We start from the raw sequence: 1153433 nt of genomic DNA on the forward strand, positions 1-1153433 counted from the left end.
TGCGTTATGCATCCACTAGATGAAGCTGTGCTAAAGGGAATGTCAACAAAACAGTCAGATAAAGTCAAACTTTATTAAGCGTTCTGACAACTCCGTTCACTCCCATGGTAACGATGTTCAAACGTTAATGTGCATATTAACAATATCTCCCAGCCTTGTTCACTCTTCTCCCAAACGTGGAGGGGAACTTTTCCCTGATTCAGTAAACACGTAACAGAAACAGTCTGATACCACTAAATCAAACGTTAGTGCATTCACAATATAGTAACTCTCGAAATTGTTATTGTGCATTCACAATAACTCAACGTTGTTCAAACGTTAATGTGCATATTCACAATATCTCCCAGCCTTGTTCAGTTGTAAACACGTAAAAGAAACACAGTCTGATACCGCTAATTCAAACGTTAGTGCATAACTCAACATTGTTCAGTTACGTATAACACGTAAAGCTCACTTTTTCAGTTCAATCCCCGTCCACGAATCCCTCGAATTCTTCTTCTTCAGTGTCCGAATTGAACAGTTGGGCGAGTACGGCATCCAACATGCCCGGCTCCCTCTCGTCATTATCCGAGTCAGTGTCGCTGAGCGCCGTGTACAACCAGTATGGATCAACCAATTAACCAATTGATCCATATATAAGGCGCTCCGGATTATAAGGCGCACTGTCGTTTTTTGAGAAAATTAAAGGCTTTTAAGTGCGCCTTATAGTGCGGAAAATACGGTATATTGTGTAGGTATCCAGTGTGGCGTCTGAGTCTGTGAGATTATCTGATATCAGAACAAACTGTGTAGAGATGGGAGAGGGGGGGTCTGCAGGTTAAACATGAGACGTGTTTGCGTCCACTTCTTTACAATCTAGAGGCCTGTTGCACCAGTCTGTGTAAATTTACACTGAACCCTGCGTGTGAACTAGTCAGGTTTTAACTTCAGTCGTGTCATTGTTTGGTTACCATGGAGACAAGAGGTTCACCTTAACTCGAGGAGCAATGTTGATCAGTAGAAGTATTTTTTCTTAATGTAGTGTTTGTTTGTTTGTTTGTTGCAGTGTTTCCTCTGATCGGACTAATGGTTGAAAATAACCTCACTCATCTACTGTAAATAAACAAACAGTGAGGGAAACATAAAACATGACAAAGCAGTATGATACACTGAAAACTCAAAGTCTCCATGAAACAGGACTTCAAGATTACCTCAGTGTTGTGTCATGACGTATTTCCTGCTGAAACAAGATAGAAGGCGGGACATAATGATGTGATTAATTTGATTGGATCGTAATTTTCGACAAGCTTTTTATTTGGTTTAAAATTAGTGAACGCTCCGAGTTCAGAATGAATCATGAGACATTTAAAATGTTTTAAGGGAAGAGAAAAAGTGTTACAGTGTTTTCCCCCCTTCAGGGATGCTTCATGGATGATTGTGAAAACAAAAGTTTCCCTGCATCCTCCATCAAATTAATGGGATTGTTGTCACACACTGTTCTCAATTACAAACTTGTCTTGTGGTTATTGCTAAACACTTTCAATCTAACACAAATGGGAGCGTGTTGAGCCAAAAATTCTGCAGAGCTTAAGGGAAAGTTTAGCCAACCTTTTTCAAACTCATAAAAACTAAACAAAGCCCAGCATAGAGATATGGCTGTGGTTCTGGCTGAGCTCAGAGACAGACTGTCCGTCTGTTTAATCAAAGCTAAATTAAGGGAAGATAAGTCAGAGAGGTAAATGAAGTTGGAACTCCCGCACCACAGTGCATCACGTTTTGCCGAAAACCGCCCCCCACTTCATATTATCTACATGTAGAGATTTCTGTAGATGAATTTGTTTTGGCCCGTCTAAAATCACATTCGAGCACAGATCCAAAGAGCTTTGTTCCAGCCCTGAAGGACCTCTGAAACACTGAAATCCATCCTGCCCTGTTGATGAAAAAAACAGGCTCAGAATGAGAAAAAAAAAATGTTTTCTTGTTTCTGCTTTAAAGATTTATTTTTGGGCTTTTTATGCCTTTATTTAGAGATAGGACAGTGGGTAGAGTCAGGGAGAGAGAGAGAGAGAGAGAGAGAGAGAGAGAGAGAGAGTGAAGAGCAGGAAAGGAGCCACAGGTCAGAATTGCTTGGAGCACTATACCCCCGTACATGGGGCGTTCGCACTAACCACTAGCCCACTGTAGCCAATCTGTTTTTCAACATGAAAAATAAATCCATTGATTCATCCAATGTTTTTTGTAGTTTTATATCAAAGTTTTGTAGAAAAAATCAGTGTCACACACTGAATGAGATCCAGCTGAAGTGTGAATAAAATAATCATGAAAAGATCTGAATAAAGACACATATAGTAACATGCTAGGCTTGAGTGTAATGATGTTTGCCCACAGAACAAGCTGGCACATCCTTCCTGCCCCTCCTGGTGAAATCATTAGATAACTATTATAAACATTTATACGAGATGCCGTTGTGTTCAGTGATATGGTGTAAAAAACAAAGACGGTATAAAACATGGAGGTAGCCTCAGTACACACTGGTTTCAGAAGAAGTTATAAAGGCAAACAGTGATGATCACCATGTTAGAAATGCTGACTCACAGGCAAAGAGGTGGAGATGACTCAGGCCTTAACTCGACGACTTTAGACTAGATCAAATCAAAACAAATTCTCTATAAAATAATTAACCAACATTGTGTACCAATATAGAAATTAACTCTTGATACTAAATGTGTTTTTTAAAACCAGGCTGTAAACGTGTTTATTTCAACATTTTACTGTAACGTGGGACCTTATGGGGATTTTGCAGTCAGCCTCAAGTGGACACTTGAGGAACTGCACTTCTGAATCGGCTTCATTGTGTAATACAGAGGGTTGTTTGGGGGAAAAAAGTAAAAAAAATAAACTCACAACATCATGAATGAAAGAACAAGACAATGTGTAATTCAAAATGTGTGAATCCATTAAAGTTAAAGAGTTCTTACAAAAGAAGTCTTGAATCCCCGCCCCCTCCATTATTATAAAGGATTATAGTTGTTTCTAATTATTGGCTTTTCTAACGTATTCAAAGGCAGTTTTAACTTCACGGCAAATAACATATCAAAACAGTCTGGGAATATTAACCATAGCTTCTTATTAGTGTCCAATAGAAATGCAACAGGAAGTGTCAAAACATTCAAGCTGTATTTGAGACTCAGTTTGTATTATGTGAGCTGTGTACTACCTTAAAGATTAGAGTTGCATAAGAGTGCTTTTCAAATGATCATTCCCACAAACTGCAAACAAAACATGTTGACTTGTGCTCATTGTTAATTACAGTTCTGTCATTTGCCTTCAGCTGCCATTGTTTACTTTGCTGGAAAGTTTATGTCCAAGGCTGCCAGTGGGTTTCCTTTGCTGGCACAATGTGTGTGTGCACACAAGAGTGTGAGGTGCTGCTTTGCTGAACACAACACTCTACTGCTACCCACAATGCACTGTGGGAAAGGTAACACCCTTTTTTTTTTTCACCTGGAGGAAGTCAGAGACGGAAACTACCAGCCTGAAGAGAGCAAAGAAACAAACCAAAGGTTACAGGAGAGAAAACAAAGGGGGATTGGGATCGGATCGTCCTGCTCAGTGTGAGGTGTTTGTTTGTGCTTCAGTCAGTTTGGGATTTTAGAGATTCTTTGGAAACTTTGGTAGATGTTTCAGAGTTTGTTCTCCCACCTCTTGGCATTACAAAGGTGTGAGTGAGAGAACTGGGACGGTCAGAGTGATAGGAGGAACTGCAGGCTTGCTCCATATAGAGACTCCACCTCTGTTCATATGGTAAATAGAGGGTCACATGGGCCAGCAGTCTTGGAGTAGTGGGGGGAAAAGGGAGGGAAAGTAACAAGGAGAGACACACCGCAGGAATTTGGCCTGCCCCATGTGCAGGAGGCGGCACTCTCACCCTGACTGATTCAGGACGCTGAATCACACAACAAAGAAGAGAGGCATAAAGACAGAAGCAGTAGGTGACATGTTGTGGCCAAAAAGGAATCTTTAGCTTCTCTCACTGCAGCCTTTTACACTTCAGCTTGACCTCCTTTGGATTTCTCTTCCCTGTTGTGGGGTGAAAGTTCAACAACCAGCCACATCCTGTATGTCGTCACTGGATAGTTCTTCATACTTTTAACACACAACTGAAGAGTCAAGATGCCCACAAACTTCACTGTGGTGCCGGTGGACAATGCAGGGGAAGCGGGGAACAGTGCAGCCGCGGCCGAAGAAGGCAAACCTGCCAGTTTGGGAAACATCTTTCAGGAGGAAGCAGAAGAAGAGAACGTTCAAGGACTCAACTCAGGTAGGAATATGTTAAGATTCAAAACCTCTTCTATTGTTTGTATACATACTCATATCCCAGCATGCACCAGCTGAAGCATTGTGTTAAAATGTCTAAATGTGAGAAAGGGTGTGTGTCATTGTATGACTGAACATGTACAATTTAATGTGTGCTGACACAAACAGTGTTATGGTCGGCACGCTCACTACACACACACACGCACACACACACACACACAAACACACAAATCTTCAGTGTGACGTTGTTCGACTAGCAGGAACTTGCTGGGCAGCTTCATTAGTGTTGGGGTGTGAGTTGTTGTTACCTCACTCTGCTGATAGCAGGTTCTGTATTATCAACCCACAACTTGAAAAGGCAAGAAGTAAAGGATAACATATAGATAATAATAATAATGCTCAGGGAAAATGTCATGTCCATTTTTACTTGATTGTCAGACACTTTAAACTAAAATCTGGTTATTTACAGACCAAGAACTACATGTTTAGTATCTCTAATCCGTGTGCTGTCGTCTACAGACAAATCTGATGGCTGATCTTGCGGTTTCCGCTATAACTGCGGTAAATGGACTTGTATATTTCTTTTCTAGTCTTCTGACTACTCTAAGTGCTTTTTACACAGCATGTCACACCTACACATTCACACACTGATGGTAGAGGCTGAACCGAGAATACCATTTATACACATACATATACCGCTGACAAAGGAACTTGTGGTTAAGTGTCTTGTGTGTGTCAACCAACTGAACCACAGCCGACCCATGTGGTGGCATCTCAGCGTCTGCTGCTGCTGCTGCTGCTTGCTGACTGTGACAGCAGCTTCAATAGTTTGATCAAAAATATTACAGCTGCTGTTTTCATTAAGATTTTACATTCAGTTACAACAACAGCCTGATTTGGAGAAATAAAGAAAAAAAAAGCGACATCATCATCATCTTCATTGACAGACTCAAAGTCCGTTAGAAAACAAACACGAGGTAAAAAAGACAAACACACAGACAAAACACTAGCAAATATTCATAACACACATATTTTCTTTTCAATCACAGAGAAGATAAAATGTGAAAATATGTTTTCACAATGAGACTCAGAAGAAAGACCGAAATATGACAATAAGCGAAAAACAAGACATTCAAATACTAAAAATATAAATAACCTCAAATTTTGAATGTTATGATGTAATCTGCTCTTCACATCTTCATGTGTTATAGAGCTCTGAAGTTGCTGACCACAGAGTCTTACTGTCTCATTGGACACAGGTTCACCTCTGTCCTCCATCACTGTCCTTTCAATACTCAAATCATATTTAATTTGTGTTTTCCTTTTTGAAAAGGGAATTTGCTTCTTGTTTTCCAATTCTGCAATTTAAGCTTAGAAGCTTAGTTATGTATCACAGCTTTGGTGTATGGTAGTATCTCAACCAGAGAAAGAAACACACATCCAGAAATCATCTTAACTCATACACTGTGATAGCACAGAGGGAACTCCTTAGGATCTATAAAGACAAAAGTCACAGAATGTGCAGCGCTCGTGGGACATAGACCCACATACACACACACACACAGTGCTGATTAGACAAGATACAATCCATATAAACAAAAATATCTCAGTGCTGTCATTTTCCAAAGCAACCGATAACCAGCATCATGTTTCATACTGCTCAACTTTGTGCTAATATTAGGCTGAAAAATGGACTGATTAGTTTATGGATACAAATTCAAGCCCAATAGTTTAATGTTACGTAAAATGGTTTACCATCCATGAATGATTTTACCAAGGTTAACCACTGAAGCAGAATTAAATAAAAACAATTGTAGCACTTGATCTTCTGAGATCAATATTTTAAAATGTGGAAAATTGCATTAAGACATTCATAAATTATTTGTTAAAAATGTTATTAAAGCTATAAGCACTTTGTGTTAAAGCTGCCAGTTGGTTTATTTTATCACTTTGATAGTGCTGTGCTAGCGCCTGCACCCGGGATTGCAGAATTTTGGTGAAGCATTTTTATCGGCTTATTGTTGTCATCTGACCAATAATAGATTTCCACAGAAAACAAACTCAAAACGTTAGTATAAAAAATATGAACACATTTCTTACCTTATGTTGTTGGCTACTTACTTAAAAGGTAAAATATTATACTTCTTTTCAAAAAGTTTAAATAAGTTTCAGAAACCCCTTAAAACGTGTGTGAAGTTTCTTGTTCTAAATCCACTCTGATCCTGTATTTGATCATGTCTATAAACCCCTCTATTTCAGCCCTGCTCAGAACAGGCTGTTTCTGTGTCTGTACCTTTAAATATGTAAATGAGCTGTGTCTGACCACGCCCCCTCTCTGGAAGGGCTTGGGTGTCTGGGTCTTTCTCACTCCATCCCTCATTGTTTACAGTGAGAAGGCAGACTCAGAGGGCAGAACAAACACCTAGCTGTGGGAGTGTCACCCCCCTGGTGGAGGGGTTACTGCCCTTTGTGATGTCATGAAGGGAAAATCTCCAAACAGCCTGTTTGAGCACACATTTTCTGAAAAGTGGAGCAGGCAGAAGACGGAGAGGATGGACTTTTCTCATCATTGTTTTTTTTTTATGGACTAGGGACACATATTAGTGTTAGAACGTGTAACTTGCATAATATGGGATCTTTAACAGTACAATCAAGACAAACCTAACTCTGTTATCAAACACACCTTTAAGGCTAAGCCAGCTTTTGGTTAAACATCTCGAACCTGTAAAGCAGACAGGATGTTATTTCTTGCTGATTGTTTCGTGTCAGCCTGGTGGTACAGGCTAAACAAAGGCTGCCATAATGCTTAAAAACTTCTCTTGTTCAGTGGTAGAAAAGGAAGTGCATTTTTGGTGTAGAGCCCTGAGGCTTTTGTGTGAACACTACATTGTTATTTGTAAAGCCAGTAAAAACCAGTCTGACACACGTGTCTCTCTCTCTGAGTTGTAATATGTTAATGTAAATTAAACCCACATTAAAACTCAGACATTTTGGCACCTAGACCGATTCACTTATAGGAAAACATATCAAATTAACATTAGCATCCTGTTTGATGCATGTTGGTGAAAGAGCTGCACGGTTAACATATCTGTTGTTTATGGTGTGATTAGTTCAATACCTGAACTTAGCTTCTAACTTCTGAACACCCTACTGTTCAACATAAAAAAACAGGGACATCTGCTGGTTAATAAGGATACTGCATTTAAAGCTTTTCTAATAAGCAACTGAGGGCCTGATTCACTGAGAATGGATTGAGGCTGCTAAAAGCTCAAAGAATTGTGCATCATTTGCTCTCCGGTGCTCTCATGATAGTCAGTCACAAACATGCCCAAAGGCTGTCCTGCTCCGTGCAGTTTGTTTTTGTGTTTGGTGTCTGAATGTGGAGAGAAGCCGTCCGCACCTTGTCTCTGCAGGCAGCTGCCCTCTCAGGCTGACAAAACTCAGTCCTGACAACTAAAGATGATGAGTGAGGAGGAGAGGGGAAACTTTTTTAGGTTTTATGTTGATGCTAGACACAACATCTAGGTCCCTCTGAACCTTTGTCGAGTGTGTTCTCAAACACTTTCCCCACCATGATCTTGTAAGCGACGTGGGTGTATGTGCAGGAATAAATCAGTCCAAACACGTTCTGGGTCTTTCTCATAACTTTAGTCAGCTTCTCCGACGCACGGTACGTTTCACAACTTCCCTTCTTCTCCTCCTTTCTCTCTCCTCACTACACAGCTCACTCCTGCCTGAACAGCACCCGCTAGGTGGCCTACCTAATAACAGGATATTAACATTACTCAAAACACTGGAACCAACATTATAGCAATCATTTAAGAACATACTAAAGTTATGTCTGCATAGAGAAAGAACATAATAAACATATGTTTCTAACTTATTTGCATATCCCATTTTCACTCTTACAATCTTAAGTAGCCAATGCTGCACCTACTCTGTGTCCTCAGGTGTGAGACATTTAATCTGATTACAAGTGTCTCTCAGTCATCAGCAGTAACATGTGCAGAGTCACTCACCCCAATAATATACATACAGAAATAAACCAATCAATAAGACTCTAACACACTCTTAGATAATAACATACGATAGAATCTCATCATTTCAACTGTTAGGGGATAACGTTTGTAGAGTAACAATCAAGTATACCTCCCTTCTGTTGAGAATATGGTCAATATTATCACCGCTCTCTCTCTGGCAGTGTTACCTTTTTGATGGTGGAGCAAGCAACGAAAACTTGAAAAAAATAAAAAACTTGCTACCTCTTACTTAACAGCTCCAGTCTCCACATATGTGGACTGATTTAATAGCTGGGTATATTCATAACAGTAATGTCAAAGTAATATTTACAGACCTTTATTTAAGGATTATTTATTTTTATTTATTATAAATTGGGTGTACCCTGCTACTCGCCCAATGGCAGCTGGGATCGGCTCCAGCCCCTCGTGACCCCTAATGGGAAAAGCTGTATAGATAATGGATGGATGTATTGTACTGTAATGTTTGTGCGTGACGTCTCTTGTGATTAGTACGGCGCAGTTACCACCAACTCCCAACAGACACATTTTGCTTCACACTGACTTTGCTTTGATGTTTGCGCCTATTTCTGTGAATTAGACGCTTTTTGCAGTGCGGCTTATCTGCATAGAAAGGAGCTGATTTTTCAGCACATTTGATTATGTGCAAACTGTACCATCGCACAGAAAAGCTGTTTGCTCTGCGGCGCCTTTAGGGGAGCTTTTAAACCTTTTGCATGTTTTTTTTGTGTTTCTTTGAGTCATTGCACAGGTTTAGTGGTTGCAGAAGCCGTGCAATCCTTCTGTGAATGAGGCCCCAATTATCTAACTATGAGAGTTGTGTGAGCGTATGGTGCTGCAGTATGATTTCTCTCTATTGTATTTTACGACTATGAGTTTCTGTGCACCCCTGATGTGTTTTAAATTCAGTTTGTTCTGCATGGTGCCTTAAAAAGCTCTCTTTTTGTGCACTTTGTGAGATTGCAGTAACATTTGCAAAGCATCACAATTATCTATGGCATTATGATGACATTTAAGATAGCAATAAACCTTTGAATCATAATTACAATTTGCTAAATCAAAACATAGCCTACAGTTTTTAGGAAAAAGTCGGGTTAATTGAGTGTGTGCAGTGAACACAGAAACACTTGGTGGTTAGTCTGACTCCAGAGTCCAACAGACAGCTCAGCAATACTGAGACATTGTGATGAAGGACCAAGCTGTGTCTGCCCTTTCTGTACTCTTACACAATGTGGAAAAAAAAAGAGCACAGTAAGTTTATTGTAAAGAGAAACAGAGTCGAGGGAGGAAGACAGATCTTACAACCAGCAGAGATTTATAGCATACATCATGCCGCATGGTGTGCAGAGCCAGTCAGTGTTCGTGTGTGTGTGAGAGAGATTTACTTTATGTGTCTATGATGACGGGAAAAACTTCCTGACACAGAATAAATCATTAAAGATACAGTCAAAGGGACCTGGCAGTATTTTACTGAGTCCAACTCTTTAAATTAAAGTGATAGTTTGACTTTATTGATGTTTTCCAGTTTGTGTGTAGCTTGGGGCCCTACTGGTCCAGGACCCCAAGCAGTTACCCACCTTGCCTGTTGACGAGCAGCGCCTCTGAGCAGTTCGAGCTGTCAATCTTTCTGATCAATTCAATTCAATTCAATTCAATTTATTTTGTATAGCGTCAACTCATAACAAGTGTTATCTCAAGACACTTTACAAAAAGCAGGTAAAATACCTTACTCTTTGTCTGTTAACATTACAAAAGAGCAGGTAAAAAGACCTTACTCATTGTTATGTTACAAAAAGCAGGTAAAAGACCTTACTTATTGTTGGGGGTGGGGTTGATCAGTGGATGACACACTTGCAGACAGTTTAAAAAGCTACACTGTCTTGTTCCTCACAGTGCGAACATACATACAACTGCCTGTTCTTTTAGATTAAATGTTCTTACACCCTGGTTTGTCACAGATTATCTGTGTGTATTCGCTTGCGTCATTCATAACATCCATGACGTTCACATCAGCTGCTTAAGACTGCTGGAAAGTAGATGAAGGGTGCCACAAAGCTAACACTGATTACAGATTAAAACCCTGACCGGAACCTCGGCACACTTTGGTGTTGGATTTCCCCAAAAAGACCCTTGGAGTTGGTTTACAGTCCTCACCATGTCATGCGCACCCACAGCACACTGTTCTTCTTATGAACTGCTCTTCAGTGATCTCTGAACCACTTTATGGCCTTGGGTTTCTTCGGGGCAATAAAGACAACAGTGTTATCTATTGTGATAACATATCAAACATATTAAACTGAGACTGCTGCATGACAACCAGAGGCAAGAGACACAGAACTGAGGAGCAGCACAGAAGGAAAGTCCTTCATGTTTCTCTGTGCTGCTTTGTCTTTTCTAAGGGCTGCAAAGGCTGAGTGCAACAATGTGCAACACAAGGCCTTGATCTGTCTGACAAAAACCTTCGACCCACAATGCTTTGTAAATAGGCAGCATTAGACCATATCATCAAAATTTAAGAAGAGGAGAGTCAGATCCATATATCTGCGGTGGCTGTGACACAGTGCAATAAAAACCCAGCAGGAATGCTTCTTTATGACCTATAAAAGCAAAGAAGACTTATTTATAAAATTCAGATTTTTTTGTGTAAATGACTGTAGCGACTGTTGACAGGTAGGTGTCCAATGAAGTTAGTCACAGCAGACTGCGGAAACAGACTTTCTTTACATTTCTACACAGAAAGAATCACAGTGAGCGATATGAGTGACTGTTTAAAGATCTTCTATCAGACAAAAACACCATCTGCAGAAGATCTGAAAAGAGTTAAAGTAAGAATGTGTGACTTTTTGATCCAGTAGGTGTCGCCCTTGAGCACCAACATTAAACCAAAACAAATGTTCTAATTCATAACTCCACTCGTGGTTCACACAAAGGAGTTGTGAATTAGAACGTACCATAATTAATCACCATTAAGCGCAAGCAGCGGAGAGAATTGTTCTTGGCTTGAGCTGCAATTGCCTGTGTCTTGCATTGTTGTGTTAGCAGGCTAAAGTTAGCACAATTTAGTTAGCGCGTAGCTTCATAATGCATGTAAATTGACACAGAATGACCGTGATCTAAAAACACTTCCTTGACATCCAAATAAGCAGAGAGTATAGTATTCTTCTTTTCTCTAGTCCTTGACTAAAACAGCTTTTATACACAAGGCCGTTCCATCCATGTAAACATGATGTAAACCCAGCCTGACAACAATACATCCAGCTGGACTCGAGCTTCTCACTCATTGACTCAGAGAGACATATACAGAGGATACACTTCTGTCGCACATTCTGCCTTTAAGAAGTTCAGTTTTGTCCACAAGGGGCGCCAAACTGGATGGAAAACCAAAAGCTCCTCACATGAGCTTTAAAATAAACATTTAGATCCATAAAATCATCACTGCCAGATTAACCTGAGAATAAATGGCGATAACTCTGGGAGGTATACAATCATAACAAAGAGCTCTTCTTTTGCTCTGTTATTATCATTCCTGACAGGATGAGATGAACTTGTTCTTTAGCTTGATGTTATTCCAAAGTGGAGGTTCTGGAGAAACAAGTCAGAATTCATGTTAATATGTCAGCATTTCTGAAGCTCACAACATATGACCGCCTTCTAGCTTTTAATTAGTTGTGCTTCTTTTTTTACAGAACCATCTGAAATGACTTTTAACAGGCAAAATAATGAGTCTCACTTCACATGCATGTCTTAATGCAAGTCGGCGGTCAGTAAGAGGAGATTCTGTCTCCATTTGGCCAAAACTTTTCTTGGACTTTTAGCCAGCTAAAGTGGAGATACAGATATTCAGTGAAGTGCTACTGAAATCCACAGTCTGAATATCCCACAGAGGGATTTGAGGGACGTGTCTGCAAACACTTCTGTGAATTAAAACACAGGAACCACAGTCGATCACTACCACAGCTGTTTCAACACAAAGTAGAGTACCTGCTGCCTCCTGCTGTTCAGTCACTTGTATGCATCTCACAGTATGGCTGTGTTTTCTTCTTCTCTGTATCCCTCCAGGAGACGAGGGTCAGGGAGAGTCCAGTCCATTCATCAACTCAGACAGTGACGGAGATTATTATTATGAAGGCAAGAACATGGCCCTGTTTGAGGTGAGACATCCGCCATGTTTAACAAATGTCAACTTATACATTTGATAGAAAAAAATAGTATTTTTGTTTGTTGATGTGGTTACAGCAAATGTTTTATATCTGCTGAATGGTAAAGGGAGGTTATCATGTACATTGTCAAAAGTTGCAACCATAAAAGTGAAAGTACTGTTTTAACCACGTATAGCAAGACAATTTTGCAAAGAGTTTGAGAATAATTTTAATGTTTAATATTTCTACATTTTTAAATAATATTTCCAAAAAAAACAAAGTCGGAAAGAACTTGACAAATTAAAATGAATAATTGGTAGAATATGAGGTTGAGAGAGAGAGAGAGAGAGAGAGAGAGAGAGAGAGAGAGAGAGAGAGAGAGAGAGAGAGAGAGAGAGAGAGAGAGAGAGAGAGAGAGAGAGAGAGAGAGAGAGAGAGAGAGAGAGAGAGAGAGAGAGAGAGAATGGAAACACGGGAAAGGAGCCACTGGCCGGATCTGAACCCAGATCGCCCGCCTCAAGAACAACAGCCTCTGTACATGGGGCGCAAACTCGAGGAAACCAGCGCTCTGTCCTCTTTAAGCATTGACTCTTACTTACTTTATGAGATCATAAAGCAAGCAAGGAGAAAATAATGAGCCTCAAATGTCATCAATACAAACAGGGAGTCGATTTAATGAGGCGTAAATCACAGCCATTATCGATTTGTAAGAGTTGGTTAAATTTGCAGATTACATCAGATTCATGTTTCATGTAATAAAGTGCTGAACAAAATGTGAACGTTTGTGTCTGCAGGAGGAAATGGACAGCACCCCTATGGTTTCATCTCTCCTCAACAAGCTGGCTAACTACACCAACTTGACGCAGGGCGTCCGTGAGCACGAGGAGGCTGAGTATGAGGACGGGATCCAGAGGGTCGCTGTCAGGGTACAAAACTCCTTTTCTAATCATTTGTAGCGTGTTTGACCTGTACTGTGGACTTTAAAGCAGTCAGAGTGTTGTGTAGGAGCAGGTTGAGTTAGTAAGAACTGGTCTTTTTATATTTATAAAATGATAAATGTCAATGGTTAACTCTTCAAATTATTTTTAGCAAAAACAACAAAAAGTTTTGCATTCATGAAATAAATCGTTTGCTTTGATCGTTGGAATCACGAGGAGATACAACTCATTCACCTCGATAATGGACTGTATTCAGCCACAGTGATGTTCTACAAGTCTTTGATTTTGTGAGCTTTGCAATGAACCAGCTTGTTGTTGTTTTTGAACATTTTCACAGAGTACAAAAGTTATTCAGTGAAGGCTGAAAGGCTCGAGGATATGTTCACGGGTGATGTGTACAGTTCAGACAAGGTCACTGACATTGGTCCTACATCTCTACTGGATAGCAAATACACTCAATACATAATAATAATAATACATTCCACTTATATAGGGCTTCTCTGAGTATTTAAAGACGCTTAATGACATGGTGGCAGCTTTTGAAGACTCATGGACTTTGTCACGCTGGCTGCACCCTGTGTGTTATGATAAATACATATTGTTGCTGCATTAAGTTCACTGAGTGCAGATGAGCATGCAATGATACTCATTCAGAATCCTCCAAACCGTGGATCTCTGCTTCATGCACATAAACAACCAAACATCTGTCAAAGGATCATTGGCCTAATGTTATCAGCTGACAGATATCAGTAATGCTCTCACTGTTTCCCACAGTTTCCTGCGGTGTATTTATGAGTTACGGGTGGCTAAGCGGCTGCTGGCTTCCCCTGCTTCCAGTCATATTGGATTCTTTGGGATGCATATCAGCTGCAGGCTGCATGCAACTCCACATATCCATTGTGCCTGATAGGAGAGTCACATTGATTTTCTGATATGACGAGTCACCAAAGAGTGTCCAGAGTGTCAAAAGAATTCCTTAAAGATTTTTCTCCTCCCTTTGATGAAGTGTTTGTGCAAACTGATTCCCCCTGTGATGTAGCAACCAACACATGCTACACAAACTAGCATCGTAGCACTGCGGTCATATGTTGACCTCCAGCAACAGCTTGAAACAACACAGAAAACAAGAACTTAGCTGTTTTTACATTGCTTTAAAATGCAATTTACATGGAATATGTTGCCATTCATTTGCTCTGATTGAGCCTGCAGACTTTAAATGACTTGTAACCGTTGACATTTTCACCCTCCAAATTTAGCTTCAAGCTGCAGCAACCATGCCCACTCTGCCAAATCCTTCACACTGCCGTGAATGAAATGGTAACGGGGAAGTACTAAATCCTAAAAATACCAGAATCCACCATGTCCAAACAGTCCAAATCAAAGTGATGAGACATGGTGTTACTGCTACATAACATCATAGTGCACACTTACTTTTACAGAGGATTAAGAATATGTTCAGTTGCCTGCTTGGTCGTCCTATTGACACTGAAGATTGAACTGTAGATCTGTGTGGAGGCATTGATGACGTTGCAGCGAGGCCCGCCCCCTGAATGGTAGCTGGAGGAGATCTAAAGCTTGAGACTACAAAAAAAAAAAAAAAAAACACACGAGACAGTTAAATCAGAGAGACTGAAGGGGAGCAAAACATAAAGAAACAAAGAGAAATACAGAGGGTCACAAGAGAGAGAGAAGATGTGGGAGATCTGGAAACCACCTTCAGGAGCATCACAGTTTTTAGACAAACTGGGTGCAGCAGAGAAAGGACAGGACAAAGTGTTTGCAACGCGTAAACGGGTACGTACACTTGAACGTTTTGGGAGGAAAGTAGCAGAAGTTTTTTCCATGCATGCTGTAAAATATAATGCATGAGAGAGCCTCTAAAGCTGCCGTGTTGTGCAAACATGTTAGAGGTCTTCTAAAGTTTTGATTTAATCAGAAGTTTTCAATACCTGATTTAGAGTCTAAGACAGGATGATGACGAGACAGTGAGAGTAAGAGTTGTTTGAAATGTCATAATAAACACAAATGTCTACATGATGAAATACTTTCTAAATGTATCCTCTCAAAGGACTGGTGTTCAGATCATTCTTTTTATTTTGCTCAAGCATTTAGCTGAACGTTTGCAGGCCGGACAAAGCTTCACAGAATCCAGGCTAAGTGTCTTTAAAGGATTATTTTATTTTATTTTTACTTTTTTATATCCATGCAAATACTTTTCTCACTGTGAAACCTGTTTGAAGTAAATCCATCGAAAGCATAACAAACAAAAAAATAGCACCTAATTTTATTCTGTGACCATTTGGACCATAAACGTAAAGCCAGCTGTCACCTTTACGAATGTTAAATTTTAGTTTCACTCTTTAGAGAGATATCTGTGACTTTTGTTTTTGTTTGGGGATCGTTATTTATTTTTCACTTCACCAAAAGTTGCAGCCTTGGCCGACACGCAGCTGATCATTTTCTGTTTTAACGTGGAGTTTAGAAACGTTTAACCTGAAAGGAGAATTCCCTTGTTTTTGTGTTGAGACTAAACATCCTCTTTATAAAAAATAACATCAGACACAGTCACTTTTTTTTTTTAGTTTATTGAGAAACTATTTCCTAAATGCTTGAAATGATTGATTCATTCTCACATGAGTGACACATAAAGAAGTCCCGGGTGTTTATGGTGCAAAAAACAAAAAAAATATTTTAAAAATGAATATATAAATGACAACACAACACAAGATATGTGCAGTATAAAGTCATGTTAATATAAAACTGCATAGTTTTACAAGAGGGGGAGGAGGATGCTAAGGTACAAGAGTATAAAACTAAAGCTGGTGTGTGTGCGAGCTGCTTCAAACTGATCCATTACAAACATGTAGCCTGTAAAGTCAATGAAATGATTTACAGCAAACTGCTCTTTAATATCAGTTTAATAGTTTAAATGTTTAATACAAAACAAAACATATAAGAGAGAACAAATACTTGTGACAGTTTCTAGACATATACAGAAAGTTAACTCTGACCTTTGACCAGGGGTCAAATGTGACCCCTCAGACTTAAACTACATTTAGTGACGATGGTACTGCCCGCTGAACTGACACTTCTATCCTCTTGTGCCTTTGGCTTTTAGACTGTTAGTGTGTGTGTGTGTGTGTGTGTGTGTGTGTGTGTGTGTGTGTGACTTGTAGTAAGAACAGGTTTTATTTTTTTTAACTTCTGTTCAGCACATTGCGTTTACAATTGAACTTAATTAAAATGTAAACCCCAAATCTATTTTTATGAAGCAACAACTTAGATTCACTCAGTTCATCATGAGCTTAGTGAATATCAGAGACTTCCCTCATCACAAAGTCTGCATTTAATCACAGGACACACGTTAATTTCATCACATTACACCAGGGTGTATTGTCCTTCAGAGCATCACATGAGTGGAATTAAATACAGCAATTAATCAGAGAGTCACCAACCTCTCCTTCATTTAAATATAATGTTACAACACTGATGTTGTACCTATCCATGATAACTGAAACTGTGTCATGTGTTAATGGCCAGGATGTCCTATATGTTGGATAAGATTTGTTTTTGTTACCCAAATTGTAGCGTATATATCTTTAATTTTCTATACTAATAAATGTATTATGATTAAATGATACCAAAGAACATCTGGCAAAGGGTCTGCTGATGAAAATGAGCCTTTGGGCTATCTCGGGTACATTCACATCTCTCTGAATTTTGATAAATATAGGCATACACTGTCCCTCTTCAAATAAATAAATTGCTATTTTTATTACTAAATGAGATGTTCATTATTATTATCAATATTGATATCAGTATTGGTAGAGTTACTGCACATTTGTAAACATATAACTTTTTTGTAAGACATGCTTGTATAGCCTAGGAAAGTAGCAGAAATGTAGCGGACTGAAGTTTTGAATTAATTTTATTAAGACACAAAGGAAAGCTCTTCACTTTACAACTGTCCCGGATTTGAAAAAAATGAAAGATCATTAAGGGCTCATATAGTTTTTTGATTTATAAGGGATATTGTAGATTTCAGATATCCTGGCAATGAGGTGTGTACCTGTGCAAAAGTCTCACAGAACACATCGGGGTAATCAAGCAGAAGTCAATATCAAGGACTGGATGTGTTGAATTATAAACCTTCCCTCTCATCAGGTTGATTCTCACCTGAGGTTGTCTGTCATGTTCTTCCTTCCACAGGTCCCTCAGATGGGCACCTTCATTGGAGTCTACCTGCCCTGCATGCAGAACATCCTGGGTGTGATTCTCTTCCTGCGTCTCACCTGGATCGTCGGCACGGCAGGGATCCTCGGGTCTTTCGCCATCGTGTCCATGTGCTGCATCTGCGTGAGTCAAGATGAAATCCAGCAGTGATCATGTTTCATTCCTGCTGGAAGAAAACAGATTTCTAACAGAGTGTATTTTTGATGCATCTTCTCGCTTTTATCAAGATGTGACAAAGTAACACCAGTGAGTCTTTATCATTGTCTGAATGAAACAATAACATGTCTGAGATTAGTGAGCTTTACACCCTGCTCTGGATTTATGGTATCGAATAAATGACGACTTTAATCTCCATTTCTGAGCTCAGCCCAGAGTCCTCAAATCAGGCAGAAAATTCAATTTATTTACAACCACGGCTTTTACGTCAGCAGCTCCACGTGGACAAACAGAGAGCCGACTGTTTAGGAAGTTTGAACCAAATTGTTCAGCACTCATGTGATGTAAGGGGAATAATCTGCAGCCCCCCCCCATCTCACCCCCATTTAAAATGTGTTCTTATTTTGTGATCAGTGTTTTCATGTCTTTGATTAAATTACTGTGTTTATTAAAATTATTTGTATTGACCAATTTGATCAGATAGTTGAATGTTCCATTTTGTTCTGCAAATTTCTCACTTATATCCCTCATGTCTCTCTCTCCATGCAGACTTTGCTCACGGCCATATCAATGAGCGCTATCGCTACTAACGGAGTTGTCCCAGGTGATGAAACATTTCACTGTTTTATTTCTCCTTTCCACGAGCAGTTTTTAAAGCTCCTGCGAAGAGTTTTTAGCTGGTTATGAAACGGACTGAAGATGATACCGTTGCCTCTATTTGACCTACAAAAGCAAACAAAAACTTTGATGGCAAGATGTATCGTTTCTATATTGATCTATGTTGATATCTAATGACTGAAACTGCTGCTGGAGGGTGTCAGACGACAAAGTGATTTTCTTTACGACATCAAAACAACTCCTTTTGACTTTTCCTCAGCAAAAAACTAAGAGTGAAAAAGGGAGCAGGGTGAGTTTGTTTTTGGGGTAATACTTCAAATTAAGATCACAATATTCAATATTAACAAGTTGCTTAATAGCATGTGTATCATTATTAAGCACCTTATTCTACATGAACATAGTCTAGAGCTAACAGGTCAGTAACTGAGAGTTTTCCCTCCTTGCTTATTGATAAGAAGTCTGGAAGTTGTTGAACATGAATCATGATCTTAATTTTCTTTTGCTTACTTCCATACTAAGAAAAGCATATTAAGATCATAACTCATGTTCAACAACTTGCTGAGTCATTTACAATATGGTACTAATAGGCTAATAATAATGACTAAGAGACAAAAGGCATCACAATGGTAAAAGTTCTCACAGGAGCTTTAAATCAAAAGTAAAAAAAACACAGTTGCAACGTTAGCAACATACAGTGTTTTTGTTTTTTTCATTAACACACACTGTCAGTAGAGTATGTGATGTTTCATAGATATATAACTGTGATAGCAGAGTGACACTTGAATGAATAAGAAAATCTTACATATACATCGAAGTCAAACTCCCTCTGGGTTTGTTGTTCTCAGCTCTGTGGTCACGCCGGAAAAAAAAGTATGTGTCATGTCTTCACTTCTGCACAAAAAAATGCAAATTGAATATAAAATTGTTCATGGCTACGCAATCCAAGGTAGCATATTACAAATGTAATATGAATGTAGAAACCCTAAGAAGAACCTCCCTAGTGTCCATGATAATCTCCCCACTGAGCAGGAACCAGCTACTGAATATATTAGCTCTCTTTTATCATCTAGGGTAAGGTTTTGGGTAGGGTTAGGACTGCTATTTGGCTGCCCAAGACATGCGAGGATAAGTGACACCAGGACCAAGCTAGTGGTGCAACAAGAGGATGTTGTACTGTAGTTATATTGTATTACTAACCATTATTTAATTTCTCAAAAGCTGGTGGCTCGTACTACATGATCTCCAGATCTCTGGGTCCAGAGTTTGGAGGGGCGGTGGGTCTCTGCTTCTACCTGGGGACCACCTTCGCTGGATCCCTGTACATCCTGGGCACCATGGAGATCCTGCTGGTACGTGTTGGTACTGTCCGACAAGAAGACAGACACAACAGTCTTCACTTTCAATGACACTCCCCCTCCTTGTGTCTCTCGTTTGCCAGTTGTACATCGTTCCCACAGCAACGGTGTTCAAGGAAGGCGAAGACGAGGCGAGGCTCAATAACATGCGAGTGTATGGGACATGCTGCCTGCTCCTGATGGCTCTGGTGGTGTTTGTCGGTGTAAAGTAAGTATCCAGAAATACACAAAAAAAAAACAAATATCAACTAGCACTGAGAGTCACATGGATTCCCTTCCTTCCTCTCTGCAGGTATGTGAACAAACTGTCTCTGGTGTTTCTGTCCTGTGTGTTTCTGTCCATCATGGCAACGTACGCAGGGGTCATCAAGACGGTCATCGAACCCCCGGAGTTTAAGTGAGTTATTTTGAATGCTTCTGATCCTGGCTGCAGATTGAGAGAGAGGGAGGAGGAGCTTTTATAGTCAGCCCACAGGTGCAGCAGATCAGAAGTTGATGAATGTATGGCAGTCAGGTAGTGCCTCAAAGAAAACATAACACCAAGGACTAACATGTTTCCAAGCCTCAAAGGCTTTATATATAATTTTTTGATCCAGCAGATGTCGCCAGCATGAAACCAAACAACTCGCGCTGCATTGTTGTGTTAGCATGCTAATGCTAGCGATCTTTATTATGCTTTTATCTTCACACTGCATGTAAATTTACCTGAAATGAGCGTGATCTAGATACACAGTTAAGCAGTGAGTACAGTATGTTATTCTTCTTTTCTCTAGTCCCTCAATTAAACAACTTTTATACACGAGGGGAGGAGCCGGCCAGCCGTCCGGGCGATGTCAACAAAGTGAAGATAGGACTCGGAAAACTCTGAAAGCATCACAGACAGTGGGACTCGGGTGTTACACCCATTGTAGACAGTCATGACTCACAGAGTTATTTTCAGAGGATAGACTTGATTTCTATTATATTTAAGTGTTAAAAATCACATATAAAGACTTTAAGTGTTGTTACTGAAAGAAAAGAAAATCCCTTGTTTCTTGATATTTATGTAAAAGGACTGACGAGGATAAATTCTTGCTCTAAGTCGTCTGTATTGATGTCCATGTTTCTAGGACGTGTTCTCATTGCAGGCTCACTTCAACTGATTTAATTAGCTGCTTCAGTTGCAATGATGGGTAAGGTTATTATAAAGTCTGACTCTGTGGGGCCTCCTTGTAAGAAAGAAATGGTGCAGCTGAAGCCCCCTTACACCATCTGTAGACAGACTGTATAAAAAAGTAGTCTTTAGTGATGTAACGTACCTGCACTCCTCGGGGTCCTGGAGGGGTGCAGGTCTTGAAGCGATGGTTTACTGCAGCCTATCTCCCTGAGTGATGATACGCTGAAGCCTGCTCTGATCCTTAGCAAGGAAGCGTACCAGAACCATGAAATCATCAGAAACAGCTGTTGATGTTCACAGTGCATCCTGTTTTCTCTTACGTCACAAGAAGATTTTGATTCCCTTTTATACGGTGGCTGGGAAGTGCCAAACAAGATTACAAAGTGTGAAATGTACCAAATGCCAGAAGTGATTCTGTGAGCAGTCAATTAGTTTGTTTTGGCAAAAGGGTCTGTGTGAAATGTGTAACAGCGAGTTTAAGGTCGACCGAATCGCTGGAATTTTTAAAGGACACGGACGAGACGGAAGATCTGGCAGGTGTGTTTGTTCCTCCCGTCTCGTCCGTGTCCTAGAGAGCATCCAGGCGAACAACAAAAGCACATCTCAGGTGGGTTCCACAAAACGGACAAAACATCATTATGTGTTCTGCCACTTGTTCATTTGTCTCAACGCTCTTCAAAGTGTTTCACATCTTGTTCATTTTTTATCTTAAATGCACTTTTTTTTTGTACTTGGCAAAAGCCTCTTCTTTGTGAAAGTGTTTCGCTCTTTGTAATTTGGGTTTGCACTTCCCAAGCCTCCATACTTTTATCCATAGAAAGAATCTGATCTGTCCGGTATAATAGTGGAGTATGCCAATGTTGATCACAGTGCCACCCTAAGCTGTGGCTGCTCGTGTGCTTTTATAGATAGATAGATAGATAGATAGATAGATAGATAGATAGATAGATAGATAGATCGCGAGGGTAATTCAAAGCATCCAGTAGCAGTTTACAAAAGACATGCACGACATGAAACATTTGTTTCAAACAACCGCAGTCCCACCTCCCATACATAAATATTAAGCAGAAACAAAGTTTTCAGTAAGCCCCTACATGAATTAAAATTAAACCTGTGCAATTAAAAAATAGACTAATACAAAGAAAAATGTACATAACCCCATGCAGGAATACAAATATATGTGCAAATTCAGTGGAACCTATAAACAGTTAAGAAACATTGGTAACATTAGACCTGTACATAAAAATAAAAGTGTAGACCTTCTGAAGTTTGTGTTGTTTATGTATGTACAGCAGTGTCTTGAATGAAGGCAGTGAAAAATGTATAAAAACAGACATTAAACAACAGTCAGTGCAAACATTAAAGGTGCAGATAATATGATTGTCCAATAGGCACTAAAGTGTCCAACTATGGGCTGACTTCTTAGTACAGCTGTGCAGATGAGGAATGAAAAGAGTGAAAATGTAGTCCAAGAGTCACAGTCTGTGCTTTTCCCCTGCCATAACAGTGTTAAAAGAGTTCTTAAGTCTGTCTGTGGAGAGTTGATCATGGAGAGTACAATCTAAAATGTGTAGCTCACTGAATAGAAATGTCATTTTTATTTCAATAGCAGCTGAGGGGGGATTCTGTTTCTTTCACTGTGTTCTTAAAGGACTCTCTGGACGTGCATTAATGAAGAGATGTCAGAGTAAAAACAACCCTACAGAGACAGTATGATCCCTCTCCTGACACTTGTCTTCTCTCCTCCACAGTGTATGTCTGTTAGGAAACAGATCTCTGAGGAATGACAAGTTCGGGATATGTGCAAAGACAGAGGTCGTGAAGAACAACACTCTGACCACCGAGCTGTGGAGCATCTTCTGTGACAGTAAATATCCAAACGCAACCTGTGACCCGTTCTTCACCAACAACAACCTGACAGAGATCAGGGCCATACCTGGGCTCCTGAGCGGAGTCATCAAAGGTGAGAAATAATAAAGAAAAGGATTCTGAGTGTGTGTGTGCGACCTTCAGGCTGTAATATAAACGTATGTTGTTGTTCTCTGTCTGATCTTTCCGTTAGATAACCTGTGGGGCGAGTATGCTCCGGCTAGGGAGCCAATAGAGAAGAAGAGCCTGGTTTCAGAACAGGACCCGGACACGCCCACAGACACATACAAACCCTACGTCTTCAATGACATCGCCACCTACTTCACCCTGCTGGTGGGAATATATTTCCCCTCTGTCACAGGTAGATCTACACCTCACAAAGATTCACATTTTACTCACAAAAAACTCAGGTTTGTGTGTCATGTAGCAGAACGTAATTTGTGTTTGGCGTCTATCGGCTATCACTCCGCACAGATTTTCTTTACATGCAGAAACTTGAGGAGTGATGAGACGACATCTTAAACCCTTCAGTCTGAGCATTCAGGCGGCTGCTGGGGTGGTGGTGAGCCTAAACAGGAGTTAATGGCAGATGATGCTATGTTACATTTCCATCAGTATATACTACTACATTTATACACCGTTGACAAAGCAACGGGAGCAAATAAGTGTCTTGCCCAAGGATATATCGGGCATGTAGCTGCAGGAGCTGGGGATCGAACCCCCACCGAGTCCTTTTAAGCAAGATTCTCATTGACTCACTGTTTATGCAAGCTCACTTTGTTTTTAGTTTGACCACAAGTGATAAACAGATGTTTTTTTCTCGCAGTTCAAGCTCAAAAGCAAACATGACATGTTTTTGTTCATTAATCATTGATTTAAATAAATCTACAAACTCTCTGTGAGGAGCTTTTCTGCTTGATCAGCGCCACCTTTCACATTGTTGTAGTCTTACTTTGCCCTTCCTCCACCCCTGACTCTGACTTTAACCTTGTATTTATATTTTTTCTTATTATTGCAGGTATAATGGCCGGTTCTAACAGGTCTGGTGACCTTAGAGATGCTCAGAGGTCCATTCCCATAGGAACCATCATGGCCATTGTCACCACCTCGATCATCTGTATCCTTTCAAATTTAGCTAATACACAGTACAAAATCAAAAAACGTTCCCGAACTTGTAGAGAAGCTAAAAAATGGACTTAACCGCTTCTACTCACTGGTTTGAAAATGCAAAGCAAATATGAAGTGAATGTTTCATCTTAACTTCCCGTCAGACATGTCTTGTGTGGTTTTGTTTGGAGCCTGTATTGAAGGAGTTGTGCTGAGAGACAAGTGAGTGTGTATTTATTAATTTACTCTCTACCCACTGAATTCAAAATGTGGCAGAGAGCTCACTGTAAGAGGTCAGAAGCTTAAAAATGTGTTTTTTAACAGTGTGTAACATAAATGTAGAATTGTATGATCTTCAAGTTGTTTGAAAAAATAGTTTGTAGAGGGCATAAAAGTATCCCATTTATGTTGTTTTAATTGCTGACTTATTAATCTACAGCAAAGCTGTTCGCTCTTTATATCTCAGGCATCACATTACTGCATACTCCTATCGCTCCGGCTAAATTGTGTTGATGTTTGTGCTTGTCTAAGGTTTGGTTACTCAGTGAAGAAGACCCCCGTCATCGGTGTTCTCGCCTGGCCGTCACCCTGGGTGATTGTGATCGGCTCGTTTTTCTCCTGCTGTGGGGCGGGGCTTCAGAGCCTCACCGGCGCTGCCCGGCTGTTGCAGGCAATCGCTCGCGACGGCATCATCCCGTTCTTACAGGTCAGCGTCAGAAAGACCTCGGATTGAAACCTGTGTTCTATTTAAATCTATAATGCTTAAAAAAAACTCAACACCAAACACAAAAGAGATCTGTCATTCGATTTCAAAATGAGATGTTAGGAGTTAAAGCACAGTGAAAGGCATGTCTTATTTTAACTTTAAAGATATAAAGTGAAACACCTGCAGAAAATTAACACGTTCCTTGTATTTTGTACATTTAAAGGAAAGGTAACCAATAAATGTACAAAATACAATTTACGATGTGTTTCTAACACTAATATGAGTCCCTAGTCTGTCTTCAAACCGCCCAATAATGACCTCTCCGTCTTTATCCTGCTCCACTTTTCAAAAAATGTGTGCTCAAACAGGCCGTTTGGAGATTTTCCCTTCATGACATCACAAAGGTCAGTAACCCCTCCCCCAGGTGGGTGACACTCCCACAGCTAAGTGTTTGTTCTGTCCCTTGGGTCTGCCTTATCACCGTTAACATTTGGGCATGGAGCGAGAAAGGCCAGAGACACCCAAGCCCTTCCAGAGAGGGGGCGTGGTCAGACACAGCTCATTTACATATTTAAAGGTACAGACACAGAAACAGTCTGTTCTGAGCAGGGCTGAAATAGAGGGGTTTATAGACATGATCAAATACAGGATCAGAGTGGATTTAGAACAAGACACTTAACAGACGTGTTTTGAGGAGCTCTGAGACTTATTTAAACTGGTTGAAAAGGAGGAGAATATGTTACCTTTAAACAAATAAAGTGTGGTAAGAAAGGATTGCTCGTGACATCTCTTATAAAAACTGTGGTGCAGTTACCACCAACTCTCCACAGGCGGTATTTGCTTCAGGCTAACTGTGCTTAGCTGTTAGAGCTTGTGTTTGTGAATTAGATGTTTCTTTTGCACAAGGCTGATTTCTATAGAAAGAGGGGGAGTTTTTTCTCAAATAACTTCATTACTTATTATTTTTTGATTTATTGGTTTGTTCTGCAGCATTTAACTCTTGACGTGTGTTTAGTGAATTAAGATGTTGCCTTTGTGATTCATTGGCACAGGTTTAACGGTTTCAAAAGCGGCACAATCTTTCTGTGAATCAGGCCCTCAGTGTTTCTAATTTGGCCTAATTCAAGAGACACATCAACACAGTTTGTTCTTAGGCAAGCATTTCAAATTTAAAGTTTTACTCAACTCAAGGCTGAATGTGTTATATGAAATAAGTATAATATGGAGCAGAATCTGGCAGCCACAGTACTGTTAAGCTCATGATTGAACACATTCAGTGTTTGCATTCTTGTTTTAAAACGTGTTCAATGTAATGGAGTACTGTAGCAGACCACTTCTGATTATTTCTGTGTCTCTCAGTTCTTCGGTCATGGGAAGGCTAACGGTGAGCCGACCTGGGCTCTGCTGCTGACTGTAGGTATCTGTGAGATAGGAATCCTCATCGCTTCTCTGGATGCTGTGGCCCCCATCCTCTCCATGTATGTCTTCTCTAGCACTGTAGAAAACCTAACTTTCTAATATCATAACTTGCTTTCAGTCTGGTGTTGCATGTGTTGCCAGAGGGATGGGCAGTGAATCACTTTCCTCCCTCTCTTCTATTATCTTTGCTCAGGTTCTTCCTCATGTGCTACCTGTTTGTGAACCTGGCCTGTGCTGTTCAGACTCTGCTCCGAACCCCCAACTGGAGACCTCGTTTCAAATTCTATCACTGGTAAGAAACCAGCTTCAAACTAAACAAACTCACCTGAACCTTGTGTTAAATGTAAAGTTGCAGCTCTTAAACTTGTGATGATATATCATATGCTGTATTTGTGTCCTGTAGGACTTTATCCTTCTTGGGGATGAGTCTGTGTCTCTCTCTTATGTTCATCTCCTCCTGGTACTACGCCCTGGTTCCCATGGTGATAGCTGGATGTATCTACAAGTACATTGAGTACAGAGGGTGAGTCTGGAGGGTAAAGAGATCCACCTTAAACAGCTCTTAAACCTCAGTTTATTTTAGTATAAAAGCCATTATAACGCGGGTTCTTGGATGACAAAGGAGGAAATCTTATGCCACACAGAGAACATATTTTTTGTTTTGGAGCCTGTTAATGTTGTGCTTGCAGATATGATATCAAACACTTTTCTTCAAACAGTAATGGAGCATATCACGATGCAAGCCACTACATGTAAATGAAACATTAAAATGTCTGATTTGTTCTCAAACATTGTCAAAGACATGAAACTTGTTGCTGTTTTGGCTGCAGGGCCGTGAAGGAATGGGGAGATGGGATCAGAGGATTGTCCTTAAATGCTGCACGCTACGCTCTCATCAGGCTCGAGGAAGTACCGCTACACACCAAGAACTGGAGGTCAGTGTGTGTGTGTGTGTGTGAGTTTAAGAAAAATAGGATCAAAAATGGATCCAGTGGGAGCAAAGATTTCAACTTTTTTCTTTTAGCCTCCGTCAGTTTCATGGTGCCTACACTACCCAGAATGCAACTCAACTTGCCATCTATTCAGTCAGAGTTTCAGGCATGTTCCGCTAGTAATGGCTAGTCAAGCTTTGAGCTGCTACCTTGAAGCTGATTTTTTTCTTACTCCACACCTAAAGATTAGTTTTCGTTTTAACTGGGTGGTTTTAAGTTGAACTGATCTGAAGTGACATCACTCGAGGCATCTCTTCTGAATGCACATATCTCCCTATGGAAGACATTGTCCATTGTTTTCACTGGTAATGCTTTGCACGATCTGCAGACTTTTGTCTGCCTGTTGCAGTCAAAAACTGTTTCTTCACAGTGTTCAGCAGAAGTACTCTCCAATCATACTCTTCCTTATTTTGTACTCTTAATGATTTTGTATAATTCTAAAATAACAATGACTTGTCTTCCTTCAGGCCTCAGCTTCTGGTGTTTTGTAAGCTGAACTCAGACCTGGAGGTCAAACACCCTCGTCTCCTCTCCTTCACCACGCAGCTCAAAGCAGGAAATGGACTGACGATAATCTGTTCAGTGTTAGAGGGGACCTACATGACCCGAGAGAAAGATGCAAAGACTGGAGAGCAGGTTTGTCTAATGGTCCAGTATGTGGCTCTTCCTGTTTCATCCTTGGTTGGAGTCTGCCATCATGCACATTGTGAATTACACATGTCCTTCATAAAATCAAAACGGATGAGTTTAAGACAGTCAGTTTATGTAAACCAGCATCGGTTAGACCCTGTACTTTGCATGCACCCTGATCTCTTATACAGTCATTTATCAAAATCGAAGACGATCCCATCTTATTACAAAAGCAATTCATGGAAGAACTGAAAAATGTTGTGCAGAAGTCATCATGTGTTACAGTTTATGTTTGCTCCTCTGGGTTCCTGCAGAGCTTGAAAGCTGCCATGGTAGCAGAGCGAACAAAGGGTTTCTCCCATATAGTGGTGTCGTCCGACCTGCGAGATGGTTTCTCCCTGCTCATCCAGTCAGCCGGCCTGGGAGGAATGAAGCACAACACCGTCCTGATGGCCTGGCCAGCAGGTTGGAAACAAGCCGGGGACAGCTCTGCAAGGAGGAACTTCATAGGTAAACTACACAAGGGTGTCACAAAGTGTTCCCGGGGTTAGAGTCGCCATGTAATGACCAGCAGATTGCTTTGATCCCAACTTATTATCTCTCCTTTTAAAGCAGAAAGCTAGGCCGGGAATGTAGGGGACATTGATCAGTGTCTACAACAGCCGGTTTCTTGGCACTTATTTGAGAAATTCAAACAAAAACACAGAGACAAACATGAACAGTTTGCTAGTTAGTTAGTTAGCGGACAATTTAAAAGCTTCTCATTGGACACAAAGTGGATATCAACGCTGTTCATCTGACAAGATTCTCGCCTGCTCAATGAATCAGTGACATCATGGGCACCTGGGCATTTTATACTCGCTCATGGGCCACCTAGTGGTGTGTCTTAAAGAAGTATCCACGTCAACTGCCCCAGTGGGTCTGTCCCCGTACATATGGAATATGTAATTCTGTGGAAAGATTGTCGATACGATAGAGACACAAAATTAGTTAGTGCTTCACAGAGCAGGGGGAGTTATGAAATGTATTTCCAGGGAATTCAAAATTCCTTAGAAGGTGTATCATTTTTATGTATTTATCATCTTTTGTCATTGTTTGGTCCTTGGTGTTAATAAAAACCTAACTTTTTGCTGCTGGTCATTTCATTAATTTAAGGACACAAAGATGTTTTTTTTGGTTTTGCAACAGATAAATGGAAATCATCAACGGAAAAACACACAGGACTAGCTTTGACATTGGTTCTTAACTGGGTCGAGCCCCACCACACCAACTCCTTCATGAAAGCTGTGACCAAACTTTCTGATATTTTTCAGCCAATCAGATTTATTACATGAAACATAATGCACAATTTGGACTCCGCAACCCGCTTTTTGGTCCCGACCCAGCAGTTGAGAACCATTAATCTATCAGACATCAGAGGGAGAAACTTGAAATCCTTACCAATAATTGTTTGGTTATTAAAATTTTTTTTCTCTATTCTCCCTTTTTTGTTCCTGTCCCGCTGCAGAGACGGTAAGAGAGACGACTGCGGCTCATCAGGCTCTGCTGGTCGCGAAGAACATCGACCATTTCCCCAGCAACCAGGAGCGTCAGAAGGAGGGAACCATCGACGTGTGGTGGATCGTACACGATGGTGGACTGCTCATGCTGCTGCCATTTCTGCTCAGTCAGCACAAGGTGTGTGTCCCCTACCTATATTATTTTAATGGTTTTTTTTTTACTTTTTTGTTTTTACTAAATTATAAAAATGTTAAAAGAAAGCATATTAAGACTGATTTAGTGTCAACATCAAATACACAATAAAATGCAAGAAAACATTTAAATAGGAATTAGACCTTAACAGGACAAAAATATGAATCAATGTCAGTATTAACATTTCTAATTTTATGCAAAAAATATATTTATCCTGAAATATTTGCAATACTTGATCGAAAAATATAAACCCGATATTTTGCTTAAACTTAACAAATAGGACCAAAAGCCCTTTGAAAATTACAGTGGTTTGTCAAGCATGTACTTTACTTTGCCTTAAGGATGTTTTTGTTCATAAATTGTATAATTTATTCTACAGCTTTTTTTCATACTTTCTACAGCTTTTTTACAAACTTTATCGCTGCTTGCACTTTAATAGGTCTTTTCTTTGGTTCAATAGCAGCTGCTATTTGTGTAATGCAATGGATATTCTCTGCCTCTTCTCAGATATGTCCCATCTTTATTTAGTAGTAAAGCATGAGGCTGATTCTCACTCATGTTCCTCTGCAGGTGTGGAGGAAGTGTAAAATGAGAATCTTCACGGTGGCCCAGATGGACGACAACTCCATCCAGATGAAGAAAGACCTCCAGATGTTTCTCTACCATCTACGCCTGGACGCACAGGTGGAGGTCGTGGAGATGGTGAGACTTTTTGCACTTCTGTCATCTACTCTTTTCTCTACTGCGATTCCATGATGAGTCGTGATCCTGATAATAGTCTAGGTTAAGATGCCAAAGAGGCCATAAGCAGCACCATTAGCTACAGTTACTAAACTGAATGATGTTTGTTTGTCCCTCCAGCACGACAGCGACATCTCAGCCTTCACATATGAGAAGACGTTAATGATGGAGCAGAGGTCGCAGATGCTCAAACAGATGCAGCTGTCCCGCACGGAGAGGGAGAGAGAGGTACTGTGCCATGAACATTAGAACATTATAATATTATATAATATTATACAGTATATAACATTATAACATTTTTAACAAAAAAGGTCTATTTCTTTCCATCAGACAGACATTATTTAGACTTACTGTTGTAAAATAGAAACTGTGTACATGTTTAAATCAACAATAATAGAAGGACACTTGGAAGTAAATCAATCAATTTGTATGGGTATACAAGAATAAACAAACATGATGTTAAACCTAAATGTGGCTAGCTGTTAGCTAGTAGTACATCCAGGGTTAGCATTTTGGACCGACTCCTGTCCTCGTGAGTTGGATTGTGGTTTGTTTTACATGACACGTTTTATAAACACTCTTGTTGTTGACACAAATCAACAAGTTGGTCCTGTATTCTTGACCTAACTTTATGCTTTGCGTTTGCTGTTGTTGCCATGGTGATGTTTGTTGTGCCTCCTGCTTCAGTCAGCTTGCTTCCTTATTGGCTATTGTTCCTTTTCACATTACAATACACAGAGTCCGTGCTCGGCCGTCCTCGGTGTTCTCATCGCACAACAGGATTTATGATCGTAAATATTAAATCTGGCGATCCCGATCGTCTTCCAAGCAGATCGAGGAGGTTAAAAACACTCTTAACACACCTCACACCACAATCTGGCAAGATAGTCGGGCCTTTGCTGACTTTGATCAGAAGGGGGGAATCGGGCCCAAAAAAATCGGCCTGAATACCTTGTAGCGCTTAATGAATAAAACATGGTGTGGATGAAGAAACAGCTCAAAGACTTATGCAACACAAGAAAAGGGTGAAGGATCACTCCTTGTGGTCTCTACTTCTGTTGTTGTTGACTTTTCAACTCTCTCTCCCCCCCTTGGCCTTGCTTTGTGATTGGACGGTTGGCTCAGATTCAGAGCATCACAGACGTATCACGCAGCTCCATTAAGAGGAAGAAGTCGTCCAGACTCGGCGCCCCTTCCCTCAACACCCCATGCATACCAGAGGAAGAGGTAGCCATGGCAACCCAAACAGTCTGTAGCAGCCAACTATGATGTCATTCTGTCCCTCCATCTCTCATGCCATCATTCATGCATCTTCATCCATTCATAACAACTGCACAGCTCGGGCGGTGCTGTTAACAGAACCCTCCATTCACTGAGTGCTCCACGCTGAAGACGCAGGGACCAAAAGCTGCCACTAGAGGGAGACAATTTCAGAGATTTTCACAGTCCCTCATGCAAATTTGTCTGCTCTTTTCTGCGGGGACGACACAAATTATTGGATGGAAACTTAACATGAAAGAAATTGTTTTGGATCATCATTAATAGATCACAGGGTCTGGTTTGCAGGGTTGTTCCAGGGCGGTGACTCAGGCTGGCATAAACCCTCTTGAAATCTGATCAGCCAACTCAAGTTGATATTTTTTATACAAAACGACATGCCACACCTGCAGAAGTCAGTGCACTTCATGGGCTGCCCCAGTCAAAGTAGTCTGGACAGGCACCTGCTCTCCAGATCTCCATCCTGTTGTTTCCAGTGGTTGATGGGAGGTTCAAACATGCATGATTTTTTTGGTCAGCATGCAGTGAAGTGAACATGTTTGACAAGTAGTACAGTTTCTGACATGGAGGAATGCTTTTGTCCACTAATCACTATGTAAGCAATGATTTGGTCGACATTATGTTTCATACTAGATAGCAGCATCATACAAAATAACTGTTCAGCTAAATATGCCGCTGTCTGGATCATCATCAAACTTTAGACTTGGTTTATTTCTACAACACTTTCTGAAGTGGTTTATTATACAAAATAAAGGTTAGAGTGAAAGTGAAGTTAGCACATCTCAAGCCTCAGCTGTATGGGACCTCTTCAAGGGGAAAGAGATATAAGAGTAAAGACCCTTTTCAACCAAAGGTGAACTTAAATGTGTTAGGGATTTCTCTTCAAGGAACTAAAAGGTTCCTGTGGCACATAGTTGTCAGCATTTCCACCGCTGCCTGAAGATGATGCAAATCAGGCTGTCTGGCATTGCAAACGGATTCACTGATTGACAATGGAAAAGAGACGAGTGCTGTGTTTAGTGTTTCATTAAAGAAGTAAATGAAAATGTTAGAAGAACTTGATACCTCACTCCCCGATTTCATCCAAAGCCAAGGAAACACTAGATAATAAACGATATTAACCCACAAGTCCCGGGGGATTTTGGTTTTTAGCCATATATTCAGCATTTTATCAGAAATAGTAATTAATAAGTAGCCCGGGAGGTTCATGTGTCTCTTTTCAAAAAGGACATGTGGGAGGTTCATGTGTCTGCTGTCAAAGACGACTTGTGGGTCTCGTTTTTCCTTCCATGCATGTGCCATCATCATATTCACCTGACTACGACTTCATCTCAGTGTCTTCTCTTCAGATCATCTCATCATATTTTACGTCTCTCATAAATGTAAATGAATGACATGTATGCAAGATGTTCATGTTTGGGATGTTGCTCTGTGGTTAATATTTCCACTTGAGTTGAAATTCAGAGTTTTGATTCTTTTCATCTCCTGCCCCTTCCTCGTTCAGGCCCAGCTGATCCACGACAGAAACACGGCGTCTCATTCTACAAACGAAAAGGCTGCAGGTGCCCCGCCTGACAAAGTGCACATGACGTGGACCAAAGAAAAACTGATTCACGAGAAGAACAAACACAGAGAAGGCATGGGGGTTAAAGACATGTTCAATATGAAACCGTAAGTACACCTCATTTCGTTACTCTATACTTATATATATATATATATGTATATGTGTAATGACAATAAAGTTAAATTTCATCTCATCTCATCTTAAAGAGACAGTGCCTTATTTAACCTGAACCCCTCAAATGTTAACATTAAGACTTTTATTTTTTAAACACAAAGCAAAGTAATATGAGGGATATGAACTGTATTATCATTCAATGTATTTATTCTTATGTGTTAATTATATCATCATAGATATATGTATTGTATATGCTGAAATTGTACTTATTCATCCACAGTAAGTGAAAACATAAGATTCAAAGCTGCTTGGTGATTGGTCATATCATACTATTCACTGATCAAAGACTCTCGCCATGTTTGCAAGCTTGTGTATTTGGGACACTATTTGTATATTAGTATTAAATAATATAGGAAAGAAGGGCTTATTTTGGATATCTTACTTCTGCAGTACCCAGATTAGAAGTTTAAAGGTCACATATTATGCTCAGCTTTTACAAGTTTAAATAAGTCTCAGAGCTCCCCAAAACATGTGTGTGAAGTTTATTGTTCTAAATCCACTCTGATCCTGTATTTGATCATGCCTATAAAACCCTCTATTTCAGCCCTGCTCAGAACAGGCTGTTTCTGTGTCTGTACCTTTAAATATGTAAATGAGCTGTGTCTGACCATGCCCCCTCTCTGGAAGAGCTTGGGTAGCTCTGGCTTTCTCGCTCCATGTCCTATTGTTTAAGGTGAGAAGGCAGGCTCAGAGGGCAGAACAAACACCTAGCTGTGGGAGTGACACCCACCTGGGGGAGGGGTTACTGCCCTTTGTGATGTCACAAAGTCTCAAAACCGCCTGTTTGAGCACACATTTTCTGAAAAGTGGAGCAGGCAAAAGAAAGAGAGGATGGACTTTCCTCATAATTTATAGACAGACTAAGGACACATATTAGTGTTGGTTAGCATGATACAGTGTATTATTCATAATATGTAACCTTTAAAAAAACGGACATAAGAAGGTCAGATGGTAAAAACTATCTGAAGGAGCTTATGAAGTCAGAGAAGGACAGCTGCTGTTGATACTGTGTTAATCAATTTGTTCTTTTTTGCTCTGTTCCTCTAGTGAGTGGGAGAACCTGTAAGTCCAAGTCATTTCACTCTTTGTTTGCATTGTGCATGAACGCTCTCTGTGCATGTGTGATTCTCCTCTGTGTTGCACGCTTGTGTCGATCACAAGTTCTGCTTGCATTAGTGCATGATGCCCAATAAACATGAGAATCCTCGATCACAGCGCCTCTGCTTCCTCTATATCGCTGATTTAAAGTCTCATACTGAAAAATGCCCTCTTGACTGTGTGAGGAATGAAAAGATAACACGTGTTCTGTGGTTTGATGTAGTAACCAGTCCAACGTGCGGAGGATGCACACGGCCGTCAAGCTGAACGAAGTGGTGGTCAAGAATTCACAGAATTCACAGCTGGTCCTGCTCAACATGCCAGGCCCTCCGAGCAACAAGAAAGGACATGAGAACTGTATCCTTTTTATCAGCTGAGTTGTTCCTTTAATCAATGAACCGGTCAGTAATTCAATCAGTCAACCTAGAAGAGTTTGAATATTTGAAGACTATTGTCTAAGATTTGAGAAATAAGTGCATCGCTTTTTGCCAGGAGGAGAGAAATGAGAGAAAATCTGAACTAGAAAAAATGTATTTAAGGAAGCTTCACAGTATGCATGAAGCAGTTATTCAGATCGATATTGAGATCACGATAACTCGATTACTCAATGGTTTTACAACATCTACATCACACTTCATGTGGGAGTCATGTGGGATCATCAACATTTTGGTTTTTGTACTCACACAAATGAGGCACACAATGTTTTTAGTGAGTTTCAGAGGTCACAGTATAGGTTGATACAGTTCCTGCGGGCAGTAGCTTTATATTTAGAAGATAAAAGGGTGGTCTTGATCCTCTCATAATATGCCAGCCATTGAGCCTGTGAAATAAATTTATTTACAGAATCAAGCACAACATATAACACATAAGTACAGGTTCAAAGTAACGTCATTGCAGCAGTTTCAAAACTGCAAATGAATGCAGATAAATCTGAAGATACTCGCCTGTGTTGCTCTTATAAACAGTGTGACCTTAACCAGAGCGCTTCTCTCAGACATGGAGTTCCTGGAGGTCTTGATGGAAGGCCTGGACCGTGTCCTGTTGGTCCGTGGAGGAGGACGGGAGGTCATCACCATCTACTCCTAGCACCGTTGGGTCCTAAAGTATTTTTCAAGAACACTGGAAGGGAACATTGTTGTCCTGAAGGACCTCAGGGAAAGAGGGGGGAGGGGGGTGGCTTTTGGGGACTTGGATAAAGATGACAGACAGAGCAAGTACTCCAAACCCCCTCTTACACTCTCAGGAGCAAAAAAAGCAACTTCCATTTTTGAGGATGATGCTCACAAAGGAGTTATAGGAAGGACAAAGGAGTTACCTGCAGCAGAGCCTGGTGCATGTTGTGGTGGCGCGGAGGTCTTCTCTACAGCCGTCCTGCAGGGTCCCCTCCACCACACTTTATGAACTGTGTAGCACTAAAACATAAACTGTGTTTTTAAATAGAGATGTCTTTTTAATTCTGCTTACTGTACGGCTTCACAAGCTCCACTGAGAAACGCTAATCATTGCTGACAGTGCCATTTTATATTTCAATGCCATCGATGAATGAGACGCACAGACGCTGGAGTCCTGGGATGAATTAAGCAGACGATCATTCTTGAGTCATAGCAGCCAAAGTCTCTGTTCAGAATCAGGGCACGCTGTCAAACATTGTGAACTACAGATAGTCTTTGACATATTTATATCAATTGTTTCTGATTTATGAGATAATGTTAGTATGATCACAATGAAGAGATAGTGGAAGATTTTTGATACAACCTAAATGATTTCAGCGTTATAGTAAATGTATGTTTTGTCTCTGATTTATTTCCATTTGAATTTGTGTGATTGAGCGATAAGTTTGGTGCATGTGTGATCTCCGTTCTTAACCTGCTGCTGTTTAATAATGAGGAGAACTGAGCAACTTTGAAATATATTCATATTTTCATATTTTTTTAAAGGTTTATTTTTGTGATTGTTTATGCCTTTATTGTAGAGATAGGACAGTGGATAGAGTCAGAAATCAGGGAGATAGAGAATGTGTAATGACATGGGGGAAAGGAGCCACAGGTCGGATTCAAAGCCGGGCCACCTGCCTGGGAGGACTACAGCCTCGACACATGGACCAGCACACCAACCACCAGACCACAAGCACCCTTTAATATTGTCCAGCGTACATAGTTATGTTCACAGTGTTGTGTGTACGTTTAAGAAAAATAAGAGACACACATATTAAAGAAAGACAAACACAATCTGGATCTCTGAGTCTGAAATGTTGAGTTGTTTCATATTGTTTTATAAATTTCCCTGAAGTAACACTGAACATGAGGATAAAACATGAAAACATGTAAAGGAAGTTGCAGATGCTTTTGATTTAAAGGAGCAATCAGTAAGATGTCGACGGAATGAAATCATAAAATGACCTTACTCTGTCATCAGACATTAAGGAAACATGTTATGTTGAAGTGCTGGCGTCACTATGACAACAACACAGCAGCCAGTATGTCCTCCTTCTAACTTTAGATTCTGGTCCTGAATGCTCTGGATTTTATTTGACCCGAGAAGGGAGGCGGTTTTAAGGCACCCCCAAACGGCCGTTTTGGACTCCCCTCGGTTTGACCATTTATCACGGTAAACCAACAGGTGTTGCCGCGATGGAAGTTGGCTTCTGCACTTTTCTAATAAGTTCCATGGGCAGAAACGTGGTAATACTAGGATAGATATTGGAGATGTATTTGAAAAATGGAGAGAGGTTGGAGCACAGAAAGACTTCAATACTGATGCAAACCTGGTTAAACACTGACTCTAAAGAGGAGGGGGCGAGGGGAGACAGCGCTCTTGAATTTAGACTGCAGTACCCATTTTAAACGCTATGTGTCAGAGTTACATATTCCTCTTTAAAGCAACAATCTGTAGGAATTTGGTTTGGTGCACTTTGGTTTGGTGATGGACAGAAATGATCTGTCACTAAACACAGTGCAGTTACACTCAGAGACGACTGCACACAATTTTTTTTATCTCTAAAAAAGCTGTTGAGAGATCGGAAAGAGTTATGCAATTGTTGAATTTGTTTTTATCACATATGTTCTTTTTCGTTTATGATCATTTAATCCATTTATCATTTAATTAATATGTTATATAGTTATTACGACTTTTGTTATTTTTGGCTTTTACATTTCCTGTCAATCCTGCACACACTCACGGTGCCTACCCAAGTGTGCCATACTTTGAGCAAAACCACATAGGAGCTCGTGGGCATATAGCAATTCTGCGAATCTGCCTGGTTCACAGTCTTCAAGCTAAAACCACATATGAACTTAGTATCACCTGTGTTACCTTTATGCATTGACATTAAAACCACATATGAACTTAGTATCACCTGTGTTACCTTTATGCATTGACATTAAAACCACATATGAACTTAGTATCACCTGTGTTACCTTTATGTATTGACATTAAAAGCACATATGAACTTAGTATCACCTGTGGATGTATCACGTTTCTGCAAATCTGCATTGTTCTAAAGGGCTCCACGTCACTCTGACTTTTAAATCCCCATTTTGGGACTTAGACTCTGAGACCGAGATCTTTTAAAACCTCAAGTGTCTACACTCTCGGGTTTAGACTTTTGTATTTGTATTTCTCTTTTACTTTTTACATTTTTATATTTTTACTTTTACTGTTTTGTATTTGCATTTGGAATATCATTTGAATTTTTTTAATACATTTTCAGAAACTTTTTGAAATCATTTTTCGACTGAAATGCATTGTTGTGTTAGCATGCTAATGCTAGCGATCTTTATTATGCTCGTATCTTCACACTGCATGTAAATTTACCTGAAATGAGCGTGATCTAGAAACACAGTTAAGCAGTGAGTACAGTATGTTATTCTTCTTTTCTCTAGTCCCTCAATTAAACAACTTTTATACACGAGGGGAGGAGTCAGCCGCCGTCCCGGCGATGTAAACAAAGTGAAGATAGGACTCTGAAAACTCTGAAAACTTCACAGACAGTGGGACTCGGGTGTTACACCCATTGTAGACAGTCATGACTCACAGAGTTATTTTCAGAGGATACACTTGATTTATATTACATTTAAGTGTGAAAAATCACATATTAAGCCTTTAAAGGAAGAATATGTAGGAATTTGGTTTGGTGCACTTTGGTGCCCACTCAGAGGTGTCTCTGAGTGTACCAGCACAGTCACTAAACACACAGTGTTGTTACAATCAGAGACGACTGCACGCTGTTTTCGTCTCTATTAGAGCAAAAGGGACTATTGGTGATAGAAATCTCACACCACATATGGAGCTTGCTCACATTAATTAGTTTCTTCAGACTTGAATGGAAACTCCCATTACATGACATGCAACATGGAGAGAGTCAAAGAGACAGAAAAGTCTGGAAACATCCCAGGAAGTGTCAAAGGAAATGAAGCTTAAAGACCACTGTGATTTCTCTGATTGCCCTCATTTCATCTCACTGATTGGTAACATATCCCGTTATAGGTCTGCTTAATGTATCAAAATAATGGTTGATCTTCTACTATAACTCCCAGCAGGTGATATGTTCTTGTCAGATGGATTTGGTTCCTGTCTGACCCAGATGAGAGTGGAGCTGTTGTCACCTCTTACATAACTGCTCCATGTTCAGTTTCACAAACATTACATTAATCCTTAAATCATCATTGTCTCCTGGTTTGCAAAAGAACAAAGGCAATCTTGGAGCAGCAGCAGGAAGCTTTTCAGGGGAACTTGGCCTTGGATAAATGGCTTCCTGTTTGTCTCCCAGAGTTGTTAGCTGGGTCAGCACGCACAGAACAACAACATCATCTCGGTCTGATGCTCCGATCTGTGTCTGGACTACAACTCTGCTGCACTGTGTACTGTCTTTGATCATTTTCCTCTGTGCTCAGTTTGAAGTACGGCCTGTTTTGTGGTGTCACAACCCAGCTTTATTGTGTCCCCATTGGGAGTGTTGTCTTGCAAATAAAATTTGCAGAACTTACGAAAAACCAGAGAGGAAAATGATGGGTTCACTGAGAATGCCTTTCTGCAAATGTGGGAGTTTTAACTATCCAGTTTAGAAGGATTTTTACCAGCTTGCTTTTGTTGTGTATGATCAAATAAGCTGATTACAAGTGCAGCATCATATAGAACCACAAGATATGTCGTATTTTTCTTATTTTTTAAGGTCACATTGGTCAGGTATTGGACAAATAACAGTCATTTACATCATGGGGTATTTGTGCATTATAAAGAAAACTGTAAGACCTGTAATTATAAATGACCTGTTGTATGTATGTTTGATTCACTACACCTTTTAGAGCTGCACTCTAACATTGATAACACTATGTACTGTGCTGCCTGTTTGCTTAGAGGCCCGCCGTTTAAAAGGTTTTGTTATAAACCAATAATTCTCATCAGGGTCAGCTGTGGCTCTGTGGTAAAGTCGGTCATCCCTGAATCAGAGAGTAAATCCAGTCATTTCAGTGTCGACAACTCTTGCCGTGTTAGCATTGTTAGTGGGCAGATTAGCAAAGCTGACGTTAGTGTTACAGAGCTGCCTGCATTTCCGTAGGCTCTTTAAATGTGAATACAACTGGGGCGCTGATAGGGTAGTGGTTAGTGCACACACCTAATGTACGGAGGCTGTAGCCTTAAGAGCAGGCAGCCTGGGTTCAAATCCGACCTGTGGCTCCTTCCCGGCATGTGGCTCCCCACTCGCTCTCGCTCCAAATACTGACTCTATCTACTGTCCTACCTACGTCTAAATAAAGGCATAAAAAGCCCAAAAATAAAACTATGAAATATATATGAAAACATTTACAGATTTTTCATATTGCTGAACTTCTGCAGCTTTTTCGTTATGTCCATTTTCCGTTAGCAACTGATCTTCTGACTCAGGCCTTCTCCAACAAATATCTTCTTATCAGAGCCGTCATCTTCCCACAGCTTCCACTGACCTTTCCGGAAAATCTTAAGCTGCGGTAAAACAGCATCTTCTTCTTTTTTAGGGGGGAGAAACCGTGTATCTGAGAGTCAGATCTGAGAGAAGAGCTGAGGAGAGAAAACACGGGGGGCTTAGGAGGGGAATGTAAGGCTGAGAAGATGAGGAGGGACAGAAGGGGGGGGGGGGGAGGAAAGGGAGGAAGCCTTTTCTTTCTCTCAGATCCATTATCATTCCAGCAGCTGATAATAGTGGGGTGTTAACTTCACAACATGGATAATTTCACTGAGACTCCCTCTGACCCGGTCGACCCCTTAAGACTTAAAGTGCATGGGAGAAAAAAAAGCATCAACTGGACCATTTCTGCTGCAAAATGAAAAGTGACAAATAAGTAAGTTTTAATTTGTTTTTATTTCCTAAGCTGACTGAGCCTGTGGCCACATGGACTGATCCTATAATTGCTCTCTCTGGTAGATGTCTGAATTGAATTGTAATCTGCTTTTTTAACACAGGTGTCAGACTGCATAACTCCAAAATGTATGACAGAATGAATCTTGAAATGACGCTGAAAGTAGAGTCAATTTTATTTTCGGAACAGGGCGGGTTAGGGTCAGGGTTAGGGTTAGTTGGTAGAGTTGGTCATCTCCTTACGGGAGGGTTGGGGGTTTGATGCCCAGCTCCTGAAGCCACATGTTCAATGTGTCCTTGGTCAAGACACTTAACCCCAAATTGCCCCCGCTGCTACGTCAGCAGCATATGGCATGAATGTGTATGATTAGGATTAGTTACTTCTGATGGACACTTAACATGTGTGATTGGGTGTCAATGTGTAGGTGTTACATTTGCTGTTAAAGCGTTTAAAGTAGTAAGAAGACTTAAGGCCCTGACACAGCAAGGAGATCGTCAGCCATCGGTCCTAGTTGGACCGTCGGTGAGCGGTCGTCGCCCTAGTTTTTGCGGTGTGTCCGGCTCTATCGACCCCCGTCTGCCTTTTTTTTGGCTGATTTGACATTTTGAATCGGCGTCTGCGGTCAGTGAGAGGAATCTCTCTGATTGGCTATTTGGAGGTTTCATTTAGCTCCAGCTCTCGACACAGCTTCAGGAAAGCCTCTTAAGCATGCCGCTGTAGTATTCATGTTTTCATCCATTAGTGCAGTTTCTCCTTATTCGCTTCTTTTCTTTTTCCACTAAAAGACCAAGGGCTGACAAGGCCATTTTCAACTTTTTATAAAACATTATTCTCAATTAGTAGGCTACCTATAACATGAGTGGTGCATGACAGCAGTGTGAAATGGTCTTCTCGTATCATAACAACGAGCTACCACCTCCCATCACACATGCGCAGAACGTACGTGGTGGTGGGTCGTCGGCTGTAGTCTTTGCGATGTGTTCAAGTGCAACTTTTTGGACAAGACGAGAGGCGAAGTGAGGCGACGCCACAGGCGGCCTTCATCGTCACTAGTTCTTTGCCGTCTGCTTGCTGTGTCAGGGCCTTAAAAATGAACTATACAAGTTTAAGTCCAATTACCATTTAACAAAAGAAGCAATTCAATTCATATTCTATAGAAAGAAAAGTGAACTGAAGAAAAAGGGGTGATAGTATTGCACAGAGAAGCAGTACTACTACAGTATATTGTTCTCACTAACATTAAACAGTTGATGAAATAATGAACAAAGAGTCAGTTCTAACCCAGCTTTATGGGTAAGGTTGACCATCGGTATGCAGCTGTTTAACTTGTTTGTGACCACATCTTGTACAGCTGTGTGTTTCAAGCCCCTACTGCTGCCTTTTTAATCTACAAAAACCTTCTGACTAATCTCAGTATTCAACATTAACACAAACTACAAAGCTGTATGAATCAAGAGATGTGTGTGTCATATGTTTTTCTTTAGTGTAGACCCCGGGATTCTCCACTCAGTCCACTGAAGCTTTGTCTGTTTATTTTGATCGTTGACCCTCTGAGCCGACAGTGAGTACAGGTCAGCAAACCCTTACCATTATTTCTAAGGGTTAGCTTGTCTCTATAAGACAACCTCATCTGCTGCCAAACCACAACATTTATTGAAGAAGGTGGCCAGATGGTCCAGAACTCTCTAATGTGAATTCACTGCACACTATACGACAGGCTAACTGTCTGCCTCCTAGCAGAGCTCCGCCCACCAAACGTGTCATCAATGTGTACCAAAACTGTCAATAAAGGATTTTAAAACTTCTATCACTGAAAACGTACAAAACCAGACAGCATCTGTTAGCATATTCAAGAGAAAGTATTTGAGTAAAAAGATGTCTTTCTTGTTTATTTAATGAATTGACCTTGTTTTTTTATATGCCACACAACAGCTGCTGCATCGTGTCCATCTGTCTGGGAGCTGAAAGCTCTTCTGTTGCTATTTCTGAGGTTTGTTTTTCATTAAAGGTTTGTCTTATCTGATTGAATGGTCGAGACTATAAGGTTGCAAATCCCCTTCAGTTCGTTCAGTGATTTGTGATATCAGAAATATAAATAAAGGAACAGTGAATACGCCCAAATAAGGTAATGTTTATTAAATTGCTTCTCTGCCTTTTGGCTAAGATGAGGTTTAGTACTGAGGGATGGCAGTAGCTCAGTCTGTTGGGACTTGGGTTGGGAACCAGAGGATCATCAAAACAAGTCTGGAAATGGATTTGGTAGCTGGAGAGGTGCCAGTTCACCTCCTGAATATACCAAACCCAAAATAGCTCTGGTGCTCTTTCATGTTCATGCCCTCACTCTGTCCATCAGGAGCAGTGTCAGGATTTACATTTCGGTTGGGCCGGTTAATATCAGAAGTTTAAACATTTTCTCCTACTTACAGTCTACTTTATTCTAAACCTGCTGAGATGTTACTCTTCATTTATTTCAACAGAGGGTAAAAAGACAAACACAAATCCTACTTTCTTATCAGAGTCTAAACTCCAAAAAGTACCGTGGTGCAACATAAAAGTAAAAACACAAGGAGAAAGAAAAAGACACAAGCTCAGAAAAGTTCAGAATGAGACATGGAGAAGGTTTGAAATATGACAAACTGACAACAAGAAGGGAAGGAACACAGAGACTAAATAGACTCTGGGTGAATCAGACACGGGTGAAACTAACGACACAGGTGAAGACAATCAGGGCAATCAACATGGAGTCTTTGACTGACTGGCGGCGCGACCGGTCGCAGCGGCCCCTCTCTCTCCCGATAGAGCGGTGTTTTCTTCTTTTTCTAAGTTTTCTTTTCACTTTTCTCCGTGTTTTACTATGGAAAAACACAATTACAGCCGTCGATTTTTACTGGACTTAAACAGTAACAGCCTTTCTGTGGAGTTATTACCCGAATCACTGAGACAACAGCTTCAAACTTTGAGACTGCTTTGCGAGCCGGTTTACCCCCCGGAGAGGAGACGTAAACGTAAACGGTGCGAGCGGAAACAAAAGCGAGGTAAACATGGAGGCATAAGAGCGAGACTGGCTAAAATACCACACAGGTCCGCTCTTCCAACTCTTCTACTGGCAAATGTAAGATCTCTGGACAATAAAATGGACCATATAGAGCTACTGAGAGCTGCGCACCGCGACATGAAGGACGGCTGTGCGTACATTTTCACAGAGACATGGCTTTACATCAGTGATGCTTGGTGTCGAGATGCTGCTGTGGTACGTAAACACTGTTCACCGCTGGCGGAGTTTATGATCATTAAGTGCCGTCCTTTCTATCGACCCTGCTGGTCGCTGTGTATATTCCCCCCACCACCAACAACGCTGATAGAATCGACGCACTTTGGGAACTTTACAACGCCATCAGTGAGCAACAGACAGCCCACCCAGACGGATTTTTCATCATCGCTGGGGATTTTAACCATGCAAATCTCAAGACGGTTTTACCCCACTTCCACCAACACGTGACCTTTCCCACAAGAGAAGGTAACATTCTGGACATGATTTACACATCAGTTAAAGGTGCTTACAAAGCTTCACCCCTCCCCTACATCAGCCACTCTGACCATATCAGTGTAATGCTAATGCCAGCTTACAGACCCAGGGTTAATGTCACCAAACCAGTTCTGAAGCAGGTACGTGTGTGGCCAGACGGGGCCTCTGCTGCACTACAAGACTGCTTTGATACCACAGACTGGGAGCAGGCAGCCACCTACAACAACCTCACAGACATTGAGGAATATTCTGACACTGTTACCTCCTACATTAGCAAATGTATTGCTGATGTCACCACCACCAGAACCATCACCACCCGGGCTAACCAGAAGCCATGGCTGACAGGAGAGGTACGCGGGCTACTGAGGGCCAGGAACACCGCCTTCAGAGCTGAGGACGCAGCCTGCCTGAAAACAGCGAGGGCCAACCTGTCCCGTGGCATCAGGAAAGCCAAACGCAGCTACACACTAAAAATAACCGGACACTTCAAGGACAGCAGAGACGTGCGGAGCCTGTGGCGTGGTATCCAGACCATCACGGACTACAAACCCAAGCCACAGACCTGTGACAGCAACACCTCTCTGCTGAACGACCTCAACAGCTTCTTTGCCAGGTTTGAAGCACACAGCAGCACGCCCCCACAGAAGACCACCCCTCCTCCCCACGACCAGACCCTGTGCCTGACTGCAGCCAGCGTGAAGAGAACCTTCTCCAAGATCAACACCCGCAAGGCTGCAGGTCCAGACAACATTCCTGGCCATGTGCTGAAGGACTGTGCAGAGGAGCTCAAAGATGTCTTCACGGACATTTTCAATGCTTCTCTGAGTCAGGCTGTTGTTCCGTCATGCTTCAAAGCCACCACCATCATACCCGTTCCAAAGAAGCCCTCACCATCCACGTTCAATGACTATCGACCCGTTGCACTGACCCCCATCGAAATGAAGTGCTTTGAAAGGTTAGTCATGGCCCACATCAAATCCACCCTCCCCGCCACCCTGGACCCCTACCAGTTTGCATACCGAGGTAACAGATCCACCGAGGATGCCATCTGTTCTGCTCTTCACCCAGCCCACCTGGACACCAAAAACTCATACGTCAGAATGCTGTTCATAGACTTCAGTTCAGCATTCAACACCATCATCCCTCAGCAACTGATCGGCAAACTGGAACAGCTGGGGCTCAGCATTTCCCTGTGCAACTGGCTGCTGGACTTCCTCAGCGAGAGGCCTCAGGCAGTGCGGGTCGGCGGCAGCACATCAAAAACCACCGTCATGAGCACTGGGGCCCCCCAGGGTTGTGTGCTCAGCCCCCTGCTCTTCACGCTGCTGACCCACAACTGCGCTCCAACCTTCAGCAGCAACCACATTGTGAAGTTGACGGACCACACAACAGTAGTTGGTCTCATCTCCAACAACGATGAGACGCACTACAGGATGGAGGTCAGCCAACTGGCCACGTGGTGCAGAGACAACAACCTCTTCCTGAACGTCGACAAGACCAAGGAGGTTGTTGTCGACTTCCGGAGAGTCCCCATTCCTAAACCCCCACTGACCATCGACAGTGCTGCTGTGGAGAGAGTAAGCAGCACCAAGTTCCTGGTGGTTCACATCAGTGAGGATCTCTCCTGGACAACCAACACCGGATCACTGGCCAAGAAGTCCCAGCAGCGCCTCTACTTCCACTACTACCATTGAGAGACTGGTCCCGACCCTAACTTACCAGTTAGGGTCGGGACTTTTGCTAAAACCAAAGCGTGGGATGTGCTGCAACCATAGACTGTAAATATTAATGGACGAAGCCTGAGTGACATCGGTTTCATCTGTTCCTGCAGGGGGCTCCAGAGGCTCATCAGCAGCAGCCGCCGTGCTGGAAATTCTGTCTCAGCCTAACTTTCAGTCAACTTAACGACAGGCTGAGAGCTGGAGCTGAGGCGGGTTTTAAGGCTTCTCATAAAACCGCTACACCGGGCCCGCCTGTCGATCAGGTCAGACACGTGCCTAACTTTGGATAACACGTATCTTTATTAAAATCAAAATAAATTCAAATAAATCCCATACATGTTTATTTCTCGTTTTAAAACATTCACTTTTGAAGGGTGTGTGTAGCTGAATTCTGGGGCTCTTGGAGCTAACCCTTCAGTGTACCCTTGACAAGCTGCAGGATTTTGCACTTCATCATTTGCTTAATTTTTCAACACAGAAGGTTGCCTCTTGGCTACAACAGGCAGCTTGTAGCTTTTATTACATTTCTATGTTTCTTTAAAGGTTTTCAGTCAGTATTTTTGATACTTTTACTTTTTAAATTTATAAATAGATTTGTATAGTGCCACATTGTTGTGTTATTCTTGAAATAAAAATACATTTACTTAATTTAATTGAAATGTTATGTGTTATCGCTTTGCTGTTCTTGTCCTCTACCTTTAAATGTTATTTTATCTGATGAAAATCTCATCCTCTTTGAATTGTAAAATGTGTAAACTGTATTCAGCATGGTGTCATTGTCTTATCTGACACTTACCCTCTTGCAGCAGGAATACATTTAAAAAATACTACAAAAAAAGTTACAGATGATCTTGTTTGCATTATTTGGTCATAAAAGGTCTCAGTATTAATTTCAGTCTGTTATAGCCAATTAAAACGTCCTCACAGGAAAACCTTAATGCCCCCCCCCCCCCCCCATCGTAAAAGTAGGGCCACCTGAGACAAAAAAAATCTGCGCCGCCCCTGGACATGCAGCGGGATGTAATAGAGTCAGATCAACAGCATTTAACGGTACTTAATGACCTGCATCACTAACCATCACATTCACCAGTCATTCAATATTTGATTCTGATCACAAACATCTCTCTCAAGATCAGTCCAGACCTTTGACATACTGATTTTTATTTGCAATAAAATGGTCTAAATAAAATATTGAAAGACATTTAAAAAAAATCCTACATAGATGTCTAACTTTATCCATAGCCGGAGCGTAAATATACATGGAAATTATATCATCATGAAGGAGCTTGAATCAGGCCGCAGGTTAGGGGAGGGGGTCCTCTCAGTGAGTGAGGGGGGAGGTTTTTTTTTCCTTCAAGAGAGTCAAATTTCCCAACTCCGTGGATCTGAGAGTCACTCAGCTCTGAACTGAGAGAGGCTTTGTACTGAGAGAGAGAGAGAGGGAGAGAGAGAGAGAGAGAGAGCAAAGAGCAGTGTGACTTCAGGTCTGCACAGAGAGGCAGGGGGACCACGGAGTTTGCCGGAATTTCATCCCACACATGCACTTGGAGTTCATTTTCAAACTTTGGATTTTAATTCCGTTACGCGTAAAAATGTTTCCGGGGTAAGTCAATCACACATCATCTTTACAATAAATAAGCAGCAGAGTTGTTTTAAATTGACTCTTACAAAATTCATACCTTTAGGTCAATTACAACTCGGAGTATAGACCGACCTGTGATGCAGCCACATTTATTTTTGCACAACTTCTCCGTGCGTAAAGTGTGCAGACATTCATCCTCATTACTCGCACAATAAGCCACTTTCATTGAGTGCTATGAACCTTTTTTAAAGCATTTGAAACGTCAAATGAAAACTTGGTCAAACGTAACTACATTCATAATGTGAGTGCCGTGTCTCCTCAGGTGGTCTCGTGCCCTGCATCTCGCCCTGCTGTGCTCGCTGGCCTCTGCCCTGCAGGTTTTAGAAGGTAAGATTCACGCTGCTACAACACTGTCCTTACATTATATGAACCCACAGCTGGGGGAAATTTTGTATGAACAGTTTGCTATTGGCCCGACAGGTGCTTTATTAAAAGAGTAAAATTCCTCCTGTTGATGATAAATTCCTAACTCATCCTTAAGTCATCATGAAGTCTGCGCTATTGATGGACATGAAGCCAAATTCATTTTGTTATATTCATCATCTTCCTTTGTGTACTGTTGGCCGTATTGCCTGCAGACAGTCGTTTTGTCACATGAGGGGTCATTAAGTCAATGTAAAGCTTATAAAATCATCTGTTCTTTTTTACATTGAAGGTGAGTGTGTGATTGGTCAAGCAAAGCTCATAAAAAAGTCATTGCCATTCTGGATGCTTTGATTAGATTGAATCCTTATTACAAGTAGTCCAATGTGTGCTTATTTATAACATGTAATATGTTTGTCAGAAATAATTAGAATGATGTAGGCAGCAAAATAACAACAACGATTTTCAGTATCAATCGCTATATGGACTCTTTATTCATTTACTATCAAACAAAGGTGTTCCCCTGGAGTGATTCAGGAATAGATGATCGGGGATTTATGAGTGTTTGCAGATAAAAGCTCAAATGATTGGCACTTCTGACTAACTAGCTTCCTTTCTGTTGAAATGCAGCCAATGTTTTTTCAGACTATTAAATCATTCATTTTCAACAATAGTCTCTGAGCAGGTGAGTGATAGGTTAGCTAGCAGTAAGTTAGCAACAGTTGCTCAAACCTTACAGTGACAGCTGGCATTTGATCGTACAGATTTGATGTTCACAAGCTAGAAATGACTAATGGTTTATCTCTGCTTTAAAATGTTTTTCTTTTTATTTATGTATTAAAGTAAGGCATTGGCATTGTCATTCTGAAACACTTATCCTGGTACCTTTGGATATTTGAAGTCCCAGACTGTTTACTTTATAAACGTGAACGTTCAAATCATATCGGTTTACAATGTCTTAGTAGTAACAGAGATCTTTTTAAAGAGAAACCCTCTCATGTCAATATGTTTTATGAAACACAAGTTCTTCTCGTAAGCACTCCACTGAGGACCCACTGAACTTATTGAACCTCATACATGTATAACTTGTGTTTTCAATCAGACGGTAACATGCATAGTTAAGTCGAGGTACACCTATAGCATGATAAGTCCACTGGACTACTGTCCTCGTCCTTGTAATTGATTTATTGAGGGAAGTATTTCAGACTCCGCTATGGTTCGTTGGCGATATGACCCTTTCAGCTAATTACTATTAGACCTTTTTCTGCTTGACTTTATCACATCACACACCGAAACAATCAACCAAAAAGTAAGCAAGCGGCAAACTGGTTGTTTGTCGACTGCTCTAGCACTAAGTAGATATGCTGCACAGTATTTCTGATGTTCCACTTCAGGGTCAAAGCCTGACTAGGGAACTGTGGAGCATGCTCAGAAGCCTTGGCCAGTTTGGGTCTGATCACAGTACAAGAGTAAATCGACCTCAAACTATATTGTGTTAGTCAGGTTTATGATTAGAGTGCTGATCAGACCTACAGCAGGAAGTTACTCAATTAATTGTTCAGTTTGAGCCTTGACACCTGGTGTTAACTTAGGTCAGTTGTCCACACCTCCCTCATACATCCATTAGAAAACTCATTATGTGGGTCAGCCCACTCCCCTTTGATTTCCATTTTTACAATCCTGTTACTCCCTGCTGTGCTTCTCCTCCTATACAGCCCTGTAGGAGAGGGATGGTTTGTTTGTTTGATCGGCTTCCCTCTTTATCCTGTGTGTGTGTGTGTGTGTGTGTGTGTGTGTGTGTGTGCATTGAGTTAGCTGGAAGTAGCAGATGGGTCAAACGCTGCACCAGGGTGAGAAGTGTTTAGTTTGTGTGGTAATGCGTGAGGGGTTTCATCTGCACTACACTTGCCGTGTGTGTGTGTGTGCTCGAGACGACGTTGTTCACACGGTGCTTTTGAAGTGCGTTGTAGAGAACACACTTGTCCTCATGCCAGCTTAATGTCAGCTCGTGTAAGGAAGGCAGGTGGATGAATTTGAACAACCAACGGATTCAAACTAATTTATATTTTGAACATTGAAAAAAGCTCAGAAATAACTCATCCGGTTCCTGCAGGACGCTCTTTGTGTTCCTGTGCTCTCAAATGGAAAGGTTTGCGATGCTGTGGAGGAAACACAGCTCGTCATATTGTGGACTGCCACAGGCTTCACAGTTAGAGACTTTCTCGTGACTATAAGAAATCAGATGTTCTAATGCTGAACCACCTCTGGATATCAGAATGAGTGTGAGTCATCTTATTTTAACTTAACCTATTCATACAGAATGATTCTCCAATTTAAGATTAAGTTTATATTCAGTCCCAACATTAAGTGCTAATGCAAGACTGAGGGCACCTCTTGTACATAACATCGTGCAACACATGCATGGCTTTACGGGATAATGAAGCATGCTTAGTTTTTAAGACAGGCAGAGTCTGTGTATGTATTAGAGAATAGCAACGACAACATGACAGCAACTTTATTGACTTTGTGGTTTATCTTGAGTGGTTTAAGTCAAAAACAGCCAGAACACTCTGGGGTTTCTTGATAATGAAGGGGGAGGATCGATAATACTTCATGTCCAGGTCGTGTGTCAGGACTTGTGCTCGTGTATGAACATTACCGTGCCGAAGCACACCTCTTCTGTGCCAGGGCCAAGGATGGTTACCCTGCTCAAGCGCAGAACGGAACACTCACACACTAGTCAGACCAATTGGACTTTGGGAATCAAACTTGCTAAGGCACAGTACGGATTGCCTACTGTGAGTGCCCCCTTAACCTTTTTGAGAGTAGATATAGATACGACAAAGGAAGGGATTGGTTATGCTGTTTTGGGTATGTGAGTTCTAATGCTGCCTACATCCCCCTGGACACATGTATTTATACTCCTGTGTACTAGATTTACTGACTTTGGTAACTGTTTCAGAAACGTTTGACCATCAAACAAGATGTGCTTTCACACATGCACAAAACTCCAGAAAACATCCTGAAATTCTCGGGGAAACGCTTCATATTTGGGCATAAAATTCTTGCCAGCCCCACTGGAAAATATCCACTCAGACCCAATAAGCCGTTGTGTGGACAGAACAGTAAAAAATTCCCCACGAGCGAGGTTGAAGGGAGGGATATCGTTTATATCCTGCAATGACACAGGACCAAGGGGATCACGACAGTGCATGTGATGAAACCGCTTCATCATTTGTTTCTGTTCACCAGTATGTTCCTCTCCAAACTTTAGTTGATACTGTGAATAGCCTCAGACTCTGTTGCTTCGTCCACCATTTCTCCTGCTGTGGGGAACGTCTATCAACAGGCAACTCAGGAACATTTTGGGGAGCAGCCTGCCTGAATTTTTTTCTAGACATTAAAGGCTTATTTAAAACACTTTATGAGCATCCGACAAGCAGGTCGTCTGCATTAATTTCATCACAATCTTTTTTTCCTAACTTGTCACATGTTTAGTTTTCTATGTAAACCATACAAATATTTTACTTGCCAAACCCTTAACTTGCTCTTGACCATGCCACACTGTATGTCATGTTCAGACATTGTAAAGAGCAAAAAAATATAAACACATTGGCATTGGTCTGTGACTGAACAATCACAGTGAAAAAGCTTTTTTTGTTTGTTGTCCTGGGACATCAGTTTCTCTAGGACCAGTTTTAATGTGGATATGAAAAGGTCAAAAAGCTCCAGCAACACTTATAGTATGAAGATCCACTTTATTAGACCGACATGCTTTGGCTTGTGGGCTTCATCAGGGCCATTGTCCACACTGTCCTCCCAGCTCTTAACATCACTTTTCTGTATTTAGTTTGTTTAGTTTGACAGTTTCAGAGAACATATTGTGAGGTTGTCTTAATGTTTAAAACTTGGAAACTTTTGCATCACCATATGTTTTAAAATGATACAATCTCTGTTATTTTAATGATTGATATTATCGAAAAGTACTGTAGCTTTAAGAAAAATCACATCTATTTCATAAGACATGTGCTCTGAACGCCTAATTTGGAAAAATACATTTACAAAATTGTGGTCCTGAAACATTGCCAAAGAATTTGTTCAATTAAGTCAGTGTGCAGGAGTTTGCCTGGGATTTTTTTATTAATTAACAAGAAATGACCAAACAATGGGTGCCAAGGACTTCTTTTTTTGTTGCCATTGCATTGACCATTGGATTCATTCGATTTTTGTCTGATATTTAAGTTTAAAATTCTGTCATTGGGACAACCATACTACATTCTTGTCTCCCAATATACACCACAACTTCCCCATGACCCCCCAAAAAAAGCTCAGACTCCTTTCAGCTATGGGACCTTCACTTTCCATTTAGCGTTGGTTGAGTTGCTCTGAAAGGATTTCATGTTTAGCCAATATAAATGATTATGAGGTGAGCCCAGTAGGAGTCTGTTTTGGACGGAGGACATTCCCATGTACGCTCAAATATTGTCACATACAGTTATGGTTTTATATCCAGGACATCGGCTTTTTCTGCCGTTAGAAACCTGTTTTCTGTCACTTCCATTTACCAAAAATCCCCCTTTTTTTAGTTCTACCTGTAAGCCTTTCCACTGCCTTCCCTCTTCATCTTTTTTTGGTCCCTATATTTTACTGGAATAAAAACTTGAGTGAGCTCCGATGATTGTTTTATGAGTCTTCAAACCGGGTCTAAATGTCTCCAGTATATGAGCGGACTGAGCGGCTGGGCTGCAGCGGCGTCCTGTCTGGAATGTGCTCACTGAGCCACAGTGACTTTGATTTGAACACAGCTGGGCACAATGGGCCAACTGTAAAAGGTGTCATTGCTTTATGTGTGTAACGGTCAGCCCCGTTGGATTTTGATGGGAGAAAAAACAGTCAGTGGAAAGTTGAGAATAAGAATGGCTGTTTCTTTCAGAGTCATTTGACTTTCAGTTGGAAACAGTTTCATGTTTTCCATGATGTGATGCTCACAGAGATGATGTAGCTCTCTCACTTTGGTTGCCATTAGTGTGCACAGGAAAAGAGTCTGCGTTATGAATCACAATGAGGAGAGAAAAAGCTGCTGTGATGTGACGGACACATTTGAACAAAAAGACCAACCTGGTGATTTTTAGGAGGAAATCTCAGATTCAAAGCTCTTACTGTAATGGGAATTTTTTTTACAAAGGACACATTGAAATGTCACTTGTGTTTTGTTGTTGTATGGTGACGCCGTTTCCATAGCTACTGTATAAAAAGTTGTCGATGACTCATGATTATTGTGTATTTGTTCTGTGCTGTCGATGCTTTGAGGCGGGACACATACAAAGAAAGTCTTTTTACTGAACTTGAGAACATAAACTTCCACTACTTGAACATCGTGTTTTCATGCAACAACCGTCTGTTTATGTATATGGCCTTTGTTCAACACATGCGTCGTAGCAGATGACTCTTTTTTTAGTTTTTCATCATAACTTCAAAGTCTACTCAACAGAATTGTATTTAATGAAAACTAAACAAATACAAAAAGCAGTCACAGAAGCACTCGGCTGAAAGTCATCACTTCACAGGGTAGACATGTTGAACCGAAACACTGGTCTTGTTTCCATTAACTGATGCAGGTTTCCATTTTGACTTTTAAACAGAACTTAGCTGTTCACCCTTTTTTTGACAGGCATGTTTTTTTGCTATGCAGTGAAAAAGACATGTCATATAGATGTGGGTCATTTTGGTCATCAGTTTGTCTGAAAACCAAACTAAACTTGTGTTGACTCTCCTCACACATCTCCTCTGCCTCGACACTGCCCCTACCTGTCATGCGTAAACTGCATCACGTGTCCGCACACAGGAAATATGAGATGGTGTGTGTTGTAGTTCATGAGTGTATCTATACCACATCACACACACTTTTCTACCGTCTGTTAGTGTCTCTCTACTTCTGATCCACACTTCCACATGAACTCCTATCATCAGAGGCAACTTGCTGCATCTACTATCTGTCAGCCCATAACCAGCCACAGCATCTAGACACTGTCCTCTGTTAATATAATCTAATTAATGACATGACATCAGACAGTAATTAGTTTGCAGATTCTCCATAATCTCTTGACAGAGCCAGGTCCTCAAATTCTTGAACAGGGACCAGACCTATTCTGTGTGAGCCTGCATGTGGCAACGCACATTTCTGAATCCGTTGCTGCAATCTGCCCACATGAAATCTGTGTAATGTCCCAGTTAGCTGATGTGTAAATGGAGCATGTAATTGTCTGGAGCGTTTTCATTGTGAGAGTCGGCATTAAGCGTTCGATTGCTTTAAACTCTCTCTGCTCACCTGCATGCTGCTTTCTTTAGTGGTATTAAAGACACATTTAGTAGAGAAATCAATGCAGACGGCGTCATAATGACAGACAAGCACTTCTCTACCTCCTGCACGCTCTAATCAAGTACTAACCCTCTCCTGAACCAGATTTGTTTTTAGTGGTTTAGTATCAATCCATGTCCAGTGAATCAATATCTAACTCCAACACAATATCTGCAGAGCACTCACTTTGATAATGGTCCAGATTAAAGTCTGGAAGCATGCGTTGAGTGCGTGATGAAGCTCACATCCAGCAGAGTTTCTCTACTTTACACCGCGGGCTGTTACGACACTCCAATAGGAAAAAATAGAATCAGACGGATTTTGTCGCTGCTGCTTGCAACTTAGGACAGGCCGTAATCATCCTGTACTCTATAACCAGGCTAGACTCCTCTCTGAAGCATCCCAGTATTTTGAGTTGTGACAGCGTGTCCGACGCTCGCCATCTCCTGCTGTGAGATACATGTGTGAAAGGAAAATTCTGATAATGTTAGAACCTGAATATACCCTGAAGATGTACAAGTAAAAGTTATGTTAAAAATGTCAGAGGTTCATGTAAAAAGGGGCTATTCTGACCATGTATCTGTCTTTTTTAAATTATGTTTTAAATGTTTTGAGTGTCTTACTGCTCCGATATTTAGCGCAGGAAGTCCAACATCATTTCCACCTCCTCATTTTGAGGTAACCTTCAGTAAACGGGCCGAGTTTGAAGGGAAAGGTTGAAAGCACACTGTTCTTCTGTGTGAGCGTTTATGCCCAGGTATGCTTTGAATGTTTGGGTCAGAGTCTGCGGCTGCTGAAATGACCACCATTTGGCTGTTTGTGCTCCGAGGGCACTCTTTAACACAAACACACACTCTCCCTTTAAGGACACAGCCTTCTGTAGCAAACACTTAATCACTGACTGCATCTCTGAACATACAGTATGTTATGACCTTTGACCTGTCCACTAGGGGCTGCCTAAACCTCCCACATATTTTAATTTCCTGTGTAATAAAACATTAAATTAACTGTAGTCCTTAATTCATCTGACCCCTGACTTCCTGAAGCAGCTTGTTATTTCAACCAAACTTAATATCATGTTTTTATTCACTGGGTCATCAATACTCCACAAACATGAACCCAAAAGCGTGTCCCTGTTTCATCAAACCTCTGGTTAAAGTAATGACACATTCTGATTGAAGTCCTCCACCAATCACCCACTCTGTTTGGATCTGTGTTTGACATACTGTGTTATTCTTGTTCTTTTACTCGTCACCTTTGGAAGCAGTTTCCTTCACTTAGCCTCTCTCCTATCACGAGGTCTCATCGATGTGCTGCTGAGTGTCGGCTCCTCGGTCTCTGTTAGGTCGTCTGTACTCCTCACATGTGACAGTGAATCACCACAGCGTTAGAGGTCAACATACCTGTGAAAAATATTCAAAGACAAAGATGCTGGCTGAATTAAAACATATGTTTAACACCCGATTCAAGGAATTTGAATTGGGAATTTGACTTTGAATAACTGCCTTTTGATTCTATGCCTTTGGTGAAATGTGTTATATTTACATATATATATAATACATGTTTTTTTTACCGTCAAATACAGTTCAGGTAAATCCTTAACTCAAGGAATTCATTCAGGTGTGCATGGGCTCTCATATATTAGCATGAGGGAGAAATGGAATAGAGAAAAATAAGGGAATAATAATAATAAAGTATAAACAATATGAAATACGCTCATCAGTCAGACATAAATGAGAAATACAATAATTCAAAATGCACAGAGTATCAAAGCTGAGGGGTTGACGTTAAGATTCGCAGTAAAGAAAAAAAGATAAATACTGAGGTGATGCTGACGGTGATAAGTTGATGAGTTCTTGTTTCCTATAATAATGTGGACGTGAAAGAAGTCCAGGGTCAGACAGAGTGATTAAGATGCTCAACAGATTGACCTTTTTCTGCATGTAAACCTTCAACTGTTCAAATCTGCTCTGTCATTATAGAAGGTTGTAAGTGACACTAGTGTTGTAGTGAAGAAGACCACACTGACCAAGACCAAGACATACCCGAGAACAGAGTGCCCCAAGACCGAGACAAGACCAAGACGTGTAGGGGTCGAGGCCAAGTCAAGACCAAGACCATAAATATCGCTGAAAAATCATCATCTTATATGCAGCAGGCGTGTCACTCACTTAGACCGAAACACTGGGAAGGTTGTCGCCGTTACTGGGGGATAAAAATAAAATTATGAATGAATTAAAGTGATTTATTCTTTTAGAAAGATATTTTGTATTAGACATTTTCCTTCTAATTGTTGTCTTAATCGATCTTGATTTAAAATCGGGGTCCACCCAGTCTGAGACCGAGACAAGACCGAGTTAAAACCCACTTTGGATTCTCAGACGAGACCGAGACCTTTAAAAAAGTCGTCTCCTGACGAGTCTTCAGACCAAGATGACACACAACAAAAATAGGAAAGAAACAAAACACTGCACGGCATTTGACATCAGCAGTTCTGAACAATAGTGAATTTTGTTGTGCTGCTTCAGTGGGCGGATGTCAATAGGAAGCTCTCTGCCAGCGGGGCTGTGGAAGGAACATGAGATAATATTTTCCTGTCACATCTTTCTGAAGGTTTTCTTTCATTCTGCACAATCTGCATCAAATGCCATGGTTATCAAATACAAACAGCGATGACATCATCGACCTGCTGGACTTCCTTCGCTCCTCTACTGACACGGCCCCTAAAACCCCTCACTGAGCCATGAATGCTGTAGTTTGTCATGTCAATGGAGCTGTGTGCGAGAGTCACACCTACACACAAAGACAACAACACACACTTTCTGCAGGGTCGCATGTGATAAAGAATCCCCCCCCCCCATCACTGTGCCTCCCTCGTTCTTCATTAACATTTGTATTGGAGGAGGAGAGGAGCCGACGCGAGAAGCTCTGAGAAGTTGTTTGCTCTGAGTACAACACTTGCAGCTGAGCAAACACCGCCGACACCCACACACACACACACAAACACACACACTACAAGACACATTCAGACTCCCGTGCTGGATGCATAATCAGGACATTAGCGGATGTAAATAGTTGGGACACTTGTATCTATGATACCAGATATTTGAAGGAACTGATCACTGACAAGCTTGGTTGGTTCAATACAAACACTTTGACCTTCAATGACCTCTCTCTGGCTTCACTTTAACACTCATTGGAGAATTGTAAAATTTAAATATACATTTTAAATATTAAATTTAAACTAAAGTTTAAAAATTGATACACATTTTTTGAAACTCGAAACACGTGGAGCAAAACTACAGCCCAGATTTTCCTGACTATACGCACATCCTCAGCCTCACACTTTTTGTATAACACCAAACACACTTCTCACTCATCCTTCAAAACTTTCAGCCTGTGTGTTCATTTCTTAACATCGTCGCAGAAATACCAACCAATCACCTGAACTTAGAGTGTATATGTGAAGAAAGCTGTAACCAATCAGATCACACAGAAAGCAGAGCTTGAGCATCAGACACAGGAGTCAAGTTTGCTCTTTGGTGTACAAAATAAAGGAGGATAATTTTAGACAAAGAGAAAGATGAGGTGGAGAAGAAAGAGGCAGAGAAGCCAGAGACATTGGCTGTTTTCAAAACCGCCTACTGCAGCAGGGGCGTATCCAGAGGGGTGACACGGGCCCCTAGAAATTTGATTGGCCTCCCCAAAAATCGTTGACTGTGATTGGCTATAAGCCCTTGTCAGAGGCAGAGATGTCTCAGGACCAAAACATTGCATGTTACTGTACACGAGTTTGCCTGCACTTTTTAAAGCACTTTAAATTGTGACTTTGAACAAACATCTTTTTGTGTCATTAAAAGTTAAGCTTGTGAGATGATATGAGATGAGATTCAACTTTATTGTCATTACACATATACAAGTATAGAGTAACGAAATGAGGTTTGGCATCTCACCAGAAGTGCAAATAAGCAGAAAGTGCAAGAGTCTGTGCTATGTACAGTAATTGAGTGCAAGAGTCTGTGCTATGTACAGTAATTCTGTGCTATGTACAGTAATTGCAAAATTTACAGATGTAGACAAAGAAAGTGAATTATTAGGTAAATCTGGATGGCTGGATTAATGGGATGCAATAAATATAAATAAATGCTATAAATAAGTAATGCTACAAAATAAGTGTGTTTTTAGGATTATAATATACAGATTAAGATGCAGTGAGCATGCTATACTAATAATATACAGATTAAGATGCAGTGAGCATGCTATACTAATAATATACAGATTAAGGTGCAGTGAGCATGCTATACTAATAATATACAGATTAAGATGCAGTGAGCATGTTATACAAGTTTACAGATAATTTAAAGAATATGAACATACTATAATACAATAATACAGATGGATGAGAGGTATGTATTGTATTGCCATTATGAAAGTAGATATTATTAGTGAGGTTAGAAACGGTAAATAATTGATTTTTATTTGTGTGTTTCTGCGCACATGACACTTCAGGCCACACCTGCATAAGCCCGTGCCCCAGTTGGGCCACCCCAGTGGAAAAAGTCTGGACACGCCCCTGTACTGCAGTACATAGTATTATCAAAAGCCAACAGTAGTATGTAGTATGACTCGTCAGTCGGTGGTTATTTTGCAGTATGCCAGGCTGGGCTAAGCTTGTTCCTGTCTTAGAATGAAGAAGTAAACAACAGCCCAGCTGACAGCAAACACAGCTACAGTGTAGCATCCACTGACAGTCTGAACAAGCTGACAAGTGATTCATTTAGATTTTCATTATTTTGAATCATAAATGATAATCTGTGTTATCTTTGGGTGGTTTGGTGAGATTGTGATTATTTCCCTTGTTACGATGACCTTTTCTGTCCATCATTTCAACCTCTGACCTGTGGCTTTGCATTGTGGGAAACAATATGAGAGGGAGACTGTTCTGATGCCTACTGTAGATTTTTTCGGCATTAGTAGGACATCCGGGTGTTTTTGGCGTACTGTTTGTATTTGTTTGTATACTGCATACTCAATTTTTGCCAAATCAGTACATAGATCTGGTTTATTAGGCGGTTTCATAAACAGCTGTTATCTTCATTGCCTCTGTTTACATATTCACTGCATGCTACAAATGAAAAAGGCCAGAGACACACAGTCATAGTGTTTTTATACTGAGTACAATGATTAGAAAAGAAGAAATGTTCAAAGTGTTTTTGATGAAGCACAGCCGTGTGTAAAGTATTGAAGCTGAAAGGTGTCATTTTTAGAAGAGTTTGTACAGTTTGTGATGTAGTGTTTCTTCATGTGTGAGGTTTTGACAAATAGGGCCCTGAGTTTAAACGCAATATGTCATTAATATCTATGATTTTATTTAAAATCTAAATGTTGGCATATAGAGCAACATGTTTTAGGATGTGAGTTGGACAAAGAGTTTAGGGATCCAAGGACTTAAAACAAAACCAAAACCTTGAAAATTCATTCCGAAATAAATTTTCCAAAAGCACCAGATAAGATTTTAAGGTCATTTCAGGCGTCTTGTTTGTCTGTCTTTTTTTTTTTTTAACCTCAACGTCCCTCTGAGTCCAGCTGCAACACTTATCCCAGCATGCACTTGCTGTGAAAAAAAAGTAAAACTCACTGCTCCGCTGCACACTGGACGACCTCGTTCTCCGTGTCTCAGTGGGGCAGCCACACTCGATGTAATGGAAACTGTCTCTCTGCAGATGTCCACCTCCGACCTCCAAACATCCCCACACAATGCATTCTTTTATCTGGAATATGATGTAGGCCTTTACAGTGTGGCATGGAGCGGACCAGTGTGTGTGTGTGTGTGTGTGTGTGTGTGTGTGTGTGTGTGTGTGTGTGTACATATGTGTGTACATATGTGTGTGTGAGAAAAGGTTCAGAAGTTCATCTGAAGTGTTAGTCAAGTCACTTGGTTTTGTCTTAATGAGATTATAAAGCCGATAAGCAGCCAGTAAACCATTAAAACGATTAGCTGTCATGTTATTGAGCGAATTCTGCAATCACATGACACAAACAATTAGACTTATCCTACTTCATTTAAGAACTGCAATAATGTAAAGATTTAACTAACAAACCAATGCTTAACACTAGGTGGATGACTTTCTTTCTGTTTACATTTTTCTTAAAGATGAGCTGATGCGTATCTAAATCTTCATAATTAAATGGGATACATTACTTTGACACGGTTGCATTTAGTGACAATGAGCTGTAACTTCAGTCTTGAATAAATTAAACGAAAGCAGAGGTGAAAAATCCTACATGTGTTGAGGGTCCACTTAAGTCTGGCTGCTGAAGCCCCAGAACTCGCACACACACCACATTCAAACAAGCCTGTATTTACAGCAGAAATGAACATGTTTACAGCCTGGTAACAAAAAACTGTTTTTGGTTTGATTAGTTATTGTCCTCATGTGCACACACTGTACGGGGGGGTTCTCATATTTCATCGTTTTTTTGATTTTATGAACCATTCAATTTCAAATAATTAGCCGTGTAGCTGACCAGACTCTCGACACAGGTGTGGGAAAGCCCCTTCTTGATCATGCCGCTGTAGTATCCCTGCTCCCCTGTGACGTCTCGCTCTCACTATGAATGTCACAGATCTGTAATGTGGGGACGACGTGATCCCACCCCTGTGCCACCATCGGAGGTAGTAACAGAGACGTAAAAAGGACGAGATGGGATCGACGGGGCTGACTGGAGAGAGCAGCGCTGTGTGGGTACATGTGGAGTTTGTGTGTGTGTGGAGATCCTGCTGTTACTCTACGCACCAAGGATCGATGCAGATGTAGACAGACTTTATGACGTTGGAGATTTGTTATGGCTCTGTTGTGGAAACTCTGAAAAGGGCTACACACACACGCACGCACGCACGCACGCACGCACACACACACACACACTATATTACATTATACCCTGTTATGTGTCCTACCACTTTGTTCTGTCATATGTAAAGGGGGGAGGTAAAACCCTTTGGAGGTGCATAATGGAGTGTCCCCATGAACAAGAGTATCTAACTGCCTTCTTGTGAAGTTTTCCCGACTCTAATGGGATAGAACCAACAATGACAATACAGAAAGGCGATGGGATGAATTTGATTGGACGTTGAAAAGTGGCCATATCTAGCTAGCAGTTTGAAACTCATAGCTCCTGCGCACTGCACGGTAATTTACAGTTATGGGGGAGGGACATATAAATTAGACAAAGCTATTTAATTGGTTAAAAATAAGTTAACACCCCAGAGTGCAGGATGAGCCATCAGACATTGGAAACCTTTTACAGGAAGAGAAAATACAATTAGTTTGATGCTAAAATACTCAGATAGGCTAATGATTTATTGAAATATATGTGGCAGATAATGACAGATAAAAAACTGGGGAAATGTATTTTTATTTAATGGGAATAACTCCGTTATTTGGGTTTCACATTGATCGTCTCTGACTTTTGTTTTTGTCTGATACAGGTAACTTTATCTGTCAAAAACCCAGAAGGTAAGGTTTTAAAATCAAGACACTTATATGGTATGTAGGTTTAAGTTGAGCTCTCGTTTCTCCTCAGTTTTAAGGTGTCTTAAAGAAGCAGAATGTAGCTCTGAAGTTGTAATGATGCCTGTGAGTGTCCATCTAGAGGCCTTTATCAAGGGGATGAGGACCAAACAGAAGCAAACTTTTACCTAGAAGAAAAAAACAAGTAGTTTCTTCTCCTCTCTGTTATCTTGTTAGCACAATTAACTCAGTAACATTCAGATCAGTGAACGATAACGAGAGCTAGATACATTTGCACCACATTCCTGACATGTCTAGTCAGCTGGGTTTCTAGCTGAGGTCGTGCTGTGTGGCTACATGAGTCCTGTTATGTAATTGACTGTTCATCTCCCAAGTTAGTGATGCAAGCTTTCACCATTTCACTCAGGTCTTCAATTGTTTTCAAACTAAGACTAGACGGGTCAGTTTGTATCTGATGATCTAATCTTTGGGACTGGCCTGGTTTTCTTTTAAGGGGTTCTAGCAGTTTGACACCCATCCATACTTGAGTAGTGGTTTAAATGGCAAATTACTTTTTTTCTTCATAGTTTAAAAATGAAACTAGAACAATTTGGGGCCAAAGTAAGAAAGGGATTTTAATTAGACTTTGTATTAATGCCCGTGTTACCAGACCTGTCCACTCTTTTTTTCATTCTTTTCCTCCTTGAAAGCACATCAGATCATTTAAAGTCAGTTCAAAGTAACTCTGAACTAAACTTTTTTTTGTTTCAGGTAGGCATGGATCTAAGACATGAACTTTAAATTTCACATGACAAATCACTACCTTATTTTGCACTTATTCTTTATTGTCTGTTTCATCATTTTTTACAGTGTCTCTCAATGTAACATATGACATGTTCGCCAAGCTATACTTGCAATAAAGCAAAAAAAATACTTGTACATGACAACATGTACAACACGCAGACAAGATGTCTACATTACTTCAGTAGTGTCGGCTAAAACTGTAGCTGTCTGTCATCAGTGAGTTCTTGTCTGGTATTTATTTTGTTGGACGAAAAACCAGCAAGAACAAAACATGATTCATCAGTCAGCACGATGCAATCTTAACCTTATAGCTATTACATGCTCTGATGGCTTTTAGAGTGGCACACACACACTCACACATACACACACAGCAACATTGTGTGTGGATAAATCTGTGCACACTCATTTACCTCTTCATTGGCTTTGTTGACACTCTGTATCCGCCCTTTTCACACATAAACTCCTGACACTTTCTAAATCATTTCAGGACCTGAGATTCCACAGAATTAGTTTTCAGGGGTGCAGTGAATGTGTGAAAGTGACTTATATCTGTGTGTGTTTGGGTGTGTGTGGGCAGTTCGGTTGTTTGGGTTAATCCTTCCCTCAGGTCAAACTCTCCTTCTGATAACCTCTCTGACTCCCAGTGTTCTCCTGTTGTTTGTTCTCCTCTCTTCTTCTTCTTTTCCTCCCTCGGAGCTACAGGAAGCCCTCTCTCTGTGTGCCTGCCCTCCCTCTCTCTCTCTGCACATTCTCCCCCTCTTTTCCCCAAACTTAAAATTAGTTTGTCACAAAACATTTTTATTTGGCATTCCTAAAACGTTATACTGGGGCCATCTCTAAAAATAACAGGGATAACAATGCCTCTACTGACGTTACGCCCACTCATGCTCTGAATGTAAGAATATTCCCACTCATGCTCCTCAGAGGAGCATGAGTGGGAATATTCTTACATTCAGAAATTCCTGCAGCCAGAGTTTAATGGTTTACCTTCTTATATCCACACAAGGTGTTGTCTCTGGTCACACCGAGTCGTCGCCCTGCAGGTAGCTCCTTTGTCCTCACAGAGGTTGGAGGTTCAAAGAGTGGGAGAGTCTGTGTGTGTCTGTGCATGTGCACGTCTAACATCGTCCCTGACATTCCGGGCATTTTTTATGTCTCCCTCCTGCCGTCCGGGACACAAAGACGATTAAATCGGACGGACAGGCAGGTCCCGTCCCTCTCATGCAATCAGCAGTGAACCTTTGCTGAGTGCAGAGTCACAGAGAGGATGTGCTGCTGCCCCTCAGTGATGAAGACCAAAATTACAAGTCTATCTGACCAACCCACACTTCCATGTCACAGAATCAGGCATGCTTATGAATTTTCAAAGTACATTTTTTGCAGTTACAAAAGTTGAGACCGAATTTCGACAGCCATATGGCAAAATGCCAGACTGAATAATAATAATAAAAATACATTTTATTTATATATTGAACCACTCTCCAAAGTAAAAAAAAAAAAAAAAAAAAGAAGTGCTGCAAAAAGCCGAAAACAATTGCATTCAAATCAAACTCACACATCTTTAGGAAAAAGCTGCAAATAGACAAACCCTGCTAATCCAGCCTTCTCTATGGAAGTTCTCCAGGCCTGTGGGGGCCCTCGTTGGTAGTGTTTATTATTAACAAGAGAGAGTGAGGGAGACCAGGTACTCAGTGTTTTGTTTAAATAGAATAGTTGCGTGTAGTTTGACGACAGAGAGTAATGCCAAGGTTACAGCAACTAGGAGATTTAAGTGGGTCCGGCTTGGACTCTGACTCTGGGGTTGAGACCACTGAGAAGGGGTTGCCCCTGGATCCCTGCGGCAATCACTTCAAAGTCATAAAATATGCATGCTACTTAGTTAGATTTTCAATAGTTTACTAATGATTTCTGTTAAAAAAAACATTTTAGAAAACTTTACCATAAAACTTTTAATAAAAGCCCATCCCCATGTTAAAGCCCAGTCCCTATCATCCTGGTGTTGCTGCATGTTCTGACAAATAAAAGAAAGTCTCAGTTAGAGTCCCCTCTACAATCACTGTTGATTTGTTTATGGATCTAAAACATATGAACGAGGGTGTCTCCCCCCCCCCCCCCCCCCTTTCTGGTGTAAATTTACAACTTCATAGTTTTTCCCATCTTCGCTGTGCACGAGTTTTATTTGACAATTAATAAAGGCCTGTCTCATATTGTCGCTTGCCCCGAATAAAGGCAGGCTCAACTTACAGGCTGAAGTAAATAAAAGTCTGGGCTGTTAATTGAAGTGTTACAGTTGTTTGGTTGCTCACCTCAGATTTTAGTTGCTGACTTTTTCCTTGCTTCCTTTATTATTCTGTCACTGGACTAAATGTAGGAATATTTATTTTGTCCTTTGTAGTTTTTGTTCTTGCTCGTACATTTTTTTTCTTTTAGTATCATGGGGTTAGGGTTATCAATTAACCCCATTCGTCCTGCTGCAGTTTGGTCAGAAAAGTAACCCCCCCACCCCCCCACCAATGACTGAATGACTTGTCACTGTTTTTGATCAATGTACTGGCTCTATTGGTCGTGTTTTCATGCCTATAAGTGGCTTTATTTCCTAAGTCAGTCTTAATGTGGATAATGACGCACCACTCGACATGATGATTAAGTTTGTTTTTTAAACGGCTGAACAGCATTTCCTGGCTGCCCCCTCCCAAAAAGAGCTCACATACTTTTCCTGAATGAGCGTGGCCTAGAAATATGAAATGAAAACACGTCGTAGGAGGAGGAGGAGCGGAAGAGGGGTGAGGAGGAGGAGGCGGGGGAGGTGCATGAGAAAAACAGTTTTTTAACACAGGCTTCATTGATGACTTGCTGAGTGGCGACAGTGGGAGCGTGTGTTAGTGTCTGAATATGTGCTCGTGTGGGATACCATTACCTGAGAACAGCTCTTCTCTGTTGACCTTTGTTGCCCGCCCACCCAGGTTTTCTGCTTCAGGGTTGGTTAAGAGGATGTGCCAATCAAACCTAAAGGGAAATAGAAGAAGACAAAACTGTCGTGTAACACATGTATACACAAAAAGCCCAAATGAGTGCTTTTAGGGGAATTGATTTGCAAATAAGAAAGAAAAGAGGATTTCAGGATTATGACATAAAAAACATTTTTAGCATCTGTAGCGCCTCATCAGTGAGTTATTGTGTTGTTTTGGCAGACAAACATTTGCCCATGTGCCAAAGCCTCTTTCGCTCTAATTGGCAAAGTGGACCAATGTGTACACACAAACACACACGTAGGACCTTTAAAGACATAGCAACAGGAAATAAAACTGTCTCAAGAAGAGTGGAATCTTTGACAATTATGAGCTTATTTATTTGTATTGATCTGCTCTTTATTTTTGGTCAGGGGTGAATTCCCTCTGGTCTTTTTAGAGCACCTTGCCTATCATGTTAGGTTTCATATAACCTGGATTTTGATGATATTATTATCTCCAGATGGTTTGGTATTAACACTTCTGGAAGATGCTGGACATTTCAACCATTTCTCCATCACTTTATTTATTTATTTAAGCCTCGTTCCCACCAAGTGGTCCGGCTTGGTTCAGTACAGTTTGGTACAGTTTGGTACAGTTTGGTACGGTAAACCTTGATCTTGTTTGCGTACAGAAAATCGTATCCTCACTTTGTAAGCAGAGTGTAAGCCAGATGGAGATAACCGCATCAGCTACGTGATAGCGTGACATCATAACAGCACGGCACAGTGTAACCCCCACAATAAGTTCAACAAAGAAGAAGGAGTACAATGGTACGGTAACAATGGAGGACGTCCAGCAGAGGTCAGCACCTCTGAGGTCGACCATGGGGCGGAGCTACACCCTGACATTAGTCACACACAAAAAAAACAGCCTCTCTCAAAATCAAAAAGAGTAATTAGTGTTTGTCCTTTATTAATGCCGTTGCACAGAAAGTAAATATTCTTTCGACCAATCAAAAAAACTTCAGTGTGTCGAGCTTCCCCCTTTAGGGTCGGATCAGAAGGCTTGGCACCCCGACAGCAGGGTACCAAAAAAAAGGGACTGTAGATTGGTTATTATTTTACCCTTCCAATCTTTTGACAGTGGAAACGCCAATAAACAGGTACCATGCTGAACCAGACCTCTTGTTGGAAACGGGGCTATAATAGACCTCTCTGCTGTCTTGGAAACTGGTCGCTTACAGTCCCAGGCACTTTCAGAAAAGCTACAGTTCAGTATGGAGTGCGGACTTTTGGGGGTTTCAGTAGACTGACCCCTTGTGGTCATTCAGTGGGCATTATTTGGGTCCACCTCAGTAGACTGAACGTTTCAGCATGGATGCTAACTTCCGGGTTTTGTGCAGTAAGGTTTGGATGCATCATTTGAGGAAGTGAGTTGTATTTTAACACCCACCCATGAAATTAAATGCAAAACATCACTTCAGGTGCACATCCAAATCCAAACATTGAGGTTGGATGCGACCGGTTCGAGTAACACGCCTTTCAAATGTTAAGTCGTTGAATTGTTTACTTGCAAAGTGAAGTTTTGTATTATTTACTGAGCCCTCGTGCATCATATCTGAGTTGGAGTGTGAATAATATGAGGTGGGCTAATGACGCTACTTCCACACTGAATGAATCAGACGAAGTAGGAACAAATATCAGCCTACGTTGTGCGCTTACCTTATAGTACATCCTAACAGTATACAGCACGGATAGAAGGGACTGACTACTGTCCCTACTGGCACTTGCAATTCGGAAGCACCCCTAGTGCCTAGGGTTTTGCAGCTGACTATACGGTTGGATAATCATCTGATGCAATCATCCTTTCAAATCTGCTCATTTGTTGGTTATTTTGACAATAATTACCTAAACAAAGCCTCATGACACAGATAGTCAGACACACATATATGTTTTCTGAATAATTCTGATGTTCCTCTTGACCTCTTTTAAAGTCAATATATTTGTTTCTGACTGTTAAACTTAATTTTGTTAAAACATTATAGCTAAAAATGAAAAAAAGCTTTAAAAGGCTGTTCAGTGAACGGTTTCCCTAAAAGGACTACAACATGATGCGGATAACTCAAGGGACTGAATTCAACCTCAGAGCACCTGGATTGAACTTCCCTCAGTGACCACTAGATGGTGCCAGAGTTCTTAATGTCCCTACTGTTGTGCTGGTTTTGAAGTTTCAGTTTCAGTAATTCTGCATGAGGACATTCACTATTGAATCTACTGCATGGACCATCAATGCTTCACATTCATTTCAATACCAGGTAGCCTGTCTGAGACCTTTTAGAGATCGAATGTGAGCGTTTCAAAGCACAAGGCAACTGTTTAAAAAATATCAAATGATCTGACTCGCAGTGACATAAGATCACATTTCTTCAGTCCTGTGAGTGCCCCATCATGTATCCTGAAGCCTCTTCAAAATAAAAGTTGTTATTGTGAATAAATTCATAGGATCCCCGTGTGATCGGCTGTGACAGTAAACCAATTAGAGTTTATTGTTGTGGCGGTTGCTAGGTAGAGCGGGGACGTTAGGGAGAGGTGAGGGGTGAAGGGGTTACTCTTCCTGGAATCCAGAGGCCCTAAACGGGGTCACCATGTATACCAAAAAGAGGGCACCGAAAATACTCGTAAGAATGTGGCGGCTTGTCTCATCTTCAGCACATGAAAACAGACGCTCTTCATCATCTGTATCCGTACATCCTTTTGATTCTTTTGTATAACTTTTATACAAAACTTTTGTAACTTTTCTGACCCTGACATTCTGGGATTGACACATTTCTTCTTCATATTTTTTAGTTATAGTTTTGTAAATATAACACGCATGACGTGGGTTATATACTGTAGGTCATAGGCAACATATTATACCTTTGGTTATTCAACAATGTACAATATTGCAGACAAAATCAAAACTTTTATTCAAAAAAAGAAGAAGAAAGTTACAGAAATTTCACATTTGTTATAACTAAACAACTTGAAAGTAGAACTGTACTAAAAAAAAAGCAGACATTTTCAACTTTGGAAAAATTGTCGTAGTGTTGTAGTCCAGACCACACTGACCGAGACCAAGACATACCCGAGACCAGAGTGCTCAGAGACCGAGACAAGACCAAGACATTTAGGGATCGAGACCGAGTCAAGACCAAGACCAAGGCAGGTTGAGACAGAGACAAGACCATAAATACCATAGACTTATTAATTGAAGTTATTCATTCTTTTAAAAAGGGGCGTTTTCCTTCTAATATCAGTAATGATGTGAAAATCAGTGGTGGTCTTGATTTTAAATCTAGAGTCCGCCCAGTCTGAGACAGAGACAAGCTTTTTGATTCCAAACGAGCCCGAGACCTTCAAAAAGTGTTCTTGAGACCAGTCTTTAGCCCAAGACCAATTTCGATACGATAAAACTAAATTGTCGGAGTATTTATCAAGCTTATAAAAACCATTTAATTTATATTTTACAGACACAAAGATTTACATAGCTGGTCAAAGACGCACCAATCATGTTTTCTTGTCCGTCCTCTTCTCTTTCACGTTTGACCGCACATCTGTAGCATTAATTTCATCTGAACATCATTCAAAGGCACCAAGAGACCGTCTTCAAAATATCCTTATAAACCAACTGATTAGATTTTGGAGCTCTGTGGTAAAGGTCAGCATGGCTCAGGAATCATTCAATGGAGGACATTGCTCAGTAACACCTGAGCAGTATTTTGTCTCGTACATGTCTGAGAGGACCACGCCATCTGTGGCTGACGTGAAGTTTACTCTCGCTCTACTCTTCGTATACTTTGTTGCTAATGTGAGAAAAGTCTGGAAACAATCCCAAGCTCTTCAGGGAAACAAGAGATAAAGAAAACTTCTCAGTTACTATGTTCCCCCTATGAATGATTGCAAGTGTGACAATAAACTGCAATGACGTCACACCTGAGTTAATCACGTTCTAGATGTGAGTTGGCATTAAGTCAGACAAGCAACATGGACGCTTCCAGGAGCACCTTTGTTTTGTTACCTAATACCAGACGATAACGACACACTGTAGCTGTTTTCACATTCACAATTTCAGGAGGACTGCTCCAGATATTCTCCTGACCTTGTTGTTCACATATGCTACTACTTCTTATTTTCACAAAGTGCAAAAGTAAAAGTCTAACGTAAAAGTCCAAACACAGGGAGAAACAAGAAGACCCTAGAGAGCTCAGAAGGCAGAACTGACAATGACGATACAGCACACAGACTCTAAATAGACCATTGCCCTTTCCGAATAGCCACAGTTCAGTATGCAGTACGTACTATTCAGTATGGAGTTTCACAATGCTGTGCGAAATTAAACGTAAATCGGCACGTCACGTGCGCCTCCAAATCAAAACAAACGAGCGTGGATTAATAGAATCAATTTTTAGTCTAGAATTAAAGTCCCGACTGAAATCACTACTTTTAATTAACAACAGAAAATATAACAAATGTCTGCATTATTATAAAACCTTTCTCCCTCTATTTAAATAATCATTTCACTATTTAAATGTGTCTTTATTGGTTTATTTTATATTCTGTATATTACTGTCTTTCATTTGTACTTTCCTTTATGTACTGTATGTTATTTAGTTATTTAATCTTTTACTTGTGATATTGTTTTTTGTTTACCTGACTGTATATGCGCATTACTCTTCTTGAATAAAGCTAAACAAAAAAACAAAAAAAAAACAGGTGAATGCGGCCGGTTCGGGAAACGTAAATGACGTCACTTCCATACTGAATGAATCAGAAGAAGTAGGAACAAATATCTGCCTACTGTGTGTGCCTACTGAATACTAGGTACTAACAGTATGCAGCACAGATAGTACGTACTGCATACTGCCTACTGCATACTGAAAGATTGAGTATGTACTTGGCAATTCGGATACGGCCCAGGAGTGTTAGGACACAGATGAAACTGATGAGGTCAATCAAAGTGGAGGGAAACCAGACAGAGGGAGGAAGTAAGGCAAGAAACACAGTGGACAAAAACTACAAAGTAAAACAGGAAACACTAAAAACAAGACCAAGGAAATGTACACACTCAGGGAAAAGAGAAACAAGGATACAAACGAGAAAACTAAACAGGAACCTCTTAAAGCTTAACCCATAAATATGAACAGAAAAAAACACAGAGGGAACACGCAGGAAGTACAAGAACACAAGGATGGATGTCAAAATAAAACAGGAAATGACATATAAACAACGAAATAAGCTAAACACAAAACTAAAACTGGACACCAGTGGCACAGAGAGTGTTGTCTGACCCGTCTCACATCCTCCACTCTGAGTATGAGCGTATACCTTCCTGCAGATGATACTGAACTGAACTGAACCTCTTTAAAAAGTATTTGTTCCCATGTCGATCAAAATGCTGAATGTTTGATAAGGCTGTGTGGGTTGTGCAACAGCGTGATGGTGTTCCTATCTGTTTTTATACTTTCTCATGCTGTGTTTATGCAGATCTTTTGCAGTATGCTGTGTTGTTTTGAATTGATATGTGTAATTCTGTTTATGTGTGGATTGTTTTTTATTGATTCTAAAGGAAGCAGCTGAATGTTTTCAGCACTTTGAGTCCAAGACAAATTTCCCCAAGGGGACAATAAAGTGTATCATCGTATTGTATAATCAAGAGGACGTCATGACAGGTTTAGGCTGTACAGGGAATGTTACTATGTGTTAGATATCAAAGATGTTGCTTGTAGTGACAAACCCACAAACATTATTACTCTCCTGTTTCCTTCAGGTCTACAGTGTTATTCAGGGAACTCACTTTCATGATAACCCCCCCCCCCCCCCCCCCCCACCTCTTTCCAGCTGCAGCAGAAACAAACAATTCCACTGTGTACTACTCGTCAATTAGCATCTAAGAGCCGGAAGTTCTTACATGTGCTATGTAGCCTGCTAGTTTAACTTTATGAGGTGATAATGTGTTAATGATTTGTTTGTTGCTTGTGCTGTTGCCTTCAGGTGGTCAGTTATGAAAACTGTGTTGATGAGATATTTTATCCTATGTCGCAAACGGTGGAATTGCTAACGCTTAACTTGAAAAAGCGGGTGAGTGAAGGGTCACTAGTTGGCATTAGGGACGATTAAGGACGATGATTATACAGGTTGTAGGATGAGTGTGTGTGTGTGTGTTGGTACTCCATGCAAGGTCTCTCTTCCTGACCCCCTCTAACCCATCCTCGCCCCATCTCATTCCGCACCCCCTCATCCCAGGCTAATCCATGACTAATCAAGCTTCTGGCCCTGGGGGGTTTCCTCCCTCGACCCCTCTTTAAATCTTAAACCTATCATCTGCTCCATTAGAGACCACCCCACCTCTTTTCTCCCACAACTGTTTGTGTTAGTGAGATCTGACCCGCAGGATTCTCAGAGTCCCATCAGAGTTTTTCTTAAGAAGTGTGACTGCAAACCATGTGGAGGAAAAAAACATCATAACACCTAAAGGGCTGATAAGAGCCGTATCCTCAGGTTATGAGCATCTCTGATATCCTTAAATGTATATTTTACTTTAATCTCAAGTTGCAGAAATCATGAACGCAAATAAATATCAACAGAAGTCTCTGCGGAGCATCAAGCAGACAACAGCAATGTGTGTGCAGTCCATGTGTGATCTCTCATCATCAGATGTCCTATCATACTGCACACGCTCACAAACTACAAACACAATGACTCCGCTCCATCACATACACTGGATTTCAAACAGCAAGTCAATAACTTGTGTGAGACCATGACAGACAATGACTGGTATCTATGACAGCTAAATAAACATTCAGTTATACCTTCTCCGACTTTTTGTGAAGAACCGTTGTTGCAAAAAAAGGAAAGGAAGGACATTTCGACTTTTCACAGTAAAGCACCGTTTCAGTTTACGGCTGACTGTCACAAAGTCTACGGACTAAACAAGGTTATTTGCATTATCAAAGGCAGGAATTTTCGAAAGGTTCCATATTAAGGTCCTATATTTCAGCCCTGCTCAGAACAGGCTGTTTCTGTGTCTGTAGCTTTAAATGTAAATGAGCTTTGTCTGACCACGCCCCCTCTCTGGAAGGGCTTGGCTGGCTCTCAATTGCCCTGAGAAGCTAGACTCTGAGGGCAGAACAAACACGTAGCTGTGGGAGTTTCACCCACCTGGGGGAGGGGTTATGCCCTTTGTGATGTCATGAAGGGAACATCTGCAAACGGCCTGTTTGAGCACACATTTTCTGAAAAGTGGAGCAGGCAAAAGACTGAGAGGATGAACTTTTCTTATAATTGGTGGGTTGGTACACAGATGAGGGACACGTGGTCAAGTGTATTTTACACAATATGTGACCTTTAAAATCAACATTCTTGCACCTGCTGCTGCTTTAAGTTTTCTTTACATGTCAGTGTAACGTTTCATCTGTTGTTAGTACTTTAAATTGTAAATACATACTTATCTTAATACAGGTGTGTTGGAGTCCATAAAGTCCATAAATATTTTGCATGCAAATTCCTGCACACAGTCTAACTTTCATTTAACTAACTTGATGTGTTTCGGTGCCATAACATTGGTAATAAATGTATTCTGTAAGTTAGACATTGTGCAGGAGTCTGCAAGAAATACTTAACTAAATTGTTTCTTTGGACATGCATCATTTTTTACTCCTTAAACAATCTAACCCAGACATTTTATAGGTTATCAATCTCATTTGTAACTTAAACATTAGATATAAGTGAAGATAGAAAGAGTGAATACATTAAATTCATTTGAAGAGTTTGCACAAAAACATCATGCCACCCCTGCCTATAAGTCGGGGCCCAGAAATGAAAAAAAAAGTCTTCACACGCCTCTGCACGTAGTCAAACTTTTATTTGGACACTGGATCAGGACAGAGGGATCATAAATGTCCTCAGGATCATCTTTGAATTTCTACCATGACTTTCTACAGCTGAATTGATTGAAACACTGAGCTCTTCGACAACAGATGCCAGGTTTCCTTACAAAATTAAACGATATTGTAAAATACAATTTAATTTAAATAGAGAAAAATTAAATATTATTAAACTGAATGCATGATTTAGACTGACACCTTACTGTTTGCTGTGCTTATTGATTTTGTATTGAAATAAAATCACACTATAGGGAGTGATGTACTGAATATCAGCACTGCTTTGATTTGGTTGAAGATAATCACTGATGAAGAGGATGTTGGCTGGAAACGTCACTTGTCAATAAATCCTTTAAACGGGAGCTCCTTGGTGTGGTTAAGCAGATAATGCAGCAGAAGACAGTGCTCTATCAGCAATCAAATTACATTTGCCACAAAATGAGTATAAGAAAATAAAACCAATAAGAATACAAAAGATTGAGTACGCATGTATAAAGTGTGAATTTTCTCTCTGCTGCAGCTCAGTGATCAGGGAGCGAGGCAGAGAGGCCCCATGTTGCTGATGACAAAGAGAGGCCTGTTCTGTTGCATGCTGTCACTCTAAATGTTTGCTGAGGTCCAGGATGAGGTTGCTATGGACGATCACTGGGTGGAGGATTTGGTTCAATCTGATAATTTAACATGTATAGGTGAATGAGGTCACCAACTGCAAGGGTTTGTGGGTGTAAGACGACAGAGGATGCTGACGACATCAGCTCTGCCTGTTTAGGGAATGTATGACTTTAACAGAAAGGCAGAAAGGCAGTTAGTGGAGCAGTGAGGAGACGGTGTGCATCCTCATGCAAACACATGAAACAAACATTGTGGTTTTCATTCATTGGTGCACCTTGCGGTTCCCTCTGAGTACAATATGAAGCAACATTAATGAAAGCTTTAGTGGAGGCGTGTTTTGTGTTGTTCGGCATAAACCTGTAATGTTTTACATCATCAACCCATAGTTTAGTAAAACCATCCCCATTCATAAAGAGTCCAGTGATTGTTGATCAGACTCTGTGTCTGAGGTTGTGAGTTTTTCAGTTGTCATTTATTAGTGTTACACAAGACCAATTTATTCCCAAAAGTGCCGTAACTAAACTCAGTTGTCATCACGTCTTTGTACATTCATATTCACATTCATGATTCCGCGATGGCGTAATAATGGTGTCCCAGTCAGACATCTGTTGAGACATGCACGCACACAGCTATGGCTATGCTGAAACCATCTCGCCTCTGTAACGTCTCTGTTACTAATGTCCACCCGTTATGGATCTGCTACATTCAGATTAAAGGCGAGATGCCACAGGGGCGTGAATATCACGGCTTGAAACGGCAGTCTGACTACGGCTAATGAAAAAGTTGAAATTATGATCATTTAGAATGTATAGTAACAAGTATCAAACAGATACTACAGACAAAGAATATTTCAGTCACACTAATGTCTATACTGTGTGAATCATGAGTACCGAATTGTCTTTTTGAGTCTTTTTTGATCCTGTGGCTCGTCAACAGAACCATCTAATGATAAATTAACTTGCATGCACTTTTGTAAATTTCACATCAGTACTTTTCCATTGTCATGCATTCAAACAGTAGCGGACGTCATTTGGGGTTCAGTGTCTTGACTCATGACTGCAGGTGCTGGGAATCAAACCCTCAACCTTCAGGCTGAGAGAGGACGCCCCCCAAGTGGGATATAGTATAATTTGGGGGCTGTGGCCAGAGGTGGAGCGGGTTGCCCTCCAATTAGAAGATCAGCAGTTTAATTTCTAGCTCTGCAGTCAACATGTCAAAGTAACCTTGGGGATTTACTAAACTCAGCATTGCTCTTACATGCATTAAGGGCCCGTGTCCACTAATGTTTTTTGTGGCAACAGTGTAGCTCCCAAGAGAAGGTATATGCAACTGAGGTAGTGGGCGCTGCCAGCACACAAAAAAAAGCTGTTAGGGCACCCAGACCCAGAATGTATTGGAAGATGTTGCCGTGCGTGGCACTGAAATCGTTTCTAAATCTGTGTGTGAAAGGGTCAATTTGACCTTCACAATAGGGTCCTAAGATGCCAACTAGACTCTTCTCCGAACTTCCAAACTCCATTTGATCTGCCGAGTCCCTTTGCATCTTTAAGAAAAAGCTAAAGACCCAGCTCTTTCATGAACAACTACGACCTTAATGATGATGGTCTCCATGGTTTTGTTTGATAACGACAACGTTTAAGATGGTTCCTATACTGATTAGAGCTCTCAAGGACGGCTGTCAATGTTGTGCTTTGTCTCTGGTCCCTTCCTGTAGGCACCTGTACTCTCTGATGTACATCGCTTTGGATAAGAGCATCTGCTAAGTGAATTGTAGAATTGTAGAAATGCAGTCAATTTACAACTTATTATTCATACATGTGCAGACAAATCTCAGAGCAATCACAAATTGACTTGAGATCTAAACTGTAGTCTACTCTGGTGCACTGTGCGAGTTATTCTTAGTTTGTCATGTTATTATTTCTCACACACTCCTTTGATTATTACATGCAGCTAAAAAAGTTTGTATGTCCCAAAGGAGTTGAGGGGAGGAATGCTCTGCCCCTTGTGTCCTTTTAAAGAAACCTTTCTGCTAATGTCTGGTCAGTGTTCTCTGGATTGATTTATTACATGCATATGTAAAGGTATTTTATGTCTTTAAATGGAATTACAGCATGTCCCGTGTACCATTAAGATGCTTTAAAGGAGGCAGAGGATGATTGACATGATAGTTTTTGCACCTGCAGCATTGTAGATGATGCACCATATCACTTTCTTTGTGTCCAACTTGACTCACTTGAAATGTGGTGTAAGGGACAGACTAAGGGACCACTAGTATGATCCAGAGATCACATACACAGAAGGAGCAAGAGGAGGAGGAGGGGGAGGAGAAGGAGGAGGAGGAGGAGGAAGAGGAGTGAACTAACTAACTCTCTAATCTGCTCGTCTGAGAGGAAAAGGGAGAGAGCACAGATCAAGTCTACTGTGTGGTGGAAAGCCAGAGGAGGGGGAGTCGTTAATTACACAGTGAGAGAGGAGGGGAGGGAGAGGAAAAAAAAAGAGAGAGATGTCAGGGAGTTACAAACAGAGCAAAAGACAGTGAGCGTGAAAGGGAGGACACAACGAGAGAGGAGTCGGAGCAAAGTCAAAGGCCTACCCTGACGTTTTTCTGTGCCGTTAAGATTTTCTGGATTACTGAGATTTATTTCCACACACTCTCCAGGACTCTGCATGACTCGGCACTGCGCTTGGCCTGTATGTCTTTTTGCACGTGTGTAGTTTTTTGCGTGACTGCAGTTAATTAATGCTAGAGGATGGAAGCCCTTCAACTCTCTCTGGCTCTCCTCTTCCTCCTCTCCTCTCCCGTGCGAGCCCAGTGGTGGAGTTTCATCTGGGCCAACTCTAAACCCAGAACCGGCTCTGCTCCTACCTCCCCTCCTTCCGCCACTACCTCTACAACCATCACCTCCCTGCCTGCTTCGGTCACAGAGACAGCTCTGGAGGGTTTCACTTGGGCTGAGGGGTCTGTGCTGACCCCTTCTAACCACACTGCAGTGTCAGTCTTTGGTCACAGCACTGCAGGACCTGCTGGGACACTACCTCCATTGGAGAGTACAGGTGGAGGCAGCAAAACCAGGGCCCAATACAAACCTCTTAAACACTGGAAGAGTGGTGAGTGTTACAGTGATGTTAGAGAGACAAGGCATTTAGGTTTCTTACTTCAGGAGTCTTTCCCACGCTCTCTTGTTGGCAGGTTTGAAGTCAAAGGCAATTGTGATGACTTCTATTTTGGTATTACGGATTAGAGATGTTTGATTTTCCCACCCTTTTTTCCCCAACCTTTTGGCTCGTAACCATGAGAAGCCATTCCTACACACCACCTCCATGTAAGGTTGAGTATAAGTTGTTGCACATTAACCAAAAAGCAGTATATCACAGTAAAAAAGAAAAGAGTACTATAGGTGCACTATATTGTGTTTATCATATCCCCGACTTCATCATTGTGGCCGATAAAATATTCAAAACTTGCCAATGGAAAGGTCAAATAGTGGTTGATCTTTACTTTTGTCCACTTAGGGGCAGCAGAAACGTGTCACAGCCTTTGTTGCTTCAAACAGCAAAATTGTTAGCAAACTCCTCACACATCCATCGGACACAGAGCAAAGCTTTCTTAGATGTGGGGTTGTGTTTGTGACTGCTTGACAAAACGTTCTTCCCCTTCGACTAACATACTTTAAGATGCTAAATGCTACATTAGGTTGACCTGCTCGCTGCTAACTTTGAGTCTACTGTACGACGTAGTGCAGGTTGTTTACATGGGGTTTATAAGTACTTTATAATGGGGTGGTCTAGAGAGGAGCTATTTCTACATGCTGCTAACTTTGTGTAAGAGCTGCTGAAGATGAACGAAAACTTGAAAGATTATTAACCATTGAACTGTTTGTTGTTTTTTGTGTGTCCACTAACTGCTAAGGGAAATATGTAACCTTTAAGCTGCTAAATGCTACAGTAGTTTTGGACTACTAGTTGGTAACTTCTTCTCTTCTTCGTTGGGTTTATCTGTACAAACATGCTTAATGAGAGCAGTGAGAGTAGATACCAACAATAAGTTGAGTGCTGGAAAACCAAAACAATGAACTAAAATGCTTAATAAACGTTAAAAAGGAGGTTGACTGCAGAGTCAGTTTGTTGTGAAGTCCTCATTAAGAGCCACTCCTATATGTTCTGCTCAGTGATTTGAATTATTTTTAAAGCTCATGTGAACATTTTTATTGATCTGGTTGTCAAACAGATTGATTCCTCTAAGGTTGCATTCACACCAGAGCTGTTTGGTCTGTTGGTCTGTTGGATAGCTCGTTTGGTTTGGGGTGGAGTGAATGCTCAAATGAGCTCTGATGCTGACCAAAGAACCAAACTCTGGACCGTTTGAAAACGGGGGTCTCGGTTCGCAGTGCACCAGAGTTTGGTTCGCCATAGTTGAGAGTGGGATACCATTATTGTTCACTTCAGGGTCATAGTTTAGCATTAGGTCAGATGGCAGTAGCCAATGACCGGAGCCACACCGTCAACCAGTGGCGGGCGGATATTGTGCACAACATTTGGTTGATTTGTAGTTAAGTCTATTATCTACCCAAGCTAATCATTTAATCACAGCTGATGTAAAAGTTCTGCTATCATGTCCCTGTGTATCCTAAGAATTGCTTGTGACACTGTTGTACTCTGATGTGCTCAGCATTAAATAATTCAGAGCCAAAGTCAAAGAGAGACTGAGCTAAGCAGCTGGAAGCTTTTGTGTGGCACAGCGGGGTCGAGATTTAAAAGTGTGTTTTCTTTTTCTCGTGGCAACTCATTGGGGGTTGTTAGATTTGGATTTGTAAGCTGATCAAGCATCCATGTGTGGCCAACATGGGGAGGATTAGGTTCAGGAGGACGGGGTTAGAGTGGAAAAATGTCGTGCAACAGGGAGGAGTGAATGAATGAAAGGCACTCTGTTAGTTTTGTTGATTGACCAAAGACAAAAAAGCAATTAGTAAATGACTGAAATATTATTCCATTGGCTGACTGGTTTGAAGCCTGACTCACCACCACGTTTATTTTCTTTTTGAGTCAGCCTAATGAATCTATAGAGTTTTGTAGTCATCTTTAATTAGGAGGATCATCAGGAAGTTCTTTGTAAGAACATATGTTTGCATAAGACATTTGTTAAAGGACATTTTCCATCGCAATGAAAATGAGGATCAAGTATACTCTTGAAGCCATATCACATGATGTCATAATGGGATTTTTCAACCCAGTGTGTGTGTGTGTGTGTGTGTGTGTGTGTGTGTGTGTGTGTGTGTGTGTGTGTGTGTGTGTGTGTGTGTGTGTGTGTGTGTGTGTGTGTGTGTGTGTGTGTGTGTGTGTCTAAACTACCCTAGGCGCTGAGGCGTTTAGTTTTACATTATTTTATTCCCAAGGTTTTCCATGAATACAACTTTAGACTATTCCTCTATTCAGCTTCATTTTACTTGGGAGTATTATATAAATGCATGTGACTTCTTTAGTTAAAAGTTAAAACAGCAATATGTAACTCTGACACCTAGTGTTTAAAATGGGTACTGCAGTCCAAATTCAAAACATTGGAGAGAGCTTCTCCCCCCCGCCTTCTCCTCTCTAGAGTCGATCTGCATGCAGGTTGCCATGTCTTGGACACTGAAGCTTCAGTGTTTATCCAGCTCTGCATGGGTCTGTAAACCTTTCTGTGTTCTAACCTCTCTCCATTTTTCAAAAAGCATCTCCAATATTGATCCTAGTTTGAGCACGTTTCTGCTCATGGAGCTTATTAGAAACATGCAGAGGCTTTTTAGGTCGGGTACAATCACTTCTATCTGAACCACTATGTCAGATATTTACTGAATAAATTGCTAAAATTACCTTACTAAATCATCAGACATTAAGGAAACACGCTATATTTAAATGCTGGCGAGACAAGACAGACCTTCAAAAAGTGGTCTCGAGACCGGTCTTGAGAGCATGACCGGTTTCAAGTACTACAACAAGGGTCTGTATTTGTTTTAACCAGAGAAGGTAGGAGGTTTTAAGGCACCCCATGCAATGAAAACTTAGGACATGCTGGCTGCTGCATTGTTGACAGAGAAGCCAGCACTTCAACATAACATGTTTCTTTAATGTCTGATCATATAGTAAGGTCATTTTATGATGTCATTAAGTAGATATCTTATATATATATTGCTCCTTTAACACGATTTTCATTGAGTCTATTTTCAAACAGTGAACTGACTCTTCACAAATGTGCTTAAGATTTCTAGTTTTTAGCCACTTCCTTCAAACCCAATTATTAAACATTTCTTCCCACTTCTTTTTTTTTGCCTAGCTGGACCATGTGAACCCTTTACAGCAGTCAGGGGCGCTGCTTGTCAACAGGCAAGGCAGGCAACTTCTTGGGGCCCCAGACCATTGGGGGGCCCCAGAGGCTGACAAACTTTGAACCAAAGAAACAACCCAAAATGTCCAAATTTTGCAATGACAGTAGGAAACCTCCCTTAGGGGGCCCCATCTGACAGCACCAAATTTATATTTTGCCTTGCCCCAACAGACTATAGAATCGCCACTGACAGCAGTTAAAGTGTGAACATTGTCCTTCTTAATATTTGTGTGGCTGCCATCCAAGACATGTTATCACCATCAGTCCTCTTCTACCAACTCACTGAAGGACCAGACTTTAGTCAAGCCTGTATTTAAAATGAGCATCTCACAGTGCGGGAATAAAAAGGTAAAACTCCTCAGTCAGCATGTTTGGCTGAGTTGTCTCCCAGTGATCGTCTGCTCTGTTCAGTCATTACAGAGCACTAATGACTTCACATCTGGACTGGAGGTGTGAGGGCTCTGGTGTGTTTGTTTGTGTGTGTGTGAGTGTGTTTTGTTCACCTCACCACCTGTATTTGCAACAATAAATGTGTAAATGTGCAGAGAGGTGGGAGTGGTGCACAGAAGGAAGCCCTCACACAAACTCATCTTAAACCCTCTAATAATAAGGTATGTTTCCAGTTGGTCAGACTGATGAATTAGAGACCCCCAGACGTTGGACTGCCTGGTCTGGTCTGGGGTTTATGTGTGTTCACGTGGGTTGGATGTGCGAGACAGAGATATAGATAGCAGCCGAGAGCCTTGCAGGAATGCTGAGGTGAGAGTTTGTCGCTACAGGAGACGGGCTCCATGGCAGGGGGAGACAGGGGGAATGTGAAACAATCCCTTCACATACACACTTAATACTCCAATTACCAGCCATTGTGTGTGCGTTTCTCGTTGGGAGGATTATGTCCATGCGAGGCAGAGCAGTCAAGCATACATCTCATCAGGTCAAATTAAAACCATGTCAAGATGATTCTGGTACATCTCTTCCTCTCTTTAATGTGTTCTTTGAACCAGCAGCGCACATCCTCAGACTTCTGCCAGAACAGCTTCTGTGCACCTCGGATATAAGGGTCACTTACCAGTGGATGATTCAGTGAAGTATTGTCAGTATCAAGAGAACCAAATCTCCAGTTTTATTGCATAACAAGCAATGAGAACATTGTTTAAAACATTACCCTTTTCCTGCAAGAGTTCAGAAGAACTTTTTTTTTTTTTTAAAGTAGACGTTAAAACTCACCAGGAGAAAAATGCTCTTTTTACCCACTGATTCTCAAAAGTCTGACTTCTTTTTGCAACATTACGCAGTCGCCCCCTTCTGGCCTTTTGAAATAATTCAGCATTTCCACTTTAGCCTCATTTTGTAACCAGATGCTATACCCGCTTCATATATACACTATGTTTAATGCAATCATTTGAAGTTCTCATGGCCCTGAGATGACTCCACTTACAGGTGGTTGTTTCAGTGAAGTCATCTCAGGATCACAAGAACCAAGTCTCCTGTTTCATTGGAAGCAATGACAAAATTGTTGACACTATAGTCTTGTGTGCAGACTTTTTTCTGCAAGAGTTCAGCAGACCTCTTGGTCTAAGGAGAGAGATGATGGAAAATGGTAAATTGACTTGAGCATGTACATTCAATGGGAGCAACTTTGGAGTTTAGTGTCTTGCCCAAGGACACATTGAACATGTGGCTGCAGGAACTGGGCATTGAACCCACAACCTTCCAGTTAAGAGACAACCAACTCTAACAGCTGGGCCACAGCCACCAACTTCCTGCTGTGTGTATACAAAAACAAGTTTAAAAATCATAAAAGATTGAGCAGTAATCTCTGCTCCGGGATGCTGTGAGTGTGCTGAAACCCACACTCAGAAAATGTCAAAAACAGTTAAAATTCTTCAAATTCTGGCAGGGAGGGAAGATGCACTTGCAGAATCAAGACACAGCTATCTACCAAAACTGCAGACTGTAGGTTAATGTTGAAACTTTAGTAACTCACAATCGAGCGGGAGAACTGAAGATGCTAAAGTCTTCAGTGTTTTGTTTTTTTATTGTGGTAGCACCAGGGGGGAGGGAATTTGCTAAAGAACCCCAGTGCATCACCGACCCCCCTATGTGACCCGACCACCAAAAGAATTTGAAACTAAAAGGGATGAAAACATTTCTTACAGTTAAAATAATTCAGTCAAACATAGTTTGGAGTCTTTTTAGGTTTTTACAACAACTTCTTTCCAACATGTATAATGTGTTAAGTTTCTGATTTTGCTTTACACAGACTTTAGTACTCTAAAAACATAAAGTCTGATATTAACGATAAACTAATGTATGGATCAATCCTAGCATGTGTATGAGGAGTGGACGCATCATTCGGCTCTAAAGTGAGGCAAATGCACATGTGCGAAGCTGCATTTTTTCTTATGGCCATGAGAGGGCGCATTCAGCACACGCTAAAATACGTCACACTTTCAGGAAACTTTCTGGAGTTTTCTTCCTACTGTATTATGCTCTTAACGGCTAATTTCAGGTCTACTTCTATGATTTGTAAATGATGTTATGAAATGTGAGATACCTGTGATTGACAAGTCTTTAAAACAGGGACCTTTCAACCGGGACAGAGACAATACAATGTGTATCCAACCTGTAGTCAAGTCTATGGAAAAGTCAAATTAGAATAACTACAGATACGAGCACACAAATCACGTCAAAGACACATAGAAGGGGCCGTCTCTTTAAGCTGGTTGCTACCTTCAACTTCCTTTTTCTTTGCATGCAATCATTTGTACATTATCTCTGTGTCTCTGTCAGACCGAGGCTCAGGAAGTCATCTGGACCTGATGGAGTTAATCGGCGTCCCCCTCCCTCCCTCTGTCGCCTTCAGTCCGGGCTTTGAGGGCTTTCCGGCCTACAGCTTCGGGCCTGATGCCAACATCGGCCGGCTCACCAAGACCTTCGTGCCGGGGTCATTCTACAGGGACTTTGCTATCATCATCACGGTAACACCAGAAAAATTAACGTTATGACCTTTAAAACCACCTTCATGCTCAATCTGTTTTTTTTTTTTTTGAGGAGTCAGCATGAATTAAAATGCAGCTGCTAGGAGTCACTATCTAATTTGAATATATTCATACCATCCACTATAAAACTACACAAAGTTTAACCTTAAGTATCTAAAGTCAACTAAGGTCGCGTCGCGTCGCCCCCTTGTGCAACATAATGATAAAACAAAACTCTGTCCCGGTCTTATATTTAGTATTTACCTGCAGAGGTGGGCACAGTAAATTAAAAATGTAACTTTATTAATCATTAATCCATTAACAAAGAGAGCAGTTTATCGAGATTTTGTCTAACGTAAAAAGTAACAGTAACCTAGGAGGGCGGGGCTTGACAAACGGTCGATTGCATTCATGTTTAAATGTGCACAACCTCAATACAGACACTGCATGAGATCCTTTACATTTTTGATCGGGTCAAGGCTTCCATTGGTCGCCTTAATTTACCTCTGGATCAAAAAATGATTCTATCTATCCATATCCATCCAGCTATCTATCTACAGGACAGTATGATTGTACTTTAAATTCAACTGACATTTCAATATAATCAACATAAATGAAATGACCTATAATCAACAACAAGTAGCTGTTTTGATGTGTGATGTGTTCTGCTCTCCCTCCAGATGCGTCCCGACAATCAGAGAGGAGGAGTGCTCTTTGCCATCACAGATGCCCGTCAGAAGGTGGTGGAGCTGGGTTTGGCCCTCACTCCTGTGCATGGAGGCCTGCAGAGCATCTTACTGTACTACACGGACACAGAGGACGCGTCCCACAGCCACAAAGCTGCCGCCTTCAGCGTCCCAGATATGACCAACCAGTGGACAAGGTTCACGGTGAGCGTTTTAAGGCACCCCAACATGCTCCACAAGCAGAAACGTGCTCAAAATAGGATCAATATTGGAGATGCTTTTGAAAAATGGATAGAGGTTAGAACGCAAAAAAGGTTTCAAGACCGATGTAGAGCTGGATAAACGCTGAAGCTACAGTCTCTGTGACATGGCAACCTGCGTGCTTTCTGCTTTAGTGTAACAACAAAACAAATACAGCACTTTGCATCAGTGTGCACCCTGAAAATGGTGTTGATAATTAAAGGTATAATATGGGACATTTTAAACACTTACATTGCAGATGTCAAACATGTCCTAACTAGCTCAGCATTTTGTTCCCACTGACAGGACAGCGCTTCTTTTCAGCTTGTGTATGAAAGAGAGACGGCCTGTCCACTTAGGGACAGTGTTGAGAGGCATAATGACGTTCTGTGCAAGATTATAATTTAAGGAGAACAAACAGACTTTCCTAACTGATGAATATACTTATTTTCGGTATAAAATACTTCAAATGTAAGAACTAAATCCACTTTGGGCTGCGTATCTGAATGCAGATCAGTCGTAGAAACGGCTGTGGGAGGAGAGGAAGTGGTGCGCTAAAGGGATAGCTTTGTTTTGGTTTGAGAGACTGGTGCTAGAGCGCTACATCTTGATTTAGCTGAATAACCAGCATTATAAATGCACAAGCCGTAGCAGAAGATCGGCATGCATCCTTCCTACAGAAGTTGACCCTGACATACAAAGGACTGCAAATATGTTTTCTTTCATTCAGGAAGGAACATGTTTTTTTTTGTGAGTTAATGTACAGTTACAATGATAAAAATACATTTTAACCATTAAACAGGGAAAACTGTGAGAAATGAAATGAACGATTTGGTTTGTGTTTCAGGTGGTGGTGGAGCACGACGAGGTGCGTCTCTACATGGACTGTGGAGAGGCTGAGCGGACTGCTTTCCATCGGAGGCCAGAAGGTCTCACTTTCTCACATAATTCAGGCATTTTTGTAGCCAACGCAGGAAGCACCGGGCTGGACAAGTTTGAGGTGAGTTAAGAAATCATTTTTCTCTACACAAGGGGCAAAAAAAAGAACAAGACGGGCTGCCTGAGTCGATGTCACAGTGGGGTTCAGGTTGTTGGTCTTAAATGACATTTGTCTGTGAATATCAGTGTGTGAATGACCAATTGCATGTTTACTTTGATGTGGAAATGTTCAATCAAAAACCAATTTCTTCAGCTGAACAAGATGTTTCTTCTACATTTTTTTTTTTACTTCACTACCACGTGTGATGACTTCATCCAAAGCCTCTGGTTACTAAAAGTTTTAAGAATCGCTAAACGAGGCCCATCTGCCTCCAACACAGTCTGCATCAATACACAAGGTCAAAATGTCCTGACCACCTCTGGTAATACTCCCAAAGCTGGCTCTGTGACAAACTCAACTGAATAAAACATAGAAGATTAGAGAAAGGGAGGAATGAGGAGAGGAGGTGAAGAAGGAACAGAGGGTGGGATGTGGAAGGGAGGGATACATGGGGGAGTTAGTTGATGGCAGATGAGGAAGTCAAAGATGTCAACAAGGCATAGTTGTGGTCAGATCAAGGACCTGACTGAAGCCTTTGAGTGAGCTGCCATGTCAAACCTGACGAGGTCATCTTAGTATAGGAGAAATGAATGGCTGGATTTCTGAGTTTCAGTTTGATTGACACCATGCAGTATTAAAAGTCGAGAGTCTTCTCTCTACCCACTGACATTATGAAAACCATTTCCAATGTTACAGAGCTCACAAAGAGAAATGCCCTGCTGTTGTTGATCGGACGTGACCATTCCCTCTTTATTCTTCTCTGTGCAGTGTAGCCTGACTCTGTGAACGGGTTATCTGAAGCATGACCACTGAATATATGTGCAAGCTCAGCAGCAGTCATGGCCAGTGTGAAAGATCTGGGTCACTCTGCATGTGTGTGTACATGTGTGTACATGTGTGTCTCTGGTGTGTTGCTTTGGGTTTCAAAGGATGGCAGTCATGGCACGGGGCCTTTTTTAATCAGCAGAGGTTTAAAGGTTTTGAAAGTTGACCAATAAAATTGACATCTCTGTCCATATTCCAATAGAGCTTCAATATATAAACCAGAAATCTCACTATCGTGCCATCATGTTGTTTCAGTGTTGTTTGTGTGTGAATATTTGGGCCAAACAGTGCGGACCAAGTCGGTCTGGTAGCTGGAAAGGTGCCAGGGCACTTCCTGACGACCTCCGAGATGCCTGTGAGCAAGGCACCGAACCCCCAACAGCTTCGGTGTGCTGCTCCCTGTGTAGCAGCCCCACTCTGACATCTCTCCATTAACGCATATCCACAGGTCCTGTTTGTGTGATTTGGTGTGTGTGAGAATCATATCTCTCAATGACAGAGTGTAATCGAGGGGAAAATATGGACTGAACATCATTTGTGTGTGATGCTCCTCTGGTTATAAAAAGGGAGTGAGATGAAAAAATGACAGTTAAATCTGGGATTTAAATAATAATTTGCAAGCAGGCCTGTGTCCAGAGGGGTGGACAGGGGTGGCAGGCACCCCACCCCCACCCCCTCCCTTCCTAGAGATCTGATTTTTGATCCCAGGTGTCACCCCAAAAATCCTAAACTGTGATTGGCTATTTGCCCTGTCAGAGGCGGGACTAAAACCAACTATTATGTATTTTTTTGAAAGGCTGCTAGTTCTTCTCTTTACATATCAATATCTCTTTCATAAGACAGGGGCATAGGAAATAAATGAACTCTTACCTCAAACTAAGGAGGAGTTTGCGTTCAGATTTTTGAGTACTTTAAATCTTTTTGTGTGTCATTCAAAAATTAAGCTAATCAACTCAACCTCAACTTTATTTGCCCCAGATGGGTGATTCGTTCTGTCGTCAGAATTGTTGTTGTTGTATTCTAAAGTAAATATGATTGGTGAAGTTAGAAAGGGTAAATCATTTATATTTGTGTGTGTTTCAGTGCACATCACACTTTAGGCCACCACTGCATAAGTCAATGCCCGGGTTGGGCCACCCCAGTCAAAAAAGTCTGTCTTACCCTTTAATAGTCATGATGCGGTAGACTGCAAAAACTCAGCTCTTATCTTATCCTATATTACTAAATCATGCATGCGTAATAATTATAAATTGACATTTCGACTAAAGTTTTGATAAAAACACGTGCTAAGATTCACGTTTTTGCAGTGTAGATAATTGCACAAAAAACATTCATTCAGAGTTTGAATTATGAACTAGTGTACTGATTTCAAAAAAGGGTTTCCTTGTGTTTCCTGATTATTGAGCCACCACGATTCATATCATACATCATTACAAGAGGACTGGCTTTGCGGCATTACTGCTGTAAATGTGTACTTAATTAAACTGTTGACAACGTGAGTGAACACATTTAAATATTTAATATGTTTATACTGTCCTTTTTTATGTTGAACTTTTAATTGTCTGGTATCTCCTCATTTCCATGTGACTGCAGTTCTTTGTGTGTCCACTTAAGGCTGGCTGCAAAAGACCCTGAAGTCACATTCACACCCCATATTAAAATGCCTGTTATCACAGCAGAAATTAACATGGTTACAGCCTGGTACAAAGGTTTTTAGTTACTAGCTTTATCTGAACACGCTGTATCAGGGTGGATTTCTTGGGTTTGCATTTTGTAAAGGAGACTAGTTATGCATGATTAGGCATTAAGAAAGGTGCTTTTAACTGATCAGCCACAGGAAGACATTCAAAATGTCATTTTTCAACAATATATATATATTTTTTTTGACGTTAAGCTCTAATGGTTAAGATAAACCTTACATCTCTGAGATGCAACCAAACAATGAAATCTGAACCCTCTTCAATGTAGAGTTCAGTGCGGACTTTACACCTTAACACAAACGTATACAGAACAGCCCACAGATCTTTAACTTTTTACACTCTTTCACAAAGGCTTTATTTAACTATTTATTAAACTCTAATAAAAGTTAATGTCCTGATTGTCCTCCAGTTAAAATTATATTCAAGGAATTATCCAGAAGTATCTTAAGTCTCAGCGCTCAAATTAAATTAATTGAAGTTAATGGTTTTAGCTAAATTGAACAGCAACATGTTATTTACATGGTTTGTATCAAAGCCTTAATTTGTAAAGGTTTTGACTGTTAAAGATGATGCTGATGACCTACCAACCCAAATAAATGAATAAGAAAAACAATAAGAATTGTAAGCCTTCATTCTAAGAATTGGTATTTCAAAGCCTACATAAAAGCAGATCCTGAATAATGTTGCTTCTGTTTTTATTTTGTGTTACTGGTGAACGGTCAATGAAGCTTAATCCACAATACATTTACACATCCAGGTTTCTTTAGACATCCAAAGACCAAACTATCTTTAACTTAGTCAGTCTGAAATAAGTGGCCCAGATGTGGATGAACAGAAGCACAGCTGGACACAGATGTACTATCTTTCATTTAAATGCTCAAAAACTGTATATTTACATTATGTAGTCAATGTGTTGAAGTGGTGGTCACTGGCTCATTCTTTTACACCTTGCACAAGTCTTCCACAATACTTCACGTATTATTTATTTATAAAAAAAAAATAGACAGTTAATGCTTGAGCAGTTACTAAAGTCTCTCTCTCTCTATCTCTCTCTCTCTCTCTCTCTCTCTCTCTCTCTGCAGGGATCCATCCAGCAGCTGATGATAACCAATCCCAGAGCAGCGGAGGATCAGTGTGAAGACGATGACCCTTATGTAAGAAACACTCACTCATATACTCAGTAGAAGCTGATCAAACACAACTATACTTCTGCTGCTATTAGTTTCTATAATAATAATAAAAATAAAAAAAACATGTAGGTTAACAGCACCCCCTTGTGGTCAAAGAACATCAATGCGCATCTATAAATGGGGATTGTAGCTGCTGAAATTTAAAAACCATTAGCACTTTCCTGCCCTCTTTACAGGAATTACTTTTTATGTTGTAAAATAGAAATACATTTGGATTTCATGGCAGGAAAAAATGAAATTTAAATGCTTGACTTTAGTAATGTAGTTGTGAAATACATCTTCAACCGGGAAAAGGTTTGACACTGCCTCATAAATTGGAAAATGTGTTTCTTTTTACCTTTCGTCTCAAACCATCACACACTGTGATATTTGGTGAAGGCCTCGGGGTACACCAGTGGAGATGACGCTCTGGATGACAGAGAGTCTGAGGAGGAAATCATGAAGAACAACAACGGGGAGAGGAAACTCGGCCTGGCACAGGTATGAGGGCTTGACTTCTCAGTTAGCTGCATTATTGAATAAGTGAATAAGTAAAGACCTTGACCGAAATTTTGGTCTTCAAAAGAAAAGTTTAAGAGGTAGCCTGGAAGCGCTCTTCATAAAGCAATGCCTTCTGAGACTATTTGCTGATCCTGAAAGAAATCCTCTCATCATTTAGTCTGCTAGGGTGTGTGGGAGTGTGTATGATAATGCATGTGTGTGTGTGGGAGTGTGCATGTGTGTGTGTACATCTGTTATAGCTTTAGGTTCTGACCTAAATGATGCTTACCCCCCTCCAATCATCAGGACCCTAAAACATCTCTCCCTGTGTACACCAGTTTGTTCACGTGTTTGTTTCCTCTCTGTTCCGCTGCCGTCGGTCATTCTCCCACAACCAGGAAGTCAATCTGACCCCAAACATCCCACCAGCAGCATTTACTCTGAGGCTTCAAAGGAGACCGTCCCTCTGAAGCGGAGTAAATGCTGCCGGATATTAAAGTCACCATGACTGCTTGTTATCTCTCTCTCTCTATACTGTTGCTGATGAAGAGGTTCATTCAGATTAGAATGCCTCATTCATTCAGGCAAGTTGAACATGTTTCGTTGCATGAGTGCAAAAGAACAAGTGTCAAAAAATCTGCACAATACTATTGTAGTCAAGACCAAACTAACCGAGACCAGAGTGCTCTGAGACCGAGACAAGACCAAGACCATAAATATCACAGAAAAATCCTCAACTTGTGTGCAGCGGGCGTGTTACTCACTCACAGAGCGTAACACCGGGAAGGTTGCAGCCATGACCAGGGGATAAAAATCAAACTAAAAATGAAAGTTATTTGTTCTTTTAAGAAGGGGCATGACAAGACCGTCGAGACAAGACTGAGTAAAAATGCTTTAGATTCTGAGACGGTCTCGAGACTGGTCTTGAGACTAAGACTAATTTAGAGTACTACAACACTGCTGACCAATAACCTCCCCTAACTACAAACTGACCAGTTGATTCTCAGTGACAATGTCAGCTCTTCACAACTTCTAGCAAGCAAAATGGTCCATTCAGTTCTCAAAATGTGTCAGACGTCCATGATTATTCCATAAATCTCCATATGATGATGTTTGTGGGTTCTACTAAATTGGCCAATGAGCTGCCAGCTGACAGTAATGAACCAGGAAAACACATGGGTGTCAATTTGTGGCAGATTTTCTGAATCTGACTTTACATGAAAGACCAAAGGTGAATGTTGTGTTTACATGTCCCACATTGTTACACAAACAGATTCACAGCCTACATACAGTATGACTGATCTTCATGTAAACTGCTGTCTTGTACGGTTTGGATCTTTCACAGTGAACTTTTTACCTCATGTTGAAATTTGAATCTAAAAAGCTCAGTATGATACAAAATCAAGGAGCATTCAGCTTAACCCAAAGAAAATGGTCTCAAACCATCTCATACTGCAGTCCGTGTCACCAAAAATGTGGGGAAAAATTAGATTTTCATGTAAGAAACATTTCCAGGGTTGATTGACATGGTGACAAAAACATTGAGTTATGGCGGCACTGATTAATTTACTGGCACAACAACGCTGTTTTGAAACAAGAGGTGATATGAGACAGAATATTTGCTCACAAAAATCCAGACTGTCATTGGGAGAATTCATATTTTTGGGTGACCTTCTCTCCTTCTTCTCTCAGGAAAGCGTTCCAGTCAGAGCTCCGCCCACCGAGGCTCCAGAGGTGGAGCTGGATGAGTACTCAGGTCAACAGACCCCAACAGAGACCACTGAGGAGATGCTTAGACGAGGTCAGAATCAACCTTCATGTACAATTCTCTTTTTTTTTCTTTTTTTTTGGTACATAATTCAGATTTTACAATTTACAGTTTGATGCTGTATCCATATCTGCTGCATTTTATATTTTACTAAGATTATGTACGTCAGGTAGAGGTGGGTGGATCATGCCAAAGCTCTGAAGCCTGTTTAACACGACTACAGCAAACTGTTTCTATAGAACAAGTAAGAGTCTTTATCACAGATACAGTATCGCCTGACTGGTGTTCTCCAAAGCCTCAAGCCTCTGATTCATTGTTAACAGACTGTCCCATATACAGTATAATACCGTAGAAGTTAAGAAAGATGAGCACACAGAAAATCCCATCAATGACACCATCAGCTTCATTAATGTTTTGTGCCACCACAAATACTGAATATAAGAGCTGTTTGACAAAGTTTTTTTTATGGAACATATTGTATCATCAAATATGTAGGCTATTTACTGCAGTACACCATGAACACATACTTTTAGATAAAACATGAAGGCTTCTTGGACTATTGCTCAAACTATTTATATCAGTGTCAGAGTGCCCCATGTGACAGCACTCACTATTGGTGCCCTGCCAAGCGTTGCATGCTTCAATTAATCCGTTTTTAGGAGAGAAACAGGAAAAGGAAGAGGAGTAAGCATCGGTACAGTGGCAGACATGATGGTGATGAACTCGTTGTTGGAGGGGCCCCCAATTGATTTTTGCAGAGGGCCTTTCGAGACTCTAGAATCACCACTGATCAGTGCACAGGTGCTTCAGCCCACTAATTAGATGATTGCTTTAAGTTTTAGTATAAGCCAGCCTCTGAGCTATGACTTGTCACAGACAGAACAAACTGTGAGCCCAAATCCTCAGGAAGACGTTCTGAGGTGGATTTTTGAACAGAATCCATTTCGACTCTGTGGTCAGGCAGAGCTGATTGCGGACAGAGTACTTCTAGTAATCGTTCACTTTTATTGACAGACCCAACACAGTTCTTAAAAACAAATGTTCAACTGTGAGTTGATTTCACCACCACAGCACCCCTGGGTGGGTGATGTTAGGGCTGTGCCCGAACACGGATGGAGCAAACTGTGAGCCTAAATCTATTCAGATAAGGCGTCATTGTAAATAATAACAATAATCACTACCTTAAGGTAAAAATGTGAATTCTAGAGATCTGTATCTTTTGCTTTATTAACCATCACCCTTTTATTCTCTGAGTCTGAGCCATTTCTCAAGAGGGTAAGGAACTGAGTAGGAACTTGAGTTTCCTGGAGGCTCCCGTCGACTCAAGTGATGCTTCTATGAGGTTATGAATGTGTGGCAAAGGGGAGACGGAACAGTTTGTCCTAGGGTTAGGGTTAGGGTTAGTTTAGCCTCATTGATGATGTCATATCCTGTGTACAGGGCCAAATCGGGAAGAGGAGCCAGGAGAAAGATCAGGAGATGTAAGTTGTTGTCTTTCTTTTTCCTTTTTTTTACAATATATTTGGAATATTCTGCACCAACACATGTTGTTGTTAAATGTCCAAATGACATGAACGACGATCTGAATTTTCAGGGTCATATCAGACATGGGTTCAAAGGAGCACGTGGAGATCCTGGACCCAGAGGCCAACCTGGCCCACCCGGTCCACCAGGCCCCACACTTTCGCCTGCACAAGCTTATCCTGGTCCAAGAGGGACCCAAGGGCCGCCAGGACTTCCTGGATCCCCTGGAGTGCCAGGGCGAGTGGGACAGCAGGTGTGTGTGTGGGCTTAAAGAGACGGAGAGCATGTGTGCGTTTATCTTGCCAGCATGTCATACAAAACTAAAACTATCTCACTTCACAGGGAAGCAAGGGCGAAAAAGGAGATCCAGTAAGTTATTCATCCCTTCAGGTCGTCTTCTGTCTTCTTTAGTCTGCTTCAGATCACATGAACACTGTGTTTTTCTGTTCAGGGTCAGAGAGGACCTAAGGGGTCTCCAGGACTGGGTGGAGATGTTGGAGCTAAAGGAGACAAGGTACAGCTAACCTTTGGCTAAAAAGCTTCACTGTTAATGTATGCCACCAATTAAACTGCACAAGTCAGATAACTCCTCCTGTTTCTGCTCTGCAGGGAGACCAAGGAGTTGGTATGCCAGGCCCTCCTGGCCTCCCTGGGCCTCCGGGACCCCCCAGATCACGCAGTGTACCTGTGAGTATCCCAGTTGACTTTTGGTGTTTTGTTTGTTTGTTTGTTTGTTTTTTGTATGTTTTAGAGATCAGCATGTAGTTCTCAAAGTTTCAGGCCTTGTGTGCAGTGAGGACAAGTGTGAAGAACATCTGAAGGTCTGACTCACTAAAAGACTGAGCGGCTTTTGCGCCCGCTAAACCTGTGCAACTAAACACACACACCCCTAACTGCCCTGCAGAGCAAACATTAGCCCTTTTCCCGGTTCAATTCTGCAACAGTGCCGGGACAGAGCTCATTCATCATAACGTCTTTGTACACTTATATTGATCCCAAAGCGGTGTAATATTGGTGTCCCAGTCTGTGAATTCACATTGCTTTAAGTTGCCTATAAGTGCGAGAGAGTACGGCCAACTGGAGCTCCACATACACACAGAGATAGACATGCACTCTCACACAGCCCTGCTCTCCCCCGCTGGCTCCATCTGTCCCATCTCGCCCCTGTAACACCTCAAAAGGCGGCACACTTCCTCAACATTCATATTGAAGGCGAAATGTTACAGGGATGCAAATTTGCGCCTTGAAAGGACAGTCGGAATAGAGCGAGAGTCTCATTTGCACATATTTAAATGAGCATTAATGCCCCCTTTCTATGCAAATAAGCCTCATTGCAAAATGAGTTTGTGTTTTACTCATAAACGCTGACACTAACGGCCACCCACAGTTAGAGTGAAAACAAACTGTCTGCTGAGAGTTGGTGGTAACTGCGCCGCAGTATTTATAAGAGAAGTCACCAAACTTTCTAGTGATTAGGAAAACAATTCCTGTGTTACAGTATGGAGCAGACGCCCTTGGCTCTGGGTTTGAAGACCTGGAAAGTGACACAGAACTCGCCCGGGTAAGAAAAGGCTGCAGAGAGAGATTTAACAGCCTGGTTGTTTCACTTAAACGATGATAAAATACTCTTTTCATCAGGGCGCTCCTGGTCTACCTGGGCCTCCAGGACCTCCAGGTCCTCCTGGGCCCAACCTGTCATCCTCTGGCACAGCTGAAGGCATCTTTCCAGGGCATGCTGGACCACCTGGTACCCCCGGCAGAGACGGGTTTCCAGGACAACCAGGACTACCAGTGAGTTTTTCATACATACACGGTCATCATTATCATTATCATGACTGAATTACAGCTGTTCTGATATTCAGAAGAATATTTCAGAAATAGAAACACTACAGGTTACACTTTCCACATTTTCACTTGTCAAGTTTATAACTCGCTTAGCTTCACGTGATGTCACACCAGGCATCAAATATCGTGTTAACTTGATCAGTATATCATATGTCTGCCTTTTAACAGTGACAGCTGATAGTGATCCTGATGCTATCGTTAGATAACGTTAGCTAGCTTATGTTAGCTAATTATCACTCAGCTATGCTTTGATGATGAAGAATTTCTTCCCCTTCACTTCCCAAACGGCAGCATTATTGACCCAGCATCATCAAAGTTATTTTCCTGAGTCACAAGTGCCCACAACTTCCTTTTAATCTAAATATCTCAGTTTTTCTGCGGTCGTCGGGAAAGGTTAACTTGCGTCGTTCTTAAGAGATTACTTAAAATAAAAAAAGCCAGTTTCCGTTTCAGAGTGTTCAATGGAACTTTCCTGAACTCTCCACTCCAGGCCTCCACGCTAGTCATGTGACTGAAAGCTTTGAATAGTCCAAAATACGTAATGACCTCACTTAGAAACACGTTCTCAGAAACATATTAGCACCAAACCATTCATGTGTCTTTTAAACAAAAAGATTGAAGACATGGAAATGCTATTCTGTTTGTGTTTCATTAAGTATTTCATAGTTTGTATATTGAGAATTATATTGTTGCATACTTAATGTCCTTTTCTACCAGATTAGTTTCTTTGTCCTCCACTTTTACTTGTGTTTTTTTGTATTCTTCTCTTTGTAATTTTTTTCCATCTTCCATCTTGAAGTTTGTCATAAATCTGTTTCTTCAATCATTTAGCAAAATCATTTTTTTTGTCCAGTTTGTGTTTCTTAGTAATTAATATTGTAGTGATCGTATTTGTGTGTCACAGATTATAACTGTCTTTCATCCTCCCTCTTCCTCTGCTGTTACCTTTCCTTTCATTATTCACCCTCGATTACTCCTTCTCTTTCCTTCTCCTCACCAATTACTTTGCCCCCTCCTTGATCTTCGTTTTCCTCCTGCTCCTCTCCCGTCTTCACTCTGTTTCAGATGTTTGAGGATTGGTTTAGTGGTTCTGGGCTCGATGGTTCAGGCCTGAGCTCGGGGTCGTCCTCTGACCTCGGCTCTGGTTTCAGTCCTGAACCCAGTTTTGCGTCAGGTTCTGGGCTTGACTTTGGGTCTGCTTGGGGTTCAGGCGAGGTATATCACTGTTGTTTGCTTGGTTGGACACCAAGCAAACAATAAAAGGCAGAAGTACAGTAAACAGCCTGAGTACTGAGGGAGCGACACTCCTACCATAGTGCTCACTCATTTTTATCAAATATAATCCATAAATTATATTGACATGAGTAGTGATTTGATCTTTTTTCAAACAGTTACCTGTGATAAACATCCATTCTAACACATGGCCTCATGACTCAGGCTAATGACTGTATATTATCTCCAACCATGTTGTCTCAATGGCCTGCCTGCAGCTTGATCAGTTATTCTAACCTGGCTGGCTCTGCTCTCATGTTTATGTGGATGATATCACAGTTTTGTTTGCTTCTTCCATAATCCCTCTGGCAGCCATTGTTACTGCTGACACTTTGGGATTAACTATTATCATGACATTAGGTTTCTTTTCATGCTTAAATAAAAGAACTGAGTTCAAACTTGCTGTGTAAACTCAGTTTAAGCGCCATTTTGCTTTTTTAATACAACATGGTGAAGGGAGAAATCTGCCTTTTAACTGATCTGTTATTTCCCTCCTATTGTAAACTGCTGCTTATAATCTGATATTGATGTAAAGTGTCAAGGCATGCTGATGTATCTCTCAAACTTTCACTATGCTCATTTTTTAAAACATTTAAAGGACATTGTCGTTTAACAAATATGATGATAACAAGAGAATAGGCTGCTTCAATGTGCTGAAACGACTCAGGAGAGTTTTCATAATTTGGAGACTGAAAGTCAGTCTGTTATTTGTTTAAACTGTTTGTCATGTCAAAAGTAAGACCTGATAATATCACTTCAGGAAAGGAAGTGGGTTCATTAAAATCATTCATCCTTTGCACCATTAATTGGCTGAAAATCAACAATCAATTGTATTACGAGTGCCAATTCATAACAAATGTTATCTCAGGACCCAAAGAGCAGCTCTAGATCAAGCAGCAACCTCTGGTGTTGGAAAAACTGAGGGCAAAAAAAGGTGCAGTTCCACAAGAGTCCATTTGAGGCTGGCTGCAAAAGCCCAGAAAGTCAAATAAACAGTTACTTACACATTTTTTATTAATTAAAACTATCCTGTAAGGTTGTCAAAATTTCTGATCCTTCAATACATTTCAATACAACATGATTTAAAGTGATGCAATCTCCTTTATTTTAATGACTGAGTACCGCAGTGGACTTCAGAAAAATACTTCAGATCTTTAGCCATATTTGTTCACCAACAGCTGCTGCGAGCGAAAGAGAGAGAACTTTCTAAATTGCACAAATACATTGGGACAATTGGGATCAATAAAGTATCTATCTCTGTATCAGTAGAGTACTGATAGAGAGAGGAGCTGAATAAAGGAGCTGAATAAATCGATGAAATGCAGCCATTTCTGCCAGTTTGGTGTCTGAGTTGGAAAAATTATAATTAATGAAGGTTGAGACCATATTTTTGTGATATTATTTACAGAGACCCAATATTTATCCACCACGAGCAAGCACTTGACATCAATGTGACAGTGAAGTTTGTCTAACTTGACTATTCCAAAGTGTAAGCATAATTCAGTGAAGTTAACAATCCTGTACCGACTTGATGGATGATCGTATCACTAGGATATCGCTAGTAAACTAGCCAATGACAGATTCTGCAAAAGTCTGGCTATTCCTTTAAATAAGATAACTGTCCCCTCTGAATAAATGATCAACAAACAGCTAAACATCACATAGCTCTGCTTTACTAACCAGCACATGTTCTGTAACTTAAGTTTCATTTGTCTACCTCTACTTGTGTCTGTATTTGTTTGGTTTGTTCAGGGTCTAGCAGGACAAAATGGGAGTCCAGGTCTGCCAGGAGCTGCGGGAGAGAAGGTGAGATCATTGAGAAGGATAATATGTTCTTTGATGGGGGCTCAATGGGCTAAAGAGTCAAGATTTTGGCCAATAGATTGGTTACAAGCACATGTTGATAGGTAGGTAGGCAAATTGTTAATGGAAAAGAGGACCAAAACTTAAAGACAAAGATAGATAGAAATGAGGATGAAGTAGCAACCAAACAACAGAAATGGTCCACTATACGCAGAGTGAAGCTGTCGAGCTAAGGGGGACTAGTAAAGGTAAGGAGACTACAGAGCTGAATTTTGTAGATGGGACATGTAGCGGAAGTCTGTGGAAACTGATGGAGAGTTCACAGTGAAGAAAGTTTATGGCTTGAGAGAAGTAAGCAGTACAAAGCTGGAAACCGTTTCCTGATATGCTTTACACACGTAGTCTGGTTCATGTTTGAACTGTTTCTATTGATATGGATCTTGTGCTTGTCTGGGTTTCCACCACTGCTAAAGTAAAGGCATCTGCTCTCTTTCATCCTCAGGGTGACCAAGGGTTGCCTGGGCAATCTGGACCAAAGGTGATGTAATAATTTAAGACAAAAACCTATGATGATTTCCACCAAAAAAAGACTAATGTTTTTCACTTGCAATGTTTGGACAGCACAAGAGTTGTCAAAAGTGAAGCCAAAAGATTTAGAGCTCCCCAAGCTGACTAGAAGGTCATAAACCACGCGCCCCCTCCATGTTAACAGATGACAGACTTTGAAATTAAACTAGGCCTATTATTTAAAATATTAAAGCAATAATAGTTAGTTGTCATCATGCTGGTTTATGAGTGTTGACTTTTTTTTTTTTTTCATTCATTATTTAAAACAGAAATTAGCTCTCTACCACATGGTAGAGAGCTCTGTTGACAAATGAGGCTCCTGCTGCTCTGAGAAGAATGGTGACAGGAAACGTAACAAGGACAAACATTAGAGTTACTAAACTTTACCTCATAGAGCGTCTGCTTCAAACCGACACAGGTTGTTGTGTTGTACTTTTACAGCCTGGTTTATAGAACAATTTGAGGCTGAATAGCTAATGTCTTTATCGGCACACACTGTATGTTTTTATTATACTAAGGAGAAGAGTAACGCATAGTTAGGAGCGGTACTGATATGACTGCAAGTAGGGGTGTCATAGCTACATGTCTTCACGTGTTTCTAGATTGATCTAAAGTTAGGTTGAGACCATTTTCAGAACAGCAACCACCATCGTTTGGCTTCAACTCCCCTTCAGTAAACCAACAAATGACCTCACTGAGACGACGTCCATGTTTTATACAGTCCATGGTCATGCTAGTCGCTGGGTGTTTTGGCTTCAAACTAAGATGTTTTGTCCTTATTTATATACAGACTGTAATTTTTCACTTCACAGCCAGGTCAAAACAATGTTACCAAGGCAACCTACACGTATGCTTATAAGAGTTCCTTTTATCTTTATCTCCGTAGGGTGAATGTGGGTCTGTCGGAACAGCAGGACTACCTGGACAACCAGGGCCAAGTGGTCCACAGGGGCAGAGAGGCCCTTCAGGTCCCCCGGGACTGCCTGGTCCCCCTGGACCTCCGGGAACCAAATTCTTTGTAGAGGTGATGCAACTTCTAAGATCCACATACTACTGCTGTTAACAAACCCACAGGGATGTACTTTCATTTATAGGCCATGATGGCGATAACAGGTTCAGTTTAATGTGTAACACCAGACTGGACTTTGTTTTTTTAGGATTTGGAGGGATCTGGGAAGAGTGACATGCTGATTGGAGCTGGAGTCAGAGGCCCACAGGTAGCACCAGAGTGTGCGTGATTTATGGTAGACTCACTTTATGTATTACATCAAATATAGAAACTGTTTCCTGTTTTGTTTTTCCAGGGTCCTCCTGGCCTACCAGGAACACAGGGACCTAAGGTAATCTTTCAAGATGTTTGGGGTTTTGCTTGCAGAAGGTCACTGGTATAACAGCTGTAGACAGTGTGCCAGTGTGTATACTTTTTATGGCACTGTCTTGATTGGTTGGTTGTTTAAGATGCTCTCTCGTCTCCTGCAGGGTGAGGATGGAGCCACAGGCGCTCTGGGGCTCTCTGTCAAGGTGAGCTCATTCTGAAGCAGTACTGCTTTAAATGTCTAGATATAGAGGTATAATCCTCTCTACCCTGTTTTTAAGTAGGCCGTTAAAGTTAAATATAGACGTCATTTTATGATTTAAGTTTACTGACACAATAGAAATTATTCTATATAGATTGAAACAAAACAAAGGAACTGACTACAGATTCATCATACCACTCATATAACTTGTAACTCTGTCTTTGCTGTGTGTGATTGCAGGGTGAGACAGGAGATCCAGGACCACCGGGCTTCCAGGGTCCTGCTGGACTACCAGGTGCTAGAGTAAGTTGTCTAGGTCTTATTAGCACGACAAATGTTTTGATGATTCTCAACTTTACATCATGTTATAGATGGTTGAATCTTTTCATCAAACGCTTTAAATGAAGTGATGTGGACAGCTCTGGCGATTCGGGGGATAAGTAAGTCTTTGATAAATATCCTGTTTGGCTGTGCATTTACAATAAGTGGTGGATGTTGCAACATTGTAGGTCGTAGAGGACTCATCATCCCCATGAGCATGAAGATTTTGGGCCCTTTTTTTCTTAGAGATAACAAGTGAGTGACAGCAGTGGCGATACTATAGTCTGTTGGGGCCCAAGGCAAAAGAGAAATCGGGTGCTGTCAGATGGGGCCCCCTTAGGCAGGTTTCCTACTGTCACTGCAAAATTTGGACATTTTGGGTTGCTGCTTTGGTTCAAAGTTTGTCAGCCTCTGGGGCCCCCCCATTGGCCTGGGGGCCCCAAGCAGTTGCCTGCCTTGCATGTTGACAAGCAGCGCCCCTGAGTTACAGTAATGAGTGTAGGGTATTTTTTTTTACCAGCGACCCTCCGATTCTCCGATCCAAGTCACCTACGGACTGAGCTACTGCCGCTCCAAGAAGAATTATTAAGTGAAAGAACATGGGGTATATGATGATACACTGTGTGGGGACAGGTGTGATGTGGATCCCAGTGTTCACACATGAACCTCTCAGCATTTGTTGGGGAATGTTTTTGTACGCCGTCTTTGACCTGATACATGTTTCTGTGTTGCGTACTGCCTGGTACATTTGCAGTCCTGACCCGTAATGAATAAGATTAATTTTGGTCCGATTAACCTTGAACAATATCGTCCCCATTTAATAATTTGCAACACATTAACTAGTTTTTTTTCTCTTAACTTTCCAAACAGGGGGTGAAAGGAGAAAAAGGGAACCATGGATCAAAGGTAAGTGTATCTTGTTAATTGTTTAGCACCAATACACCAAGTCAAATTCCTTGTATGTGTAAATGTACTTGGCAATAAAACCAGATTCTGATTCTGAACAAAACATGTGGACACTAAAAAGTCATATACGTATATCAACTTTTGTCAGCTCATGTTTAACTATTGTTTCACTAACACGTCTGTAAACAATGTGGTTTACTGCAGAAGAAATACTTTTTCCATTATCACAGGCACAGTTAGCAACCAGCTAGTTAACAAACAGAAGCATGTGGCAGCTAAAGATCCAGATACTGTCCTTACATTCATCAGGTTAACATTTCTACTTGTAACATTACTGGTTGTAATTCTAAATTAAAAAAGGGATTTAAGTGTGGCTGTGCTGCACTGGTACTGAGTAAAAACATGTTTTTAGTAGAATTGCTCAGTAGGCTGAAATTGTTGCAAAAGTAAAGTGGTGGCTTTATTAATTAACCAATATTGCACAAAAGTGCAAAGTAAAGGAGTCCCAGGTAAATTAACAGCAAGGGTTCTGCTCTTAAATTTCCAAAAACAGTCATCAGTCCATGCAGGTTAAATACAGATCTTTGATAACGTCTGGGCTGCATCATATATTTCTGTACACCGCTGCCTTCCCTTTATACACCTTCTAATATAAAGGACTTATTATTTCTATTTTGTGTCCTGAAGGGTGATCGAGGTGCTGACGGACTCAATATCCCAGGACCCCCAGGACCTCCTGGACCTCCTGGACCTATCAGTCTGCAGGAAGTATGAAACTCCACTTATAAACACAACATCACATTTAACTGAATGACGATGTTGAAACGATAAAGAACAACCAAACTTATGTTTAAGGCTGTTTAGAAATGAGGTTTTATTGCATGTTTTGAGTACAGTAAAGCCAGATTTGTTGTTACTTGGATTGTCCTGAGGTCTCAGGGCATAACTTGTGAATTTAACAAAGCTCTGAAAACGTGATAACTGTGTCCTAACTTACTCTTTACATACTCTGTCTACAGTTCCCCTTCAATGTTACAGACGCTAGCTTCAACTTCACAGAGCTCAGAGGACCCCCGGGGCCCAGGGTGTGTAGCAAGACGCTAGTAATGAAATGTGACAATGTATTTTAAGATGACCCGTCTGAATGCAAACAGACAACTGCAGAGAAACAGCTTGCATTTTGACTCCATTGCATATGTGCGTATACGATCGTTTGTTGTGTTTGCATGTTGCAGGGCCCTGAAGGCTTGCCTGGCAGAGCTGGATTTCCTGTAAGAACATTTTTTTCTCACACTACCTTAAGCTGAGCATTTGTAACTCTCATTGACTTCATGAGGAGAACATGTTATAAACGAGTGTGTGCATTTTGTTTTCCAATTTTGCTGCGCTGACTTTGGGCTGAACAGGGTAGGTACCCACAGCGCTGTTAATGTTATTATCCAGAATGATCCCCCTCTGAGGATCCATAAAGGATTCTCTTATCTTATTGCCCCACAGGGAAGCTTTTTACTTCAGCATTTGTTTAAGGAAATGCTTTTAGCAACATGTTCAAGGTTTCATGGCATTCTTTTAAAATGTTGCTAAATACAGCAGATCTGCTTCACTACTGTTTTTTTTCCTCTTCCCAGGGCCCCAGGGGACCAAAGGGGGATGTCGGCCCTACAGGTACACAGGGGGCATCAGGGATCAAGGTGAGAACTAGACAAGCACAAAACTGTGACAAGCAAGGCAGTAAATGTGAAATGGAAATGGAAATTGGACTTGAGCTTGTATAGCTCTTTTCTAGTCTTCTGAATATTCAAAGCGCTTTTAAATCGCAGGTCACACCTACACATTCACACACTGATGGTAGAGTTTTCTATGTAAAGAGAACATCAGAAGTAACAAATACCATTCATACACATGCATATGCCGCCGACAAAGCAGTGGGAGCAACTTGGGGTTAAGTGCCTTTCACAAGGACACATTGGACATGTGGCTGCATGAGCTGGAATTGGAACCCTGAACTGTTAGTAGACGACCAACTACCAACTGAGCCACAGCCGCCCAAAGTATAACAAACAATGTGCTGTTACTATAATAAAATCAAAATGTTAAAAATGTTCCAGCGAGTAACAGTTGAGACAAGAAAGCCACACTGCTCTAGTTTTTGTATTGGCAGCTTATTTAGACCAAGGCTTAGTCTTTGTCTTTAGACAGTAATTTGTTTTTTAGTCACATTTTTTACCCTTAGGTTTGAGTAGACTGCAGTGTCCAGTTTTAGTCAATAAAAAGTCACATGTTAGTCGTTACTTGTAGTCAAAAATGTTTCTCCCCTTGAATCACTTCAGTTAACCTCCTTCATGCAGCCTATAGAAAGGTGAAAGGTCGTATCAGCTGTTTTTTCTAAACTCATAAACACATGAAAAACCTCATTAATGCAGCTGTAACATTAATGTTATTATAAAACTCTCACAGTGATAATAATTTAGCACTATCAATACTTGAAGTGAGGTACATAATACTGATGACAACACTGATATTCTTTGAATGACGGACTTTGTCTTCTAGTGAAGTACATCCACAGTGTGGTGAGAAAAACATCTGGGGAGCTACAGATTAAACTCATTAAACAGCTTTTTATGCATCTTTATAAAAAGCCTTCGCCTTATATGGCTACTGATAATTATTATCCCATAGGCTATCGTTAGCTCGTTAACACTCGTCATCACATCAGCTCGTGCTCTCTCTGTCGCTCTGCTTCACTGACACACACACACTTGCTTCTCCTGCTCTCTGCCTGGCAGCGCACACACACACCTCTACTCTCCCCTGTTTTTATTTTGACTGAATGATTAGACACACAGTGTGAGACACACAGTCAGGGATTTTGAAAATCCGACAGCCTGACTCTTACATTTCAGTCCTGTTTCATCTCGGTAAAGAAAACATAACACACTGTCCCTGTTTTTATCACCAAAGATCTACTTTTACTTTGTCAACATCTTGTGTTCATCCTGGAAATATCTAATTTGTCGAACATTTATTGTGATATTTTTCCTTAAGGCAATTCACACTTTACATTTGTTTGTTTTTTACACTAACAGGGCGAGAAGGGAGAGCCAGGGGTGACTATTGCTGCCGACGGATCTCTCTTATCAGCACCACGAGGCCCCCAAGGGCCCAAAGGCATCAAGGTACCAGAAAAGTGGCTCCTTAAACCCTTAAACAGTAACTGATGATGCATCTCATTATGTTATCTAGGAAACATTAATAGTTGGGTGATTCATTTGGCACTGGTCCCTCCATGCTACTGTTCTCTTCCTAATCCCTGCACAACACACTGACTCAGTTTAAGACGATAATGATGTTTTTCTGTAAATCAACATGTGGGGGATACACATGCAAATCTGATAAAGACCTGTTAGAAAGCAGGAAGAAGAAACATTTGAATATCAGAGGACAAATATTCCAGCCAACTCTATTGGTCTTTATTCACAGGGGCATGACTTTTGTCTGGGGTGGTCCAGCTGTGCTGCGTTCACAGTGCAGCCAAAAGTGACCTGAATCTGATTTTGTTTGCTCCTATGGGACTCAGATGAGATTTTTTATGACAGTGTGAACAGCACAAGTCACAATCTGATCTAATTTCAAATCAGATTTGGGTCACTCTCATGTATCTAGATTCCAAAATGAGTCTGATACAGGCCACATTTCAAAAGCAGTGTGAACAGCCAAACCAAAAACAATCTGATCCGACCATTAGCTGCGTTCACACTGCAAACAATTTAAAACAGTAACAAATTAAAAGGTGCTGCTATTAAATGCAAAGACACTTCTATCATCTTGTCATACCACAACCAAAATAGTTGTTAAGGATTTTGGGGTGGCCAATTAGAGGGGGGCACAGGACACCCCTCTGAACACACCCCTGTTTATGCATTAGTGGTTAGTTTAGTTTAGTTATTTAAACAATCATACAGCTACATTGAAATGTTGTAAACTTCTATTACCCCCATACCCTGCAGGTTTATGTGTAAAGAATTGTAGAATTATTGATCATAACCTAAGCCCTTGACATACAGTATATTTGGAGCATTTTGTAGCACTGATCAGGACTCAATATAGTGTGTTTTTTTTTTTAATATGGTGAAATTCCTCCATTTTCATAGAGAAAAAAAATGTATTAGTTATGACTGAAATGAATCACAATCTCACCACACATCCCACATGATTCTGGGTTTCTGTATCATCTGATAGGGTGACCGCGGGTATCCTGGACATGCAGGACTCATGGTGAGTTCATGTTAAAGAGTGCATTAAAGTTCACAAATGTTTTTTAATTAAGTCAAATCTATTATTATGGCTGGAGATACTAAAAACATATAATGATGTTGTGTACATGGCTGTGTTTCTGTTCATTTCAGGGCCCAATAGGACCAACTGGACAGAAAGGAGAGTACGGCTTCCCCGGTCGCTCTGTGAGTACCTGTGTGTGGCTACTTGTCAAGATATTGTTTTTAATATCTGTGGGCAAAGAAGCAGTCTTTTCAAAACTGAAATCAAATCTTTAAAGAAGTGTTTGTATCCTTAGGATGTAAACGTCAGCACACACTGCAGACAAAGTCTCTTTAACTTTACAAACACTTCCTCTCTGTCTTTGTGCAGGGTCGACCTGGTATGCCCGGGAGGAAAGGTGACAGAGGAGACTCTGTCGGCCTGCAGGTAAGAGGAGGAGATAGGAAGGAGAAGGATCGACAAAGTTCTTAATGTTAAAGCCCCAAACAATACTAAGGCGATGCCTGCAAGCTCGTTCAGGCAGTCAACTGATTTCACACTTGACATGCATCATTCTCCACAATCACCTGACAACACCTCCCTCCCATTAGCGCTCTATTTAGGCTCTGAGATTTCCGGTCTGCTCTTTCATTGCCAGCTCTGATCTGCAGCAGTACTGCATTCTTGCTCAGCCCAACCACCCCCATCCTCCACCTGTAGTCTCTGACTCAAGGGTTTATCATCCCATCACTCCTCAATTATCTGCATGTAAATTAAAACTGCGAGGAGTGATGAGGTCGTAGCCTTGACACCAAACAAGAACTATGTTCTGTTACATTAAATATTTCAAATGATGCGATCGTAAATTGTGTGACTGAAAAAGAAATATATGATTCAGACAAATAAATCTGTACTATTGAGCTTTAAACAATTCCTTGCAGGATGTGTTTTCATCTTGAACTGTGGTGGAGCTTCCTTTTTTTTAAATGACTCTTCATCTTGATATAAATTACATAAGGTAAATTAGTTGAGCACTAACACCTATGTCAACATCTTATATGTTTTTTTCTCCCTCCAACAGGGACCTCCAGGTCCTCCAGGCCCACCTGGAGTCCCAGGAAGAATCCTTGGCCTGAACGGAGTAAGTTTCCCATCTGTTCATTTTATTTCTCTGATTTATTATTATTAATTCATAAACAGGATGATGATGATTTAGGGCCATCACTTTGTGACTACTTACGAAGCTTGTTACACTGAATTATGTCCGGTAAAGCTTACAGGAAGAATGTGCAACTTTTTGATCCAGTAGTTGTCACCCATGAGCACCTGCATGAAACTAAAACGAAACAAACTTCTGTTTGGCCACACCTCTGCTATTCAAAAGCCTCTACTCTCCACTCCCGTTCACACAAAGGAGTTTTTATTTAGAACGCATCATAATTAAGCACCATTAAGTGCAAGCGGCTGACAAAATTGTCCTTTGTTCGAGCTGCAATAGCCTGTCCTGCATTGTTGTGTTAGCATGCTAATGTTAGCACACTGGTTAACTCATAGCTTCACAATGCATTTAAATGAACACAGAATGACAGAGATCTAAAGACACTACACTCTAGTCCCTGACTAAAACAGCTTTATACACAAGGCCGTCCCGTCTATGTAAACATGATGTAAACATGATGTAAACATGATGTAAACACGGCTCTGACAACAACACAGCCAGCAGGACTCACACTTCTCACTCATTGTAGACAGTCCTGACTCAGAGACACATTTACACAGGATATTCTGGTGTTCTGCTGTATTTATGTGTAAAATGTTGCACATTCTTCCTTTATAGAAAATTCTTAAAATCACATGCATTTTTATTAATGATCTGCGTTCGAGGTTCCTTTAAAAACATCATCGATCTTCAGCCCCAGTAGATTTGTGAAGCTGTGATGTCTGCTAGAGATGATTAAGAAAATAATCTTGTAATAAAGTAATCTTGTATTTTTACAAGGTTTCACAATAATCAGATACGTGCTGTAGTCACATAGTTCACATAAAGACATAAATAAGACACTCTGGATTTGAAAAGCAAGAAGTGTCAGCTCTGTAGGTGAATATTACTGTCAGCATGTTGTTTTAAAGCTCCTCTACGCTACTGTTTTTCTGCATCGTTCCAACAAAGACTCGATCTTCCATCATCACTCAGTCTGATCACGCTGCTCTTCTTTGAATTTTAAAGACAGTGTTTCCGGTGCGACCACGACCGCACTGCAAAAGGGGACGAGTAAGTCTTGAGTGGGACCATCTGATTGGTCTGTTTCGGTGTGAAATGGGACCATCTGGTGGTTCTGTTGGTGTGTGGGTGCAGCAGCATGGCAGCTCTCTGGTGTGGGCTTCAAACAGCCTCCCTACTTTTACCACCACCTCTCTTTACCCTTCCCTCAACTCCTCCTCACCCCCCTTCCCGTCCCGATTATCCTTTAAAGAAGCTACATGTCTGTGGGTCTGGCCTCTCTTCATCAGGCGTTAACATTCCTCTCGTCTACAGGATGTGATTAGACACAGTTCATATCATGTCAATATTTCACACATTTTACAAGATTAATGAAAAAAAAAAACAGTGGTCGATGCTGGAACAATCTTAGGGGCATCTTGACTTCATTTACAACAGATTTCTAACTTGATGACCTGAGATGAATGTTAATGCCTGGTGATGACGGCGGTCTGAGTCTGAATCCTGCTTGCCACGTTCCTTTCTTACTGTCCTCTTTATCAAGGAGGAGAGAGATGACAGACAGGAGGAAAAACATCAGAGTGGATTGTGAATCATGTTTAATTTCAATCAACTCAAAAAGGAAACTCCACCTCTTAGGCTTCAATTTTTTATTTGAAAGAGCAGGGGCGTGTCCAGACTTTCTGGAATGGAGTGGCCCAACTGGAGCATTGACTTATGCAGGGGTGGTCTAAAGTGTTATGTGTACACAAACACACAAATAAATATGAATTATTTACCCCTTTCGATCTTCACCAATCTACTTTCATGACAAAGTCTAACTTGCAATGGTTTAGTCCCAACACATTGCCAGTTAGTTCACTACAAGTAAGACAGATTGCAAGAATAACCAAAATAAAATATACAACATAGATATATAAAGAAAACTACTTGCAGCCTTTGCAAAAAAAACAAAAAAACTAGTATCACAACTCTAAATGGGCTTTCATATGGTGCTTTTTTATGATGATATGGACCTTGGGTCTGAAATGAAGTACAAAGTAAGTATAGTTGGTCTGAACATTGCCCCTGCCTCTGAGCGGGCAAATAGCCATTCACGGTTTGGGATATTTAGGTTGTCACCAGGGGTGGTCACATTTCTAGGGTGGGAGGGGGGGGCATTCCAACCCTGGCCACACCTCTGTACACGCCTCTGTCAAAGAGTAATTTCTTTCTCAATTGATTGTTTTTTAAAGTGATACAAATCAAACTCTGATTGGCCTTTCATTGGTTGAAATGTTACTGTAAATGTGTTTGTGGTTTTTGTTGGATTTTTTTTTCTAACTGTAATCTGGTTTATTTTTTCTTTAAGTTTTTGGGTTTCAGGTGTGGTGAAGGGCTCCTCTATTAATGAATTATATCTTTTACCCGACTCATGAGAGTGAATAAGAATTAGAACAATGACACTGCACACAGAGCATGAAGGAAATTGTGTACAGTATCAGTGTGTATTTAATGCCGGCTGATAAAAACTAGTTAACTAGTCTGTGAACATGACAATGTCATCCCACCTCTAAACCAACACAATGGTGCACAGGCGAGGTACAGCAGTACATTTCAAATGAGCCGAGTACGTCAGGGAGAAGACAGACAGACATAGCAGTCTTAATGACTTTTAACACCAGGTCAGTTACCTCAAGTGGTGCTGACATGAATATCCACCAAAATAAAAACAGCTCTATGAAACAGATACAACCGGTCGTTGCTAACTAGAATCCCTGTTCTTAATTAGCTGGGTTAGCTTGTCAGCAACATTGGTTAGGACCCCAAAGTGTAACACATCTCATTCAAGTTAACTTATCACAACTCTTAATCAGTTATTATATGGTCTAGGTTTATCCACAATGGTATGATAGACAGATGTGTCTGGTAATAAGCTAACTGGACCTTGTCGGCTAACTTTACATTAGCTAAAAAAGATGTTACAGTCCGGAGAAAATTACAAATCTTGTCCATACATATTAAAATGTGATCCAGCCTAGTTACCTCTACTCTGTTTGTAGTTAAAGCAAATTTTACTTACCTCAGAAACAGACTGAAATGACGACGCATGTCCTTTACCATTATCTCCCCATGACAAACAAAGCGCGGCCTAAATCTGCTCTCTGTGTAAAGTGTCTTGAGATGAATTGGCGCTATACAAATACAAATTGATTGATTGATGATGCATCTCAACAGCCAACTTTGCAACAAGATGACGTAACTACTTTAATCCCTGAAATTTGACAGTGTAGGATGAATAAAGTGTGCAGAAGGTCACAACCACTAAAAAAAGTTTACATTATAAAGTCTGCAAATGAGGGGCAGGGGGGAGAAAAAAGGGCGCCAGTCTTCCAGCATGCAGTGCGCCCTGAATGGACCTTTTACTGGGTTTATCTTTCAAATGTGGGGCAGCAGGAGGGGTGCAGCCTGTTTTAACACTGTCCTGTTGTATTTTAACCACTACGGCCAAGAGAGCACTATGTGTGCTGCTGTGTTAAAGCATGCATGTCTTATGTCTATTTAACAGGTGTTTGTGCAGTGCTGACATCAATGTCATAACTATTGACATTTGTTTTTTATCATATCCAAAGTTTTCCCCTTGAATTTTTATTGACAGATTTAGTTTATCAAATATACACGTTCAAGTGATGTTAACATGTATCTGTGTGTGTGTGTGTGTTTATAGGAGTCAGAGACAAGAGGAGATTCAATCGGAGCTAAAGGGGACAAAGGAGATGTTGGAACACCGGGAGAGCCGGGGGCACCTGGTAAAAGCTTTCAGCAGACACTCATTCGCTCTCTGACATTTATTTTCTTTAAACTGTGTAAAATGATATTACTGCAGGAACTTTTAGCATTTATGTTGTTCCATTTTTTCCCCCACAGCCACCGGGTTTCCAGATGGAATTGTGGTGAGTACTGATTTATCGCACACTAAAGGTTCAGATTTTTTTCAAGACACACTTCAGCAGCATCCTTTAAATTAAAGAGGTCAGGGTTCATGTCATGTTCAAGGATAGCTTGTTTTTGTTTGTTGGTTTTTGATTGGAGGTTGTATGAGGTACTTATTAATGATGAGTGTACATTGTGCAGTAGATAATTTGCAGCACAATCCCTGTTTGGAGAAGCAAGGATACTAAGATATGTATATATGTATCTATATTGTTGTCATGGTGATAACGTCCTCTGACAGCAGTAGCTGGATGCACTGAATGTAAACATCAAAACCCCACATGCAACACTCGGTACGTGCACAGTTGTGTACAGTTTAAAGCTGGATTAGGTCATTCATTCGGACTACTGTCTTTGTCCCAGTACTCAAACACTGAGGGAGAATCCATTTATAGACGTAAGTATGTCTGACCCCACTACAGCAGGTGGCGATATGTCCCCTTTCAGTGAGTTTCTATTGGACCTTCTTCCTGTTGACCAAGCGGCAAACTGGTTGTATGTTGAACTGTGAAAACATGGACGACTTTATACCTCTGTACATTTCATACTCTACACTTTTGGTACAGGTGTGATGCACACTAACCCTCTAATTTATGGTGATATCTGATGGTAGTCAACAACCTGGCTTCTGTAGTAGACCATGCCAGGTCTCTCCAGGGGCCAGAGCCCGGCATAGTAACTGCAGAGCATGCGTAGAACACCTAGTCCAGTTTGAGCCCAATTGACGCGTATCCATGCAAGAGTTACTCAACCCCCGACCGCATTATCAGGGTGTGTTGTGCTGCATTCCATTGTAAAAACGACCTCCGACTCGGAAAAGTGCAATGGAACGGCCATTCAAGTCGGAATTCCAAATTGGAAATTCGGGCAAGATCCATGTAGATCGGTAGAAGTGACATCACAGCAGTATGACCTGTGCACACAGTAACAGGTAACCCAGATCTGAAGACGGTAAAACCGATACGGAATAAGTAACTTAGTTCGGCTTCAAAAATGTTTACTTTGTACTATTTCAGCCGGACCAACATGTACAATTATTTCAGAAGTCCAAAAATCATTTCTCCGGAGTGAAGTAAATCAAATACTGTTCAATCAACACCAAATCATCCATCTAGACTCTTCCTAAAGAGCACAGAAGAACCAAAACCTAATCAGGAAAGCTAGCACTGTATAAAAAAAATGAATGAAACAACTCACCATAAAGCCACAGCCTCAGTTTTCCTCTGTTTCTCCGTCTGCCAGTCTCATCTGTAAAAGTGATTCCTCTGTGAGCTCTGGTTCAGTGTCCTCTAGTATCTGTCATGAACAACATTTCCTCTTTTCCACAATAATATACATTTCTTACCTCTTCTGACACTGACCCCGAACAGCTGATCTGACGTTGTGCGCTGTGCAGTGTTCTCGTGCAGTGTGTTGAAACTCTGACTAAGCACAGAGTCAATGAAAAAAGACTCCGAGCAAGTTTCCCTCATTTTCCGTCACTCTTCCTGACAAACATGTCGGTGAAAACTGTGAAATAAAAACAATTGAACATTCATTGTCTGTTCACTAGCTTTAGATTTACATTTCATATTCACATGACACAATACTGTTAATTTAACAAACAACATTTTCTTAAAATAACTACTGGTAAACTTTCTTTAACACCCCTCTGATCAAACAAATAACTTGCAGCATTTCCTGTCCGATGGTTCTCAGTGGATGGCAGTGGATTCACTCCAGAGCCTGACTGAGCCTGCTGCAGATCCAATATGAGTCCCAACAGGAAATGACATCATCAGATATGAAGATAAAAGTGGTGTCCCGCAAGCTACCTCTGAAAACATAACAAATGTCATAAGGGCAACACAAGCTACATGTGTAAGAATATAGTGACCCATATAGCGGCACATAGCTTAGCTTTGTAGCAAATCCATCCAACTTCTCCAAACAGGAGCTCCAGTTTTACAGAACATATTATGTGTGTCGTTTTGGGTTTATTGACTTCAGCCCTTCTGTTTTTTCAGCATACTGTTCTTGTGCTCACATAGATACAGGTGTTAAATCCTAAAGACAGTATTAATATTATTGATATTAATACTGCCTTCTGGATATTCCTGAATGTGCCTTTAAATAGTGTGGGGTCAGTCTTCTGTAAGTTCGTCAATTAACTTGTGGATGTCTCTCAGGGGGCCAGAGGTGATCAGGGATACAAAGGTCAAAAGGGAGACAAAGGTGATAGCAGTCTGCCAGGTCCTCCAGGACTGCCTGGGAGGTCAGGACTTGTGGTGAGTGTTTATAATGACAAAGATAAATACACCTAGAAATGTATTCTGGTAAATCATTCATTGTTAAGAATGCTTCTACCTGCAGCAGATCCCGACCCTGACTGCTGTTTAATATCTTTACCCAAAGGATAACGCTGATTCTGTTTACATGTTTGTGTAGGGTCCAAAAGGTGAGTCCATTGTTGGACCTCCAGGACCTTCTGGTTCTCCGGGTCAACCTGGACCCCCTGGATTCGGACGACCTGGTCCACGAGGCCCTCCAGGCCCTGCTGGACCCCCAGGACCTGTCTCTGGCTATGGATCAGGTATCTATGTGAAGAGGAGAACCACGATAGTGACCATGAAAGTTATGGTTCATAATCTAAAGACCTCCTAATGTAACTGCATGACTGAATGTTTATATATTTCTGATGTGTCGTTCTCAGCCGTCAGTATCCCCGGCCCTCCTGGCCCTCCTGGCCCACCAGGATCTCCAGGAAATGCTAACCTGGTAAGAACCCTGATCTACGGTGTATTTACTTGTTGAGGGATTTCTGTTACCCGACTTCTACAGAGCCCCTTAAAGTCCCCATTCAGCCTTCATGGGTCAATAACTCAACAGCCAAACTTTTATATTATGAAACCTGTTTTCAATCATAATACACAAGACAGAGAGCGACAACCTGATTTTCACCAGTACTATCTGTCCTCTGCTCTGGATGATATACACTGGCTGCCATGCACTACACTAATGATGTCATGTGTCACTTTCAGGTGACCACCTACAAGACGTTCCACGGTCTGAGCAGAGACTCTCACCGTGCTGCAGATGGAACGCTGGCCTTTGTGTCTGAACGGGGAGGAGAGCTGTACCTCAAAGTACGCAACGGCTGGCAGAAGATCCAGGTGTGTAATATGTGTGTGCGTGATGAGTAGTGCATGTTGACTGTGTTTGTTTCTGTTGTTTCATAGTCACACATAACTAACCTGATGTTATGTGATTTCCTCTTTCAGCTCGGGGAATTGATCCTAACTGGTCCTCAGGCCTCAGCCGCCTCTCAGGCCCTCAGTAGGACTGGAGAATTGAGTAGACCACACAGGGCCCACAGCCAGGTGGACACACACTCACACATTTACACACTATTCATGCATCAATCATAGACCTTTTAAAAAGAGGGGGATAGGTAAACTCAAAAGAGGGGTCAATGACAAGCGGAAACCTCTTGTTTGGGTTAATTTAGCCAATGCTGAGGTGCAGAAAACTGCAGTTCCAAGAGTGTCCACTTGAGGCTTACTCCAAAAACCAGGGAATCCCCATTGAGTCCCATATTAAAATGTCCATTTTTAAAACACAAGTAAACATGTTCACAACCTGGTACAATAATAGTTGTATTCTCTACTGCTCATTTCTTTACTCATTCAAACTTTCTGTGGATGATTTTTAAAAAATGCAACCCTTTTTATTTTATGAAGGCTAAGAGTTATACATGAGGAGGCTGATTTGGAGGCTAGGCTTCACTTCAGCTAAATCCTGTTACGGATCTTAAAGCATCAGCTTTTTTTCTTTTCTTTATCGTTTGTCCAGGGACCGCAGATGTACAGTAAATAAGCTTTTTAGCTAACTCTGGCCCCTGTGGAGTTGTTCATGGCCCCTGACAAAATAAACCAATAAACTCAACTAAACTAAGTATACCAGCTGGATGGCAATCCAGAAGGGGATTTTTGCGCACCCTGCTTTCCAGTTGTAGTCAGCTTTTCTATTATGACAACCATCATGATTGGGTTTCATTAAACCTCTTCAGACACCAGTGGATGACATCACTGAGACTACGTCCATGTTTTATACAGTCTACGGACGATGCAGAAGTGCATTAACTGTATTCTTGCGAATGGTCAGCAGGGGGCAACTCCACTGGAGGAAGTAAGGGCTCTAATTGCAAATGCCTACTGGAAAAAACCCTTCATTATGTTTATTGTGTTTATGGTCTCTAATATTAGTTTCAAGTCTTTTTGTAGTTTTGAGAAATGATACATGAAACTGATTTAATCCAAATAGGACTGACAAAATACTACTGTTGGGACTAGACAGTGATTAAGAACATACACGCAGATTATATTTACTAAAAACACAATATACTGTCAGTTGTTCTGATGCAAAGACACTTGAGGAAACTGTGATCAACACCCAACCAAATCCACAAGTGATCTGAAACTGTCAGTGTTATTGCACCTGGTAGCCGCTTCAAATTTAGACAAAACGTACTTATTCATGTTCTTTTGTTGAACAGGAGCTTCAAGATGGCGGTCGAGGATATCAGCCCAGCTATAATGTTCTACCACAAACCTTCAACGCTGTACCCGGGGTGAGAGTCACAAACTTCAGTTCATGAACAGAAATGCATCATAAACTTCAAAGCAGACATGACTGATGTCAGATTTGTCATGAGTAAGAAGTCTGATTTAAACAACAGTGTCTTTATTGTTTGACTATTTCTCAGCTCCACCTGGTGGCCCTGAACACCCCGTTGAAAGGGGACATGCGTGGTATCCGCGGTGCAGACTTCCAGTGCTACCAGCAGGCCCGCTCCATGGGGCTGACAGCCACATACAGGGCCTTCCTGTCCTCACACCTCCAGGACCTGGCGACCATCGTGAGGAAAGCCGACCGCACAGACATGCCCGTGGTCAACCTCAGGGTGAGGAGGGAACTTTGAGTCACTCTTACAGTTTTAGAGAAATTATGTGTTTCACTATTATAACATGATCCATCCTCTCCTCTCAGGGGGAAGTGTTGTTCAGTAGCTGGATGTCCATCTTCTCTGGGAACGGCGGCACATTTAACCCGTCCATACCGATCTACTCCTTCGACGGACGCAACGTCATGACTGACTCAGCATGGTGAGTGTGTGATTATGAGTTAGGGGGGATAAAGTGAAAGCATTTGTGATGAGAGGACATGAGTCAAATAATCACATTTGGTCAGTTTGGTCATTTTCAAAGTCACATTTTGATCAATTTCTTTGATTTTTTTACCTTTTTCTAAAATGAGACAGTTTTTTCTGTCTGACTGCACCAATCATGGTCCTCCATAAGTGTAGTGTGCTGCATGTTGGTATACAATGCCCCAAAGAGAAGAAGGAAAGGGAATGAGCACACAGCCCAACAATGATTGGATGACTTAATAATAATAATAGCTTCAGATAATGGTTAAGATTGGACGGAGGATACCAATAAGGCTCTGACAGTTTTTCTTTTAGTTTGATGGTTAAGAAAGTTTTGAAACTAAACCACGAGAAGTCTACTTTAGGGTTCAAAACATTAAAAAAGACAAAAAAAGGTTATAAGTGGGAGTACATTTTCAAACTATTACCAAACATGAATGGAGTAGAGTAAATACTATTCAGTCCCTACTAACAAGGTTGTGTTATATCAAAATACCTGAAAGTTAGGCTTTTTGGATAAATAATTGTTGTTTCACTGTTTCATAGTAACCTTTTCAATTTAGCAAATTTCAACCCGTGTATAGTCTCAATAACTACCATATATTCTATTAAAGGTGGCTAAGTCTCAGTGATGTCACCCCTTGTCTGTCTGAAGCACATCGATGGAGGTGGCCATATTGGAAATGCTTTCTCAAAATAACTTTCGATCAATCAAGTACTAGACAAAGGTTGAGCTGAGGCGACTCTTTAGCTAATGACAAACAGCTGAAATACTTCCACTAATCAGTCAGATCCAACACTCCACTAATTATGCAGAACTCAGCCTTAATATCATCAAAACGTTTTAGTAATACACCGGTGGTGATAAAGAAATGGGCTATTACAGTAAAAAAAGGTTTAACCAGTCTGTTAACATGATTAGTTCTTCTGTAAAAGGGGGGCTTTAACACGGTTGTTTTTAAGACTTTGGAGACCTATCTGTTCTCGAAAGCTTATGAATAGTTATTTTTTGTGTGTGTGTGTATGTATGATCACTTTTGATGTTTGCTTTGTCGTGTGTATGAATTATTAATGACTGTGGAAACACTTGTTTTCTTTTGTATGCTGTGTTTTGAATTGTTTTTAACCTCAATGTAAAGCACATTGAGCTTATCTGGAATGAAATGTGCTATATAAATAAAATTGCTACGTATACGTATCTTTGACCCTGCTGTCTCCCTCCCCTCCTACCACAGGCCAGAGAAGCTGGTTTGGCACGGCTCCGGCCCGGTGGGAATCCGTCTGACCACGAACTACTGCGAGGCGTGGAGGACGGGCGACATGGCGGTGACGGGACAGGCCGCTCTGCTGCAGACGGGACGACTGCTGGGACAACACACACGCTCCTGCTCCAACCACTACATAGTGCTGTGCATAGAGAACACATATGTGGGAAACACACATCAAAAGAGGACCTGAGACACCAGGGAACACACACACACACACACACACACACACACACACACACACACACACACACACACACACACACACAAACATACACACACACACACACACACACATGCAGGCATGCTGAAAGTGCAGATTTATAACGTGACGCAGTGCACATAGATCTGAAATGAAATGAGAGACACATGCAGGCACATAGATTCTGATCACATCACTGCATAGAAGTTACATGTAAGTACACAAACAAGTACAGTGGCCCGGAAGGTCAAGTGCAAAAACATTTCACAAAATGCGAATATATTTCATTAGAAATAACAAACTAATAAAGAGAAACGTAAAAAAAAAACATGTCATGTAACGAAAAAACATTGCACTTACTATTTTTACTGCAAACTTGCCTGACCTCAAATGACCACATACTCCATGTGCGACGCGGTCCATCAGCGCTGAGCACTAAACCGCGGTTCGCTGCCACTCTAGTCAGTCATTGTGTTTTCCACAGTGAGCGCTGCGGTCCGTCTCAAGAGCGTACCAGCATCCCCACTATGCTCTTCTCCGTTTATATACAACAACCGAGACAGGAAGTCAGACAAGGAAACGCACAGAGCAATCCGGTCAATTTCAAAATAAAACACAATATATGAACAACAGAGCAACATCAGAAAGCGCGATATCTTGTAGTTCACATGTGATGTGTGTGTGCATGTGATCGAGGAGCAAAACCATGGCGATGATGGACCATGGCATGATGCACAGAGTTTATGTGGAAATTGGGGGTAATGAGCAAAATGTAAAGACGAAGAGACGTATGACTCGGGTTTTGTCCGATCATAAACTAGAAGTGTAGGTCGACCCGTTTGCATTAAGTGGCATGTTTTAGTGTTTCACAAAATGTTTAAGCAGTTGACCTTCAGGGCCACCGTAAACTAGAGGCACTTGCAGGAGAGACACACACATACACACACACACACCTACACACACACCATATGAGGCAGAGCCCACGTCCAAGCTCAAGCTCAGAACAACCAACACCACACACGCACATCATTCACCGTTTACTTCCATCCACTTTGTTTAGTTTCATCTTTAACACACATTTATAATCCAACTCGTCATGATGCTGCCATCCGTCCCCGGCCTCAGTTAAAGTTATTTATTTTCACTATGAGCACGTTACAGCACCGAACATGATCAAACACATCACACAAAATCCGTCTCAACGAAACATCACAGACGATGACGTTCAGGGTCCCAAACTGTAAATCTGTTTGTATTTTGACTGATCTTTTTCAAACGTTTGTCAGATGTAACCTTTTAGATTGTAGGTGTCATATTGGTGTAGTTCCATGCAGCTGTTTGGTTTCAGTCCATTGTCCTCTTGAATACGCATTCTGTCACTCCATGGTGATGAAACTCTGAAAGAAGGGATTGCATTATACATCACAAATGACAGGTAGTGTCGACCTGATGTTCCCTCTGATGGATTTAACACCTTACATCTGATTCTTATAAAGATTAAGAACTCTGAAGCAGAACAAGTTACAACTCACAGGCAATAATATATCAAGTTTAAAGACTCATCTGCAGCTGACTGGCTGATATCCATGGGGGATAAATCGTTTTTTATGTCCTTATAAGGGAAACAACAGAGCGTGTCTTTAGTAGCATCATTTTGGATTCTTATGGTTTGTTTTTATGGAACACACGTTTGGATACATTTGATTTAATTTAATAAATGTACGGTAAGCCTGATTTCTCATCCTAACACTATTGTAGTTTAGTGTTGGGTTGTTTTCATACTGCAGAGAGAGACAGTCTTTAGGCCTTTAAGAAATAAAACTATCAGATGTGAGACCCTTTACGATGATCATTTATCTTCTGCAGATTTGAATTCTTCTGTAATTATGAACAAACCAACCATGTGTTACTTCACCTCATAATACCAGTCTGATCACCTAATGAAGACCTGTATCTTTAAAGGATCAATCTGTAAGATATTTACTAAATTAAATCATTAAAGTGACCTTACTCTATGATCAGACATTAAGGAAGCATGCTATGTTGGAGTGCTGGCTTCTCTGACAAGAGAAAGGTTTACAGACCGATGCAGAGCTGGTTAAACACTGAAGCTTCAGTGTCCATGACAAATGGACTCAAGGGAGGAGAGGGCGGAGCCTCTGCTGAAGACTTTAAGTACACTTTATTCAATTGTGGTGCATTTATTTGTCAGTCTAATGCCCCTCTTAACAACATCCCATAATATAGTATTAAAGATGATCCTTGTCACAGATTAAAGTCCATAAGATGATGATTTCAGAAGCTTTCCCTGTTTTCTGCTGAATCTAAAACTAAACATTCACATCAGTGCTTTAGCATTAGCGTTGAAATCAATCTGTAATTATCATTAATTTATACAGTAGCAGGACGTAGTCTGAAAATAGAAAGTTAGCATTGAGATGTTTTGATGAAGTTTAAACATGTATATAAATATAGATGTATGTGTGATGTTCTTGTCCATATGATGTTTTTTACTCTTTTGAGGTAGATTTTGTTTATCACACACTAAAATGACTGAATCGTTTCCCCCTCACTGCTTGGATCAAGTCGTACTTTCAGTTTCTGTGCCTGTAAAGATGATTTAAGCCGACGTTTGAAGTATTTGGATTTTCAAAATAGGATTTCCTGCTGTTGTTAAAAAATTCTGTTTGTACTGACTGACTGACTGGTGCTCACTGAATAAATGTCGTATTTTGTGTTTTTTTTTTAAAGTGGTGTTATATCCTTTTGTTTCCTTCATTCTGTCCGATCTGAAGACTCTGCCTTCAGCTACAACAGTTTTTAAAAAAGTGCTGGAAGGAGGGAAGTGTTGGTTCGGGTGGTGGCATGTACTTGGGGAAAGTGATGTTTTAAGTGAAACACCTCAGGAGAAGTCATGAAGTTGATCAGCTCACTGATTGGTGTAAGGTTAAATCAAATCTTTGAGTTTGACTGCATTTGAATTCAACATTTTTATTTTGTGGAATTTGTTCACATGTTTCTGAGTGTTTCTGCATCGACAAAATGTATCTTAAATATCAGGGAAAGCAGGGCACTGATGGCCTAGTGGTTAGGTAGTACCCTATGTACAGAGGCTTTAATAGTAATAACCTTTAATTATAGAGTCCTTTTCAAAACCAGGCTACAAAGTGCTTCACAAGGAGAGCAATAAAACAAAAAAACAGGCAGGTCATATAATAATAAGGAAAGGCAAAGATCAAGAAATAATAAACATTATAAGACAAAATTAATTTAAAAGAACATTAAAAGACATACTTTTATTTAAAAGGGGTTTTAAGAAATTAAATTCTATAATCAGGAAAGGCTCGTCTGTGAAAGTATGTCTTAAGAAGGGACTCGGCTGACCTGATCTCCTCGGGCACGTCGTTCCACAGTTTGGGAGCCCTCACGGCAAACGCTCTTTAGTCACCTTAGGGTTTCAGTCTTGTGTTTTGAACGACCGGAAGAGATGTCTGATGAAGGGCGAGGGCCCAAAACATTACATTTGATATTCTATTAAATTCAATTTAATTGGAGCAGATTCTGGTGTGCGGAAGACCTCTGCCCGAGGATCTCAATGTACAGTGAGTGGGCTCATACTAAAGGGTCTGATGTGTAGCTGGGAGAGCTTTAAAAGTAATAAGTACATCTTCAAATCAATTGTCAAACACACAGGGAGCCGGTGTAGAGATGCTAAAACAGGAGTGAGGGGATCGTAATTACTGGTTCTGGTTCTTTACCCAATAGAGTTGATCTAAACATTTTTGGTTCATACAGGTGAAAAGGCTGTTACAATAGTCGAGACTGGCAGCCCGGGTTCGAGTCCGACCTGTGGCTCCTTTCCTGCATGTCATTCTCTACTCACTCATGCTGATTTCCTATTCTATCTGCTGTCATTTCTAATAAAGGTAAACGTTTAAAAACATCAGGTAAGACACCTACAAGGCCACCAGGACAGAGGCAGTCAAAGTTTTCAAATCTTTTTAAAACCAAAAAGTTTAAATTTTATTTTAAGAAAAAAAATCTCCATTATTTTAGTGATGGACAGTTTGGAAACGTGTCTACGTTTAAAAAAAAAAAAACAACTACAAATACTCAGTCTTATTTTAAGCCACAAAGCTGCCTCCAGTTGAAGAAAGAGAGCAGAGGTGTCCAGTCAGTCACATTCACACGGTCAGGAGTTTCAAATGTTTAAACTGGTAGACCCTTTCGTGGGACACATCCAGAGGTGGTTTTTGGTTGCTGTGGTTTAGAAACAGGTATATTGTTTGATTTTGACTAGTATTACTGGTACATTAGGTATTAGGATAACAACCATAACCAGAGTAATCGTCACTGATTGACATGCAAGTAGGCAACAAATTCATTTTACAGATTTCAATTTTTTCTTTCAAATATCAAAGGCCCTTTGCAAAACCCAGCTGACCCTGTACTGTAAACTCATTAAACTAAAATGTAAAGCTTTCGTTTACTTAGGACACGTAATGTCCAACAACCAGACTCACTCGGCTGGCAGTCACCAGTTAACATGGTAACTCTTTTAACCGTAACACCGGCACAGACTTTGCCGTTTCTAGCAATATAAATAGTATTCCAAGTGCCTGAAACTCACAGTTTATCTTAATATCTGAGTTTTGGTTGTCAGGTGATGTGAACAAAACACCTAGCTGTGGGAGGGGCTACTGCCCTTTGTGATGTCATGAAAGGAAAATCTCAAAACAGCCTGTTTGAGCACACGTTTACTGAAAGGAGGAGCAGACAGAAGACAGAGAGGATGGACTTTTCTCATGATTGGGGGGTTTGTAGACAGACTAGGGACACATATTAGTGTTTGAAGATCATGTTAAAGTGTATTTTGCATAATGTGTGACCTTGTGAAATGGTAGATGAGACAGTTTGTGATGCCAAAAAGCAGCCACCATATTGTAACAAAAGATTCACTTTAATTACGGATATGTACAGCACAAGCCCGAATCAAAAAACAGCAAGTCAAAATGTCTTCATATGCAGAGTTACTACTTCATTACATTTCCAAAAAGAGAACAAAATAAAGACATCACAGGTGTGCTTCTTTTACCAAAGTGATTTAAAACCTCCTTTATTGCACCACCAGAGCTTTACAGAGTCGAGTTCCCGGGTCAGAGAAAAAGGATGTCAGCCATAAAACAACGCAGTCGCACAGAAACACACGCTCTATGCTCGTATCCCTTTAAATTTATGACAAAGTCACGACGCCTCCTCCACAAACTTTAGTAAAACAATACGTCTTCGGACAGCTTGGAAAAGATGCAGGACGGTCTCTAAAATGATTTCCATAAAATCCATAGCTCTAAAGGGAAAATTAATTTGTTTTAAAAGAGAGATTTATTTTGTGTGTGTGTGTAAATAAGTCCAGGTGTGTAGGAAGGTGGAATATAAAGCACAAGATTTAAAATCTACACAAACAGCTTCAGAGAGTCTCAAACCAGGACCTGGAGAAATGTTCCCAAAAGTATCGTAGAGAAACTTGTTTTAGTGGGAACGTGAAGTAAATATCGCCGTACTCTTTTAATAATCACTGGTCTGATGATCTTTGGCTGCTTTAACACATAAAGGTGAACTTCCCCCCTCCCCCCTCCCTTATGGGGCAGAACCCCCCCCGTGGTCACTTATTTTCTTTTGTCGCATCTCACAAACTTCATTAAAAAGACATGAGCACGTTTCACTGTGAAATTAAAACTTCAGTCGACGTAATCCATCTTCTCAGAATAAGAAATGTCCTGGGTTTTTGTTAGTGTTTAACTGAAAGGTGAACAGTGAACACTTTGAAGAACTGTGAGAGCTTCGAGTACTCGCTGTAGAGAATGTTTTCATCATCAAAGTTAAGTAGTGAAAGCTGGAAAATAGAAAGAGAAATGTTTGTTTTGCCCCTGTGTAAAATCAGCCACTGTGTCCTGATGCCTTTTAATCTTTAGAAAAGAGAAAGGTTGACTTTGAGCTCTGGCAGTTTAAGTTGAAGGTTTCTGTCGGTCCAATACAAAGAATAAATCCAGGGTTTAGACCGCTACAGCTTTAAAAAAAGACTTCTCCACAAAGTCCAGTTTATAAAATTTAACAGGCGAATAAGAAAAAGGTTTGGACTCTGGTTCATGTGCTGGTGTCAAACAGCTCTCTGTTCAGGATGAATACTCTAATTAATTCTCATGTCATAATTCTGCGGAGTGCTCTACACCATGTGTTTGAGAAAGAATTAAAAAAAAGTAGAATAAATGCAGCGGGGTGTTGGAAGTCTGAAAAAAAATCAAAGGCTGTTGAACTTGATGGAAATAAAGACAAGAGATCACCAAGTTCAGCCTGATTCACATCACTGATCAAAACCTGCCAAACATGATGAATGTTGAGACATTATATCCATAATTATTTCACTACCATCCTCCTAAAGCAGCTGAACAAGATCATCACAGCATCAGATGCACTCAAACTCCAAATTGCACAGATTACATTTTAAGGTCCACGAGGATTGGGGCAGAAATGATCTGCTGCTGCTGCTGCTGCTGCTGCTGCTGCTGCTGCTGCTGCTGCTGCTGCTGCTGCTGCTGCGCACATCTGAAGCTACAGTATGTAGACGTCAGCGCGTCCCTGAGGACTGACCTCAAGAGGTTTTCCAGAACGTCAGGGACTATCTGCACTGTGAGCAGGAGCACGATCAATGTCGACCTGTGTTCTGTGTCTGAGCTGCCATGTCTCCTGCTGCGATGTCCAAACAAAACTTGCAAAGAAAAGTCTCCAGCTGTGCTGCTGAAAAATATAAAAAGCAGCGTGTTAAAGGGGTTTAAGAGGGTGAATGTGTAGCATGTGTTTCTAAATCTATAAGCTCAGAAAACTGATTTTTGTTTTTCTTCTCGGTTCATGTAAGAATCCATCTTCTGTTCACGTCTGCGCTGAGTTACATAAACACAATTCAACACCTCTGTGTGATTACACACTTGGGTTTTTAAATCATGATCCACTTTTTATGCGAGTGTGGCTCGTTGTCTGACTCCATAAGTCAGCCATGTGATTGCTAGCGTACCCCGCCTCTCACCCAATGACAGCTGAGACCGGATCCAGTCCCCCTGCGATCCCCAACGGGACAAGCAGGATAGATACTGGATGGATGGATGATGCACTTTTTTAAGGTAGCGTTTAATTTCAAAACATCTTAACTACTCCACAGACATAAACAAAAAATCTGACAGATTAGATTATTATTATTATTATTATTATTATTATTATGGTAACATATTTGCTTAGCCGAGTCCTTCAGGCAGTCAACGGCAAACAGAGAAAGGTTGTCACACAAATGAATGACAACTGTGCACTCATTAAAGTCTCAGCTGGAGTATCACAAACAAACAGCTGATCATCTCAGATGACATTTTAAGGTCCAACTGAAGGTCTGCACATCCTAAAAGAGGCAAATAAAGAATTCAACTGTACTGGGGCGTCTGAATTACAGTACAGGGTTTTGTTTAAAATCATCAAACTGCTTGAATTAGCTGCCCCGCAATGTCACCAAATTTAGTTTCTCGATGAGTGAGTTGTCAACCTAGCTAGAGCGACTAAAGGAAATGATCTAATCAATCAGGACTTTCTTTCAAGAAAAGATAGAGCCCGAATATTTTGATTCAAGGGAAAAAGACTAAAATGAAGTTTGTAAGAAAGAGACTCAATCCTATAAATGAAGCTTTCTGACCAAAAAACCCAAAGACAACATGAGCCAGAGGCACATCCCAGAATGCACCCTGCTCCCCTAATGTGGCAGGCTCTCACTGGCCACACCTCAAAGAGACTGTAAGACTACAACAACCAGAACTGTGAGCTCAGGTGTAAGGCATAAAGGACGACAACAATCCGTCATATCATGACGTTGTGTTGGGAGGCAGACAGCAGAGTGATTTAGATCAAACTGGAGCTGTTTTTTCTGCACGGCAGGTTTTGATCAGAAATGCTGAGTCAGACGTTTGCAGCTAAAAAAGAAAAATAAGAAACACACCTCTCTCTCCTCACACACACACACACATACACACACACAAACAACAGCTCGTTACTCTGAGACTTTCGCCGCCTCAAAGTTTACTGCCAGTTTTCTGTGCTTCCTCTTGGAGGCGGAGCCAGGGGTGTGGCCTGTTGATGGCGGGTTTTGTCGAGGGGGCGTGTGTGGGGCTGCTGTAGTTGTCGAGGAAGCCAAGTCTGCGAGACCGGGACTGGACGAGGCGGGGCCGCTGTTGGCGGTGTGTGGCAGTAGTAGGTCGACTTTACTGCTGTCCGGTTCAGTCTGAGCCTGTGATTGGTCGAAGGGCTGATATTGGGATCTCTGTGATTGGTTTCTGGCCACGGTGTGGGCGGCGCTGTAAAACTCTCGAGTGTCCTGGTTCTTCTTGTTTGCCGAGACTCTTTTCTTCGTCACCTGTCAGGATTAGAAGACAAGTGAGAGCTGGTTACCATGGCAGCAGCATCACTCCACCAGCAGAGGAAACAATATTCATCCTCCTGAGTAAGAAGTGTAATACGGGAAAGTATTCTGACTACACTTAGCTCCTTCCCCTGAATTCATGTGTGTAAATCTACCTGTAACGGTATGAACTGGTTGTGGGAGCCGATGGGCAGTGTGGCTGGAGCCTGCGGGCGAGCCGCACCAGGGAAGGTTCCTGCTGTGGTGTAGAACGGCTGGTTCGGGTGATGGGGAGGAGGCAGCGGCATCCCCCACATAGGGGCTGGGCCGAAACCCTGAGGAGGTAACATCAAACCACCTGGAGAAAAGGAGTGAGGAGGAAGAGTGAGATAAGAGCACATTAAAGACTAAACTTTGAAAATTAAAGGTCACATATTCTCCTCCTTTTCAACCGGTTGAAATAAGTATCAGAGTCCATCAAAACATGTGTGTGAAGTTTCTTGTTCTAAATCCACTCTGATCCTGTATTTGATCATGTCTATAAACCCCTCAATTTGAACCCTGCTCAGAACAGGCCGTTTCTGTGCCTGTACCTTTAAATGTAAATGATCTGTGTCTGACCACGCCCCCTCACTGGAAGGGCTTGGGTGGCTCAGGCTTTCTCGCTCCATGACCTATTATTTTAGGTGAGCAGGCAGACTCAGAGGGCAGAACTAATACTGCATTCAGCTGCTGCTCGGGTGGTCCAAGTTTCCGAGTTGGGAAGTCGTTCTTCCGACTTCAGTGTGTTCGCGTGATTTCAGTTCGGAGAGTTGGAATGTTGTAACAATAGCACAAAAAGCGTTGATGGTACGAAGAAGATCAGTGAAATGTTACTGTTAAAAGTTATATTTGAGCAAAAAGTTGATATGCAATATCTAAATTAATTAAAAGTAAACAACTTATTTTGCCCCTCAAGTCGGGAAGTCGGCACCTCATTCTTTCCAAGTTTCCGACCTGAGCAGGTGTTCATGTGCATTTTACAACTCGGAAACTCGTTTTTCCGATTTGTCCGACACCACATGAATGCAGCAAAACACCTAGCTTTGAGGGGGAGGGGTTACTGCCCTTTGTGATGTCACAAAGGGAAATAACAGCAGAGCTGATCTTCAGAACAACATCAACCCCTCTCGTGTGTTAATGCTCAATTAACGCTTAATTAACACAGTGACACTTTGGAATACCAACATGACTCTCAACTTAAGCTTTAGGAAGGATAGACTGACCTTGTTGGTTGAAAACGGGGGGCATGGCTCCGATGGGTGGGGGTCGTATCTGACCCACTCCTGGGAATATAGGAGGCGGGAGGGGGAAGCCCGATCCCACTGAGTTCTACAAGCAAGAGGAGAGACACAGAATGAGAATCATATGACATTTGCCTCTTTACCGTCTGATACAGAGTGCAGAGAGATGTGTTAACCTGCTGATTTACAGAAACACAAAAATGATGCAGATTTTGTTTTAACCAGCTGAACTGTTGAGATGTGTTTCTATTCTGAACAGAGATCATTTGTAAAGTTAATATTTATCTAAATGTTAAGGGGTTATATTATTTTTTTATTGATATTTGGCTGGCTGATATAAATGATCCTAAGTGATACCGGGGGCTACCTCTAGAGGGACACAAGAAAGTGCAGGATATAACGACACAGCAACGCTCGAGGAGATTACTGTTATGGTAACTCTGCAGTGGGCTAAAACAACTGATGACAGGTGGACTGATGGCTATGAGAAGTGCATTTCTCTAACTCGTTTCCTCCCTGACTTGCTTCCACTTAGTTTTGCAGTTCTTCCCGTAAACTTCTAAAGCGGATCTTATCCGTCGCCAACTAGTTTGGCGGTCATGTCTGTCGCTGTGCAGTGGTAATGACATGTTGTACAGATGTAGATTATTGTGGACTTGGTCGATCAGCTTGTCTTAAAAACGTGTCCCTGCTGCTGTGTTGACCCCATCACATCCATTCTGCCTCTACACAACCTCTGATATTCATTTAAATATTAAATCTTGTGTTTGCATAGCGTTTCGTTTTTAAGGAAGTGAACAGCCAGCGTGGAATGGGAATGCGCAGCAGCCATCGTAGCACACGTCCACGTAGTTAAAATAGGTATATCTCAAGTCCTAACAGCACGCACGCGTTAGATATCCAATCCAACGAGCATGATCGCACGCTTGCTGTCCAAACTGCATCCGTTTAATATTCAGTTTCCCCCTTGCAAACAATACGACATCCAGAGCTTTTGTATTGTTGGTGGCAAAACTGATGTGTGGTGCTTTGTATTGAGGAGGTGTTAACTCAAACCACAACACAGAGGCGCGTCAATAAACGGCTCCGGTGTTGGTGACACAAGTCAAAGCTAAACATTTAAATCATGTGAATACTATTTAAGGACCGTTATCTCCACTTTGTAAAACAAGCTAACAAGCTCTGTTGAGTGAGAAAAGCGAGTGTCAGTGTTGTGTAGAGCCACCCACTCTTCATCTGTCTATGCAACAACAGCGAGGAAAATAGAAACGGAGCGTCGTGGAGTCGCTCAATTAGGACAGGCTGTTAGTTAGCTTCAACCACCTGCTAACCATTAAGACAGTTCACACATACTGTAGATTCTCACAATAAAAAAATACGTGTGTATTTTGTACCAGTCTTTGGAGGGCAAAGAAGGCCGCTTTCTCCTTGGCATCATTCTCTGATTGGCACTGTGGGCCGTGGACCATCAGCCCGTTGGACAGCTTCACCTGACACACGACCAGATTCTGTGGAGACAGAGGGCAATGTCAGTGGAGCTCTGATGTGTTACACAGGTGTTAAGGAAACACTGACTGTAGCTCAGTTTCTTACAGGAAGGCATGAAATAAGACAGATGACATCAGATCTAAACATGTAGAAATACATTATTGAATGTGTGTGTGTGAACATGCATTGCACTGTGTTACCTGTCTGTTTCCTATGAAGCTGAAGTCAGGTGGGGCCATTCCTAACCCGACACACACATACGCCAGCTCTGACACCTTACTGGTCAGCATGGCGTTGGAGAGGTTAGCAGCAGCAGCAGGAGGAGGAGGAGCAGCCGTTGCATCACCATGTGGGTTGTTCATATTCGCAGCTGGAGGGAGAGAACATGAGAAAAGATTAGCGAGACAACACGGCTGAAGTTGTATCCAGACAGACGGCAGTGAAAAGATCAGGTTTGTACCTAGTTTCTTGGATGATCTTCTCCTGTTCTGCTGATACCCGGTGGAGGAGTTAGACGTCTCCTGGGCATTAGGACTTCCTGTTCCTGTGCCGTCGATCTTCAGCATCTCCTTCAGTACCAGAGTTCCCTTCTGCAACACCATGACACATGACACACACACATACACATTCAATTCGTGTAACAGAATGACTGGATAGAAATATGTTTGTTCAATTGTCCATGTTCTTGAAGATTTCAAGTAACTAAGAGGAGTCCATTGCTGCTTAATAATGTATGTGAGAGTAAATATAAAACTAAGGAAAGAGGAGGAGGAGAAAACATGGCCAGCATGATGCCTTCATCATGTTCTCCATCACTCATGTTTAACCAGCACATTTGTGCCATAATGACTTAATCATCTGCTATGATTAAAAATGTTGACTTGATGTGGTGCCGGTCATGAGTTCAATAATCTTTAGTAACAGATGTGAGCAGAATATGAAAGCAAGGGACAACATTACAGGTGTCAGAAGTGTTCCTCCATAATGTTTTCAGAAATATTTACATACATTTCAGGTATGGAAACCAACGTTAAACCTGGAATATAAGTCGCAGCGGTACATAAGACGCTGATCTGTTTCTGGATCTCTCAGAGAGAAAAAAAGGTTTAAACTGTCTTCCTGCGTAATGATTTCACGCCCTCAACAAAGACTTCAAAGTGACATCTGTGCAGCTCTGTAGCTTTTTTTTTTTTTTTAAATACCATTTTTTTTCTCCTTTTGTTGTTGCCTTTGTCCTATCAGGAAACAAAGTGTCACTAGATCAAGATAATGCTCTGTATTTATTCTGAGTCCTTCACTCTGGGCCTCCTCCTTTTTGCTATCTCATGCTGGAGAGAGCGGCGGTCCGTTTGAAAAAGCATTGAATTAAACTATCAGAAAGACAACTGTTGGCTCTGCCTTGGACTAAACACAAATTTCCAGAACAGCCACAGTTTACAAGCAACAGTGAAGGGAGGTGAAACATTTCAGGTCATGTGCAATGTGTGATGGTGGCGGCTGATCTCTCGGTGAAGTCGTCATGTTTGTCAGCATAATGTTGTGTAGGAACGTTTCAGATGAAAGGATAGGTATTAAAAGTGTGTCTAATAAACAAGTCTTTACGGTTATCAATACAGGCTGTAGGAATAATATAAGAGAGATAGAAAAGTCTGCACACTAAATGTCCTTCAAAGTGTGTTTTATCTGGGTAGAGCAGCAGTGTTTTTTTTGTGTTGGAATAATATATACAGTAATGTTGTTATTTCAGACTGTTTGTTTGTTTTTGTTAATCAACAGAAGCTATTTTTCATCTTTGCATTCACGGTACTCTACCTGCACATTACAAGAAGAACCAATCTTTGACTCACCATGGCGAAGGACTGTGGAGACAACGGGCCATCTGATTGGCTGGTCTGTGGTTGAGGAGGAGCTGGAGCGGGTGCAGTCTGCTGGTTACCAGCGGAGATCTTCAGGTTGGCTATCAGGTCCTCGAACTCTGTCGTCGTCTAAGTGAGAGAAATATGAGAGGGGACAGACGAGAGGAAGTGTGGAGACATCTGTTAATACAAACACTGTGGTCCAAAACTCCCAAACGAGGTCATGACCAGGCGTGTGTGTGTGTGTGTGTATGTGTGTGTGTGTGTGTGTGTGTACCTTGTTGGATGTGTTATTTGAGGGAAAAAGGGAGTTGATGTCTTCGTCTTTCTTTAACAGTCGGATGCCACCTACTGGGGCCTGAACACACAAACAAACAAAGGTTAGTGCAGCCACAGATTCACACACATTTATAAACATAATAGATAGCAGACGTATCCAACAAAGCAACAGGTCTGCTTTCTATTTCCACTACAACATAATGCACTGTATTCACACATGCAGGTACTCGTGCTTACAGCTTTGTTTGTCTGATGGTGAATCACCTGGTGGCTTTGTCCGTCCTAAAGTTTGAAACACGGGGGTGTTTTTTGCTTTATTATGCTTTACACATTCATATCTCACACATCCCATTACTTACAAACTCAGGCTTTCTTTGTATAGCTCAACATTAAAACTACTGGTTCTATTTTATAAAAGCTTCCAAAATGTCGCTGACACTAACGCCTGTGGTGTCGACATGGAAGATTTTTGTGTTTGACTTTTACACATTTTAAATCTCAGACACTTAAAACCATACCCGAGGTCCATTTTATGATTTGTATTGACAGGAATGAACAGAGTTAACAAGGCTTTCCTGTGGCAGTTTGTCTTATTTGAACTTTAAGTGATACTCTGTCATCTCTTCTGTTTCACCTGTCTGTGTAAGGATAAAAAGTTACAATGGATGGTCTTAGAAATGGGTCTGAATCACCAGGTAACAAACATCAACAGGTTAAGTTGGTAAGGCTAAAGGAAAGGAAATCCTTTGTCTTACAAGACAAAAGGATTACATGAAGCAAGACTTGGGTTGAAAATCCAAACATTTGTTGAAACAGACCCCTGACCCACAACCCATCTGAAAACCAACGTGGGAAAAATTAACTCATCAATGAAAAGGAAAAAACGACTTACATTATTTTGCCAGTGGGCTGGAGGTTTTTGAGGAGGACCAGAGCTCTGCAGAGACTGCCACACGTTACTGTACTCCTCTTTACTCTGGATGGAGAAGGTTCAGTTAATGTCACGTAGTTCAGGGGCTTACTGATGTGAAAAGAGTCAGGATCCTGATCTTACCTTTCCCTGTTTCTGGGGGAAACCTTTAGGGGGAGAGTTCCTGTTGCCATGGACAGCTGCCTTCCCCACGCCCTGTTTGTTGTTATGCTATGAAATAGGGAGGAGAGAAATAAGAAGAGGTGGTGTTAAAGAAGAAGAGGAAAACAGTGTGTTCATTAACCCATTTTTAACAGCAGAAAGTTTCCAAACTAAGGATGTTTTGTGTGATGTGAATTTTAACGGCAGGAACCCGGTCTAAATGTAGTTCTGGGGTTAAAGAGCTAGTCCTAATGAAGACCCTGCTAGGGGGGTACTAGTTTCTTAAGGTTCAGGGACCTTGGGGGGCAGGTCATGCAGCACCTGCAGTGCTGAATGTCTCTGATTGGTCAGCTGCAGTTATAGATCGCCCTGAGTGTTTAAAAGACTTCAGCTGCAAGCCCACAACTTTTTCCACACCTTTATTTATAATTGAAGTCTGGCTGTTATAGTTATGAAAAGGTTAAAAAAAACCACTAACAACATAACTCACCTGTGTCGGGATGAAGGGTGAACGAGGAGAGTGGTTCAAGCCGCCCAGCTGGCGCTGTGAGTTGAAGTTTGCGGCTGCAGAGGGCTGAGGTTTGACGATGGCGGTGAGTTTTTGGGAGGTGAGATCCCCTCGGGCTCCGTGGGAAAGGTTGATGAGTGCACAGGGAGGGAGGCGGTAACCACGTGGTGACGTACACCTGAGGACACATGCGAGCAGCACAGCGGTCACATTACTTGTCAGACATCACTCTGAGGGGAGTTGACTGGTTTTAATCAACCAGTGAAATGAGCAATACTGAGCTGCTGTCTTTTTTTTCTATTTTTTCTTCCATTATAAATGCTCTTAAAGAAAAATAATCCGTCACAGCTTCTCGGTAGCATTGTTCGCTGCAGCTTGTAAACACACCATCCAAACTGGACCCCTCCTCCTGGGCTCATCGTTACACTCACTGCAGGACGTTCTGTTTGTTTACTGCTTGTAGCTACACTGCAAGCTACCGCACGCTAGCACAAGCTAACCATCAATGTTTAGCACCTGCCTGTCCAACAGAAAGCAGGACAGCTGCAACTCAAGCCAACGCAAGGTTCACCTTCCATTTGGTGTTTCACCTCGCTATGATTATATTCTCTCTTTTTTGTCTCTACGTCCACATCTATCATTTTAGGTGGATTGAATCACGTTCCAATCGACCAGCTCACCGCCCAGAAACGCCTTGTGTCGACCGAAACAAACCAAAACATAAAAACACTGGCAGAGGACGGGGCCTCTGCAGACACAGTCACCACCACACATGTATGAATGTGTAAAAGTGTTGACTGAGGTCTATTACTTTTGTATAAATCTTTTTTTTTTTTTTGGGTAAAAAGCTACGGACTATCTTTCACAAAGCACATTTAAAACATTTGATTACCTGAGGTTAAGGCCTCCAGCAAATTCTTCATCAAAAAGCACTTCATAGAGAACCTCAGCTTCACGCTCCGCTGAAAACAGAACACTAAGTGTTAGTATGATATGTCACCTTTACATGATGCAGCTGCATGTTCTGCTGAAGAAAAGAGCTCCATCTCAAAAAGACCAGTGTGTCCTCCTCACCTCCTTTAATGCCGACGACCGTCCCTCTGAGTCCAAGTGGGACGCTGAAGCTCTCCCTGATGTTGACGACTCGGTCAAACATACGGTAATCTGCATCGGGGTCTGGCACCACGCCCTGCTGCTGCTCCAAGGGCTGCACACAAACATTCACACACAGGTTTTTTTAGTAGAAGAAGCCAATCATTTCAGAGAGAAGATTGATCTATAGCACTGTGAAAACAATCCCAAAACGGCAAACAGTTCTCACCCTGAAGAGGAGATGAGGCTTGACCGTCACACGGACTTTCTTGGTGCTCTTCTTCACCTGAGAGGAGGACAAAGTGAGACCTGAGTCAGATCACTGACAGACATGAGGTCTGATGTTTCAAACTGGATGTGGGCAGGGCTGTGTGTTACCTTCATTTTCTCCACGGCCTCCTCAATCTTCTCCACGATGGCTGAGTCCAGTACCTGCAGGTCGCAGGACGCCCTGCTGACAGAGCTTACCGGGTGACTTTTCAACCACGCCACGATTTCAGCAACCCTCTCTGCCCTGTGTGGAACACATCAATACCAGAGTTCATTCAAAAGAAACCATCAACTCCACACTGAGAGCTGAAATGTGATAGAGAAAGCTACAGGAAGATGAAATGCAACCAGTGATGTTTAGTTACCCGTTCTGCTCCAATCCAGGCCAGATGTCGTCTTCATAGAAAACATCATCGTGACTGTTTCTGGATACGAGGTTGAAAACCTCAGAAAATCTGAACAAATAAAAAGCATGAAAAAGAGAAAGATTAGTTTGAATGATCTGATGTAGGACGAGGAAACAATGTGCAGTGCCAGTGTTCTCACACACCTGTCCAGGTATTCAGCCAGCAGGTCCTCCACAGCAGCAGAGTAGAGCCACTCCTTCTCAGTTCTCTTCGTGTACCCGGGAACCTCCTCGTTCTTCTTGTTGAACTTCAGGTTCAGGCCAACGTTGGCTTTCTGCTCCCCACAGGGACTGCAGACAGAGAGGAAGAATGTTTTTAATACCAAACACAAATATTACTCCCACTACTATCCCAATAGACACTATATGTAAGGCCCTGTGTCCACCTGACAGGGTTTTTTTGAAGCAGTAAAGCACTGGCTGTGCACTTGGATGAAGCGTTGCACGTGCATCTTGTCTCTATGACAACAGACTGTTTATAATAGCTGCTGTATGACAGACACTGCACCTTTGCTTTAACTGTATGCATCATGTTTGAGATCAATTTATTTCCTTCACTATGAGCATTAAAACGAAGGATGCTTGCCCTCCTGTTTTGTCTGGTTGATGAGCTTGATAATGATGATCAGACACGGAGCAAGGACCCGATTGATCTACTTTATGATTGGCTGTTTGAAAAGATTTTCCACTCAAAGCGCTCGGAGCAGCTGCACAAAAAACTGGAGTTTGGAAAAAAAGACGTTGGACGCTGCTCTTTTTCTACAGGCCTGCTGCTGCAAACGCTCTCGCTTAATATGGAACAATTGTAAAAAGGAAGCTTGCACTCAGAGGAAAACGCTAGGTGGAGACAGACAACAAACAGCAGTTTCTAAAAGGTGTATTGAGCACTAACTTCTTCTTGGAGCCTCGGCCAATGAAGATACTTCCTGAAAAGCGGGAGACGAGGTAGCTGGTGATGCCGAGGCGAGACGCCAGAACGTATCCCGGGCTGTACTTCACACAGTATTTCTACAGAAACACAAACAGGCGTCACACGTGAGCACACATTGTAAATCTTTTACGGAAGATTTCTAAGTCAACGTTTCACACTTGTGCATCTCTTACGTGCTGGTTTTGGATCAGAGTCTCCAGCTGTGGTTCATGAGGAACATTGAAGACAACTCGCACCCGACCGTCTTTGATGACATCACTGGAGTCTTGCACCTGATTGGGTTATAAAAAGAGTTGTTACGGAGGGCAGATTTCAACATACGAGTGTTTCATATTTTAATACAGATTGAATTTTCTTTTAGAAAAAAGAAGAGCAGCAGTTTGTGATGATCCAGTATTTCTCCAATGACTTCTTGACCAGAGACAGCCAAGTGATCACGTACCTCGCCCATGGCGCCGTAGTAAGGGTTTCCCACCATGAAGACGGCGGTGGAAGGAGGAAAGAGCTCGTCCAAGCTCTTAAAGCAGGTCAGTGACGAGTAGAAGGCCTGGATGTCCTGAGAAGAAAATACAAAACCACATCATTAAACGAGTTGGTCAAAAAGGTGAGACGAGATGAGATCATTTTCTTAGAATAAAAAAACTAAATTTATTGGATTTCAGCTTCTTAGTTGTGAAAACTCTCTTCTTCTTTCCTCTCTTTGACACTGAACGGGTTATCTTTGTGACATGTGAGGACATCCACTTCGGCTTTTAGAGACATTGATCAACAATTTTAAATCCATGTTTGATCAATGCACCTTTTTCAAACATTAAAGACCAAACAACTCGTCATTTAATAGAGAAACAAATGAATCAAAAATAATAACAAATGTAAAGTAAAGCCCTACTCTACAGGACATTAATGTGTACCTGCATTAGTGATTTTAAACCAATGTTACTCTTCAAATGAACATCCTTAACTGTCACAGCCAGGAGTTAAAACTATTACTAAACCTGTCCATATAATCTACAAACACAATTTGTTGCCTTTGGAAAAGTTTATTTCAAAGATTGAAGTGAAGGAAGAGCTTGTCCTCAGCTCAGGCAGCTCTTTGTGCAGCCTCGTTACCCTGCTGGAAAAACACCATCGCTTTAGCATTAACCTTCAGCAATGAAGTCTGTTAGGCCCCGTGTCCACCTCGCAGTTTTTATTCTGAGCGCCAGCGTCTTTTTAGTTTACAATGAGGAGAGAGCGTTGTCAACAGACTGTTGTCATAGTGACAGGACAGACCTTTTCTGCCCGAAAAAAAACGCTAGGTGGACACAGGGCCTGTGTATGTAAAACTTGTATGGATCAACAGGACTTTAACAATTACAGCAGTCTTTCCTCAACAATAGCAAAGTGTTTTTACAACTAATGCGTTCATGGAGCCTCACTCATCAGAGGTTCCTGTGTGATTTCTATCAGTGTATTTCTATCTGGTGTGTGTGTGTGTGTGTGTGTGTGTGTGTGTGTGTGTGTGTGTGTGTGTGTGCACCTTAACGATGGTCTGGAAGGCGAAAGGGAGGACCTGCTTGGCCCACTGTTTCTCCAGCTCCACCACCCCGCTGGCTTTCGGGACGTATTTCCTTCCTGTCAGCAGCTGGCCGTACAAAACAACGGCCGTCTCGTTCACCGTGATGCCTTTCCTCTTCAAGAAACTGCAAGAAAGAAACGCTCCTCCATGAACATGAGCAATAATCCCCATCGTTATCCTATAATGTGGTAAAAGGGTCTGAGGATTTTAAACACAACTAACAGAAAGTTACAATGATACAATGACTCAGACATGAGAACAGCTTCACCATATTCTTAAAATATGTAAACATGAATATAAAAGCTGCATTATAACTTAATGCTCTATCTTTGTATGGTTACTCTTTGTCTCTTACTGTTCCGTGAGTCCTTGGACATCCTTCACCCAGTCCTTCTGCTCCTTGTCAGACAGATAGGTGACTCTGGTGGGAGGAGGTGTGGACGGTCTGTCATACACTCTTTGGACACCTGGCGGTTCATCCAGACAAAACCTGCCAAAGAGGGAGAAAGACTTCACCTGTAGCAGCAGACTGACGCACCAATAAAAACAATAATCTCTGTGCTAGCAAAAATATAAAAAACAGGTCTGCTAGATTTGTTGACAGGGAGGTTTCCCCATCTGATGTTTCCTCAGTGTAGATTTTGGAGCCCCCCAGTGGTAGAGATACAAAGATCATTTAAAGCATCTTCATAGTTGACTGTGAAAGCAGCCTGTTACAGACCTGTAGCCATTAAAACACATGTCCCTTTCAGAGTCCGAACATTTCCTGGACTATTTGAATCTGTCTTTTTTTTTTACTTTAACTGTGCAATCTGTCAAGAGTGTATGTCTGCAGTCTGAGCGTCTCGTCTCATGCTCTCTCGTCTGGAAGCCCCTTTGTGAGCTTCTGACTATCAAAGTAAAATCTTGTATCTGATCCGCTGTGCCTCGTTTCTACTTAGCTGTTTTTGTACTACAGGTTAAAGGCAATCATAGTATTGAATAATCATAAATAGAACACTTAGGACACAATAAGTCTACTGTTCAAGAAACATCACTAACATCATATTAAATATCGTGTTTGTATCCACTATTTAGAAAAATAAAACAAACAAACTTACTTGACCTCTCCATCTGACACGGCAACGATGCGAGCTTCCTCTAGATGCGGCCAGTTGACGAACACGGGTTTCCCCAGGACCTGCGCCGCAACATCATCGCATACCTGAGGGGGGCAGAGTGAGAGAGAAAACACAGACAGTGAAGCTGACGATGTGGGTACAAGACACGATCTGTAGGAGACAATAATACGGGGAATATCATACATCAGTTATATTAAGAACTACTGTATGTCAGTAAGTACAGCATGCAGTGTGTTGATTTAGTGAGAGCAGTAAAAAAAGAGAGAGATGCTCACAGGATCAGCGTCGTCCTTGCTGTGGAGGATCTCCAGCATCATGTTCTCCCCTCTGCTGCTCTGCTGAAACACGACCACCCCACTCTTCTTTTTGTAGAACTAAAGTGAGTGAGCCCAGAGAGAAAACCAAGGAGAGAGAGAGTGAGAGAGAGAGAGAGAGGGGGGGAGAGAGAGAGAGAGAGAGAGACTACTGTAAAACACAAAATCTACTTTCATTCATGTTTCCATACTTATTGTTTCTAAGCAATTCTAACTTTTAAGCTTCAAACAATCAATAAGCACAAACTGAAATGTAGATAATGTTTCCTTCTGCAGTGAGGTTTCATTTAGAAAGGTTTAAGTTCATCGGACACTAATCCTAAAAATAAAAAAACATTGTGCTTGACTTGTTGTTGTGTTGTACACACACACACACACACACACACACACACACACACACACACACACACAGACTGACCTTGTGTTTGATGTGCTGCAAAGTTGGGAAACCACAGAAGTACAGAGCCGAGCGGTCGACGGCTCTGCTGCGGTGGCTCAGAGGTACGTGCCAGGCGTCCATAGGGATGTCTTCTTTCCTGTAACAGACGAAAGAAAAGACAGTTAACGTTCAGTAAGAATCCAGCTGCATGGACCCGATGACGGTGAGTATTCTTTACATGATTGTGTGAGAGAATCAACATTTACACGTTTTAATCCCAACGCTGCACCGCCTGAAAAAAGCTTCAATTATATGCAGGAAAAATCTGTTTTTATTTTGATTGTGGTTAGGTAGTCATTCTATTTCATAACTGCATAAAAACACTTAAATATTACTTTCACCATTTAATCTTGTGCATCGTGTGAGGTGAAGAAGACTGAAATGTTGACATTAGAGCTCACACTCAGTAAAGACTATAAGCTATCAGGGCTGTGTGTGTGTGTGTGTGTGTGTGTGTGTGTGTGTGTGTGTGTGTGTGTGTGTGTGTGTGTGTGTGTGTGTGTGTGTGTGTGTGTGTGTGTGTGTGTGTGTACCTGACATGGCAGTGCACGATGTCGGGGAACAGATGAGGCACGCTGGAGGAATATGTAAAGTCTGTCTCCTGGTCATAGAAGTAGACTGCACACTCTGTGTGACAGTTCCTGGCCCTCTCCTGATTGGTCAGCTGGTGGTTACAGAGCTCCATGGCTGCTAGTAAGCACCGCTGTTCAGTGAAAACACAACATGAAACACTGTTGATGAGAATGCATATTTAATGCAGGTGTTGCATTATGTTAGCGGCGGTCTGTTTCTGTGTGTGCACCTCATCTATGAAGGGGATGAGAACCACAGCCTCCCACTCCTGCTGCTTTCCATTGAGGTCTGTTTTGAAGTCGACAGGGTAATACTCGATGATGGGGGAACTTTCACTGGTCATGAGGTGCTGCAACACCGAAAACAATAAGTTAGCATCTTTATCATGTTTGGATCTTATAACACCCGTCATCTTTTCTGATTTACTAATTTTAAAAGTAGACACACCACATGCAGACACTACCCATACGTCCAGTATATATTATGTATCAATATGAGTGTGTTACCCTGTAAGCCTGAGGCAGCAGCTCCATGCTCGCAGCAGGAAGGACCGCCAACAGCTGCTGGAAAGGCATGAAGGGTTTCCCCAGGTCAAAGGTCAACTTTAACTCCGATATATTCCTGATGTCAGACAGGAAGGGAGCATAGTGGTAGGGGTAGTACCTGGAGAGAGAAAAAAACAAAACATACACATGTGATTCAAAGAGTGAAGAGAGACAACAAAAATAAAATCCAGAAAAATGTAAAAACTGTCTCCTTGTAAAACAAATTTAGCCAATCAATAAAACTTACTACACACCAAGGTTGTCAGAATGTGTGATCATTTTTGATACCACATGTTTTAAAAATAATACAATCTCCATTATGTTCATGAACGTTGGTAAAAAAGGAAAGGGTTAGGGTCAAATGGATCATGACCGAAATGTTGCTAATGTGTTTAAATGTTTAAATGTTTTTATCTGCTTTAAAGCATTTTAGTCGGCTGAGGCTGTCTTAAAGGTGCAGTACAAACAAACTTGACTTGACATGTATTAATGCAGTTTCGACACATCTGGCTGGAGATGTAGACGTGTTGGTGGATGATCCTGACAAACATTTGCTGTTTAAATGTGTTACTTGTGTCTTTAAATGTCTACTAAGGTATATTCTGTTGTTGTATGTTTGGCTGCTCGTTGTTTGTGTTAAACTCTGTACATTTTGCTGCCGCCTGTCTCGGCCAGGACGCTCTTAAAAATTTTTTTTTTTTAATATCAATGAGTTTCTTTCCTGGTTAAAAAATTAAAGAAAAAAAGACAGTGTTGGAGAGTTTTACTGCCTTTTTGTAATCAAAAACAACAAACAAATCCTATAATAGGGTGACTTCTTTCTTTGTTGCTGTCAGATTAAAACAGGTATTTAATTAAGATGAAGAGTCTGGTTTTCTGGCACAACTTCACCAACTACCAAGGTGCATGGAGAGTGAAAGGCTTAAAAAAAAAAGCTCCTGCAGCACTCTTAATATGAAGATCATCTTTATTTGATCGATGTGTTTCAGCTGGTGGTCTTCATCAGGGTCATCCTGATCCTGAGCGATGTGTGTTGCTGGAGCTTTTTTGACCTCATCAAAACATTGAAATATTTTGAGCTATACAAGTTTCAAATCTGGTATTGTGATGTAACAACTGTTCTACACGTAGAATCTATCATTAAAGAGTGGACGAGAAGCAAAAGAAAGTGAATTTTGAAAAGAAGTTCTCACCAGCTCCAGGACTGCACCCCGTGGTAATAGTAGTGAAGGATCCACTGGATACCTTCCACGTAGCACTTGGCCTGTGCGGCTAGAAAGTCACTGAAAATGAGAAATCAAAAACTCAGATTAGGACTGTGATTGTGAATTACAATTGGATGTTAAGTGACGCATAATGTTGTTTTCTCATTAATGACTTCTCTCACCCTTTGAGAGAGAGTAAAAAGTTTAAAAAATGTGACTAACTATTCAGAAGCATTTCTACTGTTTAGAATCATTTAATTTAATTCTGTTTGGCTGTAAAAATAATTGGCTCAGCTTCAAAGTCCACATATTTTTATCATTTCGTGTGTGTGTGTGTGTCTCAACACTCACTCAGACACAACATCCACGCCGATCTTGGTCATGTAGTAGGTGCGCTTGTACTGTCTGAACTCCGTCTCAAACATGTCGTCCTCCTCTTCCTCGTCCTCTCCTGCTGATCCTTTCCCCGCTGCAGGAACTTTTTCTGACGTGATCATATCTGACAGACTAAGCCCTGAATCCTACAAACACATAAAAATTGTTTAGTTACTGATTTCAGGAGTCTGTTACTACAAGATCACTTATATGTGTGTGTGTTTGTTAATATGTTGACCCGACAGCTGACCTCCTTCTTGGAGTCTCTGCTGGCAGCTTCCTGTTCTGCAGCCAATCCGGCGGCCTCGTTCAGATACTTGTTACCCACTTTACTCTCAAACCACTTCAAGTCCACGAACACTTCACTGAAATGTTCCCTGTCGAACTGGAGAAGAGAAGGAGCAGTTTTAGAAGTCAAAGGTTAAGTGACACACTTCCTCAGCACAGACTGAACTACTTACAAACTGTACTGATTTTTTTGTAACATTATATGAAATAAATGGGCAAGCACGGCTGCTCCCTCCTTTTTTATCCAATAAAGATGAGAGTATTATTCTTCAAATAACATTAACTTTCGGTTGAACTTAAAGTACCAATCGAATCCGACGGACAGAAGAAAAACACACATCTACATGTTTACAGCCCAAACACTGTGGCTTTCTCTCTCACTCACTTTCATAGTATTAATGATTGACAGGTGTCATGACACGACCCCTTGATTTGATCATCATTTGAGCAGAGACCAACGACTCTTGACCAATGACAGGCCAGGTGTTACAGACTGTAGACAAGCTGTTACCTATGTTAGCATCTAAAGCTAAAACTGCAGAAAAAAGAGAAAGGTCCATACTGTTCAGCTTTTTGTCAAATATTGTAAATTTTTAGTAGCCTCATAATCAAATAGCTATATTCTTTCTATTAGATAGTCTGTCTGTCACTGGGAGAACATCTGTTTGTTCAGTAAATAAATCACTTTTGCTACATGGCTAATTATCTAAAAGCTTTGAAATTGTGTATTTTGTTTTTTACAATTGTGTATTTTGACTGTTTTTTCTGCTTCCTGGGATTTACAGTATGTCGCCCTCTTGTGGCTGTTATATTCATTGATCCTGTTCTCTCTGGTGATAATGATTGTTTTGCTGATAGCCAAACTTGCTGCTTGTCTCCTTCCACATTTGCCTGAAGAAGAGCCAAATGTTGTCCTGTTTAAAATAAAGTTCCTCATTGGGAGCTGAACAGTGTGCGGACCTCTCTATTTTTCCTGCAGTTTATACTCGGATTGTCCTGCACCTTTGTGAAAAACTTTATTCTCTTTTACCATCATCAGTTCAAAAACGATTGATTTTGAAAAAACATCGGCAATTTCCATTTTGTGTTAGCATCAAGCTCACAAACTAAGATGTACATCTCGGTCCATCTCCCCCTGAGTAATGAGTCATGTCGCAGCCACATTTATCAAGTGTCTGATACTATTGAACGTCACTGATTCTATACATCAGGATCTCTTCTCACCTCAGCGAGCTTCTCCAGGTATTTCTCAAAGTTTCTGAGGTTGAGATGTCCGTTCTCATTCAGGTAACCTAAGTTAGAAAAGAGGGTTCAGTTTAGTTTCTTACAGATATGAAAACTCAATAGAAGAATATTTGTGTATCACAATCGTCAGACTCAGCAGTTTGTAAACACATGTATGTTAACTTTAATGAATATAAGTGTGAGGTTAAGCGTTTGTGTGCTCTCACCCCCCAGGCTGGGCAGGACACTGATGTAGGTCTTGTACAGCAGAGGCAGAGCGTCATGACTGATGTGAAGATGAGGGAGGTGAGGGATGAAATCATTCCCCACCAGGAAGCCCATGAGAATCCAGTCGTCTATTATTCGCTCCAAGTCATAATCACTGCCGAGGTGATTCTAAAAACAGCCGTGAACAAAATCAGTTAAGGTGAGGTGTTGCTTATTTCACTGAAATACACACAAAACCTCCCCTGGCATGGACAATTCTTTCCTTGTTTCCATTGGTTTCCATTTTTGTATAAATGGCCCTTTTCATTCACAAGTTTGTTGGTGTGTTTGTCTCACCCTGAGCCCAGAGAACTCGTAGTCGATGTACTCCCTCATCAAAGACAAGTGAAGAAGGTGGAAAGTTGTTTCCTCTGGAGCCGTTATCCTGGAAAAAAAAGAAAAGAGCAGCGTTCACTACAGAGACAGAGCAGATAGACGTGAACGACTAAAGACAAAACAAAAGAACACAACCCCTTACAAAGAGTTTGGAAACCAACCTTTTTTGGTTTTTCTTTCCCCCGAAGCGTACCTCCTCTCTGAGCAGGGAGAAGTTTGGCTCGTGGCTGGTTAAACCCAACATTATCTACAACACAGAGGGCAAGAGGGGGTGAGATTCAAAGAGCAGTTAGGGCATTAACGTAAATCTCTGTATGAGTCCACGGAACAGAAACCGTACCAGGTCAGCATCCAGCCCGTACAGGCAGTGTCGGGTGTTGGGGTTGTGACCCGGCTTGGCATTCTCAGAGCGAATAAACTCCATGATCTTATGTTCTCCTTCTCCTGGAGTCTGTGAGGAAGACAAACATTGACTCAGGACAAAACCAACAACTCAGGCTGACACACAGAATCACACTCTCGTGGACACTGGTGCCGACATGCAGCCGCTGAAGCCGCAGACGATTCTTTCTTCTTCACAGTGAGCCTACCTCATGACCCGACAGGTAGACTTTGACGTTCTGCCACAGTTTGTCGGTGGAGCCCTTGTTGTGAACAAAATATTTGAGCTGGTCCTGGAGTCTCACCATGAAGTCAGTACCTGAAAAAGGATACATGATTAAAGACCCGTCTAACAACTTTCTCAGAACAGACACATTTATTTCTGATATGTCGGCATTGTATGAAATAAACAACCACTGGTTTAATAGACGACAGTCGTCACAGTAAACAAGAAAAAAAGAATGCATTTAATAAACTGAGCTCAACCCAAATTGCGTCAATGTCTAAATATAATTTGTGTGTATACAGAGGAACCATAGAAGACTGTTTATAAACATGGACGACAACCACTGGTTTCTGAAGGGCTGTTTGGAAGCCCATCCATGGTGGTCACCATATTGGAAATGTTGACTCTTAAACTTTAGTCAACCTTACGACAGACAAAGAGCTGCAGCTGAGGCAGACTTTAATCCTCCTGATAAACCGCTTCAGCTGGAGCAACCACACCCCTAATGCATAACCTATATCCTTCATAAAATCAAAACAGGTGAGTGAAAAAAAACAACAGGCTGCACACATGTTAATTCTGCTGTAAAAACTGTAAAAATGTGTGGCTTTTTATTCCTTTACGTAGAGACAGGACAGTGAAGAGGGAGAGAGAGAGAGTGTGGAATGATATGTGGGAAAGGAGCCTCAGGTCAGATCTGAACCTGGGCCATCCGCTTGGAGAACTGGGGCCTCCACACCTGGGCATGCGCACTAACCACTTCACTACCAGCACACCCTAAAACGGAAAAGCTAATTTCCCTACCAGAAGAAGAACCGGTGGTTGTACATGTTCATGGTTTGCCGTAGCTTATTCTTATTCATGTAAATGTGTTAAGATGTTCGTTATGAGCAAAGCTTTGAGAGCTTCTCCTACCGGGAGTGATACAGTTGGAGTCGAAGCGAGCCTCTGTGGGTAGCACCTCTCCTTTCTCCAGGGCTTTTTTGATCTTATCCTCTGCTTCTTTGGCGGACCTAGACACAAACACACACAGAGTCAAACACAAACACATAAAGACAGCTATCAAAAAGTCTGTCAGACTCTCAGTCTCAGGCTGTTATCCTGCCTGTCGTCTGGTTTCTTCAGTCTTTTACCAAAGCAAATATTGCATTTTAGTTCTGTTCTGTTTGGGGCCCGTTCTGCCTTATTAGGGCAGTTTATGCCGGGCTCGGGGTTTAGAAATGTGGCACCTAGAACGTCATTGCTAGACCAAAGAATTACACATGACATTGAATTACTACATTTGAAAACAGAGTTGTCGTCTCGGCCAGATAACTAAAAGCAAATGAGTCATTATTTACACTTGAGATTTAACATCACGCTGAAGGCATGTTTGGAATCATGTTCCTTTATTTGGTCACTTTAAGAAAAGCTAGCGTCACATCTAAATTTAACATTCATAATCGGTCTTTGAGATTCAAAGAAGAAACTTTTATTGGCAAGAGAGCTAAAAGTGGTGACTTTTGCTTATCCATAGTTTAAAACAGGAACTTGTGGAACTCCACAGCCAGTTTAATCCAAGATGGCCTTCAAAATCATTTCTCCACGCTCCTTTCATCCTGCTCGGATCTCTACCTGAATCTGCGCCCTCTCTGCTGGTTCATCTTCGCCCTCGGTGCCACGCCATCCACCGCCATGAAGAAGACTTTGCGAGGCTTGATGATCCTGAAGAGAACCTCCAGGTAATGAAAGATGTCAGCGAAAATCTTTTCCTCAGAAATGCGGAAGTGGACGTCCTCGTCGTTGGGGTGGGAACACTGATGGATGATACCATTCATGTCCAGATAGAGATTGTCGAACTCTGGAATCTGAAGAGAGAAAGAAAAAAATACATTGATAATGACGAATACAACTACAGTGTTTGGTAAATTTACTCTGGAATAATCTTGTAATTTGTCCAGTAAATAGTCAGTAAAACATGTTGCTTTTCCTGAACTGTATGACATTTCTGAACAACAGGAATGTTAACACTTTTGTTTCGATTTAAGCGTTTTCACATGAACAGCTGACAAATTTGCAGGAATCACAAGTAAAAATTAAAAGCTCTAATGATCTCTTCAAGTCGTAAACAACAAAGAGAACACTAACATCTATGTTTAGTACTTAAAAATTAGGATTGTCGCGAAACCAGAACTTTAAACTGATGTGATTCAAGTAAAAATCTAACTATATCGATATCTGTTTCAATACCACGATGAGAAAAATATAAGTGCAAGGCACCCAATATTGGGTGAATTCTTATTTTTAACTCAAAAAAACTGCAGGCAAACTCCTGCACACTGTCTTGATTGCATAAACCCATCAGCAATGTATTTGGCAACTTAGTGTTCTTCCTCTCTCTTGTCGCAGCTTTCGGTTAAAAATATGACGAAAGATCTGAAAAACATCTGTACTTTCTCGATGGTACCAATCATCAACACAACAGAGATGGTATCACTTTTAAACATGTGGTAACAAAGTATCGAGAAAAAGTATAAAAAACCTTTGGCAACCTGATAAAAAATATGAGTGTAAAATGTAACTGTGGACTCGTGACTCGTTATTAAAAAGCCAGTAAGTCTTCTGGCTTTTAAATCATTAAATGGCTCAACACCTCACTACCTAAGTGAACTACTACATGTTCATGCTCCAACCAGCTGCTCCTGGACGTGCCTAAAACAAGGCTCAAAACTAGGGGCGATCAAACCTTTTCTGTTGCAGCTCCGACACTTTGGAACAGATTACCATTTAAAATAAGATCTGCTGCCACAACTGAACAGTTTAAGTCATTTTTAAAAACCCATTTCTTTTCCTTTGCTTTTACTAGTTGAGTGTTTTATCCCAGCAGCAGTGTCTATTCGAACTTTTACTATTGTTTTGAGTTTTAATTCACTTTTAATTTTTGCTTTTACGTGTTTTTATGATGTTTTGGATGTAATGTATTTTGCCTGATTTACTGTACAGCACTTTGGTCTGCCTCGGCTGTTATAAATGTGCTATATAAATAAAGTTGACTTGACTTTGACAATCTGAAAAGGGAAGGATCTGGTTTTCTATTTCATTTGTTGTCAAATATTTATCTGTTTGAACACCATGTCTCTTTTCATAACACATGAAGCAGTCTTATGTAATGGGGGTGTCACTGGACTACCAGCTGATGAAACACTATCTTCACTGAAGACCCGCTGAGCACACAAAATACTTTATTTACACACTTTTCACTTTGCACTTTTCACAGACAAAGGTCACAAAGTGCTTTACATCAACAAAATACAACCTACAGTCTATCAGAATAAAAACAGGAAGTAGCTCATAAAGTCCTGCTCTGACCAGGAACATTAATTATCACAGTAAACTCAGATTAATATGTGGACATGATGAACCACAGGCCTGTCTAAACATTAGCGTTTTCACCTGCTACACATTCAAATGTAAGGTTTCCTCTCGTTCAGGCTATTAAAGTGTTTTGTTAAACATATGTTAGCTACGTGGAATAAAAGTTTCACGGCCTGCTTCTTTTTTTCTTACTTGGTTCGATGATAGCCAGAAGCTAAGCTAAGCTAACGCTAACACTGAATTGTCCTACCTGGTGTTCCTTCACAACTTCACTCAGACACGGGTAGCGCTCTGAAATCCATCGGTAAAACTTCGGTACTCCCATCTTTTAGCAGGGATGTCTTAACCTCTAGTTCAAATAGAGTAAACTATTACAACTAAAAAAGAGATGTTTGGTTATGAAGATAACTCTGGCTGGAGTCTCTCTAACAAGCTAGTTGTCCCTGGTCCGTCTGCTAAAACATTCCGCCGCCGCTCGCTGTTCCGAACACAAACGTTCCATTATTTTGTTTTAGTGCCCACCTCCTCTCCTGTTGTCGCTATGGAAACCAATTCCCGCCAGAAAATAAGCACATAATGGGAAACTTAAAAAATAATAAAAATAGCTTTTATCTGTTTTCTTATTTTATTGCATTTAAAAAAATAAACATAATAGATCAATGAAAAAAATCAGACAGTACATAATGATAGGTTAAATAAAAAAAAAATATATATTTTGAAATAAATGTGCTGGAGGAGCCAAATAAACCCAGAGGGACTTGTCGAGAGGCCCTCCTAAAGAGAAACATTTAAAACAGAGACAAATTATTAAAGTACTCCAAGCAAATACAATAAAGCTAACAAGAAAACATACTCAATAAAGTGTAAAAGAAAGCAAAACAAGAAAGAGTAACATTAAAGAAGAGGGAAAAAAGGAAAATAAGCACTTATTGCAAAGAATGATTATGATGGTGAATTACTTAATTGGCCAAGCAGGAAATAAATGCTTTGTTTTTTAAATAAGTTGAAGCTGGTGAGGTTTCTAGTATGACTGGGTAAATTGTTCCAACAATGAGGTCCTCTGAATGTGATGAAGAACTGAGAAAAAGTCCAGAAAAATGCAGAATGAAGTACGCTGGCTGACCCTGTGTTGTAATGATGGATTTGAGAATTGAACTGAAAGTCTAGAAAATCACAATATGAAAAGTCTGAGATGTTGTGTGTAACTTAACATAGCCTAATTAAAAAATATATCATTTTTGATATGATCATTGAATCAAAAGGAAAAAAAAATATCTCTTTTTGGATTTGCTATGCAAAAACAAAATCATTAAGTAGGCCTATGATATTGATGATATTGATAATCCCTAGTATTCAATTCATCTTTCTTTTGAGTATTTGAAACCACAGGAAGCTTACAACTACTTGAATGTTCTTACGTATCCCCTGTGCTGAAATAACTGCAAATAAGTTAATTTAAGATTATCAAAGTAAAAATGGTGCTTATAACTGGCCTGATTATCATCCCATAATGTGGACTATCAACAACACAATTTAGAAAGAAAAAAAAAGACTGGATGCTTTTTTTTTTTTACCTCTGGGATGAATCAAGAGGTATTGTTGTTTAATTTAACATACCCTTCATAAATGTTTTATAATAATTAAAGCTGAGTCAGCCTAAAGAAAAAACAGCTGCATGAAATCAATACATGTAATAACTTCTGAATGCAGCAACAATTAGAAGCTTTCCAACATCTTTTTTTTTTTCCTTTCTAAAGTTCCTCAGCTCCGTACACCTGAGTATAAACTGTTATCTCTGATTGTTCTCAACATCACTCAACATTTGATCTGATAAAGACGTCGAGGGAAACAGAAGAGATGCTCTATAAAAACGCTGAGCAGAGAACCAACACTGTCAAACGAAGAGGAGCCAACATGACAACATAGTTTGGAAATAATTTATTGAGTTTTACAAATACAAAAACACCTCTCTCTCTCACTCAGTTATCATAAAATAGGTTTGTCTCCACGGTGTTTACCAAATCCCTCTGGACATCAATGTCAACATGTAACCAGTAACCTGATGTTACAACGCAGCTCAGCTTAGATCAGATGTTTTCACCTCAAGTATGTGAAGAGTCATTGCTACTGTAAAGTTAAGAAAACGGATTAATTGAGGTTCTCATTTTTCAACAAGAAAAAAAACCAAAAAGAAATGGCTCACAGACATGGAAAAAGAATCCAGTTTGATGCAGCATTGAAAGACAAGCGCCTGAAATGACACAACGAGAATGGCAAACATGTGATCACAAACACGTCACATCTGATCTTGTTCAGAACACAAATATCAGGACGTTCCTCCACGTTTCCAGAATCAATTGGTCTTGCTTGTATATCATTCGCCACGTCTCATCCTACACTCAAAGCAGAAAATGAATGGACGATAAGAATGACATTCAAGTCTTATTTATTAAAACTGGTGTCTCCCAATCTGAAGAACACAAAAAAAACGACACATGGAGGGGAAACAAACCTGATGGCTGACGGACAATGAGGCGGGGGGAGGTGGGGGGGGGGGGGGGGGGGGTTAAAAGCTCCATGTGAAGACATTAGTTCTGCATGTTGTTCAGTTTTGTGCTTTGGCCTTTAAAAGGGAAAATGCATCACACTGGAAGCATTTGGCTGGGTGTACCTTCACGAGCGTCATTAAAAAAGGTACAGGTTTTTGATCTGACCTCAAACCATAAAGAGGTGTTCTACTGTAGCTGATATATAACTTTAATGAAAACAAACAAAATGCTTTGTAAAAAAAAAAAAAAAAGTCTCTTGTTCCGTTCGTGCCCACGCTCGCTCTTCTGGGGTTTTTTTGCTGTTAAACAGCAGCACATCTTCTCCTGCTATACGGATGCACTGCTCCCAAAGTCTGTACAGCCTTGTGAACAAAACATGTGCAGCTCATTAAAATAATGGCGGTTTATTTCAAGCTCTCCTGCTGTTTTCAGATATCCACAGTTTTCAGCAGGCAGCCGGAGCTCTTGCTGCATCACTCTGATCCTCTTACCCAGCAGAAAGGTTGAGGACGCCTCCATCACACGCTGGAGATATGACGGGCCTTCAGACGAGCTCGAGCACCTGAGGGGAGAGAGAAAAGAGAGAGAGAGTCTCGTTATGTGTAGCTGGAGCCTGCTGTCTTTGTTGAACACAACATCAGAGAGAGTTAAAGATAAGGAGTTAAAGTGTTGAAGTTATTCTCTCGACCATAGAAGCTCTAAAACTTCTATAAAAAAAGATTAAATAAAATAATGTAAAAAAGATAAAGTACACCAAGGGAAATAATCTCCTCGTTACCCACCCACAGTTGATGAATAAGAGGACACAATAAATTAAGTAGCCTACATGTTATAGAAAGGCGGTCACTTTCCCACATAGTCCCAAAGGACAGATTTCACTGGATTTGAACCAAATGGTTTGAGTATGAGAGGTCAGACTTTAACAGACTCAAATGGTGAGAACAGGTTTGTTTTATTATTACATCCTTTAGCCTGCTCTCATTTATTTCTTCTCTCAGTCTCCTACCCTCTCCAAAGTGAAAGCTTCTCATGTTCATTTGTAAATAATTCAAGCAAACATTACTTCAAACGATTTAAAAAAGTCTTCAGAAGAGCTACATTGTAAAAAAAATGAAAAAAAGTACTGCCATTCTTTTTCCCATATCATTGTGTTTGAAAGTCCTCAAAAGTACACACTGTTATAGGAACAGTCTCACAGTGACACTGGATGTATGAAAAGCTGAATGTATAAGTGTATGTGATGTGGAACCAACAGGTGATCTGGGTTTGGACGAGGGTACTGAAATTTCTGCCGCCGCCTTTATTTGACGGGCATGATGGCACCACACGAGGTGCCGCTTGTTACAGCAGCTCTTGCCCGTCACCAAGTTATTTTCTGTCATTTATGGCACTAACAAGGTGAATTAACATGTTTAACGTCTTTAGCTCTGTTACGGCTCTTCAACCATGTGATTATTTGTGCACTGTGTGCTCTTTTTTTGTCTTTGCTGCTGTAAACACTGAATTATTCCCCGTTGTGGGATAAATAAAAGTTAATCTTATCTTATGTCTCTTCTATTTAATGATCCAGAAACAACAGTTTACATGAGGACGGTTTTCTACGTATTTTTGACACCTGAAGTATCAAAGGCATAGAAGAAGTCACCCAGCACAAAGCGGCTTCTGAACTAGACCTGAAGTCAACTAGCTGGAAATGACATGTCCAAAGCTACCAAACATTGTTCAAGTCTTTTTTCAAACAGAACTATGAATACTTTGTAAAGTGTTTGAAGCATTAAACTGCCCCCTATAGGAGGTATGTTTCATGTGTGAATGTTTAAAACACAAACCTTAATTGTTCCTTGACTGTTTGCAGCAATCAGTACATTTGACTCCTGAAAAACAAAAACACAGTTAAGAAAACACAACATGTAATTTACTCTATGATATGAAAACACCCAAAAGACAGTGGAACAGTAAATGCTAAATTCTGACTACTCAAACTGTTTTTACAAATCAGGTCACACCTACACATTCATACACTGATGGTAGAGGCTGCTGAGTAAAGAGTCCATCAGTACTAACTCATCCATTCATACACATTCATACACCACCAACGAAGCAGCGGGAGCAACTTGGGGTTAAGTGTCTTGCCAAAGGACACATTGGACATGTGGCTGCAGGAAATGGGGATTGAACCAAGACCTTCCGGTTGAGAGACGACCAACTCAACCACTGAGACACAGCCGCCCTACTGTCTGATAATATGTGCTGATATAAATGTGTGTTTTATTTATTTTGTGACTGAAGTCTGAAAGTTAGTTTACAAGTTTTGTCTACAAGTACAGGGGAATAATAAGCCGGTTGATGTACCCTTCCTTCTAGCTTGGTGTGTATGTGTGTGTGTGTGTGTGTGTATATATATATATATATATATATATATATATAGTGAACAGCATCAGTGTAATCAGGAGGTGAACTCACTCCGTCAGGCATGGCTCTCCAGCAGACGGCACTAACAAACTCGTTGGTGTCGTCTTCCTTCTTGTCCTTGTCCAGGACGCTCTTCACCGTGTCAAACTTGAACGTTAACAGCGTCTTGGAAAGTCCTTTGTAGTACAGGTACAGGGAGTTGTTTTCACTGCCTGTCAAGCACAAACAAACAGGGATTATTGTTTTTTGTACTGAGATTATAATAACTCAAGGATTTCTATAATTCCATCCGAGGGGGGCTGAGAATAAAAAACTGATTAGGACCAAGACCGGTGGGATTTATTTCAAAAAGCTGAAAGAGATTTCATAAATCAAGTGCATCATCATATGTACAGACGGTTATACTTACCGCAGGCAACATAGTCTCCATTGGAGGCCAGGCCCACAAAGTTCTTCTCATTGATGTGACCCTTGAAGGAGCGCAGGCAGTGAGGCTTGTTGACGTTCCACAGCTTCAGCTGACTGTCTGTTGAGCTGCAAACACAGAACGAGACAAGAACGGTAGAGGGTTCAGTGAAGGGGTTCTTTTTGTGAAATCAGTATAAAGAACAACAAAAAAAAAGTGCCCCAGATGTGTTATTTTTTTTGTCGACAGTTAGTAAAGGGAAGATATTACGAGCTAAAAGTTTATAAAAAACAATCGGAGAAAGGAGAGAATAAGAAGCTGCTGGTCATGACACATATCTAAATTGCACACACAAACATATCTATATCATGTGTTCCTGCTGCTACACTGACTTACGCAGAGACTATTTCCTCTCCATTGACAAACTTGGCGTAGGACACCGCCTTCCTGTGGCCTTTGAACACCATGATTGGCTGCTTGGTGTTGCGTAGATCGTAGTAGTGGACGCAGTGGTCTGCAAGAAAACACAAGCAAAAGAGAAAACATGGTTACATTCAGATGGGAGCTGAAAAACAGGGGGGGGGGGGGGGGGAATTGGGGGGTGTATCAATGTCAGTTGTATCCAGCCAGGCCTGCTGCCACAGTGAATGATGGTGCAAGAGCTTTGTTGACATATTTCAAAATGTGTCTGTCTAACGAGCTGTGTGTTTCTGGGGTGACTGATCGGTACACTGTGCCTGCTGGCTTCAAGTCTAACGTCCTAGTTTCACTTCAAACTGACAACTCCAAGGTCAAGGAAGGTTTCCTTTTCCAGGCTGAGTGGACTTGGACCTTGGAGACTCAGGGAATGGGGTAAATAAGCCAGAGCAATTCCCCACTGAATAACAAAGAGTCTCTGTGTTTCTCTGTTTAGTCCCTTGAAGGATTTGTTTCTGTGTGGAAGAGAATGGTTCCTATTTGAGTTATTTCTCCTTTGAGAGAGTTATAAATTATGTTTTCAGAAGTTTGTCTGGACCACCAGAGACTGTTTGACCACAAAGGAAATACAGAATACCAGGAAAAACCAGCGGTGGTGTGAGACGAGTGCAATCTGTCAGGAGGTTTCACAGTGGTGCTGTAACCTGTAAATCTGCCTTTACACTTAGAAGTTATCAAACAATGACACAGTCGCATCCATCATTTTGACCTGGACCGACACACTACTCTGATCTTACCTGCACAGCCAAACGCCAGATGATACCTGGAGGTTGGGCTGAATTTGACACAGCAGACGTTGGCCTTCGCCTCGATGCTGGCCACTGAGTTGTCGAGATTGGTGGACCATAACTTCACTGAAAGACAGAAATAAGACACATGGACAGTTCATCATGAGGTCAGAGAGGTGTGACGGATGTGAGAGAGGTTAGGGGATGTTACCTTTAGCATCGTCAGAGCCCGAGGCTAACAGCTTTGGGTCCATCAGATTGAAGTCAACGCTCCAACATCTTTTTTCATGCTCCTGCAGAGAAGGCAGTGGAAATGTTTTAAAATGGTTTAAACCAAGAGTCAAACGTTTAACCCACACAAACTCAACAGTGGATCCTTCAATAAAGAGACTTAAATATCCTACCTGGTAGACTTTGGACCTCTGGCCGGTGAACCCGTCCCACAGGATCACAGTCCCCTCGTAGTCACTGCTGGCCAGGAGGTTCTTGTGATAGCTGCTCCAGCTGATACAGCTGCAACAAATAAGGTCAGGGCAGTGATTATGGCTGTCCTCTAACAGTCAGACCAGACTGTTGGTCAATAGGAAAAGTCTGTGTGGACACGGTTAACTAACACTTCTACTGTGTTGACACAAATCAAGACAATCACGGATGTGGATATTATCTATGCACTTCTTAACCCTCAGGCATCAGTTTAATTTACGTCCCTCTTAAGTCACTAGGAACAAAAATGTCCACTTCCAAAAAACTGATATAAAAATAGAACAGATTGATATTTTTTTCTACATAAATCTCTTAAACAACTTCAGCCCTGCTCAAAAATATCAAATGTTGAATAATTATCAGGAATTAAACCCTTTAAATGCCAGTTTGATTACATGATTCTGGCATTTAAAGGGTTAAATTCCTGATAATTATTCAATATTTGGTAGTTTTGAGCAGGGCTGGAGTTGTTTAAGAAATGTATGCAGAAAAAAATATCAATCTGTTCTATTTTTATATCAATTTTTTGGAAGTGGACATTTTTGTCCTTAGTGACTTAAGAGGGTAGTAAACATGTTTCAGTTTTCTATTGATATATTAAAAAAAATTAAATGTGCATTCCAAAATGTGTCAAGAGAGAGACTTTCTTACAAAAAATGGTGCCATATGTACTAAGACAGACAAAATGATGACCAGGTAAAGAGGAAACATTGGACCAAATGGATAAAAATGTCCATAGTGATGCAAGAGGGCTATTGAGTGAGATAAGCGAGTGCCAGTGACTTGTAGTTCCTCGCATATTTAAGCGAGTGATAGAGGAAAATCGAAACGGGACATCAATCCCTCCTGTGTGCGAGCGACAGAGAACTACGAGGATGTACTTAGGACACAGTGAGCATGTGGGAGGAAAAGATTCAGAGGTCACAAGAAAGTGTCCTGATAAGCTGAGGTCTGTGTTGTGTGTTCTCTGTGTTGATTGATTAAAACCTCTTGTTTCATAATATATCACCACAACATCTCATCATCATTCTTCAGTAATCTGTCAGTTAGATAATAAGTAACTACAGGCCATGTTAAAGGCATCGGATTCTACCTAAAGAAAACAAACACGTCCACTGTAGGATTCATAGGTATGAATGATGGTAAAGATTTATTTCATCACTCGAGCTTTTCATTGGTGACAGAGTTAAGTTAATGGAGACTAGATGATATTATTTTGAAATGAATAATCATCAATTGTCTGATAGCGAATGTGTAAAATATCAACAAACACAAAATTAGTAAAGACAAATATGTACTAAACTAAATATAGATACTGCAGGTTTTCAGGTCTATGACCTGATGCTTAAATGGATAACGTCTTGGAGCTTCATTAAGGCAGAGTCCTCCCATATGTTTTACTTTGATCAATAATTTGACATTTCAGGCGACCCCATTTTAATTCCATTCGACCCCATTTGGGGTCAGGACCCCAAGGTTGGGTAAGACTGGATTAAGTATATCTTTATCTATCTAAACCACACAGATATTGATCATTAAACATGAGTGAGATGGGAAGGTTTTCCTTCTGCTATGAAAAGCTCTAAAAAAAAATGATATGTCTAGTGAGTTCTGTCACTCTATAGCAGCTAATATAATTATGTAAAGATCATCAAACCAAAGGAAAAGTAATGGACAGAATATTCTCTGTTTACGTTGTGAAACAGTGCCTTCCAATGTGTGGAACCAGGAGCTCAGAATCTCTGTACACGGAGCGTTGAAAGATGTCATCACATACTATATCTGATCTCTTTGTTTACCTGATTTTAGAGTTGCAGGTCATCTCATTAACGGGGTAGTGGATGTCCACTGCGTCCTGGATCACCGTGCCATACTCAAACACTTTGATCTTCTTGGTCACACCAGCGATGGCAAAGTAGTCACAGTCACGGTCAAACTCGATACTGAAACACAGGAGACGAGAGGGATTCCAATCAACTCACCGATACAAAGTTCTGCTTCTGCTGCACATGGCAGTGAATCATGAGGAGAAAAGAATCAATCTATTGGTCTGGGGCCCCAATCAGTTGCCTGCCTTGCCTGTTGACAAGACAGTTACAGCAGAGCCAGCGGGGGAGCACAGCGCTGTGTGTGTGCCGTGCTTTCACAACACAGATATGCACTCGGACACCAATATCACGCTAATGCGGAATCAATATGAGTGTACAAAGACGTGACAACATCTGAGCTTAGTTATGTCAGTTTTGCAAAAAAATACAAATCTGAATCGGACTAATAGGACACTTTGTATTGACTAATGCTACATATTAGTGAAATCCTCTTTGTTTACCTGGAAACAATACTGGAGCCGTTGTAGAGGTCACTGGCGTAGGAGAGGGTGGCGAGCGGCCTCACAGAGTTGTAACGAGTAAACTTGGACAGACACTCCATGAAATCATCGAGCTGGTTCAGATTCCTGCCTTCATCTGAACACAACAGACACACACACACATTACTGTGGATTAGATAGAGCAAGTAAGGCAGGAAGGGAACTTTACACTCAGTGTCAGGTGGAAAAAAAGAGGGAAATATTCTGAGTGCAGAAGGAGCTTCATGAAAAATTTTAACACCAAGTTATTCTTATCATCTTATCATCATTAGTTGTATTTCTGAATACAAAGAACATCTTGTGCTGAATGCCAACATATCGGGCTCCTCTGGAAGCCTGCAGGCTCTCCTCACGGGGATAAGGAAACAGAAAACTGGTGACATGTTTTTGATGCTCAGAGCTGAGTTTTGATCCAACTGCGGCCTTCATTTTAAGAAATAATACATTAAGCAAAAAACAAACTGTGTAAGCAGAGCACTGAGCCATCCACTGAGCGGACTCCAGATCCAAGACCTGAAGCCTCATGACCCCTCTTCATGAAGTCCTGCTTTAGTTCCTTAGTTGACTAAAAACACTCGAGGAGACAAAAGTTGTTGTCGTCGTGTCAACAAACACAGTGAGGCCGCAGGATCTGTACCTGTGATGCGTGACATCTTATTGGAGAAGTAGCACTGCTCCAGATCTTCAAAATGAGCCGTCAGCCTCTTCCTCCTCGACGCCAGCGTGCTGTTGTACCACGTCTGTCTCTTGCCCTGGAAAAAACAGTTCCAAGTATTTTAGAGCGCAGTCGTCCCAACGCTTAACTCACACTGACGTTTATTCTGTTACAACTCTTTTAAAGCTCGACCAAGAATGTGCAGGAGTCTGGTTTTTTTATCAGCTGTGAGCATTGAAATAAAATATAGGCGTAAACTTGACAGGCTCCTGGTTAAAGAGCCATCATGGGCACCTCAGTATCTGTCAAAAAAACTTGTGGTAACATCTGTTTGAAGATGTTTTTCTTTATACTGCCTGGATCTTCCTCTTATACTCCTTTCAAGCCAAATCAGTAACTCCCTTACAGATTATAAAACCTTCGAGTAGACACCGAATAAATGCTTCAACGGGTTACAGGCCGAGTAAGAATCAAACTAAAATGATCAACACATGTGACCTTCATAGATGTCTAGAAACTGATTTCAAAGAAGTCATTCATGCAACGTGTGTGTTTCTCTGAGTTACCTGGGTTGCTCCACCAAATCCAGGAGGCTGGCTGTAGTCTGGTGGATCAATAATACTACTACAGCTGCAAAATAAAGACAGGAAAAAAAGACATGAGAGGTATACTGTACGGCTACACAGGCCGACATAGCGACTTGAAAATACAGAGGTGAGCTGTACCTGGGAGCTGGAGAGGGAGCCTCCACATTAGGAACCGTGCACTCGGCCTCCATCATGGGAGAGTACAGCCCACTCATTTCCTGGAAGATGACATAAAAAGAACATGTTTTGTTTATCTTTGTTTTGAGCGTTCACCGTGCTCCTCTACCTTCACATTTATTTAATCTAGCTCTGACTGAGCGGTTCGCTAACACATGACGGGAGCTTTTACCTCGACACGCTTGATGTCATCTTCAAGGAAGCTGAGTTCTTTCTGTAGTTGCTCCAGTTGCTGTTGACAGAGCAGAGAGCACAGGTTAATAAGTCTGCATGTGGAGGGTTAAACACAATCTTTGTATTTATTTGTTTATAATTAATATTTCACTTTGTATAGAAAACTGATTTCTAAACACACAACAGTGTTGTTTAACTGGAGAGTATCTGACTGCCATGTCGCGATGCATTTCCTACTGAAACTGGATAGAACCAATCACAAGATAGAAGGCGGGACTTAATGCTGGGGTCAACTTGATTGGATGGGCCAAAGCTTTTTAATTGGCCAAAAACATGTGTAAACCCCATTGAGTATCAGACATTTGAAAGGTTTAACAAGCAGATAAAATAGCGTTATTTTGAGGTAGAAGTACTCAGATAATGCTCGCTGAAATATATTTGGCAGATAAATGCAAAATAAATGAAGATTTAACACAGGAACGCTGGATTAAAACAGGGGGAAACATATTTTTCATTTCACAGGGACTTTAAAATGATTTTGTTTAACCAGAACAAGCGTACCTCTCTCTTGTTTCTTCTGGCTTCTTTCAGGAACTCCATGAGGATCTGTCTCTGAGCTGCTTGAGATTCCTGTAAGAGAGACACAAATCACTGAATCTCATTCGACTGGACACCAGAGCTGCAGAAAATCTTTGTTTATTCTGATGAGATCACAAAAAATATCACGTTTGAACGGTTTTATATTGTATCAGTACTGGTGATGTGTAGTCTGCTGTTACAGTGGCAGGACAACAACAACAACCACAACAATCACAATCATAACAACACCAACCACAACCACAATCATAACACCAACAACCACAACAACAACCACCACCACAACAACAACCACCAGCACCACAACAACAACAACCACAATACCTACACCAACAACCACCAGCACCACAACAACACCTACACCAACAACAACAACACCAACAACCACAACCTCCACCACAACAACCACAACAACCACCAGCACCACAACACCTACACCAACAACCACCAGCACCACAACAACACCTACACCAACAACAACCACAACCTCCACCACAACACCAACAACCATAACACCAACAACAAAACCAACACCAACAACCATAAGAACGACAACAACAACAACATTTATTTAGCCCTTTTCAAAACAAAGTTATGAAGTGCTGCACAATTAAACAAGCAAATAATAATACAAACAAATACACACTTCGACAAATAATAATACAAATAAATTCTTCCAATAAACCCAATAGACCCAAACATCGATTAAACATATTCATTAAAAAGACGGTGAAGACGTTCAGGACAACAGCGGCAGTTCAGAAACAGCTAACAGATAAAAGTGGGTTTAAAGAAGTGAGTTAAATAGGACACTGCGTTTGCCTGCTGTAGGCCCGGTTGTCTTTTTAGGAAGTGCTAGACGGGTCTAGGGCTGCTCGATTATGGTGATTATCATAATCAGGATTATTTTAAATTGAAACTGAGATCATGGATATTAAACATGATGACTTTAATAACATCTGGATCATCTGCATTCATCAAACTTTAAAACATCCATCCATCATTAGGCTAAGTAAGTCACCCAGATGTTCCTCTCCCCAGCAACGTTTTCCAGTTCCTCCTGGGGATCCCAAGGCGTACCCAGGCCAGACGGGATATATAATCCCTCCAGAAAACTCTGGGTCTACCCCCCCTGGGTCTCCTCCCCAGTTGAATGTGACCAGGAAGCATCCTGATCAGATCAGAACAACCTGGGCAAGCAGCGGCTCTACTCTGAGCTCACGTCGGATGTCACTTCTTTTTGTAATGTAAGCAGGATACATCATTTATGCTGCTAAATGTTTGTTCAAACTCAACTTCAAAAATGGTTTGTTCAGAGGACATTTTAAAAACTGAATTCAACTTTGCTAAAATACATTTTGACGCAAATACTTTAACATGAACTGGAGTTACATTTTAGTTTCAGTACTTTGGATTGAATGAAGGACTGCAGGACTCTTTGCATGTCTGGTACTTCCATTAAAACTAAAACACAGAAATGAAGAAAACAATTATCCAAACGATTATTAAAGGAAGACGCGTATGTTATTCAGCTCCACTACAGGAAACGATCCCAAACCCGAGAGTTTATGGGTGCCGGGAGATGATTTTTGACAACTGTGGCCTGAAGACGTTCATACTTGAAATGTCTGGCATAACTAAATAAACAGAGAGCAGGAAGTCAAGTCATATTTTTGGACCGATGCTTTTATTTGACATTTTTCTTTGTGTGGTAGAAAGAAACAACAGAGAAGGTAAGAAATTAAATCCTTGAAATACTACTCGAAAAGGCACTGGACAAAAATTGAAGAGGATTATGGAGTAAAAAACTAAATTCAATAGGTAGCTAAAATAAAAAGTACTGGATCAACGTGAAAAGAAGCTTAAGTTAAAGGTGACATATTCTTCTCCTTTTCAACCAGTTTAAATAAGTCTCAGAGCTCCCCAAAACATGTCTGTGAAGTTTCTTGTTCTAAATCCACTCTGATCCTGTATTTGATCATGACTATAAACCCCTCTATTTTACCCCTGCTCAGAACAGACTGTTTCTGTGTTTGTACCTTTAAATATGTAAATGAGCTGTGTCTGACCACACCCCCTCTCTGGAAGGGCTTCTCTCTCCATGTCCTATTGTTTACAGTGAGAAGGCAGACTCAGAGGGCAGAAAAAACACCTAGCTGTGGGAGTGTCACCCACCTGGGGGAGGGTTTACTGCCCTTTGTGATGTCATGAAGGGAAAATCTCCAAACAGCCTGTTTGAGCACACTTTTTCTGAAAAGTGGAGCAGGCAAAAGACGGAGAGGATGGACTTTTCTCATTATTGGGGGGTTTGTAGACGGACTAGGTAAACATATTAGTTATATTAGAAAACATGGTGAAGTGCATTTTTCATATATGACCTTTAATATAAAAGTGGTGCATATAGCTGGCTTTAATTGGTGTATACATGCATTCAGAATTATGCAGCAAGCTCCAGTGAAGAACTTATGGTTTGTTTTTATTCTGGGGGCCCATGTGGGAAAAGTTACAACACATATCATTACTTAATCTCTCTTTTGTTTTGTGCCAAATGCATCGTTTCATCAGGAATCTTTGCTGTGGAAAATGTCAACAAAGGCTGTATCTGCAGCGTGGTCTTACTCACTTCAACAGTGGTTACAAACATTGAAAATAAGTAATGATAGAAATGGTCAAACTTTAGGCTAAATGCGGATGGTTTCGTTTACACTTAAGGTAATGAAGCGCCATCAGTGTTTTCATTCTGCTCACAACCACTTAAAAACTTCTCCCAGCACCTTTAAAATAAAGGACAAATTGGAGCAACAGTACACAAAAAGTATCAGAATCCATTGTAACATCCTTTGTTATATCAGATTTTAAAGCATGCTTTGATAAATATTATCCAGTTTGAATTAATTTAAATAAAACATTTGGTCCATTACACACAATGTGTCAATAAACTAAGGGTTACTGGAGTTCATCCACCAGGACTGTGGGGGTTTGTCTGCCAAAAACAAAGGATGGGAACCACCGGTCTGCGCTACACATGCAATTTACAATCAAAACACATCTGGAAACACACCTACATTCCCCTTCCATAACATGATGTCGATACCGCCACCAAAGCAACCTCGACACACACATCTTTCATTTCTGATTCACAACTGATTAGGAAAAATAAATGATCACCAAATTAAAGTCCAATCAGATTAAACATTTAGAAAATTCAACTAGCCCAGAGGCACATAATTTGGCTGGAAGGAGAACGAACTCAAAACAAGAAATGTATGAAACACATGTCCTGCGATGGGAGTAAAAGCAGCCAATGAAGCCAACTGGCTCTGCGACGACTTCATCAGGAGTTTTGAACAAATGCTCGACCAAATTCTTAGGATCTAATGGATCACTCTAGCTGCTACTGTTCAAATGAATTAGCCACAGAGTGTCTCCTTGATTGATTTGTATGAGAATGCATGCATCATTTTATCAGATAAATCCTGGCAGCAACAACCTGATCGACACAGAGACCGCCTCTGAGGTGAGCTTGGATGTCTGAGTTAAACATCTGGCCGTTAGATTGTGAGTTGATTGAAAGATAAATACAAGTAGAAGTTGTTTTTTTGTGATGGCTTGAAGATAACATGAGTGTTTTTAGCATTCCTGCAGGTCTTAAGTGAAGCATTCATTTAAAAATCTGCAGAGAACTTGTGAGAAAAGAGTTGTGTGGTCAAACAATGCGGCGACTTAGAGGAGGGTCAAAGCTAAAGAATCTGTGATCTGAAAAGATTCACAGAGAGTTACCTCAAAAAACTGTCAAACTGACCACATTATTTTGTAATATCCATCGATCTATTTTCTTCCTTTTATCTGAGGTCAGGTCCCGGTGGAAGCATCCCTCTCCCCACCAACAGTTCCCAGCTCCATGTGGGGGATTGTGAGGCGTTCTCAAACCAGATGTGATATATAATCCCTTCAGTGATCTCTGGGTCTACCCGAGGAGGGATGTGCCCGAAAAAACTCCAAAAGGGAGGGATGCTTGAACCAACTTAACTTGCTCCTTTCAATGCAACGGAGCAGCGGAGTACTCAGAGCTCCCTCTGAATGTCTGAGCTCCTCACCCTCTCTCTGAGGCCTCCGTCTGGAGGAAACTCATACCAGCCGCTTTTCTCCAAGATATCATTCTCCCAGTCACTACCTGAAGCTCATGATAGGCGAGGACTGGAAGTAGATTGGTAGACTGGTAAAATGAACCCGTTGCCTTCAGGCCCAGCTCCCTCTTCCCCATGACAGACCAGTAGAAAGTAGAGCCCGACAGATGAATTGGCCGACCTATAATGTCGGCTGATAGTAACATATCCCGTGACTATCGGTATCGGCTAATTGTATCGCAGGTATACGCCAACATTACTAGATTTATTAACCAGTCAAATATCATCATCATATAGCTGACTTTTTCATTTTGCCATTTTTTTTTTAAGTCTTGCTTTTTGAGACCCCGTCCCCCCCTCCCGTCCAACAGAAATAGTCTCTCCAACAACAACTCAGGAAGATTTCAGGGCCAGTCTGCCTAACATTTTCTAGAAATGTTCAGGGGTGCATTTGTGAAAAAAAGGCTCTAGATTACTGCTGGCATTTAAATAAAAATCTCAAACCATGTCAGTGACAAACAAAATCTAAGACTTTTAATATTTCTCAGGCCGTTGGGGGCCCGCTCTACTTCAAGTCATTGTTGGGATCAGTCTTCTTTGTCGTGCACGGTTAGTCAGTTTGAATGTTGCATTTTGTGTTTCTTCCTCTTTAAAAAACAGAACAGGTTATGAGTCATCTGTGGCTCCAGTGAATCATCGTTAGACCTTTTTCAGACCAACACTCTCCAGCACGTTGTGAATCAAAGCAGCCAAATGCAGACGCAAAAGAAAGCAACAGAAAGTGTTCAGCACTGCAGAGTAACAGCCCGCCTGATTCACCCCTCAGACCCCCCCCCCCCCCACTCACCGCCTCCAGCTGCTTCTTCTTCTGGACCAGGAGCTCCAGCATCAGATTGACATTAGCCAGGTCCAAGTTCTCCTGGTCAGGACTCAACACGTCCTGAAACACCTGCCACCTGGAGCCGTTCTGTGGTTAAAGGACACTGATCAGTCACACCTAGCCTTTTGTTTCCTGACTCAAGTTAAAAAGAAGAGGGGTGAACTACATGTGATTCACAGAGAAAAAAAAATACTTACAGGATGATCTAATTTTAATCTTTTCTCCTCTGACCTTTGCTTCTGTTTAAGGATCAGTTCATTTACTGGAACAAGAAGGTTGGGGGGTTAGGGGGAAAAGTGGAAAATCCAACAATTAGTATAAGACCAAGAACACATCAAAAGAGAGAGACTTTAAAAGTGAAGAAGTTGGGGCAGCTAGGTCACGCCCCATGTACCGAAGCTACCGCTCTTAAAGCGGGCGGGGCGGCTCAAATCAACCTGCGGCTCCTTTCCTGCATGTCATCCCACTCTCTCTCTCTCTCTGTCCCTGGTTTCCTACTCAAGCACCTTCTTATGTTAAAGAACTTTTAAAGCCGTGAGACTCAGAACACCAGCAGGACCCTGAGGTCTTCTGATCCGGGTCTGCTGGTGGTTCCTCGTACAAGTCTCAAAACTAAATGAGACTTTGCATTAGAGGCTGCAGCTCCTCAACTGTGGGACAGTCTCCCACTAAAACTGAGCACCTTAGAAACTGTGGATGTTTTTAAAAAGCAGATTAAGACCCGTTTGTTTAGACTGCTTAGTCTGCTTTTAAGAAACTGACTTCTGATTGTGTGTTGCTATCTCTTTGTTTTTTCCTTTTTGTGAAGCACTTTGGGACACCTACCCTTGAAAGGTTCTACATAAGAGAAACCGTACTTGTACAAAGATCAATCATGGGAAATAAAATGATTGAATCCTTCAGTAGCAGAACTGCTGTGTGAAAAAAACAGTCAAAACTAGTATACATTTCAAGTAACGTCACACACATGACCAAACCAGCTGACTCTCAGAATACCTACCGAGAAAGTTTGGGTAAAGCTGATCCACGTTATCGACGATATAGTTACACTTTGGACATCTGTTGCTGTCCTCCAGACTCTGACGGATACACTTGAAACTGTGGGGAGGTAGGAACAAGCAAAAACTAGACTGAATTCCTTTTGTTGAAATGATTCAAGGTGTTTAATAAACACCCACCTTGCATGCACACTTATATTCTGATAAATTCATGCAAAATGTCCAGTCAAAATCATACAAACTATTATAGAAACTGTCCCTTTAATCGATAATGCAATAACTACTTAAATGTGTTTAAGTTGGAAACTATAAACTGGATGCTTGTGTCTATAAAGAGACCTTTAAGCATCATTAAAATAAAACTCTGTGCAGACCAGTAACATGAATAAGCTTGTGTTTCCTGACATCTCATATAAGGCCATGTTATTTTGTAGATTCGTTTCCTTTGCATGATGTTTAACAGGCTGTATGACTGTTTATGTTGTTGTTGTAACATCAAAGTAAAACTTACCAGAAGCTGTGGCCACACTTTGTCATGTGTGCCTCCTCAATCATCTCAAAGCAGATGGGACTGAAAAGTAAACAGCGAGGTCGTGTTACAGGCATGTGTGAAACTTTTTTAAGTATTTTTGCATGGTAAAATAACAGAGAGAAAACTCACCAGACAAAGTCGTTGCTTTTATCCTCGTAAGAGTTCAGGAGGCCGTTGTAAAGAGGTGCTTGGTGGAGAGATTTCTTCCTGCTCCCTGAGGTCGCTGTCGGTCTGCTCAGAGAAGCAAACCCGGCCCGGGACGAGGGCACGGGGGCCAAAGTTGGCACCGACAAGCCGGTGCCCTCTCCGGCTGCTGCTGCCAGGGTCCTGGAGGAGGGCACAACATTTGCAGCGTTGTTTCCATTACTCGGGACGGCGTTGCTCCCGGTGCCTCCCGTACTGCTGCTGCTGCTGGTGCTGGGCACCGAGCTCTGCTGCGGCCGGCCGCCTGACATGATGCGAGGCCCGGCTACAAACTCCCCAAAAACCCGCTTCGTTGCTTCTCAAAGCATCCGTGCACAAGTGCTGCTACTGTGGCTACTTTTTGGGAGGGTTTTTTTCTAGCTTAGCTGGCTTGCTTATCTGCTAGCATCCCCGGGAGGAAGCAACAGTGGATAAACATCCAGCAGCGTGTTTAAAGCGTGACCTCCGGTGTCTGCGTCACTGACGTCACAAAGTCACCGCAACACACACACAAGACACGAACACTGAACGAGGAAACTTAAAACAAACACATCTGCGTTATCCAGGAGATTAGCCGGCTAGCTACTGTTAGCCACTTAGAGAGGAACCCCCTTGAGTTTCCTCGACTATCCAGACACCCAGCGTGCTTCCGGCTTTCAAACACCGCCCCCTAGCGAGAAGGAGGGTTACTGCGCTGATACTACAAAATAAAACAAAAATAACAACAATAGTAATGTTAATAATGAGAGCCACTGAAAAAAAAATGTTTGGTTCTGACTTTTTTTTTTTAGTTCTGACTTTAATCTCAGAATCCCAAAAAAAAGTCAGAATCAAAACTTTTTTTTTCCAGTGGTCCTAATCGTCTTCTTTAAATAATAGTGATAGAAAATAATAAAACTCTTTTTGTATAGCAATTTTAAAAACAAGGGATTTACAAAGTAATTTTATACACACAGGATAACAAATGGTAAATGGTCTTGAGCTTGTTTAGCACTTTTCTAGTCTTGCCACGATTCAAAGTGCTTTTTATTCTGCAGGTCACACCTACCCATTCACACACTGATGGCAAAGGTTCATATAAAGTGTACATTATTAATAACTTCTTCTGTTGATAGACATTGAGACACCGCAGATGAAGCAGCATTTGGCTGCAGGAGCTGCATCGAACCCCCAAGCTTCTGATTGAGAAACAACCCTCTATCAACTGAGCCAGAACTGACCTACGACCCACTGATGAGACACCCAACCAACTATAACTAAATCCCAACAGTAAAAGAACCCAAACGAAACCCGACCAACATCAGAACCTGAACATCATAAGAATTCAGGTAACATAATAACTTATTATAACTCAGGCCACTTAGATTGAGACTAAGAGGACCGACGTTAAGAACATAAATAAGCAATTCAAAGAGATGGAAAGAATTAAAAAATGTCTAGAAGCTGTAAAAATAGAAATCTTTAAGACGATTAAAAGGGAGATGAAAACGATAAGAGGGGTATAAGCTGAAAATATATAACAATAAAAACAGCTGAAGCATTAATTGGAGAAAAAGCAGTGAAAACATAAAATCAAAAGAAGCAGTTAAAAAGAGCTGGACTCAAGAAAGTGAGATAAAAGCAGGAAATCAAGAAATATAAAAAAGTAAGATGGGCTAGAAGTTAGATGTTAAATTTTACTCTCTGTTATTGAAATACAAATAACACATGCACAAACAGGATCCTATGGCCATGCATTAATGGAGACACGTCAGAGGGAGGGGGGCTGTCCCCAGCGATGTGCCCTGAGCTGGTGGGGGTTCAGTGCCTTGCTCAAGGGCACATCGGCAGTGCTCAGGAAGTGGACTCTATTTCCCAAAATGTCCAGACTTAGACTTCCAGACTTGACCAGCTATCCTCCGGTTCTCAACCCATTTTCTTCAGCTGCAAAGCGTTTGTAGCACCGTCCCAAACACTCTGAACTCTGCCGACCACTGGATGGAGCACCAAAACAACCTCATTAAAATATATATATATCAGTTAACAACAATAGTTCTGGTTTTGTTGCAGTAGTGTGTCACGAATAACAGTTTGAGCAATTTTTCAGCTTTGACAGTTTTAGGACCTTCGAACGAAAATTAGCAATTAAGTTTTCCTCATTCAGGGTCAACCTCCTGTTTGATGCTCCCCCCGCCCATCTACATGATGGCACACAATAATTTGCTTTGTGGTATCAAACACAGGTCAGGAAATAAGTTCTTGTTTTTCAGGCGAGAAAATATTTCCCAATCATCCTGAATTTGTTACCCCGGGTGGAACCTCACAGATAGATTAAGGACCTATAGACTGGATCCATTATCATGTAATTAATACATTTTATAAAAGTTGGATAAAGCAGTGAACTTTTCTCTTGTATAAGATCAACAGGCTGTACATGACAGTAAGCTCAGCAGCTCTAATATTAACACACAGTATAACACTCAGATAAATAGATAAATATCACTCAAAAAATCTAATGAACTCTAAATCATATTGAGTGTACACACACACACACACACACACACACACACACACACACACACACACACACACACACACACACAGGCTGCTTTTTGGACTATTCAGGGGATAATGTAATGTTTCCAGTCGACTGAATACAGAGTGTCTCCTCATCTATGTCATTTTTCCAGCTGATATTGCTTTTATGTTTAAAAAAAAGAAAAAACAAGCACTTGGGTCACGTCCACAAAGTGCGAGCGTGCAGCGGAGCCAAGAAAAACAGTGCCATGTCATTGAGGCATCCACCTGCAGCTCTACAAATAAAACCTGAGTCGCACTAACGTATTCACGCTCACAGTTTATCCAGCCTGCTACTTGCTTTTCCATTTTTACCTCCACGTGGGCAAACAAGGGGTCCTCCGCCGGAGGCACGCGCTTACATGGATTTTCCCATGTTTTTGTTTGCGGAAGAAGTTAACATGTATCATTATGGAGCTTAGTTAGGATGTTTTAATAAGGTTTTTTCAGCAAAGAGGAAAATCACTGGTTACATCCAAGAGTAAATTCCACCCCGTGCAGTAAAATAAACCTCTCTCTGCTGCACATAGGTCAGATATGGATGTATTATTATATCACAAAGTCAAAATCAGAGCTTCTTAAAGGATGCAGATTCTAGTCTGACCAGGATAGAAAACACAGAACAGGCAGGAACAAATAGAAAGTATATGGAAGAGTGTGCAACTTCAGACACAAATAATCTGAACACTTTAGATACTCTGCACATGCAACAACTGATTCTGAGTACGTTTCTTTTAACCAAACACCTCCAGTACTGTATATATACGCCATGTTGCATTTGTCCCCCTCCTCCCTGCCCCCTCCCCTCTTTCTATTTCATACCAGTGGTGCTGAAAAGATCGCCTCCTTTCTTTCTCCCCTTTTCTTCTTTCTTCCCCTCCTCATTTGTCCAGCACATCAGCCTAGATTTTCTCCTATTGGGTCCCCCCTTTTTTTGCATGAGGTACCAGGTTGTGTGTGTGTGTGTGTGTGTGTGTGTGTGTGTGTGTGTGTGTGTGTGTGTGTGTGTGTGTGTGTGTGTATTTGGGGAATGTGTGTGTTTGTGGAGGGTGAGCGGTGTTGGTGCAGCTTGAGGTTAGTGAGAGGTAAGAGAGAAAGAGTGAGTGACATGGACAAAATAATGAGGGTGTGTGGAGAAATGAGCAAGTGAGTAAGGAAACGAGTGTGTGTCAGTGTGTGTGTGTGTCGGTGTGTGTGTGTGTGTTTGTGAAGAGAGAGAGGGAAAGGGGAAGACAGAAAGTGAGCCTTGGGGTTGTTGGGGTCAGGACCGACAAGCTCAGATGAAGGATAATCTGTGGAGGTCCCTTACAGCGGGGGGTGAGGCCCCGGTGGAGCACGCCCATTCAGACACCCTCACACACACACACACACACACACTACCACACACCCCTCTGTCGCTCTCTTCCTCTCCTTCTCTTCTCCTTCATCCTGCCTTTCCCTCCCTTTTTTGTTGCTTTTTCTAAAACCCACCCCTCCTATTTCTCTTGTTTCGATTTTTTTTTTCTTTAACACAGTTGCAGCTGGATTTCAAAGGACACTTGGCCAGCAGAAAAAGCTGAATGTTTAGCAGGCAGATCCCTCAGTCAGGCAGGCTGGGATTGTGGAATTCCTGCCTCCCACTCTTTAGGAACCGTTTTTTGCCCCTTCGGGGGCCCCTGCCATAACTGCCAGCGGCCTCCTCCTCCATCTCCATCTCCAGCCTCGAGCCAGGGCCCTGTTTGCAAATTGAGCATGACAAAAAAATAGAAAGGTCCGGGGGAGAAGAAAGCAGCAACATTTCTGAAGGTGTGGAGCTGCAACAGCTGCCCTGTGTCTATCATTTCAAATAAGCCCTTAGAGAGTAAATAATGAGCGCCTGCATCATAAAAACGCAATGGTCTGAAAGTCATAAACATGAAGTTACTAAATGCACAAATTAAATGTGCAAAAAAAAAAAAAAAAATCAAGCCTTAAAATTCTGAAGTGGCAGAACACAAAAAAGTTGGACAAAGTCTGTCTGTGATTTTCAACATCAGTATGGATTTTGTTTGCAGTGTCTGGAAACATCTGCATAAGCACACCTGTCTTTTCAGTTAAGACGGCCCGAAAGTTCCAGATAGCCTTTTTTTTTTTTTTTTCCATTTGCAAGCTATTTTTAAAGAGTGAAGTATTCATCCATGTATGATAAAATCTGCATAAACACACAGGTTGGCTTGATGACATAAAGATCAGGGCATCATAAAGCGTCCTGAAACACTAGTGGTGCTTGTTTTCTATTTAAGCAGAAGATAAAAACTGGGATTGGTGCGAGGACTCTGTGTGAGGTAGATTCTCCGACATGGTGCTCCGTGGAGTCCCCCTCATCTGCTGGCTAAGCAGGAATGAAAGGAAAAAACTGTATTTTATTTCTCCCCTGTTCTATAAAAAACATTATATGTGGCCACAGGTGACCATAAAAGCTGACACTGATTGTGAGATTTATAGAAAAAATAAAACAGGATGATACTCGGATGATGGAAAAGTCCATTTGACAAAGAGAACGTACCTCAAGGTCCTCTTATTTGCTTTCTCGGGAGCTTTTGACCACTGATGGCAGTCTTAATCACGCAGATGGAGAATCTGAGGAAATGTGAGGTTGATGGTTTGACGAAAGGTGAGCAAATTGTCGTAAAAACATGCTCAAATTAAAGGCAGGGTAGATCATGTCTCCCTGCTCGTTCAAAAATTGTGTTTGAATTCTGATTGTGATTAAGGTCTGAAATGATTGCAAACATTTTTTTGATCGCAATAATTAGTCGCAAGCTACTTTGTCCCTGAAGGCGCACCGTAGATAATCATCCTCAGTGTCTCCCTGTAGTCACAGTGATAGAAAAGAAGGACACTACTGCATCTTTGAATGTCTCATTTAACTTAAAAAAAAAAACTCTGACAGCTCAGCTGAAGAGTCCAATGCTAATATCCACCTCATGACATCAAATATTTACATACATCCATCCATATCTGTACCGCTTTTTCCCATTCTGGGTCACGGGGCAGCTGGAGCCGATCCCAGCTGTCAGTGGGCGAGAGGCCAGGTACACCATCACAGGGCTGACATGCTGTATGTGGAGAAAGTATTGTTCAATATCTTCTTATTTGAAAGCTAATTTAAAAAACTCTTGGACTCATTGTTGATCAGGCAATTTGTTCTTGGTCAGCATTTTAAATCCCAGACACGCTCCTGTTTCAAATATTGCCAAGCTAAAAAAGCTTGTTGTGTCACAAGCTGAGTTAGAGATGCTTATTCATTCTTTTTTACCGTCTTGGCTTGACGACTTTGATTCCCTTTTCACCTGCCTCAGTCAGTCCTCCTTCAACCGTCAACAATTGATCCATCACACCGCTGCCACACTGATGACTGGTTCCAGCCGGTCAACTCACATTATTTAAATTTTGCTTTCCTTATTGGCTCCCAATCAAGTTCAGAATTCACTTAAGGATCCTTGTTTTTGTTTATATTGCCCTGCAGGATCCAGGGTATATCACTGACCTGTTCCAGCTGTATATCACCAGTCGATCCATCAGGGGTCCTGAGTCCCCTCGGATCGTCTGAAAGATGACTTTGAATGTGTTGCTATGACACTTTGGAACACTCTTCCTCTGCAATGATGCTCAGCAGCTTCCTCTGGTGCTTTCAAAAATAAGCTTCAGAAACATTTTTAAAACTGGCTTTTGAATGTCTGATTCAACTGTTTTTTTTTTTGTGAGTTTTTTGTGAAGAACTTTGTGACCTTGTTCTGTGAAAGGTGCTATTCTAAATCAAATATACTCACTTACATTCTTACTTTCACTCACATTTCTCTCAGCTCTGACTCGGTCCAACAGTTCGGCACAAAGCAGGTAGCATATTTGGATGATTAAAAAGCTCCCCAAACTCCCCCCTGTTCATGTGTGAGACAGATGTTGTGCCTGTCCGTGTTGTACCAATGAGGGGAGCCGGAGCATGAGTGAGTGAGACAGGTACAGATCAAGAGAAGGGGGGAGGAGAGGGCGGGAGGGAGGGAGGGAAAAGGAAGAGCAAAAGAGAAACAGCGGTGGAAGAGAGGGGGAGAGGGACGGGGTGGGTCACAGAAACCTCACCTCCTTCACTTTAAAGAGAGGGAGGAAGAAAGAAGGAAGAGGAAGCAAAGGAGAGATCAAACACACTTGTGTTTGTGTGGCAGGAGCAAGCAGCCCTCCACCTCCACCATCATTCATCCACCACCAGGGTGACTGCAGGGATCATAATAAGAAGACCTCTCTGACAGAGGTGGGAAGACACACCATTCACTGCGGTCGAAACTAAATCCACTTTGCTTCCATGTTTGATGTCAATATTGTATTTTAACTCCACCACATTAACACCACTGCTTGTTACTGTGCACAAGCAGACATCACACATAGAACCAATCATCAATATGATGCATGCTCAAAGATTTACTACAAAACAGAAAATAAAGCACACTAAAGTAGCTCCATTCTGACCAGATGCAACAATTAAATGTTACTTACAACATGAATGCATCATCCAGTAACGGAGCTGCTTCAGGGGAGATATCACTTTCAATCTTTTTATTTCCATAGCTTACAGTACAATTTTATTTTCCCATTATCCCAGAGTTTGAAGCTGCACATACAAGTAGTTACATTGCATAAAAAAATACTTCATTTGAAGTAAAGAAAAAAAGATTTAAAAAAAAGGCCATGACTTAAATGTGAATTAGTTAATAAAAAATAAAAAATGCAAAAAGTATGGAAGGTGAACATTTCCTTACTCGTTATGTATTATATCTGACTGTTTTTATTATATCAATGCATGATGCATTCATGTGTAGGTAGCAGTTAAGAGCCTTTATTGGTCAAAATTAAGCTCATTGTGTTCTATGTAGTGGATACTAGAATCTATGATGGTGCATGAGCATGCAAGCTGATATTTGCAAAGCAACATGTAACTAAAGCTGTAAATGGAGTGAAAAGTTCAAGTTCTAATTTAAATGTGCAGACTCAAGTTAGCACTTTAAAATGATATTGAAGTACAGCATAATTAATATTACATGCGGGGTACAAAAAAATGTTTTAGTAAATACAAAAAAAAAAAGTAGATGACTTAATTAATTAATGCACTTTGCCGTTTTCCATGCAGGAATGTTACTTGAGTAGAATATTTGTTCACTATTATAGTTCTGCTCTTGCTTGAGTCTGAATTCACCTTCCACCACCACTGGAGATGGACGAGTGGATGGAATTATACATAAATAAACTTTACAAGCCCCTGTTCTGGCCTCCCGCTCTGCATCAGAGGGATGCAAGGCGCAGCCAGCACTGGGCAAGGCGAATAAGAAGAGAAGAGGATTTCCCATGTAAAAACAAAAAAGTGTGAGGCAAGGGAAGGACGCACCCCCCCCCCCCCCCATTCCCCCGCCCCTCCCTCCGCCACCTCCACCACACTTCCCCTACCGGTGATGTCAGGGCGGGCAGGGGCTCCCTGATTAAAAAAAAAACCCTTTGGACTCGAGAGAATGAGAGAGAGAGGGGGGGTGAGAGAGAGAGATGGAGGAGTGAATGGAGGAGGATATTACTACTTCTGCATGGACCGGTGCAGAGGAGCAGCAAGTCACTCTCTGCAGCGCGCACAGACGCACAAACAAAAACCTAGTGGAGCTGACGCGCAGACGGGATTACTGTTTTTTGTCCACTTTGTGAATTTATAGGAAAGCTTCTGCTCAACAAGTAGGAGAGATATTTGTACTTTGCACTGCCTCTGGAGTGACTTTGTCTTTTTTTCTTTTATTACTCTGATTCACCTTGCAGCCATATTTTTTTTTTTTTTTTGCACCAGGACGCACTAAATGATGCAACAATGGTCAGGTAAAAGCAAAAGTAGAGGCTATGTGCAAAGCCAGAGTGGAGTGAAACGATCTATTCTTACCTGATCCACTAATGCAAATAAAACCTTTCATTTAAAAACAATAACAAAGGAAACTGAATCCACATTTTGCGCAGTTATACAATTGTTTTCTGGCCATTTCTTTTTTTTTCCATCAGCCTTATTACGTTTACTAGCCTCTATAAATATATATTTTTTAATTCACTGGCTTACTAAAACGAAGACAGAAACTTGGACATTTTATCTACTTGCAAACTTAGTTACAGGAGCTGCAGATATTTTGCAGACAGTGCACGCTGCATGAATAGGTAGGAGGCAAAGCGTCGCATCTGAAGGTCCGCGAAACATGCAGGAGTTTGGATCTTAATTTAGCTCAAGATCAGATTTTTTTCTGAGCGTTAAAACGTATTATATTTGAATAAATCACTACCAAATATACACCAAGAACCTCAGCGTTAGTCAACCTAGGTCACTTTGAATTTCGTTTTTTTAGTTTGATCCAATTTGGAATGCACTGATAGCCTAGTTTTAAGTTTATTTGGTTAATCTGTTTACCAAAACCGGCAGCCTAAACATCTGGATTTGTTAGGCTACGTGGTTAAATATGTGCTTATAAATGTTAAAAACGAAGTCTGGTGGGAAACCTCTTTTTGTACACCTTGAATCCTGATCTGTTTAAGAGCTGAATATATCACCCCATTTATCGTTTTTGAAACAAACGTTGCCAAATACCGTCCACAATCTGAGAAAATGATGTTGATTAGACTACTGGCTGTTTTCCTCGTCCTCATCACTAACACGTGGTTGCTCAGCTCGGTTCGCTCCGACGCACTCAGCCGCAGCAAACGCGCCATGGCACGGCGGGCAGACCGGGAGCTCTCCAGGCTAACAGGTGAACCCTGCACCGTCTCCGGAGTCTGGAGGTCCCGGCGGCAACCCCGTTCACACTCCCCGTCCCAACACCGCCCTCCAGCGGCCCGTCCGAGGACGCACACGACCCGTAGAGTGCTGAACACTGTAAATAGAGCGCCTGCGGAATGTGGGCGAGGGTGCAGGTTTGACACCGCGGCGCACCGGGTCGCTCAGCCGGGACAGGAGCAAGGAGGCTTGGGCAACAGGGAGAATGTAGTGGCAGGAGCAGGGGACAGATACGATCAGGTACACGGACGGGTATTTGACACAAGCTCTAAAAATGACAGGAAAGACCCAGGTTATGTCACGCAACAGCCGGGGGTTTCTGTGCGTAAAGACGCCGGAGAGACCGACTCCTCCACAGGCAACGCACGCAGATCAGACTCAAGGTTCACCCGCAGCCTCGACTCGACGTTTCCTTATGAGGAGGAGGGCAATTCGAGTTGGCAGAAAGTTTTCCCGGACAGCTCAACAGATTCCCGGGGGCTCCAGGTCCTCTTCAAGCTGCAACAGGAAGCTGGAGACCTGCAGTCCTCCACGGGGACACCAGTGGACGGCACGGAGGACTACTCCGGGGAGGTGGAGGAGGATGATGATCCGCCGGCGAGCTTGCCCGTCGGCAGCTCCTCGCCGTGGGGGAGCCCCGTGCCTCGCGTGCCGCCTTCTTGGATGACAGCCCTGTACTTCAGCGGGCGCCGGGAGCAGCTGAAGGTGAAGCCGGCTGCGGGAGTGGAGCTGCCGAGGGCCAAGTTCAGCCTGGAGCTGTGGGTGAAGCCTGAAGGAGGGCAGAGCAACCCCGCGGTCATAGCAGGTGAGTGATCATAACGATGATTCTGGTCCGTCAACCTCTCTGCTGACTCTCTCTTCACTCTGCTACGGCTGGATTTCTCCTACATAAAATTCTTCATAATTGTGTTGTATGTAGTTGTAAATAGTTTGTGACAGCTTTAGTGTAGGGTTTTCCTTCTCTAACAGCAATCTCTTGTGATGCGTAAATTGTCCTTTCAACCAAAAAAAAAAAAGAGACTGGTTGACACGACAGAGTTCAAGCAGAGTTCATGGGGTTCACTCTGTCTGGTGTTTGCTGCAGATGTGACACACACACAGTGATCCGATATTGTGATAGTGATAGCCTATTCGTCGTGAACTAGTCGATTAATCGATGATTGACAGAACACTGATAGGCTAATCCTTTTGGACCATATGTTTCAGGGTTACAGTCAGGATCCAAGATTTTTAAACTTTGATACCATAAAATCAAACAATATTGATACCTGTTTTGAAACCATGGCAACAAAAATAAAAGTTCAAGGCATCCAGTATTTGGTTATTTCCTATTTTGTACTTACCTAAAAATCTCAGGCAAACTTCTGCACACTGTCTAGACTGCACAAACACATTGGCAACATGCCGCTTACCGATCACTTGATCCAAAATAGAAATTAAATGAAAAGTTTTAAAGCAGAACATAAAAAAAAAAAATGGACACGAGTCATGTCTTGAGGAATTATGATGGATGTAGTCTAGTTTGAAGCGGTCATCACAAAAACAATTTTCAGTAAGACAACCATGAGCTGCATATGAGGACACTGACATCATCTTGTTAAGTCAAGCACAAGAACGGTTTGCCTCCACGCAAAGCGACACATCAACCAATATTACCTAGTGGCAGATGTTGATATTGATGCATCTTTTGGTTCAAGTTGCATTAGAAACGTTGTCCTCCTTGTCCACCAGAGAGAAAGTAGATTGAATTCAGTTTGCTGGTATATGTCAGTGAAATATACAAAATGACATTTTTTGGAGTGTTTTTTCTTTCCACATAAGTCATGCATGAACGGCAGAGAGTGCTGTTGAAGCCTGATGATGGAAAACATTTGCAACCATGAGCATGTCAGTTTTAAAACCACATAAAAAACAATACAATAATAATAACAGTCCTCATTGACCTGGCTTAAACCCCCACCCTACCTTACACCCTGACCCAGTGTGACCTCTTGACCTTGACACATTTTAGGTGCGCTTCCTCTCTTGTTGACAACATGAATAACTTTGATGACATAAAGAAACATTAATACTGACAACAATGATGCAACAGTGGGATAATATTACTGACAAACACAATGCCGTTGTAAATGGATAATAGATACATAGATAATAATCCCGCTGTAATATGTTGAATATGACGAGGCTGAACAGGTTGAGACCTGGTAGTGATGATGCTATGTTTGAGCACAGTAATATTTCCTTGTATGGAAATGATGAAGACTATAGGGCTGCTGGAACCTAAACACGGATTGGGATATAATTCATAAAGTAAAAAAAGAAAAGAAAGAAGAAGAAAACGTATTTTTCAAAAGCTAGAATTAGTATTGGACTGTGTGTTTTTATTTATGTAAATGTGTTTACTGTTCCTGAATCTCGCCCTTCTCCCCTTGACCCTTTAACATCTCACAGGGGGGTGGATTGAAGGATTTCGTACTCTGTAATCACTTACAGAGTTGTGAGATCTAAGACACCATCAAAGACAATATTAAGAAAAAAAATTATATATGGAGAAAATATGGCATTATCTGTCATGTGGGACTGCCCTCTAGTGAACAAAATAAGTAACTACATGCTGATAAAGGCATTGTAAACTGTAAGTGTATCTCATATGTACATGTATATTAAATATATATTAATAACATTTGAGAATAAAATAACAATACCAATACCATAGGGTAAAGGATACCATTTATCATTTAGAGCTAGCTGATCAATAATTGTGATTACATATAAAAAGAATGACATTATAACTTCGAGAGTCATCTTTAGAAGGTCGTTTTCTGTCACAACAAAATAGTTTTATCCTCCTTATGGACACACACACTTATAACTAGGTTGTTATAAAATCATTTAAATTCCTATCGTGCTTCACCGAGGCTCTCTCTTCCCGCGGTTAGCTTGACTGTTTTCCATTTATTCTGACCAGCGACAGCAGACACATTGATGTCATGAATCCTTGATTTAACAACGCTGTTTGTAAGAAAATGATCGTCCCTGTGTTTCTGAGGAGGCAGCATCCAGAATGTGACATGTGAGGAGCTGCACATTTGACAGAACAACATGTACATCAAACAAATTGAAGAGGATAAAAGTGCTCTGGTGCAGCACCACAGCTGTCCAGATAGCGAGGGAGACCACAAACTGTTACGTCCACTCACATTTACTCTGATCAAAGATCCGACTCCATTACTCAACTTTTTTCCCCTCATTGCTTCCTTATGTGAGGGCGGCATTTGTGGCATGAGCCCTTCTCTGTAGTGTCCTGAAGGAATCTGACAAAAAAAAACTGTGAAAAACAAACTCCTATTGTTTCTGCTAGACATGACATTGACCTTGGTTTGACTTCTGATGGTCAGCGATGATCTTATAAATCTATTTGTTTGTGCATTTCAAACCTCTATTGCCGTGTTGTCGTGTAAGTTGCAGAACTCTGAGTCCACAGAAGGCTGATTGTAGTGATATAGTACAAAGTGAAAATGGCCTCTTGGAAACAGGTTAAATGAGGACTGACCCGCAATTCACACATACTCCGTGCATGCCGCGGTCCGTCAGCGCCACGGTTTTGCTCCGTCGGACGGCTCGCGCCCATTCACACTGGATCCATTTCTGTGACGTCAGCGCAGCGGAGCGCAACCATGACACATCACAGGAGAACTACAAGATCCCGCGGGAATAAAGAGAAAAACATGCAAACAACATGTTGCTTTGTCTTTCTGATGATGAAATGTTCATTCTGTGCCTGTTTTGACGTTATGTTGATAAAGTGATGAAAAATACGATCGGGAGTCCATATGTTGTGTTTTATTTTGAAATTGACCGGACTTCTTGTCCGTCTGTCATATTCTGTCCAGCTTGATGCGTGCCTGCAGCGTACTCCGGTGAAAATAGACTTGCTGCGTGTTTGAAACGGAGCAGAGCGCAGTGCCGTTGGTGGCTCACGCTGGAGACGGATCGCAGCGCGCCCTGTGTGAACAGAATGATTGACTAGAGTGGAAGCTAAGTACAACGTAGTGCGCAGCGCTGACGGACCGTGGCGCGCCCAGAGTATGTGTGAATTGGGCTTGAGACTACAGTGAAAGAGATCTCCCAGCTGACCTAAAGTGATTTAATAGCTTTAGAAGTTGAAAATAGAGCCCGACCGATTAATCGGCCAGCCGATAATATCGTCCGATATTAGCATATCAAGTGACTGATCTGTATTTACTAATTTCATTCCCAATTTTCTCCGATATTACCAGATTTATTCACCATCAAGAAGCATTTCATTTGAGTTTCATTGTTCTACACTAGCAGCTCTTTCTCTGGCTGTCACCAGCAGAGGGCGCTATATGGATTTACAACAAGCACTATCACTCTGCAGAGTGTTGAGCGTTGATGCACGTACATGCACAGTTACTTTCCAGTTGAGAGACCATCTTGTCTTCATTAAATATCTTTTCCACAAGTGTTTGATTGCTGCATTTGAGGGATCAACACAATACATGTGTATCTATAGCTATATGTATCTGTCTCTACAGGTTTAAGAAACAGCTAAGAAAGATATCGGCTGAAATGTCGGTATCAAATTATTTTGTCTCCATAATATTGATATCGGCCACAAAAATCCCACATAGGTCGGGCCCTTTTCATCTTTATCTTTGGGCCTCTTAAAAAACATATTTTTATTTATTTTATAAATATGCAGATCACCATACTCTGATATCCTAACTTTTCTATAGGAATATCTACTTAATTAAGTGTTGATTAAGGGTTAAGTAAGTAAAAAAAAGTCCAAAAGAAAAGGATCAGGGACCCTGAGATAAAGACTGCCCATTAAGAATGCATCGGACACTGATGCTGTTTGTAAAAAGGTCCAGCAGCGACTGATCATCTTGTTCCAGGTGTGCAATGTATTATAATCTTTGTTTTGTTGTTTCTTTATAGAAAGTGTCTGTACATATTGCACATTGTGGCATGGTTCAGTTGTCTAGTAAAAACAGTCAAGCAAAGCTGGTCGAAGTGCTGATCGCAGTGCAGCAAGCTCAGCTGCAGAATATCTAACTGTCCTGAACACCGTCTTTTTTCTTGAGTTTGATCTGGTTCCTTTTGGCCACTGTTACAGAATACAGAGAACAAAAACAAGGCAGGATGCTGCTGCAGATCTAATTTCCTTCAGGATAATAATGTTGCAGGTGAAAAACTATTTAGATCTTTACTTATATTTATTATTTTAACATGTAACATTATAAAATCTTACACAATTTACATTTTAAAAACTTACGACGAATAAAATGTCTATAAGTGTTTTTGAAGGGGTCTCCTTTTAGCGCCAAGTGAAAGAATTATCACCAAATAGTTTAAATTAAGTCTGCAGAGCATTTTAACGAATTCTTTCAGATCAATCTTTCAGATTTCTGTACCTGATATGTCTCTTATCAGCCTTGTTTTCTCAAAAACAGTCAAAATTGAACACAATTCATTGAACACAGCTCAACACTGGATAACATTAACCGGAGCTACAACTCAAGCTAGTGGCTGACAGCTGTGTAAAGGCCCTGACACACCAAGGAGATCGTTGGCCATCGGTCCTAGTTGGACCGTCGGTGAGCGGTCGTCGTCCTAGTTTTTGCGGTGTGTCCGGCTCCGTTGCTACCCATCGGCTCGGTGGAATCTCTCTGATTGGCTGTTGGGAGGTTTCATTTCTCTCCAGCTCTCGACACAGGTTCAGGAAAGTTACCGGCTTTGCAGTCCGGAATTAAAATGAAATTAGATTAACCAACCAGTAATTCTAGTGTTGACTAGGGTTAAGATGTTTAATCATGTAGTCAGCTAATCCAGAGTCTTCAAACACTGCAGTTTTTTTTTTTTTCGGGTAAAGGAGATCTGATTCTGATTGCTACACGTCTAGCATGAACAGAAAAACAGACTAAGGTAGATTACAACAGGCCTGTAATCATAGTGGAGCACCTAGTGGTTCAACCGTCAGATGTCTTTCTGAGGAGTAGAGGTAAAAGAAATTAAAGAAATGTAACTTCCACAGCCAGAAATATAACTTCAAGTGAAGGTGAATGTTTCCCCCTGTCTGCTAAATGTCAAAATAGCTGATTATTTTCCAGAACAACTTTAGAAGGCTCTATTATTTCAAGGTGTTTTGCCTAGCTCTACCCCAAGTGACTTAAAAAAATGGAGCTTTAAAACATCAGGACCTTATAGAATCAATTCAAAAATCACAGTACACTAGTCTGACCACTGTGTGTGGTCTCACGACATAAAGTCCATATTTCCCATAAACCCCCAATGTTTCCTGTTGCACACTACTGTAAATGTTGTCAAGCTTTGGCAGTAGTTTTGCATCATGACCATCTGTTATCGCATGAAATGTTGGGAATTGTTCAAAAACACGCCCCACCAACCCGACCTGTGCCATCAAATGACATACCTACAGCAGACTGTAAAACGATCCAACAGATTCAGCAAGGAAATGACCTCATGATAAAGATTTGCACCGAATGTAAAGGATGCCTTTTTTCCTCAAAATTTATGTTTGTGATTAATTGCGGTATTAAGCAGCGTCAGCATTTCATGTTTTTCTGCGGATATGCATAGGTTGATATTTATGTGTTTGTAATCATGTTTTCGGTACATGGCACAGTGTCATGTAAATTTTCTTTTGGCGGAGCTTTAGCCTTCCAGCGGCATGCTTTCTTTAACTGAATTAAATGCTTCAACATGAATCTGGCTCACCTCCTCTGGGATATTTTTGCTACAATTGCCCACTTTAACACTTGCGCGTACATGCCTGTAAGTACACACACATGCATGCACACACAGATATAGCGCTGAGGAGGGTGAAGGGGTTCCCTGACCTTTCGATGTCCCAGCGTTAGACATCTGGGGAGCAGATGTGGATCTGTGTGTGTGTCTGTTGCAACAGCAGATGGAAACATCAGGGCCTTGCCTTGGCTGAGCGAAATACCTCCATCCTCCTTCCCCTCTCTGTTCTGTCCTGCTGTCCTGGCTCTGTCTATTCTCTCTGTCTTACTCCATATACTGTAGATGTAGATCTGTAGCTCTCTCCTCCCGTGTTATCATGCGCCTGAGGACTGCAATCACTCGTTTGTGTGCCAGTTTATACATCATCCAATGGCCTTTTGTGAAATTGCTGTCATTCGTCTCTGCAAAGAAATATTTCTGTCTCCTCCACCAGTATTCTTTCAGCATAACATATGAAACTTTTCCTGCTTTGCCGTAGGTGTGTTTGACAACTGTTCCCATTCACTGAGTGAGAAGGGCTGGTCGGTAGGCATACGCACTTTGGAACCCGCTGGCGCCAAAGATGCAAGGTTCTACTTTACACTTCGTACCGACCGAGCCACAAAATCCACCACTGTCTACAGTCACCAGCGGTACCGAGCCAACTCCTGGACTCACCTGATGGCCGTGTACAGCGGACGCAGCATGACCCTGTATGTTGATGGAGCTAAGGTGTGTGGTATCAGGTGCATGGTAGAGCTTCAGATCACAGTTTGGTTGAGTTTGATCGTCTGCCTTTTAACTTTCAACATGTTGAAACACAATGAAAGGACTTTGACAAAGCAATCCTGACTCAAGGTCCAATACCTACACCATTTTCAGAGTCTATAACCCAGATCGTCCTCTCTTGCCAAGGTCAATAACAACCTCAAATGCCTCAACCTTTTAGTTGACAGCTACTGAGCTCACCTGTCAACAGAGACATCGTCATGACAACTGGGCAGACTCCAGCTGATGAACACTGTGTGGTGTGGCTAAAGGCTTATTGGAAACTGATGAGTGGTCCTAGAGTGAGATTGTTTTTTTCAAACTATGACTTATTCTTTCCAATTTAAGAATGGGCTTTATGCTTAAATGATACTTTCTCATTTGTTTTTAAGACATTTTTGTCCATCCCAGTTACCGGAAAGGTTGTAGGACAGACAAAGAGAGAGAGAGAGATAGAGAGAGAGAGAGAGAGAGAGAGAGAGAGATAGAGAGAGAGAGAGAGAGGCTAAACCAATCTTTCATTGGTCAATCCTTTGACAAGCAATCATTTAGTTTTTGGCTTGCAGATCTGGTGTTTGAATGAAAGCACCAATGGGTAATCCACAATACAGTTGTCATAATAGCATTTTTTAAACCTTTGATGACTCAAACGATATTGATACTTGTTTCCAAACCACAGCAACAAAGATCCAAGCAACAAAATATCAGGTGCCTAGAAGTCCTACACACCTGATATTGAGTTATTTTCTTGTTTTAAGTTACCGAAAATGCAGGCAATTTCTGGCACAAGTCTGGCCCATTGCTTGATTGCACAAATACGTTGGCAAACGATTGGTACCAAAACATTGCCAACATATTTGTGCAACTTAGACACTGCTCCCTCTCTTTCGCTTCCTGCAGCTCTTGGTTAAAAATATGACAAAAGATTTGCAGGGTTTGTTGAGCGTACTTTTCTGTAGTATTCTTATCATTAAAATAACAGAGACTTCGTTTTTAATTTTGCCAAACCTGGTACCAATTTAGTCAGTGTTGTCTCTCTTTTACTTGCAGCAGCTTTTGGTTAAAATATTTGACTAAAGATCTGAAGTTTTATTCAAAGTTTTGGATGGATGGATCATTTATAACAGGAGAGATGGTGAGAGATGATTTCAACATGCAAAGAGATGAGTTACATTTTCTTTTGACAAAAGCTGGGACAAACGATTGGTGTCATTTTGGGGGCCCACCAGAGATTTTAGAGGACCAGAGTTGAGTTCCTGGTTGATAGCTTTGAAAATGTAATTGCAACAACAATGGCAGCTGTAAATTGATACCAGTCCTCACATTGGACCAACAATCGTTGAATACTTTTTGAATGTAATCAAAACACAGACAACTGTTCTTTGTCATTTTATCCACCCCTCCTTTATCTTTACAAGGTAGGGGAAAGCAGCATCCAGTCGGGAAATCTCTACAGTCCCTTCATGAAGACGTGCAGAACCCTCTTTCTTGGCAGTAACCAATCAGATCAAGGACAGAGCTTCAGGGGCCACATAGGAGGTTTGGTCTTGTGGGGCTACGCTCGCTCTCATGAGGACCTGCTGAATCGGCCACTTCAAATCGACAAGAGTGAACCGCTCCTGGCAATGTGGGCTGACTTCAGCAATGTAAGGGACTATATTTGATTCCTAAGAATTAATTTTTTGTAGAAATAAAATGTTTAGCGGTCATACAATTAGGCGGATTATAAAACATTTCTTGTTGAGTCACTATACTTCTAATTTGGTTTGGCAATAGTTCCCAAGTGAAATTAGTTATTCTGGGATTTTGTTCTACCTTTGAGGTGGAAGAACTATGGACGCCATACAAAGTTGGCCTCCATCCAACCATCATCACCACTCCAGTGCCTGAACAAGAACTTGTCTCCCCGTTCCTGCCCTCACCCTGCGGCCTGACACCCTGCGACAACACTGACATCATCTTCGGCTACAACAACAACTGGCAGCTCCGTGCACACAAGCGAATACGCTACCGGATCGTCGACCTTTCCAATAACAATGGTGGAAACCCAACCGTGTCCCAAGGCCAGATCCAACTTCAGCACCGGATTCTAACTGAGGCCTTTCGCCCTTACAACATCAGCCTGGATCTGAGTGTCCACACCGTGAAGAACTCAAGCCTCCGACAGCGGTTTATCCTCAGCAACTGTCGAATTGGAAAGATTGGGAACCGTCACTGTGACCCTGAGTGCGACCACCCGAGGACGGGCCATGATGGAGGGGACTGTCTTAGACTGGGACCTTGCTACAACTGGAAGAGACAGGATGGAGTTTGTAACATGGAGTGCAACAGTATACACTACGACTATGACGATGGAGACTGCTGTGACCCAGAGGTCACCGACGTCCTCAAGACCTGCTTCGATCCTGAATCCCCTGACAGGTGAGACTCACGACTTAACTGTTTAGTTTCTAATTTCACACAAAATACTTTACTGATCTGTGATTTCCAACTTTTTCCTGACATGTATGTTCTTTTTTCAAATGTGCTTAAAGAGATAGTTTGGTATTACTGAATTAGGGTTGTATGAGGTAGAAGAATAATAAGAAGATATACTTTACTAACCTTGCTACAGGAAATTCGATTTTGCACTCTCGTATTGAGACATGCTTCACACACATATGCTGAAATACACACGCATCAGCATACTGAACATATTAAGTAACATGTAAACAGCTGGAGCTGAGGCGGCCCTTAGCTTTCTGTCTGTGCAGTCTGATCGGTCACTCTCCTAATAATGCAAAACTCATATCCTTCTTAAAATCAAAACGGTTATAAAAAAAGGCACCCCCTGCATGGTGTGTGCCATTAATGACATGAACTACAAGATTGTTTTTTTAAGTGGGCGGCTGTGGCTCAGTGGCAGAGTTGGTTGACTCTGCCACATGTGTCCTTGGGTAAGACAGTGAACCCCAAGTTGTTCATGTGAATGTGTATAAATGGGATTAGTTCATACTGATGGACTCTTGGCATTGCAGCCTCTACCATTGGTGTGTGAATGTGTGGGTGTGACCTGCTGTGTTAAATGTGCTTTGAGTAGTCAAAAGACTAGAGAAGCGCTTTATAAGCTCAAGTCCATTTACCATTTTTGTACCTGACTGTTTATTTCTGCTGTAAAAATTGTCATTTTTCACACTGTTGTTATTGGGACTTCTGGGGCTTTTTTTTGAGTCAGCCTCAAGTGGACACTTCATTTTTCAACACCAAAGATTACCGTTTGCCCACATTATGATTCAAAAGTTGTGTGCACGGCTGCACTTTGCACAAGTGTAGTGGCCAGACCAAAGCTGGGTGAAGAAGTACAAAGATTACAAAACACAAGGTGCCCTTGAGCAAGGCACTTAACCTCCCAACTGTGTCAGAGAAAAAGAGTATGGCACTATGGTTGCACTGCGTGCAGCTCCCAGGTTAGAACTTGTGCAGCTGTGCGAATGTGAAACAGGCTGCTCCTGGAAAACAACACGGTGGTTTGACTCTCCATGGGGGACGAAAGTTAAAGTTGAGTAAAAGTAAAAAAACGAAAGAAAGATGGCTCGTTTGTGTGTGGTCTTGTTTCTTGGCAATATGCACTTTTGAGACGGTGTCATAAATAAATATGATTTTATGTTGTTCAGTCTTGACAGTGTGAGACAGACAGGAAATAAATTGGTTTGGTTGTAGTCATGGTCCGATGTTCTCCCTTCTCAGCCGGGGCTCGCTACCCTGCAGAGAGGAGATGGACACTAATGAAAAACGTTGGACAGCAGACAGCAATCTGCTCTGCTGTTTTGCAGAGAAAGCGTTCTGGTCCTTCAGTGTCAATTACATACAATTCTGGTTGATTCAATCTTGATTTAATTTCATGGTTATAGCTTGGAACATTCAAAAGAACAAATGAAAACACAACCCCCCTCCACTTAGCTTTCAGTCATAATCAGTTTTAGTTTGAAATATGAAAAAGAATTGGAGAGATCAGTGTAATATGTTAAGCTGATCTGAGAATGCTTTTAGAAATCATTGCTCTGGATGTGATCTGGTTTTGTGCAGACCTTTTTTGTGTGCATGAGAGACATAAATATGGCTTCTGCTGTTCAGATTCTGAACGCAAAATTCAAATATGTGTGTTCTTCTATGCTGTGAGGTAACTCCTGCAGTGAATCTAGCCAGAAGTCCTGTCTATAAGCTCATGACCTTCGGAGAAGAACAACATGAACAGCCAATACACAAGAGGACAGGGTGTCGTAAAACTGGGCCCAGCGGAGTACTGTGGGTCTCCTGGTACAGTCCTGACCCAGGCTCGTTGACAACGCTTACGTGTGTGAGTACTCTAAAATGCTTGTGTGTGTGTGTGTGTGTGTGTGTGTGTGTCCCAACTTGCAACTTTCTCAGGCAGGGAGAGAATTAATGTGAGGATGACATTTCTCTGGCATTCGATGAGCACTGAACCATTTTTATGTTTTGGATCAGGGTTTCTTATATCTCCCACTCCTGCGTCTCTCTGAGCGCTTGGCCAGGTATACAGATTGTGGGACACTATATGCGTGCAGCTGCTGCTGGCCAGCACAAGGCCAGAGTTGTTTTTTTTTTGTTGTTTTTTTTGCCAGCCGCTGTCATGACACAAAGTTGTTTTTGGGAGCAAACTCTAAAACGATGGCCAGGTACACTGCAGACTCTGGCATTACCGTAAAGAAAAGGGAGCATGAAGGGGAAAGACAGGTGGAGACGGAGTGATGGGGTGGTGGGGGACACTCAAAGTCTATTAAGGATGAGACACATTTCCAGATTTGCTGCAGCTTTTGGTTAGTAAATCTTGAGGGTGTAACTCAGCATGTGAACTTGCAAGGCCCTGGTGTTGTAATTTGCTGCTTCCTCAGAATCCCCCCCCCCCCCCCCTCCCCCGGCATGCCATGCTTTGGTTTGGATGGCACATGCAGTTTACGTGGCTAAAGATGGCTCATATACCAGTAACCAAACTGAATAAATGTTTAAATGACCAGTCATGATTTCTCATGACACAACAGCTCTAACTCATTGATTTCACTAAGCCACTGGCACTACATTTATCTTTATTATTACAACATGCTACCTCCACTGTTGAAAAATTAAGCCAATGCAGGAGTGCAAAAAAAACTACAGTACCTCTGGTGTCCACTTTAAGCCCATAGATAGTTCCATATTTTTGAAGAAGGGTTGTATGAGGCCCTTGTCAATGATAAATATATTGGATTTTAACTCGTGTTACTGAAGGTTCCCCAAGTTTCAGAGTCCGAATGCCGACTTCAGGGAGACGTTCCGGGAGATGTTTCAGGCCGGTAACTAAGAATTTCCGACACCCGAAATCAAATAGAACATACCACTAATAGGTCTATAGTGTAACAACTCAACTTGTATTTTGCAGAGTAGATTTATAATGATATTGTGAATTTTGATATTGCTGCATCCCAGTTTGAGATTACCTCTAGCTCACAGTGCGCTTCATCTCAATATGTCTGTGACATACAGGTATGCAAGTAATAATACAGGTATGCTGGTGGTTACTGGTGACGTAGCAGCCTGCTGCCAAGCCAGCTACCACTGTGACTTGCAAATTTCCTGCGGGTTAACACTGAACATAATCCTGCATCTGACAAGGCCAATAATCACCAATCATAGTTCAGGTTTTTGGGGTGGCCACTGTGGTGACCAATCAGATTTCTAGGCTGGCCATGAAAAAAGCCATGAAGGCTAATAATTTCACAGTATGTTATAGTAGACAAACCTCATGTTTAACCCATGCCTTACATTTTCTTCATGTTTTCTGGTTTTTGGGAAGGCTCAAACAGATATTCTATTGGTCCAAAGCTTGTCCGGCTTTTCATCACTGGTTTCTGTTGCGAAAGCCACGATTAGACAGCTGCTGCTTAGTGGAGAAGTTTGGCTCGAAACTCGCCGTGACCTGTCTCATACAGTTTTCAAATATGAGAAGTTGCTGCGTGCAACATACTTGTGGATATGTCTGTGTTATGTTTGCTACTGCAACAAAATACCGTGCACACAAGCTGCTCATATATGGTGTCTTCTCCTCGCTTCTGCATTCATCTTGATCCGTGGAGACACTTCCTCAGTTGGTCCTTATTTCAGCGTGTAAAATACAAATGAAGTGTGTAGATAATTTTATCATGTGTTAAAAAGTCTGACTGCTGCTCGTGTGGAATTGTTAGTCTTGACTCTGATTCTTGAGGACTTCAAGTTTCAGTCTTGTCAACAACAATATTTAAAATGGACACACATCAACAGTTTTACTCGGTAACAGGGCTAGTGCTGACACCGCTGTTGATTCACACACTATTTGATTCGCCCGCAAATGGTTATTTTCTTAGATCATAACCAGGGTTTTCACTTCAATCATGTTGGGCCATTTATTTATTTTTGCCAGCTTGGCCATCGACTTCCATTGAGGCATCCTCTGAGTCTGAGAAGTTGAAGAGTCAACTCTTTAGTGGTCAACTTTCTGTCACTTGTAATTGCACGGCCCCGGGGTGATGGATACTGCATGCAGCCTCAGCTGAACTCAGCGTCAGTAATGTAGCGAGCGCAGGGTTTCCCTGAAGCGTCTTAAATCTAAAAACCTCATTTAGTCAGGCAGAGTGCCTGAGAAAACACATTCTTATTTACAGTACAACACAAGTGCTCAGGGAGGGATTGCATTAGGGGGAGGATTACACACTGGCAGGGCTCTTGGCCGAGCAACACCTTTGGACCAATTTAGAGGTGAAGTGCCTCCCTTAATGGTGCATCGACTCCAGTGAAAGGGAGGATGGGGATTAAGGCTTGCATATTTCATCCATCGAAATTTTCCCCAGATGAAAGCCGAGACGTTGTAGTCCCAAGATCACCTTGTATATCCTTCAGGCTGTTGGAACAATAAACAAGCTCTGAGCCAAGGCTGAACAGCACTTTTAATGAATCATAATTTAAATTACATTCATATGATTATATCACCTTTAAACATTTCAAGACTTCCATTAAGTATTAAGCATTAATACATGTAGTCATACAGACGAGCCTGATCAAAGGTGGAACTCCAACATGGGACAAATCATCTTAATACGTGAAGAGACTTAAGGCAGCTGAGGTAAAGGTTAAAGTATGGCATTATTAATTGAACAGTTAGCCCACCAGCTGCACTTGATCAATCAAATAAAAGCTGCACTCCCTGCTTCAGAACTACAACATAAAACAATCCATTACATTATAAACATTGAAATCACTCTAATCCAAAGCTTTACCTCAGCAACAAGAAGAAACAAGACTTTATAGGAAATATTAAGCCTGAGTTGTACATTTACCAAAGTGTATTTTTCTAATTATGACCTGATTCGACCCAGCTAGCATGAGCTGATATGACCCTCCACAAAAAAACAGATGTAAAGAAGTACATGCAACCCGAACACACAGTACATTACAGTCACGGACAGATTGTTATCAACCTAGCATTTAATACCTTCCCCTCAAAAATGCCTTAAAGTGACTTCCACAGTCAGTAAGAGCCCACTTCAAGTCTCTCATTCCCAGTAACGCCTTAACGGTAATAGCTGCAACTGCTTTCCAGCTAAGAAAGCAAAGAAGAAATATGACATGTGACATCACTACGAGGAAAAACAAAGTCGGCGTCACACATCAAAGTACCTCCTGGGTAATTAATCACAGCGGGAGAGAAAGGTGTGGGAGGTGTGGGCGTGCAGGGGGGACAGTGGTTAAAGCACCCTGACCAATTCAAACAATTAGGGTTTGGAAACTACACGCAGGCAACGACAGATGTTTGAAGATGGAAGCAAACTGTTTCCTGCTAAAGACTTAACCTGCACCAACATGACAGATCAGTCTATGTTTCTTGGTATTGAGTTTCATCACAGTGAGCAGAAAGCATTTAAGTCTCCAAGAAGATTTAATGTCTTTGCATCCATTGAAAATTAGTCCAAGACATTTTTAGCTTAGTTTAGCATAAAAGCTAAAGCAGTTTCTCACCTGCTTGTTAGCTAGGCTACCTCTCTAGCTCCAAAACGCTAATATTTTCACATTTGAGCCTGTTTTTATTCGGTGTTCAAAATGGAGCCATTGTAGAAATGCAAAGAAAACTGCAGTTCCTTCAATGTCAACCTGAGGCGGGCTGCAAAAGCCCTAGATCGCCCTTTTACACCCAGGTTTAAAATGCACATTTTACAGTAAAAATAAACACGAGTACAGCCTGGGACAAAAAACTATTTGATATAAATAACTCATCTTTATTGCTACTCATTATAAAGCAGGTGAATAAAAAACTTAGAGTTATGCAAACATTTGCATAATTAAGAAAGGGCTGAGTTGACTTACAGGGGAGCATGATATAGCTATTTGCCAGTAGGCCTTACTACAACATTTTTATCTAGGCTAAATAAGTCTTGAAAAAACTCTCCAATGCACAACTGTTTTTTTATAGTTAAATTTGTGTTCAGCCTAAGAGTAGCAGTTGTAGTTATGATTTCTGAGTAAGTGCATTTTTGTAGATCTCATCACTTTAATATGGAGGAGAAAACTATGCTAGCAGTTTTATTTGCTTAAACTGCAAAGCTTTGCTAAATCAATCCTGAACAAAGCTCTCCAACGAAGAGGAAACTCTTTCACTGTCTGATAAGACAGTCAACTGTTGTAACATCTTTCTCATTAGTAGAGGAACTTCGGCTCCTAAAATGTAGATAACCCTACCTAGAGGTAGAACAAAGTGTAGTTTCTCTAGTTTATGTCTAGTTTGTGAAGGATGGTTGTAAATGGTAAACAGACTTGAGCTTGTATTGCACTTTTTTAGTCTTCTGACTACTCAAAGCACTTCTACACCACAGGTCACATCTACACAATGAAACACTGATGGTAGAGGCTGCTGTGTGTCCATCAGAAGAAACAAATCCATTCATATGCATTCATACACATTCACACTCCACTGATGAAGCAGTGAGCGCAACTTGGGGTTAAAATGCCATAGGACACATCAGTAATGTTGCTGCAGGAGCTGAGGATCGAACCCCCGACCTTCCAGTTGAGTGACGACCTCTACCACTGATCCACAGCCGTTTCATAAAAACATTTTACTTCCAAATTACTGTTTTAAGTTGTTTTTTGGATCAGACAAAAAATAGTGAAAATGTAAGGTTTCTCCGAAAGGGAAGTCTTCTGCCTTATTAAATTAATCTCTGGAAATCAAGATCATGGTGTCACCAAATGTGGACTTGGGTGTTAACAGACAGGATTAACTACAATGAGGCAAAGTTTTCATCAATACCATTCTCACCTTTGACTTTTACACACTGAGAGATACATGAAGCATAGGGAGAAATAGAAAATTCAAATAGAATTTGAAAGGTGTTTAAAAGTCTGTCAATTTTAAAGTTAGGGGACCAATCATCTACATATGTCATATGTATCTTCTAACATCATTAAAATAAGTTATTTTTCAGCTCACCCTCCTCCATTAAAGTTATGCTGTGCTTTGCTCTACCTTGGGAAGTGGTATCCAGAAAAGTGAGTCTTTCTTTTTTAAGGGGGCGGATCCTCTTCTACATTAATGCAAAACCATTTGTATGGACGGCCACACTACTCAAAGTTATAGCGCCTATAATTTCTCAACATCACTGTGATTAAAAGGGACTCTTAACATTTTGGACTTACTGCTCTGTTTGTTTTTATGAATGTTTATGGCAGGCATTGAACATTACTTTTTTACTATTAGCTGTAAAGCTTATCAGAGCAAAACATGCTTTCAGAAATGTTCATGTTTGCTCTCTCTCTCTCTCCCTATAGAGCCTACATGAGTGTGAAGGAGCTGAAGGAGGAGCTTGAGCTGAGCGGCACGGACACACTCAATGTTTTCTTTGCAAGCAACTCAGCGCGTGAGGAGCTGGCAGGAGCTGCAACCTGGCCGTGGGCAAAGGAAGCTCTTACCCACCAAGGTAGGAAACATTACGTCACATGACTGTATATTACAGATAAAATTTTACCTGTCAGCAAACTTTAACACCTCTCCTCTAGCCCACCATCCTTTGACCTCTTTTTAAAAAAAAAAAATAACCAAACAAGATGAGGAGAGCAATTAGAGATTTTCCCGGCACACTGCCTCTTTCCTCTTCCAATCATTAGTGCCCGTTCCACTGGAAAAGACTGATCAACCCAACAAATAAACACTTGTGTGGATTCTTTACCATTGTTAAAGTCATTACCGATTTCCAGCTGTTATTTATTCATTTATGCCACGGCGTCAGTGGAAGCATTTATCCTGGGGGCGGCAGTAGCTCAGTTTATGAGGTTGTGGAACTGGAGGGTCACCGGTTCAAGTCCTGGTGCAACAAACAAAGTCTGGAAATTGGTAGCTGGTACTGATACGTATGTGTTGCTGTTTAGTCTGATTGTTGGTTGTGTATTTCCTGTATTATAAACAAAAATATCTTCTTCTTAAGGCCCTGACACACCAAGACAAACGTCAGCCATCGGTCCTAGTTGAACTGTCGGTGAGCAGTCGTCGCCCTAGTTTTTTGCTGTGTGCCCGGCCCTGTCGCCACCCATCTGCCTTTTTTCGGCCGATTCAAATCGGTGTAGGTGGTCGGTGAGAGGAATCTCTCCGATTGGCTGTTTGGAGGTTTCATTTATCTCCAGCTCTCGACACAGGTTCAGCCCCTTGAGCATGCCGCTGTAGTATCCATGCTTTCACCCATTAGTGCGGTTTCTCCTTATTTGTCGAAAAGACCAAGGGCTGACAACGGCAGTGGCATTTTATCAGATACTAAAATGGTCTTCTCGTATCATAACAACAGACTGCCGCCGCCTGCTGGCATGGAGAGTTATTGCCTATCACGCATGCACCAGAACATATGTGGTGGTCGGCCGCCGGTTTTAGTCTTTGTGGCGTGTTCTAGTGCAACTTTTTGGCCAAGACAAGAAGTGACATGAGGCGACGCCACAGGTGGCCTTCGTGGCCACTAGTTCTTCAGTGTCTGCTTGGTGTGTTAGGGCCCTAAAACATCTCACTGGAAGAAAGCTCAAGTCTGTGTAACCAACAGAACGCGTCTTCCTCTTTAACAGTTAGTTCATCAAGGTGAGCTAGGGTTGGTTTCATATCCTTATCTTATGTGTGAAAAGTACGATGAAAGACTTTTCGACAAAGGTGCTGTTTAGTTGTGTTATTGTTTTAACGCTCAGTAGACATCACAAATGACCTTGCCCATATAGCAGAATCTAAATGGTACACACATAGTCCAATATGGCTGGATTTGTAGGCTAACAGGGAGAGGAACTGCTACTGGGCCTGAACATCGCAATCTCTCTTTTTATGTCCTCTTATCAAATATACATACATAAAAACACTTATTGTAATCACTGCATATAGCTGTTCAACTCCACACACCTTTACAAAAGTGATGTATGCAGGGATACACAAAGGAACATAACAGTATATCGGTGCAACTCTCCTCATGCTTGATTCTGCTCTCCTAAGTGAGATACAAGAGTTCAGGGACAGGAGCATCTTATTACTCAAACTGGGGAGAGCATATATCACTGGAACGTGTCATACAAAGTGCATGTTGCTGATCTTGCTCAGAGATGGAGTAAGTGAGTGAGTGAGGTAAGGCTGATGAATGTAAGTGAAATGAATCTGCCGCTGATCTGGATCTTCAGACATCACAGTTGATGACTAAATCCTCCCAGAGTCAAGCAAGGTTTCTCCAATGTAGTGCTTCATAGTAGAGCATCAGTCCATACTTGTGCAATAGAACAAGCTCAACTTCAACAGAAAAGAACGTACAGTTTAGAAACCGCACCGCTCTTTCATCTTCTGCTCTCAAAAAAAGAATGCAAAGGTTAGATGAGTGGAGTTATTCTCCATAAGCCTTCATGGATGAAGGTATATGAAGATAAAGAAAAAAGGATGAGATTGGTCAAATGTGAGACAGTTTCAAATCATTGAAACCATGGAGCGCATTCTCATTATAAATGTCAACAACTGTATGAACCCCCTTAGTTCACCGGGATGGATATGAGAATGGGACCTTTAGGGTTTGAGACCAAGGCAAGTCCAAGGCAGGGCAAGACAAAGGCCATGAATATCAATGAAAAATCATCAGCTTATGTGCAGGGAGTGTGTCACTCACTTAGACAGTAACACCAGGAAGGTTGCGGCCGTAACCGAGGGATAAAAATCAAATGAATTAAAGTTATTTGTTGTTTTAGAAAAGGCCGTTTTCTTTCTAATCACAGTTATGATGTGGAAAAATAGCCTGTCAGTGGGGGTCTTAACCGGTCTTCATTTAAAATACGGAGTCCGCCCAGTCTGAGACCGAGACAAGAAGGAGGAAAAATGCTTTTGATTCCAAGACGAGTCCTTAAAAAAGTGGTTTTGCGACCAAGACCAATTTCGAGTGCTACAACACTTGTGAGCAGTGAATATTTTTCAAAAATTGGGGTGTTAAGATAGCATTAGCATGTAGAAGTAGAAGCGCCATATTGACAGAATGAAACTAATTATGGGACCAAGTTGCAGTTTAGCTCGTTTTAAAGGGACAGCTGAGTAAATCAGATCTTCAGGCTGATGTGGGTGTGCTACATTACACTGTCAAGATTTCAAAAAACGATGAAGCCAAACTGATTGTTTTCTCAGAACGAATGAATTGAGCTTCAATAGATAAACAAAGCACAAAAGAAGAACTGTGAAAGCAGAGTGGTCAATATCTACAAAAGCATTTAACAGACAGAGAAGAATAAGTCATGCTCCTTTACGTTTTATCTCCCCCTTCCTCTACTTTGCAATTACCATCAAATCCGGAATAAACGTTGCACCAGTACATAAAACACAGTCTGTTTTTGGAGAGTGTCCTAAAGAGAAAAGAGGTGTTATCCAATGAGTTCAGCAAAGTCCACACATTGCAGATTGTATGCAGCTCTGTAGCTCTCTTGGAAGCCTACAGTTTTCACTGAGTGGAGTTTGCACTCCTACTAGATCCAGTTACGGTAGTTGAACTCTCAGCCTGTGGTGAAAGTTGTGAAGTACAAACCGACTAAGTCAACGTCGCCCACCATCACTGGTCACTCCTTGACTTTAGTTTAGGAGTCTTTCAATAAGTCCAGCACTCTACAGGTTGTATTTACTTTACAGTATACCACAGTGTTTTTCTTTAAATGCATGGTTATGACCTCATGAGGAGGGAAAATATGTTAAATAGGGGCGCTGCCAGCCTGGGGAACATGTTTGTATTGACAATTTAGTACTCTGGAAGCGTGCCAAAACTGTCTTTCTTAAAAAAACAGAGCATGCACATAACGAACAAATATATAGCTCCGCCTAGTGGGCAAAGGCCAAGCGAGCAACTCTACAAACAAGCACATTTCTGACGACCACTGCAGGAGGAGCAAGTAAAGCACAGAGCATTCAGATCCTTTAGTCAGATATTGAATCCCCCTTCTCACTATTTACACGGTATTCATTCTGCCCAGCAGAGGGACAGACTCCAGCTCCTGTAGTCATAACATCTCGTCCGGTTTATTCTTCAGAGACAAAAAGAAGCAATGACTATGATGAGTTATTGAATGTGTATGAGCGCTAAGTAGATATTTATTAAAACAGGAGACTTTACTGTAACCATTTATATCGTCTGAGTGGCTGATATATGTTCAAAGTAAACTGTTGACTTGAGTTCTGCGCTCAATGTCTCCCTCATGTGATTTGTTTCACTTGCTCGGCATCTGTCCCTGTTTTAAAACCGGTTAGAGGATGACAAGTCGTCTCCGGAGGCCTCGTTGTTTAGAGTGTGTGTATTTAATGTCTTCATTGTTCGATGTCTTCACCACTAAACACGCTGTTTCTTATTAGAAAACCAATAACTACCAAGTCTGGTTTGGATTCTTTGACTATCAGCATGCTGCGAAAAAAACAAAAAACATGTATCCTGACTTGAGGCAGCTGAAGAAGGGCTTTCACCGTTTTTGGATTACTTTTAAGTGATTTTCTCCTTTTTAATTCCGTTTTTAATACAACATGTTATGTACTTTTAATCAACATCTGATTTGCGTTTAAACACTGAAGAATCGCTTCACTCACAGGAGACGGCACATCAGCAGACATGCACCAGAGAGCATCATCTTTGCCTTCCTAAGAAATAATTAAAACAGAACATTGTGTTCAGATCCATGCCAAAAAAAAAAAAATCCAAATCCCTTGATGTTCATGGTGCATGTACTAACTTTCTATCAAATTTCATTAAGATCTGTTGAGAAATCCTGCTTCGCAATGACCAACAGACCAACTTAAAGGCACAAAAACAACCTGTAAGCTCAGCCAGGGGCCGACTGCAGCATGTGATCAAATAGCACAAGAGTGATTATCGTCAGCCCAAATTCAGAGTGTGGATCTCTATGCATCACGTGATACAGATAGCTTTAACACTTTGAAGATACACATTCATGCAGCAGTTATTGTTGTGCAGTATCATTTTTATTTTTTAAAGCCTACCAATGGTGTGTGTTAAAGAGCCCATATTATGCCCTTTTTGGGATTCGTATATTTAATCTATGTACCTACTTTTGTACGTTCACAATAGCTAAAGTAAAAAAAAAGTGTCTGTTTTCATGGACTGCTCCTCCTTGCTCCCTCTACGCTCTGAGTCCGTCAGCTGCACTCTGTTGTGCCCACACTGCTAGACCCCACGTGGGCCAAGTCTGCTCTGATTGGTCTGCCGATTCGCTCTGTCGTTATTGGTAGGTTGCTCAGCACGCTTCTCGGAAATTTCAACATGAGCTGCTGCGCTTGCCACAACGAGCCAATGGGCTTAGATCAGTGATCTCACACTGACAATGATGCCGCACTGACAATTTTTTATCGAGGGGGGCTAGAACCGAGCGTTACATGCAGCTAATGCTACAGCTAACAGGAGGACGTAGGAGAAGCCGCGTTTCCACGGACTTTGAATTTTTGCAAATAGATCTGCCTAAACATGCACAGGACACTTGGAAAACACACTAAAGAACATATAAAACCGGAAAAAGCATAATATGGGACCTTTAATACTTGATTCTGATTGGCTCAAGGGTGTCTGCTGAGTCAGTCAAAAAGCCTTAGTTAACAATTTATTCAAACTGACATCTCATTGCAACATTAAGTCAGATTTATTTGAGTCTAAAAACAGAGGGAAACATTTATTTACAACATGAAGTATAAGCAATCACCTACACCTCATCCTATGAAAGACACACGATAACGCCTTTAACACACAAGCTGCAAGAAGCATACTGCACCTCTGAAACTATGAATTACATCTAACCATCTCATCCCATTAACTTATAAACATTTCACTACGGACTTCAGTCATTACGCAGTCGACAGCATGCTGTAGGGCTGAGCAATTAATGGAGTTTCAGTTTCAATTACGATTTTGGCTTCCCACCATCATGAAAACAAGATAATGGATATTAAACCATTACTGTTGCATGCCGTGTTGCGTCTGTAGATTTGGTCATGTGGAGTACACGTAAAGTGTTCGTTGATACGGGGCTGGCTAGCTGGTCTTATCCTTCATCATATTGTCCAATTATTTGTTCCTTTATGTCAACTGTACTCTATGCTACTGATTTTAAATTTTGCTTCCTGGCTAACAGTTGAGTTGAAGCGCTGCACCTGGGGTGGCAGATACTTTTCAGTCAGGAACATGATCTTCATATATTTAAACATTTTATTTAAAAAAAAAAAATGGAAATACTGTTTTGCTTGGCGTAGAACACTCTGCTTAAGGGATGCTCTCTGGGTTAGCTTAGCAGTATGCCACAGCTTTCCAGGTAGCATAGTACCAATAGTACTGTAGTTTCAATATTTTTAATGTAAACTCAAGCAAACTTTATCCCACCTTATCCATAAAAACCTAAACTGGACACCACATCCAGACATTGTTCCCAACATAATGTCTAAGTATACAATGTTAACATTGTCGATGCACTTTTCTCCAGTAATTATTGTCCTATATGTCCTTCATTGGCCGAGACATTTCTATTAGTGCATTTACACTGACATGGGTCTCCTCCTACGCCATGAAACATCTTCCACTAACAGAGTCTTTTGAGCATTCCTTTGTATTCAAAGTGCGCAAAAATGGCCCAAATCCCTCCAAAACCACATCGCCATTATGTTTGTTCTGTGTTTGGTTTCAAGCACTTAAGTTTTACTTCATTCCTAATTGGTTGTAATGTCACATTTCCTTGTCTTATTACTGAACTGGTCTGTTTCTCTTTTGCAAAATGCCAGCATGCTGTGGTGGAGGCTGAACTTTCAGTTAAAGAGACACAAAACTGGTAGTTTAGAATTAAAAAATGTAAAAAGTCTTGCCAAAAACAGCCAAAAGTAAAATGTAAAAACTACTTTTCTTTTTGTGTATGTGGCTTTTAAAGTTTAATTACAAAAATCCAGCTTGGGTTACAGATCTGAACATGTAGGCACTGTCTTTTTAAAAGACACATCTAAAAAGTATTATGTACTAAACCGTGAATCTGATGTTTGATTTCAGGCGGGATGGTGCTGAACCCATCCTACTTTGGTACCATGGGCCACCACAACACCATGATCCATGAGATGGGCCACATCTTGGGACTGTACCATGTGTTCAAGGGGGTGAGCGAGCGAGACTCCTGTGATGACCCATGTCAGGTAGGCCTGTTAAATATACTCCCCTTCTCAGTTAGTACGTGTGCATGCACGGTTAAGTCCAGCTCCAGTTAAAGCTTGATTAGGCCATACAGTTGGATGACTGTCTTTGTCCCAGTAAACAAACACCAGGAGAGAATCGTTTTATTGACAGAAGCATGACTGACTCCGATACACTAGGTGGCGATATTGACCCTTTTAGCTAGTTACTATTAGAGATGCACCGATTCACTTTTTTTCATTTCCGATCCGATTCTGATACATATGTACTGTTACTGGTTCCGATATCTTTTTTTTTTTATCATAACTAATAGTTTTATTGTTGTTGTTGGTATTATCTGTAAGGCTACAAGAAGCTGTAGTAAGCATTGCATTGCATTGTGCTGGCTTCAAATACAAACAGGAAGCATCAACAACTGCAAGGTTTTTCAAATTAAATCTTTGAAACTTGTAAGAATTGTACTTTTGATCACGTAGAAGGTGTTCCATCTCGTCTGAACGTCGTTGTGGAGACAATTTGTGGACACTTACAGTTGAGTCTGAATGTCTTCAAAGCGAGACTGTGCGAGTTGGGAATGAAAGAAAGTGCCCAACCATCTTTCTGGAACGGTGACGTGGATCCGCGCTATCGGTCTGATATCTGATACGTAAATTATGTCAATATCAGACCAGATACCGATATTGGATCGACCCCATCTCTAGGTGCTATATGACATGTTTCTTTTTGACCTTGCCACAGTAAGCAGTAAACTGGTTGTATGCAGAAAGGTGAAAACATGGCCGACTTTACAGCTCTGTACATTTCACACATTCTCTAAGCTTTACTTTTGGTACAAATGCAATGCAAGCTAACCCTCAAGCTCATAGTGACATGTGCAAACAGACGCCTTCTGCTGTGCCTCGTATTGATGCTGTTCGACTTCAGGGTCAAAGCCCGGCACGGGAACTTAAAGAACGAACAGAACTGGACACAAGTCTAGTTTAGGGATTGAGGCGTATGCATGCAAGACTTAATCATACCCCGACCGCATTATCTTGGTGTGTTAGTCAGACTGCAGGAAATTTGACTTGTTGACAATGTTGACATTGTAAATGGTAAATGGATTTGAGCTTGTATAGCACTTTTTAAAGTCTTTTTTAGCCCTTTTTACACTGCAGGTCACATCTACCCATTCATACTCATTCACACACTGATGGCAGAAGTTATCATGTGAAGTGTGTCCATCAGGATTAGCTAATCTCATTCATGTACATCTGTATGCAGCTGACGAAGCAGTGGGAGCGATTTGGGGTTAAGTGTCTTGCCCAAGGACACATCGGACATGTTGCTGCAGGAGCTGGGGATCCAACTCTCGACCTTCCAGTTGAGCGACAGCAGCCACATGCATTTTAAAGATTAATTTTTGGGCTTTTTGTGCCTTTAATGTAGAGATAGGACAGTGGATAGAGTCAGAAATCAGGGAGAGAGAGTGGGGAATGACATGCGGGAAGGAAGCCACAGGTGGGATGTGAACCCGGGCCGCCCGCTTGAGACGACAGCCTCCATACATGGGGTGCGCTCACTAACCACTGCGCCACCAGCACCCCAGCCACATGCATTTTAAAAGTCTAGTTATAGTTGGACAAACAATAAATTGTATCCGGAAACATTTTTAGGAGGGGAGTGTCTGTTAGCGCTTCCTTTGCCATCCATAAAGTGTAGACTTTCCTACCTGGTAGAGATGTGAACTCTTCTGTGATCATTTTTTCAACTTGTAGGAGACCACACCATCTATGGAGACAGGAGACCTGTGTGCCGACACTGCACCCACACCCAAATCCAAAGCCTGCCACGATCCCGGGGCCGTCAACGATACCTGTGGAGTCACAACGTACCAGGACACACCTTACAGCAATTACATGAGTTACACAGGTACAGCAAACAGAAAACATCCTTCACTATCCTGACATTTAGTGGACAGCTCGTGGACTGTCAGACATGTTGAAAAGAGTGAATGACACACACAACCAGTTAGATAATAAGTAATTGAAATAACTTGCTAAGTCATCGTAGAGGGTAAAATGAACACAGCGATTGTAAAACTATGTAACATCCTCCTGCTTAATAAGACTCAGACCTTTTTCATTTGAGACTCAATAAAGTAGGAGTAGACACACATGGTTTGTGGTTCCAGCAGCTTTTCATTAGTCTTTAATCCAAATCATGTGTTTTTTTTTAAAGGGACAGATGTGAAGCATGTAAGTTATCTATTCCCTGACAGATGTAATACACAACAACAAAAGCAAGTGCAAGACTCATCAAAGCTTTTTGTCTCTTTCTAAATGTCTGTGAAGACCTGATTGGCTACCCTATGAAGCCAAATTAATCATAGGCGATACTCCATTTTGCTGCATCGTGGGTCATTTTTTCCTCCTCTAAAGTCAATCAGTCATTCAAATGTGATTTTTTTGTATGTTTAACCAGTTTTGATGCTTTAGGCCATACAGACTTAAGCTTTAAACGTGCAGTATGTAAAAATCTGCCGCCAAGGGGGCTCTCAATCAAAACAATAACAAAGAATGATGTCGAGGCTAGCGGGGAATCATGGGAGTTCTCTCTGCTACTCCCTACTGGATAGTCTAGTGGTTACTGTTGTGCATCCCAATGTGAAGAGGCTTTAGTCCACGCAGCGACGGCTGTGGGCTTGAATCCTCCAAACATTTCCCATCTCTTTATCCCATGAGCTATGTAACTTGAACGTTTCTGGTTTATATTAGCAGAATCACACTCTCAAAGGTTTACTATAAGGACATTACTGCTACGTTCAAAGGCTGTTCTCTCTTCCTCTCTCTCCATTTGTCTGTAATAAACCTCTTTGTTTCCAGTTGTGTGAAGACAGATGGAGTGTTCAGACCTGATTGATGCGTTTCCTTTTTTGTTCCATTTCATCAGATGACAACTGCACCAACCATTTTACTCCCAACCAAGTGGCCCGGATGCACTGTTATCTTGACTTGGTCTACCAGAAGTGGCTGATGGACCGGACCCCTGCACCCATCCCTCTGCCCCCCATGGTCACAGACCAGAGTCTGGATTCTGTCTCTGTTTATTGGCTGACACCTTTACGAGGAACACTCCATCAGAGGTATGAATGCATGCTACTATATACAATTCTGTGGGTTTTTTTCATCTGAAAAGTGGACTGTGTCCTTTGTGAGCAGCCGCGACCTTCACCCAATGTAGGCAGCATGACAGGATTGAAATTTAGCCGCCATTGCAAGTGCTGTGTTGGGATACAACACAGCTTGGCACCCCACACCAGATCAAGTCATCCCCCATAACCACCATCACAAATCTCGGCATCAAAATGGACCCTCAACTGAACTTTAAAGCCCACATTAAACATCTGTGCAAAAACTCATTCTACCACCTCAGAAACATTGCCAAACTCCGTCCTACACTCTCCCTCTCAGATGCTGAGAAATTCGTCCACGCCTTTGTCTCTTCCAGGCCGGACTACTGCAACGCACTTCTCATCGGGATCCCTAGCAAGAGCCTCCAGAAGCTCCAACATGTCCAAAACAGCGCTGCTAGGGTCCTGATGAGGGTGCGTAAATATGAACACATCACACCCATCCTTCAGTCACTACACTGGCTCCCTATTTCATTCAGGATTCAATACAAAGTCACCCTTCTCACCTACCAGTGCACCAATGGAAATGCCCCCCTCTATCTCAAAGAACTCCTCACCCCACAATCCTCCACACGAAGCCTCCGCTCTGGAAACACCAACCTCCTCCATCCCCCCAGGACTAAACTCCACACCATGGGTGACCAGGCCTCCTGCTCCTCTGCTCCCAGTCTGTGGAACGCTCTCCCTGAGCAGCTGAGGGCCCCACAGTCTGCTGATGCTTTTAAAAGGGCCCTAAAAACCTTTTTAACAAAGCCTTCTGTTTGTGCTTTTAGTTTCGTTAGTTGCTTAGTTGATTAAATTTGTTTTTATTTCTATTTTTTTCTCCCTGTAGCACTTTGAGATTTTTTTTGCAAAAATGTAAAGTGCGTTACAAATTAAATGTATTATTATTATTATTATTATTATTATTATTATTATTATTATTACATAGTGAAGCAGACCAGGCGAGCTTTGCCATTTTCAAATAACTTTTCTCCTTCGTTTGTTCATAATAATGCATTTAAAGAACACATCGCATACTTTTAAGTAAATACACTGTGTGGAGTTCTAGTTTGGTTTTTAAAGACTTCTCAATTCAAGACAAGTGGCCAGAGGAGGCGGGACAGACTTTATGACTTATCACACATTACCTCAACAATAACCCTTTAAATGTTTTCCAATATAACGGCCAGTTCTTATTTCTTTCTGGCTGCCCACAGTTGTCCTGCTTTATCCAGTCAAAGTATAAAAAAAAAGGCAGTTGGTCTTATAACTATTCAATTATTATTATTTTTACTCACTCCATATCTCTGCTGAACAAACAGTTCCAATCATTAATGTACCTGACCTGGGCTGCACATGGACTGTGAGCACTTTTCATGGACAATCTCCTAACATTATTTATATATTTATGTCATTCCTGAACTTCTGTGATTTTAAATGTAACTTATGCTGTTTTCATGTTCGGTCTTTTTGACTGTGATGTGATTGGATTGGGATGCAAGGATTTCTGAGCTTGTAATGCAAGACAAACAATTTCTGTGCAAACGGACAATAAAATGTTATCTTATCTCATCTCCTGTAGGACTTGTAGACCTTGTAGGTCCTTAATATAAAAGAGGTGATAACTCCTGATGAGCACTTTTTGTGTCCTTTCTGTCTCAGCTCCTCCCTTCATGGATCTGCTATCAGCTGTGGCGACTGTGAGAAGGACGGTGTTTTCCACCAGTACGCCCACGAAGCGACCTCACCTCGCATCTGTGACACGTCAGGCTACTGGACCCCCGAGGAGGCCGTAGGTCAGTCATAATAAAAACAAAAGAAGAAGTGTTTCATAGCTTTTTACTTTAGGCAACATGGATAAAACTCACCATGTTAATAGAAAAACAGCGCTGAGTCTAATGCATGTTTGAGCTGCATGTAAAGGACTTCTAGTGTTAAAGTTTTGAAGTGATTCATAACCGGATCTTTTTTTTATTTATTCTCCTCCTTAAACACTCTTTCCGTTCAGTCATCTTTGATAGAAGGTAATGTTTGAGTTTGAGTCCTTGAGTTATACTTTTGTCTCCTGTTACAACGAAGCAAAGAAACCTCCTTCCCACCAAACACACACACAAATACACACGTCTCTTCCCTGTAAATTTCAGGTGCGTGCAAGGCTAATGGCTCCTGAAGGAGGAAAAAGTAGAAAATCATTAAACGATAATTGCCTTCAGCTACAGACGTCTCTCTGTCTTGGTTTGGCCAAAAGACGAGAGAGGATTATTAGACAAACGTCTGCTCGGGGTAATATCTGGGTGCCGTTCAAACATTGAAACTCTGTCATAAACAAAACAGCCAAAAGAATTGTATCTCGCGATCCTGTCCAAGCGTACTTTGAAACATTATGCTGCATGTAAGCAGTGGCACATGGAGCTTGTTTTTCCAATCATAACTTATCAAGAAGATCGTTTTCCCCCGACACAACTTGTTGAGAAGAACGAGGCCGAAAATAAAAGCAACGCAAGGAGGAAAACCTGAAAGCAGAAGAGAAGAAAAGAAAGAGAGAAACACAGTGAATACCATTAGGAACACAATCACACGTTCCCTCTCCTTCGTGGGAACTCTACCTAAATATGTGGAAATCCTCCGCTGGAATTTATGCTTGGAAAACAAGCGTTGAGGAGGAACAGGGGGGATTAGGGCTCCCTCTCTTTCGCTGCGGGATCATTATGATGATAAAGAGTCAATTACAGTCTTACTCTAAACAGCGGTATGCACACAGCTGTGGAGACAGCCAGTCTGCTGGTTCCCCTGGCTCCCCTTTTCACTCGTTCCCACTCCTCAAGACGCTGATGTGATGGGTCACTTTGTCAGCCAGCGGAGATGGGCAATATCACCTTCAGCTGAAGGAAGGAAGAGGGGAAATTGGACACATTCAAAGCTGATACCATGTCTGGCGACACACACAGAGAAAAAACAGTTAAATGGCCAAACACTGTGTCGTGTTTTTCATTGCATTGCTAGTTGAAGAAAGTAGAGAGAGAGGTTGGCCATGCATGTTGCTGGCTGAATGAGAACCTGTCACAAACTGACTGATGGTTTAAGATGGACTGTAAAATACCGGCTAATTCATTTACATCGCTCAACCAAAGAATACAATTTATGTCCTCACAATCTATGACCCGATTGTCTGGCACGACCTGAGAGCTCAAACTGTTCCAGATGGGTCATGACGATTGTCAATAGAAAGCTCCCAAAGACGGAGGGAGAGGTCAGATCTATGTGTATTACAGTTGTCTCTGTCACTCACTTTCTCTCTAACACACACACACACACACACACACACACACACACACACACACACACGATAACTAACAGCTAAATCATCAAAAAATATTCAGCTGGAGGTCTCCAGATATTACCTGCCAACATTTCTTTTGATGACACGAGGGGCAATGCACATTCAACAGGCATGCCAGCTGTTGCCATGGTGATATCAGATGCTGTCTGTCATTTTCCACATCCAGGAAGTCAGGCAATAGTCTCTTGGCTGTGCCCGCACCGTGTGAGTGTGTGCAGTCGCATGACCAGAAATTTTAAACATGCCTGAAAATCATCCGACCGGATTTAGCTGATCGGGCCGCGATCGCCCGTCATGCCCTCTCCGCACACTGCACGACTAACAACGCGTGATTGGGCTGAAATCCAGGCCAACTTCAGACTCAGTCCTAAGACTCAAAAATTGGCTCTTAATTGGCCTCAAATCGTGCAGTATACCCTTTGGCTTTGAAGTTTCAAAATAGTCTCTGATTTCAAAAGTTGTAGGAATGTAAATAATTATTGACATATTTTTACGATCAAACGTTCACCGGCATGCTCAGTCATGCCCATGATTTAAAACTGACAATCATTGCTCTCTGTACATTTTTATTCAATGCAAGAAAAAGTGGGGGAATAAAATCTCTGCTTTGAGTTCAACTTTGGTGAAATTTAATCTGGAAAGTTGCAGCCTCGACCTTTGGAAAGACCTTTGTGTGTTTGACCCTTTAACGGCCTACAAACCAGCAAACTGATGACACTTCGTGCCCCGTCCAGCCTATGATCTTACTGTTGATGTCATTATATAAGCACAACATCTCCGAAATAAAGAAAAGGCAGCAGCTCATGTTTGTTTTCAGTTCAGATATCCTTCAGATTTGATATTCCTCCAGCTAGCAATTAGTCAGCTTTAAAAAAAAGAAAGATCTGAGATCGTATTTATATGTCTGCTACTTCAGTAGTCGTAAATATAAGGAAGCAACAGCTTTAGGAAATAACAGTTTACAGTGCTGGCTCGTTTATACGCCTATTTAGGTCGATCTGGACGTCATCCGAGCGGGTGTGAAATATGTAACACCTCATTAACATCCGGATTTTTCCTACTTTCACCCGGGACACAGTCGATAATAACACTCCCTGTAATGATATTCCATTCACTTAATTACTTACACTGTAACAATTAACAACTAATTTTGTCTGCTGTAATGGAGAGGCTACTGTGTTTCTGAATGCTCGCCATGTTTTATGGAAGGAAGAGGTGACTCGTAACTTCCTCCACTGGAAAACGGCTGCTCTCTCTTGTTAATAATAATAAAAGAGTGTTTGCTGGAAGTTGTTAAAGGTAAGACTGGGAAATTTGTGAAATCCGTCACTTTAAAAAAAAAAGAAAAAAGAACTGGGCAAAGATGTTGAGGAAAATATAGGACAGCACAAAACAATAAAGCTAAAATAAAGACCCTTAAAGCTCCTGTGAGGAGTTTCTACCTGTTAATGAAAAAGACTGAGATGAACACTGAAACCTCTTTATGACCCAAGAAATCAAATGAGACCGTAAATGACAGGATCGACCATTTCTACGGTGGCTGCAAAGTGCAAACTAAAATTACAAAAGTGTGAAACACATTTGCAAAGCTTAAGTAAAATTTACATTTTGGTAAACACATTTACATTTTATAAAACAAAATGACAAAAGCAAAACACTTTTACCAAGGGAAAAACAAATTCACATTTTAGAAAACAAATTCACAATATGTGAAACACTTACGAGCGCAGAGTAAAATTTACAAACGACTTTTGCAAGTCACCAAACACATTTACAAACCACAGAATCACGCGGAAAAAAAGGGAATTTATCAAATGCTTGAAATGACCCGGAAGTGATTGAGCGAGCAGTCAGTTCATTTGTTTGGACAGAAAGACTGCATGTCAATTATCTCAGGGGGGACACACAAAACGGACAAAACATCATTCGATCACCATAAACTCTGAATAACACATTTCACAAAGTCAAAACAAACTAATTAACAGTTCACTCAATCGCTTCCAGGTCTTGAAAGTGTTTCACATCTTGTACATTTGTTTTTATAAAATGTTAATTAGTTTTGTCCTTGGTAAAAGTGTTTTGTTTTTGTAAATTTCTTTGTAAAAATGTAAAAAAATGTTTACCAATTGAAATTTGACTCAAACTTTGCAAGCTTTTGGTTTTGCACTTCCCAGCCACCGTACGTTTCTTTGTTGTTGATAACAGCCTTTCAACATGGCAAATAATAATTCTGTTGCATGTTAAAACAAAGAAGGACATGTTCTTTTTTGTCAGGAAACACAACGTACACATGAATGTTCAACTTTTGTCCACAGGGGACGCTAAAGTCAACACGACCCAAAAGTTCCTCAAAGGAGCTTTCAAGTACATGAACACAAACATATCTGTGTGATGTTCTTGTCCCCAGGTCCCCCAGATGTGGAGCAGCCCTGTGAACCCAGTCTGCAGGCCTGGAGTCCCGAACTCAGCCTTTATGACACCAACGTGACGTCACCATGTCCTGACACTGAAGGCTGCACCCTCACTCTGAGTTTCCTCCACCCGGTCGTCCCACAAGCTCTCACCCTGTGGGTCACATACATCTCTTCAAGTGAGTGTCACTGCACAGCAGCTTTATACCTGCGGTTTGGTACGTCCAATAACTTCAGAAGATACGACTGAAAATATGGTGGGCTCTGGGAAGAGCTGTGCTGGAAGGACAGGACGTTCTATTAGAGGGCCAGGGGGTGCAGTGGTTAGTGTGCACGTCCCATATATGGAGGCTGTAGTCTCAAGCATGTCATTCCCCACTCTCTCTCTCTCCCTGATTTCCAACACTATCCACTGTCCTGTCTCTCCATTAAAGGCAAAAAAAATAAAAAAATAAATCTATTAGAGGGCCAGTGGCTTTAAAGATCCCTGGACAGACTTTTGTTACCAATGGCTCAGGAAGATTCATTTTCAATTGGTAAAATATATTATCTCCCAGAATTAAGAAAATTAAGCAATCTGGTTTATGTACATGTCAGAAGAGAGTAACAAATCATTGCTACAATACCCAATCAAAACAACATTATCTCTTCTTCACTCAACTTACTTTTCAGCATTAGTCGGCAGATTCAGCAAAAGACAAAGTTTTTACTGCATCGAGTTCCGGCTGTCTCGCCAGTGTGTCTGGAACTTTCTTTTCCCATCTTTTTTTCACTCTCCCAGCTCTTCTGGTGATTCCTTCCACTTTAGATTTTTTTAAATGTCTGAATTTTGGTTTTAAGAACATTTTAACGATCTAGTTTATGAGAGTAAAAATATGTCCAATTGTACAAAGAGTAGTCAGCACTCGTGAAGATAACTGGTAAATGGACTTGAGCTTGTAAAGCACTTTTCTATTCTTCTGACGACTCAAAGGGCTTTTACACTGCAGGTCACATCCACCCTGTTCACACCACATTCACACACTGATGGCAGAGGCTGCTGTGTAAAGTATCCATCAGTATTACCTAATCCCATTCATACCAAGCAGCAAGCTTCGGTGTTAAAAAATGAAGCTAAAGTGGAAGTGTAAAATCCTGCAGTTCGTTGAGTGTCCTCTTGAGGCTGGCTCCGAGAGCTGAATGAATGTACACATTCATTCAAAAAGCTGATAAGCAGACTGTAAAGACTGTTCCGCAAGGCCATGCAATAAACACTTAAATTACTAATACACATAAATACAGTAATATAGAAATATAATGTAAAATTAAAAAATAAATATTTTAATATACAAAATATATAATAATGTAAACAGTGTAAAGTGTCAGTGTGTTAAGTATCCAGGGTGTCAAAGCGCAATGTGCAGAATGCACAGTTCTGTTTTTTATTCATGAGGTGCTATGTTTTAACTGAGGAGAGTGGAATTAACAGTCGGGACAGCCTGAGGAAAGAAGCTCTTCCTGAGTCTAAATGTCAAGCCCTGCATTTAGAACCAGCCTAGAGAAGTCCAAAACAATCAATGAAGCTCACATCATTAAAGCTCCTGTGAGGAGTTTCAGATGCACAGCGCTGAAACACGCCCCCCCCCCACATTAAACATTTACAGTGATTGTTTGACTGTTAAAAAAAAATCAAGATCAGATTTGTCATCAGTAAAATACTAAGGCAAAAGATGCGATGGGTACCACTTTGTCCAAAGGGTTTACCAAAGACAGCTTTAAAAATGGAGCTAGTTTCACTCGTGGAAAAACAACATTATTCTGATTTTTTATGTTTTTAATACTCTTCATACATACTAAAGCTTAACGCAAGAAAGAGTTACTAACACTCACACAGCAAACGATGCAAAATCTTTGTATACAAAAACCTAACTGTGTTGAAAACAGTTGCAGAATTAGAAGTAACAGATTGGCTAAAGTCCTTAAATCTGAAAACCTTCAGTTGTAGAGCAGAGCTAACAGGCAGCTGTCATCTCAGGATGTTTTCCACGTGTTGATCTGGCCACAGCCTCAACATCTGAACTCGCTAAAATAAGCAGATTAACCGGTCGTCACGTACCACTGTCGTTACAAACATGAATAAGGTGTTCATTTCCAAATATTGGTCACCGAATGACCCAATGACGTCATACTATTGTAACTGTGAGAAGTGCAACCACACAAAAACAACAAAACGACCTCTCTGTCTGTTTTTCTCCCCTCACAGAAAACCCAGCTATAGCCAACATCGAGCTGATAACAGACGCGGGGAAAAGCATCAACTTGGGTCCGCAGCACGTCTACTGCGACATGCCGCTCACATTGCTCCTCGACACCCACAGCTCTGCCATCGGCGGCATAAAGCTGTGCACCTTCGATGAGAAGATGGAGATCGACGCTGCCATGTTGTCGTCGGGCCCCAGCAGCGCTCTGTGCTCCAGCTGCCAACCTCCGCTGTACAGGGTTCAGCGGCTGCCACCTTTCACCGGCAAATCCCCCCCACCTCAGACCCAGCAGACTTACACTGACAGGTACATGCTGAGGGAGTTCAGGTGTTTGTTTAGGCATGTTTTTTTGGCTATCAAAGAAAATGCAGTCAGTTTACACTCAGTCATGAAGGGCCCTACAGGACTGAGTGTAAATTGAAGTGGGGCATGTGAATCACCTGTTGCGATGATCCCACAGTTTAAGTAGCACTCTTGGTATTTTCTTTTAAATTCAGCTTATCTTTTGTTGGCACGCTGCGACCCTCCTGGTGTCTAATCGTTGGCTCTTTCTCCCTTTTTTAAAGACGCTCTCCAGTGACGTTTGTTTTTGGGTCATTTTTGCGAAAATACGCACGACTGAGTCAAGTGCAGGAGTGAGTAAAATACCCGGAAGACTAATGAAAATAAAATACATATTATTCAAACAAATGTATTCTTTCTTTGCGGCCCGGTATGAAATAGTACAGGGCCCGGTACCAGTCCTTGACCTGGTGGTTGGGTACCTCTGGGTCATCCCCATACATTTTAAAGGTAAAATTTTGTGCAAAATACCCTTCACCATGTTCTAACACTAATGTGTCTCCCTAGTCTGTCTACAAACTATGATTATGAGAAAAGTCCATCCTCTCCGTCTTCAGCATCTACACCCCCTTCTCTATGCAATGTATGGTTAACAGACAACCATTCCTCAAATGACATTAGAGTTACAGCAGCCCAAAAATGTGTTTATAGAGGCATTCTTTTTTCAGAAATCACGCTGTGCAGGAGGTAAACACGGGGCATAATGGGAGTTGACAGGTGTGTTGTTTTTCTGTCCAAACCACCGTAAATTATCCAGGAATCCACCTGAGGCAAGTCTGGCTTTCTCTAAGGTGTAGATGAATATTTATAACATTACGGCTGGGCAAACTACTCATGCTGGGCACACACACATATAAATACAAACTTTTCTTTTAGACATCAGCAGCTCAGATGAAAAAAAAAAAAGACTGAGGTCTTTAAAAATAAAAAATAAAAAGGTTATTTAGGGTCAACACTAAGTACATGTTCCACAGCATACCTCCATGTCTGTGTGTGAGTCCTCAGATCTGCTAATCCACAGTTATCTGTCTCTCCCTCCAAAGTGTTTGGGTCTGGTTCTGTTTGAACAGCCCGAAGCACAAATGCTTCCAACATGGGGATGCTAAGCTGCGGCTGCTGATCCAAATCTCTTTCAACAAGCATATATTCAATCAAAAGCATGCTGAAGTTTTTGGGGCTAAGTTGAGTGCGTTTGTACAGTATCCTGTCTTGTATTGCGGGCTGCTCAAATGATTACTGGAATCCAAATGTAAAGCCACAATCCAGTTTTTTTTATTCCGCCACATCACAGACCTCCCTAAAAATACCGTAAATCTCTCCACTCTCACACGACTTTTTATACAAAGATCTGATAAATGCCGGTCAGGATATGACAGTTGTCGTACACTCGGGGTCGGTTTTCAAAGATCTGGCACTTTGAATACATCTGAGGAGCTGTTGCTGCTGTACAGAGCAGGGGCAGATGTAAGGTGGACACAGCTTCAAAAAACAGTTTATTTCTCAGGGAACACGTCCTCTATGTTACACAAGCTGTGTCTAAGTACAAAAAGATGTAAGAACCAGAGGGAATTGAGTTATGCAAGACTGAGGAGGGCAGAGAGGGGTTGATGTGAGGGGAAAACGGTGTTTGAGAGCAATGAGTTTGGAAAAGAAGAGAGAATCAGCGAGAGAAGGGAAGAAGAATAGAGAGCTTGGAGACAAAGAGGAGAATTGGAAAAGATAAACCTAGAGAGAGATGTGGGAGAAGGAGAAATGAAACTTAAAGTAGAAGATACATGGGGTGAGGGAGGGTTAGAGGACAGAGGGAGACAACAGCACTGCTGAGTTTTTTTTTTTTTGATTATGGGCCAAATGTGAGCAGCAGAGGCCATAAACACCAGTGACTGCTTGGATCTGGTCTTGAGCCGTTTCCTCCTGCTGAATTTGCACCTCAGTTAGCACCGAGGGGAACACAGAGATGGAAGAGTGAGTGCAGGGAACAAGAAAGACTTGTTAAACTGAACCATTCAGACTAGAATGTTACCATCCAATGACTTCAATTTGTTGCTATAGACATATTTGTCAACCAGGAATTCTGTGATGGTTTTTTTTGTTGTAATTTTTTGGCCATTTTATTAGATAGGACAGCTGTAGAGAACACAGGAAATGTCTGGAGGAGAGAGAGGGGGATGACATGGTTGCTGTGGCTCAGCTAGTAGAGTCGGTCGTCTATCAACCGGAAAGGTTGGAGGTTCAATACCCAGCTCCTGCAGCTACATGTCCGATGTGTCCTTTGGACAAGACACTTAATCCCAAATTGCTCCCGCTGCTTTGTCAGTGGTGTATGAATGGGATTAGTAACTTCTGATTCTGTCACTTTACATAGCAGCCTCTACCATCAGTGTGTGAATGTAAAGCAGTGACCTGCAGTGTAAAAAGCACTTTGAGCAGTCAAAAGACTAGACTAGCACTATACCAGCTCAAGTCCATTTACCATTTACCATTTACATGCAGCAAAGGATTTGAACTCATGGCCACAGTGTCGAGGACATAGCCTCTGATCATGACATAACCCTGAGGGCCATCCGGCACCCTGGAAGTCTGTGATTTTACATTAAGGGAAACTTTTTTGGATTTTCAAACAACAAAGCGACCCAAGCTGTTTTCACAGAAAGTTCCAGTACCAGTTCCTCATTTGACAACAAATGGTCACAGAAAACTAAACTAATAAAACACTTAACTAAAGCAGTTTGTGTTAAAAACCAACTTGTGCTCCTCGGCTGGGCTTTGTTGGTTTTATCTTCAGCTCATTGATTGACTAAACTCATTACCGGTACATGAAAGATGATATAAAGCAGTCAGCTTATAGAAAACTCTTTGGGCCCTATCATAAGGCCGGCCCAACGTGTCTTGGTGTGCAGCGCGGGCGCCATTCCTTATTTTTTCACCTGATGCAGTTGTAATCAATCAATCAATCAATATTTGTATGGTGCAAATTCATAAGTGTTATCTTGAGAGGCTTTACAAAAGAGCATATGGGATGGTACGCAGGAAGGATTTCTCCTTTGTCTTCCTCACATTCCTGTTGACCACACCTCCTTGCCGTTGAGGTTGGAGCAGGCCGTGTATGAATGAGGACGGCAGTGGTTGTGGGGATGACACAGTCCGATGGTGTAGGCTTGGGTTCCCTAAATTGATTGTCTGATAGTTTTGTAGGTGGTTCACATTTTAAAGAATTTTGACGAGACTCAACTGTGATATCAATCCAGAGGCTTTACGCTCGAACCAGTCATCGTTTGTGATGCTTAACATGACCTCAGCATAAGAAACAACATTATTACAGGAGGTGAGCACTGTCTGACGGGGGTTACAGACTTTGACACAACACCTGTCATCGCAGAAAGGAAGACATGAGAAATTGTTTAAGTGTGCGTTTAATGGTGCAGCTTTTCATGCGGTCCGTCTCTGAAGCCAAACACAGTGCAGCGCTTCATTCAGCCTCAAACAGTTGTGTAACAAATGAAGAAAGAAAGTTTGAAACAAAACTGGCTCCTGTCTCCTCGCCTCACAGCCGGCCAATCAGTGCGTGTGGTAAGTGTGAGAGTGTCAGATTGTTTGTCTAAAAAAGTTACATAAATGGTCAAACACGGGCCCCCCTGGATAGGCATGTTGGCAGGGTCTTTCCAAAGCTATTAATCATCTGAAATAACCCTGGACGTGCTGCATCAAGTGGTTAAACAGCTACTTGAGACCATCACCTCTCTTTGAGAAAGGAAAGAGTGTTAGGCATCTAAGTACTTTTGTGGCTCTCCAATCCTGTAAAGTTCATTCACCATTAATAAAGTAAAGGACATTTGTAGTGTTTGACCTTCTATAAAGATGAGCCTTTTTCTGTTCTTTACACAACTACATTTGTCACTTTCTGTGAGTGACACCACAAAGGTATTAGGACTTTCCCCATTCCCCATTCAGTTTTGTAGATTGAATTCAGAACTGTTTCTGTGACTGCAGGCTCACCTATGAAATTGACTGTTTGGAAAGATTGTAAAACCCTACTTTGCCCTCAGATGTGGTTGCATGTAACTTAGAAAGAGAGGTCTCCCTTTTCATTAACACCTAAGCCCTGAGACATTAGGGCCTCTGTTTGTCCTCTGATGCTTTTTTTTTTTGCCTCTGTGACCACCGTCTGTTTTGAAATTTCACTGATGCTTAAATAGTCCAATAAGATGAAATGAGATATTCCCTGAAATAAATCATAAAATGACCTTACGATATGATCAGACATTAAGGAAACATGCTGTGTTGAAGTGCTGTCTTCTCTGACAACAATGCAGCAGTCAGTATGTCCTCCTTCTAACTTTAGATTCTGCTCCTGAATGGTGTGTTTTGGTTTTGAACAGAGAAGGTAGGCGGGTTTAAGGCTCCCACACAAAGCTGTTTTAGACACCCCTCGGTTTACCAGGCAAACCAACAGGTGTTGCAGTGATGGAAGCGGCCAAGTGAACTGGTTCAGATAGAAGTGATTGTACCCGACCTAAAAAGCCTCTGCATGTTTCTAATAAGCTCCACGAGCAGAAACGTGCTCAAACTAGGATCAATATTGGAGATGCTTTTGAAAAATGGAGAGAGGTTAGAACACTGATGTTTCAAGACCAATGCAGAGCTGGATAAACACTGAAGCTTCAGTGTCCACGACATGGCAACCTGCATTCACATCAACTCTAGGGAGGAGGGGGCGGGGGGAGACAGCTCTCTCTTCTTAAGTTCTAAATTTGGACTGCAGTACCTGTTTTAAATGCTACGTGTTTATTCAAGTCCATTTTACAAAGAAATCTTAAGAAGCATGCAAAGCAGTTGGTTCCTGGCATTAGCAGAAGCTCTAGAACTGGAAATTGTACCCTTGAAAAGACGAGTCAGATTAGCCTCTTCTCCTCGAATGTTGTTGACAAATTTTGGCATAAGAAGCCTCGCCCCTTCTTGAGTTTGGTAGGTTAGGGAGAAGTGACCTTGACTAATGTGAGGGTGTTGCAAAGGTTGAACTTTTTTCAACTGAGAGTGCTGTGAACGCACAGACAGAGGCAAATCCCTTCCAACTGTGAGGGTGTTTTGGACGCTGGTAAACTGATTTCTATAGAAAATGGGCACACCCAATAGAAAAAATGGCTTTAATGGAAACAGGCCCTTACTTGTGATGCCTTGTTGCAGAAGCATCTTGTTTTGGTAGATTTAAAGGTGTTTTTCATACGTGAGTGAGCAGCCTTGTTTTTTAGTTTAAGAGAGCATTTTTCAGGTAGTGAGTAAAGCAAAGCAACCCGAGGAACTTTAAAATGACCATGAGGTCATGAGACAGATCTGAGAGCAGAGAGGAAGAGAGCTGTGACAAAAGGTTGGTGGATTTGTCCAAATATAGATAGAGAAGAGATGAATATGGAAGGGGGAGTTGTTTTTTTCTTCAAATTCTTCATTTCCTTCTCTGATCCATAATTCATGAAGATAATTTTTTTTTACAGTCTGGAGGGACTTGACAGACCTGCTTGACCCGCTTACATTTCGTGCCCAACAGACACAGAAGCAGAAGATTTGTGAGGAGGCACTTTTTATAGACAGAGCCCACCAAAACAGATCAATAGTTCTGACACTGGAGCTGAGGTATCTTTACACACACTTCCTGCTGCGGCGCTTGAAGGTCATAGGATGCAGCGAGGTTATAACTCGTAACCACTGCAAGAGCAAGTTCCACTTTGCTGCTGTAGAATCCACCACATTCATGCTGAAATGAGCTGTTGGGGTACACACTGCAAATCTAACGCTTCCGCTCTACATAGCACAAAGTGGGGGATGGTATGTGCAAACGAATTTGGGTCAACCTGCACCACGCTGGCACCAGTAAACACAATCATTCTTTCCTATTTTGTTTTGAATGAGTCATCATTGGTATCAGTCAACAAGCTTATAAAGGTCAGTTTGATCCACAGGGCAGTAAAGCCTTGTTTACGGCTGCTTGCAAGAACATTGCAAACTTTAGACTTTTTATTTCACTGTTTAACAATGCCAAAGAAATACTATTTTAAGCAAATCATGAAACCATGTTCCCTCTGTTCTCCATCCCTCTTTCCACCAGCTCCGTAAAGCAGGGAGTCAAATACCTGTACACGATCCAGGTGGAAGCAGATGGTCTCCTCAGTGAGCAGTCCCCATCTCTCGTCTACACCCACGGGCAACCGTACTGTGGAGACGGCCTCATACAGGGGTTTGTAAAATACCGGATGACTTTTAACACGATGAAAATGTTAAAAGTAATGAGGGTGATGACGATGATGAAGATGATGATTTGTTCTCTAAAGGTCAGAGCAGTGTGACGACAGAAATCTTTTGGATGGTGACGGCTGCTCCAAGAAATGCAACAAGGAGACAGGCTTTAACTGTAATGGTGAGTAGCTCTTTATGACTCAGGTGCAAGGAAACACACATCTCTGCCTTATGTGTGGTCAACACGATCACACACACGCTCACAAACACATAGCCATGTTAAGCAGTGGGCTTTCTTTAAAAACAGTGGCAACACCATATCAAGTTTTAGTGTGTTGCAGCGGTTGCTTAATAGCCAGACATCTCTCATTTGTGCACTCAGCAGTGTTACAGAAAAAAACATCAAGCCAATCAAATTTAATTTATAGGACATACAAGTTTCTGAACCCATTCGGCAAACCATTAAAGTAGCATCACCGCAAAGTAATAGGAAACAGATGACCTGATGGGGAAAAAGTAAGTCTTTGTTTTACTCAGTCAGTTTGGAAGTCTAAAACATCTTGACATAGAAACCGGCAGAGAAACATGAGAAAAATACTCTCCAGCATTTAAGTACACTGTCCGTCTGTCTGTCCATCCCTCCCTCCTTCCATCCATCCATCCATCCATCCATACCTCCCTCCCCCTCCAACCATCCATCCATCCATCTATGCATACATACATCCTTCCATCCATCCATCCATCCCTCCCTCCCTCCCCCCTCCAACCATCCATCCACCCATCCATCTATGCATACATCCATCCATCCCTCCCTCCCTCCCTACATAAATCTATCCATCCCTCCATCCATCTATGCATACATCCATCCACCCACCCATCCATCCATCCCTCCCTCCCTCCCTACATTCATCCATGCACCCATCCACCCATCCATCCATCCATCCATCCGTCCGTCCATCCATCTATTCATCATCCATCCATCCGTCCCTCCCTTTCTCCCTCCCTCCATCCATCCATCCATCCATCCATCATCAATGCATCAATGCATCAATGCATCCATTCATCCATTATCTATACCGCTTATCCCTGTCTGGGACACAGGGGGCTGGAGCCAATCCAAGCTGTCAATGGTTACACACTGGCACACTGTCTAGTCTTAAAATGTCAGACATGCTTGTTTTTAGATGATTTTTGCTTTTTTAATTCGATTAAAAATGCTGTATAAGTCAGAAAACCTTTCGAAGTGAGAGAGAGAGAGCATCACATGACAGTTGTCAGATTATGGTACATGATGTGACTCGAAACAATCGCTGGTATTTTTATGATTAACAGTATCAACAAGCATCAAATCTAGAAAGAGAGAAAGCAGCCGCTGTCCATTCAAGTTTCAAGTCACCTGTCAGCAAGTACTGATGTCCCTGAAGGGAATTATAAGGATGCAAAAGTTATGTTTGTGTCTCTTACAAGCAGACAAAAAGCAGAGGAGCTGACAGTGGAGACGTCACTGTCTACATTACACAAAGACATTGGCAACCTTTCTGTACTGAGTGTGTATAGAAGTTCGTGTGCAACTTTTGGAAATCAAAAACAAGAAATTACCCAATATTTGTTGGCCAGGACTTTATTTTTGTTGCCTTGGTATTCGAAAACAGCTATGGATATTGTTTGATTTTACTAGTATTGATATCATGTCTGGTATTATGTCAACATTGTAGTACTAAAAGCCACAATCAAATCTTGTCCTTAGTTGGCAACGTGTTTCTTTCTTCCAATAAGAGGCTTAAAACATTCATAAGATCAACTGTGGTTTGGGTTTAGGCCAGGTTCACATTTGTTGAGGTTTAGGCAAACATGCAAAATTTGTTCTTTGAATCAACAAGCAAAGATTTATGGTAAGATGAGAACCATTAAGAAACATTTGTGTGGCTCAGTGAGTCATGTGACTGCCAGAAAATGTTTTTGTGGGACTTTCACGATTTAGTCATCAAAAAAAAAAAATCACCTGTTTTGAATTTTTAACTTAACTTAACTTTCTATTTTATATGAGATATGCTGAGTGATGTAATATTCTTTTGATGTTAAATCCCTTACACAGTTTTCACACATGAAGCCAGGGTGAATGTTCCTCTGTTTAACCCTGGGTCAGGTGGTTAAAAAAGCAGTAAAAAGTACCAAAAACATGCAGCAAAACATGGCAGAAGACAAACAAAGAAGCCACAGAGAGCGCCCCCATGGTTTGTGATTCCACCACAGGGCGACAATACTTTGGTGTCTGCACCCTCGCCCAGTCTGAAGCACGCAGACAGGCCACAACAGAAGCATTAAAACACAACATGGACAGGGGTGTACCAAAAGCTCTCCATTGTACACTGAAAGCGGGTGAACATGTGTTTTTCTTAGCCCAATATTAGTCAAACACATTCATCATGTGCACCGCCAAACAGGGAGCACTTAGAGTATGAACCTCACACATGTTTTTATTTTGTCAGAATTACCTCTTTACTTGTGTGTTCTTGCCTCTACACTTAAATTTCACCAATCTTGGAAACCATTGGCTATCTTCAATGAGGACAGGAGGAGTGACACTCAGGGCCTGATTTACAAAAGGATTGTACAGATTTGGCTCCAGCTAAAGCTGTGCATATGAATAAAAAAAGACAACATGTGTGTGTAACACACACAGGGGATTAACTGCAACCCCTTACTGCACTGCAGAACAGCGTCTCTGTGTGACAGTGCTGGTATGTATGTATTTAAGTGAGCCATTATGCAGTCATTTGAGGAGTTTCCCGTCCCTTAGCTCATCGTTGTTATGTAGACAAAACAGCTATGTGAGCATGAGAGCAAAGCTCTGCGCACAGTACAGGTGCAGATAGGGTCTCTCAAAGTTCAGACGCAAAATTAGGGCAAACAGCACAGAGCAAGATCTCTTTTTGGTCTGTTTGCACCTGAATATCACAAGAGAGAGTCGAATAAGGCCTTGAGATAGAGCAGATAGCAGGAGCAATGATGCACAACTTTTTGAGCTACTAGTGGCCGCAATCCATTTTCTGTAACTCAGGACCTCAGCATTTTGGGTATTATGGTGTAGCTGGCAGTTAGATATTTGCACAAAGACTTTATTAATGCTCAGAACATTGTTTGCAACCTGAGGAGCAGCTTGAGACATACGGTAAGGATAGAGTTGGAGTGGAGATGACATCTAAGCACAGGTTGTTATCTGCACAGGTATGCAGATGTCTTTTTACAAATATTAGAATAGAGCTTAAAATAGTTTGAAGATGACCGATTGGTTCAATCAATCAATCAATCAATCAATCAATCAATCAATCAATCAATCAATCAATCAATCAATCAATCAATCAATCAGTCAGTTTAACCTGACACAGACTACATGGTTTACAGATGAGCCATAGAGTGGAGAGAACAGGCCCTTTAGCAGGAGCTACAGCCCCAGCTAGAGGCAGGTGTCTGCATTACAGCTTAGACACAACATTTGACGGCATTGAGGGCCAACACATAATATATAATTCTGGTTCCATTATAGCGAAGGTGACAATGTTTTACCAGCTAAACTCGCACATCCCTACTCTGTGCAGGCATTTGCAGAAATCATCTCAACTGTTGTGGTATGTGGTGTTTCTCAGGAGCCTTAATACAATCTTCTGCATAACAGGGTGCTCACCCAAAGGCTCTTCAGTTGTCATAAACCAAGTTGAAAAAAGTGCGACATTGAAAAATATCTAACTTATTTAATGCATATTCCCTCAGACTGCTAACAGGAGCTCAGCTGAGACGAGACAGTATGTTAAATACTTCCTTTTAAGGCCATGCATTGTTTCCTCTAGCAGCTGGATGGTAGTTACTCATGTGTGGTGTTGGGGTTTGTGTAAGGAAAACATGTTCGGATAAAATTTCCATCATCCAGTGAATTTATTTGTCAGGGGGAAACCAGCAGAGACCGACCCCCCCTCCTCCTCTACCACCAGGACTCGCCATGCCGTGACTGAAGCTATTACATCTCTTCTTTTACAATTTAAGACATCATGACTAGGAAGGAAACAAGTTGGCAAAAACAGGTTTTTACAAATTGCAACACTTAAAACCAATTATTCAGTTTTAATTCTGAGTCATAGACAGAATATTTGCTTTGGTTTTCTTGCCACAGTGGCTTGACCCATTTAACTCCAACTATGCTGAATTGTTTTGCTCCTGCTCTGTGTTGGTGTGTTTTTACTGTTAACCATAGCTCTGCACTGACCACGCTGCTTAACTGCTTTTATAGTCATCACATTACAGACCAGGCAAGCTGTGTTTGTTAAAGAAGTGCTGCTTTTGGGTTTTCATTTTAATTAATAGATTTCTCAGTGTTTTAATTTAATGTTTTAACTGCCTGATTAAATAAAGGTTAAGTTGCACAATATTACAGCATACAGAGGGTAAATAAGGAACAGATGGTCTTAAAAGTTAAGTCAAGGATTGTCGAGTAGTCTTCCTTCGTGAGGATTGATAAATACACAGGCTTGGAAGTGAAAAGACTAATCATTTTCACAGGTGTTGTCAAATAACGAGTGGGTTTTTTGGTGAGTTCACTCACTGTAGTTTTTGCCAAATGAACTCGGGATGACAATATGTCATTGAATTGTCTCGAACTAATTTGTCTTTCATCAGAAACATGTTTCCGTCGACTAATTGAAGCCAATTGTGCAGCGCTGACTCTCTGACACGGCTCTGTCTGTCTACCTTCTGCAGCTGTCCACATGTTCATGACGCCAAACTTTGGAAGTGTCTGATGTTTGCCGCTTTTTTTTTTTTCATAAAAAGCTGCTGCACTACAAGCTGTTGTTCCACTGATGCTTCCCACGTTTCATGTGATACACTGCTGAAGCACATTTTGTCAAATTTAATTTCTCAGCTCAACTCAGCTCAGAGGCAACTCTCTTAACAGGAAGACTTCGCTAAGCCAAGATTCCTTATTACATTGATCACATCCTTTATAAAATCTGAGGATGCTTTTTGAGGATGTGGGTCGTTTGGAAAAGTTGCAATCGTTTGCAGAAACTGACCAGTTTGTCTGGACATGTGTGAACACAGCAAATGCATTCTGATGTGGGACACATGAAGCAAGCCAAGATGGCCTGGAAGAGGTGGTCTCACATTGTTTCCAATTGAACCCTGGAGCGGTTCGTTTGCAGTGAGAGCACAATCAAACCAGCAACTCTTACTCATCACAAACGTCTTTAATGAAAAGCTAGACAAAGAAAGGTTTGCAACGGTGGCTGGTGCTTGATTGACCCTGTCACACGTGTTCTGGTTCTGCCCAACTTTTGGCACTAAATCTTTAAATTATTTTTAGACACTCTGGGGCAGTCAACAAAAATAACTTTAAAAACACAAATTTACAGTGTATAAAATAATAATAGTAATTGTGAAAACAGTGAGACAGTTCAGTACATTTTGAGATCTGAAGCAGTGACAATGGTGATAAGTGTTTGGTTTCTTGTCAAGCACTTTATTATTATTTATATGATTACTGACTGCACCTGTTTCAATGTTGTAAAGGAGGTCTGTGCCCAGCTGGTCAGACAGGATGACAAATATGAAATAATCATAGCATTAAAGTAGGGTGTCGCTGCCTCAGTAGATAAACAGTCTGTCAAATATTAGAACAATGAAACTTCACTCTTTGTTACCATCTTAATTTATTTTTTAAATATGAAATTAGAGACCAGGGTTACACCAATATGTTTCAAATCAGATACAGCTGCTTTTCTCCTGAAATAAAAACTGGATGTAAAATTATCTGTTGAACTCTTTGTGAAAAACTTGCAAACTATTTTCCTTACGTTAAGTGAAGGCAGGGGTTTTTAAAGCCACTGGGAGGTCATCACTGCTGTTACCTTAAAGCTTGCTGTGTTGTACATAATTGATTGTATCATCAGCCTACATGTGGAAATGGTACACCATTTCAGTGTTTATCCTATACCTTTGAGTTATACTTTCCAAAAAAGATTTCATCCATTTAATAACATTTGGGGGAGAAGTTGAACATTGAAAGCTTAGTAAGCAGGACACCATGATCAACTGTGTCGATAGCTAGTGAAGCAAGCGGTTAGCATTAAATGACATCCAGGCAGTACTTCACCCAGCATTTCTTGGTATCTTGCAGTCACGTTCATCGCCGCTTCCCTCTAGTTTGACAAAATAGAAACATCTTTATGCAAATTTAAAATTAAAATAAAAAATAAAACCTTTGTTAGTGGTGCTCTAAAGGAAAGACAACAGCTCTCACAATGTTTGCTTGCTGAATGGTGGTCGCCTTGATCATTTCTGATGCGTTCCAGGTAGTCAAGGAATCTAAACGCTGATTGGCTTTCGCAACACTGTCCATTAGATTTGTGTCTCAAGTTGAAATGTTTGAGTTATAGTTTATTGTCAGCCTCACTTTTATGCAGATATCTGTTTATTAAGACAAAAAAGTCATTGTTGGAAGTTGATATGGGAGCCGGTATGTTAAAGCGTGTATAAAGGTTCCGCCTTGTCCACATGGACTGTTAAATACTCCAAAGCCTGTTGATAACGCCAGACTACAAATGTACAACACATGCCGAAAATCCAGACCCCCCCATGTACAGAATCTTCATTTGTATGTAGACTCAGAAAACAGAGATAATCTGTTCAGTAATGTCAGAATGAAACATTATAATAATATAATAAGTACCATGTTGCATTGGAATAAATGTTATTATTTTGGTACATTCAACCACCATGGACAGAAATTGAGGGTCTCTGGTAAATTTTCATTTTGCTCAATGTTATTCAGTATTTTAGAGCTTACAAAGGCTACCTAAAATAACTTTTTTATTGATTAATTTTTTGGAGTAAATATTTTTGAGCGGCCCTGGAAGACTTTGGACAGTTCTTTGTAATACACACTGCTGCTGTTGTCACTTTGTGATTTATAGATACCCTGGGTCCGTTGATGGGTTTTTAGGGATTAAACTAACCATCCAAGCTACATATTATGTTCTCTTACTGCCTATTAACATTATAAAGTGATTGTGAGCTACAGTAATGAATTGAAGTCAAAGTTCATTTCGTTCCCCAATTTACAGCCTGTTGACAGCACAGAGAGTAAGATATGGTTGTCTTTGACATTTCTAACATTAAAAGGGGCCAAAGAAAATAGAAAATACATTTGCTCGGATTTGGTTCACTGACAAATACATTTGGATTGGAGTCTAACAGCGGGGGATGACTGGATATGCTGCCAGATGAAGAAAGCAGGTTTAATATTCTTTCATAAATTCTCCTCTTTCACTTTTCTCTCTGTCCCCCGAAGGTGAACCCAGTCAGTGTTATGTGTTTGACGGTGACGGTGTGTGTGAGGAGTTTGAGCGGGGCTCCAGTGTGCGTGACTGTGGTTACTTCACACCTCTTGGCTACACAGACCAGTGGGCTTCCACTGCCACTGCTTCTCACCAGGACCCCAACCACTGTCCCGCCCACGCTGCCACCGGGGAGCCATCACTCACCAAGGTATTTGATATGAACAATATAAAGTTAAATATGTTTAAAACAGTGCAGCTTCTATTCTCACACACCTTCTCGCGTCAATATAGTAACTCCAGTGTTGCTTATCTTACTAAGGGATCATTTTGTTTGGGATCAATAACAATAACTCCAATCTGTGATCATGATCCATGCACATTTATCTCTGTAACTAATTCAAAGGTAAACCACCTCATGTCCACTCTTATCTTGTCTCTTATCATCCAACCTTATTCTATGTTTTGGCCTTAAAGGCTTTATATGTGATTTTTCACACTTAAATGTAATATAAATCAAGTATATCCTCTGAAAATAACTCTGTGAGTCATGACTGTCTACAATGGGTGTAACACCTGAGTCCCACTGTCTGTGATGTTTTCAGAGTTTTCAGAGTCCTCTCTTCAGTTTGTTTACATGGACGGGATGGCCGGCCGACTCCTCCCCTCATGTATAAAAAGTTGTTTAATTGAGGGACTAGAGAAAAGAAGAATAACATACTGTACTCACTGCTTAACTGTGTTTCTAGATCACGCTCATTTCAGGTAAATTTACATGCAGTGTGAAGATACGAGCATAATAAAGATCGCTAGCATTAGCATGCTAACACAACAATGCAGCACGTGTTGTTTTGGTTTCATGCTGGTGCTCAAGGGCGACATCTGCTGGATCAAAAAATCGCATATAAAGTCTTTAAAAAACTTAGCTCTTAGCTATTTAGCTTTTTATAAGCGCCCTGGCAGAAAAAAAATATCTTTCCAGAATTCTCCAGCTCTCGAGATCCCTCCTTTCAGCCACTTGCAATTTTATTTCAGTAGATAACTCCATTATTTAAGCATGAATCAGGGATTTTAATATGAACAACACAAATAGATGGAAACAGGTTGAACAACAAGAGACCAGCTCAAAAGGGTGCACTAGTGAAAAACAATGCTTCTAACCGCTTGTGCCACATTCTGTGTTAGACAGACCTGTTTAAAGGTATAATGTGCAACATTTTATTCAGGTTTCTTCTTCTTCCTCGTCTTTCAGCCATCCTGGTACTATGGTATGTGTTTTTTAGGCCAAACTGTTCTGCCCTTTACCACTGTCTACACCTGGCAAGTTGTGTCAAGACAAATGGCTTAAAAAAAGATGTTATATTAAGAATATTTGCTTCCTGCGGTATATGTCTGTACTTTAATATTAAGAAAAATAATGGCTAAACTCTGACAAGCACAGTAAACACAGCACATTGCATTACAATGACCATGCACTTGAGTTTAAGGTTTGTATCAAGTAAGCAAAACACAACTTAGTGTTTAAACAGTAAATCATATTGAAATCATCACAAACTACAGTATGTAGAATTCTATATGAAGCATTGTTTCCTCATCAGCATCTAATTTATGTGCAGATAAGCATTTGATTCTGGTGCTAAATACTGGGAATAATTTAAACTTTCCTTGTCATTCAAATCTGTATGTTTCACAGCCTGCCTATAAAGTAACAGCTTGCTGTGTTTATCAGCGGGTTTGTGCGGGCGGGGGAGGATCAGTTGATAGAGTCGGTCGCCCTCCTAACCTATCGCCTCCTATCTTTTTATTTTTTGCTACTTTATTTTGCATTCTGAAATGTGGGTCAACGTTTTTATCGAGTGATAAACCTTCTCTTCTAGAGAGGAGAGGCCTGTTTCCACTCAAGACAAATACATGGAAAAAGGGGTGAACACAAGATGTCAAAGCTCTTCAGGTCAAGGTGACACAGGGAAGCAGAGACTGTGAATGTTAAACCCGAAGAAAAAACAACAACTTTGATCATTTGCCACAACTTTTTTATTTATGAGAGCACGGCATATGAATGCAGCATAGCTTGTTCTTTCTTTTACAACTTAAGCTAATAATAATTTATTTTAGCTCTGACATCCCCATAAAATGTCAGCCATTGCGCGATGCCTCTTTGATCCATTAGTGCTACGAAATTATGTTTCAGTTTATAAAAAAGTGTTCACATCAGCACCTTGCAAATAAAGCAACATGGCCGAAGCTACTTTCTTTTTGCCAGTTCCAGCATTTCACAGCTGGGAAGCCTCCTGGGATTTCTTTTACACTACGCAGCATCTGTAGGAAGGGCAAGGTGTAATAAATTGAAGAAATCAAAGTGTCATGGATAAAGTCGGCGTGGCATCTCAACTGCTTCACTGCCAAAGAATCTCCTCTCTCCTCAAGAGGAAAACTGCAATCTGTTCTTCAGATTAATCACTACACGGCTGTGTTAAATGTTTTTGTTTACTGTAGGAAAAGGTGAAAAGTGAGGATAAGAACGGAGGACAGAGGTTAAAATATGCAGAAGGTGCTTGAGGTTATGACGGAAAAATAACTGAAAAAACAACATAACTGAAATGGCACGTTGAGTGAGATGAGGGAGAAAAAGTCAACCAGGTGCTGAGCTGATTTAAGTGGACCTGTTCACCTTTTTTCTCACTGCGGCATCAGTGGGACTGTTCAGTTTGATGCGAGTAGAAACTGCTCGGTCAGCTGTTTTTATGAAGGGTGCAGAGTTAACAATTGTTGTAGAGCCTGCTCTAACTGAGGAATAATTCATTTTGAAGGCAATAAAATAATTTCCAAATCAACATTTTTCTTTTCAAATGATTGATTTCTTAAGTGGTAGTAGTGTTGGATAATGTTTAGTGAGCCTGTTGTAAATGCGGAGGAACCCCTTCATGGTGAGTAGCACACCTCCACTCTGCGACGGGGTCCTAGCTCTAACCCTGTCGGGGTTCCTCCATGATAGCGGCCATTTCATAGAGAGTCTCCTTCAACCTTCCAACATAAAGTGGAAATAAGCAACAAAGGCACATGTTTGATCATGAGCCAATATAACCAGTGGAATGATTATTAAGTAGTACAAAGTATGCTCAACATTTATATGCAAGCCTGTTAGCTTGTGATATGTGATGTGACTTATTGGATATTGTATTTCACAATATAAAATATAAAGTATTATAACAAATATTTAAGGTAATACTTGTAGATACATGTAGATAGTAACCATATCTGCTGATATCTGATATTGTTATGGCCTATTATGTTTGTTTCACTATGTAAACATTCACACTGCTTTATGTTATCCTCTTTTCATACATATCTGGCTACATGTTAATCATTAAGCACACTGAGTCTACGCTTATGGTATGTAATGTACTATAGCAATAATGTTAGTCGTGTTGTATATCTGCAGCGTTCTGTCTCCAGATTTTGAAATAACTTTTTAGGGCTTAACACTTTCATTTGTAATTTTTTTCTTGTTGTTCTTCTTTTTTCATTTTCATGTTTTTGCTTCTTGTGATCTAATCAGTAGAGTTATTTATTCATCTGTCCGTCTGTCCGTCAGTCTCTATCTCTATATGTAGTTATTTATTATTTACTAAGCAATGTGTATTTCTTCTTGTTCTGTGTGAAGCTCTGCAGGTATCAGCACCTCGAGGTGAGTGACAACAAGCTCACCGATGCCTGGTTCCCCTGCACAGCCCAGCCGGACACAAGCAACGACCTGGAACATTCAATCTGGCTGAAGGTGTGTGTGTACATGAGTGTGTGTGTGTGTGTGGCCAGCTGTATGATGGGCCCATTAAGGTTAGCAAAAAATATAATCCATCCTCCTCCATTTATTGTTCTATTTCAAAATCTTTCTCAGTCAGCTCCATAAGCTGATCAGATCAAGGCCGAGGAGGTGAATGTTAGTCAGAACTACTGATAAAACACACATGTATTGATTTTAAGTGACTCCTGTGGAGGGCCCATTCAGCCTCCCTCTCATGGGCCCAGCCATCTCTGTGGGCGGGCCTGTATACAATCCATGGTCTGTTGGTGCATTGGTGTGTTCTGTTTGACCTCAGAAGTCGAAAAGTTGCCAGTCTGACTCTGAGCAACTTCAGTAGTCCGAGTTAAAATCCAACATGGCTGCCATGTGCATCAACAGTGACATTTAAGCTGTAACTGTTGTATTTATTAGCAGCTTATTCGTCTTTTTGTGTAATTAAATCAATCACCAATAGTATCGTGCAAGTTCTATCTGTGGACAAAGGTGCTCCTGGAGGCGTCCATGTTGCTTGCAACTGGAACGCAGATCTGAGTTCCGAGGGTAATGGAACGCACCATTATGCACGACTACTTTAATTGTTTCACTGATTGACTGTGGGTCGCTGCTCTGGCTTCAAGAGCTTCCAGTTCTTTCTAAATCATTTAACGTGCAGTTTTCAGGCCTCTTACCCAAAGTTGACTGAAACCTCCATTCACACACACACACACACACACACACACACACACACACACACACACACACATACACACACACACACACACACACACATCATTTCCAAATGTCTAACAATTACATGATTCATACAGCGCCCTGGTTACCCTAATTACACATTTTCTGGGTGACCTGTGAATTTCTGATACTAATGATCTGTAGATGATTACCAGGTCATGACTAACCGTCTACTCATTCTTTAAACGTTTTGGGATATTTTCGACTCTGTGCTTTCTAATCCTAGAAATCATTCAATTATGATAATAAGCAGGTTTATAAATAGTGACAGAAAGACCAAGTATGATATAATTGACTCATCATTCATACTAAATACTTCCAAAAGTTCACAAGTTGTGAAAACACTTGCATCTGCAGGAATAATAATCCGACTGTCCTCATAAATAAATCTCTTAGTCATCATGAAAACATAACGTAGAACTATGATCGTCGCCGAGCAGCAGAATTGTAATTAACTACCACATTCCCAATCCTTTGTAAACAATTCTCAGACATGCAGTGTAGGGAACCGATTGTTTCTCTGTGGTTAAAAATACAGTTTCTTATTAATGACGTTTGTGTTTGTTGTCAGCGTTGACAGGGTTTCACACAGCTGCCTCAGTTAAAAACATCCTCATGAATAATTGGCCCAGTGAATCTAAAGCGCTCAGACAATCTCCAGGCAGCGGAGCTTCACAGAGATGTCCTGGTTTATTGTGCTGGGCTGAATCTGGACCTGGATTTCCATCACACACCTGTATGTCTGGTTCTCATATGTAGCTGTTTTGGATTATTTAATCTTTCCACAGCCACAGTTCCCACAATCAGCCCCGCAGGGCCCAGGCTATGAAAAGGGGTAGCTGCTGATTTGAATGATACCTGAACAACCCTGTCCACCGTGCACTGCTTGAAAAAGTCCTCTGCAGTCATAAGCCCGCCCTTCTCTCCGTCGCTTCACACACTCTTTTCTCATCCGTCTCATCATTTCCACTTCTCTTTGAATGACTCATCTTTCCATCCCCTGCTTCCTTTATGGATGCCGTCTTTATCACCCCAGTCATTCCTAATGATGGCGTCATTCTTGAGGACTCTTTCACCACCTGACAAACCTTCATGATAACACAAGTATCTGCCAGCTCTCCTTTTTTTTTTTTACCTTGTTGAGTGCTTTCTGTCTCACCTTAAATATCTACCCGAGCTCTGAAAAGTCTTCCTCAGCCATCCAATCATATCCATGTCTGCTGGCTCTATAAAAGACACCCTTCTTATTTATCAGCTCGTCTCCTTCAATTGGAAGTACTCAATCATGTCGGTGAATGCCTTTAAAATGTCTTTAAGTGATACTCCATCCAAAATCCGTATTTTTAATTTGAAACATTCACAGTCTGCAGGCTTGTCTAGTGGATGTGAAAAGTTTAAATGGCGTCACACGAAGCTGAGGCCAGGGTAATCTTGGAATATGTTACAGCATGCACCTGTAACAGCTCAATCTTTGGTGTAAACCAATTACCCCGGACACAATGACAGACTTTACAACTGGCTTGTTTTTTTTCTCTTAGAATTTTGATGTCTCTGTTTGGAAAATTCTGTTTTCCTAACTTGGAAGTCCCAGGTCTTGTCGTTTTCTGTTTTTGTGCACATCAGACTTACATTAGCCATCAATATCAGTGCCTTACGACCCACCACATGTAGCTCTGTAAGAGCACCACACACAGTCATATTCCTAGTTTCATCCAGCACAATGACGGCATCTGACCAACAAGAGTCAGCACAGGGGGCAAAGACAAGCAGTAAGAACTCAAAGAAGTTTTCAAGATGGCCAACCATAAGGTTCAGATCAGCACAACAAGTACAAGGAATCCAATAGGCACTTTTTTTAACGTTCTGCATGGTGGTGCAGTGGTAAGCAGTGTCCTCTCCCAACAAAGGACCGGAGCCTTTCTGTGTGGAGATTGCACATTCATGGTCGATGCATGCATGGGTTCTGTCTGGTTTCCCCCTACAGTCCAAAAACATCCTTGTTAGATGAATTGATGACCCTGAATTGCCCGGAGTTAAGCAGCCTGTTACGCCCCACCATAAGGCGGCTCTACTTTATGGAGCTAACAACAAACCTACAAATGGACCCAATAAAACACACTATACAACTTACCAAATTGAAAAATAAGGGATTTATTCATATCATCACACAAAGTAAATGATAACAAAGATCAACTGAGAAACCATTATAACATAAATAACACAACAACACACAATCCCTGACTGAGATGCACAGCAGTCCCCAACTCCAAAAGCCTCTCCCTCTGAAGCAATCAGAAGGTTCACCTGGGCAGAGTTGACAACAAACAGAGAGGGAGAAGTGACAAACAGCACAGGGAAACCTACAGCCGTTGTTGTAGTTTGAAAGGTTGAATCATAACAGAAACACACAATCTGGACAGCAACAGGCACAAACCAATAAGTATCTAACCTCTGAATTTAGCCAGGTCACAAGGTCATGTTCTGATACATGTACACACATACTATAACCCTTTTCACACATACGGAAATCTCCTGAAAAACTCCGGAGATTTGGCTACCCGGAGGTTCTTTAGGCTATGTTTGAACGCAAACAGCTGCATTTTTCGCGCAGACTTTACCCGGAGTTTATCCGGCCAGACCTCTAGTATTTTATCCGCAGAATATCCGAGTGAGCTGATGTCTGAACGCGGCCGAATATACTCCGGAGATTTCAATTCGAGTCAATGAAAAGAGAATGGCGTTTATATACAGTGAATGCCTAAAGTGTCTGCACGCGACCACTACGATCTCCATGCACGTAATTAAACAGCTGCATTCTGTTTTCTGTTCGTCAGTATGTTGTTCTCTTCTCTTTTGTGGATGTTGTCATTCCATTGGATTACACATAGCATTGATATAAAGGCAAATATTCTCATTATAACGTTGTGTAGCGGACTCTGTTGCTTCGGCCACTACTTCCGCGTTGTTTATTTACGTCACGGTTACCTCAGGAAATTCTCCGAGCCCCCCCTCCCCTCTGACAGGGAAAGTCTCCAGCTGTAAGGAGCATATGTGAACAGCTAGGTCGGGAGAATCCCCGGAGCGTTCCTCCTGCAATTATCTAGATATTATCCAGAGTGCATATGTGAAAACGGCTCAACACACCCTTTCCTGGTAAGAGACCAGTTGTCCGGCCAAGAAACTTCTAGGAAATGGTCTTTATATAGCACACATGTTGTAATTGCCCAGTGTGATGATTGCCCATTACGGGATGATTGGGATGCTATAAAAGAACTGCTCCAAGAGAAAGAAACAGATCTTTGATTCACAAGCCATAGTCTCTGTCTGATTGTTCAAGAGCATTTACTCTTCTACACCGTAACACAGCCTCTTCCATGTGTGAATGTGTAGGTGTGACCTGCAGTGTAGCCAGAAAACTAGAAAAGAACTGATACAAGCTTAAGTCCATTTACCATCTACCAATTGCCAGAATTTTTCACCAAGACTCTCCCTGCCATTTACCCTGACAGTCCCTGAGTACATGTTCTGATGTAGTTGGGGCGAGCCAATGTAAAAAGACATTTTCAGAGGAAAATTCACCGCGAGCAAGTGGGCAATGAAAGACTGTTGCTTGTCAGCCATTTTCAGCTTTGTTCTTTTTACCTCTCGTCCCACATCCCGAGATCTTCCCCGCTCAAGTCTCGCAGGGAAAGTTTCACACAGTTAGGTGCACGTGTCACAGGCAAGTGAGGAGGACATTTCTTCTAGAACTTTGAGGGATGCATGATGTGTGGATGCAAGTGAATGGCTTAAATGTCAGACCTGTCAGACTTGCCGACACCTTTGTGACCGGTCCCTAAGTGTACACTCCACCTCTCCTCCTAAAAACAGCTGCGATAGGCTCTACCCCCCACTGGAATCCAAATAAGATAATGAGACGGATAGATTGACATTTTTATCCACAGTCCAAGCCATTGTATCATCCATACACTCATGCTCTTTCTGTACTTCTCTGAATTTTAAAAAAGTCTTTGCATGCCCATCACTCGTTCTTTGAAACCACCGTCTCTTCTTTATCGTTCCAGGTGGGATTCGTCCATCCTGGAGTTGCCGCCTCTGTGATCGTATATCTGGCTTCAGATGGGTCATGGTCTGGAGAGCAGTGTCGAAGAACAGCCACCATGTTCCTGTCCGATACCACCGGCAAGAACCACTCACTAGGTACTTTCCTGGATTTGAATGTATCTGCACAGTAATCGAATGCCATATGACAAAGACAGACAGAATAAAATCATTTTCCTCCACTCAGGCACACATGACCTCTCCTGTCAACGGAACCCGTTGGTTGTGAATGTGACCCACGACCTCTCTAAACCCTTCTACGTCACCACGTCCGTGTTCATTCTGTTCTCCTCTCCCTCTGTGGCGGTGGGAGGCGTGGCCCTGAGGACCTCCTGCCACTTCAGCACCTTCGCCCTGACCGGGTGCGCATCAGAGGGTGGGCTCTCCCACAACTACCTACTGAACACACACACGCATGCTTTCACACCAACATACACAAAGACACACACACACACACACACACACACACACACACACACACACACACACACACACACACACACACACTGGCCTACTTTCTCACACAACATGTGAGTAACTGTTTCATACAATCCAAAATCTTTAACATTGGAACAGAAAACCTTTGAATGTAAGTCCATATATTATTATTCTATATTCAATGATCACATACATTGTTTGTGAGATATACAAACCTGATAAAAAAAAAAAGAAACACAATCATCCCTGTGTCACTTTAAGAAAATCACAGTCAAGCCTCCTAAAAGTAGCTCGCCGATCTAAATTTGTGTTTTCCCACTAACAGGATAAAACTCACTGTGGAGAATAAATTAAACAGTGCATCAAAACATCAAAGCCATTCTAGTTTTTATGCCATTTATCTGTTTTACACGTTAGTGCAGGCCACAGGATGAAATGTTCAACATGATGACAGCTTTGAACCCAAAAGGCCACCGTCGACTTCACTGCTGCAAAGTTTGAGTTCAGGAGAAACCCTTCTCTGGATATCATCCCCATCCCATTTTTAAAAAAGTCAAATATTACAAATAAGAGAAAAAAAAACAACTTTCAGAAATGGTTTACACATTCACTTGGACTGAGGGACGATTTATTAGATCGCCTTAAGATTTATAAAGCAGTTTAGGGAACGTGATGAAAACTACTCCTGGATTACAATGTGGATATTTTGAGTCACTTTTGCACCCGAGCACAGCTTTCCTTTTCCCCATGTTTAGTCACTAATTTAAGGTCACTATGTCACTGTGACTCACTGAAGAGACTTGGTCCAGACGAAAGTTTGTCTAACCAAAAGTCGGCCAGCAACGGTTGCTATGAGATGAACCTCTGTGATTAGTGGTCAGCGGACCAATCAGAGAGCCAACAAAGGGTCAATCAGATATTTTGCAGTGTAAATTATACATTTTTCAGTTTTCCCAGCATGGTCCAGTGTAGACCTCCTGGCTGTGTCTGTCGTTCTCTCTCATCCTCTCTTCCTCCCTCTTCTTCCCTCCCTAGCTGTTTGCGGCAGCCGTGTCAGATGGACAACTGCAGCCCCCCCCAGTTAGACCACGCCTCTGTCAGGTAGGCCTTTGAAAATGGGAAATCTAACCAATCAGAGAGCTGAAACAACAAGCAGAAGCTCTATCTATATATCAGTGTGTCTCTGTAGGTGTACAGGAGGAGGAGAGGCCTCGGACTGCTCCGTTCAGTGTCACCGTGGCTTCAGTATCACTGTCCTCAACGGCAGGGCAACCCCACCCCACCAGGTACTGGACACTGTGAGAATAACACCATATCCTGTCAATGTCAGGTTCTCCTCCAGTTATCTTTTTGATGAAAATGAATCTGTTAGATCTGAGACAGTTTACATGCAATGGATTAAAGAGGGGTGTAAGAAGGAACACCAACATAAAAGGGAAAAGGGAATGCAGGATTTCCAAAGTCTACAAGAATACTACAATTATTTGTTCCAGCATTTGTACATTCATGGTCGCAACCTGCTTTCCAACTACAAACTAGAAACCCACTGAGTTACATGTCTTATGAATGGTGAGATAAAAGCAAACAGTGTCCTCACTCAGTAGGGTTACATGGCGCTAGATATTCAAAATTCTGATCGTATCAGACACTGTTTGGACTTTAAATGCATGTAAACATCTTAGCCCGACCTACATCAGACCAAAATCGGACCAAAACGGACATCTCATAATCGGAAAAGGACACCTAGATAAGTCGTTCATATTTGGCAAACTAACAGCATGTAAACTCAGCCATCGTATCGTAATCGGATTTTGCGTTCTGCGCATGCTCGAGAATTTCCGCCGGGGCTTTCACCCGGAAGTGGAAGGAGACGATGTAATAAATAGTAGTGTTGTTGCCGGAAACAGCTTCCTTCTGCTGTTATTGCCGCAGCCAAAAGATCTGTCGTCCTTCTAATATGCATTATTAGAATGTAAATAATGCACAAAATGTACATAGCTGTAGCGTCGTCCATCTCCTCGTACGCCATCTTTTTTGAATGCCGCCAGATAGTTTGTTGTTGCTGTGACGTTTAGGTCAACCTGAAGTGGCTCTATAACCACGTGTTGAAAGGGGTACAGCGCCACATAGCGTAGCGGAGTCAGCCATGCTCCGGCCATTTATACGATTCTCTGATCGGCATACTCAGACAAGTGACAGCTGTCCGTTCGAGTAACAAATCGGTATATGGCTTAATCCAATCAAGCTATTCCATGTAAACGCACTGAGTGTGACGGATTATCCTGCATGTCAAAGAAGAAATCAAAGATATTGTCCGTAATTCTGACAGATATTTAGGAAAGATGTGGGTAGAATTAAAAACTCATGGATGTGAAAGGGCCAAAATCAACAGAACGTATTGGCTATGATGCAATGCTTTGAATACGGCTTGGTATTTTTATAACCCTCACCATACGATCCACCAACCCAGAGACGAGGATACAGTTTGCTGTGTTATTGAGTCCAAACTATTTCATTGAGAATCTTCATTCCAATTTATGAGAACAAAGGGTCATCACCAAAACAGGATTTTAAACTATGACTATGTATGAATGATGATATATTGTTATGATACCCTTCAAAATCAAATAATATCAATACCTCTTTGCTACCACAGCAAAACAAATATAGAAGCTCTCGGGATCCAAAATTGTGTACACTGTGTCTGTGGTCTGTAGCAGTCCTGTCTGACAGGACACTAAGCGACACAGAGCGCTGCATAAAGAGCAGCGTGCTGAGAAATCTATGTTTGTGCGCAGCGGTAGACATTTTCATTTGTATCATACTGTACAGCATAATCACTGTGAAACAATCGTAGAATAACATCTTATTTCTTTATTTTAATGCTATAGCGCCTTTTTTGTTTTCTCACTACTCAAAGCGCTTTACACTGCAGGTCACACCTACACATCCCTGCTATCTATATCCCTGTTTCCACCAAGCGGTCTGGTTTGGTTCAGCAGTTTGGTAGTGTGACATCATAGCAGGCCAACACAGTGTAGCCCGCTATTAAGTAAAACGTTCAAGAAGAAGAACGGGGACACAGTAAACAAGGGACCCTTTAGGGTCTGATCAGTATCCTTGGCACTCCAACAGAAGGGTACCAAAAAAGTAGGACGGTATGGATCACTTATTTTGGTACCATTCCCAACTTTTGACGTTGGAAATGTCAAAAAAATCATCCTGAACCAGACAGCTCGGTGGAAAAGGGGCTTCTCATGTTGTGCACAAACCAGCTTTCATAGATAGAAATCTCTGTCCCTGCAAGTCTTATTCTGTTCATTCTTTTCAGAGAGAAGCACGTCTGGAGTGTTACCACGGCTCATGGGATCGTGTGGTTAGCTGTCAGCCTGTAGACTGCGGCCTGCCTGATCAGTCTCATGTCTATCACGCCATATTCAGTTGCCCCTGGGGAACCACCTTTGGCAAACAGTGCTCCTTCACCTGCGGAGCACCAGCCATACTGCAGGGTGAGTCACTGATCTGCACATCTGTTCTTGTCGAGCCTATTCGTTCTCCTTCAGTCTTGTCAAATGTTACTTTATTCTTTGTGATGAAACAAAGCATGATGTCAAAACACTTGTGTTTGTGGTTGAAAAGCCACAGTGAATCAAATGTCATATAGACTCCATGTATTCATGATCCTAAATACAGATTGTGCAGAAATAATTGCATTTGTGGCTTTAGTGAAATATGTTTGGAGGCCGTCATGTATCGCTCAGAGGTGAAAGCAGAGAGAGAATACATATTCTCCAGGACAGCTGTAAAGGATTTAGATAATCACACAACCAGTGCAATGTTTGTATAGATTTTAAAAAAAAATGTGTAACATTTTATAGACACAATAAAAGTTGTGAATGTTTTACGGTGTTTTGGTTCTCCACCGATACCAACTCATGCTCCACATAGGGCCGTACAAGCAGAGCCAATACTGCCTTTAAACCACAGAAGCTATAGTTCTCCTTCTCCTCGTAACTGGACAGTAAAGTAAAGAAACCAAAGCAGAATGTTTACAGGGACAGAAATGAATCCATGATGTCGACCTACTTGAGCTCTTTGGGCCTGATTTACTAAAATCCAGTGTAGAGTGCTAAAGTGTGTGTTCACTCCCAACAGATTGCACATTTGGTTGGTGTGCACTTTGCAGGTGATCAACTAAGAATAATTGCTTGAGTTATAAGAGGTACAAAGCTTGTGGAGGTGTTAGTGTTTAAATTAGGCTTTTGCTTGTTTTACTGGTTTACGTCATTGAGAGTTTGGAGGGAAAGCAGAATGACACAATGAAACTCGGTACTAGGTCCAATGTTTTTAGCATTTTTTTTCAGGCTTGATAAATCGCAATGAGTATACTACTCCCAGTATGTTGCACACTATCAGAAACGCCCCATATTGCATATTCATTCATTTTGCTCATATGAAAGACGCAGTCCTCACTGCACGCCGTCAGTAGATCAATTTGCACATTTGATTTTGAGTGATATCAAGTTTATACACATTTTAACAACAAGGCCCTTTGTGTTTTAGTGGTGTAACTCCTTTCTGTTGGGGTGTAAAGAGTACTGATCTGACCCTAAAGGGTGGAGCGAGACAGACTGTAGTCTGTTGATTGGCCAAAATATTTGTCAGTTCCCGTGTGACAACAGTTACAAAGGTTAACACAAAACATGCAATGTTTAAATATCCCATGGTTTTCTAGAGTCATTTCAAGGCTGTTTTTGTTTTTTGTGTAGCACTGCTCCATGGATGACCTTGGAGGTGCAGACCTCTGCTGGACGTCCTTCATTGTTACCTTTGTTTACTGTGTCGCGTTAATCTTCTTCATTGAATTTATTAGCGGGCTACACTGTGTACAGCTGCTATTACATAGCTAATGCAACTATCTCCACCAAGTAAGGGCGCTGTTTGCTGTGGAAACGTAAGCAAGATCAGGGTTTACCGTACCACACTGTATCAAACAGTACAGAACTAAACTGGACACCCCTTGGTTTGCCAGACAAACAGTAAACCATGAGGAGTTGCAGCGATGAAAGCAGGCAAGCTAATTGTTTTTTTTCTAGTTAGAACGCAGTAAGGTTTCAAGACCGACGCTGAGCTGGCTAAACATTGAAGCTGCATGCACTTTGACTCTAGAGAGAAGGGGCGGAGGGAGACAGCTTTCTCCAATGTTTTAAATTTGGACTGCAGTACCCATTTTGAACAGGTATCAGCGTTACATATGGCTTCTTTAAGCTTGTAGTCCTATTGGATTTGTTTTCACAACTTGTAAAAGACACAAGAACGTGCAAAAAAGAAAAGAACAATGCCATCGGTGCTACTTGCAGTTTGGTGGAGGACTTGTAAAGGTGGAGTGAAGACTGTCCATTAGTTAAAATTCTGCCTAATTAACCATGACAACCTCACCTTTAAATTCAGGTGAGAATTAAGGAAATATGGAGCTTATGCAAACATACTGAGTCTAAAATGATCACACAACTCAACACTTACTGAGATCAAAGTTCTGTTGGGTACTATTTCCCTCCTCAGCCGAGCTATACTTTGAACTATTTTTTTTAAAAAGCCCCTCCTCTACGTCTCCCTCCACAGGTGACAGCGACAGGTTGGTGTGTTTGGAGGACGGTCTGTGGTCTTTCCCGGAGGCTTACTGCAAGATAGAGTGTCCCGAGGCTCCAAACGTACCCAACGCCAAGCTGCTATCAGCAGACTGTCGGGCCTCAGGGCACGACGTGGGCTCTGTCTGCCGCTACAAATGCAACCCGGGCTTCTACGTAACAGGGAGCATCAAAAAGAAGACACTGAGGTAAGTGTTACATGCCAGCTGGTAGCTCAGGAGACACACAATAATGGTTTAAGAGGTCTGACACTAGAATCATGCACATACAAAAATCTTTGTGGGCACCAACATGGCACCAATTAATCCAATGGTTGTTGTAGCTAGCTTGAACCGGTGAGAAAGCATGGTCATTATACCCAGGCCTCCATCCAACAAGTGATACACGCTGCTGAATGACAAAGCATGGCTTGTTGATGAAATACTTTTTTTTATTTATAGAGATCATTTCAGACTTTTGCAATGTGTAAATAGTGAATTGTGTTAACAATGAAATCACAATCAATGTTAAGCCGTATACAACACTACCCAAGACAGGGAAAACAACACACTGTATACATTCTGGGATGGAAGTTTTCAGGATAACCCCATACATTGTGTATCAGATTACTGATGCAATGCATTTTTTAATATACAATGGCATAAACTACTGAAGTACAATGGACTTTAATAACATACTGAAGGCCTCATTCACTACGAACGGATTGCAGCCTCTAAATACTCAAACGCTTATGCATCACTTGCTTCCCGATATCTTATACATCTCAAGGTCTAATTCACAAAGCATATAGCGCTGATGATATTTAGGTGGAAACACACCAATTTAATCATTTCTGTGCAGTTTTCTCCTGTTTTGTGTCTGAATGTGGAGAGAAGCTATCTGCACCTGTGTGCACCTTACTCTGTGCAGAGTTGAGCTGTCAGCCTGACAGGTGCAGGGTTTATTTTATTTTTTTGTCCAAATAAGGATGAGGAGCTAGAAGGGAAGATAAAACCTCTTCAGGGTGTACTTTGATGCCAGACTTCAGTCAGTTTCATCGTTTAAAATAGAGCTTCCCCTCTGAATGGAGCAAGAAAAGGCAAAATGGAAGAAAGAATAAAATCCCACCTCATGTGTAACAGCTCCAAAGCGTCTCAATAGAAGATGATGAAGTTGGAGCGTCTGGAAGCCCCGTACTGATTTAACCACTGTTTATATTATATGTCAGTGTACAGTACAGGTTATATGTACAGACTTTGAATACAGATCATTTATTTTTCAATCATACTGAGGCAGAATTGCTTTCCTGGAAAGTTTGCGAGTGATATCTTTTATGAATACTGCGGCGCAGTTACCACCAACTCATCAGACCAACTGTTTTTTGTTACTCTGGTCGTGCGTGGCTGTAGTGCCGGTGTTGGTGAATTAAGGTGCTTTGCAATGACGCTGATTTGCATAGTAAAGAGACATTCCCAGATGAATTCCTAATGGCTCATTTGAATACACGCAAACAGCACGTGCTCATCAGGACCCTGTTTGCTCTGCGGTGCAGTCGGGGGAGCATTTAACAGCCCTGCATGTGTTTTGTCAATTAGACAGTTTCTTTTTGATTCCTTTGCACAGGTTTAACAGGCGGGGAAACAGCACAATCCTTCTGTGAATCAGGCCCTGAGTCTTTTGTCTGCTTTTTGCTTTGAGTCTGCATTGATAACTGGCCAAAGTAAATAATTACAGTGTTTTATCAAACATGCCTCCCTTCTTAACAGAGGAAATGCCTTCATTTATTTATTTATTTTTTTACAAGAAGCCCATTATGCACAGCTAAAAATAATGATTTTTGATTTTGATATTTTATGAAACAGTGTAACAAGTCATCCCATGAACACCCAGACCCCCAGGGCATAGTTTGAAGAATCAATGGGTACAGTTAAAGGAGGCATTTATGTGTTTGTGTTGTAAAACGATACTCTGCTCACATTAGGGTCCAATAAAATATGTGGTGCTGCTTACTGCGCCTTGTCGTTACATTGCCAATTACATTTATTTGGTAACTGCTCATTACTGAACACAGTTTACATCCTGTTAGGGAGCTGAGGGCTCCCTAACAGGAGGAGAAACAGCCTCTTCGGTAGCTTACATGGAGCTAGCTCTCATATATCTGTGGAGTTATTGAGCTTTTGTACAATAATGTTAAACATACAGATTATAAATGAATGCAGTTATCACGAAGTGTGTACATTCACACACACATACACACATGGTAATACTTTATTTTCCTTATTGTTATTGAACGAGCTGACATTTAGCATTCCTAAATCCTTTAAAAATACATAATAATACCAATGAATTACATTGTTTTTCCATTGGATAGAGGGGGAAAAGTCTTTAATGTTAAGATCTGTTTGCAGCCGAGTATCTTTATGAGTTACGCTTTCTCAAACTTTTGGGTAAACATGGTAATAACCCCGGACACTTTATCAGTCCAGCATGTGAAAGTGAACAGCAGCAGCTATTAAAGAGCTTTAAACAGGCTCTTTACTCCTACCTTTGACACATGTACCCACATAAATTTAAGATTGTTACACATACTGATGCATTTACACACTATCTGCACCACATTGGAAAGCGGGCAGTCCTCTGTGCTCAGTATGGTTTGTGTTCTTGAAGCAGTAAAAGAAAAAAAATAGACAAACAGAAAAGGTAAGCAAGGCTATAGGGTGCAGGTGAGGGAGTTCATAATAAAACCCCATATACCCCGATGTTTTGAAAGTTAAGTTCAATTTGGTGCTCTTGGTGGCTGAAAATTACCAAACAACAAGGATTCAGACAAATAAAAAGTTTAGATTGTTTTGTCTTTGTTGCACTTTTAAGGTTGAAATGTTTGTGAAACATCCTCTTGAATGTTACACATAAATACAGCAGAAATCAAGTCTCTCCTGTGTAAATGTGTCTCTGAGTCATGACTGTCTACAATGAGTGAGAAGTGCGAGTCCCGCTGGCTGGGTTGTTGTCGGAGCCGTGTTGGATGGACGGCCGGCTCCTCCCCTTGTGTATAAAAGCTGTTTTTGTCAAGGTCTAGAGAAAAGAAGAACATACTCACTGATTATTTGACTGTCACGTAAGCGTTTTTAGATCACTGGTCATTCCATATCAATTAACATGCAATGTGAAGCTACAGGCTAACTAAAGCGTGCTAACATTAGCCTGCTAATTAATCTAGCCTTATCAAATGTGTTTTGTTCATTGTGCTCATAAGCTTAAGTTTGTTAGACTTCTCAGGTGTTTCTTAAACTCTTATAATGTCCTGAACTAAGATCACTAAGACAACATTTATTGCCTGTCTTTGTCTTTAGAAAGTACTTTAAGTTGGATTGCCTGGAGGGGGGGCAATGGGAGGAGACGACCTGTGAGCCCATATCCTGCCCAGCCCTACCTGACATGTTCCAGGGCATGTACACCTGCACCAACGGCCTGTACTATGACACCGCCTGCACCCTGCGGTGCCCCGATACCACCGATAATGTAAGATCATTATCCAGTTATCTAATCATTATCTAATGCTTATTTATCTAAAGTAGTAGATTTTACCGGTAAATTGGATGTCAAATATGATGCTGATTTTCCTCTTAGAAGGACAGATGCTCTAAAACTGTGTTCAGTCATGCAGCATCACTAACACCTTGTTATGAACATGTCAGCAACATTTCAGCTGTGTATGTGGCAAAATGTTTTTTTATTTAAAGACACATTAAGGCCATCTAAATGTAGGCCAGATCTAAATTTAGTCATTCCTGATTGTCTCTTCCATCAAGGCAAGGCAAATTTTGACTTGTCATGAACAAGATCAATCCAAAAGAACAATTAAAAACCAGAAAAAAACACAATGAAGCTAAAACAAAAGAAGTACAGAAAGTATCAATGAAAAAACGATATCATTGAATGTAAAATAATATGAATTAAAAAGGTATTTTAAACAGATGAGTCTTTGGCTTGGATTTAAAAGTAGTTAGGACTGTCTCCAGTCTTAGGTCTTCTGGGAATTTGTTCCACTCTTTGTCCCCTCTTTATGCAAGAGGCATAGCAGCTTCACCATGTTTGGTTTTTACTCAGGGGAACAGCCAATAATCCAGAATCAGTTGATCTGAGAAGTCTGTCCGTGAGGTCTGTCTGTACTGGGTCAGGTTGTCTGACAGGTTACGAGGGTCTAACCCATTTAGTGATTTATGGGTCAGTAGGAGAATTTGGAAGTTGACTGTGTGAGGATTTTGGTAGCAAGTGCATGGATCTGTGATTTATGAGCTCAGCTTAGTTTTTGGTCCGTGTTTCGAAACTTGGCCGCATGAATCTGTGTGTGCTGGAGCTGTCTAATTGACGTCTTTGACAGATCAGTGAATAATCCATTACAGGAGTCCAGCCTGCGAGAGAGAGATAGTGAGACCAATATCTCCATCAATACCTGTCTGTGCAGAAGTTAAAAACAACAACTCCTTTATTAGTGCTAACAGATGATGGTCTCATGCCTGTTGTCAATATTAGGAGATAATTATATAATCTGTATTTATACGGTATGATCTTTCCAGTGCTGCTGTTTTCACGCTGGTCGACTTCCTCTCGTCCGTCTGAAAGCAGTCAAACGTTTCTGCTCGTCAAAGATTGAGGACATTTAGGATATTTGCCAAATTGTTGCTCTGGCAGTGTGTTGGGGATACTGAAGCATGTATGTTTATCACACAGTAACTCGATGACCACAGTGAACATTGGTATCTCTGTTTTGTTTCCAGAGTGAGATTCGCTGCAGTAAGGATGGTAAATGGACTGCAGAGTTCCACATGTGCTCCAGACTCAAGGGATCCTGCTCTCCTCCTCCCGATCTCAACTCTGTGGAGTACAGCTGTGACCAGGGGATGGATGTCGGTGAGTGGAACATTTTTTATCAGTGGAGAACGACTAGATTGGAGACGAAACGTGGAAATATGAAAAGATTATTTGTATCTGAAATGTGATACCGCCTCTATAAAACTGCTGTCAAAAATCTGGAAAGCGTGATTGCCAAGTAAGATTGAATTGCCAACATGTCACTGCTTGTTTACCCAGCTACGGCAACAACAGAGGCTCTTTTTTAAAACTCACAATAAAGAGTAGAGTATGAGTTTAGGAGGGTACATTGGATAGACACGCTCCAATGATGGTGTCAGACAAACGTGTTTATGACAGCGGAGTCTGAAGTAATATTATAAACTCCACAAATGTTCAGTGCTGGTTACTCTCTAAAGTAGCCGCACTGACTGGAATCTCCTGAGGCACTTACCAATGACAACTACCTCATACAACCCCACCTGAGAAACTAACCAATCCTTTAAATTCCATGTCTGTTTGGTTTTATTTTCCTTGCAGGTGCTGTTTGCTACCCAACATGCATTGTGGCTCTGGACATGGATCTGCGCGATCCTGTAGTCCTGCCCAACGGCACGACAACTGACTCTTTAAAACACTGGATGTTACCCACCAAAGTCGAGGTAAGACACCTGAGGAAAGGGTCAAGTTACTTCAGTAAGTGTTTCTTCTGCTAGAAACCTGAGTTCTCCTAAATCTTATTTTGTTCTGTGATGGCACAGAAAAAAGATTAGCTTTCTGTAGCAGGCAAGAAAGGCTTCCTAACCATCAAGGACACGAGCCTGGGGTTGGGTTGTGTTATTACTGCCTTTATCTAGCACACTGACTGACAGTGACATCTGTGAGCCTGGTACTATCGTTTGGAAACATTAGCTAGCTAGTGTTTGCTAATTAGCACTCAACGAAACTTGGATGATGAAGAATCTCTTGCTCTTCACTTTCCAAACAGCAGCATTATTGACCCAGCCACATCGAAAGTACATAAAGCTCTCTTCACTTTTGTAGGCTTTCATTATGGCAGCGATGTAAGGGGAAAGATCCTCCTCTATATACGTGTATGTTAACATCACTGACGGGAGGTTCTTTGCTGGGTTTTTTTGCGATTGAAATACTATCTTGTGTGCTGTATAAGAGCTGCAAGGGCCCACATCTATCTTAATATCTCAGTTTTTCTGCAAGATGTAAACATGTGTCGTGTTGAAGAGATGATAAAGTAGCAAGGCTGTGTTGCAGCGTCACAGAGTGTTCAATGGTGGACGCCACTTTCCTAAACTCTGTTTTTCCTTCAGGCCGTTTGATTATCCGAAACTACATAACTAAAAAAAAAACACTGCAGTGCACTGTTTATGTACCCTATTCCTCCTAAGAGTGGTTTATAAAATAAAATAAGAAATATTTTCTTAACTAACTTTTTTAGAAGCAGAATTTAATCTAAAACTAAAAGCAGAATAAAGGAGAATTCATCTCTCCACATTTTTTTTTACAATTAATCCTGCCACACTGACACAGACTGAAGATACAACAGATGAACAAATCCTTTAGTCTATTCTAACTGGAGACAACGTGCTAACTGGACGTTTTGCTGGCGCACTGAGAAACCCTTTGACGTTTAGCACAGAAGCTTCAGTTCTCTCAGTCTGTTGAACTTGTAAAAGCTGCCCAACCCTGATGCACGTTTAGATTTATCCACTGCCTCCCAAGATAGAGTTTTCTTTCTAGTTCTAAGTGTTGACTAGCTCATCCATACTGTCCGGAGACTTGGAAGAGAGGGGTTAATGAATAAATGATGAAATCTGAAGCAGCACAGTCAAATATGATGCAATTACATAACATGATTACCTTTGGCTCCTAGACTATATCAAGCTTAAAGGACCAACATGTAAGACATCTAATGAATGACATCATAAAATGACCTTACTATATGATCAGACATTAAGGAAACATGCTGTGTTGAAGTGCTGGCTTCTCTGACAACAATGCAGCAGCCAGTATGTCCTCCTTCTAACTTTAGATTCTGCTCCTGAATGCTCTGGATTTGTTTGGACCAGAGAAGCTAGGACATTTTAAGACACCCCCACTTGGCCATTTGGATGCCTCTTGTTCTACCAGATATGAGAACAGTTATCAGGTCAAACCATCAGGTGTTGAAGCAATGGAAGCGGCCAAGTGAACTGGTTCAGATAGAAGTGATTGTACCCGACCTAAAAAGCCTCTGCATGTTTCTAATAAGCTCCACAAGCAGAAACGTGCTCAAACTAGGATCAATATTGGAGATGCTTTTGAAAAATGGAGAGAGGTTAGAACACAGAAAGGTTTACAGACCCATGCAGAGCTGGATAAACACTGAAGCTTCAGTGTCCAAGACATGGCAACCTGCATGCAGTTCGACTCTAAGGAGGAGGGGGAGGGGGCAGACAGCTCTCTACAATGTTTTGAATTTGGACTGCAGTACCCATATTAAATGCTAGGTGTCAGAGCTACATATTGCTCCTTTAAAAACGTAGATTTTTCCCATGATGCAACCCAATAGTGTCAAGCAGTGGTGTGCCCCCTCTAAATTTCAGTCTTAAGAACTTTGGATGGCTATTCCTTGTAAATTTTTCCTTCCAATCTTGTACTAAACACCGCCTCAAAGCTTTTTATAGTAGTACATATTTTGTGAAGAAATGGCAGATCTTTGTAGTTTTGGCCCTTGTCATGATCATTGTGCTTGTATTAGATATCAAAATGTACAGTATCTACTATTGGCAGCTTACTTCAAGCATAGTTTTGCATCTCAATAGAGCCAGTTTTCGAATATCCACATTTGTCATGCAATAGTTTACTTCAAAAACTGGCATTCAAGACACACATGTAAATCCATGATTCTTGTACATGCCCAATAGATCCAGTTGAATACACTGCAGAGTTCAGAGGGTGGGTGCTGTAGGATCGGGTTGCAAAGTTGGACTTGTTGCTGAGCTGTACCATGTTTCATCATGTCGGTTGATTGGCTTAAATAACTGCGACAGAGCTAGTGATTGTAGTTCTGCTACCATTTGGAAACTCTGTGCTGTTTTTTTTTTTTTTTAAAAGCAGTTGTTGTTTTGCTCACTCGCTGCCATGCGACCAGATCAGGACTCTGTGAAAGCTGATCCGCCGACAAACAGCACTGAGATTACTGCAGAAAAACATCCATCAGAATGAATAACGCATCCAAACATCTGGTGGTCTTAACAGCATGAAGCAGACGGAGCTACTGCTCCAGACTGACTCACCTTTACTGATAAGTGTACGCAGAGTTCATTCTCGAGACAGACGACATACAGTAAACATAGAGGAGCTTCTGCCACACGTATATGCCACAGAATTCATATCTTGTTACTTCACATCGGAAGTGTCATAAAGTAGAAGTTCAGATTGCTGTCTAAAGAAAGACTCGAAGGAAAGAAGAAGTAGAGATTCAGCTTTTTGATTGAAGTAAAAGTGAAAAAGCACAGGCTCTGAAATGCACTCACTGATTAGAAGAGGAAAAAGTGTCCCTCTGAAGGACAGTCTGATGTCAGTTTCTGTGCAAAGTTGACCTAACTTCATGTTGTATTTCAGAGACAGCTTATCCATCATTATTTGAATTTTTATTTTGGGTAATGTCTTATTTTTATTTAGCAAAATGCTAACTGTGTAAATCTCACAAATACGGTGGCAATGTTTTGGCACCAAAGCGTAACTTAAATGCCTAAAGAACTTGAGAAACTTTGGTATTTTCTAACCTGTGAATTTGAATGGATCACTGCTGCTCTCTCTCTCTTTTGCTCACTACAGCTTTGGGTTAGAATATGACTGAAGATGTTTTTTTTAAGCTTCTGTACTTTTTGATACTATCGGGATATCTCCCTTCTAATCTTTCTTATATTTCTTTTAACACTGAAATAAATAATTACAGCATTAACATTTTCAAAAGTAGACAATCGTCTGAGTCTCACCAAACATAACCAGTCAGTGGTGGTGAGATCATTTTCAGCTCTTCCTAATAAAGGTTGAAGATCAATGTTTCTACATTCAGGTGTTTTGTTCTGAGTCATATTTTCTAACCTTTAGAAGACCTAATATTGGATTGACGTAATTTGTGGTAATCGAGGTTAGCTAAAAACAAACAGGAATACATTTTCTGAAATGGGTTCAGAAATCTCTAACAACACAGAGAATAAACTGCAGCAGAGCGTTTCTAATGTTTCAGATGTGTTTCATAACGTGTTTTTGACAGAAATGTTGGCAAGGGTATTATCTTTCAAATTTCTAGGAAAAGATTTCAAATTCCCAGCTCTACCAGCTAATCGCACGGCAGAATCCACATCATGTTTGTGTCAGTACGAGTGGGCTATCATTCAAGTGTTTTTGTATCACTGGAAATCAGATGCAGATAGCGAGAGTAAAGGTTCCAGCTGACGTCAAGTCCTTCAGAAAACACACACTTCTCCAACACACAGTGTACACAAACCTCCATGGACGAACTTTTAGGAATGTCAGATCTTTGGTTGGAGATTTTTTCTGACCTAATATCATAACTCAAGAATCGCTTCTACGTTAACACTGCTCCAGTTTTGGGTGGTCAGTCGGTCAGTCACTCAGTCTGCCGGTTAATCTAACCTTGCCAAGGTCAAATAGTTGGATGGCTGTGGGGTTACTTACACCATATCTCTTACACTGCCAGAGTCTTTTTTTGCATTGTCTTATCTCAAATACTCCAGAATCAGGTCTCCCCGGCTGGGTCAGGCTTACACAGGAGAATCCATCCACTGTCTCTGTCCATGTTTGTAAGTCAGTCAGCTCTCTGTTGACCACCGTGTAAATTCCCAGGGTCAAATAAATGAGACGAGAACGTAGCCTCATCCAAATCTGACCTTGATATATTGAGTTTTACATCCACATAAGTTGTATTAAAACAATTATTATTCCTCCATCATAATTGGTATAAATATGTAACAAACACTACAAAGATTAGAATAGCCATAATATACAAGATGGAGTACCATTTACTTTTATTTAACCATTCATGGTGTGGCTGCCTTTGTCATGATTTAGAAAAAAGAAAGCAAATATGAATTCTGTCTTCTTGGCCCAGTTTGTTCAGAAGGTCTGATACGGATTTGGTAATAAAAAAAAATTCCCACCAATGATCACATTTTTAATCTCACTTTTGTCAGGTTTAAATTTTTTTTTATCTTAACTGGATTAGATCAATCCAAGCGGCACGGTGCTGCAGTGGTTGGCACTGTTGCCTCACAGCGAGAAGGTTTTTGGTTCGAATCCCCGTCGGCCAGGAGTCTCTCTGTGTGGAGTTTGCATGTTATCCCTGTGCATGTGTGGGTTCTCTCCAGGTACTCCGTGTTCCTCCCACAGTCCAAAGACATGCTCGTTAGGTTAACTGGTGACTCTACATTGCCGGTTGGTATGAATGTAAGTGTGGCTGGTTGTCTGTCTCTATATGTCAGCCCTGTGATTGACTGGTGAACAGTCCAGGGTGTACCCCGCATCTCGCCCAATGACAAATGGGAACGGCTCCAGCCCCTTGGACCCCAAGGGTAAGCGGTATAGATAATGGATGGATGGATGGATTCATCAAAACCCTTACTGCCTAATACCAATTTGTATTACGACGGACTGGTTGGAATCCAACATTATTAAAGCTAACAGATGAGATTAAATATCACCTTTTTCATTCAATCTTGAAATCGTGTTGTTTCAAAAGACAAAAGGGGTTACATAATCAGATATAATCAGGCGATCTAATCAGGGTTTCAATCCGTATACTGTAAAACCTCCAGTGTGATCATCCTGATCCCAGCAGAGGGCTGGATTCAGACCAGACTATAGTGAAAGAAATTAAGAAACTATTACATCTGTCAAACAAAATTATATTTTAACAAGTTTATATTTTAAAACATTTTATGAAATATATATCTACACTAGAATGCTGTTTTGCTTCAGTGACAATTTGATGATGTGGGCTGAAACAGGCCGTTTGTAGAACACCTATTGCTGGATTTATGGATTGGTAATTTCACGTTATCCACATCTTCATTGGGAAAGTCACTGGTGTGACCAATGAGGACACACGCTACAGACTAAGCTCTGAATGTTCATTTTAAGTCAATGATCTCAACTCAAATACCTTGACTGTAAATAAAATCGCTCAGAAAGAGTATTTTGTGTCATCTTGTTTTTCATGGCAAACACAGTGTTATTCATTCCCTCTGACTCCATTGCTCAACTATTGCTATGTGCTTTGTTTTCCAGAGTATAGTCTGCACGGGGATGATGAAGTGGTACCCTGACCCTCGACACATCCACTGTATTCAGTCATGTGAGGTAAGAGTCCAAACAGCTAAGATCTCCTGAATCCAACACAGGAGTACGTGCACATATTTTCATACAGATATCAGTCCAAGGTTCACCAAACTGTTCAATGAGTGACTGCCTATTTCAGTCATGACTGATAAAGCCTGAGGTAAGATTATTTTCCCTACTGTATGTCACAGATCTGATGTATTTAGTTCACTAAGCAGAGAACAAAACTCAATAGAACTTAGTAATGGATGCATGCTCAGTGTTTCCCCTACCATTCATTTGGAGTGGCGGCCTGCCACTGACATATCTCTGACATGTCGCTGACTGACATATCTCAGTCAGCGACTGACACATCTCCTTTATGGTTTGTCTTAGACGCAGCGCAAGGATTTGAATTTAGCTCAACATGAAAGGCTTTTACAGCCTTGACTCTCTGAAGAGAAGCAGAGTCAGTCGCTGTGGATGAGATTGATGAAGGAAAGATTGTTATACTTGAGCAGTCGTCTGACTAACTTGTGTGAAAGTAGAGTTGATTAATAAATGTCTCACTCCTAAAGTAAATTACAAAAAAATGATCGCTACATTTACCTATTTCATAAAAAGGGTAATCATTAGTTTTAAGGATTTTAAATGGGACATAAGCTCTGAAGAAATTAATTTTAAATTCCAAACCACGCAACCAGTTTACTTATCCATGAACACAGTTTACAAATCCTGGACAATAGTTTACAAGTCCATGCCCACACTTTGTAAATCCATGCCTACAGTTTACAAGTCCGTACCAACATTTTATAAAAACTGTCCCCACAGTTTACAAATCTGTGCCCACGGGTTAAAAATCCACACTGCACACTGTTTACAAAAACGTGCACACAGTTTACAAAAACGTGCACAGAGTTTACAAATCCACGAGCACAGTTTACAAAAACGTGCCCACAGTTTACAAAAACGTGCACACAGTTTACAAAAACGTGCAGAGTTTACAAATCCACGAGCACAGTTTACAAAAACGTGCCCACAGTTTAACAAAAACGTGCACAGAGTTTACAAATCCACGAGCACAGTTTACAAAAACGTGCACACAGTTTACAAAAATGTGCACACATTTTACAAATCCACGAGCACAGTTTACAAATCTGTTCCCACAGTTTACAAATCCATGCCCACAGATTGTTAATGTTGGCCCCCCAGATTGCGAAATGTGTGCAAACAGATTGATAAAATATGGAAATAAGAAATAAGGAATAACAAGAAGTTTAATGTTTACTTTTAAGCTGATCCGTCGGGGGCTCTGCACAAAGCAGTTTGCACTGCCTTACTAATATAGGTATTTAAACCAATGCAAATTGAAGTCATGAAGCAATCCCAGAATATGAAACACATACTGTAACTGTTCAATTGAAATTAATTAACGACCCCTTTATCTCTATTTCCACCAACTTCACACCTATCCTGCTGACTTTAGCTGAGAAAAACTCAACAGACTTTCAAACTGAAAAAAGTAATGTCATGAAACATTCTTGCATTAATAAGTTAAATTTGATTTTATGATATCATCTTGATAATTTAAACAACAGTATATATTAATGGCGTCCATGTGTCAACATATCAACACACATAATATTGCTATACTGTGCTGCAATTGTTTCCCACCAAACCCTTCTGCATTAACCTTCATTATCACTGTTCTTTTTAATGGTACACATGTGTCCTCCATTGCCCTTTAAGCTGACAGCTTTACAGTATCCGTAATGTAACTTTAGCTCTGTGAACACACTGTTTCCATACCTGCTGCTCTTTTTTTATAACGAGGTTATCATGTAATACTGTTTTTACATAATGAGTTCATTGTGTGCTTATGTTCAAAAGCATCAAGGTAGGGAGGATTTTCAGCCTGATGTTCATATCAAAGACATTTTATGAACATCAAGATAGGGAATACTTAATCCTCAAAACAATTACATCATTTCTGGGCACGACTACATCATATTTACAACCTCAGCCAGGAGTTTCCAGTAATATCGAACCTGAAGCAAAACATGCTCTATCATTGTTGTCATCACTAATAAAGATAGCAGAGCCGGTGTGCAATGGGCTTCACATGATGTGACGACAAACCTCAGGCAGATATTGATAATCTAACACTTCTCGTCTAGAGTTCCTTTCAAAGCTGTCCAAAGTACTTCTTTTTTCAGGGGTCCTGGCATTTCCAATGTTTTTGTTTTCACATGCCAAGCCTAATAGATTATCTGATAAAGGAAAAAATAAATTAATCATTTTCATATTAATATTGAGACTGACGCGAGGCTTGTAAATCTTTCAGCCTGAAACAACGTGTGCTGGAAGTCTTTGTTTTGCAGAGAGCTTAATTCAGTTTTCTGTTTATTGACGAGGTAACTGAAGGAGATTCCTCGTACATTTACATGGTTTATATAAGACAAAATATTTATAATCTATGTTTGAATGGATTTTTGACTCAAACAGGTCATATTCTTAAAGATTGTAGCTATTCCATTTTAGCCACTAGATGATCATGTTTACGGGCACAGGTGGGCTAGTGGTTAGAAGGTGCGCCCTATGTACATAGGCAGAAGTCCTTGACATGGGTGGCCCAGGTTCAATTCCAACCTGTGGCTCCTTTGCCACAAGATGTTCCCCACCCTCTCTTTCTCATTTCTGACTTGTCCCGTCTCTTCAATAAAAGCACAAAAGCCCCCAAAAAAAAATAGATTCAGAGACTGCTAAGTTTCATTAGCGTCTTCACACACAAACTGTGTCCGTCAGTTATGCCCCAGTATGACAAAACCTTTTTAAGTGAATTTGACCTTATCTAAAATCTGAATAAATAAGTATATAATAGGGCTGGGCAACGATTACAATTTTTAATTGCGTTAATCGCATGAGTTCCTGTGATTAATCACAATTAATCGCATTGTTATACGCAAAATCCAATAATGAATTCAAAAGTAGTGTATAGCGCACTTTTATTGTAAATGTACTATCAACTTAAACAATGTAATCAAAGCAAATAAATACAAAACTAAAGCGTATTGCCACTGCAAGGGCATAATGTCATCCTGTTTGTTATATAAAAAAAACTGCCCAGAAAGGTTTTATGAAAGAGGTATAATGAAAATGTCGGGACGCCATTTTTGAAGTGGGGGAGAGTGTGACAGGTCAATTGAGAACATTGATGTTTATTGTTTGGTTATCGGGGACCCCACAAACTAATTTTTGTTGTACTTGTCATTTTAAAATTCTTTAGTTTATAATCTTTTTGATTTCATCTTCAAAGTTGCTAATGTTAATGTATTTTTCTGAACTGCAACATTATTCAAGCAGTTGATGTTGACATGTTATTAATTAAATGTGCTGCATAATCTACACCACTAGGTGGAGTCTGTGAGTGACAGTGACATGCAGGAGTTCATAGAAGAAGAGTTTTGTTGTTGCGATGCTCCGGAGTTAGCAAGAAAGCTGTAGTTATTATTCAGCAGCTGAAGAGACTCGTAGGCAGAGTGAATGAAGGTACTGGGTCTTAAACGCTTAAATAAAGTGAAGACAAGTGAAACGACCTTTCAGCGTCCGCCTGAGTTTCTGGCTGCAACATATTTTGGAGTACTTATCAAGTACTCCAGTGATGAGAAAATTCAACTTCGCAGTGGTTACAAATAACTTAAGCCAAATAACTTTGGCTCTGTCAACTGCGCTGTCTGGAAGAACTTTAAAATGAAAATGGCCATGTAAAAGTTTCGTACACTTGTCCATGCTTGATTATCCGCCAATTCTTTTCTGACTGTTTCCTCTTTCCTGTGAGCGCCGCAGCAGTCATGCGCAGCAGTAAGCAACATACTAGGCTCGCTCACGATGGAATTTTACAAAATAAAAGCCAGTGAGCAACAGACTTTTACAATAAGAAAATAAATAATAAAAACTGCGTTAATGCGAGATAAAATAATTGTCGGCGATAATTAATTAATGAGAAGTTTCATCAGTTTTCGGTATACTCATTATTGTATACTAGGGCTGGGCACGTTAACGCGTTATTTTCGCACAAACACACCTCTCTTATCTTAATACACAGCAGGGTGTCCAACGTCTCTCTCTTTCCTGCAAACCCAACTCCCATTTTAAAACGTTTCACTCACAATTCTGTTGAGTCTTATTCCAAGTATTTAAAGAGAGACCTTAAAGGCAGGGTTGGACCCCGTTGGACGGGGTAAAATGCTGAATTGTGGCAACCTCCAGTGTTGAAAAATTAATCCAATGTTGAAGTGCAAATGGCAGCAGTTGTAAAATCCCTGGTAGTCACATACACACTAAAAGAAAAAGCCAATATTTACAGCATAAATGGCGGTTAACTTGACCTCCTTTTGAGCCACTTTGTTACAGACGATCACAGTGTCTCCTCTTTGTACTGCAGCTGTGGGCGATGGCTAGTCTCAGTCACGGCGGTGCACACTTACTACTGTATAGAGATAAGTGGCTCGGTCTACTGTTGTTTATTTTAATTAAAAAATCTAGACCCCCGAATATAAGACCACCCCACTTTTACTCCCCACTGGATCGAAGTAAGTTGAAGGCCTCAATATATTCGTTTGCTGTTTGATTATTGTGACATCTAATATGTCTTTACATTGCCTGAGAATAAAACGTGTCATGTTCTAAAAGGTGTTTTAAAAAGGAGCAGACGAGTGAGTCGCCTCCATGTCATCAGAACAAAATCCATCCACAACCATGAGACTATTTTAAAGCCACGGTAAAAAAATAAAAATAATCAGTGCATCATGAGTCAGGATGGCGTACACAAGCCTGGCCTGAGTCTTCAGTTAGAACGACTGTAGCAATCCAGGAGATTCATCAACAATCTTTAATGATGTTCGAAGAGAGGGAACACTTGTGTCATTGAGCAAGAGCGTGAGTGTGGTTTAGGTTTCATGTACGCACGACTCCTGAACAGTCAGAAGATAACAGCAACAGACCGCCTGTTCAATAATCAGCAGCGCTCGGGCGGGGCTTGTGGATGGGCATGTCCTGTGATGTCACAGTCCTCAGGGTGTGCTTGATGGCAATACCCCTTCAGCCCACCAGAGTGTCAGAGCAGGGAAACTAGTACAACTCGGATTAGGTGTTTTATTTACAGTAGGTGACCACTAACCTTTTACAGTACATGGTTTTACAATCGCCCCCAAATTTCTTAAAAGTCATATAAAAAGAAACTGGCAGATTACCTTGAATTTACTGAACACCAGCCTTTAGAAGAACCAATACATGGGTATGTAATCCCCTCCTATACTCCCTCATTTCCTCCCTCAAAGATATCACAACAATCACTACTCCAGAAATGAAACGTAGATTAGTTTCCAGTTAATAGTAAAGAAGTCGATGAGTTGTTTTTTTCCGACTGACATCTGTGATATCGAGCACAGCTAAAGACTTTTGAATGTGTTGGATTAATAAAGGTTGTTTAACCTGCAATCGAATGTCTATTTCTGCTCAGAAATGTGTTTTTTATGATTGTAAATCATATAAAACCATAAACCCAGGTAGATTTTATTTGGCCTCCATCTGTAGGGCTCAGAAAAGACTGGAACTACCAATGGAACACATAAACTGTTGATGTCTCACGGTATTAAAATATTCCCCTAACCTGCCAGCGCTACATTTTCCCCTTCCACCTTCCCGTGAATGTTGCTAGGCAAAACAGTTGCTTATAACCCACTCCTCCTTGACAACACTGTAAATTATACCGGACCACATGTGCTGCATGTGCTCCGTGCCAGATCTCATCCAGATGCCATTACTGCCTCGCTTTTCTCACTCTGCCTCTCTTTTTACGTTCTTTTGCAAAAAAAAACCCAGCAGACAATTAGTGTGAAAGTCACATCAGATACCTGATCCCAGAGTTTTCAGGGTTTCATCTACTTTCACGCTTTCTTAAAGATCTGTCAGAACAAAATGTTTATCAGACTAAAAAGCAGGAGGAATGTGAAAAGAGTGTGCAACAACAAGCCCTCTAAGTCCATCGACTCATGCTTCACTTAATGAGAGGCATTAAGGCAAACCAAGGACAGAAGCCGTCTATTTAAATCATTTGCTTGGTAAACGTGAATCCCCCTTGATCACATCATGCGGCACTGCATAGTAGCTGTCCATATTTTGCTTCTTGATTAGGAATACTCGTGTTTATATTACAAACGCTCTGCATGAGGTCAGATATACACAAACAGGACTTCTCTGACTCACACCTCGCCCACACAGCAGACACCCAAAGGTCCCCGCTTGCTCTGAAAGGTCAAGTCATTTCTGTTGGCTTTGGACACCTGACTTGACTTGTATTTGTATGACGTTTTTGTGTGTATTGGCCATGCATCTACTTTGTGTTTTTGATGACTGTTACTTTGATGTTTTTTATTATTTTATTTGCCACTGATGTAACCAGGTCTCTCTTGAAAAAGAGATTACAAAATCTCAATGAGACCACCTGTAAAATAAAAAATTAAAGATTAGCAATAGTGGCGTTGTAAATAAATAAAGTCAGAAATGAACTTGCAAAACTTCAGACTTCTATTTTGGTAGATTTTTGTTTGAAAGGAAGTGAAATGGGTCTAAACTGAGACATACTCAGGGCTCTGCTGAGGGAAAATTTGTGATCTTCATAATCATATTGGTTTATTTTCGATCTTAGAACCACACAGAGTGCTTGTGCAAATGACGTATTGGGCCGTCAGCACAAATATATTTCCATACAACATAATGTGAGGATTAACCCCGCTGCTCCCCTGTGTGTTTTTCTCAGGCTTCAGAACAATGGTAAATGGTAAATGGACTTGAGTTTATATAGCACTTTTCTAGTCTTCCAACTACTCAAAGCTCTTTCACACCACATGTCACACCCAACTATTCATACCCTTTCAATCACTGATGGTAGTGATCGCTATGTAGTATCATCCATCAGAAGTAACTAATCCATTCATACACCACCACTGAAGCATCGGGAGCAATTCGGGGTTAAGGATCGAACCCTTGACCTTCTGGTTGAGAGGCAACGACTCTACCAATTGAGCCACAGCTGCCTCTGACAATACATATTGCAAAATGTTAATGTCTTGCTGCATTAACCTGCATCTCTGTCGCCACATCTCTGCACAGGGATGATGAATCTCATTGTAGTCAGAGTAATATTGACCCAATCAAGATTGGGCTAGGGCTGAAAGTAGGAAAACAATCTTTGTGTAGAGCTAAAGAGGTAAAAGTCACCCATTTAATAAACAGTGGAAACCCATTGGACTACCATGAATCTCAGGCAGAATCCTGTTCATGGAAAAGGAAGTCTTGGCCCACATATCTGATATCAGTTAGTGGGATATGCAATGCTTTCTCCCTAAGACCTAAAATATCCAACCTGCCTTCCAAGGTCTAAATCTCTGTCCACTGACAGCAAAGAGCTTTCAGAGAATGAGCTGCATGGATCAGGGAATAAGTCGACTCGACTGACTCTAAAGGAGAGAAGACACATGGACGTGCAGTCAAGGATTCCTGGTAAACTTGCTTTTGAAGTTTGCTATTTCCCCCTCAGGATTAGACATTTGACACTTTAAATTACGTTCACCATTATATTCACCATTAACTAGTTGCTTATTAGCATGCCAATTAGTAGCATTCTGGCTGCTTATTAGAGGGGATGAATGATTAAGAAAAGCGGTAAGTTTTACAAACAGGTAAACATCCAGATGACAAAAGAGAAAATTCCCGTAGCACATGACCAGAAGAAGCTTAAAAAAAACATTAATTCTTTCGGAGGATCTGCTGGTGGCAAAAGGAAGCAGGTGATCGGGTTACATATCATGTTTTAATATGGATGTTGAAGCAGAAGACTTGGCAGTGGGCTCTGACCTTCAATCATGTGTTTATGTTCACTTAACTCATCTGTTTATTCACAGAATTTGGCAGGTAGACGGTTTCTTAAACCTGTACAAAGAAAACAGGTTTCCTCTTCAAAGGTTAGGGATTAGGAGAAACACAGGTTACAGCTGCATTTCTGGACCATGACACACTGAAGAGAGGGATTAAAGTCAGGTTTTCTACTTGTTGCTGTGCTTGGTTTGCCAGCACAACTTATCCATAGTTAGTCCAGAAGGGATGAAAACGACTGGAAAATTTGGTCAATCAGTAAACTGGTTTCCACAACCAGCAGGCTGTAATTGATGGGCTCCATTGATCACAGAACTGGGATGTTGTGGTGTTACAGAAGCAAGGTCATCAGCGCAAATAAAGCTAAATGAAATAATTACACACAGTAAGTAAACGAGGGCTGGGTGTTATCCAGGACCTCACAACAGGATTCCCCTAGAGGAGGCTGTGGCACAGTTGGTAGAGGTCGGACGGGGGTTTGATCCCAAGCTTCTAATGGACTCTTTACATTGCGGCTTCTGCCGTGTAAAAGCGCTCTGAGTAGCCAGAAGACTAGAAAAGCTCTATACAAGCTCAAATCCATTTACCATTTACCATCTATCACCATACATGGGTCACGATACGATACTCAACTTTGAAAGTAAAGCACAGATTACGGTTTGCTGTGTTGTTGAGTCTAAACTATTTCATTCTGAAATTTTCATCTCAATTTATTAGAATATGTGATTTTCACAACACCAGAATTTTAAACTTGTCTATGACTGTAGCAAAAAAATCAAACAATATTAATACCTGTTACGAAAGCACAGCAAAACCAAAACTGTGAAAGTTTTCTTGTTTTTTAACACCAACTTGCACATACTGGAACAGAAAAAGTCACTGATTTGAAATAAGGTTTACAGTAATAAAAGGCATAATAGTGAAACAATACTTCTCAGTAATCACTCATATATATATATATATATATATATATATATATATATATATAGAGGTTTATATATTATATTATATATCTTTGGATCAGTGGTAGAGTCGGTCATCTCTCAACAGGAAGTGGGGGGAATCGATCCAGAGCCCCTGCAACAACATGTCAATTTGTCCATGGGCAGAGGGGCTGCTTATCAACAGGCAACTGCTTGGGGCCTCTGACCAGTATGGGGGCCCCTGAGGGTTCACAAACTTAAACCAAAGCAGTTCCCAAATATGTGAATGCAAATTTTGCAATGACAGTAGGAAACCTGCCTAAGGGGCCCCGATCTGACAGCACTCACTCATGTTGCCCTGCTGAGCATTGCATGCATTATTGCTGTGAAAACCAAAGTTTGTCAATGAAAGTCAACAAAGAAAAAATGGAAAGGAGTTATCCGTCTATACTGTCTTTAGGAGAGAGGGCCCCCCAATTGATCTTTGCCTCGGGCCCAACCAGACTCTAGAATCACCACCGTCCTTGGGCTAGACACTTGACCCCAAGTTGTATATACCTGCCTGGAGGGGAATGTAAATAATCATTAACCTCAACATGAGCTCTGACCTCAAAATTAACCTCATGTGGTCAAAGTGTGGGGTCTGCTCATGTTAAATGTCTTTAGAAAGACAGGAGCCGTGTGTAAAACGCAGATCAAACCCACACTAAAGCTCACTTATGGGAATCTCAATTCAAATTATCCTGACAGCAGGCTTTGGCTTGTCTTTTACAATGCATGACTTTCCCCGGACTATAAAGGCAATTCACAGTTACATGCTGCTCATGATTTGGTTGAGGCAAGCGGCGCTATCACTGGTAAAGTATTTACTCCGCAACAGGACGATTAAATAGATTTATTTATGCTGCGGCAGTTTAGTTGGGAAAGGCGAGGGGATTCGTCAAATAGGAAGCTCTTTGAAGTGAGGAGAAATCTTCTCTGCAGCTGCTCTCTCCCCCTGCGCAGGTTAGGTGGAAGGCTAAGTATTTGAAAAGACTCCATCAGCCCTACAGAGAAGCCAAAAGTTACTTTGGCACTCAGTGTTTCGTATTGTTGGCACAAAAGTCTGCCCTCAACGGCTAGGTCAAAAACATAAAAAAAAAAAGGCTTTCATCATGACGTGTTTGGGGTGGCACGCACATTTGTGGAATTAAGGATACATAGAATACCGGTATTCATACTTTCTCCAAAAATCCCACAGTGGCCAGAGGGTTGTAAAAAACAGTTTGTTTTAAACACAAGGTGAACCATTTCTGAGCAGTCTTAAAATTGCAACTATATCTGTCCCTTCTATATATCTTTGTCCTACTATTCATTAATATCAGGTACAACAGATGTTACTCTTTCTATCCGCTTGTCCAGTGGTTTTTCCTGAACGTCAACATGAATTTTGACTCCATGTCTTCACAAAGACTACAAAATGTACAAAACCATTTTTACTGTCGAGCAAATGTTGAGTCATGGATCAGTTGCATTCGTTTCAATCACTCCCTGCAATAATGCAGGACAGACTCTGAACATAACATCATTTAAAGGACCTCCACAGCAGGATACAGAGTCAGAATTCCCTCCATATGGGGTCTGAGCTGTCCAGCGGATATCTTAATCCATCCGCTGGGAGCCATGGCGGGCCATTCACACCTAGAATCAAGTGGTACTGTTATCAACTGTTCTCAGATGACCCTGGATAGATGTTAATGCAAGGTATAAACAGCCTCTCTATGTTAGCATCTGTGTTAGATAATTATAGAAAACAATTAGGAACTGCAATCTACTAACTGGTGTTGTAGTACTTGAATCTCGTGACCACCTTTGGAAGGTCTCGGTCATATCTCGGAATGGAAATCATTTTCACTCAGTCTTGTCTCGGTCTCGGACTGGGCAGACTCCAGATTTTAAATCAAGAGTGGTTAAGAGCAACACTGAAATGGCTATTTTTCCACAATATTACTTACTAAAAGAACAATTAACTTTAATTCATTCATAGTTAGATTTTTATCCCCTGGTTACGACCGCAACCTTCCCAGTGTTACAGTGAGTGATGATGATATTTCAGTGATGTTTATGGTCTTGGTCTTGTCTCGGTCTCGCCCTGCCTTAGTTTTGGTCTTGTCCCAGTCTCACCCTGCCTTGGTCTTGGTCTTGTCTCGGTCTCGCCCTGCCTTGGTCTTGGTCTTGACTCGGTCTCGATCCCTTAATGTCTTCGTCTTGACTAGGTCTCTGAGCACTCTGGTCTCTGGTATGTCTTTCCTCGGTTAGTGTGGTCTTGACTACGACAACTACAACTAACAATGATCATCTGAGGGATTGACTTCTATATATTTCATTTCTATACTGTACATGTTCAGTTCAGTTGTGAACTTGTGAACTTGTGAACTTTGATAAATAAATGACAAACATCTGTTTGTGCATTGATTTGAAGACCTGTTCCTCGCTTGTTCTCATTTGCCACCCATGCTGCCTAAGCTTTGTCAAACGAGCATGCATCTGAAGCTCGAGTATTACTCACCTGGTTAAGACTTGGATTATTTTACACAAGTGTTTATTTTGATTTGCTTCTTGGACATTTCTTACAAACAAATGTCAATTTACGGCACTTACTGAAAATCTGCTTTCTGGGAAAACTCTGAATCATGTTAAAATGTTGGCCCGTCCCCGCCTTTGATACTTGTGAGGTAAAATTATCTTTTTTGGGAAGGACATTAACATTTTGTTTCTTGTTTATAACTTGTGTCTAGCCTTTTGGAGGGGACGGCTGGTGTGACACCATCAACAACCGGGCTTACTGCCAGTATGACGGAGGAGACTGCTGCCCGTCCACGCTCTCCACCAGAAAGGTACACAAACACATTTCCAGGGCTCCAAAGTCCAGACTGCCGTATTTACACAGGAGGAGAAATGTTGCCTTTCTTTACTGTAAAAGTGTCTGTTTTTGTTTCTATAACAACACATCTTTCAGGGATAATCTTTGAGGACAACTCACACTTTCGTTTCACCTCGTTTTAAAAGGTGGCAAAGGGTTGTTGAGCTCACTGCAGGCTCACATCTTGAAATCAAAACGGAGCTCAGAAGGTGAAGCTGGATTGACAGTCAGAGTCTTTTCCTGTTTACAGTAGTAGAAATCCGTCTCTTTTGGCACGATTGCTGTGCCACTACGCAGGAGACTTTTGCTAAGCAAACAAACACAAATCCCCGCTACTTTTCCCCTCTCTCTCCCGCTAACGACTGCGCCTATTTAGTCTCACTCATCTGTACTTAAAACAACAGAGGAGACTTGTGCCCTCCGGCTTTTCCACTCAAATGGTAAATAAGCAGGTTTTCACCACCCCATGCTGCTTTACACTTTCCCACCTCTCATATTAAGACGCTTTTTCACTGCAGAGGGAACAAGTCAGGGGTCAGGACGTCAGGGAAAATGTAGCTACTGACATTAAATTGCTGCTTCTATTACACTACTAACAGCGTGATGTCGGCCTGTAATTGATTTGCATTTTGAAAAAAGAAAAAAAAAACCTAAGTAACACAGGCCGAATGAGTTTGAGGATATCGGTTATCATTGTATATAGCAGTAGAAGACCAGACAATAGCAGCAGTCAGCACTTTTTTGTTTGTCTCCACATAGTTTAGGAAATGTACGCCTGAGTACGAGTGCATTTAGTGTTTGGATGTTGAATATGTCTAATGAAATTGATTGTTTGTCAAATTACCAAAATGCAATGCTACTTATGTTCGCCAGTTAATGGGATTTTCCAATATGTATCAAAATAATGAAGTAAAAAAATGCATCCCGGACCATCTGTGAGAAATGACAGAAAGGAAGGAAGGAAAGAGAAGAAAATTAAAGAAGGGATGATGCAAAGTGAAAGACAAAAATAAAACTGAGAGGTAGCAGCAGGGAAATGTTTCTTCTTGCATTATTTTTGTGCAAATCAAATTAAGAGATTAAAGTAAAAGATGCAGTCCAATGAGAAACAACGAGTTTAGGGTTTTGTTCAGGAGAAAAAAAACTTTGCTTGCAAAAAAAATTATTCCATTTTTCAAAAGCTGTGATGAATCTGGGTTCCAGTTTATGAACTAATATCCTTATTCTTGCGATATCTTGTTCATTACACTAATTGCTCTGAATGACTGCTGTCTGTATTTAGTGGCTGAGAGGAACAGTATAAATAATAATGAGCAAACCCAGGTCAGGCCAGTGGTGGAAACCAGGCCACTCATTCCCTAACTGCTTCTACATAAACACGTCTTTTTACCCCTATTTTTCTGCTTTCACTAGAGCCCATACTTCCCCCAAACTATACCCCATTTGGCTACTGTACAGCCGCACATTAATGACACTCCTTCAGGGGGCCCTGCCTATTAATTCCTACGGCCTTCTGTTGGCCGAGTCTCGGCTGTCTCCTTCATGTCCGCAGCACGCTATGACTCACCGGCAGCTCCTTCCTAAATGGAGAAGGAGTTCAGCGAGTGTGTAGCTGCCATCGTAATAAATGAGCTGCGAGTCTGCCACTAACTGCTTTTTTTTTTTTTACAGGGGGAGGGGTGGGGGGGAGCAGAGGGTATGTGGGAGGGAGAGGCGAGGTGTCTGACGGTCTGCGGTTTACTCTGTAAAACGGCAGCGCAGCGAGCGGGGGTCGTTCTGAGGAAGTTCACTAAACCAATGTGAGAGTCAGCAACCTGACTGCCACAGCGGCTCCAGCAGAGTGATGGAGCAGAGGGGAGGGAGGGTGAAGAGCTGCAGACGATTTGTTTTCAGAACGCTCTGTTTCTATGTGGCTCCACTTTTTCAGGTGTAGGAAGTCACAGGTTTTTAACGCAGCGTGACCCACATTACATTTTCTCTCGGCTTCCGCACAAGAGAAAATGTATATTTGATGTCAATTGAATACTTCAATACTTAGCCGTCCAGGGGCGTCTCCAGACTTTTTGGACAAGGGGTGGGGGCACTGACTTGTGCAGGGGTGGCCTGAAGTTTGTGTGCAGAATGAAGAGCATTTATTAATAAATCTGCACTTATCACATAAACTATCAAGAAAAAACAAAATAGTGGCAACATATACATCTTCTAAGCTTTACTCTTCAAGTACTCAAAACAATATTTGTGTCCAAAATCACAATTTAAATTATTTAAAAAATTGCAAACAAACATCTGCACACTGAAAACTATGAGCTATGAACTATTGCAACAGAGAATGAATAGTGGATTTCTAACAAGTCCCAACTCTCGTAAAGGCAAATAGCCAATGAGAGTTCAGGATTTTTTGGCTGGCACTTGGGGTGGCCAATAAGATTACAAAGGGGGCCCTTACCGCCCTTGGCCACCCCTCAAACACACACTGATCATGGGCGACTTTGACCCTATTCTGCACTTAAACATGGCCACTTCACAGATTGTTGCAATGTTTGGCTGGAAAAGACTTCTATGTCTGAATTTTCAAATCATCTTTCTACAATTCTACAATTCACTTAGCAGACGCTTTTCTCCAAAGCGACGTACATCAGAGAGTAAGTAGAACACAAGCAAGGATCTCGAAAAAAAAGGGAACAATGTCAGTAAGAGCAAACGATCAGCTTAGAGTCTGATTGGACACACAGGTGCTGACAGGAAGTGACCAGAGGCAAAGCACAACATTGAGGGCAGTTCTTGAGAGCTCTAATCAGTATAGAAACCATCTTATAAGTCGTCTTTATCAAACAAAAACCATCGTCATTACCATCATCATCATCATCAATAATATGGAGACCATCATCATTAAGTTAGTAGGTATTCATGAAAGAGCTGGGTCTTTAGCTTTTTCTTAAAGGTGCAGAGAGACTCTGCAGATCCAATGGAGTTTGGAAGTTCATTCCACTAGCATTCCATCTTTCTATTTATATATTTCTTATTTAATTCACATCTATCTATGTCTAGATTAGCCTTCGAGGGCCAGCTGCTGCTTTATTTTTACAGATCAGGTAGTTTTGATCTATATACGGGATAGCTGCAGCGATGACAAGTTGGTTCAGGTAGGATTCAGTCATTGGCTGCCAGGGGAAAACCCCAGAAGAAGAGATCACAGCTGCAAAATAATACATGGAAACACACACTGTTTGTTATACAATGTTGATGAAGTTCAGATCGCGCCTGTAGCCCGCGCAGAGGGCCAAAGTAGTAAAAGCAGCAAAGAGCGAACAGAAGTAGGACAATAAATACTTTACATTTGGTTTTGATTGCGCTCAAGGTTGAAATCAACACTTGGAGACTTTTTCCTGTCACATGAATTCTGTTCATAAATGTGCCGCAGTAAACAGCAGGGGGAGGCAAGTTATCCGAACCCCGCAAGAAATAGCCAGAAGAGTTGAAAAACAAGAATCCCCTCTTTCCATCCAGAGGTTGTTAGAATAAACCAAAAGGTGGAGGATTGCTTGGCTTGCTCTGCATCAATGAATCAAGATGAAGCTGGTGAGGAAACATTTAATGGCCGCGCCGATTCATCTTAAATGGGGGCTGCTGGAATTTTAAGGGGTAGCTGGGCCCTCTGCAGTGGAACCATTACCCCCGCCATCAACCCACCGTCTCCCTCCAAAACTGAGGGCAATCAGCAGTGAAGGCCGACAAGCTGCTACCTCCCACTCTCCTCCTCGCCTCGCTACCGTCATCCTTTTTTTCTTTCTCGGCCTCCCACTCTCCTTTTTTTGCCCCTTCTCGTTCTCTCAATCTTCGTCTCTCTTTCTCTCTCTCTCTCTCTCTCTCCTTCTCTCCAGGAGCAAATGTTTACATTTCTTGCAACAGACTGCTTCGCGGGGCACCAGAGTTTATTTTGCAACCTGTGGTGATGGCTCGCTTCCTAGACAAGAGCTGGCAGCCTCTTGTTGTTGATTCTTAACATGTGTTCATCCGTTCACCTCCACGGCGGTGCGGTGCGGTCCTCCCCCCACCCCCCCAGAAGACCCTCAGGGCTTCTTCGGCATTCAAAGGCCACGTTGAACCATTTGACATCATGCACTTTATCGGCCTCCGGGGGGCCGTTGGAGTCCTCTTTGAAACTGTGAGGAAATATAACAAGTCTACTAAGACGGCGCTCGGGTTACTAAACGCTGCTTACCTTTCAGCACAGACACAAATGCAGAAGAGGAGGCTAAACTGTTTACTTGCAAATACATTCAACAGTCTTTTTTTTTAGAGACGACTTTCACTGAACGACCTGATGTAATGTTTCACTTTTACTCTGCTGCGTCTCTTTCCCTCTTTCCCAACACTTGAAGAGACCCTGTGCTATACATGCAGGATTTTTTTTAATCAGATTTCTTTCAACAGAGACCATCCCAGACAGCCTGTGGAACGTGTGTTTTCTCTGTTTAGTCATCCATTAGAAATGACATCCGTACCAGACAGTCTCTGAAAGTCACATTGTGTGTGTGTTTTCGTTTGAATCCGGCCGCAGATTTAAAGATGTATAGTGGCTTTTGGGAAGCTTAAGGAATGAATGTTCTTCTTGTTTACTGACAGGTCATTCAGTTTGGGGCCGACTGCGACCAGGATGAGTGCACTTGCCGTGATCCGGACGCCGAGGAGAATAAGAGCAAAGCCAAGACCTTGAAGGAGGGAGGAGGAGGAGGAGGAGGAGGAGGAGGAATGCAGTAAGATGGAGGGATGAAAGAGGCTGAACTTGTATTAAACAAAGTCAAACCACAGACTGTACACCACAACAAACAAATACAAAAATATTCAATTTTTAACATTTGTAATGCAAAGAATGCGATTGAAGACAGACGTCTTTCAATAAAATGTCCTTCATTTTTTTTGTTTTTGATCATTTTGGTTTCAAAGCATCGCACATGAGTCATGTTTGTTTAAAAATTCCTTCCCTGCATCAATCCAGCCAAACATCCACTTGTGAAACTTGTGTATTGTTTTTCTTCCCTGTTAAGAGGTGAAATGTTATCTTCACTTGCTGGATTTGTGTTCTGAGCAGAATATGTCATATTCGGGGATTTGGAGCCTGACTAAGAACACACTGAGGTTTATCCACTCCTGTGCAAAACAAGTCATCATAATTGGATCAAATCACTGATGTACACAGATGCACGGATGTTTCTGGACTTGATTAGTGCTGGGATGAAGAAAACAAAAAAAAAAAAGAACTGGCTGTGCCTGAATAAAGTAAGGGCTACTGCAGCGGACTGTGTGTTTACCTTTACAGGACAAACATTAGCTTTCCATCAAATCAATTCAGAGTGAAGCATGAACATTTAAATGAAGCTTAAAAAAAAACAGGATTGGAGATTATCCATTATTTGTTGTTATTGGATGTCTTCTCTGAACCAAACAGGGACTAATCAAATCAGATCTCAGACGCCAAAGAAAAAGAGGTGCCTGATTCTTCTTCACTTGAGAAATACATTACATCCTTTCTGTCCCCATGGCTCAGCAGTCCGTCCCCCACCCCCCCCATCCCCACCACCAAGCTCTTAAGGGACTTCATCATTGCATTATGCACCAGAGCTACTAGGCCCATTGGGAGAGCGAAGGATGCACATCTGTAAAGACTAACATGTATAGACTAATATATTTGGACCACCTACATATATCTGCTAGATCACATATTAGTTGCACATGTCAACACACTATTTATACCAATACAAATCTTGTAATACAAACATTTATCTGTACAATATAAACTCTCACACAAAGGCTTCCCAAATGTTTCTCTGTTAGTTCCACCAAATCTCACACATTTGACTCACTCAATCAAAGGTGCACTAGAGATGTTCACCTTGGGTTACCACATAACAGTGGAAACATGAAAATAAAAAGTGAAATGCTTTGGGAAGTCTGCGTTGTTACTGAGCTCCACATGACCTTCAAACTCCTGCCTGCATGTTGTGACCTCAGAATGGTTCTCTATACAAATGTTGTATCTACGACAGTGTAATCATGTCCTCTTGTGATGCTTTACTGTACTTTATACTGTTTATGAAATAAATAAGTATCTTTATATCGACCCTTGAGCATCCTCCTTTGTTTGATTCAACGTCCTCTTTCATAAGAGAAAATGTTTTTTTAGCTTTTTTTGATTTATGCACAAATAATATAATAAAGTGATAGTAAATCTGTTTACTCTCTGATCCCTTGTGATACTGAGGTGAACATCACATGATATAACAAAGGGTAGTAACCCCTCCCCCAGGTGGGTGACACTTCAACAGCTAGGTGTTTGTTCTGCCCTCTGAGTCTGCCTTCTCACAGTAAACAATAGGACATGGAGCGAGAAAGCCCAAGACACCCAAAGCCCTTCCAGAGAGGGGGCGTGGTCAGACACAGCTCATTTACATATTTAAAGGTACAGACACAGAAACAGCCTGTTCTGAGCAGGGCTGAAATAGAGGGGTTTATAGACATGATCAAATACAGGATCAGAGTGGATTTAGAACAAGACACTTCACACACACGTTTCGGGGAGCTCTGAGACTTATTCAAACTGGTTGAAAGAAGAATAATATATGAACCTTACATTTTTTTTTAATGATGCGTATTGTAAATTATTGTCTTGTGAAAGAGGAACAGATTATATAAGATTATTCTTCTTTCTGCTCCTTTTCGTTCAAGATTTGAGAATTAAGTGTTTGAACTTAACAAAACACTCACTGAGAAAAGTGAGTGTCTTGTAGTGACTTTTAGAGCCCCTCCTTCCTCGTCCCTCATCCGTCTACGCGAGTGCCAAAGAGGAAATAGAAACAGGGCGTACGGTTATACACAGCATTTCATGTTGCTCTGCTTCACGTTGTGCTGATCAAGCAGATTTTGTCGCTGGCGCTCCCTTCTGTAACATAAATGACCCATCCCATGTGGACCTATGTCACTATCTTTTTTTCCACAGAGTAGTTTTGCTGCCTAAAAGTTAAAAGTTTGACAGATTCACAACATTAAGCACATGTAGGAACAGAGGGTAAATATCTCAACAGCCACTTTCACAATATATTCTTTATTGTTTTTTTTGTAAGTAGCAAAGATAAAAGTGTAAAAGTTAAATGTATGAGAGCCACAAACAGTATAGACAGAACAATGTCATGCAGATGGTAGATACTTCACATTTTTCTCAAGGGTCAAAATATCTCAATCTTGTCGTCTTTTTCATTTCAGCTTCAAATTCACATTTTTGTCCCGACATAAAGTTACATCACCATGTTTAATATCAACCTTTGGACTCCAGCTTCACGACAAAGATTGTTAAACCCTGTTTTTTTTTTAAGAGCTGCTACACTAAGCTACACTGCAGATTTTACAGTACAATACTGCACCTACTAAAGCACACTAAAGATCACCTGTTCTACACGTATGTACAGAAGAGAAACACTGTGCTGTATAACGTGATGCTTTTATGAAACACTCTGCTGCCTATACAAAAATCTACAAGTGTTCAGTTTAGTATTCACATAATGAGATTTGTTCAAGATCAACAACTCAAATACGTTCTGCTTTCCTTTGACATCAGTCTCCAGCATACTGCACAGTGACTCAGGGACATACACGGAGGTCAAAGAAAGGTCCAAAGGTCCGCACTTTAAACACAAAGAGTTAATGCAAATGTTCAAGAGATGAAGATTATTGCATGAGGTTTGAACGCACAAAGTAGCAGGTACAAACATGTTAGTTTGTTTTGACAGCGTTCATTGGTTACACTGGAGAACTTTAAAACAGGAAAGGAGAAGGCGCTGTCCAGCTCGGCAGGTTTTATGGAACATGAAGAGAAAATCAAAGGATTGTACACAGATCAAATAAAACTCTATAACAGCCTCTGTTATAAATGCAAACTATTGATACTACATTCAGCAGGTTATATATCTCTAAAACTTTATCATAAATGTTCTGTACAACTTTCTCTTTGAATGTCTGAACTATAAAAATCACTCCCCGCAGACCACCTGTATTTCTCCATTCTGACATAATGAAGAGTAGACTTCTAACGTGACATAATACCTCACCTTTCTCACTCTACTTGATCAAACTCTGACTTTTTCATCTGTTTCCTACGACAGAGTTTGAGGGCCACGTTCAAGAAAACAAAATCTAACCTATTGAGATGAAAGTCGTAAATAAACAAGAATAAAGTCGTAAATTTACAATATTAAATTTGTAAATCGCTTTAAATGAGGCTTTGGTTAAAACCATTATTCTGAAAGGTTGACCTATTACAGATCAGTGTGTGGCACCTCACTCCCAGAATCGAAACTCAATGTCCGCCATATTGCTTGGTAGCTATGCTAACAGTCTCTGTGGAGAAAGCTGAGGAGAACCAACAATGGCAGAAAGTATGTTTCAACTTCAAACTGATATGGATGAAGGGTCTTTTGCTCGAATCGGATGTTCATGGCTATCTCTATGAGCTGCAATATAGCGACGAGGCGGCTGCTGCTGACAGGCTGAAGTATAACTTCACAAGATGCTAACTTTCATACAGGTGGCCACTGCTCTTCTGATAGAACTATAGAATAAAGTAAAACTTTAATCTTGTAAATTTATGATTTTAATTGAGTACATTTACAAATTTATTCTCGTAAATGTATAACTTTATTAAAGTCAGAAATGTATTCTTGCACATTTATGACTTCCTTTACTTGTGACTTTATTCTCATAAATCTCAGAGTTTATTCTCCAACATTTATGACTTTAATCTCGAGAACTCAGATTTTTGATTCCCTCAATGTGGCCCAAATACTCCATCGTAGTTTCCCCACATGGCATTTACTGTCATGACATGACCTTTGGTAGGGTCTCAATAACTTGACCACGTTCATGAGGACGATATCTTTAAAATACATTAACAAAGAAAGGACATTTAAAAAAATGGGATCATCCTGATAAGGCTCGATGTATATAGGCAACAACACACAATACAGCAGCAGAAATCACGTCACAGCCGAGGAAACACAGGATGGTAGAGCAAAGTGTTCACCTGCTGGGTGTATGCTGCACTTATTCAGCATTTCTAAACGACAAGCATTAGAAGCTGTAAAATATCGACCAATGGCAGCGATGTCTCAGTGAAACTAAAGCTACAATTAATTTTAAAACAGTTGTGTTTTTACAAAAGACCCCTACACTTCCTTGATGGTCATGTGATCTTTACAAGGACCTAAGCCCTGACTTCAGCTCATAGAGGCGGCTATCTGCATCTGTAGGAGGGATGACTTCAGCTCATAGACACAGCTATCTGCATCTGTAGGAGGGATGACTTCAGCTCATAGACACAGCTATCTGCATCTGTAGGAGGGATGACTTCAGCTCATAGACACAGCTATCTGCATCTGTAGGAAGGGTGTGGTCAGACATTGAAATTCTTAACCACCCATCTGGTTTTTAAGAAATGCATCACCATAATTTAGCTAAAGATGATGAGACTAAGTTTGGATTAAAACAGGCACAAAGGAGTAGCTGCGTGTCCCAGATCAGACCTTTAAGCTCTGAATGAATTCTGAAGAAGCCCACAAAACTCCCACTTTCCCTTTTAGATTACACTATTCTGTCAGATTTTTGTAAAGACGTTAAATGGAAGATGCGCTCTTCTGAAGTGTTAAATAAAGATCGTAAAGTCCAACAACGACATGCAAAAGAATTAGAGACATGATCCAATGATAAGTCGGCTTTGTAGAGGATAATACAACTTCTGTCATGATTTCAAGTCAAACAAAATATTAACTACTGTTTGTTTTAATTGTTGACTTACTGCATTCAAATGATAGCAAATCTGGGTTTTCTAAATTTCTCGGTCTGTCCATTACTTCCTTGCAATACACTGACAATAAGAACAGTTACCAACCTTTACCTCAGGCAACCTGTAGATACTTAACTATCTCATATTGAGCATGCAGCTGCTTCACAGTAAATGGTAAAGCTCAAAGCCTTGACCCTTGTTCACACAGGATTAGTATTACCTGGGGGGCCTCTGCTTATTTGGGAATTGTCCTCTAAAGGGCAGCGATGGTGCGTTGCATTCACACCGTAGAAGCCCAGTCTGTCATTTTTTCTGATTTACTGACATTCCTGATTGAAAACCTCTAGGCACTGCATGACACCCACCTCGTCTTTTGGGGGGCAGGGACACATTGGAGAACTTAAGGACATGTCAAGGTTTTAATGTTAGGTCATATAAAGTATACGAGATACCATGCAATAACACGTTTGTATTGAGCTCCGCATCCCCAATTTTCAATAATTTGAAAAATTGATTGTAAAGTGTCTGCACGGGTGATTTAGTGGTTACCAGGGAACAATATATCAGGCACTGCACTCTTCTTCTTTTCAAATTCTATACCAAAAACCAATGTAGTGCACCTTATGTGATGCCATTGACATTGTTGTTATGCAAAAAAAAAAAATCTGCACTTTCAAGGCTTTAATATGAGGCTGTTGAAGGCTAAAACTTGTTCCTGACCACATTCTGCAGAGCACATCATCCATCTGGACACATCTGGTTCTTCTGATGGATTTTTTGCTCTTTCTACCAATGTGTCTACGTACTGTAGCGAGATGAGCCAAATCAATTGCACTGAAAACGCTGTCAAAACCATTGTTACAACGTCCAACATCGCCTCTATTATTCTCGACCAGAAAAAAAGAGGCAAACATGCTGCAGAGCCCGATTTAAAAAACAACTGGAGAATTACTGAGATGTCGAATGGAACTGGTTGACTTATATCAGAGGACCTTTGTGTTTGTATGGTTGGTAATTTGCCCTGGAATACCTACTTTACAAATTACAGACATGGTTGATTTGCAAGGTATTGAAAACACAGACATCCTCAGGAATTCATCAAAATTAGCAAGGCTTCTCCGGGTAAATCTAATCCTGTACAAACATGACCTTTTGTCTTCATTTGACAAACACACACTGAAAACAATGGACCATCTTTGGACATGCTGGCCTGAGCTCTGGCAGAAAGGGTTCTGGGATTTGCCCATGGTACTTAAAAAGCTACCAGATTGAACCACAAACCTTGTTATTATTTTTTAACTTGCTTTTGTTAAACTTTAAGGAATTATTATGGACCAAGGAGAGCTGATCAAAGGGCATGAATCTGGAAAACCTTTACTGTGGAGCATCTGCAGAATAAGTCGTGTTACTTTGCATGGGAAAGATGGACCTCAGCAGTGGTCAAATCACAGCCAAGGATTATAAAATCTCATCATGCAGTAGAGCTGCTGAGAGCACTTATTAGAATTTTGAATACATTTACCAAGAGATGGGGAGAGTTGAGGAGAGCTGAGCAGAGCTAATGGTGTTCAGAATGATTAGGAGCATCGCTAAAAGAGAAAGAAAACCCATGTAGCTTCTGGAAACAAATGTGAAACCTGCATTTGAATTGTTTGTCTATTGGCCTTGACAAATCTCTCGTACCCCTGCACACATCTGAAATGAAAGCTCTGGTCAATTTTACAGTTCCTTGGGCTCGCCGTAGTCGTTGTACATGACGGTGAGCGTCTGCTCATCACAGGCCTTGTGCACGTCCTTGCCCATGTCGGACCAGTTCAGGCCGATGGTCTTGGTGTCGGTGTAACGGCAGGACAGGAACTTGAGGGACATCCTGCGGAGGCCGATCTTCGGCTCCTGGAGGAGACCTCTACACCACGGGGAGAGTTCGTCTAGCTGGGAGAGGATGAGGCCGGCCTTCCTGTTGGAACAAAGAGAAGAAATAGTTAGAAGTGTGTTTTGCTTGAGGACATCTCTAAACCTGACAAACATCCAACAATTTTCATTCAATAGTTTATAGGACATAAACACAACCATGGTTCAATACAACAGAGTCTTCTTTTATTTGTATCATTGTAAGAAGCATCAGTTAAGTTCAAGTTCATTACGTGTTAATATTATGAAGTAGATGATGTCATTTGGCATTTTTCATTCTAAAATAAAGGGTTTGATAATGTAGGGCCCTTTCCGAATAGCCACAGTTCAGTATGCAGTACGTACTATTCAGTATGGAGTTTCTGTATACTGAACTTTCGTGGTCATTCAGTATGCATCTTTTGGGTCCACCTCAGTATACTGAACATTTCAGTATGGATACTAACTTCCTGGTTTCATGCAGTATGGATCGGATGCGTGCTTTCAGGAAATTAATTGTATTTTATCACCCACAATGCTGTGCGAAATTAAACGTAAATCGTCACTTCACGTGTGCCTCTAAATCAAAACAAACGAGCGTGGATTAACTTAATCTTAATTTAAAATCCCGACTGAAATCGCTACTTTAAGTTAACAACAAATAAAATAACAAATGTATACATTATAAAACCTTTCCCCCTCTATTTAAATAATGATGTCACTATTTAAATGCGTCTTTATTGGTTTATTTTATATTCTGTATATTACTGTCTTTCATTTGTACTTTCCTTTATGTACTGTATGTTATTTAGTTATTTAATCTTTTACTTGTGATATTGTTTTGTTTACCTGACTGTATATGCGCATTACTCTTCTTGAATAAAGATAAACAAAAAAACAAAAAAAAAACAGGTGAATGCGGCCGGTTCGGGAAACGTAAATGAGGCCACTTCCATACTGAATGAATCAGAAGAAGTAGGAACAAATATCTGCCTACTGTGTGTGCCTACTGAATACTAGGTACTAACAGTATGCAGCACAGATAGTACGTACTGCATACTGCCTACTGCATACTGAAAGATTGAGTATGTACTTGGCAATTCGGATACAGCCTAGGTCTAGCATTTTCTGTATCATGTTTCTTTCAACACTTTCATACATGCTTTCATTTGTTGGTAATGAACTTCAAGACTTGTATTGAAAGACGAGGCTTGAAGCTCATTACCAACAAATGAAAGCATAATATTCCTGTTTGAATGAACGGTTACTGATTTTACTGATTTTACAAATTGATTTTTAAGCTTTTACTTCTTATTTTAAAAGCACTTCATGGTCTGGCCCCAGAATATATCTCTGAATTGCTCTCCCCTTAAGAGGATCCCAAGCTGACATTTTCTCTGAACCTCAAATATGGCAACAGTATGGTATAAATAACAGTTAAAGCCTGTTACATTTCATACACACGCTGAATAGTACAGTATTTGACGACTTGGGAAACTCCGCATCTGAGGAAGGGCAGCAGGGGAGGAAAAACATTGCTAAACCTTAAAATGTCTTTGGACGTGTTATTAAGCTCACAATCTGTCATGCCATGAAGTCTTGAACATTGGTGCTTTTTTCAACAAACTAAAGAAAGCGTCACAAGAGATCACCAAAGTGTAGCTGCCTGTAGGTCACCAGTAAACACAGTGAACTTTGTCACCACGCATCCGAGGTAAAGTGGATTCTTATATCAGACGTCAGCTACACTTTGACTGTCTTGAGTTCATATATCACACTGCGACTCTGCTGTAGTTTCAGAGTGACATCACTGCACCGCCCCATCCAGCGCTGCTCCCTGTCTGTCTGTGCTATCAGGGTCAAGTGCACTGTTACTGACACATTCCTACTCTGACCAAAAGCACACAGTGGCTGCTGAAGGTTTTCGGTAGAGATGACGGAAGCAAAACATTTAGAAGAAGAGGAGTGAATGAAGGAGTGAACGGCCATAGCAAATAAAAAGCCGGTCCTGTGGAGCGGAAACAGACTGACAGATTGCTGTCATAGTGGGCAGACGTTTCCAAACCAGTCCAGCTGAAAAAGCATCTCCATTAGTAATACGATGCCCAGAGTTCACATAGATACATGTCACTGTGTAATAAATAACCATTATGGCTGATGCCATCTGCTAGGTTTAGTGAAACCCAGTCAAGTGTTAGTCTAAAGTCAGAACATGTCAGCAGCAGATTTTATTCATTCATCTCAAAATGTTCTCCTCGTTCTGCAGCCAAAGCAGAACTTTTCTGCAGCACAGTGCGTCCCGCTCTGCCAACCCACAAGTCTGCTGGACTCAGTACTCAGCTCAGTATACTGATGAACTGATGACACCCTCAGAGCACCCAGCATACACGCTCAATAAGCACCCTGAGAGGGAAACAATGAACACACTGATAGGAGGAAATAAAGAGCATTTTCAGCAAATTATTTCACAGGTGAAGGTAAACTACTACGTTCACCTGATCGTCATAGAAACTCACCTTAACAATATCCCACAGACTGGACACTGGTAACATTGGTGTGATGAATGAAGGGGAGATGATGGGTGGAAATTAAAGGAGGTGATGAAGTAAAAATAATTCCCAGACCTTAAAAAAATCTGTCTGATTATGGTGAATATGAATGTAATGGTGGTGATAATCACAGACAGGTCTTTCTTTATATATTTAGAGTAGCTGTTAGCATTAACTACTTGATCACTCTGTGAATTTCAGTTTGCCCCTTGCAAACAGTATGACATCTAATGCTTTTGTATTGAAGGTGGACAAACTGATGTGTGGTGCTTTGTATTGAAGAGCTGTTGACTCAAATCACAACACTCGGAGGCTCGTCAATAAACGGCCGAAAAAAAGTTTTCTCCGGTGATGTTGACACAAGTGAAAGCTCACCATTTCAATCACTGATGTGAATACTAATCCTGCAGCATTATCTCCACTTTGTACAATGAGCTAACAAGCTCTGTTGAGGGAGAAAAGCGAGTGTCGGTGACTTGTAGAGACCCCGCTCCTTCCTTGTTCCTCGTCCGTCTACACAAGCGACAGGGAGGAAAATAGAGGCGTCGAGGTAAAAATATTTTCTATACACTGTCCTCTCTCTTAATAAAGACATCATTCATTCAACATCTGTTCATGATGTTTTACTGAATTGAAAAGTCAAAGTTAACCCCAGCTTCACGGCAATAAAATTAATTTTCTTTGAATAGTTTTTCTTTCATTAACTCTCCTGTTGACTTAACAACTGTTTGATGTACACAGTCGGGGAACAGAGTGTATCTAATAATAGAGATGACTTGTGCACATCACTCACTGGCTTCTTGCGTTGAGCCAAAATGAACACTCGTAGATATTGATGACACAGTCCTGAAGACACATGGAGAGGTAACTGCGTAGTCTAATGTAGTTCACAATGACAGCCAACATCAGGACATTCATAAATATGTATGTGGACATAAGCATCAGATACATCACTACACAAGACAAAGCTTGGTTCTGTCACAGATTGACCTTTACTTGTTCGTCCTGAAGAAAACAAACTATTTCAGAGAAGTAAGAATTTTTAATGCTATTTTAAACTTGTGGAAATCCAATATCTGCTATTAAATGCTAAAATCACAAGTCTGTTTGTTTGTATTTCTTTTATCATATCATTGATAGGCCGCAGTTCTTCAGTGTTTGAACTCAACGTTGGCACTCACCATCACACTGTCATAACACAGACACTGTGTGGGCCTGTGGCTTCTACACTATTTAATCTCCCTCATCTTTACCCCGACTCCAGATCAACTGCTGCTCCGTAAACATAAAGCACATCAACATATTTCCTGGTATGTTGTAATGTTCATTTTGGGGAGAATGGACGTTTTCTTTATGCCACAAATACGCCTCAATCCCTCTCATACTGGCAACCAAAACTTCACTGCAAAATATTTCAGAGTTATTTTTGGCATCTTTAAATTGCAAACGTTGTTACACTCAGAGATACACGAGAAGCGACTTCCTCTTTGCAGCTTATGTTACATAACATCTATGTATGTTATTGTATTGATTTTGGAATGGGGGGGGGTGCATTTTTGACATTAGACATTATTGTCATGGTATGCAATCCGTAAAATGTCATTTGTGACAAGCAGCCCATCAGCAACAGACGAGATAAAAAAAAACAGAAAAAGAAGGTATCTGTATAAAAGGTTGAAAGCTATACAGAGGATGGAGGCTCAGCAGGACAAAATCCCTTTTGCAAATCCACTCGACAGATCTCTCCCAGCAGCTTCTACAAGTCTCCGTTTGGTTTCCTGCTCAGGAAAACTGCAGCGAGAGAGAGACTCATTTTAATGATGTCAGCGTCTCTGCACACAGGAGTGCTTGTGTCGGTCCATGTGCTCTCCTGCAGCCATTCATATCATTTTTCTGAAACCTCATTATGTACCCAATATTATGCCACAGAATCCAGTGGTTTTGAGGAGATGGGGGTATTTATTTGCCTTAAATAAAGAAAGAAAAAAAAGAAAAGTGTGGTTTGTTATGCTTTCATTTCTTAGGAAAGCAGAGGAACGTCTCACAGGTTCCAAATAGAAACAGTTGTCAACATAAATCCTGGCGCATGTAAACGAGTGGAAAGTCGTTGGAGATACAAAGTCCCGTTTAAAGATTTTTTTATTACGGAGGGGTTTGTGTTGAGCAGTACATGAGCAGGCATGTAGATGCATGGTCATGTGTGATACAGGTTCCTATAGAAAGCTCACACTAAGGAGGCTTACTGCATGACGAGGTGCATTAGCAAGTGGTGAATGACTTACATTGGTTTTATAATACAACCCCCCAATTCCTAAAAAAAAGTTAGGACGTTAAGTGAAATGTAAACAAAAACAGAATGTGATGATTTGCTAACATAACACCACATATTTGACCACACAAAGACAACATTTCAATTGTTAACACTGAGGATTTTATTGTTTTTGGAAAAATAATATGCCTGTTTTAAGATTGAAGCCAACAACAAAAAAAAAAAAAAAAGTTGGTGAAGTGGCAACAAAAGAGTGGAAAAAGTTGTGAAAGGCTTAAAAGAAACACCTGGAGAAACATCTCACAGTTAATAAGGTTAACTGACAACTTGTTGGAAACATGACAGGGTATGAAAAGAGCATCTCAGAGAGGCTGAGTCCACCTCAAGTCAAACGCTTACAAAGAGCGAAAGAGTGATGACGGAGTGGTAAACATGTTCCCGTCACAACCTTTTCCAACATGTTGCTTAAAGTCCCTGTAAAGTAAAATCAGCAATATGTATCCAAGCACGCTAAATATGTTGTAAGAAGAAAGCTTTAAACATGTGAAAAGTCTGAGAACTATGTTGGACTGATTTCCGATTGTTGACCGTTATTGCGGTTTTCTCACGTTTCAGTTCTAGGTTTTAATGGGCGGAGATAAGTCGGGTCGTAATTACGTAGAGCCCTTCATCTCAACGTTCCATGCTAAGCGATATAAAAATACTGAGCGCTGTAGCATTTTCTAGCTAGCTATGACTTTCAAAAATATGCTTTCCAAAAGCAAATACATTTCTCAGTTTTAAAAGTCGAGATTTTGTCCTTTTTCAAATACTTTTTACATCATGCATTGCCTTCCATACACTAGAACTCATTTGAGAATAACGTCCGATTCCCTCTCACATCTAGAGACAACGTGCCATCACCTTGCAGAGCTTTTAGTCACAGTATTCCATTCGGCAAAGACCAGGATTCTTTATTTTTAAGATGTATTTTGCGGCATTTTGTGCTTTTATTAGAGAGAGGACAGTGGATAGGGTCACAAATCAGGGAGAGAGAGAGTGGGGAATGACATGATAGGAGCCACAGGTCAGTTTCGAACCTGGGCCACCCGCCTGGAGGACTACAGCCTCTGTATGGGGCGCGTGCTCTAACCACTGCGCCACCAGCGCCCCCAGAAACTGGGATTCTTGCATGATCGCTAACTGCAGGACAGCAAAAATTATTCCTTATGAGATTATTTCCCGTCTACCTGTTGGAAATTTTCAACCACAACTTTTGAGCAGACGCCTGCAAAGGTGCAGGAACTGGATTTGTGGAGAGAGAAAGAATGCCTCTTTGATGTGTCCTCCCCTCTGTACCACAAAGAGAAGATCAGACTTGACGAGAGGAAGTAAAAGACGTATTAGCTACGTATAGCACACTCACGGGGGAACTTAAAAGGCCGCAGTGATTTCCGTCAACCTTTTTTTCCTTTCTGTACTCTGTCGTGGTAAAAAAGGGGAGGACATGTCCAAGATGCATTCCTGTTCCTCCACAGCCTCACCAGTTTCTTCTCCTCTCTGCACGTTCCTTCACCTCACCGCCATGATCAAAAGTTAGCAGCTTCCGGTTTGGTGCTGGCAAGACCGCTCCGATTGGTTGTCAACAATGCTCAAGTCATTGAACAAAATCATTTGCAAAAGACAAGACTCAAGACCTGCGATAATCGTAACGCCAAAACGAGAAAAAGAGCGCCTCAAAACGGTTCAGATTGAGTTTTATGACCACCTTACACCAAACAATTGAGATCACTGGAGCGCCTTAGATCCAGCAAGACTTCATTCAAGATTTCATTTTGATTAAGGAAATGTATCTGTGACTATTTAAAAATTAGGGCTGATGATGCCATTAATGCCCGAAGTTAATGCTATAATTATTTAAATCTTTAATTAAATATTCTTAGTTGTGTGCTATTTTGTCCCTTACAGAATTAAGCCACTGCAGCGACTTCCTGCTGCTCCAGTGATGTAAATAAACAGCCTGGCTCATTTAACAATCTCCCAGACAGCTCATTCAACGGGTCAAAAGTCATAATTCTGCACTTTGTGACATCAAACACTTGGCTTTGTTACTGTTACCTTACTAGTGGATAACACTCATCGTTAATAAAATCAAAATGGATTAGTTTTCATCCCTGTACAGTGTGTGCCCATGAAGACAATAAATAATCAGAACTATTTCGTTTTTTCTACCGGGCTGTAAACATGTTTTATTTATGCTGTACAGCCTTTTTGAATGGGGTGTGTATGGGACTTCCGGGGGCTCTTGGAGCCAGCCTCAAGTGGACACTCAAGGAACTGCAGGTTTTAGCAATTCCACACTGGCTTCATTTTTCAACACCAGAAAAGATTTTTTCAAAGGAAAACAGAAATTCCTGTACATCAAAAGTTACGCCATGAACTTCACCACGGAAAAAAGAACTCACTACTGATTGTAGAGTAAATTAAAACATGTTAGGCGTGTAGCTGACATGATTGACAGGTGAGCGCAATGTAACAGTTGTTCAAGAGGCTTAAAACCATGGTTAGGTTGAGACAGGATTTCATAAATACATGTAGATAAGTTGAGGCTGGTCTGTGCTTTACTTTTATTTCATTTTTTTCATTTTTTTTAATTAAATTAATTTAATCTTAATTATTTTTATTTGAATATATTTTCAGATTTAATAATTTCAGTGATTTTTAAATTTTCTATTTGAATGTTTCTTTTCTTTCCTCTGGCACTTTGAATTGCCTTGTTGTTGAAATGTGCTATAGAAATAAACTTGCCTTGCCTTGTGCTCAAAACTTTCCTCTGCCACTTTAACCTTTCCACTTTATCTGTTTTGCCACTTTACCCATTTAAGTCACTTTATCGGTCTCTTTAAACTGCTGTGGTTCAACAGTTTTCTAACCCACTTCGCTTGGTTTTCTAATTGAACTATTAGTAGCCACCTTCTTGTTATTGTTTTCAATCTCATACTCCTACTACTTAATTCTTAATTCTCAATTGTTTAATGTAGCATCACAATCCCAGAGGAACAACCTTCCTTTCACGGAGTACTTAGTATATGGGTGAAATGACAATAAAGACAACTTGATTTGATATTTCCAGCACAACGACCGCCATCGATGGGACTCCAAAGCCCCAAGCAGTAAGAGATTGTCATGACATCACTCAGGCTCCACCCACTAATATTTGGATATACAGTACCACAAAGCTTGTTCAAACGTTTCATGACTAAAAAATACTTTGTTAATTCTGATACTACTGAACATCACATTAAACCTGGACCAGGCAGAGCTGCCCTTTGAATCTCTCTTCATGAAGGCTCATGAGAAAACTTTATTGGTGAATTAAACTCGCAGCAACGTATACTGACATTGGTAATGGGATATTATTTACCAGAAATCACATCCGAATATGTAAATATTTACACTATGTTTCTTTGCAATTTTCTGCATCACAGAAACCAATAAATCAACGCAAAACAAAAAAAAAAAAAAAAGGCTCCACAGCTTTGACTGTGTGTAATGTTGTCCTCCTCCTGACTGTAGAGAGTTAGAGAGCAGGGTAAACAGTCTGCTGTGATTACGATCCTGATTTCCTTAGAGATATTCCAACCATAACAACATTTATTATCACACGTACTCCTCCGATTGTAGAGTAAAAACAAAGAGTACAGGAGAAAAAATCAGCAATTTCATAGTTCATCGAAGGGCACAGAGTCCAACCAAGGACATGGTCAGACTGAGACTGGGCCAGGATGTAGGATTTTCTTCCACCCCCCCAAAAAAACAAAATAAAAACCGTATTGAGATTTTAAAATCAACGGCCAAGCAGCGTGCCTGAGATGATTGGTGCTCCCCTGGTGACGACAGGGTCTGGCCCGGGGGAGAAGAAGTGTCGAGCCTCTGAAAGAGGCCGCTCTGTGAGTTTATGGTTCGAGTTAAAACGTCACGCGATGTTGCATGTAAAAAGGGAAACGAAAATATCCTCCGCGGGATGCCAATTGGTCTCGTCAGTGAGATCTGAGACGTGTCTAAAAAAAAACAGCAGATCAGAATATCTGCTGCCACAAGAACGACAGAGCCACATTTGTTCATTCATTTGTTTCCAGATTTTGCTTACTTGGCTGATGTAAGTTTACATTGAGGCTGAGCCTGAGCGGGGCTCTTGTTATCTGTATTTTGACTAGCTAATGAAAATCCAGTTTATTCAGTCCTCATTGTTTGTGACAGGGGAGCGGGGGAATTCTCTGCATAAAAAAAACATTCAGCTGATTTGGGAAGTTGAAACCATGTGCGTGCCTGTGGTCTGCACATGTACAGTAGTGGTGCATGTGTGTGTGTGCTGGAGGGGAGCCTGTCTGCTCTTTTGTTTACGTCTGGCGGTACCACAGATGTGTTGTTGTTTGGGTGGGAGAGGTATATTCCCTCTCAAGTGGCCGAAGAAATGATCAGTTAAAGATGAAACCACGATCGAAGAAGGACTTCAAGATGAGCTGGTTTGAAGAACAAGGACTGTCTGGTCTCTTTGGAGGATGTTTTCTGTCAAAGATTTCATTCAAAACGGTTTCAGACCTCTGACTGAGCGTTGGAGTCGACTTTCTATGAGTTGGTCCCTGATTAGTTTCTCTTGTGAACGTGCACACAGTCTCACCAATGATGTTTCAATACTCAATAATCCACAGGTGACGCCCATGTTTATGGGGCGGTTGGTAGAGTCGGTCGTCTTTCAACCAGAGGGGTAGGTTCGATCCCAAGCTCAACATGTCCAATGTGTCCTTGTACAAGACACTTAACGCCGAATTGCTCCCGCTGCTTTGTTGGCAGTGTATGAATGGGTGGCCTGGGATGGAGTCTTACTGCAGGCCTGAATTATTACTCCAGTCCGCCCCTGATGGTAGATAATCATCAGGGGCGGACTGGAGTAATAAATCAGGATTTTCTGTGAACAACCCGCTCACTAAACATTATTCCACTTATGACCAAGATACTTTAAAAATCAATAGTTTGACAGAAAATCAATGTTTCTATTCATAGGACCGTTAGGCAGTATTGAAGAAAACTTCAAACGGACTGTTGAGACGACAGGAACTGTTTACTGAGATAATAAAAACAGTGAGACACGGGGACTTTTACCTGTCTGCTTCACACAACAAGATCTCTTTTCACAACAAATTGAGTCGGGAAAATCTCCTGACGGCCTGTTTGAGCACACTTTTTCTGAAAAGTGGAGCAGGCAAAAGACAGGGAGGATGGACTTTTCTCATCATTGTGGGGTTAGTAGACAGACTAGGGACACATATTGGAGTTATAAAAACTAGACTTGAAATAACAAAAAGGTAGAGGTCAAATTGTTTATCTGAATTAGTGCTGATGACAAACCTAAACATAAAGTATTTGCTCTCCCCAATAAACCATTCTACTTTAAACTGAGAACCCAGTGCTTGGATAATAATAATAATAATAATAATAATAATAATAATAATACATTTAATTTGTAACGCACTTTACATTTTTGCAAAAAAAATTCGAAGTGCTCCAGAAAAATAAAAAAATAGAAATAAAAAAATAAATAATAGAAAATAAATAAATACCGGCTGGAGTTGGTAGAAAGTATAGGTGAGAACCATCGTCATCCCCAACCCACCAGCTCAGCATCACTCTGACATCTCTCCATGCATGTCCATAGGATCCTCTTTGTGCATGTGTGCGTATTTCAGCAATATTCAATAACAGAGTATAAGACTGAATTTTCCCTGATCGTGTAGGATCGTGTAGGATCATTAAAGTATATCATATCTTACCCCTCGGCAACAATAAGGAGAAAAAACAGAGGGAGAAGAACAAGAGCAAGAAGAAGATGTGAACAACAAGGAGCACCATGAACAACAAGGCTTCAGCAGTGTTTGGACTCAAATGATTTGTCAGATGGATAAACAGTAGTATCCCTGTCTACCCCTCATGTTTATCAGTCTGAATACACTGTGATACTTAATACCAACAAACCCCTGGCTAAAGAAAATGTTTGAGGATACATTCTGTACGACCAAAATGTTTATTAATCCTCAGACACAAACATAAAGATCTGATCGCGATCAGACACCACCACTCTCGTCAACTTTGGTTCAACTGAACTCCAGCAAGCCAAATGATCCGAGGTGCTTCAGCAGAAACCTGCCAACATGAATACAGGACGCTTGTAAAAGTCAGCAAGACTCGTGTTTTGGTTTTTCTAAAAAATGATATCAGTAGTATTTCTGTCCTGGCGTCAGTGTTACAGTTTATCGGCTGCACATGTTTTTCCCAGTGGAGGAATCACGTCAAGAGAAACAAAGTTGTTTGACGCCGTGGGGAAGTTGTCAACACACTTAGTCACAGAGCAGTGGAGCGGCCTGCATGCTCCCACCCCTCCCCGCCCGCCTAACAATACACAGCAAACAGCTCCACTTCAGGTTCAGAGACTTTTTTTTTCTCCTCACGGCAAACCAGATACACAGGAAAGTCTAATGTTCATTTGATGACTTGGCCAAACAAAACATGTTCATACCTTCTCACCCCTGTTAGCAGGCCTCACCTCAAATGCACTTCCAGCTCTGAGGTGCCTTTATTACCATTAATCACCCCTCCCTTTAACTAAATTGGGGGGGGGGGCTGTTAATCTAAGTGTATTTTAATGGAACACTTCAGAAGCAACTCCCTCAATTACATCAACTCTTTCCAGCACAGCTCCTATTAAAAACAACCTTTCATTAAGGAGCGGGGGGGAGGGGGGGAGGCCACAGACGGAGAGAGAAAGGCAGAGAATTAAGGGAGCCTCGGCTAATCAGTTTCACCTGCCGCAGTGAAAACACACAGAGCCATTTTGTACGTTCAATGTCGGACACATGGCTCTGTTTAAGAAACATTCAGGTACTATTTTGTTTCCTGTAGTTTCAGGGCTATTCTTGGTTGTGTGTTTCTAATTGGATGAGGATGTCTCGGAAGGTTAAGCTGACTCCGTTTCCCCCGACTCTTCAGATTGAATGAGGTTCATCTGTAACTCTAAATTACACAAAACAACCACCCAGAATAAAAGACGGCACTTTGGTGGCTTGGAGCGAGAAACATCTGCCCTCCTATGAGAACCAAAAACAAGAGTCGGACTCTGCCGTGCTTTGAGCGAGCGGGTACCATGGAGATGTGGCTGTTTGAGCCTCTCTACGATGTGTGTCTGTAATAGAGGAGGCACACAAAAGGTGATTGAGAACTAATTGGGGTTTGCCTTGAAAATGGTATAAAGGAAATGCTCTAGCTGGACTGAGTTACCTTTGTTGTGGTTTTGTTTTAGGGTATCTGGGTTTTTAAGAAAGCAGAGCGGCCTTCACTTTTGACTTGAAAGAAATACATAATCAAATGATTTTTAGAATTGCCTCACAGTGTTGGGTGTTAGCGGGCTTTCAAAGTGATACATGCTCTGTGATGAAACACTGAAGTAGATTCATAGGTAACTTCTGTGTCCAACATGTCCGTTAAAACTCCTCCCCTCGTTACAGATAAATGTACGCCAAAACAACTTGACAGATTGACAGTTTCTTCCCTCAGCCTGTCACTCTGATGACACAAATCCCACTGTTGCATCCACCAAAGTGCTCTGTGGATGGAAAGTATAACAGCAACTTGAGTTACGAGAACATCAAATCGACTGAAGAGACAGCACACAATGTGTACGAGTCGGTATAGCAGTCTGAGTTTCCGCTGGTCCTGGGTCAGAAAACAGTCCTAAAGCAACATTTCTTTTTTTAAACAGACAAAGCATGTTTATTTCAAACTAAAACAATAGGTACTCAACATAAGCATATCCCTCTGTGGATTTTCTTTTTTTCCCCTGCCAGTTTTCCCCCTAAACAGTCACAGAGCGTCCGACCTGTCGCTGTGAGATACCGGTATCCCTGTAATCAAACACCCACCGTTCAATAACTTAATCATGTAAATACTGTAATATTATCCTCCTCATCAATCTATGCACACTGCTTATGTAAATACAGTAAAAACTCTACCTCATGCAAATCAATCATCTGTTACATAACTACATTGTGTTTGTCTCAGCATTTTTGTAATACTCACCACTGCACTACTATCTTATTTAGCCTTGTTAGTCTTTTTGCTAATTTTATGTTTATATTTAATGTTATACTTTAGTACACTGAGAGCTCAGTTCACTGGAAACAAACTCCTTGTGTGTGTGTGTGTGTGTGTGTGTGTGTGTGTAAGCATACATGGCCAATAAAGCCGATTCTGATTCAATCTACACCATAACCTTGAAGCTACGCAGGAGCCTAGATATGTACCCTGATGTACACCTCCTTAAATGTAACTATGTCAAAAGGACACAGACCACAGGCCACACGCCGTGATTGGTCTGCTGGGTAGCATCTTATTAGCTACAGGCACATTGTGTGTACTCTGTGTTGGGATAAATGGCTGCAGACGACGGACCAATATGTCCAGTCTACTTTCCAACGTCCAAAAACCATTAGAGGTGCATTATCCCCTCCTTGTCTCCCAGTGGCCGAATAAATGCAAACAATCCTCCTGGACTCTACTGACACAAATGCATTCATCTGTTGCTTTAAGAACCTCGACAAATGTGGCCTCAAAATGAAAAGAGGCACGTCTGACATGGTCTGTTTGATTAGTGTAAATAATATCAGTCCATCAGAGATTGCAAAAATAACTAAAATGTGATGTATGCTTTCCGAGAATTGACACATCGCTCGTGTCATCTTTTATAAACTCTGAGAGACTAGCGTTTTGCTTTCAGAGCACTTAACTCCAGAAGAATAAAAGCATGTAAATATTCACTGTACCTGGGCCCGAGCTCGTCCTCACACCTCCAGGTGAACTCTCCGAAGCTCTCGTAGCGCTGGTTGTAGTGGTAGAGCACGCGGCGCAGCGTGGGCGCTCCCAGGTCCATCAGAGTGTTGTAGGCCGTCTGCTGCTCTTTTCCACTGGTGTATCCGTTGAACAGGTTATAGATCTTATCGGAGATTTCTGCAATGGAAAAGACAAACAAAAGTTCAGAGGTCAGCAGCCATAAAAGACCTCAGTAGTAGTCTACGGTACAACTAATCTGTTAGGTTTTTTTTGTTTCTCTTTTTGAAATTCTGGGACACCAGAGGGCTTCAAATGTAGTATTTTTGCTTATTTTCTATCTCTGGTTTTGCTCTGGCACACTACATAATAATACCAACTATTTGTACTAGACATCTGTTAAATAAGGAAGCGTGAAATAACAATATGCTCTGTCTTTCTTTTTTTTCTTTAAAGATTTTTTGTGCCTTTTTTGGAGATATAGGACAGTGAATAGAGTCGGAAATCAGGGAGAGAGAGTGGAGATTGACATGCAGGAAAGGAGCCACAGGTCGGTTTTGAACCCGGGCCGCCTGCGTTGAGGACTACAGCCTCCATATATGGGACGCGCGCACTAACCACTGCATCACCAGCGCCCCTGCTCTGTCTTTCTGAAGTAACAAGATACCGATACCTCAATAATCCAGACAGAAGCTTGAAGTAGAAAACACTCCCAGACTGGCTTTTAGTTGAAGGTTGGAACATGGGGAGATGCTCATCTCTTTAGGTAGCATGGGTGGACAATCATTAGTTTGCCCCCTTTGCGCAGGTAACTTAGATCTTTGCAGTTCAGACGTAAAATAGCACTCTGAAGTGCCAGGATGAGACATGCCTCACTGATACAACGTGATGCATCTGAAATACATTCTAGCCACCTGGAGACTCAAGAGACAATAAGACGGGGCGCTGGTAGCCTAGTAGTTAGTGCGCTCGCCCAATATGTGAAGGATTCCTGACTCTATCCACTGCCCTGTCTCTAAATAAAGGCCAGAAAATTAACCTTAAAAATACAATTACACAATTACCGATAATACTGGATCCCCACAGAGAGCAACCGGGGTGCAGACAAATGTATACACCTTGTCTCTTGCTTTTCTGAGATAATGATCTTAATTGAGAAAAATGGAGCAGAGTCCTATTTTTCAATTTAAAAACAGGACAGTGGATAGAGTCAGAAATCGGGGAGAGACCATAGGGCGAGAGCTCGACTCTCATTCTGTTTTAGAGACATGAATGGCATCAACTGACAGATATTTTCATCAAAGTTTAATCCACTAATCATTTCATCGCTAAATCATCTGGTCTTGCTTATCTGATACAAATTCATTAAATTGATATTTCAAATCAGACATGAAGCAGAAAATCCTCAACATTAAAAAAAAAGTTAAACTAGAACTGTTTGATTTGCTGATTATGTTTCTGTCGGCTGACTAATTGATCGAGTGTTGCAGCTCAATAGGCTGTTCCTGTTCTTCATGCTACTTCCCATGATGATTTTACCTTTATTAAAATAAGGGGACATATAATACTCTCTTCTTTTTCTTTTCTACTGTCATCAAACTTGTCATTAGATGGATCAAACAGATGTTATTCTTCAGGCAGATTTTCACATCAGTTCTGAAAGAATCAATCACTCACATATCCATTGAAAGAGAAAGCCATTAAAGAATTTCTTGGAAAGGGAAATGGTTTTTAAATGACTTTCAGTTTAGTGACTTATCCACTTGTCGCGCTCCAAAATGGCAATGAAATACATAAAACAGAGGCACAGCGCGGAAGTACTGTATATCAGTCACATATTTTCAGGCATTGAAACCAACAGTGTGAGCCAGTAGCATAGCAGTTCATTGACTGGACTGAATATTTAGTCTTATTTATGTCTGCTGCAGCCCCAGCCTGAAATATTTCAACTTAAAGGGGCTATATGTAACTTTCAAAAATACTGCGTTTGTAGCGATACCGCATGGCCGTTAGGTGAACTGCACCAGTAACCTGTTGCTTGCTCTCCCTCGCGTGCTCATCATACGTGCTCGTACGTACACAAACGAGCATCATTATCGTCCGTGAAACACTGGATATTTACCGACCTAATGTTTACAGAGGAGGTAAGTGGTCATACACATGTGAAAGTCTGTGAAGGAGTCTGTGTGTCTGTATTCATTCTCCATCCTACAAACGACTCTGCAGGCACTGGCTGAGAGCAGGAGTGTGTGTGATGAGTTTGTCTGCCTTTGAGAGCTCTTCTAAGTGGATAGAAGTGTGTGGAAGACGGCCTCTGGCTGTGGAGGTGAAGACCGTGAGTGTGTGATGAGTTTGTACTGTTGATCTCTGTAAGCGGAGCGGAGTGAGGAGGACGTTGAGAACGTGCATAAAATGTCACTTCCTGGAGCTTTCGTGGAAAATACGACCCGGGGAAACTTTCCTTATCAATGGGCGATAAAAAACGATTTATACATGTAAAAAGTTACATATAGCCCCTTTAAGTATTATTTCATTTAAAAATGAAGAGGATATTTTTACAAGAGGAGTCTTTGCAAACAATATGTTTAATAAAGGGAACAACTGCGTCTCTGTTACTTCATGACTTACAATATGAAAACAACAAAGAGCAAGTGTTGGTCCTCTGCTTCATCTGCACCTCACTCATTAAAGAAGCAATATGTGACTCTGGCACCTAGTGTTTTAAATGGGTACTGCAGTCCAAATTCAAAACATCAGAGAGAGCTGTCTCCCCCCCACCCCCTCCTCTCTAGGGTCGATGTGCACACAGGTTGCCACGTTTCAGACAATGAAGCTTCAGTGTTTAGCCAGCTCTGTAGCTCTGCAACAGTCTGTAAACCTTCCTGTGTTCTAACCTCTCTCCATTTTCCAATTTTTGCCGTTTGCCTGGCAAACCAAGGAGTGTCCAAAACAAATCCAGAGCATTCAGGACCAGAATCTAAAGTTAAAAGGAGAACATAGTGGCTGCTGCATTGTTGTCAGAGAAGCCAGCACTCCAACCCAGCATGTTTCCTTAATGTCTGATGATATAGTAAGATTATTTTATGATTTCATTCAGTAAATATCTTACAGATCAATCCTTTAAGTTACTTTAGAACTCAATTTTGAAACGGTGTTTGATAATGTAATCAATGAATGTATTCAACAATTCAAATATCTGGGATTGACTAGATCAGGATTTGTCTTATAAGTGATACATTTAAAACCTAATTGGAAAAATAAGGCCTCAGCTAGGTAAGAGTAAGTCCTGCCTAACAAAAAACTGTGCAAGCCACACAATTGCCAATTTTGGAGTATGGAGACAATCTACACACATCTGTCTCTGTATTGACGCCATTGGAAGCTGTATATCAAAGTGCTCTTTGCTTTATCATAGGTGACAGATTTCAAACTCATCAATGTGACCTGTATCGCTCTGATGGCTGGCCCTTGTTGTATTCTGTATATTTACAGAGCATTCATTGGTAAACTCCCACCTTGCCTGACTACTCTCCTATCCGCTCATGATGGCCAACAGACCATCTCACCAGATCTCAAAACTGGATCTCCTTAAAATACAGAGGTTATGGATTGAATGGGGGAAGACGTCTTTTAGTGTTACTGCACCCATCAAGTGGAATCATTTTCAAATGTTGGCTAAGCTACCCTCTCTAGTACCATTATGCGTTTTTAAATAAAGTAAATGCAACACATAGATGCTGACATTTTAAGCAATGCTTATGTCACCAGGCCCATTGAGTATTCTAATTCTATTTTTACACGGAAACCCCAAAGGTCTCTAATGACTCGGTCAGAATGCTGCAGCGGTTTTTATAACCCTAAACTGTGGAATGCCTCTGAGTGTCAAAAACAAAAGATATGACCATACATTTTAAAAAGTCCTCACCAAGCCAAAACACCAGCTGTTATTAAAACAGCTGATATTGAGATCGTAGAAAGTTACAAATATCTGGGTGCTGTTCTTGATGACAAATTGTGTTATAAACCTCATGTGGTTGCTACCGCTAAGAAGGTTCATTAGAGAGTGTCCTTTTTTTTTTTTTTTTTTTAGATTTATTTTTGGGCTTTTTCGTGCCTTTAATGCAGAGAGAGGACAGTGGATAGAGTCAGAAACCAGGGAATGACATGCGGAAAGGGGCCACGGGTGGAAGCGAACCCGGGCCTACCACTCGAGACGAGAGTCTCAACACATGGGACGCGCACCCTAACCATTGCTTCACCAGCACGCCCTGAGACTGTCCTTTTTAAGGAAAATTAAATCTTTCAATGTTTCCTCTGAGATGATGACTCTCTCTAATAAAAGTTGTATTGAATCTGTTTTAATCGCTTGTGTTGCTGCATGGTGTGGAAGCCTGAATTTGACCAATACGATTTACACATAGCATACAAATAGCAAATCTCAGTGAGACATCAGACTTGGCTTCTGACCATTTATAACAGGCCGTTCGTGAGGAGCGCTAAGGCAACAGTGGTCTGCTCAAATAACCCTCTTCAGAGTGAGTTTGACCTTTTACCCTCAGGTTGTCTTTTTAGAGCACCTGTGAGAAAAACTAAAAGACTCCAGGTCTCATTTGTCCCGGTTGCAATTATTACATATCCATTAGCCCTTTGGTTGCTGTTTTTGCACTTTAACTGCACATTTGGACAACTCTACATTTCACCTTGCCAACTGAGTAGAAATTATTATCTAGGTTCAGAACAGATGAAGTTAAAGTGTGGAGTTCCCCAAGGTTCAGTGTTGTCCTGTATTTTAAAAACTATTTTATTTGCAGATGACACAAAGTTACTATACTGTGGGGACAATCTGGAAAAACTTTTGGATACAGTGAGTAATGAATTAAAGAAACTGAAGAGTTGGTTTGACTCAAATAAACTAACACTGAACTTAAGTAAAACCAAATTTATAATCTTTGGGAACTGATCAACTGGCTTGACCAAGAAACGTATGATTAATGATTTGGAAGTTGAAAGAGTGGCTGAAATAACATTTCTTGGAGTTATTGTAGACAATAAATTATCCTGGAATTCACACATACAACACATTAAGGCAAAAATATCTAAATGTACTGCAATTTTATTTAAAGGGAAAGGGCCGTTAAATCAACAGTCACTTTACACGTTGTACTTCTCCCTAATACTCCCATATATTAGTTACTGTGTGGAAGTGTGAACACACTTCAAAACAAATACAGAACCAGTCTTCATTCTTCAGAAAAGAGCCATAAGAATTATAACTAACTCCAACTACAGAGAACCAACCAACCCACTCTTCATCAAACTGAAAACACTGAAACTTAACGACTTGGTCGACTTTAAAACCACTCAAATCATGTACAAAGTTAAAACTGATCAGATACCGAACAGTATCCAAAAGTTTTTACAGCAGAGGGACAGTAAACACAATCTCAGAGGAATATTTATGTTAAAAAAAACAGCAGTAAGGACCAACATGAAACTTCACTGTATTACAACGAAGGGTGTTAATTTATGGAACAGCTGCAGTGATGAAATGAAAACATGTAAAACATTAGGACAGTTTAAAGACATTTTCAAGAATAACATATTTAACAAATATAAAATTGAACAGTCAATGGGAAAAATGGAATCAATATCAGCTGTAAGGTCTGTACCGTCTACCAATTAATGTGTGTAATACATTATATCTGTTGCTTTTGTTACTTAGTTATCTGTATCATTCAACTTTATTTTTTAAAGCTTAGTCTTGGATTAATTTATTAAGCTAAAAAGATAAAAGGGATAGGACTGGATAAGTTATTTAACTTCATCCTACACCCTTTTCAAACATGGACTGGTTAAGGAAAAATAATCGTGCCACTACAGAAAGTATGCTTTGATTGCTGTTTGCTTTGTTTGTAATGTATATTTTTATTTTATTTTTAAAACTTGTTTGAAATAAAAAAATATTAAATGAAATCTTGGTACGAGCGCTTGATAGATTTTACTTCATTGTTTTATATTGTTTTATAGTTTGTTATGTTTGATTTTTTTTTTTAACTTTGTTTCAAGTTAGATTCTACAGTGATGTTGTCCTTGAGTGTCTTGCCTACTGTGTGCTCCTGCTGCAAAACAAATTTCAAGAATTATTATGTCAGTATGAATGTATTTTAATGATTTAACCTCTGTTATATGCTCTTTTTCTTGTTCTTTTTGGATTTGTTCTTGCAGGACCCTCCCTGATAATGAGTCAAAAATCCTTGACCCTTAAATCCACATCACATGTACATCTAGTCACAGACGGTGGTTGAAAATATAGCACAATATAGATTTGGAGTTGTTGTTTTTCTGCCTTCATGGAACACAGATCATGTCTAAGCACTAAGCAGCGCCTGTGATGTGTACTGAGAGATGATTCACCTTCCTGACTCTACACCCTGTGTCTCTCCCCTCACCTTGTGCTTTGACGTCATCCACAGTGGGACACGGTGTTTTGATGGTCACCTCACTTGGATTGGAGCGGCGCCCTGTGTTGTCTACCGCCCACAGTCTGAACCTGCACACAAAAACACACACACACCGAAATTAGAAATCTGCTGCTGTAGGTCAGTGATAGGAACGTCTTTATTTGCGACCACAATCTGTTTTTTTGATGTGTCATCTTGTAATGTTAGTCAGTAATGTTACATAAATCTACACCTTTGTGACTACAACAGTGAGAAAAACGATATAATAACATAAACCTGCAAATTGAGAAGTTTTTTGAAACCCATCACTCTCCCCTTCCCTGTGGGTCGTCCTCTGAAATGTACAACACAAGATATTTAGAGTAAGTCCGGAAAGTTAGTGGAGAAAATGTGTCGCAGTATTAAAGTCAATCTGAACACATTCAGACTCAGAGACTGCATAACATTTGATGCAGCTAAAAGTGTTTTTGCACGCTGTGATTCTAACACCTGCAGCTACTGTGTCACCTCCACATGGTCATCTCCATCCGTGACAATAGAGAGGTTATACGATCATGCATTAAAAATATCAAACCAACAGCCCATAAGGTCCCATCAACATCTCTGACAACTGCATTGTATTTGCAAACACCAATCTTATTCTCGAGTGTTGACATGGCTCCTATGTTTTCTGTGACCCGGTGTGACCCTCACAGGCCTTTGGATCTTGAACCAGGAACACCACAGCAGCTAGGGAACTGTAGTATTATACTGGAGTACCTCTTTTGGCCAGTAGCCCTTTAATATAAAGGGAGCTAACATATGGAATATATTTCAGACCAAACTGAAAACAAACCAGAGCTGTCAAATTTTAAAATGATATCAAAGGAATGCCTAAAAAAAATCAATCATGTCATTATGTGTAGGGGTAGTGTTATATGTCTATATATACTGTATTTTTATCTGTATTTGCATGCTACTGTAGCAAGTCCTGAAGCTTCTTATAACTGTTACACCAAATTTAACACGGCTCTCTCTGTTTGCATACTCTCTGTATATTTTACATGTATTTTATAGAGAAATGCTACACAGGCTAAAAAAACATGCACAAACAGGATTCTATGGACATGCACTAATGGAGAGATGTCAGAGTGAGGGGCTGAACATGACGGAGTGCCCTCAAGGCATCTCAGCAGTGCTCAGGAAGTCAACTGGCAACTCACAAGTTAACAGAAACAACTTCCAGTCTCGGCCCGCATCAGACATGATCCACAACCCTCTGGTTCCCAAAACAAGTCCCTACAGACTGAGCTACTGCTGGCCCTAGTATCAGTGCCTTTGTACTGAGGGCCCTTCCAGGAACAGGCATTGGAAAATACATGCTGCGGTGCAGTGTATTTGGAAATTGTTGTGTATACTGCATGTGTCTCTGCCAAAAAAACAAATACAAAAAAAGAATCAACAAATAAACACATTAATAACAGTGATACAATTTTAAGATGGTAAGACGAACACCACCAGAGGCGCTGCTTGGGCAACTGCTTGGGGCCCCCTGAGAGCTCACAAACTTAATCCAAAGCAGTGGCCCTAAAATGTGCAAATTTTACAATGACAGTAGGAGACCTCCCTAAGGGGGCCCCGTCTGACAGCACTCGTTTTTTAATGAAAGTCAGTGAAGAAAATGAAGAAGAGTTATCTGTATTTAGGAGAGAGAAAAAAAGAAACAGGGAAAAATAGAGAGAGGAGTAAGTGTTGGGACAATGGCAGACATAATGGTGATGAACTCTGGTTGGAGGGCCCCCAAACTGATTTTTGCCTAGGGCCCTATAGAGACTCTAGTGGCTGCCACTTAACTGCAGACATCTTTTTAGCAGTATAGTGATGAATGACTTTGTCAGTTATAATCCTGTATATTACATGAAGACGATACTGATACAGTCATTCAAAATGTCCAGTGATGATAAATTACTGTAGCGACAATAAAACGGAAGCAGAAACATCTGGCTGCTGCTCCATTTCATTCCGCTGTCTTTATAATTAATGTCTGTTATTACTGGAGATCAGAACCTGCATAATCGATACTGGACTGAAACTGAACACTAATTTACAGAGCTAATAACCATTTCACTGAATGAGTAGCACCACCTAGTGATGGAAACACTAACTGCATCCAAGCATGTAGGATTTAGAGAGCCACACCAACAGTCATAGAGGAGGGAGAACTAAAGGAAAGACAAATAAACTATGAACCTGCAAATGTATTTATTATAACTGCATGAACAGACGAGAGGGTTAGAGAATGACAGAATATTTAGTCAAGACCGAGCATTTGCAGCAGAGTATGTTTTTTTCTCTGTGTCATGCTTATATAATAGCATGCACATCCTTCTCCCCACGCTTTACATTTCCCCCTCTACAAAGCAAACCGTGCCTCGGCCTTTAAGGAAGGTATAAGGAGTGTGTGGCGCCATGAAGGGGGAGACGAGGCCTCGGCTCAGAGAGATGAATGAGCTGCCAGACGGGATAGAGAGAGAGAGAGCAGGAGCCCCATCGATGCTGGGATTAAAAGGGCATGTGCAGCCGCTCACTCAGCTCCACACAGATATATACCCCCTTCTTTCCTCTTTTTTTCTTGTTTTGCTCATACTTTCGTTCCCCCCCTGTACCTCCCTCTTGATATTTTTCTCCCTCTTTCATAAATGTTGTCTCTGCTAACCCTTCTTTTTTTTTAACTCTGTCTCTTTATGTGTGTGGCTTCCTTTCTGGCATGCCTCTCTGTGAGATAAATGTCAGCATGTGTACAAGAGCATATGACGATTTGATGTGTGTAGTTGTGTGTGTGTGTGTGTGTGTGCTGATGGAGAGGGTGACATATTGGTCACGTGAAAAAGTTCTTCCCTCACAAACACAAGTAGATAGAATACAGAGCTGTACGAGCACAAATGAGAGCGATTTATTTTAATTTCTTATATCGTTTTATTCTGTCTCTGTAGAGACCAGGAAGACACTTAAAGGAGTCATATGTAGAATTTTCACACTAAAATATCTAAAATTAATTACTTACATTTCATCAAATATTTCCATCAGTTATCAAACCAGAGAAATCCTTTACTTTACAGTTGTATATAGGGACGTGTCTTTTATGGCCGCCATGACAGAGCTGCCATAACAGAGACGAAATGTTCATTGTTGCCATGGAAACCTTGGATGTTATGTCAAAGACCATTGCATGAGGAAACGTGAGTTGCTACTGAAAGCTGCCATACTGTTGCTGTTTGTGCTGCTGTGATAAAAAAAATGTCATGTCAATTAAACTTGGACACATTAGCTCGTCAGTAAGCATATTCTCTTCCTCAGGTCGGTTTCGTCCGGATGTCTTGACTGCGTACGCTAACGCAGAGTTTGTTTTCATCAGGGGTGGCGGGGAGTAGCAAAGAGTACTCCCATGATTCCCCGCAAGCCTCGATTTCATCTTTTCTTGATGTTTTAATTGAAAGCCCCCTGGTGGCAGAATCAACATACTTTGAGTTTAAGAATATTTTTTTTGAGTTCTGACCACAGCCTTCAAAATACATACCATTTCCATATTTCATGCCTACTTTCTAACACCTCATACCACGTCAAACCCCTTCTAAATTAACCCTTCTGAGAAACGTAAGTATGCGAGGCCTTCACTTGGAAATCCTATTCATTGTTGTTGCTCTCTATCCGTCTCCTTTCTGCATCTCCCTCTATCCCACTTTGTTTATCGTGAGTCTGGTTCTGCTCCAGGTTTCTGCCTCCTAAAGGAATATTTTCCTCTCCACTGTAACTTTGCTAAATGTTGCTTAGTGCTCATGATGGATTTATGTTGGGTCTTTGTAGATAATATATCAAAGATTAAGGTCTTTAACCTGCTCTTTTCACAACATTTGTTTTGAATTGGCACTATATTAACACATATTGATTGATTGCTTGATTAAATAAACCAACATTAAATGTGACACCACTGATGTTAGAGGGCTCCTTTACATTTAGCCAGGGAGCCGTTTCCTTCCTTGCCTATCATGTGCTAGCTTGAAGCCTTAACATTTCACAGAAATTACTTCGAATGTTTCTAGCTACAGCTAGGCCTACGATATGATAAATGTCTGCAATATTCAAACTCCATGCTTCTTCATGAATGCAAAGACTCTAGGTCTTAGTACTCATCCCATGGTAAACTGTTTCTGCAGATAGTTTACAAGAGATTAGAATTAACTTTACTGTTTTATTCTGACAGAAAATGATGCAATGTGTGCAGCATGAGGTGTCAATCAAACATCGACTTTGAGGTGACACTGCCAATTCAACTTACCAGAGAGAAAAGCTAATGTTTTTCCAAAGATGATTCCGTGTTTGTTCTCTTTGGTTTTTCTGGATCCGTCTCACCACAATACAATTACTCTAAACTCTTGCAGCTGTGAGGAGCTGCTCTGTCCTCTTGCCTTGCACAATGCATTGTGGGAAAATAGTGTGCATGAGCAGTACAAATCTAACATCTGTGTTTTAGTATGTATCCTGATTTTTTTTGTGGTTTAAAACACAACAGTTTGGTAGTAACATTTGCATGAAAAAAGAAAAGCAGCAGCTCAAAATATATCTGACAGTGCAACTTGATTGAACCAAATGTGGTCCCTGTTTTCTTTTACTTCAGGTAGTTCAGTCTACCTACATATGAAAGACAAAAGACACAACTTACATGTAGGTGGTGTCGGGCTCCAGGCAGCGGATGATCATGCTGATGGAGGAGGACAGGAGGTTGGGGATGTCCCCTAACATCACACATGGAGACCTGGCCCCCGACAAGATGTCATCCACAAAGCTCAAAAGTGTTTCTGCAGCAGAGAGAGAGAGACACAATGTGTCCAAAGTCATTCATGTGCACTTTGAGATGAAGCCTCTGAAATGTAAAATGTAAAAGTTAGGGTTATAGAGGTTGAAGATCGTTTTGCCCTCAAAACAATTGTCAGTATGTTTCCTGCTTTCTTTTTTCATTTTCTAAAAGATCAACTTAAATTAAAGCTTAATCTACTTAGTCCGGGGGGTTTGCACACACACAAATATGTTTCATTTATCTTTTAAAGAGCCCATTTAACCATCCCAACACAAAGAATTAGTATTAACTACTGAAGTTTCTTTAGGTAATGTGTAAAACTGATGAAACTGGACAAAAGCAGCTGTCAGTTAAATCACCTGAGTAAATCAGATGCATCCTGCAGACAACAGGCATCTGCCCCCTTTTCCCAGGTGAACTAAAGACCTAATTTAGTTCATTCAAGTGCAGCCAAACAGCAGGTAGCAGGACTCAAGCATATCAACATTTGGAAACACTCATTCTGAACGTCTGGAAGTTGAAAACCAGGACATTTGGACCCTGAAAACAAAGCTGGACCTTTTTCATTAAGTGAGACTTCCAGCCCCTTGAGGAACTGATGTGCAGCTGCTGTGGATTGGTTTTAAGAATTTGAACACATGGTCCGGCATATATTGCTGGAGCAATATGATGATGGCAAGCTAAAGGAGCATCCTGAAAGACAACTGGACCTTGCTACATAGAGATTCTCTCATAAGGCAGGCCTCAAGCCCGTCTGTTTGACTAAATGGCAACATTCCCCCTACCTCAATTTAAACTTAGTTCTTCAGAGACATTCAGCACACATGCATTGGCACTAAATGTGAAGTAATTGTCACATGTTTTCTGGAATGATTTATTTGAATGTAACTGCTTTAGTGGGGAATGTCTGATGAATGAATGACTGACTACTGTATGGAAGGTAAAAGGTGCTTTGCTTGTGTTGTACTTACTCTCTGATGTCACTTTGGATAAAAGCGTCTGCTAAGTGAATTGTAGAATTCTGATCTTCTCATATACTGTTTCTGTTTAGACAACGTCATAAACAGACACCCTCTCTCTCGCTCGCCTATTGACAATCTCTCTCTCTACCTTCCATGTATGCCTATACAAACAAATAATAATTCATCCAGATCATGAAATAGAGGAGGTGTTCTTAATTAGAATGTAAATTACAGATTTTTTTTAAAGTTGATGTATTGGTCTGAACCATCCATAGCTGAAATAACAGGATAATAAATAACTAGTTGTTGTGTAACTGGTAAATGGACTTCTAGTCTTCTGACTACTCAAGGCGCTTTAACACAGCAGGTCGCACGTACACATTAACACACTGATGGTAGAGGCTGCTGAGTAACGTCATTAACAATTCATGCGCACATTCATATGCTGTCGACGAAGCAGCGGGAGCAACCTGGGGTTAAAGAGGACATATTATCCCCCTTATCTACATTTTCAAACAGTCCCCTCTGGTCTAAATGAAACCTCTGTGCTGTGCTTTGGTCAAAATATAACATGAATCAAGCACCAGAGGAGACCCTCCTGACTTTTCATCACTGCTGAGGGGAAGATATTTTCTTTACCAGAATCCCACTATGATGTCACAAGGAGAGCAAATTTGAAACTGTGTTGTAAGACTTACGCAGACCACAAACAAAGGACTGAATGGGTTTATTTCACATTTTGTGGGTCAGTAGACATTCAAATATATGTTCAAAAACACTGTGAAAGTGGATTTTTCACAACATGTCCCCTTTAAGTGTCCAGGGACACATTTAGATGTAGTTACAGGAGCTAAGGATCAAACCCCCAAACTTCTGGTTTGGATATGAACAACTCTACCAGCTGAGCCACAGCCGCCCTTGCATGAAAAGTGGCTCTTGTAAATAAGAGCAAGATCTCAGGAAACTTCTGTGAAAGTATTCACTGTAATATGCAGTGTAAGATGGGGAAACAGTTTTAACTTCTGATATTAGCTAGCAAATCCAACATTAACCAAATCTTTGTGAATAAAGTAATCTGTTTCGACTTCAAACCACGACAGGCTCTCATGGATTTCACTGATATTTGATCTCAACGCTCATGAGAGGCTGAGAGCGATACCTGCAGCTTTGTTCTGGACCTGCTGCTGCAGTTTAGTTTGATACTCATTGAAGTGCTGGAACCAAACCACAGCAATGATCCAGAGGAGTTAAAAAAAAACAAAAAAAAACAAAGACTGAATGATTTGTTTAAATGTTTGTTGTGTTGAGCTTTTTCACAGACCTTTTGAGTACAGACAGCATTTCATCCCCTGTTTTCTGGGTGTGTTTGACCCGGGACCGCCTAATGTCTATGATAACCACAGCATTTTCTACTCCTGATGTAAACATAATGCATGACTTATTGAATTGAAATCACGAGGTAAGATAAGGACATGTGAGTGTTTCCTCGGGGCTGGATGAAGTATATGCAGAAAAAGGGCATGCCTGTTAAGTCTCCTTTTTGAAAAGTTCATATTAATGCAAGTTGACATTAGAAATACCTCTCTGCTAAACTGTAAACAGACATGCTACAACATGCAGGTCAGACCTGTCCTCACACAAGGGTCAGTTTTTTTTAAAAGTGTTCTTTTGCCTTTAAATCTTGCTGTTAAAAAGGTAAAGGTCACATTGGGTTAGAATAAGTGAAAAAAAATCCCTTTAGGGACAAGCTGTTAACTTTGAGTTATTCAGAGAAAGGCAAAAGAACAGCGTGTTCCAGGTACACTGATATTTTTGTGCACATGTAGTCCTTTCAGTCAACTTCCCTGCTGCAACAACTGATGGACGTTCAAGAGCACCTTGGAAGTAGCTACTGAGGACGAGAAGTGTTACTCATTCACTGTGCACCCACTTTTTTAAAACACCAGTCTGTAGCTGAACAGGAGAAAAGGTTTCTCTCACATCGAGCTCTTCCTCTTCAACCTTTTGCATACATTATCCACATATAAAACTGTTTTAATGACTAAAAGAGTCTCTACGTCATCGACAAAGTTAGGAAAGACACACAAACACACACATTAAGTATGTGGAGGAACCTTAAAAAAACCCCAATAAAACATGAGTGATGTGAAACTCATGGGCAGGACACATTTACAATGTACTATTTTTAGTGAACGGTTGGAATTTGTGTAAAACAACAGGAATTTTGGACAACTGATCATTGGTGTTTCAAACCTCCAGCATTATGTCACCAATGAGAAAAGCTTTCAGAGTAAATCAAACTCAATAAGGAGTTTCATTTTGGCATCAAATGGTAACAGAAACATCAAAACAGCGGTGTAGTCGTGCACATAAACGGTCCAATGGTGTGTAGAGACTTACCTGATTATAGGAAAATACATAAATCATTGTTGATGTTGCAGAATAAAACCTTGAAGCCTGATTCAATCAATCTCATTGACGCTGGGCATCAACTAAACACTCCAGAGATTTTGTTCCCTGACTGAAGGGATCAAACCACCTTACAATAAAAACAACTAAAAGTCAGAATAAACTGTTACACACATCATAAATGGTAAATGGACTTGAGTTTGTATGGTAGTCTTCTGACCTTTCAAAGCGCTTTTACACCACAGGTCACACCTACACATTCACTCACTGATTAAGGCCCCGTGTCCACCTCTTGTTTTTTCCGGGCTCTGCGATTGAGAGTGCTTGAATGAAGCGTTTGTGTGCTTTAAAGAGAAGCGCTGCACGTCCGTCCTGTCTCTATGACAACAGTCTGTTGACAACGGCCGCTGTATGGCCGACTCTGCTCTGTTACTTTTTGTTTGTTTTATATATTATATTGTTTATTTCCCAATCAGACACGGAGCAAAGAGGATGTGGGTACGAGACACGATTGGTACGCAACAAACATACAGGGAATATCATACATTTTGAAAAGAGCGCCAGTGACGTCAACAGCACCTTTTTTTGAAAAGTTAAGATTTTCAACTGGAGTACTTGGAGCAGCTGTAAAAAAAAAAAATGGTGGAGCGCTAGGAAAAAAGAGGCCGGGCGCTGCTCTCTCCTCGTTTAAAACGACTGGCGCTTAGAAAAAAAAAACACACATGGACACAGGGCCTAAAGTGTCCATCAGAGTAGCTAGTTTAGCTTCATCATACACATTCACAAGCTGCTGATGAAGCAGCAGGAGCAACTTGGGGTTAAGTGTCTTTGCCCAAGGACACATCGGACATAGCTGCATGTAGTAGACTCCACCACTGAGCCACAGCCGTCGTATAGTCATATTTATGGAGTGAGTCTCTACTATTGAGTGGGGACGGCAGGTAGAAATGTGCTAGCAGAATTGATTTAATTGTTGGTGGAACCTATAGTACAGTAGCAGCCAGAGCTAACAGCTAATAGATACACACAGATTATCTCTAAATGGGTTTATTTATTACAGCCCGAGCACATCCTCTTCCATTCTCTTCAGTGTAAGTGAGCGACAGATGTCACTGCAGGCCCTCTTGATTTAGGCTAAATCAATTCAGGCCTGTGGGCTGATGACTTTTGACCGATGACACAACAGTTCAGACAATGCTAAGAAACAAACTTAGCATCTCTTTAACTTAAAAAAAACATTGATTTAAGTCAACATTGTGACATAAAAATAGATGGTTTTGTAAATCAAACATATTGCTATCACGACGCTAACACCACACACATCGTCATTCTCTCTCAGACAAGTTCCCAAAAAAACCAACAAATAAATTGACCGATGTGCCTTTAAAGATACAATATGTAGATTCAGCAGCCAGGGGGGCTCTCAAACAATTTAACAATAACAAACGATGGCGTCGAGGCTGGTGGGGAATCATGGGAGTTTTCTCTGCCCGGTCCATCTGTAAGAGATAACCCTTCCTGGTCCCTTGCAAATAATGCACCGGTAGCATCCACTGTGCATACCTGAGTTGCAAAGTGTAGGGTGGTGATTCCCATAGTGTGGGCTGAAGGGGACGGGAGATTATGCAGGTCTGCTGAGAGGTCATTTAGTATTGCTGTAGGCCCACTTTCACATCTGATGTTTCTGTTATGAACTGAAAATAAACTAGCAAATGCTTTATTTTTGTCCAAGAGTTGAGTGATGAGAGGTTCAGTTGTGAGAATAATTTTCTGTTTTCAGTGAGCTGTGGCATTCTTAACTTTCAGAGGGGCTGGTATAGGTCGTATTAAAACTCTCCCATTAACCCACTACTGAATCAGATAACTCATTTATTTACCGGAGTCCCACACATGAGAGAGGAGCAAACTCTCTCGGACCACACCTCCTCCATCACCTCCTCTGCAGGATTTCTTTCCTGCTGCCCCAGGCTGGTGGTGACACGTACGGCTCGCTATGTTTTCCCAGCTGGCACTGCCTACGTCAAGAGGGCATTTGGCCACCAAGATGTGTGTTTCACTGGAAGGGGAAAAAACCCCTCTGCTTCAAAAGACAAGTCTGTGTGTCCCGTGTGTGAAGTGATGGTTGCTCTGAGGTGGTCATCTGTGACCCTCCGCTCCACAAGCAGTGCCTGTCGGTGTGTATTTATACAATATATTTGTGTGAAGTGATGGACGCCCTTAGGTGGTCACCTGTGCTTTCCCCTCCACATGAGCTCTTCCTCAGTGTGTACCTGCGATGTGTGTGTCAATATGTGTGTGCTGCATGTGTGAATGATGGGCGCTCTGAGGTGGTCACCTACGTCTTCCCTGCCGAACCCTGCCTGCGCCACCAGCTGGTAAACAGAAGGCCGAGTGCCATGGAGGCAAGCGAGAGAGGGGCGGATGATGAAAAAACGGTGTGCAGCAGCTGTCAGAGGGAAGTGTTTACCCAGCGCACAGACTTGACACCCGGCTGAAAGATATAAACATGCTGCAGATGTAAATGAAAAGTGACATTGTGAGGCTTTGCTCCACTTAGCATATTAATTGCTGGTTGGAATATCTGTCTGGGATGTAAGGAGGCGTTTTGAAAGAGAAACAGAGTCAGAGACCACACTGGAGAACCAACATTTGGAAATATGTTAAGTAATTCTACCAGTATTTATTAAGCTATTGGACTTCTTAGCAACAGGCATCAAGAGGTGTTGAAAGTCAGTCACAGTGAAGGTGAAACTTGTAGTGACTTGGGATGGATCAGGAGAACTGAAGACGCTGAAGCTCTACTACACTAACCCCCAATTTACACATGTGACAATATAACAAGAATATAACAGCCCGGACAGGAAGTCAGACAAGGAAACGTACAGATCATCCTGTCTATTTCAAAATAAAACACAACATATGGACTCCCGGTCGTATTTTCCATCACTTTATCAACATGACGTCAAAACAGGCACAGAACGAACAACAAGTCATCCTCAGAAAGACAAAGTAACATGTTGTTTGGACTTTTTTCTCTTCATTCCCGTGTGATCTTGTAGTTCTCCTGTGATGTGTGTAGAGCTGGTCATGGCTGCGCTCACGTTCCAGAAACAGATCCAGTTGGGCAGGGCGTGCGCCGTCCGATGGAGCAAAACTGTGGCACTGAAGGACCGCAGCGGGGAATGTGGGTAATGAAATGGAAGTCTGAAAGTATAACCATAAGTAGTGCAGACTATTGGAAGGTTATTATATCCAGCCAGAGGTAAACAGGACACTTTTTGAAAGGGATTCAAAGATGAGCAGTTACAACCCAAACTGTCTGTAAACATCCATCATGGTTCATAGTTCACCTTCTGGTTCCACTTTGATCAACAACACACAAACAAAACCCTAACCCAGGTACTCAAGATTCTGACAATTGAAGTGCCCTCGCTGTTATTTTTTACCTCAAAATAAAGTAGTTTTGATATCCTGATTAGACAGTTGGCTATTTTACGACCTGATCATCGAAGAGATAAAAGTGAGTTCCAGTGAACAAAGTAGACTCAGATCTTCGTAGTTCATTGGACAAAGTGAACAGAAATGATGGCCAAAACCAAAGCACAAGACGAGAAATAATAGACAGGAATTCTCCGTTAGAAAATCTGTCCAGAATATCCGTTATATTGCTCTCCTGAACCGTATTGCATGTTTGGCCTCGCCTCAATCACTGATGTCAAGTCAAGTCACGTATTTTGCCTTTGGCACTGTCAAACGGACTGTGATTAGAAAATTGTTAGCCAAGTACAGATGGGTGATCCATTCTCACATACTCATATCTCTGTCTGCTCTCCCTCCTCTCTCATGTTGTAAAGTCATGCTGAAGGAACAAAAACCTGGCTCAACACCAACCGTTCATGAACTCTTTAACAAGCCCTATCTAAAAAACACAAAGTCATGAAATCACAGCGTTGGTGCAGATATGAGTGTCAGAAAATATGAAAAAACGTCGGAGCCGTTGGCACATGAAGCAGTGGAGGACTCAAACACACAATGTTGTTAAAGTGTGGGTTCTGAAGCTTTCCTCAACTTTTTATCTGTCCAATCTTTCCAGTCAAGCCCATCTTTTCTGTGAGGCTCCTTCTGTAGAACACTACAGGAAGCAGAAGAACTGCAGCACAGCACATAAACAACAGTACGAGGAACCCGCTGTGCACTGACACGACGGGAGGAAGATTTCTGTGGGTGGCCTGCTGGCCCGGGGAACAGAAAGTGCACCTAATCGACTAAAACAAATATCTAAGTCAGGACATTTGTAACCCTGTGAACAGGGTGTTCTGCCATGGCATTTATGGGCATGAGTCAAGGCCAGACGGCTTACAAAACCTACACAGAATCAAATATTCATCTAGTGTGTTGATTGAAAGACTGAAAGACAGTTTGAAAAAAAGGAAATTGAGTTTGGAGATGAGGAGCAGTACTTCACCCCAGGCCAGTTTGTGACTCAAAATCCCCAAAGAAACAGTATGTGATCTGTCCTGTTGTACATTAAGGGACTTTCATTTTAAAATCTTTACCAGCTGGTATGCATATACCATATTACCACCGTTGTCATCCACTCAAGCACTGACTTTCTCCAACACCTCAAATGGTTGTCCTAGATTTGGATTTGATGCTTTTTTCAATGTTCTGGTCATCAAAACTGTAGGAGTGGGGGCGCCGGTAGCCTAGTGGTTAGTGTGCGTGCCACATGTACCTCCAAGCAGGCGACCCCGGGTTCAAATCCAACCCATGGCTCCTTTCCTGCATGTCATTACTCACTCTCTCTCTCTCTCCTGACTTTCTGACTCTCTCCACTGCCCTATGCAAATAGAAGCATAAAAGCCCTAAAAATAAACTATACAAAAAAAATCTTTAGGAGAGCGGTCAACAACTACACATTCTCACTGAAAAACAATTTATATTTTGTGACTTCATGATAAGCAATGTGGCACTTTATCTCGCCCCTCAATTTCACTGCCCTTCTTTAGTCCTCTCTGGCAACGTTAGCTTCTACTCCATCTAACAAAGGCCCTTCAACAAGATAAACAGGAAAATATTTGGTAACCACTTTTGTCTTATCTTCTTCTTTCTTACCTCCCTTTGAAGACACCACAAGGGTGCACGCTCCGGGTGGAAATCCCCCGGGGGTAACTCATGATACGAAAGGGTAGTGTTGTATTTCCTGAAATTGGTTTTGGTCTCCAGACCGGTCCTGAGACCACTTCTTGAAGGTCTCGTTCTCGTCTCGGAAATCATTTGATTCGGTCTGGTCTCAGACTGGGCAGACTTCGGATTAAAAATCAAGACCGGCCAAGACCACCACTGATAGGCTGTTTTTCCATGTCATTACTGTGATTAGAAGGAAAGCCCCCCTTTCTAAAAGAACGAATAATGTCAATTTGTAATTTCGTTTTTATCCGGTTTACGGCCGCAACCTTCCTGTTGTTACAGTCTTAATGAGTGACACGCCCTCTAAACACAAGATGATGATTTTTCTGTGCTATTTGTGGTCTTGGTCTTGGTCTTGGTCTTGACTCGGTCTCAATCCCTAAATGTCATGGTCTTTTCTTGGTCTCAGAGCACTCTGGTCTCATTTCTTGTTGTCTTGACTACAACAAATATGATACGGGATAAGTGGCCCATGAAACGGGATAAGTACACAATCCAAACCTCCCCAAGAAAACTACATCCTCACCAGAGCTAGGATATCTTTGATTCAGTGCGAAAAGTATCTGAAGAAAGGTCGTTTTTCATCCTAGCATGGGTTCCAACACAGTTATTTATCAAAAATCCTTTTAGTCTCCAGCGCTCAGAGTTTGGCGAGATAAATATGTGATGAAAGAGAAATCTGTCTTTTGTATAGTGAACAGATTGAGGATTGTATCGAAGCACAGCAGGTGAATGACACTTTGAATCTCAAAAGGAACATGAAGGTGATTCATCCCGTCTTGGAAGTGACAACTGAACTGTTGGCAAGAGAAAAGGAGCACATTTTGAAGAGCTTAAGATTTTTCACAACATATTGAAATGTATTTTCACTCAGTTGTTGTAACAGGTTGTACTTCCCACCATCTGAGGAACATGATCCTGCATTTCATTTCTACAGCGTGAGCCAGCCTGCTTATCCTGAGATGACATTTGTAGACTGTTAAAGGTTCAGTTGGGAGCCGTCGTAAATCTGTCAATTTAGCGAAATCAGTAAATCTGCCTGCTGCAGGAAACTCAGGCCCGATGGTTCCTGGGTGGGCATCAAAGATCTCAGGTCGCCACTCTAGGGGATACAGTGTTTGTGCAACTAATAAAACAATCATTACATGTTCATTATTTAAAGCTATGGTAATAGACAAATAATCAGCTCATTTGTGACTACATTTTTAAATCCTCAACCTTTCAGAAACTACCAAAAACACGTTTTTATAAATGCCACAGTCTGGCTGGATTGTCCAATAAAGGGGTTTTACATTGTGGGTTTCAATATGTTTTTCAGTAACAACATAGAAAGTTGGTAGCTCTATTCAATACTCACACAATATTGTCCACCAAAAATAATGTTGGTTTACAAAAGTTTAGAGGTTGGTGTCTTTTCATGGCATGAACACCTACCACCCTGTCCCCCCTAAGAAGTGTTTATGTCTGCTTCACTGTACAAAAAACCACCTACAGCAACCTAGCCTTGATTCAAAATGCAATGTACATGTCATGAGTTTACTGATTTATTCAGGTATGTACAAACAAATGCAGATTTACTATCATTTTAGGTGCATTGACTGGTATATTCAACTAATTTTAATGAGAACTTTGGCAGTAGCTCAGTCTGTAGGTTGCTTGTGCATGTATGTATTTCAGGTGGTATGCCTAACTAGCATACCACTCAATTACAGAATGTAAACCTGCATTTCTTCTCTAGGATTGATAAAGTGCTTAACATTGAAATACAAAAGACATTAATGCTTGTAATCTATAGCTTGAACCAGGTTACTAGCCTGAAGCCAACATACCCATTATCACTGCCACCAACGCCCAACACCAGCTGTGATGGGCTGGCCATGTCATCTGTATGTCAGACACTCGCCTTCGGAGACAAGTCCGATTTCCCAGCTGCTCATGGAACATTAAAAAATGAAATCTTTCACCAAATAATCCCAAAATAAATCTTAAACTACCCCTAACACCTGCCTACATTGCACCAAAATAGACTCCTCAACAATTGGCCTCTAGGCCCACCTAAAGACCCAGAATAAAACAAGACAGAGGACAGTATACTCAACCCTGAGTGACCGCCAATAACGATAAAGCTGAAGGTTATTTATTATTTGTTTTATACACTTTAATGATCCAGAGGAAAATTAAAAATGTTCACTCTGCCCTCTGTAGTGAATGGAAATGGTAAATGGACTTGAGCTAAATAAAGCGCTTTTCTAGTCTTCTGACTACTCAAAGCTTTTTTTTTTTTTCTTTTTTTCTTTTTTTTTTTACACCTACCCATTCACACACTGATGGCAGAGGTTGTTATGTAAAGTAAACCTAGAACATACACACTCATAAGCCACCAGCAAAGCAGCGGGAGCAATTCGGGGTTAAGGCCACATCGGACATGCAGAATTCCGGTTGAGAAACAACAGCCGCCCTAGTAATCACCAAGTGAACTGGCAAACCTCCCCAGATACCAATTCCAATTCCCATTTTTGGTCCTACTGGGACCTGAACTGGCGACCCTTTGGTTCCCAAACCAAGTCCTTACAGACAGAGGTAAAACATTTATTTTTTTGCAATGCCTTCCTGCAAACAAACCCACAATGCAATGCACAAAACACCTTTGCCTTAGTTTAGAGTTCTTATTACTTCTCACTGTTGCAGCTCAGGGTCTAATGTCAAAATGTAAAATGTGCATAAAACATGCAGATCAAAAAACCCTTCCTTATATTGACCCTCAATGAGCACAAAATACCAAATGTGCCCAAAGGTTTCACCAGGTCATTTATTTTTATGAGGATTAATGAAGACAGAGTTGTATCTCAGTGGATCATCATGTTCTGTGCAGAGCAGTGTGAGGACACACACCACACGCAGATCAGCTGGAGTTGTTTTCTCAGAGCATTCTTAAAGTATGATTGGTTGGAAAAATCAAGGAATGCCAGGACACTGATGTGAGTTATGGGATGTCTCACCTTTTGAAGTCCTGCCTGCTGTCATCAGTTCAGTTGTGCAGACCCAGACTCTTAGTGTGCATGTGTGTGTGTGTGTGTGTGTGTGTGTGTGTGGACCCTATCATCTGCTGTTTTTCTTCGCTTCTTAATGGAAAGGACAGGTGTTTTAAAGATGATAATGTGTTTACTGTTGATTCTTAATGTCTATCAGACACGAAGATTTCTACATGGAACTGAAAGGTCACACTTCAAAGAAAAGATCAAATTGTCCGTCAGTCTACTTAAAAGTTTACAGAATGTTAAATACATTCTTAACTTATACACACTCACATTCTCACTGGGGAAACCAAAGACTGTATAAAATATGGACATAGTCTCAGTGACATCACCCATTGGTTTCTGAAGCAGAGTTATGAAGATCATAGATGGCAGTCACCATATTGGAAATGCTGTCTTCAACTAACTTTCGGTCAACCTAGTAAAAGGCAAAAGAGGTCAAGCTGAGGCGGGTCTTAAGGCTCCTGGCTAACAGAACCCACCTGTCAGTCAGATCTGCCACATCTCTAATACGGCATAACTCTTATCTTCAAATCAAAACAGATGAGTCGTACAAACAATACCTACTTGCAAAGTCTACAGGAAAGACCATTCAGACCAAATTCAGTTTTTGAACCAGGCTGTTAACATGTTTGTTTCTGTGGTCAAAGTGGGCATGAATTAGAATGGGTGTGTATGTGACTTTTGCAGCCAAGTGGACACACGTGGAACTGCAGTTTTTCCACACTTCCTCAATGGCTTAATTTTCAACCCCAGAGGTTGCCGCTTGGTGGAAACAAGTTCTTTACTTAAAAAATACGCCTCATTTGGTGCATTCTATACATCTCAGAGGTTAAACACAGTAAGACTTAAAGTATGCAAACTATAGCCGTTTCTTAAACGTGCACTTCTGAATATTTCTAGATCATTTAACCCTCATGCGTCACTATGGACATTTTTGTCCATTTGGTCAAATGTTTCCTCTTTACCTGGTCATCATTTTGGCTGTGTTAGTGATATGGCACAATTTCTTGTAAGAAAGTGTCTCTCTTGACACATTTTGGAATGCACATTTTATTTTTTTAATAGATCAATGGAACACTGAGAAACATTTTTATTACCCTCTTAAATCATGAATGACAAAAATGAAAAAACTGCTATAAAAATAAAACAGATTGACATTTTTTCAACTTTTTTCTGCATACATTTCTTAAACAACTCCAGCCCTGCTCAAAACTATCAAATAATGAATAATTATCAGGAATTGAACCCTTTAAATGCCAGAATCATGTAATTACAGACTATCGCCGCCTGTTGGCATGGAGAGTTATTTCCACTCATGCAGCTAAAGTTTAATTGGCCAAGACAAAAGGCGTCTTGATGTGATGCCACGAGTTCTTTGCTGTCTGCTTGGTGTGTCAGGGCCTTAAGGAGTAGGAAAGAGTATCTGACATTCGACTCACCCCGACTTCTTGCAGGAGTTTTACCTGAGCGGTGTCTGGAAAAAGTCTGCATAGAGTCACATTTGGCTTTTTGAGTAATTGCAGCTCAACCCCGCAAAATTTGGGGAAATGTTCAGGAGTTTGACTTAGACAACAGACACAACATGTACACTGTAAAGGAATTTGAAGTGGTCATTATGTAAAGCCTTGCTCACTGATTTAACCCAGTTTGTACGTAATGGACTACGACAGTGTGAAAAAAATAAATAAAAAAAAGTGAATGCAACCTCAGCTTGGTTGTCTGTTTCTTTCTTCTGCAAGGACAGCACCGTGTTTCAAAGTGAACACAGTCATGCACTAAAACAGAAGTCAGGTTTAAAGAGGCACACATCATGGACTCGATGAACCGAGAGGAGGGGGCAAAGACGGGGGGGCTAATGGGAAGTTTACAGTGTAGCACCAGCGTGGACACACACACACACACACACACACACACACACACACACACACACACACACGCACACACACAGGCTGTAAACACACAAAGATATACACTTTAGCTTTCTCCTTCAGGTTTTCACTACAGGCTGCCTGGCAATTCATCCCCTTCTGTTAAAGCAGACTGCTTCCTTAGCCGTAATTGACAGTTACACACTCACAAGCATGCACACAATTGGCAGAGGAAGTCTTGACAAATAACATCTGGACTTGGTTGTCTACCTTTCCACTGGATAAAAGGCACATAAAGCAGCAACACAACAGTAACAGATCGTCGACAAAACCCTTCACTGTTGTTTCTTGGCACTTTGGTGTCGCTCACAACCACAACCAGACCGTCATGATCAACCACACAGAGAGAGGATTGTTTTTAATATGTACTTAACAACATCCCATTCAAGCAGTTTTAGAGGGGAAAGATAAGAAAGATGAGGATGAGGGTGGGATGGCCTCAAGGTGTCATTTAAAAAAAAAACAAAAAAAAAAACAGCCTTGTGTGTAAGAGGAGGAACAGCCCTCTAATCGCTTCTTTCTCCAGAATCGTGTTTGATAAGTGCGTTGTCGAGCTGCCATTTGCGTCACGGCAGAGTAATTCATCGAAAATGCGTCTTCAAACGGGGGTGATAAACGGTTGTGTAATTTGATAGACGTGCGTCGGAACAAATTGATAGCAGTTGCCGTGAGAGAGCTTTGCACGCCAGCCGTAAATTTAGCCAATTACGTCAATGAAAAATGAAACACCTCAGACATGAGAGGTCAACAACACACGAGCGGTGGTGGGGGAAGGGGAAAGGCTGCACGTCTGTCAATTCTAGTGAAGAAACATGAAAACAAACTATGCGTGCGTGCACATATCAGTGGTTGCTCTTCGATTTACGTGGGCAAGGTCAAGATTTTGGCCTCTATTTTCCCTTTTTTCGCCCGGTCCCTCTCTCTTTATCGGTCTTTTTCTCACACTCATCATCATTTGAACTCTTAGTGTTAGTGGGCAATTCACACCCTCATTTCTTTTTTTCGTCTTCTTGCAATTTTGTTCTGTGAGCATTTCCTCAAATTCTGACATCACCAGACGAGTCTCATGTTGAAAGGAATATAAAGATGACAGGAGACAAAAAGCTTTCCCACTCTCAGCCCTCTGTGCCACTAAAAACTATTTTTGAATGTATGCAACAATATATTTACCTGAGCAGTAGGAGCGCTGCTGTGCACCCCTGTGTATGTAACAGGCAGAGTGGAAGTCCATTATGAACGTCTTTATGTATGCCCATCTTTCTAAAGCGCCATCTAAATAGCAGCAATGCCCCACAGACCTTAGACCAGGTTTTAGGTGGTCCAAGGCATATTTGATTTCTGCTTCCTCAAGTCAGAAACGCACCATCTGTGGCCACACCTCATTTAAAGACAAACACACTCAGTTGCCCAATTTCGCTTGTTTTTTTCCACAACCTGCACACTGGGGCTTGAGAATAAGAAATGTGTCTGGTGGAAAATAGTCAAGACACCTGAGCTATATGCCAAGTGGCCTTACACTAGGTATGTTGGGCCTTAAAGCAGCAATATGTAACTCTGACACCTAGTGTTTAAATGGGTACTGCAGTTTAAATTCAAAAAATTGTAGAGAGCTGTCACCTCCCGCCCCCTCCTCCTTAGAGTCGATCTGCATGCAGGTTGCCATGTCTTGGACACTGAAGCTTCAGTGTTTATCCAGCTCTGCATGGGTCTGTAAACCTTTCTGTGTTCTAACCTCTCTCCATTTTTCAAAAGCATCTCCAATATTGATCCTAGTTTGAGCACGTTTCTGCTCGTGGAGCTTATTAGAAACATGCAGAGGCTTTCTAGGTCGGGTACAATCACTTCTATCTGAACCACTTCTCTTGTCCGCTTCCATCACTGCAACACCTGTTGACCTGATAACTGCTCTCATATCTGGTAAACCGAGGGGTGTCCAAAAAGGCAGTGTGGGGGTGTCTTAAAATGTCCTAGCTTCTCTGGTCCAAACAAATCCAGAGCATTCAGGAGCAGAATCTAAAGTTAGAAGGAGGACATACTGGCTGCTGCATTGTTGTCAGAGAAGCCAGCACTTCAACATAGCATGTTTCCTTAATGTCTGATCATAATATGGTCATTTTATGATGTCATTCAGTAGATATCTTACAGATTGGACCTTTAAGGCGAATAGTTATCATAGTCATAGAAACCTGACTGCCTGTTCTCAGTCTGTTTGATTTTAGATGGGTTTTTTTTAATTAGGCTTTCAAACATTACTATTAACATAGCATGTTTCCTTAATGTCTGATCATATAGTAAGGTCATGTTATCATTTCATTTAATATATATCAAATATATTGGTCCCTTGAGAGTCAAAAGCCTTTTTTAAAAACCTCTTTTGTTTGAAATAAAATGCAGATTTTTGGGTGTTTTTTTACACACTAATAAAAAAATTATCTTTTCAAATTCACCACAAGTGGATAATACGCTTCATGATTTCCTCTCTGGTGGGAAAAAACATGATACTGAAATGTTTTATTGATACACTCAGTCAACATTTTCTTCGTTAATTAACAGCACTTCCTCATTATGTTGATAGAAAACTTAACTTGGTTGTCATGACGTTTCCCTCCAAACGTAATCGTTTTGTAAATGAGTCGTATAAAATGTAATTTTTAATAGACGGTGCTGGGAAAATGATATAAGCGGGCCTGGAAGTGAATCAGAGGGTATTGTTCAGTCATGTTATTACTGAAATGTTTTTCATTAAAACCATGACCAGTTGCCAAGGCGACTGATTTACCAGCGCAGTGTAACCTCTGACATTTAGACCTGTACATTTATCTATAATTCATCTTGAAGCCCAGCCAAAGTGTCCCTCTGTAACTGGCAGTTCAAACCCCTGTGTCACATATTAAACAGCAGGTGTATGGATCAAATAAGATGGCAAAAAGGAGATTAATTAGAATAGGAGCAGATTTTAAAGATTAAAAAACTTCCTCTTTAAGGAAGGATGTGCAACTTTTTGATCAAGTCGATGTCGCCCTTGAGCACCAGCATAAAATCAAAACAAACCGCTAGTTGGTGATACTTTGTCATACTGAAGCCTCCGCTCTCCTCCAGTGACACACCTCCGATTACCTTCCACTCGTTTTAGTACGGAGGAGTTTAGAGGAAGCGATGGACAAACTTGTGCTTTGCTCGAGCTGCAATCGCCTGTGGTCTGCATTGTTGTGTAAGCCGGCTAATGTTAGTACACTAGCTAGCTCGTAGCTTCACATCACATTTAAATTGATATGGAGTTACCATGATCTAGCAGTGAGTATGTTCTTCTTCTTTTCTCAATTTGTTGACTAAAAGAGCTTTAATATGTAAGGGGAGGAGTCGGCCGTCCCATCCATGTAAACATGATGTAAACACAGCTCCGACAACAACACAGCCAGCGGGACTCAAACTTCTCACTCATTGATACACAGTCATGACTCAGAGAGACATTCAGGATATACTTGATTTCTGCTGTTTGTAAAATGTTGCATGTTTTTCCTTTAACTATTTATGTCCTGATAAGTATTCTTTTCAAACATCCAACTTGTCCCATCAGCGGTCTGTCATAGTGATCCCAGGACTTATAAAGCCTTCAATTATTGGGCTCCTCTCCTCTGGAACCGCCTTTCAGCCGGGGTCCGGGAGGCAGACACAGTCTGTATTTTTAAGAATAGACTTAAAACTTTAATTTTTGATAAATCTTATAGTTAGTGCTGGTGTAGACCAGCTCTTAGTTATGCTGCTATAGGCTTAGACTACCGGGGGAACTGGCACCTTGAGCTCCTCTCTCTCTCTCTCTCTCTCTCTCTCTCTCTCTCTCTCTGTGCATATACAGTACATCATATTACTGCATGTATCTATCTGTAAATCTCAGTCACTAACCACCTACTTTCCTGAGAGCTCTTGAGCTCTCTTAGGCTCCTCGAGATCGTTGGTTGACGGCCTGCCAGAACAACCTCCACCCCTACCCCTTCCCCACCGGATCGTTGGTTGACGGCCTGCCAGAACAACCCCACCCCCCCTCCCCACGGGATTTTTGATTGAAGGTTTGCCTCTCCCCACCCCCTTGCTCCCTATCCCTCTTCCTGCATCTTATCCCATCTCTCCCCCTATCCCTTTCCAACCCCGGTGCAGTCTAGTCCTGTGAAGGCTGTTTCGTCATGAGCCGGGGATCCGCCCGAAGATTTCTGCCTTTTAATAAGACAGTTTTTTCTTACCACTGTAACTTTTGCTGCTTTGCTAAAGTGCTCATGATGGATAGGCCGGGTCTTTGTAACATAACAATGAGTAAGGTCTTTTACCTGCTTTTTGTAACATAACAATGAGTAAGGTCTTTTTACCTGCTCTTTTGTAATGTTAACAGACAAAGAGTAAGGTATTTTACCTGCTTTTTGTAAAGTGTCTTGAGATAACACTTGTTATGAGTTGACGCTATACAAAATAAATTGAATTGAATTGAATTGAATTGAATCTGAGGCAGTCTCAATCGATAAGCAGAGAAGAATTAGAAACAGAAAAGAGTGCATGAGTGTGTCTGTCAATGTGTGTATTAGGTCACTCCTCCATCCGGATGCACAGCAGATGGAGTGAGACAGTGAGAGGAAAGCATTCCTCCGAGATGACGTGTTGTTTTTCCCACCTCGGGGAGACACTGAGCTCCTAAATCTTCAATGGAAACAAACCAATAGAAATAATACAGTTATGGGTGACTGATTATATTCTTGAATCTTTAATAGCAGGTGAGATAAAATAGCATGACCTCATCCAGCATCATGTGTTAAACTTTAGCCTTTCCATTATCAAATCAAACATTTTGCCTTTTATGGTGCAGCGTAGAGTTTTAATCCTTTTTTTAAAAAAAAAGATGGAATCATTAAAGCAAAATGAATATAAAAGAGGCCTTAAACATTTATGGTTTCTGTGCAGGGTTTGTAGCCATAACATTCAATTTGACTGTTTTTGGTGTGGAGTAAAGCACCTTTGGCTCGTTGGTTAAGAGTTGTGTGAAGTTACATATTGGCCATGAGAATAAGCACAATGGGAAGCTTTCAGTATGAAACCATTTGAATGAAGCATGAAGCAATTATCTAGACATTGTAGGAACAAGAAACAGACAAAGAACCAAGCAGTAAAATGTCCAATAATTTGATGTCATACAGGGAATAAAAGCTCGGAGCCTGGTGATGGATGCTACTGAAGCCTATACGTATATGAAGCATATACGTTTGTGGGCTGAAACCCTTCTACCCATTTAATATCATGTCACCTCTGTTACTGGAAGATGCATGTGCATTTCTGACTGCTATTTGGCAGTTGCTCAGTCTGTAGGGACTTGAGTTGGGATACGGAGGGTCGCTGGTTCAAGTCCCTGCACGGACCAAGTCTGGAAATTGGCCTGTTAGCTGGAGAGGTGCCTGAGCACCCCCTCGCGGGATCAATAAATTATTATTATGTTTTATTCAACTAATACCAATAAATCAGTTGTAGGGCAGCAATGTCTAAAAGGTAGGGAGGGTCATTCCCTTCTTACATGATCAACAACTCTACCTCCTGTCTTTGGGTAAGACATTAAACTTCAATTGGTCCAAACGGCAAAGCCATTGGTCTTAATGAAGGTTCTCGACTTATATGGCATTAATAATAATAAGTGTGAATATAAATGTGTGCATGTAAATGGCATACTGAACGTGACTTGAGTGACTTTCTATTCTTCTTCTTCTGACTATTCAAAGTGCTTTTATTTCCCATTCTCACCACATACACACACTGATGGCAGAGGCTGATGGGTGCCCATCAGTTTTAACTAGCGTTGTAACTGTTAAGGCGTTAATTGTGACGTGATAAATGTCTGAAATGTACACTTTAAATTTTGGGATTTATCGCATTTATTACATGCTATTATGTCCCTTTCAGCTCATCGTAGGTTAGCCACCGCAGTGCTGTTGTCGTCCTCCAGCTGCAGTGATGGACGACAGCAGCATCGCCTCTCTGAATGTTTCATTTTACTTTTAAAAACTCAGACGGCTCAGATGACGAGTCAAAAGTAAATCCACCTCTTGACATCAAACATAACACTTGTTTAGCTCTTCAGCTGTTTTTATTTACTTTTCAATCCATAGCAGACCCTGCTGGCTTCATGATGTTCCTTTTTGTGTGGTTATATTAATGTCCTCAGTTTCAACCTGCTGGAAGTGATTATCCAAACAGGAAGTAAAGTACCCTTTCTTAAAATAGTAGAAAATACAAAATAAAAGCATGACAATTACTGTTTTGAAATGCAAAATAATGGAATGTCAAACATGCAATTATAAATGTGAATTGTTTGTGATTGACGATATAAGTTTGGCACCGTCTCCAGTGTTGCCTGTTAACAAGAGATAAGCTCCGACTCCTATCTCTTCATATAGTGGACAGAACTTAAAAGAAAGCAGCCTCCCTGCATGCCTTAGATGAGTTACCTGGATGGCTCCAACCTAAGACTTCATGGGGAGACATCACTGCTAATGTTGGCAAAAATGCTGAGTCATGGAATGACAGGAATTTTTTCTGTTGTTAAATGAACAAAACAAGTATGAACCATGGGATACTTCACAAGTGTACGTGGCAGAAAAGTGGCAGGCCAAAGATGGATGATGAACTCTGCAGTCATAACTCCAGATCTGAAGTCTGTCTTGGACACTTGAGTAAAGAGAAATGCAGAGCTGTCAACTGATGACCACCTATGGTAAGTTGGATCAGGTGATTGGGGAAGCTGCTATCCCTAATCAGGCTCAACGTGCAGTAGAGGTGAAATGGGTTCCTGCTCAGAGGATTCTTCTACCTTTGTAGAAACTGTTCCTGCTTTAAAGGGGAGGTTCAGGCCGTATAGACATTAGGGGGGTCGCCACCTTCAGGTCTGAGGCCATTGTACTTTGTGAGGAGGGGGACTGCCACCTATGGGTTGTAAAGTGAGTTGCTGCCACAGGAGAAATTTTCCCAACTTGGATTCCTGAACTTTAATGAGGGATAATATTTACTTGGAATCAGTTGCAATTTCTAGATTCCAGCAGACATACCATCAAAAAAAGCCCCTTTAGGGATGACGAAACAGCTTCTGATACAGATGCTGCAGATACACAGCAACCTGAAGAACTATTCCCAATGCTCTTATCCTAGGTCATCGAATACTAAAATCTGGTTTCTCCATCTTTGTCGAATGTACGACGTAGCTTCTCAGCATGGCCTACGCCTTTGTGAGCACTACATACTTGTGGTTTGGTGCGTCTGTGAAGCTCTGCCTCAAACGCTAGTTGCCAATGCGGTTTCTATGCTAGTTTCCAGTTCTGCTACATTCTCTGCAAGTTTTTGTGAAGAAAACCTTGGGGACTGAAAACGAGCGTATTATCTAGTGGAGTTGGAGCTGATAAATACTGAGCACTAGTTGATTATACTTATTGCACATCATTGCAAAGAATAAAAGAGAGCAGATATTGGAGAAGATTGAATGTATGTATGGACAGCTAGATCAGCAATCAGAAAATGGTAATCAGAAAATGCCGGTGTTCAACTAGAGGTAGAACCCAGGTCATTCAGATTGTTAAAATGCACGATGCAAAAAAAGATTTATAATTTCATGGACATGTACACCTGCACACGATGTTCTCTATATGAATTACAATCCACTTGCAAATGTGTGCACATCGATCAGCCTCATACTCCACCCACACACCCACAGTACAGAGCACCTCATGGCTGAAGATTAAATGTGCCAGAGGAATCAGTATACTGTAAAGACCATGAATATAAAAGATTCATCATTATTATTATTATAATAAATACCCCCTCACTGGCAGCAGGAACCTATGGCAAAACCTACAGCCAATCAAACTCTGGTACACTTGGAAGCAAACAGAGACCCCCTGTTTTAAGCACACCAGAGTTCTTTTCAAATGTACCAAATGGCTAAGGTGTGGATGCACCCTAGGCTTCATGACATGGAAAATCCTAAAAAGACCAACAAACTGCCTGACTCACTAGTCTTGCTTTGTGGTGCATTCCCTGGGCATCTAAAACGTAAAGTATGGTTTTACTGCAGCAAGTTCAAGTGGCCATTCTCTTCCTCAAGATCCACCCCAACAAATATTTAGAACCATCTAAACTTGAACGACACCGCTTGGGGTGTTATAGATCAAAAACTTTGCACTGAAAGTGGTATACATCAATTTCATGCCATATTTTATGCATTTATAATTGATACCCATTGTTCTGTTGAAGAGCATGTAAGTGTGATAGCTGGTTGGGGTTAAATTTCACCTGTGAATGGACATTGTAGTTAGTAATGAGTGTTTCTTTTTACCTAGCTACAGAAGGCAGCAGCGTTTTATGCTCAAGGAGACTCTGCTCACTGCTGTAAAGAGAAAGCAGGTGGGAAGGTCAAGCAGTGGCAGTTCAGAGGAAGTGACTGGTGCTAAAAGGAAGCTGAGGCTGGTTTTGGTTTAGGATTAGACACACATGTTCTGGTTAACCCCGTAGTGATGTAGATAGGTGAGTAATGTGTTTATTGATTGCAATCCTTGTATCGCTGACCCTTGAGCAAACCTTGCCCCCGCTAGGTGATCAAAGCTGTTACATCATCATCAGCCCAGGGGATGTTTGTTTTCACAGTGTGACTGATCAAGCTGAGTGGTGCCTTGACTTAAAGCAGACTTCCTATTCATGACGCTTGCACACATGTGGAGGGGACTGTGCATATTCATGTACGTCTGTGTGCGGCGCTGACTATGATCTCACCTTGTGTGCCTGAAGCTTGTTAAGGGGGAGATTACTGCACAAACAAGCTGTTGTCAAGTAGATCGAGACAAGTCCTGGATACTATAATCATTAGCTGAATGTATGTAGATTTATCTAACATTACATAACCACCGGCAGGAAAATAAAAAAAACACACAAATGCAACTGTGCAGCTGTCAACAAGTATACGGTCTGTGTTCAAACAACACAGCTTTAAGGATGTTTTGTACAAAGTGAGATTTTCCAACATCTGTTCCTGATGATCATTCAGAGAAAGTAAAAGAGCAGACCTTTTTGCGTGTCTTCTTTTGGTATTATTTTGGTTTCATGCACAGATGATCGGTAGTGTCTTGTTCTGATCTTTTGTCCGGCTGGGTTTAACAACGTCAGTCATGTAGGAGATTACATTTGTTAGAAGAGATCATATTTCAGATATCAAAGTAGCATCAAAAGAAGGCTGGGAAAAAATGGTATAAGTGTGAATGAAAAAAAGATTTAGAACAGGTAAACATGTAATGGTTTTGCTGACAATTGGTTAATATATCATTAAAGAATTCAAACTGTATTCATTGTCCTTGTATAGATATTTCCCTGCTCCTCTTTTGACCAAATACATTGTATGGATTTTGCGTTATTGGATGAAGTTCCAGGAAAAATGTAAGAGAAGGTTGAAAATCGAATCATTTTCATCATCCTACATTTCCAACAGTTGGACCCCCTCAAGCTTCCGGTTGAGAGACGACGGACTCTACCACTGAGCCACAGCCGCCTCATAGTAGGCTGACATGCTTTAACTGAGACCACTGATCATGGGCGACTTGCTAGGGGGGAAAGTGGTACTGACTACCTAGGGCCTTATTGGAAGTAGGATATAAATATACAGGCGAGTATTTGTTTGCATTTCTGTTTAAGTCATACTCGTCATAGTAAAGTAAAAGGAACATACAGGGACAATACAATAAATAAAACAAACTTTCAGATGCTTAAAAATTATTCAAATGCCAAAAAGATGCATATTACTCTTTATCATTCATTGTTTGATTTCAACAGCAAAACAATTTAGTATCCTATCAAAGTTTAAAATTCTATATCGTGCAGTTTCATCGATTTACTGACTTTGATGTACATAACGTTATGATATCACAGTAAGCGGTCCTTTGAGCTTTTGGGTCACAACTACAGCATCCAATTTTTTTTTATCATGGTCTAGATTAGTGTTTCTGTTGTGCAATGTGTGCATGGAAAAAAAAAAATTGTGTAAAAAAGTCTGAGAAGCACTTTTTAAAAATGTTTCTTTTGTTCAGTTTCTTGCTTATGTCAAATGTTTTGTACTGACTCATGTCCAAACTGCACAATTTTTCGGTAAATAAATCTGATTGGTCAAAAAATATCCAAAATTTGGGTCATGATATTTCTTGGAGGAGTTGGTGGTGGGTCCTGAGACTAGACCAGTTGAGAACCACTGGCCTAGAGCAATGATTGATTTTGGACCACCAAACTCTACATCAGTTTTTCCTTTAGTTAGAGTGAATGTTTGGGACATATTACTCAAAGTATTTGTGCTTGACGACTTCAGCTCAGTTGTTATGGATGTCCATATGACAGACGTACAGTATGGACAAATGGATGGCATTAACAAATAAAAGATAAAGATGGAGTGAACAGAGAGAAGAAAAGAGAAGAGAGGAGTCCAGAGAGAGGGAATATAAGAAGGAATGGGGAAAAATAGGAGGCGGTTTTAGAAAAGATTTTAGAAAAAAAGGACGATACGAATTTAAAGGGGGGAGACATGATGGAGAGGAGGAAGAGGAGATGAGAGGAAAGATGAGGGAGCGGTGGAGGAAAAAGCAAAACGAGGGGGTGAGAGGCAGCCAAGGGGAGATCTGTGGAGGATTGTTCATCAGCTCATGTGAGGCTGATTCTTTGAAATGACACGAGACTGACAGCTGAAATCAAAACCAAACCGCACGTTCGCCTCTCCAAATCTTTCCATCTTTTTCTACCTCGCTCCTGTCTTTCTGCTTCCTTCTCGTCTTTCCCCTCTCGTCTCTTCTCTCCATGGTGGTCTTTGACTCCCCCTCCCTCCCCCCTTTTCTCCAACCCTCTCTCATAAATCAACACAACATCCATGCCCAGGCAACCCCCGTCTGTATTTTCACATCGACGTGGTCCTACTCCGTAATCAATCATCTGATAAAGACGGGCAACTTTAGTGGGAAGCTCAGATCAAACTTTCTTTCATTATGTTCATGTTTTTCTATATTTTCTTTGATCCAGAACACCGACCAGAGCTGGATACCATTCACTCAGGGACATTTAAGCTTCGTGAGACCAATTTAAGCGGACTCCAGCTTTGACACCTTTAAGACCCAGAAGTTATGGAATACAATCCTCTGACGTTATCTCACCGGCCTCTGGCAGACATAGAGGAGGTGAAGAGGTTTACCTTTTCTGGATGAATTACCCAGTCAGTCCTCTCTTCTACAGTCACAGAGTTAAGCTCACACTGTGCGATTTTTCCCCGATTATATAAAAGTCGGGGTGGCATGTCAGTCAGTTGTTAATAAAGTTTCATTTGAAAACGGCAATGGACGACGGTCGGTGAAAGAGAAGGAAGTGGAAGTTGTTGTAGGATAAAGAAAAGTTGATACAATTGTAGATATATGGATACAAGTTTCAGAAAAGTGCTGCACTGATGATCTGTAGTGAAAACAAACAAAAAACGTTGGTCGCCATGACTACAGTCCTCCCTTGTCTCTCGTGATTATATTGTAGTCACACACACAACTTCTGCTGGACCCTTTCATCAAAAGACCCTAAATATCAAACATGTTTGAAATAAATCGGGGCGTGCCCGACAATCAATCATAACAGTCCAAGTGTAAAGCTCTCTCTCTCCACCTGCCCTCTGTATCAGGGAAGTCATTTATTGTTGAGCCTTTGAGTGTACTGAATAGAGTCAATAGCTTGTCAATAAAAAGCCCCACCTTTTTTTGTCCACCTTCAGTACAAAAGCACCACGCTACAATGTTACAACTGGAAACTGAAATACCTAAATGTTGAATGGATGTGGACAGCGATTGTCTGATCGTGCGTGATGCGACGCACTATCTAGCAGGAGGAAAGATATTAAGCTTGGAGGGTAGGGGGTTTGTAGTAACCCTGTGTCTCTCCACTGAAGCAGAGGGCTGCAGTCTGCAGAGAGAGGAGTCTGCTTCATGTAAGTTTACATATCATGAGGCGTTAGACAGCCTAGCGGTTATGTGACGCCCAACGTACTGAAGCCGAAAGTCCTCATCGCAGCATCCGTGGGTTCGAATCCGACCTTGGACCTTTGCTGCATGTAATCCCCCAACTTCCTGTCTCTCTTCAGGTGTCCTATCTAATAAAGGGTAAAAAAAAATACTCCCCAAAATATCTTATGTAAAGTTTGCATATCCTGAAGTTGAGGTCAAGAGTGCAAGCAAAGGTCAACTTAGTGTGAAAGCGCCCTCTGCTGGATCAAACTGCAAACTACTTCAGACAGCCTGATGTGCTGATAGACAAAGTGATTCAAACGGCTCATTACTGTTAGAATGTGAATTTTCTCCCCCAGATTTGCATTATTTTGACGATTGAATTTTAAAAACTGTAGCTGTGAAATCAGCGTTTTTTAACAGTGCATGCATTTCTGGTGGCAGAGAATAAACCAAACAAGTCTCAAGGCAACAAGTAAAGTCTGATACAGCATCCTCTGCTTCAGTTTGTATGGATGGATTAGCATTAATGGTTATCTGTGAATTAGTTTTAAGGCGATCAATGCATGGGCCGCAGTCTTATTTTCCAGTGAGAATAAAAGCATATGACCGTTTCCATCTTTTAACCACCTGGAATCAGCTAGCACATGTTGGAAAATTAAAGTAACTCTCCTAGTGTAGCGATAGAGGAGCTAAAGGAAAGTTCAGCCATTTCCTTGTGTAAACCAAGCAATCTCCAAGGATGGCTAAAGTGTCACCATGGCAACAAGCATTACCTTATTTCTAACAGAATCTGTAAATTAGAAAAGCTCAGCATGCCACAAACAAGTCATGAGTGGAATATTCCTGTGCCACAGTTTGTGTGTTCTGCCCAGCACGAATGCTAATTTCTGTTTAAAAACACATTTGATTTCTTCTTTGGTAGTGATAGCATCTTGACGGATATAATCCCATTTGCTGAAGGTCTGTGTATCTGATTGGAATAATCCTCGCAACATGTCTGTACAAGCACTTAGAGATAACAGCTGAGACATCAGCAGGTTATTTCTGTACTGATTACTTACTGTGCACTTAAGACTGCATATGTTCCTGTTTATTATGTTTTTCATTCAATATGTTGATCACGATTAACTCTTTCCAAAACCTGTAAACATTGATGTTTTACCAAAGTACAACATATCCTGATGCCGGAAAGATTGACTTTGTGGCCAGATAAGACGTTTGTTGGAACTTTGGGTGGAAGTTAACATTGAATCAACGCATTACAGCCTGGAGATGTTTTCTCCACCACAGAGAGTCACGCTGAATACTTTAGCTGTAGTCTTCTTCTGTGTTTATCGCTCTGACAGCACAGATTAGAGGACGGGACTAACTTTTTTTTGTTCAAGCTTATGGAACACAGTGGTAGTGGTGGTAATGGGAGTTGACGCAGACACACAGTTAAAAGAACCACAGAGAAAAAAAAATGTGCCAACATTCAAAAAACAGAAACGTATAGTAAAGGTGGTGTTTGTCATTAAAGCTCCAAAGACTCCTCTGTGTTTAACTTCAAGTCGTCCTTGAAGTCGTCCTCATGTGTGTCGAGGTCACTGGCGGCACAATTACAAGTTATAATCTAAAAACAGCGGCCAAATCACAAGTTTCATTACAGTAAAGCTGGTTAAACATCCTGGAAACTGCCAATTTGTCTTTAGGTAACTTTTGTTTAGTTTGGAAAACTAGCAAATGTATACTACAAGAGAGCTCAGTGTGATGAGCTTCCTGCAGCTTGGTCCTTCTTTAAAATCCATTTGTGAGGAGCGCCGGTGGCCTAGTGGTTAGTGAACGCGCCACATGTGCGCAGGCTGGGGTCCTCTGAGCGGGCAGCCCGGGTTTGAATCTGACCTGGGGCTCATTTCTGACATTGCATAACCCACTCTCTCTGTCCCTGATTTCAAACTCTCTGCAATGTCTGGTCTCTACAATGAAGGCAAAAAAAAAGACCACCTAAAAAAAAAACCTGTTTGTGAGAGGAGCGAGCGTCCCTATGTGCAATAGTTTGAGGATGCTGATGCTGTAGATCTCCATTCATTTAAGTACTACTAAACCGCCCATCAATGCATGGCTCATTTCACCAGACTATCCAATGCCAGCCACCCAACTAGCAGCAGCATACAAATAAAAGCACCCCTACTGTATGATGTATATGTTGTCAAATAAAATGACTACATGGCTATAATAGTATGAACTGATGGATATTGTTGATGAATTCTATTTATGGGCCGACACTTTCAGCCTGATGCTAACTTAACCAACGTAGCCCAGACCCGTAGTTTAGTTACCTACAGTCAAGTCAGTATGCAGTATGCAGTGTATACTGTTTGAGTATGTAGTGATCAGTATGTTAGGATGTGTGGTTTCTGCCACAGCTCATGCATACCCTGCAGCAAAGTGACTACACTCAATGAGGTCGTGAGAGGGCGGGAGAGGTCAGATTTGACCGTTTTTCTCCCTTATGTTTAATCAAAGTCAGGTTGTTGTTTTCACACAGAAAAGTTTTCTTCATAGAGATATAGAAGAAGGAAATTGTTTTGAAGTCTGCAGCTAAAAATCCCATTACTTAAGAAGAATCTATAGCTCATATTTACTTCGCACCCATAAAGAAAACACTCACCTGTGTTTTCCTCTCTCGCCTGCACTGATGAATGATCCTCACTGCTGTGACTAATACAGTTTATTCTCTCATTAGGCTACAACAAACTTCGGGCACTCGCAGGGCACTGTAACAGTCTCCATTATGGATTGGGTCATTACCGCTAAAATAAACTGCTCCTGTTTTGCCTGCTTCTATAGGTCCGGCCAAATGAGCAGCGTTCTCTGTTATGGATGACAGAGCTACAAACACTCCCGCTGCTGCTCCTGTTTCTGCTTATATAACCTCCTTTTTTAGTGAAAACACGAGGGGGGAAACATACCTTAATAAGCAACATCCCTGAATGCAATAAAACCCCTCACACACTTGTAAAGAGAAGATGCTTCATCATCACTTGTATGACAAATTGCAAAGCTCCTATTTAGCAACAGTGAAAGTGATTACAGCTGTATACTGTATGTGTGCAATGTGTTTAAAATAGCAAACATTTCATTAAAACAGTGTGTAGGCACAGACGTCAGTGAAGTCAGAAACCTGAATACTGTTATAAATACCTCAGCTCCTTTTTACTATTATTGCTGGTGAACACCATCTTGTGGAGGCCTTAAAAACTACAACTCAAAGGGTCCTTTACTAGTCACTTCTTTCTTTACCTTGATGAGAAATGTCACAGGGTCGAGGAGAGGTGTGAATAAAAGGATGGGCAAAGACAACGGCAGTGATACAGGAATCTGACTGTTCTTACACTCTGCAGATGTTGCAGATGTCAAGTGGGTCTGCTGTGTAAAAACTACATTGTACCAAAGATGGACTATATCCATCTAACGTTCTTACCTTCTTATGTAATGCAACCAAAGGAAGGTGAATAACTCTGTGATTAATATGATTAATGATTTTACATTTTACAAGGATCTTGGTTTCATAACTCTGAATTTAATCTTGATATGAAGAATGATTTTGAAAAACCTCAATTGCTGCGTTCATGCAGCACTTGAGGCATAATTAAGGCATAAAAAAGCATGTTGATTACTTGTTTCAATGAGTGGTCAAAAGGTGCATCGCCTTGAAGTTTACCCAAGGAATTATGGGTTGTGTTTATTTTTTCCTTAAAGGATGGTCCAATGTATCCTACGCTGTATCCTAGCTCCTTTCCTTATCATTGAGAGAATTCACACAGCTCTCACCATGGCTGACACTTTAACACTTCCGGGTCGCATCACTCGGTTTTGGATCCGATCCTCACCATTACACACTATTCCACCGGACCCACAGAGTGTAACGGGTGTGCAGTTTTCCTGAACCTAAAAAACACACTCATGTGAAAAGGCATGATTTGTCAAGGAAAAGTTGGAGCTTTCCGATATCAGAACTAAATTTCCCCTGGTGGACTTTTTGGACTGAGATTTCTTCCAGGTGGTGAATGAGATAAAACACGTGTGGCCTCATGGTGCTGACAAATTGGGGAAGGTTTAAGCTTTAAGCCAGCACAAATACTGAACACTGGCCAACAGCTGCCTATGCAAACAAGCCAACAGACTTACTCATGACCCATCTCAAAGCAGAACACACATCCCAAACATCAACAGGCTCGCTCACTGGTTCAGTAAATACACAGAGAGAGACACCAATCCAAGAGGACAACATCCTTTTGCGTTAAGGCGGTTACATTCTGTGTCTATGAAAACAAATCGTCTGTAATATGTATATGTATTTATTCACTTTCTGGAGTGGCAGTTTTTAAGCGACCACTATTGAAACTGGCATCCCTGGTTTTCTGTCAACATCCTCCTTTCTTGTTAAACTTTTGATGTGGGCACTGACGTACCTGTCTCAACTTTGGAGTGGTCGCTCCTCTCCGTCACCTTCTCCTGGCTGATGAGGTAATCGACTATCCGCACGCCTATTGGTGGCTCCGTGTGGTTCCACTCCAAGATGACCAATGAGCTGCTGGGCTCGTAGGTGTAAGACAGTTTCAGCCTGGCAACAAAAATGAAGGGTATGAGAGATGCAAGAAACACAACACTTGAGTGGAGGATGGTGTGAGCAAAAGTGGCGTCATTACTGTAATTGACAGCAAACATTATCCACAGTGTTTCACAGAACGTCTCCCTAAATGGAAACATATCGTGCGACGTGACAAACATGTCTGTCAACAGAAAATAAAGTCTTTCTTCCCCTGATGTCGGACGCAGCTCACTTCATTGACAGAGCGACGCCAATGGAGAGGACGAATAAACCAATTACAGTTTTGATAACTGACAGTCTGCAGGAGATCAAAAGGTCTACAATGTGACTAAAAGTACAAATAAATGCAGTTTCTGGTCTCTTTGTGGTTGTCTTATTCCTTTGTGTTTTTTTACGACATAATATTGTAAATGGATTTGAGCTTTTTACACAATGATGGTAGAGGCTGCTATGTAAAGAGACCACCAGTATTATTATATATTCCCATTCATACACATTCATACACCACTGAGGAAGCAGCAGGAGCAACTTGGGGTTAAGTGTCTTGGCCATGGACACATCGGACATGTGGATGCAGGAGCTGGGAATCGAACCCAGACCTTCAAGTTGAGATACAACTGACTCTACCAACTCTACTGTCCCACACTTTGTGCCTCTTTGTAGTTGCTTTCATTTGTTTAATGTCTTTTCTCAAGGCATTTTTTTTATCTCTTCATAGTTGTTTTGTATCTTTCAGTGCTGTTGTATGTTATCTCTAGCTGTTCTCTAACTTTGTATTTTTGCAGCGATTTTGTTTCACACTGTAGTAGTTTTGCGTGTGTTTTATGTATTCAGCTTCCTTTGTCAGTCATATTGCATCTTTGTGGGTTCTCATTTTGTGTCGTCATTTTGTATCTCTCTTGTCTAAAAGGAAGTTTTTTTGGCAGCAGTAGATCAACTGATGGTAGCTGTTTCCAGTCCATGCACGGTTCAGTCTGACCCAAAACACCAGATGAGTACAGCTGGAGTCCCGAGACAAAGGAGTTCCCGCGGTAATAATACAGATTCACTCGAGACAGCATGAGATAATCTGATGTAAGGGTGTATAAAACAATAAAAAACCCTTACAAACACATCAACAAACACACATATGATTATTGATCTGAACCATCAAAACAGGGTGTTTTATTCTGAAAATAAACTGGATGTTTTAATGGACTTCCTGTCCCGCTCGATCTGCTCTGTGGTAAGCATGGTCCAATGGCATCCGGCAAAAAGAAGAATCCTTGTGTATCTGCAGCAGAGGGCTCTGGATTGTCGGAGCTGGGACTGAGCTGAGACGCAGTGGAGCCAGTGGAAGAACACACACTGATTAAAGTAAAAAGTTCTTCAAGGACCGAACACACATCTGGTGGAATTTAGGGGTGTGTTATGTTCTATTGGCAGTAAAGACCGCCTCAGCACGACTTAAGATGCCCTTGAGCAAGGCAATAAACCACCTTACTGTTTGAGGCGCCTTACTGAAATATAACACGGCTGGCTTTGACTTCTATCTATTGTGTAGAAGTTCACCCTTCCTTGTTCCCAACAACATTTTCCCGCTCCCTCATAGAGGATCCTGAAGGGTTCCCACACCAGATGGGATATATAACGTTAGCTTCTCGGCCTTTTGGCTAACATCAAGTGTAGATCTGTTCTGATTAGCTTCATATCTGATACACCCATTAGGGACCAATTATAAGGAGGCAGCAGTAGCTCAGTCTGTAAGAACTTGAGTTGGGATTGCACCAAACCCCCTCCTGCTGGGGCACTGGTCCCTGTGTGCTCTGATATACAACATTGCCAATAGTTTTCTGGATGTGGAAATATTCTGCATACACGTACATCCTCATGGCACATTACTTGAGACCAGTGAAGCAGGACTCAAAGCTTTGCCAGTAGAATGATGGATGGTATCCACCACAGCCCATTTTCAGAGTGACGTCTGGAAAGAGGTAATCTTATTCTAAGTAACTTACATCGGCTGGGGAAGTGGGGCGCAGGTGGGCAGTCCGTCCGAGCCAAAAGCGCTGGAATCGCACCGACACCAATCATCGATAACGTCACCTTTCCCAGAACACCACAGCATGCTCATCATCGCCTCCTGAAGAGCCTACGGAGAGAGAGAGAGAAGGAAAGATGAGGGAGATGAAACCTTTATATAAACGTGGTGATGATATAATGATACAGCATCCAAATGTAAAAGTACCAAAAAGAAAAATCCTATTTATTTTGGCATGCTATGATGGGATGAGATGCGAGAGAGATCTTGGCTTTTTACCGACAGCTGCGAGTCACTACTAGAGCCCTTACAACTCAAGGGGGGAACTTTAAAAGGCAGAGGTTCTGTTTACTTGTCAACCTATGTAGTAAATATTAGTGTTGTAGTCAAGACCACACTAGACCAAGACATACCCGAGACAAGAGGGCTCTGAGACCAAGTCAAGAACAAGATATTTAGGAATCGAGACCAAGTCAAGACCAAGACCATAAATGTCAATTAAAAGTCATCAGCTTGTGTGCAGGGGGCGTGTCACTCATTTAGACTGGAACTACCTATACAGTACTTTTATTAAAGTTATCAGTTGTTTGTATTTTTGCTAAATTTTGCATTTTGCAACAGTGGGTTAAATCTGGTCTACACTAAGACATACATTCCTTTCTTAGTGAAACAATTCATAAAGCCAGCTTTGTGCAAAGTCTCAGGACAGAATCGAAGCCATCCTTCATCCCGCTGAGCACCTGGCCAAAGTTTAAAAGACCTTCAAAACCTTCTTTTTCAATGTCTCTTTGAAGATAAACATTCAATGTCCAGATGTCAGCAGTAACATCAACGTGTATGTGACATAAATCTTGATCATGTTTTCATTGTAGTGTTGAAAGATGAAGGAGAATGATGATGTAGTGGCATTTCTCTCAAATCGTTTTTGCAGCAGTGGGGGAAATCCCGCCTACACAAAGACGTATTTTCAACTCATGGGTTAGGGTTTCATTTCATATACAAATCATAAATACGGCGATTTATATATTGGGGGGGCACTGGTAGCAGATTGGTTAGAGCGCACCCCCTGATGAACAGAGGCTAAAAGCCCAGGTTTTAATCCAACCTGTGGCTCCTTTCCCTCATGCCATTCCCCCCCCCCTCTCTCTCTCCCTGATTTCTGATTGCATTGAATGTGCTGTCTCTCCAAAAAAAAAGGCCCAAAAGCTCTAAAATGAACCTTTAAAAATACAAGTTGTTAACAGTGCATGAAAACAAAGACTTCCCATGTGCAGGTACTTCAGCTAAACATCTCTGACTAGCGCTGACATGATTGATAAACACCGGGACAGGACAGGCTTATGTTCACAGTACAATCCCACAGCAACAGTGTACGAGCAAATTTATCGATATATACAGTATAAGGTTAGAAATTGCCATAAATAATAGACAAGTATTTTGTTACTGACAGTTTTGAATGCCTTTCCAACATTGGCCAAACAGAAAAGAAGAAAGCTTGGTGTGTTCAAACAGGAAAATATTTACATTTTTCTTTTGCATCGTCAATACAAGCAGCTTCATATTCCAGCACTAGCATCCTTCGGTCAATAACAGCGACAGTATCTGTCCACCTGTAACACCAGGAGGGTTTAGACAGCTCTGTATCGACCGATCCATCCTGTCAGACGAGTAGGAGTGGTATTGATGTGCAGTATTGACGGAGTACAACAAGTCACAGCGCGTACGGTAGATAATTGCACAGCATGCTGCCAGCAGAGGAAGCCATGATACTCAAATAAGGAATACATAAAAATAGACCTGTGAAGTCTATGAAACCTGTTTTATTATAGGGAATGTTAGGTTTTCACTTTCAGCCTGTCACAAACGCATGCTGGGTGTCACTGCTGGGCGCCAGTTACTACACTGACTGGGTTTTAATGGTCACACAATCATTGTAATGCCTACTATGAGCTGCTGTCCTCTCATGTCAGAAGTACTTTGATGAGAAAATGGTGGAAATGGTAAGTCAGTAAATGCCTCCTTTACTCATGCACAGAAAAAGTAAGTGAGATAATCCAGTTCAGGATTATCTCACTTACCCCAGAAGGATGAACCCTGTACACACCTGGTAGGTCTCATTGTTGGACACCAGCTCATAGATGGGTGCAGCCTTGGTGATCTGCAACAGGACGGGCTCAGACTGCTGCCGGCCTTGTGTCGCTCTGGGGCTCATGTGGCAGAGGTGGCATGAGCGCGGACACTGGCCCTGGCTGGTGCAGTCCATACGGACGCCGGCTGCCATGCGCTTTGCACCCGTGTCCAGCAGGCTGGCGATGTACGCCGGGTAGGTCAGCGTCCGCTGCTCCTTGTCGCGCTCCTCTGACTCCTCGGATGGCGAGTTACCTGACAGGCAGAGAGAAAAAAGAACTGGTTGGTTAGCCATCCTCAACAGAATTAGAAAGAGGTTTATAAAATCAGCAAAAACTCAAAGCAATAAGGATGAATAATTGAAGTAAAAGATGAGAATGTACAAAACTCATGTTTAAAAGTTTTTTTCACATTAGAGTTCTCACAAATATAAAGTGAGGAGAGGCTGAGCTTTCATTTTCCTGATCATAAACTAAGGAAACAACACAGCCATCTGCTTTGTACAAACATATAGCAAAACTACAAAGTGTTACCATTTCCTCCCTTCCGGACAATGTGGAGCTTTTTCTGCTTCACAGGCAGAAAACAGGAGCAGGAGGAGAAATAATATGTGGGCCAGAGCTACAGCTATACAAAGTGCTTGGCGTCCCCTCTGGCACAGGATGTAAATCAGAGAGACCTACTCTGACCAACAAAATGTTTACATTGTATTTATGTCTCTCCTACATACAGGCTCTCATAGACATTAATGATTTTTTTTCTCTCCCTGCTCAAGTTGTGGGACATCGATTAAACGTCTTAAAAAGAGAGATACAGTATACAATAATGAGATGAACAATGGGTTGCACACAAACAGCAACATCTGGTGTTGAAAAAAAAAAAACAGCCAAGGAGGAATGGCAAAAAACTGCAGTTCCTCGAGTGTCCACTTGAGGCTGGCTGCAAAAGCCCCAGAAGTCCCATACACACCCATTCAAAAAAGTCAAATTTTACATCAGAAATTTAAATATTTACAGCCTGGATGAAACTAACAAATGTTGCTCTGAAAAGCTCATTTGTTGATCAGCAAACACTTGACATGTGCGGTTATAACTTATCAGTTTTGATCCCATGAAGGATGCGTTATGTATAATAAGGCAGGTGGCTAATCTGACTGACGGGCGTATTGTAGCTGTTTGTTGTTGGCATAAGACCCGCCTCAGCTCCAGCTATTTACTTCTCTCTAGGTTGGCAGAAATGAGACAGCATTTCCAATATCATAGACTGGCTTCAAAAACCAAAGGGTGATGTTACTGAGACTACGTCCATGTTTATATATAGTTTATGGAAAGCACAGATATGAATCCATTTCCCATGGTTTATAAACCAGTGCACCAGGTTTCTTAAACTATGAGCACAGATTTGTTCACCATGGGAACAGATTTAAAATGTTTTTTAACACCCCAGCCTTGGGGGGGTCCATAGAAAACCACATAAAATGGTTAAAAAAAAAACCTTGATATAAACTCTTTCACTCTCTTCTGGAAAAACAACAGAAAAGCCGACAACAGGATTCTCAAACTCTACTGACTGGATAAAATAGATTTCATGAAACTATTATAACTACTTATTTGTCGAACCACAGATGGACTCCAGAATCAATGTAATGGAGGAGGAAGTGCAGACGGAGACAACTTTACTTTTATCAAGTTTCAAAACATGGCTCCTTCTTCTACCATTAGAAGTCCACTGAAGCTCCCCTCAGGCTGATTGAGTTACACAGCTTGTCTAATTTTAGAGAAAGACAAAGCCGAGTATCATCCTCGCTGCGGTACAGCTTTACTACCGGACTATTTGACCCGATGAGAAGAACAAATTTCACTTGTGGCGTTTTCTCTCTTTTAATTTGGTTATGTAAGACGTAGATTCTTGAAAAGTTGAGCTCTGCAAAAAGTTGACTCGGGCCAACTTTTGCATTATGTAAAAATGTTAACCGAATGTTCTCCATAAAATGTATTGCTGAGGGAGGAAGAGCGAGAGAGAGACAGAGAGCGAGAGAGAGAGAGAGAGAGAGAGAGAGAGAGAGAGAGAGAGAGAGAGAGAGAGAGAGAGTGGGATGTCCACTTATGAAGGATCCCGATGAGCAGCTAGAGAGGGAAATATGCTTAATGCAGAACTTTGACACCATTTTTCTTTTTTAAAAGGGGGACTTTTCAGATAACTATTTAGGGAGAGTGCTGGGCTGTGGGAAAACACAAGCAATTTAAAGCTCAAGCACCAATTAGGGAAAAGGCTTGTTGTGCGGGCGGCCCCGTGATGGAATGCAACTCAACTTTATGAGCCATGGGATGAGAGGGGGGAAATGGCTGTGCGTGCAAGCTCGGGGACCAACACGCACGTGCAAACAGAAGGGTATTATAGGAAACCCAGCTCGGCTTTTCTGTTACCTTTCTGTTGTCGGCTCGTGAATTTTCAATGCAAAAGAATGTCGGAGAGTGCATTATATTTTAGTTCATGTTTAAAGCTGTGTGGTTACTTTCTTAACAGAGGTTATTCTATTCATGTCGGTGAGGACAGACGCACAAATCCTCACCCTGAATACCATAAAAAGAAACATCTCCATTTGTTACACACCCGCATCAGTAACACATCGTCTGTGTGAGAACAAACACTGCTGCTCATTATTTCTCGCACATAAGAAGTGAAGGAGCTCGCACAATGTTGCATCCAGTTTAATCAGTCAAATATAAAATCCAAAGAAAGATTTAAATCGTCCCTATGGACCGGCACGTTATGATTGTATCTGGATGCTTGTGTGTGCAGAAAACCTACCCGTGTGTGTTTTATGTGCGTACCTGTGCGCGGTCGACTTGTCATTAAAAAGAGATTAGGAATCCAAGTGCTTACATTAACAATATTTAGTGTTTGCTTCTGCGTTGGTGTGTCAGTGATTAACACCACATTGATTACACCTCTAAAATAAACAGACACTTCATTTAGTCTGACAGCGACTGAGTCTTTACAGATGATCCTCGAGTCTTTTTATACCTTTAATTCTGCAGAGTGAAGAAGCAGTGAAGCTCCAGAGAATAGGTATTATAGTTTATATAGTGTAGCATTATATCATGTGTCAGTATTCATCTTTAAACCTTGTTTCTTGATTTCTAACGGTGGTGTCAGTCAGCCTGTTCTACGCTCAAACAACTTAAAACTGTAACCTTATGAAACATTAAGAGATACTTTGAGCACATCCAGGAGTTAGAGAGAACAATAAGTCATGGTTACTTATAATTCATTGGTCTATCTATTGCAGCAGCAGATCATAGTTTGTGACGTCTAGCCTCCGACCTCAATCACTTCTCACAGTTTTATTTTACATGCAGAAAGCTGAGGAGTGATGGGAAGACATCTTAAACCGGTCAGTCAGAGCCTACAGCTGGATGCTGGTTGTGTTGGTGGGTCTGAGCAAAGAGTACAGTTCTGGCGCCGGTCAGAGCTGGCAATGAAAGAGCAAAGAGGGAGGGACCAGATGCAGCTTAAATTGTCCGCTGATTTGAAGGAGGTGTTGTCAGGCGAATGACGCATGATCGAGTTGTCGTCTTGAACGAGCTCACAGGGTTGCCTCATTTAGCGTATGTTTATTGATTTTTTCATTTAATGTGATCTAAACTGATGTAAAGTTTTCCGTCTTTCAGAATTGATGTACGTACAGGGAACATACAGCAGTTGTGCTTGTATGTGTGACTGAATATCAACAACCCTGTGATGGCAGAGATATATTGTGCTGGTGACGTCATTAGGAGCCGAGCAGAAAGGAGTGGAAAAATCGACACGCTGCCTTTCCTGCTGACCTGAACACACATTCAACTCACAGACAAAACATCAAAGATGTGCCTCAGGTCAGGAGCCTACAGTCTGCAGCAGAACAGATTCTCACGTCAGCCTCAAGCAGACGGTTATTCAAAGTTCAACAACACTAAACTTGTGTTAGTGTTGGTTACTGTAAATTCCCTCTCAGCCTTCCTCCTCGACTCTGCTGAGAATGTTGCCTCTGTCGACAGAGCTGTCAATCATGACTCTGTTTTCACATCAAATAATCTCAACAAAAAACTGACCTTCTCAGAAAAGAGAACACTTGGGATTTATAAAGTTTTATGACCTGTACTGCAGCCAGTCAGCAGCAGGGGGCACTCTACATCTGTGGCTACACTTCTCTCCTCTTCACAGAGTCTATGATGCAAACGGATATCAAGTGGCAACCTCCTGTGTTGAAAAAAGAAGCCGATGAGCCTCCGGAGCCCCTGCAGTAACAGATGGGTGACCCCCAGGCTTCGTTAATCATTAATGTTTACAGTCTATGACATATATATCCATCTCAACAATGACATTGTGTTCAGTTGTATTCTCTTGCTAGTTTTTGTGTTTCTACATTTGTGCACACATCCTAACAAGGTTAGCACGCAGCTCTGAGGCCTTCTGATTGGCTCACTGAGACCAAAGGGCGTACAGTATAAGCCGTTACCAGTCAAGAGGAGTGTGCAGGTAAATGAGGTCTGACAGAGAATTAAGTCACAAGTGAGAGAAATCAAACGTCGGGGCTTACACATCTTTTTTTTCAAGATTTATATCTGGACTTTTTGTATCTTTATTGAGGAGACAGGACAGAGAACAGAGTCAGAAATCTGGAATAGAGAGAGTAAGGTATGGCATGCAGTAATGGAGCCACAGGTCGGATTCAAACCGTCCACTTTCAAGGACTTTAGCCTCTTCTGCACACGGGGCGCGCCAGGGGCATACACATCCTGACCCCTGAGTGACAATGGGTGGGTGTGTTTGTGACTCACCAATCAAAGGCCACCAAGAGGAAGACTGAGATTTTGTTGGCAGTGATTGTAAGATGGAAGAAAGAAATCAACGAGAGATAGAACAGAAGTTGCTTTGGGCTTATCTAGTTTATGCACAAATTCTTTGCATTGACAGACTCAGTCATCTGTATGTTGAAGAGGATGTCAGTGTCCTTGCACTCCTGACTGGCCAAACTTCAATGTGTCCTTGTCAAACTGGCTCACCTCCCCTCTGATCAGCGCCCATCTTCACTTGCCGCTTCCTGGCAGACGGAGATTGAATGTGGCAGATACATTAGGACAGCTGTGGCGCCTTTCAGGGCAGAGAAGATTGGCAATGATTGGTTCAGTTTAGTCTTGGTTTAGATCAGCAGAGTTCAGTGTCAGCTGGGACCGTGGGGGGTATATAATAACGGACACGCAGCACAGCCTGACGACACCTGACACACCCAGCTAATGACACTAAAAACACTCTCAAATCTGCCAAAAAATTAACATATATAAATGAATATAAAGTTGTAAGATAAATTTGCTTTGTCTGCCGTTCAGCGATTTTGTTTTTACATCATGTATTGCGTCCTCTTGAGAGCCCCGCCCCCTCCTTCCCTCCCATCCATCAGGGACTGGCTGAGGTGCACTGCGAGGTGCAGGTGTAAACAGTCTACCCCGGGGGGAAAAGTCTGACTCGGTTCTCACATCTCACACACACCAGTTGGAGTGTTAACAATAACGATGGCGTTTAAAACGAAGTCAACAGTTTGGTTTGTTAATGAGATGTTAATGTTCCATTATCAACACATTCACAAATCTGAGAACGCAGAACGAGAACATTTGGCACGTTCTGCAAAAATCTACTGTTCCAATTATACTTCCTTCACACCGCATCAGTAAGAGCCTGTTTCTGAAAGACTTGCGCTGGAAATGCTCACGACCTTAGTTTCAGAGCGCTTCTCACCAGCGCTCATTGTTGCTAGATCATGAAAGTGAACTTCTCCTTCCATCTGTAATGTCTGTACGGTTGTGTTATATACCTCCTAGTGGTTTATAATTTGCATTCATTCAAGGAAATGTCACAAAAAAGAAAACAGTGTAAAGGAGTTGTGTCCTGACATCAGCAGCAGCTCTACATCTGGAAAGTGTATGGAAAGGGAAATCCCCCACCTTCTGTTTTAAGGAAAGAAGGAACAGGTAATGTGACTTATTGAAAGTGTGCACTGAAAGAACAGTAGTTACCATGTCTCTTTCTCATGAATGGCCACAACTGCTTTTGTGCTGCACATAGTGTAAGTGTAGTGTTTCCGTCTACATCAGTGAAAATGACCCTCGAGGAGTCTCTGTTAAAAAGCCTCCTGTGACCACTTAGAGTCACAGAGACACATGAAGAGCCACTCTGAGACTCACCATATCCGCCTCTCTGGTATGCACTGTATAAGCTCGGATGGTTTCAGGAGTTTCCCCCACAGTCTATTTTAACGTCTCCTGTATTGAAATGTATTGTGTTAAAAACGTGTGTGAGCATGAAAAAAAAAAAAAGAGCTGACCTTTCAAAGGTACAAAGATTACAGGTGAGTGTGTGGGTTTCATGGCATGAAGGTGTACTGTTATCTCAATTCCAACTACTACTCTTCCCAAGGTGAGCTATGCTTTGTTGCAGTGAGATAAAAAAATTGAGATTCTATCAAGTACTTTTTGTTGCATTTTTCTGTCACACCAAAGGAAAACAAGAGAGCAGTACGCTCGTCTTTGAACCTGCGCAACATCTCCCTGCTTCTGTCTTTGCCAGCCTTTCTTTGTCTCTTCTTTTTACAGCGTCTCCTCTCTGATCCCTCTCTCTCTCTCTCTCTCTCTCTCTCTCTGTGTCTCTCTCACATACACAAGCACAATCACACAATTGCAAATACACGTGGGGAAGGTGTGAGGAAGCAAAGCTGTAACATAATATTCCTTGTCTGCATCTTCCCGCTAAAAAGTGAAAAACCAATTTCTCTTCTCTCACATTTTCTCACACTTCTGCTGCTTTTTGCAATCTCGTCAAAAACTTGCTTTTGCTCACTTCCCTCATTCCCCCTGTTTTTTTTTTCTTCAGATACTCTTTAGCTCTCTCAGAGTCTGAAAGGTGCCGTCGCACACTCATCTAAGCCTGTAAACTGCCGTCAGCCTCAACCCACGTACAGAAACACCTGCTTTAAGAGAAGCCTAATGACTAGCAGCACACTGCTGTGAAGAGAATAAATCACGCACATACAATATGCAAGCACACAAACACAACACTCATTAAAAGTCATTTGTCTTCTATGGAGTCTCACAGGGGAAATGTGATGACAAGAAAAAGACAGTAAAGCAAACTCCAAATCCTTTCACTTCACGTCCAGAAATTCAAATTTGGATCACATTTTTCTCCAGACTCGGCCTCATTTGATCCAATTTGGGCCCCAAGGCGTTTTTGCAAACTTCATTTGTGCTCAGCTCTGCAGTAAGATTAAAGGCAGAATGTGCAACATTTTACACATAAATATAGCAGAAATCCTGTATCTCCTAAATATCTCTCTACAATGAGTGAGACGCGCAAGTCCCGCTGTCTGTGATGTTGTCTGAGCGGTATTAACATCGTGTTTACATGGATGGGACGGCCGGCCGACTCATCCCCTTGTGTTTAAAAGCTGTTTAAGTGAGATGAGGACAACATTGTCTGACGCTCGCGCTTAGCGCTTAATTATGGTGCGTTCCAATTTGATGATTATTTTGTGAAAACGTGAAGGGCAAAGGTGTTGGAGGTGTGCTGCTGTAGGAGAGCGGAGGATTAAGAATAGCGGAGGTGTGGCCAAACAGCAGTTTGTTTTGGTTTCATTCTGGTGCTCAAGGGCGACATCTACTGGATCAAAAACTCGCACATTCTTCCTTTAAGTTCCAGCAGCACACTTCTTTACTTGTTCAACACGGAGGAGACATTACCTGTTACAGCAAGGAACAAAGCCGTCAGTATTAGAGGTGCTGCTTGTCAACAGGCAGGGCAGGCAACTGCTTGTGGCCCCAGATCAGTAGGGGCCCCTGAGGGCTGACAAACTCTCCACCACAGCAGGGGCTCAAAATGTGCAAATTTTAGTAAGTAGGAAAACATCACTAAGGGGGACCCCATCTGACAGCACTCCCTCTTGTTGCCCTGCTGAGCTTTGGATGCATTAATGCTGAGAAAACCAAAGTTTGACAATGGAAGTTAACAAGGGGAGGAGTATGCGTCAGGACACTGGCAGACATAATGTTGAATGAACGCTGGTTGGAATTTTTCCTAGGGCCCCAAAAGACTCAAGAATCAGCACTGGTCAGTGTCTTCTATGAGTGTGAAGCTCACCTCTATGTGTTGCTAGTACCTCCCTTGATACTTGCATAGGTTGACCATGTGATAGCTAGTTAATGTTAGTTAAAGGCAATAATTTGTAGATCAAGTTATCACAATATTGGATTCCCTCACAGGGACAGAAGAGCGTCTAACAACATTAACCCACAATCCCCTCCTCTCTGGGTTTTCTTCCTCAGATTGAATTCTGTAAAGTTCAACCTGGGCTAGCCTCCTCATTGGTTGAAAGCTATAAATAAGAATGTTTGGAGGGAGGAAGTGATCTCTCTTGTTTGGCTGCAACAACGTTTATTTAATTTGTAATAATTTAGATATTATTTTATTTAACGATAAATCAATGTTGGACTACTTAAAGAAAAAGTCGAGTTTCAGTCAGCCTGTCGTCATGGTGAGGGTTGACATGTTCCAGCATTTATTCCAACACCAGGCTTGGACATGGCTTGAAAAGCAATCTTTGATACCAGCTGAGGCCTAATTGCCTTCGCTAAACTGTAAACACAGGACAGATGCATGATGGGTAACATGCGGCCTGAACATTTATTAGTTTGAGTTTATCCATGCGCTTGTGTGTGTGTGTGTGTGGGTATGAAGCTGGGGATTTGGGGCGGCTTTGACCCGTGCTGTACCGAGTGGAATGACTCATCATCTCATAGTACACAACAGATGGAGCTCAGAGAGACTCAGATTCATATAATACCTCTGCATCCATCCAAGCCCTTCCTCCCACACTCGCCAGCAGAGTGAAAACTCCTCTTCATCCTCCGCTGACTGACTCAAGTCTGTCCCCCTGTTTACAGAAGTATACTTTCAAGTCTATAAATGTTTACGGCTGAGAGAGAGACGAGAAGACAGAGGGAGAGAAAGATCGACTAAAGCATGTCATCTTCTGGTGTTTGCGTTACAGCCTTTTTATTTTTTTATTTGCAAAGAAAGTCTTCATTTCCTGCCTTTTGCAAGCCTCGGATCCTCTCCATTATATCGCCCTTTCATCCGACCTCTTTGTGAAACGGTGACTCATTAAATCATCAGTCATCTCTGTGATCAAAGAGAATGTGATTTTAGCCCCTGACACCATCAGCCTCGTTTTTTTAACCGAGGCTTTTAAAACTAAATGCCTGACTTGACACCTCTGCGTCTCCCAGCGTGAACTCATCTCTCCTCCATCCTGTGGTGGAATAATACCGTTTACTGCAGCTCCACTGACTCAAGTAATTGGGATGCACCCCCTTTTTTAACCACTAGATGGTGCTAGTGGATCACCGACATGGCAGCATGCAGCGAGCTCTGGGAAACAGGAGATATGAGTGTACGTGCTCAACAGACAAAAGCAGGGCAAATCATACCTAACCTTTTTAAATGTGCTCGGTTGAGATGAACATTATATGGTTATGGAATGCAATCACAAGCTCCTGCTGATCTGAGAGCGTTGGAAATCAAAGCAGGCAGTAGCCTTGTAAATGGGAAAGCAGTGAGATGGAAAACTGCATTTAAAAAAAAAAAAAAAAAAAAAAAAAGGGCGAGTTTAGGAGTGATCACGCCTTCTGTATTTAGAGGAGAGGAAAAGATAAACAGAATCAGAGGCAGAAAGAATGAGACGCAGATAAACAATACTCTGGGCATGCTGCACCTCCTTCTGTGTGAAACAGAACGCCAAACCTGCAGAATGGAAATACATCGGAGTGCTTTAACAAAATCTGTGCGACAGGCAAATCTTCTTAGATGTGTTGTGCAGTTTTGCATGTGTGCATGTGTGCGTTAAAGCAACATCTTTCCATGCAGCCTCTTGCAGCGTCTATACCTGATAAGTCACAGCGGCGGGGCGACGCTCCTCCCGGTATGGAGAGCGAATTTAAAAATAAAAAGTGTGCATCTTTCCGTGGACTGCAAGAGCCTTGCTGAGATTCTGCGTGATTGCTTCTGTGTGAAGGATATGAAAAAGGAAAAACTCTGTTGTTGTTGTTATTGTGTGTGTGTGTGCGTGCGTGCGTGCGTGCGTGCGTGCGTGTGTGTGTCTGAGAGAGAGACACAGGGAGAGTTTGAGGCAGTGAATGTTTTTGTGCAAGTGAGAAAAACTGATAAATTGAGCTGACTGACAGAGAGAGAGAAATGTGTGTGTGTTTGTGTGTGTGTGTGTGTGTGTAGCGTGGGAGGCTATGGATTAGCATGTGTACGCTCGACAGTGTGATAACACTTGGACTCCCTCGTGAATCTGTGTCAGCCGCACAATCAGCCACTTCAACAACACAATCAGCGCCGACTCACAAACTCTCCAAGCAGCCGACGATATAAGAGATATCTATAAGCAGATGAAGACAACCCCACTATAGAATTCAGCCTTTGAATACGCCTCCAAGAGAGATGAAAGCTGTGGCACTGCGTTAACAATATCTGCATGATTCATCGGACGGGTTATTGTTCACCTGACGGCGTCAGATTGATCACAACCTTTGGCAAGACAATCAAACCTTCCTGCTAACCGGCTGACCTGCAGGACCAAACACATTCCCCTGTTGTATCAACTTATGCATCACTAACTTACTGTTGTAGCAGCTCATTAACCTGGAATTTATCACTAACCTCACATTAAGGACTCGGTAATGGGGAAAGAATGAAGCCCGGGGAACGATTATGGCCATTCGCTGCCAATTACTAATCTGTGTACTGGTGAAGAATGGACATTAGCATCATATGGTGGGCATGATCAATGAGCTTTCCACACATCTCTACGGCTTTGTTTTTCTTGAACGTACTGTCAGAGGACAGATAGAGCTCACTAAATGAATTGATTGGCTGTTTGTTTCTCTTTTAGAATAAGAAAATACATCAGGATGGTAAATGGACTTGAGCTTATACAGAGAAATGGGAGAAATGTGAGGTTAAATGTCTTGCCCAAGGACACATTGGCCATTTAGCTGCAGGAGCTGGGGATTGAATCCCCTACCGTCCTATTGAGAGACTGCTGACTCTACCCACTGAGCCACAGCTGCCCGTTTTAATTCACAGAAAAGAATTAAACAGGCAAATTCAAATGTTCTGATATCATTTTGAAAGAGAGCAAAGAGCTTTAATTATGCAAGGTTTGGATATATATCTTTACATATCATATGTTTAGAAACTGCTATATTTCTTGTATGTGCTAACTGATACAATTTTTACTATAGTCCTATTTATTTCTATATATTGTGTTGTCTTATATTATTGACATAGTTGCATACTTCTTCCTTCTTCTTCCTCTATTTCAGCCCTGCTCAGAACAGGCTGTTTCTGTGTCTGTACCTTTAAATGTAAATGAGCTGCGTCTGACCACGCCCCCTCTCTGGAAGGAGATGTGGCTCGGGCTTTCTCGCACCATGTCCTATTGTTTACGGTGCCCAAAGGGCAGAACAAACACCTAGCTGTGGGAGTGTCACCCACCTGGGGGAGGGGTTACTGCCCTTTGTGATGTCATGAAGGGAAAATCTCCAAACGGCTTGTTTGAGCACACTTTTTCTAAAAAGTGTGGCAGGCAAAAGACGGAGAGGATGGACATTTCTCATCATTGTGGGGTTTATAGACAGACTAGGGACAGTGTGGTAAAGTTTATTTTGCATAATTTGTGACTTCGAGTAATTTGCTTTAACACACAGGGTTGCTCTTAAGTTTAGTCTTTACGTGTGACAGGTCACTGACTGATCCGTCTCACACCATCACGAGGTCTGGTGTGTTTGCTGCAGGCCACGTTTGCTAAACACTCTCCTGAGCTCAGCGCCGTGCCACCTGATCTCGTAGTGCATCGTTCATAATAAGAAATGATGTAGTTGGCACTGGTTTTACGTTGCACAAACAAAATAAAAACCAACCCATAAAACCTGATTGAGGTTTTAAACGGCCATAAAAAAACAGATTTCCTCAATCAGCTTCCAGCAGGGTGCATATTAACATACACAAACATATACTTTTCTGCCTGGGCTCATGGCACTGATTTGATGTGAATGCAGCTCAGTTGGAAACAGGTGATAGAAGATGAACCGAGGTAACATTGAAGGGAGATATCCATCTTGTTAGGCCACAGTCAGAACCTGGCGGCCTCCTGCTTAGAATCATCGAGCTGTAATGTCTCGATTATATTTTGCCTGCATGTGGACTGTCGTTGCATGTCATATCGCTGTCCTGTCACCAAAGATCCTCCCTGTACCCACTATCGACTGTATATCAAAATGGACAGCGCTTCTCCATCTCCTTCCACTGTACTGAATTGAAGCCAGAATACCCCCACAATGGGGGCTGACATATTGTGCCAACAGATGCGCAGAAGGGATCCGGCTGGTGGAAGAATTGACGCCATGCCTCTTCCACCAACACACACACGCACGCACACACGCACGCACGCACGCACGCACGCACGCACGCACGCACGCACGCACGCACACACGCACACACAGCTTAACCTGTCAGATAAAACATCAAAGATTCTTCAGAAGAGTTACGCTCCACAGCATAACTGTTTATTGAGTCGAGTAAAGCAGACAGTCACATTGTTAGTTTCTGTTTTTTAAGAGCACGATTGTCTCTTTAAATGAATAAATATCCAAATAATTCATTGTTAATTAAAATAAGGCAACACTTTAATACATTTTATATTTAATTTTAAACATCTGTCATCGCAATGTACAAGGAATTTAAGAGTTATTGACGGAGGGGGGGTTTTAAAGGCTATGCTGTGTGGCCCTCTGCCTGACAAAGTTTGGTTTAGTTGGTTTGCTTTTTATAGTCATGAAGAGTAACCGGTTTTTAAATTGAGACTGTTCTATACCCAGTCTACCGTCCTCAAAGTGAGTCTAAGATTAAATATTCTCCAAGGTTTGGATGATATAAACACATATCTGTCTTTTTATCTGGTCTGCTTTAAACATTTGAGAGGTCAGATTACCTCAAAATCACCTAAAAGTTCATCTCAACTCCCCTCTCACTTGTTCTGCGTTTCATTACTGTAGCTGAATTGCTCTCACTCAGCTTTCTTATACTGCTTGACTTGAGCCAAGGTCTCAGCACACAAAGACCATACACACATTTGTGAGCATTTTCATTCAAAATCCTTCTCCCATTGTAGCTCTGCAATCATACCATTTACCTGTAAAGAAGATCAAATATGGTATGATTGCATAGCTAGAACTGTGACTATTTCTTCTGCGATGTAGGCTTTTAGTGCAGAATTAGGTTGTATCACTTTCTGGCCATGAAATGTTTCTGCCCACCTGCTTTTATGACTTTCAATATTGTGTATGAAAAACTGAATAGAAATGCCAAAAGTTCAAGCAAAAACAGGCTCAGGCGGAAGACATAAAAAGGCATAAATCAATATAAAGAAGGTGCAATACGGGCTGATGGGAAGGACTTTTTCAAATAAATGTGTTACACACAGGTTTGAGGAACCATTTTGGCTTGCAAAAGAAAATCCATCTCCCTTACTCGGCCGTGGATCGATGGATAAGAAGGATGGAAAATATCTGATCTCACATCATAGCCGAGAAACCACAAAACCTAAAGTTCTCCTTCAACATGGCTTTAATGCAAAGATATATCTGGCCCCATTCTACCTTTGCAGACCATCACAGACGAGCTGAGCTGAGTCCTTCGATCTGCCTTATCCTGCTTCATCCATCCCACCTACATCACTACACATGCAAACACACACACATATGGGTGTGTCGGCAGACAGGGGGCTCAGTAAGTCTTGATGGAAGCGTTATGTTTAAAGCAGCGTGTGGAGCATAGCGGCCCGTGAGCAGACACCGTTTGTCTAAGTGCTGATTAGGGCAGCTGACCGCGGCCTGACAGGACCATTAGTGACATCTCCTTCATGGGCGCTGAAGGGCCGGTAATGCTGTCTGTCCGTCAACGTGTTTCTCTTCATGTTCTCTGTACGAGTTCATCAGCTTCACTTGTGTAACCTCTCACTTACTCTGTCGTCTCATACTTCATTATGCATGGCTGTCTGCGAGGTTTCACAGCCGTCCAGCACGGTCTGCGGTACATGAATGTTTCCTTTATCATCACAGCGTCAAGTGTTCAGGTAACGTCTGGACACATCTCTCTCACTGACAGCAAACCTGAAGCTAGAGTAGATATAGATCACATAGAGTAGATGTCATTTTCCAATTTGCTTTAGATTTGCTTATATAGCTCTTTTCTAGTCTTCTGACTACTCAAAGTGCTTTTTACACTGCAGGTCACACCTACACATTCACACACTGATACAGGCTGATATGTAAAGTGACCATCAGAAGTAACTCATCCATTCTTACACCGAAGACAAAGCAGCGGGAGCAATTTGGGGTTAAGAGTCTTGCCTAAGGACACTTTAACATGTGACTGCAGTAGCTGGGGATCGAACCCTGGACCTTCTTGGGAGACGACACTAAGCCACAGTCACCCCAATGGTTTATCGATTTGTTAAGTGTAACCATCAAAAGGCATTGGAAACCCAGCATGAAAATATCCTCTAATCAAGTCATTCAGACTTTTGTGTTCAAGATAGTATTTCTCAATGAAGTATGAGAAACTATAATTTTAGACTTTAAAAAAATGTGTGTACACCATGGAGTGAACTACTTTCGAAAAAAAACAGTGAAGTCAAACTCACTCTGGGTTTGTAGTTCTTAGCTCTGTGTTCACACTGACACGTGGCACATCCTTCAGCTTGTTTTTGTTTCCTCCCGAAAACTTTTGTATGCCATTATTTTATGAGCCTGGTTTAAGATTTCTTCCTCTTAAAAGGACATTTTTTCTTGTCACTGTAACTTTGCTAAATGTTACTAATCTCCGAACACATCAGACTCAGTGAGCAAGTTTTCTTTTCTCTTTTTTTTAAAGATTTATTTTCAGGTGTTTTGGGCCTTTATTTGGAGAGACAGGACAGTGGATAGAGTTGGAAATCAGGGAGAGAGAGAGAGTGGGGAATGACATGCGGAAAAAGAGCCACAGGCTGGATTCGAACCTGGGCCGTCCGCTTTAAGGACTACAGCACACTAACCACCAGAGCCCCGTTGTGCAAGTTTACTGTGCAGTTTTATCAGATAACCGATTAAAAAAACGGAAGAAAAAATAAACTGACTCAGCGTGTAAAGACCTTAAGAGTGACCAAACTTAATGATCATTGTCAGGAGAAACACTTCCCATTCGAAGCATCTTCAATATCTTTGCTAATTGCTGCCGCAGGTAAGAGCTCTGTGACGCACTCAGACATTGTCTTCAAACAGCATTGTAACATTGTAAACAATGAATATAATTAAGACAAGGTCAGGGTCTTCATTAAATATTGCAAACCAGGTTCCAGTAATGAGTGGGAATTAAATGTAAGCGTGGGCACTGCTGTTTGATTTCTACATCTGGTTACCTCGCTTGTTTCTCCGCCTGTGTCCCTTGTTCCTCGCTTCCTGTCTCGCCTCATCTGCTGATCAACCTGGAACCCGGTGTGCTTGTTGAGAGATTTTCACCAAGCGATTTATCAATCTCTACTCCTGCATGCTTCACAGTCAAACATTACACCACGGGGCCTTTTCGCTCTCACAGATCTGTGAAGTTTTTCTATACTGCTGAAGAAACGCCGAGCAGTGTGAGCTCGCCTGCTACTAAAGACCTGAGTAATGTAGTGTAGCAAAATGTTTCTGAGTTGATGGTGGGCTCCAGTCTGTTTCTGCTGCACGCCCGTATGGGGGGGAGGGGTGCTTTAATGAACCTGAAAACCAGGATTCAGACTGCCGAAATGAGGCGTAATGGAGTTTAAAAAAACTGCTGGAGGTTGAGAGGTGACATGAATCACGTCTGGAAAAGGCCAGGTTTGCATCAGTGAAGTAACAGCGCCTGAGACCTTACAAGCTTGAATATCTGTCTGCGACTACAAAAGAGCTCCTCTTTGACTGATGACCTTTTCAGCCAGCTTGATTTTTATATGCAAAATGATGAACTTCAGACTTTATATCCGCGTGTTTAATTAAAAAACGTTCATTTTACATTCTGTTTTACTGCAGTCATGTACTTTTTACATCCTGTTTAGAGAGAACATGACTTTTTTCTCTGCATGCTCAGGGTTTTCTTTTTTCCACTTTTAATCCAGGCTTTAAATATTAAACGATACCAGAGTGTGCTTTAAAGTTTCCTTTTGAACCTTGCAGTGAGATCAGCAATAAAAAAACCCAAAGGAGGATTTAAACAATATCAACTTTTTGGCTAGTGTTTATCTACATAATATATATGACAGGACTGATGTTATTAATTCAGTTTGGTGAGCTTTGGCGCACCCTGTAGGTCTCTGCGTGCAACTGCACTTTGATAAAATACACAGTACTGTTACATCTCCCCTTCGTAGACAACATGCATTTGTTGACAAGCAGAGGGTGGCAAAGAGGGGCTTTTCCTCTGTGGAGAAATGTTTTATTATAGGGTATCAAAACATTCTTCCTGCTTCCTTACAGTATAAGGGCGCACTCACACTAGGCAAAGTCGTTCCGTACTGTGCTTAAGCACGATTTCCCCCCCGCTGGCCTGCACTCACACTGCTCCAGGACTAACCGGGACCCGGCACGGTTACCTCTAGTACATAGCGTCGTGATACAACACATGCATGGTAGTTAACAAGACAGGCGGATTCGAAAATTAAATAATTAAATAAATACATAAATAAAAAGGATGCATGGTTGAGACTTGTGCCCAAGTCTTGATTGACTTGGGCACAAGTACTTTTTAAAGAGGTTCAGTTTAGGGGGACTCTGTATCATCTGTAAGAAGGTATACTCTCATACTCAGAATGGAGGATGTGAGACGGGTCAGACAACACTCTCTCTGACAGTCTAACAACAGACTGCTCATATATTGACTGTAGGTAGAGATTTTGCACTATGGTAGCATTTCTCTACAAGGAGGCACATTTCAACAGAACACCAGCACATTGTGAGAAGCCAAAGAACCATGTCGACTGACAAGGTGCAATTTCTACTCTAGTCCAGCTTCTGCCGCTGTCACTCTCTCTCTTTCTCTTCTAAGCTTCATCTGTCACCCTCCTCTTCCCTTTAGCCTGAGTCGTCATATCAAACAGTACAGGACGGGCTAACCTTGTCAGCTGAAGGCTGGTGTGTGAGCTAGTGGCATTAAAGCCAAACGCACTGGGCGCTCTGTGGAAATGGGACAAAGGCCAATCTCAGTGTTGAAAGTTATTGTGCTATTACATCAACTTTAAAACTACATTGTCAATTTGAAAAGGCTTCACATTGTTGCTTTTCTATAACTAAAATATGTGTCTTAATAAAGTGGTAACCTCTGGTTTTGAAAAATGAAGCCAATGCAGAAGAATGACAAACTGCAGCTCCTCGAGCATCAGCTTGAGTCTGGCTGCTAAAGCCAAGGAATCTCCATCGAGTCCCATTTTTAAAATGTCACTTTTTATGGCATGTTTAGAGCCAGGTTCAACAAAGGAATTTGGTATCCATTGCTCTATACTTTAGTGGTCAACACTGTAAGTGGATGACATTTTTTTAGAACTAATAAGTTTTGATTTTGAAGCCTCAGAGTTCACTTTTAAATTAGCATATTTAGGGGTAAATGGACTTGAGCCTATTGCACACTTTTCTAGTCTTCTGACTACTCAAAGCACTTTTACACCGCAGGTCACACATAGACATTCACACACTGATGGTAGAGGCTGCTATGTAGAGAGACCATCAGAGGTAACTAATCCCATTCAACACTTCACAGCAATGCTCGCATGTAAACTAAAGGTGGTGCCAACCTGGGACATCAGAATTAGCTGCAATGGTAAACATCTATAGCTGGAAGAATGACTGTTAGATATTGGACTTCTGTCGTCACGTTAGTGTTTTTACTGATATCTGTCCCGAGAACTTGGGAGAAGTTATGTAAGAATGAGGCCAAAGACAGTTGTGTTGTAGTCAAGACCACACTAACCTAGAACAAGACATACCCGAGACCAGAGTGCTCCAAGAATGAGACAAGACCAAGACATTTAGGGATGGAGGCCAAGAGATGACCAAGATGTGTTATACAGTCTATGGTCTCTATCGATGTCATCGAACCTTACTATGACATTCAACTAAAGGAAACATTTAAACAACTTCTTGGTCTGAAAAACTTGACGACACAAAGTTGGGACAGTAATAAGGTAAAACACATCCATTCCACGAGGAAATATTCTGCATTAAAAGCCATGATTATGAGAACATGATTGCATGGATTCCCACAACCTACCAATTATAATCACCAAAACATGAAAAGGTCATGCAGCCAGGAGCGGTGCTGCTCAAACTGTGTTTCAGGGAAAAGGGCCACAATAACAAGACTCATTTAGCTTTAAATAACTGTAACAACACTCAGGGTGAATCTCAAACAGCTAATAATCATGTATTCAAAATATAATTTACATCTGATTCCCTGCAGCAGTGGAACAGAAAGAAAACAAAGAAGTGATAGTACCTCAATTGTAACAGAGGTGTCTAACAATCCACAAGAGTTACAGCAGTCTGAAAAGGGCTGGGCTACTGTTACAGTTTCACTTCACACATATCGCTCTCAAATAATTGGTTGCTGAAAGGTTCTTGGAAGAAAAAGAAAGGCAGAATTCACAGGAGAAAGTCTGACATTTGAATCAGCAGAGAGGTAAAGGCGAGCATCACATCCATCACTTTAAAAAGCCTTATTTCTTTATAATGACTTTCATAATGGTCACTTGGTACAGGTGGCTGACCACCGCAGGCCGTTTGGAAGGGATAATTTCCCTTTATCATTTACGGGAAGTACAGCATTAAGACTCGTCAAGTGTCAGAAGAAAGATAAGAGCAAGTCAGTAAAGGGGAGAGCCAAAAGCAGCTCTCGTGGAAGAGCAGAGATAGTCTGACGTGAAAAAGATTCAAAAGTTTAGAAAAAGAGAAAAAAAACTCTTAATAGACTTACAGGAGAGTTCACTAAGGTTTAAATAAACTGTAATTGAGTGATGACAGTATTTAAAGTCACATAAAATCAATAAACATCCTGCGACTGGTGTGTATCTGTAATTAATATATCCACTCAGTCCTTTAATACATCCACACATAGTATTGATGTGAAGGTACAAACTGGCATCAAAGAGTTGGTCAGTTTGTCATCCACTATTTCCGCTGTCAAATGACGTCCCGCCTCCTGAAACACCCCTCCCCCCTACGGCAATGAAAGTCTTGCGCTATTTCAGTTGGTTAAAAAGAAAGTAATACGAGTCAAATATGGCTCTTGATTCATCAGGTGTCTGAAACCCAGCTACAATTGTACGATTTGCAAAAGTTTGATGATAATGTCAACGCTAATAGGTGAAAATCTTTGGATGGAGTGTTTTCAGCGTATTCTTCCGTCCCTAAGTGGCCATAGTTTTAATAATATCCTTTTACTGAATTTAAGTAGATAGCTGTGATTGCTGTGAGCTATCCTTGTATTTTACTTTGACATTCACTTTTTTCCAAGAGCTCTTGTTGCAGTTCAACTAAACTGCAGTGTTATTACGACTATTTCAATTACAGTTCTTGAAGGTGAATTTAAGATGAAGATGATTTTCTCTCAAACAATCTTCCACTTTAGAAAAACTTTGTTAGGAGACATAAAAGTGTTCGAGAGGATTCAGAGCATCATCATCATCATCTGTCATTTTCAGAAGAAGTGTCGAGATGACCTGTCTGCTCTGATGAAGTGTGTGCTGCAGAAAGAAATGTCTCTGCCTCCCATCAGAAACCCACCCAAAAGAGAAAAAATAGACTGCCAGAGGATGAGCAACTTATTTGATTATCCCACAAGCAACACATTGCAGTAGTACAACTTAGCAGAAGTCTCCAACACTTTTGGGTTTTTAGTAACTCCCCAAGAGCTTAACATACTGTGAACAAAAAGGACAATGGAAACGCCTTGGAATCCTGCTTTCTCTTTAGTTCAGTACAATACATCCCCTCCAATACAATTTATTTGTTGGTTGCTTTGGAATAGGATTGGAAAATCTTTATTGTCCTCCAGGGGAAATTTGGTTTGCGACAGAGGTCCATACAGGCAATACACACTAAAAACAGCACAAAGACATAAATACATAGATATAAAACATAACTACCATGGGTATCATCATGATGGACGTGAGTGAGGTAAGAGGCACAAAGACCAACAGTCCAGAGTATCAGTGTTCAGGCATCAAAAGTTAAAATGGACTCAATAAAATATTTTTCGAAGATATTTGGCGACATTAAAGCTCCACAGCTTTCTCAAGAAGAGCAGTCTCTGATTGGCCTTTTTGCACATGGCGTCAGTGTTCACATCAAAGGTCAGTTTTTCATCAAGGCTGGTACCCAATTATTCATACTGTAAGTAACAGAATAGATGGAGCAGCTGGTTCTTCTGCCAAGTCTGTGAAACTCCTGAATTGAAACAGTCACAGCAACGTAACCTCAAACAACATGTCGGATCAGTTGCGCTGCACGCAAGCTGAGCTAAAGTGAAGAGTGTGATGCTTTTAGAAAGTTTGGACAACAAAGGTCGCCAAGAAAAGGCAAGTAAACAGAATGTTTCCATGAGAGTGTGAAGAACGAGTGTGTGAGCCTCCTCTGCAGTAGCATCATTCCAGTGGTCCAAAGAAGCAACGCAGAGTGCCACTACACCAGTAACTTAGTGACAGACTTCCCTCCAGGCAGCACGCCATGAACTCATAACGAGCTGAGAGAAACACAAACAGCATTCTCTATTCAGCCAACTGATGAAAAGGCAAAAGAGGAGGTATTATTTAAAGTGGCGCACATAAGAAAGCACAAGAAGTACTGACCTTAAATAAAATAATATCTGGCCTTGCAGAGACATTATTCAGGGATCATGAAAGTAAGAGTGAAAGAATGTTTGCTTTTGCTGATGTACATTTCGGTGCTAATACAGCAGGACGGCTTCTTTTTCAAGCTTTGGGTCCTGAAATTTGATGCCCTCATATAAAAAATGTCTTATTAATCAACATGTTTGCATGTTTTACTTTAGCGATGTCATGTAAGAATACAGTATTTAACCGTATATGTTCTAAGAGTAATTTACAAGTGTTTTTATTGCATGGCCTTGCAGAACAGTCATTACAATTCAATGTACATCATGTGACAAATACAAATCTTGGATCTTGAAACTCTCTGCCACTTTTCATTTTGAGTGGGGGCTGGAGACCCCCTCATGTAGGTTCAATTTGCTTTTAAAAAATAATCTCAATCCTTCAAACTTGAGGGCTGTCACCTAGAACACTCTGATGACAGTGATTGCTTCAGATACTTTTCTCCATCGGGCTTGTTCCTGTGCCTCGGGGAGTGTCTCGTAAAGGACTCTCAAACACATACACACACACACACACACACACACACACACACACACACACACACACACACACACACACACACACACACACACACACACACACACACACACACACACACACACACACACACACAGACGAAAAGCACTCACAGGAAAAAAAAATATCACCATTGAAAGGTGAGGAGCATAAAGGTCGACGATGCCGTGGGGAATTTCTTTTTTCACGCCGATAAAGATCAATTTGCGCGTCTGAGGCTGTTGGTAATAAGATAGAAGATGGTTGTAGGGGGACTTGTCTGCCAAAAATCCATAGCAGGGGCCATCCATTGTACCCTGCCAGCTGGGAGTTACTGTGAAGACCTGACGGATAAACACACTTACACACATTTATACACAAATATGTCGAGGCTTATACCTGCTTCTGGTTTCTCTGGGATCTGACGGTGTGCGTTTCTGTGCTTGGGATGTTTTTTTTTTTCTTGAAACTTTTCCTCCTATTTTTTATCATGTACACATTCATTCTCTCCGTGTTATTCTGCCGCTCGGCCACGCAGGTGCATTCGAGGCTAGGACCTTATCTCTCCAAATGAGACTGGCAGCTGGCATTTTCTTCACACAGAGATTACAGAGAGTGCGGGGGAGCGAAAGTTCCCCTCGCACTACTTTTATCGGGCGCGGCGCTGACCTTCACAGTTAGGTCCAACACCGCTCCAAAACTCCACCAAAACTCTCGCCTCGTCCAGACAAGCTGAAGGGAGAAATTGAAAATGAGGATAAAAGTCGTGTGAAAGGCATCTGAAAGTCCTGCACCCGTGACGCCACCCTTCACAAAAACATCTCCGTATCAACGCCTGGTAATCTCGAGAGCCTCAGCCGGTACAAAATGTCAAATAGGATACAAGAGGAACAGTTTGGAGATGGAGGGATAAATCTGATAATCACATTTTAAGGCCCTTGGAAATTGGGCGTGCTATTGAAAGTATGCACAAATGTTCTGAATGTTTGGATCGTCATTTAGCATCACCAAAAGTCACTTTGGTAGAGGCCCATCTTTATTTCAAAGTTGCTAGCACAATGCTAATGATGGCTCTGGTGTGTTAGCTGGGGTGCCAATGGCCTTGAGATTAGGTCATGCACAACATACGCAGACTAAAGTCCTCCAACCTGGGGTTTCTTTCTCACATGTCATTCCTTGCTCTCGCTCCCAGATTCCCTACTCATATGCACTGCCTTATCTAAGTAGAGGTAGCTAGTAGGTCTATTATTTCATCAAAAATCTAAAATTCTGGTCCTGAATGGTCTGTATTTGTTTGGACCAGAGAAGGGAGGCAGTTTTAAGGCAAGGCCACTTTGGACACCCCTCGGTTTGCCAGGCAAATGGCAAGCCAGCCACGATTAAAGCGGGTAAGAGAACTGGTACAGATAGAAGTGATTGTACCCGACCTAAAAAAAAAAAAAAAAGCCTCAAGATATTTCTAATAAGCTCCAGGACCAGAAACGTGCTCAAACTAGGATCAATATTGGAGATGCTTTTGAAAAATGGAGAGAAGTTAGAACACAGAAAGGTTTACAGATCCATGCAGAGCTGGATAAACACTGAAGCTTCAGTGTTTACCACGTGGTGACCTGTGTGAGCATCTACTCTAGAGAGGAGGGTGAGGGATTTAAGTAGCCATATCAGGCACATGTGTGATATGATCATACAGCACTGAAGTGTCAAGACCTTATGCCATGACTTAATCATTTTGAATCCAGCAGTGTTAACATTCAGATTTAGTGGTTTTTAAACGCCACCTGTTGATCAGTAGAGTAGCATGACATTATTGGTAGCACTGTATCTCATCACCCACATGCACATTCACAGACTGTGTGCCCTTGTACTGTACATTGTGCGCAAATGAAACAGGGGCTGAGAGAAACAGAGCTCCTTAGCACTACTAGAGGCCTCAAACTCCACAGGGAACATTTAACACTTATCTTATTTAAACCAATTTAATCTCCAAGCACTGAGAAGTAATTCATTTGTACTTAAATCAACGTGTAAGATTTGTAAAAGAAGACTTCTGGAAGCCAAGATGAGCTAATTTGAAGCCAAAGCATGCTCATCCTGTGTCTAAAATACTTCCGCTGGATTGTGCAGTTTTGCAGTGCAGCTTGAAGTAGGTGGCATTACACGAGTTGGCAGAGGTTGAAAATATTGAATTATTGAGCGCGTCATCTCCCGGCTTACACAGACAAAACCTGTGTAAAGTTCACAGCAGTGAGAGAGGGGAATCACTTTTATCCAGCCTGTGTTTCAATCACTTTTCATTACCGAGGCTCAGAAGCAGAGGCTCGCTGAAGGCTGTTGACAAGCTATAGGGTTGAACATAAAATCTCTCGCCATGTAGGTAGAATCAAAGCAACGAGAAAACACACCTCTCTGGGGAGCTCCACTTCTCCAGCAATTATCCTCCAGCAGCTCACAACGCCTCATGTATCGTATAAATTTAGAACAATGGAGTCACGTTCTGTCACTGTTAATTTGTGCAAAGCCGATGTACAGCAAAGTCGAATCAATTGTTATACTTTTAATGTCAGAGGTAATTAATGGGTTTGAGTGTGTGCATCTATAATTTATGCCACTTGATCTCAGTCTGTACAGTGTGAATGTGGAAATGATTCCTTTTATCACTTTTACTGAGAATCCATACAAAGTCGCCCCCTTGAGAATGTTTTTATAAACCAGTTCGACTAACAGTCCAAGTGTTAAAAACACCATAATGTTTTTTGGCATTCTTGAGTTTAGGTCAATTGAATTGAGCTTAATAAATCTGATTGGCCACCATGGTGACACTCTGTACACTCGGGTAAGGGGCAGGACGAAGGTTCAATTTAACTTCATCAACATTCTCCTAGCATTTAGCATGTTGCTGGTGATGACTTCTGAAGTTTCAATATTTTTTACATGGGAGATGTGTGTGTATTTGAAGACATTTTAAAGATGTTTAAAATTTGAATTATGAAATAATTCTGGCCATTTCTGGTCTCACCCCTAGGTATCCAATATTACAAACAAACAAACAAAAACATGTTTGGAACCCATTGGCAATCAACGTCTATCATCGTTGACATTAAGCCTCTGGGGATGGATGTCAATTTATAGTTAGCTGGCGAAGCCAGCGGTTAGTGTTATATTGCATTTCATTACATCACCAGGTGTAGCGCCCACCCATCTGTGTGTCGACTCACTTCAACAGAAGGCCGAGATGATTAAGCTAAACATTGGCTTCGCTCTGGATTCCTTCAGCTGTATGAGACGAAGAAGAAACTGATTGTCTTGTGATGTAATTCCATTAACAGGTCTTACTTTTGCTGAAATAACACCATCATGACAAAGTCAAGCTGTGTCGGTCTCTGCCCAAGATGAGATGAAATACAACTTTTATAATGCTCATTGGTGGTCGGAATCTAAACGTTGATGGGCTTCTGTGATGTTGAGTTAAGCAGAGATGTTGGTCAAGTTGAAATGTTTATAGGCTGCACGTATATGCAGATATTTGTTAACAGAGATGAATTATTGTCAGAATTCTGCCAAAGGGAGTCAGTATGTGATTAGTGCTGATCCCAATCTACCGTGCCTATAAACCCCTCTATTTCAGCCCTGCTCAGAACAGGCTGTTTCTGTGTCTGTACCTTTAAATATGTAAATGAGCTGTTTCTGACCACGCCCCCTCTCTGGAAGTGTGACTCAGGCTTTCTCACTCCATGCCCTATTGTTCAAAGTGGGAAGGCAGACTCAGAGGACAGAACAAACACCTAGCTGTGGGAGCGTCACCCACCTGGGGGAGGGGTTACTGCCCTTTGTGATGTCATGAAGGCAAAATGAGCACACATTTTCTGAAAAGTGGAGCAGGCAAAAGATGGAGAGGACGGACTTTTCTCATAGTTGGGGGATTTTGAGGCAGACTAGGGACACATATTAGTGTTAGAGAAACATGGTAAAGTGAATTTTTCCTCATACGGGACATTTGAAACAAAAAAGTAAAAAAAATATCATAAAATGTTAAAAAAAATGAATGGATAGAAAAGTGTAGAAATGTTGTAGACAGGTATATAAAAACAATACTGTGGTCTACACCATCGCTTCACAGCAGATCCCATCCCAAGTAAAAAACAATTTCTCTTAAGGTTTCTTAGCAGGCATCACTGCTCCAGCACGTTCACCGTCTTCGAACAAGAGCATAATATTTAAGAGGAATAGTTCTCATCCCTCCGGCAGACTTTCACAGAGTTGACTAATCCACTGAACGCTCTTTTCACTTCTCATCCATCTGTCTTTTCAGAACGTTTCCAGGTTGACATGAAAGAACAAAAAAAGACAAAAGAGGAGATGAAAGGCAGGAAGGAGGCTACAAATGATGAAATCAACGCGGATAAATGGCGAGGAAAAGAGGAAATGGGGTGTAGATTAAGTCATCAAAGGAGGATATAGAAAAAGAATGCAAGGAAAGAAAGATATGATGACAGAGAAGAGGGTACGAGAAAATGATTGAGTCCCATTTCCACCACTTTAAAAAAAAAATTGTTCGACATTATTTCATAAACTGTTATAAAACTGTAATATATGTAGATACAAATGCATAAAGAATCAACCATGTTGTTACAAGAGAGACAGAGAATAGTGGATTTCAGACCTCTGAAATAAGTCGCTCTCATATTGAATATTTTTGCAGATTTTTTTTTTTCTCTTCTCTTCATCATGGTTAAAAAAAAAAAAAACTGACCAATCAGAGCTTGGCAGGATAAAGAATGGGGACGTCTCCATCCTGTACCAAAGTCAGGAAAATAAGCACAAGCCTGAACAAAGATTGATGCAGGTGTACAGGTTACACTGACATATTCCTTCTGTCATCTTGAGAAATGTACACTGTTCCTGGTGAGCAATATCAGAGCATGTGTCGACGGGAAAATGATGTCCCCGGAGACAGATACGTCACTCACCACTGACTGATTGGTGCAAAAACAAGACAAAATAACCTCTCCCCCACTGGGAACAAATAGACAAACATGTATGACTGCATGATGAAATTAAATGAAATGGGATATCAGTCGCCTTATCTGGTGAGGAGGGAAGGAAGGAGACACAAATAGGAGATTAAATAAAGAGGAAAGGAGAACTGGGGATCTGTGAGAGACGGGTTAAAAATTTGGAAAATAAAAGAGTTGTATACCAGAATCAGAGGAATATTTCACCACCTTTATTTCTCCTCAAGCAGCTGTTGCTGTGACATGCACCTTATGCAGAAGTGCAGTACCTCAAGTGTCCAGTTTCAGTTGGCTTCAGAAGCCAAGGGATCCCAGAAACAGGCCAATGATTGTGTATAAACATGGACGTCACCCACTGGTTACTGAAGTGAGATTTTGAAGCTGTCAGTGACGAGGTGAATCAGAAATACTGTCTCAAACTAACTTTTAGTCAACCTATCAAAAAAGGGAAGAGCTGAGGCTGAGGGGTCTCAAGCCTCCTGACAAATAGATACTTCCCGCCCAGGTCACCCTCCCTGATGAAGCTGATGGTGGTCAGCGAGGGTCAATCAAAGTACTGTGACAAAACTGATGGTCCAAATTCAGCGACGTGCAGTCATCGCAAAAACCAAATTCGGTCATCAACTTTCAGTATGTTTTATACTGATCCAGTTGCGCGCAACCTCATTCATTTCATCGGCATATTACATTTTTGCGTGCATCTGGCGGGTGGCAGCCGCTAATTTTGGATCCTGCATGCACACGTGCTCCTCCTCAGACTTTACTGTACTGTAGCTCTATTTTCTCCTCTGCCCTGTTTCTGTTTCCTTTGTGTTTAACATAATCCCTCTCACTGCTCTCTCTCTCTCTCCAACCTGATCTCAGCCTCACTCGACCACTTCCTGGAGATTATAACCACTGAAAGCTCTCTCAGCAAATGTATTATATTACCCCGCAAACCTCCCCCACCACCTCATGTGCAGCAAGTCCAATTGCTGCAGCAGGAAAATCTCGGTAATTAAGCACAGAGAAGCGTCTCCCTGCAATTACTGCCTGATATCAGAGACTTGTTAGCTTCAGACCGGTAGCTTCATTAAATCGGGAGTGAGCGCTTGCAACAGCACTAAGGTTGATACATATTCATGATGCTGATGACCTTTGTCACACATCCACTGTCTTATTGTCTTATTGTCTCCTGCTCTGTCGTCAAATTACATTTCATAAAATTCAAAAAGGAACTACATCTTCAAAGAAAACGTATTGTTGATGGAAGAAAACAATTATGTTATTCATAAATGTCGAGCTTTAATCATGACATGATGGATGTAGGAGTCTGTGTCTTTGCATAGATATCTTGTGACCATAAAAAAAAAAAAAAACTGATGAAATGACACGAAATTAAGAAAGTTACACTCTGTTAAGCGAGAGTTTTTAGGACACTTGAGAGAGTGTACATAGTGGGAAATGCAGGCTATAAATAAGAATGATTGAGAGAATGACTTTATAGTTTCATCTGCTAAATTATCACTAAATTTGACATTTTTTAAACACAATACTGCATCCTACTGACACACCTAAAACCTTTCCTAACACAAAAAAATGAAATGTCTGTATCAAGTTAGATATAACTATATAAAGAATGGCTATCTGGTAATTAAAAAACCCTTTTTTAAGAAATTCATTTCGGCCTTTTTGCCTTCATTGATAGGACGGCTGAGACAGACATAGATTGTTTTGGAGGAAGACGAGGGGCATCAGAGGTTGAACCTGTGACTGATGTCTCAGGGACTGTAGCGTCTGTGCTCTGACTGAGCTCATCCAGAACATTATACATTAGTTGATTAATTCAATGTATTGATGCATTTGAAAATAAATCTGCCTCAAGAGTAGCAAGTCGCAGGATCTTTAACCAGGAGTCTGTGCAAAATGTAAGACTAAAATATGTAATTTATGCAGGACTCGTTTCTGAAAATAAAGATAATGAAGTCTAGAGCCTGATTTGTAATCGTAAATCCAACATTCAGAAATAGCAAGAGGCTGAGCTTCTGAACGTCTGCAAATGTTCTCGAGGAGTAAAAGTTGGATTTCTGGTCACAACTTTCTTCGGCAATCAAAATCTAAACATAAGTATATTTACTCGACTGTTGACAAAGCGTATGAATGCTTTCTAACAGGCTGAGAAACGCTGCACACCTCGAGTGTTGCCATCACATCGTGACAGGTACTGTCAGTCCTACTATGGAGCGGAGGCTGTCGATTCATGAGCAGAGGACAACGTGCATTCTAGGAGAGAAAACTCCTCTGAAGACAAAGCCTGTGCAGAAAAAAATGGGAGGCACAGCGACTGGTTCAATAGTCATTTTTTTTGCACGTTGATCAGGCCTTTCAAGCTGTTTTCAAACAAATGCAATTACAGAGTGCACAAATGTTCAGCAGTTAGATGTGCTCTGTTAAAAATTGAGGTTGTGACATTTTGTTTTTGCATTTTGTTCTGTCAAGCGGTATGCAAATACAGGACACACCCTACTTTGATTGTTGCGCCTCGTTCTCTTTTATTGTGCTAATTCTCTGCAAACAAAGCAATTCAGCACAGGATGTGATTATTCTCAGCCAGGAAGCAATCTCAAAAATAGTTATTAGCCCGAACGTTTGACCACTGAATGCAGCTTGGTGCAAAGAGGGGTTGGCTTTAAAGTTTTCTTAGAAAAGAAAGGCCACTTTTTTACAGAGCTGCAGCTTTCATTTGGAAAACCTGATGAGTTCAAGGTGAATTGAATTATGTATTTCTGCTCCAAACTGAAAAACTGTCTGCTCATGCTGTACCGCTCTCGACAGGACTTTAAGGAACACATTCTCCAGTTTCTCAGAAACGACTGGCTTCGTCCTCTCTGATTGAAGAGGAGAGCAACACACCGTTCCCAACAGTGATGGGACTATACTTATTTCTAAGTCCACAGTGTTACTTCTTGGAAAGTTATCATTTTTTAAAACTACAAAAAAAATAAATAATAAACCTTTCAAGAAACCGAATGGCCTGAAAAGGTCTTGAGGCACCATGGAGACCAATTCAGAGTATTTACTGAAGCGTAATGTTTAAAAATGATCATCTGGAGAACGTCCTTACCTTGACGGCTGTGCATTTATTAACGAGTTCCTAGAAGAAGACTGAACTCGGAGCCCTTTAGAGGATGGAACAGTTCAGTCTCTTCCTCATATATTCTTACAGGAGGTCTGAGAATCCATTTATTTTTTAAGGCGAGCAGATCTTGCATTTTTCTCTCTCGTGACATCTTTTGAACATGCTGCTGATTCCTCTCTTGTTTCCACATTTTGTTAAACAGTACAGTACAGCCGCGGCAACAACAAGCAAACACTGTCTGCAAAGCTCGTGATGCACCTCGCAAATATTGGGCAAGTAAACACTGCTGCAGTGCTCTGCATACAAATGCACCCACAAAATAACATGTGCCGACACTTTTGCATCGAGGCCTGCCTGCTCTCTCTCGCTGATAAAACTCATTTGTTAGTGTGATAATGTACAGATAGTTAATATGCAGAGGGCAGAGGCCTCTGCAGCCAGGTTAGAAGAGCCAAGAGAAGATCGATAAACACGGCGCAACACGAGCACCTCGTTTGTTACACGTCACTGAGTACCCATCAGTGACGCTGCAATTGTGTAGCTGTTGTGTAAGGCAAATGTAAGCAATCTTAACCAGTCTGCAAAGTGGTTCAAGATAAAAGTAAACAAAGACTTTTTCTTTAACAAGCTTCTTCTTTCGGCTCGTACATCTGCTACGCAGGTTTTGCTTTAATTGGGCCCACAGTTTAAAGACACCAAAAACGTGAGCTCACACTGTGTGACTAAATTGTTTACCACAAAGGATGTGTTCACACTGTAGGAGAAATCTGACCAGTCAGGCTAGACTGTGTAAATCCTTAGTCGGGGACAGGCCTTTTCTAAGGATTGCTTATGTTCTGACTTATACAGTATGAAGTATTTTACAGGATGGGCAGCAATAAGCCTTGGGCTCCATGCCTATTCCTTTTTTAGTCATTGATTGTTTTAATTTTATTGAAATGAACAAGTGTAAACATATAAAGTTTTTTGTTTCGGTTTTTGTAAGTAGACTATTTACACAAATGTTTTGTTATTCCATGAATGACCAAAATAAAAAGAACATTCATTCATCTGTATACGTTTTAGTGGTAGCTGACTCTCCAGTTTGCTACCAGCAAGCTCTGCTGGGAAGGTGACGTTAAAAAAAAAAAAAAAAAAACATGCAGCAGGACTTGCCATCAACCAAAAAAAAACTGAGTCCTGCGACTCCAACAAACCCAGATTATCTTTAGGCTATCTGGCTTCACTAACAAAGGAGATCAATCATCAGCAGTCACAGGACGCTGGTTGATAATTCATACAGTAAGTCAACCCAGGGTTTCCATGATCTGAGTGCTCACACTGCACGAGTTAAATCAGGACAAGGCAGTGGTATCTGTCTCTAAAGTTTACTTAGAAAACTGCAGATGATGGATGTTGAAGTCTGATCTATGTGCGTTTCAGTTGTCTCGTATGCACGGCTCAGATGCAGGTGCTCCGCGGTGGCTTCAACAGGCTCATACTAAAGACACACACCTCTGAGGGATGCACTCAGCCCTGCGACCAGGTCTGCCATTTCAGGGTGTGAAATTAAAAATTCATTTCTTTTGACAAGTGCAAAAAACAACCATAATGATCCTGACCCTTACTGCTTCATCAATAACAATCATGATCTGCTCTGGTTTTAATGAGGCCCCACCGTTAACAAATGTTGATTTTATGTCTTCGTAAACCTTCAAAGAGTTTCAACTGACAAGATCCCAGTGGTGGGCGAGCCTGGATCACCTCACATGGTTAATAAGTTGCACTTTTTTTTTTTTAGAAATCCCAATATTTTTTACATAAGCACATTTGAAAAATATGCATCTGGCATCTGGCAACATAAATATACCAGATCACACATTATGATTGTGGAACAGAAGCTCAGTCTGTAGGGACTTGGGTTGGGAACTGAAGGGTGACCGGCTCAAGTTCAAGTAAGTTCAAGTAAGCCCCCACTCTCCATTAATACATGTCCACAGGTCCTGTTTGTGCATGTGTAATCAGGCCTGTGTGTGATAGAAGCATGTCTCTCAATAACCAACTGAGAACTTATTTTCTAAACTTTCTGTGGCTCTTTTTCACCTTATCCTGTCCATTTGTATATTCAGCCTTCATCTCAGCACACATGTCATTAGCAGCTATTAAACAAAAAGGGTGCTGACTATCAAGGCGTCAAATCACTGCTTTTAAATAATAACAAAAACCCCCATATCACACCTTGTCATCGGAGAGTAATGTGCAACGAGCCGCATGCTCAAAATAAAGCAGCCTTCACTTGCGAAACCAGAACATTCTCCTCTCATTGACTGTATAATTAAATGCAAATGTTAAAATGTGTTATTGAAGAATAATTACGGGGAGGCTGAAATTAGTCATGTTGACGAGATGTTTGGCACTTTTTTTTTCCACCTTTGTCTTCAATCTGTTCCAATGATCTCCCTGCTGTTCAAACAGTTGTGCAAAGATAGAAATGGGAACAATGAATATGTAACAAAACATTCATTTAGTTTGAATAAAAGAAAGCTCATAAAGTAGATGAGACTGTATAAAACTTGGACGCCACCCAGTGGTTTGTAAAGTGGAGTTTCGAGGCCAAATTAGAAATGCTATCTCTACCTAACTTCTGATCCACCTGTAACAGGCTGGAGTTGGAGCTAAGGTGCAGGTCTTATGCCTCCTGGCTACAACAAGCTCACCTGTCAGTCAACTTCATTGTGAGAATTTATGAATAACTCTGAGAAAAAATCAATCCCTGGACAGTTTAAACCAGTAAAGAAATGAGCTGTTCACACCAAAATCATCTTTTGAACCTGGCTGTGAGCACGTTTGTTTCTGCTATGAAAATGGACATTCTAGCATAGGACTTAAAACTGCTTCAGGTTTTATTTTTACTTCTTCTTTTGAAGCCAGAACGCTCACATCAATGATCTTTGCCTGTGCATGTGTGTGTATGTGTCTACTGTGCTCAATCATTCGTTCTCCCAGGATGCTTCTTTGCTGACGTTAGTGTAACCTTGACCCTGAATTGTTGTCAATGTACCTTAATCTAATGTTGTTGTCGACTATTTCACATAAAGTAACGAATAATGAGTGCAGCTTCAATCTACTTTTAAAAAGATTCAAAGAGACCAGCTCCCCTCAGACACAGATCATCCTGCAGGAGATTCCAGGCCGCAGGAGCAGCGTACCTGAGACTCCTTTTCCTCATTTCAAGACAAACTTTGGGAATAGATAACAACAATCATTTGTGATCGGTATGTATGAGGGAAGCAGATTTAGTATATCCTTATAAATAAGGACATGCCAATGATTTTGTCTACTCATGGACAATGCAGGCCGGCTAACTCGATCATACAGAGTACAATGATGAGTCAGAGCCCTGAGATTTGTCATGACCCTCAGTGCACCATGATTACGAGTATCCAAAGATTCTAGGCACTGAGATGAGGCATGCATACATAAAACATCACTGCAATCAATCAGGGGCAGTAAGTAGCAGCAACAAGTGGTTTTCCCAACACTGGTTAGCATTTATTCCGGTCGAGGAACAATCTGACTGAGTCTTCAGAGCCACAGTACAGTCTTTAATCTCTGATGTGTTTGTCATTCTTAATGTTAACGGTTAAACAGTCAATAGGACAGAACAATAGTCAGTCTAAATGGTAATTTTGCTTCAATAAAAGTGGTGACAGAACTCTGTTAGCTCTCTCACTTTTCCAACACAGCAGTCGAGGGTTTGGAGAGCCCAGTTATTAACTGAGCTCACTGACTCAGCTTTAGAGTTTGAACAACATAATTGACTGACTGCAGTCAAATCATTTGAATTATGCAAAGTTCAGCTTTCAGCTGTTTGGATTTCTGTGAATGTTACAGTTCCCCCGAATAAAGTTTTCAAACCACCCTGCCAGAAAGACGAGTCTTGCAGCTTTTTTCTTCATAGCAGGACGCTGCTAACGACGGATCAAGTTCTGACCGGAGGAGGCACAAATTGGAAGGAGCAGTCGTAGTTAGAGAAGCATGTCCATGTGGGAGAAGTCGGCAAACACGGCAGACACAGACAAATAATGGTGGCAAAGGAGAGAGACACACAATCTGTTGAATATACTCTGTTTTTAAAGGATTTACATGTAAGGTTGTACAAGTTTGAAAGCTCAATTTTTTTTGTCTGCCACATGAAATTCTTGATCATGCAGCTATGAGAGAGAGATTTTTGGAGGCCTTTGTGGGTACAGCTTAGACTACAATCCCACATTTAATGTTGCTCCAGTACCAACCAGCCAGATGACAATCATCTACGGGAACATATCATATAAAATGATCATTTGAATGGTTTGGACCATGGTTTTTTATTGCTAAAAAAAGGGGTATGCAGGCATCTGAAGAAGAGCAGGAAGCAACAAGGACACAAACAAAATGAAATAAACAAAGCTTGTGTGAGGGTAAGAAGGTGAAAAAGTGTGATAGCCTCCTCCAGCAAATGTCCAAGCTGGTGAATAATACACCAACCTGGATCCAGGGATTCGTCTGTCATCTATGGCATTCCAGTTTTTACACATTTTGGGCTCGCACATCACTCCTGGCAGAAGTCATTTAGTTTTAAATAATTGATGTGTTTTCAGTCAGACACATCAGTGTGAGTACACACACACACACACACACACACACACACTCACACACACACACTCACACACACACACACCGGTCATGCCTTCGACTGCTCTGATGAACACCGCCTCCAGCTATCTGCTGCATTACAGAAATAGAACACATCAATGCTGGTTGATACCCTCTTAATTTGTCTCAGGCTGATGGAGCATGACATTGGCTGCACACAAACTTTTTTTTTTCATGTTTATATATAAAAATTATAGATTTTTTATTTAATAAAAAAAAAAAAGTTGAGAGTGTCATTGAACCATCCACCAAAATCTGAATGATAATAAACCTTCGTAACTGTTAGAAACCCTGGATGAAAAAAACAGTAAAGTGCTGTATTAAACTTCAATACATTTTGATTGACGTCTGCCATGCTCTGCACACAACCACGGCACATGTGACACCAAGTACTGTGTTTGAGTTGTCTGAGTAAGAATCAGAGGAGGAAGCATGCTAAATAAAAAAGCCCTTTTCACCTTACAATTCTGCAAAAGCGCTATAACATTTAGCACCAATACACCATGTCAAATTCCTTGTATTGCTTGGCAATAAAACCCGATTCTGATTCTGAATCTGATTCTGATTCTGATTCTAACAAAGTTCAGTAGTCATTACAACTGTTCACTTACACATTGCATTGACAATGACTAAACATTGGCCTGAAAGAGAAGGCTTGATCGAACATGAAAACTAACATTGCAACAGCCCAAACCTTTTTTCGGTGTACATGTGGGACACCTGATGATAGTTCCAAAACGAGTACTGAAATTGCAGATGTAACTTTCCTCCCAACCTTTTTTCTCTATTCCTGTGCAGTGTGCTCAGTTTTCTGTATGCCTGAATATTTCCCCGGCCCTAGATTTGCTGCCCTTCAACATGGATTTAAATCCAAAGCGCCCCCAGCTGAGCAGCTCAGTGGCCTTCAGAGGAACCCAGAGGTTGTTATGGGCAGCTGCCAGGTGTGAATTTGATGAGACGACTGTGGAACCAGAGGGGGGGAGGGGGGAGGTTTATCGAGCATGCACGCTCTGCCTCGCCTGACTTGATATTTTGCCCCGGTGTACTCAAGGAAGACCTGCATCCATCATGCCACTTGTAAACATGGCTGAACGGTGGAAGTGCATGCAGGGTTTGTCATGCCACAAAATGATGGAGAAAAGTGGAGCAAAACGTGGTGGGGACTAAGTTGGCTTGCTCGTTGAAAGTTTTCGACGCTCCCTTTTCACATGAGTGGGGGATGCCCATGAACGGTTCAATGACAATCAAATCAGCTCGTTTCTGTGGCCTCGCCAGTCACATGATGTGAATCCAGCTGAGCACCTGGGAGAGGAGATATAGAGACGAGGACCTCACAGTAGAGATGCTTTAAAAGCAAAGCTGGTTGAAGAAACAGAAATCACCGGAATGAAGATCGGAAAACAGCCAATCAAAGCTCCTTTGGAAGCCTTCAATCTCACACTCAACAACTACCATATAGAAACGTGTTTTGGTAAACTCTTGTTCTAAGACAAATACGATTGTAATTTAATCCACCATAAATCTACTGCAAGATGAAGTTAAACTATTGGATCTGCAGAGTCCCTCTGCACCTTTAAGAAAAAGCTAAAGACCCAGCTCTTTCATGAATACCTACTAACTTAATGATGATGGTCTCCATATTATTGATGATGATGATGGTAATGACGATGGTTTTTGTTTGATAACGATGACTTATAAGATGGTTTCTATACAGATTAGAGCTCTCAAGAACTGCCCTCAATGTTGTGCTTTGCCTCTGGTCACTTCCTGTCAGCACCTGTGTGTCCAATCAGACTCAAAGCTGATCGTTTGCTCTTACTGACATTGTTCCCTTTTTTCTAGATCCTTGCTTGTGTTGTACTTACTCTCTGATGTACGTCGCTTTGAATAAAAGCGTCTGCTGAGTGAATTGTAGAATTGTAGAATTGTACTGGTTGGATTACAGTAAGTGAACTACTCCCCTTCACTATACTAACTTCTCTGTTGAAGGTTCTTTCCTCCAAGCTGGATGAAAAACTGGATGAGACTCAATAAAACCGAGTTTGTTTGGAGTCAACATGCCTTCATATTTCATCACAGACAGTCATCTGTATTTATTTTCTGTATTTCACAGACAAGCTGTCAAACTTTTATCAAGTTCCATATGTTTTCCCTTCTGCAGTCGATCTATTTTTCAAGGTGTCAACTTTTTTGTAATGCCTGAAATTTCCTTGCTGTCGCTTATCAGCTGTGAACCACTTTTGGTCGGGGACGAGAGGAAAGAGTCTCCGGGGTTATCTGGAGCGCGCACACACACATTTACACACACACACACACACACACACACACACACACACACACACACACACACACACACACACACACTCCAGGCCAGGAGTGAGTGACTGTAGCTGTTATCTCAGACATATCTCCAGACAGCGGTTATCCAAATCTGTGCACTCGGCTTGGCACAGCACAACACCCCGAGCCTTTTAGACACACTACTCTGGACAGATGGATAGAAGAGAGAGGGAGGCAGAAAGAGAGAGAGAGAGAGCAAGTTTCCATGCATTACCAAAGAGAGATAGATTGAAACGTAGGTGGTCGGAGGCAGAGGGCGAGTAACTGTGAAGGAGAGGGAGGAGAGAGGGAGAGAGAACCGGGACAAATATAAGGAAATTGATGTGGGAGATAGAGCAGATAGAGAGGACCACAGAGATGATGCCCTCCTTCATATAAAGCCGTGCCATGTCAGGAAATTGTCCACTGACCTCATGCTTCTTCACAACCCATAAAAGTGTGTCACAGTATTCACCTTTACAAGTCATTTCATCTTGTGCCGAGTCCTGAGCACAAGTCATACAGGTCTATTGAAAGTGAAATACGACCGTTTCTCTTTAATTATTCGGTAGGTTTGGTGAGTTGAAATGACACTTGTGTATATCTCTGAGATGAAATTAATTTGAAACACAGAAAAAGTGCATGCATTGCAATAGAACGTGTTTGGATGACAAATAGGACGATCAGATACGGTCAAACTTCAAACAAAAGCCCATCCCAATTTATGCTCCAGTCTATTTTTACTAGCCTCTACATGTATGTACAGCATTTAGTGTTGATAAGTTTGCAGATCTAAATGATGTTAACAGGGGTGTCTCCCACTCCTCGACAGTGCAGCAGGTTGATATAGACGAAATGTCTAACCAAGTAAGATCAAATCAGTGATTTGTGATTCCCCCCTCTCTGCTCACACTTTTTGGTTTGTCGGTCACTGTCATGGTGTAGTACTACTACAAAGATATCAACAGCTCAGACACAGACAACACAGCATCAATGAATAAGTTGTACCGAGCAGGATATTCACTGTTCTCCAGTGTTAACAGCATTTTATTATGTAGTTTTAGTACTTTCTATTGTCAGGTGTGTTTCTTTGTTGAGTGCAGTTTTACTGTGTGTCTTGATGCAGATGCAAATTAGCAACTCACTACATCCGTCGCAACCATTTTTTCATCTTCTTCGTATTAATGATCAATGATTGCACACTGTCCCCTGATAAATGAAAAAGGAAGTGTCTACAGGTGAGCACAACCCCGGAGGTTACATTTTAGAGAAGGTAACTCATTCTCTGTATGAAACAGAATGCTCCTCCCCAGATGCAGCACAAACAGACTCAAGAACTCCTTTGTCCCTTGTGCCATCAAACTGTATAACTCTACACATGGAGGGGGGGAATAGGCCTGAACTGACCACAACACAATCCTAACAGCATTTATTGTTAATTATCTATTTATTAACACAACTGCTGCTACCTTTTTCTTATTGCTACTGCTCTTTTATTATAAATCTGTATCGGTATATTTTATTTAGACATGTCTATTGCTGCTACTGGGTACAGTATATTATTTGTATATAACTTGTGTTTTTATTTTATTCTTTGTATCGGTGTGCTGTTCAATCCTTTGGTGTTACCTGCTGCTGGAATCTGAATTTCCTGAGGGAACCTTCCCAAGGGATTAATAAAGTTCCTATCTATCTATCTAAAGTGTTTGAATGCACCGCAGCCGTGCCTGCAGATGGTAAACACATGTGGTTCATTATAAATGAATGAACTTTTGGCTCGAGCCAACAGACTGACAGCGTTGGTGCGGACAGAGCGTGAGACGGGAGAGGACGCTGACACTGATGTAGTTAGAAAGATCTCTTACTCCAACTTCTTGCTGTGTTTGTACTTTTTACACTTCTACTCACACTTTGGACGACTTCTCTTTTTCGTTCTGTACGATGTATTAGTCGTAACTAAACTTGTAGAGGCATCCCAGTTTCTACTTAATCCGTATCATTCTGTGCACTGTGTTACTGTTGTCTGTACTGTGATGGTACTTCTACAGAAATGATTGCATGTCTGCTTTAGATAAAAGGATTACTACTGCTCTGTTTTTCTGCCGCTCAGTTTTTCTTCACACATCCAGATGAAGGTTCTGAGAAAAAGGGGAATATCTGATGTCTTCATGTAGTGAGAGCCTTCTGCAGCAAATCTGTGATTCTGCTTTAAGACAAACAAAACGCACTTTCCTTGATAAATGCACCAAAGCGTACCAAACTCAGCATGTTATGAGAAGACTCAATGCAACACTCAGCACTCCTCACACCTAAATGTCATCTTCTCTGGTGAGAGCTGAAGCGTAAGATGTTTCAGTGGGTTTTTAAGTGAGTCATAGCATATCCGTGCAGTGTTCTGATCCCGTCATGTAATCGTCCATTTGTGCCATTTTCCAGAGAGCCAAAGAAATCCCCTCTCTGTCCTTTCAAAGCTCCGTCAACTGATGCATCAGTCGCTCCTCTTAACAAAGAAAGTCTTTCTGTAGGACTGACTCTATGTCTATTTCACTTCCCCCGTTTTTCCTACATTCAGTGTTTTTTGTAGCTTTCGCTCCATCATTAGTTTGACTTCTTCATTTTTCCTGTCTTGACTTAACGACTCTGCCCTGCCCTCCATGAGTTTGGCCTGTTGTCCTGTCTCTCTCCTCCATCATGGCTTGACCTCTCTTTTTACCTCCTCTTCCATTTATCTCTCTCTCTCTCTCTCTCACGCACACTCACACAGTTGTGCAGACATGAAAGCCTCAAAGACGGAGATCTATAATACGTCTGGAGGAGTTGGTCAGAAACTTTCCACTTTGTCAAGGCGGAGCAGATGGATGCTGGCACAGTAATGACTGCACACACCTACACACATCTACACACACATGCACAAACACAGACCACCCATCGTAGTAATGATGTGGCTGTCATTCTGGTTCAGTATAGAAGCAGAAGAGCTCTGTGGGTTTGACAGACATTCTTCTGAACACTGCTGGAGATGGCATGGGCTACCTGCATTCCGAGGGTGTGTAGTGTGCACGTGAGCAGTGTGTGTGTGTGTGTGTGTGTGTGTGTGAGACAATAGAAAGAGTGAGGGGAAAACAAAAGCATCCATGTGCAAACTTTATTGTACACTTTCACAATGTGTATGTAGCTGCACATTTTTTACACTCACTGTACTTTCTTATCATGCCCTGACTCCTCCTTTTGTTAGAGACGATCTCACATGTGCGCACACACACACACACACACACACACACACACACACACACACACACCAGATACACACGCACACGAACACACATTCAAAAGACAGAAAGCAGAAGGTAGTGTACATGCTTGGACTTCTAAAATCCATTTTCAGTTTTCATCTTCTTCTCCTTTCGTTCATCTATCTGAGCTGTCTATCCTGTCACCATCACTCACGCAAACTCCACTCACTGATTTACTCCACAGTCCCTGCGGGACTCAGCATATGTGTGTGCCTATGAGTGTATTTGAGGATGAGAAATGGATTTCTTTCTCTGTGTGTGTGTGGGTGAGTAAGACTGAAGAGAAAAAAGAAAATCCCGTGGGTGCAGCAAAGATGTTATTGTGTCTATTTTGCCAACACAAATTTGTATGTGTTTTCAACTCTCACCACACTACAGGCTGATGATTTTTAAATTTAAATGAGTCTGTGTGTGCGAGTGTGTGTGTGTGTGTGTTTCTCAAGGACTGAACTTGAGAGCAGAATATCAAACAAACCAGAGCTGTGAATGTACATGTGCTCAGAGGCGGAGCTTGTCATCAGGCAACTGCTGGGGGCCCCTGGCCAGTAGGGGGTCAACGAGGGCTGACAAAATTTAAACCACAGCAGTGGCTCAAAATGTCCAGATGTTAAGAGTACATCAAAACAAAATAAATACAAAGAATGGTAACAACTAAATTTAAAAAACAGTTACATTCAAAGGCAGATTAGTATGTTAGAGTCTTATACCAACAGGAACAAGTGTGTGAAGTTTGAATGTTGCAAACTGCTCCATGTGAATGCAGCATAGAAGCTAAAAGCAATTTACCCAAATGAGCCATTTGCTTGTGTAACTCCGAGCTTCAGCCCATTACTGGAATGTGTTGAGTAATGATCATGAGAGGGGTTCAACAAGGAAGTAATATACAGCGGCATTCTACCAATTATGGCTTTATGAATGAGTAAAAAACAGTGTCTAGTGTCATGCCTAACCGTTAGAGGTGCCCAGTCGACCTTTTCATTCAAATTCAATGATATGTGGAGTACCTGTCACCTGTAATGAACCTGAGGGCAGAGTCATAAATGGAGTCTATGGGGAGTATGTGTTGGAGGCAGAGGCATTCCTATACAGTATAGACAACGTCGCCATTATCCAGAACAGATGGCCTCAATTATCCATTTTCTGCTGAGTAATCAGAAGTTTGTTCTGTTTCTGTAGAAGAATTTAAGTTTTTATTTTAACTTGCTGGCCAGGTGGAATTTGAATGTAGGTTTATGATCTAGCCAGACACCGAGATATTTGTATTCAGACACTTTTTTAGTGTTGTGTCCTTTCAAAGTGGTGATATGTAACCATCATCTGCAATGTCTCTGGCTGTAGATAATAACATGCATTTGGTCTTGATTGGGTTGACAACCAGTTTCAAAACAGCTGTTGGCAAAGAAATACACGACTGTACTGTTGACATAAAGATGAGTGTTACAATTTGTGATAGCAGAGGTAATATTTTTAACCTGAATCGTAAATAAAAGAGGACCTAATATTGAACCTTGTGGAACCCCTTTTGACAGTGGCAAAAAAAAGTGTTGCATGAAAGAAATCAAAGAAAAATTAAGAGATATTATCAGTGTCTATGTTTAACATTAATTTAGCTGGTAGAGCTGAGTTCACTAAGAGGGTAGGAGTCAGGACTTTCAACAGTTTCTTGAACCACCACTGTAAGCGCTGACATGGAGTCATGTCTGCAACTCAGGCAAGTTTGATTTGGAGCGTTGAAATGTTGGGTAGCTGTTGCTTGAACACAACAGATATTAGTCCAGGGCATTAGTTCCCGACATGGGGTCTGGGCCTTCAATAAACGGGGCGAAAAGGGTCTCAATTGGGGGTGCAAGATGCTTTTTGCTCTGAGGTTGTCAAAAGTAGATTTGCACATAATCACAAAAACAGTGGATCCCATTGATTTTTTTCATTGAACTCCCCTACTTATATCTAAGAAAAAGATCAGCAGCCCCAGTCCCCACACAAAACAGTGATTAATTGCAGACATAAATTAACGTAAATTTAAATCGTTTTCATTGACAAAATAACGACAACTCATTCTAAAAAACATCTGATAAAGAATATCAGACTAAATACAGCAAGGTATCTATTAAAGTATTCCAGAAACTGTCGTCCCTCAATGATTTAGCCAGGCACACAAGTTGTTGTGTGTGCCCACAGTAATGCCATCTCAGTGGTAGTCTGGATCCAACAGTGCTTCTGTGGCTCAGAGATAAGCCTCTGGTCATATGAGATCACCTCAAAGGTTAAACAGTATGGTGATAAAAGCTTTGTTATTTGGGTCATGCTGAGAGGGCACCAAACACCAAAGTGCAGGCAGACAGAGAGCTGCAGAAAGTTCAAGAGTGGCGCAAGATCTTTCAGGGCGTGTCCACACCAAACATCCAGAAATAAACATGTTTTTCATCTTCGTGTTGTTGGTGCCTTTTGGTGATAATTTCATTTAAATATTAAACTAATTATTCTGCCCTCTGTGTGTTTTTCAAAATAATATTTGGCTGTCCAAGCAGTTAATGCTCAAGCATCTTAGCAAGAACCATTATGAGTTTAATCTGCATTGACATTTGTGCGCTAAGTAGAAGGTATATTGAGTTAACCAAAAAGATTAATTTTACTGCGACCTCTCTAAAAAACAGTCAAAGTCACCAGAGGTCACCTATGTTGTGTGTATAACCGCATAATTACAAAGGTCTCTGATTTGAACATATGACAATTGAAGGGATCATGGAAGGTTATCACCACAGCAACCCTGTCGTTTAATATACATGCCTGGTTTTGTAAATGCCAGAGCTCGCTGTTCTGACAACTTATTCCTGGTTATTTCCATCAGCAGGAGCAGGTTATTCTCCTGCAACCCCACGGTTAACACTCTTTGTTCCAGACCTTTTGAAGTGTGGCAATTGACTAACACCTATTGGTGTCAAAAAGAATCCCCATGCCACCCACTCATGTACTAAATGCTGAAAAGACTTTTAGAGGACACAACACTTTTAACCTTTTAATCTGCCTGGGGAAGTCAAACTAAACAGCCTTACTGTGTTTCAATAGCTGTGCTATTCACACTTATTCACAGGTGGGAGCTCACTATTACAGCCTACATCTTCTGCCATTGGACGAAGCCAAAGAGGGTAATTGCCTCACTCATAGATGTGCCAGTATCTCTAAAGGGAACGTCGTTTTAAGCCATTCAATGATTTTCTGTTATACTTTCTATACTTCAGTTTCTCACCTTTGTATCTATCAGAGGAATCAAAGTGCAAACTTTCTGGGAGGACTGGAGCTTATGCAATAAGTTATTTAAGTGATTTGTCTACGAAGCAATTTCATTTTAACTTGGCAAAAGTTGCAAAATGGGAAAATCTACCTACTTCTTGAAGTTTTGGGAGAGATGAGCTTTTATGTCTAATTGATTGCAGAATATTGCCTTTAGAAAGAAGAAATATTGCTGACTGTCAATGAGAAACATGATTATAATGTTGACTTCCCCCGGCGGAGTCTCACACTTTGTAGACCCATTTATTCATCTTTACCTCAAGCCATCCTTGCTAAGACTACCACGATGATGCAATATCCATACTGGACTGGATAGGATTTCTATTGAATACAAGATAAACAATTGTTGATGGCAATGTATTAATAAGACTTTTTAAGACCAGACATTTAGCCGTCACTTTAGCTGTCAAGCTGAGGAGTAAGTCTGTCGTTTCTAAAGAGCGCCAGGAGGCTTACACTTTCCTTCATTTATTACCTGAAATTCTAAACACTGCATTCATGCCATAGATGGATTTGAAAGTTGCTTTGTGGGTGTGCAAAAAAACAAAATGATTTAACCTTCATCCTGACTCAGTTGCTTTATACCCTGAGAAGAATGGCATACGTTTATTCATGTTTGTGCGCTCCATCAAAGACACCCTGTTTGTTTTTAAAAATACGGCCACCCTTCTAGAGGAGAGGATGCATAAAAGAAGTTAACTCCTCAAATGCATGACTACAACACACTGAGGGCTGTGAACACAAATTACGTCGGTTGACGAAAAAGTTCTTCACAAAAGCTTCAAGAAAGAATCCATCAGCACTCAAAATACCATTACGTATGGGTAATGATTTAGACTTTATTTATCCCTGAGGGGAAGTTCTGGTTTACACTCTGTTATTGAGACACATGCTGCTCACACACAAAGCCCTTAAATACACACACACACACACACATACACACACACACACACAATCAGATCCTATGGTCATGTATTAATGGAGAGTTGTCAGAGTGAAGGGGTCCTGCAAACAGGGGGCACTCTGGAGCTGTTAGGGGTTCGGCACCTTGGATCATGAGCGAATTCAGCAGTACTCAGGAAGTGACCCAGCACCTCTCCAGCAACCACACCAACCTCCATACTTTGGTCTGTACTGGGAATTCAACTAGCAACCCTCCGGTTCCAAACTCAACTCCATGCGGACGAGCTTCTTAGTCAAGTACGACTAATTATTGCATCTTTTCTGTGTTTGCTTCACTGATTGCCCCGGCAGTGCATTGCCTCCAAAGTGTTTGAACAGATGCATCACGCAGCTTATCTGACAGAGCGAGCGTACTCTTCATGTTTCAAACTTCCATCTTCTCTCCGTCTGGGCAACAACGTGCATAATTCACTGCGGGGGCAGAAAGACAGAAAAGGAAGCCTGCCACCTCACGGCGTTACTTCCGCTTCATGATGGCTGTCTTGCGTGCCTAAAGATACTTTATCTGTCGAGCGCCATAAATCAGCGATGTGAGGATGTGTGGCTGCTCTTTAATGTACATTTTGCTGTCAAGGTGAGATGAAGAGCTACAGAGGAAAAGACCGCTGGAATAACAAAGCAGGCAGAGGAGCACGGAAGGGAGAGAGAGAGAGAAAGAGAGAGAGAGAGAGAGATTGGGAGGGGAGACAGTGAAAAATCGCCATAGAGCAGAAATAAGAGAGAAGGCTTTTGAAAGAAGGAGAGGGAGGTTAAAATGAAAAGTGTGAAGCCAGAGTGACGCATGGGTGAGAGGGAAGGTGAAAATAGGAGAGGGAGAGAAAGGGTAAAAGTGGATTCACAGGTTTCTCAAGCAAGTCTCCATACCTGAACAAAAAAAAACAAGGCGAAAACCACAAGTTAATAAGCACAGAGTGGAGGAGGAAGAAGAGGAGGAAGAGGGGGAGGAGGAGGAGGAGGAGGAGTGTGATATGAATAGTATGAATAGGAGGGGAGAGGGGAAGGATAGTGAGTGTCTCCCAAAAGCAGGCCAGTGTGTAAGCGTGGCAGACTTAGTTACCCCGGGGCTTCTTTTACTCTCATGCCTCTCCAGAGAAGCAATTAACAAAGAAATTATGGCAGAACAATTCACCCAAAGGCTCTGGGTGTCTCTGACGCCGTTTAAGTGTGCTAATCACTTTTTCCATAACAGTACAGTACAGAGAGCGAGAGAGAGAGAGATTTTTTTTGGCAGAAACAAAGATTAAAAAACGATGATGGGAATACACAGAGAACATACAATCTATCCCGTACAGTCCCATGGGGAATTTATGTTTAAACCACACAAGAATAAGGTGAGTTTTCTATATTTTTTTCTACTCCAGGCATCAGAGATTGTACATTTCTAGATGAAACTGCAAAGCCTCGGTTGCATTGTGTTGTGGCATAGTAATACTTTCAACAGCAGGAGAAACTGTGCAAAGCCAGGGACAAGGAGACGGAGAAGGTGGGGCTTGATGGAAATAATGACGGTGCATTGGTTCTAAAAAAAAAAAAATAGAACAAAAGAAAATCATACTTTCCCATGTGTGAACAAAAAAAAACAACTTCAATATGCACCAATTGAAAATAAATCACAACACTATCATACAATATTTACAAAAAATATACTGAATAGACAGGTAGACATATTGATTGTTCAGCCATCTTGGCCACTCCGCATCATGAATATCACATCATAATAACTAGGTTCTTAGGTGGTTTAAAAACCTTCTGGTGAGAAGTTTATAGCTGGTTAGGAAGAGGAATATTCCCAGCAGACACATTTTTTTGGATACATGGAAATTTAAATTCTCTTTAACCAACTAGTCTACAGGTGAGGAAACAGCCAGAAACAGTCAAATTGAGCACAATGTATTTAAAATTATCCACCGGCAAACTATGCTATTTCATTTGACAAATGTTGCTAACGTTAGCAGAGCTAGCACAGCCAGCCCTCGGTCATCATTATAACTGAATGCTGCTAATTGGTGCTTTAAAGTTGCATGCTGAAGTAAACAGCTCATTGAACCAAGTGTGGGCACAAAAGAGACGCCTTTCCTTCTGTTATAAGTTATTGTACTGTTAAATTGACCTTTGAAACCACTGTTGAAAGGTGCAAACGTTACATATTGTTCCTTTAAATTAACCGTCACTTAAATATCTTATAACAGTCCTATGGATATTTGTACTCCAAGTATTCTCTCTGTACTTTGTGACTGTACCCACGTTAGGTTTAAACAGATATTTATGTTGTAAGTGTGATAATAATTGGCTTAATCGTGAATTAAAAAACAAAAAACTGAGGTGCTTACAGAGGCACTGAATAATGAAGTCAAAAATATTGATGCTTATTTCCACATGAAAAAAAAGGGGAGAATAAAATTCAGGGCTAAAACGGTACAATACATGACTGCAGCGCATTTTCAAACAAACAGAAGTCCTTATCAGCTACCTACAGCTCAGCCGAGTGCTGAATTGATTTGGATGAATTGACTTGGTGGGCCTTTGCTGCTTTAATAAGGAAGCCTGTGCTCAGCTGAGAGCGGCAAACGCTTTTCTTCTCCTCTTGGATTTATCTGTGGCCTCTGGCACTGTTTGCTGTCAGAGAGAAGGATTTTAAATACAATCTGGAAATTGACTTTTACCACACCTATAGGCAAGGTTCTCACACAGACAAGTGAAAGACTCCCTTCCTGTTACTAAAACTGAATGCGTCTCACCAACAGATCCGGGGAGAGGACATACAACGGCGCACAACGCGTTGACACAAATACCTCACAGCTGCCACCCTCGATTACGACTCCAAGCATGCAACCTGAGGAAGCAGCTCTCATCCCACCAGCCCTTAAACGCCCTCACTCTTTTCAAACAAAAGTCTGCATTCTAATTAAACCCAATCACACAAAAGCACATCTAACATGTACACTAAACGAAGCTCTATAAATAAAACAGATCTCTTCTAATTTAAGCGCTCAGGCATGAAAGGTTTTGCGGCAGCGCCTGAACTCTTTTCCACCTTGCCGGGAGAAACAAACAAATTAGCCGACTTATATTAAAGTGTGCCTGCCGAGCACGACAGGTTGCTATTTTCAGGTAGAGTTTTTTTTATCGCTCATCTGAAGCCGGAGATGGCATCTCTCAAAGAAGTGTCGAGCACATTTTATTTGACTTTTGGAGTTCTGAGTGTGCTCACATAATCCTCTGAAGAAGTTAGATTTCAAGGTCTGAAAATTAACTTTTTTTTTTTTTTTTTACAAATCCAAGCCAGATATAGCTCAAAATATAGCACTGTGTGGTGAAAGTCAGAGAGTTGGCGTCAAGAGGCTTTTGAGGAAAATACATAGTTTCCAATCAAGGATTTCTGTATCAAACGAGCAGCCAATGTGGACGAAATGAGATTAGATCAGTCATACAGAAGGTTTTTTTCTTTATTTTAGTAAGTTATGATTTAGTGATTTTTATATATGTGTATTGACCAGGGGGTGAGGGCATTTGTTTTCTTTAAAATTAAGACAAAGACGCAACATGATGCATCTAATCTTTTAGTGTGATTGACATGTCATTCTCACCATAAAATCCCAGATTGTCATGGCATTTTTGATAAAATCTCAGGTTTCTATTTGTGTGTATGTACTGAATGTGTGTGGGAGGGATTGTTTTCCCCCCTGAAGACTTCTGGAGTGTGAAATGGCTGAATGCAGTCTGGCACACACTCTCGCTGTGATAAATGTGGAGACACACATGCACATTGCCACACCAACACCCAAACATTCTCTCCCCATTGTACACAAATCATAAATAATTATGAAATAGATTATTTGGCGTACAATAGGTCCTTTTCACACTGTGCGTTCTCAGAGGAACGGCGGTATTCAAAGGCAGTTTCTCCACAACCTGCCAAAGACAAACAATGACTGATGTCAACAGAATCGTCGACATGCCTTACACAACATTAAGCCTGAACTTGAGGAAGTGATTCATGTTATTTTTTGACAGATATTATACAACTATAGAGGTGAGTCAGTGGATATCAGGCTAACAATTTGGCGAGCTAACTGTTTTCCCCAGAGAGTCAAGTTAAAAAATGTGATCCTGACACTGACCAAAGGGGGCAGAAATCTACATTCTCAAATTTAATTAATGATGTTGATTAACCTGGCAGGAAATGAATATTTCTACTTCATATTATAATTAACTTTTCTATAATGCATATGTTGATTAACTGTAGTTTGTTTTGCATCTCTGTCACTAGCCGGGGCTGTAGCTCCAGTTATTAGGCCGGCTCACCTGGCTCTACAACGAGGATGTAAACCAGCAGAGTGGACGGATGACATAGAAGCAGCCCATTTGGCAGTGTTTTGACCGAGAAAATGTTGAACTTTTTTCATTTTTCCACTATAGAGAATCCTCATAACTGTTTGATTTCATAATGTCAGAAAACTACTTACACACGTACAGGACATGATCAGCAAAGAGCTAAATCACCCCACTTTGTTCACAGCGGGTGGCAAAATCAACACAACACAAATGTTGCACATTGGAGCTATAAGAAAAAGTGCTTACACATGTTAGGTTAATTCTTAAAGTACTGCACAGCATCTCCATTAGCTCTATATGGGGTCAGAAAGATGACTTTTGTGCACTTTCTTTCGTAAGTCTTTATCTTCATGGGCATTTTCAAATGGAGTTAGTTTCTCAAAGCCTTGCACTTAATCTCACTTTGACTCTGAAACTAGGTTTTTTTTAAAGCATTTTATAACCCCAGCATTGAGAAAGCATTCCGCTCCCTAAAGGGCACAACACTTTGGAAACCTTTGAACGCAATTCCATTGTAAAGTGTACAACACCATTCAAACCCTAATTCTCGCCATGGCATGGATTGAACAGTTAAACCACAAGTCTCTAAACCATGGCGTCTTTTGATTGAAACGGTCATTTCCAAATGAGAGCGGGGACCAGTTTTCCCTCCGTCTGCCTTGTCCATCCATCCTCGTTATAAACCCCCCCCCCGGCCCTCTGGCTCCACCGCGCCTCACCACCACTGCACTCCTGAAACCAGCCGGTATTAAGACTGACTCTTCAATCCCAGACGATCGATGCCGTCACTTACCGACCAAGTCACACCGCTGATTACAGCGTCCCTCAATTTACAGTGCTGTTGGTTGAAGTGGAAGAGGAGAGGTGAGGAGGAAGGGAATGGAAGGAAAGGGAAGGGGATTGCTGACCCGCTAGAGGAGCTGGACTCCCTGCTGGTGCTGGCTGGTTATAATAAGGCACTGCTGCCTTCAGGTGTAGATGGTTGCAAGGAAACAACTTTACTGCTTACGGAAGCCGCAATAAATGTTTTTTAAAAATCATTTCATCCTTATATGACTTGGAAAATAACACCGCCAGGAGGGCTTCACAGTCTGCTGCTCTGTCAGAGACCAGCTGTGAGAGCTGAGGTTGCGGCGGCCTCTGAGAAAGCATGTTGGTCAGCCTCCTGCTGGGTTTTAATTATAAACACACACATGCATTCATGCCTGAACGCTTCGGAGTTGTAAAAAAAAAAAAATAGATATTTGTTTCATGGCATAAAAGACTGAAGAGAGAAAGTTATCCTAAGACTTCCTGCCGATTCCCTGGCCACGCTTGGCTCATTACCTGCTGTCACAGAGCCACTTAAAGGAAATTCAAAGCTAATTTTGCTCCTGGATCACTCAACACATTTCCTCTGATTCCACATTCAAAGACTAAAGCCGGGGAAGTTTAGAGACAAAAGGCAGCCATTTCCTGACGGTTCTCATGTTGGATTACAGAGCGGAGAAGTTGCCAGAACTTCCAACAGAGCGGAACACAATGCGACTCATTCTGCGCGCTGTCTGACATGCCTCTGTGAAAACATGAAAAACCACGAGTGGGAAGAACAAAGGCATTAAAACGAGAGTGTTTCATATCTCTCACTTGTACACAGCTCTCTGTGATGTTCTAAACAAATGACAACCGAGTAGGATAGAAAAGAGGGGGTGTTGTTCACTCTCTTAAATATCTATTTATCCTGATACCTATTTATCCAAGCATAAATCTTTATATACATGGCCGCTTTTTATCTTATTTAATTATTGATCCATTAACATACACTCACTTCAACTGATCATTTAGCCATTAAACCATTTATTATTCATCCAATTCAAACATTTATCCATTATCCTGGTGTGTGCTGGATTACTCTGATCTTGAAAGCAGTTTGTTCCTGCACCCCAGATGAGTAGCATGGCTCTGCACAGGGCACCCATAGGTCCTTTTACATTTATCCATCTATCCATCTATCTATCTATCTATCTATCTATCTATCTATCTATCCATGTATATACAAATCGGTTCATTTATTTAAGCATCAGTTTATCAACCTGCTATCGTCCTTACATCCATAAATACATTTATCTATCCATTTCCCCGTCCTCCATCCAACCATTTATCCATCCCCTACAATATCAGTCCATCCATTTGTATATTACATATCCTTCCAGCACTTTGTCTATCCATCCATCTATCCATTTATACATCCATCCATCCATTCATTTATATATTAATTCCTTTATCTATCCATCTATACATCAATTTGTATATCCATCCATCCTCTTTATAGCAGTCCATCCATTACATATCCTTCCACCACGTTGTCTGTCCATCCATCGATCCATCCTTCCATTTATACATCCAACATCCATCCATTTAGCCGTCCTCTTTTATATCAGTCATTCCATCCATCCATCCATCCTTTTCCTCCCTGCACTCATGCTGTCTTATTGTCGGTGCTGATCTCCATTGGCCATCTTAATGAGTTCCATTGGCGCTCATTAGAAGCTGTGATTGGATTCCTGATAATGACTGATGTGTCTTCTCAGCAGGAAGCAATCCCCGGGTCGGCCCCCACTCAGCATGTGGGTCTCTTCGCACGTTAACACCAGCTCTGGTGTGTTTCCTCAGGATGAAAGGGAGCAGAATCGAGACCTGCCCAAAAGCCATTTTCACTTCCTCTGTTATCGCTGAATGTTAATGAACATGTTTGTGTTTGAAGATGTGCGAGTGAGTGTGATGTGACTGCAAGCAACGTGCTGACAGATACGGGGACATCTGGTGTCTCTGTGGTGTTAGGTATACATGGGAGGAGCAGTGCTGGTTGGATGGTGTCTGGAGGGGTTATAATCATTAAATAGAATACAATACTGCCATTAACCAACAACAATAAAGCAGAATATACTCTTCTCCCCTGGCAATACGTACTGGATTTTATATCGATGTGCATTTTATCACCATTGGATGATCAAAATCTTGAACTCTTCCTAAATTAAAATTGAGTTCAGGTTTATTTAAGGCTAAGGAAGGCTGAAATCGCAACTATGGTAAATGCACTTGAGCTTGTATAGCACTTTTCTTCTGAATACTCAAATTTCCCATTTGTACACATTCATACGCCGCTACCAAAGCAGAGCGAGCAATTAGGTGTCTTAAATTAAGTGTCTTGCCCAAGAACACATTGGACATGTCGCAGCAGCTGGGGATCGAACCCCCAACCTTCTGGTTGAAAGACGACCTACTCTAACACTGACCCACTATAACCGCCTATGCCTTTGTATATATTACAATGGAGGAGCAATACAGGGTTCTTTTTGATTTAGACTAAACTGATAAAAGAAGAAGAAAAAAACACCCTCACACATTGCTTCTTTTCTGAATTGACGAATGACTGTCACAAATACACTATCATTTATAAAAACAAGCTGACATATAAAGAATCAGACAACCATAATTTTCTGTCCACAAATGTCTGAATCTAACACGGAAGTTTCTCTCACACACTCAACAACACAAAAACACAAACAGGGCCGACCGGCTTTCCTCAAAAACCTAGAGAGAAAAAAACGTTACAAGAATAAATCTCATCATACTGAAGAAGTGCACATAAATGCAGGACTGGGATCAGGATGCTGAAGGCTAGGACCCGTTTTCATTCAAACATCAAAGAAACATAAAAGAAAAGAGAATGACAAGCACACACACACGATCCCAGTATCCCACTGAGTTGCTGAATCGCATCATCCCTCACTCGACCTGAGCAGAGTTACTTAGCATACAATGCCCCAAAAAAATCCAAATACATGACAGTGCTGCATGGTCTGCACTTATGTCTGTTTGAAGTTCCTACAAAGGAAAGATTTGAAATGTCTGCTACAAAGTGGTCACTGGCTGTAAATCAAGGGGAAGTGAAAGAACTGGCGTAAATGCAGAGCTTCTGGTTAAGACTGGAAAGAGCAGTCGAGGGCTTTTTTAGACTAAAGAACCACTGCAACCAAAAAGAGAGCAAAGAAGAAATCCGTTTAGTGTCTTGATCATGATTGGTCCTGAGTACAGACTGTTTTATTTTCCATTCATCTTTGCAGATTAAAATTAGGCCATGCTGTCAAGGTATGTGAAAACTAAAGTACCTTAAAGAAGCAATATGTAACTCTAACACCTAGTGTTTAGAAAGGGTACTGCAGTTCAAATTTAAATCATTGGAGAGCGCTGTCTCCCCCGCCCCCTCTTCCCTACCCGTCGGTTTTGAAACCTTCCTGTGTTCTTACTGTTCTAAAATATGGAATCTTTCAAGAATGGAAATTGATTCTATTAGAGAAAAGGGAAACACCTTTTCCTAAGAATGAAATCCCTCATAAGTATTTGTACAAGGGAAATCAACTGCTAGGGCATTTGCTAAATGCTAAGCTATAACCAGCTGTTTTTGTACATGTATTTCCCGGACAGCCTGCACCTCACGCTTGATGTCCAACGCTTTAATGACACTCTTTGCCTTTTATATCAATGTTGCATGTAACTGGACCTCTTCACAGTATCAACTTATGAGTGGTCATTAACATACTTGCAAGCATCAGTGTTAAGTTCTGGTGTTTTGCACATAATTGTTAAATTCTGGTGTAAATAGCAGATTTGCCTGAATACCCATTAATTGGATGTGCTGACATGATATAAGGGAATTGTAAACAAGTCAATTAAATTGGTATTTTACCAAACACTCTGCACTTTCTGCAGTGTCAAAAGAAAATGATGGCATAGGCTTCCTGAAACAGAGTTCCTTTATATTTAGCACAGATGATCTCTCGGTCTGCCGTGGCTGAACATATATATATCTTCATTAACCTTTCCACCTCCACCTCCTGCTCATCCTCATCCCTCCGTCCAGACTAGAGTGGCAATGAGAGGATCCAAGGCTTCACCTTGTTATTCATTAAATGATTTTTTTAGAAATACTAGACGTAAGTAGAAGGTGATAGTACTATTCAGCACTGCCAGAATAAAGTGAGCATTTACCATTATGTGTGGAGCGTTGTCCTGAAAGTAGGGCTGCAGCTGCTGGAACATTTCAGCAGGCCTGCTTTGAAGGTGAATAAATTAACATAAAATCCCACTGTTCATTAGCCCAGATTCATACCTCCCCAGTACCAAAATCTCCCAGCATGCCTCTCGGTGATAAGCATACTGTATTCATGCACACATCACCATTATCAATATTTAATAAATACAGAGAGCACTGCACAGCTGGTGAGGGAAACTGAAACGTTCCTCTGCAGGGTTTGAGAATCTACCCGCTGCAGTTTCTGTTTTATTTATTTCAATAAGGCTCGAATTTCAATTTTTGTTTTTTCAGCTTGTCTTATTTCTGACACAGCAAGTGGCACTCGAGATACAAAGATAAAGCTGCATGAAATATTCATCGTGTGCATGTTTATATCCCTTGCATCACCACAGCTCAATGATGTGCTGCGCTTCACAAAGCTCCTGATAGTATTTTTAAGCCATGACACCAATCCTGAGTATGCTGGGGGATGCTCCATTATTTCTCAAACACTGTTTAAGTCATGGTTAACTTTCCCATGTTTGGTCGTTCATCGAGTGCAATTAAAGCATCTTTATTCGTTTCTTCCAAAGCAAACTGTTACAGCACATTTCAGTTAACTTCAGTGTAATCAATCCTTGCAATAATGTTCCATTTAAATTTGGTTTAGTTTGGGACAACACCTCGAGACTACTTGTACTTAACAAACCACCCTGGTTGCCTCATAGTTGTTAACAGTGGTGTCCATATCTTAATCCCATGTTTGACATGTGAATGTTTTCTCAGGGTTCAAAGCATGGCAGACATTTTACCAGCTTATCAGGTATGTCAGGTATTTTTGGTTGTTTCTGTTATTGTTTCATAGGCTTCACACTAGCGTTGATACCGATACTTGAAATCGGTCTTGGTCTCAAGAGCTGTCTCAAGACCACTTTTTGAAGGTCTCAGTCTCATCTCGGTCTCAGACTGGGCGGACTCTGGATTTTAAATCGAGACTTGTCAAGACCACCACTAACAGGCTGTTTTGCCACATCTTTACTGTGATTAGAAAGAAACCGTCTCTTTTTAAAACAACAAACAACTTCAATTCATTTGTAGTTTGATTTTTATCCCCCGGTTACCATTTTCTGTGTTACGGTCTAAGTGAGAAACACGCCCCCTGCACACAAGATGATGATTTTTTAGTGATATTTATGGTCTTGGCCCCTGCCTTGGTCTTAATCTAGACTCGGTCTCGGGTACGTCTTGGTCTAGATTAGAGTTGTCTGGACTACAAGACTACTTCACACTGATTTTGTCTTTCTGCATGACACATACTGTAGTCAGTATGACTGGAGTGTGTACTCAAAGATTGTCCATACAGATGTCTACTAAATTAGCATTGTTCATAGTTAAGTTTTTCTGTTTGCACCTGCAGTCACCGGATGACAAAAAAGGTTTCGGGACGACTTTTCGAGGCTTGAGTTTGTGGAGCACTTGGTGTAACTGCTGATTGAGTTTGCATGCAGAACGCAGCATGTTATTTGATCAGGATGTGTTTTGGTTTTATTTAGTGGCATTTCTGTGAGGACTAAAGGTCTGTGTAATCTCATTACTTCCTCACTGGCTTGCAAAACAAATGTCATCTCTGGTTATCCCTCCCTTCAGTCTCTGCTGTTGGTGTTATGAACGGCCATCCTGTTTGGGGGAGCATGTATAACAATGGTCTCTTCCATCATGATTAGTCAGCAGAGACAAAGTTGTGCTCTTCACTCTCAAACTTTTCTCAAACCACTCTCACAACTTTTGAAAGTGCTCTGCCACAAATCGCTCAGCACAGCTCTTTTTTGAAAGTGATCACCTTTTGTGCTCTCCATGGCAGCTCTCCATTTACTTTGAGGCTAAAAGGGGCAATTTGGTGGAGAAAAAAAACGAGAAAGAGTTTAGTAACTATTGTTTTGCTTTTAGTTCTTTCACTGTCAGTACTGCTGATTTTGTTGTTGGTATCACTGTTATAGAATCCCATCAAACAAGCTTCTTAAATCAGTATAACATTTGATTTTTTCAAGAAGATTTTTGGCCAAAACTATTTCCAACAGGACAAACAGATTCAGAAGCAATGCTAATTCACAAACACACCAAATCACATAACAAAAGACACTGAAGGCCTTGACCCACTGTGAACTCTACTACTGTGTTGACTTCTCGTGGTGTTGTGCATTAAGGTGTTTAACACCTCAAACTAGGATTAGACTGCTTGAAGTTCAGAATGTGAGGCTTAAAGCGGGAGATACAAGTGGTCTTTGTCCAATACAGTGCCCAAGACTAACTCCCAATTTCCACATACTCTGTGTGCGCCATGGTCTGCCATTCGCTGCCAACAATGCTCCTGTTTCTACAGCGAGCGCCGTGGCACATCTCAGGAGCGTTCCAGCAGCGCCACGACGCTCTGCTCCTTTTTAAATATGCTGCAAGTCTATCTTCGAAGAAGTATGCTGCATGCACGCTTAAGCTGGACGGAATATGACAGCCCGGACAGGAAGTCAGACAAGTACACACACAGAGCATCCTGTCAATTTCAAAATAAAATACAATATACAGACTCTCGATCGCATATTCCATCATTTTATCAACATAAGGTCAAAACAGGCACCGAACAAATGACAAAGCGTTGTATGCCTGTATAGGCATTCCTGTACTGCCCGAACTAAACCCAGAGGTGGGCACAAACTCATCTTCAACATCCCCTTCACTCCCACCATGTCTACATGATCTCTGTTCTCAGAGTCTTGATCAGTCTCGCTGTGACTCTCCCGCCTATTGTACATCATGATTATTCCTTGTTGTCAAACACCGCCATTATCCCCCACTTAGTCCCTCCTCTCGTCCCGGCCAACGGGGCTTTAGTTGCTGTAACATGCCGTATGTGTCAGTCAATCAATCACAGTATGTTTCTCTATTCAGCTCAATTTGCACAGTAAACATATGTACACACACACACACACATTATTCATGTCTTCTGTGTCTCCCCTGACAGATAATGACTAAACTGAACATACACAAAGATGTAAACGTACATCTGTAAGCCAACAAACTTCTGTTCAATGTATGCATAAGCACGTACATCGAAACACACACACACGCACGCACACACACACATGCAGAATGGCACATTCGTAGTGAGTTTCAAAGCTGGCTGTCAAAATCATTACTCATGATGTGCTAATCAAGTTTGTTTGTGTTTGTTTGTGTCTCCCTCCGAGAATCATGCTGTTTCTAACAAATGAGTCTCTCCTACGAGTTGCGACTGTGTGTGTGTGTGTGTGTGTGTGTGTGTGTGTGTGTGTGTGTGTGTCTAAATAAACCAAATGGTCGATGTTTTACAAGGTGTCGCTCTATGTGACTTTCCACCCTCCTCTTGAAAAGTGGAAGCATGTCAGTGTTTTATTAAAGATTACAAATAGAAAGGCACACAGAGCGCTCTTCATCAGAGCCTTTTGATTCAAACTTCCTCACGCTCACATGTTGCTGCCACATGTGTCTCCGTGGAGCTGAGCAACAACAAAGAGGAACTGATGCTGATCGATTGTTCTCCGGGCTCTGCAAGGCATGTATTTGTGCTCCCAACATGACGACATGTAATAACGGTGCACTCACACAAAGACAAAGTTGCCCTGTACCGTGCTGAGGCAAGATTGCAAAACAACTTTTAAAATCACTGTTTATACTCCAGGGAGGTGAAATTCACAACCTCTGCTGCGCTCACAGGACAATCTCAACCCTGATGGGTTTATAGAACTTGAATATGTCAAACTGCAGTTGAGCTTCTGAGAGCAATGACTGAATATTTCATCTTTGGATTTCCTTCACATGGTATTGTTGGTTTTGACTTTAACCTGTATGAACGTTCACAAAATGCATATTTCTTTTCGTCCCTCTTATCATTTACTAACACAGTTTACTTTTTTTAATATCCTGGAGGGAATTCAGTCGCCTCTGTTCACTGTTGCAAAACGTCCTGGTTATGATACTCAAGATATCATGAAATTGGTTTAATTTAATTTGACTGATAGTGAGAGAAATCATCTTGTACAGTTCCTCATACATATCAGGCTACACCAAACTGTCTGATCTTATTTCTTTGGCAGAACTCGGGGGGTGCTGGTGCCTTTTCTCCTAACAGCAGTGGTTATTAGAGAGACTGGCTTTTTGTATGATAACATGATCAGTTCCTAAGTGCTTTTCCTGCAGACACACTCTGTGATATTCACTTCTACAGAGAGTATTGGTTATCTGTGTTTGAAATTGAATTCTTTATGGGCAGACGACAGCATGACTTCTGCTAAGCTACACATTTATGCTTTTGGAGCACTGGGTCAATCCCGGCGCGGGAGCTGTGGAGTTTATGCAGAAAACACCTAGTCCAGTTTGGGAAAGATTAAGATGTGAGGAGAAATCCGACTTGGGAGGTTAGATAGGAAGTGACAAGGCAATCACATCGACTCGATATGAACTAGCATCATGCGTCGTCTACTTGCCTTTGACAGTAGTTCTCTCTTATTCTACCTTTCGCTTTATCGCTCCCTAGAGCTGAATGTATGCCGCCTAGTGGGCCAATTTTGGTAATTAACAAAACCGAGGGTTAAGGCAACCGATGCAGACGCTTTTCAGACCCCAGAAAAGGTGTTGGTCGATATAGACAGAAAGGACGTAGTCGGAATCTGACAGCTCACCCGGCGGGCCTATAACCAGCTGTCGAAAGGAGCCGCGAGGGCTATGTCGTGGTTAGCACGGAAGCCGTAGGGCGTGGGCCCGGGTGGAGCCGCCTCGGGTGCTGTTGTGCAGAACACACCTGTTGCTACTTGGTAACTTTTTCCAGATGTATATCTTACATGTTCATTTAGTTTCTCTACAGTTTCCTTCTAGTAAAGTATTTATTAGCTGAAAAAAAAAAGCTGTAAAATAAACTCTGTAAACAGACTTCTCATGGCTGACAGCAATCGAACTGCCCATCAACCACATTGACCTCCATCTTTAAATTCCATCCGGACCACTGCATGCTGAACTCTCATTAGGCCGGCTGTAAACGTTTCTCCATCTATATAAAATAATACATTTAACATGAGGTCAGACTCTAGCGCTGGTCATTGGGGCGATGATGTTCGCCGAGCAGATTGACAACAGAAGAGGTCAAAGAGGTTTCTCGTTTTTATGATTTAAAAAATGCGAACAACTGTACGTGCATGCAGATCGTGCAGGACTCTCACAGTTCTTCTTGAACCTTTGTTTCTGTGCAGCCTGTGGTGGACTGACCTCTATACTGTTGGACAGATTACACAAGCTGCCTCTGTCTAAACTGTAAGCCTGTTTGCTTGATTAACAAATTATTCAAATTCAAACAGCTTTTTTCAACATGAACCAATGAACATTTAAAGTTCAGTGTTTTTCATTTACAGTCTGCAGCATTATTCAGTCATGGGGAAGTTTATGCATCAGAATAGGTCTCCTGTCTTTGTGAAAGAAGAAACAAAAAAAGTGATTTATTTCCTCTTTGTGACAAACCCCAGAGACCAAAAACAACAATGACTGTTTCCTTCTAACAACTCCTGGGGGATATTTATTTTTTTCTCTTTGCCAAGGACATCCATTGTTGTCCCAAAAAAAAAAATATTAAATATCCATTGATGAGCTATGCTGTGGTTTATTTTGAGTCAATCCACCAACAGGTGGTGTGGTGGTCTGGTCGTATGCAGCTTTATGGACACAACAAAATCATTGCATGGAATACATTGAAACTGAAAGCATTTTAGAGGGAACAAAATTATATACTTCAAACAAGTAGCTCAACTTCATTGTCTCTAAAAGAACTCTGGGAGGTAGAGCCTTCAGTTATCAGACCCCTCTCTTCTGTCAGTCCGGGTCCAGGGTGCAGTGTTATCTATAATGTGTCCAGGAACTCCTTTTCCTCTGCACACCAGCTGTCTCCAGCTGTGCTCCGAGACCCCAGCATGGTGTTGACAGACGAGGGAGCGTGGAGCTGTAACAGAGCGGAGTGGACAAGCATTGTCCTCAAATCAGGTGGAAGTCCTGGGTTAGATTGCTGGATAATTTGGCAAACAGAGCTTCTCTCTGTCTCACTTTCTCTCTACTATTCTACAATTCACTTAGCAGACGCTTTTCTCCAAAGCGACGTACATCAGAGAGTAAGTACAACACAAGCAAGGATCTAGAAAAAATGGAACAATGTGAGTAAGAGCAAACGATCAGCTTTGAGTCTGATTGGACACACAGGTGCTGACAGGAAGTGACCAGAGGCAAAGCACAACATTGAGGGCAGTTCTTGAGAGCTCTAATCAGTATAGAAACCATCTTATAAGTCATCGTTATCAAACAAAAACCATCGTCATTACCATCATCATCATCAATAATATGGAGACCATCATCATTAAGTTAGTAGGTATTCATAAAGAGCTGGGTCTTTAGCTTTTTCTTAAAGGTGCAGAGAGACTCTGCAGATCCAATGGAGTTTGGAAGTTCATTCCACCACCGGGGGGCAACAGAGGAGAAGAGTCTAGTCAGAGACTTAGGACCCTGTTGTGAAGGTTGGATCAGACGCCTTTCATTGGCAGAGCGTAGTAAGCTGTTGCTTAGTGCTGTGCTCATGGTGGATTGATGTTGGGTCTTTACAAATAATATAACAATGAGTTTGGTCCAGACACGCTCTTTCTGCAAAGTGCCTTGAGATAGCATTTGTTAAGAATTGATGCTGTACAAACTAAAGATTAATTAATTGATTGTCCAACAAAAAGAGCTGCCTATAAGCTGTTGTTTTACTTCATGACAAAAAGATTGAAATACAATTGTGCAGCCAAGATAATAAGACTGATTTTAAGTGTGTCATGACTTGCATTATTCGAGCATGAAATACTTTAAACTCTGTGTCATTTTAAGAAATGGTAGGGGTTACTTCAGCGTTGCTTATTTGTCCATATTAATAGAAACTAAATGATGCGTCGAGGGAGGCAATGAGAGCAGAGTTTAGGGAAAGCGTTCCCTTTGAGGACAACTGTAACATCTGTTCTTATTATTGCGTCGGGGGGAGCTCCAGAGGTCATGGAAGTAAACTGGATTTTTAACGGTTCAATTCAAAGCCCGCCCTTCTGAGACCGAATGCCGAGAATTGAGTTATAATTAGGCGAGATTGACAGCGTCTTTGAGGTAATTAAGCACAGAAAGGCTGTTGAAAATTCCCCCAGGTGGGCTGGCAAGGGAGAGGTGGCAAGCAGGAAGCACTTTTGAATCAGGAATTAAAAATAATGTGATGATTGGGTGCTGATGAGAGAGACGAAACACCGAGAGAGAGAGGTGACAGAGAGAGAGACACAAGGCCTGTAGGTTCATCCCTCACTTATTCGTCATGCCCGTTTGCTCCCGAGTTAGTGCGGCTCGTGTGACCTCGGAGCAGCGCCACCCTCGGCGTCTCCGTGCCTTTATGATGCTATAACCGTTTGCCATGACAATATGCATCCAATTAACGGGCTTTATGCGATTAGTCAGCCTATCCATTCATCTAATGTGCTTCGCCTCATTACCCAATGACTTCATAAGGAAGATGATCTGACTGCAGACACACACACATTGAGGAAGGCGAGGGGGGGGGGGGGGGGGGGGGGGGGGGGGGTGGTATGTGGAGGAGATGATGAAAGCTCATTTAATCAGAGAGCCAATTCCATATGATGAGGGAACCAATGTTTCCTCCTCTCAATGATAATGATTTGAAAGGACAAAACCATCTAGTGTGATAATGCGGGACATAAAAAGTCCATTTTAATGTAGAGAATATATGATATTGTCTCTTCATGTTATGATAGACTATTTAGACTGCTACAGCAGAGAGTAAAGCCCGGACATGATCATTTAGTTGAGCTTGAGAGAAGCTTCTATAGGACTGACAAGCTAAGAACAGCAGGCACAGTCCAGGGATTAGAGAAGATGGAATTTGATTGGAGGAATGAACCCTGAAACCTGTGGAGGGAAAAAAAATATTGACTGTAGTTGAATAAGTCACAAGGTCCATGATACCTTGGAAAATGTAGAAAGAGCTTTCGTCTGGCTGAAATATATACACAGAAAAGTCTTGGCAGACATTGTTCATATCTGTATTTTATTTTAGCCATGCTTACAGTTTGATTTTACAGCCACCAGTGACACTAGCCATCAAAAAATGAATCACGTATTTTTGATTTAATGCCAACTTCAGGTTGACAATTTTGCTAAAGAGGAACATTTCTTAGAAACTACTGAATGAGTTATCAAGACAAATGGTTCAGACTAGAGATGTTCAAAGGGTTTAATTTCCCTTTCAAGTAAATAAAACATTCATTTTAAGACTCATCGACTAGTCTGATGTCACAAAAACACCCAAAAAAGGTCACAATTGAGCCTGATTTATTTGCTAAACCCGGGATCACAGCATCTGTGGGTAAACAATGCCATGCGTCCACTGTGCAGGTTTACATCAGGGTTGTAGAGCTTCATGGCATTAAGGCAGAGGACATTAACCGGCGCTACAGCCCCGACTAGTGGCTGCATTACAGCTTGAACATTGAAGATTGGACTGGCATTGTGAACCTGAATAAATCAATTTCACGATTTATTCATTATTTATCAGTTTAACTGACTAGATTATTCTGCTTATGTCATACATCCCTTGATTCTACAGATGCCAATAAGACCTTGAATTAGGAAAGTTACGAACCGGTTGAAAGAAAAACAACTATGAAGAGCCAAAAAAAAAAAATGGTACTTCGCATGAGTTTTCCTGCGTCACCTTGTGGATTATTTTTCTGGCCAGCCAGCTCCCTGCCTTCACTGCCTGCTCTTTTGAACATTAAGGGTTTTTTTTTTACAGTATACCTGTGTCAGTCTCTGCTTTGGGGTTTGGTTTGAACAGAAACCTTAACAAACAGCAGGTTGAGTTAAATCCTTAAAAACTAGTGAATTGATTATAATGACATTTGGCTCAGACGTTCAAGCTCTCCATTTGGATTGTAATGACTGTAAATACTTGTGCTACATTTTTCCACAAATCAGAATCAGAATCAGCTTTATTGGCCAGGTATGCTTAAACACAAAAGGAATTTAACTTTGGTGAACTGTGTTGTCTTTTTACAAAGTTAGAACATTAAATATCAACAATAAACACAAAATAAACACATCATTCTGTCATACATACATTTATATGCTGAGCCCACATGGGCTTACATGACACCATGAATTTAAACGTTCCAGGATCAGAGTGCATAGTAGTTCCATTCATTGTCAAAAACTATGGATGGTATTTTAGAAGTAGAAGTGCATTAGCATTTACTTCCAAACCCTGATGTGCCAAGAGCCAAGCTTACAGAGATGGCTGTAGACAAAACATGCTCATGGCAATTTCTTGAAGTATGATGAAGATTTAAAAGATCAGAATTCTGATGGACAAAAATCTCAGCAGTAATTGGTCTATATCAGGTTAACGACAGGGCACATGTTTTCTGCATCCAAGTCATACACATCCCAAGCTCATTCTGACCGCTACACCCTTATGTCATGTCTCCCTGCAGTATGGTAACACTTTAGTTAACGAGTCATGGATCGTTTCTTTGGAATATGAAGGCACACAAGACGGTGAATCATGGAGAAATATGTTGCTGTTTGACATTGAACAGAGTGAACAGGACTTACTCACTGCCAGAACTAAATATGCCGAGATGAACTTACGGCAGATGGTAAGTCTGGCTCTTTAAACCATGGCACCAGAATGGACAAAAATACACAAGTGTAAAATAAGTATCAGGTCATAGGCAGATCATCTTGGGAATTACCTCAATATCTGGTCTATAAGACACTCTTAACTAAAAACAAATTATCTAAAGAGCAGATTGCATGCTATTTACCAAAGAAGTCAGTCTTAGCTGGAGGCTACTCACGTCAGTCAGTCTGTCAAAAAGTTCAGTCCAGTCCAGTCAGTCCGGAATCCAGTGCTGGTTTTGGCTGCTGTGTTGAGGGATGTGACCGACTTCAGTGTTTGGATGACAGGTGAAGAGTGAAGGCGAACTATCAGTGAAGGTTATGGAGGTGAGAGTGATCGGAGTTGTTGATGACGGTGGAAAATGAGAGAAGGGATTAACTGCCTTGGTAATTTTCGAATGTGCTTTTTAGCTTGTTTTACCGACGATCTTTCTCTAGCTCTCAGCTCTCCTCTCCTGCTGCCTCCTCTACTGCTCAGCCTGAGTGAATGAAATACAGGGGAGAATTGAATGGGGCGCGAACGGGGAGTGAATCGGTGAGTAGACAGAGGGAAGTGGGTGTGAATGTAGGCGATTTGGGGGTGTAAACTTGTGGTGAAAACAACAGAGTGTCCAGGTTGTCACAACATGACCTGTGTATTAAAGCCCACTATTGACCAGTGGAGTAGGGCAGCATGACTCTAGGCAAACTGGTTTCAGTCTGTGGGTCCGTACTTTACAACATCAACTTTACTCTAGGCCAAGAGCTCAGCTACTGGTACTGGATTTCAAACTCCACACTGAGAAAACACTTATAGTTCACATTTCAGGTAATCGTCCACGTCTATCCCTACCTCTCTCGGTCCCCAGCTTTATACTACCTAGATTCATAAACAGCTTTTCATGCATCTCTGCTTCATCTGTGTCTTTATTATTTTTGCAGTGGTATCAAGAGCTCACTTTGGGTCAAGTGGAAATAAACTGGCATATTGTTCTGCAGAACTCAACCATTTCAGGTCTGTCCTTCATTACCTCTTTGAGCAAATTCACTTTGCTCCAAAGTGGGTTTTATTTAGCTGTTTTAATCTGCTGGAAGGTCTTGATGCTAGTTTTATTCTGGCCCAAAATGGCAAAGTATGAAAAATAAAATTAATGTCCTTAATGAAAGATAAAATACCAGAGTAATTAATGAAAAAAAATGGAAAGGCACGCTGATAGCCTCGCGTTTAGTGTGCGCGCACCATGCACTGAGGCTAGTCCTCCTAGAAGCGTTGCTTGTCAAAAGGCAAAGCAGGCTTGGGGCCCAATGCCAGTAGGGCCCTACCCCCAACGGCTAACAAACTTTGAACCATAGCAGTGGCTCAAAATGTGCAAATATTGCAATGACAATCGGAAACAAAATAAACCTTAAAAAAGAATAGCATTGATCAGCAATGACTCAAGACGAACAAAACAAATGCAAATCATGAAAACAAATAGTTAGCAGATGGAAGAAGGAAATTGCAGGCAAAATATCTATTTGTAATGTGTTCGTTTAATGGAAGTACATTTAACAATTTGCCCTTCAGGTCTTTTTTTATACATACTGTTATTTACATGGTAGGGTAATACATAAAAATCACAACTGCTGGATTTGATTAACATCAGAAACATCTCAAATTACGATGGAGTAATTGAAATCCGATGCTTCGTCATTGGACACACAAGCTACTTTTAGTCCTGTTAAAATAAATAGCTCCATTCTTTTTGGCAGTTTTTCAGTTTTATAGGAGAAATGAGTTGGGGCGTGCAGGTCGATCTGACTGGTGACTTAACTGAAATACTTTTCAAAGAGTCTGCAGAATATTTACTGAAACTTTTCCCTCTATGAAAGGCGCAGAGGTGCGGGGAACAGTGTGTGGGTGTTTTGGGAGCTGGGCGGCATGACAAGACTGTAGGGGGATCAAAAGCCAAGATATACCAATTTTATTGCATAATCAGGAGAAAAATGCTGCATTTGACTGTGGCTGAACAAGAAAGACAAACACCCCTGGCTCCTGACTGTCACCGCTAACACAAATAGCAGGCCAAGATAAGATAAATGGCTCCGTCTGAACTCCAGCTGCAGCATTTCTTTTGTCTATCTGGCCTTGGAAATACACACATCATAACACAAATACATCAAGTTATTGTTGTCTCAAATATACAGTACAGATTATATATGTGTATAGAGTCTGAGCTGCAGTCAAGACGGGGAACTAGTTTGTGTGCTGCTCTGGTTTTTGCCACCCAGCCATGCATGTGCAGCTGAATCCGGCTAATTAATGCAAGGACACACCCCAGGGATACCGCTGAGGAGGAATACAACAAAACATCCCTGGGCAAGGTGAAAGATATAAACACTCACACACACATGCACATACACACACATATGCATGAACAGCGCTACGAGACGTTGTGCTCAGTCAAGTTCCAAGCCTTTATCTATTCACCTAGCAGTGTGATGGCAGCAGGGCACAGCCTTAACAGGAACCAGCCCTCAGCTCTACCCTTCACCGAGTGTGTCACTCACTCTCTCGCCCATAGTCTCTTCCTCTCCCAGTCTCTGGCCTTGCATGCTTCTGGACCTCTGTCCTTCAGTGTGTTCTGTCTTCTCTCTCTCGTCGTCTCTATCGCCGTTGGGTGTGTCTATGTGCGAGCCATTGGAAGACATTTTCTGATAAATATTCATTCACCCCCCCCTCCCCCCTCCCCCCTCCCCTTCCTCACAGCCCCTCCCACTGGCAGCCCACTGTGTCTGTTTGAATGCTAATCAATTTTGTCTGAAATTTCCACTGGCCTACTTCTGTCAGGAAGGGGGGGATTGGGACACAAGTGCAGACCCAGGGGTGTCTCAAACTTATCCCAGAAGGATAACCACAAAATCGCAATAGCCATAGATTGGAAACTGGGGAAAAAAAACAACAAAACTGTATAGAGCCACAACAGGCTTCCTAACCTAAATAAAGCACCGAAAAGGATTAACTAAACCACTGCTGCCAAGCAGCTGACTCAAAACCAAAATTCTCCAAGAGACCCAGAAAACACGAAACAAAAAGCAAAGGCTACCAGGGAGACCTTTGATAACCCAAAAGACTGGAGTAGACACGAAACTATCCAGCACCCCAAGTTATACACTGGGAGACAGGCAATGGAAATCTAATGCAGAAAGTTTTTAGTTGGTGTTTATAGATACACACAACCACTCGAGAAGGTGAGATAATGAGTCAGCACAGAGCACTGGAGACTCAGAGTATATAAAAACTCCACACACCTGAGCTTAATCAAAGCCAATCAGTCACACACACCTGACTGCAATGAGTTGATTCTCTCACCACTCTCACTGAGCAGAAAGAGTGCGTGCCCTCACAGGATCCCCCCCCTCTAAGGAACGGCACCCAACGTTCTAACAGAGCCAGCGGGCCGTAGGCGACGGAAGGCCCGGATAAGGTATGGGTCCAAAATGTCCCTAGCTGGGACCCAGGCACGCTCCTCGTGACCATATTGCTCCCAGTCCACAAGGTACTGAACCTCACGTCCCACCCGACGACTGTTCAATATACACCGAACTGTATAAGCTGGTTGACCCCCAACCAACCTGGGTGGAGGCGGAGGCCACCCTGGAGGTGCCAGTGGACTAGTGCAGACTGGCTTGAGGCGAGAAATATGAAACGAGGGGTGAATTCTCATGGACCGGGGTAGCAGGGGTTGAAAAGTGACAGGGTTAATCTTTCGAATGATCTTGAAGGGGCCAACGAAGCGTGGCACCAATTTGCAAGACTCTACCCGCAGCGGTAGATCCCTTGTGGAGAGCCACACCCTCTGACCAACCCGATAGTTTGGGGCTGGACGGCGATGCTGGTCTGCATAGTGCTTCTGCTGTGCAGCTGAGCGTTGAAGAGCCGCTCGGACACGCCTCCATGTAGCACAACAACAGAAAATCTATTCTTACTCACCTCCAGCCTGCACTGTGACACGTATGACGTCTTTATATCCTTAGTTTTACCTGTATCTTTGTTAATTGTCAGTTAAAAGACGTCTAAAAATATTTGTAATTTCTTCCTGTCTGTCGTCCACTTTATTCCCACTGAAGCTGGGTGGACTTTTAGAGTTCCAGTTTGGACGGAATATGTGTGGAGAGGAAGGATTTGACCAAAACAGCCACACACTAAAGGAACAGATCTGTTTCATCCAGGATTATTTGTTGTTATGCGAGGGAGGGGAAGGCTTTCATTATCATTTTCTTTCTTCACCTTTTTTCTTTCCCTCCACCTCCTCTCCTCGTCTTTTATTCACTTTCACATCCTCTTCTCTGCTTTCCTTTTTCTGCTCTTTGATTGAATTAAGTCTCCAGTCATTTCCCAAACTTTAAATTTCTTCCCTTCCCTGCCACCTTTGTCCTTGTCTGTTTTATACTTTTTCACCTTTGTCTATTTTATTTTACCTTCCTTCCTTCTTTGTCATTGTCTTTATTTGCCCTTCCCTTTTACCTTATCTCCTTCCTACCCCCTTCTTTTCTTAACATCTTTTCATCTCCTCTCATTCCTCTTTCTGTCATTTCCTTTCCCCTTTCTTCCCTTTTATTTCTCCATTCCCATCCTCTTTTTCCAATATTTATCATTTAAAACAATATTTTTCTTCTTTATTTTTTTAGGTCCCTTTCCCCTCCTTGCTCATCTTGTTCCTTTTTTTTGTTTCAATTTATACATGTTCTCTTTCTAGATCTCCTCTCCTCTCCTCTCCTCTCCTCTCCTCTCCTCTCTCCTCCCACATTCCTTGGTGAAGCAGAATGAACCAGCATGCACTCACAGGTGAGTGAAGACATAATCCTCTACCTTTTCTCACACTCCCTCTCACTGCTTGTAGCATACAGATGTAATCACCCGCTGGACAGGAGCTGGAGGGAGTACAGCGAGCGTGTCGAGAGGTTAGAGCTCCTCTGAAAGCCTCCATGGGGGCTTAGGGGGAATGAAGAAAGGAAGGAAGCAAGGTGAGGAGATATAGCTGAATGCCTTTGGTGTGAACCTGTGCTGTGGGATGGTTTCCCTGTCTGCTGCTTGTGGGAACTGCTGAGCTTCTCATCACCTCTTTCAGGCTGCAAAGGCCTCGAGATACGGTCACTTTGGAAAAACAGTGGCAAATAGAAGATGTCTATAAGTGAGTGGAAGGAAGGGGGAGAGGTAGGGAAGGAACTCTGCAAGGAGGCGACAAAGATAGAGGAGGGACAACGAGAGGAAGGTTACCAAAACTCCAGGGGAAAGAAGGCAGGAAGGAAGGAGCAGCAGCTACAGGATGATGCTTTCTTGAAACATTAACAGTTAAGCATGGAGGGAAAAATGGACAAATCAGGGGGGAAACAGATCTCAGATGTGGGATAAGCTTCCACATCTGGGATATGCAAATTTGGAGAGGGAGGGAGGGGGTGATCGAGAGAAGGAAGGATGCAGGTCGGAGGGAAAAAAAAAAGGGAGATTAGAGCCTCGGAGGGAAGCAACAGCACAGGGGTGTGTGTGTGTAGCAAGAATCTTCACGGTGGAAATGATTTTTACTGCTCTCTATAAGGTCAATGAGAGTAAAGAATATGCAAATGAATGGAGATGAGGAAAAAGGTTGGAGGGAAGGATGCATGAGAGGGAGAAAAAAGTAAGGAAGGGCATTTGGAGGAAACGAGCAAATTTGGTATAACGAGGGAATTCCTAACTGGTGGAGGCGTTCTAATAAGCTTGCAGAGAGCCGGCGCCAGTGGGTTTCTGTAGAAGTCGTTTTTCAGCTGACTGCAGCGATAGTGTGGGGATTTTTTTTTTTTTCACACAGAATATGATAAAGAACATTTTTTTTGGAAAGTTACATGTTAAAATTCAGAACTGCAGCTTATGTCTCTGGAAATATGGATGCACTGAGATGGTATCTGTTTGGCAGTGTGGGCTCTTGGGCACAACAAAATTCCAAGTAGCTGACTAATGCTAAGCTGCTCAGGGAAAGGCTAAAGGCTTAACGTAATGTGAAATGCATGTACAATAGGGACAGCGGTGGATATAAGTTAAGTAGGAAATGACAGTAGAGAAATTGGATCAGAGTGGTAAAAAGAAAGTTATTAAGGCTTTAGGCTTCTTTGCACCATAATGCCATTACTGTAGCATTACTGTCTGCACTTTTTCACTCAGTACCAGAAGGGTTGGTTGGAGGACACGTGCAAATGTCAAATGTCTATGAGTATTTCATGAACGTTCCTGGGTTTAAGGATGAGGATACTTTTGGTATAGAGGACATTCATTTCAAAGAGGACATTATTGGGAGATGGAAAGACACCAAGTTAGGTTAAGTCTCTCATCCATCAGTTAGTTATCTTCTCTAAACATTCAGTATTTACATATAGACTTTACATTTTAGACTTTAGACTTTGTATAGCCTACATGTATGGTGCTGAAGAATAACTGCAACATTGTAAACATACATAAAGATATCAAATATATTCTTAAATTTGACTTTTTCAAAATGAGTGAAGTCAAACACCCAGTTTGTTGTTCTGAGCTCTGTGTTCACAATGATGGGATGGAACTTCCTTCAGCTTATTTAAGTTTCCCTCAGAGGCTCAAGAATGTTTCATACACGTGCCACCGTGTGTGTGTGTGTGTGTGTGTGTGTGTGTGTGTGTGTGTGTGTGTGTGTGTGTGTGTGTGTGTGTGTGTGTGTGTGTGTGTGTGTGTGTGTGTGTGTGTGTGTGTGTGTGTGTGTGTGTGTGTGTGTGTGTGGCAAAATGGCAACGTTTTATTGCAAGAGTACAATTCAAGGAGAAACAGCTGACTTTCAAAAACAAAAGACAATACTTTGTTTGGTCCAAAAACAGCTTTGGTCTTCATATCAGAATGGAGATGGGAGGGGCAGTACACTGAGGGACAGTGGAGGAAGGATTTGTTCTGATCTGAAAGACTTGTGCGACATCTCCTGCGACTTCTACACTGAAAGAGGCATTAAATACCTTTAAACTTGCCTTGTCAAGAAGAGGGTTACAAGCCGAGCAAATTTGGTTAACAGATCAAACAGATGATTATTAGAAAGAAAATTATAGAACACCTCCCCCTGAAATCCTTCCAAGTTGCTTATTGCAAGTATAAAAAGGACGCACCAAGATCGCCGACAAGCAACCCAGTTGGATGCAATGCTAGACATAATTGCACACATAAGCTGCTGTGTTTACACATCAAGCAGAAATCCTTCTATGGTTTTGGCTGGAAGAAGTTCAGAAAGTCTGGTAGTGTTCACACATGCAGCTCACCACTAAGTTTTTTGGGACATTCTCAGCAGTTTTGTTTGCGTGTGTGAAAAGTGCTTTAAGAAAGACAAAAGCTGGAACACCTGGAGGAGAACGAGGAGAACACAAAAACTCTGCTGGTTGATTCAAACTTAGAAACGTCTTGCTGTGAAGTGACAGTGTGGACTGCTGGTGTTACTTTAGGGGTGAAAAAAGTGTTGTTTGTTCAGCCTGAAAGATAGACCAGTCCCTAATTCAGACTGACACAGTGACATCAGTCAAACCCGTGTTTACTGAGTCAACACGTGTCAGCCGACCCTCCTTCATGACCCTCCTCATGGCCAGAGAGCTGGACACGAGTTGGAGGCTGCCCAGCCGTGTTGAACAGGCATTGCTTTTGGATAAGGGAGTTATTTTTAAGAAGGAAAAAAAAAGCAGAGTGTGAGATAGAGAAAGAGTGAGGGAGAGGTAGAAAGTATGCATTTGTAAAGGAGGGAATGTGAACAGTGTAAGGACAGAAAGAGAAGTGGAACAACTCTCACTTCTATCTGGTTATTATTTGTTATAATCCAGTGTAATACTGAGGTTATCGTCAAAGTTATAAAGACAACACAAAATACTAGATCCTGACATCTTTACCACAGAACCAGGACAGTCCAGCCACATCAGTCTGGGAAATATGTACAAGTTCTTCCAAGAGATTGACGTATAAATGAGAACCTGAAATGACCGTGATCTAGAGTGCTTATGTGACATTCAGTTAAGCAGTGAGTACAGTATGTTATTCTTCTTTTGTCTAGTCCCTCAATTAAACAACTTTTATACACGAGGGGAGGAGTCGGCCGGCCGTCCCGAATATGTAAACAAAGTGAAGATAGGACTCTGAAAACTCTGAAAACATCACAGACAGTGGGACTCTGGTGTTACACCCATTGTAGACAGTCATGACTCACAGAGTTATTTTCAGAGGATATACTTGATTTATATTACATTTAAGTGTGAAAAATCACATATAAAGCCTTTAACGCTTCAAACATCCTAAAAATGGTGAAGATTATCCTGCTGAACAAAACGCCTACTCATCAGAAACATGTGTTTGACACATAGCTTATTTTCTGCAATGATCCAAAATCCATTGTAAAAATCCCATAGGTGAATTTCCAGTAGATCCCATGGCGAAGCTACTTTCGCGTTGGCCTACAAAAATATTTCATTTGGTTTGTTCTCTATAGAAAAAGGCTGTGTAGCAGAGCCTTTAGGATTAATTAACGGTGACGTCATCCCTACTCTGTAGTTTAATTTGTATCAAAAATATCCTCAAATGATGTGCGTCCCTTATGTTGTACCAGTGCCTTCAGGCTTCTTTTATTACCTCTGAGGCTGCAGAAGAAGGCTCATGTTATATGAGTGTACATATGGGCTACTTTGAAATGTAATGTCATGTTTAAACATAGAGCTCTATACGGCACGTTTCTGTTCAATATTCACAAAGGCACGCGGTGGGTGTGTTTGTAAGCTCCGACCTTGCTTAGATCCTTCCACATCCATAGTTACTTTCATTACAGAAAGTTGTCATCATATGGAGACACATTAAATATTAATCCCTGCACTTTTAATACCTGATAATGCAGCTTAATTATTCAACATGGAATGCCCCTTGACTTCCTGCATATCTCAACGCTGACAGTGTTGCCTACAGCCTTTTCATAGGTTATTACGCGCCCGCTCCACGCTCTGTTTATTCATGCAAATTACATCACAATGCACATGGTGTAATATCTCAGTGCACCAGGCAGGAACAAAAGACAGAAATGAAGGTTAATAAAGAAGCCGGGGCTTGAATCTCAAAACATCATCCAACCTTGTTCCAACCTTATTTGGCATCTGAAGGAGAAATATCATATTCAGACAGAAGAAGAGGGAAGCCTCATATACGATGAGAAACAGGTAAAGAAACAGGAAGGTAGAAGGAAACTGACTTAGATCAATTGATTTTAATTCATCAGGATACGGCCGTTGATGATGTCATTACATGTATTATATATGTGATGTCAGACAAAATGCTATGGTCAGCAGAATCCTAGTTAAAGGAAGAATTCTGACTCATAAATACAGCACAAATCAAGTATATTTTCTATGAATGTCTCTCTGAGTCATGACTGTCAACAATGAGTGAAAAGCTGAGGAGGGGTTAGGGGGCTTCATGTGCAGTTGTCAAGGTCCCCCCCCCCCACGCTCTGTGGGTGGCTTGTAATATCACAGTACTGCCACAGCTATTTCGTTACCGCAACAGCTCTTAGTGAGAATTTAACAAAATTCAATGTAAACCTATTTGAATGGGCTCAGTATTACCTGTGGACCTCTGCTCATTTTTAAATGTGGAGGACGCCTGTGATTTTATTCTTGTGCAAAATCGACCAACGTCTGTAATTTGTAAAGTAAAATTGGCCGACCATATTTCAGCAAACACAAAAGTCCTCTGATAATAGTGATCCAGTCTGAATTTGTGTGATATATATATTAGGGGTGTCACATGATCATAAATTATAACCATGATTAATCGCATTATTAATCCCATGTTTGTAGTTCCATTATTTCGCATTTATAAACAAAAAATTGTTAGGCTTTTATTGTGAATTTTTCTAACTGTCTAAAGCTGAGAGTACTTTACTTGCTGTTTGAATTCAACCCTGCTTTTATTTTGAAATAAAATAAGGACCTTCTGGGAGAACAAGGGTTCGAGATTAACCTAACCACGGAAAATAAACTCTTTACGGATCACAAACTAAAGTCAAAAAGCTCAAAGGAACGGTAACAAAGGTAAATGTTTGAGGTGGATATTACTTTGGACTCGTCAGCTGATCTGTCTGAGAGTTTGTTTTAAATGAAATGAGACATTGCAACCTTTGTCTGACTAATTACATGTCCCTTGACAGTATCGAATGTGAGCACAAAAGCTGGTTTACAATCCGCTCATTAACATTCCCATCTATTCACCTGCAGCGTGTGTCCAATCCAAGCCTCTGTAGCTACTGTCTGCTTCTGAGCTGAATGCTGTGAGGAGGTAATTAATCACGAGTTAATGGGAAATCTGAACACAAGGTGTGCTCAGTTTCAATGTAGGACAATATTAGAATGTATTAGGAACGTTCAGTGCCTCATGAGAATATTTTTCATTAACTCGTACCTTATAAGAACGAGATTATAAATAAAAAAGGGAAAAAGAGGACACATCAATGGTTTAATCAAAAAGAAGATTGAAAATTCAGCCCAGCTCTGTTTGCCTCGGAACAGGTGTTCTCTAGAAAGTTTATTTTTGCAGTAATGAACAGTGACACAAAGCCGGGCAGCAACTCGCTGCTAAGTGTGTGAGACACTTTCCCTATAAAAAAGGAGCGTGTTGCTGGGTTAAGGGTGAAGATGCTGACAGCACAGATTCAAAGTCCGCCACCCGCCCATACTCCAGAATCCTGAGGGTTTTGTCAAACACAGCCTCCCTTAATGAAATCCAGTCACATAAAGGTAAACTAAATTAAAAGGTTGAATATTATTTCATGAAAACATGCAGACTTCTTCTATTTGATTTTGGATTGCACATTTTTTTAAACACTTGAGCCAGAAATATTGAACAGAGCGACCTCTCGGCCTTTGTCTTCTAGGTGGGCATGGACTCAGCCTTTTTGTATCGTTATGGCAACAAAAGCTATACTTCAAAATGTTCCTGTTCATGTGTTCTCTATTCATGAAAACTATGTGAAGGTTCATGATACCTCCAGTGTTCTGAGCTGAACTGAAAGTCCGTTTGACATGGCATTACCATATGGCCACTGCCGTGATTGGGCTGCAAAGTCCTCTATCAGTAACCAAGTGGTGAAGTCACTAAGACTACTTAAAGGTCCACTGATAGCTCGGCATGTGACATGCAGCAGCCAGGTTTTCAGCCTTGACCGGTGACCGGCACTCATGGGCGACCATGCATACAACAAGCTAACATGTCTGCAGTCTTTTCTGCAGATTATCTGATATCGATGTTAGCATCTTTGTTAACGGATTACAAGTTAACAGTGCAATTTTTTGATGAACTGTGCCCACCTCTGTGCATGTGTTTCCAATTTGAAAACAGTGACTCAAGAACAAGTAGAGCTTCCTTGGATTAAAATCTGAATGTAGGGGACGATTGTCAAGACTGGAAACAAGATACTTTCAGCGTTTCACAATGTTGTGTTGTTTGATTCCACTCTGAAATGACTCGTTCTTATATCGAGCTAAATGACAGCATGCCTGGTCAACAACGCTGAGTGATCAAGGCTCTGTGAACTGTGAGCGTCAAGTGTCATGCTTTCTGTAGTGGGACCAACTGGTATGACTCAATGTGTTGGCTGTTCCAGTCCACTCATGCCAGACTGAGACTGGCAGTTCAAGTCTTTTCTTTTTCAAGCATTCATGTTTTAACATGATCTGTGTGTTAAACAGCTGAAACACTTAATCTTCAAATCATACTGTATTTGAACAGTGAATGACGGATAAGAAAACAAAGGTAGAAATGACCAAAAAAAGAAGGCTGCTTACACCTCCAGGACTAGCCTGAAATGTATCGCGTTAGAACGTTTTATTTAGTTTTTTAAAGCTTTTGAGGAAGTTTTCTGTCATGTTGATTTTGGCGCCTCCTTGTTGAAAAAGCTGTAAAATGTATCTTTTTGCTGATTTTGTCCTTTGCATAGTCAAGTTGTGATTACAAATTATGCAGATGAGAATATTATCTACTTCAAAGTAACATGGAGTACACCTCAACATAGAGCTTGACTGTGTGGTTCTGGAAGTATAAATCCCATACATCTTCTCCATAACAGACGTGATTATCAGACATAACCATCCAAGCTAGACTGACTACGAGCTACCACAGTGTGAAACGATGGTTAATGCTCCTGTAGGAGACACGAGTTCGTATGATGTCAACCTCATTTTAAGAAAAACAAGATTTATTCACGATATCGAGAGAAAATAACTACACTACCAAGGATCATAGAGTGTCACAGCGACGTCTCTGATTGGTGGAGCTCACAGTTACCATGGCAAAGTTTCCCGCCCCTTGGCACCGAATGCAAGTGGATAGTTTTGCTAGCAGGCTAGCTAACAGGAAATGTGCTAATAACCTTGTCATGCTGCAGTGAATGTAGTTTATATATTCACACAACACAAACTGCAACACAGTGCAACACCTCTAAAACAGAATATACTCTATGAAAACGACAAAAGGTTATGTTTAAGACTAAAGTTATGTTAAGAAGAAGCATCCCAGAATCCATTTGAAATGGATGTGTAGATCTGTCATAGCAAACTATTTTCAGTCTTTTAACCTATTGTTGCTGTATTTTTCTCATTTCTCTTATAACCCGTAAAACAGACATCATATTCACCAGACCTCTTTCTGCATATTGATTTGATTTCAGTTTGTGCTCCAAGGTCTGCTACTAGAGCCGTGTCCCTAGCAACCGTCTGCTCTTCTTAGTTATGTTTTTTTCTTAGCAAACTCAACCTTGTCATGCACATCTTGTAGTCTCTGCATTAGTGTGAGTGCACTAAAAAAAAGGGCTCAGATGTTTGAGCATGTGTCATACACCACCATGTTTTATGGCTGTTGATGAGTGATGAACATTTGGATCTCATCTTTAAAGAAACACTTGCGAGCATGTACTCAGGTCATGTCACCTCACACTGACTCACTTCAGCAGCCAGACACGTCTGGCGTGTAGCTACATGGTGTGAGCAGAAGGAGCAGGTGAAGCCAGCCACATGTGGCTTTTTTTATGACCTCTTCGGTCCACATGTCACAAGAGTTTCTCTGACTGTGTAGACACGGAAAGGTTTGATCTTTTAAGGTGTAACTGAACCCTGTGGACCTCCAGCGCTCATCACAATTCAGGTAGAGAGAAGGGGAAGAAGCATGAAATATGCATGCCTCAGGTGTTGATGTTGCACAGAAAAGCCTCAGAAATATCAGACAGCCAGAGCCTTACTGTCAGACAAATCAGTGTAGTGATATGCAGCCATGCCTCTGGAGGCAGGTGCACACATGGCTGCATGTGTTTATCTGAAGAATGCTAAATTCGGCTGCGTACATGGCGCACACGTCGCACTCCTGGAACAGCTACAGACACCGGCTTGTTTCTGTGCACAGAGCATATTTACAGCACAGTTCTCTTCCTGCTGTCATTTCTTGTCACTAAATTCTTCAGTCCCTACATGAGATGTGACTCTAGTTGTCTTAAACTGCCTTTAAGTTGCTACATTGCACCCCTCTTTAATGCTGGATTTCAATTGAGATCAGCCTTCAAATCAATTTCACATAAAATGACACAACACTCTGAGTCACTGAGAATGGATTACATCGCTTAGAATTGGTGCATCATTTGCATCTCCTGCTAACTGCTCCAGCTCCTGGTCTAATTCACAGAAAAAAACAATGGTGTTCTCGTCGTGTGTAACAGCTTCAGATCGTCTCCACATGTGAGGGTGAAGTGTCAAGCTGCGACAGCCCCAGACTGATTTAAGCCAGAGTACTATAAACACAGACTTGTACATTACAGAGGCGGACTTGTTTTCCTGATCACTGAAAGTTATTTTTTATTTTTTTTTATCTATATAGCACCTTTCAGACAAATTAAATTGCAGTTCAAATAGCTTTAGTGCTGAAAAGTTATTGACAAAAAAGTAGTTTATAAAATCATTGAGAGACTAATGCACACTAATAAGAATTTAATTAGATAAAAATGAAAAAATAAAATACGACAAATAAAAGTAATAAGATATTAAAATTAATACATACAGAAACATATTTAAAATTGTAGGAAGATAAAAAAGACAAAACAATAATGTTAAGATTTTAATTTATATAAAGCACTATATAAAAGTCAGACTGAATAAATGAGTTTGAAGAGCGTTTAAAAATCTCAATATTCAGACAGCTGAAAGCAGCATCACCAAAGGTTTTTGTCCTGCTCTTTGGAATGCTTTATAAACTAATAAAGGCAAACTAACAGGCAGCCAGTGTAAAGATTTTAAAACAGGTGTGATGTGTTCTCTCCTTCTGGTCTTTGTCAGTACTCGTGCGGCAGAGTTTTGTAGTAGCTGTAGTCGATTGGTTGTGTTTTTAGGAAGACTAGAAAGGAGAGCGTTACAATAGTCCAGCCTGCTCGTGATAAAAGCGTGCATTAGTCTCTCTGTTTGGCTCAGAGAGAGAATGGGGCGCGTTCTAACCACTGCGCCACCCTTGAAAGTTTGTTTTGAACTGTATCCCTCCACTGGTATTGACGACGAATAGCATCTCAACGCTTAACTATTTATTTCCTATGGCGGGCCAGAGAGGAAGTGGCACAGGTCATACTGAGATCGTCGCGGAGAGTCTCTAGAGGGGCTTCAGCGCACTCGCCGAACAAGAATGGACTGCCTGCACGATAATCCATTTGGGTGCATTCATTGAGGCGATGTCACATATGTTAACCTACAGCGGAAAAACTTGGCTATCAAGAGTGGGTTGAGAGGTCCAGGAGAAAATCAGAACAAGCCCACTTTTCAGCGGGTATACGCCCATCAAGTAGCGAGTTGAGTGCTCCGGAGCGATCCCTAGTATCCTCGCCTGAAGCAGTGGAGCCATACGGTTATTAAGACTGCAGCACATTTACCACCTGCTCTCAACAGACGGTATTTGTTTCACTTTCTTTCACTGTCCCTGATTATTTCTGCAGGTGTTTGTGTATTCAACACGTTTTTTTCAATAAGGCTAATTTACATAAAAAGAGGCTGATTTTTCTTAAATTCAGTTTTAATTTTCTTTCCTCATCTGTCTTCATACTGTCCTGTTTTAATGTCTATACTGTCAGATTGACCTTTTTAAAATCAACCCACCTGTTTCATGTTTACTGTGGCATCTTGTGCACTCCTCCTCACTGCACGATTGTATGTATGCTTGTTTATTTTACTTTTGATAATTTAAGATTACATTTCTTAATGCTTGTACATTTAGAGCAACATTAACCAGAGTCACATACGGGGAAGCCAGTGGTTAGTTTACACGCCCCATGCACGGAGGCTGTAGCCCTCAAAACAGAAGGCTCGGGTTCTAATGTGACCTGTGGCCCCTTTCTCACATGTAAATCCCCACACTCTCTCCCTCCCTGATTTCTGACTTTATCCACTGTCATGTCGCTTTGATAAAGGCGTAAAAAGATGGTTTGGATTTCAGGGGGTCAAAAGCAGAGCAGTATTTTTGGGATCTGGTCCTCTTTTATGAACCAAATCACAGCAGCATTTGATTCTTTTGGTTATCAGCTCAGAAATGAAATCCATCACTAACTTGTCTTTTTATTATCCGAATTACCTTCATCAGAATCATGGTTATTATAAAAGTGTCATCAAAGGTAAATCATATATTTGATATGAAGTTGGAACACCTGCATCACCTTTCATGTTTGAATGAAAGCAATTAGTTCATTGTTTTTACTTACAAAAAGAAAAAGAAAAGAAAATTACAAAAACTTTGAAAATAAAGTTAAACCTGTGAAAGTCTCTTGATTCATTTATTACAAAACTTCAAAGGAGTTTTTTTATTTTCCAAGCCCGGAAAACATTTTATGGCTTTGCAGTCTTTCATTATACTCATGCAAATAATCAGCTACAGTGAGTCTACGATGAGTCGTGTGTTGGTGTTCATTAAATTCCTCTCTCACCTTTTCTGCTCTTTTCAATAATCCAGTGAACGCAGCGCCGCAGTATAGCCGCATTGTCAACAGAGCTGTCAACGTGACATTTTATACTCTTTTTACAGCATCAAATTACTTATGAAGAAGAAACCTCTCAGAAAAAATAGATGACTACGACACAGAATAGCATAATGGTAACTATCATGACAAAAACCGTCCCAGCTGTTTACATAGAGGAGGCAGGGTTTATGACCTATTCTGCAGCCAGTCAGCAGGGGGAGCTCTAAATCTCTTGGCTTCATTTGATGCCAGGTAATCCTCATTCTTGGTTTTGGTTTCAATGCTGGCGCTGAAGGGCGACATCTACCTGACCAAAAAGTCGCCAATTTTATTCCACATTCAGTAGGCCATGCAGGAGATCTGAGTGTGTCTTGACTGGCAGGACAAAAGTTGGAATGAATCTTTGACTTCATTTGACATGTACTGTCCGTGTATCAAAATGGAAGCGCTGCCATTATCAAAGTAGTGATTGAGAGATTTGTATAACTTTTTGGATTATATCTGACAAAGAAGAAAGTTTTCAAGGCCCTAAGATTACTCTCAACTAAGTATTCCAACAGCAATCTGACATTTTACAAAGAAAGAGCTGCACCCTTTGCTTTATTTATTATGAACCAAAGAAAATAACCTTTAGGAGTTGGATGAAAGAAATTTCAGAGAGATATAAAAATCAATGTGTAAAAGCCTTTGATGAATGTTCATATCCCTACAAGCACAGGCAAGATTTTATTTTCTTTCAGTGCAGGTGTGTCTTTAATCATAGTAAAAAAAAAGCATAAACCTATTTGTCACAGCTGGCAGAAGTTTTCACCCCAAAGTTTTTTGGTGTGTACAACAAAACATGCCGCACAACAGCAAGCATACAAAACAAAACACAATAAACTTTCTTATTGCCATGTCTGGCATGTTCCTTCCTCTCACTGTTTTGGGAAAACAAGAGTCTTTTGTGTAAAGAGTTTGATTGTGACCGACTTCTGCGTTGCCCAAACAGATGCAGAGAGGTTTTCTCTTTCTGCTCTCTTTTCAAATTTCTGCCGCAAGAGTGGAAGTGCCAGCTCGTAAGTTTAAGTCAATGACAAACTTCAAAGTTAATCCAAACACTCAGCCGCACATCAATACACACACACACACACACACTCATCTCAGCTGCCACCTTAGTGCTCGACGTTTGAGGATTCTGTCCGAGGCCAGACAGCTTGTTGGGATTCTGAAGCGAGAGTCTTATCTAAAAGAGATTGAGAGCATGCCGATAGACACCTTGGCAAAGGCAGTAAATCTCATAAAGGTTGTCATAAGTCATTGGGCCAGACATCCCACCAGGCGCCAAATGACATGGAATCTAGGTCGTTTTATGTTTACCTGCCATAAAAAAAGTAAAACCCAGCCTCTCTTTTTATTCAGAGACGTTGGGAATACGGTCTGTATGGGTGAGGAAATCAGAGGATTCAACGTCTCTATCAGGCTCAACAAGAAAAAAACATTTGACAGAATAAAACTGCAGAATGTTTTTTCGATATTCAGAATATCAGTGGGTACGAGTTTGTAGTAATTCTTTAACATTGTAGTGAACTGAATTATGACACCCAAGCAGCCTCAAGTTTTTTTATTTTGTGACACTCAATTAAGGACGGTGACCAGATGTCAACAGGCCAGATGTGCTACAAAGGGTATGAAGGTGCAGGACCACGGGGGGGACATGATACAGCAGTGCAGTGAGATAGTTTGGATTTAAATATAATGTCCTGATAACACTAAAAATGAAACATTAACAACATTGCTTTACCACAGGCTGATTGGTTGCATATCTCCAGAGAGGCAGGTGCTGCACATCTGTAACTATGGCTACTTTTGTTCATGCAAGAGTTTTGAGAGTCAGCTAACTACCACAATCTGCTGACCTGTATGAGTATGACTCCTGCACAGCACAGAAATCATTCATTATTTCAGCTCCCGTAACCTTCATCTGTTGGACAATCCTATTTTTGGTTTCAGGAGGGATTGTATCCACAGATCGTCTTTCTATTTATGAGCCGGACTTTTCATGTGAGTTCAACATGTAGCGTGAAGCATCAAGTCGTATATTCCTCCTGCACAATTTCAAAAAGCAACCTTTAGCAATTGTCATAAAAAAGATTTTTTGGGAACCGCCCTCCACTGGTTTCACATATTCGACCGAAACGTACATCTCGGTAGATTGTGCTTTTGTTTTGTGCCAGTGGGGCGTAACCTAGGCAACGCAGATGGCGACAGGTTGGCGAGCCTTTGATCTGTGTGTGTGTGTGTGTGTGTGTGTGTGTGTGTGTGTGTGTGTGTGTGTGTGTGTGTGTGTGTGTGTGTGTGTGTGTGTGTGTGTGTGTGTGTGTGTGTGTGTGTGTGTGTGTGTGTGTGTGTGTGTGTGTGTGTGTGTGTGTGTGTGTGTGTGTGTGTGTGTGTGTGTGTGTGTGTGACATCTGAAACAGGCTTCTCTTGCTCTCTACACAGACATTGGATGAAAGCTTGGTTTTAAGAAAGGCAACTGTCCTCCACTCTGGAAAACGAAAGCCAATCAAACAAGAGACATCGTATCAATTCCCGGGACAAGTGATGAAAATGAAGCGGGACACCCGGTCGCGCTACAGGTACAATTTAGCAAGCATGATCGACAGAATATCCCATGCTGCAGGAATAATCAAAAGGAAGGGCTTTTGACACCATGAGGCATAAAACATGTGACCTATTTAAAGTTAAGATTTAATTTCAATCCTAAAGACAGACAGACAAAGAGCTTTTGTTGTTTGGAGTGTTATGACCTGCACACTCACTTCCTGTGATATGTAAGTGTTTGAGTCAAATACCCTCTGTGTTGGAGTGTGTTTCATACCTATCACTTTGTATGGTGTCAGTGAGCAAACCATTGCATCAGATCCTGTTTTTGTTTTTTTTCAAGCGTCTGCTTTTAGCTGCGCAGCATGAGGTGGAGATCCATCCTAGATGTTTTCTGCAGCTGACTCATAAAGTGGTGAATTTCATCAATCTCTCTTGAGACTTTCCGGGGTTACTAACAGCTCAAAGGAAGTGGAGGAAGTTACTTCTTTTGGTAGACTGTCAACACGGCAGACAGGGGAAAGGGCTATCTTAATAAAAATAGCATAAGCTGCCAAATCATATAAAATGTCCCTAAAAGTTAAAGTGCAGGATTCATTCATCCACTGCTATTTTGTGTTAATTCCACCTCTTATCATGCTTCACCCTTTAACTTCGACTCACCAATCTAACATTTCCTTCTTCTTTATCTCGTCGTTTCCGTCTTTATCCAATTAAATCCACTCACATTTCCCTCTTTCGTGTCATGAGCACCATGAAGTGGTGACGCTGCAGGTCAAATGGGCTGGGAAATCTGTTAAGAGCACCATGTTTAAAAAATATCTATACATTAAAACTTTTGCACAAGCGATGCATTTACTGTATCACACAAGTCAGGATAACGATATTTAGCCCCACCCCCTTCTGTACCACGGTTTGATTAGCATCAACATGTGGGGCGCCAGATTACAGAGCGGTAACATTATGTGTCCTAATTACAGAGGATGTAGAAAATGGTAAATGGAGTTGAGCTTGTAAAGTGATTTTCGAGTCTTCTGACTACTCAAAGTGCTTTTCTACACATTCTATATCTACACATTCACACACTGATGGTAGAAGCTGCTGTGTAAAATGACCATCAGAAGAAACTAATCCCATTCATACACATTCACATGCTTCAGACAAAGCAGCAGGAGCAACTTGGGGTTAAGTGTCTTGCCCACAACGGACATGTGCAGGAGCTGGGGATCAAACCCCTGACCTTCCAGTTGATAGATGACCGACTCAACCATTGAGCCACAGCCACCAGTCCTCTAAGCTGGCGGCCCGGCTTCAGTGTGGACCCTCTGCACTCTGCTGCATGTCATTCCATCACGCTCTCTCTCATCCTTGTTTCCTCCTCTATCCACTGTCCTCTCTTCAATAGAGGCAGACAAGACTGTAAAAATCTTCAACATTAACATGTGAAGTACGAGAAGTTAATGCAACACACTGACCAGTCAGTGGCTGCACACATATATAGAATTGTTTTCCTCACTACTATACCTTCAACTGGAGGGTGTTCAGGTGTCCCTTCTCTCTCTCTTTGCTTATTTCACAGCAAACCCTTGTTTCCTCAATTTAAGCCCAAAATGCAGAAAAAAGAAAGCTGTGATTTATTTCAGGTTGATGAAATAGAGTTTTGAATGACTGTCAGGAACATTTATTCTCGTCTAACTCATCTTCACAACGAAAAAAAGGTGTGTAAATGAACTACTAACTAATGATTTTTCTTTCCAACGTGTCCATGTGAAAGCGAGACCATTACCATTAACTTCTGAAATATCCTCATGTGTCCTTAAAAAGCCACGAGTACGATCCTCGCTGTGTGAGGTCACTGCAGGACAAAGACAACATTCATTATCCAATAAAAGGGATACAGAAAGAGGAGCGGCTTGTGCTTGTTTACAGGGTGAGCGAGTGTGTGCTGCATGCAAATGGGGAATCCCTTGGAAGTGCACTGCCCTCTTCTTTAGACGAGTGTGTGCACCCCCTCCTCCTCTCCTCTCCTTCCTCATCTTCAGACGTAATTAAACAAAAGAAGAAGAACGAGAGCTTCCACTCTTAGTGCCGTCTGCGGGGATAATTAGAAGCACAAATAAACAGGGAAGACTGACACAGCTCAGTTAGAAAAACAAAAGGGGGGGAGTGATGGAGGCGGTCGGGGAGGGGGTACAGGGGAGGTTGCAGGCTGCTACAGTATTTAATATTCATAATTCCTCTGAAATGGATTTGGTGAAGCCCCCCCCTCCCTCCACCCCCCCCAGGCTCTGTTACAGTGCAGTCAGTCAAACCGCTGGAGCTCAGTCTCCTGATTTACTCAAGATGCTGTTGCATTTTTTGGCCTGCAGGTGGCAATTTGGTAGCATGGTGCCACTTTGTACTGAATGGGTCTGCTTTGTTGTGTGAGTAGGTGTGTGTGTGTGTGATGGTGGGGAGCTTCTGTGTTGAACTCTTAAATTCCTGTAAAATCTAAGAAACCAAACAGCACTCTGCAGGAGGAGGTTGACACATCCAGACTAACAAGAAATAATAAAAGACGAATGGTTTTTCATCAACAAATTAATTGCTCCCTCAATTTTAATGCAGAACTGAAAGTTAATTTACCTCGGTGGGTGTGTGTGTGTGTGAGAGGTGTGTGTGTGTGTCTTCTTTTCAAAGCTGGCATGTGGTGAGGATTAGTGGTGGTGGGATTATTTAGAATCCTAATTGAAAGGCCAGTAAAATAAAAAAAAACAACAAATAAAAAAACTAAGTGCTCTATGTTTCCAATGACACACTCACCCGCTGTGAAAGAGAAATTCAGGTCTCAGGCAGAGACAGGTCGGCTTTGATGAAAATGAAATATGGATGGGAGTTACTGTATACGTGAGCGCGGCGTCTGAATGGCACCGCTGGCGCAGCTGCAGGAACAAAGACGCAATAATGAAATCTGACTGTAGTCAAACAGATTTGATCATCATCGCCCTCGCCGTTTCCCACCAGGGAGGCTCCTCCTCCTCCTCGAGTGTGCATGTGTGGTGGAGATGAACTGAGAGAATTATGTATACACTTTACCTAGAAAACAAGCCCTCAGTGCAGAACCTTAAGCTGCCTAAGATATATTAATCAAGATGCACATGCTGCTGGAATTAGCTTCCCTCCACAGATTGCTGATAAGTGAGAGTAGATGGAAATGTATTAGTAATGGTGCAAACACAGTTTTCTCCTTCTCTTTATCGTTACACATCGCTTGCATCTAAAAAAACATTTACAGCACTTAACCAAACTCGGGTTATTTCAAAACTTCATCGTCTCCCTGCTCTCACTGTTTTCATCACTTGACGAGTTATGAAGATTCACACGGCGATGAATGATTTGTCACAACAACAACGACGCAGAAATGAAACTGTGACAACGCCCAGGTTCTAAATTCATTTTCAAACATGCTCTTTAATGAGGCTATATTCGATTTATAATCAGAGCTGTCAGCGTCAACTAGTTAATCACAACTAATTCATGTCTGAAATGAATGCATGTATTTTTTTAATCACGATTAATCGCATGCTGTTTGGTCCCTTTAGGCTCACCGTAGTCTCATCCCAGTACCGGGCTCTTGGATTTGCGGCCCGCAGGCAACCTTTGTATAACCCCAACCCGGGCATACTTACATAAATCCATCTCACTTCATTCCTATCTTTTTTTAGAGTTGCACATTTGCTGTACCGATCGATACGGACGTAGTGTTGTTCAAAACATTCAGACCTCCTTAGTCGCCTTGCTTTTAAAAATGACTAAAACAAAAAATAGACAGTTCAAACCTGCCAGGACGTCAAATCAATTATTTGTTTTACTGACAAATGTAAAACCAACGTGAATGTAAAGAATGAAGTTATTAAGAATGTAATGTTCGGATGCATCACTTAGAAAAACATTCGTCTTATCTGGACTTTCTTTTCCTGAGGGATCACAGGACAGGAAGGAAGTACAGTGCAGTTTATGAACGGAGACATTACCCTGGTGCGGACCGGCACATCAGAGAGCCACAGCAGCTTCTCTCTGTGCATCACTCACAGAACTCGATGTTTGTAGAGAACACATGCTGGTCGTTGTGGATGAAGTAACAGAAGACACAAACATTAAAGTTAGTGTGTCATCTGCTATTAATTCATACCTCTGTCTGTCACAGACACTATTATTCACAGGGTTGAAACACTGAATACAGATGTTTCTGAAACGCTGTTCGATGAACTGAAAAAGGCAGACATCATGTCATAGCAGTCGATGAATTCACAGATAAACCTGATATGATATTTGGAGCTCTACATTCTGTCTGTTCACTTTAAAATGATCGGGTCAGATGTGAACACAATGTTTCATTTAAATAAAATGTGAAACATTTATTTATATGAGGTCGACAGATTGGAGAGAGAGAATGGTAGAGAGAGGGAGTGTGTGTTATCAATTATTGCTGACCCCCCTTATTTATGGTGCTATGCACTGAAAGCACTGATTGCTGGTTTAATAATGTCCAAGGACCTTTAGTAGAGTTTTAGTCGAAAGATGAGTTTTTTTTATTCTGTTCCTGATTTAATTTAATTTGTAATTTATTCTTTGTATTCCTATTGTTACTGCTGTGAATGTCAGAGTTAAATGATCTTTGTAATGGTGAAAAATTATATAAAAATCTATGTAAAAGATTGAGATGAGAAGACTTTCACCATGGCCTGTTTCAGACGTCAATCAACACACACACACACACACACACACACACACACACACACACACACACACACACACACACACACACACACACACACACACACACACACACACACACACACACACACACACACACACTGGATCAAAGGCTTGCCAAGCAGTCATCATCTTTGTTGCCTAGGTTACGCCTCACAGCCACAAAACAAAGATAAAAGCTTCTGGGATGTACATACAACATACAACAACAAAACAAAGTTTTCAAGACATCTTGCCAGAGTTTGTTTTTTTAAGTCGTGCATGAAGAAGAATAGTTTTAATAACTGTAAACTTTTTAGGGTTAGATGGTCATTACATCCAAATCAAAACTACCTCTCAGCCTAACAGTGACATGTCCCACATTGTCCGACTTGAAAAGGGAGTAATCATCTTTTATTCCAGTCAATACAATAAATCCACCTGACCGCCATGACATAGCAACACCAATCAATGAAGCTGACCCCTACAGTGTCCAGGACTATAATGAGCTGCACTTACAAAACAGGAGGCCATGAAATGCTTCCTCATCTTTAACATGAACAACATCAATGTTGTTTCTGATTAACAAACTCCCGGGGCGCTGCTCAGCGGGCGGCGACACGGCCTCTGGTGCTGCAATCATCATTTTCAGATGTGCTGATTGTGATTGCAGCATCTTTGTGTGGCACGGTTGTCCCAGACAAATTTCCCTCAGGGGACTCTAAAGTTTATCCTTATCCTTAAATATATGAAACTGCCAATAAAAAAGCAGAGAAGGAAAATAAAGATTTATCAGACAGCAGAAGGGAAGGGAAAAGGATGTGCACAATATTTAAATCATGTGGCAGCTATCTGCAGCGGTGATTCTCGAGTCTGTCGGGGTCCTAAGCAAAAAAAAAATCATTGGGGGCCCCTCCAATCAGCGTTCATCATCATTATGTCCTCCAGTGTCCCGACACTTTCCTCTTCTTCCTCTTACTTTTCTCACTCCCACACTCTTCATTTTCCTGTGAAACTTTGGATTTCACAGCAAACATGCATGAGATGCTTAGCAGGGCATGGAGAGTGAGTGGTGTCAGATGGGGCCCCCTTAGGGAGGTGTCCTGCTGTCATTGCAAAATTTGCACAGTGTGAGACACTACTGTTGTTTAAAGTTTGTCAGCTCTTGGGGTGGAGGGGCCCTACTGGCCTGAGGAACCCAAGCAGTTACCTGCCTTGCCTATTGACAAGCAGCGCCTCTGACTATCTCTTATCATTTACCTCTGAGAAGTCAAGAATATATCTATTTTCTTCAATCTGTCTCTTTTATTTTACAAGAATTACGACTAACTTGCAGCTCAGTACCTCACACACAGAGATCATTTCTCACTCATTGTCTGAACAGGAAAGCAGCCACAGCAGTTACCGATGTTTTGCAGTGATTAAAATGTTTCAAATCTAAAGATCTGAACGGATATAATCAGAATTTACGAGTCATTTTCTGTGGTCTCCGTTCCTCGAGCGGCTTCAGGTCTTATGTTTGTTTTAAGATGACTAACTTTTCTAAACCGTGAACACTCATCCACCTCAGGGATGACGCTGGAAATGCCAGAGTCGATTCTCTGTTGACACAAGCAGCCATATGCTCGGCATCTTTACGCCTAAGTCTCGGATAAACTTCAATACACACATAAAAAAAAGAGATTGCAGTGAGACATGGCTTTACATCATGAATATATTTGAATACATTTTGTAGGAATGTGTGTGTTAAACATGAAACGTTACCTCCTCGCTTCCAGCTGGTGTCGAAGAAAACACCTGACACTCTCATCCTCTGCTTATTTTACAGCGCAGCATGGGGCGGGATAAAACTGTGAGAGAGTGTGTGTGTGTGTGTGTGTGTGTGTGTGTGTGTGTGTGTGTGCGTGCGTGCGTGCGTGCGTGTGTGCGTGTGTGCGTCCGTGAGAGAAATATATCAAATTTAGCAACTGTCACAGTCACGTAGATACCCACATTTTTTTTCCAGCTATGGTGAGTTTGTCACTTTTTGGCTTTTAGACTTTGTCTCTGATTTTGTGGAAACTGGAAACTATCAACTTACAGCAGCTGCCATGGGCGTAAGAAGCATAGTAAAGGTGGGCGGGGCAATTGGGGGGGTGCTTGAATGCATCATTTCTGTTGATATTTCCAGTGAGTTAAGGAAACTGTAGTTAAAAGTTAAATGGGCAAAAGTTATCATAAACTAAAGTCATCTTGCATTTGTCTTTACTACAAGAGAAATCCCCTGGATCTGAGGCTTTGTTTCAAAGCTGTATCATCGTGTCTGCCAGTTTCCTGTAGGTGGCTTTTAAGCTGCTACCAAGAAGATCTGAACATAAAGATTTATTCATGACAAATTCAGTTTGGCAGGGACCCCAATACAGAGATAAAGCGCCTCATTGAAGGGTGTTCAGATACAACACAGGCTAAAGGTGAATTTAGATCTGCCTGCTTGGACATGGCATGGTAGCAGTGAAAACATGATATGGAATTTAAACGATGGGATCATTGTCCCAATGAGGAAGCAGAGAGGATAACGAGGTGAAATTGTAGCACAAGCTTATGGTCAGTGAGTAAGTGGGTTTGACTGAAAGCACTCTGCAAAAGTGAAATGTGGAAAGACCTCCATGATGTAAACCAGCAGAGGTTGTGAACTGATGAAAAGAAAGGAATCATAAGCGAGAAAGCCCGAGCCACCCACAGGATCAGAGTGGATTTAGAAGAAGAAACTAAACAGACATGTTTTGGGGAGCTCTGAGACTTATTTAAACTGGTTGAAAAGGAAGAGAATATGAGACCTCCTGCTACAGGTTTAGGTGTCAGGAAAGACACTTTTCAGGATGCTTAACAAAAATATTTTTTATTTACACTTTCCACAGCAAACATTCAAAAGAGTGATCTGACTCTTAAAACACCACCTGCACATTTAAAGGACACTTTGTCCACAGGGGGCGCCAAAATCAAACTGAAAGTTCCTCACATGCTTTGAATCAAAGGAATACAGCACCGCCCTCTGAACACACACAGAGGGAGGAGGGTCCTAAGGATAAAGAGCATATTTAAAGTGGGAATGATGTACAGTTTCTACCCCACATAAACAAACTTTGTCATCACTCTCTGTTAACTCTGAAGATCACCACATCTAGCCTAATGTCCCACTCTGCACACACAAAGATTACACACAAAGCTGCAGACACACACACACACACACACCACCATAATGTGGTATTTGTCGTATTTCCACGTGTGTCATCCGTTCTGTAACTTCAGCAATTTGTCATGCGTAACCATCTCAATCTTCAGTGATAAAAGCCCCGCTGGAGCGTGAAGCCTTCGCCGTATGAGCGGTAATTAAAATACTTCAAGAGCCAATCTGCCGCTCCTGAACTTTATTAACATGGAAGTGAAAAGGTTTCACTCTCAGTTTAAGTAAAAAGGCCTCATGGGAATGAAGCTTTGGCAGTTTAACACGAGCTTTTCAATCTAAAGACCTGCTGTGAAAAAATCTGTAAAAACAAAGTTAAAAAAGAAGGAAGTTGACCGGCAGCAGGACGAGGGTTAACCCTCTCATTGTACCGCAGAGATGAGAAGTTCAACGCAGAGAGATGATGCAGGAGTTGCAGGATGTTGTGCTTTGGTTGAAGTTAGAAAAAACAATGATTGACATCAGCTGCCTCAGGTAATTTTGATGACCTGCATAGTAAAAGGCTCTATTAAGTTCAGAGGCAAATGTGAGTTAGACTTTCCCTGATGCAGATGTATTTCTCTCATGGGACAGAGTGACGCACAGGAGTATTTTATTCATTCTGTGCACCTCCAGTTAACATCTGGTTAACTGCAGCAGCCTGTTATCACACACGTCCTGCATCCTGGGAGTGTCTGACAGGTGCATGCTGTCACCGCACAGTGCAGAGGAAGCATTCGTCTAAAATACTAAATCAAAATGTTTCACTAAAAAAAGCAGCTGAGCGCCATGCAAAGCAGCTCTGTGGCTATGAAGGTCTTTGCAAAGCAAAAACCTGGAAAACAAGGTAGAGAAAATCTGACACTTTGTGCTGCTGTTGAAGAAGATGTGAACATAGATGTCATAACATTTAGACCATGCACCTTCTATTTCTGAAGCCCCGCCTACTTCCACCTCTGGTTGCCTATACAGGAAATCAAAGCATGGATCTCCTGAAGCTTCCTCAAATTAAACACTGAGGTTCTCTTCATCGGCACCAAATCCACACTGACAAAAAATGTGACAGTTTTTCACTAACTATTAATCACTCCTCTGTGTCTCCCTCCCCCTAGGATTTAGCATCTGGGTGTCATCCTCGACAGCTCACTATCATTACAAGCTCACATCAATTATGTCACCCAGTCTGTGTATTTCCATCTAGGCAATATTAATCGCCTTCACCCGTCCCTCACACCCAACAGTACCGTTCTAATTTACACCCTAGTTAACATCAGACAAGGTCTGGGAAAGTAGCTACAATGTTATATGGAAGTTGGAGTTTTTTCTGCTAAATCAGCAACACTAAATAATGTGCACATTAATATGAGGATTGAATCAAAAAAAGTAAAGCTTAAATTTACTTAAAGTAACTGATAACTTTAATAATGCAGTAACTTAGGAACTCTTTTTTTTGACAGCAGTAATTTTAAGTAGTTTCTCATGTTTAGTCATTTGACCATCACTGCAGAAGACCAGGGACAATACAGCAGCTGACACGCCCACAAGCTTTCTTTTAGCAGGCAATGTTCACAATGCTTACTGTCCAAATTCAGTATGTTTTTATCATGCATCATCCTAAGGGATGAAAGAGTCCTGCTGAGGTTCAATAATGGTAAATGTACTCAAGCTTGTATATCACTTTTTTAGTCTTCTGACTACTCAAAGAACTTTTTACACCCAGGTCACACCTACACATTCACACACTGATGCGATATGAGCAGCAGAGGCTGTTAAGTGTTCATCAAAACGTACTAATCCCAGTCATTCACATTGATACTCTGAAAAAGAAGTGGGAGAAACTTGAGGTTAAGTGTCTTGCCCAAGGACACATCAGACATGTGGCTGCAGGAGAAAGGGGATCAAACCCATGTCCTTCTGGTTAAGAGAACACAGACTCTACCCCTGACCCTCAGCCTTCCCCAACTAATGAGACTGTCATTAGTTGTTGTTCAAAGAATCATACAAATCAGAGATGTGTGTGTGTGTGTGTGTGTGTGTGTGTGTGTGTGTGTGTGTGTGTGTGTGTGTCCACTCGGCGTGTGTGAGAGTACGCTGATGATGCTGGGACCGGAGCAGAGAAACGAGTGAACAGTAGCTGTAAGAGCAAAGTGTGTGTGCAGTTTGAGCTCTGTGTGTGTGAGATTATAAACGCCCCGACTCCTCAAGGAACGAGCCCGACTCTCCGTGTCTGCTTACTGCTTATAAGTTGAGGGCTACAACTTTGGCCCTGGAGCAGAGCTATACGTCTCCCCTGTGACCTCTGACCCCGGTCAGAAAGCAGATGCATGAAAGGTTAACAAGAGGATAAGACATTTCAATAGATTTAATTGAAATGCATCCCTTTGTGGTCAACATGTTGAACTCTGGATGAACAGATGAAGAGAGAGAGAGAGATACTTCCTTACAGCCATGCCTGCAGCATGAAGAATAACAATACTCATTAGGTTTAATACCTTTAAAAATATTACTAAGGAGAGCAGCCATCAGACTCCATTATGGCTTGTATGTTAAAGTGATTAAAAGTGAAGCACAGAATATGCAAATGAAAAGAGTGCTCATTAGGTTCTCAGCAAACATTTACTTCATGTTCAGGTTTAATGAACACACAGGCAGAAGTCTGTCCACGTTTTGTTTTGAACTCGTTCTGCACACCTCCCCTTGTGCCCGTTATGTTCCCCATTAAAAAACGAGCTAATTTGACTTTCTTCTCTTCCCCACCGCAGCTTTCCTCAACCTTACCTACTACAGCTGTTGGTTCAGGGTTTATTATCTAAAGGTGAAGGATTTCCTACAATAAAAAAAACCTCCTGGAATCCAGTGAACCATTGCAAACCAGCAGGCTTGCAATAAAATAAGCAATAGATCATCAGCCTGTGTAATCCTCCTCTCGCATTTTGTGTAAACAAATAAATGCAGGATAGAATTAGATAACCGGTGAGTCCTTAGGAAGTGCTGTGCTGTGCTTTCAAAGCTATCACAAGCAATATCTTTGATCAATATCTTTACATCCCTTTCACATATTCAAACCGACATCACTTGACCAGTGTTTTCATGGAGCAGGAGGCTCGATACCGGCACGTCATCCAATGCAGACTTTAAAAGAAACCCAGCATGAGCAGGTTTTAACTCTGACATTTAAAGGCTTAAACTTTGCAACTTAATTACCCCACTGTGGTTAGAAAACCGAAATAAAATGACAGATTGGAGCTTCAGCACAGGGAGCAGCGACATGTGCTGGATGGCAGGAAGCAGGGGGGGTTGGAGACAGAGTCCTGACTGGGCAATATTTTCAGCTTTGACACACACACAAAAAAAGTATGCTGATTATGAAAAAGGCTGGAAAAAAAATCTAATTATATTATGCAAAATGGATTGAAAAGCTTGTAAAATTATGTTGTAATGCATTTTAAGTGCAGCAGTTGATGAGTCAGCCTAAATAATATGGGTTTATGAAGAAGATTCACAATGTAATGTTATTCTAATCGCATTTGGTCAGTTTGGATTTTCTCAATCATAACAAGCTTCTTTTCTACAGGGCACGCTTACAGTTATGCCAGACTGATGAGTTTAAAGGAAGTAAGGCTGTGTCTTAAAAATATCAAACCAAAAAGACAAACAAACAAACAAACAAACAAACAAACAAACAAACAAACAAACAAGAAAAGACACCAAAGCCCTGTACAGCCCAGGTTTAAAGGTCACATATTATACAAAATACACTTCACCATGTCTCTCACACTAATATGTCTCCCTAGTCCATCTACAACCCCCTCAATTATGAGAAAAGTGAGAAAATGTGTGTTCAAACAGGCTGTTTGGAGAATTTCCCTTCATGACATCACAAAGGGTAGTAGCCCCTCCCCCAGGTGGGTGATACTCCCACAGCTAGGTGTTTGTTCTGCCCTCTGAGTCTGCCTTCTCACAGTAAACAATAGGACATGGAGCGAGAAAGCCCAAGTATTTACATACTTGGGCTTTACATATTTAAAGGTACAAACCCAGAAACAGTCTGTTCTGAGCAGGGCTGAAATAGAGGGGTTTATAGACATGATCAAATACAGGATCAGAGTGGATTTCCTAAAGAATCTTTGTACTTTTCCTGTTCTTCTTCTTTATCGTCACTACAAGCTCCGTTTTTAAAGAGGAAGTCCTTTTTTGATTTTTTTAAAAAGATGAATATGTCCTCATAGGATGAACAGAACTTCAGTTTAATATTGTCGCTCTGTTAGACATTTTTATATCAGATTGAACAAAGTCTAATTGAACCCATTATTCATTGTAAAGTCGTCCTTTTTTTTATTGAACTGAATTGCTTTGTGCAACAGATTAACTTTCTCAGGTCTTTCTTTGTAAAACAGTCCCCTTGTAATCTTTTCTTGTTTGTCACTAAACAGCTCCTCAATCCATCACTTTGTTTTCTTTTTTATATTTAGTGAGAGAGCGGGGAGGACATGCCGTAAAGAAGCCACAGGTCCAGATTCAAACCCAGGCCACCTACTGTGAGGACCACAGCCTCCGTACATGGGGCGTGCGAACCAACCACTCGGCCACCGGAGCCCCCATCACCTCGTTTAAACACATTTTGACACTCATATTTACTCTCAGGCCCTGTTTACACGACGACAAATTCAGCTGAAAACAGAAAAAGAGTAAAGCGCTGTGAGTAGTCAGAAGACGCTTTACAAACTCAAGTCCACCATTTAAAAACAATGGCTGAATCCACCTTTACGCCGCCAAAAGGAGCTTTGTTTTATTACAAAGTCACACCACCAACTGCTGGCCTGGCTTTAATACTGCAAGGGTTTCCCAAGTGTTTGCGGATCCATGTGCATGGCGGTTATTATCAACAAGATTGTCGTTTGAACGCGAGACTTTTTGGAAAATGCTTCAATTTTCAGAGGCTCACTTTCATGTAAACATGACCTCAGTGAACATGATTCAAACCAGACAGTCAACTGAGAAGTAATGTCAACAAGGTCTGCCTTATTTACTCTACCTGTGCTTGACATAAGCAATAAGGCAGTGTAACAGCTCTTGTGTATTGGCTTCAGTGTTGAAACCAGAGGATATGTCCTCCATTTTTGATATGCAGTATGAGTCTGGCTTACAGTGAAACAAGTACTAATAGGAAACAATGTTCCACCGACCCCTTTAAGTGGATTGAATTGTGCGAGCATGTTTTTGGTGCTCCTGGGTTTAAAACTTTTGATTTGTACCAGTGAGTCTCATTCCTTCATTTAAAAGTTACAAATGCACGCTTTGCTAATCCTTATGTACTGGAAGGGGAACAGTAAGTGTGTGTGTGTTTATTAGTTCTGTGGTTTGCTTTTGATATGTGATTATCATTACAATGAGAACTACAAGAGGCAGAGATATTAACAAGGCCTGCTTGTGTGCTGATACACACAAATCCAGATCGGAAAGGCAGCGTTAGCAACATCAAAATACACAAACACACACGCACGCACGCACGCACCCACACACACACACACACACACACACAGCTTTGTAATGTGCCTTGGTTGCAAATTAAAATGGACTCAAGTCAGGCGGCAGATTACAAAACTGGCAAAGCTGCTGCTTTTAGACATTTGTGAAGACACTGGGGATGTGATGGATTTACCACTAAGACGTCTCAGTTGACTTTACAGTTATTCCTCCGACTGTCCTTGATACCTCTCCTCTCTCTCTCTCGTTCTGTCTCTCTTCGGGAAAGATATTCCTGTAATGCGCCCTCATTAAATCATAGACCAGCTAGACTTTGTAAGATGAGAAAATGCCTTCAAAGCTCAAACACACACACACACACACACTTTCATAAATGAATAAGCACACCAGCGAGCTCAGTACACACACACACACACGGCGTTGGCCTAATCCCCAGTTAATGAAAGCAAGAAAGAGTGCGGCCAATAAACTCTCAGTTCTCTCCAGCAAAATGAAAATATTATATTTAGAGAAAAAGCCAATTAAACAATGAGATTGGTTTTCTTCTCATTTAAATCCATGCAATGTAAATACTTTCTTTAAATTATGAGGAAAAAAGGTAATAATAAAATGGTTCAAGGAGGGCTGTGCAACGTTTGACACACATATCAGAAATCAAGTATATCCTGTGTAAATGTCTCTGAGTCATGACTGTCTACAATGAGTGAGAAGCTCGAGTCCTGCTGGCTGTGTTGTTGTTGTTGGCAAAGCAGTGTTTACATCAGGTTTAGATGGACAGGACGGCTCCTCCCCATGTGTACAAAAGCTGTTTCAGTCAGAAAAGAGAATAACTAAGTCTTTTTAGCTCAAAGCGGCTGACTGAAGTAGGAAATACAACAAGTAGTCCAAAACTGGGCGCAGAAGACCTAGCAGTTAGGTTGCGTCCCATCTATGGAGACTGCAGTCCTCCAAGCGGGCAGCCCAGCTTTGAGTCCAACTTGTGTGCAGTGGTGATTTAAGAGTCTGTTGGGGCCTTTGGCAGACATTCACTGGGGGCCCCTCCAACCAGCGTTCATCACCATTATATCTGCCAGTGTCTAAACGCTGACTCTTCATTTTCCTTCAGTCACAAACTTTGGTTTTCACATGACTGATGCAACTGAGGTGTCCTACTCTCATTGCAAAAACTTGCACATTTTGAGCCACTGCTGTGCAGTCAAAGTTTGAAAGTCCTCGGAGGGGCCTCCTAATGCTACTTCTTTTCAAAATTCAACCCCAAATTGCCCCCGCTGCTTCTGCGGCGGTGTATGAATGTGTATGAATGGATTAGTTAAATCTGATGGACACTTTACACAGCAGCCTCTACCATCAGTGTGGGAACACTGTCCTATCATATCAAGACTAAAGTCCAAAACGATTGCCAGTTCTCCCTGCCTGCTTTCTGTTGTGTATTTGTATTCTGAAGTCCTGTTTGACCACAAGAGACTTTTCATGATTTCCTTTTGTTTTTGAGTCGGGACTCTAGGTGTTAGTAAATGTATTAGAGCTGTAGTGTGCTGTTTGGGTCAGATTGTTGCTCTCCACACTCTGTAGGAACAAAACTGTTAAATCTATCTTTTTATCCATCATGTCTGGGGTCTCTCTCACATTTTCAACATCTGTAGAGACAAAGGGACAATCGAGCATGTGCAGAAAGAAAGGTCTATAAATGGGCAGAGAAGTCATAAATACTGCAGACTGGAGCTCAGAGCAGCAGAGGGGCCATGTTGCACAGGACAAATGACCTGTTGGCTCATCAGTGTCACACACCCGATTGTCCTGGGGGACTCTGTTGGCTGAGAAAATTGGGTTGAAGGATGGGTTGGGGTCTGGAGCCTGAGGGTTTGGATGTTTGGGGGGAAGAGAAAAAACGGAAGTCCACACTGCAGAGCTTCATTATTTGATTTTCAGGAGTGATATGAAACTGTGGATTTTCCCCTTCATCTATATGCCATGTGATTATTTTGACTTTATTGAGTGTGTTTATGTGCATGGACTATGAAGAGAATCAAATATTACCTGCAGCTTTATTGACATTTCATTACTTCAGTCAGCCAGAAGCTTTATTGAAGAATTTCCCATCGGAGACGTTAAAGTCAGACTTCTTTCAAACGCGTTCCTTCCTTCATTTAGTTTGTGTCAGCACGGCATGAAAGAGCTGTGACACCAGCCACCACATCAATGAAGAACTCTAGGCCAAGGTGAAAGCCTTACCTTTGGAGTTAGAGAGAAGTTAGTGTTTGAAAAGTTGATGACCTGGGTTCAAAGTGTTAAACTGCCTGGGCTTTTTTTTTTTTTGGATGACGATGAAAAATGAATTTTGTCCTGACTGCTTTCCTTATGTCGTCCTTACCACCCAGGGGTGACAGGCTCTTAAAACAACTTTATGAAATAATCAAACTTCTCTGCGATGGTACTTTTTCTCTGTTCTAAGTCATATAGAGGCATCAGTAATCATTCAGGTTGTCCATTCAAGCGCCTCTGCTCGTCAACATAGCGGGAGAGCGTCTGTGTCATACATATTAATGCATGTTAAAAGTCCAGATAGCAAGGTTAACACCAGCACTATTTGGTTACGTCTGCCATCGCACTAATCTCACGTAAACAAAAGTGACAGCGCCGCACAATGACGTCAAACGGAGGTGGAACCTGCACACAGTGTGAACTTACAAGCCCCAGATCTCCGTTTCTCTCTTCTGCACATAAACACCTCAAACAGAGTTTCTGAAAATCTTCACCCTGGAAAGAGTTTCAGTGACCTGAAACGCCGTTTGGATTTGTACAAAAGGTAGTTCACCCCTTGGCTCCGCGCCTAGCTTATAAGGGACAGCTTTGCTTTGGTTTGAAAGACTGGTACACCAGTATACATGTCGCCCTTGAGCACCAGCATGAAAAAAAAAAAAAAAATGCTGTTTTGTTTGCTGCTATTCTGAAGCCTCACTTTCTCACAGACGTTCAACCCCCTCTCCCTTGCATTCGCATGAAGGAGTTTTTAATTAGAAGGCACCATAATTAAGCACCATTTAGCGGCAGACAAAATTGTCTTTAACTCGAGCTGCAATCACCTGTGTCCTGCATTGTTGTGTTAGCATGCTAATGTTAGCACACTTTGGTTAACTCATAGCTTCATATTGCAGATAAATTGACACAGAATGATCGTGATCTAAAAATGCTTACTTGACAACAAAATAATCAGTGAGTATGTTCTTCTTCTCTTCTCTACTCCTTGACTGAAACATGTAAACACAGCTCTAACAACGATACAGCTGGCGGGACTCAAGCTTCTCCCTCATTGTAGACAGTTATGACTCAGAGAGACACTTACGCAGGATATACTTGATGTCTGCTGTATTTATGTGTTAAATGTTGCACTTTCTTCCTTTAATTCATGTATATTTTAAAGTTTTGCTTCCACAAGGACATTATGAATTTTGCACATTCTTCCTTTAATGGTGTTTTTCGATTACTTTTTCACAGGCTGGGCATGCAGCTCCACAACCAAAGTTTTTTTCTTGTATCACATTTTCATATCACATTTAGAATTCAGTTGTTACAGTGTGATAATTTAAATATGCTTTCAAATGATCATATATGCATCGATCACATCACAGGAAGTTCAAAACCCCAAGAAGTATTAACACCACACAAAGCTCCCCCTGTGTGTTTCTGCAGTCCAATCTGTCCTAACCAACAGAAAGAGAAGAAGAAAAAGAAAGTGGCACAGGCGACTAATAGATGATAGAAAAATGCAGGAGTGAGAGGAATGTAAGAAATAGAGCTTTTAACAGAGAATCCCCTACAGGGAGGAAAGATTAGGAAAAAAGGAATGAAATAACAAAAACATCAGTCGTTTTAGAGGAAAATAAAGGAAAACAGGTAAAAATGGTCCTCTTGTGGCGAGGGCTGAGAGAGAGAGAGAGAGAGGGAGGGAATAAAGAGAGAAAGTGCAGAAAGGAAAGGAGAGTGATGGTGATGTCAGGCCGGCTGCCTCTCCACGCGTTCCCGCCAAGGAGAATAAAATGTTTAAATTTCATCAGCGGGACGACCTTGACTGGCGAGGAGAGAGTGAAATTACATTTCTGTGGAGAGGAGCGGATGCTTGGAGAGGACGAAGAGACAGATTGTGCAGAAAATAATTAGAAAAAAAATTACTGAACGACACGAGCAGGGCTTACAATACGTAATGAATCACGACCCGGGTCTGATGTCTATACTCCAGTGAGCGGCATTTTTCCAGATTAGAGGTGGAGGTGGAGAGATGTCAGACTTTGTCTTACTTGGTAATGTGTAGGAGTTTCACAACAACATGGTTTGATGGAAATGTAAGAAAAATTGCTACACTGTACTTAAGATAAATGATCATAATGCAATGTGTGAGTTGTTGACCTGCCTGCAGATTTAAATAAAGCATATTTGTTTTCTTAATTCAAGCTAAGTCTATTTCTTGAAACATGATTTATCTTAAACAAATAACTCATCAGCTTAAAAACCTTGTTTCATCTGAGATATGACTCAAATCAAGATGTTTTCAAGACTGCTTCACTTACCAAGATTGATTTAAGATGATCCGTCTAGAAACAAGTTCAAATATCTTACTGAAATGTTACCCTTCAGGTAATTGTGTCTTATATTAAGTGTGATGAGATATTATGACTAGAAATTAGAAGAATAAAGTTGGTAAGATTTTGAGTTTTTGCAGTCCAAAGACAAAGATTTCTGAACAATTCATGTGGCTCACAGTGTAGCAGCAGCAGCCCCCCCCCCCCACCCCCACCCAGCACTATGCTACATGTCCTCCCCACAATAAGTAAAATAGGCACCAATGAAGTGAGCGACTGTCCCTTCAGTGTCTTGATTAGATTTAAGATTTAAGATTTAGATTAATGAGATCTACTAACTAAATCAGGATGTGACATCTCATATTTTTACTCATTACAGGCGGTTCAGGTCTGATTTCTGCTTGTTATATCTTCAAATAAGAAGTCTATCTGGACTTGTCAGGTGAATTTATCTTAAAATAAGTGTAAGGAGATATTTTAGTTTCAAGATTTGACAAATGCACTTGCTAAGATTTGAGTGTTTTGGGCACCAGAAGCCTAGTGGTTAGTGCAGGTGCCCCATATACAGTACAGAGGGCCATAGTCGGGTGCGGGTCCGACCTGTGGCTCCTTTCCCACATGTCATCCCCCCCCCCCTCTCTCTCTCTTCCCAATTTATAAAGAATAAACCTTAAGATTTGAGTCGTTGCATTTCTTTCTTTTTTTGCTGCAAATGTCAAAACAGTAGAAGTGCTAGACGATGCAAACAAAACATAGAGTAGGAGGAGAGCAAAGATTAAAAAAAAATACTGCAAAATACTTTCAACACAATGTGAAAGAATGTTAAAAAAGGAGACACGAATGAAAAGAAGAGAAAGAGAGAGAGAGAAGAGGGGGAGAGATAGTGCTTTTGGGGTCAAAGGTCCACTGCTGGTGAGGATGGAGGGACAGGCAGATGCTACTGTCCTTCTTCAGCAGCCCCCAGACCCCCAGGAGGGGACTTTCCATCTGCAGGGCAGCCAGTTGTTGCATTGCTGTCTGGCTTCAGTATGATATTGTATTCACTATGTTATAAAGTTGCCCTACTGAGTCACAGCTTTTCATATTTTACAGATAGTTTTGAGGACTTTGTCAGAGTTTATAGAAACGTGTAAAATAGACTAAAAAACAAGCATTGTGTACTCCATCACACCGCAGCAGCAGCATGAAACTACCAACGCTCCTCTTTCCCTTTAAGCCGTAAACACCCTGAGTTATAACACAGTAAGCTGACTCCGACCGACTCTTCATTCTCTATCATATCCTTTAGTCTCCCTCCTGTGCAGAAACAAACCTGTGTTTAACGGCTGTTTCGCTGAGCACGGGGAATGACTTCGAGCAGAGTGTGGATTTAAGGCTGCCTGTCCTTCTGCTTTCTGGATCTCTCATGTGTGGAAGTACGTGCTGATCTCAGTATGAACGCACACACACACACATGTTTGGGATAAATAGCCACGCTTGTTGACGGCGCTGTAAACGCCTGTGAGTACAGCGTGGGCCCCTTAGTGGATTTCACAACCTCATGGGGATCTGATGAAAAGTCTTTGCTGTAATCCAGATCAAGATGTTAATTTGATGTTTGGTCTGCACCGTGGAGCTTTTTACAACCTCCAGCTCGTTGCAAAACAAACTCCTGACTGTCTGAAACTGAATATTATATGCCATAATTTATATCTTAGTGGGTTATCTGAATACATGATCACTTTGTACAATTGTAATTCTTCCCCCTTGAACATTCATGTAAATAAAGATTGTATTAGAAATGCACTATATGACAGAAAATGGTTCACACAAGCCCGCCTGCAGAAATGGTGAAAGACCCAGTCAAAGGACATGATTTAAATCAACATATGCACATTCGATCAGTACTGTTAGTGCTAGCCTCCTGGCTAACATTAGCCCCCTCTGCCTGGCTCCCAGCAGCCTTTGGAGCTGACTGAAATAAGTTTGTTAATAAGTTCTTGTTGGGGTTAAATGCCCGAGCCAGCTCCCTCTTTTTCTTCTTCTTTCTTTTATGTCATCCTAACTTTGTGCGGGTCCTGGATCGGCTATACTGATTACAATATAACAGGAATAACAGTTCAGTTCATTTGGCACGCTCACGTTGATAACAGAAATAAAAGGCAGGGTTTATATTTAGAAACAGGCTACAGCTTACTGAAAATGTGTTCTTGTTGCTTTAAGAGGTCATGGTGAGTATTTAGATATTTGCCAACCTCCATTGGCCCTCCCCCCATGTGACTGCAGGTAGCTTTCCCCTTTATGCCCCCTAATGGGCGGCCTTGCCTGCACATTTGATAAATGACGCAAAGAAATGGTTGTCGGTTGTTTTTAAATTTGCAACTAGGTTATAAAAAAAAAAAAAACAGAATATTTGTGATTTCATGCCGCTAATGTGTGCAGCTATGAGATTGATTCATTTGTTCATCATGTGATGTCTCCTTCAGTCTTACACTCTCAATGCTTTTAAAGTAAACACACAAAATGTGAGCATGTTTTCTGCTACATAAAGTCTGAAGTATGTGCACTCAGGCCCGAGGAGAAGAACTTATTTACAGAAGAAAAAAACTCAGCTAATTATTTTCCTCCTCTCATTTGTTTACCACTCTTTATGCCTTACAGATGTGTTCTGTACATGTGTGCTCCTGATGAGGTGCTTCTTCATGTTTACCAGCTTAATCTGAAGGGTATTTATGTATAATTCAGAAAAGCCTGCACGCTTACAAGGTTAAAAACTTCATTAAATTTAAATAAATTACTGACTAACAGTGTGGGTTTTTACAAATGTGGACAATTTACAGAGAAGAACATGCATGTTTCTCAGGGTAGTTCATCCTAACATATTGAATCCATCTATCATTTAAGTCTTCAATAAATACTTTTAACTTTAATTAAATGATGAGTTTGGGTGAAATAATCAATAATCAGGTATCTGAAATATAAACAGACACTCTGGGCTTGACTCACTAAAGGGACGCGCAGCATTTGTGCCCATTAAACTTCAAAATGAGTCAAAGAGACAGCGGCTAATTCTGAAAGCAAACGCATTCACCGCTAACAGGGCTGCAGGAAAAGAAACATCTCTGTGCCTCTGATGGTGGTTGTGTGTTCAAATGAACCATTATAAATTCATTGCCCCCCTTCTATGCAAAATAACCATCGAGGAAAAATGGTTAAATTCAAAAACATTGGCTTAAGGAACCACACGCAGAGTGAAAATGAGAGTAGGCAGTAAACGCACCACAGTAGCTTTATAAGAGATGTCACATGCCAAGTCTCCCTTTTGTACGACCTCAAATTAATCTGCAAACAAAGTCAGTAAATGTGACTTTTACATTACTGTAAAAAAGATAAGAAGGGGTTAACTCAGTCTGCGGCTGTCAGCAGTTTAAGCTCGCGTTTGGTCTACATTTGTGGAGATGTCCGGGTCGTTATGCATGATGGAAATGAGTTTTTTGTGGTTTCTACATTTCCTAAATGAGTTTTCACTAAAGACACCTCAACTTAACATATGTGTCATTTATTTGGAGAGTGTAGAAACATGTATGTATATAATGTATATGCAGTATAGTGTGGTCAGGGGAGTGTGACTTGTCAACTCAGTTAGTCAGAATGTAGGACATTTTACTGAACTTGTTGGGAGTCGGTTGCCATGGGAACGAGGGAGCAGAGAGGGATTATGACAATGTACAGCTGTACACTAATAACCTCACATGATTACTGATGACAGAAACTGTTTTGGTTAGTAATGATGTGATTGATGAAGTCATCATGATTATCTATGACCTCAGATTACTGCCTAATCATGGAAAATCAATGAAACAAGGTATCACAAAAGGGAAATTATTTATTTTGTTCCATCTGTATTTACCACTCTCGCTGGTCCGATCCAGTCAGGAAACTTTTTTATTAAGCGGTGAAAGTTGCATCACATCTGTGAAGTCTTGACAGTGGTACAGTATGAAGTTTCCCCTCTCCTCACAGCTCATCATATCTCCTGCTGCTGTTATATAGCAGAGCATGGTCCAGCCCATCCTGCTTCTTCAACATGTAATCTGTTAAAAACAAGGCCAAACTCACACCCATCACAACAACAGCTGCCAGAATAATTGGTCTCCCTACACCCAAGCTAACAGAACTCAACAACAGGTCCATCACACGCATTGGACACCCACCTCAGCCCACTCCCATCAGGACGGAGGTACAGAGCACCGAGGTGCAGGAGGGCTCGCCTTGGGAAGAGCCTGATTTCTGCTGTTACAGCAAGCCCTGGACAAAAAGCCCTGTGAACAGGCCGGAGTGGGAACTTTTGATTCTGTGTTTCACTTTTCTTTAAACACTGTGTTTTGTGTCTGTTGGACAGAAACTGAAACTGTGAAAAGGAATTTCCCCCTAGGGACAAAAAGACAAAAGTCTAAAGATTGTCTTTTAAACAGACAGTAGAGGCATCTAAGATTTGACAACCCACTCATTGAATAAAGTAAAGAGAGAGTGTTATAATTGAAAACATACAGTATCTGAGAGAACGTGCATTCTCTAGTTTCTGTAATTGGATTAATGACGTTTCAGAAACAGGAGGATGTTTCTCCCTCTCTTTCTGTATTTTCCGATAATCCGGCGGTTAATGTGATTTCTGTAATCCTGCCACATGTAAACTGATACACTCTTGGCTCCGTCTGTCCTGTCGAGGCGAATTTTGTGTTGAAAGTGCTGACGAGGTTCGATATCAGCTGTTTTTCTTTTTTTTTGTGTGTGTGTGTGTGGCGGAGCAGCCGGACAATCTGTTTCTCATCTCCAACTTCAACTTTTTTAGCTGCTGGAGCAGTTCCACTTGGTTAGACTTTGACGAGCTTGGACGACACTCTTCTTCTCTCTCCTTCTGCCACAGACTCACACTGACACACTCGGGGCTCGCGGTTACAAACGCTCACACACAAGCATGAAGGCACACTTTTGCACTCGCAAAAACAAGCAAATCGACTGATACCATCGGAGGTATTTAGAATGCAGACAAACGAACGCAAAAGTTGTATGAGTTAGCGGACATCTGCTCCTCGTCTCTTTGTAATCATCTGATAACTGGAAGAAAAGGCAGAAGACATTTATCACCCTCCCTCCTCCTCAGAGAGGCAGATGACATCTCCTCCAACACCTCCACCCTCACATGTTCTCAGCCTGCCTACGTATCCCAGCTGCTCCACTGTTCACCTCCACATCCCTCCTCATCCTCCTCCTTGTCATAACCTTTATTTACTCCTCATAACCTGCTCCTCTCACCTCCCCCTGCAGTCTTCTCTTGTCATTTTTTTTACTGTCTCACCAAACACCCACTTTATACAACCGACTCTTTGGTCTATCTTTTTGTCCAGTGACCTTAACGGTGTCCTCGCCTCTCTCACTTCTTCCTTCCTCAGAAGTCTGGACTGGACTCACACTCTGCTGTCACTCCCCTGACCTCACATATGTCTTAGTGCGGCAGCGGACTTGGCAGAGGAGAGAAAAAAAGGTAAAACCTACAAAGGTAAAATAAAAATCGATAACACCAAATTCACAACAACAACAACCAAAAAAAAAAGATTTATCCTATAAATCTCCCTTCTTTACTGACTTTTTTTTTTTTTTTTTTTTGTCGTCATGATGACTATCACATCCTGCTCGTTGGATTCCTCATTGCTTAAGTCGTCTTAGTAGTAGTCTTCTTCTCTTCCCCCCCCTCCTCTCTTTTAAATGTCTAATCTCATGTAGGCCAGACCTTTTTCTTGCTACACTAAGCTGACACAGAGTTGGAAAAAATCTCATCATAAGAAGCAAAAGCAGAAAAAGGGATTTAAAAAAAAGAAAAAACATAAAAACCACTTAGATCTTAGAAATCCTGATGCAGCATATTCAATGTTTGTGATCCTGCACATGCTCACACCTAGTTAATACACTCCCTGCATCTCTTCTCTTCTTAAACAGGCTGCGTATCTGCAAGTTTCTGCAAAATATGAACCAAACTAGTGTGACGTGCAATTAAATCAATCCTTTTGTTCATAGCTCGCTTCACTTAAAGGCAGGGTTGGTCTTTTTTTTTTAAACTAGCATGTAGCAAGTAGCATTCCCTCAGTGATCCGTCTGCACCCCCCCCCCGTGCTCCCTCAAAAGCCACGCCCCCTCACTCACATGCACGACCTGCATGCAGGACCTCATTGCTTGCATTGTGTCGAAACTACGTCATCTCATGTCTTATTAAACACAAAACTTTATTATAATACATGTTTTAAATAAAGTAAGTATTTTAACACTCAACACGGCCAACTACAAACTGAAGAAAAACTAAAGGGAGCAGAAATGTTTATTTATTCAAAAAACTAAAGTTAGAAGCCTACACAAAATGACTCATTTCTTCAGGAGCCACAGTGTGTGAAAGAGCTGGATATAGAGTCAATGTGGGATATCTGTTATTTATCCATGATGGAGAGACTAACATACTGTCTATTACTGGAGATATGAAACACAATGGAACAGTAATATCTGTTGTTTGAGAAGTTGAGATCTCGAGAAGACAACTCAAATGTACTCGTTATTATGGGAAAATACATAAAGTACATGTAGCTATACAAGAAGTCTCCAGAATGTCTCTCCATGATGATTCTTTAAAAAACCACCTACTTAAATATTCCTGCAGTATAGCCTTGACAGAGAAGTGAACGACCCTGACCAACCTTTGGAGACTTAAAACAAGAACACTTGGAATATTTATTGTGCATTGCCTGAGGCTAAATATTCACAATATGACAGATGGTCAGAAAACATTTCACATTGTCTGAGTCGTATTTCTTGACCTGCAAACAGAGCCAGCAGTCAAAGAGCGCTGAACAAAAGATATTTTTTTTTTTTTTTTTAAACACAAAAAAAGACTGCTGGACAATATATGTGTTATAAAAAAAACTGTCAGAGAAACAGGAGCGGCTCCACATGACGTTTCACACAGCACGAGAGGCCGTGTTGTTATGGAAGGCAGAGACAGCATGCTCATGTGTTTCCATCTCAAATATTCTGTCAGGAACATAAGTGGAACTGGTCCTGCAGAGTCAAACTTTTCAAGCCAAAACTAGATTCATTACCAAACAAATGATGAGGACGCAGTGTTCATTCTGTTTACAAAAATAATGACGACAAATGTTCTTTTTTTTAATTACAAAGACATGACAATGGCAAGCATAGAAATGGAAGTTTATAATTACAAAGTTTAGTTTCTGTTAACAATACGAGGTGCGACAACAGCAGTGGCTCAAAATTTGCACATTTAGCAATGACAGTAGAACACCTCCCTAAGGGGCCCCATCTGACAAGCAATCCCTCTCCATTCCCTGATAAGCATCACAGGCATTTTTGCTGTGAAATCCAAAGTTTGTCAATGAAAGTCAGCGAAGAAAATGACGAGGAATTATCTGTATGTGTGGGAGTGAAAAAAGAAAAAGGAAGACAATTAAGAGTTGGGACACTGGCAGGCCTAATGGTGATTAACAGTGGTTGGAGGGGCCCCAAGAAATTTAGTTTAGCCCCAACAGACTCTAGAATGGCCACTGTGTCTGCCAGACAACAAGCAGGAGAGAGAAGAGGTGTAACTGTATGTGTGTGTGCTACCAGGCAGAGAGCAGGAGGATGTGTGTGTGTGTGTGTGTGTGTGTGTGTGTGTGTGTGTGTGTGTGTGTGTGTGTGTGTGTGTGTGTGTGAGTGAAGCACAGCGACAGCTCGAGCACTAGCTGATGGGATAATGAGCATTCACAACCTAATGATACTCTGCCTAAGCATTGTCTCTGTAAAAATACAAGCTAGCCCCCTATCCTGTATTTTGTCACCCTCCTGTTTAGTCAGTGTCAGGGCCATGCTGTGCTCCACTGGGTCAGTCCATGTGCAGCCAAGAAGAAGAATAACAAGACAAAACCTGCAAACGACATGTTGCTTTTTCTTTCTGAGGATGAGTTGTTGTTCATCCGGTTCCTGTTCTCACATTATATTTATTAAGTGATGGAATATACAATCGCAAGCCTGTGTTTTATTTTGAAATTGACCAGAAGCTCTGTGCATTTTTGTTGTCTGACTTCCTGTCTCAACATGTGCTTGCAGCAACCTCCATCGAAAATAGACTGTTAGAGCGTCTTTGAAACAGAGCAGAGCGTATAGTGGCACTGCATGCAAAGCCCCGGAGACGGCGCCTCGTCACATGATGTGTAAAACAGCATTGACTGGAGTGGCAGTGAACGGCGCAGCAGTGCTGATGGAGCATGGCGCACAGGAAATGTGCAGTCAGAGGTCACTCTTTAGCTGTAGCGCTCGAGCCATGCAACTCATAAGAGCAGCATGAAGGCTCTTTCGCCCTTACATGCATTAATGAAGGTCATCAAGTTCTGTGACTGATACACACAGCTCAGATGAGCAGATAGACGGTATCATCCATCTCTACATGTTAGCAACAGAATTGGCTTCTGAAATCTGATGCGGCACAAATAAGACAAGAGCAAGATGTGAAAAGAGAAGAGTGCTGTCTGGTTTGAATGGTAAGTGAGTGTTGCATAATTCCCAGCTGGTAACCAGGGCAGGGCAGGTGGAGCTTATCAGAGGTGTGTGTGTGTGTAGAGGGGTCAAAGAGGTCGGGGCCAGTTGGATAATTTCTGCCGTGTCTCTCCTCCTCTTCTTCAGCGCTCTCCCTCCTCTGCTCCACTCTCTGGCCCTGCGGCGAGACTTCCTCTGCTGCTTCTTTTGTTAAAATGACAGGCCCCTAATAGAATAAATAAGGCTCCTATTTTTACCTGGCTGCTGGCGGGGTGTTCGCACTTACACACATAGCAGCACGCGATACGGTGCTGGAGGTTTTTGGAGAGAGCTGCTGACACCTGGCTCTGTGGGGGGAAGAGCGCTAAGGTTGTGGAAGGAGGTCATGGTCATTAAATTACAGGAGAAAGTTAGGAGGAGAGTTTTTAGAGTCCAAGTTAGAGGGAAAAAAGGAGAGCTTCATTTGTGAAAAAGAAATATTAATAGATAGGTCTAGCCAGATACACCTTTCCTTGCGTCAGACATTTCTGCCCGAGCCGTATTTTCAATTCAACATGACATTTATCAGTTTACCAAGCTCCATAATGTCACCCTGCGTTGCAAGTTTTTGAAGCACATTCACATTTTAATTGCGCTTGGAGTGTTTTGACAGAACTCCAAAGCGTCTAATTATTTTGAAGCTGTTTTCTATCAAACTGGTGCGAACAAATTGTTTTGCATGCAACGCTTCACTGAGTGAGCGAGAGACGAGAGAGAAGCTAAATAAGGCTAATCATATTCTCATCCAATTGGCGTGTGTTCTGAAGGCTTTTTGAGAGCTCTGGTTAAAGGGTGTTTTTTAAGGAAGTAGAGAGTGTCTCAACGAGCACACGCAGTATGTAATGGCACACTTACAGAAACATATAGCATTAGGACTGTGAACATCTGTCAGACCTAAAAATAATAATGGTATGTTTCTTGTATTTCTAAATCACTTTATCGAACATCAGTACAAAAACACACTTCTCATTAAAAGGTCACACATTATGCAGAATACACTTTACCATGTTTCTCTAACACTATCATGTGTCCCTAGTCCGACTACAAACCCCCCAATTATTTTTCATTTTGTTTAATTTCATATTTGATTTATTTGCTCATTTCAGTTTTTGGTTCCCACAAAATATAACACAACATGAAATATTTTCTCCTGATAACACCGTCCGTAAGCAAACAGGAGCTGGGAGAAGAAAACTTACAATACCTGCCCCTTTCTTAATAACAAAATATACTATTGAAACAGAATAAGATGAGTAACCTTTGGTTTTATTTTCTTTCAAAAAACAAAAATAAAATCAACAAAATAGAAACAGTTAAATACAATCATTTTGTTTTACTCAATAAATTCATAATTTCCCAAAACGTTTTCTTTTTTGGTTTTGTTAATTGTTTAATACTTGAGCAGCATTTCATGAGAAAAGTTCACCCTAACTTTTTTGAAAAAGTGTGCTCAAACAGGCTGTTTGGAGATTTTCCCTTCATGACATCACAAAGGGCAGTAGCCCCTCCCCCAGGTGGGTGACACTCCCATAGCTAGGTGTTTGTTCTGCCCTCTGAGTCTGCCTTCTCACTGTAAACAATAGGACATGGAGAGAGAAAGCCTGAGCCACACAATGCCTTCCAGAGAGGGGGCGTGGTCAGACACAGCTCATTAACATATTTAAAGGTACAGACACAGAAACAGTCTGTTCTGAGCAGGGCTGAAATAGAGGGGTTTATAGGCATGATCAAATACAGGATCAGAGTGGATTTAGAAATATATCAGCTGTTACCATGAGAAGTCACTTTTTGTATTACATATAGAAAGTGTAAAAACCAGCGTAGCTTTAAATATCTAAAGGCCTGTCCATGCTGTGTGGCTGGAGGAAGCAAAGCACCACATCAGTACATTTTGAAGTTGTCTGTAGATACAGTGCAGAGTCCACCAGCACATAGTGTTAACTGAATTCCCCATGTATGCCTGAACTTGATGTAAACTGTCGTAACATGAACAGAGCGGCAGAGCTTCTCCGGCTGTGTGTGTCTGATCTCTGGCGTGGTAATTGAGGTCATGTGTCTGACAAAGAGAAACTCATATCACAACCTAGAGCAGAGAAGAAAGTGCTATTAATCACCCAGACAAGGCGTCATTGCCAAACGTACACACACACACACACACACACACACACACACACACACACACACACACAAACAGGAACGAACACAATGGCTGACCGCGGTTAATGAGCTATGGCTGCGAGTCTCCAAACATGACAGATACAGCAGTGATAGTGATGCGTTCTGTGCGAGTACATATATCTCTCTGTGTGTCTCTTTGTGTTGTTTCAAAGTTTCTGGGTCATTAGGTAACAACCGGCGCGTGAGTCTTTAATTAACTTTACAGACCACGGAGAAACCGCTCCTTTTACCCACTGCGCTCCAGTCGGCCGAGTTATAATTCACAGTCGATGCTAAATTTCCTCAAAGAAAAGCCACAGCTCCTCTTTATTGATTTCATATTAAAATGAAAAAAAACCACTCAGTAGGAGTAATTGTGTTATAGGCAACAGTGTCATTATGTATTAAAGCAAGTGCACAAAAAGATTGTCCCTTCTTTTTCCAGACAAGTCAGACACTATTTGATTAAGTGAATGAGATTTTCCTCATGAGGATAGAATCAAACAGACCAGTAAGATGCAGATATCTGAAATTCATAAAGATACAGAGCCTTGGCCATACTTTAAATACCTCTTTTTTTTTTTACCTAAAAGTGGGCTGCATTCTAAACCTGTGACCGCAAGCTCAGCCGCCACCATCCCTCCCTGCATAGACCTGAACATATGCCCCCTTTCATTTGCTTTTCTGCACAAAACATACCGTAAGCTGAGCTCAGCTACAGTACCAGTAGGTAGCCATATTGCAAACTGCAAACGGCTAAATAGATGGTTGTAGAAAACAGCTGCACAGAAACTGCTTGTTGTGAATTTTGTTTCTCCCAGAAAGGACTCCCCCCCTGAAACAGACTGCGTCTTATATCTTTGTGTGAGTTTTATTTTGGGTATTACATATCTTTTGATTTCTGAAACAGGCGACCAGCTTTCTAAACGTAGAGCCTGTAAATATATTGGCGACCCCTGTGGACAAAATGTTAACTCGTATCTCTTTGCTGATCATTTCCTGCCCAAACGTCAGTAGTGTTGTATATAAAAAAAAAATCTCATCTTGCTTTCTTTTTACATCCAATTGTATCGATCATTAAGAATCTTTAACTGAGGAAAACGTAACAACGGTTCTATTTGGACAGATTGCTGTTAACCACTTTGTCTGACATCTACTTCATGGCAGCGGTTTCAATATTATCAATATTAATTTCAGCTTGTTTCATTTCCAGCTAAAAACTCCTCATGGGAGCTTACAACACGATGCAACTTTCCCACCTTAAAATAGTCGTTTCAATGTCTCTAATAGTACAATAACTTTCAACATGGAGAATGGCTTTTCTCTAAATCGGTTTCCATTTGGCACATTATATTTATGGCAGATGTACATAAATGAGCCTTTAAAGTAGGTCTCCACTGCCTTTTGATATGTAACATTATGAATGATATACATAAATAAGCTTTTAAAACTGCTGGAAGTGTCCATGCCCCAGGCAGTTAATATGCAGAAAAAGATCAGCTCGGCTTCTCCCGGAGTATGGAGAGAAGCTGCACTCGGGCACATCTTGTATTTGGAGCAAAGGGCGAGGACATGGATCATCAAACTCTCCTGTGAGCTCATTACTCCCTCCAAAAGGCCAGGACGTTTCCAAGAAGCCAGGAAGAGATTAAGAAAGATGACTCGGATTTCTCCTTTTTGCCAATGGAATCTATTTCTTTTTTTTTCCCGAGGACGGATGGTGCGGGTCCGCTTTGAAACAGTTAACCACTTCGATTGAATCATTTCAGATCTCCACCGCCTGCTGCAATAATGGCGCTCTCGGCCTGACAGATAAAATTGATTCTGGAAAGATTGCGCACCAATTTTCGGACAATCTGATTTTCAGCCCCACGTGGAGCTTATCTGATGTTTTTATTGTTGCCTCAACATGAGGTTTGATAACAGAAGTGTAGTCTCTCTATTACTCTAACATCCCTGTCCTTGTCACTGGTAGTCATTCAAGTGAAAGAATCTGTGCAGTAGATGAGATTTAAACAAGTTTTAATGAGACATGTAAATAGGTGTAGCATTTAAAAGTACACAAAGCTCTTTATTCATATGAACAGAAGTTTCTTAATCAGCTTTATTTTAAAGTACCATGCTGTATTTTATTAGTTAGGGACATTTAAACTCAGAACAAAGAATACAATTTGGTATTTTTCATAGAGGAAGGACAATAGGTGCATTTATTTAAGTTGAAGGTAAAATGCACCTTTAAGAAAAAGCTAAAGAGCCAGCTCTTTCATGAATACCTACTAACTTAATGATGATGCTCTCCATATTATTGATGATGATGATGGTAATGACGATGGTTTTTGTTTGATAACGATGACTTATAAGATGGTTTCTATACTGATTAGAGCTCTCAAGAACTGCCGTCAATGTTGTGCTTTGCCTCTGGTCACTTCCTGTCAGCACCTGTGTGTCCAATCAGACTCAAAGCTGATCGTTTGCTCTTACTGACATTGTTCCATTTTTTCTGGATCTTTGCTTGTGTTGTTCTTACTCTCTGATGTACGTCGCTTTGGATAAAAGCGTCTGCTAAGTGAATTGTAGAATTGTGGAATTTACAAGCATTGAGCATTAGCCATGATACTTTTTAAAGGAAGAATGTGCAACATTTTACACATAAATACAGCAGAAACCCAGTATATTTTGTCAACACCCATATTTTTATGTTGTTTAAGGATACTCTAATATACATAATTATAATATAAGGAGCCACAGAGAAAGACCTGGAAAGTGCAGGCTTTCCAGGGGAGGACTTAGGATTTTTATTTTACGCTTTCTTTATGCCTTTGCTAGAAAGAGATGGCAGTGCAGATTCAAGAAATCAGGGTTAGAAGGTGTGGGGAATGACCTGCGGCAATGGAGCCACAAGTTGAATAAAAAAAAAACCTGGGCCGCTTTTTGATGACTCTACCCTCTGTACATGCTGCACGCACACTAACCACTAGACCAGTGGTTCTCAACTGGTGGGTCGGGACCCAAAAGTGGGATGCAGAGAAGCTTTCTTGTGTGCTTGGAAAATAAAATTGTGTCAAAAAGTCTATGAAAACCTTTTCACACATTTTTGTTTTTGTTCCATTTCCTTGTTCTCTACCGTTTGAGGCCCAAACTGCACAATTCTTCATTCGATAAATCTGATTGGATGAAACATACCCGATAGTTGGGTCTTGATTGTTCATGTAGGAGTTGTTGATGGGTCCTGAGGCTGGACCAGTTGAGAACCATTTCACTACTAGACCACCGGCGCCCCCCTCTTTTCTTTTCTATTTTAAATTCTGTTGAGTCGTCGTGTGTCACAGGTGCTGGAAATGAGGACTAACACACTTTTCATTAAGATGGGAAAACTCAGTCATCTGACGCCATCTGTCAGCTCGGCGCTTACCGGGAGCGCACCGTGCCGTGCAGCAGGGGTGTCCTTGGACAAAGTAAGGGAGGGGGGAGAAAAGATGGCGAGGCAAACAAAGGGAACGGCTGCGGACAGTTTGGAAACCATCAAGGTGAAACGTCAGGTGGAGACGGGCTATTACTTATCGCTGCTGAGACTAAGTGAAAAAAAAAAAATGTGCACATTGTGACAAAAAGATGGATGGCTGACATATGCTGGCATTTGGAGTTATGAAAGAGAAAGGGAAAGACTTTTGTTCTTTGATTGTTCTTGGAGGTACGAGTACTCGTGTGCAGCTTTACTGTAATTAATATAGAACAATGTCGATGAGTGAGGCTGAAACAGAAGGTAGAGGCACTGCAGCATCACATAGTTTGTAATGAGTCACTCACATATAGACGTCAAACAGATGTATCATGCCAGCACGACTTGATCTTTAAAGAAGTGAAGAACAGCATTTAACTAAAGTACAGAAGAAAATGTTCTGCATGGACATGTTTACAGGAAGTTTTCTTAGAAACAGGTCATTGAAGAGGTTTCATCTGTCTGATTATTTGAAGTGTGTAAATTAAGATCTATCAGTGCAGCTGTGTTCACAAACACAAAGCAGCACTGATGTGTCACTTTGGATGATGTGATCTGCTCGTGAGAAACCATACCAGCAGCAATGTAAATAACAGAAATCATCTCATTAAAGGTAGAAGCAGCAGGGGAATGTGTGTCCATGGGGGAAGGGAAGACTCTGTGGTCAGGGACTTCAGAGCAATCTAAGACTGTGAAGAAATCCCAGCACACAAAAGAAACTCACTAAACACACAAAAGTTCAATGAATGGCTAAAAATAAGAAATGAAGCAAATTCGGATGAATTACAGCTTACAACAAAATATGTGTGAAGCGTTTCAGTTACAACTGGATGGTATTTTACTAACACGGCACCCCCTGTGTGGGGTCTCTGGAGCGTCTTCAGACGGTTCCCACGACACAGACGGAGCATACAGAGTGAGCCGCTCGTTCTGGAGTGGATTTAAAAAAAAAAAAAAAACTTTATTTTAATAGGCATGAGAAGTAGATGAATCAATGTCCATCGTGAGGGAATTCAGAGCACTACAACACAGTGAGGAGTTCAGAGAGTAATGACCCAATTTAAGGATCATTTCAAGTATTTTGTATTTAAGTATTTAATTTTTGCTTAATGTCAACTACTTTATTTATTTTTTATCCTATATTTGAATATTTAATATGTTATTATCTCTGTTGCGCAATGTGAAAACTGTCCTTAATGTTATTAATGTTGTGTTTTTAACTCTGTAAAACACTTTGAATTGCTTTTTGTATGAATAGCGCTCTAGAAATAAGTGTGCCCTGCCTCTCCCTGTCACGGACACCAAAATTACACTTTTGCACAAATCTGGATTTCTGTATGTAATCCAAACAGACGTAGCATCATAAAAAGATTTGACTTCTGTACATTTGAGTTGACGATATTTGACTATTGACATAAACGGAAACCGTATTTACCAGAAGTTAAAGGTTTCCCTGATCGTTTTAAAATGTGAAAAATCAATTTAAAAAACTGCACTGATAATGAACACATTAATGTGCCCAGCTCTGTAACTCTGTACACCCAAACACACACACACACCCAGCATTACCAGCATCAATGTGTGTTGTGTTGGAGACAGATTATAGATCTGTACAAAAAAATCATCCTGCAAGAATGACCCACGTGTTTCTCACACACACACACGTCAGTCTCAGCTTTGACTACCAGAGCCAGTCTCCATTTAACAGGTCTGAATTAAATCAGAATAATAAAGATGATCTGATGCACTCACAGGGTATAAGTGTGTCCTACCTTTGCTGATGTCCTGGTACTCCAGCCACAGCTGTCTCTGGACCTGTTTGTTGGGGTACCAGATGGTGCAGGACTCCTGGAAGCCGTACACCGCCTCCTGCACATAGTGGTTCCCGAACTCCCGGATGATGGAGACAAAGTCGCTCCGCTGCGTCGCCCCGTCCAGAGAATGGATGGCAGAGCTGAAGGCTGAGTGGATGGACAGAACAAAGGAGTTAGCATGAATGCTTTTATTGCAAAATAAGAGAACAAAAAAGGATGTTTGAGGGTAAATGTGATGTGTTTACCCAGCTTCACATCATCTGGTTAACACAAAGATACACATTTGTATTAGGTAGATCTGTTTGTTTCATAGCTGTGAGGCACACAAAGCTTCAGAGGCTCACAGGGTTTGCATGGATCACTGATGAATAAAGACATCTACACAGCACAATGAGAATTCACCCTCTGGATGTTACAGTAAATTCCCTCAGTACATCTCCCACTATACATCCTGTAGGCCGTATATGTACTGTATATATGGAGTGCAATAGCTGCACTTGTTCCCCATCTCTATCTGACCTTCGCATTGATCGGTGTGTTTTCACACCACAGAAGCAATCTCAACATCAAACTTGTTTCATAATAGTAATGCATCTTTAAAAAAAAAGTCTCCTGATCTCTGTACAGACTCTAGTTTCCATCCTGGTCTTCTTTTTTTCACACCAAAATCAGATTATTTCCACACTAATGTTTTATCTTTTTAACCCATTTTTTTTTGTTGCAAATATGTGTATTTCATTTTAGTATTCATGTCTCTCACTTTGATTTTTTTCCTGCAAAAGATCTGGTAAATCTGACCTGCCAATCATACTCCATACTCCGAGTGTACAGAGTACTGTGAATGATGCCACACAAAATTAAAAGGTTTGAAACCCACAAGCTTTATTAAACACCAAAATACTTAAAAATAAGCCATCAAACAAATGTAAACAAAAGGGGCATGAGACCCCGGCCAAGAGGAAGAAAAGATGGGAAGGCGCTGAGGCAACCACGCACTCCCAGCACCTCCCCCTAAAACTAAGAAATAGAACCAACCTAAGAAAAACAAAAAATAGAAAACAGGACCTGGGGTGTGCCCAGACTTTTTGAACTGGGGTGTCCCACCAGGGGCCCTGACTTATGCAGGGACCACATGATGTTTGTCTGCACACACATGCAGATGAATTAAAAATGTTTTACGCTTTCTATCCCCACTAATGATACATAAGTCATGCAGTCTGGTAACATGTACATTTTCATGGCTTGATTCTATAGGGAGTCAAAAACAAAGATGTGCAAAGTCACAATGCTGAGTACTTAACAAACTGCATGCAACCTCGTGTAAGCAGTCTAACTTGAAAAAAAATAGATTTACAGCTATTGAGGCCATTGCAAGGTAGACAGTGTGGATGGAAAGGGTTCAGTATTTATTTACAACTGAAAGTACTTCCATAAGCCTGTTGAGAACAACCAGAATAGTTAAGTTACACCTAAGTCCCGCCTCTGAATAGGCACATAGCCAATCATATACCATGTCACACCTCTGGACAAGCCCCTGAACAGGACAACTGGTGGTCTCCAGCCCAAACTAAAAATCCTAAACCCAACAATGGTCCTTATCCTGGGCCTACTGTACCTGCACCCTGAACTCAAGAGTTCATACTCCGACCAAAGGGGGGTGGAGAGGGTCTGCTGTAATCTTCTTGGTTAAATTCATGGTGTACTGGTCTGTCAGGTAAGAAATGCTGCACATTTGCTTCCCAGTTATTTGGCTGCCTAGTTTTATCCGTGAAGGTTGTGTCTGATGTGATCTTTGTTCTCGATGTGCTGCAGAACATGATCTGGCTGTAAAGCAGTTTTAACTGAGTCAGGCCCGTTCCCCTATTGCATATTCATGGCTTTAGTTATTTACTATGTACATAATTGAATAAGACATGTTTTACAGATGAATAAAACTACTTGGATATTTTGTTACTGCAGCAGAGCACTGTGAAGTCCGGGGGAAATTTCCCACTGGGACAATACATTTTCATTTTATCTTCATCTTTTCTTCTCAACTCCAACTTTTAATCTTTTCCTGTATTTTAAATGCAATAAAATGAAGTCATCTTGATCTCAATTTTCTGGAACAGAATACTTTCAGACTCATCTCAGCGCTACATGACGCCATTTCTCCACCGTGCTGGTTAACATCTAGGTAAAAGAGCATAATGGCCGTAAAGAACTAGCCATTAACTGCAGCTATACAGCCCTTGCTGGCTGTGTGCAGCGCAGTGCAGCGGCTTGCAATACAAATATTAGTTATGACTTTAACCGACTGGTAATTCTGGTGTCGACTTAATTGCAAGGATGACAATGTGGTGTATGATTTCTGGCAGACACAAGCATTCAGGGCACAGGTGTCTCGCTAAGCATTAGAAGTCCTTTTAAACGTTTGTCTCACTCTATGAACTGCACAGCTAGTGTGGGTGATCCTGAAGAACCTGTCAGGCTTCTGGAGACAAATCTCTTAAAGGGCTTTAGACATCATTTAGACACATTAGCTAGCAGCTTACTGTTCATGAAGCCTTTTAACCAAGAAGGGAAGACAACGTTTCTCATGTGGGCATGAACAAGCCCAATTCTTATTCACAGTCAAATCCTCCTGATCTTTTATTTATTTTTTACTGTGTCATGTCTTTTGTGTCTACAGAGTTCAGGCGGCAGCACGGCTTTTGTTTCTACCTGATGAAAATCACAATCAGAATATCAACATGTTGTGCACATGAATAAATAATGCAGAATGGGAAACTTCAGGGCACAGTAGAAAACACTCTTAACAAGGCTTTAAAGGAGCAGTATGTAACTCTGGCATCTAGTGTTTAAAATGGGTACTGCAGTCCAAATTCAAAACATTACAGAGAGCTGTCTCCCCCCCGCCCCCTCCTCCCTATAAAGTTGATGTTCATGCAGGTTTTCATGTCACAGACACTGAAGCTTGTGTTTATCCAGCTCTGCATGGGTCTGTAAACCTTTCTGTGTTCTAACCTCTCTCCATTTTTCAAAAGGATTTCAAATATTTATCTTCCATCCCTGCAACACCTGTTGGTTTGCCGTTTGTCTTGCAAACCGAGAAGTGAGGGTCAAAACGGCCGTGTGGGGGTGCCTTAAAAGCGCCTACCTTCTCTGGTCCAAACAAATCCAGAGCATTCAGGAGCAGAATCTAAAGTTAGAAGGAGGACATACTGGCTGCTGCATTGTTGTCAGAGAAGACAGAACTTCAACATAGCATGTTTCCTTAATGTCTGATCATATAGTAAGATCACTTTATCATTAAATCAATAGATATCTTACTGACTGGACCTTTAAGAATGAACTGTTTCTGATCCGTAATGCAAGATTTATTTGTTTATTTATAGTCTGCTTCTTTAAGAGTATTTTTCCTCTATGAAATCAGCCGCCTTTCATTTAGAATGAAGCGCTGTGTTTGCTCGACATCAAGCACACATTAAGTACTTAAATGTCAGTTTATTGGCAGTCATGATGTTGGCTTAAATGCCTTAGGGTGCATCTTCAATATGTTAGATTTTTGTTATGTTACCCAAAAAAAAAAATCTGAACCTGTAGAAGTCTAAATGTTTGCTTTGATACATTTTCTTCATTTTACCAACAACATGTTCTGGTTATATAAAACTCTTGAATGTTTTTGTTTAAGCATGGTACTGTATATATATTTTTGAATAAAACAAATTCCACATAAGCTTAATGTGTCCTTACTCACCATGAACATCATGCACAAGGAGTCAAAAGATAGCAGCAACAAACACTTCCTGTCTTATACTGTCACTAGTGATGTCACGGGGGCGGGACATTCACAGAGTTGTTATTTTGAGCAGTTATCATTGAAATTCATGTCCATATGATTTTTTTTTACAAGACGCCTTGGTTTGCCTTGAACTGTCACACTTTATACAGCATCCTGATTTAGTTTTATATTTTCATAACACCTTCATAAGTAAGGACATGTTTTTTCAAAGAGTGTATCTATCAAAGGGCTGCACCTGTGAGAGTCTGATTAAAAATACATTTTCCTGGTTTTATTCCAGTGTTTGATCCTGATTTTATTTTTCTCTTCCTGTACAACGTTTCAGACGTCTCATGACACATCCTGCACTCAGGGACGATTACTAGTTTTTCGACCAATTAAAAATATTTGTCGAAGCTAACGATCCAACTAAATCCATTGCAACGTTATAAAATTAAACTTAAAAAAAACCTAATATACATGTGGCCCTTTTTCTGACTGGATCTTAAAATTCCTTTTCCTTCTGTTGCAGGGAGACACAAAGAGTGTTCCCTCTTTATCGAGGCCAATTTAAATTGCAGGAAAAACCAAGCAGCCACCTGCGGGGTTGAAAAATGAAGCCAATGCTGCAGTTCATCGAGTGTCCACTTGAGGCGGGCTCCAGGAACACTGGAAGTCACAAACACACCACAACCAAAAAAGATGAAACTAGCTATTCACAGCCTGGTACAAAAACAAAACAGATCTGATTAGTTAATGTCATCATGGGCACACACTGTACGGGGGGGATGTCATTTTAAAAAAATGACTCCGTTTTGATTTGTTAAAGATGCATGTTATCTATAGTTAGGCGCGTAGCTGACATGATTGACATGTGGGCTCGATGTAACCGTTAGACAAGAGTCTTAAAACCCGCCTCAGCTCCAGCTCTCAGCCTGTCGTTAAGTTGACTGAAAGTTAGGCTGAGACAGCATTTCCAGCATGGTGGCTGCTGCCAATGATCCTCTGGAGCCCCCTGCAGGAACAGATAGGTGACGTCACTAAGGCTTGGTCCAGTAATATTTACAGTCTATGGCTGTAATCCAGAGGTTATGGTTTAAAAAAATAAAAATAAATTAAGACGGCAAATCTCCCTTAGGGACTTCCAATGAGAGACCTGAAATGGCCGTTTATCTACAGCAGGAGAAAAAATAAGGACTTCTGCTAATCACCATAGAAAGCTCTGTCAAGAAGTCGTCGACTAAATAGAAAACAAGCCGACGAACCTGTCGCTGCTTATTGAAGTGAATTCACTGACTCAGCTCGGAGAAAATAAAGCTCCATGTGAAAGCATGTTAGATATGATACACGGATTGCACTAACAGAACGACCACATGCTCATTCCCTCTCTCACTGCAGTAAATATTTGAAAAGCCAGGGTGCAATAGTAATCTATCATTATCATTTCCAGGAGAAGCAGTATTAATATCTCAGCACTCACGCTCCGCTCGCTCTTACTTCTCCTCTAAAATTAAATTAGGAGGCCGCTGAAGTGCGAGACAGAGAGCGCAGGCAGGATGAGCGATGGTGGTGGGGGGGTTGGTGGGTGTCTTTGCTATCGCATGTAAAAAAAAATCAAAAAAAAATCTGTAGCCTCACCCCTCCAGTGGCTGTTGAAATATGATGAGCTGAAGTGGGAAATGGGAGTAGAAGGGAGGGGGAAATGAACGAGTCGCTTGTGAGTGGAAACAGAAGCTGCATCCTGAGCTGATGTGGCAGCCACTTTCCAACCACAACAGCGCCATTGGAAACGCTTTAGAGGTGACATGGCTGTATTTACAGTAGGGCCGGCTGCACTTATCAGAAGGCAGAAGTATTCATGAAAGATCTATGAATAATGCATGCACTTAAAAGATGACAAAAATCCAAATTATTATTAAGTGACACTCTCCCTCCAGCCAGGCAGAATGATTGAGTCCAACATATTAACTGATTTCACTTTACCCTGAAACAGACTCCAACAAAAAAAAAAAAACTCCAGTTATGCAGTGAGGGCGGGGGCAGATTTATTTGAGAGAATAATACATTTGGTCCTGAGAAACCCGTCAGGAAGTATTCAGTATAATCCCCCGACGTGTCAGGAGCCAGGAGCAGCCTTCAGAAGAAGTATTGCTCGACTAAATACCTATCCACAGTTATCTTATTCTGTGAAGTTTCCATGGCAGGCCCTGTCAGAACGCCTCGGTCTCGCCACGGATATGAGGCTTTGTGATTTGTGACAGGCTATCAGAGAGACCGAGAGAAAGACAAGGGAAATAAAATGAAATACATATCCCTGTGTGCTGACCCCCTTTTCTATCTATCCATCCAACTATCCACTGAAATCTGCCTCCATATCCATCATCAGATTTGCATGTGACATCCGTTCTGTAACTGTAAAAGCCGTCCTTTGATATCAAACCTGAAAATAGAAATAGAAGGCGAGAAAAAAAGCAGATCTGAAAATAAGAATATCAGACCTGTTTTTTTTTAATAGTATCCTTTTTGTCTTCTTCTGTGATGAGCTAAACAGTTTTTAACTTAGAAAATAAAATATTAAAATATGGAAACCCTGAAAAAAGCATGGCTGGTTTGGTTTTAACATGAATAAATGATTGTTCAGAAAGTCCACCAGAGCCATGTGGTTTCTTCAAACTACAACACTCTTTATGACATTCCACACAAAGCAATGTTGAACATTTAAGATTTAGATTTGGAAAATCGGTGTGGCCCCAAAGTCCTTGCAAGAGGATCAGATCTCTCTTCACCACAGCTTTCAAACCACAGAGAAATCATGCAACACAATCTCCAGATGTGTCTGCTGAAGAAGAGCAGAGCTGGAAACACGTCCCTACCTGGGTGAAATACAGCAGCGAGTGAGACGTCTTCTTTGTTTTCTGTGATTTTTTTACATTCCTGCTCTCCTTGGTCTGGATCTTCAGAAACATCACACAAAAATCTTTCTGAGGTTTGTTGGGAGGGGTGAAATCAGCCCGATTATCTTGTCGTGTTTACCCCACTCGCAGTCAATGATTTAAGTCTATATGTGTATCTACAGCATCTGAATCATCCCCCTTTTTACTCCTAACAATGGCTAGTGCTTAGTTTCATTTTAAAAGACACTTAGATTCAAAAACGAAACACCTTAACAAACCAAAAATGTTTTAATGGTTTCTCTTTTCAGCTGGCAAACAATAAAAGCGTGCATTGTTACTCATGTCTGGAGTAAGGAGCAAAATAGACTAACTCAAAGAGTCAATTATTTCCTCTGACGAAATCCCACTGAAAGGAAGAATGTGTGACATTTTTGCACATAAAAACAGCAGAAATCCAGTATAAACCTGTGTAAATGTATCTCTGAGTCATGACTGTCTACAATGAGGGAGAAGCGTTAGTCTGGCTGGCTGTGTCTTTAGATCACGGTCATTCTGTGTCAATTTATCTGCAATATGAAGCTACGAGCTAACTAAGGCGTGCTAACATTAGCCTGCTAACACATCAATGCAGGCCTCAGTCAAATACAGCTCGAGCCGGGGACACATTTCCACCACTTGAGCTAAATTCCTTTGTGCTAACACGAGGGGAGGGGGGTTGGAGGTGTGCCGCTGCAGGAGAGCGGAGGTGTGGCCAAACAGCAGTTTGTTTCGCAAATTATGAGAAATTTTAAAAGTGATTTTGTATCACTTGTATCAGTAGTTCTAGTTAATTATCACTTTTGTATTTTACTTTCACTTAGTTGTTTTGGTTTATGTTTTTGGCCTTTTTGCCTTCATTGCTGGACAGCTGGAGAGAGACAGGAAACACTGGGAGGAGAGAGTGAGGGATGACATGCAGCAAAGGACGGAGGTCAGACTCAAACCCACGGCCGCTAAAATAATTATAGCCTTTGTACATGGGGCGCAAAACATATCTGCTTGGCGCCCTATCATCCTTTTTATATTGATAAATGAAAGCAGCCGTGCTTCAAAATCAACTTTTTAATAAAAGGCATAAACACAGAAAAAGTTCCTGCAACACACTGGACTTCAGCCGAAATCACCAAATTGTTTTTTATTCTCATTATCGAGGTATGACTGCAGGTTTATGACACTGAGTGAAACTGCATTTGTGGGGGAAAGTGTTTGTGAAGAGATCAATGCTCCATCAACATGACCGGGAAGCTAATGTCATGCTTCTTAATGCTTTATTTGTTTATTTTGTATATTTAATTTTAAATCTATTTGAATTTTCTACAGTAGACGCTGTGAGTTTTACAGATCAACTTTTTTTTATTTTTTTTTATCAATAGTTCGATTGGAACCTGCACCTTTTTATTCACTTCTGCCCTTTTACCCATACACCATGCATTTGCACTTTGGATGATTTATGAAGTTATGTGACTCTCCCTGCAACCAAATATACCTACAAGGACAAACCTGATCCTGATTTGAATTTGAATAGTTAATAATACATGCTAATAGGCTTTAATGATCAGTCATTGCTCTCTGAAACTCACACATCTGTCTATACCTACCATCTTTAAACTTGTTCAAGGCTTTTCGAGTTAAATTAAGTCAATAAAACAGCCGTTCCTCCAGCGACTGGCTGTAACGATGTTTCCTCTGTACAGCAGTAAACTAACTTTAGCCTCCTTTTATGAGCCTCTGCGTTCAGCCCGTCCCTGGAAAGGCTCACTTTCTTTATGTGTTCTGCAGAAAACCTCTTTTATCCTGCTGTTGTTGAGGGAGAATCACGTTTATCCAGATTATTTCTTTTGATTTTGTCTCGACACAGCAGCCTTCATAAAGAATTTAAAAAAACAGGACTATGTGTACCTCTCAAGCTATGGTATACTCATACTAAGAGGAAATTAACGACTTTATTCAAGGACGGAAAGAAATGTCCACAGGGCAACAAATAAATCTTATTAAATAAAAAAAGAATTACTTTTCAATACATATGCGCTGAATAACAAAAAGCAAAACGAGCAAACTGCTGGAGGGCCACTGGCTCCACAGATACAAAGAAACGGAACGAGATGATAATGGGCTCGTCCAAGGTTAAAATAACTCTGTTAACTGAACATTTCTTCATGATTTATGAGGACAGACTCCTTAGAGGCATCTTTAAAACACACAAGAAGTTGTGGATCTCTGACTCTTTGTCTTAAATGTCTTCTTTTGGGGGGCGCCGGTAGCCTATTTCGGCTAGTGAGCAAACCCGATGTACAGCGGATTACTGGTCAGTTCCACCAGATGCATGTTCGGTCCTTCTCCGCTCCTTTACGGCAGAGGAGCTACCAGTATTCAACGTATGTGCTTTCAAAATTGGCTTTTAATGTCAAGCTGAAGAACAGAAAAATCCTTTGTTTTAGTGGTAAAATTTTGTGTTCCAGCGTGATCAGGGGAAATACTTTGGGTTGTGATGATTTATTATGCAAAGCAAGTTATTTTTCATGGAATGACAAACAGCTTCAGATGCTAAAACAGTCAGTGAGCATGGTGCCTTACAGCTCTGTGTTCCTCTTGTTTGGCTATGCTTGTTGAGCGGCTTTTTTTCACTTTTTGCCCTTTTGATGTGACATTTTCGCTAATTTGTGATTAAAGGGAACTTGACCCTCACCCATTTATTGCCTCCCCAGGTTCCCGTCAAGCACAGCCGCTGAGTGCTCCACCACAATCACTCTGTAATTGACTGTTTCAAACAGGGATTTAATTTGATATAATGGACGCAACTTGAACCTTTTAGCACCAAATTACTAAAGCGATGCACCCTGTGGTGATGGTCTTTACATGTTCCAGACTAAATTACCATAGAAAGGCTTCTGTTTCTAACAAAGGCAGATTTAAAATGTTTGTTTTTTCTGCGTTCAGATTTTTCTGTCACTGTTTATTTTCCACAGCTTTTTATTTTTCCTTTATTTTACCAGGCAGAATTGCTTGAGATCAAATGACCTCTTTTTGGTGGTTATTGGTTATTATCTCAACACATCTTAAAGGTCACATATTCTCTTCCTCTTAAAAACAGTTTAAATAAGTCTCAGAGCTCCCCAAAACATGTGTGTGAAGTTTCTTGCTCTAAATCCACTCTGATCCTGTATTTGATCATGCCTATAAACCCCTCTATTTCAGCCCTGCTCAGAACAGGCTGTTTCTGTGTCTGTACCTTTAAATATGTAAATGATCTGGGTCTGACCACACCCCCTCTCTGGAAGGACTTGGATGACTCGGGCTTTCTCGCTTCATGTCCTATTGTTTACGGTGTGAAGGCAGACTCAGAGAGCAGAACAAACACCTAGTTGTGGGAGTGTCACCCACCTGGGGGAGGGGTTACTGCCCGTTGTGATGTCACAAAGGGAAAATCTCCAAACGGCCTGTTTGAGCACACATTTTCTGAAAATTTGAGCAGGCAAAAGACGGAGAGGATGGACTTTTCTCATAATTAGGGGGTTGTGGACAGACTGGGGACATACAGTATCTTTGAAAATAAAATTTGTTTATCATTTTATTATCTGAGCTTTAGCGGAAATATGTTTAGCGCAATTTATCACTAACCTGTACTATGTCCTTTACAGAAGATTAGTTACGTCTCTTTGACTCCAAAAACTGCACCAAGGCACAACAGCTAGCACTGATTTTTCTCCTGTTAAATAAACAGGTCGACCTGATGTCCTGTCAAGCTAGAATGAATGCAACCGGCACAAACTAAACATTGAATCATCTTAACAACTGGTAGTTTAAATGTAAAGATTAATAATTAATAATACGAACATAATAAGACACTACTGCGCAGGACAACTAGCACCCTCTGCTGCATGATGATCTAAGCCTGAGTCGGAGAGAACACGAGTCTTCCCTGTGATAAAATGTGAAGAAATGTTGAAAATAAACATTTTTAGTTGCTTCACTCACTGAAAACGTAAATTGAACCTCTAAATTAGTGACTTTTGTGTTTTTCAACATTAAGAAACATAGGTTACCACTGCCCAACAGACCTGTAGTATTGCTTAATATGTAAATTATGTAACCTGAAACTTGAAACAGCCACTGTCAGACGAGGTTTTTCATTTAGGTAAAAAAAAACCTTCAAGTTGCTCTTTAAATTGGGCTAGCATTGAAGCTTGCTGCAGCATCTTCTCTTAAGATGTAGTTCTGGGCTTGTTGCCTTTATTTGATCGAGCAGTGGATAGAGTATGGAATCTAAAAGAGAGAGCCTCTGTACATGGGGGCACAACCTAACCGCTAGACCATCTGTGCCCTTACTGTAGCATCTTTAAGCACAAGATAAGCGATCCTAATCAGAAAATGACAGTCTGCCTGTTAATCAGGATATTTAAACAAAGTACCCAAGCTGTTGTGATGAGCTGCTAACCTTGATGTGTCATATTAATTACAACGTGATCAATTATTGATCGCAGACAGTGTTGTTTTTCTCCACTGAGAGCGCGAGGGGCTTTATGCCACAGAGACCCATGGGCACGGTCTCCTGCAGCTTAAATAAACAATCAGCTCTTGACAAATAGTATATATTATGAATTACCTTGAGAGAGGACCCACTGATTGAGTTTGACGTGGTACAGCACCGAGCGGAGACTCCAGTGCTGGACCAGCGGGTATCCAGACACCTCGCTGTAGTTCACCATGCCTGGAAGAAAAAAAAACGCACACACAGAAAAACACTTTATGAAGGCAGTCTGGGGCTCAGTATTCTTTATCACCATAGAAAAAAAAAAAAGTTTTATGAATGTTTATTTCCCGTGTTTAGTGGGGGAGGTTGGAGTCTTCACTTTTTGATCAAAGTGCGGCCCTATACATCTCATTCTTGTTTACTTTACCTGGAGAATCGGGAAGCGCATTTGATAAATATTAATATCACATTAGACGACAGGCGAGAGAAGCAAAGCTAAATCTCCGGAGTGGGATCAAAGTGCAGCCCACCTTCTCCAGAAATAAACAGACGAGATGGGAAACATTAACCTAAAAGCACAAAAATTGTGATAGAAGAGGAGGCTTCACATTCCTGGTTTGATGCATCACACTTTAATGGCTTCTGGGAAATGGCCTGCGCTAAAACGGCATCTTTCTAGTCTTCTTCTAAAGGCTTTCCATGATGGTATATGTCAGCATTCAGGCTTTCACACACTCGGATGGAGCTAATTAGACGATCATTCATACACGTTTACACACCGGAGGCTATGCACCTTGGGGTTCAGTTATTCGCCTAAGGACACTTTGACGTGTTGACGTCAGGAGTTTTGGATGACCCGCTTTACCTCGGAGCCACAGCTGCTCACAGGGCTTTTAGATAGTAGAATATTTATATGAACTAAATTCACATCAATGACAATGAGATACCAAACACAATTTCTGTGTGTTGCTTCATATTCAGCTTTAACTTTGTAATTGACTGCTCTCTGCCATTCCTGCTTTTTTTTTTTTTTTTTTTTGTTAATTTGACCTAGAATCAATGTTTGCATATCCTCAATGATTTCTCAAGATTTAAAGGCAGGGTTGGTATTTTTTTTTCAGATCCACTTTTTAAGATTTTGGTTGAAATTGTCTTTAGGTCCTGACAGAAATGAATAACTCATGTTCTCTGAAAAAGGAACAAAGAAAATCCATCATCTGTAGCAGTTTGTAAGTCTGTAAAAACTTTGACCAGAAAATGATTGTGTAGAAAATGATGATTCACAGGATGTACAAAACCGAGTGAAGAAATACTCTACTAATGGAAACAGAGAAGTGTCTGAATCAGAGAAGTCTCGACACCTCAACACTGTTTCCTCGATGACTTGAAGGCTAATCCATCCTTTTGTTAGCCTTATTGTTTTATCATAACAAATAATTTCCCACAATAATCTTGACTACTGTTTAGCACACTGAAGAAAAGAACATGACAGATCAAATAAAGAAGAAAGCTGTGACACTTCAATGTGAGGCTGCGGTAGATCACAAAAAAGGAAACATGATATGCAGAGCATTCACTTTGCTTCAGCTGTAAAATGATCTGCATGCTTTGACAATGAAATCAGCAGTATCTAGATCAGGGGTGGGCAACTGGCGGCCCGGGGCCAACCCTCAACGTGGCCCTCAGGTCAATTTTTACATATCAATTAATTTGAAACATGAAGAAAACATAACAAATTCTGCCATGAAATCATGAAAACCAGAAATATGTCCATAACAATATTTGATCACTGGTATATGTTGAGTTAAATTTGAGACATAATTGACTTTAATCGTTTTTGTATACTACAATTTGGCCCTCTAGCGGTGAGAATTAAATGAATGTGGCCCTTGCTGTGACCAAAGTTGCCCATCCCTGATCTAGAAAGAGAGGCACTTTATTGTCATTGTATAAAAGAACACAACAAAACTTTGTTGGCAGCAGTCCTGTACAGCAGCGTTACAAAATCTGGTCACATACATAAAAATATAGAAATATAATGTGTGGTTATGTCCATACAACAAAATATGGTGGTGCAAGATTGAGAGTGGGAAAGAGAAAAAGTAGCTATGATATGGGAGGCATAAATTAAAATTGTTGCTATTAGAATATTGTTATGTTGATTATTTCTTGTTTTGTATAAACACGTGTGCACCTAAAGACTGTTTTAAATCAGAAAAAAAGTAGCAAAGAATCCTGATGTTAAAAAAATGTCATTATTAAAGGTGGAGTATGCCTGATGGGCACGTAACCATGGTTCTCACACTAATATGTGTCCCTAGCCTGTCTATAAACAACCCAATTATGAGAAAAGTCCATCCTCTCCGTCTTTTGCCTGCTCCACTTTTCAGAAAATGTGTGTTCAAACAAGCTGTTTGGAGATTTTCCCTTCATGACATCACAAAGGGCAGTAACCCCTCCCCCTGTCTTACATTTCGGTGAACTGCACTCAAAAAAAATGTAATGACCAGTGACCTGATCTTATCCATGGCAACAAATAGAAAGTGGCAGATAGACAGCAACGTATGGAGGGAGGAGATCATCCATCATGCACCACAGAGACCTTCGGCTGTACGATCAGGCGGCCTAAAGGGACCAATCAATGTTTTTTTAACAGATCAATTAAAGATACAAGGAGCGGAGATCGAGAGAGAATGTATAAAAAACAATCTCCTTTTCTTCTCCTTTGGTTTGAACTTTAAACATGAAATAATGACATCATTACAAACTGTTTCAACACAAAGTTAACAAAAGAAAGAAGACCATGAGAGGAAAGATCTTCATTTTGATCCATTAAGTGGCAGAACCCCGTCATGCAGCACAAGAGTGCAGGATCAGGCCTTTTACATTAGCATCTCTTATATCGGGCCATAGGCAGAACTACAGACTATAAATCATCCTGTATCCCATAGCAACTGACATCCCTGTCATGCTGCAGCGGTGGGACTACGGCCATACATCACTATGACTGCCCCCGTCGTGTTCACGAGCACATCCAGAAGGCTCCTGGATAACGCTTGTGACTGAGACGCGTTTCCTGCAACCACAGACACGGAAGAGGGAGGTGGAAGAGACCAGCACTGTGTGTGTGTGTGTGTGTGTGTGTGTGTGTGTGTGTGTGTGTGTGTGTGTGTGTGTGTGTGTGTGTGTGTAAGGGAAAGATAAATTGAGACGTGAAAGGAAGGGGGGAAGGCAGAAGAAGTGTAAGTACTGTATGAAGCGGGGAGAGGTAAATGATGAAGGCAGGATGGAGAATGAAGCATCATCATCATCATCACCCCAAGTGACAGGTGGAGGATTACGTGCGTGTTAAAGATAAAAGGCGAGTTGGTGATCAACATGGAGAGCATGTGATACACGAGGCCACGTTCCCTCACATTTCTGAAGACGTACTTCTTATCATTAAGGTTCCTTCAAATGGATGTGTTTTGAGAAGATGAAGAAACTGTATAACCAAAGATGAAGGAACGCATGCAACAATAAATCACTGTTTTAACATGGAGGCAGGCGGTTGTATGATTTGAAGATGCTACTGTGATTTATTTAGTTTAGACTAATGTTTTTATGTGATGGCAGTTACTGGAATTAAATCAACAAACATGGGGGAGAATGATGTGCAGCAACTTCCCCTTACTCAGCATTAAAAAAAATAGCACTACAGATGCTAGTCTAACTCTATTCTGTGCACTTTAACTAAAAATAGGAATTTGTATTATTGTATATTGAACAGATGTTCAGAATCAGATGAAAAATAAGATCTAGGAATAGACACAAAGCTCAGTATTAACAGTGGGTTGCACAGTTTGTTTGTATTTCACGTTGCCTTAATGGACAGATTATAGACCGGTGAAGAGACTCTGGTGAAGAGAGCGGCCAGCGTTAAAACACTTCCAGGTAAGACTTCCTCTTCTGTGTGGAGTCAACATCTGAAACATAAAGCATCACTTACTGGTCCTTAACAGCCCAAAGTAGAACCCCCTCATCTGTTCAGTCTCTCTTCAGTACAACAATAAATGATAAGTTATTCAGCGGCTTCACTCTGGAAATCTAAACGCTGATTGGCTTTTGTGACACAGTTGAAATGTTTGATTCATTATGGATTGTCAGCTGCAATGTCATCCAGACATCTGTTTATAGAGCTCAATACATTTTACCTCTGATTGGAGCTGGTGTCATAGGCCCAGAGAATGTTTCAGGTTGTTTTTATCTGTCCACACGGACTGTTTCCAAGCCTGCTGATAAGTAATACAGCTTGGACTACAAATGTAGTTCAAACTGAAACCAGAGCACTTCCCATGCTGACAATCCAGCTGCAACCGCCGCTCTTGCGGAAGTGCAACATCCTGCAGTTCCTCGAGTGTCCACTTGAGGCTTCAGGAGCTGTGGCTCATTTGAGTCGGTTATCTCTCAACCGGAAGGTCGGGGGTTCGACCCCCAGATCCAGCAGCAACATGTCTGATGTGTCGTTGGGCACCTAACCCCGATTTGCTGCTCCCGCTGCTTCGTCGGCGGCTTGTGCATGTGTATGAATGAATGATTAGTTACTTCTGATGGTCTCTTTACATTTCAACCTCTACCATCAGTGTGTGAATGTGTAGGTGTGACATGCAGTGTAAAAGCGCTTTGAGCAGTCAGAAGACTAGAAAAGCAGTCCATTCACCATTTACCAATCATCATCCCCCACCGCACTCGACCTGACACAGATGTCAGAGTGGGGCTGCTAAACACAGCTGTTGGGGGTTCGGTGCCATGCTCAAGGGCACATAAGTAGTACTCCATAAGTGACCTGGCACCTTTCCAGCCACCAGATCAACTTCCATACTTTGGTCCACAATTGACAGGAATGGCAACATTGGAGGGAGTAGAAGGATTTAATAATTGACGCAGTGTTTGCTGTCTTTCTGATGTCATGATGATGGGTTTTTTTCCATTTAGTATCATATGATTTTTTTCATACCCCTGAATGAGACATTCAGGCCGAATTACCAACCCTGCCTTTAAGCCCGAAAAGCCACAGCACCCCTTTAATATGGCAGGACAGCTACGACAAGGCTTGCAGAGAGAGTTTGTCCCAGTCGAAAAAATAGCTACTTTCTAAAAAATTAACAGTAAAACTGAGAGACAAATGGGACCTTGTATCATCTATTTAGCATAAACACAGAAACACAAATGAGACATGAAATATGACGAGTGTGAGCGTTTGAACAAGGCCACTAACAGTTCCTCTACGAGGGAGCCGGGAAAAAGCAATATTTGGCAGCACCCTGACACCACCTATGAACTTGATGAATAAGCCTCTAAATGTGATGTTCCTGCATTGTCCTCACCTTCAGCTACATCCATTTATCCCCTCTTATGGGAAATGGCTCCACCGGTACCATAGATATATTCCTGGGCACCGAGAGAGGGAGAGCACACCGCTACACAACCTCCCCATCCCCGACCCGAGCACCAGCCCCCCCCCCCCCCCCCCCCCCCCCCCCCCCTGCCTCCCTTAGTGAGAATGAATAACAAGCCCAAAACATATACAGGAGCGCAGCGTATTCTTCTTCTCGCTGAAAGGCCTTGTCTCCCTTTTAGCCCTGGGGTGCTCTGCTCTCATTGTCTGACAGAATGATTAATTTGACTGAACTTCACTTTGCAAACATCCCAAGTTCACTCTCTCCCTCTCTCTCTCTCTCTCTGTGCAGTGTGTGTCGGAGCTTTTGAAATAAAGCAACTCACTCGCAATGTAGCCGATACCTTTTGTTAAAATACAATGTGTGAAATTGTTCTTCATCCAACCAAAAAAATCATTGAATGAAATAAAATAAATAAAATGATGATCCTACAAGCAGTCGAGCAGACGTGTCAGTACAATAAAAGAAAAATAAATTATCCTAGCTGTGTTTTTGTTGAGCTCTGGTCAGAACAGCTTCCAGCTGGAGGCTGAATGAAATCAGAAGGAAAACATAACTACTTCTCATACAGTATCATCCTGTCATTTGGGAAGGTATGTTTTTCAGAATGTTTTTTAAACTTTCTCGACTTACAAAAAGTTCAAATTCTTTTTCCTTTTTGCTTATACGATGTATGTTGGGGTAGGTTTGAACAACAGCCGTCTACTTGGAGGACCTTTAACCTTTGATGGTCACTTTATACTGGTTTGTTTTGACGCAAAATCAAACAGCCACTCTTTAGACTGGTATATATTTATGTGTCTCTGTGTACTAATGTACAGTATATGTTTTTCTTTTGTCATTACTTGTATTGGTTTTGCTTGTCATTGTGGTTTTATGTAACTTTGTTTACCTGTTCACCACCAACCTGCCAAGGGACTACAGATGGAAATGAGCCTGTGGCTATAATATGGCATATTCATTTCAATATTTCATTTCAGTAAATAAAATAAATAAATACATACTTGGAGGACTACAGCCTCTGTACATGAAGCTCAAGCACTTACCACTAGGCCACCAGAGCCCTGAGTTCAAAAGCTTGTTTAAATAAACCCCACCATATTTTAGTTGCCTTTTCATAGATTACAATAAAATCCAATGTATGAGACACATATTTAACATCTATTATATATATATATTTTTTTTTTTGGGGGGGGGTATGCAAAGTTATAGTTTTTTTCTGCAAAAGAAGAAAAAAAACTCTATAGACTTCTCCAGACAGGGGGCACAATCAATAAATAGTGAGCACATATCAGATACTAAAAAAAGTGTCTTCACAGTGAAAACAGTATTCAGTAACCTTTATTTTCAGTAGGTTTTTTTCTCCCCTAAAAGCTGTGCGCCTGCTGTCATTAGGACTGATGTTATGTTCAGGATGCATTCTGTAGTTAATGTTTCTTTATTCAGCTATATAACATCAATATTGTATCAACATCATGTGATATTGTTTCAGTTAAAGATAGAGTCAGCATAGCCACTCAGTCATCACTTCTGGGCCTCCATACATGTGTGGTGGTGACTGAGTCTGCAGAGAGCCTTGTCCTCTGGTTGGATACAGTGGATACAATATAGGAATTGGACGCCATTCAAACTGGCGAATAAGCTGGATGTTGACAAAGCGACAAAGAAGAGAAAATATAATCACAGTGAGGGTAAACAACAAGCAGATAAAGCTAGTGCCAACATGAGGGTGAACCTTTTGTTGGCTTTTTCCAAACCTTGGCCGCACTTGGAGTACAACAACCTCCGTACATGGGGGCGCGCGCATTAACCACTAGGCTCCCGACACCCTGGGATTTTCTCTTTTAACAAAATGTTGACACCACTTTATTTATTTCAAATAATATTTCTCTTTATCCTCCAATTCTATCACCTTTAATACAAAACTTGTTTTTGATTTCCCAAACTTTAAACTGATGTCAGTGGTGTTTTATTGCCCTGCTGTCTTATTGATTTTACAACATTTATTCTTGACGCATAAAAAAGTTATTTTATTGATGTACTGCTTTCTCCTTACAATGATGATAACGAGGACAGGCCTTTGAAAATCAACGCTGTGCACAATTTTCTGTGCACTAATTTAGAGAGACAGACAATGCCTTTAACAAGAAAAGGGGACTTAAGCATCACTTTTGAACAGTTGTACAATCTGAGAATGGGATACACTGCTGTACTAACGCAGATTTGATGCACGGCGGGGAACCTATGAAGGACACATAACTGCATGTTATTCATAAAGGCTGCACATGAAGAGTATTGTCATAGAGAAGGCCAGGGCACCGCAGAAGCTTTATTTCTTAAACTGACGAGTGTGAAACCAGGTTGCATAGCAGTTTCATGAATCAAAGTAAAATGTAATCAATATTGCAGCTCCTTGAGAGGCTGTGTGAAGCAGTCTGTTGGGATGTAAACTCTCCAGTCCTCCTATGAATCCCCCAATGAGGACCAGAGTTCAATTCCCAACGAGTTTCTGGCTCTGTGATCTGTCTTAGTTAGGCTGTCAGCTCTTTCATTGTAGAAATAGAAAGATAATAATGATACAAAAAAAACTGGTTAAGCTGCAAGAAGATTGTTTTTTTTCTTTTGTTTTTTTATCTCTTTCATGTTATAAGCACCAGAGTTTTCTCATTTTCAGCAGCTTGTCACACAGAATGACTTTGCTGTGTTTTTCTTTCTGGGTTACTAAGGTCAAAGTCTTCTCCCCAAGAAGTCAAAAACTCAACAAAATCCACACACACACACTAGGGAAATGGACTTACCCAAAATAAAATGACAGTCAATCCTTTCATGTGCTCTCCTCATTGTTACTCTCTGAGGGTCAAAAGCAAAGCACAAGCTGCAACACTAACAGCATGTTGGACAAGCAGAAGACCTCCCCTGGTTAACTCTTGTCTGTTACCTGCCACTGTAGCTGGGAGGTTGAGCAATCGGCGTTGCCTTTTGTGTGCACTAAAACCGAATGTGTGTAGTTAAACCACTAATAACAGTATTGCAAAAATCCATGTCATGTTAGAATGTAATACTATGTAATGTGTTGGCATTGACACCGGCCATACCGTCTATCCATCATGCATCTATGCATCTTTAAATAACAACTTAGGAATGTGCACCATTCAGCATCGGTTATCAGTACAATTTGAGATATAACTGCTGTCAATGTGAGCTATAGATACCTCTGAACTGGTAATTCCCTAATCATGAATACACCTAGTCTAATTCCACAACAAGTCACTGCAAACGGCATTTCAATATGGCAAAAAAATGTACGGCTTGAATTTCACAACAAAAACTGATTTCCTCTTTCCAAATTGTAAAGGTTACTTTGTGCTCCCACAAAGGCCACACCCCCTCACTTACATGCACAAGCACTGTTGACCCAGAAGTAGACCTCAGCTCATGCTTTGAGTGTGGGCTAGTGCACGCATGGTGTAGAGAACGAACAGGGAGACAGGGAGGCTGTGATTGGTTCATCAGATTGGTACCTCGTGGCAGACATTGGTTGAAGTTTTTAGACGCTTACAACTGCTACAGATGAGGGATTTTAAAAGTGTCTCTGGAGGAAATGACCAACCCTGCCTTTATTATTCCATTTCTTTCCGTGTTCCAGAGATTGTACAGTCCTACCACACTTGTCGGGTGGTTAGCTCGCCATCTTCATCATGATGAGATCATCATCATCTTTGGCAATCATTATAGAAACCTGACCGCTGAGGGTCGAATCATTTAACCGTTTTTTTATCTTGGACAAACAATGATGCCAGCGTGAGTTGGAGGAGGAAGAGGAAGTGACCTTTGGGAAATGGATGTTTAGTGGGCTGAGGTCTGATTGGATGATAGATTTTAGCGGAGTTCCGGTGAGATTATGGAATGTTATAAGAAAAATTGGGAAATCCAATTGTAAGAATTGTAAGACCCTCCCACCCCTAACTCAGAAAAAAGAAGGTGGTGCTTAATAATAACCTGTGCAGCTCTCAGTCTACTTGACCTGCTGCCGGGGTTGTTACCACTACATGATTAAATATGGCAGGGAGCGTGCTAACAGTGATGACTTTGGTTGTCTGTGGCAAGCCGGGTCCCAGACAATGGCACGGTCATAGAGAGACAGGCAGAGCCCTGATGAATTTTTGATGAAGCAGAGAACTCTGTGTTACGGAAGCTGCTGAAAAACAAGTGAATAGAAACACCCTGCACAATTTAAATAGTAGAGTTTGCTTGATTTGATCCAATAAAGAGTTGAAAACACTCCACACTTTTTTTTTGTGATTTCCGTTGAGAAAAAGGAGAAGAAAAAAAAAAAAAACGTCCTCAATCTGTGTTGCAGTGCCAACGAGACTGCTCGGGGAATGTAAATTGAGTTCTCTTGTTAACAATTGTGACTGTGTCCCATCGGGAAGCAGGGCAGAAAATATCAGTCGAAGGCAGAGCTCGCTGATGCTCGACAGTGAAGGCGGAGAACTGATGGAAACCTGCAGCCTGTCTAAACACCCCGACAGTCCCTGTGTTACTTTGCCTCGCGGCTGGAAGCGGGGTTGTTATTTTAGTTGCTTCTCTAAGGAAGATTCATAGGAATGAGCTCAGGTAGGAAAGTAATCTTATGGCTCATAGAACCCTATTAACTAGCCTGGCCTGTGCTCCATTTCACTCTTGGATAAGTCTGGGAATGAATGATTTAGTAGGGAAGGAGAGAGGGGGGGAAAGAGAGAGAGAGAGGAATAAGTGAAGAAAGTGAGGGGGGAACAGTAGGACGTATCCAGCATTCTCTAATATCTAATGGGAAACTATATGTGTAATACAGCACAGCCCTGACTTCTTCCCAGACATTCTGATAAGGCGAAACATAATGCTCGAATAAAAAAATGCTGGCCCTTTAAAACGATGTGCAGACACTACCGTGGGCATGGTTAGGTTACAGCCTAGGCCAAATGCTTTCCATAATTCAAGGCAGAGCAAGATTACTTTGAAGAATTATCTTAATACACGGCCTTCAAAAAGTCGTGCTCATCTCCTTTCAAGCAGGTGCCTCTCCACGCAATGCTTACACTAATCCCAACATTTCTGTCTCTATGGACTGCACTCAACCAGAAAATGTCCTTGGTGGCCTCTGAAGTCACATTTAGACCATGTCCAAAGCTTACATCTGTGTTGCTGTGAACTACTCTTAGTGGAGAGAAAGAAGAGGTTTATGCTATGTCCTGCAAATCTCTTTTATTCCCCTCGGCAGTGTAGTAGCTCTTCCTCTCCCTGACTTATTTCTCGTTGCTCTAGTCCTCTCAAATAGTGTTTTTTATGATGATGGAAATCTGCTCCCTTGCCTCTAATGATATCAGCTGTGCCCGAGGATTTGAATTCATGCTAGCAACTTGACCTGTGGAAGGATAATACTGTGTGGGTAGGTTTCACACTTTGACATATATTGGACAAATGTACTTTACATTTGTACAGACATTCATGGTCGTCAAAGGATGTAAACTCTGATGACTGTAAGAACCTCGTCTCTAGTTACAAATTCTACTTTTCTATGAAAACAGGAGTCTGGATTTATAAGCATGGAAAGTGTTCTGGTTTCTGTTTGAAGTACATTTATATTCAGAGCTGTATTGACCAATTACACATCAGCAAGATGTGTACGCAGGAAAAACAGGGCAGAATGTTATCTGCGTTAATTCCCATCTTGGCTACATTGATGTATAATTGGGTCTTAATAAACAGATATCTGCATAAAGGTGAAGCTACCAATCTGTTGAATATTAAAAATGTTGCACTTGGGGCACCCGTAGCCTGGTGGTTAGTGCATGCGTATGGAGGCTATCTTCCCTTAAAGCATGCGGCCTGGGTTTGAATCCAAGCTGTGGCTTCCTTCCCAGCATGTCATTTTCCACTCTCTCTCTCACCCGAGTTTCTGACTCTATCCACTGTCCATTCTCGAAATAAAGTCATAAAAGTCCCCAAAATAAAACCTTTTTTTTTTTTTTTTTTTTTACACTTGATCCATAAATCTGCCCGACCCCTTTGCCATGTCAGACGATGAGTATTTAGATTGTCTGACTACTTGAAAAGCATCAGAAAAGATTGATTCAAGTAGTTTACCTCCTCCTCCTGAGGACAGACCTAACAGATCTCAACTTTTTTACTTTTTACAAATCTGCATCATGATGTTGTACTTTGGCAAACTTTTCTTTCCCCGCAGAACTGAGCCAGAGTGGAAGTGTCTTTGACCTTTACCCCCATACTCTGTGCCCACCAGAGTATGCTCAGCGCTGCGCACTACCGTGGCTGTTTACTGCCAATCTATGTTTGTTTTTTCCACAGCAGTCGCCACGGCCCCTCTCTTCTTCTCTCTTCCTTCTTCTTCATCTTCTTCTTCTTCTTCTTCTTCTTCTTCTTCTTCTTCTTCTTCTTCTTCTTCTTCTTCTTCTTCTTCTTCTTCTTCTTCTTCTTCTTCTTCTTCTTCTTCTTCTTCTTCTTCTTCTTCTTCTTCTTCTTCTTCTTCTTCTTTTCTTCTTCTTCTTCTTCTTCTTCTCCTTCTTCTTCTTCTTCTTCTTCTTCTTCTTCTTCTTCTTCTTCTTCTTCTTCTTCCTTCTTCTTCTTCTTCTTCTTCTTCTTCTTCTTCTTCTTCTTCTTCTTCTTCTTCTTCTTCTTCTTCTTCTTCTTCTTCTTCTTCTTCTTCTTCTTCTTCTTCTTCGTAAGTTAGCGCCACTACGTCTCTGCTCTGTTCAAATACACTGCGAGTCTATTTTCAATGGAGTACGCTGCAGACACGCGTCAAGGAAGTCGGACAAGGAAACGCACAGAGCATCTGGTCAATTTCAAAATAAAACACAATATACTGTTCGGACTCCTGATTGTGTTTTCCATCCCTTTATCAACATTAAGTCAAAACAGGCACCAAACGCACAAAACAATCATCCTCAGATGTAGCTTCTCCTGTGATGTGTGTACAGCTGCTCTTGGCTATGTTCACATTCCAGAAACGGATCCAGTGGGGCAGTGCAATGTGGGCATTGGGGGTCAATCTACTGTTGAACTAGGACTCAGAGAAACAGATGAACAGGTGCTGCTCTGTGAAAAGGAAGTCTTGCCTGTAAGTTGTCAACGCTTAGCCGCCGCTGGCTCCCTTCACCAGAACTACTGAGAAATGTACATCCGTCCCCAGAGGCGTACTTCATTCAGACAATGATAGATGGTGAGTACTGATGGGTTCAGAGATTGGTGATAACCTGGTGCTTCCTCTAGTGCCACTAGAAATTCAACATTTCTAACTTACCAATATTTTATCTGTGAGGGGAGAAAAGAGTCACTCATGCTGAATCCTGGACTTTTAGTTTTACATTCCTTGATTATGATTTCAGCATCTGGTTTTCGGTATGAAGACCTCGACTCAGACAAACAGTTCAGCATCGACTAAATGATCGACGAGGGTGAAACATGCGTTCCACTGCGGGAAGTCTCAGTTGTTTTAGCATTCCTGTCTCTTGTCTTTACAGGATTTTTTAAGTTTCCTATTCAAACAACCAGAGAAACCGAGCCAAGGTAAGAAGAGAGAGAACCTTTACGATAAGTTGAGCCGTTATTAATGCAGCACTTATCATTTTGAAATTGCAATTTATACAGGTATATTATGTAGATATAAACGTAAGAAATTGTATCCGTGGCTATAGGTAGGTGCAGAAGGTGTGGCTTTTTCTTCCTTTCTGCTGAATGTAGCCAACATCTAACAAACTCAAGCTAATCATCAATAAGTCTGAACATGTGGTAATTAGGCTGGCAGATGCAGCTTGTGACAACTCAAGGTGACACGCTTTTTCAATCCCTCTGCGCTGAAGGGAGACTGAAGGGACCTTTGTTGACAGAAATTCAAAATAAGATGCCAAAAAAAGTCCAGCACATACCTCTGTGCTCGCACGGTCACAAGGCCATATGCTTAGACTTTAATTATGAGGGACTTGGGGAGAGAGGGACCCTGGGCCCAACTATGAATCACTGCCACTCTGCCTGCCTCAAAAGCCCTGTTATTCTGGATTTAAACACTGCCCACAAAGACACCCCCCCCCCCCCCCCCTGCACACACACACACCCATACCATCTACACATAACATAGTTAAATAGACAGCTGACGCCACAGTTTGCTTTCATATACAACTTCTATGGAGTCTCATTAAAGGGATAGTTTGGTATTTTTCTAGTGGGATTGAATGAGCTACTATAGTAAGTAAAGCCACCTGAGATGGTAGCTCAGATCCACTTCTGAGAAAACAGACACAGACGCTAGGCTATACATCTTTGAATTAAACTACAATTGTGAGTTAAACCAGCATCGGGGTAAATTTACACCAAAGCCGTAAAGCAAGGGACTACGTATCCCAGCACCCTCTGGACAGCGAAGCAGCCATTGCAATACACAATGAATAGGGGTGCAGGGGGTGATGGTGGCAGCTGAACTTGTGGTCATGATAGGACATGTCTCAGCAGTTCATTCTGGTATTTTGGTTGCACATTAATATAGGACACACATTTAAAGGTTATACTTTTTGATGCTAACTATAAAGACCTGAAATTCCTGTCAACAAACTTTTCTGTATTTGTTTTTTTTTATTTCTGTAAAGTTCTGTGGGTGATGAAAGACAATCTGTTTGAAAGGGTTGGTTGTAGCTCAATTGGTAGAGTTGGTCTCAACCAGAGGGTCGGGGGTTTGATCCCCAGCTCCTGCAGCCAAATCTCCGTTGTGTTCTTGGGCAAGACTCTTAACCCCAAGTTGCTCCCACTGCTTTGTATGAATGTGTATGACGAGCAGCCTCTACCATCAGTGTGTGAATGTGTAGGTGTGAGCTGCGCTGTAAAAGCACTTCGAGAAGTCAAAAGACTAGAAAGAAACTATACCATGAACAATCTGAAAGGACATTGATCAACACAATAACCACATTAGCAGCTACTGATTCTGGTTTTCAGGAAAATTGATGCAACAAAAACAGAATGATGAGCACACGTTGTGCGGCCAGCAGGTTTCACATGCTCTGACGAACAGAAAAAAAAACAGCCCGAAGAAACCGTGAGGGACTTAGAAAAAAGATCATATAAACATATTAACTATGTATGCATGACCCAGGAGAGCTCGGGCCTCTCGATGAGCTCCAGGCTGAGAATCAAAGCTCCAGTGTTCCTCGTGTGTACAGTACCCTCTACATTAATATTTTGTGCAGCATCCCTTTGCCAAGATAACAGCTTTCAGCCGTCTCCCCGATAACATGTGAAGAGGTTGGTGAACATGTGGCATGAGATGCGAGACAGTTCCCCCCTGTACAGAATCTCTACAGCTCTATATGGACTCAGAGGGGGCTCTTGTGAAGCTCATACCATATACATGTTCTACAGGGTTCAGGTCTGAAGTTCGTGGGCAGTTAAATCTTTAATCCATGATACCATGTATCCTCAAAAGATGGAGCGGGCCTTTGAGAGAAAAAGCACTGCACAATATCACAGATCCACCACCATACATCACTGGAAAATACTTGATTTCCTGTTTGTCAATCTTTCTTTCCACGCCAGTCCACCTTTGATGATTGTTCCAAAAACGCTTATTTTGGTCTCATCTGACAGTTTGTTCTTGACAGAGCCACTAACATTTCATCAACTATAGTCTGTTGTGGTAATGTAAGTGGTATCTCTTACCGTGCATGGGACCTACTCTCCAAAAGCTAGTGTCGCAACGGACCATAAATGAAGCTCTGCGTAAGTTCAGACAGGAAGACTGGTAATATTCTCTCACACATTTAAGTTGTCATGATGGAGTCTAATCCCCAAAGACTCACATTTATTTCCTAAATTATTAAAGATTTATTTTTGAGCGTTTTGTGCCTTTATTGGAGAGATAGGACAGTGGATAGAGTCAGAAATCAGGGAGAGAGAGTGGGGAATGACATGCGGGAAAGGAGCCACAGGTCAGATTTGAACCTGGGCCGCTCGCTTGTGGGACCACAGCCTCCATACATGGGGCGCGCGCACTAACCACTGCGCCACCAGCGCCCCTCATTTCCTAAATTGTTTAATAAATAATTGTTCATTCTTAATTAGGTCTCTCCTGATTGAAATGATCTTGGATCAGTTTGGATCACCCCACACACTACAGATCACATGTGATCCATTAGGGATCAAGCAGTTCCACTATTAACTTGCATAACAAAGGCTGGTGGTATATTATTTTTTGGCGCTCCCCAGATTGAACAGAAATCAAGTGACAACTGTGGTGAGCGAGCTTTATGTGTTATCATGCCTTTGTTAGAGAGGCAGGATCCAGTGGATCGAATTGAAAATCTGGGAGAGAGAGAATGGAGAATGACATGTGGAAAAAAGGAGCCCCGGATTCGAACCGAGGCGGCCCACTTTGAGGACTGTAGCCTCTGTACGGAGCAAAGTAAGTAACCACTTAGACAGCGGCGCCCCAGTTACAGTAATTTCTTATATTCTGTGGAATTCATAAAGTTAATGATTAAACAAGTTCACTTTTAAGAAAATGTTTCAAAATATGTATTGAATAATTTTGAGTGAAAGAGAAGAGGAAACTTTGTCCACACTCATGTTCAGGTAGGTGACAATAATTCATGAGGGCACCGTGGTGTGGTCTGAGGGGCCATAAAGACAAAAACTGTTGTGAGTGATGGGCTCCGGACGCCCTCCAGCCACCTCTAAAGACAAACAACTCATACCCCCGTAGCCTTTGATAAAGAGGCTGGCTCCACACTGGTTCACACATTATTTATCCACCCAGCAACGTCCTACTGAACCACTCAAGGCCACAGCCGCCTGAATCTTATGTCAAATATTCACAGAGCAAAGTCTACAGCTTCATGATTCATCAGGTCTAATACAAGCCTCCTACTCACACTGAAAGGCGGGAAGGACAACGTCACCAGCGCCCTCCCTCCGGTAACACACCGTGACCCCCAGCTGTATTAATTATCCCATCCAATGTTGTCGGCTAATTAACTGACGTTTAACACAGGAAATGGCTGGAGCAATTCCACGCGATTAATCAGTGTCGAGGAATAAATTAACACGCTTCCGTCGTGTTGAGGGTCTGCGGTTCAAATTGGATTTTAATTGTGCGTTTGATGTTATATTCGAGGTACGCTTGAAAAACAGAAACTGCTGTATAGGAAGAGTAAATACTTGAAACGGTAAGCTATTTTTTAAAATAATACTCGTTAATGAAAAAGCCTCCTGACTGCTGAATGATGGGAAAATACAATTAAGTGGTAGAGGGCATTTTGTGAATGCGAAATCAGCATGTGTTTAAATAGAGAAATGTTGGAACATTGTGTATACGTTGGGATGTTGTTCAGAGTATGATTTAAAAAATATGATTAACCTGTTGACTTAGAACCTTGTATATGGAGAGATGTTCCACCAGGTGTTTTTATTCAGCCTCGTGTTGCCACTGTCCCATCTTTTTTTTTTAAACATGTCGCTGCCACCAAAATTGGCAGATAGTGTTGGCAAAAAAACCCGATATTACTCAGTTTAAAGAGGACATATTATCCCCCTTTTAAAATCCAAAGTCAGATGACAATGCAACTTCTGCTGTGATGCACATTTATGCAGTTTGACTTCATATCTAGTCCAGTTTGGGTTCGATTGAGGGGTATAGAGTGAATCGACTTCCAGCCACATCATCAGGTTGTGTTTGTCTGACTTTGAGGAATTGGATTGAGTACCAGTTTTAGTCAGACAAACTCAATAAATCATCTCTTTCTGACTGCATTCAACATACTAAGAGAGACTGAACTTACTTCACTTTCCAACTTTGAGTAAAACAAAAAAAAAAAACCCTGAGGGGATTGTCTAGTTTTGAGCTTTGTTTTCCAACTCAGCATCTTACATCCAGAAGTGCATCACATCTATTCAAGCATCAGTTTAGCACTTTACTCGGAAATGACACATGTAGATTCTTAAAGTGGTTACACTTTAACACAAATGTAATTTCCTTTTTTATTCACAAATGACAAAATGTTTCTCAGGAAAATAAATACCTTAATTGCTCATGGAAACACTCGATATTGCCACGGCTGTGTGTTTCCTTGTACTGTTTGTCCCTACTCCCTTGCTGTTCTCCAGCCCAGGTGAAGACACTAATTGAACAACAAGGTACACCTTGTGTCAGTGCTTAAAAGGACAGTGCTGTCTGCAGAAAAAGAAGCATTTGGAGTGGGGACTGCTGTGCCGCTCAGTCAAGGATTGTCTGTTGTGTTTTGTTAAATTACTTTGTCATTTGATCTGTGTTATCATTATGTTTAAATAATTGTAATAAATCCCTTTGTTTTGACTTTTGTTAAAGTGCTTAGTGTCTTTTAATGGGTCAATGTGTGGATGGTTGTTAGCCCTATAGGGCCGTCTTATGGCGGGGCATAACAATATCATCTGAAGAACAGTTGTTTTTCACGGTTCTGTTGAAACACTCGGAGCACCTCTTAGTCATGAATATCAAATACATTTTGAAATGTTAACGCAGAGACTACATTTTATCCAGAGAACATAAAACTTTTTTTTGGACTTAAACACACATTTTCCAGTCATAAAGTCTAGGCAGCTTTTATTTCCTCGACTTCTTTTTGAATCTTTGTTGGTTGCTTTAGTGTCTGCGCTCCTGGAGTAGAAGAGAGGCCGGGCACATCCTCACAACGAGACGAAGAGGATAACAACTGATCATGCATGAAGCAGGAACACACTGCCTCATGCAGTGCTTTGTCATTGTCAAAGGCGCGCACACACACACACACACACACACACACACACACTCCTACACACACACACACACACACACACACACACACACACACACACACACACACACACACACACACACACACACACACACACACACATACAAAAGAAAACACACACACACACAAAAAAGAAAACACAATGACGTACACGTTTTCAGCATCTTTCAAACCCGTTTGAAAATATTTTAGAATCTCATTTTTTGTCGTAAAGACAGATTTCTGAAACATTTTTTGCAATTCTAAGACAAAACTCTGTATCGCCTTGTGAAATATTCTCAACATCATAAAAACAGACAAAAGATAAGACTGAAAACTTTGTGTTCATTTTCTTACTATACAACATTCACGTTTTCCTTTATGGAAAATGAACTTGGGCTTGTATATCACTTTAGTCTTCTGACTACTCAAAACGCTTTTACACTGCAGGTCACACCTACACATTCACACACTGATGGTAGAGACTGATGAGTAGTGAGACCATCAGAAGTAACTAATCCAAAACAGAGACCAATCTGAAAACAGAGACCAAGAAAAGAAAGGGAGGACTGGAGGGTGAAGCACTTAGAAGAACAACGCCGTGGAGACTGACAAAGCTTGAAAGTAGTCCAGTACAGAGAGTGAAGTGACAGGAAGTGTTGTTCTGTTCCAACCCCTCAGCAGGGGAGTCTGGCTTTAAGTGCAGAAACATGAACGGGTCAGAGCACAGAACACTGCGGCTGTGACGGCTGCAGTTGTTTGAAGTGATCTTGAATGTTTGCTTGTGTGTGAAATGAAGTGTTTGTTTTCCTGGCTGTCTGAACAGTATGAACATGAGACTGAGGGAAAACACAAAAGCACACAAAGCACTACGTCCGCAGGAACTTTTACCCCTCGGGACCTTTGGAAGAACTGTGTGTATCTCGACCGCAGGAACCAGGGTCTTAATTTTGTTCGGGGGTAAAAAGATCTACCCCATTTAAAGAAAACCCTGCTAGGGGGTCAGTACTGTATAAAGGTCCAGGGACCTTGGGGGGGCGGGGCATGCAGCTCATTCAGTGCTGAACGTCACTGATTGGTCAGGCACTCACAGGGATTTAGACCACTTCAGTTTTTCCCTCACCTTGATTTTTAATCAAAGTCGGGCTGTTACAATTATGAAAAGGTACAAAATACTCGATGACATATGAATCATGACTTCTGAAATAAAGATTACAACATTACAAGTTAAAGATACAAGAAAAGAACAGTCAGAGTTTTTTTTTCTGGAATAGAAACACGTATAGTTTCTCTCAAGCTTGTTTTGTTTTAAAAGATTGAAGTTTATCATGCAACGGTGAAAATGTTTTAATGAAATGTAGTTCCTTGAAGAGAAGCCCCTGGAATTTAAAGTTCCGGGGACCTGTGTTTAGTTTTTTAGGGGCTTTAGTTTGTTCTGTTTTACGGTGGGAAAGGCCGGGGGGGGGGGAGTGAAATGATGAGCTGTAGATGCCCTTCATCGAGGAACAACAACACACACGAGGAACAACTCAGGGCTGTTGATAAAGAGGCTTGTTCTGCAGCGGATCATAAAGGTAAATCATTGTTTATCCTCCGTCTGCTGTGACTCTGAGGAGCGCAGGTGCTGCTGGTGGATGAATCGTGTTTTATTTTCTAAATATCTAAATTTAAATCTCTCAGAAGCTTAGACACATGCTGAAAATATAATTAAGAAGTAAAAATTACATTTAATGACATCTGAAGAAGTGACAGGTAAACATTAGTGATCTCTTTAAATATAACCACAACACTCAGATGAAAACCTAAGACCCTAAGACCCAAACAAGTCAAAATAAAAAAAACATTGTTTATCGTTGTGTGTCGGAGCTTTTCTGGAGGTCAGTTTGTCAATTACTATTCAAAAGTCACGTACAACAATTCCAATGACATTAAAATTAGTGACTCATTTTCTCACAGATGGAACAGGATGTGCATATTTTGTTAGCATTATGCTAACACATAATAGAAATTCATTAGATTTAGCTTCCCCATAAAAGCAGTCCCTGTCATTTTTACATGATAATTATGTATTTCACTTCAGATTCTTTAGTAAAAAAGATCTTTTTTTCAACTTAAAAGATGCTAAGTCTTCTTCTATTATTTAATCAGCAAACAGCTTTCAGATGTGCATACAGCCACCGTCTGGCAGGAGTACCACATTACAACCAGACTCCTGTAAAAATAATAGAAAAAAAAAAACTTTCTTTCATGAGGTAAAAGTCTTGTGAACACTTTGAATATTTACAAACAAATGACTTTTTTGAATATTTTTAAATCACGGCCCATACCTAGACTCCACAGCTTTGTTTCCCACAGTCCCAAGTTTAATTTCATTTAATTGTTTTGGTGCTCATGTGCAAGTCGCCTCATACTTATGATATTCTGTATGTTATATAATATTTATATTGGGAGCCGAGCACATACAGGTGTCCTACATGCTGTAATGATTCTTGTGCTTACTATGAAATGTAATCCTGCGGGACTGCAACAACCTAATGTTTCTATGGAAACTATTCGCAAAGATTAAGGGCAGGTATTCTGATAAGCGATAAGGGAACGTCACTCAATACACACATCTAGTGCAAGTGTAGTTGACTGCTTTCTTTTTTCAGTCTTAAGTTTGATTGTTTCTAAAGATCCATGTCAATAAATGTAATAGAAGTGGCTTTAAAACACAGAAAGCAACGTTACAGATGACAAGACAGACGTGTTGTTATTACTCAGAATCAATGAGGTGGTTGTTACAGAGTGTGTGTGTGTGTGTGTGTGTGTGTGTGTGTGTGTGTGTGTGTGTGTGTGTGTGTGTGTGTGTGTCCTGTACACAGCAGCCACAACACAAACAACTAAATGATATTCCTCTACATCGAAGCAATTACATCCTCCAGACAAGTGACACAAAATCTGAGAAAACAAAGTTTCACCGTTTTAATAGAGTTAAAGAACTTCATGTGTGATAACTTTGATCTCAACAAAATCCCCACAAAATAAAAAACGCTTCTTCTCTCGTTGTGACACCAGATCAGCGCTGTGAGCCATGACTGCTGTTTGTGCTTAAGAATTCACTGGAGGATACGTCTCAGTGCTGAATAAATTATAGCCCCCGCAATGTTTCTCAAAGTAAATACATTCTAAATAATTGCCGCGCTCGGGCGCATTCGGCTTCTCCGCTCCCTTTTTAGAAACGCTGTCCTCGCCGCACTCGCCTGTCTCGTCCGCCTCTTCGTGTCCAGTCCACATCTCCACCAGAGGAATGCTGTTTGAGGGTTTTTGTCTCTGGAAGCCTCTTGGGGGAAGACGAGGGCCCCCTGAAGGCACGACCTTCCCTCACTGCCACCAATTATATCAAGGCCTTATAAAATATAGATTATGTGCCATCTCGACGCTGACATATCTAAAGGCTGGTGGCATGGGGGAGTGTGCGGAGAGGCCGTGGGCAGACCCCTGGGGGATGCCAGGTTGAATATGACAAGACAAGGGGAATGGAGGAACACAAAGGATGACCTTGATGAGGACACAACTCGGGCCTCCATCTCTGGACGAGAAAAGAATAAATAAATAAATGAAGATGCTCACTTCCTGCAGGCGGTGTGATCAATTCAAATCTAATCAAGGCTCTTAATATTCAAATGCACTGATTGCAATGATAAGCATTACCCCCTAAAATGCAATCCAGACCAATAAGCATGTTTTATTAATGGATAGGAGCCGAGTTTGGAACAATTGGCATTTCACTTTGTGTCTTAACCTTTCAGCACAAATGTCAAGCCAGATTCTAATTGAAAAAAAAAAAAATAATCCAGCAGTGATTTCATACATTTTAGCTTGTTTGTATCCTGGGCCAGATTTCAATTCAATCCCTGATATGCAGAAGAGGAGACCAGAGACGAGATTCACAAACTTTGTGGGAAAGATTTCACATTTCAGTTGGAATGCAGGACAGAAAAGCACAGAAGCTTTGCCTTCATTTACCCCTCACACACATACATACAGAACACCGGGAATCGCAGGGAAGACAAGATTGCTGGTGGCAATATGCTCCTGTGATATAATCAGCAGCAAAGCAAGAAGACAAATCTCGTCAATACGAAAAAGCCCTCACCTCGAGGAAGTGAATCTGTCCTGGTGGTTTTAATCAAATCGGAGGGGCTGTTATCGATATGTCATCCTGCTCGGGGTTCTGCATGCTTTTCTTCTCACCAGTGTCGAGGGCACAAAAGACCCTTCATAATATCTCATAAAGCTTACAACATTTGATCATGTCGACATAATAAATAAATAAAAAATAGAGAACTAGAAGGTGCCGAACAGAGAGACGGTTTAATAAACCTGACGGATAAAAAGGTGGTGTAGAAACAACAAGGCATGGAATGAAAAGCAATAAAAAGCTTTATTTATATTCTGTCTGCAAAGAAATGTGGAAAAAAAAGCTTTGATTTTATTTTCCACTTTTTGACTTATTATCTTTTTTTTTCTTCACAGAGATCTGTTTATCAAACGAGGATGCCATTGGGCAACTTCTCAAGGCTCTTCATAAAAAACAACAAAACAGAACAATGACATCTGAACACTGCAGCGACTGTAAGGTTAAGGTCGAAGTGAAACTTGTGTGTGTGGATTCAAATCAATTAGGCTTTGGAAACTGTGATAATTTCTTCAGGTCCACAAACTATGTGGTGACAGTTCATATAAAAAAATGACTCTGCAGTCTGTGATGGGATACAAAAAAATCCCATCTCCTGTATGCACATATCTACTTAAGAAAATGCATCAAAAAGTAAAATACCAACTGGAATATTAAAGGTGTTAAAACATTCTTGTTCACATAGGACAACTAGTCCGGGAGCCAGGTCCATCCATCAGGATGTTTTTTGTTTCATTTTTTTTCACTAGTATTTTCCAGTTAGCCCATACTCTGGGACATCACAAGTTGATAACGACCATTCCTAACTCAGGGCTGTTTTGTCCTGGGGGGACAAAAACCCCCTTTTTGAAAAATGTTTCAGTCAAGATAATGTAAAGTCACAGATGATCTCAGAAAAATTTAATCAATAGCCAAACAAGTATGACATTTGAAAATAATACTTTCTGCCATTACATTTGAAGTTATCATCGCTAAAACTCACAAAAAGAAAATAAATATAGAAAATAAAGAATATAATAATATATAGACAAAGCGTCAAACTCTGGTGTTGAATTTATACACATGCGGTCAAAGAAGCAGTGGGAGCAACTTGAGGTTAAGTGTCTTGCCCAAGGACACATCGGACATGTGGCTACAGGAGCTGGGGATCGAACCCACGACCTTTCAGTTAAGCGATGAGCCACAGCCGCCACATATTGAAAGTACTAAGACTTTTTTTGAAAAAAATCAGATCTTCAGTCATCTTTTTTTAACCTGAAGGTGACAGAAGCAAGAAGAGAGAGAGAGCAGTGGTGATGTTTCTGAAATCTGTTTTAAGTCTCATAAAGATGGATAAGTTAGGTTTATGTCTTTTAAAGAAAGACATTGTCTAAAGTGTACAGATACAGTACATCATTACCGAAATGTTGCCAATATATTTGTGCAATTTAGACAATCTGCAGGAGTGCGCTTCAGAAGGTAATTTAGAAGATTTTCTTTTGAAATTTGGGCTGGCGACAGACTTTTTTTTGTTGCCATGGTTTAAAAAAACAAATATCTACAGAGACCCTGAAGTCCCAAAAAGTCATAATCTATGTAATAACTTGTGTGCACAAGATAATTATTTTTCAGTGTCTACATAGGTGTCAATATTATTTTTTTTTTTTCTTGTATCATATGGACATTTTAACATTCTGGTTTCATGGCAGCCCTAATTATCACCTTAACGTATGACACACAACACAGAGGAAATAAGTCTCCCTGAAATGCAGAAAGCTTGAGAAAAAGAGCATGAGCAGCAATCTTAAGTTTGCTCTCTCTTTTTTGAAACGTCTCTTCTGAGCACTTAAACTCTTGGGTCAGTCGTTTCTCCAAACCTATGAGCATGAATCGTCAGCTTTGATGACGGACGACAGCGGGGCCGTCTGCAGAGCCATGCTGACTGGCAGAGGCGAATATTTCACCTTCGGCTATCGCTGCTGTGTTATATATCCGTCTGAACATACAGACACAGATGTGATGTGTGTGTTGGAGATAGCCGAGGCAGTGTCATTATATGGCTGTTATCTGAGGATGAGAACAGGTCGAGACCCCTCTGCTGCCCTTTTAACCCTCACCGATGGATTCCAGCTATCTGTCTCTGCTGAGGAATCTGCAGAATGAAATTCCTCCGTTCACTTGTCGGATTCTCTTTTGGTATCTCATCCTTCACATTTTCATCTTTTTTTAACGCTCCACTGTTTCTTTTCCTCCTTTAGTCCTTCTCTCTCTTTGCTCCATTATCTCTCAAGCTCCATCTTAGGGGGAATCTCCTTAGCAGCCTTGAGCATACTTGCTTTCCAATTAAATCAAGATATATTTGCCTTTCAAAAAGCCTCCCTCTCCTCACTCTTTCTCCCATCGGAATAATTGATGGAGGTCTCTGGCCTCGTTGATGAATGGCTTCCAAGCCCGGAAATGAACAGAAAGATGAATGATTTCACCCCTGCGAGGGCCAGAGAGGGGCTGGAACAAGGAGTGCTGACATTGTGACAAATACACTGACCATAGAAACCAAACCTGCTCAAAATCAGCGAGGGACAGAAGGGCGTGGCGTGCGCTCATCCGGGCTCAACAGACGTTCTGAAGCCCCTGCACGTCTGTCTACCCCACGGACAATTACCTTAACCTCGCAATTAACTGCAGGCGCAGCGATAATGCTGACGCCCTGCCAAGGAGACGAGAGGCGGTGGCGGCGAGCCAGCCGGCAAAGGGCTGGAGAGCACCGCGTTGGACGCTGTGTTTTGTGCACTCAGTGGAGATGTGGAGGCCAAAGAGAACAGGTGGGGTAAGGTGAGAAGACGCCCCCAGGTGACTTCATATGGATGTTGGCACTATTTCACCAGCCAAGATTTCTGAGCTTGAAACAGTTTTCAAACATCTCTCTGTCATTCAGCAGAGAGGAAGCTAGTGTTTATAGGAACAAATTCAATGAGTGTATGACAGGCCATCTGTTTTGAAGAGCCGATAAGAACGAGTCCTCCTGCACAGTAGAACATAACGACTGTGATATATCCACATGGGGTGAGAGGATTCTTCAGATACACATACTGATATGTAAAGCGCCTTCTGTCCGCACTTTGCGTTGATTTCGTCTTCAACTCACTCATTCCACTCCCTTTTTAATAGATTAATGCCTGTTTCATTTAGCTGATAGAGGGTTAACATTCTCAGTTTTTCTATTGTATGTATGTGTCTAAGTGTGTGTGTATGAATACGTGTATAGGTTACTGTATATGTGTTTATATTTAATTTTGTTTTGAAATTGTGTAATTCGACTTGTTTAGTTGATTTATTTGTCTCTTAAGAGGTGAGGTCTCTTGTATAAGCCTGTTGGCTTTTTGACCTCTCCTGACACACCTTTTATGTTTTTGTTAATCCTATTTTGATGTATTCTTATATATGTGCTAATAAATGAATAAAATAAACACATTTTGTCCGTCTGTTTTTCACCACGTTTGTCTGGGAGCGCTATCCCCCCAATCCCCACATACTCCGTGCTCCGCTGCGGTCCGTCAGCGTGCACGGTTTTATCCTGCCCCCCACTGGATCATTTTCTGGTACGTGGCCGCAGCGGAGCATGGCCGTCAGCAGCTGTACAAACATGACAGGAGAAGTACAAGAAAAACAGAGCAGAGCGTAGTGGCGCTGGTGGCACGCTCCAGAGACGGACCGTGACCTCGACGCTCGCTGTGGAAACACAATGATTTACTCGAGTGGCAGCAAACTGGTGCTGAAGGACCGCGTTGTAATGTGGACAATTGGGGGCTACAGATACAGAATGTTGAAATACCATCGAGTATCTGTGGGGGCAGTGTCGAGCAGTGTAGGCATCAGTTTAAGCCATACCAGCAAAACACAACAAAGAAGAATACTTTTGAAAATGGCAGAACATCTTGAGGAAAAAGTTGAGGTGGTTAGGAACTATAACAGAAGGAAAGTCGACTACAACAGAACGGCTGGACGGAGATCACAGTTTGATAGATCTGCATAGAAGTAACGTCCATTAGTTGCACCTGGGGCGGCCAATCAGATCTCAAAGGGGGTGCAATGCCACCCCTGTGTTTGGTTTCATATTGTATGGTATCGTATGTAAAGATGTGGACATTAATTATGTTGTGTTGAGTTGTTACACAATGTGGCACACAGCTGTTGATCAATGACGTCATAGAAACATTTATAGTTAATAAAGTCATGCTGAAATCTACCAGGTTTGCCATCATCAACCAAGAAAAATTAGAGACAAAATTAATATTACAAAAATAATAATCACAGAGTTAAGGTAAGAAAGCTAATTAAACATGCTTTTCATCATTTTTATCAACTTGCTTTTGCAGGTTTCCTCCACTTAAGATAAAAAATGTCACGTCCCTTTTAGAGATTTCTGAAAAGAAAAAAAATGCTCAACTCTTTATTCCCTGTTTTTTTTTTTTTTTCTCGACAAGTCTTTTGTTATCTGTCAACCTCCAACAGGCAGGTGCATGAATCACACTGAGTCATACTGAGGTGAAAATTAATTTTCAGGATCCGTTAGCTGTAACAGAGAAGTGACAAATCATCATCTCTAAACAAGTTTTGAAGGCGACTTAGAGCAACTTTTCAGGAACGGATGAAGATGAACAGCCATTGTGCACGAGGACAGATTGTTCTATCCTAGAGGAAGTTGAATCAATCACAAAGTGAAAAGTTTTGGTGATGCAGCTAAAGGAAATGTTTTCTTCTGAAATCATGACAAAATGTCAAACACAAAAATAAAGCATCTGTGAAGATTAACAGTGAGGACATGACTCAGAAACTCTGAATGATGTGCAACACCTCATGAAAGACTTATTTACAGTTTCTCTTTACTACCTCTATATGAGCTATACAGCTTAACATGAACTACTATGACACACACATGCTTTGGCAGAAGCACAACAGGGTGCGCTGTGCTAACAACCTGTCAGCTCTTATGAAGCGTTGATATGATACTTGCATTGCGTCTGACAGGGTGATGAGACACTGTCAGTTCATTGAGAAATGTCTCAAATATGAAAGAGGGGGCGGGGCCTTTTTGTCTGGTGCAGTACAACACCACAGCCATGAGACTTTGTTAGAAAGCTATTGTCAGAAACTCAACTGAGAACTATAAAGAAAATAAAGATGTCTGATGTTCGTTTGTACCGAGCAGCAACCTGGACAACATATAGAAGAGACAACAAGTCCTGCCTCTCCTTTTGAGAAACACTGATAGAAAGACAACCTTCTTTGGGCTTCATATTAAAGGGTCCAGTAGATGTCGCCCCCGAGAGCACCATCATCAAACCAAAACAAACTGCTGTTTGGAGACACCTCCGCTATTCTAAAGCCTCCGCTCTCCTCCAGCGGCACACCTCCAACCCCTCTCCACTCGCGTTTGCACGAAGGAGTTATCAAATGAAACGCACCATAATTAAGCACCATTAAGTGCAAGCGGCGGACAAAATTTCCCTTTGCTCGAGCTGCAAATGTGTGTGGTCTGCATCGTTGTGTTAACAGGTTGAAACAGCTTTAAGGCCGTCCCGTCCATGCAAACATGATGTTAACATGGCTCTGTCAACAATACAGCCAGGGGGACTCGAGCTTCTCACTGATTGTAGAGAGTCATGACTTTTAGACATTTACAGAGGATAAACCATATTTCTGATTTGTTTATGTGTAAAATGTCACACATTCTTCTTTTAAAGTGTCAAACTACTGCGGGGGAAAATGGTGCAAAGTAAAAGATTTGGTATCCAAAGCGAATCTCATGCCATCTGTTCTGCTCTTCACCCAGCCCTGACCCACCTGGACACCAAAAACTCATACGTCAGAATGCTGTTCATAGACTTCAGTTCAGCATTCAACACCATCATCCCTCAGCAACTGATCGGCAAACTGGACCAGCTGGGGCTCAGCATTTCCCTGTGCAACTGGCTGCTGGACTTCCTCAGCGAGAGGCCTCAGACAGTGCGGGTCGACGGCAGCTCATCAAAAACCACCGTCATGAGCACAGGGGCCCCCCAAGGTTGTGTGCTCAGCCCCCTGCTCTTCACGCTGCTGACCCACAACTGCGCTCCATCCTTCAGCAGCAACCACATTGTGAAGTTTGCGGACGACACAACAGTGGTTGGTCTCATCTCCAACAACGATGAGACGCACTACAGGATGGAGGTCAGCCAACTGGCCACGTGGTGCAGAGACAACAACCTCTTCCTGAACATCGACAAGACCAAGGAGGTTGTTGTCGACTTCCGGAGAGTCCCCATTCCTAAACCCCCACTGACCATCGACAGTGCTGCTGTGGAAAGAGTAAGCAGCACCAAGTTCCTGGTGGTTCACATCAGTGAGGATCTCTCCTGGACAACCAACACCGGATCACTGGCCAAGAAGTCCCAGCAGCACCTCTACTTCCTCCGCAAGCTGAAGAGAGCATGAGCCCCCCCATCCATCATGTGCTCCTTCTACAGAGGCACCATCGAGAGCATCCTGACTAGCTGCATCACTGTGTGGCTTGGGAGCTGCACTGCTGCCAACCGCAAGACCCTGCAGCGCACAGTGAAGGCTGCTGAACGGATTATCGGTGTCCCACTCCCCTCTCTTTTGGACCTCTATGGTACCCGCCTCACCCGCAAAGCAACCAGCATTGTGCGTGACCCCACCCACCCTACCCACCCCTCACACAGCCTCTTCAGCCTCCTGCCATCGAGGAGACGGTACCACAGCCTGCGAGGCCGGCTCCACCAGACTGGGAAACAGCTTCTTCCACCAAGCTGTCAGGAAGCTTAACTCTCTCCCCTCTCTTCCTTCCCTCCCCTCTGCCCCCACGAACACTGGACGTTGAAACCCCCTCCTGTTTTCCACCAAGAACTCTGGACTAAAAACTCTGTACACTCAGTTTACTGCACATTGCACATATTGCACAAGTTCACTTTTTCTTTAAATTTTATTGTATTTTACTTACTACCTTTTGCACAAGTTAGGATTTATACCTTTGCACAATTTAGAATTTATTACTGTAAATATTATTTATCTTATTTTTACCTCATTTTATTTATCTATTTTTACCTTATCTTATTTTACCTTATTTTGGTTGTATTGCACCGCGGGACGGAGACAAACGGAATTTCGATTCCACTGTATGTCTGGCATATTTTGAAATTGACAATAAAGTTGACTTTGACTTTGTCTATAAACCCCTCTATTTCAGCCCTGCTCAGAACAGACTGTTTCTGTGTCTGTACCTTTAAATATGTAAATGAGCTGTTTCTGACCACGCCCCCTCTCTGGAAGGGCCTGGGCAGAGACGTCACCCACCGGCACAGCTCCTACATTGGACCTTTTGTAAATTTTTATTTTTTTATTTTTTATTTTTTTTATTTTTTTTATTTTTTATGTTTTATATTTTATATATATACATTTTTAAGTTCTATTTTATATATTGTAATAGCTTCTTATACTGTATTATTTAAGTTGTTGCTAGTTCTGCTTTATTTCCTTGTTAATTGTTTAGGAACAAGTCAAATTCCTTGTATGTGTAAATGTACTTGGCAAAACCTGATTCTTTGGGAGGGGTTACTGCCCTTTGTATTGTCACAAAGGGAAAATCTCTAAACAGCCTGTTTGAGCACACATTTTCTGAAAGGTGGAGCAGGCAGAAGACGGAGAGGATGGACTTTTCTCATGATTGGGGGGTTTGTATGTGTCTTTAGTGCCCCGACACTAAAGACACATATTAGTGTTAGAGAAACGTTTTTTTCCGGACAGAAAAGCGCTGGCTGTACACTTGGGAGTGTTTTTCATGAAGTGGAAGTAGCGCTGCACGTCCGTCCTGTCTCCTCACAACGGCCGCTGTATGACCGATACGGCTCTGTTACATTTTACTGCACGTTTTATATTTGAGATCGTTTTTTTTTAACCAGATCAGACACCGAGCAAAGAGGATGAGGGAATAAGACACAATCCATATGCTGCAAAACTACAGGGAATATCTTACATTTGGAAAAGAGCGCCAGTGACGTCAAGAAGTGCCTTTCTGAAAAAGTTGACAGACTTTCAACTTGAGCACTCGCAGTGGCCGCACAAAAAAGGCGGAGTGCTCGGAAGAAAAAAACGCTTGGCACTGTGCTTTTTCTCCAGGCGGCTGCTCTCTGCTGTGAACGCTCTCTAATCATTGAAAACAACTGAAAAACAAACACTAGGTGGACACGGGGCCTGAGATGTCATTACTTATTTTTTTTTCCAAATGAGTGAGGTTAGTGATCTTACACAAAATGCAAAAACATGTTAGGGGCCATAGATGTTTCAGGTTTGGATAGCGAGTGTTGTATTTGGCTTTCTTTTGTAAAGACAATAAGCTCAAAGGATTTATTTCACAAAGAAGACATCAGCTCTATGAAGTATTGTTACAGCTTTCCTCTTCCTGCAGACCTCTGTATCATTCTCTGCAAATTTCTATCATCAGGCTCAGATTGGTTTGCGACAGTAAAAAAAGGCAACACCGTGCCCCAGAGAACGCCGTGTGCTTCTATGGCACCCTGCAGAATGCTTTGAAATGATATCTCAATTCATGATATTACTTCAATAAAAGCCTGCAGTCGCTGCAGCGGCGGAGGCCCAACCGCGGCCCACAAGAGGAGGAGTGCTGCTGTGTCTTCTCTCTGTTCTGGGCGGCGTGCACTGTGAGCCCAGGGGCGATGTCGGGATAAAAAGGTTTGAGCTGTAGCACAAAGAGGAGGGGACAGGAGCTCAGGGACGTGACAGCAGAAGATCCATTTAGATTAGACGGTTTTAATATCCTCTAAAAGTTTCTAATAAACAACAGTTGGAGCTGGAGCCGCTGCTGCTCCGTGCTCCATCACCTCAGACGTAACCTGGCTTGATGTGATTTTGAATCGCTGCCCTGACCGGCCTCGTATCATCCCGCTGTTACATCAACAACAAGCGATAAAGCCATCCTGCAATCTGCTGCTTTCCACACTGTAAGGCTATTCACAGGCAGTTACACAGGTGCCCGGAATCAGCTTTGCCAGCAGGCTGCCCCGGATGAAGCATCTCCCAGATAAAACGTTGAGATCTAATTATTAATTTTACACCAGCTATTGTAGTTCTCTCAGCCTCTCTCCAAACATGGAGTAAAAAAAAACATATTACATATGCAACCGGAGCCGGGGGGATGATACCTCTCCATTACAGACGCCTGCTCTCTCGCTGCATGCTGAAGAACCAAAAATGAGAAGGAATGACGGAAATGTTATCGTCTGCTCCTGAAAAAAATGGACTGATGCTGCAAACCCACGCTATCCTCCATCCGAGAGGTCGATCAGACACTTACGCCTAAGATTGCTCTGCGTGATTTCAAACATTTAAAGCCTGGAAGCGTCCAACTTAGCAAAACAAAGTGAGGTCAAACTCGGTAGATAATGAATGCAAATCTTTGGCTTTCTGGAAACATTTTGATATTTTGCAAGCTGAGATTTATTTCTTATTTGTCTCCTTGTTTCCGTGTCAACGGTGAAACCTTCTCACAGGAGAAGCGGTGCTGCTCAAACAACGCAGCAATGTTATTGTATAAAGAGAACCCCAAAATGGCTTCTTCCATTGACTCATTAACACCGCCGGTGATGGTTCAACCCATGTGTACATGGCTTTGTTTTTGTCTGACTTTAATTAAGCCAAAGTTATTGTATGAAAAAGAGAGTATGGCTTGGGGACAACCACATCGCCCCTAAATGACTTGTATTTATTAATTGAGATGATTGTCAAAGGAAAGCTTCTTGTCTGACAACACAGTCCTCCACGGCACAATGAAGCGAGCACGCTGCAAAGTGGGTCAGTAGTCCAAGGCTGCCATTGAGAGATCTGAAGAAAACCAAAAAATGAGCATGAGACTCACTCTGCTCTTTTCTTTTTCTGTTTTCATTGCTAATGTTTCCTTTAATTGCTAATGTAATGTTAAGTGTTGTATGTCTCTATTGGAACGCTGAATCACCTCTCTTTTCTAGGTACTAATAAAGAAAACTTAACCCTGTTGCCTTTAATAAATAATCCATTATTTTAAACCTGTTGTTTCATTTTAACTCACAGGATGTGTTTCATCACATTTTCTGTCTAGACAGTGGCGTTGCAAAAATCAATAGTCCAATACATCCCATTTTACAAGTGCAATTAAAACGTCTTCCTGTGCAATTATACGTTCTACCTGAGCAACACCTACAGTATGTTTGTCTCTCTTTTACCTGAACGTTACAGATGTTTCTACTGCAGAATGAATTTGTCTTCACCTGCATTTGCAACATTTGCTCTTCTGCCTGTGAAATACATTTTTATATTTTTTAATGTTGGCAAGCTTCCTGTTTACTGTGCAAAATACACCATCTGTGAATACGTTTTCTATACATCGTATCTCTTCTCTCATGTGAACGCAGTTTCTCTTTCCCCCGATTCACACATACTCCATGTGACTCCTCCAATTTTGTTGTCCGGTTGTATAATGACAATAAAGGTTTTGTATTCTATTCTACACAGAAGGAAACCAGTTCAGCGAGTGTGAAGGTATGAAAGTGCCCCAGCTGCTAACAAGCCACTTTTTCGTACAGAAACCGAAAAGCAAAGAAGCATCATTACATTTTATGGAACTTCTTTTTGTTTTCTTGAGATCTCAACTTATTTATCTTGTTATCTTGTTTGACGATGCTGGTTTTTCCTGTGGTTAGAGTTCATTCTAGCCCCTTTCTCCGGAAATGATCTCAAAATCACAGGGGAACCATCGTTGTTATCCCTTGAGAACAAGATAAATAAGTTGAGATCTGGAGAAAACAATCAGACTGTATCCATTATCAAGGTGAAATGCAGTACAAAATGTATGGATGTATGTCTGCTCATGTCTCCTTTATCTAAGAACACATGTTCCTGCTGACATTATTTTGAGGTGAGACTTGAAATGGATCAACTTGAGCATGAAACATGAGACAGATTCAAGAGCAAAATAAGGTTGTGAGTGGAGTGTCACGTATCGTTAACTGAATGGATCCATTACGTTGTCGACACTGGGGCCAACAGAAATGAAGCTTTTGGCACGAGGTGACTTTCTAATCCTACTTTCATCATGGCAGAACGCCCAAACGTTATAAATGACGACTAAAAAAAAGACAGAATGTAAATGCAGAACCATCAGGTTACTCAAATAAAATCCGTCAGCATTAGTTATCAAACCCTGTGAAGTTAGAGTTTGAGTTATGAGGATTCCTGACAGGCTGCTGATAAAGTGCTACCACACAGCTGTGAGCTCGCAGACTGAACTATGAAATATGGTTTCATACCTGTGAGGTATTCTGGGTCGGGCACGGGGTCCGACAGCTCCTCATGGCACTGAACCTCTGTTGGCACCGATGCCACCACCATGCCATCTGGGAGCTGCTGCTCGATGCCTCGGGCAAAGTTCTTCTGCCTGGTGTTAGGAGAGAGAGAGAGAGGAGGAAATGGGAGGTCCTGTTTAGAGAGAGAAACACTCAGTCATCCAACAATAAACAGAGGAGGGAAAAAGAAACGACTGGAAGAGGGATACAGTGAAGACAGGGGTGTAAGAACGAGGGGACAAACTGTCTTTTCACACAAATCCTGCTCCTGTATTTGAAAATAATGAACTCTTATTGCACTAAAAGTCACACAGCAGCTCTGATGTCACAGACTGAGACACTTGAAATGTCACTTCAGTCAGCCAACTCACATCATTAACAGTATTTATCGCAGCAGAAGTTTGTGTTTGTGGCGTGCAGGCGCCGACCTCAAAAAGAGTCTTTGAAGAGCTATGAAACCTAAACCAAAGAGTGTGAAGTATTCTGTCTGTGATTCAGTCATGTACTGTACATTCAGAAATGGAAATGAATGAATCTGGCCCGCGGTTTCCACATTTCAAAAAGATTTATTTATTTATAGAGCGAGTCGAGATATCTTATAAATTGTACAGCACAGCGTTTCTGACATGGTAGAACATGTAATCTATCATAAATGATCAAACTAACTGAATTCATCCAAGTCTGGATATCATCTCTGAGAATCCAAGAGCATGGGGAACTTTTACCGAAATAATAACTGAGATTTAAATGTCAAACATTGATCTTTAGAAAATGACATCTGCAGATGAAAACGAAGAAACAGGTTTATACTGGTGCAGCATTTTGTTTCAGGATTCTATAGACAGTTTTTATTTCACTAAAAATTGTAAATGGACTTCTCGTCTTCTGACTACTCAGAGGGCTTTACACTTCAGGTCAGACCTGCACATTCTCACACTGATGGTAGAGGCTGCTATGTAAAGTGACCTTCAGTATTAACGCATCCATTTAATCACATTAAAACGCTGCTGACTCTGAGGGTAACCCCCACAGACTCAACAAACGGATTGGCGGAGCCAGCAACGTTGTGGAGGGGGAGCTGGATTCTCTGACGGCGGGGTGTCAGAGAGGAGGATGCTGTGCTTGCTGCGTGGCATCTCGGAAAATGTCTCTCACCCACTCCACCATGACGTGCTGGCAAAATACAGGAGCACTTTGAGTGCAAGACTCATTCCCCCAAGATGCACCACGAAACGCCACAGGAGGTCATTCCTGCCTGTGGCGTTCAGACTCTATAACTCTTCCATTTGAGGGTCAGAGTCTGACTCACTGAGTCTGCAATTTTTCTGGACTATGTTTCTACTAAAACTGTGCAATCTGTTGAAGACTAGTCAATACATAAACCATTCAATATCTACACTATTAATGCATCAGTGAACGTATATTTATATTTGTAAATACTGTTTATATTCTCAATTACCTGCGCTTGAACATAGATTATTATTACTACTACTTTTATTATTGCTTTCACTTGGTACTTATGCTTATTATATTGTGATTTCTATTTTTAGTTTATTGTAAACTTATCTATACTATACTGTATTTCTGATTCTGACTGAAGATGATGCTGACAAAGCAGCAGGATCACCTTGGGGTTCAATTTCCACATATTGCGTGCGCGCCGCGTTCTATGTCTCCTTTCGCTGCCACTCCACGCCGCGCTCCATCTCCGGAGCATGCCAGCAGCGCCACTACGTCTCTGCTCCATTTGAAATACGCCACAAGTCTATTATCGACGCTGCAGGCACACGCCAAGCTGGACAGGAAGTCAGACAAGGAAACGCACAGAGCGTCCAGTCAATTTCAAAATAAAACACAATATACAGACTCCTGATTGTATTTTTCATCACTTTATCAACATAACGTCAAAACAGGCACCAAACGACCGACAAATGATCATCAGAAGGACAAAGCAACATGTTATTTGACCGTTTTACTCTTTATTCCCACGTGATCTTGAAGTTCTCATGTGATGTGTGTACAGCCACTCATGACTGTTCCAGAAACAGATCCAGTGGGGCGGTGACTGACGGACCGCAGCGTGCACGCAGTATGTCTGGATTTGGTGTTAAGTGTCTTGCCCAAAGACACATTGGACATGACTGCAGGAGCTGGGGATCAAACGGTGGAGAGAACAAACAACTCTACCACTAAGCCACAGCCGCCACTTCTTTAGTTAGCTACCAATTGTTTTACAAGAACCTTTCTAAAGTGCCTTGCTGATGAACAAGGGTGAAGAAGAAATAAATAAAGGGAGCTGAAGGACAGAGATGATTGAAGGTGGATGAATATGCATGCTCCCAATAAGACAAAGACTGTCGAGCATTACTCTCCCGGACATCAATAAGAGAAAATCGATACATTGTGACAACTATGCACCGACTGTGCAGCGTATTAAAGAGACAAAGTCTCACATGAAGAACGCCATTTTTCATTCGGTTGATTGTTCTGCAGCGACGTGACTCGTCTTCCACTCACACGGCTGATGTCCTCATTTGTCAGCTTCTGCAAGTGACTCTCGGTTGAACTCGCTCATTTGTCCACTCCATCATTCTTTGTCTCAATGCCGTTTAGGTTCACAACAAGGTTCCACACCAGAATGACTCCAATAAATCACAGAACACAGTCATTCAGGTGTCCCGAGTCCAAAGCTGATGAGGATGTATCTTTGTTTAAGTCTTGTAGGGAGGTGTAGTCTTCTGATCATTTTTACCCCACATTCCTGATTCCTAAACGCTCTTTGTTCATGAGTAGCTGTAACAAACAGCCATAATGTTTCTTTAATGTACTGTAACTTAAAGGCAGCGTTGGTCATTTTCTCCAGATTCACTTTTTTGCCATAATGGAGCAGAGACAGACTGAACACGCATCTGCTGGAAGTGGGCCGTTAAGCTTGACTCCTGTTTAGAATCAAGGGAAAACAGAGTCATGCTGTGAATAGTGTGTGATCAGTCATCCTATGAGGCTGCCCTCACATTCAATTTAGTCATTTGACCTAGCTAGGGTTATGGGTTGTTTAACCTAATAAAGGTCATAAAGAACAATTCCACTATTCTGTAAAACTTTCCGGCTGCTGAGCTGGGAAACCAAACCAAAGACGAAAACATGTACACAATGTATGTACACAACCTGACCCCTGGTTCATTTTCTCTACAATATTTTAGCCAATAGCCTAGCGGTTATGCCATGTCAACGCCCCATGTACAGAGGCTGTAGAACTCGTCACAGCGACCATGGGTTCAAATCCTTAGCTGTAGGTCATCCCCCTCGCTCTCCTCCCAACATGCCCTGTCTCTATTCAGCTGTCCTATCCAATAAAGGCAAAAAGGCCTAAAAAATAACTTTAAAAAAAGGAGTGAAAATGTTTATTAGAGCTCTCGTTACAGACTTTGAAGGCCTGATCCTTTGGCTCCAGCAAAGTGTAACCAGTATGCCCAGCTCATAAACATCATTGGTGCGTACGATTCTCTACCAATAACATGAAAGAAGAATTTTTACAGTCTTGATTTTCTAAATATATATTACATTTTCACCACTTTATATTCAACTCTAAAATGACCTCTTCCTGGAGAATACTCAGTGTCAGTAACCGTTAATGCTAACAGGTAATAAATCCGGCAGATGAGATGTAGACTAGATCAATTTGCTTCAATGAATATTCTTCTCGGCGCGTACATTTCCATTTAAATGTCATAAAAGCCGCCCGCCTTTCAAACATACCAAGCAGCAGCCATTAAACACACATTAAAGGTCCTCGTGGTTCACCATTTTTCCAGTTTACATCAACCATGCATAATGTACCGTTTGATTTATGCATGTTCTGCTCCTGAGCTGTGAAAAGGAAACACAAACATTTATAAATAGCAAACTGTTGCCCGTGGGAAAGTCACAGCTTGAGAACAACAGGAGCCAGAGGCAGAAGTTAAAACAGTGTCGAATACCACCAATCAACTGACATTTCATCCCCGTGGTCGTGGCATGGCCAGGGGTGTAACGCTAATTAGAAAAAAATAAAGCTCGTAAAAAAACAACTCAAGTGAGCGACTGGTGTGAAACAAAGTTCATTATGCTGAAGTAGGGGGAGCAGAAATGTTTCAAAAACAGTGTCAATACTCAGTTTTCCGCAGTTATATCTACATATCATTTTATTCCTCTGCAGGTAGGCTGTCAGGTAAGTTGTCTTCTGTCATCTTAAGATTCTCTAGCAATTTGATTGCAGTCAAGATATCATTCACCCAGTTCTTCTAAATATTGTTATATCCAAAATACAACCCCCCAATTTCAACATAGTCGTGTGTGACGCGTTCTGTCAGCACCACAGTTTTGCTCGTTTGCTCCTGTAGACGGCGCACACGCTTCCCCACTGGAGCATGAGTGAAGCCATGATCAGCTGTACACACATCACATGAGAACTACAAGATCACAAGAGAATAAAGAGAAAAACGTGCAAACAACATGTTGTTTTGTCTATCTGAGGATGACATGTTGTTTACTTGGTGCCTGTTTTGACGTAATGTTGATAAAGTGATGAAAAATACGATTGAGAGTCCGTATATTGTGTTTTATTTTGAAATAGACAGGATGATCTGTGCGTTTCCTTTTCTGACTTCCTTTCTTGGTCGTTCTATTCTGTCCAGCTTGCTCTGTGCCTGCAGCGTACAGACCGTGGCACACAAGGAGTATGTGTTAATTGGGGGTGATAAAATAAGCCGCACCGGTTATGACACAGTACTTTTTTGGGAGTCTCCCAGAGGGGAACGAGGTTAAAGCCAGTGCTTTTTTTTTTGGCCTTGTGACCCCACTTTGACTTCACAAAACTCTGGCGACCCCAGACATCCAAAACACATTTACAGTTTTGCTAAAATGTATTTGTTTTGAATCATGTAATCGTTACTGTGTTACAAGTTAACATTCATTTGAAAGAACAATCAGGCTTTTCTGTGTATACAGTATTGTTGTGGACAGAGGAAGAAAGGCTGGGGTGACATGTCTGCACAATTGATGACAGAGCGATGGCTTTGGCCTGCAGTAGCCTGTGTTCAATCAATTTTAACATACAATATATTTTTCTTGGATCAATACATTTCAGGCAAGCCCACATTCCCAACGTTGTAAAAGCCTGGTTCTTCCTGTGTGACGATGTTAATGGTGTTCAGCAAAGTCCACAGCAGGCAAAAGCTGTGTAGCTCTTTCTAGAAACATCTGTCTTCACTATGGGGAGTTTGCAATCCTGCTACCTATAGTACCGTAGTTGAGCTCTGAGCCTACATTGATAAGTGTGACGTACACACAGCCTGTGACCAAGATCTGCGCTGCCACCTCAGCTGGTTATTTGGTGTTTGGACTTCAGGAGTCTTTTCAATGGAACCAGCGCTCCACAGAAGCCAGGCATCCCCAGTTTTCAGATTCATTTTGTCAATAAAAGAAAACACTTTGTATAACATTTTAGCTCTTTCTTCTGTTGCTGCCACATCTGACCTTTCCTAAGTGAGTGTGGTAGATGTTTGGTGAAACTACAGTGGCCGTTAACTACTGCACTCCCGTCATGTCTCAGAGGAAGCCAGTTGGAGTTTGCATCCCTTAGTGAACAAAATCAAGAGTTAACCAATCACATGAGGCCATGGTCATGTTCCTTACCAATCATAGCACAGTATCAAGGTGTCTGAAATAATGAGACATGAGACAGCTCCTCGGACCGCCGTTATTAGCTGGTGCATTTACGGAGGCATGAGATTGGAGTTTATATTTAAAAAAAAATAACTTAACTAAACTACAACTACAGCAGCAAGTTAAAACCACATAGATCTGCAGGCTAACTCCCAAACTAAGGCTACAAACAGCAGTCAAGATCGCTTTATGCTCTAACTACAAATAAACCGGAGACCATAAAATAAAGTGCACAGGGATCCCCCCCCCCCTTTTCAAACAATCTCAGTATGGTTGTTTAAGACACACCAGGGCCTGATGACAGCTTTCACACTCAGCGCAAAAACAAAGCTGAAGTTCATTTTAACTGAAACAAACAGGCTCTGTGTGAAAACGCCCTGAGATGCATGTGATGTAAAATATTGTCTCTTTTTGCTTCATATAAATCTGACAATTTTCAAATAAATTTTGTTGTATGATAATCTTGGATACTTCTGTTGATGATTTAACGGCCATCTGCTTCACTTAAAAAGACATCACTCATGTTTCGAGTTGTTGGACTGACAAAATGTAGCAAAGATATGTTTTGTTTTTTTTCTAGAAGCGCTGCGATGAAGTTGCTACCTGTTTGATGAATTATTGAAATATGACACAACACAAAGTCACTTGAATTAATGACAACAAACCCTTCCTTTATCAAATAAGATTCCTTGCAGAGATCCCCCCGGCTAAGTGAATGAACACAGCTCTCAAAAAGAACCAATCAGAGCCACCCGTCAAGCTGCACCCACTCCAGCCTCAGAGACACATTTCATATTTTAATCAACTGAGTCAGTGAAGGTATTCATCTTGAGAGAGGCGGGGGGGTTAGGGTTGTTGTACAGTAAAGCTCAGGTGGATCGTAAAAGGAAGCAGGAGATTATCGTAAAGATGCATGTGTGGAGCATTTTGAGTATGTTGGGGGGGGGGGGGGGGGGGCATCAGGTTGGAGCGTGGTCTTAATCATTGATCCCAAGCAGCCAGCAGAAGAGAACAAAGGCCACTAAAATATTCATTAAAACTGCTCTGAGCTCATCGTGTGAGAGAGGGATGGGGCTGGAGGGGGGGGGGGGGGGCAGTGCGAGGAGTAATGAGAGGAGGTTAGCTTTTTAACATCTCATTACTGGAGTCCACTGACTCCCACTGAGACAGGAAGATAGAGGCTCTTTCACTTAGCTCAGTAATATAAACCCCAGATCAGATCGTGCCATGTGCTCCGGAGATGTGACAATGATAAGACCTCCTTCCTGGACACTGCGATCGCATCTCGTGTTTCTTTGTAACCAAAATCACCCAGTGCCTCACCCAGTGTCTGCTGCCAATGACAAGCTATACCACAGGATTTCACCTACAAGGAAATCAAACGAAGAAGCCGGGCCCATTTTTTTTTTGCAATGATGACAATAGGTCTGCCTGGGAAGCAGGAAGGGGATTATTTTCCTGCGCATGGGAGATCAGGGTTCACCTCACATCCTGGAAAAAAAATATCAGATGCATGTAAGGGACTGCTGAGTCAAACAGAGGAACCATGAGGGAGGCATGCTGGGTAAAAAATGATCAAACAAGCTCTTTGTGTTCATATGACGATGCTCTCATGAGATGGGCTGTGGCTCAGTGGTAGAATGTGTGTGACAGCTTTGAGTAGTCAGAAGATTAGAGAAGCACTATACAAGCTCAAGTCCCATTCACAAGATGAAGCTGAAAGGACTCGGCCGTCCATTATTATTTCCGCATACCTTCTGCAGTCGTATGAGTCTGTGTTAAAGTGTTTGGGTTTCTTCCTGAGTGTCCCAGCTGTTTTTCTCTGCTTGGGCAAGTGTGTGTCTTACACCTCTTTTCTTTTATTCTCTCTGTGTTTGTTGTTGCTTCAAAAGATCAAAACAGAAAAAACCTTGCTGGAGCCAGAGAAGTGATCCATTTTTTGGTTTTCATCTGATGCAGCATTTCCCCCCCCAAATAAATAAAACATAAGCAGTCAAACTTTTACTTAGATGCAATGGTTAGTTGTTTTCTTTGTGTGGATTTTCTGTGTGTAGGGGGGAGGGTGGGGTCCTGCGAGGTAATAGGATGAAAAGTATAAAAAGAAAATGGACCTGTATGTTTGGACCTATATGTCTTTGGTCAAACAGATACAAATGTGATCATCTGGGGATCCCTAGTATAAGGTGTAAAAATTAGCTGCCTTTAAGTCAGCAATCAGAAATATGCAAAATCATTTCAGAGTTTTGGAAAAACAAGATGAAGATGTGATAAGCCATGGCAGTGTCATAAGGTAGTCATGACAGGCAAAAGCGCCAGCTATTATGATGGGCCCTAGCGCAAGCTAGTTACAGTGAACACACATACGCACGATTATTCAGGGCTAACGTTACAGCTTCTATCCTCCTAATGTTACCTGCTGCATGGCTGTTGAAGCGCAGGCCGAACTGCTGCATTACTGCTAGGAAGGGGCAGGGGGTCAACTGTGGGCTGCTGACTGGAGAGTCTAATTTAGGGAGCTTTGCTAGCCTCTCCTCCTTTTCTTTTCTCTCCCGTAATTTTTGACTTCTGCTTTTGTGTTTGAAAGGCTTTTTGAATCGCTCGGTCAGTGCGGAGATGTTCCCTGTGCTTGCCTCAGATTTTGTCCAAAACTAGCTACATCACATGATCATATGGTAACTTGACATTGGACACATTATTATCCAGCAATCATTGCTGTATACTTGAGTATGAGAAAAATACCAAAGAAAATATGAAAGTATTCATTTAATCGAATCGATTTAGTCTGTTTATAGTTCATGTAGAATAAGTAAATCAGTTTGTTGTGGATTGTGACTGACTATAACACACAAAAGAAAACCATGATGGAGATCGATCTGCCTCTTAATATATATATCAATATATAGAGAATGGCACCTTGATATTATCAACATGTGGTATAAATATGTCAGTGTCCATGTCTTTCACCTCGCTTGTGAACTCCAAAGTGCAAAGCAGCAGTCTGAGTTAGCTGTTGGCTGACGGCACACACTAACAATGTGGACATGTAGCTCTTAAACATGCCGTACTACTGTGGTATTAGATAACTTAAAGGCCTAATATTTGGTGATAATGTGAGCTGTAAGCTAACATCACCACTAAATATTGTTTGGTAAGATACACTAAGTACTAGCTAACTGTTAGCGCCAATAAACTAATATTAGCACTGATTGCTGTCAAATACAGGGAAGTGACTATTGTCCATGAACAGAAATCTAGAATTGGAGTTACTACATTATTTCTGTCCGTCTGACCCAAACCCCGCCCCAAGTGGACTTTCATACTCCTCTTATTACAAGGGCACATTAGCACAACAAGCTTGGGCACCGCGTCCAGTTGCTACTCCAGAGGGCTCCCTAAAGCTTCATATTTTGAAGCATTGGGCCACAGTCCAAGCTCTCATATTTGACACATTGGGAGAGTGAACAGGTTGAACATGGCAGCTGCAGGGATCAGAAGGCAAAAGACGAAGATGGTGCTTTCAGCTTCGGGGAAGGGAGAACAACTTCCCTCAAATAACAATTACATAACATCCAAGTTGGGCTCGTCATCGTCTCTGACTAATGGAGACAGATGCTTAGTGTCACTCTGGGGTTGTGGTGGGGTATGGGTGGTTTGACAAAGTGCCAGTGAACATGACATACATATTTTCTTTGATGGAACTTTTGTTTCAGGCCCTCTATCGCTCTCCTGCTTGTTTCTTTCAAGGGAAAATAACACATAGGGAGCCCAAGGTACGGGCTACAGTAATGTTTTATTAGCATATTCAACTTACAACTTACGACGTCAAAGACTCTTGAAGGCTGAACATCCCATTTTTCCACTTCTTTGTAGTTGTAGTGAGAAAATCACAAAGTTTAGAGGCTTCTCTGACTAGACGTTGTTTAACGCACAGTCGGTTAAGCCACACTCATCAGTTCTCAGTTTTACTGTCCAGTGGGAGTGGAGGGAGTGAGAGTGATGAAGAGCATTGAGTCCAGTGTTTTGGACCGACTTTTGCAAAGCCTCAGAGATTTCTCCAAAGAAGAATTACATCTGAGCCATTAAATTTGCTGTATGGCATTAAAATTGGACCCCCCCTTCCTCCCCCCTGCTGTTTTTTTTTTTTTATATTTGAAGAGTACTGCAGCAATTTAGTTGATGGGTCTTGTAAAAGACGGTTTAAAAAAAAAAAAGTAAAAGCCAACGTAGCGAAAGAATAGATGTCCAGGCTTTTAGTCCCTAGAATCAGTTAAACTTAATAACAAAAAATAGATAAAGACGTTTTGGTAATTAGGGCTCAGTTCTGGCGGCTGGTTATCAATTGGTCCACGTCCATTTTGCAAAAGTCTCAACTTTAAGCGTCCTCGTTGCAATTCCAAAACATGAAGGCACTGAAGGTTTCTCCATTAGTCAGAACTGAAAGTCACATCTATCAGTTAGAATGGCTAACATTGCCAAAATGAAATTATGAGCTGAAGCTAATTAGCTCTAATTCTGTAAGTCATTAATTGTGGAAGACTGGTCAATGGTCCATCTGCAAGGCGGTAATTGCCAAAGATAATTTATCAGGGGAAAAAGACAAATATCTCATCAACACTCACTAAATAACCAATAAAATTACCATAACAAAGTACTTCAAAATGCCTGAGTTGTGAAGCCTAGAACAGCTTGAAGGAAATGTCTCGAAACATCATTTTACATATCTGTGTCGGTCAATTCTGAGCTTGATCCAAAGGCAACTGGACTTGGTGGTGGACCTTGAAGACGTTTCACCTCTCCTCCGAAAGGCTTTTGTGAACAGCCAGGTCAGGAGAATATCCGGTCCTCTCCTCCTGAAATTATCTAGATGTTTTTAGGAGTGTATATGTGAAAACGGCGAAAAAGGTGAAACTAGGTCAACGACATAACTAACGACTCTCTTGTGAGTCATCCTTGATCATTAGCATGCTAATGAGCCACAGAGGATTTAATTCTAAACCCCGTCCACCAGTTAGCTGAAGAAGCCTTTCGGGGGAGGAGAGGTGAAACGTCTTCAAGATCTTTAACCAAGTCCACTTGCCTTTGGATCAAACTTTAGATCATTTACATATTTAACACCAGGCTTACAGTACAAATAGCTGGTATAGGAAATAATCCGTCACCTTCGTAAACAAGTGCATGAGAATCGTCTTGAAGACAAATGGCGAAATATAAATCAGAAATCACGATCTTTGGGAGAGAGGGACAAAAAGAGAAAGCAGACACCCTGATAAGGAAAAAGTAAGTGGGATTGGGTTGGATTGGATTGCAAAATTAGGCAGAAGACAAACCTAATGTAACTGGACAGGCCCTAACATGGACCCACTGAGGAAAAACAAATGGGGACACAGTAACAGCTTGTGGAGGTCAGTAGATACAGAGGCAACTGAAGTACACTTGGATGGAGCTGGAGAGGGCGAGCCAGGACTGAGGGCAATGTAGGGGAGCTGTGGATTACTCCAATCGTGGAGGCAGGATTGAGGTGAGGTCACTAGACATGGTACTTTTTTTCTGATGATGTAAGGCTCAAATCCTGTATGATGTAAGGTTAATTCATAGCTGTTACGTGACGTCACACACTTATGGAAGTGCCCACCTGGTTGGCAAGAAGGACTTCCTGCTGTTGCACGTTACAGAGAAGTTATCAGTCTCAGTTGCCACCAGTGTGTTTTAACCAGTTGTATAATTTATTTTATAAATGATCATCATTTTGGATGCAGCTGTCACTGATCCTGACACTACTGTTAGGTAATGCTAACGGGTAATGTTAGCTAATTAGCACTAAGCTATACTTTGATACATCATGTCATGTCCAGCTCTGTGTCTTAGGGTTTTTGCTTTACTTTCTAACTGCATTATTTCCTGTTTTATTTTGAGTTACTTACCGCTCCTCTTGTTTCAGATCCTCCACTACCTGCCCTCATGTGTTTTTTCCGTGTCGAGCTTACAAGCCTTTGTTTCTTGTGAATGACTTTTTTGGTTTCTCCATGTTGATTTCCACTTTGCCTGTTCCCTTTTTTGATCTGTTTGCCACTACTTGCTTCAAGTACAGACTGTTTTTTACCTCCTTGCCAAGCCTAATCAAGACAAGAGTCATGCTTGTGAGTCCTATCACCTGTGTTTTAGTGTTGATACACATCAAAAAATACATAAAGCTGTCCATCATAATTTCATCCTATACAGCGGTGTACTCATCACCAAATTCAAGTTCTGATGAGGACTGTGCACTTTTTGATGATTTAAATAATTCTGTACCAGAGTTTCAAGTGTCCAAATCGTTTTGTTCTTTTCTTAGTATCTGTTGTTCAGAGGTGAGCAGGTGATGAATTCAGGCCTCCTTTGAAGAGAGAGGACATTAGCTCCACATAGTGTTCAATGGTGGCCGCTTCTTTCCTTATCTCTTTTTGCTCCCTACAAGCCTCTGTGCCGGGCACATGACTGATATAGCTATGAATTATTTGTAACTCTGTCAGGTCTAATAATTTGATGGTGTAATTCTTCTGAGTTGTTTCCTGACTGCAGATGAAATGTAGCTAAATAGCTACATAAAATGACAGACTTCCACTTGGTGTGCAACACAAAGCTGGATTAAAACATATTCTTATACATAACTTTGAGTGCCAATGACAGTCATTACCACATATAGTGACACAGCCTGTCCAGTATCCATGTCCACGTTTGACATTTAGCTCCCTTGGGGACAGATTTATAAAGCAGTCATGTAGATTTATTAGCTGAGGCAGCCTCTGACATGTAACTACGTGTTTCTACATACATTTTGTGTTGTAAGTGTTGAAGTTACTCAGAGAGTGAATGCTCCACTGACTAAAATCCTTAGAGGACCCTCTGAGTTCATGTACGATACTCTCTTCTGGTAACTTTTGTTCATTTTACTTTCAAATGTTCATCTGGTCCAATTAGGCTAAATTACAGCGCACTGGCTCCTGGTCAGTTATAATTCATTTTCTGCCATCTGTAATTATTACGCCCTGCATTAACCATGCCTCCCAGTAGACGCTCCATTCCTCTTCCACCACCTCATCTGCACAAGAAGCATTTTGTGCTCTGCCTCCTCAGACCCCGCTCTCCACTCAAAAGCACTTTCAAATGAGATCAGAGCATTAGAGGTTTAGATTCTTGATGATATTAACTTTCCCGCTTCATCCGCCCCTACCTCTCTCTCTATGACTACAGCAGCGGATCCCGAGGCGGGGAAGTTGCCTGCGAGCGGTTGAATCCACGAGCGCTCCAAATTAAATTCCTGAACAGAAGATGACTTTGCTGACCTTCTGACTTCCTAAGTTTAGAGGAAATGATTGCAGCATGCAGCCATTGATAATTAAACACCTTCAGAGTGCGTTCACATCCACATCAAACCCTGAGCTAATCATGAAAGGAACGCGGCAACTCTTTGGATCCATGGGGTGAAATATCCATGAGGGTTTCCAAAGAGATGGTGGAAGGCTTTTTATGAGTGTTTCACCTGATGAGTAATGTGTTTTATAAAAGACAGGGGCAGGCTTTACTATCACTCTTAGTGAATCAACTTAAACTCTTCCTCCTCTTCGCCTTATAAAGAAATAAGCCTTCAGTATCTCCAGAACCCTCTCTGTTGATCACATCACTCCTGTCCTACAGCAGCTTCTTTGGCTCCCGGGTAAATATCGCATCGACTTCAAAATTCTGCTCCTCGCCTTTAAGGCCGTCCATAACCTCGCTCTGCTGTACCCTCTGAACTCCTGCACATCAACACACCCACTTACTGTATACTCTCAGGTCTTCTTCCATTCACCTCACTGCACCACCCTCCCGTCTGCCTTCAGCCGCTCTACCCCCCGCCTCTAGAACTCCCTCCCTCCACAAATCCGTAATATCGACTCTCTCTCCATGTTTAAATCTCAACTCAAAAACACATCTTTTTAAACTGGCATATTCAGTCTGATCATTCTCTGTGCGGTCTCATGAATCCTCTACACAATGATTGCATACATCCTGTAAATTTGTCTTTTTAATGTTAATTTCATTGAAGTATTGTTTCTGTGTTGTTTTTATCTCTGCTTTGTAAGATGACCTTGAGTGCTTTAAAAGCCCCCCCCCCCTAAATAAAATGTATTATTATTCTTTTTTTTATCAATCTGGTAAACCATTACAAACTCAAGAGACACATTTACCTCCTGGTTATTTCTACTTGACCGATGTTTGCTGAAGAATATTTGACCATATTAACCATTATTAACAGCAGCATGTTGTAGGGGGTCTGCACACAAATCACTGCACTGTAACCATGGAAATAGGGGTAAACTAAATATGAGACAGGGGCTTTAAAGGTGAAGACATTTGACATCACGTCTTTGTTGGGCAGCAGCAGCTCAGTCCGTAGGGACCAGAGGGTACGCCGGTTCAAGTCCCAGTGCGGATCAAATCTGGAAATTGTTCTGGTAGCTGGAGAGGTGCCACTTCACTTCCTGAGCCCTGCTGAGGTGCCCTTGAGCAAGGCATCAAACCCCCCACCCACCAGCTCAGGAGCGCTCGCTGTGGGCAGCCCCCCTCACTCTGACGTATTTGTGGATTGAATGTATTCTTTCTACATTTAGATCAGACAGCACAATGTTTGCTGTAATTAAAAGGGTCTTAAATATACTTTAACATATAACTTTTAATTAACCAAACCAGGACTTTTGACACATTTGGTACACGTAGAAACATCTGCCCCTTCCGACTGTTTCAGCCAAAGCTCTTCCAAGAACAATGATGGAAACACGGACATCGCCACAGTGGGAGCCCGGACCCTGCCAGACTGCTCCCCTGCTGAGAAACAAATGGCAGAACGATGTCCCACATGCTCCACTTCACAAACAGCTTGTGTGTTTACCTAAAGGTAGCCTTGAGGATCTGTCCGGAGGTGCTCTCCTTGGTGTGGTTGTTGTAGCCATAGAAAAGGTCTCCGAACACGGTCTGGTTAGCTGGGATGTCGACTGACTCCCCGCAGTCTATTCCCTCGGTGCAGACCTCAGACAGCGGCAGGCACGACCTCCCATCTGGTCCCCGTTTGTAGTCCTCGATGCACCTGAAGTGACAAGAGTTTTAAGCGACTCAATTTAGACTTTTTTTTCTTTGTTTCATCTCAATTTGTTAAATAACAGGTGGTAATGAGACTCATTTAAAACTGTTTATTCTCTTTTAAATAGTCTGCCATATGACAGGCAGCTGCTCTGAGTCTAAAATGTTTAAAGGGGATCAAATAGCAGATTACATGATCAATAAGATTCAGTCTATGATCTAAATGGCGCAACTTTATTTTAGCCCTGTTCCTGCTTTGACTAGAATGATTGGAATGAAAGCGATCAGAAAAAAAAAAATCAGTCACAAACTCTTCAATCTATACAATCTTCTGGGGGGGGCTTAGAGCCGAGTTAGAACTCAACGATTCTTTCGTCAGAGCCTCAGTCGACTGCCAGTCTCACAGTCGAGCACACAGATAATTCCATTCCAGCTCTCTAGAGGTGTTTAATGTCTAATTTTACATAGACCTATCTGTTTTCTCTAAATACACACCACAGCCAAAAAAAATCCTGTTTTTACAGCAGAAATTAAAATTTGTACAGCCTGGTAAAAATAATGAAATAGGTCTGATTAGTTACTGTCATCATGAGCACACAATGTACGGGGGATGATTATTATTTTTTTTTAAAAATCTGTCTTGATTTTATAAGCAAACTGTCAACAATGAGGACTATGATTTATTGTTAAAAATGTATAAATAAAGTCATAGTTGAATTGTTACTCGAGATGATGTGTTTTATTCGTGTACATTTTCACACAACTCGACTGGCACAACACCTATCTCAATAGGGCTGAAACTGAGCGACATGTGTTTTTTTTGTACATCTCTGTAGAACAGCCGGTGAAATTAATGAAAAGCTGGCATCAAAGAATGGTAAAGTTGGGGATCGGAGGTTAAGAGAAAGCAATAATCTGTCAGGGATTGACTCTCTCCTGGATGCCAAATGTGGCAGACTTAGTGCCAGTCTCCAGTGGGACGAGTGGAGGATTAGCTGAATCTGCAGCGTGCACAGTAACAACAAAGAAGTGCTGCAGCTGTGAATTCAATCAAACATGATGTTTGATGTAAGGATGACAGAAACAAAAAACTGAAGCTTGTTCTGCTCAATTCACTAAACAACTGTTTGCAGGATCCTGCTGATCATTTCACAGCAGGCAGAATCAAAAATAAAACTTATTTTATTCAGTACACACAATGGGCCGACTTCCACTTTCATTCAGTACAAAGTTATACATGCAGGACACTATGCTGTTGCAAGGCTCATTAGCTGCAAGAAATACGAACAACTCGTCCCTTTGAATCACCCTTGATGTAAGTTCTGTTATTCTGGCTGATCAGAACTGAGCTGAGGATAAAAGTGAGTTGTAAAATGATTGGATTTCACGTCAATACACTTGCTATGTTCCACTTTAAGGGCTGGATTTGGCATTTTTCTGTAAAAGATGTTTGTGGAGAATTTCAGTCAGTACTTGAGTGGTCTGAAGTTTATAGTTTAGACTACTAGGGGGAAATCTCAGAGGAAAACCAGTGTGTTACTGCGTGTCTGTACACATAGTGCCATTTTTTAAGGTTTATTTTTGAGCTTACAGTAGATAGAGTCAGAAATCAGGGAAAGAAAGAGAGAGAAAGTGGGGAACAGCCATGGACTGTAAATATTACTGGACAGAGCCTAAGTGAGGTCACACATCTGTTACTGCAGGGGGCTTCAGAGGCTCATCCGCAGCATCTACCATGCTGGAAATGCTGTCTCAACCTAACTTTCAGTCAACCTAACTTTCAGTCAACCTAACGACAGGCCGAGAGCTGGAGCTGAGACGGTCTTAAAGCTTCCTGACAAACCGTTAACATTTGATGACCAAACAGCATCAAATCTCTCCCTAACATAAACAGTAACACTATCGCGGTACATGGGGCATGTTACATAACCACTAGGCTATCCAGCGCAATGTTGCAGTATCCCTGAATGTATGCTGGACACCAAATGATTGAAAATGTTTGTAAGAATTCTTTTCACGACTCCTCTAGAGTTCAAAAGAGAATTGAAGCGGTCCTATGAGTGCTGGCACCTTCCTTTGACCCTTTATCCCTCTCATTTCCCATCTATCTGGGTTTTTTTCTTTAATACATGTTTTTCTTGCATCGTTTATAATGCCTATAGGGGATGTGTGTAGTGTATTATCTTTTGATTTGTGCTTCCCGTGGTTCATCCTACAACAAACAAGCCAACCATAAGCCTCTGAGTATTTCCATGCTCTTGAAAATAAAGTGTTAGCAGAAAAGCTGAAAGTCAAATGTAGTAGTCATGGGGATATTTCCCCTGACATTACAGCATATTCTTTTAAAGGTTACATATAATCCTTCTTTTCAACCTGTTTAAATAATTCCCAGAGGTCCCAGAAACATGTGTGTGAAGTTTCTTGTTCTAAATCCACTCTGATCCTGTATTTGATCATGTCTATAAACCCCTCTATTTCAGCCCTGCTCAGAACAGACTGTTTCTGTGTCTGTACCTTTAAATATGTAAATGAGCTGTGTCTGACCACGCCCCCTTTCTGGAAGGGCTTTGGGTGGCTCAGGATTCTCGCTCCATGTCCTATTGTTTATGGTGAGAAGGCAGACTCAGGTAAGAACTAACACCTAGCTGTGGAAGCGTCACCCACCTGGGGGATGGGTTACTGCCCTTTGTGATGTCATGAAGGGAAAATCTCCAAACAGCCTGTTTGAGCACACTTTTTCTGAAAAGTGGAGCAGGCAGAATACGCAGAGGATGGACTTTTCTCATGATTGGTGGGTTTGTAGACAGACTACAGACACATATTAGTGTTAGAGAACCATAGTCGAATGTATTTAGCATAATATGTGACCTTTAATTAGCTTGCAAATGTTCTGTAGGTTAGATGCTAAACTATTTAATTTGCATATTCCAAAACTAATTGAAAATATATACTTTAAAATATATTGATGTGGTTTGGCTTCACCTAGAACACACTGCAGACACTCACATGTCTTGATGTTATGTGAATGTATAAAGGACTCAGCACAGTGAAATAAGATAGTAATCAAAAATAGAAAGCCGTGAATGTGTTCTTTCTTACCCACAGAACATCTGGATGTTGTAGAGAGTGGGGTCATCCTCCAGAGGAGCCAGCTGCTGCAGACACAGCTGCTCACAGCCTCCATTGAAGCCGTCAGAGCAGTCGATGCCGATGTGGTGGTCGTAGCACCCGGTCCCATCCTTCATAGGACTCAGCCCTGGAGGGCACTGAGGGAGGACATAAAGCGTTTTTAAAAATGACTGATGTCAGCAATTACACACTTCTTCCTCATTCAGGGAGACATTCACTGAGCCGCCATGACCGAAACGGAAGCTGCCACATTAACGCTAATCCCAGCTGGGACAGGTAAACAGACCCGATAACATCTGTGCCACCAAGTGTAAAACAGTCAGACTTCTGTTCCCATTAGCGCAGCCTGTGTGATCACTGAGCTTTGTCTGTAAAGAAGCACAAACAAGTTGTTTCCTTTAGCAGTGTCATATTATGAGTGGAACGACAGCAGCAGAAAGGCTGCAACAGAAGGAAAACTGGTACAGACTTGTGTCTGTAATGCAACAAAGTGCACACTCATTTGAATAATTCTTAACTATATTTGATTGGATTGGAAAATCTTTATTGTCCCAGAGGGGCAATTTGGTTTGCAACAGAGGTCCATACAGGCATATACATCTTAAAAACAGCACAAAGACATAAATACAAATATTTAAAACTTGACTTGGATATTATCATGATGGACGTGAGTGAGATAAGAGGCACAAAGACCAACAGTCCAGAGTAAAGTGTCAGCGGGGTTAGCCCTATGTTCCCACATTTCTAAGAATTTTCTCAAAATTAGGCCCTATGTTCCCACAGGGTAGGGTTAGGGTTAGGGTAAGGGTTAGGGTAACTTACCCTACAAATTACAATTTTATACAAATTTATGCAAAAGGAAATGTGGGAACATAGGGCCTACTGTTGGAAAAAAAATCATAGAAATGTGGGAACATAGGGCTGTGGGAACATAGGCATGCTCCCACGTCAGGTATATCTCTGTCTCTTTTGGTGTGGTCTTGACTACAACACTAGACCAAAGTGTTTTAAACAGACATTGGAAGGGACTCTAGTGTGACAACCCTGCATCATGTACACCTGCCATTTGTCTACAAACCTATTACTTCAGGGCAAAACATAACTTTAAGTCTTTATTACCTCTGCAAAAATAAATACATCTTTGAGGTATTCCGGGCCGTGATTCCATGGTCACCATATCTTTCCTTATTGTAATAAAGAAATGTAAATTCAAGGCTAAACGTTGGGGCAGTGGTTAGCGCTGTTGCTTCACAACAAGAAGGCTCCTAGTTGCAATCCCTGTCAAACAGGACCTCACTGTGTGGAGATTGCATGTTCTCCCCGTGCATGCGTTGGTTCCCTCCAGGCATTGTTCTTCCCACACTCCAAATACACGCTTGTTAGGTTAATTGGCAACTGTAAATTGCCTGTAGATGTGAGTGTGATAGGTTGTTTGTCTCTGTATGGCAGCCCTTTGATTGACTGGCGACCAGTCCAGGTCCCAATGGCTGCTGGGATCGGCTCCAGGAAAAGTGGTATAGATATTGGATGGATGGATCTAAATTCAATGTAGTATTGGAGGACCAGTGCAAAACAAATTGAATTACCTTGGTTGTTACAATGCTGTATTAAATACTTGATTCTTATTGGCGGATGCTAGCGATGCACCTTAGGTCACAGACTCCAGGGGAATAACTGTCACGGTCTGATCAGGGTCAGAAAAGGAGAAAGGAGAGGATAACATATATAAAAATGGCACCTGATTACAGAGAAATTTACAAAACTGAAGATGGAACATTCTACAATTCAACAATTCAATTAGCAGACGCTTTTATCCAAAGTGACACACATACAAAAGTAAGTACAACACAAGCAAGGATCTCGAGAGGAGGAAACAATGTCAGTAAGAGCAAACAATCAGCTTTAAGTCTGATCAGACACGCAGGTGCTGACAGGAAGTGACCAGAGGCAAAGCACAACATCTACAGCTGTTCTTCAGAGATCTGTAACATATTAACCTGAAATCAACCCAAACTCACAGGACATGAATGAAAACCCCCACTCTTCCTGTTTACAGATAACAATAACCATTCATGTGATTAACTGTGAAAGACACTTTACATCGGAATGATACAGGCGGAAATCGTCTAACTGTCTTCAGGTTGGATGTAATGTCTATTTCATTGCATAATTGTCTGAAATGCTTAATGACGGAAATAATCCTACATACGAATATTGACATGGTGATGTTCATATGATCAAAGTTCTTATTTATGCTCTTAATAAGTAAAGAACTCGGAGTGGATTCAATTAAAAAAGTTAAACATCGGAGGCGGGTTAGATATTAGGCCCCGCCCCCTCGTAAAGTCATCCTCAGGATAAGTAGCTCGTCTCTCAGGAGCTCAGGCCTTTGTTTTTCCTTTTGTCTTTTCCTCTTCTTGCAAATTTTATTCTGAAACTCTTTCTTCCCTCTTTGGACGTCTCTCGCTAATTCTTTTCTCGAACCAAGTTCATCACAGAGCGTCAATCCTGACGAACATTAATTAAGACTCTTTGAGCTGCTGAGAGAAGGACCCACGGACAACTGCTTGGACCGCTGTGTTTTTCTTCAAACCCATCTCATTGTCGACTCCGACAGGACCTGCTACGGCGGTTATCGTGGGCCATCGGCATTCCTGATCCGAAAGAACTCGACGGGAAGTCTTGGTACCATTCGGCGGAGTTCAATTGAACACTACGCATAAGTAAGGAAGCGTTCTGATTATGAGATTGGGGTGTTGAGTCAAGCTTGTGGTATCCGAATCAAAGCCTCAGAGTCCACTTCATCAAATTTATTAAGTTCCCTTTTTATTTTTCTTCCTCAAAATCCCACTTCGTTAAATCCCTCAAACAACTAAACTCCAAACTGGACATAAGGATCTCACCATAACAACCTAAATCATTCAATTTTATTGTTAATCAAGTTATATCACTGTCGTAATTATACTGATATTACCTTTGCATTTCCTTTATATTCTTCTGTTCATCATTTTTCTTTATTAAACTTTCATATAAACTTTCAGTACTTTGTCTGTGTAATTTTATGGTTTTTACTACTTGAGAATTCATCCCAATGATATGAGACAGATTTATAATTAATTACTACAAGTAATATTAGTTTCCTTACTTAACAAGGATGGTGCCCCGAGTTATATATATTAGATATTAAAAGTAGATACGCTACAGATCTAATCAGCATAGAAACCATCCTAAAATAGTAATTATCAAACAAAACCATCATCATTCTATCATGAAGTGCATATGTGTTCATAAAGAGCTGGGTCTTGAGCTTTTTCTTAAAGGTGCAAATGTATGTGCTATGGGATATGGTGGTGTCATTTTTAAACCAATAAATTTTTTTCCAAACCACTGAAATGATTTCTAAATCAGTACTTTGTTTCAGATGAGTGATTTGTGTAGCTACAGAGCGGTGTTATAATTGTATAGTTAATGTATAGTGAGAAGGTTAGTATCAGGAGAAATGCCTCCGGAGAAAGACTTCCAATTTTAAGACAGAAATAAAAAGGTTTTAGTAGCCTGATAAATGGCCAACCAATGTCATGGCTGATAGTAAAAGGGAGAAAATAATTGGGAGAAATAGAAACACTCTTGAAACCATCACGGTTTCCATTTAGGAGTTCTTAACGGGAAAAAGTTCCAACTAACCTACATTTGTTGCATTACCAATAAAAGTCAGAAGATCACCACAGTAAGTGTTTTCAATTTGTGGAAGAATCTTTTAAACAACAATCAATTAATAAAGCTAATAATTGGAGTTTGTAGGCATTAAGCATTGTGATGATACTGTTCCATGTGCAGTGATTTTTGTATCTTAATACAAGAAATATGACCTTGCTTCTGCCCCCGCTTCAGTCATTACACATTCAGCTGCAGTAGGTGAACTCTTGACTGCAAACTCAAAACTTAGTTGTTACAATGAGGAGTTTGAAAGTTTTCTCTCATCTGTGCTAAAAAATTAAAATAGGGAAAACATTTTTTTTCACATGGCACATCCAAACTTCAGCACAAAGATCAAACAAATAATAAAAATTGTGACCATGTCATCAATAAAAATTAATACGCTTTAAAAAAGGATGAGGCCATAGTGCAGGTTTCAATCAAATTCCATTACAGGACTGTGTTCATATTTGATTTGAGAAATTAAATCCTTTAGTTTTGAAAAAGTGCGACACAGCAACGGGCAGCATAAATTAACTTTGTGCTCTTAAATGAAACACTCTGAAATATAAAGTTTCTGCAGAGCAACTGACAACTTTTTGATGAAACGCAGCCTGTGCTGGGGTGAAATCACAAAAGCACTGTGAGACCTGACTTCACCCCAGTTCCCTCCTTCCACACACTCCTTCAGTATTTTCCAGGCAAATGTCTGAGAGACCTGTCAAGCCAAATTCACATTATGTCTTCTGTCAGCCATTACTTCAAAGGGAACTTTGATGGAGTGCATTTTAACAAGGCACCACTGCCTTCAGAACAGCAACGAGGCAGCTGCTTTCCTCATACGCACTCCGGGATCATCCACTGCGTATTTTATTATTTAGGCCTACAGTGTTCATTAGAGAGGCCAGGTGGCTCATTTGGCTAATAAAGCTGACTTGGTTGTTCTACAGTGACGTCCACAGTTGTTGGCATTGTGAGTGAATATGAGAAAACAACTTATTTGCTGTTTAGTCTTCTCCATTTAGATCATACCACATAATTAAAAACTAAAAAAATCTACTTTAATAATCCCCAGTGTAAATTCTGGTTTAACACTCTGTTATTGAGAGACATGCTTCTCACACAATTTGACCCGATTTACACACATCTTCAAGGGCCCCTCTGCAATACTCTGGAAGTGACCTGGCACCTCTCCAGATACCTGACCAATTGTATATACCAGAACTTGAACCGGCGGCCCTCGGGTTATAGTTTTTCTGTAGAAACTATAACATTTGATAAATATTTTCTTCCAAACACCTTGGCAACAATTACCGTAAAAGTCAGGAATACAAGTCACAGTGGCACATAAGGGGGCGGCAGTAGCTCAGTCTGTAGGGACTTGGGATGGGAACCGGAAGGTCGCTGGCTCAAGCCCCGATGCGGACCATAATATAGAAGTTCGTCTGGTAGCTGGTGAGGCGCCAGGACACTTCCTGAGTACTGGCCTATGTGTGTGAGACACATGTTTCTCAATACCAGAGAGTAAAACCAGAATTTCCCTCAGGGATAAAAAATAAAAATAAATAAGACACAGTCTCAAAGAGGGAACATTTTATAAACTGTCTTCCCATGTGATGATTTTCAACGTGTGCAGCTAAGTCCACATTGTGCAGCTGTGTAGCTCTTTTAGTACCATCTGTTTTCACCATGTGGAGTATGCACTCCTGCTAGCTAACGGGACAGTAGTTGAGCTCTCAGACTACGCTGATAGTCGAGACCCACAGACCCACAGTCGCTCTGCCCATCTCTGCTGGTCACTTGTTGTCTTGAGTCTTTTTACTCCACAATGTTTATTCACTTAACAGTACAGTTTTCTTTAAATGAAGGACTATGGCCTAATTTGGAAGAAGTTCTTAAAAAGTGGCGCTGGTCTGTGCTGCTTTGTATCCCAGTACATCATGAGCAGTGAGGCAGCCTATACTGGTGAATTGGTTGCACTGGTATACAGAAAGCAGCCAACTTTTTAGATGAAAAAATGGGTGATATAAGTGCATCTTATACACTAGATTCATGGTATCTACACCTAACATTTTACACCTTAGGTGTACTTGTTCGATCGGGCAGCTGTCGTGACGTGACAGAGATCAAATCGCCTAAGTTCCTCTTAACAACTGGTACATCTCAGGAACACAGGGATAATGTGTGAACAATAATCAATAAGTTTAAGGCAAAAGGAGTTATTACAAAATGCACCTGTTGGAGAGAGCATGCCTACATTTGCCCAATGCATTGTGATGACTGAAGAGTTGCAGATGTTGATGGTTTAATCTTTCAGCAGGACAATTCCGCATGTCTCAAATTCTACATCTAATGGGTCACAGACTGTGGAATAAAGGCCTGTGTCCACCAATGTTGTTTCTTAGAACTGGCAGTGCCCTTTTCTTTTTAATTTGTTTGTTTTGGGGCTTTTTATGACTGTATTTAGAGATAGGACAGTAGATATTCCGAAATCGGGGAGAGAGAGAAAGTGTGGAATGACATGCTGGAAAGTAGCCACAGGTCGGAATCGAACCTGGGCAGCCCGCTTGGAGAAAGCAAATCTTGAGCGCAAAAATGCCTTTGGTGTCGTTAATTCACTTTTCCCTCAATGACCAATCAAGATCAACAAGGGGCGGGACTTATCATTACAGCCATGTCAACAACAATGGCGGGGAAGAAACTTATCTGATTCGTCTTTTTGACAATTTCCAGGTGTAGAGCTGCTGAGTATGCCAAGACTGGATACATTTCCATTCGTTTTTCTTGGTGAATTATCTTCAATGAAAGCAAATATTAAGCACACGGCGCTATTTAAGACACAGACCAGTCATTACAGAGGGATGTGGAGCTTTGGTAAGTTTGGTAACCTAGCAACAATGAGGGATGGTGAGCAGCGCCCTGAAACACAGCCTCTAAAGGTTTTGCCATTTGCCATTGACTTTCTTCTTCTTACTTCACCAGCTAACCAGTTATGTCCCATCATATTCCAGCAGCCATTATTACCAATTCAGCCAAACACAAACGTATGGGTTCAATCTTTCTTTACATTTACACTAAACCTTGTCTAATCATGGTTGTACAATACATACCGCCACTCCCTCCTGTTATTGTAGCGCCGCTGAAGCGCAGCTTAAACACATTAAATTTCTGACAAACTCTTCACAATAAAAGTCCCCAGCTAGTATTTGGATGGAAAGCCTTTATTATGAAGGAATCATATCAGGAAATAGGTTTTAAGCAACAGCAACTTGACACAACAAAATCCTGAAACAGTGGTGACTCTAGGGTCTGTTACGGCCTTCGGCAAAAAATGTATCGACATTAATCATTATTTTCCTCTTTCTTTTTTCACTCCTAGACAGATGATTCCTCTTCATTTTCCTTCATTGACAAATTCTGATTTTCACAGCAATAATGCATGCAACGCTTAGCAGAGCATTGAGAGTGAGTGTTATAAGATGGGGCCCCTCTACTGCCATTGCAAAATGTGCACATTTTGAGGCAATGCTGTGGTTTAAATTTTGTCAGCCATTGGAGGGCCCCTACTGGCCTGGGAACCCCAAGCAGTGCCTATTGACAAGGCAGGCAACTGCTTGGGGCCCCAGGCCAGTAGTGGGGCCTCGAGGGCTGACAAACTTTTGCACCACAGCAGTGGCTCAAAATCTCCAAAGCGCATATCATTTTTAAAACAATACAATACTTTGTGCCGCTAATCTTCAGAGAGGAGGATTATGTTCCTGATATGATGGCCGAGGTCGTAAGACTGATGTGCGTTCGTTCAGTACACACAGCTTCAGGTTAACTTACTATTAATAATTATTTGTTAAAGCCTTTGATGTGTGTTGCACTTTACAATCTTTCCTTATCCAATCACAATAATGTATTCATTACCCACATCAGAAACATAACATCGTGTCCTTTCTCCGAGCTGAGCAAAGGGCCATTTTGAAAGAGGAAAATGTAATGGACTACTTTTACTCTGCCGACACCGTCAAGCCGAAGTCATGAGAGTTTGCAATAAATGGTCATTTCCCTTTCCAGGCATGTCTCAGACTGATCCATATGTATGAGGAGCAATCGTTTCCATTTGTTTGACTTCATCAAGTTTAGTTTGATATTCCTCCTGGAGACCCGGTACAATCGGAAATTTGCTCGACTGGAACGTTTATCCAAATGGGGAAATGGAGACCAAGAATATACATCAATGTAACCACTGACTTTTTCTCCTTTTTACATTTTTGGAAAATATTTTTTAAATGTTTTACATTTTGCAGCTTAGTGTAATTAAATGTATTTTTTGTAACCTTATGAGAATACTGAAGTTGGTATAATTGCTTTAAGTTTACCTCAAATACTCAGAATCTTATCTAAGCAACTCCTAGAGTTGTAAAGATATTAGAAGAGTTTTAGCTTTACATATGAAGAAATTTGGAGGAATCAAAAATGTATGTAAAATTTTTAAAGGCAGGGTTGGTAGTTTTCTCCAGATACAATTTTTTAAGATGTTGTCTTTAGGTCCTGACAGAAATGAAAAACTCATGTTCTCTAAAAAGGAACAAAGAAAATCCATCATCTGTATCAGTTGTAAGCCTGTAAAAACTTCAACCAATGTCTGCTACGAGGTACCAATCTGATGAACCAATCAGACACCTCCCTGTCTCCCTGCTCGCTCTCTACACCTTGCGTGCACTAGCTCACACTCAAAGCGTGTCACAGATGACAGAGTTTACACTATGAATTTGTCGTTGGCCGTTGTGAGTAGTAGTCAGGTTTGTTTTAGCTAGTATGATGATAAAGTTGAGTGTTTACATATCGCTAAATGAGACATGTGATGACGTAGTTTCTAAACAATGCAAGCAATGAGCTGAGGTCCGCTTCTGGAGCATGTAAGTGAGGGGGCGTGGCTTTTGAGGGAGTACAGAGGGGAGGGGGTGAGTGTAGACGGAGCACTGAGGGAATGCTACTTTCAAAATCAACCTTTGCCAACCCTTCCTTTAAAGTTCTGCAATATATTGTTGAAAGGGAAAAGACAAGTGTGAGGAAGTGAATGGTTCACATCTAATATCATTATCTGAGATAATTCACATTTGACAACCTGGCTGATGTCCTGGCTGCCCATCGGTCTACACGGTTGAGTTGTTTGGGCCAGAGGAGGCGATGACAGGAATGTGCACACATAGATAAAAAAAAAAAAGGGGCTTGAGCACCTTCCATTATACCCTATATAGAGAGAGTGCACTTCTTTTTAATCGTGTCGGCAGATATGTTATAAATGCCAGCCTGATGCTCTCTCACGCACTGAAGCGCAGACTTGCACATACATATACATTCCACCAGTGTGAGTTACACTGAGGCAGATGTCAGGTTGCCTTTGTGGCCAAAGTATAATCACAACTGTTCGTTCTGATTTGATATTGATCGGCATGATGAAATGATTCACTTTATTTGGCAGGACGAGTCTCTCTTTGTCTGAACTATTCAGCAGTTTAAAATGTGCCTCCACCCCCTATCGCAAGCATTAATAAATGATGCTTGTACTCTAATGTTACGTTTGTTTATAACAAATGAAGAAAAGCAAATAAGGAGCTGGAAGTAACAGATTGAATGTTTTTGCTTAGTTCAAGCACGAGTCAAATTCTTCATCTAAACTGACAAAAAAAGGATCTAATACATAATTATCTCATGTGTTGCATGTTTTCAAAGCCACAGAATTAAGGCATGTGTTAGGTTTAACGTATAAGTTTCCACACAGTAATAGTTGCTTAACCAAACCAAATCAGCATCTTTTTGTTACTTTGTCACTAAAGTGAAGTGAGACCACCTTCTGCTGAGAGTTATTGGATGAATATTGAGGTGAGGTGAGAGAGGAAGAGTATCTTAACCATTTAGATTTGGAATTAGGGGTGTCTTCACTGAGCGCTTATTCTCTAATTAGAGCACAAGTACCATTTCAGGTTGAGATAAGGAATGAGAGGGAACTTGGACCAACTGAAGGCAAAGGCAGAGCTGCTGGAATTGAAAAAAACCTCCCCGATGATAACCGTGGAAAAGAGGTTCACAGTTTCCAACAAGAAGGCAATCCCACCAAGCATGGAAATCAACATGACAAGGGCAGAAGGCAGGTTGAAGACAGGCACAAAGGAGCAGGTTATATGAGGTGACAGTGACATAGGAAAAATACTGACGGGCAGGTCTTTAACAAAAAAGTCTTTATAGCTTTGAAAAGGAAGCAGCAGAGGTGAAATGTTGAGGAACTGGGGTTACAGAACAGGAGGGGAAATAAGGAGTAGGTGTGTGGGTTTGTGTGGCATCCAGGTTACTCAGAAGGCAAGTACAAACTGAATGTCTGGTGAGAGATGGGTAATGACTCAGTCTATAGAGAGAGAAGAAAATGCAATGGATGGCTGCTGAACAGATCATAAAGGAGACATGTATAACTAAGGGTGCAGACCTTAAAGCCCTGAACAGTTCCAGACAGTTTCAGGAAATTCAGTTTCTGAAATGTTCAGAAATTGTCTTTTGAACATGTCCCACACAGCAGGAGGTTGTCACTGTTGAACCTGCTCTTACAACTTGAAATACTCAATTCACCAAAAGTCCTGCACATATTTTGACCCACCTAACCTGAACAAATTAAGTCAGAAAAACACTGTCTGGTTCACAAAACACATGAAAATGTTGAATGCACAACTACCTGCACTGCAGAGTATACAGCGTCTCTCTGCGCCAGTGCCGTTTCTGCAGATTTATTTCAACCATTATGCATGAAAAATGTGCCCCTTTCAAGCAAATTGTTGCTTTACAAAAAGTGTTTCATTCACAGACACCAGCAAATCTCCACCAGTTGAGACTAGGTGATAACAGCGGCACAGTACATGCCGCATGCAAACTTTCCAGTGATTGGAAATTTGGCCTCTGTATTACTGAAAAATTAATGATATTTTATATGATGTTTTCTGGGCATGCCCAACCGGTGGGAGAACCCGGGGTATACCCATAGTTCACTGGGGGGATTATATATCCCGTCTGGCCTGGGAAAGCCTTAAAATCCCCCAGGAGGAGCTGGAAAACGTTGCAGGGCAGATGGAAGTCATGGTCTAAATCATGACTGCGCTTGCTGTCACAGAGACCCAACCTCGGATAAGCGGAAGAAAATAGATGGATGCTCCTGCATTACTACTACAGCATTTTTATTAATTTAAACAATAGTAGAAGACATGTCATTGTTAAATGAAGCCTGTATAAAAAGTACGTTATAGTAAACATCTGCTCAGCATGTACAACACTGTCATATAACCCTGCTCACTTGCTCACAGCGTACATTCCAGACTTTCATCGGCTGCATTCAAACATCAGCTAACAAAGACTTTGTGACGACTTTTCATATAGAGGCTGGCAAGTAAAAGTCTGCTCAAAGTCAGGCTGAACAGATTTGGCAACTTGCATTCACACATGCACAATGTGGGAAATCAGGACCGCAGTACTTGGTAGATATTGGTGTTGACATATTGATTTTGACGACCTCTAACAAAGTCAAGTTTGCATAAAAAGGCATTATGAGGCTTTATATGTGGTTTGGCAAAACAAAATATGACGTCTGTCATTCATTTGTGGGAATGTTGGCAGGTTCAGGCCTTTCTGATTGGGCCAACACAATATTCAGATGACAGTTTGCTAGTTCACAGGCCGAGCATATGGAGGCCGCTAAACTATCACCACCATTACTTTTACATCACTCAGGGGGTTTGTTAATCCTCCTTTGGCCACAGTTTGTATAATTACTCAGCCTCATTACATTAACAAACCAATTGATATGTATCTTTGTATAACAAGGGGGATTCATAACTGGAGATAGTTAGAGCCTTCTCAATCATTCTGATCATTAACTTTGACGTCAAAAGATTTATCCCCAAGTGTTGGGTAGACTTACAACAATCATGTTTATTGTCGTAGCACCAGTGCAGAATGGGAACACATGTGTAAATGAGTGCTCCCAGGTCTGGCTCCCTTGACAAACCAATATTGATTTTCACAGACAGTGAAGGGTCATTCTGGCAAATGGTTTATATCCTGTAATGCAAAGAGCAAGCAACATTGAATCTTTGAACACATCTGTAGCACAGAGTGTTCAAATCACTGGAACCCAGTGCAATCAACGGAAGTGTGGATATGTGGTGCAGGCTGAGATGAATTTGTATTGACGGGTCGCTGCTCTGGAGCTCGCCAGCCACAGATAGCTCTAGTTATTGACTGCCATAATAGGCTTCCGACATGCTGGAAAAAAGCGATAACTCCGGGCCATTTTCCAGCTGTCCGCAGGATAATAATCATTAAGAATATGCGCCAGCCCAGAGTCTTTGTCTGTGGATTGTTATCACTTGAGATTTCTACAAATCTGGTGTCTAATCCTTGGTAAATCATTGGTAATCCTCTGCATAAAACCACTACCCGAGTGAATAGTGCCCAAATCCTCCACAGTTTTTTATCAGATTACAATCTTCTCCTGGTGGTTTTCTTTGAAATGAGGCTGAGTCAGTGAAAAGATGAACACTCGGACTCAGGATGAGTGGCATGATAAGGAAGTTATCCAGATTTAAAGTTCCAAACAGGAGTCTTGAAAGGCCAAGGTGATGGAGTGGCTAAAGGTGATTATGAAATCGATGCTCTGGATTCAAATCAAATACATACTTGATTTCATTCAGTTACTTTTTGACACAATATAGTAGTAGTCCTGACATGGGAACTGCATGAAAACACAACAACTATCATGTCCTGCCTTCATTACAAAACCATTCTACAGTTTGCTAAAGGTTCAAAAACTCAGCTAAGACACAGATCAAGGTGTTGTGTTGCACAAATTAAAATGCCTTGAGGGATTGCTGTCGAGAACGGTACATGTACATGTTTGACAACACCAGCAGCGAGGTCGATAGGTCTCGTTTGTGCAAGTCAAACCTTTCAGTCCCATGTCACACATTCAAATTCTCAAGCCTTTATGCAATAAAAAAAAAGATTGTATTAATCTCTTTGTCCTATTTAGCCTAAAAAGTGTTAAAAGCATCAAACCAATCCAACAACAGAGTAGTTGTTGGCATTGGGTGGTGTATTTACAGCAAGAAAATAGCTGAAACTAACGCCCAGTTCCAATCAATAATGACGAACAGGTCACTAAATTATCATCCACTGATATTAACTATTAACATTATCTGGTAATATATAAGAACTGGACAACTTAGTGGAGTGTCAGTTCCACTGTACAAGGAGCTAGCAGTTCAAAGCCGGCATGGGAAAACCCCCTTGAACCCCCGTGCCTTTTAATCCTATTTTCTAATGGAGATAAATTCTTGCAGTGCTTTTGAGGATTAAATGCATCAGTAGTGTGTCATTGCCAAACAGCATCAAATCCCTACAAGAGCAGTTGTATAAGCTATGCGCTTGAGTTTAGTTTTTTACACAATCAGCCGGTCGATGCAGAACAACAATGATTGAGGACTTTAACACAAGGAAATGCATTACCAAGGAACATATTCATCATTCTGTATATAGGGCACCAATCAAGGAAAGAAAGTCGCAAGCGGTGATGAACGGGGCCGTCACGCCTTTGTGCAATGTGATGTGTTGCGACAACAACCGTTAGCTGCAGGGTGTGGCTCAGGTGTGGGGTGGGCTGCACACCCACAGCAGGGGCCATGTTGGTCCACACACGGCTGTCATTAAGTTTGACATTCAAATCAGAATGGCTGACTTCCTGTTGGGTTTTCACTATGAGGATAGAATACTTTTTTTGTAGGATTGGACATCATACATAGGCCTACCGATGTCTATGTATGTAGGTGAAACCCACTCAGGGGTCTATTTCGCTCATCCATGCACAAGATCACTATAACATAAACATGTTACCACTTGTAAAGCATGTACAAAATGTGGTGAATTTTGGGGGATTTAAAGGGCGAATGTGTGATTTTTTGATCCAGTAGATGTTGCCCTTGAGCACCAGTATTAAAACCAAAACAAACACCTCTACTATTCTGCAGCCTCTGCTCTCCTCCAGCCACCTCCAACCCCTCTCCACTCAAGTTCGCACAAAGTAGTTTTTAATTAGAACGTACCATAATTAAGCACCATTAAGCGAAAGCAGCGGACAAAATTGTCCTTTGCTGAGCTGCAATTGCCTGTGTCCTGCATTGTTGTGTTAGCAGGTTAATGCTAGCACACTTTGGTTAACTCATAGCTTCTTATTGCATATACATTGACACAGGATGACTGAGATCTAAAGACATCCCAATAAGCAGTAAGTAGGCTCTGTTATTCTTCTTTCTCTAGTCCTTGATTAAAACAGCTTTATACACAAGGCCGTCCCGTCGATGTAAACAAGATGCAAACATGGCTCAGAAAACAATTCAGCTGGCGGGACTCGAGCTTCTCACTCATTGTAGACAGTCATGACTCAGAGACATTTACACAGGATGTACTGGATTTCTGCTGTATTTATGTGAACATTTTTTTTTTTTTTACTTATGTAAAGAAAGAACAAGAAGAATTATTGACATTCTGAATGGGACTTTGCAATGTGTTGGGTGCTCGTGCCAAAATTACAAATGTTTCCGACTTATTTGTCTTGTGGACAAAACAACCCCAATTAAACAAATCACCCTCACTGTATCGCTCAGTGTGTTGTTGTGTATTAGAAACCTTCTGGGTCGAATACTTTAATAATTTATTTAGCCATTAAATTGTTTGACAAAGAATAATGATGGATAGGCTGTAATGGTTGGAGAGAGAGGCAAGTATAGATAAATATTACATAGTATATATTTTTAATTGAATATTTTTTTGATTTTAGATGTATCTTGATTCATGATTCATGCTGCCATCTCTTGGCTCTACATTATATACGTATATGCTGTGAAAATAACTTCAAGCAGCTTCATCTGCATAGCAGAGCCTCATTGTTATTCAACACCTGTGCCCTTGAGAATTCATATGTTTATGTTGTGCTTTTATTTCATTTAGAGGCCGGCATCACAACTAAACTGACAGCATTGTTTATTTGTTCAAATGCCTGAAGCAGCGCGTTATGCTGACCTGACAATGACCCCTTGAGGCTGTGTGAAGAATGACTATTGTCTCCTGCGGGGTAAAGGGAAAGCATTGTGGCATTGTTTTCAGCCCTTCGTTGGCTCCAAACAAATGTTCCATCCAATGTACTGTAGTTTCAAGGCAGAAGTTCTTATACATGACGATGAATGGCCATGATTAAAAATGATGTGAGCTCCATCCTCATGCATCCCTGATTACCAAGCATAAAGTATGCATCATTGACATGTTTGGTTCAACATTTAGTATCATACACATGAGAGTAGAAGAAGCCTTTCACACTGTATTTCTTTTAAAGCGTTGTTGGTGTTGCAAGCTGACCTTAAAAAAAGTGATGGTGGAACATGTGTGGGGACAAAAAACGACAGCTTGAGAGACTTGGGGCGCACTCACACGAGGCAAAGTGGTCCCGGTACCGTGCTTAAGCACGACTGCCCCCCTCTTCATTCCCTCCGCTGGCCTGCACTCACACTGCTCCAGGACTAAGCGGGCCTGAGCACGGTTACCTCTTGAACATAACGTCCTGAAACAACACATGCATGAATTGAAGTGATCATGAAGCCTGCTTAGTTTTACAAGACAGGCAGACTCGAAAATAAGTCAGCTTCTACACATCAGAGAACACAGAGAGCATGGCAGCTATGGTTGCGCGAACAGAAGGTTAAAAGTCAAGCATGTGTCAGGCCTTGATGACAGTAGTCATGAGACAAACTGTGAAATTATTGTAACAGCTGATTATAAAAGGTGATGGACACTGCAGGGTTAGGAAGTATTCTAAACGCTTTCCAGTGCTGATTGTGAGATGCTAAATCATCTGTCAGTCAGCCCTGACGTTAGAGCTTTAGGATGGGCGGAGCAGGTGCTACATATAACATTGTGTAACTATTGTATGGGTCCCATTAATTACAGAAGTCAAGATTGGTAACTTTTTGCCACATTTCTATTACTTACTCAACCCAAAGTGTACCATTTCATCCAAACCATACCTTTGACGAATCAAACGTTTGATTCAGTCACACAAAATACTTATGAAACGGTCATTTGCACTCATTTTGAAAGACCCAATATTATTCCATTGATCAGATCAGAACATGCTTATGAATGACGTTGTGGAAAGCTATGCATATTATTATTTTGGGTATTTAGTTTGAAGAACTATGTTGTAGCAAGCTTTAGAATAACTATAAAAAAAACCTGCACTGAAAAAAATGCAATCAGCATGTTATTCTTTGGGGTATATTCTTTAGGTCAGTGGTTGTCAACTGGCTTAGCCTTAGGTCAAGTGTTGGGACTATAACGCATTACTGTAACGCCACAACTATTTGCTGTAACTAGAAACAAATTAGTTACTTTAGCCTTCACATGTTTAACTGCTGGTCATAACTTGAGAAAAACAAATATAGCATTAAAAGTCTTCAATCTTACAGTCACCAACACTTTAAAGGAGGATTGTTGTGTTGACACCTGAAGCTGTATTTTGCTCTCTGCACAAATACTGTATTTCTCAGGAGAAACGGTTCTATAACCATGTGCAGTATATTAAGGCGATGTATAACTGTGAGCTGTATTAAAGAAAAATCCTGTTAAAGGTCCATGCAAAGCATTAAAACACATATTGACCGATACATCAAATAAGAACCTCTGATGATACATTTGCCAGAAACTTTAAAGGGTTTTTCCGCACTGAAGAGAGAGAGAGAGAGAGAGAGAGAGAGAGAAAGAGAGAGACAGACAGAGAGAGAGAGATAGAGAGAGAAGCCCCGAGGAGCTCCGATTCACAGAGAAAAATGTCCATTCTAAGGAGGTCTATTAAAGAAATCACATTCTATTGCCTAGAACATTATTCCAACATTTTAACTTTCCTTTCATGTTTCCTAATAGAGGAAATTGTCTTGAGAGATTCTTTCAAAAGCCAGTCCGATGAGATAAGAAGTGTGGGTCAAAGGTCGGCCTATCCCAGAGCGCTCTGCCTCTCAGTCTGTTCTCCTGTGAATGGTCTGGTGATTAAGTTCAGTGAAGACAAACTTGGACTTTTTTAGTAACCCCTCTAACCTCCCTCACAGCTAAGTGCTACAAGCTCAACACGGAGTGGAGCTTGAGGTCAAATGGACACGATGATTCAAATATTTCTAAAAAGAGAAAGATCATATTTTCTGATCCAAGTTCTTTTCATTTAATTAAATGTTGGGTTTGACATTTTCTTGACACTGAATGTAACACTTTGCATCCAAACGCCGATGATCCAACAAGCTGTTTCGGATTTTAATCAACTGCAACTGACAAGTTAGTGCAGGAAGTCAAAGCTGTTATTCAACTTTATGAACTTTAAAGCCTCTGGAAATGTTTCTGGAAATTGCAAGACTGCAGATATCAGATTAGATTACAGTCTCATTACAGTCTCATTAGATTACAACATCCTAAAAAAGAGTGAAACCAAAATCCTTAATCACAGTGAGTTTCAAAAACAACTGCATGGTTTTACTGCATAATCACGAGGAGGCCACCTTTGTGACATTTCTGCAGCCCTTGGTGAATGTATCATTTGTAAACGCAGTTAGCACATTACGCCACTGTGGTGGTGAGGGCTGTATCGTAATCAGCCTAATACAACAGGAAAAAGTTCAGCTAGAACTGCGTTACAGAAGGAAGAATTAAAGGAGAAAAGGAAGTACAGGAGAGTGTATGTTTTTTTTTTGGCTGAAGGCAAGTGCGTTGCATGAGGTAACATGTCCCTCCAGAACATGGACGTATTCTCAGTGATATCACCCATTGGCGAGGCGTTTTGAAGACAAACAATGGCGGCCAATTCAGTTAATACTGGTGTTAACTGGGCTTTCTAAAGCTTTTGGAGCCGGTCTTAACTCTCCACTTGAGAAACTACACTTTTTTAGCACTCCCCAATGACTTTATTATCAGCTCTAGAGGTTGTTTCACCCCAACCAGTTATGAGAGACGACGGCAACCGATCGTCTATCAACAATTTCTCAGTAATTCCGGTGAAGGGGGTTAGCGTTTAATAACATCAAGCTAAGACTTTATTTTGCGTGCCGCTTTAAGGCGAGCAACATAAACGCCATCACTTCTTGGTCTGTAACATCCCTGCAAATGGAGCGTGTTCATCTGTTTATTGTTAAGGCCGGGTCAAAGGTAGATTTTACATAAACAGAGTGACATTTTAGTGACATAAGGTCAAGCAGATTTGTGGCCAATGTGTGAATGTTTGATCTATAATGGCTTGTTAGTTGACCCTTTATGTAGATATCTGTTAATAGAGACAAATCAATCATCATCCAAATACCGCCAATGGGAGCCAGTACTGTGTTCAGCCTGCTTTTGGTTTTCATACAGACTTTTTTCCCACCACTCACCAAAGCATGCCAATCCATAATTAGTCAACACAACTTGGACTACAAGCGTTCTGCAAATCATGACAAAACTTCCAATGCTGAAAATCCAGACCCCTCTGAGTAAATATTCTACTTCTTTATGTAGAATCTGTAAATACAGATTTGGTCCCTACCAATGTTTAGCTACCACTGAATTGTCTGTGGCAATAATTTAGTCCGAAAAATAACTATTTTATTACGATGACTACGCTGCCAAGGGATTGTTCATGTTAGAAAGCAGACACAGTTTGTCTTTGGTCCAAATCGTCTCCGTCTCTCTGTTTAACCATCTCTCTCAGGAACCGTTGGAGTATGATAGGTCTCTTTATGATTCAAGAGCCCTCATGTCTTGGTAACAATATGGACCCTCTGGGGGTTAGGTGTGCAACATAACAGAACAAGAAATCCTCCCCGGTCCCCCCAAACCAAAGGCTGAACTGAGTTTTAGAATTCAACAACAGTGATTTATCACAAACAGAACAAATTAAAAATCAAAACTGAAGCAAAATTAGTTCGGGGTGAACAAAGGCCCAAATTATAAACTCTTTTATGACACTACCTTACCTGAACAAACAAATTAACCAAAATAAAATAACTAAACCTAAACACCTAACTAAACCAAAAACAGGAGAACAAATGAGTTCAAAAGAAAATGGCAGTTCGCCCTCACCTACTGCTTCTCACACTTAAGAGTTACCTGAACAACTACGTATAACAGAAAATCTAACTAAAGCTCACAAAAAGGTTTCAGACACCAATTCAGAAATTAACAGTCTGGAAGCCAAGGACAAAATAAATCTCTGCTGCTGCCTCTTCATGTGGATCACAGCTTGGATTTGAAAGCTGGGATGCGGACTCTGCACCAATTACAAAGGTATTCTCTCTCCTTCCATACTGCTCCGCCATCCCAATCACTGAGCTCCACCTGTGGAGCAAAATCAAAGATCCACAAGCACACAGAGGTCTCACTCTCACACACAAACACAGGCAACCTCCACCACACAAAGAAAATAAACAATACGGTCGAGGCGCAACACATGATTTTGTACAAAAAAGCTGCATGACATTATCAGAAGGTTTTTGTTGATTTGGGTTTCCAGCAGATTTAAAAATGTGAGTTTCACATGTAAGGAGAAGGCTTTCTCTTAATAAATTAGAGGTTGAAACTTTCTTTGCTAACTTAGAAATAATCCTGTTACTGTGAGCAAAAATGTCTCCCACAAGAAAGCGCCATCCTACTTTAAAAACCTCAGCATTATGTATACTGTGTGGTAATATATGCTGAAGTCTTAGTCTGAGTTTGAAGTTCTGTGACTTAATGAGATGGGGTTTCTGCTTTCCCAGACACCCTTTGGTCTACCAGACCTTTCAACAGGATCATCTGAGGGTTCACGTCAAAGCCGGTCGAATACGGATCAAGGTATGTTACATGAGACACAAAGCAGCAGCGCTGAGAAACCAACGTCATATACAACAACTGTAAGTATGTTGTCAGCTGTTGTTGTTTTATGATAATGCTGGAAATGCATCACAATCACTTGATTGATGCAAAGACAATTTTAACTCCAGTTTGGAGCAGCTGTGGCTCAGTTGGTAGAGTCGGTCATCTCTCAACCCAAAGGTGGTGGGTTCAATCCCCAGCTCCTGCAGCAATATGGCTGCTGTGTCCTTGGGCAAGACACTTAAACCCAAGTTGCTCCTGCAACTTTGTCGGCAGTGTATAAATGTGTATGAATGGGATTAGTAACTTCTGATGGACACTTTATATAGCAGCCTCTGCCATCAGTGTGTGAATGTGCGTAAATGGGTGTGACCTGCAGTGTAAAAGTGCTTTGTCAGAAGAATAGAAAAGCACTCTACAAGCTCAAGTCCATTTACCATTTACCAAAAGAGTCAGGGTTCCTTTCATAGAGAAATTCAGTATCAAGGAAATCATGGTTGATTTGGCAAATATTTCCATTGGATAATCTTCAGTTGCTATGGTTTTGATTTAATAAAAATAACCCATGTAAGTACTGTCAAAGCACCACAAATTGTTACAACTCTAGGTTGTTTCTTTGATTAAAAAAAAAAAAAAAAAAAAAAGCTTCAGCTACGAGCCAGGCTAGGTCACACCTTTTAAAATTCTTACTCAGCTCTGAGGCTTAAAAAATGTTGTTGTGCTCCAAAAAACTTAGATGTTTAAAAAAAGCAAATCATTCGCTCAAAAATATAACAGCAAGCAAACTAATTATGTGAAGGAATAATTCTTCCAACATTTATATTCCTTTAGAAAACTTCTGATGAATTTAGTATAAGGAAAGAGATGATGCAATCTGCTCTATTCCCATTGCATCTTGATTTTTCTCTGTGATTTATTATAAATGTACTCTGATAACAGATTTTAAACAGAAGTTGTTTAAGCAGCAAAAAGTCAAAATTTTGTTGGGTGCGCTTTGGCGCCCACCAAAGGCCTCTGCATGCAACTGCTCTGTCCTAACACCCTGAATGTGATAAAGACATTGTAAAAAATATTACCAGATTTTATGCAAATTTGACACTGCAAGTGTCGTCAGCCTGTTGTTTGCAAACTGTTTGCAAGTGGTGTATACATGGATGTGTATGAAACTGTTACCATGATATATGTCAGCTGTGGCTAAGTGGCTAGTTGAGGTAGCTTGTAAAGGTTCCAAACTTATAAAGCTAACTTAGGGACTGACCAGGAAAGAGACAACTCTGGCAGCTGTAGCTCAGTTGGGAGAGTCGGTCGTCTCTCAACCGATAGGTGGAGGGTTCGATCCTCAGCTCTAGCAGCAACATGGCCGCTGTGTCATTGAGCAAGACACTTAACCCTAAGTTGCCCCTGCTGTTTCGGCGGTTGTGTATGATTGTGTATGAATGGGATTAGTTACTTCTGATGGTCACTTTACATTGAAGCCTCTGTCATCAGTGTGTGAAGGTGTAGGTGTGACCTGTGATTTAAAAGCACTTTGAGAAGTCAGAAGACTAGAACAGCACTCTACAAGCTCAAGTCCATTTACCATTTACCATGTTTTGGCTTGCGATTCATTTATTTATTCATTTGTATGCAACCCTGAGTTGGGTTAGATAACTTTCTGCAGCCGGTAAAGCTGCTAAACATGAGACACTGATAACGATACAGCTACGTTGCATGATATCTGCAGGGGAGGTACACGAGACTGCCAGATCGTTGCTTTTTGTCAAGATTCTTTCTCTGCACTCTCTTTTCCTCTCCTTAGCTTCATCTATCACCGTCCTCTTTTGTCTCTTAGCCTCAGCTGTTGTAACAGACACTTTGTACGCTGTGTTTCTTGTTGCTTCAGACTGTGATGCTTTTTGTATTTTTCTAGCCTCACTTGCTTCGATGAGAGACTTCTTCCAACATTGACTGTGTTACTTAATTGGCAAAATCATAAAGCCCCAATGATATCGACCCAAAATGTAAATGCTGCTTCATTCTGACGGCTTATAAAAACAAGTTATTCCCCTTTTTTTGTAAATATACACACTATCCTGTTAATTTAATTACATAAATATACGGTATATATGTGAAGCCCTCCACTAACTCATCTTCAGCAGAAGCCCCCATCAATCCTCCGAGCCTGGACACACAGCCTCACAGAGGTCTAATGGCCCGAGGAGAGAAAACATCAGTAGTGACAATCTAATGTGCTCCCATTCCTCTTTAGGGCCGAGGTCTAGCTATATCTCTGCCAGGTATTGACTCCTCTCAACACTGCTTAGTGTCCCAAAATGTGATCCCAGTCAAGATTGGTTTTTGCTGCCTAAGGGGTGCTTGGCCAATACAAAGTGGTAAGAGAGGAGTGCATTAGCCTGCAGCATATACAGTACAGTGCAGTCAAGGATTGTTATTCAAAAAGAAGCTGGATTTTTAGAGGAGGATAAGCCGTGGCAGTTGATGTACTATGCTATAAAGTAAGATTGATACACTGCATAGATTGTATTCTGTGGGTGCATAATACATTAACACCATTCTGATATGAAGATAACGTGTTTGAGTTTGAAATGGCATTATTCCAGACAGATGGCTAGTCTGGCTAGAAGACTTGCTATCAAGTCTTCTCCATTTAAAAAGTGAACAGAAAACTAGCATAACATAATATAAGCTATCATAACTTAAGTTATCATCAGGGTTAGGGTTTGAACATAGAAATCTAACAAAGGGTACCAAGTAGGCATTCAGTACTGGTACCATCGATCGAGGCTTGATCGTCTTCTGTTTATCAGACATACATCATGATCAGTTGTAAAACATGCTAAAACAGCAGTGATGATCAACATCTATATGTATGACACTCCACAAACACACTGGAAAGGCGCCCAGCTGTACATCTCATCTTTGTAGCAATCTGCTCCGTCAACAACATCCTCGTTTTCCTGCCATTTTGCAGAGGAGACAAGTGACAGGACGAAGCTAATTAATCTCACAATGATCCTGTGATTATTACGCTCTCACTTCCAGAGGCCTTGAGCGCAGCCAGACAGAGCGGGTCGGTCAGTGCGGACCGCCAGCATCAGTGGATCTCTCACACACACGGCAAAGATATTAAACGCAGACAAGGCAGCGCGTAGGCAGACAAGGTGTTAATTGATTAGGGTGGAATCAGAGCGCTGGGGCCCAGCCAGTTTACCACCCTGATTAGACGGATGAGAGGCTCATTTATGAGCTTGACAGTCACAAGATAATTACTAAAACATACAGTAATGTATTCACCACGCAGCTGGGAATGAGGCTGCGTGGTGATGAACAGGGAGCGGGATGTGTGTACGTGAAGGTGAGGAAGAACGACTTCAGCTTGATTGCAAAGATTTTAAAAGGTGTTTGTTGGAAACACAGCATAGACCTCAAATGTAGTGCTGCTGTCTGTCTTTGTCAACACACTCTTGTAAATAGGATTCTTAATCTCAGTGACGTCTTCCTGGTTTAATACATTTTGAATAAGTAAACCTTGAAAAGCTTGGGAAAATGAAAATCCCGTTAGGTAACATGCTTCTTCCGATCTACATCTTCTTTGTGATTGATGATAGTTTACATCCAGGTAAATCAAGTGCAAGGCAAATTTTGTACTGCCTCTTTCATTCAATTTGTGCTCGCAACCTGTGTGTAATTACTGTCTGATTTAGGAAGGCAGCAGCGTCTGTGACGGGCTTCTTGGTAGATTCTGAACCAGGAACAGGATGAATGCAGTAAACGGGATGAGATGAGATCGCAGAGCTAAGAAAAGAAATGGAGAGATACTGCAGAAAAAGAATGACTGATAAAGTCCTGGTAATACAGCAACCACACAACCCCCACCTGTCTGTCACTCAGAAGAGAGTAATGTAATCTAGGCTTGTGTGGCGATCACAGTAAGTGGTGAAAATGAGTAACTATGACATTACAATTCTGTAAATCTAGAATTACGACCTCAGAGTTTTATCCATCCATTATCTATACTGCTTTTCCAGTTCCTTTTTGTTTATGTTCTATGATGATGTTGTCCTTGTGTTGCTTGTCTTCTGTTTACTCCTGTTGCAACACAAATTTCCCCTTGTGGGACAATACAAAATCTTAATCTGAATCTGAATTTGAATCCTGGTCGTGGGGGGCTGGAGCCGATCTCAGCTGTCATTGGGCGAGAGGCGGGGTTACACCCTGGACTGTTTGCCTGTGAATCACAGTGCTGACATTCAGAGACAGACAATCAGCCACACTCACATTCACAACTACAATTTAGAGCCCAAATCAAAGTACATCTTAAAGGCAGGGTTGGTTATTTTCAAATGGATTTTGAAAGTAGCATTCCCTCAGTGCTCCGTCTACACCCACCCCCTCCCCTCTGTGCTCCCTCAAAAGCCACGCCCCCTCACTTAGATGCACGAGAGCCATTGGTCCAGAAGCGGACCTCAACTCATCTCGTGCATTGTGTAGAAACTACATCGTCTCATACAATAAACTGACAGTATAAACTCTGTCATCGGTAATGCGCTTTGAGTGTGGGCTCGTGCACACAATTTCAACCAGAATCTTAAAAAATGTATCTGGAGAATGCACAGCCTTGGCCTGTTTCACTTCTCCATTGGGATAAGAACTTTGTTTTGATGGATCAGATTTATTTTTATTTTTCTGTAGTTTACAAATGACAGAAATTGACAGAAAAACTGACGCTGCCTGCAGTTTCTGGAAAGTTATTCTAGGTCTTTCTTAAGCATTCTCCGTGGTGCTCTGCAGTTGTCTAACATATTGTACACCTCCTACCTGTAATAATAGTAAAGCGCTACTGAAGTGTGAAATCATATATTTCTGCTCAGGATGACAGTTTCCTTTGTGGTTGCAGTGAACAGCCACAAATGATGTAAAAACAGAAACATTAAGGGATAAGTGCTGCAAGTAAGCAGAGATGTCTCCTTTGTGCTTGTTTCTTAGAATAATATCACAGTATTCTTCAACATGCTCACAGGGATGGAAATATAACAGGACCATAAATAATTAATACAATACAAAAGAAGAGTCTCATGACACCTCAAAGCATTGGCAGGATATGTTTTCACTGTTGCTTTAAGGATTGAAGTGAGACTCATTTCAGGGAGAAAATGTTAGTATTTGATTTTTTTTTTATCTTTAGCTTTTGGCGAGGATTTGCAACACACTGCAACATGAAGGAGCTGCCCTCTCCATGTTGGCGAATAAAAGCTGTTGTTTAAAAAGCATCCAGTCATTATGTGTAAAGGAGGAAAAATGGGACACAAATACCTGAATATATATTAAGAGAAGAGAAGCAGAAAAAATAAAGAAGCGTGACTAATGCATAATCAAATGCCTTCGAGACTTCAAAGCCCTGTATGGTGGAAAATCTCCACTCTGTCATCTCGTGATACACGACGGAAAATGGACAGATATTTTAATCTCAGACTTTCCAATGCAATGTTGTTGCAACTCTGTGGACATCTTACAGATTGATATGAAGCAATTTCTGAGTGGGGACATTATTATTCAGGTCCACTTCACATATTCCAGCAAGTTGTAGTCACAAGAGTGTTATTTGTGTTGGTCCTTCTCAGGTTAACAATGGTGGCTCGTCCAGCCAAATTCATTTATGGCGTAAAAGCTTGAAATAAATATTTGGACATTTGTGGCCTGAAGGAGAATTATTTAGTGAAGACACCCCTTGCTCCAGTCATGCCCCTATATCCTGATGAGATAACAATACCCTACCGTTTGACCATTAGTTACCACCACAACCAAAACAGCATTGCCAATACATTGACGGCTGTTCTTCTCATTATCAAACAAAACCATCATCATTACCACCATCATCATCATCAATAATGTCAAAAACCATCGTCATCATCATCATTAAGTGTGTAGGTGTTCATGAAAGAGCTGGGTCTTTAGCTTTTTCTTGAAGTTGCAGAGGGACTCTGCAGATCGAATGGAGTTTGGAAGTTCATTCCACCACCGGGGGGCAACAGAGGAGAAAAGTCTAGTTAGCGTCCTAGGACCCTGTTGTGAAGGTTGGATCAGACGCCTTTCATTGGCAAGGCGTAGTGGGCGGGAGGGAGTGTAGACCTGGATTATAGCGTTTAGGTAAGGAGAATTTATCGCTGTTTTGTAAGCGAGCAGCTGAGTTTTACATTTTTATACGACCAGTAACTGGGAGCCAGTGTAAAGAAATGAACTGAGTTCTGTTTAGACTGATTGGCAGCAAGAACCAGGACTTCCTGAGTTTGTCAAAAGGGAACCTCCCTTCACCGGTGTTTAGCCCATTTAGTCCCACAACACCTCGGGAAGGCTGGACAGTTAACTCTTGCGTCCCAGAGCCACTCCCCTAAACTCTAGCTCAAACCGCCCACCATATGCAGTTACATACTGTTCATAAAAGACACATGACTGGTGAGGTTGTAGTATGATGCTAACAGCATGGATTAGTAGGCAATATTCAGTACATACTGTTTGTAGTTGGCATCAGGTTAGTATTTACTTTCAGACACAGCCCATATCTCAACAGCTATTGGACAGATTTGGTAGAGGCATAAACTAAGAGACCCAATACTTGTAGTAATAAACACATTAATGGGGAACTATTCAGATTTCCTTCAAAGTTATCATACTTGGTTAACACACAACACATGTTGAGGAACATGGCATTAGCTACCCAAAATCAGTATTGGTAATACTGATATTGTGAGCATGTGGCTATGTTGACTTCAGTTAAATGAACTTAAAAAACTAAAGAGTTTTAAAGCCAAAACAATCCATATCTGAACATCTTCAATACACGTCAATTCATTTTTAAGTGAGTTTGTAATGTGAGAACCCTGATTAGATTATTCAGTCACTCATATTCATTCATATCCATGAGTAAGTAGTATGAAATCAAAACATAATACAAAGACAGGGGTTACAGATGTGAATGCATGCTTATTAATCAATTTAGAGGAGACATATTCATCATTAGCAGGCTGTCAGTACTGTGGGTCCACATAAAGCTGACAGTTGGTCCAACAGTGGTCTTCAGATTCATTTTTGGCCTTTTTATGCCTTTGCTAGATAGACTGGACAGGAGATGGAGTCTGAAAGCAGGCCACTTAGGCCAACGGTGTGCCAACAACTTTTTATCTTCAAGTTGTCTTCAATGGGATGACCACATTTGGGGAGCCACTTGGAGGAGTTTGTTCAAGTATGAACCCAACAAACCACCCAACAAACGGTTGACTTCCATTTGGCTTCTAGGCGTTAGCACAAGATGCTTTTTGGTTTGTTTTGACCTGCTGCATTATGCAAACCACATGTCATACATTGCTCTGAAAGTCAGGTCAATACAGACCTCTTTTTTGGTTGTTTGATTTAGAATGCAGCCATTTTGAAACAGTCTTAGGCCCATATTTTATGTATTTTGCCACCTCTTGGATCTATCAAAGCAAACTTAAATGCAATTAACTTCTTGGTATAGAGAAGAATAGCAATTCCTTGCATTGTAACCTCAGACTGGTCGTTACTCAGGCTCAAGTCAAAAAGAGCTTACTGTTTATGACAGTGAACTTCACAAAACTTTATAAAGCAACATTTTCAGCAGAAAGTTTTTCGCAGTGAGGCACTAAAAAGTTACTGACCCCAGCAGCTGATCTGCAACGTAATGTAGTGGGCGGGATAGGTACGTATCCTGAAGGAATGTCAAAAATTGAATGCGGAAGGAAAATGCTATCTCTAGACAATCTTAGCAGTAAAAGTGTTCAACACTGATATTGATTTTATGGTGCCTTTTGTTTGGTTGGATGTATTCTGCTGCCTCCATCCATAGCAGGTCTTTGCATAGCTTCATACCAATACCTCTTCCAGCTTCGTTATATTTTCCGCATGGCCAACGCCACAGTAACTATGGACAAGAATGTAATCCACAGCCCATAAAAATGTCAACAAAGACTTTAAAGGAAGTTGATGAGAGAACGAGGAAGTAATCCAAAAATATGCAAATCCACAAATGCATTAATGTCTGCGCCTGCTGCCCAAAACATTTCAGCTCCTCTGTGCTGATGTTTACTAAACCATCTTATAGTTGCTTGGAGATACATGAGTCCACTCTAATCTATAAGTGAAACATTTTTGCATTAACAAAACATCTCACAAGCTCTCCCTCTCCTTGAGGTGCATTAAAGGAGATAAGATGAAGCATCCCGAATTGCATAAATTGCATCTTCCCAGCCCACCTGAAAAGCTCCACTCAAGTGCATCACAGTACTTGAAAAGAAATTACATTTTCAGGGGGGTGGGGGGTGGGGGGGTCCTGACAGCTTTTCTATAGAGGGAAGGGGATTTAGCTGAAGCAAAACACAAGCAGACGGCACTAAGATTCTGCAAATAACAAGAACGCTCTAAACAAACCTGGCTGCTACATTTCCTGGTTGCTAAGCACCACCTGGAGGTAATGAGTGTGTCGTCGGCCTAAGAGACGAGAGGCGAAGTCAAACTGTCCACTCAGACACATTACAGAGCTGCTTGTCCTTGATGTGGGTCATCTCAGCCTGCAGAAATGCTCATGAATATTTACGCAGCTAGCTGGACTTAATAATTGATGGCCACAACAGGATATTCATACAACATTGGAATACGAAAACAATAGAGAAGAGGTGGTATGAGTGGGCATGAGATCAAAAGTCCCTGAGGCTTGGATCTCCAAAGTGTTAGAAGTAAAGTACTTTGAAAATGATTTATATTGAAATCTAAGAGGACGGTCACGGTCAGCTTTTTTTTTTGCGCTAATGTATGGAAGCTTCGAGCCAGAGTTTGTACAAAGGAATCACTCACTACACATCCGGTGGAGTCCAGCTTTCGGTCAGATATGCAGCGGAAGTTGCGGCTGCAGCCTCCGTTGTCCTTGGTGCAGTCTCTGACAGGCCCGAAGGAATCCAGGAGAACCTCCAGAGAGTCGAACGATGAACTGATCATCAGCTCCTCCCTGTTACAGCAGACATGGAGTAACAAAAGAGGAGGTTTGTTTAGACATGTGCAGCTCTGTTTGTGTTCTTACTGTTCAGTTTTGAGCTTCTCACAAAGCAATTAATGTAGTTCACTGGGTAGGTGGAAGATGAAATAGTGCTTTGTAGGCACCTAAATTATAATTTACAACAGGAAACACAAAGAACAACAAAATGCACTTACAATAATATAATACACAAGGAGAAGACAGTTAGTGCAGATTTCCGGGGTCAAGCTGCATTAGGGGCCCATGATGGTCCACGGTAATCCAGCCACATGAATGATAATACTTTTTTTTTTTTAAACCTAAAAACTCTACATTTCTAATGAAGACAAAAAAACAATATTTTATGTATTGTTCTATTTCAACATGTTTCTCAATCAGCTCCACAAGCTGATTGGTTCAAGTCAGAGGAGGCGAATGTTAGTCAGGAGATAGTGTTGTCACTACCTATCCAACACGCATGCATTGATATTAAATTACATCTGTGGAGGGCCCATTCAGCCTGCCTTTCATGGGCCCAGCCATGTCTGTGGGCGGGTCTGAATGCAGGGGGGGCTCCCGATTCTCATCAGTGGCAGCCGCCAATGCCTTACGACAGGCTGAGGCTGGAGCCTGTACAGTGTGAGACCATGATGAATAACTTATCGGATTAATATATATATATTTTTTTTTTTGTACCAAGCTGTAAACATGTTAATTTATTCTGTAAAAACGGCTTCTTTGGCTGTGGTGTGTTTGTGACTTCCTGTGCCTCTGCAGCCGGCCTCAAGTGGACACTCGAAGAACTACAGGATTTTGCACTTCTGCAATGGCTTCATTTTTCAAGACCGGAGGTTGTCGCTTGGACAGACAGTAATGTTTGACTATGATTTAATGAAGCCTATCTTTAAACAAAGCACACCTTACAGTTGTTTATTTGTATTGACTATAGTCAGTTGATTGTCTCTGTGGAGAGAGATGAGGAGCTGTCAAAGTTGTCCTCCTATGTTTTGCTCTGCCAGATATTTTTCTGACATCTGCTCTTTATTCCATCGGAATCAAGAACATTCATTTTTTGCATGAATTACAAACACCTGCATGTTTAATTAATCTGTGCAATCATCATGAAATCTCAAACTTTGCACACTACTGAAGAAAAAAAAAAAAAACTATACAAAACTCTTGCTCTAACTTTGCTCTGAGCAGATCATTTGTTTGTGTTTTTTTTTGTGTGTGTCCCCTGTAAACCTTTTTGCAAGGTCAAGTAAACACCTGATCCAGCACAAGGAATTTATTTGAGACAGCAGCAGATAAAGAAGCAGGGAGAGAAAGTCAAGGTTTTTAGCAGCGAATCTGACTCACACAACCTTTTTTTTTGTATTTCCTGAATGCTGATGATGATAAGCAGGAACTTGTATAATAGCGCTGCTATGACCCACGCCTTAGTGAGGAGAATCATGACCCCCCCCCCCCCCCCCCACCTACCTTTGAGACAAAGGCGTTTATTCCTTTTCACAGTCAACTTGATGTTATCTTACAAACCCATTTCTCTATTATAATTGCTCGGTGCTTTGTTGTCATGTACTCAGGGAAAAGCTATTGAACAGAGCCTCGCAGATGATGAAATTCACAGCAAGTGTGAATGCTAAATTATTTGGGAACCGAATTACAGCCAAAACACATCCAACCTGTGTGTCCTAGACACTTTTCCTTTAAATATCCCAGTGAAAAAACTGGTTAACTGCCATGTTTGGTATCTTTTTGAAGCGCCAGCATTCATCATACCGTCAAACGGAGGTGCTGCAAATACAGGTTGTCACAGTGGACTGTAAGAGCCTTAGCAAAATATCTCATACTAAAGATGGGAGTAGTAAGATGGTGGATGTTTGGTGCTTAATGTACCATTGCTGTGTTTTTTATCCAATGCAGTTAGGAGATGAGATGTCTGGAAATCAATCAATCCCTCCTCTGATGAGGAGCTAAAAGCTTCATTTTACGGTTGACTGGGTCCTTGGCAACACACGTTTTGTGGGTTACACTACTTAAAGAACTCTGTAATCTGTATGTATAATTGTGTTCTCCTCACGGCGGTTTGAAGGAACCATAAAGGTTAAGCCTGGCTCACACTGCAGGAGTTTTTAAATCCTTCCCGATTTCCAATTTGGGCAGCATCACACACTTTAGGAGAATCCTAACAGCATAGTCTTAAGCATGCTCACACTAGATATGAACATCTTGGCACATCACAGACTACAGGATTTCCTTAAGATTATCGTGCCCGATGGAGGAACACACCACCTCACGTACACAATGGAGTTTTGGGGTGAAGGAATGTTTGGGGAGACGTTGGCAACATGGGTTGTATATCTTTCAGTGAGAGGTCATTTGTAACTGAGCATTAGGTCATCCTTCTCTCGTTAAATATAAGAGCAGGCCGTGAACAGGCGGCCCCTCCCAGTGCTGACGGCTTCTGGGTCATTTCCTTCCCAACTTTTTGTGACCGGCTGCTGATGGACAGTTGGGAAGCACCTGGTCAGGATACGGAGGAGACAGTCAACCACCAGCGCTACACCCTCTCCACTCTCTCTTCACCAAAATCAAAGATCAAAACAAATATCTGAACTGAAGACGGAACGGGCTGGCGGCTCAGGGAAGCTGAAGATGGTGGGACCGTCCCCAAAGTCCAGAACTAAGCGACAACCGAGTTGGCATCTAGCTTGCTCTAAGGGAAATAGGGAAGGCCCAATATATGAGTCTCTACCTGGAGCCTTCAAATCACTAAAACCGCCACTGATGGCAGCCAATGCAAGATGGCGGCGTTGGCAAATCAGCCTTTGGATTCCTTTGTGCGGTCATAACACAAGAAGTCACCTGATAGTGAATTTACCATCAAGTATTTTTTTCGTCGATCGTGAGGCAGTGAAATGCAAAAGCTGTATCAGACTTCTCAGGTTTATATATCTTGCAACCTGGTCCCAACCCAGCTAGATCTCATTCTTTAGTGCCACTGCTTTGTCCAGTTTAAACCTGCAGCATTGTTATTCCACACTTGAGTCTCAATCTGCAGGCAAGACACAAACACTGTCATTGCACACAAAGCAGATTTTCTTTCAAGGAGTTATGAACCATTTAGCAATCGAAATCCTTTTTATGGTGCTTCATTGCCACGTAATTCTTTATTCTTTTTCTTGAAACCGTTTTTTGTTTTTTTTCTCAATCTTCATAATAGATTTTGTGTTAGATCTTAAGAGTTTTATGACCCTGTGAATCATGACAGCCGAGACCTCTGAATCAACCCCACAGGGCTGTTTAAGGCTCACTCCAACGGTAGTAAATAAAAGCAAATGGTGATAAAGTGAGAATTTAATACTGCGAGACAGCTCGAGAGTAAACAGCAACTTTTTCCAACGGATGAAAAAGACGCTCACATCTCAAAAGCCGATGTGTACTCTGTGTTGTGAAGCTTTATCGGACACAATAAAAAAAACAACGTTGACAGAGACTTCTAGAAATACTGCTGCAATTAAAATAAAATAGTTCTGTTCACTTCGATGTTGTGACAGAGTAAAACCTTTTTCTTGAGTTGGAGCTTTTGTGGAAAGTTGTTACAGTCCATAATAATCTCTCACCGTACGTCCACCGCATCCTCCATGACCGTCATGTCCGTCTTGCACTTGGCTGAGGGGTTTATGGCGAGCTCAGCGGGAGGGATGACAAAGCTTTTACTCAACGGCAGCCACATCCCTTCTCCTAGAGTGTATGTGAATCTGCAGAGGAAACAAAGGGTGGTTCAGACAAGTACAGCTGCAGAATAGTTTGAAAGGATAAACAAAGAAACAAGTTGAAGTCACGAATGGAGGAAAAAAACAACAAGAATGAAGTCGTGTCAAGATGGACAAAACGACACTCAGCATGTTTTGCCGTAAAAAAAAAAAAGAGCTGAAGGAAGTACCATCCATGTAATCAGGAGTAGGGAACCGACCGATATGAGATTGTTGGGGCCGAAATCTGAATCTGATATATCAGCCGATATCTTTCTTAAATCTATGTTCGATCTGTAGAGATAGATTTAGATATGCACATTTATTTTGTTGATCCCTCAAATGCAGTAATAAACCACTTGTGGAAAAGATATTTAATAAAGACAAGATGGCCACTCAGCTGGAAAGTAACTGTGCATGTACGTGCATCAACGCTTGAGACTCTGGAGAGTGATGATGATTGTTGTAATTCATATAGCGCCCTCTGCTGGTGAACAAGAACCGCTAGTGTAATTCAATGAAACTCAAATTAAATGCTATTTGAATATATCGCCACATATCTGCTATAAAATTAGCCAATAGTCACTTGATAAGCTAATGTCGGCCAATATTATCAATCGGTCAGGCTCCAATCAAGAGGGAATTTAAATTCAATCTCTATCTAGGAAGTAATTCCTGACAATATATCCACTGAGGGTACATTAGATTTTCACTTTTCAGAAGTGATTGATTACATCGGTAACTGTTGTCCCAAACTGTGAACAGCCGACCAAAACTTCTCCTTATGGAGACAAAATCAGTGATAAAATCAAGACTGATCTGTATGTGTGATTTAAGTTCACAGCCACTTTAAGTCAATACTCCATCAAGGTCTTGTCTTCGTGTCGTGCATAAACAGCCGCCGTGCTCTGTCAAAAAGGGCTACTTTCAAAGATGCATGATTTTGCTGCATCAGTGTTGGAGAATGTCTGCTGGTTGAAGGTTATTTATTTTACCTTTGAGCTAAGTTATCCCTTTTTTACATAACTCTCTCCTGAGCAGAAGGGCACTGTGTGCTAATGGACGCAATGCATACTGAATGAAAAACCCTGACAAAGAAGAGCCAATAAGAGTTTCCCGTGAGACCAGAGAGGGCTATAAATCTGTAAACAACAGATGTCTCCAACGAGGGCTTTAAAACAATTCTTTATACGCGAGTCAATGAATATCATCAATCTTTAAAACACTCTGCAGATGAAATGTAATACTCCCAACTTTAAGTTAAACAGTGCATGCTGATGAACATGAAATGCATTATTAAACGTTGATGAATTATGCATGAATACTTGTAGCACAAAAGAGCAGCACTTGTTGATTAAATGGTTAACAACCATTTTTATGCAAACTAAACACATTTCCTTATCCACAATTGTTCAATTTGCATTTCATAAAAATGCTAAGTTGGCATAAAAGAAAGGGCAGCCTATTGTGGGCACTGCATCAATTACCAGTCACTTTAAGAATGAATCAAAATTAAACCATTGTGGACTTGGAAAACTTAATTACATCCAACCAATTACTCCCTTTGTTTCGCAGTCAAGTTTACTGTGGATCAAAGTGCCGCCGTTCTCCCATTCACTGCGAAACCCAGAGCTGTAGCAAGTTATTAAGGAGTGGTAGGTCTATTAAAATGCTAATATTTCTGGATCATTTTTCAGAAAGTTGTTGCCACTTCTCTCAGAAGTCGTTCCACCTTCTCCTCTGGGACTGTGTAGCAGGAGTATTGAAATTCTCCCGTGATACGGTCTGACGTGTTAGGGTGACCACAGGACAAATTAGCAGCCATTTAACGAGTACTGCTTTGTAATGGACAACTGGGGACCAACGTGCTGCTATACATCTCATTTGGTTCACTCTTAGAGAAAGGAGAGAGTCCCCCTGAGAAAACAGTTGTTGAGTGGAAAACATGTTTGTAGTCCTTAGAGAAGCTCCCGGCAGTTAAAACTGTGCCAGTGGCAAATGCTGTGTGTTTGAATGCTGACTCTCCACATTTATCTCCTCCGACACGGGAGGATTTTTGCACGCATCCACTAGTTTGCTTTGTTTTTTTTTTTTAGTCTCTATACCACTGTGATTCTAATTGCCTTTTTTGCTTCTGTGTTTAATGCTAATATCTGCTTTGGCAAGCAAGAGGATGATTGTGTTGCTCTCCAAGCGCTTTCTGATCTACAAGGTCTTTTTCTGAGGACTGGCTGACAGGCTTGTTTTTTCAGAAGTTCAAAAGGCTGAAACATTTAAATTAGGATGGATGGATGAGTGGGAGCTGAGAGATTTTTAACACTTACAGCCGGAAGAGAAAGCCTTCTCACAGAGAGAAACAAATAGAAAATACTAGCAAGGAGGGCAATGAGCAAAGCACTTGAAGGAAACATCAGCTCAATGCCAAAGATGATGCAGACAGCTGGGAGAGTGGTACACAGCGACACTCTGGGTTTCTTTTTAATTGTAAGCAGTCGCACAAACGTTTGTTGTCTTTGCTGCTGAACTGACATGGAGGGAGTCAGAGACATATAATGAAGCCACAGCCTGTAGTCTGACCAGCCTCGCAACAGAGAATGAATGATGTTTGGAAGGAGGGCCGTTAAAACCATTGCCAGGTCCCAGACAGGTGCCCATGCTGTCTGGAAACGAGGCGTCCTGTTAAACATGTTCTTTTTAAGCTCATTGTTTTTGCTTCCACAGCGTTTCACTCTTAACAGCCTTCATTATTAACTATGTGTCCAGCATTGCTGTATGCTACCAGCCTAGCATGAAACAGCACACACTCTAAAGCCATTTTCAATCATGTACTTCTGAAAAATGCATTTCAGGCAGGATGCGGAGATGGTTGTTCATATTTCCTGCTGTCCTCGCATTTGCTCAACCCAAACCTCACGCTGCCCATTTACTTTGCGGATGGCATATGCAGAGTTAAAAATGTGTCTGTTTGAGTAAACACATGCAGCTCACCCCCCAAAAAAAATGTTTTAGGAGTTTTGTTCATGTGTTAAAGCACCAGAAGTCAGCCTCAATAGGTGAATGAAATTGGGGGATTTTGCAGCTCAAGATTCAGAAATGTTCCTTAGATGGAGACAAAAAAAAAGCAAAAAAGGGAATAAAATATTCGCCTAATACACAGCCCCTAATAAATGCTCTTATTTCTCATTCTATAGATTCATGTTGCCAAACGTTTTTAGTCCCATTTCTCTCGCAACCTTTTACGGTAACTGTGGTAGAGGTCAAAAAGCTCCAGCAGCACTTGAAGTATGAAGATCAACTTGACCTCTTCAAGCCTTTCGCTTTTGATAGTTGGTGAGGTTGTGCCAGAAAATCCCACTCTGCTTCCTCAGGGTAACTTTGATAGTCGGTACGTTTACATGCAAGTCAATGTATCACTCCAACTAAAAATAGACATTAAAAAAAGACATGTAACCATGTTGGTCCAGCTAAAATCTCAAACTAAAATTCCTCAGACTAACACACCTGGATAATGTAGTTGGGGGTCGATTTACTCCTGCATGTATACTCCTCAATCAGGACCCATGGACTATGTGCTCTGAGCACGCTCCACGGTTCCTATGCTGAGCTTTGAGCCTGAAGTCAAACAGCATAAATGCGTAACATAGCAGAAGTCGTGCTGTCGTCTATATATAGATATATCACCATAAACTAGAGGGCTAGCGTGCATCATATTTGTACCAAAAGTAAAGCGTATTCAGTAGAGAGCTGTAAAGTTGTCCATGTTTTTACCATTCCACTTACAACCAGTTAGCCGCTTGCTAACTTGTCAGAATAGGCAAATCATCACCTATACCACAGAGTCAGCCTAACTTCGGTCAACAAATCAATTCTCCCCTGGTGCCTGTTAACTGGTACCCGGCAAGCTAAAACTGTAGCTCTACTTCATTGTAAACTTAACGAGGGTTGTGCAAAGTGGTAAAAGAAATGTCAGGTGGTGCTTTTTTAAAATTCTAAAAAGGCTTTGTTGTAAAATTGTAACGGACAGGACAGGGAAGCCTAAAAGACAGACTAACACATTGGAGGCTTTGGTCGTTTCTCTGGTTAAAAAAATACCTAAAATAAAAAAAAATTACAACCATATTCTTTAGGAAAGTAATGTAGAATATCAAAATGGATAATGTATCAATGGGCGTCCCGCTAAAGAAAAGATCAGACTGTTGATAGGATGAAACCCTCACCATGTGCCAAATTATGACATGCTGCTCTCCACGGCCAGTTGAAATTTCCATTCTGATTAATGTCTCAAACAAGTTGCTTTAATACAGCTTGAGTGTAAACATCAAGACACTGATTAGCCAACCTGAGAGAAAAATAAAGTGTATGTGCTGTTCTAATTTAAAAATTTAATCTCGCTTCATTACATAACACTTTTTATAGCCGACAGACTGAGCTCCATGAGGCGTTCTGCAGCCTCAGCTCACAGAAGAGACGGTGTACCAGAATTATAACAAGGTCTTTGGCTGTACAGTGTTTTGTGCTGCATGCGTTGTGCAGCACTGAGGAAAAATGTAGTCGGATAAAACAAAGTTCTGTGAAGTTCGCCTTACCTGAAAATGCGATCAGAGGGTTGTTCCCCCATCACAAGATCAAAACCGCGCTGGAAGATGGTGTAAGGCCAGGGACTGCCATGAGAAAAAGAGAAAGATCAGAGGGAGAGTAAAACTGTGTGTTAAAATCAAAGAGAGAGAAGTTGTGAATTTTTCAGTGAACCCACCTTCCTAATCTAAAACCCCATATAATCAAAAGCTGTGTTACAACGCCTGACTTCAATTCTTTCCCGCCCTTCCACAGCCCCTCGAATCACAAGCAGCATTACGATGTGCGCTGGGTGTAAACATGCCAATTGAAAAATGTGTTTTCCGGCAGATGACATGCAATGTGACTTTGGCTCATATCTATTTACCAGGGGAGGGGATAACCCAGGATGACAGGAGGAGACAGAATGGGAGAAAGAGACACAGAGTAGGAGGGTGAGACAGAGGGTGACGGAGAGAGATGAAAAAAAGAGATACCAAGAGAAAGAGAGAGAGAGAGAGAGAGAGAGAGAGAGGGGGGAACATCGAGGGGGTGAGACAGATGCCAAGAGGCAGAAGTGAGAGAGGAAGAATGATGGAGATTAATGGGGAGTGGCAGCTCGGGGACTAAACAGTCTGCAAAGTGAGAGTGTAAGGAGGAGAAGTGACAGGGGCCCGATGTCGTTCTGAGCAAACTCCCTGTACCACTGTACTGTAAGCCAGAAAAGAACATCGAGGAAGAGGGGAGCGGCTTCCTTTGCCACGGGCTCTGGTCATTAAACATTTAAGTCACCCCGGGGTGCCCACTCTGTCACACAGTGACGGGGACACGGGAGACCACAAGGGAAATAAGACACAGAGGTGCACAGTGAAGAGCGGACCAAGGGTAAAGATTTGGATGTGGACCAAATGTAGAAGAAACAAAATCCACATATTTAAGAGGCTGTCAATAAATAAAGTCCAAAATAAGGAGAGAATGCCAGCTGCTTGTTCATACAGTGTTTCAAACACACATTATTTAACTGGGTGTTCTGTTCAAGTAATTGTATGTTTGCCCTTTACAATTACAACCATTTTAAGTTTTTAGTTCTTTTTTATCTTTGGTTAGCTTTCCATGTTTGATAAACTAGTAGACGTTCCACTCCTGCTCTCCACCACGACTCACACACCTGTCGTACATGTTATCACAATATCACACATGCCTTGCAGCGAAACACAAACACATAGAGAGAGAGATGGAAGAGAGCGAGCTAATGAGCATCACTCCCTTAATGCACTGATTTGTTTTCAGAATCAGAAATACTTTATTGGATTATTTTGTTAGACATTTCAAGTTTAAAATATCATATCCTACCTGCACAACTGTAACACCCCTCCATCACATTTTACATCTTTATACTACTTTTAAATATTTGTATTTTAATTTAATGGTTTGGTCAAACCACTATAAGTTCAGCCATTACTAGAAGTTTCTCGTTTGGGGTCAACCAAAGGGGCTGTCCTGCAGGTCGACACTTGACCAATCTTTTTCTTTTAATTTTGCAGAAATTTCTGGAACCAAAGCACAGGGTTTGGCACTGAGGCTGTTGCGTTAGCCAAATGTCAAGGACTTTTGAACAAGCTGATGTGAACCCAATTAGGCATTTATATAACTTCCTTGGATGAGGTCTGAAACAGCATTTTTTCCATGCCAAGAGATATCAAGTCATCACTTGAATCATTGGTTTAATACATAAGTGACCTTGCACCCAAAGAGATGAGGAATCCTTAGAGAATGATTAAGCACCCACATCTATACTGACTCAACAACGACCAAAAAAAGTATTCATCATCTTTAGGATTGCTGATCCATCCTTCAGTGATTTCAGCCCTATGATTGGCTTAATGTTTAAAGGTATTCACAAATGTTGATCATATTAATCAAATTAGTCTTAATTCAGAGGACAGGGGACTTGAAACAAGCTATGGCACTAAATGAGCTTTGTCCAGTCAGGAAGATCCCATACTTATGTCAGTGATGTCATCAGATAAATCTTGATTGGAGGGAAGAGTGTGAGATTATATTGATTGCAATAGATTAATGGTTGGATTAAGGTTTGTTGGATTGTGAACCATAATAAAAGGTAAGAGTTTCTGAGCTGCTTCTCCAACTTGGACCATTACCTTCCTTTTTTAAATCTCTCTCTTTATTCCCTATCTCTGTGGGGATGCAGTTTTTTATTGCTGCATCGCCCCTTGTTAATTATTCACAAATAGATAAACAAAGAACAGCAACACTGCAGGGACAACCAGGCAGTACTATCTAGTAAGTGGGTTTCATAATTACTTTTACGACATTACCTGGTAAATTCACTTCAAATATGATCTAATGTAATTGTAGAGCACCTTTCAATAGATGTTTTTTTTGTTTTTTTTTTTGTTTGGGGGGGAGGTTAGGACAGTTGTAGCTTGGGGATGAATAACAAAGGAAAACCTACCTTACAAAAAGTTACAGAAAGGACATTTTTGGTGCCAGTGCCTGTCAAGTCTCACAGTTAGAGGTGCCCTATCAACAACTGAATTTCAATGGCTGAATGTTGAGTTTTGGCAAAGCAGTACACAACTGTATAATCGGCGTAGAGATTGGTGTTACAATTTGTTACATCAGATGTAATATTGTTCATATAGATTGTAAACAAACCAGGACCCAGTATTGAACCCTGAGGAACCCCCTTTGGCAATGGCAAAAAAACATTTTTAAGCAAACTTGTCACATTTAGCTTTTATCACCCCAGGGCGAACCAATATGAATTTATACTTAAACACTCCTACTAGTTTTTCTTTCAGGCAAAGTAGAATGTGCAAAAATATAAATGTGTGTTTTATGTAAACAACTAATCAGTAGCATATAAATGTTTGCAGTTTAAGTGCCACTGAAGTCTGTTGTGATTAAATTAATTGTAATTGACAACATCACAGCTCCTTTTGATGCATTTCTACAACCTAACAAGTTATGTTGTTTGATGAGTGATTTCCCATGTCGTTAATGATTCCATTTCATCTGCCTGATAATTACCGACCGTGAACTATAATGAGGTGATTATCATAACTTACCCCTGATTGGCCCCCCACTCACTGCGGATGCAGAGGTGCTTATGGACCGGGTCTTTCATGTAGCCGTCAAGGCACAGACATTCTCCTGCAAACAGAAAGGCAGGGATTCAATCATGTGTTCATTAAAGTCAAGCCTTCTCTAATTCATTGGAGGGTTCCCAGTGCTCCACTCTTTTTATTTTACACCACCAGAGCTTTCAAAAAGATTATCCTCTTCAGGCAGTGAGAGGACTCTTAATCAGCATTTTTAATGATGAAGTCAGTTTTTTTTTCTATTTTTCTTCTTCTTTTTTTTTTTTTTTTTAATATAAGCCTTCATTCTGTTTCAATGTCTCAGCAAAAGCTTACAAAGTTTTCCAGCAGGAGCCCTTTACATAATCACTTTCCAACAATGCAGCTGTGCTAAAAATGGAAACTGTAAGAAAAATGACAACTTATGAAAGCAACATCGTTCCCTCTGTTCATTATGCCAGTGGTGGATGACACGATGAGTAAAAAGCTTGTTCACTGACACACTGATATCTGGAGGACATTGTTAATCATTTTCTGCATTAAACACTCTCTGACCATAAATGCAGAATAGGCATGAAAAACATAAACATAAGACCGAACAGTTGCACATCTCATCCACCTGTCATGTGTTTTTAATTTGTTGTTCTAACTTTCCCAAACCTGTTTATGAAAAACAATGAAAAAAAACAACAACTCTGGCTTTCCTGATGGCTCCTTACTTTTTTTAATTTCTGAAACTTAATTGCAAATTGCACGAGAGTGCCAGACTTTGTAAAAGTAAATACTTTATACTCTGAATCATTATTCCAAATGTCTGAATGTAATAGACTCTGTTTGTTTAAGTGTTTTTCACAGTTATCTGACTGGTCCCATTGGCTGAATAACATCCACTACCTAAATGGGAAGTGATTAGATCAGTGATTAGTCTAATGAAAAGACACTTGGCACTGTCATTATTTACTAAAGCAAAGCTTGTCTGGGACTGAAAATTCACAAAATCCACTTATCACTGAGGCCTAAGGCAACGTTTGGGGCATTTGCTAATAGGATCACATGCAAGACTGCTCAACTGTACCGCCTTCAAATGGAAACACTGCAGAAACTGTTTGGTGAGCATGGGTTTGGGACCCCAAGTGGGACCATTTGTGATAGAGACAGGAGTGCTGAACATTTCTACGTCTGATTATCTTTTTGCTGAATTTAAAAATGATGTAGTCCCATCTGTGACAACATCTTACAACAGCTGGGGGGTGGAGGGATGTGGATTCAGTGCATCCGCCTGATAAGTGAAGCCTTTTAGCAGAGCACAGTGAAGCATCAGCTTTTTGTTCTGCCGTCATCACCCAGGAGAAATGTTGGCCTTGACTTTGCCCACAATGATTGATGGGGCCTCACCTTTGGTTTCCAGAGTTACTCAGGAGTAACATGTACAACTGCTCTGCTCATGCTCAATGGGGGGTAAGGGAAGAGCGCAGGCTCTCGGTGTTATACACTGCTGTTAATGGAAAAGGTCAACTGTCAATACCTGCCAGGCTAAAGGAAATCCTAGTCACCCATTTTACTGCTCATGTTGCTGGAAGGTAACTGTGATCTCAGACTCTCTAGATTTCAAAGTATACTTTTGTTTAAGAATAAAACTTACAGTACAGTTAAGCTCAGGATTTTGAAAGGTTCAAAGGAGAGCGATTAAAAGAAGCTGGATCCTGAATGTAGAAAAGACAAAGACACAGAAATGGTTGCTCCTCTTTGATGGCTGCACAGCAAGCTGTTATAGCTATTCAAACATTCAACATTCATTTATCTTTTCTGACTGGAACACGTTGACTGAATGCGGTCGAGGACAATGCTCAAAGAAAATGCAATCCAGTCAGCATCCTGTATTGGCTTTTGGTACCACGCTGAAGTTCATGTAAAAAGAACTGTGTTTTATACTTACTTTCACTAAAGTTCAACTTCTTTGACCACAACTAGAACAGTTGAGTGCCAATGGTTTTCCATTCTTACAAAATAACACTCAGGAATGTAACTGATAAAGCTCAGAGAAAGTACATGTAATTGGGTAACAAAGGCAACATTTCAGCTAAAGGATCTACAAAAGTTATTCGTTGTGACTGGGCTACACTGGTTCTTGCAGTTTTGGCGTTCAGGTAGTAAACTCTATAGACTGAGTTTACAAATATTGGCTTGGATTCATTGATTCTTCATGATGCCTAACCCAGAACCTGTGCGTTGCCTTGGTAAGACTTTGCGCACTGTGGTCCATCAGCCCCCACTGGCTGTGTTCTCAGAGCGCAGCACTGAACGGCACCGCCGAACAGCTGGAGTCCCAAGACCAAGGAGTTTCCACGGTAATTACTGATTTAGCACAAGATAATACGATGTATGTGCTATGAAACCGTATAAAACCCTTATAAACATATCAACAAACACACATAAGGTCATTGTTCCCAACCCTCAAAACAAGTGTTTTATTCTGAAAATATAGCAGATGTTTTAATGTTGTTTTGGTGTCTGACTTCCTGTTCTGCTCTGTGATAAATTGATGCGCCGTGCTCTGGCATCCAGCGAAAATAGAGGCCTTGCATCTCTGCTGCACGAGGGCTCTGAACTGCAGACGCTGGGACGCAGCGGAGCCAGTGGAGGCACACCTTTAATAAAATAATAGCTCTGCCAAACAGACCCAACACGCATCTGGTGGAATTTAGCAGTAACTAGTGCTTACTAGAAGGATTCTGTATGCCATCATTTGTCTTGTCTTGTTTCCGACCACCAGTCACAGTATTAACCTCTCTGACTGTTGTTTATTGTGCTTGTTGTCCCAGGGGTCGAAAAAAAAGACAAATCAGTCAATCTGTTATTCAAAGGGAGTTTTAAATTAAGCATGTCTGTAAAAGTCTCTACACTTTAAAATTGAATTTGGTTTGTAAAAATGCTCGATTGTGAGTTCAAATACCAGATCTTAGAAGTTAATGAGTGAGTGCGAAGTCATTGCTGCCGACAGGAATGGTGGCCAAATAACCCCTCAGGTTTTATGAACCATTATTTCCCTTTAACAGCTCTCAGAAAGCACCTCTACTGGCTTTATAGCAGCGGACTCCTGATTTACCATCTCGCAACAACATAGAGGTAAGTGAAACCCAACCGCTTCCCATGGACACCTCACAGATACACCAGCTTCAGTGTGTCAGTCAATCTTTAACAAATACCTTGGTAAAGAGATAACAAAGGTGGTAATCATTTTTGTGTTAACAATGTTTTTGTGTTAATGCGAGCAGAAGTGTTTCTTTATATTTTGTATTTAGACAGAGTAATTCATATATAAATGTTAACTTTAAGAAATGCTTGTTTGCTAAAGGAAAGTATTTCCTTATTGTATTATCTTAAACCTATAACATTATATATACTATTGCACTGCATTGTTGCATCTATTGCACTGCAAAGAAAAGTTGCACAACATGATGATGATTTACATCCAGTCGTAGGATTCAGTATATTGAGGACGTGAATGGACTTGAGCTTTAAAAAAGCTTTTCTTCTGACTACTCAACATGCTTTTACACTACAGCTCACATTCACACACTGATGGTAGAGGCTGCTGTGTAAAGTGACCATCAATAGTAACTAATCACATTCATACACATTCACATGCCACCGACGAAGTAGTGGGAGCAACTTGGGGCTTAATGTCTTGCCCTAGGACACATCGGACATGTGTCTGCAGGAGTTAGGCATTGTACCCCTGACCTTCCGGTTGTGAGATGACCGACTATAATAAACTATAAATAAACATCCTTCCATGATACCTGGCCCTCTTTCTAGCATGTTCCCTTTGAAAAAGTGCCAGATAATGTTGTAGCGAACATAACTGCTGCTTTGCTGTTGGTGGAGTTGGTCATCTCCAACTGGAAGGTCGGGGTTTGATCCCCAGAAATGTGTATGAATGGGATTAGTTACTTCTGATGGTCTCTTTACATAGCAGCCTCTACCATCAGTGTGTGAATGTGTAGGTGTGACCTGCAGTGTAAAAGCGCTTTGAGTAGTCAGAAGACTAGAAAAGTGCTACAAAAGCTCCGGCCCATTGCTGCTTTGATGAATGTGCAGCGAAAGATCTGAAATGTTTTGTCACTTTTAACCTGTTGAATTTCAAAAGAAGTAAAAATCAAAGACTAATGTCGGAGCAGCAATAAAGTGACAGGAGGTGTAGCATGTTATTAGATTAGCTGCACGGCTCCTGAACAATGCTAAACACCTCATCTTACTTTAATTGCCATTTCATCACACTCTAAGGTAACAGCACACAGCTCAAACTTGTTTTACACTTGCAAGGTGTTAGATTCTCTAATTACTAAATACATCAGGCAACAAGCCTGCTCACACCTTATTCTCATCACATGGCTATTTGTAACACGCAGTAATTCATTGTTTTTATGGCCATCAGGATGAGCAAACTGTACAGATTTTTCATTAAATAGCCTGGAACCCGTGGTTTGCATTATTAGCATGTGTTCTCTTCATGCACTGTTGTGACACTTGTGCAAAGAACCATGTTTCATCCAGAAGGTTTCGATGCAAGAACATCCTCTGTGCAGCAAGGTGTCCAATTGTGCTTTGTTTGTTGCTGAAGTCTGCTCTCCTCGTCTCTCCATGTCTCTGCTCTCCTCGTCTCTCCATGTCTCTGCTCTCCTCGTCTCTCCATGTCTCTGCTCTCCATGTCTCTGCTCTCCTTGTCTCTCCATGTCTCTGCTCTCCATGTCTCTCCATGTCTCTGCTCTCCATGTCTCTGCTCTCCATGTCTCTCCATGTCTCTGCTCTCCTTGTCTCTGCTCTCCTTGTCTCTGCTCTCCATGTCTCTGCTCTCCTTGTCTCTGCTCTCCATGTCTCTCCATGTCTCTGCTCTCCTTGTCTCTCCATGTCTCTGCTCTCCATGTCTCTCCATGTCTCTGCTCTCCATGTCTCTGCTCTCCATGTCTCTCCATGTCTCTGCTCTCCTTGTCTCTGCTCTCCATGTCTCTGCTCTCCATGTCTCTGCTCTCCATGTCTCTCCATGTCTCTGCTCTCCATGTCTCTCCATGTCTCTGCTCTCCATGTCTCTGCTCTCCATGTCTCTGCTCTCCTAGTATCTCCATGTCTCTGCATTTAAATACCAACTTCTTGCAACTCTAATTACTTAAACGACTTTTAATGCATCAAAATACAGTCTGTAAGATTTATAAAGTAATGCGAGTCATAGATTTCTTGCTTCATTTTCAAACGGTTCAGTAAAGGTTGGCTTTTCTTCTACAAGGTAGTGAAAAATGCCCGTTAACATCAGCACCCAAAGCGCCCGGGCAGAGGGCCCTGCATGGGGGGAAGAAGCATGCGTTTGAACAGCCACCGCCTCTTTGAACGTCTCGGAGGAGCAGAGCAGATATTGTCGTGGCCCATTCCAGTTTTCATCAGTATCTCCTCCAGCAGAAATGAGGATTGGATTTAAGCTATCTATAGCACCTCTGCAATCTCCCTGCAGCCCCCACACACACACACACACACACACACACACACACACACACACACACACACACACACACACACACACACACACACACACACACACACACACACACACACACACACACACACTGTCTCACACACACACACACACACACACACACACACACACACACACACACACACACACACACACACACACACACTGTCTCACACACACACACACACACACACACACACACACACACTCACTAACACTCGTACAAATGTTACTCTTTCATTACCAATGCATCATAGGAAAAACATACCCTAACCATACATCATATTTAGGAGGGGCCACGATGCTCATTTGGATGTGTGGGTGAGTCTCAGAGATTGTTGGGAGACACGCAGGCATGAGACACACTGGCTCAGCTTTTCTGATTCATTTAAAGGTCTCAGATCTGGCTCCGTGAAGCCCAGGGGAGAGTTAGACTGCTGAATAATGGATGCAAAACAAGGAATACACTTCCTCTTCTTAAAATGTGCGGTTTTCATATTTTGAGTGACAAACTGGCAGAGACTTCCCAAGAAACAAGTTAAAAGTGAAGTGATTCATTCAGGACACATTTTGTCTCCAGTTTTTTTTTTTTTTTTTTACATTAGGGAAATGTTGATAGGTTTATTATTATGATATACGACACTGGCCCCTCAGCCCACTCTCAGTCCTCATGATCATCACACACTTCCCTCCGTAAGACACATCACTGCAGTTTGTATCATTATGTCGACATCTTTTGAAATCAACTGAGAATTAATGCTCATATAACTTCTAATCTTGTCCAATTACCAGGTCTGTATTCAGTCACAGTGTTTCCAGGGATGGTTTATGTGCAGCAACAACTGCAAGAAGAAGAAGAATGCCTTTCTTCAAAACGGTCACAATATGACTCAATTTAGAATTTCTTTTTTAAACCGTATTTAAACATATTCAATACATTTTAGATTAAAGTGTGACAGTTTGGTATTTTCCACAGAATAAGGGGTGTACCTGTGGTGGTAAATTCTCACATACACAAACACACACCTCTCATCGCTTTATTCAAACAGTGCTCTCTTTCCTGCATGTGCTAACACAACCCCTGCTTTAAAAAGTTTCCCCCACGATTCCATTGTGCTAAATGTCAGCATTTATGGAGAGCGTTAACAGCGGACAGCTCTCTCTCTCTCTCTCTCTCTCTGATTACCTCCACCTGCAGAGCATTATGTCCGCAGGTAGAGCAGGTGCAGATCCTCCTCTAGTAAATTGATCCTAAATGGCAATCTTCAGTTATGAGTGGTACACTTGCTGTAGATAAGTGACTCTCTGTTGTTGTTAGTGTATATCATCATTTATAAGTATAAGACCCCGAATATAAGACGACCTGGCTGAGGCTTAGTTGGTGGAGTTGGCCGTCTCTCAACAGGAAGGTCGAGGGTTCGTTCCCCAGCTCCCCATATGTCCTTGGGGAAGACACTTAACCCCTTAATCTCTTTCTGCTTCATTTGCGGCGTATGCATGTGTATGATTGAGATTTGTACTTCTTATGGTCACTTTACATAGCAGCCTCTTCCTTCAGTGTATGAAGGGGTGTGAATGTGTAGATGTGACCTGCGGTGTTTTAGAGCTCTAAATAGTCTGAAGACCAGAAAATGGCTTTACAAGCTCAAGAACATTTACTCGACTTTTTTGAGAACATGAGCATTTTTAATGAATATAATGTTGCAGATGCTTATCATGTTAATGTTATGAACATGTGAACTCTGACTCATACATTCGTGGACGTACATTTGATATGTGATGAAGTGAAAGCAGAAGCCTCGTTGACATGCACTTCAATTATTTTCCATCACACCCCGAGTATAAAGGCCTCAGCCGTTTTGGAGGCAAACCCAAATATAATTGTTTATGTAGTATAAAAACCCACACACAGTAGCTATTCTCAGATAAGACAAAATGTAGCGAGAGTTCTACTGTATATAAAAGTTAAGTTTTTTGATTGCAGCCGAGAAAAGAGTTGACACATTTGTCCTGAATAAACTCGTTTAAAGTTTTGTTGCTTCTTGGTCTTTGTTATGCGCGGTTATATATCTTCTGCCTAAAGCGAACGCTCTGTGTGTGTGCGGGAGGAGAGTCAGTACAGTCAACACCTCCACAGGGAGACAGAATGAGTCACATTTATCACCTCACCCCACCAGATCTTATTCAAGACAGGAATTCATTCAAATCATCAAATGTGTTTTTTTAAATCATTAAAAGGCTGAAATGACATCATTGAACAATAACTCTTAAATAATGACACCACGGGGGGTTCACCTTAAAGCACTCTGTATGGAGTGAGACATACTTCCAGATATGAAGACTTGTTTTTCTCAGCTAAATTGTTCCTCCCTTGTTAAAACAAAAATCTGTCTTATAATATTCTGTTTTACACACGCCCGCTCTCTTTGGCGGCGGGGAAGATCAAAATGTATTTACTGGCAGAGAGAGTGATAAAGAGCTTGTTACACAACACAATCCTTCTACTATTCTGTTTTATCAGCGTGCTGTTTTCATCATGTGGAATTTAAATGTGGTCAGAAGCTTGAATAAAACACCGTGTACAGTATCTGCCCATCTTAGGTTTGTGTATGTGTGTTATTTCAGGTTATATTAACTTCTGCACGTTCTGCATTTTAGTTTTCATGCTTGGTTAAATTGATTTAAAGGTCCAAGACATGTTGTTTTTTTTCAAGACTTAAGGGTCTGATTGTCTTTGTGCTTAACCCCGTGCATCAAGTTTCATTTTGTCAGTTGGAACCATAAAAGCCATGTGATTGCCTTCAAAACCACAGCTTCAGCAGTTTTATAACAAGTGCAAAGCTGTTGTTAGCTACCCGTTCAGAGTAAGGTAAGGTTACATGCACCGCAATTTAGTGCTAAGCTTTCTTTCATTTTTCAATCAGCACATTTCCTATATTCACTTTGAAGGTCACAAAGAAAAATGTATAGAATCCAGCATCAATCAAAAATGACTGACATGCTGTTTCTTTCCTCAGTATTCTTTACGTTTAGTTTATCTGTTCAGACACCTCATCAACTTATCTGAAAGTAACAGATACTAATTGTGTCTCTGCCTTAATAGCAGAGTACTTATCCCAGCAAGGCTCAGGTAGGGGGGAAAAAGGCTGTTTGCATATCCAGTCCCACGTCTTACAAATATGAATTCTGAGGGCATGCGGTTTCCTGATCTGTGCGCAATGTTCTGCAGACTGTGGGTGCTATTTCATCAATCAATGTCCACATTTTGCAAATCAGTGGGCACAGATTTGAAACAGTGCATAAGGATTTTTTTTAATTTTTAATTTTTATATTTAACCTTTATTTAACCAGGTTGGTCCCATTGAGATTAAGAACCTCTTTTCCACGGGAGACCTGGTCAAGACAAACAGCAGCAAAAACACAAAGTTACAGACAGACACAAACAGAGTACAATATACAAAAACACCTAATGTTGCATTAGAAGATAAACATCTGGGAGTCAAATCTGTGAGTCAGTAGTTAAAGCAGTTGAGCTAAAAGCATCGACATCCTGTAGAATCTGCTTCCAGGTCTTTCAATTTAGATTTAAAAACATTTAAGGACACCAGCTCCTTGAGTTTTAAGTCTTTCTACAACAGATTCCAGGCTGATGCTGCAGAATACCAACCATCTGTAAACCATGGGAAAAGATTTACCAACAGCTTTTTTTTCTTTTTTTCTCACCTGAGGCTGGGGCACCGTAGCCAAGGTGGTTACGCTCAGTGGTTGTTCTAAGCACGTCCCCCCAGTTCAGCTCAAACAACGATTCATAATGGATGGACTAAATGACAGCAAATGAGTTAGAACCACTCGCAGTGCAGTCTGATGACTCTATTTGAGCTAAAGTAATTAGCTCAAAAAGCTTTTGCTTATATCGACCTTATAAGGGAAAGCATATCAAGATAATAACTAGTGTTCAACAACTTCCTAACTTCCTATCAGTAAGCAGTAATGAGGAGGGTATTGAGGTCAAACTTTGAGTCGACTAATAAGCAGCGAGTATGCTAATAATTAGCATGCTAATAAGCATCTAGATAATGGTGAACATTGTGACAGTAATTGAAAGTGTTACCAATCAGACACACTTCAACATTTCCTCTTTTATAGTTATATAGTATTATGTATTTTGTTCAATTCATCCTAAATCTTTTTTATTTCATTTCAGTGAAATTGTGCCTGAACCGTGTTTACTTTCATCTGTGAAATGTACAGGCCATTGAAAGAGAAAATTATACGATGAACGTGATTTAATTATGACATCACTCAGAGTAGAAAGAAAATTCAGCAGCTCTACTCTGACATTCATTTGACGATTTGTAAATGTGCTATTTTATCTTAATTGCATATCCTCTACCCCAGTGATGTGTTTCTCTCTGCAGTAAAGTTTCTCTTCAAACTCAGTTCACAGACTGTCTCCCAGTTTGAAAGAGGTGTCGTAAACGGATTGGTTGTGGTTACCTGGAGTGTAAATGAAGTTGACGTGCACTCTAATTGATCAGCTCTACAGACGGCTCGCCTGGAGAAAACCGGGTCAACTCCTCGTGATGGTCTGTTTTCTGCAGCACCACAGACTAAAGTTATGGTCAGAACTGCAAACAGCTAGAGGGGCTTCTTCTTTCATATGATCGGTCATTTCTATGTGTCTGGTCTCCAGTTTTACTCAGTTGTTGTAAAAAGTAATTGTAGTAGTAATTGACTGTAATACTTGTAATCAAATATATATATATTTTTTACAATTTACATTTCTCAACTCTTCTTAGCTTGCTTGTTTGTCATTTGAAATATGATTTTATACAACTGTGACAGGTTTGCATATTAGTTTTAGAAAAAATATGGAAGTTGGTCTGGTATCTGAAGAGGTGCCAAGGCACATCCCGAGTACTGACAATATGCCCTTGAGCAAGGCACTGAACCCCCAACTGCTCTGGCAGGCTCCCTGTGTAGCAGCCCTCTGACGCATGTCCACAGGTCCTGTTTGTTGATGTGTGTATATCGGGCCTATGTGTGTGAGAAGTCTCTCAATAAGAGAGTTTAAACCAGAATATTCCTTGGTGTCATGTCCAGCTCTGTGTCTTAGGTTATGTTTTAATTTCTACTTGTATTATTTCGTGTTTTGGATCACTAACCTCTCCTCTCATTTCAGATCCTTCACTTCCTGCCCTCATGTGTTTCCCACCTGTGTGATTGTCTGCCCCGCCCTGATTGTTCACAGCTGCATCTCGTTGTCTTCCCCCTCACCTTAGTATTTAGGGTGCGTTCGAATTGTCATTTTTGGATAGGAAGGTTCCTAACTGAGTGAAATGAGCCGGAAGCATTTAAGTGGCGTCCATGACAAGAGCCGTTTGAATTCTCTAAAAGTTAAGGAAAGGTGGGTCGATGCTTCCTTTATAACCTCCTTTAGCATAGGATACACTGGACCTGGTCCTTTACCAAAGGAGATGAGTTATGACGCCCCACAATTCCTTGCGGCCGCAACATTTAGAGCGAGTCGCGCATCCGACCGTTCACGAACATTAACGATGATCGTAAAGTGACACAGATGATGTTTTATTCAAGATTCAAGGTTCAAGGTTTCTGTATTTGTCTCCCTAGGGAGAAATTTGTCTAGGATGCTGGGAAATTGCTGCATGGACAATACATCGAAAACAACATAAAAACAGTATTTACAAATGTGCAAAAAAAACTTCTCCGTGCTACAGTTCACCCAAGCGTCTGCTTGCATGTCCATACACACACACACACACACACACACACACACACACACACACACACACACACACACACACACACACACACACACACACACACACACACACACACACACACACACACACACACACACACACACACACACACACACACACACACACACACACACACACTCACTCCTACAGTCACAGGCGCATGCACATGCACACTGTGCACATGTACAACATATTTCATTCACTTAAGAATGTTTTGTGCAGTTGTACATTTGTATGCTTAAAACATTATGTGTCGGTTATATCTTACATAAATGTAACAATTAATATCATACAATCATATTTATTTTGATGTTAATTTCTGAGTGGACAGGAAGGTGATGGTTTCACTTTTGTTACTTGTAGCCTGGTAGCCTATATTAATTTATTTCAAACCAACCTTGTGGTAATTAGGATTATTTCACCGGCAAGAAGGCACAGGGGAAAGTTTTTTTAGATGATCTTTTTGTCGTCCATTTTCGGAACATTGTAGTTTCAACACGGTCTTTGACCTCTGTGTGAAGCGTACAAGCCTTTTGTTTCTCTTGGATCACTTTTTTGGATTCTGTCTGCTTGGAAGAAGTAAAGACTGTTTTTTTCCCCTTACCAAAGACTGTGTTTTGAGTTCAATTACCTGTGGTTCTGTTACAAAAATAAATACAATAATAAAATGACATTAAAAAGACACTAGACTTGTTACATTTGTATTGTGGCTTTTTTCATTAATGCTGCAGATTTATGCATTTGTGTCATGGATTTAGCATTGGTGTTATGGTGTTAGCATCTTTGTGTCATGGAGTTAGCATTGGTGTCGTGGTGTTAGCATCTTTATGTCATGGATTTAGCATTGGTGTCGTGGTGTTGGCATCTTTATGTCATGGAGTTAGCATTGGTGTCGTGGTGTTAGCATCTTTATGTCATGGATTTAGCATTGGTGTCGTGGTGTTGGCATCTTTATGTCATGGATTTAGCATTGGTGTCGTGGTGTTAGCATCTTTATGTCATGGATTTAGCATTGGTGTCGTGGTGTTAGCATCTTTATGTCATGGAGTTAGCATTGGTGTCGTGGTGTTAGCATCTTTATGTCATGGATTTAGCATTGGTGTCGTGGTGTTGGCATCTTTATGTCATGGAGTTAGCATTGGTGTCGTGGTGTTAGCATCTTTATGTCATGGATTTAGCATTGGTGTCGTGGTGTTGGCATCTTTATGTCATGGATTTAGCATTGGTGTCGTGGTGTTAGCATCTTTATGTCATGGATTTAGCATTGGTGTCGTGGTGTTGGCATCTTTATGTCATGGATTTAGCATTGGTGTCGTGTTGTTAGCATCTTTATGTCATGGATTTAGCATTGGTGTCGTGGTGTTAGCATCTTTATGTCATGGATTTAGCATTGGTGTCGTGGTGTTAGCATCTTTATGTCATGGATTTAGCATTGGTGTAGTGGTGTTAGCATCTTTATGTCATGGAGTTAGCATTGGTGTCGTGGTGTTAGCATCTTTATGTCATGGAGTTAGCATTGGTGTTGTCGCTTTTTTGCAAAACGTCTGGGATATGCCTTTGTCCTGGCCACTGCACTAACAAATTAAATTGTACAATAAAATTTGTACAACAGTAGTTTTATTCTCCATTTACAGAGTGATGACTGCAAGTCGAGCCTTAGAGCTAACAACTGGTTTTCCTGAACTTATAATTAGTAAGGTTTTCATGGTAACATCATGCTAAAATTTTGCACTGATGTTCTTATTTGTTGTTCTCTAACAGTGTGTAAAAGAAGTCTCAGTGGTGTCATCCATCAGTGACTGAATGGGAGCTTTTAAGCCAGAGATGGTTAATGCCAAACTGGACATGCTCTTTGATCTCCTCCTAACTTTGGGTCGATGTAGTTACAGGCAAAGAGTTGGAGCTGACACAGCTCCTATTTATTTCTGTGGTCAAAATGAACATTTCAACACTTGTCTTTTTGCAGCCAGCCTCCAGTATACACTCAAGGAGCTGCTGCATTGTTTGCACACTTCTCCATAGGCTTCATTTTACAACACAGGAAGTTTCCGCTTGGTTTTCATTTCTCACCTGACTCTGGCTCACACTGGTGCTCACAGGGGTCCAGGAGGCGTCGTCCACACAGCTCGTTGACCCAGGGCCCGCTGGCGTTCTGCTGGTAGTACAGCAAGATCTGAGCCGGGTTCAGCCAGTCTGAGGCGTCTAACTGGCTCCCCTGCAGCAAGATGAACCTCGAACCTGAGGGAGATCACAGGAAGAGGAAAGGATTAACAAGAGGTGAGCTTCAGGTGGAGGAAATTAAGAGAGAGAGTGAGTGAAAAGAGTGTATGGATGGTGGAAAAGCAGAAAATAATGACAGGGGGAAGAGGACAGGGGCATGTCCAGACTTTTTGATGTCCGGGGGCGCTGAAGGGGTGGAATGAAATCTGTGGGCACATGCAGGCAATGTTTTTATTTTGTACCTTTTTGATCTCCATTAATGATGTGAAAGACACACTATCAGGGCGGCCAATTAGATATCAATGGGGGGCATTCGCTCACAATAAAAAAAATACAGTAAAGTTATTTTCAGTGTGCCACAGACTTTTGATTTAGAATTTTACAGCATTTGTAAAAAAAAAAAAGTGAGAGAACAAAACACAACAAGAGCACAGGAGACCCAATGGACAGAGGTTGTTTTTGGGGCCGGTTTTAAATTATTGTTGATAAAAAAAGTATTCCTAATTGTCATAAAACCTCAAAAACTATCAGAAAGAGTTTAATAAAAGCAAAAAAAATACTTTCATATATATATAAACCACTAACTTAGATGCACCAGTTTTGAAAATACATATACAGTTACAGATGTGAAGTGGAGTGACCATTCAGATAGGGATGCTTTTTATTTTCCATAACTTTTTCTGTTTCCCCAACGAGCAACAAGATTCAAATTGGTGTTAGTCGTCCCGCCTCTTGAAAAGTCTCTGGAACATGTCTTACAAACTGCTGAATTTCTCAGAGACGTTTCAACATGAAAACAGATCAGTGTATCCAATAGGTGACTTCTTCTGCCAAATAAAAAAACATCTTCTCTGGGGCACCGGTGGCCTAGTGCTTATAGTGCATGCGCCCCATGCACGGAGGCTAGTCCTGGGTGGCCTGGGTTCGAATCCAACCTGTGGCTCCTTTCCTGCATGTCACTCCCCACCCTCTCGCTCTCCCCGATTTCAGACTATCCATTGTACTACAGTTAGGTATACTTGCTTTCCAGCATGACATTGTCGGACTCTGATACACAGTGTATGGCACATTATTCGCAGATGGCCTTTTTCTGCATACAACGACAATCAGCTGATACATTGATGCATCCAAAGTATTTTTTTGGAAGTAAAAGCAGTTGGATAAATGACAACCATTTTGACTGTTTCACACAAAATGAATAATACTATTCAAACTGTGAGACATGATTAATGAAGCAACACTTAAAATAAAAGACTAGCACTTAGTTATTATCAGTAACAGCAGGCAGCCAGCTGATGCCTCCACTTTGCTGCTCTGCAGACAAATACATGCACCAGGAGGAAAGAGAGGTTTGAATGTGCACATTTGGATGTTTGGATGAAAAAAGAGAGGACGTCTCACACAATGTCCTCAATATCAGAAGCACATGGACGTGTAGTTTGGACTGTTGCTAATGGAAGATTTGAGTGCGTCTGTACATGTTTTTGTCGTCGTCCTTCACATTGGTGTACCAGTAAATTGTGTTATGAGCTTCTCTCCTTTTCATACACTTCTTGCTGAGCCAGTGACTTTACATACAGCGTGCTTTTAACTCAGTTATGTTTAGGCTAATTGAATTGGCAACGAGCCCTGGTGACTGTAACTGGATGGTAACTTGGTTAAAGTTGAGGCTCTTACAGAAACTTCCCACTTGAAACTTTGTGAACTACTCTGCACTTTTACCTTTAAAAAATAAAACATGTTCACAGTGTCATTCAAAACTGTTCTAAGTAAGAGCAGTGGAAGTAACAAATGAGGATTAATTAACAGTTTCTCACATGTTGCAGTTTGCTCCTATAAACTCTCCAGGAATCTGTCCATGAATGTCACTCCTGTGTGATATGCTAACGTCATGTGAAGACATCCTCTGTATGTGCAAACTGCATTTAAAGCTAACAGGAAGCTGGCTTTTACGTTTAAACGAAGCTCAGGGTAAGTCCCTCTGACTCCCTGCTCAGATAATCAGCTGATTATATCTTTACAATAAACACTTAAAGGAGCAATATATAAGATGTTTACTGAATTTAATGATACAATGACCTTACTATATCATCAGACATTAAAGAAACGCTATGTTGTGGTGCTGGCACGGTGAGCAGATCCACATGAATCAGATCAGCACCATAATCATTTTTCTGCCTCGTCATGTCAGAATCTATAAAATATTATCTTTTCCATTCACCAGTCTTTAACCCTGCTGTATTCCATTTCACCTTCTGTCATGTGTTTACTTTTTGTGCCGTCATCAGTTTTCTTGACTTCTCTGTCTGATCTTTCATCCTCTTTTGACCGCTGTTCCGTCTCCTTCCCCTTTTTTCCCCACAGTAAACAGACAAACGTCAAATTTGCCCAACTTCTTCTACATGGATTGATCAATCCTCCAGATTCTGTGATTAAAGCAACCATCTGCTTTTCTGAGTAACGTTTGCTTCTCTTGAACAACAGTGATCTTTGGAGGGATAGCAGATCGTTGCTAGCCTATATATGGCCAATCAGAAACAAGTATTTAACACAGCTGTGTCAAATGTTTTTTTTAAAGATACAGTGATTTAAAAAAAAGACCGCCAGTTGTATATCACAGGGCGACAGTGTTCCCACGGTAACACAGCAGGTGGAACTGAAGTGGAGACTGTTATCCGCTGTGTGATCTCTGTGACTCTTCGTTCCAATGGCCCGTCCTTTTGCAAACACGGGGGAGCACTGGGCATTTGCTAACCCAGGCAGATTTAACAGCGTGTTGGCAGACTCTCCGTGCCCTAATTAGTGCCTTCCCCTTTGATGGAGCTCTTAAAAACTAGAGCACACGCCACACATAGCTGGACACTCTTCTTATTTGCTTGATTGTGGAGGCACATTAAATTGCTCGAACTTGTGACACCAATCAGGAATGTTTCCGTTTTTTATGGCACATTTCATGTCCAATTTGATGATGTCTTTGGCTCTCACTGGTGAGCACTGCTGTGTTTAAATAAGGCTCATCACCTTCTACTGTTTGTGTTCATTATTGGTTTATAACTTAACACTTAAACAATGGCAACATTTCTATGAAATAGAAAAAAAAACAAGATAATCTGTCACTGAAGCCTTCCTTTTGTCTCTTTCTTTGTGGAGTATTTTTTATAAAGCACTTTTCTACTCAAAGTGCTTTTATATCGCAAGACACCAAATGAGCACATGGACTAGCCCCCCCCCCCCCCAGTCGATGACAAGATGGAAGTTTTACACCTTTAAGAAAAAACCACAGATGTCTTTATGAATACAATATGAGAAGATAATGTCCAGCCGCATTTCTATATCAGGACAGTGCGTTCTGTCCCTTGTTATCTACCTTGAATAGATATTTGTATCCAGTAAACAGGCAAACATCTGCAGAGAATTACTTCCCCTGATGTCGGGGGCGAGGAGAAACGTGCTTTTCCTTCCCGGTATTTGAAGGCAGACCCATGCACAGCTGCTGGCATTAATAGCTTCTCTCCCCAGTGGTTGAATCAAGATTTTCATCTGATTCGCCGTGACATCGAATCAAGTCTGATAAGATTGTGGAGACATTTATGGAAACATTCTCAAATCGATCCTGGTTTTGTAATTCAACAGGCAAGTTGGCCATCTTTCATCTCCCCCTTTCAAAGTTCCCCTCCCCGGACGCCTCCCTGGAATTTCAATCTCTCCCTGGCAGCCCTGTGTATACCTCCTGAAAGCAGAATCAAATCAGACCTCCAGATGATAGATGAGTGAGCCTAGTCACAGTCTATAATATATCTGGACTGCCAGCTCACTCCTGTGACACTTGAAAAATGGCAACGAGCCAGCAGGAGCCGGCGCCCCGGCCCCCCTGCGGGTGCTCTTTCTTTTCTTTTTTTTCCTGCAGGTGCAACATTGAAATTCATTAGCGAGGTGGTTCAACATTTCAGAAAGTACAAGGGGGGAAAAGTGATGGGAGGGCTTGCTGCAGGTGGCCTCAACGTGCTCTGGTGCTTTGAGGGCACATTTGCTATGTGGTCTCACACAAGGAAACGTGGGGGGGGGGGTGGGGGTGTGGTTGACCTGGCATTTACCTTTGTCTTTGCAAGAGTGCAAAGCGAAATCGGCAGCTCGACTGCAGAAACGAAAGTGCTCTGTTTGAGAGGTACGACAACTAAACTCCCCGGTGAGAGGGAGAGAAAAATGCCAGCTCAGACCCCCGGGGGCTTTTGAGCGTGCGCACGTGTGTGTGTGTGTGTGTGTTTGTGTGATGAAGCCGGTGTCAGGTGTCAGTCTTACCGTCAGCGATGAGGTGCTCTGGCACGTGTAGGATCACCCGGACTGCGAGGCTGCAGGCGAGGTGCGAGGAGTAAACCAGGCCAATCACGCAGCTGATGACACTGATCAGAGTCAGGGTGGTCTTATTGATGGGGCTCCGCGGGGAACCTGCTGCTGAGAACAAACGCACATGGAGGGAGGGAGGGAGGGAGGGAGGGAGTTGGGTGTGGCAGGAACAACAAATGATGGAGATATGTGAAGCAGTTACCGCTTTATGTCCCAACCCAACCCAAACAGAAGTACAAACATACATGCACACACGCACACACAAACATATACACACACTGCAGACACAGGAAGTCATTTTACAAACAAGCCCAAAAAAAAAAAAAGGGGCTAAGCGCCCATGAAAAGGAACCTTTGGATCAAACCACCCCCTCTAGCCTTTGGGAGGTTTAGGCGAGGCATAGCTCAGCGGCACAGAAATAAGGTTTACCTTTGAAGGGTATTAACATCAACGCTGGGATGTGGGAGAAAAAAAAAGAGACATGGGCCTAAATAAAAATGGTTCAGAGGTTGTTTTTTTCCCCTCTCTCTCTCTCTCTCTCTCTCTGTCTCTCTCTGTCTCTCTGCATGAGCCAGAACGCTTCCCTTATCTCTTTTACTCCAGAGTGCAATACAGAAAGTGTTAAATGTGACCTCGTATATGCACACACACACACACACACACACTCATACACTCGCACACAAAGCCACTGTGACCTTGGATCAAGCCGCTCAAACTTTGTTTTTTGTCGCTGACAGGATAACTCTAGATTACATTGTCACTTTTAAATTGCTCTGGCGGAACTTTCGCATTCAAAAAGAGCTGTCCCCGAGGCGATCCTTTAAACAAAAAGCCAAAGTAGAAAGCTGACCTATCGCATTATGTATGAAGTCACTTTTTATTTAATCACCTTGACTTACCCAGAAACGGGGTGCAGGGCATATTTTTTATTTTTTTTTGCCATCTGATATTTTTTTTTACACATTTGACCGTTCAATCAATGTGGAATATTTTTCAAAAAAATTGTCCTCCCCCCCCTCGACTTGAAGAAAACACTCTTGTCACGCTCCATGAATCACCCTCTCCTCTGGATCTAAACAACATAGCTCGGGCAGCTTTACTTTTATTCTATTCTGGAGCTCTAATTAAAGGTGTTGGCTGCACTTCTGGAGGGCTTTGCCGTGTTTGTGCCACCTGTGCACATGACGGGGGAGTAATTGGCTTGGAGGTGTTGTAAAGGCTTGTAACGCCTTCTGACAGCAGCTATTATTTTGAGGGCATTGTGTCTTTATTTCTCCCCTCTCTCTCTCGTTTCTCTCTCTCTCTCCTCTCTATGTCTCTCTTCCACACCCCCATTACTGTACATCAAATCTGCAGGGACATGGCATGCCGACAGATAAAGCATGCTGCACCACTTCACTTTGACAACATTTGCACACGATACTCTTCAGAAATAATATTTGTGTGCAATATTATTTCACAATCCAGCGTTTGTCCACGTCATGAGTCACAATCAGTAGCCCAGTACTCTGCTCGGTAAACCTCTGATCTCATTGTCTTGTTTGGTTTCAGTCAACAAGATAGTATGCAGATGCACTGAGATCAGTGTTACATGCTCACTGTAGAAAGACTACACACATATGTAAATACACAACATATCGTTTACACAGAGTCTATGTACAATGTTTTTGCAGGAGTCGAGACCAGCTGCACACACACACAACACTGGAGCAATCCATCTGCTATTTGCACTGCAAAGGTTACTTGTCATGCGTCGTGGCGATGGTAATACCATCAGACGGCGGGAGAAAAACTGTCTGTAGGTGTGCGAGTCCTCCTTACCCCCTGAGCCCCACGCGCTGTTGGCATTACCATTTCTCATACCTCGACTCCGGCGGCGGCTGCGGTTTGGGTCGGTGTAAAAGGCCAAGTGAGGCTCGCTGTCTGCCTCCGTCCCAGAGTCCCCGTCTGGGTTCAAGAAAGTTGAACCCGCTGTTGAATTCACACAGAGAAAAAAAAAAAAAAAAAAAAACACCGACAATGAGGGGGTACAAAGAAGGAAAAGTTCTGGACCAACAGTGGAGGATTGGTCCTCCATTAGGGGAAGGGCAGCCATGGGCGGAGCAGCCAATGCTCGATGTAATGCAGAGGGATTCTATCCGATCCATAACTGAAGTGTTCACTAATGAGAAAAACTTGAATGTGTTGTAATGAACATGGTTTCATTTGACAGTCTGCATCTCATTTCACTATTCCAGATACCACGCCTCACATGAGTGAAGGGCAGGACGTATTTTAAAGCATTCCTCCATCAATAAATGAGATGCTTTTAAAAAAAAAAAATCAAGCATCATTGGCCAGAGCTGGGCTGTAATAATCCCGTCCAATCAGTCAGTAAGAATGAAATCACTGGATGGCTCGCCTACAGGCACAAATTTCTGCACATTCACTCATTGTGCATGAGCAAATCTTCCACTTTGTAAACCAGCCACACATGAAAAACAGAAGAGGTGATGCATGCACTCCTCTAGACGAGCACATTCTTAAATGTGAATGATGTCAAGTTCACATATTAGGGAAGTGGCTTTCACATTTTGTTCTTTTAAGAAGTAGCCACTCTTGCTTTTTACTTTTCAAATTGCCTACAAAGGCTTGAAAACCAAAAAGCTGCAAGGTCGTCCTAAGAAAAAAATAAAATGAAATGAAGTCTGACCAAACTTCTCGGCAGAAGTAGCTGCAGCTGTGTTACACAATGCTCATGAAGAAGAGTTTGACACATCTTTTGTAACTGATTGAGTTATTAAGTGAAGGGATGCATTGATCATGACTTTTCCTTTGAAGCATTCAGAAAAAACTTCATGGTTTTCTCTTGTAGACTGAACATTTCACAGTGAGTGTTGTTACTGAAAAATAATCCATAATAATAATATTGAAAGAGCAAGAAACCATTTACCAGGTACCATACATAAATTCAAATTTTTTTTGAAGGAGGAATGAAACTTGTAAGTCAAAAATGTATAAATCTTCATGGTACAAAGATAATTTACGACCATGTACTGACCTGAAATTGGATTTTAAAAAAATACAGATCCTCTTTAATAATGACTCAAAGGTTACTTCTTTTAATCACTGGTTTTGTTGGATCACTGGAGCAGTAAAGGAAATCCAATAAAAAGTTAAAGCCCTAAATCTGGTATTCAGTAAGTTATTAACAAATACTTTTCAAATCTAATGAATGGCAGAGGGAATGACCGGCCATCTTTTCATGTCTTGAACAAAATGTAGCTCATCTCAATGTGGAAAAAGTTCCTCTAAGACAGTTTTAAATGAATAGCAGGGGGCAGTGCATTTAGTGTGATCAGGTATTCTGATACAAAGGGGGACATCTGGGGGTTCAATGGAAATCTGGGAATCTGTTTGAAATGTGGATGACATGCATACCGTGTGTGAGATGGAAACATCAAGGTTATATGAACATGGAACCACATTCAACTCAAACTGTGGCTGTGGTCTATTGGTGGACATTAAACACATGACTCTTGTTTGTGTGTGTGTGTGTGTGTCTGTGTGTGTGTGTGTGTGTGTGTGTGTTTGTATTTGTGTTACCAGGAAAAATGCCAACCTACAAAAAAATGGAATGCGAAAAAAAGGAACAGAATTCATGTTTAAACATGAAGTATGGCATCCCTTTCATTCGGTTGATATGTACATCATGTGTATATTCAACCTGCCAGGGACCTTTGGCTTTGATCTGTCAGATTTACATGTTCATGTACTTTAAAGGCACACTATGTAAATTCAGCCACCAGGGTGCTCTCAATCAAAACAACAACAAAAGATGGCAGGGGCTCATGGGTTAGATTTTTCTCTGCTACCCTCACCCCCTCATCCCCGATGAAAACTAACCCTGAGTTGACCGTAGTCAAGACAACATGTCAGTACCATCCTGAAGAAGAGAATAGTCTTTATCACAGCAGCACATACAGCAATAGTACGGCAGCTTTCAGTAGCAGATCACACTTCCTTATGTAGCACTATTTGACGTTTGGTTGCGGCGGCCACAACAAGACACGTCCCGTTACAACTACCGCGGCATGGAGGGAGTAAGTGGAAGTTGGGAGCTGGTGTGTAGAGTTCAGCTGTTTCTACAGGTATATTCCTCTAAAGTTGATTTGGTTCCTTATTTCTTTGATGTATTTTATACCTGTTGTGTGGAAAGTCTGTCTGTTCTCATTGAATTGTACTGTTGCTAATAAAAAAAAGTGCAATCACGCCTCTAGTAACAGTGTCCCTGAGCCTCTGTGCAAAACACAAATAAGATGAGGGCCAAGATGGAGACTGACTTCACTCCTTTTTAGAAAGGCATTACTCACTGGTGATTGGATATAATTCATATCTGCTATATTAATGTTTTCAATGTCACATACAACGCCTTTAATGTGCTCTGTCCCCATTTAAAAGGAAAGAATAAAAATATATTTTTCCTTCATCCATTTTGCTATTAGACACTAAATGTCTGTCTGTCTACAATGTAAGAAAAGGAAAAACCAGCAGAGGAAGGCCCCTCTGACGTCTGCCGTCTTAAGTTTACATTAAGATCTTAAGCATGAGCACAGATGTAAACACAAGTAATAAAAAAACTGTTTGTTAAAAACAAAATCCCTTTACACTACAACATTTATTAAATGCATTTCAGCAAGGGTGTATCTTTTAAGAGGCATTAGCTATATTTAGAGGGCATGTATTGAAGCTTGTCTTACAAGTGTTCGTGGATTGTGAATAACAAAGTGAGGGGGAAAATCCATCAAAGCAGCAAAGATTTGCTGGCTCGGCGGGATGCATGTGAACTGAACTCAAATTCACGCTAACGCTGCTCAGTGACAAGAGCTTTAAAAATCCCCAACCAAGACGCAGTGTTTGATTAAACTGGAGAGGATCCCTCAGCAAAAAAAAAAAAAAAATGGGAGAATGAAAACACAGTTGGCAGCAATGTCAATGTGACAAACCGGGAAGGACTTTTTTTCATGACAGCAGCTTCATCAGCTTTTCATATTGTTGGTTTCAGAACAATACACACTGAAGATATGAATATGTTGTGTAAATAATATTGGCAGCCATGACTATCTGACAGCACAGACGTTGGTGTTGCTTTACTTCACAAGTGGGAAGGCTTTTTATTTTTTTTTGATGACACCATTGTTTCCGCATTTCACATGGCTGATTTAATAATAAAGCAATATTCACTGCACAATTTCCCCCCAGAAATGTTCACTGGCAGGGAACAAAATCTGCAGCAACAGAAGTCAGTGTGCAAGAGAAACTCCGAAATAAGGACAAATTAGATCCCCCCGTGCAGAAGAGAGGGGAACTGAGCCACTTCTTCAAACATCATGCACGCACATCCTAACTACATGTGACAGAAAGACAAAAAAAGTAGGTGTCTAGTGCCTTTAATTAAACAATTGGAATACAAGTGTATTTCCTCTTATTTTGATTTGTGACTGTTACAGTAAATCGTTGCCCACAGCTCTAATGACAGTGTTTTGTTCTGTTTTATTTACGAATGGAAAACAAAAGAAGCCAATGCAGGACTGTAAAAATTGCAGTTCCTTGAGTGTCCACTTGAGGCTTGCCTGCGAAAGCAAAGGACTCCCCATTGGATCCCATATTAAAATGCCAATTTTTACATCCATCCATCAATTCTACAATTCACAGAGCAAACGCTTTTATCCAAAGTGACGTACGTCAGAGAGTAAGTACACCACTAATCCATTCATACACCGCCACTGAAGAAGCAGCGGGAGCAATGCAGGGTTAAGTGTCTTGCCCAAGGAGACATCAGACATGTTGCTCAGCTGGGGATCGAACCCTCGACCTTTTGGCTGTCATTGGGTGAGATGCGGGGTACACCCTGGACTGTTCGGCAGTCAGTCAATCAAAGGGCTGACATATAGAGACAGACAACCAGCCACACTTCACACCTACGGCCAATTTGGAGTCACCAGTTGACCTAACGAGCATGTCTTTGGACTGTGGGAGGAACACGGAGTACCTGGAGAGAACCAACACATGCATGGGGAGGCTCCTGTCAGGCGGAGATTCGTATCAGGAACCTCCTCACTGTGAGACAACAGCGCTCACCACTGCAGCCCATTTTTAGAGCACAATCAACAGTGTGGTACAAAAAACCAACATGGTATCAATTGGCCTTTTCTCCATTAGTACACGCTGCAATTACTCAGCAGACTTGGTTTTACTAACCGTCAAGTCATTTATAAGTTTGCATGAGGTGCATAGCTGTTTTTAGCTGTCAATACGGTGTGGCTCCACCTCATTGCCTGTTTCTAGACTTAACAAAAGACAGAATATCCAACCACCATTGATGACGCCTGTTCAGAAACCAAAGAGGGATTTCACTGACAGCACATCTGTCATGTATTGATGTGGAGTATTTATGATCTGGTAAATGAATAAAGAGGGGGGGTTCATAGGAAGCAAGACATGACATAGGAAGTAACGACTCAGACTCCTTTAAAATATTTTCCCCGGTGAGTGCCAAATCCAACAATAAAAACAAAGCTTTAGAAAGAAGCTGAACTATTTTTAATGCCGGACTATGCGTACTTATACAATGTTTTATGAGCAATGTAGTTTTAGAGGCAAAATTGGAAAACATTTGCTGAGCGTTGAATAGTTATTATGCCATTGAAAGCATGAAAGATATGTCCTGATTCAGGGTCAACAGATTCAGAGAAGGGAGCCTGTGAAGCTTTTAGAGGAACAAAATAACGTTGGCTAAACCTGCCGTGCTTTTGTGGATGAGATTCTCCGGCATTATAGAGAAAAATACAGTTATACAGTTATGTCCTGGATTTAGACACAGATTCTTTAACAGTGTGTATTTTTTTAGACTGAGTCAGTCCAGTGAGAGTATGGACTCATTTGCAGGAATTAATTAAGCTAAAGCAGCAGAAATAAAGAGCAGGAACAGACTGTAAGTAACTGTCACTTCCAGGCCAGATAGATGACAGCAGAACAGAAACCATTTATAAAAAGGCACCCCCACGCCACAGTTTTGGACGCCCCTTGGTTTGCCAGGCAAACAGCACACCAACAGGTGTTGCAGTGATGGAAGCAGGCAAGAGAAGTGGTTCAGATAGAAGTGATTGTACCCGACCTAGAAAGCCTCTGCATGTTTCTAATAAGCTCCACGAGCAGAAACGTGCTCAAACTAGGATCAATATTGGAGATGCTTTTGAAAAATGGAGAGAGGTTAGAACACAGAAAGGTTTACAGACCCATGCAGAGCTGGATAAACACTGAAGCTTCAGTCAAAATTCAAAAGTCAAAAGGATGTGTGACAAGCCTAGAATATAAACACACTAAATGTTGATTGACATAAGTTACCAGGGGTTTGGGGGAAAAAATCAGAATCTCAGTTATTCATTTCTGAATCAATTTACTGCGACCTGACATCAAGTGAGCCGAAGAAACTGCAGGGATGGATGGATAGGCTTTGGATAGTTCAAGGTACCAAGCTACCTCCTGACATAACCGACATCTGTATGCATGTATGCATCAAACTCCAGTCTCCTGGCTTTGACTTTCCCTTCCATCTACCAACACATCAACCAAAAGAGAAACTTTGTGCTCCATATTTATCAGCTGAGCTCAGACCTCCTAAACAACAATACCACTGAACAAGGTGTTTTTGATGCCTTGGAAGGTTTAAAAATATTTTTATGTAATTAAACAGAACATTCAATAGCCTATATATTTCCTGAAACTTTTAATCAACTGAAAAAAGAGAACTTCAGCTTTAAAGCCGAGTTCTGCCGATCCCAACCAGCTGTTATTTGGGTGAAATTTTAAAATCTAACAACCACATAAAAATGACGCTTTTAAGAGGCTCTCCAAGTACATGTACAGAGAAGTGCTGTCAAGGACGGCTTTGAGGCTGCACAGGCTTCACAGAGGAGAGCCGACAAAAGAAGTGTTGGCTGTAGTTTAACAGTGCTGCACAGAAATACCTTAAAGTGGGTCAAAGTGCAAACAGCATGTGTCTGCCTGTGATGTACAAGAAGAAGAGTATTATGGGAAGCACTTAATAGAAAATGTACCTTACAGCTACGAAGGTGAGTGCAAGTTGACCCTTCAGAGAGTTCTGCAGCATGAATATATTCAGATAACATTTGTGCTGCTAGATAAAAGTTGACATTTTTAAATAGCTCAAACAGCTACGATAACTAATCTGTTGGATTCAAGGTTTTTAAAATGTCCAATTAGAGGAAAGTATTGTTTTAAATACTTCCCCAAAAACAAGTCTGTGGTGTCACGGGTTCAGCATGGTGCTTACGATGAGTTCAGTTTGATCACAGAGGCATGGCGTTGAAATATAATGGGGGAATCCTTGCCCGGCTTTGTGAGGAGAAAACAGCTTTTCCTGCTGAATTAGGACTAAATCTAACACAACAGGTATTCACCAGCGTTCTTCATAAAACACGAGCCAAAAGGTGCTGCAGCTTTTAAAAAACAAAGCAGCCCCCTTAGCAGGACATCAATCCACAACCCAGCATGCAGAGCAAGCAAAGTACCGCTAATAAAAAAGAAAACAAAAAAGAGCGCACTACAGAGCATGGGTATTACACGCATTAAAAAGTGTGAGGGAGGATTTTATTTAGGGGGTTCTGGGGGAGGATTTAATTAAGGGGGTCTGGGGGTCCTCGAGTAGATGTCATTTCCTGCATTCTGATGCATTTTAAGACCTTTTGATACATTTTTCTGGCTTAAGCATTTAACATTTCATAATTTTATTTGAATAAAAGTGGATGCCCACTGTCAAGTCATATTAGAAAATATTAAAAAGCAGTCGCTTTTAGTGACATAATTCTAAGAAAATTCTTAGAATCAGGACATTTCCTAAGAATTTTCCCTCAAAGTTAAGACTATATCTTTGTAAAGATTAAAGTTCTTCACAAAGTGTCTTAGCCCTTAAGAGAGCTCCTGAGGTGTAAAACTGATAGGAGTAGCGAGGAGGACTTTGTGGAGGAAACGTCCGAAAAAATCCTATTTAAATTCAATAATTTAGACGTTATTATTCCACTCCATCTGTTTCTTTTACTGCCGTTTCTCATGAATCATCTTCTCATCCTTCTTTGTGATGGTGATTCTTTACAGTTATTCAACTCTTAACTTCGATGCTTTAGTAGATGTGGATTTAAACATCTGTTTTAATGAAGCTATGCCTATTATTGTATGCAAATATTTACATCCTTCCTGCTGGAGCAATCCTCAGTGTAATATTAGTTGCATGTATCTGTTTCTGTAATTTTCTCCTGAACAAAACCCTCCCAACACAGGACGGACAAGTACATTCTGATCAGATTCTGAATAACCCCCCCCCCGCGCCCCCACATCCAATACCTCGCTGTTCAGACTCGGGTCACATTGAAAAAGATCCTACTTGTTTTTCATTTATGACCACATATATGAAAGTGACCCAAAAAGATCTCATTCCATTTGAGTTGTGATGTTCATTCTGTCGTAACATTTTTAGATCTAGGTCACATATTATATGTGCAAAAAAAAATCTAACCTGGGTCACTTTGACCTGTAGTGCAAATGTAGCCCAATAGAACCCAACCATTATCAAAAATGAAACAATTGTTCATTGAATAGGAAAAAGCACCGGAGAGAAGCAAACGCTCATTCAAAAGGTTGGAGGGAGAAAAAATGAAACAGTCCTTCAGAGGATATCATTATCTACAGTTCTCAACTCAGAAATAAATGTGATATGAATCAGAGCAGGAGTCTTTAAATGACTCATTTTTATTTGATAAGAACTCCAGTGATTCTCATCTATATGTTCAAGGGCAAGCAGAGACAGCTCATAGCTAAGACAATTTTGAACTGAAATTTGGCCGTAACAGTCTGAACCCGACTACAATGGTAAATACTGTAGCAGCGATGTCATCTGTCCTTGGCCTCCAAACCTTGGCCTGTGTTGTTTTCAACTTTGAGATTCAGTGTTAGATTTTCTAGTACTGATAACCTGTTTTTGCTTAAATCTTTCATTTTTTGGAAGCAGTAGAACAGCAGAACATCAGTTTTCTGGTTAGGTTAGGGACTTTCTTGTCTTTTCGTTTACCTTGTGTGTTCAGATAAGCTAGTGTCATAAAAGGAGGTCATTGGTTCTTGTCTCTTAATTGTGCTTTTGTTCACCCCGAGACAATTTTGCCTCAGTTGTGATGTTTCATTTTCTTTGTTTGTAATAAATCACTGTTGTTGAAATTCTATAATTTAGTCCATCATTTGGTTTAAGGGACCAGGGAGGAAACATTTCTCTTCTTATGTTATGTTACAGACCTACTGCCCCCCCCCCCCAAACGATTGTGTAACACCCTAAACAAACGCTCCCTGTTTGTTTCATCAGCCTAACAGCCTGTCTTTTTGTAGATTTCAGAAAATTTGTCATTCACATAAATATTTCTACTTTGTGTTGGTGATGTTGAAGTGTTTTGTTGCGGGTAACTTACACTATTACTGAAATCATTCAGCTTTTTGTATTACTACTCATTTTCAAACAATATATAATGAATAACTTTTCCTTTTCTTTGCTGAAAACCGATCTTATCCAGGACAAAATCAGTGATTTGATCTGAACCGTAAGATTTAAGATCCATTATTCCCCTACGGCAGCGCTGAGCACTGCACCACAGTGACCCCCACAAACCACTGCAGGTTAGATTAACATAAAATATTGATCAAAATAACTAGTAGTGTAGTTTAAAAAGGACACAAGTTGACTAATTTTGATCCCACAATTTGGTGGTGGCAGAAGCTCACCCCGTAGGGACTGGGTAACTGAGGGTCGCCGGTTCAGGTCCGGATGCAGACCATAATAATAATGTTAGTCGAACCCCGAACCGCTCTGGTGCGCTCCCTGCGTAGCAGCCCGACTCTGACATCTCTCCACTAATACATGTCTGTTTGTGCATGTGTGATTCAGGCCTATGTGTTTGAGAAGCATGTCTCTCAACAACAGAATATAAAACTTCCCTCAGAGATTAACGAAAGATGTAAGAATGTAGGAGTCTAAAAGTACACCCTTAAAAAGCACAGTGCAAAGATAAAGCCTGTTGATTCCCAACAAATTTATGATGATGCGTATGCAGAAATAAAATAACTCTACTCGATCATTGACCTTGTCCAAAAATTCATACATCATTAACTCAATTAAGACCACAACTAATAAGTATTGAATGATACACCTGTTCAGCAGTAACAATCATGAAATATTGATTAGGGTCTTCAGGCCTGAGGGCCACTTCATTCGATCTCTGTGACATCCCTCTCTCCCAGTCGGCAACTTTGCTTCTTCATTTGCTTTCGAGGTAACTCTGGAGTCCATTAACTGTGCATCTTCAGCAAAGAGGGAAAGAGTCATTACCTCACCTGCATCCTCCTCCTCAAACACGCAGACACACATAGAAGTTGTCCTGGGAGAACTAACAGTAACTCCGTCTGTGCATGTTTTATGACAAAGATGAAAATAGTTGACTGGAAACTCCAACAACAGAGACTCAGATCTGCAAGGAGCAGATCTAATTGCCTGCTTAGACAGACTCATTCCTATGCAGCTGGCTTCGGAGAATACTAACCTGCGTCTAGAAGCTCTGATATTTCAAAAGCAAGTATATACGCGTCTGTGTGTGTGTGTGTGTCTGTTAGATAAGTGCATCAGGCAATGAATCCTTCTATGTTCATATACCAAAGATATAACGTTGATAATGACTGTGCAGGGAATTTAACTTCCTATTCTTCATCGCTGACGACAATGTAAAAAAAGAATCACAATTTATTTCACTGAATTAATAAATTGGCACCTTTCCTTTATTGTTTATTTTCTGAGTGTGAAGCTGCAGCATCAGTAGATCAAGAGTCTTCTCAAACTTTTACCCTTTTTTTAAAGAAACAGAATGATGAAGAGAATCAGAGTCTCTTCAGTGTTTACTTTGTGAATGTTATAAATAACTGTAAAAGACAGGTTCCTCAGATATGTCTGTAGGAAAATGTTACATTTAAGGCAAACAGAGATAAACAAGTTCTGATCACACAGTGTGTGATCATGCATCGTTTTCACTGTGAGGGTTTCACAATGAGCAAACTGTGTCCAAGCACATTTTGCAACCTTAAGTCCATCTCTTGAAATTGTAAGTTAACCAGCAAAGTATCCCTTACACCTTACAGGTTGTCAAACTTTCACAATGAGCACCACCTCAGAAAACATTTGGCTCCCCAAGTGCTGCCATTATGACCAATGTTGAAATATGGTAGCAAAGGGCTTTTTAACTACATGTTCTGTATACACTGGAGGCAATTGTATTCCTGATCTGAATATTATTCACTATTGACTGCCATTATTGACCGCACACCACGCACTGCAACCAGGGCTCATTCTCTCTGCCACTCCAAAAAAGAAACTTGATGTAACTCAAGTCATACTTCCTGTTTTGTTTCGTCTGGTGCTTGGGGGTGCCAAAGCTTCACTGGCACTGCTAATGTCACCACTTGCAGATTAAATCAGATCAGGCTTTCACACTTGCAGAAAAGTCCTGAAAAACTCCTGATATTTGCTACGCTAACAGCTGTATTGGTCACTCAACCTTCACCCTGAGGTTCTCCTGCCAGACTCCTAGTATTTTTTTCCACAGAGAGTCCGAGTGAGCTGATGTGAGAAAACCGCAGGATATTCTCTGGAGAATTCACCTCTAGCCAATAGGAGGGGCAAGTGATTTGTTGATAGTGGGGTTCTGTTGAACTACACATAGCATCGATATAAGGGCAAATATTCTCATTATAGCATTGTATCTCTTAAGAGGTGAGGTCCTTTGTATAAACCTGTTGGCTTCTTGACCTATCCAGACACACCTTATATATTTTTGTTAATCCTATTTGATGTATTCTTATATGTGTGCTAATAAATAAATACTTCTATGTGTGCTAATAAATAAATACATTAAATTAAATTAAAATAAATAAATATAGCAGACTCTGTTGCTTCATCCGCTACTTCTGCATAGTTTTTTTATGTCTCTTCTTACCTCAGGAGACCCCCTGCAGGGATAGTCTCCCGCTGTGAGGAGCATATGAAAACAACCAGATCAGCAGCATATGTGAAGTTATTTAGATATTTCGAGGAGTGCATATGTGAAAACGGCAAAGTGTTATCTAAGAAGTAGCCCTTGTAGAGTACCACAGTCTGAGAATGAATGGCCTAGAGGGTTTGCTGATCCTTTTCACTTAACTAATCTCCAACAACCACGTGGTAAAACCCAACACTATTACCACATGGACCAGGAACATACATAGTCTACCTTGTAACCTTGCATTCACATACGTGATGAGGGCACACTAAGATCATTTCCCGACTAAAGTAAGACATTTAATTCCAGACCATACTGCTCCATAGCAACCTGATACCTATGAAAGTGCCAAGAGGAGTTTTGTTAAATGCAAAACGTTCATCTCTTAATATTGTCAAGTCACGACAGGGGTTGTAACAGAACAAAGCAATCATAAAGGTGTTTGCCGTTTGCTTTTTGACTGTGCCAAAATTTCTGTCTAAAAACATGGCCTGAGACTGCTCGACTCTTTCATCAATTTGTCATAAAGTCTCACCGACCAGCTGAAAATATCTCTTTCTGTTGCTTTTTAATGAGTCCGTGCTGCAGGATCCTCCAGGCACAGACATTTTTACATTCCAACACTGGCATTTGGAGCTGCCAACAGAGCCAGGCCTCTCTGGGTTGTCTGTGTTGGGCACTCTCTCTCGCTCATCATTTTTCCTCACACTGTTTTACTGATAAAAGGCTTTCCTTGAATGTTGTTGTTTTTTTGACTGATTTAAGCTCTCAAAGCTGCTGTGGGGGCCTGCAGGTGTACACCAAACCAGTCAAGGTCAGACAGGAACAAAGAAAGAAACAAAAAGGTCTTATTTAAATATCCCAAGAGTCATGTTGGGTTTCCATGAGTCATGAATGAAACATGATTGAAATGGATACACGGGAGAAGAATACATGAGAAGTGGCTTTGATATGAGACATGGATGAATTCTCTTCTTGCAGTCCTTTGTGGGAGCTTTACAATTCCATTTATTTCAAACTGTGAGAGAAGCCCTCTGACTGACTGTGGGCTCACTGTTCTTCTACTTCCTGCCAAAAACAAAGTTTGTTTCTGGAGTGTCTCCACTTCGACTGACTCCACAAAATTGTTTTTAATTGGGGCTGAGAATAAAGCATCTGCGCAGCCAAGTGTGGAGGAAAGTGAATTATGGTCCGAGGTCAACTGAACATTTCCAAAATGACATTTTGAAAATGTCACTGCCTTCTTTTTTTTCTTTTTTTTCTTCTCTTGTTTATCATAATGGAATAATGTCTCTCCATTTCTTCAGCTGTAACCTCCTCCTCGTTTTTCTGTATTCCTCAACCTCCTGTCATACTGGATGCAACACCTACGCTACCACGGCTCGTGCAGGCAGAGGTGAACGGACGAGAGATGAGACATGAGGATGACGACAGCGATGTGTGCAAATAAATCACTCACAGAAAGCACTCAAGAATAATATCAAGGGGAACATGGAGAGAAAGACGCTTTGGTTTATGATAACTATAGAGCCCCGTTTCCACCAAGAGGTCAAGTTTGGTTCAGTACAGTTTGGTACGGTTAATCCTGATCTTGCTTGCGTTTCCACAACCAACCATACAGCACTAAATCACAGCGGTGGGACATAGTGTAAACGGCCAATAAATTCAACAAAGAAGAAGAATGTAAACACAGATCAATGATTCCTAGGAAGGTCTGCGTGCGCTCTCTCTCTCTCTCTTGGTTCCCGTCTCTTCCTGCACAGAGCCATTGCTCTCTCTCCCCTGCTCTCACTCGCTCTATTGTACACACAGCAATTTTTTTAATGAATGAAAAATTTATAAAAACAGGTCGGAAATATACTCGGGCGGCCATAAATTTACCTCGGGCGGCCCGCCCAAGTATCGTCTATGTGTGGGAAACACATAGACACACACATGGACTCTCTCAAGATCCACGGGATATTTAAACATCGTGCGTTTCCTGTTTGTCCTTTATTACCGCTGTCACATAGTAAGTGACGATTCTTTCAACTAATCAACGGACTGCAGTGTGTCTAGCTCCACCCTTTAGAGTCAGATTGGTACGCTTGGCACTCCAACAGAAGGGTACCAAAAAAAGTGGGACCATTCCCAACTTTTGACAGTGGAAACATCAATAAAGGTGTACCGTACCATACAGAACTGAACCGGACCGCTTGGTGGAAACGTGACTGAAGGGACCACAATGAACGTAGAGATGTATATGTTCTCATTCACACCTCATGCATGGGAAACATTTCCATCAATGTATTGTTCAAAAGGCATTCATCTCTCAGGGTAACTCATCGATTATCCTCTGTTTCTTGCAGATAAAGCCTCACATTGTTCACAGAGTTATTGGCAAACAAGTTATTTGTGACCTTGTTGAGTTTTCAAAGGGTGCTCATGTTTTTGTTAATATCAAAGCTGTGTGTTGGCATTCATGGGCTCGCCATGTTTTCATCACCAGACAGAATTAATTGATTCATTGCGATCCTGCTGCTGAGTCACCTCATGACTCACATTCATGGCACATATTTCCGACATTCTTTTATATCACAAACAATTCGTGTCTGATTGAGCCGTAGCCTCTGAGTGGATTTTCAGAGGCATAGATGCAGCATGGGCACCAAAAAGTCAAACTGAAATTTTAATTTAGACTTAATGTCAGTATTAATTTCACCAATAAGACCAACAATATATATGAATATATCTGTGTGTCTGTGCAATGAAGATCAAATGTAAAACCTTCTAAAAAGTGCAACATCTGAGGCGATTGAAAAAGTGACCAGTTTACCTTCTCTCTCTTACACCTGACTTATGAAATGGATGTGGGAAGGTGTTTTTTTTTCTATTTTAAAACATTAAGAGCTAACATTATTTAAAAAGATGGTAAAAACACATGTTATGTGCAGTATCAGAGCGTGCAGCGTGAGGTTGTGCAGTCCGTTTCAAGACTACAGAGGCCGACTTCAAGTCTCCAAACAGCCGCAGCTCTCTCATTCTGCTAAAACTAAAAACACCCAGAGGCTAAAGACTAACAGGGTTACACAGAATGTGTTTTAGCCACATGTTTTTGGGTCGTCCATCTCTCTCAGCTGATGGAACGGACAGTCTTTGTTTTCAGTTAATACGGCAGTGAAAACAGGCTGCACGGATTAAACATTAAAGCTTTGGGTCACATTTAAAGGTCACATATCATTTTCCTTTACAACAAGTTTAAGTAAGTTTCAAAGGTCTACCAAAACATGTGTGTGAAGTTTCTTGCTCTAAATCCACTCTGATCCTGTATTTTATCATGTCTATAAACCCCTCTATTTCAGCCCTGCTCAGAACAGGCTGTTTTTGTGTCTGTACCTTTAAATATTTAAATGAGCTGTGTCTGATCATGCCCCCTCTCTGGAAGGGCTTGTGTGTCTCGGCCTTTCTCGCTCCATGTCCTATTGTAGCCAGGCGGACTGAGAGGGCAGAACAAACACCTAGCTGTGTAAAACAAGTGCGATTTAAAAGTAGCAAAGTAGGGAATCATCATTTAAAGATTAATCCCCAGATGACGACACATTGGTAGGTACGTAGTCCTGAGTAGAAAGTGTCTGAAAGTGTTTAAAACTTAATGCGAGAAGAATCTAAATTTCAGTTTGACCTTTTAGATGTCTTATTGGCCAACATGGCCAATCATTTTGGGATAAAACATGTTTTTTTTTGTAAAATTAAAACATTTGAGCCGTAGAATTCACTTTTTTTTGTTTTAACTGGATGTGTTGGAACTCACTGAGTGGTGACGATCTATTTGTCTTTATCTCTATCTGAAGGGCAGATCACTGGGAGGTGGTGACTCACCTCGGGTGTTGCTGGAGAGCCGTTTGCGTTGGCTGGTGGACGTGTTGTGCGGCAGCAGCGTGTTGGTATGCTGGTGGTTGCTGTCGATGGGGCTCGTGGCGATGATGTTATCCTTGTACTTGTTCATCAGAGCCAGCTTGGTGTTGTCACTCACTGTGGAGAAGGGGAGTATTCAGATGAGGATAGCTGGCAAATAAAAGCTCAGATGTAGTAGAAGCTCAAACTGAAATAAGAACGCAGCCATTTGGAAAAACAAAGTGTTGTTGTCTGAAGCCTTTATCAAACTTGCAGGATAATCGGGCCGATTTGAGGTCCGATTCCTCCTTCCCAACAAACGCGGGGTTGTTCCTGTTTCTCTGAACCGATTATTTTATCAGATTATTTTGTAGTGCGAGTGGTATAAAGATCCAAAATTAATCTTATTGTCCCCAATCTGCTCGGCGATTGTTGCGGATGCCCTGGTTTATCTCAAACATGTTTAATATTTAGAATTTAGAATCTTGACAATTGCATCACGAAAGAGTCTGGCAGAAGTTGTGTATGACTACAATAACCACGGGAGACGAGGGAGGAAAGTAATAAGTGGATAGTTGTGGCGACTGGCAGCAAGATGCAACCTGCACAGGTGCACAGGACAATCTGACCTCCAGCTCGCACTAAGGATTACACAACCCAGGTTGTCCATTTCTTTACCCAAAACTTGATTGATTGTTTTATGTTTTTTCCTCTCTGCACAAAGCATCATTATTACACATTTAACTGCCCGCTCCGTTGTTTACGTGCGGTCATGTGAGGCGGTGAGTTCCTTGGTCGGGCACGGTAATCTTAATGGAATCTTTTAATCTGTGATGTGCCAAGATGTCTTGACACATCTTGTTGTGTGAGCACGTTTGAGATTATGGAATTAAGAATATCTGTTAGCCAAAATCAAAATCTGGAAGGATTTTAAAAACTCCTGCCGTGTGAGCCTCGGCTTTAGCTGGATGTGAGAGGCTTTGAAAACCATAAAGCAGCAGTCAGCGATGCTAACAAACAGGTCTAACATCTGGCTTGTTATTGAGTGTTGGAAAAGTCAAACAGCTAATTTAAAGAGAGAAAAGCTGGCATGAAATGAAAACTCATTAAGGGAATATGCAGAAGGCATCAGAGGGTGAAATCATCTAAATGGGGAATGTTAAGAGACGAAGTTCCAGTACAACCATTAAAATAATATCATAATGGAAGATATTTTCTGAAGCAGCGTCCTCTGAGGAACAATTCACCTTAAAAAAAAAAAAGTACAATGATATAGTCAATTAGTCATACACATTCACATTCTTAGCCCAACTACCTGCAACACCTTTGGGATGGGATGTTTGTCTCCCGGTTGGAGCGTCTATTAAATCAGATTAAGATATCTGAAAACTGCTGGGTGGATACTGATGGTGTTTTTAATTCATGGTCCATAGAGGAGGAACCATACATGGAGTCGTCGTGTCAGAGAATTAATTGCTCTTAATTTTTTACACCCTGAAAATAGAAGATAAATAATCACTGTAATATTTCCTCATCGCTTAAAAATAATTTAAACTTTGTAATTTTTGCACCTTTCAGACATTTAAAGCATTTCCAGCAGCATTATTTTACTTATTAACTTGCATCTCATGTTTGGGAAAAAAACGAAGAACACAACATGTGGGCGTGCGGGTGGCAGAAGCAGTCTATAGGGACTTGGGTTGGGAACTGGAGGGTCGCTGGTTCAAGTCCTGGTGCGGACCACAATATGGAAGTTGGTCTGGTAGCTGGGGAGGTGCCAGGGCAAATCCCGCGCACTGCCAAGGTGCCCTTGAGCAAGGTACCGAACCCCCAACCGTGCTGGTGCGCTCCCTGTTAAGCAGTGTGTAGCAGCCCCACTCTGACATCTCTCCACTAATGCATGTCCACAGGTCCTGTTTGTGCATGTGTGTGATGTGGGCCTATGTGTGTGAGAAGCTTGTCCCTAAAAAAAATAACAACGGGCGTCAAACTCGAATTTCTCCACAGGGATTAATAAACTAAATTCAAATGAAAAAGAAAATCTAAAATCAAATGAAACCTTCGTAAAGGACCTGATGCATCATTTAATCAGTGCCGTAAATCTCGATTTTTACATGCACCTTTATTAACATGCAAAGTTTGTGTAAGTGTAGCTTTAAGGATTAACATGAAAAAGAAATGAATCCCATCTGTCAGGTTTACTGCATTATGCCAGTATATATAAGCAAAATAGATTTTACAAGTGGAAACAGGCGGGGAATGAGAACTACATAATATTACATTCATTCACTTGTTTATGTATTTATTAATTTTCCATTGTTTTCAGAGAAGAAAGGTCGGCTCAGCAAACATGTTTACTGAAATAAATACCGTTTCAGCCTTCATTCCCACTGCCATTCTCTGAGTGACCTCTGTAGTTGTTGCCATTGTTCAAAATACTTTGCATGGCCTGCTGCCTGCATGTTCATGTCTCCCTTTAACCATCTTCAATGCATACTGCACAGGATTACTGCGCTCCCTGCACCTCCGAGGTCGGCCTCTCACATTAACCGTCACCATCGCTGATCTCCTGACGAATCCAAGCAGCGAATCAGCTGCTGATTGAAATTCAGAGGATATATATACCTGCTTCTCATGGGAGTGGTGCTGCACTCCAACGTCCACTGATTAGGAAAATACAAATCTTTCTAGGAGAAATTCTTGGCAGAAACACAAACGGCTTTAGTTATTACAAGTGTGGGGGATGAAGTGTTTGAAAAAACAAGCTGTGGTTTTGATATGAATATCTGCTGTACTGTACTCTAAGATCTTAAATGTTCTTATATGGATTATGAACCTGTTACATAACACATTATATTGAAAGTTTGTTCTATTGTTGTTTCTCTTTAGTTATTCTAACTTTAACATTTAACATTTCTGCTGAAATATTTGCACCTATGTAAGAAAATCAACACATGTTCAAGTATTTAATTTCAACTTTAATTAGTGTTCTTTGGTTTCACGCTGATTTGCTCAATTATTGCAACAGTGTGAATATAATTAAATTGTTCCCTGCCGAGAAAATAATTCATCTTTTACACTTTTACTCTCTACAGTACTTGACAATTTAACCGTTTTGATGCTCTGTCTTATCAACATAATCACTCCTCCCCGTTCCATCACCATTACAGTCGCTAATGTTAACATTAGACCGATCAGCCTGTTAACACACTTAGCTGCTACTGCTAATAGTACACATACCTTTACCATTATGACTGACTTTGTTGCTTCAAATCTATCTCATTCATTGTTGTTGTTGCTCTGTTTGTCTCCATCCTTCTTCTTCCTGCATCTCCCTCTATCCCACTTTCAAATCCCGACACAGTTTTGTCAGATGTCTGTTCATCATGAAACTGGTTTCTGCCTCTTAAAGAAAGACAATGCGATTTTCAACCCATATCCTCTGAAAATAACTCTGTGAGTCATGACTGTCTACAATGGGTGTAACACCCGAGTCCCACTGTCTGTGATGCTTTCAGAGTCCTATCTTCAGTTTGTTGACATCGCCCCAACAGCTGGCCGGCTGACTCCTCCCCTCGAGTATAAAAAGTTGTTTAATTGAGGGACTAGAGAAAAGAAGAATAACATACTGTACTCACTGCTTAACTGTGTTTCTAGATCACGCTCATTTCAGGTAAATTTACATGCAGTGTGAAGATACCAGCATAATAAAGATCGCTAGCATTAGCATGCTAACACAACAATGCAGCGCAAGTTGTTTGGTTTCACGCTGGTGCTCAAGGGCGACATCTGCTGGATCAAAAAATCACATATTCTTACTTTAAAGGAAGTGTTCTCTTCCCACTGTAACTTTGCTAAATGCTGCTTATTGCTCATGATGGATTAAAGGCAGGGTTGGTAATTTTCTCCAGATTCCCTTTTTAAGATTTTTTTATCTTCAGGTCCAGACAGACTCAAGTGCCCTGAAAAAGGAACAAAGAAAATCCATCATCTGTATCAGTTTGTAAGTCTGTAAAAACTCTGACCAATGTCTGACACGAGGTACCAATCTGAAGAACCAATCAGACGCCTCCCTGTCTCCCTGCTTGTTCTCTACCCATTGTGTGCACTAGCTCACACTCAAAGCGTGTCACAGATGACAGAGTTTATACTGTGAGTTTCTTGTTTGCCGTTGTGAGTAGTAAAATAGTGTTTTTTTTTACATGTAATAGTTGAGTGTTTACTCACCGCTGAATGAGACATGAGACGACGTAGTTTCTACACAATGCAAGAGATGAGCTGAGGTCCACTTCTGGGGCAACAGCGGCCGTGCATGTAAGTGAGGGGGCGTGGCTTTAGAGGGAGCACAGAGGGGAGGGGGTGAGTGTAGACGGAGCACTGAGGGAATGCTACTTTCAAAATCATGCTAGTTTTTGAAAATGACCAACCCTTCCTTTAAGTTTGGATGTTTGTAGATAATATAACACAGAGTAAGTTATTTTACATTTGTTATGAGTTGGTAAAGATTGATTGATTGATGACTTGACATTCCTTTTGAAAAAAAAGCTGTATTATTGTCATCTGAACTGCATATATATGCATCCAGCAGACATAGAGCACTGTTAGCATTCATTAGCTCAAGGTGCTATCTGGCCTTGTGTGTAGGTTTAAACAGATACTTCCACAGCTGACAGTAGAGGATAATATCAGAGAAATTATGAATTATGTCCCATTTTTATATTTTTACATTATCTAGAGTGTTATCTCTGACTATACATCTTTGAATATTTCCCAGATAGATAACTCCATCCTCTGAGAATTGGAAAGTTTTTTTGTATACAACTTTAATAACAAAATGAAAAAAAGAAAACAACTATGAAATGGTTGTAATGGATAGAAAACTGATAAGATTCGACTGAGAAATTATCATCTTTTATCGTTTAACCATCATGGCTGAGACTGCTGACTGTTCACGCACACTCAACTAACAGTTTTTTTCCTGACTGAGCGTCAGTCAACGTACCGGGTGTGAGGTCCATGTTATTCTTGTCATTGCAGCCCTGAAGGGAGTCCAGTGTACGGGTGACTTGGCTGGCAAACTCCTCGCCACCATTCATACACTCGCGCTGCAGATGGTGACGCAGGTCAGTGATGTCGTACTCGTACCTGGGGGGATGAAGATGGGGGGATCAATTAATGTCACACCACTTGACTTATTTAGCTTAGAATGAATATTACAAGCGGCTAACATGCTTGATGATGCAGTGTAGATTTCAAATTTGTGACAACATGTTCTGATAGATAAGAAGTTTTTTAATCTTCAGCTTCAAAATTGAGTAAATTAGAAAAGGTGTTGCCAGCTGAAATTGTAGACAAATCAGTTGCAATCCATTTACTCTCAGCTACTGCATGTGTTGGGGTTTAGTATTTCTGATTACATCTCACCCACATCCACCCAAACCCTGCTTGTACCCATCTAGAATCGGTGTTTCCCGAATGCTTAGGGTGCCGCTGGAGTTCGGGCCCTGACCCCTGGAGTTCCTCAGGCTCTCTCTGGCCTGGCCCCCCATCAGCACGGAGGGGATGTAGTGGATCTCATTAGCTGCCTCAGCACTGGCGCTCTTCTGGGGCTGAGGGATGCGGCGGCGTTTACACCAGCGCCTGCGGGTGTAGAGGATCAGGACCAGGCACAGGATGGACAGCAGAAGGGCGATCATCCCGCCCTGAGGGGAGGAGGGTGGCATTTGGAGGGTAGTCAGAAAGAACACGGGGGGGTAGAGGGGAGAGAGAGAGAGAGAGAAGAGAGTCAAAGGGGAGAACATATTGAGAGAATTGTGCCAAGTGGAATACTGATCAAAGTCAAAGCTGTGATGCCAACAGCACAATTTGAAAAATGTTGTAGATGCAATTTAGTGAACGCTACTTGGAGAGTTTTTTTTTTCAGTGGAAGGGGCGCCTCATGCTACCGTGTGTGTTCATTTCACCTTGAAACATCGCACAATGATTTCAGAACACGGCTCTAGGCTGATCTCTGGTAATCTGTAATCAAATCAAATCAAGTATCAACTGTACTGAAATCACTGAGATCAACGGCAACATTCTTGAAGAAATGACAAGCTGATTTTTCAGAAACCTTTTTTTTTGTTCATTGTTTGCAAATTGTACAAATAGATTTTTGATGCAAGTCTGCAGCAGTGCTGTTACAAGCCCCGCTGTCAGTCCATCTTCTTAGAACCCACATGTTAGTGTCCCAGTGTGGGATTTTTAACGCGTTTTAGTAACGCAGAAAAGGGGCAGGACATATAAACCAACAGCAGGAGATTCACATAGGCCACATCAAGCCACGCACACACACTTCACTCTGCTTTGACCTTTAACCTCACCGTTGTCTCTCCCCTGGTATACCTCCTACTGTATGTCAGCTCAACAATGGAACAACCACCACCTCTGTGGGTTCACATTGCAGGACGAGGCATACTAGGGGCATACATTTCCGTTCTTGGACTGGCACTGCATAAAGGACTTTAGATCAATAATGTGTGCAGCCTAAAGAGGCAGTCAGTCAGCTTGGCTTATCGCAGACTTTGTGAATTATTAAAGAACTCCAGTGTGTCATCAAGTCCACCATTTGGCGCCACCAAAAAAAACAAAACCTGAACTTTTCAATGGTCCACATCCATAATTCACCCGACCACTGGATCAGCCGCCCCAAGTGCCAAAACTATTTCTTAGTCGGGGACAGTAAGTTTATTTATTGTCCACTGTTTGACTTCCAGTTTTCTGGTATAGCCACGACTACATGCTGGGGCGGCTGAGGATCAGTGTTAGAGCCGGTCGTCTCTCAACTGCGAGGTCGGGGGTTCGATCCCCAGCTCCTGCAGCAACATGTCCGATGTGTCCTTGGGAAAGACACTTAACCCCAAGTTACTCCTTCTGCTTCTTCGGTTGTGTATGAATGTGCATGAATGGGAATAGGCAACACTGATGGCCACTTTACACAGCTGCCTCTACCATCAAGGTGTGACCAGCAGTGTAAAAACACTTTGAGCAGTCAGAAGATTACAGTAGTTAGTGTATAAAAGGCAGTTATTTTGATCTCATGATTGTCTTTGTAACAAACAATAACCACGATTGTGCTTTGCAAGAGACGGTCTTTGTTCTGTTCTTGATGCTTTAGAAAGCACTGTATTTCAAGATAATTCTAGGTTATCACAACTCATTTGATTTGTTATGGACTATATGATTAGTAATGATTAAATCATAGCTCCTTGCTGAAGTAATTGTAGAGATTTTGAAACACAGATCAATACTATGATTAGCTAATGACAGGGTAAGAAACACAGCGTAGTCTGCCTTCTTTATTTGATGAAGAAACTATTTTGAGTTTGTTTGCCTTTGGTTTATCCCAAACAAGTTTTTTTTTTGTTTGAAACCTGAATGATAGTCTGCCTGCTCGTCTCTCAGGGAAAAGTTATAGAGAAAAAAACTCACAGCCTGCAAAAACACGAGAGACAATAGTCAAATATGACTTTGAATATCAGCTTGTATTTGTACTCCAGGAAGCATTGATACCAGACGACTGGGTCGGGTTACATGACCACTTTCATTTGACTCTGTGTCTTTGTGATTTTAATGAATCGTGAGCGGGGGTTTGTGGGGTTGAGGGATGTGGCAGCATCCACACCAGCACCTGAGGGACAGAGGATCAAGCTTGGGCACGAGATGGACAGATGAAGGGCGCTGAGCCTGCCCCGAGGACAGGTTAGCAGGCGGGACGGAGACACAATCAGACAGAAAGCAGAGAGAGCGAGAACGGGAGAGAGAGAGAGTCAAAGAGGGGGCAGAAAAAAAAGAAGAGTCAGAGAATCCAGCCAAGAAGCAGGATATGGATCAAAGTCAAGGCGATGGACGGTTTGAAATATCAGACCATATCTCCTCCATGCAGATAACTCGACAGCTCTGACTGTCCCTATTGACTGAAAGGCGTCAAATTAAAGCAGTGACAGGAAGAATAAAAAGATAGCATGCAGACATGACTGTAAGGAGACATCTTTTGACATGTACTGTACGTTCATGTGATCAATTCTTTGTGGCTTATCTTGATGCTGCCCAGATGGAAACCAAAATCAAATTCTGACACACCGTGCAGTTTGGAAAATGCCAGAAAGCGTTATGGAAATGTCAAGGTGACAGCAGTGATTTGCCACTGAAGACGAATATAAAAAAAAGCAAATCCCTCTCAGTCGGAAAATTACATACCCTCTAAGAATTAGAAGAGAAACACTCGGTAGGTTCTCTCTCCAGCTAGAAATGTACAAATGTTTCAGTCTCTGCTGCTCAAAACAATCAAACATTGTTTTCTTTTCCCTTCATATCATCATTTGACTTAAGACTGTGTAAATTATCATAAAGAAGACACCGGTTGAAAAGCATTATTCTAACAAAACAGCAGAGGAAAAACACGTTTCATGTGTGAGGAGGAAAGAGAAAAAAATAAATAAGAAAAAAATATGCTTAAAGTTAAACTGTGTCGGCTCAGTCAAACAAAGCAGAGCTATGAAAAAGATAAGCCAGAATGATGAAATGAATTACAGATTGTAATCAGTCATTTACATAAAACAAATCCTCCATTCAAACATATTAGGAATTCTCAGGCTGCATGAAAATGAGAGTTTCGGTGCCTCAGATTAATTTAAATTGGCAAAAGTAGCGCTCCATTTGCATAAGTTGTTTGCTTAATCTGCATAGTCAAGGACATTAACAACTGACACCATGATATGGGGCACTTATGCAGAAAAATCTGCATGCACAGTGGTCAGAAAGGAGACCGCAGTAATTTGGTTTGGAATGATTCAGCCCTCACTGAAAGTCACCGAGTCTCCTTTTCAAACTCAAATACTTCTTTAACTATTCATCAACTGGTCAGCGAAGGCCACGGCATGGCATTTGGATATACAGCTGTGCAGCTCGTTCTAGTACCATCTAGTACCAACTCCATCACTCGAGGAGTTTGCAATCCTGCTAGCAACATGTGCGGTAGTTGAGCTCTCAGCCTGCTGAGGGAAATTCAGGTTTACACTCTGTTATTGAGAGACATGCTTCTCACACAGATAGACCCAAAATACACACACATGCACAAACAGGCTCTGTGGACATGCATTAGTGGAGAGATGACAGAGTCGGGCTGTTACACACTGCTACGTGCCAAAGCTGTTGGGGGCTCAGTGCCTTGCTCAAGGGCACCTCACCAGTACTTGGGAAGTGACCTGGCACATCTCAAGCTACCAGACCACCTTCCATATTTTGGTCCGCACAAGGACTTTAAACCTCGACCCTCCAGTTCCCAACTCAAGTTCCTACAGACTGAGATACTGCTGCCTATTGTTTGTTTACTTCACAGTATACCATTGTTTTTTACAACATGCATGGTTATGATCTAATGAGGGAAAAAAGCTCTTAAAAAGTGGCGCAGCCAGCCTGGTCCACTATGTATCCCAGCATGCTTTGCACAGCGAAGCAGCGACTTGCAATACACAATGAATTAGTGTGAATTACCAATCATGTTAGGTAGCATGAAGTGTGTAATGGGGAGGCTGCACTTGGGATTCATGACGGCGCTGCTTGTCTCAGCATTTTATACTGGTATATTGTCGCACCGGTATACAAGATGCAGCTCATGAAAAAATGTATATTAGTGGGCGCAGATGGCTTAAGGGTAAGGTGGTGCCCCGTGTGTTGATGCAAAAGCCCTCCGAACAGGGGGGCCCGGGTTCAAGTCAGACCTGTGGCTCCTGTCCTGCATGTCCTTCCACTTCTCTCTCTTCCTGATTTCTGTCCTTTCAATTAGAAGCAATTTAAAGAGATTTTAAAAGTGCTTCTTGTGCACCATATTTTACAGTACGATCTCAAAGAACCATTGTGGAGGGATAGACTCCCATGAATTAAAATCTAAAGACTCAACGCATCAAACTGACAGCAGCTGCATCCAAGTCACCCGTGTGTGACAAGGCCACCTGAGTCGACATCTGTATTGATTCAAAGGAAGAGCAAATGTATCTCATCAATGGTGGCAATCTTTTGAACGTATTTGTTAGTTTGATTAAGTGAACTGAGTTAGCTTTATAATGTTATAATAACTTGTTAAGTGACATGTGCAAGGACTTTGCTTATTATGCTAGTTTGTCTAGATGGAGTTTTAATGTGATGATGATATATCTATGACTGGAAAAGCAGTTACATTTGGTTCTTATTGATAATAAAAATGATCAAATACTGAGTGGAGGTAAGGAATTTTCCAAATTTAACATCTGAGCATTTAAATATCTATGTACTGAATTGCAGATTGAACGTAAAGTAGGGCCATTACTTCACATATCTCTGAGCAAACTGGAGCGAGATGTCAAACGTGAAGCACTCCAAATGGTTCTCAATCAAATCTACCGCAGTGACAAATGTAATTCAAACCCATCAAGCTGCATTAGTGCCCGTGCGCAGAGGAGCCTAATATAGACGATATGGAAAAACTGTTCAATGTCAGACATTACTTGGAATCAAAGTGAGGACTAAGTGGACTGTGTCCTCTTATAGAGCCAATAAAACCAAACCACACATCACGGCATGCCAGCGCTCCAGCCCCGTAATCCACTTACTAACGGATGAGGATGATGTTCTAATGGCACCAGTGCTCCTCATGACTTACACTGCTGTCATGTAAGTCCTGGACGGAGGAGAGAAGCCATGGCCTTTCTCCCTCTGACAGAGCGGGGCTGGTATTAGAGCTGAGCTATCAATCTGTCACTTTGTCTCTGTATGCACGGCATTAAGGAGCAGGAGGGCTGGAAGATCCAGATTATCTGACAGCTTCAAGATAGCACAAGGAAGTTTCTTTCTTAATATAATAAACGTTATCATCGCCAAAGGGCTGCAGATTGGATGAGATATCAAGTTAGAGTATTGGTAATGGAGACTGACAGTTTTCATGCACTGATTTATCTCATTCATTTGTTCTGACACTAAGGCCTAGTCCACATGGAGGTGGGTAGTTTTGAAAATGTGGCAGACCTAACCAAACTAGTGCTGGTGTTAACGTTGCAAACTGGACTTTTTTTTTAACATGTTTACATGTACATACACAGTTACTAACCCACTATGTTAAAGGAAGCATATGTGATTTTTCACACTGAAATGTAGCAGAGTATATCCTCTGAAAATAACTCTGTGAGTCATGACTGTCTACAATGGGTGTAACACCCGAGTCCCACTGTCTGTGAAGTTTTCCGAGTTTTCCGAGTCCTATCTTCAGTTTGTTTACATCGCCAGGACGGCTGGCCGGCTCCTCCCCTCGAGTATAAAAGTTGTTTAATTGAGGGACTAGAGAAAAGAAGAATAACATACTGAACTCACTGCTTAACTGTGTTTCTAGATCACGCTCATTTCAGGTAAATTTACATGCAGTGTGAAGATACGAGCATAATAAAGATCGCTAGCATTAGCATGCTAACACAACAATGCAGCGCAAGTTGTTTTGGTTTCATGCTGGTGCTCAAGGGCGACATCTGCTGGATCAAAAAAAAATTGCATTTTCTTCCTGATGCCTGAATTGACTATGGAGCTCACTGCTGCTTCAACACTCCGACGAGACAAACGCCGCCACCAATGTCAGCGGTTTAGAACGAGAACCAGTCAGACTTTGGGGGGAAGGACAATTGTAATAATGAAATGGTCATTGTAGAGGAATGGGGAGAAAATTTTCAGCTGTCAAGGACATTGTTGTTGACTTGGCATGTTCCTGACAGCCACAGCCCGTCTCCTGAGCGTGCCACCAGTATGATGTGTGTACAGCTGATCATGGCTGTGCTCACGTTCCAGAAACAGAGCCAGTGGGCATGGGGGGTTAGTGAGTGGACGGGATTATTTTGTTCAACGAAGGAAAACCTTCAGTTTAAAAACCTACCCTCCAACGTGTTGTCTCGACCTAACTCTTGCAGCCATGTTTCACACTGTCCAAGGATAATACAATGATATAAAACATAATGAGACCTACATTAAAATGTAATGACACTTGAGCTCTATGCAACACAGTTTATGTTCCAGAGTTGATTTCGACATTGAACAAATGTGAAAGTCACCAACCCATTTCACACATGTCATACGCATTCCTCTGTACAGGAAATGAGTATTAATGACAGATATGGTTTGAGTCATTGGGTTTAATTTGATGTATTTCATAAAGCTAATATAGCATGGCACTATGATGCTGTTTGAGTCGGTGTGGTGGGAAGGCACTAATGTGAAACTGCATAACATCATTCATCATGTAAGTATTTGTTCTCTAGGATTAAAACAAAGTCAAGGTTTTTAGTAACAGAACAGAAATCCAATTAAAGATTTGATTCATGTAGTGCAGCTTTCCATGTTAGAGCCTCAGTGTATGACGTTTTTATGAGACTATGATACAATGTACAAATAGTAATTTGATACAGTTTTCCTGAAGGAGGCCATTATAAGAGCCGACCGAGGTCAAACCAAATCGAAATTGGTGTCGTTTGATTAGAAGAGACTTGTCAAACTGCTAAACTATACATGCATGTAATTTTTTTTTTTTCGTATTGTCATAATCGTCATGGTCACAAGCTCTTCTCCAACTACATGAGAACCTATTATCTCCATAGAGAATCAGGCAATAAAAGCCATGCACCAGAAAGAGATGAGACGGCATCACTGCAGCTGTGGATCAGTGGGAGAGTCGGTCGACCTTCAACGGGAAGGTCGGGGTGTTCGATCCCCAGCTCCTGCAGCCACATGCCACCTTGAGCGAGAGACACTTAACCCCAAGTTGCTCCCTCTGCTTCATCGGCGACGTATAAATGTGTATGAACGGATTAGCTGATGGACTCTTTATTCAGCAGCCTCTATCATCAGTGTGTGAATGTGTAGGTGTGACCTCCAGTGTAAAAGAGCTTTGAGTAGTCAGGTAGAGCGCGATACAAGCTCAAAGTCCATTTAGCATTTAAGTAAACACAAGCTTTTCAGCTTCGGCATTTGTATGAATTTTATTAGCTGTAGCTCCAGTGTTTGGCTTATATTAGGACATCTGCTCAGTCATGAATACAAAAATAACATTAAACTGAATGATGCATTCCAAAACACTTTTGTTTAGTCTTGAGAAACTGACTGTGCAGTTTTATTGTTGACTTTGTTTCTATTCAATGATGCACATGTACATTTTCTATTTCTTTGTTGATGCATGTATCAATTACTTTGTCTAACATAGAAAATATGTCGTAATGGTGTTTATTTTTATTTTGTACTGAGTATGAAGTTACTTTCCAATTACATCTCAAAAATCTCCCTTTGTTTCCTGTCTCTTCCATGTTGGATTATTCTCTCGCTTGAATCTGGCTTCCTTCCACCTTCCACATTTAAATGCTTTTTGTGAATGTATGTTCATGTATTCACAATTTGGCACAAATGTTAAAGATGTTAAAAAGACTCTCATTTCCCAAAGTTTCCTCCATTCAGTCAAAACCTCATTAATTCTGTTGTTCAGGTGAGACTAATTCATTCGAGACAAGTTAACAATCGGCGGCAAATTAAACATGTTTCTACGAATCCTCCAGAATTGGAAACATACTCTTGAATTCATGGAAAATAACAGATGCGTGTTGAGCATTTAAACTACATGATATTTAATCAAAGATGGTGTTGGGTATTTGAGTTCAGATGAGACAGCACTCTCTGAAAGGCCCCTCTATCAGGCACATGTGGACTCCCAGCTGCTCCGTCTTTGTACCATCCCTCACCTTACTTCTGAAAATCTAACGACATGCAGTCTTCCTTTTTTCTCGCAGGATGTAGAGGACAGCTTCTTTCTAAAAGAAAGCATCGCTGCTCGCCTCACTCCTGATTAGCATTTATGGATTAAATGAAGGTGGCGCTCGAAAGATGTTCCTTTCTTCTTCAGAGGAGCTAGTGGCCGTGAAGCGAAACATTACCAGCAGGTATGGCAGCGGAATGAAAATGGAGAAAAATCATTAAAGAGGATTCTGACATAGTCAAAGCTGCATCTGCATTTTGTGTTTTCTTATGTCCCTTCTTTCAGTCCAGGCTTTCCGCGTAGGAAATTAAATTGAGGCTAAAAGTTCATTGTTCATTTTTCTTTCACTACAAAGGCGACGTGGCGTCCCATGCATTTCTAAAGGGACAATAAACCAGCAGAGCAGCGTGTTACTTTTCAGCTGCTGTGCAAGTCTGGTTTATTAAAAAAACACGCCGTCTGCTTTGTGAGACACCGGCCTGCACTAGAATCCCAACACAGAGCGGAAATGATTTGATGCTGATGCCATATCAAGTCTGTGTGACTCTTCCTGTTTGCTTGTTGAGACACAGCTGGAGGCGCAGCGCAGACGGAAGAGCAGGAAGAATCATTGATGACACAAGTCACACTGTACGTCACACATGTCATGTTGAGGTGGTTTGTTTCTGTTGGCTCAGAGTTTTTAATGCCGCTCTAACAGTTACAACATTACTCCCTGTAGATCATGTTTCCTTTATGTTAAGATCCATTACTGTAGGTCATAAAGACTGGTGATATGTAGTAGTGATGTAAGATTAGTGCAGTACCTGTTAGCTCAGCTAAAAGATAATATTTAATCCCCCATTCACTGAAAAAATAAGGAAACAGGAGCATTCATGTAAAAATAAAATACCCCAAAAATAGGAAAATAGGACTTTTTTTTGGACTGGGGCGGCCCAACTGGGGCACTGACCTGTGCAGGGGTGGCCTGAGGTTTGTGTACACACAGCTGAATGAAGAGCATTTATTAACCCCTTCTGTCTGCACTCATCACATCGACATTTAAATAACACAAGATAATGTCAACATGTATATCTTCTAAGCTTCATTCTTCAAGTCCTCAAAAACATTTGTTTGCACTAATCACAATTTGAAGTCCATCAAAAACAGCAAAAAAAAACATATGCACACTGAAAACTATGAGCTGCCTGTTGCAAACACATCCTCAATAGTGGATTTCAACATCTGACAAAGCAAATAGCCAATCATAGTTAAGGATTTTGGGGTGGCACCTGGGGTGGCCAGTAAGATTCCAAAGGGGGGCCCATGCCACGTCTACCTACCCCTCTGGCCACACCCCTGGTGTTGGTCATTCACCACTAGATTCAGATTCAGATTCAGATTCAGATTTTTTATTGTCCCACAAGGGGACATTTGTGTTGAAACAGGAGCACACAGAAGACAAGAAACACAAGGACACAGCAAAATATAAAAGTAAATAAAAACAGCACAATAAAATCGATCAAGAGCCCATACCGGAATGGAAATTCAAGTTATTAAAGTGCAAAGTGGAGGTGTGCAAATGTGCAATTCAAGTGCAAAAAAGAGCAACAAATAGCCAATTGTTGTTTAACATATTCATTTCACTTGGTAATAATGAGACCTTGATAGCCCGATATAAGATTACTGAGTTTGTCCATATAAGTGTCAACTTGAAGTAATTTGGGGCATCGCTAGTTGGTTTTGAATGGTTTTGTGGCCTTGTATAATTGGTAAACTCATTGATTCACAACAACACCGTTATGTATGTTGTTACAAGTAAATGGTTAATGGACTTGAGCGTGTATATCACTTTTCTAGTCTTCTGAATACTCAAGCGCTTTATACACTGCAGGTCACACCTTTTTTTTTTTGCCTCTGCAGCATTGTTCAAAGACCGATCTGTCTTATTTCAGAGAACCTTTGAAATAACACAAGTCCTTTGTTTCATTGTTAGGAAAAACATTACCAAGTGCACCTTTAATGAAATACAGTCTCTGCCTCTTCCCTGCTTAAACGCTGACTTTCATTCTGTTGTTGTGCTTGTTGAAACCAACCAATGTTGCTCTGTTGTGATGCATCAGAGATTCTGCAGCACAACAAACCGACCGGGCACTTTGGCCGTGTGCCGCTCTCACAGCCCACGGGGAAGCTATGGATTGGTTTGTTTCGCTCGGCAGGCTTTTTTAAAAACACGCCAAGCTGTGCTGCTCAGAGAAGCTCTGGAGGCTGAGACTCAGCCGAGGCTCCTGCTTTACAAGTGGTTCGGGGTCGCATTGATTCAAGGTTTATACGATCAATGCTATCAACACGGGTTTAGGAGGGTCACCACATGAATGTCAATATCCTGCCAGCTGAGCTGTGTCACAATGACCATCTCCTCCCGTTAACTGAATGATGACATCAGTGTGAAGATATCATCCCTGTAGACATGTTGATGGATAGAATAATTGTGATTTAAAGACACTTTGACATTAATGGAATTGGGGATTTGGAATTTAACATTGGTTAAACTAAAGGAGCAATATGTAACTCTGACACCTAGCGTTTAAAATTGGTACTGCAGTCCAAATTCAACACATTGGAGAGAGCTTTTTTGTGGTTTTTGTTCCTCATCACCTTCATTTCTTCCCCCATATGTCATCAAAGCTTTGCTGTATGTCTGCAGGAGGTGTAACACTCATCATCTCTGGGCACACAAGAAAGGCAGAGTTAAATCTAGATTTAAAAGGTGCACTGATAGATCCACATGTGAACACAATCTACCAATTTTCAGCCCGCTCAGCTGACAAGCATGTCCTAAAAATTCAAGACGCATTGTGCCGATCTCAGACTCATATACATTACATGACCTGTTTCATGACGTGCGCACAAACGCTAGCGGACGTCCACACACACAGCAAGCTAACATGTCGGCAGTGTAGACGTGTGGTGCCAATCAGCAGAGGAGAGAAAGGTTTGACGTACAGGGGGATAAACACACACTGTAATTATGTTGCAGCTCAGAATTGACGTTCTCCAAACATATCAACCACCCCTTAGAGTCCAAGCGCCAAAGACCTTCTGTCAAGACTCATTTCCATGTTATCTATTGTAATAAATAACTCTCTTTATCCACTTGTTTCTGCTGATTGAGTAGAAGTTGGTAAAGCAGGCGCCCCATGAACAGACGCTGCAGTCCTCGATGCTCTTGTTTCCACTCACTATCTTGGCACTGTCTGCTATGTATAGTGTCCATCAGTACTAACTAATCCCAGTCATACACATTCATAGGCCACCTATGAAGCAGCGGGAGCAATTTGGGGTTAAGTGTCTTTCAGAAGGACACATCAGACATGTTGCTGCAGGAGCTGGGGATCAAACCCCCGACCTTCCAGTTCGGAGAGGTCCGACTCTACCAAGTGAGCCACATCTGTGTATAGCTGACCTGATTGACAGGTGGGCGCCATGTAACAGTTCATCTAGATGCTTAAAACTGGCCTCAGCTCCAGCTCTCAGCCTGTTGTCATAGTTTGTCTTCAAGTTAGGCTGAGACAGGATTTCCAGCATGGAGGCTGCTGCTGATGAGCCTCCAGAGCCCCCTGCAGGAACAGATGGGTGACTTCACTTAATATTTACCGTCCATGGCTGTTACGCACCATGAGGTTGCGAATGTTGTTGTTTTTTTTCCATCAAGTTGTCCTTGCTTCATCCATTTAAAAAAACTCACATGATATTTTTCTGGCTTCAGAGGAAAGTTTCCCCTCCCTGCTCATCGTCTTTGTGAGGACAGAATTGGAGAGATTAGCAGCTGCAGTCCAGTCGTGAACATTGGTTTGACAAAAGAGGTCACTTGAAGACGTCACTCTCGATGAGGGGAATTCTGATGAACATTTGTCATCTTAGTTAATAGACTTAAAGATTGGAAAATTGTCTGAAGAATAATTAAAGGCAAAAATAAGCTTAGCTGCAGCTCTACAAATATAAATCACTGATCGACTGAACACTGTCAACGTCGAGGAATCATTTCTTATTATTATTTTTGTTGCACACCCACAATCTTTCAAACTGTGTGTGTGAGGAAAGTGAATGTCACCGATATTTCACATATTCTTTTGAGGTCAAGCGAATAGAAATATTGGATTTCATCTAGAAAAGAGAAACTTCTGTTGAAGTCATCACTATATAACACAACCTGGGTCAATAGAAGTAATAAAGTGATTGGGGTGATCATTTACAACCACACACACACACACACACACACACACACACACACACACACACACACACACACACACACACACACACACACACACACACACACACACACACACACACACACACACACACACACACACACACACACACACACACACACACACACACACACACGCTCTGATTTAGTGTTGGGTTCCTCCTTAAAACCTACAGTATGTCTGTTTATGGTCCTACTTGAGGAGGCACTGAGCAGACTGAAACAAAGGAGCCGCCTGGCAGGGTTTTCTTCTCTTAACAGCGGACACCATACGGCTCGGACAGACTCCACTGCTCCTCACCTTTTGGGTTGAGTGAGCACAGTGAGGGGCTTTTTTTCACACTACTGATCCACAACAAACTTGTACCTCGAGGGCTTCCACTCAGCTGAGGTAGGAAAAGAGATCTGGCCATACTGCCCAAAATCTCCACAAGAACAGGCAATGTCTGTAATATTTGTAGTAATAATATTATAGTTGTGTTTTTAAAGCATGATTATTTTATTCTACTGTACTCTTTATACCTTAAAGGAGCAATATGTAACTCTGACACCTAGTGTTTAAAATGGGTACTGCAGTCCAAATTAAAAACATCAGAGAGAGCCGTCCCCCCTCCCCCCCCTCCTCTCTAGAGTGGAGGCTCACACAGGTCACCATGTGGTGGACACTGAAGCTTCAGTGTTTATCCAGCTCTGCATGGGTCTGTAAACCTTTCTGTGTTCTAACCTCTCTCCATTTTTCAAAAGCATCTCCAATATTGATCCTAGTTTGAGCACGTTTCTGCTTGTGGAGCTTATTAGAAACATGCAGAGGCTTCTTTTCAAGGTTTATTTTTAGGATCTGTCTGCCTTTATTTAGAGAAAGGACAGTGGATAGAGTCAGCAATAGCGGAGGGAGAGAGAGAGAGAGAGAGTGGGGAATGATATGCGGGAAAGGAGCCACAGGCCGGATTTTAACCTGGGCCTCTAGCTTGGGGGACAATAGTCTACGTACATGGGGCTACCAGTGCCCAATGTAGAGGCTTTTTAGTTTGAGTAAAATCAGTTATGTCTGAACCAGTTCTCTTGCCCATAGAGGCAACACCTGTTGGTTTGCCCTTTGACTGCCAAACTGAGGGGCGTCCAAAACGGCCATGAGGGAGTTTCAACCTTCTGTGGTCAGAACAAAAACAGAGCATTCAGGAGCAGAATCTAAAGTTAGAAGGAGGACATACTGGCTGCTGCATTGTTGTCAGAGAAGACAGAACTTCAACACAGCATGTTTCTTTAAGGTCTGATCATATACGGTCATGTTATCATTTCATTCAGTAGATATCTTACAGATTGGAACTTTAACTCTTTGACATTGGATGTATATTATTTTTGTTTGAGTTAGGCTTTAGTGCTTGTAGAGATTAAAAAGTTACTTTATGGCCTCTGTGGGGGAAAAAAACAATAGAGCTCCACATGGGGAGAGGGAAAAAAAACTAATCTAAATCCTAAGCTTGTAAAAACCATATTAGTCTTTGGTATAAAGTAATTGGTTTGTTTGGATACCTCCGTACTGTATGCGATGATTGGATTGATCCATAGAGGCCCCGAGGCAATACAGCAGCTGATTAATATTTGGAAATTAAAAAGGAGAATTGTGTATAGCGATGATATAGCAGAGCTTAAGTGTCTCTATGGAAAAACAACAATCATGCCACATTGAATATCTGATGTTGTTTTGCGATGTAAAGTGTTTTCGTTTGTCTTTATTTGGCTGGAGAGTTGGGATTGACTTTGTAGCCGTCTGTGCCTGCAGGGCTCAGGCTGAAGTTTGGAGATGAGTGTGTGTGTTTGAACTGCCAGTGCCTCACCTGGTGTTGCTGGTACACACACACATACAAGGTTAGTCATCTATTATGGATGATCCAGCACAGACAGTGAAGGACGCTGTGGTCACCTTGTTGGATGTGAGTGCACGGGGAGAAGCTTTGAACCTTGCATGAGGAAGCCTCCAACTTAGCGAGCAGCACACATCAAAACTACAGCAGTATGACTGGAAATGACTCTATCCGGCAAAAAAAAAGAAAAAGAAAAGTATTTTCAGGCTGGCTGAAACAACAAAAAATGCTTTTCTGGCCTTGGACCCTGACTTTGGTGCAGTTCATTGAACCTGATTTCCCTTTAGGATCGGACCCATAATAATCCTGGCTCCTCTTCAATCCTACTGAAGTGTCGAGTCACAGCTCATCCATTAGGCATAAACAGTCTCGTGGTGGGCGCAGTGGCCAGGCAGTGACCTGTGTCCGATTAGACATTCTGCTTCCTGGCTGAGCCCACCTGGCCAAGGTGTGCAGAACCTGGGATAATTTCAGAGTCATTTCAAGCATTTGATAAAAAAAACTGGCAGCAGCTCAATCAACCGTTGAGATATATAGTGAATATATTCACTTTATTGAAACGGACAGACACACTAATCATTCAAGACGGTTACCTCTTCAGCATGCATTGCATTTTTTTGTGTGTATATACGTATATCTCAACAACAAAAAAAAGCCAAAACAACAAAACAGAAAAGCTAAATTAGAAAGAAACAAAGTAATGATTGTAATGGTGGTTGGCAGAGGTTATGGGGGTGGGAGTTGTCTTTTTACAGACTGTCAGATTGTATGTATCTGTACCCCAATATGTACCTGAATGCAGCAGGATATTCTCCGGAGAATTCACCTTGAGTCAATAGGAGGGGGAGTGAAATTTATAAACTGTGACTGCTGCGCGGTGTACAAACTGTCTGCCCACAACCGCTAAGATCTCTGTGCAAGTAATTAAACGTTAGCCTTATGTTTTCTGTTCATCAGTAGCGTTAATATAAAGACAAATATTCTCATTATATCATCGTATAGTGGACTCTGTTGCTTTGCCCACTACTTCCGCATTGTTGCATTGTTGTTGTTTTTCAGTCACCAGGCATCTTTAAACTGGATACCACACTTCACATAACCTCAAAGATTTCTTTGTTAAAGCTGGTGTAAACCAGAACAATAGATTACCTTTGACTATTTGTTGCATAAGAGCAGTTTTCCTTAGATTTTTTGGCATAGACTTTAAGTAACTGAGACATCCAAAGCTGTCTCCCACCTCCTCTGTCATGTCTCCCCACACCACTGCCTGTGCTGACTGCTGATGACCTGCAGTGTCCTAAAACACACTATGGAGAGAGCTCCAGTGACAGGTGTGAGCTTGAGCTCAGACGCTCGTATAGCAGCCCTTCAGGACCCCTTTTGTATCCACAAGGAGCCGAACGGGGTGACACGGCTTTGGATTTATAGGTCGCGGCCTCCAGCCGGGTGGCAAGCTGCAGCAGGGGCCTGGGCAGCGCAGCGGCAACACGGCTTCCATCTGTTGTCACGGTCTGCTCATATCTGCATGCTAATCCCTCTCTACCCACACCTTCAGGAAAAAACACCGCTGTGGCAGCCCTGCCACCCCGGCTCTTTTCAGGATGAGAGGAATTAGCAAAGCAGGTAGCACAAAGACACAGACCTGAGGCTGATGAGATGTGAAATGCAGAAAGGGCAGGGACTAAAAAAATTGAGATTAGAGGGGAATCAAAGAGGTAAGAAGCAGAACCTCTGCTCTGCTTTTTTTTCCTCATTTGCACTTAAACATGTCACCACTCAAGCCATGTGCAGGCCCCGCAGATCAGCCTGCTCACACGTGCAAAACCTGCGGATAGTCAAGGTCGGTTATCTGTTTCAAGGTCTCAAAATGGGTGACATTCAGCGGGTGTGTGGAAAGTGCGACTCCCTGCCTTCCGTTCAGCAGATGTAGCTGCTGGCAAAAGTCTCCTCAAGCTGACTAATCATTTGTGTATGCAGCTATAATATGCTTTCAATGTCTGAAAATACACCTCATCTATCAAAGTGCGATTGTAATGTCTTTGGGCTGGGAAAGGGCACTGGGAGTAGGTGTGGCATATCTAAGATCTAATAAATATACATTTCCGCAGGCAAGGGGAGGAAGCAGCGAGATCTAAGCATCCATTTCCTACTCTGCCGACAAAGCAGATAAGGCTTGATACAATGCAGGCATGCACAAATCTACATTATGTGAGCTCTGTAAATATATGTTCCACACGTAAATACAGATTTTTTTTGCCGCCTATAGGCATAAAAGAAAAAAAGGTAATGCATTCATCTGTTCCATATATTTAAATCCCAAAGAAACCCACTGTTTTAGTACAGAAATGCAGCCAGACTCCCTCCATGTCTGTGCAGTTGTAACACCCTCGTGCTCCATGTTGCACGTCTCTGTGCCCTGTGGCAGGCTGCAGGAAAGCAGGCTAGTCACTCAGTATGTGTCCAGTATAAACAAATCTGTCAGTGGCAGAGCTGCTGTTGTTGTTGTTGTTGTGCAAAGCTTTGACAGAGATTTCATGTACTTCTGGAACAAAAGAAGAGTTATTATCCCGGGGAGTGAACTGTAAGACAGAGATGTTTTCTAATGAAACCTTGTTGCCTCTCAAGCAGCCATCGGACCATGACAGACGTCTGCGGGATTAATCTGCTCCTTTAAAGCTTTACCCGAATAATAAAAAAAAAGAGTGCAGTCAGCTGTTTCATTTGGAGAAACAAAAACAAGATGAGGGGGGGGGATGTTATCTCAAAGATGATATCTCAGACAATGTTTTAGCTTCAGGGAAATAACTTAACCTCACTAAAACAACTTTATATGTCTGAATCTATATACATCTTAGGGTGGGAAAAAAAAGTAATTTCTTTCCTTCTGTGTTTGAATTTTGCAAATGAAAGAGATCCAATTAAAAGAAGTTCCTCAACATCAGACTTTGAAATCCATCTTTAGCAGCAGCTTTGTGATCACTCAGTCCCAGAACACAGAGGCTTTTTACCATGACAGAGATGTGCAGGATGCGGAGCTCCTCCTTGGCAGAATTGTTGGCGGGGTCTTCGGTGGGCTCGGGGAGGTTCAGGCTGCCGTCCTGGTGGTGGATGTGGAAGAGGAGAGTGCCGTTCTCCAGCCACTGCTGCCTCCAGCGCACCAGAGGGATGTCCTCTGAATTCCCAGAGATCTCTGTCAGAGACAAAAAAAGACAAAGAGGGGATACATGAAAAGATGTTTGCGGGCAATATTCCCTAACAACCGTTGGACAACATCATCGAGAATATTCACTCGAGTGTGAGCAGTTAACCAGGATCGTTGTATTTTAAGTCGTTGGCCTTTACTGGATTGGACAGCTGAAGAGAGACAAGAGGTGGTGGACAAACCAACGGCCGCTGACGAAGACCAAACTTGGGGTGCGTGACCTAACCGCTCTGGCTACCTGCTACACCAGATATAACATTTGAAGATGCTGTTTTCTAGTAATCAGGACTTAACATTTGAGAGACATACTGGCTAAGAAATGTGGTACAAAGTAGCAAATCCTATTCATAGAGAGTAGAGGCTAATACTAGCAAAAACAACTATCTAAGAAATTGCACTGTGAATGCTGCATGCTGAATAAGGGGACTCTTTATAGCTAATGCTGCGTCTGAATAGGCTGAATCTTTGAAGTATGAAAGATGTTGGAAATACTGTTGAATAGCCTTCCTTCCCTAAACTGCCAATGATGTGTCCGAGAGAGGAGAGGATGGAGGATGATGGAGGAGTTAAGAGTAGATGACAAGCAATTGTGTGTCGACCAGTAATGATGATGTCATCTCAATCCTCTGTGTAGGCCTGCGAGGTGGAAACTGTTTGTTAACTGCAGTTTAACTGCTCGGTGACTCTGCTTGCTTGATGTGGTTTTTGGAAATTTAATGAAGGACTTCTGCACTTTTACCCTTGTAGCATGCATTTTGCATTTGTATTTTATTATGTAACTCAACCTGCAGCAAGATTGACCTACAGGTACAAATAAAGAAACCTGAACCTGAAACAGTGGTGTTACATCAGTGTGCCAAGTCTGTTACTGCTACCATCAAACTGATCACACATTCATGGCTGTCAAACAAATTGGATGTTGATCATCCTCTCGCATCATGATTATGATATTATGATAGACATACAGCTGTACTTCTGTAAAGTGCTGATGACTAAAGAGGACACACTAGAAAAAGAAGGTAAAGAAGGAGAAAAAAGAGCTAATTATTATGTAGCGACTCAAAGATTGAAGAATATCCTCCTTTTAAACAAGATTAAGTCTCAGATCTCCCCAAAACATGTCTGAGAAGTGTCTTGTTCTAAATCCACTCTGATCCTGTATTTGATCATGCCTATAAACCCCTCTATTCAGCCCTGCTCAGAACAGGCTGTTTCTGTGTCTGTACCTTTAAATATGTAAATGAGCTGTGTCTAACCACGCCCCCTCTCTGGAAGGACTTGGGTGTACTCGGTGCTTTCTCTCTCCATGTCCTATTGTTTACAGTGAGAAGGCAGACTCAGAGGGCAGAACAAACACCTAGCTGTGGGAGTGTCACCCACCTGGGGGAGGGGCTACTACCCTTTGTGATGTCATGAAGGGAACATCTCCAAACAGCCTGTTAGAGCAAACGTTTTCTGTAAAGTGGAGCAGGCAAAAGACGGAGAGGATGGACTTTTCTCATCATTGGGGGGTTTGTAGACGGACTCGAGGCACATATTAGTATTAAAGAAACATGGTGAAGTGTATTTTGAATAATTTTGGAACTTTTACAAATAATCAACACCGGTAAAATACACGTTGTGGCTCCTGCAATTACGTGTTGCCTTCACACTGTGAACCTGTCAGGATGCTGATGATGGCATTTAACTCAACAATCATATAGTTGTAGCGCTCATTCTAACAGTTGAGTCACTACAAGGGAAATAAGAAGTTGATATGCCATCAACACCCACCTTCCTCTTTTTTGCAAGTCATTTTCAGGTGTTACACTGTAAACGGTGGTCAGTTGCTTTCATATCCATTTGAGAATGACACTTATTAAACACAGTAGATGAGGATGAGTAAAATGATGATGGTTTGACTGCAGCAGAGCAGGAGAAACACTTGTCTTTGTCATTCCTCAGCTCCTCACACAGTCCTTCCCACTCCTCACCGTTCCAGGTTCTGTATTCCAAAGCACACAGTGCAGAAATGGAAAACATTACAAATGCATGGCGGGGCTTTATGGGTGACTTTCTGTGATGTAAGTTTGAAGAGCAGCAACGATGCATCAGGCTCATAAGTCCTGAGAAGTGTGAGTGCTGCTGAGAGGGAGACATAAATCAAAATATAGATCACAGAGAGCGCAAACAAGACACTGAATCCAAACACCGAGTCGACAAACAAACGCTGCAGCTCCAACTGAGTTTTGTTCATGTTCAGATGTTAGTGTTTCACTGCACATTCACGGCTCAAAAACAGTCTAGACACTGAATAACGTCTGTTTCAGACTTACAGGTTACATGTAAGTGATTTAATAACCGTTCTCAATGTGCACTTTTGAATGTAACAGTGTTTTATTAATTATGATAAAAAATATAGTTACACATATATAGGTCATTTTTAAATCCCAATTCCCCCAAAACTATACTTGTTCTACCCCAAACACACTGACCACCATGATGCTTTCACTCTGTACTCACTCAGTCATTCCTACAGCATCTGAAGCGGTAGAAGTCAAGACCACACTAACCAAGACCAGAGTGGGGATCAACAATTTTTTATTTTTTTTTCACTTTTATCTTAGGGTATATTTTAATATTAGGTTACTACTGATATCAAATGTGTCTAAATTAATTTAGTATTTGCAACAAACTTTAATCTTTAACCTGCTCAACTTATCCACACATGCGCACAGACACAAACAGCAGGAGTACGCCTCTCATTTTGAAAAGTTCCACTCGATATTCTCTTAATTATAGGAGTTATAGGAGCACAGCATCAGCAGCAAGCAGCTGTACATTAACATTATTTCAAACAAAGCCATGAGAAGCTTCAGTTATGACATGAGAAAGGCACCTCAATCAGGGTTTTACAAGACAGATGTACAGTGGACCTCTCTCTCTCTCTCTCTCTCTCTCTATCTATCTCTGAAGCTCATGTGATTATTAATGGTGATTAATCACAGCCTCTATGATTAAACACAACTGTTGTATTCAATTTTATTCAATTGACAGCACTACTTTTGAGAAGTGCCAGAGATGCAATAAAGAAATATCAAATTATCCAAAGTGCTAATCCGTATTTTCTTTTTAAAGCTTTTCATAAAACATTTTCTCACTCAAAATATTTATATCAGTAGCCACTCAGTGTGTTCTTTGTGCATTCTTTAATTGCTGGTTTATAGTTTCCATTGTTGGTATCTGAGGACCTTCCTCCCGTTCAGCATTTCTAATTAAGAATTTGCACATCAATCACTTGTTTAGTGCTGTTATTTGCAGGATGGTACACAGTGCACATCCTTATCCTGCTTATGGATTACTTTGGACACTCTGCCATGAAATAGACTATTACACTAATTGCCAGCATGATCCAGTGCCGTGCATAAATCTAATGTACAGATATATTGCGCCGCTTCCGCTGGTGTACAAGCCATCAAATCATTTAAAGCTCATTTTGCACACAGATGTCTCAATGAACCGGGCAGAGACGCAGAGCGAGCACAATGCCGAGCAGCCTGGTTGGTGGGGCTGCACTAAAGTGACACAGAATGTCCATAATTGATCAAAGTCCATCGAATGCGATGGTTTTATTTGTGTAGCAGGGCAGCGCTGGTTGCGGGGAGGAATCAGGGTCTGTAAATAATAATGAGGATTTGGCCTGATCAAAAGGAAAAGCCCAGAACTGAATGACTGGAGCAGGAAGTTAAAGCACTCTCAAGGGTGTGTGTGTGTGTGTGTGTGTGTGCGTGTGGGTGTGTGTTGGGCGGGGATAAGGTTGAAAACAACAACTTAAGAGCCACGGGACGGCAACTGAACAGACATAAAGTATGAAACAAGGCATCCAGCTCTCAGCCAGGACCCCTACTTATCACTGTAAGGGCCTCGTGTAGAGCTCTATATATAAACACAGGCTAACCCCGCGCTGTACAAGACCATTACACTGATTACACACCAAGATGTAGTTGCAAGCAGGATTTTCCTGCTGATCACAGGCTTTTCCACAGCGTGCAGACATCAGGAACATGGATCCAGTTTCAGACCCTTAGCACCTGCACCATGCAGGTCTCACATGGTTCAGGGCTTTGAGTTATTTCCATCTGTTTTTTTTTATATATCTGGGTCTGCTATTCAAGTCTTAGGATCCTCACACAGGTAATTAAAGATCTGATTAAAAGCTGTGCGAGTTTTCATTAAAGTAGCTATGGGAGGAAATACAATTAAACAAATCAAGGTCGGGCAACTAGTGAGTCAGAGTTCTTCACAGGGAATAAGTGATATTTGAAGTCGATGTCCATGGAGTGAGGGTCTGTCAAAAAAAACATTCTGTTTGTGGCAGTGTTTTTTTTTGTAGTATGTTCGTATATCTAGAGCATAATTGGCCCGATACCAGACTTCTAAACTTCAGAGACAATTCAAGTAATAATCGAACAACATTGATTTTGGTAACCATGGCGATAAAAATGGACGTCCTAGACAGCCAACCCCGGATCATTTCTCGCTTTTAATTAACAAAGTTAGCAGAAAAACATTCACCACATTATGGAAGCTTTGCCAACTTTTTTTGTGCAATTTATACAGTGTGCAAGAAGTTTTTATTTTTGAAGGAGTAATTGCTCACTTACACAACTGTCCAAGGAAATCCATATTCTTTTTTTAAGTTTTGGTACTTTTTGATATTATGGGTGATTTAAAAAACCAGAGTCACATCCGTTTAAAACATGTGGCATCAAAAAAAGTATGGAAGTATCAAACATTTGGACAACCTTAATCTAGACCCCTGCTGCATGACTGTGACCTGTTTTTCAATCTGTTTAATTTGATTCAATCAAGGTGGCTCAAACATTTGCTTCTGCCAATATTTAAAGCAATGTAAAAAATGTCAGTCATAATGTAATTAGTCTGTCTGTCTTCACATTAAATAGCCAAATTACATTTTAAAACATGATAGGAAACGTATGCTCAGTGTAGATGACAGGCAGACTAAAAAAATAAAATCATAAAAAATTGACACGCGCTCGAGTCTTTGTCTGCACATTGAATAGAAGAACAACACAGAGAACATGACAGCTACTGTACTGACTTATTCTTATTTTGAGTCATGGTAGTCAGATACAGACAGAAGTCTCCTGGATTTCTCGATTATGGAAGGCTGTCGATGTGTACCCGTGCACTCACACTATAGAAACTGGACTTTGGGGGTCACACAGGCTTGGGCACCCTTATACAGCCAGGTTTTCTTAAAATATGGAGCAAGCTAATGTCTGCTCTGTATGTGTACCATCTACATGGAAGCACTTACCTGCCTTAAGTATTCATGGTAAAAGCAGGCATCATAAATATTTTTCACACACATTGGATTACAATGCTCTCGCTCCCCACTGTGAGAGTGTGTACACCACTTTCTTTGTCTGACAGCCCATTAGGCTGATTACTGCAAAGGAAACACTCACATGCTGGATAATAGCCATAACCCTTATCTGTATTATAACCTGTTTACAAACCAAACACTTAATGCATTTACTGTGACACGGCGGGTGTGTGTGTGTGTGTGTGTGTGTGAGTATAACAAGGTTTGGCCTGACAATAACCGATGGCCTCTTGCCGCAGTGAAGAGGGAGTTCCCCCTGCCCGTAGATAAGATTTAAGAGTCTCTGTTGGTTTTAACCTAAATGCAAATGATGTGCCAGAGTGTGACAGGGCACTTTTAAAAAGTGTACTCTCTCTCTCCCCCCCGGGGGACTAGTTTGCCATGAGAGGGGGATTAATGAGACTCTGCCTTACTGCACGGGACTATGTAAAGTACCACCCAGCAGATGTAAGAGGAAGGGAGAGGGGAAAAAAAAAATACATGAGGAAAGGAAAAAAAAAAGAAAAGAAGATGGATAGGGAAAGTGAGGGAGCTGCAGAGGAGAGGAAGAGAGTGGAGAAGGGAGAGGAGAAAGACGAGACAAAGAGGCCACCTACAAGCATTCAAATGGATCAAAGTAATCTGATAACGCAGCGTTATTAGCGTAGCGCCTGAGAATGCAGATTTGCTGAAGCATTTAGTTTAGAGGAGTTTTCAATTTGTTTAGCATTGAAATGACACAGCATTTATCTTCAGCATCGAGAAAGCCTTCTTCTTTAATCCGAAACAATAACAAGCGGGCGGCACTGCAACGGACCAACGCTGCATCCACTCTCTGATTGAGTGACGTAGCGCTTGCACAGCTTGAATTTGATTCAGAGCGCGTCCTCCGGCTGTCACAAGTTTGCTTACATGATAATTATCATTAAAATGAAGATGACAAACTCAGTGTAAATCTTTCCTCTCATACTCCGAGTTGTGACTCAAAGAGACCTCTGCTTATTCAAGCACATCTGATGTAATTAGAAAATCCTCACAGGGGGATTTAGGGGATGAAGATGATAATACTATATGAGGCAAAGATTAATGCAATAGGATGGAAATAAACAAAGTGCAGTAAAGCAGGGTTATAGCAGAGCAACTTTTTTTTGGGGAGAATTCAGCAAATGCTGTCAGATTTGAGCACCCAGCGGGGGGAAGGTTGAGTTCTGTTCCAGGCGATGACAGCACGGCGCAGAGTCAGTGAAGGAATGAAATCATTCGTCTTATTGGAGAGTGCTTCTGGATGAAATGAGGGGCTCAGTGTTTAACTCGAAACTGCAACACATTCATACAGGCCTTCTGGGAGCTTCCAGTTCTTCGGATCACTGTGAACACCATGCAGGAACTTTTTTTTTCCGGTTACAGGTACAATACGTCGACAATTACATTTAGAAATGTAGACTTTTCTTTGAATAAAAAGCAGGTTGTTTTTACCCTGTGAAGGTGACAAAATGCTTGCCTCCATTTTTTCTCGCAGACACAAAAACAATGAGAAAGAAGGAAAATCCAGATTTCACTTTTGGCTTTCCTGAAAAGGGTGAAATGTAAATTGGACTTGAGCTTATAAGGTGGTTTTTCTAGTCTTCTGACTACTCAATGTGCTTTACACCGCAAGTCACACCTACACAATCACACACTGATGGTAGAGACTGCTGTGCAAAGTGACCATCAGTTTTAACTAATCCCATTCATACACAATCATACACCGCAAACAAAGCAGCAGGAGCAACTTGTGGTAAAGTGTCCTGCCCATGGACACATCGGACATGTGGCAGCATCAGCTGGGGATCGAACTCCTGATCTTTTGTTTGAGATACGTCTGACTCTACCACTGAGCCACAGCCACCCTGAAATGAACAGGCGTACACCAAGATGACACTTTAAGTGAACAAAGGTTTGAAAGTGGTGTGACAATGCTTTAATCATAAAATGTATTTAAATCGTTGCAGATTAATAATTAAAAGTCTACACAATTTAAATTACATTATTATTAACAAAATGCAATGTGCTACATTGAAATTAAAAAAGGAAGCTTCCAGCAGCCTTGGGGTACCCACTGGGGTTGCTAATCAGGTCTCTAGGTGGGTTTTTTTTGCTACCCCTTGGTTCTCCCACTGCCTAAAAAGTAGCTTTGCATGATTTGCAGACCATGACAACTCATTATGAATCTTATACTGGCTTCTGTCAGACTCCTCTTTTCAGCCCTATTCAGCCTCTGTCAGGAAAACAGTTAAGTTCAGCTGCTGTCTCTTTAAGACCCCTCTCCCTAAACGCCCACTTTCTTCTGATCAGCCAGAAGTAAGCCGCCCATGGTGCCCTTGACAGTTACCAGGGGCAGGGGGATGTTCTTCTGTGCTCAAAGTTGGAGGTACCAGAGTATGGAGATGGCAGAGCCTGAGGTCACGATCTCAATGGACTTGTGCTAAACTCTTGAAAACAAGCTATTCGGAGAATCCCGGAAACAACTCTGCAGAGTATGCCAACATACGTTTACCTCATGATTTAACACTTTGCCCAGGTTTAGTCTGGACACCCAACATTATAACATGATGTTTATGTCTCTAGAACACAGATCAGTACAACAGGTCTCCTTAAAATGCACAGTCACAGGCATGGTGAGCTGATGAGTGGACTCTATTTGAAAAGTGATATAAAGTATGTATAAAACGAGGCATTGGTATTTACACTTCTTTTTTGACATTTTCCTCATAAAAAGATTCAAAGACGTCTGTTTCCTCCCAGAATGCCACTCGTGTCTGAGCTCCCTCCCAGGAGGTTGTAATGCCACAAGCGTTTTCTTCCTGTGTAAACTCTGTTCCCTCGGGGGGGGCGATAACAATCGTCACATTGTGCGGTCAACAGAGGGCACGGCGATAAGCTTAAATTACTTTGCAGCTGTTGATCCAGATTTTTCCCACCAAACTTTGTCATAATGAGAGACTGTTAAAGAGAGCACGACGTTGTTGAGCTGACGGAGGAAGAGAATGAAGGAGAGTCATGGGTACTCATTTCCAGATCATTATTCCAACGTGAACACAGCGAGGTCGTCCTTCAAGCCCGTCCTCCAACCACACCAAAGTGAAGCCTGATTTCTGAGGGGGCTGTGAAGTACTCACTTAGCGCGGTAAACACAGTGCTTTAGCCTTGACACAAGGTTAGCGGCTGACTTTCACATAATAAGAGCTGAAAGTTTGATGTCTTCAGTGGATAAAAAAGATGATCTGAATCTGTGTGGTGACCTTTTGGAGAAAGTGGTTTGTCTCTGATGTTGCCAATGTCTTATTAAAAAAATAGACTTTTCTAGACTATATTTATACCCTTACCCTGCCGAAGTCTGTTTGAATGGGCGGCATAGACGGAGTAGTAGCAAATATCGCCATGGAAACTGAGCTTCAATGGATCCTAGAGCCCATCACTCAAAAAAAAAGAAAGGCCACAATAGAAAGAGTTGTAATGTTATTACATCTCAACTTTTAGATCTGAGATTCCTCTGCACAGGATATGAAATTATTTAAATGATGAGAAGCTACTGCTTTATAAAGTGAAGACGTATACACACTGAATAATGAGGGGACGACTGAAGCTGAGGGAATAACATAGATCACATACACTGTACAGTCGATGCTCTAATCGCTCAAATTAGTGGTGGGCGATATAACGATCTTAGATCGTGAAGGATTTTAATGTGCTGACGATCTGCCAAAGTAGAGAGATCGTAGAACCGGGCGTATGTGTTTATTCTCTCATGCTGCAGTTTATGCTCCGACACAGACGCGTCTCCCCCTCTTTTGCTCCGCAGCCGTGAAAACGAAAACGATACTTAAAAGTAAAGTCCGCAAAAACAACTCCATCTCGGTTATATGCAACTGTTCTGATATTTTTCCAAACCGACACGCTGTGAGCAACAGTTAACTTATCTGCATAGTGTGCACAGTTAAGATTAGTCTACATCTCAGATAGCGACACGGAGAGACGTTAACAGTCAGAGACAGACAGGGCGGAGCTCAGACAGTTAGTGGAGATATAACCCCGGTGTTTAAAATATTGCTGTCGGTGTTTTCTGCTCTTTCTCAGTTTTTAAAAGTTACTATCAATCCTCTCCACCCGAAGCTCACCTGTTGTGATAACTGAACCTATAGGGATTAGGCTAAACAACGTTACAAAGCAGCAGGCAGGTGAGAGTGAGTAACCATGGTGACTGTCTGTCTGTCAATCAACAATGTCCCGCCCCCTCTATGAATTAAACTCTCCTGTCAGTAAAACTTACTTTGATCATGTGTCAGAGAATGAACACATTGTGTATTGCTTGATTATATATAAACCAAACTAAATGATGTCAGAAAAAACAACAAAGGCTGCAGAGCCTGTATGAAGCTACAGCTGTAGGAACTCTGCAGGGCTAAATAGAACAGAAACACAAGAACTCGAAGTCTACATGTTTTTAAATTAATGCATCACTGCGTGAAAATGTTCCTGATGAACATAAAAAGAGGACACATAACTAAATCATCATTTGAAAGTGGTGAGGAAAACCTTCAAATTGTGCATAAATATTGATCAAATTGAGGGAAAGACATTTCTGTTGCTAAAGATGTTCTGGGTGAGACCTCCAGACCGCCTACAAAGATGTTTTTCAAATAGATTAAACTTGTCAGCACAGTTTTTGTGCATTTAAAAACATTATACAGAGAAATAAGTTTGGTTGAACTGGTCAGTAACTTACAAATTTGTCTAAAGAACAGTATGAAAAAAATTGTGATAAAATCATGATCATGATTTTGCCCAAAAAAAAACTGTGATATGATATTTTTCCCATATCACCCACCTCTAGCTCTAATCCTCCTTTTTTCTTCTTGTTTGCTTTTTTTCTGGTTTTGGCCTCTCCTCACATGTGTAAGGGTTTGTTGTTCACACTGTTTAAAAGTTAGTTATGCACAACAATCGTCATTGTCTTTGATAATCAGGAGTTGATGTCATCATAATCATTTCTACATGTAAGATCAAAAATGACAACAGCAGCCTACACAACTTTACAACACAGATTTCATCCCTGAGAAAATTGATTTAAAATGAGAGGAGGAGAAAGTTATCAGACTGTGTGAAATTGGCAGTTAAGTGTGTTTTGTATGTGTTTTCCTTCTTATTACTGTGGAAGTGAAGACTGAATTGTCGGATTTGTTCTCTGTGGTCCATGCTATTTATTCAGTGATTGTAATTGGACAGACCATCCAGATATTTCTTGTTTTCTTTTTGAATAAGGGGCAGGCAAAATAAGATTTATTGTCACTGCTTCTTTCCGTAAATGAATTTGAATTATTTTCTTATTTTTTCTGTTTTGTGTTTTGACATGTACGAAACAAATAAAAAAATGAAAGGAATGAATTTATAGTATGTGGACGTCACAGTACCAGAATGGTATCTCAAGATATGAAATCTAACAATATGGATACCTGTTTCGATAAAACAGCAACACATTTAGTCCTGGTCATCTAATATTGGGTAATTATTTATGTTTTTATACCAAAGAAAGCTCCTGCACTCTGTCTAAATTGCACAAATACGTTGGCAGCGTTTAACTCTGTGCATTCTGGGAGTTGTTGTCTGTCATCAACATGAACCAAAAAGACACTTTCTGCCTTTTCTCGGTCAAGAAGGCATCAACTTAAAAAGATTAGATCAGTGATCTCACACTGACAATGATGCCGCACTGACAAATTTTTATCGAGGGGGGCTAGAACCGAGCGTTACATGCAGCTAATGCTACAGCTAACAGAAGGAGGTAGGAGAAGTCACGTTTCCCCGGACTTTTGCACATAGATGTGCCTAAACATGCACAGGACACTTGGAAAACACACTAAAGAGCATATAAAACCAGAAAAAGCAGAATATGGGTCCTTTAAGTTACTCTACTAGGAAAAAAAAACTACATCTTGGAAACAGACAATTGCAACATTACATATAGACGTGTTAATGTTACCGAGTAATTTTCTACCTGTATCTGACCAGCACACTTTCAAAATGTTGAAGCTTTCCTTTAAATTGAGTCATTTTTTTTCCAGTATGAACACAATCAATTTTCAAATGCACTTAGAATAATGCTGATGTTTGAACCAAGGCACATGACATGGAAAACATTTTGTTGTTGAATACAGAACTGTTTCTGGATTTAGAAGTTATTAAATCTGTAATTAAATATCATCCTGATTGAATTTTACAACAAATTAAAGCATGTGTTGTTTTTAAACAGAAATTAGTCACATGATAGATAGATAGATAGATACTTTATTGATCTATAGCATCCAGTAGCAGGTTACAAAGACATAAATGACATGAAACGTTTGTTACAAATTAACCACAAAACCACCCCCCCCCCCCCCCCCCACTCATACATATATATTAACCTGAAAAAAAGATTTAAAGAATACCCCTAGATGAATCAAACTTAAACCTGTGCAATTAAAAATAGACTTACACAAGAAATGTACATAACCCGTGCAGGGATAAATATATGTGCAATTTTCAACCAATAAACAGTTGAGGGAAAGAAAATCTGTAATTAGACCTGAATATAAAAAATACAAATAAAAAAGTGCAGACCTTCTGAAGTTGTGTTGTTTATATATGTACAGCAATGTTTAAAAAGAAGATGCAAAAAACAGACATTAAATAACAGGCAGTGCAAACATTAAAGGTGCGCTTTAAACAATTGTGAGGTAATCATTAAAGTGTCCAACTAGAGGCTGACTCTTGGGACAGCTGTGCAGATGGGAAATGGAAAAAGGAAGATTTAGTTCAAGAGTCACTGTGTGCTTTCCCCCTGCCATAACCGTGAGGTGTTGTACAGACGTATGGCCAGGGGGACCAAAGAGTTGTTGAATCTGTCTGTGGAGCAGGACTGTGACAGCAGTCTGCCACTTACCACACACCCCTTCTCTGGTGGGTGTTGTTCATGATGGATTCATGCAGTGATTTATAAGGCTCATGGTGTTTATCTTCTGCTGGTTCATTACTTGACTCAGCAGAGAGACCGGTTTTCACAAGGCTAACAACATGCTGCATCATAGCCATGACGAGCTGTGCTCTGAATTTTAATGTGGGTCCGTCTGTAATCAACATGCAGCGCTTTAAAAAAAAAAATCATAATAAATAAAACCAAAAAGAGTCTTGTAAAGAAATTCTTTTGAGTTGGTTCTGAAGTATTAATATTTTCAGACACAAATTAACAAATAAACCTCAGAATATGAAGCTGGTTTCTTTTTCTGGTCTTATTTATCACTCAATGCTAAAATATGTGCATGACATGTCATCTGCAACTTCTTCTCAGGCTCAATCTCTGCTGTATATCACACCGAGTATCGATGAGGGAGTGCATTCTGTGCTTCGATATGTCTTCCCTAGAAATATGCCAACACAGACTGATTGGACTCATTAGGGTTTATTTTATATAGCCTAGTGATTGTGCTGAAATGTCAAATTAAGGTTTTTAATGCACCTTTAAATGTATTCCAGCTTGACCTCTGAACAGCCTTTATCCATTTCTGTGTGAGTTCCCGTCCATGTTGTAGAGAGAGGAAAACACAACAGTGTGTTTTCATTGTTTTTGAATCAATGTTATTACAGCAAAGCTATTTAGCATTTGAGAGATGAAAACATAAAAAGCTCTGACTGAAATGGTTTAACCTTTTGGAAAACCTCATTAGCACTTCATATTTTTCTAATTGGTAACTTAAGAAAGGTGGGAGAGTCAGAAATCAGTCTGTATTTCCTAATTCTCCCATTGTCTCTTCCATTAAATCCAGAACATGGGTCTCACTACAGGATACAGTTTGTCTCCGCTTTCTTTCATATAAATCATACTCCATGTGTAGTATGATATGAAAACATAGTAAGCAATTTTGAAGAAATACCCGGATGTATACTAGATTGGCCAGTATGAAATTACTGGTCATACAAAACCTCCCCACAATGCAGTGCAGCTCTCAGACTATCCAATCGCAGAGCTCGCCAGCCAGCCAACTAGCGGCTTGTAATTAAGGTTTTGTGCTGAAATAAATTTTTACACTTTGCCAAATAATATCAAAATGACTATGTAGTAGTCTTAGTGAACATTGTGCTAGCTTGATGCTAGCTCATCAAACGGAGCTCAGAGCAGAAGTACGTCATGTGACCCTTAGTTAACGACATACTTACTGTCCAGTTAGTATGCAGGATAGATATTTTGACTATGTAATAGGCAGTACGCAGTAGGTGGTTTCAGACAGCCATAGACTCTCAGAGGGGGTACAAGGGAAAGAAACTGTCTTCCTGGCGGGCGGCCCGGGTTCGAATCCGAGCTGTGACTCCTTTCCCGCATGTCACTCCACTCTCTCTCTCTCCCTCTCTCTATCCACTGTCCTGTCTCTCCAATAAAGGCATTATAAGCCCAACAAAAGGAAATCTCTTGCTCCTAATTTTATGGTAAATATTCTAAAATGATTTAAAATACTTAAACATGGTAACATTTTTTGTAAAACTGAATCCTCAGGGTATGGGGCACTTTTAGCAAACACTCTATTTCAGCTTTGGATTAAACCCATTGTTGGACTCTTGTGTTTTCGTCATCAGGATGAAATGTATTTGTGATCAACTCAAAATAAAGTCAATGTTGAGGAGTGAAATCATGTTGCCCTGCGTGTGTGTGGCTCAGTCGTGTGTTTTTCATAGATCTTGGGACAGCGATGGAGCTCTCAGCACTCAGGAATAAGACGACGGTTGGCAGGAAATGTTCATTGTTGGCTTGAATTTAAGCCTTCAAAAAAAAAGAAAAATAATTAAAAACCTGGTGAACTTGTGATGTCAGGAGACAAATGTTAGCCAGCTGGCGTGAACATTTGAAACTGAAGACTGAAGCAGGCAGAATGCTTTATTACTTCGTCTTCATCAGGAGTGCTCGTTCGCTCGCCCCGCTCGCCGATTTCACTCCTACATTTCAATTTGTGTCTTCCTGTTAGGGGATAAGTGCTAATACCCCCAAACAAAATCTAATTCAGAGCCTTTAAAGTGAATCTATAAAGTGTCTGAGCGAGAGCTTAATGGGATGCTCCTCTCCGGTACAGGCCGGCAATGAGATTCAGCTCGATAAGTTAATCCTGATTCCTCTTTTAGGAATGCATGAATTGTGTCCTATTAGAAGAGTATACAACACGTGGTGACAGCAAACACGGGAGGCAACAACAACAGGGTGCACATCTGTTTTACACTGAAGCTAACTGCTGAGAGTCTAACGTGCAGATATGGAGTGAAGCATTGAGGAGTAATGAGACAGGGCGACTGTTTAACGGGGAGCGGCAGCAGAACGATGGAGGACGAGGAAACGCTGTTTTCTGAGGCCTGTTTGCCCAGTGGGAGAGGTGGGGGGGGGGGGGGGGGGGGGGGGACCATATGGTTACTGAGCTGTGTGCTCGTACCGGGATTTAACAGCAGCAGAGAGAGCCGGGTGTGTGTGTGTGTGTGTGTGTGTGTGTGTGTGTGTGTGTGTTAGTGGGGGTGAAGGCAGAAGCTATTCCGCTCACATCCTCATGCGGTGTCAGGGGAAGCTGCCCTCTCCTGCCTCACCTCTCACAGTTATGGCTTCTGCTGAGAGACGGTAACGAAGGAGAGGTAGTAAAAAGAGGGGTGAGGAAGCGGGGGGGGGGGGTATAACAACTGATGCTGCCGTAATGGGTTGAGTAAACGAAGAGAGCGGTTGGAACAGAGATGGACGCATGGGAGACGAGGCAGAACAACATCAGAAAGATACAGGAGTCAGGTTGTTGGGTTTTTGATCTGAAGCCAAACTTGAGGGTCCAAACACTCCACTACTGCTGCAGCAGCAACACACACACACAAACACACAAAATACACACAAGTTATCCTATTGTGCCTCAGCCAAGCATGAATAAGCAGGAGCAAAAACATGTCTAGAATTCTGAGTGAAGACCTCCCTGACAGCATCACTACTCCGAAAACATCCAGGAGAGAAGTTCTGCAGAGATGGAAAAACATCCATGGCAATTTCAACATGAAGACTCTTCAGGATATTTCACAGAAACCTGAAAGTTAACATCATGATTCATAAGAAAACTTGATGTGGAAGCTTAAACGATCCAGAGATTCATTAGTAAAATTTAAAGAGTGATAAGATGATTGTGAGGTGGAGACATCTGAGAAGTAGCATTGAATCTAAGGATGGAAAAGTTTAAACAAAATGTATATGTGTAGAACAAAAGCTTGTAGAAGTCATTCACACAGTGACAGAAACACTCCAGTGTCCCCTGGAAACATTTCTAAGCTTGTTTTAAAGGTGTTCCTTGTTCGGCTTTGCCAATTTTCTACATGAATGAGAGTAGGAAACAGCGCAATCAATCAAAGTCAGTCGGCTTCCTAACAAGCTGCCCGACGACCGGCTCGACATATTAACCAAGACAGCCAGCTAATGGTAATCTGTGGAAGCTTGAGAAGTTCCTCTTTTAAAAACTTCATGTCTGATGATTATGTATGGGACGCGGAGCGTGCAGAGGACAGAGGGAGCGTCCACTTCAAGGTGAGCCGAGATCACAGGAGGTTCTGCCGCAGCAGTAGCAGCTCCTGTAAAAAATACATGGAGCGCTCAGTTTGATGAGATCCAACGAGACTGACCACCGCTTGTAATGCGATTAGAAATTCCAATAGTGGAAAGTCGCAGTTTCTGTGAATGTGATCGCACAGATGAATCCCAGTTTAAAAGCGAAGCGGAGCAGATGGATCGTATAGTTGCCAAGATTGGAAGTTCCTTGAATGGTTTGGACAGGTTGCTAAGCTGTTTAAATGAAGGGTGCTGAGGCGTAAAGCATCATCTCTGTATGTGGAGGCAAACAAAGTGAACACAGGACTGCTGACTCTGCAGAAACAGGTTTGTTTGACTCTTTTATGTTGAAGATACAAAGTGGGATAAGTAGCTTACCGATGCAAAGATCGAGCTTTAATCTTGACAGGTAGAAAATATAAACGTTAAAGTAGTACTCAATGGTGAAGTGAGACAGAAAAAGGTAGATTTTGGATATAGAGTATTTTATGTACCATGCATAATATTAAACCTAAAATCATGCACGTTCACATACACACGGCAACACACATTCACTAACACACACCTACACTGACGGGTTGATTCATTTAATGTTTAATTGGAACACTCCTAATTAGAGTTTTTAAATATCTAAGTTACTAAAGCAGCATTACACTCAACATACATTAATGCCATCTCACAAAAGCCAAACGTTATGCATGTCTGAGCTCTTTTAGAAACTGTGTCCCTTAAAGGAGCAATATGTAACTCTGACACCTAGTGTTTAGAACTGGTACTGCAGACCAAATTCAAAACATCAGAGAGAGCTGTCTCCCTCCTCCTTAGAGTCGATCTGCATGCAGGTCACCATGTGGTGGACACTGAAGCTTCAGTGTTTATCCAGCTCTGCATGGGTCTGTAAACCTTTCTGTGTTCTAACCTCTCTCCATTTTTCAAAAGCATCTCCAATATGTAGACCAATAGGTCGGGAAGAATCACTTCTATCTGAACCAGTTCCGTTGCTGCAACACCTGTTGGTTTGCCTGGCAAACCGAGGGGCGTCCAAAACGGACGTGTTAAAACGCCTTAAAACCGCCTACCGTCTCTGGTCCAAACAAATCCAGAGCATTCAAGACCAGAATCTAAAGTTAGAAGGAGGACATACTGGCTGCTGCATTGTTGTCAGAGAAGCCAGCACTTCAACACAGCATGTTTCCTTAATGTCTGATCATATAAGGATCACTTTATCATTTCATTCAGGAGATATCTTACATATGGGACCTTTAAATAGGGACGTTGTTCTCCATATCAAACAGGTTTTTTCCAACTGTAACAAGGCACGTAAAAAGGATCCTTTAAAACATTTAAGACAAGCCTTATTGTGTTAAAAGGGATACATTCAATGGTCCTTTCACCCTCCATCTAACTCTTATCCTTGAGGTAAAGAATAATATTACTGTTTCACTAATGCATTATCAAACAAATGGATATCAAGCTATTTGAATATTGGCTGGTATCCCCCTAACTGCTTTCATTGACAGTGACTTGTGTTTAATCCAGTAAAACTTCAAATCCCATTGACCTACGTTTTGGTTTGTTTGAGGCAGAGTTCTTGCACACAAATATATATAAAATGTGGTAAAACCATCAACTTACTGTAGGTAACAATAAAATATACACATACACAGTCTTGTGCTTTAGGCGAGCCACCTCTGCTACATTATGAAGCCAAAAGCGAAACTGCCAATGACGCAAAAAAAAAACCTCTCCAAGGGTGAATGGAGAACATTTCATATTCTGCTAAAGACCCACGACCTGTAGCATGAATTCAAAGATTGCGTCCACGCAGAATGAGATTAAAGAAGCAGCTATTCAAACAGGACCGCAGCTCTCCTGTAATGCAGTTCTCTTGCATCTCGTGTTGACTTAATTCAACATGCACGTCAGCCCTCACAAAGAAAGAACACGCGGTGCAATGAACCAAACAAACACCAAAGCCGTTTGCCAATCATGAGACGAATAGCAATTACAATTCCTGTTACATCTCATTGGTTCCCACATTTGTTTCGTCTGCGAGAGCCCCGGATATGGAAAACAGTCTAATCTCCACATGTTGGAGATGAAGAAATGTGTGTTGATGGTTTTGAAACGATCTTAATCCCCATTTTGCTCACATCCTCGCTCGATCAGCCTCCGTATGCATTGTGCTCCCTTTATTTCAAACCATTCCACTTGTTAAAGGAAGTCGAGTATTTTCCCAGTCGCCTACTCTGCCAATTTTTCAACAAGCCAAAGTACAAGTGCTCTGTTGTCCCACTTGAAAAGAAAAAAAAAAGAAGTTAAACGGCTGAGAGAAAACGGTAAAAGTGACCCTCCGGCTCGAGTCACCTTGAATACTTAAGCATGTTCTTCCACTGGGATTGCTTGGCACTTCCAAACGGCGATTTAGCATGCCTGCCAAGTAGCACGAGTACCTCCACACTGCCTGAATGACGAGTTGTCCCTCATCGTGTTGCAGAGAGGCAGACACTGGAGCACTGAAACAAGTACGACATTATGAACAAATTCATTCCATGATTTGTTTCAGATAGAGGTCAGCTCTGCTCACTATGAATAAATAGTTACACAGGTCACATTTTTAAACATGTTTTCATATTATGCATACAAACGCTGCTGAGACCAAAGCTTCTCCCAGCATGCATCGACTAAATAAAAAGATAATCCTTATAATCCTATAATTTGCTTTTTGCATTTGATTAAAAAAGTAATATGGCTCTGTCACCATGTCAGTGTTCTCTCTGTCATTGCCAGGACTCTCACAAAAACAGATCTTTAATGTCAATGAGACCTTGCTTCTGGTTCAATTATAGTTTTAAATGTACACTGCATGAAACCAGATTATCGGCTACGTTAATGCCCGGGAATATCCATGCTTCCAGGCAGTTAATGGCAGAAAGTTGCTTGTGCTGATAATTGGCTGTGGGGAGAGCTCAGTCTGTCAAAACATTTGCATTTTTATAGTTCAAAGCATTTTCAGTAAAGGCCCTGACACACCAAGGAGAGCGTTGGCTGTCAGTCCTTTTTTTGGCCAATTCCACATGCGGAATCGACGTGAGACATCACCAGCTCACCTTCATGGTAAATACTGGCAGTTACAGGCAGTTATCGGGGTGGACTGTAAATTCCTGTGAAGAGCCGTTTAATTGAACTTCAACAGCAACTTACAGTGACGATGACGGACGAAAATCCAACTTTTAAGGCAGTGGTACTTTTGATTGATTGATGTTTTTATTTCAAACAAATAAAACAGAAAAAATATGAAACAATGAAAAGATATATGCAACTTACAATAATATGTTTATTTTTCTCCATTGATAGTTCATCTGTCTTGAAGTCAGCACATTCCGGCAGGTTATTTACCACTGTTTACATTTTGTTTCCACCAGCTAGTGATTAAAGTTCTTCTCCACATACAAGGCTACACCACCTCCATTCTTGTTTATCCTATTCACATGTCTTTTCATAACCTTCAATCTGAAAACCCTTGTCCCCGTCACTGTTGATCCAAGTTTCTGACATTACAAATTATTGAAGGGCTTCAATTGGTAAAGATCGTTTCTGGTGTTGTGGAAGTTAGCATAGAGCCCTCTGCTGTTCAACTGTACCATCGATAATCTGTTTTCACTCTTGATGGGGGTGTTGAACTGTTCCACAGTGTGATAGTGGGCGTTGTTATTGATACTAAGGTTAAAGTTTTCTCTATGCTAAGACTCATATTCTGTGTTCTGAAACATAATATAAACATAACCTAACATAAACATAAACATAAACATAACCTACCATTATATTAGGGGGGCGGGGGGGCCGCCCCCCTAATATAATGGTAGGGGAAACACTGGAGACTAACTCCTGAAAGTGTGCGAGTTATGTTGTTTGTCATATGGAAGCTGACATACCTTGCTGACTGTTATGAGTCTCAGATAAGATCTTATCCACCAAAGGTCCTGCATCCCTATACAAAACCTGAAGGGCCCCGGTTATCAATCAATAACAAAAGACGACGTTGAGGCTGGCAGCGAATCATAGCCGTAATTCTCTCTGCGACTCCAACCCCACCCCGATGAAATCAATCAAACTTTGTTTGTATAGCAGTCTTTATATGGTGATGTAGCACAACATGACCCCAACCCCTTCCCCACAATCCAGAAACAAGTTAAGTAATAAATAGATAAAAAGAGGTACTGAGGAAAACGCTATCATGAATTCTTAAAGAGGAAACAGAGGAGGTTAAAGTGTTCAAATTCAAATTGAACTCTGAATTGACCAACCGACGGCAGGGCGAGACAGAACTTTGTTAGAGAATATGTTTACAGATGATGTATCCAAGTATAATTTACATGATGTTTTTATCACAGCAGCACATACAGCAACAATACGCCAGCTCACGCTTCATTATGCAGCGGTCTTAGACGTAGCATTCTGTGTTTCCATGGCAACTGTTGGAATTATTTGAGCATATTACTCCATCCATCCACAAAAGGAAAAAAGTAAATAAAATAGCTTTAGTCAATTTCTAGTGTAAAACTTTAACTAGATTTATTCTTTAGTGAATGTCAAAATAATTTGAACTATATTCAAAGTCAAAGTCAAAGTCAAAGTCAACTTTATTGTCAATTTCAAAATATGCCAGACATACAGTGGAATCGAAATTTTGTTTGTCTCCGTCCCGCGGTGCAATACAACCAAAATAAGGTAAAATAAGATAAGGTAAAAATAGATAAATAAAATGAGGTAAAAGTAAGATAAATAAGATTTACAGTAATAAATTCTAAATTCTATTGCATATGTCTATAAATTATTTTGTACAACTTGACCAACTAAAATGATTGCAGCTTATAAGAGATTATATCATATAAATGACATATTCTCAAAACAATGTGCAGACTGTACAATAAAGTGAGTCAGTGAATGTCAGCAAAGCCGATAAAGTTGATGAATATCGGACAGATGTCAAACAGATGAAAGAGACACGCACGGGCAACCATGAAACCACAGCAATTCAAGCTAATGACAAGTGATTGAGCAACAGAGCAAAAGGGGACTATTTGTCTGACTTCCAGCAGAGCACAGAGACACTCCCCAGTCATAATTCCCCGGTCATATCTCCCTACTCTCATCACACTTATAAGCCAGATTCACCTGATATGTCCAGATACACATCTGATTTTAAGATATGAAAAGAAAAACGAGGCCTGAATTGCTTGCAATGAGTAAGAATAGCTGCCAATGATTGAGCAACATACTTTCTAAAAATGAAATCTCGCTTGCAATATCTTTGAAATAAGATATTAGAAGCCACAATCCCCTGACTAGTTAGGTAATGTGAACTGAGATATTTTTGAACAGACATTAATGTTACAATGTTACAATTCACTTAGCAGATGCTTTTATCCAAAGCAACATACAACATACAACACTAATCCATTCATACACCACCACTGAAGCAGAGCAATTCAGGGTTAAGTGTCTTGCCCAAGGACACATTGGACATGTTGCTCAGCTGGGGACTGAACCCTTGACCTTCTGGTTGAGAGGCAACAACTCTACCAACTGAGCCACAGCCACCCACACTAATGATTTTAATGATTTTAATGATATTAACTATTCACTAAGATTTAAGTATTTGAAGTGTAAAGCTCAGCTGTAAGCCGTCACTCAGGACGGTAATACTGGTAGTAGTTCATCCTAGAACATTTAATGCAGAAAACAAAGCTCAGTGTGATCTTAAGTTAAAGTAATTCTGTATTTGTTTCAGAGGAAGACTCTCTGACATACTACTTTACAAAACTATCAGCGCTGTCTGCAGCACATGCAAATACACAAGTTTGACAATGTAAAATAGTTACACATTATTTAACAACATTTGTTAATCTTTAGTGTGATCACTTTTGGCTCAATAATTAATTTTAAAATGTTTATTTTGACAAAAAAAAAAAAAAGTAATCCCTCTATATGAAGAGACTATCTGTTCACTACACTCGTTTACATCCAGGCAATAGAGCCAGAAGAGAAGGCCCATTAGTTAGCACGGGATAAAGCTACTCTGTGGATACAGCCCTGGCTTTGTGGTGCACGGCTTCATTACAGCTTGGACAAAATATTTAACCGCCATTTAGGAACATCAGATATCTGCTGAACCTGCTAGTAATTCTGGTTTCAACTTGTGTGAGTGACAATTCTTAAACATTTAATTGACTAAACACACACATCCCAATTTAAGATTTTTAGGATCCCTGAAGAGAGACAGTAACTTTGGGGAAGAGAGAGTGGAGCTGAAATGCATCAAAGGGCTGACGCCGGCAGCCGATGTGTCAGGCTCTATGGTCCAGTAGTCTGTGTGTGGGGTTTTTGCTCTCCCACATAAGCTAAAGTGATGCTCCAAAATGCACCAATCTCTAACCTTAAAAATGTGAAATATGGTAGATTTATCTCTTTTTTAGGTGCAGTAGTGAAAGAGCATTGTCCCTGGACAATTGGACACTTGTCATGCTCTGCTCACAAATGGAAAATCTCTAACCCTTGCCCTGACAGTCTGTGTATTGTGCTACACATTGTGCCTCCACAACTCGGTGTTATCCCATCCCCGATAAGAGAAAAGCATTTTGATTTGTTTAATCCATGACTCTGGCGTCAGTTGATTCCCCCTCACTGCAGTCAGGCATGGCCGTCCACTGGAAGGCTGGCTTTAGACAAAAAACATCAATGCTGTATGGATCGAATGGCAATGTAAGCTGCAGAGTGCGCCGCGGTACACGTTCAAAAATAAAGGCTCAACATTCCTAATACCAATATAAAAGCACTGCAGGCCTCAACACGCATTGATTGTGTTATATAAAAGAGGGCTGTAGTGTATTGCATTCACAGTCGGAGCTCACACCTCGTTTACAGGAGGCACAGGCCTATTTTAACATCACTCACACATTGCTCATACATTGTTCTTTGCTCATTTCCTGTGCACGTTCACTCTGTCTTTCTTCAGAGAAAACTGATCACAAAAGTCCTCCAGAGAATAAGTAGTGCACTTCCACTGATTGAAAAGAGCAGTTAGTGATACTTAAAGTATGAACAATCATGACTTGTAGGTCTTAATGGCACCCGTCAAGGACAGTAACAAGTTCTCCTCATGTAGATTGCTGAAGAAAAAGTTAGTTCAGGTGTGAAGGCACAAAACACACATTACATTGTGCTCATTAATTCTGCATCATAACGGTAGGTAGTCTGGCATACATGTACCAGGTGTTAATTTGGGGCCGCTGTGGTTTGATGATAGAGTCGGTCATGAGTTTTTTTTTTGAGGTTTTGAGTAGTCAGAAGCCTGCTACTTAAATTACATCAGCTTCACATAATTTATTTGAATTGTTTTGACTTTTACTACACCAATCCATTCATAGTTTCATTCATAATGAGTATATGTGTTATTTGGAGGCTTAATATTGCCTCACCCAGCTCCTTGTATCCATTAATGTTCAGGGGCAGCAAAAAACAACAATGAAAAGCAGTTTTTCACAAATCACATCCTTCTCACGTTTTAAGGTGGTTTTCAAAATATATTGCGAACATAAATTCAACAGCTGCACCTTGTTCTGGATGCTCTGGGCACCCATATCTGAATTCAAAGTGTCTTTTTATGTGTTTTAAAGAACGTGACACACAGGCTTTTAATCCAGATTGAAGGAAGTGCATCAGAACTGCTTTGTCGAACAATAAATCTACAGACACAGGAACAGCCTGTTGGGCTGAAACAGAGGGGTTTATAGTCATGATCAAATACAGGATCAGAGTGGATTTAGAACAAGAAACTTCACACACATGTTTTGAGGAGCTCTGAGACTTATTTAAACTGGTTGAAAATGATAATAATATGTGACCCTTTAGTCTCTTTAAAGCTGGATTGTACATTTCCATCAATTCAAGGCAATAGTATCTCCCTGAGACCTCGTGCCCAATGCCCCTTCCAGTCAGTAATAGATCCCCTTTTTAAAAGTCTGTATTCCTGATTCATGAGATCACATCATCAGTGGGATTTTTGTTTCAAACTTAAACACACAGTATGTAAATCTGGCCACCAGGGGGCTCTCAATCAAAACAATAACATCCCCTCCTCCCCTACAGTAGCAGTTCCCACTCTTAGAAGTAACACTCGGTGTTTCCTTGGCAACGATTACCATTTCGTGTCTGTCACGACAAGAAACGTCCTTTTACAACTACAAAATGATGGATTTCTCCGGCTTTGATAACTGATGGTGATGTAGGTTTGGCAACAGTTTTGTGTATTGTGCGACACATTGTGCCTCCACCACTCGGTGTTAACCCATCCCCAATAAGAGAAAAGCATTTTGATTTGTTTAATCCATGACTCTGGCGTCAGTTGATTCTGTATTCCTGATTCTCTAGATCACATCATCAGTGGGATTTTTGTTTCAAACTTAAAAACACACAGTATGTAAATCTGGCCACCAGGGGACCAATAACAACCCTCCTCCCCAGGATCCCTCCAGTTATTTTCTCCGGCTTTGATAACTGATGGTCATGTTGGTTCGGCAACAGTTTTTTTGGGGGGGGGGTTGACAAAGTTACTCTCGTGATTGAAGCCTCCTCTCCGTTTATTCAGTGAAATCTGTCTGCTGGAGCTGTGAGGTCTTTTTGGAGGTTAGTGATTTTTTTTATAAATTCACACAGAGTATAGAAACAGTGTACCATCAATGAGGATTTAGAATCAGCACAGTTTGTGTTAAACACAGCCGACTTGTTTCCCTGTGTATTCAGCCTGGTAAATGAGCACTAAACACCCTGAGAGGTCTGAATGACAATCTGTCAGAGCGCTGCAGTCCGACCAACCGTGACCAGCTTACACCCGGGCCGCCGCTGCCGCTGTTGTGGCTGCGACGGCAAACTCCTGATGTGCCGCGGCTTATCTTGGGCACGCAGGAGGCAACAACAATGAACTTATCACAATCCAGCCACTTGGCGGGATGTAGCTGCAGCCCCCCGCCGCACCGCTCTGACCGCGAGCCGGCTCCGGTTCATTGATCATACACACCAGCAGAACCTCATCTAGGGACAGTGGCCCCTTTCAAACCACAGCAGGCTCCGGCTGTGAGCAAAGAAAAAGCGGGAGGAGGAGAAAAAAAAAAAAAAAGAGACAGAGAAGTTTTGCCAGGTAATATAAAAAAGCTGTAGGTGAAAAAAAATGAACAGAAAGAAGTTCAATAACTTTTCAGGGACCTCCGCCCCCTGCATGTCAACTAGCTTCCAGGATTTTGATTGAAGCTCTGCACAAGCCCGCAGCAGGGCTTTTCTATTCCGCCTTTCTTTTTCTTTGTTGGTGAAATTGGTTACAGTGCCACAAGAATACATAAAAGTTTCAGTTGGAGGGTTCCACTCAGGGTCAGGAGGAAAAAAGAAAAAATCTCTTTTTTGGGACAAAACTCTACAACAAACAAAGAGTCCAGGTCTATTTGCCGGCTGTGAGGCTTTGAAAGCAACAACAAAGATGAGGTGTCAGAGTGAAAATGAAGAAGCACCATCCCTTACAGCCAGGTATTTTCTATAGCATGCGATGTGATTTTACGTGCAGAATAACTAAACGGGATGGTTACCTTAATACCCAGGCAGATGCATTATGCTCTCACACAGTTACTGTCACTGATTTGAGATATTTCACGTCTGCAGCAGACGGTACAGAGAATTCATTCAGGCTGTATATGACAAACTGCAGAGCATTTGAAACCTGAGTTTTGAACACAGTTACGCCTCTATCCTCTTCATCTGTGTCTCTACAATCAAGTAAGCAATATGAGCACTTCAATGCTTATACATGACGTTAGCATTCAAACACCCGCAGTCTGCTTTTATAGATAACCTTTAAATCTAAAGGCCTTTTGTCATTCACTGACTCATTCAACTGTCTCCCCCCCCCCCCCCCCCCATTATGCCTGACTCCCTCTTCTTCCAGCGAAAGTGATCGGAGTGTTCTTCACATCAAACAGAACACAGCATCTTGCCCCCTTCACTATCTCGATATCTGGAGCAAATTGAAGGTGATTTTCAATAACTGCTCTGACGAGCTGCAAAAGGCAAGATCACAGTGATTGTCTGCATCTGTCAGGCTGTAATAAGAGATGCGATCGGATGTTCTCTGCGTTTTAAGTGGATCGTCGATCATCAGTGTGGTTAACGGGGCCTGCTTGAAGAACATTTTAACCAGCCTGGACTTGAGGCGCTGCTGCATGTGTGAAATGAATTCTTATAGGAGCCTTGTGATAGCAGTCTTGATTGTATTCTGAGTAAGATTGAATATTTAGCAGGGAAAGAAAAATAACACGACTTCCACAGCTTGCAATATTAAAAAGAAATAGAGATTTTTATCGCATTACTTTTGTCTTAAAAATGCCCCGGCCAGTAAGAGTCCTATAAGACTTAGATAACAGCGTCACTGCTGAATAGCGATACACAATCTGACAATAATAACTTAAATTGATTACAAGGAAACCTCCTCACTGGTGCAAATAAACACACTAAACCTGCATCAATTTTTGTTCTTCCATGCACTGTTACTGTCTGGCAACAAACGCCTTGTGACAAAGTGGATGAGATGCTCTTTTGTTCTTCACCACTTGTCACTTAAATCTTCATTTAATATCAAATCATGTTATTCTTTACAGTTGTGTATTTTGCTATAATGTATTTTTTGCTTGTGTAACATTGCAGCACTTACACTCCCAGGTTTGTTTGTGTTAGCATTAAGTTACAGGTCACATCAAAGTATAAATCAACTTAAAGCAAACACACAGTCTTGATTTAGTTCAGTCATTTTTATTTAGTTTCTGGAATTGCAATATATCATTGTTTGTCTGTTATCCATACTTACTTCTGTTTGTTCTGTTGTCCAGCTCTCCATGTGGTCACATGCAGCTAAAGGGGCTGGCTCAGCACTTCCTGGGTATTTATAAGGTTGATGAGGTCATCGTTGACATCACTGGGGCAGACCATCTGAAAGGGTTTTGTTTTCTGAGAAATGTTTTCTGTCGTATCATTTCTTTCTTATGTAAGTTACGGGTCAAATATAATTGAAGTATTTTAAGTTCATTTAGTTGAGTAAATGATCTGATGTTAAAGGTAAGGGTTTATTTGTATTTCTTTGCGGTAAGAGAAAAGTGCAACTCCTTATGTGAGTTGTGCTTAACCCAGGTGCGGCCATTTTGTTAATGGGGCACTCTATAAAATCAGGAGACATTTGTTCCTGCAAGGGAAATGATTTTTCATTGAACTTTTGTTGTTTTATGAAGTTAACACGTGTTGGGATTACCACTGTAAATAAATGCTCACCTCTGGAAAAACATCATCTGCTGAGTTTCCTATCACCTTTTAAGACACTTGTGTCAAACTACTTTAAACGCCTCCTAGACTCAATATGCGACCTGATCTAGCCAAAGGTTGACTTTACGGGTTCTTTCAGTTTGTTTCACAGCTGAAGAGAGACAGGAAATGCCAGGAGGAGAGAGTGGGAGACGATCTTCATGCAGCAAAAGGTCGAGGCCAGACCCAAATCCACGGCCTCTGCAACAAGGACAACAGCCTCTAAACATAAGGCATGCAACATAACCGCTAGGCTACTCCATGCCCCGACTAAACCCGTTAATGTTGTTGGCAGCTAATGATCACTTGGAACTTGATTGAAGCAAACTGATTTGTGTTTCATTTTTCATCTTTGGAATGTATACTTCACGCCCGTCTCTAAGGAGCAGTTTTGAATTTAAATCCCAAGGCTTGGATTTACTTCTTCGCTGACATGTATAAAACATGGACGTTACATCACACTGACATCATCCATTAGTTTCGGAAAAGGTGTTTAGAAGCCCAACATTTGGTCGCCATATTGAAAATGCTAAGTTTGGCAATCCGCTACAACGCGCCCACCTGTCAGTCCCCTGTCCACACCCCTTATCATCATCATCATCATCAACCTTAAGTTCTCAGAGAGATCATTGAGGGCGACCCTCATTTACAATGATGCAGAGAAAACATACTTAAACCCAAACATAAAACTACTACAGAAAATAAAATCAATAAAAGAGCAATAAGAACAATAAAATGTATATTCTAAAATAATTTAAAAGCTTGAAATTACTACAGTGATAAGTCAGTAATTAAAATTAAATAAAACAGTTACAGTCAGATATTGGGCGGTTAAAAATAATATTCCTAAAGCGTCCATGAGGGATAAAAGTGCTCAAATTCAGGTCCTGTTGTAAAATGTTTTATTATTTATTAATAAATTATGCACATTGATGTATAACCCCCAAAAATAAAAATGTTGTATTATGCTGTAAGAAGGGGCATTTTATTATTGGTGTTTATGGGTAAACACCAATAATAACCCCTAATACTAACCCTAAACCTTTGCAGCCAACAACTGTCCATGATCGGCCACATATTTAAAGTATTTATGCATTCACTGAACTACTCATGCTGACTCAGGAACATATTAAATAAACTGTGTGTCTGAAAAGTGACATGTCATGCCCTTTGTTGTTCATGTTGTCTTTTCAAAAGACTCTTAAGGGGCTAAACATTTCAATCGGGTAGTGTTTAGAAGTCTTCATCATACATATCGAAACCTCTGGTGTGAAGTTCTCCGATATGTTTTTGAACAAGTTTGAAACTGGCAAAAAAATGAAATAAAGAAAATAATAAAATAATCGCCTGAGCTGGCAGCCTGAATGAAGCCTTTGGGAAGCTCAGAAACTGTATTTTTCTCTGGAAAATAGTGTTTCACGTTCCCCCTGCAAAACGAGTCTCAAGGAGAAAACCGCTTTATAGCAGCTTGTGAAGAAAAGTACCCATAAATCTCCCAAAATGACAGAGGGTACACAATCTTTGCTTGGAAACAATCTTGGCTCGTTCAGAAAAAGGAGGTTTTGGTGAGAACATCGACTCCAACATCATCATCCCACTCTCCCGCTCTGTGATCTGCTACCTCCTTAAGCTTTCCCTGTGCCTAATCTTAATCAAACATATGACTAATTGTGTCAGAACTAATCACCAGCCTCACAATAATCTGCGTCGTGACTCACTCCCAGCGTGAACCCACCGTGTCTAAAGATATTAAGCAAACAACTACATCACATGCAAAGCTGCAGCCCACGACAAATTGCCAACGAGCTTGGAATTGGTGGTCGCCTTCTGTTTTACTCAACTTGTATTGGCCAGAAGCGTGTTGGTGATAAAGGCTGCACGGTGGGATACGGCTACAGTAATACCTAACAAACAGATACCACCCACTGTGTCAAAGTCACGCACTTCCACATTCAACATGCTTAACTGTGATTAGACTGCTGAGGAAAAAAAAGCATTTGATTTTCCCAAAGGCCTACAAGACACGACCGCTAATAAACAAAATGAATTGGCTTACTTGAATATATTAATTAGTTGAACAAAAACAAGTCCAAATGGCACAATTTGGACTATTTGATTGTCCATACATTTTCCATACAGCTTTGCCCATTGTGGCATTGCAGGGGGCGGATTCACACAATTTAGAGTCACCAATTAACCTAACCAGCATGTCTTTGGAATGTGGGAGGAAGCCGGAGAACCCAGAGAGAACCCAAGCATGCACAGGGAGAACATACAAACTCCACACAGAGAGGCCCCTGTTTGACAGGGATTCGAACCAGGAACCTCCTCACTGTAAGACAATTATGGGGCTAACCACTGAACCACTCCAAAACCTTGGTATTTTCAAAATGACCCGGTTTTGAGATCTGGTTGTATGGATGGAGGTGTTTCAGATAGGGAGGGAGTTGACCAATGAGTGCCCTGTAAATAAACAGAATAGCGTGCTGCTCTACGTTGACCCAATGAGGGCCAGCCCACATATACAGGTCACCATGGTGAGTACGAAAACTATCACCCGGGACAAAATGAAGAGCACTATGATAAAGGGAATCCAATGGCTTCAAGACAGTTACATGTGTAGCATCACTGGTGCAGTAAGCTAGCACCAATATTTAGAAGCTAGGACGACACAGAGCAAAAGAATAAGCCAGAACTGAACAAACTTTAATATCATCGGATGACTTTTTTCTTTAAACTATGGTCCCATTGATACTTGATACTTGAAGATACAGTTTGTGTTCAAGTATCTGACCCAATCACCTCCAGATGTGGTCTTGCTTATTGGCTGGATTTACAGTTTTACATTTACAGCCACACTTACCATCCAAACAAAGATTAGAATTTATCATCATCTTGATTCTCCTCTTAACAAGCCCCAAACTTTATGAAACTAGGATAGTGACTAAACAGACCATAAACTCTCATCGTAAAAAACAAATGAATAAATAAAGAATCTTTATATGATGCAAACATTCAGTTAATATTCAGCTCATAGAGATCTGCACTCGGTATGCAGAGACGTAAATATTGTTTGACAAAGTTGGTTTTATTGTTCAGTCTCCCTTTTCTTTGTGATGCGAGACAGATTTACGTGCATTTAATGATTACCTTAATCCATCCACAAAACAAGCAGCTGATGAATTATGCAAATATAACATCTGTTTCCGCATGGATAAATCTCTGTGGAAAATGGCACTGTCACCACACAGATCCGTCCTCGGATGTCAGGGACAGACTGAGGCAGATAAAACAAACTCTGATAGATTTGTTGAACTTTAGGAAGCAGGGATGTGGGTCGACCATCAACAATGACTGTGCCCTTATTATGCACCCCAACAGATTCTGAGGATTTATACAGGAGCTGTGTGCACATAAGTATGACTCCAATATAATCAAACAAACTAATTTTTATTTTTCCCACAAATAACAACAACAGCTTTTGTTTCTGTTTGCAGAAATTCGGTTATTTTATTATCATGGTCATCTTTGGCCTCAGTTATTTTCAACATTTTCAATCAGCATTATTATCCATCCATCCATCCATCATCCATCCATTTCACTTCCAGGGTTGCCGGGGGGATAGCTGTCGTTGTGGGAGAGGCAGGGTACACCCTGGACTGATCGCTAGTCCATCCCTGGGCAGACAACCAGCCACACTCACATTCAAACCTACGGGCAATTCAGAGTCACCAATGAACCTAAGGAGCATGTCTTTGGGTTGTGGAAGGAAGCCAGAGTACTTGGAGGGAACCCAGCATGCACTGGGAGAACATAAAAACTCCACAGAGAAAGGCCCTACCCAGACAAGGATTCGAACCAGGAACCTCCTAGTTGTGAGGAAACTGCACTAACCACTGCACCACCACGCAGCTAACAACAAACCACCTTCCTTTAAATGACTGATAAAGCAGTGAGTGGGATGTGACTGAAACAAACAATTGATTTAAGAAATGATTTTGTTTGTTGAAAATGTTTGAATTACATTTTTCTCTCTATTGTTTTCACTCACATTAAACTGAACGTTTCCTCTGATGGTGACATGAAACAAGGCACCCGAGCTTTTCTCCCTAATAATGTCGGAGTCTGTTGACATTATCTTTTCCATTCAGCAGTTTTTAAACTCCATCGTATCCCACGGAACATTTCGTTATGTATTTACTTCATGTGCCATCTTCAGTTTGCAGATTGTTCTGTCACAGCGTTCAGTTTATACGTCTTTTATCCTCTTTTCACCACCATTGTCCTCTCCTTTCTCTTCTCCCCACAGTAAACAGATCAATGACTGGTTGTGTGTTTGCAAGAGATTATACAACACAATACATTTCTCTTAAAGGAACAGTTGCCAAATTTCTGAAAAACATTTCTGGGATCAAGAAAACATTTGAAAAGAAAAAGCATAAAAATTATTGAAAATAAAACTAAAACGTATTCTTTGAGGCCTGAATTGTATTAAATCAAAGTCAAGGGATCATTCTGTTCCTCCAAAACTATTTGGCACAGGACGGATGTTGGTTGAAATTTCAGCCAAAGGAGAAACGTTTCATCTCTGATCCCTTGAGGAGGATGGGGAGGGAGGGAAGGGGGGGGTTAATTTGTCCCCCTTTCATCCTGAGTCAGTTTCTTGATCACCTACATGCATGCTGACGTCTATTTACTGGACTGACCCTGTGCTTTAAACATCGCTGACATTAATATTCCTTTGAACTTAATGCCAGGTTCATCCGTGTGGGACCCGGCCCCTGCGGAGCGACCAAGGTGAATCTTAATTATTATGAGAGAAAATTGACTTTGGGGTTCAGAGGTTGTTTTCATTAAGGTGAGGTGAGTTGACGCCTGCTATATGAAACATGCTGCTGTGAGACTCCAAGAGAAGGCCAAAGCATTTTAATACATTAAGTCTCTGACATACAATTATTCACTTTACAACACGTACGGGCAGTGTCAATGTGGGCTTCAAATCTTCATCAGCATTATTTGTAAAGTATACAAACATGAGGGATTTGACTTCAGTTTCAAGTTGCTGTTAGTTAACAGGGTAACTTGGAAATAAAGCAACAAAAAGTAAACAAAAGGGGAAACAAGCAACAGGAAGGAAGAAACAGACAAAATAAAACAGGAAATGAAATACAAACTCTGAAATAAAAAATATACAAAACTTAACAAGAAAAATCATGACAACCTTTTATCAAAAATAATAAAAAATATGAGATCACCTCTCAGCTCAGAGGTGGCTGTTTCCCTTTCCTTTTTCCTGTTTCTCTGATTCATTTACTTACCAACACTCAGTGAAATGCTGAATCAATCAATTAGAATAATAAGATTGACCTGAAAAGTTGTTCTCCTTTACTCCTTCATTTAGTCCTATGTGTAAAATGTTTCTGGAGTCATACAGTGTACATGCAGATATGATGATAACTCTGATGTATTTATTGTTTACAGGAAGAATGTGCAACTTTTTAATCCAGTAGACGTCACCCTTGAGCACCAGCATGAAACCAAAACAAACTGCTGATTGGCAGCACAACAAATGTCGCACATTCTTCCTTTAATATTGCATATAAAAATGAGGTTTTAAACACTTTGTTTTTTTGTGTTCAAGATGTGGGCTGTGATGCAAACTGTGATCTCAACTGTTAACTGATTTGTTGATCTGCTCATTGGCTCCACCCACTAAAAGCTGATACTATGAGTTGTATTCTTGTCACAGGTGACTGATGTGAGCAAGGTGTGACAGTGCTTAAAAGGTTTATTGTTTTTCCAACCATTTGTTTTTTCCCCCCTGTGTTATGACTTTTGAGGTTACAGGGGGGCTGGAGTCATTCCAAGCTGTCCATCACATTTCTTCATCATTAACCTAACCAGCATGTCTTTGGACTGGGGGGGAAACTGGAGAACCCGGAGAGAATCAACACATGCACAGAGGAGAGAACATACAAACTCTGAGAGAGGCTCCTGTCAGACGGGGAATCGAACCAGAAACCTCTTCGCTGTGAGCTAACAACGCTAACCACTGCAACACTGCACAGCCCCAACATATAGCCCTAATGTACATTATTTGAGTGAGTGGTGATTATAGAGAAAATATAGCCTACCTGCTATTAAATGATGCTTTCATTCTGCTGCTCCCAAACCTGTTGTTTGTGGAGCTCTGTGTTGGAATCTGACGCGACTTGCAGAGTAATTTCATGCCTGTAAAGTTTGTGTTTCGCAACATGAGCACACGTTCAATGATGACAGAACTATGCACGCTAATTGAAGACTGTTTAACAGTTTTTAATATCCAAAGTCATTATGACAAAGGGACATGAGATTAGTGAAATAGAAATAATGGAGAATTTCTGAGTAAAAGGAAAACACTTGAATGCAGCGTGCAGAGGAAGGGTAAATAAAGTTTGTATAATAAGGACAGGGTTTCTGATCAGCCCTGTGGCTTAATATAAGTGGAATCTTCAGTTTATTTTTATAGTCCTTGCCAGAGGCTGGTTTCATTTTTAAACACTGCATCAGATTTTTTCAGTTTCATACAATGAGTCATTACTAGGTGAAGTGGGTGGTTGTGGGGGAATGTTTGAAGAATAAACATGTTTTTCTACCTTCCCACGAGCAAAGCAGCACTCTTTATTCTTTACTGCAATCCCAAATAACTGCAGAAGATTTTTTTTTAAGGGGTCAGAATTCTTTCTAACATCGTATTCAAGTCACATACAAAGTCATCTAACACAACGATTGGAAACTGCAGCCTCCTAGAAGGAGAACTGAATCAGTCTGCATTGAAGAAGAGGTGGTCAAAGGCCGTCCATTTCAAGCCTGAAGTGCTGTTATAACCTCGGAGGTAAATGAGCTTGTATAGCCCTTTTCTAGTCTGCTGACTAGGTCTCATTACATACAACGATAAAGCAACTAAAACATGAATACATGTAGACAGGCCCGCTCTCAACAATATGGGTGGCCATGCATAGACGCTGTAGCTTAATGAGACAAGAATGAACACTGGCTCACAAAATAACAACTTTAAAATATAAAGACTGGGAACTTCTGCAAATCAATGCAGTTCACTGCTTTTCTCAATTTTTTTAAGAGCAGACGGAAGCTCCTCCACATGAGGAGTTTGATCCCCAATAGATGGACTAATATCACTGAAATATACAGAAGAGAAGAGAGGTCTAAAATAAGGGGGTAACAGTCTGCTGCTCAAGATACCTCTTCATGGTCTAAACAGAAATTGAGACCAGCAGGGATTGACATTTTCAGGTAAGACTGGTTTAGTCAGATTTAACGTCAACTTTGACTTTGAATACTACTTGAGAGGTGGTATGTCTTATAAAAAACATAAACCTAGGATTTCTGTGTGTTACTGATTATGGAAAATAAAAGACTCCAGAGTGCTGTCATGAAATACTTTAGTTACAATTTTTGGTTGAGGATTCAGCACCCATTTAAGTTACTGACGAGTTCATTTTTTGGATTTAATATTAATTCAGGTCTGCAATGCCAGTCACATGTGTGTAAGCTGTGATGCGGCCATCACTAGCAGGGGCTGTAGCTTTAATGTTCTACTACCCGGTTGTAAAACCATCACTGTGGACTGATGGCATGCCGTAGTGCAGAGGATAAGTATTTCTACAAAATGGAGCTAAAGTTGTATGACGGCGAGGGCTGAATGATACATCATTTTAAAATCAGGATTGGTCACATCACAGGAGCTGAGCTGCCACCACTGCATGAAGTTCGAGCAAGCGGCAACCTCTGGTGTTTAAAATGAAGCCAATTGCTAAGCGCAAAATCCTGCAATTCATCGAGTGTCCACTTGAGACTGGCTGCTGAAGCACAGAAAAGTCACATACACACCCATTCAAAAACTTTTACATGTTTACAGCCCGTTAACAAAAAAACAAAACAAATAGGTCTGATTAGTCTCGATTGGCACACACTGTAAGGTCTCATTTCTCATCCCTTTTGATTTTATGAACGCTAAGAGTTATTCACAATGAGGCGCATAGCTGATCTGAAGGACAGACAGACCGCAAAGTAATCAATTGTCGAGAGTCTTAAAACCCGCCTCAGCTCTCAGCCTGTCGTTAGGTTGACTGAAAGTTAGGCTGAGGCAGAATTTCCAACATGGCCGCAATCAATGGGACTCCAAAGCCCCCTTCATTAACAGTTGGCTGATGACACTCAGGTTCGTCCATTTATATTTACAGTCTGAGTTCAAGACAGACACTCAATCACACATTTGAAATGAGTGTATTCTGGCTATAAGCAGCACCTGTACATATAGTACAGTTATTTAATGTCAGCGTGTTACCAATGACAAAGACTTTAAACTTGCATCTATTAGATGGTGCACCTGTTACTGCTGTCAGGATGGACACGTCAAGCCTCCTTTACTTCTAAACCTGGGGAGTGATCGGACATCTGCAAACCTTTCATCATCCTAAAATATGCTAGTCCTACTGAAACCGAGACCCTTAATTTACTTTCCTGTTTTCAACAGAGATAAAAGAGGAAATAATAGCCCTCAGGGTGATGAAAACATCAAACCCAATTATGCTCATGACAAAGGAGCCATGAGTCACGATCTTTAATGAAATTAAACAACTCTCAATCCTACAGGCATCGTGGGCAGGAGCACTTGGTTTTTTATCTTTTCTCTCACTCAGAATTTGATTCTTGCATACCTATAAATAGACTTTATTTGTTAAAGCACAAATTAATTGGCTTTCTGTGGAATCATGTATTAATTTTTAATATCAACACTCCTCTGTGCTCCCAGTTATCCGACATTTGGCATCTATTAGCTGACTGACAATGTTAAGCAGGAGGAAGACCCTGTTGGTCTGATTGAAAGAAGCCTGAATAAAATGCTCTCCAAATTGGAGGTTGGATAATTAGGAGCCTGTCAGACATGAACTGTATGAATATATTGGCTCTTCACAAGCTCCTGTCAAATTTAAAAATTACATGCTATCATTTTTCAGTCACTCTGGAAAACTGCCCGCTGACAGTCAAGATTCATAACTGCAACATTTCCTTCATGGTTCTAACCCGCCATTAAAAACTATTAAACTACTTTACTTTGAAGGTCACATGTCATCCTTCTTTTCAACAAGTATGTCTCAGCGGTCCCCAAAACATGTGTGTGAAGTGTCTTGTTCTAAATCCACTCTGATCCTGTATTTGATCATGTCTATAAACCCCTCTATTTCAGCCCTGCTCAGAACAGGCTGTTTCTGTGTCTGTACCTTTAAATATGTGAATGAGCTGTGTCTGACCACGCCCCCTCTCTGGAAGGCATTGTGTGGCTCAGGCTTTCTCACTCCATGCCCTGTTGTTTACGGTGAGAAGGCAGACTCAGAGGGCACCCACCTGGGGGAGGGGTTACTGCCCGTCGTGATGTCACAAAGGGAAAATCTCCAAACGGCCTGTTTGCGCACACATTTTCTGAAAAGTGGAGCAGGCAAAAGAAGATTCTGACGTTAAGTCCGAAAGTTGGGCACCTCTTTCTTTTCTGAGTTTCGGAAACTCTTTTTTTCTGATGTGTTCAACATCATATGAATGCACCACATGCCTGCTGCAGGAACTACACATTTGTCGGCATATTAACGTCTTAATTAACGCTCCAGTCACGTGACTCTCACTGGACACCATGTTAACAGAGAGAAGGGGTGAGGGCACTTCAATGTCAGATCACATGAATATGTCGCTCGTATTGTTGCACAGCACCTCATGGATTGAAAGAGTATCTCACTCCACTTACGCCCATTAGCTGGCTATAATTGGGCATGGAGATATATAATACAGCAATTAGCATGTCAGCTGTCATGAAGTCATATCCGTGTTAAGACATGTGTTCATGATGTGTCCTTCAGTATTTTTTTTAAATTTCCTGCCGCCTCACCGGTTCACGCCTCCCTGCCTCTGCTGAGTGACAGGCCGCTCGCTCGCTCGATTCCTCTCAGCAACATCACCCAGACTCTCCCCACGTCTTGTTGAATTAAAGAAAAGCCAATCTTAAGTGATGCTAATGGAAGTCAATGACGACCATGAGGAACAAGAGCTAATGTGCTTGAGCAATTAACCTAATATTTACTGGCTGCGGCTCTCGGGAGGTGCTAGCTACGCCTGTCTTCTCGCCTCCGAGAGAGAGAGAGAGAGAGAGAGAGAGACAGAGAGAGAGAGACTATCAGAGAACAATTAGAAACAGGGTGCTGGAAGTGAAATTAAAAAGAAAGAGGTGATGTTAAAGCTTAATAGCGGGATGGAGAGAAATGATGACGGCACAAGATTCACAAAAAATACTCAAGAAGCTTTGAAGATTTAAAAAAGTGTTCCTCGTAAAGTTGAAACACTTCAACTATTGTATCAGAACGTCATTCTAAAATAATGATTCTTCTATGTACACACCTTACAGTACCTCTGTTCTCACTCTGGTCTTTTGTTATCCACACACACACACACACACACACACACACACACACCTGCTCCTCTCCTTCCTCCCTCCTACACCCAGTAGCTCCTCTCACCTCGCCTCACTCAGCACTGTAGCTTTGTTAATTGTGTGATTTTGGCAATATCCACCAGCAGAATGTTACAGACGCTCAAGTACACTACCCGTGTTCTGAAATGTTTCTCTCAATATTTTATTATCACATCTCATCGCTTACCCATCGATACATACTATGCAGTGACCCGCCATACCTTAAAGAACCGCTCGCACCACAAACCCACCAGGACTTAGCCTTACTCTATGGGGGACAGAGCCCTCTACTGTACTGCCCCACGACTATAAAGAATCTCCCTGACGACCTGAGGCCCCCACAGACTGTGGACTCAAAAACTAAGGTTTTTAACTCTGCCTGATTTTACCTGTTTGACTTCAGTTGTTGTTTGTATGCTTTAATTCAAATTGCAGCACTTGGATATTTCCTTCAAATGTAAAGTGTGTTATAAATAAAATGTACCATTATTATTATCATTATTATCACTTCAGGGGATCAGTGCATTTGACACGCATCACAACACCTGCGCGGCTGCAGAAGAGTATTGAAACAATGAGACGTAGCAACACAATTGTTGCATGAACAGGGGGAACTTCTCAATCTCTCTTTTTCTCTCTCTAGTGTGCTGTGGTTTTATTGATAAACAAAAAAAAAAGGTCGGGAAATATACTTGGGCAGCCATAAATCTACCTGGGCGCCCCCCCCCCCCCCCAGGTAGATTTATGTATGTGAGAAACACTTAGCTCCATGTAACAGATGTCATGTTGCAGCAGAAATGTACAGAAGTGAGGAAATCAAAAAAGTGCTCTGTCCTTCTGAATTGATGTGATAATTATCGAGTGTTAAGTTTTTATAAAAACAATAAAAGGCAGATTGTAGTTCACATGCAAACCTCTGATCTGTCAGGATCAGCAGCGTCGATACGACACCCTTCACTGATGTTACGTCATGCATCATTCAGGCTGATATATGGAGACAAAAAGGCAGTCTCTGAAAATACTGGATCCCCACAGACTCTGTGGCTCGTAGATATTTAAAAAGCAATAAAACAGACTTGAAGCAAAAAGTCAATAGGAGCAACGATGTGGTAAAAAAAAAGATTAATACACTGAAGAAGAAGTGAAAAAGTTCAAACTCTTAAATCTGATTTATGAACATCTGTGATGACCTGATATGACCTGTACCTGCCCATTTAAAAGTTTTTTTTCTACTTGAGAGATTTTGATTACATTTAATCACCAAAAGTGGAATTCAAAGTCAATCAAAACCAAGCTACTGTTTTTTGAACCTCTTTGTTTTCAGCCGTACATGTTTGCATTCATGAGTCCCCAGAGAAGCCTCAGTGCTTCATGAGGAAGCTGAGCTGCTTCAAACCACTAGGGGCGCTATCGTTCTTTCGGCCCAAAGCCTCCTGGCGAGCAGTGCAGGTGTCTTTCCCATTTACCTCTTGATACGTTGTCATTTTAATGTACTCACATTGCTCAAAAAGAAAATTGCACTCCTGTTAGCGCCTAGGGTTGAAGTTCGTGTTAAAATGAGGTGTAGCTCGTTCCCATAATGAGGACGCAGAAAACGACTGCTTCTGAGATCCCCTCAAAGCTGGTCTAAAGTCTAAAGTATGTGGCACAGTAGGTCCCTGATACTAAGAGGACACATTAGAAAGATGAGCATGATCCACACACACAGGATGCACAACACATCCTACTCCTCAGTCTTTTCTTATTTCATGAGGGTTCCTCCACTTTCATATTCTTGCGCTTTGCCAGCTGGTTTTTATTCACACTCCAGCCCTGACATTTGCCTTGACGTTCTTGTAACACAAGGCCAAGGTGCAGAACTTTACTCAAGGATTAGTATTTTCCATTGCCGTCATGCTTTTTTTTAAACTCAAGGCAAAGATTTTTAAATCTTCTTCCATTACTGTAGGAGCGGGGGAAAACATTTTACCTTGACTTGGGTCTGACTCACTCTGATTTCACATGTTTATCTCTCAATCTGTCCCCTGTCTTCACTTTCCATGGTACCGTTTGACATTGAATTGATTTCCACTCAAACTTTGCCTTCTTGTCCAAACAGAACCAGAGACTGACTGAGAATATTAAAGCAAAGGGAACTGTTAGACTGTGCTAATTCGAGCGATTTCTGTGGACAAAGTGGGCCATCCGATCTCTGGGATCCTAATAGAGCTTCCTTAGGGCTTGCATTTAAGCCTTTCAGGTAACATGCAAGCACTAGCCAGCCAGAACAGTCAACCAGCATTTCTATCTGCCACCTCATGAGATCGGTAGATTGCTGAGATTTGATACTTAGAGGAGGTGGTAAAGAGAATTTGTGTCTAAGTCTGTTTATCAACACGCTATTTAAACTGGTAGAAGGGTAAGAAGTAGCTGCATCACATGACAGAAATATATTCAACACTACTCCCTCAAAGGCCAGCACTGCTTCAAACTGACAAAGTTCCCGCTGGAGGTCCCAGCACTGAAGAAGCCAACAGAACAAAACGTCATCATCTGCAAAAAGCAGAGATGAGATTTTGAGGCCCCCAAAAACCCAGAAGCCCCTCCTCGAGGTTCTGTCCACGGAAATCACGTACAGAATCTGTGACAAGGAGCAGCTCTGCTGGAGGCCAACACACACAGGGAACTGTGTGTGGTCTGACTGATGTTTATACTGAAGAACATTTCTTTTTTAAATGTTCTAACTTGAAGCCCCTGGAAAGCCAACTCCACAAAAACCTTCTATGTCATTTATGATCTATTAATATCAAATGTCTTCAAGTGTTAGAGACGACTTCTTTTTGTCATTTCAGTTTCTGAAAGTCTTCTGACATTTGGTGTAAAGTGGGCGGGGTTTGTTCGGATATTTGTTATGTAATTAATCTCAAACCAATAATAAAATATACCCCCCCCCCCCCCCATGTTCTACCCAACGAAGTGCAACAAAAACTACTCTGCTCAGTCTGCCTTCATGAGTCTGTTAAAAAGTGGCGCTGCTAGCTCCGTTTGCCTGACTATCCCAAGAGGCTTTGAGCAGCGAGTCGGACGAGCTGCCACGTCCACACAGTCCTGAGAAATGACCTAAACTGAAAACTAAGCTATTTTTAAACAAGGTTTTTTTTTTAAGTTAGGCCTATGGATGTTTTAATTTTTACTAATTTTTGGAGATGCTTCATGAAAAATGTAATTTAGATATCACATACAGATGTTTAATATTTCAATACAGGTTTCCAGGGGGATTCAGAATCACTAAACTGAACTGAGAGGATACTTTAACATTTGACCTGTTGTCATCCTGTGGATTAAGCAGAACATCTTATTTCGTCTGTCCTGTCGTTGTCCTGGACGTGCCTCTACAATACTCTTTGAAGAAGAAAATGGAAAATGGAAAAAAAAAAGTCTATGTGCTGTAAATTGCGTCGTATGATGCCCCCTAACTCCATTGCATTAACTTTGGGATTGACTACATGGTAAGAGTTAGTATTGTAGTTGATGGTAGGGGTGGAAATCCCCATAGGCCCCACGATACGATATGATCAGGATACTTGAGTCAAGATCGGATATTATCACGATTTTAAACGTTTTGTGATATGCTGAGAATTGCGATACAAAACATTGCAATTTAACTGCATATTATGTCCACAAAATTAAACTAAATCAAGAAGTGTTTTTTCAAATAAAAGAACATTCTCAGTCTCTTCATCTCACTTCAGTCTTTTTATTTCTTCACAATGGGAGTCGAGCCCTGTAAAGGCTGCATGCACCTCACAATCTGAACTGTTGGTACTTCAGTCTAATCAACTTAACTGGAAAAAAACATGTATGGACAACAAAACATTTTTTAAAACAAAGATATTTGCAAGTGGTATAATAAAAATATTAATACTTGCAAGCCATGAGAGGATGTAGTATCTGCACGCAAAATATTGCGATACTATGCTGTATAGATTTTTTCCTCCACCTCTAGTTAGGATGTAATTTGCTTCTGTAGGTCATATAGATGCTTCTTTATTAAATTGAACTGTTTCATAACCAGTTTAAAAGTCCTTAGAGAAGGATTAGCCTCATTCTGAGTGGACATTATTGCTCGCTGATATACTTATATCAAACAGTTATAAACTCATAACTCGATACATTAAGTCAAATGGTAATGGTGTCTTATTTTAGACGTGAAATCCCTGAGAAAAATAATTGGTCATGCTTCAAACATGGTCATATACTGAGTGTATCTTGTTCTAACCGTGGTAATCCCATTCATACCATACACTACATGAAATGAATCCCTAACCACATTAAATGCATGCAGTGCAGCTTCCCTTCATTGAGACGTTGTATTTCCAGACATCATGGTTGAGCCCTGCAGAAAATGTGACATTTAAGAACAAGTTTCTTTTTTCCCCACTTCCACCGGGTCTAAGCAAAGAGTTTCTTTCTGAATTCTGCCCTCATTATGGAGCCATACATTCACACTTAATGATTCAGAAAGACTGTTTGGCAGGGCTGACTGACAACAGTGGCACGCTGCCCGCAGCAATCAACTTCCTTTTCAATTGTTTGTGTGGTTTGTAACGAGCAACATGCACGGCTGGCCAGAGTTTATACCAAGAACAATGTGCGTTTTTCTATTCTTGTTTTCATCATGGTGACCACATCATGACCCCCTGTTTTCTTTGCTTATTTTTTTCCCAGATAACTCATCCTTTCTCTGGTTCTGATTTAGTAGAAACACTACCATGTGGGGGGGAGGGGGGTAAAGCATGAATAACATCCAAAACGTTGATTACCTCGCTTCACTTTTGCTTTTCTCTTGTGCAGGAATGTTTGTTTTACGGTGACAGCACAAGCCAAACTGAATGCACATCCATCTAAATGATGTGTGCCATTTGTCATATTGTATATATAAATCCTCATTTGTCTAAGGCCCTGCCACTGTTGGGTCTTCATCGACACATACACAGCAGCAGAGGTGCCATCTTTAACAAGACACATAATGCAAAACACAGCAGCAGATGACACCTGTTTGCTTGTTGTGATGTATAAGGAAAGAAAAGAAAAAGTGGAAAAAAATTTAGACAATCATGTTTTTTTTACATTGGGGGGATAACACACTGGGCTGGGAACACAGTGACGTCCATATCTGTTAACAGAAAGCCAGCCGACATGAGTCGAGAGCAGCCAGAGGAGAAAATAAGCCGGGGTGCATCATGCCTTGTTTTCTCAAAGCAAAGAGTCTTTCAGGATTTTACTGAAACTATAATTCAGACTTATTAAACGGGCTGATGAATGAAGAAAGATTTATTAATCAGGAAACTAGCCATTTGTTGTTCTATCCTCCCTGAAAGAAGATGACCAGTGGAGAGTTGTTGTCTGTATGTGTTTCCTATCATACACCTATGTAAGCAAGTAGGATAGCAAGCTAATTACCTTACAAGTTTACATAATGAACGTACAGTTCAGTTTTTAAGGAAAGACGTCAAAACATCAGCAGTCATCCACAGAAAGTGTTTGGATCCAGTGAGCTACAGGTATTTGTCGCTGCTGAGGTCATCATTGATTAGTGTTAGCTTGCTAGGGTTAGCCGCAGTTAGCTCACACGCTATGTTAAAGACTCTTTTTGCAGAGCTGTTCTCATTGTTCCCACCTGGGGATCGCCCAGATAACAAAGGTGCCAGATGCCTTTCTCTTGTCAGATAATTCACACAGAGAGAGTTTATTTGTCTTTAAAAATTAGACCAATGCTGGAATGCAAAATCCTGCAGTTCAAGTGTCCACTTGAGGACCACAGGAAATCACATACAGTACACACATCAGGCAAAAAAGCTGTTTACAGCACAAATAAACATGTTACAGCAAAAATCTAAATAGGTCTGATTAGTTATTGACATTATGGGCTCACACTGTACGGGGAGTGCATTTTTTTTTTAAACGGCTCTGTTTTGATTTTATGAACGATACGTGTTCACCATAGTTAGGAGTGTAGCTGACGTGATTGACATGTGGGGGCGATGTAACGGTTTGTCAGGTGGTTTAAAAACCCGCCTCAGCTCCAGCTCTCAGCCTGTTGTTAAAATGACTGAAAATTATGCTGAGACAGCATTTCCAGCATGGCGGCAGAGCCCCCTGCAGGAACAGCTGGGTGATGTCACTCAGGCTTCATCCAGTTATATTACAATCTGTGGTGTGAACAGATTGCCTGGATGTTGAATCTGAGTGTTTGATAATAATAAAAATAACTGGATGATAAAAAGCAAAGACTGACTGACATGTGATGTCAACTACTTCTGGACACATTATACTCTACTCTTTCTCCTATTGAATTATTTAGCTTGTGCTATTTGTTGTAAAAAGGAAACAAAAATCTTAATAACGGATACTATCAAATGGCAACTCTTCTGGATCGCAATAACAAATGGAAACAGAAGCCAAGAAATCCTGAGGAATCTGTACAAAAAAACATATGCCAGCCCCGCTGATTATATTGTTGGAGAGTAAATAACAGAGGAGTTAAAACTGGAGATTTAGTTGTCGGATCCAAAGATAATCATGAAATAAAGTGCCTCCTCTTTGAAGCATCCTAAATGATGAGAAATACTTTCCAGTGTCTTGTTTGCTTCATTCTGCAAAGCTTTAATCAAATGTCAATTTCAGCGCTCTTGGCCTTGTTGCTCCTCGGCTTTGTGTTTCACATCCGATTTCTAATTTTACTGCAGTCCTGTTGGATTACCTTCATCTACTTAATGGCTTCCTGATTGCGTGTCGAGTTCTTCTGTTGGCTTTATTAAAATTTCATTTCTGCGGTAATTAAGCAAAGCGCCACTTCTTTTCTTGAGGGGCGCTTGGGCTGCTGAATTGTGGGCACATTAATTAAACGCGATGGTCTTGTAAATAAATCAGGCTGCGGTTTAATTGCAGTGTTGGCATAGTGTCTGGAAAGAATGCTGGGAGATTGTGACATATTAATAGAGCTCCCCGGGGACTCAGGAGGAGTGCTTTCTTATGTTTGTTGATAATTTGATCCATAAAAAATAATCCTGTCATAGCTGCCTGGAGCAATATTTTCAATTTTGACAAGACAAGACGTTCAGAGAAGGAAGGCGTGTCTTTCTCAGTGAAGACCTTAGAGAACAGTCGGCTTACCTCTTAAAGGTTTCTTCCCTCCCTAAAAACAAGCCTCCTGACAGTCAGGCAGAGGAAGCTATTGTTACGAGTGCAGACAGCTGGAGTGAAAAGTGTGCTGCAGAATGCAAATGTAAGAAGAAGAAAAAGAAGAAAAAAAAAAAAAACACAATTTCTCAGCTTCACTTGTGAAGACAGGTCGTCTGTCTTCCTCCTCCGGGGCCAGGACGATAACATCTGTTAGCACATATGGCACATCAGGGAAAAAAAAGTTGGTTTGTAAATCTAACAGGAACAATGACAACAAGGATGGTGAACGGAGGACAAAAATCATATGCTGATTAGAACCTGGCTTATACATCTTGTGTGATGTCACCGAGCGGGTTGCGTCTCAAAGCGGACGTGAATGCGATCACATCTACCTGACTGCTGTCCTGTTTTTTTCTTTTTTGTCTTGACCATGTGTGTGTACTCTCTCTTTTTTACGAGCTGCCTTTTAGATTTTCAGATACGTCCTTTTGAATAAAAGATGTATTTTCCCTCCTGCTGGATGTGACATTCATGTGAGAAACCGATGCATGTTTATCTCAAATTTAAACAAGATTAGAATCAGCGGGTAGATACACGGAGGAGGCGCTCAAACTAATCTATGTGGAAATAGCCATGACTTGTCTTGTCTGAGAGTTAATTCAATCTCCCCTGCTCCCTTCTATCCTTTTGGTTTTTTTCCGGATTAATTCCGCAGACAGGATATGTTATGAGGTCTCCTTTAGATAAATAGAATAGGCCTTCACCCTCTTCTGCACCGGCATTCACACAGCCTAATGGCCATATGCTTTGAGACCAGCCGAGGCTCACTTAACCTTCTAGCAACAAGCCCCGCATTCTCCGCAAAGTCCATCACAGCCAAATACCTGATGTTCAGGGACGCAGCTCAAACCCTCCACATAGTTTTTATGTCCCTAATGGAAGGGGAAACATACGACAGAAAACCTTTCAACCACATTTATTGAATCTCTAAAATGAAAAAGAACGTCTTTGAATACATACAGGAATGAAAAGCAGCCATCTTTGTACATTGAGTTTGTTCTGTTCAAAGTGCTTCTTTGGAAAGTGTGTGTGCATGTTACACTTTATGTGCACTGTGTGCATGTCTGTGTTACACTGAATATTCTGACTACATTTTTGTCATAACTGCAGCTCAGCTGATCTATTTTTTTTAATCTATTTTTTTGTACATTTTTGGTCTTTGCTGCTGTAACAGTGTAAATTTCCCTGTTGTGGGATAAATAAAGGATTATCTTATCTTATGTGTATGTGAGTGGATGTATGAGTGATGGGAGACATGTTTGTGAGAGATGGAGAGAGAAGGAGGAATTGTAACTACTCACAGAGGTATTATTTCTTTCAAACTGAGTGACAGTTCAAGAAACAAGATGCATTGTGGTCAAATTATTCTTGATTTTCAGAACATGACAAACTATAATAAAACAGGAACATTTCACTATTATCAGCTCAGTGCACGGTGCTGATGTGACAGTTTGCAGTCACACTTACTGGCCACTATGCTATGCTATGCTAAATGCATCCCCATCACAATGCACATCCGGTAGTGCAGACAGGCAGAGTTACTGATTTTGGCTTAATCACTGTGTATTGATCAGTTAAGAATTACGTGAAGATTTTGTTGTGATAGGATATATCACTGCAGTATTATCCCTAAGGCTTGGTTTGGATTACACAGAGTTCATCCTGTTCCACCTCTGCTTTACCTCACACCTTGACAAAAAAGGTGAGGACAATGTGAGTGTGTGAAATTGGATGTGAACATTCGCATGTGTTAAAAGAAAAGGATGCCAAAGGAGCACTGGCTCCTCTGGTGAGATATTCTTAATGCATTGTTGTTTTTCCAGTCTCGAGTGTTAGTTTGTGTTTTGTTGCAGAGCAGATTTTTGTAAAAAAAACAAACATTCTGCTTGTGCATGATGCTGAGCAAATCTGACCATCATTTTACAATATGGAGAATGATTTTGTATAGTTCTTCTTGTACCTCAATAATGACATTTTTTTAAATATAGTATTGATTGTCAAGGAGAGAAGGCCTATTAGCCAGGGTTACAGACTGTCTATGGCTACAGCCCCACCTACTGGCTGGTGGCTGTGTTACAGCTTAAGCACAACATGTGAGCAGCATTGAGGTCCAACATATACAAACATTAATTATTTGTTCTGGTGCTAACTAGAAAGATTTACAAAGTTGAATTATCTAGACCAGTGGTTCCCAAAGTGGGGGTTGGGACCCCCTGGGGGGTCGTGAGATATCCAAAAACAATTATAAACTGGAAATGACTTGAAAATAATTATTGTGAAATGACATACAAAAATGTTGCTAAATTATTTCAAGGCTGCTGTATTTTTTTGTGTTGTTCTAATGTCAGTGTTTGGATAGGCCCATTAGTGCATGCTGCTGTGTGCAACGCTATGCTTTAACCACGTCCATGGACAGAGGGGGTCCCCAGTCTCTAGCATCGTTATTCTGGGGGTCATGGGATGAAAAGTTTGGGAACCCCTGATCTAGACGGTACATCCCTACCGACTGAATTATCATCCTCTAAACTAGCCTCTGTAACCTCATGCTGTCGTTTGACGTCTCTCTTGTTCGATGTAATACTACCCCCTCAAAGACCTGCCGCCTCACTCTCTCTAAGAAATGGGGATGAATGTAGACCCAATCCATGGACCACCCTGCGTGGACAGCCAGCTCATCTCCATGAACTTAATGTACTGAATATTCCATCACGCTCCTTTTATTAGATCTGCAACCTCGAGTGTAACCCTCCATGTGCAAATATGTGTTAAATAAGATATATGGCCAAAAAAACAGCAGCATCAGCTTTATTTGGATACTCCACACTGCAGTTTCACAGAGAGGACTGTTAGCAGAAATATGTTCCAGTGCTCAATCAGTCGTAAGGAAAGGGTGTGAAGGTGACACACACACTGCATTAAGTCCACTAAACGGAGTTCACTGCTGCTGAAATGTAAACCTGGAAGAACTCAAAGACTTAGACAGTCGAGCGTCAAAGTTTTTAGCCAAGCTGAAAATATAAAAGATAATAAGATTTAGTGTTTGCACAAATGCGGGCCCAACCAAATGTACCTTGAAGTTGTTTTTATGCATGGAAGAGATGTCTCAACACACGGACCAGAACAGAAATTGTTTTCTTCCATGGAAATAAAAATCTAAAATCATCAGTCAGTTTGAGTGTTGCCCAAAGTGGAAAAGAGGGATGGGCATTTACAGTAATCTAAATAGATATGCACTCCCAATACCTTATGAATGAGTACGCCTACTCCAGTACTGCTTCATTAAATATTTTTACAGTAGAAAACACAATGGCAGACATGTCGCAATTCTGCTGCACTTTCCCCCTTCATCTTTCCTTCTCTGGTAGCTGCGGTTAGCCGTGATGGCAGCTTGTACACCGACTCAACAAAAAACCATCGGCTAGCAAAAAGCCTTCTCTTTCCACACAACTTAATAGGAGCATTATGATTTGCTTGTATCAATATAAGCCAATCTTCTTCGCTCTGGTTTCGTCACAACTACGTATGCTAACAAGATTAGCAAATGACATGAAGTGAGACTGCCCGTCGATAACGCCAACAACAGTATGGTCGCCCGTAAGGGCGGATAAACGGGAAAGTTTTCCTCGGGCCCAGTCACATGGGGAGGGTCCATGGAGGTCAGTAAAAACATGGTCCATCTTACTTTAAAGCAAAAATGACCAAATTCTATTTAAACCCAACTACTCACCATGACCTCTTAAAGCAACAAAAACACATTTTATGTTTTGTTGCTTCAGCAACAGGTTGCCTTTTTCAGAATTTTTTTATGTTGCTGATGTAAGCGGGCCCAGAGCGGGCTAATGTTAGCCAGGCGCTAGCACTAATGATCGAATGTGCATACGTTGATTTGGATCATATCCTGGGAGGGCCCATTCCTCGGGCCATAGAGGGGCCAAGCCATTTCTGCGGGCTGGACTAACAACGAATACTGTACTCGTACCCATCCCTATTGGCAAATAAATATACTAAATATAGTCAAAATGAACTGGTTTTCTACTTAATCAATGAATATACTTTTTTTGTCCATGCTCTCCTCTGTCCACCCTGTGTCCACCATCTTGAGATACAGCCAGGAGAGAGATGATTCATATTCAAATGGGTGTCTTCACGCCGGCTGCTGTGGCCACAGGAGGTGGCAAGAAACATAGGGTGTGTAAAAATAACATAAAAAATCCAGCCAATGACATCATGCATCAACACTTGGCTGGTGCACATTTCCCATCTTGGTCAGCCAGCGATAGCATGAAGCGAACAAAGACACCCCGTAGTGTGTGTGCAGAAACCATTATAAGACCAGGCGACTCCGGAAAGCATCAAACAGAAATGTGCCCATGTCCCACCTCTGAGGTCTTCCAATCCTCTGACAGCGACAGAAACATATCAAGACTTTCACTTTTTTTGTTCCAAGTACGCACGGAGAATACCTGATTTTCCAGCTTTCAGCCTCTAATACGGCATGATTAAATGTGCTGCTTCCATTGTGTACTTTTAGGATTTAGTAATTCACTTCTTTTTTTTTTCAAGGTCAGCACAATCTCGTAGCACAAAATAGTGTGCAGTGCAATATAGCAGCGAGAGACGTTGGTGGAATGCTTTATTCAAATGGCCTATAACAGGAGAGCACGAGGCCTCTGTGCACACATTTCACCTCTCGACAGCTGCTTAATGCTTTACTTTGGTGTTCTTGCTCATGGACACAGCAGCAGTAAATAAGAAATGTTGGGCTCGGATATCGAGAATGACTGTATCTTAATTACATTAGCACTGTGCAAACAAAGACAAGCCTCATCAGCAGCGGCTCCTGAGCTCTGACTGAATTACTGCCACTCATCTGTTTAGATCCACTCGCTGTTTGTCTTTCAATCCACTCCCGAAGAAAAACCTCCTCCTTCGTCTCTAACTTCTTGTCCTCTCTTGCTTTTGCCCTTATCCTTCTTTCACTATTTCTTCTCGTCTTCAGTCTCCTTCTCTGTCACCTCCTCTGCCTTCTCTCGTGTCAGCTGTCACTCGCTCCCTCTCTCGGTTGTCTCCTGCTCTCCTCACCTGTCACCCTTGAGGGGTTTAATCATCAGCTTAATGTCAAACCCTGTTTAAGGAATGCCTGAAGACACACGCACATACAGCCACCCTACCTCCCCGCCTGTTCCGAGGGGGTTCTTACACTTCCTGATGCTTTGGTTCGTTCCTGCAGGTAGGAAGAAACTTGAAAGTTTTGCTCGACAAGACAGAAGACTCCCCGCTGAGTCGTTTAAAGCTTGCTGTGTTTGAGACCAAGCACCAACACTGGTGGTGAAGGAAACAGTGGACAGTCCGGTTGAATGATAACAGAAAAAAAGTGACAGAAAGGAAAAAATGGAAATTAAACTTTACTTTTAATTATTTGGATTTTTAAGTGATTTTCTGGTTTAGAAAACTCACATACTGGATCCAACCCCTTAGACTTTCAATCAACCTAACGACAGGCTGAGAGCTGCCATTACATCGGGCCCACCTGTCAATCATGTCAGCTACGCACCTAACTCTGGATAACATATTGTTTTCAAAATCAAAACAGAAACGGTTTACAAATGTATGGCTTGTTAATGTTAGACTACTACATCATCAGCTATTGCTAGAAGTTAAGTCTTCATCACCAGCCCAATGATTGTAACTTTTCTTTTTTATATTTTGAGGTACCTCTGACATACACAACACTACACCGTGTGTGCTGCAGGAGAAGCTGCTCAAAGTAAACAATCAGCACCACACCCGCTCTGTGAACAGTCAATGAATGTGGCCACAGCATCACCGTGCACAGGGAAGAAGAATAGCAGGGTCACCTGTAGCCTGAGCATTTAGACATGTAGAGGACACACAGCGTGCACGGTGGGCAGTCCTCAGACGACTGACAGTGATATCAGACAGATTGTGTCTTGTTTTGTAGGTTAGTCATGAAAACAAGATAACAGAAAGTTTTGATTTGCAGCAAACGACACAAAAGTGGCATTATGACGTACTTCAGGTCACATCGACTGACTATCACAGATAGCGAGTACAAATCAGTGTCAACCAAAGTTATGTATGTGATATGACACTTTTGAGAGGTTATGTTCATATAAAAAAAAAACAGCTGACTCTCGCCCATTAAAATGAATTTAAATAAGATATTACTGCACGTCACTGCAAAGTGTTTAAACATGTAGCATCCCCTGCACTCCAACAGGGCTTTGTTAAACTTTTGCCCCCGTTTGTCCCCAGCCCCCTTTTTTGTCACCATCCATTATGTAATAAATAAGCTCTATTTTTTTACCACCTGCATGGTTTATAGGTGATAAGCTCTCCAAGAGAGCAATCCCTGACAAATTGAAAATTCATGACCATGTAAATATTTCACTAAGACGTCACGGCTGGTATGCAAGCCACATCTGCAGCCGTCTGGCACAGCCTTACTACCGGCCTCAGGCGAGTCGTGACATTGTATCAAAAATAAATTACCCATTAATTCACTTGGTTTCAACTCCAGGATCCTGTATCCGCCTTTGACTCGGTCGACCAGGTGACTTCACGAGACAGTATACAGTGCTTTAAAAAATGACTTTCACCTCCTGCACATATCTTTTGTATGCTTCTTGCAGAGGCTTAAAGGGATAGACACAGGGAGAAAGAAGCTTCCTGGGCTGAGTCCGGAGCTCCGTCTGTCTGATACCGTGTAGTTTCAAAACCGGTAGGAAGCATGGAGAGTCTCTTTAGAGACATCTAAAGATAAAAACCTGAGCACGTCACCAATATTTCAAAATCTTTATCCTTTTTTCTCTTGCCAACTTTCGCTCCAACTTTTATGAGCTGAAACATTCATTTCCTAACAGCGAGGGCTTAATGAAGACGATCATTTCTACACTGCAAGCCAATTTCAATGATTCAAGTTTCATGTTGCCACTGCGCCAATAAAGTCCCTTAATATATTGAGTTATTATGAACATCCTGTCCAGAAGTGAAGGATTACTCCTGATTGAACCAATCAGCCCTCGATCCAGAGCAGGTTTTTAATCATATCCGGCTGCAGGAGAGAAACAGCTCTCGTACCAGAACATTCCTCATGGCTGGATGATAATGTGCTGCTTCATTCTTACTGATTAAGAACGATAATGTGATGCCCGCCATTATCTGTGTCATTTAGTTGACAATTAGGGGGACAGCCCCTAATCAATGCTGCTATGAGGGATGGTGATAGACATTGTGATAGTCTTGTGAAAATGAGTTGTCTGCGATGGCAGCGTGCAGGGAAAGCCTGCGACGAGGCTCAGTGGAAAACTGAAGTAGGTCAAATATCTTAAATAATGGACAACGGACAATAAGGTGTGAGGGAATGAAAGGGAAATGTTGTATTAAGATAAAGTCAATTTGCTTTAACAGCTTCAGGTTATTACCTGGAGCCCGACTGATAAATAAGCCTGCCGATACTATCGGCCGATATCACCATATCGGCTAATTTTATCACAGCTCTGCATTGATATTACAATATTTAATCACCTGTCAAATAGCATCAGATTTGATTATCGTTTGATTACATTAGCAGTTATGTTTCTGACCGTCACCAGCAGAGGGCGCTCTATGGATTACAACAAGCACATCACTCCTGTGTTAGCATCTCTACACCGGCTCCCTGTGTGATTCAGATTTGATTTTTAAGATTTGAATGATTACTTTTAAAGCTCTCCATGGTCTTTCTCCCAGCTAGACATCAGACCTTTTACTACAATATGCGACGACTCGCACTTTGAGAGCCTCGGGCAGAGGTCTTCTAGTCAATGCAATTTTCCAAAAGGGGACTAAAGTGTTTGCTTTGGGGGCTCCAAAACTGTGGAATGATGTACCCGAGGTCATAAGGTCTTTTAAATCCCTTCATAAGACAAGACTTTTTAGAATTGTAGGTCTTTTAAATAGATTTTATGCCCTAACACAGGGGTGCCCAACCTTTTTTGAACCAAGATCTACTTTTAAAGTTACCAGTCTGCCGAGATCTACCAGTCCACATAGTGAGCCATAGCCTTTACCGACAGCCTACAAATGCATTTAATACTCACACAACAAACAGAAAATAATATCAGATATAATAAATGAGAGTTCTGTAAAAAATAATGCAATATCGACATACTTTTTTTTAAACTCTTATTTTAGGGTAGGCTACATTTTAATATTACGTTTGTATTTATATCACATATGTTTTCCCCTTAATTTAGTTTACAACAAACAACTTTAATCTGTGTGGAGATGTTCACAGACTACAGCAGGCTGCTGTGAGATGATTTTGCTTTTGTTAAATTAGCTGCAGACACGGTGAGAGTGAACGGAGTAAAGTCCAACCGACCGTTTGACCGGGTCACGTGTGTTCACGCCTCGGTCGGTAAAGATCACGGATCAACTGTGTGCTGTAGCACTAAAAGCAAAGAAGTTTGCGTGGTGGCTGGTGCTCCAGTGCAAGTGTGTGCGTGTGTATGTGTGCGCTGTATGTTGGTGTGTCTCGTGCCCCGCGATGCTCACAGTCGTGACAGCAGAGAGGAGCAGAGAAAAGTAGCTGCAGCTTCATCAAATGCGCTTAATACTCATAGCATAGTTTCTATATATGACTTTTTGGTAAAACATTTACCCCCCCGGTTTTACCTGCACGTCCTTGCACATGCCTGCATTCTCTTAAAGTGTTTGCTTTTTCTTAATCTTTGCCTTGTTTATAATTCTATGATCTGCCTGTTTTTTGCATTTGTTTTACTGCTTACCTTGTTAAGCACTTTGTAACTTGTTTTAGAAACATGCTCTATAAATAAAGATTATTATTATTATTATTATTATTATTATGAGTAAAAATGTACATACCTGCGTGGTTACTATCCAGTTGAATGTCAATATCTTCTTCTATATGTCGTTCCCACAATTGTATGGTAACTATATTTCAGGGATCTTAAGGTCTAAAGATATCGGCAATCCATCGGTCTCTGATTTCTTTCTTCATATTATCGGTATAAGCTCCTACAATCCCATATCGGTTGTGTCCTAATATTTACAATATATCCCAAAACCTTTGACCACATATATCCAATACCTGTTCAAACTCCTACAGTCAAATCTGAGATCTCAGTTGGACTTCCTCCTAACTCTACGAGCGTGCTGCTTTTGACATATCAAGGCCAGAGTGAAAGGGAACAAATGCTCATTTTCATCTAACACCTCTGACCCAAGAGCAAATGAACAGATTTTTTCACTTAACAGTTTTCCGAGCCAGCAGGAGGAAAGGTCTGTGCACTTTTTTGATTCTGATTGATTGATCTTAAGTAACCATACTCCCCCCCCCTCGCTTCAGTCTGACAGACTGACATAACAAGGTCAGGAGATGCCAAAGGGAGACTGAGATGTGCCAGTAGGTAGCACATATCAAGCCAGTAAACTGCACACTGAAAAAGGAGTCAGAAATGTGAGCATTGCTCGGCTGGAAATCTTAAACTGAGTCAAGTGAGTTGATGTTAAAAGCGGTCGAGGATTAAGAGAAAGTTTGCAGAAAATCAAAGGAAAAATCATTAAAAAAAGTGGAGTGTGTGAATTCCTCCCTATCCAACCATTTAAATGGCCCCGCCCACTCAGGGAAGCTGTGTCTCGGGTTTTATAACAGAGTGTCGTTGGAAAAGTAAAACTGAAGAAGTACCAACAGACCTTCAAAACCGAACAAAATACTTTTTATGGCCTATAAATAAAAAAAACATACAACGACAGAATCGACTTTGAGATGCACATCATTACTTGAAATGTGTCACATACTCTCATTTTCAGATATTTATCATCACTAGTCTGTTTCTCTCTCATAGAAAGTCAGAAATGATGAAACAGGATGTGCAGACAGGATGAGAGCAGGACAGCGCTTGTTTTGTTCTGAAAATCTGCTCTGAAAGTCGCTCAGTAAGCCTTTAATTGGCACCAATTAATTTGCTGGTAGCTGATAGAAACCAGTCAAATGTGCTGAAATCATTTCTTGTTTGTGTAAAATTAATGATCACATTAATTGAAATCAATTCAGACTTTTGCAGCATGACTTTTTGTAACACTTTTGTCCTGATAATGATGGTAATTTGGACAGCTGTCTTTAATGTTTTGAATTTGGACTGCAGTACCCATTTCAACCACTAGGTGTCAGAGTTACTTATTGCTCCTTTAAATAAAAAAGAATAAAGGCTGAAAAAAACAAAAAAATATTTAATTGTATTGAGTTTAGTTTTCTAATCGGCTGCTGTAGCTCGTTTATTGACTACAGGTCTCTCATGGAGAAAACTGGATCGCATGTTGCATTATTTTTAATTCATTTTTTTCTGTTTTGTACAATTTCTCTGACTGATCTGATGATCAAAGTCAGCTTGGTTATCAAGACATTACACATATCAAAGTCGAGCTTGGTCAAACACTTTAGAGTTTTTTTAAATCCAACATATCAGGAGAATCAAAACCTGGCTGTAAGGACTTCAATCAAACCTCCACCTAACGGGCCCCGGAAGAAAACAAGTGGACGTGGGAACCGCCTTTGAACCGACGTCCTTCTTGTGTGTAACACCTCTCCCCCCCGAGGTTGGACTGACAGTTCGAGGCCAGCCGCTGATGACAGTAGCAAATTAAGATGTATTGCTTTTATACCGAGGTGATGAAATCAGGACATCACAGGGGGAAATGGAGAAGAAAACTCACCACAAGAAGCTCCATGTATGCTTCCTTTAAGAGAAGCTAATCCAGAGAAGCCTCGGGGGGAGTTTTGTTTCAGATTCTTTTCATGCGGCTGAATTTTCCTCGCTCTTGTGTTTACACGTAAGGGCAGGAATCCTCAATCTTTCATTGTATTTGCTTTAAGAACTCTCCAAGGCCGCTTGTTCATGGGGCGCCATAAATTACTCCGCCCTAATCTTAAAACAAGGATGAAATATTTCAGGCCGGCGTCTGACTGTTTGTCCAGCTCCTGTGCCTCTCCCAGCGGCCTCTGTGAGCCTGCATACAGATTACACTTTCTTTCTCGAGGACCTGACAGTCCAATAAAACACATGTAGGCAGCAGCAGCACTTTTTAAAAACTACATCAACAGGCCTGGACGGAGCGGCTGGAATAGATATGTATTTGAGTGTGGCTTTCTGTTGTGTGGGGGCGTTTGCTGACTTATTTGTTTGTGTTTTTGCCCCCAAAAGGAGTTTCATGGGAATGAGATGAATCTCAGATATTTTTTAAGCTTTTCTATCAGAGCGGTCGTGCTGTAAATCTTTACAGCTCATGCCTTCATAAGGCGGCTCATCATACTCAGAGAGCTTTGACATCGACTGACATGTCTACAAAGCACGGTGCAGGAAAACAATCTAGATGGTTATTCGATTTATACCGATGTAGACGATAAACTGTGGACGTTATGATATGGAAAGATCGAACAGCCTCACATAGGATAGAATTAGTAACAACAGCCAGTAAGTCTGCAGTGTTTGGACTGATCCAGAATGACATTCAAATGTATTGTATGCTTTTACACCGCATCTTTTAATACCAATTGTTTTCATCTAAAATGTCAGCCTCCTCCTTTATTACCGGTGCGATCAACATACCAATATAAAATGCTATAAAATGCTAGATTTGGATGATCAATTTTGGACATTTTTTATTTAACCAGGAAAAGAAACTGATTATGATTAAAAATGTATTTTTCTAGAGCGTCCTGGTCGAGACAGGCAGCAGCAAAATGTTTCACACAAACAACAAACAACAGCCACACATACAAATACAAAAAAATACATGATTTGACTTTAAAAGACACAATTAACTGTTTATAGATCGTAATTACCTTTTATCTTTACTGGGTGCTGGACAATTCATTTGGTTTTCATTTCAATCACAATTTTGTCTTCCCACGTTCATGAAAACAAGATAATCGAGATCAAACGATGACTTTGACACTTCAGGTTTTTTACTTAGTTTTTCCATATTTAAGTTTTTTGATGTGTGGTAAATGTTTCAAAGTGTTTTTTGTTTTATTTTGGCCACTAAACCACCATTCTTAATTTGATTTTATTTACTTATTATTACTATATACAGTATTTATATTTTTACACTCATATATATAACCTAAGATCCGGTGTATAAGACGCACTTTTAATACCTATTTTTTCGTCTTAAAAGTTGGCTGTGTCTTATACGCCGGTGCAACCAATATACCAGTATAAAATACTGACACACATGCCGCCATTACAGCGGGTCACCACTATCACTACAACCTGATGTAATTAAAAACCCATCCCCATTCATTGTGTATTGAAAGCCGAGTGCACGCTGTGCTGGGAAAGACGGCAACACAGACCAGGCTGCAGTCTTGGGCTGGCTGCGCAACTTTTTTCACATCTTTTCTCCCTCACGAGGTCATAATCATTCATTTACAGAAACAGTGGTATATTGTTCTGTAAATAAACCTTGTGGAGTTCTCTTTTGATTGAAAGACTCCTATATTAAAGTTAAAGAGTGACCAGCGCAGTCGGGCAGCACGACTTGCAAGCTAGTGCCTCACAACTTGCCCTGCAGGCTGAGAGCTCAACTACCGTACTGTAGCTAGTAGGAGAGCAAGAGCGACACAGCTGCACACAAACTGCACGTTGCTGACGTTACTGAACACAATATAAAGCGTCAAAAATGTTTCCTCTAAGAGACCTTTAAAAACAGGGTGCGTCTTATATACCAGTGCGACTTTTATTACAGATTTTACGGTACATGTATTGCTTGTTTTGTGTTCACACTTTCATTCAGATGATCCAGATGTTATAAAATCAATCAGTATGTTTTATTATATTCTTCATCAATTTAAAAAAGTCTGAAATATGATTTCTGCTATATGATCGAGCAGCCCTATATCTTCATCGAACAAATATAAAAATGTACCTGACCCTTGAAGAATCTCTTTTAGACTGAGAGGGAATGAGTAAGAGTATTTTAAAAAGTGCTGATTTGGTAAGAATTAGAATCAGTTTGAAAACATTTCCTCTAATACTCTGTTTTTTGAATGAGCCCTTTATCAGGACTGGATATGTTTGGGTTTCTCTTCTGATACTAAACCTGTCTTTGCTGGGTCACAATCTTTACATCTTTACTGGCTGAAAGCTTTGTATTTGATATCTGCGTCATGGCCTCTGCTTTGTCAGATGCTGCTGACCATTGCTTTTTAAATAAGACCCACATGACCGGTGTCAGACCTCGGGCTGTATCTTATCAATGCATACTGTTTAAACTGAAGCTGAGGGAAGTTGTCTCTGCCCTTGCTCTTTGTGAGAAAGTGTCTGAGTCAGTCAAAGATCCTTTGTGAGTGAAGGAGGAGCCACTCTGCAGCACAAATCTACAACAACACTTTTGGACTTTGTGATTTTTGAGTGTTCTTCAGAGACATTTTAAAATGTGTCACCTCTTCTAATCTATGCCACTTTAAACTTCCTGCATGTTTTCTTTTTTTTCTTTTCATCACCTCCATAAATGTGTGTCTGAATACTCAGCGCCTAGCTTTTGGAAAAACAGGGTTGATAATAAATAAGTTCTGTAAGTAACACCTCTTATTTCTCTGTGTCTCACACATTAATTCAACATTTCCAATCCTTTGCTGGCGACATGATTTGAAGGTTAAGGTTAGAAGTTGAAAACATTAATTAAGCTGCCACTCCGAACCGTTTCTGCCCTTTTCACCCTCAACAAGCCGAGCACAGAAACTTTAATTTGAGAGATTTAAATCTTTCAGGCCAGGGCATGCAAGTGTTGAACGCACAACAAAGTTTGATAAAAAAAAAAGATTCAGAAGGATTCTGTGTCTGTTCGGATTGGTGGAGATGACGGTGCATTTGGATTTGATCACAGTAAATACAGTTCCTATCATCTAAATGCTTATTTCACCGCTGACAGAAATTAATAACTCGTGCTCTGAAAAAGGATTGAAAGAAAACCGTCATCTGTAGCAGTTGTAAGCCTGTAAAAACTTTGACTACCAAATGCTACTTTCAAAATCATGCTAGTTTTTGGAAAATAACCAACCCTGCCTTCAAGTTTAAAGCAAAATCATGATTTACTCAAATTGAAAAATGTCAACTTGACCAAACAAGCAGGTGGCACAGATGAATAAATGAATAATCTGAGGGGACATAGGTCTGAGGGAACATATACAGGCTCCTTTATCAGACTACCAGACCACCACCTTCAGGACCTTTAATTATAAGCAGACATGAAGACAAAATGAGTCATGAAAAGAAGCTTCAGTAGAAGTTTTAATTAGTGGAGCAGCAGCCTTGTACCTCATATACAGTATAACCTTTAATCATTCAGGTGTACCTGTACACACACGGTCCTTGGCCTCTGACACGACTGCATTTAATAACAGAGACAACATGTAGGAAAATATCTGCATAACGAGAGAGAGAAATGTACCGTTCAGGACAGAACTAAGTGACATTTATTATATATCTTCATCTTTTCTCTATAGATTTGAACTTCTTTTTGCTCTTTACTTTTTTAACAGCATAAACACACATAGACTTCAGAAACGCCCGCCCCTCATAAAAATAAGATGGTGTTTTAGAGGAAGTGTACCTCGAAAGTTTTATATTCTCGGCAGCATCTCTGAGTAAGGACGATGTCTGTGAGGAGGGAACAGACAGTCCTGAGGGAGCTTCTGGATGCAAAGAGCAAAAGGAAACTCTGAATGTTGAGAACATCTCTCTTAGGTCTGTGATGATTTAGTGCATGTTGAGCAAACTTACAAACTCTGTGAAATAGCTTTAAGAAAAAGTTCCATCTAACTTGTTTTTGCAGGAGCAAACTTTTTCCTGGATTGACAGGACCATTCTCAACGTACACCGAGAAACACGGGAAATGTTAAAATGAAGAAAATATATCCAGACACTTTTTTTGCACTTTGCAACACAGTTCAAGATGGGGGGAGAAAAGTGGAAGGAAAAAGGCTAAACAACAAGGATGTAAGACTGTTTTGGGCTGTGATGGTCTAAAGGAGGTAAGATGTAGAAGCTCTGTGTGTGGGTGTGGCGGGGCTAGTATTGAGGGGAGTGGCTCTGGACTGTCACAGTTAACTGTCCGGCCTCTTCCAGGTGTGGTGGGACTAATTGGGCGAAACAACGGTGAAGGGAGGTTTCTCATCCGACAACCCCGGGGATGTCCTGGCGCTTGCTGCCCATTAATCTACACTGTAGTATCAGCGTTGTCACTACCTGGAGCACGCATGTACAGACTCAGAGCCTGGGTCTGTTGAAGGTGGCAATGCTGTTTTGGTTCCACTAATGGCCATAGGGTAGGTTGACTGGTGACTTCTCCTTTCATTAGGGCACAAATATCCTGTGTTTATTTTAAACTGAGTAGTAATGTTATTCTCTTGAGGGGTTAAAGGTCAAACTCTCACCAGAATAAAGACAGTAAATTCAGTAGTAGTACTGTAAGTCAAGCTGTCATCACGTCTTTGTACATTCATATTGACTCTACAACAGCATAGTATTGGTTTCCCGGTCTGAATTAAGATTTGCTTTTGGTGTTGCGGGAGCACGGCACAGCAGGAGCTCCACATTTTAATTGCACAGTTTAAGTTTGATTCATCTAGGGGTATTCTTTAAATCTTTTTTTTAGGTTAATATATATGTATGAGTGGGGGGGGGGCGTTGGTTTTGAGGTTAATTTGTAACAAATGTTTCATGTCATGTACGTCTTTGTAACCTGCTACTGGATGCTTTGAATTTCCCCCGGGATCAATAAAGTAAGTATCTATCTATCTAAATACACACGAAGTCAGACATGCACGCACACACAGCGCTGCACTCCCGTCTCGTCTCTGTAACGCCTCTGCTACTACCTCCGAAGAGGTTGGAGCACTTCGTCCCCCCACTATGCCCTCTGCCACATTCAGATTGAAACGTCACAGGGGCGTTATCATGGTGTGAAACGGCAGTCTGAATAGGGCTGGTGATACGAAGCAGTGTCTCAGTGAAACAGTACATAACTTTAAAACCATTAAACAGTAAACAGTGAGTTGTTGTTTACTTGTACACATCCAAGCCTCCACAGACAGATTCACTTGTATCATTAATGGAAGATAGTTAGATATCTTAACACCTTTAAATAATGTCACAAAAAGGTAAAAGCCAAAAAAAAAAACAGACCACCAAATTCTGGATATGAAGGCATGTCAAATAAACACTGGACTGTTTTTTGGATTTTTCTGGAACATGTCGTCTAAAATATGTGATTTGGGGCGTGGCTGACATTTAGCTAGTTAGCTAAGGAAAGTGAGTCGCAGGGCGCTAAGAGGTTGGATTAAGTGTCCTGACTCATCTTAAATAGCAAAGTGTGCCTCCAACCAAAGTTTTGCTATTATAATGGTGGAATATGTCAACATGAGAAACAAACATTTCCTCCATGTATGAGGATCACAGCCTGTGTACATGGGGGGCACAACATAACAAGACCATCCAGCGCCCCTAATAAGCAGCATTGTAACAGTTTGGTGATTAGACTTACGGTAACAAATTCTGGTTGAGAAGTTTTTTGTTTTTTTTTATCTTGAATATGAAGAACATAGGCCTATGAAACAAGCAAGAGTCACGAAGGGTGCAAGGTTTCACATGATAAATAAAACACCAGAAATAAAAGCGGAAAAAACAGACTCAGGTTTTACACCCAAACATGCTCCTTGAAGAAAAGGCATGCTGACCAAGAGATAAAAAAAGCTGTTTGTAGGAGGGCTGAGATAAAATAACTCACCTACACTGAGTAAAAGCAATTCAGCTAGTGTGAAAATCCAATTAATAAGAGTTGTGTGCTCGCTAAACTCAGCAAAGGGTCTGTGACACCCTCCACGTTCAGTAATTAGAAGTCTCTGGAACATATTCATTATGACGGAGTAAATGAGGGAAGTTTTAATTGCTGCAGCCTTTTGTTTCACACCAGGGTCTCACCCTGCTGCTGAAATTTGGTTCTGCGTAATAGCGAATGCTATTATTTGGCAGAGTTGTGGAAGTCTTCCCGACCATTTCTGATAATGATTACAGAACCGGTTCCTCCTGCACAGGCAGTGCTGCAGCATCAAGTCAGTGTTCAACACATTTTCCACTTCTGCTGTGTCCATGCGACAGTACAGAGGGAGTGTAAATGTTAAGTGAGTGTGACAAATGAGCCTGGTCTGGATTACAGCAACTGAATTCATATTATATGGGAGGATTCCTTTTTGGGAGAATCCAAATAGATACACCCTACTGGACAAGAAATAAAGAGAAACTCTGCAGTGAAGGTACAGGGCACATTTGGCACATCCATTTGTTTTTTTTTCCTTTGATGGTTTCCCCTTCAGAGGGCAGAGAGCAGCTGATCAAACATAGAACAAGATAGAGGATTGTTTTTAATGTATTGTCTGAAAGCCCATTTCTTTTTCTTTTTCTATATTTTTGGGGCTTTTTATGCCTTTGTTTGAGATACAGGACAGTGGATAGAGTGGGAAATCAGGGAGAGAGAGCGAGCAACAGTTCAGGTTCAAACCCAGGTTACCACTTTCCAAGACTGCAGCCTCTGTACATGTGGTGCGCAAACTAACCACTAGGCCAGCGACACATTTTGAAAATAGAACTGGAGGGATAGATTAGTCGATTAATCAAAAAAAATAATCGCTCGACTAATAGTTTGAAAAATAATCGTTTGGGACAGCTCTAGACACTGCACATTATAGACTTTGCTGTTTGCAATGGAAAATGTCACACAGGAAGTCAGATTAAACTAGGCCTGAATGATATGACTAAAAATGTCATCACCATAAAAATTGTTAAATCAGTCGATTATCACATAAACATCAAATCATTATTTCTTTCAAATTAAAAGGTGTATTTTTACTCCTGAAGAAAGCAGTTGGTTAATTGTGGTTTTAACTTCTTTACTGCCAGACCAAACTCTACTTGAACTCAGGAACATTTCACCATCATAAGCTCAGTGCACGGAGCTGGAAAACGCTGATATGACAGTTTTCTGCTGGGCAGTATACCGACCCACTGCTTGCTGTGAGTCCACAACACTGGTTTGGGACGTTTGGTCATTTCTTTCCTTCTCTGTGTTCTAACAGGTGATATTGTTTCAAATGTTGGAAAAGGTTTGTGGTGTCGCCGTTACAAAGCACATTACTCTGTTTTATGTCGGACTGTCAATCTGTAAAGCTGAGCGGCCTTTCTTGTCAACAACATGGGTTTTCTCTGTGCTTTAAGCCTGAAGACTCAATGTTGATATCGCTCATTTCGGCTGCATTTCCATTCCGCTCCAAACGTCTGTAAGCCCGGCGACTCATATCCCTTCATCCTGATTGGCTGTTCGTCTGTTTTTTTTTCTTCTTCAAATTATTTTGTGCTAATTGTCATTCTCGTCCTTTTTTCCCTCTTGGAAAGACCAACATGAGACTGCAGCTCATGTACCCATGAGACTTAAATTCTACATTATGTAGTAAACTCAAACTCCAAAGTTTGCCATGAGATTGGTTTCCATAGTGATCTGTATGATATAATGAATTATACATGTGTACTAAGAAATGATTATACAATGAGTCACTTGGTCCATTACCAAAAATAAATCCCAGGCTACAATGATAATCAGCTCATGGTTTGTCATTCAAGCATTGCAGCACTCAGCACCCAAAGGTAATGTAGAAGCACCAGCAGAGTTTAATTCTGTTCAGACGGGCAAAAACATAATTTTTCTTTGGCGCGAGTCTGGGTTGTACCAGCCAAGTGATTGTTCAGAGAGCTGATTTGAATTGGGAGGCAGTTAAGGGCTGACTTCCTTCCAAGCCTCTGGCCCAGATGTGCAAATCACAGCCTGAGCAAATCCAGTTCCCAGTCTCTCCCAGGGGGCAACTTTATTACCTCACCTCCTGCACAATTTATGGCACGACACCAAAAGGGTAAGTTTCTAATAACGGAGCCGGCTCTCTCTGACACTAACGAGTGGCGGCAGTCCTGCGGCTCGATGTGACTGTCAGTCACAGAATGCCCTCTTTTCAAATTGCTTCTTTAGAGGCTTCACAGAGAAGCAATTTGGCGAGAAAAAAAAGGGAGCCACTATAAAAAGGAGGACAAAAATTGGAATTTAAATAGCACCATAAAAAAACAGTCAACACACACACAAATAAGAACAAGTGTGCATTTAAAAGCAGATACACTTCTTAAATGTCTCTTCAAAGAAGCTAAAGAGCTGTAAAAAATAAAATAAAACAAATCTTAGCATGCCTCTAAAACAGGATTCAATTTTCTCTCATCCAAAAAAAATTCGGCATCCACCTTTTAGTTTCCTAGTCAAACAATGAGATCATCCTTTTAAAAACTTCTGATCTCCGTCTTCAGAATCTCAACTAATTACTGGGAGTCAGCTGAAGACAAGATCCCCTGATCAGACCTGCGTGAAGATGGACGGGCTCCAGCTGCCAGGGGGACTCAGAGCTGCTGGTAGGTGGGCTGTAGCTACAGTACTGTGTGTTAAACTGATTGAAGTGGAGGGGGTCTTAAGCCAAAGCCACCCCCCCCCCCCCAGTTGTCTCTCATTTAAAATGATGCTCAATCTCAATCTTTTCTCTTTCACACTCCGTGCATGTGGGGGGTTGAAACAACGCTAACTTCATTTACATTGCAGTACACTCCCGTGGTTACACGTTCTACTGAAAGAAGACAGTTATAAAATGTTCACAGGAAATTCTGGTACTGATGCTTCATCTACTTTCCTAACTGTATGTTTCAAAAACACTATTTGTTTTCTTTCCAAAATACGGCTGATTGAACTACTTCAGAGTTTGCCTTTAAATGTTCTAATACTTCTACAGCACTTCCTGAATCCATATAGTAAGTACTGGTGGGGGGGGAAAAAACAGCTGATGAGGTTTTGCCATCATGTTTCCCCTTTGACTTCAAAGACTTTACAGCAGGGATGAAAGACACATAAAGGGCCACAATATTGAGAATGTGATCATGGTTCGAGGTTTTTCATTATTCTCCCAAAAATCTGTTTATTTCCATCGTCTTATTTATAATAATAGATTTAATATATATTCAAGGGTCCAAAGGCCACTTGACATGGTGGAGGTAAAATCTGGTGTATAAGACGCAGTTTTGATGCCTATTTTTTCATCTAAACATGTATAAAATACACTCAAAAAATGATTCTTGGCCCTAATAAAAGACACGTTATATTTTCAGGTAAAATGTAACTAAATTAAACCAAATCAAAAGTTTATATATAATATTAACTAAACGCAACTTAAATATGCACTAAATAAACTCAATTAAAACAATTCAAGTAAACTTTATGTGACTGATTGATTATACATCAGATTAAATCAAATAAAATTATACGTTAGTTTATAATATTAACTAAACACAACATAGATGTACTTTGAATATATTTAATTAAAACAATTCAAGTAAACTTTATGTGACTGATTGATTATACATTAGATCAAATCAAATACAATGATAAGTTAATTAATAATATTAACTAAACACAATGTAAATATACTTTGAAAAAGTTAAATGAAAACAATTCTAGTAAACTTTATGTGAGAAGATTGGTTATACCCTAGTTTTCACTGTGCGCATGTGCAGGAGTAAAGGTAACATGGCGATGTCCCCAAACGTTGAACGTGAGTTTGGTCTTTCGCAAAATTTCGGCTGAGCGAGAAGACGCACATGTGGTTGAAGGTGAGTGAAATCGTTTTCCATCTGTTGTATTATGATGCAGGGATACTTCATTTCATTAAGTATATTGAATTAAAATCAGTGTAAGTTGAAGTTTGACTAAACTGACTGTTTTTGAGTAGTGGATGAGTAAACGTGACGCTAGCACCGGGTTGAACACGGGTAGCATCACCACTTCAACCTCGGCTATGTAGTCACGTTGGTCGTAAAATACGTCTGCTTCCTTTAGCGGGGACCATAGACTGTAAATATTAGGCGGGGACATAGCAGAGGACCTGCTTGCAGAGCTTCCTGCTGATCCGGCTTAGAGGCCGGATACCCAACCTGAGTCAATGCACGTAACGCAGCACATGGCTAATTAATATTCATGTGGACCGTGGGGTAAGCCTAAAGATGGTCAACCGTAACACTCAAATTTAATTTGAACTACTGAACTGTAATGTGATGTCTAACAGACTGCCGGATAGGTATTTGGAAAGAGTATGCCATTTGTTGCTGACTTCTGTATTAATGTTATTTGGCTATTGTAAGCTGTCTGTTGATGGGGGTAGCTAATGCGTTAGGTAGAGCTAAAGTAAAGCTAAGTGCTAATAGTGTTCTATGCAGGCGTAGGCCTGCAGTGCAGCTGACGGCATGTGTGTGTATTGAATCTGTTGAGAACATGCCTTTAGTTTGTGTTTACAATTTATATACAGCCAAACTAAACACGGTAACTCGCACTTGGCTCCGGTTTACATGCTCGTGTCAGGTTTTAAAATGGCTACTGCTACTCCAGCAGCTGTATTTGCTAACAGGGTTGCATTTTCTTTTTAGGCTATGAATTAACTGTACTGCTTTACTCGATGATCCGCCTTTAAAGAAACCTTGCGTATTAAGACGTGTTGACCCTGTTGTCATTTATTAACATTTGTTCATAAAAACATACTAGCTCTCTGCATTTTGGCTGGATAGACTACTCTTCTCCCCATGGGAGATACGTGTTCACCATTAAGCAGTGCTTGTGAATATGACATTAATGATGAAGCTTCTGTCAATGTAGACTGGATTGGAAATTGTAATGTTAATTATTTGTGTACACGTGTAAAACTTCTCATTTTAAACTTCTCATTCTTGAATTATTTTTATACTCTATTTCATATCCATCTATTTTTTCCACAATTAGAACGTGAACAGTGAGGATGCTGAGAAGGAAATGTCACAGACCACCATGGGAGTTTTTGTGATTCACACAGAAGGTTCGGACAAAGAAGACGAACCAGAGGATGTCCAAGTGGTGATCAAGGGTGTGGAACTTCTGAGCAATCTGGGAAGCATTTCCTTTGGCTGCATCATGCTGTTTGGCCTCATTTACACCCTTAACTTGAGCTATCCTCCTGAGCTCAAATACACATTTGAGTTCTTCCAAAAAGTACTTATGAATTTGGATGGCAACAAACTGTCCCCAAAGGTGCAAGGACTGAAGATAAAGCTGCTTCAGTGAACACAACAGACTCAGTTGGCTTTTTACCGGAGGAAACTTCTCTTACAACCTTTTCATGTTTTGCAAAGTTTGGGGAGGATTGTACTACTGTTCAGTTTGTGTTCAATGTCAGGAGCACATTTTGTTTTAAGCGCAGCCTTAGTCGCACTTTATCTTTTTTATTTTGATCTTTGAACTCAATAGAAGGCTGTCAAGGATTTGTTGCTTCTAGAAAGATGTTTAATGTATTTCATAAACACTGTTAAAAGAATAATAGAAACATGATACTGTCATTCTACTTGTAGTGTGCCCAGACATTATTGTAGTGCTGACGGGTATGCAGGAGGCATTCACACTATGACATTTTGAGTTGCTGTGAAAAAAGATTCTCACAAATTATAACAGCCTTTGAGTTCAATGTTTGATTTTGACTTTCAGGGTGATCTTGAATCCAGCCCTCAATGGTTTTGGTTTTCATTGACCGTTTATATGTCGTTTTGTTCTTATGTTATTATTAAGTACATTGGTAAAGTTTTTACACTTTACTAAGTTCATTAAGAGCCTATGTGTACCTTAAGTGCACTGCATTTGTTTGTATATTTCATTTGCCCTAAAGAAAGGTGTTTTGCTGAATTGTGTACATTTACATTGTAAATGTCTTGAAAACGAATGAAGTGGAAAGCCTTGTGCATTGTTTATGTATAGGAAGTTTCACAACTCTGAACAGTTTGTTGAGTACAAAGTTTAGATTTAAAGGCTGGAAAAACTTCTCAATAAGGGTACACATTTTATACATAACTAGTTTTTAATTAATGGTTAGATAATTCGTAACTCATTGTATTCATGTAGGCTGTATTATGAACCCCCGTTCCTCATCAAGTAATGATGGAATCACTGACATAACTTCATCTCCTTAACTCACTGTTACTTCATACATTTGTTGGTTGATATCACAGTAGCTGGACATGAGTTTATTTGTTAAATAATTATGGTCCACATACAAACTTATGACCAGTTAATGTGGTCCATACTGACTAACAAACTATAACTGATAAAATATGAAAGACATGCTGGTTTAATAAGGTCATAGTGGCTCCATCATTACTTAATGTTGAGCAACAGGAGTAAAAACATCCTTCAATTCATACATAAAATAATCATATGAATTAATTAAAAATTATTTGAGTATATAATTTGTACCCTTTTCAAGTATTACCAAACACATTTGAATTTGGAAACATAAGAGTGCACATTTGAAAAGTTAATGTAAGTTTTTTTATTGCACGAGTCATGATAATTTAACGCATGAATAAATGTAGAGTATACCTTTAAATCCTGTTGCTTAAATGGTGATACGTTCATTCATGCTTTAAATTATCATGACCCATGCATTACTTAAGCAATAATTGATCGAGTTCATACCCTTACTGTAACGTGTTGACCTTCATTCTGCTTTTACTGGTGGTTCTTGGCAACTGAATGCCTTATTTGGTCTTTTCGTAAAGCTGAAGCTACATTACATTTAAAAATTGATGTTTTGAAGTCTCCTGTTGCCATGTTTGATAGGAAATGGCAATAAAGTTTCAATAACCATGGATTACATCATTAGATTTGTTTTACTTGAATAATTACGTAAGGTTTATGTATAGGATCAATTCAAGTTAAAAATGTATGAATTAAATAAACACATGTTTTATGTTGAAGATCAACTAAGGTTTATATCCATTAATTAAATTAGTTAATAAGGTTTATGTTAAAGTTTTCATTAATTTAACTCAACTAAATCTGACTAAGTTACTTAATTCATTCTAGCTGCCACAATGTGATATTAAGACTTAAGACTTTAATGCAATATTTTACCTTGAATTTATGTAATAAAAATACATGGAAAATTTACATGTGATTAAATCACTTAAAGTCTATGTTTTTGGGTTAATTATTTTTCTGAGTGTACTGAGGCATGACGCGTCATGAAGCTGTTGAAAATTCACTTCCATTCATTGTGTATTGCAATCGGCTGGGAAACAGCAACACTGAGGAAGCTGGCAGCACCACTTTTTACCATTTTTTCTCCGTCGTGGTGTCAAAATGGTGCATTTAAAGCAAATGCTGGTATACAGTTTATAAATACAGCTAGTGGAGTGTGGGTTTGATTGAAAGACTCCTCAGTCAACGAGTGACCAGCAGGACTCGAGGAACGAGGGTCTGTCAGAACTTTCACCGCGGGCTGAGAGCTCAACTACCACACTGTAGCAAGTAGGAGTGCAAACTCCACAGAGTAAAAACAGACAGAACTAAAAGAGCCACACAGCTGCACTCAAACTCCACCATGTAGACTGATCACAAAATAAATATTCATGCAGGAACACAGTTTAAACCTCTTTTCTCTTTGTGAGATCCCCCCAATTTTCCGGTAAAGAAATAAAACAAACGTGATATTTTTAGGAGCCACATTGAAACGAGTCTTTTTGTTTGTATCCGAAGGATTTATTTTTATGATGACTCAGCACCTGAACAATTGATGCGTGTGTTTGCTGACTTTTTGTTTTTCTTATCCTGTTAAAAGGAACATGAAAATATGCCAAGAGGAAGCATGTGCAACATTAATCATAACGAGTCTATTGCATCCTCAAACAGCCACTTTAGAGGAGCCTTTAACATCAGCCAGGAAGAGTTCAGTGTTTACACACCCCAGCGTCCAGACAGCATCTTATCACAGTGCTGCTGAAACACTGACTTCAATGCAAGTGCTGCTGCTTATCAATGCAGCCACACCATGTTAATGTAGCATTGATTGTGTTTCTTGAGAAGACATGAAAACAACAAGTGGAGAGGGCTGGTTCTCCTGGATACATAAGGACAAAGGAAAACAAAGAAATTAAAGTGTGTAGCGGCTCCAGTGTCGGTGATAGGAGGCAGGGATGCTAAATGTGGTATTGCAATTGCCCCCCCCTCTCTCTCTTATGACTGCTAATGCAGTCATGAGAGATCTGTTAGTGCTCAGCTTATTTCCCCCACACCCCATAATGAATTAACCGTCGTCTAAATGAGGCCTTTAAATTAACTATTCAAGCTATTCAAAGAGTCACCGCGGTCTCATGGCATAAACAGTCAGCAATAATAAAAACACCATGAGGGAACATCGCAGGATGGCTCTCAACATCAGTGTGACTTTTAATTAAAACAGCCACACATGTTGGGGTTGTGTATTCTGCAGCAGGATGTGAAGTTAAACACTACAGAGCAGATCTCCAGTGAGAGCGGCTCACAAAGCTAAGGCCTGGCACACACTTAACCATGTTTAAATATGAGAGCCCATACATGACGACAAATCATGACAGATTTAAAGTTCAGCTCTTCAGTGTGTGTTGAGCAACGAGACGACCAACTCAGCACATCACACACATTCATTCACCAACTGCCAGAGTCTCGACATTCAAAACATGTGATCTAGCGCAGTCAAACGTGACTTAAGAGTAAACAAACAAGATGGGCAAGCTAAATGTGGCTAGCTGTTAGCTGGTACATCCATTATGGTAAACATTTTTGGTCCAACTCCTTTCCTTGTCAGTTGTATTGTGGTTTGTTTTACAGGACACGTTGTATAAACACACTTGTGTTGTTGTCACAATCGATTATGATTAATGTTGTGCAGGGTTCCTCATTAAGTATTTTAAGTCCATGCTCGACCGTCCTCGGTGTTCTCGATTTTCAACTCTATCCACTGTCCTATCTCTCAATTAAAGGCACAAAAAGCCCAAAATTAAATCTTTAAAAAAACAACAGGATTTCTGATCGTAAATATTGAATATTTAGGATTTCAAATCGGGGCGGCTCCTATCGTCTTCCAAGCCGATTTGGGAGGCTTAAAATCACTTTTAACACACCTCACACCACAGGAGAATCTGGCAAGATAATCTTTGGATCCATCAGATAATCGGGCCTTTGTTGACGTTTGTCGGAAGGAGGGGAATCAGGCTGATTGTGGGCTCGATTAGGTACTGTAATACTTCTCCAACGTCTGTTTTCTGGAGCTTCCACTCAATAAAACAGCAGCTCTGATGTCAAGTTTCTGCTCTGACTCTCTCTGTTGTAGCTGCTCGTCTTGATTGGAAGTCTGACAGTCTTTCTTTGTCTTAAGTTTTTGTACAGATCCTGGACAATCCTGGAAACCAAAGATGTCTGAAGCATCAAGTGTCAAAAAGTTTCAGGTAAGTTAGTCAAGGAAGGAGCAAAAGTTTGCCTGTTAGAGGATCTAAGATGTGAGGGTTTGCTGCTTTAGATTTTTACATTCTTGTTTATTTTGTTTGAGTTTTGAACTTTTTCGTCCATTCGATAAACAAGCTTTCAACATGATCTTATGAATCTGTAAATATGTTTCTTTTTGACATTAATCTAGATAAGGGTTTGATTCAATCGCTCAGCATCCAGCAGTGGTTAGCCTATATCCATGATATAGTGATGCTTGAATTGGATAAAGCCAAGTCCACAGTTCTCAATCTGTGGAGAGATGCAGCATCCCAGACTTCCACCATAATGACCTCAGTGCCTCAGGATACAGAGTGTGAGATGTTCACTGTATGTTTATTTGACTGAGACCAGTCAAAATAAATTGACTGAGTGGGGGGGGGGGGGATTGTTCACACCATTGGTCTATCTCTGTTGTACCTTTATTGAGTGAAATGTGCCAATAAAAACTTGACCCTTTCAGTTGTTATTTTGAGTTTTTTTTGCTCTTCTTGCTTTGCTGCTCATCTTGACAACAGCTTGTCCTGCATATGTGACTACGAATAAGAGTGAGAGTGTTAAAATTATTTTGGCACATAGAGGTGGCTCATAGGTCAGACACTTGTTGGTGAAAGGATTCCCCAGCTCTACCAAACCTGGTACTCTGTGAACATGTATACTGTCTCTCTCATTAGCAAACAGTGGTGTGGCAAACATTACGATTAGAGACAGGACCGATCTGATATAATATCTGCATCGGGTCCGATATTGATGTAATTTACGTATCGCATATCGGACAGACGGCCTCAATCCACGTCACTGATCAAGAAAGATGATTGGGCACTTTAAACATTCTCAGCTCGCTCAGTCTCACTGTGAAGACTTTCACACTAAACTGTAAGAAGTGTCCACGAATTGTCTCCATGGTGATGTTCAGATGAGATGACAGAGCTTCAATTTATGATCAAAAGTACAGCTTTGTGTAACCTTACACATAGTACCAACAACAATATCTCTATTAGTCATGATAATACAAATCTCAAAATCAGTATCGGTACATATGTATCGAAATCAGATCAGAACTGAAAAAAAGGTGATCGTGCATCTCTAATTAAGATGCTTCTCATTGCAATGACTACGTTTGTAGAAATATCTACTCTGTAACCTTGTTCATAACTCAAACAAAGATCCTTTATGAGGCAGGAAGCGCCACTGTGTAACATCAATCAACATGTGGACTGCTTTACCTGCAGAGCTCAGACTGGAAGGTAAATAATTAACTTCAATAATCAGTCATTCCTGTTTCAGATGTTACTGCTCATACTACACTATAGTTACCATTATTACCGACATTGTAGCTATACATCTGTCTTATTTATTGTTGTTGTTACTCTGTTTGTCTCCATCCTCCTGCATCTCCCTCTATCCCACGTGTGTCACAAGGGGAACAAAACCCTTTCAGTGTACAGCTATAATAAAACCATACACACAGTATTTTCAGAACTATTTCAGCATCATCTGATGTTGTGGCTGCTGGGATTGAATAAATCCTGAATGCAAATGATTTTAAGCTGTAGGATTTACAGTGATGTATTTTTTTTTGTAATACTGCAACAGCTTAAATGTCAGATTTCCCCATGTAGTACAGATGGTTCATTGGTTTAAGATGCTGGACAACAAGAAATCAAACTAAGTGCAGCCATATTACAATTTAGTTTTGCATGTCAACCTCTATTCTTCCTCCACATCTTGACTCCTTTCCGTCTCAGCCTTGTACCAAGAATATCCGACAGAGTTAAAAATACATTTTTTAAAAAGGAGAAAAATGCAAATCCCACATGAATTAAACGGCGACTAAAATTGTGTATTTATGAGAAGTTCTGGGGAGAATCTGTGTTGTTCATGCTGTTGTTCAGACTAACCTGAAAAAGTAAAAAATAAGTCAGAGGTTTTCTGTGCCTGAATTAATGGATGGGTATGGTGTACTCAAACTGCAGCCTCAGAGACATCTGACACATTTAAAACTCACTACAGACAATAAAACAGTTCCATATAAATGTAGGAAAATGCAATACAAACAGGCAGATGCATCAAAAAGTTATAGCAAAGAGACATAAAGAGAAACAGCGAACACACACTGTTTCCTGGTCAACGCTGACTCTGCTTGGTCAGTAGAATAACAACATGTTTGCACGATCAGGCCCAGAGCCATCAGAAACAACACCTTATCACACACTAAATCCTCACTGGGTGTATAAATATGACGACTTTAACCACACGGTGCAGTCTCATTGCTCACAGCAGCAGCAGCTGGTCAGATGAGGTTCAGCACCATGGACAGCGGCCAGCTAACTTTCACAATGCGAACTTCACCGGCCTCTGCCAAACCCGCCGTACTCAAACTTACCTTCATATCAAACTCATCGTGGACTCCTTGGGAAGCAACCAGGAGTCAAGCTAATTTAAATTAAGGACATAAACTAACACGAGAGCGTGAACTCTCGCGTGTCTTAAATCAATTAACAACACCTGAGTCACAGCCAGCACTTACAGAGACCATACATGAACATGGAGACATGAGTCCAGGAGTTACAACTCAACAGAGAAGTTTAGTAGCACGCCTGCTTGGTCTCCAAACAAACATTCCCTCACATGTAGCTCACAGAAACACGTGTGTATGCCAGCATTAGGTACGATAAACACAAGAAGGAACACACAAAGCATTACACTGTCGCTCATATTTAACAACATTAAGGCTCTCTATATTTTTGAGTGGAGTTGTGTTAGCATGAGGATGCTACTTGGCCTGATATTGCATCCAGAAGTGCTAAGTGTTGATGTAGCCAGTCACAGTGTTATCATCATTTCATGGAGTGATATTGCAATAAAGACGCAGATACATGCGCTAAAATGTCAATTCTGGTAGTCATATAGCGGGAATAGCAATTGAGAATAGTGAAAACATGGTGTGTAGCCAGGCCTAAGCTAATAGACAGATGCTCCGGTGTAATAGTAAAGAGTCAGGGGGGTTTAGCGGGTCCAATTAGCGGCTGATGAAGCGCGGAGACTGGCGTGTTGTCACGAAAAAACTCACCCAAGACGAAAAAGGGAAGCTCGGTGTTCTCCAGGTCGTCCACCACCACGACATCTCCGGGAAAATCGTTCCTGACGGAGAACAGCAGCTTGGGCTCCGAGGCCGACGGACTGTGCATGATGCTCAGGTCGTTCTCCCTCAGAAACGGCAGCGCGGACACGGTGACGCTCTTCATCTTGCACTCGGTGTCCTGGTTCTGGTCCTCGTCGCCGTTCAGACCCCGGACAAAAGGCGTCAGCGCGGCCAGAAGGAGCCATGCGAGCCCCAGCAGCAGCAGCGGTGGTGTCGGCCCCATGTTGACGCTCGCCATCTCTCCGTCGCTCCGTTTCCTCTCCTCCCCTCCTCGCTGTTTCCACGCAGGATGATGCCTCGGTCTCTCGGCTGCGCTCTCATCCGCCGGGCTGAGCGAGTGAGGGGGGGGGGGGAGTGTGTGGTACACCGACGGGCTCTCATAGTGTCGGAAACAAGCGCCTCTTGTATGTCATTAAAAGATCAATCACATGTTTTGTTTTTGATTTTTTTTACGTTTCACCCTTTACATTCTCTGTGTGTGTGGATGCTAATGCGTTTGACCCCTTTACTGTAATTGATCAATAATGTGTCCAAATGGATGTGTAATGGCTGAGCATACATAACAAACAGGACAAACCGAGTGCCCTGTGGGTCCCCCCACCAAAAGTATTATCTCTGCCTTATAGAATTAATATATAATGGGCGGCAGTAGCTCAGTCTGTAGGGACTTGGGTTGGAAACCGGAGGGTCGCTTGTTCAAGTCCCGGTGCGGACCAAATATGGAAGTTGGTCTGGTAGCTGGAGAGGTGCTAGATCACTTCCTGAGCACTGCAGAGGTGCCCTTGAGTAAGGCACCAAACCCACTCCCCACCACCAGCTCAGGAGCGCGTGCTGTGGGCAGCGCGTGCTGTGGGCAGCTTCATGACTCTGACATCTCTCCATTAGTGCATGTCCATAACATCCTGTTTGTGTATGGGTATATTTCAGCCTGTGTGTGTGTTCATGACCACAGAGTGTAAAAACTGAATTTCCCCTTGCGGGATCAATAAAAGTAAATCTCAATCTTAATAATTGCATGCACGCCCTCTTAACACTAATTTGCAGACACTACATCACCATGTCGCCTACCACTGAGCTTCTTTAGTAGTTATCCTGACTTCTGATTGGGTGGACACTTAATTGCCCAATAGATGGTATAGATGCACGAGCCACTAGCGAAGCCAAGGGTAAATGTGTAATTGACATTATCAAAGGAAATGTTGAAGTAAAGACAAAGCTCAATGCAAACAAAAAAAGGTGGAGTTTATTTGCCCCCATAAATAATGAACATACCATGTGACTGGATAAGCATGGGTTAAAAAAAGTTAAATAAATCAGCAGCCTATCACTCTTAGCTGCTACTAATACTGCACATTCTTTTACCATTATTACTGACATCTTATTCATTGTTGTTGCTCTGTAGCTCTCAATCCTTCTTTCTGCATCTCCCTCTATCCCACTTTACAACCTCAACACAGTTTCAGCAGATGTCTGTTCATCATGAGTCTGGTTTTACTGCCTCTTAAAGGAAGTTTTCCTCTCCACTGTAACTTTGCTAAATGTTGCTTAGTGCTCATGATGGATTCATGTTGGGTCTTTGTAGATAATATAACCAAGAGTAAGGTCTTTTACCTGCTTTTTGTAAAGAGTCTTTAGATAAACATTTGTATGAATTGGCACTATACAAATAAATATTGATTGAGTTAGTTAGTTAGTTGACACTGAATGCCTTTTCAGTTGATTTTGCCCCAATAAACAATAAAACTAGTATTTATCAGATTTTGATTTAATCTAAATCCCAGTTTACTTTCAGTCTGTGCACACATCGCAGGCACCTCAGCATCATGACATTAAAATCAGGTCTGTTATAATCTTGAGAGGGGTCAGTCACTAAAAACACCTAAAGCACACCTCTATCCACATCCAGTGATTTAAAACAAATCTAAACACACTTGAGCAAGGTAATGGATATACACCTTGTAAAAAGAGGGCTATAAGAGCTTACGATAGGACTCGTCTTTTACCTCCTATAATCATTTTCTAAATAAATTACAAAACAAAGGTTAATTCAAGGGCACTTTAACCTGGCAGAACTTCACTGAACTGATTTCCTAAACTATTTAGTTAAAAGTGTATGCATGCATTGAAAGTGTATTTGAATTGATACTTATTTTACAGATTTAATCAAAGGATTAAAGCCTACCTTCTTTTTGAGTCAGCTCATGGGGGGAAAGGGAAGTAAACATAAAAACCAGATGGTGTTGGTAAATTAAAGTTATGTATTACAGAAGAATGAAATGAATAAAAAACCTGAGGGAGGGAAACTGAACAGTGCCATCACGTTCAGTTATCAATTATAAAGGACATTTAACAAACATGGACAACAAGAGGCATGCTGGTGGCCCGATAACATCTAAACTGTGAAACCCTGAATATGAAGCTGGCCAAGCTTCTTCACATTACCACACACAGGTGTTTGTCATTATTCTGGCTGATTGGACTTCTGCTCAGGTTTAAAAGTAGGCGGGGCTTTATTTAGTTCGGGAAATTGCGTCACCTAACTGTAACATAAAGGAGGGATTTATTCTGAAAAATAAACTAACAGTCTGATAAATCCAGACAACATAGCACAGCAATGACCTGTGTGTTATTACCGTACTGTGTGTACCTGTCCTTGAAAATCAGCCATAGATTGCTGGTGGTCTACAGTATATAGTCATTTCCTCTGCTAGAATATGTGCAGTATACAGTGGTATATAGAAAAGACTTAGTATTCATTGTTGTATTCCACTTCTGATAGGATGAATACCTCTGAATTTTCAGGTGGCACAATAAAAAATAAATCTCTAACCACTATAAAAGAGTGATTTACGTCACAGCAATTTACCTGTTTAACACTAAAATGTGATAGTGTAACTGTTTCAGCCATCTTTTTTAAGGAGGTAAAAATGCCTTAAAAGTAGCTCTCTCTCTCTCTTTCTCTCTCTCTCTTTTTCTCCCCCCTCTCTCTCTCTCTCTATTTCTCTCTCTCTCTTTCTCTCTCTCTCTCTTTCTCTCTCTCTCTTTTTCTCCCTCTCTCTCTCTATTTCTCTCTCTCTCTCTTTCTCTCTCTCTCTCTATTTCTCTCTCTCTCTCTCTCTCTCTCTCTCTCTCTCTCTCTCTCTCTCTCTCTCTCTCTCTCTCTCTCTCTCTCCCCTCCAAATAAAAAAATTCAAACCTAATTAATGTTGTCTTACCCTGCAAATTGGATGTCTAATGGAATTATTTAAGGAACTATCTTGAAGTATTGCTTTGTTTTGTTTTGTGTCTGTTTTGTTTATTTATATATAAAAAACAATTAATTCGGTTTTTTTTCTAATGTTTTTTTCTTAATTTACTTTCTTCATTTATTATTTCCTCTCTCTTCTTGCTCCTTGTCCTAGTATGCATGAGTGTGAATGAGACTCCTGGGTAGGCTACTGTGGGAACAGGCTACCTTCGGAATGGGAGTAGGATTCCTGACTCGGTGGGTGGGTATGGGGTTAACTGGGATGGGCGTGAGAAGCCAGGAATGGGGTTTACAAAAGATGACCACAGTACAATGTCAACTCTTATGCCAACTGTATGTTTTCTTGTCATCTGTGCAAACTAATAATAAGACCTGGTCACATCTATCCAATAGCCCTGCTCCAGTCCTTCATTGTTAGCCTATCATATTCCTGCTGTCATTTTTAAATAGGATAATAGGATAGGATAATACTTGATTGATACCCAGAGGGGAAATTCGGGTGTGTCTTTCTCTTCCAGTTCATTTATGCAATCGTTACCTGTGACCGTCCACCTCCCCATCACCACCAAGCCTTTGCAGTCGTCCGGACAGCCCCAAGTCTTCCCAGTTTGGTTACCCTCTTCATCCCTTCAGCCTCAGATCATATCTTGAGCCTTTCCAGTCAACCCCATTCTTCAGTTAGATCAACTTTTGTACCATCAGTCTCAGATGACATCATCAACCATCTTCCCAAGTCTTCACAGTTCAATCAGCTTCTTCATCTCATACACCAAGAAGACATCACCCGCTAATTAGCCCAGCGTACAGGTAGGTGGTTTTCTCCCTATTTGATGAAATCACCGATGAGCAGAACTCTGCATCATACAGCCGTGCACCACTTGGTGTTTATAATAACTCACTCAGTGTATTTATCTGTAGTCATGACTGATGGCGCCTGAGGTGAACATGCAATCATCTACACTTGTATTAAAACGGTAAATGTGATTGCTTTGGATGAAGTCTCCCCCCTCAAAGATATTGCTGCATATAAAGTTGAGCTTTGTAACATTGCTTACTGCCCGCCCTATAATGGCTTCCCGCGTCCCTGCTATGATTCATGTTCTGATTGGTCTAAACATTTATCCCTCACAGCTGCAATCATGTGACGCTCATGTGACGCTCATATGGACGACGGTAACTTTGCATCTCTAATTCACGTTTCCTGTCAGCATTTCATTTTGTAAAACGCTAACATGACCTTGAAGTCTCGCTTTAGGCATTAGTCTCTCCAATGTGATGTCACAAATGATCAGGCTTTTGGTTGTATCTATAGGTAACCAGTGGAAGATGAAAATAATACTGCATTCCCAGTGTTGTATATGAGATGATATAAGATGGCCACACAAGCACACTGATTAAAAAAAATCTGCTTTCTGTAGTCCGTGTGTTCCTGTTGTCCACACTTCCTTGCTGCTGAGGTGGAGGTCGGAGCAAGCCGTGCATGCATGAGGACGGCCGTAGCTATGTGGACAACAGAGGTGGAGGTCGTCTGGCGGGGGGTTGAGGGACAACACAGTGCAATGGTGGAGGCTGGGCGTCAGGGACATCAGGTGGTAGTAGTGCAGGCTGCAGGAGCTGGGAATTGAACCCTCTACCACAGGTTAAGAGACGACTGACCCTAGCAACTGAGCCATAGCCGCCATTGCATCCAATCATTGTCACATTTGAATCAAAAAGACATAAACATCATAGTGGCACTGAATGTCGAGGCAATCCACACAATACAACGTTAATAGAAGCTTTAAGAGGCAAATGTTTAACAATTATTATGCATAGTAATTTACTGGGGGTTGAATTCCACAACAGAAATTTTAGAAAGCAGACAAATACATAGCAGACATCCACTGAAACTCTACTGAGACTGACATTTGCAGAGGGCTTTCAGAAACCAAAATCCCCTGGCTGTTTTGTTGACCAGACAATAACCATGTGGATTGGGATGCAAAGCCGTAAGAAAAGAAGATTGTGTTTTCAGCGTCACCACTGACCATCCATTTAATATTTAAGCAGCTCTGTGGCCTTCTATTAACCGCTGCTTTTTTCTCTCTTTCAGTCGTCATCAGAAAACAGCTTTAAAAAAAAAAAATAGTGCAATGCTTGGGATCGAAGCTATAAGAGAGCAGAAAAGTGTTTTTGGTCTTGGCCACCCTCTGTGAAATAAAAGAAAAAGTCTGAAGTAGTTAAAGGGAATAAACAGTGACCAGACTATCACAGATTCATTATTGATGGTGGACTTGGTGCTTCCTGAAGACCCTGCTGAGGGGAAAAACTCATCAGTATTCAAACAAGATCAAGTGTGTGTTTTTTTTAACAAAGTTTTCTCTATTGGATGTGTTCGCCCTTCTTACTCTCAGTACAAACTTCTCATGCTGATGGACAGTCCAGAAGAAATAAGTGACAGCAAAGATAAGGATGGAGCGGAACTTTTCTGGTACATTTCCTCAAAGCTCCTGAGAAACTTTTAAATGATCATTTGGAATAATTTCAGATGATGTGTCAAGCATCAAATGCAAAGTTTCTGTGGTTTCTGTCTCTGTGGAGTGCCGCCTGGCGCTTTTTCTTTAGTTTTGCTCATAAATCCTATCTAGACACAAAAAAAATCTACCATGATTTGGTCCAACTAGTATGGCCTCTGAATCAAGGAGCTACTCTCAAACCTATATAGGCCACCAGAGTGGTCCCATATTTAAGGGATGCATCCTTCGAAGTGAACATCTGAAGGCTGATGATGTTACAGCGGTGCATAAAATACTCCTTCCAATGTGTCATTGTTTCTCTAGCCATCGAAGGATCTATCCGGTGCATCCTAGTGACCAAACATATCCCATAAGAATGTGCTCCATTTTGTATTTTGTTTTGTGAAGCTTTATTTATAATCACAGTCTGACGTTAACAATTATGACTTGGCATACAGCACACAACTACAGTCTAAGTGTGAGTTAATCAAATAAACTAAACACCAGCAAATAAATAAAAAAAAGGTAAAACAGGCTTATCAGGAATCAAGATAAATGATCTGATTCTGATTTCCTGTCCACTTTGATCTGCTTTGTCGAGCTTTATGCAGGCTTGCAGAGAGCGCCATGAAAAAAATGGACTTGTTTTGAATGGCTTGACTGGCAGCGTTGGAGACAGACCATGAGGAAACACGAGTAAAGACAACCCAGAGTAGTGTGCACAGACTATTTGGTAATTGGACAGCACTGAGCTGTAACACTTCACGGGTGTATTTGCGCCCGAATACCAAGAATGCAATACACTTGTAGCTGTCGCAGAAAATTATATTTCTTTGAACAGGATTTGTTGTAATTACAGAGAAAATGTTTTATTTTGAAATGTGTTCAGATTCTATGCTCTGTTACTGACACCTACTGGTCTAATTGTGTATTGAGTGTTCAGCATGCGGCGTTCACATGTTTAATTGAAGCAATAAAAACGTGCTGCCAGAAGCTAGTACCAACGGTAGGACACAGATGAAGGAGTCGCGTCTGTGAAGAACTTTAAAAGACTGCAAAGCGTAAACATTTCTGGTTAGAAGGTGCACACGGTATGTAATTGTATATTTATTTGTAAAGGACATTTTGTTTAACTTTTGTATAGTCATCCGTGCTCATAAATGCTTGTGTCTTTATTCACTTCATTTTAGTTTTTCACGTTGTTTGCTGACAAAAGGAAAAGAATAAATATAGTGTCAAGCATCAGTTGGAGCGTGGCTTATCTGTACCAGATGAAGAAACCTTGGGAGCAGTTATAACACTTTTTGAATTGGACTTTGAGACGGAGCAATGGGACGGAATGGATGCGCAATTTATAGAGCTATTAGTGGCCGCATCCCATTTTTTAGTGAACTCCACCGAGGTGTCAAAGAATAAGTAGGAAAGACAGAAAGCGTTTAAAAAAGAAAACTCACTTCCAGCCTTGACCTTTGATTTCATAATGTGTATCAAGCAGAGAGATTGATTTTGATTCTGCTTTGGACAATATGTCCTTCAACGTCAGGGTTCAGGTTGAAACCTCGGTGTCACTAAGCACCCGCCCTCTCTGCAGCGTCACTGTTCTCCACCCCACAGTGACCTCTGATCTCTCTGTTAGAGAGTGCAGGCTGCAGAGTGTTTTCCCTGCAGGGATCCCTAAAATACCCCTCTCTGTCTCTCCAATTACTTTCCAGGCATTTAGTCTCATTCAGCCCCGAGACAGCATTTAACAGCTAACCTGGAACCACCTCAAGTCAGGGGGAACGAGTGCAACATCGTCGCTCACTGTGGAAACGGGAGAAGCGACTGCCCCCCCCCCCCCACTCCCCATGTTACAAACAGAGGAAATGAGTGAGCTGCTTGAGCGTATGCGGAGTTCCAGTGTTAATGATTAAAGGGAAGAAGAGGGGACGACTCGCAGAGAGAATGACAAAATAGATTTCTCTGAATCTGTGCATGTGCATGTGTGTGTGTGTGTGTGTGTGTGTGTGTGTGTGTGTGTGTGTGTGTGTGTGTGTGTGTGTGTGTGTGTGTGCGCGTGTGTGTGTGTGTGTGTGTGCGTGTGTGTGCGTGTGTGTGCGTGTGTGTGCGTGTGTGTGTGTGTGTGCACGTGTGTGCGGAGATTGCTAGACAGAGTGAACATGTGAAAGTGATTGCAAGCAAGAGAGGAAATTCCGATAGATTCGCTTGCACGAGTTCTGGGTCGCTGCCGATAATCAAAAGCGGTGAAAGGGGTTGGGGGGGGGGTAGAAGAAAGACAGTCAGTGAAAGTTGAGAGACAGAAAGAGCGTCAGGGACGGGAAGAAGGGAGCACATACATCAGTGGCTCTGACTAGCAGGTGCAGAGATGCCGGGGGAGGGCAGACTGAGCACCCGATCCAGAGAAAGATCTCATTGTTTCATCTCTAGACTCTTCCAGTTTGCCAGACTAAGCGAGGCTTTGGCCCCCATTGCATGGCTTGTTATGTGATGGGTAGCAAACAGATTTATCTATTTTTTACGCCTGCTCGCCCCTCTGAGTCTGCGTGGGGCTGAAATGTTGATTACAGGCTAAGAAAAGGCGGTTGTCATCTTTTTTTGTCAAAGCAGCAACTGGTTCAAAATCACTCCACAGCAGTTATGTTTTCAGCCTCTCCACAAGTAAAAGCAAATAATATAAACACCTCAGTCCACCAGTGCAAACCGGTTCAGATTATCCAGAGGCTTTGAAACCCACAGGATCATAATGGCCTGGAATTGTTGGTTGCATGATTGAGGGTGTTATAAACTCAGTGGGTTGTTCGTGCAGTTAACGTCAAGCTGACTCCAATTTCTTCTTAATCCCCTAAAATCATGGGTGCTTACAGCTCCACATCAGAAGAAAAGACTCCGATAATATTTATCATGAAAACACTTAATGTTGGCTAAACTGTACCACATACTGAGAGTTGTTATTTGAGATGTGGCAGGAAAATTGTTCAACTCTCACAGAGGTAAACTGCACTTTTCAGTCTTTTGAATAGTGGAAAAAAACACATGGTTTAAGTCCAATGTTATTGTAGTCCAGTCAAGTCTTTTTCTTATAGCACATTATTTCACACAAGATGTCAGAAGCAGTGGTTCTCAACTGGTGGGTCGGGACCCTAAAGTGGGTCGTTGGGTTGTTTTCCGTGGGTCGAAAAAAAAGTGTCAAAAAGTCTGAAAATCACTTTTAAAACATTTTTGTTTTGTTGCATCTCTTTCCTCTGTTATATGTTTTGTATCGTCTGAGGTACAAAACTGCACCATGTTTTCATCAGATTAGTTGGAAATTATCCTTATTTGGGTCGAGGGTTCTCATAAAGGAGTTGGTGGTGGGTCCTGAAGCAAGACAGGTTGAGAACCACTGATCTAAAGCATCATGACAAAATGTAAAAAATCACTAAAACAAACCATTAACAATCACAGAGAAGATTAATTATGTTGAAAAAAATAATAATTAAAACACAGAAGAGTGACATCAAGCTGGAAAAAAAAACAAACTTTAATCTGTTGTCTGCTCAATGTTCGTCCCAGACTTCAGAGTCTCACTAAGTCAGCTGCTGGTCTCGCCCAATCGTAATGGATTTAGGCACACAGTTTGCTCCGTCTGTTTTCGGGCACAGCCCTAAGGAAACCCAACCCAGGGGTTCTGTGGTGGTGAAATCCACCCACAGTCGTTACAGCTCAACGTTACACCAATTTGTTTTTACAAGAATTGAGTGCTGGGTCTGTAATGGGAAGTCATCAGCTCTGGGTGCATGACTCTGCTGATCTGTGAATAGTGTGAATGTATCTGAATTATGGCACAACTTCAACTTGAATCATAAACCAGGATCAGGATTATGCCACAGAGTATGCCACAAAGGATTATCGTTAATGGGTGAATGAATGATGAGTCTGAAAGAGTCCAGAAAAGGATGTTTTCCTCATCTTGAGAAGGACAAACACATTTAAGAAGCTTCAATGCCAAGTTAGAAAAAACTGCTGAGGATGTTCTTTGACTGAAGAGTTGTCTTTTGTAATTGTTTTAGTATTTCATCTTTGAACACTCGTAAAAACACTTTTTAAAACCTCTCAAGATGTCGATCAGTTTGAATCCTGTGAATGGAAGCTCATTAACATGTTCGTATTCTTCCTCTCTTTTGGAGCTTATTATTGCAAACATGGTATAGTGATAAAGTTAGGAACAGATTTTTTTTAAATACATTTTACAAGAGGTATGATCAGTGAAATAACAAACAATGTCTGATGTGTCAATAATTAAGTTGAAACTGTTGAACTGCTCTTGGAAAATAATGTGAATATTCTGATCTTGATGGCCAAGATCCAATCTTGGGCATCAAGATCAAGATGGCCCAATTTGAGCCCCGTCGCATCATCCTCAGAGGCAGGGTTGGTCATGTTCTCCAGATCCACTTTTTAAGATTTTGGTTGAAATTGTCTTTAGGTCCTGACAGAATAGTAACTCATGTTCTCTGATAAAGGAACAAAGAAAATCCATCATCTGTATCAGTTTGTAAGTCTGTAAAAACTTCAACCAATGTCTGCCATGAGGTACCAATCTGATGAACCAATCACACGCCTCCCTGTCTCCCTGCTCGCTCTCTACCTCTTGTGTGCACTAGCTCACACTCAAAGCGTGTCACAGATGACAGAGTTTATACTGTGAGTTTGTTGTTTGCCATTATGAGTAGTAAAATAGTATTGGTTTTACATTATGTGTTTACTTTCCGCTGAATGAGACGCTGTAGTTTCTACACAATGCATGCGATGAGCTGAGGTCGGGTTCTGGAGTAACACGCTCGTGCATGTGAGGGGGCGTGGCTTTTGCACGAGCACAGAGGGGAAGGGGTGCAGACGTAGCACTGAGGGAATGCTACTTTCCAAGTCATGCTAGTTTTTGAAAATGAGCAACCCCACCTTCAAGTATTATTTTTAAGATTATTTTACTGCTCCCGAACGAGTCGGCGCCTCCCTTTGATGGTCTTCCATATTTATGTTTCCCTCTAAAGTCGGATCTGTTCTGCTCTCTTGTCTGTGAAATCATAACTACACAGGAGTCACATGGGGCGGCTGTGGATCAGTGGTAGAGTTGATTGTCTCTGAACGAGCTCATGTAGCCACATATCTGATGTGTCATTAGGCAGGCATTTGAGACTATAAGTTTATCATTTAAGGCAGGTGTGTGGTCTCCTGGTCTGGCCTTTGCATTCAAGGATTCTGATGTTAAAAATCAGTTGAAACTGTCCTCATGTTTGTGGTCTAAAAGTATATAAAGAGTCTTACTGCTTGAAGTTCCGCTGAGCTCCACAAGACCAACCTTTACTAAAGTAACCCCAGAGCGGTGTGAGCTGCCCTAGGGAGGAAGGACAAAGAAGCAGCGAGCAGAATTATTGATGTCCATACCACCGTCACACGCTTTGCAAAAAGCCCTTCCCTAATGTTCCTTCCTTCTACTTAAATGCAGAGTTAGCTTTTTTCCTCTGGTTGTAGGTTACACTGAAAAGGACGGTGATGGTCAGCCTTTATAAACAGAAAAATAAATAAAGTCAAAGTCACGCACATCAAGAAAATAAGAAATAAGTCTGCAAAATAAAAACTGCTTGCTGTTTTCTTCTTTGACAGTGAAGCAGAGCTTTGTGATGTTAGAATTAGACTTAAGTCAGCAGATGTGTGAACGCTGCGTTCGGATGTGACACCGTAGATGAGTGTGTTGCTGCTGCTGTCTGCAGTTTTTTGTGTGAAAGCATTGAATCAGTGGAGCTGTTTTTTTCACCAGACACAGGGCCTGGATCTGCTAAACAGGAAGGCTGTTTGTCTTTGACTGAATGGATGTCTCTGATCTATAATCCTAACAAGGACAGGCGGCCATTGTGTGCATCTTAAACACGATAAATAGCATTCACACATCAACTTATTGAGAATGGCACCTACTGACTGTGAAGACAAAGGTGTGTACTGATTAAATGACACATTACTCATCCACCTTACCTTTGTGCTCTTGATTTGCCACATTTGCTAATTTCTTTGTTTACATGATGTGTAAGTCATGCAGAGCCAGACAGATCATTCTTATCACTCTCAACAACTTTTTTTCCATCCTAACCAATACCTTCAGATTGAGCTATTGCCATGGTAACCGTGGACCCGGTCTGACGGGAGAAAATTACCATAAGAAACGGATACTGTGTAAACCCCTGGCTCGGGAAATATTTGGACAGCTTTTCATCTCTTGGAGACACTTGAAGTGTTCACGCTGCTGTCAATCCTGTTACGCTTCCATCTCGAGGCTCCTTCCATCAACGCTGATTCTTTATGAGAGCATGAAAGTAAAAAGAAAAAAAACTGAAAGGTTGTTTAAGGTAACTTATATCTGTATTTTTTTTTAACATACATTCTCCGTTGATGTGTGTGTTGGAGCGGATGAAGACACTTGTGTTCCAGAGATCTGAGAGGAAGCAAGAGGAGTTTGCATGTTTTATGAATCAGACGCAACTTTAACCAAAACATATGAATTATCCTCTTATACATGCTGCTGAATATATGTATAAAGTTAAAAAAATAATAATACATTAGACTTATATAGCACTTTTCTCAAGTACTCAAAGACGCTTAACAAAGAATAACAACAAATACAACAAAGAAATAAAGTAAGAGAAGGAACATGAGAACAGATTTTATTTGTCGTTGGAGGTGATGTTTAGGAGGTGAGTTTTTAGGGATTTCTTGAAGGTGAAGAGTGAAGAGGAGTCTGACGGTTTTGGGAGTTCCAGAGGGTAGTAGCCCTGTCCCCCCAAGGACCAGTAGTTAGTCCTGCAGGGGGGGGGGGAGAGTTTTCAGCAGACCGATGAGTGCTGGTGGAGGAGCTCAAAAAAAGGTTAAGGGGGCAGCCAGGTAATGGAGGGATTTTAAGGAGATGATAAGAAGTTTGAAGTGGATACGCTGGAAGACAGGGAGCCAGTGGAGGCACTTTGAGAGCAGTATAGACATCAGGTCATGCTCTTTCCTCAGACATGGACATAGTTCTTGGGGACTCTGCCAACACTGTAAATGTAGTTCAATCAGAAGACAATAATTTAAAGGGATACTTCACCAGTTGAAACATGAATCTGTATTGACATTGGGTCATATATGTAGTGGAAATGTAAAATAACTTTTTTAACTTGAAGCCTTCTTGACGGAGAAAAGGCAGAGAGTGTCTTTATGGCTCATGGGGATGAAAGACACCAAATCCCATAATGCAAAGCCGCCTCCTGTTCCTCCATCAGCCTCAACTGCTCCTCTCTATATTGCGGCTCGTAGAGATAGCCATCAACATCCGATTCAAGCACAAGACCTTCAAAATCCCCTTCATCAGTTTGAAGTTGAAACATACTTTCCGCCATTGTCAGTTCTTCTCAGCTTTCTCCACAGTGCCCGTTAGCATAGCTACCAAGCAAGATGGCGGACGTTGAGTTTCGATTCTGGGAGTGAGGTCCCACCCACTGATCTGTGATAGGTCTGTAGCTTCAGCGGGCCCCCTCCCACCCCATGGGCGGGTTTTGCTTAATGCAAATTGGTGAAGTATCCCTTTAAGAGTTTATAATTATCTATTTAACAGGATAGGAAAAAAAAGAGAAATATGCAATCTCTGGTGATTACACTCTGTCATGACTCCCGCACCTGTGACCACATCACCTCCGTCCTTCAGAACCTTCTCCATTGCCGTTCCCACCCATCTGGAACTCCCAAAACCATCAGAGACTCCCTTTCACTCTTCACCTTCAAGACATCTCTAAAAACTCACCTTCTAAACATCACCTACAACAACAAACTCTCTCTTCTGCTGTCATGACTATAACAAAAGTGAAACTGTTTTCAACTGAGAGCGCTGTGAGAAGCTGACGCCCGAGGGCATTTTGGCACTCGGGGTGCTGACCGCTGATAATGCTGAACTAAATTGGTTTTGTATTAAGTACTAACACTGTCTGTGGACACAGGCCCGCACTGATTTGACTTTTATGAACTAGCCTGAGCTAAATGAAAAATAACAATTTCATTAACCTTTTAGTTGGATCGATACATTTTTATTTTGTATGTTTAGTCTTTGTTTTTTAATGTAGAATAGTTTGCATTTTAGTGGTAGCCATTATGTTTCATGCATTAATGAAAAAAGCTTTCTCCATCGTTCGATTTTCTGTGTGACATTAATATTTATCTTCACAATACCGGTAAGTCGAAGGGGTGTGCTACTGGTGCGGACTACCCAGTCGAAAGCTTGATCTTTAATTTTCTACGTTTATCACAGCAGTGAAATTATAAAACTACCAGACGTCAGCATGTCAGTGTATGCATTGTGTTTCAAGATAATAGATAATGATCAGGCTTACAGCACAAAAGAACAAGAAAAATGTATCTGCCAGAGATTTAGCTGCAGAAAAGGCCATTTGCTCTCTGCAGAAAACATCTGGCTGAGACAAGAAAAGGTCACTAGGAAGAAGCTAATCCTACACTTGAAAGGAGGATGTCTACATGCAAAGATTTTATCATTAGGGAGACAAAACTGTGAGAAATGCCCTAAGCGTGGCAAACAAAGCTGTTCAAAAGATTAATGAAAAGGATATGAGCTCAAGACCAGAATGGAAAAAAAAAGACCCAGAGCACAGTGAGTGCTGCAAAGAGGGAGTGTGTGTCAGAGGCTTCACAATACAGCCGAGAACAAAGAAGTAATTTCATGCTCTGACCCATCTTACAGGATCCAGAAGTGGAGAAACAATATGAGGGACAACAGGGCTACAAAACATTCGAGACATCTGCCAGGGCCCTGAAAACTTGTCTGCTGCTCAGGTCCAATTTAACAGCTAAAATTAGACCTTCAGCTTTACTGTCGAGAAATGTGGATCACCTCCAGGGACTTTCCGTCATCCTAACTCATGCATCCATGTTGGGGGGCAGCTGCAGTGACGCTCGCAGCTCCCTGTGCTGGTGCTCATCATAGCGGAACCAGACTTTGATGAAGACATGGGCGAGAAGCAGGGGCTATTTTATTTTTTGATAGCATGCTGTAGCTGCAAAAAAATATATTTAAAATAATCTTCTTTCTGTGGGTTCAGACACAAAATGTCTAATCCTGAAAGTTTTACTAGAGTTCTAGTACTCTCCCGTTTCCTGCATTGTTTGGTGTAAGATCAGCATGTTCAAGATGTCTTAAAGCAGCAATATGCAGGAATTTGGTTTGGTGCACTTTGGCGCCCACCAAAGGTGCCTGTGTGCAACTGCACTGTCGTATAATTCACTTAGTGCTGTTATGCCTCCCCCTCTTAGACAAACAGGAAGCCATAGAACCATGACGACCAACAAGGTAGCCAAATAGTACCAGATTTTGAAAAAAAAAAGATGTTTAAAGGCCGTGGTTAGCAAACTGTTTGCATGTGGAGTATGTATATTCAGGTGTTACCATGATGCCTATAGGCCGTGGCTTAATGACTAAGTTTGATAGTGTAATTTATATCAGGATTTTTAAGCCAACTTGTGGGACATGGAATTAGAGACCTGTTTGGTGTAAAATAGATTTTTTTTAGACATAACATGGCTTTGATTACCCGGTAAAGCTGATAAACATGAGACAACGAGGACACTGATAACGATACAGCCTTAAGTGATGTCACAATTTGTTAAAAATTATAATATCTACAGGGATGTACACTTTGCTTCTTGCTCAGTGACTTGCTCTTTTTCTCATCACTGTCTACTTTCGTCTCTTAGCGAAAGCCCTTGTATCAAACAGTGCAGAGCCGGGCAAGCAGGCTTCTTTTTAAACTGAAGGCTGCTGTGTGAACTAGTGCCGTAAAGCTGTACACACTCCTCAGGAGATGACCTCGGCCCGCTGCCAAAGTTACATAGTGCAGTAATCAGGCGACCGAGCCGCTCTGTGGACACGGTAGAGACGCCTATTCCCTGTTGAGAGTTACTTTACTCTTAAATCAACCTTTGAAGCTGTTATTTAACGTGAAAAAGTTACATATGGTAGCTTTAAAAAAAGGCAAATGTGAATAGGATTATCCATAGTGATGAACCTAAAAAGACTGATCTCGCCATGATGTTGTTCAGCTGTCAGACCCGTGACCTCACTGTTGCTGTTTGCTGTCTCCTCTATCAGAAATAGTAATTAACAGCATGCAGCTTAAGTAGAAAAGACACTGTGCCCCCTATAAGAAGTTAACAGAGAGTGAGACATTAAGGCATTCTTTGCTTCACCTTAGTGGCTCAACCACGACAAACTTGGCTCTGGTGTAAGCTGAAGAATTCACCAGCATTATGTCGAGTCCAACATCTAGCACTGCCCTGTGTATTAAACACTCAGCAGTTTCCTGACTCCACCATCAGCTTCAATTACTGGAGAATAAATCAATATGGGGGTTCTTCACAGTCTCCTGTTTGGACAGACGTACTGGAGTGATATTCTGTTTGGACAGGTTCTCTGACCTTTTGCATGCTTTCAGTTTTATTTTAATTATATTTGATTTGAATAACTCTTCTGACTCTTGTTGCTGTGGCAACAGGGAACTGCGCTGCCTGCATATAGCTCACAATAATAGGCTTACTTTTAGAAAATTAATTATCCCTTTACACTCTTAGGCAGAATCTCTATTACCCCAGCTGACCCTACCTCTGCTTTTGGTTTGCCCTGGATTGGGCGCTGGCCCCTCAGTGGTAGTGGTTACATTATTTCCCTACGAAAAAGCTCTCTTAGTATTTTGTTATATTTTTGAGCTTAAGACAATGGACTCAGAAATAAGGGTAGAAATCATCCATTTACTTTGTGAGAACCAATTTTTCTGAAATGTTTGATCAAACAATGTGATTCCAAATGTCCAATGTCCATTATCCAAAATAGGAGCTAGCCTACTTTCACACCACCTGTATCCATGTTATTCTTCCTCAGTGAAGGGTTCCCTTTTACCACTCTGCATTGAGTCTCTTTTAGAAAGGACTAATGTTGGAAAACCACTCAGTGCAATCACTAATTTTGATAGCTTACAGCCTTTTCCTAACAGCATGTGACGCGAGCATGACCGCCAAATTCCACATACTCTATGCGCGCCGCGGCCTGTCAGTGCCACACAATATGCCGCCGTTTGCTGCCACTCTAATCAATCATTGTGTTTCCACAGCGAGCCACTATGCTCTGCTCCGTTTCAAATACACTGAAAGCCTATTTTTGAAAACACTGCAGGCAAGCATTAAGCTAGACAGAATATATCAACCCTGACAGGAAGTCAGACAAGGAAACAAACAGAGCATCTGGAAATTTCAAAATAAAACACAATATACGGACTAAGGATCCTATTTTCCATCACTTTATGAGCTGTACGACAATGCAAAAACATGGCTCTGACGGACTGCAGCGTGCAAGGACTATGTGGGAATAGGGGGTAAGTGACAAAATCAGCTTTATTCTATCGTTTCTTATTGGAGTGTCCTAACTGCCAGTAACCGGTGCAGTGGGAAGCGGCTTGCTGTTCTTACCCTGTTGCCCCGTTTCTATATTCCGCTCTGTTGCTTGCGTAGATGGACGAAGAACGAGGAAGGAGAGGAGAGCTCTGCAAGGCACTGACTATTACTTTTCTCACCAAACAACGCTTGTTAGCTTGGTGTACAAAGTTGAGGTAATCATGGATTAATAATATCCACATCTGTGATTAAAATGTTGACTTTTGACTTGTGTCAACAACACCGTAGAAAACATTTTTTCTTGGCTCACAGTGGGCACTACAACACAAACACAAAGCACCACACTTCTGTTTGTCCACCTTCAAAATAAAAGCACTGGATGTGCTCATTTCTTTCAAAATAAAAATAGTAATTTTCCCCCTCAACTAGCACTTAACTTGTAGTTAGTTCCTCATGTGTTTCTAAGTTGTTCTCTTGTAGACGTGTTAAATTGGCATAGTTAGTAAAATCCAGATTCAGACCCTAAAATGTATCATTAGTAAAGATAGTCCAGTTCTTTAAGAATTACTGGATTCATTGCATGACTGTATGACGACAACACCAACACGGCTTCAAGCTCGGTGAGCGTCTTTAAAAAAACCCCAGTAAATTATGCCTCCCACTGTTCTTCTTAAAGGGGATTTAGATATTAAACAAGAAACAATTTCAACAGGATAAATGAAAGAGATGGATTAAAAAATAAAGTGCTTGTTGGTCCCAGCATGCTCTCTATAGCACGCTAATTTGATTTTCGACTGTTGTGCAGATCTCCAGCCGGTGATCTTGCTCTCTTGAAAGCAGTGTTCGATTTGGAGACCTTAGATCTGACAGCCCAATTAAATTAGTTTTGTAATCCTTACAGATGTGTACAGTGCGCAGTACAGTAGGTACAGCTCCTACCACATTGTTTCACTCATCAACAGGCATGAATTAGATCACACTGTGCTTCAGCGCTCTGACTAATGAGCAGAAATGATCCAAATCGTAGAGAGCGCAAGGTGCTCCATACATTTTTAAACAAGTTCTAGTGATTGATAATTTGGTTAGGCCATCAATAATTAATCGACAGCAGAATAATGAGGCTTCCTCGCCCTGGATAATATTATATCATAATGGTTCACGGGGAGTGTTTGTGGGGGAGGTAGGGTCTTTGAATGAGTACCTGAGGGCTGCGTGACAGAGGCACAGTCTTTACATCTGTCCCTTTTCCTTCAGCTCTGAACATCCTGCAATCATACTGCTAGGTTTGACCCTAAGTTAAGTTTCTGTTTCTTTCTGCAAAAACTTGAAAATGCAAAGTGAAGCATTGGGTCAGGAAATGAGGCACCTGGAGGATCCTCCACCTGTCTGTGTGACGATGACTGAAGGGGAGATGTGATGGTAATCAGCCTCTTGACAAACCTTATTCTCAAGACTGAGATTGTGTTTAAAGGTTTGGAATTTAACAGATACAAACATCAGATTAAACTCTTTCAGGTTAGGTTCAGGTAACTTTGTACCTGTAGGTAAATTTGGGTGCAGGGAGAGTCACATTTAATAAAACACAGACAATACACAAAACATACAAAGTGACAATGCATGTTCCATTGATAGATAAGTTGATCTGTAAAAGTAACATACCTTTAAAAACATTAAAAATATATAATATAAATAAATAAGTGAACCAATAAGAAGCATGACATCAGCTTCCCAGCCTGCTCTCTCTGTCCCTCCAAACAAGACCTTCAAGACACTTCCAACAACCACATCAAGCAGCAACAAGGAAGAAGAGAAACACAAAACCTGACACACACACAGATATCTGACCACTTGTTCCACTTGATAACAGCTGCTGCTCTCAGCCAGTACTGATTGATTTAATACTGTAACTTTGCAGCCTGTTCTCACTACCAGGCCATCGAATACAGCCGCTTGGCCAGTGGCCCAACAGGACAAATGGTGAGGCAGAAAGTACTTTTTTCTTGACTCTGTCCTTTTACGTATTGTCTTAATGTAGTGTAATCGTGTTGTAGTAAAAGAATCTGCTTGGGATGGCACTTGAGATGCAAGTGAAGGTCAAAATTAAGTTTAACACATAGACATGGGACTTTCTTACAGGAAACTGAGGTTCTATTCTCCTGGGGAAAAAAATCTACAATGTTGCCTTCATCTGTAAAGACACAGATATGAAGAGGCTCTCAATCAATATTACAATAACATAATATGACGTTGAGGCTGGTGGGGAATCATGGGAGTTCTCTGTGCTACTCCCCCCCGGTGACAACGGACTCCGAGTTGATGTAGTAAATATGAACGGGCGAAGCAGACCTAAAGAAGAAGAGAATATGTTTACCTATGATGAATCAAAATATAATTTACATGACATTTTGTCACAGCAGCACATACAGAAACAGGAGTGTGCCTATGTTCCCACAGCCCACAGTTCCCACATTTCTAAAAAAAAATCCAAAATTAGTCCCTATGTTCCCACATTTCCTTTTTCATAAATTTGTATCAGTTAGGGTTAATGTAACTTACCAGGCCATCGTTAGGGTTACGGTAACTTACCCTAATCCTACCCTGTGGGAACATAGGGCCTAATTTTGAGATAATTCTTAGAAATGTGGGAACATAGGGCTGACCCCATAGAGACAGTACGGCAACTTTCAGTAGCAATTCCCGCTTCCTTATGTAGCGGTCTTTGACATAACATGCTGTGTTTCCACGGCAACGATAAACATGCTGTCTGTCATGGCGGCTCATAGTCCATTTTTAATTAATTTAGATATTATTATATATTATATTATATTATACTATATTATATTAATATAAACATTGTAATAAAATTCTACATATTGTATGTTTACGTTACGACTGAAAAAGGGCTCGACTGACTCGTACCACTGTTCTGCGTTCCTTGACTTTGTCCAGATGAAGCCGCCACTAAACTGTACCTGCTGTCCGTCTGTACTTTAAAGCTTTATGTCACATTCTTCCCATGAAGCACAAACTGCTGCATTTTAGGGCACTGTTGTGACTACAGGAGTCTTAACTGGCTCTGGCTTTCTCGTACTCCAAATGACTGAACACTTAACCTGCACTCAGACGTTTTGTTTGTGACTGGATGTCAAGGTGAAGCCAAATCTGCTTCGTGTTTAAAGCCTGTCTCTTCTTACAATGTAGCTCACAGTAACCAACCGGCAGTCTGCAGATGTCAGACTGATGTCCAGTCCAGATAAGAAACACAAACAGCAAGGATAGATCAATTTCTAGGAATATTTTCTCTGCTTTGTCTTAGCTGAAAATTAGTGCTGTCCTTCATTTGGTTTTAAAAAATGTAACTTTAAAAAATGAACATAGCCCTGTTGTTAGTGAAGGTCTGATCTTAATCTTGCTAAAATATAAAGTAATTCCTCAAATATATTAGCCTTGAATCATGAGTAATGCTTTAGTTTTCATGCATTTTGCAGCAATACCAACAGTTTTAAAGAAAAAGTTAATTTCCCCTCAACCCAAAATGAATTGTCCATATGACCCTGCCTGAACTTGTGTTATTTGGAAGTGAAGACAAGAAAATCATCCATCATGTGCATTCAACAAACAGTGATGAGTGAGGGCTTTCAACTTAGTGGTGAACCTCGAACCACAGAGCGTGTCCGTTCATGTATTACACATCACCATAGTCCAGTACAGACGTAAAAGTGGCAGCAACCTGTCTCTTTCTAGATTCATACATCTTAATTTGGGACACAGTTGCCTTCATTATTACAAGCTGCAACCTTTGATGAAATGAAGCCGATGTGGAAGTGCAAAAAATCCTGCAGTTCATCGTGTGTCCACTTGAGGCTGGCTCACATACACATCCATTCAAAAAGCTGATTTTTACAGTAGAAATTAAGCAGTTCACAGCCTGGTACAAAAACCGATATTGGTCTGATTAGTAATTAATATGATGGGCACACACTGTACAGGTGGTAACAGCCACCATTTTGATTTTATGAACAATGTCTTGTCCAAAGTTAGATGCGTAGCTGACCTGATTGACAGGTGGTCGTGATGAAACAGTTTGTCAGGAGGCTTAAAAACTGCCTCGGCTCCAGCTCTCAGCCTGTCGTTTGGTGGACTGAAAGTGAGGCTGAGACAGCATTTCCAGCAGGGAGACTGCCACCGATGGGACTCCAGCGCCCCCTGCAGGAACAGATGACGTCACTCAGGCTTCGTCTTGATATTGACAGTCTGTGCACTGTCATCATTCTAGTTAATTAAACGCTATGATGTAGCTAAACAGGGTTATTCTACAACATTGTCACTGTTATTGAATGGGGTTTTTTAAAACATAAATGTATGCTATTTATTATCTACTAACAGCAGGAAACACTGTTGCGGAAAACAGATAAAAAAAAAAAAAATTGTACATCAATAACTACGCACACAATTATATGTTATAATATGTTATAATTATATGATCATGGATGAGCTCCAAACATATTTTCAACATCGTGGTCAGACAACATGCATCTATATTGGTAATATTGCTAATGCAGGACCGACATCTTAACCTCTAAAAAATGCACACTTGAAACTCGATCAAGCCACAACCTGCAAATCCCAAAAAAAAGGAACCACTCATTCATCGAGCTTTTTTCTGCCATCATTGGCTGATTTATTATCTCTGAGCTGACTGACACCCTCATTTTGTACGTCTTTGACCGACTCTGGCAACTCTCTCAATGATCTTCCTACTTTGCTTTGAACTGCTTCGCCCTCTGCGAAAAACTTGCTTACTCCCAGAAGAAACATTTTCCCATCTAATAGAGGTAGGAAGAACAAATAGCTGGGTTGAACTAATTACTGTAGGAAACCAGCCAAAACATCTCCCTCTCTGTCTCTGCTCCCGCTCTGTGTGTTTCACGCACACACACACACACACACACACACACACACACACACACACACACACACACACACACACACACACACACACACACACACACACACACACACACACACACACTCCACACAAAATGCTCTTTCCTTGCATTTACTCTCACACTCTTTCTCCTGAGAACTCACTGCAGGGAGTGTTTCTATTTGTCAGCTTTGCAAGACGGATGGTCGACATCTGCCACAAAGCCTCTCTGGACATATTACCTGAGACACCAAACAATAACCTCTGCATACACACATGCACACAACACACACACACAAGCGCGGAAAAGCACACTGAAGCAGAGCCATGCCTGGCCTTAAACGGCCTGCCAAGACCTGACCTTCTCGTTACGACCATGATCACCCCCATGGGCACGGGTGGCATCTGGCTAGGTGTTGTGTGCATATGTGTGTGTGTGCCTCTGTGTGTGTTCTGCATCACGCGTGCAATGTGTCCCAGCTTCCCTGCATGCTAGGTCTGGCTTGTCTGTTTTGCATGTGTTTAGCTGTGTGTGTCTCTGCACGTGCATGTGTGTGTGTCAAATTGTGTGTGTGTGTGTGTGTGTGTGTGTGTGTGTGTGTGTGTGTGTGTGTGTGTGTGTGTGTGTGTGTGTGTGTGTGAATCTTTTGGCATGAAGAGCAATGCCGCGAGGAGCCCGGGCAGCATCAGAAAGGGCCGGTGTGCCCCCAGAGTTCGACCATCTGCGCGTTATTGGTTGTCATTAAGGTTTCTAATTTGGAGGTGTCTTGGGGATTAGCCAAACGAGGGCACAAAATGTCATTATGCCGTTCCTCCCGCTGAGCTGCCGTGACCATATTTACATATTTATACACCTTAATTGTCTTTGCCTCGCTGCTGTGACATTGAGGCGGCCAGAGTTTTAGCGCGAGGCGAAGAAAGAGGACACAGTGGAAGACAGTGTTACACACAGTCAAATCAAATTACACTCAGATGTGGATTTAAAATGAACAAATTCATCACCTAGTCGACCAGAGAAGATGAACAAAAGGCATCTGAAACATATTTATTCTTAAATATTTCACAGCATACATGCTTTGATGCATGCAATATCAACTTATTATTTTTAAGCCCAGCTGAAACTAATTGGCATTTTTCTACAACAAAATCAGTAAGCTGTACGTAATCTCCTCTTGTTAGAGGAAAACTGTGAGAAAAAAAGAGACAATTTTACGTCTAATATGTTTTGATTTATGGCAGCATGTCTTGGGGATTACTCTGTCACAGAAGCTTCAAGTTAAACTACATTTCCCAGCAGGTTTCAGAAGGTATTTTTCAAGATCCTAAAAGTAGAGGCTTAGAGGAACAGAGACCATAAACAACCTACGCAGAAGGACTCAGCAGGAGGAATAAATTACATAAATATGAAACATTTTGTTCTTAGACATTAAAAAAAGATTCCAGATGTCCAGTGACGAAAACAGTCGTAATCTTCCTGCAACTCTCATCAAGGACTGTGAGAAAATAGTGCACACATCCAAGCAAAATGCATACAGTTGCAGGACAAAAAAATAATAATAAAATGCTCAAAATGAGCATATTTATTTTAAACACAGCAACGTTTCGATCCTGTTTAAAATAAAGTTGCTCGCAGTGTGCGGACCTTTCCCTCTTTTTTTTCTGCTTCGATGAAACAGACAAACAGAGAAAAACAGAGTTGTCCCAGACTCTGGAATAAAGTCACTGTTTTAACTCAATGTGTTTAATGACACTAATAACATTTTAAAAAGTCTCAAGGCAAATCAATGATTTAAGCAACTCTCTCTCTTCCAAAGAGTTCACAAGATCAAATTGGGATAAAGAGAGCAATTTTTTATTTTTTTTATTTATCCTTTATTTTAGCAGGGAGGACCCACTGAGACCAAGGTCTCTTTTCCAGGGGTGCAGCAATACAAAAATAGAAACAGCATCTAGACACTGAAACACATATTCATACATGCAAACTATGTAAAACATAACTGTAGTGGAATCACAAGGATTTACCAGAGCTCCTAAAAGCCCCGTTTCCACCAAGAGGTCAAGTTTGGTTCAGTACGGTTTGGTTCAGTTAATCCTGATCTTGCTTGCGTTTCCACAACCAACCATACCCTTACACATCACTAAATCACAGCGGCTCGACGTAGTGTAGACGGCCAATGAATTCAACAAAGAAAAAGAACAGGAAAGTAACAAAGATCAATGATTCCTTGGAAGGTCTCCATCTCCGAGGTCTTCCAAGGGGCGGAGCAAGTCGCAACAAACAAAAACATCCTTGAAATGACTCTCTCAAAATCCACGTGATATTTAAACATGGTGAGTTTTGCATTTGTCTTTTATTACCGCTGTCGCAAGGGAATTTAAAATTATTTCGACCAATCAACGGACTGCAGTGTGTCTAGCTCCACCCTCTAGGGTCAGATTGGTACGCTTGGCACTCCAACAGAAGGGTACCAACAAAAGTAGGACGGTATGGATCAGTTACTTTGGTATCATTCCCAACTTTTGACACTGGAAACGCCAATAAAGATGTACTGTACCAAACCGCTTGGTGGAAACGGGGCTTGAGTGTATGATGGGACATTGGGGTCTCTATCCACTGGCCTGTACTCTTAACATTAAAAGCAAAAAAAAAAGTAAACTAAATAGAAAAAACGTGTACACAGCTGCACCCACACGAGGGCTGTGAGGCTGAAAGCTCCGTTCCTATATTGTGTCTCTGAACACTCCCTGTCAGTCACAGGAAAATGCAAAAATAGATATAGTTGAAATTTGCAGAAAATAACATGAAATTCAGAGTATTTTTCTCGGCGCTCAATTCATCCCTCACTCCTTGTGTGCCCTTTTTATGGACTGCTGCCTTCAGAGAAAAGGGAATAAAGAGAGAAAAGCAGGTGTGCCATCAGGTTCTATTTCTGGTGTAATTAGAGAGGAAATAGCTTCAGAGTATTCATTGCGGTAGAATCACACTTTTACTGTGTTGACACCTCGAAAGGAGCCCAGAGAGGTGGAAGTGAAATCTTTGTATGACAACCACCCAGCAGTTTAACACATCCATAAGGTGTAGGTATTGATGTCGATGTTTATACCCGTTATAATTGAACCTTTTTACAACATTAGACATATTCTGAATGCAACCATTGGCACTGAAATCATAAGCATGATTTATCTATTTTTTGTATTTGTTGCTGTGTGTCAGTGTCCCCGTCTGTCTTGCTCTCTGTCTTCAGGTTCAGACGACAAGAGGGGTGGTAGGGTAGATAGTATCAGCGTTGTCACGACCTGGAGCTTACATGTACAGAGCCTGGGTCTGTTCTGGTAAATGGACTTGAGCTTGTATAGCGCTTTTCTAGTCTTCTGACGACTCAAAGCGCCTTTACACCGCAGGTCACGCACACTGATGGTTGCTATGTAAAGTGACCATGAGCATTAACTAATCCATTCATACACATTTATAAGCCACTAACGACGCAGCGGGAGTAATTCAGGGTTCAGTGTTTTGCCAAAGGACACATCGGACATGTAGCTGCAAGATCTGGGGATCGAGCCCTCGACCAAGACGACCAACTCTATCAACTAATCCACAGCCGTCCAAACTGTTGCCCAACAGTGGCAACTTATGGTCATAGGGTATTAGGATATCAAGACATGGCTGGAGCGAGCGGTGTCTTCACTGAGCACTTATCCTTTCATCTGGGCACAAGTATCCTGTGTTTATTCCAACTGTTCAGAATTCAACAGCCTGATAGCTTAATGAATAAAAGAGTTGGATTATCTGTTTGTTCTCCTTGGAGGGGAACGACAGCGCCGTCCAGAGGGTGAAAGAATGTGTCCAGGTTGATTTATTATCACTTTAGCTTTCTGGACCACACGCTCCATCTACAGGGAGCTCAAGTCTTTCAGCTGGACTCCAATAATCTTCGATCAGATTTTCACTATCTGGTTCAGACAACCTGTGACTGCCTTCCTGTCTGCCAGTCAGTTTGTGGATGTCATTCGTCCATCCGTCAGTGTGTCTCTCACACTCTCTTAGCCCGGCCAGTTGCAGCAGGCATAGCTGTTCACCATGGGTCTGGTTCTGCCCGAGGGGTAGTTAAATATCTTTTGAAATGGGGTTGAGGTACTTCAAAAGTAAGCACAGTGGGGACAGCCCTATGTTTCCGCAGCCCAATGATCCAACAGCCCTATGTTCCCATTTCAAATTTATTTTTCACTGAAAATTAGGCCCACATGCCAACCTGGCTTTCCAGAGGTATTGATGCACTGCAAACTATGGTTAGCGTCCGGTTGCTGCGCTTCATTCGACTGATCTGACCGGAAGCTAGTCAGTGCAAGGCCTCTGTGCTACTTAGTTTAGTTTGTTTATTTAAAAGGACAATGTGCACTTACATTAAATGTTTGCAATAAACAAAGAGATGATTGCTACTGGATAATAGGTTGGGTGTAGTTGGCTACTAAATTGGGAGAACGGGGGCTAAATCTGATACAAATTTATGAAAAAGGAAATGTGGGAACATAGGGCCTAATTTTGAAAAAAAATCTTAGAAATGTGGGAACATAGGCACGGCCGGATTGCAGGCAGGGAATCTATATATCGAAGGAGAAGGGTAAGTTTGCTCTTTACTTTTCCGCTAGCAAGCTCCTTTGTTGTGGGATTTCTCCGGCACACCACATAGCCTCGTGGTCCTTCCGCCAAATGAGTTTGAATTGAAGAACTTGAATACATTTTCATGGAATTATACGTAACATATTCCTTTCACTGAGAGTTAAGAACTTTGCTGCTAATGTTTGTGTGCTGCATGTTCAGTATGCTGTAGCCTTGCTTTTTTTTCTCTGTTTTTTAATTTGAATAATCAAGACTTTATATAAGTGGATGAATTTAGAGCAGCAAAACTGGAAACTGAAAAATATCATGAATTATGACTAATGGTTAATTAAAAGGTGCAGTGAAAGACTGAACCGAAGCATAATTAACTTTCCATCCGGCCTCAAAGTTGCAACCTTGAGTGTTTGCATGTGAGGCTTTGAATGTATCTTTGAGCATGTTGATTGGAACTCAATCTTTGACTTGTTTGTGATTTGCCCTCATAACGCTGAGCGCTATCACGACCTTTTAATGTGTGCTGTCAAAACAAACACAGAAACATGCACAAACTAACAGGAATGAAAGCACCAGCATTCAACACTCACACTTCACACTGATGCCTGTTACCTTGAGCTGTTCGTATAATTTGTGCAAAAATGAAAGGCACCTTGTTAGGTTGAAATTCTAATGTTTCCATGGATTGTGCTAAAAGAGGGGGGCAAATTAGTCTCCTGAAAGGTCTGACACACCAAGCAGTCAGCGAAGAACTAGTTGCGTCGAAGGCCGCCTGTGGCGTCGCATCACGTTGTCTCTCGTCTTGGCAAAAAAGTTGCACTTAAACACACCGCAAAGACTACAGCTGACGACGACCACCAAGTACCTTCTGCGCGTGCATGAGGGGCGGCGGTAGCTTGTTGTTATTATACGAGAAGACCATTTCCACACCTCTGTCGTGCACCACTCATATTATAGGTAGCCTACTAATGTATAATACCTGGTAAAAGTTGAAAACGGCGCTGCCACTAAAAAAAGACCACGGTCTTTTAGTGGAAAAAGAAAAGAAGAGGCGGAGGAGAAAAATCAGGAGAAACCGCACTAATGGGTGAAAGCATGGATGCTACAGCGGGATGCTCAAGGGGCTTTCCTGAACCTATGAGAGCTGGAGAGAAATGAAACCTCCTAACAGCCAATCAGAGAGATCCCTCTTACCGACGTCGATTCAACATGTCAAATCGGCCAAAAGTAGGCAGACAAGGGACCAACGGAGCCGGACACACCACAAAAACTAGGGCGACGACTGCTCACCAAGCGGTCCAACTCGGACCAACGGCCGATGAGTTTCCTTGGTGTGTCAGGGCCTTTACACCCATGGAGACAGAAACACAGGGTAGTTCAGGAAAACATAAAAATCTTTGTATGGAAATCTAATAAGTAATCATGTTGTATTTTTGTACATTTATATCTGTGTCTTTTTCAGTGCCAATAAAGTTGTTTTTAATCAAGATAAGTAAAAATACTTCAAAGCCTGCGGGGCCAGACTGCAGAGGTTATTCCTGGGTTTTTGCCTGAGGCGCAGAGATTAAAAGACTCACAGAAACTTCTTGAATTTCATAGAAGCTGACATTTTTCACTGTTCAGGCAACGCTTTGGTTTTAATTTTAGTTTTTACTCTTTGTTCATTCCCTCAGATGTCTGTGCTCTGTTGAATTGTCATTGCTCGGGTTTGAAGTGTCTAATGCGTATGTTTTTGTATGACTCCAATTTCCAATGGAAGTGACGATGGTTTTAACTTTTTGTTAGTCTGTTTAACTACACCTATATGAAAAACGTCTCAGTGTGTTGGTGTTGATCTGTTGTCAGTCTGGAACAAATCATATTCATACTTTAAAGAGGACATATTATCTCCCTTTTCCCCCTTTTCAAACAGTCCCCCTGTGGTCTAAATGAAACATCTGTGCTGTGCTTTGGTCAAAATATAACATGAATCAAGAGGTTTGTGACCCTGTATAAACCAGCTCTCTCAGAACGCTCCGTTATGGTGTGTGTGTCTCTTTAAATGCAATGACCCCCCCTGAGTTTTCCCTGTAGACATCACTCCTCTGTTGCGAGAATAAAAATGGTGGACCTGCGCAAAAGTTTAGCTCTAAGCTGGGGGTGGAGTCCATGGGTGGAGATACCAGCAAGGGGGGGTGTTTTTTTTTTTAACCAGAATCCCACTGTGACATCACAAGAAGAGTAAATTAAAAACTGAATATTTTTCTCTGTGTTGTAAGACTTATGCAGACCACAAACAAAGGACTGGATGGGTTTATTTCACATTTTGTGGGTCAGTAGACACTCAGGTTACCAAAATAAATGTTCAGAAACACTGTGAAAGTGGATTTTTCATAATAAGTCCCCTTAAATGCACAACCAGATTGTACTTTTTAACAGGCTGAAAAATGTAACAAAAAGATCTGAGCAGTTCGGATGACTGAGGGGTTACTTTGCGTGCCCCATGAATAAGGCTATATTTGCAGCGCCCTTGAGTTTAAATCTGACCTCAGCCCTCTGCTGCATTTCATCCCCAACTCTCTCCTCCCAACATGTCTGCCTCTCTTCAGCTCTCTCTCCTCAGCAAAAATGGCCACCAAAATAACACAAAGACATGGATGTGTGGATGTTGCTCTTCATTGCTCGTGTTTGTTGACCAAGTCTGAGTCTAGGAACTATGACCCCTCTCTCAGCGTCATGGGGGTTTGTATTTCAAAACACTTAAAAGCCAGTAATGTGAACACGTGTAGATCCGGGCACACAGATTTCCTTTCACAGAATTTCGCGATGGATGCAGTCAGTTTCTCATTCTGCACTTTTTCACTTGGGAGAACGGAGAACATTTCTGTTTGCTCAAATGTATTATTCAGCTTTGATTAAAGAAGGGTGAAGTCGAGGACGGGAAAGAGCAACAGAGAGGAAGATGGCAACTTTGCCTGTCGAAAGTAAAACAGCTAACATGGAGGAATGTAGAGTTCACATTTGTTTTATCATGCTGCTCGTTTTGTAACATAAATAAAGAAGTGTATTCTAAATTCACAGGCAGACCATGTAAATCACCAACTGGAGAAAACAAATGCAGAAAATGAGAATAAAATTATTATTCCTCCATTGACACATTTTTGCTCCCATTTTTATCATCTGGCCATGCCATTTAAAAAAGGTGCTTTTGATTGAGATACATCAACATTCATACATCCGATTTATCCATGTCACCAAAACCTTCCAATGGAAGATAACAACTGTTGAATAAGACTCATTTCCTGAGCGTCTCACCGACAGAAGGGACGTTAGTTAAACATGGAGCAACATCAGAGGAGCAGCTCAGGCCTGTTTGGCACAGAAATGAGTGACTTGATTTCCTGCAGCGTTCATCTGAAGGTTTTTGCAGCCTCACGGGGAACGAGGACGTCAGCGGGATGTTGTTGGATGGAGCTTTAGTGAGATCAGATGAGTGGAGGAGGCAATGTAAATTAACATGTTGTCTCTGTCTAAACATCTTTGGCTCAAAAAAAAAGAAAAGACAGTGAAGCGGTCCGTTTGCATGCAGGTGCACATAAACAAGCTGTAGGCAATTTCTGCAAAAAAAACAAAAAACATGTCTTTATGTTTAGGTTTTGCCTCTTATTATTTCTCTGTGTTGTTCCTCCTGGTGCACCGGGTGACGAATGTGTTCATTAACTCTAGATCTAGATGTGTGTGTACAAACACAAATGCTTGAGCAAATCTCTCCCCTCAGTTTACATTGATACACTGAAAACTAAACGCTCATCACTGATACAGGAGAACATTTTACATGCCGGATGAACCCGTTTCTTTTTCTATCAGTGCGAAAGCAAAGCGTGCTTTAAGTCTCCTCATCAGGATATTAAAGACAGGATTTTTTCACTCCTTCTCTTGTCATCCCCCCCCAATCCTGCCTTGATACAAATGAGGGATTAAAGCAGAGACGTCTGGAACAGAAGACTGTGACGGGAGTGGAGTAAAAAAGATGACAGCATCTCAGTGAAATCCACAGGATATGTATTTCTTTTGTCTCAGGGCTTAGAAAGTACAACACCCACTCTGGAGCTCAGCTTGATCTCTGTGTTTTATTATTTTCGCCGTTTTTTGCCGTGGGCTGTGACGTTAAATACTGGACTGCAGGGACAGTTCTTTCTCCGTGCATCGGATAATTACAACAGCTGAAGGATGTCCATGTATCTTTTCCTGCCTACTGAGATAAATGCCCACGCAGGAACCTCTGATGGCGGCTATCACAGACACTTATAAAGACAGATGACCTCTCTTTTACTAAATGCAAAATGAAGACAGAGTGTGATCGGAGAAGTGTCCTTTCCATTTTATATACAGAAATCTGAACATGTCTCAAAAGATTGGCAGATATCCAGCTGAACAAAGAGGAAGTCCAATCCAGAAGTTTCAAAATATATCCTACTAAAATCATCATGTCGATTTAAAAAAAAAAAAAATTCCAAAAGTTATCAAAGCCAGAGAAAAATGTCATGTTATAGTTGTAATGGGACGTATCTTGTAACAAAGCCACAAATGACAGACATAGCGTTGTTTATTGTTGCCATGGAAACACCGGATGTTACGCCAAAGACCACTGGCGTAAGGAAGCAAAGCGTGAGCTGCTACTGAAAGCTGCTACTATGTGCTGCTCTGACAAAGACAAAAAATTTCGGAATTCGCTTTCATCGGGTGGGAGAGAATCACTGCCATGATTCCCCACCAGCCACAACGTCATCTTTTTTTTATTGTTTTGATTGAGAGCCCCCTGGTGGTTTCAAGCCTGACCCACAGAAAACTGTTTCAGATTTTGAAACAGAAGACGACAAACGATCATAGATCATAAACAGTTTTGTTCCTATTGTGTGTGGTCGGATGTTTTGGACACATCGTTGCTCTCCGCACACTAACATGTCCCATGCACCAAAAATGATGCAAATCTTGCGAACTTCCTCGAAGTCAAATATGACTTTAGAGGAAACAAACAGAGTATGAGAGGCAGATTTGCAATAGGCTTTGGACTTCTTTTAACTGAATCTTTACGAAATAAAGAAGTTAAACTCTGGATGAAGACATGGTATGCTGTGAAAATGAGCTTTACGTTACAGTTCCAGCTGTAGAATTTTCTATAGTATTATAGTTATTACTGTGAATTCCTGCAGTAGCATAATGGTTACTGTGATTATTTACAGCTGAGTGGCTTTTACTGTGATTTTTACAGTATTGTGTTTATTACTGTGTTTTCAGACCTATTACACAGTATCATACTGTACACATAACACCATTTGCCATTTGTTACAATGTAAGTAAAACTGTATTTGATGTGGTTGTTGTTTTTCCTTCTGCAGTCAGCAGCTTCCCAATTGGCTATTGTTTCTGTCATGTGACAATCGGCAGAGTGCGTGCTTTGATGCCCTCGGGGTTCCCCCCATACAAGAGGACATCTGATCATAAATATCAAACATGATGCATCAATTATCTTTTATTAATCAATTAGTATTGATTGACATGTATATGTGCATAGGTTTGTGTGGATATATGTATGTATGAAACTGGGAACTTGTAGGCAGGCTTGGGAACATATAGCTTCTGAAAAATGTATGTATAGAGTTTTTCCTTGTACTTATTTTCCCATTGCCTGTTTCTGTTTTAATATTTTTTTTAAAAACCTTCAATAAAAATACATTAAAAAAAAAGACATGACTCATCAACTGAGCTCTGAGTTTTTTATGTGAAATGTAAATTATTAATGAATTGCTTTCTGAACATTATCACATCGTAAATGACATGTTGACGATGTCACCCCTTAATATCACACAATCATATTATGTTCCAATTGTTTTCAGAAGTCAAACAGGCTGGTTTGTAATCTTATAGAAGTGTGTCACATGTACTCAGACCTCCCGGATCGTTACACTCTTGAAACTTAATGAGCGATTTGAAGCAGCTGCAGTAGGGGGTCGTTGACGCTGTTGATTTGAGGGAGTGTTTGCAGATTTGTTGATGTGAGCGCTTTAAAAATAGCTGCAAAATAGGTAGTTGCTGTGTTCTGTGAAGATGCTCCCCAGGTGCCTTTTTCTAAATAAAAAGCTGTATAGCTCGCGGTGTGCATCTCACTCCTGCATGGCAGCGAGTGATGAATGCTCCACGCGGCTCCGAGTTAACCAAGTTCATATTGAAACACTCCCCGGAGCGTTGCCATCAATCAAAGCCTCTCCCAGCAGCTGTCAAAGCCATTCTTGTCTGCATGCTCTCCTGCTCACATGTGCATTCGCGCACCCACAACAGTCGCAAATATCCGGCCCACCTCATTTGCTCCCATTACAGAGGCGGCAAAGACTGTTACTTATTTCCCCTTTTTGATGCCCCTGGGCAGTGTATTCAACATGCACTTCACTCTCCAGCCTTCCTTCCACCACTTACTTATTCATCACAGACATCGCCAAGAAAGCTGCTGAGCTGACAGACACCAGATTCTTACAAAGAGACGGAGACAAGACGGACAGACAGACAGTGTATGACTGTGCTCAGTAATGGGGGGGGACACTGTCAGGATGAATTCAGATTTGCCTGCAGTCAAAGTAGATCTGCAGCAGACACATTTTGTCTAAAGCTCTGCGGTGAAAGAGAGGAAGAGTGAAAGAAAAAAAAAAAAAGGAGGGAAGCATTTTCACTTTCATTAGCCAGTCTGTCCCTTTGGACTCCCAACACATAGAGCTCAGTGCATCAGCTGCCCCCCTGACAGACACACACACACACACACACACACACACACACACACACACACACACACACACACACACACACACACACACACACACACACACACACACACACACACACACACACACTGTTTCTCTGCATCCTTTTATCCTCCTTCCCTGGCACTCTCTCATTCACACTTCTATTTCTTCCCAGTCCTCTCCATCCTTTGCTCTCCTTCATCTGGGTGTATCCTCCTATTCCCACTTTCTCCATCCTTTCCTCTTCTCCCTTTATTTCATCCTCTCTCTCCTCTCCTCTCCTCTCTTCCTCACAGTGCGCATCATCGTTGCGCGCTCACCTCCTTCCCTTTCCTCCGTTCTCTGCGCTTTTCAGCCAATCGCAGACGAGGGAGGCGTGGTTTCACAACGGGAGGATGTGGACGGAGCTTGTGGAGGAGAGAGAGAGAGAGAGAGAGAGAGACAGAGAGAGAGAGGAGAGCGCTGGAGAAAAGAGACGCTTTCCTGAGCTACTTGGAGAAACAACGCCAGGCTTGACACTGAGTGATGACCGTGGCGCAGTGAGACTCAGCAGACCGGGGAATAAAAACGCGGAATTAAAACACACACTACAAAAAAAAAGGAGGGGAGGAGGGTTTGCTCGGGGTTGTGGACACCTGCGCGTCTCCGCTTCGGCCGCAGGTGCGCTACGATCCCCTCTGACGGAGGGAGAGTTTCATGGGTCCGGGTAAGGAAGTGAGAGAAGATATCATCCTAGGATTACTTCTCGTTTCCTCGCCAGCACTCATCCGGTTTCCAGCCTCTGTGAAAACAAACTTCCACTGCTTTTGCAACGTTTTCGATCACATTCCCTCAAATGTTTGGAAAAAGAGATCTTAATCTGGAGCTTTTTTCATGGTGGACTGTTCTCTGAGACGCGGATTTACACTTGGCAGCTTCCCCAAACTGACCGCAGAATTCCTCTGAACTTTCAACTCGTTTATTGTGACGCGCAGCGGAGTTTTTCCATCCATTTTTAACGTGCTGATGGACAGGACAATGCCGGGATTATTACAGCAGTTTCTCACCCTGCCCCGAGGAAGAGGGGGTGAGTGAGGGAGCAGAGAGAGAAGGAGAGTACAGCGGATAAAGAGAGGAGAAGAAGAAGGAGGGAAGTCGGTGGCGTTTTGGCTGCCGTCCGTTAGTTCTTTAGCGCCTTTGCTGGTCGGGCTCGTCCATCTCTTTTTTTTTTAACTGGATACACGGACACGCATCAGGAGAGACGCACGGGGAGGACCCTGCGTTCACACCCTGGGTGAGTTTACGCGGGTTTGTGTTTGTCAACGTTGAGGGAATATGCAAGTATCCACGGTGTGCGTGTTCGTGCCAGGCGCGTTTTTTTCTTCTACGCGCAGCGCACACCCCGTGTTGATACACATAGCCACAGAAACGCGGGGTTTGGGATGGTCAGGTGGAGTGTGGCAGCGTTCAAGTCGTGACGCATGATCGGTCAGCAGGAGGGTGAAGAAGGGGGAACGAGAATCTGCTTTTAGATGAACTAGATTGGAGGCTAATTGGAGCCGTTTAATCATCAACAAGGATGTCTGCCGGAATGTGTCGCGGCATACAGCGATGTCAGTGCAGAGTGGACGCACGCGCACATAATCACCAGGGGTCACACGTGGGTCTCGGGTCGTAAACTCTCTTTTTTTGTGCACACTGTTTGCATATTAGTCTGTTGTGAACACTTTTATACTCGTGTAGATGCAGGAAATATGTGTGTGTGTGTGTGTGTGTGTGTGTGTGTGTGTGTGTGTGTGTGTGTGTGTGTGTGTGTGTGTGTGTGTTTGGGTGTGTGTGAGCGCTGCCAAATTGTTTTGTTTATGCAGACTATATTTTTGCAACACCTTGGATTCCCTTGTCTGTGTGAGAGAACATCATAATCTAACTGCTGTCACATCCTTTTACATAACAGCCGGAGCTCAGTGTGACTTGTCCTTCAACCTCTGCTTTGCTTCATCTCACCTACGTGTGTGTGTTTGTGTGTCTGCGTGTGTGTGTGTGTGTGTGTGTGTGTGTGTGTGTGTGCTCCTGCTGTTTCTCCTAAGCAATGAATACATTCCAGCCTGCCTCTCTCTCTCCTCTCCTCTCCACCACCTCTCTCTCTCTGCCTCTGTGTTTGTATGTGCGTGTGTGTGATATTGTTGCTCCATCAGTCACCCTGAATGCCTGCGACGCACCGCGCAATTCCTCACAAATTCTCTCGACCATGTAAGCACAACATTTACCTGTCAGCTACTTTGTCGAGACTCCTGTATGTGGCCATAAGAAATCTCCCCCAAGAGAAAGAAAGGAGAGAATCTGCTGCCTCAGATTTAGACTTAACACCCACTGGCACTGCCAGAGACCCGGAGCTTGTCAGACAGATCATGGAGGAGGGAGAGAGAGAGAGAGAAAGAAGGCAAACCCAACTCATATCATTCTAATACACCCACATGCACTCCCCTAGCAAATGGAAGTGAAACATGCTGACAATGTGGACGTTTCTGTCATGCACTGTAGCGTTGAGGGTGTGTAAATGAAAGGCTGAGTGCAGAGCACACAGGGGCTCTAATGACATGAAATACAATGGGCAGTGTGAGCGTAACATCCGCACTGGAATGGCATTGAAAAGGGGGAATAGTGAACAATCAAGGCATAGACGAGTGTTCGATGAGGATGATGAGTGCATAAGTGTCCATTATAGGATGCAGCCATGGTGGGAGTTTAACAACACAAAAAATACAAAAACATGATCTGATCTTTGAAACTTGCTGCCTCCAAACTTTTTTTTTGTATTAAGCCTCCCGTGTTTTTTTCAGAGTGTGTGAGAGTGGAGTTAGGCGATATAGCTGGAATCAATATTAGGGTATCTAAAGGCACCTCGAGCAATTTAGTACATCGCTTCAGTAGTTGAGGGAGTTGCAATAAAGAAAAGAAAAGAATGGTTCAAATGGGCGCTGCAGAGGCAAAGATACTCTGACTTTTTTTTCTGCATAAATTCTGCATTTCACTGTTAAAGCCAGCAGCCCCTTCTGTCAGACTCCATACATAGCTGCAGTCTGAAACCACAATCTGTCTTTAAAACCTGTTTGAAGTGGATTGAGTTAAATGGATAGATGCATCTTCACATGTTCAAGGGTGTCCTAACAAAAATACAAAGTAATGCAGAAGCAAACAAAAACAGCATCACTTAACAGACAAACAGAATTACACTAATACCCAGCCCACCCAGCTCTCAGCTGTTGAACAAGACCCGGTTCAGAAAAATAGAGTACATCAGTATTTCTAATCAGGACAGACTTTATTAAGAATGAACAATTAAGAATTTAGGAAATACATGTGCAAAGTATTTGGTGATTAGACTCCATCATGATGACTTCATGCACTCAGAGGGGTAATGAGGCCGACAGCAGGATAGGATACCCCCTATGGAGTCTGGACCCTGGTGGTGGTGGTGATAGAAGAATGCAGGATGTGATGAGGAGTGGGTTTCCGGGCGGAGGAGAGTTGCAGCGGATTATTACTTAAAGAGTAAATGCCACAAATCAGCTGATCACCAGAGCAGGGAGACGGAGAAAGTGGTAAAGAGGGAGTGAGAGAATATAACCAAGTCTTCCTGTTTGAACTCTTACTCTGAGCTCCATAAAGAGCAACAATAGAGCCCTTCGTCTTTGTGTTATTTTGTAGTCCAATCACACTGAAACAGAAATAAAAACTACAAAATATCTAGCCCACAGATTAGGATTGTTTCAAATTCAACCAATCAATCTTTCTCTTTATTAAGCACCGGTTCATAACTCGACATACCTCAGTGCATTCAACAGAAAACAGCAGGTCCAGACAGTTACTCCTGTGCGCTTTACTCTGCTCCAGATCTGATGCTACAAGTCAGAAACTTCATCTTAATGTGACGCTCTTAGGTTGCTGACGTATTTTTTTTTACATTATAGCCCCTTTTCGAAATTATACTTATACTCAAATCTAAGCCAAAGTTATTCAATATTTGTCATCGTCAACAAATAAAGTGAAAAGACCAGAGCTGTCGATGTGACTTAATAATAAAGCAGCGCAAACAGAGGGATAATTCACTGCTTAGTTAAAAAAAAGATCCACTTATTTTCTGCAGGCATGTCATTAGAACTCTAACAATCGTCAAAATCCTTCTGATCAAAATATTTAAATAATATTGAGAGATTGATTTCAATAGGAGAATCTGTCCCATCCCTCTGTTTTGTTCCATCTCTCAAAATGATGCTCATGTGTTATTCCTGTCGTGTTTCATCATGTCACTCATTCTTTCATTGGACCACAGACAGCACAGCACTATAATGTCAGAAATCTCTATGAAATAAAGTCGCCTTAACTTCCGTCACTGTGGTACATTTAAATACGACCTCGTTATTTTAATTCTTCATGGTATCGAAAAAGCACAGACGCTTTGAAACAACTTTTTACATCTTCAGTCGTGTTTTTGACTAAAAGCTGCGGCGAGAGAGATAGAGATTCTTTTTTTTTTAGTTTTTAAAAATTCATTTATTCAGACAAAATGATTTACATTTTTTGGAATACTGTCACAGACTACAACATGTCACACAGAAGAAAATATATATAATAAAACATCTGCAAATGTGATTTCAGAAACTTTCAAGGAAAAAAAAGTACATCTACATTGGAGATTTAACGAGGTTGAAACACCACTACACAATCACACCTCGGTTCTCTTTCCATTTTTTTCTTTTCAACTGAGAAATATTTCCAGCTTTGCTGAAAAACCGAAAAAGGAGATTCAGCAGCCGACCTTTTTTCTCTTTTTTATTTTATTTTTTTTACTGTAGGGGAAACAAAATAATGAACATAAGGTCAGTAAGATTTTCTCCATAAGACATGACTAGAGTATTGAGTATCCCAAAAAGAGACCTCAATCTAGAACCCTGTAAAAAAACAATAAAAGAATTGTCTCTCGTTCGGAGCAAAAGGAGAAATGATCTGAGACGGCAGGATTCAACACAGAAACAAAAACATATGTACAATACTGCACATTGTAAATCACCAGTACTCCTTGTTAACGCTGGTTTGTAAAGCATGCTCCATGCAGGTTTGACCTCAGATTGTACTTTGAAACACTTTCTCCTGTCTGCTCTATCTTTAAGTTTCTCTTGATTTAACACCTTGACACATCCCTGATAAAACGAGAGCGTGCCTATGTTCCCACATTTCCTTTTTCATAAATTTGTATCAGTTAGGGTAATTTACCCTAACCCTAACCCTACCCTGTGGGAACATAGGGCCTAATTTTGAGAAAATTCTTAGAAATGTGGGACCATAGGGCTGACCCCGATAAATCTCTTTCAGTCCAATGGCATCCACACCTTACTGCTCTCTTCCAGCGGGCCCAGTCCTTCTCAGTGTGGAAACTTTGGCCTCATCAAATCTGTACCAGAGTTTACCTTTCTGATATCAAGACGCCTCCACTGTGAGACGGATTCCTTCATGGCTTTTGTTGCATATTGCCTTTTTTAGTTTGCTTCAGATTCCTTTGGCTGTCAGTCTCTGGAGTGAGAAACACAGTTGATGTACTGATACACAACTGATACACGATTCACTAATCATCTGCATGCATTCTCTAAACATCCGGCTCCTTATTGTCTTAGGAATCCATTTAAGAGCCCTAAAGGTGGTCTCCGCTCTGTACTTTTTGGAACCATTACACTAGATGTGCAAAAGCTCTTTCTTCTGTTTGGATTATTTTATATACATAAGAGTATCCCACAGCTGAAATAGACAAACCACAACAGACACATTTCAGGGAACAACTTCCAGATTCGACCACTTAAAGATGTCGGGGCTGTTATCTCGAGTGGCACTGTATTAATCTGCCGATACTTCAGGCTCTCTCACTTCAAAATGTGTTCATAGCAAGGTGGCATCTGTGTTGAAATAGTTTGTCCTTCAAGCACAGAGGTTCAGAGTGAATGGATTTATCTTTAACACCAGATGTGGTTGAAGAAAAAGAAAATCCTTTACTGGAAAACAATCAGTCAAATGGTGAACAATTGTGAGGTAGGTTCAGTCAGAGGGCAGATCATGTAGAATCTTCCGCTTCAGAATTATTCCACTTGAACAGAAACATCCAGTCGACCTCTCTTATTAGCTCTTATTTCCCCCCGCTTTGTTTTCCTCCCAGTCTCTCTTACACCATTGCACAAGGTTGCATACATTCACGATGCTCCATCTCCGAGCCGTTCCTCTGCTTCAGAAGATATCCAACAATTGGCGCTGGGCTTGCTGTAACTCTCATTGTGATTCACTGTGCAGGAGAGTGCATCAGTTAAATGCATATATATAAATGTAAATACATGTACTCAGCGTGTATGCTCTTCAGAGATTGACTCGTGCATATCGAACGTCTGTGGCCTTCAAACTTCAAGGGCATGCGGAGATGCTGAATAAAGCAGCCCTTTTCAGTGACTAATACGTAATAGCAGGTCTTTCCGATTAGCTGAGGGTCTCGTCTCGTACTATGGAGAGCTGTACTTTCAATATGTGTCTTTTTAAAGTTCAAGTGAGGCTGTGAAATGGTCTCAGGGCAACGATTCACAAATACACAAAGAACGATCTTCCCGCGGTGTGTGTGTGGGTCAGTGTGGTCTCACAGGATTATTGTGAAATGTCCATGACTTCATAACAACCACTTAGTATGGTATTTGTTAATTAAAAGTGTCTGCAGTTTATAAACAATGCCAAAAGGAAAGTTGATGAGCATAATTTTTCAAGAATGTCCTCAGACTCTGTATAAACAGCCATAAGGCTCAATCTGGTTGGTTGCCAAGGGCAATGAATGGGCACTCAGGCACAAGACCTTCATCCATGAGAAACACAAATGTTACTGGTGTTCAGACAAAGCAGTGAAGGTTTAAACCATTTTGTACCCTATGTAGTAAAATCATTGCCACATCTCCATGATTTCCAAACAACGGCCACTCCCTGTTTTATTAGACGATGTGAACAAAGGTCATCTCGTGAAAAGTGCGTTTGGCTTTAAAAAGTCACATATTATGCAAAACACACTTTACCATGTTTTTATAACACTAATATGTTCCTATAGTCAGTCTACACCCCCCCCCCCCCCCCCCCCGCCCCAATGATTGGAAAAGTCCATCCTCTCCCTCTTCTGCCTGCTCCACTTTTCTGAAAAAGTGTGCTCAAACAGGCCGTTTGGAGATTTTCCCTTCATGACATCACAAAGGGCTGAAACCTGGCTCTTAATATCCCTGTATTCATTCCAGCATCATGAAGGTTTTAATGTTCAGTTTAAGTGTAATATGTTCAGAGTGTCGTTCTTATCACCGCCACAGTATGTGTAACAATCATTTATAAGCTGTGACTTTCCACCTTCTTGTGACCTCCATGTAGGAACATTCACCTCTCACCCCTCTAATATTGATCCAGCTACATGTCTGTGGTGATGAAAAAAAACATTAAGAGATGTTCTCAAACTGGATCAGGAAGGCGTTCCTGTGCCATGTAGTGCTGGAGATATCACTATAATATGACTGTATCTATTGAGCACTCACATGGATTGTTGAAGACGTCGATAACAGAGCTGATGTGAGCACACACTCCTCCTGCGAGATACAGACGGCAGCTGTAGGCTGTGTCGCCGCTTTGCTGCGTCGTGACTGAACCTGCTGCAGGTTCACAAACACACTGTACCCCCACACGGACTGACTGACTGTAGGTGTCTGATTTAAGGCTTCAGTCATAACCACCTCTTCAAAAACCAGTGTTCATTTTGGCAGCTATTTTAGATTTAGTCTTACTCTTTAGATGAAAATGTTGTTTACCATAAAACTTCAAATAAAATGCCCTGTCCCTGTCTCTTTAAGAAGCCCCTATGCATTTAGTGTTGACATAGTGTGCACATCTAAGATATACGGTGGCTGGGAAGGGCAAACAAAGTGTGAAACACTTTTGCAAAGCTGAGACAAATTTACATTTTGGAAAAATACATTTACAAGTTGCAGAACACTTTCACTACAGCTGAGACAAATTTACAGCTTTTTTTTTTCGGCTGAAACTTGTGGGAAAGGGAGTGTACCAAATGCTAGAAGTGACTGAGTGAGTGGTCAAAAGAAATGTGTTTCTGGTGATCGAATGATGTTGAGTCTGTTTTGTGGAACCCTCCTGAGACAATACAATCAACGATGTATATTGAGCTTGTTAAGGTCTCTTCTTCTTCGTCATTGTTGTTGTTGAAACGATTGAAGCTGTAATTTAAAAAAAAAAAGTTTAACAAAATTGACTCAGTGAATAATGAACCGGTCTCCCTCAAAAAACTCTATAAAGTTTATAAAATGCTGCCTCAGTGCCTCTTAGGGTGGTTGGCGTATTTTGCGTCGCTGTCCATGGTGCTGATCCAACACACCACAGGCAAAAAAAAAAAATGTTTTTACAGCATAAATTAACATGTTTTTAGCCTGGTACAAAAAAAACAACTAGGTCTGATTAGTTATTGTCATCACTGGCACACATTGTAGGGGGGTGAATTTTTTTATTTTATTTTGAAAAATAGAAAATGTGTTATCCATAGTTATGCGCGTAGCTGACATGGCTTAAAACCCGTCTCAGCTCCAGCTGTGGAAACAGGATTTCCAACATGGCGGCTGCTGCTGATGAGCCTCCGGAGGCTACGTCCATTAATATTTACAGTCTATGGCTTGTCTATCATACTGATCAGCGCTGCAGCTTTTCCATGATAGAAAGAAAATTGCCACTTGACATGATGAATTTTCTCCAATAAAATCGAGGTGTCATGTAATTGGTTTACAACCTTCAGTTATCTGTTCTGATACAGGTTACACTGTTATGTGATTAAATTCACATTTATCGTTTGTATTTTGTTATTTAATATTCAGGCAATCAAGTACATCAGCAGCATCGGAGCTGGCGCCTTTTCCAAAGATCACCTCAGACCTAAAGCATGAACAGAATAAGAAACTGGCTTTATTTTCAGCCCTCAGTGGAACATAAATTCAGCTGGTTAGGGTTGAACGTTTTTTTTTTTTTTTTTTTGCACACTCCTGCTCAGCCTCGAACGGCCTGGTTTTTTATGACTCTTCACCAAATTTTAGAAACACGCTGCAAGGTTTGCTCCCTTTCACCACAAGACCCTGAGTGAGTTGCAGCCATGGTGTTATGATGAAATGCTGAAATGGGATGATTCACAGCTGCTGTTAGAGGAGGTCTCTGATGGGTGCTTTTTCATCATTTATTCTCATGTGTGGAGATTATTTGTTCAGATATTTTATTTGAGAAAATGTTTCCTCTTCAGTGGTTACCATGGTGTTATGTTTTAACTTAGTACCTGCCTTTTGACTATGGATGAATTTTCACTGTTGTGCACATCTAAGCTTATATGTTGATTAAGGTGTGCTGTCCTGATTCAATAAATCATAAAGATAATAAAGTAGGGATGCATCAGTTCAGCATCGGTATTGGCCGATATCGTCCCTGTTGACAGACATCTGCAAGTAAACGACATGAACTGATGTCTGTAGTGGATGTTTATTCGCTGTGACAAAACAATTTAATACTGACATCTAGTACACCTGACTACTGATTCAAAGAAGAGGTTTTTTCATTGGGCAGATTAAGTAACATGTTGAACTAACTCTGACTTGTTTTCATGTCAAACACGAGAGAAAATAATAATAATAATAAATGAAGTCATGAAGCAGGGCACCGGTAGCCTAGTGGTTAGTGCATCCGCCCCATGTACATAGGCTATAGTCCTCCAAGGTGACGGCCCGAGTTCGGATCTGTGCCTGCTTTCCTGCAAGTCATGAAACCACTCTCTCTCTCTCTCTCTCTCCAGTTTCTGACTATATTCATTTCTGTCCATCTCTGAAATAAAGGCATAAAATAAACCTTAAAAAAAACCCACAGGTTTACAAAGTGCTTTGACAAACAGCAAAAACAAGAACAAACTAAACCAAACACAGAAGAACATAAACAACAGCAAGAACATAACAAATACTAAAAATAATTCAATACAATTCAACAGAAAAGAACCCAAAGTGCACGATACACAACAGACATATATAACCCGACCATCACAAGAACCATTATAAGAACCATCACAAGAACCATTATAAGAACCCAGGCAAAACAAGAACCATTATAAGAACCATCACAAGAACCATTATAAGAACCCAGGCAAAACAAGAACCATTATAAGAACCATCACAAGAACCATTATAAGAACCATCATAAGAACCATCATAAGAACCATTATAAGAACCATCACAAGAACCATTATAAGAACCCAGACAAAACAAGAACCCAACAACACGAGATGAGACCAAGAGGAACACAGATTTAAAAAGATGTAAGAAACGAAAAGAGATAAAAGCAAATCAAAAGAGAACAGCAATAAGAAGGTAAGAGCAGGAAAAGAAATAGAAACAAGTGAACAAATTATCAAAGAAATAATAATATTAACAATAATAAAAAGTAAATATAAATATAAAACATAAATAGACAAAGTAAGTAAGATAATAAATTACCAAGTTAAAACAAGAGGAGTTAAGATAAGAGCATAAAAACGAGATAAGAGCATAAATAAAGAGCATAAATAAAAGGACAGTAAGATGTAAAAGAAGATAAAAAATAGTAAAGCCAGTAAGAAAAGACATTAATAAAGTCATGAAACAAACATCGGAATCGGCCATCAGCTAAATTGTGATTTCAAACATCGGCCTCAATCGGTGCACCTCTAAAATAAAGAATCTCAAAAAATGAGTGATGTAACCAGTGAATGTTTTTGATTGGCAGAACTGACCTGAAAATGTATTTACTATCAAATGTAAGACATGACAGAACAGTTTCTCAAAGTCCTGCATCAGTTATTGTTCTGGTCTTAAACTGAAGCAGGTATCAGTCCAACACATCCCATTAAAGTGATCAATCACCAGATCCTCAGACTGAAGTCACTGGAACCAGATAACATCAGCTCATCTTGGTTTTTTAAAATGACTTCATTAATCCTTCATGACAACTGGTTGTCAGTTATCTTTACAGCAAATCAAGCCACGTATATGATAATTAACTAATTCAATCAGCTCCGCCCATCTGCTTTTTGATAAACAGTCAGATAATAAGAAGCTGAGCAGTAAATGAACATGCCTTTATCCGTAGTCCTGACCTATAAATTATTGCTGCCAGCAGCTCCCTCAACCTTCTTTTATACAAGTTTGCAATTTTCTTTCTCTTCCTTGTTTTCGTGCCAGTCATTAGAAAATGTTCCTCTGGAGGGGGGGATAAAACAAAAAAGACATGAAACAATATCCCTAACCACTACCGCTGACACGCCTCTACTTGCAAAACCTTGGAGATTTTCCCAGCTTCAGTCGCTTGTTTAAGGCGACGACAGAAAAAAGGAACAAAAAAAAAAAAAACAGGTGCATTGGAGTGAAGGGACATGAAAGGCAGTAAAACTCTGTGTTTCTCCGTCCTCTCTGCCCCGTCTCCCCTTCTTCTCTTTGTACATCAAAGCTCTCGTCTCTTCTTTAAGGAGAAGCCTCGTGCATCCCGCTGCAGCTGTAACCGGGAGGAGGAAAGTTGGCCTGAGCGAGCTGCTGTGAACGCCTCATTGTTCTCCATATGTACATTCATCCTCATGCACTGTATCTGTCCAAAGCCTGGCTGACATTTCAATCTGCACAGGCTTTGGACCAGAGTGATGGGGCATTTGTGTGTCCGTTGTGTGTGTGTGGGTAGATTTTAATACCCTTTTTTTTTTTTTTCCACCAGCGTAGAAAAAGCCACAGCTTTCTTTTTATTTAATCCACTGTGGATTTTTATTTTAAGCTGCTTCCAAATATTCTTACAAGGACTAAGCTGAGTTGTGTAGAAAAAAATGTGCGTCTCATTAAAGAGGTTTTCCTTGGAAACTCAGTTGTGGATTTCTCTGTCTCTTACCCGTAAAGCCTGATGAAATTGTTTGAGGATTTTTTATCTTTTTTTCCCTCGGTATTAGTTTTATCACTTAACAAAGAAACCGAACGACAAAAAGCTGAAGAAGTCAAAGGCTGTTGTAACACTGACATTTGTCACTCAGAGTTGGTTCTGTACCGTCCTCAGGTCACACGGGTTTGATGACAGATTATTTAGAAGTAAGAAACAAAAGTCGACCCTTTTTTTTCCTCCATCTCATCTGGCTCCATCCGGGACCCACTGTCTGGATTAAAAATATAAGCACAAGAGGAAACATCCATAGACTGGGAGATATGACAGTGATGTATACTTTGAGATTATAAAAGGATGTCAGCAGAGATTTTCATATATGTATAGAAGAAGATAAGCTTTCAGTTTCATATTTTAAATGAATAGGCAGAACTGCTTCATGAATCTGTAGCATCAATGTGGAAGAACTTGAACCTGCAAGATTTGAAAAGAAACGACAAAAAAGGTTTGAAAAAAAAATGACAGTAGATACTGAAATCGTCCCTGTAATCACGGCTGTGGATCAGTGGTAGAGTCAGTCAGGGGTTCGATCCCCAGCTCCTACAGCCATATGTCTGATGTCTCCTTGAGAAACTTAACCCCATGTTAAGTGTCTTGCTGCTTCATCAGTATTAATGTGTTTGAATGGGATATACTGATGGTCTCTTTACTCAGCAGTCTCTTCCATCAGTGTGTGAATGTGTAGGTGTGACCTGAGGTGTAAAAGCACTTTGAGGAGTCAGAAGACTAAAAAAAGCACTTTGTAAAAAAAAAAGAAGACATAAAGGACTTTTAAAACACAAATAGATTTATTTTTTTCACCGAGTTAGTACCTTATATTTATTTATGTTAATTTCAAGTTCATGCACAGTTGTTGTTGTTGTTTTTCTGAACATGCACATTTGCACATTATCTTGTAATTTTATCCTTTATATTCTGTAGTTTTGCATACATTTTTAAAACCTTTTTATACCTAGCCTGCACCGTGGTTCAGAGAGAGAAACGTTTTTCTCTGATTCTTCTTTGACAATAAAAAGGTGGCTTTGACTTTTGACTTTGATAAGCTCATGTCCATTTAACCGTATCATGGGCTGCACATCTGTAGTCTCCGGGCCTCCAGGTCTAAAGTCCTGCACATGCATCAAACAAAGTGCAACGCAGCCAGACAGTACAGTTTTAAACATCTTTTAGATTTTGTTGAGTGCTTGTTTGAAGCAGACTAAGGGGCCTGATTCACTTTGAATGGATCTCGGCTAATAGCTGCAAAAGTTGCGCATCATTTGCTCCTGATATGTTATACACTCATATAGCATATCGCTCTAATGATATGCAGGCACAAACACACCCACACAGTCGTTCTGCTCTGTGCAGTTTGCTGTTGTTTTGTGACTGAATGTGGAGAGATGCTATCTGCACCTTTTACTCTGCACTCTACACTCTCATGGCCACAGAGAACAATTTTTTTAACATAACGATGACTTGCAACTTTAGTTTCCAGACTTTAAAAAAAAGGAACACAAGTTTCACAGTTTACGTGACAAAAGATGAACTAAAACATTGCAGCCTTTGACATGAGCCAAACCCCCGCCACACACACTTTCATGACACATGCTGTAAATTCAGTAGTTTGCGATCCATCTCTGGGGATCCTGGTCGCACTTGGACTTGGCTTCTTTGATATCAAAATATCAAGATATAAAAACTATCAATCCACCCAAAATGAAAACAAGGTATCTGTCATGCACAATACTTCCTGAAAACAAAAAAAAAACACAATGCTTCCTTTCTGATTTTCTAATCTGGGGCCTGTCTGTTCTGATTTAGCTAAAAGTCGAGGCTGCAGTGTTTCAAGCGCACATATGCGATATGTCATCTGACAACGTCTGGAGGGAAAGTGTTTAAAGCTGCTCAGCCTCGCTCAAAGGGCTGTCAAAAGTCCTGCGTTGTAGAGAGGGGCAAGATGCAAATCCAGGTCTACACTCCCTCCCGCCCACTACGCTCTGCCAATGAAAGGCGTCTGATCCAACCTTCACAACAGGGTCCTAAGTCTCTAACTAGACTCCTCTGTCGCCCCCCGGTGGTGGAATGAACTTCCAAACTCCATTGGATCTGCAGAGTCCCTCTGCATCTTTAAGAAAAAGCTAAAGAGCCAGCTCTTTCATGAATACCTACTAACTTAATGATGATGGTCTCCATATTATTGATGATGATGATGGTTTTTGTTTGATAACGATGACTTATAAGATGGTTTCTATACTGATTAGAGCTCTCAAGAACTGCCCTCAATGTTGTGCTTTGCCTCTGGTCACTTCCTGTCAGCACCTGTGTGTCCAATCAGACTCAAAGCTGATCGTTTGCTCTTACTGACATTGTTCCCTTTTTTCTAGATCCTTGCTTGTGTTCTACTTACTCTCTGATGTACGTCGCTTTGGAGAAAAGTGTCTGCTAAGTGAATTGTAGAAAAGATATGTTCAAACAGGGGTGATAATACACACAGTCATTCACGTTTTTTCTTATCTTTTCTTTCTAACTGGTCTTTGTGCAGGTGAAACTGCTTTTACAACACTCGTTTTTTTTCCATTTCATTCCCGACCGGCTAACTTCTGTTGAAGTGGAGCAGGGAAAAAATAAAGCAGCACACATACATTAGCATGCAGCCATGTTTACTGAAGCGAAAGCCCTCAAGGATTCCATTAGTGTTTTCCTGTATCTGTCACGGAGAGAAATCCCCCCAAATGGGCCTCACATTTGCATACAAATGTAGAGCATTGTTACTGTAAAAATTCACGTATAAGAGAGTCTCAAACTTGTCATGCATAGAGGCCTGTCAGAGGCTGGAAGAAGGCGCATTAAAGGAACACCAAACTCGAAGCTGCTACATTATTCATGATCTATCCTGCACTACAGCTTCTGATGACGCCATGTTATTCTCCCTCCTCTCACCTTCTCCTCCTCCTCCACCTTTCTCTCTCCAGCCTCCTCCGTTCCCCTGATTATGATCAGGAAAGACATTCGGTGAGGAGAAGCACAACGATTATAAGTCCTGGCATTGATCTGAATATCGAGCGCTATCATCCCCCGTTCATTGGCTCTGACATCCAAACTCCCGTCATTGATTTTTACTGTTGCTGTTGAAGGGAGATTTAACCACCAACACCACCACACTCACTCTCTCACTCGCTCTCTCTCTTTGACACACCAATACACACAAGCTGCTTTAAGCCAAACAGGTAATGCCGCAGCAAACGTACTGATTGTACTTTCCTGACCCACTTTTTACCAACAGTCATGTGCTCAGTGCTTGCACAAGCATTCAGTCGCTCGTCTTTGGAGCGAGGAGGGAGTGTGGAGAGATGGGGGAAGCGAGGGAGGAATGTAACACCCACATTACTTTATATTCATGCCGTTTCACATCTTGCATGGAGGAATTTAACTGTGCATATGAAAATGTGAGGTCAAAACAGCGGCCCGCTTCAACTCGTCTCCCACGTGGATAAGATACTCGTGGAATACACTTACAGCCCGTACTAACATCTGATCTGGTGCTTTGCTGCCAAAGTGGAGTGAAGTTGAATGGATGGAAAACTTGTTAATATATCAGGACATTGCATCAGCCCAGCAGACTTGGCTGTGAACATCTGGGAGGACGTGATAGTAGAGGCTGTCATGGTTACGATAAGTGAGATGGGGGGGAGAGGGGGGAGATACAGAACCCTGGAGTCAATATAAAGATGACACTGGAGGAGGAGAGATCTCATACAGATGCCAACAGGAGTCAGTGAAAGGTCAAGAAGTGAAGACAGGGTGAAGCTTCTCAAGGGCAAGACATCATGACTCAGCATTTCTACCACATGCCTTTGAGCTTGTAGTTTGGGTTTCATGGCGCGCTGACTATATGCTACAGTTACACACACACACTCTCTCTTCAATGCCAACTCCAGCAATGTCAGAGAGCATTATTCATCAAAAAAAGACATGTCTAACGTCATGTTTCTGGTTCTTGGCAGACAGGTAGAGGGTCCTTGCGTAGGACGAAGCAACAAAAAAAAAAGAGACTAATCTTTTCTCAGCTGTTTAAAGGAGAATAGATGACTCAAAGTGAATGCTAACATTGCTCAGCATCTACAAAACATTTAGCTAGGACAGCTATTGCTAACATGTTAGCCATAACAGCTGGAAAATAGCAAAAACCAACACAATCATGCAGGTTAGCACTAGCCGGGATTACTTAAAATTGGTGTTGAAATCAGGTCTAAGAAGTAGTTTCAGTCATTTTTCAAGTGTCTAAAATTTGTTGTACTTTTCAACAGGCACTTACTCCATGGATTTCCCATTCAGCAGTTTCATTGCCAGAGGAGACAAACTCAAGGAAAAGTGAGTCAAATGTATAAAACAGACTGACTCTCCTCACAGAGCCCCCTCAAAAGTGACCCAACCAGTCTGCTGATCTCATACACCTTATATACCCTGTTACCTGTGCTCATGGGCCAATCAGAGAGGAGCTGTGTAATCAGTGCCACATTGATGTCAGGTGTAATCAGTCTCACGTCCCCTCAAGCGTGAATGGAAAAAAATGAAATACTAAAACCAAACTTCCCTCCTTAAATTTAAGCAAAGAAACAAACAAATTAAAGAAATTAATAATGCAAACAAATCCTTTTCTTTTACTTTCAGCAGGGGAGACAGGAGGCTTCATGACAAATGTAGAAGAAGAAACAACGTAAACCATACTTTGCCGAGCTCTCCTTTGAAACATTGCTGAAGATAAAACAACAACGTGTTTACATGAACTGTAACAAGTGATATTTTGTCAGGCCTGTCCGTTGGCTTGTTTTGGAAATGTTCCTCCCAAGGTACCACAATGGAAAAAAAATCTGAGAGGTTTTTTTTCAAGACTTAATGAAGCAGAAATAATGTAATGTGACATGAAGTTTTCTCATGTGTTGTGGGGGTGAAGGTCATGAAGGGAATCCAACACCTGTGATGTGTAGCATCCTGTGCAGCCGCATGGTTAAGTGTATGATTGAAATACTAGCTCTGGAGTATCATATTAATGTACCCACAATTTCAGAGTAATAAAATAGATTTTTAAAGTCGTTATTTATTTGTATGGATCAAGAGGACTTTTTAAATTTGAAAGTATTTCCATTTAAACGCAGGATGAGTTTGTGCATGTGATAATGATCTGTCTTTGTAATGCATGTTTAACTAAGTTTATCTTCTTGAGTGAAAAAAGGGAAACGAGTTAAACAAGCTTCTAATAACGACGTGATTTCCTTTTATTGGCTCGGCTTCTGCAAAGTTAAAACAGCAAACATGTCATGCTCAGTTTGCATGCATGATCACATATTTAATTCAAGAGAAGATTTTCAAAATACACGCTAATTACCCCACCCACATCCACTTTTTTTAATCCCCCTTTTAGCTGACTTGCGCCTTGGAATTTGCTCATGCGTGCGTTTTTAGGAAAAGCACTCATGCAGATATGACTTCACATTTCACAACACTGAAGTCAAAGAAATTTATTTTTTATTCCAGCCGATGAATAATGTGAAATTAAATGCTTGGAAGGACTTTATGTGTGTGTGTGCGCGCGTGTGTGTGTGTGTGTGTGTGTGTGTGTGTGTGTGTGTGTGTGTACATGTGTGTGTGATGTTTTTAAGGGTGAATGAAGTAAGAGGCTTCTGATCTCAATCAATGTGTATAAATAATAAAGCAGATTAGAGAAGAAAAACAGATTGACACTGGGGACCTGTGCAGATGAAGAGCAGCTCAGAGACACTTCAGACCCGAGCACATTCAAGGCAGGAAACATGTCCAACGTCTCAGACGCACAGAGCTGTAATTTAACTTAATCTTTCAAATAAAACAAACATACTCCAGCTCCTCCATTGTGAGAAATGGCACATTTTCTCTCCTGTGTTATTTCAAACTGAATTAATTTGTACATTTTTCAACAGTTTTTTCTGGGGCCCGACCGATATGTGATTTTTGGGGCCAAAAAAAATCCACTACTAATATATTGGCCGATATGTTTCTTAGATCTGTAAACTGTAGAGATAAATAGAAAAACAAATGCAGTGATCAAACACTTGTGGAAACGATACTGAAGACAAGATGGTCACTCAGCTGGAAAGTAACTGCGCGTTTACGTTCATCACCACTCGACACTCTGGAGAGAAATGATGATTGTTGTAATGCATACAGCGCCCTCTGCTGGTGAACTGCTAGTGTAATTCAATGAAACTCATTTGAAATGCTATTTGACCGGTTAATATATCGAGTAATATCAGTGCATATGTGCAATAAAATTAGCCGATAACTATGGTCACTGGATATGATAATATCGGCTGATTAATCAGTCGGGCTCTATTTTTTTCAGACCAGACTTCATTTATCAAAGTGTTCAGACAATGGGGACCAAATTCACTCCCATTTGTGAGCGCTACAGGGAAAGTGTAACTTGCTTTGGATAAAAGTGAGTCAAATCAGCATATATGCTGTATTTTAATTCAAGACTTTACTTCTTTTGATTTAATTTAAGGATAGAAAGAAAACTGCTTTCAGGTAAATGCTTGATAACCACATTACGCTCTGAGTGACAGCATAATAGACCCCCTACAGAGTCAAACCTTTTTGTTCTGCGCTCTCCTTCCTCCCGGTCTCAGAAGTCTTTCCAAGTTTGAAGCGTCTCCTCCACTTTGCCGCCCTCCCCTGATCCTGCTTCTCAGCCGTGATGTGCCAGCTCCACTGAACATAGCGTTAACAGGATTGGACTTTTGCCTCCCCCGGTGACGCACTAAGCCAGTCAAGGTCACTAACGGCGTCACATAAAAGAAGACATCAGCTCTTAATGAAGTCATACATCACATTTAGCATATGGTTCAATTAGAGGCTTCATAGAGATTATTGAGATTATATTATCCCAGTGCATTCATTAGCTAAGCTCCGATAGTCGCCCGTCTGATTAAGAGCTGCGAGGGGGATTTGCTGCTATCGACTGGGAGCGATCCAAGCATGAAGCGAGATGGGGATGCTGCTGATGTAGAAGGATGTGGCTAACATGTTTGGGTGTGTGTTTAATCCGGTTAATGTGTGTATTGTTCTGTAAATGTGTCTGTACATGTGTTTACATGTGTAAGCACGAGTGGCGGCAAATGCAGCTCATAAATGTTCGCGTTAGTGAGCCCACGTGCACTCAACACATAATAAACTTTTGAAGTGTTTACGCCTGTGGAGGTAATTTAATGGACAGAGAGGGATGAGGTGATGTAGCATAAAACAAACTTTTAATACCTATTTTTTTCGACCCTTATTCCAGTATAAAGACCCCCGCAGTCATTATACTCAAGAATTCTCCCCCATTCATTGTGTATTGCAAAGCGCTCACTCACTGCTGAAGGTGTGCTGGGATACATAACGACACCAGCCAACTTTTCTCCATCAAAACTACTAAATTAACCTTGTGGAGTTCTGGTTTGATTAGAAAGACCAATTAGGGGCGCTGGTGGCGCTGTGGTTGGTGCGCGCACCCCATGTGCGGATGACTGTGGTCCTCCAGGTAGGGCGGCCTGGGTTCGGGTCCGACCTGTGGCTCCTTTCTCTGTCGTTCCCTGCTCTCTCTCTGCCTGATTTCTGACTCTGTCAACTGTCCTATCTCAACTTTGACATTTTACAAAGCATCCTCTGACGTCAGTGAGTGTAGGTGTGACATGTGGTGTGAAACGCTTTGAGTAGTCAGAAGACATTTATCATTTACCAGATTCGCAGTAACACACAACAATAATAATAAAAACAGAGAGCCGTCTTTGACAACTATCTAATCCAATGCGTCTTTTCTAAAAGGTGTCAACTTGAGCAGATCCCGATAATAACTCGTGTATCAGTCGGTTCCTCAGTGGAGTCTGTTAAAGCGGACGGGCGCCTCACAGTCCCCGGGAGGTGGACCCGCTTAGACAGCAGAAATCCTGAGAGGTTCCAGCCTGTCACCGAGCGCCGGGGGAGACGTGCACTTGGGTCCGTTTTCATTCCCACCGTCGCAGATTCTTTTTTCTGCAGGGACAAGGGGGAATGAAGTGAACTAGCTTAGGGGAAAAAAAATCATCAACACTGTCTCTAAGATACTTACAAAGAGGATACGACACCATGTACACCTGCATCAAAAATAAATATTCATTCAAAGTGGAGAAGAAGACAACAAGAAACCCTTTAAGGCAGACATATTGAATGAAGTACATTGACAAACAGTTAGAGTAAAGAGGATATAAATGACTAGACAGCCTGTTGCCCAGTGCTTTGAGACAACATATTACATGTAAACAAAATGTGCTCCAACATTACATCCATGGGTTTGCATTATAGGAAAGTATTTTTCATTTTTCCATGCACTTGTGTCATTTTTGATTTATTTGAATTTATTTCTTTTCCCCCTCGAAAACTGTTCCTTTAATGACTTAGGTGGATATAATAACAGTAAATAGACTGTGACTGTCAGCATTAACTTGTTAATCATGGTTAATTAAGGTCTGAGCTTAATTCTTTTTTTTAAATCTCATGCTATTTTGTCCCTTTAGGCTCACCGTAGAAAGTCCTCATCGGTGTCTCACTGTAGTCTCAGTGATGTAGAAGAAGGACACTGCTGCATCTTTGAATGTCTCATTTCACTTTAACAAACTCTCAGACAGCTCAGCTGACGACTCCAAAGTCATATCCACCTTATGAAGTCATGTTTTACTCATTTAACTGTTTTCATTTAGTCTGTGATCTGATAACAAGTTGTTTTCCGTAATGTCCTTACATTCATTCTAGCAGAAGGGCCTTACTTTATTTCAAAATAAAAGCTGGGTTGATTTAAAGAGCAATAAAAGAACTCTCAGCTTAAGACGGTACAAACATTCAAAATAAAAGCCTCGCATTTTGGATTTTTAAATATTAAATAATGGAACTTCAAACATGCGATTAAAATGCGATCAATCACGATTCACTTTTGAAATGTTGCTATTAATGGTGATTAAAACATGTTGTTGTTTGACAGCCCTGGTAAATACTTTATTGTCAAAATTTAGCTTCAGCTTCGGAAAATCTTGCTTTGTTATCCTTGTCTTTTTCTCTTTTAAATCTTGTTTGTTGCATTCATTTTACACTTGAATTTGTGTCAGTCCAATCCATAAAAACAGACTTTTACTCGCAGTGTGAAAGGTGACAAAGTAGTCAAAAACAAAAAACGGGATAAATGACAACAAAAGAAGAAATCAAAGTAATGTGTAGTATTCTCTGAATATGCTCCGAAAAAAAACACTTAGAGCTGTTATTATAAGGATTATTTAATCAGCAGAAATGACCACCAATTAAAAACTTTTACAAGCAACTGGTTTAAAACCAGGACGAATACAATGAAACTCAGAGCAGAAATGACAAGTTGAGAAATTCAAAAATTATCTAAGCCATTCATTGTCATGTCATATAAGTGTCTCTGACTTTACTTAGATCATTAATGATTTTCAAATACATGAATCAGACTTTCTCTTGCTCCTCTTGTAGTAGAGTGAAGTGTGCATTCCTCTGTTAAGACCTGCAGGATCAGGGATCAGAGTCTGAGCCAGCTGCTCCCTCTGGACCTGCAGACTCTTCACTGTTCGGATACTTACAGTCGGATTGCTTGAAAATATTGAGGGCTATAATCTCAAATTCCCTGAAAGTGCTGTAAAATGATATCTAATCTTTGTGGCACAGGTGTGGCTGAATGTATTTTCCTCCCTGTGATTGCACTCTTCTCTCTCGGTTACACACACACACACACACACACACACACTCACAGGCAATACACAATAAATCATGCCGAGCGGCCCCCGGGCCTATCCCGGGGTCATCTCAAAATCACCATTTAATGTTTTAAAGGCAGTGCTGGCTCTGATATCAGCAGCAGATAAAGTGGAATCTCTTGATTGCTTTGGTCAAAGGGGCTCCGCTCGCTGAGAAAATGATTTATTGGACATGGGGAAGTCGGGCCGAGATCAAAGGAGACGGACGAGCCTCCGACTCACACCGCGGGGGCAAGAGCATGGCCGGGGCCCCCGTCCAATCACTCGCAACCAGTGGGGGCTCTGTCACTACTGTCACTGCTTTTTAATTGGCCGCAGAGAGAGAGAGGAGGGAGGTGTGAGGAGTCAGAGAGGAAATAGGAGATAGTTGAAGGGCCCCTGCAGGTCACCAGCGAGTTCTGTCCTGGAGCCCATTACTCAGGGGTGGAGATGCAGAGGGTCACCCTGGAGGGGGCGGGGGGGGGGGGGGGGGGGGGGGGGGGGGGGGGGGGGTGGGGGGGGGGTCAGGCGGACACTGATTGCACTGCCGAGACAGAGCTTCTGTGGACGTTACTCCACCGACCCTGTCTCCTGGATTAAAAAAAAAAGAAGAGGGCGATCAGATGAAGGAGGGAAGCGGCAGAGGTTGCGGCAGAGGAAGAGAAGGCTGAGAGAATTAACAGCATGGAGGAAAAAAAAAAAAAGAGGCGAGGTATTGATTTTTCATGAGAGAGAAGATTTGCTCCCACAATTGAGAGCAATATCATATTAAACCCTGTTGCTGGCTCGGAATGAGAAAAGAAAAGCCTGTGAATCAAACCCTCCCTCTCTTGTGTATTTTCTTTTTTTTAATAACTTCCAGCCCGGAGTGCAGCAGCTGAGAATTACAGCGTGTGAGGTAATTGGAAAAAAAAACACATCAGTATATATGCGAGCGCTCGACCGGCCCGAGGAATACGCATTATTCATGAGAGCCTGTCCAGGTGTGGTTCCAGAGAGGAACGAGGTTGTAAAAAAAGGAAAGAGGTGACCTTTGACTAAATGGTCATCATACTGTAACACCCAATGAAAATTCAATACAGGGCTGTGACACATTTATCCTGCAAACTTTATGTAGGCTTCATGTTTATAAGGCCTTAAGATGAATGAGTGTCATGAAGGCTTTTTCATGGAGAGGAACAAATGAGGTTTACTGTGCTCTAAGACAGCATTATGTTTCCTTATAAACCTGGTTATAAACTAACTTAACTACAACAGATTTTAACATTATGGTGTGAGACGTGGGGTTATGAACGCTTCAAACAGCTGAACACACTCTGTACGTTTGAAAACATGGAAGTATATCAGCTCTACATTTTCATTTTTTCATGGATGAACATTGATGGGGTGGGTCTCCTCAGAGAACAGATTGAGGGCGACTACATGGTGAGACATGTCAGTGGAGGCTCTTTGGATTTTTACTACTATGCCATATTTGTTTATCACAGATGGATGTATGCATGTTTTAAGAAACGTCTGCACTATGATAAATGGGGGGGGTGGTCAAACATTTATATTTTATTTTATTTTTATTTAACCTTTACTTAAAGGCTTTATATGTGATTTTTTGATCCAGCAGATGTCGCCCTTGAGCACCAGCATGAAACCAAACAACTTGCGCTGCATTGTTGTGTTAGCATGCTAATGCTAGCGATCTTTATTATGCTCGTATCTTCACACTGCATGTAAATTTACCTGAAATGAGCGTGATCTAGAAACACAGTTAAGCAGTGAGTACAGTATGTTATTCTTCTTTTCTCTAGTCCCTCAATTAAACAACTTTTATACATGAGGGGAGGAGTCAGCCGCCGTCTCGGCGATGTAAACAAACTGAAGATAGGACTCTGAAAACTCTGAAAACATCACAGACAGTGGGACTCGGGTGTTACACCCATTGTAGACAGTCATGACTCACAGAGTTATTTTCAGAGGATCTACTTGATTTCTATTACATTTAAGTGTGAAAAATCACATATAAAGCCTTTAACCAAGAAAAAGTCTCATTAAAAAATCTCTTTTACAAGAGCATCCTCGCCAAGACAGGCAGCAGCACAATTACAAGGTCTCAGACAGAAAACACTTAACAACAATGAACATAAATACAGGAATCACAAAAATAATTCATCAGAATATGTCATAAGTCATCAGCAACAATCACTAGCAAGTACCTTTCCACAACAATATGCCTTTGAGATGTTTAATGATACATCATATTACTGATAAGACAGATGAATGTATGTTGAGATAATGATAATGATGGAAGAGGATGTGAGACGTTGGCTGGTCTGGGAGGATGGACTGACTGCAGGATAGAGGGAGACTCAGGATGGGGGGGTTCCCTCTCAGGCCTTTTTCTGACCCAGCTGATCACGACCCGGACTCTGCCTGGAGTTAGATAAACAAAATGAAGGAATGAGAAAGGAGGGTGGATGGTGGATGAGGAAGAGAGGAAGGGAAGGGAGGGAGGGTGGAGTGTGATGGCTTGGTGTTAGTAGGCTTGTCAGGTGATTGAAGGTTTGGTAAAGGTGTTATCCTGCTCTGTGATGTGGACTCCATCCCACCTTACCCGGGTCAGGTCTGGCTTTCACTGGAGCATGGTGGGATTTTTAAAGTGGGTTAGTGTTGGGACCAACATGGGGCAACCAAGAAGAAAACACATCAACTTGAAGTGGCCATGACCCTCAGACAACAACATACTGGATGGGTGTCGAGTGGGCGTCAAGGAGCCATCATGCGTCCTTCATCAGCGTTCTAGGCCAAGTGATGTGAGGAATCCATGGAAACGGAGGACAAACTTGGCTTGTGTTCATTTGTGTTCATCACTTTTTCTTTCAGCCCTTTCTGTAAGAAAAAAAAAAAATGAAGACTTGAGCCTTAAATATTCTGAGAAAAAATAAGGGGAGCGAATCATAGTCGCTAGATTTGTGTGGCATGATTTTTTCATATTTTTTCTTTATGGCAGTCTCCCCTGATGCTCCAGTCATGTAGTTCAAGTTATTCTGGTAATGCTACAGGCTCTTACCTGCAGGAGCTGCGTACATCATTTCTGTATTCTTGTACATTTGCAGTGTACTGTGACGCTCCTATTCGGTGTAAGTTTTCTATGCAAAGGTCTTGAGGTCCTTCACGATGGATTCTTGTATTTCTAATGCTTATTATTCCTTGCTTTGTATCACATGACCTGTCAGGTGGCCTCAGGGGCCGTAGAGGTGTGTGTCCTCACTCGTTTATGTCTGATGAACGGCTAGAAATGGAGATCATTTCCATTAAATGTTAACTGGAGCTGCTTCTGAGTTGAAAAAAAACAAGACGTTACTCAATATTGGGTGCCTAGGACTTACATTTTGGTTGGCAACAAGTTTGATATATAAAAAAATGTTGAAGTTTAAAAATGTGGTATTGCCAATCAAGACCTTTAATTTTCAAAACGGGATAATCCTTTTTCAAACGTATGAAGTAACCCAAACAACAGATCAACACTGGGACAAATAGCTGCGATATTGTGATGAATTCACTGTGGATAATTATGTCATTTATGATATTTATATATTTCGATGTCCGGCTTATTGGACATTCTGTATATTAATACTGATCCCGTGACCCGTCCAATCACACTGGTAATGTATTTATTCTGAGGTTGTGTAGCTTTGCATCATGTACTCATTAAATAATAACAAATGAAAACTCATGTTGCTCAGGCAGTTGCAGCTCAGGGTGGGGCAGGATATTTACTACACCACCCATAATATTACCACTGTGTCACACGTGCACTGAAACTAATGCAGCTCAGGATTTTGTTTGCATGCTGGCTTTCATGCAGCACACCGACGGAGCTCACAGACTGTAAAAACGGGACAGCGGAGAAATGGGCAAAAATGGAGATTAATGGCTTATGCTTAATTAAAATCTCTGGAAACTAATGGTAGGAAAATTGAAATGTTCCTTTTAGATTAAATTTTTCCCGCTGCTGCCCGGTTTCAGAGCACAGTGAAGCCGAGTGTGACCATCTCGTGATCTCGTCCATGTATTATACCGTTTCCTACATGTAATTGGAAAGTGGGAGCCGTAGACAAGTTGTCAGCTGCTGCACACGCTCTCTGCACGACTCTTTGCACCAAAACTCAAAGAGTCCAAAAATCAAAGAGTCCAAAAATAAATAAAGTGAGAACAAATCTTGAGGGCTTGGGGGATGAAGGTAGGGTAGGACAGGAGTTGAAGGTTAAAGGGATGAATCATATGTGAAGATGATTAATTAAAGGGATACTTCACCCATTTACATTAAGCTTTGTGTCATAAGTATTTTTGAATGGTCGTGTATCCCGCCCTCATTTTCCCATTTTTCCATGCTGCTGCTGCAGCCGAGGCACAAGACCTGCCTGTCGGCGGCGGTGAGGACAAGGAGCCCGGTCCGGCTCGAGCTGGGGCAGGCTGGTAGTGTCGGTGCTCTCACTGTTTGCCTATGAACACAGACAAAGAGTCTGTTTTCTGACAGGAATTTACAAGATCAATTCTGGAAGAAATCTCTGAATCAGTTGAGGAAACGGCCTTATGTGTTGAAGTAAATGTCTGTAAATAGATCATAGCTTCAGTGGGAGTGGCCTGCGGTGCTGTGCATTCTGGGAGTTGTTGTCTTTCATCCACGAGCCAAAAAGACACTTTCTGCCTTTTCTCAGTCAAGAAGGCACCAACTTCAAAATGTATTTCACATTTCTACTACATATATGACCCAATGTCAATACAGATTCATGTTTCAACGGGTGAAGTATCCCTTTAACATCTTGATATATTTCAGTGTGGGTCAATATAGAAAAAGAAAAGATGGTGATGATGTTTTCCGCCCCAGCTCTATAGTGGAAGGAGACGGAAAAGGTAGAGCAAAAGGTTTAACAGGACAGGAGTTTTTACAAATTGCTGTGAAAATAAAATACAGAGCTTCTAGTCACCTCAACTCCGCTCCACTTCTTTGTGATCTATTGTTTATTGGCGATGACACCGCGGTACTGTTACAGTCCAATCTGCGATCTGATGCACTGACCCATTAAATCACAATACATCACAGGAGCAATCCGACACTGAGCCTTTCTGAGAAACGCTGCAAGCAGGAAGAGAAACACTGAAAGTGAGCACAGCTGCTCCGAGGAGGTAATAAGAATTGGATCGGCACCTGAGAAGACACACACACACACACACACACACACACACACACACACACACACACACACACACACACACACACACACCGCATCACAACATATCATATACCCGAGCGGTTACGTGTCGTCTCATTCGCCCCCTGCACTTCAAGATGGATGTTTGTCATTATCTGTCCTCCCCTGGCGTACTGCTCGAGTCCGCTGACCTTTTTTAGGGCCACCGCCGTCAGGGATTACCTATCGATCAAATGCTCCAACTTAAGGAGCTCACGGAAAATGTGGAGCTGAATGTGTGTGTGAATGTGTGTGTGTGTGTGTGTGTGTGTGTGTGTGTGTGTGTGTGTACTTCAGGCATTGTAGGAATATCGCAAAGAGGCTAGGTGTGCAAGAGACCAGGTTGATCATTGTGCATGCATGTGGTGAGGTGCATATCCTTGACCGAAGGAATGAGCAGATTGAACGTGTGTGTGTGTGTGTGTGTGTGTGTGTGTGTGTGTGTGTGTGTGTGTGTGTGTGTCTCCTTGACCAGGGTGATGGGTGTATCAACTCGCAGAAGGCATTAAAGTTGATGAGGTGATTTAAAGTGAGCAATATGACCAATGGACTGAACAATGGGACCCCAAGGACAAAAATCAACACACCCACACACTATGACACACACACACACACACACACACACACACACACACACACACACACACACACACACACACAAAAGGGACTCTTCTTTAATGAGGACAGTAGACTTTGATTGATGTGGAAATGTGAGTCCCCTCCTCTGATTCACGCACTGCGTCAGGCCGTTACTCTCTTCTTTATATTGAGCTGTAATTTTTTCTCTCAGGGGGGGTCAGTCCTGGGTTCAGCTCTCCCGCTGGATCGTTCAGAGAAGTCAATGTGGCGGGTGATGAACGATTGGCTCGGCGTGCTGTTTATTGGGGGAACTCAGCGAGCAGTGTTCAAAGTGCACAGGAGAACCATGCATACACAAATCTCCCCCCTCTGCAAACCAAGCGATGAAATATGGAGTCGTGCTTCTGTCACAACAATTCACAATGTGGTGTCGGCAGCGTCGTGCGGGGTGTCTTTGTTTGGCCAGGCGTATGTTCAGCAATGTGTCTCTATTTATTACTTTATAAAACACAACAAGATACTTTTTCTGCGGATCGTGCAAAACTGTTTCCACACTATGTTAACAATGTTTGGTTCAGGACGTGATGCGTTCAGTGTTTGAGGCAGCAGACACAGCAGAGAGTGTTGGAATAAACAGTTTGGATTCACAAGAACAAGAAAGCTGCTAAAAACAGTCTTTGTCTGTTCAGGAGAAAAGAATCAAAGGGCAGGTGTTGCACTGATCGACAGGTTTGATTGACATGTGATCTACGAGAGGCGAGGAGTACATAACGTTATTACTGTAGACAAAATATCACCAATCAATCGAGTATGAATCTCGATGTTTGAATGTTTTATTCATGAATTTCAAAAAGATATTATTGCAATAACAACGTTTCTACCTGGAGGGTCGAATCAAAAGAAAGCATGCAAGACAGTGAAGATGTACTGAGGTATGTAAGCCATGAAGCAACTCAGGAGGATTTCAATTGAAGGCACATTTTCTAGAAATGTCCTGTAGTGCCGGATTGAAAACGGCCACAGCAATAAATACAACTGCCCCTTGAAGAGTCTTTTACAGTCAAAATCTGTGCACAGTATATGTGTCTGAGTGAGACCTCCTGCGCACTATACTCTGGCCAACAACATCAGGCTGTCACCGCTGATACCTCACTAACGTGTCAGAGGAGAGACAGCTGCAAAACCCAGCGTTGTGGATCCAGAGAGAGACGAGTTTGGAGAAGGAGGAGCCAGGGGAAATCCAGTATTCGGAACGACAGACAAACAGAGATAAAGACAGACGTCTACAAACATGATTGACACGATCAACCAACGGACAGCCAAAATAATCAAACATGCCACAAATGAATTTGACCAGTTTGGAGCAGCATCAGCCGTTGTTGCCCCCTTGAACACTGCACGACAAAACAAGCTGAGATCTTGCTTAAATTTTGCCCAACTTTAAAATCAGTAATGCGCCTCAAAAATGGTGTCTAAATCTTTCTGAAATCTCACAGTGTACGCCTGGCATGACTTTATCAAACTGCAGATCTGAGCGTATGTATGTGCTTCTTGTAAATCCATTCATGGTTGCTGAAGGGCTTTATAGCACGTCGCAGGAACAGGTTTTTTAAGGTCATGTTCTTTAATTTTGTGGGAATTCAGCCTAAAACAAAGAAAAGATCTCCCAGTAATCCAGACACAAGCGTTTAACCTAAAAAAAAAGACAAACAGGATATGACTCTTGGATCTTGTGTAAGCTACAAATAATGAGATAGTGGAGCTGCTCGTCTGCTGATTTCTGCCTCTCTCTCAGTCAACTCCTCATCCGTGTGGTCACAGTCTAATTGATTTTTTAAAATGCTCCAATCTGGCAGCAAAGGATGCCAATTTCATACATCCCACTGTTGTTCCTGCCGAAGACTCGCCGAGCTGAACCGACTTCAAATGCGATCATTTTGAGAAGTCGATTTGCTTGAAAATTGTAATACTTAAAGGAATCCGTGGGGGTAGCCTACTGCCAGAAAAATGTAAATCAGAGTCAGATGAAAACGAAGAGAAATGTGAGAGAAAATAGGACTATTAAATCACTGATTCTCTTGGACATCTTTACTCGTCTGTGTCAAGTTTTGTGCCTCGAGCATTTGTTACCTCTGACCTGAGTTCCATCATTTCACTTGTGCTTTTTTCTTCAGCTTGTCAGCGCTGTGTTACCGCTACCTGCAGAAGATTAATGCACAACAATGGGCTGTTGCTTCAAATGCCAACCTTCAAACAGCAGCGGGACAATATGTCTTTATCCAGCGGCTGCTTCTCCTTTCAGAAAGCTTTGATCTGAGGGATGAGAAGCTCACAATAACAGTTATCATCCCGACTCCTCCACAAACCTGCACCTTACCTAATGCAACTAAATTGGACGAAATGCATGGGTTCACTGTCGGATAAATTGTGAGAGATGCACGACAGGATCATACAAGAATTCAGAAGAGAATGAATGCATGTTGCAGGATCAGGTCTTCACATGTGATAACTGTATTAAATAGTTAAATGAAACAGTCTTGAGGATCCTTAAGTAAAAAAAATGCATCCTGGATTTCATATTCTTTCAAAACAGGAGATGGAGAATAGACAAAAGAGGCTCTAAAGGCTGGATTGCACCATGTGTGAGTTAATCCCTGAGGCAGGGTGAAATGCAGCATCTACTGCAGAATGAGGCTTTGAAACACCTGCTGCATGATGGAAATGTTACATTATAGACCTCACGGCAGCCACATTCAAGTGAAATATGGTATGATGCAGCTGTGTGGCAACATGGACGTATACGTTTCAAAATAAAGATCACAATGTGCACTCAAAGAATCCAGCACAAGCCTGTCAGCTATGAGCTATGGTCAGTGTTGTCATTGAGAAAACACAATGCTTTATTGGGCAAATGTGCCATCGCTCAGAATTGTATACATTACACTCTCCACAGCATGATGTCTGTAAATGATGAATAGCCCTCTGAGTGCATCCTCCAGTGAATGGCCTTGGCATGTGCATGAGATTTATGTCAGCGCTATCTCTGCTAAAATATTCATCCAGCACCTACCCCACCTGCACATGCTGCATGCCTCACTTTGAAGAAAAGAACGAGTGTGTTATCATGTCACATCTGTAAATACATACTTATTGCGTTTTATTAAAACCCTATTGTCAGACTACATCATCATACACAAGCTGCTTTGGGTCTTACACTTAAAATATATTGCTTGACTCCTGGAGTGCATCAGATTTTTACTGAGATATTATTTTTCTTACTTTAGCAACACAACGAAAACATTGAAAATAATGGGTTTTGAGATAGAGATCCAGAGGTGCAAAATAGAGGAAGGTTACATAATTCATTGCACACACAATCTATATATGTTTAGTTATTATTTGGCGGTGTTACTTTTTTAAATCCAATGTTGTTCTTATCTTTCTCTTGTCAAAAGCTAGCAAGCTCTCTTCAGATTGCAGCCATAGAGCGTGTGTATAAACATGGACGTAGTCTCTGTGACATCACCCATTGGTTTCTGAATTGGGCTTTTGAAGGCCATGGGCGGTGGTCGCCATTTTGTAAATGCTGTCTCAAACTAACTTTTGGTCAATCTAGTAAAAGGCCAAAAAGGCGGAGCTGAGGTGAAGCCTCCTGACAGTTCCAACAAGTGTACTTACCAGTCACATAAGCCACACCCCTTGCTATCAATAACTCTTATCCTGAATAAAATCAAAATTCAAAAAATGTACCCCTCCTATAGTGTGTGCCCACAGTGACATGAACCACTCCCACAATTTTTTTCTTCTACCAGACTGTAAGCGTGTTTATTTCTGCTGTCAAAACAGACATTTTAATACGGAGTGTGCATGAGACTTCTGGGTCTTTGGAGACAGCCTCTAGTGGACACTCAAAGAACTGCAGCTTTTTTGCACTTCTGCATTAGCTTCATTTTACAACACCAGATGTTGCCGCTTGAATGCATCCTCTAAATGTGGACATAGCCACAGTTAGTTGCATGCTTTGCCTTGCTAGCTAAACAGCTGTTTGCTTGCTAGCTTAAGTAGTACGGTGTGAAGTACTGTTTTTGGCAAAACACGTTCATGATTCACTCCATGAATTGATCAGTTTTGAGTTTATGTTTAAATTTGGACATCTCTGTAAGAAGTGAGTAATTTCATCACCCTTATTTTACCAATTTATTGTAATTAAAGAAGGGAACTGTTATCGTTTAAAACATAATAAAACTTTCTTCGTAGTAAATAAAGTGTCCATCTTAAAATTGATATGCATGATATTCAGGTTTTTGCAGATATCTGAATTGTAGATGATTTCCAACTAATTTGGGCTGATTGCCTGAGCAAATGTGTATTTACTTTTTTGTATCTATTTTCTGATACCACTGAGTCTCTCCTGTAGTGAAATTATCTTTTTATTATGCTACTCTAATCACAATGGCCCACGGCAGATCCAGCCGTGTACTCATCAACTGGGCGAAATCAAAACACTCCTCCAGCTAAGGTTACAATTAACATGTTTTATTATTTAATTCCACATTTCTGAAGGTGTGTACAGCCACCTGATGTATTGTGTCTTTTATTCTGTGTTGTTTTCAGAGCTGGGCACACGTCCGTAATTATTGCTGTTGATTTTTTAAGTAACTTTTTAACATGAATCCTTTTTTTTTAAAACTTTAACTTCAGGTAAATTCGGTTTCAGTTGAATCCAAACTCTGCTCTTAGATGGTGAGATAGATTGAAGACAGCCTGAGCCAGAGCTTATAGCGCCTCCTTTAGAGCCTTTTTATTAATAACAAGCCAAAACACCAGTCTCTGCCCAGGGCACTTTTATTGTGAAATGCTGCTTGATCTGCATCAAAATAATTCTGGAGCACCACTAGAACTACATTTTTTAACTCATCATGACCTCCTAAGAACTCAAATCTATCGACAAATCAGAAAGTTGATGTTTTTGTCGTTATTTTATATCACTGGTGTTACAGTTTAAAAAGTGACCATGCAAAAAGGTCACTGGCGACTTAAGTCAAATGTGTCTGTGGTCATTGTAGTAACAATTGATGTTGAGACCAAAAGTGTCCAAATGAATGCCAAATGTTGAACATTTTATTGTAATATAATCCCTACATCCACTGACGCATTCGAGTGAAAGTCACCAGTTAACACGGTCACTCTTTAAACCGTAACACTGGTTAACGTTATTGTTAACTTCAGTTAATTATCTATGAAATTAACTGATTAAAACTCCATACAAGTTAAAGTCTTTGTTAATGGATGAACTGGTAATAGACTTACATGTTCAATTAACTGTGCCCACCTCTGATTGGTTTTTGCTTTTCATTTTGAAGAGGTTATTGTTACGACCAGCCTATAGGGGAAACCAGTGGTATCATGAAAGTGACTTCATTCCCTCTCCTTCTTCATTCCCAATGATTAAACACAAAACAACGATTTCACAGTTCACAGTGCTATTTATTTAGCAAACACAAATTATGAATTAAACTTCAGGGAGAGCGCCGGCATAATAATAAACTAAATATCTCTAAGTGGAACCCAAACCACCTTACATGATGTGCTCATATGGTACATTTCTGTTGGAAATGATTTGCACACATCTCTCCAGTTAAAGCATGTTCCTAAATGCTTTTTTCTTTCTCTCCCCTTTCGGTCACCTTTAAACTCCTCGCGACTCTTTTTCACCTCACTCGACATTCTCGCTCCGTCCCTCTCATCATAGGATGCGTCTCACAGCGATGCGTCTGTTTTTTAAGACTTTGCATTCTGCCAGCAACACATCATCTTCCACTCTGCCTCCTGTCCATCACGCAGCGCCTGCTCCTGCACCTTATGCATTAAATACCAAGTCTTGTGGGAGGGAAGGGAACCAGAGAACGATTGGATCTGAAGGAAATCTCTCCGCGCCTCATCATTAAGCCCAGCTCGCCGTCTGTGTAAGCCGGAACAGTTGGCGGAGCAGGGAGAAGCAGTTTATAGCAGAGCTTTTAATGTTTCCCTGATGTAAAAGCACCAAGGGAGCGTTTGAATATTGTATTAAAGCACGCTGACTTGGACACACATACACACACACACACACACACACACACACACACACACACACACACACACACACACACACACACACACACAAGGTAATGAGATGAACATCCCGATGTTCTTGGAAAATTGGAGGATTGAGAGAGTGGAAGAAAAATGAAAAAGAAAAGAGAGAAAAAAATACAAAAGGCAGATACTCCCTTTGGAATTGGGCTGATGCGGCAAGAGATGACACACTTTCCAGGCAGAAGGAGAACCCAGAAAAAGTATTTAAACTCAAACTTCCTTTAATTAACTGTTTTTTTTTGTTTTTGTCCTCAAGCGAATGGAAAGGGTTAAAAAGGGTGCCATATAAAAGGATAATTTTCTCCTTTCTTCTTATCCTGCATTTTCATGCTTGGAGGACGCTGACGTCCAGGTAGGTGGAAGGGGATCTTGGCTTCATAATTGAGCTATCAGGTTGTGCTTTGCTGTGTGTACATTCAGGCTCATGCAACAGGAAGCAGTAAAGCTCCCCCTCTATGTGTGCTTCCACACATAAATATTACATGAATATCCAGTCCTTGTATTTCCAAAAAAATAAAAAGTCAACTTCAGACGTTCAATAAAAAGGCTTGGTGGCATTTTGACAGGTTTTTTTTTTTTTTTTGAATACATATTCTGCCGTTTGGCTTGGTCTCAGGGTCATGAAGGGATACCTGCGGGGCCTTGTCAGCTGTCAGGTAGAGTGAGGGTGGAAAAAAATGGAAATACAAGGATTTTACAAAGAGTGAGCGCACATTCATGACAGCTGTGGAAAGACTCTGGTGTTCACTTATGGTGAACAGGTGTCGTTTTTTTTTTGTTTTTTTTTTGCTCCAGCAGATGTTATTATAATTGTATTTGTTCCAGTTTAACTACAGGTGATAAATTCATTGTTGCTGCTGCACTAAATCTCCGTCATTTACGAACATATTTTTGTAGGTTAAGAGATCGATAAAGGTTGGTTTGGACTGTAGCTAGAATATCTATTATGTCGTCAGGAAGGGTGGAGCGGCTGCAGCTCCAATTCAGTCTGCATGATGCATTGATGTGTGATGTGTGACGGCTCCATGGCGAACACATCCCCACCTGTTGTTCATCATTGTGACGTTAGCACATCAGCACTAATGAATCTATGTGTTATGATGTATGTGGTTATGGGATATTGTTAAGGCATCATCAATAACGGAGTTATGTTTTGTTACTTCTTTCTTATTTTATACAATTAGATCACAGCATACCTCACATCATTGTCTCTTACAGTTTGTATCTGATCATATAAAGCAGAAAACTGCAGGTCCTTGAGCGTTCACTTGAGGCAGGCTCTAAAAGGCAAAGAATCCTCTTTAGCTCATTTTTTTACAGCCCATTGGTGAGAGTGACGAGACTTGTACAACCTGGTGCTTCTCCAGTCGGCACCTCCCACGCACACCTGTTTTGATTTATCAAGCTTGAAGGGTTTCATATAAATTAGCATACATAGGGGCGTTTCCAACTGACAGGTTGATGCATTGCAGCTGTTTGCCAGGAGGCTGACGGCCCACCTCAGCTCCACCTCTTTGCCTGTCTCTAGATTGATCTTTATTTCGGTTGCGACAACAACATGGCAGCCATAAAGCCTCCTCAGAAAACCAATGGGCGACAACACAGAGACTATGCCGTTGTTTGATGCGACCTATGATTTGAATAAAGTGTTGATTAATCCTGGCATCATTTGCATGTACATTTTTATACCCCTGTTACTTTCCTAGTGGGGGCGCTATAAGCAAGATCAAATAGTTCTGACAATAAACCTCATTATACTCAACTTCACTGAAACACTAATGATCAGATGAGTATTTGTCTATAACGTACAATGTACTGTTTTACATTTTTACTGATCATTTGGGCAGAATTCATTTTATTCAGGCAGCGTTACAGACTGTATCAATGCTAAGCTAGTTTCTTAGCATTGTTTTTCTTAATTTAGAAAGATTTACGATCACAATGCTAATTCTGTTAGCTCATTAATGCCAGTTTCAATTGTTGGAGCCAAAATGTGTGTTTCTTATTTGTTGTCTTTTATCCCTGCACAAGACCCTTGATTACACTGTGTTTGTATTTATGAGTGTTATTCCGACACTGAGCTGTAGGTGGTGTCTTGATTTATGCTAGGAAGAAAGCCAAGACTCCAGGTGATTGCAGGCAGGTGTGAATGAAGGCAAACAGTTTCCGACCAGTCGGCATGTCAGCATGCAGCAATTTTTAAGAGTATATTGTATTATATTGTTTGGGTTTATAGGAATTAGAATCAGAATGTCATTAAATAAACGGGTTGGCGTATTCAAGATGATAATTTGCATTAGACATTAGATTTGTTGAATTGGGAAGAACACATGTCCAAACTAAATCCAATTCACCCCTCAGAGGCCTGCTTACAACAAAATTAGAATTGTTTAAAATAAATCACTACATCAATTATGTGTTTGCATCAAACTAATGGACTAAGATTGACATCTGGGTCCATCTGTTAGTATTTGCGCCCCCCCTGGAGGGGGGATATGTTGTTGACTGCAACATATCTCATTGCAGAGATATCACCAAAATAATAGTCTGCCATTTGTTTGTTTTTGCAATTTCCAGAGCTCAAGCTAAAATAAAGGACTTTTATTGTCTGACAGTCAACTCCACATCGTGCTCATTGAGTGAACAGTCATACAAGAGTAATCAGGAAGTCTATAATTCGTATTTTTCATAATAATAAACTGCTGTCTTAAAGTCTTTGTTGTACACATTTGAATAATGTGCGATGGCTGACACATGGTTATTAGATTTTAAACATTTTCGTCAGGCTCAGCCAAACCAAACGCAGCATGGGTGAGGCTCCAATAACAATAGTTGAACATCATAGGAGATCTCCTCTCCAAAACAGAAGGTCGATTACAGAGCGACAAAGCCTGAAAAATACAATCTGAAACAGAAACAACACAACTATATCCTCGACTCATATATATATCCTGGTGTGCTCATACAAGAGGGAGGTGATAAAGAAATTACATTGGTTGCAGTTTCTCTTTCCAAAATAAAAAAGGTAATTCTTTGTTTCTTGGTCCGCTCCCTGCAGCAGACATGGAGGATGGATGAGGAGGGTGAACACATGCCAGCTGCTTTGTGTCTAACAAACAATCACAGTACTGCTGGATCCTCATGTTGGCAGACACATGATCGAAGAGAAGGGAATTATTTTTGAGTTGTTTCAAAATTGATTAATCACGGTCGAGACGAGCATCAGGCTTTTATATTCAGCTGCAGACTTTTCCATTAAAGTGAATCTGGCTCACATATCACAGAGAGAATCAGGGGGAGATTCTGTGTTGTCTTTTTTTTATATATAATGTTTTATTTTTATTCAAAGTAAATCAGTGAGGAAACACCACAACACAAAGATTGTGATTATTTCACTGCGGTTTGATTCAAAGGATTCACAGCTGCTTCCAGGTCGCAGAGAGACAGTAGAAGAAGAAGAAGAAAAAGGAAATGGAGCTTGATTTCTATTATCTTTCTTCCGGGATGTCATGTTCGTTTTTGATGCCGTCTGCTGCGATGGATCAAGAGCACGTCAGGCGGTTCAAGGAGAGCAAATATTTGACACTTTAGTCAAAACATTTTATTCAGGTCTGTCACAGAAGACGTTGCTCTGAAGAGATTTGTCATTCCTCGTCCTTGTCATCTCGGGCTGACTGCTGAGACTGGGGCTGCTCCTCGAAAATACGCCGGCTGTGTAAGAACTGTAGTTCAGCAAATATTACAGTCAACTAATGATTTGTCTGATAGAAGCCCCTCCCCCACCCGGAAAACAAGCTCATTATAAAACCCTGCTTATCTACAATGATCGTGTAATTGGAAACTGGAATGTCTTCACCTAGTATGAAATTGTGTTAGGGTCTAGAGAGGGTTTCATTATCATGACACGATTTGAAAATGTAATAGAAAAAGCTGCTCACCGCTATGACTCTATGCAATTAATTAATTAATCTAAGCAATTAATTCAGCCTTTGTTGTCTCTGTCCTCAGACTTGTGTAAGTTTCTCTTCAGGCAAAGAGTGAATCTCTTTGTTCCTTTAATTCTTGTTTAATGCCTCAAACATCCTGTTCACATTTGTTTGTCTCCAACACTGAACCTTGTTCATTTTGAACCGTGCTTGCAGTCTCTCTCTGGCAGAATAACTCCACCAAACGTTATATTTATATAAAAGAAATGTTCAAAGTGCAACTTGTTGTGGCAACCCAAGCGGAAGTGCAAAAATCCTGCAGTTCGTCGAGTGACCACTTGAGGCAGAGGCGCTGCTTGTCAACAGGCAAAGGCAGGCAACTGCTTGGGCGCCCTGGCCAGTAGTGGGCCCCCCCAAGGGCTGACAAACCTTAAATCACAGGAGTGCCTGACAGTGAGTAGAAAACCTCCCAAAGGGGGCCCCTGCCCCTGTGAAAACCAAAGTTTGTCAATGAAAGTTACCGAAGGAAAATTAAGAGGAATTATCTGTATGGGAGTGAAAAATAATAATGAAAGCTGGTTTGAGGGGCCCCCAATTATTTTTTGGCAAGGGCCCCCAACAAACCCTAGAATCACCATTGACTTGAGGCTGGCACCAAGAGCCCCGATAGTCCCATTACACAACCCATTCAAAAAATGACCGTTTTTATAGCAGAGGCTCGTTTTACTCAACCATATATGAATTATAGATCCAGACGGAGAAAATATATTTTTCCAGTGGTCTCTTTGCAAGTTTTTTCCAGAGGCCGTGTACAGATATTATGTATTTTAACAATTGACGACAAAGGCCGAGGATCAGAGACATTTTAGAAACATTTACCACAAATTTACGACTGACGTTTACAGGACTTGTTGCAGAACTTGTTTTTAACCAGCGGACTGTCATGCTACTGAGACAGCATATGAAGTCATTGGTTTTACCTGGCACAGTAATAATGCAGCACACACTCACACACACACACACCTCTCCAGTGGACATGCCTTACACCTCCCTTTGACACGTTCATTATCTCCCCTTTTCTTTTTTCTCTCCTCTTCACATCTCGTCGTCCTGCTTTTCTCTTTCTCTAATTCTTCTTCATCATCATCTCTCTCTCCCAGCCTCTTCACTTTTTAATCTTATTCCCCTTCATTACCTTGGTGTTTGCAGTGGCCACTCCTGTGGACCGGGCGTCACTCTTGGATTAGTGTTATCTCCATCTCTGTCACTTGCTTATCTTATTTTCTAGCCTCTTGAAAGAAAGCCTGCCGAGGCGTGTGATGTACTTCAGATTACCGGAGGCGGGGAGGCAGGTGTGGAAATCCTCCACCGATTAGATGCCCTTCCTCGGTCCAAGGGACGAGCGCACAGACTGCTGCAAAAGCACCTTTAAAGATACACCGATACACTCTAAATCCTAGGTCCTGGAAAGGTCCGGAAGAGTTTTTGCCATTTTCTAAAAAGCAATTCTCCAAGTGTTGATTTGATTAGTGATTGTTGAGGAAATTACTAAGACTTGACTTCACACAATATGACTCTGAGCCATTGAGGCATGACTCATCTGCGACATCGGGTACACAAACTAGAAATATGAATGGTGTTTTTCCAACAAACCAAACAATGTCACAGATTGATGAATGAGATAATTAGTTCCCATTAAAGCAGACAGAGCCCGATCATTACTCTCCCTGATATGACGGACCATTACCTAACTAAACAAGATACAAATCAAAAGTAAAGACTTCAAACATGTGACTTATGGAAGCTTCTGAAGCATGTGTTTGATTTACTTATATCCTCCTTGCATGACAGTAACTAAGGTTTTATAAAGACAGCAACGTTCACATGCAGGTCTGAGTATCAGACACTCTGTCTGACTCCGGGACTTGTTACCAGCAGTAGCAGATATAAAACCCCTTATTATTGGTTATCAGTGTCAACACTGAACCGAAACTGGACAGCTATTTGTGCAATAATCCAGCTGTGCAATACTGTGTGAAGTAATTCAACTGTAAAGTACTACTGGGTGGAATGAGAGGCATCATTTACTCTTTCTATCTGCACTAATACTATATATCTAATAACATGTCAGTGTCTTAAATATGTTACACTCCTGCATGAAGAATGAATTGACTTTTAAAAGTAACACGAGAGTGGAAACTTAACATCTTCTAAACTTAAATCCTTTAAGGGCTCGAGAAGAAGAAGATAATTCGATAATCCACTTGTATCAAGTGGATGTACAAACGAAACAGAGAAAAAAAGAGCCACTCTGGAAATGCAAAGAAATCCACTAGCAGCCTCCAACACTGCCCAAATAGTTTTAACTTCTACACAAGTCTTGACTCTGAGAAAGCAAATAGCCATTCGAGGACTTTGGGGTTTTCCACTGGATTGGAGAATCAGACCAATACTGGCAAAAGGAGAACGTTGCAGTAATCTAACCATCCATCCTCTGGGGCCAGGCCGCAAGCAACAGCATGTGTTTTCCAGCTCCCTCTTCACCACGACAATCCGGCACAGCATCCACAGCACTAATCTGCAGCAATCTCGCTTTCCATTTTACCCTCACTCATCAACAAGAACCCAAGATATTTGAACTCCTTCACTTGACTCATTCCCCACCCAGAGGGAGGAATCCACTGTTTTCTGTCACACAGTAGTCTCTCTACGTATATGCTGCTCTGTATTGATTTTGGAGTACTACATATTTCTTCCTTATAGCTCATATTTTAAGGGTTCAGTCTTAACATTGTATGCTCATATTTCTCATACATTTCTCATAGAGGGATGAATTCAGGATACTAGATTCTGATGTGGTCAAGATTGGATAATCTCTCTGAAGATAAAGTGTTTCCCTTGTTTTTGTGTTTTAGATTTGGAGCTGAGTGGAAAATCAAACCTTTCCAAAGGTTTCAAGGCTGCAGGTCAAGTGAGCTGACCTTTGCTCTGAGTTTTTTTTTTTTTTTTTTTTTTTAGATCAAGAGAGAGGCTTGGTTTACGGAAAAATAGCTTTCTCCTAACAGCAGTATTTTCTTTTACTTGCAGTGAGTTCAGACAAACTCTAAAGGGAATTTTAGAGGCGGCCTTACTTTTACAAGCTACATAGTGAAGGGAGTGAAGATGAGACAATACTAAAAATGGGGCGGCACAAATATACACAACATTGTTTTAACTTCTGTGTCAGTGATTTTGTCTTCATGGATTAACTTCTTAAATGTTCAGACACCCAGAGGAACAAGGTGATATGACTTGAGGAAAATAGAAACGTTTGGAGTCTCTCACAAGCTGAACATAAATCACAATCAGAGTTAATTAGTTTACACATACAATTAATTAGTCTCAGAGTTTTTTTAGGGTGGTTTCACACAAGGGACCCAGGCTCAGATCTGAGTGGGCTTGACCCTGAAGTCAGGTTCATTTGATCAGTGTGAACACAAACATACCTGTGCAGCACGGAGCTATTCCATCGATAGATGTGGAAGTTGACGTCTCAGAAAAAACAAAAACCTCTACAGTTAGCAGGATGGACTGGTTGCCATGGTTGCTTCTTCTTCTTTCTGTTTTTGTTCACACTGCCACCTGCTGTATCGGAATGCATACATACGCAATGTATACTCGGGGTACAGAACGATCTTACTAATGTAAACACCGACCAGAGGGGTAGAAAGCTAGTGAACAGCGGGGGGTAAATAGTAATTAATAAAGAGTTTAAAATCAAAAGTAAAAACAGATATATCTATATAGAAAACCATATCTGTGCAATAGGAGTCATGGAAGGTGTGGGATGATGCTTAATGCAAATGTCTATCATATGAGATCTAATCAAAGATAGTGTGCAGTATTACAGACATTTCTTAAGTCCAGTGAGCATTAACACATTGCAAACGTCTGATGAAGTGTCTTACACACACTCCATACACACATTATAAGAGAACTTATATCTAAACTATTGTAACGGCGCTTCTTGGGTGATGTTAATTATTCTCGGTTGTCTTGCCGTTAACTGTAACACTAAACATACTTATATGTTCGGTAATATATATTTTCGGTTGTGGGTAAGTAAAAGCACGGGGACAACTTCTGCTGTGCGTCTCATACTTTTTAATGTCCGTCCGTAACAAAGCATACATATCCAGACTGACCAACAACAACAGCGACACCTTAATTGTCTGAAAGCAATATCACTCCTCCAACCGTAACCATGGGTAACCTTAAAGGCACAGTGCATCATGTCAGACAGATACTATTGTAAAGTACAAATTGTAAATGTAAATGAAATTAGCATTAAATCAAATAATGTATATTATCTCAACCTGAGAAACATAAAGATCAATAAAATGAAACTTCTCATCTCATCTCATCTCCATCTTACACTATCATTTGTTCAATGGCTGCAACTTTGCTTATCACAAATACATCTATTAGACATCAAATGTCCTGAACACGGGGCGCCTAGTGGTTTGTGTGCACGCCCCACTCTCTCTCTCTGATTCCTGACTCTGTCCACTGTCCTGTTTCTCCAATAAAGACATAACAAGCCTAAAAATAAATCTTAAAAAACTGAACTCATCTGGAGCCATTCACAAGCTACAGGTCAAACTAAAAGTTGACCTTGAGGGTAGAGAAGCCTTATTGACCCTGTGGACGTGAAGCTGCTTTCATGACCGATCTCGGTTTGCTTTGACACCATCTCAAGTAGATACTTGCTAATGGTGAGTGTCCAGTCAACAATCCTGCAGCGATTCAAACTACAGCACTTTGAAGGCATCATGGCTGGAGTCTAGAAAGATGACCTTTTTCTGACCTTATCGACACCTCCATTAATCTGGCCTCACGGCATGAAGGACTGTGTTTTATATCTTTTTTGTATACATGCAAGATTCTTTAAAAGAGCGCCAGCTCAGACGGATCTGTGTGAATCTTTGAAGATGAATTTCATATGAATGTGCAGAAGAGACAAGATATCAAAGACAAACTGGTTTACAAGTGATTTTACAATCCAGCAACCATCAAAGCTTTACTTCATGATATAACAGATAGCATACAGAAAATCATTCCCTTTCATTTCATTGTTTTAAATAAGAATTACACATTTAACCAAAAAGAAGACATAATAATGAAACACAAAACATCAAGTGAAGAAGAGAAATCTGGACCAGCTTATTTAGAGAATATGTTTTCTTTCTCTTTGATTCTCTCAGACTATTTCACACTTGTAGAAAACTCATTATAGCATCTTATAGCAGACTCTGTTGCTTCCTTTTTTTGTTACATCACATCTTTCCTCAGGAGATCCCCCGCCCCCCCTCCTTTCTGACAGGGAAAGTCTCCCACTGTGAGGAGCATATGTGAATGGCTAGGTCGGGAGAATCTCCGGAGCAGTCCTTCTGCAGACCGGAGCAGACTTCATATGTGAAAACGGCTTGTGTGTGTTATTTATTATCACATTTTCAGTCCTTCTTTAGAAGGACTGAAAATGTGTTTCAAAGACTTGTCTAAATTCTGGCAGATCACAGAGCACCCTACATTATGAACCAGTCCATAATGCTCCTGATCTTGAGTCTGTTTTTATGGATACTGTATGTGGAAATGTAGAATCTGTACTCAAGAGGTCTGGATTATTTTCAGCACTGGGAGTGTTCTCGTTTCTGTTTGTAGTACATTTGATGTTGGAAATCAAATAGGTGAGATTTGAACCTTAATTTAAAAAAAATAAAAGCTGTAGGTGCTCTGGTTTAGCTCGTTGGTAAAGTGTCTCCCGGCAAAGTCTTCATAAAGCATGAGCCACAGGTTTGAGTCCGGGCATCTCTACACCATTCTCTCCACTTCTCTATTCAGCTAATCCCTCAATAAACACAAACTTTATTTAAAAAGTTCAACCATTAAACCAAAATGATGAGCTTAGAAGATGCCAACATGCTCCATGGATCTCTGGAGGGTCAGATGAAATGTATCCCTCCATCCATCAGGTGACACATCTGGAATAATACAAAGACGTTGAACTGTGGTTCAGGGCAGGTGAAGCTTAAAGGGAAGGTTTTAGAAATATTAAGTATAAATTAGATTGCTGCTTTTGTTGACATGCTGGTGTGTGCTGACAGTGGTAGATGTGATCGTGGTGTATCTTGACATTGTATTGTCAGCCATTTAATGACAAGCTTTCTCAATGTGTGGGCTCACAGCATCAAAGCTGAACGTTTTGCCGCCTACATTGTATTTCAGCCTACCTCAATACTTTCACCCTGTACAGTCATTTAGGATATAATACATCCCCCATTATAACTGTTATTTTCAGGGTAAGGGAGGGGAGGGGGTCGCTGGGGAGAGTTCAATGTCATTCATTCAAAAACACAGGTAGAGGAGGGGCCAGGCGCAATAACAAAAAGGCCAAAAGGTAAAACAAAGGCTCAGGAACACTGAGACTAAATAGACACCGGGGTAATCAGACACAGGTGAAGACAATCCGGGCGATCAAAACTGGAGAAAAGGAGGAAGTAAGAGAAGAAACACGAGACCGGGAAATTAAGTACAAAATAAATGACAAAAATGAAACTAAGCAAACTAAACAGAGAAAATCATGGCATTCAGGTTGTTAATGTCTGTGTGTGTTTCATTTCCTTGATGCTGCGCTTGTGCCAGTGACAGCTGTTGAGCAAGGTCACTCATCCCACCGTGCTCTGTATTCAAATGTGTGTGTGTGTGTGTGTGTGTGCGTGTGTGCGTGTTTCCTGATTCATAGACGATCTGATAACTTTGGTATCTTCAGACAGGCCTTGAAAATCACCAGAGTTTCCTGTGAGAAATAACAAAGTATAGGAGACCGGGAGATGGCGTTGAAATATGGGAAAAAAAGGATTGATGGCAGACATACTCTCACTAACCTCCGGGCCCGATGATGCAAAGGGGGAAAAAAATAAATAAACCACATAACATAAAGGAAGACACAAAGAGACTAGATTCATCATGAATACTTAAAGTTGCTTTTTTAATACACCCACACATCCCTTTAATGAAGAAAAGCCGACGGCTGGCTGTTATGTATTAATAACGAGAGCTTATTGACGGTGACAAAGACACGCCCACACTGCTCTGTCTGCTCCTCAGTGTTTCACAGAAGACTGGCTGAGCACTGCTGAGCCGTAGTTACAGCGATCACTTTCACTCCATGTAGCAAACGCTCGCTGAGCCTGTTTATAGTCGTGTGATGTCGGGAACTATCCAGTTAAAGATGGGAGAGTGAAGCTGAGCAGAGATACAGTCCTGCCTCAGTGTGTGTGTTTTTAATGGATTTATTTTTCTCCATGCAACATGAGGTTTTGTTTTTGGTGTAAGGATGGAGACGGTCATTAACAGAGATCGTGTGATGGACTGAGAGAAATAATTATGTTTGTGTCTTTGTGTGTGTGTGTACGTTTTAATTCTCTAAAGGACCAGTCATTCAATGGACTCAAATTCATCTTGATGTCTTTTTTTTTTGAGCTACTGAAGCAACAAGAGGTGACAGAGTGAAGATTGGTTATTTCTACATAGTAGTTTTGAATTTCTGTAACCATGAGGTGTCAGACAGAGAGATCTATTTCATGCAGAGGAAACAGCCTTTTTCCCCCCTTTTTTTTTTTTTTTTTACATTTTCCACACAAAGACTCACAGAGAGTGAAGGCGTTTCACTGTTCAATTTTAAGCAACATTAGACTTTTCATCACAACTCTTTTTTTTGGGGGGGGGTGTGCAAATGTGACAGTACAGGGGCTAGACGATATAACACAATGAGTAGGACAGTTAAGACAAAAAATACTGTTCTTCTTCTTTTTGTTTGGTGGGACGTGCTTAAAACCCGCCTCAGCTCCAGCTCTCAGCCTGTCGTTAGGTTGACTGAAAGTTATTCTGAGACAACATTTCCAGCATGCTCCATCGATGGGACTCCAAAGCCCCCTGCAGTATTCAGGGTCCGTCTGCTAATATTTGCAGTCTATGGACATGACCCACAGCACACACACTTGAACATGTTTTAGTAAAGCTTCAAAACCTTTAATGCAATATTGTGCTCCAGCAAACCCAACATGCATATCTGTTTCTTCTTTCATTAAGCGTGATTGCATGTCGCATGTATCTGTCATTCACTTGTGTGTAATACTTATTGAAACCCTGCTTCACTCTGAAGGCGGCCACACACACACAAGTGATAAATCTGCTGCCTGCATGTCGACTTCTGCAGCTGACATCTTTATGAACAAAAATAACAGAGAGGCGACGCAGTGTGACAAGTGTTGTTACATTTTACAAGAGTGTTTCTAACAGCGTTGACACTGGGGGTGAACGTGGTGTAATGTTAGCGTGGATTACAGATAGTGACAGCGGAGAATATGTAGGCGCCGATATTTCAGCCCTGCGGCGTTAGTTCCTGTCTGTATAAATATGGACGCCGTTAAGCGTGACAAAAGAGCAGCACAAAGGTGTCATGGAAACAAATGGCTTAAAACATTTCTCGTTTGCTCTGTATTAACATGTTAAAACACATGTCACACAGGTGTGTTGCCCGCCCTCTGCTTTCTTGACTTCCTGCTTTGTCCATCGTGCTAATTTGTGGATAAATCTGCCGCCTCTAATAAAAATCTATGGCGAAATTTATGCTCCCAGGTTTATGTTGCTGGTGAGAGCAAGTGAAGGCAGGGTGGACAAATACGCCTGTAAAAAGAAAAAGAGAGTGACAGTGAGATACAGAAGGGTGACAGAAGGGTGTCTAAATTTAGGAGCCACCATACCCAACAGCCACTTATGCAACCTTTGTGACGCGCATGTAATTCCCACAGACCACCGGTGCAAAGATAGAATCATTTTACGAGGAAATTGACTCATCCTCTTGGGACCTGAGTTTTAGTTTTTTTTTCATACACAGACAGAGCATATGTGTTTTGTTTTTTTTGTGTGTTTTTGTTTTCCCAGTTGTCTCCTCGGGCTGGCTCCATGACTCATCATCTCCCTGTCCCGCCTCACCTAAAGGCACATCTGCCCGGCTCGGATTAAGCAGAACGGAAGCGCGATTAAATGGCTTTGGCAAACTGTCTCCTCATACATCTTAATAGAATTCACACAAGTCTAGTCTCTCTCTCTCTCTCTCTCTCTCTGGTTAGGGCAAAATCGGGCTCCAGTCTTGGATGTTTTCTCTTTCATTTATCTGAAGTGAGGGGCCTCTTTGAGTCGACAACTGGCTTACTGCGCTCATGGGCAGGGCACAGCAGATTAGTCAATTAAATGAAGCCATGAAGGGAAAGGGGGGGGCTCAGTTTATGGCTCATCTTTAAGCCTCTGTTCTGTTGCTCTAAAGAAGCCACTGAGGGAAATCAAATGACCGTGATTGTCGGGGAAAAGTGAAGGAGACAAATGCAGCGTGCAGACATGCTCGAACAAACTCTCTGTAAGGCCGAAGATTGGAAGAAAAAAACTTTCAGGCTCAGACCGACAACAGTTCACCAACAACCTCTACGAGTAAAGACTTGTCTGATGAATGTGGTTTATGTTAAGTTTAATGAGATCTATTTGACCAGAAATGAGATGGATAGACTCAATTTGATTTTTGTTTTTGCACTGGCACACAAAACGTGAAACACGACACAGACAAAATGTCTGAGCTGTAAAAAGAAAATCAAAGTGAAATTCTCTCTTTTTTTGTGTTAGATCTTTAAATACGTATTGTATCTGGACTTTCCTGGGTGAATGTGAGATAAAGGAAGGCACATAACAAAGCAGAAATCCAGTATATTCTGTGTAAATGTGTCTCTGAGTCATGACTGTCTACAGTGAGTGAGAAGCTCGAGTCCCGCTGGCTGTGTTGTTGTCAGGCTGTGTTTACATGGACGGGACGGCTGTGTGTATAAATGATGTTTTAGTAAAGGACTAGAGAAAAGAAGAAGAACATACTCTGCTTATTTTAAGTTTTTAGATCACGGTCATTCTGTGTCAATTTATCTGCAATATGAAGCTAAGAGCTAACTAAAGAATGCTAACATTAGCATGCTAACACAACAATGCAGGACACAGGCATCTGCAGCCCGAGCAAAGGACAAATTATTCCATCGCTTGCGCTTGCTCATTGGTGTGAGTGGAGAGAGGTTGGAGGTGTGCCATGGGGGGAGAGCGGAGGCTTCAGTATGGAGGAGGTGTGGCCAAACAGCAGTTTGTTTTGGTTTCATGCTGGTGCTCAAGGGCGACATCTATTGGATCAAAAAGACGCACATTCTTATTTTAAAATAAGTGCAAGAAGATATTTCTTACAAGAAATAAAACATGCACTTACTTAGATTTGGTGTTTTGATGTCATAGTAACTGGGGTATTTCTCCACATGTTGAATACATTTACGTTTGATGCTCTACATTGATACATTTACTTTCTCTTAATCATTTTACTTAAGCAAAGGATCTTTACACTTCTTCCAAACACTACAGAACAAACAGTTTTGCGTTTGATTGCCGAAGAGCCAACTCTCCACAGACACCCCCCCCCCCTTGCCTTTCTGCATAATCCTTTGATGCAGATCAAAAATGCAGGGCTACAATTGAGCTGAAATTGAGTTTGAAGTATGATTATTCGTCAGCAAGGAGCTCAATATAGATTATTTACAAATGGGCATGGATTTTTGAATCACAATGAGTGGAAAATGAATCACTTTAATAGCAAATTTCCTCAAGTGAAGAAAAGGGGAACCAAGATGCTGGGTAATAATAGAGGAGGTAATTACAGCCTCTTTGTCGTCGGCGGGCAGAATAAAGCGGCATTGTTGCGGCAAAGATTTTTAACTAGCCGTGTGTCTGCGTCAGACTCGCTGAAAGGTCAGGCCATTGTGTGAAATTAGCAAAGACAGAAAGGTCACAGAGATTATTCCCGGTTAATAGATAAGCCCCGAGGCCTTAATGGGTTCATGTTTTCCCTTTTTATCAAGGGAGGATAATGCCACGAGCTGGCCCCTTTGTTTCCCATGAACCACACACACACACACACAGATATGTATTAGGACAGGAGAAAAAAGTCACACTTTTAAAAGTGTGTAAAACCAGGAGGGTAAGACCCTCTAAGTCTGAGGTTGAGTAAGTTAATGATCAAGACAGGAAATATGAATGATTGTACGATGCTCAGCTTTTATCGGCTGTGGGTGTGTCTCTGATTAGCAATTTCAGGGCTTTAAACAAGGAAAGATAAAGGAGGTGTGTTCAGGAAGCAGTGTTTAGCTCTGAATCCGACAGGCTGTGTGTCAGACTAATAAATCACGTCCTTTGTAAATCGCACAAAGAAACACAAAGCAAATGCAGATTCATTTGGGAATCGAGACTGAAAATGTATGCAAACAGCCTTTTCATCCACCTTCAGCACAAAACAGCAGATTAGAAAGGATGGAGTTTTGTTGGCTTTTCCTTTTCAATTATGTTTACGGCAGTTCCTTTGATAAAAGTTTTGAACTCTCTGTGTTTCTTGTTCACTGAACCTGTGCTTTTATTCCACCTTTTATGTAAGAGATATTTCAGTAGCAAGGACCAATGATGCATCATATGACTGATAAGACAGATGAATGTATGTTGAGATAATGATAATGATGGAAGAGGATGTGAGACGTTGGCTGGTCTGGGAGGATGGACTGACTGCAGGATAGAGGGAGACTCAGGATGGGGGGGTTCCCTCTCAGGCCTTATTCTGACCCAGCTGATCACGACCCGGACTCTGCCTGGAGTTAGATAAACAAAATGAAGGAATGAGAAAGGAGGGTGGATGGATGAAGGGAAGGGAGGGAGGGTTGGTTGAAGAACTGAGGGTGGAGTTGGATGGCTTGGTGTTAGTAGGCTTGCCAGGTGATTGAAGGTGTGGTTTGGGATTTGTCCTGCTCCCAAACCTAGTTTCATTGGATTGAAAAAAAGGAGAGAAAGTTGGCAAAGAATGATTATATTTGTAACATTTCAGCCTTGTCGCTGCCTTGCAAAAGAAACGTTAGTTTTCAGACACGAGAGTATCTAAGAAATAAAACAGGGGGAATAAATGAAAGTCCAAGGACCCCTGAAAATCCTGGCTTTTAATCGATTTACCGGGGGGTGTCTTAAAACTGTCTACCTTGTCTGGTCCAAACAAATCCAGAACAAATTCAGGACCAGAATCTAAAGTTAGAAGGAGGACATACTGGCTGCTGCATTGTTGATCATATAATAATCTCATTTCATTCAGGAGATATCTTACAGATTGCTCCTTTAAATCCCCTTTTGGACCTTCCTCTAGCATGACACACCCACATAATAAAAATTCTGTAGAGGCAGTGAACAAGAAAATTGTGAACACAATCAGATGGAAAGAACTTATTCATGACCTCAAATATCCTGAAAAAATAACTTTTTGCAAAACTGGAAGGAAATGCATCTGACATTTTCAATCCTCAAGCAGACACAAATACATTTCAGTGAGAAACGCTGAATGTAAACAACATTTTGTTTGTTTACAAAAAGTCCACAGGGCACCTTCAGAGCCAAGAGTGAAAACATCTTCCAGCGTAGTAAAACATGATTCCTGTGAAATACTATGCAGCTTTTATTTTTAATGAAGCGCAGTAATGTCTCCTCGGGCCATACGCCATGGCAAATTCATAAACAATGAAGGAAATGTAGTGCTATAATAACCTCATTTTAAACAAATGTTATAGAAACAGTTTTATTCTCAAATGAGGCATAACCACTTATTTTGAATATTTACAACTTATTTATTTGTTACATTTCTCCATTTTTTTTAACACTAATATGTGCCCCAATGATGAGATAAGTCCATCCTCTCCGTCTTTTTCCTGCTCCACTTTTCAGAAAATGTGTGCTCAAACAGGCCATTTGAAGGGTTTCCCTTCGTGACATCACAAAGGGCAGTAACCCCTCCCTCAAGTGAGTGACACTCCCACAGCTAGGTGTTTGTTCTGCCCTCTGACTCTGCCTTCTCACCATAAACAATAGGACATGGAGTGAGAAAGCCAGAGCCACCCAAAGCCCTTCCAGAGAGGGGGTGTGGTCAGACACAGCTCATTTACATATTTAAAGGTACAGACACAGAAACAGTCTGTTCTGAGCAGGGCTGAAATAGAGGGGTTTATAGACATGATCAAATACAGGATCAGAGTGGATTTAGAACAAGAAACTTCACACACCTGATTTGAGGAGCTCTGAGACTTATTTACATTTGTTGATAAGGAATATTATACATGACCTTTAAGAAAATGCATGAAAATTACTGTTATTGTGGCCCATTGAAAATGTAAATTCTTTTGCTACGTCCCTCTCCTGCCAGACTGATCAGTCATTGTTAACCATATTTAATATTACCTACATTAAAGGTAAAAGGATCCCACTGCTTCACCTCCTCTGCATTGTGCTCCATCTAAAAACCTGTAACGGAGACGACAGGCTGGGATGCTGCTGGGAAATGAACCCGTGGCAGCTGTTGAAGCAATATCCGATTCAGACTCTGGCTTTCAGCAGCTATTTGGGGAAAAGGAACAATAGTTTTTACAGAGGATATAACTTTTTGCTGCTGTAACAGAACCAAAAGAACGGCCTCTTCACTAGGGTGCAGAGCTACTTGTAGTGCAATCTGCTGTAAGTATAGCAGCAGGATCCATTAGTGTTGGGTGTTAAGTACTCTACCTTCAGTAATGGAAGAAAAGTCAGAACGATCTTTTATATATCTCCCCTGCTGTGGAGATAAACAAAGTTACACATTTCTGTTGTATCAGAACTGCATGTTTTATTCTAATGATATGTTAATAATGAAAGAACTCCAAATAAAAGCCCACCCCGATTTTACTAGCCTGGTGTAGTTGCATGATTTGACAAATAAAGGTGGGGCTCAATAAGAGGCCCTCTATGAATGTAGTATTGATTAGTTAGCAGATTAAAATGTAGATTGTAGAAAGACACTAAAGATCCCTCGAAATCTATCCAAATTAAGACCTGATGATGCTGGTATGTGTACCAGTCGTGCATCAGGTTGGACTACTACCCTGAAGAGCAAATTCAGTGTTTATGAACTTGTTTATCAATATCCAGACTTTATGCACAGTTCATTTTTCCCATCTTGGTGTGAAACAAGTTTTCTTTTTTAACTGATCAATGTCCTGTCTCGTTTTGTCGCCTGTCCCAAATAAAGCCGGGAGTTATTTCATAGACTTAAGTCATTAAAAGCACAAACTGCTTATTTAAGTTTTAGGGTAGCTGAAATGGTTGATGTTTGGTGTGCTTGACTGTGAGCCTCTTCTATGTTAGTGCTTCTCAGTGTCAGCATGACTTGTGTGGCTGGGAAACAGAGAGACAGAGAGAGAGAGGAAGGGGAGGGAGGGAGGGTGTCCACTGTCAAGTCTCTCCTTAAATGCTTTGGTTACTGTGCAGTGTCTCATGTAATCTGTAATGTGCTGCTGGTGTCATTCTGCACTGATCACCACGTTGTGATAACCAAATTGGGAATGTTATTTTGAAAATGGGACTGGAATAGTATAGCTCACTTTATAACCGTACTGATGTTGAAGATTGTTAAAGCAGCAGACACAGACAGGCAGAGAGAAAGTGAGGGAGGAGATGGTGAGTCCGGACCTCGACTGTTGTTCTAGAAAAAAAACAATTTATCAGTAGAATCAGAAGAATGTCAATTAACTTCATGCAGCATAGCAGCTTTCTCTCTCTCTATTTCAATTATATTAACCACATGCTCTTTTTTTCCTTGCAGCATATTAAAGCCACCTTCTTCCTGCAGCTGACAACACAAACTACTAAATAAAATATATATCCAAAACTGTTTTGAAACGCAAAGTGATGGAATATCCAACACGCAATTAAAAATGAGAATTGTTGAAATTCCGTCAGTAGTTTCCAAAAGTTTGTGATCCACATATGTATTTGGCTGAGTTTTAATTTAATAATAAGCATCATCTATTATGACAGTGTCTGCTCCCTTCCTTAATAACTCATGTGCATTCACATTTTATCGGGAGCATCAAACGCTGAGGTGCGATATAAAAACTTGAACCAGTTTCCTTTTTAATCTGCTCAGCAGAGACGCAGCCTGTGATGAATAATGCCACAACTCCTCGGAGACGGTGACAGCAGCCGTGGTGGTTTGACTGGGATGTGGGGCAAAAAACTTCTGACTCACAGCTGGAAGACCTACATTCAAATAGAACTCATTAGCATGAACCATGCCGTACAGAAATGTTTATTTTGGTGCGCTTGCCTCAAAAAGGGCAAGAGTAATATATTTTTATATAAATGAGGAGGATTCAGAGGAGCTGTTGACTTTTGATCCGAGCTGTTCGTGGGCTTCCTTCCCTGGTCTTTTCTTTTTACCTGGTTAGGTTGTTAGATTACACCACAGATTGTCACTCAATGTAAAAAGAGAGCAGAACTTGCATGAGTCTGCTATACTTCTTATTTCATTGTGCTGCCGGTGCCTTAGTTCTATGTCTTTAATAGGCAGCAGTGAGCAGCTCAGCAGCTCCTCAGGGTGCCCTCGCCCTCTGCTTTACACAGGAGACACACAGCAGGAGGGCTCCGGAAAAACCTCCTGGAAAATAAGAGCAAGAGTGTGTTGATCTCCAGGGAATTATATAATAGTTGGGTTAAACCGGAGGCACACAACTCAAATCTGATTTTAGTCAATGCTATGAGAAGATGGATACTTAAGGTCTCATATCCGCGTCAATAATAATACGTCTGATTACTTCGGTTTAGATTCTTTAACAACTCAGCCCGAGCAATCAGGGGTGCATTCAGTCATCATCAAGCGTGTCTCTGTGTGTTTTTGTTGTCAAACTCTTCAAAGCTGAACTTCAGTGAAAGTTCTCAAAGTGATCGGGGAGGAGAAAATGCAAAACCACAAACATGACCTTCACAAAACTTTGTTTTTATTACATCATATGAGAGAAATCCAAGTCAAATATGAGAGGAGATCAATTATTCTGCTCCATATTTAAATACATAAATGCACTATTACGATGTTCAATGTACATACTAAACCTCAGCAAAGCAGTTGTTGGTGTAATCTCCGGACGTGGTTTCGACATATCAGCAAAGCGTGGCGCTATGAGTTGAGGAACGCGCCCAACCCGACAGCTCTGTCAAGGACACGCCCACCCCAAAAAGCTTACTTGAATTTCCCCTGCGACTACAAACAGAGCTTATCAAGCCTAGACGTTTTATAAAGTGAAATGAGACATTCAAAGGCGTAGAGGTGTCAGCCTTTTCCATCACTGTGACTACAGGGAGACGCTGATGTCAGTGTGGTGGCTTAGCTACTGTGTTTGGGACAAAATTAATGCGGTTTCAAAAACAATGTATGCATTCATTTGGGGCCTTGATCGCTTCGCACTAAAACATGTAAACGCAGTTAAAATCCTTAAATACTAGCAGTTTTTATTTTCCTAGTCACAGAGGAGTGGAGTGCTGTCCTGGCAGGTTGGAGTATGTGGCCTCTGTGTGGCTGAGATAGAGAGGAGCAAAGAGCTCAGCACAGGTCGCCTCAATACGTGATGGTAAACACATGTAAACATACACCTGGCACAGCTTCATCAATCATCCCCGCCCTGCTCACTCTGCATGCACACATCAGTGCTCTGGAAGCCGCTCCTCAGCTCTTTCAGCTGCTTTAATTAAACCAACCATCGCTCCTCCAATTTCGCCCCATTAAGGCGCTGTAAATCTAGAGAGCAGCTCTGGCTAACAGCAATTTACCCGCACAATGATGCAACCGGCTTATTGGCCCTCCAGCCTAATCAGCCGCCATGAATAAATCAGAGGTTCAAGGGGGGAAAGAGGGAGGGGGGGGAAGCGATGTGTAAAGCTGACTGGACATGTATTTTTTATGGTTTGTTTTTCCATGTTGAGGGTTCACATACGATTGTAGTGTATATGAGGGAATGTTGTGCGAGGAGTCATCGGAGGCCAACAGATGGAGGATGAGAGTGTGAACGGAAAGTGTCGGAACATGGAGGGACTTATTGTTTGCTCATTGTTTTGGGTTCTTTGTTTAGTATCTGTCAGTTTTTGGCTGAGAGTTAATGTTGCCATTTGTTTCTGTGCAAGATGTCCTGTTTACTGAAGACGGTCCAGAATGGATGAGAATCTTCTTTGTGGGGAGGGGGGACAGCTATGACTAACCTCAGTGTGCTGAATGCTATTTGGCTGTGCAGAAACCTGTTATGTTTTTTTAAAATCTCCTATAGTTTTTGAAGGCCTTTTTTTGAAGAAGGGAATATTCCAAAAATCTGGGAATAAATTCCTTACCGAGAAATTTCTTCACAAATGTGTTCATAAAGGGGTCTTATAACAACAAATGTAAAAAGATTTAAATTTAACACCTGTAGGAAAATCTGTGAATGCTGCTCAAAGTTGGGGTCGCTGGTACCTTATTGGTGAAAAATTGAAAATTGTGAGGGGTCAAACTACGGTTACTGAGGATTTTGAATCCATTGCCAGCATTTGTATTGTGCAAAACCCAAGCCGTGCCTACTTGTACATGTAAATTTACGGACGTACACCTTCATGAACGAAAGCGTAGCTGTCACCCTCACCTACTGCATGCAACCTGACGCGATTCAAAATCCGCCCTCATTCATTTTGTGTTGCGAACAGCTGCTTCATGAGGTCATAATCATGCATTTTAAAAAATACACTGTTAAGTAAATAAACCATGTGGAGTTCTAGTTTGATTGAAAATACTTCCCCAAATAAAAAAAACAACAAGTGACCTGCGCAGGTCGGCACTTTGACTTTAGGGGAAGTTGGTTGCAGGTGGTGGGTCTGTACTGTACATCCATCGACGTTACCGTAGGCTGAGAGCTTCTTTGCTGTACTGGTAGCTAGCAGGACTGCATAGTGAACAGAAAGAGATACACAGCTGCACAGAAACTGCACGTTGTGGACTTCTTTCAAAACACAATGGAAGTCATCACACAGGAAGACAGTTTCTTTCCCTTGTTCCTTCTCTGAGAGACCTCCAAAAACAGACCTTTTCCCCCTCTGGGCGACCCCCCCAGAACAGACTGTGTCTTCTGTACCAGTGTGACTTATATCCCAAATTTTACAGGTAAAAATAGAGGGATGTGGGAAGAGATGTATATGTGTATATTATGTGTGTATATATATATATATATATATATATATATATATATATATATTGTATATATGATGTTTCGCCGGTGTTGAGCCTCGTCAACTTTCATGAAGTAAAATCCATCACCGCACTTTTTTGTGACATTCCTGGGCAAAAACCAAAAAGGCGTGGCTGCTGTCATTGCCGTCATCGATCACGTTTCCCTTCATGGATCGTGACTGCCGCCAGCTATCATATTTCCCATGGTGCACCCAGGAGTCCAAATATTCAGAGGAGCTGTGGTTTAAGCACGGCCTGGCTGGCTGTCAGATATAAGATGTGTATATGTGCAGTGTTTTAACCCGAGAGAGAGTGTTTGTGTGTGTGTGTGTATGTGTGTGTGAATAAATCAGTGGGTATCTGCCTTTACGATGAGACCGAGAGATGTGAGATAACACCTGGAGGCTAAATGTAAAAAGCACCTTTCAGAAGTGCGTTTTAAGATAAGGAGGGAGATGAGACAGCTTTATAAAGCCCCTAACACACTCCCACACTGCTGCAAGATCTGCTGCTGTGTGTATTCTGCACATCACTGCATTATTCCTACAACAAAAAAATACTGCCTGGAATGTGGAGAGCCAAAGCTGATAGAACTGTTTGATATCTTCTCAAACACATTCTGCAGTTGTCGTGTGTTTTTCTTTAAGGCCTAATCCATCATCTCTTATTAAAACAACTCAGACTGCCTGTATGTGTTCACACATATTTATCGTTCCTGGCAAAAGGGAAGAGGAAAAAGAATGAGAAAACACAGAGATAGTGCACGAGGAGTTATGGGTACTGGACTATCTTGAATTTATTGGTGCACACTGGTCACCTCACACCGTATATAACGAGAAGACTGGTAATAAATGGACCTCTTACAATAGGCCCGTTAAGTATGAAGGTGAACCTTTTAATAATCTGAAGCTGGATCTATCTGCTGCCATTTAAGTCTTTTAAAAGATATAGTAGCATCATTAAACGGAAATAAGCCTCCAGCCGTATTTCTGCTAAAAAAAAAAAAATCACCGGTAACCTCTCGACAAATGGAGTGCGGAAGAGAAGTAGCAACGTTGAAAAACTCATAAAGAGTCGGCACTCAGTGGAGGGTTTAGTCGTTTTATCAATATGATACATCCACTGGATTCAAGTTTGCATGACTCTGTATGGATGAGTTTGTGTATTTTTCATCTATAAGGGAACGTGTATGTATTCTTTGAGGTTAATACTGACACCCTGTAATCACACAATGTATGTGCCTCAAAAGGCTCGGGTGCATGTGGTCAGTGAAACACTTTTCTCTGTTTCAGCATGACTGTTGCAGGGGCAACACAGCTACTGCATGGATTCTGTTTACAGGAAAAGTCATTTGGTGCCGAAGAACAGTGTGTAGAAGGTACATGTGGGTTGTCTTTGTGCTGGTTCTGTACAGGGTGGCTGTGGCTCTGTGGTAGAATCGGCCGTCTCTTAACCCGGAAGATCGGGGGTTTGATCCCCAGCTCCTGAAGCCACATGTCTGATGTGCCTGTGGGCGAGACACTTAAGCCCAAGTTGCTCCCTCTGCTTCAGTGGCAGCATGTGAATGTGTATGAATGAATTGGTTACTTCTGATGGTCACTTTACACAGCAGCCTCTGTCATCCGGGTGTGGATGTGTAGGTGTGACATTACCAAGTCCATTTACATGCCTAATCAAGTTGGTGCAGCATTAGACCTGTATATAAATTTATTGTTCAGCGAAGTTTCTGTGCGGCTCGTTGTGATATTGTCTGTTCTGTTTTGTTTTTATATATATATATATATATATATATATATATATATATATATAGAGATTTTTTTTTTGTGTGTGTTAGTCTGATGTCACTCTTACCTGACACCTTATTTGATCTGCCATATTGTGACTGTGATAGAGGACCACAATGGAAATAAGCCCTCAAGGTTTTTTTTTTTTTTCCTTTTGGGGGCTTTTTGTGCCTTTATTGGAGAGATAGGACAAAAAAGCTGGAAGTTGGAAATCAAGGAGCGAGAGAGAGAGTAGGGAATGACATGTGAGAAAGGAGCCACAGGCTGGATTTGAACCTGGGCCGCCCGCTTGGAAGACTCCAGCCTCCATACATGGGGTGCTCGCACTAACCACTGCGCCACCAGTGCCCCATGCCCTCAGGCTTTTTTGTGTATTTTAATCCTCGACAATTTATTTTCCTCATGGAGTCTGATATCATCAGTGTACTGTATGTGTTTAAATTTTATCAAATAAATCTATCTATCTAACATGTGGGTTTTGCAAACCTGCTAGTTTCTTGTACAGTTAGTCGAGCTCTCAGCCTAGGGTGACGTTGACAGTTGCAGACCCAAAGCCCCCCGAGTCAAGCTGCCCACCTCCTCTGGTTTCTTGTCTTTAATCAAACCATCACTCACATGTTTGGTTTACTTAACAATATGCAGGATCATGACCTAATAAGGTAGAACAGCTGTTCAATAGTGTCTCTGCCAGCCTCGTCTGCATGACTATGTGTACAAGAATGGACGCTTCCAATGCACAATAAATTGGAAGCGTCCATTCTGGGTCGCTTGAGCTGTGTGATGGTGGAGGCTACATTTGTGGCCATGATGTTGCATGACTCAACATTTCTTTGCTGGTTTATTGGTTGCACAGGTATTTAAAACATCATTTGACCATTAGCTGTCAAGATATTGACTGATCTGCCTGTAACCTGAGCCAGCCAGCTGTCACAAACATTAAACATGATGGAGGCAGGATGCAAAACCCTGATAGGAATATCAAACTTCCTGTTGTGTTTCCTTTGTTCACATTGGGAAAACCCAATAAGGGATACATTTACTGATTGGTAAAAAGATTCTGAATAAGAAATAAGTGCAACCATTCAATGACCACCATGAAGAATGATCTCACTGATCGGTTTTCACTTTTTCAGAAGCAGAAAGGCTTTTTATTCGGTCTTTTAATGTCTGTTATAGTAAAAAAACAAAAACAAATCCACAATGATGCTTTCATAAGTCTTTTCTGTTTCCGCTGCGTAAATTTGCTAAAACCCCTGACTATGATACCTCAGTGCACAGCAAGCAAACAGAAGCAGATTCATGAACCAAGCCACAAAAAGACCTTCAGCGTGATCAATGCGTCTAATATTTCATAGCACAGCCTCGATGTGTCCTCGACACTCTCCATGATGGCAGAGCAGCACGGAGATAATCAATGCTTTCAATCGGCGTCCTGAGAGTTAGCATTTGAGGAAATGTTGCTCTTAAGTTTCTAATGCAGCTTTTTTTCCCTGTTGGTCTGTTTTTGTATTGACTTTTGTTGCTGCCTACAGGCACAAAGTAATAAAGAAAAGTGTACCTTCATTTCCAGTTTGATTTGATGTGGTTGACCTTTGAACCTTGAAAGACTTACAGCCAGGATTTTTTAAGTGAACAGTAGAGTTAGCTTATTTCTCTGACATTTTGATCAAGCATTTTTAAAAGGAAGGCTGGTCTCGTTCAATGACAAATATTTAAAAATATCTACAACAAAGAGTCTGGTCCTGGTGGCTTCGTCTTCTCAACAGATGGAGATTTTTTGGGGGTGTAAAACAGAATTATTCATTATTAAATAAAGCATCAATTCATTATGTGCAAAGAGGTTTGTTTTCCGGCCTGACGCCTCCTAACTCTGAACAAGCGAGCTCAGTGTTAAAGCAAATGTTCTGCCTGAAGCAAAAGAAATCCAAATACCTGTGAGTCCACTGTCACAGAGGACATGTGGGGAGGAGAGGCCGCGGCGGCAGCACCAGCTGCTGCTGTATAATGCAGGACGGATGGATAACAGGGGACCTATCAACCCCACAGTTTGAGTACATGTGACGGGCTTTGTGTGTTTATTTCCCCCTGACATCCAATTCTGCTTCCTGCTGCAGCTTGAAGAGTGCTAAAGAGGGATGTGGGGCAGAAAGAAGGAGCAGGTGCTAGAACATAAACCGTGTCCCTTTTGATTCTGGTTTAGTTTAGTATGACATATGACGGCGGATTACAACTTATCAAGGATCCCGACACAAACTGGTATTTCATAAGACACTCAGGCAGATGTCTTGTGTTGCCACAAACATTTTTTTTTTTTTTTTGCTGTTCCTCTTTAATATGAACTCTTTTAGTTGACATAGTTGATGTCCAGTCATCATGATCATTCTAGTTGTGTTCTTTATGATGTTGCCGGGTAAATAATGTCCCTGAGCAACAATGTCATGATTTTTTTTAGTTTTTAGTTTTTTTATTGAACATGTTAAGAAAATACAAACACAAAATAAAAAGGAAAAAAAAAAAAAAAAAAAAAACTGGATCCTCAGGATCCATAGCAACAAATAAATAACTCAAATAATATATTTCTAAAATTATTCCTCTAACATACAAATGATATGTATAACTGCAACATCGAGTGATGCAGATATTTAAATAAGCCTGAGTATAACCGTGTCCAATGTGTTAAAGGACCCTCATTGACCATCAGATGTATTATTTCTTCATTATTAAGGTAAATGGACTTGTTGTTTGGCGCTTTTCTGTATCTTCTGACGACTCAAAGAAGCACCTTTTACACTGCATGTCACAGTCACCCAATCACATCTCATTCTTGGTGTTTATGGTCTCAATCCCCATATTCAGTTCAGCATGGTGTTTATAGAGTTAATTATAGTCTTATTTATAAAGTGCGCTTTACATTAAAGCAAGGTATGCTTGTGGGCTAACTGTGATTGACAGGTTGCGATCAGGCTCAAGGGTTTAGCACGATTATCCACTCTGTTGCCCGGTTAATTTCTGGTGCCAAGAAACCAAAATGGTGATCACCAAAATACCAAAACTTGAGGTGGTTTCACATTAGGATCACGGGTCCGGATCCGAGTACACATGACCCTTAAAGTTCGGTTCATTTGATCAGTGTGAACTCAAACGTACCATACTGCGTTGCCATGGTTGATTCTTCTTCTTGCTGCTTCTATGTTGATTTGCAAACCATCTTTGTGCATACTGCCACCTGCTGTATCCGACTGTGTACATACGCAGGTGTACTTGGGTACAGAAGTGTGTTGCTGATGTGAACGCAGACCAGCGGGGGGGAGAGGAGAGGGGGGTGCAATCGTGATCAGGAAAACAACTGTGCCAAATGTGAAAACGCCCTTAAACAGACGGAACATACACTGAGAGTGCACCATATAAAAAAAAGACATGTCGGGGAAAAGACAGGGAGAGCATCAAAATTCAAGTCAAATTTAAAGGTGAAGACCGATCTGACATACGATGTGTCATCATGCTGTACAGGTCCATATCCGTCCGTCTGTAACCAGAGAGAGAGAGCGAGTCACATCACGTTATCCTGAAATCATCTCCGCTCACGTCCGGCCTGACTTGCAAGTCATGAGCTATTTCAGGCGGAAGCTTTGTCAGCACTCCTGCGCTGAAAAACGCTCCCTGATGAGCCGGGGTTATACTGCTGATGCCCATCTTCACTGAAAAATCACCATCCAATTTAATAATTCTGCCGCTCCGCTAAGGGCCACCTAAATTATTCACTGGCTTTTTCAAAACACATTTTCATATCAGCTTAAGTAGCATGGAAATATAATGGGATTGTGCACAGATACAGCATTCTGAATTGGACAGCTGCTCCCTGACAGCGGCCGGGCAGGGATGCATTATGGGAGATGCACAAAGTGTGAGTGTGCTCCATGATGGACCATTAGCTGTGAAAGTTTACACCGTTGCATTTTTTGCCTGCATGGCGTGTGTACCTCTGAGTAAAAAGCTGGGAGATGATGAGTTGAAGAATCGCCTTTCTTTAGTTTGCAAAGAGCACTTTTAAGATATTATTCATCACAATGACTTTCCTCAAAGCTTTTGCAGCAAATAATTGATAAAGAAATGTTTGAGAAATATTAAGAATCATGAAATAAACAGTGGAACAACTTAGTTTTTGTTTGTCTTGTTATTTCACAAGCTAATCTAATTCTGTTTCTGTTCGTGCTGTACTTCTAATTCTGTGTATTTAAATTGGAAGTTGCACAGATTTAAATAAAATCCTTTGACTGTATACGCTACACGCTACATATACGCTACAAAATACTAAGCACCGTGATGAACGACTTTAAAATGCACAGGAATGAAGGAACAACTTTCTGTGATCATCTGTCGGTGTGTTAACGAGGAAACAGACGATCAAACTGCTGCACACGCTCACCTGCTGCGTGAGAGAAGAATTCAGGAGAGACACCGCGGTGATCCAAAAACCTGCTCGTCCTAATCCACAGCTCAGTGCTGCTCCTGTTGTTCCATTGTGTTTGCAAGCACACCTGTTACAAAGGAAAGACCGTAAAGACTGTAAATCTTCTGCTGAAATAAAGAAAGAAAAAAAAAGAAAGAAAGAAAGAAAGAAGTGCGCAGAGGCTGTTGTCCTTGAAGAGTGCAACCCGGGTTCGAGTCCGACCTTTGGTTCGATTCCCCTGTGTCACTCCCCTCTCTCTCTCTCTCTCTCCCTAGTTTCTAAATCTAATCATTGCCCCGTCTGAATAAAGGCATACAAATCCCCCACATAAATCTAAAGAGAGGTTTTTAGTTAAATGTCTTCTGTTAATGTTCAGTGATTAAATCCTGACTGAGTGATGTTAACAGGGTAGCTGTGGCTCAGTTGGTAGACTCGTCGTCTCTCAAACGAGGGTTCGATCCCCAGCTCCTGCAGCAACATGTCCAATGTGTCCTTGGGCAAGACACTTATCCCAAACTGCCATCAGTGTGTGAATGTGGAGGTGTGACCTGCGGTGTTGAGTACTTTGAGTAGTCAGAAGACGAGAAAAGCGCTTTACAAGTTCAAGTCCATTTACCATTACAGTGTTGCTTATTCTCTGTTAGCAGGTTCAGCCAACAAATTCCTTTACACTTGGATCGCTTCTGATAGGCTAGATTAGAAGCCCTTCCCTTGAAACTGTCAGACATTGACATTTCTTCAACCTCAGAGAATCACATTTCCCTTTCAGCTCTCCTATCCAAATAAAGCTCTGCTGCTATTAAAATGCCTTACATGTGTATTACAGCCACACAGACCTAAAAGAATCATTACCCTAAGATGGTAGACAGATTTTAAATCCTACATTCATAAAAGTTTCCGAGATGAAGAAATTCATGAAAATACATCCAAACAGTGTTTTTTTTATATTGTAACTCCGACAGTACAAAAATACATGTCATGTTTTGGACTTCAAATGTGAAAATTCACATTACTTTTCAAACTGTTTTAAATGTTCTTTTCTCTTTTTGTTTTGTGGATTCTAAAACAGTCCTTGACTGTGCTAAGTGCTCTCTAAAAAATCACACAATGAGCACTTAAAAAGTGAACAATTTGAGCATCATCTGCTTTTGAAACCGTCATGGTTTCTGTTCGGGGTTCATTTAAAGTTTTCATCATCGGTCCAGGTAAAAGGAACACATTGTTGTCTTTAAGTCCTTGTGTTCAGACAGGTAGAGTTAAGGTCTGTGTCCACTAATGGCTTTCTTTTTGCGAGTGCTTCTCACCGGGGCTTACTGTTGCTATGTTACCATCGCTGGTTCTCAGCAGTTCCACTTCCCTCTGTAGTTACCAGGTCTGTTTTAAAAATGACTCCGAATGCTAAATATTTGCTTTTATTGAAGGACATATCAGCAAGCAAAACATGAAAACCAAATAAAGGAATCGTCCATTAGCAGCAGCTCTTGACCTGGAAAATTGTACTCATCGAAAAAGATGAGTCAGATAAGATTCTCCTCAAAAACTGCCGTCAACAAAACGGATATCAGAAGTCCTGTCCCTTATCTATTTCGATTGCTTGCTGAGGTAGACGTGACATTGACGACCACGGTGGCGTTCCAAAGTTTAACTATGTGCTGTGAGCGCATCGTCAAAAAAACCAGCTGACGCAGAGGGCATGTAGTGCTGAGGATGCTGAGCTCTAAAAACACTGATCTGCATTACTTCTGTATAGAAAAATAGATGCTGCCAGCACAAAAAGAGTGGACACCGGCCCTTATGATGAAGTCATGCTGACGGACTGTTGCAGAAACTGTCCAACCAATGAGTTACCCGTCTGCTGGCATCATCATCATCACGACATCAGGACCCACTTTGGTAAATCTGAGTCTGGGGCCTGAACCTTTTTGATGCTCTCTGATGTTTCTTAGTTACATTTTCAACTTCAGTTTATAAATCATGTTCAGAAAAACTAAATAAATCCATGTGTTAATCAAAAGATAGAAGCTCAACAAACTGCAGCTTTTTAATTCTTTGATCAGAGAAATGACTCACCATAATGTGCATCTGGGCTTATTTGTTGCCATGGTAACCAAGTGAATACATAAGTACACTTGTACTCGGCTCATATGTATTGCTTATGAGTGTGTATGTACAAATTTAGAGATTGAACTTAAATGTTTCAACTTTGTTTAATGCTCGCATCAAATTTAAGACCCAGCTGCTCGCTTACAAAACAGTGACAAACATGATTCCTCCTTACCTAAACTCTTATCATCCAGGTCTACACTCCCTCCCGCCCACTATACGCTCAGCCAATGAAAGGCATCTGATCCATCCTTCCCAACAGGACCCTAAGTCTCTAACTAGACTCTTCTCCTCTCTCGCCCCCCGGTGGTGGAAGTCTACCAATCTTCATTTGATCTGCAGAGGGCCTTTGAACTTTTAAGAAAAAACTAAAGACCCAGCTCTTTCATGAACACCTACAAACTTCATACTACTGATGACGATGATGATGATGATGGCTTTGTTTGATAATGATGCTTAGAACTCGGAAGAACTGCTGTCGATGTTGTGCTTTGCCTCTGGTCACTTCCTGTCAGCACCTGTGTGTCCAATCAGACTTAAAGCTGATCGTTTGCACTTACTGACGTTGTTTCCTTCTCTCTAAATCTTTGCTTGTGTTGTACTTACTCTCGGATATACGTTGCTTAAAAATAAAAGCGTCTGCTAAAATAATTGTAAAAATGTCTTTTTTTTTAAACCACATAAAAACTGCTCCAGAGTCTGGAGCTCCTTTTTTCTCAGATGGTCATCAGTTTTTATTAGAGCTTTCAATCGAGACAAACATGATTAAACAGAAAACTTTTAGAAGCACCCTGAAATACTTCATAAATGTAAAGGGACAGTTACGGTAATCATTCAAGGAAACCAAACTTAATTGTTTGTAAAAGACGTGGGAGAAACTTCAATCTCTGCTCTCCAGATCACATTATGTGTGACCACCCAAACACATAGAGGAAACCTTAAGGCCCTTGGAGAAGTAACCACTACATCACAGGCTATGATATGTGCTCAGTTTAGCTCATCTTATCCGTCAGAGATCATTACCATCAGATCCTGACTCACAAGGAGAGAAGCGATAGTCTCTGCCTTTTAGCGGTACTAAAATGGATCACCCTTTTAACCCTCACAGGTTTACACTCAGCCCTTCAGGCTGTTCAACAACCCTCCAAAACAAGTAAGCCCACTGCCGCTGAGCTGAAAACTGCGAGGTTGGAAGGTTAAGACATAGCCATTACATTAAGCTGCATAAAGTTCTGAGTCGTGCTCTCGTGTTTAGCCCGTTTGGGCATGTAATGTCCTCAGCAGAGCTTTCTCCCTTTCTCTCATGATTTTTATTTTTTTTCTCACGGGGGAAAGGGAGGCATGAGGATGAATAGGATTTGAGAAAATGATGTTGCTCCTTCATCGCTGTAAAGCTGAAAGAAGGTTCTGCAAATGCCTGTGGATACAGATTCAGAAGGCGAGGGGGGTGGAGGGGGAGGGGAGTAACAGAAGAAAAAGGGAATGAGAAAGATGGCCGGAGCGAGACGGGACAGAGAGATGCAGAGGGAAAAGAGGAATACAAAGGGAGGAAAGTGAGAGCGAGGCAAGTGAGAGACGAGGCAACGATGGGACACAGCGGCTGCCTCCATTATCGTCTGACACGTTTCTCACACTTTTTTTTCAAATTTAGGGGAATTAATTTCAAACCGCTACCCCTATGGGGCCACACTTAACAGAGCCTCAGCCACAGAAGAAGAAGTGAGGCGATTCCTCTTCTCTAACATCCATGTCTAACTGTGGAGGGAAAGCAATCACGCTCTCTGTACTGCCGAGCGGCGCCGGGGAGTAAAAGCTTTCATTAAAGGCCAGTTCAGTAATCACTGCAGCCATTATTGCTCAGTTAGTTAACCTTTTCATTCGTGAAGTAAAGATTTCTGCCACTTAATGCGGCTAGTTTGTTACATTTGCAGCAAACTGAAAAGTCACGCAGGAAGAAGATGCTGCAGTAAAAAAACACCTTTTGATTACTACACTCTTATTGTTATCATTTAATAATGCTGCAGATTTGTCTTCAAAGTCTAAAGCTAAGCAGCATTAGCTGCACCGTTTCTGCATGGCACTACTTCTATGATGGTGCTCATTCATCACCATGTGTGTGTGTGTGTGTTTCCTTTAGGGTCTCACACTTTGCATTCAGGTGAAATAACGGATAAGATTTGTTAGTGAAAAATATCAAAACTATAAGAAAAATGGGATAGCTGGAGATAAGATAAGATGCAGGAAGGATTTCTCCTTTGTGTTCCTCGCGTTCCTGTTGTCCACACTTCCTTGCCGCCGAGGTGGAGGCCGGAGCAGGCCTTGCATGAATGAGGACGGCGGTGGTTGTGTGGATGGTTGGGCGTCAGGAAACCACACTCCTATCTTCCTGTTGACCGTTATCTTTAACTAAAATGTGAGTGAATGAAAAGTACATAGGACAAAACATGCTTTCTTCCTGGAGAGATTTGCCTTGTGCTGCTCTTCCTAAGCCCCTGACTTAAAATACTTCACATTGGAATGATTGGCTCTGAGACAGTTCGATGAATATATCACCTCTAATCTATGGATTAGAGGTTACAAAGCAAACTTGTTATAATATGAGGTCTTTGTTTAGCTGCAACCTGGGAACCCATCACAATCACTATCTGTCACCGTCTGATGCCAATTTATCTGTTATCTGTCATCCTGCTGCAGCCAGTGGTTAGACTTCCTTTTTCTGTGCAGAATGTGAGGCATCTGCAAACATAAAGGCAAGTCATTTGGACTGCTCAGCCGGCAACACGGACTCTGGTGCTGTGCTGCAGTAGGAAGGAAGGAAGGACCTGCGGTATCTCTCCTTCACACACAGCGTGTGACATAGCCTTGTGCTGGAGGAGCTGCCCAGTGCTGTGACTGTACCATGCCGGGTGATGGGAAACGTTCTCCATCAGAGATGATAGTGTTGCCGTCATGTTCCTGTCTCCCACCACCTCCACAGGGTCGAAGGGGGCAGCCCAGGAACAGAGCTGGCCTTCTTCACAAGCTTGTTAAGTCTCTTCCTGTCTGTAGCCGTAATGCTGCTGCTCCAGCAGACCACTCTCTGCACAGGATGGCTGTTGCAAACACAGAGTCATAAAAGTCTCCTCAGCAGATGAAATCTATTCAGGCCTTTCTTCTTCTATAGTGTGTTGATGTCCACAGTCCAGTCCAGCTTGTAATTCAGGTAAACACACAGGTATTTATACAAGTCCACTATCTCAATGTCCATTCCTTTGATGTTCACTGATATGAGAGTAGGTGGGTCATTGCCTGCAAAAAATCCACCACCAGCCCTTTAGTTTTACCCGTGTTTATCCGGAGGTAGTTCTGCTGGCACCAGTCTACTAAGTCCTGGTTCAGTTCTTTGTACTCCCCCTTGTCCCCATCAGTGATGAGGCCAGCAATGGCAGAATCATCAGAGAACCCCTGCAGGTGACAGTCTGATGTGCTGTGGGAGAAATCTGCCATGTATAGAGGTGAAAGGAAGGGGACCCAAAACGGTCCCATGCGGGGTCCCTGTACTGCAGACAGCCAGGTTGGACACACAGTCCTGTGTCCTCACAAACTGTTGCCACTTATTGATTCAGGAGCCAGGATGCGAGGTGATGGTCGACTACTGTGTGCTCAAGTTTGATCTATGACCACACTTCCTGCCAGATATATTCACATCAGATTTATTGTTCATGGTTAGCTGATGAATTAAAGTCCAAACTTTGTTGCTCCGCAGTTGGTACGTCATTTTTTTTTGCTGAAATCAATTGCCTGTTGCTGCTTTAAAAAGGGTGAGAGGTTAATTTGCTGTAATAGTTGCACATTTCAAATTACAATTCATGGACTCCATCCTTTGTGTGCACGAGAAAATTAAAAAGTACAGCTTGAAACACAATTACCACGAATTAATTGCTTTTTTGTGCAGATTGAGTGTTAATAGCTCCCTAAATCCCCCTGTCTCACTTTTAAAGAGACCCTGTGGTGAAGTACCTTGTTTACAGCCTATTTCACACACAATCATCTCTCACACACAGTACAGCAGACTCTTTTGTCTGTGCCAAGCAAACATCTACGGCTACAGTTGGCTAGCTGTGTGTGTGGTCGACCACTCTTTTAGAGGCAACAGCTCACAGATTAAGCTCTTTATTTCTGTTTGCTGTTTCTTCTCCTCCCTCCCTGCTGTTATCTCAGTCAATGCTTTCTCTCCCCGCCCCCCCTCTCTCTCTCTCTGTGACCCTGTCTCTCTCAAAGGCCGACTCTCATTGAGCATCAAGAACAGAGAGGTGTTTGTTTCTCGTTAGCTGCCGGCTCCATCCTCCCGGGGGACTCAGCTGTTTTGTAGTGAAGCAGGACCCATGATTGGAGTTGGCATGGCAGTGTTGCCAGGGGCGCTGTGCCTCTAGCTTCACAGAAGCCGAGCCTACACTGAAAGAAGTGACGGTGGCCAAAAAAAAGGCTCAATGTTTTCACCTTAAAGCCCTCTGGCAGTAATTTAAATAATTACCTCTTGTCAAGTCTGTAAGGCATGCTATTTTGGATCTCTTTATTTTGGTGTAAACATCATACAAGACATGTATGTCCCTACAAGTTCATTAAATTCAAGGCGTAATATATTTTTTAAATTAATGCCCGAGTGTTTCCTTTATAGCCTCCTTTGTCTCCTCTTCCCTCAGGGCCAGTAGTTGGCATGACAGTGCTGCTGTGCACTCACAGCGCTCCAAGGTTCAGCACCAATCCCACAAGCTCATTATTATTTAACACCAGTCTCTGACAAAGCTGGGAATGCTGCATGCCGAAGACTGAGAATCATCTAAAATACATTTGTGCTGTACGCATAAAAAAAGAAAGTAATGAATGTATGATGCTTTATATAACATTGATAAACCATCCCTCCCTCACACTTTTCTGTCTTCATCTAACCAGGTCAAAGTGTCCTTTAGATTGAGATTGGCTGGTCACTGCTGTTCTGCCTTTTGCACTGCTGCATTATAAGTCTTTTGCATACTACTTTTTGACATCAGGACAATTGGTCTAAACCAAAGGCACTTTTTCAAATATTCATACCTATGGCACCAGTTTTTAACTTTTTTACATAAAATATAGGGTTGCATTGTTTAAATATTGGACGATATCAACCCAGTTAACAGACATCAGCCCATCCGAAAATAACGTGCCATGCAGTAATTTTGGATTTTTTTCTGACAGGGACAGTCGTTAGCTGTATCAGAGTTAGCTATAAGCAAATTTACCTCTGTAGTCCATGGTCAGGAGACAGAAGAAACATAACAGTTGTCATTTATCAGTTGCGTTGCATTCATTTAAAGCTGGCAGGCTCGTATAGCTAACTACTGATCAAGAGAAGATGTTTTAATCAGGCAGAATAAGTCACCTGTTGGACAAACTGTGATTCTTGTCCGTAGTGTGGGTGTCCTACACCGTCTCTGAGAAACAGTGTTACAAACAAAATCATATATTACCTTGAACATTGTTTGAATGACAAAAAAAATCAATGCCATGAATTGTGCTGTATGTACGATTTTGAGGGACTATAAGACAAAGAATATATATTTTTTGGAACACCTTTTTGTTGTTTTTCATTGCACAAGTGCACCTTTTAAACATGGACTGTATAATATACATATCGCACATTGATTGCTGAAGATGCTTTTTGAAGCCCATCGATGGCGGTTGCCATACTGACAATGCTTTGACGATGTAGCTTGATAAATAAAGAGCATTAAGAGTCTTAGCAAACTGCTACAAAGTATTCAATTTGTGAATCAATGTTAAGCTTGATTTTGATACCTACTCAATTTTAAAGCAGCCTGTAAATATGTTTATTTCTGTTGAAATAATCTGCATTTTAAAAAGATGGTTTATTGGGGATTTATTGGCTTTTGTAGCCAGTCTCAAGTGGACACTTGAGGAACTGCACCATTGGCTTTAAGGTTAGGAAACTATGTATTCTGTAAAGTAATTGACAGGGAACAGAAAAACAACCGTGTCATCAAACATGGAAACAGTCATGCTAGCTGTACATGTTTGTGCACTGAAGCCACCAGACACAGCTATGCACAATGAGTTACTTAAGTCTGAATGTCTTTCTTTAGATCTATTTTTTTCTATCAATCTTCCTTGAATTATTTGCAATTGTTCAGACTTTGTGTGGATATTTTGTTGTGGATTCTGCTTCTCTGCAGGATACAATGCTGGCTGCCACCACAAACATGATCTCCACAGTCATTGGCAAGCAGACCTAACTTCAGACTGGGTGCACCACAGGTGTAAGCTGGCGTGATAATGGTGCAGACACAACACTGTGTGAGTCCTACATTTCAAAAGAGGGCCACAGAGGGACTGACTGAGCTTGAACCCTAAAGGACATTTCCCTGCTCTGCCCACTCCCCTTATTGGCTGTTTAATCCACACACAGGCTGCAAAACTAATATTGTTTCCTTTTCATAATGACTTTAGACGCCATCATCAGAATGATTCAGGGGGTTTGTCAAAAAGTGATCATGCTTGTGCATTGAGAAGAATAAGAAACAAACTGGAGTCAGTTTAAAACGACATGGCCATCTTCTGCCAGGCGGAGAAGCAGTACTAGAACACAGGTCCAATTGGTTTTGGTTTCTTTATAAGTACACAGGTCAAGCTCAAGAATGAATTTATATGTCAAAGAGGACATATTATCCCCCTTTTCCACCTTTTCAAACATTCCCCCTGTGGTCTAAATGAAACATCTGTGCTGTGCTTTGGTCAAAATATAACATGAATCAAGCACCAGAGGAGGTTTGTGACCCTGTATAAACCAGCTCTCTCAGAACGCTCCGTTTTGGTGTGTGTGTCTCTTTAAATGCAATGAGCACCCCCCCTGAGTTTCCCCAGTAGACATCACTCCTCTGTAGCGAGAATAAAAATGGCCGACCTGCGCAAAAGTTTTGTTCTAGGCTGGGGGTGGAGTCCATGGGTGGAGATATCAGGGGAGGGAAGGGGATTTTTTTTTTTACCAGAATCCCACTCTGATGTCACAAGTTTAGCAAATATGAAACAGAGCATTTTTCTCTGTGTTGTAAGACTTATGCAGACCATAAACAAAGAATTGGATGGGTTTATTTCACATTTTGTGGGTCAGTAGACACTCAGGTTACCCAAATATATGTTCAAAAACACTGTACAAGTGGATTTTTCATAATATGTCCCCTTTAAAGTTTACATGAGCCTTTCTGGGCAGATGGTGACCAATGTGCATGAGTAAACAATACAACACGTAAGACAACACAGGCAGTGGACATTTTAAAGCACTGGGCGTTTGAATCAAGATAGGCATAAAGACGACAGCAACGTTGCAAATTAGTATGTCATATTAAATGTATCATTTTAATGACTCATTTAAAGCTAATTTGAAGAATGTTCTGTTTGTGTTGATTATGGTGACCCCTGTGGACCCCTCTAATCTCTGCTGATCTTGTCCTATACTGTGTTTTAATGAAAATAAAAGCATCCTTCTGTCATCAGTGAAATATCTCACTCATCAAGAGTGCTTCTGGTGGAAAATATGGGGGGAAAAGATTGTATCAGTCGCGTGCTATTCACTGTGTCTGACCCCTACCCCGCAGCAGTGCTTTCAGGCATTAAAAAGAACGATATAGAAATAATGAAAACTGATGGTTTTGTATGGTTCAGCAGGTCATATAGAGGCTTCATTTTTAATTTCAGTCTGTTTCATAACCACTTAAAATCTCCCAGCAGAAGCTTTAAAGTTATATACTTCATAATTTCTATCTCTATGTTTATGTGCATCAATATCCCTGTTATCTTATGAAGGCAAGTTGCTGATATCAGGTTATTCCTTTCCTGGGAAGGCTCAAATTCAACTTCTGACTTGAGATTATTTTGCTGCACATAGACCAGAAATAACTCCCCAGAATCAATACACATAAATTGTGCCAAATACACTGGGCTTTTTTATTTTTTTTATTTTTCTATGAATATAAACTAAGACACTTAATATTGACTCACACACGCGCACTTGTGTTTCTTTTTCTAGTCTGCTTAACCACCAATGAGCAGAGTTCCCCGGGGTAGTTTAAGATTACACTAAAACATGGAAGACAAACAGCGCAGAGAGACACTGGAGGGACATTACAGAACTAAAATGGGCACAGTTAGGAAAACAGTTAAGGGAATTCAGTGACTCACAACACAGCTACATATATAAATAGGACCCACCAGTGAGTAAACTTTTCTGGAGCTCGGAACCTGTGTGAAGAGTATAAAACAGAGGGGAGTGAACAGGGGTATGATTTGATAAAGTACAGTATGAAAGGGTACGATACTGTATGATAAGGTAGAATGGGAAATGTATTATCCCCTTCACGGGCTTTGTCTTGCGCTCAAAGTGTTTGACAACCTTGAGACAACAGCTCTACTCAGAAAGAGAGGAAGAAAATGGATACTGCCCTTTGTATTCCTCATGTTCACATTTACTTTCAACTCACGAGGTCAAGTGCAGTATGTACCGAACAAAAGAAATATCTATGCAGTTCTAAAAGCTTCTTCTTACATCCAAAGACCTTGTTTCCTTACTTTTGCCACATACCTGTGCGCTCTCTATCTTTCAGGGCAAATTGCCAACAGAGCTCTCTCTCTCTATTGAGCTGTCTACTTTATTTGAAATGTGAGGAAAGGTATAAAGGCAGTGTAATATCTGAATTCAGTTGCCAGTTGTGTTGCTAGCTTGGATGTCAGACAGAGCGATGGGGAGGGAAGAGATAGTAGGACAAAGGGCAGAAGAGAAGGAGCAGGGTAGAGTTTAGGAAGGATTTCCATTTTTAGTCATAGGAAGAAACTGGACGAGGAGGAGAGGAATTGTCTCGGAAGCACTGCGATCAAGTCGCTGGATGCATTTTGAAAACAATTCACAAAAATGGTTCCATCGCAGTTCAAGGCATTTTGAGCACACATATTAGGATGCCGTCATAGCTGTCACTTCTGAGAAAGGATTTCTTTGAACTAAAGTCCTGTTTCCTTGAAGCAGAACACAATTCACCGGGAAAAAAGACAGACACAGATACAGCTTATAGAAAAAGTGTAGAAGGTTGTAAAAGTCAAACATTGATGGACAAATCTGTCTTGCAGCCTTTCATCTCCACTTTTTGGAGTCTGTTTGTTCAGTGAGTTGAAAGGCTGGACTTTAGCGTCAGCCTGGCAGAGGAACACAAGACCAAACTGTGGTATGATGTTCGTTTTCCTACAGCGCTTAGCTGCATTCAATCCCCAAACATTTAGCTTAGTTTAAGTAAAGAGGCCATATTAGCATGGATTAGAAATACAGGGCTTCATCCAGGACAACTCATATAAAGACACACATTTTGAAATGTTGTTGTACAAAAGAAAAAAAAAGATTTAAGGGAATCTTGTCATATTAACACTTTTCAGCTTGTCTGTTTCTTGGACTCTCTTGGTCTATCTCTTTGCTCTTGGACCATCCCAGCAGTATGTCATAATTGCATCATAAAGCTCATACGTGAAATTATTATTTTTTGTTTGTCTCTATTTTGGCACCCAATGTGGACAATATGGAGAATATATATTCTCTAGTCTTCAGGTTGAGAAACAACCAACTACCACTTCACGGTTTCCCTGAGTGTTGCCTCCTCAGGGAGCTCCTCACAACAGCTCGACCACACTTTTTGAAGGGGGCTGCAGGGAAAAAAAGAGTTCAGATATAGACAGGGTGAAAAACAGAACATTTCAGGAAATCAGGGGTGCAGGTGTACAGCTTATGTCAGTGATAAAGGCGACTAGCTCTTATCTACAGCTGGAATTTTTGTCCACGATGATTCACCTCTAACTCTGAGTAGGTCTCACTATGATTATGATAATGAATAAAAATACTTTTCTTTCAAGGCAATTTACTAACAATGAAAACCCTTCACCATAACGTCACTGCCTTCCAGTGCTGGTTTCTAAGAGGACGACCATTGTTGCTTTTGTTTTAGTGCTTAATTTAAAATCTCTCAAAACGTCTTTTTGGCATTTCAGGATGTGGTTTGCCCATTTTTCCCCCATTTCATATAACTGACCTGATTTCCCCTTTGTCAGATACCCATCTTTTAAAAGTGGCAACTTTTTTTATGTAAGGCCATCATCAAGCTCCATGTGGCCCAATCTATTTCCCCCATCTCATCTCTTCTCAGCTCAGCTCAGCTCGGTGTTATTAGAGTGGAATAAAAGGCTGTGCACACAGCCACTTTACAAACCCTGCAACTTGGATAGAATGATTCGTCAAATAGCTTTGGCAATTCAAAAGAGCCTTGGGAGAATTCTGGTGTTTGCATTGATGGGAAAAGAGCAACTCTTACAAAAAAAATAAAAAATACAAAACCACTCCTCTTAACGCTGCTTAAATCTGAGGCCTGGGAATAGTAGAAATGATTAATTTCTCCCTCTCTCTTGTCTGAGATGTAGAAAAATAGCTTCTTACTGATTTCTCACAAGTCCCCATGAGCAGCCACGTAGTACTTTTCCTGTCTTGAATGTGCTGAGAAGAAAAGGTTCTGTTTGCTCCGGGAGACCAGAGACCAAAGAGCGTGCTCTCGTCACACATCCAAATCCAAAAAAAAGACTCCTGCAGCCTCGACAGGAAGTAGTAACAGAGCACAGGAATCATTTACGTCCCTTAAGGAACATGTCAGATGTTCACTGTAGACTCGGGCTCCGGTCTGCGTGCAATTAATTCAAAGCTTCTCGTACAGAGTATTGTTATATCGATCGACAAAGTGAAACCCTGGAAGTAAAGCTGATACATGTGTTATTGATGGAAGAAAATATGAGTGGGACTTTAATGTAAGCTTAGAAAAGGCTGCTCATGCTAAAGAGACAGGTCGAGTTTTATCAGTGACTCTTCTTTCCTCAATGCAAGAGAATGAAGCTCACATTCAGGTGATGATGATGGCACGGTTGGTCTTTTTTAAGACGCATATCATGTTGGTTAACTCTTCTTTGGTAACTTGTAAGTATATCTGTTTAGGCTCTACATTGTCTTTCTCTGCGATTGTTTTGAAGTATAGAGAGACCTTTCTGATATCTGCCATTTTCATCTCTCCTAAATGAAGCATGCGTGCAGTGTAATTCAACTCTTTGCCATCAGAGTCTGTCTCTGATAAGGTAAGACTGAAAGAAAATTATCCTCTAACCAATAACTTAATAAGACCTCAGACTTGTTTTTTTTAACATTTTAAAATTGGATTCTTTGAACTCTTCATTTCAATCCATTTGCCAAATCTAGATCTTAATGTGGATTCATCACAAGCATGTTAGCATCCTCACCTGTACAGATTGTGCAATTAAAGAGATGACTTTTTTTTAGATGGAATATGTTTTTTTGTACCTGTAAACATTTCTGCTGTTAATATGAGTAATAATGTGACAGCAAGCCTCAAGTGGACACTAGAGGAACTGCAGTCTCTTTGCGCTTCTGCATTGGCTTCATTTTGCAACATCGTAGTTTGCTTGCAGCATTAGCAGCAAAACAAACAACAACATGCTTTTTAACTGCATTGGTCTTGCTGGAGGTGAAGGCAGCCCACGTTATTGTGGCGGCTTAGTCTGAAGAATGCCGCACAGAGTCTAAATGGACCTGTACCTGTATCCAAATAAAATTCAAAGTCCAGATAGATTTGTTGATTTATTAAACAAAAGAGTGAAAAAAATATTCTAAACTAAAAATGTAAAAAAGGTGATGATAATTATGACGATAACGATGACAGTCAACAGAAAATATTCAAACCTCTAGCCTTCCTCCACTTTTAAAAGTTAAAAACTAAGGTTAAACCACGCCCATTGCAAATGAATGGAAATGATATCAAACCCATATGAGGAGCAAAACACAACAAATAACCAATCAAGGTAAAAATACACATTATGGCTCTTACACATGTTGTTACCTCATAAGTACAGTAAAATACCTTTGATTCCACCAGATATCAGAGGAGCCATGTTGCTCATTACACCAATTTCACCTGTTGTGAACCATACAAGATGTTTCAGTATTTCCAAGTCAGACCCTTTAACCCCACGTTATAGAAGCAGGAAAGAAATCAGCGACAGGGTAGGATGTATGTGATGAATGGGCTTTATTATTGAAGGTCACACAGAAAGAAGAGATACAAAGGTCTTTTTAAATGTGCTTGGTAGAAAACTGACTTGACCTTGCTGTAATGAAAAAAGTTACAAAAGGGAAATCAGCTGAGAGAAACATTGGATGTAATAAAAAGGTCTCAGGGAGGAAAACGGCTCTCCAGCTATGAAATTAACTCTCAAAATAAGTATTGAGGTTCAGCTTGTTTCATAAAATGAAGACAAATCTCCATGTGCTGTTTTGAAATAGAAATCCTATATGGCCATACTGTTGACAAAGAGGGAGAGAAGGAACGTAAGAGGGAAAATAGAAAGGTGGAGCGAAGCAGCACTAACGACAGTCAACAAGCTACGATAACGGCTAAAGCCCCAACATTTACAGTCCAGATTCAATCTTAAACACTACAATCAATCCGGGGGAGCATGCTGAGAATATCAAACATGTTTGATGTTTACAGCCACCCACAGGGTCCTGAACGGTCCTGTGGCGTGGAGGATTACAGGCGCTGCAGACATTGCCCTGCACTTACAGTAAAGAGAGGCCGGCTGACACCCATTGTTGTTCTGATTGAAGTCTCAGGAGGTCTTACAAGATTAGAACAGAAAATGTCAGCAGATATATCAAATGGCACCAAATCCTAGCAATCCTAGAATTTTTTAAAGGTTATTGACCGATAACCAACAACAAGAATTTACATCGGTGTCCCAGTTGGACTTTTCATATTCACAGCCTGTTAAAGCAACAATTATCCCATCGTATCCGCCTCTTTTCTACCCCCTTTATTGCCATTGTTTTCAGCTCTAAAAATGGTTTTAATGAACATGGGGACTGTTTGGAGTTGCTTTCCCCATGCAGGGCTCAGCCACACAAGGGATTAAATGTCCAATAGATGTACTGGACTCATTTTTAGAAGAGGAAAAATTAGTGTTCATAAATTTTACATCATGCAGTATTCTATTTTGAGCTCATAATAACCGCAGCAGACCACATTGTTGGCCCTTCGCTGACCTTTCTCTTTGGTCTTCAGTCATTAAACTGTCAAAACAACTTGCCATGATGAATCCAGATGACCTTTGGCTTTCTGTATCTTTAACCATTAACACTTGTTGCTCTTTGTCTATTGGTGTCACAATGTCTTAACAAGCAACTTCAGACATGTTTCTCCCCGAAGAGGTCAGAATTAAAGTCATTTTGAAGAAAATGACTTTGTAAACCTGACTTATTGTATTTGTTTGTCCACCTGGGGGCAGCAAGAAGTCAACATAGCTCTTATATATTATAGCCATGTAAAGTTTTAAAGTTGCAGAAGGTTTGTTCTGGCCACCGGTCGCCTGAGCTGATCTGATGTTACTGTAGATTCTTCTATAACTGTATGCTAGGTCTGATCATCTGTCATCTTGTTAGTAACCTCCTTGAGTGTTGCCATGTCTGCAGTATGACATGGCCCCCCCCCACACCACTCCATGTTAAAAAGCCTCTTTAACATCGAGGCCAGGGGACTACAGATGAAAAGTAGCGTTTTGGCTAATTCTGGCATTTTTACCCATGTATAATCATGTGTTTTATTAATTTGCACTGGCCCCTTCTGAAAGAAACTAAATTGAATTGGATGTTAAAAAAATTAAGCCAATGCGTGAGTTTAAAAACTGCAGTTCCTTAAGTGTCCACTTGAGGCAGCAGAAGGTCACATACACAACCATTTAAAATAAGGTTTTTTATAGCGGAAATAAACATATTTTCAGCCTGGTAAGAATGATAAATTTGGTCTGGTCCGCTCATTTCCTGATCTGTACTGTACACACTGTAGAGGGGTAGTTGTTGTTTGTTGTTTGTATGTTTAAATAACTTGTTTTGACTTTTATGAAGGATAAGAATTACTTGGCAGACCTGACTGTTGCTGTTTGGCAGGAGGCTAAAGGCCCGCCTCAGCTCCAGTTCTTCACTACAGTGACCAAAATTACTTAGAGACAGCATTTCCAATATGGCGACCGCCATCAATGCGCTTCAAAGGGTCACTTCGGAAACCAATGGGTGACGTCACTGACACAACGCCCATGTCACAATACAGTCTATGCTCACATCTGGGCCCTCTAGTGTATAATCAAGTTTGTGAACAAGTGCATTTAAGGGCTGGTTGCAAGATTAAACAGCAAGTATATCTCCAGCCTCAGAGGGAGACGGACAGACAAACCAGAAACAGACCTCAGAAAGCATCATCTCTGTCGTTTTGCAGCAGGAGGAGGGTTGAGCTGGTGCACAAAAAAACCTGAAGGTACTGTTGCGGGGCAAATTACAACAGCTTGCATGAATGCCTCATGCACCTGCGATATGTTCAGTGAAGAAAGAGTGCCATGAGGAGATAAAGGAGAACTTGCTCTCATGTCAGTTTCCAAAGTGCCTTTAGGAACGAGATCAACAATTCGAGGGGAGAGATTAAAGAGAATTGGAACATCCCATTCCGCCCTCTCTCTTTGGTTTTAGCTTTGAGTTAAGGAAAGAAAAAAAACAGTGAACTTTCAAACTCTGCCCCTGACGTGACATGACTACTGTGGTGCAGAGTTGGAGTGAGCTCTCGTTTCTAGTGTCAATAAGAAATAAAGGTTACATCAGGTGCTTTCTCACGGATGTATTCTGTTGACTGTCTGAGTTTGCCTTTGGCTATAGTCCCTGAGAGCTGAAAAGATGCTGAGTGTTCAGACTGAGAAATATTTTCCATGCATTTATTCAAACAACATTACTTTAATGTTTTCAGATAAAATACAGTATTTGGACATTGATTTGTAATTTATGTGGGCCACGGATGCCAGAAGGTTCTGTTTTCATAGCTCAGGTTTCTCAATGCTTTATAATAATTAAATAATAATAATTTGTTCGACTGATTTGCAAATAATAATAAAAAAAGTCTGATGCAGTTACAGTCCAAACCTTGCACGATTTAACGTAAGTAAGTCAAATAGTGCAAGGTTTTATATTTCCTTTTTCCCATTCAATGACATTACATGGACCCATCCATTCAGATTTCTATAGGAGACTGCAGAAGGACATTTTTCAATTAAATGGTCTCAGTTACCAGATTTCCTCAAACTGGGCCGCTCATTTGGATTTACTCTGATCCTTTTCTGAAATAGGTTGGTGTTAATTGAATTAGAGTTGTTATCTGGCAGCGTCGGCCCGGTATAAGTATTGAGTAGTCCTTCTTCAGATGTATTCCATTGAGATATTTTAATCTAATCGACTTTGATTCAAATATGTCAGAAAGATGGTGTTCAATGCTAATTGGTTTTATGAATACTGCTTCAATGTCTGACTAGACAAAGAAGATAATGTTGTTGAAGGTTAGTGAAAAACAGATTTGGTATTTTTTTCAAATCTTATCAAAGTTCACAGACTAGCATGAGATAAACTGTGTGCATGTTTGTTTTATTGTTTTACAGCAATAGCTATGCTTTTAGGGGCAATATGGTTGGTTTTGATGGGCAAACTAGGCTAAGTACTCTTTCTAATACTAACAACAGATTGTTTAACCTTGAGTAGAAACCGATCCTAATAAAGTAGATACAAGAAAAACCTGTGATATCTCTAAATAGGTTTATTTTTACCTCCAAAGCACCTTAGCAACTTCTTCCATTCATTTCCACATCGTGTAAATGAGCGACAGGTGTCATGGCGGGCCCCTTGACTGTAATTCATTCAGCCCAAAGGCTCCCAACTTTTGACCTTTGACTTACAGACTGTAGAGTTGCTGAGAAACAAACTGAGCTTTAGAAACAATCAGTTATACTTCACATCAGTGAAAATAGATTGTTTCTTAAGTTAAAATGACCTCATTCGTGTCGCTAATTCTGTTACCCTGTCGATGCATGAAGCTAACGAACTGCAATGGAATTAAAATATTGAATAAAGAAACAGTTAGACTAAGAACAAAAGGTTTATTTGTGATGTTTTGGTGTATTTGCTGAAAAAGTCGGGTAGAATCAGTTTTATCTGAACCAGTTCGCTTGCCCACTTCCATCGCTGCAGCACCTGTTGGTTTGCCTATTGCCTGGCAAACCGAGGGGCGTCCAAAATGGCCGTCTGGTGGTGCCCTAAAACTGCCTACTTCCCTGTTTAAAACAAAAACACATCATTCAGGACCAGAATCTAAAGTTAGAAGGAGGACATACTGGCTGCTGCATTGTTGTCAGAGAAGCCAGCACTTCAACATAGCATGTTTCCTAAATGTCTGATCATACAGGTCACTTTATCATTTAATTCAGTATATATCTCACAAATTGTTCCTTAACATATGCAAAAAACTCAGTGTTAGTGTATTATTGAATTTTCACCTGTCATCATCTACCTTTTGGATGCTTTTTAGACCACTCGCATGTATTGCAACATGAGCATCTGTCTTTGGATGACTTGTAAGGCGTTCGACCAAAAACATCCCAACTCCAGACAGTCACTCTCACGCTTGCAGTGGATTTTGCTTAACCAGAGTGCACTTTAGTGCGCGAGCAGTTTGTAATTTAGTGTGTAGCAGTCTTTCCATGGCCGTATGAGTGGCTGCACTGACACTTTATGTCTGCAGGACGTCGATGTATTGACTTTGCTAACCCAGATACTGGAGTAATGCTCCATTACACTAATTGTTTGAGAAGTGGTGGGGAACTCTCAGAGGACAGGAAGCGCCAATTAAAAATTCACACACGCACATGCACGCACACGCATGCATTTACTGTCACCTACATACTGGTTGAAAGTCGATGAGAGCTGGCCTTTTGAGTGTGTTGTGAGTGATTTTTAAAATAGTGGTTGGAGCTGTTTGGAGATATGTCAGCTGATGCATTGCTATTGATCCCGTCTGTTAACCTTTACCTCTCACCCACTCGTCCTCGCGCCTCGCTCTGAAGCTAAATCTCATACATAAGAGTCATAAAGAGAGGATGGACGAGTGCACTCTACATTATGGGTGCTGGGAATTAGTTATGAGTGTGTAAAGTTGTTGAGTTTTATTGCAAGCTAATTTTTAAAGCCCATTATTCTACTTGCAGCTGCAGCCTAGCTGTCTGATATCCCCCTGCTCATGCACCGGGTTAAGAGAGTGCACATCTCTCTCCTTTGAGGACACTAGTTGGTGCAATCCTCTAGTGTTTAACCTTGTAGCTGTCTTCATACTGTGTAATCACAGTAAAGAAACACCTTTAGTATCATCATGCCTCTTGGGTGCCGTCACATTAAAAGCTCCTGGAGACGATCGGAAGCAATGGCAGTGTGGCGCACATGAATGGCGAAAAAATGAAAGACATTAAAAGGTTGTTTAGAAAATATGTTTCAGCCAGCCAGAGCGATGGACTACTATGGTTTAACCTTCACGCATCGCTGCTTTTCAAAGACTTCACAGTTTTACGCTTTGCTCGCTTGTTAGGAAACGGTTCAGTGGATCTTAATGTGTTACAAAGTGAAGGACACAGAGAAATCACTTAGCTGGAAACACTTTTAATAACCTCTTTTTATGGTTTACACATATTTGGGTGACTTCAAGCTTAACTTGTTTGGCTCGATTATTTTAGATTAGTGTGGACGCTGTCAGATGAAGATCAAATAACCAGGTCAATGTGTTTGAAGTTTGTCTAAACATTTCAAATATATCTCTTTTGAAAGTGTTATGACAGATATTTTACTCCCTGTGAGGATCACTGACTGTAGATAAATATACACAACGTGTCTCCTTTCGCTTCTCCTATACCGGGGTATATAGTGAAGCCAAAAAACGCCAGGAGACAGGTGCTGACACTTTGCACTGGTGGTGTGGTTTGGAGCCAAAACATGTACAAGGATCAAGAAGGAGAAACTAAGTGTTCGGTGTCTTGAACAAGGACACATAGGACATGTGGCTGCAGGAGCTGGGGATCAAGCCCCTGACCTTTCCATTGAGAGACGACCGACTCTACCAACTGAACTACAGTCGCCCCAAAAAAGTACCAAAGTGTAGTCAGTACTTATTGTCATGCAATTTGAAGAGACCCTTCAATAACGAACAATTAGCAAGCTCTTTGTAACAGTGGATATAAAAACACTAGCAGGCAGAAACCTCGGGCAGAACCAGACTCACTGTAAACATGATGTTTACAGGTCTTCACTCACTTGTTTTCCTGAACATGAAATGTACGAGTACTGAATGTAAAAGTGACCTTGTGGAACACTTAGACCACAATTTGCTTTAAATGTATTCCATGTGGAACAAGGTGAGACACATCCATCCATTCATTTTGACATGTATTCATCCTGTCTTCAGCATTTTATGTTTTAGAACTGCAACTGTATCAAGACAGGAAGGCTGATAAATCTGCGGCACGTTTCCCCACAGTGCCTCAAACCAAACTAGAAATGTGAACTGATACAGGAATTAACTCTGCTGCTGTTTATTAACAGCCTGAACTTTCTGTTTGGGGGGGGGGGGGGATTTATGAGACTTTTCTGGAGCGTTTTATCCTCTTCACACTGATTATACTTTGGCAGGGTCACGTCAGAAACCAATTCCTCCAGGAGGAAACTCAACACAAAGTATCATGAGCAGATAAGCTTGTTATCGAGCGCATAAAGAACATTATAATCCAATCAGGCAACCGCCATTGACTCGAAACCGCAGCAAACAGCCTAATATGTGGTCACCACTTTTCTATCTCTCACAGAATGCAGGGAGCTACTAAGTGATGTGTTTTATTGCTCTAACCTATGCTTGCTGTGTTAAAGCAGGGGTTTCACTAAGCAGCCGACATACACATTAATGTATAAATATGTCATACCCTTGAGGATGTTCTGTACTTTGTTATTATAAATACCTTGGTGCTCCATCTGTTTTTTCCTCCCTGTAGTAAACAGTAACTAACAGACCTCCCTCCTGGGTATCACTGCTTCATTAATGCACATATTTGTACAAAAACAATAAATATAACACAAATACCTGATTACAAATTCCTCATGCGATTTGTTTTTTCTTGAAGCACATCTTTTGGCATGATTATTTTATGTGGAAGGGAAAGGGTGGTGATGCTTACAGTGTATGTGTAAAGCATTACAGTTGAATGCTCAGCAGGCCTCATCTTAAAGGAAAGGTCTAATGGCCATTAAACGGCATACAGATAAAACATAGAATCTGTTTCCAGGGGTCTGGATTATTTTCAGCATGGATTTGGATTTGGAAGATCTTAATTGTCCCAGAGGGGCAATTTGGTTTGCAACAGAGGTCCATACAGACAACACAGCCATAAAAAAAAAAAAAAAATGACATAAATCATTCATGTAAAAAATGACTACCATGCATCATGATGGATGTGAGTGAGATACACAAGAAGAGACACAAAAAACCCGACCAAAGCATCTCTTTTGTTTTACAGACATTGAGAAGCAAGTTGGAGTCATCACTCGGGAGCTGCTCTGGTTATAGTTTGTAGTGCATTTGTGTTCCCAGTCTATTGACCAATTACCTTTTAGCAGGAGGAACAGTACGTGTGGACAGCAAAGAAAACAGCATCGGGGCGTTATTTGCGCTAATGACACACAAGTGTAAAGTGAAAGATGATGTCCAGTCATCTTTTTAGACATTACAGCTGAGCTCCCACAGGGGCTCCACAGCAGGATTAAAAGGACCACAGCATCGGGGCGCCGGTAGACTAGTTGTTAGTGGGCGGGCGACCTGTAACTCCTTTCCTGCATGTCATTCCCCACTCTCTCTCTGTCTCTCTCTGATCTCTGACTCTATCCTCTGTCCTATCTCAAAATGAAGGCATAAAAAGCCCTCAAATAAGAACCTCAAAAAAAGGAGCACAGCTTTAATCCAACCATGCTTGAAGAATAGTGATAAATGACTTGCTGTAGATTTTCCTCGAAGGTAAAGATCACAGAGCGATAACTCTTTCTATTCTCAAGGATCAGGCACAAAATGATCGCCTGCAAGGAGTGATAATGAAGAGTGTGTGTGGCAAATGAAGCCTGGAGAAGGCTCAGTGAGGCTGAAGCTGTCTGTCATGGCCGACACGGTTTGATAATGACCGTACACAATGTTATTATCTTTTTTCTGATAACCAGAGTAACACTTGACTGACTGCTCCGTGTTTGATTGGGACTGATTAGATCCAGGAGATCTGAGAGCAGAGAGGTTAAAGCATCCAGCGGTGTTGTTCTAGTGGAGGTTAAATACAGCACAGATACATGATGGGCTGTTTTTGTTTTACGATGCTGCTGCTGCAGTTTCTGCTCGACAAAATGAAGCGTTATTGTTCTCTTCTGCCTTTATCGAGGAGCCGCTGCTGCTTACTAAAAGGTTTACTAGAGGAATCCCAGGGGATGGGATCATTAAGAAATAGCTTTCAATCTATCCGGTATGTTGTGGGAGATAGTGTGTGTGTGTGTGTGTGTGTGTGTGTGTGTGCCATCTATTACAATTATTTGCCACTTTTTGGCCCCTTTTTGTTCAGCTTTAACTGTGTGAATACTGTTTCCAATGTATCCACCATAAATGTTAATAAAGTAAATGTTAATGCACAAAGTGTGAGTGGGGTTACCCATCTGTTACAGCAGGGGGGGCTCATCGACAGCAGCCACCCTGCTTGAAATGCCCGCCTGTACATGTTCATTTATACTGTAAAAAAACAGGCTATTCAGGCTCGGGTGTGTATGTGTCTTCTGGGGCTCCTGGAGGCAGCCTCAAGTGGACACTCAAAGAACTGCAGGATTTTGCACTTACGCATTGGCTTCATTTTTAAAGACTGGAGGTTTCCGCTTGGTTTCCACTGGGACTTGTACTTTGAGTGTATCACGAGGGCGCACTCTGCTGGGGCTTCCTGCAGACTTGAGCAGTGCAGCCTGTGTGTGTTGTTGCTAGTCTGTATTGTCCTGTCACCCGTTAAACTCCACCAAAATTGCAATAAGCGTTTCTATTTGTTAAAGGATTTATTAATTGTGTATGCTTGACAGAATCTCTAAAATCAGTATCAAACACTTTTGTGATGCAATTGAATTGTTAATGGATAGTTACAGCATTGTTCTGGTTTGTTAACTAATTGGTAATATTACATTTTGAATTTCCCTCAGGATCAATAAAGTATCTATCTATCTATCTATCATTCAATTTTAAACAGACTTAGCCAATCTGTAGGCTGCAAGTCTGACGCTAAACTGGCTCAATGCATCATGTCTGCTTTGTGACAGTGCAGAGACGGCGAAGCGCACCAATCCAAATCCATCTTGAAAATTACTGAATCTCTTGGTGCAGCGTACCAACCAACAGTTAGCTTAATTATTTATTTGTGTTTTCATAAAATCTGGAGTTCATGGTAATAAGAGAGACCTAGTATGCTTCTGTTATTATCAGAATAAACAGCATGCTAGTACCACAAGTTGATGTTCATTTCTGGGTTATTTCAAAGCTCAAAGGCAACTGGACTTGGTTTCAGGGTCTTCAGACTAGTCCAGTTTTCTTTGGATCACGCTTCAAAGTAACCATGACCTGGATGACTGAGTACCTACACAGACATCTTACTTCCTGGTTCATCACATAAAGCATGAGTGAGTACATTAAAGGCTTTATATGCGATTGTTCACACTTAAATGTAATGTAAATCAAGTATATCCTCTGAAAATAACTCTGTGAGTCATGACTGTCTACAATGGGTGTAACACCCGAGTCCCACTGTCTGTGATGTTTTCAGAGTTTTCAGAGTCCTATCTTCACTTTGTTTACATCACCAGGAAGGCCGGCTGACTCCTCCCCTCGTGTATAAAAGTTGTTTAATTGAGGGACTAGAGAAAAGAAGAATAACATACTGTACTCACTGCTTAACTGTGTTTCTAGATCACGCTCATTTCAGGTAAATTTACATGCAGTGTGAAGATACGAGCATAATAAAGATCACTAGCATTAGCATGCTAACACAACAATGCAGCGCGAGTTGTTTTGGTTTCATGCTGGTGCTCAAGGGCGACATCTGCTGGATCAAAAAAATTGCATATAAGGCCTTTAACACTACGTGTGTGTTTATGAGGTACACATAACCAAAAAGACGAAGAGCATGTGTTACAGACGCAGAGACTTCTTCATCACGTTCCAATGAACTGACTATAAACAGTGACTGTGCTCGTGTGTATTTGCAGCAGGTTGCTGTGGATGATGTTAAAAGTGGAAATAAGCCTTCAATCATACCTTCTCTCTCATCGCGGGCCAAGACCGTCTCTCTTCACTTATAGAAAACACAGACGAGAAAGAAGCAGGCTGTGTGCTGTGTCTGTCCCAGAGGGCGGCTCTGATGAATCTTATACAGATGAATCCATCCTGTAAAAGGCCTTCAGTTGCTTTCTCTTTATTGATTCACCTAAATTCTAATCTCAGAAATTCAAATGCTGCTGCTTGTGGGCTGACTAGATTCCACTTTCACGGTTTTTAATAAGGTTCAAATAGAAACATGCGCTCCGCAGAGAAAAAAAGCCCCCTCACATTATTTTCTCTGATAACCATCCAAGGTTGTCATTTTGTTTTTTATCTCGGCCCCTTCGTGCACACACTGAATGATTGCATTACGTCTGAGTGACACATGTGTCAACATGTGCTGCCTGCTTGGAGACATGAGACAATAGCCTGGAAATTGGTCTTGTTTACGAATCACCACCCGAAAGCAATAAGAGTAACAACAAGGAGCGTCTTTTTATGATCAGGAGGTCGTAAACGTTCCTGCCCTGCCCACACTCATTCCCCCACGGTAATGAAGTGACAGCACCGTGCATGCATGCCCTCAGTGACTGTCACAGCCCACACAGAATTTAAAGAGATAGAAGACACAGCCCACACACACACACACACACACACACACACACACACACACTCAGGAGATAGCACCCTGTTCTTTCTTAAACTATGTGCTGGGACCTACAATTTTTCACCCTGCTACCTCTGCTGGGGTTCCAGCGTCACACTAGTGGGGATGAATAATGAGGCTGTGTTGGACCCGAGGGACAGGATTATATTTTTCATCCTGGTCCAGAACAGAAGAAGTTTTTTCTTTTTTTTTTAAGGCCTGTGAATTATGCAGCAGGTGCTCCACTGTTTATCAAAAAGCCCTCAGATATATAGAGGTGATTTGAGAGGATGGAGTGTTTTGGGAACAAAGAGATGCATCAAGATCCAACTTCAAATATTTTTTTTTCTTAATGATAGAAGAAAAATAAAGAGTGGAAAGAATTCTCCAAGAATCCATTTGTCTGGCCTCATGAAACTAGCAGAAAAAAAAACAAATAAGAAATGTCTCCACAAAATACCAATGTAATGAAAGCAGGATGTGATGTTTACCAATGGTGACTGATCCGGGCCCCGCAACGCTTAGTAAGAGAACATCCGACTCTTTCTGGGCACAGAAACTATTTGATATGGAAGACACTGAAAGTCTATGGAATTATATCGGACCCAAAATTAAAAATAGAAAAACCTTTTGCATCTCAAATAAAAAATAACAATTTGAAAAAAAATCTCACCCAACCCAAAAAATAAATCATCACAAAAGGAAAATGCACAAAACTGCCAAAAAAATTATGTTTTTAAATGTGTAAACTATTTGACTCTTTCATTTTTGTTACCACATTTTCTGTCTATAGTTTTTTTTCTGGAATTTTGAGCCCAATATCTTGTGTGGGTGGGTCTTCAGAGCTGCGTCTTCATTGGCTGATGAGGTTTGGATGACAGTCCTGCACCGTTTGCATTGCTAGGGGTGCAGCTGATTTTTAGCTGACATATTGACTCTGATAACTTAAATTAAGAGTAAATTTAGCTCTATGAGATAGCTTACTTTTGGTAACTTTACTTTAGTTAACTTTCTCTCTGTACTGCCCTCTGTTCGCTTTCTTTCTGTATCTTTAAGATTATCATTAAATCCTGTTTCAAGTCTCTGTGACAGACGAGGTAAAGAAAGTTTCTTAAAAGAGGAATCTCCTGTTCAGTCCTGTCAGTCAGTGAGACCGGCAAGTGTGTTTTTCTTTGGAATTATTTCTTTTGTTTGAGATTCAGGAAGTATTGTATGAAATTGGCCATCTGTAGATCCGGTCTTGTGGTTAAATTGGAGGGAAAGTGCAGCTGGCATTCATCTCAGGTATAGAACACAGTGAGGTGTGCAAGCCAAAGATCCCAGAACAGCTCCAAACACCGAGAGTTTCTCAACAGATTGCAGAGCAAATGTTCGCTTCTGTTTATTCACTCCGAGAAGCCAAAGTACCAACTGCACAGATGTTAGCTGTAGCTACTTAGCAACACGCACACGCACATGCACATGCACACGCACACGCACACGCACACGCACACACACACACACACACACACACACACACACACACACACACAGACACACACACACACACACACACACACACACACACACACACACACACAGACACAGACACACACACACACACACACACACACAGACACAGACACAGACACACACACACACACACACACACACACACACACACACAGACACAGACACACACACACACACACACACACACACACACACACACACACACACACACACACACGTTAACTGTGTGTAATTGCTTATCCTCTCCTTGTATGTTAATAGGGACAACTCTTTGAACCAAATTAACAATAATTATTATTTAATAAAGTTATTGTAGAGGTATTTGCATTTCTGATATTTCTACTTTAGAGATATATTTCCCGGGTAAATCAAAACTGACCCTTTTGTTATCTGACTGCTGAAGTTCATCTGAAGAACATTACTTTGCATTAAAACAATCTTGTCTTAAACCATTAAAGGAAACATTTCAATGAATACTGCTTTATTTCTGGGTGGCTGTGGCTCAGTGGTAGAGTCAGTCGTTCCTCAAATAGAAGGTTTGGAGGTTCAATCCCCAGCGATATGTCCTTGGGCAAGACACTTAACCCCAAGTAGCTCCTGCTGCTTAATCAGCGGCGTATGAATGTGTATGAATGTGAGTATTCACTTCTGAAAGCCACTTTACATAGTAACAATCAGGGGACAGTGGGACACAGGTGAGAAACAATCATGGCGGGAAAACATGAGGAGCAGCACATGACGGGTTGTGTTAACACTAAGCTTGGGTACAAGATTTTAAGCAAAGTTTTTTGTGTTTTTGTTTTTTTCTCAGCCAAAGATCTGAGAAGATCGCACCATCGACAGTTGCTCTCCTTCTTTGCACATTTTTTGAAAACATTTGACACAGCTCTGGAAGAGTCTGTCTTATGTGACCATCTGCCTTACCTCCACAGCCTTCAGTAATGATTTGATACCACACCTTGATGTAGGTATTGAGAGGCAGGTGCAGGCGGATGAGATGTATAAACCAGTGCGTCCTTTCTAATATAAAAGCATACTAGTTCTGTGATTGAGTGTCGCAGTGGCGTTCATTTGAGCTCTCCAGCTCTTTGATGTTAAGCCCTGGGACGCCTCCTTTTGTCTACTCGCACCATTATCCACTTGGATTTTTTGCACTCCTCAGAAAATCCTAACCAGCAGATAATGAGGTGGGCTTTGTTCGTGTATCCTTATCAGGTAGTTAGCAGTCACACACGGTGAATACGGACACTTTACACTGTGTGTAGCAGTCTGAAAAGAACTCCACCGCTCACGTTGAGAGAAATTCACACCTCGTTCCCCCTTCCTTGTTCTCGTCTGATGGAATTCAAATAATGCAATAAAAATGGACTAGAGCTTGTACAGCACTTTTCTAGTCTGCTCACACTTAACCAATCACAGCACATTCACACACTGATGGCAGAAGTTGCTATGTAATGTGTCCGTCAGTGTTAATTAATCCCATTTATACACAGCAGACATGGAGCAAAGAGGATTGGACAGCCACGCCTACCAAATAACATGTACCTGCAACACAGGAGAAGAGAAGGCACAACCTAACAGGCCATAGGGCCATTCAGATTCAGATTTTTTATTGTCCCACAAGGGGAAATTTGTGTTGAAACAGGAGCACACAGAAGACAAGAAACACAAGGACAACATCACCATAAAACATAAACCAAAACGAATTTTTAAAAAAATCAGACAACACAGCAAAATATAAAACCAAATAAAAATCACATTAAGACTTCCACCATTCATAACAAAGTCCCCTCCCTGGGTGAAGCTACCGATAGCAGCTTATCCAGATAAATAACACTCTCATTTATGTGATGCATAACGACCTAGACTGGCCCAAAACATGTGGACAAAGTGTGCAGGTATTTCCAAAGGGTTAAGCCACAGAGCCATGCACTGATTTTAGGTCAAAGCTGGAATTGGTGTCCTTATAAGTGGGACATTTCTGCCTGACATACATAAATTACTGTGGCACAGCTACCACCAACTCTTGGCAGTATTTTGTCTCTTTAACTGAGACATTTTTTGTATATTAGACACTTTCTCCAACAGGCTTAATTTGCACAGAAAGGGGCTGGATTTGCACCCTTTTAATTGGATAATAAAAACTTTAATGCAAGCACAGAGATGACCCTTTGTGTGTGTTATCGAGAATTAGACGGGATCTTTTTTTGTCGCTGTTGCATGGGTTAAGAGAGCGGAGAAAAAAGCAGCACAATCCATTTGTGAATCAGGCCCTCATGTATTAAACAAACTGTTTAATAACTGTACTTTTAATTACCTTGTCAGGTGGATCTAGTTTAGTCTGATTCACTGTTTGCTCTGCAGTGAACTTTAACCCCTTGCTACGAGCGGGACACTTAAACTATTAGGCTTATGTAATTAAATGAAAAAGAGCGGCACGGCCAAGCGATGATATCTTATTAAGCCTCCTCGTAATAGCGCATCATTCCAAAGGTCAAGCAAAGAAACTTCTGTATGATTAAACTCTGGCTGAGCAGCTGTGTGGGCGAGCGCTGAATGAGCATAAACATGACAGTTTTAGAACGAACTCACTTGCCTCTGTGGCTGCCAGACGGCCTGTGGCTCTCCACCTGCCCGCTCACCACTTATTGAAGATGAATGACTTCTAGGTGGCCATTAGTTACCTTGTGAAATGGCCTTAAAAGGGATGGCGTAGCCTTTGTCAGCGCAAATGTGACCCAACACCATTAAGTGGGCCACATTTAAAAACAGATCTATTATACATAAGAAAACGTCGACGAGCATTACACTTGTGTTTCCAGTGGTAAATAAAACAGGTTCCAAATAATGGAAAATTGCTTTTAAAAGATCCAGATGCAAATTACAAAGTGCAACAAAACAAAAAAATAAAGGTGTTATTGTTATAATCCCAGTCAAACATGCAACTGAATTCTTTGTGCAGAGCACTTAAGCAAGTTGTCTCTTATCAAGATGGACCACTAATAAGTGGTTTGCCAGCCTCATGCTGGAGGGAATGTGGAGTGGTCTTGGCAGGCTGTGTACATGTTTTTTGGTCTTGTCCACGTCTTGAGCCCTTCTGGAAAGATGTGAAACTATTAATCGCAGAGACTCTGAATATCACATTGGATTTCTCTTTCACATCCCTCTACCTCAGAAAAATTCCTGAAGGTCTTGGTAAAAAGGACATGTGCCTTTTAAAGATTCTTATGGTGGCAAGTAAAAAAGCGATTACTAAATGTTAGCTTCAGAGGAACCCTCCTACCATGAGACTTCTGAAGAACATTGTGAATTCCATCAGCTTTATGGAAAAAATGACTTTTGTCCTGCGACTTCAAAAGGAGAATAACATTGGAGAAAATGAGATTTATACAAAGACTCGTAAATATATATTTTTTCATTAGGATATACCATCCATTATGTACTGTACCTGTGCCTTTTACATTCTTGTATTTGATCTTATTCATACTGTCTTACCCTAGTCCTCACTTGTTCTGTGTTTCTTGTGAAACAAAAACAAAAAAGAAAGTATATATATAAAAAAAGAAAAGATAGACCACTAAAAGCCAATGTGTTTGCACCTTCTGGTAGAGCTATCATGTAGAGTTCCATCTATTTCAGTATGAAACAAGAACCATGTGCTCAATATTTACACTTTATCCAGCCAATTATTGTTGAGAAATGGAATTCTGTGTTGGAGCTACCGTCCAACTGTCGACCAGCATGTTCGTCCATGCTGCAAGCAGATCTCTAAAGTACAACGTGTTAGTCCGAGATTAAGTGAAGAAACAGTAAAAAAATTGAAAAAAGCAATTACAAGTATCTTAGACTTGCACATAGGTAGAGCACTTGACTTAATGACCTACCTCAGCTAAATCCCTCGGCTGGATATGACCGCGATAAGCCAAAGTTTCCAGGGTAGAGTCACGTTTCCCTTGAACTGTGCAAATTCCCTCCTCGTTTTTTTAGCCCCTCATTTTTATTCACATCAGTACCGGGTCCATGTGTCCAGCGTCTGGCCACCGCTGCTCGACATAAAAATGTAGATGAGGTTATGCAGCACGGTCACTGAATGTGATTTGAATGAGAATAAGTCCACCTGTGTTTCAAGGTTCATTTATGTGCATTATTGATATTTGGCATGAGGGAACCTTTAACACCTTCATCACTGGGCTCATATTTAAAACATGGTTGGCCCATTAGCCCACATATGGCCTGCCCGGCAATGATCGTATCGGCCATTAGTGCTTAAGCCACTTCAATTAAGGGCCAACTGCTACTCTAGATTATTCCTTTGACATAAACCAGGATATCAGGACAGTCACACTAACTGCTCTAATAGTCCTGGGAGAACAATGGTACTGATTTTCAAATGGCTAGATGTTAACGATCAGTGTTTGGCAGAATTTTCGTTGGTGATGCATTCTTTAAAAAACTTGAACTTAAAGATAATAAGCACAACAATTGTATCTTCAATCCCCCACGGCTCCTTTAGTGCTCCAGCCAAGTGCAGCCACTTGTAGGACTGATCTCCATTCTGACATGCAGCCCAAATTATGATTTTTCTATGTTTTGGAAAGTCCAATGTTTCTTTCTTGCAATGATACTGCGATGAAACAGCTTCCCTGAGTTGGCGGGATGGCGCTCTTTCCCAAAATGGTGGCAGGGCTAACAGTCGGAGAGGGAGTGGTTCAAGTGAAAAAACATGTACAAGAAATGTTTGAGCCTCTGAGTGAAACATAAACAAGCTGAAAGAAGCGTTGCATCGTCAAGTGTGAACACAGAGCTAAGAACAACAAGCCCAGAAGAAGTTTGACTTACTTAACAATATATTTAGGAAATATTTGATATCTGCCATAATGTTGCACATTATTCTTTTAATGTTATTTTTTTCCTCTCATTCTTGCGCTCCATTTTTTCCTCACTTATAGATAAAATAAGGAGCAAGAACATTTAAGAACATAAACTCACTAAGGTGGCTGATTATTATACTGATCTATTAACCTCCAGGTGCTGCTGTAATAATAAGGTTATAATTTTCCTAAACTTTATAACATTTTTTCCTGACATAGACTCAAAAATCTTACATAAATTAAAATGTAAGTTCTCTTCATCTATTTTCCTTCTCTAAAAATGTGATGTTTTTTCTCCACTTTATGTGTGTCAGACTATCAGGAAGCTTTTGATGGCTGTTAGTGACCCTATTCAGGAGTAAATGACCAGCACTTTATTTGTCAATGGATTTCCTTTCAAATGGGATGTGCCCTGGGCTGTGGCTAATTGTGATTGTTACCGTCAACTTAGAGGTATTGGCATATGGTGGATGTCACTTTTTAGATATAGTGCCTGTTTAATGGACACTGCTGGTCAACTCTCCTACTTAGGGCTGGGAATCTTTGGGTGTCTCACTATTTAATTTTGAGTCTGAATTCATGATTCAACGTCTATTTTTGAATGAGTACATACTTCAGGATTTGATCCAGTGCTTTGTGGGACTGGCTGAATTTCTTGCTGCTCCATTTGGCGTTCTACTGAGTTAAAGAGCTAGCCTTAGCACTTAGCAGGGAGTGAGTGATAGGCCCGAAAACAAATCAGTTTTAGGAAGTTATGGTGAAGTTAGGAAGTTATGGGTTTTTTCCCACCTTTTCTTCTATTTCCCATGAATGACAGTATCAGACAGCGTTCAAATATTATCAGAGCAACACTGCCACAATGCGAGGTAATCTATATTAACAGGAATTTGAACACCCTCCAACATCAATCAACCTTCAAACATGACATGAAATAGTTGATTATCTATCAGCAGAGCAATGACCAAAGCAAATAATTGCAAAGATTAATCAGCAAATACAACCGCGGATAAAACCCTAGCCCTTTGATTTCAATATCAAACATGACGGCTGCCGTGTTTACATTTGTTCATCTATCACAGGAGCCCCCACATTACAACTGTGATCTGTGTATTTAGTCACTCAAACATCTGCGTGTCCAGCTACCATGAGCTCATTATTGGAAGCGTTCTGTTGACAATGAGGCTTTCACTAACAGCACTGGCTCCTTAAGGAATCGGCTTTTCTCGCATCAGTGTGTCAATCCAGCAATTATCCCAGTGACATTGTGGCTAGTTAGTGTTTTTCGGTCAAAGGCCTTTTGTTTGTCTAATAGTGGGAATAATCATTTGAGCTACATTTTGCCCAGTACTAATTGCATGGCTGCCCTATAAGCCTACGTGGCTGGACTGGTAAAAAAAAAAAAAAAAAGAGCCACAAGAGGCCTGAAGCTCACTCAATTATCTGCCAACTGTTTGTGCATGTAAAGATTTTACTCAGCTGTGGAGGGTTCGGCTAAGAGCTTGTTAACGTTGCTTCAGAGGACCGCGGTCTGTTGTGTGTGGATGCACGCAGCACTGATTATATTTAGTATCAGGTTCTTCAGTAATTAGCAGCTGTGTCATGACATTTGATTTTTTTCCCTCTGTACTCTTGTGTGCTGGGACCAAAGGTTTGTAGAAGTTCCCTTTCCAGACAGTTAACATTTAGAGGGAGCTTCAATTAAAATTCAATGAGATCCGGTTCAGGAACATTTCCTCAAGCAAAAGGTCAAGAACATCATGATGTCTAACTTGTGGTATGATTCAGTACAGCATATATTTTGTATTCACGTCTGCAGACAGTCAACAACTGACTGTCAAATTGAATAAAGGAAGATCAAAGCAATGGTATCACAAATGTGTTTAATATGAACTGCAGGGTACTTTGATTATGAAATATCATAATAAGTGTGTCCTCAGATTTAAAGAGGTGGGATTTGTGATGCTTGAGATTTTACCTTTTAATGGCTGCAAGGAAATTGAAACTACTGGTTTTAAACTGCCAGAGGGAGAATGATCACATTAGAGTCCATCCAATTCTTGATTAAAAGCTATTTTTTGGCTGTTTTCTTATCTTAACACTTAAATAGCTACCTGGGTCGGGGCGAGTAGGGACAGCCGGGGCAGCTGTCCCTCAGTGGAAGAGTTGGTTGTCTCTCAACCAAAAGGTCGGGGGTTTAATCCCAAGTGTCTGATGTGTCCCTGGGCAAGACACTTAACCCTAACTTGCTCCCACTGCCTCGTTGGTGGCATGTAAATATGTACGAATGGGATGAATTAATACTGATGGACACTTTCCATAGCAGCCTCTGTTGTCAGTGTGTGAATGTGTTGGTGTGACCTGCGGAATAAAAGCACTTTGATCTGAAAAGATCAAATAACTTAAAACAAAGAGCATAAAGATGCTAAAATGCTACTTTTGCATAAGCTAGCTATGAAGTCGAGAGACTGTTGTTTTAGTTAATCTTCCACAAGTGACCCTTATGATATAAAACTTAAACAATTAAGCTGTTGCTATGGGTTTCTTGCTCATGTTTTCAGTACTGAACACAACTATATCCTGCTAGCTAACATTACCATCTTGCCACTTTAGTAAAGGTTTGATCTCAATCTCCAGTTAATTTCCCCCAGGGCCCCCCGTCTGAAGTGGTTTCTGGAGTGTTTCCTGAGTGACCAATTGGCACCATTACCATCTCTTTAGAATAACAGATTTCTCATGCAAACAGGTATATCGGCACAAGTAGAAAGTCAGGTGTATTCCAAACACAGCCTTCAGATGTGCCCTATATTGCTATAGGGGTGCAGTGTAATTGAGTTCCCCATTCCCCGCGGTCCTTTCAATTACCCAGAATGTGCTTTCTGCTGCCGCTGGCAGAATATGAACTGTAGCCCAGCTGACTCTGTGAGGCCCCATTTGGAGGGGATTAAACAAGCAGGCGATGTTGCAGTATGCATATAAGGACTTTATGGAGATGCTTGGCTGGTGTTATTATGAGACCCATAGATTGAGAGAAATATGGAGGGAGGGGGGACAATTATAAGGAACTTGGGAGGGTATGGGGAATAAAATAGTTTTGATGGAGGAAGTTAGGAGTCAGGGTTGAATGACAGTGACAGATGGAGGGTGTTGCATTCTACATGTTGGGATTAATGGAGAATAATGGTATTTAGTGACGACCTGTACCTGATGTCTTTTTAGAAATGTGTTATAACTTATGATTTGTCATGGAGCTCAGCGTAAGTTCTAGCAGGAAGACTGTTTTTATTCTCTCACACATTCTTTTTCCTTCATTCAACTTAGCCTCTCCCTCCGTCTCCCTGCTCTGGTGATCAGATGATGAGGGGCGTTTACTCTTTTAAGTAAACCAACCAGATTATGCCACAACCTCTCTCAACCAATCATCCTGCTGCAGACACATTTTGCAGTCAGTTTAGTCATTTCATTGCAATCGCTGCTGCGACCTTCCTCCGCCCCCGGTCACCTCCATTCCAGCTCAGCAGAGATCAGATCCAGCCTCAGAAACCCACTCCTCATCACATCCTGTATTCTTCTATCACCACCACCACCAGTGCTGGGACTCAGGCGTGTCCTATCCTGCTGTCGGCCTTGCTAACCCCTCTAAGTATGAAGTCATCATGACGGAGTCTCACCGCCAAAGACATTGCGTATTTATGTTTTCCTAAACTGTAAAATAAATTAATGTTCACTACTTATTTAAATATCTACTGATTAAATAAGTGCTAACCCTTCACTCCTCTAACATTTGAAAACTTTTTCTCTGTTGAAGTCACAAAATGCAGAGATTTCAATATTCTATACAAGGTTACAACCTTGTATGAACTATTGAAATCTCTGCATTTCATTTAATTTCTTAGTTATTCTGATAGAACACATTTGCAAGACTGCAACCATTGGAACATCTGTATCCGGCATCTGTAATTACACTGTGGGAAGCACCATCTGTTGCAGCACAAACCAACAATTAAACTATTGAAAGGTGCCATGCTCATCACATTCATTCATTCATGCATTCAGAGTGTAGGATTTAAAAAAAAAAGAAAATGTAAAGAAAAGGAGATCCAGCTGTGATCACAGTGACAGTATAATCTTCCACCTGTGGGGACATGTGCAGGGGAAACACTGTGGTGGAAGTTGCCATGTCAACATGCCTGGACATGTAATGCTCTCTCAGGTGAGCCTTTAGTGAGCCTCTAACAGAGTATTAAGAAGTACATGCATGTATTATAAACAGAAGCCTTACTGCAGCACCTTTCAACAGAGTCCATGAGGATTTATGACGAGGCTGCACATCACTGACACACTCTTACTTTTCTGTGTTCACTCAAAGCTATAGCAGCAGCTGGTGTCCGCTGAACCACACAGTGGAAGTCAGAAATGAGAAAGAATCACGAGTTCTTTAACTAAATTGGAGGTTTAAAAATCCAACTAATCATCTTATCTTTTGGTATTATTTATAGTCATGTAAATATTGATTGGGACTGTATTTTCTTTTCTTCCTGAATTAAATCGCGGGGATACACTTTCTTTCAGTGAAAGGAGCAGAATTAATTTGCTAATCAAACTGCATTTTTACACACTTTTATTCACAACTGATATCAATATCTTCTTGAGAAGATTTCTAAGAAGATTCTTCATCATATTCTCCAACGTGTCTGACCTTTTTTCCTGCCGGTCCCCCTTTGTAAACTTTTCAGTGTGAAGTCTAGGTGTACTGATGTGTGTGTATGCTGCAAGAAATACTGAGCAGGACGGGGTGGTGACTAAAATATATCCAGCAACCAGCACACATCCATAGACTGTTTGCATGCAATGGCTAAAAAAAACAACTAGAAATGTTAGAAATGAAACAACAAACCCACAACAAAAATCCACAACATTTGGACACAAATCATTATATTATAAATCATTACAGTTATAATTCTTACTAAAACTTGATGTGAGCAGGGTCTTCCTAAAAAGACAGCAGATTGTGCCTCTCTCTCTCTCACGCTGCGCAGTGGGCGGGGCCTGTCAGGCGGGCTGATATGACTTTTAGCAGAGCGTGCTGCTGCTGACAGGCTGTTGTTCTCTTAATTATCAGCTGGTAAAGATGTTAACAGAGGTATTGATGGGCCTTAATTGACCATATGGCTGTTTGTCTAGCTGGAGATGGCAAGAGAACACACTGATTAGACTCACACACACACACACAGGAATGCACTGTGGTGTAATATGTGCTGCACAGACACACACACACACACACACACACACACACACACACACACACACACACAAAGCCAGCACAGCATGTCATTTGTCCTGGTTCCAGTTTCCAACCACAGCTCATCCGAGTGTGTCTCCCGACGTTATCGGCATTATGCTGACATTATTGCTGGCTCTGCTTGCCTCATAATCCAGCCGTTTGTGTGTGTGTGCTCTAGTCTGTGCGTAGACGTATTTGTGTGTTTGTGAGGGGGTTGGTTCTCCTGCTTGTTCAAGAACAGATTCAGCCTGTAGGCGCTGTGACTCTGAGAAAAAAAAAAAAAGCCAATTACACGTTTCTCTTTTTTTTCCATTTTAATCAGATGCCCTTTCACGCCTCTGTCTCCAGTCCTCGGCTGATTAATCCAGTCACACGATTTAATTGCAGAACACTTTCTTTAGCCAGAATCATTCTTCTGTTCCTCGGTCTGTTAGCAGGTTTTTATTGTTTTATTGCAGCTCCTGGTAGAGTTAAGGCGTTTTGATCGCCCTCGAAGGTTGTGGAAAAAAGGGCCTCCTAAATTATTGACATTAAATACTTTTTTCTTCTTCTCTGTTGTTGAGCTTCCTTTTGGAAAGTCAGGCCCCTGAACATCAACTGAAGTGGCTTAACTTGATGTCAGATTGCAGATTTCTGTAAAAGAGATGCTGAGTGTCGTTTCATCAGGCCAAGTGCGTCTGTGTTTGCCTCTGGTGTGCGGGAAGACGAGGATGGATTTGGAGTTTTCTTTCTGAATATTTCAAATTAAAAAAAACATCTCCTCACCCTGACAGATCGTGTTACTGCTTTCAATACATTTGATTTTGAGACGTCTTTGAACAAATCTATCAGAGCACACGTCTTCCTGTTTTTTATTATTCCATCCATCGAGTGGATCCTTGAGACTCTTATTGGCTTTTCACAATTTGAATTTATTAAACAAGCTCTGCAGAATGCTTTTGCAAACATCGCTCTCAGAAAAGTTGATTACATTGCTAATAAGTTCAGTTGACAACACTGTACACTGCAGCCATAAGATATGAGAACATAGCGCCACCTATTGCAAAAGTGCATGCATGGACTAACAGACATAGAAGTGTCTTTGATGACCATTTCTGTTAGGGGTGGAAATAAAGTCTAGTGGACATTTGCTGTCCCCAGACAGTTTGTCTTTGCTTTCTAGTTCTGATACAATTCATACTCAATAATGTTAAGAGGTATACAGACATAATTAAAACAGTCCATTAGTCACGCAGAATTAAATACAAAAATATACTGTTATGATGTTGGAGGTCCATACTAAACCTCCGCAAAATGTAAAGCAAGCTACACAGCTGTTGGCGTTACCCTTGGTTGTGGTTTCCTGCTGCTCTGTACGAGATCCGACGAGAACTTGGCAAGACTTGACCAGAACCTGATGTCCTGTTCTGTCCTGTGCATTCACACGATGCATTGTGGTGTAAACGGTGACTTTCTGTTTCGTTACACAAAAAGACTGGTGCACCAAATGTGTGACATGAACACTCATTGAAAGCGCTTCAGTCTGAACCGGCTTGCACACAGAATAATCTAATTATGTAATCTGTGATTTTATGATGCCTTACTGGCAGCATTTGTGTTGAAAGAAAGAGTCTTTGTTTTTGTCATAATGATCGTGTTTAAAGCAAATCAGAAAATAAATACTGCTTTACTATTAAAAGTTATTTGGCTAAAGATTGTTCTTCTTGGAAGCTTTTGTAAATTCTGAGATCTTTTGGAGTGAAACAGATGTAAAATGAATCCTGTAACTAAAGATCCAAGCAGAGAAACATGACGTCCTCTTCCTTCCCTTCAGCCAGCATTTTGCTCTTTGCCCACATGTAACACTCACATCTAAATGTAGATCAGATCTCCTCTCTGTCGCTGCCATTCTCCTTTCCTCTCTTTTGTCTCTTCCTCTGGGTTAACCCGTCTCTCTCTCTCTCAACCTGCCTCTTTGTCTCTCTTAGACTGTCATCCTGTTCTGTCAGCATCGATCCCCCTGCTCTAGGTTTTGCCCGCTTCTTGCTCTTTCTCTCTGTCACATCCATCCCCTTCCCCCTAACTCGCATCTAGCCGAGCCTCGGTGTGCGAGGCGCCTAAATTACAGGGGGTGTAGAGCAGGTGTGCAGCCGGCTGACCATTGCTGCTGACTCGCGTAAACGCTGAGAGGTGAGTTAGTGAGCTGCTGGGGTTGAGGAATACAGCTGGCCTCTAATGCTGATGGACCTCCCCCAGCTCCAAGGTTTGCCAAAGGCCCGGCCAGGTGCTCCTCAGCACACACATACACACACACACACACACACACACACACACACACACACACATCCACGCCTACAAACGGACACTGGAGCGCATATGTGTGTCAGATTTAATAAGGATTCCCAGCTGTGCTCACTATGCTGCGCAGACAGCGAGCTGATGAATTCTGCTCTGGGTTCAGGCTCTCTGCTGCAGAGAAAAATGGAGGTTGTAAGAGAGGAGGAACGCTTCAGACACACCGGCTTCTACGCATAATTCTGTGTCCTTTCGAACTGGAGCATGAATTGCTTCAACAGGGTCAGGAGGTCAAACCGCTCACATGTTAGCCTTTAGCTCAGCCACTCTGCGGCTGGGTGGGGTGTTTAGGGTCCCCAGTTTCATTGGGAAAGACTGCAGCAGCAGCAGGAAAGAATGTGCCAGGATTTAATACGAGGCAAGGTGGGGAAATGTTTGTTTTTGTTTGATATCAAATATCTGCAAAATAATCACACACACACACACACACACACACACACACACACACACACACACACACACACACACACACACACACACACACACACACACACACACACACACTAACACACACTTAGGGATTCTATTGGGAAATATGTTGAATTACAGACAACCATGAACCCTAAGTATTTCCATTCATGGAGTAACATCTATGAAATATAAATATGAAACCCTAAAAGTTGGATTAAAGACTTTGTTATCACTTTAATGTATATAGTGCGTCTATGATATGATCTCAAGCCGTTTGTTAAACATGCATATTGGGATGGACTTCTCCTGAAATCTTCTTGTGTAGCCTATTTCCACATCTGTCCCTCACAGTGTGAAGGTTTCCCTGTTGGATGGGGGTGGTGCGGTGGGGGGAAGAATTGCCTTAAAAAGCGACAGAGTTCCGACTCTATTATGACAGATTTTTTTTGCCTCTATATGAATGCTAGGTGTAATTGGTCTTACTGTCAGTGTCACATTTAATTGCAGAACACTTTCTTTATCCAGCATCATTCTTCTGTTCCTCGGTCTGTTAGCAGGTTTTTATTGTTTTATTGCAGCTCCTGGTAGAGTTAAGGCGTTTTGTTCGCCCTAAAAGGTTGTGGAAAAAAGGGCCTCCTAAATTATTGACATTAAAGACTTTTTCTTCTTCTCTGTTGTTCAGCTTCTTTTGGATGGTCAGACCTCTGATAAAACAACTTTCTGAACATCAGTTGAAGTGGCTTAACTTGATGTCAGATTGCAGATTTCTGTGTGTTTGCATTCACACATGCAGCTGCCCCGGACATTTTCAGTAACTTTTCAGGAGTTAAGTGCATGTATGAAAACAGTTTCAGAGGATGTGATGTGGAAGGTTGTCAGGTCCATAATATCAAATAGGAGCCTAGACCTAACCTTGTGTTCTTGCATTTCGTGTTCTACATAAGTGTGCCTGTGTGACACCCTTATATCTTTGTTTCTGCTGTGTATCCTTCCTGTGTGAGACTCCTTCCTGTGTGAGTACAAGGTTTCACTAAGCTTCTAGTTTCTGCTCCCTTTCATTTAAAGGGGTTACCGTCTGAATCTAGCAGAGGGATGTAGGCACAGTTTTGTAGTCTTATTCACACTCTGGGTTGTGTCCTGTGTAGAGCTCTGTGTCGCTCCTTTTTTGAAAAAAGCCTTTCAATAAATAAAAAAAAGCCAACTTCTGTCGTTGTAGGATTTTTATTTTTCAGGTTTCCACCAAAAGTTTGTCACAGATGAGGCTGCATAGAAATTCTGTAAAAACGCATTTCTCAATTGAATCTGCAATTTTTTCAAGGAAGTGTTGCAAAAATGTTATTCTCGTGAAATAATTTGTGACACCTGTGATCAGATCTCCAGAGTAGTACAGTGGATCCATACGTTTTGTATACCAATCGATCATTCAGACACAGGTTCCTTTTTCTTTACATCACTGCATTCGTTCAGAAGCCTTTTTTTCCCACCTTCACAAAATCTTTGTTTTCTCCCCCTCACCTCTCAATCACCGCTCCCAGCTCTCTCCCTCATCTCTCACAGTTCCCGACTTTTCCCCCCTCGCCTTCGCCTTTATGTGCAAACACGGTACGACAAGTCACTCCTTTGCTGCCGATGGAAAAAAATCCAATAAACATACGCCGCGGTTCACCCTTGACTCTGCTGTCGTCTCCGAGATGTTATTTAAGCGCAACACGTGGTCGATTTTTTTCCATTCCACCTGCACGCCCTCACCCCCTTCTCCCTCCCCCTCTTTCCAATACGGCTCCTCGATCTTCATGCCTTTCTTTTTTTTCCCCACTTTTCCTCCTGATCCTCCGAGAGAGGAGGGTAAATAGGCATAGGGTGTGTGAATAATGCAAGGGGAACATTAAATGTCAGGCTCAAAATTCACATTTCCCTCGATTGTCTTGCTGGCATTCGCTGCATGTTTTATGCATTTTATAATTAGCGGGTGAGTCTCGGGGGAGAGGATCAGGAGAGTAGGGGGGTTGGGGGGGCGTTTGGCAGTTATTGAGTTCCCTTACTTCAGCAAGAGGTGGCTTTTGAATAAGTTACAGAACTTCATTTGAAAGGCAAATCTCACAGCTGCTCGGAGTAGGAAAACAATCATTCTGAACCAATATCATTCTCAACATGTCTTAAGTGTCTCACATATATTTCAAATTCATTAAGAGCAGCCTTCAAATTAATACCAGAAACATAACACTTTACTATTTCTCATTCCGGTTTTCATTGCACAGTGAACTGTTTGGATGTTTTTTAGTCGATTAAAGGGGAAGGAATATGAAAAGGTAGGAGAAATGAGACAAACAGGAAGTTGAAGTGCATCGGGGGAAAGGTGTAAGGAAGAAAATGAGTCATGGAGACGTGATTAAAAAGAAAGGATGGAACGAGAGACGCAGCAGAGAAGAAAAAGAACGAGCCGGCACACACTCACACACTCACTCTTTCCTCGTAACAATCCTCTTTCTCCTATGGATTTCTATTCTCTCTTTTTGTCCCCGTCATACACTCCCTCTCCCTTTACCCTGTCACTCTTTCTTCATGTTCCTCTCATGGCTTCATTGTTCCATCCTTTACATTGTTGATGTCACATTCTTTTTTCTTCGTTCTGTAAGAAGCCCCTCCCTTCTGGCAAGACTCTTCATTTATTGTTTTCAATCAGTCTCATAGGTACAGGACACCGAGTCCCCCTTTCAGTTCTTACATTAATGTTCTCAAACACTCTCGTCCTGTCTGAAATAAAACGACACCGCTGCTGTCTTTGTAAGATGATTTCCTCCTTCACTAATGTTCAATGTGCAGATCAGACAAAAAAAACATCCAATTATGAATTCCACATGTATACGTGCAGTATTTGGTGGTGGCAGAACATTGAGCGTAGTTGCAGCATCTCTTATTCATTTGTCCAATCTGAATGACCAAATCTATTTTTTTTAAACATGAAAAAATATTCTCCCTGACAAAGATGCTAAATTCAGCTATGTTGATTTTCCTCTTCAGTACCAGTTGAAGAAGAACACAATCATGTGTTTATTTACTGGAGAGGAAACACTCATTTAAAATGTTTATCAGTGGGTTCAGAGCGGTTAGGTAGTCCTCAAAGTGGCCCCGGGTTTCACTCTTACAGGCTACCGTTCTTGCATGTCATCCCACCATCTCCTCTCCTTTGTCTGCTACTCTAACAACTGTCCTGGTCTCCAAGATAAAAAAAAAAAAGGTACAGAAAGTATATATATGTGTACACATTTTGAAATTAGGGTTTCAATTTAGGTTATTTAAATTTTGTCCATGGGCTCTTACGACTGGGATATTTCAGACTGGTCTGTAATGGTTGGCTGGTTTTAATGGACTTATTCCAAGCCAAATATTTTATTTTACCCTGTACTTAGACAACCCTTGTATCATTTGCACTGAATTCTTCCGGAGATTTCTGTTGAATGATGTGGCCATCCATCCATACTGCTTTACCCATTCGGGGGTCGCAGGGGGCTGGAGCCAATCCCAGCTGCCATTGGGGAAAAAAAAAAGAAAAAAAGAGACAGCAAAGTGCCACACATTCATTTTGACATTCATCTGAAGGCTTACTACTGAAACTCTCAGCTCTTTTAAATCGAGGTTGAAGACTCACCTGTTTACAGCTGCCTTTCATTAAATAGCTTTAATAAGATTTTAAACTTTTACTCTGCACTGTAATTATTATTATATTTTTTTAACTCTTTTGATTTATTTACTTTTATTTACTTATTTAATTTTAATTAATTTAATTTTTATTATTTTTATTTGAACATATTTTTTATAATTTCAGTGTTTATTTCTTTTTTTCTTTCCTCTGTCATGATGCTTTTGATGTCTTGTGTGAAGCACTTTGAATTGCCTTGTTGTGGAAATGTGCTATAGAAATAAACTTGCCTTGCCTTGCTACTTCATCTTTCCACGTCATTGTAAAAGTCAGTCTTTGTAAAACTGTCTTCAGATTTACCAGTGGTAGTGGATCTAGAGCATTGATAAAGAACCGCTTGGAGATAGCCTGTATGGTTTTTGAGAAACTGGTCCAGTCGTTTGTGCCAATAAGATGAATGAACATTGTCACAGGATCTATCAGTCAGCTTCAGTTGAGGGACAGAGTGCTGATGTCTACAGCACAGATATTGGGAATGACTGAGTGGGCCATCTCCTTTCCTTTGGTCTAAAAGTTGTACTTTTATGTGTAAACTTCTTTTTCAGTATCATTTAAATCTGTGTGTGTGGGTACTTATTTTGAAGCTGTCTTGTTCCACAGTACATGATTTTTTTTACTCCTCCCAGGACAATACAAAAAATAGAAACTAGACATCCACCATGTGGCACGTTTTTAATTTGCACCAGCTCGTACCTTTGGGCCAGACTTGTACAAGAAACAGCATTAGCATAATATTCTATTCATCAAACTGCGATCCTGCTCCTGGATGCATAAATACATCCGTTTGACACATGACTTTGCTAATTGCCTTTTCAAACTGCCGTAATCTCCCGGTGCAGCGAGCGCAAATTAAAAATGCGGCGCCCTGAGTATTGTGTTTTCATGTCTGAGCCTGCATTTATCCACCTGAAATTAATTCTCTGATTTGTTTGTAAGATAAACTGGGAATACTTAAGATCCCCATCCACTTAAAGCATCCTCCGCTCCTCTACATAGCCGCTCTGTAATGCTGATTCGTCCCCCCAAAGGCTCCACCCAGCTGCCTGGCAAAGTCATTAATAGTGAAATGAAGAGCAAGCCTCAACGCTCCTAAAGGGCGCCATAAATAGTACTTAATATAAAGTGTTAATAAAGAGTGTTTGTCTGCACCGCCCCGCACACAGACAGGCCCAAGCACGAGGTTCTGCGTCAGACGGTTTGAGTTCACACTGGAGCTGCAGTGGGCTGATGTGTTTGCTGTGTTTTCATGTAGCGCCCTGATGTGGAGGTAGGTGATGACATTCTTGTCCAAACTGCACCGAGTGTAAAGACACAGGAAGCAGTCAAGACATGTCGCGGTGCCGCTGCAGCTTCACACATTCAACACTCGATATCTAACAAGTGCTCCTCCAAGTACCTCTCAATCATGAGGAAAGCTTTCGTGAAGTCATTCACGTTTAACTGAAATCACTTTATTACCACTACAAAAGAAGTCCTTGCTGTCCGTCCTGCAGTCTTGGTCTTAATATTTTGTCTCAACATTATTAATGGGTGGACCTGTATTATAGCACTGATTGAATTCAACACACCTTCACCATTTAGAAACCTATAGGATTTTCATGTGGTGTAAGGTTTGTGTTACGAGGGATTTTTCATCAGAAGAACGTCATGGCAACACAATATTAAATGTTATGTTCTTTATCAGTTAAGCATGCACTGGACTGAGAGGAAGAACCGGAGACTGAGTGGGAGACTGAACAGCTGCTGCTTTCCTGCATACATTTTCTTTATTGATTTAAATCACAAAATACAATAACTTAGAAGAAGAAGAAGATATACTTTATTAATTTTACACTCTGTTGTTGAAAATGCTACACACACATAGGCTGAAATACACACACATGCACATACAGGATCCTATGAACATGCACTAAAGAAGAGATTTCAGAGTGAGGGAGGCTGCCTACAGCGAGCACTCCTGAGCTGGTGCGGCGGTTTGGTGCCTTGCTCAAGGGCACATCAGCAGTGCTCAGGAAGTAAATTTGCACCTCTCCAACTACCAGACCAATTTCCACATTTGGTCTGCACCGGGAGTTGGGTTGGAAAACCGGAGGGTCACCGGTTCAAGTCCTGGTGTGGACCCTCTGGTTCCCAACCCAAGACCCTACAGACTTACTGCCGCCCCTTATTGGAAAGCTCTCTGACTGAAGGAGGAAGCTCAACAACAACTGCAGCAAATTAATTATTACTCTCCAGCTCACTCTATATGTACACCATTCACAGTTTTATTCATAGTTTTCCTTTCTCTCTTTTTCACCTTTAGATTTTCATTCAACCGGTAGAGGTAGGGAGATATCCAGTTTTGAGAGGTCTGGACTCGTAGATGTTCATGGATGGAATCTGTTTGAGTGTGGTGTTTTTTGGTCAAATTGTTGCTCCCCACACAAGATAAGAACAAAACTGTTAAATCTAGCATTATTTTGCCATTATTTCTTGCATTTTGTGCCACCCCCGTGGACAAAGCGGTACCACTTGTCTTTGCCAATTTTGTCCTTGACGTTCTGAACTAAATACTGTGAAGAATAATCTCCTCCTCCTTTCTTTCAGTCCAATGTATCACTCTCTTTACTATGGGAAATGTTCTTTCAGCAGCATTAATCACTTGTTCTGACTCCTTACCTCCCGCGGCAGAGGTTTCAGACATTAATAATAACCCTTTAGAAACTCTCAATCTTTACACTGATGGTCTTTTTTTGTTGCTTTTGAAGGTTGTAAAAGTGCCTCAGTATTAATTCCAGTCTTTGTATTACTAGTTGAAAACTCCTCATAGGAGCTGTAAGATTTTAAGAATCTTCAAGTGTCGACTGCGGCAGCTTATTTTGTCTGTATGCTTCCTGCGATATCCCTTTTGTTTGTATTATTTTTATTTTGCTCCTCTGTTTGGTGTCCGAGTTGCACTTACTCTAATCACCAAGGCCATATTGAATTTGTTTTTCTTCTTAAATAATTCATAAACCCCTTACCATGTTTTTTCTCTGCTCTGTAATTTCAACTCACTTTCTACTGGTTTTAACATCAAGAGTGCTGTCTGTAATATGACAGTATTCAACACTGTGAATACTTTAAATCAGGATTCATATTCCTGCCACACTGTCAGGCATGAAACCATGTACTCCTCAAGTTTACATTAGATTATGATCAGTATTAGATCACTCTGAGGATTCACTCTGGAATGTGTTGGGCCTTGATTTGGATTACAAACTAGCATTTTTACTTAAACGCCCGCTAACACATTTGGATGACTGCTCATCGTCTACCTGGCACAGAGTAATGAGTTAGTGATTACAGACTGCAATTTGAAGGCGGAATACTTTCAAACCTGTTAAACCTCCACGGTTGTGGAGAGTAGTAATTATTGTGTTCTGCAACGCTGTAATGCGATATGGATTCACAAACTGGGACGCCAATATTACACTAGTACAGATTCAACGTGTTAGTACAAGTGTGTAATGACAGCGGAACAATATTATGGCGCTGTTATGGAACCGCAGTCTGTAAGTGGCTAACATCTGACCTTATGGTCGACTGACAGATCATCATAGCAGTGGCCCGAAGCGACAAGGAATCAATCCGGCCTGTGTTTTTTACAGTTGATTTAACACCATGCTACCGTTTCTCCTGCCATGTACCTCGACCACAGGAACAGCAAATCGATAAAGCTCAAGCTCATTAGGTTTTGGTTCTTTAGGAGGCATTGTGGGTAATCTAGTTCACTGCCTGGATCAAATGAATCAGTTTATATGACTCTAATTGCAGCTTTAGCATGAATTAAAACACAGAAATCCAATAAATATTACAACCTTTTTTTCTAAACAGGAGGCTTGAGCACTTCTAACCTGATCACCCAGAAGGTGTAGCATCTGTCTGAGCTGTGCGGGTGGGACAGCATTGACCTGTATGGATGGGGAGTGGGTGTATTACCACCAGCTGGACTAAAGCTGTGCTCACCTTGATTTGCATTTAGCAGGAGTAGACAGATGCATCAGATTGGGGAGATGTGTCCGCACACAAAATGAATAAAATTCAGCGCATATTTATTCAGTTATGAGGTGCTTGATATGACAAGCAGAAATGGGGCCTGACAGGAAGCACTGCCCTCATCAGTGAAATGTAATTTTTTTATTTGTATATGAACAGAATGTCTTTGGAGGAATGAAAGCAGTGCCCTTCTGATTTGTGCATTGAATACATTTTGGTGGTTTAATTACGATAATTACGTGCGTCTTTGGCATGCAGGGAAATCCTTTCATGCGCTTAACAGCAGACGAGATGAAAACAGCCACACACTGCTATGACTGATGGTTTCCTGTTTGACACTACTTTGGGGGGTCATTATGCTGTGTTCATGGTTTCTGGACTGTAATTATAACATGTGCAATGAAATGTCAATTTGTTTTCACCCAATGGAAAAATGTGTTTTAAAAACCTCTCATTATGGTTCTGAAGTTAAATGTGTCTGTGTCTTGATTTCAGGGCCAGTGGGAGGTGACTGTCAGAAGAAATGCCGGTCCTAGGCGCCCTAGTACATCACCACCAGGACCATGGCGACTCCTTGGCCAATGAGAAAAGAGAGGTGCTCCCATGCTAGATGGTCGGCGTCATCCTTCATGCTCCTATGGTTGCCGTGGGTGTTGCTATGGCTTCCATGGCCCACCCGAGCTGAACAAGTGGGCGGTGGGGGACACGGTGGGAAGGCTTTCCATGGTTCCCTGTCGTCCCCCTCGTTGACGTCATCTTCATCCTCCTCCTCCTCGTCCTCATCGTCCCCGTCCAGCTCTTCGGCGTGGGGCTTCAACACGAGGCAGAGTGGGGGGCAGCTGGACTGGCTGCTGTCGGAGAAAGGACCTTTCCACAGATGTCCCGAGTACACGGAGTTCAGAGAGAGGTTCCAGCAGGGATTTTCTACCAGATACAAGATTTACAGGTGAGAGGGGGTCTGCACCCTTGCATTGGTGTGTATGTCTGTCTGTTAGTTGGATAAAAAAGAGACTTTGTGTGGCTGGACTTAAAAGATCAACAGGCTGGAGGATGTTAAGCTCTCACCACCATCCACCTCTGGAGCGCCTCTCAACCCTTTTGGCTCATGGCCTCAGAAATGCTTCTCTGATAATGTTACACTTTGAAAAATGTAGGCTAAGATTCCTTGATTTCAGTCCTTAGATTAGCACAGGCCTTGCCTAAATCCCAACCGAAACAATGCCTTCCTAAGGAGGAACTATTCAGCCTTTGAGTTTTCCAGAGAGATTTCACATTGATGACTTTTGTCAAACACTATAACTATAGCTGCTAAATTAAACATCTGCAACACATTGTTACAGATATATATAAAAAAAGAGGAGGTTACGATGTGGTTTAGGCTTCTTAAGGCTGCTTATCATCGCAAAGAAAAGTTAAGAGGATCATCAAGAGTGAAAAGATAAAACACGATCTGAAATCTATGAATGTAATATATGAACTAATATTCAGAGCCAGTCCATTCACATTAGGCCCGGTGTCCACAGACCACGTTTGTCAATGCCACTTCTCCCTCACCAACCAATCAGAATGAAGACAAGGTGGGACTTACAACATTAGCTCTGACAACAACAATGGTGCAAGAGAAGCTAGCCTGACTAGTCTTTTGGAGGGAACAATTTCCAGGTGTAGAGCGGCTGCTGGTGCCGAGACTTGACTCCAGTGGTGATTTTAGAGTCTGTTGGTGTCCTTGGCAAAAATTAATTGAGGGCCCTCCATCCAGCGTTCATCACCTTGATTTCTTCCAGTTTCTCGACGCTGACTCTTCATTTTCATTCAGTGACAAACATTGGGGTTCACAGCGATGATGCCACCTTAGGGAGGTTTCCAGCTGTCAATGCACAATTTGCACATTTTGGGCTACTGCTGTGGTTTAAGGTTTGTTGGCCCTTGGGCGGGCCCCCTACTGGCCTGGGACCTCAAGCAGTTGCCTGCCTTGCCTGTTGACAGGAAGCACCTCTGCATGACTCCTGATATGATTGACTCGTGATATTTCCTTAAATAAAGCAAAGCATACAGAGCTAACACACCTACAGACCTTACAAAGGAAGCAGAAGTTAACTTTCGTAACCTAGCAATAATAATAATAAGTGCCGGTGAGAAGTGTTCTGAAAATGAGGTCGCGAGGACATCCAGCGTGAAAAAAACGTCGTTTGTGGACACAGGCCCTTTTGAAGTATTTCCACCTGTATTTCATATTTAGTTCAAATCTTTAGAAGCCGTCTTGGCTGCTTGGTGTTTGGATTGCAGGTTGTCTGTCCTGTAAACACAGTGGCGGATAGAAATGGCGAGGTAAATGCTAGACAGGCTAAAAACACATTAAGTTGTTGTTGAGTATCTTGAAAATGTGAATGTTGCAAATAAGGAATTTCTCCCCCATCTGTGCTCAAAATACGATTATAAATATTTCAATCTATTCTTTAAAAGTTGAGGAGAAAAGTAATGAGTTAAAGTTTTAAAGCAAACATCACTCAGAGGATTATATCAAATATAAAAACACGTTGTTTTCAACTGAAATGGAATAAATTAGTTATAATGAAATCATATAAATGCGCAGAAACAAACGGTAGAGGTCAATATGATGTTACTCTTCTTTTCAGCTCTGTATATATAAATCATTTTTTTCTCATAATGCAGCACCGGCACTAGAATTCAATCAAGCGCCTCCTGTCTGTGTGTGAGAGCATGTAATGAAAAGATGTTCTGTATCACTTTTTATCACTCAGAACACGCATTATTGTCAAAACACGGCTCCTCTTTATTAAAATTCGCCTGATGGGAAGGAATCCAATTCAAGCAGCAGCCTTATGATTTTGTGTGAAGCGGGATTAGAAGTCTGAGAGACAAAAACAACGACTCCCTTTTTCTCTTGCTTTGTTCTTTTGTCTTTGTCTTCAGTGCTTCAGTGACGGTAAACCAATAGTGAGATGTAATTAAGTAAAAGCAATGAGCTCATTTTACCTAGTTTTGTGTCATTGAAAAGTACCTAACAGATGAGTTGGTGTTGATAAAGACTGCCTGGCTCAGGATTAAGTGTTGAAGCTGGTATACGTGGTCTCAGAAATATTTAGGGAAGATGTTGAGTAATAGCTGATAGTTAAAAGAACATGTTTGTAATATAAGACAATATTAAAGGAGCAAAATTTATCTCTGACACCTAGTGTTTTAAAATGGGTACTGCATGCTTATAGGTTTACATGCCACAGATACTGAAGCTTCAGTGTTTAGGTTTCTGCATTTCTGTGTTGAGCTGCTCACGCTGGTCGCCATGTGGTGGACACTGAAGCTTCAGTGTTTATCCAGCTCTGCATCAGTCTGTAAACCTTTCTGTGTTCTAACCTCTCTCCATTTTTCAAAAGCATCTCCAATATTGATCCTAGTTTGAGCACGTTTCTGCTCGTGGAGCTTATTAGAAACATGAAGAGGCTTTTTAGGTCGGGTACAATCACTTCTACCTGAACCACTTCTCTTGCCTGCTTCCATCGCTGCAACACCTGTTGGTTTGAAGTTTGCCTGGCAAACCGAGAGGCGTCCAAAACAGGTGTTGGGGGGGGCCTTAAAACAGTCTACCTCTAGTCCAAACAAATCCAGAGCATTCAGGAGCAGAATCTAAAGTTAGAAGGAGGACATACTGGCTGCTGCATTGTTGTCAGAGAAGCCAGCACTTCAACATAGCATGTTTCCTTAATGTCTGATCATAATATGGTCATTTTATGATGTCATTCAGTAGATATCTTACAGATTGGACCTTTAAGGCGAATAGTTATCATAGTCATAGAAACCTGACTGCCTGTTCTCAGTCTGTTTGATTTTAGATGGTTTTTTTTTAATTAGGCTTTCAAACATTACTATGTGTAATTGGCCAATCAGAATCAAGCATTCAACACAGCCGACTAATAAACCGGTTTTCAACCACAAACATCATTTCTGGTGCCTGCTTGTAGAGACATGCAGAAATGTGTAACCATGATTGTTCACTTATTGTCGGCTGTATGCTGGACTCAATTCTTGTGTTAGAAAAACCTAAAATCTCACTTTTGGCCCCAACATTTCCCTGCTGGAGAGGAGCGTGTGCCAAAGCAGGAGGTTTCAGTGTGTGTCCAGATTCTGTTCGCTGTGCGCTCTATAAATAATGCAGTGCAGTCCTGTGCCAGGTCCGGAGTTCATGGCCGCCCCTGTCACCATTATCATTACTGCAAATTTAATACCAAAAGTGATGGATATAAACTGCCTCCGCTGAGGCTGCAATTCGGATTTCCATTTCCTCAACTTGGAATATCTATGTATGATTCTTTACTTTTCACCCCCCCCCCCCCCCCTCACTTCCCTCCCTCTGTGAGCTCTTTAAAAAATAGTTTCTCTCAGCCTTGAAAGTTGTCGCAGCCTGTTTGTACTGTCAGAAATGTACACTAGCTTGGGAGCTCTAATTATCTTTGGCTTACTTTTTGTTCTTTTACCATTTCAGAACTTGTATGTGTGAGTTTAAAAAGATGTTCACTTAAGTACAAAGCATTTTGAAGTGAATCACACACGCTCTCACATCACTTCCTATCCCTGCCTGCCTGTCTTGTTGGCTGCTTTTTGTTCAGCGTTTTTTTCTCCCACATGGTAACACACTCAGACATTTGCTGCTCCTCTGGAGAGAGGCTGTCCAATCACTGTGCTCGTTTACATCCGGCTACATTCAGTCTATGGCTAAAGCCCCGACTAGTGGTGGGCGACAGCGTTGCAGTTTGTATATAACATTTGACCAGCAAATATATTTTTGTTTATCTGACTAGTATTTCTGTTGTTGACTAGTCTGTTATTCCCTGTTGGCTCCACAATACACATTACCATAAACCTAACCATTCTCCCCAATACGACCTCTGACCTTAACCACCAACTGACTCCCTTTAGCAGTGAGCCCTTTCCTGAGGCCTCAAAACTTGTATTAGTTGGGTTTAAATGAAGGAGGGACTCCTGACGGTCATGAGGAGAGGGTCCGCACAGGTCCTTTCTTCAACCCTCCATCTTGCTTTTCATGACCTCTTTTATCTCTGTTTTTATTAACATATTTATTTCTTACTGACTTTTAAAAGCCATTATTATCAGCCCAACGTTTGTTTAACCCTCCTACCCTTCATTTATTTGAAAGAGGGATGAGGAAGAGGGTTTTAATGGATTCTTTAATTATTAGATTTTTGAACACAATTAGAGGGGCAGGACCAGTGGCCTGTGCACTTAATGCTTCAAGCATTAACCTCGTCCCAAACCTAACCCTGACCTAAACATACATCTGCTGACCTCATCACATTTCAGGCTGTGGCTCAGTTGGTAGAGTTGGTTCGATCTCCAGCTCCTGTAGCAACATGTTTGATGTGTCCTTGGGCATGACACTTAACCCCAAGTTGCTCCTGCTTCTTTGGCAGCAGCGTATGAATGGGATTAGTTACCTCTGATGTTAACTTTACATAGAAATCTGACCTGTGGTGTAAAAGCGCTTTGAGTAGTCAGAAGTATAGAAAAGCGCTGCACAAGCTCAAGTTCATTCAACATTGCAGTCGAGACCTAACAGGGGCATTAATATCCCTTCTTAAACCGACAATCTGTAAGTGTCAATTATAAATGCCAACACACTATTTAACATTAAAAAAAAAAATGTGCAGAGAAACAATGAGCAAAAAACAATGTTTCTGTTGGGGTGTGTGCAAAGTTACATAAACATGAATCACTTTTATTCGACTGTAGATGTATTCCTCCTGCTGGGGCAAATAAAATGTTTTCTCTGCAGGCCATGTTTGTCTCATTTTTGGGATGAACACCATAATTTTCCCTATATGTCCTTTGCAGAAGCAATAAGTGTGAAGGTAATCATTTTGTCTCCAAAATAACCATTTTCTCATATCCACCAAGGCAGAGGAGAGCACACTGAAGTGGAATGAGCATGTGAAAAATTCATAACAAAAAAAAAATCCAATGTTTCATCTTGTACACTGAATGTTTCTGCAACCTACTGACCAGATATAACCAGTATTATGAAATAAAAAGCTCACAGAGGAACTGAGGAAAAAGATCCAATAACAGAACTCAAACATTGTTTAATGAAACAAAACAGTGCAGAGTTCAAACGTACTCAATACGATAATCTTGCCCGCCGCCCAATTGGTGTGAAGATTTTGTATTTTTCTGTAGCATCCATTTGGAGTTGTTTGTCAAGGCAGCATAACTTTAATCTCTGATGATCGAACTTCCACCATTGTGAAACATTTCAGAAGCAGGCGTCTTGTCAGTCAAGACCGTTGTAGCATGTCCTGGACATGCAAAAAGGGGTGAATAACTTTACTAGCTAACTAGTTATTGAACTAAATGAGAGCTCACTCCCTCCCAACCTGCTAGTCAACTCTTTCCTAGGTGATACTAAGTTCATATGTGGTTTTAATGTCAATACATAAAGGTAACACAGGTGATACTAAGTTCATATGTGGTTTTAATGTCAATGCATAAAGGTAACACAGGTGATACTAAGTTCATATGTGGTTTTAATGTCAATGCATAAAGGTAACACAGGTGATACTAAGTTCATATGTGGTTTTAATGTCAATGCATAAAGGTAACACAGGTGATACTAAGTTCATATGTGGTTTTAGCCTGAAGACTGTGAACCAGGCAGATTCGCAGAAACGCTATGTGCCCACGAGCTCCTATGTGGTTTTGTTTCAATGTATGGCACACTTATCCTGACCTCACAGGTGCGTAAGCACCACGAGTGTGTGTACGTTTAATAGGAAATGTTGAAAGCAGAAAAAGGTTATGACTTATAACATATGTATTAAATGATAAAAGAATTAAATGATAATAAAAGAAAAAGACAAAAACAAATTCAACAATTGCATAACTCTTTCTGATCTTTCAACACCGTGGACTGTAAAGTATTAATGGACGATGCCAAAGTTTGCCCTCACCCTGCCACTCCAGACAATGCACTTTGCAAGGTTTAAATTAATTTGGTTACAGTCCATCCATACCTGTAAGGGAAAAAGGTTTGGGTGGTCTTCAGCCCTGTCAGAGTACTTTGAGCTTCCTAAACTCCACTATGGATATTTCAGGCCTCAAAATGTTTTTCATACTGTTGTGTAAAAGCAAAGCCATTGGAAGTTATTCCCGGTTACTAAGAAACAAGTAAACAGTTTGTGCTGTTAGTCGGGATACTGAATTAATTCATTTATCACTTAATGAGTTCAGCAAGAGCTTTCATTTCAGATATGAACAAGTCATGGCTTAGTCATAAGTAACATTTCCCTGTTGTGTACGCTCATCTCTGCTCCTCGCTCTCTCGCTCTGTAACCGCACTTTGTAAATGCATTCCTAAATTTCTAGGCTCGTTTTGTCGCTTTTGATTTGATTGCTGCTTCCCCTGCTTCCCACAACAACCAAGCACTTTTCACACATTTCAGCCGACACTTTAAACCCAATGTGTTCCTCAAAATCACACACATCCCCCCACCCCAACCCCAATTTGTAAGAAAACTATGACAGTGGAAGAGAAACGAGGCCAGAGGGGGCCTGACAACATGGCTTCAAGGAAACTCTGCCAAGCTGAATAAAATGAGTTCTTTTTTTCACAAGACAACAACTGAAACAACACTTTATTAAGCCTTGAAGATTCATCTCTCTCTCGATGTGAAATCCTCCTAAAAGGAGCATTACATGGTGCCAGATAGCCTATAGAGGGGATTTTGTGGGCCCCATGTTTTTAGGCTATAGTCCTCATCGCAGCAGCCAGGGGTTTGAATCTGACCTTGGCCCTTTGCTGCATGTCATCCCCCCCTCTGTGTTCCAAACATTTCCTGTTTCTCTTTGGCTATCCTATCAAATAAAAAATGTCATTTAAAGGCCGTGACACACCAAGGAGATCGTCGGCCGTCTGTCCTAGTTGGACCAAGCAGAGCAATCGTCACCCTAGTTTTGCGGTGTGCAGCTCCGTCGCTACCCATCAGCCCCCATCTGCTTTTTTTTGGCCAATTCTCCGAATGTTCAGCTCAGCGAATCAATGCACGAGAAGAAAAACGAAAAAGCCAACAACTTCAACTTTTTATCAAACATTATTCTCGATTAGAAGTACCTATTTTATGATGGGGTGCAACATCGGTGTGAAAATGATCTCCTCATATCACAACAACGGTTTATTTATCCACATTCTTCTCCATCTTCATCCTCTTCCGGTTTCCCCTTTTATGAATGACGATTACAGACTAGCGCCGCCTGCTGCCATAGAGAGCTATTTCCTCTCATGCATGTGCAGAACGTACTGTACGTGGTGGTTGGCCGGTGGCTGTAGTCTTAGCGGTGTGTTCAGGTGCAACTTTTTGGCCAAGACAAAAGGTGTTGTGAGGCATTGCCACTACTTCTTTGATGTGTCAGGGCCTTTAATTCTACTTCTTTGATCATCTGTGTTGTAGTTTTTTCCATTCCTGAAATCATTGTGATAATTACTATTTGCAAAAATAACCATGCTTGCAACTTTCAATATGAAATATTAAACATTATCCGCACTTTAATGGAAACACTAATCGGTGTAATTCCGAGTCGGGTAATGAGGAACATCATTTTGTGAACATTTTCCAAAATCTGATTAGTGATAATGGAGATATCGGACATGATAAAACAATAGCTGGATAAATGAAGAGACTGACAGTCCAGATCAAAACGCATAATGTAGCAATTAGGACATCATTATAATGCTACGTGCTTGAACTTGTTTTTCAGCATCTCAGAGAAAAGATAGCCTGCAGAACGAGCCGGACACAATGAAGTCACACAGTTCACACGTTGGAAAAAAGCACTCCTCTTGTGTTTGTAATTGTACTCCTGTGACCTCACTGATGTTGATTATCTGATTAGCATTAGAGGAAATAAGTGCTGCCGGGCTTTTCTCTAGAGCGATATCGTCCGCTCTCATTAGCTTTTAATAAGGGGTAATGAGATGAGAATACATGTTAGATGCATTTTCCCGCTCTAACCCTAATCCATTAAATCCTTTAATCTCATCATTGCATACAGTGAGTTACATCAGCGGCTATATAGCCTCAAACAGGCTGGAAAACTGTAACTGGACAATTAGTGATGTCTGCTGTGATATTATCTCTCTTCTGACTGGAGTCTGTGGGGAGATCGTACTCCAGAGGGATTGTTCAGAGGCACTGATGTAGTTATATTTAAAGAAAGACAGCCAGTACGTTTAGCATCAGCTGTTCAAAGATAAGACTTTGAGATTGTTGATGCTCAGGCCAAAAAAGAAAAGCAAGAAAAATGACACAAACATCTTTGAACTCGTACAATTTGAGGAGGACATGAAGTATTTACACTTAACAGTACAGGAATATGGCAAAGTTTAAAAACTGGATTACGGAGGAAAAGGAAAAATTGGCAGTATTCCTGCATTTACTGATGCTCCTAGTCATCTTGTGTCACTACATCAGTGGGAATGTTTTCAAGAATATAGACAAAGTTGGGCTCATTTTAAAGGGGCTACAGAGTCATTGTTGTTATGGAAGTAAGGCTAACACCTTTGATTAGTGATTATTTAAATTATTCACATAACTTTCAAGCATCTTTTCTTTCAAGAAAAGATGTGTGCAGACAGACTAAGTATTGACGTGATGGAGAGCTCTGTTTGATCATGAAGCCCGATGTAACTCAGTTTTCTGACTCGTCACCATGCTGCATTATCATAAACTTGAGAGCATTAGGAGGACATGAGGAGGACACAAGGAGCTGTAGTTTATGCTTCATAATGGGATGATCCGACTTTAAAACTGTCATTAATGAAGAGTTAACATCTATGCCATACGGAGAAGGAGGCGCCTTGCACCTGGAAAGCCATTCATTCTTGGGCTAAACATTTCCTCTTTAGTGTGTGTGGTGTTAGGGGATGGTTGGAAAAGACAGGACAAGATTGTGCAAAGTGCAAAAGTTGTTGTCTGAGTGGTCTTGTGTTTGCATCCACAATGTTGTCTAATGGGCGCCTCAGTGTGGGTAGTGATGAGCTGAAAGGGCGAGTTATTTTGGTTAATGCCAGGGGCGATCCAGGGGGTGGCCAGGGCCCCACTTGAAATCTGATTGGCCAACGCTTGTGGCCCCCAAAAAATGATTTATCTACCATTTGGGCTGTGTTGCAACAGGCTGCTACTAGCTTTTTTCTGCATTTCAACGTGGCACTTATTAGTATTTTAAGATTTCAAAATGTAAATGTGAGTATATGAAATCATTAATAACTGTTATTAATCACAATCACAGTTTATAATATTGACAGTGCTATAGGGAAGCAATTCAAACCATATGTGGGACTAACAGGAAGCTAGTGTTGAATTTATGGTCAATTTTATAGTCACATTTTGAGTCTTAACAATTCTAATTAACACATACTAGAATTAATCCCATCTTTACAGAAAATCTTTTACTTATGAACTACCTTGACAAATCATTACAACACCACGGACTCCTGCAGTTAAAGAGTGAACGGTCTCAATTGACAGGATTTGGAGGTGGAATAACAAAGCACTGCAGGGAATAATCTCACTCTTTTTATTTTCATCTGTCTAAAATGACAAAGAAGCTGTGTGGAGCCGTTTTTACTGAGACCGCGGCTCTGCTTAATTTTCACCTGTAGGCTTCTGGAGGAGTTCACAGAGATTGGCTGCTGATGAGACACAAGATGAGGGTGGAGGGTGGTAGGGCTTAAGACTGCAGATTTCCCTCTGTGGTCCACACCATCAGAGACACAGAGGGCTTAGCGTGGACAGAGCAGCGGGGCAGAAACACGCCTGTGGATCAGTGATGGAAGCAGTCAGGAGGCAACAGTCGCCTGTTGGGCACGCCGTGTGTGTGTGTGTGTGTGTGTGTGTGTGTGTGTGTGTGTGTGTGTGTGTGTGTGTGTGTGTGTGTATACCTCCCACAAAAGGACCAAAGACCAATGTGGGTCACACACTGCCTTGCCAAACACTCGTACACCAACACAGAGGGTCTTTGCAGAGGGTTTGAAAGTTTAACTTTTTATATTTCATGAAGGCATGAAACAAAAGAAGCACCAACTGCTGCACACATGACCACCAGTCGACAACACACTGCTGGGTTCAAACACACAGAGAGAAGAGATGAAGAGAGCAGAGAAACAACATACACAGTGGGAGAAACATGCATACATCAAACTGACTGAACCAGGCAGACTCTCTGAAGCCGTGTTTGTTTATTGCACATTAATAATTATTTTATTATACATAAAAGTTATTTTCTACAGAGCATGTCAGTAGTGTTGGAGTACTAGAAATCGGTCTTGAGTTCACTTTTTGAAGTTCTCATCTCGGAATCAAAAGCATTTTTACTCGGTCTTGTCTCGGTCTCAGACTGGGCGGACTCTTACATCAAGACCAGTTAAGACCACCACTGAGAGGCTACTTTTCCACATCATTACTGGGATTAACTTTAATTCATTCAAAATGTGATTTGTATCCCCTGGTTACGGCCTCAACCTTCCCGGTGTTACAGTCTAAAGTAGCGACACTCCCCTTTCACATGAGATGATGATCTTTATGGTCTTGGTCTTGAATCGGTCTCAATCACTAAATGTCTTGGTCTTGGTCTTGGTCTTGTCTCGGTCTTGGAGCACTCTGGTCTCGGGTATGTCTTGGTCTCGATTAGTATGGTCTTGACTGCAGAACTACATGACAGACACATAAAAAACAATGTTCATTCAACAGTTCTCTGCGTATGACAGATATTATTATTAAGTATTTTACTGCTTCCACTGGGACCGTGTTACAGCCATAGACTGTATAAAAATGGACGTAGTGGGGTGCAGTCTGAGCTCACTTGGTCGATGAGGTGCTCCATGTCCAGAGAGTTTCGGTACTCAAACATGTTTGATTTACGATTACAGATCGTAGTGCCTCGGACAGAATACCCACAGCAGCCAAATGATAGCGAGCAGACTTGGAAACGTCACCGACCGCATACTGCGTAGTCTGATAACCCACTCTCACCCCGCACTGCTAATTGTACAAAGCCGCACATAATCCGTCTTCTCAGCCAGGAATTCATTCATTGTTTTTCTGGTTTAGGTTTATCGACACAAAACAGAACACACAGCAGGACAGCCAGCCGACAACGATGATGGTCCTCCATATTTGTTTTTCTTCTGAAGTCACATTTAATCACGCAGGTTTTAATAGAGGATTATAATGTAAAAAATCTGTTGAAAATCTGTCCTCATGGCTTTGGTCTCCCATGTTTTAAAAAATCCTTTAAGATTTTAAAACCATCTAGTATGTAGCCAACTGAACTGTATCAATATCAATCAATAAAGCAAGAACTTATACAGGCATAAGCATAAATCAAATAGTTTTTAATTCTCACCTTTACCTTGATTGGATTCATTCCAGAGGTGGACTTCCTCTGTGAAAAGCTTTTAACTTTTACTTCTTTTTAAAAAAAAAAAAGTAGAGAGCATCAACAATCGACCAACAATCGTGTGCCTTTGAATTGCCCCCTGTGGACAAATAACGTTTTTTGAATTGAATTGAATTAAATTGACCTGCCAGATCCTTCCAACGATGTTACTCATACTATTTCAGCTCTTGAATTTGACCAATAAGTAAGGCCTCCTCAGCGACCTGTGCAGGTGCCCAGAGAGAACTCCATCATAAGTTATACATTAACTATTTTTTTTTAAATGAACCCAGCAGTAACCATCTGAATTAAAATATTTTTACAGGCCGCCAGAGAACAAAATGAGACCTTGTCCCTAGAAAGTGAATACCTACGAATTGATGCAATGTTCTCTGAAAGCGAGATTTGACATTAAGGTTTAATATGAGCTATTGAGCAGATGAAAAAAAAAGAGAAGCTCGGCCATTAAATATGCAATGCAAAGCCGAATCTGTCAAAACAAAATGTTTTTGAAAGAGAAGCTGAGAGACAGAGAGAGGAGAGTGTGGGTGGATGTCTGTACATGTGAATCTGAGTCCCTTTCTGTTTGGTCTCCATCCAATTAAAATCAGGAACTAACTGACAGTTAAAAAATCCTTGAGTCCTTGAGCTGAGAAAAAAGTATCAACAGACTTCTTGTAAATATCAAAAATATCTTTCTGAGAACTTATGTATATCCAGAAGTCTAGATACTTGTGTTAAGTAGTTTGACACAAGTGTCTTGGAAGGTGATATGAAGTCAAACTCAGCAGATGACGTTTTTCCAGAGGTGAGCATTTATTTACAGTGGTAATCCCAACACGTGTTAACTTCATAAAACAAAAAAAGTTCAATGAAAAATCAGGTAAATGAACACATACCTAAATCAGATTAAGGACCGCGTTAAAGGCAGCACGTCCTCATCTCATTTCCCCTGCAGGAACAAATGTCTCCTTTATAAACTGCCCCATTAACAAAATGGCCGCACCTGGCAGCACAACTCACATAAGGAGTTTCACTTTTCTCTTAAACCCTTACCTTTAACATCAGATCATTTACTCAACTAAATTAACTTAAAATACTTCAATTATATTTGAACCGCATACTATACTACTAGTACGTACTGATTTGGCCAAAATGCAGTATGCGAACAACTGCAAAATCCGCAGTATGCCAAAAATACCAGGATGTCATACTAATTCAGGAAAAATGTAAAGTATGCATCGGACCAGTCTAGCTCGCGTACTGTTTCCCACAATGCAAAGTGCCAGTTCAGAGATCAAAATGCCGTAGCGCAGCTGTTTGAACTCGTCGGTGGTGGTGACTGAATATCTTGCCACATTATGGGCATGAACCAATGACAAATATGACATGTTCATATATTTATAAGTCTTACCACCTCAGATTTTCCTGCTTTTTAGACTGTACAGTGCATAGGCCACAGCTGGACCAGCAGATGCAGTTACAGGGTCCTTGGCTTGCTCTTCGTATTATTCACAGCTGAGTAAAAGTTCAACCTGAATGTCTGAAAAGTACTACAACAATACTACAACTTTAATAGCATGCCAATCATATTTCAACCCAGGGCATTGTCTATAAATGAATATATGACTAAATTGTTGTGCTCACGGTGCTAACATTAACTAACCCATGTGCCAGTATCACACTCGACTTGAGCTTCACTGCAGCTCTTTATTGCCCGAAGCCTGAAAAACATTCAGTTGTTTTCGTTTTCTCTTTACACAGCTAACCTCACAGTTCAGCACCATAAATGTTTTTGATATTATAACCAAGCGGACAACCTCCGTTATTGAAAAATTAAGCCAATGCGGAAGTGCAAAATCCTGCAGTACATCGAGTGTCCTCTAGAGGCGAGTTCCAGGAGCACAGGAAGTCACATACACGACTGGCAAAAAATGCTGCCTGGTACACAAAACGAAATCTGATTAGTTATTGTCATCTGGCACACACTATATAGGGGGGTGAATTTTATTTTATCTCCATTTTGATTTTGAAAAACAACGTGTTATCCATATTAAGGCGCGTAGCTGACAAGATTGACAGGTGGGTGCGATGTAACAGTTTGTCATAAGTCTTAAAACCTGCCTCAGCTCCAGCTGAATAATTTCGAGTTTAAAAAAAGAGACTAACAGTCCTTGTAAACACATCATGCACCCAAATTAAGATGCATGCTGACTTACAAGAAGGTACGCAAATTGTATTTGAAGGTGAAAAGATGCCAGATGCAATGTTTACGCCCTTTGACCTTCAGTATGAAAGTCTTGGAGTCTTGGAGAAGCTTTGGAGGTAGTAACAGAGTCGTTACAGGGGCAAGACGTGGTTGGTGGAGCCAGCGGGGAGAGCAGCGCTGTGTGTGTGTGTGTGTGTGTGTGTGTGTGTGTGTCTGACTGTATGTGTGTACGTGGCGCCTCAGCTGTGGCGTGCTCTCTCACGCTTCCGCAATGACCGTGAGGCAATGTGAATTCTCAGACTGGGATATAAATATAAAGCCGCTGTGGAATCAATATGAGTGTTTAAGGCGTAAAGACGGCAGAGATTGGTTAAGTCGCTGTTGTGGAACTGCACTATGAAAAGGGCCGGGGAGTGTTGTTGAGAGTTTTTGCTCAGACGCCCAGCAGGACCCAGTGTGAAATGTGGAGACTTCCTTCCTTTCCAAGTCCCTTTGGGAACAATCAGACACACACACACACACAAACATACACATTTAAAGCCTCATCCTCCGACTGTTTCTTTGTGCTCGTTTGTGTGTGTGTGACACAGAGGGGGGAGAGAAAGAACTCAGAGCTACACACAGACTATGAGACATCAAAAAGAGCTCTGATGGATACAACACTGATGGAGTAGAAACTGGGCAATATTTGCAACTATTTTCATCATCTAAAGATTAGTTTTCAGAATTAAAAAATACATCCTCCGTTCCATCAGGCAACAGCTGAACACTACCACTTTCCTCTCAGTGGTTTCCCTGCATCTCTCTCTCTCTTACAAACGTTAAGCCCTACTCACACATGAATGGGACGTTTTTATTTTAAGCTGCATGTGTGCAGAGTCGCTGCTTAATAATAGGCAAGGCAGGCCACTGAATGGAGCTCCAGGCCAGTAGGGGGGGGCCCAAGGGCTGGCAAACTTTAAACCTCAACAGTGGCTCAAAATGTACAAATTTTGAAATGACAGTAGGACACCTCCCTGAGGAGGCCCCATATGCCCTGCTAAGGAATTATCTGTGTGGGAGTGAACGATCATCATCATCATCTGGGCACTGGCAGACATAATGGTACACTGGTATGAGGGGCCCCTGATTAATTTTTGCTCCAGGCCCCGACAGACTGCATGTGTGAACACAAACGGATAGCCTACATTTTTCACCTAGACTTAATGTAGATTGTAAATCCGCCAGTCCCTCTGGAATGATGTGCAGGTTGAAGCAGGATGAGCAGAACGCAGCAGGTAATATTCAGGAAAAGGTATAGTGGACGGGGTGATGACGTTGACATCACCATGCAGCACAATCTTTGTGCACAAGTTGTTCAGATAGTCAAATGTGTGCTTTGGGTAGTTGTAGGGGATAGTTGGATAGTAGGAATGTCAAAACCACGGCTTCATTTGCCCATCTCTGTGCTATCTATTTTCTTTGTCAATTTTGTACTGCACAGGCTACACATGATGTCACCAGAGAACGATGTGAGCAACATTTTGGCTTCACTTTTGCACTTGGGGCAAAGCGTTGAACACCTTTATGTCTAGTCATTTCTTATCGCAGGAAACTCGAGGGCAAATCAACTTTAAAAGTATTTAATCTGTCTAAACTGAGGAAATGATATCAAGGAGAGAGGGAAGGATGTTTCCTAACCTGTTAGAAGATGCCAGGGGAAGACGTTCAGCTGGACAGATTTGAACAGAGGTAAACACATTTGCAGTCCCTGCAGTAACAGAAGTCCCCACAATATTAGGCAGCTGTGCAACAGTGATTATTCTGCTCGAGCAACTTCAGGAGGCATGAATCTCACTTTGATTGTTACCAATAAATAAACTAAAAGAAAAGGGTTCCCAGAGCGAGAGCAGAGTTAAAGACGTTGTCAACACAGTCATGTCCCCCTGGCTGGGTGTCAGCTCATATATCATCTGAAGTACTACAGGTAAAACATTTTATCGGGTCTTGTAAAGTTCATGAGTTTTTATTTGTGCTATTTCTAGTTATGCCAAGGCTCCGATACAACTGAGAAGAGGATGAACCATAACATGTTCACATTGTGCAGGCTGCACAACTACAATTAACTCCAGATTTAATGTTTAAGAGAGAGAGATTGTGTCGTTGTAAAAACTGTGTGAATTATTGGAACTGTGACACAACTTATTTGGACGGGACTCATTTCATAGTGTTAAGTCCAATAACTAAGTATTATAATTACTCAAGAGGCTACATAAATATTATTGTAATATTTAAAGGAGCATTAAGTAACTCGGACACCTTGTGTTTAAAAGTGGTACTTCAGTCCAAATCCTAAACATTGAAGAAAGCTGTCTCCCTGCCATCCTCTCCTCCCTATAGTCGATGTTCACTCAGGTTACCATGCCACGGACGCTTCATTAGCCAGCTCTGGATCATTCTTGAAACCCTTCTTCTCAAAAGCATCTCCAGTATTTATCTGAGAAACTTGCATGATGATACTGTAAGATCATTTTCTCATTTAATTCAGTAGATATCGTACAGATTGGTCCTTAAAGCCATATACAAACAAAGTTAATAATGATAACTTTTTCCTTTCAACAAACAAACATATTAAAAGTTGTTTTCTTCACTTCACGACAGACCTGACAAAGCTTGATATTTTACTGTGTTCAAAACTACATCATGATGTCGCAAATTTAATTCTTGTAAATTGGGAATAAATCAGAAGTAAATCTGTTTCTTTGTCGGCCTTATAGAGCCCGAGTGAAGCCACTGTTTTACTTTTATTCTACTGTTGAACTGAGACTCAACAGATGAATCTTGGACCAAGAAATTAACCACAGGCGCTCACCAGAGGTATACAGTCTATCTGCTATCAGACGATGGTTGATGGTGGTTGCCAATGGGATCTTAAGATTGTCTTTTGCGTAATGCAGAGTAAGTAAGAAAGCAATTACTTTTGCTGTCTTAATTGGTTAAGTACGAGGAGATATATACATCGTACTGCACGTTCTGCCCGCTTGCCTCATAGACTGTAAATATTACGTTCACCTGCCTGGGAGCTGGAGTCTGACGTCACTTTCCTGTGTCGTCCACTTTGCCATTTCATTTTCGAGTTGGTTTGAATTATGATCACTTTTTAGCACGGCAAGTTTGAAAATGAAAAGCCTAAGACCTTTTCGTTTTCATTTGAATGATGTCATACAATATGCATACATAGAGAGTAAAAGTATAATGCAAACTGGATGACTGAATATTCATTTTAAATATAGGTCAAATAATGCACCTATAATCTGAAAATTAAAACGTGTTTCTGTTACTGTATTTTCATTTTAAAATTAGCTTTTTCATTTGAATTATGATATAAATTTAGCGGGGCATTTTTTGAAAATGATAAAGCAAATGTAATTTTCTTCCTCATTTTAATTTAGTCAAAGAATGTGCGTTTTTGAAGAATCAAGAATCATCAGCATCCAGCATTCACTCTGTGGCATCAACTCTGCTGTACGCTACAGGACGAGCTGAACCACTGCTGATCACATCCCAGTTTCACACCTGATCAGACAAACATGATGGGGTGCAACAGCTCAGGACAAGACAATCATTTTCCACTGTGTCTAAAAAACACTTTCCAAATGATGTGGTAGTGTAATGTTAACGAGACAGAAGCAGCAGGCAGCGGAGGATAGCGGCAGCTAACTGGCTGAATAAAGAGCCTGCTGGTTAGTGATTGGCACCAGACAGTGTGCATAAGGGTTTGGGAAGATAGTCCGAGCCAGAGGGGGCTTCTGACTCCCTTATGAATTTTAAATTGAGAGAAGTGAGAAAATAGCTGAGGCGGACTAATGAGCCTTTCTGATTTAACTGTTGCTGCAATCCAGTTAGCTCATTGATAAATGCCAGACGCTATCCGACGGACATGCAGTATTTTTGAACCTTAGAGGAATGCTACATAATTTATAGGAATAATAAAGTCTGATTTGTGCATCAAAACTGAGATGATGTGCGGCCATTTCTCTCTGAAGCAGAGTGATGCAGCTTTGAAAGCTTTGACGGTCGGCTCTGAGCGCCTATTTCCAGTGACGCCCTTCAGAGCTGGTGTCATGGCACAGCAGCACTGGTCAATTGAATTTTGCTCCTGAGTCTTTTATTGGACCAAGTTTAGTCGTCTTCTGCTGAGCTGTTTTCATTGACTTGGTTGGTTTTAAAATGTACCAAACATTTTGCTCGACTTAAACTTACATTTTAAAACATGAAAGGAGGACATACTGGTGGAGTAAAACTAGCTCCTCATCACTGCAGCAACAAATCAACACAGAACCTTTTTATCGATTATTTTAGCTTTTTTATAGAGCCGCTGTTGTTTCAGTTACAGTCCAAACCGACAATGTGTTGTGTGTGCTGCCTGTTTGTCGGAGTTGGCGGGTCAGAACATGTCAAATCATTACCACTAAAGTTATCTTCTGACATGGTCAGCTGCCAGTTTCAATTTGGCTGCTTTTCATCCAGCCTCACTTCTGTCTCCGATCCAGCAACATTTTCCAAGTTTTCCTCCCTAACAAACATTTTTTAAAAACCCGACAGTACATGTTTCCGCCTAATGACTCTGCTATAGCCAAGAAATATAATCTTTGGTTGAGCAGAACTTCCCATTACTTTCTGCTTTCTTTCCAAAAAAAGGGATTGAGATGTTGCAGTCCTCCGCTTCGTACTATGTCAGATTGATGGATGTAGCCGTTGGCAACCATCCATTGTAAAGCTCCAAGACACCCCCTGTTGTTTTTTTTTTTACAAAGTTGCAATGTTTGTTGGCATCTGATGTATTTTAGTAGCATTACATAAGCAAGGTTGATAGCTTTTTGCTCTTTTTGTTTCTTGACGCAGGATGACTCATTACCTGGCAAAAAGCAAAAACATTTAGTCTTGGCTCCAGGTGCAACAGATTTTACACTCACTTTTACATTTCATTGCAATGTTCAATAATGCTTTTCTTAAGTTATCCTGAACAAAAAAGTGGTGACTCCCCCCCTCCTCCATTTCTCTTTCACGTCAGGCCTTAACTTACTGCTGAAATCATGGTTTTGTTGCATAATGTTTCCTCTGTTCCTGCTTATCTTTCACTCACATGATGTACTCACAAATCTCTGGGTGGAATAAACTCTCCGGTGGAGATTGCAGAAGCCAAAAGGCTTACTTAGCAACTGATTTTGAAACCGCAGACAAAGGGGTATGCAAACAGTGCAACATAGAGGCAACAGAGAGGCTGAGCGAGTGCTCAAATGTTGCCTTGGCTAAAGAGAGAGAGAGAGAGAGAGGGATGAGGAGCCAAGGATGGGGGGAAAGTCAGCAGAAAAGACCGAGTGGTGGGGGAGGGGTTAGGGGGAAAGAACTGTGTCAGTGAATGGGTAGAAAAGAGAAGGAAAGTGTGTGTCTGAGTCTGTGTGCCTAGGAGAGCGGAAGACAAATTGACCATATGGATAAGAGCAGACGGTGGCCAGGTTGTGCTAAGAACCAGTTAGTTCTACCACATTGTGATATTTGGCAGCAGGCCTAATGTTTAGCACGCTGGGATCTGGCAAATAATGGAAATGAGCAAACTGCCACAGCTCAGACTTTTTTTCAGGCTTCTAGGACACTGCAAGGTGCCGTTTCTGGCACAGGTTGTTCCACTAGAAGTGCAGAACGATGGCAACCTCCACATGAAGTATACTTATGTAAAACAAATGCTCCACAGTGGTGCCAAACAAATATGGATGCTTTCATCAGTGTTGATTTAGGACAAACTGGTAGGTTACATTTGTGTTAAAAAAAAAAGTGTAATATGTGACTTGTACAATCATTTTTCCTTTTTTCTTTGAGAACCTTGGATCATAAAACATTTCAGTATGTGACAACTTAAGCATCTGAATTTCAAATTACAGAAGTTGGAATTACAGAATGTTTTTTCAAGATGGACCCAGGCCCTGGATTTGAGTACACTAACTAAGGTGCGATGTAACCTTGTTATAGTCTTGCTCTTCTTCTACTTCTTCCTCTTCTTGTGTTTTGCTATGTCTTCTTCTGCATTTGTTATCAGCAGTTTGCAACCAGTTGTGAGCATTACGACCACTTGGACTGGGGTGTGGATACTACCATGTGTGATTGCCTTTTTGTGCACTGAACTGTGACATCCATAACGTGACAGCTTGGGACAAATACTCAACGTTACACGCGTAGTAGCTACATTTCAGTTTGGTGTTCACAGCTTATTTGGCTGCTCAAGCTGCTGCTTAAAAACGATCTGTTTTCATTTACACTTTGCAGAAAATGTGTCTGGTCAATAATCTAACGACTAACGACTCTAGGCTAACGTTTTGCTAAGGTTAGCAACGAAAACGCCCTCGGGTCACCTGTTAATTGTTAGCCTTATATAGACTCTCCTATTAGCTTTGTTTTGTCTCACCACCTTTGTTCAGCTTTCTCCACAAGCTAGTTGCTAAATTTGCCTGCTGTTTGCTGTTATGTGAGCTGGGTTGAGACATTAGTTGTGATTGTATAACAAAGGTTTTAGCTAGAAAGAGGCTAACAAGCTTTTGACTTCTGCAGAGTTTGTGGTATATATTCAGTTCCCATTGGCTCTTCATTGCAAGCAGCTCATTGTTGGAATAAAATAATTTCACAGTGGAGCCTTAACTCCCTTTTAAATTTGAAGCAGCCTAATATAAGAGCATTTGTCTCTGATTATAGGGACTTGTTTTCCTCAACACTGCCATCATTAGGTCTCAAAAGCTTCAATGTTCCTCATCAGACATCAGTGTGAGAGGGCAGGCAGTCAATCTCACCCCTAAATGGTGCACCGAGATTGGATTGTAATTGTTGTGTGTCGGTGTGTTTTATATGAATGCACTGGCTTCCCACCATGAAACAGTGAGCAGCTTGCTGTGATAATAAGTGCCACAGTAACTGTGTTTTAACACGTACTGATCCAATTATTTCCTCCCAGCTGAAAAAATAAAAACACAAACAATCAAACAATTCAATTATTTTTGATTCTGCTGATTTTCTGTGGGGGAAAATGTCTCCAGGGCAATACAGTTGGAAATGGAGAAACCTGTGTTTGTCTATCTTTTCATTCAGCAAGAGTCAATTTGAAATCTGATTGCAAGGCTGCAGTCTTTATTCAATAAGTGCAGGTTGGACACTGGTGGTGATGGAGGTCAGAGCGGTTGGGGTGGGCAATACGATCAATTTGTATCTGAACAATGCCTGGTCTCATTTGGTTGTAATTGTACCTTTCACAAAATAAGACATTGTGACATTTTCCCATTTGGCTTTTTGTCAGCAGGCCAAGTTATTTAATTTTTTGATAAAGTAATTTTGGTGTTCTGACAGGGTGTGTTTAAGTGGAAGTAGAGGGAATAGAAGACGTCAAGAAGCGTTAAGAGAGCAATTGATGGTGGACCAGAGAAGGAGAGGAACATATAGAGAGGAAACATTTCTCAAAGATCGGGATGTACGTTAGCTTTATGCTAATACATAATGGAAATAGCCATTAATGGGCCAACAGAATTAGCATCACAATTCAAGTAATTTTAACCTAAGATTAAACGGCATACCTCTGATGTTAAAAACAAAGCAAATGCAAGAGTGCAGTTCCTGAACAGTCCACTTGAGGCTGGCTCGAAAGGCCTGTAAGTCCCATACACACCCCATATTAAAACGTTGATTTTGAAGGCAGAAAAAAATAAATTTACAGCCTTGTCCAAAAAAATGATTTATGGCCTTATAGCTTATGTGGTTGTTGGCACACACTGTACAGGGGGTGAATTTATCAATAACTTTTCAGTTTTTAATTTATGAAGACTAAGAGTTATGCATGTTTAAACCAGGCGTGTGTTAGCTGTTTGTCAGGTGGCTTACAGCTCGCCTTAGCTGCAGCTCTTTGCCTTATATGTACAGTCGGTTGACCAAAAGTTTGGTTGAGATGGCATTTGTTAAAATGGCAACCGCCATTGATGGACTTGAAAGTGTTCTTCAGAAAACCTTTAGAGAGATTGTGTGTCTTTTGAGTAACTATTACGCTCTGTTGCTTTAAGTTCCCCAAAAACATTTCAAAGAATCTGTTTCAAGTTATTTGTAGAACAATTTTCTCATCTTTCTATGAACATGGAACGAATGGCTTAGCTCCGCTCGTGCATTTACTTTGTTGTCTCTGTTCAGGAGCATTTTAGAGTACAATGTCTTGACCGAGGACACTTTGTCAAAGCAGGGGCTCGAAACCTCCAACTTTGAGATCGACAACCACAACCACTGCATAATACACCCCAAAAAGACGATACATTCTCTAATATGGTCATGAGCATCAGCATCTACTGAATTTAAATTTTAAAGTAGTTGTTTGCAAAATCTCCTTTATACATTCAAGATTAATGCATTTGAATTTGATAAGAAATCATAGAAAATGCTCCTTGTAACTCAGGATTCTGTTTAATACTCTTTGAACAATAACACTACAGTGATTCTTCAGTATCAAAGAAGTCTGCACAGTGCACACAACAAGCAGCATGTCTCTCACAAATGCAGAAACAAACAGGTGACAGCTTCACAACTATAAGAGGAAAATTCTGTGACCTTCACACATCCAAACCTGCTCTTGTATGTACAACTCCACTTTTAGGTTTTGTCTTCCGATCCAATGTGTAATCATGGCCTATTTTAAGTGTTTTTTCCCCTCGTGTCTAAATCATTGACACCTACACAAGATTAAAAATCATTTCTCTCCCCCTGAAGTAACAAGAAGTCCCTTTTTGTACACCACTGTTGCACCAGTTTCTACAACTCAGCCTGCAGGTAGTTGTGTCATCCTTCTTTTAAACACATCTTTCATCAGCCGTCCTGAACGTGAAGCGACTTCATTTGGCATTCTTTCCATGCTTTTATATATCGAAATCCACTCCCACATATGATAGAGAAATTAAACCTTTTGTTTCCTGACAAAGTTTAACTACAATTTGTAACCCTGAATTACAATTAAAATGTTCATGGTAATTTAATCTTTGCTGTCTAACTCCTCATTTTCACATACACGCTGTGGTCTGCCAGCGCCACAGTTTTCATCCGTCCGACAGCACGCACCCTGCCTCGCTGGGTCCGTTTTTTGGAGCGTGAGTGCATGCGAGAATGAAGAAAAAAAACGTGAAAACATGTGACTTTGTCTTTGAGGTTGCTCTGTTGTTCATTGTGGGCATATTTTGACCTAATGTTGATAACGTGATGAAAAATACGATCATGAGTCCAGCATTGTGTTTTTTTAATTGACCAGTGCATTTCCTTGTCTGATGGGACAGAAATAATAAGCCGTAGTTTGTACATTAATACTCTCTGATTTTTATTTCATATGTCAGATGTCCTTCCTGCATTTGTTCCTGCAGCTGTGTAACTTTGGGAGTCTCTGGGAGCCTGTTTGTTCTTTAACGTCTTTCTATTAGTAGTATAGTTTGTTGTTTTTTTTGGGGGGGGGGGGGTTTAAATGAAAAAAAAAAAGAAGCTAAAAAAAAAAAAAGGTAATATAGTTTGTTCAGAGTTTGTTAGAGCAGACGATTTGCTGATGGCAGATGCAGTGATGATTGTGATAGGTTATATGAAGCTAACTCCGCCCCTTTTATGTGGACACGCTCATGGAAAGTAGAGGGTTACTTATCAGGTTGATAACTAGCTTCATATGACTGTTAATCACTTCTTATGTTAGGGTTAGTGTAGCCAGATAACCCAACGATACCCTGGGTATGTTGGACTCGCTTATAGTCCCCGTTCACTTCCTGTCAGCACCTCTAGTCACTTCCTGTCAGCACCTGTGTGTCTGATCAGACTTAAAGAGCCCATATCATGCCCTTTTTGGGGTTCGTATATTTAATCTATGTACCTACTTTTGTACGTTCACAATAGCTAAAGTCTGAAAAAAGTTTTCATGTACTGCTCCTCCTTGCTCCCTCTACGCTCTGAGTCCATCAGCTACACTCTGTTGTGCCCACACTGCTAGACCCCACGTGGGCCAAGTCTGCTCTGATTGGTCTGCCGATCCGCTCTGTCGTTATTGGTAGGTTGCTCAGCACGCTTCTTGAAAATTTCAACATGAGCTGCAGGGTTTGCCACAAAGAGCCAATGGGCTTAGATCAGTGATCTCACACTGACAATGACGTCTGACTGACAAATTTTTATCGAGGGGGGCTAGAACCGAGCGTTACATGCAGCTAATGCTACAGCTAACAGGAGGAGGTAGGAGAAGCCGCGTTTCCACGGACTTTGAATTTTTGCACATAGATGTGTCTAAACATGCACAGGACACTTGGAAAACACACTAAAGAACATATAAAACCAGAAAAAGCAGAATATGGGACCTTTAAAGCTGTTTGTTTGCACTTACTGACGTTGTTTCCTACTCTCTAGATCCTGGCATGTGTTGTACTTACTCTCGTCGTTTTGGATAAACAGCGTCTGCTAAATGAATTGTAGAAAGAAGCACACGGGGGAAGTAAGAAGCTGTAATTATCCTTATTCTTTTCTATAGATTGATCCTTTAAAAAGTTTCGGTGCACATGCACCTGTCTGCAGTCTTTCAGCCACACTGTAGTGCAACACTTCTATCCTCACACCTGCAGAACTTTAAAAAAAACTTTCTCACCGAGTGATCTGGGGGATACCTTATGCACATCAATAAGTAATCTCCTCCTTGCAGTAGGAGTTATGAATAATGCAGCCGTCAGTATAGCTTTCTGCCTTTTCAGAAAAGTAATGCCGAAGAAGTCACAGAAGCACCGTGCAAAGACAGACAGAGCGTATCTCTGCAAATTAACATCAGCAAGGCACCTGTTTTGTGACAAAGACACCTAAGATATTAAATCTTAGTTTCCTTCAGAACAATTATTCTGCCTGAGAAACAATGAGAATGAAGCCTTCTCATTTGGAATGAGTTCGTTTGTATGCAGAGACATGTATCTGTAGTGACGCTCCTCGTCGCTCTTTTGGGGACTAGAGGAGCGGATGCAAATATTAATAAACCCGAAGCCTAGTTTTTCAGTTTGGAGGGGAAATAGGACACATTGGTCCCACGCACACTCGAACACACAAACGGGGGAGGGGGGGCTTTTACATGGCTCTGGAAATAGCTGAGAGAAATTAAACAGGGAGGCGTTCAGCTCGGTGATTTCTGCAGAATGATTCAAACACAGGAGGAAGGCAGGTAGGTTGGCGGATTGATTCAAAGCACCTCACTCATCCTTGGGGTCAACTTTAAGTCCTCCTCTGCAAAACGTGTTCAGAAAGCCTCCGTTAGGAGGAACACTGAAGGAAGCTTTGATGCTGTTGAGTCAACACAACACAAGTCTATATTACTGCAGTGGAATTGATCAAACGAATCCAGTGCATGAAACAGGTACAGGTTATGAACCTTTCTTTGGACTAAACTGACCAAAGAAAATAAGAGCATCGTTTTTAGGAGGAAAAGATACCAGTATGAATGTTCAGGACATGCAGTGATGTCATGCACATGTAGCTACATTGCGCAACCTTGGTCAGGCTCACGGCCTTCTGAAAAGAGCCACACATCAACCGGTCTGAGCTCACACACATTAAATGTCCTGGTACCTGTCCTCTTGAGCCAATCAGAGAGGAGCTCTGTAATCAGTACCAGATTGACCGCAGGTGTGATCAACCTCATCTCATCTGGAGTGCTCTCGAGACTCGAGCGCAATTGAACAAAGGAATAAAAACACCAGACTTAGTATATTTAATAATCATTATTATGATGATTTGATTTTTTTGTTTTATTTTATGCTTTGGCAATATTTTCATATTCATGCCAGAGAAGAATTGAATTGAATTCATATTTTATGGCAGATTTTATGTATGTTATATTCTCGTCCCTTAAGCAGGATTTTTATTTTAAACATCTGAAGTGAGTGAATGTTTGGTAGGAAGAGGAGTGAAGACAGTAAGAGGATTTGATTCTGTGAACCAGTGGAAAGTTTTATGATGTGGACTTCTTTGTTTGCTTGAAGTTGCAGACAAACTTTTTGTCACTAAAGAGTAAATATCATGAGTTGAGTTGTATTATTGCATAAAGGTGTAAGCATGATTTTAATATTACAGCTGGTGCTTGTGAGGCTGATTTGTGACAGGTATTTATGGTGGAATAACATGTCTGCCTCAAATGATGTGCAGGTCGAAAGAATCGTGTTAAAGAAGACATACATTAAAGGAATAACATCATTATCCCTCAGCTCTTCATGTGATTATAATTAGATCTTCATTGATTCTCATCATTACATGACAGCCTCTATACATCACCCCCACCCACACACACATATTAATCGCTCCTCCAATATGCTGCAACTATGGCAAATCTCAGCAGCGTCATTGGAATACATACGTAGAATAAAAGTGTGGTGTCTTCAGCCAGCGAGATTCAGCTGAAGCGTGACAAACTTTTAAAAATAGCTGACAGAGACACTCAACCTAGATACGCCAGGCTCGTGAGTAGGCAGGTGATGTCTGCTACAGATTTAGGACACAGCATGCAAATTCAGCATTACCCAACATTGAAATTGGTTTGACTCCCCTCTCCATACTGTAAACTCCAAAAACAGGAGAGCTGCATACTTAAAAGTTACTCCACAAACTTTGCAGTGCTTACCTGCACATATTATTCAATAGGGTCATAAATCTGTTGGAGTTATATTTAATTTTTTGCCTATAGTCCTGAGCGCTCCCCCCATGTCACAGCTCGCATTAGCTGCAAAGACTTGGCCACCTCTTTGGGGTCTCTTGCACTCGGCTTCCAGTTTAATTCCATTCAGGAGATCTGTGTATAATGACTCTGGTGGGAGGACCTCAGACATCATTAAAAAATCATGCACTGGCTTCCACCCTGCAGGCTGGGTGGAGGGTCTATATCTAGTGGGCTCCCACAAGACAGACGGGACTTTTTTAATGAACTCGGATCCTGGGACGAGAGAAAGCATTTGTGATTCGGCTCTGAAGTGAGACCAAGCCGTAGAGCGTAATTTATTTAGAGCGTTGGGGAATAATAACCTTTTGAGTGAGTGTTTGACAAGACGGTTTGACAAATGTAACGTGGCAACTTTGAGGTTCAGGGATCCCGTTTATGAAAATGTTCGCTCCTCACTGGCTGATGGATGAGAAAGAAGTGGGTATGTCAGTTTAGATGGTAACATTTCAGATGTCTTAATCAAAGGCTGTAGCACCCTATACAGCAAATATGGCACAAACTTAAATTTAAAACTACAGACCAATACATTCTTTCTTAATGAAGTGTAATATGTTATGATATTTTGTACTATAGTCATATAATCAGGACATAAAGTCATATTATCAGAATTACATACTTGATTAAAAATGTCAACATTAGACGTAGTTGGGCAGATGTATAAACTGGTAGAAAATAAATACTCTAGTTAGTAGGCTTACTTAATTACATAATCATCTCAGAATTGTATTTGAGGATCATCATGTCAGCTCTAGATTATTTAAAAAAAGATGTAAATGTCCTTTTCAGAGCTAACAAGGAGGATGTGATTGTGCACATATCTTGTGTTTTATTTCAAATTAACAAGTTGGGAATGAGAATGAGCTATCAAAGGCCTTTCCTACACTTTCTTGTTGAATCCGGTGCGCCAGATATTAAGTATGGAAGTGTTTTTTTCAAAAGGTTGTGACAGCATCGTTAGCAAAATGGTTCTGATGGCAGCTTAAAATGTTAACATGACCACCAAGTATCCAGGCTGACCTCGTTCATGTAGCAGAGTGAGTCTCCATTGTTGTGTCTCTGCTCGCTGTGACTCATCACATCTCACATTGAGCCACAAATAAGTTATGACAGGCTCACAAATGAACTTGTCTGCCTGTAGACTGAGAACAATTGACGTCCTGTTTTAGGAAAATGTTGTTCCAACAACTTGTCTGTGAATATATGATTGATGGATGGATGGATGGCTGGACGGTTGGTTGGATGGATGGATTAATGGATTGTATTTTATTTACATGTCATGCACACAAAGTGCCCAACCCTCATGGGTTTATAAGACACCAGAAATAATAGCTGGTGCATTTGCTAACGGTAAAACAGCTATAACCAGTTACTACATTCCTTTGTTAAATACTAGATTATGATTGGCCAATTACACATAGCAAATGGTCTGCCATCCTATGATAGCGATGTGGCTGCTGTTGCATCACATAAATATGTAACACAACATGGGATGCGTTGGTATCCACCCTTTCCATACAAACTGTCTTTTAGTTAAACGACTTGACTTTTATTACTCATGTAGGGTACACAGATTTAAGGACTTCTCCCCCTCAGTTGTCTCTGTTGTTTTGAATAGAGCTTGTAAATCAATTAGCAAACTCCTGAAACTGGACTCAGTTATCCAGCAAGCAATAAGCTGCTGCTGCAATGTATTTTGTAGTTTACTCAACGTGCCTTTTCTTTTAAATGTAATGGTAAGAAGAAACAGTGAATACTTTTGCCCTAACTTATGATTAGCTGGGATTAAAAATGAAATGATTAGAGTGAAATGTGGGCAAGGAAACAGAAACAAAAAAAAACAGTTTGTGTCTTTAAGCAGGGAAAAACGAAGGGAAAATGACAGAAGGGAATAAAAACAGCCAAGCTTTTATATCAGTGTGCTCAATAGCTTTAATTACTTGCACTTGTGTCCTATTAACTTCATAATTATTTGGATTTTTTTTGATAAACAGTGCTGCAGAAAGCAGGTTCCCCTGAGCATAATAAAACACTTGAAATGAATTGGTTTGAACCACTCCGCCCCCCCACCTCTCATGGATCAAGGCTCATTTCCACCAAGGATTTCATGGTTAGACTCAAAAGTGGTGCAGTCCACCCACCACTGACTCCAGAAACAGTCCAAAATAGCATGTGGGTCGCCTCTTATTAATAGGTGAGACGCTACCTGATTCAGGTGAAACTGCTCATTATAAAGTTTCAGCACGGTTCACTTTGAACACCACGAACCTCTCATCATGACTCACAGCTTGGAACAAATAGGTTTGTGATGTGGGGTAGAGTTCAGGAGTGTTTTAAAGGGACTTTCTGTTCCCTGTTTTTTTGTCTCTGTCTCTTTTTAATGGAACTCTTACTCTACTCTAACTTTATTACAGAATTATTTATATTATAAAAACTGATTGAAGTCCCCCATTGGTTTCTGAAGAGGCATTATAAAGCCAAACAATGGCGTGCACCATTTTGGAAATGCTATTACAAGTAATTTTTGATAAACCTATAAACTGATGATAGATCTGCAATGCGTCCACCTGTCAATCAACTTAGCCGCACCCCTAATTATGCAAATGTTTGAATAATTCTCAGGCTTAATAAAATCAAAATAGATGAGTCATTTATAAAAAACTCACCCCTGGTATGGTGTTAGAACAAAGATTTGATGGGGCGCTAGTGGTTATGTTGCATATCCCATGTACAGAGGCTATAGTCCCTTATTGAAGCAACCGTTCGATTTCAATGTTGGCCCTTTGCTGAATGTCATTCCCAACTTTCTCCTCCCAATGCTTCCTGTCCTATCCAATAAAGCCAAAAAGCCCCCAAAATATTTTTTTTTAAACAAACCTAAAAAAAAGAAGAATAAAGACTTGAGCTACTGATACTCATTTGCTGCATGCCAAATCAGTTTTTTGTACAGGGTGGTAATCATGCTGTAACTTGTTGTAAAAATTGGCATTGTAATATGGGACCCAATAGGGATTCATCTGCCTTTGCAACAAGCCACAAGTGGAGACAAGGAACTTCAGCTCGTTGCACTTCCATATTTGGCTTCTTTTTTCAACATCTGACAATCTGCTTGTTTAGGACAAATTGTCATCTATTAATACAAAACACTTTCTTTTTCAAATCTGGAGTAAAAATCTTAAAATCACAGATTCCAGATAGGCTTGCATGCTCATGTAATATACCTACAAGGATCTTGAGGTTTGCAGTATCAAAGGCAAAAAAAACAGCGTAGCTCCAGAACAGAAGGCCTCCATTGAAACCTTACTCAACCTCTGTCGTTACAACAGGAAGTGAGGGATGGGGAGCAATAAATAAATAAGAGCACAACAATGCCATCCAAACACTCACCACTTAGCTGCCCAGGAACGAAAAAAGGCAGTGCAACCTCAGCATCCCAAACCCCATTAGATAGATTTTTAATTCATGAAACTCCAATTCCAAGATGTAAAAATACTTTTAATGTTTTATGCAAAGGAAACAGACGGGGGCTGGGAGATGATTTTCTGACACATATTTAAAGGAAACCAAAAACTAACTGAAGCATATCAGCTGCAGAGGATTACAATAAACTGTCAGCTATTTATAAGAATGCATCACATATGAAGACAATGTGAAATGGATCACTTAAAGTGATGATCCTGCCTGAATTTAAACTACCGTTCTGAGTTTTTCTGCCTCTTAATGCCGGAGCCAGTTGACATTTTCCTTTTCATTCAGCGTCATTAAACACCACCCTATCCCAGAGCATATCCCCGTTATGTGTTAACTTCAAAGGCCATCTTCACTTTTTCTTTAAACCTCTTTCCTCCGTTGCTTTCATCACTTTTCTCTCTACCTACAGTAAATAGACCAACGTCAACGTTAGTCCTTTAGAGTCTGTCATAAGAGCCACATCCCTAGCAACCGTGTAAATGGTAAATGGACTTGAGCTTGTTTAGTGCTTTACTCGTCTTCTGACTTCTCAAAGTGTTTTTACACTGCAGGTCACACTTATATTGATACACATCCACAAGCCGCTGATGGAACAGCGAGAGCAACTTGGGGTTGAGTTTCTTGCCCAAGGACACATCGAACATGTGGCTGCAGGAGCTGGGTATCAAACCTCCACCTTCAGGTTGAGAGACGACCAACTCTACAAACTGAGTCACAGCTTTTCTTAGTAAAATTATAGCATTCTTAAGGACAGTGAGCTAATGAGGGAGAGCATATCAGGTCAAGTATATCAAGTGTTTAACACAGCTGTGGAATAAATGTCTGTAGACGAATGGTCTATGGTCAGTTTGTTTCCATGACTGTACAACCTGTTATTACAGAGATAAGTAAGCTTACACAGAACCTGGGTAATGGAGATATGACCATGGTCAATGATGAAGGAGTGACTTATAGATACCAAACATAAAAGTTGGAACCTTTCCGACTCCACCTGGGTTAAAGTTGTTTCTATATTACCCTTAATTCTCCAAAAACTTCTAAACGTATGTGTTCTCATCAGTCTACAAGGAGTACTGATGAATTAAGTTGGGCTCTTACTTTAAAAAATATTAAATAAAAAGACAAACATTAACAAATTGAACAAAAGTTAATTGGTTGGCACAAGTTGAGATCAAAACATACAGTGAAACGTTTCCCCAACACTCCTGCCTCTCTGATGAGAAGAGAAATACATCCACCCAGAGCACCTTCCTTTGCTCTCTCTCTCTCTCTCTCTCTCTCTCTCTCTCTCTCTCTCTCTCTCTGACGGCTCATAACATCCAGGTGTTATCTTATAACAAGCTGCCAAAAGAAACATCCAAGGGAAATTTCTGCATAGGCAGACTTTTACTTTCTTTTTTTTGAGAGAAAAATACCCTCTGCTTCAGCGAAACCAAGAGCCCGAGCTGCAGGTGCAATCAGTGCTGTACTAAAACCTTTTAATTAACTCCATCTATCATCATTAGCCAAATAGTCAGCCACCAGTCTCCGCGTTAACTCTTAGAGAGCGAAGCGAGGAGAAAAGTAAATGATGCCCTCCTCTTCTTTGCTTTTTTGGGCCCGTCGCCGTCAGCTTTCCTTCCCCCATGCTCGGTCACTGTAGAGCGGCTCAGAAAACACATCAGTCTAAATCAGCCTCACTTAATCAGCGTGCAACTGCTGGCCGCCATCCTGTGACTCGCTGGACTAAATGCTAAGCTAAAACTAATGCCTACTGATGCATGTGATAACTGCAGACTAATTGTTATAGTTTGCTGCATTCAAATGAGATTGACCTTTGCTTGGGGATATTTGTCATGTTGGTGCTGCAGGGATTGGAATAGTTAAATTTGGTCTGATTGTAGAAGCTGGAACGACTTTGGACATTTTGTTTCATTACAAAATGTGTAACGCAATAAATGTCCTTTCAGAATGCCTTTTCTTTATTCTTTTTGTTGGTCCTTGTTTCTCCCCAATGCTGCTTGTTCTGTGTTTTGTAAAGACCAAATTAGATCCAACGTTTAGTGACTCTTGTGTTTTTGCCACTGATTTCTCTAAAAGACGACAGGCAGCTTGGGATGTAGTTTGGGATGTGATGTTAATTTTCAAAATGATAATTACTGATGTTGTTTTAATCACTCGTGAATAAAAGAACGATACTTGGCAATAACATGACTAAATATGCAGGAGAAAGACACAAAACAATATGCCCTGAGTAGAACACAAAATTTAAATGTTTTATAGATGGGCGTTTTGTGCCTTTATTGTAGAGGAAGTTTTTGGCCCTAACCAGGGGATACAAATTAAATGACAAATAACAAGTTATTTGTTCTAGCATGTCACTTGTGGTCCTGACAGGTCTTGATTTAAAATCGGCCCGTCCAGTCCGTGACTGAGACTGAGAGTAAAAATGCTTTCAATTCCAGGACGAAACTGAGACCTTTAAAAAGTGGTCTTGAGACCAAGACCCGGGCCAACCCCCCTGGAGGACCACAGCCTCCACACAAGGCATATGCACTAACCACTACGCTACCCCCCCCCCCCCCCCCCCCCCCCCACTGAGGATATGTTTCATACAAGACACAACATCAATGAAATGATTGTTGTTATGCAGTAACAGAAATCAGGATAACAGACTTGAACTTTATACATTTGGATTGTGAGTTGGTGCTTTGCAGATAAATTACCACATTGTCTCATTTGACAAGAGAACAAATGTTGTTTTCTTCACACCTATGGCAGCCCAGAAAATGTGTCATTGTCGCATCCAGTTTGTTTTCATAAATTCTGCACTGAGACCGTGCCGACGTCTTTTTTCTGTCCCACTTTTAGGACAACTTTCGTCTCCACAGATTGTCCCTCTGATGCTGCTGGCTGTGAGCAGTGTGCAGGATAAAAATATGTGTATAGCTTTGAACGAAATGTCTCTTTTCCTCATAAAACATTTATTTAGTGAATTCCAAAGGGGTTCCCACAATGCATTCTTCATGTAAACAGCACTGCTAGGTTTGTATAGCGAGGAAAGAAGTAAGTGGGGGATTTCTGAGGTTTGAGCAAACCCCTTCAGTAATAGCATTTTGCAGAGCAGGTTTCTGCAAGAGATACGAGATAAGCTGTGTATTAGGAACACTTTGAATCCATGCCTTGTGCTAAGGACTCATTATCAGGCCTTTTCTGCCTATCCGGCCTGATTCACTTAAAAAGATTTGCGACCACTAACATCTCCAAAAGTTGTCCAGCTATCTGCTCCTTCTCCAGCGGGAGAATATAGCTGTAATGATATTCAGGCACAAAAATTACCACCTGGTCTCTGCAGACGGTAACTTTCTCACTCTCAGTGCTCATGGCTATAAGCGCTGCTGTCTGTGAATTAGTCTTTCTTCTTTTTTTTTGCAATGAGGCCCATTTGCATAGAAAGGGTCAAATTATTCCCCAAATTACTCCATAATGGATCATTCAAATATTCACAACCAGCACAGAGGCGCTGTCGGCTATGCAGCCCAGCTAGGGGAGCATTTAACCTTTTGTGCGAATTTGTGAATAACACAGTGAGAAACTTGGGAATGACATGCGGGAGAGGAGCCACAGGTCGGATTCAAACCCGGAACCACCCGTCTGGAGGGCCACAGCCTCCGTACATGGGACGCGTGCACCAACCACCAAGCCAGCAGCAGCCCCAACGCGGTGTCTTTTTGACTCATTTGCACAGGTTATGCAGGCTCAAAAGCTGCACAATCCTTTTTAATGAATCAGGCTCAGAGTCTAACTTCTACTTTTTTCAAGTAGAGCTCTAACAACTCTCACTTCTGTTAAAGTGTGGTACTGAATCCCTTGATTCAGCTGCATAAAAAAATCTGCAAATCTCAATTAAATACCGTCCAATGCAACAACAGCATGGTCTCAAAGAAGGGTGCATATCATAAAGTGGTATTTTAAAAAAACAACATTAAATTGGAATATTATAAATGTTTCTACTGTTTCCTCCGACCGGTGTAACTTGCATGCAGTGGCAATTCTAGGGTCTGCAGGGGCCCTAGGCAAAAATCAATCAGGGGGCCCTCCAACCAGTGTTCATCAGAGCAACAAGAGTTAGTGCTGTCAGATGGGGCCTGCTTAGGGAGGTTTCCTAGTGTCATTGCAAAATTTGCACATTTTACAGCAGCTGTCTAGGGCCCCCATCAGTTGCCTGCCTTTGCCTGTTGACAAGCAGCGCCTCTGCTTGCATGCAGGGAGTTAAGAGTAAGAGCTCCATGATCAAGTAGTCTTCCTACGGAGTAAGATATCTTTGAGTGATTTAATAAAAAGAATGTAAACAGAAAAAAAGAGCATTAAAGGGTAGAGAGAAAAAGTGCCTCTGAAAACATCACATAAAGTATTCACATTATACTGATCTGTCTTCACAACCACCCTCAAGATGATTTCCCTGAAAGCACTTCATACAAAGATATAAAAAAAGAGAGCATGACTGTTTCATAATGTACGTCCATTTATATGTCAACATTTTCAGCCGTCACTGCTACATCAGATGTTCTTTGATTAATCTAAAATGATCTTGATGTGGACATTTATGCTACATGAAATATCAGAGAGCATTTGATTGACAGTCCTGCGCTGGTTTTGAGTGTTTCCTTTAAAGATGTATTTCTTTAAATCAAATGGATACATGGATCAGTAGTGTTTACTTAACCAGCCCAGTGAGACAAGTTCTGATGTATTTATATCGAGATGCAGCTAGTGTTCACTTCTTGTTTTTTTTTTTTATCTTGCTGCTTCTGCAGGCAGATCGCAAGAACACAAATGCAGACATACAGCAGAGATTAAATCAATAAAAAAAAACACACACACAACATATAAACCAAATACATTTAAGGCAACACAATTTAACTTTTACATCTTAAAATTGTTGTTTCAAAGGTTGATCTTACAGTACAATAACTTTCAACATGTTGAGAATGGCTTTGGTCCCGTGTCCACAGAGTGACCTGGTCACCTGTTTTCAACACTATGCAACTGTGATAGCAGGTCAAGGTCATCTCACAAAATTCAGCTGAAAATCAGCCAGATAGCCCGTCTCTGTACTGTTTGATACAACAGCTGAGGCTAAGAGGCGGACGAAGATGGATGAAGCTGAGTAAGCCATTCGACATGGTTCTTTGGCTTCTTATATGTCTTTGCGGGTGTTCTGTCAAGATGTGCTGCCTTGTTGAAAATATGCCACCACAGTGTGAAATGACTGTATTCCCTTTCAAATAATGTTTACAAGAACTAAATAACTAATATCATTACTCACTCGTTATGCATTGTCCTATGTGGAGTTAGTTTTGTTTAATTCTTCCCCTTTTAGGTAAAGTTCCCTAGTACAGAATCACAAATCAAACTCTGCTGTAGACTTGTTGATTTTGCACTGTGAGAAAACTGGAAGCATGTTTTTATACCCTATAATAAAGGAATTATTGTAATGGAACAGTTGAAAAAAAAACTAAGGATGTGAATCCAACTTAAATATTTATTTAAACAAAAAGTCAAAAAACAAGACTTACTACTCAACAAAAATCAAAAGGTAATTAAGGGAGCCACAAGGAATCACAGGCGCAAACCTTACATCTGACAAGGACCAACATACAACAATGAACTGACACAGAAAGGAAGACACACAGAGACAGGGCAGCAGGAGACAGCAGGATTAAACACCAGACAAGAAACACTGGAGACTAGAACCACAACATAAATCAAGAAACACAAAGATACAGTGAACTCAAGAATGTAACATAACCACTAGAACAATGAAACACAAGGATAAGAAACTACAAAATAAAACAGGAAACAATAACACAAGGAAACTAAACTTTGAAATAGACAAAATACAAACTAAAAACTGAATCATGACAATTATTTCAGACTTTAGAGGGAGCTTTTCGCGATGGATGAAAAGCCCCTCTTTGCCCCCCTCTGCTGGTCAACAAATGCACTTTATGTATGAGGGGGAGGCGTAACACCACTTTGTGTGTTTTATGACATGGGGCTGCTGCTGGAGCCGTCCCAGCTCTCACTGGACGAGAGGCGATGTCAGACTAAGTGATAAACGAAATGCTTCAAACAGCCTTTTTTAAAAGTTTAAGTTAAAAACTTAAGTTAAAGTTTTCAATGTCAAAGATTTACAGTATTAAAAAAAGGATAAGAGATGTTATGAAAATTGAACACATCTTACACATGTACAGAACATGATCAGTAGTCTTAAGACTTCTTCTCTGTCTTCAGGGGCCGTGCATGAAGTTAAAGATTTCCTGACCCCCCTCTTGTTTATTTTGTATATTGAACTTTATTTCTTCTATATGTCTTGCTTGCAGCCCCACACTTCACCCCTGACTCTCACTCCCTCTGAGTGGAAGTGCATTCTTTGTGTACCGAGTTAATGATGGTTTGTACAAACTGCACTGTGACTGTTGCCAGGCTACATACATAACAAATACTAAAAATAATTAAATACAATTCAACAGAAAAGAACCCAAAGTGCACGATACACAAAAGACATATATAACCCGACCATCACAAGAACCATTATAAGAACCCAGGCAACACAAGAACCCAACAACACGAGATGAGACCAAGAGGCGCACAGATTTAAAAAGATGTAAGAAACTAAAAGAGCTCTAAGCAAATCAAAAGAGAACAGCAATAAGAAGGTAAGAGCAGGAAAAGAAATAGAAACAAGTGAATAAATTGTCAAAACAATAATATTAAAGGCTTTATATGTAATTTTTTGATCCAGCAGATGTCGCCCTTGAGCACCAGCATGAAACCAAAACAACTTGCGCTGCATTGTTGTGTTAGCATGCTAATGCTAGCGATCTTTATTATGCTCGTATCTTCACACTGCATGTAAATTTACCTGAAATGAGCGTGATCTAGAAACACAGTTAAGCAGTGAGTACAGTATGTTATTCTTCTTTTCTCTAGTCCCTCAATTAAACAACTTTTATACACGAGGGGAGGAGTCAGCCGGCCGTCCTGGCGATGTAAACAAAGTGAAGATAGGACTCTGAAAACTCTGAAAACATCACAGACAGTGGGACTCGGGTGTTACACCCATTGTAGACAGTCATGACTCACAGAGTTATTTTCAGAGGATATACTTGATTTATATTACATTTAAGTGTGAAAAATCAAATATAAAGCCTTTAATAATAATAAAAAGTATATGTACATATAAAACATAAATAGATTATGTTAGATTGAACCTCCTAATGAGGCTCTAGTTTGCCCGCTCCTTCAGAGGAAAGCTTCGTCATAGTTTATTCTAAACGGCTACAAACTGAGCTCTCCTTTGAAGACTAATATGCATCACAGCCACTACAACCTAATTACAGCTGATTGCTGTCCTCACTGTGGTACCATCTGAATGACCCTGTGCATATAATGCAGTTCTATAATTGGCCTATTGTATGTATCCTACTGTACTGCACAGTGCTGTCTGCAACATAATTATAGTATCTCATGGTTGGTAATAGTAAACTATTGACCGCAGAAAGGCAGAGGAAACCTCAGACAGTGATACAGTACATGCACCTCCCTCTGTGTATGGCCCTGTGTGTGTGTGTTAGAGGGGTAGGGAGAGAGCACTCATGGGAAACAGTGTGTCACTGGTATTTTGTTGGCAGAGAATGCATACATAATGTGCTAATATCCAACGCCTCTTGTTTTGCCAACAAATATGCAGATGAGGAAGATCTGTACTTTTCTGCGGCTATTTGCATAATCTTATATACCTTGAGGTTCCGCCGTGACAGGACTGAAGAAATCAAATGATTATCAGCTACTTGAAATGGATGAATTTCTCCCAGACTCATCACTCCCTCTCTCTCTCTCTCTTGTCACTGTTGTCGCTTGAGCAGTGGAACCGAAATGAGGTCTTAACTGGCCGGGCATTTTGTCTGGACAGCTGGGGAACAGGGTGCACTACAAGTCCAGTAATTTAAATGTCACTCAGCTCCACAGTGACCGGGGAACAGGCAGGTCACAGACGTTCCTCAGAGGATACAGCTGGTGGATACAAACAAGCTGTGTGTATCCACAGCCTGATATGTCTTTTTTTTTTCTTTTCAGACTATTAAGAACTCATCAGTGAGCCACAATGTTGCACACAGTGACATGAGCTCTGTGGGTTATTTATTTGTCCATGCACTCAAAAACAGACAAGCTAGAAAAAAGATGTGCTGCAAAATAAGCAGCAACCTCAGGTGTTGGAACAAAAACAATACTTTCTCATTTTTTAAGATTTATTTTTGGGCTTTTTTGTGCCTTTAATGGAGAGATAGGATAGTTGATAGAGTCGGAAACCAGGGAGAGAGAAGGAAATGACATGCAGGAAGGGAGCCACAGGTGGGATTTGATCCTGGGCCGCCCGCTTTGAGGACTGCAGCCTCCATACATGCGCGCTAACCACTGCGCCACCAGCGCCCCAATGTTTCAGTAATTTAAAAAAAATACAGTGTCCAGCTGTTTTGTTTGAACTTATTGGAGGCATGATCGTATCTGTGTGGTCGGCTTTTTAAAAAAAAAACTACTTAAAGGGGCGCTCCATGTGTGGAGGCTGTGGTCTTCTGGGCGGACGGCCCCAGGTTCGGGTCCAGCCTGTGGATCCTTCCGCTACTCTCTCTCTTCCTGGTTTCCTGCTCTGTCCACTGTCCTATCTCTCCATTGAAGGCACAAATGTACCAAAAAAAATACATCTTTAAATCGACTTCAAAACCCCCAAAATCTAGTGATCCAATGCTGTCCATCTTTATTATTATTAGAGATTCAGTCTGTTTTATTTATTAATGCAGTTTTTGCTTCAGTTCCTAAAAGGTATGGACGTTGTATTAAATGTTAATTAAAACAGAATGTGATCACTTTCAGAACATAAAAACCCAATATATGATTTAAAAATAGTACAAAGTTAAGAGGTAAAAAAAAATGGAACTGTTCTTTGAAAGTGATGTGTGTATTTTGAATTTGATGCCAGCAACACATTTCATAAAAGTTTGCACAGGGTCATGTTTACCCCTCTGTTGCGTCACTTTTTTCTTTGTAAGCGTGTTGGGAACTGAGGAGACGAGTTTCTGTGATTTCTTTAAAGTTGAATGTTTTACTGTTCTTCCCTTGATGTAGGATTGCAGCTGCTCTACAGTTCAGGTCTCCTTTGTGTCATTTTACGCTTCATAATGTTTCAAACACATTCAAAGGGTGACGAGGCAGGACTGCAGAGACTCCTGTTTATCAGCCGGACTCTTTGACTATAGAGCCATGCTGCTGTAATACGTGCAGAATGTGGATTGGCATCACCTTGATGAAATAAGAAAGACCTTCCCTTATCTCACTCCGAAACCTCTATCTATCTAGTTCAGCATAGAAGGTATAACATAAAGAATCTTTACACTAAAATATCTAAATTAATAAAAAATTGACTAAACCTTTTTCATATATTTTTTTGTTGAGTTTTTACATTTCCTCAAATATTTCCAACAGTTATTCAGGCCAGCGAAATCTTTATTTGTATAGTTGTAATAGTCTGTGTCTTTTGTGGCAGCCGCCATGACACAGCCACAACGACTTTTATTGTTGCCATGGAAACACTGGATGTTACATACAAAGAGCTACATAATGAAGCATGAGCTGCTACTAAAAGCTGCCGTGCTGTTGCTGTATGTGCTGCTGTGATAAAAACGCCATGTGAATTATACTCTGATGCTTTAGCTCGTCGGTAAACATATTCTCTTCCTCAGGTCGGTTTCACCCAGTCGTCATGACTACGATCAACTCGGAATTTATTTATTTATCACTCCGGGGTGGGGGTGGAGGTTAGGAGAGAGAATCACTCCCATGATTCCTCCCCAGCTTGGTTGTCATATTTGTCGTTGTTTTGATTAAGAGCGTGGATTCAATGTTTTGAAATAATTACTTTCTGTTTATAACATTCCAAACTTTTGAAGATTTGGGGTTGTATTTTCTTTTTAAGGTCTGGATAAAAAAAAACTTTTTGGCAGTCATGCTGCGACATCCAAAACAGACCTGTAGCAACATGCCTAAACTAATGCATAAACAGGAAAATGCAAAGCCAGAAAAACACACTTTTCCACCAAACTTTCTGCATTATTTTTAGAATTTGCGTCCTGATTCTCTAAATGTAAAATATTTGGGCTGGTGCAGTTTGCACTTGGCAGCCAGTGGACAGTTTGGGGCATCACAAGAAGCTGTCAACACAACATTGACTTATTCTTACAAATGTGTTACCAAAAAGATTACTATCTATGGACTGAGTGCAACAGCATCTATTTATAGTCACCCTTCTGGCCAAGAATTCAGGTCCAATATTTACTCTCCTGAAAACTTGTATGTGATCTCTGCTAGCTCCTGAGACAATGATCTGCTCTATGCACTCAGCTCACCAGCTATTATTAACTGTGTGTGTGTGTGTGTGTGTGTGTGTGTGTGTGTGTGTGTGTGTGTGTGTGTGTGTGTGTGTGTGTGTGTGTGTGTGTGTGTGTTTTTTTTTTTTTCAGTGCAGCTTTTACAAAGATTCTCTCATAAATGAAGTCTGCTGCAGCTTCATGTCATGTCTCCTCTGTATCCCAGATTCCCAAAACTTTGCCATGCCATGGACCCCAATATAGCTGTGGCCTAGTGGGGAAAAATATTCTTTGCAAAATATTTTAAATTCCCTGTACATCACAACGTCACATATCAAAAATGAAGCATATACATTTTTTATATACGTCCTTACTGTTGAAGAAATGACTAAGACTTGACACAATAAGACTCAGTTGACTCAGATGGCTTACGTTGATGAAAGTTTATAGATAAGATGAATACTCATGAGGAGACATGATTCAACACCACACTTCTGTTCTCGTGTCTTGCTCAACCACATCTCCCGAACTTGTCGAAAGGCATCGCATATATCCTAAAAGACACTATCATTATCAGGGTCACATTGACCCACCTAGACTAATCTGTGACGTCAATAACACTGGAGCAGACAATAAGTCTACCAAACATCCTTACAGATATCAGGAAGAACAGTTGACACTCTCTAAGCTGTACTTGGTGTTCTAATAACAACTGAACTCTGTCAGGTCTGACTGACATTAGAGAACAGTGAAAAAACATAGTGACATCTTTACATTAGAATCTAAATAACTACAGAAATTCCACCACACTTATTTATATAAACAATTCATAATCTGGTTAGTCATCCGACACAAGGGGAGGTAGGTGGCTGGTTTACAAGTACAGCACCTTCCTGAAACCTCAGTGTCTCTGAGCGGATATACATAGAGAAAGAACACATAGATTTAAATATGCAGTGATAAAAAACACCTCACATTTACCTAATGACACCCCTGAATAAATCAGTGCCGAGTTAGGCTACCCCTGTCTGGACACCCCCCTGGTTATGATATTGCTCTTCTTCATGAAATCCACTTTTTTTGTTCGATACAAGCACTTATTTCCTGCATACTCAAACGTGATTGGCCGACACTACTCAGACTACAGACCAGTCCATTCAAGTGAAGATATCTGCTTATAGAGTTTAGAAAATGTGCTTAAATGGCTGAAATCAACATGTTGTGCTCCAAAACGTTTCGTAAGAAAGACTCTCTCTTGACAAATTTTGGAATGCACATTTTATTTTTTTTAATATATCAAAAGAAACATGTTTACTACCCTCTTAAGTTACTGAGGACAAAAATGTCCACTTCCAAAAAAACTGCTGTAAAAATAGGACAGATTGATATTTTTTTCTACTTTTTTTTATATAAATCTCTTAAACAACTCCAAACATTATCAAATATTGAGTAATTATCAGGAATTTAACCCTTTAAATGCCAGAATCATGTAATCAAACTGGCATTTAAAGGGTTAAATTCCTGATAATTACTCAATATTTGATATTCAGCATGAACATCAAGTGGACACATGCAGCAGCTTTAACCTCTTATATTATTATAGTATTTCTAATCTCTAAAGGACATTTGCAGCTATTTGTATGTGTGAATGTGATATGGTTATGCTTTCCTTCATAAATGACTGTTGAAGTGTGTATTGACCTCGTCATGTGTTCATCCTTTCAGGGAGTTCAGCCACTGGAAAGTGAACAGCCTGGCAACAGAGAAGAGAGATTTCCTCAAAGCTCCATTGCCCTTAGCGCAAGAGTTCCTACGCAACCTGCGGTTACTGGGGCGACGGCCGACCCTGCAGCAAATCAACGAAAACCTCATCAAGAAGTACGGGACCCACTTTCTGGTGTCTGCTACCCTGGGAGGTAAGAGAGTGACACACACTCGCCCTTTATTCTCGGGGTTAGGAAGTGTTGGGGGTAAACCATAAATAGAGGAGCTGTACTTACTTCAGGTCTCAGAGGAGTTCATAATAAAAAATGCACAGAGTTATGGCATGTGTTTCGAGCTCTGCAGAAGTAGAGGTTCTTGCGTCTTCATTTTTTCTCTCTCTCTCTCAGTGAAAATGTCAAGTGAAAGGCAGCTGCAACACCACACCCTGCACCTGCGTCATGTAACCAAGACTGTTTACCTCAATGATTTCCCACTCATCCTGCTTCCTGATGAACACAAAGTGCAGCTGCAACCGCCTTACAAGGCAGAAAACAGGGATCAAATGGACCCATTTCTCAGCATATAGATATATCGTCTTATTGGATTTCTTTTTAACCCCCATCTCCGAGGGGAGAAGTAACTCACAAAACAGAATCGCCAGCAGTATTGATCGTGTGCGCCTGACAAAATGAGACCGAGACCTGTGTGTTATACGTTTCGGTGTGTCGACCTCATGTTATTGATACGCTGCTGATCCTGGTCATCAACATAGCAGCACAGATATATGGGACACACTTTTATAGCATTTTATAAAAGGGGCTTGTAGAAAATTGATAGAGAGCATAAACGTGTCTGCATCCTTTTCATCGCAGTTAGACTCACACGCTCTCAGTTCAAACCCTGTGATAAACAGTGAATGTATAAAATAGTGGGAGATATCTTCTCACTCATAGGCGATATAATAGACTTCAACTTATGACAAAACACTATCATTTGAAAGTGACATTACCTGTGCATCTTCTAAAGCAGGACGCCCATTGACATGAGTGAGTGTTAAAAACAAACTCTGTTTACTTCCTGCCGTCTCCCGACAGTCTCTCAGTTATTCTAGTGAAAGGTTTGCATCCACAGACACCTTCTCTTTTGGTGCCTCTCATCACTGAATGTATACACTGAGGCATTAGCGTGGGAGACAGAGCGGAGATGAATTCAGCAGCAGACTGATAGTTAGACTCTATATGTAATTAACAGCCTCCACTAAATGGGCTGAGCCTCGTCTGCATACTGATTAGACCGAGGCTGCACACACATCCACACTCTCCCTTTTCTCTTTTGTTACGAGTGTTTTCATCTCTTTCTGTCTCGCTTTTTTATGTCTGTCTCCCGAGCCAGGGTTACGCTGAGCTGTGAAGTGTGTGTGCACAAATGTCAGCTGTACTGAAGTGATGTAATTGTCTTAATGGCTGCACATACTTTAACACAATGGCTTATATTTACAGAGTTTCATCCGGCCTTCTTTTATTGAAGGTGTGTCTGAACCTCTCCTTTGTTAACCCATAAATAAATTACACTAATAGAGCTAATACAGCTAATAGATGACCAAATGTAAGACACTCTCTAACAGGTCATTGTTTATTAGTCAATTTATTGAACATGTTAAGTAAATACAAACACAAAATGAAAAGGAAAAACAAAGTGGATCCATCAGGATCCATAGCAACAAATAAATAACTCAAATAATATAGTTCATGTTCAAAAGGGATAGGAAGAAGTTAAAAACTTTTCTGGTCCTACCTCTTCTTATTTTTGTGCATTATTCACAGAAAAATAAAAATGTTTTCATCAATCAGTGTATGATGTTTGACTTGTTGGCCAAAACAAATTACGTTTTTAATTTAATTTTTAATTAGGTTATTAATTTGTTAAAGATAGTCAGTGGCTTTTTCCTACAAAAATAAAATATAGATTCAAACAAAAGTATCACTTATTGGCCTCCATGTGTGGTGGTGATTGTGTCCGCCTGGTTGATGTAGGATGTTCATGGGCAGGGAGCTGGTGTGTTTGCATTAGCCAATTATAGCTCCCAGGTGAGTTTAGGAGTGGATACAGTTCAGCCATTGGACGCGCATGTGGAAGTATAGCGGGCAAAGAAGAGTAGGCGACACTGGCTGCAGTGTAGGTCATACCCTGCCTCCTCAGTGTTAATAACAGAGGGGATGGGTCAAACTATAAAGATTAAATGAAAGTCAGATTTAAACAATTTAAACCACAGCAGTGACTTAAAATGTGCAAAGTTTGCAATGAGAGTTGGATAGGCTACCCCCCCTAACAGGGCCCCGCCTGAGAGCACTCACTCTCCTTGGGCTGCTAATCGTTGCATGGATTATTCCTGAGAATCTGAGTTTGCCAATAAAAGACACCGAAGGAAGATCAAAAATTTATCTGTCGAGGAGTCAGAGGAGAAAAAAATACAAGACAGTGTTAATAGAGCAGATAATAAAGATTAAATATTAATAAACGGCCTCAGCTATGGGGGAGAGACACTTGAATAACACGACTTTTGCTAACATTAAATTATAGAGTTTGTTCTTTGATGTTTAATATTAGCTAACTTTGCTAGCAGAGCGGTTTCATGTGTACAGCTCTGCTCGCTGTGACCGAGTTGTGTGGGCGCCACAGTGAGTCAGAGTCCCTGTTGGAGGTGCACCTTTTGAATGAACGCCTCGGGCCACAACAGACTCTAGAAATGCCACTGTCATGATCGACAGCTCTGTTGACAAACGCAGCTCCTTGCACTGCTCTCAACCAGGAAGGAAGGGTGATAGAAAACATGAGGAGAACTGACAATACGGTCTTAAAACTTTTCCATAACCACGAGTGTCTGCTCCAAACCGACACAAGTTTCTGTTCCGCTGTGGACTGTATGGACCTGAGGGTATTTTGGCTTCACTTTTGGACAACAGAAGGAGATGTGTTGTCCATATTTATATACTGGCAATGATACAGACCTTACCATCTCACCAATTTCATTTTCCTTCCCTCAAAATATAATTATTTGATTTATAAACAAAGATAAGAAATAACTCTACGACATACCTGCTAAACATGGGGGAACCGATGTCTCTGCACCAACCCTCCACCCTCAGGTGGCTGAGTAATATTTTTTTTTCTTCCTTGCTGTCCACCCTGCCTTTCAGTTCCTCTTAGCTGTGATAGTTTTATTTTAATTATTGTGAGCACAGATGCGTTCCAAGAGCTCCTGTTTAATATGCCCAATAGCCTGGTGCCCTAAAGTAATTTGTCCGTATTGATCTGTTGTGGCTCAAGGTTTGGACCTGATTCAGACAGCCTTTTCATCATGAAATAAACAAGTTTCAACCCCCTTTAAAAGGAGGGGTTCTTTTTTCCGAGTGACAACCTTGTGCTGTCAGAACAGTTTCCCTGATGACTGACAGACGTTCATTATGATTCCCAGGAGAAGTCTTAGGAGTAACGGATGCTGTGCGTTATCACTAATTTATACACTGCATGCATGTGTTGGTTTAGCGAGCACTCCTTGGGCTACGAGACTACTAGAGTCACATTTTAACATGCGTTTCATGGTGCATACATTTCACACTTAATTCATGACAGGAGGAGGCTAAATATAGAACCAATTACAGAAGCAACAAAAGGGAAGCTAGTGAATGTGAGGTGTAGTTTAAAAGTGCTTTGAATGGTCAGACAGGTTAAGTACCATCCATTTACCTTTACATTTACACGGCCTGATGAATGAAACAGACCTTACAACCACTGCTCTCTTCTCATTCATTAACTGTTGTACCCTCAAATCATAGTGGTTTTATTTAAGACCACAAATCCTCTATTGTGTCAGATTTGGGATTAATATACCTGCTTAGGAAACACTTTCAGGCTGAATTCAAACCGGACCTGGTTTAAGAGCTTGAAAGGTAATTGGACGCTATACTTGACCAGCTCTTTTCTTGTTTTCTCACCATTCAAAACTACTTTTAGACTTTTCTTACCAGTTCCACAAGTGACAAGACAGATATGAAGAAATGTCAGAGGACACATTTCTTTGAATGAATTCAATGCTGATCTTGTCTGTAATAAAGTGATGAAAGGAAGAGAAGCAAAGAGCAAACACTTCCTGCCTGCATTATAAACCACCAAACCACAGCGATGCAGTGAAGGTCTGCCAAGGAAATGTCAAAAGAGAAAGAGAATCCAAAGATAACATCAGCATGCTGATCTGACATGATGTCAGTTTTTTGAGGAAGTGACTCTTCAGGAATAGTAACAAAGGGGATTCAGTGTTTTATTAAAAAGACAGCCACTTTGTTCATGACTAAAATAGTATAAATATTGATTGATCGTTTGTTCGTCCACAGGGGAGGAGTCTCTGACCATTTTCCTGGACAAGCAGAAGCTGAACAAGAAGTCGGAGGGTAGCAGCAACAGCTCAGTGGTGTCTCTGGAGCTGCTGCATCAGCTGGCCGCTTCCTACTTCACAGATCGAGAGAGCACCCTAAGGCGACTGCACCACCTCCAGATCGCCACTTCTGCCATCAAGGTACTTTACACATGCGTGAAGCCACTGACGAAGCTTACTTACATAACTTATTCAAATGAAAAAAATCCCTTTTTCAGTACAGCTGCCATGCAAACTCACTGTTTCTTTGCAGTCAACAAAACAACCACCCATCAGGGCAGACATGAAAACATTAACTCTCCTATAAAGTTGTCCCTTTGGGATAGATTACTCCCTCCTGCACCTGTAACAAATAGTCCTGCTCGCTCTAAAGGTATGCGCACAAGCAATCCTTTTAAAAGATTATTTTTTCAAGGTGCATCATTCTTCAAAGGCTAGCGGAGAGACAAGAGAGAGAGAGAGTGAAGAAGGTCATATTTTAAAACAGCAGGCAGCATTAGAAGCACCGTGTATGTTCTGTAGCCCACAGAGGCAGTAAAGCATGGCAAATGTCAAGTTCCTTTAAAGTCCCAGAGGGAGAAGTCTATTTATGCATACTGTACTCTACTGTAAGCCATCTGGACTGGGTGACACACACACACACACACACACACACACACACACACACACACACACACACACACACACACACACACACACACACACGCACAAACACACACACACACGTGTGCTCTGCTGAAGGTGTGTGACTGTTGTGAATTGTTTTCTTAAAGGCTTTATATGTGACTTTTTGATCCAGCAGATGTCGCCCTTGAGCACTAGCATGAAACCAAAACAACTTGCGCTGCATTGTTGTGTTAGCATACTAATGCTAGCGATCTTTATTATGGCCGAGAGTAAGATGAGATGAGAAGAATGTCTCTCTCAATAACACAGTGTGAAAAAAAATAAAAATAGGTGGGAAACATTGCTGATATAAAATGATTTGACACAAAGTGCTTTTATTATGAAATGCCATGTTGTTGTTGCTAGCTTGATGTTATGAAGTTGAGATGTGCAGAAGAATGTGCAGCTTGTTCTTCTCCTTTGTAAACATTAATACATGAGCAATAAATGCTTAAATTTAAAAGACATCTGTATCGTCAAAGTTGTTGTGAGTCTACAGTTTGAAGGGGTTTAACTTTTTCTTTGGTTTGATTTGTATTTACCTCAACACCAAACACTTGACTCACCTTGAGCAGGTTGATTGTCACTTACCGGTATCTAAAAAAAGAAAACTCTGTGGCAATATAAATCCCAGTACCTCCTCTGCCTGGCGTCACCTTGTTTAAATCCTTTCTTTTCTCCCATTTGACGACAGAAAGCAAAGCATAACCAAGGGGGGACTTTTTTTCTTTTTCTTTTCTCCACATGTAAACAGATCTGTTGGCTTTCATGTGATGACAGCAGGTGTGTGGGTGGGCGGACTGTGCTTTCAGGCTTCAACTTAAATAGTCAATCTGAGTGGAATGAGTCATTGCACAGCGTCAACTCTGTACCTTGAATTACAGTGGTCCATTCATGTCTGGCATGTTTCATGAGGCGCACACACAGCAGGCAGAGGTGAGACTGACCACTTTTGTTGCCAAGAGACACTTAAACAGGGACCGTGGAGAATTTGATTGCTTGGAAATGTTGTTTTTTTTATTTTCCTCCCACCATGCTCTGAATAGTTGTATGTTTGAGAAAACGTAAAACACAAAGCCTCCTGGACTCGGCTCCAAATTGCTTTTTACCTACGCTGAAAAGTTTGATTAGTGTGAGAACGTGAAATTTAAATTTAATGACTGAAATAAAAAAGTTTGTTGCACAACATTTTCAAAGAATTTAAGCCGCAGTGAATCTGAGCCTTGAGACAAACTTTGCTGCAGTGCGGGCCGCTCTCACATCCTAAAAGAAAAAAATCTATTGATAACCTCTACAAACTTTACTTCAAAGCAAAAATCACAATCTAGCATGAGAGAATTACACAGATTAAAACAAAGAACGATCTCGCCTATATTAAAGGAGCAATCTGTAAGATATCTACTGAATGAAATGATAACATGACCTTACTATCTGATCAGACATTAAGGAAACATGCTATGTTGAAGTGCTGGCTTCTCTGACAACAATGCAGCAGCCAGTATGTCCTCCTTCTAACTTTAGATTCTGCTCCTGAATGCTCTGGATTTGTTTGGACCAGAGAGGGTAGGCGCTTTTAAGACACCCCACACGGCCGTTTTGGACGCCCCTCGGTTTGTCAGATATGAGAGCAGTTATCAGGTCAAACCAACAGGTGTTGCAGCGATGGAAGCGGGCAAGAGAAGTGGTTCAGATAGAAGTGATTGTACCCGACCTAAAAAGCCTCTGCATGTTTCTAATAAGCTCCACAAGCAGAAACGTGCTCAAACTAGGATCAATATTGGAGATGCTTTTGAAAAATGGAGAGAGGTTAGAACACAGAAAGGTTTACAGACCCATGCAGAGCTGGATAAACACTGAAGCTTCAGTGTTCACCACATGGTGACCTGAGTGAGCATCGACTCTAGAGAGGAGGGGGCAGGGACAGACAGCTGTCTACAATGTTTCGAATTTGGACTGCAGTACCCATGTTAAACACTAGGAGTCAGAGTTACATACTGCTCCTTTAAGAATTATTCAGTAGTGATGTTGAAACACATTAGCCTCTTAGAATTAATAATGACAGGACATTTTGCTCTTTTTGAAACATTTGTATTGGTGAATACTGTGTGTGACTGATGCTCTAGAATATGTTTGTTCTTGTGCATTTAAGTCCACAGCTGTAGAAAGGGTAACAGCAACAATTAGGATGAGTTGGTTTATCAGTAAATCTGTTTTTAATCCATTTAGGGATTATGTTTAATACCCTCTGTTACATTAAGCTGCACACCGCTTCTCATGCCTGTTTCTACTGAATGTCTTTCATCAAAGTGTTGACATGTCTGTGTTTGTAAAGCCGTGAGGAGGACGGATATCTGCACAGTAAAGAGATGTCAACAGTCTAATTAGATTTTATATGAAAGTTTAAGGTGATAAACAGGCCAGGTAGCTAACCATGTGCCCAAACGTACCTTCTGACATTGCTGATACACTGTAAGACTTCAAGCCGAAGCAGACATGATTTTTGAGTCGTACAACTCATTTTGAAGTTGGGGTGAATTTCATTTAGTGGACACTGAGCTACTACAGCTGATTACGACCCGAACAGCTGCTGCCGATTAGCCAGGTGAATTTCAGACATGTTTTATATTTTGGTTGTACGACTCCGCACAATTGAAACGTTAGAGCAAAGCCACGAGCCGATTACCTTTTTACCTGCCCAAACTGAAAGACAGCTACTGAAATCACCGTGGCAACAGCAGGCATGCCCTTGTCATCTGTCTCCCCCCTTCTATCATGAAAGAAATAGACCTATAGCAGAAAGATCTCCAGCTGACAGGGAATATATGATTGAGGTGCTAGTTCGCTTGGGTTGTTGTGTGTGTGAGAGAGGGAATGTTTTTGGCGGTGAGTGTAGCCCAGCTAAGCCGTCTCTTAGGTCGTGACCCACAATGCCGGACTTTAAAAGCCCTGTGTTAACTGTTGTACATTAATTAAATAACAAAACAAAAACACATCGGAGTTTAAAGGTCACATATTATGCAAAATACACTTTACCATGTTTTCTAACACTAACATGTGTCTCTAGTCTGTCTACAAACCCCACAATGATGAGAAAATTCCATCCTTTCCGTCTTCTGCCAGCTCCACTTTTCAGAAAATGTGTGCTCAAACAGGCTGTTTGGAGATGTTCCCTTCATGACATCACAAAGGGCAGTAGCCCCTCCCCCAGGTGGGTGACGCTCCCATAGCTAGGTGTTTGTTCTGCCCTCTGAGTCTGCCTTCTCACCGTAAACAATTGGACATGGTGCGAGAAAGCCTGAGCCACACAATGCCTTCCAGAGAGGGGTGTGGTCAGACACAGCTCATTTACATATTTAAAGGTACAGACACAGAAACAGCCTGTTCTGAGCAGGGCTGAAATAGAGGGGTTTATAGTCATGATCAAATACAGGATCAGAGTGGATTTAGAACAAGAAACTTCACACACATGTTTTGAGGAGCTCTGAGACTTATTTAAACATTTTTAAAAGGAGGATAATGTGACCTTTAAACTACAAATGTGTTTTTTTTTAATGGGTGGTATATTCTTGAAAATTTGTGTCATTGTCTTTAGAGGCATGGTCATTGACGGCTTGTCTTTTGACCGGCCTCACTTAGCAGAAATACAATCAGCAATGCCTAAGTGATGCTACAATTTATATTATGTGTTAGCATCAAGCTAACAAACTACACTAAGATGTACAGCACAATCCATCTGTGAGAATTCCTCCTATCCCAATCAGAATCAGAATAAGAAATAATTTATTAATCCCAGGGGGAAATTTGATCCCCTGTTGAATAATGCACCAGCTGCCCCTGTCAAATCATTTAACTTTTCTTCCTATGTTCATTCATAGTCTGCATACTTTACGGATGTATAAGAATAGTCAGAGCGATTACAGAGGACATAAATAAGAATGTGCTGCTGAGTTGATGAGGAAGTTGGTTGTGTTAACGCTGATTTTCCTCGTTGGTGTACTGACCATTGCTGGTCAAATCATTACCTGAGATTGAGATTGCGCAGGTTGTGTGTATATAAGGTGAGTAAGTGAATATGTGGGGACCAATAAGGTGATATGACGCTGATGCATTTCATTCACTTTCATCCAAACTCGGCTGCAGCGTTGTTTGTGTTCCTGGACTTTTGTGTTTTTTAAATAAGGCACAGGCTTTGCAAACTTAATGCTGTAGTATGCGTCATTGATTTGGGCATTTCCCTATTCAAATTAGGCTTTATATAAAATGAAGTAAAGCACAATTTTTAAAAGCCAGAGGTGGCTCCAGCAGGTGGATGAAACTGTTTGCTCTAAATGAAAGTGACATTTGAATATAAAGCACATGTTCGCTGTTCCTGATTTAGTTCTTTTAAGTAGTTTGAGTTTTCTTTGAATAAAAGGAAGGGGTATTCAGTTTGTTCTCTGTGAAGTCACCATTTCTGTGTTCCTGTCAACAAGTAGAGGGAAAAAAAGGGAGGCTAGTTTAAGAATGCATTATCTGAGATTTCCACTCTCAGTCTGAGTAACACGAGCTGTCAGAAGCAAGGACGCACCAATGACTCTCTCAAACTCTTTAAAAGAGCAGAAAGTCGTCCCGTCCGCCCACCTGCTACATTCAGAGCAGAACGTTGACGGGTAAAGCTTCAGTAAAAGTAACTCCAGCTCGAGACATAAGCGTAGCATAAGGCAGGGAAGTGAAGGTGCCCCAAAGGTATCACATGCCAAACGAAGAGAGAAACAGAGTTATCACAGCCCGAGCTCAAGAGACTCTGAGGGGAAGCCAACGGAAATTACAAATCAGATGCTGCAGCCTTCAGGTGAACACATTTTATCCCAACTCCGTCTGAAAATGAAGGAACTACATTTTCAGTTTAGCAGGCATAAGTTATTCAGTGTGTGATCAGATTGTGGTGTTGTTATCTTCAGTGCTTCCAAAGGCCTGCAGATCTGTGTCCAAATCAAAAAACAGAGTCTGAGAGTAACAAACGTATACAGCCACAACAGCTTGTGCAACATTTCTCTCTCTCAACTAAAAAAAACAAACATTTATTTTAATTGAAATTCTACATAACAAAAACCTGTTATATTTGCTTAACACTGATTAATGATGACATGTCCCCAGACTGCATTTTAAATTAACCCGATGACTCAAACTGTGTCTGGGAAAATGAATCCTCCGTTTTGGGTTTTTAGGGTTTTTCTGCAGTTGTGAGGAAAGATCATCGAGAAATTATTTTTGGTGTAAAGAAGAAATCAGCAAATCTTCAGTAAACATGGTACTAATGTGAATTCCAAGAAATACAACTTTAGAGGGTATAATATCCCCTCCAACTTAATCGTAGTGAAGTTTAAGATTAATTTCAGCTCACATTAAGACATTTGAAAAAAGGCCAGTTCATTTTGTGGGATTTGAGCTTGGGTCTGTCCAGTCCCATCAGATAGCTGTTAACCAGTGAGGGCCTGATTCACTAAAGGAGTGTGAGTCTTTCACACCCACTAAACCTGTAAAAGAGTCAGAAAGACACCATCCAATTCACAAAACATGCACAACGGGTTAAATACTCCTGTAAAGTGCTACCGAAGCTGTTTGTGTGTATTTAAATGAGCACTTTAAAAGCATTTATTTGGGAAACAATTGTTTCTTTCTAGGCTGACCTTAAGTGAAAAAAAATCACCTTATTAGCCCACTGTCCTCTGATTGGTCAGCTCTGTTTGCAGTTGCAGCAGTGAGTGATGCTGCATTCATGTGCCGCTCGGGTGGTCCAAGTTTCCAAGTTGGGAAGTCTTTTTTACGACTTAAGTTCACCTGTTCTCAGTTCAGAAAGTTGGAATTTTGTCACAACAGGGTGCAGATGCTACAAAGAAGATCTGTGGAATGAAACTGATAAAAGTATAGATTTGAGCAAAAAGTTGATGTGCAGTATGTGAATTAATAAAAAAGTATGTTAACTTTAACCAAACATATTTTGCCCCTCTATTTGATGACGATTATGATGTCAAGTTGGGAAGTTGGGCACCTCATTCTTTTCCGAGTTTCCACGTTGTTGTTCCGACTTCATGTGCATTTTACAACTCGTTTTTCCGATGTGTCCAACACCACATGAATGCACCATATGCTTCCAAGTGGGCGTGTCCTAAAACTTTGCCGATGCTTTTATCTAATTGGTCGACAGAAATCTCACCAAGCTCTCGTTACTTCTCGTTCAGAGCAGCAGAAAACAACGTCTGTGGATTACACCAGAAACTTTATGTATTGTGTTTACAAAAAAAACTTTGCTGAGGTTTAGTTATGGACATCCAACATGGTAACAGATCTCCTTTAAGTTAGTAACTAAACCTGCAAAACCCGCTGTGTCGATCACCCTCCATCTCCTGAAGCTTCTAAGTTGAAACATGTCAACATGTCTATTTTTGAGTTTTCTGTTTCCTCCATATTCATATGATGTCATATATCTCACAATTTAGCTCAATTTAAATCAAAATGTTTCCTGAGGTTTTGAGGTCAATGTCAATCACAGCTGATGAAAGCTCTCCTACACACTCCTGATGAAGTGGATTAGCTGCATTACTCCTCAGACGTACAGCTTACAATCTGGAGCTTATGATTGCTGTTTATGATAAAATGCCAAAGTGAAGAAAAACATACTTGAGAGATTTAATTCACATTTTTAAGAGGGGGCGAGATAAACAGGATGATCCCTCGAGCATGTTCTAGGTCCTACCTCCAGGTCTCCAACGACTGGAAGACGCCCACAGAAAAAATATCTAATAATCAAGTGTGAAATTTATGAACACACAATAACAAGAAGTGTTTGGAAGAAAATGTATTCTGTTATGAGTTTGAACAAACTCGATCTTAACTTTCAAATCTGAGGGGGGATGATGTCGTTTATCACAATAACTCAAGAGGAGTCTGTGCTTGAGCCTTCATTTCATCACAGCACAGTTTCCTCTAATGACAAAATGATCTAATTAGATGGTGGAGCGTGTAGCTGCATGTATTTGCATATTAATGATAGAAGGCAACACGATGTCGTTTTCTTCTGCTCGGTGCTTTAAAATGAGCGACTTTGGGGGTTTAGGTTGAAAGATTCAGACCACATTCATCAGGCGTCGTGTGTTAGTTTTTTTACGCCTTGATTCATAGATTTATTAATCTGATCTCATCTGCATTTATTGTTTAACATCTCATTCATACACAGCTTAGTCAAAGAAAGTGAAATGTCAACACGTGGATCCGATGACCTGCATGTGATTACAGGAATAATGAAGCTTCTCTCTCTTCCTGCAGACTGACAGGCAGGTAAATAGTTCTGTCCTTTAACAAACAGCCAGTGATTTTTGCACATCCGCCCACACACACAAACACACAAACACTTCAAACTACACACACACACACAAACACACTCCTACTTGTGCTCCGGGAAGAGCATCCTTTAAATGTTTTTTGCTAAATGAGGATCTCTGGTATGCGAGCCACCTGCCACGTCGCGTCCTGCCAGATCAACTCATCTGCGGGAGAGGAAGCGGCGCCGAGTGGGAGGTACTCGACCCCGTGGTCATGAACGCCTCTCGGCTGTGTGTCGCTGCAGCAGCTAGTGGGAGGTGGGGAGGCGGGGGAGGGGGGGGGGGGGATACATTGACTTTATCTCCATCTACAAAGTGGAGCAATCTCAATCACACACATCCGGTGCAGAATACAGATTTTTATTTCCATGATAGAAGGAGGCCTCTCTCAGGTTTGTGTGAAAGCTCTGTAAAGCCGATTTCACATCTGCACACCTGAAGATATCTGGATCATTTCAGGAGGACTGCTCCTGAAATCTTCCTGACCTGACTGTTCACATACACACCTCGGACGGGAGGGGGGTGGGGCTGTTCTCCTGATGTAAGACATAAAGCGGCAGGAAGCGGCAGGCGAAGCAACAGAGTCAACTATACAATGCTGTAATGACAATATCTGCCTTTAAATCAATGCTATGTGTAGTTTAATGTACTCACAATGTCGACAAAAGAGCGGAAAACAACATACTGGAGAAGAGAAAACCTAATGCAGCCGTTTATTAGCTGTGATTAGCGGTGGTGTGCAGACAGTCTATGAACCCTACAGGTTATAAACGTCTAAACCCCCTCCCACTCACTGGAGGATAATATCCTGCTGCGTTCTCACAGCTCACTTGGACTTAATGCAGAAAAATTACAAGCTGGCTGTCAGGAGAAACTCCAGATGAAGTCCCAGTGAAAAATGTAGCTGTTTGCGTTCACATATTTACGTAGCTCCAACTGCAAATATCAGGAGTTTTTCAGGAGTCTTATTGCAAATGTGAAGAGGATGGGCTGAACGTTTTTTTAAAGACTTATTTTGGGGCTTTTTATGCCTTTATTGTGGAGATAAGACAGTGGATAGAGTTGGAAATCAGGGGCAGGGAGAGTGGGGAATGACATGTGGGAAAGGAGCCACAGGTTGGATTTGAACCTGGGCCGCCTGCTTCAGGGAATACAGCCTCTGTACATAGGGTGCATGCACCAACCACTCGGCCACCTGCACCAACGGCTGAGCATTTGTCAAGAGATAAAATCAGCAACAATGAAAAAGAAAAGAAGCTAACATGTTGTAGTCAAAAAAACATTTTGTACAGTCTTTTATTGACCAATAGGATATAAAGATAAAGTAAAACACTCCTGGCTAGTTCATCCAGCAGTTGACATGCTCCATCATGATGCATGTAGCAGTCAGTGTGGTTTAAATGGAGGGTAATGTGAAGCGTGTTTCTGAACACACCCATTCAAAGCTTTCAGTCATGTGACAGTGATGCCTGCACTGACACGCTGAGTCACAGCAGGTGATGCCGTTAGCTGGGATCAGGGGAGCTGAGATGGTTCACATACCGACCTCTCTCCTCCATCTGCAGCCGGCTTCTGAGAGCCTCTGTGCACAAACTTGCTGTTAAACATGTGAAGGATTACGTAACTTAATATGGGAATGTCAAAAAAGCTTTTTAGGCTTTTAAGAAACACTCACTTACCGTGCTGTGTTTGCATAACGCACGTTGTTGAATAAACATTCAAAAACAAAGTGGTCCAGGTTGAACAAGCCGCTCAGTCGAGGGCTCTGTTTTTTTCGACAAAGGTAGAGACGGGGGTGGCATCTCTCTGGTGGATTAGTGTTGAAGTTCTTCACTGGAGTTGCAAACAAGCTCGGTGTGTTCAATGTAACACAGCTCTGCTTTCATGGTGTCTACTATTTAGGAATATAGACTGTGATGGTGATATAAGCTTGTATGTTTGAAAACTCAAACAGCGACTGAAAAATGGATCTTTTAAACATCAAACTGTCTGGAAAACAATGAAATAATTGTCTTTCATGCAGACAAACAACTTGAATATATCACAAAAACACGCAGCAGGATAATCCAACCATCTGATGTCCATTGATCGTGTTTTTCATAGAGACTCTCCCTCTGTGCCTCCATCTGTTTTTAGCTTGTGATGCAGGAGCTGTGAACTTCCTGTTCATGGTCACTCAAACCTTTGATCAAGACTTTTCCCAAAAAAAGTATGTAGTTTCTCAGTAGGACAGAGAAGCAGCCGGTCACTTTCTGTGCTCCTCAAAAGATGAACTTGTTCACAATATTGGCACTCCCAGTTACTGCGCGCATCAAATTTAAAACTCTGCTGCTCGCTTTACAAAAACAGCGACAAAAAAACGTTTTTACCTCCTTACCTAAACTCTCTCATCCCGGTCTCCATCCAACCTAACGGCTAATGCTAGCTTTAGAGCCTGCCTAAAGACTTTCTAAGCGATTTCCCCTGATCTTGGTTGTTAGGTGTAAGTCAGTCATGAAACACAATCCAAGCTGTTTTTAAGGCAATCTTCTCAGCATGACTAACCGATTAAATAGAACATATTTAATATAATCAAAGTAGGAGGAAACTGTTGCGCTTCACACTCCACGAGTGGAGGTCGGTGCTCTCAGAGGAGGACATAAGATGCACAAAAAATATAATTCAGTGGATACCTTCTTCAAGACAGGAACCAAATAAATTACTGGAGCACATGAATCACTTAAAGGTGCACTGTTTAGTTTTGGTAGAGAAATGTGAAAGCTACCAGGAGAGTTACAGTTTCACCATAACTTCTTGTGTAGCATTTTATCTTCGAACAGTTACAGGAACCAAATGTTCCTGTGAGGACAGTTTGTGTATAGAGTTATGAACATATAATACAGAATCTGTACACTTCACCAACTTTCACATTTCTCTACCAAAACTCCACAGTACACCTTTAAACTTGTTTCCAGAGTATAAAAGACATTAGTCAACCGGCTTTAAATTCAGTGTGAACACTGTGAGACGCTGGATTTAATGTGAACAGGAAGCTTCCTTTGCTCCACTGTCAATACAAGAAGATGAATGAGATGTACCAGTTAAGTCTTACACTAGAATAGATTATCTTTGCTCACTTCAGCGGTTTAAAAAAAAAAGCCCCTAAAACATCTCTTTACCCTACTTCTATCCGCCTGCCTCTGGCCTATATTTCAAACTTATCATTGACTACATCTCAGCTACATCTTTGAAAGATGTTTAAGATGCGTATCTCTTGTAGCGCCTTGAAGGCTAGCTTCCTTTCCTTTGTAAAAAAAAAAAAAAAAAAACAGTGTGAAGATGTGATGAACGAGGCTATTTGTGAGACACGGAGCTGCGTCATTCAGCAGATTCTGTGATTAAGTTCTAAAGGCCTCGTCTCTGTCTTCTTATTCTAATTGAACTACATCGAACGCTCACTCTGGAAATTACTTACTTGTCGGGCCCTTGCTCATTCTTCCTTAATGTTCTTTGTCTTTGTTTCTTCTCTGCACTTGATCTTTTTGACTTTAATCACCCTCTTTGTTTGCTCCGCCCCACCCCTCCTCCCCCCCACTGCCTAATTAGCATCCCTAATCACAGCCGAGCATCTCACACACACTTTTCAAGTAGGATGTTGTTTATCCATCCTAATTCAGGATGTGTATCTAGTATCCCCTCACATTCAGGTCACATGTCTGTGCTACAAAAAATATTTCATTGACCTTGATGGCAGAGACTTCTGGTACATCCGTCCAGCTCAGAGAGTAACTTAGATTTACTCTTTGTAAAGTGGAAATAGCTCATTTAGTTCCTACTGAGACACAGATATGACTGTAAATGAGGTTCTGTCTTCTCTCTCTCTCTCTCTCTCTCCATGGAGAAGCACAGAGGGGCCGAGCGAGGGCGAGATGATGTTTAAAAAAAATACTCAAGTGTTTACCAATTACAGCCATGTTACATTTTTAAAGATATCAAAGATTTCACCCCTCTTTCAGTACCACTGTTGCATCCTGAAGCAGTGTCTAGTGAAACTGTCTGAAGCATAAAAAGGAATATGACTTCACTCCTCATCGATCTAGTTTCATTTTTGTGGTAGTGTTTATGAGTACAGGATCATATAAAGGGTTTATGTTTATGGGTGCATCCTGTGGTTTGGTCCCATTTTTTTTAACAAGCCACACAAACATCAAACACACAAATATGTGGCAGGGCTGCGAGGCAAACATGACCGAAGAAACAAATAAGGAAAGCAGAGCAAGAGCCACACAACAAGAAGCTCCCGTTTGAAGGACTTATTATGTGACGTTTAGAGCTGACATGCTCTTCCTCAGGGGGGAGAGATAGGAACTCAAGGTACCAGTTCCCCCGTCAGTCTAAGCCTATAGCACCATAAGTAGGAGCTGGTCTACACCTGCACCGGCCCTAACTATAAGATTTATCAAAAATAAAAGTTTTAAGTCTATTCTTAAAAATACAGACTGTGTCTGCCTCCTGGACCCCGGCTGGAAGATGATCCCAAAGGAGAGGAGCCTGATAACTGAAGGCTTTACCTCCCATACTACATTTAGAGACTGTCATGGCTCCTTTACTGGAGTATTTTTGAGTCTTTTCACCGACCAATTCTGGGGCAAGATCACTCACACTCTTAAACATCAGCTTAATAAATGACACATTTATGAAATTGTCAAAGCTTAATAAATGAATTAAGCTTGATTGAAGATATTTTGGCACAACAATATAAATGAATAATGAAATCATAAATTGGATGCTATGTCTTTCAACATAAAAAATGTCCATCTAATGGGGTGCTTTACTCTTTCAAATGTTTAATATTTCAGTAGATACAAAGTTCACAGTATTCAGTACAACACAAACTACATGACATCAAGATCATCATCAGGGCAGGACAGTCCTCCAGAAAAGTCTCAATTGTTTGTTTTCATTGGCGTAAAACACATCACAATGTCCCCTGACTTCAGCAGTGGAAGTACCTGAAGGCATCATGATACATATTACAGCGAGCATGGGAGGGAGCGAGGTCATGGCGCCCACAGCCTTTTTTCTCAATGATCTAAATAACTCACTCTGTGTAACTCTTGCAGTTTTTCCAAAAGAATAGAAGAGGTTATTGTCATTTTTTTGGCCGGAATGAAACTTTACCTTTGTTGAGAGCGTGCAGAACATCTTTGATTTCTTATCTTTGCAAAGTGATGCGTCAGAGTGTAGAGCTGCTTTGAAGCTAGCACATGTAGCAGTTTAATTATCAGACCTCGAGGAATGCACTCAAATCGTCTCTCACAAACAGCTGGGACGGCTCTCTCTTTAACACTTCTCTCCCGCTCTGTTCTCTGGGGAGACAGCCGGTGCTTTGCAGCCAGCTGTGGCTGCAGGTGTGAGTGAAAGCAAAAGATGGCGATGGTTGTCTCCGCTGTCAGAGGGCTCTGCCACATCCACTCCCCCACGGCTGCCTTTGCATTCTGCGCCTGCCACAAGTTGCAAACTTGACGGCTGCAAAATGGGAACAAACATCTGCCTCTTTCGCTGCTTAAATTGTATGATAAGAAAAAAAAACATATATTTTATATAGTGCTTTCTTTTCTCTGTTTCCCAGGTAACAGAGACGAGGACGGGCCCTCTCGGCTGCAGCAACTACGACAGCTTGGATTCAGTTAGCTCGGTGTTGGTTCACAGCCCGGAAAATAAGATCCACCTGAAGGGTGAGTCTGGACAACGCACACACACGGACACACACACACACACAAGGCACAGCAACAAACAGTCTATCACATGTGTCGATCTGAAATGTATGCACATCACACCCTCACACAAATGCTCAAAAATAGAAAAATGTTGCATGTTCATCTCAAGTTCATGCACTCAAACACCTCTTCAGTCCCTTATATAAGAGTGTTCACACACACACACACACACACACACACACACACACACACACACAAAAACATTTTAAAGGATGTTTGTGTCATGCATGCAATTTACAAACAGACATACCTTTGTGTGATTTTCTTTCCACTACAGACGCTTTTGCTTGTATATAATGAAAATCTGTTCCCACCAGAGCTTATAGTGCAGAGGTAGTGTACATGGATAGCTTGCAGTAGATTCAGTAGACTCACCTGCTACAGTGTGTTTATTCTATAGCGTCCAGATTTAGCATTATTTCTGACACATTAATTATTCACATGTGTGGCCCCTTTTTTCTATTTAATTAAGGCACTTGTGCTGTAATCAAAAAGAAATCCTCCAAACAACTAAAAAGCAAATGTGTTGGAATTTAATAATAACACACACATAGTAAATAGACATTCTCTTATCTCATACATGTCCATCTTAAATTCATTCACACAAACAGACTCTGAGGAAAAGGATGGGATTGTGTGCAGCACAAACACACACACACACACACACACACACACACACACACACACACACACACACACACACACACACACACACACACACACACACACACACACACACACACACAGACTCACAGCTCTGAGGAAAAGGTCCTCCTGGGGGAAAGGACGGGATTCACACACACGCTTGAAAACATACACTAACACCACCTCCATCCACCACCGCGCCGCGCCTCTCACCTCCTGTGTGTAGTAGTTGGCCACGGTGACCCTTTGCTTTACGCTGCAGTGGTTTATAGGTCTGTTCTGCCTGGCTGCTTCTCAGTCTCATGGGGAATCTGTTATCTTACCAGGCTGTAGATAGAATGTGTATCTGACCACGCTGACCCCCCGGCCTCCCTCCTCTATACAGCTGCACCATGAAACACTCGGTAGACAAGAAAAAGTAAAGGTGAAGTGCTAATCCAATCACATGCAATCTTGTTTTTATATAACTGTCCACCAGATTATTCCTAAATAATTTCCATTGGCTCTATTGGCGGTAATAAGAAACCTCACTTTTACATCCCTCCAGGTAATCACTTAATGACTTCCATCCAGTCTGCACTATGTTACAAACTCAAGCTTCTGTGTTTACTCTGTAGCACATGAGGCAGCGTACACCATCGAGTTAAAAACAATCACTGTCAGCATTTACTCGACTCGTCCTCTAACACATAACTCTGCATTACACAAATGAAGAAGTTTTTATTCCTGTTATTTATATCTTTGATGAAGTATTAAATAGCCCACTAGTACTACGTCTAACCTTTTTTACGATCAGCATAAAGCGTTCAATGTTGAGTCAGACTTTTGTAGGGGGCAGAGTTCGATGGAATAAAGATGTGAAGCTGTGTATAGAGGCCTCATAAATATGGATTTAAGTAAATGAATGAAGTTCCAGTGTAAGTGTGTAAGTGAGGCCGTTCCTCAGCAGGAAACATTGGCTCCAAATAATCACTTCATTTCTACAATCAGTCAAGTTCATTGGTCACTTGTTATCATATGCACTTGGTTCTCTGTGACAATTATTCTTTGGTTCCTTATATATCCATAGGGTTTTGTTGCCATGGCAGTAAACTGGCATTAATGGCCTGTAACACAGCAGTGGTGTGTGTCCCTCTGTGTGCTCGGGTCCAAATCACAGCATGTGTTGATCCTGATGTGTCTGAAAAAGAACATTGGTATGGAGCTATTATTCTGGTGTAAAAAGATCCACAGATGCGCACGCATAAAAAATACACACAAATCATCGTTTACACCTCAAATACGTACATATATCCTCAAAAGTGTGTGTGACGATCTGAGGGTTTGTTGTCCTGAGCTCAGGCTCGTATTTGTGTGTATTTTCAGGACTTACAGCAGAAAAAAATCATTTTCTGCTATTATTAAAAAATAGTAAAGATTTTAAAATGAGTCTGCATATTTTCAGATCTGAGCATGCATTTGTAGATCAACAATACAATCCACATCCAAACATGATCATTTTGTAAAGCTTGTTCGTTTACCGTAACTGATTTGACCTTAACTCTTAGTCCCACAGGACCAGCAACACCAGGGAACAACACATAGTTTCACTTTCCATGTTGTCAGTCTGTGAAACCTGTAGATTAGCATGATTTGCAGCTCAAACTAATTCTTATTTGTCTTATACTGGCGTCAGTAAAAACCCTAATTTCAGTCCCTGCCTGAAGTGGTTTGTTTTCGGCTGCTGTCTCTTTAAGGCCCGCCTCCCCACGGGCCCACCTTACAGCTCTATGGAAGTTTTCAGGGCTTGTTTTTCATTGGCTGAAGGAAACACTCAAGCTGCCCACCCAGAAACATCTCATATCAACTAAAACAACACAAAACATGATAATCCTGAGGACAGGGTCTCTGCAGACACAGTCACCACCACACATGTCTGAGCGGCATTACTTCTGTAAAATTCTATATTTAGTATTTTTGGGAAAAGCTACTGTCTCCAGGCAGTCAATAATGTTTGTTCTCATTCCTGCTTCACTTTAGTATGAGTTTGTATAAGTTGAGTTTGTTTCATCATGTGTAACCACTATTTGCCAGTTTGGCCCCGTGTAGCGCTTTTTTTTGTCAGCGCTAGTGTCTTTTTTCAAATGTTTTCAATGAGTAGAGAGTGTTTTCAGCAGAAAGCGGCCACCTGAAGAAAAAGTGCAGCGCTCAGCATTTTTTCTTTTTCCAAGCGCTGTGCCTTTTTTTGGGGGGGGGGGGGGGGGTCACCGGCGCTTTTTTCCAAATGTAAGATATTCCCTGTATACTGATCGTGTCTTGTACCCACATCCTCTGTGCTCCGTGTCTGATCAGGTAAAATATAAAACATGCAGTAAAAAGTATCATATAGCAGCCGTTGTCATAGAGACTGTTGTCAGTGCACAAACACTTCTTGCAAACACTCTCGGGCACACAGCTAGCGCTTTTCTGCATGGAAAAACGTCAGGTGGACACGGGGCGTTACTGGTCCCCTTATTTTAAAAAATTCAGACCCCCTGTATAGATTCTGAAAGTATATTATATAAGTTTAATTGTGGCTTCTATAAAAGTGTTTTCACACCAGCTTTACTCTTTAATGCACTCTGCACAATGATAAAACACCTTCCCCGCTGCGTACATGACAGAGATGATGAACGAGGAAGCTCCTGTTCAGGCTAATTGTTTTTTCACATGGAGACAGCAATGGAATTACCCAAAGTGAGCCACCTAGGAGACGAGATTCCACAAAGTTTGAGACACAACAAGTGTTCCTCCTCTGATGACCTCTGGTTGAACATGACTTGTTTATGTGATGACTCTTCGGTCTAAAGCAGCTGACATTTTGGTGCAGACAAAAACCCAGCCGGCTCATTATTTTTCCTTTTCTGGTTTTTATACTTGTGAGAGATAAATGCTCATCTCTCCACCCGCAGGAACCAAGATGATTGTGGGCCTGCTCTTAGTTGTCGTTCTTTTATATTTTATCTCGCATCACTTTCTTTAAAGGTCACTTTAAAATCAAACAGCTGACAGCTCACAGAGTCGTTTTCTCTTTACTCTTTTTTTACTAATGCTTTTGTCCTTTTACTTTATATTTTTTGTTCAAGCTCTAAACTTTACTCTCATTTTTTCTCTGGCAAAAAAATAAAAAGCCATTCCCTCGGAGGCTGTTCTGCAGATTGTCTCACTTCAGTGTTAATAATTCAGTAGCAGCTACTTCTCCTGTATTACCCCCTGAAATGATGATCACAACTTTTGTTTTATGAAACATTTTTTAGCGTATAGGCACATTCTGTAACCAAACAGGCTTGTGGGCAGAGAGTTTAATGGGCAACCAGATTAAAAGAGCATGAAGAAAAGAGCAGAATAGCAAAACACCATTATCCTCCCCAACTAGCCGGCCTTGTCCTCTCTCTCTCCGAGGCCATCATGTGAGGAATAATCAGCAGCAATGTTCTTCCAAAAAAGGAGACAAAGGGAAGGTCTGAACCTTCTGATTTGAGTGTGTCCTTGATTGTTCTTATCCAAAGTGAAGGGTATCACCATTCTTTTTTTTTTTTGTTGCCAGTGCTTCTCAGTGTGTACTTCAGACGTCTCTAAAGCTGAAGTGTAATTTGCTTTTCTCTTGTAAGGCCAAAGGCAATAGTGTTGTTGGATTGCAGTCAGCGTGCCCTGTGTTTCTGAAATGATGAGAATTATAACCATGGGATCTGGCTTCAAGGTGGCTTCTAGCAAATGAAGAAAAAAAAAAAGATGGGTTCAGGTTGGTTTTAAAACATATAAAGCATTGTTCTATGAGAGCTGGGCGACATGACATACATCTCATGTATCTTTTACCTAAAATGGAACAACTTATGATGAACTACTCTATTGGTCTGAATCAGTGGGCGCGCACTGTAGCTGTTCCCACTCAACGTTCTTGAAGCCAAAATACGCCGCTTAGGGGCGCTTCCATCTTGCGATTTTGACGTCATTTGGAGCCAGAGTCTGCACAGTAGGGTCCGGGGGCAGGAGCCCTGGTAACACACCCCGCCCACTTAGCGTACTGCCCTGATGACTTACGCAGCCCAGCTACGCCGAAAGTGCTCTGCCGGTCTACGATGAAGAAATGTGTAAGTACAACAAACCGCCGTATTCAAAGTCTAATATTTAAACACAGTGTGTTTTAAAAAAATCCAGTTATTTTGATCATTACTGAAAATACGAGGGCTGCTGGGTCCTCTGTTTTTAATGAAATCGTTCTATATTGAAGCTATATTTAAGCTAGGTTAGCACCACAGACCGTAGACTACAGGTGGTAAGATATGTTGTATTCTGTTAGAAACTGATAGTCTGCAATGTGATTCATGTCTGCTTTTCTAATATATTTAAGTGAACAGTAAATCAATTGTTTTTTGTGTCTTCATTTAGGCAAATTAGAGATAAAAGCAGCTGGTCTGACATCTTCCACAGAGGTGAAGTGTAAGTTAAAATCATCTGTTAAAAGTTTATATCCTGTGATTGTTTTGAAGTTTCATAAGAGGATTGTCAAAACAAGATATTGTTAACAATACAGTCTTCTAAAAATAAAAATCACACTGAGTCATACACCAGCTGAATGTTAAATAGAAAGGTGATGTTTTCTTTTCCATTTTACAATCAACAGAACCTAAAAATGACTCATTTCAACCTTCAGCTGCACACCTGTTACAGAGGTCAGGCTGGGGTCGCTTAGTTTGAAGGAACCTCCTCCTTTTATCACCTGTGCCAGATGCCCTGCTCATCCACTGTGGTAGAAATGACCTTACACCAGCAGCTCTCCCAGATGAAGAGTCCTCTCTGCCATCACCCAGAGGAGCTGATCGACGTCTGAAGAAGGTGGACAGAGTCTGGTGCTTTGTGACAGTGAACAGTGAGAAGTCATCCTCAGATAAAACACAGAGATCCTGGTCAATATTTAATTTATTTTTCTTAACATGATGTTGCCCTGTGTTTGAAAGGCCAGATGCTGGAGGGTCGTGTTGGATTTGCTTTTCCATCATATTTTAACAGTCAAACAGTCATCCAGGATCTCTATACTTTATTTGATTTTTGTTGGGATTTCTTTGTTAAATTATTTTTTATACTTTCTCCTATGTTCCAGCAATTTGACCTGATGGTCTCCCTTACTTATTTTCCACATGGTTAATGAAGCCAGGGGTTGTTTATTGAAGATTTCTTTTCATAAAATGTTTAAATAAACTTTTTTTAAATCTGAATTGACTGTCTCTGATTAACTGGAGTACAACAACGTGTTGGTCACAGTAAAATAATTTAGCAGTTAAGTTTATAGTTCACATTTGAAAAGGCCTTAAACTGACATTCATTTCTTCTTGACCAACAACAGCAAAGCTAACAGACGAGCTCAGCTGGTCTCGTCTGAGATAAATGGCCTTCAAACTTATTTAATATTAAACATTTAAAGCCAATAAGCATAGCAAGATATGTATGAGATTCCATTTCCATTTATTCAATCAAAGACTTGTCGAACAGTCTGGCATGTTGTGCTGCTGTTTTCAAGAGTTAATAACTAAAGAGAAGAAGTCCATCGAGAGAGGACAGGAAACGCTCATCTTCTGTAATAGAGAAAAACAATCACAGAGTTAAATGTAAAGTATAATAAATTGTACTGTGATGTTTATGCTTCAGACCTGAAATCAGATCTGTCCTCAGGTTCTGCTAAACTTCAGGTTCTAAAGTTTGTTTTTAAGACAGGAGAACTATTTATGAGGAAAAACAAAATATAAAAGACATGATGAATTCAATAATATGATCAGCTTTCTGAATTTATGTTTTAAGACAAAAGTGTTCCTGCCACTTTCTATTGAAGATTATTTTAAACTGTCATCACATGGGCCAGCCTGATAAATTAAACTAATCTTAAACATTCTCATATAATCAGACAGCCAATTTGTGTGCTGAACCTCACCGGAGCTGGAATCAGAGTCTGAACTGCTGTTTCCTTTGAGCATTGATTTCCTTGAAGACAGAAAGAAGAACAATTTAAACATGAACTTCTTGCAGAACCATAGAGGTTGTTAAAAGCTTCTGCTAGTCTTCCTTACATTTTAGGAAGGATTATAAATTGTTACTAAAATTACTTTGATGCCGATAGCGGTTACAATAACACGGTCCAATCATATGAGAGATCATTTTACCTTTGAGTCCTATGTGAAGGTGTTCTCTTTAGAATCAGCACTGTAAAGACAAGATGATGGCGTCCACCTTCACAAGCTGCTGCTTCAGTCTGGCTGCATCATGGTCACCTACAGGAACACCACAGAAATACAATCAAAGTACTTCACTTCATTTATCAGAGGATGTACTGTCTGCAAAGTAGAATTTTTTTTAGCTGTAATTCCTCAAAAAGATTTGAGACTGCTTTGTTATTTGAGAGCACAGATTGTTTCTTTTCCCTTCTCTCTGTTTGCCTGTACATGACCTTTTAGTGCTGTAAAAGATGCTACAGTAAATCCTGGATCAGCTGTGTGGATGGTGTGACTGTGTGGTAAAGCTTTGTTAAAGTTGTCACGCACATACTCATATGCCTTTGGAGAGTAAAAGTACAGTGTGGTGGCAAACTGCTTATAAAATATAAAATAGTATTTTATTGGTGAGGTGCCCCAATCAAAGCGTCCTACAGAGTATCAGCAGCTTTAGAGGGAGGAGACGAGCGCATTATGGAGAGGAGAGCACCGGAGGGGGCGAGCTGGGGGAGAGACGCGCAACCCGAGAAAAAGGAAATCCCAGTTTAAAATATAATGTTGACGAAAAGAGGGAAATAGGAAGACATAAATGTCAATGTTGAAATTCTTTTGAATACAGAGGCTGTGAATGTTCAGTTTTCTTTGGCTATAAAAAGGCAACAATAGCCTGTAGTTTAATCCTGGTGTTTCTCTTCGTTAACCATTATTGAAGTGAAATAAAAAATAAATTCATGACATTTAAAACATATTAACATGTGTGGGGGAAAACGCGATCTTTATGTCTTCTTTTATTGTGCCTATGTCTCCTCCTAACTACAATAACAGCAGCATGTTGTGTGTAACACTGGTCTCCTGCATTAGGACCTTCCTTTCAAAGGTGTTAAATACAGACACCGTCACAATCACCGCAATGTTTGTCAGGTTTTGTCAATTTTTAGAACAATTTCTCAATGAGCGTCATTAAATTTACAATATGATCAACTTGTGACTGTTGAATTGGTAGTGTGTGGAAGACAATGCAGAATATTTATCAGTTTAAGCAGCATGATGCTCGGTTAATATTACATTACACCACCGCCGGTTGTTGATGTTTGCGTTCACGTTTCGGTTAGTCTCTTTAATCAGTAACGATTATATTAAATCACATCTTACCTTTAGTTTTATCTGGATACATAGAGAAATATTCTCCCCTCGTATATGGTCCTATGAATTTCAGCCTGCACGGTGAAAGTAAAACCTGTTACTCTCGGTATAGCCCACTTATCACTCAGACTGTAAACATGTTCACATTAGTAATGTTGCAGGCCAGATTACAATTATGTGACTTTGTTTTTGCCCTAGATACTTTTCAGACTTTACCAGACGTTTTTATTTTTACTGTAAAATAACTGTACAGTCAATGAACCGCATCTGTGAGCGGATTTTTATAACGATTCTTGGTTTTAAATACAATTTCAATCACAATAACAACATAACAATATCAAGAAACATAACATGTCAGTTATTAGGTTTGCTCATTTTAAAAAATAAAATAAAAAGATAAATCATGCCGGATAAGTAACCTAGCTTTACAACATTTCAGCTAACTTAGACTGCTTATGTGTTAGCTAGCTAGATAACGACTTTAACCAATGACACATAAATCACACTTTTTTACTTACCGAAAAAACTGCAAAGATCCCTTAGCTCCCACAGGTCGGTTAGAACAGTTTACTGCAGAACAACTCATTTTTCCAGCTCAAAAAAGATGAAAAAAACTGAACGGAAAAATTCAATGGCGTCTCGGCTTTCCTTCACTACATAACTTTTGCTATTCACAGAGAGAGCTACGCAAGATCGGTGGCTGTCAATCATCGTCAAATATGACGTAAAATCCCGTTTTTCAACCTCAAATATATATATATATATATATTTAAAACAAACTTCACAGAAAAATGAGCACTTGAACACAATGTAGGGTGATAATAACTAATGATCACAGCAGAGTTTAGGTTTGTAAAAAAATTATGTGACGAGTATTTTAACTTTACAGTTTGACCCACATCCCGTCTGTTATCATTGAGGAGGCGGGGTTTATGACCTATACTGCAGCCAGTCAGTAGGGGGAGCTCTAAAAATAAAAGCTTCACTAGACCGGGGACCTTGTCCCGTCCATTATTTTTACAGTCTATGGTCTGAATAAGACGTTTTTGTTTTTTTCAATTTAAACACTCATGAATAAAGTGGGATCATATTTTGTTCGGGGTCCAGACATTTCAAGATTCAAGATGCGCAGTTAAATGTAAAGACTGTTCCGCAAGGCCATGCAATAAAAAATCAAATTACTAATACACATATATACAGTAATATAGAAATATAATGTAAAATTAAAAAAAGAAATATTTGAATATATAAAATATAGAATAATGTAAACAGTGTAAAGTGTCATTTAATTCACTATATGTTCACAACAATGGACAGAGCCACTTCTCTATAGTGAGTGTACCAGCCGACTCTCAGAAACAGTGTAGGGGAGACAGCGTGCCGATATTAAATATTATTATTTATCCTCATATACTCTTTTCATGTTTTCAGTCTGTGAAACCTACAGATTAGCTTTTACTTTAGTAAATATGATCAGTTTTGGTATATCTGATAAAACAAAGAGTTCAGACACCTCATTTATAAGGTCCAGTCCCAAGGAAATTTGATTTGTCGGTACATTAAGAGTTTGGTTGTGGGTTGACTTTGCTTCCTTTAATGTAATATCCTTAATGCACCAGCATATATTGAGTTTTCAGATAAATTGTGTGTTAATAGAGGAGCTTCAATCTGTCCATGTAATGGTCATTACCAGAACTGGCAAACACATCATACATTACACTGATGGTGTAATGTATGATGTGTTTGCTGTATGATAGGTTGTAATGGGATTGAAGAAAGTGCATCCACATTAATGTGTAAGGGCAAACCATGGATAACGCTGTCTATATCTATGAAGGCAAACGTTCTACATGAATCCAACCCATTAGCCTGATGGGTTTTGTTTAACTGGGATCTATATTTCACATCCCATCAGCCAAACAAAAGAACTTGGGCCATGTGATTGGGTACCTTTTGGAGCACTACATAAAGTCTGTTTTTAGCTGCTTTGTGTCTTAATACAATTGTTCTAAATTGGTTTTCAATAAAAAATGTTTCCCATTTGAAATACTTTCAAGCCAAGTACTACAATTCTACAATTAATTTAGCAGAAGCTAGTGACGTACATCAGAGAGTAAGATCAACACAATCAAGGATCTAGAAAAGAGGAAACAACATCAGTGAGTGCAAACGAACATCTTGAAGTCTAAAGTCTAAAGTCTAAGTCAAAGTCCAATCGGACACACAGGTGCTGACAGGAAGTGACCAGGAGCAGAGCACAACATCGACAGCTGTTCATGAGAGAGAGCATCAGCATCAAAACCATCGTAAAGATGTAATTATCAGACAAAACCATCATCATCATCATCATCATCATCATCATCATCATCATCATCATCATCATCATTATCATTATCATTATCATTGATATCCTCAAGTGCGTAGGTGTTCATAAAGAGCTGGGTCTTTAGCTTTTTCTTAAAGGTGCAGAGGGACTCTGCAGATCAAATGGAGTTTGGTAGTTTGTTCCACCACTGGGGGGCGACAGAGGACAAGAGTCTAGCTAGAGGTTTAGGACCCTGTTGTAAAGGTTGGATCAGACACCTTTCATTGTCGACGTTGTGGGCGGGAGGGGGTGTAGACCTGGATGAGAGAGTTAAAGTAAGGAGGGGATGTTTTTGTCGTTGTTTTGTCAGCAAGCAACAGAGTTTGGAATTTGATTCAAGACATAACTGGGAGCTAGAGTAGGGAGATGAACACAGAGTACCAGAAGTACCCACCAAACCAGAACAAAGAAGTTTGTATGACTATGTATGCAGCTTATAAACACTATCAACACTTCATGAGGCTCACTGGCATCAACTGTTGTCTAATGTTTCCCATAAAACAGTCCAAAGCCTGAGGTTTGGGGTTGCAGCTTGTTGAAGTTAATCCCATTGAAACCTTTTCTTGCTAAAACTGATATGTTTTAGGGCTTCTGTTTGTTTCTGCTTTGTTTAAAGTCACAAATCCATTTTGCAATATTGAACCTGGCTTCATGCGTGAGTAAACAAACATAAATTTGAACCTGATTGTGTTTGTTCACAGCAGTGACTGATTGCATTCAATACAGTTCAATGACATTAAAAATGTGGTATATTCAACAGGGTTTTCCTGCATTCAAAAACTGGAGGTGACCACCATTGCTTAATTTCGTACTTCCTCATCAAAGTCAGGCGGGTATTTTCATGTAGGCCATGGAGTCCAAGTATAGCAACTGATGGATTTGTCATGTGTAACTGCAAATATGGCTCTACGCTGATATGGCGCCGGCGCTCTATTGTAATCAATCCCCCCCAAAAACACAGAACTCTCCTTACGATCATGTGTGACGACGCAGACCATCTCCTCACCTGTTGAAACACAGTTTTTGTTTGTATATGTCAGGGTGAGCCTCTGATTCCTATAATAAAAGTAATGGCAGAGTAAGATGTGCAGACTGTATTAACAGATCATTTATGTTTAAACCATACAGAGGTAGATTTTTTTTCCCAATTGGTGCAAAGTTTTCACATGTGCCCTTATTAATACTGTGGCACAGTTATCACCAACTCTTAGCAGACAGTTTAAAAAATTTACTTTCACTGCATGTGGCTGTTAGCGACCTTGTTTGTGAATTAGACGGGTTTTGCAACAGGGTTAATTTGCATGGAAGGGATTCACTTTTGCCCCAAATGGATGCATAACGGCTCATTGAAATACAGCACTGGAGCCTGATTACTCGGTAGAGCAGCTATGGATGCATTTAACCCTTTGTGTGTGCTTTGTGAAGTAGATGGTGTGTTTTTTTGCGTCTCATTTGCAAAGTGAACTAAAGCAGCACAATCCTTTTGTGAACCAGGCCAAATGTATTCAGAAATGATTACCTTCTGTAAAGAGGAACTGGGATTGCCTGGAACAACATCTGTGTGTGTAGATTAATACAAAAATACAATTGTTAAATGTTTGTGTCCATTAGCACTTCAGTTAATTCTATATTTCTGCATCTCCATTATAACAGGATGAATGACTCTAACAACACGGCCTCTTTTTTTGTTCCAGCCTCTGCACTGCTGAAGAAAAAAATAGATAAATAAAAGAGTATCAGAGTGAAAGGACCGAGCAGTATTGCATCATTTTGTGGTGAAACTCTGAAGCTGATGTACATTCTCTCGGCAAGTCGAAAAATTTCGTTGTGTTTCCTATTCCCCAAATGCTCCAGTGCTGCACTTCTTTTCTCCGTCTGATCCTGGACTCTGATTGCATGCCTGTGAGTGTGTGTGTGTGTGTGTGTGTGTGTGTGTGTGTGCGTGTGTCGAGTACCTTTAGGCTTGGCCTGTACGTGTGTGTGTACCTTCTTTGGTTCCACCAGTGGCAGCCCTTCTCTCAACATTACTGCTCGTCAGAAACAGGCTGACTGGATTTTTTTTTTTGTTATTGAATGTTTTTTCTCAAGGCTTCTTCCATTTAAAATGAAACATCTTCATTTATAAGTTCTGCAGCTATATAGTGCATGTGAGTGTGTGTTTGCGTGTGTGTGGGATGGCTGAGTATGCGTGCATCAACAACATATCAAGAGTCCAGGAACATCAAGTCCAGTACACTCACACACAGCGTGCAACAAGGACACAGAAAAAAACCTACAAACCAGTGTATCAGCTTTACACTGCACATATACAGAAAGTAGTCTCAACTTCCACCTCAGTGCCCAATACAAACAACAATTTGGTCTAAGTTTTTATAAGGAAGAAACACAAACTCCACTTGCTTAAGGCAAATGTGGGATAGTTGCTTATAAGCTCCATTTAGACTGCCATTTCACACCAAGGTATTTAGGCTCCTGTAACGGAGAGACGAAATGGGGGGGGGGGGGGGGGGGGGGTGACGTGATCACCCCTTTGTATCGTTTTAGGAGATAGTAACCTTGGCCTTACAGACCGGAGACGGTTACAGCTGAGCCTGCGTGGGGAGTGAAAACACATTTATGTACTCCCTAAGGCAGGGGTCCCCAAACTACAGCCCCTCTCCGCATTTGGCCCGGACCTCAGAACAATTCAGAGTGCATTTTAAAAATCTAAATTGTAATTTATTTTCTTTTTTTTTTTCATAGGCCTATAAAAGTTAAGCATTTCAAATAAAAAGTTCTTTAGCTGTGAACTTTTTATCATAATTAACTCTTTCACGCACGCACAGAACGAGACATTTGACCCGAAAAAAATGGCAAAAATGTTAGGGAAGAGAAAATTTCATTCAGAATTCAGGGTATTTGACCAACAGTGGACTCATTTTTAAACTAATTTTTTTGTTGTTCAATGCAAAGAAAAGGCCATTTGTCTCATCTGTCAAGAGGTGGTGGCTGTTAAAAGCTAAAAAAAGCTAAAAAAAAGTGGACTGTTAGCTCTGCAAACTACATTTGTACGCTAAGTTCAACTGAACCAATCTCCTGGGATAAAATCCATCTCCACAATAATACCGGTAGTCCCGCACATGTTATTTTCTGTTACATACAGACCCTGGCTCCCCATCAAGGAAAGGTTAAGTTATGAGGCCCTCAAAGAAAAAAAGTTTGGGGACCCCTGCCCTATAGGCCTCAGGAGGGCTCTGTTGACTTCTTCAGCCGTTGACCAGAATAGAACATAAAGATTTAGTGCTGGATGTCCTTTCTAAATTATTGTATTTTATTGGTTTTAAAACATGTCGGGATGAATAGCTGTTTTAAAGCCTCAAGAAATGGGGCTTCAATTAGTAAAATGCATGTATAATATTATAGTAGATCCATCCATGTTATTCAGACCAGTTCTGTTCCAAGATTTAAAAAAAAAAAAAAAAACTGCCCATTTTGCTGTTTGCACTGTTGTCAAGCAGAAACCTCTGGTGTTAAAAAATAAAGACAATGCAGCAGTGCAAAAACTGCAGTTCCTTGTGAATCCACTTGAGGCTGGCTGAAACACCCAAAAGTCAGATGGATATTCATTTATTTTTGTCCATTTTGATAAAAGAAAAAAAACAGGTTTACAGCTTTGTTCAGAATATAAAAACTAACTAAACCGGGAAGGGGGGTAATGGTAATAAGAGTTATTCATAAATAGATGCGTGGCTGATCTAACAGGCGGATGCTATGTAACTGTTTGCCAAAAGGCTAAAGGCCCGCCTCAGCTCCCCCTCTGGTCAGGTTGCCAATGAAGATTGAGACAGCATTTCCAATAAGGTGAACACCATCGATGGGCTTCAAAACTCTGCTTCAAAAACAAGTGGCTGACATCACTGAGACTACGTCTACGTCTATGTCCATGTTTTATACAGCCTACGACCATTTCTCAGTTTTTTTATTTGTTCAGATCAGTTTTTTTTATTTGACATTGTTTTGATTCATAACTGCCTCAGTTTGAGTGACATCTCCTTCATTCGGATTGACATCACTCGAGCTCTGCATACAGAAACAAATGCATGTGACGATAAGTGCAGCCCGCATAAAATAGATGATAGCTGAAGACAGAACACCATGCCCAGATGCCAAAACTGTCGTCACCAATCGCACATTACATAAATGTGTAAATCACATAATAGATGCTGAGTGATGACTGCTCTGAAGAATTAATTAGATTATTTTCTGAATTAATATATGAATATACTAAACCCAGCACCAGTAACATTTACAGAGTTTGGTATTGTTTAATATCTGGATTGTATCACAATTTTATGTAATTAAATGTAAAACTTAGATAAAACTGGAAAAACAATCATACAGACCTAATCAGGATACTTGTTGGTGTGTATGTTTTGGGTTTGATTATTAGCGTGTTAGGTCTGTTAGTCTGCTTTACCTTTCCTTCATGGTCAGCTGCTGTCAGCCTCTTCTCTGCATACAGCAGAGGTTTTATCTGCAGGCATGAAGACAGAACAGTGGGTCAGTCCTTTCTTTGTGAATAAGACCATGAGACGGAGCTAATAGCTTGAGAAAATTCTGCACAATTCTTGGAGCTGTTAGCGGCTCCATTCTTAGTGACTGAGGACCTGAGATATAGTTTCAGCTAAATGAGTAAAACAGCAGATTCAAGGGACAAATTCCACCAGACAGCATGAAAGCCAAGTAGATTCTTCATAAATGTGCCTCTGGATATACAGATAACATTCAGTTTCACAACCTGATGCTGTGTCTTTGTCCTTTCTCCGTTGAAGAAGCATTTTATTTACCAAATTAAATCATGCAAAATTACCCTTTTTCTGTGCTATTCCTTTTTTATGGCCGGGTTTAAACAGTTTCACTAGACTTGATTTAAAGCCGCGGTAGAGGCATGCCTAATTCATCCCTGAATTTGTTCTTTTTTTTTCTAAATATTACATGCGCCATTTTTGCCTTTACTGGATAGGACAGCTGAAGTTTGAGAGGAGAGAGTCAGCGAAGGGCTGAGGTTGGTTTTGGCCTCTACAACAAGAACTAAAGTCTCTGTACATGGGGTTGGGCTATCCAGCGCCCCCCAATGTACTCATTTTTAATACTTAGTTAAAGTTAAAGTTTGATCTATTTAGCTTCTCTAACACTGCTAACATCTCCTCCTGCACTTGTGTCGAGCAGCAACTTGACTGCAGTTGCTGCTCGACATAACCGCAGCAAAATTATCATAGCAAGTTACAAATGCAGAATATGTAAACTGTCATATTTGCTTCCTCCGCTTCTACCTATTGGTCAAGTCGGATATATATTCCGGCAATTCATCCAGTCATAGTCCAAAGATCTACTTATTTTCTTTAAAGTCACATAATGTTATAAGAAGGGTTAATGCGACAGAATGAAGGTGCACAGATGAAATTAGTTTAAGGTTTTTCACCATCCTATCAGGTTCAGAAATACTTTAAACCTTGGGAGTAACTGGGGGCTGTGCTGTAATTTGCTTTGGTGAGCACAACATTTCCAAACACTGTATAATTACACATATGTATTTATCAGTTTGTTGAAGTGGAACGAAGATGGTTACACAAAGATTACAGCTCCACAGTCACAACACAGACGGACTGTTAGGTTGGCAAATACTGACGTTTGTAAAGTTCTTTTGGTGTTTCAGTTAAGTTAAGTTAGTGTTGTTTACAGACGGAAACCAGAGAGAGACAGCAATACCTTCAATTAAGATGGTATGTATGTGTTTCTCTGTTCCAGCATTGTGGCCAGGTTCGAACGTTCACAATATTGGTTGCACTGGGCTTATATTTCTGTTGCCATGGTGTCAGAACAGGTTTGCTAGTTTCACAGTGAAGGTAAAATCTATGGTTTTGTGAAGAGCCTTTGTTCTAATAAACTGAAAACTCCTGACTCAACACAGCAAACTGTTTTCTCTGCTCCTGTTTTAAGTTAAACAGTGAATGACGAAGAGTATTGCAAAGTCTGTGAAACATAGCGAATTGGGACCCATGTATCATGATACGTATCGTATCATGACTCATATATCGTGATACTTATCATATCATGAGGTCCTTTCCAATACCCCGCCCCTAATAGACAAGTAAGGAAATAAATCTCTTAGCTGAGTGAGTTAAACACTTCATCCAAAGGTTTCAGAGTGGTACTGGTCACCTTTCCATAAAAATACACTCAAATCCACCAACAGATAAGAAAACTGCTTCAGAGATAAAGAAAATCAGATTTATTGATGAAATGAAATCTCAGTTTTGATAAAAGCCTGTCAGTTTGTGTTTGAAAAGTACGTTTTACATCAAACTTTTTACAACCGAAAAGGACAAAACCTGATTTGTAAGTCCACTTGGTTCTGTTCTGCCCACGTGTGAGGCCTTTCGGAGTTTGTCAGGGTTTCAGCCACAGAGAACTAATGCCAGGCAGGAAGACAGTTATTGTACTGCAGCCAGGAAGTCACATTCAAAGGACATAATCAATTATTCCCACCACTATTACTTGATAACCTGTGACCTTGTCCCCAATTGCCTCTTAATTATATTTCCACATTCTCCAAGAAGGCTCAATCACACCCGCTATGTAGTTAAGAATCTTTGAATTTGTCCACCGCGCTATAAGCACCCTCTTACATATTCTCATTGAGAAGGCCCCTTCATACGGACTTGCTCAAGGCTTCACATAGTCCTCGTACATAATTTATGATGTACTTACTATAATCATAAAGTCCTCAGTATGTTGACTTTTAAAGTTTGCAGTGTTTGACTACTAAGCGTCTGTATAGTATAGTGAAACTTTGCAGCTCTCACTTGACCATGACGGTGCCACTAGGACCTGAATACAAAGGCCTTACTCAGGAAGCTAACGTCTCTAAAACCTAAGAAACTCAGCTAAAGAGTGGCCCTGGATATGTTCTTCTTCAAAAGCCAGAAAAACCTTCCCTCAACTAAGAGCCTTTAATAGATGCCCCTGAAATCTGAGATATTCTTTGTATCACTCAGTCGTAGTGTTTCTCAGACCTTTTGCTTCAAGGATTTTATAATTCAAGCAGAAGAATGAGTCTGCAATAAAGCTTTCTAATCAGAACTGAAAGCATTGCCTGCTGACAGCTGCTCACTGGCCTTTTTTTTTCAGAAAACTCTCACAGATCCCCAGCCACAGCACCCCAAACACACCTTTTGAACTCTGTTGGAATCCCATCAATAGCCGGAGCAGGGCCTAGGGGACAGGAACTGTTCGACACTTGTAAGCTCCGGTAGACTAGAAGAGGTCTGTCAGGTGCCTCCCTCTGCTCAGGCCCTATACTCTGGGCAATGGCTGAAACAAAATCTCAGCACACCACCTGTCCCCGCATATCACAGCGCTGAGATCGTGTGCCAAATTCCTTATCAGTGCCCTCCTTGTTAGACAGTACAGCGTCTCAAACGTAAAGGTGGTCTAAAGAGGTGGACGAGATATGTAGAGGTGGAGGGAGAGTGCCAGGTTTGAAAAGGAGCTTGCAACAATACTGTAAAGGCATTTTCCCGCCCTTTTAACTTAAATGCCTTTAGGATTTCATTGAGTCAAATCCAGGTGGGCCTTATCTATTTCCAAGCTTACCACCCTGTATTCTTCACACACCTACCATGTGGCTGAATCTTTGTGAGAGAGCAAAAAAAAACTGTAAGAAGGAAGCACAAAACAACCCGAGAACCCAGCAGACGGATATATGCACAAGTCATAATAAGAAAGAGAGTTTGTCACACAGTTTCATCTGGGCCATCTTTTGTACAGTACTGAATTAGAGCTTTTCACACTCACAGAAATCTCCTGAAAAACGATATTTAAAAAAATGATATTTCCAGAAGGAGCTGAATGTGTGAGCACAAACAGATAGATTTTTTGCTTGGACTTCACCCGGAGTTTCTCCTCCAGACCCCTCGTATTTATTTCTGCATGAAGTCCGAGTGAGCTGATTTGAGAATTCAGCAGGATATTCTCCGGAGAATTCAGCTCAAGCCAATAGGAGGGGGGAGTGACGTTTACATACTGGGACTGCTGCATGGTTCATAGAATGTATACACGCGACTACTACAATCTTTGTGCACATAATCAACCTGCTGCATTATGTTTTCTGTTCATCAGTATATTCTTCTCCACTCTTTTGTGGATGTTGTCTTTCCGTTGGACTACACATAGCATTGATATAAAGACAAATATTCTCACTACGTCATGTCCTACCTCAGGAGACCCCCTGCCCCCTCTGACAGGGATAGTCTCCCGTATGTGAACAGCAGGATCGGGAGAATATCCAGAGCAGTCTTCCTGAAATGATCTAGATATTTTCAGGAGTGCATATGTGAAAACGGCTTATGTCTGAGCTGGGTCACCGCCAAAGCCTGAAGCTCTTGAGAGCACAGTCCAAGGTAACCACACACCACTCCCTCTACAGCCAAGAGTGCGTTCCAGTGTAGTGGACAAGCACTCACCAAGGAAAAAAACTGAGAGAAACTCACACTCTGATGGACACACACTGGCAGCAGAGGGGTGGAGATCATAGTGGGGGGGGAGGGGGCTTAAGAGCTTTAAATTGCCCAAAATGGAAAGTGTGGTCTCTGCTGGAGATTGAAAGATAGAGAGCGAGGATAACCACGGGTCTGCTAATTCTGGGGATACTGGGGTGATCTAAATCTGTTGCTGGCTGGATGGAAGCAAAGCCTTATGGGTAGTGAACCTGAAAAGCCCAAACCAAAAGAACACAATAACACACACTTTCCTTTCCTGAAATCCATCCTTTGGGACTGGATGGAAACACGACTGAATAAAGCTTTCTATCCACGATGTCTCGCTTGTCATGTGGCACACTTATGCTACGTCATATAATCCAATAAAAAAAAGTATGTCACAGCGAACATAAACAAGGCTGTTCTTAACGTCCTTAGGAAGTCATAGACACGGCAGATAACTTTCACCCGGTGATTTGCTCAATTCTTCTCCTGATGGTTGTAAAGGGGCTTTCATTTAAGCTTCCATTCAAATGTTCAAGGATGTGACTTCTTTGCAGCTAATCTCCTCTTTCACAGTTTATGTTTATCTGACGATTCAGAGAAAACTGATGCTGGAGGCCTCTTTTAACCTCAGTAAGCCTGCCATATCATCCCCACCTCGGCGATATTCATGCAGGCTTAATGGCATCTTTGGGGCTTGTGTAGCTACAAATAAGATGAAATACCGAATAAGGGTTCATATTCTCCGCAGACGCATTGTGTGACATTTTGAAGAGTGGTTTTATTCATTTTGAGGCAGCCGATGTGAATTGTATGATGTACAGGGCGAGCATGTTGCTGAATACTAATGTACTGCGGCAAAAACAAAGTGTGTCAAAGGTGGAACGAAGAAAGGTGAGAAGAGAGAAAGGGACCTACGAATGTCAGACAGCCTTGTGCAATAATCTGTCATGATTTAACACTCCGACTACGTCCAGAATGACAATACATGACTTGTATTGGACACAAGCATATTTTCTACATCTTACCTCTCTAATAGAACTGTACAATTAAAGGAAGAATGTGCAACATTTAACATATAAATATAGCAGAAGTCCATTATATTCTCTGTAAATGTCTCTCTGAGTCATGACTGTCTACATTGAGTGAAACGCGTGAGTCCCGCCAGCTGTACTGTTGTCAGAGCTGTGTTTACATCATGTTTACATGGACGGGACGACCGGCTCCTCCCCTTGTGTTTAAAGCTGGTTAAGTCAAGGACTAGAGAGAAGAAGAAGAACATACTCACTGCTTATTTGGAGGTCACATAAGTGTTTTTAGACCAGGGTCGTTCTGTTTAAATGTATGTGCAATATGAAGCTCTGAGCTAACTAAAGAGCGCTAACATTAGCCTGCTAACACAACAATGCAGGCCACAGGTGCAAGCAAAGGACAACTTTGGCCGCCGTTTTCGCTTAATGGTGCTTAAACATGGTGCGTTCTAATTCATAACTCCTTAAGTGCAAACTGTGTGGAGAAGGGGTAGGAGGTGTGCCGCTGGAGGAGAGCAAAGGCTTCAGTATGGAGGAGGAGTGGCCAAACAGAAGTTTAGTGCTGGTGCTCAAGGATGTCTACATCTACTGGATGTTGCACATTCTTCCTTTTAATATGCCAATTACTGAGCAATTTTATAAATCCATAAATATGCATACCACATTTTTTGATGCATATGTGTAGAGAGGGTCTCTCTAATGACAAAGGTGTTAAGTGGTATTTGTTATGATCGGAACAAGATTGGACATGGTTCTGGAAGCAAATATTGATATTCAACTAAAATACTGATTATAAAAACAGGTTTGTTTCTACTACAAGGTCCACTCATGTGTCACCTCCTGATGAGAGCCACAAAATGTGGGAGAAATCCTTTGGGACTTTTTTGACTAGTGGTCAAAACATTGGTCTTGCATTATTTTATTTTTGTCAGCGGGTAAAACTGGTTGGGCTGTATTAGAAGTTAACTTGTACTGACAGAAATGTGTGCTGGTGCTTCCCCTCTGACGGCCGAAACCTTGGACCACAACATGACTTTCATGTGTTTGCCTCAATGAGCTGAGGCGACGACTGGACTGACCTTACTGTAGGCAGCCTGCTCACGTTTCCATTCGTTTTTATCAGAGCTTTGGTTGCTATTTCTTCCTTTGATAACAACAAGTCAAACATGACGGCTTTGATCACTTCAAACATCCTATTTCCAACACGTTTGCATTAATTAGGAGCTCAAGTGAGAAAACATAAATATATAAGAAAATGTTTTTTTAATGGTACATGTGGGAGTTTTGGACTGTTTCAATAGAGACAGTTAAATGTAGAACTGCTCAGGAGGAGAAAAAGAACTGAATACATTGATTTATATCATCCAGTTATCAAGAGGTAATTGTAAATGTTCAGAGCAGTGACAACAGAATAAGCTGAGTTTTAATAACAAGGATTACTTCCTTTAACTTCCACCACTGATGTAAAAAGTCCTTACAAAGCCAAGAGCGGTCCTCTGGGAAATAATCGAGTGTACTCTCACGATGAGACGGAACGATCTGAAGAGAACGAAAGGAGGTAGAAAAACAAGAGTGGTGTAAAGAGACAGAGAAATTGGGAGAGTGACTGGTAAGGGGAGTAGTGTTATTTAGCTGTCTCCCAAATTGAAGAAACCCCACTGCCAGATTTGCAGCTAGTACACACACACACAACACACACACACACACACAACCTCAAAGCACCTGCCAAATCATTGGAGAGGAGAATTGTGACTAATTACATCTCTTTCCAAACCATTGAAAGAGTAAATACCAAAGAAGAGAGACATGCATATTCATATCAGGGCACAGCGGGTTTCACTTGACTGCTGGAACTCATCCAGAGAGAGAGGATGCTTTCTACATAACAAATAAGAGACAGACAGACAGACAGACAGACAGACAGACAGACAGACAGACAGACACACAGACAGACAGACAGACAGACACACAGACAGACACACAGACACACAGACACACAGACAGACACACAGACAGACACACAGACACACAGACACACAGACAGACAGACAGACACACAGACAGACAGACAGACAGACAGACAGACACACACACAGACACACAGACAGACAGACAGACACACACACAGACACACAGACACACAGACACACAGACACACACACAGACACACAGACACACAGACAGACACACAGACACACAGACAGACACACAGACACACAGACACACAGACACACAGACAGACAGACAGACATGGACCAGTAGACAGGTTCAGAGAAAACCAGCGTGAACAGCACCCAGCAGGTTCTGAAAGCCGCCTGCTGGTATCTTAACAAATGACGAAGCACTTTTAACACCTTACATCAGCTTTTAATAAGTCGTGCAGTCATGAAACTTTGTCGTAATTAGCATATCATGATAATTTTTTATATAATTTAAATAATAAAAGTACTGAAGTTGAAACTGTGACGCTTTCCTGCTGTTACAATCAGCACTGTTTCACACAGCTCAAACTTTTTTATGCAAGCTGTTTTGATCTTAAATCCTACATTTATCATTTTTTTGCATGTACCAACCAGTTCTTAAAATATACTGCATGCTTCAACATGTGACTTTGTGTGAGGGAGTCTGACTACGTGCCAACATCCTGTGTAATCAAAGAGGCTCGTGGGCACCGTCTTTCTGCTCAGTGTCACCGGTAATTGTGAAAACTTTTCCAAATTATTTTTTCTCTCTGCAGCTTTTTGGTTGGCAGAATGACGAGGGGGAACACAGGTGTTACCGCCGATGTTCTTTTTAAAGAGTGCCATGACAGGAAGCCAGACTTGTAACCACGGCAGCCAAATGAAGTTCACCCTTCATTAGTTTGAATTGTCACAGCTTCACAGCTGCTGTGATTTGTTGAGATTCCCTCTGTGTCAAAGTGCTGCTGAATAGAGACATGACTGATGCAGAGATGTCATGCAAATCCTCTTCATCACGGTGAACATGTTGTCACATGTTGTAATTACAGAATAACACATTAAGTTTCAATTATCTAACTGTTCAGAGCATTTTTTTAAAATTTGATAGCAAATTAATGAGAACGCAACATAATTAAACACCATTAAGCGTAAGTGGTGGACAAAATTGTCCTTTGCTAGAGCTGCATTCATCTGTGGTCTGCATTGTTGTGTTAGCAGGCTTATGTTAGCTCGTAGCTTCATATTGCACATAAATTGACACAGAATTCAATTTCAATTCAATTCAATTTATTTGTATAGCGTCAACTCATAATAAGTGTTATCTCAAGACACTCAAGCAGGTAAAATACCTTACTCTTTGTTTGTTAACATTACAAAAGAGCAGGTAAAAAGACCTTACTCATTGTTATGTTACAAAAAGCAGGTAAAAGACCTTACTTATTGCTATATTACAAAGACCCGGCCTATCCATCATGAGCACTTTAGCAAAGGAGCAAAAGAATGACTGTGATCTAAAGTCACTTAGACATCCAAATAAGCAATAGTCTTTGACTGAAACAGCTTTACAACAGACACAAGGCCGTCTCATCCATGTAGACATCGACAACAAAACGTGCACCAGCGTGACTCGAGCTTTTCACTCATTGATACACAGTCATGACTCAGAGAGACATTTACACAGGATATACTGGATTTCTGCTGTTTTTATGCGTTAAATGTCGCACATTCTGCCTTTAAGCATCTCGATTTTGAAGAGCAAAAAGTCAGAGTAGCAAATGGAAAGAAACCCTGTACATGGCAGGTTGCAACAGCATGCTATTTATTCAGACTGCAGACAAGTGTACAGTTTGTCCTGATGTCTAGTCAAAGATGCTCCTATAGGCCCGTTTCTAACCTCAGTGTGAATGCATCTACAGCGATCACTGACAATGATACAGGCTGAATAACATTCCTGTGGTGTCCCCTGTGATAATATCATCACATATGCATGGTTAGCTCTCTTCAACACACCGCCACAGAGCACCCTTCACGGTCGTTTGAGCTGTGATAATCGGTTGTCTTTGCACATCACGTCATTTCTATTGGCCTCAGTCATGATAGGGCATGTTGTTAGTGTCAGTGTCTACATGCAATGTTAAATAAAGGTACACAGCCTGCACAGCACATTCTTTTAATAACTTATATTCTCTTTTACAGCATTGCATAGACAGACAGTGGATGCATTTCGAATTTAAAATTAATATTTTTGAAATGTACAATCGTAACATTTGTATTAGATTCCCTTTTAAAATGTAATCCATCCACCTCTGTGATGACACGCAGCTCCAGCTACAACTCTTCTTTTCTGTAACACTTTAAATGAAGCTCACAATATTCAACATTAACTAGTCGCTTTTTAGCATGCTAACTAGTAGCATACTGGCTGCTTGTTAGTCATTATTAAGCGCTAATTATGATCTTAATATGCTTTTAATTCTACCTAAACTAATCAAAAGCATATTAAGATTATAATTTGTGATAAAGGGCATCTTAACTTACTAACAATAAGCAGTAATAAGGAGGGTACTGAGGGCAGACTCTTAGTTATGATAATAATACATCAGACTTTTATAGCGCTTTTCTGAGTTCTAAAAGGCGCTTAACTAAGAACAACAACGAGACAATGAAGAAATGATGTAAGAGAAGGAGGAAGTGAACAGAGTTTGTTTGTGGTTGTAGGCGATGTTGAAGAGGTGAGTTTTTAGGGTGGAGAGTGAGGGGGAGTCTCTGATGTTCCAGAGGCTGGAAGCAGCAACGGAGAAGGCCCTGCCCTCCCCCCAGGACTGATGGTTTGTCCTGCAGGGGGAGGAAAGGAGGTTTGCGTCAGTAGATGACCTATTACCTAAAGACTATGTTCATGTAGAATAAGGTACTAATAAGCACTCAATAATGACTAATAGCTGCCAGTATGCTACTAATTAGCATGCTAATAAGCAGCTATTTAAGATGAATATTGTGGCCTTAGTTTCAAAGTTTCAAACTCTCTTTTCAAAACAACAAGGTGTCAGAGTTATGATTTGAACCTTGTAAGAAACTCTATGCTCAGGAGTTTTTTCTGCCATGTTCCTTCATTTTTATTTTCCAGCCTTCACTCTCTGTGCAAAGACTTAAACTCCAGTTCCACATTCTTTACATTTCTATTTCCAGCCTAACAAAGATAACACAAAAAAAACCCCACTGTACTCTAAAAGATAAACTAAATCTATTTGACTGTATGTGTTTATTTTTTTCCAGGATTGCAAGATGTCCTGCCAGAGTTCCTGCGTGGGCGTTTCGTGGAGGCAGCCCTGAGCTATGTGGCGTGCAACTCAGAGGGCGAGCTGCTCTGCCGCAACAACGACTGCTGGTGCCACTGCTCTCCCCGCTTCCCAGAATGCAACTGTCCCTTCGCCGACATCAAGGTCATGGAGGAGAACCTGGAGAAGAGCAAAGATGCTTGGAGCGTCTTCAACCACGAGTTCATGGAATCAGGTACGGACTTAAATGGCTTTTGTGAAAACTTGCTTCTAATGCAATTGTGGTGATTTAGTTTACAGTTAGAAACGGTGGCAAGCATGGCCAAAAAGCTTCTCCCCTTGGTATGGTATAAAGGTTGGTTGGCTGTTTTGAATGAGGATCCACTTTTGCTTTGAGGCCTTAAGCTAACAGAAGATTTTATTTGGCTATAATGGGTGAACCAAAATCGATGTGGGCGAGTTTTTGGTATGGTACCTTCTTCAGCCCTCTGCTCATGACATCAGTATTTACTGGATACTTTCAGATACTTCTGAATTACCGCCAAATGTAAATGTTTGGTGCACCCGATCAATCTGGATAAGCAAAGTTTCCAAATGACTCATATCTACAGACATCACACCCCGGCTTTTTTTCCCTCACCTATTTTTAATATTTGGAGATTTCTAATGTGAAGTGTCTAAGTTGGTGATGTAGAGGTTACCTAGCAACAATAATTAAAAGCACTGCGCTCTTCTTTTTGTTTTCAAATTCTATACCAAGAAGTCAATGTGGTGCAACTCACGTTTTGCCTTGCCCTTGGCGTTATGAAGACCTATAATTTGAGTCTGTTGAAATAGAGAAAATGAACCTTACTGTTTGCTGCAAACAGGACTTTCTTGACCGGGGATTGCTCGACTGGAGCGCTGACTTATGCAGATGAGGCATTAAGTGTTATTTCTATCTGTACTAATAATATCTATGTTAGTTAATAACATTTAAGTATCTAAAATATGTGAAATTGACTTTGAAAAAGTAACACTAGAGAGTGGTAACATAGACATGTTCCCAGTTGAATTTTTTAAGTGGCTCAAGAAAAAGAAGAAGTGGACGTTGAAACAAAAGGATAAAAGCAACATTGAAATGCAAAGAAATCAGGGTGGCGCAGTGGTCCGTGCGCCCCATGTATGGAGGCTGTAGTCTTCCAAGGGGGCGGCCCAGGTTCAAATCCGACCTGTGGTTCCTTTCCCGCATGTTGTTCCCCTCTCTCTCTCTCCCTGATTTCCAACTCTATACACTGTCCTATCTCTCAAAAAAAGGCACAAAAAGCCAAAAAATAAATCTTAAAAAAAAAAAAAAATGCAAAGAAATCTACTAGCAGCCTCCAACACTGGCCAAATAGTTGATCTTTTACACAAACCCTGCCTCTGAGCAAAAAGCCAATAATAGTTAAGGATTTTGGGGTAGTGACTGGGGTGGCCAATCAGATCCCCCCCCACCCCCTGGCTGACCCCCTGGATCTGCCCCTGAAGGCAAAGCGCATCATCCATCTAATCACTCTTTGATGTCTGGATTTTAGTTTGTTCTTTCTGAAACTGGTTCTCCATACTGAAGCAAGATGAGGCGGCTGAATTTGCTCCCACAATGCTGTCAAATCTTTTATTTACAAAACCTTATTGTCCAACACAGCCTCCATTATTTTTACCGGAGAAGAGAGACTGAAAAAGCTGCAGGACTTAAAAAGAATTGCCACACCAAATTACTGATTTGCAGATTCCGCCTTGATTACTACAATCAGAGCAAATCAGTGTTTGCTAAATTACGGTCGGTACTAAATCAAATGATTACAGGTCCCCAGGTAATTCTAGTCCTGTGGGAATAGTGATGAACACATTTATGAGGCCTAGTTTTCAGTGTGGTATTGTGGGCATTATGCAGAAAACAAAATCTTTTGTTTATAACCAACAAATTGGGAGATTTTGGCACAATTTACAACGCCTCTAAAACAAAAAAAAAACAACTATATTACCCTTTTGAAATCCCCAAAGGTGACACTTTCTTTTGGCAATCAAATCTTTTGATTCCGGTCTGCTGAATGATAGAAAATGTTCCTAACCACAAAGTCTCTAGATTTTCTCATCATAAGAATCCATCTCTGACATGTCGGCAGATGTTTTTCTCAAATCCTTTAACGTTGATGAAACGTTGCAGCAAACTCTTTTATTCACCAATTCACTAGAATTGGAAACACACAGTTGTTTATTTGTTCTTTAAAGCTTTACTTTCACATTCGATGAAATCCATTTTTATTGCATGTGAGTGTTTTTCTTTTTTGGCACAGAGTTGTGAGATGTGCTTACTGAGATAAGAGAGCAGAGCAGTGGACAGCTGGACGGGGACGGTTGTTATATAAGATCCTTCAGTTCCAGCTACAGATGCAGCAGGTGGGATGGTGATGATTTATAGCTCCAAGCTGGACGCCGCTCAATCACAACTCTGTGTTATACAGCGTGTACCTGTGAAGTGCATTTCTGACTGTGTTCTCAATCACTGGTGATATTTACTGAAAAATAGACTCCAAACACCCGCCTGATACACAATCATGGAATAACTTCAGTATGCTGCATTTATAATGTTTGCCATTGTCGAGGGATAAAACTACAACAACAAGAGTAAGAGCTCAAACAAAGTCAAACAGAAATACAAGCATCGATTCAGTAAGCTCATAACTACAGCTATAAAGACAGATTGGGCTAAAGTTTGGAGTTACAATAAGCCATGAAGAAGTGAGGCTGCAGCAGAGGTTTTTTGACCAACATTTCATTTTTTTAGAACAAGAGTGTGAGCAGATTTTAGGGTCACACAACATCACAGTGTGAGGTTTACTTATTTATTCATGCTGCATTTATTACCGATAGAAAAGTAAACACAGCTGCACCTACGCTTTGACTTCAGAGACGCTTCTGTCTTTTCAGCGCTGTGTTGTTAACGTCGGGAAAATGTACACAAACTCCCCTTGCATCAGTCTGGTAAATGCTAACAAAACACCTGTCGGTTTTTATATGCTACCACCTGCCTCTTTACACAAGAAAGGGGAGTGATTATATGATGAGTTCATTTCATTAAAATGTGACTGTTTAATCTAAGCATATTGAAAACAGTGTTAAAAACAACCTACCTTGTTTTATTCGATGCATTTGTATTTTAATTTTTAGTTGCATTTTTTTCAAACAAGATTTGGTCTTCAAAAAGCATTTTCTAAAACTCATTCATGAAAAGACGGCTTTTCTTTTAACAAGGTTAATATGGTTATAGGTTTATATTCAGGCCAATACATCAGAAGTAGTAGCATTCAATAAAATAAGGTCTGTCGAACGCTTAAATTGTTCCTATCGCTATTAAAGTAAAAAAATAAATAGTTAATCTTGATTAATCGCATGTCTGAAATTCCATTATTTTGCATTTAAAAATATCAGTTGTTAGGCTTTTATTTTGAATGTTTGTACTGTCTTAAGCTGAGAGTACTTTTCTTGCTGTTTTAATTCAACCCTGCTTTTATTTTGAAATAAAGTAAGGACCTTCTGGTTTATTGAAGGTTACGACATGAACAGAAACAGGAAGTGGTTATGGATCACAAACTGACGTCAAACAGCTCAAAGGAACAGTAACAAAGGTCAATGTGTGATGTCATAAGGTCAATGTGTGATGTCATAAGGTCAATGTGTGATATCATAAGGTCAATGTGTGATGTCATGAGGTCAATGTGTGATGTCATAAGGTCAATGTGTGATGTCATGAGGTCAATGTGTGATGTCATAAGGTCAATGTGTGATGTCATAAGGTGGATATTACTTTGGAGTCGTCAGCTGAGCTGTCTGAGAGTTTGTTAAAGTGAAATGAGACATTCAAAGATGCAGCAGTGTCCTTCTTCTACATCACTGAGACTACAGGGAGACACTGAGGAGGAATATCTACGGTGTGCCAGATGGGACAAAATTAATTAATCACAATAACTACTTAATGCTGACAGCACTAAACTAGATACGATGTTAATAAATCTTTATTAACAAGTCTTTACACCTTAGATGTCCAAACATAGACCTAACAAATGGAAGGAAGTAAATGACTGGAGGTTAAAAATTATAAAACGATATTGAAACTGTGCAGAGACATTCTGTCCTCAACAGAAATAAACAAACAAGACGACACTTCGTAGTTAAACTAAAGTTTGAGATGACATTTTTTCAACAGAAATCTCCTGACTTACACTCTCTCTGCTCGTTTTATGTCGAGCTGACTTTTTGAAACTTTAGCATTATTAGACATAATGGGAAAAAGTTTGGAGTCAGCGGAGTGAAAGTTAGATCTGAGCCACAGTGATGGAGCCTCCATCAGGTGTGCAGCCTCACTCTTGATAAATGGATTTCCAGCAGGCCAGACAGCTTTATGGACACGATTCATCACAGAGGGGGAGACACAGGTGTGTGAGGTAATGGCAGCAACCATGCAGAACAGCTCAGGCTCCCAAACTTGGATCAGAATCTTCTCTTTTTTTTTTTTTAAGTTTCATCAGCCGCTCACTTCTTAATGACTTGGAGGGTGTAGGCAGGATTTAATTGGAGGCAGGTTTTCTTCTGACTCTGCGGATGTGTGTTGCTTCGCTGCAGAGTTCAGGTGATTGTGTGTGTGTGTGTGTGTGTGTGTGTGTGTGTGTGTGTGTGTGTGTGTGTGTGTGTGTGTGTGTGTGTGTGTGTGTGTGTGGCCATTGTTTTGGTAAGTTGCTGAGAGAGCGGTGTGGTGGACTCGAGGCACATGACTTGGCCTCAGTCACAGATTTGATGACTTTGGAAGATCATAAAGGACGTAGAACTCAACTTGGACTTTAACACCAATGACTTGTGACTTCACTTGGACTTCAGCCACATGACTTGAAAATAGATGGTAAAGTGTGCATGTTGTTTTTGGGATTCAATGTTTTTCCTCGATCCGGAAAACCAGGATGCAATCAGGACACAATCAATTTGACAATGAAAATAGAATCAACTGTAAAAACGTGGAGTTTTGCCCTAATGAGGATAATTTCTAAACAATTCTGGGTTTTCTAAGTGTTTTATAAAAATATGCAGAATTTTAAGCACTCTGTACATTAATCCGCACAGCCATCACGTGCACCTGTTTACGTTTAGGGCAACGGATCACAGTTTGGATCAAAACCCAACCAGTTGAAGAAACTAGAATAGTTGTATTATATGTAGGCTTTTATTGTTATTTGATTTCATCATCAATCAAGCTATTACTTATTCTCCACACGTTCACTTTCAACTTTCATGTGCTCACAGAGCTTAAGCCCCCCCCCCCCCCCCACCGCCTCAAACTCAAACTTTGGTCTCTTAACGCACACAACGGCTCGTCCTTCTCTTTGTCTCTCTGCTCTCTGTGCCTCCACGCTGTTGTCTTACTTCATCATCTGTTTGTTTTATAGCGTTCAAAAACAGCGTAGTCAACGATGAAACGACACTGACAGAGGGGGTCAAAGACAAAAAACACGCTCAACTCACTTTCAACAAAAACAACTGAGTGTTGAATCCCCCAAAAACGATAAGGACAGCACTCCAAATGTTGTATTTTAATTGCCACAGGAACGTTTCGAGCCAAGGCTCTTCTTTAGCGTGTGAACAGGCAATTTTTTTTTTTTTTTCAAACATCCACAGGTGTGATCAGTTTATACTTTGTCCAAAATGAGCTCTCCTCCATCACAGTAGAGGGAGTCTCCATCCAACGACCCACCCACAAAACAAAACAACACCCACATGAGCTTCCTCAATAACAAGGTACATAGGACATGCAAAGCACAATCACAAACAACATCCCAAAACAGGAAGTACTCAATACTCGCCGTGCTCAATCTCAAGTCTTAAAGTCAGTTAAGAACTGCTGTGATCACTTCACAAAAAACTGATGAATAAAATCTCCTCATTTAAACCGTTCGGAATGAGGGTACCTAAGGAGTGAATCCAAAAGGTTTCTCTCTGTTAAAGGATTCTGTCCCTGTCTCCACCTCTGCGTGCCATATTAACAACTTCAATACTCATATAATGTAAGTCACTGAGAGTGTGATTACAGCTATTAAAATGTCTTGCCACTGATGATTTGCCATCATGATTCCCTATAGAGGATTTATGTTCACATATACGCATTTTGTTTTGCCCACATAAAATAGGTTACATGGACATTTTAACAAATACACCACAAACTTGGTGTTACAAGTGATGCTATGATCAGAGGTAATCATTTCACTCATCCAAATTTAAGACTAGACATTAAAGTTAGAGGAAAAACATTGCCTGTTCACACGCTCAAAGTCTTTAAGACAGCAATATATCAGGATCCTTATGATCAATCGCGTGGCCCACCTGCAGTACCCACACAGCCCACCAGGGGGCAGGGGGCCATACTTTAGGAAGCACTGCGAATTACTTGTTTGGGACTCTAAATTCAGAGTTTTGGACTTTGGACCTTCCTGTATTGACTTTTTATTGGACTCTGGACTTGAGACCAAAGACTTGTCCCACTTGTGTTAAAGAGTGACATTGTGAGATAAACAACGTTCTGTACATTCACTTAACAGCATTTTGACAGAAGACTTTACAAAGTGGCTTCTGGTGCTGCACTGTTAGCTCTTCAACAAAAAGGACGCACTGACAGTTTATTGAAAAGAGAGGAGAAGGCTTACACTTTCCATGACTTTCTTGTTCTGCTGATGTTGTATTTTTTTTGTCAGAAGCTTAACTTTGTTGTGTTTATCTTAAAAAAGCGAGGCCTTTAGTAGTTTTTAAGAGGTTTGTGTTCGAGGGACAAACTAAAAATATCAAGGGAGGCTCGTCAGGACAGACAAGGACAGACAGACATTCAACTGCAGGCATGTTTGATCTAATCCTGAGGAACACACACAAAATCTATTTACACACTGAAGGCACACACAAGGAAGGCGGAGGTGGAAAAAAAAGAACGAGAGGAGGCTAATCTACAAATATTGTTTGACTTTCTAAGCTAGCCATCTCTCGGTCTCACAATCTCTTCCCCTGTTTTGCAACTTCTCTCCTTTGAACACATAGACACACACACACACACACACACACACACACACACACACACACACACACACACACACACACACACACACACACACACACACACACACACACACACACACACACACACACACACACACACACACACACACACACACACACACACACACACACACAGTCACAGAGGTTTTTAGCTTCTGGGGGTGCCTAGGAACTTGGGCTGAATCTCGTCTGCTGGGATGGCCTGATAAATTTATCGTGGCGAGAGGAAAAAAAACAACTGCGAGGATTGTGTGTGAGCGTGTGAGGGGGATTCTTGGCATGCGTGTGTGCTTGTGTGCTTGTGTGAGCGCGTGTCTGTGCATGTCAGAGAGGCGATAGGAGGACACAGCACGGACTAAATGTGTGGGAGGAACGAGGAGAATAATACCCTCAAACCTCAGCCACTCACCATTTCCTCAACTGAAGACCCAAAGCTAGCTCCATAGTTAGCAACACACACACACACACACACATGAATGCGAATGGCAGGAGCTCTCTGCTGTAAGCTTTTTCTTTTGCTCTTGGATAGATCTGCTGTGCTGTTTCGGAGGCATGATGTCCTGCAAAGGTGTGAATAAGTTGTGTCGGGAACATCACACCTTTTGGTTTTGTAAAAATTGGAAAACACAGCCAGCTTCAGGGCTCAGCAGCAGATTTCCTCCTGCCCGGGTCCATCCAGTGGGGAAGAAATTGCAGTGCCACATTCATGAACAGGGTGCTGTAATTTTTTATTTCCTCTGCCTCCGACTTGAAAGCTTCAGATAAAGACAGAAAAGAGGAAAAATATTTTACATCAGGGACTAGAAGAGGTTTTTTTAAACAGCAGGAAATTCACATTTTATGTCAGCTTCATGAAAATGTGTTTCCTTTAAGCTTAAACTCCAAGCTCTAAACGACAAAAGGTTTTTTAACGACTCTTTAAGACTAGCATCAAGTTATCTTAATTGAAATACCAAAACCCACGATGTTTCAGTTTGTCTTAACAAAGAAGATATCACAGGAGTTTGGAGGCCAAGGCCAGAAGATATCGCTGCTGCAGTCAGTTCAGATGCCACTCTTCATGTGGAAGCGTGGTGTATTTGGTAAATGGTGAATTGACTTGACCTGGCATATCACTTCTCTAGTCTTCTTACTACTTAAAGTGCTTTTAAACTGCAGGTCTCAACTACACATTCACACACTGACGGTAGAGGCTGCTGTGCAAAGTGTCATTCAGTCTTACACCTTGGGGTTAAGTGTCTTGCCCAAGGACACTTTGGACATGTGGCTGCAGGAGCTGGGGATCGAACGCCCAACCTTCCAGTTGAGAGACGACCGACTCTACCAACTCAGCCACAACCGTAATTAAATCAATTACAGTAAACATGTCCATCACCATGAAGCAAAGAGAGCCAGAGGAAAACTAGAAGAAGAAAATCCGCTATGATCAAGGTTATTTACTATTAGGGATGTTTCCAGCAGAATAATTTTGATTCAACAGATATTTAAATTATACTTAACCGACTTGTCTAAAAGTAAAAATAACACTCAGCTTGTAGGAGCCGCATTTAAGTTTATTGTATTTGCATTTAATTTGTAATTAATTTTGTGTGTGCGCCCTCCATAGGCAGAATGGCGTGTCTATAAGGGGGAGTGCAGAGCGCATCTGGGGGGAAGATGGGTCATGGTGCATACCGTCATTGACTGCAGGCTCAGCAGTCGTGTTTAATTATATGAATTACATATTTTTTAGGTCATTGGAGACACTACACATACTTTTTAGTTTACTTTGATTTGCAATAAAACTATCAGCAACTTTAAGAATCAACTCTCACTGGATTTATTTTGGATCAAGTCTGCGTGTTTGATGAACTGTTCCTGTTTCTTCCAAAGTGGTAGAAGCAAGAAAATATTGGAGAGGTTACAGGACAAACCTGATTTTTGAGTTTTTGCTACTTCACAGCTCAAAAGTGAGCACAATGTGTTCATAATTGTCAGCGGTAAACAATGTAATGTAGTTTGATGTGTGTGGTCATGCACCCAGGAACTTCTTTTTTTCAGAGGGGTACTGCTCTGTAAAAGTTCCAGTAACAACCTAAGTGACTGCCATAAGAAAATGAAAAACTGAATCATGTTTAATATCTTCAAAATGAAGTTAACTATGCAGGAGAGAACAGAAACTCACCAGGTCAGCACTGCCCCTCGTATCTGCAAAGTCACAAACACTGCATCAAACAAAGTGTTCAAGTCTGCACACGTTGAGGCATCACTGTAACGGATCAGCATCAGTCCAGTCTCATCACTAATACGTTAATTAACCGCTTTTTGTTAATGAGTCATGTGTGTTCTAGCCAGTATTTGCATGCTCACACGCTCATCTTATAACATTGTAAACTGGTTTTAACCAGTCGGCTACAGCGGCATGTCATCGTGACAATATAAGCATGACAATCCAGTCCATGATTATTGTTTTTTACCTTTTTTTAACCACCCAATCCACCTAACATTAGACTTTCTTTAAAAGAGCATCAAAGCCCTGGAGAGGTGCTAGCCTAGCTGTCGGCTGAAGCTGTGGAGCGGCTGCCTGCTCTATTCATTAGCACACAAGTAATGAGAAATGTTGTTGTCTCTATATGTTGGCGATGACATGACGTTGTGAAGAGGAAACTGAGCTTTTTAATTTAATGATTTCGCTGCTGTGTGGAGAGCGGCTGTCTGGCTTGCTAACAATGCCCAACATAAGTCACAAACCATTAATTGGATGTGCTTTATTTGCAGAGCCATAACTCTATCAATGTGTGGAAACAGAAATAGTGAGAGCTGGTGAGGCTATGAGGCAAAGTACACTGCAAATGATCTAATCTTAAAGAGTGTATTTGTTTCATTCCTAGTCAAAAGTTTCATATTATACTCGGCTCAGTTGGTGGAGTCTGTCGTCTCTTAACCGGAAGGTCAGGGGTTCAATCCCCGCATCCTGCAGCCACACGTCCGATGTGTTCTTGGGCAAGACACTTAACCCCAAGTTACTCTTGCTGTTGCCTCATCAGCCGCACATGAATGTGTATGAATGAGTTACGTCTGATGGACTCTTTACATAACAGCCTCTACCATCAGTGTGTGAATGTGTAGGTGTGTAAAATTGCTTTGAGTAGTCAGAAGACTGTCCATCAGTATTAACTAATCCATTCATACACATTCAAACGCCATTGACGCAGCATCAGGACAAACTTTGGATTAAGTGTCTTGTCCAAGGACGCATGCAGGAGCTGGGAATCAAACCCCTGACCTTCTCTCTGGTTGTGAGATGACCGACTCTACCACTGAACCACAGCCATCGATTCATTGATGATTTATTTAAATGTTTAAACGTTTTCTTTAGTGACCAGAATGTCTGACCAAGTGTTTGGCCATTATTATTGTTGTCAAAATGTTTTGTACCTTGACACAATCTCAAGACTTTGTACTGACTGATAGTATCAAAATGACCTTATCAAAAGCATATTCTGCTTAAAGCTGCCATGAGCAAGGGAGGAGGCAGCGGTGGTTCATTCAACTCAATGGGTTTGCAAATAATGGCGTTTCTCAAGACCATTTGGCAGAGGAGGGGTCACTGTCTACATTGCATAAATAAATTGGCAACGTTTCTGTACTGTGCAACTTGGGCAGTGTGTAGGAGATGGTTTGACATTTTTTGGTAATTGATAAAAACAGGAAATGACCAATTAATCTGTCCCTAGGACCTACTGTTTGAATTCTTCTAGTATTGTATCAAAATGAGAAAAAATGTGTCATGACAACCGTTATTGGCGCCCTTGCCAAAAACAGTCATAGTAAGTATTAAACTATTCATTAAATCCAGAGATAGCAGATCTGTGATGGGCGACATCATTTTCACATCAGTCTTTGTTAAAACACGCAGCCATAAATCGTGGATTAATCCATTAATCTTGTCTTTCTCTTTATCTCTCTCTCTCCCTCACTCTCTTTATCGCTCTCTCTCTCCCTCACTCTCTTTATCTCTCTCTCTCCCTCACTCTCTTTATCTCTCTCTCTCCCTCACTCTCTTTATCGCTCTCTCTCTCCCTCACTCTCTTTATCTCTCTCTCTCTCTCTCTCCCTCACTCTCTGTGTCTCTCTCTCTCTCCCTCACTCTCTTTATCTCTCTCTCTCTCTCTCCCTCACTCTCTTTATCTCTCTCTCTCTCTCTCCCTCACTCTCTCTCTCTCTCTCCCTCACTCTCTTTATCTCTCTCTCTCTCTCCCTCACTCTCTTTATCTCTCTCTCTCCCTCACTCTCTTTATCTCTCTCTCTCTCTCTCTCCCTCACTCTCTTTATCTCTCTCTCTCTCCCTCACTCTCTTTATCTCTCTCTCTCTCCCTCACTCTCTTTATCTCTCTCTCTCTCTCTCTCCCTCACGCTCTCTCTCTCTCTCTCCCTCACTCTCTTTATCTCTCTCTCTCTCCCTCACTCTCTTTATCTCTCTCTCTCCCTCACTCTCTTTATCTGTCTCTCTCCCTCACTCTCTTTATCTCTCTCTCTCTCTCTCCCTCACTCTCTCTCTCTCTCTGTCCCTCACTCTCTTTATCTCTCTCTCTCCCTCACTCTCTTTATCTGTCTCTCTCCCTCACTCTCTTTATCTCTCTCTCTCTCTCTCCCTCACTCTCTCTCTCTCTCTGTCCCTCACTCTCTTTATCTCTCTCTCTCTCCCCCTCTCTCTCTCTCCCTCTCTCCCTCAATCTCTCTCGCTCCCGGGACACTTCCTGTGATGGTTTCCTCCCCATTACCGTTCTGCTTTGTTTTGCTTCCCTTGTAGTTTTGTGATTACAAATCCTCTAATTGCCTCTCTTCCTTCGTTGTGTTCATTAAAAAAGCATCCCTGCAAGCTAACAAGAATCTGTTTGATACTACTTTCAACCTACAAATAGTCCTGGCATAACATCCCCTCAACGTCATCAGGACCCTGCTGCTTTGAATCCGTGCCCATCGCCGCCTTTATTTCTGTCAAGAAAAAAAAGCGTGCCGACTCTGGGTGTGAACGCAGCACATGCACTTCCTGGATTTGTCGTGACAACAAAAGAAGGAGGGATTATTTTAGTCACAGGGATGGATTCTTCCCTGGCTCTAGCTTTAGCAATACTTCCTCCACCTTCTCATTTTGCTCTTCTTATTGATATCCCGAGAGAGAGCCGTGCTTGGCTCTGGCAGCCTTCTTTGCTGCTTTTTCTTGTCTTTTTTTCCCTCTCTTGCCCTCTGTCTGTTTCTTTATTGTTTTACAGCAGGCTTTCCAAACGTAATCTTTCCTCTGGCGTCTGTTAGAGCTGTAGTCAGCACTGTGTCTCAGAGTGCTTTTTCGATTGAAAACAGAAGCTTACACTCTGGATTAAAGGTTTTATAAGAATCCAGTCAGCCTTTACAGCGTGCTGTTGTAGAGATACCCATTGCAATTTAAACATACCTGATAACATACATACTGTACATGTTTAAGAATTTAATTAAAGGAAGAATGCACAACTTTTTGATCCAGTAGATGTCAACCTTGAGCACCAGCATGAAACCAAAACAAACTGCTGTTTGGCGACACTTCCGCCATACTGAAGCCTCCGCTCTCCTCCAACGGCACACCTCCAACCCCTCTCCCTCCCCGTTCGCACAATAGAATCAAAAGGAACGCACCATAATAAAGCACCATTAAGCGCCAGTGGCGGAAAATATTGTCCTTGGTTGAGCTGCAATTGCCTGAGGCCTGCATTGTTGTGATAGCTAATTTCACAGCAGGCTAATGTTAGCACACTTTAGTAAGTAGCGGAGAGAATCACTCCCATGATCCCCCCCCCAAACAAAGAAGGAGTTTGACTAGTTACAGTTTTATCTTGCTGTTTCACACCGTTGAGTTAACTTTAAATATCAATTTGAATATCAGGGCTTGTATTTGTGAACATGTGAGTGTAATCTCTTCCTCCAGTAACTCAGTGGGAAGCTGGTTCTGTGTCTATACTGTATTTCAAAGCCAAACTTGAGCTGCTGGCTTTGAACCAGTTCCCGAGCTATGTTCATTATACGCTTCTCTTAAATCATAAACTGTTGGCAGTCACAATGTGCATGTACTTTTATTTGCATGATGTCCTTGTTTAAAGATAGAAGGATATTTTAAAGTGCATAAATGAGAGTTGGGATGTCATTACTTTGGAAATTAACCCTTACAGGATGCTGAGGGATCCACATGGGCTATTTTCCCACCCCATCTATCTTACTTTAATATTGATTTAGAAATACTTAAATTTATTTTCATAAAAAATAATCAGCGTGGTTCTAGGTTTGTAACTTCCTCTGTAGCCTTCTTAAATATAGCCTCCTAATATCTCATTTCAAACTGAACTTAAAGTCTTTCTATGTGATTTTTCACACTTAAATGTAATAGAAATCAAGTATATCCTCTGAAAATAACTCTGTGAGTCATGACTGTCTACAATGGGTGTAACACCCGAGTCCCACTGTCTGTGATGCTTTCAGAGTCCTATCTTCACTTTGTTTACATCGCCCGGACAGCTGGCTGACTCCTCCCCTCGAGTATAAAAGTTGTTTAATTGAGGGACTAGAGAAAAGAAGAATAACATACTGTACTCACTGCTTAACTGTGTTTCTAGATCACGCTCATTTCAGGTAAATTTACATGCAGTGTGAAGATACGAGCATAATAAAGATTATTATGCATGCTAGCATTAGCATGCTAACACAACAATGCAGCGCGAGTTGTTTTGGTTTCATGCTGGTGCTCAAGGGCGACATCTGCTGGATCAAAAAATCACATATAAAGCCTTTAAAGGAAGAATGTGCAACTTTTTTGATCCAGTAGATGTCGCCCTTGAGCGCCAGCATGAAACAAAACAAACTTCCTGTTTGGCCATACCTCCGCTATATTGACGCCTGCGCTCTCCTCCAGTGACACACCTCCAACCCCCCACCCCCCTCTTCACTTGAGCATGAACAAAGTGGCAGACAATTTGACAATTGCCTGTGGCCTGCCTTGTTGTGTTAGCACACTTTATTTAGCTCGTATCTTCACATTGCATGTACATTGACATAGAATGATGGTGATCTAAAAATGCTACTTGACATTCAAATAATCAATGAGTATAATGTTCTTCTTCTCTCTAGTCATTTACTAAAATAGCTTTTATACACAAGGGGAGGAGCCGGCCGTCCCGTCCATGTAAACATGGCTCTAACAACAACACAGCCGAGGGGACTCAAGCTTCTCACTCATTGTAGATCGTCATGACTCAGAGAGACACTTACAGGATATACTTCATTTGTGCTGTTTTTATGTTTAAAATGTTGCACATTTTTCCTTTAGTATTTCTAATGACAATGCCAGGCCCGCCATTTTCTACATGTGGAACACGCATTGGGTGTAGGTCCTTACCATCTATAGGGGGGATCTCATATTGGTGAGCTGGTGTCAGCAATATGAGAAATATTACTTTTGTAATGATCAGTGTTGCCCACACAACCACATATATTAACGTTTTCCAAAAGACAAATGTGATAAATCACTTAGTCCATCAGTCCGTCCCTCACTCCTGTTCATTGTGACCCGCACATCGAGCTGAAAAGCACTCCTTTTTCTATCCCTCCTGTAAATATGCTGCTTCTTTTTATACATGTCCTGTTAAATCACAACAGATGCTCGTAAAAAAATAACGCTTAGGGCCACACTTTGGCCGAAGAGTAGCCCTGGATGGAAATGTTTAAGTGTTCTACATCAATCACTGCAGCACCTAACGGAGGTTTTATTTAACTCTGATGACATTTACTTTGCTATTAACCAGCCTTTAAAAGCTGCCATAGCCGAGAGTTTAGTTCATGTCCCTCTTCCTCATTTCTGTCCACATATGTCTATGTTACTTCGGCTCTCTTTCTCTTTTTAAGCTCTACTTATTTCGTTGCATTCGCTCTCTTTTTTTTGCCACACCATTAATAGGTTCATCCTGACATCCTTCTGATTTGATGCAGTGCTCGGATCACAATCAGGCATTCAACAGAGCTGTGTAATATTAACATCGCAGTGTGAAGTAATACTCTGCATAAAGATGTTTCTGGTGTGAAGGGCTGAAAATGGATACTTACTGTGAAGTGTCAAAAAGCTGCAGCTTTTCAGATCACACCTTCCCCCTGCCTTTACACACAATGTCAATAAAGACAACACTTTAACTAGTACTGTTCTCCATAGCTCACAAGAAGTTAACACTTTTTTTTTATCCCAATAATGACCAGTGTGTAGTTCTGGTTGCATAGCCTCTCTTCTTGTAATACAACTCCTAACATGAAGCTACGATTGGCTCTTCAACTAGATTGATTCAGAAAGGAGTGTTTAGCGATTATGTCACGCAGGAAAACAGAAGTGTGCTGATAAGTCTGTGATTATACAGTCTGTTATCAGTCCACAAGTGGCCCACATGATCAAACATATTAATCCCTGGGACCATTCTTATGTTCCCCGAGATGGCTATGGGGAGTAACAGTAAAATACCTAGGGGGAAGAAGGAAGTCCAAAATGAACTAATAATCCAAATTCAACTACTAAGACACATCCTCCTTTCACAGAAGGCGTACACTAAAGAAGTCTGATGTCAAGACACAAGAACACTGACTCTCTCTTCCACCTATATTCTCCAGCTAAGCCCCTGATTGCTAAATTACCACAGGTGTGACGTGCTGCATTCAGGCTGAGAAGAAGCACCTGGAGAGAAAACACAAGAACAAATACAGAGCATGTAACAGACCATGTATGAGTGATATCTAGGCTTTATCCTTTCTGCAACATGTGTTGTGCGCTGTGTGATAGCAGAAGACAGACATGACACACAAACAAAATAAATCTCCTTATCTTGACATCGCTGACCCTCAGATCCTCAGGCCGAGAGCTTCCTGATATTTAAAGGCAGACTACCCGTGACATGATTCACAAACAGAAGGCAAGTTGCAGCAAAATGCTATTTTAACCATACAGACTTAAGAGCCATTTTATTGGAATATTATCCATTCTTTTCGTTCCTGACAGCCCTTCAGAAAGCCAAAGAGAGAGAGAGCGAGAGAGTGGGAACTTCAAAGATTAAGCCAAGTCTGACTCCCAGCCCAGTGTTATGTCACAGACACAGACACAACATGTTAACAGACAGCTTCTGTGCAAAGAGCAATTAGAGATTTTCAAATAAGTACGAATTCTAAATCAAATGATTGTAGTGGACGTGCATTGTGAACTCCTCTTAATATCAGAAACGTGCTGCGCCACAGACTTTAGAGCAGGTTTTAGGGGGTCAGTTGATTTCGGGGCGCTGGTGGCGCAGTGGTTAGTGCGCATGCCTCATATATGGAGGCTGTGGTCCTCCAAACAGGCGGCCCAGGATCGAATCGATTTCCAGCTCTATCCACTGTCCTAGCTCTCCATTAAAGGCCCGAAAAGCCCAAAAATAAATCTTTAACAAAAATTAATTAAAAAAAAAACGCAGTTGATTTCTACATCCTCAAGCTAGGAAACGCGCCACAGCTCATTTTAAAACAAACACACTATCATTAGTCCTTTAATCCTCATGGGGTTATTTGCATCTGTATTAAATGTCTTGCCTCACCCATGCTCCCTTCAACAACAGATTTCTTATTCTAAGCTGATTCAAAGTCGTCATTAAAGCAGCTGCGATGGAGGCGTAGGAGGGGAAAGGCTCAGGAGGAGGTGGATCTCCGTGTCCCATGAGACACGACCGCTGGCACTGTGCAAAGCAGCACAGATGTCTGTGGAGGAGGTTTCAGCTGAGGGGATGCTGAAGGTGGCTTACTGGAGGATGGTATGTAAAGACAGAGGTGGAGTGATGAGTCCACAGACAGAATGGTGAAGTTTATTATAAGATGGAAACAAAAGAGCCTGAAGCAGGAAAAGCCCCCCTGGGAAACGGAGAAACTCATAAGTGCCATTCAATATTCCAGTCTCCTGATTTACTTATTACACATCCTGGACTATAAATAGCCCAAAGGCACAAGCCCCCCAAAGCTGACAAATAGACTGCTGGCTGCAGTTCATCTCAGGACGACATTCGGGGTGAGAGGCTGTGACGCGGTGGCTCTGCAAGGCATGACCTGGTACCTATTAATCCCTCAACACGTGTAGGGGAGAAGAAAATAAGGAGGAGGAGGAGAGCAGAGTAAATCAAGGCTGAGAGAGAGAGAGAGAGAGAGAGAGAGGGGGCTGAGGAAGGTTGAGGAGGGAGGGCACGAAAGCTGAGAAAAAGAAATGAGATTATGTGGAAGGAGGGGAGAGCAGATGAGGGGAGGACGGGAGATGATGTGAAAGGGGAGGAGTGGAGGGCAAATCAGAAAGAGGAGGAGGAGGAGGAGAGAAGAAATGAGGAGACAGAGGACATCTCCCTGTTAAAAGTACATAAAGTGAGAGAGAGGAATATAAAGAGTAAAGAGGAGGAAATTGCAAGCAAATGAACACCGATCAGTTCAGATGACGGTCGTTAGGCGGGAGATGAAGGAAGAAGTGCCGTCAGGTGATTTATGTATTCCTTCATACCTCACACTGTCCTGCTTTAAGGGTTTCTGAGGGGGCATTTGTTTTTAACTGAAGCAGCTGGAGGGAGTTTGTCACAGCAGGGGATAAGAGGAGATTCTTTGCTGTTGGATACGCTCACACACACACACACACACACACACACACACACACACACACACACACACACACACACACACGGAAAATACACACTCACAAACACACACTGCCTTTACCTTTTCATGCTCACTTTAACCTATACTCCTCCCCAAGTCTTGAGGGAGAAACTCCTCTTTACCTGAAGATAGAGATAAGTAGAGGAGGAGGTGTCGTCCTTCCCTTGGGGGGGTCCGTTGGTGTAATGAACTCTCTCTCTTATCGCCACGCCGCACTTCCTGGAGAAAACCTCCATGAAGTGTAACTAAGAGGGTGGTATGGAGGTGCTATGGGGGATATATCATGTACCAGGTAACCTCTGGGTGGTGAGACTTAAGATGATGCCACTTTACTGAAATCTGCACCTAGCACAGCATGAATGGTTCTAACCTTACAGATAAACTGAGATTTAAACATGCGAGAGTAATTTCCTGCAGCTGGTTGCTGTCAAAGTTTTTCTGCACTCACTAGATGAGAGTCAGTTTGCCATTTATAGAAATAAGGGAATAACGGTAATATAAATCGCACCGGACGACGCAGTCTGTTTTTGGGGGGTTTCCCATGAAGAAAAGGATTCACCTATCGTTCTGAGCGACAATTTCTATTGTGTTCAGGGAAGTCTACAACGTGCAGTTTGTGTGCAGCTGTGTTGCTCTTTTAGTCCCGTCTTTAATATACTTTAATATACGACTCTTCCAATCAAAAGAGAAATCCAAAAGCTTTATCTTCTGAACAATATGCCGCCGCTTACTTCAAATGCATGAGGGAGGGAGATAAGATGTTAAAAAGTAGCGCAGCCAGCCTGGTCTGTGTCGCTGTGTATTCTCGCACAGCTTTCAATACACAATGAATGGTGTGCGATGGTGGCAGCTGAACCCACCGTAATGACGGCGCACGTGTCAGGATTTCATACTTGTATATTGGTCGCATCGGTGTATGAGACGCAGCCAAAAAATAGGTATTAAAAGTGCTTCTTATAACCGGATTTTAATGGTAAATAGCGCTTTTTTCTAGTCTTCTGACTGCTCAAAGTGCTTTTACACATCAGGTCACACCTACACATTCACACACTGATGGTAGAGGCTGCTGAGTAATTAATCACATTCATACACATTCAAATGCCGCCATTAAAGCAGCGGGAGTAAATTGGAGGTAAGTGTCTTGCCCAAGGACACGTCGGACATGTAGCTACAGGAGCTGGTGATCGAATCCCCCACCTTCCAGTCGAGAGACCACCGACTCCACTGATCCACAGCCGCCCTTATATTAATAACCTGGTCAGAACTACTAACCGCTGTATTGTTAAACTTTTGTATTTATTTCATAATTAGATTGGACGGATCAAGTTGACCAGTTGAATGTGTTGAATATTTTTAGATTATCTGACGGTGTACGGAGTGAGTTGTATTCTTTTGCCCTCGTGTGTTTCCATCTGCTCGCCTGGCTGGACCGAACGTTCCCGCTGCCAGCGTGACTCTCTGGAGACTCAATTAGAACACAGACACACAACCTATCAAATGTCATCACAGCGTGTGTGTGTGACTCATTGTGTGACTGCATGTGTGTGTGTGTGTGTGTGTGTGTTAGCGTAAGTGAGCGTACCACAGCTGCATGCGACCAGGCGGGCAGGCCTTGCAGTTAATGAGCTGCTCATTAACGAGCCAGCTACAGCTAAACACAGCTTCTTTTTATCCTTCCAGGGCCTTGTAAAGTTCATCCTCTGGAATGAAACTTTATGAGGCGAAGAGGTTGAGAGTCAGACTGGAGGACACATACCTCCGGTCACTTCTTTTTTTAAAGATGTACTTCATATAGAGACTGAGGCTCAGATCTATAAAGTCCTGTTGCCTGACCTGCTGAGGAAAGCAGATGACTCATTCCCAATGTTGTCTCTCAGGGATACTTCTTTATAAAGAAATGGCTGTGACTGGAGATCTGGAGAATTTGTTGGACATTATTTTAAAAAATCATTTTTGTATCAAAGTCGTTTAAATTATATTAAAGGCAGGGTTGGTAATTTTTGAAAAACTAGCATGATTTTGAAAGTAGCAACCACCCCAGAAGAGGAGCTCAGCTCATGCTTTGAGTGTGGGCTCGTGTATGCATGGGTTAGAGAGTGAGCGGGGAGACAGGGTTTTTACAGACTTACAACTGCTTCTGATGATGCATTTTCTTCGCTCCTTTTTCAGAGAACATGAGTTATTAATTTCTGTCAGGACCTAAAGACAATTTCAACCAAAATCTTAAAAAGTGTATCTGGAGAAAATTACCAACCCTGCCTTTAAGTGACTAGGGAAGATTGTCATATTGCACTTTTTATAACCTATCATTTAAAGTCAGAGAGCTGCTGATACAATGTGATGATGCAAGTGAGGCAAGCAGCAACCTCCAGGGTAAAAAATGAAGCCAATGCAGAAGTACACAAAGCTGCAGTTTGTTGAGTGTCCACTTGAGGCTGTCTCCATGAGCCTCAAAAGTCACATTCAAAAAGAGCCCGTTTTTTTCCTGAAGAAAGTAACATATTTACAGCCTGTCCTTTGGGCACACACTTCACGGGAAGTGATTTTTTTTTATTCCACATCTGTTTTGATATTATGAACGATACGTGTTTTACATAGTTTGGTGTGAGGCTGATTGGGTGTGGTGTAACGGTTTGCCAGGAGTCTTAAACCCAGCCTCAGCATGTTGTTAGGTTGACTGAAAGTTAGGCTGAGTCAGGATTTCCAGCATGGCGGCTGCTGCTGATGAGCCTCTGGCTTCATTTATTATTATTTACAGTCTATGATGTCAGGTATTGATTTGAAGGAAAATGTCCCCAGTCAGTTACTCAGCCTGATATTCTCTGACTTTTCCATCACAGGTGAAACTCATTATAAAGACAGGGTGAACAATTAGCGCCTCAGTCGTTTAGTTATCTGTGATTTCTTTAATGGAGCAGTTTATAACAGTTTAAATCAGCCAGTCAGGTTAGTAAGAATACTCGAGTCATTATGATGAGATGATCACCTTTCATTTCACACCATATGACAGCTGATAATTATAAAACCTCATTACTCACCCCAGCACTGACATCTTATTGGTGGGAGATAATTGGAACCAAATTTGCTATTCATAAATTCACAATGGGCTATTCTTTGGGATTTTTAATTCTTTCCCTCTGTGTGAAAGGTTAAGTGTGGAGGTGGGAGGAAAGTTTATTTCAGTTCTTCAGCACAAGTTTAGCTTCTAAGTGACCAGCGCGAACACTTGCCAAATCCCTGACAGCGATCTCTATCCCTCTAGTTCTCGCAGCCAATCTGTAATCTGTCTCTCCTCCTGCCGACCCTGCAGCCCCCGCAGGGAACAAAGTCGTTCCCATCTCTCCGGTGCAGAGAGCTCAGTGCGGTCTAAGCTGCTCACAAACACCTCCCACCTGTACTTCGCCCTCGGCCCTCAACATCTTGCAGGAGAAGCTGAAACACTTCTTTTCTCTGTCTGTTCTGAGAGAACAAAGATTTATAGCTGACTACCAGCTCTTCATTGTGGAGAGACGTTTGAACCTGTAATTGCTGACACGCTTGCCTGAAGGCTGGCGCTGCAGAAAGTAAACGTACTTTGATCGATAAATAGAGGCTAAATTTGGCATCTCAGCAGAGCGAGGGCAGGACTGCATTCACACATCCATGCTATCAACAATTCAAATATCATAGCATTGACCATAAAGGGTAAAGAGGATGATTTATGTTACCCAGAGGGAGATTTTATTTCATACTTTTGTGTTGTCTAAGGATGCGAGAGTGGTTTTTTGTTTTTCTAAATCTAAACCATGGGGTGCTCTGGGTGCTCCTGTGGAGGCAGCATCAGTTCGTTTTGTAAAATTCTCATTATCAAGCAGCAGATAAAAGAAAAAAAAAACAACGAAAATAAAGAGCAAGAGCAGGAATTCACCTCGTGCATTCAAAAGAACAGCTTTTGGGTTTAGGTTTTAAAAAACAGCCTTTAAGAAGCACAAGCTGAGTGCTCTGAAGGAGTGAAACAACAAAAGGTTTTCTGTAAGCTGAAGGAGGAGAGAATCAGATCCTGAAGCTCCGTCTTCAGTCAGTCAACTGGCTTAAATGGTGCATAATGGACACTTGAACCACAAATGAAGAATGAAGCCATGTGATTACTAACTACTCATGCACATAGACTTTAAATAGAATAAAGCAGAACCTGAAGCATAATGGTATACTTCAATATAAATGAATATTTAGGGCACCAGTAGTGTCCACAACCTGCTTTTTTTAAGAGTGCTTCTCACCAGTGCTTATTGTTGCTAGGTTACGAAAGTAATCCTCTGCTCCCCTCGTTAATGTCCATAAGGTTTATTATATCTATTGCTCCTTGTGCATCATATTAGCTTTTTTTTCAAGGAAATATCACAATGACAACATGATGTAAAGAAGTCGTGTCCTGACACCAGCAGCAGCTCTGGAAATTGTTCCCTTAAAAAGACGAATCAGACTAGAGTCTTCTCGGCCATTGTTGTTGACAAAAGTGATATAAGAAGTCCCGCCCCTTCTAAATTTTGATTTGTCGGCGAAGGAGCAGTGAAGTGTTCAAAAAGTTTTAAAGAGGACATATTATCTCCCTCCTCCACCTTTTCAAACAGTCCCCTGTGGTCTAAATGAAACATCTGTGCTGTGCTTTGGTCAAAATATAACATGAATCAAGCACCAGAGGAGGTTTGTGACCCTGTATAAACCAACTCTCTCAGAACGCTCCGTTTTGGTGTGTGTGTTTCTTTAAATGCAATGAGCCCCCCCCCCCCTGAGTTTTCCCCGTAGACATCACTCCTTCGCAAGCAGGAATAAAAATGGCCGACCTGCTCAAAAGTTTTGTTCTAGGCTGGGGGTGGAGTCCATGGGTGGAGATATCAGGGGAGGGGAGGGTATATTTTTTTTTAACCAGAATCCCACTGTGACATCACAAGGAGAGCAAATTTGAAACAAAGCATTTTTCTCTGTGTTGTAAGACTTAGACAGACCACAAACAAAGGACTGGATGGGTTTATTTCACATTTTGTGGGTCAGTAGACACTCAGGTTAACCAAATATATGTTCAAAAACACTGTAGAAGTTGATTTTTCATAACATGTCCCCTTTAGATTATTTCTACTGAGAGTGCAGTGAGCGCAGTAACAAAAAGCAGTGGACAAAGGCCCTTATACCGCAAGATTAAGTTCTTTAAATACGAAGACAATGCGAGTGCTCAACAGAAAGAACACACTTACTTGTTTTCGGTGTAATGGTATTTGTATTCATCCCGTACCGCCACAGTTCGGTGCATGCAGTTGTACGACGAATACGCTTGAGTAGAGAAAAAAAGGCATTGACACATGGCAGTATCCACACCCCGATCCAGGTAGTTGTAAAGCTGGTAACTGTTTGTTAACTGTAATATTTCGGCACAACAGGTATTTAAACGCACATTATTTAAATTCTGCCACCAGGGGGCTCTCAATCAAAACAATAACAAAAAATGACGTTGAGGCTGGTGGGGGGGAATCATGGGAGGGATTGTCTCTGCTACTGAAGGATAAAATAGTATTTAAACAAACAACAAAATAAATCAGACTAGGATTGAGGAGAAATCTGAATTTCTATATGTACAGTAGATAAAGCTAACTATTTTCAACCTGTAAAGTAAAAAAATAAATTACTTTTAGAGGTAAAAAACAATCACCTAGGCAACAACAACATTTGGTTAATGTGAGCTGCTGTAAAATTAAATAAACACATAGAGGCTAAATAATCTTTGCATTGCTTTCTTTTGCTGTATGTTGATCCAGTTGGCTCCGTAACCTTCACACATAAAGGAGCTCAGTGAGAATGTAAAAGGTGTAAAAACATAAACAGAGTGTTGCTATAACTTGAGATCGTTTGCAGCTCGAACGGGTGCACCGTTAAAACCCATCTGTGTGCGCACACAAAAGCAGCCCCGGCCCATCTGGGTTCCTTTTGCCATCGTAGACCTTGGGAGTATTCAAGGTTAATGCCCCCCTTATTAAGCACCACCATCAGACCCCAGAATGGCCTCCCCTTAATGTACGAGGCGTGCATGTTAAGGCATGTCTTTGCACTGGTTAAGCACAGGTTTCCCATTATGCGTCTGTCCTCCATTTATCCTTTATTAATAATGTGGAGGCTGCTGCAGGCTCTCCTCACAATGCTGATGACGGGAAACAAATGATGTTACCTGCTTACAGCCTGGAAGAAAGTAGAGTCACATGTTCCATGTTTCCCAGAGTGAACACTGTTGGAGGCTGTAAAGTGTTAATTGATGGTCGTATGCCCGACTGAACAGCAAGTACTAGGATGTGAGGATAGCAGATTCATGAGGAGAAAATACAGACATTTAAATAGCTAACAAAGATCAGCACAAAGGAATATGAGACAAAAAGGAAAAATTATTTATTGAGTAGTAAAAATACTGAGCAGTATTATTTTATTTCTCTCTGTAAAGATACCAAGGAAGAAAGATTTTCAGATTAATACACACACCATCTCTGTTTAAAGGTATAGTGTCCAACATTATATTATAGTTATATTATTGAATCATTTAAAAAAAACAAAAAAAAAACAGCTATTGGTTGAGTGTGAGTGTTGTGTTTATCTGTGTATAACCCGCAGAGCAGGATCTGTCTCTGCCATGGTTTTGCTCTGTTTGGCGCCCTGCCCCACTGGGTCCATTTGTGAAGTGCAGGCAGTAAGCACAACCACATAGGAATATAAAGAACTTTACTTTGCCTTTCCAAGGTTTATCTGTTGTTCATTTGGTGCCTGTTTTGGTGTTGATAAAGTGATAGGATTTATACGATCAGCAGTCTGTACATTGTCTTTTATTTTGAAACTGACCGGACATTCTATGCTTTCCTTTATCTGACTTCCTGTCTGGGTCGATCTCAGTCGAAAAAGGTCTCAGCACATTACTGGAGCGGAGCAGAGTGGCAGAGCGGCAGAATGGCCTATGAGCATTAACTAGAGAGGGCACGGTTAGCTCTGGACTGCGCTGCACTGATGCACACAGATCCTGTAGAATCGACCATTTAGAGAGAGAGTGTGCATGATCGAGAGCTTGTGGACCGTCCAAAACTCCCAACTCCAACTGCAACTTGTAGAGAAACATCGAGTCATGCTGCTTTGTCTGAGCGGATGATCAGCCATCTTTCATGTATTTAGTTATGTTGAACACCTCACAAAGTGTTGCGAGTTGGATCCCTCTGCAGGAAGCAAAACAAGTCTCCTTTACAAATGTGACCTTGGTTTTTGTCAGAAAAGGAGTATCATTTTGGTTGCTCAGGAGTTGAATGAAAACACATCGGTGCTGCCTCACAGTGATTCCCCACATCACTCCTTCAAATATTCTCCAAATTATTCCCCACAGTAACACCCCACAGTCCACTGCCAATAAAGCACAGCAGTGGCACATCAACAGACAATATATCTATCATGGAGGATACAAGGGAAGTGAACCAGTTATTTTCTTTTTCACGCTCTTTACTACAGTTAAAATGTCCTTGAACAACCACCAGCTGTTCCACTAGAGCCGCTCAGTGGCTAACAGTGGGGAGCTGTGGTTTAACTGGGCAGCAGCTGACCACGGGAGGCCGAGGCATTCAGCTCCCACATGTGAGTGAACTGTGCTCGTGTGAAGTAGAACGTTTCTGAAAATATATGTGATCCGTCAGGCCTCCACAGATAAATCGTGAATACAAGAAAAATTACTGAAAGGTTTCCCCCCTTAGGACGAAGCAGCTTGATTAGAGCTGGCTGGATATAAACGGCCCCCTTCATTCCCTTCTGTGTTCGCCTGAATCCATTATCCATCTCTGATCCCTCCGCAGGAAGGTAGTTCATCTTCACACAGGTTGGCTTAAGGCAGGGCAGAATCCGAAGGTGTTTGTTTCTGCTGGTGTCAGACTAATTCAGCGTTCATAACACAAGAGGAGGAGGAGGGTGTAGGCTACTGCAGTCCTAAGCTTCATGGTAATCTTTCAAAAAAGGAGGTAAACTGGTTACAAAAAAGAAGAACAGTATAATATATATCTTTTTATTTCTTCAAGGTTTTAGTTCAGGTTACTGGGTTAGTTTTTAACGATCTTACTGGAACCCTCTTCCCTGGCAGTTTAGTCAGAAATTCCTTGCCTCAACCAATACCTCATAACATTAAAAAAAACAAAAACAGCGTCTATTAGTAACTCAACAAGCGCAAACATAAATGTCACTTTTAATCATACTCGTCCTTGCAATGCAAACGCCTATCTGCTTATTTCATAGGCCAACCCACACAAAGTCCCACACTTACTAACAAGTGTAGAAATAATTCATGAATCATCAAGTTCAATTTGTGAAGCAGTCCTCATGGTCACTGTTTAAAAGTCACATATTATTATTGTTTTTATCCAGTTGAAAAAAGTCTCAGAGCTCCTCAAAACATGTGTGTGAAGTTTCTTGTTGTAAATCCACTCTGATCCTGTATTTGATCATGTCTATAAACCCCTCTATTTCAGTCCTGCTCAGAACAGACTGTTTCTGTGTCTGTACCTTTAAATATGTAAATAAGCTGTGTCTGACCCCGCCCCCCTCTCTGGAAGGACTTGGGTAGTTTTGGCTTTCTTGCTCCATGTCCTATTGTTTACGGTGAGAAGGCAGACTCAGAGGCAAGAACAAACACCTAGCTGTGGGAGTGTCACCCACCTGGAGGAGGGGTTACTTCCCTTTGTGATGTCATGAAGGGAAAATCTCCAAACGGCCTGTTTGAGCTCACATTTTCAAAATGTACTACGGGAGGTAGAGCCTTCAGTTATCAGGCCCCTCTCCTTTGGAATCATCTACCAGTCAGGGTCCGGGAGGAAGCCATACTTTGTACTTGTAAGAGGAGACTTAAAACATTCCTTTTTGATAGAGCTAATAGTTAGGACTGGCACAGGTATGAACTAGCTCCTAGTTATGCTGCTATAAGCTTAGACTGCTGAGGGAACTGGCACCTTAAGCTCCTATCTCTCCCTCTGTATCTCTCTCTCTCTCTCTCTCTCTCTCTGTGGGTGTTCATAATTGGGGGGTTTGTAGAAAGACTGGGGACACATATTAGCGTTAATAATATGTGACTCGTGATTTACTTTTTGTGAATGGTGTTTGTCTATAACCAGCATGTTGATGAATTGTGAACCCACAGAGACGTCCTGCTGGCTGCAGCTGTCAACATCTCTCTGGAGCTACTTTTATATATCTCAGCCTCTCTTTATTCTCGGCCAAGGTGATGCCTTTTACCTTGAACTTGGAGCAAAAAGGTGCCTCTAGGTGAGATTGATGTTCTTTATGACTTGTAAGGCACCACACTAGAGCTATTTTTTTGCATGTTGCAATCACCCACCAGAGTCCAATAAGTGCACACACTGATAGTATTACTTCCCTGACATGTTGTGTTTTGTGCACATATTGGTTTCCCCCACAGAAATGATTCCCATTTCTCACTCAGGCCATGGGGGGAAGTGTCTAAGATTTGGAGAGTAAATCTGTCACATATGTTTAGATTTGTGAGCGTGATAACATGTCAGGTTTTTACTGCGACACACCACAGATTCGTTCAGCTGATGCCGTGCCAGTGCACAGAGTGTTGTCCTCTTTGGGTTTCTGTGGTGCAGAGTAACAATTTGTGGTTTAGAAAGCCAGACCTCCCCTGAAGCGATGCCTGACATGGAGGGGATTGGGCTGTCATTTGGTCTATTTGTATTCCACTGAAAGATGGAGCTTAGTGAAGAATCTGAATGAGAGCTGTTAGTACATGTTGTCCTGTCGGAGGCAGCTTACATAGCAACCAACAGAGACCACTTCATAGAGAACAAACCATATGACGTATTTTTGTAGGCCAACCCGGAAGTGGCATCGCCATGGGGTCTAACGAGAATTCTCCCATGGGATTTTTTCATTGGATTTTGGATCATTGCAGAAAATAATCTCTGGCAAACACACGTTTCTGATGAGTAGGCGTTTTGTTCAGCAGGATAATCTTCAGAGATGAACACCATTTTTATGATGTTTGAAGCGTTAATGCAGCCGACAGAAGTAAAAAGCTAACGTTACGCTACAAGCTAACTACACCACAGTCGGACGATTGTGACATCACTAGCCTTTTTAAAGACAAGTAAAAACTTCAAAATTCACAAGTAGGGGTATTACCTAACGTAGTTTATGTCGTCTAACAAAACACTAACATCTCTTAAGCTTGTGTTAACCACAGACCTTATTTCAGGTGTCTAACCACAAACCCATTCATAATTCCCATTGACTTTAAGACAATAGTCCCCATGGCGCTCAAATGCTAACTTCCTTCAGGGTGTTAGGACTCATTCCTGTGGCGCTCTATGACTGAGGTAGATGGGATGTTACCAAGGAGAACTGAATGTGTGAGTACCTGTTATTATGTGACAGGATTAATAAAATGCATAACTTTTATTTGATTGGGGGAAAAAAAGTATTTCGATGGCAATACGTCCAGGAGAAATACGGTTATGAGATTATGAGTCTGTTTGGGACTTTGGGTAAAAAAACGTAAACGGTCTTCCTGGTAAACAACCTCAACGTGCAGTTCATTGTTGTTATTTACCAAGAGGTTAGAGGCCTGTCTCAGCTCAACGTCTTTGCCTGTCGCTAGATTGATTTAAAAGTTTAACATGGCGACCGCCATCGTTGGTCTTCAAAATGCCTTTCCAGGTACTACTGGGTGACGTCATTTGGACCATGTCCATTTTTACACAGTCTATGGTAAGGTTCTGAGTCTATTCATTTTGATGAGTCACCAAAGTAAATGTTGAGCCCATTTTTTCACAGGCCATAAATCTTATATTATTCTGACTATTTACAGACAAATCAAAATTTAATCAACATCAGCGGTTTGCCAAACATACAGCCAATGCACTGACAATGGTTTCAAACTTTAATTTCAAGATTAGAAAAAGAAAAGGTTAATTAAATTACATGTCTGATGACCTGATTAGACTTTATCTCCTGTCCCGTCTATCTAATAAAGGCATAAACAAGCCCAAGATAAATCTTAAAAAAAAAAACTTACATGTGAAACTATATTAATACAATTGAAACTGATGACAACCTCCAATCATTTAGCAGACAGGCCTAAAGTACATTTTGCTTTATTATTATTTAAATGGAGGACAGAGAGAGAGCAGTGAAGACAGGATGAATACAGATAGCACAACGCATCCTCTCTGTTAGTATCTTAAACTCAGGTGTGTTGTGCCTGTAGCTGCAACGTTAGCCTCAAGGCTCGGGTCTCAAGCAGAGATAAGAAATGAGCAACAGGGGTCTGGGAAGCTGGTTTCTTTTAACTCGAAGCCTCAAGGGTTTTCTTTCTAGATTTCAAACTCTTTAAGGCCATTTGTCAGAATCTGCACAGGTCCCTCTGGAGTCACAAAAAAGGCTTTTGGCACAAACACAGATGTCGCTCAGCATGTGAATCAGACTTAGATTTTGAGGCTTTGGACATAACTGTATGATATCCTTCATAAGCCTACATATTCACAAGTTGTTATAAAAGAGACACTTCTCTTCCCTGTCAGTGGATTAGCAACATGTAAGGCTCCGCAGCAGACAAACAACAGATACTTCCTGTTATCACATCTTATGTAGAGACGTAGTTGTGCAGAGTGAGGAGAGGACATCATACTTAAACTTAAATCTCAGAGAGGACAAAGGATTGTCATTATGTGTGACGAATCACAAACCATGCCACTCATGCTACTCATGTAATGTTACATGTTAAAGCTGATGTGAGAGTTAGCAAAATAGGTTTCACCAGGGGATAAGTTATTTCTTGGGCAGCGGTTAGCGCTGTTGCCTCACAGCGAGAAGGTTCCTGGTTCGAATCCCCGTTGCCGGGTAAGGCCTATCCAAGTGGAGTTTGCATGTTTTCCCCTCTGTGCATGTGTTGATTCTCTCCGGGTACTCTGGCTTCCTCCCACAGTCCAAAGACATGCTCATTAAGTTGATTGGTGTCTCCAAAAATAAAATTGCCCGTACAGTAGGTGTGAATGTGAGTGTGGCTGCTTGTCTAGTCAGCCCTGTGATTGATTGCCAACTCGCCCAATGACGGCTTAGACCCCGAACGGGAATAAGCGGTATAGATAATGGATTTTCACCACACTAGGCACATTGAGACTTTATTCTGTAAAATATTTTTAAGGAATTGAGACTTGATTATTTGCTAAAGGTTTGTTCAACCTTGAATTTGTTATTCCCCGTCAAAGGTTCATAAGCCATGGTGACTTGTAGTTCACGGCATTACACAAGAAGAAATTCTTTAGAATTTTTTTTTTTTGTTGTTGTTGGGTTTTTTTTTATTCACCAAAACGTGCATACACACACTCACACAATCGAAGAAGAGATACAAACAAGAGGGGAACTGTGGTACGATACAGTTTTGCAAGCAGATTTAGACAAAAACAAACATACAAACAAATCAAAACAAAAGGAAAAGGGTCAGTAAATAAAATGAATGAATTAGAAAGAGGGACAAAATAATTTTAATGACCAAACAGGACAAAGAAAAACATGTGGACAGTATAGTATATATATAGTACAGACTGTTTGTAAATTATATTAAAATTGTACTATTTAACATTAAAACATGAAGTAAACCGACTTAACTTGCAAGAGATAACTGAACTGATGAAGAAATATTAGAAAGGTTAAATGAACACGGCACGGCCAGTCTGGAGAAGAGGGATATGGGCTGGCCTCATTCAGTACATTTACATGCAGTTAGAAAACGTGGATTTATTGTGTTAGTCTAACTGAAACTGGACTTTTTAAATGCTTGTTAACATGTCAGACTAAAACACCTTGACAATTTGTGCAACTCTTGCATGTGTACGCCACATATGACCCAGAACTTTGACCAGATACCGTAAGAGTGCTTTGCATGTGGGCTCCGGTCCACTCTGTGCACCCTTATTGGTCAACACCCACAGGCTGCGTTCTCTGTGTAATGTAACAGATTCAATAGCAAAAGCGCAAGATAAGATATACATGGTATAAGAATGTATCAAAATGTTTAAAACACATAAAGAAACACACATCTGAAAATAAACCGGATGTTTTCAATGTTGTTTCAGTGACTGACTTCCTGTCCGCTCAATCTTTTCTGTGGTAAATTGATGCAAAAATAGAAAGCCTTGCATATCTGTTACGGTGCTGAGAGGCAGCGCAGCGGAAGCCCACACATTGAATAAAAAGAAAACCGCTGCCGGAGCGGAGATGGGCCGACTAGCATGATGTAGCAGAAGAAGGAGAGTAACTAGCTAAAAGGGGGCATAACACCTTGTACAGCAGGGGAGCCAACATACTTAAGTCAATAAATTGATTTTTCCACCAGTGCTTGTATACTGGGATAAGGACAGTATTCCACTCAAATGGCCTAATTGAGTTATAAGCGTGTAGCCCGGCCTGACTGTGCGTGTAAACCGTTCTGATTGGGCCATTTATTTAGAGCATAGAGGCTACGACTCAGCCTATCAGCTGCAGAGCTAGAAGCAAATCTGCCAATTACCTGCAGGGACTGGCCCACACCTGATTAGGCAGAAAAGGAGAAAACACACACACACACACACACACACACACACACACACACACACACACACACACACACAAAACACAACCACATCCAACACAGAAAAAATTAGGCAAAGTAAACACAACAACCAGCAAATACAAAGCTCAGCGGTTCAACAATTTGAAACATAATAGGCCTTGTTAATAGTTTACAAGGTTAAATAAATCATGATCTACATTGAGTGTTTTCTTTAATGCAAACGCAATTCTTTTAATAAACAAATGAGCACATTTAGAGGATATACAAAGTGATGTACGTCTCATAACTGCAAGCCAGTTGGCTGTCTTTGCCCCGTTACACTGGATGGCCTGAACTTTTCCTCCCACTGCTTTTCCTCCCCCTCCAACAGCTCCATCAACTTCCATTAATGCACTGACCATATTTTTCCATTTGGAGCATGGGGGCTCTAAAAATACGATGCTGAAATCCAGGTCAGTGCTTGATCTGTGACTGAAATGAAGTCAGTCAGGTCAGTTTCGGCAGGCATGTGCTGATAGAGGCTAAAAAAGTTTGCCCACTGTGTGTAGGAATGTAATGAAAAACTAAATGTGACTTTTATGTATCAAAACAAAGAAGTAGAAAATCCAATATTTCAGTATATTCCAGCAGACTCTGTGTTACATACCTATGTGATCTACTGTATCACTGCTGTTTACCTTTTCTGTGACTGTGTCGGCCTCGCAGATCAAAATCAGGTTTGATTGTATCGTTGCGTCGAGCTATAAGCCGTCTCTGAACTCCTCAACACTTTGATCTGCAAAGATTAATGACTGCGTGGAAAAAAATAAATAGTTCAGTGTGCAGCTTGCTTATGAATTTCGAGTTCACCTTATGTCAAGTACAGACATTTGTCCTGTCCTCTTGAAGGATTTCTGCCAATTATGGGAGATGTGTCAGGAAAAGCTGCGAGTTTTAGGGGGATTATGGGCTAATCTGAAAACAAAAAGCCGACTTTATTAAGAGGCAAACAGGATTAAAGTGTATCCTTGTGAATCACTCACATTGACAGATAATTAAGATGAGTTCTCAAAAAAAAAAAATTCTTGCTCTTTATATTGCTTCACTTTTGACAGGATTAAGAGATACATAAGTAGGACAATTAAAACCTCTCTGTAGTCGACTTCATACAAAATTAACGCTAAACTGTGCATGCAGCGAATCTCAGTCTGGTTCATGATTTAAACACACAGTGTGCATAGTCCACCACCAGGGGGCTCTCAATCAAAACAATAACAAAAGATGACGTCGAGAATGGAGGGGAATCATGGGAGTGATTCTTTCTGCTAATCCACCCCAACCCTTACCCCGATGAAAACAAACTCCGAGTTGACCGTAGTCAAGACGACCGGACGAAACCGACCTAAGGCTGCAATATGTTTCCCGACGATGTATCCAAGTATAATTTACATACATTTTTTTTTTTTTTTATCAAAGCAGCACATACAGCAACAGTACAGCAGCTTTCAGTAGTAATTCCCACTTCTTTATGTAGCAGTCTCTGTTGTTTCCACGGCAGCGATAAACATGTCATGTCTGTCATGACAGCCGCCATGACAAGACACGCCCCATTGCAACTATAAAATGATGGATTTCTCAGGCTTTGGTAACTGTTTGAGGTTAAGTAAGTACTCATCTATAAAATATTTCTAACATGGGTCCATTTTAATTTATTTGGTATTATGTTTTTAAAATTCGACATATTTTACCTTTAAAATGCCCTGAGGTTACACGTTTTCTTTTCTCTGCTCATCACAGTGAACTATGATTATAATTGCAGACCCCCAAGTGTTTTATTGCCATATTTTCATTACCATATATATTTATATAATTCACATATCACTGGAGGGATTTATGCTAAAGGTGAGTTAGTGTTTTTTTGATTCAAAGAGATCGATCAATCCTCTCGGCAATGACGGATCTGACTTCAAAAAGTACTTCAGGTGTGCTTTTTTAATACAAAGTACCTAAAAGACTGCCACATAAAATCTCCCCTGCTAACTATTGTGTGAGTGCTGTGTGATGAATGGCGCCTTTAATGTGCCACAGACACTTTGAAGTGATGAAGATAGCAGCTTACTCGACAGCTCTGGACCCTCTGTTTTCCGCTCCGTCTCTCCCAGCCGGCGTCAACGCTGAGAAAGAAAAAAGAAAAAGTAAAGGAGTGAGAGCGCTGCTGCGTTTGCCTGAAGATATCCCAACTCCAACCTTATTGTCTGTCATGTTTGCAATGGAATTAAAAGCACAGAAGAAGGACGATTATTGAAGTTGTTGTTGCGTGAAATCACGAGGGATTTAATGAGAGGATCTGATCCAGACAGGCAGACAGGCAGGGGCACTGCAGAGAAAGAAAGCATCTTGAGAAAAAGATGTTGGTGTTCACTGTGACATGTGACAGACCGATGTAAAGCCATCATTTCTAATTGAAGCTGTGACAGACGCATTGTGACAGGAAGGATATGCAAGAGTTACAACTGATTTCTGTGCATGTTTTTACAGATCATTTAATTGTACACAACATAACAACACAAGTATGGATGTCAAACTGCTCAAGAAAATTCTGTTTGATTCAAAAAGTTTTTCCAATGCATACATGAACATAAACTCGCAGCTCTTAAACCTGAGAATCAATTAAACAACTTCAGTTATATAATTCAATAATCTGAAGTAAAATTTTCCAAAAATGGGCAATTTAAATAAGATTGACATTTTTCCCGCAGAGGCAGCTGAACTATAATACAACAAGACCAACACAGCAAAATGTCAGCGTGGTATTAAGCTCTGCTGAAGCTGCTCTCCCTCAGATCTGAGCTCATCAAAAACAAACAGGCTTGACCGAAATTAAGAAAATATCAGAGGACAAATGGTTTTCAAGATGGCCGTAAGAGAGGCCATCCATTCACTGATGGATGGATGGAAGGATGGATGGATAGACCCATCCCGTAGGTCGCACACATTAAAACATAAAATATTATTCAATAAGCTCGTCAAGCTGCTTAGTGTTCTCATTTACCAGTAAGAGTCAGTCATGTTGCCATGAGTCATGATGTTATAATCCCTCCAATTATCCAACTATCCAATTATGCACCCATCCAAACATCCATCCAATTATCCATCCATCTGAATGTCCATCTGTCTGTTCATCCATCCGTTATCCAACCATCCATTAAACCCTTCATCCATCCATCCAATTATCCATCCATCTGTGCAGCTATCCATCCAATTATCCATCTATTAAATTATCCAATTATCCATCCATCCATCCAATTATCCATCCATCAATACAGCTGTCCATCCAATTATCCATCCATCTGTGCGGCTATCCATCCAATTAGCCATCTATCCAATTATCCATCCATCCATCCAATTATCCAACCATTCAATTATCCAATTATCCATTCATCTATATGTCCAGCTGTCTGTTCATCCATTATCCAACCATCCATTAAGGCTTAATGATTAAGCCATTCATCCATCCATCCATCCAATAATCCATCTATTTCATTATCCAATTATGAAATTATCCATCCGTCGGTATTTCCATCTGTCTGTTTGTCCGACCATCTGTCCATCCATCAATCAGCTGTAGAACTTCATGTGTTGGAGTTGCAGATAATTACAGATCTGCTTTGACCTATGTGGACTTCATAAAATCACCTGACATTGTCCTTTACTTTAGACATCTTCAGATCAAGTACTAATGAATTGTTCTGTGGACTGATTACATAGAGAATGACCATAGAGACCCATTTGAGCTGTGCAACTAGTTTTTCAACTTGAGCACAAACTTCACAAGATGATACAAAAGCTTATCCGCATAGAGATCCTGCTGATGGACGGAAATTGCATCAGAAAAGGTTGATTAAAATTCCAGTTAAAAAAACATTAGAAAAAGTTATTTTCCAAGTCCCAGACAAATCTTTATCACAATGTTTGTATTTAGAATCATTTCTTCCAGCTTGTTCCAAAAAATCACACCAATTTCTGTTTATTTTGGGTTCATACTGTTGTTATAAGTCTGATAGTGATGTGATTTTTCCAGATACTGTAAAACAACCACTCAACACAGACAGACAGATAATTTACAGCATCTGACACAGAACGCAGGTGGTTGTTGTCCCTCTGAGAAATTCTGGTACCCAGCTGAGCCGAGGGTGACCTATAGCTAACACCTCATTAAAATGGAAACAGAAAAACTCAAGCAGCTGAATATGGCAATTAAAATAATACTGAGACAGTCTTTGCCTGTTAGGGCCTCTTGGATGACATTATGAACCCAACAACCAAGGTTTTAAGTTTTCCGATGAGCATATATTTGGTGATTAAGCACAGTTTATCTCATGGTCAAACAAAAAGGGAGAAATTGCCTCACTTTTGGTCTGATCAAACGTCATTTTGAATATTCAGAGGATCACCAAAGTCATTAGCATTCATCCCCCAGGGTTCATGAATGTCTTCACCCAATCTTTTCAAAAGCTGTAATACTTTTTAGACATGGGAGTCGGGAGTTACTGAAAAGGACTCTAATCCCAACAGCTGCGCTATACCAACTAGGCCCAAACCAGACAGCAGTGAACCCTCTGAGTTTGATGGACTTCACCCTCCACTTCACTGCCGGGCAGTTTGACTTCTGCAAATCCTGGCGCTGACTTTTTAATACCCCACGTCCTTGTAGGGAGTTAAATGAACAGGCCTCAGCCAGCCAGTCACTTAGCTGTCGTCTCTGCTTGATGGTGTCATGAATCACCAACTCGGCAGAGAGATGGAGATTTTGGGGCCGCGCGGTCACCCATTATGGAAAACAACCCCCCCGGCCTCTTTATCTGATAGATTTTGAGTGAGCCAAATTGTCCATAAATTTTAGACATGGAGTCATAAATGTCAGGAAAAGGGAGGAAAACAGACAGACAAATTTCTCCAGCGTGATGGCAGTGCTAATGATTCTTACTGAGTGTGTGAGGAGAGAGAGAGAGAGGGAGAGGCGAGCCTTGAATAATGCTGAGGGAGTGTTAAAAATAATGTGTGTGTGTGTGCCACTGTGTGTAAATTAATCACTGATGGGGGGAAAGACGAAAGGAGATGAAGAAAAATGTAGGACGGAGTGAAGGAGGGTGTGCTGAGGCATGTGGAGGCGTTGATCTCACTTGTTAATGATCAGGTGAAACTCACTTCCTGTCTCTGTGCTGAGGCAAAAAAAACATACTGAAGGTCTGAAACCATGTTGTATATTCTAATGAACTAAGTCTACAAATAATTGAGATTGATAATGGAATCTTCTAGCCAACAGAAACGGTGGACAAGAAGTAGAAATAAAGCAAATTTGTGTTTATTTGTGAGAGCCAGTAAACTTGTTCCATATTGATTTTGTGTTTAGCTTAAACAGCCAGTCATGAGTGAAATCTTGCATTATAAAGATATTATATAGCCTACATTTGGGATTAATTTAAACATCTACACCTTTTTCTGCAAAAAATAACAAGTCTAATCCAAAGACCCCACAGTATCTGAGTGCGCTCCTGACATTTTCTGATGAGTGATACACTAATATGCTAGAAGAACGCAGGGTGAGATTTTTTTTGTTAAAGGTCACACATTAAAGTCATTTTCAACCAGTTTAAATAAGTCCGAGATCACCCCAAAAACATGTCTGAAGTTTCTTGTTCTAAATCCACTCTGATCCTGTATTTGATCATGTCTATAAACCCCTCTATTTCAGCCCTGCTCAGAACAGGCTGTTTCTGTCTGTACCTTTAAATATGTAAAAAGCTGTGTCTGACCACCCCCCCCCCTCTCTGGAAAGGCTTGGGTGTCTCAGGCTTTCTCGCTCCATGTCCTATTGTTAACGGTGATAAGGCCAACCCAAGGGACAGAACAAACACCTAGCTGTGGGAGTGTCACCCACCTGGGGGAGGGGTTACTGCCCTTTATGATGTCATGTCAAGGGGCGGTTGTGGCTCAGTTGGTAGAGTCGTCGCCTCTCAACTGGAAGGTTGAGGGTTCAATCCCCAGCTGAGCAACATGTGCATTGTGTCCTTGCTCCCTCTGCTTCAGTGGTGGTGTATGAATGGATTAGTTACTTCTGATGGATGATACTACATAGCAATCACTACCACCAGTGATTGAAAGGGTATGAATGGGTGGGTGTGACATGTGGTGTAAAAGCGCTTTGAGTAGTCAGAAGACTAGAAAAGCGCTATATAAGCTCAAGTCCATTTACCATGAAGGGAAAATCTCCAAACAGCCTGTTTGAGCTAAAGTTTTCTGAAAAGTGGAGCAGGAAAAAGGCGGAGAGGATGGACTTTTCTCATAATTGGGGGGTTTGTAGACGCACTAGGGACCCATATTGGTGTTTGACATGATTAAGTATATTTTGCATAATATGTGACCTTGAAAACATGACTTACCTGGCGGGCGTGGCTTAGTGGTCAATTCGTGTAACCCCTGTAAGGAGGCTGTAGTCCTTGAAATGGCGGCCAGGTTCAAATCCCACCTGTGGCTCCTGTACCATATGTCATCCCCCTCTCTCTCTCTGATTTTCAACTCTATCCACTCTGCAGTCTATTTAATAAAGGCATAAAATTAAAATATGTACAGGAAATATTGTAGATGAGATGTACAGCTTTGTCCACAAGAGGTGCCAAAATCAACACAAACTAAGAAATCCTTCCAGGAGCTATAATCAGCATGGAGTATTTATCCAGACCATGGTATAAACAGTTAATATTGCCCTACATACCAGTATAAAGAGGCTACAGAAGACATGAGAGGCCGCAGAGAGAGACTAGAAGGCTGGGAGAAAAACCAGACAGGAACAAGCCGAAGCAGAATCCTCAGGAGAGAGAGAACGGGAAAATTCTGACTCACTAGTCCAGAGAAGTATCACACTGTTAGGTAGAAGCAGAGAGAGAGAGGGACAGAAAGAGCGAGACAGACCATTTGTGTCGTCTGGGATCACTGAGCATTGTAATAGGCTCGAGTCTCATCAGTTGGGCTCAGCTCAGATCGGCTTGGCTTCTGATTTCCTCGCTGTCTCGCTGCCAACAACAGCACATGGGAATATGACTCTCCGGCAGACCCAGAACAGTCCGATGAGGTCTCACTTAGCTGGATTTGGGAGAAAAGTAAATAATAGGTTCAATTTCCCCTATAGGTGTCATACAGGCATAATATTTGTCCACTGGTTCAGAATGGAACTACAACGACCTCAGAGGGAACTCTTGGCAAATCCAACATGAGGTTTGAGCCGTGCCCAATGGTGCTCAGTTTTTTTATGAAATTCACACAGACACACATTTGAAGTAATGGCCATCTAATTTGAATTTTTCATTTGTGCACTCAGGACATAATGAGCCAGAAACCATGTATTCACATTGCTCCATAAGTAAATCAGGGGAGTTTTGAAATCGTATAGTGGTCCCATCGTTCTTGGGAGCAGACTGAATCACACCACAGGAAACTCTGGCAAGATAGTCTGTTGAACCATGAAAACATCAGGACTTTGTTTAGAATTGTTGGGAGTGGAGATTTGGGTTGCCTATCTTGTAATGCAAGATTTTCAAGAGATTATTTTGTCAGGTTTCCTGTGGTCTGAGGGGTTGTTAGCTGTTGATCCAGTCTGCTCTGAAGAGTGTTGGGCCACACAGATAACGCCACAATTTCCCAGTTTGGGATCAATAAAGTAATTCTATTCTATTCAATTCAATTCAATTCAATTCAAAAAACTTTATTTGTCCCCGGGGGGCAATTCAAAGGCACACAGAGCAGTAAATTAACAACAGTGCAAGTAAACGAAACATTTTAACCTAAATAGAAAGAGTCAATTTAAATACAACTTAAAGCTTAAACTTAACTTAAAAATACAAAATATAAAAGAGTAGATATAAGTGGACAGTGATCGGACTAACTAATAACTATGTGCAGTAGTGACCAGATGTAAACAGAACTATGTGCAGTAAACGAGAAATAAATATATGTATACAGAACTATGTGCAAGTAGGCAAATACTAAATGATAAGTTATTAAGGTGCATGGTGAATAATGGAACAACAGACCTAATATATACAAAATAACTGTAAAGGTAAAAATTAGATAAATAAAGTGACCGTGAGATAAATAAAGTGATTCTATTCTATTCAGATTTCAATAAATGTTGCATACTTACAATCCAAAGTCCTGTTGTGTTGGGGGAAGCCTGAGGAGAGCTGACTGTTACGTAGAATGACATGTTATCCACTTTGGGATACAAGCTGACTAAAGAGGGAAGCAACACTGTAACGAATGTGTTAATTTTTTGTTTGAATTAGTCCAACAACTTTCACCAATTCTTCCTGTAAGTCGTCTGCCATGTTTGTTTGGGGACGGCTGTGTCTCAGCTGGTTGAGTCATTTGGTCTCTAAACCGGACGGTTGGGGGTTCAATCCCCCAGCTCCTGCAGTCACATGTTCAATGTGTCCGATAGGGCATGGCGCCGAACACCAAGTTGCTCCTGCTGCTTTGTTGGTGGTGTGTGAATGGGATTATTTCATACTGATGGTCACTTTACAAAGTAAACCTCTACCATCAGTGTGTGAATGTGTAGGTGTGACCTGCGGTGTAAAAACACTTTGAGTAGTCAGAAGACTAGAAAAGATCAAGTCCATTTAGCATTTGTTTCGTTTCAATGCAAGATATTGTGCCAGATATCTACATCTGAGAGTCGTGACTCGGGTTGTTAGTGAGTGGAATCTGTTAGTGTGTGGTGCGCTGTTTTGGTCATACTGATTCTCTCCACACGCTATTGGAACAAAAATGTTAAATCTATAATTATTTGTCATGATTTGTGGAGTCTCTCACATTTTCAACATCTGTTAAATATTGTAAAAAAGTCTTTGAGTATGGACCATTCTGTGCCTTCAGCCATTATAAATCAAACTCATTCAGATACTTTAGTAGTTACGGCTGCCATGCTGCTGAAGATCCCTGAAGCTCGTGTGATGTTTGTTAAAATAGTTATCAACCTTTAGCAGCTCAAATCAGTCCCTTCTTATTTGCTTTGTTGGTTTTGACACAAACTTGCTGGGATGGCTGCAGAATGGTCTGTGAATAACATCTCAAGTATTTTGTGACATTTGTATTTAAGAAGGGAACACCAGGAGAGACCGAGAAAAAACTCTCAGCTTTGAGCCGCATGCTTCTTTTGGTCAGCTGGTGATTATTGATTTTTTTTGGTTCAGCCTTTTAACGTAAGAAATAACAATGTGAATAAAAAAGGCCATCTGCACATGACAACATGCTGTCAATCATTATCAAATGACAATGTTGCAAGAGATGCTGCTGGGAATAAAATGAGTGTCTTATGGTGAGGGGAATGAGCATCACTGCAGATTGAAGCACAGGTGTTTACTGTGTCATGACAATTCATTAGAATGTAACAGCTTTTTGTTGTTTTCTAATGACACATGAAAGTCCTTTAGCTCCTCAGTCATTATCTGAGCACGCCATGTTGGAAGCAACAGATTGTGACGCAAGGGTTTCCAGTGCTTGAAAAGCAGTTTTTGTTGATGCCAAATTATTAAAGTGGGTCCAATTTTTACCCCCATTTTGTCTCTGTCATTCTCTACAGATGAATTCAAGGCCCTCCTGAAGCGCTTGCCCACTGACAGGTTCTTGAATGTGTCCACGATTGCCAAGTTCTGGTCGGCCGACTTGTCCCTCCAGAAGCGATACGCCCAGCTGGAGTCCAGCACGGCCCTGGTGCAGAGCAAAGCCCAGAAGATCATCAGGAAGCTGTTCACCCTGAGCAAACGCTGCCCCAAACAACCTCGCATCAGTCTGCCACGAGAGAGGTACAGCACCACTGAGACACACTGACAGAAAACTAAATAAATGAGGAAGGCGTAATTTGTCATGACTCAAAGTTGTGGCTGCTGATTCGAGATGATTCATTAGAGCTGAAGGCTTTTTAACATTACAGCATGGGAAAACCCAGATCCATGATTCTTGGAAGGAAGTCAGCTTTGAATTCTTCACAAGTTTTTTACACACAGGGGGAGGGGACATGATGCCACAAGGGTACAGTGTCACTTCCTTTAAACAGATTCACATGGTTGGGTCGGAGGGTCTCTAGTTTTTGGCTGACAATAACTGCACGCAAAAGAAAAACCGTCAACATTTAAATAAGCAGAAGTCTCTGTATAATTCTGTAATGACTTCAACAGTTGAGAAATGTTTTTAGCCGTTGCTTCTGATCCGACTTTGTGCTGACTTGATCTTTTCCTTAGAGGTAGAAACAAATCTACATTCATTATTCAGGCAGCTGCTCCACAACCTCTCGTCTCTCTCTTTGGCTTGGGGCAGAACTGTGTTGAAAATCTGTTGGTAGATCTGGTTTTTTTTTTCCGCTTTGGAACATTTTAATACTTAATATGAAATTGCAGATATGTAATATGCTCTGTAATGACCGTTAGCCCGTTGCACCAGTATGAGTTCTGATGTTGGTTAGCCTTTTTGTCCGGGCAGAAAAGCATTTCCTGTTTGCTCAGGAGGGTTTGCATGAAGCAGTTTGTGCGTCTGTCCTGTCTCTATGACAACAGTCTGTTGACAACAGCCGCTGTGTAGTACAGACACTGCTCCATTGCTTTTTACAGCATTTTTTTAAATTTGAGATCATTTTATACCCCAGCAGACACGGAGCAAAGACAATGTGGGAGCAAGACGCGAATGATTTTACCATGACAACAAATGTGCTGTAATGTTGACATAGGAGTCTTTTAAATCAAAAGACATTTTTTTTGTTTTTTGCATCCCATATATGATTAAACCTAAAACCATTACATTGTTAAAATAAATTAAACTAATATAGTAAATAAACCTAAAGGTCCTGAAATACCAAGGAGATCGTCAGTGAGCGGTCCTATCTTGTGGAGAGCAACAGTATGACCAAAACAGCGCACCACACACTAACAGATTCCACTCACCAACAACCCGAGCCACGACTCTCAGATGTAGATATCTGGCACAATATCTTGCATTGAAACGTAACTCACCGGTTGGCGTCGGTGAGAGGGATCTCTCTGATTGGCTGTTGGGAGGTTTCATTTCTCTCCAGCTCTCCTCTCAGGTTCAGTAAAGCCCCTTGAGCATGCTGCTGTAGTATCCATGCTTTCACCCATTAGTGTGGTTTCTCCTTATCTGTCTCCTCCGTCTCTTCTATTCTTTTTCAACTAAAAGACCAAGAGCTGACAACGCCAGCGCCATTTTCTACTTTTTATCAGACATTATTCTCCATTAGTAGGCTATAATACGAGTGGTGAGTGACAGCGGTGTGAAAATGGTCTTCTCGTATCATAACAAAGAGCTATACCGCCGCACCTCAGGCACGCGCAGAACGTACTTGGTGGTCGGCCGTCGGCTGTAGTCTTTGTGATGTGTTCAAGTGCAACTTTTTGGCCAGGACGTGATGCAATGCCACAAGCGGCCATCGTCGCCACTAGTCCTTTGCCGTCAGCTTGGTGTGTCATGGCCTTAATGGAGCTCAGTTTTATTCAGAGACACCTCAAATCAAGACAACAAGTGAGCAGCGGAGCAGGGCGGAGCTTCAGGTGTTCTCACCATCAGTTTCTTCTCTGTTGATGACTGACCGAACCATTAGAGGTCTTTGATTTCTTTGATAATGTTGAAAACCTCTGGAACAACTCAATATGTGCAAAGACCTCCTGTGAGTTGTGACACTGCAGGATGTATTATAAACAAGTTACAGCTACCACAGCAAACATACAAAAAAAGCAACCACACTGTGTATACAATACTACATCTACATGTCCCATCAAAAGGGGGAAACATAAAGTATGCCTAGAACACACTCACGACTTCAGATCTGTTGTCGCATAGGAAATAGTGCAGAAATGTCCAACATAGAGTTAACTCGTAGGGTTTTGGGTTGCACAAATGGGCAGGTGTCTGAAAACACACCTACTGCAGTAACACATTAAAGGCTTTATATGTGATTTTTCACACTTAAATATAATATAAATCAAGTATATCCTCTGAAAATAACTCTGTGAGTCATGACTGTCTACGATGGGTGTAACACCCGAGTCCCACTGTCTGTGATGTTTTCAGAGTTTTCAGAGTCCTATCTTCAGTTTGTTTACATTGCCAGGACAGCCGGCCGACTCCTCCCCTCTTGTATAATTGAGTTGTTTAATTGAGGGACTAGAGAAAAGAAGAATAACATACTGTACTCACTGCTTAACTGTGTTTCTAGATCACGCTCATTTCAGGTAAATTTACATGCAGTGTGAAGATACGAGCATAATAAAGATCGCTGGCATTAGCATGCTAACACAACAAAACAAGTTGTTTTGGTTTCATGCTGGTGCTCAAGGGCGACATCTACTGGATCAAAAAAATAACGCATATAAAGCCTTTAAGCACTGTTGTTAAAACCCATGTGACAGGCTAAATGACTCATTTTGCTGAGTGAATTCTACACCTGTGGTTCACTCCTGAGCAAAGTACCCTCACAAGCTTCACTCAGCTGTCATAATGTAGCAGTTAAGTTGCCACGCAGGACAGGAAAAATGTTGTTTTTTTTTCAAGTGAGGGTGTGACGAGAAGAAGGGAACATTGTTGGACAAGCTGTAGGAGACAGACGAGATGTGATGAGAAGAGGGAGACAAAGTCAGACAGAAAGAAAGAAGGGAAGGTGTGAGATGAAGGGTCTACTAACTGGCGCTGGGAGCCTTTGTGGAGGTGAGGTACGTGGTCTTGTAGCGTGCTGTAATCAAGTCCTCTCCCAGTCTGACAGCCCGACACTTGTTTACAGAGGACTTTAATTTTCCTGACAGTTCTTTCCCCAGTACCCACGACTTCATCTCCCCCACCTCACACACTCTGCCTCAGCTTTCTGTCTGTATTTCTCTCCCTCACTCATCGTCCTGCAGCCTCACCCTCACTCTCCACCTTACCCTCTGTCACTCAGAGTCTTAAACCACCTCGTAACAGCAACAACAAGTCATCAGAGGCTGCTGAGCTGCAAACAGCTCCCTATTTCCTTCTGCACAAATCCATTTGTTTTATCATCATCCATTTTTGTCTATTTACATAGGCCTGGGGGGAAGGAATTGCTGGAGCATTTGGGCAACGTGGTGTGTGATTTCCTGAACTTAGCCTGGGGATAGAATCTCTGCTGAGCCAATTTTCAGTCAGAACTTGTTGCTGCTGCTACAGCACCAAAGTGGATGGTAATTTATGTATGCCTGCCTTTTCATCTCCGATGTCGTACCAAAACACCCGCCCTTTTCATTTTCAGAAAACGTGTCATATTTGTACCAGGCAGCAACCTCAAGGACTGACAAATGAAGACACTCCAGAGGTGCCAAATTGTCTCTGTAATGCACCCCACCCCCACATGCCTACTTTCTTCTGATTGGCCAGCTGTCTGGAAGCCTTCCAGGGAGGGGGGGCAGAACGCTGCAAGGCTGCAAAGCTGCATGGGGAGGGCCGCTTGTGTGCTGGTAGAACAGCCCATGCAAATTGGCTTAACCTGCCTATAGAGGCTTGAAACGGTCTTGTGAAAGTCTTAGTGAACTGACATGTGTTAAGCAGAACAAGAAGCATAGCGCACTTTGGACATGCGTTTACCTCATGAGCTGAATCTTCGGCCACGTTAAAATGGCAATCCAACATTGTTAAACTAAAGTTTAAAAAGTTTTTAAGTTTTAAAATGGGGATCAGCATAATAGGCCAACTTTTTTTTTAAAGATTTATTTTTGGGCATTTTGTGCCTTTATTTTCAGAGATAGGACAGTGGATAGAGTTGGAAATCAGGGAGTGAGGGAATAATATGAGATACAGAACTGAAATCATGACAGCCCTGTTGTGTTTCCTCTCCTCTGCAGGCCGGTTGGGTTTTGGTTGAACAGGGCGCAGTCTCTGATCTACTGTAACGAGCATGGTGTGTTGGGCTCCTTCTCTGAAGAGGTGAAGAGCTGTATCTGCCCCCTGGAGCAGCCCACCTGTCAGGGAGCCATTCCCTGCATCGTGGGCACCTCCTCCACCTCCTGCCTGTCCTGTGCCACTGACAACGCAACCCGCTGCGGAGCCTGTCACCACGGCAACCTACTTCATCTCGGTTCCTGCCGACCAAGCATCGCCGCATCCCTAGACCACTACCTGAACTTGGACTTGGATATGCCTGATGCTGAGGTTTTCAGATTTTTTTAAAAATATTTTTATCAATCCACTCATGCTCATACTGTGGTGAGACAAATATTAAAATACACAATGAGGAAAATATAACATTAGTAGCAAGTATAACAGTCCATGAGAATATAAGTAAACAAAAATCCAAATAAATGAATGTGTATTTTAGGTCTACAGTTCTAACAGAGACATTTATTATAGCAATATTATTTTTTTTAAGTTTTCACTGAAGTTAACCTAATTTCTTTTTTTTTTATTGTTTTATTTCTCAGCTCAGACTTACTGGGTCATAACAGAACTCAATTATGTGGACCACAATAAGCGGAATAACATCATGACCAGACTCAATGTCAGACTGGTCCCATCAGGCTATTTATTTTGGGGCTTTTTATGCCTTTAATGCAAAGACAAGACAGTGGATAGAATCGGAAATCAGAGAAAGAGAGTGGGGGATGACATGCGGGACAGGAACCCGGGCCACTCTCCTTTAGGACCACATCCTCTGTACATTGGGCCTTAACGACTCGGCCAACAGTGCCCCCATCAGGCTCGTTCTGGTGGAAAAAACTGTCTTCCAATCTGAAGGACTCTTTTATGTTGTTCCTTACATCATGTAGATCCAGTATAATTATAGGGCAATCAGCACAGGGGAATCAGTTTAGCTTGAATCTCACTGTAGAAAAACTTTATTGACACACGCCTAATGAAAGAAACACATATTTGAGCCTGCCCTCCACTTCGTTAATGTGTCACTACAAAGTGCTGAAAAACCGAAAAAAAGATTTACATGTGTTGAAAAAGGTTTGCTTATAAAGCCCTGTAAACAACGCTCCATTTAACACCAGGTATGGACAAGTGCAAATTGCTTTCTGAATCAGTTTCTCACAGGTAGATTTTCCATCTATGACTTGATCCTTAACATGAAGGAGAAGCATTTTTCTTATGCTTTTTTCCAGCATATTAGACCAGCAGGACAGCTCTGCACATGTCAAAATGGTTTCATTTTAGGTACCTAGTCCTTGGGGAAGTTCCTGCTGCTGAAACAGCTGTAGAAATGTCTTTGTGTGTTTTTTTTAATCCATCATTAAATAATATTACAATATTTGATATCTGTCTACCTGTAAGGTTCTAACAGTTCTTCATTCTGTCTTCAGGTCAAGTATCTGCTGCAGCGGCTGGACAGCAGATTAGAGGTGCATGCCATCTACATCAGCAATGACGTGCGCCTAGGAAGTTGGTTTAATCCTGCCTGGAGGAAGAGGATGCTGCTGACACTCAAGAGCAACAAGAACAAGTCCAATCTCATCCACATGCTGTTGGGCATTTCTTTTCAGATTTGCTTGACTAAGAATTCAACACTGGAGCCTGTGCCTGCGATATATGTAAATCCTTTTGGAGGGAGTCACTCTGAGAGCTGGTTCATGCCAGTGAACCAGCCTGACTTCCCTGACTGGGAGAGAACTCGACTGGACGCTGTTGCAACAGCACAGTGTTACAACTGGACACTGACTCTGGGCAACAAGTGGAAGTCCTTCTTTGAAACGGTGCACATCTACCTGAGGAGCCGCATTATCACAGATGATCCAACAGTGAATGAAACTCTCTTCTATGAACCATTGGACCTCGATGACCAGACGTCCAACCTGGGTTACATGAAGATCAACACGCTTAAAGTGTTTGGATACAGCATGCACTTTGACCCAGAGGGCATCAAGGATTTGATTCTGCAGTTAGACTATCCATACACACAGGGTACGCAGGACGCAGCCTTTCTGATGTTGTTGGAGATGAGAGACCGGATCAACCGGCTGTCTCCACCGGCACCGCAGCCTCTCGATCTGTTTTCTTGTCTTTTGCGCCATCGGCTCAAGCTGTCAGCCGGAGAGGTGGCACGCATCAAGGACTCTCTGCAGATCTTCAACTCCAAGCTCCCCAATGCTTCTCCTGAACCAGAGCTTGCACAGCTGTGCAGCTAGCTAATTTAGCAAAAAAGCCAGGTTTCAGGAGAGAAACTAGACATCGGAAGCGGAGTCACCGCTTCAAGGATGGCCCTGAACATAGCAGGGAAGGTCATACTAAGTTAGCCTCCTGGACCAAAATGGTGCAGCGTAACACCAACTTCAAAGGCTGACTGCTGGGCTTTTCTTACAGGCGCTCTTGGCGTGTTTTCTGGTGTCAGAGCATTTTGTCAAATGGTTGGAGCTATGTTTTGAACTTTTTGGAGAACAGAAGACTCTTTCAGAGGATCTGCTGTAATAACCTAGAGGCTTACTTTTGCTGTTACTGCCCTGCTTTGGTGACAATACAACTGGATAAAGCAGCGGGGCTCTTGAACTGACAGGATTTGCAGAGCCCTTGTGATAAGGTATACCCAAAACATTTGCCTTACAAAATGAAAGGCGGTTTTGATATGTAGGGAGGAACTCTAAAGGTGTCTTCAAAAACGAGTCAATGGGAGAAGATTTCCCCTTTTCTAACCCTTTCCTCTTTCGCTACAGAACAATCTCATGGGAAGGGAAAATGGGTAAATATATATGTGGTGAATGAGGTGTTGTTATGCTTAACAGTTTAAATTTGATAATCCTGAACCCTATTACTGTCTTTGAATATTTCTTTTTAACCCCTGCCTTCCATTTTATCTGGCTTTGGAAACTTGTATCTATGCTTAACATCAGAGTGAGAATCTGGTTAGTGATGTTCTGTCCTTGGTGGTGTGTCTATACCAATAGGAAGGTGTACACATCGACAAACTGAATGGTAAGACACCTAAAATGTTGATTTTTTTTTGTTGTTGCTGAAATTCAGAAAGAAGTCTTCAGATGTGATGACAAAAAAGAGTCTGCGGAAATAGCGCTGTAAATAACGCTCCATCTAACCCCCAGGTGTGGACAAGTGCACATTGCTTTTTAGATAACCGAGTGCAAAGACCAAAAAAATGTTTATAACTAAACAAACTCATGCCTTATATGGAGAGTCAATGTTAAGATAAGAAGCACATTTAGTTTCTGTGTTTGATTTCCTGGCGAAGGCTGTATTGCTTTTTATATTTCAATATTTCTACCAAGACAGAACAGCAGACACATTCTCGAGAAATTACGTGGTAATGTAGCTTCTCTATGTTAATGCCAGTCACACATTACTGCAGCTAATTATTTTGAGTTGGTGTTGTGATAATTTGAGTCACTATCCACAGTGCACACCAGTACTTTAGAGGTTTTTCACTGGTTTGGTTTGGTCACAGGTCAAAGACGCAGATGTTTTGTTGTTCTTCTTTTACATAATGGGTCCAATGTTAACTGCTGTCTACCATGGCAACGGGAATTACAAGTTTTCTGTAAGGCAGTGTTAGTTATGAAGAGCTGCAAACTCATTTAATTCACTAATTTGTCACTGATAAAATCCGTAAACCTTGTATATCATTTTTAGCTATTCTTCTGTGCTCAGCTTGCTTAAGTAAAAACAGAGTGGTTTATCTATTCTTGGATTCTTTTCTTCTTTAATTGCTTTCAAGCATCCATTTTCTAGAAGTGTACCATGTGATAACAATGATTTATATAACTGAACTGGTTATTTTTAGTGGGGATCAAAGCCTTTTTCCTTTTTTGTCCTCATCTCACTACCACAGTTGGCCGCCAGATAGCTTAGTGGTTATGTCGCACACCCCATTTACAGAGGCTATGGTCCACATCGCTGCGACTGTAGGCAAGACTCTGTCCCTCTTCATCTGTCCTATCTAATGAAGGCAAAGAAGCCCTAAAAATAACTTGAAGGTCTTGAAGTGCAACTGTACGGAAGAGGATTAGGGCCACTGAAAAATCAGCTTTTGGTTCTGACTTTTTTGGCAGAATTCTGACTTTTATTTGGAGCCAGAATTCTGAGACTAAAGTCAGAATCCTAAAAAAAAAAGTCAGAAAAAAATAAATAAAAAAATCAGTGGCCCTTATCCTCTTCCGTACACCTGCACTGTCATAAAGAAACATAGTTCTGTTATACCGCCCCCTACTACTCAGAACTTCCACCAGATACGTGTGCAATGTGTGTCCTCTCTGATCCATTACAGCTCGGTGCACCCTCCTCCTTCAACACCCACAGGCTGCGCACACAGCACAGAGAACCCAGACGGACAGCTGGAGTGCCGAGACAGAGGAATTCCCGCGGTAATTTTACAGATTCAGCCTCGACAGTGCGAGATAATACAATGTATTTGGTATAAAACTTGATATAAACCTTATACACACATAAACAAACACACAAACGGTCATTGTTCTGAACCATCAAAACGGAGTGTTTCATTCTGTAAATAAACCGGATGCTTTAATGTATCAGTGTCAGACTTCCCGTCCCACAATGCACTGCGGCTCTCAGACTGTCCAATCGCAGAGCTGGCTAGCCAGCCAACCGGCAGCTTATAATAAAAAATTCCATGCTGAAATCCATTTACATGTTGCCAAATATTATTAAAATGAGAATGTAGAGAACACGTTTGACGCACTAGCTTGATGCTAGCTCATTGAATGAAGCTCGGACCCGAAGTACAGCAAGCAATAGTTTGTTGTTAACAGCGTACTAACATTCAAGTTAATGTGCAGTATATTTATATTCTGATTATGTAGTAGGCAGTATGTTTTATGTGCTTACCAACACAGCCCTGTTGTTCCAGGCAGACATCCTAGTCTAGTGCGGGTCTACTGGGTTCCTGCAGCCAGCCTCCAGTGGACACTTGAAGAACTGCAGGATTTAGCACTTCCGCCTTGGCTTAATTTTTCAAGACCGAAGGTTGCCGCCTGGTCTAGACCAGTGGTTCTCAAACTATGGTACTCAGGGCTCCCTGTGGTGGTACGCAAAGAAATCTCCACAATATAAAAAATAAAACCTGTTCAGCATAAAACGTAATTTTTTTTTGTCGTACTCTGATCTTATCTGTCTTGTATCTATTGGGTTGTATTTATATCAAATGTGTTTTCCCCTCTAAATTAATCTAGTTTTTGCAACAAACAACTTTAATCTGCTCAATTTATGCTCGCGCGCACAGACATAAACAACAACAGGAGTTCGCCTCGCGTTTTGAAAAGTTCCACTCAATATTCCGTTATAGTTCAGAACTGAAACAACAGCAAGCAGCTGTAGACCTACATTAACAGATATTCTGTTATTTATTGGAGAGCAGCACAGAATCAGTGGCAAGCAGCTGTACATTAACATTCTTAAAACAGAGCCAGGAGATGCTTCTGTTGTGATGCATAGAGAGTGTACGGACAGTCGCTCACCCTCTCTCTCTTGCTCTGAAGCTGATGTGATTCTGCTCTATTTTGCTGTCTTAACTATGCACAGGAGTCGAGAAGGATTTTTTTAAAGGGAGTTTTGCTATGTTGAACGCAGAGCCTTATAGTACAGAGGCTCTGGTTGCACGGAGCCTGCACTCTCTCACGCGCTCTCTCTCTCTCTCTCTCCAGTCTCTCCCCAGCTCTCTTTCTCTCTCCCTCGCTCTCTCAGGCGGGCAGCAATTTTATGAATAAATCAAAAATTAAATAAGAACAGGTCGGAAATATACTCAGGCCCAGGTATCGTCTTTGTGTGGGAAACACTGGAGATTAAATATTCTCAAACAGGTTGTTGGTATAAAGTTGTCATTTTTATTTTTCTGCACTTTTTTTGATTTGGGTCAATGTCAGAGTTGTGTTAGTTTAAGTGCCAGTTCTAGCTCTAGCCCTTATTAGTACTATAGTGTGGCTGCCAACAGTCAATAATAAATAATATTCTTTTTATGAATATATTTGCCTCCTGCGTAAAATGTGTGTAGAAATAGGCCTACAGTGTATTTTAATGTCTAACATAATGGTGGCACTTTTTTTGGAGGTGGTACGCAGTCTAAAAGGTTTGAGAACCACTGGTCTAGACCTTACTCTCTGCTACACTATCTCTCTTCACAACATTTGAAAAAAAAACTTGGAGGGAATTTCCTGTGACATGATTGGTCATTCAAAAAATGGAATGTGATGATGTCATAAAGACAAAATCTGCCCTGAGATCAAAGAATGTGATGATGTCATAAAGACAAAATCTGCCCTGAGATCAAAGAATGTGATGATGTCATCATAACATATGATTTAGAGTTTGGCAAACAAAGCAAGTAGGAGAGAGGATCAACCCTGAACAAAGAAACCACAACTTGTGATTCACAGTCTTTTTCACTGAGAAGATAAAGATGGAGGCAGAGGACAAAACGATCAACAATACAGGTGAGGCTGTTAATCCTATATTGTTAGAGGAAAAAGCTAAGCTAGAAAGTAAAGTTAAATTATTGGAATTACAGCTGATACTTCATGAAGTCATAGTAAATGAAAACACACAACTGAAACATGAACTTGCCAATCCGAAAAGCACAGCAGAGAATGTAGCCTTGAATAGGGAAGTCACTAAACTTAGGAAACAGGCACATGTGAGAAAAGAAACGGCTGAAACGTCAAAACAAGAGCTGCAACATTTGAAAGAAGAAGCTCAACTGTACCATGAGACCAAAGACAGAGAGATTTCAGGCTACAAAAAGGAGAGACTTATTTTAAAGAAACAGATCAAAGACCAGAAACAGACCTCAAAAAAGAACGAGACAGAACTTGTGGATCAAAATCATGTCCTCGTGCTTGAGGTGGAGAAACTCCAGAAGGAGAATAGCAATCTGAAAAAAGATGGACTCAGAGCCAAAATCACAGAAGAGTCCCAAAAAGATAAGGTTATTCTCAAATTAAAGACAAGATGTGAAGAACTGAGCAAACAGCTTGAACGAGAGAGAGATGAAAGACACACAATGAGCAACAAGCCTCCAATGATTTTCAAAGTACATTTGAACAAGAGGTCCGATACAGACATGACAATTAAGAATTTAGAAGACAGGCTTCTTGCCAGGGCCACTCAAGTGACTCACTTGCAAAGACAGTCGGAGGCTAAAAGTCGAATTATAGATGACCTGGAGAAGCAGTGTGAGGAGCTGAAGCGCAGACATTTAATGCTGCCTCCAGAGGAAATTAGGATGCTCCCTATCTACCATAGTGAAAACAGACAGCTCAGGGATAGGATCAAGGCATTGACATGTGTCAATGATATGTTACAAATGAAAGTCCAAGAGAACAAAAGTGAGAACGACAGTTCAGCTAATGAGCTACATTCCATCAAAAAGCTCTACCTCAAACAGAAAAAGGAGAACCAAGATTTGAGGGAGGCCTTGAGGCAGAGTGGAGTTATGCAGTGGCCTGAACAAGAAACCACTGGGCTCCAGGTCCTTCCTCCCATCCCCCAAAAGCCCAACTCCGTTGATCCCCTTCACACCGATCCACGCACCGTCACAGAAAAGAATGAATTTAAGTTTGAAAAGAAATCAGTCCTCCCCAAAATTACCAAAAAGTTCAATAGTCCATCAAAGGAAGAGCCAAGTGCCAGTCTACCAGACCCCTCCAGGCAGTCGGTCCAGGAGCAGCATGCAACACGTCTGCCAAAGATTTTCTTAACTGAATCAGGTTGTTACCAGAAGAAGTGTCAGTAAGTCATAACTCAGCTTAGGCTAACCAATTATAATTCATCATTTATTCAGGCTAATGGAAAAAAGGAGGTTTGAATTAGGAAAAAGACACTTGATCTAAAGTATCATGAAGACACTGAATAAGAATTCTGAAATTAAAAATGTGCAACAAAAAATTAAAAACAAAATAATATGAATCAAAGTGAGTCTGTCATATTTATGTCAAGACCACTATCTTTCATCTTGAAAATAAAGATTCCTCATGAGTGTAAGGGCCTGTTTGCAATAACGGTGGCAGCAACCATTTTATACTAAACCAATGCATTTCAGTGTTTTCAGCGCTTTGCGTCCCAAGCACAAAAGCACTATCTGATCACCGTCAGATGAGTACAGTTGAACTTTGAAAACACTGCTGTGCTCATCAATATCACTTCTCCATCACTGACCAACCAAATTTAAGAATGTGGGACCTCTGATCTCTTCAATCTTATAGGCAAACTAATCTGACCTTTCTTTCCAAGGGTATTCCAGTTTACAGGTCTAGATATGCTGTGTACAGGACAGATTCCTTTAGGCGACATTGTTTTTGATGTGTTGGTGGGATTGCCTCAAAGAAAGAATGTGTCTCTTTTTGATCCAGTAGATGTCACCCTTCAGCACCAGCATGAAACCAATACGTGTGCATTGCGTGTCCGCTCCGGTCCGTTACAGCTTAGTGCTACCTTGTGTTGCACACAGCCGAGTCTCAGGAATTCCTGCGGTTATCCGCGATTGATTCGGACTGGCAGTGGCTTGACCTGCCAGATACAGACAAACTCCATCCACATGTGTATAGACGGTCTAGAGCTGTAATGCACGATAATACTTTGTGTCTGTATGTAACATTACTGATTACTTAAATCAACAACCAAATTGGGATTTAAGTGTGGCTGTTCGGCACTGGTGGTGAGCAAAAAAATGTCAGGAGGCAGAAATAGATGCAAAATAAGGTGGTTGATTTATTAACCAAAAATAACGAATAGCAAAGAGAAAAGTCCCAGGTAATCTAATAAAACAACTAGATTAAATAAACTGAAAGAAAACACAGCCTCACAGCAAGCTGCCACCAACAAATATTGCCCCCCCCAGACTCAGCCTAGTCACTCTGCAGGCCACAGTCAGGGCCAGATTTACTAAAGGTTTGCGTGTCTTAAAACGTGTGCAAACTTGATACCACCAGCACAAAATGTGCTATCTGATCTACTAACAACGTGCAGTGAGGATTGCGTCTTTCAAATGAGCAAAACAACATGCATTGTCCATTTAGTACGTTTGCCTTAATGAATATGCAATATGGGGCGTTTCTGCCCTAACGTGCAAAACACTGGGAGGAGAAAATGCAAACAAGTTAAGTTAGTACACGCATTGTGATTTACCAAACCTGACAAAAACTGAGGTGATTGTGACGGTGTCTGTATTTAACACCTTAGAAAGAAACGTGCTAATCAAGGAGCCCAGTGTTACACACAACAGGCTGCTGTTATTGAAGTTAGGATGAGACATAGGCACAACAAAAGAAGGCTTACAGATCGCGTTTTTCCCCACGTGTTTACATGTTTCAAATGACAGAAAAATAAATGGCATGCATTTAGGAAAAAAATAAATAAATGGCATGCATTTATTTTTTAATTTGATTGAATATTCTAATCGTTAAGGAAGAGTAACACCATGATTAAACTACAGGCTATTGTTGCCATATATCCAAACAAAACATGCCTTCACAGCCTCTGCATTGTATAGAATTTCAACATTGACATTTATGTCGTCCTATTTCCCTCTTTTCGCCAACATTACATTTTAAACTGGGATTTCCTTTTTCTCGGGTTGCGCGTCTCTCCCCCAGCTCGTCTCCTCCGGTGCGTTCCTCTCCATAATGCTCACCTCCCTCTAAAGCCCACTGCTGCTACTCTGTAGGACGCTTGAATTGGGGTACCTCACCACTGTTTGTACCCTCGTCTTTGATACCTCTTTCCAGGGCATTTCTGTCTGATCAGACCAAGGGGCAACCTCCGGTCTCGAAAAATGAAGCCTATGCGGAAGTACAAAAAACTGCAGTTCCTCGAGGTTCCGCTTGAGGCTGGCTGCAGAAGCGCCGGAAGTGCCATAAGCCCACAGCCAAAAAAGCCTGTTTTAACCACAGGAATCAACATGTTTACAGCCTGGTTCATAAAACGAGATATATCTGATAAGTTGACGGCCCCTTCTCCTCACACTGTGGGGGGGGGGGGGTGAATTTTTTTATAACTCATCGGATTTTATTCTATTAAGGAAAACGGCTATGCCCATATAAGGGTTGTGGCAGATTTGATTGACAGCTCTGCGCGCTGCATCTGTCTGTCAGGTCAGCAGGTCAGGAGGCTAACAGCTTGATCCGTCTGATTTCTCCTCTTTTTTACTTCGTTTGGAGAGTTTGTTTAACACATATCTGACAACATACATGGCTTGCTGTGTGGTTAACAGACCATCCAATAAGTTGATGCTTCAGTTGTTTTCGGTAAGTGATATAGTAGTGTTATATTTACTGCATACTCAGTGTCGGTATTTATATTTACGGACCTAGCTTGTTTAGCGTTAGCTTGTAAACCAGTCGGCTAACTGTGTCGCTCATTATTTACGGTCAATGGTTTAGAAATGTTTGTTGTTAAGATGTTGTTGTTGAAAATAATGAGTTTGTGTGATTTTAGAAGCTAAAGGTTCATCTCGGTGGTTAACCACAGACTGTAAATATGGTTATCTGACGTTATGATGAATGTTATACTCCACGTAAATGTGGACATTAAAAAACAAACTTTGTGTAGTAATTATCCGTCAGTAACATAAACTGAACTGAACCTAATGTGCTGTGTAGGTTATAGAGGATGACATTAAAGTTACATGGTTGATGTAGTGTCTTAAGATTTGTGCAAACTGTTAACAAATAAAAATAAAAAAATCACTGTAAGAGCATCTGTAACCATTAAGAACTATATTAATAACCATATTAATTTTCACTGAACTCATACACAGAATATAGCTGTAGGAATATAAAATATAAATAACATGTGGAATGAAAATAAGATCTAAAGCACATAGATATAAAGTATAAGAAATAGTTTGAAGAATACAGCCATGTACTGAGCTCATCTTAATAATAAATGAGTTACTGTATGTTCTGTACTGAAGCAGAGAGAGTTGGGACCTGTTACTGATTTAAATAATTCAGGTTATATTTGTTTCATGTTAAGATGAAGTACTATCCACAATAAACTGCTTAATTTTTCCTCACAAAATCTGAGACCATTTGATGTGGAATATCATTGTGCAAGTGAGTGAGAGAGCTGAAAATAGCACGATTACACAATAAGGTTTATCTTCTTAACTTTAAATAGATGTTGATTACCTGAATACTGTACCTTTGTTGTCTGGGTAGTACACTGTTGAATTTATAAATGTAATCTTACACACAGATGAATACAGAAAAATAGATGAGAACAAACAAAATGATTTAATGAATAACTGATATTTTCTCTCTTTCTTTGTCATCCTGAAGACCCCTCACTAAAAGTCCATGTTCTCCTGGATCCATGTCACATGCTCAAGCTTCTTCTGAATGACTTTTCAACAGTCGAAGTTCTGCTGAGAGAAGATGGCCAGCAGACAGGACAGCAGTACATGAAGGAGCTCCACAGGCTTCAGAAGAAGGAGGAGGGTTTGCACCTTGGAAGACTGTATTCATGCTGTTCAAATAAAAATAGATCTCCTGCAAACAACTTGCAATCAAACCATTTTCTTCCCATTTTAAAACCCTTTGTCCAGTTTAGATGGGAGAAGTTGATATTATGTGATATTGATCTGTGAAGACTACATTTCTAAATCATTTATAACTGTTTTTATTCACAAGTTATTGATCTTATTTACTCTCGATGTATCTTGATTTAAGAATGGGACTGTGTTTAAGGTCAAATTTCTGCAATGACTCTGTTCCATCCCTCTTTCAGAAATGAACTACATTAGTATTTGGTAAAAAAAAATGTCAAAAGAATAAGAAGTTGTGTAAAAGTAGACTTCCTTCCCTTAACTATTGAGTTGAGCATTAATGCACATTTTAGTCTTGTCATTTCAAATCTGAAATGTATACTCATAAGTAGACATAAAGGAGTGCATTTATATAGAAATATTTATTTAATCTGAAAAACAACATTCAAAAAAGTCTGTTTTTACAGCAGAGATGAACATGTTTACAGCTTGGTACAAAACAATCAAATAGGTGTGATTAGCTCATGTCTCGATGGACACACACTGTACGGGGGGGGTGAATGTTTTGATGACTCATCAGTTTTGATTTGATGAAGGATAAGAGTTATTCACAATAAGGCGTGTAGCTGACCAGCTTGACAGATGGGCGCGGTGTAACGGTTTGTCAGGAGGTTTAAAACCCGTCTCAGCCTCAGCTCTCAGCCTGTGGGTGACATCACTCAGGCCATCCGGGGGAGACCTCCCTCACAGCAAGCTGTTGAAGAGAAGCAATCGAAGTCCACCCCAGAAGAACCAACAAATACAGATGTTGTTGAGGCTCAGGTTTCTTCCTCTGTCTCTGCAGCTCTCTGGGCACCTCGATGGACCAGTCACCAATAATCCACACTGTGTCTATAAGAGAAATACAAAGGTGTTCAATTAATGCCTCAGACAAGACAAAATGTACAGTTAACTACATGTGACAGCTCAGGCTGTTTTTTGTTGTTAGCCACATCTGCAGGAATAATATTGAACAAGGTAGCTGCAACTCATAATAATAGATGCCAGTCTTAAACACTATTTTTTCTAATACTTAAAGTTTCTGGTGTGAAGCTGACTTCACGGGGTTCAATAGAAAACAAATGTCTTATAATAAATATTAAATAATTATTTTTCAATTGTCATGTTCACCTCATCGCTGTTGACATCAGTAAATATAAGACACAGACATTCCTCTTTTTGTCAGAACAGTAACATGAACTGTATGCTTTGTAATATTGATTTCTTCTGGATGTCTCATATTTATTTAGTCTATGGATAAAACTTTGTTAATGTATTTCTCTGCGAACACTGACAAAGTCTAACTGCTCTGACAAATAACTAGTTTTCTCAGGACGAGCAGGAATATGGGATGATAGCAGCCTAGCCGTTAGCTATGCTGTGAAGTGGACTGCTAACGTCGAGCTGAATGGGCGGAGTTAAGTCCCGCCGGTCCCGCCTTACTGCTGTTGCTATGTTGATCCGAAGTTAGGTCGAGACTGCAAATCCAATATGGATGCGGCCGTCGATTGGACTCATTTTCTGCCTATGTAACAGACGGGTCAGCAGCGCTGGCCAGCTGTCTGGTGCACAACAACGGCTCGAGTGTTGCCACAGAGGACACAGCTCACACCTCCTGCGCAATGTATGACACTTCATTCTTAAGATTAAGGGAAGAAAAGAGAGGCCCTGTTTAATGTTGAATTTAATATTTTTCTTTGTAATATTCAGATTTATCTCCTATAACTCAAAAATACTGTATGTTTATTTGCCTCTCCCACTAATACCTATTTTGCGCTTGCAGTCATCCTGCTTTCTGTCCAAACTCTCTGTGATGTAAACCAGTAGAACACGCAAAAACCTAAATGAAATACTACCGCCTCCACAAGGTTTGCACCTGTTGTCATTCACGCAGATTTTCATAGTAAATCACCCGCAAAACGCCCGCAATTTTTTGGAGCGAACACGCAATTTAGTACTCTTTAATTGGGAGCTTTGTAAATCTGGCCCTCAGTGTAGGGAAGGTGGGGGCAGGTGAAAGGTATGGGAGAACCTTTTCACACTATACGAGTTTCACTGGCTTGTTCCATCCAGGCAGAAAGCTTCGTTTTGTGGCCTTACAATAAACTGGAAAAATCCTCTCCCTGCAAAGTTCATCACCTAAATGTGGACAGAGTTGAGCTCCGTCAGCCTGAGAGCACCGCTCTGCACAGTGGAAAGGTGCAGAGAGCTTCTCTCCACATTCAGTTCAAAACCAGGAACATACTGCACGGAGATGGATTACTTTGGGGCTAACAAATGAAGCCCTTGGTAAGACATTGTCATTAAAGGGATACATAACTTCCAATTACACTCTGCCCATCATAATAAGATGAACGTCCTCTAACATACGGTCTGCGCTGCGGTGCTTTTGGTAAGATGAAAAGCCAATTTCCTGTGTTGTCAAGGGGCAAACAAGAACCAAACACACACTGTCACTTTAAATCAGGCTGCTGGTTAATCTGCCACAGAGAAACAGAGAGAGAGACAGGAGGAGTGACTGGAACAGGGAAGCATGGAGAGAAAGTGCCACATGGCCAACTTGAGCCCCTGCCTGCCTCTTTTCCCCGACCCCGCATAATGAGGTGGGAAAGGAGTCACTCTACATCAGGTTAATAAACAGTTATTCATCTTCAGCATGGCACCCAGGAAACAGGAGTTGGTTTGCCCTTGAGCTAATCTTCAGGCCTGTGTAGGACAGCCGATCCATCAGAGCACTATTTAGACTGCGTACTACAAAACTTTTCAGACCTCAGAAAGAAGCCGGGGCGAAGAGAGAGAAAATGAGAGAGTGATTGAAGAGGGGATGGGTGACAAGAACGGAGAGATGGAGAGGGATAAGGTTGGGAGAGAGTGGGTGGGAGAGAAAGGTGAGTGGGGTTGGGCTGCTGGTGCTGCAGTGATTTATGATGTTTAGAAAGTCAGACTGCTGAATTAATGAAGTAGAATTGGTGAAATCAAGTTGCAGGTGTGTGCGTGTGTACCTGTAGGTCATTCGGCATCATCATCAATAACGGTGTATATTTTGGGGGCTTTGAAATTACTTTGAAATTACATTATTACAAATGTGTCCGGAGAGATGATTCATGTTAGGATCCTGCGAGGGGGGAGACGGACAGTAGGAATGAAAAGTTGTCCGACCTTGACTGAGAAATGCTGAGGCAAACTGAGTCACTGTCCAAAGATGTGCTATAATAACTGTATCAACAGAGGAATCATGGCCGACATATCTGAAATTCAAGTCCTACACAGCTCATCAGTTTCACACAGCACGGAAAATACAAAAATAATATATTCCTCGTATTGCTTTTCAAGACTCACTTGGCAAACTTGTTTACTACCTTGAACCAGGAATAGACAAGGTCACATTACAGATTCAATCTTCATTTTTATTTAGGTCGTCAGCATTTTGAAAGAAAACTGCAGTGAAAAATAGCTTGTTTGCGCCAACAATATTACACATCCTTACATCGAGCCTTCGTTTAACAAACCATGGGTACTATGAATCACATCAACATTTCTATTCTTTCTGCGCATGATGAATATTTTCAGGGGTCAGACTCTGTTCTGTCTCATTTTACCCTCAACAACCTACAAAGTGACAAAGGTTTTCACTCCTGCAGATTCTTCTTCGATGTCAAATAATGTCTTTGAGGTTAAAGTGACAAATTTCAGATTATGTATTAAGTTATTTACACTTTTTATATTATTGTTATTATTTTTATTTTGGGACATTTTGTGTCTTCGTTTCAGTCTCCGGTGAGTGGTTCTTTTCAGGAGAGCTCCACGGGCCAGATTAGATGCCGCAGCAACTGGGTCTGAGTCTGCAGCTAGGATGGAGGTGGAACGGCAGTTCAGCTGTCTTGTTGTCTCAGCAGCTCCCAGTGGATCAACAGGAAGAATATTAAAGAGTCTTTTGATGCGTCAATTTCCAACTTAAATGAATCAGTTAACCATCTCAGTGAATCTAATTTAAGAAATTGGCGTTCAAAATTGATGAGCCAAGATTTTGAAAAGGAGTTAAAATGGCCTTGCTCAAGCCAGAAAGAATTGAAGTTTCAAAAATGTGCGCGGAAAGTTACAAAAGAAAAGTTTGGCAGGAATTCTTCTCCATCCCCAACAAATCACACACAGCCATGATAAATGATATCTGCACAGTGGATCGCCACAGCTCCAACACACAGCGCTGCCCTCTTGTCACTGAGACGCTTCAGTCTACACAGGAACATTTATTATAAACCATGTTGATAACTTTTCTCTTAATCCTTAAAGTATCCTGATCCATGTGAAGATATGAACAGATCAGTTGTGATCCATTGCTCAACTAACAACTGAATTCAACAGCTGTCCAGCTTGTAAGGGTTACATCATAGGACATGCGTTCATTCTCAGCTAACTGTTATATGTAACGTAGCTTCCAGTCATTGCTGATGATAATATGTCTAACGCTAATATCAGCCATTTTCAAATAATTCATGATTATCACCTTTCGTTTTTACATTTAAAACCTTTATTTATTCTCGAAAGGACACTGAGGTTTCCCTCGTTTCCAATGCCGTCGAGATAACAAGCACAATAAAACAAGCAAAAACGACAACAACAAACACTCAGAATCAAAACATTTACAATTTCAATAAAGTGGCAAGAAATCAAATAAACTCTGGAGAGAGGGAAGAACTCTGATCCTTAGAGTTTGCTGGAGGGCATTACACAAGTTTGATGCATCAAAAGAAAATGCAGATTTACCGAGTTCAGTAAAAGCTTGAGGGACTTTAAGAACAAGCCAATCAGAAAAACGGGTCATGTAGGCGCCCAAATTCCACTCCAACAGGTCTGTTATGTAAGGTGGAAGTTTTCCAATAAGAGCCTTAAAGATATATAAAAAACAATGTTTGTTGCGCCTCTCATCAAGAGAAGGCCAACCGACACTCTCAAACAGGTCACACTCAGTGCGTTTACATGGAATAGCTTGATCGGATTAAACTATATACCGATTTGTTACTCGAACGGACAGCTGTCACTTGTCTGAGTATGCCGATCAGAGAATCGTATAAATGGCCGGAGCATGGCTGACTCCGCTACGCTATGTGGCGCTGTGCCCCTTTCAACACGTGGTTATAGAACCACTTCAGGTTGACCTAAACGTCACTGCAACAACAAACTATCTGGCGGCATTCAAAAAAGATGGCGTACGAGGAGATGGACGACGCTACAGCTATGTACATTTTGTGCATTATTTACATTCTAATAATGCATATTAGAAGGACGACAGATCTTTTGGCTGCGGCAATAACAGCAGAAGGAAGCTGTTTCCGGCAACAACACTACTATTTATTACATCGTCTCCTTCCACTTCCGGGTGAAAGCCCCGGCGGAAATTCTTGAGCATGCGCAGAACGCAAAATCCGATTACGATACGATGGCTGAGTTTACATGCCGTTAGTTTGCCAAATATGAACGACTTATCTAGGTGTCCTTTTCCGATTATGAGATGTTCGTTTTGGTCCGATTTTGGTCCGATGTAGGTTGGACTAAGATGTTTACATGCATTTAAAGTCCAAACAGTGTCTGATACGATCAGAAATTCGAATATCTAGCGCCATGTAACCCTACTGAGTGATGAGTCCTCAATCACCTGTTTTAAACCTGAGGCTGTTTTATGTTAAATATGTTATGACCTGTTAAGACCTTCTGAGCTCCCAGTGCACATGCATAAGAATGGTCAATTGCTACATGACCAATGTAGAGGTTCGTATTTTATGTCTACCTCCACTGAGACTGTGTTACATTAACATTCAGGTGTCCCTCTGTGTTTCCTCACAGCTAATTCCATTGTTTTCCATCCACCATACAGTGAGTGCATGAGTGACAGGGCAGGCGTGTAGGGTAGAATGAAAAAGGGATCTACAAAACAAGAAAATAAAACAATGAAACGATGACAAATTGAGACGGAGGAAGAAGCAGGCGGGCTGGCTGACATGCAAATATTCCCCAGCGGAAGTAGCCGTCCCCTTGTGATAGCGATCCTGTCATTTGAGCGAGAGCCCAAACAGAAGAGGACGGCGTGCGACAGAACAGAACACTTTATCCTGTTAGGCAGAGCAAAAGGGAACGCTGCCACCATTCACAGGCAAACACGCCCGCTGGGGGGGAAATGGTGCATTCCTTTACAGGACCGCTCTCTGCTCGTAGCTTTTGAATAAACATGGAGTCTCTGTCCTCTCTTTGCTTTGTTAATTGAATGTCTTGAGGCTTTTAATACCAGCCAGAGAAAACAAGCAACTCAAAGACTTTCCCTCTCACTGCCAGATGGTAAACGGTGATTTTCACTATTTCTCAGATTTCATGTACTGTAAATGATGAAGTCACTCATCTTTCTCTGTAAGGATTCACCTGGTACACATCATGCTGATCATCTGACTTTTAGAGGGACCAATTATTTAACAGAAAATTGTAAAATCCCCTCTTTTTTTGTGCCGTTAAGTTCCTTTAACAGATCCGGTTCTGATTTGCATTTTCAACTCAACCATTACAACAACCTGAGTGGGGTGTTTTTTGTTTTTGTTGCTAAGGTAGGAAACTATCACAAACCAGGAAGTTCAATGGAATAGACTGATGATACACCTGGCGCCGCAATTACAAAGTGATGAACACATTCATATATGACATCGACGTAAATATCAATCACAACACCAGTGTTTCCATCGTTTGATCTGACTGGAGCTCCTCTATCACGTCATCGTGATGCTTCCTCTTCTTAATCAGCGCTTTTATATCTCCAAAATGGAAAATGAGTGCCACCAGCTGATCATCTTGATTCCCACAATCTCCTTTTTACCTTTTTTAATATATTTAAAAAGGTTCCTCTGAACATGTTTGGGGAAGGGATAACTCTTAACACTATAGCACCCCAAAAATATATATACCTTTAACAAACAAAACACCACACAGGGACATTTCCACAAGCCAATATATGAATACAAAGGGTACCAATGGGGAAAAGAACTAATCAAACAAAATACAATAGTATTCAGGTTCTATCGTACACCAGGACCAAAGCACTGTGGCACCCTGCACAAGTTTCATTCATGTTTTTCACCAGTTGGTCCGTTTCTTCAGATAAATGTCTACATATTAAAACATGCTAACTCAAGTTTTTTAAGAGACTGGAGGATGGCTTCACCCTTCTTTATGTCTCTCATTTGTATATTTGCTATCACAGGATGACATCCTTATATCATTTGACTTTTTACATTGCTGTAACAATGGATTCAAGCAGCCAAATGAATGACATAAATGTTTTACAGCCTCCTTTCTTTGATGTAAACTAAACAGAACATGAATCCTGTCTGATCATATGAGTGTGCGTGGTGATTTAAATCAGTGAAGCTGATGAGGCAGCCCAGGTTCAAATCCAGCCTGTGGCTCCTTTCCCGCATGTCATTTCACACTCTCTCGCCCTGATTTCCTACTCTATCCTATCTCTCCAATAACGGCACAAAAATCCCCAAAATAAATATTTTAAATAAAAAGGCACTTATCCTTATACTAAAGGTTAAAATCTTCCATGAAAATGATGCTAATGATGATGAAAAGTTTTATAACACCATTTTCATTCCTTCAGCACACTACCTGCAGCACGTGTGTCCGATGGAGCTGTTTCTTGGCACTTTCTTTCTGTTGTTTCCTCCTCTCCAGCTCCCAGATGTACGTCGCTTTAGACAAAAGTGTCTGCTTAATGAAATCGTACAATTTTAAGCGCCTCATTAGTTTGACAAAAATGTAAAAGTTAGATTTCTCCTCAGTCTCACTTGAGTCGAAACAATTTATGAAGTACATCTTTTTGTCGCAGTTATCTTATATAAAAACTGTGATTCAGTGTCTAACAAAAAAACAAAAACGGATAGGGCAGCACAGCCAAGCCATCTAAGGACTCCCGTGCATCATTTCTGTTTACCTTGAATTAGCAGCTGCTTCAAAGTCACACACTCAAACTCTCATATTGATCAGCAGAAGATTGATCACAGAGCCTCTCACACTGTAGCTCCTCTCAGTTATCAACTAAACTACAATACACTAAAATACACAACACTAAATATAAGATAATTTTTATCCGTATATATATAATATAGATAATATAATTGCAGTGTCTTTTCTTGCCCTGTAGACGATCGTATCTATCTAATAATCAATACTTGTATTGTGTGCTCATAAGTAATCATATGTTGCTCAGTAAACTCTATGTCTTTTTCAGGTTCACATAAAAGTACAGAGTGAATCAGTGTGTACTGCACATTATAGACAATTAACGTTATCCACTAAGGCTAAGAAATGTACAATGCACATATGCTTAACTAAAACTAAAGCACTGAGGCCAAGATAAGAGCAGCTCGGCCTGCAGAGTCCCTGCTCTGAAAAGGATAAGTACATGAAGCATTATGAGGACAGCTCTACTGGAAAGTACCAAGGACAGGTCATAACAAGTGCACTTGTACAGAAAACAGCTGACGGACACCGTTATGGCTGATGGCTAATGAAAAAAAGAAAAGACCCTAGGAGGGTCTAATAGATTAACACCTTCAACCACCAATAAAAATCAGCAACAGATAAAAGAAAAGAGGCGTAGAGAAGCTTCGTCAAGGAGTTTAAAAAGGGATGTTCCTGATGATTGTGTGAGTTCTCCTGCAGAAAAACTCAAGGCTTTTTGATTCTGTAATGGATGAATAAAGGCTGATTGTTCTCGGACTTCACTGTCTCTGGGTCCTGACTTTGAGTAACACTCTGCAAACTCTGAAGACTTTGTTTCTACATAGACGATAACTCAGTGTAGCATGTGGGCTCATTTTTAAATAAGCATTTAGGTCAAATTTAACTAAAGAAGAACTAAGGTAGGTCTCTAGGAGCTCAGGTGTGTGTATATCAACAAAATCCAAACACAGGTAAGTTTAAATAATAATTATTGTATTTCACAAAAATACTCTCAATATAACAAAACAATAGAGGCCTTCAAGTTCAAAACACAAACAAGATAAATGTCCTCTTTTCTAATTGGTAAGGCTCTCCTTGGGTCCGTTCACAAAAAGTCAATGTGTTTTTCCGTATTCCAGAATGTCTTTATTTCTAAATCCTACCAACTTGTAGCAGGGGGTGAGTAGATCTCTGTGGTTAGCTCACCATCTTCATGGAGTAGTTGTAGTGTTGAGTTCAGGTGAGATTATGGAATGTTAAGAAAAAAATAAATACAAATTAAAATGCCTAACTCTCAGTCAACCTAACGACAGCCTGAGAGCTGGAGCTGAGGCGGGTTTTAAGCCTCTTGATGAACAGTTACATCACGTCCAATCAACATGTTGATTTATGCTGTAGAAAATACTTTTTTGCCTGTTGTGTGAATGTGACTTCCTTTGTTCCTGAAGCCAGCCTAAAGTGGACACTTGAGGAACTTCAGACACTTCCGCATTGGCTTCATTTTTCAAGACAGAAGGTTGCTGCTTGGTCTGAACACTGAGGGAGTGGTGGGGGAGGAGGGGAAGAGATGCAATGAGGGACAGAGGAGGCATGGCCAAAGACAAGCTTTGTTTTGGTTGAGAGACTGGTGCTAAAGTGTGACATCTACTGGACATCTACCTCAAACGTTGCACGATTAACCTTTTATAGTGTGAAGCAGCAAACAAATTTCCATTTGTAAGTGTCTTTTTTTAATTTTATGTCAAGTGGTTTAAAGGGAGCAAATAATAAACCGATTATACTTACTTATACTTCATCCTGTGCGCTCTCGAGAATTTCCATGCTATTTAAATATCCACAGCCTTTCCTGTGAAACATTCCCAAATTATGCTAACTGTATGTTAGCCGTCAGCCTCAGTGTGTCTGCTTAATGGTGATTGGATTGGGCAGTGTGTCCCAAAATCCTCCCCCAGAGAAAATGGCAAACAGAAAGTCAATGTCAGAGTGAATAATGAGTGGAGAGTAAATGGCCTTTCTGAATATCAGGCTCTGTTTTCTCTGAGCTCTTAGAAGATCACCTTTGAGTATCTGCAACGCCACACTGCCCACCTTTATTAGTCTTCCTAAACGCCACTGGCACGTTTCGCCTGCAGTCTTAGAGAGCAATATTTCTTGTCACAGTGAAATAAAGTTTAGAATGGATTATTTACCTCACTGCCAAAACTACTTAGAGCTAAAGAACAAGTCCGGGAGAGAGAGAGAGAGAGAGGGAGAGAGAGAGTGGACTGAGGGGAAGGAAAGTGTGGGAGAAAACAGAGAGAAATTGGCATGCAAGCATTTGTCCACGGTCGGGCAGAGATCGGTGAATCGATATTCTGATGGAGGGCTGACAGAATGACAGCTCCATGCCGATCGCTGAAGGACATCGAGGAAAAGTGAGAGAGTAGGAGAGAGAGAGGGAGGGAGCGAAGGTGAAGAAACTAAGTGTTAGCAAAGACAGGGGAGAGAGAGAGTTATAGAGGCTGACAGCCAGCAGTAATGAATGATAATTGTTCATCAAGTGGACGCTCTCATGTGGGAGGTTGGGGGGGGGGGGGAGGAGGACATTCACCCCGGTCATTTTCTTCAGCTCTCCACACATCAGTGTCACGCCTGTCAGCACACACACACACACACACACACACACACACACACACACACACACACACAGTCGCCACATTGCAGTAGATAGCCTCTACTTGCTTTTAAAGACTTGAAATTGTTTAATCCTGCAAAGTCATGTCTTTAAAAGGTTTTAAGAACATTACGTTAGCTGATGTATTTTTGTTACAATTTAAGAATGATTGAAGATAAAATGCCGAGCCAAGACCTTTGTCTCACTAATGAGATATAGTGTATATAGAAAACGTGTTGTGTGTTAGTTATCACCGTAAACGATAATAATTACTGCTTCAATACTAAAGACAGGTGATTATTTTGGATTAATGACATCATTAATAAGAAGGTATTAACTAAAATGCAGGTACATTGGAGGTTGTTTCATTGGCTATTTAAAGCTTTCACTGACGTCACACACGTTTGGAACTGCAAGCTGTACTTAAAGGTTATCATTCTCACCTACTTGTTTTAACCATAGACTGTAAATATAAATGGACGAAGTCTGAGTGATGTCAGCCAGCTGTTACTGCAGGGGGCTCCGGAGGCTCATCAGCAGCAGCCGCCATGCTGGAAATCCTGTCTCAGCCTAATTTTCAGTCAACCTGAACTCATGAAAGAGCTGGGTCTTTAGCTTTTTCTTAAAGGTGCAAAGGGGTCTCTGCAGATCGAATGGAGTTTGGAAGTTCATTCCACCACCGGGGGGCGACAGAGGAGAAGAGTCTAGTTTGCGTCTTAGGACCCTGTTGTGAAGGTTGGATCAGACGCCTTTCATTGGCAGAGCGTAGTGGGCGGGAGGGAGTGTAGACCTGGATGAGAGAGTTAAAGTAAGGAGGAGCCGTTTTTGTCGCTGTTTTGTGAGCGAGCAGTAGAGTTTTAAATTTGATGTGAGCAGTAACTGGGAGCCAGTGTAAGGAGATGAACAGCGGAGTGACATGTGCTCTTTTAGGAAGGTTGAAGACCAGTCGTGCTGCTGCATTTTGTATCATTTGCAGAGATTTGATAGTATTTAGTCAAAATGCCTGCCTTCTGTTGGTCATGCTACTTTGCACCGCAGTATTTTTGTAGCTTTATGCTGCCACTGAATGAAAAATACTAACTTACATTATTTTCTTTATTTCCTGTATCCACTCTTGTTCTCTTATGAGCTCAGTTTGTCTGATTAACTACAAGAGAAACATTGTTCTGATTCTTTATCCTGACATAAGAGTATCCTCATACACAACAGTTTATTGGCATTTTACTGCTGTTTCCTGTTTGCTATCAGACAAAATCGATTAATCACTACATAGTGTGCGGAGAGCCATGCATTACTTTCACCTCTGGTGTTTGCACAGTCTTACTTCCTAACGGTGGAGACACACAGCAGGACCCTCTCCCTTCCAAGATGGGGTTGGGGACAATGCCTCGGAAAAAAACAAGAGCAAGTGACAATAATGATAACATGTAACTGGCTAATGCAGGGGGACAGCACTTACAATAGAAACATCACTCTTAAAATTGTGGAAGTTAAAACTGAAATAAGTTATATGAAGTATTGTTTTCTTCTTATCCTCTAAAAACGGTCACTGTGTTTTAGATCAGTGCATGATCCAAACCCAGAAGGCTGTTTGTTAATTTCTCATCAATACAGTAAATCCTGCTTTAACTCACCATCTCAGCTGCTTTTTAGTTAAGTTAAACTATAACCTCCTTTGGCAATGCACATTGAGTCTTGGCCCAAATTCTACTTTATTACTTTATTATTTTAGCTGCATTATAAAAAGTGTTTTTTTGTTTCATGCATTGTGACAGTTGCTACTTTGGTCAATCTTGTTTCCAAGATGGCAGCAGCATTTATTCCCCCTGTGTCTCTGCTTAATATATGTCAGTGATGTACTTTTAAAAAATTCCCTCAAGCATGTCATTTCAAATTTAGAGAACTTTTGGATGGTCAACTTATTGATTTAGTGGAGCTTATATTTGATTGTTTTGACTTTTTGGGGAATAATGGGGGCGGTTCTCTGAGGTTTCTCTGGCCCTGCAGGCCGCTAAAAAGTGAGACAGCTGTGTGCAGAGTAAGATGATCAGATTGAAGTTTTATTGAGATTCTGGATACCTTATCCCATGAAGGACGCTGACTCAGAAACACTCGTTTGGAGACCAGTGAGTGTCACGCTTTCCCATTGGCTGTAAAGCCTTTATGTTGTCTTCATACAGACTACATGATACTCCTTTTGAGCTTTTAACAGCTACCCTCAAATCTGGAATAAAAGTCACACCGGTATAAGACGCAGACTCTCCCATAGTGAAAAAAGGCTTAAAATGACGTCAAGCTGAAGATGTCCTTTTTATTCAGCAAAGGCCACGATGTGCGGGTTCTGTGCAGCTGTGCAGCTCTAGTAACATCCATTACCATGTGGAGTTTAATACTGCTAGCTGCCAATACAGTAGTTGAATCTCAGCATACGCTGTAAAGTACCGACACATAGCCTGCGAGTTGCACAGCCCACTTCCGCTAGTCCACAATGTTTATTAGCTTAACATTATACCACATGTCTTTAAATGCCCGATCATGACCTAATGAGGAAGAAAAGCATTTAAAAGTGGTGCTGCCAGCCTGGACTGCGTTGTGTTATGTTATGTCACACGCTTTGAGCAGTGAAGCGGCCACTTGCAATACATGATGAATGGAAGTGAATATTTACAGAATAGAATAGAATAGAATTACTTTATTGATTCCAAACTGGGAAATTGTGGTGTTACAGCAGCATGTTATCAGAGCAAATAAAACAATATAAGAATAGATACATAGTAAATAAGCACTTCAAATATAAAAAATAAGAATAAGAAGAGATTTATACATTAAGGATTTAACTTAACATGGTTGTCAACATAAGCTTGTCAACTGAATGTAAAAATACTTGCTGGAGTTAAGAGATGTAATTTAAAAGCATCAAGTTGTGCACAATGTGTGGTGGTGGTGCAGCACTTGTGGTAATGACGGTGCATGTCTCAGCAGTTTATACTGGTCTATTGGTCACACCAGTATGCCTATATGGCACGCAGCCAACTTTTTAGGTAGAAGGAAAGGTTTATGACTTTGTTTTATTCATACTTTAGATTTTGTTGTATAGCCTATGTTATTTCACCTGCAAGAAACATTCAACTGATTTTTAAATGAGTAGGAACGCCCCTCCCCCCGACTTTTACTTCCAGACCAACATTCCTCTGTGCCCCTTCTGGCTTTACCACCACTGAAAACACCCGCGTCACAATCTCATCATGAGGATTTCTTTTCCGCACACATCCGCCATTAAACTGACATCTGCTGCACAGGACCTGGCAGGCAGGCCGGGGGGGGGTTGGTACCTAAAGTCCCCTTTTTTGTTACAGAAAGCAAACTTTAATTATCTTCTAAGCCTCCTCTTCCTCCTCCAGTCTTTTATTAGTTTGGAAAATCTTGAAACCAGGAAACTAAGGATTACTTGACCAGTGTATGTCTCTCTGTGGAACTATTTTGATGTATTGATCGATGTCATTTCTGATCGATATATCTGTTGTTTGTTCGTTGGGAGAAACATGGGAATAGGGATTCCAACTTTTCAGTCAGGAGTCAGAAATATGTATTTGTTATGTACCATAACTAGAACTGTATTAGTTTGTACATTTATATTAACAAACCTCTTTTTTTCCTTCAGAATGACCCTAAACGGACATATTTAACCACGGACAGGTTCACATTCTGGTAATTAAAGATAAAATTAGGCTTTAATAGTGAAAATAAATGAGTCCACGGACCTCTCACAGTCCGTGGACTCTGATTTGAGAAGCACTCTAAAGCTCTTAATAGACTAAATGATAAGATAAATTACAGGTTGGAGCCTTACAATAAAAAGTTAAATCCACAAGAGAGGCATGACTCACTAAGTCCCCCTTTATATGGCTTTTTCTTGCTGCCCTTGATACCACCTTGATACCACCTTTTGCTATGTGTCCTTCTTGTGTATCAGCGTGCTGTGGTAGTCTCACCTCCACCTCCTTTACATCCCAACGGCATAGAGTGCTTAACCCACGTCTTCTTTGCCTCCCATTGCTTGATGTAGCTGCAAAGTATTTTCTTTTTTTTACCATTTTGTCTGTATTTTTACTCTAACTTTTGTGCCACAACTCAAACAAACAACACCATCCATGAAAGAAAATTCAACACTTTTAATGCTGTACGTATTTAAGATGCACAGGAGAGGGGCTGTGATTGGATGACAGGTGCCACTTGCTGGACGTCATCAATGCATGATGGCATACTGGCTGAGGATCAGATCTAGGATCAGTAAAGTGTTGTCTAGTGGTTACATAGAAGTAACGTCACCACGGTATGAGGGCCATCACGCTCGGGACAAATCAGTTAAGTACCAAATAAGAGATTGTCCGGCTAAAACAGGATGGTTGGCAACCCTGCTGCAGACTCTGGTGTGAGAGAGAGGTTGTTTCTTGATTGAAATATTCCTCATAAATGAAGGTATAAATGAATTAAAGAACATTGTCAGATCAAAAACTACAGAAACACTTATTAAAATGTGATATAATTATATTTGGGGTAGCTCAGTCTGTAGGGACTTGCGTTGAGAACCGCAGGGTCGCCGGGTCAAGTCCCATTGTGGACCAAAGTATGGAAGTTGGTCCGGTTGCTGGAGAGGTGCCAGGTCACTTTGCGGGTACTGCCGAGGTGCCCTTGAGCAATGCACTGAACCCCCCACCAGCTCAAGAGTGCTCCCCACCCACTCACTCTGACATCTCTCCATTAATGCATGTCCATAGGTCCCGCCTGTTTCCGCCCTATGTACTGTATGTGAGTGGTATGTCTCTCGATAAAAGAGTGTAAACTTGAATTTCCACCTCAGGGAGGAATAAAAACACAGATGCATTTACAGCAAACGTGATGTAGAATACATGAACAATTTAAAGTCAGCCATAGCACTGGTGTTTTCATAAGACCTTTCTTATTGTTGAGCACAGATCAGTAGGTCAACGTCCAAAAAAGGTAGAACTCCTAACACTGCTTACACTGATCCTGGAATGTGGTCCGATCAAAAGTTGCCAGTTTCTCTGATGACACGACTCCAGTAGGAAGCTGAGAGGAAGAAGAGATGTGAAAGGTTAAAAAGACAGGGGAAGAGACCACATACTGTATTTAAGGATGCTGTTTGTTGTTTTTAGTTTATGCTTTTAACACCATAAACTGGTTGAGAAACTGAGCAAACTGGCCTTAAGCAGTTCATTGTGCATGTGGATATTAGATTTTCTGAGTGGCAGACCTCAAAGTGTCAGGGTGGGAGATTACACCTCATCCACTCTTGTCCTGAACACAGGAACACCACAGGGGTCTGTCCTCAGCCCCCTCCTCTACTCCCTCGTCACACATGACTGCTCTCCCATCCACCCCACCAACACCATCGTCAACTTTGCTGATGATACCACCAATGTAGGACTGATACCTGACAACAAAGAGACGGCCTACAGGGAGGAGGTTCAACATCTGGTACAGTGGTGCACCCATAACAACCACCTGGACTTAAACAAAATAAATCCTAGTGGAGGAGGTAGAGGGGGTGTAGAGCTTCAGGTTCCTGAGGGGTTTACATCTCAGCTGACCTCACCTGGTCCAAAAACATCTCCTACCAGGTGGGGAGGTTCAAGCAAAGACTCCACTTCCTCAGGAAGCTGAGACAGACTCGCCTTCCCCAACCCCTGCTGATTAACTGTTATCGTGCCACCATGGAGAGCCTCCCAGTCTACTGCTGCACTGTGTGGTTCAGCAGCTACACAGCGGAGGACAGGAGGGACCTACAGCGGGTGATCGGGGTAAAGCTACCAGCCCTCAGCTACATACACAAAGGAAAGCTAGCTGCATTATAAAAGACACCACCCACCATAACGACAGGCTGAGAGCTGGAGCTGAGGCGGGTTTTAACCCCCTTGACAAGCCGTTACATTCCACCCACCTGTCAGTCAGGTCAGCTACACGCCTTATTGAGAATAACACTTCACTTCACTCATCAAATCAAAACTGATGATTTAATAAAAAATGAACCCCCATACAATGTGTGTCGATCGAGACATGAGCTAATCAGACGTAATACATTTTTTTAAACCAGACTGTAAACATGTTAATCTCTGCTTTTTTGAAGTGGGTGTGTATGTGACGTCCTGTGCTTCTGCAGCCAGCCTCTAGTGGACACTCGAGGAACTGCAGGATTTTGCTCATTCGCATTGGCTTCATTTTTCAACACTGTAGTTTTAAGCTTGGACGAGACACAAGTAGTTAAAGGACCCATATTATGCTTTTTCTGGTTTTATATGCCCTTTAGTGTGTTTTCCAAGTGTCCTGTGCATGTTTAGGCACATCTATGTGCAAAAGTCCGGGGAAACGTGACTTCTCCTACCTCCTCCTGTTAGCTGTAGCATTAGCCACATGTAACGCTCGGTTCTAGTCCCCCTCGATAAAAATTTGTCAGTCTGACGTCATTGTCAGTGTGAGATCACTGATCTAAGCCCATTGGCTCGTTGGGGCAAGCCCAGCAGCTCATGTTGAAATTTCGGAGACGCGTGCTGAGCAACTGACCAATAACGACAGAGCGAATCGGCAGACCAATCAGAGCAGACTTGGCCCACGTGGGGTCTAGCAGTGTGGGCACAACAGAGTGCAGTTGACGGACTCAGAGCGTAGAGGGAGCAAGGAGGAGCAGTACATGAAAACAGACACTTTTTTCAGACTTTAGCTATTGTGAACGTACAAAAGTAGGTACATAGATTAAATATACAAACCCCAAAAAGGGCATAATATGGGCTCTTTAAAGAGTTGCAGAAAAAACTAAAATCAGACTTAAAGGAAGAAAGATACAAGCGATACTAAGGCTGCAGACAACAACACAGAACTACAACTGTCAGAAACAAGGCAGCAAGCAGAAGGGTGAACGCAGGGGATTCACTCACCATCATCATATCCTGAGGACAGAGTCGAGAGAAAGCTTGCACAAGCTGTATTGAAAACAATGAGATATAAAACAGAAGAGTGTGAGGTGACCTGACACTATCTCAACAATCGGCTTCAGGCTTTTCTACATCGAGCAGAGTGGACTAACAATACGAGTTCTGTTAATGGAAACGTCTCATTCTCAAGCCCGAAACACAAGGAGGTCTGCACATTTCTGAGGCGTCTCTGAGGATGTTTGTACGATCACAGAACGTTTGCCCAGGGTTTGATTATGCTGCTGTGGATGGGAGGCCTCCATCAAAGCCTGGTGTATAGAGGTACACACATTGATAAAAATACAACAACTATACACCCACATACATGCATACAGAAAATAAGGCCAGATAATAAACTATGAGACCCAACACTGAAAACACAAGTTTGTGGGTCTACGAACACTTCACAAACACATCCTGATTAGGCTGTTTATTTAAAGGGGACCAATCATCCCCCTTCTCCAAGCACCAGAGGAGGTTTGTGACCCTGTATAAACCAGCTCTCTCCTCTGTAGCGAGAATAAAAATGGCAGACCTGCACAAAAGTTTTGTTCTAGGCTGGGGGTGGAGTCCATGGGTGGAGATACCAGGGGAGGGGAGGGTATTTTTTTTACCAGAATCCCACTGTGACATCACAAGGAGAGCACATTTGAAAGATTTGAAACATTTGTCATTTCCAGACCTACCCTGCACCAGTGCTGTGCTAATCTACCTGTAGCCCCTGACTTTTGGATAAAATAAGATATAATCTCATCACTCATTTTAAATTTCTGCATTTAAAATAATAATATGCGAGGACAAAAGAGGTCGGAGCCTGAAAGCTGAACTCAAACAATCTTCTGCTCCTGAAATCAAACTTTTCAAACCATTACAAACATGAAATGTCTGAAAATATAAGGCCAGTGAAAGATGTGGCCACATCTGTTAAAGCCAGTCTTGGCATGAGAAAAGAGAGGAATTGACTGTTACAGACCATTGTTAAGATGTTGTACCTTTAGACTTTAAGTTGAAGAAATCAAATAAAAAATGTAGAAACATGACTAATTCCCCTGTAGCTCGGGGCTTCAGTTGGACTAAATTCACTTTCCTTTCCATTACATTAAAAGATTAAAAAATGGCTACATGAGCTGTGACTGAAGACTGAGTGAGCATTGTAATACCCTACATAGTGGACTTATTGTATTCCACAATGGGTCGTGAAAAGTAGTGTACAACCATTGTTCAATAAACCAGCGATATACCATCATGCATTGCAGTGCAAAGCTTAATAGAGCAAGCAGGAAGTGAGGCTCGACTTCTGTCATCCATGACAGAAAGAGGGGATGAGAGGAGCACAGTGGGCGCATACACAGAACATTTGACGACATCTTTACTGACATCTGTACTCTGTTTTCATAAGAGTAAAGGTTTCCTGGGACGGAGGGGCATGAGAAAATTGTCAGGAAAATATTTCAGAACAGAAATTTTCATTTATTTATCATAGAATAGAATAGAATTACTTTATTGATCCCAAACTGGGAAATTGTGGAAATATTTAACTGTTTGGTAAAAATACGCTCAGTATAATAAGAGTTATCACTGAAGTTGTTTATTATTAATCCCTGGCTTGTGGTGCTGCACATTTAAGTCGAGCAACATCAATGGCGTCATTATTGACGTGTGATTTCTGACACAACCACCAACTTTCTAGAAAATAAAGCTTTGTTTACTTATGTTCTTAATAACAGTAATCTATTGATGACACCAGGGGAGTCATAGCATGAAGCGTTATCAGACAGTAAATCGGGTCTGTTAACCCTAAAGTCAGAGTTTTCCATATCATGAATCTTCCTCTCTTAACCTGGCTAGATCACCATAGTAACTTGCTCTAAAGTTTCAGCTTGGATCAGCTATAAGAGCACTGCCCTTTAGGGGGAAAGTCTGCAGAAATGACTTCAGTGTTTCTTAGAGATCCAGTTGTTCTAGGTGCATGGTTTGGAAGAGGTTCACTTAAAACCTTAAAGGTAAATGTTTGTAATGTTCCTGGCCATCTTCCAACCCTGACCATAAAGGAACCCTAAACGGTGTAATTATCATTCGCCCATGGCCACAACTTGAAGAATAAGTGTGTGGGTGCAACTCCTAGAATCTGTAGCATAATTATCAATTCAGGTCTGTTCAACTTTACGGTGACATTCAGAAAGTGTTCACATAAATGCTTCAGGACTGGGACGTTAAGTAAACCTAATACATCTCCCGTACGTTATAGACTGATGAGACTTCACTGGACTAACAATAAGAAAGAGGCCTCACACAAAGATCAGACCACTGGTTGTTCTCTGATGGGGAGCTCTGCAGAAATCATAACGGCTAGAAGGTTAAAAAGTAAAAAAAAGCTACAACTGACTTTGGAGACTTAAAAAAAAAAAAAGGCGACCAAGTGAGGAGAGCATCAGCTGCATGCTGAAGGTCCTCAGCAGGGAATGGGCAGACACATTGTAGGCTGGCCCGCCGCTTATAGCACTCTGTGATCAGCAATCAGCACTCAGGCCTGCTGATGACGGAGAAACTCTCCACACACAGGTTCAGATAGCTCTATCGAGATGTCTCTGTATTCAAACTGTTTATTCAATGAGTGAGGTCAGTATCAAATCAGACTCAAATGATTTTATTTTTTATTGATGAGTCTGATTTGTTGAGTCTGTTGTGATTTAGTCAATACAAAGCACCATATGTCAAACTGTTTGCAAGGGGAAACCGAAGCCGAAATTTACAGAGCAGAGAATTAAATATTGAACAGATGCAGAGTGGGCAGCGAGCATGTGATCACGCCCGATGCGACATCCAGTGCTTGAGTGCTGTTGGGACACAGCGTTACCGCCAATTTCACACACTCTGTGCATGCCACGGTCTGCAACGCCACGGTTTCTCTCCGCCCCAGTGGGTCAGTGTCTGGAACGTGAACACAGCAGGGCGCAGCCATGATCAGCTGTACACACATCACAGGAGATCTACAAGATCACACGGGAATCAAGAGAAAAACGTGCAAACATGTTGATTTGTCTTTCTGAGGAGGATTTGTTCATTCGGTGCCTGATAAATGCTGATAAAGTGATAGAATATACCATCGTGTGTCCATATATTGTCTTTTATTTTGAAATTGAGCGGATTCTCTGTGCAGTTCCTTGTCTAACTTCTTGTTGGTCCAGCTTGGTGCGTGCTTGTAGCTTGTCCAGAGATGGACCGCGGCGCTCGCTGTGGAAACACAAACATTGAGCAAAGTGTGAGTGAATGTCGGTGTAGTGCACGGAAAATGGGAGTTAGTCAGTGTTCTGCTGTGTCATGATGAACTGCAAGAGAAACCAAAGTGCTTTAAGTGTCACAATAGACAACCAAAATATGCCAAAAAGCTAACCAAAGAAAACGTTCACCCTGCTGATTCCTGTTTATATAACATGGGATAAAAAAGCTGAACAGACCGCTGTATTGAAAATCAGTTAGAAAAAGCTTTTTAAACTTTATTTAATGGCCCGTCTTGTTCAGAAAACAATTGATGGAGACTCTGTCTTGTGTTCCTATAGCAGTCTGTGGAAACACAAAGTGAGAGAGAGAGAGAGAGAGAGAGAGAGAGAGAGAGAGAGAGAGAGAGAGAGAGACAGGAAGAACTGTGACAGAGCTTAAACTGAGGCAAAATCAGTGATGTGTGAAAGCATATTCAACAATCAGGCCTGCGCTTTGTGATTCAAAGAGAGCGGAGACAGCAGAGGGGAGAAGAAAAGAGCCCAGAGTGTGAGTGATTTTCAAAAAACAAAAAAAACAAAGCAAAGAAATGCATCTGAGAGCTCATCCAAGGTCACAACTGTTACCCCACAGCGAGTGTGGAAGTCCTCACTTTGTTTTGAGGATTTTGTTTTCTGCCACTTGCCTTCTGACAAGCAGAGACGTGGTGTGTGTACTCCAGTGTGTGTGTGCGTAAATGCACACATTTTAGCAAGCTTTATTATATGTCACTGTGTATCGAGGAAGCCCCCAAGGAACAAAACACTGTGGAGGTGAAATTCAAAGATGGGACAAATCTATAAAAACATGGCGTCATGTTTAAATCATGACAGTCTGGTGGGTCTTTGATTGCTACCTCACAGCAGTTCACTCTTTTGAATGTTGATGCATCGGTGGTTCCTGTTTTTTTTTAGATATACCGTACGTCTAAATCAGTGTGTTTAGACAAAACGGTCAGTCAGGACCTCGACCACACTGATGATTTAAAAGGCTCAAAAGAGCCCAAAGAGTTTGTAGCAAAAACACAGCAGTGATGAAGAGATGAGTCCATATGGTCATATTTTATGTACCTGATAACCTGGACTACATTTTCAATGAGCTTAATATCTTCAAACGAAGAGAGGACGACCACTTTAAGGATTATTAACATCTTTAAAATGAGACCACAGTACACTGGAGGCCTGATTCACTGAGGCCCCCATGTCCACCTAGCGTTCCTCTCTCAGCACCAGCGTCTTTTTTCAGTTGTTTTCAATGGGTAGAAAATCTTCAACTTTTCAGAAAGGAGCTGTTGACGTCACAGAGACTTTTGACGTCACAGAGACTTGTCATAGAGACTTTACAAATGTATGATATTCCCTGTATTTACAGCCTCCTACAGATCGTATCTTGTACTCACATCCTCTTTGCTCCGTGTCTGCTGGGATAAAAAATGATCTCAAATATAAAACATGCTGTAAAAAGTACAGCGGCCGTTGTCATAGAGACAGGACAGACGTGCAGCGCTTTTCTTCTCAGAGTACAAATACTTCATGCAGACACTCCTGAGTGCACAGCCAGCGCTTTTCTGCCCGCTAGGTAGACACTGGGCCTAAGAATGGACTGCGACCGCTAATGTGTGTAGAGACGTCTGTCTGAGGATCATCTTCAACCTCAGAAAATGACTACTATTTTAGTCAGTGGAGTTTGGTGGTTTTAAAAAGAGTGATGCAACAACATGTATCTCTCTGTGGGCCTCCTTTTTGTAATACTGTCTTAATGGTTGATTTGAACATCTGAGCTTGTCAATGGACATAAAAAAAAGCCCTTTTAGTGGACCCAAAATGTGTAAAAATATGGTTCAAGTTTGCTAACCTTGTTAGCTGGAATTAGCTCTGCTGCGAGCTTACAGGTATCATCGGAAACTAAATGAATGGAATACTGTCATCACAGAGATACCAGACAATTAAACGTTCAATATAGCCTACATGAAAAAGTGACTTTATAAAGTATTAAATCATTTTATACGTTCACTCAAGCTCTCAACAAAGACATTAAAGGGGACATATTATGTCAAATCCACTTTACAGTGTTTCTGAATATATATTTGGGTAACCTGAGTGTCTACCAACCCACAAAATGTGAAAAAAATCCATCCAGTCCTTTGTTAGTGGTCTGCATAAATCTTACAAATTTGCTTTCTTTGTGATGTCACAGTGGGATTCTGATAAAAAAAATCCCCTCCCCTCCCCTGGTATCTCCACCCATGGACTCCACCCCCAGCCTAGAACAAAACTTTTGCACAGGACCGCCATTTTTATTCTCACTACAGAGGAGTGAAGTCTATAGGGAAAACTCAGGGGGGGCTCATTGCATTTAAAGAGACACACACCAAAACGGAGCGTTCTGAGAGAGCTGGTTTATACAGGGTCACAAATCTCCTCTGGTGCTTGATTCATGTTATATTTTGACCAAAGCACAGCACAGATGTCTCATTTAGACCACAGGGGACTGTTTGAAAAGTTGGAAAAGGGCTCTAATAAGTGTATTTAAGTATACATTTACGGCAGTTTATGTCCCAATTATGTATTTATGAATCATGGAGATGGAATATTAGCAAATCTGGAGTGAAGTATGAATGGTACATGGTGTGACGTAGCAGCTGCACGCCTATGCTCCCAAAACAGCACTTCCATGTGCCACGGCATGCGTGAGGTGTCGCTTTTCGATCACAGCGTCACTCCTTTCTTCTTGTCTCCTGACCGTCACATCGCATTGGATCTCTTCAGTGAAATGTTTGGTTGATGGATCAGGCATTTTTTTCCTTCTGTGTTTTTTGTTCCAAGTTGTTCAGGGATTATGTGGTGTTTTATTTAGTTTATGGTAAGAGGAGAGTAAAGTCCCATTTCCACCAAACGGTTCAGTTGAGTTTGGTACGGTAACCATTTATTGGCGTTTCCACTGTGTCAGAAGTTTGGAATGGTACCAAAATAAGGAATCCGTACCTTCCTACTTTTTTGGTACCCTTCTGTTGGTGTACCAAGGGTACTGATTAGACCCCAAAGGGCCCCTCTTGTTTACTGTGTCCCTGTTATTCTTGAACATTTAACTTAATTAATAGCGGGCTACACTGTGTTGGGCTGCTATGATGTCACACTATTACAGAGCTGACGCGGCTATCTCCATCTGGCTTACACTCTGCTAACCAAATAAGGGTATGGTTCAGGGTTTACCTTACCGAACTAAACATAACCGGACTGCTTGGTGGAAACAGGGCTTAAGTACTGGCTTATGTCCAACGGCCCTTTAGGAGCTGGTTTGGGTGACTGGCTCTCCTTTATATTTGTTTTGGTATCCAGACAATCAGCTCTTTTCTATTTTTCCTTTTTTTTAAAGGTTTGTTTTGGGCGTTTTTTGTGCCTTTATTGGAGAGATAGAACAGTGAATAGAGTCGGAAATCAGGGAGAGAGAGATTGTGGAATGACATGCAGGAAAGGAGCCACAGGTTGGATTCGAACCTGGGCCTCCCGCTTGGAGGACTACAGCCTCCATACATGGGGCGCGCTCTCTACCCATTTCTGTTGTTCTCTTTATTAGCATGAATTGTTAAACACGTTTGTTGTCGTACTTGATTGTTAAAATAGATCTTTTTTTCATACTTTGCTTTACTCTGACTCGTTGGTTTATGTTAGACTCCCTGAAAACGAGTCTTTGATTTCGGGGGCGTAACAGAATATAAGAGCTTTGCACACCCAATCAAAAATATGAAATGAATCATACATGGTAAGAAATATTTCACATCAGCCTATTGTTTGTCAAAATCAGCTCCACAGTTTGACATGAAAATGTTGTCTTTTTGTAAAAAGTAATATTTCTCTGTTTTGGTTGATTTTCCTTTGATGCCGTCCGACAGTCAAAAAGTTCAGAGGAGAGGGAATTAAAAAAAAGGCTGCAAGAGAAATATGAACCCCATTTTCTTGATGTGCTGACACTTCAGAGATCAGAGGAGAGGGAAATGATCCCTGGCACGACCTTTTTTTGTGTCTCTTTCACCCTCTGACCTCCCTCGGTGTGTCTGAAATGGTTCACTGCTTTTTTTTTTTCCTTTTTTTTTTTTTTTTACAGACTTCAAGGTCTCCCGTCACGATCCTGCCTGTCACACTGCAGCTTGTCAAACTCTGGTGCCAGTTCACCAACCTGCTCCCCACACTCCATGCCGATATCTTACTAGATTTTAAAATGTTGCTTTTCAGATTAGCCTTCTTGTAGCCATACCACCCAATACCCTCAATACTGATCCGCAAATAGGATAGGATAGGATAGTACTTTATTGATCCCCAGAGGGGAAATTCGGGCGTTGCAGCAGCACAGACAAGTAAGCTCAAAATACAAAATACACATTAAACAGAATAGATTAGATAAGATAAATAAAAACAGGGGGTATATACAGTACAAAATGAATGATGAAGTTAACTGCAGTGAGTTGAGACAGTATTTGCAGAGAATGACAAGATAAAGTGATAAGTGATTAAAGTGACTTGGTATGATAAATAGCAACAAGTAATGTAAACAGCAGAGAAGACAGGCAGTGTTGTACCACAGTGATGCAGAGTGCAGTTATATAATATAATATAATATATTGCAATATAAACAATATAGTGTAATATAATAAATATATATAGAATATACAGTATATATGTATATATATATATATATATATTAATGCTAAATAATAATAATAATAATAATACAGTATAATAATACAATAATACAATAATACAATGTTAGTAATGATAATAATAATGAAGCAGGTCATGTGTGTAGTGTTTTATGGGGGAGAAGTTTTGTGTCAAGGCCGTACTGTTATTGTTGTCATAGGCTGCTGTTGTACAGTCTTATGGCAGTGGGCACAAAGGAGCGCCTGAAGCGTTCTGTTTTGCACCTGGAGGGGATGAGGCGTTGGCCTCCATCGTATAATACCATCATGTGCTGTCGTTACCACGCCGCACCTTTCTGTATTTGAATTTTGAAGCGGTATTCAAAGGAAAATTCAAATGACTTGTTTTACATTTGCGTAAGAGCAGAGGGCATCGATTGACAAAGATGACAGGATCTCTGCACATATACAAGTTCAAACAGCTGCATCTAAAGATTGCAATTGTTTTTGTCACATATTAGCCATTTGAGCTGACTGGATTGATTGCATCATCAAGTATCAGAAAAAAAGCAGCATGACATCTACGTATCTGTGTGTTTGCTTGACCTCACGTGACAATAATTACATGATATATTCTGCAGCTCTAGCCGTCTAATTGTTGAACCATACTGGCTGAAAATACCCCCACCTTCATAAAACACACAGTTGTCTCCTCTCAATCCCAGTTAAAACAAAAAAAATACTTCCAAAAGGGGCTGTTAAATAAGTCATTGCTTCTCTCTGCAGCTCGTGAAAATACCTGAAAAAGGCTTTCATGTGTTTCTGAAAGGCTTCCTTTGGTTGCATGTAAATTTACATTGGCAGTGAAAACAACTGCTGGCAGAGACTGCTGTCAATATTCTGCTCGAGCTAAAAAAAAAAGAAAAAAAAAAAGGAAGAAATTGGACGTCCCCAAAAAAAGTCTTAGTCACACACTGACAGCTGTCTTAAAAAAAATCCCAAACTTCCCTCTTTGAAGCCTCCTTCAGAATTCATTGCCTCTGCGAAGGCATTCAAAGCTTGTTTACCCGGATACCTACAGCAGCTTTTCCTATATCAGCCTTTTCCAAATAAAGAGCAGTGACAGGAAGAGGGAAAAAAACACCTCAGTCAAGGACATGAGAAGGTCAACAGAGAGGAGGGGGAGAGAGACTGAGATTTCAAACTATACACTACAGTAAGTCAGTGTGTTTCCTGCAATAGTGGACTTTCTGTTGATGCACAATCAGACACTCGTGGATCAATGTTTCCTCGAGGTGTTAAAGAAAGAAGCAGAAGGTTATCTATATCCAGGGCTGTTTCTGGTGACGTACTGCGTTCATAAAGTTAATATCATTCTCAGGCAGGCTGTGACAAACTTTTCCCTCTGCCAGTGCGCCTATAATCACTCAGTAAATCACACCATCATCCTCCTTTTCATAGCGCCACCAAGGCTGCACACTTGAGAGCTCTATTTTTGTTTTTCATACATATATATATATATACAGTATACATATATATATATATATATATATATACAGTATATATATATAGATTCATAGTGTTCTTGCCGTTGGTGCGTTTCATATGCGCTCCGCTGCGTCCCGTTTGGGTGCCAAACAGAGGCGGCCCATTTCCGCATTCAAAATAGGCGGATACGGCGTGCAATAGTAATCACGTGATTGATTGTTTAATTAAATGTTTGTTTACATTGTATCGCCACAGATACATTGCTGTGGTGTTAATAAAATATGGATTAAATTGTTTAATTTATTGATGAGTAGACCATATGGTCTAAAAAGGTTAAAAATCGTTAATTCACAAGAAAGTGTGTTATTCATAACACCCAGTGGGAGGGGCTTCTTGCTTTAAAAGATGGCTGCTTGCTGCTTTCAGGCAGTCTAGTCCTGGTTACAGAGGAGGTAACGTGTTGGAGACTTTCTTTTTGAAGTGCTGTTTTGTTTGCTCGTTCATGTGGAATTTTGTTTTTTGGAAGACTTTTGTTCTGTAAATAGTTAAAATAAAATTGTTCCTGTTTTTTTGCCTTTTTTTGTAAATATCTGTCACTGCACCTTGGGATGCCGGCTAAAAATAAATACATCATTTGTAGTCTTTTGAATCACTTGTAGTACTTTAAAATCCATGACAACATACATTTAGATCATTCAGACACGCTATGAACCATTTCAGGTGGTGACTAAAGAACTCCCTGCCTTCCTGAGTGAGTCTTGAGATGTGTGAATTTAGAGGTTCTGGCTCCGAGACCACTTGGAACACATCAAATGTGTAATAAAAAAATTATGTCTGCAGGATTGGGCCATGTGAATGCATTTGTGCCTCCCAGCTACTTCATGTGGCTCACCTCGATCTCATCTCCAATGACCCGCAGAACCTGTCCATCAAACAGATGACCTTCACATTGTACCAGGATGAACTTCCTGTCCACTTCCTTCTCATCTTCGGTCCCTGCGGTTTGCAGGCTGACCAATATTGGATTATGGGAGATTTCCGGTCTGCTGCAGAAGCTCCATGAGCAGAAACATGGTTACATTTGAGAAAATATTCCTTAGAAAAAATGGACTTGGATGTACTGTGCAACATCTGCCTCTGGCTCCAGCATGTCCCCATTATCCAGACACACAGTGTGTAGCACAGGACACAATTACAAGAGGTGCGAATGTGGATTTAACCATCTGAGGTCAGCGGTAACGCCCGCATTCCCAAAATAGGCCATTCGTTTACATCAACCTCAGTTTAAATCCTTCACCAGCTGTCAAATCTGCTGCATTGGAGAATGATCCCAGTCTTTATTTTGTGTTGATACACCAAGTAGAAATGAAGATATCATGATTTGAATTTGCCATAAAAATATGTTTAGTCAGCATTACTTTTTTGAGACATGGTCGACCCAATCGATATATCGCAGTCGTTGCGTTTCCCTCTGAGTCCTGTCCTGCCTTGCCTGTTGAGAAGCAGCGCCTCTGTGTCTGTTGGCTCTGCTGCAGCTTGATGCTTAGTGCCATGCTTTGTGAAAGCTGAGGGCCTGATTAACAAAAGGATTGCCTGGCAGGATTGTCGGAAACAAAGAAGAGGACCTGTGGCCAGAAAACCAAAAATTATTGAATTTAAAAAAAGGCCCAAAAAGGCAAACATCTTTAAAAACCAAGTTAAAAACAAAAGACACGGCAAGGGGCCACCAGGGGATAAATAAATATCACAGGAGCCAGGAAGGACCAGTAGGAAGACGTATGAACGTACACCGAAGGGAATAAACAAAGAGGCAAAATACAGGGGGCAATCAAGCACATGAGACTAGCCAGACTCAGGTGAGAACAATGAAAGCAATCAACAAGGGAGAGGAAACCACAGAGGGAGGAAGTAACACTCGACATCACACACAGAGGAAAGAACTTCAAAATAAAACATGAAAAAATAAACCCAGGATTATCAACAGTAAAGTTGACAGGCAGGAAACATATACGATATAGGATACAAATGACAAAATAAAAACAGGACATCACAACTAAGGAACAACCAAAACCATAGAAGATCAGCTCAGGACATTAGGGGGCTTTCACATTTTTAAAAGCAAACTCAAGTAGAGCCTTTTTAGTAGAGCTTTTAACTTAATCTCATTTCATCTAGTTGTATTACATTTTGAACCTCCCGTGTTTCCTCATTTAGAATAAATGATAATGTTACACATTACACTGAGAAAAAGGGCACTGGCCATCTGTTCGATTTATTTAAGCAACTTGTATCAATTTATCACAATTGTTCTGAAGCAAAATGTAACCGTATTGTGTAGAAACTACATTATAGGCAGGGAGAGTGTACGGACATGTTTAGCTCATATTTGGAGAAAGTGAGTCAATCATGTATCATCATTTATTATCGCGATACTTTGTGCAATCCCGCTTTGCGCGCCAGAACAACTTCTCGTCCATGTTGAAAGCAGTGTCATCGCCTCTCCTCATACGTCCATGTACTGCTCAGCTCGGTAAGTTTGAATGGCTGGAATAAATTTGAATGTTGGTCAATGAATAACTAAATGTAGTTTAATGTCTTGAGAGTCGCTAACATAAGTTAATGAACTGTTGTGAGGTTATTCGCTGTAGCGCTGTTGAATCACTGTGTAGCCTACTTTGCTTTTGGTATTTCTAAACTGACACCATTACAAAAAAACCAGAGTGGTTAATTTCTGTGCTAACTTCTTTGCTTTGGTAAGCCAGCCGTCCGTCCGTTATGGTGAGACAATACAGAATGGGTTTGTGTTAAATTGTTTGTGTTAACAGCACAAATATGTAACTTACTAATTTAGCTAAATTTTAATGGCGTCAGTTAAAATAGTAGGGTGGGAAGCGGGCAGAGTGTGTTGGTTTGTAGACTACAATCTGCTAAATTAGCATTTGTTAGCAAAATATCCTAAAGTAGCATTAGGTCAACGAAGAGTAACATTGCGAGTGCCTTGCTGCGGTCATTTGGCAGTCAGAGGTTTACTTTATTTGGGCGGAGGGCACACAGACATGCTCCCTTGATGGTAGGCTATCGAGTTATTTTTGTTTTTGTGTGTTGGGCTCAAGATTAACGACGTCCCGTCAGATGGTCCCTGGGACATGTGTATGAGTGTATTGACCTGCAAATACATTAACTGGTAGTGGAAAGACTTCTGTTTCTCCTTTCCACCTACCAGTACTCCTGATGACACCACATCTTTTTCTGGTGACAGCACGGTTATTCTAACATCTCCAGAGTCCACTTCTTCACGGTCTTCCTGGCCAGATACATTTTATGTTCCCCGTTTTTCTTATGATGCACAGTTCAAGCTTGAGAAAGCTCATGAAGCTTTCAAAGAAAATGGGACGCTGCTGATCCCTGATCCAAAACTGAAGTCTGATATACTGGAGGGGTTGATTCAGGAGGTAGTTCACCACAAAGTCTATCTCACAGACAGGGAGTTTGATCAAGTTGCAGAGGCGCTCATCATGAGGCATCCATGTTTACAAGAAAAAGGCTCAGACATTGGCTATGAGGGTTGGAAGTCCAGCCTCAAATACAAGTTGTCCAACTACCACACACATCTCCAAAACGTGGGATGTCCTGAAGTATGTGTAAATGCTTTGAAACATAAACCAGATGGAAAACCTTCTCCTGCCTTTTCTGTTAAGAAACCAAGGAGGGGTGAAGTGGCTTACTGCTCTTCTCTTCCACCCGGAGAAAGTCAACAGTCCCTGGAGAAGATGAGGGTTGAACTCCTTTCAGATATCAAGAAGCTTAATAATAGAGAGACAGTTCAGCTTGAAATGGAGAAAACATTTGCATCACAAAGACAAGAAGTCATTTGTGATGCTCCCATGATCAGTGATGTACAAGAGAGATGGCCTGGTCTCTTCAATGTAATGGAGGCAAGAAGAAAAGTCTTTAATAATATTGTGACTTGTGCTATAGATAGTATGTGCAACTGTTAGACTAATGCTTGGCTCCATTAGGATGTAGTTAAAAATTTCCCCTTTTTTTTTCAGAAATTAAATGACTAAACAAATGCACACAGTGATGGTCGGACGGTGTAGTTTGGGAGTAACAAATTTTGTGTGTATGTGTTATAAAATGGTTTTATGTTTCAGATAAACGCGGCGTTCAAGCGTGTCACAACTATGCCTCTTCAGTCAAGGTTTCTATCACAGCTTGACCTACACTCTGCAAGCCTGCTAAGGGTGTTTGAGAAGCGTTCAGGGCAGCAGGGAAAAAAATCAAAGACATGGCGGCCATGATGGCGGTAAGAACTTTTTAACTATGGAGTTATAAATTGCATTTCTTCTTTATTTATTTATTTATATATAAAAACACGGTAGATAAGGTTGGAGTCATGTGTTGTCTAGGCAGCCGCCTAAACTATAAAGTGCTGCAGGAAACCCTGGCTTTAGTTTTTCAATGATCAATTTATTTTCATAAGTGAACAGATGAGACTGCATTCTATTTGGTTTTCAGATTGTTTATGCATTTGCCAGTCCCACAAGTGAACTTTTACAGAACAGTTTCATTTTTGTCTTTGCCCACTTTCATCCCAGCTACTGACAATTTGAGTTAAAATGTTGCTATGTTCTTTGTTCTTATTCTTTAGGAAGACATCGATGGTGGCAGGGAGGGCATCATAAAAGGACTCTGCATTTACCTCAATGAGGATCCTGATGATCTGGTGCAGGAGTACATGGTGAGTGTGCATTGTAGCTGGTGCCTTTTCTGTGCCACATTTTAAAAAAGTAGTTTGTTAAAACATGTTTAAAAAAGAGTGTCTTTAGAGCTTAATTTTTTTTACCTCATTAAGACACAAAAATCTGTCTTAATGAGGTTGAGTTTTAAAAACAGTTTCAAAAGAAGGAAAAAACTAAAAAATATATTCCTTTCACCAGTACTTGACTGACGCCAACACCCTCGGGGCCATAGAGGGCACCACCGTCGGAATTTACCGTATTTTCCGCACTATAAGGCGCACTTAAAAGCCTTTAATTTTCTCAAAAAACGACAGTGCGCCTTATAATCCGGAGCGCCTTATATATGGATCAATTGGTTAATTGGTTGATCCATACTGGTTGTACACGGCGCTCAGCGACACTGACTCGGATAATTACAATGAGAGGGAGCCGGGCATGTTGGATGCCGTACTCGCCCAACTGTTCAATTCGGACACTGAAGAAGAAGAATTCAAGGGATTCGTGGACGGGGAATGAACTGAAAAAGTGAGCTTTACGTGTTATACGTAACTGAACAATGTTGAGTTATGCACTAACGCAGGGGTGCCCAACCTTTTTTGAACCAAGATCTACTTTTGAAGTTACCAGTCTGCCGAGATCTACCAGTCCACATAGTGAGCCATAGCCTTTACCAACAGCCTACAAACGTATTTAATACTCACACAACAAACAGATATTAATAAATGAGAGTTCTGTAAAAAATAATGCAGACTACAGCAGGCTGCTGTGAGATGATTTTGCTTTTGTTAAATTAGCTGCAGACACGGTGAGAGTGAACGGAGTAAAGTCCAACCGACTGTTTGACCGGGTCACGTGTGTTCCCACCTCGGTCCGTACGGATCACGGATCAACTGTGTGCTGTAGCACTAAAAGTAAAAAGTAAAAAGGTTTGCGTGGTGGCTGGCGCTCCAGTGCGTGAGTGTGTGTGTGCGTGTGTGTGCGTGTGTGTGCGTGTGTGCGTGTGCGTGTGCGTTTGCGCTGTTTGTTGGTGTGTCTCGTCCCCCGCGATGCTCACAGTCATGACAGCAGAGAGGAGCAGAGAAAAGTAGCTGCAGCTTCATCAAATGCGCTTAATACTCGTAGCATAGTTTCTATATATGACTTTTTGGTAAAACATTTACCCCCCCGGTTTTACCTGCACGTCCTTGCGCATGCCTGCACTCTCTCTTGCGCGCGCTCTCTCTGTCTCTCGCTCCCCCGCTCGCTCTTTCGCTCGCTCTCTCATGCACGCAGCAATTTCATGAATAAATGAAAAATTAAATACACACAGGTCGGAAGTATACTTGGGCTCCCAACACAGGTATCGTGTGTGGGAAACAGTGCAATGAGATGAAATTGAAATCACTTTTCTATTTTACAATTGTATTTTATATTGACAAAACATCTCGCGATCGACTGAGAATCAGTCAGCGATCTACCTGCCGATCGCGATCGACTGTTTGGGCACCCCTGCACTAACGTTTGAATTAGCGGTATCAGACTGTGTTTCTTTTACGTGTTTACAACTGAACAAGGCTGGGAGATATTGTGAATATGCACATTAACGTTTGAACAACGTTGAGTTATTGTGAATGCACTACGTATAACACTACGTTTTGAGAGTTAAGAGAAACGTCAAAGAAATAATTTATTATTTGGGGAAATTGTCTTATGTACTTTTGTTTTTGTAGTTTTATACGTTACGTTTTATACGTATTTATATTTATATATTCACAATATCTCCCAGCCTTGTTCAGTTGTAAACACGTTCTATTCTATGCGCCTTATAATCCGGTGCGCCCTATATATGAAAACAGTTCTAAAATAGGCCATTCATTGAAGGTGCGCCTTATAATCCGGTGCGCCTTATAGTGCGGAAAATACGGTATGTCGTCAGAGAGACTCCCAACGGGGACTTTTCAGATGTGGGTGTTATCATTGAGGTTGTAATGGCACTGCAAGATCTGGACATGGTGGCACTTGCAACAGTCATGTTGTTTGGCCTATTTTACACCCTCAACATGAGCTATCCGTCAAAGCTTCACTACACCTTTGAAGTCATTCAAAAGCTCATCATGGAGTGAGATGCAGCTGAACTATCACGAAAGGCTCGAAGCCTAAAAACTAAAATGCACCAGTGAGAGGTTGCTACCCCTGGTAAAGGACTGTATAAAACACTTAGAGTTCCACGTTCCTGGACTGAGTGGTGTGGCTGTCCGTCCTACCACCAGTATTGATGTTATACATTTATAACTGTAAAGTTCTTTGACTTTTATTATCATTGCATTTGCTGTTTTTATTGTTATTGCTGTGGATTTTTTTTTTTAAATACCTTTTTTAATATAGGTATCTGTTAAATCTCTGCCACACATTTGAAGTCATTTAAAAGCTCATCATGGAGTTAGATGCAGCTGAAGTATCACGAAAGGCTCAAACCCTAAAAACTTGAATGCACCAGTTAGGAGAACAAAAATACCCCTGGTGAAGGACTGTAAAAGAGTTCCACGTACCTGGACTAAGTGGTTTGGCTGTTCGTCATACCAGAAGTGTTGATGTTATACAGCTATTACTGTAAAGTTTTAGACGATTTTAATAATACTCCATGTGCAGTTATTGCAGGAATAAAAGTTTTGACTGTTATTATACTTTTCTTTCTGTTTCATCATTTTAAATGGTGGGGTACTGGGTAATGTTTAGAATCAAGAACATTAAAGTAACTAAACTAAAAGTATTAGACAAGAAAATTGACATTTTAATTGTAATTTATTGAATTTATATTTAAACTGTTTTATATTTTGGTTAAATTATGTATACATAAAATATATATATATATAAAATGTAATTTAATCATAATAATTATGAAAACATAATTGACATCCATATTAATATTATAGATAGTGTTAAAGTTAGCTGATGAAATAGTGTTGCAGTAAAAGGGAGTGAATTGTGTTGGAATAAAGCGATCAAACTGTGTAGGACTAAAATAATCACATAGTTTTAATTTATGTAATTTAAATAACTTTGTATCAACATAAAGTTCTTGTGTTGATTAAACATAAATAGTTTGTGTTGATTTAACACAATTCTGTAACTTGCTTCCAAAGCAATTATTCTGTGTGCAACTGATGTCCAATATTGAATTGAGTAAATCCAATGTATCTTTTTTTTCAGTGTAGTTATTTTTACCTTAGTAGTTGGATTGTGGGATAGGGGTGGGGGAGGGAGTCATGTTTTTGCTGTTTGATTTATGTCGATGTAAAGCACTTTGGGATACATTTGTTGTATGAAAAGTGCTATACAAATAAAGTTTTATTGATTGATTGATTGATTGATTGATTGATTGATTGATTGATTGATTGATTTATGCCTGCTAAACTTGTATAGATGATTAATAAAGACACCGTCTGATTCACTAAACACACACAAAGGACTTAATGCACCCCTTTCTGTGCAACAGAGCAAACAGCATCTCTGTAACTGCCACAGGCAGTTAGAGTGAAAAAGATACAATCTGCAGAGATAACACACGTTCCAGTGGTCAGGAAAACAATTCCACCTTTGTATGACTTAAAAAGAAAAGACCTGTAAATAAAGTCTGTAAATGTGACTTTGAAATTACCATAATCAAAATAACCAGGGGTTTAATCCGCATGTGAGTAATGGATGTGAGTGATGGTGTTTCTTTTAGTCGGCCTCGCTTTCTTTATTCATGAACGATGTGGTGCTTTACTTCAGTGAACACATTACTATCATTGCTTTAACTGAATGCAGTGTTTGTTATTCTGAAAGTTTTAAAAAATTGTCAGAATCTGTGGCAGGCGGGATTGGACATACTGCCAGTGCGGGCGCTAATGGTTAAAAATCCAATATTAAGAAAACAGTACCGTGCAGGGCTCGAGCTGGGTGCTGGTTAGAAGCTGCACAAAGCGCTCGCCAAGTGCGGAAAGGATGAAATCCAAATGTTTGGCATGGCATCCAAAGAGTTGAATGGACATGCCCTCATATTTTGTGAATGATATAAAGAATCTTCAGCTGTCATTTTTATACAACTAGGTGTAGAATTATAAATGAATGACCTAGCTTGAAATTGAATGCACTCTAATAACGAGTACATTTTACTCGGCCGTTCTCATGTTAAACTGACTCGCCTTATAGAAAATGTGCCATTAGGAGGGCCTCCATACTTCAAATTGCCAAACATGTCGGCCCAGATTTTTTCTTCCAGTCTTGTCCATAATTTGCAAACATGTACCAATGAAATTAGTTATCTTTTGCTTTGGAGTCTCCCTGGATCCTGTCTTTCGGTAGTTGCCTTAAGCTTAGTTAACTTTAAGTAATTGTGTGATTAAGAAAACACTGATGGGACTTCTATCTCTATTCTCAGTGAACCAGAACAATTGATTCATTGCATTTCAGGACAGCATGGGACACAAAAACTGAGGGTGAATTTTGTGCAGGGCGGTTGCATAAATATGACACTAAAATGAGAGCTGACAGGAGTGACACAAAAACAGCCTGACATGGACAAGTTTGACAGCAACACGACGATTGGTCCACAGAGGTCACTGGAGAATCTAATTGGTTTATCTAACAGAGCGAATGCCCCTCATCAGCCATCAACTGACTCAGACTTGGATTAAAAAAAGGAGAGAGAGAATTCAGAGAAATAAGCCCTCTGTCCACCGAAGTATATTTCTTCTGAGTCAATCATATTTTTCAATACATTGCAACAGAGGAGTGCATATTGATGCTATGAAGTGTCTATTGTGCACTCAGGTCATGAGTGGGCGCTGAATCCCCAACAAAAATCACCAAAAACACTCCAAGACAGGAATCCAGTAACTTAAATGTCTTTATTATTGCAGCACAGATGTTTCAGCGAAGCCCCTTCCTCAGTGACTTCAGGCAAACAAACTCTTAAGTCACACGCAGGTAACACTTCTTAGCAATCAGAGATCAGGCTGATGCAGAAACTCAAAGGGCATTGAGAAACGATGATACAAAAAACAATAATGAGAATTAAAAAAAAAGATAATACATTTAATTACAAATAGAATTATTTTTAAAACCGTATCTTTTTACTTTTCTTGACACAAAAGCAGTTTTCCCACATGCACTCCTGAAAATCTCTAGATAACTTCAGGAGGACTGCTCTGGATATTCTCCTCAGCAGGCTGTTCACATGTTCAAGTCACAGAGGGGGGACTATCCCTGTCAGACAGGAGGTGGCGTGGCATTGGTCTCAATGCCACGTGTACTTCAACGGAATGACAACATCAACAAAAGAGCGGACAGCAACTTACTTTGCACTTCCGCATCGGCTTCAATTTTCAACACGGGAGGCTGCCTTTTAGCTAGGACACGCTGAATCCAAGTTCAACTTTGTGAAGGCTAAATCTAGAGAAAAAACTAAAGCAAATTAATTATTTTTGTTGTTGAGTTTGTAATGTTGTGAAGCAGGGGCGGTTCCAGAGGGGAGCAGGGCCTGGGCACAAAATATGGGGCGAGCAAATCTATGTTATCATTTTACAATCTGATCAAATGATCCAATGTAACTCAATGTAAAACACAGAATACAAAAATAGAAGTCAATGGAATTTAGAAATAAAATAAAACAGAATTCATAGGGCCCTCATCTCAGCTGAACTCAGACTGGGCCTTTGTAGTCAACAACAGTTTCAGTTTGAAGAAGAAATGCTGTGGAGCAACAGAGACAGAGTGAGATATAGTGTATCTACTTAAACCCTTAACAACCTTCTTTAGCTGGAGGATAGTTTAAGGTTTAACACTAGGGGCGCAGCGGCTGTTTTTAGTAGTGTGAAAGTACGTCAACATTGTCCATAGGTCCTTTCAGCACCTTGGAAGAGAACAGTTCCCCCTCTGCCCTGCACAGATGGAGGAGGCTGCCGTTGTGCTTTGTTCATGGTTCCCACTAGGCTGGTGTTCTTGGACCACAGCTGAGGGATGTGAAAAACTCTTCCCTTTCCCTCAAATGGCTGCACCAACTTGAGTAAAACCGCCTCTCCTAAACACTGACCTGCAGGGCGGTTCTCATCCATAAGATGCGTGAAGCGGAATCGCGCTATGGTGAGGAACAAGCTGCTCGTCCACGGTGATGTGTGTAACAGGGAAATAATGAGACAAGCAACAGGTAGTGTGTTTCCTTTCCTTGCTTCTGCCAGTCTTTATTTTACACATTGATATAAAGGGAAATATTCTCATTATAGCGGCGCGTAGCGGACTCGGTTGCTTCAGCCGCTACTTTCGCGTTGTTTATTGACGTCACGTCTTACCTCAGGAAAGACGCCCCCTCAGTTAAAGTTGTCTAGAATCACCACTGATTATCCGGAGTGCATGTGGAAAAGGCTTAAGCTGTCTCACCTGGAGGTTACGCCTTCTTGTGGCACAAATTGGAACCACACTCTAAATGAGAGTTTTCACAAAGTAACAGAATGCTCCCAATTACACATTTACATATTGAAATATACACAAAAAATAAATCACATAATGTGATCACACATTTCTGTGTGTCACATGTGCGCTCCTGGCTTGTAGCAGGCAATGCAGTTCTGGACATATTTATCCCACACTTCTGACATCAAGACGGACTTGTCGGTTGAGGGACATGAACGCCTGCCATCTTTGCTGTCAAATCGAAGATAGCGTGTGATTTCCCTATAAAGGTTCCGCAATGTAAGCCTTCAGCTCCTCCCCGGACATATTACAGGTGTTGTCACCTTGCACCCTGTGTGCCTCTGCCACTGTGCAATCACCAATGTGTTGGAGCATAGCTCTATCAAACATGCATAAAAAGGCCCTGAGGGGATCCTCTATGTTTTGCCGTAGGGCCGGCAGACTCTGCTCTCTGGCTCTGCTCCCGGCTGAATGATTTGCCAATGTGTCCCATCTTTCTCGGAATTCTATTATAATTCAAGCGTATTCTTTCCCCTCCACTATTCTCCATTGTCTCTTATTTCTGCTGTTCACTTCTTTTCTTCTCTTCTTTTTTTCTTTTCTTTTCTCTCACAAAATGTTTGCCCGTGCATGAAATTAATTTGGACATAGGCGTCTTGCTAGGCAACGGTAGATGAAAACAAAATTATTATTTAATTATTATTAAAAAATATATCCCTATTTTGGTTTCGGTAAATTTGACCGCTGAGGCGTTAATTTGTATAAATGCTTCTAACTTTTTTGTCATTTATTCTGCGAACTTGTAACAACTCAAAAAAACAATCAAAACATATTTTGAGGAAAGTCGTTGACCAGGGATTCATATATTTTATTTGAAGAAAGTTACAGACATACCAAAGATGGCAATGGTACATTTGACAATCTATTGGCTTTTCTAGTGTTAAATTAACAGTCTACCTTTTGAGCCTTTCAGTAGCTTAAGTGAACTCTAGCCGTGTGTGTGTGTGTGTGTGTGTGTGTGTGTGTGCGTGTGTGTGCGTGCCTGTGTACTTCAAACCCTGCAAGTACGGTGTTTGATCAGCCATTAATAGCCAGAAGGAAGAAATTAAACTCTTCAATTAAAGTTCTTTTTGTGCAGGGAGTTTTTTAATAGTTAATACTTTAAATGAGTGGTGCATGAAATCACAGCAGGTTTGGACCTCTAATGTATTCTTCTGAGGAAACTTTCAATTTGGTATTCTTAAAGCCTTCAATCAATTTCAAAGTGAGAGCTCAGCGTGGGGTGAAGGTCCATTCCTTCACGTGAAGTAATGGACCTATAACTCTGACTAAACCAAGAGGGGGAGGGGGGCTTTAGATATCTGTATCTTAAAGACCCTGGAAACCTGACTTGAAATATTAAAAAGTCACAGGTAATATCAAAATGTGGTTAGAAAACCTCTTTCAAAAACAGCTTATTTTGCAGCTAAGTCCATTTCCCACGACTCTGTGGGCATGGCAGCTTGCATATGTCAATCAAAATATGGCCCCATTTATTGTGTATTGAAGCCATCCGACTCACCTAATATCCCTCAGATAGGTTGAATTAGAAACTAAAGTACAGTCTAATTTCTCCTCCCTTGCTCTGGGCCTTATAAACGATAATTCTACAGAAACCAATGTTACAATTCACTTAGCAGACACTTTTATCCAAAGCGACATACATCAGAGAGTAAGTACAACACTAATCCATTCATACACCGCCACTGAAGCAGCAGGTGCAATGTGGGGTTAAGTGTCTTGCCCAAGGACACATCGGACATGTTGCTCAGCTGGGGATCGAAACCTTGACCTTCTGGTTGACAAGCGACGACTCTACCAAGTAAGCCACAGCCGTCCCTGAACACACTTCTCAAACAAAATAATACTTGGCCACAGCAATACCAAAAACTCAAAGCAATAGACCATTACTTAAGAGTTGAAATAGCTGTCCTAAAGGCTGTCTTCAGATGTACAATAGAGCTTTAGGGACCATGTGAAATATTTGAGAGGTACTTAGCTGGCAGGAGAGGTGAAGCGCACTTCACCCCTCCAGGTAGACTTCACTAGTACAGAAGGCAACTGACAGTGTTTTTGAGACGTTTTTTGTGTTTGTGAATCAGTACCAATTGTGTGTCCAAGTCGTTCATCAAGTCTGTCTACTGATAGACCCTTTTTGTGAGGATTCACAGAGTGATAACTGGAAATGGAGTTGCTTTTTGGACTCAATCTCCATTGCACTGCTTGTCTACAACTCCCGTCATCTGCACCCACATCATTCCAGACTTAAATACTCAAGATAATTGCTACTACAATACAATTCACCTGAACGGCTATCTGATTTGCTGGTTGATCACCTGGAAAACAACCTACTTTACAGACGTAATGAAAGTTTTTGGCACGCTAAAACACGGAAGCGGGGTAGGAGGGGCGGGATTCGCTTGAGGCTAAGGAGGCATACAGTGAACCGCCTCCCGCTACCAACTATCATTCTGGTGAATGTACAGTCCCTCCGTAACAAAACTGAAGAACTCCAGGCAAACACTATCCACCTCCGCAGTACAGAGATGTTTGTGTTCTGTCCCTCACTGAAACCTGGCTTTCTAAAAGGGTTCCCTGGGCGTAACAATAGAGACACTGAAGTAACAGGGAAATCCCAGGGAGGCGGTGTTTGTCTCTACATCAACAATCAGTGTTGCAACACTAGACCATGTGGCCTTTGACAGAAACATAATGTCACTGGAGCAGAGGAACCCTGCTCAACTAGACAGACAGATAAATCCTTCCACATGCTGTAGTCAATAAACACATATTTTTATTTGATTGACACCGGTTTTGTATTGACAGAATGCAAAATGGAGTAAAACTGTAATGTAAAGTAAAATAAACAATCAGTTATGATACACATAATCAAGACACATATCTGTGAGGTATAATATGCTTGTCAATGTCAATAGAATTAACAGTATGTGACCAATTGCAAACCACAAAAAATCATGGTCTGACATAGCTAGCTGCATAAAATGAAAGCATGGTAGCAAAATTAAACATCGAAAACACACTTTACTTTACTCACAGACAATGATTCTACAGTTGCTTCCTAGTCCAGGATGGATTTAGATCCTTCGAAAGGTAAGTCTCCACAACGTGCTCTTACCAATGAATGAGAAATACAAAATGAGGTCCAAAAACACAAAAACAAATGTAGCACCCCCTAGTGGCTGCAAGGTGACCTACAGCTCCTTGCTTAGGCCAGAACTATTTTACAAACAGATCAGGTCCAGACCATTCTATTTGTTAAATTATTTGTAAAGGCGTAACATTTAGCTAAATTTAAGAGAAAATTCTCCCTAACAGACAGAAACTTGGAGCAGAACCAGACTCATGTTGAACAGACAGAAACCTGGAGCAGAACCAGACTCATGTTGAACAGACAGAAACCTGGAGCAGAACCAGACTCATGTTGAACAGACAGAAACCTGGAGCAGAACCAGACTCATGTTGAACAGATAGAAACCTCGAGCAGAACCAGACTCATGTTGAACAGACAGAAACCTGGAACAGAACCAGACTCATGTTGAACAGACAGAAACCTCAAGCAGAACCAGACTCATGTTGAACAGACAGAAACCTGGAACAGAACCAGACTCATGTTGAACAGACAGAAACCTGGAACAGAACCAGACTCATGTTGAACAGATAGAAACCTCGAGCAGAACCAGACTCATGTTGAACAGACAGAAACCTGGAACAGAACCAGACTCATGTTGAACAGACAGAAACCTGGAACAGAACCAGACTCATGTTGAACAGATAGAAACCTCGAGCAGAACCAGACTCATGTTGAACAGACAGAAACCTGGAACAGAACCAGACTCATGTTGAAAAGACATTCTACGAAACTGTTTGGCTTGGAAAGTGGGATAGAGGGAGATGCAGAAAGAAAGACATGGAGGAACAATGTGTACAATGTATATGTAGTATTAGCAGTAACAGCCAAGTATGAATAAACTGATCAGTCAAATATTTACATTAGCAACTATAATGATGAAATTCGACTGATTAATTTTGTTAATTATAGGAGTTGAGCAGCTCAAAGACTCAATTGCACTCATGTATTTGTCTTTCTCTCTGTTCCTTTTGCGCCTTTTCTTCCTTTTTTCCTTTCTTAAAATTACTTCCTTAACCCATTGCAGCCATAATTTCACTTGTACTTGTAGTAGCATATACACTATATGTCCAAAACACAGTGACCCCACACTGATCATTGACCTTTGACCTTATACTGCACATATACTGATAAAGGATTAAGAACTTATGGTTGTTGCACGCTTTTTACATTTACATTTTATTTCTGCATTTAATTTACATATTGTATATGTTCACGTGCAGGTTAAGCTGCCCAGAAAAGAAGACCCTGGCAAGAGACAGAGGTGAAGGCAGTCGAGAAGCACATGAATTGATTCATCACTTCTGGTATTGTGCCGGCAAAGAGTGACTGTGTGAAATGCTTGAGGGCTGAACCAGAAGCTCTTTAGAGTCTGGCAAATCTTGAAATTGTATGTTTATAACCAGATTACAGCCTACAAAAGGAAAGTGCGGGTTAAACGGTAAGGAGATTATCAGCAACGACTGGTACTGTATTCGACATTTTGTTCTAGAGTTATCAGAAAAAAAATCTCAAGTAGTCAAGAAGTGTTAAATGCATGCTGAAAGCATTGTTGACATATTGATTGAAATCTAGTTTCTCAAGTGGTTGCATTGTTTCAATGATTCCTTCCATATGCTTTTGGAAGTGAAGTGTGAGAGACAGTTCAAATCTCTGAAACAACATCATGAAGCTATTAAACTGAAATGATTAAAAAGTTCAAGTATGCAATTTATTTGATTTGGGATTTCCTTTTTTCTGTAGTTTACATTTTTTATACTTTTTTTAGCCTGTTTCAAACATTGAAAAAATGTTGTGGAGAAGTGTAGTATATGTCATCTTACCATGGATAGAACTTTGGGGTTGTATAATACTTTTATATTTTTACAAAGTCTGGTTAAGTGTTACTTAGGGGTGGAAATTAGTTTTTTTTTTAAATATGATAAGCATATCTTTCTTCAAGTATGGTTTGCGTTCATAATTTTCCTAAAGTATGTTTTCATTCTTATATGTGTGATATACAGCTTGATGAAAAGAGTTTGGGACAACTTAATTTCAGCTAAAACAGCAGTTTTCAGTAAATGTCACAGAAGTAGCTGTGTTTGTTATATTATTTTTTTAGTAAATCTTCTAATAAGGTGACAGTTGTCTTGCTGTAACCTGAGGATCACATTGTGTAAAATGTAACTTCCTTGTTGTGACATGGTCCCCTGTAGTCAAATAGAAATCAGTATGAATTGTGCAAACTATATGTAAATTTGGTCCCCATGAACCATGTCAGCTGGATTTCCCCAGAGTCCCCAGTAAGAATGGTCTACACATTACTTCATCAATCCAGAGATTTAAAGTCGTGTATGAGCTAACTGGGCAGTGGCCATTGTACGTTATTGTTTTCATACCTCTAGAACCTCTAGAAAGGGTGGTCCCAACAAGTGATGGTCAAAAACTTGGTCCCAATTACAAATATTTACTAGTGTGTGTGTGTGTGTGTGTGTGTGTGTGTGTGTGTGTGTGTGTGTGTGTGGGTTTGGGTTCTCAGGGGCTTAAAAAAATGTTCTTTGTCTGCAGTGATTAGTGTGAGAATTTAGAGCACTCAATGAGCCAACATCTAAGTTATGAACAAATACTTCATCTTAAACAAACAGCATTTTAATCGACGCATTATGTCAGTCTTACTTGATCCTGGCTTGATCAATTTCTACGCCTCAGTCCAACTTTCTACCGACAAGAATTTGAAAAAAAGGAAAAGAACACCGGGCTTCATTTCATCCACAAAGTCTGTTCCACATTAATTGCCAGAGAAGCAGCTTCAGGGTTTGTTCACTCGTGCTGTTACCAAAAGAGAGTTCTGGCTCTCTGCTTTCTGTCTGTGGGAGAAACTTGTGTGCACTCACAGTTATTGATTGAACTGTCTAAAATCAGAGGAGCCATGTGGTGTGCTGTTTGTGGGGAAAATATATATGTAATTCAAAGATCTGAGTCAGGTGAGAAAAGTGGAAAGCTTCTCTGTACTGCAGCCCTGCTGTCTGATTTTCATCCTGTGGGGAGGCTGTATTATCTTTCTTTTTTTTTACGATTCATATGGCAGCTTTTTTGTCTTTATCTAGAAAGGATAATGGATAGAGCCGCAGGTTGGACTTGAACCTGGGCCGCCCGCTTGGAGGACAATAGCCTCCGTACATGGGGCGCAAACTGAACGCTCGGCCATCTGCGCCAAGGGAAGCCATGTTTTAGGCTGTTTTAGGATCTAAAAATAACGTCTGTATGTAAAGTGTATGTATGGGACATGTTTTATCTGCTGTAGGTGGCCAAAGAAAACTGATTTAAGCTCTACATTTTATTTCAAGGTAAATAAACAATTAAAGACATTTTACCTATAAACAAGTGTAACCACCACCGTCCTCATTCATGCACGGCCTGCTCTGACCTCCAACTCAGCGGCAAGGACGTGTGGACAACAGAACCACGAGGAACACAAAGGAGAAATCCTTCCTGCATATTATCCTATATAATCTAAAGTGTCTCGAGATAACACTTGTTATGAATTGGCGCTATACAAATGAAGTGATTGATTGATTGGTTGATTGAAAGAAGTAAACCAGCACCTTGAAGAGACCCTCTATCTCCTCTGGTTTCAGCAGCAGTGACAGGCCATCTTGTCGGTGATCAGCTTAACTGACATGTCCATCCCTTCCTGGCTGCCTGCAGGCTATCCATGAAAAGGGGATATGGGAGATTGCTGTCGGTAGTGACACCCATTGGAAAGTATCACACAAGGTGTCACATCCAGGCACACTTCAGCTGGTCCCACTCCACAAACATAACTCAGACCTGAAGACATGACAAATTATTCAGCTGTCAATGTAAGTCGACTTATGAGTCAAAGGTAGTTTTTTTTTAACAACCTTGCTCTAACCTTTGACAACACAGCAGTCCCGATCGACATATATATCCCGAAAAGAGTGAGACACCGGGTTAATTTCTCCGACTCCTAAGTCAAAGCTCCTGCTAACCCGAAAGGCTGCAATAACGCAGACTTTTCTACACATGACTGATGTCGATGTCTGCAGTTTTCCTCCGCTGACCAACAATCACTGGCGGCTCTGAGGCAAACTAATACACTTCCTGGAGGACGGATTTGGAATGTGTTGGTTATTCTGGTTATTTTGAGCCAATTCACAGAACTGTCAAGCACTGTGTAACAACTGCAATAACAGTGAATATTTTTTCAGTGACTGTCTGTAATAAATACTTCAAATGACTCTTCTCCAAACATTTATATGAAGTACTCAGACTATAATAAGTACTCAGACTGCAGTCGGCTGCAGTTAATTAGCCTCCGACTGGGTCCAGCAACCGCTTTACTTGGCTTCCTGCCTTCCTCCACCCACTCTATACATTAGTCTAAATATTGATTATGTTTCAGTGATCTTATAGGTTTCTCTAAATGACAAAGCTGCCAGGCACAGTTAACTAATCACCTTGACTGGGTAATGTAAGAAACTTTACATTAAACCGAGGGACGGAGCTTCTGTAAGGAGTAGCTGCGATGAGTCGAGCCCGCAGTGTTCAGGCCTCCTGAGGGGAGAGTGCTGTCTGCTGGAGCGAGTAGCCCTCAGTGACATTTTGTCTGATGATCTGTGTTCTCAACATGCTGCCTGCTGACTGAATTTTGCTGCGAGGAACATCGGGGCTGTTTGGCTGAAGAATGAATGGAATCAATCTTCAAGCCTGCTGTTGCCTGAAAGAAGAAAGTTGTAAGAAGGGGCATTGGGGTGTGCTTCTTCACTGAATGTACTACCTCTATATCCTATGGAAGCCTATTGCATTCACCAAAGAAAAAGTTGGACACATTGTCTCATATGTGCGTAACTGTACCATCCCTCACTCTTGCTTGTCTCTCCCTGTCACGCTGAAAACCCACATCACCTTAACACCGGGTGCTGCAGGACCAGGAGTGGACCAGGCGGGCAGAGATCATTTCTCATAATTATGAGAAAATGTGTCTATTTTTTTTTTCTTCGGTGAATGCATAATATCCTGCTACTGTTGGTTCCTACCATTCAATTCTGGAGTTCCCTGTTAGATCAAATGTCATCTCTGTTTACATCTGTAGAATGTAGAATCATCAAAAAAGAGTCAAAGAGTGAGCTCTCACTCACTAACACCGAAAGTTTCAATTTCAAGTTTTAAAGAAAAATTCAAAGGAAAATGAACAGAGAGATTGACAGTCAAGATCAAAGGGGAGCTAACTACCACGTACGTTTGAAAACGGCTGGGGCAGCCATGGCATCCATTCACCGGCTCAGAATTTAGGTGGATCACCACACTCCCCCATCCCTTATTAAAAGCGGCAAATATGCAGTCTCTTTTTTGCAGACAATGGTCTGCTGAAGCTTCCCAGCCATTTAGTAGCTTTCAGGTTTGTGTCATTGGCAGTTTTGTACATATCTCTTCACATCTAGGCTTATACAAATACCAATACACCAATCCTTGCAGGCGTTTGTAAGTCTTCTAGCATCTAAAGTGGCCACATACGGTGTCTGAATATCAATGTGTTATACAAAAAGAAGAAACTGAACAAGAATTTATTATTCCTTATACCAGATCAATCATTTCAGTTTATGAGTAAAATTATTTTCAACCACAAGGATTCACTTTACATATGAATGTTGGGCCACGCAGGCTTAGGACAGTCAAACAATGGACTTGGGCCTGCACCTCTCTGAGAAGCCTCATTTGAGTTATTCACTGAGATCACAAAGAGGCCTAAAAGGACTCTTAATCCCAGAATCCTTGGTACTTCACACCTACGCGTGAAGTAAGGGGGGACCGGAACCTCTCTCTCCTCATTGGAGGGGACCTGAGGTAGACCCCCCATGGAGCAGGCCAGGCTGCAAAGCTCCAAGACTTCCATTGCTCTCTCTCTTTCCACGCGCTGACTTCAAGTGTTCGGAGACACAAGCTCACCTCCTGTTTTCTACAAAAATCTTCCTTTGTTTTAAGTTTTGGCGCGCAGGTAATCCGCGGCCGGCAGTGTTCGAAATTCCGAGCTCGGATTGTCCAGTGAACACATCTCAGTTTCTCGGAGAGCGTCAGACTATAACAGGTTATCAGAAAGATAGATTCCGTCCTGCAACGAAAGGACATCAAAGGACATCTTTCCACTCGACGGAGAACCAACGAAGCCGCTCTCGCCGTAAGGGACCCTCGCCGCCATCAGACGCCTCTGCACCAGGACGGACAGAAGATCTGCCCCATCACCGGAATCTTTCCCTTTCACCAATCGCAGGCAAAGCGATTCACAAGTGAGGCTTAATTAGGTCTGGGCAGAAGTAGCTTTAGAGAGTGTTTTTAACAATTGTTTGATTGATGCAGAAACTGTCATTTTTATCTTTGTTGGACCTGCGTCCTGAGTTTTAACTGTTTAAAACTCTTGTTGTTGTTTCGGACCGCTGCGTCCTATATGTGTTTAGCGTAACAGCGTTATAACCGGGTATTACTCCTCTGATCAGAAAGGCCAGTGTAAGCCGTATTAACTTGAATCCGGCCATTGGTTTGTTTCTGTGAATGAAGGGAATTACTCCGAGTTGTGGCGCAGGATTCGGACTGTGATCCGGCCTCTTCAGGCACGCATTTCTCTTTTATCCTCTTTTATCCTCTTTTATCCTCTTTTCTCCCCCTTCTATGAACAGACACACACACACATATTCCCATGTAAACGTACATCTGGAGACTAACTCCACCACCGCGCCATTACGCACATAGGCCCCACACACACACACACACACACACACACACACACACACACACACACACACACACACACACACACACACACACACACACACACACACACACACACACACACACACACACACAGAGATCTATACACTCACGGCTATCCAGACGCCTCAGAGACACAGATCGTGTAGGGCCGAACTCGGTCTCTTTTAGACATTAAGGCCACGTTAGGTCTTTGTTAGGTGTGCGCCATCTGAAGGGCGACCACGTGGGAAGAAGCAATCTTCCCCCCCTTCTCTCTCTCTTTCATCCACACACACGCACACCTCTTTCACAAGCCTTGCTTGATAATGTTTGTTGCTTAGATTAGTTTATAATGGTTATTTGTTTAATTAAGTTCATTGATTTTAGATTGATGTTGCTTTGTTTACATAAATTCTTATAATTTAAGAGAGCAGTTGTTTGTGATGACTGGTGTATTTACATTGTGATATAAGCTGGGTGCGAAGGCTTTGTGTACGGATTGCCCGCCTTCAATTTATTAAATATAGTTATTAATTATTAATAATATGAGTAATTAAATAACTAATTTGAGACTGATTTGAGTGTTATTTTGGTTATATTTACCTGAGTACAGGTTGGTGCCCCAAAACAAGATTAAACATGATATTTTATTTATATTATTAATAATTAAATATAATTATTAAAGAATATAACCAAAGTTGACTTGATACAACCCCAACATGAAGTATCTCATAGAATAATAGATACAATATTCAAATGGACTTAAGCTTGTTTAGCCCTTTTCTAGTGTTCTGCACTTTTTACACCGTAGGTCACACCTTCCCAATCACACACTGATGGCAGAGGCTGCTATGTAAAGTGACCATCAGTATTAACTTTTCCATTCATACACATTCACACTCCGCTAACACAGCAGTGGGAGCAATATGGGGTTCAGTGTCTTGTCCAAGAACACTTTGGCATTGGGCTGCAGGAGCTGAGGATCAAACCCCTGATGACCCACTCTACCACAGCTGACCTGAACAGAGGGTTATAGCAGGGTGACTTGAAAGGAGGTGATTATAGTACATTATTCCACATCTATAGCTGACCTAAGGTCATAGAGAATGACTCCAGTTCAGATGTTGAAGCTTGAGTCTACTTCAGCTGCTGATAAAACTAGACTGACTGCCACCACGAGTCTTTGACTGGGTTTACTGGACATTTCAAAAAGGCCATAAGAAAGAAAGGTTTCCTCCAACTCATTCTCCCTCTGTGAGTTGAAACAGAACCACTATTGATGTCTACATGAAAAAGAAAGTGCAAAGGCAAAAGAGAAAGAAACCATGTATTATTCATGACCACAGGGAGAAGACGGACTCTTTTTATGTTCTATGATTGCCCCAATAGTGCGATTCTCTTTGTGCTTTCAGGAACTTTGCAACAAGTAACATCATCTGAATGAAAATATGAATAAATTCAATAGATATTACTTACATTTGTGTCACTGTCCAGTTTGCATTTATATGCACACATGCATTACCAGGAAGGACTTGTATTAGGGTATACCTCATTAAAAAACCTCATTAGTCCTCCAAAGTACTTTCTAAGCTGCTAGGGTTGATTCAATCCATCCTGATTGGCTGTAAACTAAAACGTGGTATTTACTGTAATCGGCTCTTCTTACCTGGATAGTTGTGTCCAACAAAGTGTTGAAATGATGAATAGACTTGAGCTTGTATAGCGCTTTTCTAGTCTTCTGACTACTCAAAGCACTTTTACACCGCATCACACCCTGATGGAAGAGGCTGCTAAGTAAAGTGACCACCAGACGCAACTAATCCCCTTCACACTAATTCATACACCGCAAACAAAGCAAAGGGAGCAATTTGGGGTTAAGTGTCTTGCCCAAGGACACATCGGACATGTAGCTGCAGGAGCTGGAGATCGAACCTCCAACAATGGCTCAGTTGTTAGAGTCATAGTCTCAACTGGAATTTCGCAGTTTTGATCCCCAGCTCCTGCAGCAACGTGTCTGATGTGTCCTTGAGCAAGACACTTAACCCCAAATTGTTCCTGCTACTTCACTGGCGGCCGTATGAATGCATATGAATGTTACTTACCTGAATACCATTACTTCTGCTGGTCACTTAGTAACCACTACCATCAGTGTGTTAGTGTGTAGGTGTGACATGCAGTGTAAAAGCGCTTTTGAGTTGTCAGAAGACTAGAAAAGCACTATAAAAGTCCATTGTACCATTCCATTTAACCTTCCTGTTGAGAGACGATCAACTCTCCCAATTGAGCCACGGCCGAGTTAAAAATTCATAGCACATACATTTCAAACCAGTGCAAAGGTGTCTGATCCAAGCTGTTCCTCGTCATGGTGCAACAGTTTGAATATGATTTAGGGGCTCCAGCATGTACACCTAATTTTTGTTTTTAGTTTGCGTCCAGCTCTCTCTCCTGTCTGTTCATTAAAACCTAAACATGTGCCATAAAGGCAGCTGAAGCTGTTATATTTTCTCTATCTCTTATGAAAAAGTGATATATTTTACAGAGTTATAACTTCTCAGAACTACTTCAGTCTTCCTCAGCACCCTCTTAATTACAGCTGAAAAAGGAGCCTGAACAAAACCAAGCATCACCAGTCATCTATTTAACTGGCAGCTGTAGGCAAGTTGGAAACTTTCTTCAGCTCGATAATGGAGTAAGAAAGTCTCAGACATCAAACATATCTGTCTAAAATAATAAGTGTGTCCTTGTTTTCCTCTAAGGCTTTATTTAACAAGTTCTCGTTTATAGTTAGAAAGGCAGTCACCAAATCCAGCACATGCAGACCCAAAAATAAGTGAAGAAAAACCTGCATATAGGGCTCAACAGAGTGGTTCTGGAAGTGAAAATCCCATTCATGATGTCTCAGACTCATCACGAGTTACCTGAGTGTGAGACGATGGTTTACACTCCTGAGACACAATTTCATATGATAACAAGTTTGTTCTGAGAAAAATGTCGATCATGCGCTACATTGGGGAAAGGACTACACTACCCACAATCATAGTGTCACAGCGATGTCTCTGATTGGTGGAGCTCACTGTTACCCTGGCAATGTTTCCTAACCCTCAGAGCTGTATGCGAGCGGATGGTTTTTGCTAGCAGGCTAGCTGGTTAATAAGCTAACATGAATCGTACTAATAACCTAGTTATGCTACAGTGAATGTCATTTATTATTCAACAACACAAACTACAAGATATTACAAAACTTGTATTAACAGTATAAACAATAACACTAGAAGACATTACCATAAGCCCCAATGTATTTTCAAATGTATCCACTTCAATTTTTCCTTGAAAGAGGACATATTATCCCCCTCCTCCACCTTTTCAAACAGTCCCCTGTGGTCTAAATGAAACATCTGTGCTGTGCTTTGGTCAAAATATAACATGAATCAAGCACCCCCCCCCCCCCCCCCCTCCTGAGTTTTCCCGATAGACATTCAGGTTACCCAAATATATGTTCAAAAACACTGTACAAGTGGATCTTTCATGATATGTCCCCTTTAAAACAATATTTTAAACCATACAATTCTTCATATTCTTTAAGTAATACTCAGCAGCCTTTTTTTTCTTGTTCCCAAACCCAATAATGAAATCAGAAAGGCTCCCTCTGACTGGAACAATTTCCCTTTGAACATAAGAAAAATACATTCACTACACCTTTTTAAGAAATGACTACTTCATTTTCTCACAAAACGCTGCTGCTTCTAATGGTAACGTCCTCTTGTCCCTTAATATTGTATTTTTTGTTTTCTTGATTGCATAATATGTCATGTGTATCTACCTCTGATGGTTTTGTGTGGAGGGATATGTGGTTGGAAGGGTGTGTGAGTGTTGGACCCCCTTGAAAACAAGATGGTTCATCTTAAGGGGCTAACCATCAATAAACAGAATTTCTCCCCACTAACTCTCTTAGTGGAGGAGCAAAGGGAGGACATCAACAAAGAAATAATGGATGGAAGGACTGTGAGGGACCTTTACAGGAACACATAGTTCAGTTAAGAGCTACTGTACCTGCGACCTTTAAGTATTCTGTTCCCCTCACACCTCACGTCATGGTACATTTGAAGAAAACACAAGTCATATTGAATGTCTCTATTTGTCAGCCATCGTTTAAAGCTGTGGAGTGGAAAAAGAAAGTCAAATACAGTTCCAACCTCGACCTTTTGCTCTGTTAGCCTGCTCCGGGAGTGTGTACTTACATCCTTTCTCCAGTTTCTTAATCTCCAACTTCACTTTCTTTATTTGAAGCCTTTTATATTCAATGGAGCGCGTCTCTCTTTCAATGAACCCAGTCACCTGGGGGAATCATTTCTGTAGATACTGTCTTTTTCCTGAAGGTCTCGTATGCTTTTATAGGTCATATAAAGGCATCAGCATTATTTTTAATCTGTTTCATTTCAGCTAAAAACTCCTCACGAGCTTTAAATTAGAAATATCAACCTGTCGCAGCTTACAGTCAAATATCTCCCTCCAAAGCATGGTGGAGATTAATATAATAACTCAGCTGTGTCTGAAATGGATCCTCAATAAATGGACTTTGATCATTTACGCCTCTGGCCAGATGTAAATGATGAAAGACTGAAAATATTCTTGTCAATCAGGTAAGAAACGCTGCAAAGCATCTGTATGCACAAAACATGTAAAAAAAACATGATTTACTAAAAGCCCTACATATGACTGTCAAAGGGAGTTTTTCATCCTACACTCAGTAATTGCACAGCCAGAATTCTCTCACTTCACTGTTTTGAACATCAGCCTGCAGTTATCTGAGAACCGGCCCCAGCTGTGATAAAAGCAGCTGCCCTCTCCTCTGTTATCTCCATTTTGTTATCAGCTGCCTCCTTTTATTTGTTGCCGTTTTCAGAAGCACAGGAATGCAGATATAACGGTTCAACTTGACCAAAAAAAACCTCCACCAGCATTTCTATCACATGCAGACGCTGCAGGAGAAGGTGAATGTTACGACCCTTAAATTAATGACTTGTTTTTACCGGGAGTTGAACATAAATCAATCAGAGGTTAAATCATTTCAAAGAAAAGGTTTATTTTTACAATCCGAATTTGCTTAATAACATTAGTAATGGACAAAGACACAACAAAACTATAAGCTGAAAGCCTGGGGTACAAAACAAAACAAAAAAGAAAGGTCAGCCACCCAAGCCAGCCCACACAGGGCCGTCGGACCGGGCACTCACCCTCTACCACCAAAACCACAGGATCCCTTAAAACAATGAACAAAAGCCGCGATAAAGGGATAAACACTCTACCAGGTTACTCAGACAACATTGATACTGAATAGACATTCTGTAGTGACTCTCAGGAGCCAAGGAGACAGAGACATGAGAGCCGGGCAGTTTCTGCCTTCTTATTTGCATCATCCTCAATCACCCCCAACCATACACACCCTAGGGAGAGACAAAAGTAATTAGTCGACAGGTTACAAACCGTTACACATTACAACCAGCAGAGTCAGCTACAACATTATCTCTGCCACGGATATGTTTGACCTCTATATTGAATCCCTGCAGACGCAAACTCCAACTCATAAGACGCCTGTACTTGTTTCGCATTCTATGCAGGAATACCAGCGGATTGTGATCGCTATACACAATTACAGGAACAATAGATGAACCGACATACACCTCAAAATGTTCCACAGTCAAAACGAGAGCCAATGTCTCTTTTTCAACCGTGGAATACCATTTCTGGTGGCGATCTAATTTTTTTGAGAAATACGAAATGGGAAATGCTCGATCTCATCAGCACCCTCTTGCATGAGAACAGCGTCCACTCCGGTGTCACTCGCGTCCTCAGCAAGCCTGAATGGCCTATCAAACTGAGGTGCCGCCAGAACAGGTGCATTCAACAGCAAGTTTTTCGTTTGCTCAACTGCCAACTGGCATGCAGCAGACCATGTAAAACTCAGTCAAGGGAGAGGCTACAGCAGAGAAATTACTACAAAACCCCCTGTAATAACCTACCATCGCCAAGTACCGACGCAATTCCGTACGGTTGGACATAACCGGAAAATCCACTATGCTCTCCACCTTCGCTTGAACAGGACGGACCTGACCCCCTCCCACCACTTTTCCTAGATAGGTCACGGTTGCTTGTCCGAATTCACACTTACACAAATTTACCGTCAAACTCGCGTCCCGCAAACGACCAAACACAACAGACAAATGGTCCAAATGCTCAACCCAAGACCCAGAACACACTACTAGATCATCAAGATATGCTTCACAAAAGCACAGACCAGAAAGAACAATGTTCATTAGACGCTGAAAGGTAGCTGGCGCATTACGCATGCCAAAGGCCATAACATTGTACTGCAGAAAATCATCGGGTGTAACAAAGGCAGATATCTCTTCGCCCGCTCAGTCAATGGAATCTGCCAGTAACCTTTAAGTAAGTCCAATTTGGTCACAAACTTAGCTCCCCCGATGCGATCCACGCAGTGCTCCATACGAGAACAGTCGGGTTTTGTTACATCATTCACTCTTCTGAAGTCTGTACAGAAACGATCTTCACCATTTGCTTTATCAGCCAGCAGACACGGGGAGCTCCACGGACTGCAGCTGGGCTCAGCAATGTCATGCTGCACCATGTACTCAAGCTGCTGCTTAAGACGCTGACGTTTATCCGGATTCACCCGATACGGATGCTGCTTAATGGGCCTCGACTCACCCACATCAATGTTGTGCACTAACATACTTGTCTGTGAAGGCACATCAGGGAACCGAGACATGTTACATTCAATCAGTTCAACCACATCTGAGCACTGGGACACAGACAGGTGAGACAAACGAGAAGGAAGATTCTGCAAGATCTGCAAATTCCCTTTGTCAACGCCACATGCCAACCCCCTTCATTCACTTCAGCATCTGGACAAACGTGCGACACCAGTCCTGTCACAGCATCGGACAGCGCCACAGACAGCACACGCCCCATACCTGCTCCCTCAGTCACACAGTGAAGTGATTTCAGCACTGGGCAGCGCCACAGATGAAACATGCTCATTACCTGCTACAGCCTTAAACTCCACCTCTCGCTGTGCCTGATCGCTGTCAAAATATGGCTTCAGCATATTGACATGGCATAAACGATTTCTGCGTCTACGATCAGGAGTAGCTACAAGGTAATCTCTATCACCAACCTTTTCCTGTACTAAATAAGGCCCGCTAAAGCATGCCTGCAAGCTAGAACCAGGAATCGGCAACAACAACAACAACACTTTACCACCAGGAAAAAACTCTCTGCTTCTCGCATGCTTGTCATACCAGACCTTCGTCCTAGTCTGTGCCGAAGCAAGGTTTTCCTTAGCAATTTCACAAGCACGACGTAGTTTAAATCTGAACTTGCTCACATAGTAGACATAGAAGATTCTGCTCTGTACCCTCTGACAACCACGTCTCCTTCAAGAGCCTCAAAGGACCACGCACAGAGTGAGCAAATACCAGCTCCGATGGACTGAATCCCAAAGACTCCTGCACCACCTCTCTTATGGCACACAGCTGCATGTGAAACCCCTCATCCCAGTCCTTCTCAAACTCAAGGCAATACGTTCGCAACATTGTTTTCAACGTCTGGTGACATAAAGTTCGAGCCTTGGTCCGATTGCACCACTTTAGGCAGGCCGAACAATGAAAAATATTTTACAACATAGGGAGTGGTGATTCTGCACTAAGGAAACATTTCAGGAAAGTGAGTCGATGCGCACATCACTGTCAACAAGAACTTATTTCCAGCCTTCGTACGAGGAAGGGAACCCACACAGCTCCCACAACACTGGAATTGGATACAGCGGAGCAGGTGGAATAATCTGATTGGGTTTCCCAGCTACCTGACATGTGTGACATGATTTATAATGATGCGTGACATCCCTCTTTAACCCAGGCCAAAAAAAATGCAGCAATATGCGCAATTATTAGTTATTGTCATCATGGTCACACACTGAACAGGGGGAGGAGATTTTTTAAAACGGTGCCATCTTGATTATATGAACGATACGTGTTACCCATAGTTAGGTATGTAGCTGACATGGAGGCTTAAAACCCGCCTCAGCTCCAGCTCTCAGTCTGTCGTTAGGTTGACTGAAAATTAGACTGAGACAGGATTTCCAACATGGTGGCTGCTGCTGATGAGCCTCCAGAGCCCCCTGCAGGAACAAATTGGTTACATCACTTCAGAACCGTTTCCACCAAGCGGTCCGGTTCAGTTCGGTCCAGTACCCATTTATTGGGGTTTCCACCATCAGAAGTTGGGAATGGTAGCAAAATAAGGAATCCGTACCGTCCTACTTTTTTGGCACCCTTCTGTTGGGGTGCCAAGGGTACTGATCCGACCCTAAAGGGTCCCTTTGTTTACTGTGTCCCATTCTTCTTGAACGTTGAACTGGTTGTTCAGGCTACACTGTGTTGGGCTGCTATGATGTCACACTATTACAGAGCTGACGCAGCTATCTCCATCTGGCTTGCACTCCGCTTACCAAATAAGGGTATGGTTGGCAAGCAAGGTCAGGGTTTACTTGACTTAATTTCTGCCTTCCGTGCATTTATCGGCAGACAGATATCAAACAACTAGCAATTAATAACAAATCTGCCTACATGCATCACTTTAATTTATCCAATGTGGGATTTTGCGCAAATTCATCTAGATCACACATTTGTGATTTAAACAAGGATTTATTTTATAACACAAATTCAAACACCTATCAAACAAAAGACAATCTCTAAACCTAACTTTTTAACAAAACCATTAACAGGAGAAAAAGTGAGCACAAAAGAAAATGGCAGTAAACTGCTTCTCAAACAAAAGACCTACTCCACAAAAATACACAATTGTCAGAACTAACAAACTACTAAGGAACAAGACAATATAAGTTTGGAGGCCGAGGGATAACGATCTGCTGCTGTCAGTTTTACAGCACGCCGTTCTTGCTGAGGATCCCAGCAGGCCTTAAAGAATTGCGGCCAGACTCAGGACCAATGACAGTGGCGTCCTCCCTCCAGCTGATCAGCTCCTCCAGCCAATATCCAATCTCCACCTGCAGCAGCATCAAAGATCCTCACACGCACACACACACACACACACACACACACACACACACACACACACACACACACACACAGAGGTCTCACTCTCACACACACACCACACGGAAATAAACACAATACGGCCAGGGCCGTAACACGGACCGAACTGTACTGAACCAAACCGGACTGCTTGGTGGAAAGGGGGCTTAAGGCTACCTCCATTCATTCATTGACAGTCTATGGGCCCAATGCTACTACATTTCACAAGCTGACTGAATTCCACAATTAATTGTTAATCAACAAAACAAAAATACAAATCGATTACAAGTCACAAAGACGACAACAGAATTGTTTCTCAGGTGATCCATAAGCCTGCCTAATGTAGGTGTGCTGTAACTGTGGTTGGTAAACACTGCTTAAGGAAAAGAATGAGCAGAACAGGAGGTTAAAATGGGTCCAATGGCTGTATAGTGCAGCAGTGATAGTTAAATGTTAGTAGCATCAGTCCTTTATTAGGATACATTTGTCTTTAAATGCTGAGAATATGTTCTTCTGATGGGTTTAGTTCCACTTATCTTTTTTAATGCTTCACTCGTTGGCTATCTGAGCTCTTTCTATTCACTTTTATTACATGCACCACCATTCATTTAGTTTTATTACATCCGTCTATGATCTATCCCCACATACTCTGCAAAAAAAGAACCACCACCTATTTCTGCACACACTATTGTTTTTTTTCAAAGAAGTTAACCTTTTGTCCTGGATTCCAGGCAACAGTATTAAAATCTGAATAAGACATAACTTGTGCATGTCTCTTTTAACGGCCCCAAAAATGTAGAGGCTGCGGTAACCTCTTCTCATCAATAGAAACATAAAGCATCTCTACTATAAATTCTGGATGTTATAGGTGAAATAATGAAAAGAAAGTCGGTTATAAAGTCAGCCCACACCATCCCATAAAGTGAGGATGAGAGATTTTCATTTGAGGAAAAAAAGGGGGCAGGAAGAAATCTGCTAAAAGCTCATGTTGAGTAGATGAATCTAACCTTACGACTGTGTTAGTCTCTGCACAGATCCCCCCTCCTGTGAATGAAACACTTGTGTTTATCAGCCGCCATAACCCTTTTTCATCTCGATCCATTTCTCTTTTATTATAGTGAACTGTTCCAGTTGACTCCCGCTCCCTGTACACGAGATGAATCTCTGAATGTTATCGTCCCTGTGAGGATCCTTTTTGGATTCCACATTTTCAGATTCATAACTTGTGTTATTTGTGGCCCTTTGCTCAGCATTGCATGTAATATACTGGGCCATTTTACAGCTGCACAGTAAAATGAGAAAATGAAAAAAAAGCCGCCTGTTGGATAACTGCTGGCCCAGAACAGAAAACAGATATTGTTCCACGCGCGCTCACTCTGAGAACATGATATTGTCATTTTGATGACTTTTCTCTCCGACTCTCTGTGCCATAAAACAAAAGGGAATATGAACTCCACTCCCGGAGAATCTGAGCTTCAATTTCGCCTGCAGAGATTGTGCTGTGAAGGAATGAGTGTATGAATATTTCCTGTTGGAGTGGGTTGTTAAACTGACTGTGAAATGGTGTTTGTGAATCAGGCGGGCAGCGTCCAGCAGATTCTGTGAGGGAGGCAGGAGTAGGCGGCGCATCTAAACACCACCTACGATCCCAACACCAAGCTCCGAGTCAAGGGTCCTCAGCTCCGCTTCAGTCTAGCTGTTAATCTAACGTGTGGAGCACCTCGCAATTGCTCTTTCCCTTTTTTGCTCTTTTTTTCTAATTGTGCCATTATATATCTGAAAAAAAATGTGTTATCTCATTATCCCAACCTTTTGTCATCTGTTTCCTCCTACATCGCTTCTCGCCGTCTGAAGCAGTGTTCGGATGCTGCTGTGGTGCTCCCACTTACACAAAAGCAGAAATCTTTAGCAGACTGAGTCAGCCAGGCTGAAGGGAAAGCGAAACATCGACCACCGGGAGGGAGTGAATTACCCACAGGGGCCCTGCTTTGCACTGCATGGGGTCATGTGAACCCAGTGGTAGGAAACAGTGAAGAAATTACTGCCGGGCATGAAAAAAGTGGAGAAATGAGAATGAGAGAAGGAAGAGGAGAGAGGGAGGAATCAATAAAGTCATTCTTTAGTCATAGGCAGTGCACAGGCCCCGTGCTCAGGATTACTCAGTATGGGGCCATTACATGGAGAGGCCAGCAAAGCAATTATGAGTGTGGAGAGGAATTGACAAGGAGATCCCCAAGGGGAGGGGGGGGGGAATGATAGAAGCTAAAAAAGATGGAGAAGGGAGATGGTCTGAGTGTGTGTGAGCCAGAAAAGGAATATCAAATTATCATTACCTTGCTCTCCAATTTCAAAATAGACCCCCTCTCTCCTTCAGTTTCCCACTGCTTCACTCATACCGAGTTGATGTGACAAAACAAAAAACCACACCGAGAACTCTTTCCACCTTGTGTTCATGCTGGGAATGATAGAACTTCATCTGCTGCATCGAGAGAAAACGTCTTTATATGTGTGTGTCCTGCAGTTTGTACGAGTAAAACTGACAATAGACTTCATAAATACATTCAAAACAACTCACTGACGTCATGAAATGTCAACTTTCCTGTTACCTAGCTTGACATTTATAGAAAGTTCCTCACAGTGTTGTCCTATAATCATTGTTTAACGGCAAAATATGAAGAAAAAAAAAAGAATGGTGTCAAAGCTAAGGTGAGGTGAATAAAAGCTAGTTACTGAAACTAAACACAGAAGTATAATTCATCAGAATAACTGATACAGGAACAAGCTAAGTTTAAAATTGTCCTCCTTTATCCTCAGGTGTCACTTCTATCAACACAACCTAAAAGTTCCTCACAGGACAAACAGATGTTTTCCCCCTGATAAACGATCTTTCTTAAACGTGACTGGATGTAGCATACCTCTTATCCCTTGCCTCTGTTCAGCATTGGCCGGATATGTAAATATGCAAACAGTCCCGACCTCTATTTGTACGCCCACTCCCTCACAGCATTTTAGATTGGTTATATGTTTCGTGTAGCTGTGTTCCACACTAAAAACATAACTCTAGCAAATGACTGCTTCTCAAATGGAGTCCTTGAGGTGATTGCAGGGGTTCAATAAAAATACTTTTTGAAGAGCATATCGATGCAAGTCTCTCTCTTTACTTTACTCTCTATAACCCTTTTCACACATACGGAAATCTCCTGAAAAATTTAGCAGATTACCGCTCTAATTAACCTGCTGCATTATGTTTATCTCTTCTCAGTATGTTGTTCTCCGCTCTTTTGTGGATGTTGTCATTACATTGGACTAAACGTAGCATTTATATAAAGACAAATATTCTCATTATAGCATCGTGTAGCGGACTCTGTTGCTTAATCCGTCCAGAATGTCACGTCTTACCTCAGGACCTCACTTTTAATACCTATCTTTTAATCTTAAAAGTTGGCTTTGTCTTATACACCGGTGCGACCATTATACCAGTATAAAATACTATTGATTCACATCTTTTATTTTCGTAAATAAACCTTGTGGAGTATTCTTTTTCAGCGCGATGCACAAGCTAGGAGTCTGTGCTTCACAACTTTCCCTGCAGGCTGAGAGCTCAACTACCGTACTGTAGCTAGTAGGAGCGCAAGAGCGACACAGCTGCACACAAACTGCACGTTGTAGACATCACTGAACACGATATAAATTGTCACACAGGAAGACTGTTAAAACTCCTTTTTCTCTCTAAGAGACCTTTCAAAACAGGGTGCGTCTTATATACCGGTGCGACTTATATTCTGGATTTTACGGTAACCCTAATTTGCTCTCGCTGCCTCGTCAGCGGCGTATAAATGTATATGACTTGATTAGTTAATACTGATGGACTCTTTTAAATAGCAGCCTCTGCCATCAGGGTGTGAATGTGGTGTCTGGCTCTGCTACATTTTTAGTGATTCCAGTACCTATGATCCAGCATCAGGGGATCCAGGCCACTTGTCTGAAAACTCTCCCTGCAACCAACTCTCACTTTTCTTGTTCTAAGTCTACAGAGTGTGTGTTTCACTTTGTCTGCCTCAGAAGTGTCAAATGAGATCCTTACACCATAAAGCTGCATGTGTACCACCTATATCAATCAATCAATCAATCTTTATTTCTATAGCACATTTAAAACAACCTTGATTGACCAAAGTGCTATACAAAAACACAATGTAAAAACAACAAATAAAATAACATATAGAATGAAACACAATAAAAACACAAAAAATAGGAGCATGAATACAAATTTCAAAATGTCAAGCTCAAATTGTATTAAAAGCCAGAGCAAAGAGGTGAGTTTTAAGCAAAGACTTGAAGTTTTCGATGGACTGAGCAGTTCTTATATTAACAGGTAGACTGTTCCACAGATTAGGAGCTCTGTCACCTCGGGTTTTCCAAGAGCATCTGGTGTGTTGGCCGCATCGCTCTGACTGGAGCATGGAGGTGCAACATCTTGGACACATATTCTGGCGCCAGCGCATTAAGGGATTTAAAAACAAATCGTAAAATCTTAAATTGGATCCTAAAACCAACAGGAAGCCAGTGAAGGGAAGCCAGAACAGGTGTGATGTGATCGTAACATCTCTTCCCTGTCAGAAGACATGTATATAACATGTCTCTAGTTAGGGTGTGACTGAAGCATGTTGGAGGTGATATTTGGGAATGAGCAGCCAGTGAGTCTTTACAGGGTTACGTAATGTAATAAGGGCACAGTGGGAGACAGATCACTGGAGCACCAGCCTCTCCACACTCACACACGTGGGAGTAGGTGTAGCACATGTTTGGCTCACAGCAAACAGTCCTGAATAACAATGGTGAAGTGTTATATCTCAGGAGGCATGCATGATTCATGCAGCTCACACACTCATTTGGTGGTGAACCTTCTCCACCACATGTCGGTGTAATATATGCTGCTGTGGTTAGCCAGAGTGGGTACACACACATTTTGGTAATTGTATTCTCCTTCTGTTTCCTGATCCCTGCAGGGAAGACTGATGCTAATACAAAGTAGCTTTTTAGAAATATAGGCAACGCTTCAAGAAGCATCAAATACATGTGCCACTCTGCAAAGTGGTTCAGGCTAAATTGAGGAAGGCCTTTTTTTTATGACTTCACAATATCCTTTAAATGCATAATAACCTCGACATATTGCTTATTGGTCTGGATGAAAAAGTGAGATGTGGCTTTGAATTGAAAAGTGATCTGTAGTGGCCTGTAGCTTTTTTTCTTTTGTTTAGTTCACTCCAACCTCCCAAAGGATTTTTACCGGACAGAGTAGTGTGCCACTTCATGATTAAATCTCTTTTCTATCATGTTCTTTCACATTATTAAGTACATTAGATGAAAATCCTGGGGATAAATTGTTTTTATTATAAATTTAAAGCAGAACGCAAACTACTTTTTACTCCTCTGCAGCCTTTTAATTCCGTTCATATTAAGCAGAACTTCCAAAAAGTCGAACACTGTGAGTACGGTGACCAGGTGTCCCACTTTCTGCCAGACCGCACAGGATTTTCAGCATGGCCTTTACGTCAAACGTCAGTCAATCAATTATCACACATTTCGGGTCAAGGGTTTGACAACCTATCACCATGTTTGTCCAATTTCAACCCTGTTTTTGCACATTTACATCTACCTTCAGCAAAGTATGTTGTATTTAATATTTTAGCATAACCTGCTGCTGTAACGCCACAATTTCCCAGTTTGGGATCAATAAAGTAATTCTATTCTATTCTATTCTATGTAACCTCCAGATGCACTTTTTGGAGGAACCACTAAAACAACAAAAGGGAGATGCAGTGTCAACAGAATTTAGAAAAACATTTACTCTACAACATTTACTGTAAATTGACTTGAGCTTGTATATCACTTTTCTCGTCTTCTGACTACTCAAAGTTTTTTTACACAGCATGTCACACCTACACATTCACACACTGATGGTAGAGGCTGCTGAGTAAAATGACCATCAGAAGTAACTAATCACATTCATACACACTTATCAACGCTGATGAAGCAGCAGGAGCAATTTGGGGGTTAAGTCTCTTGCCCAAGGACACATCGTACATGTTGCTGCAGGAGCTGGGGATCGAACCCCCAACCTTCTTTTTGGTTGAGGCCCAGAAAGTTTTTAGCGTCAGAAATGTCGTTTTTGGCAACATTTGCCAGACTTTGTTTTTTTAAATTGTGCATCGAGGAGAGAATTAGCAGAAATGTTGATATATGGATACATTCCTCCTGAAACTAAAAGAGGATTTCCAAACAGATAATGTAACAGCAGCTGATTTTAAAGAATGTCCACCAGGCTCAGCAGCACTTGCAGACATACGGATCATAGTATTCCAGCTCTGGTAATTTTTGGGGACCCAGAGACTGCAAAAAAAAACAACTTGTGGACGTATAGAAGTTGCCGCACAGTGTGTCTCTTTGGAGATGAGGTGAGTGTGACCGATCAGCCTGTGGTAAAGCATCGTTGTTGTTATCTGTAAGCTTTCAAAATATTTTTTTATTTTCTACGGTTAGATACCTCAATTTAAACTACCTCTCTGCACAAACTTACTTGTTATCCTACATTTGACTTGTTGGCACCTGGTCATCATCAACTGTGAGCCTTCGGTTGGTCTAAAACATGCAAACACATGAACACATCAACCCGCTCCAACCACGCCCATTTCATTTATCAGATCTCAATTTAAAGTATTCTTTCATGGCCCTGTTTTGATCAGGGGATTCATTCAAAATGAAATCATTTGTAACACCTCAATTACAGGGACTTCCATCCCCAGACACAGAGCCTGAACAGCACACAAATACTTTAATTACCCACTCAGCCGGCCTCTGCAGGAGGTATGTGGGTCACAGCTGAGCCCCAGGCATACTATTATGTATGTGTACTACTGTTTTCAAAGAGAGGGTCAGGACCCAAAGGTGGGCTCTGGGATGATTAAACACTGACATCAAATCAATCAAGGAAATCTGTATGAAGTGGGTGAAGCCTTTCCAGCGTTATGGAAGTGCTGAACCTTGGTAACGGGCTTTTTAAATTCACAATACTTGATTCATTCAAACATGAGAAGCGCTCAATTTGTCTTATCTTGCAAGTGGAGAATCTACTTTTTCAGCTGGTTGGGAGTATAAAGAAAAAAGTTCCCAAAGTGAAGATATTTTAATATATGCCTAAGCTTTATCGGCCTGCTGTTGCTTCAAGTTCTGAGTCTGTGGCAGCAAGTGAGTTACATTTGACCACAGAATCAATAATTGGCACTTAAGTTACACTGTTAAGACTTTGTCTTCCAAATATGAAGGAATGTTTCCACAGACGACCGATCACCTCTCTTCATAAAAGGAATAATAGAAATTTAACGGCCACATATTATACTCCTAACATTTTTCACTAAGAACTGTGAAGTTTCTTGTTCTAAATCCACTCTGATCCTGTATTTGATCATGTCTATAAACCCCTCTATTTCAGCCCTGCTCAGAACAGGCTGTTTCTGTGTCTGTACCTTTAAATATGTAAATGAGCTGTGTCTGACCACGCCCCCTCTCTGGAAGGGCTTGGGTGTCTCGGGCTTTCTCGCTCCATGTCCTCTTGTTTACCGTGAGAAAGCAGACTCAGAGGGCAGAACAAACACTTAGCTGTGGGAGTGTCACCCACCTGGCGGAGGGGTTTCTGCCCTTTGTGATGTCATGAAGGGAAAACCTCCAAATGGCCTGTTTGAGCACACATTTTCTGAAAATTGGAGCAGGTAAAAGACGGAGAGGATGGATTTTCTCATCATTGGGGGGTTTGTAGACAGACTACAGACACATATTAGTGTTAGAGAAACATGGTGAAGTGGATTCTGCAGAATATGGGACTGGATTTTAACAATTACAGGGATCTAAGGAAATTAGGTAAGTTGGGAACAACAGCTTGCAAGACCGTGCATTTTTAATAGTTTGACTATAATTTCTTAGGTATCTTAAGATCTGGTTTATTAATGAGGGTAAAAATGGAATCATGTGATTGACAGAAGATTAGCGCAGCATCAGCAGTAAAAGTATCAGAGCCTGGTGGTAAAGACAGAGCTGAGCAAGTCCACAGAGCATTTTATATGTACCAGTTCTAAACCTGGCCATCATGAGCCTTGGGTATTGAGAATGAAATACGAGATTCTGGATACATGAAGCCAAATTGAGATTCCTCTGCTGAACGGCTTGGCTTAGAGAAGAGTGAAGACATTTCTCAGACATCCTTAGAAAGCTCAGCGTAGAGCCGCTACCCTTCAACACCAACCCCAGCCAGTTGAGGTTGTTTGAACATCTGATGAGGATGCTTCGCGGACGCCTTTCTTAAATGGGTTTTTCTGGTGACATCCAACTGGTTACACAGCCTGGGCTTGACCCAGAGTTGCTGAAGGGATTATATATCCCATTTGGCACATTAAATCCTCAGGATCCCCAAAAAAGGATGTGGAGAATGTTGCTAGGGAGAGCAGCAACTGGATTAACTTGTTTGGCCGGCTGCAACATGATCAGGCCCTGGATAATAGAAGAAAAAAGTATGGATTGATGGCTTTTGAATTCTAAAATGTGAACCGCCATGCTGTGATATTTCCTGGAGTTTATTTGAACAGGTCAAATATGAAATCAAAACTGTACACAGACACTAGTTACATCACACCAGTGTGTACATGGAGTTCAGAGAAGGTTTAATCCGCAGTTTCAGTGTGAGGGATCACAGGGAAATGACACACAGTCTGCACACAGCTTCAAGGTATAAAGAACATCAATGGAGTTGAAAATGTGTGTGAACAGAGGATGCTTCACCTGTGATCAGAAATACACGTCTCTTTTCATTTTCTCACAGCATTGACGATGCTTTGTACAATCTTTAACCTTTTATAACCTCACCTTTCTTACACCGGAGCAGATTTTTAATGAAGGCTTTGCTGCGACTCTGACTCGAAACTGAGAAATCTTCAAACAGTCGGCAAAGAGAGCAGGTTTTCATCACTATTATCAGACGTTTGGAAAATACAGAAGATGGTCCCTTGAGAAGCATACAGATAAGGTTGAGTATTCACGGAGAGACACTCATTGGGAGAATTTTTCAAATACATTGAAATCATGAGAATCAATCTTGACGAGGTGACTAGAATTCTGACAATGACAGATATTTGCTGTGTTGGTACATTTTACACATTGCAACACAGCAGAAATCAAGTATATCCTCTGTAAATGTCTCTCTGAGTCATGACTGTCTAGAATGAGTGAGAAGCTCGAGTCCTGCCATCTGTACTGTTGTCATCAAACCCCTGCAGATGATACAAAATGCAGCAGCACGACTGGTCTTCAACCTTCCTAAAAGAGCACATGTCACTCCGCTGTTCATCTCCTTACACTGGCTCCCAGTTACTGCTCACATCAAATTTAAAACTCTACTGCTCGCTCACAAAACAGCGACAAAAACGGCTCCTCCTTACTTTAACTCTCTCATCCAGGTCTACACTCCCTCCCGCCCACTAAGCTCTGCCAATGAAAGGCGTCTGATCCAACCTTCACAACAGGGTCCTAAGTCTCTGACTAGACTCTTCTCCTCTGTCGCCCCCGGTGGTGGAATGAACTTCCAAACTCCATTGGATCTGCAGAGTCTCTCTGCACCTTTAAGAAAAAGCTAAAGACCCAGCTCTTTCATGAATACCTACTAACTTAATGATGATGGTCTCCATATTATTGATGATGATGATGATGGTAATGATGATGGTTTTTGTTTGATAACGATGACTTATAAGATGGTTTCTATACTGATTAGAGCTCTCAAGAACTGCCCTCAATGTTGAGCTTTGCCTCTGGTCACTTCCTGTCAGCACCTGTGTGTCCAATCAGACTCAAAGCTGATCGTTTGCTCTTACTGACATTGTTCCCTTTTTTCTAGATCCTTGCTTGTGTTGTACTTACTCTCTGATGTACGTCGCTTTGGATAAAAAGCGTCTGCTAAGTGAATTGTAGAATTTTCTGGGCCGTGTTAACATGTTTACATGGGCGGGACAGCCGGCTCCTCCCCTGCTGTTTTAGTCAAGGTGTACAGAAAAGAAGAACATATTCACTGCTTATTTGGAGGTCACGTAAGTGTCTTTAGATCACGGTCACTCCGTGTCAATTTATGTGCCATATGAAGCTACGAGCTTACTAAAGTGTGCTAACATTAGCATGCTAAAACAACAATGCAGCTAGAGCAAAGGACAAATTTGTCTGCTGCTTGGGATTAATGGTGCTTCATTATGGTGTGTATAATTCCTTTGTGTGAACGTGAGTGGAGAGGGGTTGGAGGTGTGTCGATGGAGAGGTGTCACCAAACAGCAAGTTTGTTTTGGTTTAGTGCTGGTGCTCAAGGGCGACATCTACAGGATAAAAAAAAGACACATTCTTCCTTTAAGCACATGTTTACAGAGGACAACAAAGAAAAGAGACAGAAAATGTGTGAAAGAAAAAGTGAACATTTAGCTGCAGTGTCGAACTTAACCACAACTATGTGATCAAATAAATATGAAAAGAGCAAACACGATATAAACTAAACGAAAAGAGTCTGAGTCCCCTGCCCACCAGAGAGAGAGAGAGAGAGAGAGAGAGAGAGAGAGATGGATAGAGATAGAGAGAGAGAGAGATATGGATAGAGATAGAGATAGGGAGAGAGAGAGAGAGAGTGAGAGAGAGATAGGGAGAGAGAGAGAGCTGATATGCTGCACAGAAATAATTGCCAACATCAAGACTTCACAGAGCGCACTGCATTCAGTTTACAAATAAGTGCACACAGTTTAGGAAATCATGCCGCTTCGAAGCAAAGTTGACAGCAAAGAGACAAAGTTGTTTTAGATGACATGAGGTTAGCAGATCTGATGGTTAAAGTTTGACCATGGCTGGTTATGAATGCAGGTTTTCTGCAGACGGCTGCTCGGCCCTCCACTGAATCTTTTAGTGGTGCAGGGTCATACTGCTTTCAACCCTGCCTGAAACTCAGTTATGATCAGATGGTAAAGTTTCAATCTTTTATAATAGAAAACATAAATAATCAGAAAAAAACAACTGTTCAGAATAACGTCTTTACAGCGCTGTGCAGCACACAGGACACTGCACCGCAGAGACATTTTCAGATGTACTTTCACTCTTTGGAAACTTTTCCCTTTTATTTTTGGTTTGCTGGAGGAGAGAATATGTTCTTGTGCACTGACAGAGGTGACGACCTCCACTGCAGCTCAGTGTGCAGGCTGGAGCATCCTCACAGAGTGCACTTCCTGTGTAAAAAACTGTAGTTCTGAAAGCTAATGAACACAATTTCCCAACACATGACAGTACCTGCTAATAGTCTGCTCCCCACAGGGCGCACAGTTTACTCTGGCTGGACATTTAGCCAGACTCTGGGTGAGATAAATATAGAAAAGGTCAAAGAATCGCCTCTGTTGTTATGTAAATGGTGTAAATGGTGCTCTGTTAAAACCTATTATTTTATTCTACTTCCATTTTGAGGCAAAAGAGAAATTTCCATAAACAAGAAGCAATTCTTGCCAGGAAGTTTGGAAGGCTCTGCTGGTTACCGTTTTTAGCCAAACGCCCCGTTTCTATTTTCCTCTCTGTCGCTCACGTAGATGGAGGAAGACCGAGGAAGGAGGGGGGCTCTGCACTGCACTGACACTCGCTTTTCTCCCTCAACAGAGCTCGTTAGCTTGTTGTACAAAGTGCCAATTACGGTGCATAAATAATATCCACGTCCGTGTTGAATTGTTGAGCTTTGACTTGTGTCAACAACACCGCGAGCTGTTTATGGACAAGTCTCTGAATGTTGTGATTTGAGTCAACAGCTCCTCAATACAAAGCGCTACACTTCAGTTTGTCCACCTTGTCCACAAAAGAACTAGATGTGCTATTGTTTAAAGGGGACATAATAATATATGTAACTGCTGCAGTGTGGACAGCCAGCGTGCATTCATGATCATCATTGGTTTCTATTCACATCCACAAGGATTAAAAAAAGTCATGAGAAGAACTTTACATCTTGATTGAGTTTCTATTGAGCATGAAAAAAAAATGGCATTCATTTTAAAATACACATTTATATCTGACCAAAGGACAAATCCATTTTCAAACCCTTTCCTAAACACTCTGGGCTTTGTAGGTTTGGTGATTTATAGTAGTTCTCTTTGTACTGATGATTAAGAGTCCTCTTCTGCTGAGATCGATGAGTTAAGCTCGGCGTACACTTTACAATTTCAAAAACATCATCAGTGATGATCATGGATAATCTCTGAATATTCACATTAAGAGATCTGATTAAAAAAATCACCAGTGATTCAATATGTGGATGTTTTATTGAGATTGAGCAAGTGGGTAACAACGCACTCGACTTCTTTAGGGTCCAAGATAGGACCAATCAGCAGAAGAGGCACTCCAATATTCTCTTTTTCTTCTTACAGATGAAAACACCTGTTCGGCACTTTTGTGTCTTTATTCCAGGGACACTGGTTGACTTGAGGAGATTCATGCAAATAGCGCTTAATGAAGAGTTTTTAAAGGTCTGGTCCTACGAGTGGATTGGACACACAAACACACACACACACACACACACACACACACCTCGATGGACCTTTTCCCTTCACTATCCGTCTCAAGAGGTCAAAGTCTAACAAGCCTCATCCTCCGACAAGACTTCCCACACTATCCTTTCCTGTCGCCCACTTTAGTTCAATGTCATGTTGTAATGATGGAAAGCACGGGATCGTTCCTGTTCATGCAGAAGTAGCTTCAAATGACTCAAGAAGGTCAGAGTGGCTGTGGATCAGTGGTAGGGTTGGGGGGTTCGATCCCCAGCTCCTGCAGCCACATATCTGATGTTTTCTTGGGCAAGACACCTAACCCTCAGTAACTCTGAGCTATATCAGTAGCTGCTACATATATATAAGTGTGTATGAATGGGACAGGTTAATATTGATGGTCTCTTTACTCATCAGCCTCTACCATCAGTGTGTGAATGTGAAGGTTTGACCTGCGGTGTAAAAGCGCTCTGAGTAGTCAGAAGACTAGAAAAGATCTATACAAGCTCAAGTCCATTTACCATTTACACCCAGCTTGGTGATACCTGATATCTCTAATTTGAGGTCAAGTTTTGCTGAGCTAGATTACTCAAAGAAAGCCTGGGTGTGATGAATGTTGGATAAGATTATAAAAGTGATGTTCAGGCTGCATCACCAGCATGTAGAGGGCAGCAGAGTTATAGAAGCTGGAGACTTTCTTCACTGAGATGATAGGAGGAAGCAGCACCTCCTGTGTCGGGGCCTCATTTGTCAAATCTTCGGACACAGACGACAGCTCTGTATTTTAAGGCGGACTGTTATGGCATGCGACATCAGTGTCAAACTGCAGGTTTAATGTGAGTAAGCTGTGTTCAAATGAGATCTTCTGTTTATTTTGGAATAATGTGTAAATATATGACACCCCTATGGAATACATCTCTCCTTAAGATGCACATTCAGAAGACAGAAATAACTCCTTCTGAGCATTTTTAACCCGCCCAACCTCCATTTTTTTCTCTCCTCTGCTCGTCTTTCAGCTTCCCTCATTCTTTCCAGCACGTGTCTCCATCTCCAGAGCGTAACCCAGGTTTATAGCTGGAGAGAAAAGGAGCAAAGTGCTCCGCTCTATTGAGTGCCAAATGCTGATTGATTGAAGAGCAAAGAGCTGGCGGCAGGTTTGCAGCTGACAAATGTATAAGCCTCTGAGATGGGAGTTAAACCTGGTGCTAACAGATAGCCAGATAGCACGCCTGAATGGATCAAACTGCTGCCAAGGCGCTCACCTATCTGACAATTTCAAGATTTGCAGTTAATTCCACTTCTGTCTCTTCGAGTGTGTGTCGCAAAAACAGACCAAAGTCTGTTCTGTCAATCTGATTTTCACTTGGAAATGAAAAATGAAAAATGAGTCTTAGCTCCCATCTGTTATGCTCTGAGTGTCTTTTTATGATTTATTTTTGGGCCTTTATTGGAGAGACAGGACAGTAGAAAGAGAGTTGTAAATCAGGGAGAGAGAGAGAGCGAGAGAGAGAGAGAGTGGGGGATGACATGAGGGAAGGTAACCTCAGGTTGGATTTGAACCCTGGCTGCCTGCTTCATGAACCACAGCTTCTGTACATGGGGCGCACAAACTAACCACTCGGCCACTGGCACCGCACACTCTTTTGAATCCTTTTCTGTCAAATAAAGTTTTTTTTTTTGTTTGTTTGTTTTTTTTTAACGGTCTTTCAGGGTTGTCAAAGTGTTTTGTTGTTTATTTCATGTTTCTAAAGTTGTGGAACCAACGATCAACGACGGGGCTGACACGTCCCTTACATTCATGTGGTGTCGGACACAGTTTCAGTGTCGGAAAATGCAAATGAATGCCTTCTCAAGTCGGTACAACGACTCGTGTAACAATAAGGTGCCTGACTTGCTGACTTGACGTCATAATCGTGATCACTGGGTCGCTGGTAGCCCGTGCATGCACCCCATGTATGGAGGCTGTAGTCCTCAAAGCGGGCGGCCCAGGTTTGAATCCAGTCTGAGGCTCCTTTCCTGCATGTCATTCTCCACTCTCTCTCTCCCTGATTTCCAACTCTATCCACTGTCCTGTCTCTCCATTAAAGGCACAAAAAGCCCCCCCCCCCCAAAAAAAAAAAAAAAACAGTTTTGTAAATGTTAGGATACTTTTTTTATGAATTCATGTATTGCACGTCACCTTTGCTCAAATATAACTTGTAACAGTAACACATCTTCTGTGTAGCATCTACACTGTTTCCGTCCAACTTTTTGTATTGAAAGCATGTCAACACACTGACGACAGAAGAAGACTACCCAACTCAGAAACCAGGACCAACCGAGGATCCCCCCACCCCACTTCGCATTCAGCAAAGCGTGATTGGCTCTTTGTCTAAACCAAGCCAAACCAATCAATGAAGGCAATGTGTATTCCAAACCAATCAGTCAAACAGGAGGGCGTGTGGATCGCGTCCCATATTGATTCCAAACAGGGAACAGCTTTTAACTGTCAAATACATGATGATTCTGAATATGAAGATGATAGAATATACAGACAGATAGATAGAGACCATAGACAGACAGATACATGCTCATTCTTGAGCCGGCAAAGGAACAGAGAGAGGAACACCTGCGTGTCAAGGCCAGTCTGACGTCGGTGCCCACTGAGCCACAGCATCCACAAGAGCTGAGAAGGAGGCAGTGTCAGACAAACACGCACTGCAAGAAAAATATGACCATTATCTCCTGCGAGGGGTGCAGGCACCCTGTGAGTGGGAAGTGCACCGTAAAGGTTGAGCACTTTGGCCACAGGTTTGTGCATTACGTGCCGCGGCGCTGTCCAAGGTGCTGATCGTTCATTTGTTCATCTGTTTGTTTGTTCGCCGCTGCATCTGTTAGGGATTTCTGCTGTTATTTTTAGCCGTGTTTTTATTAAAATGCATAGCCTAATATATCCAACAATATAATAGACTAAAAGTTATGTATGTTTCATTATTGTAGAATGTGTTTTAGCAACGGGAGACGTGGAGCAGCAGTAAAAAACGGCACACTAAAAAAGCCGACAAATATTGTAAATTGATATGCGACATTTAAAAGATTACCGATCCTGCCTTATGCTAATAGCCTATTTGGTTTGTAAGTATTTAACTTAATCAAAAAAATGCATTATTTGTGTGCTTCTGAGCAAACAATTTAATTTGCATATGCCGTCTGAAAGACGGCTGCGGCGCTTGGAGAGGGATCTAGAATGTTGGCGGTCCTATTGTTAAGGGATGGGGCGCAACCCTCGGCTACAAATGAATCCCTCTTCACTTAACAGGCTGTATACCTGAACATGACTGGTTTCAGGGTTGAGCTTAAGACAACGATCTTATTAACATTAAAAACAGGTTCTTCATTTATATTAAGCTTCGAGAAGAACTGCACAGAGAGAAGACGGATAAAAAGAGAAATCGCACAGGAAGAAATATCTCGCTAAACATCATGTTTGAAACCGTATAGCTTCTTAGAGTCAGCATGAAAAAAAAATAATGGTTCACACATTTTTCTGCCATGTCCATTATGCTTTGGTATCACGTACTGTATATGTTTCTTGCGCTAGGCCCGGCACAGAGAGAACGAGGGGGCGATCACACAGGACTAATATTATCTGTTACATGATATAATTATTATTAATGTAGCATAGCCACGGCCTAAATGATTTATGATATTTATTTTCTGAATGTTTGGAGGAGGCTCGAACAAAGAGCTTTGTAAGCGACTTTAGTTGGTCTGTCAATCAATCGCTACCGCTAAAGCTTTTCTTATTGGGGGGTTGTCCCTCAAAACAGGTTGAGAACCACTGAGCTAAACATCAGTGATCCTGACAGAGACTTTCACCTGAATACACAGGCATTAAAGAGGAGATATTATCTCCTTTCTCCACCTTTTCAAACATTCCCCCTCTGGTCTAAATGAAACATGAATCAAGCACCAGAGGAGGTTTGTGACCCTGTATAAACCAGCTCTCTCAGAACGCTCCGTTTTGGTGTGTGTGTCTCTTTAAATGCAATGAGCACCCCCTGAGTTTTCCCTGTAGACATCACTCCTCTGTAGGGAGAATAAAAATGGCGGACATGTGCAAAAGTTTTGCTCTAGGCTGGGGGTGGAGTCCATGGGTGGAGATACCAGGAGAGGGGATTTATTTTTAACAGAATCCCACTGTGACATCACAAGGAGAGCAAATTTGAAACAGCATTTTTCTCTGTGTTGTAAGACTTATGCGGACCACAAACAAAAGACTGGATGGGTTTATTTCATATTTTGTGGGTCAGTAGACACTCAGGTTAACCAAATATATACAGTGTATGTTTAAAAACACTGTAAAAGTGGATTTTTCAAAATATGTCCCCTTTGAAACAACGTAAAACACTAATATGGATCCAAACAGACTCTCATTCTGACTTTCTTTTGGAGGAATGTTAACCCTTCCACTGCCAGCTTTTCACAAAGCTAAACGGAGATGAATGAGGCATCGCCTTGCTCAAGGACTTCACATGTGGAACGCCCCTGTGGGGTTGTTACCACGCTCCTGCTCACTGCACCACACTGCGACCTCGGGTTTGATACCATTTTTTAAAAAGTGACAGCTCCAGTTATGGGTGAATGGTCTGTTCCACAATATATTGACCGAAAATGGTAAACAAGGAAAATCCACAGTGACTTTGTTCAAAGGTTCAAACACACAGAATAAGTGACAACATTTTGCACGAGAGAGCACGTGTAGATGGAGAGTGTCCAGGGTCATTCTGAGTATCGATCTGTTATTGGTTTCCAATACTCGTCTGTCTGCAGCTGGAACACCATGCACCATTACACATCTCAGGCAGGTTCATTTAGTCATACACACACACACACACACACACACACACACACACACACACACACACACACACACACACACACACACACACACACACACACACACACACGCTTTCCACTTCTTCTCCAGGGGTTTAAGTGCACAAATTCAGTATCTAACCCCTATTAATAGATCCCCCTGCTGACTGGCTGCAGTATGGGTCATAAACCCCGCCTCCTCCATGTTTACAGATGGTGCATGGGTCAAACTCGAATATTAAATACACATCTAGTTTTTTTTCCTCATTCATGGCTTTGTCATAATTAGTTATCATCATACTGATTAATGGCCAGGTGTTCATTTTTTCTGAGAAGTTTAGTTTTAATCACTTAATGGAAATGGAAAAGAGCGTGACACATGATTGACAGCTGTGTTGACAAATGGGGCTCCTGCAGCTTCCTTTACAGGATAAGCTAAATAAATGAGAAGGAAGAGGAAATGTAACGAGCACTAACACAAGAGTCATTGAACTTTCACTACTGTGTCCGCTTCAAATCTATAAGACCTATACGGGATCTGCGTATCTTTATGTTAGCGAGTTAATTGTGTGACTTTTTTAGCTGGCGGCATCAAAACAACTGAAGTAGATGGAGAGAAGTTGTCCATCTTGACATACAGTCTATGCTCTGCAGGAACAAAAAAAATGCCAGAAGACTACAATGCAGATTCTATGTAGTCCAGCTGTGATGCTATTTTATTTGTCTTTGGGGAATCATCATTTAGGGTGGTGTCACACTACTGACCTGGGCCCAGATCAGATTAGAGTACGCTTCATCCCAAATCCGATTCATTTGATCAGTGTGAACACAAATGTACTGTACTCGTACCGTACTCAGTACACTGAGTCCGTTTGAAGAGGTGGTCTTGGGCACGATTCAAGTGTACTCGAGTTTGGTCCATGGGAGACGTAACATTGCTCAAACAAGGAAGTAGACTGCTAGATGAAGTAATAATAATAATAATAATTTATCCTTTATTAATCCCGCGAGGGGAAATTCTGTTTTACACTCTATCTAATGAACATGCTACACACACATGCACAAACAGGATCCTGTGGACATGCATTAATGGAGAGGTGCCAGAGTGAGGGGGGCTGCCCACAATGAGCGCTCCAGAGCAGGTTTAGGGTTCGGTGTCTTGCTCAAGGGCACCTCGGCAGTGCTCAGGAAGTGGGCTGGCACCTCTCCAGCTACCAGACCAACTTCTGGACTTGGTCCTAAATGGCTCCTGTTGCTCCAAAAACCACAGTATTGGCAAAGCACAGGCCTGTTGGTTGCTTCTTCTCCTTTCTGCTTTTTTTGAAGATTTGCTAAGCCTGATGTGAAAACACCTTTAATTTGTTTGACATACATACATACATGTGGTGATGTGTCGACGAAAACAATAATGTTAACTCTTGCTTCAGTGTCTTGCCTCTTGGCATCTTCCTCGTGTCTTCCCCCACCTCACCGCAGGAAGGCTGATGAGTCAGAGCCACCCCCCCTAAAGTGTGACATCAGAACTGACCCTACCTCCCTCAGCCTACCTACCACACCTACCGCTAAAAACACTGAAGTGAATCCCCTAAAGCGTTATCATAACAAATTAAAAATATGGTCATTTTCATGAAGAAATAAAACAAACAGAGGATTACTTCTCTGGAAGATCTGGAACAATTTCATTCTGTTTCCTCTCTTATTTCATTCATGTTTCCTGCATGTCTGCTTGCTGTTTGGAGAGAGAAGCACTTCCTGCAGACATGCTGGGAGATAAAGGTTTCATCGGGGGAGTCTAAGTGAAGGAACATGTCAGAAACAGCTTGGATCCTTTCTCAGTATCACCTCAGCACACAAACACAAACACCCCTGCAGAGCCTCTGTGATATTCATCGTCACTCATCACCCAGGTCTGAGGGTGTATTTTAGTCATAGCTGTCTTTCATGTGAATATATTTTAATCCTGACAGTGTGATTAAAAAAAAAAAAAAAAGGTCTGCCACGGCTCGATAATGAAAGATGGATTGAGTTCAGAACCTAATATGGAGTTAATCTCCATGTAGACGGTGGGGACAGAGCAATAAGGTGAAGAAATGTTTCCCTCTTACCAAAATCTCCTTACTTTGAACAATTTTCTATTGTCCATGAAGGGGTCACTACATTGTTTTTAACGTTTTGATGTACAGCTACTACCTCCAGTCTTAATCTTCACCCTACAAAGCATTGCATGTTCACTAGGGCTGTTGAAATTAATCATTTAATCGATACATCGCGATGCAGACTAGATGATTAATGCATCGATGCAGGGACAGGACGTAATCGACGCTGACAAGGGTTAGAAAAAAGCATCTGCTAACCGCTAAATGTGGTTGTTTTGCGCAGCGTTGAGTGAGTTTGTTTTACCTAAACACACACAGTGGTGTGTAAATGAAAGTAACGTAGGCTAACAGAGGGATTTGTGACAGAAAACAACATTAATTGAGTCCTGGTCCTGTGCTTGCTGACTTTATGAGCAGAGTCAGCTGGTCCTGCACGCTCAGACCACAGCGCTCCGCTGCAGGCTGAAACGGCTTGACTCGGTGTCTCTTTAGCCGACCGCAGCACGGGTAAGCATCTTCATCACAGGTAAAGGTGTGTTTAAACTGATGCCTCGCTGTCTTAAGTCCAGGATAACTAAAAGAAGGGGGTTGTGGCGGTGACTCGGGATAAAGTGAGCAGCTGTAAACAAAGTAGACTCCCGACACAGCGTCATCGGGAATCACCGCTAATAAGTGCACCCGCTAAAGCTGCGTTTGTTCGATGATAAACACTTTCTATTTCCGACAAGTTCTTCAAAATAAAAGTCCCCGGCCTATCTGTAGTTGAAGTGCTTTTCATGTGCAACACTCATATCAGGAAATGGGGCGTTTACAGCAGTAACAACTTAACACAATTTGTCTGAAATAAAAAGGACAGAAACAAAACCAACCCCTGGAGAAAAGAAAAACAAAATCAATGCTTATTTGGATGTCAGATAAGCGTTTTTAAATTACGGTCATTCAGTGTCAATTTATCTGCAATATGAAGCTAAGAGCTAACCAAAGTGTGCTGACATTAGCCTGCTAACACAACAATGCAGGACACAGGCAACTGCTGCTCTAGTTAGGAACAATTTTTTTCAACAATTGGGTGGTGGATGATTAATGGTGCTTAATTATGGTGCGTTCTAATTCATAACTCCCTCATGTGAAGGCGAGTGGAGAGGGGTTGGAGGTGTGTCGGTGAAGGAAAGCGGAGATGTCACCAAACAGCAGTTTGTTTTGGTTTCATGCTGGTGCTCAACAGCGACATCTACTGAATCAAAAAGTTGCACATTCTTACTTTAAAGCCAAAAGGTCTCAATCAGTTGATGGTGCTAGACCAAATGTCAGATCAGCAAAGTCTGAAGGATTGATCGTGTCGGGAACACGATGAAAGAGCAGCTCCCTGAAGTTACGCCTCAAACAGGTCTGATGATGAAGCAGAAGAAGCAGAAGAATTAGTGATAGAGTCAAGCCAACTGTTTGTTACATTTACCACATCAGATCAAAACTGATTTAGATGTCAAGTTGTCAAAGTCAGTATTTTTTCAAGGCTAATTCACAGTTATTAAATCTCAATTAGGGGAAGACTTGTTGTTCGATTATTTGTTGTCTACCTGAAAATAAAAAATGAAAATAAAAAAAAAATTGCAAATTTAAAAAGTCAAATTAAAACTATTTGTCATTGTCATAGTAACTTTAATGTCAGTCTGACTTCCTCATGAGTCTTCACATCATTTTCTCCACTTTGTAAATCAGTATTTTCCCTCCTTTGTGTTTGGTTCTTACCCATTTGGTACAGACTTTTTCTTCCTTTGGCTCCTCTGAGATTCATAATCAAAATCCTGGCTGCTCGCTGGTGGCCCTCCAATCTATTCTCTTCTTGTACCTGACCCAAGAGGGAAAAAAACTTTTATTATTATCAGGGTTTTTTTTCTTTCTCACCCTCGTTACTTTTTCATTCTTCTGTGGCCAGAGCTCTTGAATTCTATCTCATCCTGTCTTCAGTTAGGTTGACCTGATGAGCTTGAGGTCCCTCATATTGATCTCTAAACGGATGATGAAAAAGGCCACAGCCTGTTGGTCAATTGGCCAGCCTTGGCTCTATTGACAGTGTCCTCTCTGATTACACTCCATGGTCTGGACATGTTGTCCACTTTAGGTGCCACCTGTCAGCGGGATCTTGTAAAGGAGTTCAGTCAGTTTGTAATTACACAATGTTTAAAACGCACTTATTCATGCATAGACCCAAGCTGTTATTTTATTTTTTTAAAGTTTGAGTTGTAGTTATTTAAAAAGGAGCTTTTCAAGCTTTTCCAATAATAACTAAAGGAGACAGCCGGTTTCACTGTGGCTTTACTTTTATTTTTTACTCTCCTCATCAATCTCTGTCATGAGAGAGACTTGTGTAAATCAGTGTAGTGATGAAAGATACAACAGAAAACTGAAAGTACTTGGTCTTTTTCGGTTCTATGATTTTTTTGAAATTTTCAAAATCCAAAACAAAAATAATATCATCATTTTCAACAAGTTTAAGTCTCAGAGCTCCCCAAAACATGGGAGTGAAGTTTCTTGTTCTAAATCCACTCTGATCTTGTATTTGATCATGTCTATAAACCCCTCTGTTTCAGCCCTGCTCAGAACAGGCTGTTTCTGTGTCTGTACCTTTAAATGTAAATGAGTGTTTGTGTTTGTGGTGTGCAAGATTTGTATTGTGTTGTTATATTTTGTGTAATTCTAGCGGGGTGAATGTAACATGGTCAAATATATTGGTGCATATTTCACTGTTTGTTTTTATAATTACACAAAAATGACCTGGCAATTGTCTGTTATGTCTTATTTTGTAGTCTGCAGCCCCTTCTTCCTTTGGTTTCTTCTTCTTTGGTTATTATTACATATTCGTTTTGTCGCCTCCCCTCTGCCCTTTTGTACAATTCCCTGTGGGAGAAGTGGGTGTCCATTGTTTTCCTAAGTTTTTATTCCATTCCATCCTTTAATTATTATTAGTACTATTTTGTGTATATTTATGTTCTTCAGAATGTTTTATAGTCTTTTGTTAGCTGTTGGTATTTTGATTTGATTGGAATGTCCTGAATTTATTTTATTTTCCATGGAGCCTAGCTTGCCGTGCACAGCTATTTAAGCTAGTTTACGTGCATGTGCATTAAGCTAACATACATAATGTACTTATATTTAATCCGTGTAGGATCTGGAGCGGACTGTGAAGTTTAAACTGAGTTTTGTCGAGTAAGAATCCCAGTGTCACAGCATCACTTTACCACAACACAACGCAGAAATCCACCCGTTACACTTAGTCCCTCTCGAAGGGTTTGTGTGGCTCGGACTTTCTCGCTCCATGTCCTATTGTTTACGGTGAGAAGGCAGACTCAGAGAGGGCAGAACAAACACCTAGCTGTGGGAGTGTCACCCACCTGGGGGAGGGGTTACTTCCCTATGTGATGTCATGAAGGGAAAATCTCCAAACGTCCTGTTTGAGCACACATTTTCAGTCCTATGACGCAACGTTATGTCTTTAAAATGGATGTAAATGGGATTTCTTAATGCACTGACCCATCCATCATGTTCCCAACTATTCTGCAACATACCTGGATGATGTTCATGAAACTAAATTACGCAAGTACTTTGAGCTCTCCCAGTAACAGTATCTAATACCTTCTCTTCGCATAACACCCCACCAATTTTCACCAGGAGCATGATGAGAAACTATGTAAACAATCTAGAATAGGTTTGCAGATATCATAACCGTATTGTTAAAGGGGTGTTAATAATGACTGTTACACCTTCTGAAGCTGCTTTGGTCCTTTAAGCACCTCCACTGCATCAACCAGCACTTAAAATTGTGACTCATAGCTAAATGACATTGGCTCTTTTACTGCCAATTAAAAGGCAACTGATTACTGACGACTTATGCGATATGGGTTTTACAGCATCCTGTTCAAAGGTGACAAATATGATTGGAAGGTCTGACCTCCTGTAATAGAAACTGTGTAAAATCTGCTGCACCCTCTCAAGGTGAGAGAACGCCCATAACCTCATCCTAACAGAGAGAGAAGGGGGAGAGAAATGTTAATTAATAGATGCATCATAACGCTATGTTGTTAGTCAGGAAGCCTCATGTCAAACAGCTACAATGTGTCCACCAGTTCATAACACTATGGAGGGGGAGAGGAGAAGGGGAAGTTCTGCGTTGAAGGGACAGCTTTGCTTTGGTTTGAGAGTAATGGTGTTAAAGTGCAACATCTACTCTAAAATTGGTATATTATACCTTTTAGGTATATGTTCATGTGTATGTTATCGAGATAATGCTTAGATATTGAACCCAGCCTTTCATACATTGTACAATTTGATAATATCTCACCTCTGGTAAAATATTGAAGGTAAATTGGTGAAACTGTTGTTTTTGGAGAACTAAGCAAAAGCTGTGATGTTTTTCATTGGTCAAAGCAGCACAATCAAATGAAAGTCATCACAAAGTTAGAACTTTGCTCATTTGCCGACTTGTTAATTATCTTCTCCCCTGTCTGAGCACCGTAATAACCCATCCTGCAGAAACCCACTACACGCTGCTGTGTTCATTAGCACATTATAGGTTGGGCAGTAATTATTTCTGAGCATTTGACCTGGCATTATGTAACGTCTATGCCACATTATGCTTTCCATTCCTCTCGGGAAGACGGATGATTTGGTTGCGGCATCCAGTAATTGCAGTGACATGAACAGAGGTTCAGAGTGCAATCGCTCCAGTTGTTTTTGTCCATGTGGTTGTTAGCAATTTCAATGAGATGGCTCATTCCCAAACACAATCCCTCTCTCCCTGTTGGAGACAATATTTAACGTGTCAGCTTGAGTGCACTGGAAAGGCTGACAGGCTCTGGATCCTTGAGTTCCCCACTGGCTTAAGATCAAATCGCACCGCAGCTTTCATTCTCAGGTCACCTCTACTCTGTTCCACAATCTACTTCCCACTGTGCAAATCAATGGAACAGAAAGGAAAAAAATACATGTATTTGTCCTGACCACCGACCCTAAAACAAGGCACATTTTTGCGACGGCTTTAAGCACCCTCTTCTCCTGGCGGAGACTTCTTTCACGTCTACCCGATCGTCACAGTAATCCTGGTTCTGATACTTCTGAATCACTGCCCAATGTGTTCAGTGATTCAAAAAGGTCTGATGCTTTGCTCGATGACTGTTGTTACCCCAAGGTTGGAAAAACAACAGAGCCAATTTTAGTTGAGCAATAGCTCTGTGAGAAGGATCTAGAGATGGGATGTCATGTTCCTGTGCCGGGGTCAGAGAAAGGGCGGACAGAAAATTCACGCTGAAAGCACCAGGCAGTGATGTCAGTGACACGGCAGTTCATGATGTTATGAACTCAGTTACAGAAGAGTTTCTCTCCGTCAGACGATGCATGCCTTGCCCCATTGGATCTGTTTCTGGAACGCTGTACACACATCGCAGGAGAACTACAAGATCACAGGGAAATAAAAGAGAAAACCTTCAAACATGTTGCTTTGTCTTTCTGAGGATGATTTGTTGTCCGATTGGTGACTGTGTTGACGTAATGTTGATAAAGTGATGCAAAATACGATTAGGAGTCTCTATATTTTGTTTTATTTTGGAATTCACCGAAAGTTCAGTGAATTTAACTTCCTGTACAGTTCGTTCTATTATATCCGGCTTGACGCGTGCCTTCAGCAGGCTCTGTTGAAAATAGACACACAGTTTATTTGAAAATTTGGAGTTTGGCTTTTGTGCACATTATCCACATAATCTATACCAGTCTGCAATCCATCAGTATATAATAATGCTACATTGTGGGGATTGTGGCCTAGTGGTCAGTTCGTGCGCCCCATGTAGCGAGGTTGTCTTTGAAGAGGGGTTCAAATCCAACCTGTGGCTCTTTTCCTGCATGCCATATCCCTCTCTCTCTCTCCCTGATTTCCGATTCTATCCACTGTCCTCTCTCATGAAAAGCCCAAAAATAAATCTTTAAAAAATAAAAATGAGGCTTCCTTGTGAGTAACTCACGATTTCCCACTCTAGTCAATGATTGTGTTCAAACAGCATGAGCTGCGTATTGTGTCCGGCTCCTGCCAGCAGCACCACTCCTCTTGTGCTGTTTTGTGCACCGAGTCTATTTTCGACGGCACAAGCTGCGAGCACAGATCACACCGAAGAGAGTAGATCAACCCGGACAGGAAGTAAGAGGGAATGTACAGAGCATCCCATCAATTTCAAAATTAAACAAAATATAAAGACTCTCCCGATCATATATCCCATCACTTCAAAACAGGCACCAGACGAACAGCAAATTACTCTCAGAAAGACAAAGCAACATGTTGTCTGTACGTTTTTCTCTTTCTTTACGTTTTTATTAAGCGTAAACTTGTAGTTCTCCTGAGATCTTGTAGTTCTTTTGTGATCTTGTAGTTCTCCTGTGATCTTGTAGTTCTCCTGAGATCTTGTAGTTCTTTTGTGATCTTGTAGTTCTCCTGTGATCTTGTAGTTCTCCTGAGATCTTGTAGTTCTTTTGTGATCTTGTAGTTCTCCTGTGATCTTGTAGTTCTCCTGTGATCTTGTAGTTCTCCTGAGATCTTGTAGTTCTTCTGTGATCTTGTAGTTCTCATGTGATCTTGTAGTTCTCCTGAGATCTTGGAGTTCTTCTGTGATCTTGTAGTTCTCCTGTGATCTTGTAGTTCTACTGAGATCTTGTAGTTCTTCTTTGATCTTGTAGTTCTCCTGTGATCTTGTACTTTTCCTGTGATCTTGTATTTTTCCTGTGATCTTGTAGTTCTCCTGTGTTTTTGTAGTTCTCCTGTGATCTTGTAGTTCTCCTGTGATCTTGTAGTTCTTCTATGATCTTGTAGTTCTCCTGTGATCTTGTAGTTCTCCTGTGATCTTGAAGTTCTCCTGTGTTTTGCGAACCTGTGAGTTCACAATAAAAATAGGTAGTACACATTAAACACATAATCCAGACTACCATGAAAACAGCTGTAAATGACAAGTGCAGGAAGAACAAGTGTCAAACTACAGAACTACAGAGTGTGTGAAGAAGCGGAATGTGCAAACTGAGGCATGGCATATCACTCTCCCAACATTAGCCTGATGATAGATCAGACTATAATAATAACTGTTTATTTCTTTAAAAGTCCCTCAGTCCTTTGTCCCATCCACACCGTGATTCTTGACCACCATAGCACACATAGACAAAAACACAAACCCAGGGCAACATCAAAGGGCTCTTCACCCATTGATCGAGACACTCTTATCAAAGCACAGTGGGCTTTTGTCGCCCCTGGGTCCCAACACATATCTACACTGCGTCGATGTCATGACCCACCTCTCCGTTCTTCAAACACATATTAACAGAAAACTGACACCTGTGACATGCTTGTTTTTTGTCTTCTCAGGTTAACTCCGCTGGATCGCTGAACCTCCAAACTATTTAGTAAAGAAAGAAGAAAAACTTGTGTGGAGTAGACGAAGAAATATGTCGTAACAGGTGAGCTAAAGAGAGACTGAGGGGGTCAAGATTAACTTGACCCAGTTAATTCCTTTTTTTCTGTTTATCTTTAATGCTTTTCCTGTTTGGGGTCACGGGGAGCTGGATCCGATCCCAGCTGTCATTGGGCAAGAGGCGGGGTAGACCCTGGACTGCATATTGCTCCTTTAAGATGATTTCACTATGAAATAGGCCACAACAGACTAATTATATGTTGCCTCAATCCAGTAAACGTCCCTATTAATGTATCAGTTACAAATTGAATGTTTTCCTTTCTTTATCTTTTTTGAAATCTGCTAATTTGTTATGTCACTGATTGACTTTCACAATATTTACAACATGCTAGCAACAACCTAACTACAACAGGGGAGGCAAACATTTTTTTTTTTAAATAATACCCATAATAACAAAAAAATAAAACAGGAAGTTTACAGAAATCGGATCTGACGGTAGACACATGTAATCCATTTTGCCCAGTTTTCAACAAATGCATGATTTTGTGCTCTTAAATTAAAAGTTATTCTTTCCATCACAAAAATGTTATACACCATATCAATCCATTTCTTTACTTTGGGTATGTCTTTTTTCAGAGATGTCCAGGTTAAGGACTTTCTACATGCCACTAGTTATATTCTTATAAGATATTTATCCACTCAAGTTCCTCTAAATCTACCAGGTACAACAACTGACCATGTGTTTTAAAACTAAGAAGAAAGTCGACCATCGTTCCCCAGAGGTGTATGCCATGTCAGACGACAGCTGATGGGATCCAAGCTCAATGCATAAAACACTAGATAAAACAGGCCAAACCCCAGATGACCTTCACATGATACAGCCTCACAAACAAAACTCCACAACCGCGTCCAGTGGACTGCAGGTCTCTTCTGGGACCACAGACAGACAAGAGGCGAGTGTGAAATCTGACAGGAGCGCACAGCCGTCATGCATGATATTGACCTACTACTGTACTCATGAGATGGCCCAAGGCATTTTACACATTTGTCTCCCTCCGTCTGTATGGATGTTTGCACTCCTAAAAAAAACCCTATGGTATTTTTTCTTATCTCCTCCTGTATATATGTCTGGATTTTTGAGGTTGATTTTTTTTTTTTTGCACAGATATGTACTTGAACCGCCCTAAGCACTGCACGTCTCCTGAATAACTTGACTTGTCATGAATATTTTTAAATGTGTCAACATGGGACACGATGTGGTGCTCACACACACACGCACACACTCGCTGCTATCTCTAAAGTGTTGTCTGAGTGTATCAGACTGTTCCCCGTGGATAAACATGAGTGGGAAGTGTTGTGGTCTCTGGGAGCAGAAAGTCTGTTCCTCAGCTCTTGTCAAAGCGTCAAGGCGTCCCGCTTTAGTTCTCTGGCATTTTTTTTTTCAACCCAGATTTATTTTTTTTACACTTCCTTGGAGTCACAGATACCTTCTTCCTTTTCATTTTTGACAACTTTTAGAATTGTAAATGATGCACACAAGGTCACTCTGTGCAGGGTGAGAGCACTGATTTAACAGAGTTTTTATTTTTTATAGTTTAACTCTGTTGCATGCAGCCTCGTTTTCTCTCTCTGATCTCCCGCCTGCCTCACCTGAGTGCAAACTGCGTTCAAGAAGGAAGAGGGGCGATTAAGGTAGCAGAGACATGGGGCGCACACACTTTCTGTGCAGCAACCCGTGGTGAGGAGCTTTTTGTTTCTCCATCTTACTTTGTTCTCTTTTCCTCAACAAGGTATTTCTTTCTTTCCTGAGGTGCTGAGAGTGATAACCCATTGCGTTCTTGGCTCAGGACCTTCCCATCTTTTGTTCTTTTTGTCTCCAGTGGTGGAGTGGAGGTGTTGCATGTTGAAATGGGGGTACAAGAGTAGTACTTCTTGAGAGCTGGACAGCTGGTCCGTTCTACACATCCTCCTCCATAGCGCTAAAGTCTAGGGCTTCCTCTTCCTCCTCCTGAGTCTGCATTTCTTGTGCTTATATGTCATTAGAATTACTATTTACCAGCTAAAGGATCATGAAATTCTAAGACATAGTTTTTAACTAGCTTAATTACTTACATCAAATGCTTAAATACACGTTCAGTTAATTAAGCTTTTATATGAAGACTTTCCTTCTGGGCTATACATGGTACAATAAGCAAAGCCACTTTTGCTTTTAACAAAAGCATCCTGCAAAGTTTTCCAACCCCTTTTGGCATTCATCAATTTTAGGGAAGAACATAGACATATTAATAAAATACAACAATGTACTCTTGCGTCTCCTATATAGTTTCCTATAGGAAAAATCTCCCCCTGCCCTCCAGTACCGCCTTGCAGTGAGCACTACTTCAGAAGCTCTCACATGAGCTGCAGGACTATTCAGAGACAGTTGATGGAAATGTACTTCCTTCGACCGCACAAAGCGATTTGAAAGTGGAACTTTCTAAACTGTCTGGGAACAAGCGATGGCAAACATGTCATCAAGGTTGCATCTAAGTAGTCAGGAAGTCTCCTCTTTCGCTCCATCTTTGGTTGACTAAGATTACCTGTTCACATTTGGGGGGGACTTTGGCAGGACAAGTGATGGCAATGTCTACCACAAATATGCGGCTTTAAAGAGGGATGGAGGCCAAAACCCTGGGCGTCCCAGCATGAGCCTCTTTACCAGGTGCCATCAGATCTGTAGAATCTTTAGAAGGCTTGAAAAAGCTTAAAAAAAACATCCTTTTAATGCTTGGGTTGAGTCTTCTTTTGCCTGATGCTTATTTTGCCCCATTATATATTATTTTCAATCTATATCTTTATTTGTTTATTTGGCGCCAATTCATACTAAAAACTACAAAAATATAACAAATATTGTCTGCAGACACTTTACATAAACAGTATAGACCCAACAATAATCCACCACGAGTGCAGCACTTGGTAACATTTAACAAAGTAACATTGGCAAGGACAAACTGACTTTAACTTGCTATATGCCAATTAAAGATCGATTTTAACTTTGTAACATGGACTTGCAGTTCCAGACCACTTATTCAGATGTATTGACCACACATAAGGTCTTTCAGGAATATAGATAGATTGTGGGTGTATACTGAACTAAATGTTCTATTGAGACCACAACACTTAACTGTACCAATTATTAGCTTTATTCATTAGGTTAGCCAGCAGTGGGTATCATCCTTTTATTTTGAAAACCTGCAGTTCTTTAAGCAATACAATACTCTGTCAGACTGCCCCCTTCACCCTTCAGATTCTCAAGGTCAAACAACTTTTCAGCCTGGACGTATAAATTAAATATCAAACGTTCCAAAGAAAGACTCGGCCTCTGAGAGATGAAATATGTGTCTGTTTCTCAGAGAGTGAACTAAAAGGTCACTTTGACATTTATATTGAAAAACCTTTATAAAATGTATGTATAAAAACAGACTGAAAGTGAAAAGAGCTTTACTAGAAGTAGACCTGCCGAGCGTCTTTGAGAAGTGTGGATTATTGATCCATGTCATGTGAGCTCCACAGCTTGGTCAAACCTAAAAGTTAAACTTAAAGAGAACATTTGACGAGATCCTTTCAGAGAGCGTGCCTCTATTAAATAATGAGAGTACATTGAATGGAGGCCTCTGCTGCTGCTGGACTTTATAACCTCCACCTCAATAAGAAGATGAGGGAAGAAACAACAATAGAGGAGAGGAGAGATGAGTCACTTTCACCCACGGCTAATGTTCTTCCCTGACTGTTGTTTCTCTCAGCATCCAGAGGCAGTTGTGCTATTTAGATGTCAGTATGAAAAAAAGGAAAAGCATCTTCTCTCCCTCGCAGCTGGGGTCTTATTGTTATAGTTTCAGCCAATATATTCTCCACAGTTGTGTTCTGCTTCCCTGCTCAGAAGCCCGTAAACCACAGTCAATTATTCTGGTGTAAATTTCCTCTGAGACTAGTGCAGAATGGAGGAAGTCAATTGATATATGCTGACAATTGGTATTTTCTCATTTGTGCAGTCTCAGAGAATCAGTTGAGTGAGCTGAGTGAGAGCTGTACAAGGCACAGAGAGAGTGAGAGAGAGACAAAAGGTCAGGTGGATGCAAAACAAGAGCAGATGCAGGGCATGCAGGTTAACTAGATCCCCAACGAAAGGCTGCAGCTACCCGCCAGCCAATCAAAGACTGTGCACTCAAAAACAGAGCTCATCCAGGGGAGCAAACAGAACGAAGCAATACAGAGCTCTGAGAGCAAAGTAAACAGTGACATTGTGATGCACGCTGCTGGCAGGGAAACGAGGTGAGTGTAATGGAAACAGAAAAAAGAAATGGATGCAGATTGAAAAAGGTTAAGGTTGAGGGAGGCCGAAGATGCCAGCAAAAAAAACCTAGTCCCCTAGAAATAACGAAGTTCTCATGAAATGAACATGTGTTTGAATCTGTCGCTTTCAGTTTAAAGAGTCTGTTCATCAAAATGTCATAAGATAGATATAAAGAGATAAAGCAATAAAACACATTTGTAACTGGGTTATATTTTTTATTTCTTTTTTATTTCTTTGTTTCGGCTGTAAGGTCAAGTTAGTATTGTAGGCTCCTTGAAATTGGTCTTGGGACCACTTTTTGAAGGTCTCAGTCTTGTCTAGGTCTCAGACTGGGTGGACCCCAGATTTTAAATCAAGACCACCACTTAAAGGCTATTTTTCCACGTTATTACTGTGATTAGAAGGTAAACACCCCTTCCTAAAAGAAGGAATAACTTAAATTCATTCATAACTTGATTTTTATCACAGAAAAAACAAAAAACACTCCTATAGAGAACAAACCATATGACATATTTTTGTAGGCCAACCCGGAAGTAGCATCGCCATGGGGTCTAACGAGAATTCGCCTATGGGATTTTTGCATTGGATTTTTGATCATTGCAGAAAATAAGCTCTATAGCAAACACTTGTTTCTGAAGAGTACACTGTAAATACTAACATTGGTTTTACTTAGAAATATTGAGTTAACCTAACTCAGTTTTTATCAACCTGTTAATAACGCTCATTATAAATAAGTTACTTGTACTTCTAGGTCAAAAAAGTTGCCAAACTCAGTTTACTTGAGTTTGAAACATTGAACAAATCAAGTACTAGGAAATTATGTGTTTATGTTCTCAGTGGTGGAATGCTTAAGTGACAAATTATTATCTTTTGTCTGCACAACACAAAATATGATGTTTTGTTTTGTATTTAACTCATGCAGCTAAAATGTTTAGTTTAATAATCATTAGTTAGGAGTTAAGCGAGGGAACCATTTTGGTTGTTACTTTAATTTTCAGATGCTTTGACTGATGACGTTGTGCTCTGTGACTCAGGAGATGTCCATCTGTGTTTGTAAATACTGTGTTTGTGTTTTATGTCTGTAACTTTTTGTTGTGCTGCTGACCGTCTTGGTCAGGACACTCTTGTAAATGAGATTTTTAATCTCAATGAGGTTTCTCCTGGTTAAATAGATTGTAAATAAAAATATATATTTTTTAATAAAAATAAAAACTAAAGTTATGTAAATATGAGACCATTTTTCTCATGGCATCATACTCAGAGTTGGACAAGACCAAGTGCGGCTGGACACTACTCAATTATTTTGCCTGATACATTGACAGAAAAACAGTAACATTTCTTACTCACCAAAGCAATGTTTATTTCATTGCCAGGTTAACAAGCTTGCATTGTGGCATCTGACAGATGAAATAATCACACCAGTTGGTGTACTGTTCAACATTAGCTTAGCCACTATGCCGCTGACACCATGTGGTCAAGGCTACTTTTGCAACTTGGCTCTCCAGGGTAAAAAGGTACAAACTAGAACTTTGAAAACGTCATGTAAACTCCTGAGCTTAAGGCGAAATTCACCATAAGAATTTATAAATAAGAATATAGTTGCCCTCTGCTACAATATTGCTGCGGCTCCGAAGAGAAGGTGGGGGAGGGGTGGTGCGTGTTGAGGGCAGTTCTAGATAGCACATGTTTTCAAAGATTGTCGACTGTTGAGAAGGAGAAAGCATCAATTTAACTTTGGTAAGCAAATAACCAAACTGTCTGATTTTAACCGATTTTAACTCAGGAAAACATAAATTACACGCTGTGCGACTAATTGATTGTGATTCATCATATATATGAAGAATGTGAGAAGCTTCGCATTGATGTAATTACTAAATTACCACATTTTTGGTTTATTTCTAACGCAATTAAAGATACGTTTGCTTTTTAAGTGTACATTTCCCAATCTGATTTAATATGACTGCGTTCTCTTCACACTCGCGCACACGCAGACATCATAGCAGACAGCTAATCATAGCACAGAGGGCTATGTGTATATTCAGTGACTGTTCTAATCCAATCCTCATAAAAATGAAAATAATCCACCATGAGTAATGTATGCTTAACATATAGTGTAACTTCAGTTAGCTCGCTCGGCTAACACAGAAGAAGCCATGTTGTTTAGCTCTTGTGTTGGTCTGTCGACCAATCAGAGGCCGAATTTTACATCAGTTGACATGTAAGGGCCAATGAGACACCACTACAGCCTGAGGCAGGCCAGAGAGCTCTGCACATTTGTATGAATAAAAATATAAAGTATTTTCAGATTGAAAAAGTCTTGTTCTTAGATTTGGGATTTATTGATACATATCATTGCTTTGGTTAAACAGTAAAACATGCACTATCCTGATGTGTCCTGAAAATAGTATATTTAAAGAAGCTAGAATTACACCGTCTTTCCATCTTGAAAGCCATTTGGTTGCTAGTTTGCACAACTGTTTTGAATCAAAAGGAAGTCTTCTAAATATACTGGTCGCCCCCTTCTCCTCCTCTTCCCCATCCCCATTTTACTTTTTTTCCAGGTATTTGATGAGTTTGATAGAATTACCAATCAGAATCTTGAGGCACAGTTCTTTGAGACATTGGACCAGCACACCCCACGTTTTATTGAACTTTTCAAGTCGAAAAAAAGGAACCATTGGACAGAAACTTACTGAATTGTTGGAGAGCACAAACTTGGTGGTAAGTAATTTAATTCTTCAACTTAGGCACTATGTCAATGTGGAATCCCTTAACCACAAATTGATCTTCTCTATCTCTGTATCATTAGACACCAGACGTGACTGCACTGCGGTCTGTTGTCCTCAAAGGAATTCCCATTGTAGTCGGTGATGACCCCAGTGAATTCTACAAGACAACTTATGTAAGTACTTTTACCAAAGTAGAATTGTCACAATGTCAGAATTTTGCATTTTGATTTGATGCTAGTTACAATCAAACAAACCTTTTCTTCACTACCACAGCATAACAAAATGACTCCTTGGGGACAGATTTATGTTATTTTTGATTCCCAGTCTGTATGTTAGAAAGGGTCACTAAACACTTACCAAAATTACTGTAGTCTAAATTGATCAAAGCTACTCTTTCTGTATTTCATTCTTTCTTCTCTCTCTGTAGCTTTGGGTTTCATATTTGACTGTATTTATCTTTTATTTGGCACTTTTTTTGTACTATTAAAAACAACACAGCATTGAAGTGCATTGAAAGTCTGCTCTTATATGATCAAGTATACATAATATAGAAGGAACTGTGTTGTAAACCTCTTTAATCAAGAGATAATTTACTTTACTTGTGCATAATGTGTGTCTCTGTGCAGGATATGCATGATGAGGCCCTTGCGTCCATCCCAGTTGGCATACTGACTGTTGTCACTGAAGATGAAACTCAGAAGAGTTTAAACGTCATGAACCTTTAGCCAATCTCAACTGCCATTGTCCTTGAGGGCGGTATTGTCATGGACGATATGAAGGACTTGCCGCTGGCAGTTTGCCTACTGTTTGGGCTCACATATGCACTACATTTAGACTACACAAAATATATGGCAAATACACTAAAATTCATTCAGTCAGTGATGCTTGGTTTGGGAACAAAAGCTCTCCCTCAAAACTAATCACTCTAAAAAACTGCCTTCTGCGTTAGATGAGGATAGGCGACACACACACACACACACACACACACACACACACACACACACACACACACACACACACACAGTTGGTTGCAGTCAGAAGTAAAATATAGTTTTTTTATAACTGTTTCAGTCATTTGTGACAAAAAAAATTGCAGGAAGTGGCAGAAGCATCGTTGTGCATTTGTGTCTGTTTTTTAGAAATGCCTTGTTTTGGAGCTACATTACAGTAAAAAAAAATTCTTGACATTATTTATATATTTTTTTTCAGTATTAATTCTAACCTTAGGTTATCTGGCCGTTGAGTTCAGAAGAGTTTTTGAACATGTAATCACAAATGTTAGCAAATGTTGTTTGTTCTTCCAACAGAAAAAATGTGACAGTGTTAGTTAACATACTACATTTAGTAGCTGTTCATTGATGGCCCTTGACAAAATAAATGTTTTTTTGGCAGCTGAATCTACCAAAAAGTGTTCAGTACATTGTTTTAAGAGGATTATTTTAGTTTTTACAATGTGTTTTAAGATTATGTGTTAATTTAAGTTTTAAACAAGTTCCATTACGTTTTACACTTAAGGTATAATTATTGTATTCTTAATAAAAAGGTTAGCGTATAGCACTCGAAATAATTAAGTTAATGAAAGTGTAACACACTCAAAATAATTAAGTTAATGAAAGTACTGCACACTTGAAATAATTAATTTAGTGAAAGTACTGCACACTTGAAATAATTAAGTTAGTGAAAGTACTGCACACTTGAAATAATTAAGTTAATGAAAGTACTGCACACTTGAAATAATTAAGTTAGTGAAAGTACTGCACACTTAATATAATGCAGCCGACAGAAGTAAAAAGCTAATGTTATGCTAAAGCTAACTACAGCACGGTCAGATGATTGTGATGTTACTACCGTTGCGCTTCAGACAATTTCCAATAAACTAATCTGTGTAGTTTAATAAATTGTTTATTAACATAATATTCACCTTAACCCAAAGATTAAACCTACAGGAGATAACAGACTAGTGAGAGAGTTCCCGCCCTCTGTGTCCGGCGAGATGACGTTTAATGTCCCCGACATCCACTGTAGTCTCATTTATCCACTTGTTAGCAACCGGACGCGTTAAAACTTCAAAATTCACAAGTAGGGGTATTACCTAACGTAGTTTATGTGGTCTAACAAAACGCCAACATCTCATAAGCCTGTGTTAACCACAGACCTTATTTCAGGCGTCTAAACACAAACCCATTCAAAATCCCCGTTGATTTTGACAGAGTCGATCCCATGGTGCTAAAATGCTAACTAACTTCCTGGTTTTAGAACTCTTTCCTGTGGCGCCATAGGGAAACCCACCAATGTGCAACTGCCCCTGCTATTGATGAGAGCAGTCACACGTATAAGGGATTTGGCAGATTTGATTGACAGCTCTGCACACTGTAGCTGTCTGTCCGGTCTGTCAGGAGGCTAGGTAGCACCATAGGGTTAGTACACTAGCTTAAGGTTTAAATCCTGTTCCCGACCCGATTCGTCTGCTTTCTTTGTCTTGTTTTCTTCGTTTGGAGTGTTTGTTTAGCAAATATCTGACAACAAATATGGCTTGCTATGCGGTTAATTGTACTAACAGACCATCCAAGAAGTTGATGTGCAGTGAACACTTTGATAGTGGTCACCTCGGTACTGACTCCAGGGTACAGAGATCTCTTTAAAATTATTATTAACAAAGAAACATATTGATACTGTAGACTTCTAACTGAGTGAATCTTGGCCGCGGCCCTGAACACTCTCTTGGGGCGCTCCACTGTGTGCGACCCAGCAGCCTACCTGTCGACCTGTTGTTAGGTGTTTTTAGTTGTTTTTCAGCTAATTATTCAGACTTTACTAACGTCTTGTGTGTGTGTGGAGATTTGTCAGTACTTCAGGGATGCAGACTATGGTAACATTTGCAGAGCTTTTGGCACTCTTCTGCGTGACAGCGCTTCTTGCTGAGTTGTGCTCCTGTCACGCTGCGGACGGACATGGCGTGTCAGGGAGGGTCACTCTCAGTCAGGAGCTTCTCCTCTCCTTGCGGGGCTCAACAACCGGCGATGTGCCGACAAACATCCCGACGGAGCTTCAAGAGGTCTGGTGTTCGGAAAAGAGGAAGGAGAGGTGGAATTCGCCGTAAACTAAAGAATCTGCAGCTTGACAACCGCCGCGAACTTCCTCCACTTCCCACAGTCCTGCTGTCAAACGTGCAGTCCATCCGGCACAAAATAGATGAACTGGAGGCGTATGCCAAGTTTAAACGGGAAATAAAAGACACTTGCCTTCACTGAAACATGGCTGAGTGAATCGGACCTGGATTCGGATCTGGAATTACCTGGGTTTGGAATCCCAATTTGCGTGGACCAGTGCCCAGGGATTACCGGTAAAAGTCGCGGAGGTGGCGTGTGTTTCTACGTTAACCCAAGGTACTGTAAAACTGTGGTGGTCAGAGAGTCGCTTTGTACCCCTGACGTGGAGTTACTGATAATTTCACTCCGCCCATTTTACCTTCCTCGTGAATTTCAGCAGCTGTTAGTGTACATTCACCCTCGAGCCAACGCGGGTGCTGCTGCCCAGCTGAATGCTGACGTCACGCACAAACTCGACTCTATCTGCCCAGATGCTCCCTAGTTTATTCTGGTGGATTTTAATCATTGCAAGTTAAATAAAACATTCAGGACATACAAACAATATGTGACTTGCGCTGCAACACAAAAGGAAACCTCACTTGATCTCTGTTATGATTCTGTAAGTGGAGCTTACAAATCTTTTCCTCTGCCTTCTTTGGGTGCTTCCTATCATAACAGTGTCTACCTTATGCCCACGTACAAACCTTGTTTTAGGCGCCTGGAGTGCGAGGAGAGGACTGTAAAAATCTGGTCAGAGGCCAGCATCTCATCTCTCCAGTCCTGTTTTGAATGTACAGACTGGCAATGTTTTTATGATGTTTGTGATGACATTGAAATTAAATGAAATGAACTTTCTGACACCGTCTCGTCTTGCAACATCACCTTCTGTGTGGATTCCGTGATCCCAACTAAAAAGGTGTCAACTTACCCGGATAATAAACCCTGGGTAACAAAAGAACTGAAATCAGTTATCAATAAAAAGAAAAGGATTTTCTACTCTAGTGACCCCCTGGAGTTAAAGGCTGTCTCCAGAGAAGTCAGGGTGGAAATAAGGAAGGCAAAACTTAAGTATAAAAATCAAATTGAGGATCAGTTCGGTAGTGGTGACCTCAGAGCAGCCTGGAAAGGAATACAATTCATGGCATCAATTAACCAGTCCACCTGTGAGACTAAGCCTCCTATCTGTGTAGATGGTGTGAATGATGCTGACTTGGCAGATGTTTTTAATTCATTTTTTTCTCGCTGGCAAAGGTCTGATTTCTTGGATGATATTTCAATAGTAAGAGAATCTCTTGTTCTTCAGAATGACTTTGTGATTTCTCAGGGAACTGTCACAACTCTATCGAAGGGAGTTAATACAAGAAAAGCTGCTGGCCCTGACGCCATCTGTGGGCGCACATTGCATCACTGTGCTGACCAACTCAGTGACGTAGTCACAAAACTTTTTCAGATGTGCGCTGAGTGTGGCCGGATACCCCCCATCTGGAAAACATCCACAATTATCCCTGCGCCTAAGGCAGCTAAACCTAAGGATTTGAATGATTTTAGACCAGTCGATCTTACTTCACTTGTTATAAAAACATTTGAGAAATCCTAAAAGCAGAAGTTGTTTCATTAATAAATGGTCAACTTGATCCACTTAAGTTTGCTTATCAAGCTGGCAAAGGTGTGGACGACGCCAAGGTTTTCATTTTAGACACTGTGTACAAACACCTGGAAAAACCTAAATCCCATGTCAGACTTTTTTCGCTGACTCTTCCTCAGCTTTTAATAAAATGCAGCCTCATATTTTAATTGAGAGACTATCCTCTCACTTTAAACTTCCTGGTCAGATTTTAATGTTGCTTTTAAACGTTTTAACAGACAGAGTTCAGCAGGTTTCCGTGAATGGTCAAATGTCGAAAATAATTATGTCAAACACTGGTTCCCCTAAGGGCTGTGTCCTTCCCCCCCTGCTTTTTATCATGTACACAGATAGCTGCAGAACATCACAAGAGAGCAGTTATCTGGTAAAGTTCTCAGATGACACTGTTCTGCTGTCCCTCCTTCATGGCTCAGAATCAGGCCATGGCGGTCCTCTACCAACTTTTGTTAAGTGGTGCGATGACAACTTCCTGGATTTTAATGTCCTGAAAACCAAGGAATTGGTCATAGATTTTAGGAAGAACTGTCGTCACCCTGACTCTAGCATTATCCACGGTGGAGAGGTTGAAATAGTGAACTCATATAAATACCTTGGGACAGTGTTCGACTCTGAATTTAAGTTCTCTGAAAAAAGAATCAATCGTGAAAAGAGGCCAACAGAATTCATTTGATGCAGAGGCTGAACTCTTTTAGTGTTTCACAAAGCATTTTATGTACCGTATTTTCCGCACTATAAGGCGCACCGGATTATAAGGCGCACCTTCAATGAATGGCCTATTTTAGAACTGTTTTCATATATAGGGCGCACCGGATTATAAGGCGCATAGAATAGAACGTGTTTACAACTAAACAAGGCTGGGAGATATTGTGAATATATAAATATAAATACGTATAGTGCATTCACAATAACGCAACGTTGTTCAAACGTTAATGTGCATATTCACAATATCTCCCAGCCTTGTTCAGTTGTAAACACGTAAAAGAAACACAGTCTGATACCGCTAATTCAAACGTTAGTGCATAACTCAACATTGTTCAGTTACGTATAACACGTAAAGCTCACTTTTTCAGTTCATTCCCCGTCCACGAATCCCTCGAATTCTTCTTCTTCAGTGTCCGAATGGAACAGTTGGGCGAGTACGGCATCCAACATGCCCGGCTCCCTCTCGTCATTATCCGAGTCAGTGTCGCTGAGCGCCGTGTACAACCAGTATGGATCAACCAATTAACCAATTGATCCATATATAAGGCGCTCCAGATTATTAGGCGCACTGTCGTTTTTTGAGAAAATGAAAGGCTTTTAAGTGCGCCTTATAGTGCGGAAAATACGGTAGCTTTTATCATTCTTTTATCGAAAGTATTTTAACATTTTCTTTTATCTGTTGGTTCAATGGGTTGTCTTTGAAGGACAAGAACAGTTTGAACCACATCGTAATAGTCTGCTCTAAGATTATTGGAGTCCAGCTGAAAGACTTGAGCTCCCTGTGGAAGGAGCGTGTGGTCCAGAAAGCCAAAGGGATCATAAACCAACCTGAACATGTTGTCTCATCTGAGTTTTCTTTAATGCCCTCTGGACGGCACTATCTTGCCCCTCCAAGGAGGACAAATAGATACTCCAACTCTTTGATCCCTTCAGCTATCAGGCTGTTGAATGCTGAACAAGTCTGTCATCGTATTAGGAAATTATAGATTGATAGCGCTGGCTTTCTCACTTGAAGATCTATTAGTCTGTTGAATTGTTGTTAGTGACATGTGAATGTAACTGTTTGAATGCTGTGGTGATGTGTTTTTTTTCCTTTTATGTTGTCTTTGTGTTTTTCAATGGCTCGGTAGGTTGTGAAACTGAATTGCCCTTCTGGGATAAATAAAGTTTTCTGAATCTGAATCTTGATTTAAACTGATGCAAGTAAGTGAGAGAGCTGAAAACAGTATGCTTATGTAACCGGTTGTGTTTCTCTGCTGGACTATGGAGGGTGTGTGTCTGCCTCAGATTGTTTATGGTGCAGGAAGAACGCCACAACAGCCGGAGTTGCTCCCACTCTTTCCTTTTTTTTATTCTTCAGCTCAGGAGAGATTCCTTTTTCTTTTTAAGAGTATTTACTACATAACATCCTGAAATCATATCAATTAAATACATTTTTAGCACAAGTGATCGTATAGTGGAATTTTACTTTGTCTTTGAGTACCAAATAAGAGCATTTTCAATTTTTATCTGTATATAAACATACCAAAATCATTTTAACACGTAACCATCAATGAAGTGCATTTTATAGCTTTTTACAATTAACACAAACAACATGAATTTACAGTTCACATTTTATGCAAAACTAATTTAACCATGCCTACCTGGTGTATAATACAAAAGCACACAATCAGCATTGATATGCAACTGCAAGGACTCACATCTGTATAACACAAAAACACGCACACAAGAGCATTAACGTGAGCATCACGGCCACGAGGAAGCAGCTAACTGGTAAGCTAACTAGCATTAGCTCGGTATGTAAACAAACTGAAACTCGTAAAATAAAATAAACATTTCTACACATAAATGTCCGAAACTCTAACAGTACATTCTAAATGGGTTCATGGACAAAATACATGTTACCTAAAGTTTTTGGAACAGTTTTAAACCATTAAACAGAGATATGTTGGTCGCAGCACTAAACACACACACCCACCTTCAGCTCAGGAGAGATTCCTTTGCTGAGGTACGTACGGTGGCCAGCTAGGAGCCCTACAGTTGCGCTATTAGACCACCAGGCGGCAACAAAGTAACATAAATATGACAGACACATTAATTTTGTAGAAATTCAAAAGAGGTTCATTCTAACTCTGTTACACTTACAATAAGGTTCAGTTTATTAATATTATTAGCTTATGACCTTAATACTGTTCCTGTGCTGTCTGGGCATTACACTGTTGAATTTATGAATGAACTCTTACACACAGATGAATACAGAAAATGCACAAAAAATGTATTAGTGGATAACTGCTATTTTCTGTCTAAATGATTTTTTTTCCTTTTGTTTTTACATTTCAATAGGGGAGGACATGTCTGAAGAACACCGCTGTACCGACCATTTTATACTTCTCCGAGGACAAACACAAAGAGCTAGGAGGAAAATGCTTGGTGGTAAGTACCAATGAGGTACGTGACAATGGCATCATTGTTATACGGAGTAGTGAGGAGGTTGCAGATGTAGATGATGGACGCAGTGCCGTAAATCTCATTGCTGATCAGAGCAACGTCATGATGGAAGACACACCCCAACAAGCCTTTGTTGCTCAAAATGTCATGCATGATGACATCACGCTGACAGTGAATGCAAGGGAAGATGTTAGTATAGGTAGCAGCAACCAATCCAAAAATCTGAGCAAAAATTGGACAGCATTAGATCACTCATACATTAGGCCAAAACAGCTGAGTATCTTATCTCAGGGTGATCATTCTCATGGTGTTTCTCATTCTCCAAAAACACTGATGAGGAAGGCCTCTGCTACAGAGGTAATGCTATGTGCAGCTCGAACAAAGCTGACGTTGAAAATCCATCACACAGGAAGATTAAAGGCAAACGTTTCTTCCATGAAAGGTTTACTTAAAGTGCTTCAGAAGAAACTTCTAATTTCATCTGAATGTGCCTCTCATCTTTCTGGTCTTGAAGCTGTTCCCAGAGAGATCTTTCAAAGACTAAAAAAGAAGTCTGTGTTTTCAGAGAATTTTGAAAGTCGCTACAACACTGCACTTCTACTGTCCAAGGACCTACGACTATGTTAGAGAGAAGTTTCTTTTGGCTTTGCCTCATCCACAAACCATAAGAAAATGGTATAGCAGCATCTCTGCAGATCCTGGATTTACTGTTGCTTCTTTCACAGCTTTAAAAAGTCATGTTGCTGATCAGAAGGGATTAGGTAAGGACACATTTTCTCATGACAAATAAAATGTATATTCATAAGCAGACTCAGTTTGGGGGGGGACCAAATTCACGGCTATGTTGACATCGGAGCTGGTGAAATTGAAAATGTGATTGCAACACAAGCATTGGTCCTCATGGTTGTTGCAGTTAATGTGTCTTGGAAGATCCCCATTGCTTACTTCCTCATCAACAGCAAGAGAGAGCAAACATTGTCCGAGAGAGCCTAGTTAGGCTTCATGAAATCGGTGTTAGGGTTGTCTCATTGACATGTGATGGACCATCTCAAAACTTTGGAATGGTCAAAGAGCTTGGTGCCAATTTATACGTCATGGACATGAGACCTTTCTTTTTCCATCCTGAAGATCCCACACAAAAAGTCCATGTTCTCTTGGATCCATGTCACATGCTCAAGCTTCTTTGGGATGTCTTTTCAACAGCTGAAGTTCTGGTAAGAAAAAATGGCCAGCAGATAAGATGGTAGTGCATCAAGGAGCTCCACAAGTTTCAGCAAAAGGAGGATTTGCGCCTTGGCAACAAACTGAAGATGGCACATATTCAGTAGCGCCATCAGAAAATGAAGGCACATCTTGCAGCCCAACTCTATAGCAGCAGTGTGGCTGATGCCATTGAGTATTGTGAGAGGGAGCTTAAATATCCTCAGTTCTTTGGATGTGCAGCCACAGTTCAGTTCTTGCGCACCATTGATGCTGCCTTTGTTGTCCTACCAGCAGGAACCCACTTGGAAAGGGATTCAAAGACCCCCTGAAGCCAGCAAACAAACACCATGCCAAGGCCATTTTAGATGAAGCAGAGTCACTCCTTCTTAGGCTCATAACCATTCTTGATTCAACAATGTTGTGCGCAGGCTGGATGTGAAGCCAGTTGAAGTCTGTGTGTAGTTGATGTATATCAGTTATTCTATATTTTGATACTGTACATGTGTATGTGAATGTTTTTTTTTCCTGTACAGTATGCTCTTCTACCTGTATTTCTTGGTTTGTGTGAGCATATGTATATCTATGTTTCTCTTAATGTACAACACTATAGATCTCTATCTTTACAATAGGCAAACTACCGATACCTGTATACTGCAGGATAAACCTCAGTGTACCTGTGCTGGACAGATTTTTTAACCAGCAGGAAGACACACGGCCTGATTTCTTCCTGAGCAGGGAGGCCCTGGAAGTGCTGTGGGGCCTTCTCCGTCAGGATCGGAGACACAGTGTTCCTCTTCTGGCTGGCAAGTGGAACTTCATACAGGGTGGTCTCCAGAGCATTTGGGATTCCTCGTTCCACTGACAATCGTATTGTCAGTGGTTTTGCAGGGCTCCATTATAGAGCGTGCTTTTGGAATGATGAAACCAGGTTCCGTGCCATCTGCCTGCAAGTGCTGGAGGTGCACCACACTTTTGTACCACATGTAATTAATCACTCAATACAACGTTTTACAATGCTGAAGAATAGTAAATTCAAAAAGGAGAATACATTTTTTATTTTTTTTTACCATTTTACTATTTCCGGTCATAACAGCATGTGCCATCTTCCATGACATCTGCCTTGGGGCTGGTGACATCGTGGCCCCAGAGGATGAGCCTGAGGAGGACGGGGCCAAGGATGATGGGGAGGATGGTTTGGAGGCAGTCAGTTGTGCTCCCTGGCGGGACCTGCTGTCTGCAGAGGTGTCTGCCCTGGAGGAGGTACCGCCAGACCACCAGTATGTGTTGTAACCAGTGGGCGCGCACTGTAGCTGTTCCTACTCAACGTTCTTGAAGCCAAAATATGCCGCTTAAGGGAGCTTCCATCTTGCGATTTTGACGTCATTTGGAGCCAGAGCCTGCGCAGTAGGGTCCGGGGGCAGGAGCCCTGGTAACACGCCCCGCCCATTCAGTGTACTGCCCCGCATGACTTACGCAGCCCAGCTACGCCAAAAACATAAGTATCTTTCCCGCTGGAAATTCATCTACCGACAGCTTGTTCAGATCATAGAGGTTAGTACAAACCCATGATGTATTTCAAGTCAAATATCTAAACGTACTCCATTTAAAAATGAAGAAAATCATGCTTTTTATGTTAATTATTGAATTTAAACATGCTTTCTTTAAGTCTGTGGGTTATTAAACCGTGTATCTTTGGCAAAAAACGAACTAAACAAACAATCTTTAAGCTAAGTTAGCAACACAAGCTGTGTACAGATCGTACAGATCTTAAGATGCTGGCAAAAATATGTTATATGATAGAAAGTAGTGGTAAAAAATGCACATCATACAAAAGTCATATCTGCTATCACTAGTTACTTGAGGTCTATGTATATTTCCATGAAAATTGATGGAAATAATAATTATGTGTTTCTCTGCATTCCTACTGTGGGGTTGGTAAATGAATCTGTTTCATTAAGGTTTCTGTTTGTATGGGCCTTTACTGTGGTGCTTTTCCTCGGTCTACCAATTTGAAGATGTTGTGTATCTCGTTGTAATTGATTGTTTTTATTATCCTCATTTTAGACAAAAGGAAGAAGAAAAAGAAAGGACGAAGAAAGACAGAAAGAAAGGAAGGAAGAAAGACAGAAAGAAAGGAAGGAAGAAGAAAGACAGAAAGGAAGGAAGAATAAAGACAGAAAGAAGGGAAGGAAGAAGAAAGGAAGAAGAAAGACAGAAAGGAAGACAGAAAGGAAGAAAAAAGACAGAAAGAAAGACAGAAAGGAAGAAGACAGAAAGAAAGGAAGGAAGAAGAAAGACAGACGAAAGATGGCTGATACAGATACCAGACGCAAGTATAGAAATCAGGGTTATGTCTAAAACGTTATGTATCCCATTTTGATGTGAGGTTAATTGGAGGGTTATAAAAAATGCTGAATGTTTCATACATCTTTTGTAAACAATACAGCCGTTTAAAATAAAATAAACATCAGACTGAATCACACACAAGAAAAAACATTAATATAAAGGTTGTTTTTCTTTTGATTTAACAATTCACAGAGCCCAGGATCTTCATAATGGGGGACAGCCTCATTCGCCGTGGGGAGAAGAGGGCAAGGGAGACTATCGGGACCAACCTTGGTCTGGATGCCCGGGTCCAGTGGTTTGGCTGGGGTGGCATGGTCTGGAGGAACCTTCTCCCCTTCTTTCACCAGTGTCTTCAAGGAAGAGCTGTTCCAGATGTCCTGCTCATTCACTGTGGCGAGAATGACCTTGGCCAAGTGAAAGGTATCATGCTCGTCGCAGGGATGAAGCAGGACCTGCAAGATCTCCATCGGCAGTTCCCCCAGATGAGGATCATCTTCTCGGCCATCACCCAGAGGAGCCCAAAGAAAATGAACAAAGCCCGGCTCTTTGTGAACACTGCGATGGCTTCCATTGTTCCATCTGTTGGTGGATGCATTGTGTATCACCCTCAGATAAAGTTTAGGGATCTTAGCCTTTTTTTGAGAGTTCATTTCACCACTTTGGGAAATGATATATTTTTAAATAATACCACCCTTTGTTTGAAAGACCAAATCCAGTAGGATGGTGCTGGATGTGGTTTTTCAGACAAAATCTTTGCAGGGAAAAAAAAAAGCCAAGATTTACCTTTACTTTAAAAGAGTTTGATGTTCAGTCATTCTATTGTTTAAACATTTATCTATGCAAGTTTGTGTTCTTTTTAGCAAACAAGGGTAGTCATCACACTGTTCAGGTCTTTCACAGCCAATCCTCCCAGTCTCTCTTTTCTCTCCTCTTCTCTTTTACCCCCCCCCCAAACTCTGCTGCACCCCAGCCATTCCACCTGATGGTCTCCCTTACTTTTTTCTCCCCACGGCGAACACCTTTGGACTGTGGAAGGAAGCCGGAAAGAACATGCAAACTCCTCACAGAGAGGATCCCCCTGTCAGACGGGGATTCAAACCAGGAACCTCCTCACTGTTAATACTGCACCACCGTTCAGCCAATGTGTTATAAAATAAAGTACTCATTGATTTGAACCTTTTCTCTCCTGTTTTAAGCTGTAACAAAATATCATTTCTCATGTTCTTCTAGGGCAATTGACAGAAGTCACAGCTGGACAACAAATAGCTTTAAAAGTACTTCAACACTTGAGTGTTTAACATTTAATGCCAATTAGTGTTAAAGACAGCATGCAAATAATGTGAGTAGAGTGGCATGATACAGACACGAATGAGAGGGCAATTACATAAAAATGTTATTCAATCACATACGAAATGTCACACTAGTCTTGTAACTTACTTTAAAAAAGACAGATTTTGCTTAAAAACATAGTGTGGCATTTTAAGCTACTTTCTTTCACTTGGTTGTTCAGTTAATTAATTAAGAGATATCCAATTTAAAGACCAAAAAAATATTTAGAGTGAACAGGAAATACAAAAGGGATGAGTCCTCCATGTTGTGGTTTGTGATAAGGTCTGAAACTTATGGCAGCACCTGTAATGAGATAGAAAAATACAAGTAAATAAGTTATTACTTAGTTTATTATTATACTTACTGCTATACTTATACCTCAAACCTATTCTAGTTCTATCATGCAGCTCAAGGGGTTCTGGTTGTATTACCAGTATTACTCCAGGTAAGGCTGATCCTGATTCAGTACTTAATTGGCAAGTATAAAACCAGTAGGGGGCGTCAGGTAATCAATAACCTGCAAAGCAGGTACATATAGCTATATTTCACAGTTTAATCTGTTTGGGTTACTTTGAACAAACCGCCCCAGATTCTGAACTTTCCTTCCCTTTATATTAAAAATAAAATTCATATCTGAAGACCCTTATTTTTAGTATTACGGACAAGTGGCAATAAACAAAGCCAATGTGGAAGTGCACAATCCTGCAGTTTGTTGAGTGTCCGCCTGAGGCTGGCTCCAGGAACACAGGAAGTCAAATACACACCACGTTCAAAATAGGCTTTTTCAGAGTAGAAATAACAAGTTTGTGCAGAGGCCATGGTAACTCAGGGCAGGCGGCCTGGGTTGCAGTATGACATGTGGTTCCTGTGTGTTGTTCCCCGCTCCGTCCACGGCCCTGTCTCTTTAATGAAGGCATAAAAACGGCACAAAAATACCTGTATTAAGAAAGTATGCAATGGGAATTTTCCACGACTCATTTACAGCCACAACCATGAGGACCAAGGCCTGGGTGGCTAATGTGTTGTCAATTTCACCAGTGCCTATGTCGACATAGCCATGCAACTGATCCCCTGAAAATTCTGTCATCTTGTGGATGTACGTTTCATCCATCATAAGAGCACAGATTGTTTCTTTTCCCTTCTCTCTGTTTGCCTGTACATGACCTTTTAGCGCTGTAAAAGATGCTACAGTAAATCCTGGATCAGCTGAGATGCTGCTGTACCAAGTGCGGATGGTGTGACTGTGTGGTAAAGCTTTATTAAAGTTGTCACGCACATACTCATATGCCTTTGGAGAGTAAAAGTGCAGTGTGGTGGCAAACTGCTTTAGCTCCTCGGAGTACTTAGCTGACTTTTTCCCCTGTTGTATCTTCCGCAAAATGTGTTTTGGTTCTTCATCAACTGACTCGAGCAAAGATGCACATTGACTTGATATCAATAGCTTCTTCTTCAGTTGATTGATGACTTGTTTTAAGGAGCATATTTTTTTATTTAAACGCCTGGACTTCTGGCATTTTCCTCTCAGCTTCTTCCTGTATTTTTTTAGGATCTCTTCAGTGGCCTGATTTTTCTGTTTCAGAGATCTCGGAGACTTCAGGTTGTCACAGCTGTGGCAGTGATCCTCTTGAATGTCAAGTTTTGCTTGTGTTGATGTTGTTGCTTGATAACTATGATCTTCTATATTTCTATCCACTGTTACAGCAGTGTCAGCCTGACAGATGTCAATGCTAAGAGGGACATTGTTAGTCAAGATGGCATTGCTGTAATCGGCAGCAGAAGTCAAGCTGATGTAGCATTGGTCAACTATTGAATCCTCTTTATTGTCACCAGAAAACCTGCTATTTGAAAATGACGGGGGATTTACCTTGGTGTCACAACTATCCAAAATCCTGCGTTTTGCACCAGAAGTCCTCAAATGATGACTTGGAAACAGAATAGGGACAGCTGTGGTCTTTAGGTAACGATTTCCCTACAGACAGTAAGAAATAAATCATTTTCCCAAAATCACATTCATGTATCCACAAACATGATGCTGACAGCAATGAAAATACAAGTCACTTGTTTATGTAATTAATTATCTAACCTTTGAGTCCATGGTGAAGGCATGCTCTTCAAAATGAACACTGCAAAGACGAGATGATGGTGTAGGTCTCCAGTCCTTACGTCTCATGTTCACCACCCACTGCTCCAGTCTGCCTGTGTCACCACCACCTAAAAGAAAACTGTGCAAAAATATAATAATAGAGTTTCATATTATTTATCAAATGATGTACTGTGTGCAATGCAAAGTATGAATCGTTTTGTCAGCCATATTTCCTTAACAGTAATTTAGACAGCTTGGTTACATAAGGGGTTTGAATGAAAACTATTGTGTTAATTATTGTCTAACTCTGTTTGTGTTATACTGTATAATGTATGTTCATTGGTGGAAATTGTCTGTGTTGACCATAACAGTGCTGTGAAAAAGAATTTCCCCATGACAATAAAGTCTAAAAAGTCTAAGTCTGTTGCAAAATAATAATTCAATATTTCATCAACATGCTGTATGTATATAAAATAGTATTTTATCGGGTTTTAGATAGAGAAGGAATAGTATAGTAAATAACAGCTAAGTTACACCCCGCAAACCTTGTGGAGGAGGTAGTATTTAAGTTAGGCTTTTGCGGCTTATACAGGTTTAAGTCATGGAGAGTTTGGGCGGAAAGCAAGATGAATGCAAGCGCAAAATATGTATTGAAAGAGGCAAATAAACGTACAGTATTTTCGAGTTATAGCAGATAAATCTGAACATAACAAAAATAAAATTTGGCTTATAAAAAAACCTCTGCATTAAACAGGGCCTCTCTTTTCTTCCCTCCGTCTTTTGAATGAAGTGTCATACATTGTGCAGGAGGTGTGAGCTGTGTCCTCTGTGGACCGGGCGATCAGGCTCGACAATCGGGCCGTTGTTGCGCACCAGACAGCTGGCCAGCGCTGTGTCTGATCGACATAAACCAAACGCCCTGGCAAGAGGTATCGAAGCAGTGGTGAGGTCCCCCAATCAAAGTGTCCTACAGAGTAGCAGCAGCGGGCTTTAGAGGGAGGAGATGAGCGCATTATAGAGAGGAGCGCACCAAAGGGGGGGAGAGCTGGGGGAGAGACGGGCGACCCGAGAAAAAGGAAATTCCAGTTTAAAATATAATGTTGGCGAAAAGAGGGAAATAGGACGACATAAATGTCAATGTTGAAATTCTTTTGAATGCAGAGGCTGTGAATGTTCAGTTTTCTTTGGCTATAAAAAGACAACAAATCTTCGTTAACGATTATTGAAGTGAAATAAAAAATAAATGCATGACATTTAAAACATATTAACATGTGGAAAAACTACAATAACAGCAGCCTGTTGTGTGTAACGCTGGTCTCCTGCATTAACACCTTCCTTTCAAAGGCGTTAAATACAGATACACAGTCACAATCACCGCAAATTTTTTTAGTACAAATTCTCAATGAGCGTCATTACATTTACAATATGATCAACTTGTGACTGTTGAATTGGTAGTGTGTGGAAGACAATGCAGAATATTTATCACGTTACGCAGCATGATGCTCGGTTAATATTACATTACATAAGACGGAAAATCAGCAAGGCAGTTAATCCCTTCACTAATTTCCCACCGACATCAATAACTCTGATAACCCTCATCTCCATAACCTTCACGGATAGTTCGCCTTCACTCTCTACCTGTCATCCAAACATGGAAGTTCTGTCACATTCATCAACGCAGCAGCCAAAACCAGCACTGGATTCCGGACTGACTGGACTGGACTGAACTTTTTGACAGACTGACTGACGTGAGTAGCCTCCAACTATAACTGACTTATTTATTTTTTGCCGAAAGGTAGATATTATTTTGTTTGTTTCATAAACTGAACTGAAGATCTTTTTCTCACTTTTTGTTGGAACTGAGTAAAAAAGCTGAAGTGGAATTTTGAGTTGGACTGTTTTTTTTTCTTTGTGAGGACTGAGGGATTGTGGGATATTAAGTATGTGTTATTTTCTGAGTGTGTGAGTTTATATGGTAGTTTGTTAATATAATACTATTTTGCTTGAATTGCATTGGTTGTGGAGTTTTTATTGATGTAAGGGTGTACATTTTATATGTACAATCCTTGTGTGACAATTTTTTTGGTTGAAATAATCCAAACAAGAAACTTAACTAAAACTTAAAACAACAAAACAAAACAACCGACTTGTCTTAAATGCCAGGAGAGAGACCTGGCTGGCACCCCTAAAACAAAATATTAAAGGATCATCACATCGCAAAGTAAAACTGTCACAGTGTGACAAGGCAGCCGTCAGTCGAGTCAGCCCCGCAAAACCCGGTCATTGGACAATGCGGTGGAAAGTGGAGTAATCCTGAACACTTTGGAGACCACCACTTGCCAGCCAGAAGAGTGTCTCCGTTTTCTGGTTGAGAAGGCCCAGCAGCACTACAATCAGGCCGTGTGTCCGGCTGTACTTGCTTGTGTTGTACTTACTCTCTGAATTACTCTCTCGCTTTGGATAAAAGCGTCTGCTAAGTGAATTGTAGAATCAGCCAGGTTTATCCTGCAATGCAGCAGGAACTCCCTGCTGTTTTTTAAATAAAATCACATTTAAATACCCCAATGTAAATATAGAATATTATAGATAGATTTTAAACAACGTAAATAGTCTTTTAGTCTGTTTATTTATTTTTGTTAATAAATCTAAGTTCAGTTTAATTTCATTTCTGCTCGTTGTTTTCATTATAGCTATATTGGTTCATTTTGATAATTTACACAATAGAGGTTCAATTTGAACAGTGTACTGTGAAGCAGGGTTGTAATAGTACTCTAAAAACGGATACAACCATTAGGTTTTGGTCAGTTTTCTTAATTCCATTTCCCTGCCAGACTAACTGTAGGTGTTTTGGTATAATGAAGCTATTAGGATTGGTTGAAGTGAAAGCGCAGATGATTATCAATTTACTGATATTCTTTATTAATATATTATACCTTTTTTTCCCGTAAGAAACTAATAGCAGCGGCTCCATGATACTTATTAATCACTGGGACTGTAGTTTTCTGTAGATTTATACACATCATTTTATTTACATTTAATATTCAAACAAGTCTGGCTATTTTCTGATCTTGAATAATAAGAGTTGTTATTGCATCACCATCAACACATTTTTTGATCTCCGGGTTTGATTAAAATGTAATATAATAATGCAAAAAAGTCCAGTGCCCTCCGCAGCAGATACGGAGGTTTCTATTTTTGCCGGATGCCGGAGCCTGACGGCAGCAGCGGCTCCGTCCGCAGCATGGAGAGCACAGCCAGACGAGGTTGCACGCAGCGGAAACGTACCGGAGCGGACACGCAACGCACTCGTATGTGGTGTTCTGGGTCAGTCATGCTGATGTGATTGGTTGCTCTCAAATCACATATTTACAGTGTTTGGTAATGGGGACATTGAACTTGCCAAATTATCGTACATTTAGCCTTTTCTGCAATTACTGATTGTACATCGTACAGAGGGCAAAATTATGGTACAGATAGTGCTAACACGCAGTGCAGCGGAACAAGTAGAAGCACACACATTGAATAAAGTGAAAACCTATCAGCTCCACTGCTGTGGAGACAGACCCAACACACAAGGTTTGTAGGGTGGCTACATAAAGGATTGTTTGATTTTTAGTCGCCTTTAGGAAAAGCAGCTGGGGAGCGACATTATGAAGAACTCTGAGGTCTACAATAGTCTTTAACAGGTCAGTTAAGGTCAGTAGTTCTGCCTACCAATTAGGTAAGTTGCACCACTATGGAGTGAGATGAATCAGGGCAGTGGTGATTGATTCAGTGGCTTTTCGCCTACCTTCCCTGTCCATACATCCACCATCTTTGACGAATAGAAAGCTTTGACAAGGAGAAAGTTAGCATGTTCTTTAAAGACAGGGAAGGGTGAGGGGGAAGAGACAGGTGTGAACAGTGTACACAAAATGGAAAAGGTTGCAGATCAAAAGGGCTTCATTTTAGACTTGCACTTTGTCATCCACAAAAAAAAAAATGAAGGTTAGCAAGGAGCTGTCGTCTGCTGACTTTAGACAAATATGGGCAGCATTTCTGTTTGGATCGACTTCACTTTGCCAAAGTAAATGGTGTGGTTTGACTCTCCTTACCTCCACATTGCTGTCACAAACTCCAGTCCCTTGACAGGTAAGTGTATGGATCTTTCAAGAGACTTGAAATTTGCAGGAGTGTGCCCCACACCAACGCTTAATGTAGTATTGTGGTATTGCTAAGATGGGTTACTACTAACTTTAAATAAGGAACAATGCAGTGCTTGTTTCAACTGAAACACATTAACAAAAGCACAATGGCTGATTCTCCTTCTCATCAGAGCCTGTAGACGGCCGGTTTGTGGGCGCTGACAGCTTGCTGCTGCCTGCTTACTGTGACAACAGCTTTCAAAGTTGGATTCAAAACGTCAGACAGCTGGAAGGAGACTTAATCAGATGACCTTCACATTATTCAGATTTTACTTAGGAGATATCTTTTTCTCGGAAAAACATAAGAAAAACTCAACCATCTGCCACAAATGATGAAATGCTGTGTAATATAATGTTATTTAAGAAGCTATTTAGCTGAATTAATTGACCCCTGCATGTAAACATCACAGACGAGTTTTATTGTGAAATATGTTTCTATAGATATTAATTTAGTATGAAGATATTCACGCAGCACTCGGAAGAAGAAGAATATAAAAGGAGCTGGGGGGACCAATGAAATTAGTTTGGGCCGTGGTCAAGGCAAAGTCCCGCCCCCTCTGGTTCTACAGATGCACAAATCACTTTTGGACCTTATATCTTGTGTACCTGTAGAGGCAGGGGCGGGATTAACTTTTCATTTGTTGTTGATATCGACGTGTTTGTGCTAGAAAAATATCAGAGATAAAAAAAATGTATTTGCGTCAAAGTATTCTATAGGTGTGTGAATGTTTTTTGCACCATATTCACTGAAACACCTTCAGCAAAAAATGTGAGCGTATGAGTTCCCTAATTTATTTAACTGTGTTAAAAAGGATTTGTGCACCCGCAATGAAGAACTTGAGGAGGTGCAAGTGTTTTATTGTGTTCGTGGGAGAGACAGAAAAATCTACTAGTTTGCAACTCCTAAAGCATTTTTCTCTTTAAACTTCAAATTTACTGATACAAGTGTGACTATTCTCTACAAGTTCAAATTCCACTCTCACAGGTGCACCAATAATACCTTGATTATTTAGCACGCTTTTTGTTTTGCTAAAGTAACTTGGGTTTCAGTTATAACAGGGTGTCCGCACACCCTTAAAAAGTCTTAAATTCATGTATCTAAAATTAAGGCCTTAAAATGTCTTAAATTCATTAAAAATGTTATATGCTGGTCTTAAATGCATTACTCAAAGGTCTTAAATTTGTTGGGGCAGGAGTATTTAATGTTATATATTTCTTTCTTTTTCTCGCGGGACTTGTCGAGAAAGAGATGTAGAGAGGCTACTTTCTTACTAGCTGCTGATATAAATGGTTATCTGCATGCTTGCTAACTAGTCTGCGACTATGGGTAAGTGCAAATTTATCGAGAGTTGGCTGGACGACGTCCGTTTTCGAAGTTGGCTCACGTCTGTTGCCAACCCAGACAAGGCCAGATGCATTCTGTGCAAAAGGACCTTCAAGCTCGGCTCAGCTTTGGACTAGAAGCTTCATCAGAAGCGAGCTAATCTGCAGCGTCAACAAGTCTTTTTTTGTTTTAATGTTCCACGAGACTTTGAACCACGCCACTAAAAATAAGCAACTCGACATGCACATACGATTTTGGGTCGGAGATCAAGTGCATTCACGTTACTTGGGCTCGCAATTCATGAGACACGCAACAGCTCAAGATTTACTTTTTTTTTCCATGACTAATTGTTAACTTTATATGCATTTTGGCAGATTTTGGCAAAGTCATGATGCAGACCTGTTCAGTATAATGGTAGGTCTAACATAGGGAATGATGCTGTGTAGGCTAGTCATTTCTCCCCCCGAGCCACAGAGTGGGAGAGAGCGATAGAGGGGACGGGAGAGCGGGAGTGGGCAGGGGAGAGGGTGTATCTGAGGGGGTAGGGAGAGAGGGAGTGGATGGATGAGGAAGAGGGAGAGCATTAATGTTAACTGAGGATGTGTGCAGACAGAATGTTAAATTACACTAAACCACTGGCAATCATGTCATTATAATCATATTCATGTCTTTCTCAGGAGTGTGTGGAGAAGCTGAATCAGAGGAACATGGTGTCTATCTCCATGGATGGAGCCAATGTAAATTGGAAGTTCCTTGAGCTTCTACAGCAAGAGCACGCTGAGCAGTATGGTGGTGTCCAGCTGGTTGTAGTGGGTAGCTGTGGCCTCCACACCCTACTTAACGCATCCAACGCCCTCAGGAAGAGGTACAAAGATCAATTGAGTGAGCTGAAAAAAATAGAGGCAGAACTGGAGATTAAGGCCACAGAACTGAGGCTCATCATGACATGCGTGTGTGTTCAGTAGGTCCAGTAGTTTTTTTTTTTAGATGTTTCCAGTTGCACACTACTGTTTGACTAAATGTACTATATTTTTTTGTATATTTTGTATTTTTGTATATTTTTTTGTATACTTGGTCGGAAACATGCAGTTAAACTGCACTTGTACATACAGCTATTAAACCAGAGAGCACTGAGTATCACTATATGTTCAATAAACAGACAAAAAGTAAACTTGAATGAGTCTCATTGAGTGACACACATGCTATGCTTGGGTTGTAATACAGCGGGATCCCCCAACCATCGCCTGTATTTATAGTGTTTTCGGCCTTAAATTTGACTTGCTGAAACCTGCAGATACCCTGTATAAACGTTGCCTCAAATTGACGTATGCCACACTCCCCACAAAGTGTGTGGTCTATGAAAAAAGACCTGACGGTAAAATGTGCAGACGGGTGACCCAGGCCTATGAACATTTTGGAGGCAGGAGTCTTTCATTATTTAATTTCACTAAACTATCAAACTTTATTGACAGATCTATGCATCCTAATCATTCAAACCAGGACTTTCATTTATGTGCATGTAGTGAGCCTTTTTCCACAAGTACCTTTAAATATGAAAAGACAAACATAAAAATATATATATATATATATATATATATATATATGAATATTCTGCCACATTCTTTTTTTTTTATCAGCTTTGCGCCTTCATCCACCCAGATCCCAGTGGCCCCGACTTTTCTAATGTACTCATTACTCTAGAAATCCAAACAAGTAGAAAACTCATAGCGTCAAAATCAGTCAGAGTGCAGGCTGATTTCACGATAAAACGTGGCGAACAATTAAAAGCTGTTCATTGATCAAACTTCTACATAATATTGTTGAATAAGCGAGACTGCTGACTGATGTGAGCATTGACATAATGAAGAGATCCATGTTGGTCCTGTAAACCTAAAAACTGTTAGACTCCTGCAAAAATGATGAATGGTGGATGTTTTGGCACTGCAGAAGCAGCAGCGACCTGATGTCATTCTCTGATTTTTAATTCGGACCCTCCTGCTGTAGCAAACAAACGACGTGCTTTTTTAACCTCCATGTCCATTCACAAGCAACCTCCAATTCTGAGCGAGAAAGTTAATTTTGTTGGTCTGACTTCAGGTTGTCACTGATTAAGCGCTCAAAACCTGATCGGCCGGTTTATTTGTTGCTTTTTAAATCACAAGGTGCTTTGCGTTGACCATTTATGGTTGAATGTGGGCGTGTAGAGGGCAGAATATGAGGCTGATCCCTGATCACACATTTTAATTAATGCCGCTATTTTCATTGCACCTGGCGAGACGACGGGTGGTGTGAGAATTTTAAATTTTTTTGTGTTCCAAGTGAGTTCACTACGGAAGCGTATTGTTTTTCTTTGCCTGGTTTCTTGTTACTAAGAGATAAAGATCTGGCTATAACGACAAAGATCTCGTAATAATGTGGAAAAAAACTCGTAAAGAGAAAAGATCTTGTTAAAAATCCGATCTGCAATAAGGAGGCATAATGTGCTTCTGTAATTCTGGCTCTTGGGACAGCTGTGCAGATGGGAAAATGAGTGTATGAATGTGTTGTTAGGGGAGATTTACTAGTAAAAGCACTTCCAATTCAGACTAATGATGTTAATATATTTTCTTCTCCAGACTTATCATCCCAGGTCATACTGTGTGTTTAACCACAACATACCCATCCTGCGTCTGTGGGTCAACGTAGAAGCTGAGCTGAAGCATGACTTTCGCCTCAGCAGAAGCGCCATGCATGGTCTGCAGAGGCTGCTACGGCGGGAACAGGACCATGGCTGGGGTAACGAGCTGGAGATCCTCATCTATGTCTATTGGCTTGCTCATGGACTATCGTACAGAGTTGTATCGAGGGTCTTCAGTGTACCAAAATCAACTGTTCACCGTGTAATCCACAAAGTTGTCCAAAACATTTGGATGAATTTGAAGCGAGCTATCTTTTTCCCCCAGGCAGGAGAGCTTCATGCTGTTGGTCAGGGATTTGCTCAACTATCAGGAAGCCCTGCATTCAGCAACGTTGTGGGTGCAATAGATTGTAGCCATATCAAAATTAAACCCCCTCTACAGAACCGGATCGACTATTTAAATTACAAGGGCTTTTTTTCTATTAACATGCAGGTGATTTGTGATTCAGATGCAAGGTTTCTTGACATCTTTGTTGGCTATCCAGGGTCGGTTCATGACACAAGAATCATGAAGAATAGCAGCTTCTACAGGGCGGTACGGTACCCTCCCACAGGCTACATCCTTCTTGGCGATGGTGGCTATCCCTGTTTGGACACACCCATTACGTTGATCACACCTTACAAGGAGCCGATCAATGGCCAAATACAGGGTCGCTTTAATCATTTCCATTCGAAAGGCCGCAGCGTGATTGAACGGGCTTTTGGAATGATGAAGACAAGATGGAGGTCTACACTATTCCGTGCCTTGGAGGTTCAACACACATTTGCACCCCTTGTTATTGCGTAGTGTGCCTTTCTCCACAATGTGTGTCTGGATAACGGGGACATTCTAGAGCCAGATGCTGATGTTGCACAGGACTTCATTGACCCCCAACCTCCACGTGAGCCACTGGTGAACAATGAAAGCTCTGGGAGTGGTAGACTGGCTGCCCTGGTCTCCGTCCATGTGCCGGCCCCATAAAGATAATTTCTCTGCTACAGTTTTTAATTAGTTTTTTATATATGTTGAAAATGTTTGAATCAATTTGTGGAGTTCTCTGCTACAGAGAGATGTTAACATATTTTGAAAATGTTTGAAATGGTTTATTTGGCATTTTTCATGATAAAACATTTCATCATCAAATATCTGACTAGAAAATTACTTTTAAGTGTGAATCAGGAATTGGTGGTGTGTTCATAAAAGGCTATTTATACTCAGCATCTTTTGGTATCAAATATTGCACTTTATTAGGCCAATTACAGTCAAGTATATTTACAAGATTTCATTCTATAAAAACATATTCATATAAAAAACATATTACAGCAAATCATGTGGTCACAGAGTAAAAAAAAAATATAACATCAAAAAAATCTTATTAACAATATACATTAAGCTCTATTACCGGTATATTTTTTCAATTAACCGTTAAAACAGGCCTAAAAATCGCTCAGTTTTGGCTTCACTCTCCTCATGATGCTTCTGCTCTTTTGCGCTCTCCTCTATGAGGAAATTCAACAAGGAGTTCTTCTTTTTTTGGGGGGGGGGGAATGTGTTGGGGGACTCGGGCTAGCCAGGGGAGAGGCTGCTGAGTCTGATGTGCCTGAGGTGTCGCTGCATGTGGACTCAACCATCTCCTGGAAGACAACAAAACAAGAGTTATGTACCAGAAATGGCTATTACGACCAGGGGTGTTCAAGTTAAATATATCATAACAGTGTTTACAATATATGTTTGCAACAAAACACACAAGAAATAAGACAGCTTTATCAATTACAAGATCGCCTTGACTAACCATGTATCCCTCCTGATTAAGAAATTGAAAGTCAATATAATTCCATGCTACAGATTTAAAAACATATATATATTAAATTTGAGCAGTAATTGTAGCCAATTTTAAAACCTACCTTACTTGCCCGCATCCTTTCCTGATCCAGACGTTTGTATGCAGTTAAACACATTTTTCAAAAAATGACTCACTCCCAAAGTGGTCTAGCAGCGCTCTTCGACCTCAGGAAACATTGCTCATTTGCAGACCGAAACCTTATGAGCTGTCTGGTTTGCTGAGGAGTCCCTGGAATGATGGAAACGATATATCCTTGTAACATTGTTCAGACCGTAACCCTACTATGGTAATGATGGTATTCAACGATCAAACAAATAGATCAATGGTGCCGGTAACACAACAGTTCATAACGGTTCTCTGTGGGCTAACGTTAGATACTCTTGGCTCGTCTGCAGCCTACTGCTATTAATGTGGCAGTAATAAATGCAGAAACATCGTTGTTAGCTTCAGTTACATTTCGGGCGTCATATAACTTTAAACTTGGGGGGGGGTTGCCATGGGAATGTATCAAAATACTGAACTGTCATGCACAAACTGAGATGCAACAATGTAACGTTAGTCAGCTGAGCGGAGCTAGCTAGTTAGCGATCGAGACACCGGCATACTACGTACAATTTTCTTCCCGTCTTTTCTAAAGAAACGGACCATAGTACATTGGAACATTATTTAACTAAGATGATGTTAATGTTGTCATAATTTTCAGATCTCATAAACGAAGGAAAAACTTACATTTGTGCGTCTCTTTTGCCGTTGTCATTTTGCCGTTGATGATGCACAGTGCATTCTGGGAAATGACTGTTTGGAGTGCGCCTCCGAGGAATCTCATTTTAAAGGGCCAAGTTGCCCTAACACTTCACCCTATCCCTCCGCTGCAACAAGAATTGGGACACCCTACCCCTACACGTGCACACGCAAAACGTAGTGGTAGGGCTAAGGGGTGAAATGGGACTAAGCCCAACTGTTGTTCTGCAGCTGGTAACCATGTCCTGATATGCCTGACGCTCCAGTCCGGAAGGTTGGAGCTGCGGTAGATGGCAATGTTGTTTTTCTGGCAGACCCAGCACAAGGGTCTGTCATTGGTTTCTCAATCACAATGTTGGGGGTCAACTGCCTCCACAGCTTTCGAAACGTGCTGTTGCCAGCAGCATGGTGGCCTACACCAATGGTTAAGGGGGAGGGGAATATTGAAATGAGTACTTGACATCTTCAATTGATGAAAAGCTAATTCTAATGAGCACAAACTGACTTTCCGCCACACTGATGTCATGGTCTCTGTTGTGGGAAGCACCTGGATGTCAGACTTTTTGAAACCGGGGATGCGCCAAGGGAGTGGCATGGCGTGGACAACAGCTAAAATTTACTATGAACTGCTTCAGTCTTTGGATGTCCTGAACAGTCAGCAGCCTCCTGCTCAAAACACGCCCACCAGACCTTTTCGTCCTTGGTGCCAATCCATATTGTTTATAAAATTTGATAAGGTTGGTGAGCTTGTTTTGAGATATTCTGGGAAAATAATGCAATTATCCATTATGCAAATTAGGTGAAGTATGTCATATGCTTATTATATTTTTTAAGAGCTTAATGTAGGGTGTATTTTAAAAGTTAACTCACGCATTCAGAAACTTGAAGGTCTCCTGGCATATTTTCTGTCCATCAAGGAAGTAGGCAGTCCTCTGATGCCTACGTCTTTCTGCTGGCTTCTCTTGGAGCACACAGTTTCCTTGGACAGGGTCATATGGGAGCTTATCTTTCCAAGGAGAACCACAAGTTTTTCAAGCATTATGTAGCCAAGCAAGCTGAGTACTACACTGTTGTGGAGTTTGCAGCTACACTTGTACTCGCTAGCTATCTCGATTTCCTTTACACTATCTTCATTTATGTCATTATAATCAGAGACATTGTACAGTACCATCTTCCTTCCTTCCACACTCACTTTCTTCCAGGGTTCCCACTTCTTTCCAGAGATCATTTTCCAGGACTTTTCCAGGACATTTTTAGAGATGATCGAGCTGGTATGACAGTCCGTGATCGTGCCACACCAATATTAAGTGTAGTCTTTAACAAGGCTAATCACACCCACTGTGAGCTACCGCTTCAAAGGTTAAACATTTAATATCATGTTATGGTCCATTTTTTACCCTTACCAATGCAGTATTGCTTTTGAAGAGACAATGCTAGCAAAGTTAAAGGACCATTAGCCATCAAGATCGGAGCCGACCGGTGTTGGTGGCCCGAAGTTCCAGTCATACTCAGAGGTCAAGCCACCGGTGTCACTCTCTCTCTCAGCTGCCGGTTCGGTGAAATAGTCCATGATAAGGTCAGGCAATGTCATCGTCGTGCAAATTAATTTTGTCTAGGCTGTCAATTTGTCTCCATGTCCATCTAAACAGATGACAGCTGACAGCTGACAGACACACAAACATGCTAGCAGGTGTTTTGAAATCTGACACCAGTTTCATTTAATTTATGCTAGATATATTTATCATTTGTATTTTACATTAATTTTGACATTGTATTAAAGCTGAGACTTTATTTAATTAGAAACTTATAAAAACTGAAAACAGCCCAAAATCGTATTTTCTTGTAAAAACATGTTTCTACACAACAAACAGGCCGCTGCGACAACCAACTCATTTTGATGGAACGCGTCACAAATATGACAGACTCACATTTGTTTGTTTTTTTTATTTTAGTTTTTATTGCACATTTTTGATTTCAGAATTCTTATTCAGTGTCATGATTTGGTCTTGTATTTCAGTATTTAGGTTTACATGTTTTGCTTTCTCCTGTTATTCCCTAGTGTTGCTGGTTTTTCCCTTGTGTGTTTCCTAGTTTAGTCTTCAGTGTTTCCTGTGTTATTTTCTAATTTCAAATCCTTGTGTCCCTCTCGGTTCCAGTGTGTCTTGATGTTTAACAGTGTCTTCAGTGTTTCATGTATTTGTCATAGTTGTCCTCAGTGTTTCTTGTCCTGCCTCTGTGTGTTTCCCTCCAGTGTGATTGCCCTCATTGTCTTCACCTGTGTCATTAGTCTCACCTGTGTCTGATTACCCCTTTGTCTATTTAGTCTCAGTGTTTCTTCCCTACTGTGTCAGTTCATTGTATGTTGTTTGTATGTCGGTCGTTGGTATGTCAGTTTTTGCTCGTGCTCCTCTGTGGCTCTCTGTTTTTGATCCCTGTGTTTTTTGTTGAACTTTTGAAAGTAAGGTTTTGTTGCTTTTGGCCTTTTTGTTTAATTAAATATTTTTGGTTATTCTGCACTTGGGTCCACCTCCCTTGTTTTCCAACCGTTCGTAACATTCAGTGTGTTCATTATACACCGATTCCAACGGGTGGTTTGTGGACACTGACATCTTGTGGTGGGTTCCATTACTGCGGTGACTAACTGTCAGAATGCCGCCCGATCAGCCGTTGCTGGCTGCCCATGACAGCAGGATGAGTTGTTGGATTGATGATGTTAGACAGTGGCCCAGAGTTACTGATGATGGTACCATATATAAATTGCGACATTTACACGTTATTTACACATTGGTTATTAATATTGCCAGAAATAGCGAAAAAAATTAACCACCTGACCATCCTCCATACTTTTAGTAATCAAGTCTACAGAATGCTAACCATGTTGTGTTGCTACCATTACTTTCAAAGTTGCTGGCTTGCTAATATACCACCAGTAAAGTAACCTACTTGTTTTTGTAATCTATGTCCAGTCATGTTTTGTTTACATGTTGTTCATAACATACTGTGACATTAATAGTTTCTGTTCAGTTAAGTATGTCTACATTTGCCAGCAGGTGGCAGTGTTAGCTCTTTTGCTGCACATGAAAGTGAAACTTAAATAAGTGGCTTGAGTAAAACAGTCTGAGCTGGTATTCTGGCATTGCTGCTGAAGTGAGCTCATGGTGCTGATGTACCTACAGCTTTTATATTTTGCCATCCTTGCCTGTGAAGTAATAAAGTGAAGGTTTTCTACACTGTAAGTGCCGTTGCAGTCTGAGTGGTGTAATACTAACATAATAGCATTCACATATCCAGGCATAGATAAATAAACATTTCATGTAACATTGGTTGTAATGGTTGCTAGTTTTCTGACATAAGAGCAAAACAAACACAGATTAGACAAACAGATAATTAAATACTAAAAATAAATATGATTTCATGTTGTTTCATAGGTATTCAAGACTATTTCATTTATCGCCTGGCATGTGATGACCAACACAATGCCAACTATAGGTCATTGATAGGGGGTCAAAATTACCTAAGCTCTGGATGGGTTGGTCAAATATTGCATAACCTACCAGATGAGGAACACATCACTCTTAAAGGACCTGTCCGGTGCTCCCAGTCCATCTACAACCATCATAATGTTGAAATAACTCTGCAGAGGAGGGATGGCAAAGTAATGGTTGGGAACTGTGACTGCATGGCCAACAGAGGAAAGTGTTGCAGTCTTACAGCAGCTCTACTTTAAAAAGTGAAACAGGCTGACCCAAGGCTTTACAGGTACTGCCTGCACTGACGAATTATGTGCCTGGAAAAATGTGGTGCCAGATACAGTAGAGAACATTCAAGGGCCAGACCATGAACCTGGGAAAAGTATGAAAATTACATCTACAGCATTTGAGTCAGATGCAGATGTTGTTAGACATTTTTCATTGCCCCAGAATGCCTGGTTTAGCCTGTGTACCTGGAACAATTTTACATCAGGTGTGACTGCACAGCCACGGAAAAATGTAAATGTAAATTCACAAATGATACATCATGCACAGTGTGCTGAAGACAAATGTAAACTCTGCAATGACATTTTTGAAAAAATTGTAAAAGATGGGAGAGAAAACATAGAATCAAAGGGGACAAAGGGGCAGAATTGTCAATTTTGGCTAGACCAGAGAAAAATTAGAATAACTAGCAGTGAGGCATCTGAAGTTCCTAAAAAAGCTGACCCAACAAGCTGGGTTGAAAGAAGCGCAGCCACTAGGTATGGACAAACATCAGAGCCTTTGGCAAGAAATTTTTTTGAGGAGACCACAGGAAAAACAGTAGAGACTGCAGGTCTTGTGGTGGATGAGAGAGAAAACTGGCTTGCAGCCAGCCTTGATGGCATAATTGACACAGATACCATCCTTGAGATTAAGTGTCCAACACTGAAGAAGCTGGAGTCACATGATGGCAGTCTGCTGAAAATGATTAAATCAAACAAATATGAGATTAAACATATCAATGGCAGATACATTCTTAAGGAAATTGCATCAGGCTTAGGGTACTACTACCAGGTCCAAATAGCAATACATTGTGCAAACAAAACAAATTGCAAGTTTCTGGACGGACCCCAAATGAATATATTATCGTGGATGTGCCATACAACAAAGACTAGACAATGGAGAAAATCTGCCACCTGAAAAAGGTTTACTTTCAACATCTACTCCCAGCAATAGCTACAAGAATAGCACATGGAGGAATGAAAATCAGACTCAAGTAGTTGAGGATCACACCCTTCTCCTCACAATTCATTCTTAAGAGTGAAATGTGCACAGAAATTAGTTTCTTAAAAGCAAGTTAGGCAAACAGATGTTTAATTTAATCAATTTACATTTCATTTTCATTCAAATGAAGCACTTAGTTTAGCAACATATTTATTCTTTAAATATAAAACCCTTTTGCATTTTATACAAGAAATTACATCACTATTTACAATTTACAGTTCAAAAATGTTAAACAAATGTGTTACAAAGTTGCTTACTTTAAAGTCATTTGTTAGTTAGACTTATGTAGTATACACATGTAACAACTCATATTATATTATATTTACATTATATTCCTGCAAACTATAAAATTGCAATGTTTCAGTTCAGAGACTACCAAAACATTTTCTAAAATCCTCTTCCTGTCTGTTTGAGGCATAACTTTGACTGCAAAAAAATTCTGTAATTGATAACCTGTACATTTGAATTTCGTTGTTACTTTTTTTTACGATCAATTATTAAAAAATTGAGATTGTTTTGTTTTAAACCTGGTGTTGAAAAATTTAACATTAACTAAACAACAAACAAACACTTTCCTTAAAGGAAAATGGCATAACCTGGAACACTGAAGTTTAATTATTAAGTACATTTTGAAATTTTACAGCAGGGTCTGCACTTGTAACAACAACAAAAAAAACGTTCTACTATGAAAGTGAAGTGCACTGTTTTTAGTTTTCGATGTTCTCTGCCTTGTGCCATACTTACGCTTCTTGTTCCTGCTCATCTGCATCTTCACCTTCATCTATTTCAGATCCTTTTTCCTCTGTTTCATCTCAAATTAATTGAGGTTGCAAGTTACAAAGCCCTGCACAAATACTTATTATGTCATCAACATGTTTTACACTACCAAGGATTTCATGACTCAGAATTGTAAAACCTTTTAACCTTCTAATTGCACGCTCAACATGGATTCTGACATTTGCCAAGTGTCGCGTTTCTGTTACGGCATGCTGAGACAGTTCTTTACAACCACGCGTAAACGCGGGAAGAGCTAGAGTCACTCCTGGGGGCAATGCATCTGCTATGGTGAACCCACGATCAGCTAAAATTTGATCACCAGGAATCAGGTGGTCAAGAAGACCACTGTTTTTTGTGATAAATGTATCACTGGCCCGTCCTCCAAACAATTTAGAAACAAACATCACATAACCATTAGGAGAGATACAATACAGGAGTTTGCAGGTGTTATGATGTTTGTAGTTGCTGTATGTTTGTGATCGTTTCCTTAGGTTTTTTGGCCTTTGTACAAATTTTTCAGTATAGCCTATAATACACGTTGCTTTGGGATAATTTTCATTGAAACTCTGAGGCCTGATTCTTTTCAGTGTATCTCTAGGCAACCACACAATCACCTTTTCCCTCATAAACTTTGCAAGTACTGGTCTCCAGTGTGTGAAGATCTCACAAGCCTTGCTTCTGCTAATACCAAACCGTTTACCTAAGTCTGTAAACATTAAACCAAGACGAAGCCTCATCAGAACGACTAACAGTTGATCATGGACTGCCAACTTGGTAATTCTTAGCTGTGGGAGAAAAGCCTGAAGGGTGCACAAAGTTGCCAAAAACTAGCAACCCCTATGCCTGTGAAAAACTTGGAGTCTCTATCATCAAAGTCATAGGCTGACATTGATGGAGCAGGATCAGTTTGTGTTGCACTGTCTGTCATTGATTTGTTAGAACAGTAGGTGTGTTCTGTAGTGTCTGGCCACTGGATGCCAATATCGCACATCTGCCAAGGCACACTATTGTCCAGATCCTCAGTGTTCACTGCTACATCAGACTCCATGGTTCCCCGTTCAGCACGTGCTGACAATCTGGGACTCAAGACATCTTTTCTTGGGAGGTGGTCTACCAGATGAAAAGCCCTGAGGAAAGGCAGGGGAAAACAGAAATGCACCTACATTTTGCAAAAATGATATACAATATATTTTAAATAGAAACAAGAAATCAGAACAATTATCATATGGAAATGATTATTTTAAACAATTTAATTTAATTCTTGTTGAAACAGAATAAAACAACGGCTGGTGCCGCATCTGCAGGGGGTGCAGCTAGTGCGGTGGCTGCTGAGGGGGCAGCGGCTGCAGGGGGTGCCTGGTAGGGTGCATTGTCACGGCGCCTTGGCACAAGTGGATAGGGTAGGTTCAGGGGTCTGTACAGTGTAAAAGGGTAGGGTGGTGGGAGATGGGAGCAAAAAGCAGCTGCTGGGCGGGGTGCCTAGTAGGATGCACTGTCACGGCGCCTTGGCAGAAGTCTGGAGGGTAGGATCATTGGTCTGTACATTGCTATAGGGTAGGGTAGTGGGAGAGCAGAGCAAAAAACGGCTTGTCTCTAGCTGCTTCCTAAGCAGAATGAGAGCTGAATGAAGTTCAGCTATTTATATGGCAATACGAAAGTGGCGTGGCGAAGACAGAGTTATACTTGCAAGTACCATGTAAAATAAATTTGTAATCAAAAGCGCATTGGAAGCTCAGCGGAAGGTCCTAAAAATATAAAACCAGTTCTATTAGACTAATTAGTGGACGGGCTTTCCATTGGTACCACTCACGAGACTCTACGACGTCGGGAAGTGCTCGAACCTGATTGGTCGGAATTTGTTTTGGCCATAGCGCGGGAACAGAATGTCGTAGAGACTCGGGGACAACACCAGCATGTTCAGCGTCTCAAAAGTCAGTCACAAAATGAGTCTGTAGGACCTTTCGTTTAAGAGTTATGAGCGGAAACGTCCGCCCATCTGAAATGAATGGAGCGCGGAAAACGCTTAAAATTGTGTTAAAAAAGTGTTTTTGTGAAAAAAGTGCCCTTTTCGATTGCCTGGTCAATCAGGCTGAGGATGAATGTGCAATTCTGCCTCAAAACATGTTTTTGAACTGTGGGCCTGCTCTTGTCCTTTGGGGACAGCTTGATGGGATTAAAACCAGGATTGTATCCGATTACGTAATCATTTTGTCTGGAGACAGTTTGGTTGGTTGACCATCCTCAAAGTGTATTCCACACACCTTAAAAGTGGAAGAATTAAGAATATGAAAAATACCACACAATTGGACATGATTACTTGAAATACTATTAATTAAACTATAGTAACTTGTATATCATGTTACAGAAACACCTTTGGACGAGTCAACGTAGAAACACACTTATTTATGCCACCCAAAACTTCTTGATCTCAAACAGCATTACAAAATGAAACCTTATTTCAAAATGAGCAAAGAAACAGTCTTGCACTTTCCACTTTTTCAAAGGATTACATTTTAAATTAACGCAGACAATGATGACAACCTTTGGCATTGAAGTACACATTTCTCTTTCACTCACTCCCTGCAAGCCTACAGGTACATTGATTGATTGATTTAATTTAATTTCGTGTCATGCACACTAAGTGCCCAACCCTCATGGGCTTATAAGACACCAGAAATTCAGTTGCAGTGTTTTACATTAACATAACATTACACAGTTGCAGGCTCCTGTTACGGCTGTATGTTGCTCTGTGTCCCTTCTCCCCTTCTCTTGTCTCCAGCCCAGGTGAAGCTACTAATTGCACAACGAGGTACACCTGGCCTCAGTGCTTAAAAGGCCAGTGCTGGCTGCAGAGAAGAGAGGCATTTTGAGTTGGGACTGCTGTGCTGCTCAGTCAGGGATTGTCTGGTGTCTCTTTTGATCTTTGTTATCATTTAGTGTGTCATATTGTAATAAATCCCTTTGTTTTGACTTTTGTTAAGGTGGTTAGTGTCTTTTAATGGGTCAATGTATGGTTTGCTGTTAGTCCTACAGGGCCGCCTTATGGTGGGGTGTAACACTCCTGTCACTGTTCAGTCTTTTTTCCCAGGCTTAACAAATAAAATCTGCTACAACAAATGTTCCTTTTTTCAAACACAACTTTAGTTTTTCATAATCATCTAGCCAAGAGAAATCTGCTTAAATTGAAGACAACAGAAGTTGTACCTAACTCACACAACAAACAAACTCTGTCTTCTGGAATGGCATTACACCTTCCCGTCTCTAAAGCTGAAGGTACTGTTCCTGAACGGAACCGTGCGCAGAGGGATCTTTGTCTTTTGGTTAAATTAAACTTAACATTAACATAAGCTTCTACACTGTAGCAATCCTTTATGAGCCAATACGTTATAGCGTAGCCATATATCTACAGACCATTTCTCTCTGTACATCAGAAAAATATTACTCTTATTCTCCTGAATATCACAGGTTAATTTATTTAGATACATAAAGGACATATTATTCATACGCCATATAGATTTTAACTCATTAGTCCCAGGATGACAATAAGTGCACGCACACACCCACTTATCTGTGTTTTATTTTCGATGACGCGTTAATTTCCTCAATGTGCGCTTAAACTATGTATAAGCCTGCACTCACCATCTGAACACGGCTGGGGATTTGATCTGGAGGTTCTTGTTTTTTTGTTTTGGTTTGCAAGTTGCCACCTCTTACTGTGTGGTTTCCCGAGCCTTTGGCGTTCCACACTCTTACTCTGCATGACATAATGCACACAGTTTCAAAGGAAATCATCGGGCTAAAAAACAGGGTCATCTACTTGCCACCCCAAGATGACCTCCCAAGAATTAGTGCTGGCTTTCTCTGGTGTTGTTGGCAGCACTGATGGCTGCCACATCAGAATTAAGCCCCCAAGTAATGATGCTTAGTGTTATTTTAATAGAAAATGATTCTATTCTGTGTGAATGCAAGCCGTGTGTGACCACCAGTGTCAGTTTTTGGATGGTTTTATTGGGTACCAAGGGTCAGTACACGACTCAAGGTTTTAAAGAAAATAGCCCTCTTTACATTCAGAGCCTTTTCCCTCCTGAAGGCTACTGCATTCTGGGTGATATCCCTGTATATAACGTCCAGTCACCCTCGCAATGCCATACAGGGAGCCTGTGAGAGGTAGTATATTTATATATTTCTGATTCTGATTTATTATAATGATTTTTATTATTAATTTACATCAAAAACATATATTAAAAATAGGTCATCTCTATGGAAGCCCATTTCGGCCAGTTAAAAAAATAAAACTTGGCTTTGTTGACATTTTTTTGTGTGCCCATGGAGCTGCTTCACTCCGGTCTGGCCAATAATTAAGTGTCTGTTTGATGTATAGCTAATCAAAGCTTCATAAAAAGTTTCCATATAGGAAGACACTTTGTGATTGTTATTGATTCAGTTATAGTGATTATCAACCAAACAGGGACACTCAGATCCTTTCTATATTCTCTCTTCTCCTGGATAATTTCCTCTGATGACACATTAAGAGTTTAGTTCCTATACCAGAAGGCAAATTCCTCCAATACAGCAAAAAAATGCATGATCAGGTTTTGGCAAGCCCCCCAGCCTATGCATCATTTTGATACCATTATTATCATTTGGAAAATACGATCAATCTCGATCATAGTAAATCAATCAACCAATCATTATTTGTATAGCAGGAATTCATAACAAGTGTTATCTTGAGACACTTTACAAAAGAGCATATGGGATAATATGCAGGGAGGAGTTCTTTTTGTATTCATCGTGTTCCTGTTGTCCACACTTCCTTGCCGCTGAGGTAGAGGTCAGAGCAGGCCGTGCATGAATGAGGATGGTTTAAGTAAATCTAAAATATGAACATATTTAAAATGTTCAGCTCACATTTCTGAGGAGTAGTTGTGTACTTACAGTACACGAGTATGAATGCCGAGATGATGGTTATCTATAACCTCATTGGTTCCGAGGCAGTGACCATCATGGTTCACCACTGGCGGAGGGCCAGGGCCACTGAGCAGCAGCTGAGGGTCAAGGAGAGGGAGTTGGACAGGACGGAGGCATCAGCTGCTGTTGTGAACATAGACTGTAAATATTACTGGACAAACCCTGACGCGTCTGTGACATAGGCAGAAAATTAGTCCAATCGAGGGCCACATCCATATTGGATTTGCTGTCTCAACCTAACTTTGGATCAACCTAGTAACAGTAGTAAGGCGGGACTGTGGGCGGGACCAAAGTTTGCCGACCGACGAGCTTGATGCTAGCAGCCTAGCAGGCTACTTCACAGCATAGCTAACAACTGCTCTATCTGCTACTGCTGTCCTGCTCCCGCTCGTCCATAACTATAAACAGCAAGTTAACATTAAACTTTTCTATAACACAGTTAAAACGAATTATCTTCAACCCAAATATATAATTAAAGTCTTAAAACTACACTTATAAAAAATTATTACCGGTGGTTATTTGTCACAGCAGTGACTTTGTCTGGGTTAGTAGAACAAAACATTAGCATAGTTGTAACATAAAATGTAAGAAACATTTTGAGGCTAATCTTTACATTAAAATTCTCACATTGTGTTACAAAGTTTAGAAGTCTGTTTGAAAACCATAAAAGAAAGATCTTTGGCGCTTTTTTTCTTTTCTTTTCGTTGTTGTTGATGAAACTACTGTTAGACCACAGACTGTAAATAAATGAGACATCCAGAAAAATTCAATATTACAAAGCATACAGTTCATGTTTCTGTTCTGACAAAAAGAGGAATGTCTGTGTTTTATATTTACTGATGTCAACAGTGATGACGGTGAACATGACAACTAAAAAATAAATATTTTATATTAATCATAAGATATTTATTTTCTATAGAACCCTCTGAAGTCATGGCGTCTGTGGCCAGTGATGGAGTGTCAGCTTCACCCGCCAAAAACTGTAAGTATTAGAATAAATTGTATTTTAAGACTGGCATCTATTATTATGAGCTGCAGCTACCTTGTTTGTTCAATATTATTCCTGCAGATGTGGCTAATAACAAAAAAACACCTTGAGCTGCCACATGTAGTTGACTGTACATTTTGTCTTGTCTGAGGTATTAATTGAACACCTTTGTATTTCTCCCTTAGACACCGTGTGGATTATTGGTGACAGCTGTGTCCGTCGAGGTGCCCAGAGAGCTGCAGAGACAGAGGGAAGGAACCTGGGCCTGAAGAACGTCCACATGAGTTGGTTCGGCTGGGGTGGACTTCGCTGGAAAGGCCTCCTTCCCTTCTTTGAAAACTCACTCCGAGGGAGGTCTCCCCCGGATGGCCTCATCATCCACTGTGAGGGCAACAGCATGGGACATGTCAGTGGTGTTGTGCTGGTCAATATGATGAAGGAGGACCTTCATCAACTCCACGCACAACACCCTGGCACGAAGATCATGTTGTCTGCCCTCACCCAGAGGTGCCGATGGAGGCCTGGCATCCATCCGGGGAAGATCGACAAATCTCGTAGGTTTGTCAACAGTGTTATGGCTACATTTGTTGGATCAATAGGCGGTGCAATGATTGAGCACCCTCAAATTAGACATGACAGTTCTGGGCTATTTTTGAAAGATGGAGTTCATTTCACACCTAGAGGAAATGATTTATTTTAAGAAACATTGCTCATTGCCTTAAAGACCACTTCCAAATACAGTGAAACTGCACTGGAATTTGAAAGTGGCCGGTAATGGTTTCTCTGATGGTGGTGATGGTGATGACAGTGCTTTCAAGCCATAGCTTATCCATAACTGCAAGCATGGAAGAGGCCCCCTCATTAAAAGTTGTAATGGCCATACTTGCTGCTGCCTCAACCCTACTCTTCCCAACAAACACGGTTTTTGGACAGCGGGCCCATATCACAGAGTTGAGGCACTCATTAGCATTTTGAGTGCCACCATGCTGCATGCGCTGCAGCAGGCTGTCACTAGACATGTGGTGGTACACAGGAAGAAGCTTCTGGCCCACCTCCCAAGATAAAAAGTTCCCTGCATGGAGCCTGTGATTCTCCGGAGTTTCTCCATTTTCCTCCGCTCTCCTGTACCAGCACCAGGACGGGTTGCACCTGGTGTGCAAGGGTACTTCGTCACAGGACATGCTGTGGAGGAGACCAGCCCATATTTCATTCTTCATCCTGTCTAGGGAACCCTGGTTATTTAAAATTGCCCCCCTGTAATAATTTTGTAATGTTTTACATTTATTGGCCGTTAATTTTCCCAGACCCTTCCCCCCCCAATTTGCGTTCAGCACTTAATTTGCGAAGGGCTGTTCCCATGCACTTATGGGCATGGTTAACTAACTTCACTACCTCATGCTCAGGGTATGGGTTGAGGGATACCACCTCCTTGAATGCAGCACTGTCCCCATCTGACAGCATCTGAGTGTATCTAAGCTGGTGACGACTCACAGACCTGGCCCACATCCTCTTTGCTGCCTCCTGCTCCATAGCCTTGCTTGAACCCCAAAAGTTTCTTGCACAGTCGTGCTTTTCTCTCCAGATGTCAATCTCTTCCTCCATAGTCTTTCCCTCATGCCTGGCAGCTTCTTTAAGGGCACAAGCGTGACAATAGGAGGATAAGACCTCAAAGTCGATCACCAGTCCCGTAAATATGTCAATGCACACCCCGATCCCATAGTGTGATGTGAACCCTCTTTTCTGCCAAGTGCCATCAAAAGACACACTGATGTTAATGACAGCATCTGCATCCTCCCTCAGCAACTCTACCACATCTGCATCAACATCTGCATAGGCCTGCCTGACCTGCTCCTGTGTAGTGACTCCAGACCTCTCTCAATTTCCGCAACTAAAATGAAATGTGCATTGTATCAATAACTGTTCATCTGGTTTGGTTTTATTGATACAGCAGTGTTTCCCACAGAATGATGCGATACCAGGGCGGTGGAGTACGTGCTGGGGGGCGGATCGACATATACATGTATTTTTTTTTACTCATATCTCAGGATGTATTTTAATATTAGGTTTGTATTTATATGAAATGTGTTTTTCCCCTCTGAATTAATTTTGTTTTTGCAACAAACAACTTTAATCTGCTTAATTTATCCACGTACCCACACAGACACGACTACCCCTACCGTTTGGAAAATGTCCAGCACAGCATCAATAGCAAGCAGCTGTACGTTAACATTTTCTCTGAAGCTGATGTAATTCTGCATTCTCTCGTTTAGCTGTGACTTATCTCTCTGCAGTTTTTTAAAACGTGAGTTTTGCTCCTCATGGATCCGTCCTCGCGCGCGCCTGCACTCTCTCGCTCAAGCAGCCATTTTATGAATGAATAAATAAATAAATACCCGCCAGGTATCGTCTATGTGTGGGAAACACTGGGTGGTAACAGCCATGCTCATTAGGGTATTTCTGACATTAGAAATTCTACAGACTGCTTCAACTTTTCTGACACAACCCTCTTTCCATAGCCTACCTGTCACTCTTTTGTCATGCCTCTGATACGTTTTAAGGTGAAGGGCAGGGATCCCCAACACCTTGCTGATTTTTCTGAGAGCCGCATATCCCAGACCTAACATCAAACGCGACATCCTTCCTGGACTCATCTTGAAGTCGCGTAGATGTGTACACGCTCCTGCGGTACTTGTCACTCTTGCACAGACGGCACTCGGGCAATAAACTGCTACAGAACCAAGGGGCAACCTCCGGTCTCGAAAAATGAAGCCTATGCGGAAGTACAAAAAACTGCAGTTCCTCGAGGTTCCACTTGAGGCTGGCTGCAGAAGCGCCGGAAGTGCCATAAGCCCACAGCCAAAAAAGCCTGTTTTAACCACAGGAATCACCATGTTTACAGCCTGGTTCAAAAAACGAGATATATCTGAGAAGTTGACGGCCCCTTCTCCTCACACTGTGGGGGGGGGGGGGTGAATTTTTTTATAACTCATCGGATTTTATTCTATTAAGGAAAACGGCTATGCCCATATTTGGTTGTGTCAGATTTGATTGACAGCTCTGCGCGCTGCATCTGTCTGTCAGGTCAGCAGGTCAGGAGGCAAACAGCTTGATCCGTCTGATTTCTCCTCTTTTTTACTTCGTTTGGAGAGTTTGTTTAACACATATCTGACAACATACATGGCTTGCTGTGCGGTTAACAGACCATCCAACAAGTTGATGCTTCAGTTGTTTTCGGTAAGTGATATAGTAGTGTTATATTTACTGTATACTCATGTGTTTATATTTACGGACCTAGCTTGTTTAGCGTTAGCTTGTAAACCAGTCGACTAACTGTGTAGCTCATTATTTACGGTCAATGGTTTAGAAATGTTTGCTGTTAAGATGTTGTTGTTGAAAATAATGAGTTTGTGTGATGTTAGAAGCTAAAGGTTCATCTCGGTGGTTAACCACAGACTGTAAATATGGTTATCTGACGTTATGATGAATGTTATACTCCATGTAAATGTGGACATTAAAAAACAAACTTTGTGTAGTAATTATCCGTCAGTAACATAAACTGAACTGAACCTAATCTGCTGTGTAGGTTATAGAGGATGACATTAAAGTTACATGGTTGATGTAGTGTCTTAAGATTTGAGCAAACTGTTAACAAATTAAAAAAAAATTCACTTTGTAAGAGCATCTGTAACCATTAATAACCATATTAATTTTCACTGAACTCATACACAGAATATAGCTGTAGAAATATAAAATATAAATAACATATGGAATGAAAATAAGATCTAAAGCACATAGATATAAAGTATAAGAAATAGTTTGAAGAATACAGCCACGTACTGAGCTCATGTTAATAATAAATGAGTTACTGTATGTTCTGTACTGAAGCACAGAGAGTTGGGACCTGTTACTGATTTGAATAATTCAGGTTATATTTGTTTCATGTAAAGATGAAGTACTATCCACAATAAACTGCTTAATTTTTCCTCACAAAATCTGAGACAATTTGATGTGGAATATCATTGTGTGAGTGAGAGAGAGAGCTGAAAACAGGTAAGATAAATAAGGTTTATCTTCTTAACTTTAAATAGATGTTGATTACCTGAATACTGTACCTTTGTTGTCTGGGTAGTACACTGTTGAATTTATAAATGTGCTCTTACACACAGATGAATACAGAAAAATAGATGAGAACAAAAAAATGATTTAATGAATAACTGATATTTTCTCTCTTTCTTTGCCATCCTGAAGACCCCTCACTAAAAGTCCATGTTCTCCTGGATCCATGTCACATGCTCGAGCTTCTTCAGAATGACTTTCAACAGTCAAAGTTGTGCTGAGAGAAGATGGCCAGCAGATAAGACGGCAGTACATGAAGGAGCTCCACAAGCTTCAGGAGAAGGAGGAGGGTTTGCACCTTGCAAGACTGTATTCATGCTGTTCAAATAAAAATAGATCTCCTCCAAACAACTTGCAATTAAACCATTTTCTTCCCCATTTTAAAACCCTTTGTCCAGTTTAGATGGGAGAAGTTGATATTATGTGATATTGATCTGTGAAGACTACATTTCTAAATCATTTTTAACTGTGTTTTTATTCACAAGTTATTGATCTTATTTACTCTCCATGTATCTTGATTTAAGAATGGGACTGTGTTTAAGGTCAAATTTCTGCAATGACTCTGTTCCATCCCACTTCCAGAAATGAACTACATTAGTATTTGGTAAAAAAAAATGTCGAAAGAATAAGAAGTTGTGTAAAAGTAGACTTCCTTCCCTTAACTATTGAGTTGAGCATTAATGCACATTTTAGTCTTGTCATTTCAAATCTGAAATGTATATTCATAAGTAGACATAAAGGAGTGCATTTATATAGAAATATTTATTTAATCTGAAAAACAACATTAAAAAAAATCTGTTTTTACAGCAGAGATGAACATGTTTACAGCTTGGTACAAAACAAACAAATAGGTGTGATTAGCTCATGTCTCGATGGACACACACTGTACGGTGGGGGTGAATGTTTTGATGACTCATCAGTTTTGATTTGATGAAGAATAAGAGTTATTCACAATAAGGCGTGTAGCTGACCAGCTTGACAGGCGGGTGCGGTGTAACGGTTTGTCAAGAGGCTTAAAGCACGCCTCAGCCTCAGCTCTCAGCCTGTGGGTGACATCACTCAGGCCATCCGGGGGAGACCTCCCTCACAGCAAGCTGTTGAAGAGAAGCAACTGAAGTCCACCCCAGAAGAACCAACAAATACAGATGTTGTTGAGGCTCAGGTTTCTTCCTCTGTCTCTGCAGCTCTCTGGGCACCTCGATGGACCAGTCACCAATAATCCACACTGTGTCTATAGGAGAAATACAAAGGTGTTCAATTAATGCCTCAGACAAGAAAAAATGTACAGTTAACTACATGTGACAGCTCAGGGTGTTTTTTTGTTATGAGCCACATCTGCAGGAATAATATTGAACAAGGTAGCTGCAACTCATAATAATAGATGCCAGTCTTAAACACTATTTTTTCGAATACTTTTTGGTGTGAAGCTGACACTGTCCACAGACTCCATGACTTCACAGGGTTCAATAGAAAACAAATGTCTTATAATAAATACTAAATCATTATTGTATGATATACATACAAATATATACACACAAATATGCACATATAAACAAAGAAGCAGGTAGAAGAACATACTGTACAGTAATGGAAACATACATACAAATATCAAAATATATAATAACTTATGTACTTTAACCACACACAGAAGTGACCAAACGCCTTTTATTTAATCTCCATAAAAATTGATTAATTTAGTAAGCTTTCTGCGAACCACTTTACCTTCCTTTATTTTTTCTGCCTCTCTTCTTGCTATGTGGTTCAGTCGAACTTTGCAGTACCATGCAGTAGCCATCCTTACCAAAACATGGACATGGTTGGCTTCAACACACGTCAAACTGTGCAGCTGGGGAAAGAGATTCTTCTCTGAACAATCTGCAAGAACCTGGGTGACAATTGCTGCAGTTGTTCCTCTTCCCAGTGGAGGTCTGCCCTCATTTAGAAGATTTTTAGAAGCCTCTGAAAGCGTCTTTCAGTAGCTTGGCAAACTGCAGTGATGTCCGGTGATGGTTTCTGGAGGCCACCTCTGTTCTTCAAAGTAATGAAATGGTGAACCGAGTCATCTGAGGACAGTGCTTGTGAGCAAGGCATGCATGTTATCTTCTGTTTCATCTTGTTGACGATGAAGCCTGTGATGTAAGAAATTGCTGCTTCTTTGTACTCAGACAGACTGTCAACATCTGGACGGTCAGACAGACTGTCATCCTCAGGCACAAGCACTTCAACTGGCTTCACATCCAACCTGCGCGCAACATTCACAGTCGCGGGTGTTGAATCAAGGATGGTTGTGTTGTCACAAAGGAGACAGTTACCTGTGCCTCTGTTTACCTGATGCCTTACAAGGAGGCGCTTGTAAGCTCCTCTAAACTGCCTCACATTGGGGTTGTTGTTAAATCCGCCACATGCTCTGATTGCAGAGAAGAACAGCTCCAAGTGGTCCTGGCTGAGTTTGTAGGTCAGAAGGTATCGGCATGGGGCTGCTGGCTGCTCTACCAGATCTTCATCCATCACACTTCTTACACAAGCAATGAAACCATAAATGGCAGTTCTCTTCTGTGTAGAGTGTACATGTATAAGTGTGTTGTCTCTTCCTGTCATTCTGAGCCCACAAAGGAGTGACTCTGCTTCATCTAAAATGGCCTTGGCATGGTGTTTGTTTGCTGGTTTCAGGGGGGCTTTAAATCCCTTTCCAAGTGGGTTCCTGCTGTTAAGGACATCAAAGGCAGCATCAATGGTGCGCAAGAATTGAACAGTGGCTGAACATCCAAAGAACTGGGGATATTTAAGCCCCCTCTCATAATACTCAGTGGCATCAGCCACACTGCTGCTGAAGAGTTGGGCTGCAAGATGTACCTTCATTTTTTGATTGCGCCACTGAATATGTGCCATCTTCAGTTTGATGCCAAGGCGCAAACCCTCCTTCTCCTGAAGCTTGTTGAGCTCCTTGATGTACTGCCATCTTATCTGCTGGCCATCTTCTCTCACCAGAACCTCGACTGTTGAAAAGACATTCCGAAGAAGCTTGAGCATGTGACATGGATCCAAGAGAACATGGACTTTTTGTGTGAGATCTTCAGGATGGAAAAAGAAAAGTTTCATGTCCACGAGGTCCAACTTGGCACCAAGCTCTTTGACCATTGCAAAGTTTTGAGATGGTCCATCACATGTCAATGAGACAACCCTAACACCGATTTCATGAAGCCTAACTAGGCTCTCTCGGACAATGTTTGCTCTCTCTTGTCCCGTCATGCTGTTGATGAGGAAGTAAGCAATGGGAATCTTCCAAGATGCATTAACTGCAACAACCATGCTTGTGTTGCAATTACGTTTTCAATTTCACCAGCTCCGATGTCAACATAGCCGTGAATTTGGTCCCCCCCAAACTCAGTCTGCTTATGAATGTACATTTCATCCATCATCAATGAGCAAACTGTGTCCTTACCTAATCCTTTCTGATCAGCAACATGACTTTTTAAAGCTGTGAAAGAAGCAACAGTAAATCCAGGATCTGCAGAAATGCTACTATACCACTTTCTTATGGTTTGTGGATGAGGCAAAGCCAAAATAAATTTCTCTCTGACATAGTCATAGGCTTTTGGAGAGTAGAAGTGCAGTGTTGTGGCGCATTGTTTCAGATTCTCCGAAAACACAGACTTCTTTTTTAGTCTTTGAAAGATCTCTCTTGGAACATCTGAAGCACTTTGACTAAACCTTTCATTGAAGAAACTTTTGCCTTCAATCTTCTTGTGGGCTGGACTTTCAACCTCAGCTTTTTTCGAGCTGCACAGAGCTTTACCTCTGTAGCAGAAGCCTTCCTCTTCAGTGTTCATGGAGAATGAGAAACACCGTAAGAGTGATCACCCTGCGATACGGCCATTAGATCAAAACTTAGCTGTTTTGGCCTTATGTAACAGTGATCTAATGCTGTCCAATTTTTACTCTGATGTTTGGGTTGATTGCTGCTACCTAGACCAACATCTTCCCCTGCATTCACTGTCAGCATAATGTCATCATGAATGACATCTTGAGCAACAAAGTCTTGTTGGGGTGTGTCTTCCATCATGACATTGCTGTGACCAGCAATGAGATTTACGGCACTGCTACCATCACCTACATCTGAAACCTCCTCACCACTACTCAAAACAACCATGCCATTGTCACTTACCTTATTTGCACTTACCACCAAGCATTTTCCTCCTGGCACTTTTTCCTCTGGGAAGTGGAAAATGGTAGGCACAGTGGTGTTCTTTAGACATTTCCTCCCCTATTAAAATGTAAAAAGAAAAGGGAAAAAATTATTTAGACAGAAAATAGCAGTTATCCATTAAATCCATTTTGTGTTAATTTACTGTATTCATCTGTGTTGCACTTACACTGTGCAATTAAGCAGTTTATTGTGGATAGTACTTCATCAGTTTAAATCAATACGTTTCTTTGTTAATAATAATATTTAAAATATCTCCATACCCTGGAATCAGTGCCGATGTGACAGCTTTCAAAGTGTTCACTGCACAGACGAGAGGCCTTGTTGGGAGTCCAGTTCTGTCTTCTCAGGTTGAGCATCCACTGGTCCAGCCTGAATCTGAATCCCCTAGAGGAAAACTACTTACAAGCAAAATGTGTAAACACATATGTCAGTCTATCTTATTCACATACATCAACATGGCTGTATTCTTAAAACTATTTATTGTACATATTGCTTTACTGTATATCTTATTTTCATTCTGTATGTTATTTATATATATATATATTACTACTGCTATATTCTTTGTAAGAGCATCCATATCGATTAAGAACGCTTCATTTGTAGGAGCACCGAGAGTGCTGTTCCGTCGCGGCAAGAGGAGACAAAAAAGTCACGGAATACATCAAAAATATTCAGAGCCTCTGGTCCCTGGCGCACTTATTGGAGCCGTTTGGACAACATGGGTGTAACTCCCAATATTCTGTGCTAAATGGATTAACATTAGAACTGATTATTGATTGAAGTTTATGTTTCATATCTCTCTACCTCTGTGCGTCATGGCACAATTGGCACAGCTTCAATATATAGCTGATCTCTACCTGTCGAGTTGTACTTGTTATCGCATGTTTATGTTATAAAAATCATGACAGAAAATATAACTTTCAGTTTGTGGGCCGTCGAAATGAACGTCAACCATGTTACCTATTTGGTTCAGTTGCATCTGGTTAATGTTAAACTTTATCTCAAAAATAACAATGACATATTACATTATAATTGGAAAGTACTAACGCAGAATTAATATCCAAAGTTTATTTATAAATTTCAACATTTATGTTGAGTATAGCATTCATCATAACGTCGGATAATCATATTTAAAGTCTGTGGTTAACCACCGAGGTGAACCTTTAGCTTCACACAAACTCATTCTTTTTAACATCTTAACAACTAAAATTTCTAACTCTTCGGAATTACTTTTTTCCCCAATTAAATAGTGCTGGCTAGAGATGTTGTTCTCTAGTTGGACACTTTAATGATTACCTCAATTACTTAAATAGTACCTTTAATTATATTATCTATAAGTCTATTCTTAATTGCACAGTTTAAGTTTGATTCATCTAGGGGTATTTTTTAAATCTTTTTTTCAGGTTAATATATATGTATGGGAGGGGGGATGTCGGTTTTGTGGTTTAATTTGTAACAAATGTTTCATGTCATTTACATCTTTGTAACCTGCTCCTGGATGCTTTGAATTTCCCTCGGGATCAATAAAGTATCTATCCATCTATCTATCTATCTATCTATCTATCTTATTTCACAAAGACGTTACATACATACAATACAGTCCGTTACAACAGCACAACCAAACCTGCGCACAATCATCACACACATCAATACTGTCAACATACATTTGTTGTACATTATGTGTGTATCACAAACACAGACGTATGTCCAATGTTAATGTTTATCTTACATCATTTTCCGCACTAACGTTTGTCTAATGGTTCACAGCTATCTCGCTAGCATGTTGTGCAGCTATGCTAACAACAACAACAGTTATTTGCGGTTTATCCTAATTAAAGTTTACAAAGTTTGTCGAACATACCATAACCTGATCCACCGCTGCGGCCAGGTGTCGTAGACGTCTTCTCCTCATCCGATTTCTCCGAGATGTTGCTGACAAATTCATGAAGTTGCCCATAGCCCACGTAAGGGACAGTAACACAGCTAACATCTGCATTTTCGGGAAATACCAGTTACTACGTCGGGTGTTATTAAGTCATTGCAGTCGACAACTACTGATGACGTATGAGGCTCTGGAAGGGTTGTCCCATTTCGTAGGGGAAGGATTTCACCACTAGCCCTTGCAGCTCTGTTCTAAGGGGTTCAGTGGCACTCCAAAACGAGGGGTAGGGCTAGGTTGGTAGGGCTAAGGGGTGTGTGAAAAGGTTGTCCCATACCTTTCACCTGCCCCCACCTTCCCTACACTGGCCTGCAGAGTGATTAGGCTGAGTGAAATCACCTGAGCTTAATCAGACAAAGTGAGGCCAGTTGGGGTTTTCTTGTATAAAGCCAGAGTCTGGGGGGGGGGGAATGTTTTTTGTTAGTGGCAGCTTGCTGTGAGGCTGTGGTTTCGTTCGGTTTATGTAATCTTGGTTTATTAGGTTACCCGGGACTTATGTTTGGTGCTATTTTTGGTTAATAAATCAATCACTTCATTTTGCATTGACTTCTGCCTCCTGACATCTTTTTGCTCACCACCAGTGCTGAACAGCCACACTTAAATCCCAATTTTGAGGTGGACTTACAATCAGTAATGTTGCATTTGGTGGCAGTGGTGGGATTTTTTTTTCGTCACTGAAACTGGAGAGCCAGAAGAAGAAGCCCGGACGCCCAATCACCAGGAGTGCACAGAAAGCCATGCAAAGTGAAAGCCAAACACTGCAGTATGACCCAGGGGCTCTACGAGGTGACCAAGGTCCTAGGGAGGACCTAGCTACAGGTGGAGACAGTGGTGGTCCCAGGGGACACGAACAAGGCGGCCTGGATCAACTGTATGCCCTCATCCAGAGGCAGATGCAAGTCCAGGAGAGAGAGGCCTTCAAGCAGGAGCAAAGGTGGAGAAGTATCCAGATACAACTGAACCAGGTGCGGGATGAGATGGAGGCGGAGAAGCGGGAAGAGGTCAGCGGAGGTATGGAGCACAATGGCCCAGAAAGGAGGGGTGCATTGTCCAGGTCTCCAGCGACTGGTGGATCACCGCCCCCTGACAACAATCCTCCCTTCCCTGTGGGGCCAGCAACCTGGAGCAGAGCCACCATTCCAAAATTGGAAGAAGGAGATGACATTGAACCATATCTCACAACATTTGAGCGCCTAGCCACCGCGTACAGATGGCCCAGGGCGGAGTGGGCTGTGCAGCTGGTTCCACATCTGACGGGTAAGGCCAGAAGCGCCTATGTTGCAATGGATGTGAATGATTCAATGGACTATGACAAAGTTAAAGAGGCCATTCTAGCCAAATACGAAATAAATGAAGCAATGTACCGTCAGAGGTTCCGTGATCCAGAAACCCATCCAGGGGAGACTCCTCGAGAGCTTTATCATCGTCTGAAAGAGCTTTACAAGAAATGGGTGAAACCAGCACAAAAGACAATGGAGGAAGTTGGAGAGGTCCTGATCCTGGAGCAGTTGGTGATGGAGCATAACCCTGAGAACGGTCAGAGAGCTGCTCAACTGGTGGAGGCCTTCATGGCTGCAAGGAGGGGACCAAAATTCTTCCGTCATGACAAGAACAACCGACCAACCACGCCCAAGGGTAAGTCTGGGGGGTTTGGTGGGGGTGGTCAACATTTTTCAGATGAGGAGAGGAGTAGGTGTTAAATTCCCTGACAGTACAGCAGGAAAGAGAAATAAAGACCCACCTGTTTGTTATTTTTGTGGAAAGGAAGGGCACATAAAGCCTGAATGTCCAGCTTTAAAAGTAAAAGGTGCCAACACCATGTGCTGTGTTCCTAGACCCACTATACAGAAAGTAGATGATCATGAAGTTAGAGGTAAAATGCAAATAGCAACTGTTACTGTTAATGGCATGCCCGCCACTGCTTTGTTGGACTCTGCCAGCACTCAGACTTTTGTCATGCCCTACCTGGTTCAGCAACAGCAGATGGGGGAAGGGGAAGTAGAAGTGTGGTGTGTGTGCATGGTGACAAACGTCCTTACCCGACAGCGTGTGTTTATCTTGAAGTGCAGGGCCAGTCGTACTTATTAGAGGTTGGAGTTGTCCCTGGTTTAAGTCATCCAGTCCTGTTAGGTCAAGATATACCCATCCTACCCAGGTTACTTCATCAGAGCAGGCCAGTTAATATGGTTGTAACCAGAGCCAGGAGGGACAACACTAGCCAGTCTCCGCAACCTATCACACACTCACAGGGGTTAGAGCAGCTTCCCTTCAGTCAGGTTGAGTTCCCTGGTGAAAGGTATGCTGTTGCCCAACATCAATACCTTGTCCCTAAAGCTTTCTGGCACTACAAGCTGCTCGACTGCCCCCCCTTCTGGCTGATGGTACAGTAACCCCTTGCGCATCAGAAATCTCTCCCCTGTTAAGGAGGGGGATACCCCCGTGCTCACACCATCTATCTCAGTGACCTTGCTGAAGGCAGTTTGTAACGTGTTGTCTTCCCTCTGAAGCTGGCTTAAATCCCCAGGAACCTCCCACCAACTGTCTCCTGCTGACTGCTCTGGCTCTGAAACCGGCTGTTGTTGCTGTCTCAGGGCCCCCATGAGCTTTTCCCTCCGCCTTTGCTGCCTATTCTTCTTAACCCGGCCATTACTTGGGCAGGTCATTTGGGCAGTGTTAAAACATTAGACCATATTTCCTGTAAATTCTTTTGGCCTGGTTTGTACACTGATGTTCAAATGTTTTGTAAAACCTGTCCTGAGTGTCAATTGTCCAGTCGCAAGAAAGTACAGCAGTTTCCACTGCTGCCCATACCAATAATTGATGTTCCATTTTCTAGGATAGGTATGGACATTGTAGGGCCTCTAGAAAGGCCTAGGTCAGGCTATAGATACATACTGGTAATATGTGACTATGCCACCCGCTATCCTGAAGCTTTCCCTCTGAAGCGAATTACAGCAAGGGCCATGGCACCTATTCTCTTACAGCTGTTTTCCAGAGTAGGCATTCCTAGGGAGATAGTGACAGACCAGGGTACTGCTTTTCTATCTCAGACATTAAAGCAGGTGTATAGCTTGTTGGGGGTTAAAAGTATTAAGACCACCCCTTACCACCCCAGACTGACGGGTTAGTGGAGAGATATAATCAGACACTGAAGGCGATGTTGAGGAAGTTTGTGGCTGAAGATGGAAAAGACTGGGACTGTTGGCTGCCGTATCTGCTTTTCTCTTACAGGGAAGTCCCTCAGGCCTCAACCGGCTATTCGCCCTTTGAACTCCTGTATGGAAGGCGAGTGAGAGGACCTCTTGATGTGCTAAGAGACACCTGGGAGCCATCCAGTGGTTTGAAGCCAGTACCTGTCCTCCAGTACGTCCTTAAAATGAGGGAAAAGATTGAGCAGATGGCAACCATGGTTCAGGCTAATATGGAGCAAGCCCAGAAGAGACAAAAAGAGATGTTTGACAAAAAGACAAAGGTCAGAGTTTTCCAGCCGGGGCAAGAGGTCCTGCTGCTTCTACCAACCACAGACAACAAGCTGCTAGCCAAGTGGCAGGGGCCTTTTAAAGTTCTGAGGAAGATGGGTCCTGCGACTTATGAACTTGACATGCCCCAACGTCGTCGGAAGAAGCAGACTTATCACGTCAATCTCCTTAAAGAATGGGTACCAAAGCCCAGTCAGACTAGCCAGCAGCTTCTGGTCAGAGCTAGTGATGTGTCGGTCATGAACGATTCGTTCAAAACGAACGAATCATCTGGGTGAACGAACTGAACTGAATCACTTACTAAAAAGAGTCGTTCATTTCTCAACTTCAGTTGCCTCTCTTCCGTCTCGTGTCTCAAAGCTCCCGTTCACAGTACGTTCAGTGAACGAACTGAACGAGAGTTCCGACGTGAATCACGCTCCGACGTGAATCACTGAACGAACTGAACGAGAGCTCCGACGTGAATCACGCTCCGACGTGAATCACTGAACGAACTGAACGAGAGCGCCGACGTGAATCACTGAACGAACTGAGAGGGAGAGAGAGAGACTCAGAGCTCCCGTTCAGAATCAGTACACACAATCACTTTCGCCACCCGTTTTTCATATTTTAGGTTTCACTACGCAAATAAAAGATGTACGCAAATAAATATTAGGTTATTGATTATTTTTAATTAGATAAAATGAAAACAATAAAAATAAAAGTGAGAAACATAAATTACAGTGCAATTTAAAAAAAACTCAAAAGATAAAAAACAATAGGCTATCAAAAAGAAAATACAAAAAAGTAAATATAGACTAAAACTACAGTGCAAAAACAAATATTAAATAGACAAGGTTTTAAAAATGTCACAAACAAAATATTAACTTAAATGTGCAATCACAAACAAAATAAACTGTAGTGCAAAACAAAGTCAAGAGACAACAAAAAAAATCACCAGCATGCCAGGTGAGCAATATTGTTGCAAACAATGGGAATATCAGTGAAAATTAAGATTCATTGATTTTCTTCTAATAATCTTCAATTAAGATTACATGTGCAGGTTTGCATTGATGAATACCAGCTGACGGACCTTTGAAGAGCTGAGCCGGCTCCTTCTCTCTGAAACTATCTGCCCCGTTTTACTGAACACTCTCTCAGACGGGACAGAGGTGGCCACAATGCAGAGTCTCCTCTTCATGAATTCACAGAGTCTGGGATATACCACCCTTCTACTTTGCCACCAAGTGAGGGGGTTTGAGGACCTGGGCACTAGAGGCTCCTCTATAAATCCACGGACCTCTAGCACAGAATCTGCAGTTGGATTGCGACTGCTTGTCACAAGCCCAAAGACCTGCTCATCAAACTCTTTCCAGACTGCACTCTCCTGTGTGGAGCTCCCCTCTTGTGCTTCTGCTCCCTCTTCTTCTCATCCTTCTGCAGCAAGAATGTCATCCTTGCTGCAGAATTGCAGAGGCGATGAAACACATTGTCAGCTGCCTCATCCTGCCGAAAGGCCTTCTTCTTGAACCTCGGGTCAAGTGCTGCTGCCTCAGAGAGCAAAACATGGGACTCTATTTTATGGAACCGGTGAGACATTTGGGAACAGATGTTGTCCACCAATTTCCTAACTGGTTCACTGAGGTTTCCAGCAGCTCGTTGGTGGCTTGATGCAATCTTTTGAAGACCTCTTGCCAAAAGGATGACTTTTGAAGCTGTCACATACCTGAGTGAAAGAGAAAGAAGGATTCGGCCTCTTAGTGATAATAATATGCATGTTGTTATTATTAATACCAGTATAACTATTAGTAGTAATCGTTGTAAAATGATCATATTCATAATCATTAGTTTGAAAAATAGCAATGAAAAGCTCTAGCTAGGAAGTAAGATAAAGCCTTTGAAGCTCCTCTGAAGTCAAGTTCCCGTGGTGATGACCTAGAGTAGCTTGATTGACAGGTTTATGACTTTGTTTTGATGTGACTGTGCAAGTGAAAATTAGGCCTTCAAAATCACAGTATTATCACGACAATGCAATAATACTGAAAAACCCTTCACCGCTTATGTCAACTGTGACCTCCTCAAAGGGCTTCAGAACATTGCAGGCCTGTTGCATCTCCTCCCACTCTTCTGGAGATAGGGTGGCCAGTCTAGGATTTGTTAAGGCCAGTGTTGTGATGACAGCCTCTCTGTTCTGCAGTATTCTCTCCAGCATGTAATATGTTGAGTTCCAACGAGTTGGGCAATCCTGTTTCAGACGCAGTTCTGGTAACCCCAACTGGTTTTGTGTGGCCTTCAGTTTTTCAGAGGCAACTGTGCTCTTGTGCATGTATTCCACAATTGCCTTGACCTTATCTACTGTAGGTTTAATAGCAGCAATGCCACTATGTACAATGAGGTTCAGGGTGTGGGCAAAGCAGAATAGGTGGGGCCAACCTGTGTTCTGGATGGCCTTCACAACATTGGCAGCATTGTCAGAGACACAGGCAACAACTTTATGCACAATGTTCCACTCCCTTGCAACCCTCAAAAGTTGCTCTGCCAGATTGTCAGCTGTGTGCCTGTCGCTCATTTCAAAACAATCTAGCAGGACGGACACATTTTTAAAGTCAGAAATGAAATGACATGTCACAGACATGAAGGAAGTTGTTGTCCTGGATGTCCAGCAGTCTGTGGTGAGACACACTGCTTCAGCTTTATCCACTCTTTCTTGAACTTTTTCATGTGTCCTCCTGTACAGCTCTGGGATAATTGAATTTGACAGTGTTTTGCGTTCAGGTTCAGTTCCTTTGTGTATTGCCGAAACCCCTTATCTTCAACAATGGCTTCTTTGCCAGCACCTCATCCATTGCCCTTTGCCTCATGGGGTTGATAGGCCTCGACACAAAGTGAGTGAGGGTGGCTTGTGCACGCCTTGCTCTGGGCCTATCTGTTGCCCCTTGTGTGGATACAGCAGTGCGAGTACTGGCTGGAGCAGTGCTGGTGCTGCTGCTGTCTTCTACTGTAGGAGCACGCTGAGGCTCTTGTCTTACCTGTTCAAGCTGCACAGTTGGATGTTTTGACTTTAAATGTCTGTGGAGATTTGCTGTTGACCCACCTTTGGTGGAGAGCTTTGCTTTGCAAATCGTGCATGATGCGGCTGCTGGTGGAATAAATTCAAATAGTGTCCAGATATCGCTTCTCCTTCTTGACTCACTCATCTTGTTTATTCACTGTCTTACTCCTTTGATAATGGGGGAAGGGTGTTTGTTCATGAGGGTACATGGTCAGGGTGATCAGGGGAACATACCAAGTAACAGGGGAGGAGGGGAAGGGACCTTAGAGGGGGATGGTAGGGTGAAATTCAGTAGAGTGACCTTAAGTTTACAGTAAAAATGCATTTTTTAAGTGTGTATGTGTGTGGAGGGTCAAGTTAGGTCAACTGAGACATAGTTTTTTGCAGATTTTGACAACTGTCAATGTAAGTCTGTGTGTGTGTGTGCTTGTTCTGTGGGGTCACATCTCCCTAATAATGGTTGAGTCCAGGTGACAGATAGTTTCATAACAAAACAACAAAAACACTTTTTATATTGACAATATTTGTATACAATTTGCATGGCCATGCATTTACATCTACAGTTAAGACATTAAACAAAGCTGCCTAATATATAATCATAGTTTGTTTAAATAAAGCAGCCCTTGCCGACAAAGTAGCCTAAATTAGCCTATATTATTATTTTAAAAATCTGCTTATATAATTTAAAATATAACTGTTCTGGTACAGGATATATTCGTTGCCATGCATATTTTCTGCATGTAGCCTATATTAAATTAAATTAATTGTCATTCATGATAATGTTTGCAAACTGAAAGCTTCATAACAACAAGCACATACATTTTCGCGACACCCAGCTTAATTGTTATTAATTAATGATCGTACAAATCATTGACTGACTGGTGAAAGTGATTGTGTGTACTGATTCTGAACGGGAGCTCTGAGTCTCTCTCTCCCTCTCAGTACGTTCAGTGAACGAACTGAATGAGAGCTCCGCTCTTCCTCTCAGTTCGTTCAGTGATTCACGTCGGAGCTCTCGTTCAGTTCGTTCACTGAACGAACTGAACGAGAGCTCCGTCTCCTCTCTCTCCCTCTCAGTCAGACAGTCAGTGAGTGATTTGTGTACTGAACGTACTAAACAGAACGGTCGGGGAAAATAAATGTGATTGTTTTAGCAGCTTTCAGTTTGCAAACTGTAGCTTTATCCAACTAAATTCTCAGCTCATTGGTTTATTATTCACCACCGGCTGTTCTCAGTACGATCGCGAGCAGAACTAAACGTTCGGCCGTGTTTCAGTTTATAAAATTCTTATTCACAGACAGAGCTGCAGAGAAGTACTGAACGATTCGGTGAACGAATCATTTGAACGAATCACTTTACTGAACTGATTCAACTGATTCAGTACACTGAAAATAACTGCTTTTCACATCACTAGTCAGAGCTGTAAAGACGGAGGAGGACCAAACTGATCAGTTTTTTCCAAATCAAGATGAGACTCAAATTCAGTTGGACCTTGCTCATCTCACCCCACAAATGCAGAGTGAGCTGCTAGCCATTGTTCCTCCAGAGTTGCTTAAAGACAAACCAGGTTACACCAACATAGTGGAACATAACATTATCCTGGAAGATCCTTCTCCTGTCCGCAAGAAAATGTACAGGATTCCAGAGAGGTTGCTGCCAGCCCTGAAGAAGGAGCTGGAGTTAATGATGACACTGGGTGTAATTGAAAAATCTCACAGTGAGTGGAGCAGTCCTGTAGTGCTAGTACTTGAAAAAGATAGCACTATTAGATTTTGCATTGACTTTTGTAAACTTAATGCTCAGTCAAAGTTTGATGCCTATCCCACCCCAAGGCTGGATGACCTTATTGAGCGTGTTGGACAGGCCCAGTACATCAGCACACTCGATCTATGCTAGGGGTATTGGCAGGTGCCGCTGGCTCCAAAGGCCCGGCAGTACACTGCTTTCAGAACTCCCCAAGGCCTTTTCCAGTTTACGGTCATGCCCTTTGGTCTGCACGGGGCCCCAGCCACGTTTCAGCGGCTCATGGACAGAGTCTTGGAGGGGAGCTGAGTCCTTCTCAGCTGCTTACCTAGATGACATTGTCATTTTCAGTCTGACATGGGAGGATCACATGCAGCATCTGGGAGAAATTCTACAGAGGCTCAAGCAGGCCGGTCTGACAGTTCAGCCCAAAAATTATTCCCTAGCCCAACCAGAATTAAAGTACCTGGGCTATTTGCTGGGCCGTGGTGTGATACGGCCTCAACAGGACAAGGTGCAGGCAGTGAAGGATTGTCCACGTCCCAGTACCAAGAAGGAGCTGAGGTCTTTTCTTGGCCTGGCTGGGTGGTATCGACGCTTTGTTTCCCAATTTGCCACACGAGCCGCTCCTTTAACTGACCTTACCAGGAAGTCCAGCCCTAATCAACTGCCGTGGGAAGAAAAGCATAAACTGGCTTTCCTTAACCTGAAGGGGGCACTCTGTGATGATCCAGTATTGCAGAGCCCAGACTTCAGCCAACCCTTCGTCGTGCAAACTGATACCTCAGGGGTGGGCCTGGGGGCTGTCCTGCTTCAGGGTGAAGGGACTGCCCAGAAGCCGGTTGCTTATGCCAGCCGGAAATTGTGGCCAAGAGAGACAAGGTACTCGGCTATTGAGCTGGAGTTTCTGGCCATCAAGTGGGCATTAGAGACCTTTAAATACTATCTGCTAGGCAGAGACTTTATTCTGGAGACAGATCACAGAGGCCTGCAGTGGCTTCATAAAATGAAAGACTCAAACAACCGCATTTCAAGATGGGCTCTTGAGATGCAGCCTTACAGATTCAGGGTCCATTATCGACCTGGAAGGGACAATGTTGTGGCTGACTTCCTGTCTCGCCATCCTGATGGCGAGCTTTCAGGGGAGGGGGAAATGTGAAAAGGTTGTCCCATACCTTTCACCTGCCCCCACCTTCCCTACACTGGCCTGCAGAGTGATTAGGCTGAGTGAAATCACCTGAGCTTAATCAGACAAAGTGAGGCCAGTTGGGGTTTTCTTGTATAAAGCCAGAGTCTGGGGGGGGGGGGAATGTTTTTTGTTAGTGGCAGCTTGCTGTGAGGCTGTGGTTTCGTTTGGTTTATGTAATCTTGGTTTATTAGGTTACCCGGGACTTTTGTTTGGTGCTATTTTTGGTTAATAAATCAATCACTTCATTTTGCATTGACTTCTGCCTCCTGACATATTTTTGCTCACCACCAGTGCCGAACAGCCGCACTTAAATCCCAATTTTGAGGTGGACTTACAATCAGTAATGTTACAGGGTGAAATGGGACTGAGCCTTGGTACGCTAGAGTGACGCTTGGGCCAAATCCACCGAGACCTCACCATGCACTATAGCTTCGACTATGCGCAGCAGGTATGTCTTATTATAGCTATAATGATTCAATGTACATGTAAATAAAAACATTTTAGACCCAACACGGCATAGCTTGAGACACTGATCACGGTTAATTACTGTAACAAAATAATTTTTACAATGAGAATTAGCAGGCTTTATAGAAGCTCACAGACAACTGTTAAAAACAAAGAGAGGCTTGAATGTGTAAATGACTGATGAACCTTGCGCTTCATGTGATCTGATTGTCATGCACGGCCGGAGAGCTCACACTGTAAGAGTGAAATCGGGATGGAGCATTGATTGTTAATAAAGCTTCATTTAAAAACGCTAACGGACAACGGTTGGTGAAAGAGAAGGAAGTGGAAGTTGTTGTAGGATAGAGGAAAGTTGATACAATTGTAGATGTATAGATACAAGTTTCAGAAAAGTGCTGCACTGATGATCTGTACTGAAAAGTAAAAAAAAAAAGTTTTTTAAATGGTTGCGTGCTTCTGCTGGTCGACTACAGTCCTCCCTCGTCTCTCATGATTATATTGTAGTCACACACAACTTCTGCCGGACCCTTTCATGACGTAATCATCAAGATTTAAAATTCTAAATATCAAACATATTTGAAATAAATCGGGGCGTCCCTGACGATCGCCAGGCAGATCAGGGACGTTAAGATTGGATCTTTGTACCACTCGCGCTGCAAGATAATCTGAGCAGATAATCGGGTCCGAGCAGCCTTGAGTCGGGAGCGACCCTGAGATTGTCGGGAAGGAAGAATCGGAGCTCAAATCGGCCCGATTATCCTGCAGTGTGAGCCAGGCTTAACAGCACTGTCTACTACATACATGTATAACTTCCTATATAGTGAGTAGGGAGTATAGGGAATGAGTGAGTGATTTCAATAACAGCCTATAGTGAAGATGATGAGCTGATTGGATCATCACACTTCCATTGATGCATAGGAACAAAAACAACTTCAGTATCATTCTCGTATTGGCAGCCATGTTGGCGGAGACACTTTTCCTCTCAAGAACAGGCAGCTCGTTTTGTTGATAAGAAAAACATGTCGCTTTAAAACACAGTTGACTTGTCAGAGGCTCTGGATAAAATGAAACCTTGTACTTCTAAAGTAAAAGAAGTATTTTTGTAGTCAGGGTGACGTCTCTGACCTGTGAAACTCGTATTTCAAAACTAAAAGAGGAAATCTTTGTCGAGGTCAGGGGTCAGATCCCTGCAATGGCTCCTTTTGATGGTTCCTCATCAGATGACTCACTCATCATTTCTTCCTCTGGCCTCCATGACATACCAGCAGGTTGGTCCATGGAAACAGGATGATTCATCATCACTGTGTGCAGGAGTGGGCAGTGGACCTGTCCGTGCTTCAGATATTCCTCTGAGTTTAGCCACCAACAAACTGTGATGTTTGTAATCTTGTATGTTTATTGCCAGCTAGACATGGAACTCATGTTGGGTATGACCAGCATGAACACTGTGATCTGGTACCTAGTGACACATGAGGCTAAGAGGCGAGTCAACACGCAGCATCATTGGCATCATCAGAGTGCGTCAACCTGATAAGAGCTGCGTTTTCCCAGTTGCCATGGCGGTCAGCAGTGTGCAAGCTCTTGCCATAGTGCGGGGCGCCCAAAATCTTACTGTCTGTACCCCGCGTTTCACAACTTTGTGTTGTCATGCAAAGATAAGGAATAAGTGTGTGTATTATAAAGTGTGAAGCATTATCACACTGCAGGCAAACGTAACCAGATTCTGATTTATTTTTTATTTTTATGACATGAATGGAACCTGATCTTTTCAAATCAGGCTACTTTCATACATTGATCCAAATCAGCTACAGGTCATTAATGCAGCCTCAGTCTTAGCCATAGAGTGTAATTATTAATGGCACATAAACCGCAGTGACATCATCCATCTGTTACGCCAGGGGGCTCTGGAGGCTCATGGGTGGCAGTATCCATACTCAGCGCAATTTGAGTCAACCAGACAACAGGCTAACCTCCAATTTCCGCAGCGGTCCGACAGCGGCACACACTACGCTGTAGTTCCCTACCACTCTAGTCAATCGTTGTGTTCCCAGAGCGAGCACTGGGCTCCGTCTCCAGAGTGTGCCACCAGCGGCACTACCTGCCAGTGAATCAGGTCAGCTACAGTGCCTTACTATGTATTACGTTGTATGTATCGTTCATAAAATCTAAATGTTTTTTTTTGCACCAGGCTGTAGACATGTTAATTTCTGCTGTTAAAAAATGCTTGTTGAATGTGGTGTATATGTGACTTCTGGTGTTTCTGCAGCCAGCTTCAAGCAGACCCTCAACAAACTGCAGGATTTTGCGCCTCCGCATTGGCTTCATTATTTTATCACCACAGGTTGCCACACGGTCTGCACAGCGAGGTCAGAATGCATGAGACGTTGACGTCACTCACTGGCAGCGTGGGAGGGAGAGACCGATATTACATGACAAACTGTGTTCAACAGAGACACTCACCGTCATCAACAAGTCTGCAGTCAGCAGAGCAAACTGTGAATTATGACTAAGCTTAACACATAATCCAACATAAAAAACACAACTGCAGCGATGAATGAAGGGAGAACCGAGAGAAATATCTGACAGTTTATGCACAAATTAAAGCTTAACACATCACTCAGAGCAGAAAAGATCTGAATGTAACAACCCACGTTTCTCACCTTGAATAAATTATTTCATCATATGTGGCATGTTTGAATGTTTAAGGTGTCTTATTTGACGCAAAACGGAGCGGTATGGAGCTTGCAACAACTAATTTGACATCGTAACTGAAAGCAGTAAGTATACAAGTATACTTTTTTTAAGCTTTATTTTGGGGACTTTTTAGCTTTTATTTAGAGACAGGACAGTGGATAGTCAGAAATCAGAAGAGAGAGATAGTGGGGAATGACATGACAGATCGGATTTGAACTTGAGCTGCCCGCTTGGAGGACTACAGCCTCGGTACATGGGGCGCGCACACTAACCACTGGGCTACCGGCGCCCCAGCAGTAAGTATACTTAAAGTTATATATTCTACACACAAAAAGGAGAAGGCTTTAGTGATTTGTTGAGTCTCTGTTGGAGGATGATAACTGTAAAACATTAATATATTCCATAATCGAACATTTTAAATGAAAAATAATAATGGTACCACTATACATAATGTTTAGTCAGTCTCTCTCCCTCCTCCCCTCAATATCAGAGCTCGGCCATCAGGAGATCTGATTGCTGGTTAAAGGGATACTTCACCAGTTGAAACATGACTCTGTATTGACATTGGGTCATGTATGTAGAAATGTGAAATACATTTTGAAGTTGGTGCCTTCTTGAGGCCACTCCCACTAAGGTCCTCTACAGACATTTACTACAACAAATACGGCCGTTTCCTGAACTGATTCACCCTCTGCTAAGACTTGTGTAAATCAGTGTAGTGATACAACAGAAAACTCAAAGTACTTGGTCTTTTTCGATTCTCTGATTTTTTTGAAATTTTCAAAATCCAAAAAACATGACCATTTCTTTTTTTTAACAAACCTAAAATTAAAACAAACATTTTTTAAATTATTGCTTTGAAGCAACGTATATACATGGTAAGTACTGATGGTTTAACCTCAAAGGAAGAAGAGCTTGTCTTCCAGCAGGAATTGGCATCTTGGAAATTCCTGGCAGCAAACAGACTCTTTGTCTGTGTTCATAGGCAAACAGTGAGAGCACCGACACTACCAGTCCGCCCCAGCTCGAGCCGGACCCCGGCTCCTTGTCCTCACCGCCGCCGACAGTCAAGTCTCGTAGCAGCAGCCGCGGCACGAGACCTGACTGTCGGCAGCCGCCTTGTAAGTATATTGCGGTTTCGTAGAGATAGCAGCAAACATCCGATTCGAGCACTTCAAAATCCCCTTCATCCATATCAGTTTGAAGTTGAAACATACTTTTATCATAATGTCGGTTCTTCTCAATTTTCTCCATAGAGCCTGTTAGCATAGCTACCAAGCAATATGGCGGAAGTTGAGTTTCAATTCTGGGACTGAGGTCACATCCACTGATCTGTGATTAGTCTGTAGCTTCAGTGGGGTCCCCCCCCCTCTTCCCCCCAATGGGCGGGTTGAAAACATGAGGAACTAGCAACATAGTTTCACCCCTCTAACCAAAGCAGCCTCTGATGACCCAAATTGACGATTTTCACGTCACCGGAAGCTCCTTTTCAGAAAAGAAATACAGATTTTTCCTGTCTCAGGGGAAATTGCACGACCATTTAAAAATACTACCAGGTTTCTAATGATACAAAGCTTAATGCAAATGGGTGAAATATCCCTTTAAGTTACCATGGTGATCTACTCCGGTTAGGGTGAACCTCCTTCATAGTGTACTGAAGGCTTCTTGGGCACTGAAGACCCCTGATCGTTGGTCTTGAAGGCGTAGCCATCGATGCATTAACTATTATCATGTGATGAATTTTAATGGCGGACTGGAACCCCGACAGAGTGAGCAGGACCCTGACGTGAAGGGGTTCCTCTGCGATAAGAACCTGCTCACTGAATATTAACCTGTTTATTAAATGGCTACCAAAACAATAAATAAAACATTGAAATAAATCCATTTCATACATTGATTTAAAAATAATTTAAAACACAGGAAATGGGAAATTGTGCCTGTGATTCAAAAGCTGACAGTGCTTCAAAGGAAACAACGTGCTGTTGTCATATCATTTTAATTTAACAGTTTCATACTCTGCTAACAAATAACATAAACTTCTTATCTGTTATAATTAGCATAAAGAAATCATAGCATTGTGAACAGGACTTCTGCAGGAATACTGATTTTGACATTTCATGTTTGAGAAAATATTTAAGGAATCTTAATTCTGCTGCTCAGAGAGAAGAACAGCTTTGATGTGATTTATACCATCTGTGATCGTTCATTTAAACAAAACTATTCAATGACAGGACGAGCCAGCAGTCAGAAGACTATAGAAAAGCTCTTAACAAGTCCAAGTCCTTTAACCATTCACCGTTTGATACAGCGGTACAGCCCCTCATCAGTCTCTTAACCCCCAATTTCCACATACAGTCAGTGCCATGCACTACATCAGAGTTCGCTGCCACTCTAGTCAATCATTGTTTTTCCACAGCGAGGTCCGTCTCGCCACTACGCTCTGCTCTGTTTCAAATACACTGCAGATTAGCGTCAAACTGGACAGAATAGAACGACCTGGACAGGAAGTCAGTCATGGAAATGCACAGAGCGTCTGGTCAATTTCAAAATAAAACTCAATATAAGGACTCACAATTGTAAGATTCATCTCTTTATCAACTTTACGTCAAAACATGCTGCTCATGGCTGAAACAGATCCAGTGGGACAGGTCGGGTGGCATCCGAAGGAGCAAAACCGGACCGCGGTGCGCACAGAGTATGTGGAGATTTGGGGGTGACAGTGTTGACCCGTGGATTAGTCATTTGCATTTCCTTCATCCTCGGGTTACTTCATTTGTGTCTGTCATTCAAATCTAAAAGGTTTGCTTGCTTCTCTTGCTTAAAGAAGACTCCAGAAAGACTCACCAGTGAGGGAAACTCAGAAACACATTAGTAGAATGAAAGGAACACATGGACCAAGAGAAGTGAGATGTACCTTTAATAAGCGAGGAATCATAAATCAAGTAGCCTTTAGTAAATGTGACATACTAATGGTAAATGGACTTGAGCTTTTATAGCGCTTTTCTTGTCTTCTGACTACTCAGAGCACTTTTACACCTACACATTCACACACTGATGGTAGAGGCTGCTGAGTAAAGAGTCCATCAGTATTAACTCATCCATTCACACACATTCACACACTGATGGTAGAGGCTGCTGAGTAAAGAGTCCATCAGTATTAACTCATCCATTCACACACATTCACACACTGATGGTAGAGGCTGCTGAGTAAAGAGTCCATCAGAAGTGACTAATCCATTCATACACATTTGTACACTGCAGAAGAAGCAGCAACTTGGGGTTAAGTGTCTTGCCCAAGGACACATCAGACATGTTGCTGCAGGAGCTGGGGACTGAACCCTCGACCTCCCAGCTGGAAGACGACCGACTCTACCACAGAGCCACAGCCGCCCCCTTATTGATGGAATGAGTTCTTTGGAAAACTGCCATTATTCTGAATTTACCAATTGAACATTTTGTATTTCCGTTCCCACTAAATGATTTTAACCCGGCCTTTATCTACTCGACTGTTAAGTCATGCAAACTGTTCAAGCTTTGAGCTGATAGCCTGCAGAAAACACATCGCAAGGCCAAAGATGATTCACTACAGGGAAATTAAACTCATCTGTTAACACTTCTTCTTTCGTTCTGCCAGTAAAAGCTCCCCCAAAGGTCACAACAAAAATGATGTTTTTTTATGTACAGCACTAAGCAGTGAGTGCTTTGGTCAGAGAAACTCCTTCATCAATAAAACTGTCGACACTAATCTCCCTCTCTGACCCTAATTTAGGATTATTATTATTATTGACATTTTTCTTCCTAACAGACTGCAAGAAATCCTCACTCTGATTTTTAACTCCGCTCTGCACCAATCAGAGCAGAAAATTGAATCTGAATAAAATGTAAATGAATAACTTTGCCAGTATCTGTCACAGCAGCATGCAGGAATGTGCTCCAGTCGATTGAAATAGAAAGGAATCAGGAAATTAAAAAGGAAGAAAAACATGTTTGTTCCCGTCTTTCCTGCCTATGATGTTAGCGTTGAGCTGTCAGTGAGGGGGTTTAAGAAGGAAGAGGATAAAGGCAACTCTAAGCTTATTAAAACACGAAGGTATTGAATAGCCAGATTATAAGAAATCCCTCCCTAATTTCACGAGCAAAGCAGAAACAGTGCCGTCAGTGCAGACCAGATATGCGACAAACTGGTTTTAAGCTTCTATCATCATTTAGCAGGCCACTTTTCCATTTGCATTATCTTCTTCACACCAGTTAGAGGGGAGAGGAACATTCTCAAGGCATCTTTTTTTCACCCTCTTAACTCAGTTTTGTCTCTCTCGTTCCCTTTCTTACCCTCCGTCTCCTCTACGTCTCGACATCTGGATCAGAAGGTTTCCGGCAGCGAGCAGCAGTCGGTGCTTTACTTTGGCTCTGTGTGTGACTGCAGGCAGAGATGAGAGCGGCCGCGGCGACACGGACCAATAATTGCTGCAAACTTCTTTCACTTTCTTTGGTAAAGTCGCAGTGAGAGACAGGAGAGTTGCAGCTTGGGCGCCCACAGTTTCTGTCAATCATGGCTACTGGTGTGACCATTAAATAAAAAGTCTGTTTGCACTGTGGAAACTCTCTTTACTTTTTAATGTTACATGAACCTTCATTTCTTACAAGACGATGCTGAATATACATAAAGGTTCTTAAAGGAAGGGTTGGTAATTTTCAGAAAACTAGCATGATTTTGAAAGTAGCATTCCATCAGTGCGCCGTCTACACCCACCCCCTCCCCTCTGTGCTCCCTCTAAAGCCACGCCCCCTCACTTACATGCACGAGCGCTGTTGTACCAAAAGATGACCTCAGCTCATTTCTTGCATTGTGTAGAAAAACTACGTCGTCTTATTCAGCGGTAAGTAAACTCACAGTATAAACTCCGTCATCAGTGACACGCTTTGAGTGTGGCAAGCAAAGGGGTAGAGAGCGAGCAGGGAGACAGGGAGGCGTGTGATTGGTTCATCAGATTGGTACCTTGTGGCAGACATTGGTCAAAGTTTTTACAGACTTACAAACTGATACAGATGACGGATTTTCTTTGTTCCTATTTCAGAGCACGAGTTATTAATTTCTGTTAGGACCTAAAGACAATTTCAACCAAAATCTTAAAAAGTGAATCTGGAGAAAATTACCAACCCTGACTTTAAATGCTCTTGTTTGTTCTCTTTTCAATTCTAGATGTCTACAGCCTGAACCATGAATCTTGAAAGTCTGTAGGTAAGAATCTTGGTTCTCTGCTCCACCACAGCATTTGTCGACCTACAGTTTTCATCACATTATTCAACTGATAAAAACCATAAACCACCATAAAGTCAAACATGTTCCTTAACTTGTGCTTCAGGATACATTTGGGGTTCCTCCTCAATATGCTTCATAATGTGGGGATGCTGAATCTTGCATCAGAATAGAGCATGGCTCCCGACCCAGCCCGGCTTGCCTCAATAACTGTATTTATGGGCCTGAGCCCGACTAAAACCTGACATTTTTTTAACGTCTGCTTTTATAATGAAAGTTTTAAGTTAAGTTATCTGAATGGCAGAAACAGAATGAGCGCAACACCGAAGCATAAGCTGTTATATATATTTTTTTTTAAACGTATGGATTCCTATTAACACCAATGTTACATTCCCCAAAATGGCTAAGGGATGAGGGGAGTAACAATACAAAATTAAAAATCGGGAATTTAGAAAAACAAACAAATTATTTATTTAACAACTAGTTACACAATTTTTACCGAAAATAAGCGTCTTTCAAGAATAAGTAAAGAGAAGCCAAACACTGGCAAATTTAAACACCAACACAAAATCCTAGTCACCAAACGAAATGTAACTATGGCAACACCCTTCTTCTTGCCCACTGCTTTCTACTCTCTCTTGCTTTTATGCTGAGTCCCTTGATTTCTAAGTGGCATCAGGTGAACTCAATCACTAGCTGTAGACAGAGCACCAATCTGCAGAGCAACAGGAGATGGAGAAACAAACACAAAACACAAACACAACACTACAGCACGTAACAACGGATTAAAACACTTAAAACACAAACAGTTTTTACAAACGGTCTGCTCCTCTCCCGAGCCGTTTCTTAGCAGTGATGTTTCAGTGTGAGTGTAACTGTAGCCTACACTGAGCTGTGGTTCTGCCTGCGTTGTTCTGCCTGCTGCCAAGTGTGTCTGCACAGTATCGGTGTTTCTGACCTTCCGCCTGGTTCCGACCTGGCCTCCGCCTTTCCCCTTCGGATAATTTGCTAATACTGTTGCCAAACCTGCTGCTTCATGGACCACCTACCCTGTCAGCTGCTACACCGTACCATTTCCCTGTGTTGAGCTCTGTGTGTGAGCATGTGTATTACTCCTGCTCCACACTGCTTCAGCAAAGGAGGATTAGAGACTTGAGGGCAGCCAAAAAATAAATAATAAAAACACTGCGCCTGACCCGAGTCTCTACATCAAACCCACCTATAGCCCCTGTTCCACATGGGACTGTTAAGCCACTGTTACACCTCAGCTTCTGTCGGCGCTTGCATATTGCCATTGATGGAAAAGGCAAGGCACACCTTTCCTGGAGTGAAAGTCGAGAGGGAATGGTGTTCCTCCCTCAGATTTAAATCATCTAGGTCATGTGTTTGGCTCAAAGCACTGCTTTTATTATTATTATTATTATTATTTTTTTTTTTTGGGGGGGGGGGGGGGGGGTTTGCCCACTTGAGACTGGCCAATAGGGCGCCACAGCAATGAGTACTAAAACCCAGAGGTAAGTTAGCATTTAAGCGCCATGGGGTCTATCCTCTCAAACTCAACATAGATTTTGAATGGGTTTGTGGTTAGACGCCTGAAATAAGGTCTGTGGTTAACACAAGCTATAGAGATGTGTGCATTTGATTAGACCACATAAACTACATTAGGTAATAGGTTATTTTCAGAGGATATACTTGATTTCTATTTAAGTGTGAAAAATTGCATATTCTTCCTCTAAAAAGGCGGTTGCTAACAAGTGGCTAAATGTGACTACAGTGGTTGTCGGGGATATTAAACGTCACCACACCAGACACAAAGGCAGGGAACTCTCTAACTAGTCCGCCTTACAGCCTCATATTTTTCAGTGTTCTTGCAAATATTAGGTTAATAAACAATTTATTAAGCTACAGTTTCGCTAGCTTGTCAAAACCACTGATTAGATCGTCTGAAGCATAACAGTAGTGATGTCAAAATCATCCGACCGTGTTGTAGTTAGCTTGTAGGATAACGTTAGCTTTTGACTTCTGTCGGCCGCATTAACTCTTCAAACGTCATAAAAATAGTGTTCATCTGTGAAGATTATCCTGATGAACAAAACGCCTACTCATCAAAAACGTCTGTTTGCCACAGAGCTTTCTGCAATGATCCAAAATCCAATGCAAAAATTCCATAGGTGAATTCCCACTAGATCCCTTGGTGATGCTACTTTTGCGTTGGCCTACAAAAATATGTAATTTGGTTTGTTTTCTATTGTGATACACTGCAACTCTTGGTATTTGGCCGGAGGATGGTGTTGACACACCTGTGCAATGAGCTGCTGCCAGCTGCTCTTTTGAACCCAGATATCTGCAGTGATGGGAAAGTGACACTTCAACCGTCTCAGCTGCTGAAATGAAACACACCTTAAGCACGATGTTATACTCTAAATCAGCTTCAGAACATCTTGTGAAACACTTGCTGCACTGAGAAGTGTTGTTTCAGTCAAATGGAAACACAGTCTTCAGTGGAACATGGTCCTTAAAGTGTGTTTGTAATCGTAAAACCCCAGAACAGGTGTGCATGTGTGTGCAAGCTTAAGCTGTGCTAGTGTGAGTGCCGTTTGTCTGTAATCAACCATCTGGTTATCGGGCACATGCACCTGTGTGACTGCTTGTGTTCTTGTAAATCCTTACATCCAGATGTTTCTTTCTCATTACACACAGACACCCATCAGCTGCCAGATGTGTTTGCTGTTTGTTAGCAGATGTAACTTGAAAGAGTCTTACAGAAAGCGGCAGATGATGTGAAGGAGGATGGGTTTACCTGCATTACAATGGTTTTTTTTAACCCTTTGTGCCTAAAAGAAACAGAAGTAAAATCTGCAGCAGGCAGTTAGAGATTCACATAGCTTAAAGATTATTCACATGTTCTCCGTTTTCATGAAACCGTATGTAGACTAAAAGTTTCTCAACATAATTTTTTAATCAGCAGACTGCGACTGCTGCACTGTGAGCTTCATCTTTTTCTGAGGAGTCTCTCAAATTCAGCACGGTGTTGAAAAGTTTTCAAACAGGCCATCCAACTTGCTGACTGTAGCGGTTCCTGCAACATTTTTTTTTCAGTCGAAAAATTACCCTTTGAAGATTTCCAGTTCCAGCTCGTATCAAAAGGCACTCTACTGGGAACTGGCCAAAAGTCACTGTTATATGTTGAGGTGTTTTTGGAGAGCACTTGACTGTTGGCTTGAGCAGGTTTTCACAGTCTCAGCAGCCTCTCAGCTCATCAACATTGTATTATTGCCCTCAGGACTCGGAGTTAAAGGAATGCTTTTTGTTCATAGCACAGCTGGTAATCTCTCAGTAAGCTATGAACTGTGCACTTGTGTCAAGACTTCTAAAGTGTTATGCTGTCTTCATGTGCTCCTTGGAAATATACTGCGCATGAATGGCCTTTCAAAGTCGTAACGACGAGTTGTGATGAGTCATGACGTTTCGGGGCGGCAAAAATGGCAGAAAGCTTGGAAACAGCGTCAACAATTGCCACAGGGGCACACACACACACACAGTATGCTAACAAGCCTAATTTAAGCAAGTTAGCTAGCTAGCTAAGCAAATATGAGCTAATTATGATGGTGTTTAAGGTTATAAAAAAATTAAAACATCAACTACATACCTGCTGTGATATCTGTGTTTTTTTTCTGCCGCTGAAGCACAGAGGAGCTCTGAAAGCCCATTCATATTGGCAGTATATGAAAAAGGAAATATGTCACTGTTTTCATTTGCCTAGAAACCCACTTTAAAGGAGGTTTGTGGATCTCACAGTTCAATGTTTTTGCACATTTACATGCTCTACTGTAACACACGGAATAATGTGTTGTTGTTTTTATAACAGTGGATAATTATCAGACTCTGATTCTGAAATTGTCATCACATCTTAGAGCAGTAGCGGTCTTGGTAGGGTTATAGCCATACCAATAATGATGTTAGCACCACCTTAGCCCCACCATCAACCAACAACCAAGAAAAATAACCGTCAAAATAAGCCAACCTGTTCCACTGTCATCTACTTTTGAACGCTATACCACTGACATGGTCCAATAGCACCTCCACATCACAACTGGGCTGATTCAGTGAAGTGCAGTGATGCGGAGCAGCCTATTACAGCATCACACCTAACAGTGATCTGAGTTCAATAGAAGATATGTCATTCTGTATCTGCCTTGGTATTCAACACCTGTCACTGACCAGAGATCAATGGTTGTCAAGCTTTCCACTGTCGCACATCATTACTTTGCTCATGTGAGCAAGTTGTAGTTTGCTATCTACCTGACCGCCAAAATAGTTAATCGTTGGGAAATTGTAAGGAGATGATTTATTGTCAAACGTCCTCAGAAACTACCGTTGGCGACTGAGGTCACAAGACCCGCTCAGTCTAGTGCTACAGGTGATATTATGCTGACCGTCAACAAACAGGACAAAGGCCCTTGGATGTAGCCTACTACACATATTTGATTTGTTTGCCTCCAACCACAAAAAACGTTGGATTATACTCCTTCATGATGAAAACATCAATGGTGAGTTTATGTGAGCGCATGAGTAAGGACGGTGACACATGAGGTAGCGGAGAATACGTTTAAAAAAAACCTGGATATTGTATAAAACTCAGCCTGTTGTGTCTTGAACGTCTGCTTCCGATGTAATTTAAAAAAAAAACAGTCAGTGTGTACAATTGAAGCTGTTGAGAGGGGTTGGCTATTGTATTGCGAAGGCCTATTTAGCCTGTTTATATTAAAATTCCAACATTGACTTGAGCCCTACCACTGTATGGATTAGCCCAACCGTAACTCAACCAAAAAAAATACCATAGTGCCACCACTGTCTTAGAAAACAACTTAATTCAACCAAGCTGACAATGTGGTACATTCATTGTTAATTTATTTATTGGATATTAATTTGATTTTATCACTAAATATTTTCTGCTCAACATTAAGAACCAAAGTCTTGCTTTACTTATTTGGCAGTTACATCAGAAACACTGACAGCCTTTCACAATTAGTATGAATATATATTTTTACTGTAGGCCTATATGGAAGCTGTTTAAAATCGTTGATAATTGTATGTTTTTCCTTTCAGGTTATTGAACCACCAAACTCCCAAACACAAACCTGAAGAAGGCTAAAAACAACATTTATTTTGAAGTTGTTGATGTGACATTTGCTCTTATGTACCAAAATACCATATGTGTATTGTGATTCATAATAAAATAATCTCTTATTTATTTAAGAAATGTCGCTCAAAACTCAATCAAACCCTGTATCATGAACGTAATAAATTGATCAACTTTATGTTTCAGAGATGCACTGGGACACTCATCCACAGTTCAGCCTGGACTATTTATTATGTATTAAAGCATATTGTGGCAGCCTGAGTGTGCTTGCTTTCAGTGTTGTTTCAGACATTTTCATTTGTTTTCAGATAGTAATATCTCATACTGAGGATATGGATCCATCTGAAACAAACCCAGACAAGACTACTTGCTACGGGTAAGGGTAGACGCAGTCGAGCAGGAACACGATGGCATCCTCCACTCCCAGTTGGGGATGGTAGGCGAACTGGAGGGTATCTAATAGTTGCCTGGCTATTGGACGGAGATGATCCAGGTTGAGTCTCTCCAGAGTCTTCATGATGTGGGACATCAGTGCCACCGGTCTGTAGTCCTTGACGTCGCTGGGGCGCAGCATCTTTAGCACAGGAACCAGGCAGGACGTCTTCCACAGCACAGGGACTCTGAAGACTCAAGCTCATGCTGAAGACGTGATGATGTACTCCACAGAGCTGAGGGGCACAGGCTTTGAGCACCTTGGGGCTAACACCATCAGATCATCACGCCATTCTTACATGATCTGCAGTGAAGGAGTGGATGTGACAGGAGGGAGGGCGGATGAGTCGTCAGCTGCTGCACTGTGCACAACATTAACATTATCTGAGTTTAATGATGATCCAGTGTACTATGGTCCATTTCTTCTGAAAAGGCATGAAAAAAATTGTTCATACTTTTGGCATTTTGGGAAAGACCAGCAACTTTGTTGCGTCCTTTTACGTCATTGCAGTCGACGACTATTGATGACATATCCGGCTCTTGAAGGATAAGGGAAAGATTTCACCACTAGCCCTTGCAGCTCTGTTCAAAGGGGTAAAGTGGCACTCAAAAACGAGGGGTAGGGGTAAGGGGTGAAATGCGACTGAGCCTTACTGTTGGGAAATTACCATTCCAGTGTTCCAATGTTACACACTCAAATCAAGTGTCACTCTATCGTTTTTTACTTACCCCCCTTGATCTAACATGCCAGAGGCTGTTCACCTTGGAGACCTGCTGCGGATATGGGTACGGCCTGGCGCGAGATTTACACCTTCTCCCCCGGATTTTCAAGGGCCAGCAAGAGCTCACTGGACGCCGCCGGAACCGCAACGCTTTCCAGGGCACGGGCCCCTCTCTCGGGGAAAATGTGGAAACGCTTCAAGAATTTGCGTGTCATCCTTGAGCCTAGAGGAGAGCCATCTTCGGGTCTCACTTGTCTCACTTAGCCTCACAGTGTTCTTTCTCTGATTGGCCCATCTCACTTACACTACCCCTCTGATTGACTCTCTCTCTTTTTGAATGCGGAAGGTCACAGTAATTCCCGTTTTTGTCACAGCAGGACATCAAAGAGGAAATTGCTCACATGATAGTGCACCTCCAGCAGACAGCAGCAGTGTGCAGACATGTTTTAATCATCTGCTTTAGAATGACTGTAACGTATAGAGGACTGACTATATATGCTCACTGAATGTATTCTTGAGGAAGTCTGTGAAGGTGACATGATTTAAATCCAGGGAGCAAAACTGTCATCAGCCTCAGTCTCGCTGTTTTAGCTTCAGTTGAATGTCGCTGCTTATTTCTATTCATTTTTAAAGGAATTACCCGCTGGTTAGACTTGAACATGTTTCTGTTTAAACTTTTCATTGATTCGAAGTCAGTCTGTGGACATTATAGTGTTGTAACAGTCTGTCCGAGACTCTAAAATTGCGTTTATTCAGATCATGTGCAGTTACACTGTCCATAGCGGAAATCACTGAAAAGAATAGTTTAAATCATATGAAGCGTCTGTAAAGCTACATAAAGTGACAGTAAAGTGAGAATAAAGCCATATGAAGTGACTGTAATGGCGTCCTGTTGAGCTGAATCAGTCAGAGTATGGGGAGGATTCACTAGCTTTAAATCACAGTCTGCCTGATCCTTTTCTCTGTCAGCATGTATGCAAACTGTGATATTCCCAGCCATGGGAAATGATGATGTTTCTCCAGCTTCTCACATGTTCCGTTCTCTTGTGTAGAAAAATGGATTTCAAACCTGCCTTTGTGTACCTGGCGTGGTCCACCGAGCTGCGGCTCCAGGCCAGCCCTGAGGCCGTGCAGGTGGCCCAGAGCCAGCCAGCCACCCCCCCCCGCCCTCTGGCCAGTAATTAATATATATAATATAATTATTAATTAATATAAAAACACTAGTAAGTCTAGGATGTACTGTATACACCTGGTAGATGGCGAGCAGGAGGTGAGGAGAGGAGGTGAGGAGACGAGGAGGCACATGACATTAAAAAGGAGGAGCAGAGAGAGGAGGGGCTCAGGAGGAGAACAATAAAAGGTAAGAAAACATTTTAATGTGCATCTTATTTTATTGTTCAGTAGAAACAGAGCTGCTGCATTAATGTGTGCATACATGAACTAAAGTAACTTCCAAACCTGGCAGACGAGACTCTTTCAATCGTCAAAGCTTCTTCAGCATTATTTAACAATCTGATGATTCTCAAAAAAAAACAACACAAAACATGGTCCATTACACCAAACGCTTTAGAAGAACGTGTTCAGTACCTCCCCTGTTTTTTAAACCTGGAGCTGTGATAGCAACAACAAAACAAAAAAAAAAGCCTCTAAAGAGCGGGGTCCTTAGAACTGTTCTGGACTGGCTGGCCTGGTCAGAAGCTGGGACGTCAAGTCCCTGATGCCCCTGACAGGTTCAGCATGTCAAGGGCTAATGTTTGGGATGGATCAGTTAGAGGTTTCATGTGAACCACATCTTCTGAAACCTGTGACATGCTGGTGTTTTAGAAGAAGGTGGTCCGAGACGAGAGGTTTTAACTCTTCTAATGAAACATCTGAAGGACCCGTCAATTTCTGATGGACCAGAGGGACAACAGTTCTTGGTCTACAATGCAAAGGGCACACATAGGGTTAAATGTGTACTATACTAATGGCTAATGATCATTAACTATAAATAAATCATATGGCATATGCCTTGTTGCTTGAACTATTTTCAAAGAACTTGAGATTCATCTCCATACATTATCAATATGAGACTATGAAATCATTCACAGCTGTTAGGGAGGATGGATTTTACCTGACAGGAAAGGTGATTGCAGTCAGCTGTGCACAGAGGTCCAGGGCGTCATTTCCTATCTGAAGATCTTGTAAATTATCTTGCAAGCCAGACTTCATTCAAAAGAAACAATTAATGTTATAACTGATGAAGAAATAGGGAAAGCTTTGCAAGAGGTGAGAGTAGTATTACCCCCAATTCACAAATACTCTGTATATATATATATATATATATATATATATATATATATATATATATATATATATATAAATAATGGCGCGCCCATTCCCTCTGGATTCGTTTCTAGAACGTCAGAGCAGCAGAGTGCACCCATGTGCAGCTGTAAACACATCACAGTTAAAGTTTACAGTCAGATTTAATGAACAGCACAGGAGAAAGAAATGAGAAGAAAGGTGAGTTCAGGTGTGTTTGTCTTTCCTCTCTCTGTCTCGTTGTCTCCAGCATTTGGTCTTCTTCTCTCCCTGCTGCTGTGGCAGCACAGCTTGAATCTTCTCTCTTTCTTCCTCAAAGCCTGGGAAAGATCGATAAGCCAGCAAACACACACATACACACACATACACACACTGCTTGATGAGCCAGCTTTAAGAAGTGTCTGTTGGGAAACTTTAAGGGGTAGCTGGCTCGCTGCTGCGTACCTGCCATCCCATAAGTCCTGAAGCCGGCAGGGAATTAAGGAGACATGCAAGGGATAAGTTACAACCAAATTTCACCTCAGTCAGCTTAAGACTTTCTTTGAAATTCAAATATAATTTGAGCTCATGAAGGAAGTGAAGCCAGTTATGATAAAACATTACCTGATTAAATGCAGCATTTACATCTAACCAGTCTGGGCTTTTACACTCTGCCAAAAACACTGCACCCCCCACTGACCCAATAATCTAAATCCATTCTTCAGGGGGTAGGCCCACGGACGAGGCAGCTTCTGACAGTACTGTGAAATAAATGTTTCGCTCACGGTTACCTGCAGAATATTACAACATGTCCAACTCTTTCATTTTCATCCGGTCTAAACGGATGCTGGGCATCACTAAAAATGGACTGCCGCTCATAAGAGCTCCATAAATGGTGCATCATTTCATCCTGCTTTCTGCTCCGTCTCAAGGTCTAATTCACAACATAGCGCTAATGATATTCAGGTGAAAACATGCACCAAACGTCGTCCTGCAATGTGCAGCTTGCTCATGTTTTGGGTCTTAATGAAGAGAGACGCTCTCATGCTGAGCAAAACTTTGGCCACATAAAGATGACGAGCCAGGAGGGGGGGAAGCAGTTTCTTCATTGTGATTAGAGCTGGGACGACACGTCAACAACATAAATTTGTCGTCATGAATTATTTGCGTTGACGCGTCGTCCCAGACAACTACATTGTCCCACGCTCCAGTCCAGTGGTGGCGGTAATGCACCAGAAAGCTAGCCGCCAATCGCGATAGGCGCTATAGTTTAAAATGAAAGAAGAAGAATTCACACAACAACAATGGCGGCGGCATGCAGTAGCAGCAGCGCGAGTGCCGAGGAGCAACACAGCAAAAAAATCACGCACACAGTCTTCAAAAGTGTGGAAGTTTTTCACTCTTAACCCTGTTTCTAATGTGTTTGCTTATACCGGACAGGTGATTTATACCCCGGTGTCCCTTAATGAAAATTACACAAAAGAGACAACTTTTCTGTCTGCTAGGCTGTCATGTGATGTAGCTGTTTACTCTTGAAATTTCACGATCTAGCAACCAGTTCCAAGTAAACATGCATGAGACAATACATCTGACAATTTTTAATTACAGCAATTATTTTTGAAGTTAAGCCTCTAAAATGGCTGTAGTCTACTAATATCAACATATGCATGGTGTGTGTGGACTGTGAATTATTAGACTGTTATATTTCTGATTTGATATTGTGAATATTCATGTGCTTTGTGTTTTTTGCCTTTACAGGAATAGGCAAAGCAGTGTGGAGGATTGGAATGGCATCAGAATGCATTATTTAGCACATTTTATTTCATCACACAGAATTTCATTTTGGAGAGATTCTTGAGGAGCAATGCTCTAAGTGTCATGTTAAAGAAATGTTTAATAATAACAAAAAGCTACTGACTCTACATTTAACTGTGTCACAGTGTTACTTTATGCTGTACACACTGCAGTCTGCTAAACACGTTTACTAGAGAGTGAGGTACCTCGTGACAAATTCAGGAGCCAAGAGCTAAGTCAGGAGAGGCGGCCAAATTTACCTTTCTGCATAAAAAACATTTTTTCTTGTAAAACAAACCTACACATGGTTAATTACGAAAGAGATCAAACACTTAGGGGATGGGTAGAGTCCCAAAAAGCTCTGCCAAGAAGGTTTTGTCTTTGGGCCAGCTTTTCTTTTTAATGAAAACCAAAGGCCAAGTAGGAACTCGGTAGTTTTGTTGTGTGTGGCACAGAAAACCTGCCGTCCATATAGAGCTGGGGTCTTATTTATAACCGTTGCGTACGCACAAAACGGGATCTGAAACGTACGCCTTTTCCCACGCAAAGTTTGTGATGGTGGGGTGGCAGTAGCTCAGTCTGTAGGGACTTGGGTTGGGAACCGGACGGTCGCAAGTCCAGGCGCGGACCAAAATGGAAGTTGTTCTGGTAGCTGGAGAGGTGCCAGATCACTTCCTGAGCACTGCCGAGGTGCCCTTGAGCAAGGCACCAAACCCACTCCCCACCATTAGCGCAGGAGCTCCCACTGTGGGCCGCTCCGTCACTCTTGACTTCTCTCCATTAGTGCATGTCCATAGGATCCTGTTTGTGCATGTGTGTATATTTCACCCTGTGTGTGTGTTGCATGACTTACAGAGTGTAAAAACTGAATTTCCCCTTACAGGGATCAATAAAAAAGTAAATCTTAAAAACAAACCTGACGGTAAAATGTGCGCACCGGTAAGCAAACTGTGACCCAGACGTACGTACATTTTGAAGGCATGGGAAATTGGCGACACAGACGGTTAAGTGGTGAATTGAAGCCTGCAGATACATTTTATTTCACTAAATATCTACTTTACTGACAGATCCACGTCATTCAAACCGATGGTTTTGTTTAGGCTATAATCACGCATGTAGTGAGCCGTTTCCGATAAGTCACTTTCATTATGACAGTATAAACAAATAAAAACTAAAACTAAAAGTCTGCCCCATACATATTGCATCAGCGCCGTCTCGCCTTCATTATCCCAGGACCGGACTTGGGCACTAATGTAATCACTGATGTAGAGTTTTCATTAATATCTTTCACTATCGTGCATTTATCATCAAGTTTGGTTTTTAGTTTTAATAAAGATGCCTGCGTCAAAACACACAGAGCGCACAGAGACACGGCGGTGGCTTCACACATTTCGCCTCCTCCATACTCAACACATCTTCATCAGCTGAACGTCTTTGTTCTGTAAATAATTCAAGTGTGGACATTAAGTCAGGTCATCTCTGACAGGATCATTAAGCCTATATATCCTCATAATTAGTCACAGAGCAGACAGAGTTTACCACGAAAATATGTGGCCAACAATCAAACGTTTTTGTTCGTTGAGCAAACTTTTGATTACTAATATGATATAGTGAGGCAGACTGCTGACTGACGTGAGCACTCTGACAATATGAAGAAGTCAGCGTGGGTCCCGTAAGCATGTAAATATTGTAGATATACTTGTGTGTAATAATGAACGCTGGATGTTTTGGCACATAGGACAGGGTGAATGCAGCAGCGACGTGGTGTCATTCTCTGATTTTTCTTCAGTTTGTGATCCTCCTGCTGCAGTAAACTATCCATATGTCCATTTTATCCTTCACTTCATTCACAAACTCCTCTGTTTGTAGGTCAAAAAGTTTCAAAAACTTCAGAGTTTGGCTGCGATCCAGCGCTGGAAACCTTTGCCCCGGCCCGTCGTCTGTATGCATTTTCATTCACGAGCTGCTTTGCATTGACCGTTTATGGTTGATTGTGGGCGTGTAGAGGGCGGAACATGGGACTAATCTACGTGCGCACATTTCCAGGTGGATTGTGATTTATAAAGGGAACATTGCGTGCAGGTGTGCGTATGAATTGTTTTATTAATCTGAATCATTTTGTGCGCACGCCATTTCCGGGTTTTTGGCGCAGGTACATTTTTAGTATGGATTCTACGCACTCTTTTATCAATGAGACCCCTGGTCTTTTTCACTTATAACTCATGAACTCTGAGGCATACTAAGAAACCACACCAGAAGCATGGCACAGAGTGAGAGTAAGTAGAGTGAGAGTTGTCTCAAGTGTCCATCAGCTACAGATCCTCTTACAAACATCAAGTCATGTCAGTCCTAAATACCTGCTGTCCTGTCAGCAGCACAGGGACCAGCGTTCAAAACGCGTTTTGTGTGAATACCCTCATTTTTGTATTGAGTCATTTGTCCAACACATGTCACACCTTTACCTGTTCCTCATGCCAGGACTGACCTGGGGAAAACTGCTTTTAGTGTTAGTGCTGCAAACTCCTGGAACATTTTACAACAGGACCTGAATTTGAGCACTTTTATCCCATATGGACACTTATGCAAATATTTTTAATATATAATAATAAATATATATATAGAAATATTTTTAACCGCCCAATACCTGACTGTAACTGTTTTATTTACTGACTTTTCACTGTAGTAATTTAAAGCTTTTAAATTATTTTAGTGTATATATTTTATTATTGCTTTTATTTTCTGTAGTAGCTTTATCTCATTTCTCTTTGTTTATCATTTATGTATGTTTTCTCAGCATCATTGTAAATGGGGGAGAACTTACATGAAAGGTTAATGATGAAAGAACTCACACGACATTCACTTAAGCGTGGAAATTTGCACAGTGAGGACTGTTGACCTCTCAAGGGGACAATACCTGCTCTTTGACAAATGTGTATATGAATTTAGTGTAGAAGTTTAGGTGTTGAGTTTTTTGTTCAGATGTGGACATGTGATTGTCATAGTTCAAAAACAGTCAGCAATCATATCCAGGAGGGCAAAGACTGGGTCCTCCTCGGTTTAAAAATATAAACCCAATCCACACACGCCAAGTTCTAAAAAAAAACATCTTTGTCCATATGAAAATGCAAAACTCACTGTTACGGCTATCATGAGCATACCAAGTCATTAACCATGTCCTTGACATGAAAAGACCGTTTCATTTACAAAGTTGTCCATTCAGGCGCAGCTGATGTCTAACCGGTGCACAGTGTGACACTACAAGCCCCAAAACTCAGAGTTTAAGGAATTTTCCAAGGTGCATTTTCAGTGACCTAAAATGCTATTTGGATACCAAAGAGCCAAAACGCACAGAAAAATCTCAGTTTTCAAAAATTCCCCTGTCCCTAAAACTATTGAAAAATGCTCAGACAAGGGAAACACTATACGACCTGGAAACATGAGGGAGCACACACTGAGATTAAATACGCAGATTAATCAGGGGCCAATGAGACACAGGTGTGGATACTCAGGGCCAAAGTGGCAAGAACATGAGGAGCAGGATCTGAAAAGACAGAGATAATGGGTATTGAAAAACTACAACAAAAAACAGGAAAGAATGAAAACATGCAAGAAACAATAAAACACCACCTAGTTAACGGAGCGAATCACGCACAATTAAATTAATGATCAGCTTGGTGTCTGGTTGCTTGTTAAACATATGACGTATATCTTGTGTGCATTCGTTGCATGAATCAAACAAGTGATTCAGAGAAAGCAGGTTTAATTGAGCGCAAAGTTAAATACAATGAACTAACTGACAGAGTTCAGAGCAAGTAGGACATACTAAAACATGTCATGATGAGAATCGATAGTGTGACACCATATGCTGTAAAACATGCTACTTCTTAAACACTCCAGTGACTCAGGGACACGCGGTCTCAAGTGGCCAACCGATGTTCAAGTCCTGTTAAACCAACATGATTGTTTATATGTGCAGCCAAGATTTAAGAGCCCTCGCTGTGGTAGAGGCACCGGGCTTCTGCTGTAAGTACAGCCAACGCACTGGCCAAATGTAGAAGGTGTATTTTTAAAAAACTGGAGCAGAATGAGACAGGAGTCTTTCTACTGGGATTGGGACGGGACAGGATTTTTTATTTTTTTTATTCTGGCCTCGGGATTGGAATGGGACCGGAGTGAAAAACCCACTCTAGTGTCAGCCTCTCTAGTGTGCATACACAGTTTTAGATAAGAAGCAGACGGAGTGTTTTCACCGGGGATTAGCTGTCAGGAGCTTCACTTTCATATCAGGATTCTCTCTTCTCTGCTTTGACTCACATGCTCAAACCGCTCTGAGCCCTTGCGGGGACTCGCACCTGCGAGCAACAATGACTCGGGAGCTTTTTTTCTGTTTGGTCCAGTCACAGCTGAGATTCAGAAAAGTTGCAATCCTTTTTACTTTACAACAGGGAACAAATGTGTTTGAGCATATCTTATAGAATAAATACAAATCTGCAAGGTGTGATAAACTTGTTGACTTGCAGATTGTTTCTTTTTTTATGTGCTAAAATCTCTGACTTTAAAAATCGTCTGGCTTTAATCCATGTTCGAGTAAAATCTCCTCATGTGGGTCGTTTAAATCCGAACACTGTTAGCCTTATCAGAAATCTAAAGGGCAACTATATTTTACACAAGTTGCCACTTAATGCAAAATACTACACTTTACATTTTTCTTTTTTTGTTGTTGTCGTATACATGTTTAGTAAGGGAATATTGCACAAATCTGGCCAGGGGTAATGTTTTAATATCTGTAAATTGTTCTATGCCTTTCTTCTCTCTTAAGGAGTGTGTGTGTGTGTGTGTGTGTGTGTGTGTGTGTGTGTGTGTGTGTGTGTGTGTGTGTGTGTGTGTGTGTGTGTGTGTGTGTGTGTGTGTGTGTGTGTCATAGACTGTAAATATTACTGGACGAACCCTGACCCATCTGTTACATAGGCAGAAAATGAGTCCAATCGGCGGCCGCATCCATATTGGATTTGCAATCTCAACCTAACTTCGGATCAACCTAGCTACAGCAGTAAGGCGGGACCGGCGGGACTTAACTCCGCCCATTCAGCTTGACGTTAGCGGTCCACTTGAAAGTAGAGCTAATGGCTAGGCTGCTAGCATCTCCTATTCCTGCTCGTCCTGAGAAAACTCTAGAAACAGTAAGTTAACATTTAACTTTTCTACAACACAGTTAAAACTAATTATATTCAACCCAAATATTTAATTAAAGTCTTAAAACTACACTTTTTTAAATACACAATCATGGTTATTAGTTATTTGTCAGAGCACTTAGACTTTGTGGTTGTTAGCAGAGAAATACATTATCAAAGTTTTATCCATAGACTGTAAATAAATGAGACATCCAGAAGAAATGAATATTACAAAGCATACAGTTCATGATACTGTTCTGACAAAAAGAGGAATGTCCGTGTCTTATATTTACTGATGTCAACAGCGATGTGGGTGAACATGACAATTGAAAAATAATGATTTAGTATTTATTATAAGACATTTGTTTTCTATTGAACCCCGTGAAGTCATGGAGTCTGTGGACAGTGTCAGCTTCAAACCAAAAAATTTAAGTGTTAGAATAAATAGTGTTTAAGACTGGCATCTATTATTATGAGTTGCAGCTACCTTGTTCAATATTATTCCTGCAGATGTGGCTAATAACAAAAAAACACCCTGAGCTGTCACATGTAGTGAACTGTACATTTTGTCTTGTCTGAGGCATTAATTGAACACCATTGTATTTCTCCTGTAGACACAGTGTGGATTATTGGTGACTGGTCCGTCGAGGTGTCCAGAGAGCTGCAGAGACAGAGGAAGAAACCTGAGCTTCAACAACATCTGCATTTGTTGGTTCTTCTGGGGTGGACTTCGATTGCTTCTCTTCAACAACTCGCTGTGAGGGAGGTCTGTCAAGCTGGTCAGCTACACGCCTTATTGTGAATAACACTTATTCTTCATCAAATCAAAACTGATGAGTCATCAAAACATTCACCCCCCGTAGAGTGTGTGTCCATTGAGACATGAGCTAATCACACCTATTTGTTTGTTTTGTACCAAGCTGTAAACATGTTCATCTCTGCTGTAAAAACAGACTTTTTTTAATGTTGTTTTTCAGATTAAATAAATATTTCTATATAAATGCACTCCTTTATGTCTACTTATGAGTATACATTTCAGATTTGAAATGACAAGACTAAAATGTGCATTAATGCTCAACTCAATAGTTAAGGGAAGGAAGTCTACTTTTACACAACTTCTTATTCTTTCAACATTTTTTTTTACCAAATACTAATGTAGTTCATTTCTGGAAGTGGGATGGAACAGAGTCATTGCAGAAATTTGACCTTATACACAGCCCCATTCTTAAATCAAGATACATGGAGAGTAAATAAGATCAATAACTTGTGAATAAAAACACAGTTAAAAATGATTTAGAAATGTAGTCTTCCCTGATCAATATCACATAATATCAACTTCTCCCATCTAAACTGGACAAAGGGTTTTAAAATGGGAAGAAAATAGTTTGATTGCAAGTTGGTTGGAGGAGATCTATTTTTATTTGAACAGCATGAATACAGTCTTCCAAGGTGCAAACCCTCCTCCTTCTTCTGAAGCCTGTGGAGCTCCTTCATGTACTGCTGTCCTATCTGCTGGCCATCTTCTCTCAGCAGAACTTCGACTGTTGAAAAGTCATTCAGAAGAAGCTCGAGCATGTGACATGGATCCAGGAGAACATGGACTTTTAGTGAGGGGTCTTCAGGATGACAAAGAAAGAGAGAAAATATCAGTTATTCATTAAATCAATTTTTTTGTTCTCATCTATTTTTCTGTATTTATCTGTGTGTAAGAGTACATTTATAAATTCAACAGTGTACTACCCAGACAACAAAGGTACAGTATTCAGGTAATCAACATCTATTTAAAGTTAAGAAGATAAACCTTATTGTGTAATCGTGCTATTTTCAGCTCTCTCACTTCACTCACTCACACAATGATATTCCACATCAAATGGTCTCAGATTTTGTGTGAGGAAAAATTAAGCAATTTATTGTGGATAGTACTTCATCTTTACATGAAACAAATATAATCTGAATTATTTAAATCATTAACAGGTCCCAACTCTCTGTGCTTTAGTACAGAACATGCAGTAACTCATTTATTATTAACATGAGCTCGGTACATGGCTGTATTCTTCAAACTATTTCTTATACTTTATATCGATGTGCTTTATATCTTATTTACATATTACAGATGCTCTTACAAAGTTAAGTTTTTTTTTTTAAATTTGTTAACAGTTTGTACAAATCTTAAGACACTACATCAATCATGTAACTTTAATGTCATCCTCTATAACCTACACAGCACATTAGGTTGAGTTTAGTTTATGTTACTGACAGATAATTACTACACAAAGTTTGTTTTTTAATGTCCACATTTACGTGGAGTATAACATTCATCATAACGTCAGATAACCACCGAGGTGAACCTTTAGCTTCTAACATCACACAAACTCACTATTTTCAACAACAACATCTTAACAACGAACATTTCTAAACCATTGACCGTAAATAATGAGCTACACAGTTAGCCGACTGGTTTACAGGCTAACGCTAAACAAGTCCGTAAGTCCGTAAATATAAATACCGACACGAGTAAGCAGTAAATATAACAGAAGAAAACTGAAGCATCAACTTGTTGGATGGTCTGTTAACCGCACAGCAAGCCATGTATGTTGTCAGATATGTGTTAAACAAACTCTCCAAACGAAGTAAAAAAGAGGAGAAATCAGACGGATCAAGCTGTTAGCCTCCTGACCTGCTGACCTGACAGACAGATGCAGCGCGCAGAGCTGTCAATCAAATCTGCCGCAACCCTTATATGGGCATAGCCGTTTTCCTTAATAGAATAAAATCCAATGAGTTTAAAAAAAATTCACCCCCCCCCCCACAGTGTGAGGAGAAGGGGCCGTCAACTTATCAGATATATCTCGTTTTATGAACCAGGCTGTAAACATGTTGATTCCTGTGGTTAAAACAGGCTTTTTTGGCTGTGGGCTTATGGCACTTCCGGCGCTTCTGCAGCCAGCCTCAAGTGGAACCTCGAGGAACTGCAGTTTTTTGTACTTCCGCATAGGCTTCATTTTTCGAGACCGGAGGTTGCCCCTTGGTGTGAGTGTGTGTGTGTGAGACTGGTTGATTTGTATTTTGCTGTTGCCATCATCTGCCCAGGGACAACAGATGGAAATTAGCTAGCTAGCTAATTTTTTAACTCTTCTCTTTTTTAACTCTTCTCTTCTGAGACTAATGTTTTTTTTTTGTACACTGTCCCTGATTCAAATAAACGATTAAACTAAACTAAACTTAGTCTGCCCTGCCTCCACACTGTCCCGACCCCTCCTTTTTTTTTTTTTTACTAAGAAGCACGTCAATAACCAGGGTTTAAGTAAGGTCCAGAATTTTTTATATTTCTGAATTTCAGTCAAAATGCATGCCCAAATGACACTTTCAATGTAAACGTGTTCTTGTGTCTGTCATCTGTCTCTGTCCCTTACTCTTTCTGTCATCTTGCGTCTTTACTGTTTCTGTGGTTTTGTGTCTGTATTATTCTGTTTTTCCTGTTTCGTTGTTCTTGTGTCTCATTCTGTTTTCGTCCTCCCTGTTGTCCTCTTCTCTAGACTCACTGAAATTACATGAAATAAGAGACAGACACATAGTTATGATCAGCCCACTCACACTTATATTTCCAACATGTGTCACCTTTAGGAGGGCTACCTGTGTCCAGAGGCATCCACATGCCTAAGAACTCCCTCTTTGTCCATTTTCACTCTCCAGTAGAACATGTATGATCCTGTGAGTCGCTCATATGTAATGCTGGATCTGAGCCATGTCTTCATTTTTATTATTTTATTTGTACATTTTATTTCATTCAAACAAACAATAAAGTTAAGAAAAAACAAACATAAAATCTCAAATTTTGAATGAAAAGGAGCAGAAAGAAGGCTAATCTCATAATATCTGCCCCTCTAAAATAAATTGGCTGCAGGCAAACACAGCCACCGTCCTCGTTACCAATTCATTTTACACCGTACAAAGATCTCTGTCCTTTTTAAATTATAACGGCTTTCCCTTTTTTTTCAAATCTGTTTTGGATTTTTTTTTTGGCAATGTTTTCTGATTAGCTTTAAAGATCATTTGCAGAATACTGTAATCAACTAATTCATGAAATTGAATTAGTTGATTACAGCTCTTCCCTACAGATTACAGGAACAGTTTTAACATGCATTGTATGTTGGGAAAGAAGGCCATTGTGTGTTCAAAGGCAAGGACTCTTCGGATTGAAACTTGAGCCTCCAGCGTTCTTTCTCCTGCTGTTCTGTGTCTGCGTCAGGTAGGTCATCCCTCCCTGAACCACCTTAGCAGCTCGTCCTCTCTCATGTCTGTCAGCTTTTTTAAAGCTTTTAGTACAAGGTAAGCAACAAACCTAGCATCCATCTTACTGGTAATATGATGGATGAAAGAGTTGAAGAAATTTACCCGTGCTCTTCCACTGACTCTGTAATTCTGCTTCATAGAAATTCTTAGCTTGGCTGTGGCTACACCGATAGATTTAACCAGTGCTGTGGCTTTAAGAAAACATCCACTAGATCCTTCCTCACATCTCTGTTTGGCCAGAACATCACGTACATTTCTTGCCTCCTCATTGGCTGCCATGATGACCAAGTTCTTGGCCTGCAGTTGTTTTGTAAGGGGCTGCAGCAGTGACGATGGTCTGAACTGATTCCAGGATGAAATGGCAGAGATCGCAAGCCTTGTTCTGTCACTACGCTCTTTTAAACAGACTATGTAGCAGTAAACTTTTCAACAAAGGCAGAAAAATGACGTTGCTTTGCTGCCTCAAATGTTGTCTGACATCCACACCATCCCAGCGGTCCTTAATGTAGATTGATTATCATCTCCTCTACAGGCTTCCTGCAAGGCAGCTTTCCTGGAACCTGAGGCTGTGAAGATTATTGAAATGGTGTTCCTCACCAAAGGGGTGTCAGAACAGCCAAACCACAACCAAATTGAGCTCATGGCCCCGACAGTTTGGGTACAGTTCCTGCATTCGCTTTTGGACTCACTTTGCCACTCATGGTAGTGGTCCCATCATAGTCTTGACTCCTCAGGAAGTTTGCCAGAATGGCTTCAGTTACTGTTGGAGCATCTTGTTTCAGTAAGTGACAGAAACCAAGAAAATCCTCTCTGATCTCATTGTTTTCAATATCTTCACTGATGTACCAGTCCCATGTATGTCCATGGACTCATCAGTAGGTAGGGTCTCTCTGACTTCAATCAATCATTCAGTTAACTCATTCTGAATTTTGAGGTTCTGCTGATCTACAGATGTTCTTTAACAGTGGAATCAAATTCTTCTTTCCAATTCACAAAGTGCCTAAAGTTCCCATCCTCACGTCCTCCCTGCCAGTTCCCCCAGAACGCATCATTTGCTGGCCAAGGCACACAATTATGTCAATGACTGAATCTCACAATTGGCCATAACTTTCTCATCATATTTCAGGCTAATAACTGAGACAATGGTTTTCTTCCTTCCCTGGACTTTTTGATGACCTGCTGTCACACCCTTAGGGATTATACCGCTTCTTTTCACCAACAGCATTCTTCCAATCAGTAAAGTGAAAACATGGGAGAACAACAGGGTAGGCAGGGGTTCTATGTACTTTTTTTTTAAACTCTTATCTTCTTATCTTATCTTAGGGTATATTTTATTATTAGGTTTGTATATATATCAAATCCACTCACACGCACAGACACGAACACAATGAATACGCCTCGCGTTTGAAAAGTTCCACTCAATATTCTGTTATTTGTAGGACTCCAGCACAGAATCAGCAGCAAGCAGCAGTACATTAACATTTTTGAGCCATGAGGTTCAGCTTTGAGCTTCAGTTTTGAACAGAGCCATGAGGAGAGAGAGAGGGAGTGCGAGCGAGGGGAGAGATCGTGTGCTCTCTCTTCCATTCTCGCGCACAAGCAATTTTATGAATATATTTTTTTTTAAACAGGTTGGAAATATAGCTGGGCAGCCAAACATTTATCTGGGCAGCTAGCCCAGATGATGGATTTTCTTTGTTACTTTTTCAGAGCACTTCAGTTATTATTTCTGTCAGGACCTAAAGACAATTTCAACCAAAATCTTAAAAAGTGGATCTGGAGGAAATTTCCAACCCTGCCTTTAGGCTTCTCAACATGTCACAGTTTCACATGCTGCATCATCCTGATTCTGCTATTTGTGTCGTTCATCAGTCTGTTGCAATATTTGCCTTTCTGTTTTGTTGCTTTTCTGTTTTCTGCTCACCACACTTCTTCACCCTCGGTTTGAAATAAGACGCGTTCTCAATCTAAAAATCTTCACACGCTTCTACCATGTGTCTGCGACAGCTACTAACAAATTAAGAAGCCAAAAGCTGATAGCACCATCTGCTGGTTTAAAAAAAGAGTGCTGCAATATAATTTGTCACATCAAAACAAATTGTCCATATCGATTTTAAATTGTGTCCTGATGTATCTTGACCTTATAATTATGCAAAAACACCCTGGCTGGGTTGGGAGGCTTTTTCTGCTTTTAGTAGAGGGAGTGCATAGATTCAGACATGAGAGAGAGAGAGAGAGAGAGAGGGAAATGACATGCGGGAGAGGAACCACAGGTCTGTTTTGAACCTGGGCCGCCCACTTTGAGAACTACAGCTTCTGTACATGGGGTGCATGAACTAACCACTTGGCCACCGCCGCCCAACACAAACATTTTTTTTTAAACTTTACATTGTTAAAAAAAGAGAAGTGTTAGCTGTCTTAGGAGTGTTAGGAGAAGTGCTAAAAATGAGTGATGAGGATTGGAGCAGCAGAGGAGCAGCGGTTAGAGCGTGAAGTCAGAGCGATGATTGAGCTGTGAACAGTGGACCGGTGGGGAGCGTTCATTCTGCGCTGTAATCCAGGTCCCTTCTCTCATTACCGGATCAACAATGAAACGACATCCTGAAATGATCCTCCCAGGCGACCTTGAGCCGCCCGTCACTTCCCCCCTCAATTTGTAACCACGGGCAATTGCTGCTAAGCCCGACTAGCAGTTACTTCACGCTCCATCAAAATGGCATGTAGGGGCACAACACCTCATCCCGCCGCTGTGGAGTGCGGAGGGGAGGAGGTGAGACGGAGACGGAGTGAGAGGATGAAACAGATATGAGGAGAGAGCGAGAGGTGGAAGGTGAATGGGGAGTGTGAATATTGAATGCTTAATGTAATTTCTTTTCTCTGTGAATGGGTTTTCAGGGAAGATTCACAAGGGGTTCAGCTGTGCCAATTGCAGCAGACCCCCCCCCCCCAGCATGGTCCCTGCACCCCAACCTGCCGAGCTTTCTATATGATGCTGCACAGTGCCGTGAATAATTACATCTGATCTTGCAGTGCAGTCTTGAAGTTCAAATGAAAGTGTTGTCAGGGTGCTATTTGTTTAAACATATTAACATGTAGTCTTGAAACATGCTCATTCAGTCAACTCATTCTGAATTTTGAGGTTCTGCTGATCTGCAGATGTTCTTTAAGAGTGGAATCAAATTCTGCTTTCCAATTAACAAAGAGCCTAAAGTTCCCATGCTGTTTGTATTTAATATTTATATGTTTTCTTTTTATCTTATCTATTGTTGATGGGCTACTTGTCACCAACACAAAATGTTGTTGTATTGCAGACACAGCCAATAAAGTATCTTGTGTCTCTTTAAACGTGGGAAGCATGCAGGGATTTGTTCTGATTAGTTGTTGTTTGCAGCAGCCAATCCCACTGAATGTGTGAACATAAACATAAAAACAACCCATATAATTATATCAACCCATATATTATATCTATAGATTAGAGAGAGAGAGAGAGAGAGAGAGAGAGAGACGCACTAAACAGCAGGACCGGGAATTGAACCTGCAATTCTATAATTCACTTAGCAGACGCTTTTATCCAAAGCGACGTACATCAGAGAGTAAGTACAACACAAGCAAGGATCCAGAAAAAAAAAGGAACGATGTCAGTAAGAGCAAACGATCAGCTTTGAGTCTGATTGGACACACAGGTGCTGACAGGAAGTGACCAGAGGCAAAGCACAACATTGAGGGCAGTTCTTGAGAGCTCTAATCAGTGTAGAAACCATCTTAAAATGGTCATTATCAAACAAAACCATCATCATTAAGTTAGTAGGTATTCATGAAAGAGCTGGGTTTTTAGCTTTTTCTTAAAGGTGCAGAAGGACTCTGCAGATCAAATGGAGTTTGGAAGTTTACTCTCATATTTATTTCTCTCAGTGTGGAAGGTCCTTTAACCTTTGTTTTCCATTTAGACTAAACTTGAACACTGATTTCCTCCAGAGCTTTCATGTAACCAACAAGTTATTAAAGACGTTGGTAATGTTCGGGCGGCGACAGGAAATGCTATGTATACTTCAAGAACCAATATTTGTGCCCGAAGCACACATATAATATGAAGCAAGTTTACAGCCACAGTGTGGAAACTAAAGCTAAATCTGTGGACTTCAGAGTGAATGCAAAATAGGGATTGTGATTTTATGTCATGCCTTTGTTGCTGCCAGCAGACATGAAATCATGTGTTCCTCTACAGAGCGTCAGTGCATGTATTTAGGGCGCCACGCTGAACATTAACATAAAGTGAGGTAGCTACAACTTTTTACAGCTCAAATATCTCCACACTGCTGCTGCCTCTGAAGCTAGAAGAGCAGAAACAAACTATATATTGAGAGTTTTATAAGATATGGCAAAGTTACAAGTAGACATTGCAAAACAGAAATGTATTGATCTAGCTTATAAAGAACAGGAAAAACACCTTTACTGGCATTTAGAGGAATGCAAACAATAACCCTCTTCGTGCCGTCACTAGACTCAGTCATCATCACGTCTTTGTACAGTCATTTTGATTTCACGACGGCGTAATATTGGTGTCCCAGTTTGTGAAATCACATTGGGTTTTGGTGTTTCGGAAGCATGGCACAGCAGGAGCTTCACATACACACAGTAAGACATGTGCACACACACACAGTGCTGCTCTCCCCAGCTGGTTCAGCTGATCCCATCACGCCCTGTAAAGCCTCTGTTACAACCCCTGTAGACGGTACAGAGGGGTGATCACTTAATCATTCATACTGAGGCCAACCACATCTTGAAACTGAATAGGGCTTGTGAATCACTGATGTATTTTTAAAGCAAATAAAAAAGACGTTTGTCACAGACGTGTGTTCACACACTGAAAAACAGTCAGATGTGCTGGGTTTGAGTGGGTATTTCTGAACTGCAAGGTGTTAATTATAGTTTGCACTACGGGCTGCTGCAGAGATGTGAAGTCAGTAGGAGGCGTGACGGCAGACAAGAAACACAGCCGGTTATATGGAGGCCTGTGAGAGTCGTTAAAACATTAATTATTACAGAATTATTTTTTTATATGTGATAAAATAGATAATAGATAATCTCGTGCTGTACTTAAATGTTGTCTTGTTTGTCATTGTGTTTTTATTCTCGTGAAGCAAAAGACAATTTTCCACATCGTAGACAAATAAAGTTGGACAAAAGTTGGACAAAGCTGCAGGTCGGCTGCAAAACATTTCTTATTTATTCGACTTAATACTGAAAAATAAAGTAAAGATAAAAAAACTCTCTGTAGCAGCATGTGACACCTCAGCCAATTAAAAGTTGAGACTTTTTTGTCAGCATGTGGAGCTGTTCTCTGAGCTCCTGGCCTCTCTCCAGTTGGCCTGATAGTAAATGTGTGAATGAAAGAATTGTTTGTAGTGACTCTTGTTTCAGAACCAGAATTAAACAAGCTTAAATCAACCAACGGCCCTGAGAGATAACTGGCGCACAAGCACAAGAAATTCTTTCTCAATGAAGACGATTGCATTTGTTGCTGGATAATTTGAGAAAGTTTGATGGAGTTGATCGGTGGATGGCGTGCTGGTTACTCTTATTTTATTAAATTGTACTCTCCATATGCTCAGAGTTCATATCAGAAAGAAGTTGCCCTAAAAATATTATATAACATGATTAATACAACGAGGCAGAAACAGCACACCTTCCTGCCCTTCCCGTAAATACAAGGAAAGCTTAAGGCAGGGAGATAAGCAGCAAACCCAAACAGAGCAGGCATCAATGACAAGCATGACATTGATTAAGTCAGAACAGCATAAAAGGACGAGCTGGGGTGGAGGAGGGTTGCAGAGGGAGCAACAAAGATTAGGCAGGCTAGAGCAGTTTAAATAAGGTGGCATAAGTACTATTTGGCCAATAAGATGCTTTGAAGCAAATCAGCTGGCCATGATGCAAAAGCCAAGAAAATCACATACACACCCCGTATGAAATGTCCAGTTTGACAGCAGAAGTAAGCAAGTTTACAGCCTGTTTGAAAAAGTCTGACCATTCAAAAATGGGGGTCACTTCACCAGCTCACACTTTGCTGAGGAGGATTTGTTCTTTATATGATTTGGTTGAGTTATTCCCTCAGACTGATCTCACTGCAAAAAAAGGTGCGTTGTAGTTGTTTGTCAAGAGGCTTTTACCCCCAATTCACTGGATCCGTTTCTGGAACATTAGCGCAGCCATGAGCAGCTGTACACACATCACAAGAGAGTAAAGAGATAAACAGGCAAACAACATATTGCTTTGTCTTTCTAAAAGATGATTTGTTGTTCATTCTGTTTGGAGTCTGTTTATTGTGTTTTGTTTTGAAATTGACAGGATGCTCTGTGCGTTTCCTTGTCTGACTTCCTGTCCGGGTGCAATATATTTATCTGTATAGTATTTTTACTCATAGTTTTTCTTTTTATATCTATTTATATCTGCACCTTATTTTTATTTTTTATATGTAAATACATGCTGCTGTTTTTATCCTGCACTACAACGGGCCAAATGCAACGAAATTTCGTTCTTATCTGCACTGTAAAGTACAAGTTTGAATGGCAATAAAGAAAGTCTAAGTCTAAGTCTAATATTCTGTCCAGCTTGACGCGTGCCTGCAGCGTATTTGAAACGGAGCAGAGCATATAGTGGCGTTGGTGGCACGCTCCAAAGACAGACCGTGGCGCCCGCTGTGTGAACACA

At 41.2% G+C, this 1153433-nt stretch overlaps 7 protein-coding genes and 1 pseudogene across 21 annotated transcripts; 5 read left to right on the forward strand and 3 right to left on the reverse strand.

Annotated features, from left to right (window-relative positions):
• Window positions 1-3476: 3476 nt before the first annotated feature.
• Window positions 3477-36426, forward strand: LOC109980985 (solute carrier family 12 member 7). Of its 5 annotated transcripts, XM_065954354.1 has the most exons (27): window positions 3478-4300; window positions 12393-12484; window positions 13267-13398; window positions 17620-17766; window positions 18349-18403; window positions 19636-19766; window positions 19856-19980; window positions 20065-20169; window positions 22680-22891; window positions 22991-23158; window positions 23816-23914; window positions 24069-24126; window positions 24436-24610; window positions 25970-26088; window positions 26223-26321; window positions 26433-26552; window positions 26860-26964; window positions 27489-27657; window positions 27966-28161; window positions 29159-29328; window positions 29914-30045; window positions 30205-30312; window positions 31210-31311; window positions 32867-33033; window positions 34148-34162; window positions 34422-34555; window positions 35193-36426. In XM_065954354.1, the coding sequence occupies exons 1-27, from the start codon at window positions 4153-4155 to the stop codon at window positions 35282-35284; spliced, it is 3375 nt and encodes a 1124-aa protein (XP_065810426.1). In that variant the 5' UTR covers window positions 3478-4152; the 3' UTR covers window positions 35285-36426. The 5 variants fall into 5 exon arrangements, with proteins under 5 accessions (XP_065810427.1, XP_065810426.1, XP_065810428.1 ...); XM_065954355.1 differs by lacking the exon at window positions 34148-34162 and having other exon boundaries at window positions 3477-4300; XM_020629587.3 differs by lacking the exon at window positions 31210-31311 and having other exon boundaries at window positions 3479-4300.
• Window positions 36427-47195: 10769 nt separating this feature from the next.
• On the forward strand, window positions 47196-119820 carry col15a1b (collagen, type XV, alpha 1b). Of its 5 annotated transcripts, XM_065954361.1 has the most exons (45): window positions 47196-47383; window positions 47685-47749; window positions 83094-83281; window positions 83962-84171; window positions 85055-85207; window positions 88854-88925; window positions 89340-89441; window positions 91134-91242; window positions 92650-92690; window positions 92804-92986; window positions 93076-93102; window positions 93185-93247; window positions 93343-93420; window positions 94232-94294; window positions 94372-94524; window positions 95644-95793; window positions 97603-97656; window positions 98156-98191; window positions 99107-99244; window positions 99378-99437; window positions 99525-99560; window positions 99700-99741; window positions 99978-100040; window positions 100929-100964; window positions 101652-101732; window positions 101984-102049; window positions 102200-102235; window positions 102593-102655; window positions 104051-104140; window positions 105204-105239; window positions 105371-105424; window positions 105612-105668; window positions 106303-106362; window positions 107449-107493; window positions 110150-110231; window positions 110350-110375; window positions 112584-112682; window positions 112843-112987; window positions 113108-113172; window positions 113436-113567; window positions 113676-113774; window positions 114950-115024; window positions 115160-115357; window positions 115444-115559; window positions 116839-119820. In XM_065954361.1, exons 1-45 carry the CDS (start codon window positions 47319-47321, stop codon window positions 117059-117061), a joined length of 4035 nt encoding a protein of 1344 aa, XP_065810433.1. In that variant the 5' UTR covers window positions 47196-47318; the 3' UTR covers window positions 117062-119820. The 5 variants fall into 5 exon arrangements, with proteins under 5 accessions (XP_065810433.1, XP_065810430.1, XP_065810431.1 ...); XM_065954358.1 differs by lacking the exons at window positions 47196-47383; window positions 47685-47749 and adding an exon at window positions 76395-77047; XM_065954359.1 differs by lacking the exons at window positions 47196-47383; window positions 47685-47749; window positions 107449-107493 and adding an exon at window positions 76396-77047.
• Window positions 119821-122011: 2191 nt separating this feature from the next.
• xrn1 (5'-3' exoribonuclease 1) lies at window positions 122012-147357 on the reverse strand. The gene is made up of 40 exons (XM_020629318.3): window positions 147143-147357; window positions 145153-145385; window positions 144454-144551; window positions 143522-143631; window positions 143272-143382; window positions 143093-143178; window positions 142893-142980; window positions 142556-142724; window positions 142329-142396; window positions 141067-141201; window positions 140793-140962; window positions 140430-140519; window positions 139198-139354; window positions 138921-139040; window positions 138652-138821; window positions 138098-138215; window positions 137641-137739; window positions 137345-137448; window positions 136600-136734; window positions 136206-136368; window positions 135129-135242; window positions 134860-134958; window positions 134648-134763; window positions 133900-134046; window positions 133715-133804; window positions 133458-133593; window positions 133309-133365; window positions 133062-133194; window positions 132880-132949; window positions 131970-132165; window positions 131462-131548; window positions 131300-131383; window positions 130406-130486; window positions 130120-130257; window positions 128733-128862; window positions 128473-128642; window positions 128179-128292; window positions 126767-126872; window positions 125678-125859; window positions 122012-125516 (listed from the first exon to the last, which is right to left on the reverse strand). Exons 1-40 carry the CDS (start codon window positions 147215-147217, stop codon window positions 125154-125156), a joined length of 5112 nt encoding a protein of 1703 aa, XP_020484974.2. The 5' UTR covers window positions 147218-147357; the 3' UTR covers window positions 122012-125153.
• A 1458-nt stretch (window positions 147358-148815) lies between these two features.
• On the reverse strand, window positions 148816-165868 carry cop1 (COP1 E3 ubiquitin ligase). Of its 2 annotated transcripts, XR_003808456.2 has the most exons (21): window positions 165172-165868; window positions 165022-165081; window positions 164513-164610; window positions 163710-163774; window positions 163480-163599; window positions 158470-158538; window positions 157907-157966; window positions 157696-157775; window positions 157537-157600; window positions 156953-157067; window positions 156277-156412; window positions 155747-155890; window positions 153869-153977; window positions 153676-153757; window positions 153474-153590; window positions 152656-152773; window positions 152263-152387; window positions 151905-152065; window positions 151271-151315; window positions 149933-150003; window positions 148816-149803 (listed from the first exon to the last, which is right to left on the reverse strand). XR_003808456.2 is itself a non-coding variant. In XM_020630397.3 (20 exons), exons 1-20 carry the CDS (start codon window positions 165495-165497, stop codon window positions 149986-149988), a joined length of 2112 nt encoding a protein of 703 aa, XP_020486053.2. In that variant the 5' UTR covers window positions 165498-165868; the 3' UTR covers window positions 148816-149985. The 2 variants fall into 2 exon arrangements, 1 of the variants encoding a protein (XP_020486053.2); XM_020630397.3 differs by having other exon boundaries at window positions 148816-150003.
• Window positions 165869-173295: 7427 nt separating this feature from the next.
• pappa2 (pappalysin 2) lies at window positions 173296-267655 on the forward strand. The gene is made up of 27 exons (XM_020630092.3): window positions 173296-175388; window positions 181857-182089; window positions 183544-183771; window positions 183948-184546; window positions 191957-192105; window positions 198694-198833; window positions 200589-200742; window positions 201763-201955; window positions 203648-203781; window positions 207733-207915; window positions 209979-210282; window positions 216419-216547; window positions 216642-216727; window positions 223889-224085; window positions 227539-227652; window positions 232473-232608; window positions 232697-232871; window positions 233983-234048; window positions 234137-234233; window positions 236279-236456; window positions 238570-238783; window positions 241928-242096; window positions 243356-243488; window positions 243969-244090; window positions 249744-249815; window positions 261409-261507; window positions 266160-267655. The coding sequence occupies exons 1-27, from the start codon at window positions 174416-174418 to the stop codon at window positions 266292-266294; spliced, it is 5412 nt and encodes a 1803-aa protein (XP_020485748.2). The 5' UTR covers window positions 173296-174415; the 3' UTR covers window positions 266295-267655.
• Window positions 267656-268616: 961 nt separating this feature from the next.
• Window positions 268617-684550, reverse strand: astn1 (astrotactin 1). Of its 6 annotated transcripts, none has more exons than XM_065954365.1 (24): window positions 684171-684550; window positions 609294-609475; window positions 591798-592075; window positions 591376-591518; window positions 586359-586511; window positions 571240-571347; window positions 569331-569480; window positions 564882-565049; window positions 551490-551574; window positions 548430-548504; window positions 543712-543849; window positions 539929-540079; window positions 511393-511559; window positions 508106-508300; window positions 493456-493583; window positions 459843-459947; window positions 448502-448690; window positions 332499-332776; window positions 330372-330505; window positions 328235-328386; window positions 298090-298225; window positions 293379-293479; window positions 286926-287109; window positions 268617-273322 (listed from the first exon to the last, which is right to left on the reverse strand). In XM_065954365.1, exons 1-24 carry the CDS (start codon window positions 684478-684480, stop codon window positions 273085-273087), a joined length of 3948 nt encoding a protein of 1315 aa, XP_065810437.1. In that variant the 5' UTR covers window positions 684481-684550; the 3' UTR covers window positions 268617-273084. The 6 variants fall into 6 exon arrangements, with proteins under 6 accessions (XP_065810437.1, XP_065810436.1, XP_065810435.1 ...); XM_065954364.1 differs by having other exon boundaries at window positions 571228-571347; XM_065954363.1 differs by having other exon boundaries at window positions 571198-571347.
• LOC114920153 (U2 spliceosomal RNA) lies at window positions 330007-330107 on the forward strand (annotated as a pseudogene).
• A 33627-nt stretch (window positions 684551-718177) lies between the features above and the next one.
• brinp2 (bone morphogenetic protein/retinoic acid inducible neural-specific 2) lies at window positions 718178-962575 on the forward strand. The gene is made up of 9 exons (XM_020629885.2): window positions 718178-719023; window positions 827580-828030; window positions 870121-870311; window positions 874491-874672; window positions 888170-888275; window positions 913479-913715; window positions 954517-954739; window positions 958796-959102; window positions 960254-962575. Exons 2-9 carry the CDS (start codon window positions 827648-827650, stop codon window positions 961073-961075), a joined length of 2451 nt encoding a protein of 816 aa, XP_020485541.1. The 5' UTR covers window positions 718178-719023; window positions 827580-827647; the 3' UTR covers window positions 961076-962575.
• The last annotated feature ends 190858 nt before the right edge of the window (window positions 962576-1153433 follow it).

This window comes from Labrus bergylta, chromosome 4, assembly GCF_963930695.1.
Source record: "Labrus bergylta chromosome 4, fLabBer1.1, whole genome shotgun sequence".
In the NCBI taxonomy this organism is placed as follows: Eukaryota; Metazoa; Chordata; class Actinopteri; order Labriformes; family Labridae; genus Labrus; species Labrus bergylta.

Coding starts and splice junctions, on each gene's coding strand:
- pappa2 (XM_020630092.3), top strand. CDS start 174,416: ATGATGTTGATTAGACTACTGGCTGTTTTCCTCGTCCTCATCACTAAC. Junction 224,086..227,538: donor GGGAGCCATCACTCACCAAG/GTATTTGATATG, acceptor TTCTGTGTGAAG/CTCTGCAGGTATCAGCACCT. Junction 238,784..241,927: donor ATCAAAAAGAAGACACTGAG/GTAAGTGTTACA, acceptor CTTTGTCTTTAG/AAAGTACTTTAAGTTGGATT.
- LOC109980985 (XM_065954354.1), top strand. CDS start 4,153: ATGCCCACAAACTTCACTGTGGTGCCGGTGGACAATGCAGGGGAAGCG. Junction 4,301..12,392: donor CGTTCAAGGACTCAACTCAG/GTAGGAATATGT, acceptor GTATCCCTCCAG/GAGACGAGGGTCAGGGAGAG. Junction 19,767..19,855: donor GCACCATGGAGATCCTGCTG/GTACGTGTTGGT, acceptor CTCGTTTGCCAG/TTGTACATCGTTCCCACAGC.
- xrn1 (XM_020629318.3), bottom strand. CDS start 147,217: ATGGGAGTACCGAAGTTTTACCGATGGATTTCAGAGCGCTACCCGTGT. Junction 141,202..142,328: donor ACCTGGAGAAGCTCGCTGAG/GTGAGAAGAGAT, acceptor TCTCTTCTCCAG/TTCGACAGGGAACATTTCAG. Junction 139,041..139,197: donor TGCTGCCTCAGGCTTACAGG/GTAACACACTCA, acceptor TCGGTGTTGCAG/CACCTCATGACCAGTGAAAG.
- astn1 (XM_065954363.1), bottom strand. CDS start 684,480: ATGGCGAGCGTCAACATGGGGCCGACACCACCGCTGCTGCTGCTGGGG. Junction 609,476..684,170: donor GCTTCCCTTTTTCGTCTTGG/GTGAGTTTTTTC, acceptor TGTCTCTGACAG/AGATCTCTGGGAATTCAGAG. Junction 493,584..508,105: donor ATCCTCAAGGCTACCTTTAG/GTAAACACACAA, acceptor TCCTAACACCAG/GCAGAAGAACTTTGCCCGAG.
- brinp2 (XM_020629885.2), top strand. CDS start 827,648: ATGGCGACTCCTTGGCCAATGAGAAAAGAGAGGTGCTCCCATGCTAGA. Junction 954,740..958,795: donor ATCAGTCTGCCACGAGAGAG/GTACAGCACCAC, acceptor TCTCCTCTGCAG/GCCGGTTGGGTTTTGGTTGA. Junction 959,103..960,253: donor TGGATATGCCTGATGCTGAG/GTTTTCAGATTT, acceptor TTCTGTCTTCAG/GTCAAGTATCTGCTGCAGCG.
- cop1 (XM_020630397.3), bottom strand. CDS start 165,497: ATGTCAGGCGGCCGGCCGCAGCAGAGCTCGGTGCCCAGCACCAGCAGC. Junction 153,978..155,746: donor ACCTGCAACTCTAAAATCAG/GTAAACAAAGAG, acceptor TATTTGTTGCAG/CTGTATCAGCTGGAGCAGCT. Junction 152,388..152,655: donor GGAGAGGAAATAGTCTCTGC/GTAAGTCAGTGT, acceptor CTGTGTTTGCAG/CTCAACAGACAGTCAGCTGA.
- col15a1b (XM_065954358.1), top strand. CDS start 76,690: ATGGAAGCCCTTCAACTCTCTCTGGCTCTCCTCTTCCTCCTCTCCTCT. Junction 112,683..112,842: donor CTGGGAGGTCAGGACTTGTG/GTGAGTGTTTAT, acceptor ATGTTTGTGTAG/GGTCCAAAAGGTGAGTCCAT. Junction 115,025..115,159: donor CCTTCAACGCTGTACCCGGG/GTGAGAGTCACA, acceptor ACTATTTCTCAG/CTCCACCTGGTGGCCCTGAA.